At 33.8% G+C, this 1094786-nt stretch overlaps 6 protein-coding genes, 1 long non-coding RNA gene and 1 other non-coding gene across 11 annotated transcripts; 3 read left to right on the top strand and 5 right to left on the bottom strand.

The window, feature by feature from the left end:
• Positions 1-3168: 3168 nt before the first annotated feature.
• Positions 3169-121321, bottom strand: LOC129939965 (dual oxidase maturation factor 1). Its single transcript, XM_056048172.1, has 8 exons — positions 121165-121321; positions 117782-118085; positions 32333-32514; positions 27527-27584; positions 27204-27338; positions 4846-5277; positions 4319-4781; positions 3169-4239 (listed from the first exon to the last, which is right to left on the bottom strand). Exons 3-8 carry the CDS (start codon positions 32498-32500, stop codon positions 4197-4199), a joined length of 1299 nt encoding a protein of 432 aa, XP_055904147.1. The 5' UTR covers positions 32501-32514; positions 117782-118085; positions 121165-121321; the 3' UTR covers positions 3169-4196.
• Positions 121322-249407: 128086 nt separating this feature from the next.
• On the top strand, positions 249408-250498 carry LOC129939386 (dynactin subunit 5). The gene is made up of 4 exons (XM_056047380.1): positions 249408-249586; positions 249693-249880; positions 249945-250056; positions 250118-250498. The coding sequence occupies exons 1-4, from the start codon at positions 249539-249541 to the stop codon at positions 250331-250333; spliced, it is 564 nt and encodes a 187-aa protein (XP_055903355.1). The 5' UTR covers positions 249408-249538; the 3' UTR covers positions 250334-250498.
• LOC129939387 (RING finger protein nenya-like) lies at positions 250349-251297 on the bottom strand. Of its 2 annotated transcripts, none has more exons than XM_056047382.1 (2): positions 250651-251297; positions 250349-250583 (listed from the first exon to the last, which is right to left on the bottom strand). In XM_056047382.1, exons 1-2 carry the CDS (start codon positions 251159-251161, stop codon positions 250546-250548), a joined length of 549 nt encoding a protein of 182 aa, XP_055903357.1. In that variant the 5' UTR covers positions 251162-251297; the 3' UTR covers positions 250349-250545. The 2 variants fall into 2 exon arrangements, with proteins under 2 accessions (XP_055903357.1, XP_055903358.1); XM_056047383.1 differs by having other exon boundaries at positions 250654-251297.
• Positions 251298-254838: 3541 nt separating this feature from the next.
• On the bottom strand, positions 254839-256210 carry LOC129942156 (cytochrome c oxidase subunit 4 isoform 1, mitochondrial). The gene is made up of 3 exons (XM_056050973.1): positions 256054-256210; positions 255100-255561; positions 254839-255040 (listed from the first exon to the last, which is right to left on the bottom strand). Exons 2-3 carry the CDS (start codon positions 255509-255511, stop codon positions 254907-254909), a joined length of 546 nt encoding a protein of 181 aa, XP_055906948.1. The 5' UTR covers positions 255512-255561; positions 256054-256210; the 3' UTR covers positions 254839-254906.
• Positions 256211-301353: 45143 nt separating this feature from the next.
• Positions 301354-819771, bottom strand: LOC129938510 (protein sickie). Of its 3 annotated transcripts, XM_056046122.1 has the most exons (17): positions 819327-819771; positions 799647-802741; positions 697961-698131; positions 576251-576618; positions 501558-501688; positions 490907-491021; positions 489265-490836; positions 435120-435724; positions 434866-435010; positions 431256-431537; positions 431047-431073; positions 417075-417391; positions 416845-416996; positions 306713-308535; positions 306396-306651; positions 305838-306317; positions 301354-304000 (listed from the first exon to the last, which is right to left on the bottom strand). In XM_056046122.1, exons 2-17 carry the CDS (start codon positions 802458-802460, stop codon positions 303881-303883), a joined length of 9378 nt encoding a protein of 3125 aa, XP_055902097.1. In that variant the 5' UTR covers positions 802461-802741; positions 819327-819771; the 3' UTR covers positions 301354-303880. The 3 variants fall into 3 exon arrangements, with proteins under 3 accessions (XP_055902097.1, XP_055902098.1, XP_055902099.1); XM_056046123.1 differs by lacking the exon at positions 431047-431073 and having other exon boundaries at positions 417075-417394; XM_056046124.1 differs by lacking the exon at positions 431047-431073.
• LOC129938511 (uncharacterized) lies at positions 409681-411245 on the bottom strand. Its single transcript, XR_008780471.1, has 2 exons — positions 410010-411245; positions 409681-409899 (listed from the first exon to the last, which is right to left on the bottom strand). It is a non-coding gene; the product is annotated as an uncharacterized LOC129938511 (long non-coding RNA).
• On the top strand, positions 416679-416750 carry Trnap-agg (transfer RNA proline (anticodon AGG)). Its single transcript has one exon. It is a non-coding gene; the product is annotated as a tRNA-Pro (tRNA).
• A 77038-nt stretch (positions 819772-896809) lies between the features above and the next one.
• Positions 896810-904226, top strand: LOC129954112 (protein ref(2)P). Its single transcript, XM_056067799.1, has 3 exons — positions 896810-897357; positions 902077-903645; positions 903714-904226. The coding sequence occupies exons 1-3, from the start codon at positions 897195-897197 to the stop codon at positions 903854-903856; spliced, it is 1875 nt and encodes a 624-aa protein (XP_055923774.1). The 5' UTR covers positions 896810-897194; the 3' UTR covers positions 903857-904226.
• Positions 904227-1094786: the final 190560 nt, after the last annotated feature.

Below are 1094786 nucleotides of genomic sequence, written 5' to 3'. Positions count from 1 at the left end.
ATCGCTTTTAATAAACCAATAATGAAGATAAATTTGGAATTTAAATGTTCATGGTAGTGGACATGGGTAAAAAGTTTCCGTATTTATAAAATCTTACAATCTATGGCGGAGAATAGCCAGAAGGTTCCTTTTGGAAAATGAAACAGGGTGAAAGATTTTTTGCATAAAATTTAAAGTTCTAGACCTAATTTACGTTTTATGTTGCAAATGTGACAATAGATTTATAATCGTACGAGTTGTTCTGTTGTGTTGAGGTTATAAGCAATAAATTAGTGTTTTTAGGAACGGTAGTATGGAATATACGCTTTGATTATCAACCAAAAAGTTGGGAGGCACACTTTTTTGAGGATTTGTTGTAAGAAATTAATAAATCGGCAGGCGTTTGTTGATCAAAACAATTCCTATAGGCAACTTCAAAATAAAGAATTAGGATGTTCGTAGGTACAAACATCTGAAGTGACGCGCTTATTGTATTAGACTCCAAGGAAAATTCATATTAAAACAAAAATTAAGGAATACATTTAAGGAAAAAAAGTTTAAAGACTTTTTTTTCTTAACTTTGCTTTATTTTTTTACATCATATTTTTTGTTAAAAGTGGGGCATGTTTTTCAGCGTGTATAAAAATGATATAGAAGTCCCAAAAAATGTACTCGTTAATGATGTAGGTAGAAATTCGTGGTCTTATTCCATATTCAAATGATTGTTTAAAATCACTAGAAGTTGGCATACTTACATAATTTAAAGTTAAACTACACAATTATTTTAGGGTTTTCTTTAATTAGAAATTTATTGATAACAGTTTCCTTTTGGGATTCGTTTAAAGATTTCGATAGAGTGAAAATACCCTAAATTGGTTTAATATTAAATCTTCATAATATCAAAATAGTGGCGTGTGTGACAGCTTAAGTATTTTTTTTTTGCATAGATACTGCCTCTTGGGAGGAATTGTCAAATCCTCCAAAGGTAATTCTTGTCATGACAAATGCTTTCTCAAACAAGCTTTTCCGATGCGACATAAAAACTGTTGGCCCCCTCCATCCCTGACAAAATTACTCGTACATAGTGTTCTCTACGGAATGTTGCGCCACGTAATTTCAAAATAATGTAGGACAATATTAAAATTAGGTGAGTTCATTTATTGGGTCACCTTGGGTCGGTTCTAGAGAAAAGTTCTTTGTGTGACCTACGGTCACGTATGCATCGAAGGGGAGTGGAGGATGAGATGAAACGACGAACTGTTTGGACTGTACAGCGACGTAGACTTGACCAGAAGGGTAAAAGTCCAACGACTATGATGGCTGCGTCACGTAGAGCGCATGGAAACCAATGCTCTGGCCCGGAAAATCTTCGAATCCACACCCACAGGACAGCGTAGCAGGGGAAGGTGGCGCGCACATGTGGAAAGTGACCTCACCCAACTTGGATCGCGAAACTAGATACATCTAGCTAGGGACAGAGCTAGATGGAGAAGTTCGTTGGGTGAGGCCATAGTTCATAAAGGACTATAGCACCACCTTAAGTAAGTAAGTAAGAGGTCATTTATTTAATGTTTTTTCATAAGAATTGAAGTTCAAAGTTTTAAGGTAAGAGAAAAATTGTTGTTGTTTTTTTTTTAACGTGTAGCTATTTTTTTAATATAATTGATTGAGCATGCCGTTTTGAAAAGACAGCTGTAATGATTTAATTAAAGTCATCAGTCAGCAAAAAAATACTTACATACATATACATCTAGGTTTCCAAAATCAATTGTAATGAAATGGCAATCTAAATTGAAAATCGATTGAAATTTTTGTCAGGGTTCTTTCATTTCATCAATTTAATAACATCTAATAATTTTCGAAACCTCTTAAAGGAAAGTTAAAGCAGCTGACAACATATCACATTATTCATTAAACAATTTTGTCTATTATTTGTTTTTTTTTTTTATTTTAATTCATTTTGTTGATGCGCATGACAGCTAACTGCAGGTTTGCTTTTGTGATAAGCAGTTTTGAGTTGGGAAAGAACCTAGTATGTTTCTGAAAGTTTCCTCAAAGTTTTTGAAAAAAACACTGTTTTATTTAAAATGTTATAGAGAAGACGTTTGGTGATTCAAAGAATAGTTTTAAATACTTTGTCCGTTCCTTCAAATAAAATGTAGAATATGCAACTTCTCAGGAAGCAAGTACATTATTTATAAAAGGTAGGGCTTAAGTTCAGCTAAGTTTCCTTTAATTGACACTACAACTCTTTTTGAACTATTTCCTCCTATCGAATCCAAATCAAACCAATTGAATATGGTCAAAATCAACACACTTAAAATTGCAGAAATCGAAATGTAGAACACGTAAATTTACTTAATTTTAAGTTCGAAAAAATTCAATCGACATCGATAAAAGTGAATTTCAGAACTCTATTTTATGTACATTTTAAATCGATTTTAAATTCACTTCGATTGAAATTGGAATATAGAACTTAGCGGTTGGAGTTCTAAAATTCACTTTTTTCGATACCGATTTTAATTTTATCAAAGCTTGAATGAAGAACATATATTTTTATGTTCTACATTTCAATTGTTGCAATTTTCAAGTGATTTTTATTAATTTAAGTAGGTTTGATTTAAATTCAACAAGAGGAGCTTGTTTTAAAACAAAAGTAGTTTCATTAAAAAGAAAATTAACTGGACTAATTTTTGAAATAGTCCTGGTTCGTGTAAAATTGCGACTTCTTCATATTTGAGGAAATGGGCAAAAGCATTTAAAACGATGTTTTAGTACGACGAATGTCTTCTTTATAACATTTTGAGTAAAACAATGTTAATTAAAAATTTCAAAACATATTAACCAGGTATTTTAAAAACTGCAGCTAGTTGTAATGAACATTCAATTTGATATTCGATATTTTGTATTTATTTTTTTGAAAATATATTTTATATGAATATTTCTTTTTAGCTGATATGTCAGGTGATTTAATTGCACTTGAATTGAATTGGAAAAGTATTCGAAGTCATAAAATCAATCGAAAGATAGAACTATGACAAGAATTTTACTCAATTTTCAATTTATATCTCGATTTTAATTAACTCGGTTTCAGGAATCTAGTTGTATTTATAGGAATGTGTCAAAGACATGGTTTCTCCAAGTGTTCTATTTCATTTTATTTCCTGAAAAACTATCTAAAATATTAAATTGAAATATATTGTAGATTTTTTCTTTTATTACTTTTTCTTTGATTCTTGATTTTTTTTTCAAAAACATTATTTTCATAGTTTTATAATTATTTTCTTTACTTTTTTAAACACAACGACTCTTACATTGTTGACAATACACATAATTTCATAATTTTATTTATTTGTTACAACAATTTTCATACAAATAATATAACACACAAGTTTCTAATAATAGCTTCTTTAGATTTTTTTGTTTAGTTAGACATATTATTTAAATTTAATAAATTAAAATTAAAATGAAATACTCATAATTTAATACACGAGTTTTACAAAGTGAAATAAATAGTTTTTCTTTTTACACAGTTTAGCTTTTTTCTAATCTAAAATGAATTTGTTTGATTTTTTGATTTTTTCTTGTCGTTCTTATTTTTCTTTTTTAATTAAAATTAATTTAAATAATAAATTATGAATCGTTATTTTTTTGTTCAATTTAAATACTTGTTTTCAATTTTCTCTTAAATTACTATTTTTTGTTTGTTTTTTGCTTAAAACTCTACAAACTTAAAACTTATTTATTATTTTAGTATTTTTACGTAAATATGTATTTTAATTGTAAGCATTATCACAACATCATCACTTAGTTTACACACAAATAAAATATAAGTAATAATTATAATCATAATTTTTGTTTAATATACCCTAATACTAGTATGGAGAGTTTCGTTGAGTTTTGTTTTTGTTTGTTTTGTCAAATTAAAGTATCTAATTTTTTAATAATTTTTAGTCGAATTTTTAAAAATAATAAAATAATTTACTTAAGAAATAATATTTTTTTGTTTGTTCGTAATTTGTTTGTCAGGTATGTGATTTTGTTTTGTTTTTTCTTATATTAAAAACAATTAAAAAATTAAAAAACTGTTTGAAAATATCTCACTCTGGTCACACTTAATTAATTGATTTCTTATTAATATTTGGAGAAAAAAATCCAAACAGTTTTTCATTATTTTTGTCAAAAATGAAAAATAAAATGAATATTTTTTTGATTTATCACCAATGATCAATGTCTCTTGGTCGTTCATGTGGGATTTTACTAAATGGAAAAATAAGAAGATAAAATCAGTCAAAAATTTGGTTCAAAAAGGTGTTAGTGTCTTAAAAAGAAAACTTACGGTAACATTCTTGATAAAGCCTGTTTGTGCATGGGTGAGATCTGTACCGTTGCCGAAGCTATGCTCGACCCAGAGTCTTGTGACATGGTACGTTGCATACTCATCGGATGGGGTGGTAGCTGTTGCGCCCTTCGGAAAGGATATCGCCATGGGCTCTTTGGTGCATCTCCCTGGAAACCCTTGTTCTCAACTCCACTTGAAACTCCTGCGGTGTTTGAAAAACCCGTCGTAGAATCTCGTGCTTTCGACGAAAGTCTTCGTAAAATTCGAGATCCCAAGCCTGGGGGATCTTCGAGGCCTCTATTGCTGGTGCGTTTTCTAAAACGAACATCACTGGATTCCTCCAGAATGACATGCCTATCATAAGGCGTGCCGTAATAGACTTCTAAGACTGTTGAAAAAGTGTGTGGCCACACCAGATCTATAATTGAGATGAGCACCCCAGCCACAAAGCAGAGAATGCCTGAAAAAAATACAACATACATATTTAAGAAGGTGCTAGAAACCCTCACTCAAACGCTACATACCTGCAACTAACAATAGCCAATAACACCATCCCAGATGGAACTCAAGCTTCCCTCCTTCGAGGTAGATTGTCAATGGTCTATCGGGCAACAGACAATAGTAACCAATATTTGTGATGACTAGCAGGAGGCCTGTCAACGCCTTCATATAAGCTCCATACCGAGGAACAGCAATGAGGAGCAAATTCATCAGCAGCCACGAAGCTAATGAGGTCCACAGCAGAATGCTGGCGAAGTATCCTGCAGCGCGATACTCTCCACCCCAAGAGAATCCCTCTCGGCCTAAGCTGAAATATTCAGCTACTGTCAGTATTGGATATGGCAAGCCGCGTTGCAGGGCATCACGGTAGTTGGTGCTCATGTCGGTGGCACCCTCCCAGGTGAAGCGCTCATTGTAGTCAATGTCTGGTGGGGTCCAGTTGCCAACTGGAATGGCTGAAAGAAGAAAAAAGTTTTTTTTTTTTAAATTAGTATGTAAAAGCACAGTGTAAGCATTGGGGAAGGAAGAGGGGTTTCTAAAGGAGGTGTCATGTCGGTCCACATTGGTTTTGAATTCCTATGTATTATAATGACTGGAAAAGACAGAGTGTAGCAAAGTCTTCCACATTCGCGTTGTACGGCTAAAGAGCGAATGTCTATGCTTGACAGTATGAACAAAGTTGGACTCGTGAGTATACTTATGAGCAGCTATTTCTTAACAGCATAATCCGTTCAAATACTAATAAAAAAGGGTGAGACAAGAAACTTTGCGACATTTTTTAAGTATGATTCAAGCTGAATGCTCTACGTTTAATAATGTACAAGAGAAGTTGCAGAAGCATCAGCCCATTCATGGTAATTATACTCAAGCTTTGGACGCACATAAGTCTTACAGATAATAGCCTGATCAAACGACTTCCATAGCCTTAGTAAACTCAAGCAATTTGCATCATTTTTGGCGACATCGCTTATGTGATCCTTTTATAAGAGGTTGTTGGACATACTCATACCGAGAAATTCCAGGTTTTCAGTCTCCTTGTTAAACTTGCCAATCATGCATAGGAGCAAATGTGGTAAATTATTGCTTTAACGACAGTAAGTCGAAATGAGTTTTCTCCATCAATACGAAGTAAGTACCCGTGGCATAATGATTAGTGTGTTGTGTGCTGAGTTTAAATCCTTGCCTGTGCTAACTTACAGTTTTTGTTCGCTTACTGACTCTAACGAGGAATTAACAAATCCTCCAAAAGTAATTCTTGTCATGAAAAGTAGGTTCTCAAATTATTCGTCGGATTCGTCATAAAAACTTTAACCCTTCTCTATTTCAGACATTACTCGCACAGAAAAACATTAAAAGTTGAAAGGCATAATAAGATCTTATTCCTTACGAACTGTTGAGCCACCAAAATGTTTTTATGTTCCAATATCTAGGTCTAAATAAATGAACTTATCATAAAATGTCCTTGAAGATTAATATCCGAAGAGGAGGTGTTTGAATCTAAAAACGAATATGAAAAGCTAAGCTCAATTTACTACCAACAGCGTAGCAGATAAATGGGTAAGAAGTTGCAGACAAGGGATAATTAATACAAAATGAGAAAAAGTGTTGGAGATAGAACGGAGCCCTGGGGAACAGCAGCATTTTTTTTTATGTTTCTCATACTTTCCACCCAATATTACTCGTACTTGTACTGAACGAAAGTTAATTTCTAATCCGACAAAGGAGGGATTAATAAAAAAGCCTGCATTTTCAAACTTATGTTTGCCTTATGTCAAACTCAGTGAAATTGTTTTGAAATATCAAGTGCAATAAACCTACTTTCTCCGGAACTTATGAAAAGTTTTGTTCGACTGTTGGCGAGATAAATCATCAGATCACTAGTATTGCTACGAAAGACTTATTGCTGGTCATTAAGAAGCCTTCGATTTACGAAATGGTTTATCTGAGTTTTCATGATCTTGAAAAGAAGATACTTAAGTAGGGACTTTACATTGGTCGATTATTCTTGTGGATGGAGGATTCACTTTTGATGTCATAAGTTTTAAACAATTTTCGTTATCCATTCATTCCAAACGAGAACTAAAAAGTAGAAGAGATGAAAAAACTTAAGCTATGGGTTTTCTAGCGTTAAAGAACAGCGTTCAGAACAATATTGGGGATGCCCTTATAAGGTCCAGCGAATTTTAGTAACAAAACAATTTGATGTTTTGTATGTCAAAAAAGTATTTGAAATCCAAGAAAAATTCTACATAAACAACTCATTACAAAAATGTTCTTCGAAGCTTTAAAAGCCAAACCTAAAAAGAAGACATCTTTCTGGTACAGTACTATACAATTCCTCTCACTTCCGGCGCGGAGTCATTGAACAAAATCCACTATTACCATCAGCTTACAAATTTTCTGATTTGCCTGCAAACCTTCTAAAATCTGAATATAGGCATAACTCTGTTGGCAATTAAATTCACTAAGCTTTCCTATAAAAACAAAAACAAAATCCATGCACTGCCTCACGCATGGTTAAACTGCGTGCTGGGTGAATAATTGCCAAGGAGTAACGACTTAACACAAGCCGTTAACAACAAATGTCGACTCTCTAACCTTGCCAATCACCGAAGGCCGACAATGTGTGTTTTTGTGTTTATTTTTTCTTATATGAAAAGTGAAGCAAAACGAAAAGTTAAGTCGGGCCTCCATGGCGTATGAGTAACCAACTTTTTGTTTTTGAAAAAAAAATCGAATCGAATCGAATCGAGGCGAGTATCTAGAGTTGCTGCATTTCAACGGAAAGCACCACACCATAGAACGCACCATTTGCTGGTTCGATATCTAGACTTATGGAAGTAAGCGTTCATGACGCAAATGAAAAATCTTGAACATATAAAGAAAAAATTATGTGATGGTTGTTGTAAAAGCACATGCGTAAAGCATGTTGTAGGAAATAATTGGCCTGGTCACTGCAAAACTTGTGTTTCTCGTGCAGAGATTGACTTTGTTGCAATAAGAATTTCATTTTAACGATTCTATTAGGCTCAAGGGAGTGGCAGTATCCACAGCAGGAGCAATAACCAGAGCAAGACGCCACCGTTGCGCCCGCCGACCGCACCGCCATCCAGTGGTGCGAGAAAAATCACCCGCCACTGGGTGATAATTAACAATTAATGGCAAACTTTGTGTTTTTGCATAATGTTGAATTTTTTGTTAACAAATTTGTCCAAACCAAACTGTTAATTAAATTAAATTATATTTAATCGATTTTGAATGGTTGTTGTATCAGCAAACGTAGTTATGAAACGTAGTGAGGGAGTTAGAGGTTTCTTTTTTGAAAAAAAGGAACACCTGAGATTTTTGTGGTCCTGCATATTTATGTTAAATAAATAAAATGCGTTATTGAGAAATGTATCGCCACATGATAGTGGGTGTGACTAAATGAGGCGAATAATTAGTTATACATGTTTTTTGTAAACTGTACGTTATATTAGGCTAGTGGCGGGATATCTAAAGTGCTTGTCATAAATAATTTTAGTAAACATGTTGTCGTGTAGTTTATATGTGATTTAGAATTAAGATAATAATATGTTTGACCGTGGGAAATTTAAATGGCAATTAATTTGGCATTTGGTTGTTTGTATATAATTTGCATTTACGGAAAATTACTTGAATGGGTATAAGGTAACAGATTATAGAAAGGTGAACAAGAGTCACAATTTTTTAAAAGTTATGCTAAATACTTTAATTTTTGTTTAATATAGTTGTTGGAGAGTTGAGGATCAATTGATTAATGCATTGAATATGTTATAATGGAACATAAAAAGAGAGTTAGGTAAAGCATTTCACATTCTTGATGTGCAGCTTAAAAAATACTCTACTTTCTTAATTATTATTTTTATTTATCTTAAGCTATGCAAATATTCGTTTCGAAAAATGTGTGTCTTTTTGGTTTTGTTCTCTAAGCCGATTTCTCTTAAATTTGAATAAAAACAAAGTAATGAAATATGTGTTCTTATGATTTTGTGTAAATAATTTAACTTTAACTCACAAATTCTTACATTAATTAAGAGTTTTGAAAAATATGAAATAAACATCATATATGTACCTACATATATTTTTATGTATGTATTTGTTTCGTCAAATCGAATAAAATAAAGCGCATGATTGGGTTGCATAAACTTTTTTCTGTATTTATAAAATCTGGTGAAAAATAGTACTTATATTTTAAAATTTGAATAGTTACCTACAAAATAAATTTGTCTTAAAAACTTCAAATGCCCTAAACTTAATTTATCAAATATGTTTTCATTAAAGTGGTGTTTTTAAATTAATTATTTATTGTATATACAATTTTTAAATTTCATTATACCAATATTTTTAGTATGCAGTTATTTAGGGCTTATAATTATAAGATTAACATTCGATTTTCGTAAAAAAACGATGACCGATTTTCAAGATATCGAATTTTGAACCAATTGACATTTTGATACTCAAATATTCTTAAGACAACATAAGAGTAGAAAAAAATATTGAAATCGGTTCAAAAAACTTAAAAACAAATAAAGGTTTTATCGGTGGTAATTTTCTGAAGCAATACAATAATATTTGTTTTTTTATTTAAAGAAAGCAAGTGTAAGAAAAAATGTAATATGAATCGATTGGTTCGTTTTTGAAAAAAGTCGAAGTTCTAATTTTTGACAAACAAAATTGTATAAGGACTACTCTTATTTTAAATGCCTGTAAATGACTTCGTCTAAATTGGAACGTAATCAAATCAATGGTTTGAGCTGTAAGGGCAAGAACATACAGACGGACGGATTCTGGCTATCCGATTTTTCTATTTTTCTACCATTATAATGTCATGTTTGATTAAAATCTTAAATTTGTAATTTCCATATAACTGGTAAAAAGAAGAGTTTGCATACATTTTCAACAATGATGTAATTCGCTTTTATTCTTCATTGGTATAGATGCCCCTCCATTTTGAGGTCTATTCAGTTCATCAAATCAGATCAACATTGCCATTTGAATTCATTTATTTATTTATAATTACATCAACAGATTTATGCTTACGAACTAGTTATAAGATTAAGTACTAATTTTTGTTTTTTTTCATAATAAAAGTTACAATTGAAAATGTTATCCAGGCAAAAAGGAATCTTACTTAACATAATATACATATATATATATATGTATATATATGTATATATATTAAATAATTTACAATAGTAAGATATTGGTTCCCGCTGTCCATAGTTAGTAAAATGAGGAATTTCAAAATTAAAGTGCCTCATTCTTAGTTGACGGCCAGGTGTGTAAATATTTATATTGGATATTAAATCTTCACAAATTATATCACTACACAAAAATATCCCAAGTAAACATTACACTATACATGTTGAGCCTAGATTCAAGAATATACATTCCAAGCAAAAGACATCTGGTTTCATAATTCAAATTTTCATTAACAGGAATTTGAAATTTTTTTAATGCAAATCTCAAAAAGTTTTTTTTGAACACTTCCAATTCCATCAGATACTTTTTTTTCTGTAGGATTCCAGATATTACAATTGTATTCAAGTAACGGACGGCCAATCGAACAAAACCAGTCTTTAAGAGTATGAGGGTCCTTAAAATCCACAGAACTGCGTTTTACAAAACCAAGCATAGAATTTGCTTTCGAAAAAATATGCGCCACATGCGGTTCAAAACTTAATTCGCTAGACAAAATTATACCTAAATCATTATATTCAGTTACCCTGGACAATTTCTTGCCACTAAGAGCATAATCAAACAAAACACAACTTAACGTACGAGTAAAAGTTAAAATTGAGCATTTGGTAAAATTCAGTAATAAATAATTTTTATCACACCATAAGTCAAAATTTGTTAAGTCGTTTTGAAAGGTAAGACAATCATTTATACTTTTTATAACTTTAAATATTTTTAAGACACTCTGAAGTACAAAACACAATTGAAAAATCATTAATTAAGAGATCGAAAAGGGGAGAATCTAAATGACTTTCTTCGGGAACCCCCGAGTAAACTAATATCGGAAACGATTAAAAATTCGCCAATTTTTACTATTTGTTTTCTGTTACTAAGATAAGATCAAAACCAGTAGAGTAGAGTACCGTCAAAACCGTATGCTTTTAACTTTTTAATTAAAACCTGGTGATTCACTTTGCTAAACGCTTTAACAAATTCTGTGTAAACTACATCCTTTTGTCATTATTTTTCTAATGTGTTAAAATACAATTTAGAAAAACGAGACAGATTAGTTAAAGGTGGTCGGCTACTAAAAAATCAATGTTGACGATTTGAAATATAATTTTATAATTTTATACAATTGAATTTTTACAATCTTTTCAAGCAATTTGTTAATGAACGTAGATTTAGCTATAGGCCGATAGTTTAGGATTTTATTACCGGACTTATAAACGGGATTGACATTAGAAGTATTTCAATCATCCAAGAACTCACCACTTCCTAAAGATTGGTTAAATACAAATTTTAAAGGTAAACTTAGAGTATTAGAGCAGCTTTCAAGACAATTGAGAAAACTCCATGAAAATCCGGACTAGTAGATGGCTCTAATTCACGAAGAGCAATTATCACCTCATCATTATCAACATACATGTAACAACAGTCAGTTATTGGCAACAAACTACAAGCATCAAAGTTATTTCCCAGAAGTAGATTTGAAGATTTATAAATGCTTTGAAAATTATCGGCGATCCAATCAACAATTAAAATGAACTATAAGGATCTCTAAATGAAGTGTCCGTATAATTAGTTTTAGTTGGAAAACCCGAAGATTTCTTCTTAAAATTTATAAAGTTCCAAAAAAGTTTAGGATTTTGTTTTAAATGCCCTTCAACTGTTTGCACATAGCTACTAAAACAGAACTGTGACAAAAATACAAAACCTTTACGAAGGCGATAATACAAAAAGAAATTTAACTGACTTTTTGTAATTTGATGTTTTTTTAAAAATCTTACTTTTATAATTTTTTAACTTTCGCAACCTATCATTCGACCAAGGAGAAGGATGTTACTTTGTTTGATTAATGATCGAGGAACAGAGGAATCCAAAATTCTATAAAAATTATTTTTAAATATATAAAAGCTATTTTTTGAACTAAAATTAAAATTCTTTTGCCAATTCAAATCACGAAATTGATTATTCACAACATTCAAGTTTTGTGCACTAAATTTATATTTAAATTTATCAATCTTATTAAAATTTCTAAAACTTTTGAAACAAATAGATTTAAAAAGAATTGAAAGAGCAACATGACGAATGGAATTTGAAAACAAAGGTACCCACTCCGAAACTTCAGTTTCAATGCCATCACTTACGAAAACTAAGTCAAGTAATCTATGTAAGGAGTTGTGAACAAAACATAATTGATTTAAATTCAAAGCAAATAGAGAATTAATGAGCTCAAATTCTTTTCAGAAGAGTAAACAGATGTTAAAACTTTGTTTTCTCTTGTTACACAAACAGAATTCAAATCATTAGACAAATTGAATACTATGTTGTCAATATTTTTTAAATGATGAAAATAATTTGAAAGTGAAGATTCAGGTGGAATATAACTTTAAAATATCAAAAATTTACATTCATTTTCTTTTACAATACATACACATAATTGTTCAGTATAGAAGTCTTCATCAAAATTGGTGGAATAAGCAAGAAAAGGGTTTTGAACTGTAATTAAAACACTAACACCACGTTTGGATCCAGTATCATGGCGATCAGGACGAAATATTGAAAATTCATTTCAGTGAGTCATTTGTTAATAGCCCTGAAGAAGTTGATGAAGTATATTTTCATAATCTTCACTCTTTTCGCAAACTAGCTGTAGTCACAAACCTGTGCTACAGAGTACGGTCCTTAATCTTTTATCCACGTTGAATGATGGCTGCTCAGCCGGTCCTGATGGTATTCCCCCGATAGTACTAAAAAAGTGTAGTAATGCTTTAGTTAAACCCTTTGCGTTCTAATTCAAACTTACTCTAGAAACAGTCAAATTTCCTAACATATGGAAGAAGTCATTTCTAACACCAATTTTCAAGAAAGGTAACAAGGCGGATATAACAACTACAGGCCCATTGCAAAGCTTTCTTGCATTCCTAAAGTGTTTGAACAAGTTTTTTGTAAAAGTGTAGCATTTTTTAGTAAGAATCTTATTTGCGAACAGCAACCTGGTTTTGTGAAAAAAAGATCAATCTTTACAAATCTCCTTACATTCTCAAACATATGTATGTTCAAACGCTTAAGAACAAGGTAATGAAGTTGGCTGTGAATACACTGACTTTTCTAAAGCTTTTGACTAACTTTGCCACGGATTTACTTTATTTAAACTTAAAGCTCTTGGTTTTCCACCATTTTTCTTAGCTTGGATCAAATCATACCTTGAAAACAGATCCTATGAGGTAAAATTTAGAAATAGTCATTCTCAACCTTTTGTTGCTCTATCTGGAGTTCACCAGGGAAGCCATCGTGGCCCTTTTTTGTTCATCATGTCTATTAATGATGTATCGTCATGCCTACGCTCAAATGAAGTTCTCGTTTTTGCTGACGACATAAAGATTTTTAAAATAATAAAGCCCAGCCATGAACGTATTCTTGTACAAACCGACATTGATAGTTTCACATTTTGATGTGGCAAAACTAGCTTTATCCTAAAGAGTTTAAAATGCCAAACGATAACTTTCGCGTCTCCACATTTAAAGATTTAGGTGTTAATTTCTGTTCCAACTTAGAATTTACACATCACATTAATTTTTTTGTTAATAAGGCAAGTTCCATGCTTGGTTTTATAAAACGATGGGCAAAGGAGTTCAATGATCCCTATGTTACTCTCTCTTTGTACAATTGTCATGTTCGTGTTCATCTTGAATATGCTTCGCAGGTATGGACTCCTATTACGAAATTCATAGAAAACGTAATGAATCAATTCAACATAATTTCATTCGCTTTGCTCTAAAGGGTGTTTCTTGGGATGGTCCTTAGGATCTGCTTCCCTATGAACGTTGTATTCTGCTTCTTCAAATGCAATCTACCCATCAAAGGCGTGTTAATAATGACTTAATATTTTTTCATCAACTCATTAATGGTGAATTTGATGCTCCTTATTTGCTATCTTGTGATACATTTGAATTACATGGTGGAACTCGTTACCTGCGTACATTTGATTTTATACATATTGACTTCCATATAACTAATTATGGGAAGAATGAAGCTTTAAGTCGACTGAGCATCCCTGGGATTAAAATCATTGTTTGGAACCAGTGCTCCACTATCACAAACGTTCTCATTTTAGTTTTTGTTCTGTAATGCTTAAATGTTACTTATGTTTTGTATTTTGTGCGTGTGTTAGGCTATTACTGTATTATCTTTTACTAACACAAACACATGCACTTATGATGAGCCTCTGATCGTAGTTTGAAGCTAGCTATAAAGTTACTACTTTTTAAAAATTCTGAAGTATAATAAACAATGTTTATGTTCCGAAAGCCGAACTAAACTATTCAAATCATAAAAGTATACATAAGCGAGACAAGGAGAGGCAAGACTACCGATAAAACAACTGACGAGAAAAAACGATACCGAAAACGATATGAGAATCAATTATACAAAATCAAGACCGATATGAGGGCCAGATGAGATTAGCAAAAGTCTCGTGGTAAACCTAGTCTTGTTACCGGTGTAAAGGTATCCAATAACTACTAAATAATGTGCATGTCATCTTCACAATTATTTTCTTCACCGGTACTTTTTCGGTAAATTTCATTTATTTCAAATTATTAATTATTTACGAGTAATCTAAATAAATAAAAATTCACGAAATCTGTCGATTTGTTATACATAAAAGTATATATTCAAATTTTGTATAATACTCATTAATTTGAGTTCCACTATAGTTACCTCTATCGGTTTATTAAAGTACTAAGCTTTGGCAAAACTCAAAACTGGCCAAAGGTTCAAATTAATTTAATTGTCAGTATGTTTTATACCATATGCAATTACCTATCACTTTAATACAATTATTAAAGACAGATTATGGTACTTATTGGCTCACCAATGTTCAAACCACTTAAACTTTTAATTGAACTATATTCACACGATTGATTGCAAACAGAATTAGGTAATTATATCTTTCTTTATCTTCCTTGAATTAATGAGACAAAAAAACCTTTATATTTAAGAAAACTGTGATTACTCAATAAAAAAAGTGATTGTGTTAAAAAGTCTTTAATTTTATAAATCTTAGTTTTTGTCCAAATACTTGTTCTTTTGCAACATCTGAATTACCGATGTTTTTTTTTTTCTTTCGTAATTAAATCCATCGTCTTATGTATTTCTACTATCGACTTTATTTTAATTAACCTCAAGTAAAAGCATGTCACTCGAAGCTTAAAACCATCGATCGCAACGTATCTTACTCAGTACATTCCAATGAGAAATCACAAAGTCTTACGGGTAACTTTATCTATATAAGAGTATTATGGAAGGCATTTGTTTTCATCTCATGCACAAAGTTGGAATTCCTCAAAAACAGAAGAAAAACATATAATTCACCTGCCACTCACATTTTTGTCTTTTTCTTAACTTCTTAACTCAAAATCACTGCACTTTGCACATTTTTTGCGAAGACAATAAAGATACGCGCATACCTATAGTTAACTATAGCCCATACTTATGCCTATACATTTGTAAACCGGTTGCACTCACGTTCTTGACGAACTTTTTTAGTATAAATAATTTTCCGGATCAAACTCACATTATGATCTCAATATATCTTTGACAGAGATCTCCATCTACCGACAAATGGAATAAATTAAAATTTACTACGTGCACACGCATGCGCGCACTTCTCGACTCGATTTGCCGTCATAATCATAATCTATTGCATCTATCTCTGAACTTTAAGCATAGATACAACGGGATAGATGGGGCTTAAAAGTTGGAGAGAAGTCATATTTCTAGAAGAATTGTCATAGTTAAAAATGGTTTTAAAGTCGTTTTGAGACGTTTTTTGTCAAATTGTAAGCTTTGTATGTTAGAATTTCATTCCAAATTTTGAGTGTCTCTTGTCCCAGTGTAAAGACCGTGGCACCTTCACTGGATTCCATCTCAGCCTCTATGCTACGCGGCAGCTGCAGCAATTTGTTTTCTAGGAAATAAAAATGCGGTCGGTAATTGGTGGTTAGATAGTCATACCTACTCTAGGAGATTACAGAGGAGGGTCTAGACTCAAAATTGCGATGACTTCAACTTCGATAGCGACGAACGGCGCGGCGGTGGAGCGGCGACACAGGACTTTTTTTTGCCATTTTTGTTGTATTTGTAAATATCTTTTCATTATGAAAATATTATGATATTTCTATTATGGGATGTCAGTTGCCGGCACTCGGCACCCGGTACCCGGATGCTTGAAAGTGAATGTTTGTTTTTGTTTTTTATTTGTTTCTTCACATTTTCCTTATCCTGGTAATATGGTGCTGGACTTGGACTGGACAAAACTGGCCCCAAGCAGTCACACTCATAACGATATCATACATAGGTTGTGTTAAAACTGTTGTCATTTGGCGCCGCCATTATATCATACCTACATCTAAGACTTGACTATGGCGTCCACGTCGCTCGTCGACATCGTTATGTCGATGTCGTGCCTCTTTTCAACCGTAAAAGGTGTGGAGTGAAATTGCATGTGTTGTGTACCTCTCTACCTATATCGTTTATCCCCGTTAGTACTCGTACGTAAGTAAAATATCAGTTACCATATTTGTAGGGTAGCAGTAGCAGTAGCAATTTTGACGCAATGCAAATGGTTAGATACTTAGTTATAGTATTTTTCTTCTACTATTTACGTGAATTTTGAAAAAAATACTCAACTCGAAATTCAGAGACATTAATCTTACGCAAAATGTCAGAATGTGTGTTTCAATAGACAACAAGAAGTAAAGGAATTTGCAATCAATCAATTCGGAGTCCACACGCAGATCCATCAAATGTCAGTTAGGAAAAAAATTTAATTTTGTTTTTAAGAGGAATCTGTCAAGACTAATTGAAGACAGAGTCGTGCAATTTAGGTACTGTAGGTAAAATGTTTTGTTGATTTTGAGGGATTGTGCAAATTTGAGCTGGATTTTTGGTTAATTCTTGGAAGTTGTACTGCAATTAAGTTGGACATAGCTATGAACATTGGATTGATTAAACTAAACCTACAATGTCTTCCATTTACAATGCTCATAGTTTTGTTGTTAAAACTTGGCAAACCAATACACTTGTTAAAATTAAAGTTTTTAAATTCATATTTAGAGGTCACTTTAGGCTCCTGCGTACATGTTACTTTTTCATACAAGAATTTGAATAGTCTTAAAAAAAGTTCTGAATATTTTTTGTAATTAGTTGACTGCTTCCAAAATTATAAGTTCTTATAAGTGCAACTGAATTTGATGGCTTATTCTACTGTTTTCTAGATCACCTTTTAAATTTCTCCTCATTATCTAAAGGCTGACCTTAAATATAACGCCCATGTTCTCAATTTCGATCGAAAGTGAATAGAAATCACTTTCCAATTTCAAGTGAAATGAAATTGCATGTTCTTCAATTCTATCGATTTAAAGAACTTCGAAATTTCTTTGAACTGTCAGAACTAAAGGATCATCAATTTTGATTTGAATGCGTTCAAAAAATGGAACAAACCGAAATACACTGAACATCCATTTGCATGTCCAACAATCCAATTCACAATAACGAATTGTGGAACACCCGAATTCACTTTCGCAAAGTGTATTCACAATAAGTATAATGCAGAACATGGGCATAAATATTGGAATCGGAAGCTTTATTTTATAGCCTCTACTTGCAGAAACAGTACCCGTGGCATGAGGGTTAGTGCGTTGGACTGTTATGCCAGAGGTCTTGGGTTCGATCCCTGTCTATGCCATCTAGTCTTTTCACGGACACTGCCTCTTGCGAGGAATTGACAAATTCTCCGAGAATAACTCTTGTCATGAAAAAGTGCTTTCTCAAATTAGCCGTTCGGATTCGGCATATAAACTGTATGTCCCCTCCATTCCTGACAACATTACTCGCACACAGGAATGGTTGAGAGTTGTAAGTCGCTACTTCTCAACGGACTATTGCGCCACCCAATTTATTTAATTATTTACTTGCAGAAACAATAAGTAAACAGAAACAAAATTGTCAAACAGTTTGGAAATTATTTTAACCAGAATTGGTGATTATATTTTCCTATTTTTGACCAGACTATGAGATTACAAGAATTTACTTATATCCGCCCTGCTTTATATTATTTTATACACTAGCAAACGAAAAATATCGATTATATTATTGAGCTTCGAAATTCACAAGTGCAAGGACGAAAGTGGAAATATATTAGAGCCACAGTCAAGGCAGAGGCTATGGAAGGACCACTTCTGCCGATGAATTCCGCTGTAAGGCAGGATGATCCTAGGAATCATGTAGCAAAGCCGCTGGAGCACATGGCTTGAATGCCGATCTCTTTAAATATGGATATTTTGGTTAGGAGCTTGTACTAACTTATCGGTAAACTAAGATTGGAAGAAAGCATTCCCGATGAATGAAAGCTCAGTACTGAAAAAGGAGACCGTCTAAACTGCACCAATTATAGAGGAATCAGTCTATTTAAAATCGTTACAAAATTGTCTCTGCAGTAATATGTGAACTTTTAAAGCCCATTCTTACCAACCTGATAGATTCATCAGTGTGGTTTTAGACCAGGAAAGTCCACAGTCGATGAAATTTTTACATTGAGGTACATCCTGAAAAACAACTAAAGAAAATCAATTCCAAATCTGCCTATGACAGCATCTTTTGTGGAGAATGTCCGTTCGCGCTGATCCATAAAGGTTGGAGGCAACTTTACCGAACCTACATGGTAATGCGCTGTCAGGCAATTTCTTTAACATCGTCTTTAAAGGAATATTGCAGAGCTCCTACGTCTATACTAGATGCACAATCTTTTTAAATTCTGTACAATTACTGGCATATGCTGATGACGATCACATCATCTGAAGAACTCAGGATGATGTTAATGAGGGCAAATCAAAGTACATGCTGTCATCAAGAAAGGGCCTACAACTACCTCGTCATCTCGGTCTAAATGTCACCATCGACAGACGTAACTTTGAGGTAAAAAAACAAAGTTGAGATTAAAGAAGAATTACTCTTGCTAACTGCTGTTTCTTTGGGCTAAAAAGCAATTGAGCAGCAAAGAAATGTCTCGAGCAACCAAAGTGTCGCTGTATAAGACCCTTATAATCCCCGTCCCGCTATAGGACTATGCCAAAAAAGAATGAAAGCCCCTTTTATAATTTCTCATGATCTAGGTTCCCGTATCCATTAGAAGGTGATTGGAGCAGAAGATAAAAGGACGATCTGTATGGGATGGTTGGTTCATTGAGTGGCCCGGAAAGTCTTCGACTCCACGCCCACAGGACAGCTTAGCTGAGTAAGATCACGAAACAGGTGACACGCACAAGTCGAGAGTGATCTCACCTAATTTGGAGTTCACAACTGGAAAGAGGTTTAAAGAGCTTTTTGAGTTTTATTTATTTCAAACCAAATCCCTTTTAAATTTCAAAATTACTGCAATAATTTTAATACAAAATTGTGCCTGCTCAAAAAAAAATTAATATGGAAGCATATGACATTTTTAACACGATTCAATGTTTTGTAAACATATCGGAAACTAGTCTCTTATAAAATTGATCACAACTTATAATGAAAAGTTAGGTGGTGCAACAATTCATAAGGAACCAGAGCCCATAGTGACTTAAAACTATAAATATTTCTATGTGCGAGTAATGTCAGAAATGAAAAGGGGGCTCAACATTTTGTATGCCGAATCTGAACATTTTCATGACGAGAATTTTCAATTCCTGGCAAGAGGCAGTACCCGTGAAAAAATTTGTAGGTAGGACAGGCAGCGATTGAACCCAAAACCCTTGGCATGACAGTCCTACGTACTAACGATCACGCCATGGCTACTACAAAGATTATTTTCGGATTATTTAGACCGCTTTTTAATGTACATTTTCATCATGTGAGGTTTTTGCTTATAATCTTTTGTACAAAGGTTACAACAATAAAATAGGAATGTTCTGAAAAAAAGACAAGTTTTTCTTTGTAAGTGACAAAAATAATAAATACGTGTTTTCTGCTCAGAAAAATATTTGTTTGTGTCGATAACTTTGTTCTTTGTATAAGACTTATTTAAATTTATTTGGATGCGAGTCATCGTTTCCTGGTTATTAGTTGTTATATTTTAAAACTATTTAATTAAAAATACTATGACATACAGCATTTTTATGCTAGAAAAACGTTTTCAATATATTTTTACAAACATTTTCTCAAAAAACATTCAGGCTAAAACACTCGACAGTTGAATTCCAAAATCAGTACCAACACACAAGCTAAGGGATCACTAATTTAATTTCTAAAAATAAATGCAATTACTCATAACACAAAAATGTGCATTCTTTTTTGTCTAAAAAGCTTTTCCTTGTTTCAAAGAAATACAAAAAAAGAAACAAAAACCATTCAAAATGATTTATCATTATAAATGAATTTATCCATCAACGAAAAGTAAGTAAAGTATACCCCTTCTAACTAAAGATGCAGATTATCTCTTCATACAGAGAGTTCCATAAGCCCCATGGCTAATGGCGTCTGCACTTCAATCATTCCAAATATTCACTGGGTAGCTTAATAACTTCTTTAATTGGTCATTGACCAAACCAAACCACAAATCCATCTCCATTGAATGACATAAATATTTAAATAAAAATAAATTAGTTAGTTACACGCTTGGTTGGATTGTTCGCATTCACATAGAATCACAGTTCACTTCATAAGTAACCACAGAGCAGCAGCTTAGCGATGTATCTGCATCAAAGAAACCTCTCTACAATCACTATTATACTCTTTCTTTCTCTCTCACTCATAAAGTTGATTAATTGACTTGAAATTAAAATCGAATTTTCCGCATACTCTGTGCTGATGGGGCACTACAGAGACGTAGTATTTTATAGCCCGACATTATCGAGGAGCGTTTTTTTGACTTGAGCATAGCAGTTCGCGAAGCGAATGAATTATCATCATTCCTGACCTCGTCAACTACCTACCTTACTTTACCTATACCTAACTATTCACATTCTCAATCAGAGGTTTATTTCATGTCTAGACTCTCCAAAATGATTATATATCTACTTCAGGGAGTCTGCGCGACTTCAGCACCTGATGATGTCGAGAATGGTATTTTTTGAGTCTTTTTTTTTTCATCCGTTGATTATACAGCGCTGTATTTCTTTTTTAAGAGGTGGAGATCAAGCTATCAGACACAGAGAACGAGGAGCTATAGCCCAGCCAGACAAGCAGTCTTAATGAACATAAATGTCTACCGATTGTACAGAGTCAGTGCGGTTTTTTCATTTTTTGAAAAAATTACAAAATCACCATCAAAGTTATTCGTCATTCAAACTATAAAAGAGCCTGTGGGGATCTTCCATTGAATGAATGACAATAATCTGGGTGCGATATTAATGAAATAATGAAGAAGATTAACCTGACGGAGTTGACTGTCAAATTAGTATGCAGCATCATTAAAAAAAGAAATTTTGTAATCCAACTGGTTTTGCAAAAATAAAAAATACAGATAAACAGCTGATAATACCGGGTGTCTCAATCAGTTTTGGATGTTTAAGATTATCTTCTTGAGATAGACAAACTGAAACCTGCTCAAAAATATGGTAAAACTAATTTCATAAAAGATTAGGAACTGTTAAGTTTTTCTTATACAGTTTTTTTTTTTTTTTTGGAAGAAGAACTGGATTTTAGTCAAATGTGGTCGTATAAGTATGGAAGCAGAATCATATGAATGATTCAAGCCTCTGCTATATATTTTTCTAATTTAAAAAACCCTTACTGTACAACATCATAAAAAAACATACATTAAAAAACAATATCTAATGAAAAAAAAGGTTCTTGTACCAGCTCTTTTGTTTCTTGCATTCAATTAAAGTAAATACGTGCTTAAAATTCTATTTTACTAGCCTTAGGTAAAAAGATTATGTCATTGCTTATTGCCTAGCCTTTGTTCTATCAAAAAGAATCCTTCCTTTAAACCTTCTTGATATAAAAAAGTAAATTTTTAGTTTTGGTATTTCCACTTCCACTTTAAACGAAAATAAAAAAAAATATATATATATACTTATTTCCATTAACGAAATGATAGTTCCCTTAAATAAAATGTAAATACGAAGCCATAAATCTAGACAAGCCCTTCAAAGTGTCATAAAAATAAAGCTACTGCAGAAAACCCTAAAACCACACAAAAAAATCTGAGCTATCGATAAGACCCAGACTACAACTTCCATTGTTCTCGGTAAAAAAAAAAAACAAACAACATTGTGTCAGACAACCATATCAACAAAAACCCATTGTCTGCAAAGTTTGCCACTGCTTCATTAACTAACTTTATGCAAGATCAAATTTCGTGGTAGTACCATATTTTTTTGTTTTTGCTTTTGTCTTATATTGCGAGACCTTAAACGATAAGAGATCATAGATTCGATTCGATAGATAAAAACCAACCCACACCACACCGAAACCGACACCATGCGTCAATCAAAGCACGACAACAACTTTGATTGCCATTTACAGAGGCTCACCTTGCTTTTTAGATGACACCCAGGTGTCAAGAGATTGTATATAGTTTAAAGCTCCCTCTTATAACCAAAAGGTAAACGAATCTTTGCGAATAAAGAGCCTAATGGCTTATGAGAAGAAGTTTATATGAAATATTTAGACAGAAGAAAAAATAAACAAATGACAATTAGCAAAGTTAACATCAAATGACAGAAAAAAAAAACAAATGATACGAAAATAAGAAATCGTGGGTGGAGTGAGAGATGAGTAGTTAGGAAAAATGTCATTCCCCTCTTATACAAGGTCATTTTGAGTTAAGGTAGTTTGAAACCAAACAGACACGACACGCTTTTAGGTGGTGCACGATTGTCTACCTTCAAAGAAAAAAACATAAATAAAGTTATAAAACAGTCAAATGTCAAAAGCTCGCGTAAACAAACTCACCTCGGCACTCACGAAAATGTGTGAAATGTTAAAAATAAAAAAATAACTTTAAATGTATATAATATGCAGACATTAAGAGACAGGTAGAGTTTTAAATGGAACTTAAATCAGATACTTTATTTAAATTAGATCAGATTTATTGATATTACCCACGGCAGCATTTATATGTAGGAATTTAGGTATATGTTTATGTCATTATAAACCATATCATCCATGGCTATATAGAGCTTGAAGCTTAAAATTATATTTTATTAATGAATACACGATTGCGTCAAATAAGACACACCAATGTGGAATACATACATATTCATAAAATATCAATTAGAAGAGGCCTACAAACTAATGGGAGCTATTTAGCCTACCAAATTTTTAACACAATTGATATACAAATGGACATAATGAGACCTTATAATTAAAATTAAGCAAAATGCCTATCGGAGATCGTGTTTTAAAACATGTTATACATTTCATCACTTCAACACTTCTAGAGTCAACGCGTAAGAAAAAAACCAAAGTTGAGGCACAATTTTGTGTAAATTTATTGAACCCCACTGGGATTTCAAATATTCCGCATAAGAAAGTTTACAAACATTTGGTTGTTTAACATTTTCATCCAAACACTAATAATAAATAAAGTTTATGAAATTTATTTCATGATTTGAGATGCACTTTGCTCCCTATGACGAATCGTCCATTATTCAAGAAAGGAAGTGTTAGTGAACAAAACTCAGATTATGTAAACTCTGTGTGAATTTTGAAAAAAAATCTTTAGACAACCGATGTTGATAGTTTTGCAACAGAATTTGACAACTTTAACGTATGTCGACTGTCAATTGAAAGTTGATCAATTTTATAATTTAACACCTAACAATTGATAAGAGTTTTGATAATTGAGAATTTTAGCATTTTTTGTAAATAGTAAGCAAATGATAAACAATAGAATAGATTCAAATTACAATTTGTTATTTGATATTGATTTTTGTTGCTATTTTATTTTTGGCAACACTGGTTTTGGCAGCTCGCGTAAGTTTTGTGCCTTTGTCAAACATCTGCTATGAAACGAAAAACGTTTGCAAATTATTATATTTTATTTTCAAAAGTTTATTCTGTTAAAAAATTTACCGGGCGCTTCTTCTATTTTGTTGTCAGTTTAATCGACCTACTGAAATGGATGTTCTGTCGGATATAAAACCACTAACACGCTTATTTAGAGTGTCTACTGGGGCAAATACCACAGACGCATAGCCGAGTGCTAATGAGGAGCGTGAGTTATCGAATCGGTGGCATTCGCATTCTGTTTCCGCACTGTGTGGAACATTTTGCAGAACAATTTAGTTGAAGACGGACGACCAACTACAACCCGAATATTTGGTGAATAGGCTCATGAAAATATGGCCAAAGATCCACTTTTTATCGAAACATTGTATTTAGCGAAGAACGTGTTTTCGGGTAATGGATACGTGAACGATCAAAACCTTTGTATTAAGAGTAAAGAACGACTAGAAATATTACAAGAGCAACAAATAGACTGGTCCGAACCGTAACTTAAGTGTGAATTGTTAGTACCATCGGGCATTATATGAGCAAAATAGAAAAGTTTGTCTTTTATGACATGTAGTTTCCACGAAACGATGTCTTATACCACACAGAACAATGGACGAACTATGAGGCAACTGAAGAGTCAAAAAAGCTACTGTAGCTTTATTTTTTTCTTGTAAAAAAGCTATTGGTAATAAAGGGGGCTTACAACGCAGAATCACGCGTTGGCTATAAAAATAAATAAATTAGGTGGCGCAACAGTCCGTAGAGAACCAGAGCCTAGTTGTTAAATAAAAATGAATGAATAAAATGTATTTTTAATTCTAATTCAGTACATGCTCAAAAATGCAAAACGGTTCCATTGAGCTTTGGAGGAATTTTTAAGATTCATGTGGTATCACAATGAGCCATTAAACTGGCCTAAGTGTGTCCGATTCCATTATGGACAGTCACTTTAACCTAACCTAATCTATGAGGCAACTTCGTAGAACAACAAATTATACTTTTGGGGCTGGTCAATTGGATGCCTAGATCATTAAGCCTCTAGTGTATGTGCTTTTTTTTCAATTTGCAGGTTAACGCGTTGCAATTAATATCTATAATATTTATTATGTGTTTATAAAAAAAAATTAAAAGATTACAATTCCCACAAAAACTGCAATTTGTATTATTCGAAAATAAAATAACACGCTTTACAGCAAACATTTTTAAAAGTCAGGAATAGGTCATAATCTAAATGTATATACTACCGTATAAGCTTTGAAAGAATGATAATAGTCATTAAGGCAAATTCAGTATATAAATAAAAGAGCTGACAGAAAAACCTTGTTTTACATAAAATAGAAATAAAAATTTATGAGAGGTTAATATATTCATTTAAATCTAAAGAAATCAAATGGATTTTCTTCGTATAAGAAAGTTATTTTTGGAATTGAAGTTACTTAAAAAAAAGATGTTTAAAAACTCACAAACTAAGAACTTAAAAAATTTTCATTACAGAACTTAAATGATTAAAAAAATAAGCTGAGAAAAATATTATGTACTATTCTACTAGGCATTCATTGCTCTTTATACTTCAGCTTTATTTTCAAAATTATGTTTTTCATATTTTAAAAAATTCAAATATTTAGAAAAGATGAAGGTCGAACATTTTTAAATATTTAAACTTTTTTTAATTTTTTTTTATAATAAGCGCTAACTGAAGGGGAAAATATTACCCTTATTATGTAGACACAGTGTGAGCACTAGGAAAGGGAGAGAGGGTTTGAAAGGAGGAGTTGGTACACATTGGTTTTGAATTCCTGAATATAGCAATGACTGAGAAAGACACAGTGTTTTAAGGAATTCCACATTCCCGCAGTACGGCTAAGGAACGAATCTCTGTACTTGACAGTACGACCGAAGTTGGGATCGATGGTATATTGATGAGCATTACTAGAAGCGCGATTACTTCGGTTGCACTGTTTAAGGGGAGGAATGCAACTGGCTATTTCTTTAAAATAATGGTAAAAGAGGTTGAGACAAGAAAAATGTTGACGATGTTCAAGTGACGTAAATGATCTTATGATGGGAATACCACCAATCAATCTAAATGCTCTACGTTCAATACTGTCCAAGAGGCTCAAGTAAGTTGTAGGAGCACCAGCCCAGATATGGGTGTTGTGCTCAAGCTTTAGACGTATATAAGTCTTGTGGATAACAGCCAGATCAGATGGGGTGAATAATTCTTGCATCGCCTTAAAATACCCAAACATCTTGCGGCATTTTTGTCGACATTGCGTTGGTGATCGTTTCACAAAAGGTGGTTGGTTATACACATACCGAAAATATCGAGATGTTTAGTCTACTCAATGCAAGTGCCATCTGTAGATAATGACAATGGGGGGTATATCTCTTTTTAACGATACAAGACAGCATTAGGTTTTCGAAGTATTAAATTGCTCACTGTTTTTTATTCCTAATTGTACAATGCTGTTTAGATCGGAATTTAATGAGCTTGCATATCCACATCCGAAGAAGAGGGATGTGAATCTGAAAACGAATATGAAAAGCTAATAGTACTTTCGTCAACGAAATAACTGTTCAATCCTAAATCGACTGCAATAATGACTTTTAGAATGAGGGTTGACTCTCTGATCATTTTAAACTATATAATGAATACTTTAACGCTGATGCACTAAATTCAAAAAGAGCAAAGTGCTTCCTAGTCCTTTTTAAAGAATAATTTATAAATTTAACGTTTGTTATTTTCATAAAAAAAATGGAAGTAAAATGTTTTTTGAAAATGATTTTGAGCTTGTAAATTAATAACCACAGAAGCTGTCTAGGCTTGAATTTGTTTTGCATGTACCAAGTAACTATTATCACGATAAAACAAGACTATTGTCACTTTCATGAAACTATTTAAGGACATTTACAAAATAAATAAAATAATAAATTAAATAAGCATCTTCATTTATCATTATCTTTTATACTTTTGGGACCCTATTTCTTAAAAAAGTTAGGGGATTGGGAACATTTTCAATAGTTAGAGGTGTTCATCTCGTTTTGTTCTAAACTATAATCATACCACACACATACAATTATTTTGCATACATATTTCATTTTGTCTCACGAAATAAATGTCAGTAAATCTATTTTTCCTGATGACATTAACAAATAAAAACAAAGTAATAAATTTAAATGTATATAATTCACCCACCTGCCAGTGTGACATTAACATGCATTAATCCTATATGCGTCCCGATTCGTGCTGGCAGTTTTTCCCGCGAAAATGCCTTATATGGTGCAATGATTGTTGTGTTCGCTACATGCCATGCTGAGCCGAGCCTTGTTACTGAAAAAAAAAAATAATAACATTTTATAAATTTGTCCCCCGCAAACCATTTTATAAAATAAAAAACTGAAAAATAAAAGACATCGCCATCGTAAAGTAATGACAATCCAATTACCTCCATAATATAGCTCTTTAGCGCCATAATCTATCAATTACATTAATTTAAAAAAAATACAAACTATACTTACTTAGTATGACTAGTCCGACAAATAAACTTAATGTCACGGTCGAAAATGTTGTGAATTTCTGCAAATAAAAAAATAACAAAATTAAGATATGTACAAACTTAACAGAGATGTAGAAGATATCACTCGCTGAGACAAGTTAAGTAGTTTAAAATGCAATTAATATCGATTAAAGTGCGGTATCATTTGCAGAGTTCGCACGAGGCGATCGATGTGGATAGAATATTCATATCTAACTAAAGTCAACCGTCAAGTTGTGCTTAGGAGCTTTTATAGAAGTTTTATGGAAGTTTGATTTACAATGGAAGAAATGATGAAAATAACTTGCAGTTAGAACTTATAGACTAATGACATTTTAGTCTTAACAAGACATAACCTTCCCTTTCCTAATGTCTCTTCCTATCTTCGCCAACTGAACACAGTCAACTTTAAAAAACTAATATTTCAGCGGGCGCGTCAAAAAATTAACAAATTTCCGGCAATTATCAGTATTTTGTGGTTTCCACAGACTTCGCGTGCGTGCACCTTTATAGTACTCGTAGTTTGACTATAGGTAAAGTCCAACCAACAACGCGTCGAGTATTCGGAAACACGTCATTGAAGCTACTTTTTCCACATTTTTGCTTCTCTTTTTTTAAATTAATTTATTTAATGTAGATATCTTTTTTTGTTGCTTTCAATTTGATCTCAGTTTCAGAGGTAATGATGGTAGCAACGGTAGCAACGGTAGCAAGGCTGTAAGAGCAGCAACTGAATTTTTGGCATGATTAAAATCTTAATTGAGGTTAAACTGTTTGGTTTAGTTTGGTTGGTTGATTTAGTTGGTGTTTTTTGTATAAAGTTAAAAATAGTAATAACAATTAAACAATGAAGCATGACATTGAAAAAACTTTCTGAAGGGATTTTTTGAATGTGATGTTGTTTCATTTGTTGTTTAATAAGTGATATTTTAGAAATTATTTAAACGCGTTTTTTTTTTAGGATAATAGTTTTTGACAGTAAGATAGTCTGTTACATAAATTGGGTAGCCTTCTAAGATTTGGAATATTCAAATTAGAGTAAGAAAAAATGTTCATCGCATCGATATTTCCCATATCGCCTTTAATAAATATGTATATCGATGCACTGAAATAAGGCTAAGTGCAATAATATAAACTTTCAAAACTTGGCCGTTTTGAGCTTGCGACAGTGAAATAAGGTCAATTTTCAGTAGTTGGTCATATTGTGCTCTGACAAAGTGAAATAAGGCAAAACTATTTTAAAAAATTAGACCAGCTTACTTCTTTTGCACACTATAAGTTTATGTGTAGGTGAGAGGTTGAGTGTATGTAAAGTTTCTTTCCATTAATAACAAACCACTTCATTTAAAGGGAAATAAAACCAATTTGCTTTTATTTCACTTTTTTTAAGCGTAAAAAGACCAACTGTTGAAAACTGGCTTCATTACACTTTACAAAATTAAAATAATGCCATTAAGGCACCCTTGGGTCTTATTAAATTTCAAACAAAAAGAATCGTTCGTCAAATACGCCAAAATATTAAAAATTTCAAAAATGGCTGTATTGCCCAACGACTTTTTCAGAAGAAATTACCACAAGACTTTAAACAATGTTATATGACCAAAATTAATTTTAAGATATCATAACTAAATGATTGTATTTGTTTCACCATTAGGGCATTCTGACAAATTTGTTGTTTATTTTGGGCACTAAAATGTTTTGAGTCAATCCTTAGATAACTCACCTTTGTGACGTTTTCTTAGTGATATTGTGTGCGAACTTTATGTTTTTGGGCTCTATGTCGCAAAGCACAACCTCTTTAAAAAAACAAAACAAAATGATTGCGAACAGTTTGAGCTATCTTTTATTTAAAATTTGCTTAGTCGTCGTTTTGGTTATTTTTGTGATTTTTTTTACATTTTTGATCTTTGTGACCAATTTTTGGATTTAAGACATTTTAAGATTTTTTCATTATGGTTTTGGGCGAAAAGACTTTTGACTTTCAGTTTAATGAGTTCTGTCATCCTAAGGCTCCAGGGCCAAGTTCAAAGCTTTTCTTAGTCAGATTTGTTAAAAATGGTATTAAAATGATTAACATCCTGAGCTTATTAAAGGTAGTTCAAGTTTATCTGTGCTCATGGAGCTCTGTGTTGAATGCCTTCCTGTACCATCTACATATAAGTTTATTTTCAAAGATAATGCCCCTTACAAAGAATTGACAAAAATTGTCATGAACAATGCTAGTCGTAACAATAAAAGTAGCATGCGATCCTGACATTTATGAATGGTTAAATGTTGTGAGTTACAAGGCCCTGTTGTCTAAGAGCTGCAGCGTCATTTCTTTTTTTATTTCTTAGAGTACCTACCTTAAAACTGACGGATGACATAAGGAGGAAATGTTTGCCTCCTGTTATTATCCATTGCTGTGACTTGCATGCAAGAAACTAAAAAAACTTTCAGCACTCGGCAATTGTATCACAAATTACCTCTTTTGAAATGATTAGGATTTTTTCAACGGCAACGGTGCCAGAAATTTTTCAACCCTTCTGATATGTATGTAATTTAAAAAGCTTTCATTTGTCCAAAACTTGAATATAATTCGCATATTTGGGAAAGTGCTCATAAAACAAGTCTAAAGAGTATGAACAATGACAGGCTGTAGGACTATAACTGAAACATTTACATCACTCGAACACCGCTTTAATGTTTCTTGCTTTTCGTTGTGCTACCGATATTTTTATAAACAATGTTCCAGGAATGCTCTTTAGTGTCAGTGTAAGAAAGAATGAAATACTGTACAGAATTAACTAAAGGTTTTCCCCTAAAAGGTTTCATTATAAATAGGTCACTTATTGGATATAGTTATCACATATCAAACAATCATCTTTTAACATTTGACAAGTAAAAACTAAGCGATTGTTGACAATGCAAATTGCTAAAATTCTCTAAAAAAATGGTGAAAATATTAAATCACGGGTTTTCCATTTAACATAAGAACTCAAGCTGGCAGATCACCAGTAACGTAGAGTCATCGTATCTATCCTGATTGAGTACTGGAAATAAATACAAATGATATGGATCTTCCCCGAAAAATTATTTTCAGAGGTTTTTAATGGATTTTTACTGTCCGGAACTGGAAGATTTTCATATGTCTGAGGTCCTTTTTCAACATGGCCCTAGGCACTACTCGTAAATTCTTGAAAAGTTAATCATAAGTTCCCACCGAAATCTTGTGATTTACCACCTTTACACTATTTTACGCATGATTATTTTTTGTCTTGCGAGTAATAAACCTTTTTTTAAACGGATTACAGAATTGATGAATAACATTAAACACATTTTTTTGACAGTAGAACTTTAAGTAAGCATTCTCGAACCTTGTTTGCCTTAACTTCGACTATAAACAGAATGTTAAAAATAGCTTTTGTCATTTTGTCACCACAATCGAATAGTTTCATAAATTAATTTAAATTCCATGTACAAAGTGCAGACATTTTAAAAATGCCTCAAGCTATATCACCAAACAAAAATATTGCTCTGAATAAGTGATTTATGGAAAATGCAAATGGTCACATTCACAAATTCGCATATGTTCACTTTACAACAAAAACGCGGAACACCCAAACCAGGAAACTTGCAGTACCTATAGAAATTAAAAGAACGGTTTTTGTCTTTTTTTTTGGTTGGTCAGATTAACCAAAAAACAAAAACTAAATAAACTTAAGTTGGTTAGCTAATTTCCATATATATTGGCCAATTGCATGCCACAGCCGCTACAACTATACCGAGTGACCGCAGTTCAAAAAAAATAAATTAACTTTCAATGGATAACATGCACCAAATTTGTACCAACTCAGTCTGATTATGATTTCAAATCGAGATATATTTGCATTTCAAAATACACAAACAAGCCCATAAGCGAGAATAAGGATTTAACCTGAATTTCACTTAAATACAAAAAACCTGCATAAGAGTGAAGTGAGGAGCCGATGCGGAGTCATATACTTACTTAAGTCTTAAGTTTAAAAAAGCAAAACCTCCCACCTGACGGATTTTTCGTCTTTTTGTTTTAAATAAATTTAAGCTCATTGAATGAATGAATAATAATAGTGAAAGACCGACAGACAGACAGGTGGACGACCGACGACAACGGTGAGGTATATAGAAACATAGGTAATGGATTTATTTCAAATCCGCAGATCTTGAATATATGTCTACTTAATGAAACTGCCACTTCAAAGCCTTTTGTGGACCAATTTTTGTCTTTTAAAGTCGTCTATGTGCTCCGTTTATTTTTTTTTTTGAAAGAGGTGATTTACGTATATTGCCGTCGAATGTCGAACTGATTAGGATTATTTAATTCTGTCTCCTGGAGGCTATATCGAGCCCGTGTGTCAAGACACATATTATATGGAAATTTAAATCAATGATTTTATTTAATTCAAGATCCCAGAAGCGGATTTAAACATCGAGATCGTTTTGTGTAAGTTTAAGTTGTCAAAAAACCTAAAACCAAAACGAAGGCAACTTCTAAGCCATTTGGCCAATTATGTTTATTTTTTTCGGATTTTCTACTATTTTTTTGAAGTTATCAGTCAGTAAGATTTACGAATTTGAAATAATTGTATTCAACAGGATTGACTTTTTGCTTACAACTACTTGTAGCATGTGCCATACATTTTTATGCATGTATATCGACCGAACCAGGAGAGTTTGTAGAAGATCAAAATCCGAATGCTACATTTTCTCAAATACATAAAATAAATAAATAAATTTTACAATCTTTGTTGTTCATTTGATGTTAGTTTACCTGTTTTCTTACACCTGGAAATATAACTAGGAAAGCAACGTAAAATGTTGCAAATAAAACTGATACAGCGACAATTGATACATCTCCAGTGACCGGCGTCCGATTTGAAAATGAATATAAGGTGGGTCCACCATCGTCTCGAAATGCGTCGAACCAACCCTTCATCATAGGATTGTTGAGCTCTGGAAAAGAAGAAAAAAATACATCATGAGTTTATGGAAGTGAAAGAAAAAAATGTATTTAATTTTGAATACTAAAAAATAAACATCAAATCATTGGATAAGATTTAAGGCGTTTTTCTGTCTTCAAAAATGAATAATAACAAATTTAAGAAAATAGCTTAAAAATAAAAGGAATGGAAAAATAACGTATACGCGCTATTAAATTTTGTTGGTTTACTGTCAAGGAATTCAAACTACATCAAGTTAGTGGATCGAAATTTGACAAGAAAAAAGAGGATGGGATCCGACCCACACTGATTACTTCTCAATTCTTTTTGAGAAATGCAAACATCTTTAATTCGTCAAATAGGACCGAATACAATAACTTCCTACGGACAGTTAATAAGAATACTTTAAATGCTAGACTTAGTGTTATTATTTTTTCACCACTTAAAGACAAAAATGGAGTTCTTACAATTTAAGCCGTGATGTGCCTATATCTTCCAAAACAACTATTATTTTCCCTTCAGCCGTTCAAAAAATTTGACTTTTGTTTAAAAAAGCGGCTATAAGCGTACAATAAAAGAAGTTATATTTAGTTCCTTGTTTTTGTCGGATAAGACTTATGAATTTCTCTTCTAGAAGTTTAAAGTTAATGATAAGTGGTGAAATAAATATGTATTTTGTTCCATATTGAATTTTAAAATATATTGTTAAATATATTTGTTTGTAATAGCGCAATCGGGCCGATTTATCAAATTTAATCTTTTGAAATTTCTTGACAATTGAATGGCTCCTAGACTCTTTGTTCGAACCCACTCAGTATCTCAAGAACTAGCGGAATAGTTTCTATTTTGCAAATAATAACATCAAGATGTACAAACAAGACTTTTAATAAAAGAAGTGGGTAAATTTAGTTGAGCCCAATATATATCATCAATCTATAATTTTATTTTACATAGTTTGACTTCATACAGAATAAGCATGAACTTATAAAAAAAATCAGTAAACAGTGTTATAAACATCAGAGCTGAAACAAGTAAGCCAATTCAAAGCAATTTTTCAAGAAAAATCCACTCAAGAATTTAAGTATAAACAAACAAAATGGCACGAATATCTTGGGAAAAAATATAACATTTTGTTTTATTTTATAACATTTGGTATCGTTTGAAAAAAATCAGTCGACAATTTTGTTCACAAAAATTAAAATTCATCTCAACATTTTACTAAGTTAGTTGTTGAAAATAATAGGGAAAGCAAAAACCCAACTAATTTTTAAGCATTTAAGAAAATTATACCACCGAATAGCGACATTTTATTATTTTTTTTTTAATGGCCAGTGCAATTTTAGATTATCTTGTGTTGCAATTTTGAAATGTTCAAAATAATAAGGAAAGTTAACATAAGTGCGTCAACTTATCACATTTAATTTAACCTACTGGAATGGCATTTCCTTGTTTTTGTACTTTAAACTATAGTTTGTGTTTATTGGTGAAAGCCATGAGTTTTTCAAATCCGCTCACAAATCCTTAATCAGGTTGATATCGAGTTGCTGAAATTGCCAGGAACCACAGAGATTCGATGACCGCAAAGCCAAATCGAAAAAACACCTCACAACAATGATTTCAATGCCTTTGTGTTTCACCGTTTTTTGAGGACGCCCTAACATTTTTTTTAAAGTCAGACCCCAAAAGGTTTATTTTTGTAATATCATTCCAAGGAATGTGGTAAAACATCTTTTACCTTGTCAGAGATTTTCCCTATTTTTAACTTATAATTTGAGATTTTGCTGTTTTTAAAAGAATACAAATAAGGACAAATATTGGTATAGAATACAATTTTTACTTTAAGAATCAGAAAGAAGTATGTAGACCATAAGAATGAATATGGAATAAATATGGCTACAGAAATAGAAGGCCGAATCAATACAAACAGACACATATTTAATTATCAAATAAGGTCCTTTTCCACTTTTTTTTAAACATGTTTTACTAGGTTATTTGTTTTTTACCCATTACCTTACAATTGACATTATACTATTAAGCTTTTCCGAACAATCTAAATATTTAGGCCTCATTTTAGACAAAAAACTAAATTGGAAGGCAAATATTGATGAAAGAGTAAAAAAGGCTACTTTAGCGCTTTTTACTTGTAAAAAGGTCATAGGATGAAAATGGGACTTCTCCCCAAAAATAACCCACTGGCTATACACGTCGGTAATTAGACCGATACTCATTTATGGAGCTGTCGTATGGTGGACCGCACTGGACAAGATGGTAAATCTAAATAAGCTCATCAAAGTCCAGCGGTCAGCAGGTACGTGCATCACAGGAGCACTTCGCTCAACACGAACCGCAGCACTGGAAGTGCTTTTAAACCTAACACTTCTTGACATCTTCTCCAAAATGGTGGCAGCCAACTCATGTGTGAGCCTTAGAGCCACCTCTCAATGGAACAGTAACAAAACTGGACAACTACTATTCTAGACAGTTTTAGATCGATCATAGATCGCTTAGACTATGCCACCCCAAAAATGGTATTCGCTAAAATCTTCCATGTGTCCATCCCTTCAAGATTCTCCTGGAAAGAAGAGAGACCTCTGGAAGACGATGCGGTACACTTCTATAGAGACGGTTCAAAGACCGATCACGGAACAACAACCGATCTATTTGGAACAACTGAATCTCAGTCTATCCTATAGACTTCCCAATCAATGCGGTGTATTCCAGGCAGAAGTAATGGCGATTAAAGAAGCACTTTCCTGGCTCAAAGAAAACGTTATATCTTGTAAGGGTATACGAATCTTCTCAGACAGCCAAGCCGCTCTTAAATCTCTAGCGCCTGTCTCCACAAATTCTCAAACAGTCCACTATTGTCGATCATCTCTAAATGAGATGACGGAACAGTTTAATATTCACCTCATTTGGGTGCCGGGCCACAGAGACATTCCGGGAAATTGCAAAGCCGATGAGCTCGCCAAAAACGGATATGCAAATATCTTCTCAAACAATATGCTCTAGAATCAACAAATGCTAGATGGTCACAGAGTTGCCTAGCAACCAAGCAAATATGGCCAAGCATAGTCCTAAAACGGTCAAAAGGCTTGATATCCCTGAGCAGACAAAGTATAAGTTCTACAATTGGAGTAATAACAGAACACTGCCTCATAGGAAGACATGCTCTGAGGCTAGGGGTCTACACAAACGACTTTTGTAGAAGCTGCATGGACGAGGAGGAAGAGGAAACAGTCCAACACCTTCTATGTACATGTCCTGTACTCTTCATTAGAAGGAATAACTTTCTCGGTAATCCCTTCTTCGATAACACCAGTGAGCTGGCAACGATTGACACAAAACGTCTCTCTAACTTTATTAAAAGTACGAAATGGTTTGTTTAAGTTCATTACTCTCCCATGAGTAACCTCGTTAGTGGTATCACAATGGACCCTTGAGGTCTTTGTGCGTCAAAGACATCTGGACAGCCACTCCAACCTAACCTTACGTTCGACAATTTTAATACTACCGATAAAAGTTAAAGTAGAATCTTACTACAGATGAGTTTTTCATATTATACGAGTGTCGAATGGATCTTATGTGATTTCGTTCTCAAAGTTTGGTACGATTGATATTGCATTTTTATCTCGAAAACTGGGTTTGTTGAATAGTTGTGCATTTGGAATAATGTATTTTCCATTGGGGAAAATAATCAATCTGTTACTGTTACTAGACTAACTGGTCTTATTTTCCAAGAGAAAACAATAGAAGAGATAACTAAGTTTTGCTACGTTTCCGCAAATGGTTTATCTCACAAGAAAATTTAAAAATGATTAAGTTTGACAGCAGTTTTTGAAATGTAAATGGTGTTTCGATGTTTCCTTTGAAATGGAAGTAAGATAGCTTGATTCGTGGTAAACAATGAAGAACTAGAATAGTATAGTACCATATAAGAATATGTTACCTACTCCATGTGGATTTTTTTTTATTTGATTAAAACAAAACTATATTTTGTGTACAATAGCATGGAAATAAACAGCCCATAATAATAAATAATTATCTGTAAAACCAACTGCTTCACATAGATTTTTTTCACAAATTTTGACTAGACTACGATCCCTGAACGGAATCGAGTCGAATCAAGCTCATTTCAACTGGATTCAGGTATATAAAGAATCAAGGCGAGCTTCAAGCTTCTTGAATTGTTTATTTTATGTCAAAGCTGCAATCGTTAAATGAACTTTTTTTATCGAATTTTAATTTACAGATATTTTTCTTATCATTATTCGGACAGTTAAGTTATAAGAATCTTAAATTGATTAACTTAATAGTTGGGAATTGCAGGTTAAGAAAATAAACTTTGAATAAATAAAAACAAAATTACGAGTTAAAGATAACAATCCTGAAGTTATGTTCAACTTTGACCTATTGGCCTTAATATTATATAGGACTAAAAACAGAATTCACTATTTTAATAACAATGTATGTTTATTTAAAAATGAGTAAAAATAAACTTCTGCTTTCTAATACAATTGTTAGAGTTTTCTTTGTTATTTAGTTACTTAAAGTTTAAAAATTATCTTAAAGTAAGAAGTCTCCAATGAAATTAGAATTGGAATTAAATTAAATCAAAATTACGTTAAGTTGAAATGAAAATATAACAAATAGCTGAAAAAATTATGTTTTCTTTTTTATACTCATATCTTAATTTTGTTATTTGTTTGCATTGTTAATATTTGCTTGCATTGTTAGAATAATTAAATTATTTGTTTCGAAATAATTTTTTTTTTTTTGAAAAAAACATTGTTTTTAAAATTCACTTAAGCTAACTTAGAAAATTTTCAAGAAAACCATTTTGTTTATGATCATCAATTTATCCGTAACCAAAGAATTTCAAATACGGAATACGTATTCCATTTTTGTTAACATTTTAACATATATTTTAATAAAGAGAACATAAATCCTTTTTTATACTATTTGTTTTCTATTAAACTTTAAATAAGTTAATTCATGAAATGTTTGTGTTTGCATTAATTTAACAAGAAAAAAGTTGTTTTAATAAGGTTCCAGTTGAAACTCCCATTTGTAAATGTGAGAAAAAAAATGTTTTGAATTAATTAAAACTTTCGCCAAAAACCCAAAATTATTGCCTTAATTAAAACTTAATTTAAATTAAAACAGGTTTCAAAACATCAATTCTATTTAAAGGTATACATATAAAATTTCGGGTTCTTAAATATACTATTTCTTGTTCTAAAACTTTATTTGACAAAATAAAAGTAAACAACACCCTCGCAGAGGAATGAACCGTCATCTAAACTGGAATATCTATAAACAAAAATATTTATCAAACCCTTTTAATGAAAGATTTGAATTTAACGAGCATAGTTATAAGACAATCTTGTTTAAAGTGAACTATCCGGTCCTAATGTTATCAAATCACAAGAAACTTTTACGGTTCCTATATATATGTTGAGGATTTAAGACTTGTGACTTATAGCCTTAACCTCTTATAAAACAATACACTTAAGGCCATTATATGAACAGATTTGTTTGGTTATCTAGTCACTGCTTGTCACATGTAACTCTATACCCAACTCTAAGACTTTAGAGGGCGCTACCTTAAGAAATCATTTCCTTACAAGGACCGAAAAAATATTTGAGTATTGTTTACATTGGCTAATAAGCCTTTAAGGTTTAATTAACACAATGTCCGCCCAAATTGCCTTAAGCAATCACTTCACCAGTTTACCTCAAGCTTTATATAAGAATATATGGGTATGGAGTAGAAAATCATTTGCAATTTGTCTTGCCTGTCAAATTAAATGAACCCACACCCAGGTGTGGTTCATGGTTCACCAAAAGTGTTTCCTAAAATTTGAAACAAAAATGACCAATCAATATCCCCAAATTCAAGACTCTTAACTATCTGCAAATTTTCTGAACACCAGAATAATTACGGCACTACAGTTAGATACTTGGTTGGTATGGAAACAATCCAACAGAATACCGTTAGAACTAGTAACGCTCCTTTCTTAAACATAGTAGCAAGGCACCAAAAACACTACAACTTTAGACTACAACCATCAATTAACTTCATGGTCAAAACTATTACTTCAATCTGATGGTAGACACAACAGCTAAAAATCCAGTAGTTTGAATTTTAAATCCAATTTTCCTCAACACATTTTCCTCTACCGTGTGGTGCACTGCCAAACATTCTTCTATATACAATTCATTGTTTACCTAAAACTTAAGCCCCTATTAAGTTATTTTTAATCTAAGCTACCTAGCTACACCTGCATAATTCTTATTCAACCAAAATTAAATCAGACAGCATCAGAAGCTGTTGGCTTTAGAGCTATTATGGTGTTAAGATACAATAGTTGTTATAACCGGCAACGTAGTTTTTATACCATTATCCATTTCAACATCTTGATATTACTATTTCCTGTGTGGCAATATGCACAGATACCGGTCAAGATCTATCTCTTCACTTTAACATTCAGTGTAATACCACATATTAATTTTTTCTTGGTCTTAAAGATACAAGATACAATATACATAGTTAAGATACTTTTGAAGTAAATTTTTTGTAAAATGGTTTTAGACTTGCGAGTTGCCAAGCGCACTGAAACCGACTTAAATTGTCTAAAGTTCATATAAGCAAAATTTTGTCTCAATACACACCTCCGCATTTATTTAATCTTTATAGTTTTTTGTTTAAATTTGAATCTATATAATTAAAGTGCTGCATTTTTCTCGTTTGTGGAAATAATAATAAACAAAAAGATAGATACTTATATATATTTCCTTCATGATCACCATACAAGAAAATCATCCAACCATGTCTGTCCGTTCCGCCGGACTCCTTTCGTCTAGCCCGTCCTAACATGGCTGCATGTCTATGGTTTTTGATTTGTATTTGTGCGCCTTTGCACCATGAATTAAAAGAGAATGTTTTAATAGAAAATACGCTATTGTATCCGCCTTCTGGCTATGTTTGATATTTTCTTTTATCTATGAGATACTTTTTTTTGCTGTTGTTTTTTTGTAGGTAAATTCATTACTTTTGTAATTCAAACATTGTTTTTCTTTTTTAAACTAATCATGGATTTATTTAAAGACAGATCAATATTGTGAATGCTAGTTGAAGAGGTTGAGGGGTGGGGCTTGGAGGTCTGGGTAAAATGCAGTATTGAAATAATATACATTATATTTACTTAAGTTGAAGTTTATTTTTAATGACAATGTCTCATAGTTAACGAAATAAAGTTGTAATTTGAGTTCTGATATTTGCTTATGTTGAATTTGGTATGGTATTGGCCAAGCTATTGTTCTAAGATGTCTGGAATCGGAATTTTGTAGCATGTGTGCTCCTTAACTGGCATTTAATCAAAATTAATGTATAATTGTAAGAAGAAGTAAAACTGATACTTAGCTTAGGTCTCAAAATAAGGCATTTGAAATGCATGAAAGATAACCAAGGCCAAAACTTAGTAAAACATTTTTGGAAGCTTAAGTGTTGTTTAAGATAGTTTTTTGTTACCGATATCTTCTAAAGATCAGTTATTACATATACTTTTTTATCAATTATAAGCTTTATTTTAAACGTTTAATTTGATATACAACTTGATGTCATTTTTTGGTCAATTTCAAAGTTCAATACAAACAAAACAAAAATCTTGAAAAGTTAATTTTTTTGCTAAAGGTCTGGCTAAAATATATTGGACCTTATTTCCTCCATTTTCATTAATTGCTTTAATTATGCTGATGTTTAGGTATTATTATAGTTTGTACAAACTCAATTATAAAATTGTGTATTGTAAGTATGACTAATAGTAGTAAAATGTTTTTATTTCCAATTTAATATCTAGAAGTCAACATTTTTAAATAAGATTTTAAGTTTCTTTTGAACTAAAAAATGCAAAACTTACGAAATTAACAAACGTCGTCTGTCGGGTAGTTTAATTACAATTATTAGATTCAAATCAATATTTGGTGATAATTTTAAGAAAATTTGCTACTGGTAATATTCTCCCACTAGTTCATTTCGGTATGGTAAGGCTGCAGTGATAAAATTCGCAGTCTTTGAGCACCTGGATTATTTCCGCTTCTGTTAACAAAACTTTTTCAATTAAGGCCACCCTGAATTTCTTTAAACCAGTACATCTGCACAGAAGTGCTGGATATTTTCTTCGTTCTGGCTCAATCTTTTTCCATTAAGCTTGATTAAATCACATCTTGCCTTAACAATCCAGTTGATCTTTTTTAGTTTGAAACCATCGTTAATGTTAATCTGTCCTCTTAAATGATCCAGATGTTTGTAGATGCGTGTACTGCTCTCAGATGCCCTTCCTAGGTTTTTTTGTTGACCCTCTGATTTTAACAGCCACAATAGATCATTACGTTTTTGGAGCTAATCACTTTGAGAAATAGGTTTCTCATCCCAACGCATTCCAAAACAATATCCAAGATTGTTCAGTTCCTTTACCCAGAACAATTTTTGCCCTAAAAGTATTTTTGTAAGCTGATGCGGTAGTCTTATTGCACTGTATTCGAATATTGTTTTTGATATACGAGTATATCTGATGTGAAGATCAAGGATATAGTTATGTCCGTCCTCCGCCCCAGTTTCCATTGCCAAAGAGTAGTAAACGTAGGCAATTTTAAAATTCCTTTTAAGAAATACTTACATACTTAAGGTCACGCTACAGTTCGGGGCGGACCTGGGCCTAGAAATAGCGTTGGAGTTTATTCACTTCTTTGAACATTCCAAAGCCCCAGATCTGAACATTGTAGGTTTGAATAGCTCCCCAAAGCGGCTAAAATAGTTTCCATTTGGTTTTCAAGTTGATATTCTTTTTGCTAGAAAGCAATGCCACGTCGAGTTTATGCTGGTCTTGGCTGTAGTGTTTCTCTTTCAAAACGACATCTTTGGTGAAAGTAAAACTCCTAATTAATTATTGTTGGAGACAATTCGTATTCTTTCTCCATTAAATATTCAATTTTCTTGACTAGACAATATTCCACATGGATCTCCAAGATCCATCTATTAAACGCCGCTTCACTATTTTTTGTGGGGATAAGGGAAATTGCTTGTAACGCCGATAAGCTTAAAGCAATCGTTGAGATATTGCTGAAATACGGTCGCATAATTTGGAAAAGATATGAAAATTTTACTTCCAAGCAAAATATGATTTCTGACCAAAAAATCGTCTCAAAAAATTATATTTTAATTATAATGCCAGAAGATAATATTTAGAATAAATGTGAATTACAAAAAAAAAAATTGTTTTATTACATTTCAAAATTGTACATCTCTAAAAAACACCCTTTACACGGTTCATTTGTCTGACTGAAAAATGTATTTGCCTTTAGTTGAGATTAATTTGCTTTTTACTCAAAGAAAAGAATTAGGAATGACTTATAAGCTCAAGATAATGGATGCTTACAATTAAATCGAAGTAATTGTTACTGTTTGGACATGAAATTTTCGAATAACTGAAATTACAAAAAAATAAGTATTTACTATGATTTTGGATACATTTTAAGTGTTAACTTAATAGAATTCAGCCAGAGAAAACTTATATAGGCATACAAACAAAGCAAATACTGAAGATTGGATCTTCTACTTCATTTTAATTATTTACTTAAACTTTTTACTTTAAGTATTAAGGAACTACAGTTTTATGTACAATAGTCAATTTTTGAAAAATATTGAGTATGACGCTACAGATTCCCTACATCACAAAACAATTTGTAAAACTTTATTTCCTGAGGTCAATAAAAAGAGATTTATCGATAGATAATTTGAGAAATGAAAATAATAATCCAATTAACGATTAAAAATTAATTATTTAAAAATATTGAAAATAAATACAATATTCATAATTAATCAAATGATTTATCATGTATCTACTGGTTTACCTACAAACATAATTAATTATATTTATTAATTAATGATGTATTTATTTTTAATTCAGTATAATTCATTTCAATTTATTGATAAATTTTTTAGTTAATGAAGCGAATCATCTTTTTTTAAATACAGCAATTATTACAAATATTTAATTGTCTAGAAATAAAAAATAATTCTTCATTTGAAGATTGATGGAGAACTTTAATTTTACAAATATTAGATCATCATCAAATAGAACGATTATAAATAACAATATTTGGTTAATTTTCTTTTTAAGTTAATTTGAAAATTTTTGTTACATACAATTTTTCAGCATTTTATTAGTTGCACAAAGTTTACTGATTTAACTATGCTATATTTGATGAAAAACCAATACATACGTTAATGTATAGAAAGGACTACAAAAAAGTTAAATAGTTCGAAACCATTATGAGATCTAACAAAATTGATTTACAGCAAAATTTAAAATACTTCTTACTCATTTTATACAAAGAAAAATTACATTTTTGATTGTTAGAAATATGTTTGAGAAAATGTTCTAAATCTCCCGATTTATGGAAATAGTCCCTTTTTTATGACTTAATTTATTTAAATTTTTTAATTTCTTATATTATGTGTGAATCAAGAAGGGTTTATGAAAAATATACAGTTCCTAATTAACTTTTCCATTCGAAAAACGCTCTCAAGTCTATTGCATCTTTACATACTAGAAAGGCATGTACAAAATTAAGTCATAAAGTTCTTTTTAACAAATAAGGTAAATTAAGTCTAATGACCGTTTTCTCATGTGGATTTCGTATGCCTTAAAGAAATATACTTTACTGTCATGTTCAGGAGTATTGATGCATATCAATTTAATTTATTTTGGTGCACCTCAAGCGAGGCACCTTGGTCCGTTGCTGTTTATTTTTGTTTGTTAGTGATTTTTCATCTGTTATTACATAATTCTATATCGCTAATCTATTCAGATGATGTTAAGATTATGAATAATAAACATAATCAAGGATTGTGTAGAGCTGCAGGAAAAACGTAAAATTAATTTTGGAAATGTTGAAAAAAAGTTTGATTTTGAATATTAAAAAATGTAAAAGCAAACATAATAGAATATAATAAATTATGAAGACTGACAGACTTTTACTACCTCAATACACTCAAAAGGCTTCCTTTGATAAATATCCCATTTCTGTCTGGTCATATGGAGTATTTGCAGTTTTTCTTTCTAGCTGTTGTATTGAATGGCACGATTTCATGTTCATTAATTTATTGCCGATTGAATTTCAAACATAAAATGGAAAACTAGGGGTCAAAATACCCAAGACTTTAAAGCTAATATGGCTTTCTTGGGAAACACCAGATTTAGCAATAAAAGTTTCTGACAGAATATTTAAAAAAATTTGCTGATCCAAGGTAAGAAAAAAGGTGCTTAGGTTAGGTTGAAGGTCTCATTGGGATATCAAATGAATCTTGAGTTCATCTTCATAGCTGAAAAACGTTTTTTATGGAGATCGCAATAGAAGAATTTTCTAAGGTAGGTCTTTAGTTTTTGAGCTAGAGAATCGCATATACACAGGAACTGTTTTTCCCTTCTCCTCGTCCAAACAACTTCTGTAAAAGTCATTTGAGAATACGTCTAGACGCATAGTGTACTTTCTTATTAGATATTATCCGATTATGACACCTATTATCGAACTTGTTTGCAATCTTCTTAGATATATCAAGCAGATTGAGTGCATTAAATCTAGAGTAGGCCAGATATTTTGTGTTTTCTGACAAGTGGTGATGTTTTCCAACCTGATATTGGTTTTCTCAATAGCATCTTGTCTTAGCAAAAGCTTACATGTAGCAACTGGTATGACAGTGTTAGCCAAATGTGGTAGAAGGGTTAGTACTTTTTCCATTTTTGGCCAGTTCGTGTCTTTTACAATTTTATGGCAATCTGACTGTCCGAGAAAATCTGGATTTCTTATGTTGATATCACGTTTTCTTTAAGCCAGGACAAGACTATTGCTTCTAGTTCTACTTGAAACACTACACAGTGATTGGGAAAGAGATTTAAGAGGCTTAATTTCAGTCGTTCAGAGTACTCGCCTCCACCAATTCCCTCATTATTTTTGATTCCTCTGTCTAGAAGTGGATTGACTCATTTTCTAGGACTGCTCTATCTAAAAGAAGTGTGATAATTTCTATCGAACTGTAGTTGGATGTATTTAGTGTACTTCGGAATTAGTTCTGAACCATTTAGAATTACGGACTGGCCAATTGTGTTATTAATCAATTGTGTTGCATCTCTAAGACGAATAGATTAGGATAGATAGGGGTACCCAGTTTAGTACATAGACAAGCTGAACGTTTAGCTTTGTTAAGTTTGTCGCAAATAAGAAAGAGGGCAAAAACAGCGAGGTATCAGTTTGAATACAATAATTGTGTGGCTAAGTTAGCCAAAAGCCTTAAATAATGAAAATTATAATGTTATGGTTTGTAAAACAAAATTTATTAGAAGTTGATAGTTTTGTCAGTTCCTCAGATGTATACGACAAAATAAGGACTTTAATATTCTTTTTTTAGTTAGTTTTTGTTTTGAAATTTCTCATTCAAATAAAATAAATAAAAACTAGAGGAAAAGTTAAATAATACATTTAAACTCTAAAACTCTGATAAAGTTCAAATTTTTAATTATATTTTTGTATTTAAAGATTCACACAAGTTAGAATTTATTGACATTCGCATGATACAAATCAAATTGTTTGGCAGCTGACAGTTTCAGTTGATTTCAATATATTTTTTTTTTTGAAAATAAAGAAGAACATTTAAGGACACCTTATACCCAAAGCGTGATGGTCATGTCATGGTCTTGGTTCAATTCCTGTATATGCCACCTAGAGTTTTTTTACGGGTACTACCTCTTGCCAGGAATTAACAAATCCTACGAAAGTGATTCTTGTAATAAAAAGTTCTTTCTCAAATTAGCCATTCAGATTCGGCGTAAAAATTGTAGGTCCCCTCCATTTCTGAAATGACTCGCACACAGGAGTGGTTGAGAGTGTCAAGTTGCTAGATCCTAATTCTCTACGGACTGTTTATTTATTTATAATTCCCTTAATTCTAATTCCTTTATACGTGGTTTCGGGTTTTTATAAAAAAGCTAAGCTAAAGCCATACAAAAAAATCAAAGCAATCAAAGTGGATCATTCAACATTATCCTCATGAACTATAAGCCCAGATGTAAGATTATTTTTCATTGTGCACTTATTTTTGTAAGCTTAACTATAATCTAACAATAGCCTAGCCATAGTGATGTGAATCAATGTAATGCGATTTTTCTTTGATTGCCGAGCCGACAAGAAAATATTATTCATATCTTAGTTTCCTTTTATTTGTTGTTGTTGTTATTGTTAAGTAGATCATTCCTATGAAATTTTATTGCTTCCGGCAGCAAGAAAAAAAATGAATACCTTTTGAAATCGGTGAACTTTCAATGTAATACACTTCAGTAATTTTGTGTGTTATAGTTTTATGGTTTATTTGGGTCTTCTTATTATAATTCAGTTAAAAGGGGCTTGAAAGCATTTATCACAGTTTTTTATGCTCATCGCTCATCAAAACTTGGACTTGGTGGTGAACTTGGACGTTGAAATAAAAAAAAAATAAAATAAGGCCTTGTTCGTAATTTTTAGACTTGAGAAAGAGCTGGATAAACAAATCATTCTTACGAATCTAGGCCTATATAGTATAAGTTGACCATTAAAAACCTACGTTGAACTTTAATGTGTTTTTTTGTGAATGAGTTTAAACAAAATAAAAAAAAATCTTTTATTTCAATGATCTGCTAAAATAAAAACCATAAAAAAAGCTGCTAATGTTTTAATCAATTTGAATAAAGTCATTATCAATTTTATAAAAAATAATAATATTGTCCGAAAAGTGTGCCTATATACTCCAGTAGTCTTTTTCTTAGCCTCGGGGGCCTAAGTAACAAGAAGAAAAAGTTTAAAAAACTTTGAACTTGACTTGTAATCTTTCATCAAATTGTAAATATTGCTGAGTGCTGATTTGTTTATTGTCTCTCTATTAAATGATTGATGTTGAATCAAATGATATAATTTGTCTTTTGGTAAATATATATTTATATTTATATATAACAAAAACCTTGATAAGCTAATTTGCCAAAACAAATATTTATGCAGAGCAGTTAACTTGATAATTTCCGCATATAATTCGTTAATAAAAAAAAATAAAAGTTAAATTTATTGTGCGTGTTATTATATGCAAATAGTTTTTGTTTTTATGTTGAAAGTGAAATCAACATTTATGTTTGAATATTTTTTTTTTTAATTTTGCAGCAATAAATAAAGTTTATGAAAGATTTTGTTTTCCTACATTTTAGGTTTCCTGTAAAGTCAAGTCAAAGTTAAGTGACCTGTTAACATTTTTGTGATTAGTAATACTGTTTTTTTTATAAAAAAATTCATAATTTTTTAATTAATTAGTTTGCGTTAAATGATTTTTGACTTAATTAATATGTTATTTGTTTTAACATGATTTGATTTTTTAGTTTTGATAATATATTTATTGTACTGAAGGTGATCTTTAGTGATCGAAATGAATTTGAAAAATATTTTTGAGTGAAACGATTTGTTCGTATCGAACTAAACCATGGATAAAAACTTCAACCTTTGAACAAAGTTCCTTCAAGTTAGTAATCTGTTAAGTCTAAACCCAAAATGACCTCAATTTAATTGCTCAACAGCAATACTTGCGGAAATCGATCCCAGCAAAAGTTTTTAAATATATTTTGTTTTCTATCAGCAAGATTAGCACTACGATAAAACAAAATCAAGCGCCACCCTTTTCATGTTCAAATGTAATTTATTTCAATTGAAAAGAAAATTAAATCAAATTTTATACCTTTATATGCAGTATGCACTCACTCTATAGCTAAAAAAGCTCGCATATTATCCAACTAAATGCATGTAATGTCGATCGCAATCAAAAACCGATAAAACGATAATCACCATATCGATCGAAACACTAAATCAAGTCGTGATAATCTATAATTATCCAAATTCATGTGAGTCCAAAAATAAAACTATAAATGTACCTATACCTAGGAGATAGCCAAGTTAGATAGAAATATGGCCTACATAGGCCAAATAGACCGATAAAATGAATCGTGTGTGCGAGTAATGTGATTATTTCTATTGATTTCCTTGCAAATCGTTGAATTATTATAATTTATAGTTGACAGCTTAATAAATACAATTGTGTGTAAATAAACAATTTTCTACACTCTAAGACATGCGAATAGGTATTCTATTTGTTTTTTTATTTTCTAGAAAGAAAAACATAGATCGTGTAGGGAAATCACTTTGGTCAAACAAAATTATATATTCAACATTAATAGGATAAAATATAACTTCACCCATGTAAAACTCTTCAACTAACACTGTCAATATTCGTAATTTAGTAAGACCGATAGAAAAGTAATTTTTGTATGTACAACGAATTTAATGAAAGTAAAAAATAGTGGTACCGCAGCGGAACGCCAAGAAATGGAATTCTAAGCTCTCATAATTATTTTTCATAAAACAAGAATTTAGGAAAGTGACCAGCGCGATGAGGTTTAGCTGGCCTATAATTAGTGAACGAGATGGACATAAGTTCAAAAAGTTAGTATTTTTTTTTTATTTTATGGTTTTTAAACACCATACAATTATCGATGTTCCAGGTTTAGTAATTGTTGGTAAATATTATACTAATAGAAAGAGGTTTTGAGTAACAAAAATAAGGATGTGAGATCAAAAGAAGGTGATTGAGACTTTTAGTGGGATATTGTCGTATGAGGATAGGTACGTCTCAATATGAATTATTTGTTTTTATTGATGACGTGAGGTGTTCTCAACTAGTATGACAATCTTTTTTTTGGGTAATCCAAATTCTTAATACAATATAATATATCTCTCAAATGACAGCTTCAAATATTAAGGCTTGAAATAAAAACATTACACCGTCCATTTTCGGCAAAAATATCCCACCCCATCGACAAGCTAGGACGAGCGTGTGCCAGCAAGCCTACCCGTTGCTAAAAGAAGTGGACAGTCCTTTCATTACCGTTCTTGAAAAAAACAAGAAATTAAATTATAGTTCGTTACAATCGAATATAATATTATGCGTAAGCGTAGTCCAATATATTGCATTATTTTTACAATGTACGAAAGCTATACTTCTTTAATTAAGTTTATGTTGATGGGTCGGCAATTAAAGATATTATTGCCACTCTTAAATCAATGTCAATTCGTTTATATATGTTATCGTTCGGGATTTTGTAGAACTTGGGACATAGTTTTCTGGAAGTGGCACAGCTTTCAAGGCATTTCAACATTTCATTGGATATTTAGAGTATCTTCCTACGAATTGTGCGTTTTGTTTCAGTGTTCTTCTTTTTTTTATATAATTTACAGGCACTCAAGGGGATACTTGTACCCTCCCTTTATATGTATATATTTAAACACAGTGCGAGCGTTAGAAAAATGGGGAAGGATTGGTCTTAAAGTTCTGTACATCAAAATGGGAGGGAAAAACAGAGTTGGACAAAGCATTCCACATTCTCGATATGCGATTAAAGAAAGAATCTCTAGAAGCGCGAGCTGAATCTTTTAAGGGGTGGAATGCAACTGCCTAATTCTACAGAACATTGTTTATAAAAATATATCAATAAAACAACGAAAGGCATGAGACATAGCGGCGGTGTTCTAGCGATGTACATGTTTCAATTATGGTTCTATCGCACTTTTTTTTAAATTCTATCCAAAAATATTGAACTTGTTTTGGGAGCACCTGCCCAGATATGCGAATTATAATCAAGCTTTGAACGGATGGAGGTTTTGTAAATTACAGCCAGATCAGAAGGGTTAAAACATTTCTTGCACCGTCGCGTCGGAGAAATCCTAATCACCTGGAAGCATTTTTGGCAATATAAAATATGCAATCATTCCATAACAGTTGATTAGTTTCCTGAACGTAAATGCTATTCATAGATAGCAGCATTGGGGGTGTTTTACGTTTAACGACAATTTTCGAAGCATTTAATTCTACATGGTTTTTGATTCCCCATTGAACAATGCTGTTAGAATTTAATGAGCTTATCATACGCGCTGCCGTTGAAGTTCCACATCCGAAGTACAAGGATGTGAATCTAGAAACGAATATGAAAATCTGAGGGTACTGTCGTCGGCGAAACAGTTTAATGGATTAGAAGTGACAGACAAGAGATCATTTATGAATAAAAGGAACAGAGTCGGAGATAAAACGGAGCTATGAGGAACACTAGCATTTACATAATGAATTTGAGACTTGGAACCATCCAATACAACTTGTATTGAAGGTTTAGAAAGGTAATTTATAATCCAACAAAGAAGAGATTCATCAATACCAAAAGCACGTATTTTCGATAATAGAGCCTGATGCCAAACGCTATCAAATGCTTTTGAAATATCATACTTTCACCAAAACGGTGTTAAGATTTGTTCCACTGTTCGGTGATCATTAGTGGACCTATTGCTACGAAGGCCATACTGTTGGTCATTAAGAAGCTTCCGTTCTTCAATATATTTCTTAAAGTAAAATTTGATCAGCGTTTCCATGACCTTGAAAAGAAGTACTATTGAACGATAGTTGGAGGGGGAAGAGGATTCAAGTTTTTTAGGGACAGGCTGAACAAATGCTATTTTCCATCTGATCGGAAAGAGTAGGAAAGATGGAAAAGTTTACGCAGTGGTTTTGCCAGCGTTGAAGAACACCCCTTCAGAACAATTGCGGAGATACTATCCATCCCAGCGGATTTGTGTTTGTCAAGGTGCGAATGAAGATCCGTCGAATAGGATCGTTTACGCTCTCAAGAACAGAAGGACTCATGACACTGTCCAGTAGAGTCGAATTAACAGCAAACTGTGCTGCAAGCAAATTGGCTTTATTGATCAAGTAGGGAGTGTCATTGTGGTTGAGCGTTGGAACCGAGGATGATGTGGTGTTTCGAACGTTTTTAACAAATGACCAGACATTTTTACTACCTTTGGGACATTGTAGTATTTTTTGCCTTAATTCAATCATGCAAAAATTTGGTTCGTCCAATATGACTGTAACAGGCCTTCCTAGCTTGTTGGAACTTATTCCGTTTTTTTCAGTCGGGTTGGTTTTATAACAACGGAAACTTACATCTCTGGACCTAATGACTTCTTTACAGCTCGAATCAAACCATGAGTTATCTTTGGGTTTGAAAGATTTCACCCTATTCGGGATAAAATTTCTCATTCCACAAAGAATTAAATTGAATTGCGCTGGAATACATCACTATCGAGGAAGCATACGGACCAGTTTAAGTTCCTGAAAAATTCATTGATACCGTCTTAGTTGGCATTCTTATATTGTGGAAGTACATCTTCTTGATCCGTTTCTCTCGATGATGATACTTTCAAATCTACACCATCTTATATCTGTGCTAGTATTTTTTTTAATTGCGGGACTAAGCTAACAATACTTTTATAAATTTTTTGACAAACTTTTAAAATTTTTTTCTTATGCAAATTTTCCTAAAATTCTAATGAATGCAAAAAACGAGGTGATACTTCTTCAAAATGTTCCCTTTTTTTGTTCCTTGTTTTTGTTTTATTCTTAAATGGAATTATGTTCTACTATTAAAAGGCTTTAAATTAACTATAATTTGTAGCTCGGAAAACTAAATCTGTGTTAAGAACACAATTGCTAAAAAATTAGATTAAAAAAATGGACGAATTTATACTAAACGAACAGAAATAAAACTCTGAAGTGAGAATATTGGGCCAAAAGAATGACAGAATGGTCTGTATGAATGAATTGCTGAAATTTTTCTGAAAAGTGAGTAGATTCACAACATCGAAGATTGGAAAACAGTAGAAATACATATACTTGTTTTTAATATATTGTTATAGTAAGTACTTATCTCAGAATCAACAAAAACAAAGCTGTTGTACGGAGACTTTTTAGACTATGTGTATGTTATTGTGATATATTTTGTCTGCAAGTCAGAAATCTACTCTTGAATTTACTTTTAGAAAAAGTTGTTTTTGTGGTTTTTATTTTCTGTAATCAATTAAATTGTATTAAACTCAAAAAGCGAAACCTAAAAACATAACTTAGTTTTTGAGAAAATATATTTCTTAGTCAGGTAGTCTCAGATTAAAATCTAAGGCCTTGTTAAATAACACTTATTGCAGAGCTATTTTGAACTTGGTACATTTTTTGTAGGTGTTATAAATTTGCAAAGACAAAATTAAATTAAAATGTTGCTAGTGTATTTTCGATCCCCCTATTTTTTGATGATCAAGAGAATAGTTTCCATTCCTTTTGATTTTCTTTCATTTGGATTTAATAATTTTCTTCTACGATTATTCTACACAAAGGTTATTTTTTTTTCACTTCGAAAATGTACAAAATATGATGATTTTTTCAATAAATATCATTTATTTAAATAAAAGTTTTAATGCGCGTTTCTATTTCTTTAAACAAGCCCTATTTGATGATGCGCACTAATATGAAATTTAAAAAAATGCGTATACGCCCTAGTGTACAACAAAAGTGTAAGAGAATGTTATCAATCCATTGATGTAGCGTGTATTTTAGGTACTTGATTTAATTTATTTTGAAACTTTAAACAACAAATAAAATATTGAATTACGTTTGTACAATATTTATAAAAATCCATATATATAAATATATGTATATGTAATTGGAGGCATTAAACTTTGTGGCCCTCCTAGCAGAGCTCAAATTTCCTTTAGGACCTAATGTATCGATTATTATCTACGCAAGAGGCCGATTGAAGTACAGTATAGAAACAAAATTATTCCAATAGACAATCGAATAAAGAAAATTTTAAATGCCAAAGCTTGTTGGGGCCATAAACTACGATATCAACTATAAGTAATGCAAGAATATTGATCTCATTATTTAATTCACAGGATACAATAAAAATCACAGCTTAGCCTGAAATAAGAGACACAATCATAGCTCGTAAATGATTTTCTTATATTATGACCTGGGTTAAGACTTAAGACTTAAGACCCTTGGTATACACATATACAGAATCCATAAATTGCGACTTATTTTATATGACTCTACACATACTCCTAAAGTATACCAACCCAAGTTTAAAAAAAAAGAAACTAAATGTTGGTGGTCCGAATTTGGCAAATCAATTATTATGCAACTTGATTGTTGAATTAGATTGGATTTATAATATTTTATGGATATCGAAGTTGACCATGTTGAGAGTGAGCACAATTAATTTTTGTTTTCAAGCTCGATTTGCATGCGGTTGCTTTTTTTTGTTTGACTATTTTTTTTGTATAATCTTAACAGTTGGTGAAACTTTTATGGAAATGGTTACAAGCTTTTGAAAATTGCTTCTTGATGACAATATGGCGTGAAATGGATTTTTATTATAAACGGAGTTGGTAATTCGCTAATGTTTAAAATTGATTTTGTTGTATTTTCCAAACAAAGAAAGTATTGAGTGGGTGCTTGTCAGTTCTCTGTGATTTATTATTTGTGTCGTTAAAATTAATGTGAAAAAAATCTTGTTAATTGGTCATTTTAATGTGTAAATACTTTAAAAAGAGATCGATCCGATTAAGACCATATTTTAAAGACTGATGTATCTTAAACATTTAAAAGACAATTCGATGTTATCCGAGACACAAATAAAGAAGGATTTATATTTTATTGGAATTTTAACTATTTTATGGATTAAATAATCTCTTCTTATTATTTGATAATACCAATTTTTGTATCCGTCTAACAAGATGTAATAATTGTTTTTAATTAAATCCCTTCAAAATTTTCAGCATAAATTGTTTCCCAAATTTGAACTTCAACCTCAACCTGATCTCGAAAATACCATCAAATGTCAGGATCACCAAACACTTTGCTTTCCTCATTGAAATATTATTATTTGCGAAACAAACTTTCGTCTTCTGAAAACCCTCTTATACCCTCTTAACATCAAGACTATGGTTGCAATCAATTGTTTCCACTTTTCATCTCAAATGGCATAAGCTACAGCGGGAAAAAACTAACATAAAACGAAACAAAAACTTGGATTTCCCTGACAGAGATAAGAAAAAATAATTCACCTGGAACTACACCACACATCATGATGTAAGGTATGTACGAGTATCTTTTATAGATTCATGTGAAGTAAATAGATATGTATATAGGGATGTAGCATTTTATGGTGTAAAGTAGGGGGAGTATAAAAGTATCCAAAAGTTGCGCAAAATGTATTGCATGGCTTGTGTATCTTATACCGCACCACCACATTTATCCACTTCTCATGGCTTGCCGTCAAAACGACCAACGACGACGACGACGGTGCGATTTGGGTGAAACACAGCATCGCTCTTGACTTGCCACAAGCTTAGGAAAAATCCACTGACTTTTTCGACACATTCCGTGTTGTATACTTATGTGGAATATGCCACACAAAATAAGAAAAATATATCCAACTATGTAAGATGCTGCGATGATGGTAAACAGATACAATTTACGTGTTATAAATGCACCTTCTGTACCTACAAACTTACGTTACGAAGAGAGGCTGTTAGTTTCTTGGCTTTATTTTTTTCTCTTTTTGAAGAGGGCTTTTTCTTGTGTGTTATGCTTGTTCCATTGCTTATTTTGGTATTTGATCCAAAAGATACACAATGCAAAAAGATACTTTGTGTATCTGTACAACTATAAAGAGACTTATTTCTATGCATGCATAGTTTTCACAATTAAACCGACCTAACCGACGGACGCGATGACGACGACGACGACGGGGCCCAACCACAAACAGTGGCTGAATGGGGTTGTAGTGTCGAGGAGGTATATACAAGTGCCTCTTTTGACTATATCTAAGCTGTCTATCAGTGTTAGAAGTGAAATAAGCCTTCTCTGTGCAGATATTTAGTTATAGATGCAATATATGTAATAATGCATGCCTCATGCAACCCACGCATGGAAATTCAGGTTCTTTTTTGTATTTTGTGTTTTATTTCATTTTATAGTAAGTTATTTTTAGCCATTTGATTTTGTTTATGGATTGAGAATATATCTCTAAAAAAAAGATGTTTCATTGACAAGAAAAAATGGAAATATCAACTCTTTTAGAATCTATACTTGTCGGCCAGTGTCTAACTGATAAAATATAGGTTTTTAATTAAATAAAGAACAAGTGACGTACTTATGTATTTTTGAGAATCGTTAAAATTAGATATAAGTTTAGTAATTGACACACAACTGTTAAACACACTTTTAAGTATGGTGTGGTTTTATAAATAGGACTCCAAGTATTTTGTGACACTAAAATTATCGAGCGTAACACAATTAATATTAATATTACATATCAGCTGGCTAGTCACAAGCCTTTTGCTAGGCTCGTCTAACTTAACTAAATATTATTTCCCTAACGTATTTTTAGCTTGAGAGGCTAATGTTAAAACCATCTTATTACGTTTTTTAAGACAAATAATTCAAAGTATTTACATAAGCTTGTAAGCAAATACTCGACCAAAGTTACACACTTTGCAGCGCAAAAAATCGTAAGAGTTTCTTCTTTTTTTGCTTAGTTTAAGCTTAAAAATAAATGGTCTAAACTTATATGAATTTTAAGATGCTAGAACGATAAACGAAGGATAGCTTTAAATTTATTGATAGCGACTTTTCACCACAAGCGTGCCGCTTGAGCCGATTCTTTCGCTCACTCACTTTTCTACCTTCAAGGATTCCGTCCATAACGTCTTTTTTGTTCTGTGTCAAATTTTATTGGTTTTGTAAGTTTTAAAAGTCATAATATTAACAACATTTTTTCATCTACTGGTTTCATTCTAATTTTAATAGTTTTAACAATGAAAACTGTTTCCTTTATGAAAACTTGAGAGAAAGTCATTATAATACCTTTGCAAAACGACAACGGATCCAAGTGAATCACTAATCGAAAGCAAAAGACTATTCACTTTTTTTTCTCATCACTTTTGAATGAAAAATTATTTTCCGTCAACAAACATCATTACATATTGAGCTTGAAAAATCCGCATGTTATTATCGAAAAGCTAATCCACAGAGATTGGACACAGTTTATGACACAATCTATACTTTGCACAACAAATTCTTAAATCAAGTCATCAAAAACCTTTTGACCCTTTTGCATTTTTGGTGTGGGAAACCGCAAGAAATCAATTTTATGTCAACAATCCTGATTCAAGCAATAAGGGCCAATATTATTCAAGCTGTATGTGAAAATTTCAGAAGGTTTTGGTCGGAGTGCCATAATGCGGTACTCCGAAGTCAGCCATTTAATCGATATTATATTTCTTTACTAAGAAGATAATTTGTGTTTAATTATAAAGTCACAAAACATTATAAAATATTTGTTCTGTTAAATTAAAGGTAAAAATGTAGTTCTGTCAATTTTATTGCCAGTCGACGCTTAAGGTCAACGGGATGACTCTCTGACGTAAAAATGGCGTCAAATTCTATCTCACGTGTATTCAACACTTCATCTAATTGTCAACGCATTGTCTATTTGGTCATGCCGGAGGTTTTGGGTTCAATCCCTGCCGTTTGCCATCTAAAGGTTTTTATCAGGGGTATTGTCTCTTGCAAGGCATTGACAGATCCCCAAGAGTAATTCTTGTCATAAAAAGTGCTTTCTCAAATAAGTCGTTCGGATTCGGATTAAAACTTAAATGATTTAAAATAATAAGAATCGAGGCAAAGATGCCCGAAATATCCTTTATTTGCTTTTTGTCCATTGAAGCTGAAGTTAAAGTCGGTTTATTTGGAAGGACGACAACTTTTTTGTGCCCAATTAACAACTAAATTTGATTCAAAGTTAAGACTATAAACGATATTTAAAAAAGTTATGGTCCTTCTTGAGGTAATTAAACCCACTTTCAGAATCATTTCACGACACATTCTTTACCTGCTGTAAAAAAAATATAAAGTTATAGCTTTTCTAAGAATTTTTATTCCTTTAGATGTGAAATCGAAAACTTCCATAAAATTACATATTTGTCATATGTTAAAATTGTACCAATGTAAATATTCTTTCCAAGCCTAAAAAGATTCAAAAAATAACACTGGATGACAAACACTTTTTTTCGTCAAATCGTGATCGTGATTGATTGTCATCGTTTTGCAAGTTAAGGCATTGACCGCGTTAACTCAATGTCACGCTGGCCAACATAATGCATTTTGGGACAACATTGGTGATGTCAGAGATTCAACGTGTTGATATTTTACGTTGAACGTGTAATTATAGCCATAGACCTAAAAAAAAGTTGTGAAAATAGTGGGTTTTTTTCTCAAAACCAAATTTGTATTCTACATTGTTTTTGTAGTTCTGCCAAATGTTTAGAGCTATTGAACGACCTCTCATAATGAACAAAAATTGTATTCTAAAATATATTGCACTCTATTTTAAAGTAAAAATAGACTTTTGATTTACGAAACTTAAATTAACACCTATGTTTAAAATATATTCCTTCATTTTTTACAATTATTATGTTTATTTCGGTTATCTACTCACCCTCAGTCTTACAAAACACTCGCGTAAGGTATTTTCGCCAAAACCATAAATTGGTCACAAGGCCCAAAAACTTAAAAGAAATCGCAAAAAAAACCCAAAACAAACCCAAGTTATTGGTTGTCATTTTGCCCGACAGAATTTTTAATTTTGGTGATATAGAAAAGTTCCCATCAAATTGGTGAAAAAATTGATTATTTTACCAATTCATTATTGGAAAGTGTTGATGAGCCTGTGTCCAAAATACCAAAAACAACGAGGACAACTATTCTTCTAGATTATATCTTGAACTTAATCAAGCAAAGAAATAGATTAAGAAGCCAGTGGCAAAGATAAAGACAGGTATATGACTTCAATGAAATTAACGCATACACAAGGCAAATAGCTTTTGAAACTCTTTTGAACCGAATTTCGACACTTTTGAAAAATAGCCAAGGTTCTTAAAGAAAAAAACAAATTTCTTACTAACTTAAAACACAATTATTCCTTGTTGATTACCTGTGAAGAAAAAGCTGACATTTTTGCTGGATTGTTTGAAAAAAATTTTAACAATCCATTAGTAAAACAAACCAGTTCAGTAAACGGTCTAGTAAGTGCGTCAAATAACTTTATTAACACTAATGATGGACCTTTTTCAGTAGATATGTTTGTCTCAAACCATGATATTAAAGGAATAATACATTTTATGCGGAACAATAAAGCACCAGGAGTAGATACTCTGAAAAAATTAGTGTATCTTTTATACGTTTTATTGTAAACGCTTGTCTAAAGATAAAATACTTTCAAAGCAAATGGAAAACTGCTAAAGTCATACCCAGCCTTGAGGCAGGAAAACCACCAAACATACCTATTAGTTATAGCCCAATAAGCCTACTTAGTAGTTTTAGCAAAATATTAGAAAAAATTATTAAAATTCTTGATTTTTTCGAATCTTCTAATGTTGTGCCAAACCAACAGTTTTGATTCAGTCAAGGTCATGGTACGACACATCAAATTCTCAGAATTTGCAAACATGTTAAAGACGGGAATCAACGGGTCTTGTCTTTCTGGAAGTTGAAAAGGCTTTTGATAGCATATGGCAGGATGGTCTACTTCATAAACTAAAATTATTCGGTTGTCCTTTTTATATAATAAAACTACTACAAAGCTTCCTTAGAAATGGGCAATTTCAAGTTAACTTAAATAGAATACACTCTTCCGTCAAAAATATAACATCGAGGGTACCTCAAGGGTCAGTATTAGGTCCATTATTATACATTACGTATGTTGCTGATTTTCCAGATATATGGAACTGATACCGTGAAATTGAAAATGACTTGCAACATGCTCTAAATAGAATTCATGATTATTTCATAACGTGAAAAGTAAGTCTAAAGGCTTAAAAGACACAGGCGTTCTTTTTCACCAGGAAAAGCCTGTGCTTACCACTTAATCAGCTAAAGATAAATAACTGTAATATCCCGTGAGTTTATTCTTTCAAATATCTTGGTGAATATTTAGACAAGACATTAACTTTTCGGGACCATATTAAAATACCCTTAGCAAAATAATTATTGCAACTAAAATGCTATACCCACTTATATGTGGGAAATCACCGCTGAGTAAGTTCAATCAAATTATTATCTGTAAAGTAATTTTCCAAGCTATTATTGTTTATGAATGCCCAATATGGAGAACTTGTGAAAAAACGCACTTATAAAAATTACAAGTTTCTCAGAATAAAACATTAAAAATGATGGCAAATTTACCTTGGCATTTTTCCACCCAACTTTTACACTATCAAACTGGAGTTCATCTAGTTGCAATAAAAATTGAAGCTCTCAACCAAAGATTTTATCTAAGATGTAGTGATTTTAATAATAAGTTAATACAAAATTTAGTAAGTCAGTAATATCAATGTTTGTAAAATCGAAATTATAATAAGTATTTATTTCTTTATCTATGTTCATATTCTTGTATTTATTTATTTATTTGTTTATTTGTTTATTTATCTATTTATTTAGTTTTTTATTTATTAACTTCCCATTGTCAAATTGAAAATTTTGACATTTCTCGACGTTTCAAGGTCCCTAGAGTCGAAATAAAAGATTTTTAGAAAGATGTCTGTGAGTGCGTGACATCAAGAACCAGAAGGGATATCGACTTCAAATAAATTTCGTTATACAGATAATAAAGCAGAAAGATGCAGAAAATTGCGTGGGTTTTTTTTTACCACAGCAGTTTGAAAAAAGAAGAACATTTTGGTTAACCATAAATATCTAACGAACCAAAAACTCTAGAGACTTAAATTAAATTGTATATAATATATTGTAACGTGATATCAAAGAATTAATTTTTTTGAAAAAAATCCATTTAACGGTTTTTTATAAATCAAAAAAACTAAAAAAAAATTTGTCACCTCCAACATTTTACGACTAAAATATGACTTCATCTCTAAAACAATTTTATGCAGTGAAAAATAATGTTTATGTCATCTAAAAAAAATTTTGAGAAAAATCAAATTCACAGTTTTTTTTATAAGGAATAAAAATCTAAAAAAACGTTACTCAAAGTTGGTAAAAATTGAATATCGATTCAAATATCTTTTCAAAAACTTGAAATATTAGCTTCAATAATTTTATCTTATAAGAAATATTGTTTTCAACTTTCGATAAAATTTTGAAAAAATCGAACTGACAGATTTATTTTTACAAAAAATAAAACTCTAAAAAAAAAAAAATACTAAAACTTGGTAAAAATTTACTTTCAACTCAAATAGCTTTTCAAAAATTGGCTTCAAACTTATTTTATTTCACAGAAAATATTGTTTTCGATATTCAGTAATTTTAATGTAAAAATCCAACATAAAACATGAAATAAAAAATAAAATCTACAAAAATTAGTACGCAAATTTGGTTAAAATTGATACGAGTACATATAGAAAAACTTTTAAGCAAGACAAATCGACAGACGGGATGGGAAGTTATCAGTGTGGGTCGCATCCCAGCCTCTTTTTTATTTATTAAATTAATTTCAATTATAATAACAAGTTAAATTGTTTTTGTTTTACCATTTTTTCTTAAATATAATTATTGTATTATTCAATTATAAAATGCCTATGCATATACCAACTTAGCAGTTCCTTTAGCTTGTAAGTTTAATCTAGTCATTTTTTTTATTATAAAATACATTGAATGAAGGTTTCCTTCAAATATAGGTTTTCTTAATTCAAACGTATTTATTAACTTTCATAACATTTGTAAGATATATTTCAAATAACAAATCTCTGTGCAAGCTGCGTGCTACGCAAATTTTTGTAAACTCTTATCTATGAAAAATAAAGTATCTATCTATCTAATGAATTTTTAATTTTGAATTTGGGTTTTATGATACAGTTTAATGGGCTTTGTGAAATCTCGTAACGCCAAAAATTAGAAACGTCATAATGCCCAGAAGATTTTTGATGGTTGAGCTTTGAGAAGCGTTTAAACAGTAAGGTATGTATGCAATGGCGCGTTGCCTCCCCTGTCACCTTCATATTTGGGCTGGATGCTTTTGATGAATCTGGATTCAAAGAAACTTTCCATACCTCAAACCTCGCACCTAACCGAAATCCTATAGTGTTCCCTACCACACTTTTACTTCACTTTGAAAATTGGCTTTGTTTCGCTTTCTCGACGTTTCGATGTCGTAGTGCCTATAATAATCAAAAATGTTGTCAGAATGCCCAAATATTGAAATACATGAGATCTATTAGGCGACATATCAATTAGTAAGTAGGGCATAATTATATTTCAAAATTCATTTGGAAAATATGACATATATTTTGGATTTTCTGGCATTTTCTTCTGGAAAAGTTTTTGAGCTATGGAGATATTTTTTGGCGTTGTAAAATTTTTAATATCTTGGTGTTATTTTACTGGGCAATAAGACCGAACGATTTTCTTTATTTGGAATTACAGAAAACCTTAAAAAAATTTGAGTGCCTATAAAAGTTCGTTAATATTGCCCAAATCGTACAACAATCAAAGGTTAATAAAATTTTGTTGGGCTCTATGGCTTTTGTAAAATGATCCCATTTTTTGAAATGTTACCTCGTTCGATATACAATACAATTTTAAAATTAAAAAATTATAGAAACTAGTGTTCTCAAACTCATTTTGTTTTCAAACTGGCAATATTATATTGAGAGTTAGTATTTTTGACAGCTGTCTCTTTATTTATTTTCAATTTGGTTTGTCATTTCATAATTTACAGACCAACTTCCGGGAAAAGCTAGTTTTCAAAACGTATAAAAAATAAACCCTTCAGAATGTGGTTTGGTTGTTTAAAAATGATACATGCATAGTTTTATAATTCTAGTTGTTAAAAAATTACAAAAGTTTTGATTCTTTCTGATTTCATGGAATATAGTATAAATAGAACGTGTCACACACGTTTCTGTTTGGTTTTTTTCTATTTCGCAATATTTTACTATCACCTTAAATTCAAACGTCAATTTAAATTAAAAATTCTAATTTAAGTACTAATTAATTTATAATAAATCTTGTTCAGAATTGATTATTTGTTTGACTTAACTTCCCAACCAATGAGTTTAGTAATTAGTAACAATTTACCAATAAAAACAAGAAACAAGTTTATCATCACTAAATTCTAAAAATAATGTCACATAATAACAACAACAATAAAAAAGATAGTAGATTAGTAAAAACAACAATCACAAAAGTTAATAAATTAAAATGAACAAATAATTATGTGGACTTTTTTTGATAGTTAAAAATATTGAAAAATAAAAAAACGTCTGACTAAACAATCTAAAAAATTGATGACTATCCACTAACTCCCACTTTGTGAAATTTAAGAAATTGAACATAAAATTATGGAAAACAGGTAATAATTCATTTTTGGCAACATGCAATTTGCACATTAAAATATAAGTTTAAACAAAAAATCTTAAATCCAATAAAACAAAAGATATCTTTCTACCAATAAAAATAAAAGTCAAAACTATTAAAAAAAAACTCACAGTTGTTTGTGTGTTTAAAATATTTGATTGAGTGCAATTAAGTTTTTTTCTTTATTTCTGACTTCATAAAATTAGACAGTGATGGGTGCTCTTTAAGTGGTAAGTCTACAAGAAGATTGTTTATTAACAACAATAAAAATAAATGGCAAATGCAAAAAATTAAACAAGCTGCAAGCGTTTTGAAGAATGAAGAGCTCTTGAAGCCATCGTTTGCTTTTTTGTGTACGTAACGTAGGCAACTACATTATTTCAAATCATGAAATGATGACGTAGTACGAACTTTATGTACGGAAGTGACAGCGTAGGAACATGTAACATAAGTTTTAAATGTGATGCTGGGCTTACAATATTGTTGCCAGATTTTGAAAATTAAAACTTGTTAAGTTTTGATACAAAAAGAATTAAAATATTAGCAAATACTAAAAATGAGTTTGTATACCTTTAATATTCCAGAAAAACAATGTAAGCTTTAAGCCAAAGGGGGGAGGCTCTGGATAGAAGATCTCGGTAAACATTGCTTTTAAAGTCTTTACGATTGCAATGACGGGGAAACAGAGAGTGTGGTAAGGCATTCGCATAGTACGGCTAAAGAACGAATATCTGTACTTCACATTACGATCGAAGACGGACTCAAGGGTTAATTGATGGGCATTCCTAGAAGTGTGAGCATTACGGTTGAGGAGGAATACAACTGCTTAAGACCATCACGGAAAGCAGGTTTTCTCTATACCTTGGATCCTTCACAACTTGCTACACAGACAAGAGATTTTACAAGTTTTTTTTACACCAGTTTTCAGCTTTCTTTTCTTGTTGAAATCCTTATTTAGCTGGATATAAGCTATGTTGGACTGTAACAAACATCTCCAATGCGTCTAAACACCCCAACCAGAAACGACGTACAAAATTTGTATTCATAATTATGTACAGAACTGTAAAAGGTTTTAAAGATATCTACAAAAGTGGTAACCATGCGTTTGTTAACCTTTTGTATCATCATTTTTTTTAAGCAGAGGGCTTGTGGATCGATGGTGTTGGAGATGTCTCTGGATGATATTATGATTTGCCTAAGGGGATTTTTTGGTTTATATCATTATCATGCTTAGATTTTATTTCTTTTTGTTTTTAGTTCAATCGATTTTGATGTTGTATAAAATTAGCTCACCTGCTGTTAATGTGACGTTTGTTGTCTTAACCAAGTATAATTTTTGACTATAAATACCCCAACACTTTTTTAATATCCGATTTTAACATGGGTCTTAATTTAAATATACCTATGCTTAGAAATAATCTTCGAAATGAATTTCATTATATTTTTTTCCAATTTTGTATTAATGAGTTCGAATCATAATTATTAATCACAGTCAGATAGAAAAAACAATTAATAGTTGACATGCTAAGGATTCTTTAAAAAAATGTTTATATTTTGATCCTTAATATAGGTTTAATTTAATTGGTTTGAACTTTTTGAAATATGATTCCTAAGCTGATCAGTCAGACAGTCAGACTAAAAGCTTGTTGTTGAAATAACTGTGCACCTCTTTTATTAAATCAAATTTTAGGGTTTTGATTCGAAATTCTGTAGGACAAAATCTGCTATTTCAAAATTCTGTAGTGTTTCTCAATGACTCATTTTTTTTCCAAAATAAATTAAATTTATTAATGTATTGATTAAAAATAAAATGCACGACTGGGTCGTACGAACTTGGTCATGCTTGCAAAGAGTATTTTAAAATTTAAAAATGTACCTGCAAAAAAAAGTTTGTTTCCAAAATTTTAACGATATTTGATTTCTCAAGAAAACCTTTTTCTCAAGAAAGCATTTTTTGTAATTAGTTTTTTTACATAACGTTTTAATTTAATAATATTTTGAGTATGCAGTTACTTAAAGTTTATTAATAAATGTACGTTTTACATTTAATTTTCGTTAAAAATAACAAACCGTTTTTGAGATATCGAATTTCTAAAAAAAATGTGTATCTTTTTAAAAATAAAAAAACAAAAACAATGACATCAAATATAATTAAAACAGTAATCGGTTGTAATTGGTTCACTAGTTCTTGAGTCAACTTAAAACCAAAACAACTGTTCTATGGCGGGTACGTTTCTGGAGCAATGCAAAAATATTTTGTTTAAATTCAGAAACTAATGTTTAGCGATAATTTCAAAAAAAAATCAATCTTTTTGATTTTGATAAAATTAGACTTTTCGAGTTTTAAGTAAGAAATATGTATGGGGCAAAACTTGACATATGTAGGGTGATTTTTTAAAAGCTTTAAGAAAGTTTTTCACAAAAAAAACACATACAATTAAAACAAAAATGCATGAATCTTTACTTGAATCGATAGTACGGTCTTGACTGCGCCTCAAATGGCCCATCCGCTTAGTCCAATTTTGGCATACTCTTTACAACTTTTAGACCGGTATCTCACGAAATGCTTCAATGTTGTCTTCCAATGCGTTAATTGAAGTGCGCTTGTCTATATAGACATGAGTCTCACAACAAATAGTCTAAAGACCTTAAATCGCACGAGCTAGGCGGCCAATTGACCGGTATAGAACGTGAAATAAAATTTTCATCGAACTCGCCTCTTAATAAGTCCATTGTTGTGTGGCATGAGGCACCGTCTTGTTAAAAAAAATGTCATGCAAGTCAAACTCTTGCATTTTGGTAAAAAAAATTGTATATCATCTCACGGTAGCGCTCACCATTTAAAGTTACTTAACGATTCGCATCATCTTTGAATAAGTACGGTCCAGTTATGCCATCAGCCTATAAACCTAACACATTGTGACATTTTACGTTGCAGTAGGTCGTTCGGCTTCAATTCTTACACCAGCTGTATCTTGAAAGGCATCACACCTAAACTCTTCCGCAAAATTTTACACGTTGCGTTGTTGAGTAACAGAGGCCTAATTGCTGCGAACGGCGACGAAAAGATAACTGATGGCCACAATTGACACTTTCCTATACAGCTGCGATATTTTCTTGGTGGATTAATGTCCAACAATGTAAATTTGGTGCGAAATTAAGCCACAACAGCCCGAGTAGCCGTTTCAGTGTGTCGTTTAAACTGACCATAAAATGGATAAAGCGCGCGATGAGCATTCTTAACACAGCATGCATTTTGATAATAAAATTCAATCATTTAAATTATATACCAAACAAAAGATGTTTGACAGTGAAATAAACACACAAAACGTGCGTCACGTGTTTAAACTAGTGTGGCCAAAAAGATAATAGTTACAAAATCACTCTTGAGTTTCTATGTGTCGTAAGAAGGCAAAATCCGTATTATTCAAATATGATCTGTGTGAAACTAGTGCAATTGGGCATTCTTTTTCCCCCATACTAGCCAAAGGTCGTTTTATCTTGAAGAACTTCTGATATTAGTACACCTTCCAGTTTTCTTTTTTGGCAAAGCGATACAGTAACCATGTAACAATGTTTCACACTGTAAAACAACCTAATGTACCGAAATTGAATTCTTAGTAAAATTTTGTGTCCAGCAATAATAAAAATTCTATTTTTATCACTACTCCAAGACTACACGAATTCCTCTCCTAGCCAAAAATTCGATAAGCGGCAAGTAGTTATAATACTTTTCGAAGTAAAGACTACAGTTCAAATTGTTTGGTATTTAACTCACTAATGGCACAACTTCATTTGATGCAGCACCCAACTGTGGCTCGCATCAGCATATAATATTTTCTTGGCCACTATACATTTAGACCTTGTTGCCAAAATCACTGACTCCGTACAATATTAATAGTTTGAAGTCCCATTTATGAGGTTTAGCCGGTATGCATTGTTTTAGAATACTTTAATCCTTGGTTAAGCACATTTGCTCATCCATCTCCAAGTACTTTTGAAAAGTACTATCAGTAAAGTCTATCACTTTTAGGCTGGGTTTTACTTGTCACAAACGCTCATATCCTATTAGTGGAATTGGGCCTTTGATTATTGATATTCTTATTTTAGCAGACCAGTAACTTCTTACATTAAGAATCCGTTTAATTGATGTCTATAAAACTCCAATAAATTGGTGGATATCAGTAATTACATCATTTATCGGTTAACTTGAGTCTTTTTGTACGCTGTATAAGATCATTCATTTCTTTAGTGAGAAAAAAAGCAAAAAACAAGTATGGCGTTTCCAATTCTAGAAGTTCGTTTGAAAGATCGTCGTTTCCTAAAAATGTAACTGAAGGTTTCCTTTCCATATAATATTAGCTTTTGATGACTTCACCTCTGTAGCTCTTGAAACTCCTTGAGAAGTGGACGGTTAAGGTGGAGATGCTAAGAGACAGTAGACTGAAGCAAAGTCTCTAGTGGCAGGGAGATGTGCGACATTTTTTCCCTGAGGAGTTATTTTTCTGGGAGACAAATTTTAGATCATCACATTCATCGGATGAAAAATCAAGTTCATCTTCACTTTCACAACATGAACTAATTAGTGCCTTAAGATGTTGATCGCTTGGAACGCTTTTTGTATTTGGGGGCATTTTGCAAAACGTGCACAATTTGAGGTTATGTCTTGTTTTACACAAAATTTTGCAGATATACAACACAATAAATACAGTATTTAAGACATATGGAACAATGACCAAAAAGTATCATACAAAATTTTAATCATACAGAATTCTTGAATAAACAGTATTTGCAACCTGCTCCCCAAAGTTTTACTTACAAAAGGACTGTTTATCTGATTGCTTGATAATTTACCCTTGCTCAAGGATTTTCAATATAAAATTGCAATTTCATCAAAAATGTATCGCCCTCTTCGAGTGTTAGCCCTAAAACAACCCAGGTCCTTTTTAAATTTGCCTTACATTGCTAAGTCATTAATATTGGCTTATGATGAAGCCCCAGCTGGGAAAACATACTCATAAAAGTTTCACTGATGTTTCATAATCTTGTAGTGCGTAGGTTTTATACATGTTATGGTCCATTGCATCTTGCATATTATAAATCGAATGCATCATCAATTTGCATCTTTTTTCATTCGAGATGAGGGAATGATGCAACATCGTAACACAGTTATCGAGTACTTCCTACCACCTTACTCTGCTTTGGCGAGACGCGTATGTATGTGATAGTATATACCTACGCTTTAGTAAGCTTCATTGATCGTGAGTCCGCCGTGGCTTCGCGTCAACATCATCATCTCACTGCTGGTCTCAGCTGCTGTAATAAAAAAGAGGTCATGTGCCATCATACGGTTTCCTTCTTTTCTCGGTTATATAAAAACCTAGTAACAGATATTACGAGCACTACGCATTTTTCTTATGTGAAAACAGGAGAAACATGCCTCGCGGACGACGACAACGACGACGCACCACTATCCATGCTACCAGTCACCACCACCACCACTGCCGCCGGCAAGGAAAAAGTGTATCAGTGAAAAAGTGAAATTTTTCTGTTACACCATCATCCGCCTTAGCATCTCGTGCTCGTGTCGTGTATCTCATAACGTTTGATCGTATTTTATTTCACAAAAAAATAAAAATATATCTAAATAGTTAGTGGCAAAGGAAAACAGAAAAACAGTTTAATCAATTGACAGGGACAACATATCGAGTCTTATGTATAAAGTTTGAATTTTTTTGATAATTGGGGGGAGACTGTGGCTAGCTGGTTGGCTTAAATTGATTGCCAATTCGCTTACAATGTTTCTACATAAAATTTTGGCTTAAATTTTATCGATTCATACTTGTTAACTGACTGTGTCTAGTCTAACAGGCAAAGCCAATAGTCAGGCTCATTAGTGAAATGTATAAGATGTAACTTTTCTTCTACCGTCTTTTAGCTTCAAAACGTTCAAATATTTTATCTTAAACCAACCAAATGTGCACTCCTTAAAAATTAAGTCAGACATTTAAGCCAACTGTGGCTTACTAGAAATGTATGACAGAAGGTTAACAATTTGTTCGCTGTTGTTTTCAATTGATTTCATGTATTTCATACATTGTATAAGGATTGTTTTAAATAAATAAAAATGTCAAAAAATTAATGATTTACCATTTGATTCTAAAAGTTATTCAAACTTTTGACATATTTTTAAAGGTCCATCATTCAAAGTAGATGATATTAGTTCATCTATTTCTTAAAGGGGAACGTTTAGTGTAATATGCTTATTTTAATTTACAAACTCAAACACACTGTTTTAGATAACATTCAACCAACAACCAGTACCTGTGATAGGAAATAATTACGTTAAGAACCAAAGGCAGTCGGTTTCGCTCCAGGGCTTTACTTTACGCAGACAACAACTTGTCAAATTTTGCATCATGACTTGGCCAGAAAGCGTGAAAGCAAAACAACTGTAGATATAGTGCGTTTTTGCTAAATAGGATTTGGTAACTGATACCTTTTTTAAATCGAATAATAATCTTCAGCGATAAGGCCTGCGGTTATATGGATTGATGCAAAAAGAGGGTATGATGCGAGCCACACTGATAGCTTCCCATCCCGTCAGTCAATTTGTCGTTCTTAAAAGTCTGTAGTTTTTCGTGTTTTATTAAAAAAGTAGTCAGTTGAATTATTATTAAAAATTTCCAACAATATTTAAAATAATTTGATTTCAAAACAAAATTTTTGTTAACGAGATTTTAAGTCGAAAACGAATTTTTACCAATTTCAGTAGCATTTCTTAAAAGTGTTTATTTGTTATATAAACAAATAGAAATTGGATGTACGAAATTATTTTAAAATCAATATATTCTATTATGCATGAAATAACGAGAACCGAAGATCAATTTTTACCAAGTTTGCGTATTATTTTTTGTAGATTTTTTTTTTATTAAAATACGGATTATTGATTCTTATAAAAAAATTACTGAATGTAGAAAACAATATTTTTTTTGGGATAAAATAAGTATCATGCCAATATAAAAATTACCGAATGTTGAAAACAATAACTTTTATAAGGTACAATTAGTTTTAAGCTACTATCTCAAATTTTTGAAAAGATATCTGAATCGAAAACCAATTTTTGGCAACTTTTAGTAATGTTTTTTTTTTTAATTTTTATGTAAAAAAACTGTTAATTCGTTTTTTCTCAAAATTTTACCAGATGTCAAAAACGCTATTCTATGTTGTACAACATTATTTTGGAGGTAAATCCTTTTTTGTTCGTATAATATTCGAGGTGACAAATATTGTTGTCAGTTTTTTTCCAAAATATACTAGTTTGGTATCACTTTACAATATAGAATTTTACGTTTAATTAAAGTCTCTAGCAATATTGGTTCGTGAGATATTTTGGGTTAACCCATAATTTCCACCTTTTTTTAATTCCTACTTTCACAAGCACTCGCAGACATATTTCTAAAAATCTTTGATTTCGACTTCAGGAACCTTAAAACGTCGAGAAATGTCAACATTTTCAATTCGAAAAATCGGACCCCCTACAATAGCTTCCTATGGAAAGTTAACAAACAAATTTCTAAACTTTGACACGATACCAATTCAAATAAGTTTCAAGAATGTCAAGTTAGCAAACTTTTGTCAAGGGCTAAGCATATTACTAGTAATCAATTTTCTAAACATTTAACAATTCACAAGCTGTTTTAGAAAAAAGAGGACTTCTTACCAGTGCTTGTTGTAAATTGCAATACCAACAAAGTTTAAAGTCAATATCTTTCTTTGATCTTATATAATGCTTGAGTGAAAAACCAGTTCGGACCTGTTACAATAAATTACAATTGAAAGTAAATAAACAAAAAACTTTGACACTTGTGCGTTGCGCCTGGATAAACTACTTTTAAAGTATCCATTCCTTGATTTTAACTTCAGCAAATTGTTAAAAAATATTAAGATGCAAAATCGTTTAAAGTTAGGTAAATAATCTTTTAAGCTTAAAAAACTGGTAATACCGGCTTTAAAATTTTACTAAATCGTTCTAGTTAATAATTAAGTTCTGGTATATTTTGCTTTCATTTATTTGACGTTGGTCAAGCCATTTCAACTCAACGGCAAATGCTATAGATCTCTTTCTTATATGTTTTGTAAAGTTACAAATCTATGTAAATAAGCCAAACACCACAGAGGCCTTAAGGTCAAAGTAACCGGAATGAGCGTCATTGAATGTGATTATAAAAATTCCAAGTGCTTTTTGGGTTGGGATTTTGAATAACATTTTGATACATTTTTAGAAACTTAAAAGACGAGTTTGTTCCAGAACTCAATTTTTCCAAACCACTCTGTCAATAATATTGGTGATCATTGACTTCACAATTTCCTTCCTTCCACCATCATTTTTGATAAACCACCTATTTTCTATCATTCGAAGAATTTTGATTATTTTATCAACACCAATTTTATGACAACAAATTCTAATCTTAAGAACTTTGTTTATAGAAAAAATATTACTCGATTGTACCATTTCATTTCTCAACTAAGTTCTCAAGTTTTATAACTCTGATTTAGATTTCTGCAATGTATGTAATTTTTCCAAGAAATTGGCTTTTAGATTAAATTCGATTTTGGAATAAATTTCAAACCACAAATCATAAAACATTTAATAATAAAAGGAAAAATAATTATTGATTGTTAAAATGGGCAGTGAAATATTACACAAATAGTTAAATACATTTTACTATTAATTTTGTGTGCTTTTTATGTATACATTTTGACATTATAATAATGTCAATGACCTTTAAGTCTGCACAAATGGCCATAGGGAACATGTAAAAGATTTAAAAAAAATATGTATTTCTATGAAAATAATGACCTTATACCCCTTAAAAGAAGGCAAAACGTTCGTTTAGACTTTATTTCCAATTTTCGATAGATAAGATATGTGCATTGAAAATCATTTTTTTAAAAAACAGTTTTTAGGGATAACCCTTGCAATAACATTACACTTTCAACTGTTATAAATATTTTAGTATCTTGAAGCTCTTCTGTTGCATGCATGATTTCTTGAAATAATCAGACTATACCACATTTAAAAGTAAGATTGATAATTTTATATAATTATTTATAAAATTACAAGACTTTGAAAACTGAATGCATTTAAGTACTTTCGATGATTCGAGATTTCAAGAACCAATGAAAATAAATTGAAATTGAAAAAAGTTCAATTGATTTTTAGGTAATTCTTTAAGTAAAAATAATCACAAAAGTTATTACAAAAAATAACAACAATCCTTAAAAAGACAAATAAAACACAATTTTTATTTCCAAAATGAAGACAACGTATCAACACTTACATAATTCTAAGAAAAATGCAGCTCAAATAATAACAAAACTTTTAAATATTTAACTTCCAATACAAATTTGTATAAACGATATTTATCGAATTGACAATTTCAAAAATTCTCGATCTTTCTTAAAAAATAATTTAATACTACTCAAAACTGGTATAAATGTATAATTGATTCGGATACTAAAACTGAAACTATTGTTGGTAACGTGAGATTATGTTCTTAGAAAAACCTAACAGTTATTTTTTCATAACAACTAAAAACTTTCAAACAATGCTACTAAAATTGATAACAATCGTATTTCAACCAAAAATCATGTTAACAAAAACAGAATTTGAAATAAAAATTATTTTATTGTATGCAAAATATAGTTGCTAATTTTTTAGAAAAAATAATTTGGCAAGAAAATCAATTCAAAAGACAGGATGGGAATTTAACAGTGTGGGTTATATCCAACCTCTTTTCTTACTTTTGTTTGAAAATGTTTAGAATTTTTAGTAAAAGTAACAAAGACATGACTAAAATGCCTAGTTACCCCTGTTTGGAATTGTGGTTAAAAAAGGAAGTTTCAAATTTTCAGCATTTTTGAATATCAATAACTTTTGTCTAAAAAAAGTAATCTAATTGAAAAAATACATTGTTTATAACTTATGTACATGTTTATCCTTTCTAAAAATAAGTAAAAACAAAGAAATATATATTATTCTGTCAGGGGGTAGATGTAAAATGTAAATGGTTTTCAATGTTTGTATTTTTCTAAGCTTTACTTGTTTTTTCACTTTTACCTACAATAATTGTTAATCAAAGTAAAATAAATGTATTCAGTTGTTCTTAAACTGAAGAAATGGAAACTCGTCGTTTTTACAGAAGATGAAATAGAGCGACTCATCGGAATGGTAACCTGTATGTCCTATTGCCGACTTCCATCTTCATTTACTGGAATAAAACAATAACGTGCAAAAGATTTGAAAAAATTAAAAGCTTCATCAATTTCAACGACAATGATAATTTCGTTCCATTTGGGCAAGAAGGACATGACAAATTGTTTAAGATGAGGCCACTTTTGGAGAAAATACGAGAACTATTGCTATTTATCCAAAAAAGATAGCCGTTGATGAATAAATCATACCAACAAGATATCGTTATGAACTGAAGCAGTACAATCCACCCAAGTCACTTAAATTGTGCTATAAGAACTAAGCTCTGAGTGGATATTCTAGATTTAGCTACGATTTCGACTTGTTTGCTGTGCACCAGATCTCGGAGTTATGGAAATGTCATCACTAGATTAACATCTACTGTGGCAAAAATGTCAACCACAAGTTATTTTTTTGATAACAGCTATACTACATGTAGCCAAAATTTACAAGTTTATTTATTTAAAAATGGTATTTTGCCATTGGGGACCGTAAGGCTCAACCGCGTACCAAACTCAAGAATCCCGAATAATAAATTTATAAAGGAAGGACGTGGACGCATGATGGAAAAGTACAACTGTTGATAGAGTTCAGTTAAGTTTGGTGTTCGGGATCGATAGCAAAATGGTTACTCTGATTTCACCATATGTTGGAACGAATCCAGTAACAGAGAATCGTCGTTATTCACGAAAGGATAAAGCATATAAAATTGTTCTAGGTCCGCAAGTTGTTGATGTTTACAACAAGTACATGGGTGGAAGAAGTGGTATAAATGAGTATTTTTTCCGTGGACGACCGCGAAGTGTATCTCGACTTGGATCTCTTGCAACTCCAACTTCTTTTGACATCGATCCTAAAAAGCAGGCCGGATCACCTGCAGGAACAACACCAAAGCGTCCTGAAAGGATCATTTCCCACAAGTAAACACAAATAAAAAACAGACGAATTTGCTAAAACGATTGCTCCTACCACTCTTTTACCTATTTCCCAAATTGTAAAGCTAATTTTTGTTACAATTAAAAAAAAAGAAATAGTTTTTCATGGAGCTCAAAATCATGAGGATTAGATTTTTTTGGCTCAATAAAAACTTCTAAAACCTTGACAGCCAAATTTGGAATCTCTCCCAAAAGTTTAAACAAATTAGCTTTTTTCAAATTTTCTCACTAAACACTTCTTAAAATGATCTAATTAGGTATTAAAAGCCTATTCAATTTTGTCCTTTGTTGGAAATAATGCTGTAACTGGTAAACAAAACCGAAGTATTAATGATAAATTGGTTGGAACACTAAGTAAATTTTGTTTCAAAAGAAAAAGACATTAAACATAAAGCGTTATTTCATCTAATTTTACCTGGCTAACAAATATGTAAAAACCAAAAATCATGTGCACATTGAATCGGATTATCTTCTTACCTGCAATGAAAAAAAATAAATAAATTCATCAAAAAATATTCAAGAAATAAAATTTAATACTTAATTTTGTATAAAGAATAAAAATGTTATAAGCCAAATTAATAAAAAACCCAATGCAATAAATATGCAGAACATAGCTATAAAAATAATGCATTTTAAATAAACCTGTTTCAAACTTATAAGACTTAGAGAAAAATAAATATATAAAAACTGTGACCACGTCAAGGTTGACTTTATCGTCAATCTTAAATTACACAATATCTCGTAACTTAATCAGTAGGTTAATTTTAATTTTGAACAAGCTATACCTAGCCTCTCTTCTATTCTTCAATCGAAGCCGCAAAGAACGATGCATGATGGCCGGCAACTTACACAAAACACATACGTTCGTTGCCATAAATGCAATTAAATTATGCATCGCCAAGACAACAATTGAAGACACATAATAAACTCCTAATAGGTATTACCTACATTTACAATGAAATTATCTACAAACTTCAAAAAATTCCCAAAGCAACACAAAAAGAAGGTGTCTATATTTACAGAAACTAATAGCTTAAATAGAAACATCAACTTTAAGAAAGTATTACATAACTCTCCCATGAAATTCAACTAAAATTATACTCCTCCAGTCATTTTTAATATCCTTCTATAACGTCTATGATATTAATAGAAACATACAAGTCCATTAAAAAACCATACAAAATTCAATGAACACAAAAATGTAACAATCTAAATTTAATTAACTTTTTTAATACACTTCGTTGCAGCATTTATAGAGCTTTATTTAAACCGCAAAATATGATGATGTAAAACGAGGCAAAATTACCAACTTGTCAAATTGTCTCTTTAACTATGAGCCATAATATTGCAATTTAATTATTTCCATTTGAATGGCGATGACAATGGCTACAAATATGAACGCATGGCAATGATTAAAATCCAACGTGACACTGTTTGCAATTTTTTGATTTAAATAAATGTATACAAAAAAAAATAAATATTGTTTACAAACGCATTTGGCAAACTAATTTATTTCGATGATATATGCATGAGTGATTCAAGTTACAAATAACCACTAACATTAAAAAAAAATGTTTAAATCCTATCAGAACTTATTGAAATCATACATCACCATATGACGTCCATATTTGACTTGACACTTGACATGATATTTGAATATTGTTCTGTTTGACTTTATTTTTTAAAACTAAATATTCATGTTCTTTTTTTACTATACTACGAAAAGTGATCAATGATCACATAAAATGGATACAAAAAGTAAAACGGGTTATACATTTTGCGGTTTCAAAAGTATAATGCTGGAATTCGACATGTGTCAAACTAACTTTTTAAACCATTTTTGGTTTTTTCAGTTTAAAATCTACGAAATTGGATCGCTTAAAAATTATTAAAACCTACTACAAAAGCCACATATCGTGCTTTAAGAGGAGAATATTGTTTTAACCGTTCAACTAAGAGACTGGAATGGTAACAGATAATGTAAGGCCTGTTGATCATCGTTTTACTTGTACCACCGAAAATATCGCTGTTGTAAGCGAAAATGTTAGCGAAGACCCAAATGTGTCGATTCCCCGTCTTTTACAGGAATAAGGACTGTCGTATGTGCATGTGTATTTTGCATTTGGATCTAAACCTACATACATCCAAAAGAAGTCCAACTCACACAACAACTGAAGCTAGCTTACCATTCACAACCTCGTAGATACGTCCAATGGGTGCTTCAACAAAAGGCGGTTGAAGGCGGTTTTTCAAACAAAATTCGGAGCAAATTTCTCACTCGGTTGTTATGTTAATAAATAAAATTGTCATCCACAAAAGTCACTGTTTCGTACGCTCTTTGGTCCGAAGGTGTGATTTGACGTAACTTCTTCGAAAACGACGATGGAAATACTGTCAGCGTACATTCCGAGTGGTATGGTCAGGTCATATGATAACCGAGATTTTTAAGCCTGATATTAAAGAATACGACTTGGAGAATATGTGGTTTCAACAAGACGGTGCAACATGCCACACAACTCGAGCGAATATGGCTTTTTTGCATGAGACAATTCGTGGTTTAGTAATTTCCTGCCGTGTCGTGGCAATATCAACTGGAAACCAAGATCATGCGATTTGACACTTGAGGGTCTACGCGAAAGAACCTGTTTATGGAGATACACCTTTAACTCTTGCGAACTTAAAAACTAACATTCGTCAAATTATGGCTTTGATACTGCTCAATATGTGTCAAAAAGTAGGCAAAGATTACCTCAAAAGAATCGATGTTTTTCAAAACTAGCCTACTGGTCATTTAAATGATGTGGTGGTCATTTAAATGACTTAATGTCAACGTTCAAACTTTTATTTACGTTTACTTTTGAAACCGCAAAATGGATAACCCTCTATTTTAAGAAAAATATGATTAGCATTTTTGTGAAGTATAAAACGAAACTTTTATTTCATAGTTTGCATATTTTTGAAGGAAAATGTCAAATTAGGAGAAGATTAGATACAAACATAAACATTCATACTACTCTACTACTATTGTCGTCATCTTGTTTTAAAGCTCATAAACAAATTGTATTTTAAGTGCTCTATTTAAGAAGCACAAAATTAGAATATAAATTGGTAAAAAATGTTAATTTTGTTTTAAAGTAGAAGAAAATAAAAACTTAAAACAAAAAATACTATGCATTTTTTTAACAAAAATTAATTCAATAATAGGTTTTTTGATTGACATTTTTGTATTTAAATTTACGTACGTATTTCAATCTTTTGCGAAATTAGATGATAATGATAAAGATTTTCTAAAATTTCTACGATTGTAGTTTTAATTCTTTTCAAAGCCATACTATATGATTTAAAATAAAATCAGGTTAAGAATAAAACAAGTCTTTTAAATTAGGAATTTGTACTTTCATTTAATAAAAAGTTCTATAGACGTCACGATTCATGAATTTGAGAATCTTAGCTTAACGAAAAGTGGTCCAATTGTTTTTTTGGTAATTTTAGGTAAACAGTACAAAAGCCATTGACAAAGAAGACAAACTTAGTTAAGACACGCTTTGCTCAACTATGTATAACATTTTCCCAAATATCGAGGGTTATTTGGCATTTAATTTAATCCCTCAAGATGTTAAAAAAAGCATTTGTTTTAATTTTTTAAATATTGCTAGTTCTTTATTAGCGTTTTTAAATACTGGGCAGATAAAATCAATATTTTTAGGGTTTTTATCGAAATTCAGTTCTACATATCTGCCTCAGCAATGTTTTTAAAGATAACATCGATTTACTTAATGACGATGACCTTACCGGACGTGCAAAAGCTGATAAAATTATCCGGAATTATAATGGCTTTTATTTGTTCTTAAAAAAATTAATATTTGTCCAGAAAAAAAAAATGAAAATAGGAAAAACAACAGAAGCTTGGAGACGAGAAATTTTAGGATGTTTATCAGATTCTTTTGATGTTGGCCTAGAAATAAAACAAAAATTCGGCGTACACGCTAGTCAATCAGCTGAGCCATCGGGAAACTTTAGAAAAAATCATGCTACTTGACGAAAAACGAAAAGAATGGTATCAAGTGTTTTTTTAGATGATAAACAAATTAATTTCGAATCGGGCAATGGCATCAACTTTTATTTTCATAATTTGCGAAAAAAAGGAGGTCTTGTGATTAGTTATTTTAGCTCAGTTAAACTTAAGGTAGTTAGATCAAAAATTACTGCAGCAAAGTATGGACGAATTTTCCTAAATATTTGATTTATTGACTTACAATCCTGATACATAATAAAGAAAGAAGCATTTGACTTAAATCTTTAAAAATTGATTCCAAAAATCAAATTTTTGTACAAAAAAAAAAACAGCAAACTGAATGTATTTGTTTCGAATATTCAGGATGCTCCGTAAAAGTCCAAACCAAATGTCGTGATATCCCCCATCATAACGGTTCTTGAGTAATGGTTGTTTTCATGATTTTTTTGTTTTAAATGTTTTTGTTATTTTAAAATATTTAAACTTCAGGACAATTAACTTTTCGTAAAAAAAATTGTATGGGCTAAAAATTAATTAATGTTTTGAGATTATAATTGAATTTGATTTTACTTTTCAATCTTTTAAGTAGAATGTTGACAAACATTTGTATGACATGGTGTAGATTGTCTACCTCAAATATTTAAAACACATTGGCTGGATTAAGTCGCAAACTGATAAACTCTCATTTGAGCCCGTGTGTCCATCTTTCTAAAAGTTGTAAAAACATTAAAAACAGCATTTTGTTTAAGATAAAAAGTTTTAAATCAATATCTTTCTTTTTGTCAAAAACCAATTTTTATCAGTTTATAGTCCTTATAAGATCGTTATGATGAAGAAGTTGGAGTTGCCGTTGTAGTCAAAAAGTGTTTTGTATATTAATTAATACCAAATACTTAAACTTATAATTTTGAAGCAATTGGTATTGAATTAATGTTAAATGAAAACCCTAAATTTGAAATTATTTCTATTTATTTTCCTGGGGGAGCCTCAAATTCACAAAAGGTTTGCTTTTTTAAAAATGATTTAAGAAGGCTTATAACAGGTAATGAGAAGTTTTTACTCGGGGGTGATTTAACTGCCGGCATCGTAATTGGGGTTGTAATAGGGCAAATAAGTGGGGTAATAATAAGTTTACTCTATGCTAATGGTCCAACATTTTTTCCAACCAAAAAATCTTCGCCACCAACCTTAGATCTGATTATAACGATCTCGCCAGAAACCTTCTGAGTTTGAATCATATTCCAATAAACTGTGATATTATTCTTAATGGTAGAATTAAAGATGTACAATACTTAGATTTTAAAATAGCAAATTGGCATAGATTTAGAACAACAATGAATCAACGCCTTAGTAATAAAACCTGTGATATAGAAAGTATAAATAGTTCCCATCAAATTTATGAAAAAATTGATTTTTTTTACCAATTCATTATTGGAAAGTGTTAATGAGTCTGTTCCCAAAAACGACAAGATTAACTATTCTTTCACATTTAATCAAGCAAAGAAACAGATTAAAAAGCTAGTGGCAAAGATATAGACATGTATATGACTTCAATGAAATGAACACATACACAAGACAAATAGCTTTTGAAATTTCAAAGTTCAGAAACAAAATATGGAGTGATAAACTTAACTCTCTTGAGCCGAATTCCAAACCGTTTTGGAAAATAGCAAGGGTAAATCAAAAAACAAATGTATTCCTCACTTAGAACTCAATGATACCTTGTTGATGTCCTTAGATTTTTTTTGTCACAAACCATGATATTAAAGGAATAATACATTTTATGCGGAACAATAAAGCACCAGGAGTAGATACTCTCAAAAATTCCTAATTTAAGGAGCTACCAATAATTGGTGTATCTTTTATATGTTTTATTGTTAACGCTTGTCTAAAGATAAAATACTTTCAAAACAAATGAAAAACTGCTAAAATCATACCTATCATCGACGCAGGAAAACAACCAAACATACCTTATAGTTATCGAATAATAAGCCTACTTAGAAGTTTTAGAAAAATATTAGAACAAATTATTAAAATTAAAATTCTTGATTTTCTCAAATCTTCTAATGTTGTGCCAAACCAACAGTTTGGATTCAGACAAGCTCATAGTACGACACATCAAGTTCTCAGAATTTGCAAACATGTTAAGGACAAAATGAATGCAAAAGAATCAACGGGTCTTAAATTATTCGGTTGTCCTTTATATATAATGAAACTAATACAAAGCTTCCTTAGAAATAGGCAATTTCATGTTAATTTAAATAGAATACACTCTTCTGTTAAAAGTATAACATCGGGGGTTGCTCAAGGGTCCGTATTATACATTATATCCATTATTATACATTACGTATGTTGCTGATTTTACAGAAATATGGAACTGTCAAATAGAAATGTTGATGATACCACCATTTACAGTTCAAGTTAAACTGGGTATGAAATTGAAAATGACTTGCAACACGCTCTAAATAGAATTCATGATAATTTCATAACGTGGAAAGTAAGTCTAAGTGCTGACAAAAACACAGGCAATCTTTATCACCAGGAAAAGAAAAGACTGTGCTTTACTACTTAATCAGCTTAAGATAAATAACTATAATATCCCGTAAGTTTATTCTGTCAAATATCTTGGTGAATATTTAGACAAGACATTAACTTTTCGGGACCATATTACAAAAATACCCTTAGCAAAATAAGTATTGCAACTAAAATGCTATACCCACTTATATGTGGGAAATCACCGCTGAGTAAGTTTAATAAAATTATTATCTGTTAAGTAATTTTCCAAGCTATTATTGTTTATGCATGCCCAGTATGGGGAACTTGTGCAAAAACGCACTTAACAAAATTACAAGTTTCTCAGAATAAAACATTAAAAATGATGGCAAATTTACCTTTGAATTTTTCAACCCAACTTTTACACTATCAAACTGGAGTTCATCTAGTTGCAAGAAAAATTGAATCTCTCAACCAAAGATTTTATCTAAGATGTAGCGATGCAAATACTATTTTAATACAAAATGTTTGTAAAATCGAAACTATAATTATTTATTTGTATATTTATTTCTCTGTGTACCTACTTATTCTTTTATTTAATTGTTTATTTATTTATTTATTCATTTATTTATTTATTTATTTATTTATTTATTTGTTTATTTATTTATATATATATATATCAATTACAATAACTAGTTAACTTGTTTTTATTTGACCATTTTTTCTTAAATATTATTATTGTATTATTATATTAATTATAAAGCACCTATATACCAACTTGGCAGTTTCTTTAGTTTGTAAGTTTATTCTGTTAATTTTTTTATTATTATTAAATATATGGAATGAAGGTTGTTTATCCTAGTTTTCCTTCAAATGTAGCTTTTCTTAATTTAAATGTATTTATTAACTTTCATAACATTTGTAAGATATATTTCAAATATCAAATCCCTGTGCAAGCTGCGTACTACGCATATTTTGTAAAGCCTTATCTATGAAAAATAAAGTATCTATTTTATAAGAAAATTGTCCATTGGATTTAATAAAAAAAATCATCTTAAAATTAACAAAACTACTTTGCATATGATTAAATAAATTTGATTTCAATATCTTTATTTGTTCTCCCGATATTTAAAACCAAAAGCAAACTTGAGCAATTTTAAGTAACACATTTTTAAGGTTTTACTTTGATTTTTGATGCATACAATTATTTTGGTGATATCATTTCTTTCACAAAATACTTCTTTTTCTATTTATTTGTTTAATAAAAAAGCGTTTCTTAATTTTTCTTGGAATTCATACGAATTTGGTACCACATTACAACGTTTAGTACTATAGAATTATTGGTTCGAGAGATATTTGGAATCAACCAATTTTTGGCTACAGAAAAACTACAAACTCAATATTTTTGTTTGTCCTCTCTGCAATTTTGGATTTTATTAATTCATTTGAAGTCGATGTCTTGGGATATAGCCGACGAAAAAAGTTATCCAAACGTAAGAATGTACGAGCATACGAGAACACGCATGTTCATTAGCAGACATTTTCTAAAAACCTTTGATTTTTCAAAATCTTTAATTGGACAGATGAAAAGTTTATAATAACAAAAATTAAATTAAGTTAATTGCGCTAGTAAAAATACCTAGAGGCTTGGTTGATACTCCCACTCATTACTTATCATTACTTTTTATATTGGTGTTCTTTAAAACGATATTAGTTTTTTTTAATAAGTTGAATTGTAATTAAAAAGCTTAATAAAGTATGTAATTATTTATTTAATTTTATAGATATTGAAGACGTCATTTTGCAACACCTAAAATTATCCTGGTAGTACCCGTAGTATGATGGTTAGTGCGTTGGACTGTCATGCAAGGGGTCTTGGGTTCAATCCCTGCCTGTGTCACCTTAATTTAAAAAAAATAATTTTCGCGGGTACTGCCTCTTGCGAGGAATTGACAAATCCTTCAAGAGTAATTCTTGTCATGAAAAAGTGCTTTCTCAAACTAGCCGTTCGGATTCGGCCTTAAATTGTAGGTCCCTTCCATTCCTGATAACAGTAATCGCACACAGGAATGGTTGAGAGTTGTAAGTCACTAGGCCCTGGTTCACAACGGACTGTTGCGCCACCCCATTTGATTTTTTTTTTTGAAATTATCCTGGAGGAAATATAATGTTATTTTTCGTGTTATAAAATCGCTCAGTAAAATGTGCATAAGGTCATTGTAATTCGTTTTGTCACAATGTATTATATTAAATTTCATTGAAGTCGATTGCATCATTAGTTCGTCTGATATTTCCGCTGATGCAATTTTTAACTTGTTTGTAAAATTGCTGAATTAATACACACACCTTAAGATTTCTTTGAAAGTCCTTTTTGTATCTTGTAGTTTTTATCTAAAAACAATTTTTTTTGACAAAACAATATGTGTTAAATTCGAAAAAAAAACAGCTTCTCACTTAAAACGAAGTTTATAACATTAATTTATTTAAGTGTTTTTGTATTTAAGTAAATGAAGTCCTTGTTAGCAAATTATATAAAACTCTTCTAAGAAAATAAAAAGTGATGTTGGTATATTTTTGATTTAAAAAAAATAAAAATAAACAAACAAAATTTTGGGCTAGAGCTTCTTACAGTTTGTATCAAGATAAAGTCAAGAAACAAGAATACGATCTCATCTCAATCCTTCTCTTTTGTCTTAAACATTTCTTAAACTTCTTACAAAACCGGAAAAAAATTCTTTTTAAACATCCGCTCTAGATCTGTCCATCAAAAAAATCCAATTACCAAATTGGTAAATCCCGATTAAAGTTCAGACAATCCCATATTTGTTAAAGATCCGGTTGAAGAACAATAAATGAATCAAAGTGATCTTAAACAAATAATAAACATTATTCCATTGTCTTTTACAAAAATAATATTGTTATGATTTTATTGTTGCTTCGGAAGTTCCGTGTTCTAAACCATCAAAACCTTATAAGCTCTTCAACAACCAAGAGAATTATGTTGAAATGGAAGATAGGTATTATAATTTTTTTTTTTTTCATTTTTTGAAATTACAAAAGGTGTAATCGATATTAATGTTATATGTTCTAACACCATTAGCGCCGAAGCATTATAACTTTTTGTATCTTTTGTATCTTCATGATTGAAATAAATACTTATATGATTATTATTTGTTTAATTTTCTGAATGAAGTAATCACTTAAATAACAGATAATCGTTAGTTTCAATGGAAAGGTGATGAGTTCAGAGGAATTCAGCATCACTCATCTTTATATGACCTTGAGGGGTTTTCATTGTTCCGCTTTCGTTACCGTGTAAATGATATCCAACATCTGTAAAGTTCCTTGAGTCACTGATCAGTATACTTGAGTTTATTTAAAAAGTTTCTTTTATATGAGCAATACTGATTAAGTTGTAAGAAATAAAAAGTAGATGCTGGGTTACGGCCCACACTTATTATTTCCAATTTGTAACCATAAGAACGTAACTCTAATATGTTTTGTTATGATTTTGAACTGTCATTCATAAAGCATGCAATGCAAAATTGAACTTAAATGCAAAATTGAACTTAAAATATTGTCTGCAATATTTTAAGTTAATTTTAAAATTAAATGCTCTAATTGGGTTTTTACAACAACTTTAATAAATACTAACAATAACATTTTAGTTAAGACGAAAAAAGTCTGATGCTAACATCTTTCTTTGTTCCAAAAATTGTATAAAAAATATTTTCTATAAGTTTGAAGTCTTTTTTATTCTGATATATTTGAAGTGAAAATCGTTTTTTCACCAATTTCAGGTTAAGATTTTTTTCGCAGATTTTATTTAAAAAACTACCTATTGGATTTTTAAAATTAGTATACACTTGTTTTGGATTAATCAAGCTGACAGATTTCCTTAAATTTGTATTTACATTCATAACATTTTATCGATTTTAAGCCAATTATTGCTTATGCTAAAAGGGCTGTCGAAAAAATAGGTTGGGTGTTTTATTTACCAAAAAACTTGGTTGACCTCAAATATATCACAATCTGATAAGGATACCTACTTCAATTAATTTTAATACTAAGCATTGTAATATAAAAGTAAATTTGAAGTATTTCTTTATAAATACAAAAAAAAAACAATAAAATATTTACTATCCTAAATATTTTGCAAACAAAAACTGTATAACCTCCATTAAAACTTTATGCATCGAAGAAAAAGGTTTTTAAATCCAAAAATATCTAAAAATTGAATCTAGGCTCAAATACCCTATCAACAAAAAAATACATTGACTTCGAACTAATTGTATTTTATAAAAATTGGTTTTTTTGGTTGAATAAAAAACAAAAGACTTTGGGATGCGATCCATACTGATAGGTTCCTGTGGGTGGTTGTCTGTAGATTTTTCTAAAAACCTTAACAAAATATTATCAACACTATTTTGTAGGAGATAATACAAATGTGAAGTCAATAACTTTGTTTATTAACTTCCCATAGGAAGTTACAAATTGCAAATGTTGATATTTTTTCTCGACGTTTCAAGGTCCCTAGAGTCGAAATAAAAGATTTTTAGAAAGATGTCTGTGTGTGCGTGTGTACGTACGTTCGCGACGTTTTTTTCGTCGTCCATAGCTCAAGAACCAGAGGAGTTATCGACTTCAAATAAATTTTGTCAAACAGATAATAATACAGAAAGATGCAGAAAGGGCACTCAAGAAAATTGCGTGGGTGGTTTTTTTTATCATATCATATTGTTACGTAATGATTTTTTTTTTTTGAAAAAAATTCAACTAACGTTTAATTTTTATAAATCAAAAAATATAAAAAAATTGTCACCTTGAAAATTTAAAATTTTCCTAATACAAAAAGGTTTTATCTCCAAAACATTTCTGTGCAACGAAAAATAAGGTTTTCACCATCTGGTAAGATTTTGAGAAAAATCCAATTAACATTTTTTTTTTTATAAAAAATATAAAACTAAGAAAACATTACCCAAAGTAAATAAAAATTGAATTTCGACTCAAATATCTTTCAAAAATTTGAAATCATGGCTTCTAATTTATTTTAACTTCTAAAAATATTGTTTTCAACATTCGGTAAAATTTTAAGAACATATTTTTTTACAAAAAATAAAAGCCTAAACAAAAAAATTAATAGGAGTTGGTAAAAATTAATTTTCGACTCAAATATCTCTTCAAAACCTTGAGATGTTGGCTTTTAACTACTTTCATTCCTTAAAAAATATTTGTTGTTAACATTCAGTAAAATTTTAAGAAAAATCGAATTGACAGTTTGTTTACAAAAAAAAAATCGTAACAAAAGAAAAACTAAAACTTGGTAAAAATTTACTTTCGACTCAAATAGCTTTTCAAAAATTAAAAATATTGTTTAAAAATTTAAGAAATGCTACTTAAATTAGTAAAAATTTGTTTCGAATACTAAACTATTTCTTTATGGGAAAAATACTGTTGGTAATTTTAGCATTTGTAAGAATAATTTAACTAATAACTTTCCTTATCCAACCCTACAAACTTTTAAGCAAGGTAAATCGACAGACGGAATGGGAAGTTATTAGTGTGGTCTTTTTTTATAATACTTGTGTCGAAAACAATTTCTTATCAATTTTTTATTGTTTTTGCCGCTTCTCATGTTTTGTAAAAAAAAAAAGTTGTCACTTGAATTTTTATTAAAAAATAACTGAAAGTTAGTAACAATATTTTAAATAATTATGATAAAATAAGAAACCCATTTTATGGAATTTTTGAAAATTTATATATGCAAGATCTTATCATGTAGCCAAAGAGTCTGTTTAAAATTATTTTATGTATTTTAAGATTTAAACAAAGTTTGTTTTTAAAAATATAAATTCCATTTGATTTCTCAAAAACAACCTTATTTTCTTAAATTTAATTTTTTTAATGTTTGGATCAACCTTTCTTCATGCATGCATTTTTAAAATTTAATTTTGAAAGTATTTGAAAAACGTAGTTATTTAGAACTTATTAATGTAAGTGTTTTAACTTTAACATTTCAATTTCATAAAAAATGATGAACCATTTTCGAGATATCGAATTTTGGAAAAAAAAAGATTACAAATTTTTTTTTATCAAAAATAAAAACAATCAGATTTTTGATCATATTTATATTATTAAATTAAGAATTAATAAGAAAACTTAAAGCCAAAATGTCGGTTCTATGGGAGATAACCTTCTGAAGCAACACAAACATATTTTTTTTATCAAAAGAAGCCAAATTAAGACAAAAACATTTAGAGCAATTTAAAAAACAAAATCTTTTTGTATGTGGACTACTACTATTTTTAGTCTTACAAAAATGAAAAAAACACCTAACGCCAATCGGCTCAAAACTTTAATTTCCAAATTTGAAGTCAACCGACCCAATTCTTTGGGCTTTAGAGGCCCGTACAGACTGACAGACGGACGGAATCAGGGGACCCACTTTTGCGATATAGTTCCTATATGTCGAAAATAAAAAAGCACCCACTGAACGGACGTAAGGGACGTACATACGCATTTTTAGGAACTGAAATGTAGGTTTTAAGGTATTAGGATTTTAACATTATTTCATTCTTTATAAAATATTTTTGTTAATATAATGTTATTTTTAACGGAAAATTGTATATAAATTGTTTTTCGATTAAAATATCTCGGTAACAAAAACAGATATTGAAAACCAAACTTATGTTACCATATACAAAATATTTTTGTTTACTTTTTATTTTTTTTTTAGAAAATCCAAAACTTTTCTTACATGCAACGAAAACCTACAAAAAGTACTTAAAATTTATAAGCAATTGTTGAAAGCTATTGAATTCAAACTTTTGTTCTATTTTGCACAAAATGTTGTTTTTCATTTTTTTTACAACTTTTAGAAAATCGACAGACGGCCACTTATGGGAAGTTTTCAATGTGGGTCTCATTCCATCGTTTTTAGGGTTTATCAAGTGGTTACCTCCTGGACCATTGTAGTGTCGTCCAAGCAGAAATACTTACATTTTTTGAAGAGGCTTAAGACCTTTCTTCAAACAATTTGATAAAGAAAACCATAGATATTTGCATAGATAGCCAAACAGCAATCAAGGCCACATCCCCCAACGTCACAAAGTCAAAACTGGTTAAACAGTGGCAAAAGGAGCTGCGTTCACTCAGCGAGGTCAACGTGGTTACCCTTTATTGGGTCTCAGGGCACTGTGACATGGATGAAAATGAAAGAGCATACAAATTGTCAAAAACGAGTCAATACTTCATATTGTTGATTTGTTCTTTAAGCCAATAGATCAAGTCAATAGACTGATCCACCAAAGTTTTTTAAAACCCCAAATATATAATATAAAATAATATATAGGACGGAAGAGGACACCTTCAATTTTTTCTTTTAATGTCAAAGTTTATAGACAAAAGAAGAATAGTGTACTAGTACTAGGAAAATATTTGTATCCTTGCCACCTAAGGACATTCTGATGTTCGCACACAAATTAGGATGGTTCGGAAGGCGCCCTCAACCTTGGTCATCAATAACTTTCCTATACCTCTCCAAATCCTGACCATTCCTGAGAACCAAAATGGATCCATTGTGATTAGAGTGACATGTTTTTTGGCCTACCGTTGCATCATGCCGGCAAACCTAACCTAACCTAAATGTCAATTCCCAAAGTGATATTTTTGTTAAACATTTTTATTTTACCATTGGCTACCATAGATAAAATCTATGAATCAATCTTAAATTATTGCAAAAAACAATTTGCATCCGCATATGACACCTAAATGTGTGAATAAATTGTTATTGTTTCCCAATCCAAACACTATAGAAATACCATGAACAAACAAGGAACTAAAGCTTAACCCTTGTCAACTCCATTTACTGGTATTATTTATACTTCATAATAATCGCATTAAAAATTATATAGGTATAGGTACCTTATAGACTTAAGTAATTGCTATATGACTTATAATCCTATTAATATCCGGAAAGATTATAGACATTTTCTTTTATTGTATTAATAATATGATTATGAATGAATGATCTTAAACGTTTTGAAGCTTATAATCTTGTATTATGTTTGGCATGACTCCAACAATTATTATAATTGGATAATTCCCCAAACCTCATGAACAAACAATAGACACCCAAGTCATAACAAATAAACAATTTACTTTTGAAATTCATCATTATAATTTAAAACAAATATATATTATTGTTGTTTTTTTCTGAAATAAACAACAATCTTTTTTTCTTCCTTAACGATATTGATAAATATCTGCTTAGAACCTTTCTAATTTACTTAAAAATAATTCATCAAGACAAGAGGTGGCCTTGAAAAAGCATTCACTTTTTGCTATGTTATGGACTGACTTTAAGTTCTATTTTTATTTTCCGGCATTTTTGTTGTTATTAAATGGAGAGGAATTGTTAAGCATTCCAGTATTTTTGTCTGAAATTTATAATTAAATTAGATGTTGATATCTAATGTGTAGTTTTGTCAAGCTTATTTATGTTAGTCAACATTTTTAACCCAGTTGATTATTGGAAAATTATTTATGAAGCTTAAATTCACATTTTTGAAAAAAAAATTTTTCTGCAAACCAATTTAAAATAATAGTTGCCAAATCAATATCACCAGAAGTGTTTAACAAAAAGATTGCCAATAAGAGGTTTCATTTAAAAAAGACCGTCATTTGGACAGCTGCTAATTTTAAAGCTGTCATCTTTTCACATTTGAAAAGTTTAAACCATGCCATTAATAAAAATGGAACGATACATGCTGCATTACTAAATAAAATGATGAAAGTGAGTACAAAAAAAAATTATTTAAATTGAATATAAACATTTTATAGTTTTACTTATGAAGCACTTTTGGGTCGTAAATAGTAAAACTGGTGGACAAAATTTGAGCTATTGGGACAAGTTAATGATGTCAAAAATTAACATGGTGGGGCATCTAAATTACTCATCTATTGAAGTTAACTCAGGTTTGTTGATTCATCGTCAATCTTTGGAAAATAGTATACTAAGAATGACATCATATCGTATTATGTAAAGGATTTTCCATTTAAGACAAGTCATGTCATATACCTTATAACAAGGGCCCAAAGTGTGCATCGTTTAGCTTGTACTGTGACGGCGCGGCGTGGCGTCGAAGTCGTCCCTATTGGAAACTTAGATTTTAAGGCTTTTAAGGGGCAATTTACCTTCGTGGTTTGAAAAAATCAAAGCAATCGAAGCTCTGTGAAGGATTTGATCGAAAGCATTCTGGTCTACGAGATATCGAACATCAAACACACCTTGCCTATTTACATTGTAACATATTTGTATCTTAAAACGCGTTTTCTCAAAATTAAAACTGTTAGCACAATTTTGACTAAATTGTAGAATATATACTAAATCTGTAAAGCGTTACCTAGTCACAAAACTTCTTGCTAGGTCTAGGCTTAAACTTTTTTACAGTCTTTTTAAGATTGAAAAACATGGTAAAACATTTTTTTTTCAAATCGCTGCCATATTGTGAAATTTTCAAATATTCAATAAAGCTTTTGTCTAGACATAATCAACGTTCTAAAAATTAAGTTAAACAATTGTTTGTTGTTTTAAGGTTCTGAAGCTGAGATATTGTGCCAGCCCTTCTACTATGTCGAACAGGCAGTAGTGCATCAATAGAGACGTCAAGGGCAAATTTTAAGCATTGACTAATCATATAAAAGAAAATTTTTCAAATATCATGTATAGTTCCTTTGCAATTCATCATTGAATAATAGGCCCGAAATTTGAGCTCGAAGGTAGACGACCATCTTAAGGTTGATTTAGTTCTTAAAATGCATCAGGGGCTTAAGCAGTACTTTAACATTATGATAAAGCTCGGGAAATCAGAATAATTCTCGAATATCCTTTTCATCCTTAATGTGTAAGTGTATTGTGCGGTTCCTCCGGTTAAGATGACGTGATTGGACCTTACCTAATCCAAAATGAGACTCTTACAACTGTTAAGGTGAATGGATTGCACTATCAAGCTATGATTAATGATTTGTGATTTGATTTGAATTGGACGATATTGAACAGACAACTTTTATTCATTCATCGATTCAAGACCTTGATTTTTCCATTGAATTTTCTTACTCGCTTTTTAATAAAACCTCGTATTGGAAAACCAAAAAGAAAGTCAAGTAGAAAATTTGGAGTAACCAGTCCAAAATGACCTCAAACAAAGTTTCTCAGTTTGCCCTCTCTAAATTACCGAAATATGTGCTGTACCGGATTTTAAGCCACTTCTTCCAACAGTTAAGACCTCTGGATCCCTGTCAAATCAATTAAAACGCCAATTCCATGAAAGATCTCAATCATATTAAGAGCAAGTCAACCTATCAAGTCAGCCGTCCATATACCATACCTACCTACATGCTGATAAATCATTTAATGTGTCAATTAAAAGCTTGTGATATTGTCAAGCCAACGAGTTAAGATCACGATCTTTTTGAGTTTTATTTTCGCTTTTCTTTTATTTTTATTAAAAAAATGTAATATCTTTTCCGTGTTTTTTGTTTTCAAACAGGATACAAATGCCATAAAAACTTATGTTCCACATTGACAATTAGTGAAGTCTAAAGTCCGCCTTCGTGAGTAAGGTACCTTACTTACCTACACGGATAATGTCAATAAATAAAAAATGAAGCGCGCGTAGGAGTTTGAATCTGGTTGAGTATTGTATTGTCCACCTTCTTTGGAACATAAAAACAATAAGATTGTGTCGTGAGTTAAAAGGTTTAAGTATGAGATTTTTTTTTAAATTTGATTCTTTGTTTTTTGAAAACATAAAAGCAACACAAAAATGTGCCACCTAAAAAGTTGCACGTTTTCTTTTTGTTTTTATAGTTTATGTTATCAACCAAAACCATCTGCGATTTTGAGGGTTTTGGCTTTTGTTTTGCTATTTTATGGTATACGAAAAACGTTATGCCAATTGCTTGGTAAGAACCGGACGCAGTCGGTGGCGACGACGACGGCTGGTGGAATTGTGGAATGTTTTAAAATTACTCTGCAAGTACGTGATCACTTTCGAAATTTTGTATTAAGGCGTGTAAATCATCAACTTTATACATACATACTTTGTGATCGTACTTATGACGCCAATGGTAATGATGATGATGATATCGAACTGGAATCTGAAATTCGGTAATAACATTACTGGCAATTTATTGCGTAACACAGATTGGCAGTGACATTTTTTTTATAATATCTAAAAGTAGGTTTGTTGGTTTAAATGGTGATACATCATGAAATGTATGTAATGTAGTGTCCATACCTAAATGTTTTCTTAGTATGGTAAGTCTTGGTTTCGTACAAAAATTTAAGGATTGGATTCAACTTAACATTACTACAATTACGTTTTTCTTCAAGACTTTAAAGTGGTTATTTTAACTCAGACCTCTCCTATTATTAAAAATTGGGTGGACACCACGCCCGCAAATTTAAAACACCAATTTTTCAGTTGGATTTTTTTCTTTGTCTAACAAAAAATATTTTGGTTTGGAATTTCAAGATTCGAGGATGTGAAAAAGTGCTTCACAATTTTGATGTTTTATCAATCAATTACTGTTTTTGAAAGTTTCTTGCGTTTTTTTGAACTGCTATATCCTAGAAACTTCTTTTGGTAAGTGTAGCTTAGTAAGTGTCAATTCGAATAGACCGTTCTGCGTGTCTCAATCAATTTACAATCAAATTTAATAAGAAGTTTAAGCCTTAAATTAAATATTTTGGAAAGAACAGTTTAAAAGCTAAAAACTCTTACTAAAAACTGGTTATTCAGCTGAAATTTAATACCCGTACATAGGCGCTAACGTCCAAATTCTAAGTTGTGATAAGGTCTAAAATTGGACACAAAGCCCAAATCATAAAAAACAAAAACCCAAAATCGAAAGTCGTAATGCCCAAATAAAATTTAAATAAAAGTAATCCAAATTGTTAAATGTTATTTTGCCCAAAAGAATTTCGAACTTGAATTTTATGACATAAGGATTAGTTTTTGTGACATTTATTTTGAGCATCACGACGATTATAATATCAATCGTTACTTATATCTTCTCACCCAACGACATACTATATCCCAAATAAAAAAATGCATAAAATGACATAAACCATAAAAAGGGAAACGTCTTACAAAATATCACTAAGAAAACGTCACAAAGCCGATATAAAATGTCATATCACATAAACCAACTTTTATTGTCGTAACACCCAAATTATTCTGGTTTATAGAAACTTCGAATATACACAACCTCGCACCTACTCCAAATTCTATAGTGAGACTAAGCAGGGGGTTTCAAGAAAGTACCATATCCCCCATACATATTTCACTGTTTATACGCTATAATGTTGGGTGCTAGCATTGTAAACAAGCAAACCGTTTTTGTTCTATTTCACTTGGAAAATTGGCCATATTTCTTACGGTTTTTACGTTTGGTCAATACAATTTTAAACTCAAAATTTTGTAGCTCAATTGCCCAAAAAAAACATATTTTTTTTAAATCCTCAAATGTTGAAACACGTCACATCTTTAGGCCTCGATAGGTCAATAAGTAATTTGGGCCTTATGATATTTTAAAATTGATTTGTGGCATTTTTTTCTGAACAGCTTTTGAGGCTATAGATCCATTTTATGGCGATATGAAGTTCTTAACATAATGTAGTGATTTTATTAGGAAACCAATTTTTTCTTGTTATTTGAAATTTCATAAATATCAAAAAAAAACTTTAACACCTTAAAGTCTAGTAATATTGCCTAAATCGTACACAAACAAAATGTTTATAAAATTGTTTTGGGAGCTTTAACATTTTTAAATTAGGTGATATGGTTTTGGGCTAAAAGACCTAATATAAACCTAGTGTGGAAACAACTATCAAAATCAAAGCAATTAATATTTGAGAATTCAAAAAGCTTACTCTTATATATAAGTAAAAGTACAATTCGTTTGCACTTGTACTTGAAAACTTTAACGTTCAAAACAAATAACTTCTCTGTCCTTAATTTGTTTTTAATTTTTAATTTACTTTGTAAACGAAAATTATTGGAAAAAACTAAAAAGATGATGTTAATATTTTCAAATTTTTAAAACTCACAAATTTTCGCATCCTTCGTGTTCAAAAAGTCAAAACCTTTGAAGATAGATTTATTTTTTGCTACAATCGGTATATATACAAGTTGGGTTTTGCTCAAACTTTAAAAAACAATACATTTCAAGGTTTTATTATTAAAAATCCAATTTAAAACATTAAATTAATTATAGAAAATCGTACCAACCGGATTTTATCAAGTTCAATTTTATAATTACATATATATTTCGAGAAAGACTTCATTTGTAGTTCATGATAATAGAATTTCCAGAATCGCCATTCCTCACATACGGGGCCAACAATTCTTTGTAAGACTTGTTCTTCGAACGCGGATAACTTGGTAGGTATATTTTTTTAACCTTAAGCAACAAGCGGTACAAATTTGACTTTCATTAACTATTTATTGAATTCCAAGTTCGATAAGAATGAAAAACCTGATACTATATTCTTTTATACCGCAATTACGAAGTTTTACTTCTTTGAAAGCCAAGAATTCTGCAAATGTAGTAAATCCGAATTACATAGTCATTTAATGTGGGTTGTTTTTATTTTACTTTATATATAAAACACTGGAAACACTGTTAAGAGTCACACTTTATAAATTGATAAGAACACAATCAAGCTTTACAAATTAATTCAATAATAACTAGATCCTAATGTCATTTTTTGCTCATTAAATAATGAAATAATTCAAGAAATCATAGAATTTTCCAGTAACATGTTTCATTCTCAAATTAAAGAAACTAGTATGTTTTAAAAGAAATGAAGTTATGGGTATTCCATGCTAATTATTATTTTATGACCAACTTTCTCATTTGAGTCTGTATGTATTTAATAAATTCACTAATTTTGTCGTTAAAGCCTTGTGTAAAGGTAACTTATCACAAAATTTCGACCAATCATCTTGAGGAATAAAATGGTTTGGAATTGTTTTTTCTTCTTCATTTTTGTATTGAATTTTGACAATTTCATCCAACCTTTGTTCAAGCTTTTATTATTTATTCTTTTGTTTAGTGATGGTTAACTTTTAACTTGACAAAAGTCATATGATAACAGGTTCAAAAATGATTTTTTTTTGTTAAATTATACAATAGAAGTCCTTATTTATTGACCATAGTTTTAGATTCTTATGGAAGACCAGATTAGTATATCTATTAACAAAGACCCTTTTCGATTTCTTCGTTCCAATAAATTGTCACTAATAATTAAAAATAATTAGGAAGTTTTTTTATTGGGATGAGATATAGTTTTATAAGATTTGGTAATACGGTACCATTACAAGAGGTTAATTGAAAATTCTTTCCTAAAAGTTTCTACTATTTTTAATTTGAAAAAGCTTAACAATTTCTTTAAGCACATTAACACCAACAAAAATAAAAACAGTGTTCACGCTGCATAAAATTTAAAGTTATTGTTTTAAAGTAAGAAATTTATAATAATGGTTATTATCTTAATAGAGTGTGAATAAATTGTTATTTTGTTCAAATTTTCAAACAAAAAAATGAAATGTTAAGCATTTATGTTGGTGGTTATCCCGATTAAATATTTTCACGGCAACTTAGAACTCTTAATAGTGAAACTAATAAATTTTATATAAAAGACTGTCACTTATGTCACGTTTAAAAGAAAGTTTATAAGATTTAAATGATAAGTCTGCGAAGGGCCTCAGAAGAGATTTTCACTTAAATGGTTAACGACTAGACCATAGAAAAAAAGAAAATAAGCAACCCACAATCATTTCCTAGCATGGATAAACCTTTATCGTAAGTTATTTTGAGGAAACGCAAATCGAGATATTTTAATAATGCTTGTTGCAAAACCTTGAACTACCTTAACTTTTGTTCTGATAATGGAAAGAATAAGGACATTTTTTTCTCGATATGTAGATGTCGTATGTTACGATATCAAATCTACGACAAAAATAGATATAATAATATATTAGATACAAAAACACACAAACATATCATTTGTTTAGATTGATTTAAGATTAATCGTATGTACAAAACTTGAAGTTTTGAGATCTAAAAGCAGTTACGTTATTTTAATTTTTCACTACAATATGTACATAAATCAGTCAAAACAGACATTTTATCTCGGAATTATTCGTATGATAATGAAAACTGGTGCATATACTAAGAGCTTTTTTAATAAAAGTTCAAGAACTCCAAATTGACTATAAAAAGGTATTAGGGTTTTACTGTAGTACATTTTCAGCTACACGGTATAGATCATAAGATCTACTACAGTATAACTTCTGAAACTTATTTCTGAGAGCAAGCGCCTAGAAGCAACAGTGGTTTAAAAAATATCGATTTTTCACACGTTGTGCCTAAACTTTATTTTGTATCTACAAGCGTTTCAAGTACAATCGAGTCGAAGACAATTCCTTATGACTTTTTGTTGTTTTTGTAAATTGGATTTACTAAATGAACTTAAGCTTAACAACCATATTTAGCAAATCATTAAATAAGTTTAGTTACAAAATTTGATTTTGTTGACCAAATTTTTGGATGAAAACCAATTTTTACCAATGATTGTAGGGTTTATTTAATTGTTTTTATTTCTTATAAAAAAAAAATGATTGAATGTTTCTAAAACCATTATCTTCCCTTAACAGCAACATAATGAAATAATGTTGAAGTCAAAAGATCAATCTTTTGACATAATATCAATTTAAACCAGTTTCGTGTAGATTTTTGAAGATTTTAATTTGTATACAAAAATCAACTGACAACATTATTTATAAGACGAAATTATTAAGATATGTAAATCAAAAATCAATTTTTAACAACTTTCATCAATGTTTTTTTTTTCAGGCTTTCATTTTTATTAAAGAAAAACTGTAATTCTATTTTTTTTAAGGAAATTGAAATTAAGGTAGGAAATTAGATACCCTTAAGGTCAACGAGGATAGTTTTACCCCGTCTTCTAGAGGCAACCATTTGTTTTGGATTGGCTGTTGCTACCGTTTCTGATAATCCATTTAGGCAGTCGGTTATGTGTTATAAAGGTAACAGAGAAGGGCATATAGATCCGAGACGTACCGTTTAGAAACGTTCCTTCAGTTGTGAAGCTGTAGGAGTGCATCCATAGAAAGGTCGTTTGTTGTCGATCAGAGTGTAGGAGTTCAATTGAGTTTCACGTTATCGGCAAATGGTAGGGACACTAAACCATATTTAGGAATTATGCTTTATGGAATTAAGTTTTTAAGACTTCTGGATTCCAGAGCTTCCCGGACTTTCGTAGAAGGTGATGTAAAATTTTTAAAAGAGTTTCGTTTAAAATTAAGAAAAGAGTAGTGTTAGGTCAGTAGCTTTAGCAGATGGAGCAGCCGTAGCTGCTCTAATTGGGTTTAAAACTGTAGGTCCCCTCCATCCCTGGCAATGTAACTCTCACACAGGAATTTTTGGGAGACGTAAGTCACTAGTTCTCAACTGACTGCTACGCCACCTCATGTATGTATACATGTATAAGTATAACATGTTTCTGCACCAATTTTCATTAATATTTAATTTTCTCTATTTTAACAGGGCTAGAAAGATTTTGTTTATATTGAGAATAATTTAAAAATGAGCACATTATTTTGTATTGTCATTCAACAATAAGTATTGAAAAACTAAGCATTAATTTCTAAAATGAATAAAGTTATACTTAAATCAATTCTAAGTCTAAACTTGTATTGTAAAACGAACTCAAATAAGAAAAAAAAAGTACGTGCGTCTGAGTGTACCATACTTACTATTTCGCTAATATAAAGAAACCATGCAGCTTAAACAGACCCTTTAAAAAAATATTTGTATGGTTTCTGAATTCAATAAGCATTGATTGAGTATCTATGGTGAATGGTGAAATGTTTACATACAAAAATATGAATATAAAGGTGATTTTTAACTATTATCTTTTTATCAATACTGGTTTAAACAGTTGAGGTAATTTTTTCGTTTTGTTTCATTGTCAAACATTTTCAGTTTGGTCTAAAATTTAACCATGAATCGTCTTACAAACGAAGAACGCTTGCAAATTATTGAATTTTATCATCAAAATGAGTGCTCTGTTAAGAAAGTTCATCGTACGCTTCTTCCATTTTATGGTCAGTTTATTCGACCCACTGACGAAGCTCATTCTTGGCTCAATGGCTACGTAAATAAGCACAATTGTCGCTTTTAGAGTGAATATCAGATAGAAGTATTGCAAGATCTACCAATACATCCAGAAAAAGTTACAGTTTGGTGCGGTTTGTGGGCATGTGACATCATTGGACCGTGCTTCTTCAATGATGAGCACTACCGTGAGATGATATCCAATTTGTTTTAGCCCAAAATGCAAGAGCTTCACTCGCATGGCATGTGGTTTCAACAAGTCGATACCACATGTTACACAGCACGCCCAACAGGGGACATCTTGAGGGGCGAGTTTAGTGAAAATTTTATTTCAAGTTTGGGACCAGTCAATTGGCCGCCTAGATCGTGCGATTTAACGTCCTTAGACTATTTTTTGTGGGACAAGACAAGCTCGCTTCAATTGACGCATTGGAAGACAACATTGAGGCATTTATTCGTGACTAAGCGAATGGACCATTTGAGGCAGAGTCAAGGTCCATAAAATAATCTTAAAACATAAAATTATATGGACCGTAGTATGGATTTCGGAGCTTCCTAGGCTATCGTAAAAGGTGATGAAAAATGTTTGAAAGAGTTAGGTTTAAAATTTGGAAAGAGTATTGTTGGGTCAGAAGCTTTAACAAATGGAGCAGGTGTAGGTGTAGCTGGATCTTTTTCTCTAACAGTGAAGGTTGAGAACAAATCTTGTCATTTTCTATAACTACTGTTTTCAATTCAATTCAATCCACTTATTTCTTTAAGTAGCGATATTCATTATTTTATTAACAAATACTATTTTAAGACCTTTAGGATAAACATTTTGCTTTACAACTAAGTAGTATATAAAATTAATAATTTGTATTATGAATGTAAATATTAATTATTCACAGAAAGCTACAAATAAAAACACTATTGTAACTTCTTAAAGCTTGCTCATAGTAAAGAAAAATAGTAAAGTTATATTAAAGTATAAGTCATAATCTGCAAACTCTTGTTGAAAACTTTTATTTTTACATTATTAATTTAATTTTTGGGGACTTTTTGTCACTTGTTAAAACTGTATCCTCAATGTCTGTATCAATTTTCATAGATATGCTCGAATTTTTTGCTATAGGTTTTATCTATAGGCTTACATCTTCTTCTGAAGATATGTATTTAAAATGTACAATTTGCACCATGTTCATTTGTTCAAGGCTTCAATTCAATTAAAGAAACTATTAACCTAGATGAATTGCACAATTTGCTAACCAGATCATCAAATATACCCTAATTATTGGGCACATGTTCTAAAAAAAATACTATTAATACTACTATAGCCTGTGCTATACTAAACCCCTATTTTTTTGAATTTCCGATACCTTTTAAATTATTTTTTTCATATTATAACTAAGTTAAACGCTTAATTAATTAGCGTAAATTTTGTTGTCACTTGGTTAGTGTTGAAACAGTTGTTTAGATGTTCAACCTATCAAGTTCAAATTGAAACATTAAAATAGCCTGACTAATGAACTATTCCAAACTTTATCTGTAGGTATGTATATTCGTATATAATTAATTTAAAAGGAATGCCATGGTAACAAAAAAAAACTATAACAGAAAAACAAAACAATCAAAAAGTATATTCTAAAAAGTGAATGACACATGTCTTCCAAGGGAATCTTATTCAAAAATAATAACACATTCATACAAACATATACCGACAAGTTGCCACATTTATTTTTTTTAGATTCCTCAATGGTATGTATGAATAAAAAGATTCAAAGAATTAAATAAATGGTTATTATGTTAATATATCGACATAGCTAATAAATATTAGACACGCTGGCGATTCAGCACTCGAATCCAAAAATAAAAGCACATTCATACCAATGACAATAACAAGAAAATAAAAGAAGAAGATACGAAAGTGCTGAATCTATCACAATAGATACAAAATTATCTTGAAGATTAATGTTGTCATTCCAACATTTACCATAAATATAATTATTAAAAAATATCGATCGGGTATTTTATTATTTTTATTTTGTTAATGAATTTAAAAATTTTACAAATATGACAGAAAATGGGTGTGCTACTTTTTTTTGTTCGTTTTGGAGACATTGGGTATCAAATTCAAAAGCATTTGCATTTTAATAGTCTAATTAATAACAAAACATATTATCCGTTCAAAAGCACTGGTGTATTTTAAGAATGGAGAATAAACTTTCAGTGATTGGAAACGTTTTTGTCTCTTGGTATATTCTTGCAACTTGATATCTTTTGTATCAATAGAACACAAAAAAAAAAAAACAGATAAAGAAAACAAGGGATTATTGATGACTTTTTTTGGGACATCACGAATGAGACACCACTAGATTTAAGATGCTTAACAAAATTTTGAAACAGTTCCCCATAAACAAGAAATGTATTGCCTGCGTAGGTATACATTATGAGAGTTACATAAGTTATGTACATGTACAGGGTTTAATAGACAAGTTTCTTAGTTCCGTAAAGATGGAAACTCCACAATCAAATTTCGAAATGAATTCCGAAATTTAGGGCTCTATTGAGCTAATTTAAAGCTATAAGGTGAACTGATTTAGTTTGAAAATCCCTTATCTTTCAGAATTAATGTTAAGACGGAAACAACATGCCTTAAGGTTCAAAATCTTAAGAAAAAAAGGCTGGGATATGACACACACTGATAACTTCCCATCCCTTCTTCCGATTTGTCTTGCTTAAAAGTTTGTCTATAATGTACTCGAATCAATTCCTACCAAAATTGCGTACTACTTTTTGTTGATTTTATTTTTTATGAAAAAACGGACTGTTGGATTTTTATATATAAATTACTGAATATCGGAAACAATATTTTCTGTGAAATAAAATAAGTTTAAAGCCAATAGTTTTAATTTTTTAAAAGCTATTTGAGTCAAAAGTAAATTTTCACCAAGTTTTAGTATTGTTTTTTTCTTAGAGTTTTTTTTTGTAAAAAAACTGTCAATTAGATTTTTTTTCAAAATTTTATCGAATGTTGAAATAATATTTCTTATAAGATAAAATTAGTTAGAAGCCAATATTTCAAATTTTTGAAAAGATATTTGAGTCGAAAATTAATTTTTATCAACTTTTTTAAATGTTTTATAGGTTTTTAATTTTTTGTACAAAAACGGTCAATTAGATTTTTTTCAAAATTTTACTGAATGTTAACAACTATATTTTTTGAAGGATAAAAGTAGTTTAAAGATAATATCTACAATTCTTGAAAAGATATTTGAGTCGAACTTCATTTTTTACCAACTTTAATTGTTAATTGTTTTTCTACTTTTAATTTTTTGTAAAAAAAACTGTCAATTCCATTTTTTCAAAATTTTACTAAATTTTGACAACAATGTTTTTTTAATGATAGAAGTTAATTAAGGCCACTATCTCAAAGTTTTGAAAAGATATTTGAGTCGAAAATCAATTTTTACCAACTTTTATTCATTTCTTTTTAGGTTTTTATTTTTTGTAAAAAAAAACTGTCAATTCGATTTTTCTCAACATTTATAAGATAAAATAAGTTTGAAGCCTAGATTTCAAGTTTTTGAAAAGATGTTTGAATCGATATTCAATTTTTACCAACTTTGAGTAATTTTTCTTTTAGATTTATATTTTCTATAAAAAAAACTGTCAATTCGATTTTTTTCAAAATTATATCAGATGTCAAAAACATTATTCTTCGTTGCACAAAATTGTTTTGGGGATGAAATCATATATTAGTCGTAAGATTTTGAAGGTAACAATTTTTTTTTCACGTTTTTTGATTTATAAAAAAACCGGAAAATGTTTTTTTTTCAAAAAATATACTTCTTTGATATCACGTTACAATATATAATTTAATTCAAGTCTCTAGCGCTTTTGGTTCGTAAGATATTTAGGGTTAACCAAAATTTTCACCTTTTTTTCAAACTGCTATGGTAAAAAACGACCCACGTAATTTTCTTGAGAGTCCTTTCTGCATCTTTCTGCCTTATTATCTGTATAACAAAATTCATTCGAAATCGATATCTCTTCTGGTTCTTGAGCTATGGACGACGTCTTTCTAAAAATCTTTTGTTTCAATTTTAGGGACGTCGTGAAATGTCAAAATTTTCAATTTAACAAATCGGACCCATTACAATTACTTCCTATGGAAAGTTCATAAGAGTGACATGCAAGTTAATTTTTAGGCATTTTTAGGCTGGATAGGTCATCCCAACGTTAGTGCGTTGGACTGTCATGCCAGAGGTCTTGGGTTCCATCCCTGCCTATGCCATCTAAAGTCTTTTCACGGGTACTGCCTCTTGCGAGGAATTGACAAATTCTCCAAGAGTAACTCTTGTCATGAAAGAGTGCTTTCTCAAATTAGCCGTTCGGCATATAAACTGTAGGTCCCCTCCATTCGTAAAAACATTACTCGCACGCAGGAATGGTTGAGGGTTGTTAGTCACTTGGCTTAATTCTCAACGGACTTTTGCGCCATCCAATTTATTTTATTTAGGTCATGCCAACATTGTTGGACCATCAAAGTAAAGGATGTTGTAGGCGAATTGATAACTACAACAGCCTTCTGGCTATCAGTATAGATAGCCTTGTTTCTATTTTGCTTTGAGTTCGATTTGAGTATTTAGCATGTATCTCTGATTACTAGTAATTCAGCTTCAAATACACTGGAAAAATCAGTTAACCGAAAAAAATAAGAGACAATTAAATACTTGGAGTGAATTCCCGACCCAACTTCACACGCTTGGATAATAGAAGAACTTCAAATCTATACCCACCATCTATAGGAAAGAGCGTTAAAGAGCAATGTCTAATTTTAATATCAATGTCAAATTTTCCGTTTGTGTCACGATGAAAGATGCACACTGCTTTACAAAGGTCGGAAAATATCTCACCGATCGACGTATTGAACTGCGTTTTGGAAAGATTTGTGCGCAAAACTGAACCGTTAACACTAGAGAGCCAATCTCTCAATGCTAGATCCAATTACTTGGATACGCCGAAGATATTGACATTATAAGAAGATTAAAGCGTGATGTAAGTGGAGTGTTTTTAAACATGGCTACTAAAGATGGGTTTAGTAGTCAATGAGGGCAAGACCAAGTATATGCTGTCATCAAAGTTAAATTTGAGGAAGTTAAGGACTTTGTCTACGTCTACCTAGGGACCTCTATTAAATCTGAAAACGATACCTGCGCTGAAATCAAACAAAGAATAAAAAGTAAAGTCCTTTCTCGAGCATTTAAAATCGCAATCAATAGGATACTCATCATCCCAGTCCTCATTTATGGTGATGAGGCTTGAACCCTGTCAAAAAACGATGAGAACGTTTTAGGAGAGATAATTCTGCGGTTAATTTTTGGAGATGGCGGAGAAGATACAACGACGAACTGCACGAGCTGTACAGCAACACTGATTTAGTTAAAAGAATAAAAGTCCAACAACTAAGATGACTGGGTCATGTAGAGCATATGACATCAACACTTCAGCACGGAAGGCTTTCGTGAGAGAGGACCTTAACCAATTTTGTGAGCGAAGCTGGATCTATTAGCTACGAACTAATCTGGCTGAAAACGTATGTTCGTTAAAGCCCAGGTCCGTCCCAGACTGTTGCACCACCTTAAATAAGAAAGTAACTTTACACTCCATCTTAAAATCGTCAGTAATGATAGTGGTATCGAAGAGTTTTAAAGCCATGCTATCCTGGCAATCCTCTCACTGAGAAATATTTGATGCATCGTGTAGTGTCTTAGCGCGCTACACGATACTAGAAATTCTACAAATATGAAATGTGTAGGTCTATAGGTAGGAGATACAGAATATCATTTAAGGGATCTGTTGGGCAGGATTAAAGAATCCTCGTAATGCCGAAACTATCTGTTCTTTGAACCCTATTTTTTATATTGACAAGCCTCGCTTACCACTTCTTCAATGTTTGATTTCCAGTTTTTCTTGAAATCTAAGATAGCTCGTTAATATTTCGCACGTGATGATTAGGATCGAATTTATCCTTTCATTCGGGGTAGATTCAGCCATCATCGTACGAACGATGCCTAAGAAAATATACAGAAGAATCCGAGGCCTTTCGCAAACAACAATTAAGCATCCGTGCAAAATTCATCTGTTAAGCTGATTGAAATCTACAAAAGTTAGAAACAGAATCTAACTTTCATCGAAAAATTAAAACTTCAAGAAATAAGATACTAGTGCTAATGCAGTCTAATTTCTTTGGCTTCAAGTTGCTTTTTTAATTTAAGCTTAAAGATAGAAAGCGATAAATGAAAAACTCTTTTATTAATACTTTCAACTTTTATACTAGGTTTTTCAAAGGTTACTTTTAGAATAATCCACTTTTTGACATTTCACAGGAATAAATTGCAAAATTACAAAGAACGATAACCACTTTGACAAGGCCAATAAATTGTTTAAATTTACTTCAAAACAGGTTGTTTCCTGAAGGTGTGATTGGTACTGGCTACCGATGTCTTATGTTTTAACACTTTTTTCAATTAGCTGAGAAGTTGTACATAATTTGAAAATCACTTGAAAGGGATACAGTGCTGTAACTGTCACCGTAGATGACATTTAGGCAATATCGTTTTTCGCGATTATTGGATAAGCTTCCTCCCAGCAATTAAATAATAATCTATCAATATTTCTAAAACAAAATACTCTTTTTATAATAACACAATGAAACCTTTTATTTAAAAACCCTATATTACGTAAGTTTATTCAATTTCATTATTTTTTGGGAAACGCATGGGAGTCTTCACATCTTTACTTAATATCGTATTTCATACCCGCTAAAGAAGACTAGTTCAACTTAACTACCCATTGCATGACAAAAAAAAGTTAATTTCTCACACCTAATTCCCTTCGAGACCTACAATTAGCCCACTGCTCTTAATAGCCAACTATAAAAATAACAAATTGCTTTTATCTATACATATTTCTATTTCTTTCAAGAAAAAATTACTGCCTAACCTTTTTGACCAATTTAAAAGAAAAATCCATAAAAACTAATCCAAACCTTTTTGTGTTTTTTGTTTTCTTCATTTGCCCAAAGAAAAAGATACAAATCTACTGCACTGAAATCAAGGTGTCCAACACATAATAACTCAATCCAATCAAGCAATTAACTTCGAAACTATATAATTACACCCATGAGATAAGAGTAATTAATCAAAGTTGTACAAGTCTTTTTTCTACCTCTAATTTTTGACATAAATGCAATCCAAAATGGCAAAAGGTCAACTATATGCTAATTCCGATCGAACAGAAGCTTTATGTTGATTTTTCAAGCCGATTTTATTAGTAATCAAAAAACAACACACACCTATCTTTAATCTTGATGTCACATTTTATGTTGAGATGTTTTAGATCGATATTTGTAAGCCTAATTTAAAAAAATACAAGAAGAGGACTTGAACAAATAAAACTAAGAGGTTATTGGCCTTAAATATTTTTCAGGGATTTGCGGTAGCAATATTTTCATATACGTACTTTGGTGGCTTATTAACTTGAAGCTTGTTTAAAATTATGAACAGCATATAAAAGAATGATAAAGATAATCATCAAACTCTGAAGCCACGGCATGGTTCAAGGCAGGTTAGGTAAGTCACTTCGGCAAAAAATGATAAAAAAAATATGACTATAAGAGGTATTGATAGGAATCTCAAATTGATTCGATTGTATGCGACAGTCTTAACAAGAACTCCCAAAAAAATTCCCAGAATTTCATTGCCTTTCCATTAATTTTTTGATTAACACTATTGGATCTTGTTTATGATTCATTTTAACTTCTTTTGACCAAAAGCTCATCGATAAATGCTTCTACACGCACACATAAGTTGGTAGGTAAGGTACTCGACGGAAATACGTGTCAATGACATTTTTTCTGTTTGAAAAAAAAAAAACAAAAAAAAAAATAAGCATGACTTGAGTTAGTAATTGAGTTTAAAGTTAATTAAGAATTACTGACAGGTATGAATCAATGCAAGGAGGCTCGTAAAGATTTGTACTTAATTACATTTCTTCAAGTCAGTAGCTGTGATTGAAAGTTTAGCTGGATTCTATTTTTAGAATGTGCTGACAAATTGAGTTTATAACCTCTTGGATTGGAATTCTTAACATGAACTCTAAAATTGATTCTTTTTGTAAAAGGTCATTTAACTGTCAGTCATAAAAATGTTGACAAGGTATACTTCACCTGTCGATATGAATGACATTTTGCTGCAGTGGAATGCATTCCTTCTTAAAAAACGTAGGATTGTGATATTAATATTATGGGAAGCATGTTTTCTTAAGTATAACTCCAGCAGATGGATTGAACTTTGTAAAATTAAACATACTCGTTTTTCGCTGCGTTCAAAAACAGACACTCACTTATCTTGTGCATCTATTAGGTCTTTTGGGTTTTACTGGTTTCGTTATTTTATTTGTATCGGTGGTTGTGTTTTCCTCGTTGGCCTACTTGGTCACGTAAATATCTATACTCTCGTTAGTCTCATTTGCCTCGTTGGACTCATGGGCTTCAATGGTCTCGTTAAGACTTTTGGTCTCATTGGTATCGATAATCTCGTTAGTCTCGTTTTGTTGGGCATGTGTTTCTCTTTGCTCTCGTTAGTTTTCATGGTCGCGTTAGACTCGTTGCTGTCATTGGTATCATTTGTCTATTTTTGTCTCTTTGGTCTTTCTAGACTTGTGTTTGGTTGGTCTTATTGGTATCGTTGATCTTACTAATTTTCTAGGTTTCGTTTGTTCTCATGTTCTCGTTTGTCTTTTTGATTCGTTGTTTCGTTAGTTTATTTGGGCTCGTTGGTTTGTTGATCTCGTTGCCTTTGTCTATCCCGATAAACTTGTTAAACTCCCTATACTTGCGTTTCGTTAATCTCATAGGTTTTGTAGTTTTCGTCGGTCTCGTTAGCGTCGTTGATATCGTTGATCTCGTTGGTTTCGTTTGTCTCCTTGGTCTTCTTCGTCTTTTTGGTCTCGTTTATCTCATTGTTCGTGTTTAGCCTTTTTCCTGCTAATCCTGTTGGTCTCTCTAGATTTGTGTTTTGTAGATCTCTGTGGTTTCGTTTGTCTCGCTGGTCTCGTTTGTTTTCTTGGTGTCATACGTCTGATCTCTTTGGTCTCGTTGGTTTCGTTGGTCTTTTTGGCCTCATTGGTTTTATAAGATACATTACTAAGCTAAGTTGCTTATTCCGAATCCAAACTTCTATTTTAACTGTTTAGTTACATTTTAAAAATATTCGTTTTTAACATTATTTTTGTATTACATATTCGTGTTTGACTGTTTCTGTTAAAAACCGTTTTATCAAAAATAGCTTATCGTGTTTTTAAGATTTTTTAAATTTGTACAGGTGAAATAATCCTATAAATATTTCAACTAAATATTAAAGATAGGGATAATATATTTAGAAAGAAAAAGAAAAAAAATTGTATTGGAAAAAAAAACTCAAAATGCCTTGTAAATTGTCTGGTTTTCAAAAAGATATGTGGTTTTCAAGAAAAAAAATACAAAACTTACAATTGAATAATGAAGCTAAAAATTAAGTTGGCTAATAAAGATAAAAGTATTCAATGGAAATCAGCAATTGTGGGTGTATGTCAGCAATAACGCGCCGAAAATTCTCTTCAAATCCATTAATTGTCTCAGACTTATCTGCGTAGATAACATAACCCCAAAACAAATAGTCCAGCGGTGTTAAATTGCACAAGCTTGTAGGCCAAGCAACTAGACAGATGCTCTCGAAAAAGAGGGATAATAAGCTGATGAGATCTGTTTGAACAATATTGTGGTTGGTATGCGATAAGTATGTTGGAAATCAAAATCAAACTGGGAAGTTCTATATATATTCAAAAGTCATGTCTAAAATCAGATACCTATCACATCTACGTAATCCAAAAACATCACAAACGATTGAATTGAAATCTACATTAAGTTTTCGCCCGTTCGGTCAGTTACAATATATTTCACAACCATAAACCAGAAAAGGAATAACCATGGTTTTAACGGGAAGCAAACGTACTCCATAAACCTTACCAACGAGTCCATTTACATGAACATTCCAAGTCAAAAGACTACTAAAACTAAGAACAATCGGTGGAAAATAAGAAAGACTTTCTATTAATTACAAGGCATTCAAATTTTTTAGGGTTCAATATAATTCCGTTGGACAAAGACCAATTCGCCACTCTCTTAAGGTCTTTATTGACGCAGAAAGCTCCATGTTCGATAACTCCACGTGGGCAGCTGAAGTAAAGCTGAACGTCATCAGCATACAAGTAAAATCAACTAATGAGGATGGAAGTTCATTTACATAAGCAGAAAACAAGAGAGGACCCAGTATGGAACCTTGTGGTACACAAGTGGTCGGCAAAAATTGACAGGGTGTCACCAACTTGCACTGCTTGCTTCCTTTCAGTTAGATAAGAAAAAAATAATGTAGTTGAACTTGATGAAAAATTACATTTAGCATAAGTTTTCTACATAGATTGACTTGGTTTTTGGAATCGAAAGCCTTCGAAAAATCCAACAAAACTAGAAACGTAACATCGTCTTTATCTAATGCTTTTTTTAGTTTTATCAGTAACGTTTAAAAGTGCGGTAACACAGCTGTGTTGCTTCCGAAAACCAGACTAATAAGGGCTGGGCAGTGAGTTTGTAGATAAAAAGAAGTTAATTTATTTTTGAAAGATATTTCCAAAACCTTTCGACAAAAATGGCAACACAGAAATGGGTATAAATTCATTTTTTTTAGCGTTTTTGGGAAGTGGAATGATTTTTGCAATTTTGCATGACTAAGGGTATATCGAGGACGTCAAAATAGTATTGACATCAAAAGTGGTATTTCATCAAGATTTGTAAACCAATTAACTCCAAAATTTTAACTAATTCCTAAAGTATTTCCTGTAGGTTTTTATTTTTTGTAAGAAATCTGTAAATGAAATTTTTCTAAAATCTTAACAACATTATTTTTGCAGTCGATATATCTGTTATTTAGATTTGGCCTGAGAAAGAAGATATCTCAAAAATGCGAACGCAGGGACTTCTACCTAAAAGCCATAGAATTAGATTCTAGAAATAAATGTCAACATTTTCCAATTTTTCTAATCGAACTGAAAAACAACATTTTATGAATTCACATTCTAATCTTTATCAAAAGACAAAAATTTAGTCCATCCCTGAAACTTCAATTCGTTTTAACCGCAATGTCAAAAAAAACTAAAGACTTTAGTGTTTGCCAATTGGCACACTTCCTTAATAATCATGCGCATATTCAATAAGATACAAAACGTTATGAAATGATAATGAAATTTTTGCCAACATTTTTAATCCGACAGTTTGTTGTTTTTTTAACTGTTTTTAACAAATATTCAAATCAAAATTGAATAAATCCAAATTATTGTGAATGAACACACAAAATAAATTAATATTCAAACTTGCAATTTTATTAATTTATTCATATTCTTAAAATTAAGAAAAAAAATAAAACGTTTAAATTAGTCAGACTTACAGGTTTGTATAAATAAAAGAATAAATTCAACATGAAACATTTAATTGGTTAGAAAAAATTATAATATATTCTTGTTAACTTTACCAGTTTTTTTATGAATATTAATTTAATATGAATTTTACTGCTTCCTAAAAATAATGTGAATACACAAATGTTCTGTTCCGTTTTTCTTGTATTTATTTTTTTTTGACCTTGTATAGACACTAATTGAGCATAATTTTGACCTTTTTTGAAAAAAGTGTCAATTATACTTAGTTATTGTTTCTATATTTAGAATAAATCACTTAAGTAACAAATCAAATTTTATGAGTGGAGAGCTTATTTTAAAACGGACTTTTTGAAAGACTTTTTAACAAGATGGATTTTTAATAAGTTACACAATGGCAGCCCTATGACTATTAAATCTTTACAGTAATTAAATTTTAAGCAAATTTTATATTAATGTTTGCAACTAGGCTAATCACAGTAAATTTAGGTTAATGATGGTAATAAATATGCTTTTTTTATAATAAATTTAAAAAAAAAACATACAACCAAATATGCACCAAAATAAAAACAAGAACAATTACCAAGCTAATCACAAAGGGAGCCAAAATTAACTTTTAATCAATCAAGAAATTAAAATATTAACCCAAAATGTTTAATCTCTTTTTTGATCAAAATAAATTAATCATGCAGAGAATAAATGAACTAAAGATTAATATTCATTTCATTACAATTAATTGGGGTAAAAATTGATATTAATGTTTAAAAAATTGGATTTATCAAATTCGTATATTTTAAAAAAAGTCTTGCAATTTTTGACACATTATTTGCAAAAATGCTAGTTCAATATTTTCATTTTTAGTTTCGGAAATTTCATTTCAATATTATTTTCTTAATTTTGTTTATGTTATTGCATTAAAACCTCTAAAGTTCTAGGCCATTTGAACTATAAAGGCGCGTGTGACACCAGTAGTTTAATGTGTTTTATTTTTAGATCAACATTTTATTTTTAACAGTAGTTGAACAAATGAATAATTTAAACTAATTTTAATTCAAGCCTTGATCAAATTTTTTGAGCTTTGTAGTAAAACAAAAAATGTGTCAGTACGAGTAGATACGCTTTTATTTCGATTTATCTGATTCTAATATTTAGATTCTTAGGTGAGATGCAAAAACGGTTCCACTTCGTACCAGGTACGTTTATGTTATTCTTTGTTTTTTGTGTAAATTTTGTTATTCTTTTTGAAGCGTTTATAGCAAACGATGCGTCTTTTTAAAATCGAATTAAAACAATTAAATCCACGACTGGATCGTAAGAACTTGCTTTCACAGTTGAAGCGTCTTAAAGCTTTCAAGGTTTTTAATACAAAATTTGAAGTTATGAATTTTTAAAAGTTACAACTCGAAAATGAATCAAGTTAAATAAATCATGGATTATGATTTCTGTAAGATATACAATACTTGAAGTGTTTGTTATTTTAATTAATCAAAAAATGAATTAACCAACATTTGAAATCAAAATTACTAAACAAAATTAGTTAAAAAATGTGTATTTTTAGTTTTTGAAAACATTGATTCTGATGAGGCCCAAACAATATTTTTACAAATATCAAGCCGAATTGATAACAATTTCAATTATATCTTAAAAAATTAAAATATTATGTTTTTAAAACTTTCAAAAATTTTAACTTCGTTATATAAACTAAAATAATAAGTAGTAATTTAAGAAAAATTTCAAATTTTAACTAAACTTGTTACATGGTTATTTTTATTTATAAGAAATATTGTTTTCAACATTCTGAAAAATGTTGAGAAAAATCGAATTGGCAGTTTTTTTTCAAATCAAAAATCAAATGGGGTGGCGCAACAGTCCGTTGTGAACCAGGGCCTAGTGACTTACAACTCTCAACCATTCCTGTGTGCGAGTACTGTTGTCAGGAATGGAAGGGACCTACAATTTAAGGCCGAATCCGAACGGCTAATTTGAGAAAGCACTTTTTCATGACAAGAATTACTCTTGAAGGAATTGTCAATTCCTCGCAAGAGGCAGTACCCGCGAAAATTAATTTTTTAAATTAAGGTGGCATAGGCAGGGATTGAACCCAAGACCCCTTGCATGACAGTCCAACGCACTAACCATTATGCCACGGCAGTTTTTTTTACAAAAAATAAAAACCTAAAAAAAATGTATAAAAGTTAGTAAAAATTGATTTTCGACTCAAATATCTTTTCAAAAATTGTAGAAATTGGTTAAAAAATACTTTTATCTTTAAAAACATATTGTTGTTAACATTCAGTAAAATTTTGAAAAAATCGAATTGACAGTTTTTTTACAAAAAATAAAACTCTAAAAAGAAACAATACTAAAACTTGGTAAAAATTTACTTTCGGCTCAAATAGCTTTTCAAAAATTTGTTTTCACAGAAAATATTGTTTTCGATATTCAGTAATTATTATAGGAAAATCCAACAGTCCGTTTTTTCATAAAAAATAGAACGCAAATTTAAGCTTTTAAGCAAGACAAATTGACAGACGGGATGGGAAGTTATCAGTGTGGGTCGCATCTCAGCCTCTTTTTTTTTTAGTTTAAGTCCAATACTTGCCCTATCACATGTAAAAACAGCCATTTCTAGTGGATCTCTTTAATTTAAATAAATTATGTTTTAGAGCAAATTAAATTTCACAACAAAGAGAAATTAAAATAATCCATAGCAGAAAAACGTGTTTCTTAATTAAAAAAGCTGTTTATCAATTTGTATGTTTTTTAACTATTAATCTAATGAGATTTCAAAATTCATATGAATGAGATTATAAATAATTGATTTGGATTAAATTCAATGAATAATTGTCATTCAAGAAATAATATAAACTATAATTTTGGTAAAATAATTATTATACAATTTATAATAGTTTTTATGACTTTATTAACTTATTTTAATTTGTTGGTAAGGTAATGAAAAGCATTTATAATAGGAATACTAATTTCAAGTATCAGGACAGTTGGAGCATATACCATTAGAGAAGTACGAGAATCAATAATATAAAATACATTGGAAAAGGCGACTTGGTTGCAAGTACTCACATCTTAGAAGTTGCTCAGAAGAAATATTAAACGAAAAAAAGACCACGTAGATTTATTTATTGAATTCGTTAAACAAACTAACGTCAGAATTTAAGACTAATTTTACATTTGTTCTTACATTAAAGAAGCTTAATCGAAGTATTGAAAAAAATTACTTTAAATTACGGAATACGAGTATAATAAATACTTGTTGTAAACTGAAATCAATTGGTTGAGGGGACTGTTTTTACCATGTTTTGATCTGCTTGATATAAGACGTAAAGGAACTTGTCTTCTAATACTTGAACGGCTATAAATATAGTTTAATTGTTCGAAAATTGATGGTGATATGACTGACCCATTGATTTTATAATAAAGCACAGCTGAATGTTCTCTCTGTGTTTAGAAAGTGAGTGATGAGTGTGAGCCTATGATTGTAGGGCGGAAGTTCGAGCCTATTGGACCATGGGAAGAAACGGAGGCAAAAGAGCATTAATCTTCTTTGTACTCCTTCTATTCTGTTTATATGGACTTAATAAAAGGGAGCCTATATTATGCAGCCATATTGGAATATTGGTCTTATAACTGATTTATAAAGAAGATTAAGAATATAAGGGTCGCGAAAATCATGTGAAAACCGTTTTATAAATCAGAGTGTCTTATTTGCCTTTTTAATAATATAGTCATAATAATTTTTAAAAGTTAATTTTGAGTCAAGAATAATACCTGGGTCATAGAAAGTAGAGAATTTAATCAAATAAGAAGAGCCTAATTGATAATTGAAAGTCAAAACATTTTGTTTGCGTGTAAAACACATTGATTTACATTTGTTTCATAAAAAAAAAAAAAACCTGAAGAAGTCGTGATTAGCGACGAAACGTTGGGTAAAAGATGAAATTAAGTTTTTTATTTGCATTCAAAATCAATTGACCAAAACAGAATGCATTACCAATAATAAAACTAAACATTTACATTTGTCTATGTTTAGTAAAAGCTTATTTATAAAACACCCTTCTCAAAACTATTAAGATAATCTTGTAGGAGTTAACAGTCGTCAAGTGAGTCAATAAGTTTGAAAATTTTCATGTCATCAACGTAAATTAAAATAGATGAGAAGGTAAATCGTTAACGTTCAAAACAAACAGTAAAGGTCCTAATTGGCTACCTTGTGGTACGCCAGAATTGGTATAAAAACATGATGACCGCTCATTCTTAAAAACTACGCTGTACGATCTATTGTATAAGTACGACGAAACCCAACTAACAAATTTATCGTTAAAGCCTAGGGATTTAAGTTTGGAAGTTAACGTTAACGACCAATGTTGTGTTCATAAAAAGGGTCAGTTTTAAAATATTTTCTGCATTGGAAAGATTTAAAAAAAAACTTCTAATTGGTGTACTTAAAAAATGAAAAGTTATATTTTTTTAAATGTGTTAAAAAGACATTTAAAGCATTTCAGTTTAATAGCCATTTTAGTTTTCAAGATATTTGAGTAAGAAATCTGGTTTATCGACAACTTACATACATGTTTTGCTTTATAAACAAATTTTAAACTCGAGATTTTATTCAAACATAACATTGCGATGATAAAGAAGTCAAAAAAGTGGGACCGTCTTAGCCATAAATCTTAAACCATTTCTTCCAATCAGTTCAAACTTGCAAATTAAGATGTTATGCGTTGATTTAATTTAAGATCAAAACAGTAACAAACAAAATCATTGTTTTTAACACCAAAATACATTTTTCTAAAAAATACTACACAAAATTGGTAAACACTGATTTTCTATTCGAATATTTCAAGAGTAAATAAAGGTGTTAACCTCAAAATTATTTCCTTGAATAAAAAATATTATTGCTAATAATATGTAATTTTCATAGTAAAATCCCACCGGATTTCTTATAATAAAAACCTTAAAAATAAAATATTTGCTGTATTTTATTATTCCAAAATTTACCTGAAAAAAGGTTTGTCTTCAAAAATTTAAATGTCATCTGATTTTTCAATAAAATAATTATTCAAAATTTGTATTTCACAATCGTCATTTTTTAAAAATGTTTTTTTTTTTTTTTGCATTCAATTTTTATATACAACATATTTTAATCTCGGTTTTAAAATATATTTTAAATTCGAAAAAAGTATGAGCCATTATAGATGGATGGAATTTCGAAAAAATGTATAATATTTTCTTAGAAATCAAAAATAAAAACAAGAACATTATTGATCATCAAATACTATTTAGACAGTATAAGAGCTTGGTTAAAAAAAAAAACATTATTGAAATCGGGTCATTAGTTCATCATCGAGGGTTCTGAAGCAATTAAAAAAGACTAAATTTTAATTGAAACAAGAAAAACTAAGAAACAAAATTTAAAGAAAATAAAAAAAAATATTTCGGTTTGTTTCTTAGAAACTTCTAACTTTTGATTTTCGGGCAAACCATTTTTACTGGGGCTAGAGTTATTTTTAGTCTAAACAAACAATGGAAAAATCATCTAACGCAAATCGGCTAAAAACATTAATTTTAAAATGTGAAGTCTATCGACTAATGGCTTTGTCCAAGTGGCGAGGACAGACAGACAGACGATCGGAGTCGGGGTAACCATTTTTTTTTTCGATTTCTCTACCATCGTTATGTCAAATTTCATTATAATCTCGAGTTTAAAATGTTTGCGAATGCAATACTTGACATATTTGGTAGTACCCGTAGCATGATGGTTAGTGCGTTGAACTGTCATGCAAGGGATCTTGGGTTCAATCCCTGCCTGAACCACCTAACTCTTTTCACGGGTACTGCCTCTTGCGAGGAATTGACAAATTCTCCAAGAGTAAATATTGTCATGAAAAGTGCTTTCTCAAATTTGCCGTTTGGATTCGGCATATAAACTGTAGGACCCTTCCATCTCTGACAACATTACTCGCATACAAGAATTGTTGAGTGTTTTAATTCACTAGGCCCTGGTTCGTCATGGAATGTTGCGCCACTTAATTTTTTTTTAATATTTGACATATAAGTACATATGTAGTTCCTAGATGGCGCAAGTAAAAAACACTCAGATTTTGTAATCAAATATCTTGAAACACAGAAGGCTATTGACCTCAAACTTTTAAACGGCAGGTTAACCCATTTCAAAAATACACTAATGTTTTGACAACTATAAAACGTTCCAGTTGAATTGTATTAAACATATACAAAATCATATTTTTGAAAAACGGTGAGATTAGCACATTTTAACTATTTCTGTCAAATTCTTCTTTGGTATATTGAAACGAGGGGTAAAGACATCTGGGCCACTTATTCCCGCTGACTCTTTTAAACTTCAAGGAAAACTTTTGACATTCGGTGCGTTTTTTTAGCAAAAATATCCGTAGCAAAGTATGATTCACATATAACAAATACGGAAGGATCTAGCTGGGGATAGAATTTTTAAGTCAGCTCGAGTCTGGAAAATAAATGTTGAAAAAATGATATCTCGAAGGAATGTTCGTAGATAATTAATTTGTTGGCCTACATTTTTCATTTCTCAGCGAAGGCTAACGCGTTTTATTGTCTACTGCACTTTTTGAGAACTAATGTTTTTGCCTGCAATCATAACACAAAACAAAAACGTGACAGAATTGAAATCGCTGTCAGCAGCATTTATATAAGAAAAAACTGCTTTTTGTATCGTGTTGGTGTCACAAAAATCTCTCCTTAACCAGTGCGTTTTTAAAGCAGCAACATAAGGTCTCTCAGCTAGCTAATTTTGGTAACCCATGGTTTCATGAAATTTCGCACACTAAAAAAAAAATGTTTTCAATTTTTGTATAATCCTACAATCTTTGTGCTGACCCCGAATCAACTGCATAATTAAAAAGAGGCTGGGATGCGACCCACACTGATAACTTCCCATCCCGTCTGCCGATTTGCCCTCCTTAAAAGTTAGGTTAAGATAAAAAGTTAGTAGTTGAATTATTCTTAAAAATTTTTAAATTATCAACAATATTTTTCATATCAAGAAACAGTTTAGTTTGAAAATCTAGTTTTGTTAAATAGATTTTTAATCAAATTTGAAAGATATCAGGAAGCGAACCAAATTTGAGTACTATTTTTTGTAGACTTTATTTTCTTTATGAAAAAACGGATTCTATAAAAAGCAACTCCTGAATATCAAAACCAATATTTTCTGTGAAATAAAAAAAAGTTTGGACACAATATTTTAAATTTTTGAAAAGCTATTTGAGTCGAAAATCAATTTTTACCAACCTTGTTAAAATTTCTTTTAAGTTTTTATTTTTATAAAAACAACAGTCAACTCGATTTAACCTAAAATTTTACTGAATGTTGACAACAATATTTTTTAAAAGATAAAAGTAGTTTAAAAAAATAATTTTTTCCAACTTGTATTAATTTTTTATTTTTTGTAAAAAAACTGTCTTTGAATTTGATTTTTTTCTAAATTTTTTCAAATGCTAAAAACCTGAAAATTAAGCTGTAATATAAATGTCTTTCTCGTCTAGTTTAGTGATTTATTTTTTTTTGCTTGTTTTATTTTATATTGTATTTGTTATTTATTTTAAATTTGTGTCAGTGCTGTCGGGAGGATGCAATACGGAGTTTTTAACAATTATAATGTGATTTAATACAAGTATTGAATTAAGAACAAACAAATCCCCTGAAGAAGTAAGGAATTCTTACGAAACGTTGAGTAAAAGAATGGAATAAAGTTTTTTATTTATTCGCATTCCAAAAAACAAAAAGCCCAAAAGAGCCTAATAAAACATAGTAAATAAGTATTAAAAAAGAATTGGTCAAACACTTACAACGCTAAAAACAATAGTTCTTATAAGTTAAAATAAGTTGGAAGACATAATCTCAAATTCTTGAAAAGACATTTGAGTCGAAATTCAATTTTCACCAACTTTGAGTTACGTTTTTTTGTAGGTTTTATAAAAAAAATATAAATTCGAATTTTCTCAAAGTTTTACCAGATGTTAAAAACGTTATTTTTCTTTGCCCGAAATTATTTTGGAGATGAAATCATTTAGTATTCGTAAAATTTTCGAGGTGACAAATTTTTGTTCAGTTTTTTTGATTTATAAAAAAACCGTTAGTTGGATATTTTTTAAAAAATATACTTGATTGGTATTACGTCACAATATATTAAATAACATTCAATTCAAGTCCCTGGCGTTTTTGGTTCTTAAGATATTTAGGGTAGACCAAAATCTTGAACTTTTTTATTTTTTTAAACTGCTATGGTAGAAAAACCACCCACGCAATTTTCTTTAGAGCCCTTTCTGCAATTTCTGCCTTATTATCTGTATAACAAAATTTATTTGAAATCGATATCTCTTCTGGTTCTTGAGATATGGACGACGAAAAAAACGTCACGAACGTACGGACGTATGGACACACGGACATACACACACACGCACAGACGTCTTTCTAAAAATCTTTTATTTCGACTCTAGGGACCTTGAAACATCGAGAAATGTCAAAATTTTCAATTTGACAAATCGGACCCATTACAAAAACTTCTTTTGGGAACTTAATATTTGTAAAACTAAATAAAAATTAAGTTTTATTTTTGTAAGCTGACTTAACTAAGTTTTTTTTTTATTTGTTTGTTTAATAAGGTCATATAATCTGTAATATTTCTTTGATATTTTGCATAAAGTTAGTGTCAAGAAATATACCTCCATTTTTTGCACGCAAAGATCTTCATGAGTAGTTAGGCCGTAATCTACGAACGAAACCCTTTCAATTAAATTTTGAAAATGGAAAATATAAAATATAAAAACATATAAAATAAACATTATTTTTTATATTTTTTTTAAATATTCTCTTTTAAATTGTAACTTTTACTATCCCGCCAAATGTTACCTGCTGGTCTGTGGGACCGGGTAAGCAAAAAACTGCGAATAACTTCTTTTCCCTTTTTTGTTGAATTTGAATTTGTATATTGTAATAAAAGAGCTTCTGTTAATTTATAATCATTGTTTCATTGTCAAGGAGCATATATTTTAAATAAAAACACCAAATATTAGTAACACATTTCGAAAAACCCGGTCCGTGACACCGCCGGCCGTCACCATTGATAAAAGTCAAATTTGAGTCTCCAATTTCGGGTTCAGTTTAAATAAGTTCTCATCTAAATTAAGCTTGTTTTTGTATTGTTTTGTTTCTGAATTATTTCGACAAATGTTCAACTTTTAAAAATATAAACCCGAAGAATCTGTTTTTTTTTTTTTTTGGAAAATTTGCACTGCTCTATACCTACATGGAATTCCAAAAAACACGAATATAATTTACGTTACCAATTTTTAAAAGTTGCATAAAACATGCTTCGATAATTATTTAAAAAAACAACATTTTTAACTAATAATTCTATTTTTTGTCTAATTTAAAATTGTTATGTAAACAAAACGCAAAGAAACTTACCAAACTTGTCAAAAAAATTAAATCGAAATTAATCCGAAAATCCTCAAAGAGCTTTAAGGATATTGAAAATTCCCTTCAGATGTTTTATGCTCTTTGATGGTCTCCTTATCCAAACTTTTGTTGAAATTCCTTTAGTCGTTGATTTTTTTCAAATATTTATCTTAAACCATTTGAATTATATTTAAAATATTTTGTTTTCACTCACTTTTTTGTGTATACAATTAAATTTTTACTGGCACGTATTTGTTAGTTTAACAAACATTTTGGCACATTTATTATTTTTTCTTCAATCGCAATCAAAAAACTGCAAAAATAAAATAAAAAAACAAAAATAATAACAAAAAGATATTTAATTTTTTTTTCACTCTCTCTCCCTCTCTTTCTCGTCAGATTATGTAAAAATTTCAAAAAATAAAAAATCACAAAACAAAATAATAATTCCACATGCTCTTGGTACATAAAACACTTGTACTTGTATTACGGTTATGGCCGCCCGTTGTCGTCGCCCGGAGCCATGTGCAAACACATTTTTATTTTATTTCTTTCAAAAGAAAGTGAAATTACAAATAATATGTAATAGCACCATTTTTTCGCTTCCTCTTTCATTTAATTCTTTTTTTTTTTTCTTTTTTTGTACCACTAAATAAACTTGGCTTAAATATATGCCGTTATGAAAATTGCTTATCCAACACACAACAAATATATGATCAAACCGCGATCGTCCCGTCCGACGATGAGAGGAGAGAGTAAATATTTAAACAAACAACAGCAAAAAAAATTAAGAGACAAAATTTAAACTAAAACGAAATTAATCGCGAAAAGCTTTTACAAAATAGAGAATAAGAGAGGATGATGGTAAAGAAAGACACCGAAATAAATTAACGTTGTTTAAAGCGAGTAAATTGTTGGACGATTAAACTACCGCAAGGCAACGCTTTAAGCTTGATGGTTGAAACAAATTGTATGCAACAAGTGCGCAAACCCGCTTGACAAATCGCACTTTTGTCTCTTCTCTTCTTTTCTTTTCCTCTTTCTTTTACTTGTCATATTTTGTTGTTTTTGCCAAGTTAATTGAAATTTTAAAAAAGTTTAAAAAAAAACGGAACGAAATTACCAAAAGACACGTATGATGCGATGATCAACATTTTTTTCTTCTTTCTTTTTCTCTTTTCTTTTTGTCCGAATCCAAAACAAGCTTTTCATCTGATATATGATTACGTTATGGCCAAAACGGTTTTTTTTGTGTTCCTCTATGTTTCACGTTTAAAGCGGAAAAGGTAATCCATGGAAGAAAGAACAAACAACAATCAAAATAAAATACTGCCGCAAAATTAAACAACAACAAAATTGAACGAACGGAATGCAACTGGTCACTACTACACGCCTCCGACGCGAGTCTTAATGTTTTGGCATTACAGCTGCAGGAACAACGGCAAAAAAAAACACACGACTTGCTTCCCAAGTTTTCAAGTCCAAAAGAAAGTGAAAATGCGACGACGATCACGACGCCGCTGATGACGATCACGACGATGATGATGATGGCTGCGAAAGTGTCTATGTTGGGGCAGGCGCGGTTATGGTTGCGGCTCGAACTGGATAGACGGCAAACGGGCAGTGGCTATAATAAAACAGAAAGACGTCCAAAAAAATTCGCATTATAAACGCCTGCTCACGTAATATGATGTTGTGACCGCATAAGTAGTAGGTAGCAGGAAAAATTACATTCCTCGGCACAAATTATAAGTAGGGAAGTTAAAAATAGAGACGCACACATTTGACAAGTGATAGAGAAGTCTTTGTAGGCTTTATATGATTTTTTTTTTTAAACTATACACTTAAAGACGTTTTTTAACCAATTCTCTTGGATGCTCAGATAAGCTTGGGCATTTTTTAAGGTTTCAACACTCAAGACTGTGCTCAAAAAATTTTCAATTTATTTCAAAGAATCAAGCTTCGTCTATATAAATTCTTTTTTCTTTTCACTGATCAATTGAAGATCAAATCGATCGGGAACAAAAATGAGACTTAATTGAAGATCTCGATCGATTTGAATATTTTGAAGACTCTAATGATCAACCTTTTTTACAGAAACCTTACAGACAGATAATGTTAATAAAGTAAACTGCACAAACGTATGACATTCAACAAATTTACTTATCGAGCTTCAATTCAATTCGATCACTTTTTTATAAAAATGCAAATTTTGAAGAATATCGACAAGAACTTAAAGAACGTGATCACTTATTTTGTAAGTGAAGATCACTTTGGATAAACCTAAAACTTAGGTCGGTTCCGCTTTCAAGACATATTTTTATATAACGACTAATTAAATTTCAACGTTATAACGGATTCAGTATGAAAAAGAAGGCATTTAACTTCAAAATTAATTGGGAAAATTGTATTCAAGTGAACTTCATACAAAAGCTTTAAAAATCTAAATCGAAATCAAACTCAATTTTATTTAGTTTGAGATTGTTTTTTAAGCCTTCACATTCTTAGAAGTTTCCACACTAGACTACTGCTTCCGTAATTGAAAATTTATTTTGACTAAATTACAATTTTTGATGAAGTCCTCTTGTTAGAATCGATATGAGTTGATAGGGTGATCTTAATGTACAAAGCTTGAGAATCTTCAATTCAATCACCGGTTAAGTAAATGAAGATCATTTACAGACTAAATTTTTTGAAAATCGTTCAGGAGACAACAAATCCTAACTGGACAACTTTTATTCTGATACAGTCCGATCCTCAGTCAGATCAGACTTCTGCACAAAATGGTGTCCTCCCGGAGATTCAGCGATCAGCGATCAAACCAACGAGGAAACTCCAAAAATGCATTTCCTTAACTGATCTTCAACAATAAGTACCTACATGAAGCCGGATATGCTTCGAAAAAAGAAATATCGACTTCATAAATTTTTCATTGGACAAGATCGTGCAAAATTAACCAACGCCTTGTTGCAATAATTCCAAGTTATGCAGGTATCTAGTATTCGTGACGTTCGCGCTGTCATTATCGCTGTCGTCATTTTTGTTTGTCGTCTGAGTACAAACATCCGGAAATATCCGTGCAAAGGCACAGCAGTATTTTATTTTTATTTTTATTTTTATCAAGTCACACGATCAGAGCAAACAGGTGATCGTGAGGTATATCTTATCGTTTGCTTGTTATTCGTATGTTTTCTTTTTTGCCATCATCATCTTAATCACTTAGTCAAAGATCGCGCGCTTTGAAATATCACGGATGTCAGCAAAAAAATAACACTGCACTATCAAAGATCACAGCTTGAACAAAAAAAAAAGTCGGTAAAACCCATGAGGACGAGGAGAGAAGAGAATAGGGACGATAGACGATAGAGAGAAGTTTGTCGGTATTTTTTTACCTTTTGATCGCGGTTTATTGTGTTTTTTTTTATTTCGAAATAAATTTTGTTTTGTGGGAATACGCGCCCGCGATTTTATTTGTATCGAAAATAAACTACACACGTCTTATGCTTTCGGTTGCTTTTTCTTAACTAAATTTGGAATTGGAGACGAATTTAGCACTACTTATGGAGGAGGCAAACGACGATATAGGAACTTAGGTGTAGATGGTTGAAAATAAAAGTTTTCCGTCTGACGAGACGATCGCTCTGATCGATCAATTTGTTTGTGTATGGTAAACTGGTAAGACTGTTTGGGGTTGTGTTGTTAGCTTCGAGCTTTGTATGACCAACATAGTATTTGAAGTCTGAACAAGGTTATGTGAAGTTCGAGTTGGTTTGATGTGATAAAAATGTTCGATTGTTTAGACACAAAATTGAGTGAAAAACTGATCGAATGGATAAAAGTACTCAAACATATTTGTTTTGATTCCTTGAGGTTGATCGGTAAAGGAAGACGATAAGCTTCTGTTTGAAGATAATGGTTTAAATTAAAAGATTTATGGCTGAAACACAAACACGCCTCAGTTTCGGCTTCGTCTGCGTTACGATGGGCCTTTGAATAACATTTCTAATATGAAATTTCTAAAATGACACTTCTGACACTTTATCGCGGGAATTGCTTACACAGCCTATCGTGGGTACGTTCAGCTCATGAAGCAAGAGGAGCGCAGACTGAGAGACGTCTGTGGGTCCGGCAGCTCAATCTATGAAGAGTTCTTCGAAACTCATTTTCTGTTCTACAAAAATAAAACGTTTTCAAGAAAAAAATGTATACTTATTCAATGTACCTACATAAATTTCAATAACTTACCTTTTAACTTTTTCTAATAAGCAATGGGAATCCCTCCAAAAGCAAATGTATTTTGTTTGTTGACTTTTTTTAAGCTGTTGAGCTGTCAGACAAAGCAAATTTTTAGCAAATTTGATCTAGAGCTCCTGTTTAAAGTCACATTACGTAACATGACGTTCTTTTACTAACGATTGTTAAACGAAACGTGAGGTCATAGCTTCATTGTGGTAGCATGCATTGAAAGCATATGGCTGAACTCGTAAACGTAAGGTAAAGCTGAAGCTGAAGCGTTTTTGTGTTTCAGCTATTATTGTTCAAAAGGATTAAATGAGAGAACAACTAAGAACATTTTAATGAAATATAGTCGGATGTCGAATCGAAGATGTTAAATGACTAAATTGAGGGACAAAGCAATTAGAAAATACTACCCCTATTCTAGCGACGTTTCTTTCTAAAGTGTGATTTTTAGACGTAGAAAAACAACTAAACATGAACCTGTAGAAAAACAACTAAACATGAACCTGCAGCTTTAAATCGCACTTTTTGGGAGAACACACCACAGACTCAAGACGCGAGATAATATGTTGTTTACCTCTTCCTCCAAAAAATTGATACTTTCATTTGCTGTATGAAATGTAGTGCCAGCAGATTTAGGAAAAACAATCGTTAACATTAATATCCTCAATTTCAAGCACGAAAATTGACGGTTACGTACTTTTTGAAGAAATATGGACCTCTGCTCATAGAGCACAAAAAACAGAGACTGAAATGAGATTTATCGCTGAACGAAATTTTCTTGTGAAAATCGGAATCATTTTGAATACATTCACCGAATGAACGAAGCTATAAATAGTTTTTAAACTTCAATTCTTGAACGAGTTAGAATTTCTTAGTCTGCAAACTAAGATTCATTCAGCTACAATTCTTAAATGAATTGAATTTTGTAAGCCTGCAAAACAAGATAATTCGCAAAATCTTCCAATAAGATGATGGATACCGTTTCAATTATTGTAGGCAATGGTGGATGGAACCATTCGATAGAAGCAGTTATAGCGTCTTGAGTGTGCACTGTAGAGCGATGCGGTCTTTGAGAAATCGTATTATCCACTAGAGTAAACGTGGTGCGAATCTGATTCATGGTTGCTCGAATTACTGACTCTGCTGATCGATTATTTGGACCGAATATTAGTCGTAAAGAGGTCGATGATCCGTCACGAGAAATAAACCATTATTTAAGTGATAAATTTGCAAGATTAGAAAATTTTGTGCAGTAAAATGACAAATCAACCTAAAAATAAATCAAGTGACAGCTGTCAAAAACACCAGTTCCAGAAAAGTATTGCCAGATTAATACCACAAACCTAACAAACACCTGTTACTTCAAATCAAATCAAAATGGGTAGGCGCAACAGTCCGTTGTGAACCAGGGCCTAGTGACTTACAACTTTCAACCATTCCTGTGTGCGAGTACTGTTGTGAGGAATGGAAGGGACCTACAATTTTAGGCCGAATCCGAACGGCTAGTTTGAGAAAGCACTTTTTCATGACAAGAAATTACTCTTGAAGGATTTGTCAATTCCTCGCAAGAGGCAGTACCCGCGAAAATTATTTTTTTTTTTTTTTTTTTTTTTAATTAGGTGGCAGTCCAACGCACTAACCATCATGCTACGGGTACTACCCTGTACTTACGCTTCTATTTTTTTTCCCAAGCCAGTTGATACCAACATCGTCATATATTCGGTAATAAGGGATTCAAATTATTTTAAAATAATCCAGTTTTTTAAGTGAAAATGGTCTTCGAGGTCAATTTTTAATTCGGTCCATTTTTAATTCTCCGAATGTTGAAGAGCATTTTTTATAAGCAAGAAGACGTGCGATAAGAGGTGCGGTGGATGGAAAGATAAAATATTTGAGTATATCTCAAATAACTATTGTTTATGTTAAGGAAGATAAAATTTTAAAGATTTGGACAGTTAAAAGACCTAGAAAGCAGAAGATGATTAAGATGTTGGATATTTGCTTATTATTATTATCATTACCTTTATTTTTTCATTTCAAAAATTTACAAACTTAGAACTAAAGATTTTGAAGTTTGTAAATTTTTGAAATGAAAAAATAAAGATGATAATAATAATACAACTTTGTTTATGTTTTCAAGCACCGAGAGCGTGAATGGCACGAATTACACAAATTTGGTAGTTTTAGAGTTAAATTTCTGAAAACCATGTTCTTTAGAGAAAATGAAATATTTGAAAACTTAACATATTGTAGAAGACGCTCTCAATTTTTGGAATATGGGCCTTTTTGATAGCTGGCTTAATAAAGGGGTTTTTCCACAAATATGAAATGCGGAGAAGATAGTGAAGCGGAACTTATTTAGAAATATATTAAAGAGACCATTAGGCTAAAGTGAGAAATTTTAAATCAGTTGATTTTACTTATTTTGATCAAATCAGGGTCTTTTGGTCGAGGAAGTAATGGACCGAGACTGTAGTTAGATAGGTTTTCTAAATACTGGAATTAAAAATTCATCGGTTAAGGATTATTTGGAACAAGTAGCAAATATGTTGTAGATAGTTTGTGAATCATTTGGAGTTTCATTATTACGAGTGAGAAAGGTGGAGTATATATCTTATTTTTTTGAAGTTAACTAAGATTTAATTGAGTATCGATTAAGTACTGTTAAAAGAGGTTGTTAGAGAACTCAGTCGGAGGGATATCGAGTGCGAATAAAAATGTCCTTTTTTTATTTAGAAGTAAACTTAGTTAATCTATGGACGAGTTGAAGACATTGTTTTACGACGTGATAAAATCAAAATTGTGATCACAGCCAGTACAAAGCGGCACCCAATTCTAATAGAAAAATTGTCGGAGAAGAAGAGCGGCCAGTTCTTAATCTTAAAAAAAGCTCAGCAACACTCGCTGGTCTTGTAGGGCTGAAGCTACGAAAGCCTTAGTCAACGGCTATTCGGAAATCAAAGGAGCTCTAACAAACATATCTTTCAATAAAGAGCAAAAAGACATCGTGAGGAATGTAGCAGCGCACCTCCTACAGAAGATGAGTGGTCTCGAAACCGCTTTGTTTGCAACATTTTGAGACGGTATCTTGGAGCGATTCAACGCTACAAACAAGATGTTGCAAGACCCGAAAATGATTGAAATCATTCGTGGAATCCAGACGAAATGATTGTGATAAATATGGGGAAGCAGCCAAAAACATATCTCATACTGATGAATATGTACAATCTCGCACCCACACCAGAACGAAAAATGTGCGGTTAAATCCGCTCGATTACTGGAAAGCACAAGACGCAAATCTGTCACCCAAAGAAATACAAAGTATCCGCCTTCATCCCAGTATGTTCGAGATTTGGATTCGTGAATCACATCGAAAAGATCGATGCTGAAAATTTGCACTCTTCAGCAGAGGCATTGGTGATGTTTTACAGCCTAGTCTTGGTAACGAGTTGGTTCAATTTGTGTCTTTAATTGACTCATACAAAAAGGAAAACTACTTTGGAACAAATCAATCGCTGAACTATTTTACTACCAAGTTCTCCAAAATCAAAAATGTCTACCAAGTTCTCGAAAATCAAAATTTCAGGGCAATATTCCAAAAATTTGAAATTGCATTGAGAATGTATTTGGTTTTGATGGTAACAAATTGCACAAGAGGGGGCTCATTTTCAAAGATGAAAATTATAAAAAAAGGCATTTGAACCACGATATGACGAAACCGTCTATCAAAGCTAAGCTATCTCTCTTAAGCATTGAAAGCGATTTACTCCGAGAACTGGATTTCAACAAAATCATCAACGATTTTTCGTAGCAAAAATCTCGAAATGTTTATATTAACATATACATATGTGTTGGTTCAATACTAAAGGAATCTACTTGATTTCACAATAAGTTATTTATTTCAAAACTCGAGTGAAAAGTAATGGTATACTTTATTTTGAAAATAATTTGTGGCGAGGGGTCTCCGTTCCTTTACTGTGATTTAACAAAAAATTTCTATACTTGATCCTGTCCGAAATTGAGCTCAATGAGCATTCTTGAAAGTACGAGTATTACGGCTAAATCGTTTAAGGGGTGAAATACAAAATAGTATATATAAATCAACAAAAGGCATGAGACATTTCGACAGTGTTCTACCATTTCGATTATAGTTCTATCGCCTGATATTTTTAAAGCTCTTTTTTGAATTATATCCAAGAGATTTAAACTTGTTGTAGGGGCAATTGCCAGATATACGTATTATATTCAAGCCTTTGACGGATGAAGGCTTTGTAAATTACAGTCAAATCAGAAAGGAGAAATCCTAAGCATCTGGCAGCATTTTTAGCAAAGTCAAATATGTGATCATTCCATAAAAGGTGATATGTGATACACATACCGAATACTAACAGTTGATTGGTTTTCCGGGTGCAAGTGGCACTCATATATAGCGGCATTAGGAGTGTGTTACGCTTAAATGACAGGAGACAGCATCGATAAATAAATAATAAAAATAAATTCTACACGGTTTTTGATATCCCATTAAACAATGCTGTCAAGATCAGAATTTAATGTGCTAATCACACGTTACCGTTGAAGTTCGACATCTGTAGGACAAGGATGTAAACCTAGAAACGAATATGAAAAGCTGAGGGTACTGTCGTCGGCAAAACAGTTTAATGGATTAGAAGTGACAGACAAGAGATCGTTTATGAATATGAGAAAGAGAGTCGGAGACAAAACGGAGCCCTGGGGGACACCAGATTTTGTTTTTTGAATTTCAGGCTCAGACGGTTAGAAAGGTAATTTCTAATCCAACAGAAGTTAAATTTATTGAAAGGATCTTCGTTCAATATGGGCACATATCTTTGTTATATGATTGTGTGCATATAAATGAATTAATTTACAAAAACGTTTCTTCAATGAAGAAGTTTTTAGTTGCGTTTTCTTACTTTTGCAATTAAAAAACGGACTACTCTTTATCCAGCAATTCATTAATAAGTAAAGTACCAACCTTCAACAAGGTAGATACACTTTACCTTTAATAAAATAAAAGTTCCTTGTGCGCCAACTCTATAAAAAATCTTAACAAATAAAAAATCCATAAATAATAATTAATTATTGTATATCAACATCCACTTATATAACATTATAACACAAAATACTTCCTCAATGCAAAGAAACAACACAAAATTCCAAAGCAGTTATTCTTATAAACTTGTCTGAATGACTCGTTGGTTCGTCGTTGGTTTACCTACTCATACGTTCAACTCTGTCTAAATAAAGTCAGAAAAAAAACTGCTCCGTAATAAACCATCTAACTAATCCAATTTAAATAATTGATTACCTGCCATATTATTCTCATACAAAACGCACGCGCGTGAGACAAACAAAAATAAAATTAAAAAATTAAAAATATACAAAATTATCCACTTCATAATACCTCGCTGTATATACTATACAACATATAACAATCCCTAAGTCTAGTTAAGTTAGCCCACAAAACTATATAAAACATACTCACGTACTATAAACCTACTGTAATTTTTATTTTTATTTATTTTTGCAATAAATTTAATTAGCATTTTGCAGAGAGTAATTTCAAATTATAAAAAGGAATATGTAGAGAAATAGGCATTTTGAATAACTTATAAGCCACTTGCACAGAGGTTTTTGAATTACAATCTTTTTTTAAGTTGCTTTGTATCTAAGCAAAGTATCTAGCTATGCATCTAAATTACTTATAGTTTCGCATTTGTATAATGTCTATAGTTGTTCCCTAGAGAGTAAAACATTATACGTAGCTATTCGCATAGATTTGTATATTGTATCTTTATATGAATGGATAAAGTTATTGCGGAACAATCTTGCAAATCGTTTTAGCCGTGAGCAACATCTGGATGTTGTGGAGTTTGGAGAGCAAACATCGTTCACATAGGAACAACACATGCCGCAAGATCAAGTCACACAAATCTTCAAAAGCACTTGAAGCATGATGTTAGATTCTATTTTTCAATTCTGTTTAACAGGGTGTTTCAAATTTGATCATTACATTCACATTCATTTTAAAAATAATGCTTTTAAACCGTTGTCAAATTATTGTTCTGATAATGCAAATTTCAATTTAAAAATGGGTGACCAGTAGGCTGCATTCTTTGACCTATACTTTTTAGTTTTTAAATTTGTTTGAGCTGTAGGTTCTTTATTTGTTGTCTTGAGCACCCTGTTTACATCGAAATGGAAAATATATTTGTAATAATAACAAGAGGAGAAAAAAAAATGAAATCAAGTCTATTTTTACAAAGACATCCCACCTGTTTGCATTTGTCTACTTAGAGACGCTTTTTTACTTTTTCGAGATCGTGATCTAGCAACAGAAGCCATATAGACAAATTCCCACATCACACCGAGTGTATGCTGCACCATAGTATATCTATACTCTGTGCACTGCACAATTTACATCATATACAATATACATACGTAATATGTTGTGGTTAGGCTAACCACAAAAATTATGAAGAAACGCTTTAGGGGGTGCATTCATATCAGACATTAGATGGGCGTTCGTCAAGGGGGTCTAAAGTTGATTAACCAGAATCATGTCTTAGTTTATTTTAATCGAACTTGAAACAATAATAATTTTTAATGTCTGAGTACAATACAATAAATTAAATAATTCAAAAGTTTTCTATTCAGTTACAAAGTTGCACTTTTGAAAGTTAGATTTAGAGAACACAGGTTTTTTTGTAAAACAATAAGATAGACGGTAAAGTTTGTATAAAATTTGAATTAATTTTGTATGATGATAATAACATTGAGAATACATTTAATGTTTGATGGAGATTACACTTCCTTGATTTCTAAAGATCAAGTAACATAGATTAAAGAATTTTGTATAAAAAGTTTGATTTATATTCAAAACTTAATATTATCAAATTACTAATATTTTAAAGTAAGTAAATAAAAATTAATTGATTTTAAAAATAAATTTAGTTCATTTTTAAATAAAGAAATATAAACATGCATAAAAACAATTGAAAATCGTGACCAAGTTGTTCTTCATTTTTTCAAGGTCCCTAGAGTCCCCAGTTTTTTTTATAAAAAATAAAAATCTAAAAAAAACATTACTCAAATTTGGTAAAAATTTAATATCGATTCAAGAATCCTTTCAAAAACTTGAAATTTAGGCTTCAAACTTATTTTATCAAATACGAAATATTGTTTTCAACATTCTGAAAAATGTTGAGAAAAATCGAATTGACAGTTTTTTACAAAAACTAAAAACCTAAAAAAAAATTAATAATAGTTGGTAAAAATTTATTTTCGACTCAAATGTCGTTTCAAAACTTTGAGATATTGGCTTTAATTTACTTTTATCTTTTAAACAATATTGTTGTTAACATTCAGTAAAATTTTGAAAAAATAACGAATTTACAGTTTTTTTTACAAAAAATTAAAAACCGAAAAAAATTAACAAAAGTTGGTAAAAATTGATTTTCGACTCAAATATCTTTTCAAAAATTTGAAATATTGGTTTCAAATTAATTTTTTCTTATAAGAAATATTGTTTTCAACGTTCTATAAAATTTTGAAAAAAATCGAATTGACAGTTTTTCTTACAAAAAATAAAACTCTAAAAAATACAATACTAATACTTGGTAAAAATTTACTTTCGACTCAAATAGCTTTTCAAAAATTAAAAATATTGGCTTCATACTTATTTTATTTCACAGAAAATATTGTTTTCGATATTCAGTAATTTGTAAATAAAAATCCAACAGTCCGTTTTTCATAAAACGGGATGGGAAGTTATCAGTGAGGGTCGCATTCCAGTCTCTTTTTTTACTAAAAACTCTTTAAATTTTTGAAAAATTCGCAACAACTAAAATATACAGGTATGGTCAGAGACAGTTGCTAGGAGTAAAACCAAATGAGAACAACAACATGCATTAGAAGTAGTCTTAACCGTTATCAAAACAAAACTTAGAGTGTATTATGCTTGTTGATTCTTTGGCTGTGTTTTTGGTGGACATTTAAATAGAAACACATAGGAACACAGGCCTTAATATTTAACTAGGATCAAAAATATTAGTGTTTACATTTGTTTTTTACTTTTATAAGATAATAAGTTAACTTCCTAATTCTAAGGAAAACATGGGTCGCGGTAGTTCCTTAGAAGAGACAGTTGTAATTTTTAGTTCTATGAAGTGAGGGAAAATCATTGAGAGAAAAAGCCAAAATAATGAGCAAATCTCTCAAGTAGATTGCAAAAGCAATTTGACCAATTGAGCCAAAAAACAGCTAGGAAAACCAAGAAAAACTACTCCAAGAGAAGGCTGAAAGATCATTTGCGCCTCAAAAAAAAAAATCCTTACAAGTCTTCAAGGGAAATAGAAACAAACTACAGCTTCTAATAACTCCCGGAACTGTTTATAGAAGACTTGTTGAAGCTAACTTGTTCATAAAGAAGGTGCAAGAATGGTGCCTTTTTTAAGGAAACAAATTATAACAACGCGATTAAAAGTCGCTCACAATCATTTTGATAAGAAAGGGCCAAAATGAGGCACAAATCGGATAAATGTTTTGTGGATGGTTGAAACAAAGATAAATTTGTTGGGAATTTGATGGCAGAAAAGCCTTTAGAAGTCTTCCTTTGAAAGAACTAGATCCCAAATACTCTAGAAAACGGTCAAGAATGGTGGCGGAAATATCATACTTTGGGGTTAATTTCCTTGATATTTCGTTGGGACAATACACTTGATTGAGGTAAAATGGATCAAAATATGAATATCATGAAGGATACAATGCTGACTTATACGGACGAGAACATACCTCTCAAAGTTTTCTACTGCATGACAACGACCTTTAGCACACTTCCAAATCTGCTCAAAAGTATTACCGATCTCCTGACTTAAATGCCATAGAACATTTTGCGGGAGATTTAAAATGCGCAGTTGGGAAACATTCAACAAAAAATAAAGCCGAACTGTGGAGGATGGTTCATCAGGTGTGGTACAATATTTTAATTGACAAATGCCGCCGATTATTTGACTCAATGTCCAACAGATATCACACTGTAATTAAAGCTAAGGGCCAGACTACCAGATATTCAAATAATTTTGATATCCAGAATAGCTTTGCATTTAATTTAATTTTTTTTAAATCTGTGTATCTATTTTAATGTCCACGTTCCTTTTTTACATTTATGAATTTAAAATACTTAAAGTTCTAATTTTATTATAAAATGAATTATTTTAGTTTGAAAGAAAGAAAACGAGAAAATCAAGACGAAATTTAAAAACAAATCTTTTAAAGTCAATAAAAATTGAATTTTTAAAACTCCGTTAAGTGTTTCTATTTTAATGTCCATATCTGTACACTGTCAAAATCTTCGACCGTAGGGGGTAGACCAAGCATTATTCAAGAAGGTTATGATTGTGATACATAAATATCAAGTATAGATATATAAATGAGGTTGAACAACATCTCGTAGAGGGCCTTGTGACTTACAACTCTCCATCATTCATGTATACAAGAAAACCCTACGGTTTAAAAGCTGAATCCGATTGACTAATTTGATAAAGCACTTTTCATGACAGGAATTTCTCTTGGAGGATTTGTCAATGTCCTTTAGGGGACATACTCGTAGATGGGAGTTGAACTCAAGATCTCTGGTATTACAGCGCTGCTGAATTATCATCACCCCACGGGCATTGCAACATCACGTTTCTTTTTTATGGATGATAATACTGTATCTAAAAAACAGTATGTACAAAACACTGTATCTCAACACTTAATTCTGTTTTTCAAAATGCTAAAAAATAAAAGGCGTTTTAATAATGTAAGAAAGTGAGCACTTTTTACGACTGTGAAGTTTTTTTTTCAAAATTTGAAAAACTGAGTATGCAGTTAAATGTAGCTTTTTTGTTGTAAATTAGTTGTGGAAAACAAATTTGTAGCTCGATGATTTTAAATCGAAGTATTTTAAAATACGTTCCCCCCACAATCATGTGTCACAATGTTTTACTCCTTTCCTTAAGTTATTTCTATGAAAAAAATTGTTTTATTTACAATAAACACTGTGCGATATTGTTGAAGCATTTGCTTTATTAAATATTAAAAACTACTCAATTGAGACTCGAAAACACAAACGATTTCACAAACAAGTCATAAAACTTAAGCCGCAAACCATTTTAAACAGTCTTTTGTTGTTTTTTAGATTTTCAACTTTTGCAAACAAAAGTTGCCCAATTGACAAATATAACCAATTTTTCTTAAAAATTAAATGCAAATTAACAAAAATATTTCGCATACGAAAAACAAACCAAACAGTTTGAATAATTGTTTTTGTTTACGAGGTTTTTAGTCAAAAATAAACTACTACCAATTTTAAAAGGATTTTTTGAAAGCTTTCATGCTGTATAAAAAAATACCGATTTAATTTTGTTTGAAGAAAATTAATTATTTTAACAAAAAATACGTGTTTACCAATTTTGTGTGGTGTTTTTTCGCAGGTTTTTGTTATAAAAAACAATTGGTTTGGAGGCATTATCTTAAATTTTTAAAAAGATATCGGAAACAGAAAGCAATGTTTACCAACTTTTAGTAACGCTTTTTTTTACAATTTTATTTTCTTTAAAAAACCGTCGACTTTTCTAAAAAAAAAACGACCAGTGATCTATTTCACCAAACATTTTTCACTTTGCAACTTTGCAAATTACATTACATTTAGGAACGCGAATTTGCAGAGGAAGTTGAATTGAATTAAAAAGTTTGTCTCTTTCCATAAAATGTTTCAACAAACTGAAATTTGCAAAGTACAAAGTCTTTTCTGAAAAGTGAAGAGTTTTGCTTTTTCCAAAGTATTTTCAAATTATATTTAGAATTTTGAAAATCTTTTCAGTAATATGCAAAGAAAAATTTGTGTTTGCAAATAAGAGTTTGTTTTGAAAAGTTGTCGAAAACTAATAAAATAAAATGTAGCACTAGCTTGCTCATGTATCCCAAGAGTCGTTTTTTTAATTTTTTACTTTGCACGTTCAAGTTCAAATACAACATATCCACAAGGTCTGATCACAAAGGATAAGCTACAATGGGCTCTCAACAGCTTCAAACCATTTAAAGCTGCAGGACCAGATGGAATAATACCAGCAGAATTACAAAAAGCTTCTGATATAATTGCACCAATCCTTGAGGCAATTTTTACCAGCTGTCTTTACCTGGTCCATGTTCCCTCGGCATGGAGAGAAGTTAAAGTTGTTTTTATACCTAAAGCAGGTAAATGCTCCCAAGTTAATCCTAAAGATTTACGACCTATAAGTCTATCATCATTCCTTCTTAAGACCCTGGAAAGATTGATTGATATCCATTTAAGGGCACGTATCGATACAAGACATCTGTCTTCGTCTCAACATGCCTACTGTAAGGGTAAATCGGTGGAAACAGCGTTACACACTTTAGTACGCACCATCGAATATTCCCTCCATCATAAAGAGTTCACTATGGTTGCTTGACATCGAAGGTGCCTTTAACAACGTGGACACATCTGCAATCACTTCTGCACTGACATCTCTAAATGTAGAGAGTTCGCTTCGGGAGTTAATTTAATGCTTACTAGCAGAATAATTAATTCAAAACTGGGCAACTCTTCTAGCAGACGATTCGTTAGTAGAGGGACACAGCAAGGTGGTGTTCTATCCCCTCTCCTCTGGAACCTAGTGGTTAATGAAATCCTAACTAGTCTGGATGCGGAGGGTTTCAGAGTGATAGCCTATGCGGACGACGTTGCTATAGCAGTTTCAGGAAAGCATCTTAATATCCTAAAAGAACTCTTACAAAATGCCTTGGACAGACTAATACTCTGGGCTGATCGGTGTGGACTGGGTGTTAACCCACACAAAACCGATCTGGTCTTATTTTCGAGGAGATACAAAATTCCATTTGTCAACCCTCCTTACATTAAAGGAATCCAATTAAAATTCTCAGACGAGGCCAAATACCTAGGTCTTGTCTTAGACAAAAAACTAAATTGGAAACGCAACGTACAGGAAAGAGTCAAAAAAGCTACTGTAGCTCTCTTTTCTTGCAAAAAAGCTATTGGTAATAAATGGGGTTTACAACCCAGAATCACGCATTGGCTATACACATCGGTAATCAGACCGATTTTAACGTACGGTGTGGCAGTATGGTGGACTGCTTTAGAGAAAAGTATAAACAGGGATAAGTTAAATAAAGTTCAACGTTCAGCCTGCCTATGTATAAGCGGATCGCTTCGCACGACCCCGTCTGCGGCACTGGACACCTTGCTCTACCTTACACCTCTTGACATATTTAGTAAACAAATAGCTGCAAGCTCTGCTATCCGCCTCAATGCTTCGTCGCAGCGGACTAATAACAACATTGGCCACTCCGTAATTCTAAGGTACTTAGAATCAATTCCAAAGCACACAGACTACACCATCCCCCAACTACAATTCGATAGGAATTTCCAGATTTCTATACCTACCAGATCTTTTTGGGAGGATAGGACATTCTTAGAGGATGAGTCAATCCACTTTTACACAGATGGCTCAAAGACCAAAGAAGGGGTTGGTGGTGGTGTGTACTCTGAACGACTGAAATTAAGTCTCTCATTCCGCCTTCCCAATCATTGTAGCGTGTTCCAGGCGGAACTTTTGGCGATTAAGGAAGTCTTGTCTTGGCTCAAAGAAAACGTGATATCAACATCTGATATCCGTATTTTCTCCGACAGCCAGGCCGCTATCAAATCTCTGGACTCAGTCTCTACAAACTCTATAACAGTCCATAACTGTCGATCATCTCTAATGGAGATGGCGCAACAGTTTAATATTCACCTTTGCTGGGCTGGGTGCCGGGCCATAGAGACATTCCAGGTAACTGTAAGGCAGATGAACTCGCCAGGAACGGTACAGTACAACCCATCCTACCACGTTTGGCAAGTACTGGCATACCAATCGCTACTTGTAAACTGCTACTAATGCAAGACGCTGTGAGGAGGGCAGGCACCATGCGGACCAACATCACCACGTGTCAAGCCACAAAAAACATCTGGCCAACACTGGATTTAAAACGTTCAAGGTGCTTGCTCTCTCTAAGCAGATCGCATATAAGCTCGATAATAGGTGTCATAACCGGACACTGTCTAATAGAAAAGCACGCCATTAAACTAGGCGTATTCTCAAATGACTTTTGCAGAAGCTGTATGGACGAGGAAGAGGAAGAAACGGTTCTTCATCTTCTCTGCACATGCCCTGCTCTAGCTCGAAAACGCAAGAATTACCTAGGAGAATTCTTCTTTAACGATCTAAACGATCTAAATCATATCGGGATAATCAGCCTCTCACGTTTCGTAAGAGACTCTAACTGGTTCCATTGAGCTTAGGAGGAAGCCTCAAGATTCATATGGTATCACAATGGGCCATTAAACTGGCCTAAGTGTGTCCGTTCCATCTTGGACAGCCACTATAACCTAACCTAACCTAACTGTATTTAAAATTTAAAAATATACCTGAAAAAAAGGTGTTTTCAAAAATTTAAATGCCATTTTATTTGTCATAATACATACATTTTTTTGTTTTTTAATTTGTATTTGAAAACTATTATTTTTTTAAAAATTAGTTTTGTATACATAAATTGTTCAGTCATAGTTTATAAGTATTTGTAGTTATTTAAAGCTTATTAACAAACGTCCATTTTTGAAATATCGAATTTTGGAAAATAAAGTTGCAATATTAAAAAAATCAAGAAAAAAAATGTGCAAAAGAAATATGTTTGAAATCGGTTAATTAGTTCTTGGGAAAAATTAAAACAAAAAACGGTTCTATCGCGGGTAGCCTCCTTTTTTTCATTGAAAGAAGACAGCTAAATTTTTTAAAATAAACAAAAATGTATCGGTTTGTTTTTAAGAAAATTCAAATTTTTGACCAACAAATTTGTACTTCTGATATTTTTAGTTTTAAACAAATAAAAAAAAAAAACTATCGCGAATCGGCTCAAAACTTTATTTTCCAAATTTGAAGTCTCTATGTGAACCGTTTTGAAAATGAAGAAGCAAATAATAATTAACAACACATTGTTATTCTACTAATTTGAAAATGATGATGAAAGATTAAAGCATTGCTTCATTTCAATTTCAAAAATGTCTGTTTTTATAGTGGTTTCCTAATTTATAGACATTAAAGCAGTTTATGGCGAAAAAAACGTTTCTTTTGAAAAACCGTTGTTAGATAATTTATAAAAAAAATGTATTTTTCTAAAGAATATTTTAAAAACGAAAAAGTTTATAAAAGTCCACAAAGAGTACTGAAATAATTTATCGAAAAAAGAGAGAAACGAAAATAAACTACAATTCAATAGCCAAAGGAATATGTGTTTGAGTCCCTTGCAAATTCAAAGCTTGTTAATAAAAAGTATGATCCGTTTATTATGTTTTTTCAATTAGCCATTAGTTTAACAAAAGTGTCACTTTTGCTCTTTTTTGGGACATTTATATTATTGAAATTCGTGTTTAAATATTAGTTGTACAGCATCCAAAGCAAATTCATTTCAAAGGTATTTAATTTTTTAAAATCTTTTAAGATCTTTTGTATTCAACAGAAACCCAATTTTGTAATGAATGAAATGCACGACTGGTTCGCTAGAACTTGCTAATTTTTTCCAAAAAGTCTATTTACAAATATTTTTTATATTTTAAGATTTAAAAATGTACCTGCAAATTATTTTTTCTCAAAAATTTAAATGCCAATTTATTTTCAAAAAATCTAGAGAAACATGTTCTTTTTTCGAAAGTCATTTTAAATGTTAAATTTTGTCTTAAAAATATTTCTGGTAAGCACTAAATAAAGAGCTTATAAAAACATGTAAATTTTACTTTTAAATTTCGTCAAACAAAATTAATATTTTTGTAAAAATACAAAAAAAAATAAATTTTTGATCATAAAAAATTATCATCAATTTGATCATCAAAAAGAGCTTGCACTTCATTCACTTCCTTGAAAGCGATTATTATTGAAATAGGTCCATTAGTTCTTGAGAAAACTTATAACAAAATAAAGATTTTTGAGGTGTACTTTTCTGGAGCAATACTAAAATATGTTTTAACCAAACATATTTTTTGGGGACTGCAGTTATTTTTCGTATTAAAAAATGGAAAAAACGCCTTACGCTAATCGGGTGAAAACCTTAATTTCGTATTTGATTAAAAGCTCTAGTTCGAAATTGTTTACTAATGCAAAACATACCATATAGTTCCTATATGTCGCAAGTAAAAATAACTGCAATGTTCACTATTTATGTGTGTCAAAAAAATGTAATAATAAACTTGAAGGCTAGTTTAAGGAATTTAAAGGCAACTTAATATGAAATTGATGATCTCTTAATAAAGGTTTCTTCTTAAGAACCCGAATATTTCCTCTTTTTCAAAACAAAAAAGTTTAAGTAAGTAAAATACAAAATTTTGTTTTCATATACAAAAAATAAATAATTCAAAATATAATAGGGGTCATATCCATTAACGCAATACGATAATTTTTGAATTTAAGGGAATTCCTACGAAAAAAAAAAAACAAACATGACCCGTACGAGGACACCCCCCCCCCCCTTGATCAAGTAAAATCAGTTCATATTTTCTCATATGCTTGTTCTTGACACTACAAAGATAGTTCAACTTTTTGAATTTTCTCGAAAAACATGCATTGATTTCTCACACGATGAAATGGAAAGGTGTTCCTACTTCAAAACTAAGTCTTCTGTAAAAATAATTGGTTTTGTGTTCTGGGTAAATTTAGTTAGATTTGAATATCAAACGATCAATTCCAAGGAATATTAATATATTATTGTTATGAATAGTTGAAAGATCAATTTACTGAAGTAGTCAATAAATTTATCGGCTTGTCAAATAGAGTAATTTTCGTTAGAATTTTGTGGTAGTGCACTTATTACCAAAAGGTTGTAATCCATTAAATATACCCTTAATAATTTCGTTGATATCCTTGTTGGGTCAATGGATTTCTTAAAAGTAAAATGACATATATTAATACCTACTCATAACTTGATGCACTTTCTAAGAATAATTTTAATATTAATTTTTTTCTAACAAAAATATTAATCTAACAACTAATTGTCAGTTGAAATTCCGACTTTAAATTATTCATTTAATTTCGTTCCATTTTTTTTGTTTTATTGGCCCTAAATTTAAAATTATGCTGTTCGACCAAGATGTATAACTTTTAAGTACTAAATATTTCATTTTTAAAGTAAGGAAACATTTGAAAACAATTCTATAAAAAAAAAGTGGTTAGAGCCTTAATTTCATTGGCCTAAAGAGGGAGAAGTATAGAACTGAAGATTTGTATCTTATTCTGTGATTGTTTTCTAAGAAACCCAATGTAGTTTAGATTTCAAACTAACAATTTTAAGAAATCAACACACCGCAATTCCCAGTACAGTATTATTTTAGTACTTAAAATTTGTTTAAAAGAGACCAAAAGAATTTGTAAAAAAGAGGCTGGGATGCGACCCACACTGATAACTTCCCTTCCCGTCTGTCGATTTGTCTTGCTTAAAGTTTGTCTATATGTACTCGTATCAATTTTTACAAAATTTGCGTACTATTTTTTGTAGATTTTATTTTTTATGAAAAAACGGACTGTTGGATTTTTATATGAAAATTACTGAATATCAAAAACAATATTTTCTGTGAAATAAAATATATTTGAAGCCAATATTTTTAATTTTTGAAAAGATATTTCAGTCGAAAATCAATTTTTACAAACTTTTGTTACATTTTTTTTAGGTTTTTAATTCTTTGTACAAAAACTGTCAATTGGATTTTTTTTCAAAATTCTACTGAATGTTAACAACAATAATTTTTGAAAGATAAAAGTAGTTCAAAGCCAATATCTACAATTTTTAAAAGGAAATTTGAGTCGAAAATCAACTTTTACCAACTTTTGTTAATTTTTTTTTTGGTTTTTAATTTTTTGTAAAAAAAACTTTCAATTCGATTATTTTCAAAATTTTACTGAATGTTGAAAACAATATTTTTTAATAATTAAAGTAAAGTCAACTAATATCTCAAATTTTTGAAAAGATATTTGAGTCGAAAATCATTTTTTACTTACTTTTGGTAATTTTTTTCGGTTTTTAATTTTTTGTAAAAAAACTGCAATTCTATTTTTTTCAAAATTTTAATGAATGTTTAAAACTATATTTCTTATACGATAAAATAAGTTTGAAGCCTAAATTTCAAGTTTTTGAAAAGATTTTTGAATCGATATTCAATTTTTACCAACTTTGAGTAATTTTTTTTTATATTTTTATTTTTTATAAAAAAATTGTCAATTCGATTTTTCTCAAAATTGTATCAGATGTGAAAAACATTATTCTTCGTTGCACAAAATTATTTTGGAGATGAAATCATATTTTAGTAGTAAAATTTTGGAGGTGACAAATTTTTTTTTTGAATAGATTTTTTTCAAAAAATATATTTCTTTGATATCACGTTACAATATATTATATAAAACTCAATTCAAGTATCTAGCGTTTTTGGTTCGTAAGGGTTATCCCTTAGCAATTTTCTTGAGAGCCCTTTCTGCATCTTTCTGCCTTATCTGTATAACAAAATGTATTTAAAGTCGATATTTCTTCTGGTTCTTGAGCTATGAGCAACGAAAAAAACGTCGCAAACGTACGCACACCCGCAAGCACAAACATCTTTCTAAAAATCTTTCATTTCGACTCTAGGGACCTTAAAACTAGTCTTCTGAAATAAAACTGCATTTTATCCCCTTACCTCCGATAGATCCCACAGTTCAATTTGTCTATTGGTATATGTAAGTATCGTTGCATTTGGTGTGTACGTTTAAAACTCAGATATGTATGTATGTATGCACAAACCTTAGCTTACATTATTATGTTTATCTTCCAATATTGTCGGCTTTAATTATTTTTAAAATAATTCTCGCCTTCAAAGTTTAATTTTAATTAGATTTTGAAATTTATTGTTAACATTGATTTTTTGTTGTATAGTTTGTAGTTGTTCTATTCGTGTTGCTAAGTTAATCGGAAAATACATGACAATTTAGCAGCAGTAGTTTATGTGCACAGTAAAGTATAAAATTCTATTAATTTTTTCAATCCGCATCTACACAAAAAACAAGTTTTCATTGAATTACAAATAAAAATATAAAAAAACTTCTACCTTGTAAAAATATGAAGTTGTATTTTGCAATGGGAAAATAATTATTGAATATTTATTAACAATTTCAATTTATGCAGGTATGCATAAGAGGAAATATCCTTGCTCTGTGATCTTGAATTTTTCAGTTCAAATCGATTTGGAAGAGAAATATTTAAACAATTTTAACTTAATGCATTTTTTGCTTGTAAGAGACTTAAAATATTATATTTATATTTATTAATTGATCAAGATAATCTTTTACACGATGAATTAATTGGCCTCTTATTTATTGGTTGTTCTTGGTTGTAAATGAAATTTAATGCTTGAGATTAAAATAAAAAACGATAAACTGTGTAAATGAGATACATTCGGTGCAAGGACACCAAAACGAATTAAATGTTATGTGTAAAAGTTTTGCATTAAGTATCAAGAAAGTCGTAAAAAACTAACTGTTTTATAGCATTTCAATGATATAATTCATATGAGATTGTATGGGGAAAAGTGTTAATTTTGACACATAACTATTTCTTGTAAGAGCAATATCGAAGTTAGGTTTGAGAATTTTAAGATTTGACATATGAATATCAAGAACCAGCCCAGCAGAGGTATTTACTTTAAACAAATTATTTTTCATATAATAACTGTAAATATGCAGACACAGCTTAAAAAATATTGAGGTTTCTTTGCGTTTATCAAAGCAATTTAAAAAAAAAAGTAGTGACGGACCCCAAATACTCCGAAAACAAAGAAAGATGTTAAAATATGTTGGTACGTCTGCACGTGCGGGCGTTTGGGAACCTTTTTTGATATAAATATAAAATGTTATCTCAAGAACCCGCAAAGACATTGACTTGAAATAAATTCAGTAGTTTATTAGATAAAATCATGCAAAAAGCACTTTTAGAAAACTTGAGGGGGTAGTTAGAATAACTGAATTTATAAATCAAAAGCAAGTGCAGCATTGGTCAACTGGATGACACTCGGCTGAGCGGCAAAGGACACAAAATACTGAAGGGACCCAACCTATCAAACAACAACATTAGTATTTTATATATTTTTTTTTTTCAAAAATCGCTTACAAGGAAGGACATGAGTCTTATAAAGTGTTGCAAGCCTTTACATTAATTTCAGAATACGAATACAAATTATACAACTAAGACTTCTATTTACATATTTATATAAAGAAAAAGAAATTTAACATCAATTATTTGTCAAATAGTTGAAAATTAAAAATTGTATTCTACTTATGCTTCTTATTCTTCTCATAGCAATGGGCAGAGAGTTTCAAAGGCGTACAATATTAATACAAAATTGCAGCTCAGTATTTAGAAAATTGTATCGGGGTAATATTAAAGCAAAGGAACTTGTTGAATGAGGGAAATTCAGCTTATCGTATAGATTGCAGGTTGTTGTGTTTGGATGATTTCATCATCCATCATTTTTAGCCCCAAGAGGTCGACTTATCAGGAGCTGCACATCCTCAGCATAAAGATGAACTAAACAATGTTTAACAACTTGTGGTAACTAATTTTTGTAAAGTGAAAAGAAGATTGGTCCAAGGATAGATCCCTGCGGCACTCCACTCAAAACATTGAGAAATGTGGACGAGTATCCATTAGCCACTACGAATTGTTCCCTGCCGCTGAGACCCGAAACAACAATCTCACAGGACTCTAAAGAAAACCCAAAGTTAATTAGCAGCTTTCTACGAAGAATTAGGCAAATTGATCCAGCTGTAGTAGTTAAAGACATTAACTATGAACACGACCACCGACGAATGACAGAAAGACAAACCGACAAAATTATTAACATGCAACCATCGACGAGAACCTCAAAAAGGGCTAAGAAGATTTAAGCATCCCAAAAACAGGAACGACTTTCACAATTACACTTGCACTTGGAGGACCAATGAACTACTGATGCTATGAATCCTGGAAGAAGTTAATGAGGAAGTAGTCACGAGTAGACATCCGCCGCTTTTGGCAACCTTACGGCCACAACGCATTGTTGCCTACTGCTGAGACCCGAAACAACAAGCTCACAGGACTCTTAGGAAAACCCTTAGCAGCTTTCTACAAAGAATTGAATGGTTAACAGTATCAAAAGCTTTTGAATAATCTAACAGTGTTAGCAATGTAACATGATCACTGTCCCTTGCCATTCCTATTTCATTATTTACAAAAAGTAAGGCGGATTTGCATCTGCGCTTAGGTCGAAAACCAGACTTCAAATTACTTAAAAGGTTCTTGATTGTAAGATATTTTTTGATTTGCCCCAGAATAGTTTTTTTTAAACACCTTCGAAAGTAACGGAAGAATGGCATTCGGCTGAAATTCAGTTTATGTTTGCTTTTTGAGCATGGGAATAATTTTAGCCTCCTTCCATTCTAAAGAAAACTCGGAAGTAGTCAATATGCTGTTAAATATATAGGTTATATAGCGCAATATATGTGGAAGCAGTAGTCTCAAGATCTTAATGTCCATTTGGTGTGGCCAGAAGGCTGTTGATAGCAGTTCATTCCTCCTCAGTAAGAGAATGAACGGGTGAAGCAACGTTTAAGGACATGGACGTAAACTTTTCGTTGAGGTCATCACAATCGACGTAACCAACATGCTTTTTAGATTGTTTGGCAATACCAATTTCACGAAGGTTTTCCCATAATTTGTTGCCAGAGGTTAAAGAACTAAGTTAATTTTCATAATAAAGTCTTTTTTCAGTTCTGACCATTACGACTTGATTACGCAGTCTGCAATACAATTTGTGGAAGTGTTCTAGTTTGTAACGTTTCTATTGACTGTAGGCGGCATCTCGTCGAGACAACGGAGCAGATATGTTGCTATTCAACCAAGACGGAGTCGTATGCCTAACGAGAGGTCTTTTAATTTGAACATGCCTTTTAAAATAATCTTAAATCTGGCCCGCCACGCACAAATAAAGCGGCAACCCCCCACAACTAAACTTTCTATCGACTCTGAGCGTTTATATGACACATCTTTAATCCATTAGCTACACGGCGTTGAGGATTTTCACCAATCTGTGGGTAGAATTCACTGCGGCTCTAGATTTTAATATCGGGAGAAGAAGTCGCTAGTGACAAACAATAGTTTTCCCTCGATACTCTGGAAGAATAATAAATCTCTTTTTCTTCTTTTTCTTTTTCCACTTAGAGATTTACAATTTTTGGAGCCCAGCATTTATCCAGTAAGCTAAGTTCTTAAAAAGAAAATGGATAACCACGGGAACTTGAACAGGAACATGAGCTTGACAGAAGAAGAGGAGACCCTCTTATTCAACCACTTTTTCGAACTTGACATGGGATATAATGCTAGCATAAGGAAGAATTGATGTTGACTGTGTCACTACCAATTGCTTGGTTGCTAGCTCCAACCAAAGTCAGAGTACGATCTCCAATTGTAAAAGGACGATAAAGAAGTTGGCATAATCGAAATGGGACGACATGACAGAACTGGAACGGATGCGTAATGCTAGGGCCTTCCTTGAATTAAAATGCTCGCTAAAAAGAGAAGTTAACCCACCAATGTCTAGTGCACAAACTGACAATGAGCACGAACCAATCATCGGACTCTTGGACGTTTACCCAGAACCAATACCTCTCCACTCAACCCAGAGACTGTAGAGTAGACACACAGGACAGCGTCATGACGGTCCTGGAGAGCAAGGTTAAACATGGCAAGGCAAGAATAATTAGTGACAAATCCATACGACGCGAAAAAATGAAACGCTGAGATGATTGTTGGGAGGTTTATTGGCCGAAATTTCAATACTTCAACGGAGAGGGAAAAGCTACATCTGAGCAAATAGTTCCAGCTGCATTGGTTAAAGACATTGACTACAAACACCAACGGACGACAGAAAGACAACCAATAACCAACCAAGAAACCCCTAAAAAAAATCGAGAAATACAAGTTCGTCACCGAATACCTCCCCGCCCAGGATGATAAAGAGATTTAAGGCATTCTTTGGGCAATCCCACTCAAAGACTGAGTGAACACCAATGGCAACTACTGATCTAATAACCCTGGAAGAAGTCAATGAGGATATAGTCATGAGTGGGCCTTTGCCACTCTTTGGCAACCTTACGACAGTGCACGGATTCAAAACACTGACTTGCTAGGATGATAAGACTCTGTATTGGCTCCAAAATATAAAAATGTTTTCGACAAAAAATATTGTGAACAAAACAAATACTGAAATCAATACTTATTAGATCTTATTAGATATTAGTTAATTTTTTAAAAAATTCAACCTTTTTTACAAAGCACGAAAACCTAAAAAAACTCACTTTCAAGAAAACGTTTTTCGACTCAAGTTCTATAGAAAAACGTTAGATATTTACTTTAAACTTCTTTTTTATCTTTCACAAAATTGTGTTATTAACATTGTTAAATTTTAAGAAAAATCTGGACGCAGCCACGAATGGGAAATTATCAGTCTGGGTTGTATCAAAATTAAATACTACTACTAAGCTTCAATTTTTAATATTAAATAAAAAGCTACATATTGTGTTTTTCTCAAACAAAAAAAAATTCCCAAGATATTATTGACTTTGAGTTGTTATTATGCAAGATTTTATAAACTTGATGAAGAGTCCTGGTATAATAAGGTTTGCTAACTTGAAACAGTCCTCAAAAACGTCCGTTTTAATCGAATAAAACGGAATACTCAGCTAAGAACGGGGTATACAAAAAATCTCTTAAAATAAGCGATTTAATAATTGAATTCTTTGCCAGTTAATTTCCATTTCAAAATGAGTCCTAGGACTATTGGTTAATTGCACTAAATATTATTTCACCAATTTTGTTTATCACTCCCTTTCTTGCATTCCGTATAAAATTCATACTCCCTTTTCAAAGCATAACCTTTTTTCTGACCCAGTTAAACAAATCCCTCTTCAATTCATAAAATGACTATAAACGCATTCCTCAAATGAATGAACTTTTGCTTAAGTCCCGCTTTTAACCAACGTTTAATTTTTTGTTGTTTTTCTTATCGAAGCCCAATGCATTAATCATTCAAACTTCAATAAACACAGAAACAGTCATTAGTCTCAAAAAAAAGATCCACCAAGAATAACATCAATCGATAAATTGTTATTTCGTTTAACAACATCAACTCAATCTTCATCAGTATGAATACACCATCATCATCATCATCAGCACTAATAAAACTTCAATCTATCTTTCGGTCAAGCACCTCTTTTACTATGCTCTTGAGCCAATCCAATCGATGGTAGTGATAATTTAGAATCTTAACGTCCTTCACACGAAGTTTTGATCTGTTTATTTTTGTATTTTTCGAAGAAGAACAAAAATTCTTAGCAAATCAAAAATGGCATCCGGGTGATGATGTGTTTTTATGATTAATTCTCAAAAAAAATAAACAATAATTTACATCACAGAGATCATGCTCATAAATCTTTAAGATGAAATTTTTGATCGAATATTAAAAATACAAATAAATGATGATAAGTCAAGTAATTTAAACTCAAATAATAACAATATACAATTGAAAAAGAAGCTACCGCAAAATTCTGTTGAGTGGATTTATCGTTAACTTCTGGGTGGTCAAAAATATTCCAATTTTGTTCCTGTTTTATATTTTTTTGGATTTGATTGATTTAATTTCCGTTTTGAAGAAAAATTTAATAACTTTTATTTTATTAAGGATGACTTATCGCTAAAGATATCAAAGAATGTGTGTCCATTGATTGCTGAGAAAACAGAATTTTTAACTATTCAAAATCAACTGATATCTTTTATTTCATTACAGTCTCTAAAAGATAGTCATTTTATTTTATTTCATTTAATCATATTTTATTTATATTATTAACTTCATAGGAAGTTATTGCAATGAGTCCGATTTGTCGAATTGAAAATTTTGACATTTCTCGTAGTTTCAAGGTTCCTAGAGTCGAAATAAAAGATTTTTAGAAAGATACGTTCGTACGTATTTTTTGGTTAACCCTAAATATCTCACGAACCAATGACGCTAAAGACTTAATCAAATTTTATATTATAAACTGTTACGTAATACCAAACCAGTATATTTTTGAAAAAAAAAATCCAATTAACTGTTTTTTTAAATTTAATTAATAAAAACAGCTACAATTTATCTTCTGTGAAGACTTGAAGCAACCATATAATTTACTATAGCTTTATGTAGCTCATATTATATGGAATCTCGATTTATTCGAGAAAATATGCGTTAATGGCCATCTTCTGATGAGTCCAACCATTACATTGGGGCGAAATGCATATAAGAACACCTATGCTGGTTTATTTTTATTTTTATTTTCATTTCATGATTTTAAAAATAAAACATTTATTTTCATGATTTTAAATCTTATTTATTAAAAATAATTGGTGTGCAGGAACAAACAATTCGAATGTTAATAGCCAAACATTTCTCTTCATAATAAAATTTTCTCCATGTATACAAGACTTTAAAGCTATGTTAAATTTGTTTTTGCTTATTAAATCCATGCAGATATATAAAGGAGAACCGTACGTTATAATCGGAGCTAATAAAGGCTTAAAGAGCATTACACGATTTTCCTCTGGCACATAGATTAATATTCTCCACAAACGTTCTTCGCATGATTTTTTCACATAAGTCTATTGTTAAAAATGTTTCCTATATTTTTAACAGTTGACTTAAAATGTATTGAACGATTATTTAAAATTATACTAGAAAAATAGTTGTGTCTAAACAATTCCTATATATGGCTTTGCTTTGTGATTTAACCGGATTCCGGTTAAGAATAAGACAAATATCATTGCTATCTATTAAATTATTATAGAATTGCAAGGTAATGTCCTTTTCCGCTCTCATTTCTAAAGCAAGTCAATCCACATTTTCTAGGGTTAATTTTTAGTGTCCATTTCTTAAAATAATTTTCCACAAGTGGTAGCCTTTGCTTTGTATCACTTGCGAATACAATTGAGTTATCAGCATAGTGAATAGAACCCGGTTCATCCAATGTGGGATATGAAAGACTCGTACTCATTTTATTCCTAGGATTGTGATATTTTCATCATCACATAACGTGTTAAAGGGATTAACCAGCACCCGTTCGTTAATATTAGCAACTCTATTTTCTAAGATTCCAAGAGGAAGCTTGCAAGTCAGCAACATAAAAGTGATGTTGACAATGTACAATTACATTTACAACAACATTTATAAATAAAATGAAAAGAAGAGGTTCCTCACTTTAAGTTCCAAGAAGTTTGAATAGATAGATCTTATACAAACTGTCTATTTTCGGTAAGATTAGAAACTTATTTAATGAAATTAATTGTAAACAAAATTAAGCTTCTTATTTATAAGTTAGATCAAAAATTTGACAGCTCATTACTACTGCTTCCCGTATCCGTACTTACAGGCTAGTTCTGCAAATATGTAGAAGAAGCTTAATAAAGTGTTCACTTAGTTTATCAACCTAAATGGAACTATAGACACAACCTTTAATTTCATCTCGGGAATTCCTCCGCTGCCTGCATAAGGGGAGGTGCCTTAGTGGAAATACCTTCCCATTGCCCTCTCTCGGTTACTATCCCCATCAACTTTAAACTGTGGTAAAAACCCAATCTCCAGTTAAGATACTAAGCACCCGTTGTTCACCGCCTGGAGGTGAGAGTAGGATTTGGTAGAAAGAGGTGAGTTTTTAGAAAAACCTGTGGATGCTTATTTACTTTTGAATGCGCATGTCTACCATTTGAACATCTATCCCTTCTGACAAAATTCAAATATCAAAGCGTGATATCAGTGGAGAGTTTTTGAGCATTGCGAAGGAAGCAAAGAACATGAGTTTAGAGCTCAATGAGAGCAAGTCCAAGTATATGCTGTCAGCTAACAGCTATAACTTTAAGCTAGTTAAGGACTTTGTCTACCTAGGCATTGATATAAATTCAGACAACGACACCAGGATTAAGAATTAAGCAATTGAGTAAGAAAGTCTTCACTCGAGTATTCTAAATTTACCATGTATGAGACTCTCATCATCCCGGTTCTCATTTATGGTGCTGAGGCCTGAATTAAACCGATTCAAAGAAAGATAATAGCGCCTTAAAATGCTTCGAGAGAAAAATTCTTCGGCTGATTTTTAGTCCCGTCTGCATATATGGAGAGTTAAGAAGAAGATAAACCAAGAACTTTACGGGCTGTAAAGCGACGCTGAACTGGTTAAAGAAATAAAAGTCCAGCGACTAAGATGGCTGCGTCATTTATAGAACGAATGAATATCAACGCTTCAGCCCAGAAGGTCTTCGAATCCAATCCCGAGGAACGGCGCATAAAAGGCAGACCGCGACTAAGGTGGCGTACTCAGATGGGTGAAGACCGCAACGAAATTGCCGTGCGAAACTGGTGACAGCTAGCTAGGGAGCTGGTTGGAGACGCTTGTTGGTTGAGACCTAGGTCCACCCCGGACTGTAGTGCCACCTTAAGTGAGTATTACTGTCACCCTTTTTTTACAAAGCGACAACCTTTGCAACTTCCTAAGAGCTTGAGAATACTGACTTAGTCAAACTTTTAATATAAATATACGTAATTTTGGGAAGAACCTAAGTAACAGCAAATGAATACATTTTGACAAAATATCGTCAAGAGCAATAGTATCAAAAACTAGAGTTATACATTGTACAAATACTTCAATAAGTTTTTTAAAAAACAAACCTTAAAATCAATGAATTCTAATCGATATTGTGTGACTTCACGACAATGTTTATCCATATTTAAGAATTTGATTTGACAATAACGTGCCTCAGTCGTGATCTGCAACTATATACATTTGTTTGAAAAATATCACGGGTTCTTACGCTTATGCTTTTAAATAGTGAAAAACAGTTCACTATACATAAGTCGTAAAAATCGAAAACATTTAAAAATTTTAAAACATTGAGGAATTCACACTAAAATCAACAGGATGAGTATGTAAACAATTTATTAAGATTTGTTCATGTGCCAAAGATATTTCCAGAAGCAGAACTTGAATATTGCCATGTTTTAAAAAATCTAAACAAACGGCTTGAATTCCTTCACCCACATACAATAGGATACCCGAAAAACAAACCTCACTGCCGTTACACCTTTTATATCAAGTTCCCAGTTTTCAAATTGATTTTTAGGTTTACTTGTTTACCACACTAACATCTCTAAACGTAGAGAGTTCGCTTAGGGAGTTAATAAATTTAATGCTGGCTAGCAGAATAATTAACTCAAATTTGGGCAACTCCTCTGCAGACGATTCGTTAGTAGAGGGGCACCGCAAGGTGGTGTTTTATCCCCTCTTCTCTGGAACCTAGTGGTGAATAAAATCTTAACTAGTCTGGATGCGGAGGGTTTCAGAGTGATAGCCTATGTGGACGACGTTGCTATAGAAGTTTCAGGAAAGCATCTTAACACCTTAAAAAACTCTTACAAAATTGCCTTAGATCTACTAATATTTTGGGCTGATCAGTGTGGACTGCGTGTTAACACTATCAATTTATCCTTATTTTCGAGGAGACACAAAATTCCATTTTTCAACCGTCCCTATATTAAAGGAATCCAATTAAAGTTTTCAGACGGCGCTTATAACCTGGATCTTATTTTAGATAAAAACTAAATTGGAAGCGCAATGTACAGGAAAGAGTCAAAAAAGCTACTGAAGCACTCTTTTCTTGCAATGCTATTGGTAATAAATGGAACTTGCAACATCGAGTCAAGCATAGGCTATACACATCGGTAATTAGACCGATTTTAATGTTGAGCAGTATAGTGCTTTGGAGAAAGCTAGAAACCACGACAAATTCAATTAAGTCCAACGTTCAGCTTGCCTATGTATACGAGGATCGCTTCTCGCGACCACCTTACTCTACCCAAAACCTCTTGATATATTTAGCAAACAAAAACAAAAAGCTGCAAGCTCTGATATTCACTTCAAAGCTTCGTCGCAGTGGATTAACAACAACATTGGCCACTTCGTAAATCTTAAGTATTTAGAATCAACTTTGAAGCACACAGACTACAACATTCCCCAACTGCAATTCGACAGAAATTTCCAGACTTCTATACCTTCAAGATCTTTCTGCGAGAATAGGGCAGACGATTCAATCTATTTTTAATAGAAATGGTTTAAAAAAAAGAGGGGGTTTGTGAAGGTGTGTACTCGGAACGACTGAAAGTCTCTCATTCCGCCTTCCCAATTATGGTAGTGTGTTCCAGGTGGATATTTTGGGGATAAAGAAGTCTTGTCCTGGCTTAAAGAAAACGTGATATCAACATCTAATATCCGTATCTTCTCAGATATTCAGGCCGCTATCAAATCTTTGGACTCTGCCCCTAAAATCTCTATAACAGTCCATAACTGTCGATCATCTCTAATAGGGATGGCACAACAGTTTAATATTCACCTTTGCATCCATAGACACATTCCAGGTAACTGAACCTAAGGGAGATGAACTAGCCAGAAACGATACAGTACAGCCCATTCTACCACGTTTGTGAATGCAAGACGCTATGAAGAAAGTTAACACCAGGTGAAACAACATCACAATCGGCCATTAAACTGGCCTAAATGTGTCCGATTCAATCATGGACAGCCACTTTAACCTAACCTAACATGAACCGCATGTTTTAGATGAGCAAATGATATCTGTTGTGCTTGATCATAAATACGATTTGAAGCAATCAAAGATCCAAATTTTTAATTTATGACAGGACATTTTTAGCCCTAAGGCAATGACATTTTAAAGGATGGTATATTTTCTTAGGTTAAGGCTTCATTGAAATCTAACTTGAAATCATGTATTATATGTTTTGGGCGTTTAAAAGTAAATAATTCAGTTTTTTTATCCACACCAACCATAATAAACCCTTACAATTCCATTTTACAAAAATCCAATAGGCTTTTGAGGAATTACTAAGGATGACATCCTGAATCAATTCCAATCATAAAATTTCTCGAATAAATAATTTGGAGGTTCCGGTTTTTGTATTTAAGCGGGAATTCCCAGACTATAAGTCTTCTTTGAATTTCCTTAACAACTGGAACTGCAAAATTGTCTTCTTTAATTAAGTCATTTATATAAACAAACCAAGAAATGGAATATCACCTCATTAATTCATTTGTTGACACTTTGTTCAAAATTTAAAATACATGAACTAAGTTTAGATCTTATTTCGGTTATTTAAATGTTAACCCAACTATGCCAATGCCATTTCATCCAACATAAACGTTAACGAATTTGAGTGTCACCAATTTTTCTTGAATAAATCTTCAATCCATTAAATTCCATAATCACTTTTGTGACAAAGTTTAACACGGTTTTCATTGTTGATGTCTTCATTATAGTGCATAATATAATGCCACTGAAAATTTGACAACAGTAAAAAAAAGTGATTGTTCAAACAACCGAAATCACGACGGATGATGACAATAGAGATAGATTTAGGTTAAAATTTATTCCTAATCGTCTTTCAGTCGATGTTTTTATCGAAAATGCCTAATGGTGATTTGTATCTTTGCACAGGTAGGGCATACGCCATACACGACACGTGTATACAATGATACATCAAATCAACACGACACAAATGTTCTGAAGTCTGAAGTCAATTTTTTATTGTTTCAAGTCTATTTTTCTTCTTTTCTTAAAATTTGATTGTCTATTTCTTCTTTTAATATCAGTTGGGTTAATCAAAATAAAATGTTCAAGGTCAAGTTTACAATGATGGAAGTTCTGAGGGTCGACCTATAATACTACTGACGGTCACTGGTCACTGGCTCTGTGCTGTCAGCTGTATGTACGTTGATTGGATGGTAATGAACTTCCTTAAATAAAAAGAAGTAAGAAAAACACAAACAAACATACATAGAAATATAATGCTTCGGTAATTTCCGAATGGACGAAGAGTTGTGTTGAATTTTTAATGCGAGCGTATTGACGCGTAACAAATGCCTGTAGTAGCGCACGTTGTTTTGATTAAAAATTATATACATAAATATAGGTTCAATTTTGAAAATACATATTATCTACGTGACGTGAGGTAGATCTTTTATTTTTGAGTTTTGACTTTACAATGAACGTGAAATTGGTCAGGAATTTATATGGTAATCGCAATTGAAGTAGAGTTGATTTATTACATTGTTTCAATTGATGAATTAAAAACAAAAAGTTCTTTGTTTTTCAATTTTTCTTGTTTCTGAATCAATATTAAGCCAAAACAGTCTATCATAAGGTTTTTTTGAAAATCCTTCAGAATCAATTAAGTCACAATAAATTGTACAAAATTATATATTTCTATGCTTGGACGTGGTTGAATGTTTTTGAAGAGTTCTGTTCTTTTTTAACAGTGAATTGATATATTCCAAAATTAAGAATATATATCGACACTCTATCAATATTAACGAACAAACATCAGCCAACAATATGTCTTTTAAAGGATTTAAGGGGGAATATCAATGTGTCAGGCTGCAATATCATAGTTTTTTTTATTGAAACCATTAAGAATACAAGTATTATTTTTATTTTAAGTCTATTTTATTTTTTCAAGCCCTTGTCAAGGTTCAGGTGTGCCTCAAGGAAGGGTCCTAGGACCAACCTATTATCTTTATATACAAAGGATATTCTAGTCACCTTTTCTGATAATGCTTCAGCACACCCATTTTTTAAATGCAGTCCATAAAGTTAGTGTTTGGCGAAAAAAAACAAAATCTTTACAAACGAAATTAAATTAAATGAAATGAGCATATCAAAATTCTTGAACACGTAAATGATTCTATGGAACCAATCATTTTTCGTACTAGAACTGTGGTGAGAGTTCTTAAAGATCTCATCATTCATAAATTCGCTGGCTCAGATTGTATCCCCACTATTATTCTGAAGAGTTCTTCCACGCTGGCAAAACCTTTGTAAGCTTTTCCATCTATCTTATTCTTCTGGGCTCGTTCCGAGTAGTTGGAAGACGGCATTTGTTCAGCTAATCCCAAAAAGGCTAATCTTCTTCTCCCAAAAATTATCGACCAATAGCACTAACGTCCTTTCTTTCTTAGGTCATTGAAGCGCTGATTAATTATCAGTTTAAGAAATATCTTTAAGAACAGAAGCTTCTAAATGACCGGCAATACGGCTTTCGTAGCAATAGTTTCACTGTGATCCCAAGGTTCATCTCAATGAACAGTGGATCAAATCTTTACAAGTAAGTTTATTGCACTTGATATTTCAAAGGCATTTGATAGAGTTTGGCATCTTGCTTTCTTATCGAAAATTCGTGCTTTTGATATTGACTAATTTCTTCTTCGTTGGATTAGAAATTTTCTTTCAAACAGTTCAATACAAGTTGTTTTGAACGAATTCAAGTCTGAAACTCATAAAATAAATACTGGTGTGCCCCAGGGCTCCGTTTTGTCTCCGACCCTCTTCCTCATTTTTATAAATGATCTCCTGTTTGCTTCTTCTAATCCAATACATTGTTTCGCTGATTATCGCACTCTTAGCTTTTCATATTCGTTTCCAGACTCACAACCCTTCAGAAGTGCAACTGCAACGGCAAAATATGATTAGCTCATTAAATTCCGACCTACACAGCATTGTACAATAGGGAATAAGAAATCGTGTGGAATTTAATCATTCGAAAACGCAACGCTGTATCGCATCGTTAAAGCGAGATATCTGTGAGTGGCACTTGCATCAACGAGAGACGAAACGGAAAATCTTGACATTCTCGGAATGTGCATCAGCAACCACCTTTTGTGGAGCGATCACATACGCCTATATACGTCCGAAACTTGAATATAACTCTCATCTCAGGGCTGGTGCTCCAGTAACTTATTTAAGACTCTTGGACAGTATTCAAAAAAGAGCTTTTAAAATGATTTGTGACATTAACATCATCAACTCGCTTACATCACTCGAACATCGTCTATGCTGTAGTGAAATAGGCAGTTGCATTCTTTCCTTAAACAATTTAACCGTAAGACCCACGCTTCTAGGAATGCCCATCAGTTTTTATAAAGTACAGAGATTCTATTTTTAGCCGTACTACGCGAATGTGGAACGCCTTTCCACGCTCTATCATTTCCTGTCATTGCAATGTTCAGAAATATAAAACCAATGTACACCAACACCTCCTTTCTAACACTTCCCTCTTTTCCTAATGTGTCCTTGGCATATTAAAAGTATACAAACCGCTTTTAGTGTTCGTTAATTATAGAAAACAAAAATTAAAAAAATAAGAAGAGCTTAACTTGAAATGCAGAAGAATGTACTGGTTAATAGGAAAGAATTCTGGCCTATCTCTCCAGAAAAAACGTATGTTATATAAGAAAGTACTGAAATCTGTTTGGACTTTATGCCACCCAACTATGAAGCTATTCAAAAAAAACAAAGGCTGAACCTATCCAAAATTCCAGAACAAAGTCATTCGTAGAATAACAGATGCCACATAAGAAATCGTGGACTTCAGAGTAAAGAAGTAGTTAAAAAAAAACACGCTCTATCACGTAATCAGCGACTGCAAAGTCATATCAACTACAAAATGGAGACCGAAAGAATTCCTGAAAGAAATACAACTTAAAACTTCTATGTAGTTATAAATTAAAAACAGACAAATTATCGGTGGATCTTTTATAGATTGGTTCTGATTAAACTGTGATTTTAGTGAAGTAAGAGTCTCACGCTACTAATGGGTACCGATTCTTACCTTTTGCGTCTTCTGAAGATAGACGGCGGAAGTGCTGTCGCAACATGGTGTCGCAATAAAAAAAAACTCTCCGACGAAAAGTTGAAAACATAAGCAAGCATCTGAAATCAAAAAACAAAAAAAAAATATTAAATTTTAATATCGTAGCTTTCAAAGCATCGTAGTTATAGAGAAATTAAAACAAATTTAAAAATACTAATGTGACAATATATAAAAGTTTTCTAAAGGGTATCCTTCCTAAATAAGTCAACTGAACAAATTTTGACGGAGACAAAAAATGGATTTGATTTATACGTATATGGCAATAAGACCATATGTTTATAAAGGGTGACTTATAAGCTATTATTTTGTTGGCAATACTGGTTTAAACAGCTGACGCACGTTTTGTGTTTTGTATCACTGTCTTCAGATTGGTCTATAATTTAACCATGAATCCTCTTACAAACGAACAACGCTCGCAAATTATTGAATATTATTATCAAAATGCGTTCTCTGTTAAGAAAGTTCATCGCACGCTTTTTTCATTCGCAGCAATTAGGCCTCTGTTACTCAACAACGCAACGTGGAAAATTTGTGGAAGGATTAAGGTGTGATGAATTTCAAAATACAGCTGGTGCAAGAATTAAAGCCGAAAGACCTACTGCAATGTAAAATTTTTGGTGAATGGGCTCTTGGAAAGTTGGCCGAATATCCACTTTTTTTTACCGGAAAATTGTATTTAACGACGAAGCTCATTTTTGGCTCAATGGGTATGTTAATAAGCAGAATTGTCTATTTTCGAGTGAATATCAGCCAAAGGCATTGCAAGAGCTACCAATGCATCCGGAAAAAGTCACAGTTTGGTGCAGTATATGGGCATGTGACCGTAATTCTTTAAAGATAATGCGAATCGTATAGTAAATGTGAATGGTAAGCGCTACCATGTTATCATATTCAACTTTTATTTTGCTCAAAATGAAAGAGCTTAGCTTGCATGACATGTGGTTTCAACAAGACGGTGCCACATGCCACACAGCTCGCGCAACAATAGATTTATTGAGAGGCGAGTTCTTTGAACATTTTATTTCATATTTGGGACCAGTCAATTGGCACCTAGATCATGCGATTTAACGTCTTTAGACTATTTTATGTGGGGCTATGTTAAAGCTCATGTCTATACAGACAAGCTCGCTTGTTTTGGTAGACAACATTGCCCATGATGTTGCCTAGCCGAAAGAAAGAAATAGCCTAACCTAAATAGCAACTATTTTGACAACTTGATAATTCAAAAAATTGGCCTTAATGTACTTTACAAAAGTGAATTAAGAGCGTTGATTATACTGCACATAGACAAAGTGAAATAAAAAAACAATTTTTTTTGGGAAATAAGACCACATTATAGGTTTTGGGTTAGGTGTGAAGTTGAGTGTATGCATTCATGGCAAACCATACTGGTTTAATATCACTTTGCTTAAGTGTAATTAGACTAACTGTTTTAAATTGGCTCTATTACACTTCAAAAAAGTTAAAAAAAAATTTAAATTTTGCCAGATTTCAGGGCACCTACTTAAAAGTCACAAAATTAGTTTTTGGATCAAATTTGTAAGAATTCTAAGCAGTATCTTATTTTGTATTTTGTTTGAGCCAAAAACTATCTTTTTCACACTGATATTCCTCCTTAGGACTTTCCATAATTTTGAAGTAGAGGTACTAAGACAATTCATTGGTAACTGAATTGTTTATGGGACTAAACATGGTCATGCAAAAATTAAAGGTGTCGAATATGTCCGTTACAAGCATTTCTAGCTTGTTTGAACTTATTCCGGATTTCCTCCGTAGGGTTTGGCTTTATAACAACGGAAACTAACATCTTTGATCCCAATAACTTTCTACAGCTCGAATCAAACTATGAGTTTCCTTAAGCTTTGATTTTACCCTATTCGGGAAGGCGTTGAGAATATGCCAGTTGGATTTCTTATAGGAAACCGACAATAAAGCTTTATCAAAGCTTCGAAATGGCTAGAACAAGACAATCCATAGACATCATAGGTTCTCATATTTTATTTTCAGAGAAGTATATAACTACTTTTTGTAGACTTTTCGCATTGCTTGCTAATTTTTATTGAAGGTCGTTCTATGCATCCAAATCCACAGGAGTTCATTTACTATAACTCCAGAAAAATTCTGCATGTTGATTTTTCGAGCACGTTGAATTACACAAAAATCTTACGAATTTTTTCTCTGCGCTTACGCTGAGAACAACTTGAAAAAATTAAGTACCAGTGCTTCTGAATTCCCTCTTAATTTCGTTAGAACTTTGACTTCTTTCAGTTACTAAAGTGCTTGAATGGTTGAAGAGTAAGGTAAAAATGTACAAGTACAAATGAATTGTATCTGAATTGAACACAAGTACTTAATAACTTTCCATGTGTAGATAGGATTGTATTTACAGAATCTCAAAAGCATATAAACGGTATTCCACTTTTCGTCGTTGGAAAAAAACTTTTACTTTTGCAAAACTATATAAGCTTGGACTAACAACACAATTACATTTATTAAAAGCCACTAACCTCCAATTAAAAATAGCCTTTACCAATTCACATACATCCATTCAAGGAAACTTCCGCGAAATTGATTTCCTGTACAAGGCTCACTTAATATTACTTAACTCAACACCCAACCGAACAACAATTTTTCCTCCTCCTTCCAAATATGTGCATAATTGTACAACACACTGCAAAAACTAGAAGCTCCATCTCGTAACTCGTATTTGTATAAACCTACCCGTATAGCCCGTCTAGTAAAAAGTTGTTTCCCCCCATTTAAGGGGCGCGTGTATAGTGTATTTTCGCGTGCGTACGGCGGATATGTTTTTGATATTACACACCCCGCGGCTAACACGGGTGGTATAGGTACAATAAAACATGTACCGGCAGACACATAACCACTGTTCTACACTTGCTCATATACCTCCTTACATCAGACACCATAGATACAACTTTCAAGCTATATGTAACAATTTTAATTAATCACGATGCGTGTTATTGATTTTGATGCCTGAATCCAGAGGTCAAGTTGCCTAGCCCTCTATTCTAAGTTCCTTCCCGAATGTATATTCGAAGCAGCTCTCTTAAGGTTGATCAACTAGCTTCTTACCTAAGATCTATAGCAAGCAACAAGTTTACTCGTCAATTGGTATGTTGTAAATTAAATGCGACAACCGAAGGTGTCAGCCAGGTGCTACACATAATAGCCGTGGAGCTGCGGTTTGTTGCTGCCTGCTCGTGATCTTTTTCCGTCGTCGTCGTTACCACGTCACTTGATGTTAATTTATTCAATTTGAATCAGTCGACCAATCTATCTCCCTTGGGGAGAAAAACACGAGCTTGAATAGATACATAGCTACAGTCAAGTGCACTTTTTGAGAGGTCCTTCATATAGAGCTCTGTCGAAAGATCTCTTATAAAAGTAGTAGTTGTTGTTGTTAGTTTATAGAGGCAGCAGAAAAACTTCGGAAAAGCATTTCAAGTTCTTTTATGTAAGTATCTAAGTGGGTAGATACAAATATTGACGGAGAGGCGAGGCATGTACAACAAATCAACTTGAGACTTCCACAAAAACTACATTGCGGAATGCAACATTGGAAATCACATTAATCTTGTTTTTTTCTTTTACTTTTGTGGGTAGATACTTGTCGTGTTGCAACATTTCCTTGCACTTCATAGATAGAGTGACAGTGCTGTGAGAAAATATGTGGCAAATGGTTGCAATAACTTATTTCAATGTTTTTGCGTTTCCGTTCTCAACGCAATGAAGGTAAGTGCTTTATAAAAAGAGGAATTTAATCATAGAACTATTGGCCCCGTCAGACATTTTTTAAGTGACAGGCGAAACCAGAAGCCTTTTTTCAGTACGTCAACGCTTTTTAAGTCCAGAAACCTTACCATAAGTTGTAAGGTACTAGTGTACAGGACGATGGTTCCGCCAATGCTCACATATGGATCCGAGACCTGAGTGCTTAGAAAAAAGACACTCCAATCTATTAGGCGCATAGGAAGGTCTTGCAGAGAATGGTTGGCAACTTATGTAAGGAAGAACGATTCTGGACACTCAGAAACAAAATGACAAATACTAAGCTCTGTAGACTCTAGTAGCACGGGCTGTACAGTGACGTAGACTTAGCCAGAGGGGTAAAAGTCCAACAACTAAGATGGCTGGCCCGGAAAATCTTCAAATCCACACCCACAGGAAGACCGCGGATCAGGTGGCGCGCACAAGTGGAAAGTGACCTCTCCCAACTTCGAGCGCGAAACTAGAGACATCTAGCTAGGGACCGAGCTACATGGAGAAGTTTGTTGTGTGAGGGCCTAGTTCACACAGGAGTGTAGCGTAAGTAAGTAAGACCCTAGTGGGCTGGACACCTAGCTCATATGAGAAAACAGGCTCGGCTCGTGATCGGGATAAATGAAAAGACTTGTAGTATGAGGCCAGGACCGGACTCCGGCAGTAAAGCTGTTTATGATGATGTAATCATATTTAATTTTGTAGCTAAGATTCTAACCACCACAATGAACCATGCTGGAAAACCAGGAGTTTTCAGTTTCAAATAGATAATTTGGTCTCACTCAAACCATTGGTGGAAAATTGTAAAGAACTTACTGTTAAGGGCATAACATTTTATGAAGCAGCAATTTTCTTAATAAATATAAATCACTCTAAAGAAAGAAAATAAAATCGTTTGAAATAAGGTCCACATCTTTTAAACTTAATAAATTCTTTAAAATGGTTTTAACATTTTGCTTAATCCTTTGAAACTTTGCGCCAGTAGTTATAACATCAGTTTCATGACTTTTTTCAAGAGCAACGAGTGTTTTTTTGTGAAAATGTTTGTAATATTAGACGCATTAAAACTGCATTTTAAGAAGCCATGGTGGTAAAGGGAAACAATAGACTTATTATATAATGAAAGTAAAGAGCAACAATGCTCTCAAAGAGCTTCGGTACTGCAGAGAATTTACCAATCGGACGGCAATTAATGATATCATTCTTACAACCCTTTTTGAAAATAGGGAATATAAAGGATTCTTTCCAAAAATACGAGAAGACAACTCGCAAAAGTGAGCCATCCCTCAAGACCTTAATTGTGACACACTAACATCAAGTTTCTTATCTATAAACAAATTATTTGTCAATTTCTCCAAAACAAAAGGTTTAGGTGGCACAGACAGGGATTGAACCAAAAACCGATAGCACTTACCACTTACGCACTTACCAACTAGCTTATTTTACCAAGTTGATGTATAAAGAAAATATCATTATAAAACCTCCTTCGTGAAGAAAGCTGGATGAAGGTTATAAGAATCAGACCGTGATAGCACTCTTAAAGCAAAACGTTGGAATCTGCGTTCAATAGATTCTATCCTATTCCGGTGGATCTCTGTTACTGGATCTGAAAAAATCAATACACATCTGGAATGCGTATTATAAATAGAGCGAGACTTAAGAATAATCCTGAAACACCAATGTTCCAACTTAAAGATCGAATTGATATGCTCTGTCAAGATGAGAACTTAAAAGAACTCCAAGATCTTTAAAACTATGAACGTAATGTATTGAGTGTTGTATAATACATCAAACTAGGAGAATATTTTTTAAAGAAAGTCATTGCCTGACATTTAATTGGGTTAAGGTTTAGTTTGTTCGTTTTGCAATAAATAACGAAACTGTTAATACACTCTTGGATTTGTCATCGATAGATCAGAGATTTTATGTTTTTGAAGATTTTCATATCACTCGCATATAGATTGAAATTTTACTTTGTCGTACTAAAAGAAGTTCATCATTTGTTGCTTAAATAAGTAGTAGTGGTCCTAGGTTACTACCTTGCGGAACTCCTGCTTTTGCAATGGAATGGTTGGGGAAAGAACTTCCGAATTTAACTCGATAAGATCTATCTTGAAGATAAGTATGAAATCCATTTGCCTTCAGCTTAAATGTGATGATATCATAAGAGAGTTGGTCAAATGCTTTAGAATAATCTTTGGACAGTTTTTATGAGATATTTGGCATATAAATAACTGGAGAGAGATTTTAACTTTTCAGAGAAGGTAACATATATTTCCAGAAGGATACATGAAGATTTTTCTAAAACTTGTTTCTCATGCTTCGAATAATTTTAAGCTCTTTCGTATACTATGGATGACAAAAGCTTGAATATTTCTATATTTTACGAGGAAAGACGTTTTTTAATCAAGATTTAAATACATTTTAAAAGCATGAAACTGAAACATCAACGGGTTCACAACAGCTGGGAATCCATTAGGATCAGGACCTGGAGAAAAATCACCATTTAGCCAGTTTAGCTTGTCATAGACGGACGGCGAAGCAATAAAGTGGGAAATGAGATGTCTGTGTGAAATTAGATAGAGATCTGTTAAAGTAATTTTCGAGTTCATCCGAAAATAAAGATTACTACTTACTTACTAAAGGTGGCACTACAGTCTGGGGTGGACCTGGGCCTCCTCAAATAGCATGCGTCTCCAGCCAGCTCGTTCCCTAGCTAGCTGTCTCCAGTTTCACACGCCAAGTTGGTTGAGTTCTTTACCCTCCTGCATGCACCACCTGAGTCACGGACTTCCTCTACTTCTTTAATCGGGATTGATGTCCATTCGCTCTACATGACCTAGCTATCTAATCCGTTGGACTTTAATTCTGTTAACATTGTCGCTGTACAGCCCGTACAGTTCGTCGTTATATCTTCTCCTCCATTCTCTATCTATGCATACGGGACGAAAAATTACCCAAAGAATTTTTCTCTCAAAGCAACCTAAGACGCTTTAATCTTTCTTTGACAGGGTCCAGGCCTCAGCGCCATAAATGAGGACTGGGATGATGAGTGTCTAATAGACGGTGATTTAAGATGTTCGAGAGAGATCTTTACTACTCAATTGCCTTCTAAGTCCAAAGAAACAGCGATTTGCAAGAGTTTTTCTTCGTTTGATTTCAGCGATGGTGTCCTTGTCTGTGTTTGTAGCGGTGTCTAGGTAGACAAAGTCCTTAACTACCTCGAAGTTAGAGCTGTCCATGGTGACGTTTTTTCCAAGACGTCGTTGTTCAATGTCCTTTTTTGATTACAGCTTATACTTGGTCTTGCCTTATTGACCACTAAACCCATCTTCTTCACTTCCGTCGCAATGCTCAAAAACGATGCACTGACATCACGCTCTGATCTTCCAATTATGTCAATATCATCTGCGTATCCGAGTAATTGGATGGACCCTTGGAAGATTGTGCCCCTAGTTGAGTTTTGCACAATTCTTTCCACAACGATATTGAAGAAGTCACGTGACAGTGCATTGTCTAAAACCATTTTTAACATCAAATGCATCGGTGAGATCTTTTCCGTCTTTGATAGAGCAGCGTGCATACTCCATCGTCATTCTGCACAAACGGATAAGTTTGACAGGGATGCCAAAACAAGACATTGCTCTGTAGAGTTCTTGCCTATGGATGCTGTCATACGCGGCTTTAAAATCGATAAAGAGATGGTGGGTATCGATTTGAAGCTCCTGGGTTTTTCTAAGATCTGCCGTAGTGTGAATATTTGGTCAGTAGTGGACTTTCCTGGTCTGAAGCCGCACTGATAAAGACCTATCAGGTTTTTGACGAACGGCTTCAGACGTTCACAAAATGCGCAGAAAGGATCTTATATGCAATGTTAAGGAGACTGATGCCTCTGTAGTTGGCGCAATTTCAGGCAAACTATGCTGAGATTCCACTTATCCGGCATGCTTTCTTTCGACCATATTTTGCAGATGAGTTGGTGCATGCTTTCTTCTAAGTCATCGCCTGCTGCTTTAAATAGTTCGGCAGCGATGCCGCCAGCTCCAGCTGCCTTGTTTGCCTTAAGTTTATACATAGCTATCTCCACTTTGTCGAGTTGGGGTAGGCGAAATTATTGATCTGCGTCGCCTGGGTTCAGTTGTTCTACTCCCTTACAGCAGAATTCGGTTCGTCATCGTTGTTATATAATTTGGAAAAGTGGTATTTTCATATTCTCAACACAGACTGCGGTTCTACTACAATGTTCAACTGATCGTCCTTACAGGCTTCGGTTCGTGGCTGGTATAGGAAGGTTTTTTTACGTTTTGATAAAATTTACGCACCTCATTCTTGTGCTGACATCCGTCTATCTCCTCGATCGCGCGCTTGTCATGTTTTTTGTTTCATCCAAGAAGCCGGTGTTTCTTTCTTCTCTTTTGCTCGTAGAGCTCGCGAGAAGCTCTGATACTTCTGTGCAGCGGTATTTTGTATGCCTTTTGGTTCGCTGTGTGCACTTGGCGGCATTCTTCGTCAATCCAGGGGTTTCGCTTTGGTGGCCATGTTAAACCTAGCACTTCAGAGGCGGCATCTCTGAGGGCTGCAAAGTAATGTTTCCACTAGTTTGCAATGCTTAATGCAGGCAGCATATGACTCTTTAAGTGGTTGCTAGAGACTCGATCTGGAAAGAACATGGCAGTCTCTTGTGATTGTAGATTTGGAAGATTGTGCCTCTAGTGTTGATGGTTGAGTTTTGCACAATTCTTTCCACAACGATATTGAAGAAGACGCATGACAGTGCATCGCATTGTCTAAAACCATTTTTGACATCAAATGCATCGGTGAGATCTTTTCCGACTTTGATAGAGCAGCGTGCATTCTCCATCGTCATTCTCTACAAACGGATAAGTTTGACTGGGATGCCAAAACAAGACATTGCTCTGTAGAGTTCTTGCCTATGGATGCTGTCATACGGGGTTTTAAAATCGATAAAGACGCTTTGAAGCTCCTGGGTTTTTTCCAAGATCTGCCGTAGCGTGAATATTTGGTCAGTAAGGGACTTTTCTGGTCTGAAGCCACGCTCATAAAGACCTGTCAGGTTTTTGACGAACGGCTTCAGACGTTCACATAATGTTCCTCTCTCCTCTTTTGCTCGTAGAGCTCGCGAGCACCTCTGGTACATCTGTGCAGCGCCATTTTGTATGCCCCTTGGTTCGCTGCGTACGCTTGCCGGTATTCGCAATCAAACCAGTGGTTTCGCTGGTCTGGCCATGTGAAACCTAGCACTTTAGAGGCGGCATCTCTGATGGCTGCAAGGCAATGTGGCCACTAGTTTTTAATGCTTAATGGACTTAATAGGACTCCTTAAAAGGTTGCTAGAGACTCCACCTGAGAAGGACATGGCAGTCTCTTGGGATTGTAGCCGTCTAACGTCGAAACTGCTTACAGTACTACCTTGTTTTGGCTTGGACCAGGATATTCGTAGCCGTACCTTTGTTACAACGATGTAGTGGTCTGAGTCAATGTTGGCTCCCGGAAAGTTCAGACATTCTGTATATTAGAGAATCTGGTTGACAATTGATTGATCAGGGGATTTCCATGTCCCCTTTTGTATATTAAGATGTGTGAACTGCGTTCTAGCTACTGATGATTTGCTTTTCAGTAATCACTGTAACATTCCAGAATGGTTTGCCTGCATAATTTCTAAATAATTGGTCCTCAAAATATGAGTTCAGCAGACCGTTTTTGCTGAACTGATTGATTTTCTTCTGAAGGGTTTGCTCTAAAACCTATAAAACTTGGAGCCGATATTTTTAATCCTTTTCGAGATAAATGTCTTAATTCCCAACATTTTTGCATCTGCTCTGGAATCCACGTCAATACTAAAAATGGATTGTGGATATGGTTGGTCTTTTTTCGGTCCAGTCAGTTCTAGTGGAAGTTAAGAACTATATAATTTTTATTAAAAAAAAATAATACTTCAATTTAAAGACATTTCAGTCTTTTGTATTCGTTATGAAATTTTTGTATGCACAGTACTTTAAGTTATCTAAATAACTTTAACAGAATCAGTGTAAAGTGCGTATATCCATTCAATTATAAGTTTCACACAAGATTATGTTTTACAAGTACGAATATGTACACATAAGTATGTAGGAATATATGATGTATTTTTTTATTTTAAAATTTTATTCAGGTAGAGATTTTTGTAAAACTTCTAGTTCACCTTATATGCGGTCAAAGTTGTAATAATATTTTTTTCTTTCTAGGTATATTTTTTTATTTTCAATTTCAAGGCTGTACAATGTCAATTAAGGTATTAACAACAATTCTAACTACATATGTACAAATGTATAACTTTATAGAAACATTCATATTAATATTATGCGTTTGAAATTGTAAAATGCATTTTCAAGCTTAAATGTATGTGATCGAGTTGATTGTGAGACAAGCAACAAGACAAGAGAGGTTCAATGGTTTTTAAGTGTCTTAACATAAGTATTATAAGGTATACATAACATTTGATTTATTATGAATGATGTAATGCGTGTGCAATTACCTGAGATAATTTTTTTTATTTTTTTTATTTGAAACTACATAGATAAAACATTTCCTGGGATTTTTGTAGTTATGTAGGTTGTTTTTTAGTTTTGTTTTGTTTTGTTTGTTTTAATGAAATGAGTGATTTATGTGAGATAATTGAGTTTTTATGCCGGTGATTTTTTGTTTTGTAGTAATTTATTGCTGACAGACTTGATAAAAGGCTGTATGAATAATAAGAAATTGACCTGTAACAAAATGTTGATTAAAGGTTGTTATATGTAGATTTTGGGAAATACGTGTAATAGAAATTTCATCGTTGAGTTGTTGAAGTTTGTTGAAATTCACCTTAACTATAAATAAAGATTTGCAAGTACATTTTTTGCGAATTCATTAAAAATTACAGACAATATGACAATGTTTATTTTTAATTGTTAATAAATCTTTATTGGAAAAACCTCAAAAATCAATTGAAAATTAGACAAAATATTTAGATAGAAAGCAAAGTTATTTTCTAGTTCGGACGACAGCTCTTTTGTTTCCCAACACTGAAACCGAGAGTATTATTGTGATATTATAATTTTAATATTTTTTTTTTAAATAATTTCATGTAAATTGCTGACTTCATGTTTTTTTTTATTGCTAAGAGAAAGATTTACATATTTGTACCTTCATTTATGAAGAAGTGTCTTTAATTTTATCTCCAACAAGAATAAAAACACAAGTAGTAGTTAAGATTTCTAGTCAAATAAAAGATAAGTCCAAGACCATCTAAATGATGGACTTGCAAAACTTGTCAACTTGTCTTTGTCGCTTTATCTAACAAAACACAAACAAAAAAAAACAAAATTGTAGATTTAGAAACCAGCAAGACTACACACTGTCAGACTTATCAAGAAGAGAAGAATGCGACGTGGAACTTTTTTCGCGATTGCATGGGATATTCTCAATGAGAATTATGTATGTATTTTTTATGCTTGAGCTAACTGCCATTTGAACACTGAGTGTTTCTTCAAGGTACAACACTAAAAAAAGATTCTCAAAGCGATAAGAATATTCAAGATTCAACTGCTACTGTTTATTCGACAACTTGTTGAAGGTATCTGTATACGAGCTTATTAAGCAGAAGAGACACAATATTCGATGCTATTGTTGATTGACAATTTAAGTTCATAGAAGAAGTTGAGTTGGATACAAATATTTGACAATTTTGTAAAAGAAGAATTAGTTTATTTTACAAATTATGCAATACAGCTAAGAAAAGAAACTTAAATATCAAAATGTTGACGTTAAATTTGTTTTTGTCAAGTTGGGTGTAATATATATTTACCCTGTTTTGAGATATCTTCATGGTCGGATAAGTGTTTGTTACTTTTAACGCAATTGATAAAATAGTTTTGTAAAAGTTTTATCAGATTATTTACCATAATCGTTCTACCGAAATGTCTATACAAGCAGTGTGGTAAAAAAATGTTAAACTAACACCAGTACGTTCGACAAACATTGTCAATGTCAATTATTGCTTAAAATATCGTAAGATGTATAGATTTTCTGAGACGATATAAGAAGATTTTCTATCGTTTTGATTTAGCAACCCTCACCAAAGTCTATATGAGTATAGCTTCTATCTGTAAAAGTATTAAAAAAAAGTTATTGGAGACAATAACATCATTTACTCATTTACATCAATCGGCCGAATCATGTTTTGTCTCATAATTTTTTACCGTTATTTTAACGGACAATATTTCAGTAAAATAGAAAGTTGAGTACAGCGTGGCCACGGTTAGCAGTTTGGTCATAATTTGTTTACTTGGACAGATTGCTCAACACCTCAAAATCATCACAGCTCAAGATCATAATCTTATGGATAAAATGGGCGTGTTAGAATTTCGGGAAAAGGTAGGTTATCATAAAAACGGTTTAAATGAATATTGTTTTCGAAATTTAGGTAAGTTCGTTTATAGCTTGATGTTACTTCCTCACAGTTAAGTGAAAATTTTTGTTTAATTAATTAAATTTAAACGAAAGATAGACTTAATTTTGATACCATTAATAATAATAATGCTGGCCAAAGAGCTTCAAGATGGTTTGGTCAAAAACCAATTTTAGTAGCATTCAACTACTATTTTTGTAGATTTAAATTGGTTATGAAAAAACGGACTATTGGATTCTTACAAGAAAATTACGGAATGTCGGAAACAAAGTTTAAAGTTTGACACATCTCGTTCAGCCCACTGATGTTATTTTCCATGAGACATATATTGTCAGCATAGTCGAAATGGCTAAGCCTTTCAAACGTTCTCCATTGAATACCTTGCCTCTCAGATTTACCGACGCTGGCCGTCAGAACATCATCTATCGCTAGCAGATAAAGAAGATATAACAATTTTTTGTTCGTTAAAAATTTGAAGTGACAATTATTTTTTGTCTGTTTATTTTCTTTTTTTTGTATTTATAAAAAATGAAAAGTGGATTTTTTCCAAAAATTACGTCTTTAGTACCACATTACAATATATTTTAGATCACAAAATTTATTGCAAGCAGCTAGCGTTATTGATTCGTGAGTTATTTTGGGTTAACCAATTTTTTTTAATTGCTGTGGTTAAGAAAACACTCGCTCAAATTTGCAATTCAACAAATCGGACCGATTACAATAATTTCCTATGGTAAGTCAAAAACCAATCAGGTTGTTGACGAATGGCTTCAGACGTTCACATATTACGGCAGAGAGGATCTTATACGCAATGTTAAGGAGACTGATGCCTCTGTAGTTGGCGCAATGTAGAGGGTCTCCTTTTTAATGTAGCAGGCAAACTATGCTGAGATTCCAATTATCTGGCATGCTTTCTTTCGACCATATTTTGCAGATGAGTTGGTGCATGCTTTCTTCTAAGTCATCGCCTGCTGCTTTAAATAGTTCGGCAGCGATGCCGTCAGCTCCAGCAGCTTTGTTTGACTTAAGTTTAAATATAGCTATCTTCATTTTGTCGAGTTGGATTAGGCGAAATTGTTGATCTGCGTCGCTTAGGTTTAGTTGTTCTACTCCCTTACAGCAGAATTCGGTTCGTCATCGCTGTTATATAATTTGAAAAAGTGGTATTTTCATATTCTCAACACAGATTGCGGTTATTCTACGATGTTCCCCTGATCGTTCTTACATACATCAGTTCGTGGCTGGTACCCTTCGGAGTTTTTTTACCTTTTGGTAAAATTTACTCACCTCATTCTTGTGGTAACATCCGTCTATCTCCTCGATCGCGCGCTTATCATGTTTTTTTTTTCATCTAAGAAACCGGTATTTCTTTCTTCTCTTTTGCTCGTAGAGCTCGCGAGGAGCTCTGGTACTTCTGTGCAGCGCCATTTTGTATGCCTCTTGGTTCGCTGCGTGAGCTTGCCGGCATTCGTCGTCAAACCAGGGGTTTCGCTGTGGTGGCCGTGTTAAACCTAGCACTTCAGAGGCGGCATCTCTGATGGCTGCAAGGCAATGTTGCCACTGGTTTTCAATGCTTAATGCAGGAAGCATAGGACTCCTTAGGAGGTTATTAGAGACACGATCGAAAAAGGACATGGCAGTCTGATTGGTCCTTATCAGTGTGGCTTCAGACCAGGAAAGTCCACTATCCACCAAATATTCACACTATGGCAGATATTGGAAAAAACCCAGGAGCTTCAAATCGATACCTACCATCTCTTTATCGATTTTAAAGCCACGTATGACAGCATCTATAGGGAAGAGCTCTACCGAGCAATGTCTAGTTTTGGCATCCCTGTCAAACTTATCCGTTTGTGCAGAATGACGATGGAGAATGCACGCTGCTCTATCAAGGTCGGAAAAGATCTTACCGATGCATTTGATGTCAAAAAAGGTTGTAGACAAGGCGATGCACTGTCATACGACTTCTTCAACATCGTTCTGGAAACAATTGCGCAAAACTCAACCGTCAACACTAGAGGCACAATCTTCCAAAGATCTATCCAATTACTCGAATACGCAGATGATATTGACATAATTGGAAGATCAAAGCGTGATGTCAGTGGAGTGTTTTTGAGCATTGCGACGGAAGCGAAGAAGATGGGTTTAGTGGTCAATGAGGGCAAGACCTAGTATATGCTGTCATCAAAAAAGGACACTGAACGACGACGTATTGGACAAAACGTCACCATGGACAGCTATAACTTTGAGGTAGTTAAGGACTTTGTCTACCTAGGAACCGCTATAAATACAGGCAACGACACCAGCGCTGAAATCAAACGAAGAATAACTCTTGCATATCGCTGCTTCTTTAGACTTAGATGGCAATTTAGAAGTAAAGTCCTCTCTCGAGCATGTAAAATCACCATCTATAAGACACTCGTCATCCCTCTTCTCATTTATGGCGCTGGTCAAAGAAAGATGAGAGCGTCTTAGGATGCTTCGAGAGAAAAATTCTTCGGGTGATTTTTGGTCCCGTACGCATAGATGGAGAATGGAGGAGAAGATATAACGACGAACTGTACGGGCTGTACAGCGACACTGACCTAGTTAGCAGAATTGAAGTCCAACGGCTTAGATGGCTAGGTCATGTAGAGCGGATGGACATCTACGCTCCAGCCCGGAAGGTCTTCGAATCCAATCCCGAGGGACGGCGCAGTAGAGGAAGACCGCGACTCCCAGGTGGGAGAGGACCTCAACCAACTTGCCGTGCGAAACTGGAGACAGCTAGCTAGGGACCGAGCTGGCTGGAGACGCTTGTTGGTTGAGGCCCAGTGAGCGTGACCGTAATTTCCAATTTTCGGCTTAAGATTAATAAACATTTTAAAACCATTGTTTTAAATATTTTGTTAAATTGTAAGAAAAATCTAATTGACAGTTTTTTTTTATAAAAAAAATTAAATCTAAAAACAGATTTTAAACTCAAATATCTAGAGAAATAATTCAATTCAATTTCAATTCAATTCCTTCTTTGTTTATTATTTATTTTTAAAATTTGCGTTAAAATGTTGTCTTGATAATCATTCTGATCAAGGTTGCCAAGCGAACAAACAAGATTTTAAATAAGATCTTCACGGTATATGATTTAATTCTAGTATTTCAGTTCTGACTTTAAAAATGAAGCTCATTTGCGAAACTGAAAATTCATCTCTGAAATAATTGTATTCAACTAGGCTAAGATTTATTTTTGGCGTTAGGCAAAATAGTCAGAAATTGGTCGCGTAGGCTCAATGAACTTAAGACGTCAATGTCCAAAAATATACATTTTTTTCTGTTGATAATACGATATTTAACAGTTGTTTTAAGCTCAAGTTGATAATGCTCGTATAAATCGAACGAAACAAAAAAAAACCATACCTATACTAAATCAAAAACCGAAAATGCAATTTTTTTACTTAAGACCTTTGTACCTATCGCCAAAGATTGTCAATAATTAGTAATTAACGTTCAAAGAATTTCTGAAATAATCTCTACTCTAAGCCATTTTTTGATTGGGCTGTAACTACTATCAAAACTTACCTTAAGAATACATTTTTGAAGGTTTATGATAGACCCATTAATCAAAAATTGGTATGAGAAAATATTTTTGGACATTTTCTTCCAAATGGTCACTGTAACGTTGAACTCTTTAAATTTGAAAAATGTATCAACAAAGTTTTTACTAAAAAAAATTAGGCCACAAGATGTTTGAAGGAACTTTGGCAACTTTCGCTTTTTCTTTCGAATCTTCATGAAGATTTAAGTTTTATCTGAGTATATAAACAAGATATTTAAATTTATCCACAACTTGGATCATATCACCAAGAGTCCAGATGCGACGATAACCTAGAAATCTATTGCATGATATGAATACCATTCTTTTAGACTTCGAGCAATTTATTTTGAGATCGCAAATCGATCGTATAAAGAAGGACCTTCACATCACCTGAAATAATTTTTCTTGGAATCATTAATAAATAAGAAAAATAACAAAAGACTTAAGACACAGCCTTGAGGAACTCCCGTTTGATATTTGAAGCTTGAGCTATCTTGGACGAATGCAATATTGTTCTCTGATGCCTCTGTAGTTGGCGCAATGTAGAGGGTCTCCTTTTTAATGTAGCAGGCAAACTATGCTGAGATTCCAATTATCTGGCATGCTTTCTTTCGACCATATTTTGCAGATGAGTTGGTGCATGCTTTCTTCTAAGTCATCGCCTGCTGCTTTAAATAGTTCGGCAGCGATGCCGTCAGCTCCAGCAGCTTTGTTTGACTTAAGTTTAAATATAGCTATCTTCATTTTGTCGAGTTGGATTAGGCGAAATTGTTGATCTGCGTCGCTTAGGTTTAGTTGTTCTACTCCCTTACAGCAGAATTCGGTTCGTCATCGCTGTTATATAATTTGAAAAAGTGGTATTTTCATATTCTCAACACAGATTGCGGTTATTCTACGATGTTCCCCTGATCGTTCTTACATACATCAGTTCGTGGCTGGTACCCTTCGGAGTTTTTTTACCTCTTGGTAAAATTTACTCACCTCATTCTTGTGGTAACATCCGTCTATCTCCTCGATCGCGCGCTTATCATGTTTTTTTTTTCATCTAAGAAACCGGTATTTCTTTCTTCTCTTTTGCTCGTAGAGCTCGCGAGGAGCTCTGGTACTTCTGTGCAGCGCCATTTTGTATGCCTCTTGGTTCGCTGCGTGAGCTTGCCGGCATTCGTCGTCAAACCAGGGGTTTCGCTGTGGTGGCCGTGTTAAACCTAGCACTTCAGAGGCGGCATCTCTGATGGCTGCAAGGCAATGTTGCCACTGGTTTTCAATGCTTAATGCAGGAAGCATAGGACTCCTTAGGAGGTTATTAGAGACACGATCGAAAAAGGACATGGCAGTCTGATTGGTCCTTATCAGTGTGGCTTCAGACCAGGAAAGTCCACTATCCACCAAATATTCACACTATGGCAGATATTGGAAAAAACCCAGGAGCTTCAAATCGATACCTACCATCTCTTTATCGATTTTAAAGCCACGTATGACAGCATCTATAGGGAAGAGCTCTACCGAGCAATGTCTAGTTTTGGCATCCCTGTCAAACTTATCCGTTTGTGCAGAATGACGATGGAGAATGCACGCTGCTCTATCAAGGTCGGAAAAGATCTTACCGATGCATTTGATGTCAAAAAAGGTTGTAGACAAGGCGATGCACTGTCATACGACTTCTTCAACATCGTTCTGGAAACAATTGCGCAAAACTCAACCGTCAACACTAGAGGCACAATCTTCCAAAGATCTATCCAATTACTCGGATACGCAGATGATATTGACATAATTGGAAGATCAAAGCGTGATGTCAGTGGAGTGTTTTTGAGCATTGCGACGGAAGCGAAGAAGATGGGTTTAGTGGTCAATGAGGGCAAGACCTAGTATATGCTGTCATCAAAAAAGGACACTGAACGACGACGTATTGGACAAAACGTCACCATGGACAGCTATAACTTTGAGGTAGTTAAGGACTTTGTCTACCTAGGAACCGCTATAAATACAGGCAACGACACCAGCGCTGAAATCAAACGAAGAATAACTCTTGCATATCGCTGCTTCTTTAGACTTAGATGGCAATTTAGAAGTAAAGTCCTCTCTCGAGCATGTAAAATCACCATCTATAAGACACTCGTCATCCCTCTTCTCATTTATGGCGCTGGTCAAAGAAAGATGAGAGCGTCTTAGGATGCTTCGAGAGAAAAATTCTTCGGGTGATTTTTGGTCCCGTACGCATAGATGGAGAATGGAGGAGAAGATATAACGACGAACTGTACGGGCTGTACAGCGACACTGACCTAGTTAGCAGAATTGAAGTCCAACGGCTTAGATGGCTAGGTCATGTAGAGCGGATGGACATCTACGCTCCAGCCCGGAAGGTCTTCGAATCCAATCCCGAGGGACGGCGCAGTAGAGGAAGACCGCGACTCCCAGGTGGGAGAGGACCTCAACCAACTTGCCGTGCGAAACTGGAGACAGCTAGCTAGGGACCGAGCTGGCTGGAGACGCTTGTTGGTTGAGGCCCAGTGAGCGTGACCGTAATTTCCAATTTTCGGCTTAAGATTAATAAACATTTTAAAACCATTGTTTTAAATATTTTGTTAAATTGTAAGAAAAATCTAATTGACAGTTTTTTTTTATAAAAAAAATTAAATCTAAAAACAGATTTTAAACTCAAATATCTAGAGAAATAATTCAATTCAATTTCAATTCAATTCCTTCTTTGTTTATTATTTATTTTTAAAATTTGCGTTAAAATGTTGTCTTGATAATCATTCTGATCAAGGTTGCCAAGCGAACAAACAAGATTTTAAATAAGATCTTCACGGTATATGATTTAATTCTAGTATTTCAGTTCTGACTTTAAAAATGAAGCTCATTTGCGAAACTGAAAATTCATCTCTGAAATAATTGTATTCAACTAGGCTAAGATTTATTTTTGGCGTTAGGCAAAATAGTCAGAAATTGGTCGCGTAGGCTCAATGAACTTAAGACGTCAATGTCCAAAAATATACATTTTTTTCTGTTGATAATACGATATTTAACAGTTGTTTTAAGCTCAAGTTGATAATGCTCGTATAAATCGAACGAAACAAAAAAAAACCATACCTATACTAAATCAAAAACCGAAAATGCAATTTTTTTACTTAAGACCTTTGTACCTATCGCCAAAGATTGTCAATAATTAGTAATTAACGTTCAAAGAATTTCTGAAATAATCTCTACTCTAAGCCATTTTTTGATTGGGCTGTAACTACTATCAAAACTTACCTTAAGAATACATTTTTGAAGGTTTATGATAGACCCATTAATCAAAAATTGGTATGAGAAAATATTTTTGGACATTTTCTTCCAAATGGTCACTGTAACGTTGAACTCTTTAAATTTGAAAAATGTATCAACAAAGTTTTTACTAAAAAAAATTAGGCCACAAGATGTTTGAAGGAACTTTGGCAACTTTCGCTTTTTCTTTCGAATCTTCATGAAGATTTAAGTTTTATCTGAGTATATAAACAAGATATTTAAATTTATCCACAACTTGGATCATATCACCAAGAGTCCAGATGCGACGATAACCTAGAAATCTATTGCATGATATGAATACCATTCTTTTAGACTTCGAGCAATTTATTTTGAGATCGCAAATCGATCGTATAAAGAAGGACCTTCACATCACCTGAAATAATTTTTCTTGGAATCATTAATAAATAAGAAAAATAACAAAAGACTTAAGACACAGCCTTGAGGAACTCCCGTTTGATATTTGAAGCTTGAGCTATCTTGGACGAATGCAATATTGTTCTCAAGCATCTTCTTATAGAATTTTATGAATTCGGTTAATAAACCTATTACTGAAAACTTGTATAATACATTTTATTATTATTATTATTTTATTAATGTACAAAACATCACTTTTAACATTAGGTAATTTTGAAACTTTCAGAAAATGGTTCCTAATATTTGTTAATTCCCAAAGGAAGTTATTAAAACAATAACTTTCAGAAAATGGTTCCTAATATTTGTTAATTCCCAAAGGAAGTTATTAAAACAATAAGACGGAAGTCCGATTTGTCAAATTGAAAACTTGGTAAACATTGATTTTCAACGAAAAGATCTTTTAAAATATTTGAGATATTGGCTTTAAACTTATTTTATCTTTTGAAAAACATTGTTTCCAACATAGATTTGTAGATTTTCAGACCAAATATTTGGTAATACTCGTACCGTCAACTCGTTCAATAACAATGTGTTTATGCTATTTTTTTGGGAGATATGGTTTTAGGCTAATAGACCTCTGGCGACATGGCTGTAAATTTTAAAATCTTTTGTTAAAGCTAAAATTCTCAAAAATATACTAAAAAACACATGAAATTTAAAAATATATACAATTTGAAATAAAAAAAATAAAAAACTTTTGAATCTAGGTTATCAACGAAAAATTGCTTTTGCTTTGGAAAAAATGAAAGCTTAATTTTTGTTGAATATATGTGTGAAAAGATATTCCGATACGATGCATACTCTTAAATGGGGAGTGTCTCGAATATATGTATATGCCTCAAGCTTTCAGGCACTCTAGTTTACCGCAGAGGCACAAGGAAGCCGCTATTTTTTATTTTATCTGTATTATAGTCGTAACTTATTCCCTAATAATAAACTAATTCAACTATCATATTCGGAAAATTCTCGGTCTTTTCATTAACTCGCAAAGAATTATGAAACTTTTCATCATTTTCGTCCGAACAAACGAGAAGGTCTTTAAAGCGTTTTTACAGTTGCTCGAATACGTCAATTTGAATGGAAACACACTAAAATAGCTAACATCATAAATGACAACTTACACAATCCATTCGATTTTGGTAAAATCCAGGCTATTTTTTTACCCAGATAATTTAATATCCAGGGTGATTTCTCAACACAGGTTATTTTATAACAAAAGCTATTTTATAATAGAACCTATAAGCCCAAGTTAATTTTTAACCCTGCTTATGTTCACCCGCGTTATTTAAAAATCCATTTTATTTTAAAACACGCGTTATTTTCATCCCAAGTTTTTTTTCCAACCCAGGTTCTTTTAAAGCTCCGGTAATTTTAAAACACAAGATAGGGCATTTTATACACTAACCTAAGCTCAGGTTAATTTCTAATCGGGGTTATTTTAACACCCAGATCCAGGATCATTTTTTTAGTAAAAAGTTATTTTTAATTGACTAGTTTAACTACAAAATTGGAGCTTTGGCTCGATGTTGATATAGGGCTCCCATCATCCGACTTCAAATGCTATCGTGTCGATAGAATAGATCAAATGGGTGGTGGAGTTGCGATTCTTATTAGAAAATCAATTCAACATTCGCTTTTACCTATAATTCCAACAAGACTTGTTGAAAGTGTAGGTGTTATGATTAAATTAAAAAACCAAAAGACTGTAAAAATCTATTCTCTTTATTTCCCTGGTGGATCTTCATCGGATATTAAAAGGAAGTGGTTAAAGCAAGACTTCAAAAAGTTATTTACAATGAATGGTGAATATCTATGAGGTGGCGATTTTAACTGCCGACACAGAGATTGGGGGTGTGTAAGAGCAAATGCTTGGGGCAATATACTGGCTGCTCTTTCATTGGCACTACCGATTAATATTTTGTATCCACCTTGTCCAACTTATTTTCCCGCAGGTTCTCGTGGCGTCCCTTCTGTCCTCGATTTGTTTGTGTCAAATGTCCCAGGTCTTATATCAGAACCCGTTTCGTTTAGTGCTCTTAGTTCAGACCATAATCCAGTTTTTTGCAATCTTTCTTGGTTAGGTGAGAGACAAACTCAATATTTCCTAGACATAAAAAACGCTAATTGGAAATCATTCAAATCAAAAATTAAAAGGAGCCTTCAGAATAGTACCACAAACCTTGAAAGCGTGACTTGTAAAGGTGATGTCGATCTTATTGTATAAAACTTTACGCAAGCTATCACTTCTTCGGTTGATGAAACTATTCCCAAAAAAAGAAAAAAAAGATGTATTTAAAAAACTTCCAACACATATCTTGGAACTTATTAAAGTTAGAAATATTCATCGGAAAAATTGGCAAAATTACCGTCAACCCTTCTCTCGATCAATGGTTTCCCATTTTAATAAACGTATCGCTGAACAGATACAAATCCATCGTAATAAAGAATGGAACACAAAACTGAGCGTTTTGGATAAAAATGCAAAACCATTCTGGAACATAGTAAAATTATTTAAGAACAAAAACCGTAAAATACCATATTTGAAGAATTCTTCTACAACTTTTGTTACAGGTTTTGAGATAGCAAATCTATTTTGTACAAGTTTTTCAAAAAATCACTTAGTTTCTCAGCATTTGGGGGACTTTGTAACTAATGAACTTGTCAGTAAAACAATTGAAAGATTCGATACTACAAACGGAATAACTCCTCTTAATGCATTTGTAGAAGAAGATAATGTAAAAAATGTAATCAAAATGTTGCAAACTCGAAAGAAAGGAGGTCTGGACAAAGTAAAAAATAGTTATTTAAAACAACTGCCTTACGTTGGAATTAAGTATTTAACATTTATAATTAATGCATGCTTTAAATTGCAATACTTCCCTCAATGTTGGAAAAAATCAATGGTTGTCCCTGTGCTTAAAGCTGGAAAACCTCCAGATAATCCTGAAAGCTACAGACCAATCAGTTTACTGAGCAACATTAGTAAAGTTTTTGAAAAAATACTGAAACAACATATTTTAAAATTTATTTCAGATAAAGACATTCTCCCCGATATACAATTTGGTTTCCGGAGATCTCACAGCACATCTCATCAGATTAAAAGAATTTGCAATCATGTTCTAGACCATCGTTCCCGTGGTCAATCAACGGGCATGATATTTTTAGACATCGAAAAGGCTTTTGATTCTGTATGGCACAATGGCATTATATATAAAATGATGCAATTCGACTTTCCTCTGTATTTGTGTAAAATTGTTCAGAGTTTCTTACCCGGTAGATGTTATCAAGTTCATGTCAATTGTGATGTTTCTAGGTTTTTATTTGTCGATATCGGCGTCCCCCAAGGCTCAGTACTTGGTCCGGCCTTGTATAATATTTATACTTCAGATTTTCCAAGTCTACCGCAATGTGAATCAGCTATTTTCGCTGATGACACTGCAGTATTTTCATCACATGAATTTTCTCTCAACATTGAGACAAATCTTAAACATGCGATAGAAATACTTGAAAATATTATACTAAATGGAAAATAAAGCTGGATGTTGGGAAAACGCAAGCCATCTTTTTTACACGAAAAAGGAAACCTTGCTATCTTCCCAGCAATCAGCTAGATGTAAGTGGTACCACAATTAAATGGGAGCAGTCTGTTAAGTACCTAGGTGTTCATCTCGATTCAAAACTAACTTTTAACCAACATATTCAAAATACTCTTAAAAAAATGAGTATTGCTATTAAGATGCTTTACCCTTTTATAAACCGACAATCTCTACTCACAAATGAAAATAAGATAATCATTCACAAGGTTATATTCCAAGCAATACTGTTATATGGGTGTCCAGTATGGGGTAACGCTGCCAGATGCCATTTAAAGAAGTTACAGGTATCACAAAACAGGGTTTTAAAAATGATGCTTAACCTTCCTTGGCATTACTCAACTTTAAGTCTCCATAGAAAAGCGAATGTTGAACTGATTTCTGATAGAATTTGTAAGCTTACAAATAATTTTAATATCAGCTACGAAAGTTCTGAGAATTTTCTCATAAACCAACTTCTTGCATAATCTGTGATATAGCTATTTTAAGTAAAACTATTGCGTTTTTTTTTTCTTTCTTTTTGGTTTATGTTAATGGTTTTTTATCTGTTTTGTTAATTTATTTATTTGTTTAATTATTTGTATGTTTATTTATTTATTTCTTAATTAATTTATTTTAGAATTAATTTATTGCTTATTTATTTAGGTGTTAATTTATTTTTGTTTGTTTGATAATTTATTGTTAATTTGCTTATTTGTTAAATTATTTATTTTTTAATTTATTTATGTGTTAATTTATTTAATATTTTTTTTAATTTATTTATTCTTAATTTATTTATGCATGTATTAATTTCTATTATTATTATAATTATTATTATTATTATTATTACTGTTATTATTATTATTGTTATTATTATTATTAGTATTATTATTATTAGTACTATTATTATTATTATTATTATTATTATTATTACTATTTTTTATTTATTTATTTGTTTATTTTTTTTTTAATTTATTATGTGTTAATTTATTTATTAATTCTTGATTATGCTTATATTCAATAATTTGCTTGTTAAATTATTTAATTTTTCATTAATTTATTTGCCATTTTCTTGTATATATTCTTTTATTTAGCTTATTCATTATGCTTTTACATTTTAATTATTCATTATTATTCTCTAATTGCTTTATGTAAATTAAATTTACTTTTTCTGGTTTTGTATTGTAATATTTTTTTTTTTTGTAATATTTTGAATGAAGGTTTTTTTCGTATTTTCCTTCGATTTTCTTCTTAACTATTTATTATATTTTTTTTTTCTCCCAAGATAATGTTTCAGTTGTAAGATATAATTATCAAATCTCTGAATTGTAAAATGAGCGGTCCTAGACTTTTTTGAAAATATTTTTTACATAATAAAGAAACTAACTAAACTGGAGCTTTGTCACCCACTTTGAGTTTAGTAAAAAATTAAAAAAAAATATATTAATCAGGAAAAAGATACCATTTTAGTATACTTGTTTTCTAAATGAGTCGTGTTTTAAGCGGCATCTTGAATAACAGTTTTTGCAATATTTAAAAGTTTTTCAAATTTTGTATTGTTTAAGATTCATACTTATTTTTGGGGGACAACTTATGTACCTAGTTAATAAAATACGTTTTTTTTGTATACATTGAAAATTTTAAACATTTTTGAAAATTGTGTGGCTCAGGGGTTACCAAAATCCTCATTACAATGTTGAAATAGGTTTAATTGTCGAAGTAGGGTATTTCTTATGTTGCTATCAAAAGCGAACAATTTTCTTATAATCATTTTTTGAAACACTTTAATACTTAGATTGCTGAATCTAAAACAATACAAAATCCATAATATATCTTCAAAGTTTCTATAGGCTTTGTACAAGGTCTGGACTTTTCCCAAATAATATTCGTACAAAATAAATCTTTACTAATGGCTCAAAATCAATTAAGTTGCACAGAAAAGAATCTGACTTAAACACAAAATTATAGGTAAATGAACTCACTGCAACCTAATAATCGTGCCTTTGAAAGGTTTAACTTATTTCACATAAAAAGAAAACACAAACAAAGAAAAACAATAGTTCGTCTTCGTTCATTACTTAATTTTTATTATTCACGCTAATTTAAGAAAACATCCAAATACCGTCTACAAACAAATATAATAATCATTTTGACCTCAAAATTTCTGGCCAATGAACTCTTCTTTAAAGTTAGATATTAAAAAACATTATTAAATTTAAAATTCATTGCCCCTGCAACCTTATAAAAAAATAAAAACTAACTAACTAACCTAAAGGTGAATTGAAAGCCACACTTAAAAATCGATTTCCTTTTTAATTCACGCCCCAAAACACGATCTTTTTTTTTTAAAGCTCATGCATACATATCTTTTGATATATTATTTGCTTAGACCATCTGTTATCGATTATAATTAAAATCTAGTTAAGTTAGCGGCACGATATTATTTGCAAAAATATGTACATTCCCACTTCCAATTTTTATCGTTTGATCAATTTATTTCGGTATATAGCAAACCTACCTGCCGTACTCTATCTTAAGTCACCACCTTAATCAAGGTTAATAATGAAGTATACGTGACTAATTTATTGCACTTAATATATAGATAGTCACTTAGAAGTCAAGTAGTAGCACTAAAACCCACCCAAAACGAAATTGCTCATTTTATTGCAGGTGGTAGTGGTGGTGGTCAATTTGTCATTATAACAAATAAAAATACAACAAAAGATTAATACAATTCCGACAATCACGTTCGATCTTAGATTGTTTGTTGAAAATCAGGGAAATAAATTATACAAGAAGTGACTCCATAAGCTCCGTGGGATTATATTGTGTGTGATTGAAGATAAAATAGTTTATTATATATAAAATGTTATATAAGGGAGCTACAAGACAAAAAATACAATAATTGGAGCACCTTATAAAAATGTGTTGTACCAAAACATGGTGGAATTAAATAACTAAGCTTGTTTTTTGAGGTCAGATGTTTCAAAAATGCATTTCTACTCTAAAAATATTCAATCGTAATATTCGCTCCTCTAAAAATGCTCTCCAGTATACTCTCGAGTTTAATTGCCAAGAGCAGATATTTGATCTTTTGCCATACTACTCAAATGTGAATATTCAGGAATTCAAAACCCATGTTCATTTCCTTTTAATTATTATTATATAAATGGTCTTTTGACCAACTTTGTGAAATTTAAGTCCACCAAACAATTCTGAACGCAAAAGCCACGAACGTGTCACGTTTTAACGAACTTGCTCCTGTATCCAAAGAGTCTTAACATAGTACCGAAATTTTTAGATTTGAAAATTATACCTGTAAACTAAGTCTTAATTTACTTGCGACAAGTTTTGCATTCGTTATAAATTTCGAACTCAAGATTTTAATCAAACATGGCGTTTCGATGGTAGGGAAGCCGAAAATAGTTTGTCCCCGATTCCATCCTCCTGTCTCTCCTCGACCCTATAGCCAAACCATTGGGATTGGGACTATTGAGTTCAAACTTGGAAAGTAAACTTTCAAGCTGCTTCGGGCTATTCGTTTTATTTTAATTTTTTGATCAAAAATCGAAAATTCAAATATTCTCAAAAACAAACCCATACATTTTTCTTAATTGTCCTGGCCTCTTTCAATACAAACAAAATATGTTTTTATTGCTCCAGAATGGCAACCCCCAAAGAACCGTTATTTTGTTTTTAAGTTTTTCGAAGGGATAATGAACCGACTTCAACCATTGTTTTTTGCACAAGCTCTTATATTCCCTCAATAATATGTGATGATCAAAATGTCATTGTTTTAAATGTTGGTTTTAAAAAAAGTACTAAAAATTTGTCTTAATTTCTTCCAAAATTGAAACGTAAAACGTCAATTTATAAGCTCTAAATAACTCATTAACTAATTAACTCAAATTAAAAAACTTAATACATAAAAATGAATTTTAAAAAAAACCGCTCTAACGATTTTCAAATACAAGTTTTAAAAAAGGGCTGGGATGCGAAGCACACTGATAAATTTTCATCCCGTCTTGTTGAAAAATCAAAAGGAACTTTAATTTTTAAAAACAATTTTTTTTTGCAAGTACAGTGTTAACCTTAAAATACAGGGCACCTTTTTAAACAGACTCTTTAAATAGGTTCGTGGGACCCAGTGGTTCATTTTATTTTTTCGAAAATCGTAAAGCATAGGTATTAGTAGTGAAGTTTAATTTTAGCGGTATTACAAATACAAACTCTTCAGTGCAGGTAAAAGAAGAAGTAAACGCAAAAACATTGCAGGGTTAAAATTAATCAAATCTTGGTTAATAATAACCAACCCAAGTACACGGTTGGGGATCATTTATCAGCCAAAAAACTAACTTACTTATTTTATAGCCAACTATCTTGTCTTGTAAATGTCTGCCCATTAGCTCAGCTAGTTTCTAACTGTCTTGGATAAAATAGCAAACAACTTGGGTGAAGTTAGTTGAATAAAACAAACATACTCAACTTTACTTACTTACTTAAGGTGGCGATAGAGTCCTGTGTGAGCTAAGGCCTCACCCAACAAAATTCTCCATTTAGCTCGGTCCGTAGATAGATGTCTCCAACTTGGGTGAGGTCCCTTTCCACTTGTGCGTGCCACCTGATTCGCGATCTTCGTCTACTGCGCTGTCCTGTGGGTATGGATTCGAAGACTTTCCGGGCCGGAGCATTGGTTTCCATGCGCTCTACGTGACCCAGCCGTCTTAGCTGTTGGACTTTTACCCTTCTGGCTAAGTATACTTTGCTCCTCCTCTTTTATGCACACCGTAGTTCACGCGAAGAACTCTTCTCTCGCAACGACCCAAGGTGCTTTCATCCGCTTCTGTCATAGTTCTAGCTTCTGCACCGTATATAAGGACGGGAATGATGAGGGTCTCATATAGCGACACTTTGGTCTTTCGAGAGGGTACTTTGCTATTCAATTTCTTCCTTAGCCCAAAGAAACAGCGGTTAGTAAGAGTTAGTTTTCATTTGATCTCAGCGCTGGTGTTGTTTTCTGCGTTTAAAGCGGAGCCTAGGAAGACGAAATTCTAGACTACCTCAAAGTTACGTCTGTCTATGGTGACGTTTTGACCGCATGATAGTGCATCACCTCGTCTAAAAGTATTTTTTGACATACTCTACTTTAAACTATGTTAAAACTAGCCAACTTACTTGGATGATATTAACCAGCTTACCCTGGTTGAAGAAACCAAACTACTTGAATAAAAGTAACCAACTTCTTCGGTCTTAATTAAGTAAGCTTTTTTTATTGAAATTGACCAACCTTCTTGGATAATATTATGATTATAAATACAATAAGTGCGTTTATTCGAATAAATATACTTAGTGGAGTATGATTTAAAGTTGGCCTAATTAATAATCAAAGTTTCCGACCGCAAAATGTCAAATAATCAGAAAAACCACGAACATTTCGCCCTTTTATATTTTGCGCTCACTATAGGGGTTATATACCCTTATAATGATTAAACACAGTGCGAGCAATTAGGAAAGGAGGATAGGATTAGAAAGGAGAAACCGATGTACATTGGTTTGAATGTCTGCATATTGTAATGAGTGGGAAATATTGAGCCTGGCATTCCACATTCGTGTAGTGTAGCTAAAGAAAGAATCTCTGTACTTAACAGTACGTCCGAAATTGGGCTCAAGAGTAAACTCAAGGGCATTCCTAGCAGAACGTGTATTACGGTCACTAGAGCATTAATTATAGGAATATCGATAAAACAATGACAGGCATGATACTTTGTGGCGGTGTTCAAGAGAAGCAAATGTCTCGGTAAGAGAACGATCTTCTATCATTTTTAGAGCTCTTTTTTTCAATTCTATCTACAAGACTCAAGTACGTTATTGGGGCGCCGCGCCAGCCCAAATGAGAGAATTGTACTATTTTAAGTCAAATAATTAATCTACAATTTAAGCCTAAAGTTGAGTCTGAAGATGTAATGGTTTTTAGAATACAGTTTATCAAAATTTTGTTAAAATTTGTGTATTGTAAACAATCGACTTAATAATTATTACAAAAATAACGGCAACACCTATATTATTGTGATATTACTTTTTTCAAAGCCAGAAATCCTAGGGACTTACAACTCTCAACCATTCCATTGTGCGGGTAATTTTAAGAATGAAGGGGAATGGAGAATAAAGAAATTTTGAGAAAGTTCTTTTCGTGACAAGTATTATTCTTGGAGGATCTGTCAATGTCTCGAAAGAGGAAAAAAAAAACTATATATGGCGCAAGCAGCCATTGACCTATGTATTAACCATCAAACCACGGGTAGTTTACGAGATTACTTCTATAAATACCCCAGGTTTTTGAATTCGAGGTCTGAACTCAACATGACAAAACGGCGAAAATTTTTAGTTTCAGTTCCGGTTTTACCGATTTATACCTGACGGGCTAGTTTCTTCACATTATATGAACATCTGACCATGCGGTAAACCCGGTACTTCTGATTCTTGTTGGCGTTATTAATAATCCAAGCTTTCGACCACGAACAAAGAACGCAAGATCTCCAAAAATCTGAAAAAACACAAAAATTTCGGTCTTCACTTTTCTTTATTTTGAGTTCAAAATGTTCCTTCAGGGTAAAATACCAATAAGCGAAAAAATATCAACCAGAATGGTCTTTTTTCTAAAGAAAGACAAAACTATGTTGAGAGAAAATTTTATGTAGGCCCTTTAGAGAATTTTCGAAGTTTTTACCAACAAAAATCTATTTGAATCTGCTTAAATCCCTTTTCTTTTAAGATCTTACTGAATCAACTCCAAAGTTTAGGCTGAAAGAGCTATAGAACAGGGTAACAGATAAATTGTCGGACCAATTGTTGCTTCGATACCATCCTGATATCATGTTTAAAATCTTTAAATTAATTACGAGTTCATAAAAAGTTAACAAAAATTAATGAAAGAATTGTATGAAAATTGCTTTACGATAAAAATAACCAAATATATGAAATGTACCCTATTATAAAATTAAATTACCAACCAAAAAAAAATGTTTTTAAAGCGCCTACAATGATAAAAAAGTCATTACCCAGTAGCCCAGTGACTTGACTTTGGGTGGTCAACGATCCGATTGTTATTGTGACCACTCGGGCGTAGTGAGCCAGCAGCGCAGCGTACTCTGCGGTTAGTTTATAGAGGTATGGTGACACTGACCGTCCTTGGACACAAATCAAAAAGCGCGTAAGTGAAGTGAACGCAATTCAAATCATACAGAACTTGTGAACTGGTTGCTGCTGGAACTGATGATGTCTTATAGCTGCTACCTACACACAAGTTCATTTCGGCCATTCATTAATTATCAAAAGTTCATAAGAAGTCGCAATAAATTGATACAGATTGAATTTTTCTTGTTTTATTTGAGAAGTTTCTTTTGATCAAAAATTTCGTTTGGCCAAAAACTTGATCGTGAATTCGTGCAGCAATAAATATTTTAGATCAGAGGGGTGCTTCTCTGATGTTGATTTGTTGATAATGATGATGATAAAGTCAGTATAACTTCCTGTACATTCATATTTTCGTTCGTTTTGTTTTATCGAAACGTTTTTATTATTATTTTTTTTTGTGAAAGAAAAACAAAAATAAAGATAAAGTAATTACCTGGTCATTAACCTATTAACCTTGATGGAGTATTTTTTCTTTTATTGCTGTTGGTAAATTTTGTTTTTCCAAAAGTTTTTTTTTTTTAAGTTAAGGAATTATTCAGATGTGGGAACAAAATAAAATAAAAATAAAACATGAAAGAAAAAGAAAAATGAAGGAAGAGATTGTTAATGATTATAGGATGGCGTGAATCAAGGATAAAATGTACGATGATCGCATTGAAGGTTTAATTTAATTGCTTGTTTATGAAGAATTTGTAGTAGGTTTTGCTTTAAGACAATAAATACGAGTATAACCATGAACTTAAGCTTGAACTCGCATCAGAGAGGAGAAAAATAATCTGGAAAATGTGATAATTGGATAAGATTAGGTTTGTTGATGGGCCTTTAAGTTTATATATATTTTGTTTACAAGAAAATCGATATTAATGGATGGGAATTTATGGATTTGTGAGAAAATGTTAATTTCGATAGTCATCATTATAATAAAATATAGACATTAGGACGGGCATTTTATTAATTTCGATCAATAATAATATTGATCAATTTTATTTTAGCTTCTTTTTCTTAAGGTTTTTTTTTGTGTTAATTTTTGGACCAAAAGATGGTACTGATGTCAACATATTAAGCTTCATAAGAAAATACTCCTAGAGAAAAAAATTCCGAGCTGAAAAATGTTAAGAGAGAAATTCATCAATGATCGGTGGATAGATAGATCAAGTCCTTCGGTTTTCCTTCAACGCAACTCTTTTATTATAGCGGAAACTTCATCAACAGATACGTATTCATCTTGGGGTGTTTCTGTTATAGAAGATAACATTCTATAAGAGGCAGCGTCTACCAAACTCATAGTATCTAAATCACTAAGCTGTTGAGATACCTCATGTTTTTTCTGAATTCTACAGCGAAAAGATTCACCTTTTTACTATCAGTATAAAGGACCTTTTTTAGAAATTTTAAGCGCAGGAATTAATCTCTTCTTATTTTTTATAATTTTAGCAATATTTCAGAAAGGTTTATCATTTTTCTGTAACTGGCTGAGAGTTTAGTTCCATTGAATATTTCAATTTTTTGAACTTCCATAGAAATTAGTTTATTAAAATACCACAACTGGTGGAAATGTATTGGCAAACGATATCGTTGCCACTGTCTTTTAATACCATTTTTGGCACGAATATATTCGAGAATATAATCAGAAATGTTACTAATGTGATACTTTCTGGGTAGTTTCTATATTCCTATAACAACACAATTTCGATGGTACTTTTTGTTGGTAAAAACTCTAATTTGTCAAAAAATCATTTCCGATATCGGAGTTAATTTTTAGTTTAAATATACTCTTTGCTCACTATTTTTAGCTTCTTCGTTTTATTTACAACAGCTTTTCAAAAGAAAATATAAACTGTCAAATTCTTTAAAAGGATGGCTACGATACCAATGAAATCTAAAACTTCTACAAAATCAGACATTTTTGAAATTGAGATGAAACAACGCTGTAACCATTAAATTCATAATGGATGGCCCTTGAAAAATTTGTCAAAATAAAAATTAAAAATAGTCGATAACGATCCTCTTCTTCACAATTATTTACTTCTTCATTCTGAAAACGGTTTATTAACTTCCCATAGGAAGTTATTGTAATGGGTCCGATTTGTCAAATTGAAAATTTTGACATTTCTCGACGTTTCAAGGTCCCTAGAGTCGAAATAAAAGATTTTTAGAGAGATGTCTGTGCGTGCGTGTGTACGTACGTTCGTACGTCCGTACGTCCGTACGTTCGCGACGTTTTTTTCGTAATTCATAACTCAAGAACCAGACGAGATATCAACTTCAAATAAATTTTGTTATACAGATAATAAGGCAGAAAGATGCAGAAAGGGCTTTTAAGAAAATTGCGTGGGTGGTTTTTTTACCATAGCAGTTTGAAAAAAGGTGAAAATTTTGGTTAACCCTAAATATCTTACGAACCAAAAACGCTAGAGACTTGAATTAAATTTGATATGATGTATTGTAACGTGATACCAAACAGGTATATTTTTTGCAAAAAATCAATATAACGGTTTTTTTTATAAATCAATAAAACTGAAAAAAAAACTTGTCACCTCCAAAATTTTACGACTGAAATATAATTTCAAATAAAACAATTTTGTGCAACGAAAAATAATGTTTTTGATATCTGATAAAATTTTGCGAAAAATCGAATTGACAGTTTTTTTATAAATAATAAAAATCTAAAAAAAACATTACTCAAAATTTGTAAAAATTGAATATCGATTCAAATATCTTTTCAAAAACTTGAAATTTAGGTTTCAAACTTATTTTATTTTATAAGGAATATTGTTTTCAACATTTCGAAAAATTTTGAGAAAAACCGAATTCAACAGTTTTTTTTACAAAAAATAATAACCTAAAAAAAAGTTGGTAAAAATTGATTTTCGACTCAAATATCTTTTCAAAGCTTTGAGATATTGGCCTTGATTTACTTTAATATTTCAAAAAATATTGTTGTAAACATCCAGTTAAAGTTTGAAAAAAAAATCGAATTCTCAGTTTTCTTACAAAAAATAAAAACCTAAAAATAAAATGTATAAAAGTTGGTAAAAATTGATTTTCGACTCAAATAACTTTCCAAAAATTGTAGATATTGGCTTTTTACAACTTTTATAATAAAATAAAACTCTAAAAAAAACAATTCTAATACTTGGTAAAAATTTACTTTCGATTTAAATAGCTTTTCAAAAAAATATTGGCTTCAAATTTATTTTATTTCACAGAAAATATTGTTTTCGATATTCAGTAATTTTTATATAAAAATCCAACAGTCCGTTTTTTCATTAAAAAAAATATACAAAAAATAGTACGCAAATTTTGGTAAAAATTGATACTAGTACATATAGACAAACTTTGAAGCAAGACAAATCGACAGACGGGATGGGAAGTTATCAGTGTGGGTCGCATCCCAGCCTCTTTTTTTATTATTAGTTTTGAACATATTTTCAAAACAACCTCTTATTTGCATCTTACTGAAAAGTTTTTAAAAATTATAAAAGTAATTTGCAAAGTTTATTGTATTGTTTTCACTTTTCAGGAAAGACTTTGCACTTTACAAATTTTAGTTTGGTTATACGTAATTTTGTAATACGTAAAAGGGCAAGGCTTCAAAGTGAAAAGTGTTTGGTAAAACATGGTCCAATACTATAATTTTTTTAAATATTTGTTTCAATTTTAAAAGAAGTTTATAAGATCATATCAAAATATTGTAATTGTAATTAAATTATCTTTTAGTCTTATCTGGCGTTGATCAAATTTTTCATGCAAAAGGTCCTCAAAGATATAAACAAAACTTTCGGTACTAAACTTTCAGTTGGAAATTGTTGTAGTTTTTTCGATTTATTGAATCGGAATCTTTAAATCTTTCAATATTTATAACAGTCTTATAGAATATTAATAACAACATTTTGTGTAAGGTAAGAAGACTATATATATTTTTGTTCTCAACACACTTAAATCGAAAACCATTTAATATTATTTTTTTGTTATTTTGAAGGTTTTCGTGTTGGTTTTTGTCATTTGGTTTTTTTTAATTTAATAAAAATTAACAAAAATATTTTCCATGTAATAAGATAAGTTGGATTTGAATATATGTATGTTCTTGGTCCCGAAAAACTTTAGTCGAAAACCAATTTAAAAGAATGGGATGCGAATCACACTGATAACTTCCCATCCCGTCTGTAGATTTGTCAAGCTTATAAGGTTTGTAGGTTTTCGCTCTTTGTTATAAAAGTTGTCAGTTGAAATATGCTCAAATTTAATTTTAATTATTGATTATGTATTATTTTTTAATTATATTAATTATTTATTAAAAATTACCAAAAATAATTTTCATATGATGAAATAGATTGATTTCAAAATCTATTTTTGTTAAGGGGATTTTTAGTTAAAAACCAATTTTTACCAATCTTAGTAGCATTTTTAAAAAGTTTTTATTTCCTATACAAACAAATGCAATTTGGATGAATGAAATTAATTTGAAATCTTTTATTATTATTATCGATATCTCGTATATCGAGACACTAATATTAATTTTTAACAATTTCCCGTAATATTTTTTTGTACATTTTAATTTTGTATGAAATAGCTGACTGTTGGGTTTTTGTAAAAAATTACTGAATGTCGAAAACAATATTTTCTGTGAAATAAAAATTGTTTAAAGACAATATTTTTAATTTTTGAAAAGCTATTTGAGTCGAAAGTAAATTTTTACTAAGTTTTAGTATTGTTTTTTTTTTCTAGGTTTTTATTATTTGTAAAAAAATTGTCAACTCTATTTTTCTCAAACTTTTTCCGACTGTTGAAAACAATATTTCGTATAAGTGAAAATTAAATTGAAGCTATAATCTCAAAGAGATTATTGAGTCGAAAATCAATTTTTACCACCTTTTATTAATTTTTTTGTTTAGGTTTTTATTTTTATAAAAAAAACTCTCAATTTGATTTTTCTCAAAATCTTACCAGATGTTGAAAACGTTATTTTTCATTGAAAAAAAATTGTTTTGGATTTATAATCATTTTGTATACGTAAAATTTTCTAGGTGACACATTTTTTTTTTTGAGTTTTTTTTATTTATAAAAAAGCTTTATTGGATTTTTTTCAAAAATATAATTTAATTCAAATACAATTTAATTCAAGTCGCTAGCATTCTTAGTTCATGCGATGTTTAAGGTTCAACAAATTTTTCACCTTTTTTTTAATTAATATTGTAAAAAAACACCTACACAATTTTCTTAAAAGCCCTTTCTGCATCTTTCTGCTTTATTATCTGTATAACAAAATTTATTTGAAGCCGATATCTCTTCTGGTTCTTGAGCTATCGAATACGAAAAAACGTCGCGAACGTACGGACATACAAGCGTACGAACTAACGAACGTACGTTATCACGCCCGGACAGACATATTTCTAAATATATTTTATTTCGAATCTAGGGACCTTAAAACGTCGAGAAATGTAAAAATTTTCAATTTGACAAATCGGACCCATTACAATAACTTCATTTGGCAACTTAAATATATTATTACCGCAAATCCCTATTATACCCACAGGTGTGCCAGTTCAATTCAAACGCCTCAATTTCCAATTAGATTGGGATTTGCAATGACTATTAACAAGTCTCAAGGCCAAACGATTTCTGCGACTTAGATTTGAGCACTTTTAAATATAAAAAAATTGTTTGGCGATTTTTATTTTAATATTTTGTCACCGTTTACAGTAGTCTATACCTCTCCCACTTATAGACCACATCCTTAAACACTTACAATAAGATATTTATTTCAAGCAAAATATTCTCTACAAATTATTTTTATGACCAAACAACGTGTGTCGGGAATTGATTGAGTTTTCTAAGGAATTTATTATACGTTATTTTAATTAAAGTAAACCTCAATATTAAATAAGAAGTAATAAATTATAATCATATTACTGCTTTTGTGATAACTGTATACGTAAAGTGTTTCAATGGGTTGAACAATTTTCAATTAGCGTTGGTTGTCAAGTTGAAATTTGCACCGAATCCGAGTGGATAATTTGGGAATACACTTTTCATATCAAGGATTTGCAAGTTCCTCCGAAGAAGCAGTATCCGTAATAAAAAAAATAGGTGGCACAGGCAGAAATTGACCTCTGGCATGACAACAATTTTATGCACTAACCATCACGCTATAAAAGAAAAATATAAGTAATGTTCCAATTTTTATAAACACTTCAGACGAACCCTATTATAATACTGCCAACCCCCCTCAATAGACTTTAGATAGAACGCTTAAAGACTAAGCGCTCATCAAAAAGAACAGAGAAGATCTTAACTTTAAGTACAAAAGACTGTACTGGTTAAAGGAAAAAACAGACAGGTCAGAGTCTATCCAGGAAAAACAAATGTTTCATTAAAACGTCCTTTCTACAGATAACACGGTTGGTGGGGGGTCTTCACCGACGAACTAAATCTATCTCTCTTATTTTGTTTGTCCAATCACTGTAGCGCATTCCAGGCGGAATTTGGCACAGACAAAACATGATATCGACTACCGATATACACGACTTCTCAGATAGTCAAGCTGCCATAAAATCATTGGACTATGTCTCAGTAAACTGACTTAAGGTCCTAAATTGCCGATCATCTCTCGTGGAGATGGTGGGGCAGTTCAAAATTCATCTTACTTGGGTACCAGGTCATAAAGACGACGACAACGACGACGACAACATGTATTGGTTCATATTTTTTTCTTTTTAGAGATTGAATACAATATTTAAGATACATACAATCTATTGAACATGGCATTTGCCGTCTGCCAGATTGACAATACAATATAAACTCTATACATATATGTTTTTGATGAAATTACATTTTTAATTTAATAGTTCAGTCTTTATTTTAGTTAAGGATTAAGATTAAGATTAGGTTTGCATATTTTTTTTTTTAACTGTAGGTAAGTTCTTATTTCAAAAATTACCGTTTTTAATTCTGTTCCTATATCTTATAGCAGTTTATAGGAAATCATACAATAAACCATAAGAAAATAAAATATTCTTCGGTTAAGGTATCATTTCCAAATAAGTATCTTCTTATTTCACGCAAAACTGGACGCATTTCGAAAAAATGAATGATGTTTTCACGTTCTCGTCGGTTGCATAAATCGCCTAAATTCTGTAATTCACTTCTATGTGGTATGTAATTGAGTTGCAGCAATTCGCCTAGTAATCGGAACATCATTGAAGTTGTGCTTGTATTATTTTCATCTTGAAGTAATTGTTTTCGTTGAAAGTGTAATCCAGGCGATTATATATAGTTCAGTGAAGAGATCCTGCTGCTTCTTCCTCGTGTTTTTCCCTATATCTAAGGTCTACTTTTTTTATAAGGTCGTACAATAAGTGTCTCGCAGTACTTGGATCATCTATATTTATATCAAGTACAAATCCACACCCTTCAGCTAAACATTCCCATTCTTTAAAAAATCCTCTTTTGCTTCGCACCACTTGAATGGCGACCATCTTTAGGAGCCGGTGATCAGACAATTGCATGACACGGAGAACATAGTCAACTTGTAGTTTGAGTGTTTTAATTAGTAACGGAGGCAATCCAGTCTCAATCATAAGCATATAGTTCGGTGCGTTGGGGGGGAGATGAAATGCTCGTTTCAGGTAGTACCTTAAAAGTTTCTCAACCGATTTATATTCTGAACCTCCCCATACCTGTGCAGCATAAAAGATGATTGATTCCGCTACAGTTTCAAAGACCCGATATTTACTACTGTGCCTTATGAATTTGTTGGTGAAGCAATTTTTCCAAGTAGCGTTTAATGCAGTTTTCGCCTTAGATAATTTATCTTTTAAATGCTTATTCATTTTCATATTTTGTGTGAATAGTACACCAAGATATTTGTATTCTTTTACAACCCCAACAGCATTCCCTTCGAAAAACCATTTCTCGTTTGCAGTCCCCCAAATTCTATGCCACCAGGTAGACAATAGACCAAGTCGTTTATAAAAAGTGCACAATAGACCAAGTCGTTTATAAAAAGTGCAAATAGATTGGGGCTAAGAGGACAGCCTTGCCCGACTCCTGATTTGGTTGCAAACCACTCTGATCTATTAGCACCATTCCAAACTGATGATTGCGTATCTCGATAGATATTTTGAATGAGTTGACCAAATTTTAAGGACATTCCAGGCCCGTACAGCTTGTACATTAGGGCATTCCGGTCGACCGTGAAATTCACTTAAGAGATTTTTTGATGAAATCGACATTTTGAGCCGATTCTGAAGTACTGAGGTGAAAATTTTATAGGAGGCATTTAGAAAGGAAATACCTCTGTAGTTCGCAGGATTCATTGCACAACCTTTCTTGTAAATGGGGAACACTAAAGCTGCCTTAAACTGTTCAGGTATTACACCATTTTCCATGACGCTGTTCATTACGACGGTTAGCGTCTGAATGAGATGCGATCCGTACTTGTATAATTCAGCAGGTATCCTATCCGATCCAGCTGCTTTGCCATCCTTGAGTCCATTGACGATAGAAGAAATAGTGATAGGTAAATCTAAAATAGGCTCTTGAAAGTTAGGTGGGGCGTAGTGGTACTTGGATACCTCGTTTGATGTTGGGTTTAAAAGTTGCTGAAAATGGTTCTGCAAAACTTGCGAACTTAAGCTGATGTCGATAATATATTAAGTACCATTTAAAATGCGAGCTAAGGTCCAAAATTCTGAAGAGTTCAAAGAGTTCATAGAGTGAGTTTAAACGCCTCAGATTCGAAAAACTGTTTCTTTTTTTCTTTACATAGGTTTTTAAATACGATTCCTTAGCAAACCTGGTACTGCCTTTGCGAAACAGTTTTACCCAGGCATAGGACACATCTCTTGCTTTTTTACAGCTTTCCTTGAATGCTATGCGTTTTTTCTTCAACCTGCTGAAAGGATTTGCTTGCTTAATAATTTCCCCTAGATCGTTGAAATTCGCAACTTCATGAGTTTGTAGGGCCTCATCTAAATTCGATTTATAGGAGTGTTCTTTGGTACTATGCCAAACTATCTTTGGGAGGAATTCCATGTTTGTGTTTGTGACATTAGCTACCTCTGAATGGTTGAAGGATACCACAATCGGCATGTGGTCTGAAAATGGCTCGTTCAATACCTCGAAATCGACAACATGATTATTCCATTCCTATAAAACAATAGTGAACGACGGGAGTACCTTGGCCTCCAACAAACGTAAATTCTCCATTTTGATCACCTCGGCTAGTTCCGTTTAGCAGATTTAAACCAAAAGAGTTACAGAGTTCGATAAGCTTATAACCATTGGCGTTTCTAACATTATCCTTTGAGTTTCTCTCTATTCCAGCTAGATTGTTAACAGCACCTTCTTCATCACCCACTCTTGCATTGAAATCGCCTATAAGTAGTACCTACATTTGAACTCTCCACATGTCATGAATTCTTGTAGGTTCTCGAAATCGATATCCCAAATGTTGCAGTTCAAGTAGGTCGGTAGAAGACGTACAATTTTCTTATCAATTTTTATATATAACAGGGAATGGTAAGATTCGATTTTGCAGTCATAAATGTGAAGATCTCTCTTAAATTCAAAGATATGTCCTCCACTTGCTCTTCCTCTCGTGTGAGTTCTGGTTGCTGGTATTGTCCTAAGTTCGTAGTTGGTAAATTTATTTTCGTACATATCAATATTTAACTCGGTGATAAATGTTTCGTATAGGAAAAAAAGATCAAATATACATACAATATTATAAAAATTAGTGAAAATAGATTTATTGCTTAGTCCTGAGACATTGTAGGATAAAATTTTAAATTCTTTTTTGTATAAACAACTTATATTCTTAATAACAGTTTGGGGGCAGACGGCATTACAATTAAAAACTTTGTTGAGGCGGTGGGGTAACGTAACGTAACGTGTTTGTATTATTCACCACTGAATTTTGCCTACAACCAGGAACGCTATTTGCCGTACTGTCATCAATCAGCTGCTGCAATAATGACAATCCACATTCGCCGTCACATTGTAAATTCAAATTGCTGTCCAAATAAAACTTTTTTTCATTTACGAACAAATATTGACCACGAATTGCTGTTTTTAGGGATTTGTTTTTAATATGTATGTATATCAGATTTCAATTCTTGCAATCGCCTCCTTCTTGCTCTAGATGCAGCTTGGTAGTCTCGACGTATGGAAATTTCAGTGCCTTTTAGCTTAGAGTTCGCTGTTACAATGCGCCCAATATCCAAAAAGCAGAAGAATTTGCAAAATATGGAAGAACTTTACCTTTGAGGGGACACAAAATTCAACTCGTGTTGGTTGGTAGATTGCACATTTGATAACTTACAGGACATTGCTTAAGGTGAAGATTTGCATTTCGACTTGGTTCTGCAAACGATTTTTGTAGAAGCTGCATGGATATAGAAGTAGGAGACAGTGTTTCACTTTCTGTGTTCATGCCCTGTCACAAAAATGAAGATTTCAACTTTGAGACTTTTACTACTTTGATTCTAGTGATTTAAGAAATTCCATCCTCTATTGTTTCAAACATTCGACTAGTAAGGTAGATCTTAAGATCAATTTGGTATCCCTTGGTCCATTTTCAACTATTGGCCTAAGTGTGTTAGTTTTCAAATCCTTCATTGAAATCGTTACCCTTACACTCAGTATCACATAATCAACGACTTGAAAATCATACAAATTCGGAAATAGAATCTTTTATGTCTCGTAAAGATATCCATCGGAAAGAACAAACAAACTTTCAGAACATTGTAGTTATAAATTCTACCAAAAAATATTAAACTAAATTAGTTAAGCTTCAAAAATACCTCACAAAAAAAATTATTTAAACTACAACTATTAGTGTGAGATTATTAAACAAATTGAGATTAAAAGAAACACTTTGTTGCTGCCATATTAGTAAATATAGGTTAACAAATCAAACTCGCATCACTCTAATGGTCAATTATATAAATAAATAATAAAACAATGCCCCAAACATATTCCCACATGACATGGTCGATGCATTCTATATGTACGTTGATTTGATAGACATGAGCTTCCATATAATAATAATTGTTTGTATTTAAATTTGAAGGTGATGCATGCAAATGACAAGCATTGAAGCGTGAACAAAAATTACAAACATATAATGTTCGTACATATTCCAAAGAATAGAATTTCAAAGCCTATTGAGCTTATATACCCGTATTATGGATCTGAATGGCATGGCGTATGTTTGTTTATCTAAGTTGGATTCTACAACTTCACGATTGAAAACAAACAAACGAACCACCCAGCACAAACTTTATACCTAATTGTTTTTCATGTCGAGGTTGTTATTGTTTTTCTTTTTGTAAAACTTAAACAGAGAAAATTATTTCAACTGATAGTTGTTGGTAAAATTGATTATAAATAAATTGCAAATTGTACTTTTGAACTATTAACAAGTAATTATGTATATTCTCAATATTAGTTTGAAAAAATGTGACACACAAAAATGGGAACCTTCGAAAAGATTGACCCAGCTATATTCATTGGTATGTGGAAATCAAGGTTTCAATAAAACGTTTACATATATGGTTATTATCACCACTTAATTGGAATTTATAGAAAACTTTATTCAAAGAATAAAAAACAGAAAAACATTGTATGTGAACAATTAGCGACAAAATAAGATGCATTGTCATAGTGGAGTGAGTACAATAAACATATTTCTGTTTTTGTTAAGTTGCATATTTCCAATTGGCATTAATTGCATGGATCGTGTGATGAGTTCGCTAAGTGCAGAAAAAATAATTTTATAGCTTATTGGAAAATATGCTACTAAGTCTTAACATTGTAAAAATGCAAAGTTTTAGTTTTAAAATTTTGATTTCAAACTAATATAATAACTTTTGATGGTGTATTTTTTAGTTAGTTTTATAATTATACTTGCTAGGAAGTTATTGTAAACAGATCGATTTGTCGAATTGAAAATTTTTACATTTCTTGACGCTTCGAGGTCCCTATAATCTAAATCAATTTAGAAAGATTTATATGCAACATAGAATGACGTTTTTAAAGTCTGGTAAAATTTTGAGAAACATCAATTGGCAGTTTGTTTTTACAAAAAATAAAAACCTTGACAAAAACAGTAATAAGCGTTGGCAACAATTGATTTTCGGCTCAAATATCTTTTAAAAAATAAAGATATAATTTCATCATAAAATATTGTTTTTAACATTCAGTAAAATTGACGACATTTTTTTACAAGACACGAAAACCTACAAAAACTACAAAAAACTGAAATGGTTTTCAACTCAAGTACATAAAAGGAAAACAGACACACAGTTTGAACAGTAGGAAGAGGAGAGATGGTTTGAAAGGAGATGCCAGTGCACATTGGTTTTGAATTCCAAAATATTGCAATGACTTGGAAAACTGAATGTGATAAGGCATTCCCCATTCGCGTAGTACGGCTAAAGAACGAATTTTTGTATTTGACAGTACGACCGAAGTTACACTCGAGTAAGTATTCCTAGATGAGCGAGTATTACGGTCGAAATGTTTTAATGCTGGCTATTTCACTAGAGCATTAACTGTTAAAATAACGGTTAAAAAGGGTCAGACAAGAAATCCTCTACATTCAATACTATCCAAGAGGCTTAAGTAAGTTGCAGGAGCACCAGCCTAGATATGGGAGTTATACTCAAGCTTTGGACGTACATAATTCCATTGCGTATGTGATCGTTCAACAAGAGGTGGTTGGTAACCAAACCCTATCAAATTCTTTTAAAATATCCAGTGCAATAATCTTACTTTCTTCAAAACGATGTAAAAACTTTCGCCACTGTTGGGTGAGATGAACCATGAGATCACCAGTGGACCTATTGCTTCGAAAGCCGTAATGACGGTCATTAAGAAGCTTTCGGTCCTTAAGATATTTCTTCAGCTGAAAATTGGTCAGCGTTTCCATGACCTTGGAAAAAACGGACGTAAGTGCAAACGGTCGATAATTAGAGGGTGAGGAAGATTCGCCTTTTTTGGGAATGCCTGGACAAATGCAGTTTTCTATCCGCTCGGAACTCGGAACGAGACCTGAGGAGTAGAACAGATTAAAAACTTACGCAGTGGTATTGCCAGCGTTGGAGAACACCTCTTCAGAACAATAACGGGGATACGATCCGGACTACTTACTTACTTACTTAAGGTGGCGCTACAGTCCGGGGCGGACCTGGGCCTCAACCAACATGCGTCTCCAGCCAGCTCGGTTCCTAGCTAGCTGTCTCCAGTTTCGCGCCCCAAGTTGGTTGAAGTCCTCTCCCACCTGGGTGCGCCACCTAACAGCATATATTTGGTCTTTCCCTCTTTGTCCACTAAACCCATCTTCTTCGCTTCCGTCGCAATGCTCAAAAAACGCTCCACTGACATCACGCTTTGATCTACCAATTATGTCAATATCATCTGCGCATCCGAGTAATTGGATGGACCTTTGGAAAATTGTGTCTCTAGTGTTGACGGTTGAGTTTTGCACAATTCTTTCCAGAACGATGTTGACAGTGCATCGCCTTGTCTAAAACCTTTTTTGACATCAAATGCATCGGTAAGATCTTTTCCGACCTTGATAGAGCAGCGTGCATTCTCCATCGTCATTCTGCACAAACGGATAAGTTTGACAGGGATGCCATAACTAGACATTGCTCTGTAGAGCTCCCTATAGATGTTGTCATACGCGGCTTTAAAATCGATAAAGAGATGGTGGGTATCGATTTGAAGCTCCTGGGTTTTTCCAATATCTGCTGTAGTGTGAATATTTGGTCGATAGTGGACTTTCCTGGTCTGAAGCCACACAGATAAGGACTAATCAGGTTGTTGACAAATGGCTTCAGACGTTCACATAATACGGCAGAGAGGATCTCTTATTCAATGTTAAGGAGACTGATGCCCCTGTAGTTGGCGCAGTTTGGAGGGTCTCCTTTCTTATGTATCGGGCACACTATGCTGAGATTCCACTCATCGGGCATGCTTTCTTCCGACCATATTTCGCCTGCTGTTTTGACGGCAGCGATGCCGTCAGCTCCAGCAGCTTTGTTTGACTTAAGTTTAGATATAGCTATCTTCACTTCGTCAAGGTCGGGTAGGCGGAATTGTTGATCTGCGTCGCCGAGTTTGAGTGGTTCTATCTCCCTTACAGAGGAATTCAGTCCGTCATCGCCGTTATATAATTTGGAGAAGTGGTCTTTCCATATTCTCAACATCGACTGCGGTTCTACTACGATGTTCCTCTGATCGTCTTTACAGGCTTCGGTTCGTGGCTGGTACCCTTGGGAGGTTTTTTTTTACCTTTTGGTAAGATTACCGAACTTCATTCCTGTTGTGACACCCCTCCATCTCCTCGATCGAGCGCTTCTCATGCTCTCTTTTTTTCCATCTAAGAAGCCGGTGTTCCTCTGTCCTCTTCTGCTCGTAGAGCTCGCGAGCAGCTCTAGTCCTTTTGTGCAGCGCCGTTTTGTATGCCTTTTGCTTCGCTGCGTGCGCTTGCCGGCATTCGTCGTCAAACCAGGGGTTTCGCTGTGGTGGCCGTGTGAAACCAAGCACTTCAGAGGCGGCATCTCTGATGGCTGCAAGGCAATGTTGCCACTGGTTTTCAACGCTTAATGCAGGAAGCATAGGACTCCTTAGGAGGTTATTAGAGACTCGATAGGAAAAGGACATGGCAGTCTCTTGCGATTGTAGCCGTCTAACGTCGAATCTTCTCACAGTACTTCCTTGTTTTGGCTTGGATCGGGATATCCTTAGCCGTACCTTGGCTACAACGAGGTAGTGGTCCGAGTCAATGTTGGCCTCTCGGAATGTTCGGATATCCTGGATACTGGAGAAGTGTCGTGCGTCGATCGCAATGAGGTCAATCTGGTTGACGGTTTATTGATCAGGAGATTTCCATGTCCCCTTGTGGATGCGTGAACTGTGTACTAGCTACCAGAACGTCTCGCCCCGCAGCGAAATCGACCAGCCTGAATCCGTTGTCGGAGGTGATGTTGTGCAGGCTGTATCTCAACATTATGCCACCAAAGATGTCTTCTCTTCCTAGCTTGGCATTAAAATCTCCTAAGACAATTTTAATGTCATAGCCAGGGCACTGGTCATATGTCTTGTCCGAAGAATATGTCTTTGGTGTTTTCATCTTTCTCGTCTGTTGATGCATGCGCGTATATTAGGCTTATGTTTTCGAATTTAGCCTTGATACGCTCGCTCACATTGTTGAAACTCAAGACTTTTTGCCTGAGTCTAGTTCCAACAACAAACCCACAACCAAATAGACGCTGTCTTTGTTCTCGGTAGCAGTCGTCGTAGTATATATCGCAGTCTCTTAGTTTGCGTTTGCCCGGTCCATCCCATCTGCCTTGCAGCAGTTTAGGGCTTCCGCTAATTGTTTGGCTGCACGTAGTCTGTTAAGGGACCTAACATTCCACGTACATATCCGAAGTTCGTTGTCCTTATTTCGTTTGCGTGGGTTGTCAACTGTGAATCCGTCAGTATCCGAGGCTTGTTAATGCTTCGCAACTAAAGGTTTTTTTTAGGTGGCCAGGAAGTCACCCGACGGCACAACCCCCAACCTAAAGAGCCAGATCCTTAGTATAAATCCAAGGAAGGGGAGCCGGATAAACCGCTCCTTACTGGCCTGGGCTCCCAATATGCTGAAGAAGCTCTATAAGATGTTCACTGAGTAGTTCAACCTTACTGGAACTGTAGACGCCACCGTTGATTCCATCTCGAGAATTCGTCCGCTGCCGCCTGGATAAGGAGAATTGCCTCAGTGGAAACACCTCTCCCCCCTCTCTCGTTTGCTGCCCTCAACAACTTTCCACTGACGTTGGAACCCAATCTTCAGTTGAGGTACTAGGCACCCGATGTTCACCGCGGGGAGGTGATAGTAGGAGTTGATAGACAGAGGTGGGTTTTGAGAAAAGCCTGTGGACGCTTGTGTCCTCTTGAATGCACATGTCTACCATTTGAACATCACCACCCGGACTAGCGGATTTATTAATGTTGTGATCTTTAAGAACTCTTGACACAGTACGAGTGAAAAAAAGATTGGTCCAGTAGAATTAATAACACGCTCAAGTACAGCCTAGCAAAGAGATTAGCTTTCTCTAAAGATCTAACAAAAGGAGTGTCATTGACATCGAACGTCGGAATAGAGGAAGAGGAACAATTCCTCATGTACTTTTCAAATGACCAAACATTTGTACTGCTTTTGGGACATTGCTCTATTTTTTGGCGTAATTTTTGGTCATGTATGAAATTGGTCCTTCGAATATGGGCAATGCAGGCTTTCCTGGCTTGTTTGAACTTTCCTCAGTAAGGTTGGCTTTATAGCAAGGGAGATTTACAGCTAGCGTCAAAAAATGCGTTTTCCTTAGGTCTGATGCTTTTTACCCTGTTCGGAATAAACGTTCTCATTCCCAGCAGAATCAAACTTGTGATCATATCAGCGCTGCCGTCAACGAACGTCACCATCGAGGAAGCACAGTTAAAGATCCTGAAGTAATTATTAAGACCGTCTCAGTTGGCTTTCTCGTATTACCAAACGGTTCTCTTAGGAGCTCTTTCTTTAACTGGAGAGTTTTGAAACGAGAAAGCTGCTGATATAACAAATTGGTCAGATGAGCCTAGAGGAGATAGAAAATTAACAGTGTACTTATCGGGATCAGAGGTAAGAAACAAGTCAAGTGTTTTTTCTGCTGGACCTTCCACGTCCGATATTCGAGTGGGCTAGTTGACGAGCGAAGATATCGGCACACAATCCATATGGTGTTGTCTGCCCTGAATGTTGAAGCCATGAAGAATTGTGTACATCGCCCGTAACAACGATTTCATGTGCGAGGATAGGACTAAACAATTCTATGGATGGAATCAGACAAAGCACCAAATTCACGAGAAGTTGATACTCTGTTAAATAAGGGCTTCGATAAAAGAAGCAAAAGTGAATGAATTCCTTATTTACGGAAAATTTAAGCTGATAAGCAACATCATTTTGAGGTTTTTATAAAATTAATGTGCTATAATTGGTTACTTTTTTGTATGGTAACATATTTTTAATTCCATCCTACCTACAAAAGCAAACTTTAAAACAGTTCACAATTTCAAACATCAAGTTTCTAAAATCTTAAATACTTTATTTTATATCTATTATCTATAGTCTTTTTTTTTGTTTACTTTAATGACCCTAGGTTCAAAGTTTCCTGGTCAAACAAATTTGACACACTTGCAAAAATCAAATGGTATACCTACGCGAATAATATCGTAAGACATTAAAAAGTTACTTAAAAAATCAATTTCAAATTCCGTCATACTAACTTCTTAATTAATTCATCAAAAATGTGCTGCAAAAAAAAAAGAAAAAATTCAATAAAACAAATTATTTACCTAATTCTTTTTTATGTTGAAAATTTTTCTTTACGCGATCCACAACCTCTGTTTACCTTGTTCGCAATTTTCATTCATATATTTTATTCGAATATCCATTCATATATGTAAATATACAGAAGACGCAGATAGTTAAGCTGTTAGGTTAAAGATGATATCGCGATTTGCGACAACTTTTATGGCACCATCCATATGAATATATAATTACTACACACCGCTAATCTATGTAGATACAGGGTGTTCTAAGATTGAGTTTTATAAAAGACACCGCAAATATATACATTTGAGCTTTAATGAAAAAAGTTATAATATAACCAAAAAAGAGTTAAAAAAAGAAATAGATCTCGAACTCCTGTTTGGCTAAGTCAAGAAGTCTTAAAACAAAAGACTTAAGGTTTTTACGATATTTTTATTATTGAATCATTTAACACTTCTTATAAATCTACAAAGGTCATTCAAAACTTTGAAAATGCTTAATAATATTTAAAAGAGCTTCACCCTAAGAACCATAACGCTATTTTCTTATTGTAAACTACTCATTGTGTTGTTATCACCTTACAAAGTCAAGTCACTCAAGGTGTTGTGTTCTCTACTCTGTAGATTTAGGTGCTGAGTAGTGTGAAATGTAAATGTAAATGGAACATGAATATCTAGGCATACTTTTTTCTATTTATTAAGATTGGATGAAAAAAAAGTTACACTTGAAGCCCCCTGTTTCATATTTAACATCTTGTATAAAAACCTATCAGTTTACAATTTCAATTTCATTTAACTTTAAGAAGAGGTGTGCCTCCATTTACAATAATTCTTTATAATTTTTCTATTTAAGTCAACAATAATAATATTATGATGTTTCTATTTAGATTTTATAACAACATTACAAAAAAATATCATAAAACATGCATTTAAAAATGTAAATAAACACCTGGACAGATGAGAGATGTAAATGCAGGCAATAAAGATAGAAAAAATTAATTAAATTCAATTAAGTTATTGTAACGTGTTGTGTTGCTATGTTGATTTTAATGCTTTGATAGATTCAAAGCTGCATTTCGAATTTAAAAAAGTTCTAATTTCGCAAGGTAATAGACTTGTAACCTGTCAATCAAAGACTGAGGTATTATATTCGGGTTCATGGCTTCTAGCTAAAAGGAATAAAATTAAGTGTTATTTGTATTTAAATACCTATTCTATATTTCAAGATATAAGACGCTGAACACAATCTCATTAGAAAATGTGAAAAAACCTTACGAAAAATATGTAAACTTTTCTAAAAAAAATCAAACTTGAACAAGTAAAATATCAAGAACCTACATATTTACATTAATCTATTTGTTTTCTAAAATACTTTTTTAATATATTTCAATTTTTTATTAATCATTATTCCAGGTTAAACTCGTTCACACGTTTTTCGAATCGGTATTCAAAAAATAATGAATGTCATCTTCCATATGAGCAAACTCTTTAACGTGTAACAATATATAACACTCCTCCGTCTTTAGATGTTGCTTAGAATCCTAAACGAGACGACGGCCTTATCACTCGTTGCTTGTTGATTGCTGGAAACATATAGTGAGGATTCCGAGTGAGTTGGGGAAACTGGTTTCGACGATGCTTCCGGTGTTAAGTCGTTAGTGGTATTGGTTGGAATTTGTGAGTCTTCATAATATGTGTGGGATCTTGTTGTTGCTTTAGGTTAAACAGATGGAATTGGTTCGGGATGATTGGTATCCTGGGTTTGATCAGTAACTGGAAGTTCATTTTCAACTAAGACTGGAAGTTCACTTTCAGTTCGAGATTCGAATCTTTGTCAAATTTGATCTACATCTATCCGATCATCCAAAGTTCTTACAATATATGACACTGGTCCTCTTATTTCCGAAATAATACCCTTCAACCACCCTGCAAGGTTCTTCCCTTTTCTGCTAAGACACTCTCTTCTCTTGTCTCGTCCTTTAAATTGATGTTGTCTGGATGTTACATATCCAACATTGTTCTTAATTTTCTTCAAATAATTAATTCTGATGTGGTTCTACCGGTTGTTTTGTGGAGGGTAGTTATATTGTTTGAACAAAAATCGCTGAAGTTTAAGATGAATGTCTCCTTCTGATAAGGTTGCAAGTGATGACTTTGTATACCGCACCATTCGTTCGGCTTGTCCATTACTCGAAGGGTGAAAAGGGGCTGTTGTATTGAATTTTATTCCATTGTTTCTATAAAATGTTTTCAACTCTTCTTCTTCAGAGACAAATGCAGAACCGTTATACGTTATGAATTTTTTGGTAAGCCTGTGGATAGCAAACATTTTTCGCAGCTTCCTTATAACTTCTAAACTTGACTGATTTGCAACTATCTTCACCTCAAGCCATTTGGACATCGCATCAACGACAATTAAAAATGTGTGGCCTTTATAAGGTCCTGCAAAATCTAGATGTATAGTTGAACAAGGATTTTTCTTCTTGAATAAACTCTCGAGGAGCACTTGGAAGATTTGTTCGATTTAATTGGCATTGAGTACAATGCCGCAACCAAACGTAGCTTCGTGCCAAGGACTTCATTAGACTCATTCCCAGGTAATTGGCATGTAGTAAATTTAAAATATTTGCCTGTAGTGTGGCTGGTATAACCACACGAGTACCCCACAAGATACAACCTTTATGTGTTGATAATTCATGCCAACCCATGAAGTATCCATCGCATAACTTTGTTATATTCCGGATCTCGAGCAGTTTCGCGAGCCACATCTTCAGCTCGAATTAATGCATCCTTGAATTTTTCTAACAAGAAAACATCAGAAAGTTCACTCGGCCCATCTAGCAATAAAACATTTGACAGTTCACTTGAACCATCTTTAGAACTTTCCAAAGGAAGTCTAGTAAGGCAATCTGCATTTGCGTTCAATTTACCCGGTCTTTGTTCTAAATAATAATCGTAAGCTGATAAAGAAGACACCATCTCAGTATCCGGAATAGGTTTGTGTTTCTTAAAAATACCTAATAATGGTTTGTGATCGGTTATAATCAGGACGCTTCTACCCGCTATATTCTGGTGAAAATGTTTAACACCGAAGATAATTGCCAAGCGTCTCGATGTGCTAACACTGCTCCCACACATGATAGAACTAAAAGTTTATTTTCATCGTAGTGCGTTAGAACTGTGTCGGACTTCATAGGCTCTTTTAGTTCGGTGAAAACCATCGAGTGCTCTTTGGTCCAGCAGCATTTATCGTTTATGTCCATTGTCCAACAGTCGATGGAGTTTTTCGGCTATAGTAGCCTTGTTTGGTAAAAATGTATTATAAAAATTAAGCATTCCTAAAAAAGATTGCAGCATTTCTTTATTCTGAGGGAGTGGTGCATTCTGAATTGCATCTACTTTTGATTTATTTGGTCGTATGCCATCACCCGATATATTATAACTAAGAAAATCAACTTCTGATTTACCGAAAATGCTTTTAGATTTATTTAGATATATTTGCTTTAGGTAATTTATTTAATACTAGTTCTAAATTTGTGTTATGTGAAGCTTCATTTTGCCCCGATATTATTATATCATCAATAAAAGCTTTTACACCCTTTATTCCCTGGAGTAAATTATCCATACATTTTTTAAAAATACCTGGTGAGGCAGCCACCCCAAAAGGAAGTCTTCTTACCTTATATAACCCTGGGTGGGTATTGAGAGTCAGTACATCGGCAGATTCATCATCTACAATAAGCTGTTGATAGGCTCGTTGAAGATCCAACTTCGTAAATACCTTTCCAGTAGATATTGCAACCATAAGTTCTCCATACAATGGTAGTGGGTATGCATTCGACTTGATTACCACGTTGACTGTACTTCTATAATCTCTACATATACGCATGGATCCATCTTTTTTAAGAACTGGCACGATAGGTGTTGCCCAACGTGAAAATTCCACCGGCTCCAAAATTTGTTGATGCACTAACTTGTCAATCTCAGCCTCGACTTGATTTCTTAAGGCAAAAGGAACCTGACGATGTTTTAAGAATATTGGTTTAACCTCTGGCAACAATTCAATATTGACAGGTTGTCCCACATGCGCTCCTAAATCCTGTCGAAACACCTGTGAATATTTATTTAAAATTCCATTCCAACTTCCACCTGCTTCCATCACATGTACTCCTTTGATTAATATTTCCAGTGGTTTAAACCAATCCCAACAAACTCCTTCCGCCACCTGAAACAACAACAACGAGAAAATTAAATTCTTTTGAATTATATTTAACATCCACCGAGATGATCCCAAAACTTGTAGTTTTTCTTTTGACCAGGTTTGAAGAATAAGATATGATGTATTCAATTCTTGATTTGGTGTTTAAATACGGTCCAGGTGACATCTGATATAATTGTTCAAAATGCACCAGAGTCAACTTCAAACTCTTCGCTAGCTTCATTTATAATTAATTTGGTGATAAACTTGGGAGTTTTTGCTTCGTCGACATTGTTTATCTCGTAGCAATAGCCATCGTCTTGTGAATTATATGGCTCAGCTACCTCTTCTTGTAACACGTGAACTTCGTGACCTGTGTTCTTTTGCTTAAAACCTGCCTTCTTCTTAAAGCAAGCCCTGCTTGGATGATCTTTTCTATGGCAGAAATCACAGGTTTTGTCTTTAAAAAAAATATTTTTCTGGTTGACGATGTCCATCACAACGAAAACATTTACTAAATTGTGTGAAATTTCGGTTTGGAGCACGCTTTGACACAGCCATAACTTTGTTATTGCTTGAACCCCACACGTCCGATACATTTTTAAAAGCTGTTTCATGTGCTAGAGCTAGTTCATAAGCTCGTTGAAAATCGAGTTTTTTATCACTGAACAATCGTTTTTGTAAAGCCTCATCTATTACTCCACATACTCCTGGTTTTTGGCATCTTTTGTGAAACGCAAATCTTTGGACGATTTCGTTAGGCTTTGGATGGAAGCGCCCATCCAATTTATCCAGAATTTCTTAAAATGTGACATCTTTAGGCCCAATTATGTAAGTATTGAGCGAATAATCTCGTAAGTGGTCTAACCGACACAAGCTAGGAATATTGCTTTTTGCTGTGTTTCATTTTTTAGTCCATTTGCCTCGAAATAGAACTCTATCCAATCTTTATAATTGTTCCACGACATAGAGGTTTGGAATTGTTCCAATTTGCCAAAAACCGGTGTTCCATTAACTTCTGCATTAACGTTTGCCATTGTGCTGTCGTTCATTTTGTTTACCTCGTCGCCAGTAATGTAAAACGATTTTAAATAAAATACTTTATTAATATATTTCAATTTTTTATTAATCTCGAGGTTAAACTCGTTCACACGTTTTTCGATTCGGTATTCAAAAAATAATGAACGTCATTTTCGATTTGTCATCATGATCTTCAGATATGGGAAAAGGTTGTGTTCAGCCCCGTTTAACCAAGTTGCCACTTTAATGTGTAACAATATATAACGATCTCTTATCATTTTTAGAGCTCTTTTTTCAATTCTATCTTCAGATTTGTTTCACTGTTCGGTCATATAAACCGTGAGATAACCAGTGGACCTATTGCAACGAAAGCCATACTACCCGTCATTAAGAAGCTTCCGTTCATCAAGATTTTTCTTTCTGAAAATTGATCAGCGTATCCATGACTTTGGAAAGAAGAGACTTAAGTGCAATTGGACGATAGTTAGAGGGGAAGGGGATTGCCTTTCTTAGGGACAGGCTAGACAAATGCAGTTTTCTATCCATTCGGAAAGAGGCCAGTAGAATTGCTAGATGGATAAGCTAACGCAGTGGTTTCGCAAGCGTTGAAGAACACCTCTTCAGAAACATAGTGGGGATACTATCCGGGGCAGTGGATTTATGAATATCAAGATCTTTTAGTTCTCTAAGAACTGTACGAGTGCGAAAGAAGATTCATCCCATAGAATCGTTTACGCTTCAAGTACAGGAGGAGTCATGTCACTCATTGGCAGCATCGAACTAACAGCAAAATGTGCTGCAAGCAAATTGACTTTATCAATCGAGTTTACAAAAGGAGAATATGTCCGTTACAAGTCATTCTAGCTGGTTTGAACTTATTCTGGTTTTCCGGTTATGGTTGGCTTTATAAACCCGGAAACTTATATCTTTGAACCATGAGTTTTCCTTAAGTTTGATAGATTTTACCTTTTCGGAATATAATTTCTCATTCCTAAAAGAATTAAGTTTTTAACCATATCTCCGCTGGAATTCACGTCACTATCGAGGAAGCATAGTGACCTGCTAAAGTTCCTGAAGAAGTCGTGCAGACAGTTCCAGTTGATTTTCTCATATTATCATACGGTTCTCGTAGGCTTTTTTAATATAAACATAGTTGTAGCAAAATATCCACATACTTTGGGTAAAATTTTAACAATCCAAGTTCGCTTATCAGCTCTTTTATTTCAATGATGGAATTGCTTCAGTTGTTAATTCAAATGTTACTTAACTCATAAGTTGTTAAAGTAGTTTACTTTTTTAATACTTAAATAAAGTTTTTTGATGATTTTCTTGGGCTATTTAAATTAACTCAATGTAATTTCCATAACCCTGTACAAAAAAGGTATAAAACCATAAAATTCTATAATAAGAATTTTAACACATTATATTGTGTATTAAATTACTTATAATACAATTAAATTGTCCTTCATAGTGTGGCGAGTTTTTGAACATGTTCTAGCTGCTCACCAATCCGACCAGCCATGAAGGTTATCCCCCATCAAATACAAGACAGAGTGTAGACTCATTTGAGTTTGAGCATTGTCATCGTTTTCATTTTCTTTATTCTTTATACGTATTCATTTTTGTATTTATTCACTACCGTTTTTTGTTACCCTCAATAATGAGTAATATTACTAATTAATAACAATCATTCTAACTTCAATTAAATTTCATTTATTAGCCACCACTGTATAGTCGTTTGTATAAAGTCAGAGGAACTCTCAACTGAGCGTTGTAAAAGCTTAACTCACCGCGCCGGCCACCACCGCTGGCTGGTTGCTGTTGCTAATGGTGATTAAGTTTCTATATTTCTACGAGGTTTTTCATTTATGGCGAATGTTATGCTCGATTGAAAGGAAAAACAAAGAAAAACTACTGCCTGCTTCCCGCACGTCACATTGAACATTCAAAAGCTTCCGGCTATATATGAACGTTGAAAACGACGAGAAAATCAACACTGCCGCGTTGCCGTGAAAATGAACGTGCAATCAAGTTGTGTGACTCTATATCCATATAAGTTTTGTTACAAGAACACTTTTTTGTTCGCTTACGCGACAGAGCAGCTATTACTAACAGCAATTAGTATTCTAGACATTTCAAGGCCTTCTTTACTTGATTCGCGTATACATATATATACATTTTAACGTGTTTTTATTTCAATTGATTTCCCTTTCAGAAGTCCGCAATCCGTATTAGAGCCAGCAATATTATGCAGTTGTTGGTGCTAGTTTTAGTCTCAGAAAAACTTTAACATGCAATTCACTTTATATAAATTAATATGTGATTGCATTGAGTTTGGTAGTTCAGGAATTGATATTGAATTTGAAAATGCATTGAAATAAAAAAAAACACAAGCAGCTGCAAGCGAGAGGTGCTGCAAGCGTAAGTGGATTTTTATTTGCACCTTTTATAACAAAGAACGGAACTTGAATTAACTGGATCGCAATTGCAAAGAAATTGATTTTTAATGAGGACACAGCTATCGGCAACGTAACGTGACGCTGACGCGGTGGTGGCAGAGGTGATGGATAATGACGGTGGTGGTGGTGGTTTAAACTTGCATAATTTTTTATTCCACCACTCAACGATTGATAGATAAGTGATTGGTATAGACTAGACACAAACCACTTGTAAGACAAAACTGTTGGCAACAATGACATAAGCTATCAATCATTTTGTGATTAATTTTGATTAACACTGGCTGAGATTGACTGCTGAGACTGACTGCCTGACAATGAAAAATACAAACAATTCTAGGCTTGTTCCAATAAACAAAAATGGCTAATGAGAGGTACGAGTGGGATGTAATTGGGTGGTTTGTTATTTTTTCTGTTTTGTCATATTGATTGTGATTTTATTTAATCAACCCAATTTTTTTAATTGACTGCACTTTTTAAATCAATCAATCATGGAACTTATTTTTGATGGAAAAATTAAAAAGCTTTAAAGTTTGTTAACAAACGAAACTATCATATAGCAAAATGAGTTCAAATATGGTTCGTACCTCAACTCTTTTATTTTACCAATGGATAATTACTCAAAGCTTTATGGAACTAAAATTAAATCACCTCGAATTACATTTACGTTCCCAATTTTCATCAACAGTTCAAATAACAATAATCCTTACCTTTCTACCTTTTTGATTACCTTCGATAGAATCTATTACTTCAATCGAAATAGATTTCTATTATAAATAAAACTCAATGTGTGCAACGAGTTCAACATTTTTGGTTGACAATTCAAATATATGTCAGTCATACATAACGTTTATTGTCTTACTCAAGCCTTTCAGCACAACATTTTAACCACACGGTAGCTGTGAATTAAAAGTGCAATGCAATAATTATTATTTTGGCTCAAAGACCTCAATACAAAAGGCTAAAACGAACAACAAAACCTTAGTCAATTATTGCTCTACATATACAATCTACATATATGATAAACACAAAGACATAAGGTACTATAAACACAGTACAGACAGTATTGGACAATTATTGTATGTTGTGGTGGCGGTTGTGATTGCGGTAGCTGTTTTATGCTTTTGGTATAGACAAGACGCGGTACCTACTTATACCAATGTGCATTGTGTAAGTTGTTGCACATTCATCGAATGTATAACCACAAATAAATTGTTTAAATGTTCAAATTGTAATTTATTTATTGTAATTATTTTTTTGTTGTCGTCGTATCTACTGCTAGACCAACTTGGGCACTTCATCATTGTTATAGAGCAGGCGGTTGTAATAAGTCGTGGTATTGTGCAGTGTGCACTGCAGATTGTTGTGCCAAATATTTCACTTTTCTGGGTTTGTTAAAAGAGCGATTATAAGCCTTTTGAGCTTTAGCGAGGATTTAGTGGTGGGATGACAGGTATAAATTGTTGGTAATTTGACCTTTAACATAATTCAGTTGAGTGTAATATTTGGAGTTATTTGGCATTCGTTTCACATCTATAGCTTAAGACGCTTAACTTTTCTTAAAAAACTGCACTTGTGGGAGCGATTATAGACTAATGATAATAAGTGACTTTAACTATTATTTTTAATCTTTAAACAGAAAGTATTACAACAAAACTAAGAACAGAACTACATATTTATAATTCTTAAAGAAGTTAAAAGGTATTAATCTACTACCAAAACAAAGACCAACATGGCTTAAAAAAACATTAACAATCTCCCTCAAGATATCACAATATTGGCGGAAACATGGCTCAACAACTCTATCTCGCACTTGGAGCTTTCTTCTGCTGTCAAAATTGTGACCGAAGATCCCATCATCCTGCATTAGACATAGCACTTAATTTAAACATGGTTTCACCTCATATGATATCTAATAACAACAAACTATAATTCCACTTTAGTAAGTGTAATTTTGAAAACATTTTTAACTTATTATGTACGAATAATTGGGATCACTTATTTTGTAACTTAAATACTGACGATATGTGTAACATTTTTTATGTAACTCTTTTTGAATTTTTCTACAAAACAATTCCATTTAAAAAGACTCGAAATAACTTAAGTGTTCTGCCATGGTTTGATTCTCACGTTAAAAACTTAAATACAAAAGGAACAAAGCTTGGATGAAGTACAATCAAACAAGAACTGATGATGATTGTAGGACGTTCATTATAATAAAACAACTTTTCATTGACTATTCTAAAATCCTATATGATGACTACATTCGGAAAATTGAATTAAACCTTAAAAATAATCTTGATAGTTTTTGGAAATTCGTTAATCGTAACAAGAAAACATGTGGATACCCTAGCTTAATGACTTATTCGACATCAAATAGTAATGAGCCGAGAATAATTGTGAACATGTTTGCAAACTATTTCAAAGATGCTTTTGTAGATTATAATACTATTAGTTTTCCTAACACATCTACCAGTGTTATAAATTTCCCCCACTTAAATTCTATCTGTCTTTAATAGTATAATACAACTTGACGAATGTTTTAGTCCTGGTCCCGACGGTGGTGTACTATCATCCATTTTAAAGAAATGTGCTGCGTATTTAGCGTAATCTTTTCAACACGTCTTTAAGTAACTCACTGTTTCCATTTATCTGGAAGAGCTCCTTCATAATAACAGTACACAAAAAAGGCCCTAAAAACCTATTGCTAAACTATCTGTGATACCTAAACTATTTGAGTCAATCGTATGTAGCGTCCTTTCTTTTCACTGTAGTTCAATTTTCTGTGATAACCAGCATGGTTTTTTTAAAAAGCGTTCAACTTTTACTAATCTGTTTCACTTTACGTCCTTTTGATTAGATGTTTTTTAAAAACGTCAACAAATAGATTGTATTTTTACTGATTTCAGCATAAACATTATGATTATGTCATAAAACATTATTTTTAAAACTATCGCAGAAAGGTTTTAACGACAGTTTCGTAAACTGGATCTCCTAATATTTGCAAGATAGACGTTATAGCATTGAATTTAGTAATGAGTGTTCAAGTTCATTAGCTGTGAATTCTGGTGTCCTCCAGGGTAGTCGCCTTGGTCCTATTCTATTTGTTTTATTTATAAACTACTTGCTTTCGACCATACTAACTTCATAGTTAAAAAAGCAAATAGAGTTCTGGGTTTTTTAAGAGAATTGGCTGTGATTTCCGTAATCTAAACGTTTTAAAATTACTTTTTGTTTCATTTGTGAGACCAGCCCTGGAATATGTTTGTACAGTATAGTCACCTTACTACGCCGTACACGTCGCAAGAAGCCATTCAGAAAAGATTTTCGCGTTTTTATCTACGATCCCTTTCGAGGTTTCATGATTCATTTCCGCCTTATTCACAGAGACTTTCTCTCATTAATCTTCCTTATTTAATAATACATTTAACTTTTGTATTAATTCACAAAATGACAATATAAAAAGTATTAATTGCAAATTAATATTTTTCAACAGTCTAATTTAAATTTTTAGATTTAAGGTATATATTAAGAATTGTTAACGTTAGTATTTAACGATAAATAAATAAAGTTTGAACCTAAGCATACAAGCATACTTGCTTCAAAAAGATTCAATAAGGACTCTACGTCCAAGAGGGGGCCGCACCGACACCAAAACGGTTTCGGGTGCACAACACCAGCAGCCTTTCAATGCCATCAAGAAACAAACCAGTTTCAGTGACGTCGCGAAGGGCAAAGTCGTGGTTGCGGTCATTGACAGGAGCGATGATGATGGCACAATATCGGCTGATCGTTGGCAGTTGGTCAAGGTTAAGCTCTCGGGTGGCTTTTTGAGCATTTTGAGATAGCTTCCAGGACCACTTCCTTCCATAAGCGATGGGGGTTGGCATCAAGGCCATGTCAAACTCATGGTTTGTGGCGACCAGAGATCTTGTGACTTTTACAAGCTTGCTGTCAGCCGGTTAAGTGAAGTTTGGCCAGGTGCGAAGCTCGAGGTTGTCGCTGTGGAAGACATTCCTGGCAGACCTAGAGCCCGCATCTGGATACCGATCGAACCTGCTGGTATCGAGGACATTTTTGAGATGGTCAAAGTGTGTAACCCGTCCCTTCCGACGCATAACTGGAAAATAGCCAAGCTAGAGGAAGTGAATCCTTGGCTCCTCTAGCCCTAAACGAGGGCTCCATAAACTATGGTTTCGAATCCATTAAAATTCGAATTTATAAAAAAGATGAGGTTAACGCGAAAAGCGGGCTTCCAAAAACTACCGAAGGTGAACTAGCGGTTGGTGAACCTGGGATGTCGATTTCTCTCCTAACAGAGGGTGACGATGCACCCTTGTCCTCTCCAATCACGACTACACCCTCTACAAAAATCGTGGACAGTCCATCCTTAATGGAGACTGAGGACGAACTTAACATGATCCTTCTGAGCGAGGACGAACTCTTGGGTTCATCCTCAGACTCAGAGGATCCGAACAAAACCGTGGTGGAGGTTGATCTGCCTAATTGTAGCCAAAATGCTGCATTAAGTACATATTAATCTCCAACACTCCATAAAGGCCTCGGCTCACTTCTTCTCCGTCTGGCGAGTAACGGGGAAGACATTGTCCTGATCCAAGAGCCATGGATTGTAGGATCCGTTGTTCGAGGACTCAGGACTCCTGGATATTACACACTTTGTGTGACCTATAAAGGTGAACCTAGATCTTGCATACTAGTGAAACGTAGCATTAATGTATTTTTACTCCATCGTTTCAGTGACAGAGATACCACCGTAGCTAGGCTGGAAACAACCAAAGGAAGTTTCTGGCTGGTATCGGCGTATCTTGGGCATGACCACCTTGGCCCTCTCCCTGGAAAAACCCTGGAGAAAGTCGTCGCTGAAGCGGAAAGGCAAAGGATTCGCTAATTATTGGGAGCGATGCTAACGCTCATCATACTGTATGGGGCAGTACGAATATCAACGACAGAGGTGAGTCCCTTTTTGATTATATTCTTGGTACTAACCTCTTAGTAAGTAATGTTGGTAATGAACCAACCTTCATAACTAAAACTCGACAAGAAGTCTTAGACATAACTCTTGTCTCAGATAGTATACACCATATGATCTTGGACTGGAAAGTATCCAAAGAACACTCGTTCTCTGATCATAGATATATCCAGTTCAATATAAATGTGGATGATAACCCGAGTCCATTGACTTTTCGAAACTATCGGAAAACTGACTGGGCTTTATACAGGAACTCATTACAGAGTTTACTAGAACCTGGACTATCTAGTCCTTCCTCTAACGCTAACGAACTTGACAACAAAGTCAATGACCTTACCTCAGCTATGAACAGATCGCTAGAAATTTCTTGTCCACTTATACACATAAGAGGAAAGAGGAAACCACAATGGTGGGCCTCAGATCTTGACTCGCTTAGGAAGGAATGCAGGAAACTTTTCAACCAGGCGAAAGCTGCAAGACTAGCCTCTCATTGGAACTCCTACAAAGAATCCCTAAGAATCTACAAGAAGGCACTAAGGAAATCCAAGCGATCTTCTTGGCGATCCTTCTGTGGCATGATAGAAGAAACTTCTGAAGCCTATAGGTTACGGAAAATTCTTTCAACTAATCCAGCTATGCCAAGCTGCTTGAAAAATACAGACGGCTTCTGGACAAATTCAAGTAATGAATCGCTGAACTTACTATTGGACACTCACTTTCCTGGTAGTTCTCTTACCGAAACTTGCAACAGTTTTATACGTTCAAGTTCAAATTCAACATATCAACAAGGTCTAATCACAAGGGATAAGCTACAATGGGCTCTCAACAGCTTCAAACCATTTAAAGCTGCAGGACCAGATGGTATAATACCAGTCGAATTACAAAAGGCTTCTGATATAATTGCACCAATCCTTGAGGCAATTTTTACCAGCTGTCTTTACCTGGTCCATGTTCCCTCGGCATGGAGAGAAGTTAAAGTTGTTTTTATACCTTAAGCAGGTAATTGCTCCCAAGTCAATCCTAAAGATCTACGACCTATAAGTCTATCATCATTCCTTCTTTAGACCCTGGAAAGATTGATTGATATCCATTTAAGGGCACGTATCGATACAAGACTTCTGTCTTCGTCTCAACATGCCTACTGTAAAGGTAAATCGGTGGAAACAGCGTTACACACTTTAGTACGCACCATCGAATAATCCCTCCATCATAAAGAGTTCACTTTGGTTGCTTTCCTTGACATCGAAGGTGCCTTTAACAACGTGGACACATCTGCAATCACATCTGCTCTAGCTCGAAAACGCAAGAATTACCTAGGAGAATTCTTCTTTAACGATCTAAAAGATCTAAATCATATCAGTATAATCAGCCTCTCACGTTTCGTAAGGGACTCTAACTAGTTCCATTGAGCTTAGGAGGAAGCATCAAGATTCATGTGGTATCACAATGACCCATTAAACTGGCCTAAGTGTGTCCGTTTCCATCTTGGATAGCCACTATAACCTAACCTAACCTAAGGCATACAAAATTTCTAACACACACATGCTATGGAAACAAAAGATATCTCTAGTTAAATATTCGCTCTTAATTCTCTTAAAGGTCATTTGTTTGCAAGAGCAATTTTGTATGCTTTTTAGGTTTTTATTTTTGACAAGATATTGTATTTTTCTCAATTTAAAAAAAAATGTAAAAAACAATATTAAAATAACAAGTTTGTAATCTATATGTTTCATTAATCTGATAGTTAAGTGAAAAATCAGTCATATATATATAGACTTTAGTTAAAAAACTTGATAAAATATGAAATACTTTAAAATGATAAACTAAGAGAAATAGTTTCTGATCTAATCGAATGCATTAACCATTTCATTCGATAAGTTGGTTTTTCGGTATTTCATAGTTTTTGGGATGAGTTCTTTTTTACATTGTGAGTGGTCTAAGGACGAGCTTAGCCAGGAGATAAACCATATCTTAAGGAAACTTTATACCGACGGCAAAAACGTAGGCCAAGAAAAATGCAACACTGGTTATAGAAGACTAATGATTTGTGCCTCAATTTCCTTTTCCTGTTTTTGGTTGGTGGTTAAAATAAATTTAAATTGGGTGGCGCAACAGTCCGTTTTAGAACTAGGGCCTAGTGACTGACAACCATTCCTGTGTACAAGTACTGTTTTCATCGCACTAACCATCACGCCACGGGTACTGGTGGTTGTTAATTCATATTATTTTTGAACGTTTCGCTAACATGGAAGAGCTGTAGCAGATTTTTTTTTTGAATTTGCTTTAGAACTCTTAATGTAGTACCCGTGGAGTGATGGGAAGTGCTTAGGATTGTCATGCCGGGACGAACCGTACCTTTGGGACAACTCATACCGAAATTAAAAACTCAACATAATAAATATAATCAAAGAGTTTGAATTTTTTTTTTCATCGTTTTGGTAAGGGGTTAATTCAATTGTTTAATGTTTTATTAACATGGATGAAGGTGTTGTAGTTTTTTTTAAATTTGCTTTAGAATACTATTATCCATTTTATAAAGGGTTTTTTTGACAAAGCTTTTTTGTACTTTTAAACAACTGTCACTTGATTTATGCTCATTTCGTTTGCCATTTTGTAATGAATATACATAAACAGATAAACTTGAACAATATTTGAAAATCGTGCAAATTTATTACTTACCACGAATCAATTAAGAAACTTTTATGCTGCTGAGGCATGGCCTTTAAGATCAGGTAATTTAACTCCCCTGAACTATTCTTTGAAAAACTTGTAAACGTCGGAACAGTCATGTTAAAGAAACGTATGGTAATACTTCTTAATTGAGTATTTGAAGGGGGTATTTCCGTAAATGAATTTCGAGACGCTATAATCTTCCCGATACACAAAAAATAATCCTTGTTGGATGCAGCGAACTATCGTGGAATTTCTTTTCTCAATTCGACTTATAAGATTTTTACAACCCTGTTACAGAAGAGACTCACAACGTGGATTGCAGATCAGAACCTGTTAAAAGAGACTAAAGCGGGTTTCGATCAGGTTACTCTACAATAGCTGAAAGCTTTAATAAACAGGGAAGAAAATTGTACGCATTCTTTATTCTTCAAAGCAGCATTCGACTCAATCAACTGAGGTGCTTTAGTTTACAAGATATGTGGTCTGGACTTGTCTCTGAAGTTCGGACTCGTTCTAGAAGAGCTGTATAGAGGATCACAGCTGAGCTTTCTGATTGGTTCACAACCACCTCAGGAGTTGGAACATTGAGTCCCAACTTGTTTTCGTATCAGTAATCGTATAGAGTATAACACTACTGCTGTCTTTGAAACCTTACAGTCAATACTCAAAAATCTAAGGTGATGATCTTTAAGAAAGAGGGTGGACGAAATGCATCGAAAGAAAAGTGGAATTTGAACGGAGAAGATATAGAATGTGTTAACGAATACAAATACCTAGGAGTCATTTTTTAAGAAACTTGAATTTGGAGAAACATTTTAGAGAGAAACTACAAAAGGCAAAAACTGCAATTAATATTTCACGGAAAAAATGCATTATGAACGAAAACATAGCTCACATTAGTATATTAAAGGTTTTTAAAGCAGTTGTAGAAAGTATTTTTTTGTACGGCTCACAAGTATGGGGATGCAAAAAGTTTCACACGATAGAGAAACTCTTAACACATTATGTAAAGAGAATATTTCGTCTGCCAAAAAATACTTTATTTATAAAGATCTTAAAGATGCAATCGAATTATCCCTTGTACGTTTTTAGTATGAACGAATACCGACCTGTTAGAAAACTAGTAGTAAAAGCTGTAGAAGACCAAAATCACTGGTACATTAAGTGGTCGAGTATCGCAGAAGGATGCAATTTAAATTTTAAATTAAATGTGGAAGATGTATCGCACAGTAAAGCTCTTATGTACAAAGTTAAAGCAGCGGTAGATGAGAAGTTTAGAGCAGAATATGCAGCAGAAGCAGTTGGGTCAACCATATGGGCTCAACCATAGTCTCGCAGAAAGGAACTACTTCTATGATGCAAATAAGGTAAACGTCATTGCTACAATGGTCAAGTTACGAAGCGAACTACTCAACCTGAACTTTAGCAGGAAGAGAGAACGTCATTCATTTCGTCGGAACGTGTCCAACTCTAAGGGAAACAAGAAGAAGTGAAAGGGACAAGTTCTTAGGATGCTGAATTAAATGAATGTCTCCAAGTTATATAACTATTTCTCATAGGCCTTATACGTAGTGTTTACCTTTTAAAAGTTATAAGCTCCAAGTCTATAATGATAGATCTACAAGAAAGGTTTATAAGAATAGTACTACATATAATTCTTATAAGAGAAGGAAGACAGGCCTATACCTAGATGCATACGAACATATAGACACCTATAAAAAAAGGTCTATAGACTTATACGCCTATAAAATTTACTATATGGCAATACTTCTTAGCCATAAAATGCATCTGCAAGAAAAAAAATAATACGGGAAACAATAAAAACAACATAATATACCATACCCAGTCTTTCAATCGATTTGCAAAAAAATTGCGACAGCCAAACCAGTTCGCATAGACTTTGGTATTCAACCAACTTCTTCAGAGCCTATCTTTGGTTGTCGACGAAGACAACGACGACGAACGTCGACATCGATGAAGTTCGTTCAGCAAAAAAAGCGGATAGTTCAAGGCTTTCTTAAGTCAGTCACTTTTGTGTGCGCCAAGTCTTTCAGTTTTTCTGCTATTGTTTTTTCTTGTATATAGTGGCCTTGCCTGTAGCTCTGTGAAGTGAGATGTGAATTCATTGGCTTCTTGTGAACCTCTAACCAACCCAACCACCCTCCACTTATCACCTTTTCTCAAACTTTTTATTACAAACTTGCTCCTTGATAGTCTGCACTGTCTGCCTTCCATATCGTGTGTTGTTATATTTCTTTGGTTATGCGCCGACGCCGTTTGACTTACGAGTACATTTTTTTCAATCTCGCCGCGCATGGCGCTGCTTGCTACTATTGTATCTCAATTATAATAATTTAATTAGCGTGTTTGCATAAGTAATCGTTAAAGGTGGTGTGGTTATAAGAGCAAGCTAATGGAAAGACAATAGAATTTCATTCAGTAGGCTTGAATTTGTCTGTCAAATTTCAAAGCTCCAGGCAAGGCGTTCGAATAACGCACCATCATCGATATAAAGATGTGGTAATACAAGAAACGTCATAGGTTTTTGATGTGAGGAGAATGAGTGGTAAGAAATATAAGTTAAATAGAAATAAGTTGCATGAGTCAGATATTTTATATGCGGCTTCATTGCCAAGCCAACGCATTCCAAACTCGAGCTTTGACGTTGTGCGGGAATGCCCACGGATATTCTTAACGGATGGTGTAGCGAAATGAATATAGAATGATTCATGGATCTTTTTCGTGTTTCAAAATATTTTCGGAAGCTGAAGTGTTAAATTTGAATGTTAACTTAACATCTTCCAAAAATAAGTTATTTTTGATATGGGTCGGCGGCGGCGGTATTCGAAAACGTGTGGTTTAAATAATAACTAATTAATATTTTTACTTTTAAAGAATGTTATGACGATTTTTTTCGTGTCGAGTGTGTCCACAATTATATTTCTGCGATTAGAGGGGACGAAAAGACCCAAAAAATGTCTCCATTTTAAGTTGCATGTGCTGGGAGTTGAATTTCTCTGACTTTCATTTATATATATAAAAGAGCTGACCTTAAAACTTCTTTTTTGGCAAATTATTAAATTACTTAAATTTCGATGTCATATGTTATCGTCAAATAATATTTGTTGAAATGAAGAAAAGACTTGAAGTAAAAACTGCTTTAAGGTTTTTCTTTGTACTTAAAATTAACTTCATAGAGTAAAATTTATAAAAATAGTTTCTTTATTCAATTAGCCCTTAGTTTAGAAACAATAAAATATGTGTATGTAAATTATCTAAACTATTAACACAGGTGATGGAATTTATTTCCAACACCTGGTGTGTTTGACATGATCGCCCGCACCACACCGCATTACAGACCACCACACTATACCACCACCGCCAAGGAAGATTGTTGTGTAATGAATATAATTGAAAGGCAGAACTTTGCGTTGTCGTTTATGGTTTTGTTGTTGCTGTTTTTTTTTTAGTTAAGGCAACAATATAAATCATCGGCATAATAGCTTTAACGATAAGATTTAATTTAATTCACATTGAGGGCAATTATAATGTTGTGGCGCATGTTGATTATAAACTATATCTTGATATTCATGAGGTTTACATCCATTTATACATTGTTCATAGCTGGATTAGGTTCTGTTGGGTTGGTTTGACCTTTCGTGTTGGCATTGTTTGAGTATAGGGCTGTATTTTTTTGATGGCCCTTTATTTATTTTTAATAGCATATAACCCATCTTAAAAGGTACTATACTAAAGCTAAGGTTTATTATATTGGCAGGTAATTATTTATTGTTGAAAATTTGGATGTTTTCAAGGTAAATTGTACACCTTCATCAGTTGATGATTATGATGATGATTTTGTTGTTTACGGATATTTCAAATTATAAAAAAATGATTTATTGGTTTATACACAGAATGAAATATGTATGTATGTAAGTAAATTTTTATTCTAGCTAGGGTATACCGTACAAAATTGTAGTTATGGGGAATGTAAAAGTAAATTTTTGTATGGTATGGTGACCGTGCAATCAATCTTAAACGCATATATGGATTCAAAATTAATTTGCCCAAGGTCGTGTTTTTGGAGTGCATTGAACTGGGCGGATAAAATATAATTATACGAAAAAAGTATATAGTATCAATTAACTTAAGCATAACTTCAAGTCCAAGTTAATGTTCAATTTATATTTATGGAAATATCAGCCTGGTAAAGTATTCCACATTCGGCACGAAACATCAACAACATAACGATTCCCTATAATTTTTAGAGCTGTTTTTTTTTTAATCTGTCCACAAGAACTAAGTACGTGATTGGGGTATCAGCTCAAGTTTGAGAATTACTCTCAAGTTTCGAACGAATAAAAGCTCAAAGTTATTTTTGATATGGGTCAGCGGCGGCGGCGGCATTCGGAAACGTGTGATTTAAATAATAACTAATTAATATTTTTTACTTTTAAAGAATGTTATGACGATTTTTTTCGTGTCGAGTGTGTCCACAATTATATTTCCACGATTAGAGGGGACGAAAAGTCCCTAAAAATGTCTCCATTTTAAGTTGCATGCGATGGGAGTTGAATTTTTCTGACTTTTATTTAGATATATAAAAGAGCTGACCTTAAAACTTCTTTTTGGCAAATTATTAAATTTCTTAAATTTTGATGTCAAATGTTAGTATAAACTGCTTAAATAATATTTGTAAGAAATTAGCAGCATTACTGTTGATGTCAAATATGTCATCACTCCACAAGAGATGGTTTTTGAGGCATGTAACTAGAACTGAAAATTGTTTAGTCTACTCGATGCAAATATTGGCAATGTCTACGCTTTTACGACAGAGTTTTTAGACTTGAGTAGCTTTGAGTTTTGAAGCATTAAATAGAACATGGTTCTGGATTCCCTATTGGACAATGCTGTCAAGATCAGAATGTAAAGAGTTTATCATACGCTGTAATCTTAGTGATCCACATCCGAAGGACAAGAAGTAGAATATCAAAAGCTGAGGGCACTGTCATCAGCGAAACAATTAGTGGGTGGCAAAACGGAGCCCTAGGGCACACCAGAGTTTTCATTTTCATTTCATTTAATTTATTCGTGAATACTTAATAACTGTACGATACAATATCTTATAAAATAGTTACAAGCTAATAATACAAATTGATAGAGCAAGCTAATAATTCAGTATCTAATATTATAATACACAATTGAAACTAAGTAATGCGAAAAAAGAACAAGTTAGAGTATCAGAAATATACATTTGCAAAAAAAATTTCAAGTATTTAAATGCTATGTGAAAAATGATCTTTAAGAGCCTTTTTTATTTAATTGGAACAATATTGTTAAAAACGGACATTTAGTTTACGTTTACTTTCATAACAACAATAGCAATATAGTTCACAACCATAAATTCAAATTGGTAATAACAAGGTCTTGGCAAGCAGCATGCGTGTGTTTACTGGTGTAAAATACTTGGTTACTCATAAAGTACGTAGGGCACCATAAACTTTGCCTATAATTCCATTTATATGGTTGTCCCAAGTTAAAGAGCGATTAAAGTTAACATCAAGATTTTTGGCACTTTCAACATATTCAATGGGGGCATTACTTAACAAAATCGAAGGAAAATAAGAGAGATCAAGAATCTTTTTGGAGATTACTATGCATTTAGATTTCTTAGGGTTCAAAAAAAGACCATTTAAGTGAGACCAGTTTGAAATAGTATCAAGATCCTCATTGATATTAGTGGCGCCATGCTCAATAAGTCACCGGCGACAACTGAAATAAAGTTGAAAGTCATCGGCGTACAGATGACAGGAACAGTTTTTGATTAGACCTGGAAGTTCATTTACATAGATACAGAATAGTAGAGGACCCAAAATCGACCCTTGAGGAACACCGCACGAAATAGGTAAAAAACTAGACAGACAGTCACCAATTTGAACTGCTTGTTTTCTGTTAGACAAGTAAGAATAAACGAGCTTAGCAGAGCTTGCCGAAAAATTAAACTGCTGCATTAATTTTTAACACAGAATTACGTGGTTGACAGTGTCAAAAGCCTTAGAAAAGTCGAGCAAGACTAAAAAAGTTACATCACCCTTATCCAGCGCTTGTCTTATTTCTTCGGTCACGCAAAGTAGTGCTGTTGTACAGCTGTGCTGCTTCTGAAAACCAGATTGTTTTGGAGTGAGCAAAGAGTTTGCTGTAAGGTAAGCGTTGAGTTGTCGCTGTAAAATTCTCTCAAAGACTTTAGACAAATAGGGTAGAATTGAGATAAGTCTATATTCAGATCTCTTAGCATTTTTAGGAAGTGGTATGATTTTTGCTGACTTCCAAATGTCCGGAAAAACTCCAGACATCAAAATAGTATTAAATGCGTATGTAATGTAAGGCAACAAAATTGGCAAGATTATTTTTAAAAATTTGGGGTTAATATTGTCCAAACCGACAGCACTTGACTTCACTGAAAGCAGACTTTCAACAATGTTCCCTAAATGAAATATTATCAGAGAAAGTCGCCCGGTTGATGGAACTGAGATGAAATTTTTACTAAGTGAGTTTACATCAACATCGTTACTAGGCATATTTCTTGCCTTACCAATACCAACGTTTCGCAAGTTCCTCCACAATGTACGTCTGTTTAATGAAGAACTTAGTTGATTAGACAAAATTTGAGATTTGGCTAAACGAATTTCAGCTGTGACTTTGTTTCGTAGTGAACAAAACAAGCGTCGCAATTCGGTCAACCGATATCGCTTCCAGTTGTTATATGCATTATCTCGTTGTTGCATCAACAGTCTAATATTTTGCGTGAACCATGGTTTATTTTTAGAATTTAGAGTTTTTGTTTTCAAAGGAACATGCGTATCGAAAAGGGTTTGGATATTATTTGTTAAGAATTGCCATTGTTCGTTAGTGGAGGGCATAGAAAATATACTCTCCCAATTGATGAGTCTAGTATGATTTTCAAGATACTGAAAGTTAATGTTTTTGAAGTCACGGTATGATATTTTTTTGTCAGATTATTCAAGATTAAATTTGATTGTTAAAAAAATTAAGTCATGTTTTGAAAAGGCGGGTACGGAAAGTTGATCATACAAGGCTACATTGTCTATGTCACTTACAAAAAACAAGTCAAGCAAAGTTGACCCTCTATCAAAAAAATGAGTTGGATTGGAGTTTTTTTGTGGATATTAGATTTGAACCCGTCCAATACTAATTAAATTGAACGACCTAAAAGGTAGGTGTGGTTTTATACCCTAGTTATAAAATATATGTATTTAACAAATAATTTATAAGTTAATAATACCCAATTTTATATTCAATTTCATGATGAACTTTTAGAAGAGATTAAGTCTAACCTTATGTCCAAGTTTATATCAAACCTTATGAGCAAGTTAAACTTTGTGCCTGTAGTAAAGTTAATGACATTTCAAAGATCGTATTCAACTTTATGTTCAAGTATATGTATGTCAGAATTTTGTAGTGTCCAAGACGTAATGGTTGGTGCGTAGAACTGTGAGAATTGAAAGCAGGCCCGGATTAATAGGGGGATAGGGGGACTGCAGCCCCGGGCTCCGTGGAATAGAAGGCCCCATCCCATTAAGAAATTTAAACCGTAAACCGCGATATTCAAACAATCTAATAATCGAAAGCCTTGAGCAAAGAAGTTAATAAGGAATTTTCTGATTTCAATAAAAGAAATATCACAAAAATATTGAACGACGGAGAAAAAGAAACAGGAACGCTGTATGGGTCTGATAAGTTTAGAATTGGTGCTTTTTATGTAATAAAAGATAAAATTCTCACAGAAATGCACAAAAGGATCGAAGCTTACACTTACATCAATGATATCTTCTGATTTTGTTGCAATATTTTAAGTATAAATGAAAATGAAGTTAAAATTAAAGCAAAAAATTTAATCGAAATTTATCATAAATATTTAGAAATTGAATTAACTTACGAACTAGAGCAGTTTATTCAAATGATGAAATTGCAGCCACAAGTGTTTTCTTTTCAAGTTCAAAATGAAAAAAGTGAGCACCCATTTTCTTTAACCCGGGCGTGGTTATAAGTCACCACGTACTGGTTCTCTACGAGTTGGTTTCCAACCTAATTTATTATTTAATTATATGTCCGAATTTATGTCCAAATGTGTGTCCAATTGTTTGCCTAATTTCATGTTCAAAGTCTTGTTTAACTTTATTCTTAGTTAGTCCAACTTTATTCCAAGTTTTGTTCAACTTTATTTTCAAAGTTTTATCTGGCGTTATTAACTTCCCATAGGAAGTTATTGTAGTGGGTCCGATTTATCAAATTGAAAATTTTGACATTTCTCGACGTTTCAAGGTCCCTAGAGTCGAAATAAAAGGTTTTTAAAAAGATGTCTGTGCGTGCGTGTGTACGTACATTCGTCGTCCGTTCGCGACGTTTTTTTCGTCGTCTATAGCTCAAGAACCAGAAGAGATATCGATTTCAAATAAATTTTGTTATACAGATAATAAGGCAGAAAGATGCAGAAATGGTTCTCAAAAAATTGCGTGGGTGTTTTTTTTACCATAGCAGTTAGAAAAAAAGGTGAAAATGTTGGTTAACCCTAAATATCTTACGATATTTACCAAAAACGCTCCTGACTTGAATTAAATTTAATATAATATATTGTAACATGATATCAAAGAATCAATTTTTTGAAAAAAATCCATTTAATGGTTTTTTTTATAAATCAAAAAAACTGAATAAAAAAAATTTGTCACCTCCAAAATTTTACGACTAAAATATGATCTTATCTTATAAGGAATATTGTTGTCAACATTCAGTAAAATTTGTTAACAGTTTTTTTTTTTCAAAAAATAAAAACCTAAAAACAAAATGTATAAAAGTTGGTAAAAATTGATTTTCGACTCAAATATCTTTTCAAAAATTGTAGATATTGGCTTTAAACAACTTCTATCTTTCAAAAAATATTGTTGTTAACATTCAGTAAAATTTTGAAAAAAATCGAATTGACAGTTTTTGTACAAAAAATTAAAAACCTACACAAAATTTAACAAAAGTTGGTAAAAATTGATTTTCGACTCAAATATCTTTTCAAAAATTTGAAATATTGGCTCCAAACTAATTGTATCTTGTATTGTTTTCAACATTCGACAAAATTTTGAAGAAAATCGAATTGACAATTTTTTTTACAAAAAATAAAACTCTAAAAAAAAAATACTAAAACTTGTTAAAAATTTACTTTCGACTCAAATAGCTTTGCAAAAATTAAAAATATTGGCTTCAAACTTATTTTATTTGACAGAAAAGTTTTCGATATTCAGTAATTTTTATATAAAAATCCAACAGTCCGGTTTTTCATAAAAAATAAAATCTACAAAAAATAGTACGCAAATTTGGTAAAAATTGATACGAGTAAATATAGACAAACTATTAAACAAGACAAATCGACAGACGGGATGAGAAGTTATCAGTGTGGGTCGCATCCCAGCCTCTTTTTTATTTAAGTTATTATGTCAATGAAAATGTTTAAGTTAATGTAATATTAAAGATCATGCTTAACTTCATATTTCGTAGTACCCGTCGAATACATTATATTTAATTTTATGTCCGAATTCATGTCCAATTTGATGCCTTATTTTATTACCAAGTTTTTACTTACTAACTTAAGGTGGCTCTTAAGTCCTGTGTGAACTAGGACCACATCCAACAAACTTCTCCATTAAGCTCGGTCCCTAGCTGGATGTCGCCACCCTTTTGGCTAAATTTACGTCGCTGTACAGCTCGTCGTTCCATTTTCTCCTTCACTCACCTTCTATGCCTACGGGACCGTAGATACCTCGAAACAACCAAAAGTCCTTTCAAGGAAGATGTTACAGAAATTGCATGACAGCGCAGTACCTTGTCTTAAGCTTTTTTTGAAATCGAAAGGTTATGTTAAGTTGTTTTCAACATTTATGGAGCAGCGTGAATTCTCCATGGTCATCCTGCACAAACGGACAAATTTGGCAGGGATGTCAAAACTAGAAATGGCTCTATACAGCTCATCCCTGTAGAAGCTGTCATATGCGGCCTTGAAATCGATGAAAATATGGTGGGTGTTGATTTGGTGTTCTTGGGTTTTTTCTCCAGGATCTGCCTTAATGTGAATATTTGATCGACTGTGGACTTTCCTGGTCTAAGACCACACTGATAAGGCAGCGTTACCACTTCTCAAAAAAAAGTGGAAGTAGATTTTGGGAAAAACATGAAGTAGATTGAGAAAAATGGAAGTAGATTTCAAAAATTAACTTTTTCATATTATTCTACATATTTTTAAATTATATTATTTCAATAAAAAAGTAGAAAAAAAAATGTAATTATTTAAGGCTTCATTACATATACTTCAATATGTTAATGTAAAATTTCTTAATTTAAATCTTGGTTGTTAGCAACGAAAAAGCAAAGGTTGGGCTCGTGTTGGTTATATCAAATGACTTTAGGATGTTTTTATTGCAAAGGACGAGTAATTCAAGAAATAGTTATTGTAATCGTAATACGTAATGAACAAACCTTTTATCTTTGTTTTTGGACAACTTGAAAATATCTTTTCATATTGAAAACAAACTATCAAATCCAAAATAAGACTAGGGCCCAACTTAAAACATTAACAAACAGAACCACTAGTTCGCATGAACTCGCTTATTAATTCAAAAATGTCTGGGTAAAACTCTTTTCTGTATTGAATTAAAATGTACCTGCAAAAAAGTTTGTTTTCAAAAATGCAAATGCCATTTGATTTCTCAAGAAAAAATAATTTTTTTTTTAAATTTGAGTTTGAAAATCGTTTTCGAATTTTTGTTTAATAATATTTTTGGTATATAATTTTGAACTTATTATTAGACGTTTGTAAAAAATGATAACACATTTTCAAGAAATCAAATTTCGAAAAAAATAATATTTGTTTTTAAATTAAAAATAAAAACAATGATATTTTTGGCAAAAAAAATAGTTTAGTTCTTGAGAAAACTTAAAAACAAAATAACGGTTCTAATTGGGATGGGATAGCCTTTATATATTTTTATATTGAAAGAAGCTAAACTAAGAACATACATTTTAGCAAGAATTTAAAAAAATCTATTGAAAAATTTGTATTGAAACTACTGTTATTTTTAGTTTTAAAACATCGGGGGACCAATTTTTTCGTCTTCTCTACCATCGTAATGTCATGTTTGATTAAAATCTCGAATTCGAATTTGTTTACGAATGCAAAACTTGCATTACAGCCCTATATGTATGATAGATTAAGATATTTACAAAATAAAACTATGTATGTAAATTTGTTATTGAAAGATCGATAAGCTTTGAAAACGTCATTAAGGATTGTTTAAAAACGAAACAAAATCAATAAATAATTTTCGTCTATTGAAATGTGAAACGATGAGAATTAAGGCATTATTTTTCTAAAATCAAGTCGTTGTTATTGAAATACGGCCTAGACATTTTCAACAGCCCTTTTGACTAGAAATTATGATCAAGGTCCTTCTAGGCCCTTTCATGTATATAGAAAATGACAAAAGGGTTACACTAGAATATATTAGATAAGACGTAACTTCACTGCAAATGCAAATACTCAAGCGATTTTTAATTCCCTAGAAAGTTTTAAGACTACATACAAGAGTTAGAGAAAAAAGGAGTAGATTCAGTCTATTTTTATTAAAATTGAAGTAAGTAAAAAACCAGGTATTGAAAATGAAGTAGATTTTAATATTTTGATGATGGTGCGAAGTAGGAAGTAGATTTTATATTTATTTGAAAAAAAGAAGTAGATCTACTTCAGTTGAAGTAAAGTGGTAACGCTGATAAGGACCTATCTGGTTGTTGACGATGGGCTTTAGACGTTCACATATTACGGCAGAGAAGATTTAATAGGCGATGTTAAGTAGAGTGATTCCTCTATAGTGGGTGCAATTTAGAGGGTCTCCTTTTTTCAGGATCGGGTAAACAATACTGAGGTTCCATTCATCGGGCATGCTTTCTTCCGACCAAATCTTACAGATAAGTCGGTGCATGTTCCTTACCAACTTATCTCCAGCTAGTTTAAAGCTCGGCATTCAAGCCATCCGCTTCAGCAGCTTTATTAGACTTCAGCTTAGATATAGCAATCTTTACTTCGTCTAAGTCGGAAGGACGGGATTGTTGGCTTTCGTCGTCTATGTTGAATGGATCATCCTGCCTGACAGCGGAATTCAATTCGTCGTCGCCGTTATACAGTCTGCAGAAGTGGTCCTTCCAGTTTCATCTTTGCAGACTTCAGTTCGAGGTTTATGTACTTGTAAATTTCCATTCACTCTTCACTTTCGAACTTCATTTCTGCTTCTGAACTTCTCGATATCTTCGACAGCACGCTTCTCATGCTCTCTCTTTATCCTTCTGAAAAGTCAGTGTTCCTCTCTCTTTTTCTGCCTATAGAGCCGTCCCTCTATGCATTTCTTGTCCAACTTTATTCCAAATTTAACTTTATTTGCTCAACTTCATGAGACAGTTTATGTCCAAAGTTTTATCTAAATTCACGTCAAACTTTATGTTCAAGTTCATGACCAATTTTATTCCAAGTTTTCGTCGAAGTTAATGTCCATCAGAAAAAAAAAGTTTAAACGAAGAAGACCAATTTTCTTTTAACATCAAGATGTCCTTTATCTTGGTGTATTTACTTAAATTGCATAATTTTCAAGCGTCCCTACATCGTCATGTTCTTCCAATTGTGCAATCGAATTCTTTCGAAATTCAATTTTTGTATAATCCGTAGGATTTTAAACAATAAAACCATTGACGAGAACGAGCCGCATATAGGTAAGGTAGGTCTCGGTATTACCCAACACACTTTACCGCCACAAAACAATTCCTCAAACTAATCTTTCGCAACTATACCAACGACAGACAGATACTTCTTAGAACTTATTGCACTAAGAACCTTCATTACGTACGCTTCTGTTGATCGTGCAACATTTTGAATTTTTTGTTTTTCTTAAAGCTTCCCAAAGTAGCTTAAGTAGAATCTTATTGCAATTTTATATAGATAAATGTTCAAATTGGATAGCACCACTAAAAAAGAAAAAAAAAGCCCCAAGGTGGCCTTTGTTCCAACTTCGAAGTGATGCAAATTTATTATGTTCTAATGTTAAGTCATGTGTGTTCTCTTATCGCTTGGCTCCAGGTAAACGTTTGGTAATAGCGAACAATTAACTAGAACATGCGGTGCTTAGTTAGTGTAATGAATTAGCAACAACAACAAAATGGAGGTAGGTTGGTCTCTGCAGTTCCAGTGGACGATTTACAACCTGCATCTAATGCAGCTGCGGTGCAATGCGCAACACATGACTCTCAAGAAGATTTACGACCAAAGTGCATTAATTTTGTTGAGATTTTTATTCGTTGAGTTTAAGTTTTTGTTTTGGAAAACTTCTGATTCTTTGCACTTTTGGAACAAATTGAGATAATTTTATGATTTTATTGATTTAATTGACACTTATTGCATTTGCGCAGTGTGCTTTATGGCTTGAAGTCTTTGGGTGGAAACAAAACTTAAAGCAGCAGTAGCTGCAGCAGCAGCAGCAGCTGTGCATGTGCTTAAAGTCACACTCATATCGAATCACTATGCGCTTTCCGCTATCACTTCGCTTCCACACCGCCGCCCCTCCATCCCATTGCCATTTATACGTACATTGCAGTTTCCTGATATGAGGATTAATGGCTTTTGGATTATTGCAGGTAAATGCAAATTATTCATTCTGTATAGGTATCGTGCTAAATGGTGTACTTTTAGTGATATATGTCTTGGACACGACTTTTGTTGGTTGAGTTCTGAGTTTTTATTTTTAGAGCTTTAAATGTCGGGCTATTAAGATCATGGCTTAGCATTGAAGTTATAATATACTGATGGGGGTTAAGGTGCAGTGGATTTTGGTTAAATCTTTGCATAGTTATGTGCAAAAAGAAAATTTATGATAAAATGAGGCATCAAAGGCCAACATCTTGTGATTTATTTAATAGCATTTGGCAATTAATCATTTGAAAAAAATATGTTAAGGGATAAGTTGTATTTTGTATTAAATTGTATTATTCATGAGAGCCACATATACACTATTGCATTTTTAAATAATAATGTGTTATTTTGATACATTTAATAGATATTAATTTTTCTAAGAAAGATTGCTCCAGAAATTGTTTGAATTCTAATTACAGCTGATTTTTTAACCTCTTTCTGTGAAATTTTATTAAAAATTACATAAGATTAAAATTGTTGCATGGCTTTTTTTTCAGAGGAGTTTTGCACACAGGAAACCATATGCTGAAGACTTTTTTTTTGCCTTAGTAGAAACTAAAATTAAGTGCACGTTTTAAATTTACCAATTTACCAATAAGATAAGTTTGGGTACCCGCGGCATGACAGATCGGGTAATTGGTGATTGCTTAAAACTTGGTTTAAGCTAGCAATGCAACTTTCTTGCCATGTTGAAGTTCTTGCTTTACCTCCTCGTGGTGGCCCCCGGTCAGTGATTTGTGTCTCCCTATATAAATAAGCTAGCTAAAATTGCAAAGGCGAAGTTCCCTGACTCTGCAGGGTAGGTTACGGAGATTAGCACTGTTCGTAACTGAACTCCATTCCGCTATGGAAACCGAAATTTTTTCCTCGGATAATCAATAATGACTCCTTGAAGACTTTTGTCTATTTTACCCGGAAAAATATTGGTTTCTGGAATAAGAGGACGTTTCTGAACGCAAGAAGTTAAGGTCCGCACAATGCCAGATTCCAACAATTAGAGAGAGAATGGTTGGGATCGGGCAAATACAAGTCACCGACACGTAACACTGTACTGCTCTACTCTGGTCATGATCCAGGAAACGCTCGAGAAGCTGGAGTTGGGTTAATCCTTACAAAAACGACACTAAGAAACCTTATTTCGTGGGAACCCCTTGGGGAAACGCTTATCAAAGCCAGTTGTACTCCACCCCTTAAACTATTCAGCTGTAATAAGCGCATTTCTAAGAATGCTCATCAGTTTTCTATTGAGCTAAATTTAGGGCGTACTATCAAGTATAGAGATTCTTTCTTAAATCGCACATCGAGAATGTGAAATGCTTTGGCCAACTCTGTTTTTTCCTCCCATTTTGATGTTCAGAACTTCTTCCATTGACTTCTGCAATGTCAATGGCCTTGTGATTAACGGCATTAATGGTTTGTTTGAACACAAACTGTGTCATAAAATTAGCTGGGTGTCAACGGACAAGCAAGCGTCTTCTAACCAAATTGACCACTTCGCGATTAGTCAACAATTTAGAAGCAGTCTCTTGGATAACCAAAACAGAAGAGGCATTGACATGGGACTTGCCCGTGACCACAATAACACGAGCCTCCAAATTCAACATCGCCAGACTAAAGGATCCCACGACCCGTCAACAAAACAGGGACCACCTGTCTCACGAAAGGAGAACAATCAGCAGCATGGTATATGACGACATCGAACACATGTGAAAATGCTTTCATTTCAGGTGCTGACAGAATAGTCGGTCGGAAAGAAGGAAGCAACACCAATTGGCTTTCACAAGAATCTTGAGGAAGGATCAACAAACTCAAACAGTTAAGGGCTCGAATAACTGCTGCACAAGGGGAAGAAAGAAATGAGCTTGAATTCTCGTACCACATGAAAAAGAGAGAGGTTCCCCGCAGTGTGCGCCGTGATAAGCCTAACTACTTCGACTCATTAGAGCAAGGATCAGAAGATGCTGCAAACAGGTGCGACAGCAGGACTGTTTACAGAATAACCAAAGAGCTGACCGGTGTACAAAGCTCAAAGCAACACCTGGTGAAAGAAGTAGACGGTACTGTGATAACTTCGATGGATGAGCAAGTCAGAAGGTGGAAAGAACACTTTTCTTCGGTTTCAAACCGAGTGTTTGCAAACAACGTGCAGCCGATGCCTTCTAAAGCGCCTGATCAAACTTATCCCCGAATCCGCAACGCACCTCCCAGTAAAGTTAAGATCGGTACCGCAATTAAAGCAATTAAGGACAAAAAAGCAGTATGACTTGATGAAATACCCGAAGAGCTTTTACAAGCAGCGCCAACGTTGTCAAGCGAACTGCTTCATCCGCTCATAAAAGAAGCCTGGACCACCGAAACCTTCCCCAAGAGTGGAAGAAATGAATTTTCGTCAAGCTAACAAAAAAAGGAGATCTAACAAAGTGCGAAAACTAGAGAGGAATTTGCGTTCTACCTGCCGTTGCCAAAATAGTAGCAAAAGTCGTACTGGAACGCATCAGAGAACACTTGGAGGCCACACTCGATGCCGAACAAGCAGGATTCCACTCTGGATTCTCCTGTATTGATCATATCAACACTCTGCGGGCCATTATTGAACAGTGCGTTGTATATCGATCACAACTACACCTGCCGTTCATCGACTTGGAGAATGCCTTTGATAGCGTTAACAGGGAGTATATCTAGTTAGCCTTACGGAGGAGAGGCATTTTAGAAAATCCGTAGTGGAGTCAGACAGGGCTGCATTCTGTCGCCAATATTGTTTTTTTGGTGATAAGCGATGTACTGCGTCAGGTAGCGGATGAATCCAATGGACTTTGACATCCTATTTAAACCACTTGGATTACGCTGACGATGTTCGTTCACTCTCTGATAGGATCATGGATCTCCATCAAATGACAACAAGTGTGAATAGAGAAGCAAAAATTGTGTCAAAAATTTGAAGGAATAATTCTATCAGCTTAAGGACAAAGCTACGACTGTTTCGCACAAATGTCGAAGCTGTGCTTCTTTATGGGTGCTGCACTTAGAAGGTTACTTCAGCCATTACAAGAAAGATGCAAGCCTACGTGAATAGATGTCTTCGTAATATCCTAAGGATTTTCTGGCCAATCCGTATATCAAATGAGGACCTTCTTAGAAGGACAGGCCAGGAACGTATGAACTCTATAATACGAAGGCGTAAGTGGCAATGGATTGATTGGGCATACGCTTCGAAAAGGTAACGACTGCATTGAAGGCCAAGCAATGAAGTGGAATCCACTCACACAAAAAGGAAGAAGAGCTGGACGACCGAGAAGCACATGGCACAGGACAGTCGAGGCGGAATCAGCGTAACTAGGCAAAAGTTGGAGGGAGCTGAAACACATCTCCAGAAACCGTACACGATGGAGCGTAGGCGTCGTAGAGGCCCTATGCCCCTTAAGGGGTTCCCAACGGACTTAACAGGTCTGAGGACCTAAGTAAGTAAGTAATAAGATAAGTTTGTCTTGAATTGATCAAAATACCTCGATTTGTTGTTGTTTTTTTTTTCAAAAATCATTAGAGCTTTTTTTAAATAAATTTCCGTTCAAAAATAGTTTTAGATTTTTTTTAAATCAATTTTTGTTAAAAAATATTGACCCGTTTTTAAGATATTAAATTTGAAAAAGAATATGTACTTTTTTTATAAAAATTTAAAAGGGAAAATTTGACATTTTTAACTACCAAATATTATTAGGATAGAATAAGAGCTTGTGCAGAGAAATAGATTTATTAGCTTTGAGAAAACTTAAAATCAAAATAACGGTTCTATTGGGAGTACCTTTCTGGAGCAATAGAGAAATATTGGTTTTGTTGAAAGAAGGCAAGTTAAGAAAAAAAAATTTGGGAAAACTTAATAGAAATCTATCGGTTCGTTTTTGAGAAACTTAGAATTTTCGAGTTTTAAATCTATCGTAATGTCATGTTTTATTAAAATCTCGAGTTCGAATCTTTTTACGAATAATAATAAATAATACTTGCTATATATAGTTCTTATATGTAGCAAGTAAAACGAGGCTGGGATATAACCCAAATCTCCCGTCAACAACAAAATATGGCACAGAAGTAATTTTGAAGTCAATACCTTTTTTTTCTTTATTCACGAGATATCGAGAATGGAACATCAATTTTTACATACACATGCTTTCTAAAAATCTTCCAGTCCTCCAACTCGGAATGATAACAATTACTTCCAATGGGAAGTTAATATCAATTAAAAGGAGGTAGAATCTTTACTTAAGACTGTTTTGAACCTCTGTTAACTCTTAAAAATCAGCGAGTTAAGATTCCTGATTTTTTTTCCATAGATTTTTCTGTCGTTTTTATCTCAGATTCTGATAAATATTTATCCTCTTCTGAAGAACAACTTTAACAGTCATTTTAAAACCGATGAAATCACTTCTTTCAGTGACAACTTGGTAAAGATCAACAAAATCTATATTATTAAAGACCTATAATTTGCTACATTTGGGTCTTAAAAATTGTAAATAATAACTATGGGTGCGGCTCGAAATATTGTATATTTAAACTTTCTTGATGATTGTGGAGTTCTTGAGTCTCAAAAGAAAGAGAATTGTAGACTGAGCAAATATTCATTTTAATCATAATAAAATTATAAAATACTGACAAATAGCATATCAAAGAAATTGGTTTGAGCATTAGAACGAACTAATCGAATACACAAACCATTTCTGTCGATGAGTTAAATTCCCAGTATTTCATATTGTTTGGACTAATTTTTTCTTAACGAGCTAGGCTAGGTCTTGCATCGTGCACACCTTAGGAACACATCATAACGAAAACAAAAACTCATCACGAGAAACATTGTAGACTAGTAATCGAAGATTAATTATTTGTATCTTTGTTTTTCCGGTTATTGATTTTGGGCAACGTGGATGAAGGCAAACTTTTTGAAATTTACGTCACAATACTTCAATGGGTATGTTATTTTAAAGGAAAATTATGACTTTGCTCTAATTTATTGATATTAAATTTGTTCAACTCATAAAAAGAGTAACATAGTAAATTTTTCCAGTAACACAATCGGTAATGTTATAGCCGCTCAAAATTCTGAGGTATTTCATAAAAAGATATTTCGACTTATCCATAACGACGCCCAACTACATGATTCCAATTGAGACTAGTCTGAGACTTTTTTTACAAAAAAAAACCTTAGTTTTCAAGCTGAGTAAATTGCAAAAGTGGTTGATATGCCAGATGATGAAAGATGAAAGAAGGTCTGCAGACTATTGCAAAATAGAATTGCGGGTCTACAAAAATAAAAAAAACTCGCAAGTAATTGCAGAACCAATTCAGACCGATCTTCTAAATTGAATAATTTCTGAAATGAGAATAATTTGGAACTTATTTCTGTCATTTTAAAAATAAGAAGAGCTAATTAATTTCGCACTTCAGAACTCATAGTAAAGATTTGCTAATCTAAACCGTCCGGATACGACACCACCTCCAAAAACGGATTGAGGCTGATTGATTTCGCTGCAGGGCAAGACGTTCTGATAGCTAGTACGCAGTTCACACATCTTAATGCCCACAAGGGGACATGGAAATCTCCTCATCAATCAACTGTCAATCAGATTGACCACATTGCGATCGACGCATGACACTTCTCCCGATATCCCGGTCCAAGCCAAAACAAGGAAGTACGGTGTGAAATTTCGACGTTAGACGACTACAATCGCAAGAGGCTGTCATGTCCTTTTCCAACCGAGTCTCTAATAACCTCTTAAGGAGTCCTATGCTGCCTGCATTAAGGATTGCGGCAACATTGCCTTGCTGCCATCAGAGATGCCGCCTCTGAAGTGCTAGGTTTCACACAGCTACCACAGCGAAACCCATGGTTTGACGACGAATGCCGGCAAGCGCACGCAGCGAAACAACAGGCATATAAAACTGCGCTGCACAGAAGGACCAGAGCTGCACGCGAGCTCTACGAGCAGAAGAGGAGAGAGGAACACCGGAGGTTAAAAAACCTCCCAAGGGTACCAGCCACGAACCGAAGCCTGTAAAGACGATCAGGGGAACATCGTAGTAGAACCGCAGTCGATGTTGAGAATATGGAAAGACCACTTCTCCAAATTATATAACGGCGACGACGGACTGAATTCCTCTGTAGGGGAGATAAAATCACCCAACCTAGGCGACGCAGATAAACAATTCCGCCTGGCCGACCTAGACGAAATGAAGGTTGCTATATCTTAACTGAAGTCAAACAAAGCTGCTGGGGCTGACGGCATCGCAGCCGAACTATTCAAAGCAGCAGGCGATTTCTTGGTAGGGAGCATGCACCAACTCATCTGCAAAATATGGTCGGAAGAAAGCATGCCCGATGAGTGGAATCTCAGCATAGTGTTCCCGATATAAAGCGAAAGGAGACCCTCTAAATTGTGGCAACTACACAGGCATCAGTCTCCTTAACATTGCATATAAGATTCTCTCTGCCGTATTATGTGAACGTCTGAACCCGTTAGTCAACAACCTGATAGGTCCTTATCAGTATGGCTTCAGACCAGGAAAGTGCACTATCGAGCAAATATTCATACTACGGCAGATCTTGGAAATAACCAAGGAACTTCAAATCGATACCAACCATCTGTTTTTCGATTTTAAAGCCGCGTATGACAGCATCCATAGGGAAGAGCTCTACAGAGCAATGTCTAGTTTTGGCATCCCTGTCAAACTTATCCGTTTGTGCAGAATGACGATGAAGAATGCGCGCTGCTTTATCAAGGTCGGAAAAGATCTCACCGATGGCATTTGATGTCAAAAAAGGTTTTAGACAAGGCGATGCACTGTCATGCGACTTCTTTAACATCGTTCTGGAAAGAATTGTGTAAAACTCAACCGTCAACACTAGAGGCACAATCTTCCAAAGGTCCATCCAATAACTCGGATACACAGATGATATTGAAATAATTGGAAGATCAAAGCGTGATGTCAATGGAGCGTTTTTGAGCATTGTGACGGACGCAAAGAAGATGAGTTTAGTGGTCAATGAGGGCAAGACCAAGTATATGCTGTCATCAAAAAAGGACATTGAACAACGGCCGCGTCTTGGACAAAACGTCACCATGGATAGCTATTACTTCGAAGTAGTAGCTATAAACGCAGACATCGACACCAGCGCTGATTGGGACTTAGAAGGCAATTGAGAAGTAAAGTCCTCTCTCGAGCATCTAAAATCACCATCTTTAAGGCACCCATCATCCCGGTTCTTATTTATGGCGCTGAGGCCAGGACCCTGTCAAAGAAAGATGAGAGCGTCTTAGGATGCTTAGAGAGAAAAATTCTTCGGGTGTTTTTTGGACCCGTATGCATAGATGGAGAATGGAGGATATAACGACGAACTGTACGGGCTGTACAGCGACACTGACCTATTTAACAGAATTAAAGTCCAACGGCTTAGAATTAAAGTCCAACAGATTAGATGGCTAGGTCATAACAGCTATCTAGGGACCGATCTGGCTGGAGACGCATGTTGGTTGAGGCCCAGGTCCTCTCCCGGACTGTAGCGCCACCTTAAGTAAGTAAGAAGAAATCTCATACAGAAACCAAAAAATATGAATAATATGAAGATAGGTCAGTAGGCAATGCTAAGTTTTTTTTTTTGGGGGGAGGAGTTGATTTGTGGGGAATGCCCAAAACGCCAAGTGTTGTAAAAATAAATTTTTGATTCAAATTTAAAAACGGTTTATAAAAGCTAAGAACTTCTACAGGAAGTTTGAGACATATAACACATTTTTTATTTTAAAACAGTATTTGGTTGCGGGAGTTCTTGTATAGGTACGCTGGTACACAAATATTTAAAAAATCATAATAAAATAAACAACGTTACACAAACAATTTTTCAGCTGATTTACATAATTTTGAGTCACACTATGCTGAAAATGCAATATTTATTTTAATACATTATGACCCATACAGAATTTCAGCCCAAAACCAAAAATTATGTCTACAAAATTGAACGAAACTTTGTCCCAAATGGTATATGTTCATACCTTAACTCAAAATTAAGAACAATAATTACCAATTACTACCTTTCAACTCTATGGCTCAAGGTTTTTTTCAACAACACCCAACTTAACATTTTTCTACTGAATAAAGGAGAACTCTGAGTGGCGCCTGTTGGGTAAATCATATGTAAACGTGTCGTCACCTTTTATCTTAACTTCTTTTTTGTTATTCAAAACCCCCCTGAAAGTTAACTCACAAGCGTAAATAATTTGGCTTTCAAGATAAAACAGAAGTAATCATCACATTAGAATCACCATAACAACAGCTGCGTAGAATTTATTTCCGGTTCCGATGGAATAATTTAATTTTTAATTATGAACACGGATTAGTAAAATTCATATTAAATAAATAACTAACGAATAGTTAATTTGGTAGCATGCATATTTATGTTGAACTTAACATTTTAGACAACCTCAAATAACCATGAACATGAAAGACATAAAAACAAGAACGAACTTATGATACGACGCCTCTAAAGACTGACTTTTATTTTCTAACTTAATTTGTTTATAATCAAAGACTTAAGTAGAATAAGTGTTATTTTTGTATAACATTTCAGACATAATGTGAAATTTGTGTATAAATGACACTTGTTCGATATAAAAGTTAATACCGTGTATGAGTTAATTTTATGCAATTTTTCATATTCGAATTGAATCTTATGTTCAAGGCGAGGCAAGAGGGACGTCGTTAAATTGATTTGTCCATAGCACTGGGATGCAGTGATGGCGTAATGGCTGCAGCTGAACTTGTTGCCGCAGCACTTCTACGCTGCGTCGCAGTAGGTCGTCTCCGTCATCTTAGCCGTCGTCGTGATCTTTAGGCGCCATCGCATGCTGCCATGTCTAATGGCAAATGGTCGAAAAGTGTGAGATTTGTGATAAATAACAAGCGATTGCGTTTTATATCTTACTTTGACTATAAGCAGATTTTGTTGTCTTAAGTTTATTAGCTAAATATTTTGAACGTTAAATGTTATCGGTAGTTGAAATTGTTTACTCAAGTTCTTAGGCTTAGTGGTTGCAGATAAATTTTAATTGGTAAGTTTAGTATATGGTAGAAGGACGATAACTACTATTCGAAGCGGCAAAATAAAGAAAATTTAATGCTGAACTTCACAACAACAATAATTAACATTTAAACATTTTTTTCCAAAATGTTCTTTCTCATTTTCACAGGAAATCTAATCAGTTCTTGATTGGTTTTTATGTTTTAATTGTTTTTACCTTACCTTCCCAAAAATAACTAAAAACATATTTAATCCAACGTACGAGTATCATCAAGCGGCAAGGATGCGCATTTTCACTTTTCCAAGAACATTCTGGTCAAAGCTGGACTTTTAACAATTGAAGAGTGGTATTTTAAAGTCAGTGCTCTTCATTTCTGCCTGAGCTAAATTTTTAAACCGGGTCAGTAATTGACAACTAAACAATAGAAACCCTATCTCGGAGACGAAAAAGTCGCATTCCTTATGTAATAGGCACCATTTTGGATCTGGGTAAAAAATGGAAATCACTTTAAAGCGAAATCCCAAATATCCGTCGTCCCATCCACCCTGATTGCTACAAAGCAATCGCAGACTTCACAGCTCTTGCGATATAAAACTAACAAATCAGCGACGCAGTGAATTACAAAAAAATGTTTATTGAAGCTTTATCGAAACTCTTCAATAGTGTTTAGAATTTCGTATTCACAGATGGTTTCAAAAATGACCATAACACGACAATTGCAGTCGTTTCGAAACAAGGCAGATTACTTTTACAATGTATTTTGCCAAGCTTTGCATTTATTTGTACTGCAAAAGCCATCGTAATATTTAAAGCCATCCAAAAAAGGTGCAACAATGTCCTGATTCCATCTCAGTCCTAAAATCTATTATAATCTGTTTCCTAATTCTGTTCTTGTATCCAAAATAAGTATCAAAACGGCGCACTACAGCGCTAATTCGATCTCAGGCTAGGTTGCCTTGAGATCGCCATTTCTACCTACCAAAATAAGAGGAATCATAATCACAAAACAATCTAAACTAATATTAAAATTTAGTGTAATAGACTGGCCCATAAAGCTGCCAAAGAAACTCATTTTACCCCTGCCTTTAACTTTGATCAATTCTAGCTGTGTTAAAGACTTATGTATGTCTTTTTAAACAGTTCTACAGCCCTTTTATGGCTATCAACTATCAATTATTTGATAACTGATAACTTCTATCAATTTATTGATAATTTGGTATTATGAGTATCAAATGATAATTTTTCACCCATTGTGAATACTAATCAATATACGATTGTGAATAGGTTTTGTTTGGTGTTTGACGTTTGTCATTTGTGTTGACTTCTTGTGTTTTGGTCTATGAATAATTTCGGCGGAATAATGTAAGTTGTTTTCATTAAATAAATGTATCTTTTTTCATAATAATATTTTGTTTATTTAGGAGTAGAATAGTTAGCAACAGAAAACAAATAGAAAGGCTTGTGAGACTAATGGAAGAAAATCCTGAGATTGTAAAAGGCATTTGTGCAAAGCCAGTCCTAACCAAAAAATGGGAAGACATCGCTCTGGAACTGAATAGCTTGGGGCCTCCAGATGGATATCATAATTTTTGACAGCCGTAATACTAAGTTTAATTGGCGTATTTTAATTCATGAAATTATAATTTCTCCAGTAGGTTTGAGGCATCTAGTAATACTGTTAATTTTAGCTTGCAAGATAAACCTTCGTTCCTCAGTACAATTGCCTTCAAACAACAATTCTAGTGAAGGCATTTCGTTCTTCATTTTGTATATTCAATAAAAACTACAAAACAACTTTTATAGATCGTATTTAAATTACAATTCGTTACCATTTACGAATATTTGATACATTTTTCAACGAAGATTTTATAGCTGATAGTATATTTGATGGGTATCAATATGTTTGATAGCCGTAATACAGAGTTTATCATTAAAGCTATTCACGATAGATCTTTTAATTTACTATTTATCAAAAATATTGATAATTGATCACCTTAATACCGATTCATTGATTGTATTGATAATTATTATCAACTATTATCAAATATCGTGTTGATATTTGATAACCATAATAGGGCTGTAAGACTGACAGTTTAAGTAATTTCTAGTCCTCAGTCGTTCAACACTTCAAAAGTTGTGCTATTTCTTACAAAAGATAGCGCACGAGAGAGAGTAAACCATTTCCCCTTTTCGCCAGATATTGTCCGGGGAATTTCTTATGGCGATTTCTGGACTTGCTGGCAAGTAAAGACAGAAGACAGAAACGTGTGTTGACTTCTGATCAAGGGTTGCCCAGGTAATTCTTTTATTTTATTTTTTTAAACATACATAAGTTTTTTTTTGTTGATATTTATATTTTATTGGATGCTTATGCGTGATAAAGTTGATTAAAATTAATCAATGAGCTTCGGTAACTCTAAAGTATTAATCCCCACTCCTCAAATTTGACATTTGACCAACTTTTCGGGCGAGAAATGTCTGGAACATAGCTACTCTCAACGTGATTTGCAAATTTGAATCCTAGTACTATCAATGGAAAGCGCTGAATGCAAGGAATTCCACCACAAATTTACCCGACACAGAGTCCAAAAGGTATGATAACAAATTTTACCGTACATATTCATATTTGATTTTCGCAAAAAAATAATGTTCCATTTTCGAAATATATAATTTTGAAAAAAGGGAATATTTTTATAAATGAGAAAAAACTGGATTTTCGATTTTCTTACGAATGCAATACTTGCAATATAGTTCCTAATTGTTGCTGTTACGTCAAATTTTACCGCAACAAAAACTTCGTTTCGGTGGTGCTTTCCCCTTTCTTTCTTTAAAAAGAAATGGCCAAGGATGATAAGGATGAGTTATTCCAAAATTATGAAAACAGTTTACTTAAAATAACCTCAAGGAATCGTGGGTTCCTTCAATGGCGAGGTCTGGTCTATGGGACACTTAGTATATAGAAGAAGTAGATAATTTTCCTATGGAATTTTAAACTTCCCATAGGAAGTTATTGTAATCAGACCGATTTAACGAATTGTAATTTTTTTTATGTTTCCTAACCTTTCAGTGATTTTTAGGAAGAAGTATGTTTGTGCGTGTGTGACGTTTTTGAAAAAAAAATTACTAATCGTTGTCAAAAATATTGCCTTCAATTCCTAATTTTGTTTAAAAAAAATGTACTTCTTGAAACTTGTATACAAATCTGTTCTTCCATAAAAATTAAAATCTACAAAAAATACTACACGAAATTAATGGATTCGTAAAATAAAATTCCACAAGAATTAACCCCTTAAAAATTGTATGGGAATAGGAAATTACATACAGATATCGACATTAAAACAGAAACACCAAACAGAGTTTTAAAAATTGAATTTATTATTAACTTAAAAAGATTTTTTTTTAAATTTAGTCTTTATTTCTTATTTTTTTTTCTTCCAAACTTATATTACCCATTAATTGCAGTAAAATTATAACAAAAATAACGAATTTCGTCGACATAAAAATACAAAAATTAAAAAAAAAAAAATTAAATGCAAAAGTATTCTGGATTCCAAAATTATTCTAATAACTGGTAGCCTGGCCTTAGATTTAATAACAGTGTGACATCTCTTGTACATTGAGTCCAATAATCGGCGGCATCTGTCAATTGAAATGTTTTACCACTCCTGTTGAACCTCCTCAACAGTTCGGTTTAATTTTTTGTTTAATGTTTCCCAACCACGCATATTAAATATTCTCCAAAATGTTCCATGGGATTTAAATCAGGCATGATGGATAGTGCGTTGGACTGTCATGCAAGGGGTCTTGGGTTCAATCACTGCCTGGGCTACTTAATTAAAAAAAAAAAATTCGCTGGTACTGCCTCTTGCGAGGAATTGACAAATCTTTCAAGAGTAATTCTTGTCATGAAAAAGTGCTTTCACAAATTAGCCGTTCGGATTCGGCCTAAAATTGTAGGTCCCTTCCATTCCTGACAACAGTACTCGTACACAGGAATGGTTGAGAGTTGTAAGTCACTAGGCCCTGGTTCTCAATGGACTGTTGCGCCACCCAATTAATTTATTAACCTCCCATAGGAAGTTATTGTAATGGGTCCGATTTTTCAAATTGAAAATTTTGTCATTTCTCGACGTTTCAAGGTCCCTAGAGTCGAAATAAAAGATTTTTAGAAAGATGTCTTTGCGTGCGTGTGTACGTATGTACGTTCGTACGCTACGTTTTTTTGTTGTTGTCCATAGCTCAAGAATCAGAAGAGATATCGATGTCAAATAAATGTTCTTGTACAGAAAATAAGGCAGAAAGATGCAGAAAGGGCTCTCAAGAAAATTACGTGGGTGGTTTTTTTACCATAGCAGTTTAAAAAAAAGTTGAACATTTTGGTTAACCCTAAATATCTTACGAACCAAAACCGCTAGAGACTTGAATTAAATTTTATATAACAAACTGTAACGTGATACCAAACAAATATATTTGTTGGAAAAATTCCTTTTAACGGTTTTTTTTATAAATCAAAAAAAAAATTGTCACCTCCAAAATTTTAAGACTTAAATATGATTTCATCTCCAAAATAATTTTGTGCAACGAAAAATAATATGTTTGACATCTGATAAAATTTTAAAAAAAATCGAATTGACAGTTTTTCTATAAAAAATAAAAATCCAAAAAAAACATTACTCAAAATTGGTAAAAATTGAATATCGATTCAAATATCTTGAAATTTGGGCTTCAATCTTATTTTATCTTATAAGAAATATATTTTATCTTATAAGAAATATATTTTATCTTATAAAATATTGAACTGACAGTTTCTTTACAAAAAATAAAAACCTAAAAAAATATTAATAAAAGTTCGTAAAAATTGATTTTCGACTCAGATATCTTTTCAAAACTTCGATATATTGGCCTTAATTTACTTTTATCTTTCAAAAATATTGTTTTCGACATTCGATAAAATTTTGAAAAAAATCGAATTGACAGTTTTTTTTACAAAAAAATAAAACTTCTCAAAAATTAAAGATATTGGCTTCAAACTTATTTTATTTCACAGAAAATATTGTTTTCGATATTCAGTAATTTTTATATAAAAATCCAAAAGTCCGTTTTTTCATAAAAAATAAAATTTACAAAAAATAGTACGCAAATTTGGTAAAAATTGATACGAGTACATATAGACAAATTTTTAAGCAAGACAAATAGACAGACGGGATGGGAAGTTATCAGTGTGGGTCACATCCCAGCTTCTTTTTTTAATTTTGGTTTTACTCTTAGCAACTGGCTCTGTCTAACCTCGAACCAATTTTATAATATGCCCAAGGAGAGGGATTGCAGGGGCAGCAATTGCCCCCTTACATACCTCACTGTTTTACTCACCGAAATATGGGGTGCTTTCACTATGGTAAGGAACTATGTTTTAATTCTTAAAACAATTTGGCCTGCAACATGACCAACTTAATTTTCGAAATTTGTTTTCGGCTTAAAATTTCGTTTACAAAAACATATTCTGAAATCAAACTTATTTTATCATATCCAAAATATTGTTGCTAACTTTAAGTTGATTGTCAACTTTTGTTTTCAAAACACGAACACCTATACAAAAAAACAATAAAACTGATAAAATAGTTTCGAATCAAGTGTTACGCCAAAAAAAAAGAAAGGTATTGACTTCGAATTTTGTATCTCACACAAAATACCTATTATTAATATTTTGGTAAATATCTAGACAAAGCGAAGAAGGACATGGATGGAAGCTGTCTGCGTGGGTTGCATCCCAACCCAACCACTCCTATTTTTTTGAAACAAAAAACTTTTAAAAAATTAAAACTCAAAATTGTTAAAATGGTAAGCCGAGTATTTTCACACCCAAACGGCTATTTTCTTTTTCCTATACATTATTAGGGTTCTCAGACCGCCACAAGAATTTGTATTGCTTTGATTTTTCATTTTCGAAATAGAAAAGTTTTTTTAAATGACAGCATACAAATTGTTGACTTACCGATTTAAGAACTCTTCTTTGTTCATACTTTTAATAATTTTAGGTTGATGATAAAATACAAAAATTATTTATTAATAAATTTAAATGAACGAAATCCACGTTAAAAATGAAAAGAACTAGACCACTAAACAATTTAACAACACACTCAACTGTCTCCATAAAACCGACACAAACAATTCGTTGGTTTTAAATCACTTTTCAAACTCAACCGCAATTCGAACAATCTGACGATACAAAGTAACGGAACTAACTTTACACAAACATGAACACGAACGAATTGTAATTTCAAGATCGCCTTTTTTGTTTAAACTAAACTCATAATGTTTTTATTGTGAAGAAAACACAAGAATATGAAGATTAAAGAACAAGATTTTTTTCTTCTTTAAAATTAAAATTTACACTTTAAACTTATTATTTAAGAGCGATCAAAAAAAGGCAAACGAACAACAACACACTGCGTAAAAGAGACGAACTTTAAACAAAAGGGTTTTGCGCATCACTAAATACACCGAGTAAAAAAGTTCTGTATGTTTTGCCAACAGATATGCAATGAGAAATTTAGTTCGATTGTAGTTTCAGTTCTGTTCCATTTAAAAATCTATTTCGATGAATTCGGATTGACTATCAAATATTTTGGAGTGCTGGCAATTTTCTGTTTTTACAGTTTGCGTACATTTATTGTGAATGATTATTGTATTTATTAACAATGTGTTTTAAGTATTTAACTTTTGTACTAATTAGATGAAGATGTGATTTATATTTAATTGTATTGTAGGTGATTTCTAACTTTCCTTTGTGTAGCGTAAACATTTTGCTCTGTATTAAAGGCAAAACAATGGTTCAAAGTTTTATTCTTCAGACAAAAATGAGCGATAAAGTCAACATTGTGAGAATGTTCCATTTAGTTTGTTTTCATCGTTGCTCTTCATGATATAACTTTTTAAACGCTATTAACTTCAGTTTTCTTTTCTTTTTGGTAATTCATCTACCCAATACGATACTTGACACATTACCTTATATTAAGATCTATGCCTAGTTATTGTGAAACACGAATTATCTGCTGAATAGGTTCCAGAAAGCTTAACTGTGACTTTACTTTTATATTGTAAATAACGTTAAAAGTTGAATTTTGTGGATAACCTTTTTAGTAACTTCAATGATTTGGCTCAATTTTAGAAAAGGAAATAAAATGTTAAAAGACATTAACTAAATTAAAGAGTCAAGATATACAGGGTTATCAATTTTTCGGTTTCAAAAGTAAAACGTAAAAGCAACACATACAATTTTTTTCATGACATTCTCTCTTTTCGAAATTGTGTGTGAAACACCATGTCATTTAAATGACCACCACTCGAATTGTTGCAAGCATCGATTCTTTTGAGGTAATTTTGGAAAATGCAGTATTTCAGCCATAACTTGACGAATGTTGGTTCTTAAGTGCTCAAGAGTTACGGCCTTTCACGTAGGTCCACAAAAAAATCCAGCAGTGTCAGATTGCATGATCTTGGTGGCCAGTAAATATTACTAGGACGAAAAATTACGCTGCCAGGAAATGTCTCTTACAATAAACCCATATTATGTGATCCATTTTCGTAAATGTCACAACTTAGTTTGACATAATGTAGAATTCCAGCAATATGCTTATTGCTTATTTATATTCAAAATTCATGCAAGTGCTGTCATAAAAAACATGCTAAGATAAAGCCTTTTTAAATTCTAAATTTTGCTGGTGGCAATAATTTATAAAAAGTGATTGGAAATTACCTGTTTTAATATTTAAGTGTATTTTTGTTTTTATAGATGTCTATTGTTTTAGAATTGGGTCCAAAACAATAGAATAGATCGAAAAATTGGATTATGGCAATGAAAAATTTTTATTTTTGTCGAAAAAACTTTGTATCGTCATTTGTAAATGGCTCAAAGTTTTGTATACACTGTTTGAATCTGGTCTAAATGGACACGCGCTAAGCTTGAAATGCATACACGACCCAGTCTAAGCTACTTTGACAGATTAATTATTTTTATATTTTTCTTTTCAAACACAAGCAAAAATATATTAATCTGGAAAAGAATCAAGATAATAAATGGTTTTAATAAAATAAATTAAAATTTTCTTTTCATTTTTTTAGAAAAATATGTTAAACTTACGAAACATGTAAGAAAACAAACATGTCGGAAAATAGCAACTCAACTTACTGGATCAACAGAGCCAAACCAAACCATCTTAGTTTCCCCCACACTGTCGGCTTTGGATCAGCTCGAGATCATTTGGCTCTGTCGTGTATGGCCAGCTTTAATTTCATTAAAATTAAAATTTGTTTTTGTTTATTTTTACACAATTTTAATATTACCACTTAAAACACACATGTTTACTGGTTATAAGTATAAACACAAAATACTTAGGTGATAAAATTGAATTAAATTTATTTACATTTTTTAAGGGCCAAAAAAATCAACAATGTTTTTTAGACACCTTGACAGAGCAAGGAAGTTCAATATAAATAAAATCCGAACAGTTAAACAAATATTCTATTTCTTTCGTATGACAAATATTGTGTATATACATATCTGAGAATTCAGATCTGAGATCTTAGGAATATAAACTGACCTAATGATTCTCCAACTGGAAAAGTCAAATTTTTGACAGACACTTTCTGAAATCTGAAGTGTCAAAACTCGAAAAGTTTTTCTTGTTGATTGTTTTTTCTGTTTATTTGAAGGGAAATGCAAGGATTTTTATAAACTATTTAGTTCATCTCAACAACCTTGCAGAAACTCAATAAACATTCAAAATGGAAATTGCCGACACATTCTACAGCAAAGATGAATACGTTCAAACTGTGAGTTCTTTCCCAATTAATATGCAAAACAAACAACAATCTCCAAATAGGTTCCAGATGAGGTCATCGTCATTATTCTGTCTGTTCTTTTATTTCACATTATTAGGCATCCGGCAACAAAGTAAGTCGTCAAACTGTCCTCTGCGGCTCCCAAAACATAGTTCTCAATGGCAAAGTAATAGTTCAGAGTGGTGCGATTATTCGTGGTGACTTGGCCAATGTCAGAACTGGACGTTATTGTGTGATAAGTAAAAACGCAGTCATAAGACCGCCCTACAAACAATTTAGCAAAGGGTACATTTTTTAATTAGTTCGAGGCATAAAAAGGTATTAAAGTTGGGTTTTCTTGCATTTCCAGAATCGCTTTCTTCCCAATGCACATTGGGGATCATGTGTATATAGGAGAAGGAGCTGTGGTCTCGGCCGCCGTCATTGGTTCGTTCGTATACATTGGAAAAAATGCTGTGATTGTAAGTTGGAATCGATGTGATATGAAGACACAAATGTGTGATGTTGTCATTATGATTGTAGGGTCGTCGGTGTGTCCTTAAGGACTGTTGCATCATCGAAGACAATGCTATTCTTCCTCCAGAAACCACAGTCGCTAGTTACATGCGATTCACCGCAAATGGGACTATTGAAGGTGGACAGGGAAATCCTAACTTTGTTCCAGCCGCAATGCAAGACCAAATGGTGGACTACACCAAGTCGTTCTATGAACATTTCGTAATGGCACAACCAGCCTAAAAAAGAAGCAACATGCAGAGTGAATCATATTTATTTATTTAGTTTGTCTGTAAAACCTTTGAAATAAAGATATGAGGAGTTAATAGTTCTTCGTTGGAAAAAAAAATAACAAAAACAATTAATTTGAATCTTCAACATCATAAATAAAAGTAAATGAGAAAAACATATTTTTGTCTTAATTCTAATCATAGTCATCTATCCTAAGGTGGTCCTTAGTTGCTGGAGTTGGAGTCATCAAAGTTCATATCGACTGTGAATAAAAAAGGAACCATTTAATAAAGGACAAACGTAAACGGAAAGAAAAACACTATTCCTACCACCTGACTCGCCCAATGAACTGGTGGTGTTCAAGCTCAACTGTGAAGTCGACAATGTAGATCCCGATTGAGCAAGCTCTTCGGATCGTTCTTTCCGCAACAATTTTACGTAGTAAGCTTTCATTTTGTTTATACACTTATTTTCTTTCTCGATATTCTTTAGAGCAGCTTCCTTATATTTAGTTAACACAGCTATCTCTTCTTTTATTTTTCGAGTATTCTGAATAACTTGATCATATTCTTGGGCCTCAACTAGAGAACGTTGTTCAAATTGAAATCTTATGCATTTCTTCCATGATTCAAGTAATTTATTTGGCTCTTCTACCAATATTCTCATATTTTTCGGCATTGAGGCACTGATTTCAATTCCTTTGGATAAACGGTTATGTATGGGACATGTTTTGGCAAGATTACATTCTTCACACAGCACATGGGAGCAGACTAGTATGAAAAATTTGACGGTTTTATCTTCTGATCTACGTACACCGCACTTGTTGCAATGCAACCACATTTTTTAATTGATAAAACTTTAGGATATATAACATTTTTTAAATAACCGCAGTTTAATTAAATTTGTTTTGCGTAGTTTTGTTTTTATTTTTATAAAAAATTCAAAAATTTAACTTGTCACCAGAAAAAGTCGTTGAGTTCTATAAAATGTCATTTCGAAGTTTAGAACTTTTGTAGGGTTGCGTTCACTTTATCCAAATAAAAGCATTTAGTTATTTTTCTAAGGGACCTTTCACATTAGGGTCTATATACCGATATACACAAATAAGCCAATTGACCCGATGTTTTTTTAATTCCAGTTTCAAATATCTGAGATTTCAAGTTTGTGAATAGATATTTTATGTCTGTTTAATTTTCAAAGGAAATTAAAGTCAGCAAACTCGTATGAGTCCAACCAAAACATCTGAGATCTCAAATTTCTGGAACAATATTTCATTAAAATTTCTATTTAAATTGTATTCCTTAAACATGAAATTTGTAATTTCAAAACACGAAGGCTTGTCAAACACAATAGAGCCAAATGGAGTGTAGCTGATCCAAAATCAACCGTATGTGGAGAAACTGATTAGACTCAGTTTGGCACTGTCGATCCATTCGGATTTTAAGCAAGTCAAAAATCACGAGCCAGATCCTACGAGCAAAGGCTCCGCATTGTCGTGTGTGTGGATTCAATGAACAAAGTAGTTTTGGCTGTTTACACAATCTTATCTCGTCACCTAACAACTATTTTACTGTCTCGGTCAATCTCAAACACAAATTCGATTAAACAAATCCTTAAAGTTTCTCTCATTTTATTTTTTCTGAGTCAGCTGTCAAGTTTTATTAACATTTTTAGCCATGTTATTTTGCTTGTTTTCGAAATGTTGAATATAAAACTGTCAAAGTGGCTGTGGCTCGGTCGTGGATGTTGGACCGGGACTAAATGACTCTGAAGTCAACTTAATACTTAAGATTTTTAGTTTGTGGAATTGCATTTTATCTAAATTCGAAAATGTCTGTTCCCAACCTTGTTGACAATTTTCAACAATTGTTGCCAAAATGGCGGTCCTTACTACACAAATTTTGTAGTTTTGGGCTTAATAGACCGCACACATTTCAAGAAATGTTTTCAGCAGAAATGATTGATCTGTCAAATGTCATACTTTTGCAAAGAAACCGTTCCATACTTTTTTGGCAGTCTTGGGAACAAAACTAAATAAACTAAAAATTGATTGTTTATTATTATTTGAGGGACATTAAGGACAACAAAGACAAACGAGTCAAAGGGCAGATTCAGGCAATATAAAGGACTTCCTTTGCAGTCAATTTCATTCTTTGAACGTAAATTTTGACCAAAGCAACTAGTAAGTTTTTCGAGTGTCATAAATTTCAAATCCAGAGCTTAACTTTGCAAACTTTTACTTTAAGTTTATAGTACAAAAAGAACCAACATAATTATTATCTTCAAAACACCCCTCAGGCAAGCTAAAAGATTTGTATTGTAAAGAAATATTAGTTATCTCTTTTTCAAATTGACAAGGAAACCTTTTACAGAAAGCATTAAAAGAAGGAGTGCAACAATAAATAAATCACAAAGTAATTTAGTTCAACTTTTAGTTGAATGAAAAAACACGATCAACTGTCATTTTAATGGAAGGAGACTTTACTTAATAGTTAGGGAGATTTTTCTTGACTAACTTCCAAGTTAACTTTCCAGTTGCCTTAATTGGAGGGTCATTTTTTTTACAGCTGGCCAATCGGATAGTAGAAGTCAAGTCCCTTATGTCTTCTGAACCTGCCCAAACTGAAACTTTTAAGGAATCAAATTTCAGTAGGAATTAAATATCCACGTTTGGTGGTAAAAATTATCAGATCATTGCGTCATTTTTAGTTCTTAAGTCTTCTTAATTTTTTATTTTTAAATTATTCAATTGACAGAATCAAAATAAGAAGCCACTACACATTTTAACAGTCTTGAATTTGTATTCTAATGGCTTAGTGACTTAGGTTTAATAGAGATTAATTGTGATTTTGTTATGGATAAAATTATAATAATACATACGAAAGTGATCAGTTTTAGGACTTCAGATTCGAGATTAGGCGCATTCACAAAGCTAGTGGCTAGGTACATAGTCAAAATTCAACTAGCTTTGTGAATCCAAAATTGCACTACAAAGCTAGTCAATCCGGAACTGTCATATTAATGACAAATACAAATATATAAAATAAGAACCATTTGTGTTTTCAGGACATTAATTTTTTTTATTTTTAATTCAATAAAACCGAGCAGCTGATTGTGGGGAAATTTCAACTACTTTTGTATTTAGATTTAGCCAATTACAATCCCTTGACTACGTAGCCACTAGCTTTGTGAATGCGACCATTGCAGATTGTTAAACAAAAATGACAGAAATAAGTGCAAAATGTCAATGAAAGCTTATTCAAAAGAGTATTTTACTAATTTATAAAAGTGTCCAAGTTTGCAGTTCGGGGAACAAAAAAGTGAGTACCAAACAGTTTCGTTTATTTTTCAAATTAAGGTTTATTTTTCAAATTAAGGTGCCTTAAAAGAGTCGAATGAAAATTGTTAACATTGGATATTAGACTTCTTTTTTATAATGAGACTTAAATGTCATACTGTGTGTTTTACGGAAATATTTGTTTGCAATAGATCCCACTAGATCAATAAACTTTATTGGGTTTTCCATGGCTAAACAGATCAATTTGTTTTTCATCAAGATCTGTCAAAACACGAATTTCACCTGTTTTAGCACGAAAATCAACATTTCTGACAAAAATACATATTTTTCCAAAACGTTATCAATTTATTAATTAATTATTATTTAGAACTTATAAGTAATAGTGATGTAGATCTTGACATTCTCGTGTATGAAATTTATTTTCTTGATGAAAATTTTATAGTACCAAATTTTCTTTGTGGGTTCAACCTTTTTTACAAGTTTTAGAATTCAAAAGGCATAACTACACAACTACATCTGTCTGGAACTCCTTATCCAATGAATTATATCGCTCACGAAAGTAGATTTATATTTACATTTGGATTTAATGCTGCCTTGAGTTTTTAAAGTGAGATAAAACCTAGAACGCTAATTAATTTGTTGTCGAGTCCAATTGTGAAATTCAAGATCCTTTCTTTAGCCGTACTACTCGAATGTGGATGTACTGTACCAATCTCAAAATTCTCCTGTCATTGAAATCTTAAAGAATCAGAATTAAAAATACTGACATTTTAGCCGACCTGGTCACACACAAGGAGCTTAGTTTTATTGAAATTAAATCTCTGATAAGAAAATAATTATCTTTGATTGTTTAGCTCTCTTTCTATCTAAAAATCAATATTTCATTTCACACGCATTTCAAGTGTCGACATTTTTGCAGTGCGGTAGCTCGCGTTGGAGCACAAATATCTACAGATCATTTTGTGGGAAAAGTACATAGATACGTTGGCCTAAATTAACAGCATTTGATAATGGCCACTAAAACATTCACATATCTATATTTCTGAAAAAGACTTCAGCAAAATAAAACATAAAAGATGTTCCGCTGGCCTCTAAGACCTACAAAACTTCAAGAAACAGACCATGTCCTCATTTCTTTAAGGATTAAATTCGAATTCAGGAACCTTCTTTCTCCTTTCCTCATAATTCTTCTAAAAGAAAATCACAAACCAAGACTTGCTTAGGTTTAATTTCTATTTATTCCTAAACTTCATTTAAGATTACATAAATACACAATCGTTTATTGATTTACTTCCATTGCTTCTTCTCGTAATCCCATTTGGAGGCGAGACCAGTGACAGGGTTCATTTCCAAATCGAGCATACGCTTCAATTGGGCCTTTTGGTGTTCCTCATCGAATGTAATTGGTAGTTCATCGTAGACTAATGAAAGAAAAACAAAATGATATTAAAATATTTTAAGATTTATATTATTGACTTACCAAACAAGTTCATCATGATGCACACCCAGATACCGATGGAAGCAGCCATAAGACCGAAACCAAGGTGCATCTTCCACTCACCAGTACCGGCTTTCAATTCAGCGAAAGTCTGGCAGAAAGAAGCACGGTAGAGGGCACGCTTCTCTTCAATGGACAGTTTCTTCCAATCTTGCTGTTCCTTGGCACGCAGACACAAAATCTCATTGGTTGGTTCCCTGAAACGGATGGCGGGCATTGGGTAGTCGACACGGTCACGGTAGTTAGCTGAACCGTTCCAGCCGTAGCCGACAATCTCACGTTTGCCGATTTTGTCCAAGGTGTGAATGGATGCGACGCTTCCGATTTGGGCGTTCTTTGGGGCGGCGGCAGCTGCCTGTCGCATTGAAGCGAGAGCAATCAATCGGAGTGACATGTCTTTCTTCTTTTATGTGTATTTGGTTACAAAAGGAATTTGGTTAGAAGCTGGAAATAGGAGATATAAATTAATTTTGTATTTAGGCCACGGAGTGAGCGTATGACGACGACGTCATGTTCTCATATTCTCCACTTTTTTGTTACATAACCAAAGAATATTTTTTCACAACTTTTTTTCTTCGTCTTGAACAATAAGTGCGCTTGATATTTTGGAATTTCACATTTTGCGATGCATTTTCGAGGATTCAATTACATAAGAAATGAATTTCACAACAAATTATCAACTCATAACTCGTTGTCTAGCTGTCATTAAGGTCTGTGGGACTTTTTTCACGAGTTCTTTTCCAACAACCATACCTTTTTTACAGCTTGCCCTTGAACTACACAAGCAAAATTAAGGTTTTTCCGATGCACTTTAAATGATTTTCATTGTTTTCAAATATTTATTGTTTTTTTAAGTTAATTTTTAAAATATTCTTTGTTTATGTAACTTTTAGAATAATTTTATTTGTGAGAAAAATCGAAGAGACAAAAACCTACCTTCGTCGCTTTTGCAGCTGTGAAACGAAAACGAGCGATGAAAAAGGTACTTTGGATGGAACTGCTTGAATTAAGTATAAAATTTATGACAGATGGGATTAATGACGTTTGAATTGCTTGAAAAAAACAATGGCGACTTGAATGTTGTAGGAAATGGTAATATCTTAAATAGTTGTTTCATTCAGAGAACAGATGGCGGTAGTTATTTTTTCTTTTAGAAAAGGCGTTTGTTATAGATGTTACGTTAAAAGTTTTAACTACTTTGATATAAAATTAGATGACAAGCTTTAATTGAAACACAATGAAATGATTAAATTAATGATGAAACTTTATAGACGGTAGATAATAATATTAAAAAAATAAGTAAAATGAAAATACCGGCCGAGACCAATTCTGACTAAATATATTACTATGTTATGAGAGCTTCTCTTGTTAGCCATCTGTATTTAAGATTTAAATAACATTTTTGAGTAAGTTTAGGCATCATATATTTTTTCCAAGACGAATGAGGGAGTTGGTAGTGGTGTGTACTCAGAAAAGCTTAATCTAAGCATCTCATTCCGCCTCGCTGATCATTGTAGCGTCTTCCAAGCGGAAATTTTAGCGATCAAGAGGTTCTCTCCTGGCTAAGAGAAAACGTGATATCAACTCCTGATATCCGCATCTTCTCTGACAGGCAGGCTGCTATCAAATCCCTTGACGGTGTCTCAATCAAATCGCTAACGGCCCTCGATTGTCGATAGTCTCTTATGTAGATAGCGCAGCAATTTAACATTCACCTCTGTTGGGTGCCTGGCCACAGACACATCACAGGAAATTTTAGAGCCGATGAATTCGCTAAAAATGGAACAGTCATACCTATTTCACCTGAAAGGGAGAATAAAGGTATAAGGATAGCTACATGCAAACTTCTGCTAACAGAAACAGCTTTTGTGATAGCAAACTCTAGGTGGCACAATTTACCAACATGCGCAGCCACAAAACTCATATGGCCTTCACTGGACCTAAGGCGCTCTAAAGAATTGTTATCTCAAAGCAGACTTCATATTAGTCTCCTTACGGGAGACAGTCTTATATACACGCAATACGACTTGGTGTAGCCTTCTGCAGGAGATGTATGGACGTAAGAGAAGAGAAAAAAATCTCTCACCTCCTCTGCACTTGCCCTGCTCTTTCACTAAGACGCAAACATCATCTGGGAGAATACTCTTTTGATAATCTCAGTGAACTTGCTAAAAAGGATAAAAGAAAGGATGTTTTTGACATATAACGACATATAAATTTAAACAACATACTTTTCGTACCCTTTTTCAGAGATAGATGTCACTACTAGATGTGGGAATGTTTTACTTTTTGCACATATCTTTTATATGTAGTTAGTTCTTTAATTTACTCTCGTTTAATACAAGGTTAGGTATAAGTGGCTGTTCGTGATGGAGTAGGGTGCACTTAGGCCAGTTTTATGGCCGATTGTGATACTACATGAATCTTGAGGCTTTTTCTTAGCTCAAGTTTAAGTCCCTTCCCTTACAAAACGTGAAAGACTGATTAAGTTAATATGATTGAGATCGTTTAGATCATTATAGAAGAATTCTCCTAGGTAATTCTTTCGTTTTTGAGCGAAAGCAGGGCATGTTTATATAGGGAAGAACTGTTTACACTTCTTCACCGTCCATACAGTTTCTGCAAAAGTCATTTGAGAATACGCCTAGCCACGTGGCGTGTTTTCCTATTAGAAAGTGCCCGGTTATGACACAGATTATACGATCTGCTTAGAGATAGCAAGCGCCTTGATCGCTTTAAATCTAGAGTAGGCCTTTTGTGATCTGACTCGTGTTGATGTTATTCAACCTGATGTTTGCCTTCTTCATAGCGTCTTGTATTACCAATAGTTTACATGTAGCGGCTGTGATACCTGCACTAGCAAAATATGGCAGATTGGGTTGCACTGTACCATTTCTGACGAGTTCATCTGCCTTACCATTTCCTGGAATGTCTCCACGGCATGCACGGCACTCAGAAAAAGTGAATTTTATCTCCATAAGAAATGATCGAGAGTTATGGCCTGTAATAGAGTTTGTAGAAACAGTGTGCAATGATTTAATTTCAATTGTATAAAATATGTCGATATCACATTTTCTTTAAGCCAATAAAAGACGTCTTTTATAAACAAAAGTTCCGAAAACGCTACAATGATTTGCAAGGCGGAATAAGAGATTTATTTTCAGTCGTCCAGAGCACACACCTCAACCAACCCCTTAATTTGTTTTTGATTAATTTGTGCAGTGCATATAAACAGTGGAATTTGTATAGGGGTCATGCCTGCAACCCCCCTGATTGGTCTCACTATAGGATTTGGAGTAGTTGCGAGGTTGTGTCTTTCTAAGTTCTAAGTTCTTAAAATGCAAAGAAACTTTGAATAGACACAAATTCGCAACTACCTCAAACCCTATAGTCAGCCAAAGCAGGGGTATTGCAGGAGAACAGTATTCCCCTCTCCGTACCTAAAATTTTGTATTTAGCAAACATTTTGGGAAGGCTTTGATAAGCATCTCAAAGCCTTCCTAAAATGTGAAATATCACTGTTTATAAGCGTCTCAAAGCCTTCCCAAAATGTTTCCTAAATACAAAATTTTAGGCGTTATTACATTTGTTCTTTTTGGCGTTACCACATTAAAAGTTGGTTTGGGTGATATTACATTTTGTTTTGGATTTTTGACGTTTTCTAAGTGATATTTCGAACAACCTTTCTCTTTTTGGGCTCTATGTCATAAAATCCTATGTCATAAAACCCAAATTCAAAATTTGAATTCTTTTAAGCAAAATTACAAATGCCAAATTGGGCGTTCCTTATTTCAAAAATTTATTTGAGCGGTTTTTTTGGTATTCTATAAAAAACGATCCGCAATATTCCAGTTTTTATATTTGAAAGTTGATACAATTGAATATTTGCAAGAATAATTTATCAACAAATTCCAAAGAAAAAATAGGGAAATTTTGACCAGGGGTGAAATCGTGTAAGCTGATTTTTCATAGTTGACTATCAAAATCAAGAAAATTACGTCTGTGTAAGGTGATAATCGATTCGAGTTTTAACCAAACAATTTGACATAAAATAAAAACTCCAAGAAGGGGGTTTGTTCGTAAACTACTAAATTAACATGTGGTGTTGAAGCGAGCTTTAAGCTATATATATGGTGCTGAACTATTCAGTTCTTCATTGTTTAACACGAATCAAAATATCTCACTTGCACTTCATAAAAAACATCATTGCATTTTAGACAGAGCTTTTAAACTTAGTTAGTGCGACGGACTGTCATGCGAAAGGTCTTGGGTTCGATCCCTGCCTATGCCACATAAAGTTTTTTTCACGGGTACTGCCCAGCGTTGCCGCCAAAAAATAAATTTTCGTGCCACGTTTTTTGAAAAAAACGTGCCATTAATGAAATTTTCGTGCCATACGAAAATAAAACTGAAGTTGTTCTTTAAAAATAAATATAAATTGAATACTGTTACTATTAAAAAAAATCATTTTCTCTATTCGTGGATGAGTAGGTATTATTATTAAAAATATGTATAAATAATATAAAAATAGAAATACGTAATAAAGCTTTGTTATAATAATTTAAATAAATAAATTAGTTGAAGGTTAAAATTTTGACAATTATTAGGCCTAATAATTTCATTATATGACATTATAGCATTAATTGTTTTGTATGACAATTTGTTTTCGTTGTTTGTTTTAATAATATTTAGCCTTAAAAACACTCATTTTGCTGATGCACTTCCGTGAGGCAAAACATAAATTTGGAAATATTAATGAACGTTCTTTCATCAATTATATTTTTTAATTTATACAACTTAAGCCTAAACGTGTTTGAATCTTCAAGAAAAACGAACATTTTTCTTATAACATCTTTTTCGCACTATAATAGATGAGAAAATTCTGATATCAAAATATTAAAGTGTGGCAAAATACTTTTTTATGTTTGAATTATTTTTTAAACGCATTAACATTTAATTAAGTTTTTTTTCAAATTCTTGCGAAAGTTTTTTTATAGAATATTTGACAATCTTTTAAAACATTAAATTTTTCGTTAGTCTCTAAATTTCGAACCTCTTCTGTGCATTCAAATCCCAAAAAAATATCATCTATTGGCTTACAGTTTTCGGTTTCATATCAAATATCATGTTTGTTTTTTGAAGAATCAACATAATCTTCTTTAAAAAAGTTTATTTAAGAAAATTTGGTGAAAAATAGTTATTTCAGAAATTAATAAATTTATTTTTGGGGCTTCGCTTTGAAATGACAATAAGTTTGTCTGTAGAAGGTAGAACGTAATCCAAAAAAAATTGAAATATGATTTTATTCAGTTATCATTCAGTAGGTCAAGGAGTCTTTTTGACTTTTCACTATTTTCTTCTTTTGCAGCGAGTAGAAAAAAATGAGACAAAACCATCCAATTTTTTAAGAAACCTTTAACACAAATGAAAGTCTGAGAATTGAAATCATTTTTGGAATTTTGTTTTGGTTAATATTGAAATATTCTTGAAAAACTGCCATTTTACTTTGCCGTTTAGGACTGTTTTTTAAAAAACTATATACACTATTGGCTAATTTATGTATTTCTTTCGGAAGAGTAGAGCACGCATTTGAAATACATATTTGAATCGAATGTGAAGTTCAACTGCTTGAGCAAATATTGAACTCCCCCTTTTTTACCAATTAAATTTGATATGGGAATATTATAAGTTTCTAAAAAATTAATTAAACTGCGTTTACACTATGAGTTTAAATTTATGTAAAAAGATTGACATAATAAAACGTGCCATATTTAAACTTTTCGTGTCACCGTGCCACGAGAAAATTTCCGTGTCAAAAAGGCACGATCGTGCCACATCGGCAACGCTGGTACTGCCTCTTGCGAGGAATTGAAAAATTCTCCAAGAGTAATTCTTGTCTTGAAAAGTGCTTCCTCAGATTTGCCGTTCGGATTGGGCTTAAAACTGTAGGTCACTTCCATCCCTGACAACAGTACTCGCACACAGGAATGGTTGAAAGTTGTCAGTCACTAGGCCCTAGTTCTCAAACGGACTGTTGCGCCACCCAATTTATTGTTTATTTATATTTCGAACTTAATCATTTTTAAATCTTCTTGTGTGGTGGAAACACCAAAAAGATCTATTTAAGCAAATCATATCTTTTCTTTTGTTTTTTCTTGCAAAATAAGGCCAGTTAGTCCATTTTCACTAACAAAACTAAATAATATCAACAGTAAAAGATTCGTTTTTTCCACAATGGAAAACACACATGATTCCAAATGCAGAAATACTCAACGAACACAGCCATCGAGATGCAAATGCAATATCAATCGTACCAACATTTGAGAACGAAATCACATAAGATCCATTCGAGGCTCGTATAAATGTCAAAAACCTACCCATAGTAAGATTCTACTCTAACTTTTATCGGTGTTATTCTCACTATGGATATTGTTTTTGTTATTCGTGTAAAATCCTATTTTACTATAGATAGATTTCCCAACAAAACACTTGTATTGATAGATTTTCCAACAAAACACGGGTATTATGAAAATTGGGCTTTATGGCATTTTAGGATTTGGCCTTTATGGTTTCGGGTGAAAAGACCTACTGCTTATCAGACCATGCGTTTAATCTAGAAGTTCTGATTTGACATACAAAATCAAAGATTTTAAAACAACGGCCACGCCTACATCATTGTGATTTAATTTTTATCAAAGCCAGAAATCCATTCTATAATTTTGAGTCTCAAAGTTAAAAACAACACACAAAATATTTATTTTGTTATTTTTGGTACAAAAATATATTATAGTTTTTGAGAAAATTGGAAACGAAGTCTTTTCTTTGGACAGAAAGAGCCGTTTCCATAAAAATTTGTTCCATTTGTTTATGACTTTGGTGTTTTAAATAATCAAAGTTTTCGGCCTCAAAGACTTAACGCAACATGGGAAAAATTTGACCATAGCCCGAAAAACGATTCATTAGTTTTGTCAGATATTGCCAATTTTTCCCTAATAGGCTAGTTATTTCACTATAAGTAAATTGTTCGTTTTAAAGCTAACTGAATTTTCTTCATTTTGAACCCGATTCCGACTTTATATACTCAATACTTTTCGATACCTGAGATAGCTTTGGATTTATCCACGAACGCGATCATTGATGGCTTCCAGGAGATATTCTTCATATAAAATAGCTGCGTTCAATCTGTGTTGGATGAAGTATCTTGGATAGGTGGATTTTTAGATAATTGATACCTTGTTGAACAAATCGGGTAGCTCTATTGAGATAGCTGTCAAAAAATAAAAATAACTTTCAACTTCTCACAAAAAGCAGAGAAGCATTTAAGCTTCTAAGTCAAAATTGTAGTAAGATAAAACATTTAATAAATAATTCTATTATTCTTCTTCCTTCTTAAATTCGGAGTCGAATAGCTTCTTCATCGTCTATTATGCACAGAACATCCTCAAATACAACTTAACTTACTGTTTGTATCCTTTTGTTTACTTACTTTTTGTATCTTTTTTTTTACCAACAAATACAAAAAGCTAAAATCAATTTTCAAGATTCTTGAAATTCAACCATGTGTTGAATCAGCTGTTCTGTCAGATACCTACATATCCCACAAATTCATGGATACCTTTGGATTCCTTTTTTGACATCTCAGCTGTTTCTGATCAGCTGTTATTTTAAACGTAAAACACTAAGAAAATGGTATCCGGATACTCAATCTGCCTGAGATTGAACGCAGCCAATGAAATTCAATCTTTGAGTCAGCCACACACGACGAAACTATTTGAAAATTGGCTCGTAGCATTATGAAATGTCAGTTATCCAAAGGTTTTGTATGTCGTTTCTGATATTGACAGATCTGTTTATTGTCATCTTATATAACAGTTCATTCAAAAGACTTAAATTGCCAAAGTTTTACTTAAAAAGTATATTCATTCTATCGCAAGAAAACAAAACATAATAAGGATTGCTGTTTTAGTTAAATAAAGTTCAAAGCCAAATAAACAATAAATTAAACAAACATCTACAATTTAAAGGACTTCAAATGAATATGTTGAGTCGTATGTATAATTCTCTCACGTTAATTACGAATGCGTATCAATAATTTCCGACATAAAATATGCTATTCAAGTTCTACTTCATATGTTCTTGATAAGGTCAGACATCAACTTGCTTCCAGCGAAGGAATGCTGCTATCTTGTATCAGGAACATCCTAACGCTTTCTCTTTGCTGGCTGATGCTATGTTGTTCCTAGCTCATATCCACTTTTTATAAATTCAAACGAATCTTAAAGTCCTCAACCCACATATATGGACATCCTTGGCCGATCCTCCGCAAGAACTCTTTCCGTCTGTTGCTCGTGCATGGCCACCACGCACAAGAGAAGATGCTTTTTGTGCGTCCCCGATGCAATCATTCATTTGCTCGAATCAAAACATATACGCGACTTATCCATCTATCCATCCATCAGTTGTGTTGGAATAATTTTTTGTTGAAAATACATCGCGCTCGCGCGCCCGTTACGTTAACATGTGCATTGGATTGGAACTCGTTTTAAGCCGCATTTGCCAAATATTAATATGCCAGTATGGTACCACTTAGCCTTCTCCATTCGTATAATAAACCAGCCTTCTGCATATTGGCAACTACCAGAAGCACTAAACTTGCCATCGCCTGTGTGTGCTGTGCCTCTGATGGCTGCTGCTGCAACTACCTTTTGAGGTGATTAAGTGGCTCCGGGCACGCATTTCTTATGTACAGTACAGAGGTACAACCAAGTGGAGGAATGTCATTTCTGGAAATATGCGTCTTCGTCTTTGTCATTGTTGTTTATTTTTTGTTTTGGACGTTTGAACTGGTCAACCTTGTGAAAGAGGGTACCTTTCCTAACTACTGCCTACAGCTTTGGTTAGAAATAAAGGAACAGGAACATACAAAGAGATTGGTTTTAGATGGTTAAACCACCTTGGATGTAGATAAAGATCTCGATCTTTTTGATGAGATGCTGCCACCACTGATCACTGATCATGGCGGTATAATGCATTGCGCGGTAGTGCATTTGTGTGGATGTGGAGTTATATATGAATGACCATTGAGCTGAAGTACATTGATGACTATCTGTTGATGTGTGCACAGCTGACACTGGATATAATATTCCTAACAAGCTTGTCATATCATACAGATGTCAGTTGGAAATGATGACTTTTTTGCCAGATCGAAATCATGATTTTGGAGATAGATTTTAGGAATCAAAATAAAAAAAAATGAGTCAACAATTGGGGGGACAATGAGAAGCATCAGTGTAGAAAAAAAAGATTTTTTTAACGAGGCAAAGTCGTGCAAAATTCCGTAAAAAATTTGTAAATTAAGTCTGTTTGGTAACTTAATAAAAACGCAAACCAATTAGATGAGTCAACATGCACAACTATATTTGATATTTGACATTTCAATAATTTGACATAACTGAACCGAAAAGAACGAGAACAGCCATTTCCCTGAACAAAAAAGGTCGACATCCTTTTCTTAGTTTGTTAACCTTAAGCATATGCTTTTGGCAGATCGTCAGTGTTTTTCCTTAAGTTAAATTTAATAAACGACTTGTAATGACTGGATTGAATATGCAATCCTATAAATACGTTTTTACTTCGTTCGTCCTTTGTATTGTTGTGTAAACCACCGCGTAAGCTTTTTCATCTGACCTTTTCATCAGATCTTGTTCCGAGTAGAAAAAAGCGAATCCTCCTCACCCTTTTATTATCGACCCATTGAACAAATGTACGTCACCTCTTTTAAAGGTCATGAAACCCTAAGTAATTATCAGCTCAAGAAATATTTCGAAGATCGAAAGCTTCTTATGAACGACAGTAAGACTATGGTAGCAATAGGTCCACTGGTTATTCCAAGGTTCATCTCACCGAATACATCTCACATCAAGCTCTTTTATCGAAAATGTTAGAAATAACCTTTCGGACCGTTCAATTCAAATAATATTGAACGGGTTCAAGTCTTATATCCACAAAATATACTATGGTGTGCCACAGGGCTTCGCTTAGTCTACGACACTCTTTCTTATTTTTATAAATGATTTTTTTTTCTGAAACTTCTGACCCAATGACAAAACCCTTATTTGTTCATATTTGTGTTAAGATTCTCATCCTTGTTCTTCGGATGTGGACTACCAAATTCTGTTCCAAGAATGTAACTCTCCCTCAATGGCACTATCAATGTGTGATACTTGCATCAAAGAGACAGCTTTCACTTCTTCTTTCACTTCAGCTTTCACTTCTAAGTTGCCAAAAAAAACGCTACTAAGTGTTAAGGTTCTCTCGACCGATGCAAGAAGTTTTTTTACCCTTTTGATATGGCTATAATTTTTAAAGCCTATATTCGTCCGAAAATCGAATACAAATTTCATATATGGGCAGGTGCTCCAATAAACCACTTGAATCTAGAGAGCTCTAAATTAAAAATTTGTATCTCTTGAGCACCGTCATAAGGTTTCGTGGCTGTCATTATTTATCGCTATTTAAACAATAGTCTAGTGAACTATCTAGCTGCATTTCTCCCCCTAACAGTTGAAACGTAATACCCTTTCTTCTAGGAACGTTCATAAGTTTACCCTTGAGCCCAGTTTCCTACGTACTATAAAGTATAGAGATTCTTTTTTTTACCGCACATGCAGAATGTTGAATGCTTCAAAACATTTTTTACAGTCTCATTTAGATATTCAAAACTATACGACCCAAGTGTCTAGTTACATATATACTCTGTGTTCAACTTTAAGGTTATCAAGGATAGTAATAACCCCTTTAGTGTGTGTAAATTGTCTTTATCGCGTAAAATACTTAAAAAATGGTATCCGGATACCCTATCTATCTAATATTGAACGCATCCAATGGTTGAATTCATAAAAGGATTTTTAATAGCGACCCGTTTTGACGTTTCTTCATTGAATACCCTCAACGAATTTCAGTTTTTGACAGTTCACCTCAATATTATTTAAAGTTAATCTTAGGATCGAATATAATTCTATTGGAATGGAAAAATGGAAAGGCGGTGTCTTTCTAGTTTTGATTCAAATTATTCATTCAGTCGTATTGTGCATAACATGCAAAGCAACTAGACGTGTTTCTTTTGTCATCCGATTGTTTCCTTTCTTTTTAAATTAAACTCACAGTTTAAGTGCACAAAGCACATCATTTTGCCATAAGTTTGAATTTGCATCTCATATTATCTCTTCGAAGTTGATCTCTTGTTTTTAATATAATTAAATCATTAGTTTTCATTTTCTGTGTACTTTTATTGCGATCTAAATATGCCTCCAAAGAACAATAAGCGATACCGTGTACAACAACAAGAAAGTGATGGTGATTCTCCGCCGAGAGATAATAGTGCAAGCAATTCAAATAGCATTGCTGACCAACTGTGGAGCCGCATGGAACTAAAGTTGGAGGAGTGGATGGTGACATTCAATCATTCCCTTGATGCTAAACTCACCGCCCTGGAAGATCGCCTAAATGCCCAGATAAAAGAGAATAGATTAATATTCGAACAACAACTGCAAAAAGCGCATAAAGATGTTAAACGGCTTGAGCTCGTCGTTGATCAATTGGAGAGAGAGAAAATTTGCTGTGATGCTGTCGCTATCGGTGTGCCAGAGTATCCTGGGGAAAATCTAGAGACTATTTACAACAACATCTGTGCGACCGTGAATATTCAGCCCCCTAACATAAAACAAATCTTTCGCGCCAAAAACAAACAACATTCCCCCATCGACTCGAGCATCATACTGAAATTTGTGGACAAGTATGGGAAACAAAAATTTATGCAAGCGGTAGCGATAGCGAGCTTTCGTAAAACAAAAAAAGCTCCGCTTTGCCTTTCCGATATAAACTTTGACTCGCAAAAAAGCTTTTTCATCAACGATAGTTTAACAAAAAACAATTACCAGCTGCAGCGCTTTGCATTAAGACTGAAACGAAAATCTCTACTCTCAGCGGTGCATACATTCAATGGTCAAGTCTTCATCCGCACACCTAACAACGAAAATCCATTCATCATCTATACCTTCGAAGATCTGAGGAATGCCGTCGGGACTGACGTTAATAATGATCTGCACAATGGTAGTTAAAATTTATATTTCAATGCAAAATGTTTATTTTCTTTTGTTTATTTTCAACTTTCTTTCTTTGTCGCAATTAGATTTTTCACTTTATTTATTTATATTTTATGTTCAAGTTCTTTCAGTTCAAAATGTTTCTCTATTTTTTCTTTCATTCTCTCCTAATTGTAAAATAAATGTGTGTATCATTTCTGTTTTCGATTCTAGCCTCTTTTTAGACTTTTGTTGTCATAATGATCAGCAACAATGATGCTGGCTTCCACAGCATAAACGAAAAAAACAAATTTTTATTAAATACTCTCTGTAATAATCATAATGGTTTGCATATTTGCCACATTAACGCACAGAGCCTTGTTAACAAATTCGATGAGTTTAAAATGATATTTGAAGATAGCTTAGTTGATATTATTTGCGTGTCTGAGACCTGGTTTTACCCGTCATTGTGTAGTAGTCTTTTTTTGTTAAATGGATTTAAAAAACCTTACAGAGCTGATCGAACTCACTGTGGCGGAGGGGGAGTCGCGATATTTGTGAAAAACTATATCCGGTCAAGTCATGTTAAGTGTTCAGATGGTACCCAGGCATGTGATTATTATTTTATTGACATACTCGACGGCGACAATAAATGTAGTGTCGGTTCTATATACATGCCACCTAGAGTTGCTAGTTCTGGTCTAATAACACCGATAATAGAAGAAATGTGTTATCGAGTACCTAAATTAATCATTTGCGGAGATTTAAATATTAACCTCCTTAAACCCTCCTCTAATTATTTTAAGACTTCAATGAATTCTCTGGGGCTTTCTTTTGTTAATAATATTGAACCAACACATTTTAAGCCCGACTGTGTACCTTCCCTTCTTGATGTTTTCCTTGTAAGCGATGTTAGTCTTGTTAAATGTTCCAGTCAGCTATCCGTGCCAGTGTTTTCATGTCATGATCTGATTTTTGCAACTTTTGATTTATATCTTGAAAACGAATCTCCGCAATATTTCGAGTATCGTGATTTTCGTAACATAAATGTCGAATCTTTATTTAGTGATTGCTCATCTATTGACTTGTACTCAATTTATGCAACATCAAACGTTGATAATCAAATTGAATGTCTTACCGTTGCAATTACTTACCTTTTTAATAAACACGTTCCCATTAAAACTCGTCAAATTAGATCGCGTAGTTGTCCCTGGCTTTCTCTTGAGATCATTAATGCTATGAAAACAAGAGACCAATTCCCAACTGGGCAATCTAGTGTTTCGGAAAACGATAGAGTCGATGCTTTTTCTGTTTGTTCAGTAGATGAATATCAAGTAGGTAAAGCAATATTTTCCATTAAATCCAAATCAACTGGACTTGACAACATACACCCAGACTTTTTAAAAATCATTCTTCCTTTCATACTTCCTCACATAACCCACATTTTTAACACCATCATAATGACCTCCATCTATCCCACCTCCTGGAAAAAATCTAAAGTTATACCCATCCCTAAACGAGGAAAGAAAATGGAATACAGACCAATATCTATCCTTCCTTTTTTATCTAAGGCTTTTGAAACTATCTTAAGTAACCAGATTAAAAATTATATTGAAGATTCACGTCTTCTTAACCCTCTCCAGTCGGGATTTAGATCTGGATACAGCTGCATCTCAGCCCTTTTAAAAGTTTCTGAAGATAAAAGACAAGATTTAGACTCTAATTATACAACTGTGATAACCCTACTTGACTTTTCCAAAGCATTCGATTGCGTTAACTCTAGCCTTCTCTGTGATAAACTGACGACTTATTTCAATTTTTCTGACACAACTAAAAATCTTATTTATTCGTATTTGACTAATCGCATGCAAGCCGTATCGTGTAAAGGTAAAATTTCTTCGTTTCTTCCTGTCAATATAGGTGTTCCTCAAGGATCCATCCTTGGTCCTTTACTGTTCTCTATGTTTATTAATGATCTGCCATCTGTTTTATCTTACTGCCAGTTTCACATCTACGCTGATGATGTACAATTATATATTAGCTTTCCTATCGGTATGATTGAAGATGCGATAAAAAAAATGAACATTGATTTATGCTCAATATTCGATTGGTCAACTCGCAATGAACTTGTACTTAATCCAGAAAAAACAAAAGCTATTCCAATATGTAAAAATAAACCCCAACTTGTAAATTTTCCACCCCTTTACTTGAACGCCTGCCAAATCGAATATGTCTCAAATGCAAAAAACCTAGGTATAACCTTTAACAGTAGGCTAACGTGGGACACCCATATCGATACTGTTATCTCCAAAATGTATGCTTCACTCCGAGGACTATCTGTTACTAGATCAATTCTGCCTCCTCAAGTTAAATTAAAGCTGGTTAAATCACTTATCATACCAATAGTAACGTATGGGTGTGAGATATTTGCAGATCCTGACTCCAACTCGCTTCGTAAGCTAAAGGTAGCATTCAATGCCATTGCTCGGTTTGTTTTCAACCTTCGAAGATACGATCACGTTTCGTTTCAGGCTCGTCAACTTTTAAATTGCAACTTGGAAGCTTTTTTTAAATATCGGTGTTGTTTGCTTCTCTTCAAACTAATTTTTAACAAGACTCCAAATTATTTGTTTAATAAGCTTGATTTTTGCTTCTCAAATCGTTTTACCTTGTTGCGCTCCCCCAGGTTTACCTGTTTGACATCACGGAGGCAATTTTTCGTTTATGCTGTCAGACTGTGGAATAATCTCCCCAGTCACATGAGGTCTGGAATCGAATATAGAAGGTTTCATCAACTTTGTTTTGAATATTTCTCAAATTTGAACTGAGGTAACTTTTTTGTAATAAAGTAACTTTTTTGTAATTATTGTAATTTCTTCTTCTTGCGACTTTAACTTTTAATTTTGTTTTTAATTGATTGTTATTGTATAAATTATTAATAGTTTGCTACAATTGCTTTAAACATAGTGTTTACATACTTGCATTATCATTAATAAATATTGTATTATATCCTGTACTATTAATAAGTCAATCTTAATGTACAGCTGTTATTTTAATCAATAAATATCAAATATCAAAATAGAGTTTGTTTTCCGAACAAGATATCCAAGAATGTCAATCATTGAATCTTGTTCTCCTCATCTCCTGTCACCTGAACATAGAAACAAGATTCAGACTAATTTATCATTACATTGTGCTGCTGATGATTGCTTTGTTTTCTGGTTCTTTTCTTGATAATTGATTAAACGCTTAACAAATTATTAACCTTCACTTCGTTTACAACCCTCTGTTTACCGTATACTACAAAATACCATAACCTAACGGTATTGCTATATTACATTCATTATATTCTTTCATGATTTTAAAATGATATCGACTTTACCACATAAGCTCAAGTCGCTGTCATGTTGGATTAATTCTTTATAAAGTTGAACTACTCTTCTATAATAAGTTGCATCGTGCTAGTTGTGGCTGTTGTTGGCAATATTGCAATAATAGTATGACATCTTAGATTTATGGCAGTAGAAATAAAAAGATGTACTTTGTACAATAGCTTAAACTCGTAAGTCGTAGCTCTAGACCCAGACTCAGACCATAAGCAAGCGAGCGACTAGCCCACATGTCGTCGACTTCCTTGATGTGCTTAATAAAGAGACTCTCTCTTTATCAAGTGACTACCGTTTTTATCTGTTTGGCAGGTTATTAATCGTATAATTGGCGGGGGCAGAGTGAGAAAGCTAGAGAGAAAGATAGAGAGAGAAAGTGGAAAGACATAGAAGCCTAGAGCTGGCTTAAAGAACAAAATGATGACTTACAAACAAGTCATAAAGACCCTATATGTACCCGCACTATGCGAGCCAACTGAAGCCAAGCCTTGTTGTCTGCCTGATGCTTCTACTAGGTACGGGCTATATCAACTATAGGATAGAAACAATAATATATTCTGATCAAGTACGTTTGATTTGTTCATTTTTGTTTGCGCAATGCTAACTGTTGGTTTCTTTGCTTTGATAGTTTCTTATAAGTTTATAAAATGAGTTTTTGGTGTATTGGATTTTGTTTTGTCCGGAATTTTTAAAGGTTATATCAACAATCGAGTATTTGATGATCATAAGGTTTTAGGTTAATGTTAGTTTGAAATAGAATTTCGACAATATTTTGACGTTTCAATATATTACTCGGAGTTTTGATTTTGCAACTGTCTGTATTTGAAACCTCAAAATTATGTCCTAGATAAATAGTAGCCTTTTAAATACCATATTCTCAGACATGTCCACTTTTAAAAAGTTGTATAAGTAAAATATTTGTATGAATTCTATAATTAAGAGCCCATGGAGTGATGCTAGGTGCATGTTAGATCGCTGTCTGTACCACCTAAAGGTTTTTTTTTCACTGACACTGACTCTTATGGCTGAATCACAAACCCGCTTCAGCTTCCGCTTCGGGAGCTCGGTGGGCCTGCTTCGAGGTTGCTTTGAATGACATTTCTATTATTTCATCAATCCAAGTTATAGCTGTTGAGCTGTCAGACAAAGCAAATGTTCACATAATTGAACTAGAACTTCCGTTTGGAGTCACATTACGTTACATTATGTTCTTTTCCTTACGATTGTCAAACGAAATGTGAGGTGGATGCTCCATTGTGATATCATGCATTGAAGCTGAAGCGTGTTTGTGATTCAGCCATTACGAGGAACTGACAAATCCCCCAAAAGTAATTCTTGATATGAAAAGTGGCTACTGAAAGAAGCTATTTGGACTCGACATAAAAATTGTAGGTCTGTAAGTCACTAGGCCCTGGGTCATATTTCATAAAAATTGACAGTTAACGATTCAAAAAATGTGTCATACTTTTGTATAACAAATCTGTATTTTAGAAAATATTGACAGGTATCATTGTATTTTTCTGTCAAGTTTGTCATGACAATTTCGTCATAATCTTATACTGTCACATTTCTTGTGACAATTTTATCAGTGGACGGATAGTATAAGGGACTTCATTTGCAGTCAACTGTATTCTTTGAACATACATTTTGACTAAGCAACCAGTTAGTTAATCAATTGTCATAAACGTCAAACTCGGACCTTTACTTCACTAGCCTCTACTTTCAGTTGATCTTCCAAAAACTTTCAGAAACATAATTTCCTACAAAAAACCTTCTCAGGTAAGCTAAGAGTCCATGTGGGCTTGGATTTTGTATTTTAAAGAAACATTACTTATTCCTTTTTCAATGTGACAAGGGACCCTTATTGCATAAAACATTAAATAGAATTGTGAAGAAAATAAATAAATCAAAAAGAAATAAAGTTTAGCTTTCACTTAATTAAATAATCATAATTAGCTGTCATAAATTGAATTGACTTGAGAGTTAGGTAAATTTTAATATAATAATAATAATAATAAAGTAACATTAATTGGAAGGCACTTTTTGTCAGCTGGCCAATCGGATAATAGAGACTTGTCTTACTTTCCAGTCCCTTATGTCATCTCAACCTGCCATTGGCAATTTCATTGTATGATCTTGAGGTGTATGATCGAAAAACGATGAAACATGGAACAAAACCTTTGCATTTTGTTTCTGGAACAATTTTATCAATGTTAGAAGTCAAACTTAAAAATGTCACAGATTGCAAAATCGGGTTTATTATTAAAAAATTAGGTACATAAAACATGATAAAAATCGGGAGCTTAAAAATTATAAAACATTCTTAAAATAAGTGTACTTAAAATAAGGATATTTTATGCGGAAACTAGTGAAACCTTGAGCTAATATTAGGGTTTATACCCTAAGGAATGACTGGAAGCACCTTCCAGAGACCATTTAATGATTCGAAATCATTTTTTTCTCTTTGTTTAGAATTCAGAGGGCGTTGGCGACGTATTACACGTGAACCCAACTAAGAACTGTCATCACTTTCACTTGAATGGATACATACACAATATACATAGTTTAAATCTTTTCACTGTCAATATTTACACGTAACTGGGTTTCATGTCGCAATTCTCAAATAAAAACTAGCAAATATGTAAAATTGTCAGTACAAATTTGACAATTATAAAAAAAACTTGATCATTCATTAGGTCCTTTTCGCGTACCTTCCTAAAGCAGTCTAATATTACGAAATTTAACTAAATCCTGTTCGCGTACTTAAAAATTTTGTAGTTTTTCGTAAAAGAGAGCGCTCACTAGAGAGTAAAATATTTCCCCAACCAATAAATTTTAGAGCAGAAAGTAAGCGAACAGAGCTATTATCATCACAATATATTCATGAAACGAAAAGATTACAATTGTCGGATATTTTTCTACAATTTTACAAATTGTCAAGTTGTAAATTGATAAAATGTCACCTGTCACAATTGGTGAAATTGGCCCCTGGTTCTCTACGATCTGTTGCGCTACCTAGTTCATTTTAATTATAACTATGAACAAGTTGTACAGTCTTCAGTTAATTATGTTGATGAACAGTGGTTCAACAATTGTTCTAGTTTTGTATAAGTGTGCCAAAAGTAAATTAAATTCTTGAATATCTTGTAAGTAATGTAATGGGGTTTTCCATGGGTAAATTAATTTGATCTTAAATCGAAAATAAATCAATTAATTTTGTCCCATAGAATGCAAAAACAGGGTAAATGTTTGTTTTGACAGATATAGATCATTTTTGTAAATACCAAGTTGGTTGGTTGGTCGCATGAACATAAATTAAAGATTGATCTCATAAGTGTCAAAATCAATCTTGGATAAGGTCTTGTGAAAGATGAAAATAAAAAGAAAATTGGTCAAAGTTCATTGTCTTCTATATTGATCGATATTTCTTTATTTTCTCAAATGAATTCTCCTTTTCGATTGAATTTTCAATTACTTACCACTTTTAAATGTATCCAAAGAAATTCTCACTAAAACAAGAGCGATAACCCAGAAAACCCGTAAATCAAATAACGTCTAGGGCCTCATGATAGATATGGCCACTATTTGTTTGGAGCAGACGTTCCCGATTGTCCATCCTGGAAGTGGACATTATGCCACAAAGTATGTTCACTAGAAACTCCTCCTAAATAAAACAAAAAAACACGAACATAAACAAAAATAGGTTCTTTTGGGTTATCTATTAGTTTGGTTTCTATGGAAAGCAATTTACGATCATATCACACGAAATGAGGAACCAACTAGCTGCTAGCTGCACAACAATATCGTTACGTGAAGTATACAAACAAAATAGAAAAATACTGAACACGCTTCCAGCACGACCATCTTCAGGTGGTGGTGGTAGAGACATAGAGAGGTACCAAGAAGACTTAGAAGATGACTTCATGGTTCATGGTCAGATATGTCTTGTTGTTGTGGTGGACCTGGGCATCCAACTCGATTAAAAGACGACTCGACTCGAAATTAATTGGAATCTTCTTTTTCAAGTGTGCCATCTGTTGGGAAGAGAGGTCGTGCATGATTGCATTAAATTGGCTTACCTCTATCGTGGAATAGGTGGACGGGTATACCTCGTATGAAGGAACAAAATCCATCAAAATAATTGCTCAAGGCGGCGTTAGTACTTCAATTATGTGTGCATAATGCTTATGATCATGCTCATCCATTTGTCTATCGCCTGTTAATTTAATATTAACTCAATTAAGATAGAATTGATCTTACAAAAAAAAACCTTCCTTAAGATTAAAAGGAAATTATAAACGGTTTTTTGTGCCGGATAAAAGATTGACGTTTTAATTAAAATCATAAGGGGAATTATGGGAGTTATACAAGACGAAAACGGTACATCGCATTAAAAGTGATCGTGTAAATGTGAATTGTTATGTAGTTAGGGATTGAATATTTTTTTAAGTAAAATTTGAAATGTATGGATAAATAAAGGGTATTTTTTCTAGAACTTCAAATGTTATCAACCAATTCTGTTTGCGAGTCATTTTAGTTAAGTACGAGACCTTCCGTTTTAATGCCGATCCAAATGCCTTATTGAGAAAGCACTTTTCATGACCGAACCACTCACATATTATCTGTGAATTCCCCGCAGAAGATAGCAAAAACAAAACAAAAACTTTAGGTGGCAAAGGCTGAGATTAAACCCATAAGATCTCTAGAGTGACAGTCCTGCGGGTTGGGCAATTGATGAACTGTTTCAACATACGCTTGTGTAACAACGTCCTTACTGAATCCATAGAAGAATCGCTCGTTAAGTTCGGTATAGAAGACTTCATTCGAGAATGGGTTATTTCCATGCTCAATGGTAGGAAGATTCGAGCCACTCTAGGCAATACAATCGCAACAAAACTGGTGAGCAGGGAAACACCCCAGGGTGGTGTCCTTTCGCCTCTTCTATGGCTTCTGGTCATCGATACAATTCTCGTTAAATTAGAGAGATGTGGAGTGAAGGCAGTAGCCTATGCGGATGATTTGGTGCTATTGGTGTCAGGAAAGTACACCTCTGTGATTGGTGAAATCACGGAGTCAGCTTTGAAGAAAGTTAGCAGCTGGGCCACGAGTTGTGGACTAAGAGTTAACAAAGTAAAACTGAACTGTTGCTCTTTACCACCAAAACTAAAGTACGGCCCTTCACGCTACCTCGATTCAACGGTCAAATTCTATCATTATCTTCCAGTGCAAAATATTTAGGAGTTATACTCTACCCTAAACTAAACTGGAAACTAAATATTGAAGTACGGGTTAAGAAGGCATATGTTGCCTTCTACGCCTGCAGCAAAACTTTGGCAAAAAGTGGGGACTTTAGACGAAGATGATTTTATGGACGTACACAGCCGTAGTACGTTCAATCTTAACATACGGGTGGATTGTTTGGTGGCCTGCTCTTAGCGAAGCCTATAATATTGATAAGCTAAAGAAGGTTCAGAGAACAGCTTGCCATGCGTACTTGCCCTACGTACTCTTTAAACATTATTTTGGATCTTCTACCAATCGACCTTTTTATCAAATACATAGTTTCCTGCAGCGCTATTAGGCTAAAGAAATCAAACAGCTGGTTGTCAAAACCTTTTGGTCACAGCAACACAACGAAATTGATTCCCTCAGATATTATCTCGGTAGACACTGACTACTGCACTCCTACTTTGAGCCTTAGTAAGGGTTTTAAGGTTATTTTCCCATCCAAAGAAGATTGGGAGGATGGTATCGTGTCGATAGGTTTCGACACAACCATCTTTACTGAGGGCTCAAAGATGGAGTGTGGAGTTGGTTATGGGAACTTTTCAGAGTCCCTAAATGTAGCTAAATCCTTTAGGCTTCCTGGCTAGCGTTTTTCAGGCTGAACTGCTGGCAATAAGGGAGGCATGCAAGATACTTAAACAAAGCCCAAACCGAAACCGAAATTAAGCTATCTTTATAGACAGTCCGGCAGCTGTCAAAGCCATTAACTCGGCCACATCCTCATCTAAATTGGTCCAGCAATATCGCGATGAGTTTGCGAGCCTGAATTTTAACCTCGGTGTCACCCTGATCTGGGTTCCGGGCCATAGTGGTATCGTGGGAAATGAACGGGCTGACGAGCTAGCCAGGCAAGGATCGGCCCTTCATAGCTCACTTGCGGAAATGGTTAACATTCCTCTTGTTGCTATGAAGGGTAAAATCTTTTCTATCTACCAAACTGAATCAAACCGAAGGTGGAGCAATTTACCCAACTGCATTATATCTAGGAAGATATGACCCACTTATATAACAAAACCGGTACAAACGATCTTCTATGCAGGCCAAGGCAAGACATTGCCAGGATTGTTGCGGTTTGTACCGGACATTGGCCTGTAGGAGTTCATGCGGAGAAGTTGGGTATCTCCTACAACACTTTTTGCCGTAGTTGTAGTGACCAAAGAGAAAGTGAAACGATAATCCATTTCCTTTGGCAAACACTAGAATGAAATACTTTGAAAAAGCATTCTTTCACGAACTTGATGAGCTATCTGAGACAAAGATTAGAGACCTAATCTTTTTTCTCACTGCGACAAAATGGCTCTAAAATAATCGCTATAAAGCTTCTCTATAAATCTTTCCCTTTCTATCACAGGTCAAACTAGTTTTTGGTATCAAAACGGCGCACTACAGCGCTAATTGGATCTCAGGCTAGGTTGCCTTGAGATCGCCATTGGGAATGAGAAAATTTATCCCGAAACCCGAACAAGCTGATTTAACAAGTTTAATTTTCATGAAAATGAGAAAATTTATCCCGGAACCAGAACAGGGTTAAAAGCATAAGAATATCCCAAAGGCAGTAAAAATGTTTGGTGTTTTGTAAAAATATGAGGAATTCTTCCTCATGTACTTCAGCGAGTAAGTGATTCTATGGGACCAATCTTGTTTTGCACTAGTATTGTGGCAAGATTCCTTAGAGATCATCCTTGAGGATGGAAAACTGCATTTGCCTAGTCCATTCCCAAAAAAGGTCAATCTTCCTTACCGTCTAATTACCGACCGCCTGCACTTACGTCTCTTTTTTTCAAGGTCATGGAAACGCTGATTAATTATCAGCTTAACAAATATCTTGAAGATCGAAAGCTTCATAATGACCGACAATACGGCTTTCGTAGCAATAGGTCCACTGGTGATCCCATGGTTCATCTGACGGAACAGTGGAGCAAATATTAACATCCTTTTGGAGAAAGTAAGATTATTATTTGAAATAAACATAATTGACAGCTGACAAAATGGCTCTTAATTTAAATATTTTCCGACATAAATTTCTATACTGCTAAAAACACATCGTTGCCTACAAATAGAAGAACCTAACTTTGACAGTTTGGACATATGTGTGAAAAAAAAATATTTTGGAAAAATAATCTGTTGGGTATGTCTGCAATAACTTTTAATAATACCATTGTTATATAAAAATAAGCGTCAGCCGCTACACAAACGAAATCTAACAAATTTTATCATTTGATCTCGTATTGAATGTCTTTAATTTCTTCATTGAATATTTTGATTCGAGATTGTAAAGCGATTAAAAAAGTCAAATAGGTAATGTTTGGTATTGAAATAAAATGTATGAGTTGCAGAGTTTGTTCACTAAAAAAAACTTTTCTTTTAGTTGATTTTTAACTTTCCAATGATAAAACCTTTTTCAATGAACATCTGGTTCTTGGTTCAATGTAAAAGGTGATATCAGCTCGTGGTATCGCCATCATTGATACCTTTTTAGCAGCTGTTGTCACTGCCAGGACCTCCGCTTGGAATACGCTACTGTAATTTGGAAGCTTAAGCGATGCGGTTAACTTGAGAGCTTCAGAATAGAAGCCTGCCCCTACATCAGTGTCCATTTTAGAGTCATCAGTATAGATAGCTATTGACAACTCACTGGAGTATGGTATATTATCTATCCATTCCTCTCTGCTTGGGATGGCAGCCTGGAATGGTTTATGAAAATCAAGTTCTGGTATTTTATAGTTGTAGTACAATGACCCATAAATTTATGAATGTCCTATGGAACTGTTTATCTAGACTTTAGTTTGACTAAGTCTCAGAGCACTTTTGGCCGCAGATTCTTGAACAAGGGGGTCTAGGGGAATTAGATTGAGCATAACTAATTGGTCTAATTATTGCCAAATACATCCATCTGACTAATTTTAGGGTTTTGTTTCCAGGTTTTCCCGAAAATTCTTTGCAGGAGTAAAAGGCAATCGATGCCTTTTTGAATCTATCTTTGGTGTTCAGGCCCCAGTTTAGTTTTTTTTCTAAGATCACACCGAGATACTTTGCGTGATCAGAGTTTTGAGAGGGCAGCCTTCAATTGAAGGTATTTTAGAATCAGGTATTTTGCGCCTGTTAGTAAATAGCACTAGTTCTGTTTTAGCTGGATTGACTGCCAGCCCACAGTTCTTAGTCCATTCGCTTACCAACGAGAGAGCGTATTCGGTTTGTTCACTGATAGTGGGTAGGGACTTATCAGTCGCTAGTGATGCAAGATAATCAGCGTAGGCTATTATCCTTACTCCACTTGATTTCAATTTAGAGAGTATGCCGTTCATGACAAGAACCCAAAGTAGCGGTGAGAGAACTCCACCCTGTGGAGTTAATTTGTCTCTTTCTGAGCATACACATTATCCACTGTGTTGTTGCTTTTTCGACTTTGTGGTAGTCCAAGGCTTGCTTCACTGTTTCGTTCTTCACGTTATTGAAGGCTCCCTCAATATCCAAGAACGTTTGCAAGGGTGTATTCCTTGTAATTTAAAGATTTTTCTATGACGCTGACAACACTGTACAATGAATGCTATTTCAAAGCTTTTTCCTTGAATGTAGTCATGTTGAAATTCCGATATACAGTCCGGTTTCAGGATGCTTCGGATGTGTATAGCAATTAGCCTTTCAAAAGTTTTCAAAATAAACAATGTTAGACTAATGGGTCTATAGTCTTTGGCCTCCGTATGGCTAAGTTTACCAGCCTTAGGGATGAAAACTACCTTTACCTTACGGAAACATATCCCCATTTAAGGCTATTATTGAAAATGTTAGCTAGGTGTGGGATGATAAGGTTTATGCTCTTCTGAAGCATCATAGGGAAGATTCCGTCTAGACCAGGGGATTTTTACGGGGAAAAGGAGTGAATGGCCCATTTTATCATTTCTTCCGGTTTAATATCCGACGGTACTAGGGTTTCTGTATGAGACTCTGTTTCTGGACTGCGGATATCAGCTACGCAGCCAGAAAAATGAGTAATCACAAGGAGCTCAAGCATTTCGCCACCGGATTCAGTCCAGCTGCCTGTAGGTTTTTTGAGAGATCCTAGAGTGACTGAATCCTTGACCAGAATTTTCCTGAGTCTTGCTGATACATTTGTACTTTCTATTTCGTCGCAAAAGGCCATCCATGAGCTACGTTTTGCTCGTTGTGTTTCGACCTTAAAAATACGTTGACTGGTCTTATAATGTTCCCCATCAGCTTCTTTTCTAGTTCTTTTGGCGACGTTGAAAAGTCTTCTAGTTTTTTTTCTTAAGCTGAATATTTCAGTGGTCCACCAGGGTGGTTTTTTCCTACCTTTTCCCATATGATTGATGGGACAACTTTTTTCTAAAGCGTGATTCAGAACAACTCTGAATTTTTCTGACGCAATTATCTATGTCGGAGGTTTCTTGAATTAGAAGTGTGTCTGGGTTTTGAATCCCCTGTTCTACTTCCCTACAGAATACATTCCAGTTTGTTTTCCTGAAATTCCTTAAGGGTTTTGGAGTCGCTGCTTTATTTTGTGTCGAGAAACCTATTAGTTTATGGTCTGAGAATGATTCCGCTTTAAGAACATTCAATTGATCTATTACTATTGTGCTTGAGTTATTGGTTAGAGTAGCGTCAAGCACTTCTTTTCTATTTTTAGTTACAAAAATGGGTTCGTTATCCCTTTTTGGTACTAAAAGATTATAGTCTAGTATAAATTCAAAAAGAAACTCACCTCTGTTGTTGATGTCGGTACTATCCTATTGGGTGTGATCCGAGATTGTATCACAGCCTAGTACCCATCTCTCAGAGGCAGCTTTCTCTACAAGCTGGCTTGTGATTTTAGCGGGAGGCCCTTCTAGTCCGTCATGCGGCATATAGCCCGATGTCAGGATCAGTGGTGGGAGCCCCTTCCTTTCTAGTTTCACAGCACACTGGTCTCGATCACTGTAATTAGCTTAAAGAAAAATATTAAACTTATTCCTGGCTAAAATACAGGATCTGATATTACTATTGGCTACTTGTTTGGCTTTGTATAGTATAAAGTCTGATGCATGTAGTTCTCGAATTCTGCAACCTGAAATCCAGAGTTCTTGAATCAGAGCAATGTCAATTTGTCTACTTCCCAAGATGTAGACGAGATTTGAGCTGGCGGCTTTACTGTGATGAAGATTAATTTCTATCAATTTCATGTTCATATTCCCATTTCAAGGTTAGTATACAGTATTCAGATTCGTGTCTTTTGAATCAACTCATTTTGACGTTTCATTATTTTAGTTCTGTCCATTTATGTGATTTATGTAATGTGAACATCTTCTTAATTTTGAAGCTTTATGACTTCGTACAAGAAAAGTGTCTTTAATTAGTTTTTGAATAACACTCCAAATATAATGACATCAACTTATAATTAAGTAAGCTGGAATAAAGTTAAGGATTGTGCTAAATACAGCGATGCGCAGAAAAAAGATTTCACCATTTTTCTTTTTTCCGAAGCAATCTTTTTTTTTTAATAAATACGATTTTAAATCATGAAAAATAAATATAAAAATAAGCTAAGCTATGTAGCTCATATTATATGGATTCCCGATTTATTCGAGAAAATATGCTCGTCAAGACAAGGTGTAATGGTCATCTTCTGATGAGCCCAACCATTGCATCGGAGCGAAACGCATATTTGAACACCATGCTGGTTTATTTTTTATATTCATTTTCATGATTTTAAATCATTTTTATTAAATTAAACGGTGTTCAGAAAATAACAATTCGATATTTCATCTACTATTTTTTGTTAAGGACTCGTGGCGCTGCCTGTACGAAAATTGATTGTGAAACCTGAAGGACCCTACACACGATCAGTTAATATTGCCAAGTGTAGGCATTATTCACGCCATTTTCTATCTAACATTGAAGTTAAAATTAATACATTGAACACCATGCTGGTTTATTTTTTATATTCATTTTCATGATTTTAAATCATTTTTATTAAATTAAACGGTGTTCAGAAAATAACAATTCGATATTTCATCTACTATTTTTTGTTAAGGACTCGTGGCGCTGCCTGTACGAAAATTGATTGTGAAACCTGAAGGACCCTACACACGATCAGTTAATATTGCCAAGTGTAGGCATTATTCACGCCATTTTCTATCTAACATTGAAGTTAAAATTAATACATTGAACACCATGCTGGTTTATTTTTTATATTCATTTTCATGATTTTAAATCATTTTTATTAAATTAAACGGTGTTCAGAAAATAACAATTCGATATTTCATCTACTATTTTTTGTTAAGGACTCGTGGCGCTGCCTGTACGAAAATTGATTGTGAAACCTGAAGGACCCTACACACGATCAGTTAATATTGCCAAGTGTAGGCATTATTCACGCCATTTTCTATCTAACATTGAAGTTAAAATTAATACACCCACCACGGCATCATAATATTCTGTCAAGTAAAATTGAAAAAACTCAAAATTTGTTTGATTCTCATCAATATGTCAATTTTAAATGTCGTCCGAGTAAAATTGACAAGTAACATTGATGATGTGTAGGACCCTTTAGAGCGACGGGAGAAATAAAAACATAAAAGGGAATGAGAATAGTTTTTTTTTTTCACTGTTGTAAGTACTTAGATGTATGGGGAATGAAGGTGAATCAGCCGTTTACCGCCAAATAAATTACTTAACATTTGTTTGTGTTTAAATGAGAACATACATATAGTAAATACATATGTACCTCCCTTATATTGTATGACTTAAAGTTGTTGGTATTTCGATTAATATATAATTTCATAGAGTGCTAAGCCATCCGAATGAAGGACGGTTTGGACTTCGGGTTCTATAGCAGCACATTTTCAAAAGAACTAGGAAATTAAAATTAAAAGCTGAAGTAAGAATCTTGGGTGTTTTTTTCACTTGATTGTTAATAACCTATTGCTTTATACTCAATTCCGACCCTTGAACTTTAACACTTTATTTCTCATAAAATAAAGAAAATAATTATTAATGAATTGAATTGATTAAAGCAACCAATAAAAACTACTGTAGAAAACTTACCTTTTCCTACCTACTCTTGATTCTATTATATGGACGTGTATTTCAGCATAACTCCCCCCTCAAATGCCATTTAATTTGCATTCGATCTACGACATGGTATCGTATTAAGTAGTTAACAGAAACACATGCACGAGTCCACGAAAACCATGCCATCGACATTGATGACAACAAAACACGAGACATTGTGACGTTGTTTTCCAAGTAGAATTTCAACTCAGAACACTAGAAGAACTCTCATTAGCATGCAATTTTCGTGTTAGACTTGAGTTCACGATGAAGAGCTATGTTTTACTAGGTAAGGTATAAAACCGATCCAAAAGAAAATCCAGAAAGGCACAATGAAATGAGGACATTAAACTTCCTGATCTTTGGATCATCATTGAACATTTATGATAATTCAGACTATGTTAACCGTTATCGTTACTTTGAAAAACTTTCCTCCCTTATAGACAAAAAATCATACTTCATCTTTAACTATTAATCTATCCACTGCGTTCAACTCAATAAGTCGATTTATTTATCCATAAAATACATATTCAGTAGTTCAATTTGTGTGAAATTGGTCGCGATGATCCTAGTGGTAGTAAGACGTCTGCGTCTTTTAAACGACCATAAAAGCAATCATCCATCCATTTGGTCTTGTGATAAGATCTCTCTCAAGTCTTAACTCACTCAATTGCTGCGCAGTGAGACCATGCCATGCTAAAATCGAGTTCAAGTTTACTATGAAAACGCAGAGCACCCAGGGGCATAATCAGCCAGAAAAGATTTGTTCGTTCTCGATCGATGACGTTTGATTTACGATCGCAGCGCCAGAGTATTTCTGTTTCGACGCGTTGATTACGTAGCACGAGAGGTGCGAATTAAATCGTTTATCTTAACACCTATGTTATATCGTTGAATCTATGTTTTTATAATGTACGTTGCATCCAAGAAACTGCAACCGCAAACATTTCAATTTCAAGGTGAGGAGAAAAATAAGAAGATATACCAGAGGCTTGAAGTTCACAAGCCCGAGTTCCTTGCAGAGTGGATTATCATCCCATACAAGTTTCTCTCATTTCAAAGCATAGATATCTGTTCCTCTATGTTGTATGATGGTGGTCGGGTCGTCCGCGTCGATGGATATTTTCAAATAAAACGTGATACACCTCTGTTTTGTTCAAGGTGCAATACGGAGAAATAATCGTAGTCATCATCATTATATCGGGATCGTCAACACGCGCGGTATAGTTCGTACAGTTGATGGTAATGGCGTAGTCATCGGTTTTTGAGCGTCCCGTCGTCGTCGTCTTTGGTTGCATGATGGTTTTCTATTTTTGATGATTCTTTATAGCTTAAGTGAGAGCGTAGCCTTAATAATCACATCGTGATCAAAATCTGAAGTTGGTTTTAGTGGGTACATTTTGAGAAAGCGGTGTCTTGTGCTGAGAGAATTTTAGAGAATTATTACTACAAATTGCACTTTTGACCGTGTTTTACGGTTTCTATGCACTTGGTTAGAAGCAGTTTATTAGAAAACTATAGTTCTAATAGAAATATTGATGTATTAGGATTTTGTTTTTTATAACTCGGAACGTGATTAGGGGGTGGATGCTGTGTAAAATCATTAGTTAGATGATTGAAGAGGATAAACATAATGTAGACATTTTTCAAATGGAATATTTTAAGTGAAACTGTGATTTGTAGAAATATCACAAGCTCTTTATAATCACTTTTTAACTAAATGAGTTAAAAGTTGTTGTGGAAATTTACAAAATCCATCTGTAATTATTACGAAACATTGACTGAAGTGTAGACAATATTGATAGAATCGCCACATTACTTCATTCCGGCTATTGGAAACTAATGAAACTGCCAACAGTTTTAGGGCTTAGTGACTAATACTCTTAACTGGAGGGAATATACACGTTTGTGTCAATTACTCTCAAGACGCAGTACCCGTTTAGGTGGCATAGGCAGGTATTGAACTGACCATAGCATCTAACTAATGAAGTATATAGAATATACATTTTCTCAATACGTCATTCCGTCTGTCTAAGAACTAACAGCTTTATTTTGTACGTCCCTAAGTTCAGAATACCTTTTTTCGTTCCCCATATCTCAAGAACCACCAAATAAATATTGTTTTACAGAAATTAACATGACAATATGCTCAAAGAACTTTTAAATAAATTAGTTCTGTGGTTTTTTTATAATACAAATTTAAAAAAGGTAACCATTTCGTTGGCCGCGAACCAATTATGTCATCGATCCACTTGAATTAAATGTTATTTTATACATTTAACGTACCTTAGAAAAATGATCGATCAGAGATATTTTTTTGTAAATAAAAAAAGAAATGAAAATAAAAATTTTTCGCCTTGAACTTACGCTTTAAAAATTTTGTTTCATTTTATTAAAATTTATTTATTTACAAAAAGTGAAAACCTTGTGAGTTATTCGGTAAATATCAATATTTTGAAAATAAAGAAATAGTCAAGCTTATTATATTTCACAAAATATTGTTATTAATGTTTGGTAATTTAAAAAAAAAATACATTTGAAAGTGTTTCTTTACAAAAAATACAAATCTACTTTTAATTCATTAAACTTTTGATGAAGATCCAAGTGAAGGTTTCTATTGTTTTTCATTTCGTTATAAATATGATTTTAGTTCTTTGATAAAGCAAGACGCGGAACGGACTTGTAATCAAAAATGTTAGCGTGTTGTAAAATGTACTCAAGTTTGGTAACGAAGAACAAGCACATTTTCTTTGGTTGTTTTGTAATGTGCCACAAAAGCTGATTTAAGACAGAAGGATACAAGGGTGGATCCAGATTTTTAATCAGGGGGGGGGGTCACGCATTTAACGTATTGACGAGTTTTTACTTACCGCTTAAAAATGTTCTTTAAAGGAGGCTAACAAAATTTATATAACTTAATGTGCATCTTAACCTTAAATGTACACATTTCAATGGTTAAAGTGACAACTTTAGTTATTAAATTATCTTAGAACGCTATCATCCAGCAAGCTATAGTCTTACTATTTAATTTAGTAGACTCTCTTCTTATGAAAGCATTTCAAGCTTTTTTAACAGTTTTCTAAATATGCCATTTTTAAGAGGAAAACAGCTTTTGCTTTCTCCCAAAAAAAATATATTCTTTTGCCATTTATATTAATAAGAAAAACGCTACAATAAATTCAAAACCCAGAAAATGAGAAAGAATCTGATATCAAAAACTTTCTGTTTTTTGACGTAGATTTTTCGGACTCAATTTTCGGGAGACTATTATTACTATCACTACCAGTCTGCTTACTCGTAGATTAAAGCTGATAAAGGAGTCAACAAAACTTAAAAATTGTAGAGAGACAAATGTTTGGTTCTTGAATTTAAGGAAATAAGAGCATTCAAGTACATAATTTCTCTGAATATAAAAAAAAGGCAGTCACAAACTACACGTTTCAGAATTTCTTTTCACGTCAGTTCTCAAGGATTAAAAGCTTTTATATTAATAGTTATGGAACGTGCATTGTGTTTTACAATTAGCCATTAGTTTAACAAAAGTGTCTATTTTGCTGTTTTTGTGACACTTATATTCTTGAAATTCGTTTTAAATCTCAGTTATAGAACATCCAAAGCAAATTCAAAATGTAGATTACTTTAATTTGTTACGACCTTAAAAGTTTTATTCAACAGAAGAAATTACTACCGGGCTGCAATACCTGCAATAAAAATGTTCTCAAAAATTTAAATCGATCATCAAAAATCATCATCAGTTTGAAAATTTGACCATCGACAAGACAAGATTGCATTAAAAAGACAAGATTATTGAAATCTGATTAAGTTCTTGATAAAATTTGAAACAAAATAACGGCTTTATGAGGGGTACCGTTTTGAAGCAATACAAAAATATGTTTTTCTGGCAAAAACACACTGAATTAAGAAAAAATTAGAGAAAGTTCTAAAAAATCTATCGGTTCATTTCTGAAAAAAAATTGAATTTTCGAATTTACACAAACAAATTTGGATGGGGACTGCTGTTATTTTTAGTATTAAAACATGAAACAAACGCCTTAAGTTAATCGGCTTAGTTTCAATCGTCACAGTGGTTTATACTTTACAGACAGACATGCAGACGGATGGAATGCGGGACCCACTTTTTTTTTTACTTTTCTATCATCTTAATGTCATGTATGATATACATGGTTACCATGTGTCGCAAGTAAAAATCACTTCAATGTTCACTATTTATGTGCATACAAAAAATAAGATGGAATTGAAGGCTAGTTTTAGGAATGTAAAGGGAACTTAATGTAAAATTAAAGATCTCCTATTCAAGGTTTTTTCTTAAAAACATGAATCTTGTTCTTTTTCTTGTAAATAAATTTTATGAAAATAATTAAAAGCATTACTCAAGGTACAAAAATTTTCAATTTTTTTGACAACAAACCTCTTTTTGGTAAATTTCGTTAAATAACTAACAAATCTTTAATTAAACAACTTACTTGCATAAGCCTTATGACTCATATGACGCCCCCCTGAATCGTCAATTGGGCAAAATTTGATGAATTTGAGCTAAGTTTTTGCAATAGGGCTGAATGTCAGATTCATATTATGTTCTTGGTCCAGCCCTCAGTTAAAAGTGGTACTTTTTGCAACAAAGTTTAGAAAGTAACATACAAATTTTGTTTTCATATACAAAAAATAAATAGGTTAAAATATAATAGGGGTCATATCCATTGACTCAATACGATTAGTTTTGAATTGAATGGAAATTCCTACAAAAATACAAACAAATTATCTCCCAGGATGACAGCTACGGCCCCCAATCTGGATCCGCCATTTGAAGGATACTGCTGTTTAACTTCTATTGATGCACCGGAGAAGGTATCATGTATTTTGTTTGTTTTCTTTTGTTATTTTTTTGTAAGTTTTCTGAAGAGTTGGGATGAGTGTTTTTTTAAACAAGCACATTTTATAAAATAAGTAAAACAAGAAAAATGCTATAACGCAAAAACAATCAAGGGACAAAGTCCGCTACGGGAAATATATAATACATTATATTTTGTATTTTTTTTGGAACGACGAGCTGTGCGGGCTGTACAGCGACGTAGACTTAGAAGGGTAAAAGTCCAACGACTAAGATGGCTGGTTCACGTAGAGCGCATGGAAACCAATGCTCCGGCCCGGAAAGTCTTCGAATCCGCACCCACAGGACAGCGCAGTAGATGAAGACGAATCAGGTGGCGTGCACAAGTGGAAGGTGACCTCGCCCAACTTGGAGCGCGAAACTGGAGACATCTAGCTAGGGACCGAGCTAGATGGAGAAGATTGTTGGGTGAGGCCCTATTTCACACAGGACTGTAGCGCCACCTTTAGTAAGTAAGTAAGTTATATTTTGTACTAGCTTTTTACCCGCGGCTTCGCCCGCGATAAAGGGTAAGGGTATAATAATAGAAATGAGTATGAACTATGATAACTAAATTTTATTGCTTGGCTGAGATCAACAATTTTTATGTTATCCCGGCGAATACAAAATGTGTAACGCAGAAACGGCCTCCGCTGTCCGGACCATACTGCTGTTTAACTTCTATTGATGCGCCAGGCGACCAATGACAATGCTGTGGAAGAAAGTATTATAGGTATATTTTGTTTTTATTCCATACTTCGATATTAAAATGTGCCCTCAATATGAATAACCAAGCCCACCCCACTTCAAAATATTTTTTGTTACGTTCCAGGAGAAAAAGATTGACCGTTAGTTTTTATGTTGGTTGCATGTGGTTACATAAAGAAGGTGAAAACAGAAATAGAAAAGCAAAACTTCTCAACGCATACGTACAAAATGTTAGAATCAATTTGAAGGAGAGCAAACCAAAACAAAACTAAAACATGCATCCATCCTACTTATCATCATCACCTGGTGCAGTGAAAAGAATTTGTTATTACATATTTTTAAATTTGCTGAAGGAGAAAGGAAGTTGGGATGAGTATTTTTACAAGCACATTTCAAAAAGAAGAGATGAAAAATACAATGTAAATTCAGGCACCACAAGTCCGCCGAGAGAAATAAAAAAAATGTTTCTGTTTGTATGTTTTATTAACTTCCCATAGGAAGTTATTGTAATGGGTCCGATTTGTCAAATTGAAAATTTTGACATTTCTCGACGTTTTCAGGTCTCTAGAGTCGAAATAAAACATTTTTTAGAAAGATGCCTCTACGAACGTACGTAAACACGCACGCACAGACATCATTCTAAAAATATTTTATCTCGTCCCTAGAGTCGATTTTTAGAAAGATGTCTGTGCGTGCGTGTGTACGTACGTTCGTGTACGTCCGTACATCCGTATGTCCGTATGTTCGTTGGCCCATAGCTCAAGAACCAGAAGAGATATCGACTTCAAATAAATTTTTTTATACAGATAATAACACAGAAAGATGCAGTAAGGGCTTTAAAGAAAAGGTGAACATTTTGGTTAACCCAAAATATCTCATGAACCAATGACGCTAAAGAATTGAATTAAATTTTTTATTATATATTGTAACGTGATACAAAACAATTATATTTTCGGAAAAAAATCCAATAATTGGAAATTTTTCACTTAAATATGATTTCATCTCTAAAACAATTTTATGCAACGAAAAGTAATGTTTTTGACATCGGATAAGATTTTGAGAAAAATATAATTGACAGTTTTTTTATAAAAAATAAAAACCTAAAAAAATATTACTCAAAGTTGGTAAAAATTGAATTTCGACTCAAATATTTGTCAAAAACTTGAGATTAAGGCCTTAAACGTATTTTATCTCATAAGGAATATTGTTTTCAACATTTTGAAAAATGTTGAGAAAAATCAAATTGACAGTTTTTTTTTACTAAAACTAAAACCCTAAACAAAAAAACTAATAAAAGTTCGTAAAAATTGATGTTCAACTAAAATACCTTTTCAAAGCTTTGAGATATAGGCTTTAAACAACTTTTATCTTTCAAAAAATATTGTTGTTGACATTTATTAAATTTTGAAAAACATCGAATTTACAGTTTTTTTTACAAAAAATAAAAACCGAAAAAAAAATTAACAAAAGTTGGTAAAAATTAATTTTCGACTCAAATATCTTTTCAAAAATCTGATATAATGGCTTCTTACTAATTTTAACTTATAAAAAATATTGACAAATTTTGAGAAAAAGCGAAATGACAGTTTTCTTACAAAAAATAAAAACCTAAAGAAAAAAATTAATAAAACTTGGTAAAAATTGAATTTCGACTCGAATATTTTTTCAAAAACATGAGATAAAGGCTTTAAACTAATTTTATCTTTTAAAAATTATTGTTGTCAACACTCAGTAGAATTTTGAGGAAAATTGAATTATCATTTTTTTTTTTTAAATAAAAATCTAACAAAAGAACAATACTAATAAGTTGGTGAAAATTTTCCTACGACTCAAAAAGCTTTTAAAAATTAAATATATTATCTACGAAACTCTTTTTATTTTACAGAAAATATTGTTTTGGATGTTCTGTAATTTTTATATAAAAATCCATCAGTTCATTTTTTCATAAAAAATAGTACACACATTTGGTAAAAATTGATACTAGTATATATAGACAAACTTTTAAGCAAGACAAATCGAAGTTATCAGTGTGGGTCGAATCCCAGCCTCTTTTTACTTTTGTTTCGCCTGCTACATTGACCAAATTTGTTATTTTTTTGTAAGTTTTCAGAAGAGTTGGGATGAGTGTGTTTTTAAACAAGCACATTTGAAAAAGAAATAAAAGATGAAAAACGCTACGAGTAAAACGCAAAATCAATCCAGGTACAAAAAGTCCGCTTCGAGAAGTAAAAAACCATTATATTTTGTATATGTTATATAAAATTGTATTATTTTTTATTCAGTTTGATTTTTGGACTTGGCGAGTGAATATTACGACAAAAATAAGAGGAATAAACGACCTCAGGCTTTACCGCTTAAATCGTAGTAGATAGTTGTATTCTCAACTATTTCGCCAAGAGATCAATAATTCTTTGAATATATAAAATGCACATTTTGTAGCACTTTATATTTAGAAAGTGCTCCCAGTTTCCAAAACATACGAAGTACGTGCCAGACGACTACTACCACGGTTGCCACTTGAAAAAAAGTGTGTGTACAAATTTGAAAATAAAAATGACCACTTGTAGGTAAAAATTACCAACATAATAACATTTTGTTTAACATATTTTCCAAATTATGCAGATATCATTTATTTGTTAATTACTTACAAATAAACTCACAAAATCCCTAACACATTTAACTAAATTTGATGAACCCAAATAAAGATGACGAATTATAAAAACAAAACGTTTTAACATTTAATCAGAGTATATAAGTTTTTACAATAATTTCGATTTCGAGAATTTTTACGGCTTAGTCCATAATTTCAGATCAAGAGTTATTATTTACACAAAGTTGCTTAAATGGGTTTGACAGTTATTTCTATTTAGCTAAGTGAGTATGTTAAAAGAACGTTGTCGTTACTAAAATTGTCGAACATCTTTTGTCGTTTCCAAAAAATATGACCAAATGAAATAACAAATGACCATTTGACCAAGTGAAAAAATAAAGACCAAATTTGGTCACAGATGACCAATGTGGCAATCGTGACTACAACGATCAAGATACTACATATACCTGAGTTGTTATGATTTGCTTTTCGTTATAGAGATTTGGTTTCCGTTGTTCTTTCAAGTGTATTTCTATTTCATTTCTTCTGGACCTACTAATATTTATCGAAATTGAGCAGGGAGGATATGGCTTATCCTGTATGTATATTTTTGTTTTTGCCCACTACATTTGGGCGCTGCAGTTTCACTTAATTTCTATTGATACATCAGGTGAACAGGCTGACTAAGAAGGTGTAATTTATTTTGTTTCTTTTCTTTTGTTTCATCTTCTTTATTAAAATTTGCCCTTGCAAACGAAAAACTAAGCCCATCCCATTTTTAGTGCCGCTTCAGGAAAAAAATAACAAAAGAACAGAACCGTAAGAAGCGTTTTGCGTTTCTGAAACGTGTTAGCAGAAAATACAAAGGAGAACAGATCCAAACAAAACTTAAAAAATGCATCCTACTTGTCATGATTGCCTGGTTCAGTGAAAAGAATTGTTTGGTAAGTTTTCTGAAGGAAAAGTATGAGTTGGGATTATTCTATGGAAGTATATTTTAAGAAGAAGAGATGAATAACGCTTTAACGCAATGTCAATCCATTGAAGGGACGCAACAGTCAACAAAACAATATTTGTTCGTAAGTTTTATTAAATTTTGTTATTTAATTTTTTTGTTTCATTCCATTTGATTTCTTATAGAACAGTGTGAATATCACAATTAAAACGAAAGGAATGAACGAATACAGGGCTTTCTGCTATACAGGATCCTAGTAGACAAAGAATACCTACTTCTCAACTTTTTCTTTGGATATTTGAAGCTTAAAAATCTGATCAGAACAAAAACTATAATTATGCACATTTTGTAGCACTTTATATTGAGAAAGTGCTCTCAATTTTCAAAACATAACACGTAAAAATCAGACTACTACTACCAGCGATCATGATGGCCAAGAAGATTCACATTTATCTGTTGTTGTTTTGATTTGCTTTTCGTTATAAATTTGGTTTCAGTTGTTCTTATCTTTGGGTTTCTGTATAGTTTCTTTTACATACTTATACTGATAGAAAATAAGAATAAGTTTTGCTCTGTTCTCTTTGGAAGTATTCATAAGAAAAGGTCTCTTACAAAGCATGAATTACAAAAAAAGGCTGACTTGCTATGAAATATGTTATCCCGGCCAATACAAAATGTTTAACGCAGAAAACGGCCTCCGGTGTCCGGACCATACTACTGTTTAAATTCTATTGATGTGCCAGGCGACCAATGACAATGCTGAGGAAGAAGGTATTATATATTTTGTTTTTATTCCATACTTCGATATTAAAGTGTGCCCTCAATATGAATAACCAAGCCCACTTCAAAATATTATTTGTTCCGTTTCAGGAGAAAAAGAAAGACCAACACAATCACCAAAGAGGAGGCGTTAGTTTTTTTGTTGGTTGGATGTGGTTACGCAAAAAAGGTGAAAACAGAAATAGTAAAGCAAAACTTCTCAACGCATACATACAAAATGGTAGAACCAAATTTGAAGGAGAGCAGATCAAACTAAAACTAAAACATGCATCCATCCTACTTTTCATGATCGCCTGGTGCAGTGAAAAGAATTTGTTATTATATATTTTTAAATTTGCTGATGGAGAAAGGAAATTGGGATGAGTATTTTTACAAGCACATTTCAAAAAGAAGAGATGAAAAATACAATGTAAATTCAGGCACCACAAGTCCGCCGAGAGAAATAAAAAAAATGTTTCTGTTTGTATGTTTTATTAACTTCCCATAGGAAGTTATTGTAATGGGTCCGATTTGTCAAATTGAAAATTTTGACATTTCTCGACGTTTTCAGGTCTCTAGAGTCGAAATAAAACATTTTTTAGAAAGATGCCTCTACGAACGTACGTAAACACGCACGCACAGACATCATTCTAAAAATATTTTATCTCGTCCCTAGAGTCGATTTTTAGAAAGATGTCTGTGCGTGCGTGTGTACGTACGTTCGTGTACGTCCGTACATCCGTATGTCCGTATGTTCGTTGGCCCATAGCTCAAGAACCAGAAGAGATATCGACTTCAAATAAATTTTTTTATACAGATAATAACACAGAAAGATGCAGTAAGGGCTTTAAAGAAAAGGTGAACATTTTGGTTAACCCAAAATATCTCATGAACCAATGACGCTAAAGAATTGAATTAAATTTTTTATTATATATTGTAACGTGATACAAAACAATTATATTTTCGGAAAAAAATCCAATAATTGGAAATTTTTCACTTAAATATGATTTCATCTCTAAAACAATTTTATGCAACGAAAAGTAATGTTTTTGACATCGGATAAGATTTTGAGAAAAATATAATTGACAGTTTTTTTATAAAAAATAAAAACCTAAAAAAATATTACTCAAAGTTGGTAAAAATTGAATTTCGACTCAAATATTTGTCAAAAACTTGAGATTAAGGCCTTAAACGTATTTTATCTCATAAGGAATATTGTTTTCAACATTTTGAAAAATGTTGAGAAAAATCAAATTGACAGTTTTTTTTTACTAAAACTAAAACCCTAAACAAAAAAACTAATAAAAGTTCGTAAAAATTGATGTTCAACTAAAATACCTTTTCAAAGCTTTGAGATATAGGCTTTAAACAACTTTTATCTTTCAAAAAATATTGTTGTTGACATTTATTAAATTTTGAAAAACATCGAATTTACAGTTTTTTTTACAAAAAATAAAAACCGAAAAAAAAATTAACAAAAGTTGGTAAAAATTAATTTTCGACTCAAATATCTTTTCAAAAATCTGATATAATGGCTTCTTACTAATTTTAACTTATAAAAAATATTGACAAATTTTGAGAAAAAGCGAAATGACAGTTTTCTTACAAAAAATAAAAACCTAAAGAAAAAAATTAATAAAACTTGGTAAAAATTGAATTTCGACTCGAATATTTTTTCAAAAACATGAGATAAAGGCTTTAAACTAATTTTATCTTTTAAAAATTATTGTTGTCAACACTCAGTAGAATTTTGAGGAAAATTGAATTATCATTTTTTTTTTTTAAATAAAAATCTAACAAAAGAACAATACTAATAAGTTGGTGAAAATTTTCCTACGACTCAAAAAGCTTTTAAAAATTAAATATATTATCTACGAAACTCTTTTTATTTTACAGAAAATATTGTTTTGGATGTTCTGTAATTTTTATATAAAAATCCATCAGTTCATTTTTTCATAAAAAATAGTACACACATTTGGTAAAAATTGATACTAGTATATATAGACAAACTTTTAAGCAAGACAAATCGAAGTTATCAGTGTGGGTCGAATCCCAGCCTCTTTTTACTTTTGTTTCGCCTGCTACATTGACCAAATTTGTTATTTTTTTGTAAGTTTTCAGAAGAGTTGGGATGAGTGTGTTTTTAAACAAGCACATTTGAAAAAGAAATAAAAGATGAAAAACGCTACGAGTAAAACGCAAAATCAATCCAGGTACAAAAAGTCCGCTTCGAGAAGTAAAAAACCATTATATTTTGTATATGTTATATAAAATTGTATTATTTTTTATTCAGTTTGATTTTTGGACTTGGCGAGTGAATATTACGACAAAAATAAGAGGAATAAACGACCTCAGGCTTTACCGCTTAAATCGTAGTAGATAGTTGTATTCTCAACTATTTCGCCAAGAGATCAATAATTCTTTGAATATATAAAATGCACATTTTGTAGCACTTTATATTTAGAAAGTGCTCCCAGTTTCCAAAACATACGAAGTACGTGCCAGACGACTACTACCACGGTTGCCACTTGAAAAAAAGTGTGTGTACAAATTTGAAAATAAAAATGACCACTTGTAGGTAAAAATTACCAACATAATAACATTTTGTTTAACATATTTTCCAAATTATGCAGATATCATTTATTTGTTAATTACTTACAAATAAACTCACAAAATCCCTAACACACTTAACTAAATTTGATGAACCCAAATAAAGATGACGAATTATAAAAACAAAACGTTTTAACATTTAATCAGAGTATATAAGTTTTTACAATAATTTCGATTTCGAGAATTTTTACGGCTTAGTCCATAATTTCAGATCAAGAGTTATTATTTACACAAAGTTGCTTAAATGGGTTTGACAGTTATTTCTATTTAGCTAAGTGAGTATGTTAAAAGAACGTTGTCGTTACTAAAATTGTCGAACATCTTTTGTCGTTTCCAAAAAATATGACCAAATGAAATAACAAATGACCATTTGACCAAGTGAAAAAATAAAGACCAAATTTGGTCACAGATGACCAATGTGGCAATCGTGACTACAACGATCAAGATACTACATATACCTGAGTTGTTATGATTTGCTTTTCGTTATAGAGATTTGGTTTCCGTTGTTCTTTCAAGTGTATTTCTATTTCATTTCTTCTGGACCTACTAATATTTATCGAAATTGAGCAGGGAGGATATGGCTTATCCTGTATGTATATTTTTGTTTTTGCCCACTACATTTGGGCGCTGCAGTTTCACTTAATTTCTATTGATACATCAGGTGAACAGGCTGACTAAGAAGGTGTAATTTATTTTGTTTCTTTTCTTTTGTTTCATCTTCTTTATTAAAATTTGCCCTTGCAAACGAAAAACTAAGCCCATCCCATTTTTAGTGCCGCTTCAGGAAAAAAATAACAAAAGAACAGAACCGTAAGAAGCGTTTTGCGTTTCTGAAACGTGTAAGCAGAAAATACAAAGGAGAACAGATCCAAACAAAACTTAAAAAATGCATCCTACTTGTCATGATTGCCTGGTTCAGTGAAAAGAATTGTTTGGTAAGTTTTCTGAAGGAAAAGTATGAGTTGGGATTATTCTATGGAAGTATATTTTAAGAAGAAGAGATGAATAACGCTTTAACGCAATGTCAATCCATTGAAGGGACGCAACAGTCAACAAAACAATATTTGTTCGTAAGTTTTATTAAATTTTGTTATTTAATTTTTTTGTTTCATTCCATTTGATTTCTTATAGAACAGTGTGAATATCACAATTAAAACGAAAGGAATGAACGAATACAGGGCTTTCTGCTATACAGGATCCTAGTAGACAAAGAATACCTACTTCTCAACTTTTTCTTTGGATATTTGAAGCTTAAAAATCTGATCAGAACAAAAACTATAATTATGCACATTTTGTAGCACTTTATATTGAGAAAGTGCTCTCAATTTTCAAAACATAACACGTAAAAATCAGACTACTACTACCAGCGATCATGATGGCCAAGAAGATTCACATTTATCTGTTGTTGTTTTGATTTGCTTTTCGTTATAAATTTGGTTTCAGTTGTTCTTATCTTTGGGTTTCTGTATAGTTTCTTTTACATACTTATACTGATAGAAAATAAGAATAAGTTTTGCTCTGTTCTCTTTGGAAGTATTCATAAGAAAAGGTCTCTTACAAAGCATGAATTACAAAAAAAGGCTGACTTGCTATGAAATATGTTATCCCGGCCAATACAAAATGTTTAACGCAGAAAACGGCCTCCGGTGTCCGGACCATACTACTGTTTAAATTCTATTGATGTGCCAGGCGACCAATGACAATGCTGAGGAAGAAGGTATTATATATTTTGTTTTTATTCCATACTTCGATATTAAAGTGTGCCCTCAATATGAATAACCAAGCCCACTTCAAAATATTATTTGTTCCGTTTCAGGAGAAAAAGAAAGACCAACACAATCACCAAAGAGGAGGCGTTAGTTTTTTTGTTGGTTGGATGTGGTTACGCAAAAAAGGTGAAAACAGAAATAGTAAAGCAAAACTTCTCAACGCATACATACAAAATGGTAGAACCAAATTTGAAGGAGAGCAGATCAAACTAAAACTAAAACATGCATCCATCCTACTTTTCATGATCGCCTGGTGCAGTGAAAAGAATTTGTTATTATATATTTTTAAATTTGCTGATGGAGAAAGGAAATTGGGATGAGTATTTTTACAAGCACATTTCAAAAAGAAGAGATGAAAATCACAATGTAAATTCAGGCGCCACAGGTCCTCCGAGAGAAATAAAAAAATGTTTTTGTTTGTATTATTTATTAACTTCTAATAGGAAGTTATTGTAATGGGTCCGATTTGTCAAATTGAAAATTTCGACATTTCTCGACGTTTTCAGGTCTCTAGAGTCGAAATAAAACATTTTTTAGAAAGATGTCTGTACGAACGTACGTAAACACGCACGCACAGACATCTTTCTAAAAATCTTTTATTTCGTCTCTAGAGTCGACTTTTAGAAAGATGTATGTGCGTGCGTGTGTACGTACGTATGTCCGTATGTTCGCACATTCGTACGCCCGTACGTTCGCAACGTTTTTTTCGTCGTCCATAGCTCAAGAACCAGAAGAGATATCGACTTCAAATACATTTTTTTATACAAATAATAAGACAGAAAGATGCAGAAAAGACTCTAAAAGAAGTTGCGTGGGTGGTTTTTTAACCATATCAATTTAAAAAAAAGGTGAACATTTTGGTTCTACCTAAATATCTCATGAACCAATGACACTTGAGACTTAAATTAAATTGTAACGTGATAGAAAACAATTATAATAAATGGTTTTTTTTATAAATCAAAACAACTGAAAAAAAAATTTGTCGCCTATCAGATTTTTACGACTAAAATATGATTTCATCTCCCAAACAATTTTGTGCAACGAAGAATAATGTTTTTGACATCTGATAAAATTTTGAGAAAAATCTTATTGACAGTTTTTTTTTATAAAAATAAAAACCTTAAACAAAATAACTTTACTCAAAGTTGGTAAAAATTGAATTTCGACTCAAATATTTTTTCAAAAACTTGAGATTAAGGCGTTAAACTTTTTTATCTCATAAGAAATACTGTTTTCAACATTTTGATAATTGTTGAAAAAAATCGAATTGACAGTTTTTTTTTACCAAAAAATAAAACCCTAAACAAAAAAATTAATAAAAGTTGATTTTCAACTCAAAAATCTTTTCAAAGCTTTGAGATATAGGCTTTAAACTTCTTTTATCTTTCAAAAAAATATTGTTGGTGACATTTATTAAAATCTTGAAAAACATCGAATTGACAGTTTTTTTTACAAAAAATTAAAAACCAAAAAAATATAACAAAAGCTATTAAAAATTGATTTTCGACTCAAAAGTCTGAGATAATGGCTTCTTACTCATTTTAACTTATAAAAAATATTGTTTTTACCATTCAGACAAATTTTAAGAAAAATCGAAATGACAGTTTTCTTACCAAAAGTAAAAACCTAAAGAAAAAAAGTAATAAAAGTTGGTTTTCGACTCAAATATCATTTCAGAGCTAAGAGATATAAGCTTCAAACTACTTTTATCTTTTAAAAATTATTGTTGTCAACACTCAGTAAAATGTTGAGGAAAATTGAATCATCAGTTTATTTTAAAAAAAATAAAAACCTAACAAAAACACAATGCTAAGTAAATTGGTAATAATTTTCCTACGACTCAAAAAGCTTTTAAAATTAAATATGTTATCTACGAAACTCTTTATTTTACAGGAAATATTGTTTTCGATATTAAGTATTTGTTTTAAATAAAAATCCAACAGTCCGTTTTGAAATCCACAAGAAATAGTACGCAAATTTTCTCTCAAATTAATTTCATTCATAAAATTTGTACAAATTTAAGAAATTCTACTTAAATTGGTAAACGTTTGTTTTCGACTAAAAATCTATTTAACAAAACTAGATTTTCAAACTATACTACTTTGTTGGTATATTTAAAATTTTGTAAGAATAATTCAAATAACAACTTTTTAAACTCAACGCAAAAAATTACAAACTTTTAAATTGTTCTTTGCATATTTAAGAAAGCACATTTTGTACTAATTGATATTTAGAAAGTGCTTCCAGTACCCAAAAAACATACTAGTAGTGACAGCAATAAATTTGATGTACCTCACTAACAGAAGATCACTATATGCCAAAGAAAGTGTAATTGTGTTGTCCTTCACTTCGTTGTATGTATGGTTGAGGAGGGAGGATGTGGCTTATCCTGTTTGTATGCATCATAAAATTTGCTTTGTCCAATTGGAAATATTAATAAAAAGGCTACCTGTTAAAAATCATGATTGCCTAGCTAACGAATTTCAAAAAATAAAGGCAGACGCACTTGCTATAAAAACTGTGAGCCTGGTGAATCCAAAATTAACGCAGCATTGGTATTTTTGTTTTTGCCCACTGCCTTCGGGCACTACTACATTTTGACTTACTTCTTCTATTGATGCATCAGACGACCATGCTGAGAAAGAAGGTAGAATATATCTTATCTACCTTGTTTTTTTTTTTTTATCCATAGAGTTATTAAGCACAGCCCACTTCACAGTATTTTGCACCGTTTAAAGCCATCAAAAATCATGAAAGAGGCGTGGTTCGTTTATTTTTTACCTGCATGCAGAAACAGAAATAAAGAAACCAAAACTTCTTAACTAATACATACAAATGGTTGAAGCGAATTTTAAGAAAGAGCAGAGAAAACCGAAACTAAAAATGTACCCTACTTTTCATGATCGCCTGGTGCATTGAAAAGAACTTGTAATTTTGTCTTAGTTCGCTCAAGGAGAGAAGAAAAATTGGGATGAGTATTTTGGCCGCACATTTCAAAATGAAATATGAAAAATGTGCATTGCTATGTCAATCCATAGGGCTGCAGCAGTTCAGTACGAGAAATTTAAAAAAGAAAAAACAAAATTTTTATTGTATGTTTTATTAAATTTAATTATTTAATGTATCAAATACAACAAAACCAAAGAACGAACACAGATATTATTGGTATATAGGCTTGTAGTTGCCAACTAATACCTTCCCATCAACTTTTTAACCTAGTGAATGGTATGAATTATTCTTTGAATATTTGAGAAAGCACATTTTTTAGTATTTGATATTTAGAAAATGCTCCCAGCACCCAAAAAACATACGAGCGCTGACACCAATAAATTTGATGTACCATACTAACAGATGATCAGTATATATATAAAAAAGAAGGTACACATACATATATGTCAGTGTGATTGTGTTTTCTTTCATTTCGTTGTATGTATGGTTTCATCTTTTTATCTGCTCGTTTTTTTTTTCATTTCTTCTACAACTTCTAATACTGATAGAAATGGAGAAGGGAGGATGTGGCTTATCCTGTATGTATTCATCTTAATTTTTGTTTAAGTATGTATTCAAAAGAAAACGATACCTGTTACAAATCAAGATTGCCTAGGTAAAGAATTTCAAAAAATAAAGGCAGACGGACTTGCTATAAAAACTGTGAGCCTGGTAATTCCAAAATTAAAGTAGAATTGGTATTTTTCTTTTTGCCACGCTGCCTTCGGGGACTAATACAGTTTGACTTACTTCTTCTATTGATGCATCAGGCGATCATGCTGAGAAAGAAGGTAGAATATATTTTGCTTGTTTTTTTGCTTTATACTGGAGTTATTAAGCCCAGCCCACTTCACAAAAAGTACAGTTTAAAACTAAAAAAAAATCTTAAAAGAGGAGTGGTTCGTTTTTTTTTCGAAATACAACACGCATACATACAAATTGTAGAACCAAAAATAGAGAGCAACACGAAACTAAAAAATGTACCCTACTTTTCATGATCGCCTGGTGCATTGAAAAGAATCCGTAATTTTTTCTTAGTACGCTGAAGGAGAGAAGAAAAATTGGGATGAGCATTGAGCATGAGCAAGCACATTTCAAAATTAATATGAAAAACTTGCATTGCAATGCATCAGTTGTGTAGGAGGAATTTAAAAAAGAAAAACAATATTTTTGTTGTATGTTTTATTAAATTTTATTATTTAATTTTCTTTTATTCAGTTTGATTTTATTTTTTAATAATAATAATAATCAATATCAATTAAATTCAATAATAACTACATAAAAGGTTTTTATGCCCTATGAATATATTTTTTTTCTGTTTTCGTTTTTTAATATAAATTTAAAATTATATAGTTCATTTTTTTCTCGGTTCGGAAAATTATATAAGGTAGTAAATACATGCAAATATTTGCATATGAAAAACAAAAAACAAACAGATTTTAATAATCAAGGAATATTGCTGTTTTAAAAAGGATTTTTTTTTATGAGAGGATATTTTATTTAGCTATGGTTTTATTTGCTTATTGGTGTAGTGTTTTTTTTTCTGTTGGTTATTAAATTATTTATTTTGTTTTGTTTTAAATAAGGAAAATTACTTTATTTACTTGGCAAATTTATTGTTTTTTAATTTTAATTTTTTTTTTAAATAGCATAAAATTACTTATTACATTAAATATATAATATGTTGTTTTTGTGTGTGTCTTTGTTAACCTGTTATTACATTTATAGATTTAATTTATTAATAAAATTAAACATAGTTCTTTTTTCTTGTTGATAATTATTAAAACATATAAATATTTAATTTTGTTTTTATTGTTATATATGTATTGTATAAAAAAACATATAATTTATAATTTTTTTGTTAGTAAAGATATTGTTTTTATTGATTTATATTTGTTTTTAGTTTAAAAGTTAGTTTATATATTATTTACAACGATAATTTAATTAAAATTCTTTTAATTTTTTTTTGATTTTGTTTTAGTTTGTATAATGTTTTATTTTTGTTTTATATTTTGTCGGTCTCTTAATATAGCATAGGTCATTAGGTATCAAAAATTTTCATTTTTTACGTAAAGCAACAATCATATTTTATATATACGTATATATAAGCGAAAAGGATTGTTATATATATAAATTGTTTTTTAATTTATTTATTTATTATTTTACATAATTTTTGTTTATATAATTTATTACTTAATAATTATTTGGCTTTTTACATTTCGATTTATTTGTTTTTATTTATTCCTATCAAATTTTAGTGGATTTTTATCTTAAGTGGATTTGAAAAAGGGGATTAATTCTTTGTGCAGACAAAAAAAATAAAAATATTTAAATAGGAAAAGGGGTGTTTGAATTATGTATACCTACACACAATTGCATTTTTGTAACAAGTGCTAAGGGTGTAATTTATTAAGAAATTTATCAAGGTAAAACTGAAACCTAGAAGGAGGGTTACCTATATCTTAGGCCCGTTTTTTTTCAGTGCACATTTTTACAGAGTGAAAAAGTTGCATTTAATCTATTTTGACTTTGTATTGAAAAATCGGGCCTTTGTCTAGGGTTTAAGTTGCTTTTGTACAACATTTCCAAAATGACAGGTGCTAAGTTCCAGCTCAGTTTAAGTTTAATCAAAATTAAAAAAAAACTCCAAAAAGAGAACAAACAAAATTTCTAACACACGTGCAACTACAAATTATTTCTTAAAACTTCTTTCGCATTTTGGAAAAAGGATTCTACATCGAAAGTAGTAAAAGAAAGTTTTCGAATTTCTTAACAAAATAAAAAAAAAGACAAACTAACATGACACATAAATCCAAAACAATATGACATAAAGTTTTAATGCACAAAAGTTTTCCCCTGTTTCGCAGACACAAAGAGAAAAAGATTTTTCTATGATTGACATTTTTCTAAAAGGACTCAACTACACACAGACAAACAAAAAAAAAGGGCTTTTATTTAGCAGAATTGATGTCTTCCTCCAACCGGAAGTGCTATCTTTTTTTTTCATTTTACTATTCGCATGATGGAGGATGATGACGACGAGGAAGACTCATCAGACAGGCAGAACAATTTAGTGGCTTTTGTCTGTGAAAGTTTGCATTCATCTTGCAAATAAAAAAAGTTAAATATGGATTTTAATTGGTTTATTTGAAAATAATTAATTAAATCACAAAGTTTGGTCCTTTATATTCATTTAGTGTTGTTTGCCTTTTTCTTTTGAATTTTGGCTTAAGATAAAAATCCACTTAATTTAGTTTTGTTTTTAACCTTTTTACGTTTTTGTGTTGTTAATTTTGATTTTAGCTTTTCACTTTTTGAAATTCCCTAAAAATTATTTCCATCATATTTTGAAATCCTTCTTTATCATCATCATTAATTTATTTGATAAATTTACATTTCCCTCAACGATTTCTTTCTTTCTTTATAAATTAATTTTAATCAATTACTTTCGCGAAAGGATGGGGTGGAAAAAAAGGATATTTAAAAAGTATTTTTATTTGTTCATTTTTTTGTTCATTTGATTTTCTGAGAGGGACAAAGGATCTCTTCTTTTGATTACGATGATGAAAAATAAATCTTTTACAAATTGAATAAAATCGATTTTCTTTTTTAAATTTAATTCTTTTGATTATTTTACATTTTCCGATTATATTCGTATAGGGTAGGTATGTTAATATAAAAATTACTTTTTGTTTTACTCTGCGCCCGCTGAACTGTCTGGTGTAATATTTGAGTCTAAACTGGCACAGTCTGATTCTTGTTCTTGATTTTCTGAATAATTGGCAGCCTCTTGTAGTCGCATTAGCATATTGAGCTAAATTGATAAAGAAAAAGCAAACAAAAATATAAATATATTATAATGTTATGTAAAATTTGGTTTTAAGGTTTAATGTTTACATTTAAATTGAGCCTCATACCTAATTCGTTTATTTTATGGGAGGTTTTACTATAAAGGGGTAGATTTTAAAGGGTATGTTTGTTTATTTTATTGGTTTACCTAAATCTATAGATGGCTTTAAAACTATTTCTATTTTGGGTAAGTATTTTTAAGGTCTCTGGAGGGAAATCTACTTTATCAGAAAATATAAGCATATAACTACATTGGTGGAACATTATTTATAAAGGGTGGTTAAATTTTAAGGGCTGAAGTTGAATGTGAACCACACGTTTAATTTAAGATTTATTCTGGATTTCATTTGACATTTCTCAATTTCAGTTTAACTCAATTTGAACCGTAGAAAGATACATAATCGAGCAATGATATAAAGTTATTCTGGCTTATTATAAACATGGGGGTTTAAAATAAAATACATATCATAAACTACCTGATTTTTTCGATCAATTTAATCGTTCAAATGTGCGTACAGTCGCAAATTTTTTTCAACAAACCGTACTGCAGAAAATATTGTTCCTGTTCCACATAGTGTGGATGTAGTGCCGTCAACCTCAACTCGTCGTGGCGTCGTGTCCAACAATTGCACCTCTTACGCTCGTCGTTGATGAATCTTATGCATGAGGACTTTCATTAACACGCTTACAATGTGCAATTTACTCAAGAACTAAAGCCTATTGACTATTTCAAGCGTGGAGGTCGTCAATATTTCGAATGGTGGCAAGAAATGGTAAAAGTTGATACATTTTCGAAGAAAATAGCGGGCCGTATTTTCGTCAGGCTGTTACTGTGAATTTTCTATCGTGAGATGATAACGAACCTGGTATGGCCAGAATTGGAAGATATGGAGGTGGAAGATATCTGGTTTCAATAGGACGGTGCCTCTTGCCACTTGTTACACAGCTAACGAAACAATAGCTCTTTTAGGCTATAAATTCAATAGCCTTGTCCATTGTTTATTGTCCGCCAAGATCATGTGCCTTCACACCATTGGCCTTCTTTTTTTGGAGTTACTTGAAAAAAAAGGTGTACGTCGATAAAACAGCAACAATTCAAGAGCTGAAGGATGAGATAATGCGGCACATTAACAACATAGAACCTCAATTATGCCTCAGCGTCATCTCAAACTCGGGGCATCAGATGGAGCTTTGCCGTCGTTTTTGTTCCATACGTAATTGAACCAATAAAATTATCATTATTACAAGAAATTATAATAATTTCTCAAATAATTTGTGTTTTATTCAAAATCATAATCGGCCCTCAAAATTTAACCACCCTTTGTAATTTCAGCTATCCGTAAAACCAACATAGGCCCTTATATCGTTCGGGCCGGGTATCCTTGGATCTTAATTCTTTCAAAAACTTGAAACTTTTTGAGTTCATTTGATTTGATCGAAAGTCTCTAATTTGCCTAAGATTTCCAGATATCCGAGATATCCCTTAACTTTGAAGCACTAGAAGGGTGTTGATGGAATTTAAGGAATATAACACACTGTTTAGAAAAGTTTACAGGTAATTTTTGATATAGTTTAAGTAGCTCAAAATTCTGTGGATGTCTAAATTATCTACTTTATAATGAACTTTCGAATGCCTTACGTTCTTTCAAATGGTTTCCTTAGTGTAACAATCTCGTTTCTGTGAGAATGGAAATGTATGAATGTATATGACTAATATCTTTCAAAGTTCTTGAGATATAGATAACTCCTTACTGGTGATATTTTTATTAAAAAGTAGACAAATAATTAAAAAGATTACTTACCAAAGGATCTTGAGCATCGCCATTGCTAACAGGCATTCCTTCTAAACCAACATCTTCGGCATTGATTTGCCTTAATGGTGGCACTGAATCCGGTCCATATGGCCATGGATATGAATTACGTATAAAAGCGGACGGATCATTCCAGGCGCCACCACGTCTGCCATAAAGTTGAACACCTTCTCGTACAGCTTCGACTAGATAAGGCGATAAATGATAATTCCAAATGTCTGTAAACCAAACTTGTGAATCCTTCAAGTCTAATGGACACGAAAGGAATAATCTCGGTCCAATGGTTACATCTGAAGAACTATGAATTTCTAGGAATCTATTGATGTGTTGCCAGACTGTAGGAAGCCATGCCAAAACCGAAGCAAGTTCGGGTTGATGGTTAAGGGTTTGAAGTTCTAGTTGGAAGAGTCGGCGACGTAGGAATCGACCGAGGAAACCTTTCACTGGTTCCATGTGATTTGCTGTGAGAACCTAATTCCATAAGAGAAAAAGAAGGTGTTATGATCCGGATCGGTATTGTGATCGTAGGTGAAATTTGTTTTAACTTACCCATCGGAAATTATGATGCAATTGAAGGTTTGTAGTATTGCACGTTGCTTGCGACATTGTACCAATGATGCAGGGCAGTTTGGCTGCTGGGCCGGCACTCAGCAGACACGAGAAGACATCTCCCAAAGCGGAGGCATGGTGTAAATTGTCTAAAATAATCACAGATGGTAAATCAGAGGCTCCATTCGCAATGGATGCCTGCTCGGCTATATGGCCAAGGTATTGTCGAAGTTCCTTCGAGGATTTATGATCAACACTGTAGAAAAGCTTAAATTAGTACAAAATTCAATAGACAAAGAACAAAAAGAGAAACTCACTTAAAAGTTGCAATAGCCTCCGATGGATTTCCACGGGCTGAACGAGCTACCAAGAACTCTGCTAGTCTTCTCGCCAGATATGACTTGCCCGTTCCACTAGGACCGCACAAAATCAGCCGTCTATGCTCGGTCAGAAGACTTATGTAACGATGAACTATACTTCTTGGGATCAAGCTATCAAACGCCAAGGATCCAACACCCTGAAGACAGATGTACAAAGATCGTACATTTCCAACGATATAACCACACGGAAGCAGCTCTGGGAAGCCCATTTCAGGACCTCGTTTAGCCTCTCCCAAGTGATACGACGTAATGGAATCTGTATTCAGTCCCAGATTTGTGCCGGGATCAATTCTTGAAACATAGTCTTTGAAGGTCTTTCGGACGATATAGTCCAGATTCTGCCACGTTGTCTTGCCAGAGATGTACGTATAAGCGATCACGAATTCATTCAGCGTTGCACTCGGAAATGACTTCCTCTCCTCGAAGCCATTCTCACTGCACTCACCATTCTCACCTTTGCGATAAAAGTCATCCGTTTCTAGAATTTCTTCATAGTATTTCGGGAACGATTCGGGTTGACCAAGATAGCACGATATGGCAAGCTTTTTGCCATCAGTGATATCTGGGACATCTTCAACGCCCGTCGGTAGGTGTGCCGGGCTAGGAATCGGTTCGATCGCAGGTGGTGGTGGTGTCAGATCAATATGAGTGGTCGGACTTAGTGGTGGAGGTGGAGGCTCTGGTGCCGGTGCTGGTGGAATGTTCTCTTCTTCGACTTCTTCTTCAAGTCTCTTTGGCAGTTCCATTGGAGGTCGGGAGTTTCCATCGGCCAAGCTATATCGCCTCGATTCACCTATCGATCCACTGGGGCTTATTGCATTCCCCAGAGATGCTTCACTCCCGGCCAACGACCTGCTGGTCACAAGCTTCTGCAATCGTTCATTGTTTTGTTTGAGGCTTATCATCTCAGCCCGCATTTTCATGACGGTATCTTTGAGGTTCTCCAGCTGGGATGCTGAACTCAGAGCCTCAAGGCGTATATCAGTGAGCACAAGATCCTTCTCTCGCAGTTGTTTCTTCAATTCTTCAACCACTTGGTGATCTTCATGGTCTATAGCGTCTATGGGCTTGGCGTTCTCAATCAAAGTCACCGTCTTCTGGGGGCTATTTTTGGTCGGCGAAGATGGAGGCTTTGCTAACACCGGGTCATGTGAAACCGATCCATTGTTGGATGAATGTTGCTGATGATGACCATGATGATGGTGATGATGATGCGACTGGTTGCTGCCAGTTGATTGCTGATCGACATTGCCCGATCCATGTCCAATGTGACGGTTTGTCTTGGAAATCTTGGCATTCCTCGAAAATGCCTTTGTAAAGGAACTCCTTAACCAACCTTTCTTCTTGTTCTTCTTGTCGTGCGCCGAACATCCCGAACTGATGGAGTTCAACGAACACATGGAATCCGAACTGTGGTGACGTTGCATTGAACCCGGAATTCCGGATTGGCTTCCATTCGATGCAGACTGGGGTCTTGGGTGAAGATTCGACAATGCAGCTGGTGGTTTGCTGTTTGAAAACAAGGCATCTCCAACATTTCCTCCTCCGTTGGGACACATTTGATTGGTAGCCGTTTGGACACCCATACTTTGCATATGCGCTGTTGTCAAACCTGCCTGAATCGATTGCTTTCGAAGAAGTTCAATCGTTTGACGCATGTCAGTTAGTTCGCCGTCTTTTCGCTCCGCTGTAGCTGTAAGTTGATGCAGCCGTTGGGTCATGTTGGATAGACTCTGTTCAAAGGCTGCGACGACATGGGCCTGGAAGAATAAAGAAAAAGTAGGTTTAGATACAAATGTCGGAATAAAATATTCACAGAAATTATGAAGAAAGCGATCGAACCAAAATTGACTGACGTAGAAGCTAATGACTTGCCACGTTGATCGACAGTTAAAGACTCCCCGGGTAAGTTGTGTGTGCATTCCTAAATTAGTCACTGAATCAAGTCAAGCCTTCCCGTTTCGTGGTGTGCATTTAAATTTCCCCCCTAACCAACAACACTTTAATAAATCTTTGGAGGAACCTAGACACACAAGGAAATAACTCCTCAGAGTTAAATTAGGAAGCCAGCTGTGAGCATTGGGATAGGATCATGATGACAACTTCTGGAAGGCACTGACTCATTATGAAATCAGCTCAAAGACAAAGGGAGTTTTGTTGTCTTTTTTCCAAAGGTTAGGAGAAAAAAATAAATAATTTAATCATCATTTCCAGAGGCAGCATAAGCTAGACCCCAAAGAGACCATAAGACCAGTTTAAAGGTTGCCTCTAACGTTTTATATAGGTACCTAAAAACTCCTCCGTATGTGCTGCGGTGCTTGTATCCGATTTCACCTTGACGGACGAGCTATTAAGCCGCGCGATGATGACGATGACGACAGGGAACAGGTGCTGAATGTGTAATTAGCCTTCCTATAGATACTTCTACGGATGCATTTGTTTGAGAAGAGAGGCATACAAAAAGAAAAATAACACAAAACGAGGTGGAGGAAATTTGTATGCATTCAATGATGCATTATGGGGTATCTCTGTATCCCCATCATCAGCATTTTGTCTGGAACAAACGACGACTTCAACGACTACGACGACGCGACTTCGAAGAGGAACACCGACCGACACGTTTAGGATAGTTGGAATCAAAATGAATGTTCCCGAGACGATATATGTATACGACTCGACGACGGGAGGAGGTGGGTTAGAGAGGGTATTTTAAATATGATTTATGTCTGGCGTTTCTGATGAAGTTTTTAACGGGTAAGTGCCCTTTATATGCTGCTTCAAGCATCAAACAAAAAAAAAACAGCAACAAAACGATAATCCCTACATCAAGGATTCGGATGATGTTTTTGCCTTTCGATCATAATGATGAGGGATAATGACGATGAGGATGATGAGCAGCTACTGTGTTTGGGAAGGTTAGGGTGAATGTCATCCAAACGTTGCGTTGTCACGTTGATTGTAAAATAGTTATGGATAAGGATGCATATAGTCTTTGTACAATGAATGCGGGCGAATGAATGTCTAGAAAAGAGTCCTCTGACAAGTTGAATAATTAAAATCGATCGTGTGGAATGAGAGACAAGATGGCTATAAATATGAAATTGGTTTTTAAATTGAGATTGATTTGAATTTTGAAGAGGGGGATACTTTTATTCAAAACATGAAAATCTCTTATGTAAGGGTTACAAATTGCGGACATTTTCGTGCACTATACCTTTTGGAACATTTGAAAGGGCATTCAGGTTTTGAAGAATACAAACATAAAGACATAATTGCCACCATTAAATACCATTCCCCATTTAAGTCTCGTTTTTCAAAACAAATTAGCCAATTCCAAGTGGTTATGTTTGATGTACATGATTTAATAAATGGCGCCCAATAAAATGAACATTAAACCGGGAAGCCTGATATCAATGACCTTTCAACCATAATTGAAAAACCGAATAGCTTCTTTTGCTTAGCTTTGCCATTCCCAACATTGAATATTTGCAAATTTAACGTTTTGTTTAACAAGTCACGAAATCGTCACGCATATAAAAAAGACGAAGAAGTAGAAGAAGAAGAAAAAAAAACACAAAAAAACTTAAAACACTAAAAAGGTTTCGATATGTTTCAAAGAACGGAATAAAACAAAAGCCTTATAATCCAGACAAGCGCCGCAGCTCTGCCATTTTAACACTTTTAACCACATTAACATAACATAAGCACTTTTGCTCACCTTTCAACGTATCCGCTCAACTAGAGATGCCATTTACGTTAATCGCCTTAACTCGGTTTTAGACAAAGAAGCCAAAAACATAAACAAACAAAAATAAATTCAGAAGTGGAATTGGTAAAAGTACAAAAAGGCTATGTCACGCACATTTAGATTCTTTTGCAAGGAGAAGCAATAACTGTCAAAGGATTTCATTCTCACTCTGATATGCGGGGTCTAGAGAGACTTATTGTAGCTGTTACCTTATGTACGAATATATTGTGATCAATTGTGGTATACTCCATGATTTGTAACTCCATGGAGGTAAAAAAATAGCTAATAAACATTAATAAGTTTCAAATGTCATGAAGAAACACCCTTTTTTGTGTGTTGAGTTTGATCCTGATATTTTAATATATCAGCTCATAATAAACATACTCAAAAACTATATGTAAAAAGCTTTTGAATGGGTGTGTCGAATTAATATTTTCTACACATTTTAATGTAAGTATGCGGGGAGCGAGGAGAACTTAAAATTTATGATATGAAGTGTTAGACATGTGAAATGATATCATAATTTTTGGAAGGAAAATTACTGAGTGGAATTTATTTAGGTTGGTATATTATGGAAGTTTTATTCATAAGACTTTGATTGGGTAAAGCACTTTTGAAGATGATTTATTCATGAGTTTTAAGCCGTTCGTGGTAGAAATATATGGACTTCATCATGCCGTAGTTTATTGGCATAGTTCAAAAAATTTCTGTGATTATGTTGAGAATAAGAATAAGTTTTCATTGATAGTGTTTTTCATTGCGAAACAAACATAAGACTTATGGAAACCTCTGAAATTTATTAACTTAATGCAGAGATAATCAAAATGTCAATTTTGTGATAGTTTGTCGTTTTTGTGATATCTTAGATTTTTAAAAAACTATCAACTTCATAATTTATTAGGTATTAAATTTTCTAACAACGTACGAGTACATATTTTAAAATTCTTAAGAAATATAAAATATCACAAAAAATGTAATATTTAGAATTTATTGTGATATTTTGAACGATTTAGACGGTTTTTAGGAATGAGCAGTGTTTTGTGATTCAGGGAGAAAAAACAGCTTGTGAAAAAGAAACTCTATCATAAATTTTAAAGGAAGTAACTAAAAATATGTCTACAAAGATTTTAAGATTTTTAAGAATGTCCATGGAGTTTGAAGCACAGATTAGGCAACTTAAGTATGACAAGCTGATAATGTTTTTTTAGTTTTCTGTAGATATGATTTTCCAATGAATGAGATAACAACTGAGTAAAACAAACTTACGACTTTTTAAAATCTATCTCACAAGAAAGAGACATCATCCTTTAGGATTATATTTATAAATTCTGTTGTGATAAATAAAGGGTGGGCTGGTTAAATTTTAAGGCCTGACGTTGAATGTGTACCCACAACTAAACGTGAAATTTGTTTTTGCATTTTTTTTGAAGAGGACACAATCGTCCACAGATTTTTTTTTAAACCCATCTCTGTCTAACAACTCCTACTCTCACCTCCCCGTGGTGAACATCGGGTGCCTAGTACCTCAAATGGAGATTGGTTTCCAACTCCAGTGGATAGTTGTTGGGGGCAGCAACCAAGAGAGGGGGGGAGAGGTGTTTCCACTAAGACCTCTCCTTATCCAGACGGCATCGGACGAATTCCCGAGATGGAATCAACGGCGGCGTCTACAGTTCCATTAAGGTTGAAGTACTTAGTGAGCCTTCGGGGTGACTTCCTGGCCACGTAAGAACATCATAGTTTCGAAGCATCAACAAGCCTCGGATACGGATGGATTTAATGTTGACAACCTACGCAATAGAATTAAGGACAACGAACTTCGGATACGCACGTGGAATGTTAGGTCCCTTAACAGACCACGTGCTGCCGAAGAATTAGCGGAGGCCCTAAACTGCTAAAAAAGCAGACATACGGAAAATACGATGGGATGGGCCCGGCAAAAAGAGGATGAAAAACTGCGAAATTTCCTATGGTGACTGCTACGTAAAAAACCAACAGCCCTTATTTGGATGTAACTTTGTCATTTTAGCCAGACTTAGGCAAGAAGTCTTGAGCTATAGGTGCATCAACGAGCGTCTCATGATCATTCGCACGCCCTCACAGAACAGAAGGATGACAACAACAAAGTATGTTCTTCGAGCTCTTAGACAAAACATATGAGCAGTGTCCTAGCTACGATATGAAAATTGTCCTGGGCGGTTTTAATGACAAGATAGGACATATTTTGTGGAATAATCGGGAAAAACATCCTGCACAACAACACTTCCGACAAAGGATTCAGGCTCATAGATTTTGCTGCGGGGCGAAACGTCATGGTAGCCAGTACGCGTTTTCCACGCCCCGACATCCATAAATGAACTTGGCATTTTTCAGATCAATCTACCGTCAACCAGATTGACCATATTGCAATCGACGCCAGACCCGCTCCCAACATCATGGATGTCCGAACTTTTCGAGGAGCTAACATCGATTTGGACCACTACCTCGTTGTAGCCAAAGTAACACTTCGGGTTTCCAGGCCCAAGGCAAAACAGGGAGATGCTGGGAGAAGGTACAACGTCGAACGGCTATAATCGCCAGAGATAGCCAAATTCTTTTCCGACCGAGTTACAAGTAACCTCTCTCGAAGTTCTCTGCTGCAGCCAACACAATGTATCGAAAACTCGTGGCAACATTGCCAAGATGCAATCAGAGAAGCCGCCTCTGATGTGCTGGGCTTCAAGAAACCACTAACAAGGAACCCCTGGTTTGATGAGGCAGGCAAATGCAGCCAAACAACAGGCACGCAAAGCGGCGCTGCATAAAAGGAAGATAGCTGCTTATGAGCTCTATGAGCAGAAGAGGAACACCGACTTTTCAGAACGAAAAAGAAAGGGCATAAGAAGCGTGAGGTCGAAGATGTTGAGAGGTTTAAAAGCAGGAATGAAGTTCGAAAGTTTTATGAACAGGTGAAACGAAAATCACAGGTACATAAACCTAGAACCGAAGGCTGCAAAGACGAAAGTGGAAACATCATAGTGGTACCGCAGTCAATGCTGAGGATATGAAAGGACCACTTCTGCAGACAGTATAACGGCGACGACGAACCGAATTCCGCTGTCAGGCAGGATGATCTATTCAACATACACGACGAAAGCCAACAATCCCGTTCTCCCGACTTAGCTGAAGATAAGTTAGGATCATGCACCAACGGATCAGGTAGCCGCACAACTGGAAAGTGACCTCACCCAACTTGCAGCGCGAAACTGGAGACATCTAGCTAGGGACCGAGCTTGATAAAGAAGTTTCCTGGGTGAGGCCCTAGCTCACACAGGACTGTAAATGCATATTGTTCACTTTGTGATTTTTTCGGTCAATTTAATTGACTCTAGAATTGAAGCCTCTTGACCATTTCATGCGTCACGGTCGTCAATGGTCAAAATGGTGACAAGAAATGGCAACAGTGGATGATATTTTTCGAACAAAATCATCTTTATTTTAGAAGCCCATTTTCATCTCAGTTGATGTGTCAATAATCAGAGTTGCCGCATTTGGGCGAATGTTAATCCATATGTAATTGTCGAAAAACCAACGCACCCACAAAGAGTGACTCTTTGGTGCGATTTCTAAGCTGGCGGCATCATCGAGCCGTAGTTTTTCAAAATGAGGCTGGTCAGGCAGTTACTGTGAATAGTGTTTGCTATCGTGAGAGTATAATATGAAACTTGGCACATAGCTAACGAAACAATGCCTCTTTTGCGCTACAAATTCAATTGACCGCCAAGATCATATGATTTGACACCATAGACTACTTTCTTTGGGCTCATTAGAAAGAAAAGGTGAACGTCAGTGAGTCTGCAATAATTCAAGACTTTAAGAAAGAGCTTATTCGGCACATTTACGGAATATAGCTTCAATTATGCATCAGCTTCTACGAAAATTTGGACTCGATGAAAGATTCCATATTCTCTATCATTCATAATTGAACCATACCAATATTATAATAATTAAATTAAATTACAACCTATTCTTTAATAATTTTCTTCTTTTCCCCAAATCAACATCGGCCCTTAAAATTTAACTACCCTTTATTTATATTTCAATGTGTTGCAATTGCAACAAAATTTGTGATACTCAAGATTCTTAAAGCCTTTAATCTCCCCATTTTAAAGCTCTCTTTAATTTAAGTTTAAATGTATAAGTTAATCCTGTAAAACATACAAAAATCATTACTTTATTTTTTCACCTGGTAAAGGTAATTAAAATACACAAACAATATTAAAAATAAAATACACCTGAATATTATCACAAAATGACTTCCATGAAAATGCCATTACAAACAAAAAATAAATAAATTAAAAGAAAAACAACACCAGAGAGATGAAAGGCATGGTAAATAATAATAATTATTCCTTGCCTAAGCCTTTTGCCACCTGATGATGCTGCTGTGCCTTAAAAATACAAAAATTAAAAAAAGATGAAGTATTTCATAAATTATGAATGAAAAATTTTCATTATCCCGTTGAATTATGTGATGTGAGACTGAATTACTATATACTCGTACCTATTATGATATGAAATGTATACTCGGTAATTAAGTCAACCTTTAGTGTGCCTGGTTTTGAGTAAATATGTAGGTTAATATGTAAGTGTGAAGAGATGTCAGAAAAATATATAAAAATTAATTAATAATAATTCATAGAGGTAGGCATTTTATTACTAATACTATATAGTGTCGCGTCGTGTGACACACACTGAATATTATACATACATATAAATGTAAATTAATTTGTTTCAGGGATTAAATTTATCCAGTGATATTTTTGATTTGTGATTTTAATTCTTTTTTTTTTGAGAATTATTAAGTGGTTTTTGTTTGACGTTTAATTGCGGACGTACCATTTTGTCTTTAATTTAGGGTGCGTATATTAATGGCGACAACTCTTTTAATGAAATTATATTTGTCTGGAAAATGGTTCAACTTGTCGAGAACTTTATTAATAATTTATGCTAAACATGTTTATTCATCAGCTACTGTGTCAAGAAAATAGGGTAAATAATATTTTGTTTCAATGACTGAAAAACTAGTTTTTGGTTTTTTTTTTTAGGGAAGATGAGAGATTTTAAAATTATAATGAAGTTCAGCTAGAATTACTATTAACTCAGCCTCTTTGGTCCAAAATAGCTCTAAATAAGGTCGATTTGAGATTAATATAGATTTAAAATATGACCAGTATCTTAAATTTGATAACTAAAGAACTATACAAAAAGAATAATGAGCCAGATAAGTCATCGATTTTTTAAAAACTATAATGGTTTACAAAATGCATTTAATGAATATCAGCTAAAACTAAAGATGACAAACGTTTTTGGTACCACTTTGGGTTTCCCTAGAGTCACAAGTTACCACTTTCGATGATTTCTACCGCCAACATATTGTATCGAGAACTAGTGATAACATTACCAATATGCAAGGAGAGTAGCCACTTCTGACATACTTGGTTTCAAATAACCATCAACAAGAAACCTCTGGTTTGAAGGGGAATGTCAGCAGACAAATGCAGAAACACAAAATGCTAGTTAAGCTGCACTACATAGAAGGACGAGAGCACAATACGGTAGACCCAGAAAAAACGCAAGAACGTCAAATCGACACTCACCATCTCTTCATCGATATCAAGGCCGCTTGTGACAGAGTATACGTTAACGAACTGTATAGAACCCTGCAAAACTCATCCGTTTGTGCAAAATGACCATAGTGAATTCGTACTGCTCCATACAGGTTATAAACAAGGTTTAGAAAAGGTATTTAGCATATGCTGATGACATTGACATAATCGGAAGAACTGAACGTGATGTCAGTGGCGGCAAAATTCGGTTTAGCGGTTAATGAGGGTAAAACAAAGTACATGTTGTCATCAAGAAAGGACCTACTGCACTGACGTCTCATTCAAAACTCCACATCGACAGACATAACTTTGGGGTAGTTAAGGACTTTGTCTACCTAGGCTCCTCTATAAACACAGACAACAACACCAATGCTGAGATCAAACGAAAATTTACTCTTGCTAAGCAAGCAATTGAGTGGTTAAGTCATCTCTCGAGTAACCAAAGTGTGGCTATATATGACCCTAATCATTTTTATACGGTTCTAAAGCTTGGTCTATAACAAAAAGCACCTTAAGTCAGTAATTTCAAGAGCAAAACTATTCAAGTGATCTAAGGACGTTTGCATAGAAAATGGGCGAAGAAATAGATGAACCGACGACGGGCTACGCGCTAAACAGCGACGATGTAGTTTTAGCCAAAAAGATAAAAGTCCAACAACGATATGATATGGAAGAGGAAGGCCGCGGATCTTTTGAAGTGCATATCTGGAAAGTGACCTCGCCTAACTTAAAGTGCACAACTGGAGATCGAGATAGATGGAGAAGTTTTGTTGGGTTAGGCCCTAGGTCACAAAGAACTCCACCTTCAGTAACTAAGTAAACACTTTGTTATTTATTAAGTAAAATGATTTACAAGTGAAAAAAAAACTATAATTAGTTAAGACCGCAGTGTCTTAGATGATTAGCAACTTAAATTAGGTAATGTATTGAATGTAACATTTTTGCATTTTATGAAATATTCATAGAGTAAGGATTCTTGGTTATAAAGACAGACTTTTTAATGTCATTATAACATTAGTTGCAACTTAAAATTTGTGTCATATTTTAATCTACCAAACATGGCCTTATCTACCCTACACTTGGTCCATTAATTTAATTTTTTTATATGAACTCTATAATATTATTTTATTCACACACAGTTGTTCTGTTCTATATTTCTTTAGCAAACTATTACAGATGTCATTACGATTGCAGATCCAGTGTTAAAATAAATAAATAATATTTCTTAGCAAAAAACTCGCAGCATCACCAACAACGGATCAACGAACGAGACGATGCACTGCATTACCACTTCTCGCAGCTACATACCACACAATCTGGACCAGACAAATAAAAGAATATACAAAAATAGAAAACATCTGCTTTCAATCAAGGAAACGTAAATATTATATTCCCGACATGTTGTTGTATAGTTAAAGTATCTGAAAGATCTTTGGTCCATTTCATCATCATGGATGTATAAATTTATATTCTTATTGCACAAAAACCCAAAAAAAAAGGAAAACCAACAACAGCAACTATTTTGTGATCCTTGGACTTGACTTGCCCTTTTTATTCATCATTTTTCCTTAGGGTTGATTTATTTATTGTGTTTTCTGCGAGGGATATTTATGTATTTTTATAGATTTTTGTTTTATGTTTATTCAACTGAATGCATAAGTGGTTGTTTTATTTTTTGGTAGCCATGTTAGCATTTGAAAGATTTTTATTTTTGAAATATGATATTATACGCTGAACGCATACACTTGACAGAATAGGAAGATGCTTTATGGTTTTTGACATTCTTGACCTTTAAGTCAAGAATTATTTGTTTGGCAATGATCTATAGGTTCATAAATGTAGATTTGTATTCATGAGGTCATGTGATGGTTTTGATTTCGTTTTTTTCTTTTTTTGCCTTAAAAACATCTTGAGGCTTGTATACATATGTAGAAAACGTCTGTTTTTGTTTCTTAAGGATACTTGTGGTTGTCGTCCCTTACCGAAATTGTCTGATATTCCTAAATTGTTTCATTTCCTTGTCTGAGACAAAATTTCTTTTCACCGTTCTTTAGTCATATGTATAAATAAACATAAGCTTGTGAAAAAATCTACAATTACTAATTTATTACATTTCTCTACTTTTCGTTTGGATGTTTTGATTTGAAAACCACCCTCAACTCGATTGCATCTTTATAGACTTTAGCAAGGCATTTTGCATAAAAAGTCATGAAATTTTTCTTAATGAATTGTAGAATTGAACATGAGGTCGGTTCAGTTATGTTTAGGAGCAACACATGTTATGTCAATTTAAAGTCAATGCTTGTTTACCTCAAGGGAATCACCTTGGTCCGTCACTTTTAATTTTATTTAACATTTTTCAAATTATTAACTTCATCAAGGATTGTAAAGAGTTACAAGAAGATATAAATAAATTTTGGTAATGGTTCCATAAAAATCGTTTGGTTTTAAATATTGATGTGTTTTACACGCAAACGTATTGTCACATTTGAATAGAGAATTCAATTTTTCTGACCTTATTATATTTCACTATAATTGTACTATAAAAAATCTAATAAAACACTTGGTTTCGTCAAAAGAATTTCCTGAGAGTTCCATGTGATCATAGGTTATTAAAGCTCTGTACAATGCTTTAAAACGCTTTCTTTGTATATTCCGTTCATATTTGTGGAATATAAAGTATTTCAAGCAAATTTTTATGATTCTGGTTTCTTTTTTTCCCTGACTTTTATTACATTCATAAACTCAAAGACTTCTTTTGATAGACCTCCGATCTCTTTTTGATCACATAGAGTGTTTGCAGTTCTACTTTACAAAGCGAGTGTATTGAATGATTTTTTCATCAAATTATTAGACAAACAATATTGATAAAAAAAACATGGAATACCATTGATAAACAAGAGAAAAAGAAGGAGTCCTAAACGACTTCCTTGTGGAATCCCTTAAGTTATCACAACAAGAGAAAAAAAAGGAGTCCTAAATGACTTCCTTGTGGAATCCCTTAAGTTATCACAACAAGAGAAAAAGAAGGAGTACTAAATGACTTCCTTGTGGAACCCCTTATGTTATCACAACAAGAGAAAAAGAAGGAGTCCTAAATGACTTCCTTGTGGAACCCCTTTAGTTACTATAACAGGGTTCGAAGTAAAGTTGTTAACTCGAACATGTTGAATTCAAGCAATAAGGTATAGTATTCCAACTATTTTAGTGAATTAGAATGAAAACCTTATTTAGAAGCTTGGCAATTAATAATCAACCTTATCAAAAAATTGATAAAAATCATTAGTTGAGGTGATATTAAACTTAAAGAAGTCTTAAAATATTCAAAGTGGAAAAGTCAAATTCTTCTTTTAGCATTTGTGTTACCTAATAAAAAATGCTGAAGATAAGTTTTGAAAGTTGGAAGGGATATATGTATAGATTAAACTGAAATAAGCTGAATATTAAGCAAATTTTAGTTTTTTTCTTTATTCAAATAAATACCTAATTTTGCGGAAATTCTGTTATAAAACTTCAAGACCCTGTTTCCCAAAGTATCAATTTGATATAAAATGGTTATCTTATTTTTCTAAATACATATTTAAATTATCAAGCAATGAATAAATGCCAATTTGGTTTCAGTTTTGCTTCTGTTAATATATGGATTCTGATGAGAAAAACAAAGCTAAGACAACACAAAAGTGCTTAAGGATCAATATAATAGATTTTAGAGAAGCTGGGTCAGAATGAGGAGCGCAGCTAAAAGGCTACCCATAGGAGTTTTAAGATAAAGTTAACAGAAGCAGTGTCAAAAATATCGGTAAGAACAGTGCGTTCCACTATAGGTTCAATGCCAAAGCGTTTAAGGGCTCTCGTTTTAAAACTGAAATCGATCATTTTTGGTGAATTTTTTAATTTAAATAATATGATGGCCAAATAAATGAAGCAATAAAGAATACAAAATAATATAGTGTCTTATGCTTGTAAATTTCTTTCATCATTGCTCTTACTATTAAATGCTTCAAACACTAAAAACTACTACCATTGAAAAATGTATACAATTTAGTCCCACAAATTAAGTATTCATTCCTTTTTTTTAGCGAAAAAATGTTTGAATTAAACATCTAAATAACCTAAATACTTAACCCCAATGAGTCCAAATGAGCTCACATAAGCAACATACCCAACCCCCATATTATTTGTTGGAATAAAAGATTTTTGTGAAGCAATACAAAAATAAAATAACCTTCATCAATTAAATCAGCATCCAATACTGAATGCTGAACTGATCATTGGTTACCAATTGATTGTAAATATTTAGTTTATGTACATAATAAAATTCTATACAAAAAAAATGCAAAATACAAATAAAAACCAATTGATGCCAATTAAATTTCAGGGTAAAACCATTTAGTATCTATTATCAAGCGAATAAAATAAATATTAAACACAAAAAAAATGCAATTATAATCAATTTATCGCAAAGCTATAAAGAATGACCATTTGAAAAATATTCTGATTATTCGATTTAAAAATAGCTACGTACAAAAAATCGTGATAGATTTTTAATTAAATTAACTCTAATAATGAGCAAACAAAAACGCGCAGAATAAATGTCAATAATTTGTGTTTCATAAAAGTGACGTCCGTATAAATAGTTTATTTTTGCTTTGAACTTTATTCAATTCTTTTTTAATAAAGTGCTAAATATAATAAATTACCTTTTTAGTTATCGTTCAGAGTCAAATGAGAATGATAAAAAAATAACAGTTGAAAATTAGAGATAACATTTTTCTTTCCTTTAAATTATCATCGTTATTTTTTTTTTACGAAATATCAACATTTATTTATAATGGAGCGTCATGCGGACTAGAAGTTAAGTTCTTACACAATGTGCTATTGATATCTTTATTATTGTTACCTGTTAACCCCATTAAGCTAAATGATAACAATATAATTAAACTGACCAGCGAGACCATTTTTGCAATTAAGATAACAATAAGTTAGTTAGTCCGAGAATGAATTGGTTACGTATCTTATCAATTTATTTGATTGAATGACGTGATAAAAATAAATTTACGTTTTAAAGCAGTTAACAGCTTAAGAAAATACAACTAAATCACTAAAAGGGATTTATGAGACAAAATAAATCTACAAATTTTATTTTAAGGGACTTTAGACCAGTTAACAATAATTATTATGGAATAACAAAGAAAAGGGCGCTTTTACTTTGTATTATTTATGTAAATTGTCTTTTCCTTATAAGACAATTCTTTGCTGAAAGTAAATTCTCTATAAATTAATACGAGTCTTATTTAAAGGACCCTATAAGAACCTCAAAAAATCAATTAACTTTTTAATAAATAGTCGAATATGTATAGGAATTGAAAATGTGCAAAACTATACTATACCAATTAGTATAATTTTTATTTTTCATCAAACAAATTTAAGAATAAGATTTACAACTAAAGAAGTTTATACCAGTGAACAAATTACTAAAATTTTATATTTATACCAATAATAAAAATTAAGATTTTTGAATTAGATTAACAGTTGTTGACATGAGAAATGATCGGTTAAAATTTGTACTTGAGAATTTTTTTTGGCATAACATTATAAGCGAATTTAGTTTTTAGACTAGTTTATACTTTTCAATGGACAATTCATTCTTACTTCTGAGTCAAAAGAAATTGAAACAATCATTGTTTTCATGAGTAAAAATGTTTTTAGAAACCCAGAGATCAATTCTTAAAATCATTTCCCCTATTTTTATACCAATCTTATGTCTTTTTCAAAATTTAAACAGACGAACAAATTTAAGACAAGTAAAGTTTTCATATATTATATATTTGAAACAAAAGAACAATTCTTTAAAGAATTGAGATGTGCTCAATTCAAATGTCACCTTAAAATTTTCTATTTCATTAGGTTTTTTAAAGAATGCCATTTTGAAAATTCGAAAGACCACCGAAAACATGGTTTTCATGGCATAGTTAAAACACTCTTTAAAGGCTTAACTAAGTCAGGTGAAGGTTTATAACTGATGAGGATTTTTAGAAAAATAATAAAGATACTTACAATTTTTGAACGTAATATTGAAGTAGGGAATTGCAGTTTTGGAAAATCATCACGAGTTTATTGAAAAAAGGACTTCTTCATGAATTAACATATCCTCAAAAAGCCTAATACAAGGTTCGTTATTCGCATAATAATAAAAGGTTGTAGCTCAAATACCTTGGATTCAAGCTAAGGCCATCAAAAGTCTAAGAAAAACTATAATTTGATCTCCACATACATATGTATAACTTCAATCTTTATAAAAACTCAAAATTACAAATTTGTGTGTATGTAACAAACTCTCTCTGCAAAATGTGCTTAAAAGTTTGAAGTCTAATCAATTCATGTGTAAGCAATATTTTCATCTGAAAGTATCTACATATTTGTATATATTTATCTTAAGTTTATGAATAAAATTCACGCCTATGTTGATCAAAGTGCGATATACACAAACAATGGAATTTTTCATTCAAATTTCTCTCTAGAGATATAAAAAAATTTATAGATTGCTAAAGTGTATAGTGTGCTAGTTTGGCTACATGCAGCTTGCATTGTGTAGCCACTATATGCATCTTAACTCACCATCACCACACTTGACAACAAATTGTAGTTGAAGCATTAAATTTAATGAGTTTGGAGTTTGTAGGTAACACAAAATGCCAAACAAATTTCACTTAATAATTTGCTTTGGTGTGGATGTAAATCAATGATGTCGAAAGTGCTACTATTTTTTACATGAGTAGAAAAAAGTAAATTTCAAAAATTACAAAAAGTTACATGGAATGGGAGGTTAGGGCATTCTTCTATATCTAGATCTTAGGGCCGAAAGGCATTAGTATTAAGTGTAATAGTTTAACTTAGTGTGACCGTATGGGACCAGTAAGTTAGTTGTAAGTTGTGGTTAATTAGGCTAGTTTTATGAATGTTTGTCTAGCTTTAAGATAGGTTTAAGATTGAATTGATAAAAATGAATTGATAAAAAATAGGGCATTCCTGCAAGAAGGATCAATCTATAATTCTATACAGATGGTTGAAACATTTATGAGGGGCTGGTGGAAGCGTGTATTCTAGGCGAATAAAACAAAGCCTTTAATTCTACCGTCCTAATCACTGTAGCGTGTTCCAGGCACAACTTTTGGCTTTAAAGCTTTAGGGTCATAAAATAGATGAAATCGCCAGAAATAGTACAGTACAACCCATTCTATCACGTTGGGCTAATACTGGCATACTAATGGTTACGTTTAAGCTTTTGCTAAAACAAGACGCTAGAAAAAAAAAACAACACTAGGTGGAATCACTATTTTCATGCCATGAAAAATATGTGGCTTACCCTAGATTTGAAATGCTTAAGGTACTAGATATTTCTTTGTAAAATTCATAAAAGCATGATAATTGGTGTCAAAACTGACGTTGCCTAAAAGAATTCACGCCACGCAGATTATCGTATTCTCAAATGACTTTTGTAGAAGCTGAGGAAGAACGAGGAAGGGGAAGAGGAAGAAACAGTCTCCTGCTCTACCTCAACTTAAAACTTAGCAGCTTCTTAGGAGAATTCGTCTATAACGATCTAAACTATTTCAAACACACTAAACAATTAGTCTTAAACGTTTCACAAGTTATTTAAATTGGTTCCCTTGAGATCATGAGACGCCATCAAGATTCACAATGGGCCAACAACTTGCTGTCTTACGTTGATTTGCTGATGATTACCAATCGTCTAAGGTCGATTTTGTTCACTCAAAGTTGAACATAACTTGAGGATTTTGATTTGGTTTTATTCATTTAAAGTTGACATTTTGAACTGTCGATTTCCCAAATAAGACTTCATTAAACTTAGATTTTCATAACTCCAAAAAAACAAAACAGAAGTTGAAAAGAAAATTTGGTTTTTGGCAAAGAAATATTGATTTTGTTTTTTTATCTTGATAAAAAAAAGAACAGAATTCAGTTTAAATATGTCTGAAGTAGAACATAGTGGAAACATTAGTTTTTTTTAAATGAACTTGGGACTCTCATTATTAATAACAATTCAAAAATTTGAAAACCCAAGGTACTTGAATACTTAGAAAAGTGTCACTTGATTGCAAACAAGTTTCACGAACAAAATTTTAAAACGAAGAAAAAAATGAAGAACATTTTGCATAATGCTTAATTATCTTTCATTCGTAAAAAATTAACAATGTCTTTTTGAGCACAATATTTTGATCATGTTATATTAAGATATTTTGTATTAAGTAGATAAACTTTCGTTTTTAAACTGGAAGTTAAGTAACAAATTAGTGAATAAAGCGTTATAACTCTAGTGTTGTAATCAAGCCTAAAGCTGATCAACTTAAAAGTTTGCCTTAAGTTAAGCAATAGTAAAAGAAATCGCCCTATAAATAGTACTAAAAATCTTTTTGCCAATACAACGATCGAACATTTAATTCAATGTCGTAGGTTGCACCTACATAAAACATTGATTATTAGGTTTCCAAAATTCTTTATCGTATTTTTGAATTCTTGAAATCGACAGCACTGATAATAAAAGTTACTGATATTGATTGGTGTTTTGTAGTTGTTGTTGCTATTGTTGGTTACCTTCTATATGCTTTGTATGTGCCACCAGCGGATCTCAATCAATTCGATTAAAAGCAAAGTCGAAATCACCGGGAGCCACACATTTGTATACATGAAAGGTGTTGCATACAATATACCGCATTTCTAAAGCTTGCGAAGCTTAAAAACCGATTAACAATTTAGTACATATGAAGGTCTCTGTACCATATAGTACCTTTGTTCAATGCTCATACATATATGCATGTGGTTTTGGGTTTGAAAGTTGTTAAGCACGGATGTAACATACAAAAGGGATTGAATCACTTTTCACGATTAAACCTTTCATGAGAAAACTCAATTAATTTTCATGTGGTGTGTCTTTTTATTTCTGTTGTTGGTAGCATGTTCCATATTTGTCACACCCACAACACAACATAATCAAATCATAATTTCAAAAATACAGACAAAAAAAAACCGACGAGAATGCCCCCTGGTGTCAATTAATGGCGAAACATTTACCAACAAAAATCATAATGCGATTGCACTGAACCGCATAAATGGAATCATAATTCGGGCATCAATAAAAATCGCTATAAAACATCGACTCGACCGACCGACGCTACTGACGTATTTTTATTCACGAAAGGCACTTTTCGCCGTGAGATTCAATTTGTTTGCGGATAAATCTTATTCACCCGCAAACACATTGCGCTACGCGGCGTGTCGGTGGATGGCGCTGCATACGGGAGCTTGCATAAATTGCAGGAAAATATGGATTGAAGTTTCCGCATTTAATTGATTTTCACCATTTTTTGTTTTGGAAAATTTGAAATTGCCAGAATTGTGCGGGTGTAAGTCAGATTCAGATGGAACATGCAATGCTTAAGGTGATTTATCGTCAAGGCGTTTATAGAAACTATACCTTTATAGAAAGTTTATTCCCATATTCACGGACTCACTGTGTAAATGCTTTGATATATTCTGTATAGGTATTCAGGTGGGAGTTCAAGAAATTCTCAAAAAAAAAAATAATGACATGCATTTTTATGTTTGTCATTTTGATCTACGATGTCATTAGGCAAAGAGAAGTTCAATCTTATTTTTGTTTGTATGTTTAGTTCATGGACAAGAAGAAAAAGCATTTCAACAGCGAGCACACCTGCTTCAACAAACCATTTGATAGCATTGACTTGAATTTGATTGCACATCAGGTAGCAGGCTATAGCAAGGAACAGGTACCTTTTACATAACTCGTCATTTTTCAAACTCACTTGAATAAGTATAAAAGGTCACTGAGACTGAGAAAAAACTTCAACAACAACAATAACAACCTTAAACAAATTATAATGAAAGGGAGAAAATAAATTTAAAAAAGAAATAAAAGGTGGTTGACTTTTAAATTTTTTGAAAAAATTATATTTCCGGTTGAAATCGATGAGAACTATATTCAATTCAGTTTGGTGTTTAATTTAAATTGTTATTTTATTTTTACCTTCTACCTTTTGCCTTGGAGCATTTGAAATTTTGATACACAGTTCATTAGGCATAACAAAATCAAAAAAAAAAAAAAACATCAACAACAAAATGACAATTCATTATTCAAGAAGTATTTTTTATAGGTTAAGCCGAGAGCCGGTTTAACGAAGGCAATAATTTAAAACCTGCAAAATTAAGATAGACAGCGCTAACGAATTTGTGCGTTTATTTTTCGTAAGTGTGTCAAAAGTATTTCTTGAGAAATAAATTAAATTGATTTGATTGTAGTTAATTGAACAAGGTAGCTTAAGAAGTAAGAGGTAAAAGGTTTATAGAGAAATTAGGGACAAAAAGGAAGAAGTACCTGAAAAGGTAAAGGAAAAGAATTTCTCAATTGGAATTTCAAGACCTCACACTTTCAACCTGTACGTATGTATATAGCCATAAGTTGTTGATCAAACTTCAGTGATGTTTTATTGCACCCACAATGGTAATTTCCCATTCGTGCGATTTCAAAACATTTTTTTTTATATTGTGATCGCACTAAAGGGGTTATGAATACCCTTATATTGATTAAACAAAGTGCGAGCAATTAGGAAAGGAGGATAGGATTAAAAAGGATAGACCGATGCACATTGGTTTTTAATGTCTACACATTATTATGAGTGGGAAATATTGAGTCAAGTAAAGCATTCCACATTCACGTAGTGCGGCTAAAGAAAGAATCTCTATACTTAACAGTACGTCCGAAATTGGGGTCAAGGGTAAACTGATGGCAGTACGGGTATTACGGTTGATTTGTTTAAGGGGAGGAATGCAACTGGCTATTTCAATAGAGCATTTTTTATAAAAATAACGATAAAATAAACTTATTGGGGCTCCAGCCCAAATATGAGAGTTATACTTGAGTTTAGGACGAATAAAAGCTTTGTAAATTATAGCCAGATCAAAAGGGGTAAAAAACTGCTTGTATCGTCGGAGAAAACATTATAGTTTTCAATCGATCTACGGTCCATCGAAGGGAAATGGAGGAGAAGATGGAACGATGTGCTGTACGGGCTGTAAAGCGACGTAGACTTAGTCCAACGACTAAGATGGCTAGGTCACGTAGAGCGCATGGAAACCAATGCTGTACCGTAAAGTCTTTGAATTCACACCCGTAGGACAGCGCAATAGAAGAAGACCGTGAATTCACCCAACTTGGAGCGCGAAACTGGAGACTAGGAGCTAGGGACCGAGCTAGATGGAGAAGTTTGTTGGAGGAGGCTCTAGTTCACACAGGACTGTAGCGCGACCTTAAGTAAGTAAGTTTTGATTCGCAAAATTATCATTCAAAGAACTTCGAAAAATTTACAAGCAATAATACTGATTTTTTAAAACGCTTTTATTTTTCCTGGATGTTAAACAAATTTAGCGGTATTTTTGGTAGGTTTTTATTTTTTAGTACCCGTGGCGTAAAGTTTAGTGCTTAGGACCTTTATGCCAGAAGTATTGAGTTCAATTCCTAACTGTGCCACCTGAAGTTTTTTTGTAGGGTATTGACTCAGGCATACAAACTGTAGGTCCCCATCATTCAATTCATTACTAGCACATTGGAATGGTTGATAGTTCTTGAGCTGTTGCTTATTTACTTATTTAAAAGAGAAAGTACTAATTGGAATTTTTAAAAACGGTCATTAATTCATAAACAATTATTTTTGAAATAATGTTGAAATAAGTTTGAAGTTAAGACCCGCGTTTTTTGGAGATTCAATATTTAGTACAGTGAGAAATTGCCAGTAGAAAGTATCTGAAGTAGTCCGATTTCGATATTTTTGAGAGTTCATACAGTTAAAATATTTTCAGAATAATTTAAAACAAAATTTAAAAAAATGTTGCGAAACTCAGACAAGAAAGTATTTTAACTTCTTAAATTTCGAAGAGGATATGTTAAAAGAATCTAATATGTTTTTCATTTTTTTTTCATGTTTTCCATTCAGTTAACTGAAGCTGAATTGATTAAGACTTAAAGAAAAGGGGTTCGTTCGTAGATTATGCTTTAATTGTGTGTAGATCTTAAAGTGCAACAGATGGCGCTATATTTTCCGTGACAAGTATTCTTTGCAAAATAGTTAACAAATATTACAGTTTATGACTATTTTCGTATAATTGATCAACTAAGTCGAATCAGGTTACAAAACCAAAACTATATTTGTATTAAGTTTTACAATAACTTATAAAAAAGATTACAACGGGGAGCAGAGAACTCGCAGATCGATTTAATTCTAAGCAACTTTAAAGACCACAATAATAAGCAAAATTTGAATTTTCTTGTATTTGTCTTTTGTTTGAAGAGTTGTCAACATTTTTATTCTGAAAAATAATGGTACTATAACTGTACGGAGTCGCCACAAAATTTTGAAGGAACATAAAAACACATTTAAAAAATATATTTGTGTCGAGTTAAAGTCATCAAAACATATATTACTACAAAACACAGCTAAGGGGCCTAATGTTGCTGCTTCAAAAACGCATTGGGGTAGGAGGATTACACAGCTTTTTATATAAAATGCGGAAGCTCACTAGCTGAAAAATTAAAAATATTAAACAACAAACTCCCTACCATACTCTACGAACATGCCTTCGAGATACACAAGCATTATCAATCGCGCCAACATTTATATTCGAGACTCGAGTAAACATCAAAATTCTATTAGCAGTTGGATCCTACTTCTACTTTTATCTGCAGTAAAGACCTTGTATTTGTAATATGTGTAAGACCATACTGCGATACGGATGTTTTTGCCAAAAAAACGCACCTATAATTAGTGCGGCATTTCTTATCGATTTAAGAAGAAAAGGTTAACATTCAAAAACTATCTAAATATTTTGTATTAAAAGTTTTCTCAAAAATGTCTTTAAAAAAAGAGAAAACAATGAGATTTCTTAAGAAAAACCCATTTTGAACCAAAAAGAAGAAACCATAACATCAGTAAAATATTACAGAAAATTTAAAGCATTAATATTTCCAGAATATTAAATAAAACCAATAAAGTTTAATGTTTAAATTAATACTACAAAAAGTGAAAGTCAAAAATTAATATTAAAAAATACACCCTCTCATTTTTATTATTATAATATTATCAAAACACATCAATATTAAAATTTTCATAGAAACTCATATTCAAAATAATAAAAAAAAACATAAATATTTATAAGATTAAAATTATAAGACAAAAACCGTCCAAATAATAAATAGCATCAAAACAATAAAACCTAACTATAATGTCAAAAGATTTATTAAATATCATAAATATATTTTTAATATAATAATAATACATTATTGTGTTTTTAAAATCCAGTTTAATTGATAGACCTACCTACTGTTATTTTTATATGTATAATTTCACGCGTAGGCGTTAACAATATTGAAAGCATACAAAATTAATTATCACATCCCGCATAAATTTCACAGCTAATGTTGTCTTGATGATATACCTTTGGCTAATGTATCTTTTTTGGTGTTTTTCGTGTATCTTTTGTGGTTCACATAATGAAATTAAGAAGAACAACGAACGAAATAAGGGTCCGTATCTAAGCCTGAACACATTTGGTTTGGTTTGAAATTTCAATATAAATTCATATAAAGTTAGGCTCCCTTTTCCTCTCTCTCTCTATCAAGTTAACATTTTTAGGAGATTTTATACGAGATATACTTTAGACCTACGATGTATTTGATATTCTATACGCTTGGCGCAGCATGTGCGATTTGTTTATGATATAAAAATCCAACATGCGTCACAAAGATGATGCTGATGATGATAATCAAAATTAGCATCATTAGGCTTGGCCCATAGTTAATTGACTCGTTTTCGGCACAGGTTGGTTTGTTGTCTATGATGATAATGGGATTGTGTTAATTTTTTAAAAAGGGTCTTATTAAAATAAATCACACGTATAGATTACATCGATTAAGCTTCATCATGAATTTAGAAACACAGAAGTTATGGAGTAATCTTAAGACCCAGCAGGAAATCATTGGCGACTGGCGCCTAATGTCTGAATTGAGATGATTTTTGGAAGTATTGATGGTATCTTATTATAGAAAACATGCTTGATTTAAGGGGGTGATAGAGATTCTACAGGCTCGTCTTTTTTAGTGAAAGTAGGACACCCATCAATCTTTCGAAGAAGCTTATTTTCTATACTCTATGCACTTTAAATTCAATTGAAACCAATAATTTCCCTCACACTCTTCACTTAAAAAGCTCATTGAAAAAGGAACAAAAAATCCAATAAAACTTCTTAAATGACGGAAATACTCGAAGATAGAAGAACTTTTCATATCCCAATTTGACGCCACTGAACTTGAAATGGTTCTACTATAGCCTCATATTACCTCCTTCTCCGTTTTTTATTTGATTTTCCATAAAAAAAAAGAAAGAAATAAGCAAACAAAAAACTCCATCCATTGAGCCAAAAACAGATGTGAATGCATAAAATGTGAATAAAATATAAAACAAAAAGCGAAACAAAAATTGTATCTTTGTATCTTTTTAGTTTTCGTGAGAAGATATTTTTATATTCATTTTCAAAGTGGTTTTTGCTTCCATTTGTTGTATTTATGTACATAGATGGTATTGTTCTTTATCCGCGATATTATAATACACAAGGAATATTTACCTATGTACAATGATGTATACAATATGCAACTATGTATTTTTCAAAAAGTTCTATTCAGAGGAGGAAAATGGGGGAAATTCACGCTTCAAGCCACGATCGAGTCTTTAAGAGGCATGGTTCTGTGCATCATGCATCTATCTATCTAGAGGAATATTGTGCCATTAAGCATTTCGCGACTTACAGTAAGGAATTATATAAATGCAAAAAGTAAGAACTACAAAATATCAGCGAAAGGGTGCTATTTGATGCGAAACATCAAGATAGATAGGGTTAAGCGATATAACTATGTGGGAATTATTCTTATGGTTTTGGTTGTCGGACGAGCAATGAAGTCGAGAGGGATTTATAATAATTTCCACTTCTTGAAAAACTGACTTCCTTTTTATATTTAATTCTAAGAGGGAGAGGAAGTGAATAAACCTGACTTAATGGCAGGGAAGAGGAAGAGTTATTAATGTTGAAGGAGGTTTACCATTAGGGTATCGTTAACGAGTATACCTAAATATAATAGAACAATCCTCTAACTGAAACTGAAGAATACAACGAACTTTATGTTTCCTTAAATATGCAATTCACGATGTTATATATTTTGTTTTTAAGAGGCACAACAGTTCGGATGGTAGAGTTGGTTAGATGAAATTATTTATAAAAACATGTTTTCAAAAGAAAATTATAGATTTAAGTTAATCCATGTTTAAAAAAGATTTCCACTAATAAAGTGTAGACTTAATTATACCAATTAGTATGCTGTTTAAAACAAAAAGCTTTATTTTGAATTTGAACTAATTTTACATTACAAAATTGTCATGTTTTCCCTATTTGTATATATTTAAATTTAAGATCACAGTTATGAATAGTTTATACCAATTAAAGCAAGTATTGAACATATATTAGACCTTTTATAACCAAAAAAAAAACAAACTATAAGTTGTATTGTATTGGGTGCAGTCGAACCAAATATCACTAGACCAGTTTATACCAATCAGTACCTGTGGCGTGATATTTAGTGTGGTAGACTGTTGTGCTAGAGGTCTTCAATTCCTGCCTGTGCCATCTAAAGTTTAATTTTTCATTGATACTGCCTCTTGCGAGGAATTGACAAATCTTGCTTTCTCAAATTAGCCGTGAAAAAATGGTCGGAAGTTTGTAAGCCACTAGGTTCTATTACTTAACGGACTGTTGCGCCCCATTATTTACTTTTTTTTAATTTATACCAATAAAAAATGTGAGAGAAAAATGTGATACGAAAAAGATACTGCTAAGATTACATATCTAAATAAGTCACATTGTTTTTGATATCTTACACTTAGTAGACTAGTTTAGACCAATCACCAAGCATACTTAAAGCTTGTTTTTTGACATGGTTTTGTCATTGAATCGTAGTTTATATAATAAATATACAATCGTTTTTGCCACTAAGCATTAGAACCTAGTTTTTTGTTTATACCAATTAAAAATGGTTTAGCTTTTTAAGGGAAAAATCAGGAAAGTTAAAACTAGATTTCAAAAATTAGCACCGAAACTTTAAATAATTTTAAATTTAAATTAATACCAGCCACGCCAAGAAAAAAGGTAAAGGTAACAAGGTAATCTATAGACTTAATTTTTAATACATCTTACTAATAATTTAAATCAAAACGATATTTAGAAAGCTTTATAGAGAGATTATGGATAATTTCACATTCAAGACGAGTTTATACCAATAAACTTAAATATTTATGCACTGATTTCATGGATCTCAGCGCCCAATCAACTTTTGTAGTTAAGAAATAATAACTTTAAACTAATTCCAATATTGTGTAATTCGTTTATACCAGTTGAATGAAAAACATTGTTTTGATTCGTAGTTCTTGGTTTTAAGTTCTTTATACCAAATTAAACTTATAAGCTTAGTCACTCTTTGATGAGTCCTTGAATCACAGAAAAATATCCGTATGGTGTACTAGTCTAAAAAGAACATACGCTCCGCATACTTAAGGATTTAAACTAAAAAGTAAAATTCAATGTGTCATTTTTTAAATACTCCACCCAGAACTCTTTGAAAATAAAGAATAGTATCTTGGTTTGAATCTTAGTTGGTATAAAATTCGTCAAATGCATGTTAAAATCATGTTTATTATTCCAGTTGAATCTTTTTATGTGAAATGTATTCGTGATTCGATGAGTTCTTCAAAATCGTGAAAACAGAAAACTGTATTTAGTGAACTGGTCTAAGAATTCTTAAGTCCTTGATTTAAAAAAATAAAGCACGGTTTCTTATTTCTTAAATATTGAGGCTATAACTATTTGAACATAAAATAGTTTCCTCAGATTTGTGCTTGAAAACGAATAGTTCGAGTCTTAATTGGTATAAAATTTGACGAACCACGTTTAAAATTCCAGCTGAATGTTTTTTTTTAAATATAAAATGCATTTGTAATGGGTTTTCGCTTAATACAGAAAAATATGGCTGAATAACTGGTCTAAAAAGAACATACTCTATGGATACTTATATTCTTTAACTAAAGAAGAAATACACAACTTGTTTTTCTTAAATATTCCAGACAGAAATCTAGGAACATAGAACAGATTTCTCAAACTTAGGCTAATAAAGAAATAGTTTCTATAGGTTCAATTCGAATTGGTATAAAATTCAACAAAACGCAAGTAAAAATCATGATTTAAATTCCAATTGTATCTTTTCATATGAAATGCATTTGAGATTCGATGAGTCTCTGAACACCATGATATATTAAAGAGAAACATGTCTTTTAAACTGGTCTAAAAGGTACTTACGGTCTGTATATTTAAGGTCTTGAACTAAAAAATTAAAATACAAATTGTTTTTCTGAAATTGCTTAGAGTAGTGCTAGCCAAAGTGTATTTTATATTGGTTCTAGTCCTTATTGGTATAAATTTTAATAAAACGCATGTAAAAACTACTTTTAAAATTCCAGCTGATTTTTTTTTTAATATTCAATGCATTCGTGATTCCATGAGTTTTCTTATTGTATTGGAGAAAAATATAGCACGTCAACTGGTATAAATTAAGATACGTACTGGATATTTAAGCCTATGAATTAAATTGTAAAACATATATTGTCATTTTTTGATATTCCCTGTCCGAGAACATCAAACTGATTTTTAAAACTTGTGCTAGCTAAAGAATACTTTTTAATGCTTTTTATCCTAATTGTTATTATATTCACTAAAACGCAAGTTAAAACCACGTGTTAAATTCTTTTTGAACCTTTTTATTTTATATGCATTCATAATTCACCTCAACATTAAAAGAAACCCATTCAACCTCTTTACAATTTATACAAATATTTAAACGGAAGCAAGTAAAAAACACTACCGCAAGACTAATTCTTCAAAAAAAAAAATACCAAAACTAACCTAACTCACGCATACAGGATATCGTATATAATTTGTTCTCAGCCTTAAGTATATGTTATTTATTTTTCATTTCATCATTATTTTGATTCAATGGTGGTGGCGGTTTTTTCCCTTTATTTATTTTTTTTCCATAAAACTAACCAGCATCAACTTTATACTTATGATGATGGCGTAAAGTAAATGGCCCGCAAAACGGAAATGAGCTGTGGTTCAAACCAACAACGTTAAAAATCATGAATCAATGTTAGCGAATATTTTATACACAAACAAGGGTATAGATATAGCGATTATATCGTCAATTTGTTTCCTTCATTTTTAGCACAGTTTATGCATAAGATTCGGTCAAGAGATTCAAAAGGCGATCATCAGATGAAAAGAAAAAAGGGCGAATGTTAAGAAAAGTCCGTACCGTAAATATTACTACAAGGAAGTTAACGGAAGGAGGCGACGCGCGGTGGTGGCGATGATGGTGGCAAGCAATGACGGTGGCTGCGGCGACTGAAAGGCGGTGGCGGGCGGCGTCATCGTCATAGTCATCGTTTTATCGTTGTTGGCGGAAGGCCTGTCCCTTCTGTCCTGATGGATGTAAAAAATGAGCGAAAAAAGGAAAGCGTGTTAAGTTAATTTATTACGGACCATTTGCAACTGGAAATTGCAATTTTTGTTGCTGCTGAAAGATACGCGCTTTGCCGGCCGTCTACGTCGAGCTGCAACCGCCGCGCCGCCGTCCATCGATACACAATTTCGAAAAGATACAAAAACTCTAACTTGAGTGAGTCATTATTATTGTTTGTGTTCAGTTTTTTAGTTCGATGTGATGCCTGTAGATGGAGCGGCCCAGTGTTGGCAGTTTGGTCTTGTTTTGATGGTCTGTAAATTATATGATGCATTTTCTGTTGAACTGAATATGGGTCAAGTCGTCATATCGATTGTCGGAGTTTTGATGTAGGTTTTTGTACCATAAACACAAAACACCAACCCAACAGTAGGTATGCTTGTTGTTGCATCAAAACAATTAGTAAGCAATTTGTGAAGCATTTATTTTATATTGTATCCAATGAATGTATCTGTCAGAATGATTAATGGTTACATTGTGTCTTAAATCTATCGCAAATCTGTCAATATTGCGCATAGACTTCAAAGCTGATGGTTGGTTATGGTTTGTGTGTGCGCGATCAGCGCAATAAAGGCTGCGCTGAAGCTTGATGGTTGGATGATGGTGGGTTCATATGGATGCAACAAGAAACTCCCTCAATTTTGCCATTTTTTTTTATGATACTCTTAAAGTACCAACAACTGCCATCATTATGTATATTCTCTTTCAATCTCAAAGTTCGATGTAATAATATTTGACTTAAAATGTTAGGTAGGCAGGCATAGAGGCATATAAACGTCTCGAAGTCGCGTCGTCGTTAAACAAATAACACCGCAAGACATTTTGACTGAGCTGTCATAAATCATAGTATAGTGATGTTGGAAAAAAGAAAATTTAAAATGAAAACGTTAAAACGCGTCATTAAGCTTAATCAATTAACATGTAGCCGTGCATAAATTAATTTTACAAACTTATCTACCTTCTATATGCATATTAATAAGATATATCTATGCCTGTATAGATATCTAACCTAAAGGTAAGGTAAAACACGCAAGTTGTGTTTTTGTAGACAGATAGACTAAGATATTAGCATCGCAAAGCTGTCGAAGTGTCTTGTAAATCTATTAATATTTACCTACTGTTTTTGTTTTTCCTTTCTATGCACGACGAGACGCGACGCTATGTTGCAGTAGGTATAGTGTAAAGTGCAACCTATAGAGAGGTTGTTTGTGGAGTTTCTTTTTTTTATATTTTTGAGATTCGATATCCAGAAGGTGATTCTATACCTGGATAGTGCAAAGGTGAAGTTACAGTAGCGGATAAATTAATCAGACTGAAAATACATACAGAATGGTTTAATGACGTAGACATGAAGAATGAAGATTTACAAAAATTATTCGAATCAGTGTGTCTCATGGCTCTATACGGCATTAAAATGCCAAACATTATTCGTTCTTGGTTATGTAAAAGATTTCAACTCCATATTCCCACAGTAACGGAAAAGTGTAAACATTAAACGTCATCTTGTTACTTCTTTTATGACGATAAAATATGACAGATCTCATACTGACTTTGACATTTGAGTAACGAAAAGATTTCTTGCCCAAATGTCACGTTTTGTATTGACATTTTTGTTGGAGAGTCAAAACTCAACAATTTTTAAAGAATTTTGGGAATGTCTATTTATGAAATTATTAGATTTTTGTTAGAGGATTTTTAAGACAATATTTTTATTGTTCTTTTTTTTGCGCATGGATATTTTTCAGCGTAAGTTTTGACATTTCTTGCGTCAAAAATGTCTTTATGTGCCTGTGTACGTTTGTAAATTTATGCATTCTTACGTTCGGGATACTATTTTTCTCAAGAACTAGCAAAGACATCGTCTTCAAATACATTTTATTTTGCAGATAATAACATCTTAAGATTCAGAAAGGACTTTAAAAAGATTTAGTGGGTGCTTTTTTACTTGCGATATGGAGGAACTATGTAAAAAGTATCGCCATATAGCTTAGAGATTTTGACAAAACATAGCATTACGATGTTAGGAAGTCGGACAAAGTGGGTCTCCTTATATCGTCCGTCTGTCCTGGCCTTTACAGTTCAAAGCATTGGTTGGATTTAATTCAAATTTAGAAATTAAGGTTTACAGACGATTCGCGTTAGGATTTTTTTTGTACTAAAAAAACACACAAATATTTTGTAGTCAAAAGTCGAAAATTCAATTTTTTCAAAAACAAACAAATATAGATTTTTTTAAATTTTCCCTAATATGTTTTCTTAACCTGGCTTCTTTCAATTCAAAACTAATATTTTTGTATTGCTCCAGAATAGTACTTTTCCCGTTGTTTTCTTTTTAAGTTTGTTCAAGAATTAATCACAGTTACAAACTCTTATGCAGTCTCAATAATATTTTATAATCAGAAACGTTATTATTTTTATTTCTGATTTCGAAAAATATTGACGACTTTTTTTTCGAAATTCAATATCTCAAAAACAGTTCATTATTTTTTAAGGAATTGAAATACGAAACGTGTATTTTTAAGCACTTAAAATATTTCTCAACACCTCTCTAAAAATTGTATGCATGTACACAAAATTAATTTTAAAAACGCTCTAAGCAATTTTAAATACAAAATTTTAAAAATCAAGATTTTTTTGTAAAATCAAATGGCATTTAAATTTTGAAAAATAAACTGTTTTTTTTGTTGCTTTTTCTCGGACTTTTGGATCATGATAAAGTCGGTAGTTGGTAAAAATTTTTTTACAAGACATAAGAGCTTCAGAAAAATGATAGTAAAATTGGTAAAAATTGGTTTTTGACAAAAACAGATATTGAAATAAAACATATTTTATCATGTATTGCTGTTGCCTTACAATAATTTGTTTTGTGAAATCCAATTGACAACATTTCTTACAAAAAAAAAAACGAGAATCTACAAAAACATTTAAGAATTGATAAAAAGTCGATGCTTAATGTTAAACAAAATGTTGTTTTTAATATTTTGTTGAACTTTTAGAAATATTGAAAGACGGGAACAAATATGAAGGTTTCAGAGTGGGTCGCTTCCCAGCCTTTTTCTATTCATTGAACTATTTTCTGTGCGGGGTTTTTTAAACGGAAAGCTCGGATTTCCGATTTTGTTGATCAAGCTATTAAATCTCAAAAGCTTACTTATCAACGAAAAAAGTAATACATTTTTGAAATGTGAACACTCTGAACACAGTTTGACAGTTTAAGATCTGTTCAAATACATTAAAGAAAAACGCTTGTTTATTGGTGAAACCATTACGAATTAACTTTAAATGTCAAAAAATGATAGCCACAAAAGTGACAGCTGTTGCCAAATAAATGGCCAATGAATATTTTTATTGGTAGATAATTAGGTCATTATCCATACTTCTTGACCTATTGAATTCAATTTAAAGGTTACTTAAAACTGTTTTCTCTTAAAATGACATATACAGAAATACAATCATTTTTGTATAGTCACTACTGTAAAAGTAAACATCTTCATCAAACTTATAGGCAACCAGTAAAAAAAATAACTACCAACCTGCTATTAGATAAACAACATGTTTTAATGGTATTCGTCATCATTGGTACATCATGTTCAAATAGATGTCTTGATCACATCTATATTTGACATTGATCTCTTCAACCATTAGCATCACATACATACATGATGTATCTATACACATTATACAATAATGCACCTTGAAAAAGATATTTTAGTCTTCAATATAATATTATGCATTATCATACGGTAACATAACAATATATGAATAAGATTCTATTTTAAAACTGAAAATTATGATTATTGTTTACTAAGTATTCAATTCGAAAACGATGATTATATTTATAACTTTCAAACATATATAAATCCATAGTTTCTAATCGTTTTAAATGGAAAAAATAAAACCCAATCGATGGGTGGTAGTTATATGAATTTAATTTGAATATTTTACAAATTAACAAGTAATTCAAAAATGAGACTTATGTCTATTTTTATGTTAATATCCTAAAACTAGTAAATATAAACTTTTGTTAGTTTTGATATGTTGGGAATATTTCATGGAATCATAACGTTTACACAGTTTTTACATAATAATTTAAAAATGTGTCCAAAAAATAATTATGCACATACTTAACAATTTTTGACTTTTTGGAAAAAAATTGTTATTTTATTTATTATAAATGAAATCGTGTTAAAATGACCGTCAAAAGTTTTAAATTATTTCGTAAACAGGTTGAATATAGCGCCATAATGCAAATGAAAGTATATATAATAAATTATTTATAAATGCAAATTGAATTGAATGAACTACGAATATTATATAATTTACAAATAAAGCTTTTTTTTAAACTTAATGGATTTAATATAATTTTTCCATAAAATTTACTCCTAAATATTAAAATGTTTGCCTAACTAATAGAAAAAAATAATGTAGTTAATAAACAATCAAATCAAACGCTGTTTAAAAAGAAACCTATTATTTGGAAACTTAACGTTCAGTTACATTTAAACTTAAAACAAAGTTCCATTAATCTTCGAACAATCAACTTGAGACGGATCCGTAAATTAACAAAAAATAAATAAATAAATCTTCCGTAAACTATTCAAGGTTTATTTATACGGAACATTTAAAAAATGATAGATTATAATTTTAAATGAAATATTTTTAAATCACTTTGGCAATAATGTGATGGTAAATTATTAACACGTGCATGAAATTAATTGAATTTAAAGCTTTTCACTGCCAAGTTTGAACTCAATTACATGCGACTTGTTTATATATAGTAATTCGAATCCAGTAATGTCAGTGTGCGCAATACTTTTTGACAGATAAGTGACAGTTAATAATGTTTTTTTTTTTTAATTTTAAAATAATCGCTCATGTTTCAAATTTCGATGGAAAGTGAATTGAAATCACTTTCCAATTTCACGTGAAATGAAATTCTATGTTCTTTAACTCGATCGATTTCGAAAACTTCGAAATTGCTTCGCACTGTCAAAACTTACGGATCATCCATTTTTATTTTGTTTCTGAAGTGAAAAATTTGATTTTTTGAAGATGAATGCAATGTTATTAGCAATTTTAAGGGAAAAAAGGAAGACGTCAAGATGAATTTTTCGAGACAAATCAAATACAATGCAAGTGTGTAAAAATTATGCAGAATTGTTCTGATAAATAAAGTAAATTATTGATTTTCTCTTTTAAGCTGTCATTGTAATTTTAGAATAAGCAAAGAAGCTTTCTTATATGTTCTAAATGGAAATGAACATTTTATAATACCTTAATGGATTCCTTCAATTCAAAAACTTGCTGCAACTCTCCGATTTCTAGAAGAAGGAAGCTATCAAAGATCAATTCACAGAAATAAAAAATGTGATTGGAATAATTTAAAAAATGGAACAAACCGAAATCCAGAACATCCATTTGCATGTTCGAAAATCTAATTCACGATAAAGAATTGTGGAAAACAAAAATTCACTTTCGATAAGTGTATTCACAATAATTGAACTGCAGAACATGGGCAAATCTATCCGATTTTTGACAATTAAGTTTTATTTTCTTTAAAATGCTGATGGTGTGATAATTTTTGGAGGATATTATATTTTAGAAAACCTTTACTTCAACTATAATAAAAGTTAATGATTCTGATTAGAATTTCTCAAGCTCATGAACTTCTGTTCGCTAATTTCTTCAAATGAGTAATATTAAAATCACAACTATTTGAATAATTTACTTCTAATAAAAAAAGCAGAATGTTTTGAACTGATATGTATATAGGTTATAAAATAAGCCTTAACATTGCAAAACATCTTAAAAAAGAGCTAACATAAAGTCTTTAAGTTGCAAGTAATTAAATTTCATGAATTTTTTATTGAAGATGGTGTCATTTGATTTAAAAAAGTATCAAATATCACTCGAAAATTATCTAGATAAAATATAAAACTTTCTTGTATTTTAAATTAAATGTATTCAAGAATGTACTCCTTTTGCAATGCTTTAGAAACAAAATTAATTAAAATATTGCAGAGTTTGTTTCACTTTAAATCTTAAGCTAAGTCTACATCAGTAAATTGGAGATCATAAAGAAATTAATCGATGTATTGTAGCAGTTAAATAAAGTCTCGCTTTTCACTCAAATCTATTTTCCTGAATCGTTTTAGTCCATATTTTTAATGGAGTTTTTGAAAAAATGGTGTTTTTAAAAAGTAATTGAAGGATTTTAACAAATGAAATAAGTTTACTTATAATTTTCAACAACAACACTGCACTTTTATGTTTTTGATATTTATGTTTATTTATTAACTGAATGAGAAAGACTGGTCAAAAGATCAAACCAAAAGACTCGTTTTAACTCTCTCAAAAATAATATTAAAACAAAAATTTGCCAGAACTACCATTTGCCCTTAGGGAATACAAAATTAGATCAAAATTAAGTTTGAATATCTTTCAAATGTCCGGTTTTATTAAAATCTTAACTACAATAATAATGCATATCAAGTTAATTGGTTAAGTATATATTGCCCCTTTGAGTTCTACTAATTTGTTTGTTATAATATGTTTTTAATTTACCTCAAAGGCAAATTACCATACGACAATTATTTAATAACAAAATTATACATACTTGTATACATAAAATAAAAATGAACCTTACAAAGTCCAGCCTAAAGGCTTTTTCTCTAAAGCTTTAAAGTTGTTAAGAAAAAAAAATATAATAGGTTTGTATACTTAGCAATTTTTTATCTTTTTCATTATGATTAATCTCCTTTTTTACCCACTTCAACACTTTAATTTTTCTCTTTCTCTTTTGGTTAATGAGTTATGATAATTATTATTTTTAGAAGCAAGGAAAAAGGCGAAGAATAAATAGTGATAAATAAGTTGGTGCTTTAATTAATCGAGTAAAAAGGTACTTGCAAAAACAATCTTATGTAGATAAGTGTTTTTTGCCTTCTAAAGAAAATATTACTATAAATGGAAATAGTAAATAGTTTTCCAATAAGGGGTTCCATTTTTAAAAGAACCACATTTGACAGTCATAAACTACGCTATTAGATGCGTATGGTGATACAAGGCGTACTACAAATACAAACTCTTTATTAACTTACAAATAATGTCGTAATATTGGTGCGTCACGACGTAAAGGACTGACAAACAAACAAACAAACAAACAAGCAAACGAACACAATGACTTTAACATTCGAAATGACATAATTTATGGATTGTAAAACTAAATAAAGACATAGTTTTGCTGTCGGAAAGTTTTTTAATTTTACGGAAATATTTGTTTCTTTTTTTCCAAAAAAATAGTTCAAAAATATAACACCATCTATTGGATGCGATGATCATTATTTCGACTATAATCTACGAAACCCTTCAGTTCTTATTTTATTCAGCTTTTATTTAAAAAATGCAAAACTGGAAAACAAATAAAATTCAATATATTTTATTGCTGATATATTCTTAACATAAAAACGGTTCTGATGTGAATTTCGTTAAGTTCTTTAAAATGTTATAACAAATTATTCTGAAAAATGTTCAATTGTTTTGTCTTTTAAATGCAAAAACCAGACTACTACCAATCGTTTTTGGACAATTTCCTCACTGTACTTTATTAAATCCCAAAAAATACTTTTAGATATTATTAAAATTTTAAAAATTTACTACGATAATGATGAACATTTTGTAGTTCACAGTTATAGAGACAAACAATGACTCAAGTCCCAATGCATTCGAGTTTTTCAAATTACTCTGTAGTAGGTACAAATGTACGCATATAGCAAAATAAGATTTGAAAAATTATCAAGTCTTTAATTTGATAAATTTAGGGGTAGTTTAACTAAAATTCTTCATAAGCAAATAATTTACAACTTTCCTAATATTCTTTGCTCCTCTTCTCATGCGTAGGTATAAAAAGGCGTTTTAATTGAAAGAGTTGAGAACAAAACTAAAACAAAAGAAACTTTTAATTGGATATTTTAATTCTTCTTCAGTTAATTTTATAACATTAAAAAAAACTACTATCTTTCTTGTCTTCCAATTAGAATAGATTATTTTTCACCTAATCAGATAAATCTCGCTTGTTGTTTAATTACTACGCTGCTGGCAGCGAGAGCTGCTGCTACAATTCCATCAAACTACATTCACTTCAATTTATAACCACTTCGTAACTAATTTACAAATAAAGAATCTACTTCCAACGTTCTTTCCTATATATCTATGTATATGTATATTATCTGGTTGAGTTGAGGTCTATTAAGCAAACGTAAAACCTCTCTAATCGTCTGTTTGCTTATTTGCAAATAATTGCTCCCACTTAAGAAAGGTATTTCATCAAATTGTGTATAATATAGAAAAATAAATAATAAAATGCCCTTATTTAACTGCATTTCCTTCTTACACCAACCAACAGAAATAGACTTCCCTCTTAACTCAAGTTCTATAAAGCTATCTAACCAAAACCAAAACCAGACCAGACCAACCGGCCCTCACAGTCCACCCAAAAGATTACTTTTTCAGAGACTAATTAATGATTTAAACAACAAAAACACACAAAAACAAATCAAAAGTAGGTACCTACCCTAAGAACACACAAAAAAGATAAACAAACGATACTTCAAGCACTATACGTACCTATCTATCTTAAGTTTTGTTTGCCACTTTTTTGTATCTACTTCTTTATTTATGTATCTTTTCACACAAGTACCAACCTAACTACCGCACCTATATAAATCAAAACAAACTCTCCACTCTCGAGACTTGAAAAAAAAGAACAACAAACTTTCATGCTTGTCCAAAAATATCTTTTAGATCTCAAGACACATCACATTCGACACAGCTACATCTACATACATCACATTGGTTTCGGATTGGGATTGGAATTGGGATTGTTTATGGTAACCCACAAATTGTACATAAACCAAATTTGAATTCATAATGATGTGACAGAATTTTGAAATTCCATAGTAGTTACAAATATCTATATTTGGTTAAAGCCCAAACCATACTCCATACAGGAGATACATTAGCTTTAGCTTTTAGATTAAATTTGCAATTCACATCTTAATGGCTTGAGGAATTTGCATATACTTCTCCAGGTTCGAAAGAAATTCTATATTTACGCATTAAGTTTTCTGTAGGCATAAGTTCAGGTTGTATTTATGGATAAAAAATGAGGCTCTATAAAATAATAGATACCTTTGGCGATCGAGGGCGAATTGAATATTCCCAATGAAAAAAAAAATATAAAAAAAAACTTACACCGTTTAGCGGAATTGAAATAGAACCTTTGAAAGGCTGTATTTTGTCTGTGTGGCTTTTTCAATTTTTCCTTCCAAAGTGACATCAGATATCGCTGGAAAGGTGACGGATATAAAATAAAATATCTATCTTCATGCATAAATAGATACGTTTTTTATTTTTATTTCTGTCAAATGCCATCACCTTCTGAAGAGATAGATACATTCAATATAAGGTATATATATTTTGATATCAAGACTTCAAAGAAAATATCTCATTTCATTTTAAATTGTCTGTCGAAGTTGTACCTTTGACTACCTACGACCATAAACATAAAGATATAGCTACTTTATTCAATATCAATAATTTCTAAATTGATCGATGGTGGATATGTTTGTGAGTGACAGTCACAAACACAGTCATACACAGAGAGAACGGGATATAGTGAATTATCCCGATTAACGCACTGAGTATCATCTAGGTCACGTTTGGTCGTCATTGTCGAAGTCGATATGGATGTGAATTACAACTTGAGAGTTAAGGTTACCTACAGTAGGTACAGCAAAAAACACTAACTAACTTTATGTGACTATAATCTCGATTTGGTTGTCTTACCATATTAAGAGGCGTTATAGTCATGTTTGTTGTTGTTGTTGTATCTTTGGTTCAAATTCAGTTCAGAGTTTTGTTCAATTAGGTTTTTGTTTTTTGTTTATTACAAAAATATCGTAGGATGGAGTTGTATGTCGGCGGCAACGTAATGGAAACAGAAACAACAGAAAAAAAATCGTGAGAAAATTCGACGACTTCTGAGAAATCAACTTATATGGTTTTTTGTGCGAAGTTTACGGATCAACTTCTAGGCTAATTGAATTACACTACCTTTTGATTTTGGTTTGTTCATTTGTTTGATTTTTTGTGTAAAGACTTAATCTATGAATGTTTTTGAGATTATTTGTGTGACCATGTGGTCATTTTTATGTATAGAGAGCAAGTTTTTGCAACTCTATACAATTTTACAAAATTGTCGTCTAATCAATCTCCACCCCAACTTTTGCTAGGTTTTTTTTGACAGGTCTTGAACTAGATTTCTACTATTCATGTGTTTATTTTTTGTTTTGTTCTGTTTTGATGATTGATAGAGGCTTTTAATATTGTGACACTAAATTGCGAAGGTGCAGTTAGCATAAAGTCACTAATAATGTTGTTTGCATCAGGAGATGCAAAAACAAGGTTTTGAATAAATAGAATATAATAAATATGCATATTTTCGATAATTTCAACACAATAGACAACAAATTAGCCTTGCACAAGCCTAAGCAATCTGTGATGTCCGTCTTAAGGGTTTTCTATTAAGAAGGGTAATTTTGAATGGATGTCACTTTGGAAGCTGTCATCCTTTAACAGTTGACAATTAAAAAGTGAGCCATTACTAAAAGTGTAACTTTCGTCCCTTCAACAATTTATTGAAATTTTTCAAATTCACAAATTTACAAAAATGGTTCAAAATTTGCAGCCATAGTTAGCGGTTTTTCAAAGTGCATTTCCTGAACGAGTTATGGTGACGATAATTTCACATGCATGCCCAATATACCAAGTAAGGTTGATATTGGTGCAATACAGGTAAGTGGTAACGAAGTTCTGCTCGAGATTCAATTAATAAAGCCTAATCCAATTCCCGGTGCGGACGAACGGCCGGCATACAGCTATTTCTAAGAAATTGCTCGACATCGCTTTGCTTTTTCATCAAATCTTTTTTGGAAGGAAACTTTCCTAATTTGGGTCTAAGAATCTAATAGAGGTATTTTTAAACTATCATCCATTCAAAAGTTGTTCAAAAATGTTGAGAAACTAAATAAGAATTCTTAACTATGGAATCTATATACGAACTGCAGCATTGTTTTGTGTCAGGGCGCTCTAAAAATAAATAAATTAAGTGGCGCAACAGTCCATAAAGAACCAGGGCCTAGTGACTTACAACTCTCAACCATTCCTGTGAGCGAGTAATGTTGTCAGAGATGGAAGGGACCTACAGTTTATATGCCAAATCCAAACGGCTAATTTGAGAAAGAACTTTTCAGGACAAGAATTACCCGTGGAGAAAGTGAGGTGGTACAGGCAGGACAGTCCAAAGCACTTACCATCAAGCTACGGGTACAGGGCGCTCTATCACAACAAATATGACTCTATTTTCAGCTCATACCATAAAATCAATTGAAAAAGAGTCAAGTAGATGCAAGTCAAGTAGTTACACAGAATTATTTCAGAAAGGCTTTTGACTTGATAATCACTCCATCCGAATGCGTTAACCAGAACTTTTAAGAATCTACTCTTCATTTTTAAAATTGGATATCATCATATTTAATTGGCAGATCTCAAAAAGTAACTATTAATAATTCTTTTTCAAGTTTTATAGAATGCAGTTCAGGTGAACCTCAGGGTTGCCATTTAGGTCCCCTTCTTTTTAATACTTTTATTAATGATGAATGGGAAAATCTATAATAACATTCCCAGTGCTTTCCTTATGTAGATGATTTTAAGCTATTTTTTAGAAATTTGCAAAGTAAAATCCCTGCTTTTTATAATTCTAATTTATGCATCCTTAAGACCTTTACGTTCCAGAAGAAGTAATAAACTAGGGTGTAGATCAATAAGGTATTTCAATGAAATTTGACAACTTATTGAACTAAGCTGCTCTAGAGATTTGTTTAAAGCTAATTCAGTCCTAAAATACCACTAATTTGTAATTCATCCATTTAATTGATTTAAAAAAGTTGAAAAAAAATGTTAATAATTTTATTTAAATTTAAATGTTTTTTAATTTGCAATATAAATGGAATGGATTGTAATTTTTTTTAATAATTTTTTCTTAAATCCACGAACTCTCAAAGAGATCAAATATCTTAAAACGTTAAACAAAAACACGCTATTAAATCAGCTATTTCAACTGCCTTCTTTAACAATCTATCGTTCACTTAACAAACCTTGAAAGATGATTGCTAATATATTTGAACACATTTTTCTTAGAAATAAATCCTCATTCCTCAACGGTCTGTCAATCAAATTACATCGGAATTCAAAAAAACAAAAAATAAATAAATTCAACTTTCTAAAAATTCTTTAAAATTAAATAATTCATTAATAAATTATTTTTTAATCTATCTCAGATTCATCGAACAAAAAAGAAAAAGATACATCATTTTAAAATTCACATATTTTACTTCAAAACCAATTGTCCACTTGTTTTGTTGCAAAATGGTGTATATACAATTGCGAAATAACATTAATCAACTTCTGATCAATTTATATCATTAATTGCGACATTTTAAGTATAAAGTATATACTCTTAATTAGTTCGCTTTAAAAATAGTATTTTTTTGCTACTGTATAGAATTAAAATAAATTGTACCTACTGATTGGCGAACATGTTTTAATTGCTTTGCCATTACTATAATCTACTCTACTCTACTAACTTTAAAAACCGCACTAACCTACGTATTTCCGTTGAAAAACATCCACAGAAAAACAGAAAACTGAAAATGATTTATTATTTAATCAGAAATCGCATGATTGTCATCATCATCAAGATCTCTCTTCAAAAATGGTGATGTTGATGATAATCATCACAATCATCATTATCATCATCACCACCATCATCATCGTGCCAGAGATGATGAATGAGTTTCAGATTAGTGTGTGTTGGAAATCTGCACAAATCTAAAGTGCGAAAGTTATATGCAACACGAAACAACATTTTAGCGACATTTTCAGAGATGTCATGTTAAGTGTCATCGAGTCGTTTGATGCGCCACTTTGTCGGCCTCGATAACAAGTTCTATTAAATAAACTCATATCGGAGATACAAAAAACAAACAATTATTTTAAGAATTAATTTCTTGTTTAATTCAAATTCATCCGCGAGGAACAGCTGGGCTAGAAAGTGATTTGATGATGTAGGATGTTGGATGTAAACCATCTGATGCGATACGTGTTTGTTATTCTACCAAAGAAACTCACAGCGGCGGCGGTCTTTAAACTATTTCCATGTGGTTCAGTTCTTCTTAAGAAGTTCAACATGAGTCATATCATCGGGAAGAATCTAGGGAAGATACACTCCACAGCATAGGACTATAGATGATATCAATATACCTAACAATTTAAATGGAAATAATAAAAAAAGTAAGTATACGCCCCAGTGCATTTCTTAAAACAGCAGGTACATCAATCAAAAAATGTCAAACTACTTGATGTTTATAAGAATAACTATGCTAACCAATTGGCATAAGATAACAGTACTATTGCGGTCTTGAGTCGGTACCAGAATAGCTACAAACAAACCATAAGCCGTCTATTGAAAGATAGATATAAATCGTTGAACCAAATCAAGAGAATCGTGTTGTGCGTAGTTTGCAAGAAATTTGCTTAACTTTTACAAGTCAATTTAAATTCAATAAAAGATATAATTAAGTAAAGTTAACCACAAATTGCGGTAAGATTCTTTGAAAGAGTATCTTAATGTATAGTTTTCCTTTGGCGTTGTTAAATTCCTCAACCTTTTGGAATAGAAATTAATTGTTTGAAATTTCTTTGAATTTTATGAGTCTTCTTTGAAATGATGTAACTTTTCCGTGGTTTGAGGTCTCAATACTTGGATGTTAAAACCACGACATAAAAGTCTTACATTTTGTATTATGAAGGAGTTAATAATTTACGTAGTTAGTTCTTACATTTCAGAATTCTTTTAAAAGATAACTAATTCGTGTTAGAAAGAGCATTATTCAAATATTTCTCTTTTTCAATGAAAACTTGATAATTCGATTTAATTAAATAAGTTAGAATCGAGTTGAATCAAATGTATTTTTTTTGGACGAGGATTTTCTGGAAACACAATTTCTTAAATTTTGATAGATTTTACGAACACAAAAATAGCTTTTCTGTTAACCATTGATTAATATTAACCAATTTGTATTCAAATAAATTAAGTGCGTTAAGGAGATATCTCGCATTGAAAAACTAAGCCTTGTTATTAAATTGTCAATTTAAACTGTCAAAATTTGTCATACAATTAATCAAAAAATAACAAAATAAAATAAAAAAAAATATCAAACCTTATTTCCGGCTCTTCCAATAGTCATAGTATTTCCAATAGGCGGACAGCTTTGTCTAAAATCTTTGCGTATAGCCAATTCATACCATGGTATAATCGGTTTACTTCTAAGCGTCGTTTGACATCCAATTTTAAAATCCAATGGATCCACATATTCTGGGGCAAGAGTTATTGCATTAACATCGCCTTCTGCTACACCACCATTGTCACCATCTAAAGCCACAACATCATATAAATTCCCGGCTGACTTATTTGTCCCGTTCACAGATAGTAGCGAACTAGTCATCCGACCACCCACTGTGTGACTGCGTGTGTGTCCTAAGGTGTGATATCGTCGATCACTGCTTAATAGAACAGGCATAGCCGACGGTACAACTAGAATCTCATCGGCATCTCCACATCCGCCATCACCATCACCATCACCATCAGCATCAGCATCACAATCTCCATCGCAACCACCATCACTAATGGAACGATCTGTCTCCTGGGACAAACGATTCTGCCGATGCAGATGTCGATGTCGATGATGCAGATGGCGACGACGTTCCTCCAATATCTCCGCACTAGAACTTCGATTGTTCATATCGAAAGGCTGGTAATAGTTCGTTTGGGAATTGTAGAAGTTGTAACTTGTCTTTGGTTCGTTATTTGTACATAAATCCTTGGAATGCTGTTGCTGGTTGGAGCTGGAGCTGGAGCTAGAGTTGGTGTTGGGATTGCTGGAGTTATTAGAAAACTGTGTTGTTGCCGTCGTCGTCGGTGATGATGAATTCGCCGTAGAATTCATAAATCGCTTACTGTCCACCAACGAGTGGGCTCTTTTGTACTTGTTTATCGTGCTGGATCGCATCGCAGGACGGTGGTGTCGTTGTTCGATGGCCGATGCGGACATGTCTTGCATTTCGAAGATATTCCCCGGCGAATAGGCTTCTAACTCGTCAAAGGATTGTGAAATACTCCCTCGTGATGGGGCGTATTGTGGTGATTCTGGCTCGGAGAAGAGGAATATGTTATCCTCGGGCGGGTAGTCGGGTGTTTTTGGTGTCGCACTACTTTGCAGAGAGTCCAGGGAGAACCTAGAGTTCTTTTTGATATTCTGATAGTCCGGCACTCCCCCGGTGCCACCCATTGCCGACGATGACGAAGACTCTGATGGCGGACGAAAGGTCGAACAGGGTATCAGTGAACTCGGACTGGAATACAGTGGCTCCCCATCGATGGTTGGTGTCTCGACTTTAACTCCAAGTGGAGGATGTTTGACGACATAGTCTACTTCGTTGTTGTTGTTATTATTATTGCTGCTCATATTCGCTGCACTACTGCTGCCACTGCAACTACTGCTATTGCTGAAGTCGCTTTTCAGCGAGAGAGTTCGCGTTCGTTCGATTTGATCGGAGGCACGACTTCGCGTCCAACAAAGACCACGCGTACGTATCGTTGCATAGCCATCGTGAATTTGCGCGTGAGCCTGCTGTGGCGGTGGACGCACCACAGACATGGTTTTCTTTTTATTTTTACACTGCACTTATTTTTTTGTTATAGTTCTTTAGAAGTTCTTGTTTTTAACATTTTTATATTATTGCACATTATTGGAGGAGAAGAGATTTTCTTTCTATATGTGAGAAGAATGATTTATTAGCTTTTGGGATCATCAGTGAATTTGGTATAATTTAATTGTCGTTAATCATAATCAAAATCGTAAACTAGTCGAGTGTTGGAGAACAAAAGATGCATCGCACTGCTTAGACACAAAGACGGTAAGAAAATGATGTAAAATAAAGATGGAATGGAAAAATAGAAAAGATGATAATTTATGACTTTTCGGCAGTTGAGAGAAGAAGTTACTTTTTAAAAATAAGCAAAGGGACGTATATAGCTAATTGGAGCTCAGTCGAGATGTCGGATAAAAGACAACCATCTTTGATTAACCAGAGTACACATTTTAAGCGCAGAATAAATTGACATATGAAATAAATTATGATGTTTTAAGTATTGTCAACTTTATGTCATTTTTATAGATTTTAGGAAATTTGACAGAAAAATTGGAAATCTTATTTTTGATTTCACAATTCAAGACAAGCTCTTTGGTATCATTTTTTTTTTCAGATATTCCTTAAAGTCTTAGTAAGTATTGCTTGGCCTCTTGACCATTTCAAGCGTCGGCGTCAATGTGAATGATTAATTTTCGAAAAAAAGCATTTCAGTGGTGATTCGTCAATAAGCATAATTGCAGCATTTGGGCAAATGATAAGAGTGATTGTCGAAAAACCAATGCATCCATAAAGAGTGTCTGGTTTGGTGCGGTTAAAGGGCTTTCAAAATAATGCCGGTCAGTCAGCTACTATGAATGGTGTTCATTATCTTGAGAAGATATTCGAATTGAACGAAATGGTTGTGAACGATATGTGGTTTCAACAAGTCGGTGCCACTTTTCACACAGCTAACGAAGCATTGGCTCTTTTGAAAAATGACAATAATTTTCAAAATAATTTGTATTTGATTCAAAATATCAGCGTTGTCCTTTAAATTGTAAGCACTCTTTGAATGATAGACTAGCAAAGTGGGTTCAAGCACTAAGCTCTTACTTTAAACAGTGTGCATCAATAATATCTCTAAAATTTTAACAACACGTTGTGCAAACTTTTCGTTATTACAAAATTCATCAAAGGCAAAAAATCCCTTCAACATAAAACTCCTTAATCTATGGGAAAATCATATTTGGCACAAACTGTGACAGTACAAAAATATCACTTTCAATTATGTATCTTTACAAAAAACCGCAACCTGTATGTAATTCAAAACCTCATATCCGCATAATGAGCCTCTGCAATCGGCTATGCCTATATACTCTTGCTTTTTAATTTTAATATGAAAAGAAATAACACAAAACGTGTGAGCAAGCAGATGTAATTTAATCGCGATTTATGCTGTCAAGCAACTATAAACCAACATTTGGTGCTGCGTGACACACTGAAGACCGCGACGACTACGATGGAGACGAAAACGACGATACGAGACCTGTATCAGTTTTATATAAAAACTTATTCAATTCCGCGATACAAAACAAAATAACACACTAACGATCCATTCAACCTCTCATCTCATCATCAGCAGCAGAAGCAGCATCAGGTGAAGGTAATTCAAAACTCTCACCAAGAAAAAACTAGTGAGATATAAAGTTCGTAAAAAGTATGATCTGACCACAAATGCGAAAATGCGAAACTGTTTCGGTCAATTTTATAATCATTTTCCAATTTAATATCAAACTTAGTTATTTTTCACATTTTTCCATACCAACCAATAAATCATCCTTTATGCTGACTGGAAAAGCATCACACACAAAAGATGCCATGCGGTGGAAAAGAATGTGAAAGTTTGCCTTTTGAAGAAGATTCCTATCGTATAGTCTTCGAAAGACCAAAAGACGACAACAAAAACGACGACAAAGACGACGTATGCCAAGAAGTGTGCAAATAATTCCACTAAAGCCTCCTTCATCATCAAAGACAACCAAAAGCTAACAAACTCATACCACAACCAATAAGTATTCAAATTTTTAACCAACTAAATAAACAAAGACCATACGACGACGGGACGGATGTTTTGAGTTTTGGATTTAGAGGAAAAAGTGACTTCGCGCGTTCCACGCCAATAAGGCACGCCATCATCAACACATTCGCCTTACTCGCTATATAGGTGATGATGATATGCAATCCATTTAAAGACAAAAAAAAACAATACACCTCCAAGACTTCAAGACCCGTCAATTGTTTGGCTTGTTTGAAGTTCCCTGCTTTTTTTATTTGCCCAACCATATACCGTGATGGTGTGACAATGACAGTAGTGCAACCGACGAAGTTGCAGCACTTCGAAAAAAGTTTGCACACCAACCAACAAACTAACAACTGTCACCACCAATTCGAAGATTGATAGCATTTGACATTTGACTTTGACATGATCGATGGAAATGACAATAGAGTTTTGCATTTTCGCGAGAGGCCGCAATAAGCAAACATTGCAAGGAGGAATTCTTTTTATTTTTCGTCACTCTATACTCAAGACAGAGTGAAAACCTCCTGAACGGAACGGATTCGGATAGAGATTAATAGTGTCACGCTTAAACTTTTTTTCGATTATCGTTTTTAAGTTATCGAATTGGATTGGTTGGCTTCAACGTTGGAAGTACTCCTACTACTTCCAAGATATACAAATATCTGTGGACCACGGATTACGAGTATTAAGATCCTTAACGCGAGCAATCCAAGTCGAGCGCTAACATTGCGCCAGAGTCTATACGCTCTGTGCTATGCTATGGAATGAATTATGTAGGCGACCAAGTTTAATACTTTTTATTTTTTCGTTTTTAGGTATCACTGTATCTGAATCTGAAGTCTTTGGGATAGTTTTATAGTACAGAGAGTCTTTTTGTTGCATTCGTTTTGGGCTTTGACTAATCTTTTGGATCGATTTGAAACTTGATCCCGAGTCTTGAAGAACTACTTTTTTTGTTATTTTTGTGGTATGATTTTGTTCTTCATTTAAGCCAAAGCCATGGTGATGGCGATGGCGATGGCGTTGTAGTGTCTAATTGTGTTGTTTCTTTGAGGCTTAAGTTTTGATTTGTTTTTCTTATTATTTTTGTCTTTGGCTAAGCTTTTTTGATTTTGGTAATAAATGAAGTCGTGAGATTTATGGTGTCACTTTGGGTGCACAAAATGTACATAATGAATGTCTTATTTCTTTTCTTTTTGTTTTTTTAACACCAAGTTAGTGATGATGTAATAATTGAAATTAAGTCAGTTTTGTTGTTGTTAGAGTTGTTTATGATTATATGCATTATGCATTTTTAAGATTTATATTTTTTAAGCTGACAGTTCCATAGGGGAATGAGTATTTATGTGGAATATAAGTCAATTTTTATGGATATTAAGACGTTGATCTACTTAAATATTTGTCTGTTTGTGTATTGAATTGATTGAAACATTTGGGGCAGTAGCAACAAGGTTTTCCATTGATTGTTCTCAGGTGTGGTGCAACAAAAGCTATGCAACCAACCCCAAAACAATCAAACAAAAAGAAATAAAAATGAACAATGGAAACATTTGATACATTTGATTATGAGAAAGAGGCTATCAAATGTCACTTGTCAAAACAAATCTGAAGTTATAAACGAACTGTCAAACTGATCGAAAAAAAAACATTTTGACATTATCAGTGTCAAAAGTAAACTAAGAAAAATCAAAATATTTAAAGTCTTTGATCAAAATAGCTAAAACATTGTTGAGGTGAAAAGAAATCAAAATGAGAGAAAATGTGACATTCCAACGTGTAAATTGACTTTTTGACTGTCAAAAATTAAACTGAAGAAAAATCAAATTCAAACTTCGTTTTAAGGATTTTTGAAACTGATTTTTATAACTCAATTCCTTAACTTTATTTCTGGGTGATTTTTTGATTTGTTTTGGGTCACTTCAAAAACATCTTGACATAGTTGCTGTTATTTTTTGACACTAGACAAATTCAATGACTATCAAAGCATTCTTTGACATTTTAGTATAAACAGATTAAATTTAAATACCTACCTACCTACCCTACAACTTCAAACCAAACAAAAAAAATATCTCACACATAACTCGCACACTTTTCGAACACACTTAAATATGCTAATTCAAGTGCCAATCCCACTTAATAAACATATACAAATAAAAAAATAGTATAAATATTTTTTTTTGTTGAAAATACCGTTATTTATGTTTTTTCTGCAATAACAATTGCCAAACCCTCAAAATACGCCTTACACACTCATATCACGGAATATGTTGGGTCCTGGGGGCACTTTAATTCAATACTTAGGAACATATTCCAATACCTACTCTCTCATAACACTTGTCTTTTAACTTTGCGCTGAGCGACGAAGACTTTGTAATTGCACCCAACCGAAACAAACTCACGAGTCAAGACTTCCAAAGACACGAGAAACCGGTCAATTTAAATTTTATATATTTTCAACTGGGGCCACCACCACTGCACCGCCACAGCCGCCACATATTCAGAGGCGACGATATGGAGGAAAAATTTAGGTATTAATTAAATATTCGAATATCAAAAATTCAACATCTTGCTTAAGGCTATGCCAACATCTAGCAACAAAAAAAAATCTATGTTTATGTATTAAAAAATAAAAGAGAGGGACAAAGATTGTCTTGGCGCCAGGCGAATTCGCAGCGCCACAAGACGACCGACGGACGACAACAAAATAACAAAATGTGTCAACACGTCATATACTGACCGAACGACTAACCACTAAACTACGAACTCCTACGTGCTCTTTTGCACTTAAAAGACTCAAGTATGATTATTTTTTGTTATCGCTATTTTATTCCGATACATAAGATATCGACTATATGGTAAAGTTAAACTCATGTGACGTTTATCGTATCAAAAAAAAAAAAAAACTGGACTAACGGTATTAATATGCATAAAATAATAGCGACCCTTCACATTGTGCCAATACTGTCAAGGCTTTTTGTTTTTCTAATGACAAGTTGTTGTCGCAATGACGACAACGAGAGACGGACACGTCATGGATACCTTATAATGTTGATTGAGTGTGAGAAAGAGAAAAATAACAAAACGAAGACAACAAAAAGGAAGTAAGCTGTCAAGTGTGTTTTTCTTGGGTTCTTTACGAGAATAGGAAGTGACAAGTCATCTGTCATTATCTCAAGTAGGTATGAAATTCTATATGTAATGTCAAAATCTCCAATTGTCATTTTAATTGTGGCTTCATCATTTATTTTGTAGTTATTTTGTCGTGAGTTCCGTCACTGCGTTGTTTAATAAATACGACATCATTTCCTTGTTTTTGTTTTAACTATATTAAAGTAGAGTTTTCTCTGAATGCATACGACAAGTATGTGTAATTATTCCATTAAATTGTGTTTTCGCTTGCGACCACCAACGCCCCCTGCCCCCATATCACTACAATACATTACACCATATCTTATCTTAATGGGCTAAATGGTCTTTGGTTGATGTTGTCGTCTTCTTCGTCGTCGTCGTCGCAGGTCCAAAAGGTCAATTGGTGACTTGCTTGCAACTTGCGCAAAGATATATCGATGAAACAAAGAAAACACTACCTAACTGCACTGCCCTGTCTTATTGTCGATAGTTTGTGGCACAAGTTAATGGAAATAAAGACAAAACAATAAAAATTGAATTAAATTAATCTTAACGCATGCAATGAAATGCTATCGGGGTGTAAGGAATTGTGTATGACTCACACTCTAGCGCATAACAAATCTGCTGACACAAAGAAGAGACACAATTGAGAAACGAAAGGACAAAAAAATATCAGTATCTAATGGAAAATACCTCCAACCAATAGATTTTGCGAGCAAAGCAATTTAAAATGTCTCTTTGTTTTTACCGCGAAGAGGCAACCCACTGACGTTTTCAATGGCGGCGGGGTACAATGTCTGTTTCAAGATTTCTCCATTTTCAATTAGAATTGAAAGAAAATATCACTAAAAAGATCTTAATTAGAAAAGAATTCTTGTTTTCTTTCCGGGTTTGTTTACAAACGTCAAAATAATCACTTCAAGTGAAAATGATATTTGTTGCGGTATTCAACTTTTAAGAATTTAAAAATCTTGGTTTTAATTGAAGAAAAAGAACGCACCCATATTAACAAATAAAATCTTAAGGAGCGATAGGTGGCACTGTAGTCGAGTTCATCCCCTTTCAAAGTTTGACACTTTGATAGTTGTGTGTCATCTCGTTTGCATCAGAACTTCAAAGAGTACTAACAAACGGACCTAAAAGTGTTGAACACACCACAGAAATATCAAATGTCAAAAATTAAGTATTTCAACATTATGTTATACTAGATATGTCGGATAGGACACTTTATTCTCTGAAAACTGTCAGAATTAAGTTAGCAATACAAAATATCAAGAAATAACAAGTTTCACATGTCAATAAAATGTTAAAATTAATTAATTAATTTCTGTTCCGCATTGAAGAGCGATTACGAATTTATTGGACATTTTGTGTCTTTTTAACAGATTGGCGTAAAAACGGTTGTTATTCAATTATTGTTTACATATTTAAAGGTTATAGACTTGTAGGTTGACGGATATTTTTTCTCTATGAGTAAATTTAGATTCCTGTCAAAAATTGATGTGAACACGTTGTTTTTGTCAATGTTATAGTGTAACTTAATTAACTTGCCAACGAGTGTACTAGAGCTGTCAAATTGCCAGCGGTTAAAATTATTTTATAATTGGAATAGTACAGGTGAAAAGAGGGGTAGATCTATGACGAAGAATCTAGATCTGCACATTTGATCTTTAATAAAGAAGAAATACCTTTTTTTCTTTTGTAATGCTAAAAGAGGGGAAATTTGTCTTTTGAGAGATCTAGATCAAAAATTAACGAGTGCAGTAGTGCTGTCAAATTTCCAGCGAAACATTATTTTATAACTGGAATGGTACTAGTGGAAAGAAGGGTAGATCTATGACGAAGAATCTAGGTCTGAAGATTTAATATTTTTTTAAAAACAAATACATTTTGTTTTCCGTCTAGTGCTAAAATAGGGGAAATTTGTCTTTTGACAGCACTAGAGCAAAAATAAATTGCTCTATTTTACTAATGAAAAAATCCCAATAGATTAGAGTTCTAGTTCAGTCAATTTTTACCATTGTTATTAAACTTAACGAACATTTAACATCTGCAACTACCGGCATGAATTTATCGATATCTTTTTTGACATTGACAGACATGTATATATTTTATCAACTGTCAAAAAAAGAATGGTTTGTTTTCTATTTTGACGTTAACGAAATATTTTCAAAGAAAAGTTAGTATTATGGTGTGATTTTTTTGGAGTCCCTGAACGTGTTAAAAAAAATGCTTTTAATTTCTGAAAAGAATTTTTTATCGAAATCTTCAAATTAAACCATATGTTACACTTTTGACTATTATCACAAGATTTCATGAATTTTGTCAATTCATTTGAATTTAATTCAGAATTAGTATCGTCTCTAAAAGACCTCATTTAAATTTATTAATAAGTTTCAAAAATTTCAACATTTTTATGGCAAATCAAAACATTCTAAATCAAACATTTCAAAATGTCATTTCTTGTGAAATTATAACGAAAAGTTCAAAAACTGAACCATGAAAATAAGATAAGGCTAAATATACATAATTTTATGGGCAGCTAAACTACAATGTTTTCACGTCACGCTTAAATGTCATTGAATGTTTTTTTTTTTAAATAAATAACACAAAGGGTTATCTCTGTTTCATAGATGCGTAAGGGCTGTAAGTTAAGTAATTTTTCAAGATACTTTCGAAATCACTTTATGCGTTTAATATAACAAACATGATGTATTCATTATCCATTACCCCTCTTATAATTTTTGTTTTTTTTTTGTTGTTGTTCGATGATCATTATACAGGGTCATTGAAATTGAAACTATTATTGAAATATCCTATTACAATAATGTTCCCTTCAATTATTGACAAAAAAAAATACAACACACATCTCAATTTACACTATCAAACTATCATCATCATCTGAAAAAAGAGTGATAAATGAACACTTTAGAAAGAATAATTATTATATTTTGTTTGTGTTTTAAGAGGGGGAATTTCAGCTGTATTGAATTTATCATGTTTTCAAAAGAAATGAATCAATTTCTCTTTGATAGAAACACACCACAGAAAACACAAAAATTGATTTATACAAACGAAACAAAAAATATTTTTTTAAACTCAATTAATCAATGATCACTTAAAAAAATGTATAGACTAGGAGTCTTCTTTTGAAGACCCAAATTTGGATTTCAAGTTTTAATTGAAGATGAGTGGTTGTCTCGTCAATAATTTGGAAATTAAAATTTGTTTCTTGTAGGCATATGATTCAGACAATGATTTTAATTGATAAGTCAATGACTTTAACTATAGTGAGATCATGTTTTTGAATCATAGCTCATGAACTAACGCACTCGATGTAAGTATTTTCATAAAGATTATTAATTAAAGGAAATGAAAATTATTTTAATAAAATCTAACAAATATAACATTGAAACATTCTTTAGCTTAGTTGTTTAAAATTTTGCATGAAAGTCAGGTCAAACATTTAAAGATTTATTTATAATATATGCATGTGTACATTTCAGAAAAAACCTTCATTTTTAGGGATGCAGAAACCCCCAAAAAATTATTTGAATAATTCATTTAAGAAACTCATTCGCAGTAGTTTAGTTCTTATACTTGAAAGTTGATACAATTGAACATCTGTCAAAATAATTTAAAACAAAATTGTAAAAAACAGACCAGAACTAATTTAAACTTAAAAAAATAGACAATTTCAAATAGCTAATGGTTCGAAAATATTTTCTATTTTGAAAATTAATTCCAGATGAAATAAAGAACATAAACATTTGCCAAACTACTTTTGTAGAGTTTAACATGATAGGCAACAGTCTATAGAAATTTTTGATCAATTTTTTTTAGAAATAATAAAAATTAAAATAAGAACAAATAGAAAAAAGATTGGACAATGGTTGATTAGTCGGCTGACTGAAAAAAGAACACACAATTTGAATTAGTTTAAAAAATTGTAAAGAAATTCTGTCAATATATCAAAGGTAACCTCGAATGACTCCATAATTTATTGTATTAAAGACTGCTGTAATATAGTAGCCAAATAAACTACTTTCAATACTCGAATATAAGTTAAATTGTATCTATCTATCCACAACATTGACATACAGTAGTGGAAAAAATAATAGAAACATCGTTCTTCATTATTTTCGATACACAATAATTTTTTAGCAATTAAGTCTTAATCGTTAGTTTTTCTATCTTTTAATCGTACCTAATAATACTCTCAAATGGCAAAATTGTTTTGTGAAAACAGCTTTTTGTTTTCACTTAATGGTAGAAAGTTTGAGGCCAATAATGATTTCGCCTGGAAAAATTATAGAAACAAGCTATTTTAATTAAGGGTCAGTTTTTAATTTATGCAAGTAGGGTTTTTGAGTTTGTTTATTAGTTTGTTGGATATTTTATTTTCGATACTAACAAACTTGTTAAAAAGTCGTCTATAATTTTAATAAGTATGGGTCGTAAATTACATTTTACTCATTCTGGACGCGAATTGCTGAAAAAAACTAGGAAACGCTGAAAAAGTGATGGTTAAAATTGCAAAAACCTTAAACGGTTTGAAGATAGAATTATTTGAAACCTTACATTTACGACTAAAGAAGAAACAAGAGGACAAAAAGATAAACTTCTTTGCTTTTTGATACACTATTGGTAGGAATATGTAAGAAGAAACCATTTCTTTCTTTAAAAGAACTCAAAAACGGACCAGTGGTAGCTAGAACAATCAGAAACCAACTTATAGAAGCAAGTCTTGCTGGTAGAAGTCCGAGAAAAGTGCTATACAAAGGCTTCCCTTCGCAAACAAACACTTACACCGTTCTTATTGGAATAACATTTTGTGGTCGGATGAAACTAAGATCAATTTGTTTATTTCCGAGCGAAAAATGTATGTGAGAAGGTAAAAAAACAGAAGTTTAACTCAAAATACATAAAGAAGACAATGAAGCACTGTGGTGGGAATATAATGATTTGAGGGTTCTTTTCATCTGGTGTAAGTCCAATATTTTGGATCAAGGATAAGATGTGCGATGTAGATTATGTCCGCATCTTAAATTTAGTTATGCTAACATTAACTGAAGAGAAGGTGTCAATCAAATGAGAGCTTATGCTTCCGAAGGAACCTTCAAAATTTGCCAAACAATACTTAAAACAAAACAAAAACAATGTTATGAAATGGCCATCACAATCCCTCGGTCTAAACCCAATTGAGGCTTCCTAAAGCGAAGGATCAGAGATTGTAAAACCAAAAAGACACCCTTAAAGACATTGCCAAATTTGTGAATTCCAAGGGGCGGCTCAATTAAGAATTTTTGTTCAATTAAAATTGTAAGAAAATACCCGACAATGATCATCTTTTCGTTTCGTAAAGAAATTGTCATGAAAATGAATTGTAGAGTATTTTTCCACAATTGTCAGAAACGTATGACGCAGTACCCGTGGCATGATGGTAAGTGCGTTGGACTGTCATGCCAGAGGTCGTGGGTCCGATCCCTGCCTATACCGTCTAAAGCCTTTTCACGGGTACTGCCTCTGGCGAGGAATTGACGAATTCTCCAAGAGTAACTCTTGTCATAAAAGAGTCCTTTCTCAAATTAGCCGTTGTGATTCGGCATTTAAACTGTAGGTCCTCTCCATTCCTGACAACATTACTCCCACACAGGAATAGTAGAGAGTTGTAAGTCACTAGGCCTAGTTCTCAGCGGACTGTTGCGCCACCGAGTTTATTTATTTATTTATGCTACGTATGACTTTCCCAAAAAAACACAGGTAAAGTTAAAACATTGAATTTGATAATTTCGAGGTGATTTTTTTTTTATAATTTTACTACTGTTTTAAGTAAATAAATAAAATATCAAAAACATTATAATCTTTAATTGGTATTAATAAACAAATGACCTATTTTGCTCTATCAGCCAGCTAACTTATGCAAGTTTCTATTCTTAGTGATCTTAAAGACTAAAGGAATCTGATATTTGGTTGACGCCCGTGAAACATGTGGCGTAGTCAAGCAATTTATGAAAATAAAAGTAACTAAAAATGTTATAAATCGAATTTATTCCATCTTCGGCCTTTTATTTTTCAAAAACAATAAAAAAAATCATCTCTCAATAAAACTTTAAACTGTCTTAAATGTTAGAAAATAAAATAAAAAAAAATATTCAACCAAATTAAATGATTTTCATCAAAAAATAAAACCACACAGATAATAGTTAAATAAATAAAATCAATATTAGCATAAATCTCATTTAAATGTTGAATGTTTAAGATTCAATCAAAAACTAATTTATTAAAACACAAATTAGATATATGAAGGTACTTTGAGGCCCTTAAAAAGTCAATAAACATTCGTTTTCCTTTTTATAACCTTAAACAAATTATTTAAAGAAACACGTTTACCTCGTAAATAAATTTACTATACTTGATTTCCTATCACGAATTTGTATAGTTTTATTTTTGTTGTTGTTGTTGTTTTTATTGTGCACTATGTTCATTTCCAGAAGCTTAATTTAATGACCATATACTGACCACATAAAATTTAATTTCAAAAGATTTTTTAACTTAAACCAAGTTCATATACGAGTCTTTGTAGGTTGGTAAAGTTAAATCATAAAATTTTCTAGTTTTAGATCAAGAAATAAAAAAACTATATGTACGCACTTAATGTGTTACATTTGATAAAAGTTTTCGTTATGGTCGTTAAAGCCATATTAAGACATTAAAATGCATACAATCATATTAATTATTCCATAGAACACACGAATACACTCACAACTAAAAATCTCTTATTTTTACCCAGCTGTAATAAATGTGTGAAAGACTTGATAAAAAGGCTGTGATGTCATGGACAAGATTGACAACATCATCAAGCTTAGAAATGCTCATAGGTTTGTAATGTAACTTGTAACCATAAGAGAACCAACTTAATTATGATGAAACATATTCAAGTGTTTTTTTGATTTTGATTGAAAGTGACACCAGAATTAATTTTTCCAGTTCTATGAGTACTCATATGTAGTTAAAATCTTGTAAGCTAATTTTATGTGAAAGTTAATAAGGTTGTGAAGATTGATAAGTCGTTTTTTTAAATTTTTACTCGCACTCATTTGCAATTGAACCTCCTACGTGCATCTATCTAATGGTTTACCATGGCATGATATTGGTTACAAATTGGTTCTTTCTTTTTTTTTTTTTAAAGCCTGTGATCATGTTGCAAGTGGTGGTTTTGAGATTGACTTTGTAAATTACTATTCATGTGTATCAGCACTTGATACTTGATAGTGAAATATGTACATATCATGAACGAACATAAAAATTGAGTCAAGGTTGTCATTTTATGTACAGATTTTAATGATGGATTTAAGAATTTAATAGCTTGTTTTATTGACATAGATCTCTATGGAAGATAAAAAGTGGTTTAAGACCGCAGAAGCAATTATATTTTTTTTTGTATATAGACCATGGCGGAAATATTAAACTAAAAAAAAAAATAACTTTCAGTTATCGAAATAACTGAACTAAAGTCACCTTTAGATTTGACATTGATATACATATAAATGTGTACAGCCCATAAGTTTCACTACGTCATTAAATAAACTGGTCGTCTGTATAAGTATTTTCGAAATACACCAAATCCATAAAATTAAAAAAAGGATCGAAACTAAAATTTTATTAACAACTGTCTAGATACTTAATCATTATTCTCTCCTTTGCCAGATGTTTCACAAGTCGAATTCAACTATAAGTTTCCGCATGGTCTATTTTATTATTCCTAAGCATTCCTTAAGAAGCCTTGACTAGATAAATAAAATGCATTCCATTTTCATATAAAATACGCCCTTTTTCATTTAAGGGGAAACAAAATAATAAAATTCCTAAAATTCTTTTAATATTGCGTTTATTCGTTCACCGCCAACGCCATTAGCAACCATACCGCATTACTTATAGTTTCGTTGTTGTTTTATTAAAAGCAACATTATGGTTGTGTAGCACATTCCCCATATATAGACAAATGTATCTACAACATTCAAATCTATAATACTAAGTATGTTTTTTAAGCTTTGAGAGTGCCCTCTGTTGTTCATGTCATTAAGGGGGTTTTAAAAGGAGGCTTGTTGAACCATATATTTGTGTTTTTCATTTTTGTGCAACATTGTATGTTTATAAACACAATTAAAATTAACACTGGTTGCCAATAGTGCACATGTACATATATGCATTCTTTCTCCTACACTTTAAGAGGGGAAGGGGACCCAAAATGTCATGCGAAAAAGTATTGCATTGTTTGCATAAATTTAAAATCACAAAATTAACGACTGAACATGAACTGAACATCTATAAATGTGAATACAACCGAAGGAGAAGAAGTAAAATATCTGCATATTGAAATTGTCAAATAAAAAGGGTTGCCATCTTTTTACCATTAAAATACTTGTAATTTGGTTTTGCTCATATTTCATAAAGGAAGAGTTCTTCTTTGACTAAGACTTATTCAAAACATAGTGTTTTAAATTTCAAATATTTTAGTAATTTTTTTCAGGTCCAGTTCATTTGTTTGGCACTTGTACTAAATTAGAACCACCAATACCGGGAGTTCTACTTGAATTGAAAAAAAGGAAATTTTGTATAGAAATGTGCTGATAGCACATTATTCATGCTTCAAACACATTTTTTTCGTAGTATCACATTTTTGAAAATACTCTAAATTCTATGTACATTACGGGTTAAAATATAAAATTCATATGTTTTTGCGTTAAATCCAAATCCATTTTTTCATTGATTGAATTTTTGAAGTATTAAAGTATTTAAGTATTCAACACTCTTAGCATTTTTAAGTTGTTATTATTCCAAGGCGTACTTTAAAAATATGTTGATATTGTACTGATCAGAGATAACTTAATAATTTTCTGTTAGAATTCTTTTTTATTTCCTTAAGTATATACGAAATTTCATTTCATTTTAGAGAGCAGACATGCAATAAGTATCTGTAAGGAAGTTTAAGAAAATTGATTGTACTTAAAGAAATTTGGAGCTGAAGAGTGTTTAATATCAATATGTAGAATTTTGAAACAATTGATAGTAGTTAAAGAATTAAGCAGTTGAAATATAAAAAAATACGAAATATCAATAAGTACAAAACTAGTACAACTTCAAGATGTCAGCAGCTCAAAAGTACGAAACATCAATCAGTAAGCAATTGATGGTACTCAAAGAATTCAGCAGTTGAAAAGTATTAAATATAACTCAGTGAAAGTTAGAGACAATTGATAGCAGTTAAAGAATTCAACAGCTGAAAACTGATAGTAATTCAAGAAGTCAGCAGCTCAAACATACGAACTATCAATCAGTTAACAATTGATAGTACTCAAAGAATTCAGCAGCTGAAAAGTACTAAATATCAATCAGTAAAAGTTTGAACAAATTCAACAAGCACAAAACTGATAGTGCGTCAAAAAGTCAGCAGCTCAAAAGTACAAAATATCAATCAGTAAAAATCAATAGTTCTCAAAGAATTCAGCAGTTTAAAAGTATTAAATTAAAATCAGTCAAAGTTTGAAAAAATTCTTAGCACTTAAAGAATTTAGCAGCTAAAAAATACTAAATAACAATAAGTACAAAACTGATAGTACGTCAAGAAGTCAGAAGCTCAAAAGTACGAAATATCAAGCAGTAAAAAATTATAGTACTCAAAGTATTCAGCAGCTGAAGAGTACTAAATGTCAATTAATAAAAGTTTAAGAAAATTGATAGCGCTTAAAGAATTCAGCAGCTAAATATTACGAAATGTCAATAAGTACAAAACTGATAGTACTTCAAGAAGTTAGCAGCTTAAAAGTACGAAATATCAATCAGTAAACAATTGATAGTACTCAAAGAATTCAGCAGTTGAAAAGTACTAAATGTCAATTAATAAAAGTTTAAGAAAATTGATAGCGCTTAAAGAATTCAGCAGCTGAAAATTATGAAATGTCAATAAGTACAAAACTGATAGTACTTCAAGAAGTTAGCAGCTTAAAAGTACGAAATATCAATCAGTAAACAATTGATAGTACTCAAAGAATTCAGCAGTTGAATAGTACGAAATATCAATCAGTAAGAGTTTAAAAAAAATTGATAGAAAACTACAAAATATCAATAAGTACAAAACTGATAGTACTTCAAAGAAGTTAGCAGCTCAAAAGTACAAAATATCAATCAGTAAAAAATGATAGTACTCAAAGAATTCAGCAGCTGAAGAGTACTAAATGTCAATTAATAAAAGTTTAAAAAAATTAATAGCGCTTAAAGAATTTAGCAGCTCAAAACTACGAAATATCAATTAATATAAAACTGAAAGTACTTCAAGTAGTCAGCAGCTGAAAAGTACTGAATATCGATTAACACTAAATTAATATTACTTTAATAATTCAGAAGCTAAAAAGTACTAAATATCAATTAGTAGAAGTTTATTAAATTCATGGTACTCAAATAATTCAACAGCTAAAGTGTGCTAAAGAATTCAGCAGCTGAAAACCACTAAATATCAATTAGTCGAAGTTCAAAAAATTGATAGTAGAAGTTTAAACTAATTCAAGTATTCAAAAAAATCAGAAGCTACTAAGTGATTTAGATATTTCCGTAAGTATCAGGGTCATAAAAACCCATTATAAAATGTTTCAAAGAATATAAACACTTACAACACACAATTTTGTTGACATTTACATTTTATGGCAACCCTTTTTATTCACTCCTTTACATTGTTTTAATGTTGGTCTTCTTCATTAGGGCATACATGAAATGGCTATGGGCAATGGGCTTAATTAACAATAAATGTCTACGAAACTATCCTCTACACAATTGTATGTAGTTCATAAAGTGCTTAAAATGGTCTTTTGAGCGATGTAAATTTTATTTCCTGAATTAAATAGAACTTTTCGCACGAAATAGCTGTTCAGCTGGCAGAGGAAGAATTTTATTTAAAAAGACATGTAGACCTAATTATTGTTTGGCATGTTTTCAATTTCATTTTTGTACCTTTTTATGTTTCCATGAAAAAAGATTACAAATAAATAAAATCAATTTTCTTTTCACCTGGTCATTGGCACCAGATGTTTATAAATGACACGAGCCTTGTTTATATATGTATTTATATATCCTAGAGACAAGGAGGTCCTTCGTTTCCTTTTTTTTAAATTTATTTTTGCACCTTTTCAATATTGAATTCAATCAAGCTATAGTCTTCCTTTAAGCCTTGGTTTGACATCTATTACACAATTAAGGGAGATATTTTTATGTTTATAAGCTCAAAATAGGGCATATTCATTTTGTAACATTTTTATAGGTCCCTCCGGTGTTCATACATTGATAGCTAGAGTCAGGATAATAGGATGAAACAGATGATGTTGATGTCGATGAAGAGGCTGTAAGAACAAGAAGAAAAAAATACCTAACAGAAAATAGAAAATCTAGAAGCAGATTGAATTTAATTATGACCCAAAGCCTGATGCTATACAATGTATGCAGTATACCATAGGTACGATTTTTCTTCATCGACGAGAATAAGGATATTTTTCGTTTTCCTTTAAGGTACGCCTAAGTAGTTTTAGTTGTAATAAGCAGGATGTGTTATACATGCCGGCTGTTGCTGTGAATAATAAGGTTTCAAAATTATTGAGTTATGCTGGCTGATGGCTGACTATGTCTGTGTGTCTGTGGGTCTGAGAGAGATGCTGTTTTAATGGTATTTTATATTTTATCGTAAGATAATGATGTCAGATGCAAAACTTAATTAATGTTCAACTTGTATTATACATAGGTACTTTGTGAGGCCATTGAGAACAGGGATATTTCAAAATAAGATCGATTTATTGTTAGAGTAGTTGGTACTGCCGCCCCAGTGGAATTAGTTATTATGAACAATGCCTTAAAAGCATGCATATGTATGTGGTATGGATGCATAAAATATCAGATATAAATATTATAGGGGCGGTGAGTCTGGAATAAACATCAACTAAGTGAGTGTGTGTCAGGATAATGTGTTTGAACAATAATAATAATAAACTCGAAATGTGTTTAACATGTTGTATAGGTTTAATGGAGAAGGGAAAGGAAATCGAAGTTGAAAGGGAAGAAAATAAAATCGACCCTGAATTTATGGATCTTAAAATTAATAGCAAGTATGTCTACATGTAAAAGAGAAGAGAAACTTGATACTTCATGTCATTAAAGGCATAGATTTAACGGTAATTTGTGTTTGATCTAAATAAGATCTTCAGAATTGTGTTTTTTTTTTCAACATGTGTTCCCAAGTTGATAATATTTTTGCCTTGAAATAATAGAAGAACATTTTATTTCCAATTAAGATCTGCTCTTCTGTAAAATTTTGAATTTTTTATTGAAACAAATTAAATCGAACAGAACGAACAATTTACTCAATGGATAGACTAATTTTTTAAAACGAAAAATGACAGTCGAATTTCCAGGTTTCAATATCTTTGGAATCTAAAAATGGACTTAAATTATTGTTTGCACTTAAATGGGCTTCGTTAAAGTTAGGCAAGGATTGTGATATTTATGAGGATTTAAACGTACCTTCAATTTTAATAAGTTTAAGATCTTTTAGATAAATATGTCAAGAAATGATGTAACAAAAATGACGTTCGTTAAGTTTCTCGGAGGAAATTGATAATTTTCAAAATTGTATGGATCTAGTAAACAAAATAGTTTCTTGTGTATCAAAGAAAAACTCAACAACAATATTTGAATCTTGTTTAAGATCAGAAAATAAAGGGTGCTTTTTTGACATTTTCTTTTTGAAAACAAAGATTTTGACAAATTCGTTTTGAGTCAATATCAAACGTCTTTAGTTTGGTCTACAACTTTTGCAAATTATTGAATTTTATTATCAAAATGCGTGCTCTGTTAAGAAAGTTCATAGCGCACTTTTTCCATTATGGTAAGTTTAATCGACCTATTGAGGCAGTTATTTGATCTATAGTGACTAAATTTCGTACATTCTTATGCAATAAACCACCAACACGCTAACTTAGATCGCAAAGTGAAGTAAATATCTCAGATGTACAGGTCAGTTTTTTTTATGGCAAGGTTTCGTCTTGGAGGTTGAGTTAATTTCTCGCAAGAATTACCGTGAAGAAAATCTTTATGTGGCACAGGCAGGAATTGAACTCAAGACCTGTGGAACAATATTCGTACTAAATATCATCCCACGGAAACTTTTCTTTAAACATTTCAAAGTGGTTGCTTTAACAAAGCAATTGGTGTTATTGACTTAATATCCATGGTTCAAATGTCAGTGGACCTGAAAGTTGTACATATTCGTTGCGTGGACCTTATGTCATTCTTGTAACGTCCATAGATGTCACTTGACCGTGCAACGGTTTTAATTTATTAGAACTTTGTCAAGAAATTGCCTGCTTATATATAAAGTTTCTCTTAAATATAAAAAAGAACAATTTTGATACCTAAAAGTTTTATTTTCAAGATTTTACAGTTAAAATCTCGGATATCAGTTTTGAAATGACAAAATAAAGAGTGTAACTCAATGTGAAAAGACCACTATTTTGACAGGTGTAACTATTATTAAAATACAACTGATATCGATTCGGTGATTGGGTGTCTGATTTTCTACTATGTGAACATTTTCTGTTGAATTTTGAGAGCAATGCCCGTGGCGTGATGGTTACTCCGTAGGATTGTCAGGTCTAGGGTTTAGTTTTTTCATAAGTTAATAAATCTTTTAAGAGTAGTTCTTGTCATTAACCATTCGTATTCGACATAAAAACTGTAGGTCCCCTCCATCCATGAAAGGACTTGCACAGAGAAATAGTTGAGACTTACATATAGGTCACTAGTTCTGAATGCCCGTGGCGTGATGGTTACTGCGTAGGATTGTCAGGTCTAGGGTTCAGTTTTTTCATGAGTTAATAAATCTTTTAAGAGTAGTTTTTGTCATTTACCATTCGTATTCGACATAAAAACTGTAGGTCCCCTCCATCCATGAAAGGACTTGCACAGAGAAATAGTTGAGACTTACATATAGGTCACTAGTTCTGTATGCCCGTGGCGTGATGGTTACTGCATAGGATTGTCAGGTCTAGGGTTCAGTTTTTTCATAAGTTAATAAATCTTTTAAGAGTAGTTTTTGTCATTAACCATTCGTATTCGACATAAAAGCTGTAGGTCCCCTCCCAAAGGACTCGCACAGAGGAATAGTTGAGACTTATAGGTCACTAGTTCTGAGCGGACTGTCGCGCCACCTTATTTATTTGTTTTTGTAAGGGCTCTTGAAAAGTTTAGGTCAAGATCAATTTTTTATCGAAAAATTCTGTTTAGCGACGAAGCTCATTTCAGGTAAAATGGATAAGTGAAATAGCAAAAACTGTATAGTGTGAATAGAAACTGCCAGAATCATTGGGCCGTGTTTTTCTAAAGATGATTTGAATTGCAAAGTTACGTGCAATGAAAAACTTGACTTTCATTACATGTGGTTTAAATCGGACGCTCCCAAAATTTCAACATTAAATCATAATACAAATTTTATGCATTTTTTTAAATGTATGTGTTTTTTCTTTTGATTTTCGACAGCTCTTGCAAAATCACTCGTAGAACATTTTATCTCACTTCAAAATATATTTATACTTTTTTAATTCAACAAACAATTTTCTAATCAACGAAAAACTTTAACAAAACACAAGATACTTAGAGACCCCTATTATTTTTTTTTCTATATGTGCGATGACAGAGCTTTGCAAGCAACTGACAGTTGAAAAAAGTAAGCGAACAGATCTATTTTTAATAAATAGATACGTAACTATTTATTGATCTCTGTTGCATGTAGTTTTTTCTGCGTCCTACGAAAAGTGAAGTGCATCTGCCCTATTTTTTTAAAATAGGTTTATAAATTTCAAAATTTCATGATTTTTGAATGGAATATTATACCAAGGAACGTGTTTAAATCAAAATATCCCTAATTATTAACGGCTGTCAATAATAAAAACAAAAAATAATAAAACTCTGATCACGAAGCAAGTCATTACACTAGCCCACTCTCTTAGCTTCATTTTATTTTCTTGGAAAAAGTCACACTCTTAAAAATATTGATGCATATATAGAACCTATGGTTTGAATATGCAATATAGGGAATGGTTGAATGAGCGTGTGCCCATTATTATTATTATTGTATTTCCATTAAAAATCATATTTTTTACGAGCATATAAAAAATTATAAAAGAAATATTAAAATTTATGTGATTGTTTCTTATATAAAGTATATTTTTTGTATTAATTAAAAGCCGCCAGACTAATAGTTTTTTGTTTAGAGTCAATTAACATATATTATTTATACTTGATCATAATAAATGTTGAAGTATATATCAAATCGATTAAGAACCACCCACTTAAACTTGTTGCTTTTGAAATGTAGTTTAATTATCATAGTTTAAAGAAAAACAACAAGAACTTAAAATACCAACTTCCTTATAAAATAAAACAAGCTTCATGCAATAAAATAAGGAAAATAGACTCTGATGTCACATTAGCGCACTTTAAACTATAATTTATATTCATGAATTACGAATAGCTTAACTACTGTTGAGCGTGACGAAGTCTTTATGCACTTGTTTAAGCTTCTAGACATTTTTCTAAATGAATACAAATCTATCTTAGAGTAAAATTTCTTCCTGCTTGAAGAATCTTCAAAGATCTATGTGTAAGGAGGTACACTAAACATTCAACTAGTTTAAAGTTAAGAAAGGTAAAAATTGGAATCTTAATTGAAATAATAGAAATTAATGCCTTGCAGCTACTTCAACTTGCAAGAGTAAGCATGGGTAATTCTTTAACACTATATATGTAAACAAAAAGATACTCTACGCTACCGCTACAAGACTTGAGACTATGACTATACGAGTACTTCATACCGCAATACTCTATTCATTCTCACACATAGAGAAAATAGAAAGAGGGTGTATTATCATCTTATATGGTCGGTTGGTCGGTCTATGCGTATCTAAAGATACAATCAGTGTATCTTGAATGGGGTTCGTATAAATAAAATGATGGTAAAGATGTTATCTTTAGAAATTTTCAAAACATTCCGCACATCTGCTACTTTTCGGATTCGGACAGAACCATCAGGATAGGTAGTTAAGGTATTTATGCTTAATGTGTGTGTTTGTTGGAAGCCGACACATCACACGCCGCGGTGGTGGTGCTGGTTGCTTGGCAGCACATATGTCCTGCATGTGACCGCATTTTATGATTACAGACAAAAATAAATAAAAATTCTTCCTTTTTATTCAAGTTATTCGGTTCGAAGAATTCCTTCTTTAAAAAGTTCCTGAATTGCTGCGCTTGCTTTCAATGTGTACTTCCATCTGTCTGTCATGTCACGTGGGCTTTCGAAAATACTCAACTCTTATCTTAAAGGTAGGTTATGCGCTAAGTACGTAGATATAATATTGCCCAAGTTTTGTATTAAGGAAGTAGGTTGGTATGCATATATTTATACATATAGGTATTTCCTTACTTGAAATTAAAGCCTTGGCTTGGCTCTCTGAGTGATGCATACAAAGTGTCCTTACAGCTTAATTATATTTAATTGAAGTAAAATTGAATACGCAGAGTATACAAGAGTGTCAGAAGACGATGAAAACGAAGACGACAGCATATGACAACGACTACCGACGAAGAAAGTGGGCCGCTTATAACTTAAGTATAGAGGTATTACATCTACATATGTAGTTATAAATATGTATATAATTTAAGAAATATCAATGCAGAGCCTCTCTGATGCAATACAGGTGCAAAACAGCTGTATATCCATAGGTATACGAGTTCAAGACTGAGAGACTTGTTCCTGAAGTGTAATTATCGCCTGGTTAAGTGCTCATGTCGGTTTAACGTTGATAAATTACGTGCGTGTACATTAATTCTGTAAATTATATTTTATCGACTATATACATATGTGACTTAATATGTAGAAAGACTTCAATTTACAACACTTATGTAGTGTATGTCTGTTACATTGAACTAATGCTTTTAAGTTACCATTTATATCCTACATGTGTATAAAAGCTAGTTTAAGTCTTGCCTCAGGCGATGACCATCTAACAATCAATTGAAAGGGATTAGTCAAAAAGACACATGAAATTGATGGCTTGAAAAAAACGTATTTACCTAAAGGGATGAAATTAGTGTAATTTCTTGCAATAGAGTAAGAAAGAGCTAACAGTTTATGGTGACACACTTTTATTGACAAAGACAAGGCACTCGAATTGTTTAAAAAGGCAGCTGAATATGAATGCAGGGAGAAGTCCATGGGAATGGAAAAAGGGTACTAGGATTTGAAAAGGTTCTTCTTTTTGAACCTGTATAAACTCCTCGTCTTAATGACACTGATCAACAAGATTTTGTATTTGCCACACATTTTATGCTTTTTCTATTAATTTGATGGCCTCAATTCGAATTTAAAATAAATCTATTGCATCAGCGTTGTTGTCAACGGCAACCTTTTAGTGACGATAGAAGATCAGCTACAAAGATGGAAGGAGCATTTTGTTGCGCTGCTATATGATGGCCAAAATGCAGAATTGAATCCACAATTGAACAACATGCGCTGATATTTTAGGGTTATTGACATCAATCCTCCAACAAATGCAGAGATAAATAATGCGATACATCTTCTTAAGAAAAACAAAGCAGCTGGACTTGATGGTTTTCCCGCAGAATTCCTAAAAGCAGACCTTGAGGCAGCTTCCCGTATTTTGCTTAAACTCGTAAATGCTGTCTGGGAGAGTGAATCTTACCCAAGGGACCCAACTGACGCGGTATCACAGTTCTGTCCATTTTGCCGAAGTTAATGGCAACTATTATTCTGGAGAGGATTCAAAAGTCACCAAGCGGGGTTTCACAGTAGCCGATCGTTCGTCGACCACATCAATACCTTGCGAATCATACTCAAACAATCATCTAAACACCAATCACCGCCGAACCTAATGCATGTAGATTTTGAGAAGGCGTTTGATCGGGTCAATCGTGAATGCATCTGGAGGTCGCTTATCACTCGAGGAATCCCTGAGAAAATTGTCGCTGCTATTGAAGAATCGTACAACAACGCAAGTTGTTTTGTGTTGCACCATTGACATCTTTCCGACCTTTTCGATGTTCGTCAAGGAGTGAGACAAGGAGATGTCTTTGCACCAATTCTGTTTTTGCTGGCGATTGACCATGTGATGGCTGCCACGGTGGGTATAAATGAAATACACGGTAACCAATGGAGTCTGTTTGACAAGCTTAGCCACAATATTATGCTGACGATATATTTCTCATGGCATCAACACGGCAGGCTTAAATCAGATGTGTCATTCTCTGCAATTAAATGGAGAGGCTGGCTTAAGTATTAACACAAATAAGACCAAAGTAATGACCACGGGCCAAAGCACACAACTTATTCTAAGGCAGGAAACCATAGAGGAGGTCGGGAAGTTTTAAAGCTCTCCATGGCGGAACGGACCTGGATGTTAAAAGTAGAATCAACAAAGCCAGTAGTGCATTTGGAATTCTTACTCCTGTGTGGAAATCTAGCAAAATATCGCTACGCACCAAGTTGAAGCTCTTTGAATCCAACGTCAAATCAGTACTGTTATATGCTTCTCAAACATGGAAATGCTCTGACAACATCTCTCTTGTCTGCGCTCTATTCTGAAGATCTGGTGGCCGCAAACCATACTAACGTTGAGCTGTGGAAAAGGACCGGACAGACAAAATTGGACGTAGACATAGTGCAACGGAAATGGCGTTGGATAGGCCATACACTGAGGAAACCGGACGACAATATAGCAAAACAATCGGTCCAATGGAATCCCCAGGGTAATAGAGGCGTTGGAAGACCAAAGACAACTTGGAGGTCATCAGTTTTGAAGGAGGCTTGGTCTCAAGGTATTCAATTGTGGCCCCACAGCTGAGGTCAGTTGCGGTGAATCGGGATAGGTGAAGGGATCTTGTTGCTGCCCTATGCTCCAGGAGGAGTTAAAACTCTGCTAAACTTGCAGCCAAACAACATATATCCTCTATTTAAGAAATAAGCTTTTCAAATTCGAAAAAATAAACTTTAGAAAGGGTGGTTCAATTATAAGGACCGATGTGGAATGTGAACCACGCCTAAACGTCAAGTTATTTTCTGAATTTCATTTGACATTTTTCAATTTCAAACTAACTCAATTTTAACAATGGAAAGATATATAATTGAGTAATGCGTTAAAGTTATTAGGCTTATTATGAAAATGGACGTTCAAACCAAAACGCACGTCGTGCAATTCGTAAAGTTTTTGGTCAATTAAATCGTGAAAAAGTGGGTAAAATCGAAAAAATTATGCTAACATTTGAGTAAAGCGGGTCTCGAAGAGATGTGAAAACTCTAATGCATTCTCGCGATAGTATGGCAGGACCTCAACTCAACAATTGTACTTCTCACAATCATCGTTAGTGGAAATTATGCGTTAAGCCTTGCATTTTCACACTTAAAAGGTGACTTAAGATTTAAAGCCTCTTGACTATTTCAAGCGTCGTCAATGGCCAGAATTGTGGCAAGGAATGGCAACAGCTTAGGACCAATTGTCATATCAGAGGATTCTTCAATAAGCCGAATTGCTACATTTGGGTGAATGAAAATCTAAGAGTGATTGTCGAAAAATCAATGCGCCCACAAAGAGTGCCTATTTGGTGGGGTTTATGGGCTGGCGGTAGGTTGGTCAGGTAGTTACTGTGAATGGTGTTTGCTATCGTGAAATGATAACGAACTTTTTATGGAAGATATAGATGTTGGCGACGACGGTGGCTCTGCCACACAGCTAACGAAAGAATGGCTGTTTTGTGCGACAAATTCAATGGCCGTATTATCTGACGTAGTGGCGATGTCAATTGGCTTCCAATTTTATGTGCCTTTACACCGTTTGGCTTCTTTATTTGGAAAGTTGAGAGAAAGGGTAGAATTCCAAGTGGGTAATGGCACATTACCGGCGTAGAACCTCACTTATGCTTCAGCTCTATCGAAAATTGGAACCATTGGATGGAGATGTACCGTCGAGACCGTCACCTCCATTAAGCAAATATTTTATTCCACACATAGTTGAACCGTACCATTATTATCATTATAAAGAGGAATGACAATAACTTCTCAAATAATTTGTGTTTACTTCAAAATCAACATCGGCCGTTAAAATTAAAGCACCCTTTACATTTGTATGTTCATTTAAGATTGAGTAATTACCAATACTAAACGCTTAAGATAAGAGAATATGTAAGAACTTGTATGACTAATAATGATGTTATTAACACACTGCACCTTTAACAGCTTAACTCTATAGAAATGTCACTTCAAATTTCCCCCTTACAGCAAACCTGTATAAACATATAAACTTAAGGTAAACAACAACTTGATTGGATTTCCCATCTGAGCAAGAGCTATAATATTACAAGTAATCCATTATTAATTCAATCACGATAACTAAATGATTTGTTCTAACAATTCATTTGTTTAGCAATTACAATTTATCAATAATAAATTGACAACAAAAACAACAACAACAAAGATATTTGAATGCATTTCTATATGCAAATCACGCAAAATGTATATTGCAACAATTTGTAGGTACACTGGTATAAGACACCTTTAACTACTCTTTCTCTTCTTCGATATAGAGTTAAGGCCAATTTTCTATTTCAATCAAAATTGAATAAATTTATGCGAAAACAAAACCCAATAAAACTAAAAATAATACAATACCACGTAATCTCAAGATGTATCTTTGACTTTTATGAACTAGGTATACAAATACGTGAACAAGGTCATTCATCAATTGAATTGGAAAAAAAAATTATCAGAAAAGAGAAATGACATGAACAAAAAAAAAAAAACAAATAAAAGAAATCATACATAAATATTTAATCAAAAGCTACACATATTTATATTTATTTGTATAAAAGCTTATGTAAAATTAAACATTTATGTAGGTAGATTTTTAGGTTTTGAATTAGTAATTTTTTGGTTTTTATTTAAGTCTAAATTAATCCATGAGAACAATATTGATTTGCGATGTGTTTTCTTTTTGGTAAATACATTTAATTAACATTAAATACAGATTTATAAAAATTAAGACAAATTTTCAGATCATTAATATATTGAATATCAACTTTTGATGTCATTTTAAATACCTCATCAAAATTATAGCTTTACAAATTCCCATATTAGAGGGTTTATCTTTTGGATATACACATGCCTACTTAGATCAACCTATTAAGAGGCAGGTTTGGGTACCTAATTATTATAAGTATCTATGATAAATATTTATTATCATTTTAAGCCATATATGAATTTTTAATTGACTATAAGTAATAAAAAAAATATTTCAAGCCATTTAAGAAGGAGATATACATATTTTGAACCATAATTGGCCTCAGCAAACAGGTGGTTAATATGGACTCTCAATTCCGCAATGGCCACACAACAGCCTCAAGGGTTTGAACTCCAATTAAAATCATTTCCATAAAACTAAAACAAAATATTTTGAAAATGCTCAAAATTGTGCAACTAACCCTCAAGTCATACACAAAACAAGACAACAGACACACAAAGAGAGAAAAGATACATTTTAACTTTATCTAGATAATCTGCAGTTTTGAAATTACAATCCAAAAGGGTTATTGACTCTCCCCGTATCAACCACTTCTATTTCCATTTCCATTTTTACTGCCATCATGCACCATTTAGCATATTGCAACACTCTCTGGCGTAGGTAAAGATACACATGAATCTTTCAGATACATTAATTTTATATCAAGCACAAACATTAAACACCCGTATCCAATAATTTTCGTTTTTATTTGCAAATTCACTGATGATCGGTAGTCACAAGTTGTTGTTGTAGATAAGCTGTTCGAGTTTAAAAAAAAATAAAAGACCGATCTTTATAACTTTACACAATGGCGCGCAAAATCAAAAGATACAAATCCGCATGTAGAGAGATCTTGACGTTTTGATAGAAACTCAGGAAGAGAGGCTTAAGATAATGAACATAATTATTGTTGACTTGGTTTTTATTTTTTGAAAAATCATCAATTTAAATTTTATTTTCAATTCAACAATCATTAAAAAGAAGGAACACAATCGCCCAGACGTCCGTTGATCATTCGTTCGTTTATTGTCGTCTATTCATTAGATACAAATTTGTATTCCCGGCAACAAATTAACAACAACAATAGTGGGAGACATGTTTTTTTTTAAACATTGTTTGAACAATAACAATATAGGTACACATAGTAAGTTAAATCGCGTATCTAAAGAGGTCTTTAACAATGGGTTCCGCGAAGATACAGTACCTCTAAAGATAATTATGCGTCTGTCTGTCCAGTACCACGCATGTCTCCCTTTTTTATTTTTATTTAAATGCACTTGTCTTTGAATTGAAATTCACAAGAAAACTAAATTCAACCGGGATTTAACTTAAAACACTCACAAAAGACAATAACAACAATAAAATAACAATAATTGTATCCAATTTTGTTTTTGATTGTAGGCGGTTGTAATTTAAAATTCAATCGTGTGCAAAATAAATTAAATTTTTTATTTAATCCAAATCCGATTGAATATCACTTCTCTAAATCGAAAGAAGAAAATAAGGCAATTTTTGTGTATTAAATTTATTTGTTGTTTTGTTTAAAATTCAATTTGTGTAACCATCACTAACCGATCAAGAGAATCTAAATCAATCGTGAATTAAATCCAAGAAACTCGTTCATTGAAAATGTAAACAAAACTTCTTCGTACAAAAATTTTATACCGAATTTAATTTGATTTTGTTGTTTTCCTTTCAAATTGGTGCCGATCTTATTCGACCCGAATTTATTGTGGTAAAAAAACGAAAGAACGAACAAACTGACGCAGTCGCACGTTACCACATTAAACGAGGTCTTTTCTAACACTGATCGTTTGTTTATGCATTTTCAAACTAAAAAGATACACTTAACGAAGGTTTTTCTTGTTTTTGTTATGATATGATGGTGGTGGTTCTGATTCTCTTTAAAATGAAATTCACTTAACGATTATGTTCTCTTTCTAGTTTAAGAAAAAGAAAAGAAGAGAATTGCACAAAAATTATGTTGAAAGGATTTTTTTTTATGGATTTTATAGGAAGAAAAATTAAAAGCGAATTTGTTATTGAAAATTATTTCGTTCACTTTATTCCACTGAGAGATGTCTCTTTTATTCCTGATGCAGCAATATTTTAAAATATTTGTATTTTTTTGTATGCACTTAACGAATGTTTTAAAAATTGACTCAGGTCAGTGTTTGTTTGTTTGTTTCTTTATTTTATGTTTTTGATGAAAATCAAGTTAATGTGATGTTTCGAGAGAATCGGAGAGTAGTATGAAGTCCAGAGGTAATAAAAATGATAACTTATGACATGAGTAGTGTTATAATCAATTGATTTGATTTTTTATTGAATAGACTCTGCACAGAAGCCATGTATAAAAATTAGTTATTTTTGTTTTGTGGAACTTTTTGGGTGAAGCAATTTTAACGTAGATAATATAAAATAATGAAAAATATGAATTTTAAACAATTGAACAAAATTGCTTAACTTTGTTTAATATTTCTTGTAATTTTTGGTTACAACAACAAGGAAAAATCTTTATGAGTTTAGAAGTTGCAGTTAAAATATCATTGATAGAAGTGAAGAAAGAGAAAAGGTGACAAAATAGAACCATGAGGCACACGGTTTTTAAGTTTTAGAATGTCACAAATTCGGAAATATCAGAAAGATGTATTTAGTGCTATGTGACATGATTATTTTTGTTGAAAGACACATTTTTAAAAACTATGATTTTTTAAGTTTTTGTTTTAATCTTTATTCACTCGATTTGTACTTATGACAATGCAGAGCTTTTGATAGAAAATTTATATTTCTAAAACAAATCAACTCCAATTTTAAAATAAGATTAAGATTTAAGAAGAATAAAATTAACTGCATTAAAGGACAACTAAGCAGAATTTAGGATCCTAAGAATGCAGAAAGTGTTTTTAGATTGCTAATTTTCCTGTGTACAATTTAATTTAATGCATTTAATTTTACGAAAAGTCAAAATTGAAACTTGCAAGCAAAGAAACTTTTGTCGTTTCATACTTCACTTTTAATTAAAGTGGCCGGTTAGCCTGCAACAAATGACCTACAGGAAGGGAGGGGAGGAAACAAGTTATAAGTTTTATATTTTAAAAGCGACGAAATGGAGTTAAATTCTGATCCAGATGTGGAAAGAAAATAGTCACATTTTGCCAAAAATTTTAGTGGAAGTAATTTAATAAATGTAACCCGTATTATCCAGATCTAGAGGAAGTTAGCCTCTTATGTGGAACTTATGACTTTTAATAATTTAATAACTTTTCTAAAAATATTAATTTTGTTCCACAAGTAATTAAAAATTGTATCTATGGTTCTAAAATAACTTTGAATTTTAATGACTTTCAATTTATTTCAAAACAAGAATCTTAAAAAAGTTAACGCATATTTCAGATATTTAATTTTGAATTTTGGAATTATGCCTGAACAAGTAATCTTCTTAAACGATTTTTAAAATTTTGAATCAAGTTCATTAAACACATAACAAGTTTTATATTTTGAAAAACCATAGCCTTTTAGTACCAAACAAAAATCTAATGAGAAATTTTAACAAGTCAAATTTTTAACTCTGTAGATACTTAATATCTCTTTCTTAATCAAGTAATAAGTATGGATTTGTGTTGCGACTTTATTTAAGTTTTATCCATGTTTTCCATAAAAATATAACAATAACTTCTAAGAATTAATTGTAAAGTCAGATTGAGGTATGTCAACACGAAGAAAAACTTTAAAACTGAGTGTTGCAAAATTAAATCTTGAACATTATAAACATTTTTAACTTAAATACAAAATCTTATCTTTAGTTTTATTCAATTCACTAAATGACAAGTACATTTTAAATTTATTTTATTTATTATCGAAAAACAACTTGGCACAAACTTAACGACACGTTTAAAATGTATCTAAAAATCAAAGAGAGACTCTTACACCAAAATGTTGCATAGGAATTTTCAGACACAAAACATTGATTAAGATACATAAAACTATCGCAACAAAACATGTTTACAGAAATATAAATTAGGTGATTCCACCGAAATAATGAACTTTTCGATAAATTTTATATTCGTGCTATAAAAATTATTAACATAAATTTGTCACATTCACAATAAATAATCTAACACGACAACAACCCAACCATCAGCTTAAAGAATTCAAAACACTGGCTGTCAATAACAACCCGAAAATATTAATCCTTCCATTTCCAATTCGAATTCAACACCGGCGAGAGGTATGCGACCAACTGATTTCTATTCCGTTTTATAAAATCAATTTTACTCACTAAAACTTCGTAGTCTAACTACCCATTTGGAATTCACAGAAATATATCTACTGACATATCCTCGTACACAGGATATAAAATAATTTTCAAAAAAAAAAGTATAAAATGACAACAACAACAATTTTCACACAAAACCAAACCAAAAGCGCCAGCATTCCTGTAAGTTCAGCCAGAAAGTATACAGCAAAGAGAGTAAAAACAAGACACAAAACACAAAAAGAGTAAAATTTGTTTGAATTTTGTGGCTCCACAAGGATACAAAACGAACTAACTATATCGTCTATCAGTCTAGGATGTCTAGGATGAAGGGCGACTGGTGGCTGATGGCGGCAACAGCCACGCTTCCAGAGGCAGGGGTGTGGATTTTTTCAAAATAAAATATGATCTGGGTGTGGATTGTACAGAGTAAGGGTATTTTTCTGTATTTTTAAGTAGATATGGTAAATATACTCGTTAAGTTGCCAGCTCATCATAGGACTTTATTTCATACACATTCAGTTCAAAAAATACTAAGCAATGTCGCGGGTGTAAAGTATACACCCTTATTACACACTAGAGAGGGTGTGTGATAATGGTGATGGTCTCCCGACGACGACACGAGCGACACACGGGTTTGTTTTTGTCACTTTAAGTAGACACACACTCACAAAAACCCATCCCCCAACAATATTCTCCTAGTGAGTGTCACTGTTCAAATCGACTCGAGTTGAGTTGAGCTGAGTTGAGCCGGCCCGTGGTGGTGCAATAACAATTTGTATGATATTTGTCTGTCCCTCGGTGCACCATCTCTCCAAACCCTTCCTGTCACTGTCATCTATTGACCGCCTCCCCGCTCTTCTCTCATTAGCATTTTGTTGCTTATAGTATAAACAAATCTCAACTCTCAAAGACCACTCCCAGGGTTGCCATTGAAAGAAAGAATAACTGATGGTTATGCCGCGATCTATAAAGCTTTTCAAGTTGGCTGATTGCCCTTTTTTTTATAATTCTGCATATTGTTCTTTGATATGTGGGACAGGGGCGGATTTGGTTTTGAGAAAAAATAAGACTAAATTCAATTAAGAACTTTTTGAATGGAATTAACAAATGGGAATCTAGTGAAAAATAGTGACAAATTTAAATTTACACACACTTTTTATGCAAAGTCACCGTGTAAACACTAGGAAAGGGAGAGAGGGATTGAAAGGAGGTGTCGGTGCACATTGGTTTTGAATTCCTGAATATTGCAATGACTGGGAAATACAGAGTGTGGCAAGGCATTCTACATTCGCATAGTACGGCTAAAGAACGAATCTCTGTACTTGACCGAAGTTGGGCTCGAGGGTATATTGATGAGCATTCCTAGAAGCGCGAGTATTACGATTAAACTGTTTATGGGGAGGAATGCAGCTGGCTATTTTTCTAGAGCATAAACCGTTAAAATAACGGTAAAAAATGGTAAGACAGGAAACTTTAGGATGATGTTCGAGCGACGTAAATGATTCTATGATGGTATTATCACCAATCAATCTAAATGCTCTACGTTCGATACTGTCCAAGAGGCTTAAGGAGCACCAGATCAGATATGGCAGTTATACTTAAGCTTTGGACGTGAATTAGTCTTGTAGATATCAGCCAGATCGGAGGGGGAGACAAAATTCTTGCATCGCCTTAGAAAACATAAACATCTTGCATCGTTCCACAAAAGGTGGTTGGTGGTATACATACAGAGAATATCGAGATGCAAGTGCCATCCATGGATAATGTCATGAGGGGTATATCTCGCATTAACGACACAAGACAGCATTAGTTTTTCGAAGCATTCCACGTGGTTTTTTATTGCCCATTGTACAATGCTGTTTAGATCAGAATTTAATGAACTTATCATATCTTGTCGTTGCAGTTCCTCATTCGAAGATGAGGTATATGTTTCCGAAAACGAATATGAAAAGCTTAGAGTACTATCGTCAGCGAAACAATGTATTGGTTTAGAAGATGCAGACAGGAGATCGTTAATAGAAATGAGAAAGAGTGTTGGAGATCAAAGGGAGCCCTGGGGCACACTAGCATTTATTTTGTGGTTTTCAGACTCGAATCCATAAAATACAACTTGTATTGAACGATTCGAAATGTAATTAATAATTCAATGACGAAGGTATTCGTGAAAACCGAAAGCACGCATTTTTATATGAGAGCCTGATGCCAAACCCTTTCAAATGCTTTTGAAAAATCAAGTGCAATAATCTTACTTTCTCCAAAACGATGTAAAGATTTGCCCATTGTTCGGTGAGATGAACCATGAGATCAACATTGGACTTATTGCTTCGAAAGCCATACTGACGGTCATTAAGAAGCTTTCGATCTTCGTGATATTTCTTGAGCTTTAAATTAATCAGCGTTTTCATGACCTTCAAAAGAAGGGACGTAAGTGCAATTTCAAGGCTCCATTTTAGTCTTACAATGAACATTAGCCTATTTTATTAAAAACTCTTCACTTTGGAAAAGAAATAAATATCCTTCAAAAAAAAGTGCACAGTGTTGCACAAAAGTGGACAAATTTTTCACTTTTCAATTTTTTAGACTTTATTTGAAAAGTGAAAAGTAAAAGCATTTCACCAGATTGAAATAGAACTTTGCAATTTATTCGTATTTGAAAAGTTACAAAGTAAATCAATTAAGGTAATGTAAATAAATTATGTTTGTTATGATTATATACGCATTGAATACAATTTGTGAGGAAATAAGGAAATCTTCCTTGTCAAACCATTTTCGAGGCTTTGCCTGAACAATTTTAGCAATGATAATGTTCGACCTTTGATGAACTCCCGATTTTTTTAGTAAGATTTTTAGAATATTAATATTTTTAAAAACTGCTAAATAATACAAAAAAATACTAATTTTTGAATTAATTTCCAAAAACTGGAAGAACTAGTAATTTATTTGTTTTTTACGATACAGTAGAGGGATGGTCTTCGTATTCTAATAAATAATAGATATTCACTATTCCTGAAAATTTTAAACTTCATTAAGTTCAAAATCCGTCCCTGCATTATAAATATGCATTAAGGATAAAGATTACTTTATATGGTCGACGATGACTATACGGACGATTTGAATCGAACTTATATGTACATATATGTAAAATGTATAACTATAAAATCGTCCACACCCTGAAGCCGGAATTCCACATACAAAAGGACACTTTCTTGGACAATATTATATAGATACAAACAAATAAAAAGGGGTTGGGTATTATTACACACGAAACAACTACACTAAGAGAGGGTTTGGTGTGAATATTAGCAAAGGAATCTCTATCCGTCTAACTGGCGTCTACTTTAGAAATACTTATTTCTAAGGAAAGTTATTTACGATATGCTTCTATTTTACCTATACACATATATGTATGTATGTAGGTACTTTTATTAAGTTGAAGAGTCTGAACTTGAAGGTTTTTTTGGGAATTGCTTTAAAAAAAAGCTCTATACCGCACCCATCAAAAGGGTACTAAATGAGACATTAAATTACATTAGCAAAATCGATGTTTCAAAAAGTCACGAATATTTCTTCTTTTGAATATTCTTTAAATCAATATTGCAACATGTTGTTATTGTTTTTGTTTTATTTACTTTAAGTTAATTGTCGTCTTTTATTGTATCTTTGTAGTTTAACTTGTTTTACAACCTTGTATAACGATTACATTATCTTTTGTTGTTTATCTCTTAAATGAAACACACAAAAAACAACAACAAAAAAAAACATTTGTGTAGCTATAATGAAAAAAAGATTTGTATGTTTGCCTTTGTAAGATCTAACTATCTTTAATGTAGGTCTCGGGTTACTTTCAGCTTTCTATAGGTGTAATACAAATATTCTTATAAGTTAGATACGAATTCAGATGACTAAAATACGAGTCATAGCTATGATTTAGAGTAAATGAATAAAAACTCTTTATTTATATTCAGGGTTGCCAAGTGTTCATACAAATTCTAAAGGCTATTCATGACAAACTTTCAGTTCTATTTAGGTAACAGTGTTGAAATGTTTTAAACTTCGATCTACTCTAATATCTTAAAGAGGAAAGATTTGTATTTTTGCATATAACGAATAAACTGAAAAAGTACTGGACCGATTTTAACCAACCGAAGGTGTTGAAAAATTTGCCACAAAATGTCTTTTATCGCATACGCTGCGAAGAGAATTAATGATAGGACAAACAAATGTTCGAAAATATAACAGAATACAAGAACATTTGACCTTTCCGTGCTTGAAAAATAAGAAATATACAACAAAATATCCAGAAAATTTCGTGAGTGAAACCCAGACCGGTAAGGATGGGTATCCCGTTTATCGATGACGCGAAAGGGGGGCAGATTGTTTCATTGAAAGTCCGAGGGCGTTACAGTTAATATTGACAATAGATGAATCGTTAGATATCCCCAATACTATGTGGATCTTTTAATGCTCATATTAATGCTCATCCTTACAAGCCATAAAACACATATGTAGATACATTAACAAAGGATCGGATAAAGCAATTTTCACTGTCAGAAATGCTCACGATGAAGTTGAAAATTATTTGAATGGCCGGTACATAAGTACATCTGAAGCAGTGTGGAGGATATTAGAGTTTACACCTGGAGAATGGACAACGAGTTTACTTCTCAGCGGAAAATGAGCAAAATCCATCAAAAACGACACTTACGGCGTTTTTTGACCTATGCCACGGAGATGATTTTGCTAAAAGATACTGCTTCATCATGTACGTGACCCAACATCTTTCCAAGATTTAAAAACCATTGACTGAATTGTTAAAGAATCTTACCAAGCCGATTGCCGAGATAATGGTTGACTGGGAAAGCTCTTACAGAACACGTCGCTTATTATTTGGCATGAGTGCACCATGAGCCATAGAGCTCATATACAAGCAGTGAACCGCTAATTACAAGATATAAGAAACTCATGCAATATGATGGGAGGCGTAGCTTTTGTTTTACACTTGAGACTTTCTCCAAACTATTCCAGTTGTAACTAAAGGTACAAGTGCCGACGTTATTAAAGCGTGCCTCAAATCATCACCTTTGTGGCTATCAATTAAAACTCTCAATTTGCAAACGAATATGAGAGCAAATTTATGCAATAACCGCGGTGGTAATTTCTCAGAAAATATACCTAAATTAGGAGACGGAAACTTTACTACTCCAATTACTGTTGGATATTGAATTTGGCTCAAATTGTTCACAGTCTAGAAAATCTTATAGTCACAATTTATCCCGACATCAACAAACTTATCGATATCGTCACCTAGAAACGACTCAGTAAATGAGATAAACAAAATTGTTATTAAAAAAGTACCAGGTGATTTTAAATGTTACTAAACTGTTGACATCGTGTGCAACAGACCCACAGGAATTTTTAAATTCCCTCAATCCTGTGAATCCATGAACTAAAATTAAAAATAGGTATGCGTGTTACGCACTTTAAAAATATCCTTTGCCATTACAATAAATAAATACCTTAAATCCCAAACTCCATAGTTGGTATCGACTTAATTAACTTTTACCACATTATATGTGGCACTTTCTCAAGTAGAATTCCTGAAAATCAAAATGTTTTGTTGCCACCTATAAATACCACAGCCAATGTAGTGTTCAGGAAGGCTTTAAGATATTTTTTTCAAATTAAGTGATTCATGGTCGTTTTAATAAGCTTGCTTTTAACTTTAATATCTGTACCTATTTATATCTACCCATGCGAAGTCGGGACGGGCCGCTAGTTTTTTATATTTTAAATAATTTAAAACATTGCTCAGATACGGTTTTGTATGCTTTCTTAATAACATGAAAAAAAAGTATAAACTTACGTCATAGTGCACCCTTAAGTTGTATAAATCAGTTGTATACTCTCCAAAAAAAAACTGATAGATTATGTGGATGTACACTTGGGCGTATGAGTACCTTTTTTTAAATGATTATAAATTGTTCAAATTTTTAATTGTTTTGTGCAAGATTTTCTCGAAAACATAAGAAAGAATTAAATTATAGATTTCTATGGGCATTTTTTTAAATGTTAAGATGTATGATGTATATAAACGCCAGACGTGGCAACCCTTATCATTTCCCGTCCCATCTTCATACTTATTCTGATTTTATTCTGATTCAGAAACGTTGTTTTTCTTCAATTTGGTTTTGTTTAAATGAAAATCAGATAAATTTTCAACTTAAAGCTTAGAGAGTGTGTCAGAGACAATAAAAATACAAATCAAATATTTACTTTTGACTTAAGAAGTTGTAAGCGTTTTATTTGTTCTATATATCTGCGTCTTCTAATCTCTTTTCCTACATTTTTCTTTTTATTTCCTCTAAATTTATTCATTCAAATCTTTTTGATCTGATTACAATTTCAATATAAAAATAAAAACAATTGCTTTCTTTAAAGAAAACAAAAAACGAAACACAACCTCGAAGTGAAATATTTATTTTTGATTTGCTTAAATTTGAATTTATTGATTTACTTTCTTCTTTTGTTTTCTTCAAAGAAGTTATCAAAGAAAAAAAAGGATCTTTGTTTTGTTTTTGTAATTTTATTACGTTATAGACAATGTGGAGACAATGTTATTGTTTTATGAGTTCGAGACATATTGGAGTGGTTGGAAAATAGTTTTATCTTAAAGTTTGCGTGTAGTTTTATTGGATTGGAATTATTTATTATTGCTATCACGTTTATAACAAACAATCAAAAGGAGTTTTGTTTATTACCTTTTTTTATTGAGAGTTAATTGAATTATTGTTTCTTTATTTTATTTGTATTGTTTTTTTTTTCTTTCGTCTGAGTAGGTAGGTTAGGTACTAAAAGTCTGAGCTTATAGGTCATTTTTGATTATACTTAGGTTATTAGTTAGTTATAAGTTACACTAAACTACAATTCTACTTTAGGGCCATAATAAATGGTTTTTCAATGAAAAGTAAAAGAGTGGTTATGACGCCTCTTACCATTGAATTTTAAATCAAGGACTTGGTTCTTCAGGTTGAAGGTTGTGCCGCAGGGTGATTTCTTGACCACGTAAAGAAAACTAGTTGCAAAGCACTAACAACGTATTGGATACTGCCGAATTCACTGTTGACAACTCGTCCAAACGATTTAAAGACAAAGTATTTCGGATATGCACGTGGAATGTTAGTTCACTTAATAGACCACGTACAGCCGAATAATAAGCGGAGACCAGGAAATACGATGAGATTGGCGAAGCAAAGTGGAATGCTACCGAGAAAACCAAGAATTCCAATTTGGATGTGGCTTTGTCATTGGAGGCAGACTAAGGCAATAAGTCTAAAGTTATACATAGGTGCATTAACAAGACCCTTATGAGTCTTATGACCATTTGCATCAAGGCTAAATTCGGCAAAATTAGCCAAATTTGCGAACAGGCTCCTTACACCCCCACAGAAGAGAAGGATGACAACGCCAAGGACATGTTCTTAGAGCTCTTGGAAAAAGCATACGAGCAGTGCTCTTCCTACGATATTAAACTTGTTCTGTGTGATTTTAATGTCGAGCTAGAAATGAAATAGAGCTTTAGTGGAATAATCTGGAAAAACAGACTGCAAGAAAACACTTCCTATAACGGATCCAGGCTTATCAATTTTGTCGCGGACCGAATCGTTAATCTAGCCCGTATGCGTTTTCTGCAAAAACTTGCCAATTTCTCAAAAAATTGCCAATTTCTTCTACGACCGAGTCACTAGTAACCTCTTTCGAAGTTCAACTTGGAGTGCGCTATTGTAGGAATGTAGCTAGGGACACAGTAAGATGTAGAAATTACGTGGTCGAGACCTTAGTTGTCACAGCACTGTAGCACCGCCTTAAGTAAGTGAGTAAGTCATGAATAGTCTCATTTTGAATACTGCACTTTCTGGTCAGCTCTCACGTTTGCAGGTGTTATTGTTTGACATTTGACAAGTGAAAACTACACGATTTCTAAAAATGGATAGATAAGAACTTCAATAACGCTTGGGAATTGTTAAAACTAACTAAAAAATTAGCCTTAAATTAATTAAAATGATCTTTCTCGCAATTTTAGAAACAAAAAGTTGCAGATTGCGTTTTTCTTGTAGAGGTCTATACCAATGTTTTAAAATCCACAATGGATAAAGATGGAATTCTTGAAGTCATGGAAAATTTTATAAAAGGGATACGAAGCTGCAACTTTGGCCGTGGAATGACATAACTTTATGTTTAAAAACAAACTTCTTTATTTTTATAATACTAAAAACACTTCCCAAAAGCATGGATGTCCATTTAAAAACAAAACTGAAAAACTGAATGATAAAAACAAGTTGATGGATTAGAATAGAAGACCCTTGATAATTATGAAAACAAAGAGACTCGTAACAAACACGGAGCCTGGCGGTACATCAACATTGTTTTATGAAAAGTTTATCAAACATTGAATTCAGAGAAAATAGAAAAAGTATAGAAGCAATAACAGCAAAGTGAAATTCATTGCCATCTAAACTTAAGCTCCCAAGTGAATAAAGAAGTCATCCATAACGACCAAAAAAAAATCTATGTCATTGTCGACAAATCTTTTAACTGTAACTTTGATGAAGATTGTACATGTACTGTCATACATTCTTTCCCTTATATGAACGCTTAGACAAGGCAAAAATGCCTTACGCTCTTACTTACTGAGATGCTTAAACCAACTCCCCAGGTGTGTTCTTTAGGTTTTTTTTTTATATTTAAAAATGGCATGTTAAGTACAAATAAAGCATAAAATCTATGGGTATAGGTTAGGTATATCTTCGACTTAGTCTTCCAAGGCCACATAATATTTTATGAAATGTGATGTGATGTGTTGTGAGATGTGTAAAGGGATCCCTTGCTGTGACACTCTGGATGCGGTTGGCATCTCTAATGGTCTACCGCAAAAGTATCTATCTTTCTAATCGTCACTTCTTTCAATTTCAAATGCAAGTGGAAAATAAAATAAAAAATATTTTTAAATCAAGAAAGAAGAATATGTATTGAAAGAAGAGAAATTCCATTGGAGCCCATGTATTCGTCACCGCCACCGCTGCTGCTGGCCGCCCCCTTTAAATTGCCTTATGAAGGTATAAAGTCTAAAAGCAAGGAATTCATTACCACTCTAACCAACCAACCAACGAACATCATAAAAGATACTGATGTGAAGCCTTCACAGCTTCTTCGATGAAATAATGATGATGGTCTAAATGATGGAAGAGGAGGTGGAGTATGGAGTTTGGTTTGCAATGCGGTGTAACACTGATTGATATCTGCAGCGCATCTGTTGTACCGCAAATAGTGCGTTCATAGAACATCAACAATGTGCGCAATTGGTATTGCATTTCTAAGTTATTTGCAATGTGTTGCCAAATGGTTTTTGTTATTGGAAATTGAGTTTGATGTCCCCAACAATAAAGTAACAACGTTGCCAGAGATGTGTGATAAGAAATCTAACAGATCTATTCATTTTCTGTTAATTCTAAAAGTGTAAAGCTTTAACCAAGTTTAGAAAGTTTCTTTTTTTCGGAATTTTCAGAAGAAATATGAGAAGAATCGATTTCGTTCACCAACTTGAAATTTTCATAGTCAACTGAAGTCTCAAAAACCCTTGGTTTCTCGTTCAATAGGGGGTGATAGCAACGTTTTTTTAACTGGCCGCTACTTTTTACGCTGTGAATTGATTTTTAAAAAGTTTGTTTTTTCATTTCTAGAATTAAAGCCAAAGAATAACCTGGAAAGGCTTTAATTTGGTAAATGAACCCAGAGCATGATTGTCGTTGACTCCAATTTTCAGAAAAAAATTGTACTTAGAGCGATAGAGCTCACTTTTGATTAATTGAATACGTCAAACACAGCTGATATGTTGGACTGATGATAATTTTTCTTTTAAATATATAACAGGAAATCAAATTAATATTAATACCCTTAACATGTTTAAGCTTTAGCACAGTGCCAGTTTTAGGAAAATGGGGAAGAATTAAAGAGGAGATACCGACGCACATCTTAAAATTTTGAACTTAAAAATGAGAAGGACAAACTAAGGTGGGCAAAGCATTCCACATTCACGATGTGTCGTTTAAAAATGAATCTCTATACTTGACAGTTTGCCCGAAATCGGGTTTAAGGCTAAACTGATGAGCATTCCTTGATTATTACGGCTGAATTGTTTGAGGGGGTCAATGCAACTGGCTAATTAGACATAATACTGCTTGTAAAAATAGCGGTAGAAGAACAAAAGGCACGAAACATTGCCGCGGTGTTCTAGTGACGTAATTGTTTCGGCTATAAACAGTTCTATGTCTTCTTTGGATCCTATCCAAATGTCTTAAACTTGTTTTAGAAGCTCCTGCCTTAGTGAGTATTTGTCGAGACTTAGTGAGTATATGTCGACATCCACAAAAACTGAGTTCTAGAAGTCCCTTATGGATTGGTAGAATAATTGGTTTGTACCTCTATAAAAACGATGCTGGACAGAACTTAACAGTTAAAGATTGCCGCTGTTGTAGAACCTTGATTACTGACTTTTTCGTTCATCGGCTGAACGACCATGATGTGCAGGAGTCGTGGTTTAAATAAGACGGTGCAACATGGTACACAACTCGTGCCACAAGGAAAGGTTTTTGAACTTCGTGGGCTTACGTTTCGGACGTTTGTATTGGTTTCCAAGATTGTGCGATTTAACGCCGCTTGTCTATTTTTTATTCCTTTGAAGTCACCAGCCTTCGTCGATACGCCCGAATAAATTGATTACTTGGAGGACAGCATTCATCGTGTTATTGCCGATATAATTATGTACAATTGTACATACATCCTCAAATGTTGGAAAAAGTCATCGAAAATTGGATATGGACTACTTCCAAAGTAGCCAGAAGAATGTCTTCGAATAAAGTACATTTTATGTCAATTTATTCCATTTCAACGTACTATACCTCTTTAAAAACACCCTTTAGCTGTGTGAATAGTGTACGCCACAATAAGTGAAATAAAATAAGATTTGATATTATTTTCATGTGAATGTGAATATTAAAAGGGACTTAGTTATGTCTTAAAAAAGCTGATTTCTCTTGAATTTACATTTACGTTTCGCAATATTGTTTAATTTTGTTCCGAATTTTTCACGTGAAAAATTAAATTCCATCACGAAATTTTAAGAATTGCTGATAAGGACTTCAATTAAGACTCTAAGTAAATAAGAGCCAAAGTTTGAATTAAGTTGCGTTTTTCAAATGAGATACAAAAATATTTAAAGGATTTTCATTAAATATGGCAACTCCTTTTCCAATAAAGGTTCATTCCTAAGTTTCTTACTTTATCTAAGTTTTAAAATATTGGCGACATACGCCAAGCCAATAGCTCGATCGGTTTACTCGTTTACAGAGGAAAGTATAGATGAAATGATAATGAAGTTGATGATGCTGGTTGGATTGAATTTCTTCTTTTTCCCTTAAAAATGTCATTATTGATTCCGACAGATTGATGATAGGTATGTATGGAGGTATGACGGACGAAAGCACAAACATACAAAAAAAAACGAAGAATTAATTCTACAATGAACCGTTAGTTTTATACCAACATATTTCTAACCCTCAAAGGTATTATAAACCAACAACACACCCGTATATAGAGGAAAGGTTTCTCTGGAGTTTGGATTCATATATGTACACTCGGTATACCTTGTCTACCTTCAGGAAAGAAGCCACCATGCTACTAAGGCCTGGCGGCACGGCGGCAATTGTTGCAATCTAGAAATGCATGAATGCATGCATGATGCAGATGCATTGCATATATTGGATACTTTTGCTGTTCAAACTTAAATCTACGGATATTCTATACCGTTGTTGTTGGTGTTGCTTTTGCTTTTGATGTTGTTTGTTTTTTGATATGATGATTGGAATGTTTTTATTTTTAATTATTTGTTGTTTGACTGTTAATTAAAAAAAAAAATAAAAACCGAGAAGAATAAATAAAACAAGGGATAGGTATCTAGGCTTTTAATAGATGATGGAGACCTGTAGGATGATTTTAATAAAGATTGAAAAACTCTGTATAGAGAATGGCGCCATATCGATCAATCATCAGATCAAAACCACACAGAAAACTTAGAACTTGATGAATGTTAATGGTATGGATTTATAAATAATCAAGTGTTCTTTAAATAAACTGCGTATTGAGCCTAGTATATGCTTTGATGTTGATGATTGATAAGATTATTTTTATAAACAAAAAATGGGTAAGGTTTTAAAGAATGTTAAGGTATGGCTTTAAATTTAAAAAGCAACGTGCCTTTAAATAGATTTCGTTTGGAGGACTTTGTTTTTAAACTTTTAAAGGTGTTGTAAGTCGAAGAAATTTTAATTGCAAAACTCTTTAAGAAAAGCTCTTACCATTTAAAGAATTGAAAGAGATCCATGCAAAGCCATTTGACATAATATAACCAACAAATTTAATGCAAATATATGTGAATCTAAATTATATACTCATATCATAAGAAGGAAATTCATTTTGATTGTTTGTTTGCTTGTTTGTTTGTCCTTCCTTCAAGTCGCAACGAAGCAATATTATGACATGGTTTTATGTGTGGATTTGGAGACGAGTCTAGAAAGTGTTTTAAGCTACTTTAAAGACAAATATTTCCGCCGGTAAAAGTTATTAATTAGATATTTTAAGTGTTCATTTTTAGGAATACTAATTAGTAGCATATCTTTAGTCGCTTTTTGCCTTTGGACCACTAATCTTTACCTATCATTAGGCGTTTTTTAATATGACTTAACGCAGGAAATATCCAGAAACACTATTGAAAGTAGGAGATAAGCGGTAAAAAACATAATCCGAGAGTTGCGTAATACAAACGGAAGATTTTTGTAATATGATATTTTAGTAAATCCGAACTTATTGCTAAATTATTGTCAATTTTAAAAACGATGTTGTTTTCAAAATAAATTTAAAGTAGGAGGAGATATAAGGGAGTATTTGTCAATAGACATAGTTATGTACTTAGAACAAAGAAGTTTTGAATTTAGGCGTTCCTAAATTTTGTGAAATTTAGATGTCCGTCGACTTTATGTTACGGGACAAGAATTCGTATCACATATCTGGGGTGAAACGTTATACAACATTAGTGCTAGTTTTTTAACCGGCAGCGTTGAAAAAGGTGAAAATGTAATTATTTCACAAATCCCAATAATTCCAATAATTCAAAAGGCTTGAATTCAAATTTTAAGTTAGTTTTGCTCTCACAAGGTGCAAAGGCCTATACAAATAAATATAAATATAAATATAAATATAAATATAAATATAAATATAAAAATAAATATAAATATAAATATAAATATAAATATAAATATAAATATAATTATAAATATAAATATAAATATAAATATAAATATAAATATAAATATAAATATAAATATAAATATAAATATAAATATAAATATAAATATAAATATAAATATAAATATAAATATAAATACAAACATAAACCTAAACATTAGCCAAAATGTTAAAATCTTCAATGGTTTTGAACTTTCAAATTTTATTTTCCTGTTAAACCCGGAAGAAAAATAAGTTAATCATTTCCACTTAATTTTTGATGTCTTTTTATTATTATTCGCAAATAATTTTAAAACCAAAGCTAATTTATAATCCTCTGTGTTCTAACATTCTTATCATTTTTAAATGCGGGCGTACTTACTTATAATAAAGTACCCCACTGGGTTCTATACTTGAAGAAAATATTTAAATTAAATAAAAATTAGAATTATGATGCCCATCCAAAGATAAGTCCTCTTAGAAAACAATCTCAAACGAGTCAAGAAAGGCAGATTTACAAAACCCTAAGCAACTTTGTAAACATATTTATTTTAAAATTGAATAAAGTATAAAAACTCAAGAACTTACGCACGTTACATTGTCTTATCTCAAGGGTCAGTTTGTTGTTTGCTTTTATTTTTGTATTTGTGTATTTTAAAGTAGGGAGGGGATTTGTAAAGAAGACTTATTGACTCTTCAAGGCGGAAAAGATAACCCGCCAACCGTTTTCACATTGAAGTAGGTTATAAAAATAAAATTCTAATAAAAATTTGTTATATGCGTGGTACTTCTTTAGAGCAACAAATAAAAAAACGACTACGAAACAATGACATCATGTTGAGCTTATAAAACAAAACTATCTATAAACTACATAATCTCCCATGTCCCATTCCTAATCCAAATTCATATATAGCCCATCAAATCAAGGAAGCAAATGAAATGAAAATAAAGAAACAAAATGACAAGACAACCACCAAGACAATTTCAAGCTCCGATCCGACAGAGAACTTTCAATTGAGGTCAAGTAAATTGTGAGTGGTTAGACTTCCCCAATAAAATAAAATTAGCGACACAAGATGCTGGCTCGGCTCTGGCTATGATGATGGGATGGTTTTGTCCAGTTTCACTGTGACGATAGATGACAACAAAAACAACGAATATGGAAGGCCGACTTCTGGCTGAGGCTGATGAGTGCGTATCTCTGACAATCCATTCAATTAAATTGAATTGAAATGGCAAAATGGTGGTTATTCAGTTCAGATGGAATATAATGTCCAGTCAACATAGCTCCCAGTCATAATTATTACCACAATTTCCACTCAAAACCAACGAATATTATATGATTGAGGTATTTAGGGAAGAGATGGAGACAGGAATGCTCCAAATTGGCACACCCATCAGAACCCAGTCCAGCATCTGATGTCACATTATGATGATCAGATCTTAAAACTTGTTTCATCAATGAGCAAAAGAGGAGGTAGAGCTGGGGCTGGAGCATGGGTGATGATGCTTTCAGCCTACTGCCTACTTAGCAGCACCTTGAAAATTGTCATCAATAGTGATGTCCGCACCGCCGCCGCTGCTGACCAGGTTCAATTATAATCATCTTCATCGTCGTCACCCTTCTTCGGAAACATTTAAACCTGATGTCATCGTCAGGATGACGCTACCTCTCATCACTTTACAAACATATAGGTATAGATGATGATCACACGGATGACGTCCAAGATACGATAGATGGTCTATAATTATGACACATCATTATGTACTTAAGGACATGACGGGTGGTTGTTCTGCTCTATAGCGCAACATCATCGTTCTGAGATTGGTGATGGTGATGACAATTTGTGAAATGCAATGTTGACAGTATCTCATGTTATGCGGTACGCAATGCCACAAATTCTATCCCGGTTTTTGATGTTCCGTCAGCTCCAGCCCGCGCCGGCCGCACCATCAAGGATTGGATAAACCTACCTATAGAATGTTTGTGGCTTAAATAAGCTTGATTGGTGGGTGAACATCACATCACCACCACCGCCGCTGAGCCCGTGCTGCCACTGGCGGCCTAGGCCAACAAACAGGAGAGATTAACCGCGAACATCATCACAATCCCATCACATCGAAATCGAACACGTTTGAAGAGATATTGCGGCCGGTTGGCGGCATCAAGCATTTTAACATCAGTCAGCAATCAGCACAGCAGAGATATAAGACTTTATGGTGAAATTATACAGCTGACATTTTTGTCTCCATTTTCGGGAGACATCACATGAATGCCTTCAATTATTTTCATTAAAATTCCTTTGCCTAGTTTTGGGAGTTTTAAACCTATTCGTATTAAATTGGAAACTTTTAGTAAAATAAAAGCTAACAGAGAGGTAAACATTTGTTGTTCATACAAAAGTTAAGGGCATTTGATAATAATAAACAACAATTGGTTAATGGTCATTTTCTTGAAAATTGGAAAACATTTTGGAATTTTAATGGTGGAATGAAACATTGAGAATAAGAATGACAGAAAAGAATAAAATAAAAAACACAAATTAAGCTGTTAGGAGTTCAAGTTTGTTTGTATGCCATTTTTCTGTTACAGGAACAGATATTTTCTTAATGAGTTTAGAAATTTAGTTTGTGATTTTAGTTTCTATGAGAATAAAAGTTTAAGATCTATGTGCATTTGTCGACTTGAATCAACAATGATGAATCAGAACATTTCTAGTCAAATTTTAAAGCTTGAGTCGTTCTAGACTATTATAATCTCAAGAATTTTTAACTGGAGGAAAAAAAAGTCTGTAATTGAAGTACCTTATTATTTTATTAACTTCCCATAGGAAGTTATTGCAATGGGTCCGATTTTTCAAATTGAAAATTTTGACATTTCTCGATGTTTCCAGGTCTCTAGAGTCGAAATAAAAGATTTTTAGAAAGATGTCTGTGCGTGCGTGTGTAAGTACGTTTGTTCGTCCGTACGTTCGCAACCTTTTTTTCGTTGTAAATAGCTCAAAGACCAAAAGAGATATTGACTTCAAATAAATTTTATTATACAAATAATAAGAAAGAAAGATGCAGAAAGGACTCTCAAGAAAATTGCGTGGGCAGTTTTTTTTTACCATAGCAGTTTAAAAAAAAGGTGAACATTTTGGTTAACCCTAAATATCTTACGAACCAAAAACGCTAGAGACTTGAGTTAAACTGTATATAATACATTGTAAGGTGATAACAATCAAGTACATGTTTTGGAAAAATCGAACAAACGGTTTTTTTTTTTAAATCGAAAAAAACTTGAAAAGAAATTTGTCACCCTCGAACATTTTACGAATTCAAAATGGTTTTATCTTCAAAAGAATCTTGTGTAAATAAAAATAAAATTTTTAACATCTGGTAAAATTTTGAGAAAAATCTAATTGGGAGTTTTTATTTAAAAAAATAAAAACCTACAAAAACATAACTCAAAGTTGGTAAAAATTTATTTTCGACTCAAATATCTTTTCAAAACTTTGGGATGTTGCCTTTAAACTACTTGTATCTTTTGAAAAATATTGTTTTTAACATTCAGTAAAATTTTGAGAAAAATCGAATGACAGTTTTTTTACAAAAAGTAAGAACCTAAAAAAAAACAATGCTAAAACATGGTAAACATTTACTTTCGACTCAAATAGCTTTTCAAAAATTAAAAATATTGTATTCAAACTTGTTTTATTTCAAAGTAAATATTGTTTTTGATATTCAGTAGTTTTTTATTTATAAAAATCCAACAGTCCGTTTTTTCATAAAAAAATTAAATCTACAAAAATACTGTTTTTTGATGTCTCTCAAATTAATTTAATTCATCCAATTTGTAAAAATTTAATAAAATTCTACTAAAATTTGTTTTCGACTAAAAATCTTATTAACAAAACTCGATTTTTTAATTTAACTACTTCCTTATATGGAAAATATTGTTGGTAATTTTAAAATTTTAAGAATAATTGTATTGACAACTTTTTTAGCCGAATACGAAAACCTACAAACTTTTAAGCAAGACTAATAGACAGACGGGATGGAAAGTAATCAGTGTAGGCCGCATCCTAGTCTCTTTTTTAATGTTAATTTAATTTGAAAAATTGGTTTCAGTCGCTTTTTTAATCAAATTGTTTAAGTTTCAGCAAATTTTTTAAATATTCGGAAATTAAATCGGAAACCTAAAGAAGTTGAATTTTTCTTTTGACCAAATGTTTAAAAACAATATTAATGTGTTGTATAGAATAAGCTTAGGTCATAGTCTCTATTTGATCTTAAAATAATTGAGTTAAACATTTTTTTAACCGTTTTTAGTTGTAAAATAGATATATCTAAAAATTTAAACAGATTTCATAAACGTTGTTCTTCAAAATAATAAATTATTTTAAAGGACGCACGAACTTAGAGGAATATCAAAATATTCAATTTGAAAATCACACCGACTAAACCAACTGGAACTTGAATGTCGACTTTTTTTTAAACTCAAAATTATTCTCAAATAACTTTTACAATTTAAATGTGAAAAATAGTTGTGGCAGAGACTGAGTTTTTGTTAATAAAGGTCATACATATAGATGGGCAGAACTTTATTTAGAATTTTGGTAAATAATAACAAATTGTAACCAAGATTAAATCAAAAATAATCGGGAATAAATTGTTTTCTAGAAGTAAAATAAATTAGGATGAACAAAAGTAATAAGTAGTAGAGAAATAAAATAATTTTGCACATCACTATATGGTCAAACATCTAAATGGAAACCATTTTTGTCTGATTGTATTTTCTTTCGTATGCGGTGTTTATACAGTTAGAGGGCGGAGCCTTGATTTTTTTAGTTCTGATCAGAAGACGAAAATAAAAAGAAAGCATCACAAGAAAGAACAAAAAAGTTTACCTATTTCTCATCATGATCGCCTGATGATATGAAGTCAGTTGAAGTCAAATTCGTGTTGAAGTAAAACAAAAAATTTACAAAAACAACGTTCCAATTAAAACAGTTAGAGGGAGTAGCTTAGTTTCAATGGTGGTCAGAAAATATGGAAATAAAAAGTAAGCAGCAACTCAAGGAAATTTGTATACCTACTTTACCTACTTTAAATCATGGTCACCTAATATAAAAGACAAGAGGGTGGGGTTACGACTTAAGGGGGTATTCTGGTCTAGAAATTAAAAAAAATCGATTTTTTTTTCTTTTCATATTTTCATAGTTTAACTATTTAAGAATATGTCTACTAGAGGATTTTCCCAAATTCAAATTATTTTCGGAGAAATAAGTATTTTGCTGAGCAGCCATCCAAATCGGTTGGGCTGCAACTAATAGAACAAAAGACATAATGGGGTACTTTAAACGCGTTTTTCTCAGAACTGTCTTTTTGAATCTGATACCCACGATTTCTCAGGTTCTGCCGAACCGATTTACTTGAAATTTTAAGAAAGTCTTCTTTAAGGACTTGTCTACGTCCGGAACTACGGCCATCCCCAAATTTTTATTTTTACTATTTTTAACAAATCGAAGAATGTTCAAAAAAATGGTAAATTTTTTGTATTTTTCTTTAGACAGCCGCCATTTTGTAAAAAAAATGTTTGTAACTTTTCCGTAGTTCCAGACATTGCGACATTATTGTAGATTAATAATCTTTTTTAGTTTTTGATTTCAGATTTCTAGGAGAGTTAAAATCGTGGGTATGGTCACGCACCAAATTTTTGAGACGCACTACTCTATCAGCTGATAACTAACGGAATTTTTATTTTTTTTTTACTTTTTTATTTTTTTTTTGTATGCTTCTAATGTGAATAAATAATGTATAAAAAAATTGATGGTAAAATTGTAGCTTGCTTTTTTCTACAGCACTTCAAAAATTACATAAAATTCATGTCTCTAGACCAGAATACCCCCTTAAGCTATTCATAAAACGAATGTAAGTCTGTGGGTAATAAGCTCCACCTTTCAAAAACGGTAAGAGTTTGGATATATATCCAAACTTTTGGCAAAAAAACGATCACAAGCAATAGCGTTCTTATCAGTCTGAGAGCCTGGTGCATGAAAAAATTTTCAATGGTAACTCGTTCATGATCACAGATTTGGTTATTTGGGGGAAAGGTGTTCTAGAGAAAGGAAAAGAAAGACACCAGCTTTATTCAATTTGTAAATTTAAATGCAATTCTTCGAATATATAGGAATTTCCTATTTTGCTCAAGTATTATAAGCTCCACCCTTAATGTAATGTAGACACGGTAATGTGTCTGCCTTATCCAAGCTTAAGTTGCGTAAGTGTAAGTTGAAGCAAAATTTTATTGAAAATAGATCATGCGCAGATTGTTTCTCTTCTGTCTGGTTGCCTGGTACATTAGAGAAATTTGACTTAACAAAAATTACTCTATCTAATCTATTTCATTAATAAAAAGGTGTCAGGATATTTTTAACATTACTTTTTTTAGTTTTGGAGGGTTCAAAAAATTACACTTTTTTAGTAATGTGCTATTTAGAATCTCCCTAAGTCTGATGAGTTCGTTTTGCTTTGGTTTCGTTTTGCGCGATTTTATTTTCGTGTTGGTGTTCGTGTTGAAAATAAAGTGTAAAAATAAACAAACCCAAGCAAAAAATTAGTTCACCTTTGAAAAGGGGCCTTTTAATGTTTACCTCATTATTTGAGGATGTTTCTAGAAACTTTCTTTAAATTAAAGCTGGTGAAAGTCCAATATTCGTCGAGACTTACTATTTTTATATCTCATCTCGATCTCGTCCAAACACAGACAAAATATCTTTCCCGTCTAGTTTCATTCTCATCTCACATTTTCTCCTGAATTCAAAACTATTGTGCACATTCAAAAGTTTGTAAATAGAAACAATAAATCTTTCAAAACTTTCTTCTTTCATAAATGTTAAGAGCTAAGAAAAAAATTGTTTGTAGCTTCCAAAGAGCAGTTAAGGAGTTTGTAAAAAATTTCAAATCATGGTTAATGGTGAAAGTTTGAAAATTAGAAAAACTCTTCAACGATCATTTCGTTCATACCAATTTCACTTTGACTTAAAAAAGTTCTTTTCAAATTTACATGGGTAAATGTAGTACAAAAATAACTTTAAAAATGTTTCTAACATTCAAAATTAGGAAAACTTGTTGAATTTTTCAATGTAATTAGGCTCAAGTACCTACTGAGACAAATTTATGTTGTTTATATTAATTTCAAACCAAAATACTTGCCTCTATTTCATCTCGTCCAGCAGCAATTTCTCATACACTACTGTAACTTTTTCATCTAATTAGAGAATCCTTTCAATTTATTATAAATGTCATTGAAATGTCACACAGAGAGCCCATCTATAAACTTGTGAAGCATAATGATACGAGAACCTAGTCTCATCTAAATTTCATTAAAATTAGTCTTAACTTCAATAACTATAACTTTTCTGTAGAAAACAACAAACAAAAACTTCGAAATCAAGGACACTCATACACAAAATAAAATTGATGTACAAAGGACCAAAGTAAAACATGAAATTAATGCTCAACCAAGTTGAAAAAAAAACTCAGGACAAATAACTTTATTTGTTGCCAAAATGTCTCAAAGTTGATTTTGGTCCTTTGTTCAATGTTAAGAAACTACACGACACGAGGACGACAGGACGACGATGAGATGAGAAGAGATGACTCTTGTATAATTTTATTTAATTTGTTTTAGTTATTTTTATATTAGATGCCAAAAGTAGCTATGGTAGATAATGTCTTTCTTTTGACTTTTGTTCTTTTAATATTATAACAAAGTTATATTAAAAGTGAATATTTAATGAATTGTGCGATGTCTTCAGACTCAGACTCAGAGAGATAATTTGTATGAATATACGAAAATTATGAAAGTTTAAATGAAGGTCATTAGTAACTTTAGCTTCTTTTGTGTTATGTAAATTAAAGGAAATTAGTTGCTAGGATAATTTGGTTACATTAAGAACAAGATATTTACTTATTTCATTAGGAGTATGAATTGAAGAATTGAAATTAACACATCATTATTATTCACTCTGTATTTTTATGGTTTCATAATATAGAAGAACATATTATCTGTTTTTGAATAAGTCAATTCGTTTCCTGGAGGTATATCTTTTAAAATTCTGTAAAAATTTTGAGCGGGAAACAGCTGTCAGTGTACGAGTATAAGCAACCTATGTTTTTAAAAGAGAACACTGGATGAACAACTTCAAGAAATAAGACTCTCTGAAGACTCTTTCCTGAAAATTGCTCTTAAGATCATTTCTTCCATATTATATGAACGTCTGATGCCATTCTTCAACAAGCTGTTAGGTTCAAATCAATGTGGCTTTAGACTATTGAGAATACGGCAGATCTTGGAGGAAAACCTAGGAATTTCTTCATTGATTTAAAGCCTTAAAGGCGGGACTTTACAGATTAATGTCTAGTTTGGAATCCTTGTCAAGTTTGTACGTTTATGAAGAACGACAATGGTGAATGCAAACTGCTCTATCAAGGTAGGAAAAGATATTACTGATGCTTTTGATGTGAAAAAAGGATTTAGGCCAGCACTACCGTGCGACTTCTTCAACATTGTTCTTAAATGAATTTGGCAAAACTCAATTGTCAACACCAGAAGCACAATCTTTCAAAGGTCCGTTCAATAACTCTTGTACGCCGATGATATTGAAACAATTAGAAAATTAAAGCCTATTGTCAGTTGCACGTTTTTGGGCATTGCGAAGAAAGCGTAGAAGATGAGTTTAGTGGTTAATGCGGGTGGCACAAAAGTCCGTTGAGAACTAGGGCCCAGTGACTTACAACTCTTAACCACTTCTGTGTGCGGGTAATGTTGTCAGGGATGAAAGGGACCTACAGTTTTTTTTAAGCCAAATCCAAACTAGAATAACTCTTGGAGGATTTGGAAAAGTCAGTACCCATGAAAAATCTTTAGGTGGCATAGACAGGGATCAAACACAAGGCCAACGCACACTAACTATTATGCCACGGGTATTAATAAGCAGATGGTTCAAGTGATTTTTGATCCCGTTCACGTCTGTAAATGTAAAGACTGAAAGTATAGATATATCTACGAACAGTACGAGGTCTAAAGCAACCCTGATCTGGTCAAAAGGAGCGAATAAATATAAACGTTTTAGCCCGAAAAGTTTTTGAATCCAATTCCGAGCTGAGAACTGAGCTGACTGGAGATGAATGTTGGTTGAGGCCCATGTCCGTCCCAGACTGTAGGCCACCTTAAGTAAGTAAGTTAATAATTTATATATTTTACGTCCTTTTGCTTAGATGTTCTCGAAAAGCGTGAATGTGTGTATAAATTGATTTTAATTAAGCGTTGTTACATCAACATTCCAGTCCCGAAAACTGTCGACTCGTGTTTAAGATGAAGACACCAAAGGACCGAGCTGTCTGAGGACGCATGTTAGTTGAGGCCCACCTAAAATGACCAAATATTTCTAATAAATTTCAAAAACACGTGCTTCAATATGCAAATTATGAACGTTACTTAAAATATAACTATTGACCAATTTGATCAAAACAGTTTCTTTTCACATAACTTTTTGTTGCGTTCATTTTTTCATATCATTCACTTCTTAAATTCTGCCACAAAGTAAACTTTTTACTGTCATTAAACGAGGCCCATATAACCACTAATAAACTGTATAACATTTTTTAGGGCAATCATAATTTAAAAGTGTAAAATAACCTACACTTAAGTATCTTAGGTACCTAGTCATGCTAACGAGCGCAAAAAATATCCATTATTGTTTGGCTTTTGGCCAAATTATCCTGAGGTTGAGGTACACCTCACCTTTATTGGAGAAAATTGCAACTACATTTTAGATGTGTGTGAGTTTACTGCAGCTGACTATAGGTCATATGTTATTTTGTTGGTCCATTATCCTTGTGGTTAGTTTGATGGCTAGTTGCAGATGTAATTTTGTCCACTGCTTTTTTGTTGACCCTGTTCAATGATAACAATATCGTTGCCAAACACCACAAAATTCAAAAATTCATGGTCAATGCGAAAAAATAAAAACCTTTAACAAAAAATAAACCTGCAATCATTTTGTTGGCCAAATTAGTCATCTAGTTTACGAACGTCTACGAAGACAACACGACAGGAGCAGAGAATATATACACCTACTTCTTGGCAATGAAAATTCTTCTTTTTGTTGGCATCTTTTATATTGTTGATTGTGCATTTTTGTTTTTATTTAAAATAAAAAGAATTACTACAAAAACCAAAATAGAGAAAAAAGGCAAAACGAAAACAAAGGTTATCAAAATGCGAACAATGAATGTGGTATAAGAAAATATAAAAGAAAAGTCCTGAGCGAAGGATATTTTTTACCATATCGAGGACAATAGAGAAAAATAGCAACAAAAAAACATTAAAGTCACTCATTTTTAACAACAACAAAAAGTGAAACAAAAATCAGTTTTATTTTTCCTTCATAAAGGAAAGATTGTAAAGTAGGAGTTATATGGAAAGTTCGATAAAAGTGGGCAATGAAGAACGTCTGAGTATTTTGTTACTTTTTTTCAATTTTCTCTTATTTCTTCAGATAACTTTTCCCAAAGGACTCTGAAGGATAACAACTTAAAGAAAAAAAATAAATACATCAGCACTGATAGATTTTGTACAATTGCAGCAGCACTATGTAAGTACCATCACAATAAAAAGGAAGTTAACAAAGAAAAGCACAAAGAATATAAAGACTGACATTACGATAAGCATTAGGAAAGGATTTTGTGTTCTTCAGATTCAAAGCTATCGAAAATATAAGCAATAAAAAAACATTGAGCGATAAATCCAACAGTTTGAGGTTTATGTTGTGATTTTTGAAATTCTTTAAAATCATTTTTTTTTAAACAAAATTTTAACAAAAAAATGGAGATCAAAGATTCATAATTAGCTAGCTGTTTTTTTTTAATAGGATAATGAGCTCCCTCTTTAAGTTCATACAAAAAGAAAAACAAATAATTAAGAGTCAGGCTTATTGAGTTTTGAAGAGGCGTTGTTAAGAAAGTAACAATAGCGTTGTTTTATCATCGACCCTTGTCAATTTTAACAAAAATAGAATAGAATCCTATTAGATAATTAACTTGCTGTGTCAAGGAGCTCAATTCCTCAAAAAGTTTTATGATAGATGGGTGTCAGAGTGTATTTCTTTACAGAAAGGACAAATTATGATGGAAATTCAATCAGAAGGATTTCTTTATTTAGAATCGTTTAATGAGCATAATGGAAAGTTTGAGTTCAAAAATATCGAAGATAATTCTTCGATACAAAATTCAAATTAACCTTCAAAAGCTATCAAAAAGCAACATACTAGAACCTTTTCAAATTTAAGCAAGATTATTTTGCAGCCATTTTTTTTTTAGTTAAAACAGGCATCCGCTCAAAGCAAATTGATAACAGGCAATTAAACTTGTGGAGACGTCTCATTCAATTGTTGGAGATTTGAAAAAAAAATCAAAATTCTGATGTAAAATCATGGAATATCGAATCTGAACGCTAAATTATGAGTCTTGGTCTTAAGTTAAGTTAAGCGCAAAAGTCCGTTGAAAACTAGAGCCAAGTGACTTACAACTCTCAACCATTCCTGTGTGCTAGTAATGTTGTCAGGAATGGAGGGGACCTACAGTTTTTATGCCGAATCCGAACGGCTAATTTGAGAAAGCACTTTTTCATGACAAGACAATTTGTCAATTCCCAGTAACCATGAAAAGCCTTTTAGATGGCATAGGCAGGAATCGAACACAAGACCTCTGGCTTGGGAGTCCAAAGCACTTTTTTTTTTCTTTCAAATTCATTTTTATTTATTCAATCTTAAACCTATCCTAAAGCTAGACAAAAATTCATAAAACTAGCCTAATAATCCATAACTTACAACTAACTTAATGGTCCCATACGGACACTCTAAGCTAAACTATAACACTAATTACTAATGCCTTTCGGCCTTAAGATCTATTTTACTTCTATTTAAATTTTATTTGTTTTGTTTTTATTAGAAAATTTTGAAAAAACTAATATCAATAACTTTTTTTTATTTATTTTTACTTACAAACTACTTAAAATAAGGTCCTTAAATAAAACTTAAAAACTAACTTAAACTACCTATTCTACCTATATAAACTACTTAAAACTAGAACAACCACAGCAGCAAATCTAACTATCTAACATTTTTGTTTTTCATACTTTGTTGTCTATTTTTTTTTTTTTTTTTTTGTTTTTTTTTTAATCCATGTTTTTTTTATTGTTCTTTTTTTTTTTTTTTTTTTTTGTATTTTTTGTATTTTTTTTTTCTATTTCTTTTCTTGCCACCATGCCTATTCTACTTAAAACTAAACCCTAAAACTATAAAACAAGTATGTAAGCCGGCCAAGGCTTAAAACCCCATCCCGACTACCCACTATCAAGTGCCGATTGAAGCCACCAAAACTGGTTCTCCTGCTTCACCCTATCAGTAGTCCAAAGCACTAACCATCATGCCACGGGTACTACGATATCGGGTAAGTGACAAGAAAAGCCTATTTTGTTATGTTTGGTACTAAAATGAAGGCAATGAGGACTGTAGAATTTTTCTGCTACAAAAATTCCACGTTTAACCCAGAACTTGTCTCTTATTTTAATGGAGAAATATTTTTGAACTTATAATTCCAAATTTTCTGTGTATTTCCACATGTCAGTTCTACTTTCAATGATCAACTCTAAATGCTTTATTTCAATTAAAAAATTGTTGTCTAATGACAGAAGTTTTCAATGATAGCTATAACCAAACCGTCAAGAAAAAAATTATGATGATTGGTTTCATTAATGAAAACCAATATTAGTAGTGACAGAAGTTTTCATTGATAGCTATGACCAAACCGACAAAAAAAATATGATGATTGGTTTCAATAATGAAAACCAATGATAGTTACAATGGAGCTAACAGTTTCATCAGGTTTTATCATTTAAAATTTTGTTTCAAGAATTAAAAGCGATTAAGAGAGTCAGATTTCTAAGGTTTGGTGTCAAAATGAAGCTGTTAACTTTCAGAGTTGTTCTAATAAAAAAGCATGAACTTTTCATTGAGTTATTTTGTTGATTTCACATTTCGAAACATAATTGTTCCATTGGAAGCATTCCATTTTCTAGTCAGTTTCCAATCAGAAAATGCTTGTTTTCAATCAGAAGATTTGTCCGATGTCAGAAATTCTCAATGATAGCTTAAACCAAACAAATTCCAATGATTTTTGATAATGTAAGCCAGTGATATAACAAATATATAACTGGTACCTAAGCAAGTGTTTCTAGTTCTCAATTCAAAAAACTTTGATTTTACTCCATTCGATTTCGTTAAAATCGCTGCCAAAAGATTCCAGTTTTCTGAACCATTTAAAGTCGCTTAAAGTGCATCGAGCACTTTCCACGAATTTATCATAAGCACTAAAATAAATAGTATGGTACACTACAAATCAATAGCTTACTGATGGTTCTTGAAACCAATAATTATACCCTAGTATCGAAAATTATTAATTATGCTTAAGCTAAAACATGACCGTCAAGGTTTAGTTTACTTTTTTATTGAAAAGTCGCTTACGATAAAATTATGGAAAAAGCTAGATATAGAAGCGTTGGATTCCCACAATTTCTTGACTTTTTTGTTGGTTCAAATGTCTGTTATTAACAAATACTTGTAGAAATTAAGTATAACCCTCATTTACTGCGTATTTCCATGGGTATTAACTACTAACAGAAACATTTTTAAAATTATATAAGTTTTGTAACTATTCCATAATCGCTTGGTCAGACACAGAAGTCTTTAATTTGAACACAGCAAGTTAAAAAGTCAATTATAGTGACTTTTAGACTTTCCACTTTTTCATATAAAAACTGTCCGGTTTTGATATTTGAATTGCCACGATACAAAATTTGTTGCGAATTGAAGAAATCACAGTCACAAACTTCCAGAAAATATAATGTTCGATTCAAATATCTCGAAAACAATTATTTCAATCTACGCAAAATTTTGTTGTTAATGCTCTTAGAAAATATCCCATCAGTAATTTTTTAAAAAGAAATAAAAACTCAAAAACAAATTCTACAGAAATTAGTGTAAAATAAATTCTCGTTAGCAAAAACAAACTAATTTTATCACATGCAAAGTATTGGTGCTAACTTTAAGTCGATTTCTTTAGAAAAATCCAATCCAAAACAACTTTTGTCTACAAAACATGAAAACCTACAAAAACAAGAAAAAAAAACTGATAAGAAATGGTCCTCAAATCAAGCATTATGAGAACAAACAAAGGTATTGGTTTGAATTTCGTTTGTTTTACACAAATTTGGTGAATTTGAGAAGTCATCAGTGTGAGTGGTATACAAGCCTCTATTTTGGATTTTCTGTAAGGTCTGAGTTTTCTTATAAGGTGTTTTACCCTTAACTAATTGGAACTACTAAATCGTCACAAATTGGACTGATCACTTGAACATTTTCAATGAAGCCATTGCTATATTTACTGACATAATTGTAAAGCTCCAAAATGAAGGCATCTTTGTTTAAAATATCTTTTCATAGCGTTCTATTTACTAGCCCTAAATACATAAACACATTTCAATAATGTTTCAAATTCCGAAGACAATATTGTACTCTCCATTATTTCAATATCTTTTCTTTTGCTCGTAGACCTCTGTCCATTGTCCAATAAAACTTGTCTTGATCATCACTGTTTCCACATTTGATTGTATTTTACTTACTTTTTTATAATTTTCAAACAATAATTATTTGATAGTTTTTTAACAGATTCTATTTCGTATATTAAAGAATCATTTTCTATTTGATCCTAAATAGTAAAAAAACAGCTATAAATCTTCATCTTCAAAACCTTCGATGTCGAGCGGAAATAAATAAAAACATATTCCAAATTAATTTTTTTTTGTTTTCTTTATCGAACTAAGCCAATTTAGTAAAAAAAATGTTATCAACTTATTATTTATTCATTGCGTTTTAACATTTTATTTATTGTTTTTTTTTTATTATTTTTTATATAAAAAAAAAGTAGTCATAAGACTCTAGCCTTCGTTATCCGTTATTATTGTTGGTTCGTACACCGTTGTTGGCGTTGGTTCAGTAGGAAATGGCCTACAAAATTGCTTATAGGTTTGGTAGCTACACTTTTTGTAACAGCAGATTTTTAAAATATGTGGTTTTATGACAAAACCATTTGATCCGAAGACTTCAACCACAGGATTGGTAAGTGGATTTGCATCTAAGAAAAATTAATTTAGAGAAAAGAAATAAATGTTCTTAGTATAGTTTAACGAAACAAACGAGAGAAAAAAAAACACATTTTTTCTTTTTTTTCAAAAATATACTCACAAGGAGGTAGCAAATTTAAACCATTAACACAAATTGCCCCCAATTGATCATTAATAAAATTATGACAAGTTCTTTCAACATATGATAGTGGACCCCCCAATGCTGCTGACTGCAGCATTGCCAGGCCAAAAACAAGTACAAAAATTCCTCTTAACTCGTAATGTTTTTTCATTATATTGTCACTCGTTTCGGTTCGTTTTTATTTTTTAAAGTTATTTATGATTATTTTATTTGTGTGATCACTTCACTCTTTTGAAACACTCCCAAAGCCAAATCGAAAACCAAAAAACTACTATGCTGTGAAACCAGAGCTTGACCTATTTTTGCCGATGCGTGCTCTCGCTTTTGCTAGCGATATTCGACTAATGTCAGATTCTTTTTTGCAGGCTATTTTATTTTTTGTTTTTTCGTTATCGTCTTGGGTTGAAGCTTTTTCCATCCTAAATGTTGTTGTATTTTATTATTTTTATAATTTAGTTTGTAGTGTTTGAAGATGAAGACTTCAAAAATGCTACAATTGGGTCGGGAATGTTTTCTTATAAATATAATATAAAATGTCCCCTCAGTACAGTCCAGTTCAGTTCAGTCGAGTCAAGTCAGTGTCCCCCACACACGTTGCTTAATTGGAGATTAGAGAGACGTAGATTTAGGAACGTTTTTAAAGGGGGATTATTATTATTTTTTATTTTGTTCGTAGTTGTTCGTTCTGCATATTTTGTCTTACCTACTTTATTTTTGTTCCTTATAATAATTATGTTCGGGATGAATTTTTATTGTTTTGTTATTTTGAGTGCATTTATAAGAGACAATTGTTGGGGGCTATATATGGGGGCTAGACGGAGACACTCAACTCAACTCAACTGTGGAATTTGTTATTCGGAAATGAACTTTATATTATTAAGACGATGTACTATAATTGGTGTACCTAAAGCTACTTAGGTTGATACACTGGGGAGGATTGTAGGAAAAGTTGAATCAAAATTTTTAGTTGGATTCACACTCAATCGAAAGTTGGAAAAACAATAATTTCAAAGGAAAGAAAACAAAAATGTTTAAAAGTATTTTTTGTTTTTGTAAAAATTGTGCCTTTAAACAGGGTTAAGGTAAGGCTGATGGGCTAGCGTTAAGTTTTGATACCCTAAAAGAGAGATTGAACCTATGATGATATGGGTTTATTTATTTAGAGGATTTAGTCTATGGTTGAGTTTATATTGGGTTGGATCAGTGTTGTACCAATCCTCGCCAGCTCGTCAGCTTTTTACTCCTAGGTATCCCGCTGTAACCTGTTTTATAGCAGAGGCCGATGTTATGATGTGAGCTAAGAACCCTAATTTCTTCTTAACAAGTTAACAACAGCAAGTTTTTGAAATTTATTAAAAACGAGTATATTCAAAATTTGAACAGATGGGTTAAAAATAAAAGTTCAGATTCAAAATCAACTTCAAAACGTTTATTTTAAAACCACAAAAGCATTTGATTCATGATTTTTCAAAATTTTAATAATATTTAAATTAAGTCTCATAATTAATGAGAAATTGCCAAAACTCATTAAGATAATTAAATATTTTAAAATGCATGACGAAGATTTTCAGTTAGCAGAGGTATCATACATTTTATTGACAAAAAATCTGTTTAGTTTTTAAAAGCTTTTAAAGCATCATTTTTGTAGTCTCGTTTATTGAACCGTGTTTTAAAGATCTCTTTCTAAATCAGACAAAATATCAAGACAAAATTTTAATTTTTAACACCATATTAAAGGATTATTTTGTTTAAAGCTGCAACAGAATGTTTCACTAAAATGAGTATCATGCGAAATCATCCGAACTGATTTCTAAGTAATTACAGCAGTGAAAGTGAAAAGTTACTTTTGAAGTGTCATAGTAAAGTTTGCAGCTTTAATTGTGTTGATCATTTCCTGTTTATAAGTCAAAACCTTTGTAGACTTCGGCAATATCAAGGTTGACTAATACTGTTTTTTTATCTCTCACCAACTGTAAACAACTTGAAAATGAATACCCTTACAAGAGGATAAGAAATGAGATACCGATGCGCATTATTTATGAATATATAAAAATAATAATAATATTGATCCTGGCAAAGCATTCCACATTCGTGTAGTGCGGCTATAGAAAGAATCCCCCATACTTAAAAGTATGTCCAAAATTGGGCTGAAGGATAAGGTTGAATTTGACAGCAGGACTGACTATTTCAATTGAGCATTATTTATAAAAATATCGATAAAACAATGGTAGGCTAGGCATGAAACCTTGTGGCGCGGTATTCAAGAGAAGCAAATGGCTCAGTGATAGATCGATCGCTCATTATTTTAAAAGCTTTTTTTGCAATTCTATCCAAAAGACTTAAGTACGCTATTGGGGCATAAGGCAAAATATGAGAATTATACTCGAATTTTGGCCGAATAAAATATTTGTAAGTCACATTTAGATCGAGGTAAAAAACTAATGTCAACAGTAGCACTTAGGAGCACTTTTGGCTATGTCGAATATGTGATCACTCCACAACAAATTTTTTTATGATGCACCTATCCAGAACTGAATGCTGTTCAGTCTCCTCAAGTAGCAAGTAAAACCAATTGATAGTGACATTGGGCTTTCAGTTTTCAAAGCATTAAAATCTACACTGTTTTTGATAACCTATGCTTTCGAGAGTTAAATGAGCTTATTATACGCTACCTTTGGTAGTACACATCTAAAGAACATGTATGAGATCCTTAAAACGAATATTTTAAGCTGAGGGTACTGCCATCATTGAAACAATTCAGTGGGTTAGAAGTGATAGACAAAAGATCATTTATATAAATAAAGAAGAGTGTTGGCGAAAAAACGGAGCCTTGCGGCACACCAGCGTTTATTTTGTGGATATATGATTTGTCAGACAGGTCCTGTTTTTTTAAAGTTTTAAGGATGTTTGGCGTAATTTTTTTTATTTTTAATCTATCTTGAACTTGAATGTAAGTGATAAGATAATTGAGTAATCAATTAACAAAATCGGGCAAAAATTACCAATATTTTACAATATTACTAATTTTAGTAGGACATTTGTTTAAAAACAGTGAAAACTTATAGAAAACTTATAGAAAACTTATAGATATTGACGTAAAGTGAGCGAAACCAAAGAAAACAATTGACGATAAAATTAAAATATTTAGAATTCAATTAACCAAAAATATCGAAAATTATTCAAATTATCAACTACAAAAGCCACAAATTGATGTTATTTTCAGACCTTAATATATTACATTTGAATCGATTCAAGTGAGGCAACAACAAATTGCATACTTTTCAATATAAATTTGAGAGTGATACATAAAATATAAAAAATGTTTACCGAATTTTCGTTTTTGAAAACAATAAAAAAAGTAAAATTGACAACACTAATGTTAAACATTAGAAGGACATGGATTTCAAATCGTGATCGCAACTTTTTTTTGCAAATTTTTCACAAAATCAATCCCACTGTCCATTATCGTAGTGTCGACGTCCTACGTACATTGTCTTTTTTGATTAAATTTCAAGGTAATAGTTCAGTTATTTCTAAGTTTTGTTTATAATATAACCAAATATATTTTGATTATGTATGCGATATGCTATATATGTGTACCTATGTACATATATACTGATATATTTGCTATTACAGATAGTATAGACCTTTTTTGCAATTGTTTTGTTTTTGTTGTTTGATTTTCTAAAAGAGAGGAAGATCTTTTTCAATATCTGTTTGTAGTATTAAATTATATAGAGATAGGTACTGATGAACTTGATCACTTTGTCACATGTATAGCCCAGATCAAGGCTAATTTTATAACAAAATATTATGTAGATATGGAAAAAATACACGAGAGCGTTGTACTTTCTTTTTGGGGTTCAAGGCTTGAAATTGAATACAATACTTATGTATGATAAATTTTATTGGATATTGTACGAATAAATATTGCCTGCTGTTGTATAAAGCTTGAGAAGGAAAATTTAAATAACAACGTAAACAATAAAACTAACAGCATTGAACAAAAGACCGAAAATAAAAGTTTGTGGTAAAACTTGGAAAGAAAGATGGGAACGATGGCATTTCTTGATTTGTTTTTATTTTGTTTTGTCGGCCGCCAACATTGGGATGTGTTCGTTGATGATTGCAAAATTTATTTGGATACATAACTCAAGTTTTTATTTAACTTTGTGTAATCTAAGGATATTCGATTAACTTCATTTCCAAAATTTCTTTTAAAATAAACAAATCATTCCAAAATTACTAAATTTCTAAAACAACTTTTTAGATCAAGCTAAGTATTGAATAAGATTTTTTAGTAGATTACTTGTATAAAAGGTTCAAAAACTAAATTAGCTGTTTATCGTTCATTGTTTAAAGGCACGATAAACTCTAAAAATTCATCTTGTTTGCATAGAATAAGTTCATGAAGAAAAACTACGTCCTACAATCTAGGTGGTAATAAGAAATGCTGACAAAGGTTTTTTATATGGTAATCACTTTTTTTAATTTACATTGTATTGATGCGTTTCCTGTCTTTCTGTTATGAGTTTTGTATTTTAAAAAGTTTAAGTAAAATTGATATTTGCTAACATAAATGCCTATATTTGCAAAAACTATACCACATTTCAATAGCGTGATGGAGTTGCGTCACTTTTCATTTTCTATCTAATTAAAATTTAAAAGAAATCTGAAATAGAGTTAAAGTGGCGCTAAATAAAACCCTTATCATCCCCGTCCTGATATATGCTACAGAAGTATGCTATAAGACAAAACCGGATGAAAGTACCTTGGATTGTTTCAAGGGCGAAGTTCTTCGCGTTATCTACGATCGCATATATAGAGAATGTGAGTGGAAGGGAAGATTAAATGATGATGACGTAGACTTAACCTGGATGATAAGACCTTAATGCTTGAGAAGGCTCATTCGCGAAGAGTTCATGAAAACCATTTTCCCGGAGTGTACAGTAGAGGAAGTTTGCGGATCAGTTGGCACAACCAGGTAGAAAGTGACTTTAATCGAATTGAGAAACAAACTCTTAGGCAGAAACGTCTTCAAAAATCTTAAAGAACTGGAAGAAAATTTTAGGAAACCACATATTAGGCTTCAAATGGCTAGAACAAGACAATCTACAGACAAGTTCAATAATTCGGGGTATTACAATGGATCTACATTGATCTAAGTGTGGCGTAGCGTCATCGCTTGACAGCCCATAAACCTTACCATTACCTAACCTAATCAACAAAATTGGAGTAATGCAGACTAACTCGATGAAGAACAATTCAGAGAACAATTTCAGGTTATGTTTGTTTGAAATCAGAAAAGAGCAACTTTAGAACTAAGGCCAAAATCGACTATATATTTGTGTTCAAATAAAAATACTCGCAATTTAAAAAAAAATAACCATCAGTTTACCCATGGCTTTTCTGTGAGAGATTCGTTCAGTAACCGTACTAAACGAATGTTGAATGCATTATTATTATTTTAAGAATTAAGAATTCAAAACGAATTAAGAATTCAAAACGAAATTGTTTTGAGATATCTTCCAATTAATACTTGAACATTTTTGAGTACATCAATCAATAAAATTTAAAAAAAGTGCGTATACGCCATGTGTACCAATTTTAAATTGTCATTTTGAGACGGACACTTGACAATTAATTTTTGGTGTTTGTGTTTACGATTTCAGAAACTTGAATTTCCAAAGAACAATCCAATTGTTGAAAATGTTTAACCTACGTAATATTTTTAAAAATCGATTATCGATAGTAAAGGAAGATAAGTACACAACTTTCTCCATTGGACCCTGATATCAAAATGGCTAAAAACAATTTTGTAATAATATGTATAAGATTACAGAACATAATAGCAAACTAATATAAAAATATTTGTTTAATTATCTTAAAGTTACTTCACGTAAAATTTTAATAAAAAGAATTATGCCAACAACTTATAGAAAAAACTCAAAAGGTTGAACTAATTTTGCAAAAGATTTGTTTTGGACGCAAAGAATTTCTTCTTTATTTTCAAAGTCCTCATTTTTATGAAAAACATGTTTTTTAAGACGAAACAAATTATCATTTTAAATATTATAAATAATCTTTAAGAAATGTTAACATAGAAAAAAATAAATAAATAACACACGAGAACAACATAAATCTTTTTGTATGCCTGTTATTTACTAATTTGAGGTCACTGATATCAAATCTACCCCCTATTTTTATTTATTAGCAGTGTTACGTTATTAAATAAAATTTGATTATAGCCGAAATATAAGAAAAAGGTCTTAAGAAACCAGAAAACATAATGTCTTTTATGTGAATTCCTTATCAAGAACTTTCACATACATATAACAAGCAGGGTTAAACCACGAAATGTTGGAGAGGAAACAAAATCGGTGAGTTAATAATATTTGATTAAAATACTCCATTTAAGCTCAGACCACTTTTACAAACTTTTAAATCATAAAGTTCTAAATTTTCAAATAATTATTTTCAAAAAATTAACAAAATTTGAGTTTGAGTTCCAAGTTCAATTTAATCTAGAAGAAACATCTTATATTAATTTGTTATATGCCACGGTTCAAACCCAATTTCAAGCTTAAGCTTCAAGAAATTTTGTTACCAGAAGTAACGAATAGCTTTTTCACAAGGCAGTTTCCAACTGGCTCGTTGGTCTAGGGGTATGATTTCCGCTTAGGGTGCGGGAGGTCCCGGGTTCAAATCCCGGACGAGCCCAAGAAGAAAACTTTTTTTATTTATTTTTTCTTGTTCGATCGCATTTAAAATATTCAATAGAAAATGGATAAAAAATATATAAAAAACGACTTACATTAGTTGACAGTTGACTTGATAAACTCATTACTTGATCTCTAGCATCAGTCAATTCACGTTTCAATCGCCGGATTTCATTAGCTTGACGTTCTTCTGCTGAACCATATAAGGAACTGCCACCGGATAATAAAGATGCTGCACTTCCATGAACTAAAAGTTAAAATAAATTAAAATACGTTATTTTGAATTCCAAGTTTATGTTTAAAATTAATTTTTTTTTTAAATTACCATCATCATTCTTCTTAGGATAAGTAAGCCTATGACAACCTGGCAGATTGGTTTGGCCACCATGTGTTGGCGATAAAGGTCCACCAAATCCACGATTAATTGGTGTTGGTGAAGTTGGTTGACTCCATGCAGCAGGACCAACTCCAGCAACAACTTGATTAACATTACCCCCAACTCCAGGTATACCTGCTGCTCCAGTTACATGACCATTTGCACCAGGTGGCACTGTGCCCACCGGAAGGCAGTAATACGGTTCGATTTCAACATCCGGACCACGGCTCAACATCGAGGGATACATTTTTTCTGACTTTGTTGATCTGCTGGCGGAAAATAAAATTTATTTTTATTATTTATTTTTGTTTGTTTGTATTTTTAATGAAGCACATATACACATACATATGTACGTTTGTATACGTACGAATAAATAATGATTAAGTTGATAAGAGAAAATCATTTTTTTTTTAATTAAAGAAATTTAAAAGGATAAAAGCATCTATAAAAGCTTTTCAACAAAAATAAGTCAAAGAATAATAAAACAATAAAGAACTATAAATTCATATGTATGTACATCAATGAGTTTTTATATTGAATCCTTCCTGTTGTTGTATTTAATGTTTTTGTAGGTATGTATGTGTTGTGTAGTGCAGTTTATGTTTTACCTTTTCAAATGTTTACTTGTTTGTTTTGAAACTTCATTAAGTTAAAATGTGTACAACGTACTCTATTAGATTTATGTTTTATGTGAGTTTTTCAAAGTTGAGATATTTTCGGTATGGGAAAAATTTACCGATATAAACGTCAGGGGAATGATAGTAGTTTTTTTTTTAATTAAATTGAAATAACATTGAAATTGAATGATTGAAATGCAGTTAAGCTAAGAAAGAATCTAAACTTTTCGCAAAACATTCACTTTAATAAATTTACGTTCTGTAAAGAATAAATTAATTTTGTATTTGCTTTCAAATTTTTGTATTCCCTTAAATTCAAGTTTTTTTTTTTAATTCACCTTGGAATCAAATATTAAATCGGAAAAATTAAACTTATGTGACTTAAATTTTAGATGAGATGATTAGAAATGGGAGTCAAGCAAAGTATTTTTTTAAATTCTGAAAAGTTACGCCTTGCAAGATTTTTTTTTTTAATTTTTTAAAATCGTCAAAATTCAACTTATAAGTTTAAAACTTCAAAATTCAATCTTATTTCTTTTGAAAGTGTAGGTTGTTACTGAGAGAATTCTACATTCAAAGCGAAGATACAACCTAAAGGTTAAATGTGTTTTTATGTTGCATATTTTAAGGAGTTTGTATTCATTTCGGAGATGAAATGTGTTAATGTTCACTTGACGCACAGTTAAATTTGTACTAAGAACAGAATATATTATTTATTCAGTTGTGATTGTTTCAATTAATTGTTTAAGCTGTGTTCACAAAAATTAATTAAAACAATAGATGGATAAACAATTGAGATGGTTTAGCTCAGTGTCTAGAAAGTGTTCAATTTCATAGAAGATATTTTGCCTTTAATCGACTTATAGAAATTAGAGTTTGTATGAGTTTTTGCTTTATAACATTATAATTCAGAAATTATGCATCTCAAAAGAATATTGAATGGAATAGTGAATACTAAGCGTACTTTACCAATTATGTACAAGTATTTTTAAATTGATAAAATAAAATAAATCACGTATACGCCCAGGTGTACCATTTTAATTAATCTACACTGTTACACTTTTTTGTATGTAACTTATAAACTCAAAAAGTACTGGACCGATTTTAATAAATGTTTTTTCATTACAAAGCTATATTATAACTGAGTAATATAGGCTATATTTAGTACTAGCAGCCCGTCCCAGCTTCGCACGGGTAGACATAAATAGGTACAATTCTAATATCCTCCACACTGCTTCAGATGTACTTATGTACCGGCCGTTCAAAAAATGTTTGTCCCAGGGACAAACTTTTTCTATAGTTGGTATCGGCTTAAGTAAAGAGTGCTTTTTTCACAGGCAATTGAGAGGGGCACTTTCTCGAGTGGGATCTCCTGGAAATCAATACGTTTTTTTGCCAACACAGCCAACGTAGTGTACAGAGGCTTAAGGATCAGCATACAATTTTTTTTCTATTTCATGATTGATGGTCATTTTGATTAGCATGCTTATAACTTAAATATCTGAACCTATTTATGTCTGCCCGTGCGAAGCTGGGACGGGCTGCTAGTATCTCATAATTGTTAAAGAAACTCAACCAAAAGCTTGGACTTTTGGGAAACCACTTGAGATTGGCATCATTCGAAAGCCGTCTACTTCCAGAGGTCGAATATGTACAGGACAGAGATGAAGGTGGGCTCATTTTCCAGACTTACGCGATTGAAATCACGGTTTTTAATGACAACCAATTGTAATGAACATTATTTTTTTAAACTCAACAAATGTAAGCGTGAATCAGAAGCTTAAACGAAACCAAACCATAGAATATCGCGATAAATAAATGTTGCTCACGATTTCTAGTATTTTGCCAATTGTAGTGTAAATGTAAGTTAAAAACGGTTTCTCTAGAAAATATGAAATTGTTACTGACAGACGTTGAAATTCAACGAACTGTTCACTATTGCGATTTAATGTTAATTTGTATGTCATGAATTAATATCTAGAAGTAATGTCTTGAAATCTATGTCAATGCAAAGTGTTTTTTGTTTTAATAAAGCGATTATCTATGCCATTTCTAAGAAAGGGGAAGGCTGAGAATTATAGGAGCATATCTATCCTAAATTCTCTATGAGAGACTTATCAGATGGGTTGAGTCAACAAACCGCTTAAGTATTTATCAAGCAGGGTTTCGGTCAGGATTCGCTACTGTGGATCATATCTTCGCGCTGTCTAGTATTGCATCAAAGTATTAGGAGAATTCTAAGAGGCTCTTCGTTTGCTTCGTAGATTATAAAGCGGACTTTGACACGGTTAATAGGCAAGCATCGATCTACAAGCTATCATCTATAGGTCTATCTAGGAAATTTCTCCTAATATACTCCAAATTCCTGGATTCAACAACTAAGGCAGTTTGGAATGGAAGCAACTTATCGGCATAATTTGTGACGTCTATGGGTGTTCCCCAAGGATGCATTTTCAGCCAAATTTTGTTTGCCCTTTATATCAATGCTGTCACTGACATTCTTCTGGGAGGTGTATTTTTTGCAGGTTCCTTAGTCAAAGTCTTACTGTATGCTGATGACCTGGTTCTATTGGCTGATAGACCATGTACTCTGCAACTGCAAATCAACAGACTTCAAGACTACTGTTCAACTTGGGGTCTAAAAATCAAGACAAGTAAAACAAAAGCTATGATTTTTGAATCTAGACACCGAAAAAGGCTAACGGAGGAATCATGAACCATCAACAATGAGCGCATCGATGTAGTAAAGGAGTTCAAGTACCTGGGAGTGTTGATAACATCTAATCTTAACTGTAGTAAACATACAAAGGAGAAAGGTAAGAAAGCCAAACTAGCTATAAATCTGATGTGGCAAACGTTTTTCAGCAACAGCAACATTGATGTAGCATCGAAGTACCGAGTGTTCAAAGCAACAGTCAATACTTGTATGTGTTATGGGGTACAAGCATTTGGGTACGCTCAACATGATGAATTCGAAAGAATCGATAGGTTCTTTTTCAAACGACTATTCTGATAACCTAACGGAACACCAACGTATGCTTTACATGTGGAGTCAGGTTTAGCACCGATTTACATCCAAAATCTTAAATCGCATGCAAAATATCTGACTACAGTAGTGAAAAGAAAACGGACTACATAAGTCACTTCTGTTAAGGCAACTTAGAAGAAACGCAACACCTTTCAAAGAATGGAACTATCGTGCTGCGGTACAAAATAGAACGCTTCCTTTAACTGAAAATAACGTTATTGAATGGCAGACTTTACTTGGTAACCTGATTGCTAAAACTGATAATGCGATATATTTACAATATCTAGAAAGAACATCCTCTTCAGAAAGTAGAAACATTTACAGGAACCTGAACCACCAATTGTCATCTGATATGAGATATTTTGCAAGGAACTGACTGCAGAAGCTATTGCTATCATCTTTAGGGCTAGAGTCGAAATACTTAATCTAGCCTTTTAGATCCGATTTATCACAAATCTGCACTCTCTGCAATTTAAGAGAACTTGAAGGTACTCACAATTTTATAGCAATTTGCCCAATAATGCAAGAAATAAGGCGATTATATTTTCATGACAGTTTTTTGACTTTGAACGAGCTTATTGATATTCTCAACGGATCAATTGGTTGGGTAAATCTCTTTAAATTTTGTAAACATGCGTTGTCATATCCCAATAGTTTTTGAATCTTAAGAAATATTCTCCCAGTTAAAAAAAATAACAAATATTTGTGTTTCAAATCACGTGAAAATTGTAGATATTAAGGTATGCTCCAAGTCATTAAAATTGCTTTAAAGTGTAATATCGGAAGTTATTATTATTGTACCGAATTCAATTTTGTAAATTGTACCGCATTTAAAATGTTTCAATTGCAGATGTTAGTTTTTAATTTAACCTTTTTTTGAAGTTTTGCTAATTATAGAAAATTTGGAAACTGCTTTTTAGAGATATTTTCATACAGACAAAATCAGAAGAAGTCCTGTTTATGGTTTCAGAATTTTATTTAAAATAGTTCCTATAAAATATATTAGATATATATCTTAAGGCTGTACATAATTTTTGGTTTCAAAATTGTTGCAGCCATTTATTTTAAGTAGTTTTAATGTATTTTGAATTAAAAAAAAAATATGATTTTATTTTCTTAAAAAAATATGAAAAATATTTCACAGGACTTAACTGAAAACGGGTGAAGACAATATCTAAAACGTCATCCCGTTTATTTTTGTGAGATAATATTTTCGGTTCTTTAACAGAAACATGTAGATCACCTTATTAAAGTTATGATAATATAATAAAAATATTAACTTCGAAAATTAACGAAGGTATTCATTTTTATGAAATAAATTTAAAGAACTGTGTCTTTATTCTATAAATTGCGTATAACGATATGAAATACAAACTACTACTCAACTTGAAGTAAATAATAATTGCTGAAGTTTAGAATTGCCCTAGTTACATATTTCAATCATTTAAAACTTAAAATATTCAAAATAGATATTTATGTATTCCAAAAACCTTCCAATAAAGAACTTTCCTATTTTGAGAGCATCTCAATTCTCTTAAACACCACAAATACTCTAGTTACCAATGAGTTTCAAAAATCATTTCAAACATTTCCAAATGAATTCTTCTGAATTTCAATCTAGCTTGAAGTAGAGCATAATTGCAATCATTGAAGTTGAAGCTCAACCAATATGCAAAGTTTCAGTTTTCAATACCATTTCAATTTTGATGTAAAATTTCTTCATGCGTATGTTATGTGGTATAATAGTCTTTCATACGAAAAACTGACAGAAAAAGAACACAAAACCAATACATTTCCTCTGAAATGTCCATTAATTTTATTCTCTAAAGATGGTGTTCCTATACTTTGTCATCAATGACAAAATTCAAGAATCCTGCAATTTCACACAGTAAAATCCTGTCAAAATTTACAATGTACAACCCATTCAAAAAGATAAATCCCACCACACAACACATGACGTGCCACACACTACTGGATGTATGCCGGCCGTTGTCATCGTTGTCATCCTCAGATTTTACTTATGGACATAGTTTGTTGTCACCTCCAGATAGCGAACAAAATGTTTCTCTCTGTCACATTTGCATAGTTTACGCCTTCTGTTAGCAGATAGATAGGTATAGTGTGAATCATCATCATAGTCCTCCTTGGGTTTTAACTGACAAACCAAAAACTGTCCTTATGTTCTCGTATATCCATTCATATCAATATATACAAATATCATCCTTCAACATCCTTTATACAGTCTCTTCTCTCACATGAATGCGAAACCAAGTGAAAATCCCTTTTCTTGTTCCTTATAATAAACTCAAACTCAAACTGTACATAACTACATCTACACCTATACCACTATGGTATATCGATTTATTGCACATCCCTTTTATATAAATAGAAAAAGAACCTCATTTGGTAAGGAAATAGGAAGCCATCATCCTTCTTTGTTTATAGATTCAAAAAAAAGGACGACGAAGGACAACGACTACGACGACGAGGATGACGAGATAGAGAGTAGTAAATATTATCATCAGGACTCCGACATAGTTTGCCGGCAGACTTCCTGCTGCAATTTTGTATGGGAATTAATGGAATTCCCTTCAGTAATGTGCCAACAAATTCCACCGATATAGGTAGGCATGTATACTATATAATGAAAGGCAAAGAGAAGTCATCCTGTCCTTCGTCCTCAAAACGTCAACATTCACGCACATCAGCACAGCCTTAGAGAATGGAAAAGCTTCATTTCGTACATACACAAACAATACCAAATGATTAATGGGTCTAACATTTTGACAGAAAAGGCCGAACAACAACGACGAACGACGGGAATACGAAAAGTAAGGAGCGGAGTTTTTTTTAAGCTTCAAGTCACTCTAGATAGATAGAAACAGCCCCAAACCCTCCCCCGAGATACATTAATTTGAAATTTAAAGAAAATATTGGATTTTTTCTGTCACTCATAACATAACCAATAGACCACGCTGATGAAGTTCTCCATATAAAATATTGTTTGCCTTGTATGATTTGATCGGCCATTAAAAGAGGACACGTGAACGAGACCGGAAATTGCTTATGGCATATTTGCATTGGTATCCTCAATATTCTACCCTCAATCCTACTCAAACAAAACAATTCTATCTAAAAGGCATGAATGAAATAAAAAATCGATTAATAAACTGATTGGGGACATTTGGATTGCGGCTGTCAGTTTGCCAGACAATTAGATTCGAAAGGATCCCATCTATACGCCATGGGTACACAACTATGCATATGTCCTGGGTTTATGGATATCAACTTTTCTATAAAGTCTACACAAATACATATATCTACATATTATTATAATACTATTACGATTGAAGGAATCTTACAAGGACAAAATGCAATTAGCGTTTTATTGTTATTTGAAACGTGTCCTGATTAGAATGCTAGGCTAGGTCTGCGTCCCATACCCAGTCCAACCCAGCAGCCCAGCCCAGAGTTCTACTTCAAGTCAAGGAATATGTGTGTTAGATATGTATATTCTACAGCTAGGCTAAATGAAGTGTTATCTTCTTGTTTTCTGTAGGTATCCTTTGATGTGTATCCTTATATGCTATTGTTGAATTCTAATGGATATGTATTTGTATAGTTTGATTTCGAGTTTGATTTTACAGATATCCGCATGCATAATTTGAATGGTAATTGTGGTGATTAAGGAAGAATGTTTCATGTTCAATAAACTAATATAGCTATTATAGTCGCATTGTCGTATATTGTTGTTTAGATTAGAAATTTGTTTTAATGACTTCAAGTGTGTAAAATATATCTTTGTAAATCTGTTTGTAGTATCAGAGGTTATAGGTATTTACATGTATAGTGAGTGTGTATTTCGTTTTTAGAAGGTATTGTATGCCTAAAGGTTGATATAATATAGATTAGTTTTAAATAATAACAACATAATGTAGATCAATGAGCATACAATGATGATGGAAGAAAATTTATACAAAAAAGTAAGTATACGCCTAAGTGTACGAATGTGGTTTTCATCGTTTCAGACAATAATATTACCTTGATTTCGGAATTATGATACAAATATTAAAAATGAATTAGTTGGATAGAGATCTTAACCGAACATTTTTGCTTCAAAAATATTAAAATTATAATACTTTTAACTTAAAAACCCAGAATGATTAAGTTCAAGTATTTTTTTTTCTATTGTTTTTGATCGTAAAAATCTTAAAAGACAAAGAAAATTTGAAACTGAAACTGAATGACAGGGACGTTTGAAGTAAGAAATTACCAAATAGAGTTGAAGCTGAGACAATCTTAAGCACAAGCGTCAATAGATAGTTTTCTTAAAATAAGTTGAAGTTAACATACATTTTTTCAAGGTAGCAGTTTTAAACTAATTCATAAAATATATCAAAAAGTAAAAAGAATAGGCAGATTCGTTTTAAGGAAGCTTAATTTAAAACGATTACGAAAAATTGATGATATTGTTTTCAGTGAAACAATTACATAAGTGGGTTAGAAGTTTCATACAAAAGATCATTTATACAAATATGGAAAAGTGTCGGAAAAAAAATGGAGGAAATAATACCAACCGTGTAATTTTGTGGGAATCAGATTTAAACTCGTACAATACGACTTAAATCGAACGGTCCGAAAGATAATTACTAACCTAACGAAGAAGAAATTCATCAATACCAAACGCACGCATCTGCTGTAAGAGACTTGATGCCAAACTCTATCAAATGGCCTTTCATTTGTGCAGTGCAATAATCTTACTTTTTCCAAAACGATGTTAAGATTTGTTTCACTGTTTGGTGAGACCTTTTGACACAAACTTTTGCCACAAAAGCTGAACTGCTTTCTTCAAGATATTTTTTCACTGGAAATCGACCAACGCTTCCATGATCTTGGAAAGAAAGGAAGTAAGTGCAATTGGTCAATAGTGTTAGAAGGGGAAAAAGATGCTCTTTTTTAAGGACAAGTAAAACAAATGCTGTTTTTCATTCACTCGGCAAAAGACCAGTAAAATAAAACAGATGGAAAAGTTTTAGCAGATCTGAGGTTCCAGCGTTTTACGAATGCCGAGATCTTACAGTACTCCAGCAACTGAACAATTACGAAACAAGATTTGTTCCATAAAATCGCTTAATCTTACAAGCATACAAAGACAGCGATGTCATTCATTGGTAGAATCGAAATAACAACAAAACGAGTGCCATTGAAAAAGACTGTCAGAACCAGAGACGAAGTAGTTGTACTCATATCCTTTTTAATTTATTGTTATTGGGTACCTTGACGCTTCAATTGGAGAATATCAAAACTCTATATCCCATTATACTAGAACGGTTTTTAATACGAGAAGAAACTTTAAAAATAGCTTGGTTAATCGAAACGGGAGAAGGCTGATAGAGCTCCTGGAAAGCTTTGGATTTTTCGTGTTTAATGGGGTTTCCAAAAGTGACGGTGAGGGTGAATTCACTTTTATTAGCGGGCAACGACAGTCGGTTATATACAATTGTACTGTATCTGGCCAATGGTTAATACCGATTAAAGATTTCGAGGTTCTGGCTTTGACTTTTTCTGCTCATTTACCCATTAAAGACTGCTTACTTCAAAAACTACTTAGTGGACTGGTTCAACCAACTCTATAATGATGCTTGCGTAATGCATACCCATTTGCTTGCAGAAAAATATATGGAGGCATATCTATTCTCAACTTTTTAAGGAAAATCTAAAAGCCTAATTTTTACGAGAGGCTTATGAGATGGATAGAGCCAAACAAACACTTAAGTATCTTCCAAGCTGGGTTTCGATCCGGTTTCTAAATGGTAGACCAAATTTTTGCACTAACAAGCATAGCAAGAAAACATTTAGAGAAAAGAAAAAGCTTTACAGCTGCTTCATTGACTTCAAAGCTGCTTTTGATACTGTTAATCGACAAGCATTGATATACAAACTATCTTCTGTTGGCCTTTCGAAAAAATGTTTACTTTTTTATTTTTACTTTCTGAGTTCAACGAAAGCCTCAGTATGGGATGGCAACAACTTATACGAAAGTTTTGAGACAGCGGCGGGAGTTCCCAAGGATGTATTCTAAGTCTCATTTTGTTTGCATTTTATATTGATATGGTTTGCCAAATCCTACCGGGAGGTGTAATATTTGGCGAATATTTGATTAAAGCTTTACTGTATGCAGATGATCTAGACTTAAAGAATATTGCGAAACTTGGGCCTTACGAATCAATACTAGAAAAACCAAGGTTATGATATTTGAATATAGGCGGCATGCACGACGTGCTGAAGAATCCTAGAACATCAACGAGCGTATTGAAATTGTGAGTGAGTTTAAATATCTAGGTGTACTGCTGACCTAAAACCTAAACTAGAGCAATCATGCGAAAGAAAAAACCAGGGAGGCGAAACTGGCCCTTCACCTGATGTGGCTAACGCTACCACCTACGTACGCATTACATGTCGAATCGGGAATGCCACCGATATATATTCAGAATCTGAAAGGGCATTCCGACTATTTAGTTAAGGTTATAAAAAGAGAAAATGGGCTTCATAGGGCGATCTTGATAAGACTGCTCAGTACAAATGCATCTCCCTTCAGGGAATGGAAGGGAAAATAATGTTGAGGAATGGCAAAATATATTCGCGGTTTTGATAGTTAAAATTAATGAAAAACTTTATTTAGAACACCTTCAAAGTGCATTCTCTTCGGAAAGTAGAAACACATACAAGCTCTTAAATCATCAATTGTCATCAACTTTTATTTTTGTAAAGAGATGACTCCGGAAGCTATCGGAACTATTTTTAAAACTAGAGTCGAGATCCTTAATCTCAACTTTGTCCCCCATAGATCGGATCACTCACAAATTTGCACTCTCTGCAATAGAAGCGATATGGAGGATATAAATCATTTCATAGCAGTTTGTCCAATATTACAAGAAATATGATGCTATATTTTCAAGTGAGTTTTTCGTCTATGAACCAACTTATTGACATTCTTAATAGACTGAGTGGTTGGACGAATCCGTTTAAATTTAGCAAACATGCTCTAGCTTATAGAAGTAGCTTTTCAGCTGTCACGTATCCAGTTATGGCGATTGAGAATTTCATATTTTTTGTGTCTCAAACCACGGCAAAATTGAACTTGTTTTCATCTACTAAAATTATTTTTAAAATCGGGAGAGTTTATTTTAAATATTTTGTTTTTCAAATCACGGCAAAACTGATGTTTTAAGTCTCGAATCACTGAGAATGTAAAAACGAAAAAAAAGAAAAAAAAAGAGAATAAATAAATTTAGAATAATAAATTTAATCTTATCTAATCTAATCTGCTCATGTTTTCTTCAAATTACTAGACACAAACTTTGAGACATTGTAGTATTCTTTGCTGTGTTTTTTTCATGCAATAATTTAATGCGTCGAATACAGGTCTTTCTTGCTTGTTTTAACTTGTCCCAGTTTCCCTCAGAACGGGAGCCTTTGTAAACTCGGAAACTTATATTTTGGATTCTACGTAATAAACAACTCTTTACATCTCGAACCAAATCTTGAGTTCTTTTTAAGTTTGGTACTTTTTTCGGTATAAAATTTCTCAAAGATAAATTTTTTTACCATATCTGTTTTGAAATATAGGTCACTATGAAGGTAGCATAGTAGCCAGCTCTTGAAGAATTCGTTGAGACCATTTTCCACTTACATATGTGTTTCATAAACAAAATGTATAAAGATATTTTGATGTTAAGTTAAGAAAAGTTTTTTAAAAACTGTTTTTGAAAAAAACAAAGTACTTTAATCCTCAATATCCTTTTCAAATACACGAAGCTATAATATCCATGACGATGAGGCACGATAAATTAAACTTGTTTATTCTCAATAATATCTTTACAAGTAAATGTTAAAGCGTCCAAAAACTGACAGTTAGCCAAGATTTACAAAGTTCAGACTGAATTTTATATAGCTTCAATTTTAGATATTGTGATAAAAAGAAAAATGAAACAAAAGCTTAAACAAAGGTCAAACTAATATATTTGTCATATCAGGAAATATAAAATATTTGTGATTGGGCATCATGAAATTCACTTTTAGTAACCAGAGTAATTGCCAAAATGACCAAATTTCGTGCTAAACAACTCAAATTCAAAAATACAAGCAACCCTGAAATAATCGTAGTACGTTAAGGTTTACAATATTTTAATCACTATGGTATTTTATATAAATTTTGCCGCAACTACCAACTAAGTTTAAGGACATTTCCCCTATTAAAAAAATATAAATATAATATAAAAAAATATTGAATTTTGAAATAAAATCAAGTGAGCCGTTCCTCCTTTCGGGTGGTAAAACCAATTTTTCTTTCACAAATAATAAACCCAAACGGACCCACAAAAATCTGGTTATTGCTGAAAATATTCAATTAAAAAATTCGACAAAATGGTGGTAGACTGCGAGCGATGAAAACAAAAAATGATTGTCCCCATAGGAACGAATTTCCCTTTGACGACCAAAGGAATACCGTGTCTATAGGTACCTCACTACTCCGATGCAATTTTATCACCTATCAGACTTGCCACGTACATACGTTATAACGTCCATATATTATACACCTCGTAAAAGCTACAAATTGAATGTAACGTGTCCAGGCACCTGTATAATAATTTAGGACGTGCCTGTCTGATACCACACCGTATGTATGGGGCTTGTCAAGGTGTAACAAACCAAACCATAGTACATTCACTCTACCATAAATGGTTCCCGAATAACTTTCAACCTACGAACAGAACATGGTGCAGGAGGTATCTACATGAACGGTTATAATTAAATTTAAAAACAAAAATTTTATCCTTCTACATGATGTTCATGTATGAATATGTATTGAATACAATAAGAGTATAAGTTCTTTACAAGTAAGAATTTGGGGTATGAAACAATGTAGAGGTAGAGGTACCTGTTCCGGCAATTATTTTCCACAATAAAGGACAACATAATGTTATGTTGTACCTTCAAAAATAAAAAAAAAATGTCTGACAGAAACTAGCAGTAATTATCTTTACCCAACATCCCGTATGCCTCTTAAATCTCTAACTTGTGTATCCTGGCATATGTGAACAAGTGATGTTTTCTTTTTAATTTTTGTTTTTATTTTTTGTACAACATATGACTTTTTTCTTAACATTCTTTTTTGTTTTATAAATAGTCCTTTTTGTATGATGTGCAGCAGCAAAAGGAATGGAGAAACTATTTGTATACTACTGCAGTAATACAAATATAGGGACACTACATACTATGATGACTTTATGCCTATAGAAAAAATATCACAGGAGTGTAAAGAGCACACGTGTGTTGTTGTTTATTATGTCCTGGGGAGCACTTCTAAACTGGAACGATGATCATGGCGCTGTGTATATTCTCTCTCGGCTCTACAGACTTCTTTTTTTAAGGAGCCTTCAGCCTCGTTTATTATTATTTTTTTGAGATATTTTGTTTTATTTGTGTGTAGTTTTATTTTATTTTTTGAATGAATAAAGAATTCTTTCGTCCTCGTGTCCTTTTCTTTTATACACAGAAACAAGCATCCCTGTATCCTTGAAGTCGCTTTTGCACCATCATATAGGTACATACACACAATAAAAGTAACCATATGTACCGCTACATACTTAAAAAATAAAAACATTTGTCGAAAAAGGACTCACAACAAAAATAAAAAAGATTCCTCTGCATATAGTATCTCTATAGTGAGTAACAGTATGGTGATACTTTAAATGTCCTTCAAAAAGGATCTCCAACACAAAATGGTTTGATTTTGATATTTGTTGTTGGTGTAGATATAGCAAAACAGTAGAAATACGTGTAAGTTTATGTAGTGTCTGGGTTGTAAGATTAAAGGCAAAAAATATCGTCTAATGGAACGAAAAGCACGAAAAGCTCATTAAAAAGCAAGGAAATTACAACAAAAAAGGAACAGAAAATGAAGAAAAAATAAAACGAGATTACATTCCACACTTGAATGACTACCACCTATACACATAGCAAAAAGTAATATAGTTGAACCAACAAAAAACAAAAACAACAAAAGAAAATAGTAAGAAACATCTCAAAAGCAGACGCAGAAAGAGAGAAGAAGGATTAATGTGTATAATTTCCCAGCAACTACTAAAAAAAAGGACATTAGTTTTCTTAACTGATGTCTAGCGCTTGATACATAGAAAAACACAAGCTTTGGAAATAAAAACCATATCCTCACACACACACACTCATTGAAAAACACACTCACACACTGTACCTTGGATATGTCCTTTCTTTCAGATAGCTATATTTTTGTGTAGTACAGAGAGAAAGGAGATTTTTATATATTTTGTTTTCTTATTCAAGATATTAAAGGATTATTTTGTAAAATCATCATTTTTTTGTAGAGTTTTCCATTTTATTCCCAAAAGGACATTATAACCTTTATTTTTGTTTATTTAATAAAAATACTTTATAAGGACTCACCTGATACTATTACTCCGATTAAGCCTTGGACTTTGAATGTAAGGTGATTCAGAGCCACCACCACCGCCACTACGGTGTATAATTTTATGATTATGACGATTCATATTTGGTGAGCCAATTTGTAGAGATTCTAGAGAATCGCCTTCAGATAAACGACTACCAGCTGTATTACTATGTTTTAACCACATCGCATAAGTACTATATTCGGGCTTAACTTCAGCATAGGTTTGTGTATCGGATAAACTGCCATCGATCATTTTACCTGATGTTCGATTGGAAATACTGAAAAACAAAAGAAGTTTTTGAGAGGGAATAAATAAAATGTTCATTGTAAACTAATTTCTATGTTTTAAAGTGATGGCTAACTTAAATAGTAATCTTTTTTGCCACAGACTCTGTAGGTCATTTTTAAGAAATTTAAAAAAGGATTCTATCCCGTGTACCAATTTTGTATAATATTTTTTTTTAAAGATATATGTGAATTGGATTTATGTAAAGGTGTTACCATTATTTTGGAGGCAAACACTAATATTTATCAATCTTTATTCTTGGCCACAACGTTAGGTCCAATTTTAACGTTGTATTCTTATTTTAAGATAGACACAATTTTATTTCTTAAAATCTAATTACTAAAAAATAGACGGTATTAAGATTAGATTCTCACGTATTTTATAATTTTAAATTATTCTGAATTTGAGATTTTCAGATCTTCAAAGGAATTATTAAAAACTTGGTAGAAGTAAAAATGTGGAATTGGAAAAGGCTTCAATTCCTTAAAAAGTGAAAACTAGGTTACATGCGGTGCTTGCGCAAATTCTTTTCAGTACACAGTTTTGCATGATCAAAAGAAGTTTTTTTTTTTGTAATAAGTACCTTCCTAAAATAAAATGCCATATTGTAGTTTTGAATGATATATACCATATTTTATTTTCCTATGTAGTTAAAATAAGCAAACATTCCTTAAATAATACAAAAATCGTAAAGGGCCACGAAAGTACTGTCTCAGAAACACTCTAGAATCAATGGCAATCACTAAACGAAAACAACTATCTCTGAAGCTGGAAGAGCTTGAAAAGGCGAGACGTACAAATACAGTTTAAATTTTTGACATTTATTAACAAGAAAAAAGAAATCGACATTAACATTTTTATTGTCTGTTTAGCTAAAAAACATAGCCTTGGTTTTTGAGCTGATTATTCATGATGCCAAATCCTTAATAAATTTAAGTCCCAGTTCATATCAGCTATAATATTGAGGTTGCTATTTGTACTAAAGCTACAACCCACAAAGGCAACATAAACAATGAATGTTTGTAAATCAAAAGAGAATTGGCCCTAGATCAGATTCCTGTGGAACTCCTTAATCTATTATTTCAATCACTTTTTAATTCTCTAAATGTCACTCTTTGTTTTCTGTTTTTTTAAATATGATGCCAACCAGTCACGAATGAAACCGCGAAACCCTGAATTCTCGATCTTACTAATCAGTTTTTTGCGATACATCATATAGAAAGCTTTTGAAATATCAATAAATAAAGCAGCTGTAGAAAATGCCCAAAAATGCTTCTTCAGTTAATGTTAAAGATTGGAAACTGAATTGAAATTCGCTTAAATTTTTGTTTTATTCAAAAAACTTACCACTCTATTTTTCACAACTTTTTCAAATATATTACTTATGGTTAGTGTGAATTCAGCCTATAGTTTAATCAATCACTTCTAACACCTTTTTTGAAAAGAAGTATGACATAAGCAAATTTAAAGGCAACCGAACATACACCACCAAACATTTTTTTATTAAAAAAGTCTGCAGTTAAAGCCTAGTACGCTGCTGATGCGAAACGAAATTTCCCATACAAAAATGACATGACGAAATCATAAACGAAAAATTTCGCTGTGCTTTTCGTTTTTCAGTACGCTGCTGAACAACGAAATGTGTCATTTTAGTGGATAGCTGTACTAGATTTTTTAGTACAATTCTCCACTCTTTTCGTTCTCAATTTAATTGCCCGGTATATTAATTGCTTGCGAAATTTTGACGTTTAATTTATTTATTGGAAAAAATTGTTTGAAAATCAAAATTGAAAATTGTTTACTCGTGACTTTCGGTGTTTTTGTTTTTTGTTTTCCACAGCTGACAGAACTCTACACAAATATTTTTCCGTTGTGGTTTTCGTTTTAATTTCGCTCTACACTTGGAGACCACCGAAAAATTTCGTTTCGCATCAGCAGCGTACTAGGCTTAAGAAACAAACTACATTTGTCCAACAAAGTTTGGGGATAGAGTCTATCCTAGAAGAGTTTGATTTTTTCTTTGAAAAGGTTTAAAAGGATTACAATGTGAACAATTGGGTCCTTTTATATAAGACAATCTTTGAAAAGCATTCATTAAAGGCGTTTACTATTCTTATTCTATCGGAAACAATAACATCATTAGGATAAATGAAAGACGGAAGTTTAATTACAGGTGCCTTGTTCGTAATTCTTTTGACAGTTTTCCATTCATCTTTAATGTTCTCTTTAGTTTGATTGAATTTGTTAGTATAGTATAATTGTCACGACAAATAGCGACTTTTTTTTTTAATTCAGTACGTACGAACATCTCTTTAAGAAACTTTTGATTCAGATTCTAGGGACCTTGAAAAGCTGAAAAATGTAACAATAACTTCAGATGGGAATTTGAAATTATTTTTTACTTGTAACAGATTTTTAATATCTCCCTTAAAAATAAAATCAAGAGAAATCCTTTTAGATATAACTTGTTTCCCTATTTCAATTCTATATCCTTGCTTTGGCGAATTCAATATCATTGATTTTATTGTGCTGTGAAGCTAACCCAAAAGACCGAAATTCGGTAAAAAATCCTAAAATCTTCAATTCTTCCTTTGTTCTAGATTAATTTCAAATATAGTAAAAGTAGTCTTCCTGAGTTTGTTTTGTTTTAGAGTATAAGTTCTTGCAAATTGAAAAAAACTCAAACCTCGAATAATGTATAGGTCTCAAATAAAGTAGATACAAACTGTTTTGAAAAAGTGGTAAAGTCATTAATTTAAAGCACCTAAAATTTGAATTTTTAGTAAGAAAATAAAATAAAATATACAAACGCCAACACCGAATCGTATATGCATACAAAATATACCTTCCCAATGCTTTATCCCTCCCAGGTGTTTTTCTCACTACCTACAGTTTAATAATGCATGTACTATACATACATAAGAATAAATCACCTTAGGCAAAATACGATAAAGGTACTCTATACCCTTGTCCATAAGTTTGGGTGCATAAGTTCACAAATAACATCAAATTGTGCTAATTAAGTTCCCTTTTAATTTATAGATGAATGAACATGCAATTTCCCGAAACATAATGAACTCATCGGACATTGTGATCAAACTGAATATATGGCCTTCTTTCAGTCTGTGTCCTTCGGTGGTACTTCGACTAGAAGTGTCCACAACTTTTAATTACTTTTCGGTTCAACTACCCCAGCCAGAGTGTCGACTACAAACCATTGACTTGCATCGATAAAAACCCTAAACGCACATATTATTCCTTATTTTCCCTTCATTGATGTTAAAAACCTTCTACTGAATACTGCTCTAAGTGTCACTTACCGGTGTTGGAAGACATGCATATCGGTGCCTGGTTTTGGTAGACTATGTGATCCAGTAGCCAATCGTTCCCTAATTGACTGACTAAGTTGTGTTGCACCAGGTCCTGTTAATGAGAAACTTCGGTGTTGGGCATTTGGTGAAATCTCTGCAAATTAATGAGAAGGTAAACATTATAAAACCATCATTCTCATGGAATGACATCGCACATTCACAGATAAAAAACAAAAACAAGGACAACCATCAAAATTACTCACTTGTCTGCATATCGTTGTTGCACGTCTGGGTTCCGCCGGAAACTTTAATTTTCCCAGACCGAGGCACTGCCGAGACATGAGCTGTTCTTCCAGCTTGTTGTTGCTGTTGTTGTTGCTGTTGCTGCTGCTGCTGACCACAAGAATTGCCACCGCCACCACCCATCATCATGATATTTTGCTGTTCTGCAGTTGACGTGGCCGAACCATTTGACCTTTTCACATAACCAAAACTCGGAGGGACACCTTTCGTTCTACTACTGCCAGACGACGATGATGATGATGACTGACCATGATGCTGCTGCTGCTGGTGCTGTTGATGTTGCTTTGATGCTGAAGTGCTTCGTCTAGGTGATGACTTATCCTTCCTGCCGGAAGTCGGACTTGGCGGTTGGGACAATTGTTGTTGATGGTGATGCTGTTGCGGTATACCGACATTATTGTGGCCATTAACTGGTGGATCCGGCATTTTTGACCAATTATCACGCCCATTGCGGGATGAGGACCGATTTGGGCTACCGTTCGAGTCCATTTTGGAACCGTTGGAACTGTTTGAAGAAGGAGCTGTTGTTCCGATACTATCAAGGCTTCCCCGACTATTTCGGATTCTAAAATGAAACCAAAGAAGAAAAATATGAAATTTTTTGGAAAGTTGAAAATTTCATCAAAAAAAAAGTCAAACCGAAGAAGTGTGATTTTTGAATGAAAAAGTAAATTTAGAAGGACATACAATTATTAAAAAAGTCCTTGTTAACACAAATTAACCTGAACTTTTATTTTCTTCATTTTTTTAATCCTAATTTTGTTGTTTCTCGTTAAAAAGAAAGGACAAGCTAAAGGTTAAGTATAACAACCTCAAAAAACAGAAAGAAAAACAACAAAACTTGACTGCCTTGAGGACATGACGACTTCTTTATAACAACTTCTCTCAGTGTATGTGTTTTAGTACTTTAACTTAAATAGTTGACGAGGTCCTTGTTTGTTGTTGTTTTTTTTTGTTTTGTGTGTTGTGTCTCTTAAGTAGATACATCTCTACATTAAACAAAAAAACATGTTATTCTTTTTTGTTCTTTAATTCTGTAGAAACAATTTTTTTATGTTGCACGTACTAGGTGAAGGTATAGGTAGGTATTTTATATGTATCATGGACGTGACTTTGGTTAAAGTTCTTAAGTGAAAGAACAAGAGAAGATTGTAGAGTAAAAACAAAATTCGGAAAGAGTCTTTAGCGCATAAGAAGCATGAGACATAAAACAAATAATTGGTGGTATCTTATTGTTTTTCTTTTTTTGTGCATTTTGTCACGCACCACCAAGAACTTTTGTGCAATTTGGACTTATTTTTTGTTTTTTGGATTTTTGTCGGAGAAGTTTGTAAAGATCAATAAGTGGACTTATTTATTTTTATTTTTAAGGAAAATTTAAAATGAGTTTTTTTTAGTTGAAAAATCTTTAAATCTTCTGAAGTTACAGTTTGATGAGGTTTTATTTTTTCTTAAGAAGTAGTCGTGGAGTCTCCTAAACTTTTCTATCATAAAGGTTTCAAAAAACTTCTACCTTGATAATGGATCAAAGTCTTTTTAGAAAAGAGGATAGAAAGTTTTATAATTTTGTTTGTGGTCATATATATACTACCCGAAATTGATAATCGAAAATTGGTCTATTGACTAGCCAGTAGTCAATTTTTGAAAAATAAGGTTGTTTTATTGACAATTTTGATAGCCAATACGGATATTTGACCAAATTCCAAGTTGACTATCGCAGGTTGTTAATAGGATAACTTTTTATTGTCTGTGTGATTACGGTCGTATGCTACGGAAGCTTTAACAAAAACATTACTGACACGGTAACATCGTAAAACGAATATGTAAGACTTAAATTCTTCCACTAAACCTGCAAAAATAACGACCGAAAATTAGACTTATTTTTACTACCTATTTTTATATTTTGCAAAAGTCTAAAAATTAAACTTATTCTACGGTAAAGTTTCAAAAAAAATTGATTAAAATGTCATTTAAATAGTATTTGAATAATAATAATATTTTGCTAACAGTTAAATCAAATTTATCAAAAGCTAAAAACTCGGAACCATTTTGGAACTAGTTTCAAACTTGTTAAGGAAACTCAAAGTTAAGTTTCGGAAAATAGGCCTAAGTTAAGTATACGAGCACCAAACCTAAACCAAATAAAAAAATAAAGCTCAAAATAAAAATGTGCCAAATGTGTTCAAAATGGCTAAACCTTAAACATATACGAAAAGCCTTTGAACTTTTTCTCGTCCTTGTCGTTAGCCTTCCAGACGATATGACACCAAAAACTATAAAAAAGATTCATAAAAATGAAGATATATACAAGATGATAATAACCATTTCATTTCCTCTCCGTTTTCTTTCAAAAAAAACTACATCCATTTAATCAAACGACATTGTGGACTTGGACAGAACTGCTGCGAGACTTTGGATATTTTAAGTAAGACTTTTCCAACCATATCACATCAACCACATCACCATTATTATAGAGTGATCTTGGCACTCCACTCTTATATATAGAAGGTACTATAATTCTAAAGTGCTTTTTTTTATTGCATCTGCCTCACGATCTCTTATCTGTCTTGAAGCCTTATTTTTTATGTTTTTAGTGTGTGGTGTGGTGTGTCCCATCAACCCTTTATATTTTTTTTTCGCTTTTAATATCCTGAATTATAATATTCCAACTTCGTTAGCATTCAGCATTTTGCTTGCTCAATTTATTCACAAAGTTCGTGTCGCCTTTCAATATCCTTTCTCTCTGGGTTCATGGTTCCTTGATGCAAAAAGCCATAAGGCTCTGCATACCACACTCTCAACCAATTCAGAAATATATTGAGCGGAAGGGTGCAAAAATAAAAACGTAAAATAAAAATTTAAACGGGTGTACAGTTCTAGAGGGTGTTTCACTCAATTGAACTCATCCAAACGAAGTGGTAAGCAATACAGAAATTTGCGTGATAATATTCAACTGCTGATGCAACATTATGGGCTTCAATAAGGGTGAGGTTTAGGGGGGTTTGACACATTAAAACTGTCTGGCTTATTTGCTTATATTCGCGCATTCGACTCATGTGTGATGTGTGTGACTCATATTTTTATTTATTTTTCAACTTCGTAAATCCAATTTAATAATATTTTTTCAAAAGGCTTCCAACAGACAATTTAAATTAATCTAAAATAGAATATATGCATATATATGCTAAGTAGGATATGGATGGGGCTTATTTTGTATGTAACTTATAACTATGCTAAGTTGTCTTCACCTTTGGACAACGAACGAGGTTGCACGTGTGGTGTATCGGGAAACTAACATAATTCACCTCCCGAAGGGCCTAAGTGCCGTCCGCCATACCCCAGTCTTTAGTCATCGTCATCGTTGTTGTCGATTTCTAGAAAGCTATACCTCCTAAACCTTTATGCCACCCTTTTTGAAAAAGTTCAATAAACGATGATTGTAAGCTGTCATATAGGTATGAACATACCTAAATGGATATTCATAAGTCATAACTACATATACGTTACAATACCATACCATATCCATCCATAAGTATATAGTGCTAGGCATAATATCGATTGGGTTTATTGAAGCAAAATGTGTAACGTATGTTGTTGAGGTTAATTTTTCTTCTTTTTTCCAAATGCAGTATATGTGGCTTTATGTAAACGTGTATGTTGTTGGGAAGAAATCAATAAAACAAGTAGGACCTTGTGAGCTATTATTGGTGAAAAAAAAGAAGAGAATCATCAAAGGCTGAGAAAAAAAAGATGATATCGATATAAAGGACGAGCTTGTAGTGGCTCTTATAAGCTTATAAATGATCCAATTGGAATGGAAATGGAATATTCGATTTTTCTTCTTCTTTCTTTGAATGAGGTTTTAAAATTTAATGATTAAGGTTTTGTGAATGTGAAAATTAAAATAGCAGGCGGGCCGGGCTCTTATTCATTGAAATCATGGAAGTGTATACATAGACTCGAACATATAGGTGTATGAAATTGTATGCGAAATAACCACTTAAGGAAAATTTTTTGAGTGCCAATCAGGTGTCTATCAGATGTTAGCTTTTCTTCAAGAAATTCTTACATTTCATAGAATGGTTACTTGGTATGAAAATACATGTACTATGTTTTTTTTAATTTCCATCCAACATGTCAGTCAGGCGTAAAATGTGACTTTTCCAAAATTGATCGACATTGCCATGAATTCGACATCAACTTACACAATGTATTGATCTAGCTGAAATATGCTTCAAGTATTTATCAAATATTTATATAAATAATTATTTGTGAAATATGTCTACAAATTAGATGTTTTCATGACGTCTAAAAATGTTGTTGTTTTAAATGTCGAAAAATTCTCCTATAGTTCGTTGTTAAAACACATATGTACATTTATTGTGAAAGATTAATAAATCTTTTGGAAATGTTCGATAATTCCATGGAATTTGCAAATGTTATAATTTTTAAAATATTGTATGCAGTAATTAAATCAATCTTGATTCATTACTGTGGGCAAAAAATACCTTGAAATTTGAATTGAAATTGTTTTATCACAGTGCTTAATATCTCTCATATTCACATGTATAAAATAAAAATGTAAAACATTGATGTTAAACAGTTTTATTTTATTAATTTAATTGGTCCGATTTGTTGAATTGAAAATGTTGACAGTTCTCGACGTTGTAAAATCCCTACAATCTTCAAACACAAGCTTAAGAGAGATGTCTAACAGTACTGAAGTTTATACGTCCGTACATTCGAGTGCCCTTTTTCGTTCTTCATTCCTCAAGAACTAGCAGTGATATCGACTTCAAAAGAATTTTGTTTTAAAGATAATAATACAAAGGTAGTATTATAAACGGGCTTTTTAAAATATCCGTTCTGTGGTTTTTCAAAAATATCAATTTAAAAGAAAAAGTGAAATAAATAGCTCAAGAACTTTACTTGCACTCAATTATATCGCAGGTTTTTTTTTGTTATAAACCCAAAGAACTGAAAAAGAAATGTATCAGCAAATTTGAATATTTTACTAAGAAAATTAAGTTACGTACAGAATTATTTTATATGAAGAAAAATTCAGTTTTTAAATGTTGGAAGTATGTTTTCTGGAAACCAACATTTTTCGTCTGTTCTCCAAACATGACATATAAAGAAGAAACAATTCACAGCCCTAAATATATGTTTGCTGATTTTTGTAAAAGGCCTTATGAATATATTTTTTTTAAAGTAGTCATAGTTCAAAACTTATTACAAACACTAATGAATGTCTCCACTAAACTCAAATAAATCTGGGAATCTTTTAATCTTGTACGCTTAACATAGTTCTATAACTTGACGAAAACCTAAAAACCTTCTGACGGGAAGCCATCATTGAATGAATTACCCGTGTTTTTATTTGCATTCTATAAATAGTATAGTAGAAAATTTCCAATTAAACCCATTCGAAATGGCCAGATTTTTTGTATTTAAAAATTAATGCAATTGACAGAAGACCTGTCAGAATAATAATTATTAAAAAAAAACACAAATAGAAGAAAGTTATGTGAAAATCAAAAGTTATAAGTAACTTCAGCAATAAAACTAACTAAAACTAATAAAATGGAAAATGGAAAATACTTCAAGAGAGGGGTTTGTTCGTAGAGTACTATATTAGCATGTGGTGTTAAAGTGAGATTGAAGCTCGCCAGTTAGTTTATATACCTGAAATGAGCTTCAACTCGATTAAGGTCGACGATCGAAGTAGAGTGAACATTTGTGAAGAAAAACTTGTGTCTAGAAGTTGGTTTTACAGATAATGCATTATAGTCTGTTTATTTGCATGTTTGTGTACAAAAAATATAGTTTTGTTTTTATCAAATTAAAAGAAAATTGCAAATGGAGTTGGTAGCATATTCTTATATGGTGCTGAACTATTAAGTTCTTCATTGTTTAACAATAATCAAACTATCTAAATTGCACTTCATAAAATACACCGAAACACCATTTGCATTTTAGAAAGTGCTGTCAAATTTAATAATTTTTAAATCTTGTTGTTCGGTGGAAACACCAAAAAGATTTATTTAATTTAAACTAAGCAAAACTCAATTCTCTTTTCTATTGTTTTCTCTTGCAAAATAAGCCCAGTTAGTCCATTTTCATAAAAAAAAAAAAAAACAAATAACATCAACAGTAACAGATTTATTTTTTCACCAATGGAAAACACATGATCCCAAATGCACAACTACTCAACGAACACAGCCATCGAGATACAAATGCAATATCAATCTTACCAACATTTGAGAACGAAATCACATAAGATCCATTCGAGACTCGTATAAATGTCAAAAACCCATCTCTAGTAAGATTCCACTTTAACTTTTATCGGTAGTATTAATACTGCGGATATTGTTTTCGTTATTCGAGTAAGATCCTACTATACTACTGGTAAATTTTCCAACAAAACACGGGTATTGTTTATTCTATTTAACCAGTCTTTTAAATTATCCTATTTTCCAGTTTTATGGAAATATATGTTCCTCAAGGCAACCTACAAGAAAAATCCCAAGCATCTTTTCTGTAACTATCGTCCTAATGCTAACTTGTTTGTTAACCGAAAACTATTTGAAATTTCTCGTTACATATGTTCTCTCCTTGTTCCTCTATTATCTGTGATAATTAACATGGAAATCTACATGAATTTACAACAAATGGTTTTGATGCTTTCGAGAAAAACCAACATTCTAATTCGATTGTTCGGTAATTCTGGTGTACCTCAAGGTAGCCATCTTGGTCCATAGTTATTTGTTGTTTTTAAAAAAATTGATGATATTAATAAACGATTATGACGAGAAACTACTACCCGTGGCATGATGGTTAGTGCGATGGACTGTCATGCCAGAGGTCTTGGGTTCGATCCCTGCCTGTGCCATCTAAAGTCTTTTTCACGGGTACTGCCTCTTGCGAGGAATTGAGTTGTAAATCACTAGGTCCTGGTTCCCAACGGACTGTTGCGCCACCCAATTTATTTATTTATATTTTATGACGAGAAAATATTTAAAATAGTTAATTCTTTAACCGTCTGCGAATTACTACAAGATAATCTCTTTGGACAATGGAAAAGGTTCAATGCAAATCATTTAATGTTCAATATTGACAAGTGCAAAACATTGGGTTCTACACGGAAACCTAATGAACTTGACTATGAATACTCTTCGAACTTGAAAAAAACTCTCCAACTTCTCAAACTTAGCTATCATTTTGGACTCAACATTAAATTTAACTGATCATTTTATTTAAACTTCAAAAAAGCAAATAGTACTCTAGGCTTTATAAAAAGATGTGGCAGAGAATTCCAAGGTCCTTGTGTCCTTAAAACTCTATATGTATCATTTGTCAAATAAGTCCTTGAATACAGTTGCATTATTTGTGTCCTCTTATTTCTTCACTCATAATCAAAAACTTTTAAATGTCTCCTATGGTCACATGGAGGATCTTTGCCTCCTTATCTTAATGGGCTTAAACTAATAGGTCTTCCATCTGTAATTAATCAATAAGGGTATTGGCAACTTTTTTTTTTGTTGGAACTCAGTGTGGGGTTTTTTATAAGCGTTTTCAATTTGATAAAGAAAAAACTAAATCTTCTTAAGGTTTTTATATTATTTTATTGTTAAAAGTCATTCACATTGGGAAACGATATCAGCCAAATGCTTCCTGGACTACAGTTGTATCACCATATCCTTTCATAAAATTTGTAAGACGAATTTGCACATTTGTTGATGCTTTTTCGCAATAACTTCAAGAATTCTCTTAGGTCTTGAATGAATTGTGGTGCATTGGTAAAGGCCTAAATGTTTAAAGATATTAAATGGAAAGATCTTGGTGGCCAACTGTCATTACGTTTTCAAAAAATAACATTGTCAGGAAACATACTGATATATGAATAAGGAACTGTGACTTTTATTTTCACCATCTTTGTAGTAAATTTTAAAAATTTCAACATTTAGCCTATTTTTGGCGAAGGCGTAGTTTAAACTTGTTAAATGTCAAAAAATACGAGCTATCCAAAAGTTGGTTTATTAAAATTGAAACTCCTTATTAGTTAACAATTTTTATAAAATTTAATTTAAAAATTCAGTCTAGTGTTTATAAAATTTGTTAAGAAAACGTTCTACTTTAGCAAAAAAATACTTTTTTAAACGATTAAGTACGCAAGAATATAATCATGAAACCTATTGACCATGAGTGTCCCCTAAACTTTTGTAGATATCTGCAAAGTTATAGCCACTTGGTGTAATTCGCCCGACCCTGCCGTAAACACCATTGGCTGTTTAAGAGATTTTGAATTTGGCAGATAAAATCGAGAGTTTTCAAGATTGTTTCTATATTTAAATTTTGAACATGGCTTATTGAATTTAAGAACATTTTTCTATTTAAGGACTTGAAAAAAACCTTTAATTTTTGTTTTTATCTGAATTACATTCAATTAAAGCTTCTTAATAAATTTATCATTTTACCTGTTCAGCCATTCTAAACTATTACAAGACAAAAACTCCTTGCTGAAGTATTCTGCAATAAATCCTCTTTTTTCTGGAGAAATACAAACGAAAATTCTATCAACGTGAAAAAATAAATAAATATTCAATGAATCATCCTGCCATCACCACCCCGAGAAACAAATATTTTGCCTGCAAACATTCCTAATATACTTCATATCCATTAGGTTGAATTTCATTTTCCACAAAATAAAGCATCCTTTCCTGACTCCAACTCTGACTGTGAAGAAGAAGAAAAAGAACACATGAAGACATGTATTATCTTATTACAGAAAATAAATATACTGAAAAAAAACTGAAGAACCATATTCAACGCGCCACAAAAAGGAGGTACCTATACTCCCCCATCACCCAAAATGATCCTGTTTCCCTGCCTCTATCTCTCTTTCTCTCGCATGATGATGAGTCTCTCAGGAAGCAATAAAATATACTCACGTTTGTAAATACATTTACATCTGGATGTACGATAGTATGGTATAAGGTATAAGTTCATATCCTGATGCTCCTTTTTATATCCCATCTTTATCTACTCTTAAACGTGTTTCGTTATGCGAAGAATACCATTTTTACCAACCAAGGAGCACTATAGCTGTCTGTATAACTAACCCACATACAAAACCTTAGCTAAAATGGGTAAGAAAAAGAAAAATTGCCTTCACTTTCTTTTTTCGTAAATAATTTAGATAATATATCCTGTGACTTATATATTCTTTATAGCTTAGTAGATTCAGTAAGAAGAAAGCTATTGGAGCATACTCGTCGTATTCGTCGTCGTACTCCTTGAAATACATGTGGGATTTGTATGTTTTGTTCAAATATTGATTTCCTTGCAAAAATAGAGAGTTTGTTCTATTAAAGAGATATATCCTGCAAGTCGTTTATTCTTTGAAACAATCTTATATGTTAGTAGCTTATATGTGTCCTGAGTCATGCCTCCTGCACAAACAGACAGACATGAGAGTCCTGGCACTCTCTAGTGTATTAACGTTTGTTTATTGTTTGATTAGAAAAAATAATCACAGAAGAGCACACACATACACTAGTCTCATACAGGACGTTCGTTTTCTATCATACTCGTACACTCACACATTCTAACAATAGGGTTGAGACTGAGAGTGCAAAAAAGCTAAATTGATTTAGTTCTATGTCCACATATACTGTATGTCTTCTACTCAACAGAAAGGAGCAATGAACTAAACAAGAGTTTTCTAACCTTATACCATCGAACGAGGTTGTATACGTTTTTAAAGGACACCCTCTAAATAAAACAGCTGTGTGGAATAAAGCAACGAAAAAGAGAAAGTTTCTAAGGATATTGCACCCTTAATTTAGAAATACATCACTAATGACGGTGGGCGAGAAATTGTATAAACGGGCTAAAAGCAACATCGGGTAATGGTGTGTCAGGATGGCGCGCGTACACCGCCCAACCCACACCCACATCAAAAACTACCCCCCCAAACACCAACATTGGTAAATTTCCCACGAAAGAAAATCGATTAGGGAAATTAAGCGAATAAAGGACTTAATAAAATGAAAGAGCAAGCCAGAAGAGTTAAGCTATTTGTTATGTTTCGTTTATATACGTGTGTAGGTGTTAGTGGCCTGGTGTTTGTATATTTTAGTTTACGCCGTGTGTGTTTTAGAAGGTTGAGTTCATTAAGGTTTTTGTTGCTGTTTTGTTTGTTTTTGCTATTTTTGGGTGTCGGTATAAATTACGTGACTAATTTCTTAATTATCCGAGGAATTAACGAATCGGTTTTTTTTTCTTGTTTCGCTGATGGAGATAGCTGCTTGCCAAAATGAGGAAAGTCAAATATATATATATAGGCGGTTTTTGATGTGAACGGAATATTTTAACCGTAAAAGCCAAACATTTTAATTACTTCAGGAAGAGCAGTAGCCTTTTTTGTCAAACCCTCACAAACACATACACACAGAAGTAGAGGATTGAGAACACGAAATATCATCAAGAACATAATTTCAGACTAATCGGATTTTTAACGACTTATAGGTCTAGGTAGGTGGTAGAAATACCACCTAATCATGTGGTGGAAAGAAATTAATCTCTTGAAAACAAATACCTACATATATACGAGTAGTTGGGCTCTTATCGTATAGTAGGTGTAGTTTTATACACCTTTAGAAATATCATTTTGATCAAGGATTTTTGTGAGTGATGTTAAAAGTAGGTGTTAAATATTTGATTTAATTAAGAGATTATCGGATCGGTTATCAATTGATTGATTTTGTTTTAGATTTAGAGCAGATAAAGTAATAAATAAAAGTTCAATACATCCATTTATTGTAAAACTTAATTAATTTTGTAATATTCAAGATATAGCATTCAAAAGAAGATAGTCTGACGCCCTTGAATGAAATACAGAAACTTGAGGTCATAATTCAGTTTATAGTTAACAAGTACAGAAAACAAAAGAGAACCCTGTGGTACACCATTTATTTAATTGTTTTTTTTTTTTTGTGTAAGAAGCTTTAAAACTCCATAATTCTCTAACTTTGATATTAAAAACATTAAAATATTAATCTACAACTTTAGAAAAATATAAAGTATTAAAGACATTACGGAACATTTAATATTTTTGAGATAAAAATACAATTTAAAAAAAAAACTAAAGGAAAATGTAGCTATCATAAAATTTGTAATTCTTAGGAAATTTAGAAGCAGAAATAAATAAGTAAACTTTATAAAATTTAGGAATATTCACAATTAGTATGACATTTCCAAGAAATTTAAAATTTCTAGGGAACTGTGGGAAATTTTGAATAAAATACAAAATTTATTAAATAAAAAATTAATTCGTTTTAATGAAATTCAAACAAATTCAATTTTTTTTGGAAACTTAGAAAAACACAAATTTTGGTTGAAATTTTGAAAAACTCTTATTGGTTAAGAAATTAAATTAACTACCAAATAAAAAATAATTTACTTTTTTACAATTTTAAAATTTGAAAAACTTACAAAAACAATTCGCTTCTTTTATGTAATTTTAAAAGACTTTGAAAAAAATACAAATGCCAGAAAACTTCAATTAAAAAAAGTTGGATAACTATCAAGGAAGACACGGTAGTTAAGAAATTTCGAAAAATTCATGGATCACAAATTTGAGAAAATTACATTTTACGGAACTTAGGAACAAATTTCACGAAATTATTCTTTTTTTCGAAAGTTAGGGAATATGATGATTGATTTTGAAACTTTTTTTTTATAATAAGCGCACACTCAAGGGGATAATTCTAAGCTTATTATGTCGATACAGTGTGAGAACTAGGAAAGGGAGAGAGGGGTTGAAAGAGTTGTCGGTGCACATTGGTTTTTGAATTCCTGAATGTTGCAATGGCTGTGAAAGACAGAGTGTGGTAAGGAATTCCACATTCGCGGAGTACGGCTAAAGAGCGAATCTCTATACTTGACGGTACGATCAAAGTTGGGTTCGAGGGTATACTGATGGGCATTCCTAGAAGCGCGAGTATTACGGTTGAACTGTTTAAGAGGAGGAATGCAACTGGATATTTCTGTAGAACATAAACAATCAAAATGTAAAAGAGGCTAAGACAAGAAACATTTCGATGATGTTCAAGCGACGTAAATGATCTTATGATGGCAATATTACCAATCTATCTAAATGCCCTACGTTCATTACCGTCCAAGAGACTTAAGTAAGTTGCAGGAGCACCAGGCCAGATATGGGAGTTATACTCAAGCTTTGGACGTACGTAAGTCTTGTAGATAATAGCCAGATCAGAGGAGGAAAAAAACTTCTTGCATCGCCTTAGAAAACACAAACATCTTGCGGCATTTTTGGCGACATCGCGTAAGTGATCGTTCCACAAAAGGTGGTTGGTGATACACATACCGAAAATATCAAAATGTTTAATCTCCTCGATGCAAGTGCCAGCTATGGATAATGGCAAGGGGGGTTTATCTCGCTTTAACGATACAAGACAGCATTGGGTTTTCGAAGCATTAAATTCCATGCAGTTTCTTATTCCCCATTGTACAATGCTTTTTAGCTTGGAATTTAATGAGCTTATCATATTTTGTCCTTGCAGTTGCACTTGCGAAGAAGTGAAATGTGAAAACGAATATGAAAAGCTAAGAGTACTACTGTCAGCGAAACAATGTATTGGATTATAAGTTGCAGACAAGAGATCATTAATACAAATGAGAAAGAGTGTTGGAGATAGAACAGAGCCCTGGGGCTCTTTTAAAAAGTTAAAAATTAAATATAAATTAAATGCACGACTAAGTTGCACGAACTTGTTCCTGTACCCAAAAACTCTATTTAAAAATATCACTTACATATATTTTAAAATAAAAAAAAAATGACCTATAAAATAATTTTGTCTTTAAAATGTTAAAAATCATTTATGTAATTAATCTTTATTTTTTTAAATTAATTCTGTATGTATTCAATTTCTCAATTTTGTTTTATTAATGTATATGTTCTTTTCATTCAGATATTTAGTGTTATTAATATACGCTTTGAAAGAATGAAAACCCGTTTTTAAGGCTTTTAAGTTTGAGTTTTGAGAAAAAACAATAGTTTTTAAAAATAAATAAAAAACAATGAAATTTTTGATCATCAATTAATTTTAAGAAAGTTTAAGAGCTTCTTTAGTAAAAAATATTCAAATCGATTAATAAATAAAAAAAAAAACAAAATACGGTTCTATTGGAGGTACTTTTCTGAATACAAACACATTTCTTTTTGGTTGTAGAAAAGTATAAAAATACGAAATTTCGAATTTTTACCAACAAAATTTTATGAGGACTACTGCTATTTTAGTCTTAAAAAAATGAAAAAAAAAACCCCTCACGTGAACTTGCTAAAAACCTTAATTTCAAAGCTTTAACGACCAATGGTTTTGACTGAGGACAGACAGACAGACGGACGTTATCGGGGTACCCTCTTTTTACGACCTCTCTACAATCGTAATGTCGTGTTTGATAAAAATCTGGAGTTATAATTTTTTTATAAATTCAAAACTTATCATATAATTCAAAAAATTCATACCTTTATTGCAAAATTTAGAAAAAAAAACCGTATAACACTTAAAACAATTCCAAATTTGTCTTATAGTTTTAAAGAATTACAATTGATATGAAGTTTAACAAGTAAGTGGCTCGAAAACCCTTATTAATGAATTAAGAACAACTATTAAGTTAAAAAATTACTATTTTAAAGAAAAATGTGTGAGCCTTAGAAAGTTTAAGAAAATTGTAAGATTTTACGAAACATTGACAAAATTACAATTACTATGAAATATACAAAAAAACTCCCATGAAAACTTTAATTTAAAAATAAAATTAAATAAGAAATAAGATAAAATACTACAAAAATATTCCTTTTAGAAATATTCCAGCCGTCCACGTCATTTTGTTATGTTAACAAAACAAGCTCTCAATTCAATTTAATTGAACTTGATTAAAAATGAATTATTTAATTGAGAAACAAATGTTTACTTCTCATTTTTTTTAAATATCAGAATCCACGTGCGGTGACTTATTCAAGGAAAAAGTAAACAAGATTCCTTACAAGAAAATCAACACAAACATAACTTTTGTTCAAAACTTGGCTACTGAATTAAATCTCCGACCCTGTATCCGCAAACATTAATTTTCTTTCACCTGCCATAGACAAATTTTTCAGCCTAAATGAAATTTCCAGAAAAAAGAAAACAAAACAATGAAAAACAAAGCAAAACAACAACAAACTTGAAAATAAATATCAAGTTTCGGACATAAAAGTAGACTCAAAAAAGCCAAACAAAAAATAAGGCAATAGAGGCTGGGAAAATAACAAATTTGGTATAATTTATAAAGGTATGCAGATATGTACTGTACATATGTTTGTATGCGAATTTTCTTTTCTGCCTATTTTGGTAGAATGTCAAATGGAATGTGGAAAAGCGCGCCTGTTGCGCTGTCACAATTTCCTTTTTTTTTGGGGGGCTTTAATGGATTAGGATTTATTTCGATTTCAAAAAGGTCCTTCGTTTTAGCATCGCTTTAACATTCACCTCACACTTCAACTGTTGTGTGGACATAAAATATATAGGGCTTTATAGGCAGAAGATACCTTTTTTTGTTTTGTTTTGTTAAAGGACTCTTGCTATGACTGTGAGTTTAAAGCTTAGTCTCTTCTTTTTTTCTTTTGATTATCCTGTTTTTTTGGAGCTAGTTGGGGATGGCGCAACAACAAGGGAGATACAAATATACTCGTATATACAAAAAGGGTTCGTTGGTCTAAATTTTAGTGCCGTCTCTGAACAAAAAGAAATATGTATGTGTTTCCCTATTTCCTATATATTCATAGATACAAATGTAACTATAGAAGTACAAATGATAGCTTTATGCCAAAGGACTATAGCTATAAGACTACAGGTAGACGAACCACAGAATGCACACAGAAAGGAAAATACACCTGTTCACTCACCCGTAGGGCAAAAATACTTTGCATGACTTTGCCAAATAAATTGTTTGCCATTGAGGATAAAGCCACCTTTATATGAACGTATCCCAACATCCTAGGAACAACAAAGCAGTACAAAAAAAGGACACAAAAATATTCGCAAACTATAAAAACCCATACAGCCATAAACAGACAGACACACGACAGATAGACTCTAAGGTACAAAAAAGGATATATTTTTTTGTGTTGGTGAAATTTCTCTCACCCTTTTCCAATCCTTAGAGTTCCAACATCGTATCGCATCGCATGGCATCATCGTGAATAAGAATTGCACATGAAATAGTCCGGAAATGAAAAATGCAATTTTCAGACTTTTTTTGTTCTTTTTGTCTGCATTTAATTTTTTTTTTTTTGAATTTTGAATTTCGTGCATTCAAACAATTTTCGAAAATTCTTTTCAACGAGGAGTTGAAATTTTTGCAAAGAAGAAAAATAAAAAAAAACGAAAAGTTAAAAATAAATGCATGTTGATATAAAATAAAATTTTCAGTTATGCAAGGATGCGTTTTATTTGGAACCATATCAGACAACCCAGAGATAGATTTATTTTATTTTTGGAACAGTAAAGAGTTTAAGGATATTTTTATTTGATAAAGGAGTTTTTTATGTATATTTGTGGAGGTTTGCATGTGATGGGGGAATAAGAAATTCACGTTATTTTATATAATTTCTTATCTTTGATAAACGATAAGAAGTCAGCATAGTTATACAACCCTTAGACATTTTGGTGTAGTTTTTGTTTGTCCTTCGTAGTTTTTGAGGCAACATTCGGAAGCTTTACAGGACGCAAATATCTAGATCATTTACGTATGGTTGGAACTCAGAAACAAGACTGACACACACAAATACGATAATATTGTGGTCGACAGATGAGTTATGAAGTAAGATTGAATTTGGCAGCTGGTCTATAATGTGATATACAAAAATGTGCGATGTAGAGCTTTTGCCAAATATAATTCCCACATTTTTCATTTTAAAATAATTTGTTTTTTATCTTGATTATTCGATTAAATTTGAAAACCTATAATTAAAAATTAGTACACTCCTGAAAATGACATCCCCCCTTGAATTTTAAGGAATATTCTAGAGTTAAAACAAGGTTATGTTTAATTGAATTTTTGATTATTTTTGCAATAGCGTTAATACAAAATAAAGCTGATGGAAATAATATGTGTATTAAGAAATAATTCCAAAAACCAAAAGGAATCATTTCAGAATAGTCAGTCAATATCGTTATTAGTTCTTAGACTTGAGAACGAATTTAAAATGAAAGTGAACTCAACGTATGTTTTTGTGAAAATATTTTTAATGAACATACGACTTTACTGTAACGCCTTATCCGAATTCGACTTCAAAAATAATTTGTCTCATCATGTTTTTGAGGTATAACCTTTTGAAATAAAAAAAAGCTATATTTTAATTCATAACGAATTTTGTTTTCAATAAAATTCGCCATTATTTTCCAAGTCTTTAACCGCTATTTTCAATATTGCGTTTAAAAATGTTCAACATCTTATTTATTGTTCAAAACATTCTCATTAGTTGTAAGGCTCAACTAATTCTTCATGATCCTTAAAGGAGTTTTGAATCATTTATGTTAAAATAGTTTTAACGGAAAAGTTTTTGATCTTGAAACTTTGAGAAACGTATTCAAATTTTATTGAAAAAGTGTATTTTTTAAATTAGAGCATATAGCTAAAATCGGAGTTCGAATTCGGAATCAGTACCAAAAATCTACTATAAACTATAAAACCATGAACATTACAATTAATATTTTTAAAGGTTTATATAGAGTCTAATTCAAAGACCTTTATCATAATCATAACCTGTAAAAACTTTCGAAAGCTAACTAAGATACCAAAATGATTTAAACTGATGTTGCAAGGATATAAAATTGTAATGTTCAAAATCATTATTCGTACCAATTTATTGCTAAGAACTATGTTCTGTACAAATCTAAGCTTTAAAACTTCCTATTATGTTTTTTTTACATTAAAGGAAGTATTTTCAAAAACGTGACCTAGTAGAGGAATAATAAGGTAAGATTCCATTTCAGGACAATAGAATCCTTGGTAAAAGTATTGCTAGGTTAGAAATACGATTCATTTTTTTTGATAAGTGTAATTGATATTTTGCACAACAGGCAACCATCCTGCGTAGAAGATAACCTTACTACAGTTTAAAATGAAAAATTAATTCCCTACCAATACTTTTGAAAAAAAAGCAAAACAAGAGTAAATAACGCGCAGGAAGTGCTGATTATTTTCTTTTCTAACTTTAAAACCACTCTAAATTTTGTCCAGACTTTTCGTTTCGGTTTTTTGTTTCGTTTTGAATATGCCCTTATTTGCACAGCTGTCAATCTTGAAGCTTTCATGTTTTCACATTTGACAATTAAAAATAACTTGTCTACATTCTGAGTAACGATACTCTTTTCAACAAGGCACTTATCGTATTTTTATTTTTTCTCAAAAAGGTAATCCCATCGGCCAACCGAGTATTGAGGTTTAACACCTTAATACTTCTTTCTGTGGATCTTCGTGAGAGACAGGGTCTATGTCTATGCTTTAACTTAAATTTAACACCTTTAATATTGAATACGTGAAGTTATATTAGGACATAAAACCGTAAATGAACGAACTGGTCCTTGAAAATTTCATGAAAATGATGTGTTTTTGCAACTGTTGCCATGGCGGTATTTTACTGGGAAACATTTCTCTTCACTTAAAAGTTGTTGAAGAAGGACAACAAAAATTTAAACTTCACAAACTTAGGCATCAATACAATAAATACATTTGACTTAGAAAAACTAATTTAAGATTGCGTTTTTCCAATTTTCAAATCAATCCATAATTTTTTGAAAGAGTGCTTGAAATTAATCCCCAAGTAACAAACATCTAATTATAAGGATTCTCAATTCAATTTTATGTAACACCAGAACCAGGCAATCAAGCTTCTAACAGTAATACATACAGTGGCCGACAAAAGTCTAACCACTTTTTTTGCGTTTTTATAAAAACAAAAGTTTTAAAAACGGTTTGTTTTTAAATCTATTTTTGTTATTCCTACATCAAAATAAAATAAACTTAGATTTTTTACTTTAAAATATTGTAACAAAAAACAAATGTTAAACAATGACAAAAATGAAGCACTTTTTTGTTGTTTTTTTTTTTTTATTTTACCAAAGCATTAATGGCTTCTCGCAAAGAAATTTTAATTAATGTCCGAAATTTGGTAAAACATAGAAACGTAGAAAAAAGCTTTTGGTGATGTAGCAAAGCTATTAAATTTTATTAAGTCTACAGTTCAAACCATATTTAGTAACTTTAATAATACTGGTACAGTTGAAAAACAAGCCGCTTAATGGGCGCCCGAAAAAGCTCAATCGAAGAGAAATAAGCTTCATCTTAATAAAAGTAAAGAAAAATCCAAAAGTTAATGCCACAACATTGGCCCAAGACCTCGCGACAAGATCGGTCATTTTTTTGCATCCTCGCACTATTCAAAGAACCTTGAATAAAAACGGTAACCACAGCAGAACTTTTAGAAAAAAAACCTTTATAAGCGATAAAAATCGAAAACTTTGATTGGAATTCGCCTAAAGGCATATTGAAAAGGACATGGACTTCTGGAAGTGAGTTTTCTTCACTGATGAATCGAAGTAAAACATATTTGAAAGTGATGGGACAGAATAAGTGTGGCGCAAACAAAACACAGCCATGGATACGAAGAACTAAGTCTCTCAGTTAAGCATGGTGTAGGCAACGTCATTGTTTGGGGTGCTGTCGCTGCGTCTGGAGTAGGAAAATTAGTGTTTATTGAGGGTAACATGGATCACTTTCAGTACAAATCCATTTTAGAACAAAATTTGAAGCCATCAGTTGATGCTTTAAGTCTTGCACAGAGTTGGATCTTTCAACAAGATAACCGGACTTGAATGTTATTGAGCACGTTTGGGAGATTCTACAGCGAAAAGTCCGAAAACATTATATTAGCAGTGCTCCAATGCTTAAGAAGAAGCTCCAGGCAGAATGGCAAAATATTACATCCACTTAGATAGAAAATTTAGTTTCTTCGATGCCCAGACGACTACTGGCAGTTATAGATGCTCGTGGTGGCCCAACAAAATATTGATTTATTCAAAAATTTAAGACTTGAAAACCATTTTTGTGTTAGTTTACATATTGGCGTAGACTTTTGTTAATAAGTTTTTGTAAATAACATTTTAAGTTTATAATGAATTCACTTATTTTTTTTGTGTGTAATTTTATTACAAAAAAACAACATTTTAAACAAATCTGTATCAATACATTTGCTTACATTGGTTTCCAACTCCTTTTGGTGGGGAAATAGTTGTCGTACATAGACTTTTGTCAGCCACTGTATATTTTTGGAACGAAAGAACTTGTAGTAGTGGATAGTCACTTTTTAATTTTAAAATTGAATCTTTCACTTACACTCAATGGATGTAAATAAATTTAATTTGTACAAATGGTGAAATAATTTCATTACTTCTCAAGTCCAAACTTCTTACTTTTTGTATACTTTTATAAAAATAATATATATACGAGTATATTTACAGTTTTTAAAAGCGGGGTTTTTTTAACTTCAAAATTTCAGAAAGTAGTTAGCTAATAGCAAGCTTCAAACTACGATCAGAGGCTCATGATAAGTGTATGTGTTAGTTGTTAGTAAGATAATAATATAATTAAAGCCTAACACACGCACAAAATACAAAACGTAATTAACATCAACATGAATTAATACAGAACAACAAAAGATAAAATAAAGACGTTTACGATAGTGGAGCACTGGTTCTAAACAATGATTTCAATCCCACCTTATTTAAATTTAAATCTATCGATGAACAGTTTACGAGTAAATTATATAAAATGCTCATTCGACTTAAAGCTTCTTCTTTTCTTAATGAGTTCCGCCTCGGTAATTTAAATGTACACAAGACAGTAAATAAGGTGCATCACTTTCATCGTTAGTTGATGAAGAAATATTAAATCATAATTAACACACCTTTGATGGTGAGATTGCAATTGACGAAGCTGAATACGATGTTCATAGAGAGGCAGATCATAATGATCTTGCCAAGAAAGGCCCTTTAGGGCAAAGCGAATAAAATTATGTTAAATTGATTCAATACGTTTTCTATAAATTTCGTAATAAGAAGTCCATACTTGCGATGCATATTCAAGATGAGAACAAACATGGTAATTATACAAAGAAAAGGTAACACAGGGATCATTGAACTCCTTTGCCCAGCGTTTTATAAAACCAAACATAGAACTTGCCTTATTAACAATAAAATTAATGTGATGTGTAAACTCTAAGTTGGACAGAAATGTACACCTAAATCTGGAAATGTGGAGACGCGACAGAGTTTTTGCTGTGATATTCAATAGTCAAGTACGTTACTGATTAGTTTTTTAGTGAAAGTTATCGTCTGCCATTTTAAAGGCTTGATTAAAAGGCCCACACCAAAATGTGAAACTATCAAAAAAATACGATCTTGGGTGGACTTTATTATTTTCAAAATCTTCATGTCGTCAGCAAAAATGATAACTTCAATTGAGGTTGACATGACGATACATCGTTAATAGACAGGATAAACAGAAAAGGGCCAAGATGGCTTCCCTGGGGAACACCAGATTGAGCAACAAAAGGTTTAGAATGACAATTTCTAAATTTTACCTCGTAGGATCTGTTTTCAAGGTATGATTTGATCCAAGCTAAAAAAAATTATGGAAAACCAAGTGCATTAAGTTTGAATAAAAATTGGCTTAGTTGGTCAAAAGCTTTAGAAAAGTCAGTCAACTTCATAACCTTGTTCTAAAGCGTTTGAACATATTTTTGAGAATGTGAGTTGCTGTTCGCAAATGATATTTTTACTAAAATATGCTACACTTTCACAAACAACTTGTTCAAAAACTTTAGGAATGCAAGACAGCTTTGCAATGGGCCTGTAGTTGCTTATACCCGACTTGTTACCTTTCTTGAAAATTGGTGTCAGAAATGACTTCTTCCATATGCTGGGAAATTTGCCTGTTTTTAGAGAAAGTTTGAATAAGAGGATATAGGGTTCAACCTAAGCATTACTACACTTTATTTAATAACATCGGGGAAATACCATCGGGACCGGCTGAACAATCATCATTCAACGCGGATAAAAATCAAAGACCGTACTCTTTAGCACAGGTATGTGACTAGTTTGCGAAAAGGAGTGAAGATTATGAAAATATACTTTATCATTTCTTCAAAGCTATTAACAAATGACTCACGGAAATTTGTTGCGAAAGCGTTACAGATAGCACCAGTTTTATCTAATGAAAAGGTTCTTTTAAGTGAAGTTAACTTGAAAGCCATCTGACTTTTCCTTTAAGTTTACAAGTTTCCAAAACTTTTTAGGATTCTCTGTCAAAGAGGTGCCCATATCAGTAACATAGATAGCATATTAGCTTGCAATTAGAAATAGACTTAAATTGGTTAAAGAGTTCAACATGAAATGACAAGTTGAATGCAGACAGAGTTTTGAGATAAGTTTTTTATGCCTTATTTCTTTTGATACGCAGTAAACGCAATTCTTTCGTGTACCAAGGGTAGCTAAAGTTTGTATTTCTTGATTTCTTTAAGGGCACATTTTTTTCCCAACAATAATTAAGGATCTTACGAAAAGTTGAAACTGCTTCGTCAAGGTTAAAAATTGCTAATGTATGAGCAATTCAAGAAATTAATTAGATAGAAAAATCGTACTTTTTATACATCTACGCTTTTATACAAATAATTTATAAATTCACGTTCTTAAAGGTGAATTCAGAAGATATTTGTGGCAAACTTTTACATTTGCATTTACAACAAAAGGTAGTTGTCCGTTTTTTCAAAGCTGTTACAACTTTGCCAGTATGACAGAAGAGCTTAAGACGATAAAGGTGATTTGTCTGTATTTTAATTGACAACATTACATAGTTTTTGTTCTACAATACCGTTTAACTCCAATTTTTCTCTTTTCGTTGGAAAAATATTATTTTTTCTTAACCACTTAAATAACGTTCGGATTCGGCTTAAAACTGTGAGTGTCCTCCATCAAAATTATGAACGCATAAATTCAAATTACACACATCTAAACACAAGGATAAAAGGAAGCTCAAAATGGGTCTTACTTCAATCCCACAAACCACACAAAATGTCAAACTCTTTATGGTAGGTACCTATAGAATGTTGAAAAATTGCTGTCTTATTTTTTCAATTCAGAAACTGACAGCTGTCATAATTGTTATCAAATTTTCATAACATTTTCAAAGTAAGAAAAAGATATCCATCAGAGACAATGTATAAGGAACAGGGACCTTAAAATCAATCAAACTGTCACAAGGTCTATTAGTTAAGTGACTCAGAAGCACCTTCCAGCATTCTACAGCACCAAACTTTATTTAACACAAAAATCTTAACTTTTTTTGTTAACTTTGAATGGCAAACTTTATGAAGCAAATAATTATATTTCTATATTTAACCAACAAAAACTGCCATCGTAATAATTCTTCAAAAACCCACAGATAAAGTCAAACTTGTCATTGAACAAAAAAAAAAAAACTATTGAAGAAAAAATCCTGTTGTTATTTAATTGGGAGTAATTTACAAAATTTCACAAGCAATTTATAAAATTAAACTAACATCATTTATTTTTCGAGTTATTGTTGCTGTTACATTTCAGCAGGGAATAAATAAGAAACATAAAATAAATTTGGATATAACTTTTTGATTAATGAACAATGTTTGCTTTGTATTTGTATGGCAACCATTATCCTCCTGGAATATACCAAAAGAAGGAATTTATTGGGTAGCATACAAAAAGTCCTTTTTCAAAGGAATAAACAAATTCCATATCAAAATAAGTTAAAAAGTTATTTATTGTTCGAAACAATTTTTTGAAGAAGTCTTCGAACAAGTTTATATCCTCCCGTTCGTCGTCGTCGTCATGCATCCTGGTCGTCCCGTTTATATGTTCATAAGTACCTTTATTTGATTTAAAAAATAAATAACAGAGAAATAAAAGTCCTTAAAATTCAAAATTGACTTATCGTGCATAACTGTGCGATCAATGTTATGGACACAATAAGTAGGTCCTTTTAAGTTTGCACTTCTCGTTCGTTTATTGTGTGGATTGTTATTATTAATATTTGTTTTTGTCTTTTTATATCCTTTGCTTTTGAACAAAATAAATTCTTGTTGAAAGGAAAAAAGAAAACAAATATTTTTTAATAAAAATACCGCGTCGCCACTTAGCAGAAATTTATTAAATAATGTACCAACAAAAAAGAAAAGTTCTTTAAGCCGAACTACAGCAACAACAACAGCAACAAAAAAAGGGATAACACACGTGAAGCACGAGAGCATTTTGTGCAATAACAGGATCAGAAGTAGGAAGCAGGAGGTAGAAGCCCAGCCGGATGGAGTTGGAAGTTATTTCCTTTTTACAAACGTCTGACATTGTTCCACCTCTTGCAATGTGAACAATGTACGAATATAGTGATTATGGCATGTGTGAGTGTGTTTGAGCAAGTATGGGTATACCTACGTAAGTACGGGGGTTAAAATGTAATTCCACATTGAAATTTCAGTCATGTAGGGACTATTTCCTTTTTCTTTTTTTTGTCATGAAGGTAGGTATGTAGATAGGTGTGTGTGTGTGTGTGTGTAGATGATGGTGGGAGGCTCCTGCCTGGTGGATATGAGTTGAGAGCATCAGCAGGATATATACTCGCATATGGAATCTTGTGTATAGGTAGGTTCTTATTTTATTTTACTTTATTTTATTTATAAACCGATTTAATGAATGGCATACCTGCGGTGTATAGCGAGCGACGCACGGCGGGTGTAACATGAGAGACAAGAGGAAGGATATGTTCATTGGTTTATTAAAGTTACAATGTTTTACATATGTGTATAAAAATAGGTAGGTTGCTTTATTATTAGAAACATATTTTGTTCTTCTTTTTTTTTTCTCTTAAATTAAAGTAGTTCAATTTGTAAATGTGGGAAGTATTTTTACTTTATTTTTTAAATAGAAAAAGAAAATTATAAAAACATTTATGCTTATAAAAAGTTCGAAAGTAGGCCATTTGTTTGGTGTGAATATGGAAGAGGGATTTAATGTAAAAATATTAACTTTGAAACTATTTCAAATTTTCACTCATGCATCTATAATATTTATGAAGTGTTACAGAACACAATCAAATGAACTTTTAATAATAATTTTTGTTTTGTGCTGACACATAATTCGAGAAAATGGGAGGGGGATGATGAAAAAATAATACGTACCATGTGGGAATTAAAGAAAGATCTATGAGAATCATGATTAAGCTTATAGCCTCTAATGGGCCACACAATATTTATTACACTAAAATTTATTAACAAAATTTTGAAATAGCTCTTTAAGGAGGTATGGAAATGTGCTTTTTCACACAATGTTATATTTTATAACGCACTATGAAAATGGGTGATTTATTTAGAGGTATAGCATTTTAAATTGGCAAGACTATTTTAAATTGTGGCTATTTTGTCCCTTTTCAAATGTCAAGTGGTTTATTTTTATTTTGGTTTGTCATTTCAACATAAATAGACGACGCCTGAAAAACGCTTCCAAATTGTGTAAACTTATTTTTTAAGTCATGGTTTTATTCCAATTACGTACCGCAAGACATTTGTTTTGCGATGAAGCTCACTTTTGGTTGAATGCATATGTAAGAAAAACATAACTTCCGTTTTTGGAGTGATACCTAAAAACTGACTTGTTGGTGGTTCAATTGGTCCATGCTCAGTAAAAAAGATGCTGGCCAGAACGTTATAGCCTTTGGTGACCGATTTAAAGCCATAATTACTGTATTTTTCTTGTGCTAATTCAAGAACTATAAGTTGCAGGAGCTGTGGTTCAAATTGATTTTCATAATTTATTTATTGTAGCAAGCGTTTGAGAACCGCATATAGTTTCATTTTATGGATCCCTGAATTGGCCTTCAAGACTTCATGATTAAACGCGACTTGGCTATTTTCTGTAGTACCCGTGACATGATAGTTAGTGCGTTAGACTGTCATGCGAGAGGTCTTGGGTTCGATCCCTGCTATGCCAAGTTTTTATTGATGGGTACTGCCTCTTGTGAGGAATTAACAAATTATCCAAGAGTAATTCTTGTCGTGAAAAAGTGCCTTCCCAAATTAGCCGTTCGGTTTCGGCATATAAACTGTAGGTCCCCTCCATCCCTGCAATTACTCGGACACAGGAATGGTTGAGAGTTGAAAGTTACTAGGCTCTGGTTTTCTACGGACTGTTGTGCCACCTGATTTATTTCATGAATTTGGCTATTTTCTGTGGGGATATGCAATGTCACTCATCTAAGCCCATAAGCCCGAAAAGATTGACCACTTAGAAGAAAATATTCTGGCTACCCAATTATCACTGGCCTACATATCATCGAATTCAATCTAAAAGGAGTTAAATGTCATAGACCTCCCGTCCTTTCTATTCTAGGTGAGGATTAGACAACTTTCTTTTTTAAGAAATGTTTACCGAAAAAGGTGCCATAGCGAAATTTATATCAAGTACTTAATTCTCGGGATGTAGTGGACGTTTGTAAAAACCATATTTCGAGGCAATTTCGAACACCACTTGACTTGCTGTTGATTGATTTTCAAAAGGCTATTGACAGCGTCAACAGGGAGCTTATATGGCTTCTTCTGGGTTCATTTCTAGTAAAAAGGCAATTCATGAGGGTGCCCACTGATAAGCATATTGTCAGAAGAGTTTGAAGTTCAAAGTGGAGTCAGACAGGGCTGCATACTGTCACTTATTTTATTCTTATTGATGATAAGTGATTTGCTATGGGAAGACCTGATATTAAACGCAGGGATAAGATAGACTCTGAAACATATATTTGAAACATTTAGACTTTTCAGACGATGTATGCTTTTTATCTGGTAGAAGAAAGCATCGCTATCAAATGAAAATAAGGGTGAAGACAGAAGCAAACATCGTGATACAGTGATACAAAAAATCAACAAAAAACTAAGATTTGTGGAAGAAATTAGAGAATTTTCAGAAACTTGGAACTTATTGTCCCTATTAAAGAAGGATCCAAACAAGATATCGCTAGGCGTATTTTGAAATCTAAGGAACATTTGAAAACTGAAAAACTTCATTAATAGGTGAAAGAAACCCCTTTCGGGCTTGCTGGCCCAATCGTATATCCAATGAAAAACTGTATAGGATAAGAGGTCAGGAACCCATTGACACTATTATCGAAGGTGCAAGAGTTATTATATTGAACACACGCTTCGAAAAGATAACTGCAGTGCTGTGGAATCTACTTATAAAGAAAGGCAGAAGAGTCAGGAATCCGAGAAGCACTTGGAAAATAACAGTCGAGCAGGAAAAGTCGACACTGGGGAAGAGCTGGAGGCCGCTTTAACACATCGCCAAAATCCGTACAATATTGCGCGTAGGAGTAGTTAAGGCCCTATGTCTGCTAGGAGTCACCCACGGACTTTATAGGTCTGAGAGCTGGTTACTTTCTTAGAACATTTGTTGTTCAATTGTGATTCCACATTGGATAAGGATACTAAAAAGTGTTTGAAACAATGAATTTCAGAATTAAATAGTTCGTTAATATCATTATAGTATATGATACAAGAATTCTATAGAATTCTAAAGAAGTCTTGTAATAGGGCACAGAATTCATGGGAACAGCTAAGTAATGGACAACTTCAAAATAAATTTGTATTTAAATTAAGTGATTATTTAATTTCTATATAAATACTGACTTTAAGGGGAGTTTGTATTTGTATACTTTTTTGGAAATCGACCATTACCAATTATCAGCTGATGATAAAAGTGTACTAAATTCAAAAATTTATAATAAATAACGCGTGACCAATAAAATTTGTTTAGGTTGCTATCTCTCTGCTATTACCTGCCCCAAATGAATAATGATTCAATTTAGAATATATTAAGCATACCAACGGAAAGAAAGTCCTCTTTTCCAAGGATTTAAGTATGAATATCGATTTACATTTAAATGCCACTTATTATAGCCAACGAATGTCCTTACATAAATATATAGGAAGAAAAAAAGGACAATCTTAAAGTGCCTCGCATAAGAAAAAGAAGACAAAAAATTAAGGATAATAGACATCCTTTGAATATTCATGACAGACAGGCGTCATTACCGATAAATTGAATTTCCTTTCTAAAAGCCATTGTATATGTCTCCTTGATGGCCTACTATAAGTCTCTTAAAGAAAAAAAAAATATCATACAATCAAATGATTTTATATCCTTTATCATAAAAATCCAACCTCACAGCCCCCCTCCTCACTCCTCGGTGAGTAGTTATATATCAAGTTTCAATCTATAGATAGACCTGTTTCGAGTAACATAATTGTACATAACAAACTTTGTACAGCAATATCCTTGGGATTTATATAGTAGCTAGTAGTTGTTGTTGTTATTTTCATTTTGTATTCCCAATTCTCCCCCCAGCTCCATCCCTCACCATCAATAGAGTCGAGCTCGAGACCTCTCTTTCATCTTGCGAAAAAAAACATCAGACATTGTGTCGCGCGAGAGATGTCAACCCAATTTTAGAAAACGGAACAAAAGATTGGCATAAGGATATTGAGGGCATTAGGTTTTCTTGCAAGGATATGTACATACATTTGTATACAATTTTTTTTAAGACAAAAACAACAACAAAAAAAGAAAATAATTGTATTTTTTTTAAACTTTTCCTTCTGTGGTATCCTGTTGTGATGATGCTGTGCCGCGGTGATGACTTTTTTCCCACTTTGTGGTGAATTTTGTTGCTTTTATTTTGATTTTTTTTGTTTTTCAAAGAATAGATTGTCTCTTGTGGTTTCTTATTCTATTCTGAAGGTAGTTTTATGTGTCTCATATTTTTTTTCAATAACAATGCCATGATGATGCCACGACATCAACTAGAACAAAAACTATGCAGAAGCGTAATAAGAGCGTGAAATTTGTTTATTCATTTTAATGAAATTTCCTTGAGACTTAACGCCTTTCATACTCGTTTATAAATATTCAAAGCTTTTTGAAAGAACAATAAAAACCGAATGTGAATTTTAAGAATTTTGAGGAAAATAAAAGAAAGAGCATAATTAAAAATCAAACGACTTTAATGACGTTGTTAGGACTTTTGAGGGAGATATTTTTGTATTGTTTATATGTAGTTATAGTTAAAAAGGCGTTCTTGAAGGATTGAATTAATATCGTTTTTGAAAGCCTTTAAAATATAATGATCGGAATTTTTATTTATATCTATAAAATTTATTTTATGAAGGGGTTCGGGAATTTTTGAAGGATGTTAAAAATTCTTTTAGAGAACTCCTCCTTTAAAAAAAATTCTGCTAAGCATTAATCATTCTTTCAAGAACTTTGCATACACCGTTTTCTTAACCTTATGAGGTATGTGACCAATTTTGGGCTTTATGATATCTTAGGATTTTGTCGTTACTTTTTTTTATAATTATCACACACTTAAAGGGTTTTCTATACCTTTGGTATGCCAAAGACACAGTGTGAGCATTAATACAAGAATTCACATCGCAATAACAGTGAAAGATAGAAAGTGACAAGGCATTCGCGTAGTACGGCTAAAAAATGAATCTCTGTTTTTCATATACGCCCGAAGTTGGGCTCAAGAGTAAACCTGGAAGCTCGGGTATTATGGTTAAATTGTTAAAGGGTAGGAATGCAACAACAAAAAAGGGTGAGAAAAATCTTTACGGCGATGTGGGAGTGACGGAATCACAATTTTAAAAGCTCTTCTCTTAATATGTACTTTAGAAGAGGCTTAAATAAGTTACTGGAGCACCAGCTCAGAGATGAGAATTAAATTCAAGTTTTAGACGTTATGGGTTTTGGGTGAAAATACCTTACGTCATTTTAAACATTGTATTTCCTCTCAAAAAGAAAAGTCATAAGTCGACAATTTTATTTCAAGAAATTTTATTTTTTTTTAAGAAGTATTAGAAGTCAAAACTTTCGAATAAAGGCATACTTTTCACAAAACACTTTAAACATCAATGAATAAACGTATAATCTTGATATGTTAAAGAGAAGTTAAAAAATGTTCACTTAAATATGCAAAGTTTTGGAGATTTTTTAATGTTATACGTTCTTACCGATTTCTACCCAAAGAATTACATATTTTCTACAATGTCTGTTAAAAAACCTTTGTTAGAAAAATCCACTTTTATTTGTTAGTCTTCATTTCAGGACCCAAAAGAATAATTTTTTTTTAGACTGGGCAACGACATCAAGCTTGTAAACCGATCTAAATAAAATTTGGAAAAAAAGCTTTCTTCTGATTTCTTCGCAAAAAGCTCACAGTTTATTAAAGAGGAAAAAATGATAATACTTGTTGAACTCCTTTAATTATCTTATTTGTGTCACAATTTATCATTTTTATTTCGAATTTTTCGAATGTTCTTTAAACGGGTTGAAATACTGAATTTTAGAATGTATTGTAATCGAAATATTGTATGCTACTGTTTGACCTGATTTTTTTGTTTGGGAAATAGTGTACATATTTCAAAATGCAGTACAAACGATAAAAAAAACTGTTTCTTAAAATTGAACCTCAAAAACGGCAGAACTCGGCGTTTTGCTCATTGGAAATCGGAACAAAAGATTGAACAAAATGTATTGATGTAAGAAAGAGATAACTCACATTTCTTATCGAAAGAATAGCTTTCGAATTTAAGTCGTTTAAAGCTGATATTTTGTAGAATAGTTAAGTGTGAAAAGAATAATTTTGAGAGATGGAACATTACAATATCGATAGTGGTTTTTAAAACGCTTTGCTTTTTCTTACTCTTTCTTTTTATTTCATTTAAATCTAAATATTTTTAAAACCCGAGTTTAAAAAATCATCCTTTATTAAAAATAAATCAAAATAATTAAAGATTTTAAAAAATTGTATATTTTCTATTGTGAAACACAAAAGCTATAAATAATTTTCGAAAAGATCAATTTCAAATAATATTTTCACTACTGAATAAAGATCACTTTCAGTAGTATTTTCTTACAAGCCAAAATACTTTATTGATAAACTATTTCGGAATAAACTTTAGCAGAAATGGAACAGCGAAAACTTTATAATGCAGGTCACGGGAATATGTACTTTCAACTAAAAATTATTTATTTAGATAAACATGTTCATGCTAATTCTCGTAATTAAACTCTTAAATCCAAACGTGTTAAAAATAAAAATTTACCTTTTACGCCTTTAAGAAGTTAAGAACTAAAATGAACTTAATCGTATTACAACTCTAAATTAGGTGGCGTAACATTCCAAGAAGAACCAGGGCCTAGTGACTGACAACTCACAACCATTCCTATGTGCGAGTAATGTTGTCAGAGATGAAAAGGGACCTACAGTTTATATGCCGAATCCAGGCAGGCATTGAACCCAAGACCCCTTGTATGATAGTCTACCGCACTAAATATCACGCTACGGGTATTACGTCAATTCCAACTCTTACTAACGATAATAATTGTGGGTCATAACTTATAACGTTAAGTTTCTAAGTACATTTTTTTGATACTTTTTTGTTTCAGCCATTGAAGGATTCCACCGTCAATATGTCGTACTCATTTCAAAATTATCCATCAAGGATTTATCGAGAATGGTGCCCACTTTCACGAGATGATCACTAACTTTCTTTTGAACCACAATTTCATTGACATGGCAATGATGTTATTTGAAATTCTTGGACTTATTTCCTTAAGGATATGCATACAAAACTACACGTTAATAAGCTAAGAGCTATAAAGGATGAGATAAATCAGCGCAATAATGACATTGAATTTCATAGATTTCTATAGTAAAATAATGATTATTTTGTAGAAAATATAAGTTTTATTTACTTTTACAATGTCCCTTGTGGTTGGAGCGCCCTTTATAATACAAACTGATAAGAGACCCGATGGGATCTAATCCAATAGAAATTTAGCTTTGATACATACGGCTACAACAGCAGATAGTAATTAGAGCCACCCAATTAGATTCCCAAACCTATTTAAAAAAAAAGAATATATAATACGTGTGTGAATACTCAAACTTTCTACTAGTTTAAGTTATTCAAACGTTTAATATTTCAAGTGGAAAACCAAACGAAAAGAGTTTAGCTACCATCAGCATATTAGAAGCTTGAACTTTTATACAAAATTATGTGGGTTTGAACTTTTCCAATTTTTTGTTCAATTTGAACTTGAATAACATCGCAAATGTTGGCAATTTTGTTGAAGGTTTTATTTGCTCAAAAACAATTCAAAATTTTAATTTTTAAACCCCTTTTCGTAAAATGTTGGTTTTGAACCATATCAACGATAAGTCATAACACCAACACTGTGGTTATTTTTACAAAATCTGTCCGAGTGTGATTATAAGTCACAATTGGCATTATACAGCCACATTTTGCCCTCATATTTTGATCCTTGCTATATATTTCCACATGCACAACCATTTTTAATACCCTACAGCTGTGCCGGTGCACCATCACCGCGCTGCTGCATAGAACCAATGTTCTGCATGATTTCATTCAAATCAGAATTCATTCGCACTCTTCTGTATGTGTCTAGATGTATCTCTATAGAGATTGAATGATGTACCTTCAAAACGACAGACTTAAACACACACACACACTAAAAGAGAAGATAGAAGAAAGAAGTCAAATACGCTTTACAAATAGAATCCAATTTTAATGCATTCAGGACATTCATAGCGAATAAGTACGACTATATACGACAGAATACCTCTAAAATCCTCTTTCAAAATCGAAAGCATCCTTTTGAAATTTGTGTTAACTTTTCCAATCTTCTTTTTCTCTCTCATGAATCCGACCTAACCATAGTAACTCATCCCATGGGAAATACATTCAAAAAATTTATATAGGAAGGAAAAAGGATATTTTTTTTTGTAATTTTATTTTTACCATTCAATTATAATCCGTTCACCTCCTTCGGGATTGCATACGTTCCGGGTTTGTTTTTCTGTGTTTTTTTTTTGTCGAGAAAAAAAAGTTAGGATGTTAAACTTTAAAGTCCTCGACAAACAGATGCATATCCTTTATAGTACCTCTTTTATTCACATTCTATACCTTAGTGTATAGTAAGAATGTCACGGTGCAGTTTAAGTGAGGTAGAGGTATTTGTGTGAGACACAAATCTCTGTTTGAGTATTATTATTCGATTAAATTAGACGACGAATACGACAACGACGAAGACGAAGACGATGATGACAACGACAACGACAAGAAGACGACAACGATAGTATAATAGGTTGAGTAATAAAGTATTTTCTTTTTAAGTGAATTCACTTTACATATACAAAAGGATTTTCTTTAATTTTCTTTTTTAAGTTATTAAATTTCCAAAAAAGGATTGTTTTATTCTTAATAGGTATTTTATAAATTTTGTTTTAAATACGTATCACAGTTACATTTAAACGTTTTTTTAAGGAAGATTTTGACACAAACATAAAATTAAAAGTATTAAAGCACTTTCGACACATAAGCACACAACGACGTTTTGTTTTAATTATTATTAAGTTTTTAACACTTAAGCGAAAAACTGTACACTTTTTACAACTTACTCTGATGCATTTTATCTTTAAGATAGATTTGTATCTTTTGCCTCCACACTCGGTATGCCAGGACAAAAGGACAAGGATAATACTAATGAGAGCTCTATTATATTAAAGTACATCTTAAGCACTAGTACAACATTTATTTTTGCAGATATTTTTATAATGATTTGATTTATTTGAATAGGATAAAGCAGCAAGAAGCAGCAATTAAGAAAAAACTATGCAAGTAGAAAAATAAAACAACAATAATATGATGGGGCACTTTAAATTTGGTCCTTTAAGGATTAATATATACGTTTTAATTATTTTTGTGTGTGTCTTCTAAATCGGTTAGACTTGTTCTCTCGTTATTTTATTTTATTTGAAGGGACTTTGACCTTCGTTTATTTTTACATGAAAATTTAAATATTTTTCTAAACTTTGTATTTATTTTACACTAAATATTTACGTATTTTATTTTTGCTTTTCCAGAAGAGAGCGAAGAAATTAAAATTTTATTATTATGTATTTTTGTATGGAAATTAATTTTTATGCGACCGTACCGCCCGATCGACAGACTACATTTTGGGGTGGTTTCCTTTCTGGAAAATATATATTCCCTCGGTTTTATATTATAATATGAAATGAAAAAGTTTTCGTTTGTATATCCATGGTAGACTGTGGGGAATTTCGTATGCGAGACGAGTTTTTATTTAGGAAAAATATTTGTTTGCATTTGTTTGTGAGCGGAAATACAAAATGAATTGAGAGGAAATGTGTTGTTAAGAGAAAATGAAATGAATTGTGGATGGAAGCTTTTTTTTTGGTGAAATTAAATATAGAAGAGACATCTGGTAGAATTTGTTAGAAGCTAAGAAATTGGAAAAGCTTTTGTTTTGTTGACAAATGTTGGCCATGTTGAATTTAGGGAAAACACAGAATTAACATAATGCAAACAACATATGTATATTTATTTTATTAAATTATATTTTGACAAAAAAAACATTTGAGTCTTAAAAAGGTACGACATCTATCTAACTGTCGTTCGTAATCGAAATGGCGCAACAGTCCGGAGAAAACTAAGACCCTGTGATTTACACCTCTCAATTATCCCGGGGTGTGAGTCACTTTAGAGATAGAGGGGACCTACAGTTTTTATGAAGAATCTGAGCGGCTCTTTGAGAATTTTAAGTGACAAGAATTACTTTAGAAGATTTGTGAATTGCTTGCAAAAGGCTGTAATCATGAAACGTAAATTGTAGGTAGTAAAAGCTGGGATTGAACCCAAGACCTAACGCATGATAGTCCTACACACTAATCATCACGCAACGGGTACTATAAACTATGCAGATTACAAATAAATCTCCATTTGAAAATCGTTATGTATAATTTCTTCAAAAATGATAAGAATCCTAGAGCAATCATTTTTTGTAATATGAAACTTATTGTAATGAGTGTGTACTAGTGTACCCATGAGGGTACTTTCCCATACACATTTTGTATCAAAGTTGTAAATAATTTATATCTATTAACCTTTCTGAAGTAAGACTCAGTTTGTCATGCCTTTTATAGAGTAAACAGAACAGTTTTTAAATTTGGTAAAAATTAATTTGCAGTATGCTAAGACTTATCGTTTTTAATGTTTTCAGCTTGTCAAAACCAATTATGCCCACTCTGGGTCTTAACACAAATACATTTACAAACCTTCCACTATTCACCTTCCTAAAAATTATTATGCTAAATCTTCAAAATGAGTTGATATCCTTTCTGTTTTTATTATCCATGTTTTTTGTTTTTCATCCTAGTTTCTCTTAAATAGAACATAAAACATAAAGTAAAAAGAACTCATCCCAAAAATATGAAATAACATGAATTTAACTCATAGATCTAAATGGTTTGTGCAATCGATAAGTTCACTCACGTACACAAACCTTTTTTTGTATTTTATATAAAGGGGGGTTTAATTTTAAGCGCCGATGTTTGATGTGTGTGAACCACACTTAAACATCTAGTTTTTGTCGGCATTTAATTTAACAATTCTCACTTTCAAACTTGTTTAATTTGAACCATGGAGAGACACACAATTGAGCAACGCGTTAACGTAATTCAGACTTATTAAGAAAATGGGCGTTCAAATCAAAAGGTATATCGCACTGGGAGTTTTTGGGTGAATTTAATCATCCAAGTGTGTGTACAATCTGAAAAATTGTGCACAATTTTTAGCAAACCGGGTCTGTAAGAGATGTGAAAACATCAGTGAATTCTCATACTCCAGAAAAGATTGATGCCGTCCACCTAAACTCGTCGTCTACGTCTTGCCCAACAATTGCACCTCTTAAGCTCGGCTACGTTGATGAACAAGGTGGTATTGTCCAAAGATTTAAGGCCTCTTGACCATTTCAAGCGCCGTCAATGGTAAGAATGGTGGCAACAGTGGATGATTAATTTTCAAAGAAAACCATCATCAGTGATGAGTCACATTTTCAGTGGATTTGCTAATAAACAGAATTGCCGCATTTCGGCGTTGGGGCAAATGATAATTTCAGAGTGATTGTCGAAAAGCGTAACCAACTTTTTATGGCTCCAATCGGAAGATATGGATGAAGACAATATTTGGTTTCAACAGGACGGTGCTACTTGCCACACAGCTAACGAAACAATGTCCCTTTTGCGCGACCAAATCAATGGCTTACGTGGTGGCCAATGTCCATTAGCCACCAAGATCATATGATTTGACACTGTTGAATTTGTTTCTTTGGATTTATTTGAAAGAAAAGATATTCGCCGATAAGCAAACAACAATCCGAGAGCTTAATGATAAGATAATTCAGCTTATTTACGGCATAGAACCGCAACTGTGCCTCAGCATTATCGAAATTTTGGGTCATCGGATGGAGGTAGTCCGCTGGGGTCGCGGCGGCGGCTATTTGGCCGATAATTTCTTCCATACATAATTGAACTATAATAATATTACCATAATAAAAAGAAATGACAATAATTTCCTAAATAATTTGTGTTTAATTCAAAACCAACATGGGCCCTTTAAATTTAACCACCCTCTATAAGGTTTTTCAGCAAAATTATTTGAAACTTATTAAATATAAATGATTTTTTTGGAGCGCTGTTCAAAATGGTATCAAATGAAATATTACATTTTATAGTCTGTCTTTACTTTCCTCCAATATATGTATTTTACAACAATCCAACTTTATACAACTCAGCTCAAAAAAGAAAACATATTTAACTATTTACGCCTACAATTTAAGTTAATCTAAGGTCCTTAATTTTATCTTCTCAGAATAAACATCAGTTACTGTTCTAAAATGTAAATTCGATTAATGAAATCCGCTTTATTTTATCGCATGAAATATTCAATAAGGTTTAACGTAGGTATTCACAATCCCTTCAGAGTTTCTGCCCTGACCTTTGACTATATACCTACACAACCGATTGCCTCCCGAGAATATAAATAAATATGTGGAATAATGTATGACCACATGATAAGTTCAAAATATTATCCTTCTTATAACTTGATGCCGACAGCTTACATCTACTATATGACTTTTAAATAATATAACATCAGGAAGTTCATTCTCACATCTCGTCTTACAAAATAAAATTCACCACATTGTTTGTTTTTCCTTTTTCTCCCTTTCTCAAAAAGGACATGCGCATAATTCCTCATTATTCCATCGAAATGTCCTTTTTTTTATGACCATGTCCATAGCCACATTTTTGCTCACTTCACTCGTATAGATATCACCAAAGAAGCAACAAATGATTTTCCAGGCAGTAAAAAAAGAAACAAATAACAAAACAAAAGGAAAGGAAAAACAAAAAGAAGTGAAGACATCTCCTCTGAGTCTGGTGTGGTCTCTAGTGGTAGAAACTTTAACTAATAAAATAAATCTAACAGATACTTTATGGTGATGGTGAGAACATTTAAGAGCGCATAGGTATAGCACATAGAAAATCATTTTCACTTATCTATGATTTCCCTTTATAGGTTTTGGTCTATGTCTCTCTTTTATCATCTCTTTTTCCTTAGCTAACTTGCTACGATTACGAGAAGCTATGTTTGAAAACATTAAAAGTGAGGTGCTAATGGTTAATGTGGTTGGTTCGTTTGTTTCTTTCGTTCGGTTCTGTTCAATCTTTAGAGTCAACAAAGTACGAGTTATAAGCGAGTGAATTGCCTTGAAGGCAACTTGGCACCACCAGAGCATTAAATAGCCAGAGCCACCATGTTGATGATATTAGAAGGTATAGAAGTAAAAGAGTGGGAGGAGGTTTTTTAGACTGAGAATCGTGGTAGCCTCAAGCGCCTATACAACACATTCACTTCGAATAAGAAAAGGAAAACAAGACCACTCGCTGTAGAAGCTATACACACACAGCACGTAGGAAGTGACAGCAACATGACATACGATTTTTCGATAAAATTTTCTGCAACAAGTCGCAAAGTCTTTATGTAAGGCGAAAAGGCAAGGTATACATAACGTGGTATAAGACACATAAAGACTCTTTAGGCATCACTGTAGGCATTGCAGGGGCACTTGCTATGTAGGGTGGGTTGGGGTTTGAACTCATTGCAATGGGTTGAATTGAGGTATTTCACAAAGATAAACGATTTGGTAATATCCATGAATGGAGGCAGAAAAATGTCAGAAGAGAATAATTATATATTTACCATTAGAGCAAAAAGTTAAAAAAAGAAAATGCACACAATTTTGTTTGTGGCCCCATCAAGAGTGGGAACTCGATTTATTTAAAGGATGATTTTTTCTTGTTTTTATGTATTTTTTTTTTAAGACAAAAATCTTAAATTTTGTCAAAGCCTCATAACGAAGATATAGAACTTTACATAAGTTACTATTATAATTATAAACAGCTATTTTTTATTTTGATTTATTTTTAGTTTTGATCCGAATTTACAGAAGCTAGTTTTGTGTAGCGATTAAGCCCACTTTTGAAAAGATATATTAAATGTCAATATAACAAACCTTATAGTCCAATGGTAAGCGTTTAAGAGCAATGATTGCAAACTTTTCGTTAATCAATCTAACAACCATTGTATGGAGAACCTGTAAATTCAGTAAAGTCATACAGCTCGTGTCGAAACGTTTGGTAACTACTTAGTTTCACGTGAGGGACCCTTGAATTGGCCTCCAACAACGCCGATTGACTATTTTCTATAGGGATGTGTGAAGTCACTAGTCTACGGCACTGATAACCCTAAACGATTGACCATTTCAAGGACAACATTCGCAGCGACATTGTTGACATAAATAAATTTGGTGGCGCAACAATCCGTTGAGAACTAGGGCCTCGTAACTTACAACTATCAACCATTTCTGTGTGTAAGTATTGCTATCAGGGATCGAGGGGACCTAGAGTTTTAAGCCGAATCCGAACGGCTAATTTGAGAAAGCAATTCTCATGAGAATTACTCTTGGAGGACTTGTCAATTCCTAGCAAGTGGCAGGACCCGTGAAAAAACTTTAGATGGCACAGGCAGGTATTGAACCCATGACCTCAGGCGTGACAGTCCAACGCACTAACCATTATGCCACACTAACCGTCATGACATACGGCCACAAATTTTGGAAAAATCAATTAAAACCGGACCTCCAGATTAAATTTCGTCTAAGCCAGCAATGGCGATCGTATTTTGGCCAAAAAAAAAAAAACTAAATCTGGGGAGTTTCAGTAAGCTAAAACGTTTAAATTTCAATTTACTGTACTGCTTAAAAGCTTCCATTTGAATGTATTCTGTTTTCAAATCTGTCAGATTGAAGCGATCAGCATTCGCCTTTGTTAAAAATTCGAAATAACTTTTACTGGGAATATCAATTAAATCTTGAAATTACGTTACGAAATGAAATAATTGTATAGGGTTTAAAAATGACATCTTTGACCTCTTACAAAATTTTTAGAAACATTCTTTAATATATTTAAACTCGGTAAATGACTTGTTGGGAAATCCTCTGGCTTGAGGCAGAAAGTCAATATTATAACTCCGAAAATCGAATTGATCAACGTTGGGAAGTATTGAAAACAATTTGGTATACAAAGTACTCTGCAGCCCAAACAGTTTGCTTATTGTAAAGAAGTTCTGGCAAACAAGGCAACAGTTCCTGAAACTGAAATGCTAGTGTACAACATTCCGCAGTAGAATATAAACTCCTCACCGATCTTAACAGTTCAACATTTCATGCTGACTAAGCTCAGGAAAATTCTGCACAGAAATCTTGGATTAAAAGTTTTTAAAATGAAATTGTCTGCAATAGAATAATTTTGGATAAAATATCATCTTTTCTTTTGGCAAACATTCGCTAATATACAACATTGTTTCCACTGGGATTCGGAAAACCTGAACCCTATAGTCCATAAAACAATGCAATTCGTTTATAATTAAAGGGCATTAAAGTTTTAACACAGTGCGAGCTTTAAAAAAGTAGGGAAGGATCCCATTGGTGCAAATTGGTCTTAAAGTTTTGTATAACAGAGTTGGGTAAAGCATTCCACATTCTCGATGTGCTGTTAAAAAAGAACATCTATACCTGATAGTACGTCCGAAATTGAGCTCAAGGTTGAACTGATGCGCATTCTAGGAAGTACGAGTATTAGGACTGTATTGTTTGAGAGGGAAATGTAACTGGCTAATTCGACAGAACAATGTTTGTAAAAATAACGAAAGGCAACATAGAGAGATTGGTGCGGATTGCGGAATGGTTGCCTTGTTGGACTATTTTTTTTTCGAAAACGAAGCTGGGCGTTACAGAGCCATTTTGACTAAAATAAAAGAAATGGATGGTGCTACACACAACACAGCTCATGGTACAGTCGGTTTCATTTAAAACTTATTCTCAAAACTACTTATCAACAATCTCTGCAACTTAATATTTTTAACTGTTTTGTTCTTCGTTTGAGGAACAGTGAAGAATTCAAGCAACCAGCAACAGGCCATGGAAACTAGAAACTGGACGCTACAGAGATTATAATCACAGCAGCATTTCGGTTCTATAAGAAATGGATATTGTTTGGTTCTCCTTACAAAAATATCTGCCGTAAATAGTTCAATTCACTGATTTCTTAAAAAAACAAAATACTTACAAATGTCTTTCGGAAATTATTAATTTGCATTTTCCCTTAATTTATAAAATGCTAAAAATTTAGTTTACAACGTTTTTGAAATCAGGTAAAATTAAAAAAAAAAAACGGATTTACAAATCTTAACAAACACTACTAAAAGTTGGTAAAAATTTGTTTTTGATTTCAATATCTTTTCAAAACTTTAAGATACTGACTTTAAACTAATTTTATAGTCTGCAAAATATTATTTTTTAAATTTATTGAATATTTTATACAAAATCCAACTGTATTTTTCAAAAAATATTTACCTATATCAATATACACAACGTTTTTTTTATAATAAACACACACTCAAGGGGATATTACTACCCTTATTATGCAGAGGCACAGTGTGAGCACTGGGAAGAGGAGAGAGGGTTTAAAAGGAGATGTCGGTGCACATTGGTTTTGAATTCCTGAATATTGCAATGGCTGGGAAAGACACAGTGTGGTAAGGAATTCCACATTCGCGTAGTACGGCTAAAGAACGAATCTCTATACCTGACGGTACGACCGAAGTTTGGCTAGAGGGTATACTGATGAGCATTCCTAGTAAAAACTGATGTTCGAATATCTCGAGGACAGATGAAGGTATTTACTTAAAAATTATTTCATTCTTCGCAAAATTGTTAACGCAAGATAATGTTTTTTTCGAAAAATCCAATAAGTTTTTTCTTATAAGAAATGAAAAATTTTAAAGAATTCTGCTAAAGTTGATGAAAATTGGTTTTCGACTAAAAATATTGGTAACAGTAACAGATATTGAAATTAAACACATTTTATATTGAGCTACATATTGGTGCTAAGTTTTTAGGTAATATCTTAGAGGAATTCAATTCACAACTTTTTTTTACAAAGCAACAAAACACAAAAACCTTACAAAAATAACAATGAATGGTTTCCGATTTAAAAAGTTATAGATAGATCAGTACCTAAGTTGGCTTGAAATATACAAAATGAAATTGAAATGATTTTGAATCAAATTTGAACTGATTCATACCGTTTCTACTATTTATATATTTGTTCGTTAATTGAATATTCATCTCTCTCAGTAGAAACCTTAAATATTAAAACCCTTAAACAACGATTATTCCATTTAAAAGATTGGTATTCAAAAGTGCTTATTTGTGTGTTTTTCCATCAGATAAAGAAAAACCCCTTCCTAGATTAAAGAAATCATATCCTTTAACGAGTTAAGCTTCAATCTTTCTCTAATCTCATCCTCCCTCTAATTAACTTTGATCCAATTATAAATCTACATACCTCGTGCTTTCTAACCTTATGCCTTACCCGCAGCAATCTAGATCGCTTATCAAAATTTTAATGTTTTGATTGCCACAAAACATTTATAAGGACCTGTCACAATGCCATTACTTATGCTCTCGTCATGTCATATATACCAAACACAACACACATACAACCATATTACTTCCATCAACCACTTACGACAATGAACAAGAGAACTATAGTAAGTGACAGTTCCCTTTGGGGTTTATTGCCTTCATCAAATGCAAAAAAGAAAATATCCTGAAAGGGAATTATTTTATATGAGGACAAGGAGGAGGCAGACTTTGACGGCAAGGCATCGCATGGCATGGCATGACATGGTGATGGTATTTTTAGGGATGGCACGCGAAAAGTCCCAATTCCCTCTGAGCAAATATAATTATCCGGTGTTGAAAAATAAAATAAACCTACAAAAGAAAGAAGAAAAATGGAAAATTAATTTTACTCATTTTCTCACTCGCAGCCATCATGATGGCGAAAATAGATGGTGGTGGTGATGGTGCACCATCCATCCACCAGAGGGCATAGTGCCCCGCAGATGTGGTGGTAAGTAAGGTCTGATTTTATGATAATATGACCCTTGATATCGTTAAACTTTTTTATTTCGCAAATAAAACGAACGTACATATCTATCCTCAAAACGAGGAGACCCATGCCATCAGGTCTGTATTTTAATTGTGGCAATAAATTTTAGCCTTAAAATGCGGGTAGACATAAATTTGTTGCTGTTGCCGCCGGTTTCTGCCGTCGCCGTTGCCGTTGTAGCTTCTGCATCAAGCTAAATTTATATGAGTGGCAAATTATATTCTACTTACGCCTTTTATTTGTAGAAAATTATTTTATTTTTTATTACCTATTTTGTTTAATCAAAATATAAAGGTAGAGATATTGAATATTTATTGGTGACACTTCAAGTTCGCCCACTTTTGTTTTGTTTTATTCTTCTATGAGTGCACAAAAATGTTTGTTGATGTAGTTGTTGTTGTTGAACACTTGCAATTCAGGAATTGGTATTTTCTTGAAGTTTCTTAAGACCAAAAGTAGATACGTACTACCAACCAAATCCATTCTCGTTGACGCTAAAGTTTTATTGAATGAATATCATTTTGTATACGTAACATATGCATAGAGGGACTTTGGGGTGCGCCTATATCTATTAGTAGGTAGGTAGGTGCTTACCTCTACCTTAAGTCTTAATAGTGTATCTACAGTTGATATACTACAACTATGAACAACCGGCTTTTCCGGCCTACAACGACGAAGCCAGCAACTGCCAAGAGACCAAGAGTAGTGCCTGACTGCTTGACTGCCTTCTTTCATGCCGCCCAAGTTTGTAAAAATGAATTATTATTGTGGGCACGTTGGACATGGAAAAACAACTTGCACTTTTGCAACAACAATATTCAAAAAATAAAAAAACATTATAACCTGTCTCGCAAAAAATTTCGCCCACAAAATTTTACAAATTTGTAAAGAGATATTATTTTGGTGTGGTGAAGTTGAAATCGAGATGAGACAAATATTAAATTTAGGGTGGGTTTTTTCAGATACTCTTAAAAGTTCAAAAGTTTTCCAAAAGTGGTGAAGAGAATAATGAAGTTCATAAAAACAAATGAACTTTAGTGGTGAAAAGTTAACAGAGTGGTGAGTTTTATTTGTGTCTACGTTCCACAGCTAGATGGTTGTGACACTTGCTTAAATAAATTTGTAGATAAATTCAAACAGATGGAGTTCCAAAAGTTTTAAGAAAAGCTTTGAATTGGGAACTACAGTTGGGGTTAAAAGATTCTTTCTCTCTATACTTGAAAACAAAAAGACAAAAAATGGTCAACAGTTGCCTCTGTTCGAATTCAACACCAAATAAAATGTCTAAAATGATTCGAAATACGATAACGCGTGATTGATTGTAGTTTTTACTGTAGCCATTCTAATAACTTTCGAATAGCAACAATAAAGAATCTTTCTCCTATTTGTAAGTTTTAAACCATGATAATTTTGTATAAATTGAGTATTTATCTTGAATGTTTGAAGTGACAAAGAGCAGTTGCCTTAAGATATTAGTGATTTAGTTTCGATAAAAAAAAACTTTAAGACACGCAAAATACTTAAGTTTGTCTTAATAATCCTTCATTAGATTTCTTATTTCGCTATGGAAAACTTCGGGATTTCATTTGTGTTAGCAACCTGTCTTCAATCAAATTGAATATTTATAAAGGTTAACTTATTGTTTCAATAGGATTATGTACCTTATATTAAGTGGAAGAATGAACAAATTCAGGGCATTGGATACCCGCAAAAACGATACATATAGCTATCCAGGGGAAAAGATTCACTGCTTATAGTGTTTTTTCCTTGTTTGTCATAGCGAAACTGACTTCAATGGGGCATTAAAGCCTTCTGAATTGGTATGGTGTATCTGTAGGAATTATTCAACGTTACCAGTTGAGATATTAGCACTAAGAATGTTTCGCCTTAATTGTGTGACACCGAGACTTGCACCGTGACATAATTGAAGTGCATCCAAATTTCGCATAAGCATTACTGGAACTCCTAGTTAGAATATGAGGTTATGTTAGGTCATACCGGATAGCTCAAGGGAGTTAAAAAACTCTACTGGGTATGAAGTGCTTTGTGCTGAGTCCATGACTGTGTCTATTGAAAAATACTCACTCATATCTCCTGCAACTTAATTCAATATGTTTTAATTTATTTTCAAAACAACATTGTTTTTTGGTGCTAGAATCGGACAGAGAAATTGATTGTCAAGAATGTTATTTTAAAAACCAGGGTAAAAACTTGCAATATGTGCAGAATTTCTATGCACTTAATTACAAAAAACTTTGCTTAGTGTCATATAGCGCTCATCATCGGTTTTAACCTATTTTAGTTATGAATTTAGGCAGGGATGTAGACTGTCACCAACCCAATGATAGGCAACATTGAAATGTCTAAAAGCAGGAAACACCTAATGATATGCTACAAATTAGTATTCTAAAAAGAGAAAATATTGAATATCTAAAATGTTAACGTAGGATTAACTCAAATAAGGTGGGAAAGAGATATTTTACAGCGGCGAAAAGTAGGTCAAAGCACTGTTCATTTTCGTATCTACTTCCACACAAAAAATCATTTCAAAATATTCCTCCGTTGTGACGTGAAGGGCGGACAAACAACCAAACAAACTGACTTTCCCATTCATAATATTAGTATAGATTCTGACTAAAAGGGTTTATGTTTGTTAAAAAATATTATATGTATTACAAATCAAATGGTTAAGCATTTTTTAAGTGCTTTAATTTATGAAAAATATAAGTTAAATTAAAAATATTGGTACCAATAAACAAACCATACATAATAATTTAGTTTCTGTGAAAAGGGTAACTGCAGCATGAAATAAGAATATTCAGAACAAAATAAAGAAGAAAGCAACCGTCTTTAGTCAATTATTTCAGTCTAATTTCATTTTAGATCAAAGTAAATATAATGTCTTACTCTTATTTCTTATTATTATTATTAACAATGCAGACAAATGTATTCCACTTGGGCGTATACGTACTTTTTTTAAATGTATATTCATTTCATAGTTGAAATTATATACACATCAACAACTCTTCTAGGATTTAAAAAATTTATTATTTAATTTGAGCCTGTAACTTAACATGTCTTCACCTTACAGTCTTTAAACAATCACTTTTAAAAAAGTAATTAAAACTAGTTGAACAAAAATAATGGAAAAGGAAACATTAGAAAAACAAAACAAAATGTTTAGTCAAGTTGCCTTTTCTGCGAACATTAATACGATTTTGCTTAAAAAGGTCTAATTTGTATTCCATAAGCTTTTTATGATCTTGATTTATATGTAATCCAAAATTGTACAAAAATCACTAGACAAAGCAATTATAAGTCAGTTTTTAAACATGTTAAATTCAGTCATTACTGTTTTAAATTGAACTCATATAAATTAAAAACAAATCAAATAAAAAAGGGACCTTCATTTAAGGCCAGAAACTATAATACTGAATTTTGTTGTTTTCAATCTTAAAATTTTTTAGAATTCACTTTTTTGAGTTTACTTTCAAAAGTGAATAGTTAAGATTGAAGCTATGATTTTACTTTGTAGACCTCGAAACATTTAAAATTTTATTTTTTAAAAATTGTATGTTTGCTTTAAAGTTTCAACGATTTTTATTTCCTTAAAGTTAGTTTTGAACCTTCAAATTTTAACATGTTTTAAACTTTTCGGATTTCTTGATTAACAGATCTTAATTTTGATAACATAATTTCTATCTACTGAGTGAGTACTGAGTGAGTCAAGCCTTCAAAATAGAGTTTTGGCTAAATCAAACTGTTAGTTTTTCTAGGTGCCATTGAAACAACAAAGTTATAAGCCAAAATTTAATTTATGGATTCATTGATCTATGTTACTAAAATGACGTTGCAAAAAGGGTCCCTTTAAACCTTGAAGTTTATAATTTCTAAACGCTGTTGATAAATAGCTTCACATAAATACAGATTTCTACAAATTTATGACCATAATCCAAAATCACCACATTAAAAATAAAGATTTTCTGAAAAAAAATTAATATCAGGGTTTTCCATATCAAAAAAGTAATACTTCCTATAAATGATTTTTCCCACCCATTTATATTTTACAAATATTTCCTATACATTTTCAAATTTGGATATCTTTTCACATTTATATTGGAAACTTAGAATGAAATCGCTTTGTCGTTTTATCGCAACCTTACACGTTTCACGCAGACATCTTCCACACAATTTAACACATCAACTATATACATATACGTATTTTAAAAAAACAGTCTCAAATGTCACCCTGCACCCTAATGTCATCGTGTAATAAATAAAATATGAGCTACTTCCTCTTCCTTTTTAACACAAAATTTTGTGTGTGTGTATAATGGGAACGTATGCGTGAAGCATAAGTCATCCTTTGAATTATATCGGGAAAGGATTTTCTTCTAACTCAACGGATGTGCATTAGTCGTTTTATCAGAATTGCAGTTTTTTTCCCAGTCGCGACACAAGACTTTTGTATTTTTTTATTTCTTTCTCAAAAAAAGGACCTCCCACTACTGCACACATATTGCACAAAGAGTGCACCATAAAAGGATATTTATATTGAATAAATCATTTTTTATTTCTTAGCGATTAAAACGCTAATGTCATATATTGCGCGTCTAGTTTTACTTCTTTCAAACCAAAGTCTGCGAAAAGGAATTCTCGTAAAATAAGACGAAGTACATAGGAGAAGGATACGAGTGAGGTCCTTTATAAAAACTAAGCTTCTATGAAAAAAAAATGAAAACTTTATTAGATGTGAATTGTTGATGCTGTTCAGGACAACAACAAAAAAAGATTGTTTCAACCTCTTGTCGTCTGGAAAAATTATATATATGTATATGAACGCTAACAGAAGGTAATGACAGGTTGGGTCGGGTGCAAAAGGAACAAGACTAATGCATAAGTCCCGTATATACTGATGAGTGACTATACGAGACGCGACGAAAGAATTATATCCTGTGGAGTGCTGTTGGCATGTGACTGGAACGTGTCATGGAGCACTTTTACATTCCATACTCTCTACTCTTATTAGAATTTTACATCGCGAGTGCAGTCTTGATCAGAATGTAGTTAGGTATAGGTACCTTCTATTAAGTATATCCTTGTTGTAACAAGTGAAAGGACTTTTGATCTTGAGAAATTGAAATTTCATTACAACCTCTTCATACCACTGGCTGTCATCGTCATCGTTGACGCAGGAATGCATAATTGATTCATGTGTCGTGAGTTTTTTTTTTGTTCGTTGTTCTTGAAGTCCTTAATCTGATATTCCTAAAGAACCATGGAAATTTAAATTATAATTAAATAAATTAATGTCCTTATTCTATCTTCCTAATCCATCAATTTGGCCATCATTATGATTTTGCATTTCTTTTCCTAATAAATTCTACCATCCTAGTTTTTCCAAATATAATTGCGTTTCGATTTTATCAAAAAAGAAGGATTTTCTAATCCTCTTGCAAACCCACAAGGGTATCCTTAATCGTCACGTTGATCTGTGAAATTAATTCAAAGCAGCATCTCCCGTCGTCGTCATATCGGTGGGATTGAAAAGCTTCAACTAGATGGAAAAAAGGGAAATAAGTAGCTATAAAGGACAGTGCCCTTTTTGTGCAGTGGTGGTTCATGATAGAATAAGGATATTTACACTCACCCCCTCTCACCACAATGACGGTATATAGTTGTATGGAATACAAAGGACCAAAAAGAATAACATGAAAGCATAACTCCAAATTGGATATTCTTTCTCCCTTGTATAGAATTTTCATCCAAAAAGGTACAAATTCTTCCGGCATTTTGCAGAGGATCTCTCTCTATCTCTATACAAAAAGCTGATAACAAAATTACAAGGATTCTTTACTCTTGCCATCAGCATCAGTAGATACTGGAGCTGGGCACAGAACAGTACGGAACGAATTTTGATACGAAATGAAAATCAACAGCTGCCTGTGTGTTTTATCTGTCTGTCTGTCAGTCAATCACATCGCATCAGACTCCATACAAAAACAGATTGACTTCAAATTTCTGACATATCCCAGTTTCAATTCGATCTCTAAATAGATATAAAGTCAAAGGACTATATGGCTGATTTATCTTATGCCCTGCTTCATAGAGTTCGTATAAGGAATTTATGTACCAAATTGCCTTTAGGGAAAAAGGATATAAACAGAAACACTGCGATGTTGGAAAGATTGGAGAGCAAAAGTGATTTGGCAAATTCGATAAATAAGTTTGAACTTTGCTTCTTTCTCAAGACTGATTGGAAGATTTTATTTTGAATTAGGTTGCGAAGGAAGTAAGAGACGAAAAAAAATAAACAAAGTTTTTAAAATGTCAACACACTGTTGGTAAATGATGAAGGATTTATAAATGTTTAGATAACATGAAGGTTCGAAGCCTTGAAGGGTAAACGCATATGACATCGGATATAATTTTATCGTGTTGACTCTATTAAACAACTTTGAGGTTAAGGATTGTTTGAAATGTGATTTTCAGTTTGGTAAAAAGGATCAAAGCTGATTGATGGAGGTGGAAGGAATATTAAATGTACATTTGTAGGTATTTTGTCAAGAAGTATCAAAGCAAAATTGGATGTGGAAGATGTTGATTTTTGCTTTGCGAGTGATGCATAGATGATTGCATAATCGAAAGTTTTGAATATGAGAAGATTTTTAAGGCTAAAAAAATAAGTTAACAGTTGTTACATCACAAGCCTTTAAAAAACATATCATTTCTTAGTGCTTAAAGTGTCTTTTATTTATTTAAGGAAAAAATAGAGCCAGATTAATAACAATACCCATTTATTACAGGAGACCGTTTAATTAAAAAAAAGAATAAAATTTGCATGCGTTTCAGGATAGTTCTCAACTACCAGTGTAATATAAATGTCAAAATGTTCAGCAAGGTTTGCCCTTTATTAATTCATAGTTTTATTTTTCTTGAACTTATGGCAGTTATTCTAAAATATTTTCGAAATTTCGAATCAGTACTATGAACACACAACTTTAAGCTTGAGCTTGAGATTTTACATTTTGTAATGAACTTAAGGCATTGCTGAATCAAAATGAAGAAAACCTTTAAGAACCAGTATTTGAAAAAAAGCAGAAATTCAGCAGATCCGATGAATAATTAAGTTGAATTAACTATCGTCAGAAACCTAGCTTAAACTTAGGTTTTGCTCATTTCATAATTAAAGTCAGATGAACTCGGGCTAGGATTTTTTAAGTAGACTAAGAACATTTTAGTCAGAATTACATGAGTTCACAGAGATGTGGTCAGAACTTAACAGTATTGAACACTCTCAGTTGTACTTTTCACGAGAATCCTAATTTTCATCAAATAAACGACATCCTTTGAAGGAGAATTTCAGCTCAGAGCTTTCTTATGGGGCTTATCCAAATTTAATGCACAAATGTAAAGCCAAGAGCAACTATTGGCGAGTTACATGTATGCCATATCCATAGTTCTTAGACGAATTTAATTGCCACGTCCAAAATACAAACAGAAAATTCTGAAGAATTGAAAGGCAGTTCAAGAGTTTCAGGTTGAAAACTTTAATCAAGTCATACACTTTCCTTTGAAGAATATTTATTTTTGATGGATTGAAAAACTTTTAATAATTCGAATCATGATCCACTGATAAATAGTGATGAAACATTACTGCAAAATAAACCTTAAATAAGTAAAACAAAAGACTGATAAATAGCTCATAATATTCCGAGGGATTGACGCTTGTCAATAAACGAAATAGGTGGTATTGGTCAGGCAGCAATTCACACGTACTCCATGAGTGATCATTGCATCCCGACAAAATTTCTGTTTCGTGTGGTTTATGGGTCGGCGGAGTCATTGGGCAGTATTTCTATCGTGATGGTCAAGACCGGCACGTTGCTGTTAATGAAGATCGCTACCGTTCAATGATAACCGAATATTTTTCAACCTAATTGGATGACATGTGGTTCCAACAGGACGGCGCCACAAACCACACAGCGAATGTCATAACCAATTTATTGGAAACCAAGTTTGGTGAACGTGTTATCTCACGAAGTGGTCCAGTCGCTTGGCCATTTCGTCGGTAGTATGATTACACCTCTATGGTCTATGCCAAAAAGCCATCGACGATTGATGAACTTCGTAAGCATATCGGTCGATTCATGCTTGAAAACCGTCGAAAATTGGGTTAAGCGTCTGGACTTCTGGAAGCGTGCCCGTGATGGTCATGCAAAAGAAATTGAGTTCCATACATAATGGCATTGAACGTACTTTCACAGCAATAAAGAAATTCATTGATATCCAAAACCGTTTCTGTTTTATGTAAAAAAAAAACTTTTGTAGAGCTCTTATTGAAAAACGCTATACAACGATTGTTGTATTTGAGCCACACTGCACGAATGTGGATCTGGATTGCTTTAGTAAATATTTCTCTCATTGCAATCAGCAGACATATAAAGTAATGTACACCAATACCTTTAAATTGTACAGGTGGAATGATGGTTAGTGCGTTGGACTGTTATGCTAGAGGTCTTGGGATCGATCCCTTCCTGTGCCATCCAAAATCTTTTTCACGGGTCCTGCCTCTTGCGAGGAATTGACAAATTCTCCAAGTGTAATTGCTCTCTCAAATTAGCTTTCTGAGGTAGGTCCCCTCTATTCCTGACACCATTACTCGCACACACGAATGGTTGAGAGTCGTAAGTCACTATCCCTTGTTCTCAACGGACTGTTGCATCACCTAATTTATTAAATTTATAATATCTAGAAATTCTGATCCACTTTTTCTAGTTTTTATTATAATAAGTACTCATAACTCCATGAGTGCGCGTTATAAAGAATGCAACAAAAACCAAAGGTCTGAACACTTTCCATTGAGGTTTTGCGACATTTATATAAATTTGCAGAACTAAACTTACACTCTCAGGTTCTAATTGGAAAAGCCAATTTTAAGAGTTTTCACAGGAACTATCCTAGAACCTTCTGCTCTTCTATAAATACTACTAACAAGTTAAATAAGTCTTACCGCTTTTCTCTATCATACATATATGCCCTACAAACTAAATGAATGCCTGTTCCTTTCCATCAACAAACAAATGGGTTATGTTCCACATCAATCAAAATAAGAAAAACAAAACTACATATATCGTCACTGTTCTGTTCTAGAGGTGATGAAATGTTAATTTTGTTAGTCCAACTGCTTCAGGTGACATCAAATCATTTGGAAGCAGTTCCCCTTTTTAAAAATTTAAAAGCTTGAGGGGACTTTAAATATTTAAAGGGCCAAAAAATGTTAAGTCTCCTAAATAACAACATCACCTCAACAAAACCACATAACAGCACACTTTCTCATTCTGAATAAATAATTCGAATGCCTCAAGACAACATATACCTATACACCTTTTTCATACTTCTTAATGAATTCATTTTTAAAAGGGGGAAAACCTCCGCTCCACCCTTAACCCTTCCTTATCCTGGACTAAGTAAAATGATAAATCCATTCTTCATATTCATTGAAATATACCCCTTTTTATGAAATCATACAAATAACTCATGAGAACCAGCGCAGCTCAGCGCCATGACCGGCCGCACCATCATGAAGTTGCAATAAAATTTTACGAACCGATTTATGTTGAAGTGCCCCCAAGATGACATTTAGTTCAGCTTGTGGATAGCTCTATAGCTGGGTAGCTTATATTTACACAAGCGTAAGACGTACATAAATAAAATGTCATCCCAATATGAATGCCCTGAAATAATAATACGGTTTGCTAAAGAAGCCATGCCACATGATAAAGGATGAAGTCGGTGATGGATGACAAATTTTTTAAATACCATTAGATGGAAATAGGGAAGTTGCACAAGAAACATAGACAAAGAGGCAGCTAGCTACAGCTCATAAAACATTCCATAAGAACGATGATGGTGATGAAGTCTTTTGAGACAAGATATTGTTTATCTTACACAATGTAATTTCGAACACAGGGTCGTGGCAATATAGGAGGAGCGGGGAAGAGGGAGAAATTCACCATTTGCATAATTTGGTTTTGAAAAATCTTTCATATTTCAGGAAAGCTCTGAATAACTGAAATATGATTGAATAAATGTACGGGTTACAATATGATAAAAGATGCTATTTTCATACTATATCTCAGTTTCAGAAGGTGCTTAATGTGTGGAAGCCGGTATCATAATCAAATCAAAACACCCATTTGAATTAACATGAGAAGAGAGCCATAGTACATTAAAATTAAATTAATCACTTCTTTTAATTTGTACCAAAAAACGTAATTTTAACTTTCATAGCTTTCGAAACCACACTTTTCCGTCAAAAACAAAACCTATTGAAACTTGAAAAAAAAAAATGAAAGACAACGTTGAGCGTTCCTATCTTCGAAATTTATATATATCCAAAAGCTTTACTGAGACTTCTCTAATGTCACTTAACGAAAAATGCTATGACCTCAAAAATTTACGAAAAATAGTGTTTTAAACCATACAAAATAGAAGTAGCTTAAATTCTGTCACTCAAGTCTAGTGAATTATTCATCATTGTTTTTCTCTTTATTTCATGATGATGATTGACGAAAGCACGATTCGCCCATGTTAAAGCGCCTTCATTTCATTATGTTTGCTTATTTTTGGGCAATTATTACTTCAAGAAGACTGCAAAGCAATTAAAGCGATAAGTTTGCCATATCAAACAGACTTTATTCTATAGAGTGTCGCAGAAGAAGTGCACACTAAAGCAATAGTTAACGAAACTTATCGAAAAGCAGAAACTGGCAATGTTTTTCTTCTTCTGACTTCTTTATTCACTTTTTTTCAGACCATATTTTCAATGTTACTTTGTGAAAATTTTCAATTTTTTGGGACCAAGATAAGCAAGGTCTTTAAGATTACTTAAGATTACTACACTATGATTTTTTCTCCTATATTTTAACATTAATATTTTTGGCTTTATTAAAGGAAAATTAGAATATGGGGATTTTATTTGCTTCCAACGAAACTTAACGAAAACATTTATGCACACTAAATTAGTCCAATCATTCACCTAATCTTCTTGTATTCAATTACTTCCGATGGTTTCACTTTAAGGCCTCTCTGCCACATAAAAAAACATCTCACATTGTATATATTATAAAATATATAGGCTTTTGAACTTCTCAGTTAAAAGCTGTTATAAGTAGTTTTAACTTAAAGAAAAAAGTAATATTATTCAAATATTAAAAGAAAATAATAGAACATTTTGTTTTGGAAATTAATTTTTCGTTGAAAAGCAAAAGTGAACGAAACTAGTGGAAAAACATCTAACGGAAATTAGGAAATTCTTTTATTGAATATATCAAAGACAAAACTGAACGAAACAAAAGAACATGCATTTGAATCACTATTTTCAGGACTAAAGGCTCAACTATAATAGGCATAAGCAAACATAAGCTTACGTCAAAAACCCAACGAAAATTCACTTAAGTTTGTGAAATTACGCGGATAGCCATAATGCAATTTTGCTCACGTATCTACATGTCAGATTTAACTTATGCGTCGAGCGACTGGGATCGCTCTTGCTTAAGTTTGCTTAAGTTAACGAAACTAAGAAAAATTGAACGAAACGGAGCTAGACTCCATTATGTTCACTTGTATTGAGATTCTTTGTATTCGCACGTTTACTTATTCGCGCATATGCTAGCTTATGCCTATTATAGTTGGGCCTTAAAGCTTTTTCTTTGATTTGAATTTAGAAATAGAAACAGAAAATTAAAAAAAAATGTATTTTCGTTAAATTTTACGAGTTAAAACAAAAGTCAACTTAAATGTTAAATCCCATGCCCTGCGTTGAAACCCAACTTAAAAAATGTCAATTTATACTGAAAAGGGTTTATATTCCAATCGAATAACTCTTTATACATACGAAATCTAAGATGAACGAAACTTAACGAAAATCAAAGTTTGCGGCAAAATCATGAGTTTCGTGAATTCGTGGGCCTTCTGAAACTTATTATAATTCCACCTTTACTTTATGTTCATAAAATCGATATAATATACAATGAAAACAATGGCTTTGATTAAAATTAGCGCCCTCCTACTTTTGTACACAATCAGCATCAAAATCATTTCTCCCAACCGTAACTCATCCTATAACAATAACGAAACCGACGAGAGACGATGCCACATTCCATTCAACCGTAAATTCCAAATCTCATCCCTGACGTGGTCACCGTCATCCTTGCCGCCAAACTGTATGAAACAAAAACATGCTAAACAATGAATCACTAATCTCAGATTCCTCGACACGAATGAATCACTTCCCAAACTCCCGCGTCTGGACTCCGACTCTCGACGCATATACGAAAGATAAACAAAGGATTTATACTTATCTCTACACAACAACAGCAACATAAAAATAACATACATACTCGTAAATAAAATAAAAAGTAAGTAAAGACTCACCGTTCTTCAATTGTTGTTGGCAACTGCGTTCGCGTCCTCATCATGGTGAGAAAATGTTTGCCTCCATGAATGCCACCGCCACCCTCTGACAGATAGCCATTGTCAATGTCAGCAAATCTTGATGGCGGACCAACACGTGTCCGCAACGCATCTCCGTCACTACAATAGCCCTGTCCAATGTCCGATTCGCAAAAGTCCGCGACAAAATGATGTCCTCGTGCACCGCGTGTCGGCAATGTCACATGATGGGTGTTATAGCCGCGCAATAACGGTCGCATAGGCATAACACTTACCGGCTTCTCTTCCTCATAAATGGTTCCAACAATTTTCGATGGGACCGTGTTGAATTTCGACGAATGATTCTGTTCGGGACTGCGGAAGTCCATCTTGCGACTGACCAGCGAATTATTCTTCGCCGTCGTTGGCATAAGCCGGCTGTTGATAGACGGTGACGTCATCAAATAGGTATCCGATCCAGTGCGATATGTCATGTTATTGGGATCTTGTTGTTGGTTGTGGTGGGGCGATCCACACTGCTGCTGGTGCTGCTGAATGCCATTCACTGATATGTTATTGTTGTTTTGCATTTGCTGATGATGTTGCAGCTGCTGCTGTTGCTGATAGGTTAGGTTGCGACCCATTGGGCTGCCCGGCATCATCTGATCGGGCAGTAGTGCTATGGGCTTCACGATATGTGTCTTCTGAGGGGAATTCTCTGATATGGCAGATGTGCGGTTGGATGATATGTCACTCTTCTCGCGTTTGAGGCTTTTGTCATGAGGCCCACCGCCGCCGCCGCCACTGCCACCGTTTGTAGAAGGCAGTGCAGCTGGTTTTTTATTGTCAGCTTGGACGACCGGTGGAGGAGGAATGGATTTGCTGGTTCCCTTGATAGCTGCCACTGGCTTAGGAATGCTCGTGCTGATTCCTGGCGTTGTTGATAGGAGCGCCTTATTAGGCGGCATGATCAGACTGGTCTTAGATTCCGATCGAGATTCGTTGAGCTTTGAATTGAGCGAAGTCTTGGACGAAGACTTAGACGAGACTTTCTGATCACCCCTCGTCAGGGATTTCTGTCCACGCCCGATCGATGAGTGACCCAACTTTGAGGAGTCATTGTCAGTATTACTCCGAGCAGGACTCTTCTCCTTCTTGTCGAGTTTCAGCTTGCTCGACGATGTGATCGATGATTTTTGAGAGCCGCTCACGAGCTTTGACTGTTTTGACTTGTCTTTGTTGCGATTCGCCGTTACCGATACAGCCGGAGGCTTAATCTGGGACAAATGGCCATCGTTCAAACTCAAACTAGAGTCACTTCGTTCACTGCGAGCCGATGAAAAACCACTGCTCGAACTCGTCCTCTTTGAAACCTGCGACTTGTTCGACGAACTATTGTTTGATGGGGTTTTGTCCTTGTTGAAGAGTTTGAGCTTATCGAGCATTGAGTGCTTGGTTGCGGTTGTAGTTGCCGCTGGTCCATTGGCAGTGATATGTTGTGGGATCGAGCCATTTGGAAGATTCGGTGGCGGACCATGTGGACTGGTGGGAATTTTACACTGTGGCTGACGTAAGCTGATGCATAGAAGGAAGAGAGAAATGTCAAAAATAAAAGTGACAACTCATATATGACACTTTTTCTTACCCATTATTGTTGCCGGCACCCTTTATGGTTTGAATTGTATGATTCGATGTTGGAGGACTTCCTGGACGGCTGCTTCCATTTATATCGACCCCGGTTTTCGCTAATCCCGGAATGGCTGTAAAAATAAAGAGAAAAAAGATTTCAATGAGGGGAGAGAAGTTTATATAAATATCTATGTTGTTATTTAGATTCATATTTTTCTGTGACAGTTTATGGCTACACAAAAGACTAGAAGTGCGAGAAATCAACCCTCGTGTTGAGTTGAGTTGCGTTTCGTTGCGTTGCGATAATAATTATATTCATCTTCAACTTCCACCGAACCGAAATCTCACATCTATTATTAATATTTCAATTTGAAGTTTTTAAGCAGACAAAGCGGGAGAGTTTGCATTTGTATAAAATAATAGGAGCAGGAGATTTACGGATATTGAGATACTTTGCTTGTTCAGCTGATGTACTTGTAATAAATTCCCAGGTGGCCTAGGATTTTATCCGTATACACCAAGGACTGCAGGAATGGCTTTAAAAGGGCTGAGATTTAATATGAGGGTTTGTCACTATTTTTGTTGTTGTTGAGATAAAATATGTGGTTTCTCGTCAAGATGGTGATTTGATGGAAGATGCGTATAAAAGTAATAGGTTCATTCAGATACAATGTGACCTTATTAAAATTTGTAAGGGTATGTTATATGTATGAATGTGTTTTATAACAAGAAGTGATCAGGAAAAACTCTAAGTGCTATGTTTGGTTATGTAAATTATGTCGGATGTAGTCTCAGGTGGATTAGGATTTTGGGGCTTTGTAAGGGGATTTCCGAAATATAAAGTCGTTATAGTTGATGAAGTACGTATAGTTGAAGAACATGAAGTTGCTTCAAGAAATTGATGTGGGAATATGATTAATGATTCAATGAAAATGGTTTGTCTTCTTTAAGACATTTTTTCCTTAATTTTCTCATTTGTTTCTGGGAAAAAAGAAAAGTAAACATTTTTTAGTAACATTTCATTTATAAGCCTTTTGTGGCCTGAAAGTAATGAATTATGAAAACTTCATTTACCATGGCGTTGGTTAATATTCTTTTTTTAATTAGGAGAAACCATCAAAAAAGTATATGAGTGGTGTGGGAGAAATTTAAAAGAAGATTGTCATCAACAATGGAAAAGTGTATCAGCCAAATTGCAACCATAGATAATGATATTCTCCATGACGATTTAGAACATTTGATGCTTTATATACTCGTTGCATCAAACCTTCATTGCAGTGGCTTGGTGACAATATTGGGCAGTCCGTAATTCTTAAGCTTTTAGAAACAATTCCAAAGCAAAAAGACTACACCATTCAGACAGAAACTTCTAGATTTCTATACATTTCACATCTTTCTGGGAGGATAGAGTAGAAGACTCATCAATCTTTTTTCATACAGATGGATCAAAAGACTAAAACTGAGTCTTAAGTCTCTCATTCCACTTTCAAAGTCTTTGTAACGTGTTCCAGGCGAAGCTTTTGACGATGAGAGAAGTCTTGTCCTGGCTTAAAGAAAACGTATTATCAAAACATATGATATCCGTGTTTGCTCAGATAGTCAGGCCGTTATCAAATATCTGGAGTCTGTATCAACAAACACTAAAACATTTATAACTGCCGATCATCTTTAATGGAGATGACACAACAGCTTATCATTCAAGTGTGTTGGGTGCCGGGCCATAGAGACATTGCATGAAATTGTAAGTCAGATGAAGATGCTAGAAATGGTACAGTAAAACCTATTCTACCACGTTTGGGTAATGATGGCTTACCAAAAGCTATTTGTAAACTGTGGCTAATGCAAGGCGCTATAAAGAAGACAAACACCAGGTGAAATACTGTTACCACTTATCAGGTCACGAAATACATCTGACCTGCACCAGATTTAAAGCGCTCAAGGTGCTTGCTATCTCTAAGCAGATCGCATATAATCTCGATAATCGATGTCATAACCGGGCACTATCGCGGAAAGCCACTTTTATATAACCTTATGTTCTAGATAAGTTCATAAGTATCATCTTTAAGGTCTTTAATCAAATGGTTCCAAGCAAAAAAGTGTCAAAGTGTTAAGTTAAAAGATCTGGGAGTTGGTTGTGGTCACTTCTTTGATAAATAACATGGCCACCAAACTTTCCTTGTAGAACTGAGAACCTTAAACTGTGACTGCAAAATTGACACCATTAGTTAATTCTTCATTCTTTAAAACAATGTTATAGTTTTTAATAGATACAAGAGTGACATACCGGCATTCCAAATTAGGATGCTTTTTGTTAGTAAGCCCACAACATAACCATTTGAGTCAAGACTTGGACGTATACACTGTTACGATACTCAACTGATCTGAAAGCTGAAAGTAAACAACCATGGAAAACGTGTTAGCTGTATGGGTTCTGTATGAGCCCAGATGTTATCAAAAAACATCTTCAACAATTAGGCCATCTTCCAAGATGCCAACGATTATGTGTTAATTTTGGGCATGAGGCGTCATTGTTACTTTTTGACATTAAAATTTACTTCTGGATTGCAGAGGTCTAAGACCTGAAATACTTGGAAGTAATTCCATATACCTTATCAGGTTAACCTTTATTCTCGAGGTCAAACTGGACTTTTCAAGAGACGCTATCGTGAAATTATAACGATCTTCTTTGTGGACCGAGTTGGAAGATATAGATGTGGACGATATGTAGTTTCAACAGGATGGTGCCACTTGCACACAACTAACAAAACCATGAGCGACAAATTCAATGGCTTCGTTATTTCATTTGGTGGCGATGTCAACTGGCTGCCAAAATGATGTGATTTGACGCCGTTAGACTTTTTTCCTTGCAGTTATTTGAAGGAAAAGGAGCACGTCGATAAGCCAGCAACAATTTAAGAGCTTAAGGATGGGATAACTCGGTAAGTTAACGGCAAAGAATTTCAATTATGCCTTATCGTCTTCTCAAATTTTAACCATCGGAAGAAGGTGTGCTGCCAAGGTCGCAGCCACTATTTGGCGGATATACATAGTTGAATCATAACAATAGTATCATAATAAAAAAATTTCAGTAATTTCTTAAAAAATGTGTGTTTTATTCAAAATCAACATCAGCCCCTAAAATTAAACCACCCTTTATTAATGAAGTTTTTAATAAACCGTAACATCACTATTGGATCCTATACGAAGGAACTTATTTCCTTAGCTGCTGAATCTCAAAAGTGTCTGAGTCTGTATCTTTTTGGTGTACGCCTTAAAAAAAGGAATGACCTCATTAAATTTGATGAAAAATGAGTTTTGTATGCATTTCCGCCTACACAGCTTTTTTGAACCTAAATTGAAAACCAATGTTGTTCTCAAAGCAAACGTAGGCATACGAATCCACTCAAACGGTGATCAATGGATCTTTGCTTCAAAAATTATACATTATTCCTGTAAACTATAAATCTTTATTTTTTTTGTGGATAAAACTTCAAATTACAAGCAAATACAACTTTTACCCAAATGACTTTAACCTTCTTTCGTCGTTTGGTTTAAGCGAGAGATAAGCTAAAGATTAAAAATGTATTTTTATGTAGATTTACCGCCACTGCAAGATCTCAAAAACATACGCTAAAAAAAAAAACAAACATGAAATTCCAGTCTTTTCAAACCACAGGAGTTGATGTAGTTGGTATATAGAGGTAAGGTATATTTATATGAACCAAAAACGAAACACTTAAACAAGAGCAACGTGAGACATTCACCTAAATGACAAACGAGCCTTGTACCTTCTTTTAGTATATTTTCTTTTTGGTTCTGTGTTAATGGCAGACCTTAGTCGCGTGAACTTGATTGAAAAAGCTAAAGCCTGCCATTTGAATGAAAGCCTACAAAGAAGTGAGATGGATATGGGGATTTTCGAAAGTTAAAGAATTAAGAATCAAGAAACAGTTTGAGAATATTTCTTTAAATGTTTTTCATAAAAGTCGATCATCACACTGTCAAGGTGCAATAGTCCGTTCTTGCTCAAAGTTTATTTCGAAATAGAAAATTTTAAAAGTTTTAGTATTTTCCTCAAATCTTGAACAGTACATAATTTTGCATGTATTTGAACGTTAAAGTCTTTTAAGGTTAATTTTTTCTTGAAACAAATAACTGAGGTCTTAATAAAGGAGAAAAACAAATAAAAAACCCTCTAGGAGGCTTTTGCAGAGGCTCAGTAACGCAAACGACACCGAGAACTACGACGACGACTCACTCAGAGCATCAGTTTCACAGTTCCTGATGCCTGAATGCCTGATGCTGCAATAAAGTCTAAAGACTAAACCAGCAGGATTGTTTGTTACAATTTAATATAATTCTGTGTGAATAAATTAATATATTAAAAGCGCCATGAATTGAAAGACTCACTAAGACTGAGACGAAAGAGTTGTTAAGTTGGTATTGCTTGGTTTGGTCTTGGTTAACTCTCTTCCTGGTTTGTGGACAAATTTGTGTTGTGTTTTTTTTTTTGTCCGTGCCCGTGAGTCAGAGCGGGTTTCTTGGAGTTTCGTATTCACAAACCAGGAGGCATTATAATGTAGAACATTATATATTTCGCCTGAATGTGTCTGGGACATTTGTTACGGAGTTATATTTTGTTTTTGGGAATCCTTTTGATGTGTCACAGTCGCAGTTGGGAGATTTTTTTCTTTTTGAAATGGTAAGATACTTATGTCTGATAACAGTCTGGGCTTTTTGAGATTTACGGAAGTTTAAAGAAAAATGAGGATGTATATGTAAATATGTTTGTATGTCTATTGAAATGTGCAATGAAGACATTTTGTCATGAATTATTTAGGTTAAATTTAAATATTTAATTGTTTAAGAGGAAATTTAAATTCGGGTACATGAAACATTTAAGCACAAACACAACACTTGAAAAAGTTTAAAGGTTTACAATCTTAATTATGCAAAAGATTCTTTAAAACATTACTCTATATGAAAACAAAACATTGAAGAAGATGTTTTTTAGGCGAGAGTCTGTCTAAGAAAACAAATCATCAAAAAAGTACTAAGTACTAAACTTAAGTATATAAATGAATTGTTGGTGTTCTAACTTGTTGGTATGTATACAGCTACATTTTTCTGGATCTAAACCTTCAATAAATGCGATCGAGGGGATAGAGGGATTTCACAACAGATATGAGGAGCGTACATTTTACCAAAAGGGAAAAAAAACATCCCAAGGGTACCAGCCACGAACAGAAGTCTGTAAGGACAATCAGGGAACATCGTAGTAGAGCCGCAGTCTATGTTGAGAATATGGAAAGACCACTTCTCCAAATTATATAACGGCGATGAAGAACCAAATTCCGCTGTAAGGGAGATAGAACCACTCAACCTAGGCGACTCAGATCAACAATTCCGTCTACACGACCACGACGAAGTGAAGATAGCCATATCTAAACTGACGTCAAACGAAGTGCTGAAACTGACGGCATCGCTGCCGAACTATTTAAAGCAGCAGGCGATGACTTGAAAGGAAGCATACACCAACTCATCTGCAAAATACTCTCGGAAGAAAGCTTGCCCGATGAGTGGAATCTCAGGATAGTTTGCCCGATACATAAGAAAGGAGACCCTCTAAATTGCACCAACTACAGAGGCATCAGTCTCCTTAACAAAACATATAAGATCCTCTCTGCTGTTCAACAACCTGATAGGTCCTTATCAGTGTGGCTTCTAAACAGAAAAGTCCACTCTAGACCAAATATTCGAACGGCAGATCTTGGAAAAAACCCAGGAGCTTCAAATCGATATCCACCATCTCTTTATCGATTTTAAGGCCACGTACGACAGCATTCATAGGCAAGTGCTCTACAGAGCCATGTCTAGTTTTGGCATCCCTGTCAAACCTATCCGTTTTTGCAAAATGACGATGGAGAATGCTGCTTTATCAAGGTCGGAAAAGATCTTACCGATGCATTTGATGTCAAAAAAGGTTTTAGACAAGGCGATGCATAGTCATGCAACTTCTTCAACATCGTTTTGGAAAGAATTGTGCAAAACTCAACCGCCAACACTAGAGGCACAATCTTCCAAAGGTGCATCCAATTACTCGGATACGCAGATGATATTGACATAATTGGAAGATCAAAGCGTGATGTCAGTGGTGCGTTTTTGAGCATTGCAACGGAAGCGAAGAAGATAGGTTTAGTGGTCCATTAGGGCAAGACCAAGTATATGCTGTAACTTATAGATAGTTAATGACTTTGTCTACGTAGGAACCTCTATACACACAGACAATAACGACACTAGCGCTGAAATCAAACAAAGAATAACTCTTGCAAATCTCTCTGCTTCTTTGGACTTGGAAGACAATTGAGTAGTAAAGCTCTCTCTCGAGCATCTAAAATCATCATCTATAAGACACTCATCATCCCGGTTTTCATTTATGGCTCTGAGGCTTGGACCCTGTCAAAGAAAGATGAGAGCGTCTTAGGATGCTTTGAGGGAAAAATCCATAGATGGAGAATGGAGGAGAAGATATAACGAAGAACTGTACGGGCTGTACAGCGACACTGACCTAGTTAACAGAATTAAAGCCCAATGGCTTAGATGGAGACTCATTTTGGTTTAGGCCCAGGTCCACCCTGGACTGTAACGCCACCTTAAGTAAGTAAGTAATTAAACTTTCAATAAATTCTTCTTTAAAGGAAAGAAAGACCAACTGGTGTAAGCCCTTTCTGTTTATGAAACTTGTAAAAGTTTTACTAACTAAATTGGTGTTGTCATTGAAAGAGTGAATTATTTGACAAGAAATTTCACTATTTCAGAAATGGTTTCGGAAATTCTTAGAATTTATTTCTTTAAAACATTTTAAAGTTTTAAAATTGTACAGTCATTTTATATTTATATTTGTTATTTTCAACTACAAATACAAAATATAACAGATGACAGATTTGCTGGTATATCTTAGGAGTCTGTTTAAAAAAAAAATATTAGAAGATTGAAAATTACACCAGAAAAATAAGTTTATCATACAAAATTAAAATGCCATTTTATTGCTCAAAAAGTCTTAATTTACTAATTTATATTTTTTTTAATTTTTATTAATTAATTTTGTCTACACAAAATTTTTAAATTCTCTTAGATTTATTTTTTATATGCAGTTAATAAGTGGTAAGTTCTATACGTCAAATTTTTCGTTAAAAATATTAACCAGTTTTTAAAACATCGAGTTTAAAAAAATATATATTTTTGACCATTGAGTATTATTCAGACAATATAGAAACTTGCTCAGACAAATTATTAATATCAGTTCATTGCTAACTGACAAATTTCGAATTGTTTTTGAGAAAATTCGAACTTTCAACTTAATACATTTTTTGGCAAGGATCCTGGTCTAAGAAAAAAATGAGAACAAACGAATTATTCGAATTGGAATCGAATTATTCAAAGCTTGAACTAAATTTACGCAAGGATTAACTCGCTCTTATTTAGCAAAATGCTCTTTTTAAGCTTCCAAGACATACAAAATTCACCTCTTTGTTAGCCTTTAGTATTGGCTTTGTTCTTCTATATATTGATTTTTGGAAAGAAGAAAGAAGTTAACCGTAGCTTTTTGCGTTCTCTCACAAGTTAAGAATTTTTCAGTGCAGTTCTAAGCTGTGCCTTTTCCAATAATTATGAATTGATCAGTATCATTCATCATAGAGCTGATTTCTCCAAATTGCTTCCCAGGAGCTCCCACGTAGAATTGCAAGTAAGCACTTCTTCTTTCTAGATGACAGACAAGCATGTAGCAGCCTTGCACCTACACGGAAGTCAGTTTAACTCCCAACTTTAGAGACAGACAGACGGACGAAATCGACTTAGTTTATCGAGCCAATCAAACATTATATTTATATTTTTCCTTAAGCATAGAAACAAATATTTTATCGTAGATAATATTGCTTTTTGGATCGTTAACCATCAATTGATAGTTATTAAATATCTTAAGTCAGGCCTTAAAAACTTTATTTATAAAGAATTTAAGTAACTTTTAATTGATAACCAAATATTTTCTCGATGTTTAAAACAACCCATTAGATTAGGGAATTATATATCGTACTTGACCTGAGAGTTTAACTTCAAATAACATGAAAACATGGTCACCAGAAACTGCCAAAGAGAAATCGGAAGTCTATTGGTGTTGATGATCAAGCTGGGAGCAAATCGTGCTGACTGTATCGCTGTTGGTATAAAGCGGCAATTGAATAGCAGAATTCAATTTGAAGTGAATAGGACTTCTCAATTATCTATAACTAAAACTTATAGAAGCTTATCACAAAAACTGTATGATGTCTTACCGCGTCACAAACGTGAAAACGTTACACTAACTGATTGTTGACACTCGCAATAAAGGTGAATCACTTCTTGACAACATTTGTTGTTTTGACTTTTAATGGCCTTAATTCAAATTCGAATTCAAAATTACTTTATCCCATTAAGTTTTTGAGGTATTACTTTTTAAAATTCGAAAAAAGAACACATGTGTAAGGTGTTTGAGGCTATCATAATTCACATAGTAAATAAATAAAATTCGAGATGGTTATCTAAATCTATAATCCCTTTCTTCAAAATAGTCAGTTCAAATATTTATCTACTATAAAATATTCGAAAAATCTTCAAAAGTTGTTAGATCTCACCTTTCTCACATACATTTTTTAAAAACACTGAATTATTTATGCTTAAACGGTTTTCAACAGAATAAGGTAACACAGTTTGAAAGTAATGATGGACTTTATGAATTCGTCGACTAAGAAATTCTATAATATCATGTTTTTTAAATATATTAACAATATAAGAAAACTAATGTTGAAAACGGATATAACTAAGAAAGCACTAAATTCACGGTTTGCTAAAAACTAACTGTAGAGTCAATTTAATTCAGTTGTAGAAAACAAATAAGATGCTTTAATGATCTAAACTGTATCGAGCTTTATCTAGAAGACATAGTTTTGTACTTTGAAAAATCATACACAAATGTCTAAAAAACCTGGGTGTTGGCATTTTCTAAATGAAATATTTAAAAACCTGATGTGATAGAAAGATTCGAATTCAAAAGAACTTAATTCCTTAGGAAAGTTGTTTTTCTGTCTGTAGAAATAATAAATTGTAATTTTATAAACCAGTTAATTTTTTTTAATTTTCAAAAATTCACTTATTTAAAATTTTGTAATCGACTTTTCGAAAAGTCATCTTTCGAGAAAAATATAAAAATCTCTCAATGTTGAAGAGAAAAAAAAACTAAATTAAAATTAACAATTAAAATTTCATATATTCACAAATGTCTTCTAATCCTTAATTAAAAATAAAAATAAATGTAAAAGAACTCGAAAGAAATTTATAAAGTTCTAGTTTCTAAAACTCGGTTTATTAAAATTTTTGAACGCGATTAAGTTCTAACTTTCTTTATTAAGTTCTCCAACTTAGAAACTCTGATTTTTATAACAGTTTGAGTTTTTTTTAAAGGCTTGATTTGTAGATTTATTCCAAATTTCATAATACATGAATTTTTATGTGCAAGTGCAATAATAAAATATTTTTTGCCAAAACTTGCCAAAAAGTCATAATTATGAAATAGGCTGCATAAAAATTTATAATGAATACGACTATTGAGTCTGCACAGATAGACTTAAGACCTTTTTAAATTACTTAAATTACATGCTTCAAATTACATTTTTATGTGTACATTAATCAAAAACATACTTTTTATTTTGAAAGCAGTGAGAACATCCAAATCAATTCTTAAAAAAAGAGGTAAAAGTTTGTAGGTTTTCTTGTTTTGTTAAAAAAGTTATCAGTTAAATTATTCTAAAATTTTTAAAAATAACCAAAATCTGTTTTTTGAACGAGAGCTTTTTCTGTATTTTTATGTATATAACAACATTAATTTGAAGTCGATATCTCTTTTTCTTGAGCTATGGACGACGAAAAAAACGTCCCGAACCTACGGTTGTACGGACGTACGTCTTATGGGAAGTAAATAAATGTCTGCTTGAACGAAAACTCGCAAAATTTTTAAATTTTGTTCTTAAAATGTCAGAATTTCGAGTTAAAACTTTCTACGGGGTACTCAGTTTCATTTAACCGAAATTTTAAATTTCCAGAATTCAAAAATGATTTTAAGCATAATTAACAGACATGATTAGATATGAGGAAATTTTTGAGTTCCAAATATTTTTAAAATGGCGTTCCATAGTTCAGCCGAGAATTACTAGATAGAGTTTTTATTTAACTTAAGAACTATTGTACATCTTTAAAAAATGAAAAACTTTATTAGTGGAAAACTTTTACAAAATCTTGAAAGTAGAAAATTTCAACTTTTACTGGACCTGTTTTTGAAAATAAATCTAAACTTTTAAGTGAATTGAAAGGCTTCCTTTTTCTTCTTTTATAAAACAATAGTAAAACCCTCTTTCTTTTTATGCACATGTAATAATTAATCAAAAGTTCTTATTTTGCATACCTCTCCTCTTATCGTTTCCTTAAAACTTAAGTAAACTATAATGATTTAAATCTATGCGTTTGTAGTCTTTACCTTTATTAAAAAGTCACGATAAAAACAACTTTAAACAACAAAAAGAAATTAAAAAGAAACTTTTCTTTTTTATGTTGCAGATAAATACGAGTAAACTTACTTGGTGTATGGTTTGGTGTCGGTGGTAATGGTCTCACTTTATCTGGTGGACATCGTCTTTGGACCAAAACAGTAGCTGGTAATGGAATGGCTGTCCCGCCATTTCCTTTTCCATAAGCATTCGGAATTTGTCTGCAAAAGAAGAAAAAAAAATTATTACTCTGTTGCAACTCATCTTAATTTTTATAAAAATAGGAATTGTAGAACCTTCTTCTTCATCAACCCACAGAAAGAAAACCAAACTAGACAGACAAAAAAAGAATGAGGAAAAAAGGTCCTTTTTTGATATCCTTATCGTCTGTTGTCCCTGTCTGCTAATATTAATTGTCTGTCTGGTTGCCATAGATAGAGAGCAAGCAACTTTTCATCTGCAACTGAAATAACGTTATAATTGCAAATACTTTACACCTGTACAAAATATTATTGTTGTTGTTGTGTGTCTATAATTGAATTTCCGCACGCCATGATGCAACATCATCTCATTTCTATTCCACAGAAAACAATTCAAATCACAAACAAAAAGTTATAGATACTCGTATCCCAAAGCACGAGAAGAAAACATCCTGCAAAACATTTTGCAAATAGATTTATTCTAACTCAATTTATAAATCTTTCTTTTTTCTTCAACTCGTCTCTATCTGTCTTCAGGTCTTCAGGTGGTAAATGCGTGAAGTAAGTTGATCCTTGGTGTGTTTTTTTTCCTTTTTGTCTTCGACTTTTGGTTTTCAAGAAGTGACTGAGTGAATGAAGGAAGAAGTTTGTTATCGTTAAGACTTAAGAGAGAGAAATGTTGTCAAGTCTTCGAGTATCTATACACAATCTACCTTAACCATCGTGTCGTCAAGCAACATCAAAACAACAAGGATCTTATAATAAAAAATCGTCCTTTCAGTAAGAATAAATGCATATTTTTCATTCGGGCTTAGAGTTATACGAGCAGATGGATAACATCAGGATCAAGAATTGTTTTATTCCCTGTTTTTGAAGCGATACTTTTCTTAGAAGGCACTTACATTCTGGTACAGGTACCAGAAGTGTGCAGGAATAAAAAGTTTTGGAAATTTCTTGACTTTTATAGTTGAAGTGATAACGAAGAAGTTTTATTTATTTTTCATTGTTGATATGCGATATTAAATTGTTTCATGGAAAATTCAGAAAAAGTCTTGATGACAGATTTTTAGCAAATAAATGGTGGGCTATCTTTTAAGTGATGAAGACATTTTTAAGAAGATTTACCAGACTGGTATTTCTTGTATCAAAAACAGTTGCCATGTAAGTTTCAACTTCTTATTGAGTTCAACCACTTACATATGTAATAATTATCAGACAATTAACAATTAGATCCCAGAAATTAGGGATCAATTAATGTTGCACTTAGGCGTATACGTACTTTTTTTTGGTTTCTAGATGTTTGAACGCTGTTTAAAAGACTCATTTATAAGAAAATTTTATGTTTACAAGCAAAAAGTGAAGGTCATACATTTTAAACTTTGTATAGCTCTAAAAATTATTCGCTATTCTTCAATTTTAATAATAATATTTAATTCAAACTTAAATAAAAAAGTAATGAATTCATCCAATTCATTTAAGCGTTAATTTTGTACACAAATTTAAACAGAAGCTAAGATGCGACCCACACTGATAACTTCCCAACAATGACCGTATATAGATATTTCAAAAATTTTAACAAAATATTATTAACAACATTTTGTGCAATGTAAAACAAGTCAATGTAGTTTTTTGTTCCTTGTGATACTTGAGTCGAAAACTGCTTGTTGTTTTTACAGGTTTCCGTGTTTTGAAAATAATTTTTAGTCGAACTTTTATTATTTATCATTTCTATTTAAAAAAAAATGTTATTCTTCTACAAATACAATTATTTTCAAGGTGTAATCATTTTATGTTCGCAAAATGTTAGTGATGTTATATTTATAAAAAAACAACAATTTGTATGATGTCAAAATGTATAGTATAAAATAAAAAATGAAATCGAAAGCATTATTGGTTTGAGAGGTATTTAGGTTTTGAACTTATTTTCTTAATTTAAAATAATACGTTCTGGAGATATGGCCAACGAAATAAAATATCTCGATAGTACATACCTATGGCGCATGGGCGTATGAACGCCCTAACGAAATCTACACAAATATCTCTCTAAAAAAATGTATTTAGATTTCGAGACCTTAAAATGTCTCAAAGAAATGTAAATCATTTTGAACTCGACAATAAGTTCCTATCCAAATTTTTTAATGATTATTTTATTTATACCAATACAGAGAATTCAATACTGGCTTATAGTTAAAACACCAATTCTTGTTTCAAATTTTGGATTTGAACACTTTAACTACAAAATGGTCCATGCGCAAGATAAAGCTGGCTAGTCATAACTTTTACTAGTAGCAAAAGCTACTCAGTCCCAACTTAAGCTTTGTTTATGTGAATAGAAACAAATAACGCTAAATAGCTTTTGCTAGAAAATTCTTAATACAAGAATATAAGCCTAATTAGTTTTTGCTAGAAAATTCTGGCTTAAGCTTAATATTTCTAGCTTTTGCTTTTTTGGTCACATGTTTTGGCAACACAAACTTAAGCTTAATCTTTAGTTAGCAAAAAGAAAAAGCAAGCGATTTTTAGATTTTGGTTTATCAGATCTATTTACTTTTCATGCTTTTTATGTAAAAAGAACATTTATAGTTTTGAATCAAACTTAACAGATAATTAATTGATAAGTCCAAGAAAGTTCTTGTTAAAAAGGCCTTCAGTTTTCTATTACGTGAAGCTGATATAGGATGGTTTTGATAATAAGAAGTTTCTTCAATGCTGGCTATCACTAATCGCATCACTGATTTCAGATTTCATAAAACTTTGACTGCCGAACTCTGTCATATTCTCAATTCAATCATAATAATCAAAGAATTCTAGCCAGGGCATGAGGAATCTTGATGTTTTTGTAGCTTAAAATGGATAAACAAGCTAAAACTACATTAATTAAGCTTCAACTATTTTAAAACAGCTATTACTAGAAGACATTTTTTAGTTTCTAGCTAAAGCTTATTTTTTATCACACAAAACCTATTTATGACTTAAAAATCAAAGTTTTTTTTTAATCACAAGAACTTTTTTGAATATTCCTTTTTAAAACACTGTTCAGTTCTCAAACGAAAACTTACAAAATTACAAGGTCTTAAGTCTTTGCATATATTGTTTGAAAATTTGTATTCAAATGTTTTGTTTAAGAACAATTTACATTTTTTAAAAATTGAAATACTTAAAAAAAGAAATTAAAAAAATCCATAAGAAAAACATATTTCTCGTGAGTTCCAAAAAGATAATTTTCGAAAATGTATCAATATTCTTTTTAAGAATTTAAAGAAAACTTTCTTCAAAAATTTGATTTCGTACTCAAATAAAAATATTGTAAAATGTGTGGTAGTTACATTAACATCAATTTGTGTTTTTTTTTAAATAAACAAATTTTAAAATTTTATAAATATTTTTAAAAAAGGGAAAAAAGCTTTTTTGAAAATATTGGTTATCAAAATTTTAGATGTATAAAATGTTAAAAAAATGTATTGAAATTTTTTTTAAAATGAATTGCCAATTTTTTTAACAAAGAATTTAAACAATTTCAATTCTTTCTCCGAAAATCTAAAAATTAAAAATTTTGACAAATAACACGCTGACTAATTAAAAGCGCATTTATAAAACAAAAGTTTTACAACAATCATTAAATCTTAATATAGATCTTTTCAGGTGGTTTCATTACAAGCCGTTTTTGAATTCTTATCTAGTTTTCATTTTCAGAAGAATTTTCATTCTTGATTTTTAACATAATTATTGTTTAGTATTTATTTTTTGATAGCGGTTAAAATTTGAACCAAATTTATTGTTTAATTTTTGAGCTGTCGTCAATTAATTTGTAAACTGTTTTAAATCTTATTTATACTGTTTTTTTTACAGGTAGATTCTTAGCCTCATTTAAGGTATCAAAAATACGTGAGGGAATTTTTTAAAAGCCATACCTACGTTTTTACCATTTTGATTTCTTCTAAGATAGACAATCATACAATTTATTACTAATCAATCTCTTCGCAGTCACTTAGCAATAAATTCCATTAAAATATTATCTTTTTAAAATATTCAAACTATTGTCAATCAGAAACCACAATAATTTAATGGAACCCCCATCGTTTTCTCAATCAATTTAAGCAAAAAAAAAAGAAATACAAACAAAAATTTACAAATCAAAAATAATTATCTTAAAAATTCCAACATAAGCAACTATGAAACTGAAAATCCTTGCTGTGGCAGTGTAGTTATAGTGTATGCACAAAAATTAGCATAATTTATTATTCAATTCCGCTTTTACAAATCCCACACCTTATAACTATTTTCAAAAAGTCCATAAAGTCACTGTCTGATTTTTAGATTGATTTTAGTTAAATTTCAAAGGAATAAAATACACAATAATTCCCAACAGCTCAGTAAATTTATGATAAATTAATTTTCTTTTAGAATTAAACAAAAAAGGAACAAATATTTTGACAGTTACTCAATTTAGTTTTGACAGGGTGTTGGAGTTGTTGTATACAAATTTATTTTTAAAAAAACTGTGACCTTTATTAAAAATGGATTTGAAACATTTTGCAGGAGGTATGTTTTGAGTTTGTTTTTAAAGACTTACAGATTCTTATATCAGTTTTTTGAATTCTAAATCTCTGTCCAAAAAACTTTACCTAACATTTTAAAACAATTAAATATTCAGATTTTGAGAATTACTCTATCATTCTTTTAAATTTGCACATAAAGTTTTTTTCCAATAAGAGGTTTCATTTTGAATATTCCGTTGTTTGAGCACTTTTCACTTTTGAAAATATCATTTTTTGACATTCGATATATAAAAACTACTCATTTACTACTTTAATAACACATTTTTAAACAAAGAATTCAAATTGTTTAAATTTACTGCAAAACTAGAGCTACGTTTTATACAAGCAATGAAAGAATTGCAATTTTTCAAGAAAGTTAGCCGCCAAAACGTTGTCAACGTTAGACTTTTTCCCTTACGTCATGTGAAATATGATGCTTTTGCCAATGTTCCTTACTCTGTTTTAGGCCTTGAAGTTGAAATGTGTAAAATTATTTAGGACATACACTCGCAAATAAGAGAAATGATCAATGATAATTTTTTGAAATTATATGGTGCTGACATAAAATTGCATCGATATTCTTCAAAAAATACTCATTTTTATTGACAATGGGGTTTTTAATATGGGCGGGTAGATGTTGCCAATGTAAACCGAGGCGTTTGCTGTGGGCACCGCCGCCGTCCTGCTTGAACCACATGTCATTAAGGTGTAAATATGGTTCAAATTAGGCCATAAGAAATTAGGTATCTTCGTTATGTAGCGCTCGCTATTGACGGTGACGTCATTTTCAAAAAAGTACCGGCCAATTGAGCTGCCGGCCAAAAATCCACACCAAATGGTAACTTTTTGAAGATATCACCTGGTGAACCTCGTGTGGGGTGGTATCGTCCCATATACGGCAATTTCGCTTGTTAACACAGCCATTCATCCAAAGATTGTGGTCCTCCTCTAAACGATTCCAAGCCGAGACAGAGAACAAACGGCGTTGTCTATGGTCATGAACTTTGAGTTCCTGGGTGAATTCTGACCTAAGTCCCGACACAAAATTCGCCAAGTTGAAGTCTGCGAAAGGTCGAAGTCTTGTGCGCGGCGAGAAATAGACTGCCTCGGGTTCGGCGATGCTCTCGGCTGATCTTGAGTTCCTTAAACGTACGGGTTCAGTTTGCGAAACAAACGTTGAAGTGTTGAATATGAAGTGCCACCACGTCTACCGTAAAATGAGGGCAATGAGCGCAACGCTTGCGTTAACGAACACTCATTTTGATAATAAATTTGTATTATTTAAATGTGCTGTTCAATCAAACAACTGAATAGTAAACAAGAGTTTGACAGATGTCACCAAGACAAAATGGCTCTACGGGGCGCCAAAATCTATCCGCACCACTTGAAAAACCCATTACAAAATGAAACTTCTTATTGGAAAACTCCATACCAGAGCACAAATGTTCCAGAATCTGTTCTAGACCTTGAAGTTGACATGCACTCGCAATTTTGATAGTTTAATTTCATGAAATTTGGATGGTGCTGCCATCGTAATCGTCCTTATGCTTTGAAATTGATGTCTTTAAAAAATTACTCACTTTTTTTAATATAAAATAAAACCTCTTATTGAAAAACCTCATAACTATATGTAAACATTTGAATTTCAAATTCCTTTTCCATAAAAACGATATAAAAATATCACAATGCTTGATTTAATATGAAACTTAAGATTTAAAGAAATAAAAACCAAAATTCACATGCAAATAAAAATGTTACTCATTTCCAAGAAAAACAAAAATATCTGAGCTGCATTTTTAACCTTGTATCCCTGATGATGTTGAAGGACACATTAAAAAGTTACGAAAACATAATAAAAACAAAAATAAAACTCCTTAAACCACCTACTTAAAAATTGTCGTGTATAATTATACACGTTTAAATGTGTGTAGGTTTTAACCTCTGATGTCTTTCCAACCAATTTATCTGCATTACCTAAGCCCACTCACATAAATGTTTCAAGAACAAACATATAAAAGACAAGCTACAAAATAGGTACCCTTTGACATTGACAGGCTGTAAAAAGTTTTACAACTTTTTAACTTGAAATTATGCATATTTACGATCAACTAGAGTCCTATAAAAAAAATCCAATTTATTTGCCTTACAGTAAATACATTCAAAAAAAAGTTCCAATACAATTTATCAAAAAAGGATACAAAATTTTCCTCCCACTTGCACTTGATGTTATGGCAGAAAAGTTTTTTCATTTCTCGTTTTAATTAACCTAACTACACCCTGTAGTTTTTAATTTCAAAACTTCATACAGAGAATTCAAAAAAAAAAAGTAATGATAAAACAAAAGTAGTTAGTACTTCACGTGCCACACAAGTCCACGCCAGAAATGCAGGGAGCTATCAGAAACCTCATCCGCCTACTGGCAACGGCAAGGCAACCATCCATGGACTTCGGATGAAGCCCCCGCACCTACTCAATATCCCTCCAATCGATGATGGTGATGACGATGATGGCTTTTGCACTCCTGATGCGGGACTTTTTCCCACTCCCTGTCCTCCATCGTCGTCGTCGCTGCGTCTTATCCACAAACCTACCGTGTGTGTTTTTATCTGGGCAGTTTTCGTTCGTCATGTCCTCGAACGAAAATTTATCGAATTCAATTGCAAATTGTGGAAATTTATTCTTATCTCGTCGTTTATCGCCTTCAATAAAATTCAAAACAAAAACATAATAAAATAAAAGAGGAAAGAGAAATCATCAAGTAGCAGTTGCCTGTAGGGAAGGTACGTACTTCAAAACAAATAAGGAAAAAAGAACACACAACAACCTCCCAAAGGGGCAATTCCAATCCAAAGGAATACGCTGAACCGTACGAGTCTGAGTCTGGGACTGAGTTTGAGCCTCTACTCAAGGCTCCTTTCGAACCTACAAACCATAAAACCATTTGAGGAAAGAAAGTCCATTTGAAGATTTTTTAAGTGCTGGTCGATGTACTCTTTGAGGTTTTTCTTTTTTTTCGGTTTCTGATGATTGTCGTGTTTTATTGATTGCGAATTTATTGGGCCAAAGATATATTGAGTTGCATGGCTAATTGATTAAATGGCAATATGAACCGCAAAGTGTTTTTTTTTATTTTTCTTTACATTTTACTTTTTTCTTTTTTTTTGGATTTAAGTGAATGTTGCACTTTGTTTACGTAGCAACAAGAAATTTCAAAAAAAAAGGAAAAACTTGAAAAATATTGAAGAGGGCAAGTAGTGAAATTAAAAACCAATTACCGTTGAGTGCGATGACAAGGATGGCAGAGCCGTCGAAAGTACTTTGTACATACAGTGGACGTCCAGTATAACGAATGATATAATGTTCGGGGTCATTCTCTATATCGAGAGCGTTCGTTATATCGATCGACTTATGGAAATGTGTTTCTCTCTTTGTCTAAGAAACCATTTGTACAGCCAATGTTCCATATTAGAAAACTCTCCCTTTCGCATAGATTTACGTTGTAGAGAGCCATTGTGTGTCAAGTTCAGGTTCTTCAAGATTTTTGTGCGACTTTTCTTAATCCCACATATTGTTGATTTTGGCACACGGAATTTTATTGAAATTTCCTTAAGTGAAACTCCTTTGTTGCACTCATCAATAATTTTGACTTTGTCCTTTAATGAAAGCCGAGTACGTTGAGATTTTGTATTCATTTTAATATTTTGTACACAAAACTAAATCTACAAAATTATTACGGAGTGTTTCAACGAAACGAGACTTTAAACAACAAGAACACTATTTAACTGCTAACATTATCTTGCCGTCGTGTCATTGAATATGTGTGTGTAAGACCGTACATAAAATTCAAAACTGCATAGCGATAGACAAACCAAAAAATAAGAATTCTAACAAAAATGTTTGTTTTAGTAGGCGATGCGAAGACTAAACGAAAAACAGAAAGCTTGTTACAGTTTTGAACCTTTGGCGCACACACATACATATGTTCGGGAATAAACTTATGTGTTGACATAAAAATATATGCACAGATCACAATGGCAAGAAAAAAAATCATTTTAAGGCAATATATATACGCGTTCGTTATATCGGATAGCAAATTTTTATCATCGTTCGTTATTTAGAGATGTTAATGTAAATTTCAAAAGCGTTCGTTATATCGCAAATTCGCTATATCGGGCATTCGTTATATTGGACGTCCACTGTAATAGTATCATCATTTTAAATTGTATAACGTAAAAAATAGATAGTTACTAAAGTAAGCTATTTCTTTTATAATTTTCTAAAAATCATAAACGTGTAATTTTCAAAAGAAAATGCGTATAGTTTATCGTTATATCCAAGAACTAAGCTTAATTATATAGATAAGGGTGGCCGCTATGGCCATCGAATATATTCCAGCAGAGAGGCTCAATTTTCCACTAGATTTTGCAGCAATTGAAGGCATGTATCAGAAATAACTCACGGAATATTCTTTTTCAAGACTTCAATCGTCTTAAGCATATCTCTGTAAACAAGCGACTTCAAATAACGTTACAAAAAATATTCATGCGATATTAAATCGACTGGTATTGGAGGCCAGGCTGCGACTAATACGCACACTAAAAGTTTCCTTCGCTGAATCGATTGTTTCATTGCGGTGCACGAACTGAACTATTGCACACGTTATTTGGGAGTAAGTCTATTCATAATGAAATTAAAAACTAACTTTTGAGCATTCAAAAAAATCAAATGGGGTGGCGCAACAGTCCGTTGTGAACCAGGGCCTAGTGACTTACAACTCTCAACCATTCCTGTGTGCGAGTACTGTTGTCAGGAATGGAAGGGACCTACAATTTTAGGCCGAATCCGAACGGCTAGTTTTTTTGAGAAAGCACTTTTTCATGACAAGAATTACTCTTGAAGGATTTGTCAATTCCTCGCAAGAGGCAGTACCCTCGAAAATAATTTTTTTTTTTTTAAATGAAGGTGGCACAGGCAGGGATTGAACCTAAGACCCCTTGCATGACAGTCCAACGCACTAACCATCATGCCACGGGTACTACTTTTGAGCATTAATCTGTCAAAAAAGACCAAATTCGAAAAAAGTATTGCTAGAATGAAAATTTCAATTCTAAAAAACACCCGATATATTCTTTTTATTTTTTCTTGTAATCTTTTATACATTCAAGTTGAATGGTAAAACAACTAAATTTTTCATTTTTTGGATTAAAAATTCAAAAAAATTTTGTTTATGATTTCTGAACGATTGACAAGCTTAACAATGTAGTAATTTTTAATTTTCCATTATTTGTAAAGTCATATCGTTGAATTGTAAGTCTATAATTTGTGACAGTCAAAATGGTTTTGTTCAAAATAAGTCAACACTAACCTCATTCATTTCAGTTCTTTTTGTATAGATTCCTTTGAAAAACGGAAACAAGTTGACTGTGTCTTCACAGACTTCAGTAAGGCCTTTGATAAATTATGCCATAAAACGTTAACTTCCAAACTTAAATCCCAAGACGATAAATTTATTTGTTGGGTTTTGTCTTACTCATATAATAGATCATTCAGCTTAGTTTTAGGAATGAGCGGACATCATATTTTTATACCAACCCTGGCGTACCACAAGGTAGCCACTTAGGACCTTTACTGTTTATTTTGTACGTTAACGACTTACCTTCTATTATAAAACACTCATCTGTTTTAATTTACGCTGACGACATACAAAATTTTCAAACGTATTGACTCACTTGAGGACTGTTTATTCCTACAAGATGATCTAAATAGTTTTCGCGAATGGTTTTTTATAAATAAGCTTTCACTAAACATAGACAAATGTAAATCAAAGTGCTTTACACGCAAACAAAATGTTTTGACTATCAATTATCAATAAGACTCTTCTTATTTTACTAAACTCTCTACTTTCTCTGACGTAGGTATAATTCTTGACTCAAAATTAACTTTTACAAATCATTATGACTATATTATCAAAAAAAAAACAAATAAGACACTCGGATTTATGAAACGGATTTCACATGATATTCGAGACCCTTATATTTTTAAACATCTTTATATAACATTTGTAAGACCAATTTTGGAATATGGCTGCATAATATGGGCTCCCTTTTATTCAGTCCATATAAACAGAATGGAAGGATTACAAAGAAGATTCATGCGCTTCTGCCTCCGTTTCTTCCCATGGTCCAATAGGCTCGAACTTTCACCGTACAATCATAGGCGCACGCTCATAAATCTCCCATTGCTTTCGAAGCACAGAGATTACATTCATCTGTTCTTCATTATAAAACGGGTTTCATATCACCATCAATTTTTGAACAATTAAACTTTATTTATAGTCGTTCAAGTATTAGAAGACAAGTTCTTTTACATTCTACATCAAGCAGATCGAACTATGGTAAAAACAGTCCCCTCAACGAATTGATTTCAATTTGCAACAAGTATTACTTTTTGTTATATTCCTTAAGCGATGATTTTAAAAGTAATTTTTTGCAATTTGCATTTTAAATATATAAATCTAAGAATAAATGTTATATTATTCTTAAGTTCTAAAGTAAGTTTGTTTAAAAAATTCAATAAATAAATAAATACGATTTTGTTAATTGGAGTTTCTAACTTTTGACTGAACTATTCTATCCATTTTGGGCCAGTACTATCTTAGAAAATGTGTTTACATTTTCGCAAAAAAAATACGTACAAATGTGACTTTTATAAATTTTAGCAAGTCAAAAATTTGATACAAAATATACTGATTTAAAGAAACACCAAATTTGGCAAAATCTACAGAATTGCTTGAGTAATTTTCCAAATTTTAATTTCAAACTAAAATCTAAATGATTCCGAAACTCAAACTTTTATTTATATGCATGTATCTTATTTTCTTATTCGTAAAACTGTAACTTTACCAATTTTTAAGAGATTTTGTTAAAAGAGTACTTTCAACTTTATAAAACGACAGCACTGATGGTTACTCCTTTGCTTCTTTGTTGCACATTTATGGTTCACTTAATAATATTGCAGTTAAAAAAAAAAATAAGTATATATTGTATTAATCATTCAAAAACCAATTAGCACTTTCAACAAGTCACTCATCATAAGTCATAACGATGGATAGGAAGGGTCTGAAGTTTAAATGCTATAGGTGCACTTTGCCTGCATGTATGTATGCAAAATAGAGACCTTTCAGCATACCTTTCAGATGACTTTGAGTGTTTTGTTTTCTGGGATGGTTTAAAACAAAACTATTGGATATAGTATATGCTAATGAAGTAGAAGTCAAATTTGAATACGTTTGTTGTTTGACAGTGACGAAGGGGTGGTTAGCAGTGCATCAATAATGCAATAATGCATTATTCACACTTTCACAGCTGAGTATTTCTTAAGTAATTGAAACATTTATTTATACGAAATTCCTAGCCTTTAAAAAGTTAGCATCAAACCTTGATGAATTTAATTACCAGGCAAAAAAGGATTGTAATTAAATTTTTGAAAAAAAAAAATATATTAAAAGTAGCGGACTAAATAGGCACTTCTGTTGGACCCCAACTTAAATTACTATTTCCTCATTTCAGAAACACTAAACACTTTGATTTGGTGAATTCAAGAAATCCATAAACAGGCTTTGTTTTTCGAACATGTTAAGTCAATCTCCAGCTGGGTTTCCAAAGAATAAAAAACATAATTTGCACCTGCATGTTAACTTATGGTCTAGACTCTCTAGACGAAACACGTCTTAAAAGTACCTACATATACATAATCTCGTGACCAATTATTCATATGGACACACTCTTTGTGTGTAACAAACTATTCATGACAAATGCAAATGTTCAATGTACATAGGTTTAAGTATACCAACGGTCTTGCATCTTGTAGTCTGAAACAAATTGAAAGTCAATCTGTAATTCTGTATAGCTAGAAAATGATGAATAGGTTTAAATTAACATAAACTTTTGGTCCAAGTGAAACATGATTTAATTATTAGTTCCAGTTAAAAATATCTTTTTTTTTGTAATTCTATACAGAAAATGTTGATCTACTGTGTTTATATTTTTTATGTTTTTAGATACCATAAACATTTTTGAACTTTGAATTTGGATGCAAGTTTATTTATTTACTTTTTTCCGTAGAGGACACAAAGTCCAGGAGGTAGTGTTTTTACTGATATCTGATAAAGATGTTATTGGACTCCTTTTTTAAAAGTTCAACACATGATTTTCTGATTTTTCTTTGTAATTCCTTAACGATTTATACCAAATATTATGCTACTAAGTGAATGTGTCTTCGAATCCACACCCACAGGATAGCGCAGAAGAGGAAGAGCGCGGAGTGGAAAGTGACCTCACCCAACTTGGAGCACAAACTGGAGACATCTAGCTATGGGCCGAGCTAGATGGAGAAGTTTGTTGGTTGAGGCCCTAGTTCACACAGGACTGTATCGCCACCTTAAGTAAGTAAGTAAGTAAGTCAATGAGCTGAACTGTAAATATTTAAGACTATTTTATACCAATCGAATAAGTATGAGTGGTGTTTTAATGCTAGGGCACGATATAAATGAATAGAAATTTCAACAGAAGAGACAAGTTCAATTTAATAACTTTTACATTATTTTATACCAATAACAAAAGTTTTGATATTATGACACTTTGCCGAACTCTGAAGTTTTAGACTACAAAAGTACTTTTAGGTGGCATAGAAATAGTCTTAAGTATTTTATACCAAAAAAACAACAAATAAAGCTAAAAGTCCAAATCGTGCACTATTTTATACCAATCGAACTACTTGAGGTGATTTTATAAAGGAACGCAATACTGATTTTTGAAACATAACTATAAGTTGTCTACAGTTCAGGGTAAAGTATAAGATAATTTCTACCAACAGTTTGGATAAAAGAGTAAAATCAGTGGTTTTGCATTTCAACTATTCATTTACCTTAACATTCAAAGTGTTTTAGTCAATTTTGATACCAATTATTATTTTAATCGCATGTACAAAATATAACATGATGTGAAGATACACTGCAACGCCATTTAAATTAAAATTGACTGTTTGTCATAGACCAGAATAAAAGTTCTTACATTAGGCTAGAGTCTTGGTGTCCTTATTTATGTGCTTTCACCTGAGCATAGAGTTTAAGTTTCATACCACTTATAGTTTGAGGGAAAAGTTGTCCCATCATAATTACGGAAAATTAAGAGTTTCTGATAGTTTTTTCGTCGCATATAAGATTTTTTCAATAAGAGGTTGGTAACTGTGATAACCTTTTCATGAAACAAAACGGTCAATATAATTTCTGTGTATGCAAAATGTTTACCAAATTTTGTAGTGAATTTTAATGTCATAGCTTCAACTTATAGAATGTCAAAAGTCAAAAGATGATAGCTTGTAAAGTGACAGCTTCCCAAATAGCGGGATGTGCAAAATAAAAACTCTCATTGAAAAAAAAAACATATAATTGGTAAAAACTTAACTGATTGGTATAAATTTAAATAAAGCACAAAGTAAAATAATGGACAGCTAACTAATTGAAAAAAATACTTTTATTATAAATTTTTGACATCGTTTTGGCAAACAGTTTTTAAATCTGATTGGTATAATAGTGACAAAAATAAAACCATAAGTTTTGAATTTTTTTTTTGTAAGCTTTTAATACATTTTAAACTTTGCTTGCCAGACTATTGATGGAATTCCATTGTTGATTCTATAAAAGAGATTAAACTTTATTTATATTGTATTACTTCTCAAAACAACAAAACATAAAGAAACAAAAAAATATCTGCCTCCAAGATACGGCATCAATATCATATTTCAAATTCTAATTCAATCAATATTAAAAAATCCAAAATGTCAACAACCTTTATAACTTTTCTCCGGTCTCATGGCTTAAATAACATTAATCAGACATTTTAAATGACTTTAATTTTTTAGCAGTCATATAGTCAAGCAAGCAGACAGCCAGCAGCGGTATAGGTAGTAGTAGTGGTATCATTACACTTAAAATGAAATGTTGACGTCATTGTAACGTCACCGAGAACGACAACATAGTACTTTTCACAGTGGTTAAACTCTTAACGTCAATGACATTTTAACGTATACCGCCGCAGCGTACCAAACTCATTTAGAGATGTCATAACATATACAAAAAATGTCATTCAATATTCAAAAGAAACAAAAAATTGTAAGAAAACTAACCAACTTAAGTATAATAGGTAAAGCTAGGTACCTACTAGGTATAAGGTAGGTATAGTAATATTAACCCAACAAAACGGAACTCAAACTGAACCCAAACTGGAACCTTCCATTAAAAGAAAGAAAATCTCTTGTAGTTCCATGTTATACTGTCGTAGGTACAAAGTCGTGAAAGTCGAGGAGAGGAATGAGAAATCATAAATGCGTAAGCACACCATCAACAACTTTTCTATTCACACATCCTGATGAGAGGAAAAATAAAAACAGGATAAAAGAAAAATGAGTTGTAGACCAACTGACGACGCGATGGTTACATGGAGTAGCATATCCGTCAATGTACTTTAGGAGTTGTCGTAAACCTACTTCAGGACTTTTTTTCCTCTAAATGTATAGTAGGTACCTACCTGACTTTTCAACTAGGTTTTTTTTGTATTCTTTTGTAAAATTTAAACCACCACTAAAGGGTAACTCCTGGTGACTTTATAGTGTTGGCAGTAACAATTTTTCGTCGACTTTACTTAAGCTCGGTTGCAGAAAAAAGAACTCTAAAAATTGCAAATAAGTCACTCACTAGTCAATGTTCACTGAGCATCATATGGTTGCTGGTTCTTTGTTGACTTTTGTTTCCTTTTTTTTAAAAGGATGCATTCATCATCATGATAGTGGCACAACTTTAGCACAGTGCGGTGCAAAAAAGTAGAACGTAAAGAGAATTATCTGTCAATTATTCAGACTATTTTTAAAAATCCCCAAGAACGGATTTATTATTCAACAAAATGTGCAAATTTTGTATCTTAGTCTATTTGCGGTCTCTAAAATCGTCTTATTGAGAGAACTATATTCGAAGATTGGTGTACAAGTTCAAGTACACTTATTTCGTCACTGATTTACCATTACGATGAACGTAACACTCGTGAGTTAGTCAAAATGTCGCTGCAATCCGTAAGAGTGTCGAGAAGAATTTGATTTAGTCCATGGACTTTTGATGACCACAACTTTTTAGAATTTTTTGTGGTGACTTGAGTCTGCTCCTTACAATGTTCATAAAACCTAAAGACAAAGATGTATGTGTGTTTGCTGAATGGGCTCAAGAGCAGTTGAAAAATAACCTAATTTTCATCGAAAAAAATTATCTTTAGCAATTAGGCTTAATTCATATGAGTCGAATGTACGTCAAAGAACTAAACTAAGGAAACGAACTACACTACTTTCCAAGAAGTCAATGTGTAGATTTTAAACTGTCGGTTGTTCGTGTCATCGATATCAGTAGATGACATGAACATCATAAGTGATAAGACTTCAGCAACTTTGTTCCACAAAGCTCAGATCACATACAAAATTTTACAAGAGCTATTTTATCATATCTCCTCAAGGCCTTTACAATAAGCGCATACTCAAGAGAATTTTTGATACCCTTATCAGGATCAAACGCAGTTTTAAAATGACGTTTCAGTGTTTTTTTGGCTCTGAATTATTAAATATTGCAATGACTTCAAAAGAGTGTAGTAAAAGATTTCATATTCGCGTAGTTTGGCTTAAGCAGGAACCTCTGTACTTAAAACCAAGATCAAAGTTAGACCTGAGAGTGTACTGATAAGCAATTCCGGAAGTATTACAGTTGAATTGCATAAGGGGATTAATGCAACTGGCTATTTCTCTAAAGCTATGTTGGCTATTTCTCCAACATACCGTAGTGAGAATTTGAATCGCAGGTCCATTAAAATATAACCACCAAATTCAAATATAACCACAAACTTCAGCAGACCTGAAAGCTTACATAACAGACATTTCGGATGCATACCAAACAGAGAAGTAAGTATTTTATCTTTCTATAAGGGGTTATAAATACCCTTAACATTTTTAAAGTTTAAACATAGTGCGAGTTGGTAAAGCATTCCACATTCCACGATGTGCGGCTAGAAACAGAATCTCTATTCTCGACAGTACATCCGAAATTTAGGTCAATGGCAAACTGATGAGCATTCTTCGGAATGCGAGTATTTCGGCTGAATTGCTTGAGTATTGGTTATAAACATACTGAGTACTAAAAGTTGGTAAGTTTCCTTGATGTCGCTCATAGAAAGCTGCATCAGGGTAGATCATATTTTAACGAAAAAAGACAGCATTAAATTTTTGAAGAATTAAATTCCATACAGTTAATAATTCTCCTTTGGACAATGCACGGTCGTTGAAGTTTCACATCCAAAAGACAAAGAAACTAGAAACGAATATAAAAAGCTAAGAGTACTTTCTTTGTCGAATAAAGTTTAATGGATTAGAAGTGGCAGATAAGAGACCGTTTATGTATATAAGAAAGAGAATCGGAGACAAAATGAAGCCCTGGGGGACACCAGCATTTATTTTATTAATTTCAGACTTGAAAACATCCAAATTAACTTGTGTTGATGTTGACTTGTTAGAAAGGTAGATTTTAATCCAACGAAGAAGTGATTTATTAATATAAAAATGACACATTTTCAATAACAGAGCTTGGTGGCAAAGTCTATCAGATGCTTTTGAAAAATCGAATGCTGTGATTTTATTTTCTCCAAAAAGATGTCAAGATTTGTTTCACTTTTTTTCAATAACAGAGCTTGGTGGAAAAGTCTATCATGTGCTTTTAAAAAATCGAATGTTGTAATTTTATTTTCTCCAAAAAGATGTTAAGATTTGTTTCACTTTTGGGTTAGGTAAATCATCAAATTACCGGCCGACTTTTTGTTACGAAAGCTATACTGCCGATCCATCCATCAAGAACCTTTAGCTCTTCGAGAAATTTCTTAAGCTGATAAACAATCAGGGTTTTCACTACATGGAAAGAAGGGACTCAAGTGCATTTGGAAGATAATTAAAGGGGGAGGGGGACAAATGATGTCCGCTCAGTAAGATACTTGAAGGTAAGAAGGATGTAAAAGCTTACCCTTAAATATTGTTTAGATGTTTTTTTGCAGAAAGAAATAAAAGTCATGTCACAATGAAAAAGTACAACGGCGGTTTTAGCATCATATCATTTTCATAAAACTATCCATTATCAATTTTCGAATATATGTCCTCGATTACTTCGCGAATTCTTTCTTTAAGGTCTTGAAGTAATATATTCAACTCTTTTATAACGTCACTAACTTAACAGCTTTAAATTTTTCCCCAGTTACACCATTGCCATTTAAAAATTTGCCCATTTTTTTATGAACTTCAATATGATTTTGGAGCCTGTTTATTAAAAGCATAATTTTATTATATGTCAAAAGTCAAAAAATTACAGCTTTAAAAGTGACATTTACTAAAACAACATGCTGCTCAAAATGAAACCGTTTTTTGAAAAACTTTATTTATAAAATTGTTTGTTGTTATTAAGTCAAAAATCGTTGATCAGTTTTCATTGAAAACGAAAATTCAATAGTCCTAATATCTCTTCCCTCACTGTCCAGTCCATTTCGACGAGACACACCGTCCTTTACTTTATTTCTTGTGACGAAATATAACTACAACTTACAATCTCTTGGGGTTATGCACACTCTACAGATAGACCATTTTAAGGCCGGTCCACATACCATACACAAATATAGCTACAACAAAATTATTATATCCAACCTAATTGCTGGTGAACTCCTTTAACTCCAAAGTGTATGCAGGTTCCTTTATCTACATATATCTATACAAACTACAGGGTGTGTATGTTAGTGTTGATGTCGTAGGTGCAGGTACAGGTTTGTGGAGTGTAGGCGTTAGACCTAAAAACTGATGAAGAAACACCACACATAAAAAAAACTGTCCTCCTTAAACTCTTAAGGCCATCAACGACATTTTGTTCGCTATGCGAGCGATGAATGTCGTCGTATGTAGAATAGAGGACGTCCTCCTACTCTTCATTCAGGAGTTTGTTGTTTACAGAGTCCTTGTTTTCTTTTTTATTCATGTTGACTGATGGAATTGCCATTGAGGTGAGATGGTGATGCTGTTGGTGCTGGTGCTGGAGATGGTGGATAGCTGAATGGTTGGTTGAATATTATAGAGAGAGCCAAGTGACTTCTGTATTATGCATGCATTCCTATCCTAGTCCTAGTCCTAGTGCGGTGTCGGTAATGGGACGGTGAGGAAACGAGGAGTAGTGGTATTTTGTTCTGAGCCTGACTGATGCTATTCGTATAATGGTGCTCTTTCGTCGTCATAGTCATCGTCATCGTCTCTGTGATGTGATGCTTCAGTGGTAAGGCTAGAGTGTTGCATTGGCTTGAAAAAATATTATGTCTACTTTCGCAGAGAGACGACGACGATGAGGACGACGACAACGACTCTGACAATATTTATAGGTGGCAGGTAAGGTACATATACTTAGTCTAGCATCCAGAAATAGTCATGTTTACACAGTTTTTAACATTCAGTTGGCGTTTTTTGTTTTGGTTTTTTTTTTTTAAAGCTTTTTATGTCGAAAACGAAAAAGAATTATTTTCAGGACGACTCCTTTGCCAAGAAGTGATGCTATTTCTGAATAAAACAAGGACTATGTTGTATTTCGGTTTTTCTTTTTTCGCTTTTGCTCAGTGTGAATGGTGCCCCTTTTATTGACATATGTAGGAGTTTACTTATTTTTGCACTATGCCCTCTTTTGACTTGTTTGGTTCTTTTTGTGTATTTCTATTGTAGGCTTATGTCGATGTCGAAGGATATGGTGTGTTATAAATACAGATTGGCGTAAAAGGATGCTTTCTCTATACACATATGTTTATACTGCCATGCCGTTAAAAGGATTCCAGAGGATACCATTAAATATAGCCTAACGTGTTTTGTTTTTTTTAGGTAAAGCCTTTGATAAGGGTGATTAAGTTCTAGAAGAAAAGGGATATGTCATTAAAGAGCAACTATTTTAATGGGATTCGGGGGACTTGAATGAAATAGGAACGTTAACGTATGTACATATTTATTTCTAGCAAAAAGAAACAATATTACTGTTGGAAATAAAAGGAGGTAGATATATGGGTATGTGTGGCTACGAGTTCATTATTTATATAAACAAATGATCCTTAAGCAGAATAATGTTTGTTTTTTGTTTAAGATTTGTAGAACATATTTACAATAAATTAAACACCAGTTTTAAAACTAATACTTTAATGAGTTCGTTTATAAAAGGTTTACATATTAAAGAAAGAAGGCTCAATATTTAATTTAACGGAAACATAAGTGAGAAAAAGATGTTTTAATATATCGTCCCAATGTGAGAAAACCAGGTCTACAGGATAGGTGAAAACACCAGTGCATGTTGTACAGCTCGTATTGCAGAAAATACTGCTGCTGTTGGTTATAGGCTGAAGATCCGTCCACCCCAACTTACAAGGCGCAATTGACTCAAAAACTGAAGTTACTAGGAATGGTGTTCGCTATCTTGAGAAGATAACAAACTTTTTATGGGGCAAATTGGAAGATATGGATGTGGACGATATGTAGCTTCAAGAGGAGGGGGGATTTTTGAAGCTATATATACAAAATTCTTGTGTTATCTCATGTGGTGGCGATGTCAAGATCATGTGATTTGATTTATTTCCTCAAGGGTATTTGGAAAAAAGATGTACGTTGATACGCCACCAACATTTCAAGAGCTTAAGGATGAGATAATTCATTACATTAACGGCATATAGCCTCAATTATGTGTCAGAGTCATCAAAAATTTGGACCATCCAATGGCGGTGTGCCGACGGGGTCACGGTGCCCATTTGGCCGATATTTTGTTCCATACCAATATTATCATCATAAAAAAATAATTTCTTAAATAATTTGGGTTTTATTCAAAATCAACATCTCTTAAATGTAACTACCTTATACAAAATTTGATGAAATCGGCATTAAACTTAACTGTAGATCTCTCGCTAGCACTCCCTTAGTGATTTGAATACAGGAAAGTTTGATCTTCATAAGTCCTTTTTTCTTAGGAGGAGAATTTTTCTTGGAGGATTTGTCAATTCCTCGCAAGAGCCAGTATAGTGACAAAAAGACTTTAAAGTGGCATAGTCACGTTTGTTTATAACCCGATGGTAAAAAATTTAGAAAAGTTACTCGTGAACAAAACTTCTTGGTGGGACAGGCAAATATTGACCCCAGATCTCTTTTATGACAGATCATAGGCACTACACCTCACTTCACGGAAGATCTAGACGATCATACAAATTCGCTCGACTTCTTTCGATAGCAAACAAGCCATCAAACAATTCATTCTTTCAAATCTCCATCCAATTAAATGCCCTCAAATCTTATACATCGCATCATAAATGCCGCAGATATGCAATCTGACAATCATCTTCAACCAAACGTCACACTCACCAAATGTCCCTCGTTAACACATTTCATTTAAATAAGCTGAACACTCCATAAGACAAAAATCTACAAACACTGAAGATACAAATCATCAGAACGCGGGTCTTCTCATTCAGCTGGTCGCGTCTTCGAGTCTTCACGATGCCGATGATGGACGATCATCAGTAGATGATCATCATGTTAATATGATCGTTTATGAATTCATGCAATGCACTTCAAATATTAAAAGAGACCGGTCACCCTTTGCGCGTTATCATCCCAATCCCAGAATAACAAATAATTTGTTGTCCTTTTTTGAACACACAAACTACAAACTCCAAGAATCACCACACCACCACTTTAGACTTTGCACAGTCAAACGTAAACGACGACGGCGAGTGGATAGAAGAAGAACTAAAATACTCTGATGGGCCTTCCGCGTCAGTCATGGTTGACGGAAACACAAGCTGCCAACCAGCCACCATATGTGTTTGCCGCGAGTAAACTTAGACGTAGACCCCATAAGCCTTGAGTTAATCATAAGTCATTATCTTATGTACAGAGGGCATGAAATGTGCCATGCATATGCATAAGTCGACTTTTGTGATCTTCGTTAGTGAGAGAGAGCGTATTTGTGTGTTGCGCAACAAGATCGTTTGCTTGTTGTTTGACATTTGCCAGTCCCCAGCCGGATCCCTATCCAGAGCCCATCAGCGATCACAAAGAGTCATAGACATTTGAATGCCCTTTTGTGCGACATCTGTCTATTACATTGTGGCTGCTGCACAACATAATTCCCGAACGAGGCTTGAGTTTAACGCAACCAAATGAAATTGAGCATAAACTGAAAGTTGATACTTCGTGCTCTTTCTTCTTATTTGAAGGCTTACGGCATGGTGACGAGGACGATGATGGTGACTCTTTGTAATAATAAGATTTAAGTGAACGATTTATGTTGTTATGTTTTCTTAGAGATGCGATAAATATTGAAAATGTCGCGTCGTGGTGAAGTAAAGCAAAGCAAAGTAAAACAGATGAAAGTCATTTTCACGACCTACACTCTACACATAAAAGTATCTCCATATTCTCACATAAAAGGGTTCAGATGAAAAGAAACTAATTAATGATTTGTTTGTCATTTATGGGTCAAAAAATCTCACGAACTTTGAGGGTATTCATGTACATATGTATATTGTTAAGGCTTGAGCCTGAAGGCCCGCACGGAGTGAGAGTTCTGATGGCGGAGGAGGTCAGACTTGACTTGCGTATTCAAGGAGATGTCTAACAAAGTTTAGGAATTCAGCGATTTATGGGATCGAAAATTATTTATACCAACGTTTGATGAAACCAAGGGATGCCTTGGACTTCTTAATAATAAAATCAGAGCGGGCTTTAAAATTTAACTAAGTGTCGAAAATAACTATTAGGTTGCGAATAAAGCAGAAATGTTAACATTGTGATGACATAAATAACATTTTCAATTGTTGGGACAAATAACAAAGGACCAAGGTGGCTTCCTTGAGGAACTCTTGAGTTTTCATAAAAAATCGGAGTTTGAGAATCCGAAAAGAAATGTACATATATCGTCGATTCTTTAGGCGTGATCAAAGACATGAAATAAAAAGGGGGGTTGGTTCAAGGGCTTTAAGTTTAAGTTATAATTTAGTGACTAATTTTATCAAAGGCTTAAGTAAAGTCTTTAGTTAAAACGCCCATTTTATTTACTCTTTCTAATAAGTTTAAAATGTTGGACACAAATTCAATAAGATTGGTCTTAGTGGATCGGGCTTTTTAGAAATCATGTTGTTGTTAGGCAAAAATAGATCTACAATTAAAATAGAGAAAGTCTTGGGAGTTGAAGAAAGCTTGGCTATGAGGCTGTAATTCATCACATGATTTGGTGCTCCTTTTTTATAAACTGGAAAAATAAAGGAATCTTTCCAAAGCTTTGGGAAGATAGCTTGAGAAATGGAAAGACGAAACAGTGCTGAAATACGTTTACATAGAGGGTTAGCACACTTTTTTAATAAGGACTAGAAGAGGAATCATCTTTATGTAGACTTCATTTTTTGTCAAAAATTTCATCACTTATTTCGATTTGGTTAAGGGAGGTGCATTATTTGCATAATTAATCAACAAAACTAAAGTCAGGTTCTTCAAGACGATTATTAAACGATTGGGTGAAGAATGAGGCAAAGAAGTTTTGAATAGTTTTAGGGTCGGTAGACGTCAAGAAGTACTGTGTAGAATTTTTTAAATTTTAATTCTTATACAAATTTACTGAGAACAAAATTGTTTACAAGATAAAATTAGTTTGAAGTTATTATCTGTAAATAAAATTTATGAAGGGAATGCCGCAAGTACGAACGTGCGAACAAACGCCCGTACAAGCAAGAGTGATGCCTTTCATTGACCTTAAAACGTAGAAACCGATTACAATAATTTCCTATCGGAAATTAATAAATCAGTTGACTTCTGACAAAATGGTCGCCAGTCAAAATAGTGTTATCAACTAAAAGCTTAGGATGTAGATATTTTGAGACTTCACAGGAAGGCTGGTTTTATTAATACTAAGCAAACTGTCTTTCCTTCATTAAGTTACATGCGTAGAAAAACTTTACATTTTAAAGAATTCATTTAAATAGGAGCTCTTTGATAAGGGCATCCATTAATTTGTTTTGAAAAATTATCATTTCGTATGTAAACCTAAATAAAACCTTTTATTGAGAAGGATTTTAGATAACATTTGTATTCAAGTTACACTTCTTTTGCTTCATATCGTTAAGGAAGCTTAAATATTTTTTTCAAAACGGAACATGGAATATCATATTGGAAATTGATTTTTTTAAAACTTTTCTCAATACTGCAGTAACCATAAAAATACTCAAAGAAAATGTATAGTTTTCTTTTCTTTTTCTAAAAGTCAAGTCTAAAACAAAACAGTCATACTTAGTCATCATACAGCTTTGCTTTGTGTTTATTTCTTTTGGTTTTATAATTTTAAGACGTCTCCACGTCATTGTTGAACACTTTAAGTATTTTGTTTTAATTACTCACATCAAAACAAACCTCAAGACATAAAAAAAACATCGTCAAAAGCAGAAAAGGGCAAAATGCCAAATCCTTTGGCATTGATTCAATATTATCACAGCAAAAAACTTATGTGCCACACTCCAGCCATCAACCATGGTGCAGTATTAGCAGTAGCAGCAGCATCAGAATTCTTGCACTCTCATACTCCAGGCAAAGTCTAATTTTACCCACAAACATTTTTTACAAGATTTTCAAAGATTTAGTCACTCTGGGGAGCACATTACATTTACATTAGGTTCAGTGGTTTTAGTGTAGTGCAAATGTTCAATAAGGCACATAATTTGGCCCAAAAACAAAATATTCTTCTCTCTCTCTCTTTCTCTGTTTATTTCAAAAATCAGTGCAGTCGTTTTTAGTATATATTTAACTTGATGTGTGCGCGCAATGTGAACACGAGTAATACTAAACACATTAGTGTTGAATGGATATCTCTTTGATATCTCCAATGGAATACCTTCAACTTCACTCTTGAAATTTTGAAAATGAAAACGGATTCATATGAAAAGAACAAACACAAAATTATACTAATTCGCCCATCTGCAGAGTTAACATGATTTTGAATGGGGTGCGATGATATATGGTCTTCCCGAAATAGGCCTTAACTTTTGTGAAAGTGAAGAACGCCAGGCCTGTGAAGCAGGCATATCTTTTGAAAAACAAAAAACAGAAACATAAAACATTCAAATAATTACTCGAAATAGATTTTTTAAAGACTGAAATTTGAGGTTTTCTTAAGGTGGTATAGGAAAAGGCGGACGCAAAGAGTGACAGCAGGGATGTTATAAATGTCAAAATAAAGTTACTCTGATGGTATAGAAGAATGTCTGGTCATTGATTCTGAATGTGGTAACATTTATGTTTTTGTTTGAAAGGTATTTTTGAAAAACTTTCTTATTTGAATTTTTGTTGTGGAAGTCGGACGTTGTTGATTTTTTTTGTCTCCATGATGCATAAAAACAACACTTTGTGTCATCCTTCATTAGCATTAAAAGACTTATTAGAGAATGTTTAATGTCATCGAAGATGTTTCATTAACCTAATTGAAAGTTGTATGTTTTGAGTTTTTAGGCACCTACTTTTAAGTAATTAATGTCAAGATTAATTATTTTTGAAAGGTGTGTGGTTGGGAAAGTATTTTTACATTCTAGGTTTCAAGATTTTTCTATTATATGAATCAAGCTTTTTCACAAAAAAAAGTCCAGAAGATGAGAACGAATTTGGACTCTTATTGGTTAGACGAGACTCTTAGACTGAAGTGAACTCAGTCAGTGAAATTATGTTGAACTGAAATTTGAAAAGAATTTTGACATTTTTATTTCTATAGTACTATATCCATACTTTCAGTGTATTATTTCCAATTCAAAACTAAACATACTTTAAGGAACTAAAATTTCGGTATCGTTATGAAAAAGAAAGATTTTAAGCTATTTGTTGCCTTCTGAGGTGTTGGTCGCCAACTGAAAAAGACTATATTTAGAACTCCTTAAGTTATTTACTTTAGTGCTAAACACACCTAATGGGGATCTTGTTTTATATCGACAGATGGTAAACGGCGACTTTAGTTCTTCTGGCTCGTCAACATATTGGCCATTTGATTTAATATAATTAACATTTTACAGGTCAACATCAACTATACTAATCTTAGTAAATGTTTTCCAATACCTGTTACTGAAAGGGTTCAGCGAAATAATAGAAGACTTATTTCGATTCATCAGTTTGGATTTACAAATAAACATTCCACGATAGACGTCGAAATACGGACGTGGTGGAAAAGGCACTTGGGAAAAATAAGTATGCTTTGCAATGTTTGTAGATGTTTTTTCAAAGCCTTTGGTAATGTTGTTAGCATTTGAGACTTGACTACATTAGCTACCAACGGAATACTGAAATCTTGTGTTACGAATTCTTTATAATACGGTACGGCCAAAATTACTTGTTACTAAAAAAAATACGGTGTACCGCAAGGAAGTGTCATAGGACCAACCTTCTTTTATCTGTATCTTTTATATAAAATCAATCTGTAACTGTTGATATTATTTAGTTTTGTTAATGAAAACGGACTTACTGGGCTTATTTTGCAAGAGAAACCAATATAGAAGACAATTAAGTTTTGCTATGTTTCCACCAAAGGCTTATCTCAGTTTAGATTAATGATGATTAATGATGAGCCCAACCATTACATGGGGGCGAAACGCATATTTGCACGCCATGCTGGTTTATTTTTATGTTCATTTTTCATGATTTTAAATCATATTTATTAGATTAAATCAACTTTTTTGGCGTTTCCACCGTACAAGAAGATCAAGTTGGACAGGACTTTCTTAAATGCAGTTGTGCATTTCAAAAATTATTCTTCTATTTGTGTTTTTTTTTTGTATTATTATTCTGACAGGTCTTCTTTCAGTTGTACCAATTTTTAAATACAAAAATCTGGCTACTGCCGATGAGTTTTCTTGGCAATTTTCTACTATACTATTTATAGAATGCCAAAAAACACGGGTAATACTAAACTTATTAAATGGTAGTTTTACCGCTTCAAGAGTCTCACACTAGTTGATAGTTAGCAGTTTAGGTAATTAAGTAATTACAAAGATCGATGAGAAACATATTTATAAATATTTCAATATTGTGTCTTTAAAATGAACATTAATTCTGTAGTGAATTATAATAATTGCGAATAATAGTAATGATGTAGTTTTTACTCGTCAAAATCTCAAAATATGACAGCTATCAAATAACCAGGTTGTTCAGAATGTAACTTATTAGAAAACTCTTTATTATTAAAAACCGTTTAGCGACGACTCAATGCACATAACACGATGTTATCCATGGTTCCGTAAAATAAGGTCACATGGTTTTGCTGTACTTTACAAAAGTGAAATAAGGTTAATTTCCAACAGTTAGTCACAAGACACTTTGACAAAGTGAAATAAAACCAAATTATTTTGAGAAATAAGACCAACTTTTTTTAACGGTGAGCTACATATGCCATAAAACCAATTTGGCTTAACTTCAATCTGTTTCAAAGTAATAAGACCAATTGTTGGAAATTGGCTTTATTACACTTAGTAAAAGGCAACAAGACAATTTCACAGCATCGTTGTTCATTTTCTTTTACAGTCTTTTAATTTAAACTCAAGTTGTTGATTTTTGCGGTTGTTTAATTTTAAGTCAAGTTTTTGATTTTATCTCAATTTAATAAAAAAAGAATTAAAGTACTTTTAACATAAATTCAATTAAAACATTTACCTCCTAACATCTGGTGAATTTGGTAAACTTCGACATTTACGACTACTCTTACTGCCACCATGCGATGATGATGAATTTCCCATGATGTGTTTATGGTTTAAAGTAAGAAGTAGGTAATCCAATTAAAAAATTTGGCACATTTTAAATCTTACATTCTTAAATCACATTCACTTAACATTTTCACTTTTTCACATTTTTTTTTAAATTTTCTTTGATCATAATATTTATATTTTCTTTTTTTATTATTTTCACATTTTCCTAAAGAGTAAACACAGCTAAATAAATTTTTAATATTATACAAAAAAATCATCTTAAAGAATATATAAAAACGTCTAGCAGCATAATATTATCAAATTAAATAAAAATTTTTTCATTTAATCTTCAATAACATTAAAACTCAATTAAGTATGCCTCTATTATTTTTGGTCCTTTTTCATTTATGTAGCAGGAAAAATTTGTAACAACGCAACCAAACAAAAATCTCTTCAAAAGAAAATCCACCAAACCATCAACTCAAAAAAAACAGGAAAAGAAATACAATTACATCAAAATCCTTAGAGCAAATATTATATTATCCTTCTTCAATTAAATACAATTTCCGTTTAGCCATACATACAAACGAACAAAGGAGCAAAATGGTCAACAAACGACAAGCAGCTCGGCTGTTATCCTATGCAGATGCAAGAATGTATTTGTGTCCTTTTTTGGTCTGGTTCTAGGTCTGGTTATGATTCTGGTCCTGGTCCGTTCGGGATGACAAACAAAAATGTTTTTGACATTAATTAGTATTATAGATTAAGAGGGCGTCCACTGTCGTTCGACGTTGAAGTTGCCGTTCCCGACTTTTATATCATTTTGAATGGGTCCTGCAATGTTTATAAGGAAACCCTCTTTTTTGTGCTCGGTCTTAATAAAAAATTGGCTTGCTCCAATTTCATTAATCTAATTGAAAACGGTGAAAATTTTGAAGAAAACAAATTGATTTTTCATCTGAAGTGGTCCAGGGTAATAATATGATGGTGGAGAGATATATAAATATGTAGACAAGGACCTATTCCTTACTACATTGTGTATTCAAGGAGTGCCTGAAGCGGTGGGTCGACGAGATGGTCGGTCGGCTGGTTCGGTGTATGTTTTATGCTGAAAGGGCAACGACGACGATATGGTGGCAGGAGACGAGAAGTCTATAGCTCAAAGGGAGTAAACCAAAAGTCAATATGCAAACACAAGGGAAGTAAATAAAAAGCAATGATGGACGACACACTGTCAATGGCATGCCTTTGGCTAGAGAGATGCATGTCCTTGGCCGTATGTCGTTCTCGTATATGTACGTATTATGTTTAAACGAAGAATCAACAAATATGAAGCTACATACTTACATATGTATGTGTGCTGTAGTCATCGATGTGTGATGATGGATAAATGGATATGAAAGAGTTGGTTTTTACTCTAGACTAACAGGGTGGTGAATAGTGTTTTTTATATTCAATCGAATAAAACTTTGATAAAAGTTTAATCTGAATTGAGAAATAGTTGGCTTCTATGATCACTTAACTTGAAATGGAAGCCCTTTAGCACTTAAAATACAGAATCAGGTTTTTGAACAAGTCATAAGTCAAAGTGTAAGAAATGCTGCATGGTTCGGAGAATGATACATTTGATATCGTATGTGATCAAAAAACTCAAAGGGGAATTTAATTTTTAATTCGTTCGTGAATTTTATTTTTCGAATCTTTGAAAAAATAATTTGTAGATATTCACTAACAAATCACATTTTTCGGGAACTAACAATTGAAATTCATTCACGGATTTATTATTCTACACCTGCTGTTCATCGGCTTCGAGAAGGCCTTTGATAGCGTAAACAGGGAGTATATCTCGTTAGCTTTACGGAGGAGAGGCATCTCAGAGAAACTAATCTGACAACGATGGTAGGTTGTCAGATGATTTTGAAATCCGTACTGGAGTCAGGCAGGGCTGCATTCTGTCGCCAATATTGTTTTTATTGGGGATAAGCGATATACTGCGCGCAGTTTTGTCAGGTAGTGGAGGGAATCAATGGACTTTGAAATCCTATTTGAAGGACTTGGATTACGCAGACGAAGTTTGTTTACTCTCTTATAGGATCATGGATCTCCATCAAATGACAACAAGTGTGGAGAGAGAAGCAGAAGTTGTAGGGCTGAAAATTAATTCCGGCAAAAAAAAAAATGATCAGCCTCGGAATCTGACCATCCTCTCAAATAAATATTTCCTCGCAGCCGATGGAAAAAGTGGAGAGCTTTCAGTACCTTGGAAATATCGTCTCCATCGAAGGTTTGACCGCTTCGGTAAAGCAAAAGTGGCGTTCGGTATGTTGTCGAGAATTTAGAGGAATAATTCTATCAACGTATGGACAAAGCTACGACTGTTTCGCACAAATGTCGAATCTGTGCTTCTTTATGGGTGCAGCACTTGGAAGGTTACTTCAGCCATTACAAGAAAGGTACAACCCTTCGTGAATAGAAGTCTTCGTAATATCCTAAGGATTTTCTGGCCAACCCGTATATGAAATAAGGTCCTTAATAGAAGGACAGGCCAGGAAACTTTAGACTCTCTCAACGACTGCATTGCAGGCCAAGCAATGCAGTGGAATCCGCTCACACAAGAAGCAAGAAGCGCTGGACGACCGAGAAGCATATGGCGCAGAACAATAGAGGCAGAATCAGCGTCACTAGGCAAAAGTTGGAGGGAGCTGATACACATCTTCGAAAACCGTACACGATGGCGCATAGGCGTAGTAGAGGTCCTTTGCCCCTTAAAGGGTTTCCAACAGACTAAATAAGTTAGTAAGTATTTATTAAATGGGAGTTTCATAAAAAATCCATTCCCAAACCGATCGTAAATTAAAGTAAGAAAATATATTTCAATTTTTAGTCAAAATAAAAATGTATTCAGAAACAAATTATTGATTGTTTCATTCAAAAATTTGCACCAATTTTTCGTTATAGTGACAGGAAGAGCACTGAAAGCATGTTCCACATAGAATTGAGTTGATGGAACTGCAAGAACTGTATGTGCTGTATGAAGGCTTCCTTCCTATTTAAAGTTTTCCAGAACTCGAAAACATTGGTAATAGCGTGACTCTTTTCGTACAGCATATATTTTCAAATAACTACCTAATGAAACATTGTTCTCTAGCTGTAGAATTTTGTGATAACCATTTAAACAATTGCTTATTTAAAAATGGTAATACTTCTATTTTCCCAAAATTTCTTATTTCACACTTCAAACAAGTTGACGAATTTGTTTCTTGTTCGTAACAAAACCCACTTTTCAAATTTGAATACTTTTTTATCCCTTTTAGGAAAATATTGAAACAATATCGTCCTTTCGTAAGTGAACGAATTTCGGAAGGAGTTTTTTTTCGGTTTGTAAGATCATACAGATGTAAGAAACAACGATATTTCTTAGCTCTCGAAGTATATTTACGAACCCTGATATGTTGGTTTTGAAAATCAAAATTCTAACAAGATAATATCTTGTAATGTAAAACGACTTACTTCAATATCAAAATTAGGTTAACTGAAATTGATAATTTATGTGACTTTAATGGGAGATTCTGAAACTTGGTATCTGGATTTTTTGTCATATCTGTGACACAAATTTTACGACTATATTATACGAATTGGTGTGAAATTATATAAGCTTTACTTTGAAGCAAGAGATTTTCGTATTATTTAATTGAGAGAAAATTAATACGTAGGTGCGCTTTTTTTTCTTATATCTCAATATCAATCTTGAAACAAAGATGTTTGAGATTTTGTTTTTCTTTTTAAAATCCAACTTTGTTTAAAAAAAAAATACTTCAGTTCATGGATTTTGAGAAATAAAAGTCTTTAAAGGTTTTTGTTTCATTTATTTCTCAAAAATATGTACGCTTAACATGATTTCTGGTATAAATATCATTTGAGTGTATATTTCATTTAGGAATCTCCTCTTTAATGTTTTCAAGCAATAAAAACTCAAATCGTAAAGAAGTTATCGTTGAAATAGCGATATCTCATTTGTTTTCTTCAATTAATCCACGAATTATTCAAATATAAAATCATTTTTCATTGAGTTTCAAAAGCTAATATCTCCGATTATGTGAATTGTTTCAATTTTTTGGAGATATTAAGAATATTCGAGAGATATTTTTCTTTTCTCAATGATACCAAAGTTTTTTGAAGAGTTATCATTGGTTATCAGTTTGCTAAGATCTCGTTCTTCTTCCAAATAACTCTGATTTGGACATACTGAACTTCTTTAGCAGTTTTCACAGCTTATACTCCACTGTTTGCACTGCTACCCTTCATTAAACTTAAAACTTACTCATAAGCTATCTTGTAAGACAACACTTGCATATTTTGAACCCCACCTCTAAACAACAAGAAGTTGCAACAAAATAACATAAATCATACAAAAAATTATGACTTTTCATAATATTATCGTTTATCGTGATCGACGAGTTAAAAAAAACAAAAGAAAAATCTATAAAGATACTTGCACATCTTTTCTAACCTTCAAACTGATATCTAGTTATGATTCTCAGGAATATATAAATACATTTTTCACAACTGCCTCCTATCTTTAAGTATTATAAGACAACCTATCTATCCATAATAGAAAATTCTGAATAACTTAAATAAAGCCTATCCAGAAGCATGCGCAACGTAGCCTGACTGCCATCCTATATACAAGAAAAGAATTTTTTCCTATAAGATCGTGACAATCCTACCTGCGTGATTTGACTTTTAAAAAACTTTAATAATACTCGTACTATACGGCTACTATAAGACTCGTATAGCACTATCTAGAGCCGCCTCGCCGCAACGAAAATAGAAAACACAAGTCAAGACATTGGTGTAGACAGGCAGCCAGGCATCATACAGCAGATAGGTATGGGTATGGGTAGGTATATGAACCTTACCTCCATATAAGACTTAGACTCAGACTCAATTGAATGCAATGCAAGTTAATAGAATTAACATTTTATCCATCAAATATGAATTACACATTCTGACACTTTGATTGAATGAGCGCCGCTTTTCATCATCACGTTTCACGTTACTATATATCGAGGTAGGATTTTATATTCTCAATTGAAGTAATATATACGAGATGGGATTGCTCGAATCAATAAAGGGGTCCACTTCAAAGGAACACAATACAAATTATGAAAAAAAGGCTTCTAGAGAGAGTGTTGCAGATGAATAAATTCATAAAGAAAAATTGATCCTCACTCCAAAATAAAAATGATTGCCAAACAATGGAAACAGGAATGAATGCGGAATGTAATTTATACGAATGAGGTCCTTGTTTCCATTAAAGTTATTATGTACCACACCAATCACACCATAGCATCGTCGAGTACCACACCACCAGTAACACCAGCACCACCTTCAGTCACATCATACATCAATTGAAAACAGGAAGGAAATGAACAGAACAAAGGACGAAAAGAAAAGAGAACTCCTTTGGAAAAACCAATTTTCGAACATCAAGAGTTCAAACTTCAGAATCAAAAAAAAAAAAAACACTAGAGGACACGTGACTTGACAAGTCTCGATGGTAACATTAATCGCAATATATTTCCAATTATCCTTCTTAACTGTAAATTGATTACGTGTGTGTGCAGAAAACTGCACTCGCATTTGATAACTTGAATTATTTTCTTATTTATGTATTGACTCATGTTAGTGCGGCATTGGATTTGCAACAAAACATCCGCCCTGATTACGTATTTCTAAAGTCCAAAAAGAAAAGTACACAAAGACTAAAATGGTACATCCATCATCATAATGATTCTGGTGGTGGTGGAGAAGAATATCCTTTTACACAGTATACATTGAATTTTTTATTTTATTTGTTTCCTTAATTTTAATGGCATGTTGCAGTCGTTCGGTTGGGTTGGGTTTGGGTTGTTGTGATGGTGGGAGGGGGGAACTATATACATACGGTAAACACATAATAAACATACACATCATAGAACTTTTAGCCCTTTTGTGTATACGTACCAGAGGAATATTAAATTACAGACTTATTTGTTTTACAACTAACGCCAGAGGCTGAGAGATTTTATAGAGAGAATGGGAAAAGGGGAGATATTAGCGTTAGGCAAGAAGAATACAGGGTGATTCAGTTTGGAATTTATTTGAAAATTTTAAAGTGTCTCCACAAATATAGTTTCAAAAGTAAATTTGCTGATATATAGAGAAAATCATGAGTTTTATTTTGCCAAATTTTAGTTGAAACAAGAAATTATGAGGAGATATTACTTCGGGATTGAAAATTTTGCCATTTTATCTAAGTTTGGAGTCTTATTTTGCAAAATAAATGAAGTAACAATCACTTTTCATTAAAAAAAATGATCTTATTGATAATTATTTCATTTCAAAAGACTAATGAATTGTTCAAGAGATATTACAAATGTATTTATTGTTCGTGCTTGAAGGTTATCTAAACTTTTTTATTTTAAGACACATTTATCTAAATTAAGCTTTAAACTAGTAGAATTACTTACTATATCTTTTCTTTTGTTATTCTCTCGAAACATTGAGATATTTTACTATAACTGAAATGTATGCTCTTAAGAAAACAACAGTCTTCTTAACAGACATTTCATTGTGCAGAAATTGGAGATATTAGAATATTTTCAAGAATTCTTGATTTAGGCTTGTCGATTTTCTCATTTTAGACAAAAATAATGGGTATTGTTGGAGATATTGAATATATTTTCTTTGTTTTACAACTATTCAACCTTCCTTTAAAAGGAACAAAACAACAATCACGTTTTGGAATTTTCAAAATAATCCTTTAGATGTTCTAAAATTGTTCTATTAGACTTTAAGTTGGAAGATATTTAAAACTATATAAGTTATTTGTGTCCATTTGAAACTCTTAGAGGAGTATTAACTGGATTTAATGTCATATATTTTGCATATTGATATATTATTAAATATTTAAAAATTCATAATCTATTTCTTCCCAGAATATCTAAACAAAAACAAGTGTACAATTTGATCTGTAGATACGATTAATAACAACCTGATCAAAGACTCCGCTAGCTAATTTCTTATTCAGAGAACTACCTGACAGTTTTGGGTTCCGTCTGTCTTCAGACAAATTTGAAAACATATCAAAAACACATGGACTGAAAACATCCAAAAATTATACCTATTGGTTTAAGTATGAGGAACAAAAATAAACTTTCCCCTAAATGGACAAAAAAAGGAAGACACACATCTTCAAAAAATGATTAACTTCACCTCATTATAGTCAATAAAATGTTTCTTATTCTCAAGAAATTCATCGGCAATTTGTCACTCGTCGTTGACATATTTTGCCTTGTTTATAAGGCGACTGATGGCCACACGAAAATGTTTCACCAATACAATGATTTTTTTTATTAATTTTGAAATCGAAAAAATAAAAGAGGAACCTTTATCCAGTTCTTGGATTAAAATTTCGATTCTTTTTCTTCTTAATAAAACAAAAATAATTATTCAAGCAACCTCCAAAAAACCTCGTTATAGAAATGAATAAGTTTACATAAAAGCAGGCAGCATTCTTTTGCGGCTCTTTATTTATGGATGCATCACCTTCCAGTCTCCAAAATGAAGAATCATCTGCTCATTGGATTTAGATTATGTTCCTTTGATGACAAGCAAATTGAATGTGGAAACGAATTGATTACTATGGGGCAGATTGTTAAGATTTTTGGACACAAAAAATAAAATTATTTTTTCTGCATTTGTATTCTTAACACGTAATCTAACTTAATTAAAAAATATTTAAAACAATTTCTTTTTAAAAGGTTTTTTTTTCTAATGGATACAATTTGAATAGATTTGAAAAACAAAAATGCTTACTTTTTCAGTTAAACCTTATTTAATGAAAATTTGGTGACACAAGATGTAAGCATTAATTATTATTTATTTCATTTTCATAGAACTCAATTTGGATTTTCTTTCTCACCAAATATCGGAGATAAGTGTATCAAGGGCAGTACTTCATTTTTAAAAGTTCCACAAAGGAAACATCAAATTCCTAAGGGAATGTGGGAAAATAATAAAATTTGGTTTATATAACATGAACACAGAATTTAATTTAAAAATAAAATAAATAGCAACCCTAGGAATTAATTTGACATAAGTATAATGCCAGTGCAAATACCAGAAGAATCCCAAAGAAACTACAAGAAGGAACTAATCAAATGTAATTGATCTTCCTAGCGGTGCTTCTGAGGTACAATAAAAGAAACTTCAAAAGCATCTAGGCTACTAAAAATTCTTTTAACCAGTTCATAGGGTCTGATTACAAAGGACAAGCTACAAGCATTTAATTCTGCAGAACCAATTGCGCCAATCGTTGAGGAAATTTTAACACCTGTCTATTTTCCTTCCGTATGGATAGAAGTAAAAGTTGTTTTCAAACCCGCAACAGGAAAATGCTCAATCTTAAGAATCAACGACCTATAGAATAATAAAACCTAAGAATAACCTTAAATTATACTTCAGACATAATCAGACTTTCACGTTGTTCGACTTCTTAAACATTAATTCAGTTAATGCAAAAGAGATCCGAGTGCTATCGACTTTTTTCTTCTATTACACTTTTAGACATTTTTCTACAAGGTTAAATATATTAATTTTTAGTGCAGATGTGATTTAATATCAATCACAAAACGCTACTTAGATCAATTCTGTTCTTAACTAGAGTCAAATATTGTTAACGAAAAAAGTCAAAACATTCCACTGTATAAACAACAACAGAGAACACAAATTGATACCGTGATACAATAAGGTGAAATTTCCTGGAATCACTTTTATACTACTTTGATTCGAGATTGCTTCTGGTTTACGTACGAATTCGTATTCAATTCGATATGCGATGACAGTTGAAATAAAATTACACACTAAAAAAAAACCACTTAAACTACAGTTTGTTGTTCCACATTTTCTTGATTCTGTGTTTCATTTGATTCGATTCGATGCAATCCCACAATTTCATCAACGTCATAGTCATCATGATGATGTTGTGCACATGCATCGTGTATCATCAACATGTGAATTGCGTGAATTGTTTACCAAATTGAAATTGGCATGAGACATAAGCCATGACACAGAATATAGAATACCCACTCCTGGAGATTGGATGTGAGAATTCTAGCAGGAAGAAGAACATGATGAACTTTTCACCAGAATCAAAACCCAAAGCCAGCCAGAACCCGCCAGGCCCAGAAGCGGTGAGGTTTTCAAAATTGGAATTGTCTTTATCTTGTATACTGTAAATTGTATACGTAACGTATAACATCGGTGGAATGAAAGGATTTTCAAATAAAACAGAGCAAACAGAGACAAGTCCTTAAAAAAAAGAGAAGGAATATTTTGTCATTTGATAGAGAGCTGAAGGAATACACGAAACGAAACAAGTGAGTCTCTATATAAATTCACTCATCAAAGGACTTGAATTCCATGTTAGCAGATGTCAATTGAATTCCCGGTTCCTCATTTTTTTTTGTTGTTGTTGGTTTCATTTTGACGTAACAAAAGGATGAGTGTCAAGGAACCACTTTCCTCGAAAGGATTCATTTCGGATCAAATAACTACATAACTTCAACTTGATATAGCAAACATGGTGTTTGCTTTTTCCTTCAGCTGGTTTCTGATGTTAAACCTCACATTATTTGAGAGTCACATCTGCCCTCTCTCTTCACCCTTCAAAACCTCTCTGTTCGTGCGATGGTATTGTGGTGTCGAGTAGTGTCTTTGACACACGTCAAAAATTTATTCACACACGAGTGCAGATGGAGGTCTCAACCTTCCATGTTTCTGTGTTTTTGAACGTCAAACCGCTACAGAGCATATTGTATCTGCATTTATGACTTTTATTGAAAGATCTGAAAAAACCTTTGTTGCTTGTTGGTATTTAGAAACAAACATTAGGTACGGATCGTTATTGTCAGTTTATTACCATCATTATCGATAGGAACGGTAGGGGAGATATGCTGAAGCTGATATTGTTAGATATTTCGTTTTTGTCTTTGAGTCATGGTAGGTTGCATTAGAATGAATGCATTCTGGGACCTCTATTATACCAATGATACTCCCTCAATGGACTCCTATATAAAATTGTTTAATTTGGATAATAGAGAAAGATACCTTCAGGAGATAAAAAAGTTCGGAAGTGAGGTATAAATAATAAATAGGAGGGTGAATTTTAATGATTAATGATCGCAGATATGTGTGATTACGGTGCATTAGAAAACAATAATTTATCTACCCAGAGGTTAAGAGAGGTAGAGAGAAATCAGTTACGGATCAATTGAGTGATCTTTATGAATTAGCGGACCTATAAGGTGATTCATAGAAAAGCTTTGACGTTTAAAGGTTAGGTGTACCCACAAGCTATGAAACATATACATAAGTTAGAAAATCACGTTTACATTTTTTTAGAGAATTATTGGCAATAACGACAAAGACACAAGATGGTGATGATGAATGATTGATTGATTAGAGGTTTAATGGAACTTTAACAACTAATAGGTGTCCATATTTGGGGTTTTACATAAATGTGAGATTAGAAGTCAAATGCAATTTAAAGGCACAGTAACACATCAACTATTTTGTTTTATGAGTTTAAGCTTAAGAGATTTTACGTACCCTTTTATATCGAAAACAGAAATTGAGCATTAGGAAAGAAAGAGAGGGAGAGGGGAAGTGCAATGATATGAAATCACCACCAATCTAGTTAAACAATACACGTTCGTGAAGTACGGCAAAGGAACAAATCACTGCTCTTGACAATACGACTAAAGCTGTAATTGGGGTATACTGGTGTGTCTTAATAAGGGAGTGAGTATCTCGGTTAACAACTTAACTTAAGATAAAACGCAAACTATTTAAGAAATTCAGTATCAGATGAAACTAAAACTATTTTATTTATTTTAAAAATTAAAAAAAAAATCAATGCCAAACAATTTTAAATTAAATGTCTCTTTTTGTCGGTTTACACGATGCGATGGTAAAAACCGCAATAGAAAAAAAGAAAAAGTGTTTCCACTTCTGAAAATTTGTAGGATTTGCAATATGTTTGTATGCTTAGGTAAATTATGTAAATGATATGCATTACTGTAGGCATGAACACATTTTAAAAGTAAAAAAGATTTTGGGATGTTACCTACCCTGATAAGGTCAAATTCAAATTGGTAGCCTCTTCATATTTTAAAATGGCGTTTCTTGAAACAAATAAATTATTTTATAGATATTGAAGGAGTATGGGGTCAAACAGATTTTAATTTTATCGGTTTTCTGACGAAATGTCTTCAAGAAGTTCCATTTGTATAATGCAGTTGTATTTTTGTGGTAGAACTTTAAATTTTAAGAAACACTATTTTTTATTTTTTCAAACCTTTGGCAACGATATTTAAATTGGATGAAATAACAGTATGTTTCTATGTTCTTATTGATTAATTGAGTCGAAAATTTATTTCTACCAGGTTTTAGTTGTTTTGCAGATTTCTTGTTTTGGTCTCAATTACATATATTTATCTAGAAATTTGACTTAAAGCTTACAGTATTTAACATGTAATAAGAAAAGTTTTATTTCAATGTTAATTTTTGTGCCCTAGATATTTTTTTTTTCGAAAATCAATTATTTTAGAAGTATTTTGAGTAGGTTTTTATTTCTTTAAAGAAAATGTTCACTTCGATTTTTCTAAAAATTTGACATAATATTAAATACATTAAAATCAAATTTTGAAGAACCTATTGTTAGGGACTTAGCAATGTTCTAGGGGACTGCAACATTTTAAATCTTTCTTTTCTTTTTACTAACTACTAAGTTTCGAATTCCCTTTTATTGAGAAACCGGTATCCGAACATGTCTAAATAGTGACAGTTCATGAGGAATACGTTGCAAGGCACTCTTACAATTACGGTGGGAGCTGCTTTCCAGCAAGTGTACAAGGTGAATGTTAGCATTCGCCCCAACCACGAACTGGAAAACAAAGCCCTTCCTAATAACTTTTACCTTTGAAATGATATCACTCAATGCAGATCTGAGAACCGCGGTTTCGGTATATCCAACGTTGTACTGAGACATTTACCGATGGAAGCAATTGACATTTACACCACCCTCTTCAATATTTCACTAAATAATGCATATTACCCGCTGTGATTCGTCCTCTACCGAAAAATGGAAAAAGACAACTCCAACCCGTTAAATCTTCGGTCGATAAGTCTTCTTCTGAGCATCAGCAAAGTTTTCGAAAAGATCATCAATAGGGCTCTGACTAAGTGGGCTGCGGACAATAACATAATTCCGGATAAACAGTTCGGGTTCAAGGCGGGTCATGACTCAATTCATGCTGCGTCTAAACTCGTTTCTGATATCCAATGGAATAAATCAAAACAACAATGAACAGGTGCTGTCCTGGTTGATTTGGAAATGGCCTTTGACACCGTTTGGTTAGACGGTCTTTACCTAAAACTGAGCAGGCTTGGCATAAGCAAGCCATTGTTGTATATACTTTATGATATGCTTAACGGTAGAAAGTTTGTTGTCAAAAGTGGCAATGTAACTTCTACCACAACATTCTTAATTAAAAATGGTCTTCAACAGGGAGCGGTGAATTCGCCGATTCTCTTCAGCATTTACACCAACGATCTGATAGGTAGTCTTACAAAGGCAATTGCGTACGCCGACAATCTAATTGCGTACAGAACGGCCCGAAAGGTTGAGGTTATTAGAATTCTCTTGCAGCGTGATTTCGACAAGATTCAGCGATATTGCGACGACTCGAAACTGAAAATAAATGTCCAGAAGTCGGAGACAATTCTGTTCCGGACTCCGTTGGCTAGGGCCACGAGGGATGCCTGCAAAAATTGGCGCAAGATGGTCATCGTTGATCTTCACGGGCAGCCATTAGCGAAAAAGTAGATCAGTATTTAAATTTCAACAGATATATAAATGCTGTCCTGACCAGGGCCAGAGGAGCCTTCGGTCTGTCGAAACGGCTGTTTTTTTAGCATACTTCTTGACCGCAGAGTGAAGGTAATTTGCTAAATGGCTCTCATACGGCCGATGATCGTTTATGGTTGTTCTGTGCTGTTCAACGTTGCTTCTTCCCAGATGGAGAAGTTTCGGGTGTTCGAGCGGCAGTGTTTACGACGCTGTACCGGCTTATATCGAACAGCCGAATCTCCTTATGTGCATTACTATTCCAACGAGGTCCTATACAACGGGGCTCGAATCAACAGAATTGACAATTTCGTGATAAAACTCGTCCAAGGTCACATTGCAAGAGCTATGTCTTCGACAAACAATTTAATTTCGGGGCGTTCTATCTGAACGACTAGTATTTAGCTTTAGCGGCTTCATTCTCCCAGAGGCATTCCTCTTTTTAGATAGATGCGGCCTGATACAGGATAGATTGGCAGTTCCGCTAATATACCAAGTCAGACGACGAACCGTGGATTGGCGACTCCTGTACAATCGGGACGTCATGGCACAAGGCGGAGCAGAGCTCCTTCGATTCAGTAGGGCTGTGTCCGAACGGGACCGAACTGATAGAGTGAAGCAGGAGAACTAGTTTTGGTGGCTTCAAACGGCACTTGCTAATGGGTAGTTGGGATGGGTTTCTAAGCCTTGTACGGCTTACATACTCGTTTTATAGTTTATGGGTTTAGTTTTAAGTAGAATAGGCATAATGGCACAAAAAAATATACAAAAACACGGAATAAAAAAATTAAAAAAATATTTAAAAAATTACAAAAAAAGACAACAAAATATGAAAAACATAAAATGTTAAATAGTTAGATTTCTTGCTGTGGTTGTTCTAGTTTTAAGTAGTTCATAGGTAGAATAGGTAGTTTAAGTTAGCTTTAATTTTTATATTAAGGACCTCATAAGTAGACCTTAAGTAGTTTTCAAGTAAAAATAAAAAAGGATGTTGATATTAGTTTTTTTTTTATTTTCTAATGAATACAAAAATTAATAAAATGAATTACAGTAACATAGATCTTAGGGCCGAAAGGCATTAGTATTAAATATTATTGTTTAACTTAGAGTGTACGTATGGGACCATTAAGTTCGTTGTAAGTTATGGTTATTTAGGCTAGTTTTATGGATTTTGTCTAGCTTTAAGATGGGTTTAAGATTAAATTAATAAAAATGAATAAAATAAAATTAAAAAAAGTGCGATGGACTGTCATGCAAGGGGTCTTGGGTTCAATCCCTGTCTGTGCCGCTTAACTTTGTTCATGGGTACATCATGGTAATTCCTGTCATGAAAAAGTGTTTTCTCAAATTAGCCGTTGAAACTTCTTTCTCCAACTTTGTATGCTATTTTCTGTCAATTAAAATGTATTTGGAATTGATATCTCTACTAGTTTTTGAATTTCAGTAGACGAAGAAAGAATTCTTTTTAAAACCCTTTGTTTTAGATTCTAGGGACCTTGGAAACATCGAGAAATGCCAACATATTTAATTTGACAAATCGGACCGGTTATAATACCTCCCATTTAAAAGCTAAAAATATCAAATTCAAAACTGGAAAAATTCAAATCCATAGATTTAAGGGTAGCTATTAACTAACCATTATAGGATCTCATTAATGTTGAAGTGTGTTGAACTGGTCAAGTATCCTTTAAGGACTTTGGAACAGTAAAACATTTAATCTTTTTTTTGTTAATTAAAAGAATTTAAAAAACTCAATGGATTTGTGTACTTTTTAGAAAGTGGAAATTCATTAATAGTGTTGCAAGAAACAAAGACAATCTCAGAAGTAATAAAACCAATAATGGAATTAACAAAACTTCTAGGAACAAAAGTGTCATTAATTTACATTAGATATCTTCAGCTTTACTTTAGAAAAATACTCCTGAAATTTATGTCACCAAATTACAATTCCTCTTGAAGGTTGACAAAAAATGCAAAATTTCGAAAATATCATCATGCTAATTGTATAGTTGAAAGTGCAGTTCCTAAAAATATTAACAGTTCTACATAAAAAAAAAAAACAAAGAACTATGTACCGATAAATGAGGCTTCAATTACAAGTAAAGGTATAACCAACATTAAGTCTTCTATACGTTTATCTTTTTAATAAATGACTCTTCTAGATGAAGAAGTATTTGAATTATAGCGACGATATATTCAGGAAATAATTATTCAGAAATGTACATTTCTAATGCTCAAAAATAAGTTTTTTTTTTAAATTATATTCGTCAAAAGATTTCTTCAATTTTAAAACACCCTTTAAAGAGAACATTTGTATAACTTTTCAATGCAAATCAATTTCAAGACTAACAACCATTGCTAAATCATTTAAGAATTTGTAAAACATAACTAAAAATAAATAGTTTTTCAATGATACTTCTTCGTAAGTTTAGCTTTTCACATTAGTTACGACATTTAACATTTTAAACAGATACAATTTCCTATGGTACTAATTTTCATCATTAAAATGAAAATCTTTTATGTTGAAAAGAGAAGTCTTGTAATGTTTTATCACTTTTACGAACAAACCATAACTTTTAAAATTACAAAACTACTCAACTATGACTTTTTGTTCGTGTTGGTATGAAGAACAAATCCATTAAAAGATATAAAAAAAGCTACTTATGCATCTCCTGATGCTCATAAAGATATCTTTTTTACAAACATCTAGAGGTATTATCTCTCAAGTGAATGGCTCTTAGCATGCATAAGTATTTCTTAAATCACACATGAAATATTTCTATTATATTCAAGAGATAAAGGGTATTTCCTATGTTGCAGCATAAAAATATTTTATGAAGTAAATATTAAATTAAAGTGCACTTTAAGTGCACGAAGGTACCTTCGTATCTTCGCAATACTTTTTCAGATTGAGTTCGTTCTTCCATAAATGAATATCTGAATATATTGAAAATTTAATAATGAAATCATCCCTTCAAATTAAGGACTAAATTGTATGCGATTATTAATTTATTCACCAATAAACAAAAAATAAATTTAATGGTGTCCTTTTTGTCGGTAAATACACAAGTACATCAAAAACTCTTATTCCTGGAATAACGCATTAGTCACGTTTTGCGGATTTTTGATGAATCAGAATTAGAATTACCGGATTCCCCTATCACCATCACACCTATACTCGAACATCATGATGATGGTGATGTAGAAACAGGTCCTTTCGATGTAATTTGATAGTTTCTCATTTAATACAATCTGTTATCTTCTAGTGTTAATTTGAAATGTGAATGTTATTGATTGATTTTAGGACCAATAAAATCGAAAACCCCAATTTCCTTCAAAAATCTCTACTCATAAAATCAATACAGATTTGATTAAAAATCATACAGTAGCTTTGTATTGATTCTAAGGATACACTTATCAAAGGAACAGATAGCATAGACAATATCGACAAATCTCTTCAAAAAACTCAGGAAATCCCCTTGAAAAGTTATTAAACTCCAATCTAAACGTCATCACAACCCAGAGACTCACCTACTACCCATAGCTATCTAGAAGGTCCTAGGTAGATATGTTATATCCTTTTTTCATTTAGTTCATTGTCCTTTACATTCTTCATCAAGAGACAAGTTCTTGAATTCAACAACAACAACAAAAAGAAAACATATAATATATGATAAAAGATTACATTAAAGAAGACTGACAGACATCACAGACACAAAACATTGCCAAGACAAGCACACAAAAAGAAAGGGTATATTTTTCTTCTACCGCTAGCCAATTCCCACAAGCCAATCCTACACCTATACGGATGATATGATGTGGATGGAGATGGATAAGGATATTGTGACTGGATGATGTGGCCTGCCTATATATATCATCATCACTCATCACCACACAACTCACACAGAAAAGATGTAGCACATCAAGGGAGCAATATAAAGCTTCATGCCTTGCTTTGCTTTGCTTTGCTTAGCTCACATTCTCTTCCTGACAAGGATAATAATTTTTTGACATGAAATAACTCTCTTTCATTTATATATTTAATTTAAGTCCTTTTGTTGTGTTGCGGTTTTTCATGAACAGACTTATAGAGTTTAAGTTCTTCAAAACTCCATCTCTGTTAACGTTCATAAAGGAAAAAGTAATTGAAAGTTGTCAGACTATAATATCTATCTGAGATTATCGATGACAGCTCCAAGGACCATATCATGAATACTGATATTGAAAGCTGCATCAGGTATGAGGGTAGTGATTAATGAAGGAAGACAATATATCTCCACTTTGTGTATCAAGATATGAAGGATATCAATATAATGACATTGAATGCAGTGAACCTTTATGAACTTTGATAATATCGCTAGACGCACGCTTCTTTAAGATAATTTAATGTATATGTAAGTTTAAGTAGCTATATATACCCCTCCCCACAGTAAACGACACGTTGTAATCCAATTTGAACGTTAATCCAGTGGAAGAAAAACCATGGTCGTTGTCTTTTTCGTCCTCTGATCACACACTTTTTTTTCCTTCTTCACTTCTATATCTCACAGATACAAATTTGTATCTTTTTTGTTTCGGTCGTAAATATTAATCCTTATCGTTTATATATCTATACTACATTTTAATCCTTTTTTCGGTTGCATTTATATTGCGCCACAAGACAACCCGACGAGATACCACACCGACGAAGACGACTACGAGAAGAAGATTTAACAATACACATAGTTAACTGGCGCCCGGATGAATACATTATTTAAATGATAATAATCATCTGCAAAGACCAAACGCGTGCCAAAACAAAACATAAAAACCAGCTAATGAACCACCACCATTATCTAATTTTCTTTTATTTTATTTTTTTGGAACAGACAAAAGAGTCGGCACACTCATAAGACCGAAACCAGTTTAGATACTATGAGATAGGTTTTGGATTTTTATTCAATGCAGAGAAATTACGCAAAATTTTACGTGATTCCTTCGAAAATAAACGCGACGTTGAACGAACGACGACATTCATCACGTTCGATGGTCGTACGAATACTGAAAGACTGAAGTGAAGTCGAACTCGAAGTGAAGTTGAGAAGAAAGAAAACTGTTTGAACCCGTAGCCGTTCGTAGAGCGTAGCGGTCGTTTGGTCGTATTTTGGAAGTCATGTTCGGAGGATTTCAATTGCAACCAAACTACGCATCGTCGTTGTCGGTGTCGTTGTTGGTGTCGGTGTCAGTGTTGTCGTCTGTCGGTCGTATTCATCCTGTGTGTTGTAGATGAAAAGATACAAAACAACAAGAGAGAAAATGCCGGTGTTGTTTTTTTCCAGCTTTTGTGGCGTTGTAAACCGAATGTTGTCATAAACAAGAAAGCCGGGCCGAAAGGTATGGTGGCGGTGTGGTGGGTGGATATGGTATAATTGGATGGAACTGGGAGATTGTAAGTCTGGCTGAGGCTTGAGTTCGGACGAAGACCTGGGAGTGTGCGTCAAATTCAGTAGCCAGAGTTAGAGCCAGAGCCAGCACAGAGAACAAGAGAAGAGAAATTGACTCAAAATGTTAAAGGTGGAGGTGGATAATAATGGATGCTGGCTGGTTCTTGGACCCCCGTACCATTTTTACTTTTTTGGGTTTTTCTTTTTTTTAGAGTATAACTTGTAGATTTAACTGATGATGATGATGGAGGGTGGAAGCGATGGTATATATATGAATATAGATGGTACATAGCTATATTTGCTAAGTGTTGTATGGTATTTAAAGTTTAGTGCCAAAAACTGTTAGTGGTTAAGTGTTGGAAGATGTGTAAAAGATACTAAAAAGGCAGAGAGAAGGTAAATTAACAATTTGTTCAACATGGTGAATTTTCAAGACATTTTCAGTTTTGAATCTTGGTGATGTTTAATTTTGACTAAATAAAGTTCTAATGTTTGTTTTTGACTGTTAAAGAAGTAATTTTTTGTTAAGTTGGTTATATGTCACAGTTTATTCCAAAAGAAGAAACACTGTAGAAAGTAGAAAGGGGTACTTAGTAGACTGTGCTTGAAAATTGATTGATCAGCATAATCTTTTACATTTTGAAGAGGATTTAAGAATTGTTTGTTTCTTGATTCCTCAAAAATAGTCATGTAGCTACTTTTATATAATTGAACGCCTAGAGCCACTCTTTAAATATCATTTGATATAGCCCTAGACAGTGAAACAAAAAAATAAATAAATTTGGTGGCGCAACAGTCCGTTGTGAACCAGGTCCTAGTGACTTACAACTCGCAACAATTCCTGTGTGCGAGTACTGTTGTCAGAAATGGAAGGGACCTAAATTTTTAGGCCGAATCTGAACGGCTAATTTAAGAAAGCACTTTTCATTAAAGGAATTGTCAATTCTTCGCAAGAGGCAGTACCCGCAAAAATTATTTTTTTTAAAATTAAGGTTCCACAGGCAGGGATTGAACCCAGACCCCTTGCATGACAGTCCAACGCACTAACCATCATGCCACGGGTACTAGAGTACAGTGAAACAACTTCATATTAAAATATAAAATAAGTACAGAAGGCTTTGAAAGCAAACTAGTTGTTCGGAAAGGCATGTTTTCAGTAAAGCAAGACCAACACAAAATTGAACGTACCTACATTTTGTCAGATTCAGATAGGATTTCTATATAATTTAGTTTTGTTCACAATATTAAATTTTCTTTATTAATTAAAAGTAGCTATAGATTCCGGGTACCCAAGAACACCCAAAAGATAGCTTTCCATGATAGAAGCACGATGTATGAAGGTTTACCCGCTACTTTTAGTGTGCCTTTGCGCCTTATTAAGTAAAATTAAGATAAGAACTTTAATAGGGAATTCACGCCTTTTAAATGGGAGTGTTAGATCTGTACGAATTATTGGGGTTCGAAGAATAATTACATTTTCACTCTTTCCAAAGCTGGAGGTTAAGATATTAGCATTAATAATGCTTTGCTTAAGTTGTGTCTTGAACAGTAACATATTGGATTAAAATTTTGCATAAGCATTACTGCCACTTGTGAGGGCACAAGGGACAGCTTGAGTGAGTTAAGAAACTCTAGATGTTATGAAGTGCTATGTTCTATCTATTGACAAAAATAATATCTCCTGCTACTTTATCAAATATATTTAAATTTATTTTTGAAACAGCAGCGTTTTTAGGTGCTAGAATCGCTATTTGCGGAAAATTTGATCTTCAAACACATATTATGTTATTCTGTTAATCACTTGCAATTAGTATAGAATAACTATGTACTAAATTCCAACAATCTTTCAGTTGGAGTTCCTAGGCATCAGTTTTTAACCACGCATATTCTATTTTTGATAGTGTCTTAGCGTTAATTTAACTATAAGAACTACTTAATAAGAGGCACCCATGATAGGTGCAAAAGCAAGCAGCAATAAATGATATACTACTAATTAGTGTTCTAAGAAAGAATATATCAAATATGAAATATTTAACCACGGTAAAAAGAAGCTTAAAATACTTTATACTCTTGTTACTTCCTCCAGACAGAATATCATGCCATAATTTTGCCCCGTTACGGCGTGAAAAACGGACAAACAAGCAAATAAAGAAGATTTTTAAATTGTTAGTATTAGTATAAGGTTCACAAGCAAAACGGTTCTAAGATTCACTATAAAGAACACACTATAGAGTCAACCAATTGATACCTTTGATATCAAAAATTATCAAGGTCCCAAACCTTGGGATAGTATTAAAACAAAAAAAAAAAACATTTTGGGTAGACTACAAACTACGTTAATACAATGGAGTGACTGGAACGATAAAATCAGTTAGATCAATTTCGAAAAGAGTAACGAAGTTTAGACTCTTGAAAGACCAAAACTAAAGGTACAAGGACAAATTTCTACGAGGCTATTGAAATTGGATAAAACCTCACCATTGACACCTGAAAATAGCTGTGGACATCCTTGGATGGAATATTCTATACGAACAATCAACGAGCAGCTTTAATATCAATCGCTGCAGCGACGAGGTTTGTCCAGCAAAGAGAACGGCACCAATAATGTGAATTACTAAAATGACTATAGATAAAGATAAGAAAAAAAGCTCTCTTTCCTGCTCAAGAAACAACTTGACGTGACTTCTTAAAGTATTTAGTATCCATGGAAGCTTTAAAAATCTAAAATATTAAAACCATTTTTAACAACTCTAGCATTCTTTAACCAAGGTTTAAAAAATAACAGCTTTGTGAGCAACTTGTTTGAAGTCATATCACTGAAGAGAATGTTACACAAAACCAAAACATCACACAATTTTAAGATTCTGAACTTTTATTTGAAAGATCGATAGTTCGCTGTTTTGTTCAATTTTCTTTAAAAAAAAAAAACTTTTAAATCGTTAAAAATAAAAAAAACAACCTATTTGAAGTTCAGGATAAAACCTACACACTAAAATAATTAGCACTGAAGTGAAATACCCTTAACGTCTACGAACACTGCATCCACATCAACTTACAACAGTATTAAATGGATCAAATAATATCCCACCCTCATACCCATACTCATACAACTGTATAATCATACACGTTGCAAGTTGCATTCAACGTTCATTATTCAAACAAGTTTGAAGCCCTGTTGATACCTGTTTGTTTGGTTCGGGTTTCTTTCAGTCTTCATTTATTTACCTCAAACCTGCTTAAATCCTTTTCCCATATAAGGGACGAAAAGAAGCATTAAAAAAGGACCACCTTCTAGGCTTCCACGAAAGGAAAGGAAAGAAAAAAAAAAGAAAAAACAAAAAAAGTATTTGTGTAGCCTGTTGCTTTTCTGTCTGCCTCCCCATTCCCATAACCACCTCCAAATCAAGCAGCCGACAAGGCAGAATACCCTCAGACATCAGAAACCATCAGGAGCCAAAATGTCCTTTTCGTATACCTACGTACCTACGTCATCACTTGGGGGCATATCAACTTGAGATACCGCACACAATATGGAGAGGAGATGAAATATATTCGAGCTCGTCATCGTCATCGTCATTCCTTTTAGAGATTGTTACACTATCTCGAGGACGTTTCTTTTTTTGGATTTGATGTGCTTTTTTTTTTAAATTCAATCCACTTAGAGACTTGTTGAACAAGTTCAAAGCCTTCTTTGACAAATGAAACCTCACATATAAAATTGCCAATGAATTTATAGTACAAGTAGTAGATAAGTCGTATAAGTACCTCCATAACCAAAACCCTGATAGACCAAGTAAGTTAGCATCGTGTGAACGTTTTTCAAAACTGGTTTAGTCAAAGATAGTTTTTTCTTGCCAATACTGTTGCCCCGAGAAACACGATAGATACAAATAGAACCTAGGAATTACTCAGTGGCTTCAATAGATAGATCTAAGTATAGATACCTTCTATAGTAAAAGATACAAAGTCGGCTTTGTGGGCATAGATGGAAGTCCATGGCAATCGATGGACTTGACGCAGTATATGAGTACTTAAGAGAGGCGGTGATATCGGTGGGGAAGTGATGGTATTGGCGATTGGTTTGTTGGACTTGAAGGCAATTTTGTGTGATCGCAATCATAATCACGTTTTACGAGAGAGTAAAAGTGCGCTTAAGTAGATTGAGCACGATAAGTAGACTTTAGTACTTTTGGAATTTTGTTATTGTTGTTGCTATTACTTTATTATTATTATATGACGATATCGGACTGCGCGCTGCCATGCTGACAGGATAGGCGGCGCGTTCTAATTGCTTTTGAGTTTTTATTATTTTTTTTAAAGTGCGCACCGCAAACCGCATCCACCGCAACTATGTTCCATGTTAAGTGAGTTTCTATATAAAGTGAGAATGTCAAAACACGGCTCATAATTAGTTTGGTTATGTTGTTGTGGCTATAGCGGCTTATTGTAGTTCAGTTAGTGTTAGAAATAAGGATGGAAAAAGTCACTATATTATTAAAATTGATTAACAATTTATTGTTTGATGATAGCAAAATGTGTTTTTTGAACTTTTGAACTTAGGAAATTAATTGTGGAAGCAGTTGGATTAGCGATTTTTTAATTAAAGTTTCAACTAAATTAATCGATGTTGTTGCTGATAAAGTCTTGGTCGATTTGGTATTGGGTAAAGCTAAGTTGAGGTTATGGTAAAGTGTAACACTTTATATATGGTATTGGCACATTTGGCAAGACAATGTGTTATAGCTTAAAAGGTGTTTGGAAACTTGATGTAGGTCATGGAGGTAGCTAGGTGAGCTTAATTGTCTGGTAATAATCACTTACAGTTAATTACCGGCGTACTGTTATAAGAAAAAATAATGAGGGTTTAATTTGGGATCGAGGAGTTGTTTTACCATTACCTCAAATAAGCAATGTAAAGTAATGGTAAAAAGATTTTTACACCTAATTTATCGTTAGTTGAAGGAAAATTGCTTGAATTTTAAGGAGTTTTTTTTACAAAATTGTTTTATACGATAAAAATAATTCACGACGAAGAATAAGAAATTGTTATAATGCTAAATTATTGAAGATGTTTCTACAATTTGGTATGAGGTGCTCAACGATGTTCAAACGGTAGAAATGTGCATTCAAGACACTAGCGTCTACAGGTTTTCCTCAAAACCTACCTCTGTCTTCCAACTCCCCGCGGTGAACCTCACCTAGTACCTCAACTGAAGTTTGGTTTCCAACCCCAGTGGAAAGTTGTTGAGGGGAGGCAAACGAGAAAGTTCCGGTTATGTTGAACCACTAAGCGAACACCTTACAGGGTTTCTTTGACATATTTGGAGCTCAGAACTGTAAGGAGCAATTATCCGGCTCTCCGTTCTTGGAGTTATACTAAGGTTCTGGCCCTCCAGGTTGGGGGTTGTGACATCGGGGTGACTTCCCGACCACGTAAAAATATATTAGTTCCGAAGCACCAACAGGCCTAGGATACAGAAGGATTTACTAATGACGAACCAAGGGCAACCAAATAAGGGCAATGAACTTCGGATCTGTACATTGAATGTTAGGTTCGTTGATGGACCACAGTTAACGAAATCTCTAAACTGCTGCAACGTAGATATTACTGCCACCCAAGAAGTGCGATGGGATGAACCGGGCAAACGGAAATTTAAAGACTACGATGTATTCTACGGTGGCTGCAATCCGATGACTATTTGGGTGTGAATTTGTTGTTTGAACTAGACTCAGGAGTTTCAACAGTGTGAGCGAGCACATCATGACAATCTATATCAAAGCTAAAATTGCCAACAAAAGCCTTACATGTGCGCATGCAGATGAGGAAAATGAAGATACCTAACACATATTTTTCGAGCTCTTGGACAAGGCATATGAGCAGTGCCATTTCTATGAAGAGAAGACAATCGGGGGATACATTCTGCTCGACACCAAATCCGACAACGGATTCAGGCTGATCGATTTCGCTGTGGGGCGAGACTTTCTGGTAGCTAGTACACAGATAATACATCCATCAACTGTCAACCAGATTGACCATGAACGACACTTCTCCAGTGTAGGTACAGGATGTCCAAACATTCAGAGGAGCTAATATTGACTTCCCATTGTTCCCAAGGCATGGAACGTGGATATCCCGATCCAAGCTAAAATAACGAAGTATTGTAAGATGATTCGACGTTAGACGGCTACAATCGCAAGAGATTATCATGTTCTTTACCGATCGAGTCTCTTACATCCTCTTAAGTGCTAGGTTTTACACGGCCACTCCAACAAAACTCCTGGCCAGTAAGCGCATGGAGGTAAGCAATTAGCATATGAATCGGCGTTGCACAGAAGGACCAGAACTGCACGCGAGCACTACGAGCAGGTGAGGAGAGACAGACAGATTTTTACTTATGTATAAGTTAGCTTTCACAATTAAAAAAAAGTATAGATAGCATTTACGAAACTATTAACCAAAGTGAACATTGAAGAAATTAGGCTTTTAAAAATAAACCCAAAGGGTCTTATAATAAGAGGTTTTAATTTAGTTATTCCGCTATTAGGGCGATTATAACTTTTAAAAACTTTTACTTTTTAATATTTGGTATGTCATAATTTCAATGCTAACATTGAAATTCTATCTACTACAATAAATGTTGAACACTTTGGGGTAACAGTTCGATAAACTGAAATATTTCAGGGTTACCCCTATTCAGCCGGAAATACTGAAAATAGTGAACAAATCTTCAACAATGTGGGCATTTTTCCTTCATATGCTACTTCATGTGAAGAATGACTATTAAAAAGCCTCAGATGGTTATTTTTTGGTTAGAGTTGCGATAATAAGGCTATTGCAGCTTTTGCGGTGAATTGAACTATGCTTAATAATTCGTTTGGTCGGAATTGGATGACATTTTTTTCAACAAGACGGTAATGCGTGCCACCCAAGCAACAAAACAATTGGAATTTGGAACTAAATGTTACTGGTCGTGTTATTTCTCGAAGGGTGATCACAATCATTTACTGAGACCTTGTAATTAAACACCTTTTAACCCATATGAACGATGTGGATAAGACTTTAATTCTTGAATCAAAAAAGTTATCGAAAACGTCATAATAAATTCTATGAACAGAAGGAGTGGAAAATGAGAGAAGCGGTTTATCAAGGCAGTCCCAGGATACAGTAAGGAATGGATAAGGAAACAAAATACTTGAGTTATGCAACTCCGTTGGACTCCGAATCCTAGATGGTACCAGTGATGAAGATAATATACGTTTATACGTACGAATATACGTTTGTTGGTAAACAGGCAAGATCTGTTATTGATTATGGACTGGCAGGAGGAATGTGGAATTCTGTGATCACTGATTTTCAGGTGGAGCAAGTACCGTTTTCAGATCACATTCCAATTTTCATCTATTTTAACTTTGGAACATCTGAAAACGAGGAAAGTGTGAACCTTCAATTGATGCCCAAACTGTAGTGGAAGGATTCAAAGGCAACTGTCTACAGAAATCAATTGGATATATGTCTAAGGTCGCAAGAAAGCAGTGATCTTACAACCGTCAAAGATTGTATAAGGAAAGCGGCTCCGGTACTTAAGAAGCACAGTCGAAGTGGTAAGGTTAAAGAGTACTGGTTTGATTCAGAGTGCATGGTAGCAAGGAAGCAATCCTACGCGGCGCTTAAGTTGTACTGGCGAGCCAACGATGAGTTTAAAAAAAAGGAATTACCTCCTACTGAACCGGAAATTTGAAACAATGTTTAAGGAGAAAAATTTCTTTCACTATGAAAATGAAGCTAAAATCCTAGTTAGTTTTAAGACCACGAGTGAGTTCTTGAGGAAAGCGCAAAAAATAAATGGCAAGGCTTATGTTATCAATAGAAATATCAATTGTGAGACTCTAAAAATGCATTATTTCGGGCAGCCAACTTTAACAAGAAGCTTTTAGACGGAACAATCCAAAAGGATGATGTAAATGCATCCAATCAAGGGCTCAACGATGGTAAAGCTGCTGGTTCCGATAGAATACCTTCGGAATTCTACAATTATAACAAGATAACGGACATATTTAACAGCAGATCACGGAATGATCCCACAGGAATTTAAGGAAGCTCTAATTTTTCCCATCCACAAAAAAGGTAGTATAATGGAACCTGCAGAACTATTGAGGAATTTTTTTCTTGAATGCATCATACAATATACATACAAGCTATTGAAAGAATTTCAAGCTGGATTTAGAAAAGGATATTCCACCGTAGACAACGTTTTTGTTCTACGTAGTATCGCTGATTTCTTTTTGGACTGAAACAAGAAACATTATGTTTTTTTCGTTGATTTTAAGACAGCTTTCAACACAATAGACCGAAATGCTTGTATGTCATATAAGTTTGTACGCGTACTGCAAAACATTTATATGGATACCAAAGCAGCTGTATGGGATGGAGAAAACGTTTCCGAATGGTTTGAAACGATGACAGGTGTGAGGCAAGGTTGTATGTTAAGTCCGAGCTTAATTGCACTTTTTTATTGACGATATCACCGATTGTTTGCCGGGAGGAGTGGTATATACTAGTACTATCATAGAGGCCTTTCTATTTGCGGATGACATAGTGTTGTCTGCGTACTCACCACAATCGCTATTCTGCTGGAAACCGGTATATCGCCACTATTTATTAAAACCCTTAAATTTCAAGTGGACTACATATGTAATGTCCTTAAAATGTCTGATGAGCGTCTCCCTAAAAAAGTAGCACTTCAGGCGATAAATAGCAACTCAAGTTGGTTAAGAGGTTAGATAGAGCTAGCGGAAGAAGCTAATATAAATCTTGCATCTGATGATTACTTAATGCTAATTTCTATTATAGATGATCGATTAGGATGTGAGTTTGCGGTTGAAGCAGAAGAATCCATCTATCCATCATCAAATCTTCAATTTTGAAACTATATACAAAATGACACTGTGTATACTGCAAACTTAATAAAAGCTACATCTCTACAACCTCACATCCCTAAATCCCGTTTTTCAACTTAAAAAATGTCTATCAGCAAGCTTTTTCACCTCTAACAAAATTGAATTTCTAATAAATTGAATTCTTTTGTTTCTTCCATAGAAAAAAGCAAGTAAATTAAATTTCAACACAAAATCATACTTGTCATACTTTTGATGTATTTTTTAAGAAGACATTTTTTTCGAAATTAACATATTCATTAACTATAGACTGGGGATCTTCTTTCTTCTCTCTTAAACAATCATCACATTACTATGCAAAGTGCGAATATGTTAATTTTTTGTGTTCCTTCATTATTTCTGCACCTACCTAGATATAAACTTGAGAACGCATTGCATTTTTTCCCAGGATCCTTTCTTATACTTTAAACGTACCTACATCTACTACTAGCTCTTGCTATCTCCCATTATAGGATCAAACAAGAGCAACATCACGTCTCGTTGCATTGACAGCGAGCAACCATTAGAGATCTCGAAAATATATTCCATATAGGTATCCTAAGGTTATATTATAAAACTCTTCTTCTTCTATCCTGCATACTGTTTCTATATTATAAAAGGAGTCCTGATGACATTGCCAGGAGACTGCAAACAAATTCTGTTTGTTGTCTCATTGTCATAGTAACATCTGTTAAGCAAAAAAAGTAGCAAGAGAAAATTGTAATAATGATATACCAAGAGCTTATGTCTTTAGTTTAGAGCATAAAACATCACGCACCAAGCTCGAGCTCCAACCTTTACCTTATCGTACACCCCTTTTTCCACCCACTAAAACAGCAAAAAAAGAGGAAAACACAGCATTACATAAACATAACCATCAGCATCGACATTACCCCTTTAATAAAATAACAACAACTACAACAACAAAAACAACTAAAGGTATGTTTTCGTCTATGCTGCGACAAGTTCCTTTTTCATCCTTTGCTGATGGCCTGTTTGTATATTTTTCCTGCGGGAATACTACAATGTTGACAGGATATCGACAAGCTGTACCTTCGTAGACAAAATATTTAGAACGCATGCGTTTAAAATGACAAAACATACAAATTTTAATAAGCACTTTGGTATAAAATGTCTCCCCCTTCGAAAAAAAGTAACCACCGATTTTACACACATAAGCTTCCTCTGCCACCAAGCGGGGGAAAGAGGAAAGAAGGAAGTAGCATGGATTTTACGCTTCTGGTGTTGAGTTAATAAGCTCTCTACTATATAGCATCACCATCATCGTCATCATCATCATCAGCTACATTTAACCTTGGTCCTTTTTGAAAACAAACCAAAAACAGAGAATTACTTCTGCCAGGATTATTAAATGTATTTTTGTCCTGCTGCTGATGATGATGGCAAAGAAGGTAGGGGGAGGGGGAGGCTATAGAAGCAATTATTTTTAAGTACCATGCAGATCGTAATTGCATATTGTTTCCAATGGAAACCTCGCCACTCACCACTCACTTCAAGCTGGATGGGTTTTAAACACACAAAAAACAAAAATGCCATAGCAGTTAGGAGTGTAAATGAAGGGGGCTTATATTGTAGGCGCGTCTTTTTTAAATTTGAACTTCCTTTATAGAGTATAAGTATTAGTTTTGAGCTGTATAAAAAATCGATATTTTAATCAAGATATAGGACAACGATTGTAGAGAATCTTGAAACAGAAGAATCGGCCTAGAAATTTAACTGATTCTGGTACTGATTTGCTTGAAATTCAATTCATTTGGAAATTGATAGCTGCCATATTGCTTTTTTCAAAGATTAATTTAACGATTTTTCTTAACCGTCGAATCATGGTATTGGTATCTTTTGGAAAGAATGTTTAAGTACAGTTTGTTGCTGGTATAAAAATAGGGTATGCCAATAAGAGGTTTAATTTTTATTTGACCAGCTGTCACTTTTCAAGCTGTCATCTTTTGACAGTTGAGAAGTGAAAACTAAGCCATTATTTCAAATAGAATGAAACACGTTTCAACAACGGATTTAAATTTGTGATATACCTTGAGTTTAAAGGCTGAGGTTTCCTCGTCTGATCCCGGATATAGCTAAGACAGACACAGGCAACTTTGGGATAATTTCTTTTCTTTGATTATACCTTTCATTTCAAAGTTGTCTTTAAAAAACTTTCAATAATATTTTTATAATAATCTCCTTGGCACTGCATCGAGTTATTAATGGCAATTAAAAATGGCTTATCAACGGCTTTTAACCAGCGAATCAACGGCTCTTAACCAGCTTTGACCGACCTTATCAAAGACTTAACAGTCTTATCAACAGTTTTTAACTAGCATTTCAACAGCTCCTAAATGGCTTATCAAATTCTTAAGCCTTCTTACCGGTTTATCAACAATTTTTTAGCCGCTTAACAACGATTCCTAACCTACTTATCAACGGCTTTTAACCGGCTTTTCAAAGCCTTTTACCGTCTTATCAAAGCCTTTAACATATTTTTTTCTTTTATAATATATTATATATTATTATATTATCAATGGGATATGAATACCCTTATAGTGATTAATCACAGTGCGAGATATAAAGAAGGGAGGATAGAATTAGAAAGGAGATACCGATGCACATTGGTTTTGAATATCTGCACATTGTAATGCGTGGGAAATATTGAGTCTGGTAAAGCATTCCACATTCGTGTAGTGCGACTTAAGAAAGAATATCTGTACTTAAAAGTACGCCCGAAATTGGGCTCAAAGGTAAAGTGATAAGCACTCCTAGAATAACGGGTATTACGGTTGAATTGTTTGAGCGAAGGAATTTAACTCTCTATTTCATAGAGCATTGTTTATAAAAGTAGCGATAAAATAATGACAGGCATGAAACCTTACGAACGGTGCTCGAGAGATGATAAAGTTTTAGTTAGACAACGGTCACCTATCATTTTTAAAGCTCTCTTTTGAATTCCGCCTAAGAGACTCAAGTAGCTTATAGGAGCACCTGCCTAGATATGGGAATTGTACTTAAGTTTCGGAGGAATATAGGCTTTATAGAATATAACCAGATCAGAAAGGGTAAACAAATTTCTTGCATCTTTGCACTTTTGGCGATGTTAAATATGTGATCACTCCACAACAAGTGGTTTGTAATGCAAATACCTAGGACTGAAAGTTGTTCGGTCTCCTCGATGTAAGTACCACTCATGGATAGTGGTATTGGAAGATACGCTTTTGTGACAGTAGCCAGCATTGAGTTTTCGAAGAATTACATTCTACACGGTTTTCGATTCCCCATCGGACAATGCGTTCAAGATAAGAATTCAATAACTGTATTAAACTCTGCCGTTGGCAGCCCACATCTGAAGAAGAAGGATGAAAATCTAGAAACGAATATCAGAAGCTGAAGGCACATTTATCAGCGAAACAATTAAGGTAAGAAGTTTCAGACAAGAGATCATTTATAAAAATAAGGACAAATTTCGGAGACAAAACGGAGCCCTGGGGCACACCATCGTTTATTTTGTGGATACCAGATTTGAACCCATCCAATACTACTTGAATTGAACGGTCCGAAAGGTAATTTTAACCCAACGAAGAAGGGAATCATCAATACCAAATGCACCCATTTTCGATAAGAGAGCTTGGTGCCAAACTCTATTAAATGCCTTTGAAGTATCAAGTGCAATAATCTTACTTTCTCCAAAACGATGTAAAGATTTGTTCCACTGTTCGGTGAGATAAGTCATGAGATCACCAGTGGAGCTATTGCAACGAAAGCCATACTGCCGATTATTAAAAAGCATCCGTTCTTCGAGATATTTCTGAAACTGAAAATTGATCAGTGTTTCCATGACCTTGGAAAGAAGGGACGTGAGCGCTTTTGGACGATAGTTAGATGGTAAGGAGGATTCACCTTTTTTAGGGACTCTACTAGACAATTACAGTTTTCCATCCACTCGGAAAGAGACCTGTAGATAAGGACAGATGGAAAAGCTTGCGCAGTGATTTTGCCAGCGTTGAAGAACACCTCTTCAGAAAAATAGTGGGGATACTATACGGGCCAGTGGTTTTGTGAATGTCAAGATTTTTAAGTACTCTAGTAACTGAACGAGTGCGAAAGAAGATCCCATAGTATCGTTTAAGCGTTTCAAGCACATCCGGAGTCGTGTCACTCATTGGCAAACAGCAAACTGTGCTGCAAGCGATATTTAACAAAATCCATGGATTGTCTTAATTCACAATTTTTGTTTTCAAAAGGTAAAGGCGTGCTTTTTTGCCAATACCTTATCTTTGGTCCCTAGAAACCATAGGTTGGTACTTAGGTCAAGTTAAAACAATTAAAAAAAACCTCTCTAAGGTTCCATAATCCAATGGATGTTTGTCCAAAAAAGTTCAGAAACTAAAAAGCTGCACAAATTAATAATGGACTTCATCAAAACCTAGCTGCTTACTCACTTCTCTTACTTAGTGTAGTTTTTGAAAGGATTTTTTTGCCGTTTCTTACATTGTTACAATACAATTGCTATCATTGTTGCCGCTTCTGATTCTTATTAAATGGTAAAGTTTTCCAAAGCGTTAAGGTAACAAACCAAAGTCATAAAGTTCTTCCGCTTCAAGATCGACTCTCCATTCTTTCTTTACATTGTTTCTTCCTTTTTCTCTAAAGTCCTTTGAACTTGTATATAAAAGACTTTCCAGGTGCTACCTATACACAGCTTATATTAAATACACATCAACTCAACAAACTCTCGCACTTTGTACTTATAAATATACTCGCCATAAAGCTGCGGATCCCCTCTTATCCTAGTTACAGTTGGGTTCCTTAAATCTCAGCATTTTCACATGTGTTCCTTTGTATATATGTTCGCAGCTGAAATTCCAGACCATATTATAACTGTATCCCAAAAATTAATCTCTTTTTTTCTTTCTATATTTTTCTCACACCCCCCGCCACGGAAAAAGGCGACTACTTTATATTTATATGTCTAACCCAAAAAGACCCTATTTATAGCTTCCCGCATAATAATGCTAAATACTATCGCTACCGCACCTTCATATACACGAGACCATATCCTACGTCCACACATACACGAATATGAAACTTTTGAACCGAAAACATTTAAACCGTTTTCTCACCCTACTTTCTATACTAAATCTACTCTACACATATTTTCCACAAAAAAAAAAAATCATACATATAGAAGACGCAAGGATACAAATGCCATTGTAACCGGATCCAAACCGGGAATATGAACATACTACTGGGGAAATGGATGCTGGATAGGGTACGGGTATTATAAGAGAGTAGGTAGGTATAAGTACAATAAAACGCAATGCTGGGAGTCCTTGAAAATATTCGCCTAGCTTAAGAGTTGAAACCAGCATTTGAGTTTTGTTTTTGTATATTTCCATTTTCAAAGTCACAACGGAACCAACATTCTTCTTCCTGTATTTTCAATGTATGCACAGCACACATCCTTAATACGACTCGTATGAGAATGTAACTGAACAAATATGGAAAATATTTTCCAAACTCAAACTCCTGGGTTTTTCTTCGCAAGGATTTTCGTCTACAGTTAGTCTGGATCTACTACATTTGGTTTATCCTTTTTGCCCTGGGGCCTGGGTTACTCGCTCGCTCTCTATCTCCATCACTGCATGTCGTCGTCGTCGTCCTTTTGTGTCCTTTATTTTATGTTGCTCCCCCTCTCCCCTGCTCCTTTACTGTGCATGTCTGTGTTTTATTAGGTTTTCGTCGGTTGTTGTTTGTTTATTTGTTTGAAGTTACCATCAATGCCACCGGACATAAAACTGGGAAAGGAGCTAAGGTTGGGTTAAGGATACTGATGCTGAATGCTGGAAATGCTGATGTATTATGTTAAATGCCGCATTTTCGTAGAGTCCTTCTGCGTTGGTCGATTATACGACCTATTCTGTACGCTTTATTATCGGATCGTAAATTTCATAATACAAAATATTATGAACGGAACGAATTGAAACCTTTTTAATGCAATGGGTTAAAATTGTACGATGATGGATATTATGGCAAAATTTTTGTATATGAAGAAGATTCCATTCGAAGTTGTGCAGAGGGTGTAATTCGTTGCTAAGGGATGAATCTTTTGAAATCACAGAGGAGGAAATGAGAGTCGAACTCTATACACACTTTTTAAGTTTGAGAGTCCTTTTCAATGTCCACTTGAAAGTTTGCTGATCTGATCCTTTCCCGGGGGATTTAATTACGAAAGTTGTTAGTTTGTCATTATAAGATATTATTACAAATTCAAGATATATTTTATTTTATGTGTATTTTTGAGAAGGGAAACTTCTTTGACGGATATCCTTTTTCATGCAGAGGACATAGAGTCAAATACATTTATGGAACAAAAACAAAACCAGGATGTAAAAGGTGAAAAGAAGAAATTATGAATTATGGTGTCATTTATGTATGATTTTAAGTTTATAAAGTCATAAGAATGTTAAGAGCTTCAAAATTACTATTCTCAAGGGGAAAGAATAATCAGACTTTATTCTACAATATGTATGAAGCAACCTATGCAACTTCTTGTCATCATAAGAGGACTTAACTCAACGGTTCATCGTCAGTGTCGTCATCGTCTTCTTTGTCGTCATCATCGTCATCGTCTCCTGTCGTTTTGTTGTGAGGTGATGTTTTTGTCGTTATGAAAATCAGGATTCAGGACCTACGTTCCTATAGCAAAGATATAGAGACTGTATTTGATATAGAGGGTTGAATGAATGTGAATTGTATAAATGTGATGTTTATTAAGAGCTCTTGTTTGTAACTGACAGCTACTATGGGTAAGGAAGTATGTAATTTTTCTTCCAACAGAAAAAAGTGATGTATGGAAAGTGTATAGTGTAAAGATGGTGCATTCACGTACCATATTGTGTCATAAACAGAATATTTTGTGTTGAGAATATTGATGTAAAGTCTTCTTAGGTAGGTATCCATATACATTTTGTATCCTTCACATAAGTGACAGATAAGATATATGGAGACCGAAATGACAGGAAGGAGTGTCAAGACGTAATTAGTCTTAGTTTCAGTTGTAGAAGATTATACGTACTTAATATTTTAATACCCTTATAACTAATAACTTATGCGACAAACGAGGTAAGAAAAAGCTTCTTTCTATTTTCCCGTTGTACTAAGATAGTTTTTGACTTATTGGGGTTTGAAAAATTATCCTAATGAAAAATAGATAGTTGAAATATTAAGACTTTAATTTATTTTAAGTGTTTTTTCTCTTTTTTTGATAGTCATACATTTATTTAATAAAATTATTTATTTTACTACATAAGATCTTGTGCAGGTTTAGCACAAGATTATGCTTTTGCTTAAAATTCTTTTATCAAAAGAGGCTAAGCTGCGAATCTTAATGATACAAAACATTAACAACTTTTTGTGTAAGATTTTTTATTTTTTTTACGAAATGTTGTCAATCGAATTTTTCTAAAAATAAATTAACAATAGTGAACAACATATTTGAATTTTTCTGTCTTCTAAACTCATGTTGTTAGTATAAAAAAAGCGAATAAGAAAAAGCTGTTACACCAAATGAAAAACCTAAGATGAAATTTTTTAACTTAAGACTCCAAAGAATTGTCTGTTGAAAAGCTGTTAAACAATTCCGTGTAGTTTTTTCTTGTATTATAATAAAATATCTCTCGAGTCAATCACAGTAACGTTTTGAGTCAAATTTTATATCATGTAATGTGACGTGATACCAAAATACAGTCAAACTTCCCTAAAGCGAATTTGCACGGGACCAGAAAATTATTTCGTTATATAGAAAATTCGTATAAAGATATTTTTTGTTTTTACTTTTATTTAAAGAAGTGGGTGATTTTAGTTTAGATAACAATCTTCCATTTTTCTTTTTTAACAAAATCGTCTAAAAAATTGAGAGATTCAAACAAATTAGTCGGTACTTTACTTTTCATCTCCAGAAAGGTTCGAAGCACGTCAGTAAAAATATTTGTTTTTTCAGTCAATCGTTCTTTAACTTTATTAATTATCAACAACTTTTTCTCAAGAAAAATTTTACTTCGAGACATTTTCAATTATATTCTTTGAAGCGTGAACATTTGCATTTAAAATCTTGGGAAAATACCCTTATAAGATTTTTTTTTCTCTGCATGCTGTTGTTTTTAACAGACAATTATTTGAAAAAATTCGTTGTATGGAAAATAAAAACGTATGAGATTTGGATTTCCAGCAACAAAATTAGTTCGTTATAGAGAAAAAATCGCTTTATGGAAATTCGTTATAAGGAAATCAAAACACACCAAAAAAGTAACCAAAAAGATGTGTACTCAAAATCAATTCGTAATATAGAAATCTTCCTTATGTAGAAGTTCGTTATAGGGAAGTTTGACTGTTGTATCATTTTTCGAACAGAAAATTATATTGAATCCAATTTAGTTTTATGCATCAAAGAATAAAGGTGTAGGCATCTCGTAACTCTTTAAGAAATATCGAACTTACAGTTATTACAAAAAAAATAAAAACCTAAAAAAACAATACTAAAAGCTGGAAAAAACTTATTTTCGACAAGAATATTTTATCAGCAATTAAATTTATTGCCTTCAAGTTTATTTGAAACCTATTTTTTAAATTGTTATAGCTAAAACCCCACTCAGTTTTCTTAAAATTCATTTCTGCATCATTTATGCAGATGTATTTTTTTTATAATTTATAGGCACTCAATAGGTTATTAGTACACTAACTATGTTTATATTTAAACACAGTGCGAGCCTTAGCAAAATAGGGAAGAGTTTAAGAGGAGATACCAGTGCACATTGGTCTTAAGGTTCAGAACATCAAGATGGGAGGAAAAAACAGTACTGCCCAGCCCATAGCATTTCACATTCGGAGCCCTGGGGGACACCAGCATTTATTTTAGAAATTTGAGACTTGAAACCTTCCAAAACATCTTGTATTGAACGGTTAGAAAGGTAATTTCTAATCCAATGAAGAAGAGCTTCATCAATACCATTTTCGATAAGAGAGCTTGATGCCAAACTCTATCAAATGCTTTTGAAATATCAATTGCAATAATCTTACTTTCTCCAAAACGATGTAAGGATTTGTTTCACTGTTTGGTGAGATAAACTATGAGATCACAAGTGGACCTATTGCTACGAAAGCCATACTGCCGGAGCTTCCGTTTTTCGAGATATTTCTTAAGCTGATAATTTATCCATGACCTTGGAAAGAATAAACGTGAGTGCTATTGGACGATAGTAAGAGGGTTAGGGTGATTCACCTTTTTTTGCGGACAGGCTGGACAAATGCTATTTTCCATCCGCTCCGAAAGACACCTGTAGAGTAGGAAATATGGAAAAGTTTATGCAGTGGTTTTACCAGCGTTGAAGAAAACCTCTTCAGAACAATTGGGGAGATACTATCAGGGCCAGCAGATTTGTGCACTCTTGCAACTGCACGAGTGCGAAAGAAGATTCGTCCCATAGAATCGTTAACGATCTTAAGAACAGGAGGACTTTTACAAATGACCAGACATTTTTCCTACCTTTTGGGAAATTGTAGTATTTTTGCCTTAATTTTTGATCATGCAAAAATTTGGTTCGTCGAATATGTTCATTACAGGTCCTTCAAGCTTGTTTGAACTTATTTCGGGTTTCCTCAGTCGGGTTGGCTTTATAACAACGACAACTAACATTTCTGAACTATAAGTTATCGTTGGGTTTGACAGATTTTACGTTATTCGGGATAAAATTTCTTATTCTACAAAGAATTAAGTTTGAAATCATATGTGCGCTGGAATTCACGTTGCTCTCGATCGAGGAAGCATAGAGACCAGTTAAAGTTCCTGAGGAATTGATTTAATCCGTGCCAGTTGGATTTGTCATATTGCTCAACGGTTTTCATAGGAGTTTTTTCTTTAACTGTTTTCTTATGAACATGAGAATTTTGCAGATACGATACAATGGTCTGACGTGCCTAGAGGCGGTAATACACTTATTGTGTATTTATCAGGGTCAGAGGTAGGAAACAAGTCTAGGGTGTTGGCAGATTGACCACAACGTCAGGGATTCGATTTGGCTCATCGACCAGTTCAGTTAATTGGTTTAACTCAGCAAAGATCTCAACATATCTTCCTTCCGTTGTAGACTGGCCAGAATAACGAACCAGAAAGAATTTGGTCATTGAAATCGCCCGGAATGTGATTTTAGTGTGAGGATAATGGGAAACAATAATGCAGAAATGTTGGAAATTGTATTGGAACGTATATTTTTTTTAAATAAATATATTCTGTTCTTGTCGCCATTTCTATAAATGGGGAAACATCACACAAAAATTAGGACAACAAAGCCAGAAAACGAGAAAGCTTACCAAAAAATTTGATCTTTTCTCCTAAAAAAACGAAATTTTATATAAAGAATTTTCTGGGATAGAATTACTACCATTTTCAGTCTGCTTACTCGTAAATTGAAGCTGATGCTAGAAGACAAATTCTAATGACCCTTACGATCCCTTCTCCTAGAATCTTTGATTTAGATTCCAGGGAGGTTGAAGCTTCGAGAAATGTCAAAGTTTTCAATTCGACAAGACCAATTAGATAAAACTGAAGAAACGAAATCAATTCGGAAAAAATCTGCACAATATTTTATTTAGTTTAAAATATTATTAAATTTTTTTTCAAAATGGCATTTTTCAATTTTGCTGGAATTGTTAGTTAAATATCAATTATATGTAAATCAAAAAGGCTTGAATTTTGATAGCATGAATGTACGCTATGTTGAAGGATATTTCTGATTGGGTAAAAATTGACAACTTAACCTTAACCATACTAAAGGGTGATCTTTTAGCAATTATCTTTTTGGCAGCACTGGTTTTTAGCGGCTATTTCGGCTATTGTGGCTAAATTTCGCACCAAATTTAAATTGTTGGACATTAAACCACCAACACGCTTGCGTAGAGTGAGAAATGAAGAAAATATAGCATCTGTATCGGCCAGTGTCAAACATGACCATCAATTATCGATTCGTCGCCTTCGCAGCAATTGGGCCTCTGCTTCTCAACAACGTGGAAAATTTTGGGGAAGAATTTAGGTGCGATGCCTTTCAAATAAAGCTGGTGCAAGAATTAAACCGAACGACCAACTGCGTAAAATTTTTGGTGAATGCGCTCTTGAAAAATTAGCCGAAGATCCACTTTTTCACCGAAAAATTGTGTTTAGCGACGAAGCTCATTTTTGGCTCAATGGGTACGTAAATAAGCAGAATTATAGATTTTAGAGTGAATATCAGCCAGAAGCATTGCAAGAGCTACCAATGCATCCAGAAAAAGCGACAGTTGGCTGGGGGCATCGTTTGGCCTTTCTTCTTCAAAGATGATGCGAATCGTAACGTAACTGTGAATGGTGAGCGCTATACCTTGAGATGATATCCAAATTTTTTTACCCAAAATGCAAGAGCTTGAATTGCATTACATGTGGTTTCAACAAGACGATGTTACATGCTACACAGCACGCGCAACAATGGACTTATTGAGAAGCGAGTTGGGTAAACGTTTTATTTCACGTTCGGGTCCGGTCAATTGGCCGCCTAGATCGAGCGATTTGACACCTTTAGACTATTTTTTGTGGGCTATGTTAGAGCTCATGTCTATACAGACAAGCCCGACGCATTGGAAGACAACATTGAAGTATTCATTCGTGAGAAACCGGTCGAAATGTTGGAAAGATGCCAAAATGAGACCAAGCGGATGGACCTTTTCAGGAGCAGCCAAGGTCAACATTTACATAAAATAATCTTCAAACATTAAATTATATGGATCGTACTATCGATTAAAATTAAGATTTCATGAATTTTTCTGAACTTTATGTGTTTTTTTTTTTGAAAAATTTATCTATAGCTTTTAAAAAATCACCATGGTTCATAATGACATCATTCTGTTGGATATTGATAACTTTTAAACATCTTTAAAGTTTAACGATAGTTTTTTTTTCCAGTGTCAGCTCATTCATCATTTGAAATTATGGCTGAAGTGAAGAAGATTTTTTGACCACTCCGGTGACAGCCCACAGATAACTTAATGGAGTTTCAAGCGTTTACACTTGTATAGTCCCATAGGAAAAAATATATTTCAAAATAAGAAGTAAGGTAATGGTGCTGCTAACTTGGTAGCATCTAACTCAACATAGTAAATGTTGCAAGAACCGATATTTTGGTCCATTTTTTCGTGACTCGGCATGACAAAATCTGTGATGACTTGCGATCAAAAATGGTAACCAACAATTTGATTATATTAATTAACTTTTTGTTCGTTTATAAGACTTTAATACATTTTTCATACACAACTTAGAATATAAATAGTAACAAGTACAGGTTTGGACATCTAACCTATAGTTTCAGAGGTTCTTTGGCACTGACAGCTGTTTGCACCAAAAATATTGACAGAATTTGAATACCTCGGTCGAAAGAAATGGGGCACGCTTGCATGCGGCGGTAAGGTTATAAAAATGTAAAGACCGCACGTCGTAGTCGACAAGAAAATGCATCCACAAAAAAGGATAACTTGGTGTAGATTTGAGTTGTTGTCATCCACTGTAACCAGATACCATCAACAAAGTTTTAAAAAATTGGAAAAAATACAGAATAAAGTTAAAAAATATGTATTTCCATATTTTCAGAAAGATGTAGGCACCTTTTATCAGTACGTAAAAAGTTTCAATAAAATATGAAAAATAAGCAACCAATGTGCTTCTTTCTGCTTACCTTAAAATTTAATTATTTATGTGAAACTGAATTCAAATGAAAAACAATAAATAAAATTAAAATCAATCATAAACAAAAAAACATGTTTTTGTTGTTTTTCTGCAAATCCTTGTCGTTTTGACTTTCTTTTTTTAAATTCAAATCATGTCTACATAATATTTTCCATCATATTTATTTCCACTCAACACAAAAAATTTAAATATAAAATTACATTCAAATAACATCAAGAAGACGATGACGACGACGACAACGCCTCTACAAACCATTTATGCAAACAAACAATTCTATCCAAAGACCCCCAAGACTATAGAGCAACAAAAACAAGAAAAAATCGTTTATCTCAGCATGAAATTCTTGTATCTTTCGTTTCATTTCACCTTAAATACATCAGAAGCTCTATAACACGCACCCCATCGCACCAAACACGCATAATTTTTCCCTCTTTTTCAAATAATAATATCTATGTGTACCTATATAAGGAGACAGATTTTCCTTTATATCCTTTTGTGCTCTAGCTCCATAGTAGGAATCTACCTAAAGTCGACTTATTTTCCAAAGATCTTTAAATTCAAATCACCATAGCCACCCATCAAACTTGTTTTTGACTTTTTTTTCGACTCCTTCTACAAGGACTAACAAATGGGAGGCTTGATATGATATATTTCCCATCATCGCACAATTTGAATTCGGATTTTGTGTTTTTCTTCTATTCTTTTGGGAATGTGAGAGATGGTGTACAAACCCCCCTCTTTCGATCCCTTATGCAAAAGGGAAATATGAATAACAAATCGTTAAAATCAAGAAAACGCTTTACATGCATCCGCCTTCTTCATCCCCACCCATATTCACCAAGCAAACACTCAATTATCCAAAGAAAAAAAGGACGAAAAGCGAAAGATTCAAACACAAACCACTGCTGCTCACTGATGCTCTGTAACATAAAAATATATATAAATACACAGGGAGGGTGGCAAATGGCAATCCCCCCAAGATTCTATCCAAACCTTTAAAGATTCGACTTCTAACAGAGACCAAAGAATCCGACCCCAAAAAAAAAGGCAGAAAAACTTTCTTAACAATTGTCATGCAACCCCAGACTCTCGCTAAAGATGGTTGTTCTTGTTATGCGCCGCTCCAGTAAGGACCCAAAACTTCCTTCCAAGGCACACATTATACGAGTACATATACCTATAACTATATTTTAGACCATTAACTGCCAAAGCAGCTGTTCGGTGGCTAAAAGAAGAAGGCTGGAATGGATCTAACAAAAGGGGGAGGCAGGGAGGTTTTAAGGATCCAAAGCGAATTTTTGCAATAAATCTGCACGTTACGACTGTCTTTTGCAGGAAATACACAAAACACAATAAAACACAAACGAGAGAAAAAGAAATAAAAACCAACATAACAACGCATCGAATTTAAGGGTTGAAAAATCTTTGCCAGACAAAATTCAAATCCATGGCAACCCTGTCAGCCATCGCATAGCAAAAATAACAAACAAAAAAATATACAACCCTTATTTTCAAAAGATGGTAAAATAATTGAAAACTTAAAAAGGATGAATCGCCTTCGATACCAATCAAATCACAAATTCCATACAATCTCCTGTCAAAATATCCTTTCTGATGATGCATAAATATAGAGAAAGGGATTGGGATCTTATATCCTGACAAAATGCATCCTCAAAACATTTCGATTGAAAACCGACAACAATCCGGTGTGGTGCCGGTCCGTGATGGTGAAATCGTATATGTAAGTAACATCAGCTAGAACATGAAAAGGGATGGCAAAATGAATTCTCTCTAACCCTATACATAGATTTCGTTGGTCCTTGGACTGCTCCTGATGATGCCGTTGTTGCCGTAAATAATGGGCGGCATGTGTGCTTTAAACTCTCTCTCTCGTTGTGGCAATGACATTTTCTGTTTGTAAGTCCTTACATACATACATGACTTTCACTTGTAGAATATTTGGAATGAGGATGTACATCTAACGGTATATGAGGCTCTGGCTACATAGATAGATGTAGGTAGGTATTTCAAAACATATGCACTCATGCTGATTTATTCTTTTTTTCTTGCTTGTATTTCTGGGAAGGGGGAAGGGGGGAATGAACAATTTAAATACAATTTTGTCGACTATAGCATTCTAAACATATTTAAAAGAGGGAGCATCATTTTCAAGGGCTTCCTTTAGCTTGCGAGCTTCACACAAGTGTCCTTTAGTGATTTCGATGTTGATGGTGACCAAATACCAGGGCACTTTAGGGTTTTTGTAATTTCCTTTTGTACATTTTCGAAAATCCATTTAAGAGAAGCTATAGTCATAAGTATCTAAGGTTTTTTTTTAGGGGGGGTTTTCAAGAGTTTTTGGTAATAATTGAGGTTGAAATTGAGTGGAGATAAGTGGGGCGATTTTTACCTTATTTCAAAATTATATATGTATGTATGTTCTTTGGTGGCTTTTTCAGAATTTTGTATAAGGAAATTGAAAGATTTTTAAAAGTATGAGTGTAGGCTCTGCAACACTGGACTTAAGAGGGCTTTTAAAAAATTGACATTAGGAAAGCCTTTTTTAATTTCTCTTAGAAATTTTTTTTAGAAAGATTGACAAATTTTAAATTTCATGTTATTAAAAACTCTAATTTAAGTTTTTTTCAAAAGTGTGCCTCACTTTTTCCGCCTTGTGTTGTAAATATAAATTGATAATAATTTTATGTATTCTTTTCGTTTTTGTAAGAACTGTTTTTCGTTGTTGTGTTTCAATTGTGCTGCTAAATTAAATCTTTGTGTATTTTTTTATCACCCTACCCAGCCCAGTACATCAAAAGGCACAATTTGTATGTAAGATGGTGTCTGCTTTTAAGCTCTGAATTTTGTGCAAGACTGCATTTTCAACTTGCAGTGTTGGATTCATATAATCAACAAATTCTAAAACGTATGGAGAGGCCCAACATTTATGCTTGATTTTATTAAAAAGAAGGATTTAAAAGGAGATACCGATGCAAATTGCTCTTAAGGCTTGGTAAAGCATGATAAGCATCTTACATTCTTGATGTTTGGCTGACAAAGCAATATCTATACCTCAATGGTAAACTTATAGACATTCCTGAAACTGCCAGTGTTACGGCAGGAAAATTACAACGATAATGCAACTAGCTACTTAAATAACATATTGATCTTTTCGATTCTCTACCAACTATAGAAGTTAGTCATAATGGCATAGTTACTTAATTTTTGAATTCCCAGATGGAGAAGTTTCGGGTGTTCGAGCGGCAGTGTTTACGACGCTGTACCGGCTTATATCGAACAGCCGAGTCTTCTTATGTGCATTACTATTCCAACGAGGTCCTATACAACGGGGCTCGAATCAACAGAATTGACAATTTCGTGATAAAACTCGTTCGAGGTCACATTGCAAGAGCTATGTCTTCGACCAACAATTTAATTTTCGGGGCGTTCTATCCGAACGACGAGTATTTTGAAAGTGCACGCTTGAGCGGGTTCATTCCACCAGAGGCATTCCTCTTTTTAGACAAATGCGGTCTGATACAGGATAGATTGGCAGTTCCGTTAATCTACCACGTCAGACGAAGAACCGTGGATAGGCGACTCCTGTACAATCGGGACGTCATGGCACAAGGTGGAGCAGAGCTCCTTCGGTTCAGTAGGGCTGTGTCCGAACGGGACCGAACTGATAGGGTGAAGCAGGAGAACCAGTTTTGGTGGCTTCAATCGGCACTTGATAGTGGGTAGTCGGGATGGGGTTTTAAGCCTTGGCCGGCTTACATACTTGTTTAATAGTATTAGGGTTTAGTTTTAAGTAGAATAGGCATGGTGGCACGAAAAGAAATAGAAAAAAAAAAATACAAAAAATACAAAAAAAAAAAAAAAAAAATTAAAAAAAGAACATTAAAAAAAAAAAAAAAAACATGGATTAAAAAAAAAATAATAAAAAAATAGACAACAAAATATGAAAAACAAAAATGTTAGATAGTTAGATTTGCTGCTGTGGTTGTTCTAGTTTTAAGTAGTTTATAGGTAGAATAGGTAGTTTAAGTTAGTTTTTAAGTTTTATTTAAGGACCTTATTTTAAGTAGTTTGTAAGTAAAAATAAATAAAAAAAGGTTATTGATATTAGTTTTTTCAAAATTTTCTAATAAAAACAAAACAAATAAAATTTAAATTGAAGTAAAATAGATCTTAAGGCCGAAAGGCATTAGTCATTAGTGTTATAGTTTAGCTTAGAGTGTCCGTATGGGACCATTAAGTTAGTTGTAAGTTATGGACAATTAGGCTAGTTTTATGAATTTTTGTCTAGCTTTAAGATAGGTTTAAGATGGAATAAATAAAAATGAATTTAAAAAAAAAAAAAAAAACTTAATTTTTGAATGAAGATGCAGATCACAGCTCTGACAGAAGGGTTAAAAAATAAATTGCAACTTCCGATATATCCCAAATTCCTTCCACTTTCGACTTGACATAACGAGTACTCAAATTTGATGAAAGTGTCACATTTATGTTGAAGTATTGGTACAGTATGCGGTTTGCGTTTTACAAGCATTAAATTCTTCGCAGTTAATAATTTTTCTTATTGGACAATGCTGCCGAAACCTGAATTTAATAAACTTATTTTACAGTGTATTCAAACTTAACCATCCTAAAAAAAAGGGTGTAGGTCTTCAAAGAAAAAGGAAGCTCATAGCACTGACATCAATGAAACAGGCCAATTTTAATCATCACTCAGAGCAGACAAGATATTGTTTATTAATATAATGAAAGAGAGTTGGGGTCTAAACGGAGCCCTAGGGTACACCATCAGCATTGATTTTGTGCGATTTGGACTTGGAACCATTCAATATACAAACTGTGAACAAGATACTCATCAATACCAAAAGAACTTAATTTTAATCAAAGCTTAATGCAATCTTACTCTTTAACTTTTTAATGACTATTCTTTTACGTTTCGAGTTTTGCGAGTTCAAATTTCTTCTTGAAGCTATTTTCAAATTCAATGTAAATTCAAGTGTGTTTTAGTGTAATTGGGCAGATTTTTGAGACTGCATGGATAAAAGTGGGATTTATTTTACTTTCTTAAATTCTTATTAACTTTCTATAGGAAGAAACTGTAATCAGTCTGATTTGTGAAGTTGAACATTTTGACAATTCTCGACGTTTCAATATCCCTAGAATTAAAGATATATTATTAAAATAAAATTTGGCTTGCAGATAATAACATAAACAGCTGTAAAAAAGACTACTAAAAATTTGTAATAATTTATTTTCAACTCAAATATATTGCCTTCAAAATAATTTTATCTTTTTTTAGGGGTAACATTTTTGAGAAAAATCGAACCGACAATTTTCTTATAGGTTTTTTTTAATAAGAATATTTAAAAAGTACTACGCCCAATTGATAAAAACTGCTTATCTTGAGAATAAAAAAAAGTACTGGCTTCAAAATTATTTTATTCTATGCAAAATTTTATTATTAACTTAAGTTAGTATTGTTGCAAAAATCTAATCGTTATTTATTTTTATAAGAAATAAAAATATTTAAAAATTGCTTCTAAAATTGATAAAAAATGGGTTTCGGGTAAAAATTTTGGGAACCAAAACAGATATTGAAATCAAACAATTTTTGTCGGCATACATCAAGCTAACTTAAAAAGAAAACTAGAAAATACCAAAAATTAAATAATATGTATTATAAGAAGGTCATATGAACAAAATGGAAGAATGTGTGGTAGGACTGTTTGAGCTGCAAACTACTTCTAGCACTTTCTTTTGGAGAACTGACACTGTTACTTGTGCCAGTAACGTACTCTCTTTATAGAGTTAAAAAAAGAGCTCTAAAAATGATTGGAGATCGTTTTCTTCCCGAGGCATTTGCTTCTCTTGAACACCGTCGCAAGGTTTCATTCCTGTCTTTGTTTTGTCGTTACTTTTATAAACAATGCTCAATTGAAAAAGCCAGATGCATTCCTCCCCTTAAACAATTCAACCGTAATACCTGTATTGCTAGGAATGCCCATTTGTTTACCCTAGAATCAAATTGTGGACGTACTGTTAAGTACAGAGATTTTTTTTAGCCGAACTACACGAATGTGGAATGCTTTACCAAGCTCAATATTTCCCACTCATTACAATGTGCAGACAATCAATCCTTTCTAAGCCCATCCTCCTTTCCAAATTGCTTGCACTATGTTCACTCATTATAAGGGTATTCATAACCCTTTTAGTAAGCGCATAATATACAAAAAAAAGTTCTTAGTAAAAATCATTGCCACTACACAACAACGCTTAGAGAAGATGTCAAGTTTGCCGAAAAATCTACATCATTCATTCAGATGAAGCTCATTTTGATCTTGGCGGGTATGTAAACAAGCAAAATTATTGCATTCGGGGCACAGAAAACCCGCTCGCATACATTGAAAAGCCGATACACCCAAAACGATTCACTGCTTGGTGCGGACTTTGGCGCAGGGGCATAATTGGGTCTTTTTTCTTCGAAAATGAGTAAGAAGTTATCGAGCCATGTTGAACAAATTTGTGTTCGCAATAATTGAAGAGGAGGATATTGGCAACATTTGGTTTCAAGAGGACCGCGGCGCTACTTATCACACACCCGAAGCTAGACTCGATGTTTTTATAGCATATTCAAAAAAACAGAAGTTATTTTGCGGACTCTATATTAATATCAGAAATAGCCTCGAAATTTTGTTTAAATCCATTGAAACAAATCTTAGAAAAGATAATTATTCTATTTAACTGCGATTCACTTATTTTTACAAAATTTTAAATTCAAGCTCTTCATGTTGCTTCCATTTGTGTGTTTTGTAACTATAAGAGGGTTTCATTGTAGATCAACAAATAGGGCAGCACTGTTTTCCACTATACCATTCGTATGGGTATGTGCCTTTGCTATGACTTTATCACAGACACAATCCAAAATGGCGAACAGAAATTTTTTCAACTGTTATAATCGGTGGAAGAAATAGTTTATACCAGTAAATACTTAAACCCAAAGTTGTACTAAAATCTGAGTTCCTAAAATTAAGCACAAAAGTTGCAGGTCTCAACAACAAAAGTTTAAAAAAGTTTTAAGAGTTACAAAATAATATTCACTCACCGATTTATCATGGCGTCATTTCCGTTTTGCGTCTGTTGTTGGGCTTGTATCACATTTGCATTATTAGTTGTTGCTGTTGTAGTTATCGTCGTTTGATTTTGATTATTTACTACTGCTGGTGCTGTTGGTGGTTGTTGTAGATTAAGTTGTTGTTGATTTGGTAATTGTGGTTGATGATGAATTTCAGCTTTTATCGAACCGGTTAAACTTTTCGATTGTTTCGATTGTTGCTTAAATCGGCTAAGGGCAAAGAAAAGCGCTAGTACGGCTTTTAAGCGACCAGCACAGATGTCGTTGGTTGTAATTGATTCTAAACCACTAACAGCTTGTGTGCGAAGGACATTTAGGCAGGAATTAACGTTGTCGTACTGCAAAGAGAAGATTATGAAAAGGAAATCGTTAATAATTTGTGAGTTTTTCATTTCTAATTGAATTTTCTACTATTTTATATTGCTAGAATTTTAAAACTATTTAAATTGCCACATTCATATTGTTCTGATTTGAAGTTAAATAAGAAAATGTGGGATATTCGAGATAAATGTAAACAAAATGTCAAAAATATCAAAAACGCAGATTTCAAATTAGTGAAATTAGTGTAACTAGTTGAACTTTTCGGAGGATTTAAAAATGATGTACCTATGTATTAAAAAGTTTGTTGAAAATCCCAAAAAATCGTTGAGTACTTCAACTTAAAATGCTAAGTTATTTCAACAAGAAAAAATAAAAGCATTAAGTTTGTGTGATAGGAACTCCCTGACTTCAATTTTCAATATCCCACAAAAAGGGCCTTATGATCGCAATACCTGAAAAATACATGCAAAGGATGAAAAAATAAAATCTATGTGTATTTTGAACTTTTGGTATTTTGGGGTTTCAGTATATTAGAATATTGGATTTTCGGAATCCTGGAATTTTGGAATTTTTGGGATTTTGAGTTTTTAGGATTTTAGTTTTCGAGATTTTATCCATCTCCCGAACAAGTCATTATAACTAGTTCTATTTTAACGCTTAACTGCCGCACCTCATACAGACCACGTCATATAGCAGCCAAACGTGGTAACTGCTCATTACTTCAAGATGAAAATCCCAATTCAACAAAATGTTGGGATTTTAAGACTTTTAGTTCATTTTATCATGTTAGCTGGTTGAAGAGTTCTTCAACATTTCCCATGTTTTTGTTTGGTTAATTTATAGTAAGGTTAGGTTAGGTTAGGTTAACGTGGCTGCGGATTAGAATCCACACACTTAGGCCAAAGAAAGGCCCATTGTGATACCACATAAGTCTAGAGAATTACTTCTTACTAGTCGAACCATTTTGAGCTTTTTATAAAGCGAAGAAGATATTTGATATCCTTTTTAGCTAGTTACCTGGGATTATCAAAAGAGTAGTCCCCCATTAGGGAGCTAATATGAAGTCTGCTTTGAGATAACAAGTCTTTAGAGCGCTTTAGGTCCAGTGAAGGCCATATGAGTTTTGTGGCTGCGCATGTTGGTAAGTTGTGCCACCTAGAATTTGTTATCGCAAAAGCTGTTTCTTTTAGCATAAGTTTACATGCAGATATCGGTATACCTATATCCTACCTTTCAGGTGAAATAGGCATGACGGTTCCATTTTTAGCGAGTTCATCGGCTCTACAATTTTCCGTGATGTCTCTGTGGCCCGGCACCCAACAAAGGTGAATGTTAAATTGCTGCAACATCTACATCGCCGTTTGAGATTTGGTTGAGACACCATCACGAGATTTAATAGCAGCCTGACTGTCAGAGAAGATGCGGATATCAGAAGTTGATATCACGTTTTCACTTAGCCAGGAGAGAACCTCTTTGACCGCTAAAATTTCCGCTTGGAAGATGCTACAATGATTAGGGAGGCGGAATGAGATGCTTCGATTAAGCTGAGTACACAACACTACCAAATAATTCATTTGTCTTGAATCCATCTTTATAAAAATGAATACTTTTGTTATCCAGGAGTTTTTTGTCTTCCCATTCATTTCTGGATGGAATGGATACCTGGAAGTTTTTTCCAAATAGGGGTTTAGGTATAGTGTAGTCTATGTACTTTGGTATAGAACCAAAGAGGTTCAAAATGATGGAGTGTCCCACATTGTTGTTGGTCCATTGAGATGAGGCGTCGAGTCTTATCGCTTTACTCGCTGCCACTTGTTTACTGAAGATGTAGAGGGGTGTCAGATGGAGGAGAGTGTCTAACGCTGCTGAGGGTGTGGTTCTCAATGCCCCGCTAATGCAGAGACATGCAGTGCGTTGGACTCTGCTGAGTCTGTCGTAGTATGTGACTTTCTCCAGTGCAGTCCACCATATTGCAACCCCGTACATAAGTATTGGTTGGATGACCGATGTGTACAGCCAGTAGGTTATGCGAGGTTGAAAACCCCATTTGCTTCCTATGGCTTTTTTGCAAAGAAAAAGAGCTGCTTTGTATTTCCGTGTGAAAAGGACGAGGTCTGTTTTTTGAGGATTAAAACTAAGCCCGCAGTAATCAGCCCAGCTAGTGAGCATATTGAGTGCATTTTGGAGGAGGTCTCTCGGTGTATTAGGATGTTCTCCTGTGACGGCGATAGCAACATCATCAGCATACGCAACCACTCTGTAGTCTTCCCTCTCAAGGGATATTAGTAGTTCGTTAACCACTATGTTCCACAGGAGAGGGGACAGAATACCACCTTGCGGAGTGCCTAGAGTTGATGATCCTGCTTTTTACCATTAGATTAATCAACTCACAGATTGAGTATTCGACGTTTAAGGTCGTCATAGCAGAAGTGATAGTGGATGTGTCAACGTTGTTGAAAGCGCCCTCAATATCCAAGAAGGCCACCATAGTATATTCCTTTTGCTCTAGGGAGTTTTTGATAGTTCTTACCAGAGTGAGCAAGGCTGTTTCTACCGTTTTCTTTTTGCAGTAATCATGCTGATATATTAATAGTCTCTTATCTATGCTATTACGTATATGGATAACAATCAATCGTTCCAGAGTTTTGAGAATGAATGATGATAGGCTAATAGGTATTAGGTCTTTAGGGTTGACATGCGAGCATTTGCCCGCCTTGGGAATGAAAATTACCTTTATATCTCTCCATCGCTGAGGTATAAAGACCAGATTTATACAACTTTTGAAGATCATCTCAATGATGGGCGAAGTTATATCAATGGTATATTATAGCTCAGCTGGTACGATTTGATCTGGACCTGAATTTGTAAGGTTTGAAACTATTCAGATCCCATGTCAATTTTTCTTTTGTAATCAGACCTTGAGGAAAAATTAAGTTAATACCCGACCCAGGACTGTTTGTTGTATTAACGGATTGGGAGCTATAGGGGAAGTGGGTGTCTAATAGCAGGTTCAGCGTTTCTTCGCAAGAGTTAGTCCTTATCCTTGATGCCCGAGGATTCTTCTATGGAGTTACAGAAGGATCTCCATGAGGATATTTTGGCTATTCTCAATTCTAGTTTATACTTTTTGAGGGATTCTTTATAGGAGTCCCAATCTTGGGGATGTCTAGTCTTTTTTGCTCGATTGAAAAGCCTTCTACAACCTCTCCTGAGTATATCTAGTTCAGCAGCCCACTAATATGGTTTCTTCTTTCCCCGCACTGTAGTGAAAGAGCAGACAATTTCCATGGCTTTATTGAGGGCTGCTGTAAGGTCATCGACCTTTTGATCGAGTTCAAGAGCGCACAAGGGCAGATCCGAAAGTTCTGGTTTAATCAGATTTTTCAGAGTCGCCCTTTATTTTGGCCAATCTGTTTACCTATAATTCCGGAATTGGATCGGTTTTGGAGTCCCTTCAAGAAGTGTGAATTGGATGTAATTTATAGTGGATTAAATAAAAAATTATATTTTTATTGAGAATAGGTTACTGCCACACTGGAGTAACTAATTACCTCAGCGCAAGGAGACTAGCGCTCAAATTAATATGTAGCCAAATATATTTTTTCAAACTAGACTGCCAACACAAGATGTAATTTTTTTTGTATTAATTTGAAAGTTTTTAGACCTTTAACTTCAATTTTTCCAAGCTTGGGGTAACGAATCCCCCAGTAAAGTTGTGATAGAATATGTTTTGTTTGAATATCCCACTTATTCCATAATTCAATTAAACTTACAAAATTCATAAATCAATCAAGTAAATGCGACTGAAGAAAACTGTTGTTATGAGTCTTAATAGAAAATTTAATATCTTAGAACTTTTTTTCGAATATCCCAAAAATAAGAAGCAATGGATTTAAATATATGATTATGGAACTAAAGTTGACAAAAATCACATAAGATTTTTTTTTCGTTATTTTAGGATCAGGAAAAAATGTATAATGAAAAATCAGTACAAACAATTGCTAATACACGATTTACTAGCAACAGATGAGTTCTTGCAAAGATTTCATGTCCCAATAACCCAAAAAGTCTGAGAAACTTAAAGCCCATAGAGATTCTTAAAAAATTTTATCATTTCTTATAAAACTTCTTGTCTTTAACAAATTACGGAAGCGAGCAATATGTTATGATCTTTTAAATGCAACATTTTTGAATATCCTAATTTTGGGTTATTAGATAACTGTTAAATTTAACTCAAAAAAGCAGTAAAAACTAAGCTCACAAAAATTCTAACACAACATTTATTGTCAATAGTTGAACTTTTGTATGAATTTCATGTCTATTTTTTGAATATCCCAAAAAAAACTGAAAACCCTTAAATCCATAGAGATTTTGAAAAACTTTCTAATAAAACTTCAAATCTATAACAAATTATTGAAGCTAGCAATATTTTGTGATCTTTGAAACGTAAAATGTTTGAATATCCCAAATATGGGGTTATTATATAACTGATCCATTTTACGGTCTTATTTTCGAATTTAAAAACAAGCTACAATAGTTAATCATTTCAACTAAAATATTCAAAGAAACCAAAAATTCTCTCTTATAGTTCACAAAAGGTCATTACTTCCAACACCGATTTATTATTTTAAAAAATTATACCCATGTGAAAGGCAACATCATATAAAATGAAGTGACAATGACATTTCATTACCCCATGCTTGCCCCCTATATAGCTTTTTAATTTCCTTATAAACTTAGAAAAAAAAAAAATAATATAAACAAAACAAGAATCTTCCAACAAGAAAAAGCCATAAATCGAAATCAAAATACCGTGTAACCATGACACACTCCATGTTTGGAGAAGCAAGACACAAGCCATCATCATCATCAACGCCACCATCATCACCGACCGCCAGAATCTCGGTCTGGGTTCTACAGCTGCTCTGCTGCTGCTGTGACTAATTTTATTTCTTTATTTTTCTCCGAAATAAAAAGACTTTTTGGGGCATCGCCGTCGTCGTCGTTGATGTTTCGGATCGTGCTACAAAGAAACAAGTGTAGCTTTATGGGGTTTTTAGGGAATGCCGCATGGTCTTCCAGAACCGCAGACACATCAGACGACCCAAAAATGCAAATTGAATAATAATTCCCAAAGAGGAGTCTGAGTGAGAGGGAAATATGAGAATGACGATCAATTCGAAAAGTTCAAGTTCACTATTCTTTTAAATAAAATAGGAATGAAAAAATACCCTCTAGAGCATTGATGGGGTCTTTTCATTTTATGGGCCAAGTCATTCTTTAATTGAGACATCATTCTTTGACATATGGCAGATCAGATGATGATGATGATGATGAGCATCATACAAATGGTTATCATGGAATTTTATTGGTTTCAATTTAATTTTTTGTATCAGAATTTTATGACCTCATTTTATGAACCTCTCGGTTGTTTTATGAACAACATTAAACATGAAGTAATCGTGTTTCAATTGAAAACAAACCAAACACTCAATAAAAGAAGAGGTAATTCAATCGTGAATATTGTTTGCGTGAGTATCTTTACGCGAGTTTATTAGGTAATGATATCTTTTACAAAAACTAGATACAAAGGTATCTATAAATTGGATCTCTCAGGTTTCATATCACATAAGCATATATTAGTGAAAGTAATTCACATTAAACTATGAGCTACCCACCACAAACCTATATAAAAACCATGTATCGGGTAATTAATCAGTAGGTAAGTTATGTAGTTTTAGACACCCATACCGCCACTGCTCCCTGCCACCCCCACCGTCTCATATCAAGCGCATATACAAATTATAACAATCAGATACATTTTTTCAATTATTTTGTTGAACAATAGGTGGGCAGAGAGGTTGTTTAAGGGTTATGGTTCATGAATTCTCAGAGAAAAGTAGGCAATTGGGGTAATTTATTTGTTTAGACTTTATGAAAAGATAGCTTGGCTAAAGTGACGTGTTTGGAAACAATTAATAATAAATCGGAAACATTTATAAGCTATAATATTGTATGGAAATTGGTTGATGTATGTATATTTGGAAAATATGGAACACAAAATAATATTCTTATCCATTTTCTTAAGCTTAAAACAGGGATTCCAATAAGAGGTTTTATTTCGAAATTAAAAGAAGAGACTATTTTCTTAAGAGTTTAACAGAAATGTACGAACAATCGCTTTTATAGGTTCATGAATTTCATATATAAGGTCTTTAATCGATTTTCGAGCATCAATATAGACTATCTTTCACATATAAACTCAAAGAAAAAAGTCTTGAGATATAAAATCTAAGCTGTAAGTTGTAAGTTGATATTTTGATTTGATGTTAAGGCCTTTTTTTTGTCTCTTTTGTTTAATACTAACAATTTGAGCCTGGAAATACTGATAAATATGGTATTAGTTTAGTAATTTGGGCCTTAGACAAAAAGATGGAAAAATTCACATTTTTGTTACATATAAACGTTTAAAGTTTATTAAGTCTGTGTGACCAGTTTCCGGCTTTGCCTGAAGTGATCTTTTCGGGAAATTACCGTCTTTTGTATTCATATCTTCCAAATTTAATACATTCTTTGAAGCTAAATCCATTCATTGTTACAGTTGCAGGAGTCTCATTTCTCAATAGAGCCTAAAACTGCACGAAATAATGATACGTTGACAGTTAAGACGCAAAAATAAACAATATAAATTCAATAATTCTTGAACTAATCGATCCCAAAATACAACAATTTTGTCTCAAAACGTAGTCTAGGACATGAATATGGGTCTTATCGCTGCCGTAAAATAAAGCCAAGTGAAGTAAGGTCATATTGCAAGAATTACTTTTATTTCACTTTTGTTAAGTAGAATAAATCCAATTTCCAACAGTTGGCCTTATTACAATTGAACAAGGTGCAATAGGGCCAAAATAGTTCTATTTCACTTTCACTCCTTACATACCTCACTTTTTAAAAAAGTAGCTATCTTTTCTCAAAATAGTTTGGCCATATTTCACTTAGCAGAGAGCAATATGACCAACTGCTGGAAATTGGTCTTATTTCACTTTTGTCAAGTGCAACTAGGCCATCTTTTGAAAGTTCGTCTTATTTGTCTTGGATTTATTTCAAGGCACCGGCCTTATCCCTCAAAAATATTTGTCGATGAAAAAACCTGATTATTTTGATGCATTTCAAAGATTTAATCAACGAAGGTAAGACGTTGCCTGAGTTTTTGTATTAAATGAACTTTCAAAGCCTTACGCAAGATAATGAAGTTTTTTGAATGGTTTATTTTAAAAATGTAAGAAGAATCAATGAAAATGATTTTTGTGAGAACTAAGTCATTCAAAAGAAGTTGTTTTTGGGCCCACGATTTCGATTTTTCAAGTAACTAACTTTTACTAACACTTGAGCATTTGCTTATAATGACAAGGTAAATTAAATTCTGAAGTCTTGAAAACTTAAAGAAACAGGAATTTTTGCTTTACGACCAAGTGTATAAACCCCTACAAGGTGTTACACAGTCTTCACTACATACCATACACTCCTGAGGTTATTTTAAGCCTATACACTTTTAAGATACATTTTCCGCTTCAGCTTACTTTTCAAAATCCTTTTGACATTTGCTATAACTTTAAAAAACTTAAACCGATTATTGATTTCTGTATTTTGTCCAAAAAAAAATAAGTAGTATTTTTTTTTCAATGCAAACAACTGTTTCAATGGAGTTTGTTGCAATACCATTTTTTGGATTTTTTGAAGTTTGTTTGGGTTTTGAAAGTACTTAACAAAACATAATTTGGTAAAAGAAGCAGAAAATATTGATTTTATTATTTAAGTTTACAAAATTCTGTTTTACGTTCAAAATTTTCTATAACAATTGAAAACTAGAAAAGACTTATGTAACTTTCTTCATCATCATCGGCTCGACATCCGGGATTAGGTCCTTGTCTCACACTACAAGTCTCTCCATTTATCCCAATCGCTAGTTGACACCATTCAGTTGCACACCCAAAGGCTTCGGGTTTCCTGGTCTGCGCCATCTCTCCAGCGCATCGTAAGCATGGTCTGCCACTCTGTCACCTACCATAAAATGTAGTACAAAAAACTTTTCAAGATGGTTCCTATTCACTGATACTAGCTAGTTGTCCAGCCTACCGGAGTCTAAAAAAATAAATTGGGTGGAGCAACAGTTCATTGAGTACTAGGGCCTGATGACTTACAACTCTCAACCATTCCTGTGAGCGAGTATTGTAGCCAGGGATGAAGGCACCTACTGTTTTCCAACAGTTAATTTGAGAAAGCACTTTTCATGGCAAGAATTACTTTTAGAGAATTTGTCAATTCCTCGCAAGAAGCGTTTCCAGAATCATCTTTCCTCACATTGTGGCCAACAATTCTCCGCAAGAAGCCGGATTGCCTTTCATTGAGCACACAAGTCTCAGATTCATATGTGAGTACTGTCAAAACCATAGTCATATACAATAGCAGCTTCCAAGTTATGGTAGGGTTTCTGGATTTAAAAAGCTTTGACACACTGAAGAAGGCTCTGTTGGCTTTGAGCAATAGCCCCCGTATTTCTTCTTCTATGTTGTAATCGGCTGCTACTGCTGACCCAAGGTATTTAAAGGATTTCACCTCTTCAAATTCATGCTCCACTACCTTGATTTTTTGACCAATTGCTCTTGTCCCAGTCAACGGCACATTGTACTGTGTTTGTGCCGCCTGCTTGATCTGTGCAAAGGAATCGTTTACAGCTTGTTCGGTTCTCCCAATGATATCAATATCGTCCACATAATCCAGTAGCTGGCAGGGCTTGGTGACGAGGGTGCCTCTTGTTGACGTGTCAGAGTCAATTCTTTCTCCAACGGCAAGTTGAAGGAAGGCAGCCCTAACCATCCCCTTGTTGGAGTCCATTGTAGATATTTATTGGCCTGGAAAGCAATTTGACTATTTTAATTGGCTTTAAATTCTAAAATTTAATCGGTTGTTCATTTGCTTAAAATGAAGCTACAATAATTTTCCCTGATGATAGTTTCTGTGGCTATCTGGTTTTGTAGGATAGAAGAGAGTATCTTATAAGATACTCAATGTTAGATATTTCTTATCTTGGCTCTTTTAAAAACTGAAAAATGTTAACAGTATCATTTTAGCATTATCGTTTTGACCTTTTCCCATAGGAAGTTATTGTAATCGGTTTGATTGAAATTTTTGACTTTTCTCGAAGTTTCAAGGTCCCTAAAATCAAAATCAATGATATTGAAAGAAATATTTATAAGTTTTACAAAAAATTAAAAACTTAGAAGAAAACTGCTTAACTTGGTAACAATAATTGATTATCGACGAGAATATCAAAGTGCAGAGGAGAATAAATGGACTTAAAAATTCAATCGGTTGTATTTTTTAAGGATAAAAACTTTCAAAAAATGCTAGTAAAATTGTTTTGACTAAAAATGTCGGAAACAAAAACAGATAATGAAATGAAACTTATCTTATCAATTGCAAGCAATTTCGGTAACTTTAAGTGTTTTAGAAAAATTTAATTGACAACTTGTTTTACAAAACACGAAAACCTATAAAAACAACAACAAATTGTTAAGAATTGGTTTTTGACTCCAGTATCTTGAAAACAGAGAAAGATATTGACTTTTTGTATTTCACACAAAATGTTGTTATTAACATTTTGTCAAAGTTTTAGAAAATTGAAAGACAGCAACTAATGGCAAGTTATCAGTTTGGGTCGCTTTCCAGCCTCCGAAGCTGTTAACTCAATAGATTTTGAAGAAGGTTTATACATAGAAGCTTTTTGAAATTATAAATGATTTTGGATATCGTAGTATTGTTTCCTATAATTGTGTGGTTTCTTATTCAGAAGATATTTGTATTCTCAACTTTGACAATTTTATGAAAGAAAAAGTAATAGACAGTCAAAATCGTGCATTTTTAAAAATTTGAGTGTATGCAGTTTTTAAATAAAAATAATATTACAAATTTATCGCTCTTAAGACTATAATGCAAAAATGTGAAAGCAAACAAACCAGACTTCAATGTCACTTAAGGATGCGAAAAACTTAAAACAAGCGCACCCACAAATCGGTAACCATACAACTTTTTTTGTTTGATCAAATTCCTCCTTATTTCTTGACCATAAAGTCTGCTTCTTCATTTTTGGTAAAACGAGGTTAAAATAGTACAAAAATTTATACCTATACACAGAAAAAAAAATTGTTTGCACTTTTAATTAATGAGGAGACCAGAAACTTATTATTATTTCATCGTCTCGAAGGCTTGAGTTTCATAAATATTTTTTTTTCCCTACACAACTTTACTCCTTCTGCCAACAAATATTCAGGTGTGACCATCATGCCGGGTAAGGTTGGTTTGGTTATGCTTGGTCTTAGTATATAAATAATGGCTAATGGCAATTGCTTCATATAGCCGACATCATTATAGCATGAATGCATATACATATATCATAGTGTAGGTATAAACTAAACCTTACTCCTGATGTCTACAGTCCGTACTGTTGCTTTATTTGTTTTGGTTTTGGCTACATTATAGAAAATTTATATTTTTGAAAAACACTCGTTGTCGGCTTCGGTGGCCAAAATAAACGAGGATGATGCATGCAGCAAGCAGAAGCAGCTGCAGGCACACAGTTTCACACCGAAAAAAGAAACCAACAACTATCAAAAGACTAAAATGGATTTTTTTAACTTGAATGAAAGTTATATATTTTTAAAGTTTAATTTTGTTTTAAGTTTTATTTTATGTTTTTTTTTTGTATTTAAAAAAAAAATGTCCCTGCCCATCAAGCATAAGTTAAAAGTACTCAAAAGTATCCATTTCATGTGACATCACCTCTAAAAAAACGAAACGACTTTTGAAGCATAAAGTAAAAAAAAAATTAAGGGTGCCCCATTGGGATGATATTTCTGGATGATAAGACGAGAAGACAAAAGGTATTGTGGTAAGGGTAAAAAGTTTATCATTAAGGTTAGGCTTGAAAGGCAAACATTTTGTGATAAAATGTGGGGATATTTAATCACTTGGGTTTGAACTTTCTGAGGTACCTATATCTACAATAGATACCTATTTTTGCATAATAAGAAGACAAACACTGATAAGATTCATTTTAGGGAAGTTGAATAGGGAAAGGTAGATACTCGTACTTTACGACTTTATACTTTATATATATAGCTCCATTGTTCTTAGGGTAGGTATAGGGTATAGTATCTGAAACCTGTAAGGAATTTTTATAGACTTGAAAGCTGAAAGTATAGTAAAACAAAAATAATTTTGTATATCATTGGGGACTTTGCCGTACGGAATTTTAATCGATATTGGTATTTTTATCTTTATACATGTATAGTTATACCCGAGCCTGTTTTTTGCTTATAGCAATTTAAATATGTGAAGATATTTAAGTAGGGACGAACGAATGTATCGAAATCACATATTTTATTATCATTTGTGGTTTTTAAATTTAATAGTCTGTTTTCATTGAGTTATTTTCGAATGTGGTTTTTTTGTTTACAGAATCAGAAGTGGGATAAAATTACTCCTCCTCTTAGGATACAAATATATTTAATTTGTATAGATATGACTTTTAAACATAAAAGTATCTTACACTGTATCAGAAAGCTTTATCTTTTTAAGTGGGGTAAAATTTGATGCTTATTATTAGTATCAGGAATATATTAGGAAAAATAATTTTTGATGGAATGTTATCGAAGAAACTTTCTCAATATTTTGATTAAAATGCCGCGTCGCGGAAAAAGTTTATTCAGAAAATTAAGCTTATGTTTTCTATTAACTTTGAATCTGAAAGGATTTTTTGGAAACTCATCGTTAGATTTATTTTTCTCAAATAGATTCGAAAAATTTTGAAGGGGTTGTTATTAAAAGAAACTATACCACAAGCGTTGAATTAACCAAAAGTGCTTTAATACCGATTCTACTTTAATTTAAGATCTTGATTCTTTTAAGCAGTTCAAAAAGTTCGGAGATCTAAAATTGATTAATAAGGGGGAGAGGGGATGATTTAAAATTGAAACAATTGTTTACATTGGTATGTTTTAAAATTTAAGCATCATCGGCGCATCATTAGCTCTATTAATATTGTTAAGAGCTTGTTCTCATTTCATAAAGTTTTTAAAATTCCTCAAAATGCAGTCTCAAAACTTCCGTCAGGCTTTGCATTCTTTTGAAAGAAAATGAGAACAGTTTCTCTGCGATGCTTCTCCTCCGTAAAGCTAACCAGATATACTCCCTGTTAACGCTATCAAGGGCCTTCTCCAAGTGGATGAACAGCAGGTGTAGTGGTGATCGATATTCAACGAACTTTTCAACTATGGTTCGCAGGGTGTTGATATGACCAATCAGAAGGATCCTGCTTTTTGGGCATCTAGTGTGGCCTCAAGATGTTCTCTGATGCCAAAACCGTACTGGAATGACTGTTGCTGCTATTTTGGCAACGGTAGGTAGAACGCAAGTTCTTTTAAAGTTTTCTCGCTTTGTAAGATCTTCTTTTTTTAGGAGCTTGACGATAATTCCTTTCTTCCACTCATAGGGGAAGCTTTCGGTGGTCTAGGCTTCTTTTATGAGCGGATAAAGTAGCTCGCTTGATGACGTTGGAGCTGCTTGCAAAAGCTCTGCGGGAAGTCCATCAAGTTCTACCGATTTGTTGTTCTTAAGTGCTTTAAATGCGGCAACGATCTCATCTTTACTGGGAGGTGCAGTGCGGATTTGGGCCTTAGTTTATTAGGGTGCTTCAGAAGGCATTGGCTGAACTTAATTTGCAAACACTCGGTTTAAAACCAAGGAAAAGTTTCCACCTTCTGACTTGCTTATCCACCGAACGAATCAAAGTACCGTCTACTTCTATCACCAAGTGTTGCTTTGAGCTGTGAGCACCGGTCAGCTCGTTGGTTATTCTGTAAACGGTCCTGCTGTCGCACATATTTGCCGCATCTTCTGCTTCTTACGCCAATGCTTTATATTTACGCTTGTCACGGCGCACACTGCGGTGAACGAGGAGGCAGGCTCATTTCTTTCTTCCCCTTACAGTTGAAGAATAGGCATAGCCAAAACGACTACTCGTCAACAATATCAAAGAATTGGTGGTTCAATTGGCAATGATAATGAGTTTGAGTGACCATTTGGGCCTCATAAATGTGGTATATCGATTAGTGCCTAAAACAATTGACATCTGCACTCAAAATGTAAGTTCTTTTGTCTAACTTATTCTAACTATTTATACTAAACATAAGAGGCAGTCCCTTGGACAACGGTTTCAATCTATAAAAGTCAAAGAAACCAAAACGAAGAAAGAATTTAAGAAATAAATGGTAAACAATGTTAGATCAAGTTTATTTCAATTGGGAGAATACTAAGGGCAATAAAATGGATTCTAGACACAAATAAAGATTTTTAGGTTCAAAATAAAATGTTGTGTATTTTTTCAACACGGTGATTAAATATGGCAAGCTTGCCATTATTTTTGGAATTAGCTTTCAGCCTCCAAGGAATGTACATATATTGGGTGACCTTTTAACGATCGTCCAAACTAAATTTGTTGCTAGGTAAAGATTCCGTATTTTGTGACTTTTTATTCCAGATTTGAACAACTACTTTAAGTCGCTTGTCTTCAACTAAATTTTTGTTTTTAACATTTTCAACTTAATGTTTTTAGCATTTTCAACTTAATGTTGGGACAATCCATTTTTACTAAAAATTTGATGGACATTTCCAATTCGCTAAGAATAAATGATTACTTTGAAATTTAAATCGAACTAAATTTTGCACTTCAATCTTTAAAGTTGTATGAATACAAAAATGTGTTCCTGTTAACAAACTTTTATTGGTTTTTAAAACTTTTCTTTACTTTTAGTGCAAAAATAAAATATTTCCTAGGAAGTTTTTCAAGATCATTTAAAAATTTGGCTTTATGCATTTTTTTGTTAAATGAAGTTATTTAAAAAAAAAAGTATTTTATTATTCACACGAATTGTTAGAGGACCATTTAATGCAAAATGAAGAAATTAAGTGAAAATCCCAAAACTAAACTGAAAAGTAAACATTGAAGAACGGGTTAAGAAGGCTTGCAATTGCGATCCATATGGATCGATTGGGTGTCCGAGTCCTTAAATGTATCTTAGTCTTTTCGGCTTCCTGATTGACGATGTATTTCAAATTTAATTACTAGCAATGCATGCAAAATACTCAAATCGATCTCAAACCAAAATAGAAACACAGCTTTCTGCACTGTCCGTCAGGCTGCTGTAATGGCTATCAATTCCGACACAACATTCTCTATACTGGTTCAACCATGTTGGGGTGAGCTATCCAGTCTCAACTTCAATCTTCGTGTCGCTCTTATTTGGGTTCAGGAAGATATGGCTTATCTAAAACAAAAAAAACGATTTGTCGAAGTTTTGTGCAGACCCAGGCATAATATAGCTAGGGTCACGCAACATGTACCGGATACTAGACGATAGGAGAGCAAGCAGAAAAGTTGGGTATCCCTGGCCTGTTCTAGAATGTTAAGCTTCGGAAAGCCATTATTTAAGGATCTTGATGACATTTTCGAGATAAAATCCAAGGACTAATTTCCTTTCTGTAAAATAATTATTTGTTTTCAAAACATACAGTACCGTGCAAAACATTTGCAACTAGAACCGCCAACATTTTTCTTAAAAAAAATTGTTTAGAAAATCAAACAGCTAAATTCCTTCTTAAATTTTCTAAACTCTTTTGATATTACGTTATAATTGCTCGAAAAAAATTAACACTCTTCACTTAAACAAAAAAAAAAAATAAATAACTAAATCTTCCATAGTTCGTAAAATTTTTCTTTTTTTTTTAATTGGGTGGCGCAACAGTCCGTTGTGAACCAGGGCCTAGTGACTTACAACTCGCAACCATTCCTGTGTTCGAATACTGTTGTCAGGAATGGAAGGGACCTACAATTTTAGGCCGAGTCCGAACGGCTAATTTGAGAAAGCACTTTTTCATGACAGGAATTACTCTTGAAGAAATTGTCAATTCCTCGCAAGAGGCAGTACCTGCGAAAATTAATTTTTTAAATTAAGGTGGCACAGGCAGGGATTGAACCCAAGACCTCTTGCATTACAGTCCAACGCACTAACCATCATGCCACGGGTACTACTAGTTCGTAAAATTGCTGTACAAAACATTTGCAACTTAGATCTTATAACTAAATTTCAAACTATTTTCTTATTTCAAGGCATGGAAATGTTAATATATAATTGCATATCCTTTATTTTTTATAACGACTGTATATCTTCTGGGCATTGAAGCTATAGGGTTATTAATAAGCGTTTTTGGAATGTCATTCCAATGCCTCTGAATTCCAGCGAAGAAATCACTTTTGTCCTTAAAAATGTTGTTTCAAAATCTTCTCTTCACAATTTTCCACAGGTTCTCTATTGGGTCTAGGTCTGTGGATTAATCTGGCCATGTTAAAACCTCAATCTGTTTTACTGCAATCCACTTTGTGCTCAACTTCGATTTGTGTTTGGGATCATTGTCGTATTGAAAAGTCCATTTCCCAATGGGCATAAGGCAGCATGGTGTTACAAAGGATGTCTACATAGTCTTCATTATGCTCACCTCTTGTCGAATTGGCCCGAATCCTTGGCCAAAGAAGCAAACCTAGACCAAAATTGAATCACCTCTATGTTTGACCGTCCTCAAATTTGCAATTGGGATTCGGCTTAAAGCTGTAGGTCCCCTTCACACCTGATAACAGTACTCGCACACAAGAATGATTGAAAGTTGTAAGTCACTAGGCCCTAGTTCCACCAAATTTATTTTATTTTTATTATCATCCGAACGAAATATAAATTGTGTTAAAATTTTACAATTTAAAAATAACATTTAATGCATCAACTTTAAGTTTTAAGACTAATAGTAATACGAATTTTTGAAAAATAAATTATTGATATCCTTCCCGGAAGCAAAAGAGTATTATAAATTTTCCACTTTGACAAATCAAAAAGAAATGTCAACAAAGAATATCATACATAGAAAAGTAGTGTTAAAAGCAATTTCAGTTACTCCATTTAAAAAAATAAAACTACACCTTTGCGAGTTACCAATAAAAAATTAATTCAAAAAGCTTTTAATACTCGCGTACAGCACACTTTTGAAGTCAGGAATGTCGTATATTGCAAATACTGCACCATATAAAACTCGTAAAAATAAAATATTCAAACTTTAATCCTTTTTATAGGTTCGTTCGGTATATGACTATATTGGAGTATATTTGGTAGTTTCAGTGGATTGTGGCAGCGGTGGCGGCCTGAAACCCTATAATTTCGCGTTGATATGCCTATTCATTAAAAAATGAAAACACAATTCACTATAAGTGTAGCTACAGAGTATCCGCACAGTGTGACGATACATCTATGACTTGACATGGCCTGGCCACAGTATCGAGGTAGGTATAGTTATAATTCTTCACAGGGAAGTAATGTATTTCAATATAAACCGCATGGCAGTATCCACAATAAAAGGTTTAAAAAAAAAGTCATAATAATTTTATACTACGACTTGACTACTGTGTGTACACTTCACTCACTGCAATTCCTGTCCAATCACCCACAAGAGTATCATTTTCCAAAAAAAAAAAACCAACCACCTCACACACTACCTTCTACACCACACCGCCTACTTCTCCGTCAAGGGAGAGCTGAGTTGGAGCAATTGACATCGAAGCGTTTCATTTGCACCATCTGTGGCAGTCTTTTGCCTCAACTGCCATTGCCGCCGCCACCACCAACAACGATGAAACGATTATCTGCAAGACATTTTCATATCCAAGGGATAAACGGTCGTCGTTGTCGTTGTCAATGTCGATGTCGTTTCTGTCTCCTTGGCGGATACAACATGGGAAGGATGTACATAGGTAGGTACATAGTATAGGTACTCGTGTTCGCCAGCTCCATGCCCCAAGCACTATCGTTGTCGTTGGTCGTTCGGTTCTTCGGTTGGGAATCAGATTTTTTAGCTGACCACAAAAATATGATTTTCCCAACTCGCTCCCTTGTGTACTTCTGATACTTTCGACTGCTATCATCGATTGGTCTATAACTCTCAACTTTCGTCCTTTTGTATGATCCCATTTCCTACACAGTTCTTCTTTTTTTTTGTTGGATCAGTGTCAAGTGCCAGCGATAATTCTCCACAAGAAAAATAAACGAACAGAAATATTTATGAAATGAGAGATTCCTCCAAATGGCGGAGAAGGAAGAAGATCAAGTTTATATTGGGTCCTGTTTCGATATATTTGTTGTTTGTTTTATTACAGAAGTCATCATACGACGAAGAAATCAAAAAGAAAAATCACAATCAAAGACGATTAAATTTTATTGATTCACCAAGCGATGCAGAAATATATTGACCACGGTTTTGTGTTTTGTGATCTAAAAACAAACAAATTAAAAAATAAAACAACCAATGGAATGTTGCCTTTTGCGAGACTTCGCATGGCCAAAAACTAAAATACCAAAACAAAAACAAAGCCAACTCCTGATGTCGAGCTTTAGTTTGTATATAGAAACTTTTCAATTACGACCGAACGAACACACCGTTTCCTTCCAATTCCGATATACGAAAGGACATATCCGCATCCTTATGTGGAATCACAATGCATATGTGTTGTTCGGGATGCGGATGTGGATGCTAAAGCTGATCCTTCTGGTTATTGGTTTATGTTGCAGGATTATTGGAGAATCCTTGTGTCAGTCAGAATCACAAGGAATGCGTGTGTGTGCCTGTGCCATGTGTACCAGATAGTCGTCCTTATTCGTCGGTCTTTGGTCGTCGTCCCGTCCAGTAAGTCGCTAGATTCAAATCCTCAACCTCAATGTGAGACAAACGAGATGACGATGACGACGACGAGGACCAGCACGACGACGATATAGAAATGGCAAATGGCAGCTATTGGCAAATGTTTGGGACACTAGTGATAAGGAGATTTTATACTTTGGTTTTGTTGGTGTTGTTGCTTTAGAAGTTGCATCATGATGATGAGGAAGAATGTTATGGTTGTGCAATTGTTTTGTAGACTGGAAAAGGACATTGCATTGTTAAGGCTGTGATATGCTTGCTAGGTGTGACGTGATGTTGGGTGTACGAGTATAGATATTTTGTGTAGAAGTGCTAAATTGAAAATTTTTGATACTTATCCAAAGAAACTTTATTAAAATCTCCCACAAAAGTATGTATTCTCGTAGAAGTATGTTTGTTTGGTTTCAATGTGTGAGACATAAAAACAAAGATATCCTTGATGGTGCCTATACGTAATGATGGGTATTGTCTATAGGCGGGTCTTTTCAAAGTCAGTCAAGTGATATTCGATAGAATTCAGAGAGTGTAAGGCTTAGTTTTTGAAAACTTTAACTTTCGTTACAGAGGTTACACTAACATTTTTAATTAAAGGTAAAGCTATGAACAATCTTAATGACCGTTGGTTTTGTTCGAAATTTCGAAGAGCCTTAAAAATTAGATAATAATATTTTTTTTAAGTCAAAGAACTTGAAGAACTTCAAAAAATTTGAGTTTTAAGCTGTTTATTGTGACGATATTAGAGACGTTATATCAATTCAAAAATATTTTTGTTGAAAGTAATATCAGGACGATTTTTGTTTTTAAGTTTACCAAATGTTAGAAACAATATCTTGAAAATGGTATTGGTTTAAAAGTGTAGTTTTTAAAAATGTAAACAATTCCTATCTATTAATTTTATGGCCGATAATTAAGCTTTACTTTTTTTTTATAATTTGCAGGCACTCAAGGGGTTATTAGTACCTTTTATATGTTTATATTTAAACACAGTGCGAGCAGTAGGAAAATTGGGAAGGATTTGAAAGGAGATACCGGTGCAAATTGGTCTTAAAGTTCTAAACATCAAAATGGGAGGAAAAAACAGAGTTGGCTAAAGCATTGCACATTCTCGATGTGCGATTTAAGAAAGAATTTCTTTACTTGACAGTGCTTCCGAAATTGAGCTCAAGGGTAAACTGATGAGGAAGTGCGAGCATTACGGCTGAATCGTTTAAGGGGTGGAATGCAACTGTCTTATTCGAAAGAACATTGTTTGTAAAAATATCGATAAAACAACGAAAGGCATAGCTGATCACCTGCCCAGATATGGACGGATGAAGGCTACAGCCAGATCAAAAGGGGTGACAAATTTCTTGCACCGTCCGAGAAATCCTATGCACCTGGCAGCATTTTTGGCAATATCAAATATATGATCATTCCATAGAATGTGATCTGTGATACACATTATACCGAGTACTGACAGTTGATTTGTTTCTTGGATGGAAGTGGCACTCATAGATAGTGGCATCGGGATTGTGTTACGCTTTAACGACAGGAGACAGCGTTGAGTTTTCGAAGCATTCAATTCTACACGGTTTCCGACTCCCCATTGGACAGTGCTGTCAAGATCAGAATTTAATGAGCTTATCAAACGCTGCCGTTTAAGTGCCCCATCCGAAGGACAAGGATGTGAATCTAGAGACAAGTATGAGAAGCTGAGGGTGCTGTCGTCAGCGAAATAGTGTAATGGGTTTGAAGTGGTAGACATGAAATCATTTATGAATACAAGAAAGAGAGTCGGAGACAAAACGAAGCCCTGGGGAACACCAGCATTTATTTTATGAATTTCAGGCTTAGAACCATCCAATACAACTTGTATTGAACGGTTAGAAATGTTATTTCTAATCCAACGAAGAAAAGATTCATCAATACCAAAACACGCATTTTCGATAAGAAATCTTGGTGCCAACTCTGTCAAATCCTTTTGAAATATCAAGTGCAATAATCTGACTTTCTCCTAAACGATGTAAGGACTTGTTCCACTATTCGGTGAGATAAACCATTATGAAGCTTCCGATATTTCTTAAACTGATAATTATCAGCGTTTCCATGACCTTGGAAAGAAGGGACGTGAGCTATTGTACGAAAGTTATAGGGAGAGGAGGATTCGCCTTTTTAGGGACATCCTGGACAGAGTAGGAAAGATGGACAAAATTTTGAGAGGTTCAAAAGCTGAAATAAAGCTAAAGCAAGTGAAACGAAATTTACAAGTAACAAGAAACATCATAGTAGAATCGTAGTCAATACTGAGGATATGGAAAAATCAATTCTGCAGACTGTTTAACGGGGACACCGAACCGAATTTCGCTGTCAAGCAGGAGGATCGCTTCAATATAGACGACAAAAGACAACAATCTCATGTTCCCGATTTAGACGAAGTGAAGACTGCCATATCTAAGGTGAAACCTTACAAATCGCTGAGCAGATGGCTTTTATTCCGACCTTTTTAAATTAGCTGAAGATACTTGGGTAGGGTTAGGAGCATGTAATAACGTATCTATAAGATATAGTCGGTTGAAAGAATGCACTATGTATGGAACCTCACAATTGTTTGCACGATTCTGAAAAAATAGACCTTATAGGCTGCACTAACTATAGAGGTTTCCGATTCCTTAACATCGCCTATAAAATCTTCTCAGTCGTAATATATGAACTTTTTAAACCCATCATCAACAATCTGATTGGTCGTTATCAGTGAGACTTAAGACCAGGAAAGTCGAAATTCGATCCAAAGTTCATATAAAAACAGATCTTGGAAAAACCCAAGAACATCAAGTTGACACCACCATCTTTTCATTGATTTCAAAGCAGTATATAACCACATTTTCAGGGACAACTTGTTAAGAGCCATGTCTAGTTTTGGTATTCCTGCCAAACTCGTTCTTTTGTGAAGGATAATCATGGACACTTCGCTGTGCTCTATAAAGGTTGGATACAACTTAACGGAAATTTTCAATGTCAAAAAAGGCTTTAGACAAGGTGATGCGTTGTAATGCGGTTTCTTTAACATCGTTTTTGAATTAATAGAGCAGAGCTCCCTAGTCAACACCTTAGGCACGATCTTTTTTAGAAAGTCTGTCCAATTACTGGCATATGCCAATGGCATTGACATAACCAGTAGAACTCAGCGTGATGTCAATGGGGCTTTTGTGAGTATTGAGGTAGAGGCGAAAAAAAGGAGTTAAACTGTTGATGAGGGCAAAACAAAGTACAATTATTGTTGCCAACAGCTGTTTCGTTGGGCTAAGAAAGCAAATGAGCGACCAAACTGTCGTTATATAAGACCTTCTTCATTCTTGTCCTGTTATACGGTGCAGAAGCATGGACTGTGATAACACCAAATGCAAGCACCTTGAGTTTTTTCAAAAGAAAAGGTCTTCGAGTAGCCTAAGGTGACGTATGCTATACGGACTGTACACTGTACAGCAACGTTGACTTATCCAGAAGTAAAAAAGTCCAATTAATGAGATAACTGGTTCACGTAGAGTGCATGGAAACCAATGCTGACGACCCGAAAAGTCTTCGAATTTACGACCACAGAACAGCAGGCCGCGGATCACAAGTGAAAAGTAAGATCTCACCCAACTTGAAGTGCGCAACTAGAGACTCTGGTTAGTTAATAAATTTGCATGTTCGTAAACGTTTTTCAACAGTAAGGCTATTCTTTATAAAATGTCAAAACATAACTGTCAAAAGACCAACTCCGAAAAAAGTATTGCCATATTGAAACCCCCAAGCGTTTTGCTTGTGTGTTGGTCGTTGCAACATGTTTGGTCGGAAAAAAGGCTATGTTTAATGGGAAAGTTAATAATTTCTGGTTTTTGTGGCTTAAAAAACGCAAATCATGTTACAAAAACAAAGAAAAGGTGATTTTTGCTGCGATTTTAGTGCTCAATGATGTTGCATCAAACATGCTTGATCGAATATATTGCATCAAACTTGTGGCCACTACTATAAATGAATTATTTACCAAAATGAGTTACTTTCCTTCATAAATAAGATTTAAAATATCTTTTCTTCAATATTTATGATCCCCATACCCATTACAACATTTTAAATACCCAAAATACCTGACATTAAAATATGCAGTTTTTCGTCTATTTCACAAGCAATATTACATCAGTTCTACATATCTAAAGGTAAGCACCCACACGGAAGTATTTATAATCTTTATTTATGCATCTAGATCAAAAACTAATAAAACAAAAGCAAAAGATACATATCTTGCAGAGTTGTGTTTGTTTTCTTTTCAGATACAATCCAAAACAAATTACAAATTATTGCGGAGCCACGACGAAAAACAGCACGAAACCCTTCTTATTTTTTTTTGTTTATTTGTGTAGGTAAATCTTGCATCCATTTCTCTATATATGTTAACCAAGCAGCTAGTAATAATCTAAATATGAAAATCTAAAAAAATAAAATAAACCGAATATCTTAAAAAGGCGAGTGTCTTATTTTAGTTCCCCATGGAGAAAGGGACGACAACCAAAAACCTAAGAAAAAAAAACAAACATTGGCTGCCTCTCAAAAGATGAAATAGATCTAAAGACATAGATATATACTATATAGCTCAAAACCTAGACACAAATAGAACTCACAGCAGCCAGCCAAAGTGTACTTCATTGATTCAGCATGAATCACGACATCGCTATAAGAGACTCTGACGACAGCCATAACATTACCGACAACGACACACATTATAGGCCCATTATTTTAATGTCTAGAGATATACCCTACCTCCCCAGTCCCTAAAGTAACAATACTCCCAAGATACTATATACAATGCAAATTCCAAGGAAGTTGGTATCTTTGTGGTTGTTGTTCTTGTTGTTGGTGTTTACAGAGAGATGCCGATAGATATGGTGGTTAAAACTGATCATAACCCATAAAGATATTTCCCTACTGGCAGTGCAATATTCTGCGCGGCACAGTGAAGTGCAATGGATGAAGGAAGCTTTAGATACACCAAAAAGATACTTTGCAAGGCTTTTTGTTTGAATTGCCATATTAGATAGATATCATAACCTATTCGTAGATACTCCTTCTATATCTAGGATTATTTTTATTAAATCCTCCTTCTTAGTTCGGATTTACCTTTCAATTGCAAACTCTCGCGCAAAAAGCTGCAACCTTAAATCTATAATTAGATCAAACATGGCAAGCATAGCTATAAGGATTTTAGCATTCATCTAGAGTCATAGCTAGAGCCAGAGCTAAGAATCTAAATATATTCATCTCTTCTGCATACTTTAGGTAAGAAAAATCCATTCCTCCAGAGCTACCACACGGGCGGCGAAACGCAAGGCGCATAGAAAACAAAAAAATCCATGGAAATGCTAATCTCGAGCTCGAGTGCTAAAAACACTGGACCAGGGATAATGTTGTAACAAAAAATATATGCAGCTCCCCCACTATCTCTGATTTTGATTCAAATAATAAAACGAATATTAAAAAAAGGAAAAACTTCCCCAAATGAAATGGAAGAAGGTATCAGATGATATGAAACTAATGGTAGCACCTAGAGGCGACTCTAGCGTCTCGCATCTCGAGTCCCACCTCGCAACTCGCCGCGAACACATTTCGAAAAGAAAATTTCCATTTAAGACAGTCTTTTTTCTTCTATTTTATATATAAATAGGTTTTTGCTCCCCATTTGGCTTCACATTGCATGACCAGCAGTTTTAAAACGGAAAACGATCAAGCGAGTTTTTGAGTACCAGATATTATAGCATAGATAATTTGAAAAGATACTTTTTTTCCACAACCATTTCCAAATGGGTTCTTTGACTATTCTCGTCGTCGTCGTCGTTGTGCTAGAAGCTAGACCATAGAGAGTTTGGCGGGATGTGTGTTTTTTTTCAATATTGAGGAGGTGCGAACATAATGGGGAGGTGGGGGAGGAGGAAGTTGGGAGATATAGAATAATAGGTAACATGCCTTTTGTATCTGTTAACCTTGATCTGAATGTTTTTGCGAATAAGTATAATTATGGATAATGGGTTTCCTGTGGGGCAAGCAACACACACAGTTAATGTTGTTTTGAACATTTTGTGTTGTTGTTGTTGTTGTTTTTATGGTGTTTTTTTAACATAGGGTGATAGAGATTGAATTTTTTTTTTGTCACATATTTTGGAGTGACCATATGTTTCTTTTGATAGAAAAAAATACTTTTTTACTATGTTTTGTATTTTTAAATTTAATATCAATTTTTAAACTTATGAATATAATGAAGAATAAATTATATCATACCTAATTCGTCTAGAATTGTAGTTGTCAAAACTATATTCCTTAAAAAAGGTACAAATATCGCTAAATTTACATTAGCAATAATAAAGATTTATGATTTTAAGATTTATGATGTTCGATTTTTTAAATGCTACCTTTAAAGATTTTTCTTCTGCAAGCACCTCTTCTCTTATTTTTTCTAGCACACAAGAGAGATTCCTTAGGTCAATATATTTAACAATATTTCTTGATGGAATACCATCATTAATGTTTCTTCTTTTCAATGAATCTCTGAAATGGTCTGAGTTTTCAAATCTTTGAAAAAAATCATACCTTTCGCCTGTCTTTATAAAAACGTTCATCAAAATTAAGTTACGAATTATCGTCTTATAGGGAAATTGTTTGCTATTCTTAAATTGTTTGAATTTCTTGTCGGTGACATAATTTTTTGTAATTGTTCTTCTGATATATTATAAAAAAATCAACATAAATTAGTAATGTTTACAATTCACAATCACAATTCTCTAAAAGTCTATAGCATCTTCAAAGACTTTATCATGAAATTCTTCTTAAAGTTGGACTTAATGAGTCTATCATTATGTGGATTTCTTCAAATCTTAAAGATCGATAAGGTATCTTCATTTTCAGGAGCAACACCTCAATGTAAAGTCAATTTTGAAGTGTACCTCAGGGAAGTAACCTTAGTCCTCTGCTATTTATTTTATTATTTATCGATTGAATTTCAAGCTGAGTCAGACATTCTTAAAAAGAAATAGCAGATCAAACTATTGCGCTAACATTCCGCACATTCCGCTTTGACCCTTTAAATAACAGTCAAGCTTTAAATTGCATTTTTTTTTCTATAAGAACTTCAATTTATGTCAGTTTTAGGTTTAGATATAATTAAATATTGTAACTTTAAGGTTTGTATTTACATTTTAAATAAATAGAAACGTACCAAGACAAAGGTTTGTTGAAAAGTAAAAAAGAAGAGCTGTTACGCAGCTCTTGAAAGAATGTGATGTGATGTGTGATGAATTTTAGGTAAATTTTGATTCACTAGAAACGAGGGAATCAAAGGATTCAAAAATTCAAAAAAACTGATATCCAATAACATACAGCAAATTTTCGCTCGTGAGTTAGAAAATCGAGTTAAAAGCTTTTAAATAACGTATTATAGTCAAGGATTTTCATTTTGAAGTTCGCAAATTGTCTTTAGTTAAGCTTATGTTGAAATAAACTTTCGACAATTCTTGATCAATAAACTTTTTGTTTATTTTTTGTAATGACATTTATTTGGAAAATTGATTTTAAGCAAACTTGAAAGTTTAATAGCTGCTAACATTTTGTATGGCGATAATAATTTATGTTGTATATTTTGTTAAGTATATTATTTAGAAGATTTCAAGTTTTTAAATTTTTGTTTGGTTTTGACTTCCAACTTATACAAAGTATTTCAGTTGAGTAAAACCGTGGAACAAGAGGTAAATTGTTAGGTTATGGAATGTTTTAAGTATTAACATTAATTAATGTTTTTATTGTGGTTCTTTTAAACTTTACATAGAAAATTGTATTATAAGCCACAGATTTTAAGAGGGTGATTAAAAACAATGTTTATTTATTTATTTAATCTACAAGCAAATAAATGTAATACTTCAGTTTTAAATTTATTACGATTAAGATTAAAAAAGTCAATATTAGAAGACACTACGTTGAAATATACAATAGATCTTGATAATGTTTCATTACTACCAATTGTAATATGAATTCTTTGAAATAAGAAGACTCTAGCTCTTTAAGACCTAGCGGGAACAAAGATTGGTACCAAGGCAAGAAGAGATGGACACTTAATATGGTAACATAGTAAGTCTCTAATAAGCATTACACTATGAATTTTTCTTCTTGATTGAAACGAGTTTATTCCAAGCCTCATAACTAGGACTAAATTTGCAATCCACTTTCTCCAAATAACGTCTGCGTATTTTACAAGGGTAATAACACGAAAGGATCCTTAAAGTCTTTTCCATTTCGTTGTATGAAACCTACCAGCGAGTTGGCCTTGGGAACCAAATAATCAAAATGACCTTTAAAAGAAAGTTGGGAATCAAGAATAACTCCTAAGTCTTTTATACTTGTAACCCTATCTAAATTCACAGATTCAATTGCATAGTTGAATAACAAAATATGTGATTTTCTGGAAAAAGAAATCGGGTTACATTTTTTGATATTCAATTTAAGGCTATTAATGTGACACGAATTTGATAAAAGACAATCGTCCAAACTCAAAACTTTTGAAAATATTTTCAAATTGTCCGCATATAATACGCATTCACAAAAATTATGAAAAGGAGCGGACTTAGGTGGCTACCTTGCGGGACACCTGATGTACACTAAATTTCCTTTGAGTATGTATCTCCAATCTTAACTTCTTGTTTTCTACAAGATAAATATGACGATACTCAACGAAGAAACTGAGAATGAAAACCAAAAATCTCAAGTTTTTTCAGAAGTGTTTGGTGGTTCACAGAATCAACGGCTTTACAAAAATCAGTGTATACTGCGTCTACTTGAAATTTTATTTCTATAGCGTTAGTGGCATACGAAGTTAAATAAGATAAATTGGTAATAGATGATCGACCGGATACAAAACCATCCTGTACTTCTGATAAATATTCACTTGTAAGAAAATCAAGCTTTATTTTCACCATGGAAATTGCGGAGAGTTTACAAATACCCCTATAATTGTCTACATCATTTTAAGAACCTGATTTATGTATAGTTACCAAGTAAGAAAGTTTCCATTCATCAATAAAAATATCTTCTTGGAGGGACTTGTTGAATATGCTTAGTAAAGGAGCACAGATGGAATCACAACAACAAGAACAAAGAAAGATATTGAGTTCAAACCATCTTGCTCAAAATATTGTTATTAATATTTTGTAAAACTTTAAGAAATATCCACAAACCCAGCCTCTTTTTAAAACTAAATCAAACGTTATTGATTCAAAGAAAACCAGAAGCTATTGGGATTACTTTGTGTAATCTCAACCCGTAGGCTTTGGAGTAAAAGCGATGTTGTGAAATAAAATACCTTACCTGAAAAAGAAACATTGCACCTATCTCAAATCCTATAGTGTACTGAAGCAGGGTGATATCAGAGTGGCAGCCCTCAAATTGAATAATTTTTGATATTTAATATTTTTAGCAAGAGATAGGATTGTACAGAATAATTGTATATTATTTGATATTCTAGCCTTGCTTCCATTTTGTTTAATGGCCTTCTTTCCATTCCTGGCACAGTTTCCAACATTTCTAACTTTATACAAACAAATCTGGTCATGTTACAAATTAAAAAAAAAACACCCACATTTATGGCGTTGCATTTAAGGAACATTTCTGGCATAATTTTTGGGATCCTTCACAACTTGTGCTGTAAGGTTTACCTATTTTGGTCACAATTAAGTGGGAATTAACTTCCAATTCAGATCAAACTTGGACGAACATTTTCTTTCGGAATAATATTCCCAAAAGACAGTTGATTTTTTTTTTAATTCAAAGGTTTCTTTATTTTCACAAATATTCAAGATTTATTACAGTTTACCCACAAAACAAAGTGTTTATCTGCAGGCGGTTATAAACAATAGTTATTATTTTATTTTACATTTATAATTTCTTTCTTTCGTTTTTTTTTAAATTTCTTATACTTTTTAGATTCTGTGGTAATTCATTAATTATTTTTGAACAATGTATCTGAGCTCTCTGTTCCCATATAAATTGAAAGTTGACAGGATTTCAAGCATTCTAAGTACTCTTCTTGTAGAATTTAGATCATGTCTTATTGGCTGTAGGAATCTTTTGTCATCCATATAATGTTCTAAAAGTGTGAATAAAAAGTTTTAATGTTTAATCAGACGATGTTGGAGATTCAGTATCTTATCAAGATGTGTTTTTAAAGCTTTTTTACAGGCCAGTATTCCAAATCGAATTCGAGATTCCACGAGCGAATAAAAAACTTGCTTAGGTACTTCGAAGTTTAAAAATATTTTAAGGTAAACCAAGGCAAATAGGGTGCTTTCGGTTTCGATTGGTTAGTTATTAGCGGACAATGGACACTGATCGTTTCGGTGATATATAATGGTTCTTTCCGTTGAGATGGGGGCCAAATGTGCATAACTTTTGTTTTTGTAGCATTAATAACCAGTTCATAGTCATAGCACCACTTGGATATATTATCAAAATGTTTTTGAAGTATTTCTACTGCTGAATTCACACTTTTGTGTTTGACTATAATGGTTATATCGTCTGCATATGTATATGCTGAATTAGTTTTAAACAATCGTAGTAGTTTATTAGTATAAAATATGAACAAAATCGGTCCTAGTTTCGAGCCTTGTGGAACGCCATATACGGTAGGTTTTTCTTCACTCTAAGTTGATGTTACTTTAACCTTAATCGACCTAACAGTAAGATAGCTTTAGAGTCAGTGTGATAAACATCCACTGATACCAATTTTTTCAAGTTTTCAAGAAGTTTTGCTGGGCTGAGGGTGTCAAAGGCTTTGCTGAAGTCTATGAACAGTGTATTTGTAAATTCTTCCAACAGCTTATCCGTACTCTTTTTTTTTTTGAAATCCTTATTGGTTTGGGTGCAAGACAAATAAATTGAGTCGTTTGACAATTACTTTCTCCAAATATTTTTCTACTAAAGTGGATTAGGGTCCCACTGAGTGAACTCATTTCTCTAGACGAGCAAAATGTATTTGCTTAGTAGACAGTGTTATAAAATTTACTCTTAAGTATTTTTACTTCGATACAAATGACAGCTCTCATTTATTTTATAAAAAGGGGTTTTAGCTATTCATTGATTGTATTTTCTAAAATGAATGCTTACATTTATGAACATGTAGTTGGAAATTTGGAGGTTCAATTGACCAAAACATTTGTATGCAGGAACAAATATTAACTGGATCTCTTGGATGGAGCACTTTATCATTGAACGTTATTAACGGATTAATCTCTATTTTAAAACAAATATTTATGTATGATCATCTTACTAAACCATTTTGAGAGGAAGAAATTAGGTATATATAGAAAATGAAGATATACAATCTTCCTAAACCTACCTTATAAAGCTTAAAGACACAGTTAAGAAAAAAAACAACATTTCTAAGTTAGCAAATTTTCTTATAAACGACTAATTTAGACCCTAATTTGCTGTTTCTTTGTTATCCAAACCTCAAAATGATCAAAGAGTCAAAACCACTTAATCAAACCCTCATTATAATCAAATATCTAAACTAACATAAGCAAAACCTCAAAAAGATCCTAAATGCTTTGTTTTTTTTTTCCAAGGCGGCTTCAAATTGTATCAAATTACAAATCGTTTTGCTTGAGTTAATTTTCTAACTTATAATTTTGTTTTTAGCTAAAACTCTACTGGTATATAGGTACAGAAATATAAATAGGTACACATTAAATGAACATTAGTGTTATTAGAACCCTCAAAACATAGTAAACGCGTCATCTATTATTATTATTTATTTCTAACAAGCATATAAAACAAGCTTGATTGTTATTGTTTCGTTTACTTTTTCCCGCCCAATCTAGTTAATTATTATATGAAATTACCCTCAAATACACCCCACTCCCCCTCTGCCAGCCATCAATGTGAACTCACTTAAAAACCTCATTTAATTGTTCCAAATCAGCTGGTTCTGTTTAGCTTGAAATTCATTCCATTTTCTATGGAGACTCCCAGATCTATCTATTTATCGGCTCTTTCGAGTTCCAATATTCGTTTATGATTTACGCGTCAATGATGCTGTGAAAGAGAACGGGGATGGGGATGGTTACGGGGATTTAGCAGCGGCGGTGGCGGAAATAATTTATGATGAACGCATTACGGTCTAATTCTGAATCCGGGGAATAATTAAATGGCCATGGCTCGTGTTGTGTATGGTTGGATATAGTTGGTTGGTTGGTTGATCAGAGAGTATGATGGTTTTAGTTCTAAAAACAACTTAAGCGTTATGTATATTTTAAATTATGGAAATAAGTCCCTATATAGAGTCAAACCCTCTCTCAGTTCTCATTATAGAATAGAACCGAAGGACCTAACACAATAAATGCCATTAAAATGTAAATTACTAAAATTGTTTTTTCATTCACTCCCCCTCCAATCTATACTGGATGATAATACCTAGTATTAAGAATGCCGTCGTTTTTAGGAACATTCACAATTTTAACACCGTGTCCCTACCCCTTTCTACAACCCTCGACTCCTACTAAATCCAACTCAACACTGTGTAGGTTTTTGCTGCACAACAAAAAACAATATATCGATTATTTTGTCATGAATTTGCAATTTAAAATATTTTTGTTGGTTTTTCATTAAAAATTTAATAGAATTCTCAGTGAGAAAAGCAACAAGTGAATTAGAATAATTTCGACTTTATACATAAACAAAACAAAAAATATGTAATTAAAAACATACAAATTGAATAAAAAATAGATTTGAATTTAATATATACTTTTTTTTGTTAGTTATCAATTTTGAATTTTAGTTTTGTATTCAATAAAATTGGCTTTTAGGGAATTATATTATGATGACTTTTACAATTTTAGTTAAAAAACTTGCATACCTTTAGGGATGATCTAGTTTTAATTAAAATTTTGTTGTATTTTGAATTTATTTAATTTTGAAATGAAGTAGAGTGAAAAGCTTAAAAAGTTAATGAAATTACTTTCTAACATTTTTTTTTTGAATGATAAGCAAAAGGAACAAATTTTAATAACTAACAACAATTAGGTTTGAAGTATTTTTGTATTATAGAATTCGCATTACCGGAAAATTTAATAATTCTCTACACAAAGTTACTTAAGGTCGAATTAATTTTAAGTGTGTAGTAATTATATGTTAATAATGAGTTCAAGGTGAATGATTTTTCAATAATTGTTTATTGTTAACTCTGTCATTAAAAAGACAGACGAACAATAATTTTAGTAATGATTTGATGACATTAAACAAGCATTGTGTCAATAATAATGTTGTTTCAATTGACAACCATGTACTCATTATTTTGATATAATTATCTGGGTCGTCTGTATTATTAGAGAAATTATATAGTTTGATGTTTTAATCTCTAAAGTGTATAATGAATAGTGGTTTTTCTTTGCAAAACGGAAACAAATAAGTATTTTATTGAAGTAAGTTTTAAGCCCCAAGACATGTTATTCTGAAAAGAATAATGAGAGTCTAAACTTCCGCACTTAAAGTTATTTTATTCAAACCAGAAATAGAAACAGAGAATCCTTCTTTAAGATTGAAAAAATAAAGCAGATTTTTAGGGAATTGAAATAATTTCAGTCTTCATTTCTGTAAAATAAATATAAAGGGTGTTTTTTAGAGGTATACAAATTCAAAAACGAATAAAGCATATACGAGTACGATTTTTTTAAAACTTGATATGTACTTTATTTTATGGAAAAGAAAATCTTCTGGCATATGAACTACAAGGCTGGCTCGGACGTAGTACGATCCTATCAGGATGATTTACGGGCCAACCAAAAATTAGCTTCTCGCCAAACAAAATCTTATAATAAATTGGAAACAAAACCAATCTTGTTTCGGGCTCATTTACCGAATCTTAACGCTTTGCTATGTGATCCTGGGGCTTCAATTCTTGAAATGCCAAACTGAACCAAAAATAAATTACTTGACAGCTGATAAAATATAAGCCATTGAAAATGTTGTCAATTTAAAAAAAAATTGTATGACGAATCCACACATTTACGGCTGTTTGCCCTTTATCGATGACTTCATCAATGATTGTGTGGTCTCTTAAAAAAGTATGAAAATATAAGGTCTGTTAAAATCAAAGACCTCATTAGAAAATTATGCCATAGCATTGTTACTCTTGTGGAATGTGACGCCAGTATTTTTCAACCATCAAAAATCATTAATCATACGTAGGTTAGGTTGGAGTTGCTGTCCAGATATCATTGACGCACGTAGACTTCAAGGGTCCATTGTGATACCACTAATGAGGTTACTCATGGGAGAGTAACAAAGCATTTCGTACTTTTAATAAAGTTTGAGAGACGTTTTGCGTCAATCGTTGGCAGTTCACTGGTATTATCGAAGAAGGGATTACCGAGAAAGTTACTCCTTCTAATGGAGAGTGCTGGACATGTACATAGAAGGTGTTGGACTGTTTCCTCTTCCTTCTCGTCCATGCAGCTTCTACAGAAGTCATATGTGTAGACCCCTAGCCTCAGAGCATGTCTTCCTATGAGGCAGTGTCCCGTTATTACTCCAATTGTAGAGCTTATACTTTGTTTGCTCAGGGATATCAAGCCTTTTGACCGTTTTAAGTCTATGCTTGGCCATATTTGCTTGGTTGCTAGGCAGATGGTACTTTGTGACCATCTAGCATTTGTTTTTTCTAGAGCATATTGCTTGAGAAGATATTTGCATGTAGCAAGTGGTGTTCCTATGTAATGTTTTTGTCTAAAATTAGGCAGAAGTGTTCCGTTTTTGGCGAGCTCATCGGCTTTGCAATTTCCCGGAATGTCTCTGTGGCCGGCACCCAAATGCACTTTTTGCACTGTTTGAGAGTTTGTGGAGACAGACGCGAGAGATTTAAGAGCGGCTTGGCTGTCTGAGAAGATTCGTATATCCTTACAAGATATAAGATTAGATTGACCATCTTGTCCAGTACGGTCCACCATACGACAGCTTCATATTACCGAAGTGTGTAGCCAGTAGTTTTTTTTTTGGGGAGAAGCCCCATTTAGTAGCCTTTTTTACTCTTTCATCAATATTTGCCTTCCAATTTAATTTTTTGTCTAAAATGAGGCCTAAATATTTAGCTTGGTCGGAAAAGCTTAATGGTGTTCCTCTAATCTTGGGTGGGCTAATCTGAGGAATTGTATATCTTCTCGAAAAGAGTATTAATTCTGTTTTATGTGGATTGACGTCCAAGCCACATTGCTTATCCCATTTTGTTAGCCTATTTAAGGCATTTTGTAGGAGTTCCGAGAGAACTTGGGGGTGCTTCCCAGATACGGATATTGCAACTTCGTCAGCATAGGCAATCACCTTGAAACCCTCTGCTTCCAATGATGTAAGTAGGTCGTTTACTACCATGTTCCATAAAAGAGACGAAAGGACCCCACTTTGAGGTTGCCTCGATTCACCGATCTGGTGGTAGTAAAACTTCTCATGCCAGAAGTTATTGTCCTGCTTTTGAGCATGAGACTTCAATGTGCAATTTATTTGTCGTAACAGTTGGAACCGCCTCAATTTCGGAAAAGAAAGTTTCAATCACGACGCTATAACTAGCCCAAAAACAACAACAGTCATTGACACATTGATGATAAAGAGGCTTAAAAAGAACAATCTTTGGACTCTTTTAATTTTTAAGCACCAAATGGGACAATTTTGTTTACTAGTGTAAACTTTGAGGTGAAAGTGGGTCCTGCCACTGACGATGATTTTTATATAAAAATCCCGACCATTTTGATGCATTTCGTGGACCCAATATGGAAAACTGACTTTAGTTATTTTGTAAAACAAAAAAAATATATTAAACAGAGTAAAAGATCGTAAAGAACCAGAGATAAGTGACTTAGAGCTCTCCATTATTTCTGAGTGAGACTTTAATATCATGTTAAATGTTCCTCTAGGACCGAAACTTTTTATGCAAAATTGATCTTGGAAGATATATATCCTTTCCTTTTTTGCAAGAGACAGTACCCGTAAAAAAATACTTTAAGTGGCACAGGCTGGGATTAGACCCAAGACTCCTAACATGACAGTCCTGTGCACAAACTATCCCGACACCTGTACTACGAAAGTACGAGTTCTTGTGTTCCCTTGTTATTGTTTAAACGTCTTAGACTTTAGTTTATATGCAAAATACGCTGCAATGCCGTTTGTAATTGCAAATATCGACAAAAAATGTAAAAACCTGCAGGGTTTCGTTAACACTTCAAATCACTTTTACTTTTGGCGGCCGGAGAAGGGGATCTTTTTGAACTATGATTAAAAGAGGTTCAACTTTTGTGTACCTAGTGTATTTTAATGGGACTTCGACAATGTAAAAAAGCTTTAGAAATGCCAGCGAGATATTTGAAATAAAACCTTTAATTCGAAAACTTTTAAGAACTCATAAATTTACAATGACTTTTGGGGAGAAAAATTAGAGATAATTGATACAAGTCTTTTTTTAATTATCCTCTCTTCGTTCTTATTAATTTAAATTTAGTTTAAGAGGATTAGCTTTCAAGATCAAACTCAGTTTTTAAGCTAACAAAGAAGGCAATTAAGCTCCCAAATATCCAGGCATGTAAAACATACGAAAAATTAAGATCCAATCGAAATCAAATTGAATTAGTTAGTTGGATATGAATGTATATTTAAAATGATATTCAAATTCGGAACTAATTTTATAATTTTTAAAGTATTTTGATGTATGTATGTATGTATTTCTTTTTACAGATCATGTCAATTACAGAATTCTTATAATTTTTTTCCCAGTGAGTCAACTCGAACTACTAACCTCTCACGTGATTTTTAAAACTTAACTAAGAACTAAGCCCTATGAACTACATTATCGATTCTTAAGACTGCATTATCATTTCTGAATTTACTGACCGACTGTCAGTTTCTGACATCTTTGCAAATTTCTTTGATAGATGTGTTATAGCTTTCATTGAAAATTTCTATTTCTACAAGTTTTCATATTGAAATCAAGCATTTGTAGTAAGGGTTTATATTGAAAGGAAAACAGGTGGGACAAGAGCATCTATGACGTCTCAGATGCTCTATATTCTTTGGCTCTATTGCAGTCATCAAGAAGAAACCGTAGCTAAATTTTAAAATGAGGGTTAATACCTTAGCAATTACATGCACAGAGAGTGTGTAAAACATTACTTAAACCAAATAAGGGTGATTGTTTAAACTTTTATCTTTTTGGAAGCACTGGTTTAACAGCTGACTCACGTTTCGTGTTTTGTTTCACAGTTAAACATCTTCAGTTTGGTCTATATTTTAACCATGAATCGTCTTACAAACGAACAACGCTTGCAAATTATTGAATTTCATTATCAAAATGCATGCTCTGTTAAGAAAGTTCATCGCGCGCTTCTTCCATTTTATGGTCAGTTTAATTGACCCACTGAAGCCGCTATTTAGGCTATTGTGACTAAAGTGCGAACTCAAGAAAATATCGTAACTGTATCGGTTAATGTTAATGATAACCATCAATTATCGATTTGTCACCGTTTTCGCCGCATTTGGGCTTCTGTTACTCAACAACATGGAAAATTTTGGGGAAGGATTTAGGTGTGATGCCTTTCAAAATACAACTGGTGCAAATATTGAAGCTGAAAGACCTACTGCAACGTAAAATTTTTGGTGAATGAGCTGTTGGAAAGTTGGAAGAAAAATTGTGTTCAGCGACGAAGCTCATTTTTGGCTCAATGGGTACGTTACGTAAATAAGCAGAATTGTCGATTTTGGATTTAATAGCAGCCAGAAGCATTGCAAGAGCAACCCATGCATCCAGAAAAAGTCACAGTTTGGTGCGGTTTATGGGCTGGGCTTCATACTTTTTCAAAGATGATACAAATCGTAACGTAACTATGAATAGTGTAGTGCCCGAGGCATGATAGTTAGTGCGTTGGAATGTCATGCCAGAGGCCTTGGGTTCGATTCCTGCTTATGCCATCTAAAGTCTTTTCATGGGTACTGCCTTTTTCGAGGAATAAACAAATCCCCCCAAGAGTAATTCTTGTCATGAAAAAGTGCTTTCTCAAATAAGCCGTTCGGATTCGGCATATAAACTGTAGTTCCCCTCCATTCCTGACAACATGACTCGCACACAGGACTGGTTGAGATTTGATTTGATCACTAGACCCTAGTTCTCAACGGACTGTTGCGCCAACTTTTTTTTGCCCAAAATGCAAGAGTTTGACTTGCATGACACGAAGTTTCAACAAGACGGTGCCACATGTCACGCAGCACGAGCAACAATTGACTTATTGAGAGGCGAGTTTGGTGCACATTTTATTTCACGTTCGGGACCGGTCAATTGGCCTCCTAGATCGTGCAATTTAACATAGACTATTTTTTGTAAGACTATGTTAAAGCTTCTGTCTATAGACAAGCCCGCTTCAATTGACGCATGAGAAGACAACATTGAAGCTTTTTCAAAAATCTCCCTTTATATAGAATTTATAGCTCTACCTTCCCACTTAAAATGATTTGGTTCAATAAAAGCCACTGTAATTGATTTGTGACGCACTTTGAATAACCCATAAATGACGTGGGCATAAATACAAGAACAAATCCAAAAAAAAAACAGTATCCACAGGAATGTGGTCTTTTTACGAGTAAATGATATAAACAAAAATGCACGACATAGAATCACATTGATTTGACGTAAATTAGTAAAATACTCGTACCAACGATTATACACCACGTCCACACATGAAATATACCTTAATTGAAATACCAAAATAAATTATTGTCAACTTCAGTTTTTAACTCAACTTTGCTCGATGCAAAAATAAAATTTTAAAAATAATTGAGCATTCATTAAAAATCAAAAATCGTGACCATAATTCAAAATCGCATCAAGCCAACAAATTTGTGCCTAATGAATATCAAACTAAAAAAAGAACCGCTCTTTAAAAAAACAAAATTTTGTTTTGAATAATGAATTAGAAAAAAAGATGTAATTTTTTTCACTCATGCAAAATTCTCTGAAAGCTTTGAACTTAAAAAAAAAGAACAAAAACAGATTCAAAATGGAATGTCGGTTGTTTGATGTGCCTCTTTTAACCAAACCTAAAAAAAACTGAATAAAATAATCGGTGTAATTTATTATATTGCATTTTTGGTTCGGATTGCGATTGAACAGAGTTCAGAGAATTGCAAATAAACCTTTAATACTCCCCCATGATAATTGTTTCCATATAAAGAATATAGGCACATCATACCACATGCAACATCAAGAAGACTTATAGGCACACCTTTGTGCCAGAGTTTTCTATGTCATGAAGTTAGATTTGCAACTATTTTAAGACTTGAAACAACAAAACCGTTTAAACCACCTACTCTGATGGATGTTGAGTGGAAGTTTTGAGAAGGGTTTGGAAGTTACTGCCTCATTTTCGATTTAATAGAAAATTCACAGCGCCAGCTATTTCCGGTGAACCGTGTGCCATTAACACACCACCAAAAACCATTTCCATATGTCATTCTAAAACTTCTAACAAAACACAAAAAAAAAGAACTTAAAAAATCTTCAAAAGGAGGAAAACAACATATTTTTGGAGGTGTTAACAATATATAATATATGCCACGGTCTGCACTGCTGCTGCTGCTGTGGTGGGATTTCTTTAAACGTTTTATAAATGCATTGATCAAATTATGCGCCCACATACTTTTTGACTTCCTCAGCAGCACACACACCCAAAAAACCAAAAAGATACTTCCCAGACACAAAATTACAACCTTCGGATACATTTGAATCTTTTTTATGTTTTCGTTTTCTGACTTTTCAACGGAAGAAAGAAGCGAACATTTCGTGTAATGAATAATTTTTGCATTTTGCAACGTGTCGCTCCATATTTTCGACTTTGATGTGACACAAAAAGTTGTCATCCACGGAGGTTTATTCAGTCACCTTCCACCTCCTCTGAATACTCTTCTACAATCCATTACCATCATTTTCGCCTTACCAACATAAAAGTTTCCTGCCTCTTGCATGTCGCGCACGTGGAAAACAACAACAAAAAAGACACGAACTTCCCATCAGGAGTTCATCATCATCAAGCCCTTCGTTCAGTACAGTTCGTTGGAGTTCGAGGGGTATAGGATAAATAGGACTGCCGCGATGATGTCGGTTCGCTCATCCAAAAAGGTGAGTTTTGCCAAGTTAAAATTTATAAAGCCTTTTTTGGCTTTCGGGTCTTTTCAGTTCAGTTCGGCCCAGGCTCTGTGATGTGTGATGTCGTTGTTGTTCTACGCTATAGCCAAAGTTGAATGTCAACTCGCGTAGTTGTAGTCTGTATAGACCTGTCAGCCTGATTGGTATTTATAGGCAAAATGACGAAGCCTTCCTGTCAACCTGGTGCTTTACTTTATTTTATGAATCTCATCGTGCCTACTCGTATATTTATAGTACAGTACATGTGCTCGCATCATTTTGGTCGTGTTGGATTTTTTTTTTGTCATGTTTCACGTGCTGTGTTCGCGAACTCACTGAATGTAACAATTTTACATTGGTAACGTGACATTTACAACTATGTGTGACTATACCATAAAAAAAGGACTTTTGGGGTGATGTGATATGCAGATGGTATATCAACGTTTGACGGATTAATAGAGAGATAGGGTATTATAAAAGTGGGTGAAAGTTTCTGACTTGTAATAATGGAGTTGTTAGGCACATGTGGAGGAATTTGATGGAAAACTATTTTGGAAAACTTCTGACACTCTAATTATTATTGTTTCAGTCAGTTTCGCTGAAATATCGTCACAATTTTCGTATTAGGGTTGTTAGAAAAAAAGTTATGTTGATACTTATGTATAAGTAATTTTTTATTTAGCTCAATTCTAAGACATTTTTAAAAGTAGTTTTTAAGCTTATTACGCCAAATTCTAAGAATTTTTTTTTTACAAAAATTCAGTGTCAAATTCAACTCTGATAAGTTTAAAAATCAAGAAAGTTTAACCTTTATTTGGTTAAATATACTTTTGAGAAAATTTAAGGCTTAAAATGGAAACGAAAGCTAAGTTTTATTCAGAAGATATAGAAGAAATGTTAAAGATCAGATTAGAAAACTAATAAGAATATCTTTTGGACTTATTTCTTAATATCAGTTTAGAAAAAAAGTGAGAAAACATTTTAATTTATGAACAAGGCAATTAGCAAGGGCTTTAGTTACGAGAAGAAAAACGGTCTCGTAAAAATCGAAAAATGTCTCGGTATTTGTTCCGGTTTAGTATAACTTAGTCTCGTCTTGGTCTATCTCGATTGTTTCTAGTTATTTGTGTCGATGCCGAGAAATAGAGCCAAGTAAAATATGACCAATTTTAAGCATATTTCATATTTTGTCACAAAAACATTTTGAAATCACCCATTTCTAGCCAACAGTTCAGAATTCAAACTTTTAGAAGTTTCATTACAAACACCTAATTTGTTGATTTATAGTAGATGAATATTATAATTGAAAAGATCAACGAGACTCCCCGTAAATTTCGGTACAAAATATGCAGTCGTATAATTTTTCTTAATAATTTTCAGGATTTTTAAGGGGAGTACGTGTAACACTTCAAAAGTTATCTGATTTTCTTAAATTTGTATACAGTAAATTGTTAAACATTTATTAATAAAGCTTTGTGGTTATTTTTGGCTTATATTTTAGAGAATACAGTAATTTTTTCAAACTATTTAGAAGCCGAAAACAACTTCTTTTCGATAATTTGTCTTTGAACCAAAAATGAGAGAATATTTCTAGCATTTCAAAAATATTCAAACTCGATTTAAGAGAAGCAGTCCGATATTTGCACATACTCATGGGGGTATTACTACACTTATTATGCAAAGACACTGTGTGAGCACTAGGAAAGGGGGAGAGGTTTTCCTGAATATTGCAATGATCGGGAACGACGGCGTATAGCAATGAATAACACATTCGTGTAGTACGGCTAAAGAACGTATCTCTGTATTTGTCAGTATGACCGAGGTTGGACTCGAGGATTGATGAGCATTCTTTGAACCGCGATTATTGCGGTTGAACTGTTTAAAGGCAAGAATGCAGTTGGCTATACCCCCAGTGCATAAACCGTTAAAATATCGGTAAAAAAGGGTTAGCCAAGAAACCTTACGATAATATTCAAGCGACGTAAACAAACTGGTGATATTATCACCAATCAGTTAAAATGATATACTTTCTATGAGGCTAAGAGGCTTGGATAAGTTGATTGAGCACTAGCCCAGAGATAAGAGTTTTATGCTCAAGCTTTAAACGTAGACATCATGTAGATAATAGCCACTTCTTGCGTATGTGATCGGTCCACAAAACATCGCGAATGTGATCGTTAGACAGGACGTGGTAGGTGAAACACATATCGAATATATCGAGAGGTTCAGTTTCATTGATGCTAGTGCCAGGCATGGATTGGATAATGACAAGACTCAAGAGAGGTATATCAAGGTTTAACGATATATTGTATTTGATTCTCTATTGTACGATGCTGTTAAGGTCGGAATCGAATAAGCTTCCACATCCCACGAAATGCGATGTAAGTGTGAACACGAACATGAAAAGCTAAGATTACTATAGTAAGCAGAACAATTCATTGGATTAGAAGTTGCAGTCAGAAGGTCATTAGCAAAAACGAGAAAGAGTGCTGGAGATGTTTTATCTTTATCACGCATTTACTTTGTGATTTTCAGACTTGAAACAATCAAATAGTACTTGTATTTAACGATCCGCAACGTAAATACTTATCCAATGAAGGAGGGATTCATGAAAACTGAAAGCACGAATTTTATATTAGAGAGCTTGAAACGAAACCCTACAAAAAGCTTTTGAAATAACAAGTGCAATAATCTTACTTTCGCCAAAACGATAAAAAAGAATTGCTCAACTGTTTAGTGAGATGACCCATGAGATCACCAGTAAACATATTGCTACAAAATCCGTACTGCTGACCATTTAGAATCTTTCGATCTTCGAGATATTTCTTGAGCTGATACTTAATCAACGTTTTCATGACCTTAAAAAAGGGACGTTATTAAGAAACCGGCCGATATTAAGAAGGTGAGGAGGATTTGAAGGGCTGTTTTCCATCTCCTCGAAACGGGAAGAATACCTCTTCTGAACAATAGCGGGGTACCATCCGTGCCAGCAAATTTATGTAATTGAGCTTGAGATTTTGAAAAGAGAAATGGTTTCGAAGTCATTCAGAAAAAAAAAATTCGGTGGTTTTCCTTAACATATTCGTTTAAATGTTGGTAAAACGTTGTCGAATTGGAGTATCAAAAGAGTAGCACACAGATAAATCATGCGAGAGCTACGTTAACGAAGATCTTGTCTGTTTACCTTGTGCCGTTCAAGTAAAAATGAGATCCGTATGTAATCATAACCACTTCTTTTGGGATTTAACCGTCTAAGAATCACTATGGCGAAATAAGCACTCTACTGTTTGGTAGACAGAAAGTTATTCAAAGAAACTACGAGCTCTTTTATGACTATTACGATATCAGCATTCCTACATCAAAATCAAAAAAGCTCATTTTGTGCTGCAAAAAATTCAAACCGATTCCTTAAAGCTTCTATATTCCTGTTATGAAATATAGTGATTGTTATGTTTCCTTATGCATAAGTAGAAATTTATAAAATTGAAAGTAAGAAAAAAGTAAAATTTGATAATACATAATTCACTTTCAAAGTCTTTTAGAAAAAAAAAACTTTGAACTTCTTGTGAGAAAGTGATTTAAATTCTCCAGTTTAATTAAAGTAGAAACGCAAATTCAAAGAGATGGAGAGATATTTCCAATATCCAAAAAAAAACATAAAATTGAATCAAATTTTGTAATTGTATCTAATTATAAATGTTTGCTCTTGCGAAATCAATGAAAGACGCAGCTCATAAACATCTGTAGATCGAAGCACTTAATAGGTTCTTTGACTTCATTGCTTGTTTTATTGAATTTGATTCTCATACTCAATCAATTAATTCGTCTACGACGATAAATATGGGTACTCGTCAATATTCCCCTTTTTTTTAATCGATAACATTTAATTAGCGAATTAAAAAAGAACACTTTTGCACGTACATAAAATCAAAGGAATCAACCACAACGCAACGCAAAAAGCAAAACTTCAAAGCAAAATAATCAAATTAATTTGTGTTTTTTTTTTAAATTAAGTTATGGCAATGTGTTTTAAAAAAAAGTAAAAATAAAATAAATATCATATTCAAATTAAGCCGCATAAATCTAATATTTACGTATCTGGTTATCTGCCGGTCTATTAAAAATGATAATGAAATACAAATTTCGATCAGGTGGTTCGTAGATTGTTTAAGCGGTCATCACCTGAATATTTAAATTTTAAATCTATACACACATAGAATAATAATTCAAACCCCAAACAAACACCAACACTATAGGCTGAAGTTTACCTACATTTCCAAAGCAGAATTCCTAGAAACACTATATGTAGCTTCAATTGAGTTCCTAATATTTACCGAAGCAACATTATAGAGGTAACTATGTTATAAGGCATAGAAATATCGCTTGTTGTGTCTACAATTATTAATGTGATAGGTACGTTATAGTTATGTATCACTATTATGGCTAATGGCATAGAAAATAAATAGAACCGCACAAAAAAAGTAAACAAATTATTTAAAGACGACAAAAATAAATACTTTAGGCATAGATTAGGCAGAGGTATGAAGGAATTCCTCAGGTTGTTGGTCTTTTTTTAATAGATTTTCTTTCAATCATAGGTAGGGCCGAATTTTTGTTCATAAGTTTAACGCAGTTTTTTTTACCTGGGAAGTATTTTAATAAATTGTTTAAATAACTTTGCACATTTTTTTTTCTTTGGCTATTGAACATATTTTAACAACAATTTGGTTGTTCTTGAACTGTTAACGACGTACTTAACAAATTACTTTACAAAACTGTCAAAATTACAAACAATTTATGGACAATTGGTAAAACACTCCATTTATTGTTGAAGTTTCCTTTTATCATGAAGTTAATAGAAGATTGACAGCTAGAAATATTAATCATAATTTTTAAGTAAAGCTGAATTAGCTGAATGAAAGATTAGCTTCTGAGGCAGTTCAAACTATCGTTATTATTGGCTGTAAAAAAGTAAAGGAGCTGTCAAAAGTAAAAAGATATGTATACACTTTAAGAGTAGGTAAATTGTTGTAAGTGACAGAATAATAGATGGGTAATGGCTTCTTGTTGTAAGGAATTAATTATGTATGAAAAAGCACGTTTTTTTAGTGATAAAGCATTCAAATGTTCAAAAATAATAGTTGAATAGGTGGGGGTTTTAAAATGTATTTATTGAATATTGAATATAAGTATACAGCTCATTAAAAACTTGTTAGGCAACTAATGGATGCAATATTTGTCCATTTTTTGTTGACTTAGTACAATAACACATAAAATAGTAAAAACTCGTGCAGTGTTAAACATAATTTATGCTGTTTCACTAGAACTGTCAAAATGATAGTCAGTTCGCACGAAAAACATTAAATGAATAGGACACTATTTTTTAAAGTAAGCTAACAAGGTTGATTACTTTCAAATATCCTGAGTAAAGAAAAAGTACCTGAGATAACAAAGGGCGTACCTATCATGTGTGAAAGTGAAAACTGTATAAGGCTAGTATGGAAATATTCAAAATTTTTACTTCAAGAGGCCAATAATATACCGTTAATACATGATAGCTCTTACTCGTATGCTAGAAAATTGAAAGCTTTCTTTTGCACTGATATTCCAAGTTATGCTTTTAATTTGATAAAGTCTGGCATCTTGGTTTCTTATCGGAAATGCTTGCTTTCGGTATCGACGAATCTCTTCTTCGTTAGATTAGACATTTTCTTTTGAAGCGTTGTTTTGGACGGATTCAATTCGGAAACTCATAAAATAAATGCTGGTGTGCCCCAGGGTTCCGTTTTGTCTCCGACCCTCTTCCTCATTTTTATAAATGATTTCCTGTCAGCTACTTCTAATCCAATACATTGTTTCGCTGACGATAGCACTCTTAGCTTTTTATATTCGTTTTCAAGCTCACAACCCTCCTCTTCGGATGTGGAACTTCAACGGCAAAATATGATTAGCTCATTAGATTCCAACCTCCACAGCATTGTAAAATGGGGAACAAAAAATCGTGTGGAATTGAATGATTCGAAAACGCAATACTGTCTTGCATCGTTAAAGCTAGATAAACCCTCTTTGCCACTATATATGACTGGCACTTGACATCATCGGAATGTGCATCAGCAACCACCTTTTGTGAAGCGATTACATACACGATGTTGCCAAAAATGCCGCAAGATGTCTAGGTTTTTTGAGACGTTGCAAGAAATGTTTCTCTCAATCTGATAAAATCTACAAAACTTATATACGTCCGAAACTTGTATATAAAACTCTCATCTCTGGGCTGGCGCTCCAGTAACTTATTAAAGCCTCTTGGACAGTATTCAAAGAAGAGCTTTTAAAATGATTGGTGACATGAACATCATCAACCCGTTTACGTCACTTGAACATCGACGAAAATTTTCTTGTATCACCCTTTTTTACCGTTATTTTATAGCACTTTGCTCTAGTGAAATAGCCAGTTGCATTCCTCCCCTTAAACAATTTAACCGTCATACCCGCCCTTCTAGCAATGCCCATCAGTTTACCCTTGAGCCCAACTTCGGACGTACTATGAATTACAGAGATTCTTTTTTTAGCCGTACTACGCGAATGTGGAACGCCTTGCCACGCTCTATCTTTCCCTGCCATTGCAATGTTCAGAACCAATGTACACCGAGTTAAACCAATGTCCTTCTATCCAACCCTTCCCTCTTTTCCTAATTCTCAAACTGTGTCTTAAATTTATATTGACATTCTTTAACAAATTGTTTTAAATATCAATAAAATTATTATCATTCAAACACTAATTACATTTCATATCTATTATAATGAAATTCTTGAAAAACTTCAAACTCGAAATCTTTTCAAATTCACTTTTGTTTTTAAAATAGTTCTGAAAAAAAAACGCAATAATTAATATAAACGATGAGTGTTTTGACCGATTCTAGAATTTCTAACACAATTTAGGATATTTTTCAAAGTGAACTTGTTACAACAAAGATAACAAACTCAGAAAATTTGACGAAATCGGTTAAGTCTTTAGAAATACAATAAAAGGGCGTGGTGGGGAGCTGTTAAAATAAGAAATTGGAACCAAGAAAGAGCAAAAAAAGGGGTTTTTAGAGAAAATGTTCTTAAGTTTGACATTACAAAAAATGAGAACAGATGAAATGGTTATGGACCAAAAGACGATTTTTAAACTTTCATACTCAAAAAATAATGAACTGGAATTTTCGATCAAGCCAAAATAAAACCACTGAATTGAATAACAGAAAGCTATTCGATACTCGTCGCTACTATACGTGTTATGCAATAGTAATGACGATAAAATTACCTTTTTAAGGAATAAAGCTTCCCTGAATTCGAATCTCGCCTTTAAATATTTCTATCACATCAGGATTCTGCAATATGACTCTTGAAAAATTCTAAACCTAATAAAAAATGGTGGTTTTAAAGCTTAATATTTCTATCACATTAGGTTTTTGAAATATGCCCATTTAAAAATTCTAAACCTAATCGAAAATGGTGTTGTAAGGCTTAACATTTCTACCTCATCAGGTTTTTGAAATATGCCCCTTTAAAAATTCTTAAACTAATCAAAAAAAATGTTTTTAAGGCTTATTTAAGACACAATAGGTATATCCCTTAACAATTAATTATATGATGATTTTTACAGATCCTTGTGTTTTAGATACAATTTAAAACATTTAGGGGATTTTGGAATTTCATAGCAGTTATGAGTCTTTATTTGATTCTATATGCAGTTTTGAGAGATCTTTAATGTAATTTCGAGTCGAAGCTTCGATTTCAACGATTTGTTAAAATTTTGAAAATATACGCCAAAATTGTATTTAGCAATAAATATATGTATTTGAAAAACTTAATGTTTTGAAAAATTATTCGTTACAAAAACGGAATTAATTGTAACCCGTTATGGCTTTATCTGATAAAAACCTTTTTAGCAAAAATGGTTTACGGGTTTCTTTAAGATTTTTGTGAGACGGTGACAGTAAATATTTTAACTGAATATTGAAGATAGAAAAAAAAGATTTGGAAAAACATCACGAATGATATTGAAATTTGTTGGCATTTGGTCTTTTCACCCACAACCATAACGCCCAGTTCCTAAAATGACATAAATCCAAAAAAATGTTAATAAAACATAAAGCGTTAATCTAAATAAATTGACATCAAGTCCGGAAAGAGAAACATGGTAAAAAATATCACTAAGAAAATGGCACAAAGCTCCAATAAAGTGTAATATCAGCCAAACCAACACTCAATGTCATTACGTCCAAATTAAGAAATTAGAAATGTTACAACGTATTTTTTTTTGTTTAAAAATTATGTGCGTTGGGGGGATCAAATTTAAAACTCAAAAGGTCCAAAATAAACCAAATTTTTGTCAGAATGTCCAAATGCTAAAACAGTTGACATGTTTTGGGCAATATGTTAATAAGAAATTAGGGCGTAATGATATTTTAACAGGTATTTGGACAAAATTAGGTTGATTTCTGGTTTTGTGGTATTTTCTTCCGAAAACGATTTTGGGGTGGTATGGTATATTTAATATCTTGTTTTTAACGCTCAACTGTTGTACAACAATACAATCTTAGTAGGTGCTAGGACAATTTTGATTCGGGAGAAAGGACCTAACGCTGCTTTCAAATCTCAAAAATAGGCCATTAAAACCCATCAGAAAAGTGCATTTGATAAATTACCAAAAAGCGTCAATTTAAGATCATAGAGGAAAAAGTTAGAACTTCAATCAATATTTTAAAGACACCTTGTCACAAATGTTTCCAAAAATGTTAATACATGTCTTAACCATCTTTCCTCCTGAAAACAAAGTTTTCTAAAACTAAAAAACCTCAACACCTTTGGTTTAAATCTCATAATACCTTTAAGTATATAATTTTTTCTTCAAAAACTGTTCCAAAAGCAAAAAATAAAAAGAACTGACTAAACGTTTATTTAAAAAGATTCACATTATTTCATAAAACGTCAGCTGAATACGAAATTCGTTATAAACACATCTTACTTACGATTCAGAAAATTTTTCCATATCACAGCTAACGGAATGGCAGTAGTTCCTATAAAAATCACACTATGACCGTCGCGTCGTCGTCGTCGTGTGCTTTTGTGTGCCTTGGAAATTTCTTCATATTGTAAGAGAACGAATAAAACCACCATCCTCCTTCTCTTGGTTCTGGAACCTTAAATATATCTACAGCTACGTATTATGAGCAATAAGGTTCATTGAAAGTTACATATACAAAAATGTGTGTAAAGGAACGACGCTCGTGGTGCACTATAAGTAGAATGCACACAGGTGAATATAGTTTATGGTAGAAAATTAGGTGCTACAGATTGCAGCTGCAAATGGAGGTATTAAGTCACATAAATTGCTTTCAACTTCTAACTTTATACTTTACTATACTTAAAGAGAAAAATGCTATTTCGTATACATACATAAATATATAAAGGTAACTTCCATCAAGTAGCTTGCAAAACGAAAGGTATTACGAAAATAAAAATCAATTTCAAAAATACTTTTCTTTTTGTTCTTGTTGTGATTCATGTGAATCACATCGTGTTGGATGTGAGATTCAACGGCAAAACACAAAATTCCTTATAAAAAAATATTTTTTCTTCTAGAAAATATTTTTAATGGAAATTTTTGAGCATAGGGGGTGAGCCTCCGTTAGATGTAGGCAAACAGTGGGGCTGGTAAAATAAAATAATTGCAATTGTTCTAAAGTGAGTTTGGAAAATAAGAAAATATGATCAAACATGTTTGACAAACCCAAGAAACCTATAATTCATATTTCTGTGGATTCTAACTGAAAAATGTGGATATTTTTGAAAAATTTCAGAATTTGTGTAATTTCGCAAGTTCATAATTAAAAAATTCTAGAAATTTTTTTTCTCAGAAAATTAAGTTGGTGATATGTAAAAAGGGTTTAGGTCAAGAAGTTAGATTCAATAAAGATTTTGATGGTTGATTCATCGATAAATATGTCATTTGAAGTTGCGTTGAATGACAATTTGAACATCTGTCATCTTTTGACATCAATAAGTGTCTGACTAAGTGGGCTGGGGACAACAAAATAATTCTGGATAAACAGTTCAGGTTCAAGGCGATTCTCAAGACACAATTCATGCTGCGTGTAAACTAGTTTCTGATATCCAATGGAATAAATCAAAACAACAATGCACAGGTACTGTTCTGGTTGGTTTGGAAAAGGCCTTTGACACCGTATGGTTATAGGGTATTTACCTAAAACCGAGCAGGCTTGGCATAAGCAAACCATTGTTGATGAGTATATAACGTATTTATGATATGCTTCGGTAGAGCAGGGCCCTGGCTATGACATTAAAATTGTCTTAGGAGATTTGAATGCCAAGCTAGGAAAAGAAGATATCTTTGGTGGCATAATCGGGAAATACAGCCGGCACAACACCACCTCCGACAACGGATTCAGGCTGGTCGATTTCGCTGCGGGGCGAGACGTTCTGGTAGCTAGTACGCAGATCACACGTCTTAATATCCACAAGGTGACATGGAAATCTCCTGATCAATCAACCGTCAACCAGATTGACCACATTGCGATCGACGCACGACTCTTCTCCAGTACACAGGATATCCGAACATTCCTAGGGGCCAACATAGACTCGGACCACTACCTCGTTGTAGCCAAGGTACGGCAACTGATATCCCGATTCAAGCCAAAACAAGGAAGTACGGTGAGAAGATTCGGCGTTAGATGGCTACAATCGCAAGAGACTGCCATGTGCTCTCCGATCGAGTCTTTACTAACCTCGTAAGGAGTCCTTTTCTGCATTCAATAAGCATTGAAATTCAGTGGCAACATTACCTTGCAGCCATCAGAGATTCCACCTCTGAAGTGCTAGGTTTTAAAAGGCCACAACAGCGAAACCCCTGGTTTGACAACGAATGACTGCAAGCGTACGCACCGAAACAACAGGCATACAAAACGGCGATGACAGAAGGACCATGAGAAGCGCGCGATCAAGGAGATAGAGGGATGTCATAACAGAAATGAAGTCCATCCATCTCATCGCAGTAGAACCGAAGTTGATGTTGAGAATATGGAAAGACCACTTCTAAAAATTATATAACGGCGATGACGAACCGAATTCTGCTGTAAGGGAGATAGAACCACTCAGCCTAGGCGACGCAGATCAACAATTCCGCCTACCCGACCTCGCCGAAGTGAAGATAGCTTAATCTAAACTGGAGTCAAACAGAGCTGCTGGGGCTCACGGCATCGCTGCCGAACTATTCAAAGCAGCAGGCGATGGCTTGATACGGAGCATGCACCAACTCATCTGCAAAATATTGTTGGAAGAGAGCATGCCCGATGAGTGGCATTTCAGCATAGTTTGCCCGATACATAAAAAAGGAGACCCTCAAAATTGCCCCAACTACAGACGCATCAGTCTCCTTAACATTGCATAAAAGATTCGCTATGCCGTATTATGTGAACGTCTAAACTAGTTCGTCAACAACCTGATAGGTCCTTATCAATGTGGCTTCAGACCAGGAAAGTCCACTATCGAACAAATATTCGCACTACGGCAGATCTTGGAAATAAAAACCCGGAAATTCAAATCGATACCCTACATCTCTTTATCGATTTTAAAGCCGCTTATGACAGCATCTGTAAGGAAGAGCTCTACAGAGCAATGTCTAGTTTTGGCATCCCTTTTAAACTAATCCGTTTGTGCAGAATGGCATGCAGAATGCACGATGCTCTATCAAGGTCGGAAAAGATCTCACCGATGCATTTGATGTCAAAAAAAGTTTTAGACAAGGCGATGAATTGTCATGCGACTTTTTCAACATCGTTTTGGAAAGAATTGTGCAAAACTCAACCGTCAACACTAGAGGCACAATCTTCGAAAGGTCCATCCATACTTGGATACACAGATGATATTGACATGATTGGAATATCAAAGCGTGATATCAGTGTAGCGTTTTTGAGCATTGCGACGGAAGCTAAGAAGATGGGTTTAGCTGGAGAAATCTAGCTAGGGACCAAGCTGGCTGGAGACGCATGTTGGTTGAGGCATAGGTCCCCCCTGGACTGTATTGCCACCTTAAGAAAGTTCTGTAGAAAGTTTTTGTCAAAAGTGGCAATGTAACTTCTACCACATTACAAATTTAAAATGGCCTTCAACAGGGAGCGGTGAATTTTGCTGATTCTCTTCAGCATTTACACCAGCGATCTGATATGTAGTCTTACAAAGGCAATTGCGTACGCCGACGATCTAATTGCGTACAGAACGGCCCGAAAGGTTGAGGTTATTAGAATTCTCTGGCAGCGTGATTTCGACAAGATTCAGCTATATTGCGACGACTGGAAACTGAAAATAAATGTCCAGGCGGAAGATGGTCATCGTTGAACTTCATGGGCAGCGATTAGCGGAAGTTTAGTGAAATACCTCGGTATCTGGTTAGATCATTATTTATATATATTTCGAATGACATAAAAATGCTGCTCTGACCAGAGCCAGAGGAGCCTTCGCTCTGACGAAATGGCTGTTTTGCGTTGCCCCTTCCCATATGGAGAAGTGTCGGGTATTCTAGCTTCAGTGTTTACGACGCTGTACCGGCTTACGTCGAGCAGCCGAATCTTTTTTCGTGCATAACTATTCCAACAAGGTCCTATACAACCGGGCTCGAATCAAGAGAATTGACTATTTCGTTATAAAATTCGTTAAAGGTCACAATGCAAGAGCATTGTCATTTTTGGGGCTTTAATAGAAGTAAAATAGATCTTAGGGCCTTTTTTTAGATTTCCTGTGTGGCCACTTAAAATGTAAGGTCTTTGCCAATCGATTCAATATAACTTTAAGATGGAATTCCTGGCAGCAAATGTGTGACTTTAATATCAGAATTCAACTTGTTTTTACAGTTATGTAAATACTTTTAATATGTTCCATTGAAATTCGCCTATTTTTCTCTTGAAAAGATCCACTGTATAATTCAGTTCAAATTTCAGAATATGCAGCACATGTAGAATATTGAACAGATTTTTTGTTCTGGTATATCTTTTACTTACCTATACCTTTTTTTTTTTAATTTTAAAATTTTCCTGAAGGAAAAGTCCCCGCATCATAACCAATCATTGCATATATACAAATGTATGTGTGCACTGTGTACATATGTACATTGTTCAGAACATTTAAGTGAAATGGGATCATATTGAAGAAATTTTATTTATTTAATTTCCATCAAAACAGAGGGAGTATAAAATACAAAACAACCAAACAACAACAACAAAAAAACAATCACGTACAATCGACGAAATTGTTTATTTTTAATTATTTTCGTTTACATTGTTTTATTACAAATAAAGGTACACACAGAGTACCTACAAATTTACAAGAACAAAAATAAAAAACGATGTGTACTTAAAAAGAAAATAAGGATATGGAATTCTGTATATTTACAACATACTCAATTGTAAGGTTTATGAATTAAATGATCTGAATTTCAAAACAGAACGTTATTTATTTAAAGGAAGCAATTTGAAACGTATAACCTTGATATCTCCTAAAAAACGACTTTTCTTAATTAGGAGATATTAAAACTTTCGGCGCTAAAAAATTGTGTGTCACAATATGAAAAAATCGATCGACATTTTTAAATCTATTTAAATATTTCCATGAAATTAAATCAACCTATATTTTTAAATGGCATGACGAACAAACGGATCCAATTCAATTAAATTGTCAATGATGGGAAATAAGCTCTTCATGCTTCATTAGATAGAAAAATTGAAAAATATTGATTTTTTTTATTTTTATTTCCAGGGAAGGAATGCCGAGAGGAATTCCATTAGATGAGTCATGGATGGTCGATTCACGATTTGTCATTATAGACAAAGAGCTATTACAGCCGCTAAGTAACCCACTCCTTGGGTTTTGATAACCTACCTATGTATATATTGCATCTTTATTGCACTTGGCTGGATCTTCATGGGTGTTCTTTCAAGGTAAATCGACTTCATGAAAAAAAAAAACAAGACCGAGAACAACCTCAAAGAATGACGTGTGAAAATTAATTTAAAAGAAAAAACAAAAATCTCTTAATTGGTCATAACTTCCACACCCATCAGGAACGTGTCCCCTTCCAAATTAGAACACAAAATGTGTTGAAGATGAGAATCATGATGTTGTAATGAAGATGAGTCGTGCTTCAATAATAATGCACGCAGCATGTTAATAATCATAATAATAAGTTTCGAATAAATAATGAGTTCTTATACTCCCCCAAAAAAACACAAATCCCGTTTTGTCCAATTTAATCTTTGGAATACTCGAAAAAGGACATTACCCTGTGAGTGTGTATGTGAAGAATGAAGTCATGCCTTGGGATCGGTATCAGCACGTATTGTCTTTATGTCAATGATATGATGAGCTGGGTGACTCTCAAATGAAACCTATATAGATATTTTTAAAATATGAACTTAACTCGAAGCAGGAGTATCTCTCCCTGAATGTTGTGCGAGCATCGACTTTGAGTCATGAAAAGTATGTTAAAGATTCCCAAACCCAATTCAACGAACTTCTGTATATACGGGTGTTATGAAATTTGATGTGTGTGTCTTGTGGGTTCATAATATGGAATTTATGGAATTTAATGTGTTTCCTTTAGGCTGTATGGCATCATCATCAATACGTCGCTTCGTCGTCGTAGTCAGTCGCCACATATCAGTGGCAACCAATTAAACCAGATGATTATCATAATCATAATTCTATAGGTTCAAAAGAATCCTTTTTAAGAGTGGTGATTTGAATCACTTAAACAAAAATGTTCGAGATATTACTTAGCGGCATAAAAAATGCGATAGGGATTCACATGGATGGAAGGGAAATATTTAAATCCGATTATTGAAACTTAACTGAAATGATATTTATCTTTAAACTGATTGATGGAGTGTTTATGGTGATTTTTTCTCAAGGAATTTTTTGCAAAATTAATTTTTGGTCTGAATCGAAAGAGATTATTATTATTTTAAAGGGTGTTTTGTGTATGAATAAGGAGTTTTTAAAAATTAGATGAAAAATAATTGCAAATAGAAATCACTTTAAATTACATGACGTTCTTAAGGTTACCTAAGCAATGGACGAGTTTAGATTATTAGGTCGGAATTAATTTGTAAATTATGATGTTGATAAATTATCAAGAATAAAAGATATATTAGAAAGATTCATACTTAAAATACCAGTTTACCTTCTTGAAAATTCAACAAAAATTGATATCGGGAAAAGATTAGGTTTTAAAAAAATCTTTAAAAAGGTTTTTTAGTTATTATTTTTTTGAAAACCTCAAATCAAAGTAGTAATTCTTAGAGTTGATTTTAGGCGTTAGAGGGCCGTACACAAGTTAGCACCACCTTTGAAGTTGATTTGTAAGGAATTCAGGTTTTGTGTGGTACATTTTATTTATAAAATTAAAACAAAAAAATCTTTAGAGCAATTTATGTCTTGGTAGTCTTTCACCTACAACGCAAAATGTTAATTGTGAGTCTTGACCTAACGTCAAGTTAATTGATCAACTTTAATTGACATTACTTTGGTTCAGTCTTTGACAAATTCAGGCATGCAGTGGTTCAATATATCAGAAATGAAATTCTAAAGTTTTATGAGTAGGTGACACGAAATGCACAATTGCAAAATCCTCGAACTGAAGGCTGTGAAGAAGAAAGTGGGAACGTCATAGTAGAATTACAGTCAATATTGGAAACGTTATAAAAGCATGGATGAACCGAGTTTTGCGGAAGGCAGGAGGATCTATTCAATATAGACGACGAGACAAAAGCCGACTTAGATGAAGTAAAGATTGCCATAACTAAGTTAAAGGATAACAAAGCCACTAAAGCAGATGGTTGCAATTTCGAGATTTTGAAAGAAGCCTTAAAAATGTTGCTTAGAAACATGCAAGAACTTATCAATAAGATATGGTCGGAAGAAATAAAATAAAAACAAGAATATTACATCTACGACCACCATCTTTTCATCGATTCCAAGGACGATTTACGAAAGCATCTTCAGGAACGGACTGTTTAGAGCCACGTATAGGTTTGATACCCCTGCCAAACTTGTTTGTTTCGCCAGGGTGACCATGGTAATCACGTTGCTCCGTAAAAGTTGGAAACAACTAATCCGAATCTTGATGTCAAAAAAGGCTCCGTCATATGTGATTTCTTTAACATCGTACTTGAAGAGTGTAGAACTGAACGTCAACACTAGAGGCACTATCTTTCAAAATCTTGTCTAATTACTCACATATTATGCTGAAGACATTGACATAATAGGAATAACTTAGAGTGATGTCAATGGGACTCTTGATAGTATTGAGACTGAGGCTGCAAAAATGAGGGCAAACAAAGTACTTGCTGTCATCAAGAAAGGACCTATAACACCGACGCGACACACTTCTGAGTCAAAACTACTTCATTGTCAGACGTAACTTAAAATAGCAAAAGGACTTTGTCTACCTGGTCTCCGGTATAAATGCAGAAATACAATAAAATAAATTAGGTGGCGCAACAGTCCATGAAGAACCAGGGCCTAGTGACTTACAACTCTCAACCATTCCTGTCTGCGAGTAATGTTGTCAGAGATGGAAGGGACCTACAGTTTTAGGCCGAATCCGAACAGCTTATTTGAGAAAACACTTTTTCATGACAAGAATTACTCTTGAAGGATTTGTCAATTCCTTGCCAGAGGCAGTACCCATGAAAAAAGTTAGGTGGCACAGGCAGGGATTGAACCCAAGACCCCTTGCTTGACAGTCTAAGGCACTTACCACCCTTGCATGACAGTCCAACGCACTTACCACCACGCTAGGTACTGGTTGCAGAAAACCAGCGCAAAAATCAAACGAAGAATAAGACTTGCTAACCTCTGTTTTTTGGAGTAAGAAAGCAATTGAGTAGTAATGCCCTCTCTCGAGTAAACAAAGTATGGCTATATAAACCCCCATCATCCAGGTCTGAAGCTTTGTCTAAGAAAAAAGCAGATGAAAGCACCTTGTATTGTTTCAAAAGTAAAGTTCTTCGTGTGATCTACGGTCCCGGTGCATAGAAAATGAGTGTTAAAAAAAATGGAACGATGAGCTATAAGGACTGCACATCCACGAAGACTTAGTCAGAAGGATACAAATCCAACGCCTGACATGGCTAAGTCATGTAAAACACATGAAAACCAATGCTCCTTCTAAAAAAGTCTTTGAATCCACTTAAACAGGACAGTGCAGATGAGGTTTGCCGCTGATTAGTGAAAAGTAACTTCACATAACTTGCAGTGCGAAACTGCAGACATTTAGGTAGAGAATTACCTTTATAAAGAAGTTTGTTAAGTGAAGCCCTAGTTCAAAGATGACTATAGCGTCACTCTAAGGAAGTAAATGAGATGTTGAAGACTCAGCAACAAGTTATAATTGTTAAAACAATTGTAGAAGATGGATATTCAAATTTAAGAGAATTTAGTACGTAAGGGAATTTTTTCAGAATCAGGAGAATTGTAAGCAAATTTCAGCAGAATTGTATCAGTTGGGATTCTGAAATATGGACTGTCAGTGGTATCATTGGGGCGTACTTTTCAAAAATTGAATTTCGCCATGCAGTTTTTGAGAATGACGATGCTTATTGCGAAATGATAACTTTTTTTAAGCAGAAATTAAGAATATAGAAACAATGACACTTTAAAAAGCCAAAGTTCGTTCGTTGTGAGGAACTTTATTGGAAGCTACGATAATGTGGTTTCTTTGAAGATAGAAACTTAAAAAAAAGTACGATTATTCAAAATCCTCAAAAGTTTTGATAATTCGGAACATTAACGACAATAATACCCCACTGCCATTGAAAATATGGATCAGCTTACAGAGGAATACCACCCAAGCCGTGAAGACTATTAAGTAGAAGACTGATTTCACAGTAAGATTTAAGGATTTTTTAAATAAAAGTATAATAATTCTGTAAACGAATTTGTGCGGTTACAATTAACATCGGGCCGTACCCGTGGCATGATGGTTAGTGCGTTGGGCTGTCATGCAAGGGGTCTTGGGTTCAATCCCTGCCTGTGCCAGCTTAATTTAAAAAATTAATTTTCGCGGGTACTGCCTCTTGCGAGGAATTGACAAATCCTTCAAGAGTAATTCTTGTCATGAAAAAGTGCTTTCTCAAACTAGCCGTTCGGATTCGGCCTTAAATTGTAGGTCCCTTCCATTCCTGACAACAGTACTCGCACACAGGAATGGTTGAGAGTTGTAAGTCACTAGGCCCTGGTTCACAACGGACTGTTGCGCCACCCCAATTGAATTGAATTAACATCGGGCGTTAAAAAAGGGGTGTGTTTTAAAATTGATACTAAGACATTAAGAGAATAAAGCTTTTTAGAAGAAAAGAATACAAAAATGTAAGCAAAGTTCGACGTTAAATTTCTAAAAAGGCTTTCGAAACTATACATTTTTTCCGCTAATGGATTTGATTGACTTTCTGTTACAAAACCAACAAACAGTTTTTAGTATTCATAAAATTCGAAAAAGAAACACATTTTCAATAGCAAACATTTCCCAATTTTATAATTTTATAAGAACTTTAAGGATACAAAATAGCTGACGAAAATGGCAAACAGTACTTTTCAAACCTATTGTTCATAAAACCTACGGTTTGATCTAGGAATTCATCGAAAAGATTAAAATATATTTAAGACAATTTAAAAATTGAAAATTAAAGATTACATTTTATGTCTTCAAAATGCAGATTAATGTGATTTTTTAAGATAATAAGTAAAAATATATACCTAACAAAATTAAAGAAATCAACCTTAGTCATTTATCATTTATTTCAAATAATATGTTTTTTGACGAATACTCCAATATACACCAATACAACCATTAATTATACAAATATCCATAAAAGTACATACATCCTACTTTTAATAATATAGCTGATTAAGCCTACTTCCTTAAAACCTTCATATGTTTACGGTCCTCGAATAAATTGGCCTCCATAAGTAGGCAGTGGCCTTATACTCAACTTTTTTGTGCAAAGAAAAATCCAATCATCACAATAGCTCATTATAAATCAACAAGTGATCTCTCTCGTGTGTGCAGTCATAACTTTTCATTCATCAACCAAAAAAAAATACTAAAAATTCAAAAGAAATAAAAAGATCTACAAAAATCAAAAGAAGAGTAACTGACACGATTTGTATTATTTTTATGTGAAGTAAAGTCTTCCAGCCAATGCATCAGTTGAGTGCACTTCGACGAAATGACATATGAGTGTTTATGTTTTTGTTTCTTTTTTGGTTTATGCACTTCACTGAACCATCACACGACTTACTTCTAGATTTCAAAAACCAAAAAATATACAACTTTAGAGCCAGAGGAGCACTAGGCCACCGCCAAGCCAAACAGTAGCAGTATTCGTTTCAGTAAAGCAGTGTGAAAAAGTGCCCGGAATTGTATTGTTTATATTTTCATGGTGGCATCTGCAATGCTCTCAAAGACCTTCTTCCCCCCCCCCCCAACAAAAATTTGCAATTTCGGAGTGTTGAACTGAAAATACGTGGGCAGGGTTATGAATGCGCACTTGATTGGATACGTCCTTGAGACAGAAGCAAGCAAAAATTATATGAGAAAATAATTTTTGTTCTTGTCTTAAAAAATATTCACGTGGTTTATGGTAATTCAGTGGTGTAATGAACGATGTGTGCTGAATCAAGTCGAGTCGAGTCGAGTCGAGTTAAGTATCGTTAGTCTTAGTATTTATATAGACTCATCAGAAAGTGAGAGTGGGCGGATTTCCGCTCTTTAGACGATATCAGCTTGAGGCATACTTTTCTTATATTATTTTTGCAAACTCATCCGCATATGAGTGCTGAAAATATGAGTGAGAGTGCATAAATATTTATTTTGAAATTGGAAGTGATAGATTTGACTTATGGGCTACCCTAGAGGTCATGTACAAGCAGAGCATTGGTTTAAATATACAATACAGCTGTAAGGGCAAGGAAACTTTTTGTAGGTAAATTTGTAGAAAATTCAATAAAAAAAGTAAATATACGCCAGAGTGTACGAAAATATTCTTGGAATCAAAGATCAGTGAAATATTGTTGGTACATTTTTCTGGTTCAGCTTTTTCTCAAAGGGAAATTGCACAAATACATTCTTGAGGTATTTTTTCAACAGTATTAAGTGAAGACTATCACTAATACTTTAAGGACCTTTTCCTGAAAACAAGATGTTTCGATTTTGCTGAAATAAAATAAAACTAAATAAGCTTTTGTCTATTAGACTTGAAACTTAAAAGATGATGACGAATTTTTAAAAATTTGGCATTCAAAATACGACAGATGTTGACAACGTCACAAGCCACAGAAGTATTCAAATAAAAATAATGTTTTTTTTTCCGATTTAGAACTTTTAAGTAGAATTGAATCCGACAAGTAATCTTCTGCTACTTAAACTCGAGTCTGATTTCAGGAGATTGACTACCAATGTGATGATTATTTGCCGCTAATGTTATCCTCCAAGTGGTCAATCATTTCGGACTTAGTGGTTGCGTAGACTAGCGGCGACATCACATATCCCTACAGAAATAGTGAAGCAGAGTAAATCGCTTGTTTGGCACGAGCTGGGTAACATTTCAACAAAATCACCTCTGAAAATTTTTGTTAATACCTAATTTTTCTAGATTTTTGGGAAAAGAATTTTGCTTCAGATTTTATCCACGCCAAGCTTTTTGAATCAATTAAATCATTCGAGTTTCATAATCTGTCACCTTTAATCCTAGACGGGATGAGTTTGGTACATCAAAGTACATGAAGCGATAGAAAGAGTTGATCTCACTTAACCTGACGTGCTTTTTTCTATCAGGTATGTCTTAATGCAGTTAATCGTCGACTGGCAAAAATGGAAACCAAATAATTATATAATAACCACTTTATAAGTTTCACACGTGAGACTTCAATAATTTTTAATTCTTGTCAAAGTTTGTTGTGTCTAGGTCTACAGCAGCGCCATATAAGTACGCACTTATACACACATTCACATTCGTAGTCAAATAACGTTTTCTTTTCTTCAAGTTACTAAACTTAAATACGTTAATTAATGTCTCCCTACACCAACCCATCCAGACGAGATCCGTTTCAAATCAGTATAAAAATCTGACAAACTATACCTTATATACGAATTGTTGACGATTTTTTTACAATTAATTCAAAAATGACACCGAATATATTGTTAAAGAGTGTGAAATGAGTATTAATTTCACGTTAGAAATGTTAATTATTTTAAGTGGCAGCAAGCAAATAACTCTCACTAACTACAAACATGAATAGCATTTTTAATTCGAAAATACGTTTGAGTAACTGCAACTTTACTTTTTGTTAAAAGTGTGAACAAATCACTTCTTAAATTAGTCTTCGGAAATAAAAACAGCAATTGATTTTTTTCAATGAAAATTAAAAAAAAGTTAGAGACATTTCTGTCAGGAGAATACTCTGATTACGATTATCTCCTTAAAAATTGATTAACGATTGAATATCACGTTGATCTAAAGTGAATTGCTGTTTGTTAGTCTCACTTAAACCCGAGAACGGCTGAACGGATTTATCTTATCTTAGACTTGAAATGTTCGTGGAGGTCTATTAAAGGTTTCAAAGGCGAGAAAAAATCGAATAATTTCCGGGTAAATCCTAAGCCTAAAGCCCTTTTCTATTTTCCATACAACCGTTTTCTAGAGCCAATTTGAACTTTATTGCTATTCAATAAAGTTCATATTAAATAATAATCACACACTGTTGTCTAAGCTATTTAGGTGTGTACCTAACGTCAAAGAGTCAATTTGCAGTTTGCATAAAATTCAATTTCAATCATATCTATAAAAATAGTCTTTGAGTGCGCTTTGGAGGATCTAATGTTTCCTTGATGCTCCCGGAGGAACCGGAAAAAACTTCTTAATTTCATTGCTTTTGGCAAGGATCAGATCGAGAAATGATGTTTCTCTAGCGTTGGCTTCATCTAAAATAACTGCGACTCTGGTAGAAGGCGGACGAACTGCGCATTCTGCCTTGAAATTACCATTAAACATGCAAATCACCGAAACACCAATTTGCATCATCACCAAAAATACAGATTCTACAGGAATGCAAATTAATTGTTTGGGATGAATGCACAATGGCCCCTAAGAGGTCACTGGAGGCGCTGGACAGAACATTAAAAGATCTTCGTGACGACTTAAATATTTTTGTTGGGCCGTAATTCTGTTGTCAAGTGATTTTCTCAGACTCTTCCAGTTATTCCCCGATCAACTGTTGCTGATAAACTAAATGCATGCCTAAAATCATTAAATTTGTGGCGGTACGTAAAGACGCTCCAATCAACAACTAACATGCGAGTATTTTTGCAACATGATGAAACTGCAAATGTGTTTGCGAAGCAGTTGTTAGATATTGGAAATAATAAAGTTGCAATGGACACTTCGACCGGATTCATCACATTACCCACAGATTTCTGTCACATCACAGATTCAAAAGAGGAGCTTATTAAGCGTGTTTTCTTAGATATAGCACAAAAGTTTAATAACAATAATTGGCTGGGTGAACGAGCAATATTGGCAGCGAAAAATAAAGATGTCGAGGATCTCAATGCAATCATTCAGAATTTTCTTCCAGGACAGTTGGTTTCCTTTAAGTCAGTAGACACCGTTAAGAACCAGGATGACATAGTCAACTATCAGACGGAGTTTTTAAATTCACTGGAATTGCCATGATTACCACCTCACAATTTGCTGTTAAAAGTAGGATCAGTTGTCATAATGCTGCGTAACATTAATCAACCCCGACTATGCAATGAAACAAGACTAGCTGTGAAAAAGCTGATAAATAACGTTATTAAGGCAAATGAAAAGACAAAGGAGAAGATGTCTTGATCCCGCGAATACCGATGATTCCAACGGATTTAGCATTCGATTTTAAACGCTTACAATTTCCAGTTCGTCTATCCTCTGCGATAACAATAAATAAATCGAAAGGACAGTCTTTAGAAATTTGCGGAATCGACTTGGAGTCACGTGTTCGAGCGTCGGAAAACCGTCTTCTTTGTTTATTTACACACCACAAAACAAAACAAAAAATATAAAAATTATGAGAAAGCGTTAAATTGATTAACAAACTGTATCATAACAGTGTGTATCTGTTAATAAAAAATTAAACCTTATAAATAGCCAATATTTCATAAAAACTCTGTTTTTTCAAGTAAGCAATATGATACGAGTATGTCGAATGTAATAACAAAACATCATCCTTCATTAAAAAACTGCTTTTTTATTCAAGACGTTTTGTTTGTTTTTAAATTAATCTGTACAAAAGTTTAGGTCTTTTATTTATCGATTTACGCAGTATGAAGTCTGCCGGGTCAGCTAGTGCTAAATGACTTTGTCGTTTAGAAAGTTTCCAGCAAAAATAGTTAAGAATTTTCTTCATTCAAGTGATGAAGTCCGTTTAAATTTCACCTGACTTGAAGTCGTGCCATTATTTTGCATTTTTCAGTAAAATTTCACTACATTATGGATTTTTGTGCCTGACACTAAAGAATGGTGTACGAGGTATATGAACCACTTAAGACCATTTTGTGTAGTTAAGTTGCATTTAAGAATGCAAAACAATTCCAAGATTTCAAATAAATGCGAAAACTTCAATAGAATGCAAATAATTCAAGCGAATTCAAATACTTCAAGTGAAATAAATGATCTCGAATGATTGCAAACAATTGATTGGAGTCAAATGATTCCAATCTTTTTAAGGTCAAATGATTATCTGCTAATTTGCAAAATCCCAATCTTTAGGTGAAATCAATCGTTAAGTTTAGTTCAATAAATGATCTACAATGATTGCCATCTCAAAAGACTGCGTTCCTTTATAAGCCTGGCACCACAGCTGACTCGAATAAATTTCAGCAAAAGATTCCTTTAATATATTGATTTACTGGATGAATTGGGGAAAGGAACCATTATTTTGGTATTTCAATTTTCAAACCAATCTGATGATAAATCAAATTACAGCTGCCAAAAAAACTACAGCAGCCAAAAAGAACAACTAACGTTGCCAGAATCAAAAACACAAGTCTAAAAAACCTCAATATCAAGTTGGTGTTTTTGCGACTACTGTAAAAAAAAAGCTGAAAATTTCAGCTGGTCGACAAAACTTTTCTTGAACAGAAACAAAACAATACTTCCTTTAATCTTGCCTTACAAATCTTTTAACACATCAGGGCCCCTAATATGTAACTCGATTCTTCTTTTAACTCTATTCAAAACTCATTTCCGATTCTACTTTCAAATCGTATTACGTATGAAAGTAGAATCGGATGCTGTTAAGTTATCAGCAGCATTGAATTTTTTGTCAACAGGAGGTTACCAAAACTAAATCGGTAGTGATAAGAACGCTGGAATTGCACAGCAAACCATGTCAAAAATACTTGCCGAAGTTTTGACTTCAATTGAAAGAGTCATGTGATCGCTGATGATGAATTCTGAAATTAATGAGGAAGAGAAACGAAAGTCCAAACGCTATTTTTAACAAAAATTACGAGTTCCCGGTGTAATTGGGTGGTAGATGGAACTCATATTCAACATTTTACTTACACAAGTCAAATAGATACATAGTACCAAATTTTTGAATTTGATTTCATTGTAGAATCGATTTAAACAGTAGGGTTCCAGTTTTTTTAAAAACCACACTTTCAAAATGATAAAGCCAACCCAAAACGGTTTTCTAAAGGCGGATTTAAAACACAACATTGTATGATTATTAATACAAATTCACATTTAACACGAGATTTCATTTTCTTCTTAATGAAATATTTAGAAATCTTAAACTTAACGCTTTCGTGGTTTTGAAAAGGTTTTGAAAAATATGTTTTAGAGTTAATATTTATTGGTAGTTTCACACCGTTTTGCCCTATTTTCTGTTAAAAAAAAACCGTTTTAACATAAATGGTTCAGCGTTTCTTTAAGATTTATGTGAGACAGGTAAAGTCCTACAACTAATGTCCATTTTAGTAAATACTAGAAATAGTACAACTCAATATTATACAATTTGGAAAACTAGTACTTAAATATTTATTTCATGAATTACGATAACCGTAAAAGTCTTATAAAAGTGTTTTTTTTTCTCTAATACTTAAAAGTATTATCTCAGGAAACTATCGTGGAAAGAGTAATCTTAGCGTCGGATTAGAATAAAGGTCATCAAAACCCATTAGAAAAGTGCAATTTGATAACCAGGTACAATAATTCCCATCAGATGAAAAACTTCATGAATTTTCTAGCAGTTCTACACTTTTCAACTATCAATCAATCTAAACATCAAATTTTCGCATTGTTTGATTTGCTACCTGTGAGTCATGTGATTTTCACATCTGTTCCTTATAAACCGTAAATGGACCTGTCAATATAGAGTTTCCTTTCCTTTTTTCCATTTAAGTGTTTGCCAATCTAGTGGCACTTAATTTCAATTTCGGTTACCTATTAAACATAGCTTCAATCTACACCTCTGAATATATAGAATCAATAATACTCCAAAGTGTCTCGAGGTGCACTCGATTGCTGATTACTCACAACTTGCAGCTGTTTGACTATAACTTAAATGGGAAGCAAGAACGAATCCGGCGTATACCTACTTTTTGTCTAAGTAGGTACTTAAGTACTTCCTTATAAAGAAAGTCATCCAACTTTATGATTATAATCTATGGGTAATTGAAACTCATTACCATTTTCTTTTCTTTTTTTGTTAGAAGAAGAAATACTAAACTATTGAGAACGGATACTCAAGGTTAACAAGGCAATTCCATCCAAAGGCTATGTCAAAACATAACAATTTCCTTCACTTGACTTCCTCAATTTGTTCAGTGACATTTCAATATCGGTTAACTCAAAGAAAAGCTGAAGAAACCAAAAAACTCAATCAACCGTAAAACAACCAAATCAAATCCATAAGCATGAGCCAGAGTATGGGGATTGGACGAGGCACACCCCAAAATCAAAATCACAAAATCAGAAGAAGAAAAGAAAACAAATGTGTGTCCAAACCGGGTTGTACCGTGTCACGTTCCATATACAATATAGTAAGTGTGTTATGTGTTGTGTGTGACTTCCAGAAAGGTTAAGGCCATGAGCACAACAAAAAACAAACAAGCAAACAAACAAAGCAACAAAAACAACAAATGCCGCTTGTGCCGAAAGAAAGAATAAGGACAAAACACAGTTGAATGTTCTCAAAACATATACATACACATATGGTTTGGTTGAATAAAAAAGAAAAGAATAAGGAGTAAAAATGTGACAGCAAAATAGTAAACAAAATTAATGCGCACTGCCAAATGTATCTGTGTGGAGAGGATCAACATTAATCTTTAGAAAATTATTTTCTTTCTGATTCATCAAGATGACTTGACTTTGGAGGTATTTTTGTATATAGGAAAGAAAATGCATCCTTATTCTCAGTCGTCTTTGACGATGTCGTTGTTGTTGTTGGAGGAGTTGAGTTCATCCACGGTCCACCTTCCGGCATTAGAGAGTCTAGATCTGTAAAGAAGATAGCTATACCTACAAGATGCGCTTCATCTTCTTCTTCTTCGTTTGGTTTGCTTTTCCATCATTCGATCCCACAATTCAATTTCTGTGTCCACTCCAACAACCTGGTCACATAAATGGCTATCGGTTTAAGAGTTCTTTTTTTGTTTTTCTTAATATAAAATGACGTAATCCATATGCAAAGGACTATCGTCCAGTTTATATCTGACTTTAACCTACTTACTCGGATTGGTGAATTTCGCCAGCAATTTTAAGGAACATTATGATTTATATCTTGAAGAGTGTTTTTAGAAGGACTTAGGAAGTTTCAAGCAGGTTCTTCAATAAGAGCTTTAATTTTTGGGCATTTGCGCAAGTTTCAGTTGGCAACACTGTTTCAATTGTCTGACATTTTATCAACTGTCAAATCATTTATTTTTGGTTTAGTTTGTTATTTCAAGAATTGAAGCAACATTTCAATTCGTAGTTTCAGGGAATGAGAAGATTGCCGTTGATCCCAATATTCATAAGAGAATTTTATTTAGGGGGCAAGCTCTATTTTGGTTGAACGTCAGTAAGCAAAACTGTCATATTTGGAGTAATGAAAATTATCAAGTGTACGAGTATATTGAGATACCGCTAGAATGGAAACCGCTTAGAAGTCACTACTACAGTCTTTGTCTTTTATCAATTATTCATCGACGTTAGGCAAAAAACTGGACACACAGACTTAATAACTTTAACACGTCAGTATGGAGACATATTTGAATATTTCTGTCTTATTGTCTAAATACTACATTAGTGCGATATTTAGCAGTTGATTTAGACTCAAGTTGTTAGTATAAGACGAAAAAGACACAAAAAAGCTATTACACTAAATAAAAATGCTAAAATGCAAATTTTGACTTAAGAACTTTTTGACCTAACCATAAAGAATTAAACAACTATGATGTGCAGGGTGAGAGTAAACACATCCAGGGGCACCCCTCAGGGTGGAGTTCTCTCACTGCTACTTTGGGTTCTTGTCATGAACGGCATACTCTCTAAATTGAAATCAAGTGGAGTAAGGATAATAGCCCAAGCTGATGATCTTGCATTACTAGCTACTGGCAAGTTCCTACCCACTATCAGTGAACAAACCGAATACGCCCTCTCGTTGGTAAGCAAATGGGCTACAAACTGTGAGCTAACAGTCAATTCAGATAAAAAAGAACTAGTGCTATTTACTAACAAGCGCCAAATACCTGATTTCAAAATACCTTCAATTAAGGCTGCCCTAAGTATCTCGGTGTGATCTTAGATAAAAAACTAAACTGGGGCCTGAACACCAAAGATAGATTAAAAAAGTTTTTTTTTTCGATTTTCGGGAAAATTTGGGGACCAAACCCTCAAATTATCAGATGGATATATTCGACAATAATTAGGCCAATACTAACCTATGGTAATTTGGTATGGTGGAAAGCTTTCGAAAAGAGCACGAACCTGAAAATTTTGACAAAAATTCAAAGATTGGCGTGCACTGCCGTTACGGGAGCAATACGATCCACTCTAACTGCGGGACTAGAAGTTATGCTCAATCTAATTTCCCTAGACCTAATTGTTCAAGAATCTGCGGCCAAAAGTGCCGTGAGTCAAACCAAAGCCTCGATAAACAGTTAGATTAGTCATGCCCAGATCCTTCATAAAGTTATGGTTCATATGTAGTACTACAACAGACTAGAAAATACCCGAACATGATTTTCATAAACCATTCAAGGATGCCATCCCAAGCAGAGAGGAATGGATAGATAATATACCATACTCCAGTGAGTCGTCAATAGCTATCTATACTGATGGCTCTAAAATGGACACTGGTGTAGGGGCAGTCTTCTATTCTGAATCTCTCAAGGCTATTCTGAATCTCTCAAGCCTCGTTTAGGCTTCCCATCAAAGGAAGAAACTGCTCGGCAACTATTTCTTCGGGGATTTAGAAGAACTCTCTAGTACGCCATGTTTTTCTTATTAGCTTGAGTAGCAATACTCACGGGTAATACAATCGATCTGTATTGATCTAAGTGTGACTGAAAAGGCATCAACTTTCAGCCCCTCAACCTAACCTAACCTATGATGTACAGATGTCACACCGGACTACAATTAATTGATTGAAGGAAACGTTTGGTAATCAGTAATCACATAGCCTTACGTTACGGACCCATGAACAGGCCTACAAGATTTTGCAATTAAACACTACTTGACAATTTTATTTGGGGATATGTAAAGTAGCTAGGCTTTGCCGATATTCCCGAAACTACTGACTAATTGAAGGACAACATCTACCGCATTATTGGTGATTTACAACCACAAAGGTTGGTAAAATCATAGAATATTCGATTTGCAGATTAGACTACGATATTAGCCACATGGACTGATAGAGTTGCTTGAACCACCATAAACTTTTCAGGAAATCTTCCAACATAAGTTTCCAACACCAGTTCACTCTTTAAGTTTTTGAATCGATTCTTTCTCGTGAGCTGATTATAACCAGCATAATGTTTATGCACTTCACACACCCAACCTGTCTTGAGTTCTTCAGTTAACTGAACTTTAAAAACCTTAGGCAAAATAAGGTATAATGTTATTTCTAAAATGATTTATTTCAAAAATTGACGACAAACTTGAGTTTTGCGTCAGCCCTGTGGACTATGGAAGCAATATTCGCACTTGTTCTTGAGCGACGCTCATGGTTTCGATTCTACACATCACTAAAATGTACCAAACACCTCAAAGTTTTCAAACAGTGTATTATTGCTGTCCGAGTGGGAGAACGTACTAATCGACTTTCCCAAAATGCTACTACTTCAGGAAACGAGCAAGCAGCACTTCTAATATCTACTGATTTCAATATTTGTGGAAAACATTTCAACAGTGAGAAATTGCAAGATAATCCAACCAAGCAGTCGTCAGTTACAAGAATAAGACCTTTCGAAGACTTCAACTAGAGTCCGTAAAAATTCGAACCAAGAATTGGAAATATAGGACCAAAGAGAACGAAGTACCTTTGCTGAATTCGTTCTGAAGTAAAAATAAACATATTTTCATCATAAAATTATCTTAATCAATTTCAGAAGTAAAAGATACATCAACAAATGAAACTGTCCAATTTCAGACAATATCAGATTAAGAGAGCACCAAAACATTTTGGGTTGGCGGCTTTATCAGTTTATTTTTCTTTGAGCACGAAGCTTGAGCAATAAGTGGGAAATATTGGTTCTGATAAATCATTTTACATTCGTGCAGTGTGGTTAAAAAAGAATCTCTGTGCTTAACAGTACGGCTCAATTAAAAACTGATTAACAATCTTTGAAGTATGAGTATTACAGTTTAGTTGTTTAACTTATACTCTTAGCTTAAAAACAAATAACCACAAACAAAAATTGCCTATGCTTCAGTTGGACAACTAGCCCCTATCATTTCTAGAGCTCTCTTTTGAATACTGACCTAGAGCCTCAAGTAATTTCTATAACTTTTGGTGAAATCCTTCTAAATTCTTCTACAAAGGATAGAGTCAAGTCAGTTTAGTCTTTAGCCACACAAATCGAGCACAATATCAAGCACAACCAGTGCGAGTTTTGCAAACTGACTTGTCAATTGCAATTAGCGTATGGTCGAGATGGTGTGTGCTCTGTGGTATCGTTTTTGTGAGGGTATTTATAGCTTTACAGTTGTTGTTGTTATTGTTGTTGTATAAAGTCTATCTTGTCTGGTGGAACACAAAACGATTCTTCTTTCTTTGGCACTCTATATACGAGTAAGATGTACCTTATAAGTCTGTGCGTGGATTATAGACGAATTAAGCAAACCAAACCAAGCGAAGACGAAAACTACGACGACGACGATACCGCGATGGTATACGAATATGCAAAAAGAACGTGCCTTTCAAACCACATCTATTTGTGGCTCCTTTTATGTGCCCAGGCCCACAAGACAACGACAGCCAACGATGACGACGGACGACGCACGGACGGTGGCGGCGGCGCATAGGCGGGAGCAGGTCGGCTTGTGCCTGATATATGTATCTTTGCAAACCATCAAGCGTGTTAGCTGACTTTGCTGATTTTTTTTTCTTTTTTTTGATTATGATTTGCGAATTCTTGAATTAATGTTTTCATCATTGACGCCAATTGACACACTTTTATTGCTCGAACAACAAAACCAAACAGACAACAAAATTAATCAAAAAAAAACTTTAATAAATTGTGTGGCTTAAAAAAAAGTATCTATCTTTGTATCTGGGACATTGTGGGTGAGAGTAGAGTTATAGATAGGTACCGAGAGAACATGAGAGAGGGTGGTTAAGGTGGGGGCGGGAAGGCCCGGTAATGGAAGAAGGCTTAAAACAACCAGCATGCACCATGCAGCTGAATCTGCGCTGCGTGAATTATTTGGCACGTAGCGCAATTTAATAAACGCGTAAAAAATCATAAAAAAAGAAAGATATTCTATTAATTCAAATAGACATTGGGAAAGAGTAAAGGAGATAGAGAAAGAAACTAACAACAACGCAGATAGATAGATAGATTGGTTTGACTATACCTAACATAAAGATTGATATTTTATGTATGGTGTAGAAGAGACACCACTTGTTAAGCCATTAAAGGAATATGTAGAATATCATGTCGTGATAAAGCAAAATTAAAAACAAAAAAGAAACTATAAATGCGAAAAAACGAGGACAAATAACCAATTTAGACACACAACGCGTACATATATTTAATTGATTGTTTTGCATGCAAATTTAATTATGATGATCGAATCAATAAAAGGAAAATATAGGATGATGCGGTTTAATAGAGGACATAGATATGAATATAAGTATTAAGGGCTTATTAGCGAAATTGAAGAAGGTTCATTTTGATGAAGATGCAATAATTTATCAAAGCTAATGAATTTTATCAAGTTTAATTAAATGTATACACAAATTAAAATAAATGAATTGGGTGGCACTACAGTCCATTGAGAAAACAAAACGATATTTTTAAAGCTTCGTACGACCCCATTTGCGGCACTGGACACCTTACACCTCTTAATATATTTAGCAAACAAATAGCTGCAAGCTCTGGTTTTCGCCTAAAAGCTTCGTTATATCAGTATAAATTTCAAAGCACATAGACAACACCATTATCAAACTTCAATTTGAAAGGTAAATCGAAGGTAAAGGAAATTCCAGATTTCTTTACCTTCCAGATCCTTCTGTGAGGAAAGGGAATTACTGAAAGACGAGTCAGTCCACTTTTATACAGATGGATCAAAAAGAAATGAAAGAGTTATAGGAGGAGTGTGCTCTTAACAACTAAAATTAGGTATTTCATTCTTTCTTGCCAATCAGTGAAGCATATTCCACGCGGAACTTTTGACGATAGCTATCTTGTCCTGTTTCAAAGAAGGCGTGATATCAAGATGTGATATCCGTATTTTTGAGATAGTTAGGCCGCTAACAAGTCTCTGGACATTGTCTCTCTATAACAGTCCTTAACTGCTGATCATATCTAATAGAAATGGCTCAAGATTCACAATTGCTGGATGCAGGGCAATAGAGACATTCTAGGTAAGTATTTATTCAAACACTTTGAGTGACGTTAAATTTAGTAGCTCTTGCAATGCTCTTGGCTGCCATTCTCTCCAAATACGGCCTTTTACTTGTTCATGAATCCTAAAATAGCTTCATCAAAAAAAAATTCGAAAAATAATTGGAATTTTTCGCCAACTTTTCAAGAATTCAACTGAAATTCAGCGTTGTGGTAGGTTGGTTAGCTTCAATTTATAATCCAGCTGCCTTTAAACCAACATTTTTATACCAAAATTCTTCACCAAAATTCTACACGCTGTGGAGGTATAGAGGCCTAATTGCTGAGAAAATTTTGTATAAATGTATACAAGACTACAACATTCAACAAGTAACTTTAAGTTAGAAAGTCAGTTAGTAATTTAAAGTTAAAGGAATTCACAAAACAAATTTTGTTCAAAGAACAATCAATTTAAAGGCATAACAAAGTTATCAAACGTTATTTACAGCTCCAACAGTGATTTAATCATAGATAAAGAAGAGTAAAGGCGACTTATGATGGCAACAAAATATTGAGTCTTATACGGATCAAGGCTGTGACAGGAGTTTGAAGCCCAAACCAGAGTCATATAGGGCAAGTCAACAAGTTTTTCTTATTGGTAATCAATGATGTGCTTCGGGAGGCCTCGATAGGGGAACGGATTAACATAATGGACTCTGACAAAATTCCTTAAACATCTAGAGATGATATGTTCTTGTTATTTAAGAAGATAATAGATTTCCATAAAATGACAACAAGGGTAGAAAGAGAAGCAGAAATCGTTTTGCTGGTAATAAACACGTGCAATACTAAGATACTTAGCTTCGGAATCTATCATTCATTCTCTCTGATAAACATTGCTCAACAATCAGTAGTAAAAGTAGAGAGTTTTCAGTATATTGTAACTTGGTCACTACTGAAGGCGGAAATGAATAAGATATCGGGACGTTGTAGAGAGTTTGGAGGAATAACTAAGAAGCTTTAAGACAAAGCTACTGCGACTGTTCCGCTTAAACGTCGAATCAGTACTATTAAATAATTAGCAACTAAAAAATAACAGCAACGATTACCAAGAAATTGCAAACCTTCTATAAGCATCACGAAATATCTTACGGTTTTTCTTGCTCAATCGTATATCCAATGAAGAAATATACAGGATAATCGGTCACGATCCCATTAACCTAATTATACGAAGGCAGAAATGGCAGTGAATTAAACACACGCTTTGAAAAGTACAGGACTAGCAATACAGTGGAGACCACTCACTCAAGAAGGCAGTAGGGTCACGTAACCGACAAGCACGTGGAGACGAACAGTCAAGTACGAAAAATCCAGGTTGTGGAAGAAACCGCACACTATTGCGTGTAAGAGTATTTGAAGCTTTTTGTCCACTAGGGATCACTTACAGACTTCATAGGTCTGAAGTATTTTAAGGGAAGGTAAGGTTTATGTATGAACCGAATTCCGCTGTACGGGAGAAAGAACCACTCAAGCTAGGCGACGCAGATCAACAAATTCGCCTAGACGACCTCGACGAAGTGAAGATAGCTATATCTAAACTGAAGTCAAACGAAGCTGCTGGAGCAGACGCCATCGCTGCTAAACTATTCAAAGCAGCAGGCGATGACTTGGTAGGGAGCATGCACCAACTCACTTGCAAAATATGGTAGGGAGAAAGCATGCCCGATGAGTGGAATGTCAGTATAGTTTGCCCGATACATTAAAAAGGAGACCCTCTAAATTGCGCCAACTGCAGAGGCATCAGTCTCCTTAACACTGCATATAAGATCCTCTCTGCCATATTATGTGAACGTCTGAAGCCGTTCGTCAACAACCTGATAGGTCATTATCAGTGTGGCTGCAGACAAGGAAACTTCACTATCGACCAAATATTCACACTACGGCAAATCTTGGAAAACCCAGGACCTTCAAATCGATACGCACTATCTCTTTATCGATTTTAAAGCCGCGTATGACAGCATCCATAGGGAAAAGCTCTACAGAGCAATGTCTAGTTTTAGCATTCCTGTCAAATTTATCCGTTTGTGCAAAATGACAATGGAGAATGCACGCTGCTCGATCAAGGTCGGAATGGATGCATTTGATGCACCAATGCATTTGATGTCAAAAAAGGTTTTAGGCAAGGCAATGCACTGACTTCTTTAATATCGTTCTGGAAAGAATTGTGCAAAACTCAACCGTTAACACCAGAGGCACAATCTGCCAAAGGTCCATCAAATTTCTCAGATACGCAGATGATGTTAACATAATTGGAAGACCACAGCTGCAGCGTGATGTCATTGGAGCGTTTTTGAGAATTGCGACGGAAACGAAGAAGATGGGTTTAGTGGTCAATGAGGGCAAGACCAAGTAAATGCTCGGACAGCTATAACTTCCAGGTAGTTAATTACTTTGTCTACCTAGGCACAACTATAAACACAGATAACGACACCAGCGCTGAAATCAAACGAAGAATAACTCTTGCAAATCGCTGCTTTTCTAGACTTAGAAGGCAATTGAGAAGTAAAGTCCTCTCTTGAGCATCTAAAATCACCATCTATAAGACACTCATTATCCTGGTTTAAATTTATGGCGCTGAGACCTGGACCCTGTCAATGAAAGATGAGAGCGTCTTAGGATGCTTCGAGAGAAAAATTCTTCGGGTGATTTTTGTCCCGTATGCATAAATGGAGAATGGAGGAAAAGATGTAACGACGAACTGTACGGGCTGTACAGCGGCACTGATCTAGTTAGCAGAATTAAAGTCCAACGGCTTAAATGGCTAGGTCATGTAGAGCGAATGGACATCAACGCTCCAGCTGGGAAAGTCTTCGAATCCAATCCCGAGGGATGGCGCAGTAAAGGAAGACCGCGACTCAGGTGGAGCACGCAGGTGGATGAAGACTTCAACAAACCTGGCGTGTGAAACTGGAGACAGCTAGCTAGTGACCGAGCTGGCTGGACACACATGTTTGTTTAGGCACAGGTCCGCCTAGAGTGTAGAGCCACCTTAAGTAAGTAAAGATGTAAGTAAAGTTTATGTATGGCTGTTGTCTGAGAAAGCTATCACTCAGACCAGTTGTTGTTCCCTTGCGATACTACAATGGATATAAGAATATTTCTTGCTCATTAAACCATTTAGGGGAATTTCAGAATGAAAAAGATCGCTAAAATCATGATAGAAGAAGTCTCCTAAGTCGAATCTCCGTCTTTGTGATAGGGTAAAGAATTGATGGAAACAGCTTAGTAATTGACAACTTCTTCATAAATTTGTGCTCAGATCAAGTGTTAAGTTCATTTTGTATAAATACCATCTTCAAAAACAGTATGTGTTCGTACCTTTAAGACATTTGACTATCACCAATTATCAGCTGTTGATTAAAGTGTAAGCAAAAAGTCCTTGTTTTAAAACGATTTTAGTATGCGTTTAAAACTAAATAACTCTTGTTATAGCCAACAAATATCCTAACACAAATATAGTAAGAATTGAAAAACCCCTGTGCCACTAAGGATCATCCATAGACTTTATATGTCTGAGGACCTAATGACGTAAGTAAGTCAAGTCCACAATTTTCTTAGTAGTATGACCATGTGACGCTTTCATGAAAAGTTTCATGTGATGATTTCTATCCATTTCTAGCAAAACAAGAACAAGAATAAGAAATTATTGTTAGTCAAATTAAACACCACCCCTCTTTTATTCTAAAATTCTTCTGCTATTCTGAAGAAATATTGTTGCTTCATTTTGAGTCACAAAATATTGTCATTATTCATCCTTAGATGATTTGTAATTTCTTTGTTTACTTTTCCTTGATGATGATCACTTTAAATTTGAAATTATTTCGATTTGGATATCAAATCAATCCAATATTAACATAATTCCATTCCAGAACGAACCAAAAAAAAACACATCAAACTCATGACTCACTTACTCATTTTGTTTTGAATTATATGTAAATTATATCATTCAACAGACGACATACCTAACCTAATCTGCTTTCATTTAAACTGAAATTTTATTCAAATTACACAATTTTCCACCAAAAAAATTTTCTTTTAATACCTAATTTTACTCACCACAACTCAATCCAAATAAACGTGTCGAAAGCATTTTAAGATACTACAAATCGAATTAAAGAAAAAAAATAATAATAAACCTTTACACCCGCCCCAAGTCAATGACACCCATATCAGATGAAAACAAAAAAAAACTGAATTAATTAATTATAGAGAATCGGTTTCTAAGAGACACCGCATAGCAGAAGTTCGAAGAAACTTATCCTCATCCGTTAAGTAGACCTTTTTCGTCTTCTTTATTTTTGTTTTGTGGTTTAACCTATAATTTATGGCTTAACGACATAGTGTCCGTTCAACAATCATTTATTTTGAATTTCCCGCCCCAAATCGACAAAAGGGCTAAAGGCTAGTTTTAGTAAAGTCATTTTTGTTGTTGATGTTGTTCGTCGCAGTCGTCGCTCGTCATCATCGCCCACACACGTGTTGTGTTTACATGTAAAGAATTAGTCATTCTGTATTTTTTCTTCTTTTTTTTAAATTTTATTTTGTAATAGCCCGTCGAACTCCCACCACCGCTACCGCCGCCACCGACACCGACACTGACACCATCACCGTAACCGTCATCACCGCGCACGCCGCCGCGCCGCTGACGACGACGACGACGGCCGTGTAAACATACAAATGTTACAAATGACCGCTTAAGCGGTTCTTAAACGGCACCTTTGATCTAGCGAGATACTAAATGCTCGAATCAATTTTATAAATTTTCTTCGGCTAGACACCTTATACGAGTATAGTTTGTCAAGTAAAGTTGAAGATAAAGAGAAGATGTTCTTCCATAAGGTCTTTGTATGACCTTCGTTTTATGATTAAGAAGAAAGATTTACAATTAAATATAATTTTTTTATCAACTTAAAAGTTTTGACTAATCTGGTATACATTTGTATTAAAAAAGAAAATCATTTTAAAAGTTTCAAAGTTAGAAAAGATGTGGAATGTTTTAAGCATGTGTTGTTTTACAAAAGAACTACTTGAAATTGTTCATTCATGTTCTTTGATATTTCTTAGGTTTCGAGTATTGTTCATGTCGTTTTTCCAAAGTAAGTTCTCTTTTGTGGCTTGAATATTGGGCATATCCTTATTAAATGAAAAAAGTCTTATTACAAGGGTAGGATTCATAGTCATCGCTTACGAAATATACCAAAAAGTAATACTTGTTGTAAACTGAAATCAATTGGTTGAGGGGACTGTTTTAACCTTAGTTCGATCTGCTTGAAACAGGACGTAAAGGAACTTGTCTTTTAATACTTTAACGGCTACAAATAAAGTTTAATTGTTCCAAAATTGATGGTGATATGACTGACCCTTTGATTAAATTTATAATGAAGCACAGCTGAATGTACTCTCTGTGTTTCGAAAGCGATGGGAGATTTATGAGCGTGAGCCTATGATTGTACGTACGGTGGAAGTTCGAGCCTATTGAACCATGGGAAAAAACGGAGGCAGAAGCGCATGAATCTTCTTCTATTCTGTTTATATGGACTGAATAAAAGGGAGCCCATATTATGATGCCACATTCCAACATTGGTCTTACAAATGATATATAAAGAAGTTTAAGAACATAAGGCTCGCGAAAATCACGTGAAAACCGTTCTATAAATCCGAGTGTCTAATTTGCATTTTTAATAATATATTCATAATAATTTGTAAAAGTTAATTTTGAGTCACAAATAATACCTTGTTCAGAGAAAGTAGAGAGTTTAGTCATATAAGAAGAATCTAATTGATAATTGAAAGTCAAATATTTTGTTTGCGTGCAAGACACATTGATTTACATTTGTCTATGTTTAGTAAAAGCTTATTTATAAAACACCATTCGCAAAAACTATTAACATCACATTCTAGGAATAAAACAGTCGTCAAGAGAGTCATTACTTTTGAAAATTTTAATGTCATCAGCGTAAATTAAAACAGATGAGTGCTTTAGAGTAAAAGGTAAGTCGTTAACGTAGAAAATAAACAGTAAAGGTCCTAAGTGGCTTCCTTGTGGTACGCCAGAGTTGGTATAAAAATATGATGACTGCTCATTCCTAAAAATAACGCTGTATGATCTATTATATAAGTTCGACGAAACCCAACTAACAAATTTATCGTTAAAGGGATTTAAGTTTGGAAGTTAATGTTTTATGGCCCAATTTATCAAAGGCTTTACTGAAGTCTGTGAAGACACAGTCAACTTTTTTCCGTTTTTCAAACGAATCTAAACAAAATGAGCTGAAATGAAAGAGGTTAGTAACTGTTGACTTATTTTGAACAAAACCATTTTAACTGTCACAAATTATAGACTTACAATTCAACGATATGACTTTACAAATAATGGACTCAAATAACTTATGACGGACAGTTTTGCAATAGGACGATCATTTTTATTTCATTTTTACTACCCTTTTCCTACTTTTCTAAATGTCAGGAAAAATTGAAGATTTGAGCGATTCATTAAAAAGAATAAGAGTATAGGATAAATAGGATGCGCATTTTTTCAAAATATAAGAAGGTACACCATCTGGACCAGGGCTATAATAAAGGCCAAGTTCTGAAGCTTTGCAAACGATTTCATCTTCAGAGATCCAAAGACTTATTGAATTCAAATGAGGGACATTTTGTGAGAAGGCCAATGCTTCAGGCGTTTGACAGGAGTTCGCTTCTTCGAAAGCATCTTTGAAAAAATTTGCAAACATATTTTAAATTTTTTCAGTCATGGCTAAGTTCGTTGTTGAAAAACATGTAGTTTCGATACCCGTCAGTAGTTCTTTTACTTATAACATAGCTCCAAAAGTTTTTGTGGGTTATTTTTTTTGTCGGTTTAAATATTTAAAATAAAGTCATTATAAAGAATATCTGAAAAATCAATAAATATATTTCTTAGCTCATTGTATATTATCAAGTCATTATCAGCTTTTGTTTTATTACATTTAATCCAGGCCTTGTTTATTTTATTTCTTAAGTTTTGGAGGATATGGAGATAGATAGTTCTCAGTTCACAGATCAAGTGTGGAAGATTGAAATCTCCAAAGACTAGTAACTCGTCTTGTGGCTCAATTTGATCGTTTTTTTTTTGTCTATGCAATTAATTAAGTTTTCATAAACGTTAAAGGAGAGCTTGGATGTATATGCGGCGATAATGTATAGCAGTCCTGTCTCAGTTTAAACTACTATGCAAATCATTTCTTCATCAGATTAATGAAAGTCGTCAACCAAATTATTGTTCCAAAGATAAATTTCTTTCTCATCTTTTAAATAAGCATGATAAACGATTGAACCTCAAATGTTTATGTTTTAGGAAAATCGTGTGGTATCACGTTTTCTTAAGGAGTCTTTCCATCTTTGGAGCTAACGATGCCACATTTAATTTCTTCGATTGTTACATCAACGTTCAGTGTCTAATAAAAGTGAGTGGTTAAACGTAGAAAAAAATTAAAACAGAACGCCAACAATCTTCCTTCAATTGCTCGAACTTTAATAGACGATTCAATCAAGTTTTTGGTCCGCCTGTTTTACTATTTTGATTGTTTAGATTCGAAACTTCTTGAAAATTTAGGGCAATTCATCCACTTTTTTCGCAGTTTCCATTCTCTTTCTTCTTAGTTTATTAAAAGCTTCTTCTTTTTGATAAAACGAAACTTTTTTGTTCTTCTCCATCTTCTTCTTTATTTGCTTTTTTATTTTCTTCTTTCTCTCTCTCATTTATCGTATTTATCTGCGTGTTTTTCTTCACTTATTCAAAATCTAGCTTCTTCATCAGCTTTAAAAACCTTTCAGATAACTCTTTACCCGATTTTCAACCTTTCGAAAACACTTCAGGCATTTTGTTGTAAGTTAACTCATCTAAAACATTTTATCTTCAAAATTAAAATACAACTGTTCATCCCATACTATGGTGTAATGGGTAAACATTTAAACTTGAAAACTAGGCCGGGCCAGTTCAGTTTCACACAGGAGGTCTGTTCTGTGTGTGTGGTTTTCACCAGACAGTAACGAGCTGCACCTTAAAAAAAGAAGAAGTTTAAGAAAATGAAGACCACAGGAAGAAACCGCTTTATAAGATATATCCGTATAGAAATTACTTGTTATGTTCGTGCACAAGGTCGTAAAGTGAAGATACCAATACCGACATTCGTGTGGTTAAATATCTTATTTTTCATTATATAAAATTAAAAAAAACTCAAGAAATTAATAACAACACGCGTCACCCGCCATGCCACACCGAGAGAATTCTTAAATACATTTTAGTAACCGTAGATGAGGTAGACGATAATAATTGGCTCCGGTATGTTGATTAGTTCAACGGTGTTTTGTCAATTCACCCATTTTCCTAAAATGGTGCAAAATCACAAACGTATGTATGTCCATGTATGTACGACCGGCTACGACGCCGACGTATCTTCATTTACGCATAGTGAGTTACCTACGTAGGTATGTACGTTAATTGAGTTCGAGAGTGCGTTTTGAAAATATAAATTCAAGCCGACCAACGAACTTAATATGTCGATGACACGTAAACTAATTGAAACGTGTGTTGTGTCGTTATATTTCTACTATTGCCATATCTGTGAGGTCGACAGAACATTTTGATGATGATGATGGGCCTCCCAGGTGTCTAATAGCAGTTAAGTTGTACCTAACTATGTCCGTTGTCGTCGTCGTAGATATAACAGGTGATGGTCAAAACTTAGTTGGATGTGCTATAGATTTATATAATAATTGAATTTTCTGGTTAGAAACCGCAATGGCCCGCGCACCGTTACCGTTGCCACCAACGGTGTGAAAATTGACATCTTTTGAGTAATTATATAGGTAAGAGTGGGAAGATACCCTTGGGATAATTTATGTTGGAAAGGATGTTCAAATTAATGACACACGTGCTGATAAAATTGTTCGATAAGAACTGCGGGGAGTTTTCTAATGTTATCTCAAATACTTCGTGAACTTTGTCTAAGAGGTATTTTCGGAACATCGTATTATTTCCCAGTGTATAGGCTCTTATGATACTTTCATACATTTGCAAGCTTCTTAATATCCAAGCAAATATTACATGACTAAAGGGTATTGGGTTCACTATAGGAAGTAAGTTTCCCTTGAACACCGGTTTTCACAAATGGAACTAACTTCAACTGGAATAACTTTAATTTTTCCCTAGAGTTATAGAGTTGGAAAGTCCTTTGAAGGGAGTTCAAATTTTTTCCAACTTTTTATTCTTTAGGTCTTTCCATTTAACAATTATCAGCAAGAAATTAAGAATCATATAAAGAAAAGTTAGGGATAACTCACTGGTGGACGAAATTTTGTTCTTGGCAATGAAATTCCACTTTTCCAAAGGATTTTGAGAGTCTGAATTCAAATTCGACCCCAAGACTAATCATTTGCGTTAGGTTTTTGAGATATCACTTTTTAGACCTAAAAAAAACACATAAATGTGAATTTACGAGATTGTACTAATTTCATAGGAATAAATTTTTAACTTAAATTCGTGATGATATTCAAATCTATAAAACCGTTCTTCAATTTACGGAAGAAGAAGTTTTAGAAGAACTTTCGTCTTTGGATGACAATGAAAAACATGACGGTGATGAAATTGCTCTTATGTTCTTAAAATTCCGTCTTTCTTAACCTCTTTTAAAATTATTAAATTTATCGCTCAGTCTTGGTCAGTTCTAAGATACTTGGAAAACTTCAGTCATTACGACAATTCATAAAACAGGCTCAAAGCAGGATGTCCTTAACTACAAACCGATTGCAAAGCTTCAAACTATTCCAAAATTTTTTGAAGCCATTGTTGAAAATAGGATCCATGAAAACACGTTTGTGAGTTAACGATCAACAACAACTAACTTGTCTCTTTTTTCACACTTTTGTAAGAAAGGTATTGAAGGGGGTAAGCAAGTTGATGTCATATATACCGAAGCGACGTTTCAAAAGCGTTTGATAGGGTGCAACATGACGTGTTATTAATAAAACTAGAATACCTTGTTGATGTTCAAATGGTAGACATGTGCATTTGAGAGGACACAAGCGTCTACAGGTTTTTCTCAAAACCCACCTCTGTCTATCAACTCCTACTCTCACTCCACCCTCCGTTGTGAACATCGGGTGCCTAGTACCTCAACTGGAGATTGGGTTCCAACCCCAGTGGAATGGTTGTTGGGTGCAGCAAACGAGAGAGGAGGTGTTTCCACAAAGGCACCTCTCCTTATCCAGACAGCAGCGGAGGAATTCCCCAGATGGAATCAACGTTGGCGTCTACAGTTCCAGTAAGGTTCAACTATTTCGTGAACGCCTTATAAGACTTCTTCGACATATTCGGAGCCCAGGCCTATAAGGAGCGGTTGTATACGGCTCCCCATCCTTGGAGTTATACTTATGATCTGCCCCTCCAGGTTGGGGGTTGTGCCGCCGGGATGACTTCCTGGCCACGTAAAAGCCTTATAGTTGCGAAGCACCAACAAGCAGACATCACCGCAATCCAGGAAATACAATGGGATGGGCCGGGCGGAAAGAGGATGAAAAACTGCAGGCAAGAAGTCTTAAGCTATAGGAGCATCAATCAGCGCCTCATGACCATACGCATCAAGGCTAAATTCGTCAACATCAGCTTGATATGCGAGCACGCGCCCCCACAGAAGAGAAAGACGACAGCACCAAAGTTATGTTCTTCGAGCTCATAGACAAAACATATGAGCAGTGTACTAGCTACGATTTTAAAATTGTCTTGGGCGATTTTATTGACAAGCTAGGAAGGAAAGACATTTTAGGTGGAATAATCGGTAAAAACAGCCTGCACGACAGCACTTCTGACAACGGATTCAGGCTCATAGATTTCACTGTGGGGCGAACGTCATGGTAGCCAGTACGCGTTTTCCACACCTCAACATCCACAAAGAAACAGATCAATCTACCGTCAACCAGATTGACCATATTGCGATTGACCAGACACGCTTCCAGCATCATGGATGACCGAACTTTCTGAGGAGCTAACATCGAATCGGACCAATACCTCGTTGTAGCCAAGGTACGAGTAGCACTTCGGGTTTTCAGTCCCAAGGCAAAACAGGGAGATGCTGGGAGAAGGCACAACGTCGAACGGCTACAATCGCAAGAGATCGCCAAATCCATTTCCGAATGAGTTGCAAGTAACCTCTCTCGAAGTTCTCTGCCGCCAACACAATGTATCGAAAAGCAGTGGCAACATTGCCAAGATGCAATCTGAGAAGCAACCTCTGATGTGCTCGGTTTCAAGCCACCAACAAGGAACCCCTGGTTAAATGAGGAATGTTGGCAGGCAAATGCAGCCAAACAACAGGCACGCAAAGCGGCGCTGCATAAAAGGACGAGAGCTGTTCATGAGCTCTATGAGCAGCAGAGGCGAGAGGAACACCGACTTCTCAGAAGGAAAAAGAGAGGGCATGAGTTAAGTCACTAGTCTACGCGGAAGAACATTTTCAGATTGTTATTGCTGACATACGTGCCCAATTGCTGCAAAAAGTGATAGAAAAATTGGCCTCTCGGCTATAATTTGTTCGAGCCAGCAGAAGCTACAGGCTTGCGTAAGAATGCTATATTAAGGGAATGAAATCTTTATAAATCATTTATTATATTCAACTTAATTCCATTCATTAATTTCACCTTCACATTGAGACATAAAATGTTGGAATCAGTAATCATTTGACCCTAAATAGATTGCAATCATTTGTTCTCCAATTATGTTCAAAAGAATGCAAAGACTTCTTTATCTTTTGATTTATCATTTGGGTGGAAAAAACAGAGTTTTCCTTCCGACAGAAATGTCTTATTCACGTTTTTACTTATTGTTGAAAATTCAATTGTTGTTTGGATTTGTTTACACTAATTTTAGAAATGATTTGTTCACATTTTCAACAAAAACGAAATATTTAATTACCTAAAAGTAGATATTTTCAAATTAAAAATGCAATTCATGTATTTGGAGAATGATGGTGAGAGTTATGGGCGCTACCACTTAAAATGATTAACATTTCTAACGTGGAATTAAAACTCATTTCACACTCTTTAACAATATATTCGATGTCATGTCAGTTTTGAATTAATTGTTAAAAAATCCTCAACAATTCGTATATGGTATAGTTTTTCAGATTGCTCTCTGATTTGAAACGGATCTCATCTGAATGAGTTAAGTGTAGGGAGACATTAATTAACGTATTTAAGTTTAGTTACTTGAAGAAATGAAAACGTTATTTGATTATGAATGTGAAAACCAGTGCGTATCTACGTATATGGCGCTGCTGTAGACCTAGACACAACAAACTTTGACAAGTATTGGAAATTAATGAAGTCTTACGTGTGACACTTATTAAATGGTTGTTATAAATATAATCTTTTGGTTTAAATTTTTGTCTGTCAACGATAAAATTCAAAATGGCACACCTTAAGTTTTCTTTTTTCCACCTTATGTACTGTTTTGTACCAAATACACTCTGTCTAGTCTAAAATGAAAGTTTATGGAACTGAAATGAGCGTTTTGATTTTATTTCATTTGACGTAAATACAATTTAAAACAAAATATCGTTCGTAAAAATCTCGAAAAATTAGCTATCATATGTAAATTATAGGTTATCTGTTGCTTTCTTCTCCATTACCTTACTTTTTGTGTCGTAGAAAAAAAGGAAAAAATTCCTACTCGAAAATTATAAGAAACTTAAGACGATCAAAACTTTTTTTAATAAAGATGATCTTAAGTGGCTAATTTTGTAGGATCGGAAGTGAATTCATTATTTTCAAAGTGAATTCAAAAACTGCTGCCTTATCTCTGAATATAGCAATGACTGGGAGAGACAGAGTGTAATAAAGTATTCTACATTCGCGTAGTACGACTAAAGAACGAATATCTATACTTGATAGTACGACGAAGTTGCCATCGAGGGTTTACTAATAAGCATTCCTGGAGGTATGAGTATTGCAGTTTAATTGCTCAATCCAATGCAAATGTTCTACATTCAATACTGTCCAAGAGCTACAGGAGCACCATCCCAGAGATGGTAACTGCACGTCTGAGAGATTTTTGCCACATTATAGGGGTTAAAAAACTTTTTCTTTCGCCACAGAAAACCCAAACACCTAGTGATCCAAGCTTTCTTGCGACATAACTTATGTGATCCTTTCACAAGAGAGGTTTGGAGATGCACACACCAAGAATTTTGAGTTTTCAGTCTCCTTTAAATCCAAGACAGCATTGGGTTCTCGAAGGATTACATTTGAAGCGGTTTTTATTCCACCTTTAGAAATGTTGTCTTAACAAGCTTATCATACATTGCTGTTGAAGATTCACATCAGAAAAAGAAAAGCTGAGAGAACAGGATTTAAAGATTTAGAAAAGAGGTCATTAATAAAAATGAGAAAGAGTGTAGGAGACAGAACAGAACCCTGGGGCATACTAACATTTATTTTTTGTTTCTCAGACGTGAATCAATCCAATGCTACTTTCATTAAATGGCTTGAGAGTTTATTTCTAATCCAATGACAGTGCAGCACGTATTTTCAATAAATCAAATATAAATTTTTTTAAATGCTTTTTGAAATATCAAGCGCCATAGTATTACTTTTACAGAATCAACTAATCAACGATTCCCTGACCTTAAAATCGCGGGAATTAAGGGTTATTAGAGGGTGAAGAAAATTCTGCTTTCCATCTACTCTCAACGAGATCTTAAGAGTCGGATAATCAAAAATCTTACGCAGTGGTTAAGTCAGTGTTGGAGAGCACAAATTGCAGAAGAGATACCATCAGGTAGGTCCAGTAGATTTATGTATAGAAACGTCTTGAAGTACTCTTGCAAACTGCACAAGTTCAATTACAGGAAGAGTCATAACACTCCCTGGCAGCGTTGATTTGGAAACAGACAGCCTAGCTAAGAGATAAGCTTTCTGTCATTTTACAAATCGAGTGTCATTGACAACGAGTGTAAGACTATAGAAGAAAAAGATAACTACTTGATTTTTAAGAATGACCAAACATTTTTGCGGCCATTTGGACTCTGCAGTATTTTTTTTATTCATTTTTGGTCAATCGAATATAAGCGTAGCAGATCATACTGGCTTGCTCAGTTAGATCGGCTTATGATAACGAAAAATTACCTCTTTAACATAAATAAACTCTTTGCAGCTCAAATCGAATTATTCGTTTTCTTTTGAGCTTATGCTTTTAATCCTATTTGGAAGGAAGCACTTGTTCCCAAAAGCATATAAGTGCCCTATCAAGGAGGCATAGTGAAGAATTAAGGTCCCTCGTTCAATTTCCCGTAATGAAAAACGTTTCTCTTAGAAGTTAATTCTTTAAATCAAGGGTTATTGGCACCAGAAATAAGCAAATACAAACATGCATGTATGAGATGGAACGCTGATAATTTAGTATCAGGGTCAAAAGTAAGGCAACATTGTCATCTGAAGTGCTAGGTTTCACACGGCCACCATAGCTAAAACCCCTGGTTTGACGACGATTGCCAGCAAGCGCACGCAGCGAAACAACAGGCATACAAAACGGCGCTGCACAGAAGGACCAGGGCTGCTCCAGAGCTCTACGAGCAGAAGAGGAGAGAGCAACACCGACTTCTTCGATAAAAAAGAGAGCATGAAAAGTGCGCGATCACAACAGGAATGAGGCTTCTAAATTTTACCAAAAGGTAAAAAAAACATCCCAAGGGTAGGTACCCGCCACGAACAAAAGCCTTTAAGGACGATCAGGGGAACATCGTAGTAGAACTACAGTCTATGTTGAGAATATAAAAAAACCACTTTTCCAAAATGTATAACGGCGATGAAGAACCGAATTCCGCTGTAAGGGAGATAGAACCGGCGACGCAGATCAACAATTCCGCCTGATTGCCCTCAACGAAGTGGAGATAGCTCTATATAAACTGAAGTCAACTAAAGCTGCTGGGGCTAACGGCATCGCTGTCGAACTTATCCGTTGGTGCAGAATGACGATGGAGAATGCACGCTGCTCTATTAAGGTCGGAAAAGATCTCACCGATGCATTTGATGTTAAAAAAGCATGCGACTTCTTCAATATCGTTTTGGACAAAATTGTGCAAAACTCAACCGTCAGCACTAGAGGCACAATCTTCGTAAGGTTCATCCAATTATCGTTGTGGACCGAATTGTGTAAGACTCAACCGTCAACACTAGAGCCACAATCTTGCAAAGGTCCTTCCAATTACCTGATACGCAAATGATATTGACATAGTTGGAAGATCAAAGCGTGATGTCAGTGGATCGTATTTAAGCATTGCCGGAACGAAGAAGATGGGTTTAGGGTCAATGACGGCAAGATATAGTGTATGCTTTCATCAAAAAAGGACATTGAACAACGATGTCTTGGACAAAACGTCACAATGGACAGCTATACCTTCGAGGTAGTTAAGGACTTTGTCTACCTAGGCACCGCTATAAACACAGACAACGACACCAGCGCTGATATCAAACAAAGAATAACTCTTGCAAATCTCTGCTTCACTCTCGAGCATCTAAAATCACCATCTATAAGACACTCATCATCCCGGTTCTCATTTCTGGCGCTGAAGCCTGGACCCTGTCAAACAAAGATGAGAGAGTCTTAGGATGCTTCGAGGGAAAAATTCTTCGGGTGATTTTTGGTCCCATATGCATAGATGGAGAATGGGGGAGAAGATATAACGACGAACTGTACGGGCTGTACAGGGACACTGAAGTAGTTAGCAGAATTAAAGTCTAACGACTTAGATGGCTAGGTCATGTAGAGCGAATGGACATCAACGCTGCAGCTGGGAAAGTCTTCGAATCCAATCCCGAGGGACGGCACAGTAGAGGAAGACCGCGATTCATTGCCCACGCATTAGATGTAGAGATCAACTAACTTGGCGTGCGAAACTGGAGACAGCTAGCTAAGGATCAAGCTGGCTGGAGACGCATGTTGGTTGAAGCCCAGGTCCTTCAAGACTGTAGCGCCACCTTAAGTAAGAAGGCAAGTAAGTCAGAAGTAAGAAACAAGTCAAGAGTGTTATAAAGTTAAAATATTAAAAAAGAACCAAACTATACATAATTGAAGATTGAAAAGCACACTTTTCGAGCACCCTATTATATTTATTTTTATTTATTACCCTAAAGACAAATACACATATGTAAATAGTAGTTAAACACAATTAAAAGCCCTTTACCCTTTTAAAAAGAAAACACTTGTGAAAATTTCAATAAAAATTCATAATTTAATTTAATTTATCACAATCGTTTAAAATTTTCTTCAGACAAACGAAACAATCTCTCAATGAATTCCTTGACTTTTAAGTCAAATTCACCCTTCACAATATTAAATCAATTTCAATTAAACCCTAAATCGACAATTTATCCATATCTGTGTAAGACGAAAAAAAGGTCAAAAGTTCAATTTATATCCTCTCCTCTTCATTTATGTACTTAAACAAACCTCATTACACAAAATATACGACAGATGACAGATACACCAAACTACGAGTACAAGTACAAAATCAGCCGGCTCACAGGCACAGCGTGCAGTCTAATTGTCACAAGACACAAATATCCAACAACCAACAACAACAACAATGAATAATAAATTAAAATAATAATAAATAAAAAAATTAAATACCAATGCGGTAGGTTGAAAAAATAACTAAAACAAAAACATATGGTCAGGGCTAATAGAGATACGGATATAGGTAGAAGACAGTGACAAGTCGCGTAGAGTTGTTGAAATGTCACACTCACTGTCACTGTCACTGTTTTTGTAGAGTGGACTTAAGAGATGATGAAAGTACCTTCATAACAATGGAATAACCTAAACAAAAGACAACTTCAACTGTGTTATCTTTCAAGGACCATAATGTGTAAGGTCCCCCCTAAATCCTACTACCTCTTCGAAAAGTAAAATAGGAAGGTAGGTAGGTATATTGTTTGCGTATTCGGGGTGTGGAAGCGTTAAAATTGAAAATGAGAATGATGTTATTTTAGAAGGACTCACCTTTTGTTACACACGAAAGTGTTATCGTAATTAGCTTCTTCTAATCCGGCAGTAAAAATATTCAACTGTCTTCTTCAAATTATAGGTTCATATAAATGTCACACTATATAGCTCACACTTCACTTTATAAAACAAGACCCCTTTTTCAATTGATGGCTGTCACTTTATCTCAAAAATTCACCATGAAATCTAGATTAAATCTATGAACGGCACAACTTAACAACTTATAGAAGCACAAAAGACGCACAATTTATTTTTAACTTATCGGATAATTTTAATTTCTATGAACAAATAATTGAACTCATTTTCAATTATCCTGAAGATGAGTATGAGTAATAATAACAAGAACAACTAACTCACTCAATCAAACGCCTACAGCGCCAACGACAACGACCGACAGCGGAGCGAGAACAAGACACACAAAATTAAAAACAATAATTTCTCGCGAAATTTAATTCGAAAATTGTTTGCGGAAATTCCATTCAACATACGAAAGAGATTCTTACGTATACGATATTGTTACGAGTACGTTTAATGAATAAGGCACTGATCACACTCGACAACTACGACGACGGTGAAGATGAAGACGCACATTTAAATTAGGACAACAAAAACACACACGACCACGACGACGACGAACGATTGTTTCAATGTTAACCGCTCAACAGTTGGTCGGTAACTGAAGCTGATCACTGATCAGATGAATGAGTACTAAATGTTGTTGCCGTTGCTTTTGCCGGTTGTCTTTTCTTCTTGTTCTTGTTGTCTTTCCTCTTCTCTGTTACTGTTTTTTTTTTGTTGGAGTTTGGAGAGTTGGAGTAGAATTGTGTGGAGGTGGTTTTGATTGGTAAACAAAAACAATGAGAAGAAGTAATCCTCTTGAAAAGAAAACAAGTTGGAAGGTATTACGGTGAATTGTTGGACATGGGGAGAGGATCTCTATGGTTTGTTTTTCCGATTGGAATGCAATTGAGGAAGAGAGAGAAAAAGTGTGTGGAAGAAATGTGGATTGTGCGAATATTAATTGATTGAAGAAAACAGATCAATTTATTAATTTCTTGAGTTATGTGTGTTTTTGACAGTTTGCGAATGCATAAGGTTTGACATTTGATCCATATTAAAATTGACACTTTGTTAAAAACGTCATTTTGATGTTTTGATTTAAAGAATAATGTTAAACATCTTAAAGTGAGTGTTTTTAAAACAAGAATAAATAAAAATTTATGATGAAATGAAAGGAAATGAGCCCTGGACTTGATTATTTTTGAATCTTTGTTTTTTAATTCTTCTTCTTGTGTCTTGATATCAACATGTGTATGTTTTATTGAAAGTCGTGCCGGGTTTATGTTTCGTGTTTTGTTGATACTGCGATTCATTTAAATGTCATGTGTTAACGATTTGGTTTTGTTTTTTTCTTTGTTGTATACATTTTATTCATCTTGGGTGATTTTTGGTTTGAACAAAAAAATAATAATAATAAATGAGACTTGAAGTATAGTTCAATGAACATTTAAGCAAATGTGCAAATATTATTTGTGTGAAGATGGTAATATGATAGGCTCAAAAAGCAGGATAATAAATGGATTTGGTTTGGTTAGATATTGTCAATAGGTCAGCGACTTTTGGGATTGGGTTCTTTAAAAACTTTGCAAAACTTTTTGGAATTTGAATAGAAATGTAAACAAATTGAAGACCAAAATAGTGATTGGCTTTTCTCATACAGGGGCACGATTTTGATTAGCAAGTCTTTCTAACATTCTCAAATGTCAGGCACGAACGCTTTAGGCATCCTAAAGGTTTTTAGAGGCAATTGTTAATGCAATCAATACCAGAATCAACATCTTAGAAGTAATATTAAGGTTTCTGGATTTTTAGAGCTTTGAAAAGACAAGTACTACATTTTGTTTTACAAATTTTGTTTTAGCTTGTTATGGAGCTACATAGATAAAGAAGTTTGTTGGGAGAGGCCTTAGTATACACAGAATTTATGTAGCACCAAAGTTAATAAGTAAAGAGGTGAAGACGGTTAAATGTATAGTTTACACCACAACAACACAACTTATCAGGATGACGTTGTAAAATGCTCGTTGCTGAGTCGAAATTGGAAGAAACTCAACCGAATACTTGGAAACTACCAGTGGATTTCGGGAAGGCGATGCGCTGTCATGTAGCTGCTTCAATTTTGTTCTTGAAAGAGTGGTGCGCAACACGAACGCTAATACAAGTGGCACCATCTTTCAAAAATCCACACAATATCTTGGATATGCAGATGACATCGACATTATTGAAAGAACTTATATCGAGTCTGAGGCAAAGAAAATGGGTCTTGATATTAACGAGCACAAATCGAAGTATTTAAAGTCGTCAAATAGAGTCGATTCACTCCGCAGACTTGGTCAAAACGTGACAATTGACAGGTGTAACTTCGAGGTGGTTAAAGGTCTTATTTATCTGGGCACTGCTGTTTATTCTGCAAATGAAATCAGCGTGGAGATCAAACGTAGAATTAGCCTTGCAAATCGCTGTTTCTTTGGCCTAAGGAAGCAGTTCAGGAATAAGACCCTATTGCGAAGAACTGTACAAAACCTTAATCATCCCAGTCTTCCTGTATAACGGAGAAGCATGGACTCTCTTCAAGGCGGATGAAGGATCTCTTGGTATCTTCGAAGAAGGTTCTGGGTACGATCTATGGGCCGGTAGAGTTTCATCTGGCGGAGAAGATTTAATCATGAGCTATTCGAGCTGTACAGTGACTTGCCACTGGTCACAAAACTGAGTGTTCAACGCTTAAGATGGCTAGGGCATGTCGAGCGAATGAACATTGAAGCTCCAGCCCGTAAGGTATTCAGAAGCAGGACTCATCTTCGGTAAGGTGATTAAGTTGAGGCCGACGCACGTTAACTTGGTACTCGAAACTGGAGGCAGCAAGCTAGAGACCGAGTAAGCTGACAAAAGTTATTACTTGAGGCCTAGGAGTACAATGCGCTGTAGCGCCAACTAAAGTTAGTACGTACCGACAAGCAATGAGCTCAATTGAGAATGATAGAACGTTGACAGATGATGAATAATGTGTTATCGTTGAAACAGTCCATATTTTGTTCCATACATAATTGAACCATTTCAATATATTTACAATTAAAAGAACTTGCAAAATAATCTGTTTTTTACCTGCCCTTAAAATTAAACCAGCCTTTAGAATAGACTGTATTCGCGATCAAATAATTGCGAGTAGAAGCTCCTCAACCATTAGCCTAAAAGAGAGATCCCTCCGATCCTAAAATATAGTTGATGATAAATAAGCTAGAAGATTATTGTTAAACATGGTGTTCGGAAATTAACATCGAAAAGTCTAAGGTTATAATCTTTCTAAATGAAACAAAAACAAGTAATGTTTTAATAGCAGTACAGTGGAATTTCGATGGAAGAGATTGAGAGTTGTTAAGCAGGCAGCTATTTAGGCATGAGTTAACTTTAATTCGGAATATGGAAAAACACTTCAAATCAAAAGCTGACAAAAATAGAACTGCTATTTGCGCGAATTGGAAGAACATTTTTTAAAATACGATTAGTTTCTTAAGCTTAGAATAAAGGGTCTTCGCAATTTATGGAGCACAACTATATTAAGACCCATTAAATATATGCAGGCCAACTTACTGTATTTTTTTATTATCAAAATCTTTCCTCTGCCAATTACAAGACCAAATTATATGTTCTAGATATAAAGTGTTCTGAAGAAGCTATTAATTTCAACCTCTACACCTTAAAGTTACACAAAGTTGTATCAAAGTTGTCGATAGAATTCGACTCATTTCCAGAAAAGTTGGTAACAAGATTAAACAAACAGGACTTGCCAATCTAGTATTACCATCAAGCAGGAATGAGAAGAACTTCTACAATTTTGTTCCTCAGTGATTTATCAATGATTTGCAATCTTCGCAACCTAAACAAGAAAGAAGATACTGATCACTTTCTGGGATCTTGCAAAGTACTAAAAAAAAAAGAAGAGCAAGATATCCCACTACGCAAACGAATTTGGAACAACGGACTTCGTATAAGGACGTGGCGTGTAAGGTCCTTTAACAGACTACATGCGGCCGAAGAATTAGCCGAGGCACTAGATTGCTATAAAGCCGACTTCACCGCCATCCAGGAAATACGATGGGATGGGACGGGCAAAAAGAGGATGAAAAACTTCGACATAAACTACGGTGACTGCTACCGAGAAAACCAAAAGCACTTATTTGAATGCGGCTTTGTCATTGGAGCCAGACTTAAGCAAGAAGTCTTGATCTATAGGTGTATCAACGAACCACTCATGACCATCCGCATCAAGGCTTAATTCGGCAATGTTAGCCCGATATGCGCGCACGCCCCAAAAGAAGAGTAGGATAACAACACCAATGATCTGTTTTAGGAGCTCTTAGACAAAAAATATGAGGAGTGTCCTAGCTACGATATTAAAACTGTCCTAGGCGATTTTAATGCCAAGCTGGGAAGGAAAGACATCTTGCTGGGAAAAACAGCCTGCACGACAACACTTCTGACAACGAATTCAGGCTCATAGATTTGGCTGCGAAACGTCATAGTAGCCAGTACGCGTTTTCCACACCTCAACATCCACAAAGGAACTTGGAGATCTCCAAATCAATCTACCGTCAACCAGATTGACCATATTGCGATCGACGCCAGACACGCTTCCAGTCCAAACTTTCCGAGGAGCTAACATCGAATCGGACCACTACCTCGTTGTAGCCAAGGTACGAGTAGCACTTCGGGTTTTTCGACAAAAGGAAAAACAGGGAGATGCTGGGAGAAGGTACAACGTTGAACGACTACAATTACAAGAGATCGTCAAATCCTTTTCCGACCGAGTTACAAGTAACCTTTCTCGAAGTTCTCTGCCACCAACACAATGTTTCGAAAACCAATGGCAACATTTCCAAGATGCAATCAGAGAAGCCGCCTCTGATGTCCTCGATTTCAAGAAATAACAAACAATTAACCCATGGTTTGATGAGGAATGTCGACAGGCAAATGCAGACAAACAATAGGCACGCAAAGCGGCGCTGCATAAAAGGACGAGAGCTGCTCATAAGCTCTATGAGCAGAAGAGGCGATAGGAACACCGACTTCTCAGAAGGAAAAAAAAGGGCATAAGAAGCGTGCGGTCGAAAATGTTAGAGGTTTAAAAGCAGGAATGAAGTTCGAAAGATGAATGGAACCTCAGTATTGTTTGCCCGATCCTGAAAAAAGGAGACCCTCACTGAGACTGCGCCAACTATAGAGAAATCAGTCTACTTAACATCGCCTATAAAATCTTCTCTGCCATAATATGTGAACGTCTAAAGCCATTTTTACCGTCTCTGCATCAATACTCACAAAAGCCACATTGACATCACGCTGAGTTCTTCAGATTATGTCAATGTCATCCGCATATTCTAGTTATTGGACAGACTTTTGAAAGATAGTGCCTCTAGTGTTGACGTGTGCGCTCTGGACTATTCTTTCAAGTACGATGTGAAAAAAATCGCATGACAGCGCATCACCCTGTCTAAAAACTTTTTTGACATCGAAAGGTTCTGTTAAGTTGTTTTCAAACTATACGGCAAAAAAAAAAAAAAAACAGCAACGTCTTGGTCAAAACATCACCATCGACAGACGTAACTTTGAGGTAGTCAAGGACTTCGTCTACCGGCTGTAAACGCAGAAAACAACACCAGCGCTGAGATCAAACGAAGAATAACTCTTGCATACCGCTGTTTCTTTGGGCTAAGAAAGCAATTGAGTGGTAAAGTCCTCTCTCGAGGGACCAAAGTGTTGCTATATAAGACCTTTATCATTGCCGTCCTGCTATACGGTGCAGAAGCGTGGACTATGACAAAAGCGGATGAAAGCACCTTAGGTCGCTTCGAGAGAAAAGTTCTTCGTGTAATCTACGGTCCCGTATGCATCGAAGGGGAGTGGAGGAGAAGATGGAACGATGAGCTGTACGGGCTGTACAGCGACGTAGACTTAGCCAGAAGGGTAAAAGTCCAACGACTTAGATGGCTGGGTCACGTAGAGCGCATGGAAACCAATGCTCCGGCCCGGAACGTCTTCGAATCCACACCCACAGGACAGTGCAGTGGAGGAAGACCGCGGATCAGATGGCATGCACAAATGGAAAGTGACCTCACCCGACTTGGAGCGCGAAACTAGACACATCTAGCTAGGGACCGAGCTAGATAAAGAAGGCGAAAATTAAGTGGTATGATTTTTCTATCTCTTTTTCTTACGAAACGCAACTTACTAAGAGGTATACTTTGTTCCATTGAATACTGAATTGGAGAAAATACACAAAACATAACTTTTTTGTGTTTACAACTTCAAAACAAACCAGTAGTACTTAAAATACCTGCATAATGGATATTCGCCAACATTCTATACACTACAACCTAACAAGTGTATTTCATTATTTCAAAAAAACCTCTGTTTTTGTTTTGCTCTTAATTTTTAAAATCAACACACAAAAATTACAACTTTTTCTTACACAAAAGATCTAGAGAGAAAAATCAGGTAGCCCTATATATTTTTAAATTCCCTATGAACACCATTATTTTATGTGCAAGACGGAAACCATAAAATAAAGCTCTAAGTAGACAGCACGCGGCAAGCTCCAAGATCTAAGCATTTATACCAACGTTAATAGAGATATTTAAGTATTATTTTCGAAATCTCGAAAAAAAGAAAATTTATATTTTGAATGAGGTTGATAATGGAATTTCATGAATTGAAAATATAAATCTTTCTCCCGTGTTCAAGAAATTTAAAAGGCATTTTAAGAGGATTTATAGCATTGTTATGTAGGTTGGTGGGTGATGGTCATATCTTCTAAACCGATGACGGCAGGTTGTGAGATCAAAAGTATTTGAGGAAAAACTTACAAAAAAAAAACATTTCGAGACAATTTCATATTTCATGTTTCAAACTTTCAAAAATCACATTCCATAATTTAATTTTAATTAAAATCAAAGCACAAACATAAACATACACAACACACAAAGCTGCAACTTCAAAATTCTAAACAAGAATTAATATTGCAAAATGTCTCCACAGGTTGAAACTCGGGACTTATATAGGATAGAAAGGAATGTGTACATAATCTTAGCCCATCTAAATGGTGTTCTCATTCCCAATGCCCTTCACCCCCGCCGCCACCGGCCGCAACAGAACGCATTAGCCCGCTCATATATCTCCCTTTCTATAACTGAATCTCTATCAGAAGGTAGATGTCGAGATGACACAAGGCAGGCAGGCTGGCAGGCAGAAAGGCATTTCAATTATCATTTTAATAACCTTTTGCTTATTTGAAATTCCTAAAGGTAAATAGACTCACAGCAGCTACCCTGGTGTAGAGAGCTGTGGCATGGCCTGCTATTCTCATCATCACCGTCTGTTAAAACAAAAATTAAAATCACCCACCAAAATGACAAAGGAAATAAACACACAACAAACAACAGACAACACCAAGATCATCTCCAGCCCTGCTAAAGCAGGGTTGCAGAATCGGATTCGGAATGAGATGGTGACGATGAGGTGTGAGACTGAGACCAAAAAAGACACCATCATCATCATCATCATCTGCCATCCATAGAAGGAGGACTTTGTTTATATTTTGTCTACATCAGAGCACCGGGGGAAGGAAAAAATTAGCTGCCAGAATATAGGAGGACTATGGGACTTAAGAAAAAGCATGATAACGCAGCCTTAGAGTCTTCCCGCATCAAAAACACAAACACGTCCCATTCCAATTCAATGTTGTTTTCGTCTAAATAAATTTTTTGGACCTCAAGTCCTAAACAAATAACCAAAAAGTGCATCCATCCATCCGTCCATCCATTCGTCTCCCTATTCGTTTATTGCCTTGGGAATATCGTCGGAAATAAAAGCCGAAGATAGGAAACTCGTAAAAAGGTGAAAAGAGAAAACAGAATAGAAATGTAGGATATTCCCATTCCCTGGCAAGCCAAACTATACAAAGTTGTTTCTAACTTAGATGAAAATAAACAAAATCGTCCTATGGACGACCCAGACTATCAAACCTCTGTCCTCTGCAAGACGGATAAAAGTTTTGAAGATTTTAATGCAAATTTTTAGTTCAATTAATAGATTGGGTATTTTTTTCTTCTAGATGTTGTTTTTGTTATTTTTGAGGGTGAACAGAAAAAGAAATTGAATACCCATGAGAGAGACAAATGTTTTGTGTTAAGAGGGATTTTAAAGGATGTGTCAAAAGGGAATGTCAAGAGCATTAGATTGGGAATGGATTCGGTTTTCGCTCGGAGTCAAAAAAATAAACAACAATTTTAAAGGATAAAATTGTTTTTATTTTCAAAAAAAAAAAACTGTATTAAGTGGTTTGATCACTTCTATAGTTTTGTGTAGACATTGGCCAGAAGGGAGGTGTACAACTTTTGACAAAGATATTGGACTATTTTTTGTTTTTTTTTTTTAATTGTTATCATCAAAAGTGGAGAAATATTGAAAATAGAAATCCAGAAAAAAATTGCAAACTTTTTGATGTAACCTTGTCAAAACTTACGCAAGAAATTTTTGTATAGCTTTTGGAAATTTGTGGATTATGTATATCAAACTTTAAATTTTTTTAGAGAGAATCAGTGAGTAAGAGGAAATTTCGAATTTTGAAAATCATCGAACTCGGTTGGGAACACAGATAAATTTAGTACTTCAATTTGGTCCGAATTTACTTTCTGGCTATTTATTCATCGACTTTCAGTCTTAATGAATGTCGTGATTTTCCTCTTACCTTGGATTTGAATGTTAAATTCTGAGCTGAATTTAAAGATATACATATTAGCCAGCAAAAACGGTTCCAACTATATTCCAATGTTATAAGATTTAGTAAGACAATTAGTAACGATAAATGTCATATGAAGATTTATTTGATGTTTCAACTTTACTGTTACTAAAGGGTAATTTTTTAGCTATTATCTTTTTGGGAACGCTGGTTTAAACAGCTGAAGCACGTTTCGTGTTTTGTTTCACTGTCAATCATCTTTAGTTTGGTCTATAATTTAACCATAAATCGTCTAACAAACGAATACCACTTGCAAATTATTGAATTTTATTTTGAAAATGCATCGCGCGCTTCTTCCATTTTATGGTCAGTTTAATAGACTCACTGAAGCGGCTATTCGGGCTATTGTGATTAAATTTAGCATCAAATACACATTGTTGTACATTGAACCACCAATACGCTAACGTAGAGTGCTGGTGCAAGAATAAAAGCCGAAAAACTTACTGTAACGTAAATTTTTTTGTGAATAGGCTCTTGGAAAGTTGGCCGAAGATCCACTTTTTTACCGAAAAATTGTTTTCAACGACGAAGCTCATGTTTGGCTCAATGGGAACTTAAATAAGCAGAACTGTCGATTTTCGAGTAATTATCAGCCAGAACATTGCAAGAGCTACAAATGCATCCACAAAAAGTCAGTTTGGTGCGGTTTATTAGCTTATGGTATCATTGGGCCGTAATTCTTCAAAGATGATGCGAATTGTAACGAAACACGAAACTGTGAATGGTGAGCACTACCGTGAGATGATATCCAAATTTGTTAAGCCTAAAATGCAAAAACTTGACTTGTATGACATGTGCTTTCAGCACGACGATGCCACTTGCCACAAAGCACGAGCAGCAATTGACTTATTTAGAAGCGAATTCGGTGAACATTTCATTTCACGTTCAGGACCGGTCATTTGGCCGCCTAGATCATGCGATTTAAGGCCTTTAGCCTGTTTTTTGTGGGGCTATGTCAAAGCTCATGTCTATACAGACAAGTTTGCTTCAATTGACGCATTTGAAGACAACATTGAAGTATTTATATAATTCATCGACACCAAGGAATTCAAATTAAAAGAGCTCAAATCAAAACTCTAAGGTGGTCATTTAACATCTCTAAGGTGGCGGATAACAGGCTTTTGGCACTAATTGCAGATTGGTTTGTACTTATTAACTTCCCATAGGAAGTTATTGTAATAGATCCGATTTGTCAAATTGATAATTTGACATTTCTCGACGTTTCAAGGTCCCTAGAGTTGAAAAAAAAGATTTTTAGAAAGATGTCTGTGCCTGCGTGTGTACGTACGTTCAAACGTCCGTACGTTCGCGACGTTTTTTCTTCGTCCATAGATCAAGAACCAGAAGAGATATCGATTTCAAATAGCTTTTGTTATATAGATAATAAGGCAGAAAGATGCAGAATGGGCACTCAAGAAAATTGCATGGGTGGTGTTTTTACCATAGCAGTTTGAAAAAAAGGTGAACATTTTGGTTAACCCCTAAATATCTAACGAACCAAAAACGCTAGAGACTTGAACGTGATATCAAAGAAGTATATTTTTTGAAAAAAAAAAAACATTTAACGGGTTTTTTATAAATCAAAAAAACTGAAAAAAAAGAATAATGTTTTTGACATCTGATAAAAGTTTCTTTTGTTATAAAAAATAAAAATAAAAAAAACATTACTCAAAGTTGGTTAAAATTTAATATCGATTCAAATATCTTTTCAAAAAATTGAAATTTAGGCTTCCAACTTATTTTATCTCATAAAAAATAATGTTTTCAATATTCTGGAAAATGTTGGAAAAAATCGAATTCACAGTTTTTTTACAAACAATAAAAATTGATTTTCGACTGAAATATCTTTTCAAAACTTTGAGATATTTAATTTAATTTACTTTTATCTTTCAAAAAATATTGTTTTTAAAATTAGGACAAATTTTGAGAAAAATCGAATCGACAGTTTTTTTTACAAAAAATAAAAATCTAAAAAAAATTGTATAAAAGTTGTTAAAAATTGATTTTCGACTCAAATATCTTTTTAAAAATTGTAGATATTGGCTTTAAACTACTTTTATCTTTCAACATTCAGTAAAATTTTGAAAAAAATCAAATTGATTTTTGTGTACAAAAATTAAAAACCTAACAAAAATTAACAAAAGTTGGTAAAAATTGATTTTCTACTCAAATATCTTTTCAAAACTATAAAATATTGGCTTCAAACTAATTTTATCTTATAGAAAATATTGTTTTCAACATTCGATAGAATTTTGAAGAAAATCCAATTGACAGTTTATGAACAAAAATTTGAAAACCTAAAAAAAATCTAACAAAAGTTATTAAAAATTGATTTTCGACTCAACTTTATTTTTCAAGATTGAAATATTGGCTTCAAACTAATTTTTTCTTTTAAGAAATATTTTTTTCAACATTCGATACAATTTTGAAAAAAAATCGAATTGACAACTTTTTTACAAAAAATAAAACACTAAAACTTGGTAAAAATTTACTTTCGACTCAAATAGCTTCTCAAAAATTAAAAATATTGGCTTCAAAGTTATTTTATTTCACAAAAAATATTGTTTTCGATATTCAGTAATTTTTATATAAAAATCTAACAGTCCGTTTTTTCATAAAATTCATAAAAAATAAAATCTACAAAAAATAGTACGCAAATTTGGTAAAAATTGATACGAGTACATATAGACAAACTTTTAAGCATGACGAATCGACAGACGGTATGGGAAGTTATCAGTGTGGGTCGCATCCTCTTTTTTATTTCGAAATCCCAAAAGGTTATAAGAGCATAAAGGCTCTTGTTGAACTGGGGAAGTCAGCCTGCAGTGTGCATAATCCTGTTGTCAGGTTTGAATGATTTCATGCAATTAGCTTACTAGATTACAGCCAAAAATGCGATTATACCGTAGCAAATAGCGGGTAATATTGTTAAATGCGACATTTTGTTTGCAAGTTACAGAAAACTTCACATGAATATAACATAACATAATTGTTAGTATTTGGGTTTTTGCAAGTAGCAACTTAATCTCTCTTGGGGTGAAACTTTTAGCTACCTGAAGAGTGTGAAGACTTCTATACTTTTTCAATAGCACTGTTAAGATTGTCGTTACATAAAATAACAACCAACTTAAAGCGGCTTAGAATCGAAGAACCAAATATTTTACGAAAGAAAGGACGTGCTGTTCATTTGAATGGATTTAAGCTTTTTACCACTGTAGGTCGAAATGAAATCATTAAAACTGCAACACCTTTATTAGCAGCAAAAAGTCGTCTTATAATTAACTGCACATTATCAGCATATGAATGAAGCTTAAGGTTTAAACAATTTGTAGCAGCTTAATGACATATAGCGAAAAAATATGGTTCCGAAGACAGATCCCTGAGGTACTACAGCCGAGACATTCAGAAAGGTGGAAGACCGTTTATTTGCCACTATACATTGTTGTCTAAAATAAAGGTACGAATGAATTGGTGTATAAGACTTTACAAAGAAGCCAAAATTATTTCTCAGCTTATTAGAGAGTATTTTATTATTTACTCTGCACGAAGCCTTAAAATAGCCCAATAATGTTAACAGTGTCATTTGGAAAGTCACAAGGCTAATTTACAGTAAGTGTTTGCTCGAAAACAAGAATCAGAACCTTATTATTTAAAAAAAGCGAAAAATATTAAAATACAGGAGTCTCATTGAAATATACATAAGGCCAATCATTTTGTAGTTTCAAATTGGCAATTGAATGTTAACCTTTTAAAATAATGGATCACTTAAAACCGAACAACGAGTTTAAATTGCTAGAAAAACTTTTTAATCAATGACTATGGCTAGCATGATAAGCCGATGTCTGATTCCTCAAAGCATGTACCTCTTGTCTCAAGATTTATCAAGTGTAAGAAATCACAGGCTATAATTTGAACTTTTGGGAATTCACACCGATAAGTATTCTACCTGCACTTACGAAAACATAATTAAAGTTGTCTATTTTTCAAAAACAGAGAGCTCTCCCGATAAGTGGATTATGAAGCTCTCAAAACAAAAAGATCTCACGCACTGCAGAAACTAGATAGGAATATGCGTTCCTCCTAAAGTAGCCAAAATAATAGGAACGACATTAATGCAGCGAATAAAAGACCATCTATAAGACACACTCAACACTGAACAAACAGGATTCCCCGCTGGATCTTTCTGTGAGGACAACATGTTACTATCGAACTTTTAGGTGTAAAATCTTTTATGACATTCCAAATAAATAAAAGCGTTCGTCCTTGTTGCCCAATAAAATAACACCGAAATATTGAAAACGTTATATCGCCCAAAAATGGCTCTACCACCAACAAACTTTGTTAGATGCCTTACCACCCGAAATGTATGTTTAATAAAGTTTTTTGAGAGTTATGACATTTCTACGCGATAAGACGTTTAAAGTTGGATTGGGTGATATGACAATTTATTTGGGCTTTGTGACGTTTTCTAAGTGATATTTTTTAAGACGCTTATCTTTTGGGTAACATGTAGTTGGGAAAGAAACCATGATCGTCATAATATATGTCATAAGAGTATAAGACCCAAATTCAAATTTATAAAATTCTTTTGGGCAAAATGACAACTAATAATTTGGGCAGGTTTTCAAAGGAATTTGAAGTTTAGAGTAGGTTAAGGAAAGGCTGTACACAAATGGAAATGTGGAAATGGAATACACTCTGCAATCCCGTAATCTGCTTACTATCTCATAGGTTCGTAGATCTCTATCTAATAAAAACAAGGGTAGAGAGGAAAGCAGATATTGTATGACTATAAACCAACTCGGCAAAAACGAGAAGGTTGCACCTTGGAACTTTCTCATCACTCTAAGTCAATCTGTTTTGACAACCGTTTGGTAGAGATGGAAAAAATATCCAGAAAAGGACAGCTTTCGAGATCCTTTACAGTATAAGGACAGATTATTCTCTGAGCTTTAAGTCCTCTGGAAGAATGAATGGCAAAATCACAGATAGAGCTGCAAGCTTTCGGTAAAAGATGTCTTCGCAATATCTTAACGATATCTCCAATACTGAGTTTTATACTAAAACGGATGAGGAATCCATACACAGACGAAAGTGGAAGTGGATTGGCTAGACGCTTTGAAAAGGCGATGAGTGTATTGCGGGTCAATCGGTGCAGTAAAACCCGCTCAAAAAGCAGGAGAGATAATGTTTATCGGGCAAGACGTACTTGGGGAAGTGGTCAGATTACTTCAAAAATTGTTTTAAAATGTTAAATTTGTTTTTGAATTTAAAAAAATTGTTCGCTCATTTTCAAAATGTACACATTAATTTCAAAAATCCTGAAACATCATCGTTCTTTTATGTGATTTCTTAATAAAAACACTTTTTTGTAGCATTTCTGCAATTGGTTTATCATTATTATTAAAGTTGTTTTGAAATCCCCCTCAAACCCTAATCAACTAAACTGTGAGTAGCTACGCTATACAAAAAAATCGTGATAATGAATTTCCAAGGATATCTACCCAAATTTTAAACAAAAAATAAAGGAGCAAAAAATCCCTACAATTCTTTTATCCTTTTGTTCTAGTCTTAATTACATCCAAAAAAGGATTCCTTTAGTCCTTATTTGATTTAACAAAGGAACAACAAAAAAAATTCTAACGAGTCACCTAGACAAAAATAGAAGGAAAAAAGAACTCTTATACAATAAGAGCTCTTATATATTCCGTTTTAACGCAACGACGAATATGACTACGATTCTAACTTGACAATGGCCAGGACGAAAACGAAAACGACAACGACGACGTATACGGACAAACAATATTACTAGGTTGACTTCCTTTTTTGGAGGAAATTTTTGTACGTATATTCGCTAAGCAACACACATCATCATCATCGTCATCATAACGTCCTGCGACTAAAAGGATACCCCTTAATTTTAAGCAGCACAAAGTCATATTTCCATATATTCACTCATAGAACGAAAAAATAGAAAAACAAAAATAAAATTCCAATTTAAATTGAATTAAAAGCACATCATGGAAATAAGAGTTGAGAGCGTAAACTCAGAGTCACGTTCATCGTTGTCGCATCGGGCGTCGCTATCGTCATCGCCTGTTCTGAATTAATTTCGAAGTAAATAAAACTTCTAAGAACAAAAATTTGAACCGAAAAGACAATAAACTGCTTTGGCAAGTCCTGCTTTTGTCTTCTTTTTATTTTTTCAATTATACGCCAATGTCTATATGAACAAAAGGGAAAAACAATAAACACTTTTTCTCTTCGGACGCATTTTGTATATTTTGCAATATCTCGGCACATAAATACCTCCAGACAAAATATAAATAAACCGATTTTTGATTCTGTCTGATAATATCATATATCGACGGCAGAGAATTGAATATAGTATAGGGACATAGAGTCTTCTTCTGGGGACTAAGATGGAACTAATAGGGATGGAGATGGGAATGGGAATAGGAATAAATGCCTCTGAACACTTCATATAGGAAACTTCCTTTGGAAAAGGCTTTTTATTATATAGTTTTCGGGGAGAGAATAGAGTAAAGTCGGTACATTAATATTCAAAACATGTGTATCAAGCCAAAAGTTGCTGGTATATATTGCTACTGCCACTCTGCTGCTTTCTCTCTGCAGCATTGGGAAAACTTAAAAGTGTGTGATTTGTTAGTGCGGTAAATATAATATTGCCAAAAGGTTTCCTCTTCATAAACGACTAGAATTCTTTTATTTCCTAGACTTTGGCTAGACGAAAATTTCTTCTTTTTATTTTTTTACTGTTTCTTTATTTTGATAAATTTTAAAAAATAAAGAAAAACTTCTTATTCTTCTAGTTGACATAACACACACACACAAATATGTATATACGAGAATGTATTGTGATCTTAGATTGCACACAATAAATGTTCTCTAGCTTGAAAATAAGTGCGGTAAGCACGAGTGAACTTCTTCTTCCTTAAGTAGATAGACTATGAATTACGTCTGTTTGTTGTTTTCTTTTTTAATTTTATTTATTTTATAAATTCTATAAATAAAATGTGGATATTGGCATTGTACAGTTCTTACAAAAGACCTTTTGTACTTAAAGATGGTGTCAAACGTCACAATAAATACCCTGTAAACGGTCAGTTTAACAGAAATAGAAGGTACACAATAGAGACTTTAGGAGTAGAACTAAACAAAAATACCTAACATTTTGATTTAAGCCCACATCCTTAAGACAATTTGTATTAACATTATATGTTGGGATTTATTTTATAGCTGATAAAAAAGAGTTAGTAATTTGAGAAAACATGGATCAATTTCGCACCACGTTTAACCTAGTCAATAATGAGCATTGTCAGAGACGCAGCACAGTAGGCACTGAAGACGCCATGTCTGCTTTGGATGAGAGTATTGAAGAAGTTCCACGAGTTACTTCAAAACAATGTTATAGTAATTTTGAGTCACTTGTTTTACATTAAATCATTTTGCAAGTTTTTCTTTTCGTTGGCTTCAATTGATCTTATTGCGTTATTTCAGCTGCATTACTGATTGTATGTTATTTTATTAAGAATATAAAATGAAAAATATGTAAATAACTCGCATCATTGATCAGGTGCCCCTAAACGAGTGTAAGTCTTTTAAAAAGGACAAAAAAAAGAAACTTTGAAAATGAAAGGCGATAGAACTATAACCAAAACAATTAGATCACTCGAACACCGATACAATGTTTCATGCATTTCTTTGTTCTACTGATATTTTAACAAACAAAGTTCTGTCTAGTAAGCCAGTTACATTCCCACTCCCCCTTAAAAAATTCAGCCATAATTTGTACTCCAACAACGCTTATAAGTTTACCCTTGAGCTCAATTTCAGACGTACTGTTAAGTATAGAGAATTCTTTTTTAACCACACATCAAGAATGTGGAACTCTGTTTTTAATTTCCACTTTAATATTCAAAATTTGGAGAATAATGTGCACCGGTATGTTTTTATATTTTATATCGATCCCTACTTTCCTACCGATTGGATTGTCTTATAACGTTAACTAGTTAAGTGTATTAATAACGTCTTGAGTGCCTGAACACTTGAAATTCTGATTTAGAATTCATTCTTTTTATAACTTAACTCATGCACGACTGGAGATCCAACCATTCATTTACGAAAAATGTTTCCGAAGGATCTTGGTTTGCAGGATTACAAAATCTAATTTAAGAATTGAATAACCATCAAGCTCGTAGCACTTTCGGTGAATGGACCCTGCATGCTAAAGTTTCGTTGTTAAGCAAAATTGTCGTATTTGGAGTGATCATAATCAAACAGTCACTTTTTGGTGCACTCTATGGGATCACTGGTCCATATTTCTTAAAAAATAAGAGCGATACAAAAATTACAAACCCATGTCTTTTTAATTTTTTTTTATAATAGGCGCACACTCAAGGATTACTACCCACATTATGCAGAGACACAGTGTGAGCACTAGGAAGAGGAGAGAGGACTTGAAAGGAGATGTCAGTGCACATCAGTTTTGAATTCCTGATTATTGCAATGACTCGGAAAAACAGAGAGTGGTAAAGCATTCCACATTCGCGTAGTACGGCTAAAGAAATAATCTCTGTATTTGACAGAACGGCCGTAGTTGGACTCGAGGGTATACTGATGATCATTCCCAGATGCGCAATTATTACGGTTGAACTGTTTAAGGGGAGGAATGCAGCTGGCTATTTCACTAGAGCATAAGCCGTTAAAATAACGGTAAAAAGGGTCAGACAAGAAACTTTACGAAGATGTTCAAGCGAAGTAAATGAACATATGAAAATATTATCAACTATCAATTTAAATGCTCTGCCTTTGATACTATCTAAGAGGCTTAAATGAGTTGCAGGAGAACCAGCCCAGAAATGGGAGTTATACTCAAACTTTGGTCTTATAGATAACAGCCAGATCAGAAGGGGTGAAATATTTCTTACATAATCTTGTTTGTGATACACATACCGAGAAACCCAAACACCTTGCTGAATTTTTGGCGTAATCGCGTATGTGATCATTCCAAAAGAGATGGTTGGTGACACATATACTAAGAATATCGAGGTGTTCAGTCTCATTGATGCAAGTGCCATCCATGGATTATGACAAAGGGGGTATATCTCGCTTTAACGATACAAGACAGCATTGGGTTTTCGAAGCATTAAATTCCACACGGTTGTTTATTCCTTATTGTACAATGCTGTTTAGGTCGGAATTTAATGAGCTTATCATATTTTGTCGTTGCAGTTCCACATACGAAGAAGAGGGATGTGAGTCTGAAAACGAATATGAAAAGCTAAGAGTGCTATCGTCAGCGAAACAATGTATTGGATTAGAATTTGCAGACAGGAGATCATTAATAAAAATGAGAAAGAGTGTTGGAGATAGGACCGAGCCCTGGGGCACACCACAATTTATTTTGTGGTTTTTAGACTTGAACCCATCCAATACTACTTGTATTGAATGATCCGAAAGGTAATTACTAATCCAATAAAGCAGGGATCCACGAAAACCGAAAGTACGCATTTTCGATAAGAGGGCTTGATGCCAAACCCTATCAAATGCTTTTAAAATATCAAGTGCAATAACTTTACTTTTTCAAAGCGATGTTAAAATTTGCTCCACTGTGAGATGAGATGAACCATGAGATCACCAGTGGACCTATTTCTTCGAAAGCCGTACTGACGGTCATTAAGAAGATTTAAATCTTAAATATTTTTCTTGAGCTTATAATTAATCAGTGTTTCAGTGACCTTGGAAAGAAGGGATGTAAGTGCAATCGGTCGCTTTTTAAAAGATGAGGAAGATTTAACCTTGTTTTGGAAAAGGCTGGACGAATGCTGTTTTTCATTCGCTGGGAACGAGATCTGAGGAGTAGGACAGATGAAAAAGCTTACGCAGTCGTTTTGCCAGCGTTGAAGAACACCTCTTCAGAACAAGAGTGAGGATACCATCTAGACCAGTGGATTTATGAATGTCGAAATCTTTAAGAACTCTTGCCACAATACGAGTGTGAAAAAATATTGGTCCTATAGAATCACTAACTCGCTCAAGTACAGGGGGAGTAATAACACTATCTGGTAGCGATGAATTCACAACGAATGTAGGAACCGAGGAAAAGGAAGAATTCCTCATATTTTTTACAAATGACCAAAAATTTGTACTGCCTTTTAGACATTGCATTATATTTCGACGTAATTTTTGGTCATGTACAAATTTGGTCCGTCGAATATGGGCGTTGCATGCCTTCCTTACTTGTTTGAACTTTTTTCTGCTTTCCTCAGAAGGGTTGGCTTTAAAGTAAAGGGAACCTACTTCTTTGGCCCTAATACAGCTCCCATAACCCATGCATTTCCTTAGGTCTGATGCTTTTAACCCTGTTCGGGATAAAATTTCTCATTCCCAGGAGTAATAAATTTTTGATCATAACTGCGATAATACAAATGAAATTCGCTGAATTAAAACACAGAATAGTTATCGATACCTTTTACTACTAGTGTTATGCCTTTGCAGTGATGAAAATCGGTCCAAACCTGCGATTGGTCATAACTTTCGAATTCAAATCAATTGCTTAGTAATTCGAACTTTGGATTCTAAGAAACAGGTGGAAACTAAGGGTTTTAAGCAGGTTAAATAAATTCATCTATACTTCAAGACTAAGAGGCTGAAACGATGTTCCTCAAAATAGCATTAAAATAACAAACAAATGGCATATAATATACTTGAAAATAGTGGCTTACCAATATCTTAACAAGAACGTTAAATAAATCAATGTTTCTTAAACGAGGTTATTATTTGTTTCAAATGTGTTAAGGAAATATAACAAATTAATAAATAGACAAACATATTTTGACTCAAAAAATACCAATAAAATAATTTGTGGACTTTGAAAATATTTCATCTAAAAGTATTTGATGAAAAATCTAACTCACAACCTTCCAAAATGTTGGCCAAACAAAATTCTTAAATATAAAATAGACTATTTTACAAAATTTGGAATTATTTTATTTCCACAACTAATTCCCTACAAAAAAGCTACAATTAATTGTCATCGTCGAATATCCTTGTCTTATGCCTGGACTCACCATGTCATGTTATCAAATACATAAATTTTTTTGCAAAAAAATTAAAGTACAATTTTTGAAATTTCACCCTTATATGACTTTTAAATCTCATTTTCTAAACGACTAAATACAAGTATGTTTTTAAAAAAATCAATTTGTTTATTATCATCTTCTAGATTTATGAAATAAACATTCTATACGGTTTGAAAAATTTATCTCTTCTTTGACATAATTTCAAAATTATTAATTCAGATTAAGATGTGATTAAATCCTTGAAGTCTAACCTAATTCTTAGTTTAATAAGGCACAATTTTAAATAGGAATATTTAAGCATGCTGAGAGGTCTTATCGCTGAACTCGCGTCTTAAGCATTAATATCCTTTCAACCGCAATCTGATGTTCAAACAGTCTAATTTCAATAAATGCATTCAAAGGATCTCATTATGATGCAAAGTATAGGACCTCCCATGCGTTGGTAGTTTAATTTTGTATCACATAAACATATGTATGTGATGTGTACTAAATTCGTGATTATAAATATGTGAGTATGAACTTTTCTTTATATCAATTCAAATTAATTGATGCACTCAATATATTCGCGTATTCAAATATAATCGTTGCTCATTGAAAATTGACACAATAACTTAAAACGTATGTGTACATAAGTTAGTGAGTTAGGTGTGGAGGGCGGGTGGTGCGGTGTGTGTAGTGGTGACGATACGGTGATGACGATGAATGTGCTTCGATTTAGTAAACTTCAAAATGCATCAGGTGCAGATAATTATTATTACCTATAATATAAGAGGCTTGAGGTGATGGTATTACTACCCGACTCGTAGGCATACATAATGTAAGAGTAATTACCCGCAAGTTTGTAATTTATGGGACTCTCTGTCAAAGTAATTGATTTGAAGGGTTTGTCAAGATGTGAATTATTGATTGAATCGAGAGGACTTTATGGTTATGAAATGTTTGTTGTTTCTGGGTGATAAATTTATTAAAGTGATGTCGATGTTGTTGTGGTTTGTCGGAAGAAGAGCTTTAATGTTGCAATAAATTGATAATAATGAGATCGATACATAATTGCATGTATATATATGTATATTGTCCTGTTTACTAACTTAAAACCTACTTAAAACAAACTACAAAACAAAAATGTTTCGAAAAATGAATGTTTTACTAAAATAAAGATAATAATGATTAAAAATATAAGTACCTTTTAATTTACGTCTAATTTTGTAACAAACTAATACCTTACTGTTTTTTATATATAGTATAAACTAGTCGAGTTTTTAAGCACTGAAAAAAAGCCCTCACAGATCTCGAAAAAGAACAGTCTATTTTAAACGGAGTCATGTGTATGTTAAAACCTAGAAAGATCATAAGGGAACTAGGTGGTACAGACCTCTATGAGGCTCAATTTATAGAGCTACCCCTTATAGAGGAGTACTTTCAGCACTTCTCAGAATTACTGTCATGAAGAAAAACCTTACCAAACTCGAAAATAGTGATGACGTAACCCTACTGGTGACAGGGTTATTCCTATAATCACTATATAAGAGAACAAATGAACCAAGCCTTATCCACACTTTGGACATTGACAAAAAATTGTGGCTTTAAAATTAATCCTCTTAAAACAGAGCTAGTACATTTTACAAATAATAACACAATTATGTAACATACGTTTAATCCCAATCCAATTGTGAAATCAAGCTAAATACCTATAAGTTATCGTGAATAGAAAGCTGAACTTGGGAATAAATACATTAGAGCTCAGATCGCATTCCACACATGTAATAGGAACATCAGTAGAAACTTGGGAACGAATCTTAAAATCACAAAACCTTTAAAAAGCTACAAACTACGAGAATTTCATGTAAGGGCATAACAGTGGCAACGAAGAAAACAAGCAATACTCAATCTTTAACCTGGCCTTACAGACATGGACATTAAAATAGATACATAGACATTTGCTAAGAGTAAAACCAAATTAAAACAACATCCATTAGAAATAGTTTAACCGTTACCTAATTATTAGACTTTCTTATGCAAAATAACATGGGTTTTATTTTTGTTTGCATGTTTTGAGATGAACCGTTTTTAAGGTAAGACTGTGTTTTTTTTTTGACATTAAAATAGAAACACATTTATAAAACAATTAGTTAACTTTAGAAAGTAAATTAAGAATATTTTTATAATATTACAACAAATAGTTCTACGGAGTGAGGGAAAATCTTTGAAGGAAATATCCAGAATAATGAGCAGATCTCTTAAGATGATTGAAAAAGCAATTTGCCATCCAAGAGCCAAAAAACAGAGGGGAAAACCAAGCAAAACAACCCCAAGAGAAGACTGAAAGATAATTTGAGCCTCCTAAAAAGATCCTTACAAGTCTTCAAGGGAAATAAAATGCAGCCTCCAATATCGTCCAGAACTGTTCGTAAAAGACTTGGTGCCTTTTTTAAGGAAAAAAAAATATAAATTCGCCAACGATCGTCTTGATTGGATAGGGTCAGAAGGAAACAAAAAGTCGAGGAATGTTTTGTGGATGGACGAAACAAAGATAAATTTGTTCAGAAGTGATGGCATACAAACCGTTAGAGGGTTTAATTTCGAATGAACTGAATCCCAATACATCCAGAAAACGGTCAAGAATGGTGGCGGCTGTATCACACTTTGGGGATAATGTTCTTGGTATGGTGTTGCACCAATAAATTTGATTGAGGGTAAAATGGATCAAAATATGAAGGTGAATATCATGAAGGATACGATCCTGCCTTATGCGGACAAGAATTTGCCTTACAAAAGTATTCTACAGCAGAACAACGACCCTTAGCACACATCCAAATCTGCTCAAAAGTATTTTGAGGACCGAAAAAGCAGCCTATTGGAATGGGCATCCTAATTGCCTGACTTAAATCCCATAAAATTGGTTGGGAAGATGGTTCAACAGGAGTGGTACAATATTTCAATTGACAGAAGTATTTACATATTTGTATTTATTTATTTCAAAAATCGCTTGCAAGGTAGAACATGAGCCTTATAAATAGTTGCAAGTTTTTTCATTAATTTCAGAATTCGAATAAAAATTATATTATATATATTCAATTTGCGGCTAGCCATATAGTCTAGTTTACAAAAGATCTCACACCCATACAGCACAATTGGTAGTATAAGGGCCTTAGGAAGTAGAAGTTTAGTATTGATCAGGATGAAATTTCGAGTGACTTGAAGAAGGCGGAGACTTCTATAGACTTTACCAATGGCACTATTGGTGGTCTTCCCAAGTGAGAGTGCGATTGATACTACTCCTAGGTTTTTAGCAGTACTAACATAATTCAATTGTATCGTCGTCAAGTTTCAACGAGTTTTAAACCCGATAGATCAAAGTTTTTGCGATAGATGGGGAGGGATGTTGATTTGACAGGGTTAAGGTGGAGATCGTTCTCTTTTGACCACTGTGAAATGCGGAGCAGATCCTCGTTCATTAAAGCTACGGCATCATTTTTAGCCCCAAAGGTCGACTTATCAGGAGCTGCGCATCATCAGCATAAAGATGAATTAAACAATGTTTAGCAGCTTGTGGTAACTCATTTATGTAAAGTGAGAAGAGAATTGGTCCAAGCATATATCCCTGAGGCACACCACTCAAAACATTGAGATATGTGGACGAGTAACCATTGATCACCACGCATTGTTGACTTCCGCTGAGATACCAAAGAACACACTTACAGATGCCGCTGATTATTTCACTCATGTCCAATAGATGTCACACTATAATTAAAGCTAAAGGCCAGGCTACCAGATATCAAAATAATTTTATATATATACTGATGGCTAGAAAACGGCTGCTGGAGTAGGATGTAGGTTTCATTTATGAAAAACACAATCATGCCAAATCCTTTACACTTCCTAATCAAAGATGTGTCTTTGAGGCCAAGGTATTTGAGTGACAAACGCTGAAAAGGAGATCTCAATAATGGCGCTATCACGGGCTGATATCTTACTTTTTATTGCAACAAATATGATTTCTGCCACAAAAATGAAAATCGAATCTGTCGCCAAGACCTTACGGTTTTTGGATTAAAACATATTAGACTCTGCTATGTACTAGTTCGTTAGTGATGTCCCTAGAATGAGAGGACTGATAAACTTGCCAGAAAAAGTACCACAATGGACCAGTCAAATATTGACTCTTATAGTAAGCACCCCATCAATTGAATTAAAATAGCTCACTGGTAACAAAATACTCCAGGAAACCAATTAACAATGAAAAAACCTTTAAACCTGCGCCACAGTCAGAAAATTATGGCTCAAATTAAAGAAATAAGATAACTTTCAGTGATACACCTCAACAGAAAGTCTCTACGATTGCTTGTAAGCATAAAAACCGTCTACAACCTTTTGGGATACCACAGGAAGAAAATGCGGATTGTTGAAAAGGACTTCTCATTAAATAGAGTCTCTAAGGTTTAATCAAAGTGGCTGAAAAATGGATAATAATTCAACGACTTTGGTATTTACCTGAAAAGTCTTTAGATCAACCCCTCGACGACAGCACAGTAGAGCAATGCCGTGGGTCAAGTTGCTTACTTAGTGGAGAGCGCAAGAAAATACATCTAGGTAGATGTTGAAGTTTCTTGGGTGAGACCTAAAATGTACTTAAAGTCGATATATTTACCAGTTCTTGAGATATAGCCGGTGAAAAATGGTATCTCGAACGTATAAACGTACTAACAGGCACTCACAAACATCACTCTAAAAACCTTTGAGTCTAACTTTTGGTAACCTTGGAACGTTGAAAAATCCGATTTTACCTCAAATATTTTATCAAAATTATATTATTTTCAGAATAATTCACTTTTTTTAAAAAATCCAATTGGATGTTTTTTTAAACCAACTTGATATTAAAATGAAACTATGTTTTCAGTTTGAAATTTAAATTAAATTTCTTGAGCACTTGAGCTCTTTTGAAGCGTGTTTAAATTCATTTTTGATAATTGTGTAATTTCAAATTGTCAAATTATAAAAGATAAAAAGTTCAAAAGAAACAGCTTTAGCAACTGTTTATTCAAAATGAAACATCTCCTCAACATATTTGAAAACATATTTTTAAAAAAATGTGTGCTTATTAAGAATTATTGTAGTTTCCTCTTTAGAAATAAGTTTAATTTATTCAAAAACATCAAAGATAAAGCTTTCAAAATCTGTGTTCTATACATTAAAATGTGTGTTTTCGACTATCATTCAATTAGATGGATTTTATTTTTTATTCAAAAACAAAAGCGAGTAAAAGATAGATTTCTAAATACAAGGGAGTGCTTCTTCATACCTAAATACTCGTACCTACCTTTACGAATAGAGAAAATCCTATCAATTCCATGCATTAGAGATCCCTAAACAATGCAAATGAAAATGGAAATGAAAGTATGTGTGTGGGTGTGTGTGTGTATAGGTACCTTTCGACAAAGGATATAATTAAATGAAGTGAAGAACGTGGACTTCTCGCTTCATTCCACAGCTTGAAAACATCAATCAGTGTTTAATTAACATAAATTTCAAAAAGAGTGTTTGAGTTCGAATTCGAGTTAGTATTCGTATTGAGAACATTGACGACAACGCCACACGGCTGCGATGATGACGCATGGTACATTAAGTTCCTTTTCTATATCTAAACTCTAACCAACCAACAACCATCAGCCAACAGAACACAGAACAGATGGAAGGATGGATGAATCGCTAGGAACTTCCCAGTCACACATTCGGTACAATGATTACGAAATGAAGGGCTTCCAAGGATATTTAGCGAAATTCGATTTGTTTTCCGTTTTGTTAAAATTGTTGATGAGGATGTTGGTGCGAGGAAAAATATGTTTGTATGGTACCTACTTCTATTCATTTGTCGAGAAATTGTATATGTAGGTGAATTTTCAGGAAAGGTGTATAAGGAAGATACTGCTTATATCCTTGTATGATGTCGCCGATGGCAAATCAAATTTGTATATATAGATATGTATGTGTGTTTCGTACACATGAATCTTTTGCGGTTTTATCTAATTTGCTAGGAGCGCTTTTCAGGATTTAAACATGCAATTCTCTGTTTTTGAAGGGTTTTGGTAAATTTGGAGTAGGTATGTAGATATGTGTGTGTGATTGAGCGTATGGGGAGCGAAAAGTTTTAATGCTCTTAAAGATGATGTTTTATTGCTTTAATTTATGTTGTTTATATAGAATGAGTATGTAAGTTGCAGGAACATTAATGTGAAAAATCTTTTAAGGAGATGAAGATGCCCGAAGGCCTAGTAAGGGAAAAGGCTTAAATTATGCACCTGGGTTGATTTGATTACATACACACTTTGTTGATTAAGATGCAACAAATAGACAAATTTTGCATTGATTTTTGAAAGCAACGTGATTTTAAATCTTGAAAATATCTGTTGAACAAGGTACTTATTTTTAGCGCCTTAGGGGCCAAATATGTCTCGAACCAACACAATTAACGACTTCAATTTAATTTTATGTTTTACATTGTGACGTGTTAATTTGGCTTTTTACAAAAAAAATAGAAACCTGCAAAACTTGCTACTTAAAGTTGATAAACATTGATTTTCGGCTCGAATACAACATTTTAAAAAACAGATCTGTACTCTCATTTTTCGAGCTATCTAAAGGTGGTTCCAAAAATGACATTACCAGACTCAGTACCGGAATCAGCAAAGCAAGCCATCGCATGACGAAAGAAAAGTTAGAGACTTTAAAAAAAAAATTCAACAATGACTTTCTAAACCACAGAAAGAGGAAAAATGTGAGGCCCTTAAATGCAAGAAAAATGATGAAACTGCTATTGTAAAATTCCGTTTGTGCAAAATGACGATAAAGAATGCACGCTGCTCTATCAAGGTCGGAAAAGATCTCACCGATGCATTTGATGTTAAAAAAGGTTTCAGACAAGGCCATGCACTGTCATGCAACTTCTTTAATATCGTTCTGGAAATAATTGTGCATAACTCAACCGTCGACACTAGAGCACAATCTTTCAAAGGTCCATCCAATTACTACGATACGCAGATGATATTGACATAATTGTAAGATCAAAGCGTGATGTCAGTGGAGAGTTTTTGAGTATTCCGACGGAAGTGAAGAAGATAGGTTTAGTGGTCAATGAGGGCAAGACCAACGACGTCTTGGACAAAACGTCACCATGGACAGCTTTAACTTCGAGGTAGTTAAGGACTTTGTCTACCTAGGCACTGCTATAAACACAGACCCAGAACACACCAACGCTGATATCAAAGGAAACATAACTCTTGCAAATCGCTGTTTCTTTGGACTTAGAAGGCAATTGAGTAATAAAGTCCTCTCTCCAGCATATAAAATCACCATCTATAAGACACTCATCATCCCGGTTCTCATGTATGGCCCTTAGGCCTGGAATCCGTTAAAGAAAGATGAGAGCGTCTTAGGATGCTTCGAGAGAAAAATTCTTCGGGTGATTTTTGGTCCTATACGCATAGATGGAGAATGGGGGAAAGGATTTAAAGACGAACTGTACGGGCTGTTCAGCGACATTTACAGCCATTTTGTAATAAATAAAATAGTTACTTAGTTTTAAACATTATATCCGTTAAATATTGTCCTCTAATATTAATACATTTACGAAGCTTTTCCTGGAAGTTTTCCATTGCTCGTCGAGTCATTTGTGTTGTAATGGCTTCCACTTCCTGAATGATTACCTCCTTAAGTGCTTCCAAAGATGTTGGACGATGAGTTTAGACTTGTGCCTTTAAATGTCCCCAAAAAAAACCACAAGGAGATAAATCGGGTGACCTTGGTGGGCAGGTAATGCCTTCTCGAAAAGAAAGAAGATGCCCTGGAAACATCTCTCTCAAAATGGTTAGTGAACGTCGTGAAGTGTGTGCTGTAACTCCCTCTTGTTGGAACTAGACTTCTTTGTGGTTCCTTGTAAACTGATTTAAGTTTGGTTGGAGGAAGGTCTCAATCATGTGACAGTAGCGATTCACATTAACGGTTACTGTTTGCCCATTTTCTTCGAAAAAATACGGACCTAACACACAAAATTCAGCAACAGCACACCAAATTGTCACATAAGGGCTGTGAAGTGGTCGTTGATGAATTTCTCGAGGGTTTTCTGTTGCCCAGTATTGGAAATTTTGTTTATTTACAGTACCCGATTAATGGAAATGGGCTTCGTCAGACGACATTAAAATAAACACCAACGGGAATGTTTTGAAAAATGTCTTCACAAACAGCTCTGGGAGTTTCAAAATCTCTCGTCAAAATTCGTCTTACACTCCTTTCAGACAATCCAAGGGCGGCTGCATGTTTAAGTGCTGAACGCCTCAGAGATTGCTGGATAGACGCACTTACACGTTCCACATTATTCGGCGTTGTTGCGGTAAGTTGCAGTTTAAGGTCGGCCAGACGATTTTCTCTTTAGCGCAGAACCCGTTGCCCCAAAGGTTTATAACTAACCTTGAATAGTTTTTCTATCCGGAACATTTTATCTATAAATAGCTTTAAATATAAACATCTATAAATACGGGAGGTTATTTTGCCGGACCCTGTATGATAGATGAATTACTTATTTCAGTACAAAAACAGAAGAGACGTGGTTGATGTGTCACTTTCCAATAACTTGGGTTTCATTCAGGTCAATGTTTGCGAAGCAATGTTAAATTTTCAGACCAAGGAATGATTAAATTCCAAATAAAAAAATAAATTGAAAGTCCAAACCCCAAAAGAAAACCCCTTCAAATTTAGAATGGCCATTTTTTGAGGTCACCATGTGGAACAAACTATTGAAATTCTCCCAGAAATCAGAATTGTTCATGGAGGTACGCTCAAGCTACATCCTCACATAACTTCCTATATCTTACCCAACCCTTCACATTTTCTGGAAAGAACAAATGATCCAAAGTGATCCAAGTAAGATGGTTCTCGACCTTTACGGATGCATTATACCATACAATTCAAAAACTAACCTATTAAATACAAATGTTCAAAATATGCTACCTAAATATTGTTGTCAACTTTTAGTTAATTTTTTAGAAAAATCCAGTTTACAACCATTTTTTACAACAAAAATCTACGAAAACACCTAAAAACTGATAATTTATGCTTTTGACTCAAGTATGGGAAAAAAGAAAGATATTGACTTCAAATTTGTTTATCTTACACAAAGTGTTGTTGATAATATTTTTTCAAACTTTGAGAAACATCGAAACACGTGCGCAAATAGGAAGTTATAAGTTTAGGTTTCATTCCAGATTCTTTTTTCATAATAAATTATTCTAATTCCTTGTAAACTTCGAGGACGAAAAATGTTTTTAAAATCAACAATACGAGTATACGCAACAAAGGGATACAATTTTTGATGACAAACGAATTCGATCATGACATTTGATGAAATATCCCAGACAGAAGCTTAAAATTGATTGATTTTGAATAAACTTACACCATATACCCACTTCAAAGAAAAGCAACATAAATTAAATACCCCTTCATTCTGTCAACACTTTTAGTATTTTTCATCACCCTTTCAGACACTATCACTTTACCCAGACACTTTCTGGTCCATTCATTCATTGTTAACATAGAAGTCTTACGTCTCCTTAATTTCACTCCACTCCACCAGTCCGAAAAATATAATTAAATTAAACTCATTCCCAAATCACTCAACGAAAAATACAAAAATCCCAATTCCATCATCATCGCATACAAAATTAACGACTGTCAGGCACGCAGTCGGTTTCATTATAACGTCTGCCATCTAGCTGTCATCTGTCAAAACACAACAAAGAAACAAGAAAACAACGCACAGCCCATCATCATCATCACCATCAGTAATTCCAATGCTACTTTTTTTCGAAATGCAAAATCAGAAGCTTCAAAGAGGAGTAAAGATATAATTTTCGAACATTTCAACACAAAAACAAAATGTATCTTTTCTTCTGAAAACAAAATATCTTCTACAATACGGCCACATATTGAAAATAAACTAATCCCTCATTTGCATCAATCCACCTTGTACACAAAATGAAAATTCAAAAGCAGAAAAAACAACAATTTCCCAAAGGAAAAGTCATCTCCAGAGCAGAATCTAATTTACAAAAAATTTTCACCGCACACGCTAATGACGACAGCAGATCTCATCCAACAAGACGGATTTTTAATTATGTTTCCAATGCGTTTTTCAAAAACTAAAAAAAACACAAACTTTTTTGTTTTGTCTAATTTTCTTTTCTGTTTTCTTTTTTTTTTTGACGAAGATCCAAATTAATTGGGCAATGGATTCATCAAAATAAAAAAAGAAAAACACACAACATCCCTAAATAAATAATAAGCGTGGAAAAGATACTCGTGCTATACTTGTTGTGATTCCATTTCTTTGGAAAATGGAAGATTTGTTGAAAATTTGATGATTTATTGGACGTTTTTTTGTTTTTTTCTAAATTTTTATTAAATTAGTTTGTTGAACTGTTACTCAGGAAGAACAACATAATAAAAACATGGAAATTATGATGGTCGTTTGGGGTTGTAAGATATATTGAAAACATCTCGACTTTATGAACTATAAATTTAATTATGGTGTAAACTGTGAGAAATATGAAAGTATTGGATGATAATTTTTCCGACAGAACCCACACACTTTGATAATAATTTGTGCATGTCAGAAGGTATTAAATTTAAATTTGGATTCTTGGGTTTTTGAAAACTTTTCGAGCATGTTTTTGTATTTTGTTCTTGGACTAGATTTTGCTTTAATTAATGTGAGAAGTTGGGAATTTAAAGTGATTGCCAATAACTCAACAAATGTGGTCATTTAGCATTTGAATTAATTGAAAAATTGGAATTGGTTGCTTAAAGTACTGATGAAAAGTTTAATACTTCAGACAAACGAGGTTAGAACTGAAAACTGAGAAATTAGTTATGGTTGAAACTGTTACTGGAGGCACTGGGAATTTAAATTGATGGAACCGAATTATATTGACTTTGGTTACAGATTGTAATAGAACATTACAATTTATTACTCTCAATACCTACGTCCACGACGAAACACTAAACCAAGCTGAACACTAGTTAATCTTCCAACTTCAAAGAAATAAGGCCTTGTTGAAGTTCAATCAATCGAAGAGTTATAGGAGGATTAAATTTTACCAAGAACTGCAATATGACTTTGTGACTTATTCAAACTTTTTGTACTATCAATTCATTTCTAATACTAATTGTGATCCAAAAATTAACCCCCATCTGATTTAGAGATACGATATCCAGCTGGTATGTTCCATTTCGAACATGTTCGCATATTATTTGAAGACTATTACTTTGACATTTTTTGTTCTGCAAAACACCTTTTCTTTTTTTTCTCTTAACACACAAGATATTCAGGAATCTTATATCAATCAATTTTTCAATTTCTAAGGCTTTTAAAATAAGTGACAACATTTAGAAGCTAAATGAATGTTTCAGTACAGAATCTGATGGAATACCATAATTTATGTTGAAAAAATTAGTGTCTTTTGTATCATATCTACTGTTTCTTCTTTTCAACAACGATTCCCTGAAATGTTTAAAATTCCAAGATCTTTGGAAATATTCATATCCAACGTCAGTCCTTGAAAAAACTTCTATAAATTTAGTTACGACTTATCGTCCTATAAAGCGAAATCTGCAATTTCTAAGGTGTTTGAATCTCTTTTCTGCGGCTTGATACTTAACGCTATTCAATTCCATTAGAACCTTGCACATTAGATTACACTGCTTAATAAATAGGCATTCTTTTCAACTTAGAGCTCCTGTGAAACGATTTTTACAGAAGTACATGGATGAGAAGAGGAACAGCCCTCTCACTGAGACGAAGACTCAACCTTGGAGACTTTTACTACAATGATCCTAGTGATCTAAGAAATTCCGACTATTGTCTTAAACGCTTCATAGCTTGCTCTACATAAATCAAAGAGTAGGGTAGATTTTAAGACCCGTAGTATCAAAACGGACCAACTACTGGTATTAGTGTGTTGGTTTTCCAGTCAACGATTTCATTCAATAGTTTGTCTGTTATATGTAAAAATCTACATATATAATATCTTACTTATTACAGTTAAATGCTTTTAGTTTGAATTCATTCGACAAACACTCTCAAGTTGAATGCATATTTACAGACTTAAGAGAGGCATTTGACAAAATAAGTCATGAAATTCTTCTGTATATATTAAGTAAAATTGAACTTAATGACTGTTTCGTTATGTGAATTCCATCATATCTAATGGATAAATAATATAGCGTCATATTCAGAGTAACCTGAAAATGTTAAAGTCAATTCTGGTGTACCTCAAGGGAGTCATCTTGGTCCATTACTGTTAATTTTATTAATTAATGATTTTCTGTGCAGATTCCGTTCGAATTTACAGATAAAAAGTATTTAACGTAGATTTTGAAGATTTTGTCTTCGTTTTTTTTTACTTGGCCTTATAGACTTTTATGAATTCCATACACTCAAAAGCTTTCCTTGATAAATCTCGAATTCCTCTCTTTCATAGATGGAACGGTTTCATGTCTATCTATTCTTTGTCAATTGTATTTCTATTCTATAAAACATAATTTCTAATTTAAGGAAACTAAAGGTACATTTCCACTAGTAGAAAGAAGTCGTGCTGAAAATACTTTTGCTATTAGCGAAAGCTGTTGATAGCCGTCGAAAACCGTTGGTAGCTAGTGAAACCATCGTCGAGCCAGCAAAGCCTAGAAACCAAAAGAGGAGTCAACACGGTTTCAGTGAGCAAGATGTTACTTACTTTTTGAAAGAAAACTGGGGCCGTGGAGTTTTCAAAATTAGGGAGAATGAAATCCAACAGATTTAGATGGGTGACAATAGTGATGGTGAAGATGAATAACTGATTGACGAAGAAGATTAGAGGCTTCTAACACAGGATGATGGCCAAGGGGTTTCGGATGTTTAGAGAAGATATGACTCATTAACCTCAGAAGTCAACAAGCACATCAAAGGAGCCTTCAACGTCTGCAGGATTATTTGTCAGCGGTAAGCATCAACCAGTTTTCAAATGGAACCATACTAGGTACAGCCCATATGTTTTTCGTGACGTTGATTTTGATTTTGGAAAGGTGCAAATCTTACAAAAAGTTGAGGACGATCAATTGACACCTTTTGGAATCTTCTATTCAACGACAGATTTCAATTTACTAGTTGAGCATTTAGTCGTAGAATTTAAAGGAATTCACCATCGAAAGTGGTGAAATGAATGCATTTCTTGGCATAAATTTGGTTAAGGGGTACCATATCTTCCCATCATTGAGGGATTACTATAGTCTACAGAACCTGACATGGGAGTTGGGAGTACCTTTCATAGCCAATCTAATACCAAGAGTTCGATTTGAAAATATACGGAGGAACTTGCATTTTTGCAACAATGAAGAAGATCATAGACTTAAATACCTCAAATTATGACAGAGCCGTACAAAATTTGGCCAGTGTTAGAACACTTTAATATACGTCATTTCAAAATGCTCTCAGCAGCACCCGACAGCTGTCAATTGACAAACATATGATAAAATAGAAGGGACATAATGTTATGAAACAATGCATAAAGAATAAGCCCGTCAAATGGGGCTTCAAGTTATGGTGTAGATGTTATGTGACGAAGTGAATCAGTTGCTCAATTGATCAAATAGCTTAAATGATCTTATTAAGTCTCACAATGTTGTGGTCATTTAGAAGATGCCCTCTAAGAGTTGAATGTTTCAACACTTTTTATCTGCAGTCTAATCAGCTATTATCGAATTAAAACCACGGATAAGCCATACAAAAAACTTTTCTGAGTCAATCACATTTGATGAAAAATGGTAAAAATTATTTCAAAGACTAAACCACTTAAAGACTCTCTGTAACTCAGTTAAAAGGCGTTAAGAAGTCTATTGATATCTATTTAAGACTATGTATTAGAACACACTTTATATTTAATGTAGTTATATTCTAATATTTGTTTCTGACTTCAAGAAAATTCAATAAAAGGGTTAATTCTCCCCATTCAAAATTTTATCAGTAAAAAAAGGATATTCCCTAATTTTCTAGAATGTATAAAACATGTTTTTAAAAATATTATCACTTACCATTTGTTGCTGATTTTTCGGCTTCTTACATAAATCAGGTACTTTAAATGATGTTACAGCTTCAATAACATCAGCTAATAGTAATCCATCTCTGCAGTCGGCCGATAAATCTGTGACTTTTTTCTTAGATTTCGCTCGATCTAAATAGTAATTCGCCCAATCTGTATAAATCTGGAAAGAAATCAAGAAAAATCGAGAACAACTTAATATAATGTCTTGAAAGTAAAACAAACAAGTTTGTGACAGAAAAATATCATAAATACGTTTACATGCAATAATAAAATAAATACAAAATCGAAGATAATAAGAAGTGGACTGAAAATTCCTCCCTGAGGCACACCACAAATAATAAGGAATTAGTGGAAATATGGTTGACGTTAGTTTCAGATAAAATCGAGACCTGAAGAATTGAAAAAAGAAACCTTTTTAGTTGAATGAAATATTTATCAAAAAAGTGGTAAGACCATCAATGGAAAAGATTCAAAAATGTTTTACAATATCCTGGACCAAGGAATAATTTTGAAGATGAAAACGAAATTTTTCTATATATTCCGGAACAAATAAATTTTAGAATTTATTCTGAATTCAAACAAAAATATTTGTAAACTCATTTCTGGTAACCTACTCTCTGAATATCTTTATGAAAATCCACTTTACACACAAACTGAGATACTAGTTTGCTTCATAAATTTTTCAGTCTTCTGATGAGGTTCTAAGTTGGTCATACTCATATGGATATGATGTTGATGATAAACCAAACAATAATTACATTTTGTTAGAATTTTGATTGGATGTTTGTTGTTATGTTTTGTGATGTGTGTTGATGTGTAATGTTTGTTTGTGTGTGGTCAAGAATAAAATACACAATCATGCCTTTTACCACTTCAACTCCACATCAGGTAGAGGTATATGCACATAGGTGCAGGGTAAACTCGTACAACAAATTAAAATAGTGATGTTGATGCCACATCATCATTGCATCAAGAGCAAGCAAAAATGTTCCATCAACATAACCTTTAAGAACCTTTATACTCTTCATCCCTTGCTTGGGCTTTGGAGATAAGATAAATGCATTTTATGAAATTCTCAAAACCAACACCCTTGATGCACAAAGTATCTGATGGATGTACCTCTCTAACAGAAAAGATGATATAATCGAGATTGTTTTTCATTAAAAGCAAAATGAGAAAGTGGTATAAGATAAAAAGGGCTAAGAGAACTTCCCCACTACTTCTTCCCCACACAAAAACAACCTGCAACTTGAAGACCTTTTTGTTGTTGCTGCATATAAAAGCACTCAAAACAACTCAAAAACAGATGTATCTCAATTTGCAATGCATAAGAGCGAGAGTGTATCTTCTTTTAGTCTTCACATAGATAAAGGATACACTATGCACTGAACGTACATTTCTAGATCCTTTGTGGAGAAATATTCAATTTTCGAAATGTACATACGGGATGAAGTACACAAAAACAACTGCAAAAACAACAACAAAACTAGCACCATGACCATCATCTAGGACTAAAAACAAAAGCCAGAATATATGGACTTGAACAAATAAGTAAATAAAAAAACAACAACACACCCCTCCCCTCCCTAAATACAGATGACGAGAAAGACACTGATTGGCATATGCTATTATAAGCTTTCAAAGCTTCCAAAGGCAATCGTATGGATATTGTGAAGTCCTTTCCCTGTTTTTGTGTAATTCTATATCTGTACATATTCTCCTTTAGGGACTTTGAATGGAGATGGCGTAAACAATCTCATATTTGGTTATAATCGCAATGTGGTGTTGCATCGTTAGTCTTGGATTAATCGAAAATTAAATTCCCATTTGTGTACCTTCTATATAAACTCCTAGATCCATCCAAGGATTCCTTAATTCGTAATTTTTTGTTCTTAAACAAATATTGTGGTGTGGTTATATATAAACATGTGGAACTAAGCTGCATCTTTCAATCTATTTCAATTGGAAATGAAAGGGTTTAAGCTAGATAGATGAATGCTGTGTATGTGTATATACAAAAATAAGGATATTAAGAAGGCATTAGGAGAACGTTAATTGATGCAAGAGAAACATAATTAGTGCATAGAAACAAGAAACTATAGGAACCATATGGTGTTAGCTTAGTTTTCCTGCATCTTAAGACTCGAGTTAAATGGAACATATTAAAATTTAAGGAACAAATGCTAAGTCATTAGATAAATCAATGAACGTTGCTTCAAAGGTATTAGATTGGTTTTAAAAAGCTTTAAGGTCATAAACCCGAATTTTTCTGAAAAAAAATTTAAGAAGTTTTGAAAATTATTTTAAAGAAATAGCAGAAATAATTTTTAAACTAGTTACTAAAACTAATCTGAGAAGTTTTCTTTTAAATTTTTATTAAATATAGTGTACAAGTACAGTGAAAACAAAGGGTGATTTTTTAGCTTTTATCTTTTTGGCAACAGCTGACGCATGTTTCGTGTTTTGTTTCACTGTCAAACATCTTCAGTTTGGTCCATAATTTAACCATCAATCTCTTAAAATCGAAAAACGCTTGCAAATTATTGAGTTGTGTTATCAAAAAGCGTGCTCTGTTAAGAAAGTTCATCGCGCTCTTCTTCCATTTTATTGTCAGTTTAATCGACCCTCATTTTTGGTTCAATGGGTACTTAAGTAAGAAGAATTATCGATATTCGATATCAGCCAGAAACATTGCAAGAGTTACCAATGCATCCAAAAAAAGTCACAGTTTGTAGAAGCTGAGTAAGGTCAATGATTCTCGAGATTTTTCCCCAAATTAGTACTTAAACTAAAGGACGTTCTTATTTCTCTACCTTTCCAGAATCATCAATGTTTATGTCACCAACTCCCATCCCACCTCCCACGTTGTAATGGCGAAAAAGCTAGACAGCGCTCCCTCTCCAGTGCTCCTTCTCACTCAAGGTTAGCAATTACATTACTGTTTACCGATCCTAATCATTTTCTTACATATCAGAATGATGTTCTTAACATCAACTGACTCCTAACCCTATATCTTCCTTTCCAAATACCTCTTATCTTCATTGGGCTGGATCTAAGGTGTTAAACGACCCGTGCCAATGACCAGCCTGGCTGGTGGCCCAATTCAAAAATTACTCAGTCTCTAACGGAGTATCCGGGTACCTGAAGACCTCCGGAATAACTAGCCTTATATTTTTAATCTCTGTACAGACCGACCTCTCTTTATTCGCAACTGGTGGGACCATAGATGAATATAAACAAAAAAGAAAAGAATAATGAGACCGGTTTCCCTTCAAGACCGTGCGGCAGTTTGGCCTCAAAGCCTGTTGCCGTATCCCCTGCGGCCAACACAGAGGAGGGAGTAGTGGCAATCCATGGACCCTCCTCTGCTGTTGGCAGCAACGAGAGTAGGAAGGTAGCGATACCTAATTCCAGGAGTGGCAGGGTTGTGAATAATGGCCCTACCACTACTACTGAGAATACATCCAGAAATGGAAAGGGAAAACTTTTGAAAAGCCTATACAAACATAAGCGGCAAGCTCCGAGAATCCTAAAGGTCTCTGATACATCATTGGAGGCAAACAGTCTTCTTGCTGCAACAAGCACCAGGTCTCTTGAGGCACTTCACTCAATCCCATTATTAAAGAAGCAAGTTTCAGTGACGTAACGAAGGGAAAAGTCGTGGTTGCGGTCATTGACAGGAGCGATGATGATGGCACAATATCGGCTGATCGTTGGCAGATGGTCAAGGTAAAGGTCTCGCGTGGCTTTTTAAGCATTTTGAGAGAGCTTCCAGGACCACCTGCTTCCATAAGCGATGGCGGTTGGCATCAGGGTCATGTCAAACTCATGGTTTGTGGAGACCAGAGGTATTGTGACTTATACAAGCTTGCTGTCAGCCGGTTAGGTGAAGCTTGGCCAGGTGCGAAGCTCGAGGTTGTAGCTAAGGAAGACATTCCTACCAAACATAGAGCCCCCATTTGGATGCCAATCGAACCTGCTGATGGGGTCGTATATCTTTCTAAGAAAAGACTCAGGCATTTAGCCTTACCTGATAATTTTAATTGGATTCCTTTAATATATGGAGGGTTGACAATGGGATTTTGTATCTCCTCGAAAATAAGACTAAATCGGGGTTTGTGTTGGTTAACTCCCAGTCCACACCGATCAGCCCAAAGTATGAGTCTGTCTAAGGCATTTTGTAAGAGTTCTTTTAGGATATTAAGATGTTTTCCTGAAACTGCTATAGCAACGTCATCGTCCGCATAGGCTATCACTCTGAAACCCTCCACATCCAGACTAGTTAGGATTTCATTCACCTCTAGGTTCCAGAGGAGAGGAATTGCCTAGTTTTGAGTTAATTATTCTGTTAGTCAGAATTAAGTGAATTAAGTCCCGAAGCGAACTCTCTACGTTTAGAGATTTTGGTGCGGATGTGAGTGCGGATGTGATTGCAGATGTGTCCACGTTGTTAAAGGCATCTTCGATTTCAAGGAAAGCAACCACAATGAACTCTTTATGATGGAGACGAAGACAGAAATCTTGTATCAATACTTTCCCTTAAATGGATATCAATCTATCTTTCCAAGGTCCTAAGAAGGAACGATGATAGACTTACAGATTGTATCTTTAGGGTTGACTTGCAAGCATTTACCTGCTTTGGTTATAAAAACAACTTTAACTTCTCTTCATGCCGAGGGAATATGGACAAGGTAAAGACAGCTGGTAAAAATTGACTCAAACAGACCTTAACCCAACTTTGATGTACTTAAGGACTTTGTCTACCCAGGCTCCGCTTTGAACCGGTCCGGAAATTCTTCGAATCAACGCCAACAGGACAGCGCAGTAAAAAAGGACAGTGAATCAGATGGAACGCACAAGTGGAAAGTGATCTAACCTAACTTGAAGTGCGAAACTGGAAACATCTAGCTAAATGGATATGTTTTATGGGTGCAGTTTTACAGTCTCAGATAACAAAATAAAGTACGGTATAAAATAAAAAAGTCACTGTCATTAAGGAATAGCACAAAATGACATTTTGAGATGAAAGTAATTTTTAGATTACTATATTCAAATACTAACTGAGGAAAAGGCACTATCGTCAAAATTTTACCTAAAGAACATCACTTACTTACATTCCAGGGCATAATTTTAATCAAGTCATGTTACAGTATAAAATATCGCACTTTACTCCTTTCCATACTATGGTTAAGAATGTTAGTAAATTATAGTCTGAAATAAGCTTATTCTAGAAGAAGATTGAACAGTACTCCATTATCGAAGTACTTTAATCTAATTTCTTCCAAAATTGTTTTTACAATTTCTCAGATTTAACAATTATTCTTACCTTTTTATAGTCACATCCATTTGCTGAAACATTGTCATTTGATCCTTGATATCCAACACACCCGCCCAACATTTTGGACTCAAATATTCAAAACTTGTAGTTTATTGTATTATTTCACTTCATTTTCGTATTCAAATTAATTTTTCATGTTTGCTTATTTCTTTATTCTTTAAAAAACAATGGTAACACAAAATTAAAAACCTTATTCCAGATGAAAGTATCTATTTCCACCAATATGCATATTTTTCATGAATTGTTAGCATCACAAAATACGTAATATTCAATTTGTATCTAGACCAATTGAGCTGTCTTGATAACAATTTATCCCTTAGGTTGTCGTCATCTTGTACAACCTTTATACAATCAATATATACCCAAACAAAACGATATAACAATTTTATACCCCATCAAAGCATACATCTATCCCCTAACCCAAAAGTTAAATGTCAACCTAAGTCTATCGCTAGAGCAAAGCTATATATGTAGAACTTAACCCCCGCATGACTTTTTACTCCTTCTTATATTTTTATCATCACAAGAAATTATTCACTCATGAATAAATGAAAATTGTCGTCCCCTTTTTAACCTTTTCTGTTAAAACCCCCCTCTTCAAAACAAAAAATAACCAAACCACTCACAGTTAATAAATATTTACCCTTCTCACATCAAATAGCTATAGGTACATCGACATCGACGAACAGGATAAAATATAAGGGTACAACCACCCACAATAACTCAACCAGCACCATTTCCACCACCATCATCAACATCACCATCAAAAGCTAGAAAATTTTAAGCTAGAATAATTTTTATTTCCATCATTTGGTTTGCTTCCTAATTGAATTCATAGTGTTGTCAGCAATTCAGCATCTTTTCTCATACGAAAATGTGTATCTAACCTAACCTATAGTATCCTCACAGCTAACAGGTAAAATACGGAGGACGATTTAAACCAAAGCAAAGCCTTGGTGTATTTATCGGGGTTTCTGGTTCTTTCTGGGTTCCAGAGCAAAGATAGATCTCTGTCTCTGATGTTATACGTCCTTATTAGGGTCAAAGTTAAGTTATGTATGAAATTTCCATTAGTAAATCAATTTTTGTCTATCGTCGTCGTTATAGTCGCTGAATTTGGGATGTGTCGAAAAGTGTGATGTTGGTTTTTGATCAGAAAATCAGAATTTTTGTGGCTATGGGGTTTTGGTTTTATCTACACCATACATACATATTGGAATCTGAACCCAAACCTGAGTTGAGAAGATAAATTGTCTATCGTTGAATTACGTTGATGTCATGGTTAAAATTTTCTAGAGAAGGGTGGACGTTGCGTTATCGACGAGCTTAAGTCTGAAAGAAAAATAAATAGAAGGATATTGGAAAGAAAAACTCAGCAAAATGCAAATATCTCTAGTCTTTAGGTTTGAAGATAGACAGAGGGAAATTTATGTAACCTCTCTTGCTATCGGAAATATTTTGGAATTCTTCTAGAAACCAATTTTATATAGTTTCCAAAAAAAAAAGTAAACCCAATATAGTTTAAAAAGAATGAAATGTGACAGCTTCAAGGTTTTATTTGACAGTTCCCAAAATGCTTGAAATTTATTTAAGTTTTCGAAGCAAGTATTGTTTTTTTTTAACATTTTGAAACAGGAAGAGAGCTGAACAAAATAAACTTTGTCTATCAGATATTCAATGGTACATATCCCATATCTAGAATCCTCCAGAATTAGACTTTCGATTCCGCTCAAAATAAATCAACAATTTATCGTATCGATTGTTACTAAGCATTGAAAGTAAAATGTAAGTTCTGTGTTTCGAAAAGTTATAAAAATATAATTGTCAAAAATATTTTGAACTTTTCAAAACTCAACTAGAAAAAAAAATACTGTGGGACGCGCTACCGGAACTAAAAACTTACTGTTAATGCCCTTTAAAGTACCAATACGCCAAATGTTCATTTTGAAGTCATTTCTCCAAGTTTACTAAAATGATTTAGTTAATTTTTAAGTATTGAAACAATTGAAGGAATTTCATATTTTACTAAAGTTAAAATCACGAAATGGAATGGAAGACGAAGATTTCGAAAGGAAAAAGAGCCGTTAGTATATTTCGAAGAAAAGCCAATAATCCCGTCCTCCCGACTTAGACGAAGTCAAGATTGCCATATCCAAGCTGAATTTTAATAAAGCCGCTGGAGCGAATGGCTTAAATGCCGAGCTCTTTAAAGCAGCTGAAGATAAGTTGTTAGGACCATGCACTAACTTATCTGTAAGATATGGTCGAAAGAAAGCATGTTAGATCCTGAAAAAAGGAGAACCTCTAAACTGCAGCAACTAAAGAGGAGTCTACTTAACATCGCCTATAAAATCTTCTCTGTCGTAATGTGTGAACATCTTACGCTCATCGTCTACAACCTGATAGTTCCTTATCAGTGTGGTTTTAGAATAAGGCCGCATATGACAGCATCTACAGGGACGAGCTGTATAGATCCTTGTCTAATTTTGGCATCTCTGCCAAACTCGTCTGTTTGTGCAGGATGACCATGGAGAATTCACTCTGCTTCATAAAGGTTGAAAACAACTTAACAGAACCTTTCGATGTCAAAAAATGTTTAAGACAAGGTGATGCGCTGTACCCTACACCCACAGGACAGCGCAGTAGAGGAAGACTGCGGATCAGGTGGAGCGCAGAAAAGGAAAGTGACCTCACATAACTTGGAGCGCGAAACTGGATACATCTAGTTAGGGACCAAGCTAGATGCAGAAATTTGTTGGGTGAGGCCCTAGTTCACACAAGACCTTAGCGCCACCTTAAGTAAGTAAGTAAGTATATTTCTAAAGTAAATCACAAGCAATAGCTTGTAGAAAAATAAGGCCTGGTGACTAACAACTCTCAAGCATTCCTGTGTGAATGGCTTAATTCAAAAAGCATTTTTCATGACAAGAATTACTCTTACTTCTTCCCCGGAAGAATCAGCACCCGTGAAAACAAAAACTTTAGATGACACAATCAGGGATGGAACAGAAGGCCTTTGGCATGACAGTCCTACACACTTTAACCATCACGCCCGCCAAGGGTACTATTATCAATTTATTTTACCAATTGTTAAAAACGTTATTTTTTGCTGTAAGAAACTTTTCTGGAGGTCATATGATTTTTTCTCGTAATACAAATATTTATTTTTTAAGGCACTCAAGGGGTTATTAAATCCTTAACATGATTAAACTTTAAAAAAAGTGCTAGCATAGGTAAATTAAGAAGGATTAAATAGGAGATACGGATTCACATTATTGCTTAAGTTTTGAATATCAAATTGATAGGGAAATCCAAAATTGGGTAAATTGAAAATTGAGCTGAAAGTTAGACTGATGAGCATTCCTAAAAGTGTGAGTATTACACCCGAGTTGTTTGTGGGGTTAATACAGCAGGTTAATTCTACAGAACACTATTAAGGGGCACCCGCCCAAATATGTGAATTATATTCAAAATGGACGAATAAAGGTTTTGTAAATTACAGCCAGATCAGAAGGGGTGAAAATTTTCTTGTACCATCGAAGAAATCCTCAGCACATAGCAGCATTTTTGGCAATACCAAATACGTGACCATTCCATAAGAGGTGATCTGTGACACACATACCGAGTACTGGAAATTGATGCCTGGGTGCAAGTGCCACTCGTAGATAGCGGCATCGGGTGTGGGTTACTCTTGAAGGGCAGGAGACAGCATTGAGTTTTTGAAGTATTAAATTCTACACGGTCAATAACTCTCCATTGAACAATGATGTCGAGATCGTAATTAAATGAGCTTGACACACGTTGCGGTTGAAATTCTACGTCCGAACGACAAGCGAAACTGTTTTATGGATTAGAAGTCACCGTTTTATACCTACCAATTTTCTATAAAGGCAATTTGTATTATTAAATTTTATTGATAAATTCGCTTTCTAAAAATATTGGAGCAGTCGAGAAATGTTGAAATTTTCACATTAACTAATCGGGCCGGTTAAAATAACTTAAGGTATAGAACTGATAAAAGCAGACAATCTTCAACGCAAAGAAAATTTGTCATAGTTGTAGAAAAATTTTGCATTTACACAAACTTTTTTTGAAGCAGGAAATTCTGCAATCTCCGAAACCAATAAGATTTCGGAATTATATTTAAGTGGAAAAATATATAAAGTGGCAAAATTAAACGAGAAAATCGATGTAAGAGATCTAAGCATTCAAGATTTAAAATTTTGTTGATTAAAATTATAAGGTTCAATTGACTAAAGATCTAAAGCCTCTTGACCATTATAAGTGTCGCCAATGGTCAAAATGAAAGCAAAAAATGACAAGGGCAAAAGGTGACTGTTTGGTGAGGTATATGGGCTGGAGCACCATTAGGTCCTATTTTATCCAAAATGAGGCCGATCAAGCAGTTAGTGTGAATAGTGTTCACTATCGTGAGATGATTATGAACTTTTTTTGGCCCGAATCGGGAAATATAGTTGTGGTTTCAACAGGACGGTGCCACTTGCTAACAACTAACTCAAAAATAGCTTTTTTGCGACACAAATTTAGCCGTGTTATCTCACGTGATGGTAAAGTCAAATTGCAGCCAAGATCATCTGATTTGAAACCTTTGGACTTCTTTCTTTGGGGTTATTTTAAAGAAAAAGCTTCGGTTCCCATCCCATGAAAAAATCAAGCATCAGTGAGAGTGGTTAGTAGTAAGATAGGGGACCGTCTCGAAACCTACCGCGTGCTGTTGTCTGTTGTTGTTTCTCTTCTGTACTTCTGTCTTGTATTAATGTCTTGTGTTGTAATGTATTTTAAAGAAAAGGTGTACGTCGATAAGCCAGCAACAATTGACGAGCTAAAGAATGAGATAATTCGGCACTATTTTAGTATAACATTCCATATTCAAAACGTCTGAACTAAAATTTTAAAGGAAATTATGATTTCCTCTCAGAAGTATTGACTTTTCAACAAATAAAATTGAAAAACAATTAAAAATTATAAAGAGTGCTTTGAAAGCAAAATATCAAAATCAGAAAGAAGTAAAAACTCAAAAACGATTTACATATGTAAATGTCTTAAAAAATAGTTTTTTGTTCGGAATTCAAAAGTTCTCCCAAATATCAAAAGTTTTTATCTTAAGATTTATTCCTGATAATTTCAAACCTATAAAACACCAAGTACATGACTTTGACTTGCAATTTATGTAAGTATCACCAATTCGTTTCAGCAAATTAGCAACAACAAAATAAATCGCACACACTGCTCTTCCCTTATTTCATCTGCCAAATCCAATACAGAAAGAAGAAAACCCAATTACATTGCCAATAAACCAGTCTAATATATCATAACCCATCTGTTTCGAAACAATTTCCGATGTCCATTGACCGTTTTACAAAAATCAAATTACTCCTCAAATTCAATGTTAGCCCATTCAGCCATCCATCTCGACGCCGCCGTCGTCATCGCCAGAAAGGTTCAAAATATACCCCCAACGCATACACACCCCTGTAAAACAGAGATAGAGGGCCTAAACTGAACGAAAAAAAAGTTCGCAGAGAAGACAGATAAGGGTCAATCATTTTATTGATTACACATCCCAGAAGAAAAAAAAAAGAAGCAGCAATTCATTTGGTCACAGATGTAGATTATATTCATTCATCCCTTCTATCGATCATACCCTCGATACATGAGTATGTATGGATGTATAAACGTACGTAGAAGAACAATTTAACAGACGATTATGTGTGCGACAGAAAGGAAGAGGAGTCATGTTTTCTATCAAAGCATCCTTAACAAATTGGATTTGAAAATAAAATAAAAATACAAGTCCCATCCGATTGCCTTTCTACATTTTCCGATATCCGGTGCCAAGAAACTCCCCGAAATATCTGCCCTTATGTTGTGTCATTTGACACCACATCATAGCCCTGTGCGTATATAGAAAACACTTCAGTCATCATTGGCATATTAGTCGAAGTAGATATCTGCCCCCATCCCCCAAATTTAGACTTGAAAACAACACCCCACACCCAGGTTAAGTGTTTCCTTGACTTTCTTCATCTCCCACCCTCACAACCTCTACCTTTCCGTCATCAGGAAGCAGTAGCGCACTGAAGAGATCTCACTTGAAGCCATCAGCAGATGGTGAAGGCTTTTCCTAAGAAGGAAAAATCAAAAAGGAAGTGGGTATATCTGATGGCACACACCCACTCCTGAGAGCTGAAGAACAAGAAGAAGAAGTAATTTGCTGCGCTCGCTCTACTTTGAAGTTCCAAACGAGGCCAAATTGGAAGAAGCGCACCATCCGATGTGGAAGATGGTGGGCTGGTTATCAAAGCATCCATCTTCCTCGCCATCAGTTTTTTTCTAAAAGAGAAGAGTAGAGGAGGGAGGATAGATGGATGGATACATTTTCTAGAAGCATCTCGTATCTTAAGTAATAAAAATATATTAGATTCGATTGGCATAGCAGCGATGGGGTTGTTCTCTAGCCATCACACATATAGATAAAGGCATTCGATATCCGGTGCAATATGGAGAGTGACAGCTTGGTGTGGATGGCGATAGCTATGGCGCGGGCGCGGCGTACGATGGCTTGGCGCAGTTTTCGCTACTCACCTAGAATACTTAAGTCGTCCGATAAAACTCTTAGTGCTGCTTGCTTGGTGTCGTCGAATTCAATTTGCTTAAAAGCCAATATGACGAAGTCTACCATAAGTGTTTCTGATGGTTGATGATGTTATACGATGGGTAATATAAGACATACCCACCCACAATTCTCTTTTACACGACGAGCTATCTAAATATAAATAAAAGTTTAACAACAGAGGGTTGATATGACGAAAATATTTATACCCCCCGTCGATTGTGATGTCTTGAGATGGATTGAAAGGAGGAGGATGTGAATATGGAAAGATGGATGAATATTGGGGACCATGGAGGTCATATAACATGCTTAACATGCTTCTATTCAAAAATGTGAATACGATATTTTTGTGATGTGAACATAACTTTTGGCATGCTACATAACATGGCATCTGGTATTAAAAACAAAAATCTACCCCAAGCACAAGGATATGCAACAAAAAAAATGGTCTATGAAGAGATGGGGTTTCGTCATGTTTTTTTTTTTAAGAATCTCGTTCGACTTTGAGTTGATTTTTATGTTTGACGGAATTTTACACGCTTTTGAATTCCCGAAGGCATGATCATCATCATTCTTTATGTCACCACTCATAATAAGAAATTAAAATTCTTTGGCAACACATTGCATATTCTTAGGATGCTTTTTAATTTTATTTTATTTTATATTGGAAAATATAATTTGTGAAAGCATGTGACTGAGTTAATGGTTATGTACTTAAATATTTTAGGTTTTACATAATTGAAAAATAATTTTAATCTTAAAAGCTTTTATAAGGCTTTGAAGGCCGTGGTGCTGGTTTTATGGTTGTTACAAGGTAAATGAGTCTAAAATTGCGTTTCTTAATCAATTTAAGAAGTCTCAAGGAAATAAGTAAATCAAGTTAACCGAGAAGTTGATTATCTTACAAAAATACCTAAGAGACTAAGCATCATGCTTATATTTATTTGTACGCCTGAAGTTAAACCCTTTAATAAGGTATATTGAGAAAGTACTTTTATGATGAACATTTATTTTGAAAGATTTTAATTCCAAGAAGCAATAATCCAGCTTAAATTGAAAACATAAATACATTTACTTAAGCGTTGCAGAATGTTCCATACAAACAATTTTCATAGTTTTTCATATAACAAAACTATTCAAAAAATATGAAAAGCTAAAGCTCAACTGCATTGAGCTTGCATAAACATTTTTCTTGAAGGTAAGCAAGTATAGAAGAATTATGGAAAAATCAGTGTTGCAAAGGTTGATGGTGGATTACCTGAAGAACTTAATACAAATGCAATAAAACATTCGTTTCAAACTCTACAATAACCACAAATTTGACAGACTGCAAACTTTTTTCAAGAAGTCGATCTTTATCCCGAAGTTCTGTAGTTTATTTATCACTGATGAAGATGTGATTGCTTGTGACTGTTTGCAATCAAATAAGATGCCATAGACTTGATAACATGCATCTTTCTTTTCTGAACACCAGTTTGCCAACATCTGAATTCCCTTTGCCAATGAACAGTACAATTCCTATACCAAACCATGAAAATGAGGACAATTTGTACCAATTTCAACATTACTAATTTCGTCAAACATTTTCAAAAGCGTTACAGTGGATATTAGAAAATAAATTGCCTTGGACAAAAAACCACTTTCATAATACTGCTTTATTTTTAAAAACTCTTTGATATGGTAAATTTAGCTCTTCGTTCTCTTCAGGAAAACTTTTGTATTAACGTATAAAAAGTCGAGAACAATCTGTTGAATTCAACAAACAAAGGTCACAAATTCTCCCGGTAAACAGTGGTGTACCATAAGGGTCTATATTTACCACCTTTCTTTTTTCCATTGCACGTTAACAAATTGCCTGAGTTAGCTACACATTGTTCGGTACGAATGTATGACAGCGACACTCAATTAGCATGTTACAATGAAGACTTGGAAACTATTGATCGATAATTAATTAAAAACTATTCGCTAAATGTCCTGATTCCATGCTTTAATTGTAAGACACCCGAGCGTCAGTTTATTATAAGCTCTTTTTGAGTTTATAATTCTCTACCGCTTGAATTAAATGATTTGAGTTTTTACGAAAAAAACAGGTAACCAATTGAAGGAAATAAAATACCAAGTACGACTTTAATTGAGAAATTAAATTGAATTAATATTTCTGAAGATCTTACAAAGTCACTTTGCAGCTGTAACAACTGTTGGACATGGGTTTCTTATTGAATTCTAAAAACTCAGTGGAACCAATATTTCGAAGTTATTACCCAATGCTTTTTTAATTTTATTAAGAAAATACAATCATTTAATGTATAAATTATTAAATTGGTCTTGAAACTTATTTTAAATTCATGTCTATTATTGAGTTCTAGTTAGAAGCAGTGTTCGTAATGTGTTGGTCGTGCCAGAACTCTTGAGTTCAATCCCTCTCAGTGATACCTAAAATGTAAACAAAGAAATATCTGTTCAGTTGAATGATGCACTACTCTTCGCAATTCACAAAAAAGGTAGTATCGAGAATCCGAAGAGTTTTATAGTAACATCGTTTTTGAACTCCACCAAGATTTGTATATCCTTTATGTTAAAAAGTTTCAATAAGTGTATCGACGTCAATATCTTGCTCAGTAAGTTTTAAGCTGCGTTTCGCCTGAGGTACTCCATAATAAGTTATTGAGCATACCTTCGGTCTTCGTGCTCAATTACCGACTGGTTTAAATCGAAGGATAAACAACTTCTCGCATTGTTCATAGATATCAAAGCAGCATTCGACACCAATGTAAAATCTGTACAAGATTATCAAATCAAGTTTGGTATGGCTGAAGCGTTACGCAATGGTTTAAAATATACTCGGGAGTGTTACAAGATTGGAGGGAATCAGCTGACTTAGTGGATGTGGATCTTATCTATAGCAACCCTTCTTCATGCAAATCAATATTAGTTCAGTTATAGTATACAGCAAGCCAAGTTCAGTGATCCGTACGAACTAGAGTAGGTTACGACCTATGCGAAAGAAATAATTTCCATGATAGCTACACTGTACAACAAATTTCTTGCATCCTCCGGCTAAGAGGAGAGCTTATAAATTTGAACTATAAATATCACCGAGAAGATCTTCTTATATTATCCAAGAAAAATTACCGCGAAGAGGTTTTTCCCGATACATGGGGAAATAAGAAGGCATAAGCTGAGCAGATAATTTCTTTCAAATAATGAATGAATTTTTAGAACTCTTACAGAAAATCGATGTATTAAAGTTATAAGGTTAGTGTTAGGTTAAAGTGGTTGTCTGTGATGGAATAGGACAAACTTAAGCCAGTTTTATGGCCTATTGTGATACCACATGAATCTTGATGCTTTCTCGTGAGCTCAATGAAAGCAGTTTGAGTCCCTTACGAAACTTGAGATGTTGATTAGTTGATTATGCAAATATGATTTAGATCTCTTAGATCGTTATAGAAGAATTCTCCTAGGTAATTCTTGCATTTTTGAGCCATAGGAGGGCATAAACAGAGAAGGTGAAGAACTGTTTCCTCCTCTTCCTCATCCATACAGCTTCTGCAAAAGTCATTAGTCACATTAGACAGTGCCCGGTTATGACACCTATTATCGAGCTTATATGCGATGTGCTTAGAGATAAATTTAGTGCGGGAACAGTCCGTTGGGAACTAAGGGTTTGTGACTTACAACTCTCAAACAATTCTGTGTGCGAGTACTGTTGTCAGGGATGGAGGGGACCTACAGATTTATCCGAATCTGAACAGAAAATTTGAGAAAGCACTTTTCATGACAAGAATTTGTCAATTCCTGGCAAGAGGCAGTTCTATTGAAAAAAAAACTTTAGATGGCATAGGCAATGATCGAACCCAAGACCTCTGGAATGACAGTCCAACGCACTAACCATCATTCCACGGGTACTACTGCTCAGAGATAGCAAGACCTTTATCGCTGTAAATCTAGTGTTGGCCAGATGTTTTGTGACCTGACACGTGGCGATATTTTTTCACCTGGTGTTTGGCTTCTTCATAGCGTCCTGCATTAGCAACAGTTTACAAGTAGCGAATGGTGCGCCAGAGTTTTCCAAGCGTGGTATAATGGGTTGTACTGTACGGTCCCTGGCAAGTCCATCTGCCTTACCGTTACCTGGAATGTCTCTATGGCCCGGCACCAAGCAAAGCTGAATATTCAACTGTTTTTCCATCTCCTATAGAGATATGGGTTATCATAGAGTTTGTAGCGACAGAACCCAGAGATTTGATAGTCGTCTGACTATCTAAGAATATTCGGATATCAGATTCAGTCCAGTAATGTAAGTTAATAATTTTGTATCTATACATACAAAATCCAAATATCACTGACTCATTGATCTCACGTTTCGATAGGAAATATGAATACCAAGTCCAATTTCTGTCGTGCATTCAAATAGCCTAAAGAGGAATGATATCAGACTTTGATATGGCATCTCCTACACGGATTGAAGAACGTGACAGACAATTTCTTCAGGACAGAAATTATCTTTCAGAAAAAACGTATGATGCAAACAACTTTCAATTTTCATTCAAGAAAATGAACAAAAACTAACCGACGACCAGCGACTTTCATACAACATTATAATCGACAACGTGATGCAGAACATTGGTAAAATGTACTTTTTTGATGCACCTGGCGGGAACGGAAAAACGTTCTTGATCAATCTTTTGCTCGCTTAATTTAGAATGCAAGGAAAAATTGCATTAGTATAGCAGTAGCACCATCTGGGATTGCTGCAACATTGCTACAGAATTGAAAAACAGCTCACGCAATCTTCAAATTGACTTTCGATTTGCAAAGCCAAGAGCTTTCATTTTGTAGTATCTAAAAACAAAGTTCACTAGCTCCAATTCACTGGTTCAAGTTCTTAAGGAAACGACGTTTATTGTGTGGGACGAATCGACTATGTTTGATTTGAGAACAATTAAGTGGTGAATCGACTATGGTTAATAAAGGTAGGCCTGAAGCTCTGGATCGTACATTTAGAACGTCCGATTTGAGGTATTATGATACTGTTCGCTGGCGATTTTCGGCAAGCTGTACCAAGAGCTACAAAAAGTGATAAGGTAAATGCTTGCCTAAGATCGTCGTTTCTGTGGGCTTCTGTCAAACTTTTAAGATTGACCACAAATATGCGCGTACATTTGGACGGTGATAATAATGCACCACAATTTTTAAGAACTCTTTTGGATATGGGAAAGGGAAATATTTTAAATAATGATGGTGAAGTACTACTAGAACCAACATTTACAACTAGCGTCACTGGACAAGATGAATTAATAACTAATGTTTACCCACAAGTAGCCTGAATTTCAGAGAAAACGGATGGTTGCTTACGCGAAGGAGAGATTTTAGCTCTTAAAAACATCAACAGACTTATCTTTTTATTGATAATCTGACTGATCAAGATAATGCTATTGATATTCCAATTGAATTTTTGAATTCTTTGAATACCATTAGGACTTCCTCCGCATACACTGGACTTGAAAATTGGGGCTCCAATAATACTTATGAGGAATTTAAATGCACCGAAATTATGCAGAGAAACGTTATTGAAGCTAAAATTCTTTCCAGCTCAGCCCAAGGTCAAGTCGTTTTCATTCCCAGGATACCGATGACTACTAACGAATAAGGACACTGAAGGTTGCAGGCCTTGACATTACTAATCCCTGTTTTACCCACGGATAATTTTATGTTGCTTGCTCCCGTGTCAGCTCCGCAAAAAATCTATTGAATACCTCCCTGGTGAAGCCGGGTTAATCAGTTAGTCTTTTATATTGTTAATCACTCAGACGACAAATCCATGCAATTATATAATGTTTGTAAAATTCTTAGAAGCTTCAACAAATCCTTTAATAGCAATAATTCTTCTCAGATTAGTAGTTTGGGCGTAAATTAACTCGCACACAAGAATGGTTCTATACGTGATTTGGGATCATCTAAGTTTCTTTAAATTTATTAAATCAACATTTCTTTAATATTAAAGTAAATCTTTGTTCTTTCGCATAAAGTTTTCCCTTAAAGCCGAAAAAATAAGAACCAGAAGAATATACCATCTTTATTTTCAATTTGATAAAAAAAACTCAATTTATTCCATAATTCGTTTCTGTTTTTCAAGAAGAAAAATGTTAACTGTCAGAGTAATTTCTCACACCTTCAAATCAACAAAAAAAAGCTTTCACCCACAAAAAAAACACCCTATTTAACAATTTATCTGATATTAATCTGACAGTGAACAAAAAATCACGTAACTCTCTTATAACTCTTGAAAAATATTCTAAATCTCTATATAGACAAAAAAACATGACTAATGAATGTTTACATCCCTTAAAAAACCAAAAAAAATGACGCATCACCTCAAATAATTCTTCTCCCATTTCAAATTGAAACACATGTTACCAACTTCTGTATCTACATAACAAAGATACCTATCTCTCAATGAAGCATGTACAACTCAATTTAATCAAAAATGATTTATCTTCAGCAATTTTTTGTTGGTTTTGAAAAAATAAAATAAAATATAATAAAACGAAAATATAAGCAAAAAGTTTTTCCTCTAATTCCATTAGACATTTTTACTATCAAAAAAAGGTACATACTAAAAAATAGCTACAAAAATAATACACACGAAATTTAGATGCTCATTCATAACCCTTTTCAAAAATGAAATTCAAAAAAATACTTCAAACTATACATTGAAAACGTAAAGTGCTTTTCATTTGAGACTTTTTTTTACTCTGATGGTGGCAAAAAAGGGTAAAAAGATGGTTGGTGTGGTTGAATGAATGCTGGCCCCCAAAGGACAACTTCATATCTACGCACACATAACTTAGTATTTATTCTTCGAAAACGACGAAGACGTGCTCCCAAATAAAAATCAATTGTACCAACAATATTTCATCCCAATATACTCAAAAACGTGTACGGAAGAGAATAAAAATAAACCCGGAAACCTTACAAAAAAAAGAAAAGTAAAAACCCCCAACAAGAGCAGAAGAAGGAAACTTTTCTTAAAGAAGTTGAAATATCAACCCTTCTGCATTGAAATAAAATCGAAGAAGTTCTAACTTCTCGTTGGAGAAATAATAATAAATTACAAAGAACGAAAAAAAAAATAATAAAAACTGTTGACTCAGGTATGATTTTTCATCCCCCCCTAGTCTCAGCTCCAAAAAGGTAACATTTCATCATCTATGAGGCAATAAGGCAGACATCGGAAAGGCGGGAAATACTTAGGATTTCCCAACACCCGCAACACAACACGACAGCTGTTCCGACACAACACACCATACAATCCCCCACACAACCGCCATACCGCATGACTCAGTATCAGTACTATAATCCTTCTGTGGGGAAGAGAAATGCTATCGGAACAGAAAAAGGGGTTGAAAACGAAGACATACAAAAAAAAAATTAGTTTCACCCAAAAATACCACATTTTCCAGTAAAGGTACTAATAGATACTTTCAACTTGAATTATTCATTTTTGTTACATCAAAAATTGTATCTATATAAGCCTAATGATTGAGACGATAAGCACGTTCGATGATGTAGTTTATGGGCCTATACGTCTGCATAGGTGTTCCCCAAAGACCGAAAAATGACGACCGCATACGATAAACATTCCATAAATAGATAATATACACGCGAACATCAATTTCAAGATGTTTTCTTCTTTTTGTTTTTTTAAAACCAAAACTTTTTGAACACTAAACAGATGTAGATACTCGTAGTATCTTAATCCACTAGAAGCTTTGTTTTTCTAATGTGGAAATATTTTTCTATAGTAGAAAAAAAAACTCCAGACGCCACTAATTGTAGAGTTTTTGAAAACACCAAAAACGGCTCCCGAAATAAAGTAAATATTTATCTAATATTATGCGCACTTATTCCGAAAAACCCATTGAATTTTAATTTTCATTTTCCTAATCAATGAACGCACTTTAGTTGAAGATATTATTTTTGTATCTTTCTATCAAGAGATACATTCTACTTGGTGGTATTCTCGAAGATACTTCTGCCCCGACTTTATGCACTTTTAGATTGATTTTTATTGAGAGCTTTTCTTTTTATTTATTTCTTCTTTTTTAATTAACCCATTTTTCGGGATTAATTAAGAAAGAACTTTACGGAAATATATATTCGCACACATAACAAACGATCGGACTTGAAGTCTTAATAGCTTCTCTGATAAAGTATATCTATAGATATAAACATCACGGCACGGTATGGGTAATAAATTGGTTTTTGCAGTGACCGTGCGTTGATCTGTGTAGGGTGCCGTCTTTCTCGAGACACGATCTTGATTCTTTCAAGAAAAAAGAGAAAATAAAGTATTTTTCCGAACGAACTTTAGGAAGAGTGCGTTTTAACGTTGTATAAGATTGAAGGATCGCGAGATACTAACTGAGGAAAATGATCTTTTGAGCTATTTTTTGGGGGAAAATTCAGGAGGGAAATCTTTGGGAGAAAATAGGGCAGCCCACAGTGATATTATGGGAATTGAGTGAGAAAATGGGGGAAATTTTGTGCATCTTCTACTCACTCGAATTTTCTGAGTTTGTTTTCTTTTAAGAGAGAGTAAGAAAATGAGTTGAAATTAAAAAAAGGAAAAGGAACAACAACATTTGTAATGCTAGAAAAACAACTTGATTGTTGGGCATGATGATTTTTACGTGTCATGCTAGAGGTCTAAGCTCAATCCGTATCTGTGCCCTTAAAGTTTCTGTTATTGCATGTAGGACTCTTACGAAGAATCAACAAGGAGAATTGACGCAGGTCACCTCCAGACCTGACATTACCGAGGTAACAGCGTACAGAAATGGTTGAAATTTGTAAGTCACTTTAATACCAAGTTGTACAAATTCTATCATCAGGATTTGGCTTTGGACATTTGTTTGTTGAAAAAGGTCTTCAACTTATATATTTTGTATGGAACCTTTATCTATAAGAAATCACACATACCTAGGTTGATAAGGGTTTCAAGATGAGGCATGGTAAAATTAAGCACTAGTAGTTGGTCTTCTCTGGAGGAATAATTCCAATGAGTTATACAAAATATACAGAGAAGGTGATATAGCCACAAAGATAAGACTTGGTAGATTCAAATGGACTGGGCACGTAGTATCGCTAGAGCGAAAAAGAACCCTTTTGGAACGTCCTTTGCGGTACAATTGAGGCTATTTTATCGTGCACCGAAAAGACGGCTTAGACCACGACACCTGAAGCCCTGTGGTGCTAATCTAGAATCGTGGAAATAATGAACGGTGCCTGGACTGTCTCCCGCTTATAGTTTAGTTGACATATCATCTGTTAGGCTGATGACTATGTTAGTAATTAGAATATCTCAATCAAACTATTATTCGTAGGAGTTGAGCAAATGTTCAGGATTGTCTAAACGGTTTTAACCGATTTTCTGTTAATTATAGAATATGTAAGTTGTTTTCTTAACCAAAAATCAGTTATAGGTTCTGCCAAGAAATATATTTTTAGTTTGGCATTTCAACATGAATAGATTGAAGCCTTCCAAATTGTACCAAGTTATTTTCAAAATCACATTTTTTTCATAAATAATTTTGATTTTGGTACATGTCAATAACTGTAGTAAAGGTGAATGCAAACAAGTGACTAAACGTAAGAAAATTGCATACCTAGCAATGCAAAAAACCCTTAGAAGGTGTGCACGAAGAAGAATACAAACAGCTCAGAAGAACAGAAAACGGCTTCACAGACAGACAAATTTAACCTGGGAGAAGAACTTGATCGTTGAACTTGGACAGTGCTGCGAGCTAGGTCAGCACTCGTCGCGAAAGTTCTACAAATCCTTCCACGCTCCACATGTTGCAAGGACGGAGAGGGAAATCTGAATACCTATCCTGCAGGGGTATAAAACGGTCAGCTTACTAAAGAAGTGAAGGCTTCACTACTTTAAGAAGAAGCCCATATGGTAATGCATGCGAAGAAATGCCAGAAGACTGGTGAAAAGATATTGTATCTCCCATACACAAGAAAGGAGATGTCACAACATGCAGCAACTATAGAGGTATCACGTTGTTGAATACCGGCTATAAGATTCTCTCTTCTATTTTACAAAATCAGATACAAAATCAGATAGCCCCATACGCTTAAACTATTTTTGGACAATACCTATAAGACCCTTTTTACCTTAGGTGGGCGATAAAAATACGTTCCACAATAATTAACATCTATTATGGACAACGACAATCTTCTAAGCTGCTGTTGTACAGGACTCTGGTTCTACCAGTACTCATGAATGGATTCAAGACCTGGGTGCTTAGTAAAAGGGACTCAAACCTCTTAAAAAAAGTGGAAGCAGAAAGTCTTAGAGCCTTGATTTCTGATTTTGGCACAGAGGCACTCAAACCTCTTAAAAAAAGTGGAAGCAGAAAGTCTCAGAGCCTTGATTTTTGATTTTGGTTTGTTCATCAATTGAACAATCATGATATTCAGTATTTCAATACATTCTAAGAACTCAGGACTAGTTTTTGGCCTGAAAGGAATCCAGTTGATATTAAAATTGTAGACAGTCTTGGTAAAGGTGATAACAGAAACTTTCATCTGACGTCACAAAGTGGCCGCGTTTCTGAGAAAAAAGTGCATCAAAAGTACAACTTTTCTGAAAATTTAAATAAGGAGGCAACCACTACGAGTATAAATGCATTGCATATCGACGACTACGATTCGTTGTTCTCAAATATGATTTTGACAGACGTTCGTGGAAGGAGTGTTAGGGGTTTTGAGAAATCACTTGAAATTGATCTCATCCGCAAGTAATTGACTTCCTGGCTTCAGCAGAAGTTTCCAAAAATGTGTTTATTTCGGAGTTTTTGCAGTTTTGGGAAATCACTTGAGATTGGTCGTTTTTGAAATCCCTTAACTCCCTGAGTTCGAGAATGTGTCTTTAGTCTAAGCCGATAAGCAGAAACAGAGACAATGCAAATTTTAGATTTCGGAATTGCTAAGTTTTCAAGAAATGTATGTCATTATAATGGGCTTCGCTTTCGATAATTAAATTATAATAATAAATTAAGTTGCGCAACAGTCCGAAAAGAACCAGGGCCTAGTGACTTACAACTCTCAGCCATTCCTGTGTGCGATTTATGTTGTCAGAGATGGAAGGGACCTACTGTTTATATGCCGAATCCGAACGACTAATTTGAGAAAGCACGTTTCATGAAAAGAATTATTCTTGGAGGATTTGTCAATTCCTCGCAAGAGGCTGTACCCATGAAAAAAGTTAGGTGGCACAGGCAGGGATTGAAACCAAGACCCCTTGCATGACAGACCAACGCACGACACTTGTCCAGTATCCGAAATTTCCGAGGGGCCAACATTGACTCGGACCAGTACCTCGTTGTAGCCAAGGTATGGCTACGGATATCCCGGTCCAAGCTACTGTGAGAAGCTTGGACGTTAAACGGCTACAATCGCACGAGATTGCCATATCTTTTTCCGATCGAGCCTCTAACAACCTCTTAAGGAGTCCTATTCTGCCTGCATTAAGCATTGAAAACCATGCATTTGATGTCAAAAGGGTTTATGACAAGGCCATGCACTGTCATGCAACTTCTTTTATATCGTTCAGGAAAGAGAAAAGCATTGCGACAAAAGAAGATTGCGACAAAAGAAGATGGGTTTAGTGGTCAAATAAGGCAAGACCAAGTATATGCTGTCATCAAAAAAGGACATCGAACAACGACGTATTGGACAAAACGGACAGCTAAAGCTTGGAGTTAGTTAAGGACTTTGTCTACCTGGGCACCGCTATAAACAAAGACAACGAAACTAGCGCTAAATGGGGGTATGTTAGGTCTTTAGTCTACGCCGATAAACCCGAAACGATTGACCACTTACTTTAACTTTACTGATACAAAGACAATGTAAATTTGATTTTTCGGAATTGCTTAATCTTCAAGAAAGTCTACATTTGACTCAAGTACATTAAATTTCTTAGAATTTCGGACTATCTCTTCCTAAATTATATAATTTTAAACTAATTATGCGACATTTCAGTAAATAGCTCAAAAAAGGAACATCTATTTTTATAACAAAAATTAAAGTCCATAAGAAAATACGTGCTCGGCTCTCGATGATCGATGTTCTTCTGGACATCTCATTTTATCAGTTTTCAATCAAAGCGAACGATAAAAAATATGAATCTTCTATGGAAAGCCCCCAAACTATAAACATTCTGATGAGCAGCACAAAGAAATAAGTCCTCATTTTCCAATGCCACATACAAAAGGAAGAAAACCTCAAGTGCCACCTTTTTTTGGTTCGAATAATTATAAACACAAAGAAGCACTTGGCACTTTCTTAAGAATCACTTTCTGTGATTTCAAAAACTGTCAGAAAAAAGTTAAACAAAAATAAACATCAACTCCATAAGAGTGCGCCGTGAATCGTGATGCATCTTCAATTATTCTGGTGTCCTCAACATTTTGCGTCATTGCGCGCCTTGTCAAATGTTGTTTTGTATACAAAAACGATGCTCAGATTTGTTCATATAATAAGAATGTTATTTATAGACCACGCGTACCGTGCTTTAGACCTACGGAAGGAGCTCACCTCCGATCTTCTTCCACATCTATGATGATTTAAGCGATGCGTGCGCTAAAACCCGATGCCAAATTGGGAACACACACACACATACAATAACTTTTGTGACACGACAAGTGTGCCAGAGTCGCGTGACTTCCTTGATGCGTATATGTAAGAAATGCAGCGCCGCAACGAGATAGAAAAGGAAATCTTGAGATTTACAACTTGGGGAGACTTTAGATACAAAAACTAAATTATTTTTAATTTTTGTTTTGTTTTGAAAAACAGTGCTGCAAGTGCATCTTATACAGAGATAGAGGGTATAAGAAATGTTAGAATTTGTAGGGATTAGGATGGATATAAAATAAGCAGATGATGAGAAGGTGTCTAGCTGGAGAACTTATGGAGAGTTTCTTGAACTCTTGCTTGGCCTTTAACGACTTCACCGAGGTATATTTAACAAGTTGTCAAAATATACATAAAATGGCGCCCAACAACAACTCCTGGAACTAAGAACTAAGAAGACGAATCTAGTGCAGATGGTCGGGTTTCACATGTTACGAGGGGACTTTATGCAGCAGCACTGATTCAAACTATGAGTACGTGTACAGCAAAAGGGAAAAAAGTTTATTTTTATCTACAAATTATTATTAAACATCGAAGCAGAGCCTAGCCATAGTTTTACTAGCAGTAATTAATTTTGTTTCATTAAAAAGTTGAATATTTTCCCCCACATCGCCCAACACAGGAGCGCCCATCACATACCAGAAGCGGACCGAAATAAAAAATCCGTAATTAACCGTAATTTAAACAGTTTCGTATTTTTATAGGAAATTTAATCCAAATTTGGAATCCGAAATGATGATGGCATTCGACATTGAGCAGTTAAGTTAACCAAATGAGACGAACGCCATCGAGGTGCTGAGGTATAAAATGTGTGCGATGCACATATACCCCCTCGTATCTCCGATGATGATGTGGGACGAATATATGAAAATGAAGCTCTTCCAGAGGGTTCATCAGCATTTAACATCATCACCAGAAGCATTCCCATCAGCAAACGCAATGCAACGCATCGCATATACACTTGTATGAGGGGCTTGAGCATATATAAACGATGAAGAGTAATGAAACGTTATGACGTGCATTCAAATTGCTATGATTCAATAATTATGCGTCTACATAATATAGTAATGAAATCAGCACTCGCTAATTGAGTTGCTATTATTTCGGTCGAGTTATTTGAACAGAAAAAATTAACTGATTTTTGTATACAGTTGGGGAGCCATTTTATGGCGGTACCTTCATTTTATATTGACGTGCGGACATAATTAAGCGGAACTGAGAGGTGATAGGCTGGAAAGTATAGTAAGTAGGTAATAAAAGTTCGTTCTTGATGAGTTGATAAGCATTGGGGAGTATAATAATATCGGGATGGGAAATTTTGTCGTTAAATTACCCAATTTCCATATAAATATTTAATTTTTCAGAAACTTAATACAGTTTTATAGGAAAAAAAAGATAATTTTTGCTTCATCATTTAAGAAATGTGATCAGGAATGCTATTAGTTTTCCAACGAACAAATTTTTCATTGTATGGCTTTTTCAAGAGACTTTAAAACTTAGTTATTATTGAATATTACTAATTGAGCAATAAATTTAATGGAGAAGTAAAACTGTGATGTTGACCGGATTATAAAATCTAATAAACTTTGTTTTGAAAAGAAAAACATACATTGTCAAAACTTAACTCAATACGAAGGTTGTAAATGTTTTGGTCTAAAACAATTACTACAACAGCTACAAGAGTGTAATAATATTTAATTGATTGTGTAAAATGTTAACAAAACAGGGCCTAGCTTACTACCTTGCGGCACACCAGCAAATTTTTTGCTTTGACAGAGGTGATAGTTTCCAGAGTGTTTTTATCACATCGGTTCTTTACAGTTATCAACAATCAGTTCGGTATGCAGCTCTAAGATCGTTATATCATTGTAATAATCCAATCTTTTAAAACGAACTTTTTTTACAAATAGACAAGCTACAGCAGGCACGGGGAAATTTTCATTTCGGACAAAAACGACACAGTTTTAGAAGAATAAGTTTACTTGAAAAATAAGTTTTAAACAATATATTCGCTAGATATAGATTTCTGACAACAGTACTCGCACACAGGAATGGTTGCGAGTTGTAAGTCACTAGGCCCTGGTTCACAACGGACTGTTGCGACTAATGTTGTCAGGAATGCAAGGGAACTACAATTTTAGGCCGAATCTGAACGGCTAATTTGAGAAAGCACTTTTTCATGACAAGAATTAATCTTGAAGGAATTGTCAAACTACTTGAGACTTCCGGAGAGAATTCAAAAAGAGAGCTGTAAAAATGATAGGTGACCTTTGTCTGACTGAAACCTTAGAGTCTCTTGAGCACCATAGTAAAGTTTCATGTCTCTTATTATTTTATCGCTACTTCCATAAGCAATGCTCTAATGAAATAGCCAGTTATTACTAAATACTAGTTATTTTAGGAATGCCCATCAGTTTACCCTTGAGCCCAATTTCGGTCGTACTTTGAAGTACATAGATTCTTTTCTTAGTCGTACTACACGAATGTTGAATTCTTTACCAGGCTTTACCACTCATTACAATGCGCAGGCATTCAAAAAAAATGTGCATCGGTATCTCCTTTCCAATCCTGTATGCACTGTGTATAATCGAGTGCGCGAACAATATAAAAAAAGCAATTTAGCAAAACTAAGCAAGCAGTATTGAGTTTTCGACATATTTAATAATGCTGTCAAGGTCACAATTATATAAGCTTATCATAAATTGCCGTTGAAGATCAACATCCGTATAGCAGGGTTGTGAATTTGAAAACGAAAATCAAAATCCGAGGATACTATCGTCAGAAGAAGTTTCAGACAAAAGAACATTCATTAAATTAAAATAGAATGTCGAAAATAGAACTGATCCTTGAGGTCTAGATATTTCATAAACACTGACCATTACAAGAGCTCAAAAATTTAGTAATTTAAAACTTGAAAATTTTCAAAATCTGTTCAAAAAAATTGACTATTTTGTAAAACCGTTGGAAAATACATGAAAACTGTCATCTTTTAGTTTTCTTAGGAAATTGTCATGACAATATATTAACAACTTCTTCTGGGAAACCACACATCTTATAAAATAAATTTGTTCTTGATATTAATGTTAACTCGACTCTTTTCTTTTTAATGTCCTGTCTTGATGGGGTTAAGCAGCTGGGTTAAGCTCTAGAAAACGCCTCAGCTCACAAAGCACCCCACAAGCACTCATCGGCAAAAGTAGCCATGATATAGCATTAGTATCCAATGGAATATCCCTTTTATATAAATGATAAAAGATTGGTCCTAGGGCATTTCGTTGTGGTGCACCGGTTTCTATTTTTTGATTTTCGAGTAAATTAAGTCGTACGGTACTGTAAAAAAAGCGGTTCTTAACATAAGATTTTTTTTCGTCCAAACACCAACTTTTTCGAATAACTAGCAGTATTATCAACAATAATCAGCGTTGGTTTTGCACTAAAATATTCTTGTTATATAAAAGGTAAAAGGTGAATCCTAGGACACTCCCTTTTCAGTAGCAGTTGTTCGAAAACTTTAACCATGACTATTATAAGCCTTATTAGTGTTTTAGATGTTACTTTTGTTAGTGGCTCACTTTTTTAAGGTATAACAATGAATTTTTCAATGTTTCACAGATGTGGTTTATATATGAGTTTATTACAAATTAAAGTTTTTTGAAGGCTATTGAGGGAATTTCTTTCAACACTTAGCAATGATTAGATAGTAATCTGTTGATTTTCTAACATATAGCATATGTTGATACATGCTTCTTAATCCTTTGAGCGTGACAAAAAGAATTTTTTATTCTTCGTTCCTACCAACATACTATAACGGGTCTGAAGCCGTATTTGATGCAAAAAATTTAAAAACATTCGCGAGTTGCTTTGCATAAAGATCAGCTTTTTAGTTGGAGCTTCAGATGCACTTGTAATCTTGAGATTTTATTGGTGAGTTTTGTGTCAGGGGTCTTTTTAGAAGCTTTGCTGTATTCCATAAACAGAATTCTGTAGCATCTTTTGTCAGACTTTTCAGAAATTCCCTTAGTCTTGAACTCACTGGAAATGTCATTTCTTTCAAAGTCCTCTTTTCCAATATCAGATACTTTAATTCGACATGAAGTTTTGTATTTGTTGCTTTTAAGTACAAAAAAGTTAGAGTATTTTCTTCTGTTGCAAAGTTCAATTTGTTCAAGTTACAAGTTTTCTATTGCCAATATCCTTTTTTTTTGTTAAGAATTCAAATTTAATTTTGGGGCATCCCTCCTTCCAAATTTCCGAAGATTGTAGAATAATTACAATATTTTGCATAAAATAAAGTTTTATTTTGTAAAAAGTCAACTTTATAAAATAAATTTAGGCAAAGGCCTGATAAAGTTAGTAACCGTGGTGAGTAGACATATAGGGGTCTTGGGTTCGATCCCTGCCTATGCCATCTTAAGTCTTTTCACGAGTACTTCCTCTTGCGAGGAATTGACAAATTCTCCAAGAGTAACTCTTGTTGTAAGTCACTAGGCTCTAGTTCTCAACGGACTGTTGTTATTTATTTTTTTTATTTTTCACAATTGTCAAACATTGTCCGACAAATTTTTACTGAAAATTCTTTTATGGAAAATTACAATCTACATATTTGTCAGTATTTATTTAGCAGTTGCTACAGGAAAATCTGTTACGGTTACAGTGTTGACTGTGAAAAGACCTAATTGAAAGTTAAAGTGATGACAATTCTCAATTGGGTGTCCTTGTAATAGTTCTCAGAGCTCTCGGAATTTAAAGCACACAATAGATAGATAATTATTTCGGATTGTTTAATGGTCTAAGGTGCTTCCAGACCATTGCGTTCACACCTTTTGCCTGTTCTGCGACATCCTTTCATTTATTACTCACTTATTATCATATCTTACTCAAGGTTTTACTAAAAGGTATTTTTTAAAATCAACTTTAGTATAATTATTTTAAGAATTTAATTTATTTGTTAGCTCTCGATTTATGCTGTTTTATACACTTCACTTTATAATAACACACGATATTGCAAATTGTGATATTTGAAAAATGAACATTTCCAGGGTTATGTTACTTCTAATATTGAACAAAAATTGGTCCAGAAACAAAATGCAAAAGTTTTGTTAGACATATTTCATCGTTTTTCGATCATGACACACTTCAAGGTTATACAATGAAACTGTCACGGCAAAAATGTTCATGACGAATTTGTCACCTGTTAATATTTTATAAAATACTGAATGGTCAGACAAGTGTGGCAAATTTTAAGACTTGTCACCTGTCAATATGTATGAAATAAGGCCTCAGATAGCCAGGGGTCCTAGTAGTTCGAAAAACGTACTGCCCGTCATTAAGAAGCCTTCAGACTTCGACATATTTCTTGAGCTGATAGTTAGTCAGTATTTCTATGACATTGGAATAAAGAAACCTCCTCAAACCAATAGCGGGATTCCGCTCCGTCTCAGACCAATGGATCATATAAGATCTCAGTCCAAAGAAAAAATCATAAATCTTATATGTACAATATCTTATTTTATCTCGATATGGAGGGCACACAGACAGATCCGTCAAAACTTTCTTTTTAGATTTTTGAAAGCAGAGTTTTATAAAAATTTTGCTGCTATCTCCAAGCTTTTGTTCTGATATAATTTTCATGTTTTCCAAAGTGCTCTTCAAATATAATTCAAAAGCTTTAAAGTTACTTTTTCTAACTTCTAAACCTTTAAAATTACCTACCTATAATCTATATGATTCTCCTTTTTTAAATTATTACCTTTCGTATGAAATCATCTTCAACAAAGAAAAATAACAACTTTTTCCAAACTCATTCATTATGCAAACACATTAAGACATTTCAGGCTGTATTATATGCAGAATCATCATCTCCACCTTCTATACCCCCTTTTGCTTTAACTAAAGTCAGTCAAAATGACTGACACATACAAATTGTCAAACCATTTTTTGAACTGTGTTGTCTCCCAAAAAAATAAACAAGAACCAAACCTTTTCCTATTACTCACTCTTCTTCTACTTCGTATATAAATATGTAAAAAAAGGGAGTTGGGGGTAAGGATTTGCATTTCGAATTACAGATTAACATTTGGAATTTATGTCTGCCATTAGTCATAAACTAAAGGAAGTCTGTTCAAGGATTACAAAAAGTCTAAGGTAGGTGGTTGGTATGGGTGGGGTGTAGGTGTGGGTGTGTCTTTATAGTAAAAACAACAAAAACAAAAAACCAAGACCAAAACAAAGAACCCCCTCACTGATTTTTGGGTGACAACACAATGCGGTGGTTGTTCTACTTATCATATATCTCTATAGAAAATTCAAAATTAGATAAACCAGTCGTGGTTTGACGCTGAATTTTGTTGCTAAGATATCCACCACTACCCCCTTTCTCCCCCTTTTTCCACCAACAACACATTCCTCGAAAAACACAACAACTTGAAATACAATATCCTTTACGTTTATAAGATGCGTTCGGCTCGCTCCATCAACCCTTATTAGCCTCTTTTAAATGGCAGCGGTATATACCTTCCTATTATTCTCATTCCTAATTCCTATATTGTTAAACTTCATAAGAGTCGGAGTTGTCTTGATGTGCGCCGAGTACTTCCTTGAAATAACTTTAACTATAACCTAGAACACTCATCCTTCTTCCTTCTATAGAATATGGCTGTGTGGTGTATTTCTCATTCCGTTGGAAACTTTTTAATTGATATCCTTACATCAAACTTATTGCTCCTCATCAGAGTAACGAGTCTGAGTTTTACATATACAGTATACACCCCCCAGAAAGGACTTTCCATAAAGCGTTGCAAATCCAATTATCAGCTGTAACCATTCAAAATACATCTACTAGGGAGGGTGATTTGAAGGAGCTTCTGGCAAAGGACTAAACGAAGGATATACGAGTACATTTACAGCTGCTGATGATGGTAGGTAAGGTCCTGATGGTCTTCATGAAAGTTTGTCCTGGATGAGGAAGATGTGTGCTTTGTTTTTGTGGATATACAGTGTCGTCAGTTCAAGCCACAACATATACAATAGTACTCGATTAATATTAGTTGTTTGTTTTGGCACCTTCATGTGTCACATCGATTCATGATTTAGTCCTTTCTACAGCCGGCTGTATTCCAGGACGATGACGACACGTACGATACTTAGGGCGAATAGTTTTTTGCTGTCTATTTACAAGCTCCTATATTCAAATTCAATATTAAGTTGTGCTTTCTTGTTATTTTCTATTTCTAGGCATCATCTTGCGCTCGTCCTCTGTCTTCTGATGATGATCTGATCCTTAGGTTATAGGATCCTGATGATGTTTCAAGGAAATTAATTTTACATAATTTTCCAAGATTATAATAAAGTTGACATACGCTATTTTGTTTGTTCACTTAATGTTTGCTATTGAAGGAGTCAATTAGTAAAATGTGGCCCTTGATGGCGGCGGTGGCGGCGAAGACGGTGATGGGTTGGTGCTTGTTAAGTGATGGTTGCGATGATGGTGAGGAAGAGGACGAATATTAAGATTAAATTTCTTAAGATAGGATGTTTAGACAGCCCCCTAGAGGCTTTCTTCCTTGCTGGTTGGCTGGATTATAAGTTTGTGTATAGTTTTGGGTATAATGTTTTTGCTATTGCAATATGGATGCCTGTTTGTGAACTTTGTGAGATGTTCCTTCCGAAATTGGTGTTATGTGCTTTATACGTGTGTATAATAAGAAAACAGTTTATAAACACCAAAAAGTTTCCTTTTTGACATGTTGTGTATGTAAATAATTAAAGGATGTGGAATATTGTTATTCGTTTTGTTGTAGATATACCAACATAAATAAAGCACTACAAAACTCGTATATGTATATTAAGGAAGTCCTTATGGAAACAAAGTTTAACAAACGGATGTTGTTATGTTATTAGATATTCCTGAATTTGAAATAATTAACAAATTTATAACATCTACATACATTTTAAGCTCTTAAGAAATACATATATACAAATTTTCATAACATTAAGGGACGTCCAATAAAATAAACTTGTGGCTTGAAAATTTTGCAAAAGGACCTTTTCTTTAATCACATTCAATATTAATTATATCTTTACTTTGTTATATTATTATATATACATTGTGTATACACTCGTACCATAACCAACCATAATATGGTCAGCAGTTTACTTTTATGGATTTTTAAGCCCCTTCAAAAAGGACTTTAACCAACAAACGGCAGAAGGACTGTAATGTGTTTTGGTGTGGGTATGTATGTGGTCGTAGTAAGGCAGTTGTCGTTATAAAGAAATAATTTGCTTGGTAGTTGTTGTTATATATTTTTTTTATATTAATTTATATTAGCCATAAAAAAAGTAATAAAAATGAACGAATATCTAAAATTAGAACAGAGCAGAGTAAGGGAATGAATGAGGGAACTTTTTTGAGTTCAAGAATTACGATAAGAATGGAATAACAATCAGAAATGGAAGTCCAGCAAATAGGGAGCTGTGTTGTGGGCCATGAAGAAAATTCCTTTTCAAAACGAGTCAGTTTCGACGCAAAAAGTCGAAGGGAGAGGTGATTTGTGGAAGTAAGCTAAACTTAATTGATGGAGGTGTTTATTGGACTTAAAATCTTAATAAAAACCACAAATTGAAAATTTATTAAGTTTAATTTTTTTTGACTGAAGATTAAGTTTATTGGATGAAATTGAATATTAAAATGAAATCTTTTGGTGTCATTATGATTTTGACCGTTCTGAGGGGTTTTTGGTACTGAACGTATTTAAAAACCTAGTTTATTATTAATTATGGTGAAATTTTGTTTATATTTCATAGGCGTTATTTTTACGGGACAAATGTATAAAGATGTACAATGACACGATCTCGGTGGCACACCTTTTAAGCGCACTTTCTAATACTTAGATTCTTAGATCTAAAGTGCAATATTATTATTACAAGCAGCGATCAAGACACAGGGATGATCGTCTTGATATTGATGGTACTTCACATACCTGGGACAACAACCTTGGCTTCAAATACGGTAAGAGCGATGGATATTTAATTTTGAGTGGGAAATTTGATGTTTTAAAAAAACTTCGAACGCAAATTGATTAACACAAAAATTTTACTAATCTAACCAAAACATCACCTGCTATTGCTGTCAACAGATTTGTCAATACTGTCACTGCCTATGGAGCTGTCAATTCCATCTTTCACTATAATTTATCGCTATCTATTGCAGAGTTACCAAGTTATCATATAACCGGAAATTAATCACAATGATTTACGCCCGTCGGTCAGCAGTTATTTTTAAACAAAACAGCGGGTTTAAGAGGAGATGTCGGTGCACATTGGTTTTGAAATCCTGAATATTTGCAATGACTAGGAAAGACAGAGTGTGGTAAGGCATTCCACATTCGCGTAGTACGTCTAAAGAACGATTCTCTGTATTTGACAGTACGGTCGAAGTTGGGCTCGAGGGTATACTCATGAGCATTCCTAGAAGCGCGAGTATAACGGTTGAGCTGTTTAACGGGTGGAATGAAACTGGCTATTTCACTAGGGCACAAGCCGTTAAAATAACGGTAAAAAAGGGTCAAACAAGAGACCTAACGATGATGTTAAAGCAAAGTAAATGAACTTATGATGATATTACCATCTACCAATTTTAATGCTCTACGTGCAATACTATCCAAGAGGCTTAAGTTAGTTGCAGGAGCACCAGCCCAGAGATGGGAGTTATACTCAATCTTTGGACGTATGTAAATCTTGTAGACAACAGCCAGATCCGAAGGTTTGAAATAAATCTTGCATCGCCTAAGGAAACTCAAACACCTTGCGACATTTTTGGAGACATCGCGTATGTGACCATTCCACAAGAGGTGGTTGGTGACACACATACCGAGAATATCGAGGTGTTCAGTCTCATTGATGCAAGTGCCATCAATGGATAATGGCAAAGGGGGTATATCTCGCTTTAACGTTAAAAGACAGCATTGGGTTTTCGAAGCATTAAATTCCACACGGCTTTTTAATCCTCATTGAACAATGCTTTTTAGGTCGGAATTAAATGAGCTTATCATATTTTGTCGTTGCAGTTCCACATCCGAAGAAGAGGGATGTGAATCTGAAAACGAATATGAAAAGCTAAGAGTACTATCGTCAGCGAAACAATGTATTGGATTTGATGTTGCATGTAGGAGATCATTAAAAAAAAAGAGTGTTGGAGATAAAACAGAGCCATGGGGCACACCAGAATTTATTTTATGGTCTTTAGACTTGAATCCATCCAATACTACTCGTATTGAACGATCCGAGAGGTAATTACTAATCCAATGAAGCAGGGATTCATGAAAACCGAAAGCATTTTCGATAAAAGAGCCTGATGCCAAACCCTATCAAATGCTTTTGCAATAATCTTACTTTCTCCAAAACGATGTAAAGAATTGCTCCACTGTTCGGTGAGATGAACCAAGAGATCACCAGTGGACCTATTGCTACGAAAGCCGTATTGCCGGTCATTAAGAAGCTTTCGATCTTCAAGATATTTCTTTAGATGATAATTAATCAGCGTTTCCATGATCTTGGAAAGAAGGGACGTAAGTGCAATCGGTCGGTAGTTGGAGGTTGAGGAAGATTCGCCTTTTTTGGGAATATGCTGGACAAGTGCCGTTTTCCATCCGCCTGGAGCGAGACCTGAGGATTAGGACAGATGAGAAAGCTTACGCAGTGGTTTTGCAAGCGATAAAGAACACCTCTTCAGAACAATAGCGGGGATACCATCCGGACCAGCGGATTTATGTCGACTCTTGCCACAGTACGAGTGCGAAAAAAGATTGGTCCCATAGGATCACTAACACGCTCAAGTACAGGCGGAGTCATAACACTCACTGTTAGCGTACCCCGATTTTTTTAAATATATTAGAGAATTCGATATTTCGATTTGAATGGGCATTTTTTTAATAGAAAACCAACGTTAATTATTTAACAAAATGTTTAGAGGATCCGGGCTTGAGTGGACAGCTGAGTATAGAGCCCATAATTTTGGAAGAGCAAGTGGCGGAATAGTGATACGTTTTAAAAGTCATCTTAAACATATTTTAAAATTTAAGAGTACTGGCGGAACCTCTATCACTTCCTACCAAGATCAGGGCGAAAAACACTTAATTCATCTTAACTGTAAAATTTGGAGTGATGATTTTGAGGAGCTGGAGGATCTCTTGGGGCAGTTGAATGAAACAAATTTACTGTTGCTAGTAGATTTCAACTCTAGGATTGGAAACGAGCTTGGATGCCCCACGTACTCCTCAGTGTTATCATCATGTTTGAACCAGCACCGTGTCTCAAAAAAGATCGAAAAGATAGTAATGGATTCGGATTAGTAGAGCTTTGTGATTCGTTCAACTTAACAGTTTTAAATTGTAGAAGTGCAGGGGATACTACAGAAGAATATACGTTCATTACATCTTCAGGTCACACAGTTATAGATTATGGTATACCAGGAGGAAATTGGTTGAGAATTATAACGGATTTTAAAGTAGGTGCTAGAACTTTTTCCGAGCATATGCCTTTAGTCATTTCAGTTGAGACTAATGTAGCTGCTTCACCTATAACGAAGGAATTAGGGCTGCCACCAAAAGTAAAATGGAATGATAGTTTTTTTGCAGAGTTACCAGCAATGCTTGAATAGGGAACTATATTTGCCGAAGGAAGTATCTCCAAGTCCATCCATGGAAGAATTACTCAAAAAAAAAAAAAAAAAGCAAATCTGGTTTGATAAGGAGTGTAAAACAGCTCGAAATCTATCAACCTTTCCGGGAAAAGAATGATTGCAGCGATAGACAGAGCGAAACTACACAAGGCCGCTGGAATAGACCGAATTCCAGTTGAGTTTTTCAAGTATGCCTCCCTCGATTTAATAGCCAAACTTCTTTGCTGTTATATGGAAATCTTTGAGTTTGGAGTCATTCCTCCTCCTTTTCTATCGTTGGTGATTTTTCCATTATTTATTATCAGTTCCAGAGAATTATCGAAGCATAATTTTTTTTTTATTTTCAAATTTTAGTTAACGTCATGGTTGATAGAAAAAAGAGGAAGAAAACGCTTTAGGGTTGTGCTTTAAAAAAAAAATATCATTGAAACCAAAAAAGAGGCTGGGATGCGACGACACTGATAACTTCCCATCCCGTCTGTCGATTTGTCTTGCTTAAAAGTTTGTCTATATGTACTAGTATCAATTTTACCAAATTTGCGTACTATTTTTTATAGATTTTATTTTTTATGAAAAAACGGACTGTTGGATTTTTATATAAAAATCACTGAATATCGAAAACAATATTTTCTGTAAAATAAAATAAGTTTGAAGCCAATATTTTTAATTTTTGAAAAGCTATTTGAGCCGAAAGTAAATTTTTACCAAGTTTTAGTATTGTTTTTTTTAGAGTTTTATTTTTTGTAAGAAACCGTCACTTCGATTTTCTTCAAAATTCTATCGAATGTTGAAAACAATATTTTCTATAAGACAAAATTAGTTTGAAGCCAATATTTTATAGTTTTGAAAAGATATTTGAGTCGAAAATCAATTTTTACCAACTTTTGTTAATTTTTTTTTAGGTAATTAATTTTTTGTACAAAAACTATCAATTCGATTTTTTTTTAAATTTTACTAAATGTTAACAACAATATTTTTTGACAGATAAAAGTAATTAAAAGCCAATATCTACAATTTTTAAAAAGATATTTGAGTCGAAAATCAATTTTTACCAACTTTTATAAATTTTTTTTAAGGTTTTTATTTTTTGTAAAAAAACTGTAAATTCGATTTTTCTCAACATCTTTCAGAATGCTTAAAACAACATTTCTTATAAGATAAAATAAGTTTGAAGTCTAACTTTCAAGTTTTTGAAAAGATATTTGAATCCATATTCAATTTTTACCAACTTTTTTTAATTTTTGTTCGGTTTTAAATTTTTATAAAAAAAACTGTCAATTAGATTTTGTTCAAAATTTTACTGAATGTTGACAACAATATTTTTTGAAAGATAAAAGTAAATTAAAGATAATATCTCAAAGTTTTGAAAAGATATTTAAGTCGAAAATCAATTTTTACCACATTTTATTAATTTTTTTTTTAATTTTTATTTTTTGTAAAAAAACTGTCAATTCAATTTTTCTCAAAATTTTACTGAATGTTATAAACAATATTTCTTATAAGATAAAATAAGCTTGAAGCCTAAATTTTAAGTTTTTGAAAAGATATTTGAATCGATATTTAATTTTTACGAATTTTGAGTAATAATTTTTTTAGATTTTTATTTTTTATAAAAAAACTGTCAATTCGATTTTTCTCAAAATTTTATCAGATTTCAAAAACATTATTCTCCGTTGTTCAAAATTTGTTTGGAGATGAAATCATATGTTAGTCGTTAAATTTAGGAAGTGACAAATTTATTTTCAGTTTTTTTGATTTAGAAAAAAAACCGTTAAATAGATTTTTTCAAAAAATATACTTCTTTGAGATCACGTTACAGCTTATTATATAAAATTTAATTCAAGTCTCTAGCGTTTGTGGTTCGTAAGATATTTAGGGTTAACCAAAATTTTCACCTTTTTTTAAACTGCTATGGTAAAAAAAACCACCCACGCAATTTTCTTGAGAGCTCTTTCTGCATCTTTCTGCCTTATTATCTGTATAACAAAATTTATTTGAAGTCGATATCTCTTCTGGTTCTTGAGCTATGGACGACGAAAAAAACGTCGCGAACGTACGGACGTACAGACGTACGGACGTACGGACGTACGAACGTACGTACACACGCACGCACAGACATCTTTCTAAAAATCTTTTATTTCGACTCTAGGGACCATGAAACGTCGAGAAATGTAAAAATTTTCAATTTGACAAATCGGACCCATTACAATAACTTCCTATGGGAAGTTAAAAAGTGATGGAGTAACTTGGAAAGAAAAAGGAGTAACTTGGGAACGTACTGATGCAAAATTCAACTCTACTCATAAAAATTGTTGAAACCTACTTGTTGCGACGCAACATGCATCATCGTCATCTGAAAACCAAAAATCTACATTTCTACATTTTGCAAATCAAAGATGCAAATCGCCGACGGCATTCTCATTACAAAAGTTGAATGCAATTACCGACGGCAAAACATGCATATACTTTTTTCATCGTTTGGTCCATATATAATCGTACCTATTGCCAAATTTGGGAGCGCATGAAAGATGACATCAATTATCATAATCATTTCGTAGGAGTTAACTCCGAAAATAGGTTTCGCCCTATAAATGATTAGCCCCTCCCACTATGCGATGTTTTTTTGTGTATGTATGCAGTGGATGGTCAAGCAGCAGTTGTCGATCTATCGTGATTTCTAAGCTAAACGAAGAGGATGAGAGGTGCGAGGAGAAGCTTTGTGTGTGCATTTGCATATGCAATGGATGGGTATGGTCAAGCAACGGTGGAAAATAGATTGATGAAATTAAAAGTTCAATGATCTATAGCTGGACCAAAAGCGGAATCAGCTGTAAGACCGAGGTTTTATAATAATTGTAATATGCATGAAAATTTATTCCAAATTCGAAAGCTAAATAAAGAAGTTCTACCTAAAAACATACAAATTAACGAAAATACAAAATTTGAATTTACAAAGTAAAATAAAAACTGTTTTCTTTTTTATTTCAAATGGTTAAAGTCGTTTAAATTCTTTTTACCTTATTTTTGGGCACTTACAATCGTTGATTGAATTTGTGCGATTCTTTTTTTGAATTACCGGCGGCAATTTTATGTTTGTTACTTCGCGACAGTTGGACTGCGGAGAATAATCGTTAATAATTTTTATGCTATTGTCCTTGCGGCAAACATTGGTCCTTCGAGCCGGATATAAAGGATTCAAAAAAGGATCATTAAATAATAGAAAAACAATCAAAAAGTGCGTGAAAAAAAGATACAATAGTTTCGTGTGCGTATAGGTTAAAATAAACCTCAAAGACAATCGCGTTCGTGTGTATCTCAAAGACAATCTTTTCGTGTGTCGGATAAACAAAAAAAAACATTTGAAGTTCGTGTGGTCAATTTTTTTAAATTATCCTGTGAAGATTTGGTCTATAAGAAGCTGATTCAACGAGGGAGCAACGCAAAACTACAGGTGTGTGGCTTTTAATTAAACATTATTTTATATTTTTTAATTTATTGATCACATTGATCTTAATTAAAACGTGTGTTGTGTGTTCTCTGGGTAATTAATTGAATATCTTTGACTTCAATATGAGTAAGAGCAAACTTCCTGGTTTAATAGATGCGGTTCACACCACTTTACAAGATTTAGATGCTGACTATAAAGCATACAAAAAATTAGATTCATCAAAAAATACGATACACATGAACGAAGTGCGTTTAACTAATTTAGAAACATCTTTTGATGAGGCTAGAGTCCTTCATCAGAAAATCGTTGAAGCTCCTACTGAAGAAGCAAAGGTTAAATATATGGATGCACTTACTTTTCATAATTTAAAAGAAATTTACTTTAATTATTCGTGCGAGTTAAAAGAGCAGATTTCCAAAATTGAAAGCCAAGGTTTTCAGAATAAGTCTTTGATCGGATCAAATGCGCCATCACCCTCAGTCGAACTTAAACTCCCTCCAATTAAAATTCCCACTTTTGATGGTTCGCTTAAAATGTGGCCAGAATTTAAAGGGTTGTTTGAAGCAATAGTAAATAAGAATACTTCGATATCTGATGCTCATAAACTCCAATATTTGAAAGGTAATTTATCCGGTGAGGCGGCTCGAATTCTTCGAAATACAGACACAAATTTTGAATCTGCGTGGGCGTTGTTAGTGAAAAGATTTCAAAATATAAGATTATTGAAAGATAATCAATTCAAACTTCTTTTCGATCAGTCCAAAATAACTCAAGAGTCATCAGAAGAGCTCAAACTCTTATTAGATACGACAAACGAAGCGAAGCAATCATTAAAAAATCTTGGGGTAGCTGTAGAATCGTGGGAAGATGTTCTCATATTTCATACAGTACAAAAACTTCCTTATACAACTCGTGGGCTTTGGGAATCACATATTTCGACGCATGTTGATTATCCTCAATACAGCGTCTTAGAAGATTTCATTTTGATGAGATCGAGGACATTGGATGTCATTGGACAGTCCTCCTCAGGTTTAAATCACCAAAAATCTAAAAAGACATCGTCAAATACGGTTCGTGTTCACAACTCTAAAAATGTCAATAAATGTTCGCTGTGTCAGGGCTTACATTCTATTCGAAATTGCTTTAAATTTAAAGCATATAATGCAAAAAAAAGGCATGAATTTGTTAAAAAGAATAATCTCTGCTTTAACTGCCTTTCAAATTCACATTTTACTCAAAACTGCACAAGCACATTCACGTGTTCCACGTGCCATCAAAAACATCACTCGTTACTGCATTTAAATGATGCAGCTAATGCAACACAGGTCACCGAAAACATTCCTGTACCACAATCAAACAAAGCGACTTCCTCTTCCGTTCATACTTCCCAATCGGGATCAGAAAGCACTGCACCTTTAACTGCAATTGCTTCAGCAAATAACGCGTGTCTAGCCGAAAACGAAATTGCACCTGTTCTTCTGGCTACGGCCCTCATCAAGGTTTTGACACCTGCTGGCCAACCGTTGCTGCTGCGAGCATTATTAGATCAAGGGTCAGAATCGTCTTTCATTACTGAGTCTGCCGCTCAACTTCTCAATTTGAAAAAGGAAAAGAATCGCGTTAAAGTAATTGGCGTTGGAGAGAGCAATGTAAGTACTTCAAATTGGAAGGTCACTTTAACGATTTTGTCTAACGTGAACACAGACTTTACTCTTCAGTTAAATGCCTTGGTCCTTCCAAAACTTTCAGCTATTCTTCCCACGCATAAGATACCTATGTCTAATTGGAATCATCTTAAGAATATAGAACTTGCAGATCCTAAATTCAACAAACCAAGTAAAATCGACATCTTGTTAGGCAGCGATGCGTACTCTTCCATTATCCTTGAAGGATTAATAAAAGGACCACAAGGGACCCCTATAGCCCAAAGAACAGAGCTTGGCTGGGTTCTGTCTGGAGGCATTTCACCCGACAGCCACTCACAAGTACAAGCCTTTCACATCAAAACTGAATCTGAATCCCTAGACCAAATGCTAAGAAAGTTCTGGGAACTTGAAGAAATTCAAGATCGAAAGTTCCTATCACCAGATGATGAAAAATGTGAAAAGCATTTTTGCAGAACACATCAGAGACAATTAGATGGAAAATATGTTGTCCAACTTCCTTTCAAAGAAGGAACATATCCCTCGATAGGGTTATCTCAAAGGTCAGCGCTTGTACGATTCTTACAATTAGAAAGAAAATTCAAAACAAATTCGTTGTTCAAAGAAGAGTACACAAAAGTATTCAATGAATATAAAGAGCTTGGACATATGACTGAGGTACCACTTGCTGCGCTTAATTCTCTTCACTACTTCTTACCTCATCATGCCGTGGTAAAAGAAGCTAGCTCGACTACAAAACTGCGGATTGTTTTTGACGCGTCTTGTAAAACATCCGATGGTACGTCGCTTAATGATCATCTTTATATTGGTCCTAGGTTACAAGATGACGTCTTTGACCATATCGCAAGGTTTAGGAGATTTAAAGTAGCATTTGCAGCCGACATAACTAAAATGTATAGGCAAATTTGGGTCACTCCAGATGATTCAATGTATCAACTTGTGCTATGGCGAGATGTAGAAGGAGGAGAAGTGAAGGCATACCGCCTTAACACAGTCACTTTTGGTACGGCCTCTGCACCTTACTTAGCCATCCGAACGCTCCAACAATTGGCATCTGATGAACGTGATGATTTTCCTCTTGCATCGAAAATAGCCTTAAAAAACTTCTACGTCGATGATGTAATTCACGGGGCAGACTCAGTGATAGAGGCGGTGGAGATGCAGACACAGCTCATAAAGATGTTGGAAAAAGGAGGGTTTCCATTACGAAAATGGGCAAGTAACTGCGAGGAGCTGTTGATGTCTGTACCAGAGGAAGATAGGGAGGTACAAATCCCATTATCGTTTGATGCAAAAAATGCAATAAAAGCTCTTGGCGTTCAGTGGCATCCTGCAAAGGATATTTTTGCATTTAAAATCTCGCTTCCAGCACATACAAAAATTACAAAGAGAACTATACTATCAGATCTTGCTCGCCTGTACGATCCAATGGGTTGGATAGCACCTTGCGTCATCGTCGGAAAAATAATAATGCAAGAAACTTGGAAAGATAAACAAACATGGGATTCTGAGCTCCCATCATCAATCATCTCTGCGTGGCAAAGTTTGAAAGCTGGACTGAGCCTTTTAGAGGCCATCGAGATCCCCCGCTGGTTAAATCTCACCAATGAATCAAAGGTCGAGGTCCACGGATTTTGCGATGCATCTGAAAAGGCATATGCGGCAGCAATATATCTTAGAGTTACCACCGGAAATGAAACGAACATTAATCTCATCGTGTCAAAAACTAGAGTGGCACCTCTTAAAACTAAATCTTTAGCTCGGTTGGAGCTTTGTGGAGCTCTGCTTCTGGCACAGTTGTTGGTACACACTGTGGATACGATGGAACTTCAATCTGCAAAACTGTTCACTTGGTGCGACTCTCAAATTACGCTAGCTTGGATTAAAAGCGCACCCTACCTGAGAACAACGTTCGTTGCCAACAGAGTGGCAGAAATCCAAGAACTGACTGATGCTGGCCATTGGAATTACGTTCCATCTAAAGAGAACCCCGCTGACATTGCATCTCGAGGAGTCTCTCCTAATGATCTCATTCAGAATCGACAGTGGTGGCATGGTCCTGAATTCCTAAAATCGTTTGATGAAAGTCTTCATACGCCTGTTGAACTCAAACCTACAGAACTGGAAATGAAAGGGTCGCAAAGTTCAAAAAACAAAAGTAAATTGCTATCATCTGGGTACCCCATAATTAATGTTTTTCAGCTCTGTGTTCACTTCACTACTTTTGAATCGAATCAATCTTTTTTCAATCGTTTTTCATCTCTTAATCGGTTATATCGAGCTGCAGCATACTGGCGTCGATTCTTGACAAATTTTCAATTTAAGGCAAAGAAACTAGAAACTCGTGTGCGTGGACCACTTTCAGTCGATGAAGTAGCTTCAGCACGATTACGTTTAATTGTCTTTATACAACAGGAGCATTTCAATGAAGAGATCTCCAAACTAAGTAGAGGAGAAATTGTCTCTAAAAGAAGCAAGATAGCGAAACTTTCACCATTCTTGGATGAAAAAGGTATATTACGAGTTGGAGGTCGTTTAGAAAATGCTAATCTGCCGTATTCGCAAAAGCATCCTATAATACTCCCATCAAGTAACTTTCTTACGTCACTCATCGTCCATGACACCCACATGAAAACTCTTCATGGTGGACAGCAATTAATGATGGCAACACTTCAATCGGAATATTGGATTCTACACTTGAAATCTACAGTCAAACAATGTATCCACAAATGTCTTAAATGCTACAGATTCAATGCAACAGAGATGCAGCAGAAAATGGGCAACTTGCCAACGTTGCGAGTGAGTCAAGCGCGCCCATTTCAAACATCGGGAGTTGATTATGCTGGTCCTGTTCAACTCAAAGCTTGGAAAGGTCGATGTAGCAAAATTACAAAAGCGTATATCGCAATTTTTGTATGTTTTTGCACAAAAGCAGTTCATCTCGAGCTTGTTAGCGATTACACCACATCCGCATTTATCGCAGCTTTTAGACGTTTCACTGCTCGCCGTGGAATATGTTCAAATTTGTACAGCGATTGTGGTACGAATTTCAAAGGGGCTGCAAATATTATGGATGCAAAGAGAAACTTCATGCCAAAGCAGTGGACAAAAGACATCGCAAAAATTCTTCAAGAGAACGGTACACAATGGCATTTCAACCCCCCTGCTGCTCCACATTTTGGTGGTCTTTGGGAGGCAGGTGTGAAGTCCATGAAATACCACTTAAAGCGCGTTATCGGGCATTACACCCTTACCTTTGAGGAATACGCCACCATACTCACTCAAGTGGAAGCTTGTTTAAATTCCCGCCCACTTTGTCCTGTAAATGAAGATCCTGATGATCTCTCAATCTTGACACCAGGACACTTTTTGATTGGGTCAGCACTTAACACAGCACCAGAAAAGGATTTCACACAACTTAAAGAATCTCACTTAGATAGATGGCAACTTATGCAAAAAATCCACCAAGATATTTGGAAAAAGTGGAAATCTGAATATTTGGTTCGATTACAAAAGCGTCCAAAGTGGCTAACGCCAAATAATGATATCAAAGTGGGTCATCTCGTACTTTTGCCTGAAGAACAAACACCTCCCACTCTTTGGCGGCTCGGAAAAATTACGGACATGCACCCTGGAACGGATGGAAAAGTTCGTGTCGTCACAATAAAAACTGCAACCGCTTCATTAAAGCGCCCTATAGCAAAACTTTGTTTCCTGCCGATGGTAAATGAATCAAACACACAAACCCACACACACACACTTTAATCATTATTTGCATCTCTCATATATATTTCTTTAAACTAACAAACTAATTTAAACTGAATTTAATACATTTCAAAACTAATAATCCATATCTTACAACCCAATATAGCCACACACCATTCACCATACCTACCTTTTCTTTTCTTCTTTTTCATGTACATACATACCCGTCACACGTCGAGGATCCACGATCAAACATTTCACAACAATATCACATCGAAAATCAACTCAAGTTTACCCAACCATTCCCTTGATGTCATCGTTTCCTGTCCCGGGGGGCCCGGCAGGATGTTGCGACGCAACATGCATCATCGTCATCTGAAAACCAAAAATCTACATTTCTACATTTTGCAAATCAAAGATGCAAATCGCCGACGGCATTCTCATTACAAAAGTTGAATGCAATTACCGACGGCAAAACATGCATATACTTTTTTCATCGTTTGGTCCATATATAATCGTACCTATTGCCAAATTTGGGAGCGCATGAAAGATGACATCAATTATCATAATCATTTCGTAGGAGTTAACTCCGAAAATAGGTTTCGCCCTATAAATGATTAGCCCCTCCCACTATGCGATGTTTTTTTGTGTATGTATGCAGTGGATGGTCAAGCAGCAGTTGTCGATCTATCGTGATTTCTAAGCTAAACGAAGAGGATGAGAGGTGCGAGGAGAAGCTTTGTGTGTGCATTTGCATATGCAATGGATGGGTATGGTCAAGCAACGGTGGAAAATAGATTGATGAAATTAAAAGTTCAATGATCTATAGCTGGACCAAAAGCGGAATCAGCTGTAAGACCGAGGTTTTATAATAATTGTAATATGCATGAAAATTTATTCCAAATTCGAAAGCTAAATAAAGAAGTTCTACCTAAAAACATACAAATTAACGAAAATACAAAATTTGAATTTACAAAGTAAAATAAAAACTGTTTTCTTTTTTATTTCAAATGGTTAAAGTCGTTTAAATTCTTTTTACCTTATTTTTGGGCACTTACAATCGTTGATTGAATTTGTGCGATTCTTTTTTTGAATTACCGGCGGCAATTTTATGTTTGTTACTTCGCGACAGTTGGACTGCGGAGAATAATCGTTAATAATTTTTATGCTATTGTCCTTGCGGCAAACACTACTACAAAATAGCGATATCCACATCTAATAGGCGATTATGGCTTACATAGTCGTCCAAGAACTCAAGCAATTGGCAAAATTGAGAAGAAATTTGAAGTGAATTTAAAGAAATTGAAAATCCTGCCGAAGATCCAAATGTATCGGTTGCTCGTCATTCTCAGGAATTATGACTGCCTTGCGGCACATTATGGTGTATTTTGCATTTGGATCTACACTTACATGCACAATATTTACAACGTCGCGTCGTAGATGCCCCGAATGGCTGCTTGAATAACAAGCTGCTGACGGCGATTTTTTGAGCAACATCTCCAAATCATTGAAGAGAGACCATTACGTCCACAAAAGTCACTGTTTGGTGGGCTCTTTAGTCCGGAGGTGTGATTGGACCTTACTTTTTCTAAAACGACGATGCAACGACTGTCACCGTAAATTCGAAGCATTAGGATCTATGATATCCAACTTTTTTGCTTGGTATTAAAGAATACGACTTGAAGAATATGACCACAATATCACGCGATTTGACACCACTTGTCTTTTTTTTGTGTAGCTACTCGAAAGACTATATTTATGCAGACACATTTTTAACTCTTAAGCACTTAAATCCCAATATTCGTCAGGTTATGGCTGAGATACCGCCTAATATGTGTCAAAAAAGGATAGAAAATTACTTCAAAAGAATCGATGATTGCAACAATTTAGGTCAAGCTAAGAAGTTCAACTCTCAGTCTTACCATCATCGAAATATGTTTTGGACACTGTATTCATCTCGAAAAAAAAATTATAGTTATTCAAGTTATATGTGAATTGTATATTGCCCTATGCACCGAACTCGAGGGCTCACTTGCCACAATTTAGATAAGATTGTAAATCCAAATGCTCGATAAGTTTATAAAGTAATGGTTTCCAGGTCGCTTGTTGCTCTACATCAAGATTAAATTCCATTTAACACGAGTTTGCCTGCTCCAGCCGCTCTCCAAATAACAACCGCTTCTGGATCTAATTGCCACTTTCTTTGGTATAGCCTCACTTTAAGAATGTAGTCAACTTGAAAACTTAACGATTTTATGAAGAGCGGAGAAAAAACAATTTTCAAAAAAAACCTCTTTTAACATAAAACTTCTGTAACTTCTCAACTGTATCATATTGTTTTTCAACTTAAACCTACGCAGCTTATAATAAGACTCTGAATTCAACCCTTACAGCTGCACTAGACTTATTTTCGAATAAGTAAAGTCCAATTACAACATCGACCATCGCTGCAACAAAGACACGTTGAAAGAGTAGAGACATTTTTCTAGGATTTTTTATCGACTCAAATGCGACAATTTCTTTTTATTAACGAAGCCTTCTAAATAAATGTAACATTCCTCTTCTCTGGAGACGATTTTGTAAAATAGAGAATAATTATTTTTTTTTGTATCTGAAATTTAAGATCCTTATAAGGCATTTCATAAAATGCCTCATTCAAGCTCAAAAAATCGAAGAAACTACGGGCTACAGCAACAATATTATCAGTTGTTCTTGAGCGATGAACATGTTTTCAATTCTGCGCAGTACTCTAACTTGTCGCAGCAGCTAAAATATATCCCCAAATTTCACTGTTGCCAGATGAATGACACCTTTATGGGAACGTCGCACGGCTCAAAAGTACTTTATCTTTAGAACTGTGACTTAAATGATTTTTAGATGCATTGTACCCTTCTATTTTTCTGTGAACATCGGGTGCCTAGTACCTCAATCGGAGATTGCGTTCCATCCCTAGTGGAAAGTTGTTTAGGGTAGCAAACGAGAGAGGGGAGAGGACTGTCTCAATTAAGGAATCTCTCTTTTCATCCAGACAGCAGCGAAGGAATTCTCAAGAAAGAATTAACGGTGGCGTCTTTTTTAGTTCCAGTTTGGTTTAACTACTTACTGAACAACTAATAAGGCTACTTCGACATATTCTGAGCCCAGGCCTGTAAGGCGCGGTTTTGCCAACTCTAGCCCTATAAAAGTTTGAGTAAATTACCTTGTCCTTTAGATTACAGGTCGTGCGTTAGGGTGACTTCCGGACCACGGACAGAAAAACTCGTTGCAAATTATTAAAAAGCCTCGGCTACGGCCGGATTTTTAATTTTAGCAATTGCGTTCTTTTTGCTTGTCAAACGTCAAAAGATTCCAATTATCTAAATAGCAAATGAAATCTGTGAAGTTCAGTAAGTAAACTAAATTAATAAAATAAACCTTAAGAAGTTCTGCAGCTAAAAGTTTAAAGCTTCGTCACGTAGTTTTTAACTCAAAAATATCTTAAAAAGTCAACCAAAGTTACAACAAGAAACCCAAAAATTGCTTTACCTAATTTAGTTTTCTTTCTCGACTCAACCTGCATCTTCTACGTATACACAACCTAAAAACCTTTAAACAAAAATCCAATCTCCTGACAATCTCCAATTACAAGCATCATGAATGTTAACATGTCTCCAAAATCGGATAATCGTCACCGATAACAAGATGTTGATTATATAGGTATTCATTTTTCATAGTCTAGCAGAAGAACATTCTACAAAAACGGTGTCGTTCCTACGTCCAAAACATCTTTTAAAAATTCATTGAACAATCCAAGCAAAAAATTCTCTCGTCTTTGGTCTTTGCCATATAAGTACATTGCATATGCATGCATATCTGGTCGAAGGGAAAGCTTAAAGACAACATCACATCCTCCTTCCAAGTGAGCCAAAAGCGTGCTCACTCGCTCGGTGAAAGAGGACATGTGTGGTCTAATATAGAACGATCCATCCATTATAATACCCATCAGCATCATAACATCCTGACTTTATCCTGCAGGTTTTTTTGTTTTCTGTTTTATAGATATTTTTTTATCTGTTTGCTAAAAGAATTGAAGCAAACACCCTTTACCCAAGAAAAGCAGGACCTCACACACATCCTTATGATGGCATCTTTAAAGGATCACCCCCGCCCATATTATTTGTTGTCCACTCTATTCCCTGGCTATATATTGCTTCTTTTACTTTATCTAAAAACATACAACTAGGGACTCGGGACTAGGGGGAGCAGAACCCATATCAGTGATCCAAGGATTGCGCCTTCAGCCATCATAAGAAGGAAATTAAAAAAGAAGCAAAAAACCGGGGATCCTTATTCCTTTGGCATGAAGCAAGCATGCATATTGCATGTAGGAGCGAGTGTATGTACTTAACTGCATCGAAGTGGTATTTGTTGCACATGTTGGCTTTAAAATGGGAGTTATGGGTGTTTGGTGTTTTATTTTTTTTTTTCTGCGCCTTCCATAGTTATCCTAGGAGCTATATAGGTAGGATGGATATCACGGTGGAATATGCTTATGCTTCGTCCTCGTTCTGCTATAATGTTTCGTGTCGATCCTTTTGACAGGATAGAACAATATTTATCGAATGGGATTCATCGTAGCGCAAATATTTTTCAAGCTTAAGCGTATCCGCTTCCTTTCTATATCCATCTAAAGGATGCATATTGTATGCATACAAACAGGATGCATTTAAAACTTATTCTACTTTTTTTCCACTCTCCACGCCCGTTTCACTCCGCCTCTTGACTTAACTTACTATATAAGACATCATATAGACAGTGATGGGAGTTATGGGAACCCGCAACCAACAACGCACCGCACATACCACTTTAGTGTATACGGGCATCAGAGTTAAGTTAAGTATATTTTGTTTGCACATTTATGAGTTTCATCAAACAACAACAAAAATGAAGAAGAGAAATATGTTAGAAGGGCAATTGAAAGGCATATTTTCTTTCTCCTCTAAAAAGTGGTCGACTCTATATCTGGATGAGCTGTAAGCAAAAGAACTGTGTTGAGCAGAGCACAGCTTCACCTCACATATCAGAGATATGAAAATGAAAACGTGAGGGCTGATATAGGCGAGGACTCAATTTGAAAATCGGGTCAAGATGTTGATACTCTCTTCGTTCGTCGTCGTATTATAAATATGCCTTTATTATGTAAATGAAGTTCTGTTTGCAAAGCTATTCAGCTGGAGCTGGGTGTTATCCAATTTTCTTTATATGATTCGTCCTTTAGGAGCTTCGTATCCATGGGTATGTATGTATATGCAAGAAAAGGAAAAGCAAAAGGATTCTGAGCTTATATAGGACTTCCACAAAGGATTCAAGAAGATATATGGGTCAAAAAAGTTTGGTGCACTTCGATATTGATTTGAATCTTTTTGCGACGGATTCGAATTCCGAAAAGTGAAAAGCTCTGGAGCATCACATTCTTATGTTATTAGTTCACAAAGGAATATTGAAGGGGACACATGCAAATTCAAAAATAAAAAAAAGGATTTGTATTTTGGTGACAGAAAAGAAATTCCAACAAATTTTAAAAACAAACTAGTGAGAAGATAAAGAACCTTTTGACTTGAGTAGGTTTTTCAGAAATTTCAAACTAATTGCTTCTTGTGAAAGTCTTTTTAGTGATATCAGCATTAAAAGAATAGAGTTTAGTAGTATCGGGAGCCAGTTTTTTAAATTCTTGCCGTTACAGCTTGTTCTGGCTAAAATCATCATCCTCAAAGAACTACTTAAGGGCGATGAATCTTGACAGTAAAAATCCAAAAAACTAAAACTTTACTTATGTGCCTTCCAATTCCTTGGATTTCAGGTCATGTGAAATTGTCTAATTCGATAAATTTGCCTCTTGATCAAACAGTCAGTCTTTTCTAGCAAACGATCACAATCAGTTAATTTCATTGCGTTCTCAAGAATTGGCTATTACTCAGATAACATTATGTCACCTTTTGCGTAAAGTAAGCTTTAGTAAATGGGATGGAGATTGATAACTTTATCGCAACACTTAGATCAATGCAGATCCATAGTGATACCCCGAAGTGTTGAAAATAAAAAAGAACAGCCTATCATGTCTATTACTTGGTTTGTTCTCGGCATTTAGAGGTTTCGAAAAAGTCTTGAAGGCTGTTTCCTGAAATGTCTACAAGTTTTCAAGATTACTGTAGCCTTTGCTTATTATCGATATCAAGCCACATTTTATTTTTATGGTAACCTGTAAGCTGTTATTATGCTCTCAAGCAATCGCACAGATTTTTTGTCTAGGAGCTTTTTTCGAATTTGGACCATAATTTCCTGGTCGTAGCATAGGTTTCGAAGCTTTTTTTTCTTGATTTTTGTTCTTGATGTATCTTATCATAAGATGGGGTGTTAGTACTGGAGTCTATATGGAATTAGTCCAATGTTGTTCTATCCTCACTCTCTTCTTCATAAGCACATTACTGTAACCTGGTACCCAGCAGTGTCTAAAGTTTTGCTGTGAGCTATGAAACGCCATCCATTACCGATTATATTTGGACCAAATTAGACTATATGTTTTCCCAATAGGATACTGCCATACACCGATGTCTTGAGTTTATTTTATAGGTTGAGAGGTTTAAAAGCAGGAACGAAGTTCGAACGTTTTATGAACAGGTGAAACGAAATTCACAGAACCTAGAAACCTAGAACCGAAGGCTGCAGAGACGGAAGTGGAAACAATAAAGAAAACCGCAGTCAATGCTGAGGATATGGAAGGACCATTTCTGAAGACTGCATAAAGGCGAGGTCGAACCAAATTCCGCTGTCAGGCAGGATGATCCATTCAACATAGAGGACGAAAGCCAACGATCCCGTCCTCCCGACTTAGACGAAGTAAAGATTGCCATATCTAAGCTGAAGTCTAATAAAGCCGTTGGAGCGGATGGCTTGAATGCCAAGCTCTTTAAAGCAGCTGGATATAAGTTGGTTAGGAGCATTCACCATTATTTGTAAGATATGGTCGGAAGAAAGCATGCCTGATGAATGAAACCTCAGTATTGTTTGCCCGATCCTGAAAAAAAGAGACCCTTTAAACTGCACCAACTATAGAGGAATCAGTCTACCTAACATCGCCTATAAAATCTTCTCTCCCGTAACATGTGAACATCTAAAGTGTGTATCAGTGTGGTTTTAGACTATTAAAGTCCACAATCGATCGAAAAAACCCAAGAACACCAAATCGACACCTACCACCGTTTCAACGATTTCAAGGCTGCATATGACAGCATCTACAGGGACCAGTTGTAGAGAGCCATGTCTAGTTTTATCAAACTCGTCCGTTTGTGCAGGACGACCATGGAGAATTCACGCTGCTCCATAAAGTTTGGAAGCAACTTTACAGAACCTTCCAATGTCAAAAAAGGTTTTAGACAAGGTGATGCGCTGTCATGGCATTTTTTAACATCGTGCTTGAAAGAATAGTGCAGTGCTCACACGTCAACACTAGAGGCACTATCTTTCAAAACTCTGTAAAATTACTAGCATATGCTGATGCACATTGACATAATCCGAAGATCTCAGCGTTATATCAATAGGGCTTTTGTGAGTATTGAGGCAGAGGCGTCAAAAATGGGTTTAACGGTAAATGAGGGCAAAACAAAGTACATGCTGTCGTCAAGAAAGGACTTACAACACCGACGTCTTGGTCAAAACGTCACCATCGACAGACTTAACTTTGGCGTAGTCAAGGACTTCGTCTACCTAGGCTCCGCTGTGAACGCAGAAAACAACACCAGCGCTGAGATCAAACGAAGAATAACTCTTGCTAACCGCTGTTTCTTTGGGATAAGAAAACAGTTGAGTCGAAAAGTCCTCTTTTGAAAGACCAAAGTGTCACTTTGTAAGACCCTTATCATCCTCGTCCTGCTATACGGTGCAGTAGCATGGACTATGACAAAAGCGGATTTAAGCACCTTGGGTCGGTTCGAGAGAAAAGTGCTTCGTGTGATCTATGGTCCCGTATGTATCGAAGGGGAGTGGAGGAGTCCAACGACTAAGATGGCTGGTCGAATCCACACCCACATGACAGCGCAGTAGAGGAAGACCGCGGATCAGGTGGCGCGCACAAGTGGAAAGTGGCCTTACCCAACTTGGAGCGCGAAAGTGGAGATATCTAGCTAGGGACCGAGCTAGATGGAGAAGTCGTTGGGTGAGGCCCTACTTCGCACGGGACTGTAGCCCTACCTTAAGCCGCCTCATTCGTGCGATTTAAAACATCTTTAGATTAAATGGGTTAGAAGTTTTCTTACTGATGGTAATAAAATTACATTTTTTCAATGAGTTTTAATGTCCGAAATCCGACTTCAAAACAAATGTATTTTTTCAGGTTTTTAAAATTTTTGAAATTTCGAAAAAAATACGTCTTTCCATATTTATAATTTGCTAGGGTTTCACCGGTCTTTTGTATTTAACGTTTCGTTAAATCATTTATGCTGTAGTACCCGTGGCATGATGGTTAGTGCGTTGGACTGTCATGCAAGGGGTCTTGGGTTCAATCCCTGCCTGTGCCACCTTAATTTAAAAAAAAAAAAAAAAAATAATTTTCGCGGGTACTGCCTCTTGCGAGGAATTGACAAATCCTTCAAGAGTAATTCTTGTCATGAAAAAGTGCTTTCTCAAATTAGCCGTTCGGATTCGGCCTTAAATTGTAGGTCCCTTCCATTCCTGACAACAGTACTCGCACACAGGAATGGTTGAGAGTTGTAAGTCACTAGGCCCTGGTTCACAACGGACTGTTGCGCCACCCCATTTTGAAATTATTTATGCTTAAACGGCTTTCATCAGAGAAAGACAATACGGGTTGAAATTAATGTTTGTTCTTGTAACAAATCTGTTGTCTAAACAATTCTAGTATATCAAGTTTTTGAAAATATAAAAATAATGTTGAAAACGGGTATTTTTAAAACTTGAGCAAATAGTTGAAATTAAAGTTTAGATTCGAAATTAAGTCCAAAACGTAGTTTTCAAAATTATGGAAGTACCAAATTCAACGTTTTCTAAAAACTTCATAAGCTAGGGTAAGATTTGTAATTTGCAAAATCATGATACAATTTATTGTTAAGATATATTTTGAATTTTAACTTGGCTTTAAAAACCCTGTGTTTTTTTAACAAGGGGCATATTTCAAAAACCGGATGTGATAGAAAAATTTAAAGACGAGATTCAAATTAAGGACCGAAATACTTCAACCCAATAATAAGGTTTTTTGAAATATCGCAAATGGTTTGCGTTTTATTTTATAAAAAAGTTGTCAATATCTGATTGGAAAATGGTTTATATGGTCTTTAAATCTAAGTTGAGGTTAAGTTGAGTCATGAAGGAAAATTTGACAAGTTTGGTAAACGAAAGTTTGAGTTTTAAGACGATTAGTATATGCAATTGACCGTCTTAGATTGTATATCTTTATATTTTTGGCGGATCTTGCCTTTGAATTAATGAAAGGACTATTATGTCAACCATAAACATGACAAATTCTTTAAAAAAAACGGTCCCAACAGCATATTAAATATAAAAAAGTTCAGATACACAAATGAACCCCTGATAGGGCTTACTATCAATGACCTTAATAAACAATTCTTTTGTGTATTTTAGATTTGATATCGACAAATCCAAAACCTTTTAAAAATGAGTCATTGTTATTCAAAATTCACCATTTATTTCCCTTGACTGTTTGTGATTGAATACAATGAAATTATATTTGGCTCATTCACACTCTTTTTTCAAATAATAATATATACCTACATTAAAAATAATTCAAGGCATACGATTCACACTCTTATAGGTATCAACGTTAATCTTATTGTAATTCTTTTTATCCGCCCACCATTTTGTATAGGCTTAAATGAAATTCAAAACATCATTTCCTCGCTCCCAACCATCAAACCCTATACTTATCCCATATCTCGGGAACTTTTAACGTAGGTTGAAAATGGAGGGCGGTATAGACTTCACCCCTAGAATTTCCACTAACGTCATCGTTGTTCGTTTTTCGTTAGCCGCTGTCGGCTTATCTTGCCAAAGCTGTCACGGACTGTTATTCTATTTTGTGTTTTATTCATTTATATTTATTTTTTGTTATCCCTATTTTGTCGTCGTTTTCAACTCATCGTCAACGCGCGCGTCACTTGCCATTGCGGGGGGGCTTCTTTGTGGATACAAAACAAAAATAAAACCTCCTTAACCATTAGCATCTTCCTGCATGGACTATATACACATTTTGAAACTTTTCCTGACTTATTGTGGTACCTGCTGCGTTGAGATGACAAATGATAGAGGCTTTCCCAGAGTAACTTGAGTCAACCATCAATCCTCACAGCCGGGCAGCACAGCGAATTATTATCCAAATCCAATTAATTACAAAAAAAAGGAACGAAAACGACGACAATGACGTTCGTGATGGTGGAGCAGGATATAGAGGCCCAAGTTAACCTAACAAACATCAGACGTAGACGGACGGACGAATGGACGAGGACGTCCAAGGACGACACTTAGTTCACAGTTTGTTGTCGTTTTCTACTTGAAATTCATTATTCACTTAAATAAATAGAAGTCGCCTTTTTGAATTTCCAAAGAGGCGGATGGATATTTCTCGCTGATGGCGAATGATGATGACGAGAAGAAGATAAGAAGTCATTCAAGGAAGGGTAGGTATAGTGAAACAAATATCTTGACTATACAAAGAAACAAAAATTTGTGTAAAAAGGGCCATGCAATGGTGACTAGACCGGAAGTAGGTAGGTATACTAGCTGTAGTGTTATACCTGCTTCACTCCTCTCATTTACATTTGAAAGTGATTTTTTGTTTCTTTTATGTTTGCATTTGTATTTTTTTGTTTTCTTTTCCTTTTTCTTTTCTCTTTTTGAGAAAGTGTCGACTTTTGTTTTCTTTTAAGAAAGTCTGTCTAAGAGAAAAAAAACCATCAATCTTTGGAGAGATTTCCAACAATTTCAAAACGGAACCTTAAGATAGCAAGTTTTAGCTTTCGAAAGTACAATACCAAAAAAGTTTGAGAAGAGCACGATTAGAAAATAATCAGTTTTAATGAGTTTCCTGTTGGCCCTTAATTCAATTAAAAAAATACAAAACTAATGGAAGGACGGTGGAGAAAGAGATCAAGAGTGAGACAATGACGAATAGAAGTTTTCAAGATTTTGTTGACGAAGAAATAAATTTAAAAACTAAGCTAAATAATGTGTTTTGTAATGAGTTTTTGGCGGTATACTTAATTATTATACTTACTAAAAAACTGCTTTTAAGTCCCTAACGATCGACAAATCTTGAGGGAACTTTACGACTTATCTGTTTTGCTGATAGTTTAAAATTCAATATCCTTCAATATCATTTACATTAATAGAACTCAGATATTCTAAGAATTCTAAAAATTCTGTCTCAAACTGTCGTAAACTTTCCCTTACTATTTCTTACCTGAGACACACACTTTAATATAAACAGTATTTATGCAAAGCTCCAACTTTGATCGTACTATCATTTAAAGAGATTTGTTTTTTGCTGTACTAACCAAATTCGGTATGCTTTAACACGCTCTGTTTTTCCCTGTTAAGAATAGATAATCACCCCAAGGAAAACTCAGAATGCAAATCCAGGAAATTCAATTCTCTGAGCCTAAGAATTCTGAAAGGATGACCAAACTTGGATAGTGTTTTCAAGGAGAGGTCTGACAAGGCAGGTGGAATTTCGTGGAATAGGGGTTATCTCACCAAGTCTAAAATGAGTAAAGATTATTTTGGAGTAATATAGAATCAGAAAGAGTAGAAATAACCTTTGTTATTTTCATGTCATCAGCGTAAATAGAAACAGTTTAACTATCAATGGCATTAATAAAGTCGTTCAAAGTTAGAACAAATAACAAAGCACCAAAGTGGCTCCCTTGAGGAACTATTAAGCTTGAATATATTCGATCGGAGGTCGAGGATCTGAAAGGATACTACCTTTAAGTTTAAGATAAACAATTTAGTGACTTATTTTATCAAAGGCTAAAGTCTGTGGTAATAACGTCCACTTTATTTCTTTCCTTAAATTCATTACAATTTTAAAAAGCAAAGTTTCTGTAAAGCAAAAATATTTCTACAATTAAAATAGTGAGAGTTGTATACGATACTTTTGGAAAACTTGGGAATTGAAGTATTTAGAGATGAAAAGCTTCTTTGAGCTTCCTGTTAGTTTGAGAAGGCAACAGCAGACTTGTTTTAATATAATAATAATATTTTTGAATAAACGTCAATATTTTGTGTTCCTTAAAAGTTTATAGTTTCAAGTTACTTTTTTCATGAACACATCAATATTTTCACTTTTTGTTGTTCTTCAAAGTAGTGTTTTGGTAATTTTGTTTAATATTATTTAATTCTGTTACAACATTTGTTCTGGTTTTCAAAAAATATACAGTAAATCTTTACACCGAATTTTCATCATACCGAATTCTGAAAAACAATATTTCGACCCGTTCCCTAAAAAAGTGTTAATACTTTACAATATTTACAATACGGTACGTATGGACTTGGCTAATTGCTTGTTCAAGAACAATGAAACGAATTGGCGCAATTTGTGTCACTCATTCACTCTCTTTTAAAACGCTAATAGAACATTGACACATTTGGTCGTATACATCCAAGTACTTTCATTGTTCTGTTTTTTAAAAGGTTGATAACTGTGACATATTTTTTTTATAATAAGCGAACACTTAAGGGGAAATTGATACCCTTATTATGGAAAAACACAGTGTGAGCACTAGGAAAGTGAGAGAGGGGTTGAAAGGACGTGTCGGTGTACATTGATTTTTAATTCCTGAATATTGTAATGCCTGGGAAAGACAGAGTGAAGTAAGGAATTCCACATTCGCGTAGTACGGCTAAAGAACGAATCTCTGTATTTGAGTACGGCCTAAGTTGAACTCGAGGGTATACTGATGAGCACTCCTAGAAGCGGGAGTATTACGGTTAAACTGTTTAAGGAGAGGAATGCAGCTGGCTATTTCACTAGAGCATAAACCGGTAAAAGAGGGTGAGGCAGTAAACTTTACAACTATGTATTTAGGTCGGAATTTAATGAGCTTATCATATTTTGTCGTTGCAGTTCCACATCCGAAGAAGAGGGATGCGATTCTGAAAACGAATATGAAAAGCTAAGAGTACTATCGTCAGCGAAACAAAGTATTGGATTAGATGTTGCAGACAGGATATCATTAATAAAATGAGAAAGAGTGTTGGAGATAGAACAGAGCCCTGGGGCACACCAGCATTTATTATGTGTTTTTTTATAGACTTGAACCCATCCAATACTACTTGTATTGAATGATTTGAAATGTAATTACTAATCCAATGAAGCAGGGATGTGTGAAAACCGAAAGCACGTATTTACGATAAGAGAGCTTGATGCCAAATCCTTTCAAATCTATTGCCAGTATACCTATTGCCACGAGAGCCGTATTGTCGGTCATTAAGAAGCTTTCGATCTTCGAGATATTTCTTGAGCTGATAGTTAGTCGGCGTTTTTATGACTTTGGAAAGAAGGGACGTAAGTGCAGTCGGTCGGTAATTAGACGGTAAAGAACATTCGCCTTTTTTGGGAATAGGCTGGACAAATGCTATTTTCCATCCGCTCGGAACGAGACCTAAGGAGAAGGACAGATGAAAAAGCTTACACAGTGGTTTTTCCACCGTTGAAGAACACCTCTTCAGAACAATAACGGGGATACCAGCGGATCTATGAATGTTGAGATCTTTAAGAACTCTTCCCACTGTACAAACGCGAAAAAAAGATTGGTACCATAGAATCACTAACTCGCTCAAGTACTGGCGGAGTACTAACACTTAATAGTTCATAAAACACATCACTTATTAGGAAGACTTCTAACTATTATGTTGCTTAAAATGGAAATATTTCACAAATGAACCAAATATTTGAAAAATTTGTATTGGTTTAAAACTTGGGCACAACAAAAAAACAATTTTCAAAGGCGATCCACGGAATAGGCATAGACTATATTTTATACCAACTTAATTTTATTGTTTGCCAGTCTCACATGCAGTTTGTATAAATCAAATTCGAAACAGTTACATCTACTTTACATTTCCTAATCAAATAGTGTCTTATCTCTGAAAAGAAAGACACACAATTTTTTTCTTAGGTATTGTCGGTTTTAGCCCTGATGGGGTACTTTCTTCCCCATAAACACAGTACGTTTTCAAGCTAACAATGGTGCTTAGCAGGTAGGTATTAGATGAAGGACTGCACAAAAGTGGATTCTCACTAAGATATTCAATAAGATAAAATGGCGAAAATATCCATCATTTTGATAAACTTTCAATTTTTTGAAAAATCAACCAGATTTGAGAATACTTACATATTATTATTTCTTACGCAAAAAAAATATATTTAAGAAACATTACATTAAATTTACCATAACAAAACATTAAAATTTATCACTACTTATAAAAATTCTTAGAAATATTCAATTTTCAAGATTAAAAGTTCAAAACAAAACAATAGATATTAACTCAAAAAACAACAATTATTTGAATAACAAAATAAGCTCAAGTTTCAATAAAATACAAAAGCAAACCTTTATATGACTAAAAGCTTATGAAAGTATACAAAAATACCCATCATCATCTTCGATAACAATAATAAGCTTCAAGGCATCAATTGCTAAGACTTTCTAGAAATATTCATTTCCTTATCTTTACTTTAGTCAGTGTCTTTTTGTCTTTATTGTTGTTTTGTTTTTTTCTATTTGCTATTTTTTGTTGTACTGGTTCTTCAAATGTCCATTATCTGCGATTCAATTTAATACCATGGGATTTTTCATTTCAATACCCGCTGTTGTTTGTTTTTCGATTTTTTTTTCGCTCGTTTTCATTTCTTGGAAAACCCTTGTAAGCCCCACCAACACGCTACCCATGTTACCTTTTCATCTTCATGACCATAACCACTTAAACTGTGCCATTGGTGTCGCGAATAACGAAAAGCAACTTGATAAATTGTCTAGCATGTCTAAAGGACTTTCATAAGTCAGAATAAATTGAATAACTCTCTAGTTTTCTAGCTTTTTCTCTTATACGACTTTTGCTTCGTTGGTATATACTTAGTCGTCCTCGTTTTCATCGTCTTCCACCAGGTTCTATGAATTATGAGGCTCATATTTTGTTTACTTATGAACATTGAATTCTTAAATCTCCGGTTTTTATTTTCACGGTACTGCGCTGATTCAGTCCTTCGCTTGTTCGTCCTTATATAGGGAAGTCTGCTATTTTTTCTTCCTCTCAAAAATGAAAGAAATTTGGTTGAAAGGAAGAAGGACGAGAAGAGATAGAGGGAGGGGGGAAGAGACAAATATTTATATGATGAGAAGAAGAAAAAGCAAAAAGCATTGCAAACACAGAAACGATCCGGAAATCGTGATAAAAAACAATTTCCTAGGATTTTCAAGTTTGTAAATATACAAATGTATCTTCTATACGAAAATAAGGCATTTTGCTTGCTCGCGCGATGACTATAAATTTTTTTTGAAGCACCCATCCGAAAATTGTTCTGAGGGGGGGTGGGGTCTTCGAAAAATTGGAGTGAGTGAGTAAAAGATTACACGAAAGGGGCTGCTTACAAAAATATTCAAAAGCTTTTCAGTTATTTTTTTTTACTCCGAGCCGCCGACAAACCGCCAAGGACTACCAATCACCATTACCGCATATAGCACCAAAAGGACCAAGACCAAGACCAAGCAATTCAGTAGTCATAGTCAGTTTGGTTATATGGACGAAGAGATGAGGTATGGACGAAGTAATTAAATCCTTAAATATTTCTGGGCACACACACAGAACGAAAGCATTCGAAAAATTATTTGTTGTATCTTTATGGCCAAATATGAGGTTTTTCCACTTGGCCGGAAGCGAGTTTGTTGGTCCGTTTGGTTGGATGATTTTGGTTATAATAATTTTTTTAAAAGGAAAAGAATTTATTATGCCCCCCCATAAGTGAGAGTATGAGGTAGGAAAACGAACTTACGGCATTGGTACCGTATATAACGTCGTCGTCCTTGGAAAAGAGTCGCTAGCTCGTGGACGGAGAGAAAGGGAGCCTAAATGAGATATAAGCTGCTTATATATCGAAAATGGAATATTAATTTTTGTTGAAATTTGTTTGTAAAGGGCTTTCTGACAATTGCACATATACTTATACATAATTGAATGAATGGAGGAGCATGATGTTTTATACCATATATATACCTATTTATTTAAACATGCTATGCGGCGTGAGTCTTTTCCAAAGAAAAGCTTCCCTTTGTCAAGAGTGTGAAAAAAGATGGACGCAACGCCGAACCGATCCGCTTCGTCTCTGTTTCAAGTTCCTATAATTGAAAAACAAACTTTCAGTGTTTTGTTTTATTGGTGTACAACATCCCTTATATTGTAAAAAAAAGAGCGATGAGGAGGTCTATTTGTGGGTGTGTTTTTTTGTTGTATTAAAAACGTTTGAGGTTTAGTGTTTATATTTTATTTTAAAATTTATCATAATTGCTTGTGGTGGTGGAAAAGTTGATTTGTTAAATGATACCAATTAAAACTTTATTGAAAACAATTTGCTTTGTAGAAACTTCTAGGAACATTTTAATGAAGTAGACAAAAACATAGCCATAATTGACATTTTGAATAGTTTAAATTTGTATATAAATTTTTTTAGAAAAAATGTATGGTCACAGAAAACTACTGCTTCCAAACAATTAACAACACACTATATGTATTTAAATGAAAATCCAAACATTGTGACTTTTACAAAGGATCAGAAGTGGGATTATTAACTTTTTTTATATTACTAGATCTTACTTGAGATAACTTTAAGCAACCAAGGCTTCTTGTTTTAAGACTCTCAAACATTCGTTTATGCGGGAATGTCATACCGACATTTAGATATTATTTAAGACATTCTGGGATCAATCTTTCCAGTTTAGGAAGAAATTCTTATCTATTTTTAAAGGAGTGATTAAAGACTGCTGAAAATTTTTAGCAAACGTGTTACAAATTTCAGTAATAAGAATATAATTTTCAGATTTTTAATTGAATTTTATTGAATTTTATTGAATTCCAATGAATTTAATCGAAATAAGAACAAAATTTGAGAGGATTTTCGATACAGTTAAAAACATTTTTAGATGACTTTTAGATTAGTCAAATCAAAACAAAAATTTATTTGGTAAACGGATTCTTATACCTGTTATTGGTTTGAATCAAAAATGTTCAACGATGATTCGGACTCTGTTATCGCTTCTTTGTAGAATTCGTAAAGGCGCATCCAGTTCGCACCATTCAGATAGGTCATAACCTCTTCAACTTGAAAAAAGCTTTTTTCAAAGTGAACACGCCTTATCTCCATCAGCATTGGAAGAGCGCCTACGAAGTGTAATACATCCTCTCTCTCATGCTGGTTACAGAGGGTGCAGAGATCGATAACCTCGTTACTATGGGGCCTTAAGTTTAGTATGATCAGTTCTCCTCTTATCTTAAATATGGATCCAATGATAGAATTGTTATATTCGCTGGTGAAATAGTTTCTGTCGTTGAGATTAAATACGCACTGAATAATATTGCCTTTCCGTTGATGAGCGAGCTTTTTCAATATAACCATACATTTCATTCTCACCAGTGACGGATATTACTTGGTAAAGCATCTTCTTCAGTTTAACCGCATTCATACTCCAATTCAAGCTCAAGCCACCATCCGCAGCTAACAAGTTCCAATCTTTTACAACCAGCTTTTTTGTTTGAATCGCATCTTTTATCTTTTGGTAGCCTATGCTCTTCCATGTTTAGTACTCTCACAATGTAGTCAACATTCAGTTTAAGGGTTGAAATAAACAGACCACTTTCCAAATATTAAATATATTTTGGGCATTTATAGGAAGGAAGAATATTTTCCTTAAGAAAAAACGTAATAGGCTTTTAACTAGCTCATACTTCTTTACTCCCCATACCTGAGCACCATAAAACAGGATAACTTGGGCAGTACCACTAAACACTCTTTATTTTAAGTCAGTCGCTATAAACTTGTTATTATAAATTCTTTTACAATTTACACATATTGCGGATTTAGCCTTATTTAGTTTGCTTTTATGATGTTTTTCTAATTTTAAATTTAAAGTGAACTCCTTCCTAAATAAATATAAAACTTCTATAGTTTTTTCGCCATATTTCTATTGCTCATCTCTGGCCGTTCTGCCAGATCAATTCTTAAAAACCATGACTTTTGATTTTTCCGGATTAACTTCTAGATTCCACACTTGGAAATATTCTTCCAGTTTATTTATCATCAACTGTAGAGCAGTTGATGACTTCGCATGAATTACAATGTCATGGGCATACATGATCACTTTGATCCGTTTGTTAGCAAACTTCACTCCACACTCCAACCAAATCATCTAAAAAAAAGTGCAAATAACAAGGGGCTTAGATTACAGCCTTGTCTCACTCCTTGGTTCGCTTCAACATTGTATGCTTAAAACCGTAATTATTTTATATTACTAGAATCTCGTTCCTCCATGCCATCCCTGCGCTATTGGCCAGAGCCATTTGGCAGTAATACAAGATTCTGAACACTGTTGGCATTTGTTCTGAACCTTGAGTCTGTCATCGAGCTGTCATCTATTGCTTCCTTGGTTTTAAATAAACACAATTTAAAATAATCCTGAGGAAGTTGGAAACAATCGCATAGTTTTGAAAAACCACAATTGGTTCCACTTTTCAGGCCGACAGATTCGTCCAAAGTGTAAGTATCCATCTACCCACAACGTATCATCTTTCAGGACAACTTTAGTGTTCGTGTTCACGCGTTTAATCAGAAGATGAGCTCTTTTAGCTCTGATGTTCCGCGGACAATCTTTTTGAACTAAGAATTCTTGATCAAAAAAAAACTGTGTAGAAATGCAAAACCAAATTAAAAATATATCACTTTACAGCTGACAAAATGGCCGTCTGTTGAAAAAGTATAGCCAGCTTGAAGTTCTAGACCTCTGAACAAAACACCCGTAAGCTTAATAGAAGATGGGATGTTTCAATTTGTTTTTCTTATCACTTTTTCAAAGTCTTAAAAAAGCATTTATGAAATACATCCACATTTTATAAACGTTTGATAAACCTACGGATGCTAATTTCGATGAAGTACAGCATTTTAAGTTTAACGGAGTCAATTCGGAAGATTTTGGTGGGAAATTTATGTCATCTTTACGTTAAAACGTAGTAATAGGTTGGTAACAGCCAATCTCCAGCCCATGTTAATTTCCTCGATGTTTTGAAATCCAATACTTTGAGCTTATCTTTAATTTGTCAAAGTAAAAATTAGTGATTCCTTTGTGATTTTTTTTCGAAATTTGTTGAATCTTGTACGGCTCAAGCTATGAAGTTGTGTTCTTTGAATTTCACTCTCAGTTCAAAACTATAATTCTAATATATTAATTGATAGATCGAGAACATCTTCAAGGAAAGGTGATCTATTTACTTACTTCAACGAAGAGCTTATAAGGCGGTTGGTGTCAATATCATCAACTTATTCTTCAAAGAATTGATAAACAGGATTTGAATATCAAACTGCTAAGCGAAAAAGTCGCTTAGCTTATTGATGGACAGAACACTTAAAATCGCTGTATGGTATGCAAACGGTCTTATACAACAATCATTCGAATTAAAAATCTTTTTACATCTAGAACATATCGATATTTGCCTGGTGTCCGAAACTCATTTCTCCAATGGGCAAAGTCTATATAAAGTAATAAAAAACTATTCATGTTACCACGCTCCACATCCAGCTGACAAGGCAAGAGGTGGATCAGCTATTCTAATAAAAGAAAGCTTAAAACATTATGAAGTAACCAACTTAACTAGTGAAAATATGCAAGTAACAACTATTAGTATTGGTATGAAAAAGAAAGAGTTTAAGATAGCAGCTATATACTGCCCATCAAAGCGCTGCCCGACAGAAGATGACTATACTGATCTTCTTGGGCATAACTTTCTTGTTGGTGGAGACTTCAATGCGAAACACACCAATTGGGGTTCAAGACTTATATCAACAAGAGGCAAAAGACTTTTCCAAGCAGGTCGTACGTACAATTGCAAATTCTCTTCCTCTAGGTAGCCAACTTACTAGCCTTCCGATACTAACAAAATACCAGACCTTATTGTCGTTTTCGTAGCTAAAGGAATCAAACGAAATCACATTAGTGTCGAAGGTAATTATGAACTGTCATCAGATCATATTCCAGTGATTCTATCACTAAGTGAATCAGAAGTACTAGAAAAAAGTAATCCAAAGCTTGTAAATAAGAATACAAACTGGAGTGATTTTAGAGAAAGGCTTTTAAGTTTTATAAATTTAAGATCTCCCATGGATACAGTCGAGCAAATTGACCATGAAGTGGAACAATTTATTGCTGATGTGCAACAGGCCGCTGAAGAAACTACTTCAACATTTTCTAATAGAAGACAAAATGAAATAAAATAGCCTTTAGAGATAATAGAGAATAGAAGAGCTCAAAGAAAATGGAAAAATACTAGATTTCCAGATGATAAAACAACGTTTAACCGTATAAGCAACAATCTTAAAAAACAAATTTAGAAATTCAAAAATGATTCACTCAGTACATTCGATTTTTCGCTATGGAAAGCAGCCAAGCGCCTGAAAAGACCGCAGTCACAAAACTCGCTCCTGAAATCTCAAGATGGGAAATGGATCGGTAACCCGAAAGAAAAACTTAACCTTTTCGCTGAACATCTTGCAAATGTTTTTAAGTCATATTCATCAAACGCGGCTGAAAATAGCTTACAGTTTGTTGACAAGATAGATGAAAGTAAAATACCAATTGTAAAGAAATAAAAAGTATGCGTTAACGTCAACTGTCAAATAAAAAATCACCAGGTTACGATCTAATTACTGCTCAGGTTATGAAAGAAATGCCATTGAAAGCCTTCATAAATCTCCAATACATAATTAATACATGCCTTAAGCACCGGTGTGTCCCGAACCATTGGAAAATTGCTGAAGTAATTGTCATACTAAAGCAAGGAAAACCACCTATAGAAGTGACGGCTTACAGACCAATATCGGTTTTACCAATTATGGCAAATTTGAAAAACTGCTTCTGAAGAAACTTATCAAAATCATAAAAGAAAGAAGGTTTATCCCAAACCATCAGTTAGGCTTGAGAAATAAACATTCCACAACCGAACCAAGTTCATAGAATATCGGATGTAATAGAAAAAGCATTACAAAAAAAACAAGTATGGTCATCTATTTTCTTAGATGTTGCTCAAGATTTTGACAATGTTTGGCACGAGGGAGTACAAACTGCAAAAAATCGTACATCTCAGACCGATTGTTTAGAGTAAGGTACGATCAAGAATACTCGGAAGAAAATAGAAGCCGGTGTACCACAAGGAAGTGTCCTAGGTCCTACCCTGTATTTACTATACACAACGGATATTCCAGTTGGTAATCACACCATAATGGCTACTTTTGCAGATGATAACATAATTTTGGTACCCGACAAATGTGTCTCTAAGGCAGAAGTAAAACTACAAAATGCCGTCGACACAGTGAGAGCTTGGACCGAAAAATGGCGTATCAAACTTAATGAAACAAAATCTTCACATATAAACTTTACAAATAAAAAGATAAACAATATTCCAATAATCATTAATAATCAAGCTGTACCTTACGCCAATACGGCCAAATACCTTGGAATGACTTTGGATTTGGATGCAAAGCTAAAGTGCACATAAAGCATATCCAAAAGAAAAGAGAAGAACTAAATTTGAAATATAAAACAATGTACTGGTTACTTGGTAACAACTCTAATTTATCAATCCAAAACAAAATAATGCTGTATAATTAAGTACTAAAGCCTGTTTAGACCTATGGAATCCAATTATGGGGCTGTACAAAGAAAACAAAAACCGAAATCATCCAAAAATTCCAAAACAAAGTCCTTCGTGGAACAGTTAATGCACCTTGGTACATAAGAAATACCGATCTACATCGTGACTTACAAATAGAAATGGTTACAGAAGTTGTTAAAAAATACGCTGTATCGCACAACCAGAGACTGCAAAGTCATACTAATTCTGAAATGGAGTCCGTCTTCAATATAAGAAACCATGTTCAGAGATTAAGAAGAACCAAGCCTCATGAGCTTATGGTCTTAAAGCATGGGAAAGTATTAAAAGTTTAAAATTCCCCAAAGTGATTGTACAAAGTTAATAAAGAAAAATCTGAAGTCGATCCTTCGAGGTTGGTCCTGATGAGGAGGTGGTTTTAGTGGTTAAAAGTCCCACACTACTTGGTGTCGAATACTGCCAAGTGTCTTTTGAAGATTTCCTCCTATCAAAAAAAAATCATCATTAACTTAATTATTTAACTGAAGCAACGTCTTCATGTTTCTTGCCTTACCCTTTTTAAGGTTTGTTTTTAACTATGCTATGGTCAAAAACCACTTGCGATCCTCTCTTGAATTAATCGCGCTTTTAAAAACGCCTACCAGCTTAACCTTGAGCAATATTGTGAAGTATAGATATTTGGTCCTTAGCCGCACTACTCGAATGTGGAATGCCTTGTCAGTCTCGTCTTTCCTTACCATTGCAATGATCAAGAATTAAAAATCATTTATGACCCTCCTTCTTTTTCTAATGCTCAAATTGTGGCTTTAGCATATTTAAGGTATTCAAACCCTCTTGAATCATTAGGTCTTAAAACCGATAAAATAGTAAAAATGAGCAGAATACAATCTCGAAAGGCAATATAAATATTATCCTCGCATTAAAAGCACAAAGTTTCAATTCCTTAGAATCCAAAAGTAGTTTGGGAATTAAGAGGGGAATGTTAGAATTAGGAGCAGTGGAGTAGCAGATTCCTTGACAAAAAAGGAAGCAACGAAACTCTTAACAGGGGCAAATCCCTTTTCTAGTATAAATGAGAAAATGTGGTTAAAAACAAAATCAAGTTACTAGAGGAGGACAAATGATCAACACAAAAGAACTTACTCCCTTGACTAAGAAGGGCTAATCTACTGCTTGTGAATTATAATCCGAAAAGTTTTGATTTCTGTAACACGCTTAGTAAAAATAACCTTCATAAAGGTCTGGCGTGTGCTCACCGGAAATTGAATAGACAACTAAGCATTTAAAGAATTAGAAAGCAGTATTTACTATCTAAAGATTCGGTATTAATTACGATTAGACACCTGTCAATTTATTCGGTTAATGCATTGTAATCATGCACCAGAAGCCCAAATATCTGGATCAGTTCTCCTCGAAGTCATACTTTAAAATGAGTATTCTCGTTCAAATTGTGAAACATTTTAACCAAAACAGTCTGAATAAATGAAGCTCCAAAAATATATTCGCAAACACCTGTCAAAACTCAAAACACACTGTAAAAACCTTTGTTTTTGAGGCTTCGACAGTTTTTCGATTAAATTGCAGCTTTCTGAAATAATTTCCATAGAAGTATTCAAGAAATCACCTCAAGCCCGCCCTAAGGTAAAGGACCTTACCTTAAAAGTAATTTCAAAAGAAACCCATTTGTAATAGAGCATGTGGCCTCCAAATTGTAACAAAGGATATGAAAAATTAGAATATTTTCTATTATCTAAACAAAATGTCCTGGAATTTCTTTTAAGATATTCTACTTCTTCTACCTAAGAATAATAATATCATGGTACCTGATGTTTATTTACAATTTCTATGGAATTTGTAAAATTTGCATTCCATGATCGCGCCTATTTGAACCTAATTAATTTATTTTTCCTTTCTTCTTGTTTACCTAACATTTTAGCTTTCTTCTTGTAAAATTTTGAAAGAAAAATTAGAATTGCAAATTTTCATTCAAGAAACATAAACATCCCAATTTATTTTGTTGTTTTCATTTTTCTTTTTAAACAAAATAAAATTAATTTTAAAAGACAGAAAAATTATAAGTATAAGAGTACAATTTTTTTCTTTCTTAAGATCAACAAACCTTTGTTTTATATGCAAATTTTATGATTTTTTTAAAAAATATTAACAAAAAAAGGGTTAGCAATGTTCTTAACCTAAATAAACTTTCATCCTTATAATAAACCCAAACTTATACCTCTACCTACTCGTCGTCGACTGAATTATTATTGACGGAAGTTATGTGATTTAACCTCTCGATGGAAGGGGTTATTGTGTTCGGATTGTTTAAATTCCACAAACCAAACTTTACCACCTTCTTTATGCATATAAAATACATATATTCCGGAAGCTTAAACTTTATTGTTAGCCATCAATAAACTTACATAAACAAACAACACGTGTAAATGTGTATAACTTGACAAACAAGGGTGTGTCCTCATTGCTGCGTTGTCGTCCTTTTTTGAATTCCATCCTAATTACACTCTCACTTTCAACCAATGACCCTCCAACCCTTACCAATAAAACCCTTGACTTGTGTATTTTAATTCCGATGCCTAAATATTAGAATTAAAGAAGAAGAAGACGGGGACAAAAAATCATCAGAAATTATTTCAGCACCCTTATATTTCCCCATTCCATAAAGTTTGTCCTGCAAACAAGGCAACGACAATGAACGACGTCATCGTCAACAACGAAACAAATCCTTTCGCATAATAAAATGACATAAACAGGATAATTTTACCGGTCGGTAGGCATGGGCACGATGGGCATTCCTTAATTTTATTTTCGTCCTTTTCCGCCTGCCTGACTGCTGACTGCACCATCACAACCTTATGCAGGATATTTAAATTTACTAATAATTTCAAAAAGTCTTGTCCTTGTTGGTGTCGTGGTGTTTTAGTTTATGAATTTGAGAAGCGAGGGTCTTCGGAATCTACCCTCGAAATCTAATGGAAAATATCTTTCGTTTTATTTGAAGATGAGTCCTGGTGATACATAGTATACGGTGTAAGGTATGGTATGCCTTTAGTTCGGTGTAATATGCGTGTGAAGTTTGGTTAGTTTGCTGGCTGCGTAGTGCGTGTCCTTTGTAATACAAACATTTACACGTTCTTTCAATTTTGTTTATTGAAACTGGAAGCGGTCTAGGAATTGCTCTGGGATATACAAGTATGTGAATATCCTTAAATTTAAATGTCATTTGCAGGGATAACGAAATAAGAATGCAATGCCACCATCACCGCTCACCAAATAGAATCCTATTTCCCTTTCTCATTTTCAGCATACACAGGACGAAAAATAGAAGACAAAAAAGTTGTTGATATGGAAAAACATAAAACATCAAACTAAACAAGGATATTTCTATTGAAGAAGAAAAAAAGGATATGGACTAAACAAATACAAAAATAGAGGCAATATGCTGCTGCTGCTACTACTGCTGCTATTAACGTGCGATGAGGGTGTCCTAGCATTTGAATGTAAATTTTTTAACTTGGGAAATCCCAGAGGAAGGAAAGGACTTGTGTGCCTATGTGGATTGTGGAATGAAAGTGTTGTTGTTGTTGTATTTTGTTTCTGTGTTGATTCAAGTTTCACTGATGATGGCAGGAAGGACGAAAATGACGTTAACGCTGTGATGACGACAATTTAAAATTGCATTAGAAAAGCGAGATGTTATTTTTTGTTTGTTTGCATAACTGGTCTAATAATCCGTGAATCGATGGAATAATCATTTAGGCCAACACACGCACAAAGTAAATATATTTGTTTTAAAAAAAGGGGTCTTTCTATACATACATATATCTACTATATAATTAATCCTGGAAATGGAATGTGCTTTTGCGTAACGATGTAGGAAATTACTTATACGATATGAAAATGTGAGTGCAGGTGTTTTTTTTTTTTAAGCCCTCAGGGAAATGATACAGCACAGCGGGATGTTAACGATGATACAATGGTTGGTGATTTTATGTTTTTATTTTTGGGTTGTTTTTTTAATGAACTTTGGATTGATTAAAAAAAAGAAAAAGATGTAATCATTGGCGCACGTGAAAAATAATAGAATTTGAAGGACCTACTAATTTATTCAATCAGAATCCAAATTGCAACGCTTTTGTCACAAAGAAGTTGTTTGGATTGGAATTTCATATTATGCTTCAGATTTTGAAGGCTTAATTTTGAATAATTTTGGTTAAAGGAAACCATTTTGTGTCGCTTCTACGAACCAAGATTATTTTTTTGGAGAAATCAAAAGAACGTCTAATTTTTTTAGAATCTTAAATGTGTCGTTGTAATTTGTAATTCACAACAAAAAGGATTCAATCGATTCAATCATAATTGCGAAAAAGTTATCTTGATGCCTGCAAGCGATGGAAAATATTTCAGGTTAATAATTTTCATCAACACTATCGGCCCCTGAGAAATACATATTTAGTGGAAACTTGCAATTAAAGGTCACCTCATAGTCTATCCCTGTTCATAATCCATTCCATTGCAAACAAATCTGACGGGTTGTTTAAATGATCAATGTTGGAAAGTCTAAGGGCGTTTCGACTGGCGATATAAATATTAAGGTCCTGAACTACAATTTTGTATTATCGATTACTCTGCCCCTGTTTTTTTGTAGTTCAATATATTGAAGTAAGAAGTTGCCAAAAAAATTCCACAATACTAAAAATTGTTAACAAATTAACAAAATTCAAACCACAACTTATTTTAACTATATAAATATGGCAATTTTAAAGTAGACAAGTTTACAAAATATCTGAAATAATTTCTATTTAATTTGTTTTCATTCATTCATTTCCTTTTGTAAATTGTATCTGAATAACATAAAAATTGAAGGAAAAGGGTTCGTTCGTAGATAATGGTCTAGTCACAATCTTATACAATTAGAAAATACAAAAAAATAACACAAGGAAGCGTAGGAAACTCAAAGACCGACGCTGAGCAACGTAAAAAACACGACTGGAAAGTATGAGTGACGTAATAATGTTTTGTATGTTGGACAAAACTCTACGATTACAGCCACCAACTGTCAAACTAAGAAATGTCTAAGAATGAAAACCTCGAAAATTCGTTCGATACTAGATTCTTTCTATAGCAGGGTTTTACTTTACGTTTCATCGGCATTGATTCTTGTACGGATATATATTTATTTTTCATACAAATTTCTACTATACAAAAAAGCGCTTTTCCGAAAAAACACTCATTTTGTAGAGAGTCTTTAGCTTTTGATTAGATGAAAAATCGTTATGCATCGATTTTCGTCAAAATGTGTTATTGGAATTTTTCTTTAAACTGCAAAATTTAATCAAACATTTCATGTTTAAGTTATAAGAAAAATGTGTTTAGTTAAACATCTTAAAACTTAAAGAAATTTTGTTATTTAAGTTGTCTCTTAACAAGTTTAATATTTCGAAGTTTGAATAGGTATATCTATATATGTTTTTATTTTTTTTTTAAGATTCCTAAGATTACAAACATAGCAAGATCAACAAAAAAATACAAACAAATTTGTTTGGGAAAGTCTTCAAAAATCGATTTGAATTACTCCTTACTAGTCAATATTTGATATTTTAATTTAATATTGGATCAGTATTTAAGGAATTAAAATAAATCCAATCGGGATCAATTTGTTATCCTGAATTATTTCAGGAGTATTTTGTATGTACGTTTCTTATAAACTATCAAAATCATGCGAGAGGTTTTGGGTTTGATCCCTACCTCTACCACCTAAAGTTTTATTCACGAGTACTGCCTCTTGCAAGGAATTGACAAATTCTCCAAGAGTAATTCTGGTCATGAAAAAGTACTTTCTCAAATGAGCCGTTCGGATTCGGCATATAAACTGTATGTCCCCTCCATCTCTGCAATTCAAATTGAAGCCGAAGAAGTCAACTGGAATGGACGGGATTTCCAACTATATCATAAAAAGACTTCCGCAAGTTTTTATGATAATAGTCAAGATTATAACTGCATCAACAACTGCTACTTTCCAAAAGAGTGGAAGATAGCCAAAGTAGTGGCAATTCCGAAGAAAGGCAATACCAGAAAGGCCAGTCTCACTCCTCAACAACATCAGCAAAACTTTGGAAGAAGTCATTTAAAGGAGGCTGAAGAAATTCTGCAACGAGCATAGCATCATCACCAACATGCAGTTTGGATTCCGACAAGCTCACTCAACGATCCATCCACTTCTAAAAGCTTTCGACAGCGTATGGATTGAGGCCCTCATCCATAAGCTCTACAGCCAATAATTAAAATTTTGTTTTGTTTTCTTTCTTCCAGAAACTTCTTCGTAGAAATAGATAGTTGCAAGTCAACGATTAGAGACGTAAAGGCCGGAGTCGCCCAAGGATCAAAACTTGGACCGTTCCTCTACAGCCTGATGACATCTGACCAGCCAGTGCCAAATGATTGTGAGAACCTTCTGTTTCCTCCATGTTTCCTACGATCGCAGCCCGAAGAGTAGAAGCACACATAGGTTAGGTTGGAGTGGCTGTCCAGATGTTATCGACGCACGTAGACCTCAAGGGTCCATTGTGATACCACTAATGAGGTTACTCATGGGAGAGTAATGAATTTAAACCAACCATTTTGTACGTTTAATAAAGTTAGAGAGACGTTTTGTGTCAATCGTCGCCAGTTCAATGGTGTTATTGAAGAAGTGATTACCGAGAAAGTAATTCCTTCTAATGGAGAGTGCTGGACATGTACATAGAAGGTGTTGGACTGTTTCCTCTTCCTCCTCGTCTATGCAGCTTCTACAGAAGTCATTTGTGTAGACCCCTAGCCTCAGAGCATGTCTTCCTATGAGGCAGTGTCCCGTTATTACTCCAGTTGTAGAGCTTATACTTTGTCTGCTCAGTGATATCTAGCCTTTTGACCGTTTTAAGTCAATACTTGGCCATATTTGCTTGGTTGCTAGGCAGATGGTACTTTGTGACCATCTAACATTTGTTTTTTCTAGAGCATATTGCTTGAGAAGATATTTGCATGTAGCAAGTGGTGTTCCTATGTAATGTTTTTGTCTAACCTTTAGCATAAGTGTTCCGTTTTTGGCGAGCTCATCGGCTTTGCAATTTCCCGGAATGTCTCTGTGTTCCGGCACCCAAATGAGGTGAATTCCGATCTGGGATATATCTGAAACTGTCTAGAATAGTAGTATGTCCAGTATTGTTACTGGTCCATTGAGAGGTGGCTCTAAGCCTCACACAAGATTTACCATCTTGTCCAGTGCGGTCCACCATACGATGGCTCCATAAATGAGTATCGGCCTGATTACCGAAGTGTATAGCCAGTGGGTTATTTTTGGGGAGAAGCCCCATTTTGATCCTATGGCCTTTTTACAAGTAAAAAGCGCTACAGTAGCCTTTTTGACTCTTTCATCAATATTTGCCTTCCAATTTAGTTTTTTGTCTAAAATGAGGCCCAAATATTTAGCTTGGTCGGAAAAGCTTAATGGTATTCCTCTAATCTTGGAAGGGTTAATCTGAGGAATTTTATATCTTCTCGAAAAGAGTATTAATTCTGTTTTGTGTGGGTTGACGTCCACTTGAACAGTTCCTTGCACAGGCATCAAGAAAGATAATCACCAAATTCGCCAGCAACCCTAACCAATTAATGAGAAAAATGACCAATCAGGAACGACACCCGGACATGAGATGCCTTTGTGGTATGGATATCTTGGACAAACTCCCCATTTACGACGACGTCTACTTCTATGCTGGCCTGGAGTCAGCATACTACCGCGGCTGAACGCCGCCACACCGAGCCAACTACCATCAGGACAACCGGGACTGAACAACCCGAGATGAACCTCACCAACGACACTCTTTTTTTAGCCATCGACTTCATGTTAAACACATGATAATTTTTGTAATTTACAAATATATAAAGTTATGCCCCTTTGTGCCAACAAATGTTTTAATTTAAGTTATTTTTAAATATTATTTATGTTAGAATTAAGAAAAATGTATATACATTTTTTATGGTTCAATAAATTAAAATGTAAAAAAAAAAAACAATTTGCGAATTGGCTAAGATAGAGTTTTGACATAACTTTCCAACAAGCTTGAAACATTTGATACATTGCATTAAGTACATTGTAATCAATGTACTTAATAAAAATAAATATAACACCCTACTCCGCACAAGTTAATAAATGTAAGTAATATTATCTTTAACGTAAATGTAAATTAATATTGTTATAAATAATAAAACATTAAAAAATATATAATCTTATATTAAATATATAATTTCGATTTACATTCAATTTAATAAAGTTTCAATTTATATCCCTGTGCAGTTATTTAAATAATAAATCAACTGAAATTGTATTTATGTTCAATTTATACAAAAATTACCTGATTTAAAAATTTAAATAATACAAAATAAAAAAATAAATAATAATATAATGAAATACTTTTCCAATGTTGATTTTGAATGATACGTGTGTAAACGTTGAGTAAAAACAAAAATATGAAATCTACCTATATTTTATCATTTACAAAACAATACACTCAATTACACAAAATAAAATCTCATTATATCAATTTGGGCACATTCTTCATACTTATTTATTTTTGATACAAAATAACAACGAAAAATGTGTATTGAATACAACAAAATATTTAAATAAATAAATATGAAGCCAGGTACACCTTGATAACATATATATTTCATTTTCCAAACGATGTGCATGATCAAATTTAAAAAAACAACAAAATTAAAAAGAAAAAACATATGAAATATAAACATACACCAACTTTACATAGATATGTATGTTAATGTATGTATGAACAACAAGTGAAAATTCAGGATAAGCGTATTAAAAATCCGTTTCCCAGGGAACTCGATGAAAGTAAAATAAAATAAAAAAATAAACATAAAAATTAAAACACATATTCACACTCATATGAAAATCACCATCAGGATTCAGGACGAAAGAAGAAATGTATAAATACATCAGAAGAGATAAATCCAGGATACCAAATATGTATGCAAAAAAAAAATATACAATTGTGATAAAAACAATAATGAAATTGCATTCACGGTTTCCAGGACGATTCCGTCTATTTTTGAGTTGAAAATAATTTATTATATGAAAGTGTTTGTTTCGTCCTTTTTTTTTTGTTGTTGTGTTATTTCTATATTTCATTCGTTTGTTTTCGTGTATGTTGCAACATCAAACAAACGATAAGAGCACGAACACTCGTTTGGGGATTTGAGAACACAACCATCAGGATACACGAAAATGATAAAAAGGATAGTTGTGGGATACAAGCGCTAGCTTTATAAGGTATATGTACATAGGTATGTATTGATATCGACGGAAAAAACAAACCAACAAAAGATTATTAAAATTTGTATACCTATATGAAGGTATAGTCTTGGCTATGTATAGGACAGAACCAGCTAGGCCGAAAAAATATATTGTTTGTTTAAAAATATAACAGGGACGGAATTATGGAGCGATTAGGGAATTAGAAATCCCTTATGACCTTTGAAGTACTACAATAAGCTTTTATGTTATGTTATTACGTATCTACTATAATCTACACTAAATTACACAATGTTGGTTTTTATGAATTTTTTATGTTAAAAGAATAGTAAAAGACTTTAGGCTTTAGAGGCAGTTCCATTTTGTGACTGGATTATGTTTTCCCTTAAAAAAAAATAAATTGAAAAATCTTGTAAGCAAATGTGCTTTATAGTTCAAATACCTTTCATTTTATATTTTGAAAAAAGGATGTCTTATGAAGAAGTTTTCAGATATTTGTTTAAACATTTTTGATCATGTAGGAATTAGTTAAGGTGAATAGTTAACAGTTCGAAAAGTTCCAGGAAATTTAAGCTTAATTCTTATCGAACTCAACATTTTTTTTATAATTTGTTTATTCAAAGAAATATTTAGACCTAAAATCAAGTTTGTAATTTAAGATCTTCACACTTAAGGGCAAGATGATGCGAGTTTATCAAACAAAAATTTAAGAAAAGTTTGTTAAGACAGAACTAAGAGCAAGCAAAACTTAAACTTGCAAGCACACTTTTTAATATCAAAAACTGAGTTTCTAATTGTAAACAACAAAAAAGGCATATTTTTAAATGTTTAACAACTTGTAAAACCATAGTTTACATTGTAAGCATCAAATTATTATGATTAGTCAAATGTTCAAAAAACTTTTGGACATTTCAAAAGTAAGTTTCCTGATAAATTGTACTCTTCAAATATTAACATTATCAAAAGTGTCTAACAAAAAATATGATAGGTTCATTCTTTTTTCTGATTTTAGAATAATGAGTGGTCTGGGTTAATACTATCAGTTTCAAGATCTTAAAGAAAAAAAAAACACGATTTTCTGTGCATAATTCCTTGAAACTAAAACTTTCCACTTGTTAGTTCTGAAGTTACTAAAACTTTGGAAAGATTGTTCTATTTTTTCTGTTCATAAAAAAGGAGAAAAAATGTGTTATGAACTATAGGCCCAAAGCCAGTTTTCTTTAATTCTCAAGCTTTTCGAATGCATTATCTACGACTTTGTCTGTCATTGTTGCACTATTTTTGCTTCACAACAACATGGCTTCTTAAAAGGCAGATCAGACTACAACCAATCTTACTGAATTTGTGTCTAAGACTCTGAACGAATTAGAGACAAAAATTGAATTGAATTGAGTCATGACTAAAGACTTAGGTAAAGTGTTTGATAAAATAAGTCACCAAATTATTTATCTTAAACTTAAAGCCCTTGATTTCACAACCTTTTCTATTTCATAACTCCGATCGTACCTATAGAACCGTCGTCGTCGACACAGAGTTTTTTTCAGTATTTCAATTTCTGATCCTATTTATGTAAACTCAGGAGTCCCTCAAGGGAGCCACCTTGGTCCTCTGATATTTATTTTAACTATCAACGATGTTATTATAATTTATAATTCACATCACACCACATGCCTCTTTGTACATCCTTTACTAACGGGGAAGAACAAAATAAAACCAATGTACAAGTGCAACTGATTCCCAAAATACGCTGGTCAAACGTATCTGCATCCAACTATAGAACACGTTTAGGTGCACTTCTGATGATAGAACAATAAGAAAATTGAAAAAGCATTAAGGAGCATGCCATATATCGAATAACAGTTAAAGACAAACTGAATATAGAGAACCTTGGTTTGACAAGGAATGCATGCAGGCGAGAAGCCTTACGCATGGCTAAGCGCTTATCGGAAGTATAATACAAATTTTGCAAAGGACCGTTACATGGAGTATAATCAGAATTATAAACTTCTCTATCGAAAAAAGACTATTCGGAAGCGCAATCACATCAGCTTGCTAAGTGTAACAAGTCGTCTGAGTTTTGGAACCTGGTCCAAAAACTTAATTTGCTCCAAATAAGTTTCTTAACCAGTATGCCAAACCTGTCTTCAAAAATAATATTTTAAATGCTCCAATTTCAAAGGAAAAAGTGTTTATATCGATAAACAACCAAAAGGGTATAAGAATTCTACAGATACTTTTGGTGTATTTCTAACAACAGTATTCAACCAGATCTTTGAGGAAGGAACTATCCCAAATCAATTCAGCGCTGCCTTGATTTTCCCAATCCACAAGAAGGGAGGACTGAAGTTCCAGAAAACTACAGAGCAATCGCGTTTTTAAACTCGTCCTAATATGAGATATTTACATCGATGCTGCTCAGTCATTTAAATGAATGGATACATTCTAATAATATGCTTAGTGAGCTCCAAGCTGGCTTCAGATCGGGATACTCCACCGTACTCCGCTCGATTGCTGACTCGTTTCTATCAAGGAATTAGAAACTTTTTGCATTTTTCGTTGATTTCAAAGCTGGATGACAATGCCCTATTTTACAAGCTTTTCCCGAGATGAATGTCGCTTAAGTTCGGTACAGTATTGGAAAATTTATTCAAGACTACCAAAGCATCAGTATGGAATGGCCAATGCTTATCAGAATGGTTCCAAACAGGGCTATGCACTCAGTCTAAACTTGTTTGCACTCTTTATTCATGATATAGTCGAAGCATTACCCGCAGGAATTGAGTACACAGGCGTTAACATTAAAGCTCTTCTTTTCGCTACGACATAGTTCTGCTCTCCTATACTCCGAAGTCCTTTCAGCTTATGAAAAATCAGCTTGCTGGATATTGTAAAAGATGGAACCTAGTGGTAAATGTAAGTAAATCCAAAGTGATGGTTTTTAAGAGTGGCGGTGAAAGATCAGCAATGGCACTACAATAGTGAAAGAATACAAATATCTAGAAGTCTGCTTTACTAAGAAATTGAGCATTAAAAAACATTTCACTGACAAACTTGTTAAGGCGAAAAGAGCTTTAAACGTAGCAGGGAAGCAATGCTTTAATAATAAGGAAATTACGATTACCAGTAAATTCTAGGTCTTCGAAGCTGTATCGGAATCAGTTATGTTTTATGTGGCGCAAGCTTGAGGAGGTCGGAAATATGCTCAGATTTTACATAAAATGGATTTTCCACCTTCCTTCGAGCACGCCAAACTACATGCTGGAAACAGGTCTATCGCCTTAACTTATAAAAACACTCAAGCTGCAAGTTATCGTCTCCCAGGGAAAGTAGTTCTTCAAACAACCCAACACGGAGCAGGCCAATAGCTCGCTGCACCGCATGATTTACAGTAGACTAGGCTACGACCTCCGGGAAAGAAACTTCTTCCACGACAAATATACCATCTAACAAATTTCGTGCATGTTCCGGCTGAGAGGAGAACTCCTTAATCTGAACTACATTCCTCACCGTGAGGACTTACCGATCTTATCCAACCTGTACAATTTGAAGGAGTGCGAGGATGTTTTTCATTTTGTTGGACTATGTGCGATATTGAGAGAAATAAGAAGACTTTCTTTCAAATATTGTTATCATAAGCATTCTACAGGAAATGGATGTCACATAGTTATATGCATATTAAAATTTGACAAGAGTCAATCACATCTTAATCAAAACTCTGGGGCTATATTCAAGAACTCAGTCAACCCAAGTCAAAACCCAATTTTAGGACACTGAGTTTTAGTATCTACAAAAACGTATCTTGTTTTTTTTTTGAAATGCGAAAAGAATTACTTCTAAAAACTATAACTTTTAAAAAACAATCCTGATAAAAATTTAACCATTTTTCTACTTTTCAAACTTTGTAAGCACTTTTAAGCAAAGTTGTTTTAAGTTTAAACTTAAACTGAATATTCAAATAACCTGTGCTGCTTGCCAGAACAGCTGTTTTTTTAAATAATTATAAGAATTGTACCAACTAAGAAGTTCTATTTCAATAAAGCTAGCTTTAAATTTTACAAAAACCTAAGTTTTTTTATTTTACTCAAGCAACAGGTCTCGAAATTAACCTAATCCTTCACTGGTTTCCTTGAGGTGCCGACTTTTTATTGCACCATTAAAATATTCAACAAGGAACCAAAAAAAAAACCTAAAAGAAAAAACTACTCGTTCGCTGTGCCTTACGCTTATGCTTGAGGCCCATTGACAAACTGACAACTCCCACATCTACAAACAATGCATTTACTTTAGAAGGAACCCTCAAGTGTACAACTGAAGCATTGTATAGTAGGATCCTATCCACCTCCTACAATATTGTGTCCTTTCCTTCAAAAAAAAACATAAAAGAGTTAAATTCCGTGCGCACCTACGATAAAAAATAAATATCATAAACAAAAACTGATACACAATAAACGAGTAAGTTGCATCCCGATTCCCGACTCCCTACCAACTTCACCAGGCTTTGTCCTCAGACAGAATACTCAGAAACAGGCTTCCACAAAAACACAAAAAAGAAAACAAAAACAATACTTAAAGCATATTGTAAAAGGATTAAAAAACAACACACAACAGGAAGAAAATTCACAAATTACTCCCAAAGGACACCACAGCGAAAACGAGTCATAAATTTTCCGCGCAAATATACACGATGATGTAAAAATAATGGGCCTTTTTTTCTGTGTGTGTCGGGACCGTCGGCAACATCGTGCGCGCTTTCTGTTATACAATACATACGTATAGATCTCTACGATGTCCTTGCAAAGTTATGTATAGTAGTGATACCGTACAATGCAGGTTGAATAATATGCCGCTTGGTGCGGCTCATATTGTTTTTTGAGTGTTTTTTCTTTTTCCTATCCATAGTTCTCTCGTTTCTTTTTATTCGAGAATGACGGATGCATCATTTCTTTTATCCTGATGAAGAGTAATAATTTTTGCCATTGAAAAGACCAACCTGTTTTTTATTATTTTTTTTAATGTTGTTTGATTTTTAAGGATCATCGTTAAAGGCTGACAAACTATTGTTAAATTTTTATTGTTGAAGATTGAATACAGTAGAGATAGATTTTTACAGACACACAGGTTTTTAATTAATTTTTAAATGTCCTTATCTATGAAGCTTAGAAATTATACCTTTTATGGATTAAAAATAAATACTTTTTTTTCAAAGCTTACCATAATAAACATTTTTAAAGAATTTTCGGTCACTTACCTGGAATGAAAAAAAGGTAATTTTTTAATTATTTAAAACATTTATATTCAAAATTTTAAAAACTTAATTAATGATTAATTTTATTAACTTAAACAAACAAAAAAACAGATGCGATAATCTCAGAAACTATTTAAAGGATTTTTTTTCATAATTTTCGATGATTTGGCAAATTCACTATTTTTTGGTACTTGTTGGAACAGGCTGAACAGGTGTTACCTTTGTTCACCTATTTGAAGAGTTTATATCTATCTCCAATTATGTATGTGCTTTTGCAAATAAGTTTAAGTTTCTGAGGCCCCTTTATGTGGCAATATTTTAAAGCTTAATTAATGTTTAGTTCTGGCCCTGATAAAAAACCATCATTTATGTTAAAAAAATGTGTGTCTTATATTTCTTATCCCTTGCTTCTTCTGTTTACCGAGTCTTATAAATATTCATACCTAACGCCTGTTTATAAAAAAAGTTATAAAAATTTAGTTATACGATTTACATCATATAGCAAAATTGTCTGATATTCATAAATTGGTTAATTCCCTTGGAGAGGAACTTGCATTCTACCTGCCGTTGCCAAAACAGTTGCAAAAGTCATAATTCAACGCATCAGAGAACAGCTTGAGGCCACACTCGGTGCCGAACAAGCAAAATTCCGCGCTGGATCCTCCTGTATTGATCTTATCAACACGTTGCGGATTATTATTGAACCGTGCGTTGAATATCGATCACCACTACACCTGCAGTTCCTCGACTTCGAAAAGGTCTTTGATAGCGTTAACAGGGAGTACATCTGGTTGGCTTTGCGGAGGAGAGGCATCCCAGAAAAACTAATTGCTATTAATAAAGCAACATATTATGATGCCGTCACGTTCTGCACGATGGTAGGTTGTCAGATGATTTTGAAATCCGTAGCGGACACAGACAGAGCTGTATTCTGTCGCCAATATTGCTTTTGTTGGTGTTAAGCGATGTACTGCGCTCAGCTTTGTCAGATAGCGGAGGAATCCAATGAACTTTGACATCCTTTTTAAAGCATTTGGATTATGCGGTCGATGTCTGCTTACTCTCTCATAGGATCATGGATCTCCATCAAATGACAACAAGTGTGGAGAGAGAAGTTGTGGGGCTGAAAAATAATTCCGGCTAAACAAATAAATATTTCCTCGCAACCGGTGGAAAAAGTGGATGGCTCTCAATACCTTTGAAGTATCGTTTCTATCGAAGGTGGAACCGAACAAGACGTCATCTGCCGCATCGGTAAATCAAAACCGTCGTTCGGTTAGTTGTCGAAGACTCGGAGGAATAACTCTATCAGCTTAAGAACAGAGCTGCGACTGTTTCGCACAAATTTCGAACCTGTGCTTCTTAATGGGTGCAGCACTTGGAATGTTACTTCAGTCATTACAAGAAAGCTGCAAACCTAAGTGAATAGATATCTTCGTAACATCCTAAGGATTTTCTAGTATATCAAATGAGGTCTTTCATAGAGACAGGTCAGGAACCTATAGAATCTATAATACGAAGGCGTAAGTGCCAATGGATTGTACATACGCTTTTAAAAGGTAACGACTGCATTGCAGGCCAAGCAATGTAGTGGAATCCGCTCACACAAGAAGGAAAAACAGCTGAACGACCGAGAAGCAAATGGCACAGGACAGTCGGGGCGGAATCAGCGTCACTAGGCACAAGTTAGAGGGAGCTAAAACATACATCTCGGAAAACCGTACACGATGGCGCGTAGGCATAGTAGACCCCTAAAGGTTTCCAAACGGACTTAACAGATCTGAGAACCTAAGGTAATAAGTAAGGATTGTAAAATCTAGAAGCTAAATCAATTTTGGAAATGGTGCAATAAAAATCGTTTGATTTTAAATATTTACAAAATGTAAGAAAATGTGTTTTCCGCGCAAACGTTATGTGTTGAATTCGTCACATTTAAGGAGAGAACTCAGTTATTCTGACCTTTCTTTTTACTAGATTCAAAATAAACGTTTAAGAAAAGCTAATAAACATCTGGTTTCGTCAGAAGATTTTCCCGAGAGTTCCCTTATGTTATTAAAATCCTATCCTTTTGATTTGATTTGTTTGGGTGCAATACTTTTTCGTTCGAATTGATAGAATATTCAACGACGATTTTCAAGGTATATTAAGTCCGGCTAGATTAAGAAGAAATCTACGCTTTAGAACTATTTTTAGCATTTCAAACTATCAAACTATAGCGCTTAAGGTTCTTTTGAATTCCCAACCATTTGCAAGAAGGCATTTTGTACAATAGTGTTTAAAAGGGTAACAAGTCTGACATTAGTAGTTACAGACAAATCTAATCTTTCCTTTAATCCTATAACTTTTTGAACAAGTGTTTTGTGATACAGTTTCTTCTTCAACTCCCAAAATATTAAATGTAATCAACAAAATAGTTTTATGCAAAAACGTTTTTCTAATCTATTTGCATTTTTTGCATAAGTGCTTAAATACTTTAGAGTTCGATCAAGAGCTCAACTGTATTTTAAACTGATTACTTTAAAGATTTGATTGAATTAACGTTAACATCGAACTAAGTCTGATGGGAATTGTGTTTCTTCTTTAATTCATCACACGGATTTCTTCAAAAAGGTATTATCAAATTAAATTCATTGGAAGTTTTTTATCCAAATTTTGTACTGCCAAATCAGAAGTTCCACAAGGTAGTCATTTAGGACTACTACTTTGTGGACGATAATGTAACATTTAAGTCTATGCGAAAATCGAAGTCTTATGAGTCACAAAAGGGCGGGTTATACCTTAACTCGATTTAATATCAGGCAATGAATTCTTTTAAAACATATGATACATGATTTCAAGGCAGTTTTTATTGTACAACCTAATAAAACTTGAACTTAGGAAATTGAACCATTTTTGAAAAATGATAGCCCGCTTGTAAAAAAAATTTAAGCAGATATATTATTTGGCCTATAAGTATTAAGAATCAGTAGAGTCAATATTTGTATTGATGTCAAAATTTTGTTTCTTTTTTTTTTACTGAACGGAGGTATATGTAGCATAATTTCCATACAATTTTCCAATCACTGAACGAAAAAAGTCATCATATTGACTATCTTAGTAGTTAATATGACTATTTATTGGTCTATTTTCAGCCAATAACCGCGATAGTCAATATAACAATTATCGGTTGTCAATTTTGAGATCCGAAATTTGAAAACTTTAGTTGAAGGAAATTGGAACTACGGTTGTCATTTTGACTAATGTGTTACTCAATACGACAACTGCGGTAGTCAATATGATAACTGCGGTAGTGAATACGGCAACTGTGATAGTCAATAGGACAACTGCGGTAGTCAATATGACAACTGTGGTATTCAATATGAGAACTGCGGTAGTCAACACGACAACTGCAATAGTCAATAGTGCAACTGTAGTAGTCAATATGAGAACTGCGGTAATCAATATGACAACTTCGGAAGTCAATAGAACAACTTCGGTAGCCAATACGACAACTGCGGTTGTCAATAGGACAACTGCTGTAGTCAATATGACAACTCCGTTAGTCAATATGACAACTGTGGTAGTCAGTACGACAACTGCGATATTTAATAGGACAACTGCCGTAATCAATATGACAACTGCGATAGTCAATAGGATAACTGCGGTAATCAATATGACAACTGCGATAGTCAATAGGACAACTGCGGTAATAAATATGACAACTGCGATAGACACTAGTCAATACAACTGCCATATTTAATAGGACAACTGCGGTAGTCAATACGACAACTGCGGTAGTCAATAATGACAATTGACAATAGTCAATATGACAACTGCGGTAATCAATATGACAACTGCGATAGTCAATCGGACAACTGCGGTAATCAATATGACAACTGCGATAGTCAATAGGACAACTGCGGTAATCAATATGACAACTGCGATAGACACTAGTCAATACAACTGCCATATTTAATAGGACAACTGCGGTAGTCAATATGACAACTTCGGTAATCAATATGACAGCTTCGGAAATCAATATGACAACTGCGGTAGTCAATACGACAACTGAGTTAGTCAATAGGACAACTGGGGTAGTCAATATGAGAACTGCGGTAGTCAATATGACAACTTCGGTAATCAATATGACAACTTGGAAGTCAATACGACAACTGCGATATTTAATAGGACAACTACGGTATTAAATATGAACATTTTTGTTGAAAACCGAAATCTAATTTGAATACCGGGTAGTCAATATAACAATCCTCGATATTCAACCGAAGTTGTTCTATTGACTACTTTTGTTGTCATATTAACTACCCAAAATTTATAATCAAAAGTTGTTCTATTGTCTATCCACAAGTCATTTTTTTAAAATAAAATTGTTATATTGACTATTTTGGTAGTCAATGCGACAATTTAGCCAAATTTCAAGTTGACCGCCGATGATTGTTAATATCACAACTTTTTTCGTCTGTGGTGAATTGATACAAAAATTTAAATTTCTTTAAATGTTTCTGTTATCATATCAAACAAGAATCAAAGGTTTCGATTAACAATTAGATTAAATAAAGACTGTTTTTTGGGTGATGCATTACAAGTATTAAAAGTATAAGATCTTAGCGCAACGGTATTTATTTATATTTTTTTGTTTTTTTTTTGCCCATTTTGACTTTTTATGCAAATAACTATTTATGGATCCTTAAGTTATAAATACAAAAAAATAAATAAATTTTTAAATTTTACCCAATACCTACTAAAAAACAAAACTACCAATTTTTCGTGCTTTTATCTTGAACGAAAGTATATTTCCTTAAAGGAAACGCTATTTAACCTGAGTGTCCAACAGCAGGATGTTAGCCTTTAAGAAATTGTCCAATATCAAAAATGTTGCGATTTTCGATTGAAGACAGAAGCAGTTCCATCAAATAACTCAAATTCTTGAAATTTGGCCTTATTTCACAACAAAGCGTTATAATCATAAAAGGTAAAGATAGAATCGCTCTCCCAAAAATAAAACTTTTTATTTTATTCCTTAAAAAAAATGTTCGCTGTTAACTCTTGAGCTTAATCTTTTGGCTTTTTAACAGTTTTTGTTATACACAAATCGCAGGAAACACAAATGTGTATGAATTTCGGGACATCCATTACCATATAAGCAGAATTTTTGGTAATATCAAAATATTAACTTCTGAAACAAACATTTTTAGTTTCACTTTGTTCTTATAAACATTAAGTGAACCTTATTTCTTAACTCTGACTGCACTTTTTTCAGATGAAAGCTTTACAATAAACCAACACCAATTTAACATCACTTTCGCAACATCATGACGTAGTCCAATTCCAAGGATACATCCCTTTGAAACACCATGCGCCAGATGACAAGTGCAGAGGAGCTCATTCACAACAAAAAGATTCATTAAAATTGTAACTATCGGTAATTTATCAAACCAGAAAATGAACAATATACACACTCGACACGAGTATGAGTGCAAGGAAGTTAGCTGATGAAAAAAAAGGACATCCTCCATTCACACGTAACACATTTCATCTACCATTGTATTTTTTGTTCTCGAAAGAGTTAAAAAGCTGTTAAATGAAAATGTGTCTTCTTGAAAAATGGACTCTATAGATCATCAAACCAAGGGTTGTGCATCAAGGACCATGTAATTTAATTTTCTTTTTATTTCATTGCTGTTGATTTGTCAGTTTTAAGCAAATTAGTTTAAAAAAAGTACTTCTGCTTGTGCATTGTTCAATGAGATTAAATAAACCAAAAATAAAAACAAAAGGATATTTACACAAAAACACTGTTAGCAGACAAAAACTTACAAAACATTTGAATCTAGACTCTTTTTTTGTCTTCGGTAAACTTTATTTGTCTTTCCAATATGTTTCTAAAGCTCAACAATAGCTGAGCCAAGGATTGTAAAAGTGTTTAAATAAACAAAATAGGAAACTCGCTTTATGGATACCAACTAAACTGAAACTGCTATGTAGTTCTTTTTTTTTGTATTTTGAATTATCAACTTACAACATTGAGACCATGTCCAAGTATTGTTTTAATTTTTTTAAAATTATATTTAGCATGAAAATAATATAATTTTGTTTACTAAATTCTATATTCTTTTATTTTATACATACCTAATTACAAAAAATGGAAAAACACTCATTTATGAAAATTAATTTAATATAAAGCTACCCCAAAAAAACACAGTTGGCAACCATAAATACGATGGAAATGTATTTTGTAAATGAATTGAATTCAAAGGTACAATGGAAAACACATGCATACAAGAAAAATGCTGAAAAAAGGAGAAAAACGAATAAAAATCTCCATTGGTTGAATATCCTTTCAATTCATGTTTCAGAATACATATAAGGATAAGGATAACAATGTAAACATGACCGCACTTTCTTGCTCCCTATGATGATGATGATGGCAATGATGGTGAAAGAAAAATAACCATAAGAGTACAATAAACAACAACAAAAAACCTCCTGTCCCATCAATAATGTCAACAATATGTTTTGTGAGGACGACTTCTAGTAACGAAACAATCTCTTGTTCACATTTTCTCAAATCCTTGCGACTCATCCTCAAATAAATAGGATAGAAAATACCATAAAAAAAGTCCTTATTTCCGAATATGGTTTTTGTCGTCTTCTTCTTCAATCGGTAGTCCTTCGAGCTTCGATCTATAAATTAATATCCCTTTCACCTGATATCTTTCACATCGTTTGTTAAACTTTTTTTCTTTGTATTTCTTTTTTTCTTTTTTCGTCCTGATGATGATTCCTGATTTTCTCTCTTATTATTTTGTTGTTTCTTCCTTTGTGTACATTGCAATGGGACATGATTTTGGTATCCTGAGGGGTTTTTTTTACTCTATTTTGTCTTTTTTGTTTGCAGGAGCTTGTTATTGAGAATAATGCGGGTTGTTGATGGCACTAATAGAGAGAGAGTGGGGGTGAAAGAGGTCGTTCTGCTGCTGTTGCTATTGCAGCAAGGACGCGAAAAGAATAGAAAAATATTTTATGAATTAACATTAAGGCCTCGTGGATATAAATATTAATATTGCTCTAACTCACGATGAATAAAACAAAAACTTGTTCTTCTTTTCCTTCGTTTATAGAGCGAGGGTAGTATGAAATTTTTGAAAAACAATAGGGAGAGGGTTGGGGTTGTATGGATTTTGTTTTTTTGTTGTTGTTTTTATTGTTATTTTTGTTTTTATCTATATTGACAAAACTTAATGGAGAAGGAGATTTTGTGTTGCATCTGGGTAGATTCTCAGGGTTATAAAATGACAAAAGAAAAGTACGGAAAGTGTTGTTAGCCTCTAACACCTCTGTAAATTAAAATCACTTAAGGTTCAGTGGCGAAATTGAGATTTGGGTAAAATAAGGAAGGGTGGTTGTTTTTCAATACACCGAACCAAATTTTTTACAAGAAGCTGTTTAAGTTCTTATAGGGATACTCATTGGTGGATTTTGGTTAGTATTTTATGGAATAAATAGGTATTAACGTGAACTTTGGAAACTTCTTTAATTAATTGATTTTTTTTTAAATGTACATTACCCATTCTTTGAAATACCGTTTTTTACAGCTTTAAGGACTCTTATAAACAACTTAAGGAAAAGAGAACACTTAAATTATTGAGCCATACAGAGTTCTAACACACTAAATGTGGACCTTACAGCTTTTATCGATTTTATCCGAGAATTGAGCTTAGCTTGTTAATTACTAAAAACAACAGAACGGGAAAGATGGGTTATTATAAACATTTAAAAAATATTAGCTGTCAGGCTTTTCAAAGTCAACAATTTCAATCGTCATTTTAAGATCATTAATCTTTTTAATCTCTTATGTTTAAAACAAACACACACAATTTGCTTAGACTTTAAAACCTTTTTAACTTTGTTATTATGCAGACTTAAAATTAATGTAGCAAAATAAAACCAAACGAAAAAGCAAGAAAAATCCTACACCCCTCCCCCCGCAAGTAGCGAATTATTCGTTATGAATTATGATATAACAGATGGCAAGGTACTAACTCCGCTGAAGGGAACTGCTCGGAAACTTTCATCACCAACAACAAACGCAATTGTGGGGTGCAGCCCAATAGCTCAAGTTTGGGGTGGGTTTAATTATTAGGAAAAAGTGATTAATCGTTACATTAATTTAATGTTATCAAAAATTAATTTCGATTTCAAAATAGGATGTTTCTAAAAATAAGTAAAAAAATGATTAACAAAAATTAAATGGGCACCACTAATTTTTCGTTTTAGAATTTAAGCAAACATTTTGGATCGGAGCCAATGATGAAGGATTTTTAAATAAATGCAAAAAAATCACACTCGAGGAATTTCTGGTCAATTAGAATTTTCGCTGAGGAAATTTATACAAATAGGAATAGACGAAAGATATTTTATGAAATTTCTTAAACAAAAAGCTGTACACGCTGTGCTATTAGCCCTTTGGATTCTCTATAATTCTTAAGTATTTAGAATTTCAATTAAAACGAGTTCCAGGTGGAACTTTTGGAGATAAAAGAAGTTTTTTTACCGGCTTAAAGAAAATGTAATATCAACATCTGATATCCGTATTTTCTCAGATAGTCATTCTCCTATGAACTCTGTTTCAACAAACTCTTTAAAAGTTCATAACTGTAGGTCATCTCTAATGGATATGGCATAACAGTTTACATTCCCGAAAAATTTAGGGCCGATAAACTCACCAGAAATGGTACAGTAAACCCCATTCTACTACGTTTGGCTAATGCTGGAATACCAATCGCTATTGATAATATAAGACGCTATTAAGAAGGCAAACATCAGGTCTAGACTAGATTTAGATTTAGATTTAGCGGTAAGGTGTTTGCTATCTCTAAACAGATTGCATATAAAGGCCCATTTGAGAGTAAACGTTTTGCGAGTGGCTCTCAAGCTGCTCTCGAGAGTGAACATAGTGTCAAGAGTAGCTCGCGGAGAGTTGACTAATTACTCTCGACATTCAATGTTTTTGAAAGTCACTCGCAAGTGTACACATGTGTTTAAAACTATCCGAAATAAGCTAGCAGAATACCAACACAGTTTGTATTTTGCGAGTAGCTGTCGAGAGTAAACATGTCAAAGCAGTGGAAATTGGAGGAAACTAATCAACTTATTGAAAAAAAAGAGTCAGTTGAATTATTGTTGAGAAATTGTACATACTGGATTCAGAAAAAGGTACTGAAGGCTGCGTACAAATCACCGGCACAGTTCATACAATTTACTTTTAGTTTTTCCTTCGAAAATGATTTGCGATTTATATGCTTACCGGACGCTAAAAATCTAAGTGTTACCAGTATACGCTCGCATACTGGTACTGCTATCAATTACTGCAACCAAGACTTTGCCCTTCGCGACGTCACTGAAACTGGATTGTTTACTAATGGGATTGAGGGGGGTGCTGGTGTTGTGCACCCGAGGCCGTTTTGGTGTCGATGCGGCCCCCTCAAGAGACCTTTCTCTTTTCGACGTAGAGTCCTTATTGGACCTTGTTGTATCAAGTATGCTTTTAGCCCATTCGACGCTATCGGTTTGCTGCGGTGTCCTTTCAGTCCCCGATGATGCACCAGAGGCCTTTAAGATTTTCGCGCTTGCCGCCTTTGTCTATAAAGGCATTTTGAGCGTTTCCCATTTCTGGAAGTATTCTCATTAGTAGTGGTAAGGCCATTTTTCACAACCCTGCCACTACTGAAATTAGGTATCCTTACCTTTATATTCTCTGCTGCAGAGGAGGGTCCATGGTTAGCCACTACTCCCTTATCTGTGTTGGCCGCAAGAGATACGGCAGCAGGCTTTGACGAAAAACTCCCGCCCGGTCCTGAAGAGATACCGACACGGGTCGTTTAACACCTTAGATCCAGCCCAATAAAGATGAGAGGGGGTTGGGGAGGAAGGGAAAGGGTGAGGAGGCATTTTATGTTAATTTATTATTCTGATGTGTATGGAAAAAGATTGGGATTCGGTAACAGCAATTCAGTTAGGTTACCTAGAGTGAGAAGGAGGATATGGGATAGAACCGCTGCTAGCTTTTTCGCCATTACAAACGTGGGAGGTGGGATGGGAGTTGGTGATAAACGTAGGCTGGTATGCCTTGTTTATGTGGGAATGGATGATGATTTTGGGAAGGTAGAGGAATAGGAACGTCCTTTAGTTTCAGGACTCATCTGGAGAAAATTCTCGAGGATCATTAACTTTACTCAGCTTCTACGTACAAATAAACAAGTTCGAAGTTTAGAGTAGAAGCAGACCCCTCACTGAATTGGTTACGACGGACGATCTACCCACGGTTTGCAAAAATATTTTTTTTTGTATTCTTCTTTTTTAAGAACAGTGCCGTCAATTAAAGCAACTGTAACCCTTAGCTTGTAAGAATACATGGAAAACTGGTAACATGCTAGCAGAAAAAATCTATCAAGTGGACACGATTATGAGAGTACCCTCATTAAGAAAACTCTCAATATTCTAGCAGAGAGCTCGCGATAGCAAAATTTCTAAACTTTGGCTCTCAAATAGACAGTATCCCGAGAGTTGGTCTCGAGAGTTAACTAGCAGAAGTTTCAAATGGACATGCTCCTTAAGCTCGATAAGCGGTGTCATAACTGTCTAATAGGGAAGCTTGCCATCCAGCTGGGATTTTTCTCTAATGAATTTTTCATAAGCTTTATTAATGAGGAAGGGGAGGAAATACTTCTTCACCTCCTTTGTACATGCCATGCTCTAGCTCGAAACACATTAACTCAATCAGTCTTTCACTTTTCTAAAGGGTCTGAAAGTGGTCTCCTTGAGTTCTAAAAAAGACTCGATATTCATGAGGGTATCACAACAGGCCATTAAACTGGCTTAAGTGTGCCCTACTCCATCACGGACAGCAACTTTAACCTAAGCTAATCTAACACAATACAAGTAACACAAGGTTCATTTTTCCAGGAAACCAAATATTTTACACATTTCTGAAAGGTTGATTTAGTTATTATTCTGTTCCGCCATGTAAGATTTAATAGACTAGACGCTAAGACGTGTATAGGCATTTCCACAGAATCTTTTATTTTCAACAATTGAAATTTTTTTTTTTATTTTGAGGCACATCTATAAACAAACATTTTCTTGGTTGTTTATCATCTAAATAACAAGAAAATACTTGCGTGATTCATTTTGAAACATCGTTAAAAAATATCTTCAGTTCTGTGCAGTGCAGTGGAGATGTGTGCATTCAATGAAAAACCCTCATTTCATACAAAAATTTGATTTTGTACTGTCGTAAAAACTTTGAAACTTAAAAATTTCGATCAACGGTTTTTTTTTACTATTGATTATTCGTAAAATTATCATTCACAATCATTTATTTTTCTGTAAGATCTTATCGATAGGTGTGCCGCTAAAAAAATCACATATTCTATACCAATCACGTTTTCAATTTTAAGCTTTAAAATGACATTATTTATTTTTAAATAGAGGCACATGATCCAATTAAATTATAATTGATTTATTGATTGATAGAGAATAATTTAAGTCTATAAAATACTATCAGAATTGATCGTTGAGAACGTTATATAGAGAAAAAGATCAGATTTTAATATTTGTAAAAACGGAGGTACTCTAATTAAATTGCTTTGTACTATTTTGTAAATGGTAGCACACCTTTCTTTCGAGGTTTTTCTATCAGTGTATATTATAAATAATTATAAATTAATGATGTTAAGTTGGGTCAAAGGTCGTTGAAATGTTTTTTGTTTATAAAACTTAATAAATTTGCATCTGGAACGCTTGAAATTTACAATATTTAAGCCTATTTTTTATTAATTTTAATTAAAATTTTCAATCCAATCAAGTCAAAAGTAGGTTATATAATTGAAATAAGTCATGATACGAAAATCTATCCACTTAGAAAGTGCCAATTTCATTTCTAAGGCTTAATATACTGTGGTAACATGAGCTAAAATCGAGATCTCGGTTCCACACTCAAATATTTAAACATTATGGAACACACAATTAAATACGTTCTAGTTTCTTGCTGATCTTTCAAAGAAAAAATACTTCTCATTTATTGGAGTTAATTTCAAGGCCCCATTTGTTGCAGAAAATCTCTATGCGATTTGTCATAGATTGAAAGTTTTCTAGAGATTTTGATAGTATCATAAGATATTCGGCATACAAAAAAACATTGATGTTTAAATCAGCGATAGGTATTTCTACAGGAAGATGATCTTTGAAAACGTTTATAAAGAGGGAAAACAAGTCTCAAAGGGCAGCCTTGTTTGACTCCATAAACTGTTTCAAACCATTTAACACCATTCCACACAGGTGCTTTTGTCTCTGATTGCAATTCTTTTATAACATCTACAAATTTCGTTGATAGTTCCAATTTCTAAAGCTTATATAAAAAAGCATTGATAAGGTCGAAGTCAGTCAAAAAAAAAAAACAAACATTTCTTTTTTCTCCTTTTCGAATGGATATTGTCGTGAAAGCATGATCAGGCTTTAAATAATTTCTTTTGAAAACCAGCCTGAACGTCCGAAAGGATATTGCTTACATCGTCCCAGATCTCTTATCTGTTCACAAGTATACCATAGAATAGTTTTATGGATAGAAAAGATTACCTACACTTTAAACGATGCACTGATGGAACTTTACCTTTCCTAGAAAAATTCCGTTGAAAATTAATTTCAGTTGCAAACGAGATTTGTTGATATCAAATGAGTCTGCAGTAATCGGCACGAAAAAGTTTTTACACTTTACTTCGAATTTCTAGCAATACAATAATTATGAATCGCGTCTATAACCGAAATAAATTGGCCTCAATTTCAGTGCATGTTGATTGAGGTTAAAAAACAGTGCAAAGTATAATATCCAGTAATACACAAAAAACTGTGTGCAAATTCACTTCAAAGATCTACTAAATCCCGAAACAACCTTAGCAAACTGGCATTATGCAGTTCCTCGGTTTGAGAACGACATTTTAGACCCAGAATTTAGTATGCATGAACTTAAACAAACTTCATGGACACTTAAAGATGGGAAAGCGGCAGGTTCATATGGTATTCCAGTAGAGTTCTACAAATACAGAAGCGTCACACTGAAGGAACATCTAATAACATTATTTAATAATGTTTTTAAGGGGAATCTTTCGGTAGATGTATTCAGGAATGCTCTTTTCTAAATGCAACATATAAGATCTTCACAACAATGTTGCAGAAACGACTTACAAGATGGATTACAACGCAAAATGTGCTAAACGAGTGTCAAGCTGGTTTTAGATCCGGATACTCTACAATCGACAATATCTTTGTCCTCAGGAGCCTTGCTGAAAGCTTTTGCATGCACGGTAAAAAAATGTATGTATTCTTCATTGATTTCAAAGCCGCTTTTGACACGATCAACAGAAGTGCCTTATTTTACATATTGTACAATCTGTGATTTTCGTTGAAGTTCGGCTTAATACTCGAAGAGTTGTACAGAGGAACACGGGCTGCAGTTTGGAATGGAGCGGAACTTTCGGATTGGTTTGCAATTTCGACAGGAGTGAGGCAGGGATGCACACTGAGTCCTAACCACTTTTCACTCTTCATAAATGATCTAATTGATTTTCTTCCTGGAGGAGTTGACTTTGCGGGAGAGCGTATTAAAGCATTGATGTTCGCGGATGATATAGTCTTGTTTGCTTACTTCCCAGAAACACTCCAACTTATGATAAACAAGATTTAAAATTACTGTTGTTTATGGAATTTGGTTGTCAACACTGAAAAATCCAAGGTGATGATTTTGAAAAGAAGAGGTGAACGAACCGCATCGATTGAAAAGTGGGTGTTTAACGAAGAAGACATTGAATGCGTCAAGGAGCACAAATACCTAGGCGTCATCTTTTCGACCAACAGTGCAACAAGCAAAAACAGTTATAAATATAGCATGGCAAAGAGTTTTTATGAACGTCACCATAGCTGCAGCGGAGAGTATTCTTTTATACGGCGCCCAAGTTTGGGGATGTAAAAAGTTTCTCACAGTGGATAAACTACTAAAAAGAGTATTTCGTATGCCATTGAACACAACAAACTATGTTATTATGCTAGAGACAGTACTTTCACCTCTTTTCGTCAAAACTCTTAAACTGCAAGCTGAAAGTTTTCAAGATACCTGATTCCCGACTGGTCAAGAAAGTAGCTCTTAAAGCAGTACAAAATTAAAATAACTGGTACAGGGAGTGGAATTGCCTCGCCGTAGGATGTAACGTGGAGTTCAATTTAAACGTGTGAACGAGATTTCAACAATAGTTAGACTCCGAAGCGAACTTATAAGCTTGAATTTCATACCACATAGACACGATTTACCATTGGATTGCAGTATGTGCAATCTTAGAGTAATAGAGGACGTTATTCATTTCGTTGGAAAATGCCCTACTTTAAAGGAAACAAGAAGGAGCTTTTTTGGAAGTGACTTTTTATCAGATGAGCAAGTTGTTGCCTTGCTGAATGAGATGAATGTCGGCAATTTGTGCAAACATTGCAAAATCGCGTTAAGTTATAGATCTAGAATTATGAACGAAGATTTCTGATTTATCAAACAATCATAATCCACTTAAATTAATTCAAACTTAAAGTTAAAAAAAACAACAATTTATATAAGAAATTGCACTACTAAAATATATGTAGAAACTTAACTTGATAAATTCAAATTTATGTTACAAGTCTTGAATCTCATCAATTTTCGACACCAAACAGTTATTTGCTTAATATTCTTTGATTTTTTTGTTTTTTTATTGTAAATTTTTAAAAAATTAACTTTCAAAACCTGATGGGCCCATCAAAAACCCTGATGACTAATAAACCAACCTAAACCTATCATAAATCGCATTCCCCACACGATATAATAAAAATTACTCTTTTCAAAGTTTATTCGAGTACTTGTTTTCTAATCTTCCCATTCTTCAGATATTTTTAACAAGCTCATTTCCCTGTCCTATTTCTGAGTCGAGTCTTGAAATATGAAACTTTTTAACTGCTTAAATAAATTACTTTATGAAAAATGTTCTGAAGCAAGAAAAATTAACATGCTCAACAATAATATGTCCCTAGATACCAACTATGCAAATTCACAACTCACCGCATACTCTAGACATAGACAAGACACCACTATACTATGTATTTATGATATTCTGACAATGATTTTTGTCAAATTCTCCGAATCGAAAACAACACGATACTCCCTTATCCAAAATACATTTTCACTTCCTCCTCCAAAAAATAAAACGAACGAAAAACAAAATAACAAACAGGAATAATTTCTATCGCGTTTATTGCGGTCATTTATCATCCAGCTAAAGTCGCAGAGCTTATCTCCATAATACCGTATGTCAGTTTTTTGTTTTTCATATATAAATTGTAATATACGAACGTACCGTACGTACCGAGGGTTTATATCCTTGCCAACCATCAGATTCGTCAAGGAACGCAGCGAAAAAGGATTTCCAATATCGAAGAGCAAAAACCGAACAAGGGGATGGTTTAAAGGTTGCACGACGACGCGACACTGTGACACGTCCACGTGGCAACATTAAATTCTTCCAAAAAAAAAGAAAACTTCAACCACTGTTTAAAGGAACGAGAAAAACGACACAAGGACACCCTTTTTAAGGATTCTAAATGTCGAGTTTTGTAAAAAGGAAAATGCACAATTGTAACTGCAACTTGCAGTGGCACACTCTTGGGCAAATGACTTTAATCAGTCGAATAACACGGTCCGTCACTTGAAAGGGAGTGAAAAGGTATAAAGAAAGTCGCACTTGTCCCATTTAAGAGGGTTGTCCTTGCCTCCATATAAAACATACCCATCATGTGAGATATTCCTCTAGCAGTTAGATTGGGGTATTTTTCGACTCATTGATATAATACACTCGTGTACCTTACCTAAAGCTATAGAAGATCTGCTGTTATTCTAAAGAAAGTGGGGTGCTGATTAGATAAATTGCCTTCAATGCCTTAGGGTACAATCAATCTGAAGTTGAGTGAGGCGGTAAGTGAGTTGGCAAGCAAGTGCGAATCGAGAGTCTGTATGCCATGTGGCTATGTTGCTGTACATACGACCGAGCTACGCGACGACGACGACGCCACATAGTATACGTTTTGTACGTGGGTAGGTATTGGTTTTTCTTAATGCTCGTTTTAGGTTTAAACAAATGCATAGTAAGCTGTTTTACAAGGGGGCTGAAGAAAAAATTGTGTTGATTGCTGAAAAAAATACAGAACCATGAGCGGGTATTTTATCCGGATTTTGGTTTCTTAAAGCCTCAAGCATTTTTGTTCTTCTAAAAAGTCACCATGTTGAGATAGAGAAAATGATAAAGGGCTTTTAAAGATAGTGCTCAGTTTCTTTGGTTTTATCATAATCTTATTAGACCATGGAGTTAATCTTATTTGGAAATGTTTGTTAGTTCTTAGGCAGGTAGCGATCAGGATAGTTTTTAAGACTTAAACCATTTTTATATTGTTAAGGGATACTATAAATAGAATAACAATACATTTTCGGAAAAAAACCTATTGAGGTTTGAAGTTTTATTCCGAAGAGTAAGTGGGTTTAACTTTTATTGAAAAATGTCTTAAAAAACTAACTTTCAGAAATGTACCTAGTCCTTAATATTAAAAACTAGATTTTGTTTAGTTTTTAACTTGCGAAATACTGTAGCAGAGATATTATCAAAAATATTAACAAATGGAAGCAATGCAAAATTCTACAAATATCTTTGTTAAAAAACGTTGTCAAGTGTTTTTTTGGTTTAAGTTCTTTAAAAAGTCCAATTCTTCCCTGTTGTTCAATATTTCTAAAAGTTTAACAAAATAACCACACTTTGTGTAAGATTAAAAAGTTTAAACTCAATATTTTTCTTCGTTCCCAGGAAACTTCAGTCGAAATCCAAAAGACAGTTGTCAATATTTGTTTTCGTTCTCCAAATTTGCATCAGCATTTCCTGAAGGTCTGTTATTCAGTTTTAAATAAAAGTGCTTTTTGCATCTTTTGATCTTATAATCTTTAACACAAAAAGTGTCTAAAGTTGATATCTCTTGTGGTTCTTGAGATATGACTGACGAAAAATGCTAACACGAACGTACGTCGACACAAAGAAATCTCTCTAAAAACCATTAACGTTATAAGCTCAAACTCAAGGGGATAGACACAGTGTAAGCATTCCGAAAGGGAGAGAATTCCTGAATATTAGTTGGGAAAAACGGAGTGTGGCAAGGCATTCTACATTTGTGTAGTACGGCTAAAGAACGAATCTCTGTACTTGACAGTACGACCGAAGTTGGGATCGAGGGTATATTGATGAGCATTTCTAGAAGTACGGTTGACCTGTTTAAGGGGAGAAATGCAGCTGGCTATTTCTCTAGAGCATACACCGTTAAAATATTGGTAAAAGAGGGTAAGACAAGAAACATTACGAATATGGTCAAGCGACGTAAATAATCCGATGATGATGATGATATCACCAATTAATCTATATTCTCTACGTTAAATACTCTTCAAGAGGCTCAAATAAGTTGCAGGAGCACCAGCCCAGATATGGGAGTTATACTCAAGCTTTGGACGTATATAAGTTTTGTAGATAACAGCCAGATCAGAGGGGGAGATAAAATTCTTGCAAACATCTTGCGGCATCTTTGGCGACATCGCGTATGTGATCATTCCACAAGAGGTGGTTGGTGATACACATACCGAGAATATCGAGATATTCAGTCCCCAAGTTCTCACTGCAATTGCCATCCATGGATAATGGCAAGGGGGGTACAGCTCGCTGTACAATGCTGTTAGGGTCAGAATTTAATGAGGTTACCATATTTTGGCTTTGCAGTTCCACATCCGAAGAAGAGGGATGTAATACTGAAAACGAATATGAAAATTAAAGTGTAAAATTAAATTAAAGTGTCAGCGAAACAATGTTTTGGATTAGAAGTTGCAGACAGGAGATCATTAATAAAAATGATAAACAGTGTTGGAGATAGAACAGAGCCCTGGGACACACCACAATTTATTATGTGATTTTTAGACTTGAACCCATCCAATTCTACTTGTATTGAACGATCCGAAAGGTAATTACTAATCCAATAAAGCAGGGATCCATGAAAACCGAAAGCACGCATTCTCGATAAGAGAACCTGATGCCTAACCCTATCAAATGCTTTTGAAATACCAAGTGCAATAATCTTACTTTCTCCAAAACGATGTAAAAATTTGCTCTACTTTTCGGTGAGATGAACCATGAGATCACCAGTGGACCTTTTGTTGCAAAAACCGTATTGTCGGTCATTAAGAAGCTCTCGATCTTCGAGATATTTCTTGAGCTGAAAGAAGGGACGTAAGTGCAATCGGTCGGTAATTAGACGGTAAAGAAGATTCGCCTTTTTTGGGAATAGGCTGGACAAATGCGGTTTTCCATCCGCTCGGAACGAGACCTGAATGAAGGCACAAAATAATTTCTGACTTTTATTCGATGATCGTTCCCATACGATTTTTGTCTACTTTTTATTGAGAATTCGTCTAAAATATGCCTTACAGATTCTACTTATGTTATTATCGAGTTATTGAAGAAGAAGAATTCGGTAAAAAAAATAATAATGGAAACCAGGTTAGTCCTAGCATTTTAAGCAGTGGTGGAGTTAGAAACTTTGAAAATAAAATAAAGAAAGAGTTACATTTAAAACGAATATCAAATTCTTTGAATTCTAGGATGAATGTTGAGCAAAATTTTGAGAATCTACAAAAAACCGTAGAGGAAGCCCTTCGTAGCAAAGACTCACAACTGTGCCAGAATGCTATGGATGCTGAATATCACTCATTGTTAGATAATAAAACCTGGGTTTTAGTAGATTTGCCAGCATCTAAGACCATAACATCCAAGTGGGTTTTTAATATCAAAAGTGGTAAATGAGCAGTTCAAAGCTAGACTAGTAGCTTAGGGCTGCAGTCAAAAGTGTGGCCAGGACTTTACTGAAACTTTCCCTCCATTCACCAGGTATTCCACAATGAAGCTGGTACTTGCCTTGGCCGTAGAGTTAAAATTGCTCGTACACCAAATTGCCATAACCTCTGCATACCTCAACAGCAAAGAACATCCAAAAAACGTATGTAAGTTGGTAAAAGTCTTGTACGGACTTAAGCAGTCCGGAAGGCAGTGGAATCAAAAACTAAATAGTATCCTGCTGAAAATTGGTTCCGTGAGATCTTCCTACGACAATTGTATTAATACATCATCTGGTCAAAATGAAATTAAAAACATTTTTGTCATTTATGTAGATGAGCTTTATAATGTCAAGTCAAAACTTGCTACGGAGTTTAAACGCGAAGGCAAAGGACCCATCAACTATTTTTTAGATGACGCAGGCAGGGGTCTTAAAAATATAAAACAAACATCCATTGATTTATATCAACAAAAACTTAATACATTTACTGTGTATACCACATGTTGGACGTCAAACGTCACAAGCCACACGTAGGGAGCCTATTGATTTAAATGGACACCACCCTCTTCTGAAATTAACTTTTAAGTAAAATAAGTCAATAATTTGATAAATTTTAAGTGAAAAGTTTTTGATAAGACAATTACGTAAAAAAATAAATACTCATTAAAATCAAAATGGTGGATAAAGTGAATAATTGAACATAAATATGAGGACAACACAAACTAATTTTCACTAATTGTGCAAGGACAGTATACAACTTTTTATGTTTTACAGGCTTTGCGTTGGGCGCCATTTTTGTTTTAAACAAACGAAAAAGGGCCCCAGTTATCAATAAATCCTTCTCTGGTGTATCCTACTTTTTTTCTCGATAAAACAACAATTATTCTTAACATCTCGTCCTCGTCCATAGAAAGGAAACATAAAAAGGACATCAAAAGAAATTTAAACCAAAAAAAATAAAAAGAAGAAAAAAAAAACATTTGAGAAGTAAAAACGAATGAGAAAAAAACTCACCTCAATATATCCTTGAACACTATCACACTGCTGCAACACCAATATAGCCGGATTGAATTTCAATTCATCGGGCGAACAAGGACTAAGAAATCCACTATCAGCATCACTATGTGTGGACAGTGGTCGTGGCTTGCGAATCTTATATTGAACATTGCGACTTGGCACCGGTCCCGGATTGAATAGCACGTAATTGGATTCGATTGGAATTGTCCGATGACGAAATTGCACATCATCACTACTACCGCTACCACGTCCGCCTGATGTTGTTATATTGCCACCGCCAACACCCGCATTGTTGCAACCTCCACCACTTGCTGTACCATGAACTTCGCCACCACTGCTGCCATCCGAGCGATTCGAGCGATTCGAACGCAACGAACTGCTTCTAAATGGTGACAAATTCAAAAAGGACAATTTCTTCGTGGTGGACGACGAGGACGATGACGATGTGGAGGAACTCGAAGCTGCCGTATGTGTGGACGTCGACGAACCAATCATCATGTCATTGTTGCTGCTGTCGTTCGTACTGTCATTATTATTGTGGTTGTTGTTGTTGCTGTCGCTGATGTCGTTGTTAGTTGGACAGCCACTATTGGCACTGCTGTCATCATCGGTTTTCGATGATGAAGTTGTCGATTGGTTAAGTGGTGTACAGCTACTTGGATCGTCTTTCGTCGATGTGGCATCGTGAATGCTGCTGATGTCGTCCACGTCTCCATCTCCATCGTTGCATTTTTCCAAGGATATCGATTTTGAGGCAAGGATAAGTTTCTGACTGATGAGCTCCTCGTTGGTAAAGGGATTCGGAATTCCAATGCGCGTTGGATCGACTTCAAAGTCTTCTGGATCTATGACGAAATAGTTGTGGTGCTCAAAGGGATTTTTGTCGTCGTAAATGATTTCTTCGATAAATTCATCGCCATCATCGATTAGATTTGGCGAAGCAGCAGCAACAACAATTTCGTCACCGCTCATTTTTCTCCGCTTGAGTGTCTTTTCGTTGATGAAGTCTACACTCGGGTCGAAGAGGCAGTAATTCTCCATTGGCGGTATTCCACCTTTGCGCTGACGAACCGGAATGTTCTTGAAAGGACTCGTGGAATCTGATGCTTCTGAGGCGGTGAGGGTGATGTGGTCTCCCATTGTGCGAATGGGCGAGGAGGAGGACGTGATGGTGTTATTGCTGAGATTAGTCACGGAACCGTTAATGCTGCTGCTGTTGCTGTTGCAATTGGATTCCTTTTTACTGCTCAGCGAGGAGAACAAACCTCGGCTGTTGATTTTTGCTATGCAATTTTTCAGCTCCGTTACTCGTCCTTTGTAGGGACTCTTTTGTTTGCATGGCGATGAAGTTTCACTTACCACAATTGCCTCTGTTCCTGTTCCTGCTACTGTTGCTATGGTTGCAGCATTTATATGAATTCTATCGTCCTCTTCATCCGCAGCAGAACCAGAACCAGAAGCAGAAATAGCAACGGTATTATAGTTGTTGACGACGACGACGTTGGAAGATGAAGAAGAAATTCTATTCATGTCCTGATAGTGATGATGGTGTTTTTGAAGAGCTGTTGCTTCGCAACTGTCAGTTTCAGGATCATCCCTCGTCCTTTTCGCTGACTTGTTGTTATTCTTGGTTAACTCCTTGCGTTCCTTTTTACTTAGAACAACTTTCCCTCGAGATGGCGATGATGTGTTGCTATTCGAATTTGTTGTTGTTTGTATTTGTGTTGTTGTTTGTGTTGCCATAATTTCGTCCTGTTGTTGACGTTTGCCAACACTCCCACCATGCAGCAATAGAGAAGGCATTTGTGAAATCGGTGGAGGCGTTGGTGGGGGTGGTTCTCGATATGGCGGTGGTAAGGGCTTAACGCTTGCAAAGTTATTCGCTGCGATAATTGTTGTTGACTCATAACAAACCGGAAAGTCACAAAAGAGTTCTGTGAACTCCACAGGATCATAAGGATTTTGTGTAAATCGATAACCACCACTGCCACCACCACCATTGCCAGGGCCCATAAACGGTGGTAACTCAATAGTTGAAGGTGGAGGTGGCAACGGTGGTAAGGGTGCATTTCTCGTTGGAGTGGTGCTGGTTGATTTCCTGGAACTTTGATTTCTTGCAGTTGTAGAGGCACTAGGAACTTTGTTCCCTGGCGATGGTGATTTTAATTGTAAAAGTTTAGACCTGGCTTCGTGGTGGTGTTTTTTAAGAGTTCCACCAACATTATTACTCCCACCACCGCCAGTGCCAGTGGTAGTTGTTATGGGTGCGATTATGTTTCCCGTCGCGTTTGCATTTCGATCGGACACTTTTGGAATACGTAACTTTGTCGGTTTGTCCTTCCGCATTGAGGACATTTTACCCCCTCTAAACAATGACGACGATGACGGTGCTATTCGTCTTTGATTCGATTTTTTGTCCTCCGAATTGTAGATGATATCCACCAGGGCCCGAGGATGTCTTCGTATCTGTTGCTGACCAGAAGAATAAAAACTTTTTCTATGGTCTTCCTTTGGCGAGTTGTTATTGCAGCATGACGATGGAGGAGATGCCAGTGATGATGATGATGACAACGATGACGAAGAAGAGGCAGAGGACGAATAATTTGTTGTGGCTATTGAGTGGGGGCGTCGTTTGACAGTGCCAGTAAACGAACTGGGCGAATCCCAATCGTATAAGGATGTCTTTAACAAATTAGAGGCAGCAACAACTTCCACATTTGTTGTTGTTCTGATGCACTGTTTTTCATCATCGCCGACAATCTCTCGGAGTTGATGCTGATACTGCTTTTTAGACTCATGTTTTGAAAGCATATTTTGCCAAAGGCATTCGCCAGAAGTATCCTTGACATGTTTTCGTAGTTTTTGTGCGAGGAATTTGGTTTCAAGTTGTTCGTTTTATGTTTTTTTGGGGTTTGTTTTAGGTTTGTGTACTTTATTAATTGAGAAAGGACACATTTAAGGGATTTTATTTGACACTATTATGTTACTTTCCTTTGAATATGTGTATACTTTGAGAAAGGATACTCTTAATGGTTTTCATAAATCTCTTCTTCTAGATTTCGGCCCCTTTTTTGGGGGTGGGTGTTTCAGCTCTAAAAACAGGACGAACAGAAATTTAGTTTGGATATTCCGTAAAAGCATCACAGGAAGAAGCGTAGAGGGAAGCACTTTTGGGGCGTATATCAATTAAATGGACACACGATGAAGGATGGGCAGGGATTATTAAGCTTCTTGGTTGGTATCATTGTGGCTCTGTTAAAGTGGCATGCCTATGTCAGCCTTTTTTTGGTGTTGTTAGGGGTTTTGCTTAAGTTGTCAAAAAGAAAAACAAAACATTTCTAAAAACACAGACATTCGAATTAAGAAGAACTTGTTACTTTACATCCTCCTATTTAATGCCTATTTTGAGATTCCTTTCACCCCCCTTTCTCCATAATTTTTTGAGTTTAGGCACAAAGAGAAAACCACCCAGAGGCTGTTGGTTTATGTTTGTGGTAAAATTAATGATGATGAAGGGGTGTTAGTTTTATTTTTATGTTGGGTAAATGAATTGGAAGAATTTGTTAGGTCTTTCCTTACTTCTGTTTAGGCTTAAGGCTTGCTTTTGATATGGTTTTTGTTTTGATAAAGAGTTAAGCAATTATTTTCGAAATCACTGTGATTGTGAGGAGCTTTGTTTTTAGGTTTCTTATAGAATAACAGATGGAGGCCAAATTGAGATACAAATTGAAGTCTTTATTTATTCATTTAAGGAATTTTGGTTGGAAATAGAATAATTTGTTTATATGATAGACAAGAAATGATAAATTTGTATAATTTATTCATAACTTATCTTAGTGGTAAAATTTTAAGATGCTTCTTTGTCATTTTAATGCGGGATCTTAACTGTATGATGCCTTTGAGGAAAAGAAGAAGGCGAGTTGCGTTGGAGTTGAAAAAATTAGTAAACTCAAATAAAAATTTAAATTTGCATTAAATGTGGACAAAACGTTTATAGAAACTTCTTTAATTAAACTTTTTTTCAGACCTCAGAAGAATTAATAATAATATTTTAAAAGTAAATAAGCTTTGTTCTTTAGACAAGACTTTGAAAAGTGGGAGTTAGAGTTTTTTTTTTGTCACGGGTACACGAGTAATTCGGGTCATGAAAAGTGCGTTCCCAAATTTACAAAAATACAAATTGTTGGTCCCCTCCATTCCTCAAATGACTCGTACACGGGAATAATTGAGAGTTTTGAGCCACTAGGCCCAGATTCTCTATGGATTGTTGCGCCACATAATTTTTTCATTGAATCTAATAGCTAGAAGGTACCATTAGTGGATTTTGAATTAAGAAGTTATAGAACTTCCTAGCATAACTACTTTAACATAGATATTGTGTAATCTCGAATTCTCAACGTTTAAAGAATTAAAATTGGTTCACTATTTAACGATAGAGACTATCATTTTTTGAATTTTGAAGATATCAGATGTTTAGAAGATTGTTGATAAAACATTCTTTAAGTGTACTAAAAATGCTCCAAGTTTAAATAATTTTAAATTAAAACACAAACATCTCGAAAGACATACAATTTAGAAGTATTTTAATATTTTAGAGTGTTACCACGCCAGCCAAAAATGGAGAAAAAATCAGTGTCTGATTGATACTTTGTTTATCCATGAGTACGATATTCTAGACCTTCTTAGTCTGAATGAAATTTAAATTGGTCTACATAATATGGCAAAAGTTTTGTTGGAAAATGAAGAATTGGACAAATGTTTGTAGAGGAGGTATGCCTTCAACATATCGGCCGAATGGGTGCTATGGCTTATGTTGCAGCACCAAATCTGTCCAAGATGGAAACGGACACACTTAGGCCAGTTTAATGGCCCATTGCGATACCACATGAATCTTGAGGCTTCCTCCTAAGCTCAATGAACCAGTTTGATCCCTTACGAAATGTGAGAGGCTGATTATACCGATATGATGTAGATTGTTTAGATCGTAAAAGAAGAACTCTCCTAGGTAATTCTTGCGTTTTCGAGCCAGAGCAGGGCATGTACAGAGAAGATGAAGAACTGTTTCCTTCTCTTCCTCGTCCGTTCAGCTTCTGCAAAAGTCATTTTATAATGCGCCTAGTGGCGTGGCGTGCTTTCCTATTAGACAGTGTCCGGTTATGAAACTATATGATCTGCTTAGAGATAGCAAGCATCTTGAACGTTTTAAATCCAGTGTTGGCCAGATGTTTTTTGTGACCTGACACGGGGTGATGTTGTTCCACCTGGTGCCTGCCCTCATCACAGCGTCACAGCAAAGGTGAATAATAAAATGTTGTGCCATCTCCATAAGAGATGATCGACAGCTATGGACTGTTATAGAGTTTGTAGAGACAGATTCCAGTGATTTAAGAGCAGCCTGACTATCTGAGAAAATACGGGTATCAGATGTTGATATCACGTTTTCTTTAAGCCAGGGCAAGACTTCTTTTATCGACAAAAACTCCGCCAGCAAAACGCTACAATGATTGGGAAGGCGGAATGAGAGACTTAATTTCAGTCGCTTAGAGTACACACCTCCACCAACCCCTTCCTTTGTTTTTGACCCACCTGTGTAAAAATGGATTGACTCATCCTCCAAGAATGTCCTATCCTCCCAAAAAGATCTGGGAGGTATAGAAATCTGGAAGTTTCTGTCGAATTTCAGTTGGGGGATGGTGTAGTCTGTGTGCTTTGGATTCTAAATAACTAAGAATTACAGATTGGCCAATGTTGTTGTTAGTCCACTGCGTCGAAGCTTTGAGGCTAATAACAGAGCTTGCAGCTATTTGTTTGCTTAATACGTCAAGAGGTGTTAGGTAGAGTAAGGTGTCCAGTGCCGCAGATGGGGTCGTGCGAAGCGATCCGCTTATACATAGGCAAGCTGAACGTTGGACTTCATTTAATTTATCACGTTTTATAGGTTTCTCTAAACAGTCCACCATACTGCCACACCGTTTATTAAAATCGGTCTGATAACCGATGTGTATAGCCAATGCGTGATTCGGAGTTGTAAGCACCATTTATTACCGATAGCTTTTTTCAAGAAAAGAGAGCTACAGTAGCTTTTTTGACTCTTTCCTGTACGTTGCGTTTCCAATTTAGTTTTTCATCCAAAACAACACCCAGGTATTTAGCCTCGTCTGAGAATTTTAAATGGATTCCTTTTGATATAGGGAGGGTTGACAAATTAAATTTTGTCTCTATTCGGAAATAAGACTAAATCGGTTTTGTGGGGGTAACACCTAGTCCACACCGATCAACCCAAAGTATTAGTCTGTCTTAGGCATTTTGTAAGAGTTTTTTTAAGGTGTTAAGATGCTTTCCTGAAACTGCTATAACAACGTCATCCTCATAAGCAATCACTCTGTAACCCTCCGCATCCAGACTGGTTAGGATGTAATCCACCACTAGGTTCCAGAAGGGAGGGGAGAGAACACTACCTTGTTATGTATCGTTACTAACGAATCGTATGCCAGAAGAGTTGCCCAGTTTTGAGTTAATTATTCTGCTAGTAAGCATTCAATGAATTAACCCTCTACGTTTAAAGCTGATGTAAGTGCAGATGTGTCCACGTTGTTAAAAGCACCTTCGATGTCAAGGAAAGCAACCATAGTGAACTCTTTATGATGGAGGGAATATTCGATGGTGCGTGCTAAAGTGAGTAACGCTGTTTCCACCAATTTACCTTTACAGTAGGCATGTTGAGACGAAGACAGAAGTCTTGTATCAATACTAGCCCTTAAATGGATATCAATCAACCTTTCCAAGGTCTTAAGAAGGAATGATGATAGACTTATAGGTCGTAGATCTTTAGGATTGACTTGCAAGCATTTACCTGCTTTGGGTGTAAAAACAACTTCAACTTCTCTCCATGCCGAAGGAACTTGGACCAGCTAAAGACAACTGGTAAAAATTGCCTCAAAGATTGGTGCAATTATGTCAGAAGCCTTTTATAGCTCGGCTGGTATTATTCCATTTGGTCCTGCAGATTTAAATGGGTTGAAGCTGTTAAGAGCCCATTGTAGCTTGTCACTTGCAATCAGACCTGTGGATATGTTGTATTGGGACTTGAACTTATATAACTGTTGCAAGTTTCGGTAAGAGAACTACTAGGAAAATGAGTATCCAATTCAGCGATTCATTACTTGAATTTTTCCAAGAGCCATCTGCATTTCTCAAGCAACTTGGCATCAATGGACTATTTGAAAGAATTTTTCGTAACCTAGAAGCTTCAGAAGTTTCTTCCATATCCCTTTCATGAATTTTCCAGGACCAAATCACAGTTTTTCCGCTGAACAACATCTACACCTTGATGAAATTCGAAGCTTAGCGGGACCTCTCGTTGCTAATTGTGAAGCTTTCCTTGGACCATTTTACTCTATATGAAGTTTTGAGAAAACTGAATTTGATATTTTCAAAGTTTTGAATATATGTTTTGGACATATTTTTTAGTGCTGATTTCGGATTTAAATTTTAATGTTAACCATAATCCTTAACAAATACTCGTCTTCAACAATTTTTTTTAATTTTTTAATATATTTCAAAAACTTCATATCAATGAATTGTTAAGAAAAGACAACCGTTTTAGTATAAATGGATTAGCGTTTCTTTAGGATTTATGTCAGACAAGTGAAAAGTAAGAACTGTTGAAGATTTTCATATAAATATTTCAACTGAATATTTAAGAAAACGAGTTTTTCGAATTTTAAAAAGTATCATCTCAAAAACCTGACATGATAGATTCATTTTTAAATCGGACTTGAAAAGAAACTATCGGAACACTCATTGAAAAAATGCAATTGTATTGCCAGGAAGAAAACCTTGCCGACCTTGGTTCGATGTCGTACTTGAGCAACACACAATCGAAAAGGGATTCAGTGTGACTGCAAAATGTTCCCCATTTTTGTAGTGAATTCTGAAAATTTCAATACGTTCCCAATGAGTGGTATCAATTCTTTTTTTAAGTGCATCGTAGCTTATATTTGTCAAAATATGATAGTTTTAAAAGTTACAAACCTCAAAATATCGAAATTTCATAGTGGAAAACCTTCAATACTATACTTAAGGAGTCGCCTTTGAAAATTGCTTCCAGACTATTTACGACAAGAATGATGTTTTATAAATATACTCGCATTGATAAGGATTTCAAAAGTATTTTTTTAAACCTTCACCGCATCTTTTAGCTTTTAGTAACGTTATTTTCAACAAAAAAAGTTGGGCCAAAAGTATAAGACATCATTGCATGTATGAGTTCCAAGAGCACTCCCAGCCAAACAAATAAACAGTATTTCAAAACCCTACGTGATCAAAGGAAAAGGTTGAAATATACAAGATGGAATATCAGAAATTATTATATCCTAGAATCAGTAAACTTCAAATGTCCTTTCTGTCCTTCCTAAACAAAAAGAAATATCGACCTCACTTTGAGTAAAACCTTTGTTAAAAAATTCTAGAATCAAACCGAAACCAGCTTAAAATTGTCCTAGAATTATATTGTCCTTGGCACTTCAAACAAAACCACACATCGTCTACATAATTTAAATTTCCAAAACTCTATATATTCAGAACAAACTGATAAAGTATTTTCAAAAACCTCAACACAATAGTTAAAACACATACATCTATTCCAATTTCTTTTCCTTGTCTGGCTGTGTGTGTCTCCTTCTTTTCTCTAAAAGTATTTTGCAAAACAATTTCGAATGATGTGGTTGTGAATGACCTCATTCTCGTGTCCTTTCTCAATGTTTTTTTGAGGACAACACTTGAGGAAAAACAAATTAACAAATGACAAAAGGTTAAATTACAATTCTGATGGCATATTGTTCAACTTTTATACCATATACTGATCCTGAAACAGAAACAGAAAAACGAAGGACGAAGACCGAAAAACGAAGAACTAAGACAATAACAACAACAACAATCTTTGAATCATGCACTTTAGTGACATTTATTTGCAAAGAACTTCACTTCAGAAGTCACAGAAGGAATCCTGGCATCATCCTTCTTAAGATCCACTGACTAAGGGGGGTTTGGAGAAGGGTATGAGGTGGTTGTAATAAAAATAGAGGAATGACAAAAAAACGATTTATACAAAGAACATTTACTTCGCATCCATTCACTCAGTTAAGAATGAGAATTGACTCGAATCTGCCTCCGGAGCACAGCATGAAGTTAGTGTTCTCAAAGTTCTACTTATTCTTCTTCGTCATTTTGTGGCAAGGATGGGGTTGGTATTCCGGAGCCTGAACTCCTTTTTCTTCAATTTTCAAACGAAATATCTGTGGTTGATTCAAACTAAGAGAAAAATAGACAAATAAAAATCAGGGAATCCCAATTCGAATCCTTAACAAACAAAAACGAAAGGACGAAAAAAAAGTAAGCAACCAAACCCCAATTCCTATCGCTTATCTTACATTCCACTTGGTTGTCTTTGCAATTGATGTCGTGGCTTTTACATTTTGAAAAGTTTTTCAGTTATATCCTTCGACTATATACTTTAAATTCTTCTATTTTATTTCTTTTCTTTTGCTTTGCATTGGATTTGTGATATGGTGTCCTCTTTGCACTCTCAAGCTCTCAAACTCAAACTCAAACATTGGATAAATGCTGTGCATTTTATTTTGTATTTATATCTACTTTTTTTAAAGAAGCAGAGAAGATGCGACAAAAATAAGGACGAAGAGATTTTCCAAGGATTTAATTTTAATTTAAAGTTGTTCAAGTGTAATTTCAGATTTTTAAGACGTACAAACGTAAAAACGTAAAACGTACCCTACGTCGTCGCGTAGAATAAAAAGAATTCATAGCTTTTGGCTATCTCTTTCTCCCTCTGCGTTCAAAAAATTAAAATATGTCATTTTAAAAGTGAAATGTTAAAATATACTTTTTTTCTTCTTAAGTTATAAGGCTTTTGAGAATTGCACCATTTTTTAAGAGAACAGGAGTGGATTGAAGATTAAAGGGAAATCTAAGGCGTAAGGAGGTAAGTCTTGTCCTCGCTCCACTACTCAGGTTCATAACTTCTGAAAGAATTTCAAAAATAAATCCTTTGTTTAACTAATGATCTGTGGGCTTCAAGTCTACACTTCTGTTGCGTTAGTCAGAATGACCCCCATCCTAGAACCAACTGACGACAACGTGATATTAAATTGCCTTAACCTATATTTTAACATTGTAAATAAAATATTCAATTCGGAAAACACTTAAAATACTTGTTGACAATCAAAATTTCCATTAAAAAGCAATTTTTACTTTTCCAAACTGCACAAATTAACCGCCCTAATTTTAACTTTTTCGTTTTCGTCACGATGTTCATTTTTGTGTTACTATGAAATATAGCAAATCCGGTATTGATAATTTTAAGATACAGAATTTTAAGGAAGTTTTGGGGGTTGTTATTTCGATGGCTTGAACATAGCACATTAAAATGGGCAATTACAAAACATGACCTAAGGGTATTCGATTTACGTGAAGTAACATCTTACATTTTACATAGAAGATATTTGTGGGTGGATGTTTGGCAGTATGAAACATTTTAAGGGTGGTTTACATATACCTTTCTAGTTAACTTTTTATGTTTGTTTATTTTTAATGGAATTTTAATAATGAACTCAACAAATTTTATGTAAAGGTTTATAAAGTGTCTGTCTGGGTAAAGATGTGCCTAAGGCTGAAATAGGTATGTAAATTAGGTATGACTTTTTACCTATGGTGTTTGGTCTAATTTTAACCAAAATGTGAGGGTTGCAACGCTTTAAAGTTCTTTCAAAGTAACAATTAAGAAAATTTTGGTAGATATACACTTCAGAACCACATCGAAGTTATTGTAATCGATAAGATTTTTCGAATTCAGAATTTTTGAAATTTCTTAACGTTTCAAGGTTCTTACAGCTTGAATCCATGGTTTTTAGAGACATTTTTGTGTTCGAGTATGCATACAATTTTTTCAACATAGCTATTGACTTTAAATCAATTGTTCTTAAAGCTTATTACATCAAGATCGATAGAAAGGGTTTTAAACAATAATCAATGCTTTTTTTGTTACTTTTATTATAGGTCCTTTTATTATTTTTAAAGATTTCATTGAAGTACAGCTACGATTTCGATGTATAAAGAAACTTCTAAAAATTAAAAATTTGGTTAACCCTGAAATACTAACGAACCAATAATGCTAGAGACTTGAATTAAATTGAATCTAATATATTGTAACGTATTATATTTTTGGAAAAAATTTCAACTAACGACTTTTTTAAAAATTAAAAAAACTAAAAAAAATATTTGTCACCTCGAAAATTTTAAGAACAAAAAATGATTTTATCTTAAAAACAATTTTGCGGAATGAAAGATAACGTTTTTAACATGTTGTAAAATTTTGAGAAAAATTCGAAGTGACACTTTTTTACAAAAAATTAAAAACCAAAAAAAATTAACAAAAGTTGGTAAAAATTGATTTTCGACTTAAATATCTTTTCAAAACTTTGAGATATTGGCTTTTTACAAATTTTACCTTTTAACAAATATTGTCGTTAACATTCATTAAAATTTTGAAAAAAATTGAATTGACATTTTTTTTAAATTGAAATACAAAAAAATCAACTGTTGGTAAAAATTGATTTTCGACTCAAATATCTTTTCTAAAATTTGAGATTATACATTCCATTTCATTTTAACTCATAAGAAGTAATGTTTTCAACATTCGGACAAAAACATAAAAACCTAAACAAAAAAATTTATAAAAGTTTTTAAAAATTGACTTTCGACTCAAACGCATTTTCAAAAATTTGAGATATTGGCGTTAAACAATTTTTTTCTTTTAAAATCGAATTTATATTTTTGCATGAAATAACCTAAACAAAAAAATGAAGAAATGATTTAAAAAATTGATTTTTGACTTAAATATAATTTCAAAAAATAAATAAATAGTAGCTTCAAACTAATTTTATCTAACAGAAAATATACCTACATTTTTTTATGGAAAAAACCACAAGTCAAAAAAAAATTAAATCTACAAAAAATAGTGTCCACAATTGGTAAAAATTAATGTTCGGTTCTCGATTCAATTTAATTTAATTCGTCTAATTTGTATTTGTTTATATTTTAAGAAATACTAACTTTTAAGACAAGCTACTTAAATTGGTAAAAATTTGGTTTCGACTAAAAATTTCGTTAACAAAACAAGAAAACCTGAAAACTTTAAACCAAAAAAATCGACAGACGTGCGAAGTTATCACTGTGGGTAGCATCCCAGCCTCTTTTTTAATTATAACTTGTATTTAAACTATATTTTACACATTACGACGTCGGACCCAATTATTGTGAAGCAAGAAACACAAAATTTTTTCAGCTCAATTATCTTAGCACAAAAAATAATTTAATAATTGGAATAATCGTACACCAAAAAAATTATTTTTTGATATCTAGTAAAATTTTTTGAGAAATCCGATAAACGTTTTTATTTGACAAAAAATTAAAAACTATTACTAAATTGAAAAATATCTTATATAACTGTTATAATTACACTTTTCGATTAAAGTTCTAACAAGAATATCAGTTGAACCTTAGAATTGAACCAATAGGAAATTATTAGTTTGATACGTATCCCAGCCAGATTTTTTAGTTTAATTCCATCAAAATCTTATACCCAAACACGAGAGAATTTTTAGTCGAAAGAAAGTTCAAGAAATTTATTATTCCAAATATGAGAAGGAAATAAGGAAATTGATTTAATAGTTTTTCAATAATTTTGTGTACGAATAATCTTCTTTTCAAATTAAAAAGAAAAAATATGCTGGAATGCCTGATAATTGATAACTTCCCATTCGCACGACTCTTTCATATTTTTTAAAGTATTAGAATGATTACCTCTCACAAAATATTGTTATTTTTTCTTCTCGACATTATTTTGTTGACAAGGAGTTGTTGATTGCATTTTTTTAGGTTTTTATTTCTTGTTAAAAAATACTGGAGTTTTCTAAAAAAAATTACATTATGTCAACAACATATTTATGGAAGGGAGTAATTTTGAAGTCAATGTCTTTATTTGTTCTCGAGATATTAGAATCGAACCATTTTAAGAAGTTTTTGTTTGAGATTTTTATTTTTAAAATAAAACTTACAAGATAAAAGTTTGAGTCTAAAATCAACTTTGAGTAATGTTTTTTTAGGTTATTATTTTTTATAAATAAATCTTTCACTTCGATTTTTCTCAAAATCTTATCAGATGTCAAAAAAATTATTTTTCGTTGCACAAAATTGTTTTGGAGATAAAATCATATTTAGTCGTAAAATTTTAGAGGTGACAAATTTTTTTTTCATTTTTTTTTTTTTATTTATAAAAAAACTTTAATTGGCCTTTTTTCCAAAAACATAATTATTTTGTATCACGGTTCAATATATAATATAAAATTTAATTCAAGTCTTTAGAGTCATTGGTTCATGAGATATTTAAGTTTAACCAAAATGTTCACCTTTTTTTAAACTGCTATGGTTAAAAAAAAAAACACCCACGCAATTTTCTTGAGAGCCCTTTCTGCATCTTTCTGGATTATTATCTGTAGAACAAAAGAACAAGAAACAAGTCGATATCTCTTCTGGTTCTTAAGCTATTGAAGACGAAAAAACTTTGCGAACGTACAGGCGTACGGACGTACTGAAAGTTTTTATTCAAGGTGAAAAATATATATGTTTATTTTTTTTAAATGTTTATTTATAAGAAAAATCAAGTTTAATTTTTTTCAAGTTTATACCAATTTGATATAACGTCACACTGTATAAAGTAATATTTTATTGCAGTCGCTATTGTTATTGGTTCGAGATATATTTGGGTTCAACCAAATGTTACAGTAACTTCTTATGATAACTTAGGCAAAATAGATGTTTTGATGTCCTTGCATTTAAATGGCGTAACTAATAGTTTAAACATTAGCTAACACGGAAAAACACTTTGAACGTTCTTGATTTGTAAAAAAGTTAAATTGAAGTCATCAGAATTTATGGAAGTGGTTGTAGCACCTTTGGCTTGATAGGTGTTTCCTAAACCGCCACCGGTGTCGCAAATTTGATTTTGATCAATGGGCGGCGTGCCGGGGTCTCACGGACCGGGTTTTTCGAAATGTGTTACTAATACTTCGTGTTTTTTTTTTAATATATGCTCCTTGACAATAAAACTATGGTATTAAATCAACAGAAGCTCTTTCATTACAATACACAAATTCAAATTCCACCAAAAACAATAATGGAGGAAAAATGTATTGGCATTTTTGCGCACACCCGGTCTCACAGACCAGTAGGTCACCATTGGCGGGTTAAAACTGTCATGTCACAGGCCTTGGGTTTAGACCTTAAGTTTTTTCCTACTCGTGCTGCCTCTTTCGAGAAACTGGCAAGTTCTCCATAATATAATAACAACTATAGGTTCTATCAGTCCTAAACATTTAAAATAATTGTCTGAGAAATTTGTTTCTCTACTTATTTTAAATCTTAAATGATAACAGATTCAAAATATCGGCTAGTTGAAAAATAAACCAGTCCGTATATTTAAAATTTGTTTTATATTTGCATGCTTCTAACAAAATAGATTTGTGCTTGAAACATGTTTAAAAATAACTATATACTTGATTTATCAAGTAAGCTGAGTCAATATCGTTGAAAACTAGGGCCTAGTGACTGACAACTCTTAACCATTACTGTGTGCGAGCACTGTTGTCAGGGATGGAGGGGACCTACAGTTTAATGCCGAATCCAAACGGCTTATTTGAGAAAGCACTTTTCATGACAAGAATTACTCTTCGAGAACCCGTGAAAAAATCATAAAATGACATAGGCAGACATCGAACCAAACACCTCTTGCATCATAGTTCAACGCACTAACCATTATACTACGGGTGCTTGTCTTAAAACTACTAAGCTTCAGTTAAAACAAAAAAAACTTTTTAATTTTAGATTACACAACAGGACAATATTTAGCAGATATTCAATAACATTGCTCTAAAGCAATATTGCTTTTAAACTTGCGGTATTTTAATAATTCGCTCCTTTACATGAAAAGATTCATGAATTTTATTTTTTATCTTAAAGTAAAAACAGATGAAGGGATGCGACCCACACTGATAACATCCCATCCCGTTTCTCGATTTGTCTTGCTTAATAGGTTTGTAAGTTTTCGTGTTTTGTTAAAAAAGTTGTCAGTTGAATTATTCTAAAAAAATTAAAAATTACCAAACACACTTTACATATGATGAAATAGTTTGCTTTTATTTTGTTGTCAACGAGTTTTCAGTTGAAAACTAATTTTTACCAATTCCAATAGCATTTCTTTAAAGTTTTTATTTCTTATAAAAACAAATACAAATTGGATCTATGAAATTAATTTGAAGTTAATATCTTCTATTGTTCGAGAGAACCGAGAAAATTCTACCGGGGTCAAAATTCTGCTTTTCAAAATTCTGCTTTTCAGAATTCTGTTTTTCAAACTTCTGTTTTACAAAATTCTGGATTCTGATTTTTTATTTTTCATAAAAAAAACTGTCAATTCGAATTTTCTCCAAATTTTGTAAAATTATCCTCTCGCTTGCATAAGAGAATAATTAAAAAGAGAACAGATCTCAGCCATGTAGGTTATCTAAAGCGTATTGCTAAGAATATTAATCTCTCAACTTTAACGTATTTTGCTTTTCGTTTTTTAATTGCTGTTTTTATTTTTTGTTTACATTTTGTTTTTGTTGTTGTTATTTTTGCTCTATTTTCAGTTATTGTTTATAATTATTAAAAGACGAAATTTTGATTTTTTTTGTTAAAATTGAAACAAAAACCATGTTCAATTGACTTTTCCGTTAATAAATATACTATTAAAAAAAAGCAGAATTAGTAGAATTTTTTTTTAATATTCCAGAATTTTGTAAACCAGACAAAAAAAGCAGAATTTTGAAGCCAGAATTTTGACCCCATCCCATTTTTACCAAATGTTCTTACTTTTTTTTGTAGATTTTGATTTGTATGAAAAAACTAATTTGGATGTTGGATTTTTATAAAAAGAACTGACTGAATGTCGAAAATAAAAATTTCTGTTAGATAAAATAAGTTTGAAGCCATTATTTCTAATTTTTGAAAAGATATTTGAGTCGCAAGTAAATTTTTACAAAGTTTTAGTATTGTTTTGTTAAAGGTTTTTATTTTTTGTAATACAAAAACTGTCGATTCGATTTTTCTCAACAATTTATCGAACGTTGAAAACAATATTTTTTCTTGTAAGATGAAATTGGTTTGAATTCATAATCTCAAATTTTTGAGTCGAAAATCACCTTTTATCAACTTTAAGTAATGTTTTTTAGGTTTTATTTTTCATAACATAAAACTGTCACTTCGATTTTTCAACAAAATGTTAAAAATAATATTTCTTGTTAGATTTTTGAAAAGATGCTTGAGTGGAAAATTAACTTTTAGTTATGTTCTCTTAATTTTTATTTTTTAAAAATTAAAATGTCAATTCGAATTTTCTCAAAATTTTAGTCAAAAACGTTATTTATTGTTGCATAAAATTATTTTGGAAATAAAATAGTCTTTTGTTCGTAAAATATTGGAGGTAACAATTGTTTTTGTTAATTTTTCAATTTCCAAAGAAACCGGTTTATTGAATTGTTTTCCAAAAATAATCTAGTTATTGGTTCGTGAGATATTTTGAGAGCTCATTTTTTTGAGAGTCCTTTCTGGATCTTTTTGAATTATTATCTGTATAACGAAATGTATTTGAAGTTCTTGAGTTATAGACAACGAAAAATCTTTGTTGATGATATTTTTATTTGTTCAATAAGCCAAATTGTCATTAAGTAAACTCCAAAAGCTATTTAGTAAAAATTGAAATTGAAAATTGAATAAACACTTCTATAAAATTCAGAAATTAAGGTTCCAACATTTTCAACTTGATAACTGGACTCTTTACAAAATACTATTTTCTTAACTCGTTATCATTCAAAGAATTTTAATTTCCCGATTCCTGATTTTAGTATTGTAACAAAATTGAAACACGGATTTTCGCTATTAAAACGAGCTGTTTACAATCATCATGTGTATGATTAAGGAACATTAAAACGAAACATTATTTGTTTTCTTTTTTTCAATTTAAAATGTATATATTTATAAATCACTTGTTAGGAAGATTTAATTAATCTTTAAGAGTAAAACGTTTTTCAAAAAATGTTGTCGCCGAAAAAATAGGAAAAGACTATAAAAGGAATTTTTTGTATCACATTTTAATTTAATCAAAATGACAAAAAACTATATTAGCAGCACAATTTGGCGTAAACTTAAATTTGTAGAAACTTTATTTAGAACATATCAATAAAAAAGTAAAAACACAGAATCAAATATTACAAACTTGGTTCAAAATTAATTTTCACAGGCACTTTACTTATCTTTGCCATATTTATGAAAAATTTGGAATTTTTCTGAAACAATATTTCAAAGCATTTTCCTAATTTTGTTTGCCCTAGGCGCACTTTGCTCATAACTTAAACTTGAACTTAACGAATAAAAAATATTTGGCACAAATATTGGGCAGATCATTTTTTCATAAATCAAGTTGATATCAAATTGGAGTGTTTTTATTCAAAATTGATGTAATAAACGAAGAATAACACAAATAGTATGATTTTTGCAACATCACAATTTTAACATAATTCGTTATTATTTTTTGAATCCAGTTTTCACTTTTATAAAAAAAATAATCATTTCACTTTTTCCCACAAATTGGAATTTTAAAAAGTTCTAGCGAATACAAATTTATTTTGGTAGGCTGCTATTTTTGAAACTGGATCTCTTTTTTCTCAAAAACTTATAAGTATATTGAACTGAGACTTTCAAAGGTAAAACCTATCATTTATACTTCTACGAAGTTGACAACATTTGTTTTTATGTGGTTGGAATATTTTGAAGTTTATTTTATTCATCAGCATCATTTTTTTAATTTCAAGCCTAAAAACAAATTTTGCTGATGCAAAAATGTTAATTGCTCATTGTTCCATGAGTATTGAAAATTCAGCTTGTTTTAAATTTTGCCTAAGATACAATTTTTTAATATTTCCAAAATAAACCTTATTTATTTACATAAAGTTAAAATTTCATAATTTCGTGGTTTCAGACATTCATAATTTTTATTTCAATCGACTTTTAAAGACTCACTTTTAACTTCACAGGATATTTTCTCACTCTAAGACGAAATCAGATAAAGATATTTAAAATGTCTCCTCACATGTTTTACAAAACAAAATACAAGGAGACAAATAAGATGTATAAAAAAAGAGTCCAACTTAATTTAAATTCTCAAATTAAGACAAAAAGAAATCAAAGAAACCCAAATTGTCTGGTTGAACACAAGAGGACACTCTCCATTTGGTTGAACGAACCAACTATTAGCCAACAAAGTTTAAAAAAAGCAACAACAACAAACAACCATCAACTTGAAATTGTAACCTCAAGCCATCCATTCCCCTACACAATGACCCAACAAAAAAAAAACCTATATGAGTATACACAGTGAAAAAAAAAAAAAACTCATTGCCACATCCTTTAAAAGTTGTAGTTGCAATACAAACTATATCCATATCCACAAAAAGGGTGACAACTTAAAGGGCCAACATTCCTTTGAAAATGACACAAACGAAACGACAGAGAATGAGTAACACAAACAAAAAAAAAACAGTCACAATCCATTTCAACACACATATCGCCAGCAAATACTTAGTCTATAGGGAAAAAAGGACCTCTGGGTTTTTTTTCTGCAAACCCTTTATAATATATACATATGTACGACTCAGGACATATAGTGAAACATTCCACTTCCGGGGCTAAGTTTAATTACATCACAGAGAAAGGCGACTTGCAGCAGCAGCAGTAGTGGAAATAGTAGTAAGCACGTCACATACACAAAACACAGCAAGTCACCCATGACATTGTACAAATAAGGATATGGAATAAGTCTGTCTATATCCAAAAAGTGTTTGTTAAAAACGAACCAAAGCAACAACATTTTTGTGGGATTTTTTGTTTTATTTTTCTGCTACTCATATCCTTTTTACTGGGCACGTTGCGCAATTAAAACTACTTCCCGAACGTATCACGTTTTCGGGAATATCCCTTAGTCCTTTAGTTAATGCCAACCAAGAGACGAGTCGAGACGAAGGTCATACAGAGAAAAATCTGCCAAGAAATGAAAAAAAGGACTCCTCGTTTTCACGTACAATGTGAATAAACAACAAACCATCACCCAACAAAAAGCCCATCAAGACATAACTCCGCTTCCTTTTTTGGCCTGACTTCCTTTCTTTAAGGATAATAATCATGTGTAGGGTAAACCATTATAGTAGGCACTTTCCGGTGTTGATTTTGGTTTGGCAATTCAACTCCATCAACACTCCAAGGATATCTTTATTATCTCATCACCAAGAAAGAGAGTGGTGGCGCGAGCAAGGTGTCATTACTTTAACACCCCATTTACCAGAAACCCCCTTAGGCATCCAGGATATACATAATACACGACCCCATAGCATTCACTCCAGCTAATCCATATACAGGAGTTTAACACGAAAATATATATAAAATTCTCTAAATGGCAAAAGGATGTTAAGGACGAACTAAACAGCAGAAAAAAAAACACATTATACACACCACACACACTGACACTTGTTTTTGAACTTTTATTTTCAACTTCGCGGGTAAGAGAGGCGGAAGGGGGAGTTTTATATTTTTCAAAATTTATCACTTAAAGGACTCCCCCAAATCACAAAATATTTTTTTTTTTATTTTTTTTACTGGTCCCCTAATCGGGGATCACACGCGGGGACACTGATAAATTAACCATCCGAAAATCACTAAGCGATATCCTTTAAAATTCACTGGTAATCCTTGAACGAAGAATAATCCCTGTGTGATTGCTGGTCGGTGGTAAATCGTTTGGACATTGAGGAATTTATTTCCGTTTCCGATCGGCTTTATGTGAGTTAGTTATATAGTCAATAAAAAATAAAAACACGAACACTGGAGCAATAGCACGAGTACAAGGAAAAAGGACGAAATCCTTTTTACGAATTTTAGAATTTTATCTTTCTATACCGAGTATTCTCTACTACGACCGTATTCAAACAGTGCCCATTGTTGACTGCTGTCTTTGAGTTGGAAATATTCAACTTCGAACTATGCGAGAAGAGGGCGCTGCATAAAATTGGGAAACCACCCCCGCCTGTGTGTGATGTCAACTTTATTGTAGGAATATCCTTTTTGGCATTACAAGTGTTGTCTGACCTTAGAAATTTTATTTAAGGGCGTGCGCAGTCAAGTGTCAACAAATGTTCCAGATGCACAATGACGTCATGGAAAGTGAGTTATGGAATCTACAAATAGGGGTTGATTTTTTGGTATGGAAAGATGTGCAGGCTTTTGGAGAGAATTGAATTTTTGTGGGGGTTATTTGCAGATAATTGTATATGTGGGAGATAAGGGTAGGAGAAATATACAATTTTTCCACACATTTTTGGAGAAAGAAATTTGTACCGTCGATAAGGAGAAAGTTTGGAAGCTTTGCAGGTTTTCAAGGGGATATTTTTGGGATATTTTCATCTCTCCACTATAAAGTCTTTTGAAAAAGGTTATTCATTCTGCAAAGGAGAAAAATATAACTTATTTTACTTACGAGTCTACATTTTTGTGGACTTTACAGTTGAAAACAAGTCGTATGGAATCCACCAAAAGCATGCCTACGAAATGAAGACTAAGGAATGTTTGTTCTGCTTTTGGTCTTAATTTTGTGTGGATATATGAAGAATACGGATGTATTGAATATTGAACGAATATATGAAATTGACGGTTAAACAATATTTTCCGAAATGCAGTTAATTGCATCTTTTTTCGTCGTAAATAATGTTTGGAAAGAAGTATTGGTGTACATTAGTTTTGAATTCCTGAACATTACAATGACTGAGAAAGACGGAGTGTTTTAAGGAATTCCAAATTCACGTAGCCGGTAAAAGAACTCATATACAATTTTCTTGACAGTATGACCAACGATAGGCTTCAGGGTATACTGATGACTGGGAGCTTTTCTAGAAGGACGAGTATTAGAGTTAAACTGTATAAGTGAAGGAAAATATTTCTAGAAGCAGAAGTATTACAGTTGAACTGTAAAAGGCAGAGGGCACACCAGTATTTATTTTGCGGTTTTTAGACTTACCCATCTAATACTTCCTGTATTGAACGTTCCGAAAAGTAATGTCTAATCCAAGGAAGGAAAGGATTTGCAAGCCCAAGGCAAACATTTTTGTTAAGAGGCCCTGATGCCAAACTCTATTAAAAGTTTTTTGAAACTCGAAACGGGAAATTCAGGAATAAAACAAGGATATTAGAAAAATAAAGACAAATATTATTGAAAGTATTGGAATTTTTCTTCCCAACAAATATACTAAAAACTTTACTGAAATATAAACAAAAATATGACCATCACAATTTGTTTAATAAATTATTATGTTCAATTTATTGAATTTTAAAATTAAGAAGAAAATCTTACATAAGAATTATTGTATGTCCTAGACTACAAGGTTTTGTTACGATTTCTGAACTTATTTTGGCTAAAATTAAAGTGGAATCGACACAAAACTTATGAAGGTGAAATGGATCCACTGAAAATTATAATAATAAAAGCAAAGTTCAAAATACTTTCGTTGCTTGGTTAGCTACAGAAGACCATGTTTAAACAAGGCGGCTAAGCAACTCCATGTGACCGGAGAGGAAAACGTAGAGTAAACCTTAAGAACCTTCTGTGAATATGAGAATATACAGTTTTGCGAAAAATGAAGATTGTTTGTGATTTGCGTTGTTTTTAGCTGGACACAAATTAAGCCCGTTTCGCAATCAAAGAGTGTGATTTTAATGATTGTGTTTTTTTAAAAGGAAAATAATAATTTTTGAGGTAATTAAATATTTCTTTAATGATCTACTCGTATATTAAAAAAAAAATTTATAAGTCATGGCAAAAGGAAATAAGTGCTCAAAGGAAAAAAAAAAATCTGGTCTTGAAAATGAAGTCAAAAGGGCGGACGGTAACAGACATTTCTATGTAGTTAGAATGATCCAGGAAGCTAGTTTACAATGCCCTCATTTCAAAAAGTTTGGAGTCATTGAAAACGTTAAACAAGACCACCGGGCTAGAAAGACAACTATAAATGAAGATATAATTATATATATGTTATCGACCAAGGATCCGTTTAAGACCTCCAGTGCCATTCGAAGCGAACTTTCAACGAACTATGGAATAAATGTTTCCTCAAGGACCATAAGACGCCGAATAAATGAAAACAATCTACGTGAATGCGTTGCTCAGAGAAAACCGCTTGAATAAAAAAAAATCTGCAATCTAGGTTACAGTTTGCCAAAGCTCACCTAGACAAACCAATTAGTTTTTGGAAAAACGTGTTCTGGAGCGGTGAATCCAAATTCTTCCGGTTCGGATTGTATGGGAAAAAATAGGTATGTCATCCAAAAAACGGGGAATATGATCCAAGGTACACCATTAAGACGGTGAAACACGGTGGATGCAACGGCACGGCCGGCGTTGGCTTCATGGTAAAAATTGACACTAAAATGGACCAGAACGTGTACAGAGATATCCTGTTGGGTCCTATGATACCCTACGCAGAAGATAATTTTTCCGTTATTATGGAACTTCAAAGTAAGTGAAGAGTGCCTTAGAGGTAAATAAAATCGACGTTTTAAAGTGGCCAGCACAATCACCCGATCTTAACCCGATCTAAAATTTGTGGAGTGATGTTGAACATCAAATTCAGCAAAAAAAAACAACCAATTTAACAGAATTGTGGCAGGAGATTGAAAACGCTTGGTATGCAATTCCAAAGTCACGACTCACGATGTGATGCTTTGGTTTAAAGTTTGCCAAAAAGAATTGCTTCTGTTCTGCAAAATAAAGGGTTCTTAATACTAAGAAAAACATAGAATTGATAACGGTAACTAAAATTTTATCAAGAAACTTTTGAATGTGCTTAATTCGTGTCAAGGCGAAAAATTGATGTTTCTACATTCCACACTTTTTTCTTCTTACGAATTGAGGAGTTACAAAGCTGCAGATTGTTTTAAGCTACTTTTTACAGCAGGAAAATAGCTAATTCCTCAAAACGGGGCACTTTATACTCAGTAGAGTGCCACTCATAAGCCGTCTTAAGTTGCAATTGTAATTAAATGTGCCAGTAATGCTTATACGCCATTTAGATTGCTTCTCGATGTATGTAACGATAAAGGACTTCGCGTGACACAACTAGGCGGAAACATCATTTTTGCTTATATTTAACCAGCGACGTTGGAAAATGTGAAAATGAAATTGATCTTTGAATCCCAATTATTTCTCCGGATTGAAATGTTTCAATAGTCGATCTATAGATCATTTTCTAATAATCGCAGTTCCTTAATATCATCGAATCTATATATTAGAGAAGAGATCATTTATAAACAGAAAAAATAGCAACGGACCAAGGTGGCTACACTGAGGTACACCATAATTAACAATAAACGAATTAGAACACTCATTTTTGAAGACAACATTCTGATCTGATAGACATGAGAATGTTGTCTTCAAAAAGGTAAGATGATACAAAAGCTAAGAATTTCTTCAATTTCCTTAAAAGTACTTTAGGTATGGCTAAGTTTGTCAAAAGCTTTGCTAAAATCTTTAAATCAATTCGCTTTTTTTTCCTTAAAAAAATACTTAATCTTTTATTCTATTTGCTTTGAAAGTTGATATTAAATTTACTAAATTAACTAATTTTCTAGACAAAATAGGTTAAATATATAAAATTTCAAACACGGAATTCAAATATTTTAAAATGATACAAACAACCATGTTTGAAGAAAATGACATGGAACTGTAAATAAAATTAAATAAGCTAAGACAAACTAACGAGTTAATTTATTCTAACCTTCACAAATTGATGGTACCAGCTTATTAGTTTTTAACAAAAAGCGTATTTTCAAATTAATTATTCACACGTTTTTATCAATTTGAATTAGGAATAAAACAAAAGTTCTAGTTTGCGCTATTTTACTTACACACATCGCCAATAAAATTGTGAGGAAAAAACCATGGATATCCCATATGAGTAAATGAGCTATTATTAAAACTTTTGATCAAAACATTTAAATACATTTTAAATTGAATCAAAATTTCATTAAATTAATTTCATTGCTTTCATGCTTTAATTCAATGCAGCCATACAAATACTAAGGAAGTTCAACTTTATATAACGTTAATATTGATCTCCCACACTTAAAAATGTAATGACTTTTGATCAATACTTTGCTTAATAGAGCAATACCATAATAATGCGGATTCAATACGCTTCGGAATTCAACTAAATAGGTTTGAAAAAAAATATAATCATCAAAATCCAAATAGGAAAACAAATTAAATCCAAAGAACCATCCTTTATTTTTCCCTCCCATAAATTATAAACTTCTATAACTCCAATTATCTCGTAATCTCAAACCTCTTCTTCCTTAAATCTCTTATAACTCAACCCACGAGTGGAAGTGAATATAATGCAGATAAACCAATTGAAATTCTAGTCGAGTTTTATGCTCTCCTTTTATAATGAAAATACAAACAAAGGACCTCTATACCTACATACATATATAACTAGACTTTACTACTCCTTCCACTTTAACCCTTTTATAAGCTCCAAAACAATAAAAAAAAAACCTTAGAAATTCATAATAAATTTTATAAGGCAATACAAACAATAAACGAAAACGTCTTCAATATGTATTTATTTATCCGCATGAATTTATAGCATCAAAACAAAATTAACTTTCTCTTACATAAATATCCTTTGTGAAGCTTCATACGTATTTAAACGTTTCTACATACAAACATGTCAGAGGTATAGGTCGACAGAACAAAAACACAGATTTCTCTATTATTTTTCTCTCTTAACTATTTTTATTTCTGCTGCTGCTACACATGTTCATACACGTATGTGTATGTAACTATCCTCGGTTATTCAAGGACAAAAAGGATTAACATGAAAATTATCACAATAGGAAATCTTTTCTGTAATTCCCTAGAGGACTTGAGAATATAAATAAATTGTAGACAAGAGAGAAAAGATACCATGAAATTAAATCCTATCTATTTACCAAAAAAAAAATGATGTCCTTTTCCCACTTTATCGTGTGTTAGAAGAAAAAAAAAATAGTGGCCAAAAAAGAGATTAGATGTCTAGGCCTATAAATTTATGTTAATACAACTAAACAAACCCTTTCGAGTAAAATATAGATACTTTTTGGTTTTTAAAAAAACATTTTCTGTACTTTTGATGCAAGCCAATATTGCCTACAAAAAAGGACATACATACATATTTGTGGACATATGTATAAGGAAATTTATTTATTTAAGCCAATAAGGTATTGCATGACTTCTGTCACAATTTTGTTAACTGGAAGCTCAGATTTTGTTGGGACATTTAAAGTACTTAACTTTACTCAGAACTCAGAACAATTAAATGCTAACGTAGAGTAGACAAATTATGGCGAACTACAAGGAAGGGTTGTTGGTCCTTTACTATTTGTTGTCATCATCAATATAGCGCAATTTAATCGACATTTTAAATTATTGTTTACTAATAAACGACTTACGTTCAAACACTATTTTTTGTTAGAAAACTAAAAGATTTATTGTGAATAGACATTTTACTCCGAATTGTAAAGAAATGTTATTCCTAGACGACAACCACATATAATTTGGTTTATGTATTAGATTGTTTTTTTTTTCGAAAATTTGTTTTTTGAGCAATTTCGAACTTATAATTTATTCGGAACAAAAAGTTTGATCCGAAAAATATTTTTTTTTTAAATAGAATGTCAAAATGGTTTGGATACAAGATATTGTTCAGAATTAAAAATTTCACAAACAGCAAAATGTGCAATTTTATGAAAATTTAAGAATTTTGAAGAAGGAATGTACGTTAAACCTTAGCTTTGTTTTCATATACAAAGACGTTAACGAATTTTTCATATCACACTTTAAGATAATAGAATATTGAAATCATAGGTTTTTAAATATTTCAGAAAGGTTTTTCTCAGTTCGAAGTTACTTGATGTTTTTAAGATCTTTAAAACACACTTGGTAAGAATTAGTACCAAGTAGTGTGGAAATCTTACTGCATTAAGACCACAGAATAGGTTAGGTCCATGATGGAATAGGACACACTAAGGCCAGTGTAATGACCCATTGTGATACCACATGAATCTTGAGACTTCCTATTAAGCTCAATGGAACCAGTTTGAGTCCCTACGAAACGTGAGAGACTTATTACGGTAATATGATTTTATATCGTCATAGAAGAATTGTCCTATGTAAAACTTGCGTTTTGAGCTAGCGCAGGGCATGAACAGAGGAGGTGAAATACTGTTTCCTCCTCTTCCTCGTCCATACAGCTTCTGCCAAAGTCATTTGAGAACACTAGGCGCTTGGCATGCTGCCCTATGACAGTGACCCGTTATGACACCTATTATCGAGCTTATATGCGATCTGCTTAGAGATAGCAAACACCTTGATCTCTTCAAATCTAGTGTAGGCCAATGTTTTTGTGACCTGACACGTGGTGATGTTGTTCCACCTGGTGTTGGCCTTCTTTTCAGCGACTTGCATTAGCAAAAGTTTACAAGTAGCGATTAGTATGCCAGTACTTGCCAAACGTTTTAGGATGCGCTGTACTGTACCGTTCCTCTATTGCCCGGGACCCAGAAAAGGTGAACATTAAACTGTTATCCTATCTCCATACGAGATGATCGACAGTTATGGATAGTTATAGAGTTTGTAGAGACAGAATCTAAAGATTTAATAGCGGCCTGACTATCTGAGAAAAAACGGATATCAGATGTCGTTATCGATATCGCGTTTTCTTAAAGCCAGGTCAAGACTTCATTTATCGCCAAAAGTTCTGCCTGAAATACTCTACAATGGTTGGGAAGGCGGAATGATAGACTTAATTTCAGTCGGTCAGAGTACACACCTCCACCAACCCTTTCTGTAGTTTTTGACCCATCTGTATAGAAAATGAATTGACTCGTCTTCCAGAAATGCCCTATCCCCCCAGAAAGATCTGGAAGGTATAGAATTCTGGAAGTTCCTGTCGATTTGCAGTTGGGGCAAGGTGTAGTCTGTGTGCTTTGGAATTGATTCTAAATACCTAAGAAGTACGGAGTTCCAATGTTGTTGTTATAATCCACTGCGACGAAGCTTTGAGGCGAATAGAAGAGCTTGCAGCTATTTGTTTGCTTAATAAAGGGTGATTTTTTTGAGGTTAGGATTTTCATCCATTAGTATTTGACAGATCACGCGGGATTTCAGACATGGTGTCAAAGAGAAAGATGCTCAGTATGCTTTGAAATTTCATCATGAATAGCCGAACAATCTTCCACAACGTTGAATTTTCAGTGAATGGGCCCTAGAAAAGTTGGCAGAAAATCCGCTTTTTTATCGACAAATTTTGTTCAGCGATGAGGCTCATTTCTGGTTGAATGGCTACGTAAATAAGCAAAATTGCCGCATTTGGAGTGAAGAGCAACCAGAAGCCGTTCAAGAACTGCCCATGCATCCCGAAAAATGCACTGTTTGGTGTGGTTTGTACGCTGGTGCAATCATTGGACCGTATTTTTTCAAAGATTCTGTTGGACGCAACGTTACGGTGAATGGCGATCGCTATCATTCAATGCTAACAAACTTTTTGTTGCCAAAAATGGAAGAACTGAACTTGGTTGACATGTGGTTTCAACAAGATGGCGGCGCTTCATGCCACACAGCTCGCGACTCTATGGCCATTTTGAGGGAAAACTTCGGAGAACAATTCATCTCAAGGAATGGACCGGTAAGTTGGCCACCAAGATCATGCGATTTGACGCCTTTAGACTATTTTTTGTGGGGCTACGTCAAGTCTAAAGTCTACACAAATAAGCCAGCAACTATTCCAGCTTTGGAAGACAACATTTCCGAAGAAATTCGGGCTATTCCGGCTGAAATTCTCGAAAAAGTTACCCAAAATTGCACTTTCCGAATGGACCACCTAAGACGCAGCCGCGGTCAACATTTAAACGAAATTATCTTTAAAAAGTAAATGTCATGGACCAATCTAACGTTTCAAATAAAAAATCGATGAGATTTTGCAAATTTTATGCGTTTTTTTTTTAAAAAATCACCGTTTATATCGAGAGGTGTTAGGTAGAGTAAGGTGTCCAGAGGCCGCTGATGGGGTCGAGCGATGCGATCCGCTTCTACACAGGCAAGCTAAACGTTGGATTTTATTTAACTTGTCGCGGTTTATAGCTTTCTCAAAAGCAGTCCACCATACTTCCATGCCGTACATTAAAATCGGTCTGATTACAGATGTGTATAGCAAATGTGTGATTCTGGGTTGTAAGCAAAAAAACTACAGGTAACTCGGAGCCAACATTTGAAAGATCAACAAATAATTTTTATTTCTTAATTTAAAATTCACTTTGGGGAAGTTTATTGTTGTAATACTTCCCCATAGCTTTTAGACCATTACCTTTTGAGAATTGGTTTTTATTAATCTCCGATCATTGGGCCCTACCAATAATCAAATTTATTGTTGAGGTTGTATGAAACTAACCTGTGGATATGATATGGACTCTTCTTAATAACGATACCTACTAAGCCCTAAATATTAAGGTCGACTTTTAACAATGAACCATTTATGGTTTGAAATCAGAATATATAATTGGACTTAACATTTATGCTTTATTATTTTGATCCTTACAATGTAGGATAATTTTTCCCAATTTTTAAAGTCCCATCTAAATTTGATTATTATTGGTAAGATCCAGTTCGTACATTTAAGCCGGTCTCCATTTTGGAGATGCTATGACTTTGCAGTCGCTAATTTGTGATATAGTGTTTTTAACCACTTCTGTAAACCTTTTCTTCAAAGGACTTCTTTAGGAATTTTCTTATAGGTTCAAGATTTACTTTTTTGTACAGCCCTATGGTTAGATGGGATAAGTCCAAACGGGTTTTAGTACTTATAATTTTGATCTAGATAAGTAGGTATGTGGTTTCCTATTCATATTTCCTATAAATCCTTCTGTACTTAAAGTTAATCTATTTTTTTTACTTTTTGAAGTGCTCTTTGCATTTAAGCTTTGCAACGAAAGTCAATTCAATTTTTTTGATGTATTGGAGTAACATTATTTATGCTTTTGAAAATGCCATTTTTTCGTCCAAACACTTACTTTATCGACTGCATTTTGCAATTTTTGCGTAGCCTTTGCCACAGATTTATCTGGGACTAAATTGCAGTATAATCGACAAAGGTAGCCATGATGGCGTTGGAATCCACTGGAATATCCCTTAAGAGATACAAGTTTGGTCCTAAGACACTTCCTCGCGGTACACCGGTTTTAATTTTCTTAAATTCCGCGTATTGTTGGTTTTGCCGTACTCTAAAAAGTTTTAGTAACATAAGATGTCAGTCACTAGGCTTTGGTTCTTTACAAGCCGTTGCGTTGTGACACTTAATTTATTTAAATGGATGGTTTGGGAGTCTTTTCAGGTACAGTTTTTCAAAAATTGTGTATTGATTGGTATAAGCGATATTGGTCTCTGTAATACGTATCTTATAATCTTTGTTATGTTTTAAATTTAAATTTGGAAAGGCTCCCTTATCAATTATCGTTTAAATTCAAAATGTTACTGTCAAATAGATACCTAAAAAAATCACTTACCATTTTGAAACAAATAATTTTGTTGAATTCAATTCAGACAGCCTGCTAATGGCTTACTTATTTGGGCAATTTCTTTAAACACTGAATGGAATTATGCATTGTTTTATTTAGGATTAAATTTTATTTAGTTTGTTGATTTTATGATTTTCAAATTTTTCTTTTATAAAACTAGACACATTCAATGATAGAGGAGCAAATCTAAAAATACTAACGGTCCTTTAAAACAACTTCGATCTAATCTAAAACTACGCGAACCCGCACTAGACAAAAACTCGACAACAACTGCGCTCTGCTCTTCTTTTTTCTATGGTGCTGGTGCATTTGTAATATTCTCTAATATCCACTCCACTCCTCTCACTCAGAGCTTAAGCTTAAAGAACAAATCTTAACGAACAGTGTTGCCACTTCAAGAGGAGAAGAGCGCAGTAGATCATTAAAAAAAGCAATAGATTTTTATCGAACAAAAATATATACAAATAATAAGTTAAAAACTATATTAATATATTTATTTCTATCTTGGAATACCAACGAAATATTTAAACGTTTTTTTTGACAGACTTTCTATCAGTAAAAGTAAAATTTTAGAAATACTATAAAAGCTCAGGACAGTCTGACATTTACTGACATTACTCATTTCTTTAAAAAAATATATATTTGCAAGAGTGGTTTGTTTGTTTCGTTAACTTGGCTTAAAATAAAATGGCATAATACTATCGTCCAACTTATTTCATAAATCATATCAAGTTCACAACGAATTGGCTTCGTTCGGATGGTTTGCACAGCGATTATTTTTATATATCTTTTGGGACAGCTGTCCAAGAGAAGGACTTCAAAAAATGAAGTAGATTTAGATTTTGCGCAAAAATGGCATCATTGTTAAAGAATATGATATAACGAACGATAAAGTTGCAGTTGAGTAATGTTTATCGTTACCACTTCTCAAAAAAAAGTATGAGTAGATTTTAGGAAAGAACCGAAGTAGATTGAGAAAAATGGAAGTAAATTGCTATGTAAAACTCTACATATTTTTAAATTACAATATTTCGATTGAAAAATCAAAAAAAAAACTATAATCATATCATATAATTCAATACATCAATGTAACTTCTATAATTTCTTGGTAGTTGGCATCGAAAATACAAAGATGGGGCTTGTGTTGGTCAAATGAAATGACTTTAGAATGTTTTGATTGTAAAGAACGAGTTCTACAAGAAATAGTTATTGTAATCATAACACAATTTAAGTACACCAACAAAACGTTTGTCTTTTTGGAAAACTTGAAAATATCTTTTTATATTGAACACAAATAACAGAAAAGAAATTAAATGCATGACTGGTTTGAAATAACTCGCTCATGTATCCAAAAAAGTCTGTTTAAAACTATTTTCTGTATTTTAAAATTTAAAATGTACCTGCAAAAAAGTTTGGTTTTCAAAAATGTAAATGCCATTTGATCTCAACAAAACATAATTTTTTTTTTTTAATTTGAAAATCTTTTATGAATTTTAGTTTAACAATATTTTTGGTATAAAGTTGTGAACTTATTATTAGACTTGTGGCATTTCAATTTTTTTAAAAATGGTGACCCATTTTCAAGATATAAAATTTCGATTCATGTGTTTTTTTTAAATTAAAAATAAAAATAATCACATTTTTGGTCATCCAACAGTATTGAGACGGTATTAGAGTTTTTGCGAGAAAAAAGTAGTTAAGTTTTAGAGAAATCTTAAAAAAAAAAAAAAAAAAACGGTTCTATGGGGGTTCCCTTTTGGAGCAATACAATATTTTTTATATTGAAAGAAGCCAAACTAAGAACGAAAATTTAAGCAAATATTTAACAAAATCTATCGTTGTTTTCAGTTATCGATTTTTGACCATATAAATTTGTATTGGGACAGCTGTTATTATTAGTTTAAAAAAAAGAAAACACATTTAAACAAACCGACGAAATCGGGAGATCCACTTTATTCGAATTCTCTACCATCGTAATGTCATGTTTGATTAAAATCTCTAGTCTGAATATGTTCAAAATTACAAAACTAGCCATACAGGTCCTATATGTCACAAGGAAAAATAATAAAAGGGTTAAACCAGAATTCATAGATAAAACGGAACCTCACCGAAAATACATACACTCGAGCGATTTTTAATTCTATAGAAAATTTTGAGACTACGTACAAGAGTGATAAGGAGGAAAAAGGAGTAGATTCAATCAATATTTTATTAAAATTAAAGTAGGTAGAAAGAAAGGCCTTAAAAAATAAATAAATTTCAATATTTTGATGATCGTGCGAAGTAGGAGTAGATTTTAGATTTATTTGAAAAAAAAAAAACAAGTACATTTACTTCTAATGAAGTAAAGTGGTAACGCTGGTAATGATTGATACAGTGCATGATTTTGAATTGCATTGCAAATTCTCATTTTTTTCTTTATTTCTCTTGAGAGAGAGACAAAAAAATTATTCTATTTACTCAATAATCACAATGGAGGAATCAAAATGGCTGCTATTGTAGTTAAAAAATGAATTTCAAATTCAAATTTCAAATTTTGAATGACGGTTAAGATTCAAAATGCTTATTTAAATAAATTATAAGATATGTGAACAATGGCATGTATTTTTTTAAATTCTGGTTCTGAATTTTACTTTTACAAAATAAATAATTTTGTTTCATTGAAAAAAGTCAAAATTATTAAATTTAAAATATTTTAACTGGTCTTAAACCAACGAATGTAGAAATTAGGTAAGATTTATTTATTTTTTATAATATGATTTTATAGGAATCTTTAAATAAAGAGGTCATCTTTGAATTAAATCAAAGTATGTATGTAAGTACCTACGTACCTTTTTCCGTTGGCCATATTTCAAGAATCAGTGGAAATATCGATTCAAATACATTTTTTTTACAGCTTATAAAATCAAAATTAAACCTGAGTTTGTGTTTTTTCACCATAGAATTAAATAAAAAAGAAATGTGAAAAAAATGATTGGTACTAAATATCTTCTAAACCATCAACAACGCTTGAGACTTTAATTTAATGTATACATTTGGTAAACCTTTTAGATATCTAGTAATTTGTTTTAAGGGAAAATTGACTTGGCACTTTCTTGAAAAAAAAAAATAATACCAACTGAAAAATGCTAAGAGTTCAATTTTCGACTCAAATACTCAGTTTAGGTGTAGCAATGAGGTTTGCAATTTTGCAGTGATGTGGTACATGTTTAAATGCTTTCTTTAATTATAAATTGTAGTTTTTGAAGGAGTAGCTTGTCAAAAATTAGTTTTTCAGAGCATATTATTAAAAAAGCAACTGCTCCTAATTTACTCCATTTATTCATACTTAACCAGAGTATAATTTTGACCCTCATTTAAATGAAAATAATAATTTGTGTCTCATTTACGGTGCAAAATTCAAATATTGCGGAATCTTAAGATCTGCAGATTTGTATTCTGAAAAAATTTCAGGTAAAACCCAAGATACATTACTTATTCTTATAACCCTCTAAACTCTGGGATTCCAACAAAAAGATAAACAAATCTTTTTCTGATATGTTAGCTTAGATACTTTTTGGTTGAAGAATACATTTGGAACTGAAATTTAATAAAATAAAAAAGAAGATACTCGGATACCCCTAGGATCACCGCTTTGATAACAGGAGTTTTTCTTAGACATGTTATTTTCAATCTGGCAATACTTTTGTCGAAGTTGGTCTTTTTGCTAGCTGTAACTTAATGCTATGCTCAATTTGGTTTGGCATTTCATAATAAATGCACTTAGTCTCCGATAAATTTTTCCCAAAACAATGGTTCGGTTTGGTAAAGCCAACAAAACAATCAATGTGTTGATGCAGCCTCTAAGATCGTGTGATTTAAAACAGCTGGACAAGTTTTTGTGAGGTTATGTATAAAGTTAATTGTCTACGCAGATAAGTCCGAGACAATAGACGCCTTAAAAAAGCGAATTTTCGTAGCATTATTGCTGACATAAGCTCTCCATTGTTGTGATATGTGATTACAAATTTAGCCTCTTGACTGCAATTTATTCGAGACAGACGTACCAGCCATTTTCCCGAAATCATTTTTAAAACAGCTAAATTAATTTAACATCTTCTTCAAAATCAGACGTTTAAAAAAACACCTTTTTATTTATCTTACTTGCTTATTTCATGGTAAAAGTAAAGTTAGGTATGGCATGTGGATATCATAAACCTGACTATTTAGCTTTTTTTCCTCTCAATATAGTTGAGATATTTCATGAAATTGGCGTTTTAATTGATTTGACAGGGATCTAGAGTGAAGAAGCTTTAATAGAAAACATATTTCGGTAATTCATAAAGGGTAAACTGATAATCTTTGTTTTGGGGTCATTTAGGACTGGTTACTCTAAATTTGTTACTTAACTTTCCTAAAGGTTTATCAATCAGTGGATGATTGCAATAAACAAGGAAAACGATATCAAGGTCTTGAGTCGATGAATGAATAAACTTTGTCTGTATCAATATCGTCCATTTTAGACCCTGAAAAAGCATTAATTGTAGCTTGATAGTGAAATTTATTCACTTTAACACTTACACGAGTCTCATTTTGGAGTATAAGTTAGGTCCAATCACGTTACCCCGACTAAAAAAATTCACACCAAACAGTGAAACATTGAGGGTAAAAAAGCTCTTCCAAAATTATTCTTGGATTTCCCGAGCTTCATCATATGTTACAGTACTGCTTAAGCCCCTGAGACTATGGACCTGATTGATGAAAATCTGAATCATTGATTCAGCAATGAAACGCATTTTCGGTATTTGTTTTAAATTAATCTGAAAAGCATTAAAACCTAAGTCCTTATGGAGGGTTTTTCAATAGGGGCGGTTTGATTTGTAGAGTTTCTGGCAACCATAGATGTGTTGTCATCGAAATACGCGCATATCAAAATGGGAGTTCTCTACTAGAAACGATGGCATGACTTGTCTTGAATGAAAAACTCTTTACATCATACGATGTGATGTCGTTTGTGAAATGAATTGTTCCGAAGAGTGACGATGAATCAATAAACCTGAGTAAACTTCAATACATGAGTAATTTAATGTCCACCACAATTTACGACCCACAAGGGCTATACAAATTTTGTAGTCAATTTTATAATTCAATTTGTTTAGAAAGCGGGTATCGTTTCATTTTTAATAATAATGTAGTTTTAACTCTTCAAAGGTCAAAATATAACAGCTTCAAAAGTGTCAGCCACTCAAATGGTGGTCTTTTCAAAGTGACACCTCTTATTGGAAAGCCTTTTGTTATTTCAAGGCCACCTCTTGGCATGATGAATTATTTTTGAGTAAATTAGAAAAGTTCTATGCAGATATTTATGAATATTTAAAAGGAAGACAAAAATTTAATTAATAAATCATACTACTTAAGCAAAACACACTATTTTATGCCGGAATCAACGGACTTATTTGTGGTCAACTTTTTCAAGACAAGAATTAAATGTCAAGGTTTTTAAAAAAGGGACAGCGGAAAGTGAAAATGATCCTATTTTTTTTTTTTTTTGTACAAATTCATGATTTTTGAACTCGGTTCGGCAGAATGTAGAATAACTTAACGCTGAGATGGGAATCCACAAGGTTGGCATTTTGAAGCTTCATTCTTTCCAAGAAGTTTTTTCACCATTATTTGTTAAAACAATTGACCCAGTTGATGTCATCAAGAATGGAACAAATACACCGACACGTCTCGGTCAAAACATCACAATTGACAGACGTAACTTTGAGGTAGTTAAGGACTTTGTCTACCTAGGTTCCACTATGAACGCAGAAAAAAATACCAGCGTTGGGATCAAATGAAAAATTACTCCTGCTAACCGCTTTTTCTCTGGTCTAGCAAAACAATTAAAACAAAATTAGAACCAATTTAGAAAGTGAAGCTCAGCCGAAATTGATTCTGCGAAGCGAGTATAAAGCATAAGACAGTGCAGCGGTGTGTGAAACGTGACAATAGGGCAAGGGTGGACAAACTTGCGGAAAATGCGGAACATGCTGCATGAAAAGGGGACGCAAGGGAGCTGTATAAAATCACTAAGGACATTGTCGGGAAGCGTAGTAGCACTAATACTAACCATTCCGTGTCATTTGAACGGAAACCTTTTAGTGACGGCAGAAGATCAGCTACAAAGATGGAAGGAGCACTTTTGTGCGCTGCTAAATGATAACCACAATGCAGAATGAAATCCACAATTGCACAACATGCGCAGATCTTCTAGGAGTATTGACACCAGTTCCCCAACAAGTGCAGGGATAAGTAATGCAAAACATCTTCTAAAGAAAAACAAAGCAGCTGGACTTGATGGTTTTCCCGCAGAATTCCTAAGAGCAGGCCCTGAGGCAGCTCCCGCAATTTGCTTAAACTCGTGCAGGCTGTCTGGGAGAGTGAAACTTACTCAAGGGACTGGATGGATGGAGTTATTGTAAAGTTACCAAAGAAAGGAAACCTCAAAAACTCTAATAACTGGGGCGGTATCATAGTTCTGTCTGTTTTTCCGAAGTTTATGGCAACTATTATTCTTCTCGAGAGGTAGTACCCGTGGCATGATGGTTAGTGCGTTGGACTGTCATGCAAGGGGTCTTGGGTTCAATCCCTGCCTGTGCCACCTTAATTTAAAGAAATTAATTTTCGCGGGTACTGCCTCTTGCGAGGAATTGACAAATCCTTCAAGAGTAATTCTTGTCATGAAAAAGTGCTTTCTCAAACTAGCCGTTCAGATTCGGCATAAAAATTGTAGGTCCCCTCCATTCCTGACAACATTACTCGCACACAGGAATGGTTGAGAGTTTTAAGTCACTAGGCCCTGGTTCACAACGGACTGTTGCGCCACCCCATTTGATTTGATTTGATTATTCTCGAGAGGCTTAAGTCCAGGATCGAATCTACCCTCAATAGGCACCAAGCGGGGTTTCGCAGTGGCCGATCCTGCATCGACCACATCAACACCTTACGAATCATACTCGAACAATCATCTGAGTACCAATCACCGTTGTATCTAATATTTGTAAATTTTGAGAAGGCGTTTGATAGGGTCAATTGTGAATGCATCTGGAGATCGCTTATTGCGTCAGGAATCCCTGAGAAAATTGTAGCTGTTATTAAAAAATCGTACAACAACGCAAGGTGTTTTCTGTTGCACAATGTACAGCTTTCCGACCCGTTCGATGTGCGTCAAGGAGTCAGACAAGGAGATGTCTTGTCACCAATTCTGTTTTTGGTATCGATTGGTATCGACAGCCACGGTGAGTACAAATGAAAGACACGGTATCCAATGGAGTCTGTTTGACAAGCTTAGCCACATAGGTTATGCGGACGATAAATGTCTCATGGCTACCAACACAGCAGGCATAAATCAGATGTGTCATTCACTGCAATTAAATGGAGAGGTGACTGGCTTAAGGATTAACACAAATAAAACCAAAGTAATAACCGGGGGCCAAAGCACAAAAGTTATTCTAAGGCAGGGGACCATAGAGGAATGGACCTCGATGTTAACAGTAGAATAAACAAAACCCGTTGTGTATTTGGAATCCTTTCTCCTGTGTGGAACTCTAGCAAAATATCGCTACGCACCAAGTTGAAACTCTTCGATTTCAACGTCAAATCAGTGCTGTTATATGCTTCTGAAATATGGAAATGCTTTGCCAACGTTTCTAGCAGACTACAAGCTTTCGTTAACCGTTGTCTGCGCTCTATTCTGAAGATCCGATGGCCGTAAACCATTTCCTACGTTGTGCTGTGGAATATGACCGGACAGAAAAAATTGGACGCAGACATAATGCAACGGAAATGGCGTTGGGTAGGCCACACACTGAGGAAACCGAAAAGGTAATAGACGCGTTGGAAGACCAAAGACAGCTTGGAGGTCATCAGTTTTAAAAGATACTCGGTCTCAAGGTATTTAATCGTGGCCACAGCTGAGGTCAGTTGCGGTGTATCGGGATAGGTGGAAGGATCTTTATGCTGGCCTATGCTCCACGAGGAGTTAAAGTGCTGCTGTACTTGCGGCCGGACAACATATATATATTATAATCATCCATGTCTTTGTTTAAATGCCCATTACATTTTACGTCAAATTAGATGGAAGCGTAAGGGAATGCCACTTTTTAAAATCCACTTTTTAAAAAATCCAGAAAAAAACATTTTAAATCCCGTCTTTTGAAATCCCGCTTATTCTAAATGTCGATCAATTACCATCCCGCTTTTTAAAATCCGAGAATGAAAAACCACGTCCTTAAATTAACAACAATTTCCAACTTGATGTTTATAGATTTCTTCGCTATCTTCATCTTCGCATCCAATTGTTTCAAATTTCATAAAATGTATTCCTTGACTTAGAAAATTTGTGCATGTATAGATGAAACTTTTTCGACATCTAATTGTCTGTCTGATAAATTGTCACGTAGTTCCACTAAAGCAATAACCCTTCAACAACAAGACCTTTCAACAACAAGACCAAAAGTCAGAAGTCAAGCTGACATCTAAGAATGAATGTGAATTGTGATCCATTTAACTTTTCACCATTTGTCCGTGCCATTTGGCATTTTTGTGCAACTAAAAAATAAAAGAACAAAAATATACACATACATCTTCCCAAAACTTATTTTGTTGCAGAAAGTATAATTTTCCCAGGATAAACTCTTCACAAATTGTCTATCTATCTATGTGAGACTTTTTTGGACCTTCAACTCTCAAATTCCAACCTCTGTCTCGAAACAAATGCAAAAATATAAACTTTTCTTAACCAATTCACACAACGAACCAAAAACGAACAATCGAAATCCGTTTATCTTCATCTAAGAACGAGTATAGAAGAAATTGTATACACATCCTTGTATATATCCTTAAGCTGGTTACAAGTTCTTTGTGTCACGTCTTTCTTTTCCTTAAAGCTATTTTATTATGCATCACTCTCTCAATGTAGGTAGAAGTCAAGTCAATGCATGATGGTTGAAGAAAGAATAAATTGTGGGTGTTAAGCTTAAAGTTCAATCTCAAATGTCAATTCTACAAAAAAGTGTAAAAAAACGAAAATGTCAAGACATCATAAAACACCAAACAAAATTAGTTTTTTTCTTTCTTTAAACTGGAAACTCGGAGAATTGAAAAGTTTATATCTAACTAAGATAGAAGAGAGATATAAAAGTAGCCCCATAAAATTAAGGGAAAGAGGACTTGAAACCTTACCTATAAGGGTACAAAATTTACTGCCCGTGATAAATTTGATTTAAAAAAAAGAAACAGGAAAGATTCAACGAGGAACCTAGAAGAAGACCAAGAGCAAGACTATTTGCTGCAGAGCTAAAAATAATTGGGGATGCAAGAATTTGACAGAGGGAAGTTTAAATGTCTTCTGGAGCTTGATGTTCTTATATAAAGGTATCCTTAAATAGAAAGAATGAACAAAATTGAAGGTTAACTGGGAAATGAATGGTTAGATCGATAAAAATGCGGCATTGAACTCTTCGGGTACTTTTTTTCGAGGGAGGTTTGTAAGCACACAAGACACAAGTTCAAAACTCCGACAGACTAGAAATAGCGGTACGTATTTTCTATTGGTTCATTTTCCTTAACAAAAAGGTATTTTCGATTTTTTATCGTTGATTATTTGGCAAAGATATCAGACAGAAAGTCGTGAGAGAGGAGCAAAAGCGGAAACATTAACTTTTCCATTGATGGTTCCTTATTTTCCTTGTTTTCTCCTGTTTTTCTTTTTTTTTTAAGTTAAAGGGCATACCTAGAAATAAGGTACTGAAATGTGTTTTCTATTTTATTCGATTTATTTTCATTTATTTTCTGTTATTTCTCAGGATATTTGATATTGGAGGGTGTAGGAAAACGAAATACGAGTTAGGTATAACGATGGATCCTGGAGGTAGGTAGATGACTTTTTATTACACCCGATTATGGGGTTTACTTTTAAATGGTTTTTTGGGAGAGGATAACAATGTAAGGATATATGAATGTTTTTTGGGGAATTTATGAGTAGAACATTAGGTTGCTTACATATTTGAAGGATCTACTGTAATATTGTAGGTAATGGGGTTAGTAATTTTGATGGTGTTTGTTTTGCTTTTCTACGAATTATCGATGTTTTACTTTTTATAGGCTTTTTGTTATGAGTTGTTTGCGATGATAGGAATACAAAATATTATGAAAAGGTGTGTGTAACAAAGCGGTAAATATGTATTATGAATTTGAATGAATGGCAGGTGTATATTTATGGTAACACATTTTAAGGGAAACATGATAAGAGTTATTATATGATGTGTAAAGTTTGGCAATTTTTTAGGGGTTGATAACATCGAGGATATTGGGGTTTTAATTATGATTATAACCTTTTGATGTAAAAGGTATCGAAATATTATTATTAAATAAAGCAAAAACTTCTAACTTATAGAAAATCCTAAATTCGTTTTTAAGTAGTTTGCTTTCTTGCACGCTAAAATGTCCTATAGTATTATATACAGATCCTGAAAAACGCCAAAACATCAACACCTTCCATCTTTTCAGCGATTTCAAGGTCCCATATAACAGCATCTACAGGGACGAATTGTATAGAGCCATGTCAAGTTTTGGCATCTCTGCCAAACTCGTCTATTTGTGAAGGATGAACATCGATATCAAAAAAATATTGTTCTTGGAGGAATAGTGCAGAGCTGCCACGTCAACACTAGAGTCACTTGCCCATGTTCTGCGTTTCACTTACTGTGAATGTACTTTGCGAAAGTGAATTTGGGTGTTCCACAATTCGTTATAGTGAATTGGATTTTCGAACATGCAAATGGATGTTCTGTATTTCGGTTTGTTACATTTTTTGAACGCATTCAAATCACATATTTTAATAGTGTGAATTTATCTATGATAGCTTACTTCTGTTAGAAATCGGAAGGTTGCAACAAGTTTTTCAATTGAAGGAATCGATGAAGGTATTACAAAAGGTTCTATTACCCTTAGAACATATAAAAAAACGTCTTTGCTTAATTTAAATTTATAAATAAAAGCTTAAAAGAGGAAATCAAGAATTTACGTACATCCAATATTTTTGATTTGTCTCGCAAAATGTATGTTATTTTATTTTCTTGAATCTGCTTCCTTTTTTTCATTTAAAATTGCCAATAATATTGCATCCATCTTTAAAACATCCAAATTTTTACTTCAGAAACAAAATAAAAATTGATGATCCTTCAGTTCTGACAGTTCGAAGCAATTTCAAAGTTTTCGAAATCGATCAATTTGGAGAACATGCAATTTAATTTCACGTGAAATAGAAAAGTTATTCCAATTCACTTTCGATCGAAATTCAGAACATGGGCGACTATCTTTCAAAAGTCTGTCCAATCACTTCCGTTTGCTGATGACATTAGCATAATCGAAAGAACTGAACGTGATGTCAATGAAGCACTTGTGAGTATTGAAACGGATCGGAAGCGGAAAATAGTTTTAGTTGAGGGCAAACAAAGAACACGATGTCATCAAGAAAGGACCTAATATACCGAAGTCGACAGACGTACCTTCGAAGTAGTTAAGGACTTTGTCTACATAGGATCCGCTATGAATGCAGAAAACAATAGCCAACAAAGCAATTGAGTACTGAAGCCTTCTCTCGATCAATTGCAGTTTCACTATATAAGACGTTAATTATCTCTGTCCTGCCCAGTTTGGACTATGACAAAAGTAGATAAAAGCACATTGGGGCATTTCAAGAGAAACATTCTACGTATGATCCCGTATGCATTAGAGTGGAGTGAAGGAAAAGATGCAACGACGAGCTATATGGGCTGTACAGCAACGTAGACTTAGCCAAAAGGATACAAATCCAACTCCTGAGATGGGTGGATTATGTAGAGCGCATGGAAACCAATTATTCGGCCCGAAAAGTTTTCGAATCCATGCCCACAGGACAGCACAGAAGAGGAAGGCCACGGATAGTTCACACAGGACTGTAGCACCACCTTAAGTAAGAGGTCGTTCAAAGTGCCAATGCACTAAATTGAAACGTTTAATACTATATTAAAATCTATTTTAGGAAACCAATCCCTAAGACAGTTTAAGAAAGTCCTTGAATATGTAATTTCAGAAAAGGGGAGCTTAAACAAGTACAACGAAATATTTTAATGAAGGCAGGATACTCGTAGGTAGTGCGTAGACAATTATGCCAGAAGTATGAATTCAATTCACTTCTGCACCAGTTATTAGTTTTCTTCACAAGTCCTGCAAGGAGTTAACAAATCCTGTAATGGTAATACTTGTCAAGAAAATGTGTTCGGATTTGACTGTAGAACCCCTGAATTCGAGGCTCGTACTCACCACTAAGCTAAATTTAAAGAGCTCTAAAAATACGCCAAGTTCTAAGTTTCCAAAGGTTAAATATCAATTTATTTTTGCAAAGTGATATTAAAACAACTCTTAATAGTGACAAAATTGTCCTTCAGTAAATACTGGGCTTTATTTGTCATGAATGACTACTGTCTACAATTTAAGGGGACGAATTTTTGAGAACTAATAAACTATGTATACAAAATGGGAAGTAAACTTGTAATTTAAACAAAAATTTAATTTGGTTTTTGATGAAGAAGAACTGGAGACATTTTTCGAAATTTAATAAATCCAATATTTGTTGAGAAAATAACTTAACAAAACTTGTCAACTATCTCAAGGAAACTTGCTGATTTAAGAAACTTGTCATTACTGAATATAATTGAAACGTTCGCATGAAGAAGGGTGTAAATGTCATTTTATTGTTTTCTGTTTTTTTTCGATAAATGAGGATGAATAGCTTAAAAGTCACATTATTGAAAATATACATATTATTTTATCGTTTTATTTGCTTATCAACATTTTCCGAGATTGCTATGCTATCAAACTTTAAAAAAGCTGATGCTTTGGCCAGGGAATTCTCTTTAAATCATTTATTTACCAGTAACATAGGAGGAACTTGAAGTCGCTGTTCAACAGTCCTGTGATACTTTAAGTTCACAAATAGTTGATATTCAAGAAATTGTGCTACCTCTTGCTGATCTCAAATTTATACTTTCGGGCTTAAAAATATCAAAGTCACCTGGTCTCGATAAGTTACGTAACTTATATCTTAAAAAACTACCAACAAAGGGTATTGAGTATCTACTAAATTTATTTAATGGATGCTTCAATTTAGGGTATTTCCCTAAGGATTGGAAAAAAGCAAAAATTATTCCTATTCTGAAACCAGGAAAGGATTCGTCTATGCCATGCAACTACAGGCCAATTAGTTTACTGAGCTCGATTAGCAAATGCCTTGAAAAGGTCATCAAAAACAATCTCCAAAATCACTTAAATCGATATAATATCCTGCCAGTTGAGCAATTCGGATTTAGATCTCACCACAGTACTGTCCATCAGATACACAGGATAACTAAAGACATTAAAAATAACTTCGTTTTAGGGAAAAGTACAGGATCAGTTTTACTTGATATCGAGAAGGCTTTTGACACGGTATGGCATAAAGGTCTCATTCATAAATTAAGAATATTGAATTTTCCTCATTACATAAATAAAATCATTTCCTCATTCTTAACTGGACGAACATTTAATGTTTTCATTAATGCTGCATGCTCAGATTCGAAAGAAATCTTTGCTGGTGTTCCCCAAGGATCTGTTTGGGACCATTCTTGTATAACATATATACATCTGACTTTCCAAAGCCCAGTGACTGCGAAATCTTTGCAGACGATACTTGTATTTATTCAGCTGAATGGTTTAGTTATTGAAACCATTTTGCAATCTGCCTTAAATGATATTGAGAATTATTTCAATAAATGGAAAATAAAGGTGAATCCTGGAAAGACTCAAGCCGTCTTTTTCACAAGGAAAAGAAAAGCTTGCTTTCTACCCAGCGAAAGGTTAAGAATTAACGGATCGCAGACAGAATGGAAATCCAACGCCAAATACTTAGGAGTGCATCTTGACAAAACATTAACTTTTGGTCTACATATCCAACAAACAATAAATAAAGTTAATGTGACAATAAAAATGCTTTATCCATTTATAAATAGAAATTCAAAGCTTAGTGAGGAAAACAAGTTAATTATATATAAAGTAATTTTTCAAAGCATAATATTGTACGGATCCCCTGTGTGGGGGAAATGCGCAAAAACTCATATTCTTAGGTTACAAAGAATACAAAACAAAATTTTGAAAATGATGCTTAATTTGCCGTGGCACTATTCGACTGCGGAACTACATAGATTGACAAATATTGAAAGAATTCCTAGTAGAATAATTAATCTACGCAATAGATACGACATTGTATGTGGTTCATCTGATAACTACCTCATATCAAATCTAACTTTATGATTATACATAGAAATATATTTACATTACTTAATTGTAGAGATTTACATTTTAAATTATTTATTTATTTTTTTTCTGTGATATATTTATTCACAAATACATTTATTTATTTATTTACTTTTTCTCCTGTGATATTTTTCTTATTTATTATTATTTATTTATTTATTAAATTATCTACTTATTCATTTAATTTATTATTTCTTCTGTGATATTCTCTTTAATTATTATTGTTGATACATATTTATTTATTTATTTATCTATTTATCTATTTATTTATTTATTTATTTATTTATTTATTTATTTAATTGTTCAAAAATACATTTATATGTTATGAATTCATTTGATTGTTCGATTATTTATTAACATTATTTATATTTGTTTATTATACTTGTTCATTAATTTATTCATAAAATTGCGTGATACACGTATTTTGTTTCTATGTTAAACATGTAAAGTTATATTATCAAACATCACTTATAACAAACATGGTTGTAAAAAGTCAGCGATTTGATCGAGGTTAGTTATTCCCTCCCCTTCTCTCCATCTCATCTTTTAAAAGAAGGTTTTTTCTGTAGCTTTTCCTTCTACCAATTATTTATTAAGAACTATGATATTTAAAAACATTTTTATAAATTTTTCAGTAGTAAGGTAGCTTAATACCAAGTCTCTGTAAATTGTATGTTAAATGAAAAGATGTATAATAATTCAGCTACAATAAACAATAAACAATATATCTTTCACTAAAAATGTCAGACGAGTTAATGAGGTCGAGAAGCACGGGTAGTAGAACCGTCTACATTTGTTCAAGACTATAGCTCTATGACGGAAAATATTCCCATTAGTTATAGAATACATTCAAGTGGGTGTAGCTTACAGATTGCTTGGATGGCATTGACTCTTAGTTCCCTGGCAAACAAAAAATCCAAAAGGGTTAAAAACACAAACCGTCAATTGACTTCATAAAGAACAATGATAACAAGATTTATGCAAGAATATTTTTCCCACACCAAAATGTGAAACTATCAATGTTGGCTTGTAAAAGGATACGATTATGGGTGGACTCTATAATCTAAAAAATTTTCATGTCATCAGCAAAAATGAGAACTTCACTTGAGCGTAGACATGACGATACGTCGTTAATAGACAGGATGAACAGAAAAGGGCCAAGGTGGCTTCCCTGGGGAACACCAGATGGAGCAACAAAAGGAATGACAAATCCTAAATTTTACCTCATAAGATCTGTTTTCAAGCTATGATTTGATTCAAGCTAAGAAAACCAAGAGCCTTAAGTTTAAATAAAATAATTCTGTGGTTAAATTCAGTGTATACACAGACAACTTAATAACCTTGCTCTAAAGTGTTTGAACAAATGCTTGAGAATATGAGGAGATTTTTAACAGTAGATCATTTTTTCAAAAACCATGTTGTGTTCACAAATGAGATTCTTACTAAAAAATGCGACACTTTCGCAAACAATTTGTTCAAACAATTTAGGAATGCAAGAAAGCTTTGCAATGGGCCTGTAGTTGCTTATATCCGACTTGTTACCTTCCTTGAAAATTGGTGTTAGAAATAACTTCTTCCATATACTGGGAAATTTGCCTGTTTTTAGAGAAAGTTTGAATAAGAACGTAAGGGGTTCAACCAAGGCATTACTACACTTCTTTAATTCTATCGGGGGAATACCATCGGGACCGGCTAAGCAGTCATCATTCAACGCAGATAAAAGATCAAGGACCATACTCTGTAGCAAAAGTATGTTACTACAGCTAGTTTGCGAGAAGGAGTGGAGATTATGAAAATATACTTCATCAACTTCTTCAAGGCTATTAACAAATGACTCACTTTGTTGCGAAAGCGTTACAGATATCAACAGTTTTATCTAACGAAAGTTTCTTGTAAGTGAAGTTAATTGGAAAGCCACCTAATTTTTTCTTTAAGTTTACCAGTTTCCAAATTTTGTTTGGATTCTCCTTCAAAGAGGTGTTCATATCAGTAACATAACAAACGTATACAAAATTAGAAAGAGACTTTAATTGGTTAAAAAGTTCAACATAAAAAGTTTGTTACGCAGTAAACGCAATTCTTTCGTGTACCAAGCATCAATTCCAGAAATGGTTAAATCTTCAGAAAACTGCTGGAAAGTAACTCTTCTGAAATCAAAATTATATAAGCAATCAAAGGAATTACTGTGTTCAGTAAGGTGATTTCTTAGGTCAAGAAAAATATACAAGGGGGGTGATATTTATCAATATTAGTAATTCCTGATCTAGATTCTAGAACAAGAGTACTAATAGCGTCAGAAGAAAATACTAAATTCAGAATTCAAAAGATAGTTCCAATTGTTAAGAAGAGAGAGCGGCTTCAAGGCAAGATTCGTCTTCCGATGGAATCTAGTCATTGTGTGGTTTGTTATCAGAGGCACCGAGATGAAAATCCGTTTCGACAGAAAAAAAAAGATTTTTCATCTAGAAGCTTTATTATATTTCCAAAAATCCGAAAAACAAGGAAGGAAGTAACAAAACTAGAACAAGTTTGAAAAGAAGAAAAATCAGGAAAAACGCGATGACACACTCTCCTCCAACCGTGCTTCCAACGAGTTTCTCTAACTAACAACATTTTTTTAATATTGTTTGATCCCCATCAAAGTGTGAATTTCTCCCTGAATTTGTGGCTTACAGTTGCCACTCAATAAAACCTTTGTCCAAAACAAACTTAGATATACATAATTTGTCAATTAAAAAAATTAATAGAATTGTTTTGATAATTTCTATAAATCGTATCTTGTTCATCAATCTATCTTAATATTATTCAACCTCTTGGTCTACGTCTACGATAAACCTCAATGTAATCAAATGGTCAATATTTCTCAAGGACATTAATTGAAATTTTATGGCAATAAATTATGATCAAGAGGTCACCACATCTATACAAATATATTTCTTAATCAACCCCACTCTATAATCGGTCAACCCTTTCTAAAACAAAAGGTCATTATAGTTTATATTCTTTCTATACATTTGTAGGTAAGCATATATACTATAGAAAAACCTCCCACAAGTAATTAACCTCAAGGCAGCAATTAATTGTCTTTTATGTCCTGCTTTCTGTATACCTAAGTATAGGTATAAGAATGTTTTTGTCTAACAAACCTACATGTGTACAATTGTACATTTTCACTTCTCGTCAGAGACTTAAGTTTAATAGTCGACCCCAATAAAGTTTTGATTGTGATTTCCTCTTTCTGCCCACATACCTACAGTTGGGCTATATCCTTAAAGTCAATTTGACCACACAACACCCCCGAAACAGCTTTCAAACAACAAAACTATAGCCCAACAACAAAAACAAGGACAATAGAATGGTTTTGTAAATGTATGGTAAGTATAAGTTGTAAATTTACAACACCAACCCAACACCGACCTCGACATCAACATCGTCCCCGCTCCCTTCAAATTTTCCTCTGTGGATAGTGAAGAAAGATGCGAAGGTTACACATAATACCTCCTTACACACGACATGCGTTTGGGTTCGACCTAACAACAACAACAAAAACAACAACCTTACGCTATACGCATACGGCCAAAAATGTAGGCAAGAAGACACTTTGAATTTACTGTTATTTCTCTCAGATTTGACAGGCTGCTCACAACTTGAAGATGGCTCCAATAAAAAACCCTTAAAGCAAAAAAAAAAGAAAAAAAAGGTAGCAAGACAGATGTGATCATTTGGGGACTGATGTGAATGGCCTGATGGTGGCAAAGGCGAAACGAAGGCCGGAAGGATGAAGAGATGCTGAGAAAAAATGTTGTTTCTTTTTCCTTCTCCTTGAGATAAAAACAAAATTAATATTTCAACCCCAAAAGTCACCAAGCCTATACACGACACACCCCCTAGATTCTGTGTGTTCTTTAGATATAGGCATACATATGTACATAGACGAGTCGGGAATAGATTTGAAGCCCCCCCGGTCTTTCCGGTCTTCGATTTTTATTCTTTGTGTGTTAAATTCAAATTCAAAACATGTTTTGGTCGTAAATTTTTATGAATTTAATTTCCATTGATCAGTTTTGGTGGAGCTATAGGTAGATAGGGCTGTAGCTACGTTAGTGATGGGACTTTGCATGGAGCTCAAGCTGGCTAGGGCTAGAAACTGCTGCGGCTGTCTGCGGATCATAGATTCTGAATTTAACGCATATTTTGGTCTAAAACGAAATCGAATGCAATATTATGACGGGGATTATGTATAGGTATTTAGGAAAAAGCCTCCCTTGCTTATTTTGATGCCGTTGGTGATGCGGGGATGAGGACGAGCGAGGACTAACGACGACGATGGGTTAGAAAAGATGGATGGATGAATGAATGGATAAATATATATGAGATTAAAGTTTAACTATGTATATGTATGTACAGTACATATATGTTTTTCCATGAAAAGGATATGATGTCGAGATGTTATGCGGTTTTGGTTTCAAACAATTGGACACCGCTTTGTTTTGACGTTATGTATGAATAGTGTAACGTTATAGATAAAAAATGATAAAAGGTTTTAAAAAAATATGTCGGTTCATTTTAAAAAAAAAAGGAATTTTCGATTTTAAACCAAAAAAAATGGAATTTTTTCGTATTGAGAAAATAAAAAAAAACGCTTTAAGCTAATCGGTTGAAAACCTTAATTTAAATCGGCACAATGATTTAGGTTGTAGATGCCAGCACAGACAGACAGATGAAAGAAATCGGGGGACCCACTTTTTTTTCGACTTTTCTACCATCCTAATGTCATGTTTTATTCGATATTTTTTATAATTGCAATACTTGTCATATTGTTCCTTAAAGTCGCAGGAATTTAAATTCAACCTTATATAAAATTGACGATCTCTTATAAAAGGTTTCTTCTTAAAAACCTGAATATTTGCTCTTTTTCTTAGAAACAAATTTTATGAAAACATTTTAAAGCATTAGTAAAGTTGCAAAAATTGTAGTTGTATTACTAACAAATCTTTACCTATACAACTTAACTTCATAAGCTTTATGGTACAAATTTGATGAATTTGATGAAACGGGCGGTGCTAGATGTCACACAGCTTGTTAAAAAGTAAATAGTCAAACTGATAGTAAGTTGTTGTTAAGTACAAATATTCGTTTCTTAGCCGTACTGCACGAATGTAAAATCTGCCTTAAGTAATAAACGTTTTTTATTCAATTGTTATTAAGAATACATAACAAAGTTCAAGCACTCAACAAATTTGTTTTGTGTTTATTTCGTTTTTAAAGCAAACCTTAATCGTATGCAACAAAAATTTTAACAAGCTAAAAACTACTTTTTAAGTAAAGTTTGAGTACTGAAAATAAATTTGAACAATAAAAATGTCCTTGTTCATTTAGAAATATTTTCTAAGTGGTATTTTTTTAAGCACGTGGTTTTCAAGACGAAATTAAACTCGCCGAATATTGGGCAAAAGACGAGAAAAGGTTCCTTCAATAAGTTGATTGTTTTGTTGGCTTAACCCAACCGAAGCTTTGTTTTGGTAATAATAAATTTGCACGAATTATTGCCCACTAAGTGAGTTTATTATGAAATTGATAACCATAGTGAGCATAAATGAAGTGACAGCTGTGAAAAAGAACAACTCCAAAAAAATGCTTAGAATCTTAAGGTATTCCAGTTCTCAGGACATGCATTTTGATTATCCTCGTGTTTTTTTTAACTTTAAGGTTCCTTGGGGATTCAAACACAAATTATTTAATATTTCTTAAATAACAAATATAAAATTGGCAGCACTTAAAATGCACAAATGAACTTTCTTAACTTTCTTACTTGTAAAAGGTTTTGAAACAAATGATTTCATTGGAATAGTCCACCTTCAAAGCATCTGTCATCTTTTGACATTTAAGAAGAAAAAACTACGCCAAAACTAAACAATTTTTTTTTGTAATAAGCACACACTCAAAAGAATATTACTACCCTTATTATGCAGAGACAGAGTGTGAGCACTCGGAAGAGAAAAGAGGGTTTAAAAGGAGATTACGGTGCACATTGGTTTTAAATTCCTGAATATTGGAATGACTAGGAGAGACAGTGGGATAAGGCATTCCACATTCGCGTAGTACGGCTAAAAACGAATCTCTGTATTTGACAGTACCGAAGTTGGACTCGAGGGTATACTGATGAGCATTCATAGAAGCGCGAGTATTACGGTTGAACTGTTTAAGGGAAGGAATGCAGCTGGCTATTTCACTACAGCATAAACCGTTAAAATAACGGTAAAAAAGGATCAGACAAGAAACTTTACGACGATGTTCAAGTGAAATAAATGAACTTATGATGATATTATCATCTATCAATTTAAATGCTCTACGTTCAATACTATTCAAGAGACTTAAGTGAGTTGCAGTAGCACCAGCCCTGGGGCACACCAGCATTTATTTTATGGACTTCAGACTTGAATCCATCCAATACTATTTGCTTTGAACGATCCGAAAGATAATTACTAATTAATGAAGCACGGAATTATGAAAACCAAAAGCACGCATTTTCGATAAGAGAGCGTGATGCCAAACCCTATCAAATGCTTTTGAAACATCAATTGCTATCGCTACTTTCTCCAAAGCGTTGTAAAGATTTTCTATACTGTTCGGTTAGATGAACCATGAGATCAACAATGGACCTATTGTTGCGAAAGCCTTACTGACGGTGATGGTCATTAAGAAGCTTTCGATCTTCAAGATATTTCTTTAGCTGATAATCAATCAGCGTTTCCATGACCTTGGACAGAAGGGACGTAAGTGCAATCGGTCGGTGATTAGAGGGTGAGGAAGATTTGCCTTTTTTGTGAATGGGCTGGACAAATTCAGTTTTTCATCTTCTCGGAACAAGACCAGAGAAGTAGGAAAGGTGAAGAATATACGCAGTGGTTTTGACAGCGTTGAAGAACACCTCTTCAGAACAATAGCAGGGATACCCTCCGAACCAGCGGATTTATGTGTGTTTGGGTCTCTAAGGACTCTTGCCACATTAAAAAAAATCAAATCAAATGGGGTGGCGCAACAGTCCGTTGTGAACCAGGGCCTAGTGACTTACAACTCTCAACCATTCCTGTGTGCGAGAAATGTTGTCACATTACGAGTGCGAAAAGAGATTGGTCTCATAGAATCACTTACTCACTCAAGTACAGGCGGAGTCATAACACTCATTGGAAGCGTAGAATTGGCGGCCTACTGAATTGCAAAAAGATTAGCTTTCTCTAAAGAGCTGGTAAAAGGAGTGTCATTGACAGCGAGCGTAGGAACCGAAGAAGAGGAAAAATTCCTCATGTTTTTTACAAATTACCAACAATTTTTACTGGGTCTATGACATTGCATTATTTTATGCCGTCATTTTTGGTCATGGAAAAATTTGGTCCGTAGCATATGGTCGTTGCAGGCCTTCTTGGCTTGTTTGAACTTTTTTCGGCTTTCCTCAGTAGTGTTGACTTTATAGCAACGGAAACTTATTTCTTTGGCACTAATAACCTCTTTACAGCTCTCATCAAACCATGCGTTTTCCTTAGGTCTGATACTTTTAACCCTGTTCGGTATAAAAGTTCTCATTTCCAGGAGAATTAAACTTGTGGTCATATCAGCGCTGGCTTCAACGTCACTATCGAGGAAGCATAGTGACCAGTTAAAGATCCTGAAGTAATTATTGAGACCGTCGCAGTTGGCTTTCTCGTATTGCCAAACGGTTCTCTTAGGAGCTCTTTCTTTAACTAAACAGTTTTGACACGAGAGATTTGATGATATAACACAATGGTCAGATGTGCCTAGAGGAGATAGAACACTAATTGTGTACTTACCAGGGTCAGAGGTAAGAAACAAGTCAAAAGTACTTTCTGCTCGACAATCCACGTCCGATATTCGGGGGGGGGGGGGGGGGGGTTCTAGTCGACGAGCTGAGTTAGGTGGTTCAACTCAGCGAAGATTTCAGCACAAACTTTATCTAGTGTTGTCTTTCCTGAATGTTGAAGACATGAAGAATTGTGAAAATTGAAATCGCCTGTAACAACGATTTTAGTGTGAGAATAGGACGAAATAATTCTTTGGTTGGAATCAGACAAAGCATCAAATTCACAAGAAGTCGATACTCTGTCTAAATTAGGGCTTCGATAAAGGAAGCAGTAGCGAAAATGAAACATTTGTAACTTCTACAGTGAATGGATTGATATACGGAGATATGGCTTATGCTTTATTATGGGCAGATTTTGACGGTATTGATGTGTAAGCCGTTTTATTTCAACAAGATGGCGCCTACAGACGTCTTATTAACTCCTCGAAGAAACCGATGTCTTCTCAATGAAGTCACCATTAGACTTTTTTCTTTGAAACCAAAGTGATAGGCGTATGCTAATCCTCCATAATCGCGTCAAAACACTAAGGACGAAATTGATGAAGTTTTTGAGGGCATATAGATACAAATGTGTCAACTGGTCATTTAAAATTTAACAAAATGATTGAGCTCTAGACTGTAATTATTTTCCAGTGCTTTTTGTATACTTTTTTCCATAATGATATAAACTTTCTTTACTTTCTTTCAAAAAATTCTCGATTAATATCAAAAAGAATCCTCTTACTGAAAAACCTTGTATTTTCTGACACATCACATAGATTGTTTAAATACAGTATGACACTATTTAAACTTTTGCAAGGTACAAGACCTTAAGTTTTGACATTTGGATACAACTTTTTTACATACATACTACTCAGCATATAATTCTACAGCGTAGAGAACACAGCACCTTGAGCGACTAGGCTATTTATTCAGAAGGACAGAGCAGAACCCCTTAAATGAAGATATGCGACTTTTCAATGTTATATCCACTCATTTAAAAAAAAAACAACAAGTTCCAAGTGAAAATAAGCATTCCAAAGCAGCCTAAAGATGAACACCATATATGAACATAATTATGTATGATTCATTTAAAAACATAATAAAAAGTCCCACACAATCCATTAAAGAATCACAGGAAGTTGTTCTAGGAAAACCTTTTATGACTCCTTTGGTTAATTACCAACGCCAAATTACACATCAAAACAAGAGAAACAAAAAATCTCGTCTAACAAACAATTTTAACACAACCTGAATCAAATATACATAACTTCTCTTTACATATGCCTACCTATGTACCTACATCAATCCCTCAAGACACTTTCATTCAGGAGAGTGATAAAAGCCCATAAATTAAAAGCCCTTAAGGGCATTGTACTTGAAGAAAGGAAACGCAAAACGAAAAAAAAAACCAAACAACTTCAGGGAAATAAAAAGAGTTTATAAAACCAACAACAGCCCCCCCCCAACATCATCAGCCCTTATCAGTTTGACGGAAAATGAAAACGACAAACATATGAGCAATCTTCCGTTTCACTTGACATATTATACCTGCAACATTAATAAATTCCTCGTCGTTAGGTAGGCAGGTATAACCTTCCCCCCCTTCCCCCTCACTGCTTCTTGCAACAATCATCAAGCTAAGTAAAGGTATAGATATGCAAAACGACCGTATCAACCCACCCACAATTATAGTGAGTCGTAGAAGTCTACTTCCAGAAGGAAGTTTAAATAGGAACAAGAAAAAAAAACAAATAAGCACACACAAGAAGACTCAATTTAAAAACCTGGAAAAAACACCGAAAGGAAGTCAACACACAAAAGAGTTTTCGTATGGAAATCAAATGTAAGGCAATGAAATAATAAGAAGAAACACAAACAGACAAACAAGGAAGACGACGACTACCGACGGCGACGTCGGGCAAAAAGAAAAAGGACACTTGTATACCTTGTACGTACACCCTCTGCCATCAAGCTAAAAAGCCAAAGGTATCTTTTTTCCTTGAACCTGCAACTCTATGGTGCCACGGAGGCGGTGGTGGTGTCTGCGATTTGTAGCAGCCACTTGAGTAGGCAGGCAGGCTCTGGCTCTGCTCTTTCTTGTCCCCACTTCTTTTTTGTCTTCATGTTCTTCTTGTATCCGGTGTCCTTTTTATGAACATCGTCGTCATTGGCATTGGGGTCCTCGTCCTTGATAATATTTGAGGCATACCTTTACCAATATCTCTTAGAAAAACACCTATACAAACGCATATAGTCGACAACAACAGTTCGGTTTCGGTATTCTGTACCTTCAAACTCCAAAACCAAATGGCCTGGAGGTAAAACAGTTAAAAAATCACTTGGCCTTCTGTTGGATTTCCCGCAATTTGCTTTAGGCCATACAGACACAGGAAATCAGGATATTCTCTCTTCTTTGTCAATTATTCTCAGTTCTCACCACACACTACATCCATAACAGCGGCGTCTGTATGACATTTTCTCTCTTTCTTGACTGCCTTGACTCGACACTTGTCCGCTTTGTCTGACTACGACTTGAATTTTGTTGTTCCCAATCTTCCATCGATATCCAAACCACGTGCAGTCCGGGAATTTCCGTTGTCTCATCACAACATTACAACACGCCTGTGCAAGGATGCTTTAATGGGAAATCCATAATTTTGCAGGATTCTCTTTTGACATTGACGTTCGGGTTCGATGTGGTGAGTTTCCCCTTTGAAAATGTTCTCTCGTGGGATCCGAGGTGGAAGCGCCGAGAGTTGCCGTTTAGATATTTAAGTATTGAATATGCAGGTTAGCTTAGCCTTAAAAGTTTCCTTGTACGACTGTTAATAGTTTGAACTTTGATTTGGGAATCTGAGTTTTTATTTAAATACCATTTAACCATGCAGTATACTTATGTTCAGATATTTGAGAGAAGCAAATTCTTCGTGTTTTCCGCAGTAAAGACTTTTTACAGCCTTTTAATGCCATCTCAAACAGATTTTACGAAACTTATTTTTATCATGTGTACATTTTTTCTGAACCAATTTCATATCACACGATTTGAGGAAATATTTACTAACCTCAGCGCAACAGTGAGATTCTCCATTTTCCTCCTTAACTATGACAGATCCTAAAACGGAATAAATTCTATAATTTCGCAAGGTTAGACAATTCAAAAATAAGGCTTTAATGTTGAAAAATTGGAGGGAGTAAAACAAATCTTTGAAGTTTGACAATTTTTAATGTCAATCCAAAGCTCTAGTTTATATTTCTCTTTTAAAAGTTCTTAGTTTAGAGGCGGGTCTGGACCTATACAACTTTTGGGATGTAACCAAGATACGAATTTACAGACTTTTGAAAACAAATTACTAAGATCACTTGTAAATTCATATTTGAGACACATTCTTCACAGGGATTGGTGGATCCGCATGGTTTTGGTAGAAAAGAAAAATTGGAGCAAAAGCATGGAAAATGGTTATTGAAACGTACCAATAGAACGTCGAAGAAGTTCTAGACAATGCGTTAGTTGGGTAAAGGTTCATACATACACATGCATTGATTTTGAATTCTTAAACAAGGAAAGAAAGTTCCACATTCGCTTAGAACGGTTCAAACATGAATCTCTGTACTTTATAGTACGGCTGCAGTTGGGCTCAAACGTGGACTGATGGTCATTCCTAGAAGCGTGAGTATTACGATTACATTGTTTAAGTGGAGGCAAGAAACTTTACGGTTATGTTTGAGTGACGTAAATGAGTTATTGATGTTATAAATAAATAAACAAATTAGGTGGAGCGCAACAGTCCGTTGAAAACTAGGGTGACTTGTGACTTACAATTCTTAACCATTCTTGTGTGAGGGATGAGGGGGGGACCTACAGTTTAAAGCCGATTCCAAACAGCTAATTTGAGAAAGCACTTTTCATGACAATTACTCTTGAAGGAGTTGTCAATCCTTCGCTAGAGGCAGTATTGGTGGAAAAAAACTTAAGGGATTGAATAATTTTAAAAGCTTTTCTTTGAAAACTGTTCAAGAGGCTTCAATGGAATACCAGCACAGAAATGAGAGTTATGCTCAAGCTTTGGACGTCAATAGGTTTTATAGATTGTAGCTAGATCATAATAGGTTATAGAAATTTCTTGCATCAATAGATATTGCGGTAAAAGAGGTTTATCTCGCTTTAACGATACAAGACAGCATTGGGTTTTTGAAGAATTAAATTCCACGTGGTTTCTCATTCCCTATTGTAGAATACCGTTTAAGGCGAAAGAGTGTATCATATTTTGTGAGTATGAAAACGAACATGAAAAAATAAGAGCGCTATCTTTAGCAAAACAATTGATTGGGTTAGAATTTGCAGACAGCAGATCATTCATAAAAATGATTAAGATGGCCGAAGACAATTCGGAGCTAATCTTAATTTCTCCAAAACAATCTAAGGATTTGTTCCACTTTTTGGTGAGATGGCACACCAGATCGCCTATTGCAACGAAACCCATACTTACTTACTTAAGGTGGCGCTACAGTCCAGGGTGGACCTGGGCATCAACCAACATGCGTCTCCAGCCAGCTCGGTCCCTAGCTAGCTGTCTCCAGTTTCACACTCCAAGTTGGTTTAGGTCCTCTCCAACTTGGTGCACCACCTGAGTCGCAGTCTTCCTCTACTGCGCCGCCGCGCCGTCCCTCGGGATTGGATTCGAAGACCTTCCGGGCTGGAGCGTTGATGTCCATTCGCTTTACATGACCTATAAATGAGGACCGGGATGATGAGTGTCTTATAGATTGTGATTTTAGATGCTGGAGAGAGGATTTTACTTCTTAATTGCCTTCTAAGTCCAAAGAAGCAGCGATTGGCAAGAGTTATTCTTCGTTTGCATTCAGCGCTGGTGTCGTTGTCTGAGCTAATAGCAGTAGACAAAGTCCTTAACTACCTCAAAGTTATAGCTGTCCATGGTGACATTTTGTGCAAAACGTCGTTGTTCAATGTCCTTTTTTGATGACAGCATATACTTGGTCTTGCCCTCATTGACCACAAACCCATCTTCTTCGCTTTCGTCGTAATGCTCAAAAACGCTCCACTGACATCACGCTTTGATCTTCCAATTATGTCAATATCATCTGCGTAACCGTATAATTGGATGGATCTTTGGAATATTTTGTGCCTCTAGTGTTGACGGTTGAGTTCTGCACAACTCTTTCCAGAACGATGTTGAAGAAGTCGCATGACAGTGCATCGCCTTGTCTAAAACCTTTTTTGACATCAAATGCATCGGTAAGATCTTTTCCAACCTTGATAGAGCAACGTGCATTCTCCATCGTCATTCTGCACAAGTGGATAAGTTTGACAGGGATGCCAAAACTAGACATTGTTCTGTAGAGCTCTTCCCTATTGATGCTGTCATACGTGGCCTTAAAATCAATAAAGAGATGGTGGGTATCGATTTGAAGTTCCTGGGTTATTTCCAAGATCTGCCGTAGTGTGAATATTTGGTCGATAGTGGACTTTCCTGGTCTGAAGCCACACTGATAAGGACCTATCAGGTTGTTGACGAATGGCTTCAGACGTTCACATAATACGACACAAAGGATCTTATATGCAATGTTAAGGAGACTGATGCCTCTGTAGTTGGCGCAGTTTAGAGGGTCTGCAACGAAACCCATACTGCCGGTCATTAAGATTCCTACGCATTTCCATACCCTTCGAAAGAAGCGACTTTAGTGCTATCGGTCAATAATTTGAGGGAGAAGATGATTCACATTTTGTTGTAATTTGCTGAACAAACACAGTTTTCCAACTACTTAGAACGAGCCTGGAAGAATTTGATAAATGGGAAAGCTTGCACAGGGGTTTTCTAGCGTGAAAAAACAAGTTCTTCAGAATAATAGCGGGGATACTATCTAGACCAGTGGATTTTTGTATGTACGAGTAAAACAGAAAGATTGGTGCAACATTACCCTTAACGAGCTCAAGAACTGGGGAAGCCATGACAATATCAGATAAGGTGGAATTTTTAGCGATCTGCCTTGCAAACTAGTTAGCTGTTTCGATGCTGCTGAATAATGGAGTGCCATTGAAAACAGTCGTAAGCACATGGTTTCAAGAATTTAGATTCAATATTTATATGGAGTCCATGAAGAAAATAAACTTTATTGGATTAAGATTAAAGATTTTGAATATTATGTTCCGTTTCAAAGTAAAAGATGTCTTCATAATTCAGAGTTGATCATAGCATACCCTTTTTAATTAGTTGCGATAATCGAGAACGTACTGTGGTTCCAAAAAAAGCAATAATTCTTGGTTTAAGACTCACTAAAGACTCATTTCCAGCTTAATCAAAGATTTCTTTAAATAAAGGTTTTGAATATTATGTAACGTTTCAAAGTAAAAGATGTCTTCATAATTTAGAATATATCAACATAGCCCCGTTTAATGCAGTAATTCTAGGTTTAAGACTCATTAAAGGTTTTAACAAGGTCGACGTATTAATTGATCTAAATGACTTCTAAGATTTCTTCCCTTCGGTTCAAATATTTACAAGGTTTAACTTCTAAAACTTCTTCAACTTTGATGACTTTAAAAAATAAATGTCAAAAGAAAGTCAAGTTAGATTTGATTATATTAAGCTTTTACTTCAAAAAGTTCAAGTACCTATCTATCGTAGTATCTACCTGCCATTCATAAAATTGTATCACTTCACTTCGGGAACGTCCTTCCCACTTCATCAGGGAATTAAATAAAACAAACAAGCATACAACAAAAAATGTTCGTCCAGGTCCACTCATCACACCATCATAATATTCTTACACCTTAATAGATAGTCCTTTTCCTCCAAATCCCCTCAACTACAAATAAGTACCTTCATATATTATGACAGCAACAACACAAAAATCCACCTCCTACTATTATCTACATTCCGTTATAGTAAAACATTCTATACATTTACGTCTATTCCATGGTGGGGCGTAAAAAAATACTATAACGCCAGAAAAAGATGAAGCAAACAAAACACATGCTCTTCGCTTTGTCGTCGCGTCGCGTAGCGTCTTTTGATTTTGGGAAGAGGAAATCGACAACAACGAGAAGCGTTCGAGCGTTCGCAGTACTGCACGCCGCCACAGCAAGGATACCAATTCCACTCCTAGAGCGAAGATCCTTTCTCGTTAAAGGTACATAGGTAATAAAATAGGCTAGGCTACCCGCCTAACCTACCTATCTTCTTGTCATTCGGAATTATCCACTTTGTCGTCTGTTGGTTCTGCTTGCTGATGGTGCTGTCGTTTGTGTCATTTCAAAGATGATGATGTTTCACATACATAGAGATAAATATAAAATATAAGAACAACCAAGAAAAACAAAAACAACTCAAAACAAAAAACAGGACAAAATATCATAATAATAAAGTGAAACGACGAGGAAACTACTTAATCAAGGACTTTTTATCACGGAAATGGATCTCTTTTTATATCCTTCGTCGACGACGGCAACGACTACGCTCGTCGTCCTCGTAGTCATCTACCTTCACACTACTCAAGACTCAGTATTCAACTCAGCTACTCTCTGTCTCTATTGCAATGTCTGAGAACTGTGAAGGGGGTGTTATTGTATTATTTCGTTTAGTTGTTGTAGATACTTAAAAGCCATCGGCAAGGATAAAGAGTGAGAATAGCGTACTATAAAGCGGGTTTTAGTGTTTCAAGGGGGAGCTGTATAATTTGTGTTAATTATTACGCGAACAAGAAAATGACGATTTAAACTTAACTCGAGAAAGAGAGCAGAGGGAGGGTTGGCAATAAACAAAATATTATACAAAACGAAACGTCAACAAAAACAAAATATCCTTGTAAAAAGCAACAATAATTTCACTCTATAACTCGCATCAAAACACTTACCTGAATTGTTTCCTGGGCGGAATACTTCCGATTGTAATCGACGTTGTTTGGCATTATGAACGTTAACGCTTGCTTGATGGCTTTTTATATACCGCTACCACTGCCGCTGCCACTGCCGACGCCGACACTGAGCCGCGCCGCGTGCTGATGTGATGTTCTTTCTTATCCTGATGAATGAATTGTGATTGTGAGTGATGTTTTGGATGTCCTGTTTAGTTGTTAGTCGTAGTGTAGGCACATTTAATTGTACTGAGACAGACACAGAGTGTATTGATAATTCCGTGATAAATAGTGATAAGCAACTCAATTGAGTGGATATTAATTCCAAAATAACAAGAGGGATGTTCATATATGATGATGAATTTTTAAGGACGATACTTCGATGTACGCGGACGGGAAGACACGACGACGGACAAAGGACGCGAAGCACGACAAGAATGATGACGATCGATGTGTGCTCTTTTATGATGTGTTCTTAAGACATGGACTTTTTATTTGGATTAATTGTGAGTGTGTGTTATCCTTGCTGTTATAGGTCATTGTTGTTGGAGCATGATGTGAGGAATGTGCAAGCACATGTCCTAAAATCCACTCTCTGCTCATAAAATTCATTTCATTGAAAGCTTTGCTTAGCACTGCAATAAATAAAAGAAGAAGATAAAACGTTAATAAAGAAGTTCAAAAGAGAATGGAAAATAAAGGATAAAAGTAGTATCAATGAAAGTGTAAATAGTATGTTGTGTCCTGTAACCAGCTTATGCAGCAGATGCCAGAAAATACAAAAAATTGTCACATTGTCAAGAGGGAATGATGCCACAGTTAAAAAGTATCAAGGAACATTAACATGGTGGAAGTGCGTTATGCTTCGTGGAGGGAATCACAATAAAAACAAACAGTGTGATTTTCAAGTTTTCACAGGACTAATTTTCAAAGTTGGAATAAATAAGTAAAGCAAATTAAGTTTAATGATCCTACGACACATTCAGACAAAAGATTAGAACAGTTATTTATTGCAAATTTTGTTGACCATAATAATAAGGCTTATACCATAATTACATAGGTACTTATATTTTATTAACTTTCCATAGGAAGTTATTGTAATGGGACCGATTTGTCGAATTGAAAATTTTTACATTACTCGACGTTTCAAGGTCCGTAGAGTCGAAATATAAGATTTTTAGAAAGATGTCTGTGCGTGCGTCGTCCATAGCTCAAGAAGATGTTCAAATGGTAGACATGTGCATTCAAGAGGACACAAGCGTCCACAGGTTTTTTTCAAAACCCAACCCTGTCTATAACTCCTACTCTCACCTCCCCGCCTAGTAGCATAACTGGAGTTGTTTCCACTAAGGCACCTCTCCTTATCCAGATGGCTGCGGACGAATTCTCGAGATGGAATCAACGGTGGCGTCTACAGTTCCAGTAAGGTTGAACTACTTATTGAACACCTTATAGGGCTTCTACGACTACTTCGGAGCCCAGGCCTATAAGAAGCGGTATATCCGGCCCCCCATCCTTGGAGTTATACTAAGGATCGGAAAAAATACATTAGTTGCAAAGGACCAACAAGTGGACGGATTTACTATTGGCAACGCAAGCAAACCAAATAAGGACAACGAACTTCGGATCTGTACGTTCAATGTTAGCTCCCTTAACAGAGCTTGTGCAGCCGAATAATTAGCGGAAGCCCTAAACTGCTGCAAGGCAGATATTACAGCCATCCAAGAAGTGCGATGGGATGGACTGGGCAAACGCAAACTAAAAGATTGCGATATATACTACGGCGACTGCTACCGAGAACAAAGACAGCGTCTATTTGGGTGTCGATTTGTTGTTAGAACTAGAATCAGGCAAAAAGTCTTGAGTTTAAACAGTGCGAATCACGACAATCTGCAACATTATCTAATATGTGCGCATAATCCAACAGAGGAACCAAAAGTTAAAAAAAAGCTCCCAAGGGTACCAGCTACGAACGGAAGCCTGTAAAGACAATCAGGGGAGCATCATTGTAGAACCGGCGTCTATGTTGAGAATATGAAAAGACCACTTCGGTAAAATTATGTAACTGCGATGACGAACAGAATTCCACTGTAAAGGAGATAGAACCACTCAATCTAGGCGACGCAGATCAACAATTCCTCCTACCCGACCTTGACGAAGTGAAGACAGCTATATCTTAACTGAAGTCAAACAAAGCTGCTGGAGCTGACGACATTGCCGCTGAACTATTTAAAGTAGGAGGCGATGAATTGGTAGGGAGCATGCACCAACTCATCTGCAAAATATGGTCGAAAGAAAGCATACCCGATGAGTGGAATCCCAGCATAGTTTGCCCGTACATAAAAAAGGAGAACCTCTTAATTGTGCCAACTACAGAGGCATCAGTCACCTTAACATTGCATATACGATCCTTTATGCCGTATTATGTGAACGTCTGAAGCCGTTCGTCAACAACCTGATAGGTCCTTATCGGTGTGGCTTCAGACCAGGAAAGACCAAATTTTCACAATTTCAAATCAACACCCACCATCTCTTTATGGATTTTAAGGCCGCGTATGACAGCTTTCATAGAGAAGAGCTCTACAGAGCGATGTCTAGTTTTGGCATCCTTGTCAAACTTATCCGTTTGTGTAGAATGGATGGACGATGGAGAATGCACGCTGCGCAATCAAGGTTGGAAAAGATCTTACCGATGCATTTGATGTCAAAAAAGGTTTTAGACAAGGCGATGCACTGTCATGCGACTTCTTCAACATCGTTCTGGAAAGAGTTGTGCAAAACTCAACTGTCAACACTAGAGGCACAATCTTCCAAAGGTCCATCCAATTACTCGGATACGCAGATGATATTGACATAATTGGAAGATCAAAGCGTGATGTCAGTGGAGCGTTTTTGAGCATTGCGACGAAAGCGAAGAAGATGGGTTTAGTGGTCAATGAGGGCAAGACCAAGCATATGCTGTTATCAAAAAAGGACAGTGAACAACGACGTCTTGGACAAAATGCCACCGTGGGCAGCTATAACTTTGAGGTAGTTAAGGACTTTGTGTACCTAGGCACCGCTATTAATACAGACATAGACAGCAACGACAAATTTTTCGGGTGATTTTTGGTCCCGTACGCATAGATGAAGAATGGAAGAGAAGATATAACGACGAACTGTACGGGCTGTATAGCGACACTGACCTAGTTAGCAGGATTGAAGTCCAACGGCTTAGATGGTTGGGTCATATAGAGCTAATGGACATCAACGCTCCAGCCCGGAGGGTCTTCGAATCCAATCCCAAGGGACGGCGCAGTAGAGGAAGACCGTGATTCAGGTGAGTGAAGACCTTAACCAACTTGGCATGCGAAACTAGAGACAGCTAGCTAGGGACCGAGCTGGCTGGAGACGCATGTTGGTTGAGGCCCAGGTCCACCCCGGACTGTAGCACCACTTTAAGTAAGTATAAGGATGATGCAATTAGGGTTACATATGAGGCTCTCTTGTACTAGAAGGGCAACATAAACAAACAAAAGGTTCGTTACAGGTGTGAGTCGAACACCTATGTGATTGTAGAAAAGCCTCTTAATTTGCCGAAGGCTACCGATTGGATGAGACAAACAGTCCTTACTTTTTTCGTTTTCTAAAATACCGAGTTTATGAAATCCCGTCTCTTAAAATCCCGCTTATCCAATATCTCGATCATATACGAATCCCGACAATCCCGTTTTTTACAAGATACGTGCACTAATCTAAATAACAACAGGAGTGAAAAGTTCTTATGTTAAATAAGTTTACTTTTTTTACTGTACGTAAAGATTCATTTTTGTTCACAATAATAAATCTGGCACAAACAATATTGCATCCTACAGCAAATCAACCTCTCGATAACGGTTTTACCGCTATCGTTGACTTTGTTAATTGATTTGAGTTTGTTTTAAAAGAATACTATTTTAGTTTATATCCTTATTTTTGAGATGTTGGATTTGTAAAAGGTTACAATGAAATGAATCTAGAAAAATATCTTATTTTTTTATTTGTTTAATTTTTCTCTAATTTCGAATTTGCAATCAAAACTAGTTGTTTAACTTTAAAAAATCGCCCGATTTTTAAAAACAAAAGTAACTAGCTTTGATTGCAAAATCGGGATTGTAAAAACGGGATTATAAAAATCGGGATTACCAAAAACAAGATTATAAAAAGCAGAATTATAAAAACGGGATTTTAAGAAACGTTTTAAATTCAAGAGAAGTTAGGCAAAATTACTACCGTATTAAAGGCAAGCTGAGATCCTGTGTGAAAAAGCTTCTCCATCTAGATAAGTTCTTAGCTAATGCCAAACTCAGATGTGGCTCAGTACAGTTCTTCACTGTAGATGCTGTCATATTCTGCCTTGAAATCGATGAAAATTGGTGGGTGTCGATTTGATGTTCTTTGGTTTTTTTCAACATCTGTCGTCATAGGAATATTTGATAGACTGTGAATTTTTTTGGTGTAATTCCACAATTTTAAGGATCTATCTATCAGACATTCGAATAATCGATATTAAGGAGGTTTATTCCTTTATAGTTGGTGCATTTTAGAGCGTCTTCTTTTTTTCAGAATCGGGAAAACAATTTTGAGATTCCACTCATCGGTCATGCTTTTTTCCGACCATATCTTACAGATAAGTTGGTGCATGCTCCTAACCAAATTATCTCCAGCTAATTTTAACAGCTTGGCATTGAAGCCATCTTTTTTTTTATAATAAGCTCACGCTCAAGGGAATAATATTACCCTTATTATGTAGACACAGTGTAAGCACTAGGAAAGGGGAGAGGGGTTGAAAGGAGATGTCGGTGCACATAGGTTTTGAATTCCTGAATTTTGCAATGGCTGGGAAAGACACAGTGTGGCAAGGCATTCCACATTCGCTTAGTACGGCTAAAGAACGGATCTCTGTACTTGACAGTACGACCGAAGTTGGGCTAGAGGGTATATTGATGAGCATTCCTAGGAGTGCGAGTATTATGGTTTAACTGTTTAAGGGGAGGAATGCAACAGGCTATTTCTCTAGAGCATAAACCGTTAAAATAACGGTAAAATGGGATGAGACAAGAAACATTTCGACAATGTTCAAGCAATCTAAATGCTCTACGTTCAATACTGTCCAAGAGGCTCAAGTAAGTTGCATGACCACCAGCCCAGATATGGGAGTTATACTCAAGCTTTGGACGTATATAAGTCAGATCTGAGAGGGAGACAAACTTCTTGCATCGCTTTAGAAAACCCAAACATCTTGCGGCATTTTTCGCGACATCGCTTTTGTGATAGTTCCACAAAAGGTGGTTGTGATACACATACCGAGAATATCGAGATGCTCATGGCTGAAACACATACACGCTTCAGCTTCGGCTTCGCCTGACGTTTATGAGTTCAGCCATAGGAATTCAATGCATGCTATCACAATGGAGCTTCGACCTCACGTTTCGTTTGACAATCGTAAGGAAAAGAACATAGTGTAACGTAATGTGACTCCAAACGGAAGCTCTAGTTCAATTATCTGAACATTTGCTTTGTCTGACAGCTCATCAGCTGTTAAAAAATGTCAACAAACAAAATATTTGCTCTTTGGAGGGATGAAATAATAGAAATGTCATTCAAAGCAACCTCGAAGCAGGCCTAACGTAACGCAGACGAAGCCGAAGCTGAAGCGTGTATGTGTTTCAGCCATCAGTCTCCTCGATGCAAGTGCCATCTATGGATAATGGCAAGGGGGGTATATCTCGCTTTACAGATCATGACAACATTGGGTTTTCGGAACATAAGACTCCACGCGGGTTTTTGGTTTTTTGGAAATTTAATAAGCTTATCATATTTTGTCGTTGAAGTTCCTCATCCGAAGAAGTGGGATGTGAATCTGAAAACGAATATGAAAAGCTAATAGCACTATCGTCAGAGAAACAATGTATTGGAATAGAAGTCGCAGACAGGAGATCATTAATAAAAATGAGAAAGAGTGTTGGAGATAGAACAGAGCTGCTGCGGCTTTGTTAAACTTGAGCTTAAATAAGGCAATCTCTACTTCGTCTAAGTCGGGAAGAAGGGATTGTTGGCTTTCGTCGTCTGTACTGAATGGATCATCCTGTCTGACAGCAGAATTCGGTTCGTCATCGCCGTTATACAGTCTGCAGAAATGGCCATATACTCAGCATTAATTTCAGTTCTTCTATAATGTTGATGAACTTGTGAATTTCGGAATCTTAGACCGCACGCTTCGTATACTCTCTCTATCTCTCTCTATACAGTACCACTTTGCTTGCCTCTTGTTTGGCTGTATTTGCCTACTGATATTTCTGATTAAACCAGGGCTTTCTTTTTAGTGGCTGTTTGGAACCAAGCATGTAAGAAATGCCTTCTCTGATTGTCTTAGCAATGTAGATAACTTCGAAAGAGGTTAATTCTGACTCGGGAGGAGAAGGACGTTTTTCGAGGTTGCATCTTCTTCCAATACTCCCTCTTTTGCGTAAGCTCTGAAAACCCGAATTTTTACCTTGGCTACAACAAGGTCAACGAGTCAATGTTAGCTCCTCTGGAATTTCGGACATATATGATACTGAATGCGTGTCTAGCGTCGATCGCACGCTGGTCAATCTGGTTGACGGTAGATTGGTCTGGAGCATTTCAAGTTTTGTCTGTATATTGGGGTGCGGAAAATGCGTTCTGACTACCCCATAACATTTCGCTCCCTATCATTTATATCTTTATTTTTCCTCATTTTCGATGGTTGGAATAAATAGGTATTACCATAACCAATATGAAATGGCTGACATAAAAAAATCTTTCGGTTTTCCACCAACCTAAAATTCAATATTATGACACAAATATTTTTGTTTCCATAGCATTGAATTAAACATGTTATCGTTTCGACTTATTTCGACATATCAAAAGGTTTAATCTTGGATAATAGCCCCGAGGACACGACTATAAAACAGATAATCGCCAAACATTATAGTTTCAAAACTTCTAACACATAAAACCACATTTAAATCACTAACAGATTGTTATATTTTTGAATTAACTGACCTCGTATTTGTTTCCAACTTATATTTACGTATTTAATAGGTCGTGTGTGGCTGATAAGTCTACAATTAAATCCGACTCTTTTCTCTAAATCCAAAAACCCTTGTCAACCCAAATATTTGAAAAAAACTAATTGCCCAACGGGTTACAAAATAGAACGAAAAATTGAACAAAACAAAACATAACACAAAACAAACAACCCAAAACCACACTAAATTCCGATGATAAAATCGCGCCATTATGGCTACAGAGCCTTTTTTCAAAAAAAAAAAAATATCCTCGATTTTCTCTTCCATTCAACACTCAAAGGCTATTGACATTATCTTGTCCCCATATCTCTAATCCTGCAACAAAATTGTTGTTCATATTGCGAAGCAGCAAAACATGAAAATACTCGAACTCATACTCGAATATTAGGCCACATAAGAACCGCACAAGAAAATAAGGCCCACACAAAATACCCGGGTGCCTGCTGCAAAACGTCCCCAATCCGTTTGAAGTTCCTTCTAATGGGTGTTATTTTGGAATGTGATGCGGCTTTAGTTTAGATGCCTTCTTCCCTTAAAAGTTGTAGGTATATATAAATGTATAGAAACTTCTCATTGTTTTGGTGTAGAGCCGGGCCGGGTGTATGTCGTCGTAGTCGTCATGGTGCACGTGTTACGAAACAATTAAGCTCCAATGGTGCTGTATTATACACATCAAGGTATCATCCTAAATTGTCCTCGTTTTGTTGTGGCAAAAAAGTCACGTTTTTTCCTCATTTTCCCAACACCACCACCCCCATATATCCCCTTCCTATCTCACCCCATCAAACAGGGAAGAAAAAACAAAAGAACTAAGAGCAACATACAAAATAAAAATGGTGGCACATCCAGCTAATCCCAAGATAAATGACTGATAACTGGAACAGCGACACTGGAGCAAAGGTGGCTGGTAATTGTACCTCAAAATGTTGTGTTGTGTTGAGTTCCTTTTGTGTAGGTTTTCCTATCCCTAATTATATCAGTCTTTAGTGTGAAGACTGTGATGGAAGCCGGGAATGACACTTGAATAGAGATAGAGATAGAGAGAGCTTCTTTATTCTAATTCGAATCCGCATAACTATGTGAGTAAAGAAAAGTTCAATTCGTTATTTCGTTATTCTATTCCCATTCCTATTCCCATTCCATTCGGGCTTCAGCGCTGAGGCTATGTTTCAAGAATGAAGACTGAACTAACTATACTTTGGAAAATGTAGATATCTTCGTCTTCTACAAAATTTCAGTGTCCCAAGGGGGTGAGACAATAAATTTAGTCTAGGCACGTAGATTTTGTGAATGACTTTTTCTCGTTTTTCCTTCTGTGAGTTTGTGTGTGTTTTTCCTCCTTTAGTTGTTGTTGGGAAGACTCAAGACTGAACTACAACTGAATCAACTCAGTCAAGAAGAATCCCGCAGCATCTTTATAAAGGTGCGGCAACGAGGAAGAATCAGAAGAACAACCCCTCGAATAAGGACGACATAACGCCACCAAAAACACCAACGAGAGAAATAAAACTCTGGAATTCAAAAATGTATACCAAAAGGCGTAAGGTATCATTTTATCGTCCTGTGAATTTTGTATCTGTATAGAAGTGTGTGTTTGTGTGTGAGTGTTTATTCCTGCGTAGGTTTATATGATGGAGAAAGTTCACTATGGAATGGCTGAGCTGAAAAACAACAACTGTAATAGAATAAAGAATAAACAAAAAGAAGAAAGTAATGCAATTCGTGCGGTACCGTATACGACAAGGACGACGACGATGTAGTTCGTACTTTAAATGTGATGCGATGGTGTAGCTTAAGGGCGCCTCCTGTGGAAATGTGGATGTGGAAATCCAGATTCAGTTGAAAAGGCGAAGAAGCGAAAGGAAGAAGTGCAGAACTGGAACAAAATAGTATGTGGGGTTGGGAAGGCATCATTTTACATTTAGGTGATGTGTCTTGTGAGGTAAGGTGGTGGGAGGTTTTGATGTATTTTTGTTTGTGTAACTGTGATAAGAATACGAATTCTTTTGGTAAACAACACACGGCCAGAATAATGGTAGTTTTGTGAACGCGTTTTCTTTTTTTCTCATTTCTTTGCATCGTTGTTTCTACTTCGTTTCCTTTTGATAGGAACTTGGTAGTAAGTTATAGATATGTATGTCTATGAATGGAAGAATGGAGAAGGTTTACCTTTTTCCTACTTCTGGTATATTTGTTCTGTTATGCTTATGTTAAGCACAGTGGTTTCGAAATATTTTTAAAGTGTCCGATGTTGAAGAGATTTCAAAAGGATCTTACAATAAGTTTGTTTGGGTGTGTAGAAAGTAAACATTAATTGACCTAGTTTTTAGTTTTATGTACCTATTTAATCCTGGTAAGAAAATGAAATTGAATCAGTGTGTTTAGAACGGAATGATTTTTAACGAAAGATAAGACACGAAATTTGTTTAGAAACTCCATTAAAAATATGGTGAAATTTGAAACGGAATGTATACAAATTTTAAGTTATGGATTCCTACAAGTTTAAAACTTCATCCAGTGCTAGGATATCTTAAATATACTTACGCCTTTGATTATTAATTTATTTTTCATTTTACTTTCACAGAAACAAATATCCCTTTTATTAAGTAGTAGTGTACACACTTTTAAAATAAAAAAAATCTAGAGTAAAATTTACCAAACAAAATTTAAAAAAATTGAGTGACGCAACTAGGGCCTAGTGACTAACAACTCTCAACCATTCATGTGTGCGAGTACTGTAATCAGGGATGGAGGGGACTTACAGTTTCAAGCCGAATCCGAACGGCGAATTTAAGAAAGCAATTTTCATGATAAGAACTACTCCTGGAAAATTTGTCAATTCCTTGCAAGACGCAGTACCAGTGAAAAAACTTTAGATGGCATGGCAGTCCATCGCAGTAACCATCATGCCACGGGTACTAATAATTTACAAAAAATAAAAAAAAAATTAACTTTACATATCACTATTTGTTGTTATGATTTTTTGTTGATTTCTTTTGCTTAGTACCGAGTAGGGCCTCCTCTACTCCGTGTACACCGTTTAAGCCTATGTGGTAAGCTTTCGATCAGATGCCTTAAATATTCTTTGCGTATACCCTCCGACCGGGCTTTTAACGCGTTTATGAGCTCCTGTTTATTGTTGACACTGCTGTGGTTTTCTTTGTGGGTTCTTTTTAACTGGTCCCATAAATACTCAATCGTATTGAGGTCTAGGCTCCTTGCTGGCCATGAAAAAAGTTCATTCTCCATCTATGCGTACGGGACCAAAAATCACACGGATAATTTTTCTCTCGAAGCATCCTAAGACGTTCTCATTTTTCTTTGACAGGGTCCAGGCCTCAGCGCCATAAATGAGAACCGGGATTTTGAGTGTCTTTAGATGGTGATTTTAGATGCTCGAGAAAGGACTTTACTTCTTAATTGCCTTCTAAGTCCAAAGAAGCAGCGATTTGCAAGAGTTATTCTTCGTTTGATTTCAGCGCTGGTTTCGTTGTCTGTTTTTATAGCGGTGTCTAGGTACACTCGAAGTTATATTATGTCCTTTTTTGATGACAGCATATACATTGACCACTAAACCCATCTTCTTCGCTTTCGTCGTAATGCTCAAAAACGTTCCACTAAGATCACGCTTTGATCTTCCAATTATGTCAATATCATCTGCGTTTTCGAATAATTGGATGGACCTTTGGAAAAGTGTTGACGGTTGAGTTTTGCACAACTCTTTCCAGAACGATGTTGAAGAAGTCGCATGACAGTGCATCGCCTTGTCTAAAACCTTTTTTGACATCAAATGCATCGGTGAGTTCTTTTCCGATCTTGATAGAGCAGCGTGCATTCTCCATCGTCATTCTACACAAACGGATAAGTTTGACAAGGATGCCAAAACTAGACATCGCTCTGTAGAGCTCCTCCCTATGGATGCTGTACGCGGCCTTAACATCGATAAAGAGATGGTGGGTATCGATTTAAAGCTCATGGGTTTTTTTCAAAGATCTGCCGTAGTGTGAAAATTTGGTCGATAGTGGACTTTCGTGGTCTGAAGGCACACTGATAAGGACCTATCAAGTTGTTGACGAACGGCTTCAGACGTTCACATAATACGGCAGAAATGATCTTATATGCAATATTAAGGTGACTGATGCCTCTGTAGTTGGCACAATTAAGAGGGTCTCCTTTTTATGTATCGGGCAAACTAGGCTGGGATTCCACTCATTGGGTATGCTTTCTTCCGACCATATTTTGCAGATGAGTTGGTGCATGCTCCCTACCAAGTCATCGCATGCTGCTTTAAATAGTTCAGGGGCAATGCCGTCAGCTCCAGCAGCTTTGTTTGTCCTTAGTTTAGATACTGCTATCTTCGCTTCGTCTAGGTCGGGTAGGCGGAATTGTTTATCTGCGTCGCCTAGGTGGTTCTATCTCCCTTACAGTGGAATTCGGTTTGTCATCGCCGTTGCATAATTTTTCGAAGTGGTCTTTCCATATTCTTAACATAGACTGCGGTTTTACAGTGATGCTCCCTGATCGTCTTTACAACCTTCCGTTCGTGGCTGGTACTCTTGGGAGGTTTTTTTTTAACTTTTGGTTAAATTTACGAACCTCATTCCTGTTCTGACATCAATCTATATCTCCTCGATCGCGCGCTTCTCGTGCTCTCTTTTTTCCGTCTAAGAAGCGGGTGTTCCTCTCTCCTCTTCAGAGCTTGCGAGCAGATCTGGTCCTTCTGTGCAGCTCCGTTTTGTATACCTCTTGTTTCGCGGCGTGCGCTTGCCGCCATTCGTCGTCAAACCAGTGGTTTCGCTTTTGTGGCCGTGTGAAACCTTGCACTTCTGCCACTGGTTTTCAATGCTTAATGCAGGCAGCATAGGACTCCTTAAGAGGTTACTAGAGACTCGATCGGAAAAGGACATGACAATCTCTTGCAATTGTAGCCGTCTAACCTCAAAACTTCTCACAGTACTTCCTTGTTTTGGCTTGGACCGGGATACTCGTAGCCGTACCTTGGCTACAACGAGGTAGTGGTCCGAGTCAATATCCTGTATACTGGAGAAGTGTCGTGCATCGATTGCAATGTGGTCAATCTGGTTGACAGTTGATGAGAATGAATCCTTTGTCGGAGGTGGTGTCGTGCAGGCTGTATCTCCCGATTGTGCCACCAAATATGTTTTCTCTTCCTAGCTTGGCGTTAAAATCTCCTAAGATAATTTTAATGTCATTGCCAGGGCACTGCTCAGTCTTGTCCAAGAGCTCGAAGAATATGTCTTACTAGTTGCTGAAAATTGGACTTTTGTAAAGTGCAGTAAAGCCCAGTATTGGAAGTTGGGTTTTTTGCACTTGGCCTTATTTCACGGCATTCGGACTAATATATGATTCGTGATTCAACACATCATCCCCACAATATATAGCCACCTTATGGAGCCATATGTTTTCATCGAAGATAACGTCAGTCAGTGTTATCGCGCCATGATTGAGGTTTCTTGAGCCGAATTGGAAAATATGGACTTGGAAGACAGGAAGGTGCCACAATAGAAGAGTAAGTTTTATAAGCTTAATATTTAAATAATAGACCAGTTTCGACTAAAATGTATGAATGCGTCCTTGAAGATTGGGTTCAACAAATCGATCGCTGCAAACGGCCCTGCGGTGGACGTATGAATGAAGTCGCTTTGCATTCATAAATGCTTTGATTGTTATTAAAGGTGCTAATTAAGCTTTTAAAATGTATCCTTGTTGGAAAACCCTTCATAAAATGCTATAGTTTCATTTTTTTAACAAAGCCACAAACTCCATTAATCCGAACATTGTGTTTGCTTCAATCTCAAACTCATTGTATCAAAAAGTCTTTCACCTTCACTGATTAATTGAGCCTTCAACCTACACTACCATGAATCAAAAATGACAATAAAATAAAAACCAAAGAAAGAAATACAAACCTACTCTTCTTATCAATTATTAATAACCCATTCTTTTTTTATTCGAAAATTGTGTTCCCCTCTTGATTCTTTATTTATTTATCCTCTGCGATCCCTCCCGTCCCCCTTTTCTCATCACCCACACACATATTTTACTGCATCATATCGTAATAAAGCCCAATTGCAACAACTCATTGGTGGTAAGGTAGATATGTATAAAATGTAAAAGGTAGGTAGATATGTGGGATTGTTGAAAATATATACCCTCTAGCGTATTTGACCAGCATTATCAACTCTTTGTAGACATAGCAGCAACAGCAGCCGAATCACATCCCTTGAGACTTGGACATCATGCACTTCACAAAGACCTTCCAAAAATATAGCCTGGTGGTCAATATTATCCTGTTTCAGAGTATTGAATTATAGAAAGCCCGTCACTCAAATAAACTGTATCCTTGATGATTTTCTATTAAGTTTCTATACCTACATACATGTATGAAGCAGGAATAGAAAGGGAGTATAGAGCTCCTTATACCTTCCATAACCATACCGACTGACGAAAATTTGATCCCTAAAATCAAACTAATACACATAAGCCAAAAGCAACCAATTCAACAAGAACACACAAAAAAAACAAAAAGCAAATTTGGGGGAGGTGAGGACATGAATTAAGGATATTTCTGTGTTAATTTAATCTTGCTCCTTTTTTTGCTTTGCCATTGCACTCTCTTTGCTTAGCTTATGTCCATCTTATATTGAACAAAATTACTCATTGGAGTTTGTTCTATAAGGATAAGGACGTATTTGTATATGTATTTTGTTTTGGACTTTTATTGCATACTTCATTAAGTCCATTAGTCAAACAAACAAATATAGAAAGAGAAAAGCTGCCAAACCAAAAAGAGGAGTGATTCACAACTTATTTGTTTTGCTCAACGAAATCCATCAGAGAATAAAGGAATGGGGAACAGCAACAGCCAACAGCCAAAACAACAATAACAACAAGAAACGAAAAAAAGAAAGGATAATTCCAACCGGAAAAGGACGAACAAGAGAGGCAAAGTAATAATTGGAAATCAGCAGGATTTTAGACCGAAAGGAACAAAAAAAAAGGATTTTCCTGTATTTTATTTTTTCTATTTAACCACCCTGAAGTATGTATCTTATACCAAGAAGGGTATAATGAAGGGGGTTATTGAATGGGGAGCTTTTAATTCGATTAAAACCTCCGCTACAATAATGAGGGGTGCTGCACTTTAGTACCCTTAGAAGTTCATCATTTATACCCAAACACATACATACTTAGTTGAAATGTAAACATATACCTTCTAACAACACACAAACACGTATAGATATGTACATATATCAACAGAAAATGAAAATGAAAATGAAATCCTTTTCTACATCGAAAACAAATTAAAACCCAAGATGACATCACATTAAACTACCGACTACAGACCACCCAACCAACCCATCAAATGACATAACTTTTCAACCCTCTTGGAAAACAAATGTAAACAAAATTTTCTCATATACATTCCATCAGGATTATGATAAGTATCCACATCCACATTCCCTTGGCTAATGGATCCCCAAAATACCATCAAGGATGTCTTTCACTTTCTATATCTCTCTCTTGAAAACAACAACAACGAAAACAACAGGATGCATATAGACCAGATACATAGACAACAGAGGGTGGGGGCGATATATGAAATAATAATTTACTTGGACACCAACAACTACAACAAACAAACAAACAAAAACCACCCCTCATCATCATCATCATCCATGAGATGTGATATGAGATGAGATAATAATTCAGGATGATGTCCTTGATGATAAAAATTAGTCACATTCTGTAGTAGCTACATATGTATAAGAGTACCTCTGAATTAAATATGATATTTCGATTATACTTATTGTGGATTACAAGTGTCATCACTGGCAAACCATATGTTATCCTCTTTCATCCACTCACTCGAATAATTTACCTACCATCCAGAGATCACAGAAGATTCATCGGCTTGTCATAAAAGGTATCCAAATAAATTAACAGTTGCATTATTGCGGAATATGTCATCCCAGACGGCTAGCTGATGCAGGGACAGTCGCGGTCAGTGGTGGAGCGATGTTGCAGGACAATGCACTATGTTGGTTCATCCTTTTGTTGGCGCCATAAGCCCATTAATCACTAAATCACAACATAAACTGCACTGATGGCTGCTTGAACATGACGGATGTATAGAAGAGGGACTGATGGCACTATGTTGGGGTTTGAGGGTAGGTATATCCTATTTCCCTTTGACTTTTCAATTTAATCTATATTATTCCACTTGCACTCGGTATAGGGTTGTTTTATACATCATATTCCTTCGCCTACTATTTTAAAACACCCATACTTAACTTTTTAGTAGATCAACATCATCACACTTGCACACAAATATTCACACACAAAGATACACTCACTCAATTACTCACGAACTCACACGTAGGTGGAGATAAACAAACGTATCCTCTGTCTGCAAGGATATATATTTTTGTTTGTATTTTATTTATAATTCGAGAAAATCGCGAACGCAACCGTGGGAATTATTTGACATTCGATCACACTTGATTAGAGAGAGAGAGGGTGGTGGAGACTTATCTTTTGATCAAACATTAAAAAGGATAACAACAAATTTATGACTTAGAGAGAAAAAGAAAAGAACGGTTGATAGGGAATTATTGTGTATCGCGCACAACCCCCCCAAACAGACCTAAGGGATTCTATCGGAATGACGAGAATGAAGAGCACAGAACACACACGCAAAACCGGTCGCAATGAATTCCGAACATAAACTGAGTCTAAAACTCGGAGAATATAGCCTTGACTAAGGGTGCTTGCTCTGTATACCTACCCCTCCGGAACATATGGGGGTGTATAATTATTTTCCGTCTGTCTGTCTACACTCTACTCATTGGCATTCGTCTCTGGTGGAATGGTGGAATGGGAAGAGAACAAGAGGTGAATTTGTCAAAAGAGAAGAAATTGCTTTGCTTTGACTTTTGAAGGGAGGAAATATGCGAGAGAGAAATTCTCTTGGTCCTTTGTGTGGCTTTGGTCAGGACTCAGGGCACAGGACAGCACTCAAGACCATGAGAGATAAAAACAACCGGGAGTTTTTATTTTGTTTGAGAGTAGGTATAAAGTTGTAAAGAGGACTAGAACAACCCTTGCTGTTGTAACAAGTGCTTTTGGTATTCTCCTTTGACACAAAAGGGCAAATAATTGTTGTCAATGTCGGCAATTCCTTCATTTTCAAAAACGGAAAGGTATAGGCAGAAGCAAAAGGCAGACAAAATCATATAAAATCATATAAAAGATGTGAGGGGTTGAGAGTTTTGAGAATGATTTGTTTTTGCTTAGAGAATTCCGTTATAGTTAGCCTTGCAAGCGACACGCGACGGTGATGTCGATGTAGGTTTATGTCAAAATCTTTTAATATACAATGGGAGTAAAGTTTTTTGGTAGGCAGAAAATAGTAATACATTTACAGAAAGGACATTTAGAAGAATAGTTTTTTAACTTTGATGATTTTCAATAGATTCCTATAAAGTTAGGTTAATTGTTTAAAGGAAAAAATGAAGGCAGATACAATGCTTGAAGTGAAAAATAGAATAAGTATAATATTATAAATGGTAGAATGCAAAATGTGGCTTACGAATTTGGTAAAACAAAGTGAAAAATTTAGTTGCGATTTTTCTACATCTAGTAAGAAAAGGGGAAGGCAAGAGAACGATAACTCAGGCGACAAGATATTATAACGGATTTGTATAGACCAGTTAAAAACAAGCATTTTTTATTATGGGAGGAGGGGTCTATCTCCCCCCGTTTAGGCTTTATATTATTTAAAATGGAAAAAAAATTGTTAAAAAAATAAAGGTTATACTTACAATTTTTTAAAGCCAATATTCTGTTCTATTAGCCACTTTCAAAATCAAGTCAAAACTATGTCTAGTTTTTGAAAGAAATATTTTTAATCTCAAATTTTGAGTTAAAAAAAGTTAAAAAAAAGGTTTAAAGTGTAACTTTTCAATACTTTAAGATTATCTACTATTGTTTTATTTTAGAATTTATTGCTCTTAATTGTTTTTGATCAAAAACTGAAAACTAGATGATTTTATGTCTTCTAGTTCTTGAGAAAATTAACAAAAACAAAATAGAAGACCCCTCCCACACATAGTAAAATGCTTGTTTTTAACTGTTTTATACAAATCCGTCATTAAACTTTGTCGGCTGAGTTATCGTACCCTCCCCAAGGGGAAAATCGAAGTAACAATTTTCCGAAGCTATGGCACAGTCCGTCTTATTTTTTGCCTTACCCTGGTAATCGGCCCTACCGAAGCTAAACTTTCCCTACTGACCTACTCGTGAGATCTTTATTTGTTTTTTCCCCGCCCATAGGCGCTACTGACAATACTAACTTTTAAGCAATCGCCGACTTTGAGGGTGATCTTTAGGCCTTTAACCAGGAGACCGTAATGGGGAGTATTGAGATAGCATTGGAACTTCCGATGCTGTGATGCTTTCCAAACCCTCAGGGAGCAGAATGAGTTACAGCCGTAGTAATCCTGTGCTTCCTAAGCCGACTTACCCAGCCAAGCCCTCGGGTAGCAAAGTTAGCCATAGTTGAGCTACTCTGGGAAATTAAAAGGCTTCAGGCATTCTTTTCAGAAAAAAGTTCTTTACAAAATTGCCAAAAATAAGGTGACAAGACCGACACCAAAACGGCCTCGGGTGCACAACGCCAGCACTCCCCTCAATCCTATCAAGGAACAATCCAGTTTCAGTGACGTCGCGAAGGGAAACGTCGTGGTTACGGTCATTGACAGGAGCGATGGTGATGGCGCAATATCGGCTGATGGTTGGCAGTTGGTCAAGGTTAAGCTCTCGGGTGGCTTCCAGGACCACTTCCTTTCATAAGCGATGAGGGTTGGCATCAAGGCCACGTCAAACTCATGGTTTGTGACGACAAGAGGTCTTGTGACTTATACAAGCTCGCTGTCAGCCGGTTAGGTGAAGTTTGGCCAGGTGCGAAGCTCGGGGTAATTGCTATGGAAGACATTCATAGCGGACCAAGAGCCCGCATTTGGATTACAATCGAGATGATCAGAGTTTGTAACCCGTCCCTTTCGACGCAATACTGGAATATAGCCAAGCTAGAGGAAGTAAATGGTCTTTATAGGAGTGCCATTGTGGTACTCAATAAAGAATCCTTGGCTCCTTTAGCCCTAAACGAGGGCTCTATAAAATATGGCTTCGAATCCATTAAAATTCGAATCTATAAAAAAGATGAGGTTAACACGGAAAGCGGGCCTCTAAAAACAACCGAAGGTGAACTAGCGGTTGGTGGGCCTGGGACGTCGTCTCCTCTCCTTGCAGAGGGTGACGATGCATCCATGCCCTCTCCAATCGCGACTCCACCCTCTAAAAAAGTCATAGACAGTCCATTCTTAATGGAGACTGAGGACGACCTTAACATGATCCTTCTGCGCGAGGACGAACTCTTGGGCTCATCGTCAGACTCAGAGGATCAGAACAAAACCGTGGGGGAGCTTGATCTGCCTAACTGTAGCCAAAATGCTCCAACGCTCCGTAAAGGCCTCGGTCTCACTTCTTCTCCGTCTGGCAAGAAACGGGGAAGACATTGTCCTGATCCAAGAGCCATAGATTGTGGGATCCGTTGTTGCATACTAGTGAAACGTAGAATTAATGTATTTTTAATCCATCATTTCAGTGACAAAGATACGACCGTAGCTAGGCTAGAAACAACCAAAGGAAGTTTCTTTCTAGTGTCGGCGTATCTTGGCCATGACCACCTTGGCCCTCTCTCTCTCCTGGAGAAAGTCGTTGCTGAAGCAGAAAGGCAAAGTATCCACCTAATAATTGAGAGCGATGTTAAAGCTCATCATACTGTATGGGGTAGCACGAATATCAACGACAGATTTGAGTCTCTTTTTGATTATATTCTTGGTACTGAACTCTTAGTAAGTAATGTTGGAAATGAACCAACCTTCATAACTAAAACTCGAGAAGAAGCCTAGACATAACTCTTGTCTCAGATCTTGGACTGGAAAGTATCCAAAGAACACTCGTTCTCTGATCATAGATATATCCAGTTCAATACAAATGTGGATGATAACCCGAGTCCATTGACTTATCGAAACTATCGGAAAACTGACTGGGCTTCATACAGGAACTCATTGCAGAGTTTACTAGAACCTGGACTATCTAATCCTTCCTCTAACGCTAATGCACTTGACAACAAAGTCAATGACCTTACCTAAGCTATGAACAGATAGCTAGAAATCGCTTGTCACATAAGAGGAAAGAGGAAACCACAATGGTGGGCAACAGAGCTTGACTCGCTCAGGAAAGAATGCAGGAAACTTTTCAATCGGGCCAAAGCTGCAAGACTAGCCTCTCACTGGGACTCTTACAAAGAATTTCTAAGAATCTACAAGAAGGCACTAAGGAAATCTAAGCGATCTTCTTGGCGATCCTTCTGGAGGAGAATTCTTCTTTAACGATCTAAACGATCTAAATCACATCAGTATAATCAATCTCTCACGTTTCGTAAGGTACTCAAACTGGTTCCATTGAGCTTAGGAGGAAGCCTCAAGATTCATGTGATATCACAATGGGCCATTAAACTGGCCTAAGTTTGTCCATTTTCATCTTGGACAGCCACTATTACCTAACCTAACCTAAGGTGGCCAGAACAATTCATATAAGAAGACCGCTGAAAACAAAATAAAATTCCAATAGATTATTTGCGAGTAAAGTAATCTTTTGTCTACTCAAGTGGCCTCAAGGAAGAGGCCCTTTCAGCTGAGAAAAAGAGTAAACTTGACGGTCGGGCAAAAAAAGGTAATGTACCATCTCTCAAAGCAGAGTAATCGCATACTCTAAGTGAGGTTGTCAGGGCTGATCTCCAAGTATTGATTGTGGATGAGCTCGAGGGTGAGCTCCCTGATATAGCGGTGCAACACTCCGTTGAGAACTAGGGCCTAGTGACTTACAACTTTTAACCATTCCTGTGTGGTAGTAATGTTGTCAATGATGAAAAGGACCTATAGTTTAAAGCCGAATCCGAACGGTTCCTTTAAGAAAGCACTTTTTATGACAAGAATTACTCTTACAGGAACTGTCAATTCCTCGCAAGAGGAAGTACCCGTGAAAAAAAACTTTGCAAAGGCAAGGATCGATACCAAGACCTCCATCATGCTACGAGTACTACTGGTTTTTACTTGTACCTTGTCCAAAAGTGGGGCCCTTATCTTAGTTTTGACTCTGGTGAAATACAGGGTAAGGACATCCCTAGACAGCCTAAGGCTCGTATTGGGTTGTTCCTCAGGGACATTAAGCCAAACGGGCAGGAGCGGTTCCTATGCATTACTGGGTTGTCATTAGGGCAGAAGAGCAAAGAAGACCAGTGCCTCTTACCTTCTGAGGATTGGCATATGCAAAATGTTGTTACCTAATACCTACTAACTTTTAGGTAATTGTTTAGAAAAATTCAATTAAGAATGATATTTACTTCAAATTTCTATATCTTGTTCATATTGTAAGTTATAAGTGTGGGTGGCATCCTAACCTTATTTTGCATGTGTTAATCGAACCTTGCAGGCCAAAGTTGTTTTTTTAGAATGTTTAACAGATTACAGACAAATAATAAATAAATAAGGCCAGAGGTGTTGAAAGACTGAAAAATAGTACACAATGTCATTGATTTTGTCAACATCGAACAAGAGCTAAGAATAAAAAGGAAAATTCACAAGCCCCTCTCTCTACAACTTCAATACGGATTGACAGATCCATCGTAAGAAAGTCTCAGTCCGATCCTTTTAAATACTCCCGCATAATTTCGGCCAAATTAATAAGGAAAATGCAGTCAATGTCTTTAGCAGATTTCTTCTTCAAAAGTTGTGTAGTTGTGTAAGAGCTAAGATCTGATAAAATAATCAAGGGAGTTCAGGAAGTGCGGTATTCAATTCGCAAGAGCAGATGTCAGAAATCAGCGGAGAGTTTATTACAAAGATACCAGGTTACTTTGAAAAATTGTGGTCGTTCAATGAAGTATATTACTTGGTAAATAGAGAAACGGTATTCACGTTAACTTTCATTTTCTAAGACATTGTTTTTTTTTAAATATTGTGTTTTCTTGCATTTTCGAAATGCGAAGTTTGGATTGTGAAATACGAAATGCAAAACTTAAAATGCAGGCATTTGAAAATGGATTTTTAGTAAACCATGTTCGAAGACCGAAATTAAAGGTTAAAAATATACAACGCGAGCTTTATAATGTCAGCACAAAGAAATAATATAATTAAAAGTTTAGAAGTTCAAATGCGACGAGCAAAGTGTTAAGATCAAAGTGAAAATTGCGGGTTAAGTTAATTAACCTCGAAGTACTAAGATCAGAGTGCATTACGTGATGTACTAAGTTCGAAATTCTTAATCCACGGAAATGCGCCCCGAGCAATAAATTCGAAACTCTGTGGCTTTAACGATTCCGTTTTGGTTCGGAAAAGAATAAGGTAATACAAATCAGTTATGAAGGTCATAATGTTTTTATACAAATGGCATCTATACAAAGCTCGGTCCCTAGCTAGCTGTCTAAAGTTTCGCACGCCAAGTTGGTTTAAGCCCTCTCCATCCTGAGTGCGCCACCTGAGTCGCGGTCTTTCTCTACTGCGCCGTCCCTCGGGGTTGGATTCGAAGACCTTCCGGGCTGGAGCGATCCCATCGCTCTTCTTAAATGGCGGTAATATCTGCCTTGCAGCAGTTTAGGGCTTCCGCTAATTGTTCGGCTGCACGTGGTCTGTTAAGTCATCGAACATTCCACGTACATATCCGAAGTTCGTTGTCTTGGCTTGTTGGTGCTTCGCAACTAAAGGTATTTTTTACGAGGCCAGGAAGTCACCCGGACGGAACAACCCCCAACCTGGAGGGCCAATATTTAACAGATTAAAGATCTAAAAAAAGGTCTTAAAAATTAAAATAAAGTCCTTTTAGAACTACAGCCTAGTTACTTACAACTCTCAACCATTCCTATGTGTGTGTACCGTTGTCAGGGTATTGCAGAATTTTCTACAGTTTAGAGTAAATTAGGATATAATTTTGAAGTTAATGTCTTACATTTTACAAGTCTAAATTACCCCAAAACCCCCTTAGTAAGTCTTAATTCCATCCCAAATTTGTTATTGTTTCCAATACGTATAAAATGTAAAAAACGTTCAATCGACAACACTTTCGCAAAAACCAAAAAATCCTTCCGGCCCCTGATGTTAGTATGTGAAGCAATGCTTAAGTTCTTTCTGAACGATAAGAATTGAAGGAAGACGAAACCGACACCGCCATCTCTGTCATCATGTGTGTATTGTACTTTGTGTATCGGCACCTTGCCAAACTTGAACAATAGCCTTTCATTTTCAAACTGCATCTACCACATATATCTAAAACAGAACGCAGACGAAGTAAAGTGTTCCTTTAAAATAACCCTAAATAGTTTGAAGTCCTTTAACCCCTTTTTCTTTAGTCGCCAACGAGTAGAGAGATCGTCGTTGTCCTTGTTCATGTTTTCAGAGCATGATACAAGGTGTATTCTCTCTCCATTAAACAAAAAAAACATACCGGAACTACGACAATTGCATTTATTCTCTTTTCTCAATTCACGATGAGGACAATGGTAACGATAACGGAACCATGTGTGTAGGGAGATACTATCAAAGTGTATGTGTGTGGTGTATGGTTGCTTGGTTAAAAAATATGAATGTGAATTTTTTAAGCTATTGTTTCGACTGCATTGTTTTGGTCCTTTGAAAGTTAAGTGATAAAGTCTTTGTAGTTATATGCAAAAAGGACATTGCAAAAGACTATGAGAGCGAAACAGCTGATGATGGCAATAACTTTTTTTCGTTTTTTGTGTGAGACAGAGTGAATATCTACAAACAAAACAAACAACTAAAAGATAGGTAGATGGCATTTCTCTAAGGACGACCGACGATACCGTTATCGTATAGTTATAGTATTTTTCATAGTCAAAGAAAAATGAACAACAGAGAGGAGGACAATAGGCATAAGCAAGCGGAAGCAAAATACCTATATGCAAGTGTGCACCTTTTATAGAGACACAGAGACAACAACTGGGACTAACGTACTGTTTTCCCTTTCAACCAGCTGCTACAAAAATAAAAAACATAAGTCTATTTTGCCTTTCCCTAAGGACCTTGTACTATATGAAGCTCCATATTGTGTAGACTCCGGTGTCATCATCATCGTCGTCATCTCTTATAAACCCATGTGTGTTATGCCTAAGGACTTGAATAAAAAGTTGATAAGAGGTGCTAAAGCACTCTAGGGATCTACATAACCACTTCTTGCACTTGATGCACCACCAACGGCAGGAAAGCAGCACTCCAGCTCATTCAGCCCGAGCAGCTTTTCGTACCTATAACCAGTTCTTATTCATTTCTCTAAACGAATTATGTTAGCTTCTTTGAACTCTCGGTCTCGGATGCTTTGAGTGAGCAAAAAGTCCTTTTTTCTTCTTCTTTCAACCAATTTTCCATGACGTGTTCATTTAAATTTTTCCTTTTTTTGCCTATATACGCTTTCCATGATGTTTATGTGGCTGGTTTGCTTTGCCTGATGGCATTTGTCTATATGGCTTGGTTCAACGGTTTCAATTTGCATCTATGGCTATGTGTTGTCATTTTAAGCCTGGGCGAGGTTGGGGGATTTGGCATACCTATTGACATGGTATTGGCGGCGGCCGGCGGCGGCGGCGTGGCAACGACACGACACGTTACGGACGGGAAATTCGCATAGCTGCAGGTGTTATATAGGATTGTTAGATATGACTTTTTATTGCTTTTGATCAATTCTTGTGGTTTTCAATAAATGACAGTGATACAGGACTGTGTTTGATGTTAGACCTTAACATCATACGTATCTACATAGGTATAGCCATAAACATAGGAGGACTATGTACAATTTTTATTGAATTTTTATTTGAAGCCATCATAATGAACAATGCGGGTATTAGTGTGGTTTTTAGGAGGAATTAATGCGGATTTCAAGGGATACATTTCAAAAATGGATAATCCAACCGTTTTTTTGATTTGTCGGTTCTGGTTTTTAGGAGATTTGATGGGAATGGAAACATATAACTTTTCAAAAAGTTTTCTTTTTATCAGCCTTTTGGATGTTTAGGTACTTGCATTTATCCTTACGAAGTCTATGGTTTATTCCCTCTTGATTTTAAAGTATTATCAACAACATGATGGCATTCCAAAAAAAAGAGTCTGGGTGCTACCCACACTGATAACTTCCCATCCCGTCTGTCGATTTGTCTTGCTTAAAAGTTTGTCTAATGTACTCGTATCAATTTTTACCAAATTTGCGTACTATTTTTTGTAGATTTTATTTTTTATGAACAAACGGACTGTTGGTTTTTTATACAAAAGTTACTGAATATTGAAAACAATATTTTCCGTAATAAATAAAATAAGTTTGAAGCCAATATTTTTAATTTTTGAAAATCTATTTGAGCCGAAAGTAAATTTTTACCAAGTTTTAGTATTGTTTTTTTTAGAGTTTTATTTTTTGTAAAAAAACTGTCAATTCGATTTTTTTTAAATTTTACTAAATGTTGAAAACAATATTTCTTATAAGATAAAATTAGTTTGAAGCCAATATTTAAAATTTTTGAAGAAATATTTGAGTCAATTTTTACCAACTTGTATACATTTTTTTTAGGTGTTTATTTTTTGTAAAAAAACTGTCAATTCGATTTTTCTCAAAATTTGTCCTAATGTTGAAAACAATATTTCTTATAAGAAAAAATTAGTAAGAAGCTATTATCTCAAAGTTCTTAAAAGATATTTGAGTCGAAAATCACTTTTTACCAACTTTTGTTAATTTTTTTTTCGGTTTTTAATTTTTTGTAAGAAAACTGTCAATTAGATTTTTTTCAAACTTTAACTGAATGTTGACAACAAGATTTTTTGAAAGATAAAAGTAAATTAAAACCAATATCTTAAAGTTTTGAAAAGATATTTGAGTCGAAAATCAATTTTTACCAACTTTTATACATTTTTTTGTAGGTTTTTATTTTTTGTAAAAAAACTGTCAATTCGATTTTTCTCAACATTTTTCAAAATGTTGAAAACAATATTTCTTATAAGATAAAATAAGCTTGAAGCCTAAACTTCAGGTTTTTGAAAAGATATTTGAATCGATATTCAATTTTTACGAAATTTGAGTAATGTCTTTTTTATATTTTTATTTTTTATAAAAAAAACTGTCAATTAGATTTATTTCAAAATTTTATCAGATGTCAAAAACATTATTCTTCGTTGCACAAAATTGTTTTGGAGGTGACAAATTTTTTTTTTCAGTTTTTTTTGATTTATAAAAAAAAACGGTTTTTTGGTTCTTAAGATATTTAGTTAACCAAAATTTTCAACTTTTTTTCAAACTGCTATATTAAAAAAACCACCCACGCAATTTTCTTGAGAGCCCTTTCTGCATCTTTCTGCCTTATTATCTGTATAACAAAATTTATTTGAAGTTAATATCTCTTCTGGTTCTTGAGCTATAGAGTACGAAAAAAACGTCGCGAACGTACGGACGTACGTACACACGCACGCACAGACATCTTTCTAAAAATATTTTATTTCGACTCTAGGGACCTTGAAACGTCGAGAAATGTCAAAATTTTTAATTTGACAAATCGGACCCATTACAATAACTTCCTATGGGAAGTTAAAATTTTAGAACATCAAATTGACAGCCACCATCTATCGTCTTAACAATTTCAAGGCCTCATATTACAGGATCTACAGATATGAACTGTATAGAACCATGTCTGGTTTTGGCATTTATGTCAAACTCGTCCGTTTGTGCAGGATGCGATTCTCTATAAAGCTTCTAAAAACAATTTTACTGAACTTTTAGATGTCAAAAAATACTTAAGACTAGGTGATGAGATGTCATGTAATGTCTATAAAATGGCCCTAAAATAATAGTGCAGAGTTCCCCCGTCAACATTAAGGGGCACTTTCTTTCAAAAATCTGTACAAATCTGATGACATTGACGTAATGTGAAGAACTCAGCGAAATATCAACGGAGTTTTTCAGAGTATTGAAATGGAGGCGGAAAAAAGGGTTTAGCGCTTAATGAGAGCAAAAAAGTACATGCTGTCATCAAGAAGGGGCTACAACATCGATGTCTCGTTCAAAGCGTCACGATCGACAGAAATAGCTTTGAGGTAGTTAAGCACTTTGTCTACCTGGAGGCCCGCTATGAATGCAGAAAATAACACCAGCGTTAAGGTGAAACGAATAATTACCCTTGCTAACCGCTATTTCTTTTACGTTGGAATGTAACTGAGTAGTAAAGACTTCTCACGCGCAATTAAAATGTCGATGTATAAGACCCTTATCATCCCCGTCAAGCTATACGGTGCAGAAGATTGGACTATGACAAAAGCGGATGAAATCACCTTGGGTCGTTTCGAGAAAAAAGTTCTTAGTGTAATCTAAGGTCCCGTATGCATAGAGGGTGGGTGGAGGAGAAGATGAAATGACGAGCTCTACGGGCTGTACAGTGACGTAGACTTAGCCAGAAGGATAGAATTCTAACGACTAAGATGGCTGAGTCACGTAGAGCACATGGAAGATAATGCTTCTTCCCAGGAAAGTCTCCGAATCCACGGGTTCAGGACAGCGCAGTATTAGAAGGCTGCAGATCAGGTGGCGTGCGCAAGTGGAAAGTGACCTGGCCCAATTTGGAGTGTGTAAGTGGAGACAAATAGCTAGAGACAAACAGAGCTAAATGGAGACTAGGGTGACGCCTTAGTGCACTGCGGACTGCAGTGTTTTCTGTTGGGATATGCAAAGTCGCTAGCCTACGCCAATAAGTCCAAAACGATTAACTAAATGGAGAAAAATATTTGACATGTTATTGCCGATATACGGCCACAATTATTGGTCCTACAGACTACACTACACCTGGGTCATCTGTAGCCTACATATGTCAGAAATCCTATTTAAGTTATAAGAGCAAAAGGTTATTTTTCGAAGTAAAGTAAGTTTTTTGTCTATCCAAAAAACATTATCTTATTTATTTATCATTTCAAAGTTCCGTACCCCGAAAAAACATTTAGAGTCAGAATTCAACAAAAACGTGACAGACTTTTGACTCTTCTGGTTGGATTATAATTTATAAAGCCTTTAGTCTTACCAAACTCCATACAAATTCGGATATTTGGGCAACAAGCTTAAAAAATAATATTTAAAAAATGTGTTCAAGTGAAAAAGCCAGTTTCATTTCTCTCCTCAAAAAATTATATCATAATACATCATATTACTTAATTTCGAACGTTCTAACTAGTACTGATATTCTTTTTCGACCCGCACTACACGAATGTTGAATGATTTAAAGGAAACAATAGTTTAACAAAATTAAACTAGCATTTAATGAAGTTAGTAGTTAACTTGGAATTTGACATTTCGGAAAACTATTTTCATTCGGTTATGACATTAGATGTTCTAACAGCGTTTGACAGATGAGAGAAATACATATTTGGCCAGTTTATATTTCTAGGACCTCGGAAATTTGTGTTTTGTCCGTATATCATTCTTCTGCTCAGTCTGAAAATGTTCATAAATCTTAGAAATATAAATTGGCCAATCCAAACTCGATTTAAACTTATGTGTTATGTCATTTAGAAGTATAAAAAGATAAAACTTGTCACTGTCAGAGGGCGCTTTAGTGGAGAATATAAATATGAATCCAAAAAAGTGTTGCTGCTGTTGGTGAAAGTAGGTATTGCTTATGAGCAATTGAACACCACTTTTATGGCCAGTTAATAAAGATCATAACTTGGGCAATATGGCTTTCCCAAAAGACACACACCAGACCAGTTACAGCTCTAGGTCTTTTCGACCAAAATCATAATGCCCAAATGTCATCTAACCCAAATCGATCACGATAATGTCTTTGGAGCAAATTTTTAACTAGAGTTTTGAAAATATCCCCTTTTAAGATTATTTTTATATTGTATGATATGTTTCAAAATCTTGGTTTCATAGAACTGCTTAGACGACTTTAAAATCGTTTCGACTTTCTCTGTTGAAATCATTTTGGCAGAAATCGTGAAGCGTTTCTTTCATGTTTATGTAAAACAAGTGAAATCAATAACCTATGAAAGTTTTTCGAAATTATATGAAATATTATAAATATTTTAACTGACTATTGAGGAAATGTTATATTAATATAAGATTTGAAAAACCATCACTAATCGGGAAAAAGCTGCTTCATGAATTAAGATAGCCTAAAAAGGCCTTATTATATTTTTTCGAATTCTTATAAATAATATCTCAAAAATTTGAATTGATGTTATAATTTTAAAGTCGGATTAATATTAAAACAATTTGTGGTCATGGTTTCTTATTATTATGGGTCAAATTTAGAAACGTCAAAAATAGTTTTCATTATGACAGGTAGATGGCTATTTTGTGTTTTAAATGGTAATGTAGTGTGAACTGTAGTTGATAGAAAAGAAACCAACAACTTTTGACAAGTAAGCAAACATAAGAAAAATGGAGATAGATTATAAACATGTATATATAACCTATAGTACTATCATCGAGAGTTTTTATGGGGCGTTATATATAAAATTTTAAACGCCACCTTGAGGCTATGGTGAAAGTATCAAACAGCTTAATGGTTCATTGGCGATTAAAATAAAACCAGCAAATGTTAGGCCTTTTTTAACATTGTTCGCGCACTCAAGGGGATATGAATACCCTTATAATGATTATACACAGTGCGAGTAATTAGTAAGGGAGGATAGGATTTGAAAGGAGATACCAATGCACATTGGTTTTGAATGCCTGTACATTTTAATGAGTGGGAAACATTGAGTTTGTTAAAGCATTCTACATTCGTGTAGTGCGACTAAAAAAAGAATCTCTGTACTTTAAGGTACGACCGATATTGGGCTCAAGGGTAAACTAATGGGCTTTCCTAAAAGAACGAGTATTACAGTTGAATTGTTTGAGGGAGGAGTGCAACTGGCTATTTCATTAGAGCATTGCTTATGGAAGTAGCGATAACATAATGAGACACATCAAACCTTACGACGGGGCTAGAAAGATGCAAAAGTTTCAGTTAGACAACGGTCACCTATCATTTTTAGAGCCGTTTTTTGAATCCTGTCCAAAAGACTCAAGTGGGTTATAGGTGCACCTGCCAAAATATGGGAATAATACTCAAGTTTTGGACGAATATAGGCTTTATAAATTATCGTCGGAGAAACCCAAAACACTTAGCAGCATTTTTGGCTAAGTCACCACAAGAAGTGGTGGACTGATAGCTGTTCAGTCTCTTCGGTGCAAGTACCACTCATGGATAGTGGCATGCTGGCAAGATCAGAATTTAATGAGCTTATCATACGCTGCCGGAGGTAGTCCACATCCAAAGAACAAGGATGAGAATCTAAAAACGAATATGAAAAGCTGAGGGTAGTGGGTTAGAAGTTTCAGACAAAAGATCATTTATAAAAATAAGGAAGAGCGTCGGAGACAAAACGGAGTCCTGTGGCACACCAGAGTTTATTTTGTGACTATCATATTTGAACCCGTCAATACTACTTGAATTGAATGGTCCGAAAGGTAATTTCTAACCAAACGAAGAAGGGATTCATCAATACCAAATACACGCATTTTCGATAAGAGACCTTGGAACCAAACTCTATTAAATGCCTTTCAAACATCGAGTGCAATAATCTTACTTTCTCCAAGACGATGTATGGATTTGTTCCAATGTTCGGTGAAAAAAACCCTGAGATCACCAGTGGACCGATTGCAACGTAAGCCATACTGCCGGTCATTAACATGCGTCCGTTCTTCAAGATATTTCTTAAGCTGGAAATTGATCAGCGTTTCCATGACCTTGGAAAGAAGAGATGTAGGTGCAATTGGACTATAATTAGAGAGTGAGGAAGATTTACCTTTTCTGGGAATAGGCTGGACAAATGCAGTTTTCCATCCGGAAAGAGACCTGTAGAATAGGACAGATGGAAAAGCTTATGCAGTGGTTTTGCCAGCGTACCTTAACTATAAATTTCTGTGATTTCCTGTGCCATTTAGTCTAGACTTCAGTCAACATTTCATACAAAAAATAAATGGAACTAAAAATCACAGACATTTCAAAAAGTTTAGAGAAAAAACTCTACTTTTTATTACTTAATAACTTAATCGTCCACCAGGAAACTGACATTTATTTGACATTTCCGAGGAACAGTTTATTTTAATTGGCAGTCTTGAAAATGAGCCTATTTCTCCCTTATGACACGAAGTCTTGTGTGTTTTTTTACCCTTATTTCCCTATGAACACAACTCATGACCTCAAGTCGAAGACGAACGACCATAACGTTGGTCGATGGAAAAAGGAAATCCGATATGTTGATTAGACTTTAGCTCACTTTTTAAACCGCATAATTACCTAACTAATACTAAAAAAGTCCCATACAACAAGAACTATATAATATCAAAATAAGGGTTGACTTTCCATTCCTTCCGTTCCCTTTCCCCAAATACAAAAATCTTGTTATAATACTTTATTGGCCCTTCTCGCATTAAACGCTTCGGAAAACCTCGGAGGAGGGTGCTGTCCACTGAGCTGGAAAATTATTAAAAATACGTTCGGTTTCATATTAACACCCATGTCATCAGGTTGTTGCTTTAAGGTATACACGATTTTAAATATAATCCTGATTTGCATTTTAAACGAAACTCGCCGTCAAGCAACGACAACGCAACGTGTGGTGGTGAAATGGCGATGCAGCCAAGACCTGAAGGACTTTTTTCACTGTTGTTGTTTTTGTTGCATTGCCCTTAGACGATGCCAATGAAGGGACATTCCAACCGACTACATGAAAGGATTATCGCGCCAGGACGATATACCTCCTATACTCAGTCTTAGACACAGACGCAGCTACCTACTATTTGTGTTTCGGTTTTAATTGCAACTTCATCCCGTGCGATTAACTTTAACAAATTGTGTTGAGAGAGTCCCCTATTTCACTGAAGGTATAAGGTAAAAAGGATGACTCCAACGACACCAAAGGATAGGTTACATTATAAATACCTACCTAGCTACTAGTACATGAGCTATAGGACGAACATCCTACATGCTAGGTGCTGTTTTACAAATTGGCATCGATTCAGGTTCGCACCTGAGGCAAATAAGAGGGATAGCTTTGGATACAGAGCCAGATAGTGGGAGGGAGTGCGAGGGTATTGAAATTGGTATTATCCTGACATTTGTGGCTTTGTGCCAGTCCCGTCACAAGTTGAGAAATATCCTTGTTCGAACAAGTACCTCTGCCACTACTACTTTTGTCTAAAATGGTTAGACTGGTGTATGTTGTGCGGTTGTTTATGTTGAAGGTCATGTTCATGTCCCATAAATCTGTTGTACTACAACAACAACAACTGTCCTTGTTTTGGGTTCTGGCTTATTGTGGTTATCTCTGGTGATGGGCTATAGAAGGTCCTTCTGCTGAGTTGGGGTGAGGAGTGCTTATTTGGTCTCATTTACATGTATGATACTTGGTTGGCAATTGAACTTTGTCGCTGGTTGAAAAATTCCGATAGTTTTAACAGATGCTATCTGTAATAATATGTTGAAGGACATGTTTTGTTGCAGCCTGCAGGAAGATGAGGTTTATAGGTACGAGGATGAGAAATGAGTTACGAAAATATTCATTGGCCAACATGGAGTATTAGAACACAGACAAAATTAATTGTCGACACAAAAGGAAGACAAAAAAATCTGTAATGTGTTTTCCATTGGAAATAAAAATCATATTTTATGCCAGAAAATATAAAAAACTGATATTATTATAATTTTTTGTTCTAAATGTAAGCTACCCCTTAAGGTTCGAAACGTCATCGACTCAAGGTCGAATAGTTAAACGTCATTGACGAGGGTTTGATGTTTTGTACAGAGAGTGTTCCATCTTTTTGTCATTCTTATGGCCCAACTATATAGACTTATAGCTAATGTCAAAACCGAACGTAAAATTATCAGAAGTTATCGTCAAAACAAAAAGTATCCATAATGGATTTGCGTAATTGAGCGAAAGTAAGCGAAATTTAACGAAACTGAGCAGAACGTCTATTATGGTTAGTTACATATCAGTCTGAGTATTGGTTCGTTCCTTTAAGCTGGCTTTAGCTCGGTTAAGTCTATTATATTTGGCACTTTATTCTTTCTTTGAGCCAGAGTAGAACTGGAAATTATCAAAAAAATAATAAGTGTGACAGAAAAACATATGTAATGGGTGATATGTTAATATTTTCTTTTTGATAACACTGGTTTTTGACAGCTCACTTACATTTCGTGTTTTGTTTTATCTATTATTTAACCATAAATCATCTAACAAACTAAAAAATATCAAATTTTTGAATTGAATTCCATACAGCATGTGTAACAATGGACCATTTTAGAGGCGAGTTCGGTGAACAGTTTTGATGGGAAAATATTTGAGGACGGTAAATTCTCTAAACAATTATTTGTTGGGAAAGTTTGTTTATGTCTCTGGCCACAAGACCCATTCTGAACATTGAACATTGAAGCTTTTTTTCGCGAGATACGGGCCAAAATGTTGTTTGAATACTTTAAATTTGCATTAAGAACAAAGAGATAAAACTTTCCGCATTCACTTTGTACGGCTTAAGAACAAATTTTTGCTCTTTACAGGTTGAGCTCAAGGCTTGACTGATCATTTCTAGAAGATGGAGTATCAGTTAAACCATTCAAGACTATAGGAATACAGCTGACCATTTTACTTGAATGTAGTGGGAAAAAAATGGTTAGGCAAGAAGTCTAGGCATATAACAGTCCTAACTAACACGTCATGTGTCTGTGGAAATTGCTTTGAGAATTGTTTAGAAATAATCCTCGTCTCTCAAACTTGACATTTGCATTGTTCAACATATAAGGCTCGTTTCACACTACACGGTTTTGACCGAACGGCAAAAAACCGGACGGCGACATTTTGTTACACTCGGGAAGAAGAGCATATACGCTTTCATATTATACGGTCACGGCAAAATGCCGGCACCGCGGCCCCCGTGCCGTGTAGCAACAGTCTACTGCCACTACAGCATAAGGCAGCCGGACGGCGCGGCGCGATAAGCTTAGTGGCGTACATGACGAAATGTATGTTTTCACATCATACGATTTTATTCGTACGGCAGAGTTCGATCAGCCACTTCAAGACCGGTTTCGGTTCATGCCGTCCGGTTTTTGGCCATACGGTCAAAACCGTGTAGTGTGAAACTAGCCTTAGTATATTTTTTCTGAGCTTGCTGACCTCGCTCTAAACATCTGGAAACTGAACGAAAAAACTAACAAACCTTTAAAGCTCTGAACACACTCAACAACAGAAATAATTTTCAGTTTGACAGTAAAAACCATGTTCACAACCAAATATGGCGTTTTGACAGCAAAAGTTACAAACAAATCTTACATATTTGTAATTATTTCTAAGTGTTGTTAACTTGTTCATTCAAACGGCTATTTATCAAGTTGTATGGTTGATTGACATGTGTTTACGTTTGATTTTTTTGTAAAAACAAATGCTGCATATAAAATAAATAGTTCTGAGGAAGAGAAAAAAAAGGTCAAAATGCTTATGATTTTGATTTGCATTATAACAAATTCAAGAAACGGAGAAGTCTAGATGAAAGTGAAGACGATAATGTTCCCCTTTTTCTACATCAGTGTTTCCACAATCTTACAAGGGAATCAAAAGCTTTGCATTTTTTTTTCTTCATTTTTAAATTTTGTTAATTTTTTAAAACTTTGTTACCCTTTTAACAATGGGTTCATTTAAAGAAATTTGACAGGTCTCTTTACTAAAGAACAGGTTGAAGGTTTATTGTACTAGAATTCTAGTACAATTTCACTTAAACCTATAAAAAACGGATTGTAGGAGAAAAACACATGAAATGCGTTAGTTTGAGAGCCAGTCTTTAAAATTATTGAACTTATGTTGTATACTTTAAGTTTATAAATGTCATGTAAAACTGGAGACAGCTGGCTAGGGAGCGAGCTAAAAGGGGGCGATTCGGGTTTAATAGCGCTAAAATGCTAGAGACTTGAATTAAATTTTATATAATTTATTGTAACGTGATACCAAACAAATATATTTTTTGAAACAAATACAGTTAACAGTTGGTCTTATAAATCAAAAAAACTGAACAAAACAAATTTGTCACCTCGAAAATTTTTCGAATACAAAATGATTTTATCTCTAAGACAATTTTGTGCAGCGAAAAATTAAGTTTTTAACATCTGGTAAAATTTTGAGAAAAATCGAATTGGTAACTTTTTTAATAAAAAATAAATTTATAACATGAGAAGTTTTACTACCACCAGATCGGTGAATCGAGGCACTCCCCAAGGTGGAGTCCTTTCGCCACTTTTATGGAACATGGTAGTAAACGACCTATACTTACAGCATTGGAAGCAGAGGGTTTCAAAGTGATTGCCTAAGCTGACGACGTTGCGATATCCGTATCTGGGAAGCACCCCCCAAGTTCTCTCGGAACTCCTACAAAATGCCCTAAACAGGCAAACTAAATGGGCTAAGCAATGTGGATTGGACGTCAACCCACACAAAACAGAATTAATACTCTTTTCGAGAAGATATAAAATTCCTCAGATTAGCCCACCCAAGATTAGAGGAATACCATTAAGCGTTTCCGATCAAGCTAAATATTTGGGCTTCATTTCAAAGCCACCTCTCAATGGACCAGTAACAATACTGGACATACTACTATTCTAGACAGTTTCAGATCTATCCCAGATCGCTTAGACTATACCACCCCAAAAATGGTATTCGGTAAAAGCTTCCATGTGTCCATCCCTTCAAGATCCTCCTGGGAAGAAGAGAGACCCCTGGAAGACGATGCGGCACACTTCTATACTGACGGTTCAAAGATCGATCATGGAGTTGGAAGTAGTATCTATTCAGAACAACTGAATCTCAGTCTATCCTATAGACTTCCCAATCAATGTAGTGTATTCCAGGCCGAAGTAATGGCGATCAAAGAAGCACTATCCTGGCTCAAAGAAAACGTTATATCTTGTAAGGATATACGAATCTTCTCAGACAGCCAGGCCGCTCTTAAATCTCTCGCGTCTGTCTCCACAAACTCTCAAACAGTCCACGATTGTCGATCATCTCTGAATGAGATGACGGAACAGTTTAACATTCACCTCATTTGGGTGCCGGGCAACAGGGACATTCCGGGAAATTGTAAAGCTGATGAGCTCGCCAAAAAGGGAACACTTCTTCCTCATGTTAGACAAAAACATAACATAGGAACACCACTTGCTACATGCAAATATCTTCTCAATCAATATGCTCTAGAAACAACAAATGCTAAATGGTCACAAAGTACCACCTGCCTAGCAACCAAGAAAATTTGGCCAAGTATTGACTTAAAACGGTCAAAAGGCTAGATATCACTGAGCAGACAAAGTATAAGCTCTACAATTGGAGTAATAACGGGACACTGCCTCATAGAAAGACATGCTCTGAGGCTAGGGGTCTACACAAATGACTTCTGTAGAAGCTGCATGGACGAGGAGGAAGAGGAAACGGGCCAACACCTTCTATGTACATGTCCAGCACTCTCCATTAGAAGGAATAACTTCCTCGGTAATCCCTTCTTCGATAACACCAGTGAACTGGCAACGATTGACACAAAACGTCCCTCTAACTTTATTAAAAGTACAAAAGTTTAAATTCATTACTCTCCCATAAATAACCTCATTAGTGGTATCACAATGGACCCTTGAGGTCTACGTGCGTCAATGACATCTGGACAGCCACTCCAACCTAACCTAATAAAAAATAAAAACCTTAAAAATATTACTTAAAGTTGGTATAAATTGATTTTTGACTCAAATATCTTTTCAAAACTTTGAGATTATGGCTTCTAACTAGTCTTAACTTATAAGAATTATTGTTTCCAACATTTCGAAAAATTTTGAGTAAAATTATATTGACAGTTTTTTTACAACAAATAAAAGGCTAAACAAAAAAATTAATAAAAGTTGGTATAAATTGATTGTCGACTCAAATATCTTTTCAAAATTTTGAGATATTGGCTCTAAACTACTTTTCCCTTTAAAAAGCATTGTTCTCAACAATCAGTCAAATTTTGAGAAAAATCTAATTGACAGTTTTTTTTACAAAAAATAAAAACCTAATACTAAAACTGGGTAAAAATGTACTTTCGAATGAAATAGCTTTTCAAAAATCAAAAATATTGTCTTCAAACTTTTTATTTCACAGAAAATATTGTTTTCGTAATTCAGTAGTTTTTTTTTATTAATCCAACAGTCCATATTTTTCATAAAAAATAAAATCTATAAAAAGTACTACTCAAATTTCGTAAAAGTTGATGTTCGGTTCTTGATATCTCTCAAATTAATTACATTCATCCAATTTATAAAAATTTAAGAAATGCTACTGAAATTGGTCAAAATTTGTTTTCGACTAATAATCTTTTTAACAAAACTAGATTTTCATACTTAACTTTTTCTTTATATAAAAAATATTGTTGGTAATTTAAAAATTTTTAAGAATAATTCAAATAACAACTTTTTTTAGCCAACCCTACAATCTTTTAAGCAAGACAAATCGACAGACGGGATGAGAAGTTATCATTGTGGGTCGCATCCCAGCCTCTTTTTTACAATCTTGTAAATAATGTCTCGCAGTGTAATTTTCTCAATTAGTTTTTTTGACGTTTTATAGAGTTAAAAATAGCATGAACAAAGGTTCCGCCGTGTTTATTTGTAGACTTCAGATTATTGTTTAAAAATGGGTTTAAATTGTCTACGAATAACGTAAACCGGTGTTTAGTTTAGCAAAGCCAAAATCAGAACTGTGAATGTCGCCCTATGTGTCCATCCACCATGAATGAGCACGTATTACTCTCTTCTACCTTAAATCACAATTCAATTATTTAAGTACGCCACCTATTAGTGAACCCTAACACCATAATTCAATTTTCCAAACACATCCTAAATGTCATTATTTGACAGTTTTCTCTCTCTTTCGCTCTCTCGTTTATCGGGTATTTCAAATCATGCAATTGGATTCGTATAACGTATTGAATTAAGTTTCAAGAAAGAAGAAGCAAGTCTAGTTGAGGCAAAACAAAAACTCCAATTTCATCATCATCATAATTTAAACAAAACTAAAACAACTTACAAAATCCTTTCTCAGTGATTTGCAAAATTTGAAGCTGACTGCCAGAAGTTTCCCGAACAAATAAGAACTCTATGAAATTTATATTTTTCATATAAAAACCAAAAGAGTAAATCAAAACGTATTCATTGCGTTAAAAGTGTCCAAAACGATAACAAGTTCTCTTATTCTCCTAAACAAAGAATACATAAAAAGTATAAAAAATAAAGTTTTATTACGAAATATAAAAAACAAGAAAGTTATATCAATTCAAATTTAAAAATAACACAAAATCTACTAAAAATCTAAAGAAAACAAAATGACTACATTAAAAATTGTATTCAAAACTGGCGATAAACAAACCGTTCTTTATGCCCAATCAATTAAACAAATGTGGCAAGTGGAATCCCATGTCTTGGAGCGCCTTGGGAGTGTTGAGAAAAATGCATTAACTAATGCAACCTTCAGTAAATATTGGATTGGTAAGTTGAAAACATTGGATGTTAGATACCTACGTTTTTGAAAAAGTATTGATTTTATGAAAACCAAACAAAAACATTGAAAATAATCATAGAGTGAGTCAGTCAATAAAAATATAGAAAAGATAATAAATTGAGCAATAAAAAAAAGCTTAATTTCTCATGTTTTTCTTATCGTAGATTTAAATTTCTATTATTTTCTTATCATTGACCAAAAATTAGCAAGAACTGCATTTTTCATTCTCCAATATAACAGCTGACGCATACATAACAAACAAGTTCGAAGTATCTAACTGTGTATCGTAAGGCAGCCATGTTTATTTATTTATGTTATTTATTTTTCTAAACTAAAAACGTAACTGCGTATTTGGATTATTGTTGTTGTAATGTGTGTTTCTACGGAGTGTTTTTGTTTCACTTGCACAAAAGAAGCCACATACCATGAACCGAAATAAAAATAAATAAATAACGAAAATGCAATCGCAAGCAATGTTGCCGGATATCACTATTCTTCGAGTCGAGAGTGATAATATTTTTGAGTACAGACTCAGGACACACGTCCGTGAAACATTTTCGTCATTTCAAATATTTGTCCAAAAGAACAAAACTTTGAGAAAAAAACAGATACCAAATGTTTCCAATCAAAAAATTGCTTGATCATTTTGGAACGACTGAAATCTGAAAGGTTAATTCATGCATAAATTAAAAGTACCTAATTATTATTGTTTATTTAGTTGTTTTTACTGAAGCAAAGTCCATCTGCCTTTGTAGGTAGGTATCTAGTTTAGTTTTGTTTTTACTTCCCAAATGAGTCAGCAAAATGAAAATTGTTAAATAGGTATAAAAGAAAAAATAACAAATTTACATGTTATTCGTACCCATTTGCCCGAAAGATCTTTGGGTCAATTTAAATAATAAAGAAACAAGTTTAGTTTATAGGAAGATATATGTATATGTATGTACCTAACATATGCAGTGAGTCCAACATTTTAATTTAATATAGTCTGACGAAATTTTACCACGTCAGATGGCTTTCAATTGGTGATTCAGAAGCTTTTAGAATAAATCGTTTTGGAATTATTTTGTATGGTTTAGGAATGAAAGAAGACTTTTTGATTTAATTTCAAAATTGATAGCAATTTGTATGTGATATAAATGGATGGAACACAAGATTTTGAAATACAATAATAATAATAATAATAGAAAATCGGACAAATTAGTTGCGGTTGTAATTTCAGATTTCAGGATCAATATACCTACATATAATACACTTATAAATTGCCTAAAGGGATGCAAAGTAGAAGTAAAGTAGATGTATGTAGTTTAATATTTGTCGAAATTATTTTAAACAAGATCGTAAAAAAATTAAACGTTTCACCAAACTCAAATTTAAAAAGTGAGAACTCTTCTGAAAGTGAAAAGTTTTTTTATTTTGCTAAATAATTATTTTTTCTATTTCACCCAACAATAAACTTTTCAAATTATGGGTATTCAGCCTTTCGAACAGCTTTTGCAAAGAAAAATTTTCATTTGCAAACAGAATTTATTTTTGTTGAAAAGCTGAAGAAAACTAATAAAATAAAATGCACGACTGGGTCGCACGAACTTGCTCCTGTACGCAAAGGAGCTTTTTAAAGTACCTATATAAGATTTAAAAATATAACTGTTAAATAATTTGTTCTTCAAAGATATAAATGCCATTGGACTTGTCAAAAAAATCGCGTTAACTCAAGACACAACTCATCCCGGAAATGAAAATAAGCATACTTAACGAAACAATTGTTTGTCTATTCAACTAATTCGTTCAAAGTTTTTTCCTTTGGATAGCTTTATTTTAATTTTATATTGGAAGAGCCAGGATGGAAAATAAATTATCTGAAGATAAGAAAGAGGAAGAACATGTATGCTTAAATTGATAAGCGATCGCCTATTGGTTGTGTAGTTAGGTAGGTGTCTAAAACGAATAAAGATTAGTTCATTGGCGTGCTTAGCTTTATGCAGATAGATAGATAAGGACATGTTTATGATGATAATGAAGGAATGTTATTGGTAGGTAGAAGGAACCTACTACAATCCAATCGCATTCCTTCTTATCTACAAGTGTTCAGTGCAAACATGGAGTTATTACGTTCAGTTTATTTTTGTCGTTAAAGTTTAAAAAAGCAAGCATACGAACAGGTACAAAAAATTGCTATTCATGTGTTGTTTACAGTCAGGCTCTTGTGCGTTTTAGATTTTAGTTTGAAGTGACACGTAAGCAATAGTTGTAGAGGTTGTACGTAACACCTATACAGGTATAATGTGTATACATACGTTAAAAAAGTGATTCTAACAGAAAATACATATACTCTTTCTTGCCCGTTTCTTAAACTTGTACTAAGTATTTATTCTTTTATATAGTCGAAGGCAAGTAAAATATGTGTGAAACAACCTTATTCTTAAAGAATAATATTTTAAAATCACATCACATAGACACTTTAAAATAGATTGTTGATTAAATATATTACATTCGTTAATCCGATAAAATGGCGCTACACGGACTGCCATCGTTGGTATTTTCAATAGTTATTGTTATAAAAATACATAAATATGTACCAAATACATTAATTTGGATAAAAAATAGGAATGTAATTACAATTTTGTCTAAATAATGCGCTCTTTCGGGCTCATGCACAGTTAAAATAATTAAAAGAAAATCTGTTTTAAGATTCAAAATTTTACCTGAAAAATAAATTTTTCTTCAATTTTTGTTTTTGAAAATCGTTAGAGCGTTTTTTTTAAATTAATTTTGTATACAATTTTTCAATTTTGTTCTAAAAATATTTTTGGTATGCAGTCGTTTAGTAATTGTAAATAAACGCTCTACATTTAAATTTTGTAAAAAAATGTTGACCCGTTTTTAAGATATAGAATTTTGAAAAAAAAAAATCAATATTTTTTTAAAAATCCAAACAATACAAAATTGCACTTTTGATATTATTCAAAAAAAAATATTGAAATCAGTTCATAAGTTGCTGAGAAAATTAAAAAAAAGAAAATAACGGTTCAATGAGCGGTACCTTTCCTGAGCAATACAAAAATATGTGTTTCTTATTAAAAGAAGCCAAGTTAAAAAATAAAATTTTACAGAAAATTTAAAAGCTTAAATCTATCGGTTTGTTTTTGAGAAAATTCGAATTTTCGTTTTTTGACCAAAAAAATTTTATATGGGCCACTGTTAGTTTTGATCTTAAAAAAAATTAAAAAACGCTTAACGTGTATCTGCTCAAAACCTAAACTTCTAAGTTTGAAATCAGTCGATCCAATGGTTTAGGCTGTAGGAGCATGGACAGATAGACAAAACAGACCGAATCGCGGGACCCACTTTTTTCGACTTCTTTACCATCGTAATATCATGTTTGATTAAAATCTCGACTTCGAAATTTTTTACGAATGCAAAACTTGCCATAAGTTCCTATAGGTCGCAAGTAAAAAAATATATGAAACGTTTTAAAAATCAAGAAGTAAATAACATTTAACAAGTCAATAGACATGATCATTCTTTTTTAATTTGAAAAATTTACCAAAAAACAAACAAATGGGATAATTTTAATTTTAAAAAAGTCCGTTTTGTAGAGGTTTGTTTTAATCCATCGATATCGTTGCCATAGTTTTCAAGGAAATTCAATGGGTTTTTTAAAGTTTCTTTTGAAAAACAGTTCTAAATAAAAAGAAGAAGTTAAGAATATTGACCTAAGATTAGTGAAACTAAGAATTAACTTCGATATCGGAAACAAAAGAGTTTTTGGATAAACGAAAAGTACCATATCACGGTATTTCATCGGAATAAGCAAAGTAACCGTCTGCAGATTAGTTCATCGAATGTTGAATATTATCATTGATGAATTTCTTTCGTAACACCATTTGCTGGCCACCAAACTTTTCAGACATATCCACGTAATTTTTTTTCTCAAGGAGGATTTCCTGGATGTGTTGACGGTGATATGATAGATGTTGATTCGACAATTTCTTTTAAGTCATATTCGATCTTAATAATATCCGAGTGCGAATTTTTATATTAGACTAGAAATAAACCGTGGAGCTTGGAATAGCTCAAAACCCAATTTGACAACATTCTTCCTACATTTCAAGGGTAATATTAAGGAAAGTCTACCATGAAAAGATAAAATCAGGGCCGTCATCAGAATGACGTTATTTTTAAAATACACAAGCTTTTAAAATAAATGGTTGAGAGTTGTAAGTCACTAGGCCCTAGTTTTCAATGGACTGTTATGCCACCTAACCTAACAAACATGCATTGGTTACTATTCATCCATAATCGTTATACTATGTCCAGTTTTTAACTAAAATTCAGCCAAATTAAAAGAAAAAAATCTGATTTTTTAAGCATAAGAAAAGACCTATTATTTGGGGTGATGAGTAAATCCTATAATTACAAATATTATCTATGATTGGAAATTTATTGTTATCCAAAATAGTATTGCACAATAAAATGATAAATACAAAAATAAGCCTCCCAAAGAACACATAAAGTGGTGAAATCATAAAATTGGGTCGCTATGTTAGTATAAGCCAAAACGATATTGTTCTATTTTTAAATGACATTTGTTCTATTCATGCCACTTTGTGAGTCATAATTTTATTAAAGAAATTCGTCTTTCTATAGCTTCCATTAAAGATATTCAAATTTTCAATATTATTTTCCATTTAATTCCATTTCAGATGATGAACAAGATCGCATTGATATTATCAATGAAGTTGATTTTGATTTCTTTATCAAGCGTAGCGGTTCAATTAAGACCCCCAAAATCTACTTCGAAGCAACTCCAGAGAGTCAATCTTCTTCATCTAACAAGACCAGACCACGTCCGGAAACATTATTCAATGAGGATTCTCTAAGCATTCATCCGACTGTTGAGTGTGACATTTGTTTGACAGCTCCTATCCGAGGATTTCGTTACAAGTGCTTGCAGTGTCCCAATTTTGATTTATGCATGAAATGTGAAGCTGAAATGAAACATCCTGATCACTTGATGTTGCGCATACCACACACAAATTCACCAAAATTGGAAACTGTCTGTCCGATATCGGGATTGTTTGGAAGGACAGCTCGCCGTCAGCAGAAGCATGCAGCTCGTGCTGCAGCTGCTGCAAATGCTGCTGCCTTAGGAGCTGAGACATCAGCTGGAGAGGGTAAGAGTCGCCACCATCGTCATCATCGCAAGCAGTGCTCGGGAGGAGCTGGACTTTTGTCTAACTTTTACGACATGATGCAAGATTTGGCTGAGGGAGGTGTTTCTGCTGCAGCAGCTGCTACTAATGCTCCAGGAAGCGAACAAACGACTCCACCAAAAGGAGAGGGCTCAGAACAGCCTACAGCTCCTCCACAACCAAGTTCACCAATAGAAAAGGTTATAACTTCTGTTAAATTAGTTGCAGAAACTGCTGCTAAAGAAGCTGCATCAGCTGCAGCTATGGCAACTGCAGCCGCTGCTGCATCAGCCGCCGCTGCGGCTAACAACGCTTCAAAGCAAACAAATACATCTTCTGATCGCGCTTCAACATCCTCAACAGGAGCTCAAACCCCTCAAACTCCAACAGGAACCCCGGTTACACCATCATTGGAAAATCTCATCGATCCACAATTCATGAAGGCCGGCATTCAAATTTTGAACAATTTTAGTGAAATGTTTGGCAAGATCTTGGATCCAGCTGTAACCGAAGGAACAAGCCGTGCTTACTCGGCTCCTGGGTCAGTTGTCAACATTGATTTGACTGGAGAGAATGGAGCTGCAGCCACTCCACCACCAACTGCAGCCGAAACTCCCAACAAGCCTGGAAATTCAAGGCCTTCTTCGACTGCTGGTTCCGGATTGGTTACCCCAATGGAAACTGAACATGTTGCTGCTGCAACTGCTGCCGAGCCTGCTCAAACTCGTTCACGTAATTCGCAAAGCGAAGAGAACGACTGGACAATGATCGACGGCAATGTCGCACAGTTGCCAACAACCACAGCAGCCGCTGCTGCTGCTGCTGCAGCTGCAACTAATGCTCCAATTGATTTTATGAAATTGAGCCAACAACTCCAATCACACATTGAGAACGGTTCATTTGAAATGCCTTCTCCTCCAGTGACCCCTCCACAAGTTTCTGCTCCTAATTCAGCTCCTGCATCAATTCCAGCTCCCGTTCCTGCTCCTGCTCAAACTTCTGCTCCAACTCCTGCTCCAACTCCTGCTCCAACTCCTGCTCCATGTACTGATAGGCGCGCCATTGCTGTTTTTCATGCAGGTAAGGTTTTTAGAAATCTAATAAAAAGTTTTTAATAACATTTTTGTTTTTCTTTTTCCTTTACTAAGATCCCCGTATTAACAGCGCTGTTCATGGTATGATGGCTATGGGCTTCAGCAATGAAGGAGCTGTATTAACTCAACTTTTGGAATCTGTCGATGGAAATATTCCTCGAGCTTTGGATCTTATGTCTGCTGCTCAACTTAACTAAGAATATGACGGCGATTACATCACAAATCAACAAGATAACTTATTTTTAATCAAACAGAAATATTATAATCACAGTTTTTAGTATTTACCAATTCATTCTATTTTCTGATATTTAATTTGAATGAATAAACAAAATGGACAAAGGACAGAATGTTATCGAGTTTAGGAATGACATTTGAATTAATAATAATTTTATGTATGTCAAGATTTATGATTGAAGGCGGCTATGTAGGCTATCCTCTTGTCTATTTAATGTATTTATGTAAGGAGACGTTTTTAAAATATACATTTTAACGTCGGATTATTGTTCTTTATTTCAAAATAATATATTTACCCAAACTTATTGGAAATAAATGTAAAATATATACAAACTTTGTTTTTTTTTTTTGTCTTAAAAAGAATTGTTCATGCAAAGTTTTGCTGAGGAAAGAAATAAAATTTCAACCCACAGGTTCGATAGAAGACGCATTCAAAAAGTTGGACCAAATAAAGTAACATAATAGACAGATCCTAAGCCATGGGCAAATCAATGACATGTGGCTCCTATCGTGAAAATTTGTTGAGGATATGAAATAAAAGTGGCCGGAAGCACCTCTAAGAGTAGGTTAGGAATAAATTGAAAGCAGGCACTTTCGATAAGTAAAATAGATATTTCTCCCGTTACATGATGGATTAAAAAAAACAACTATGGTAAATGAGGGAATATTTTGTTGATAACAAAATATAAAATTTGGGTGATCACTGTGTCAGCAATCATTTAAAAAACCATCGTCTTTCTCGAAGAATTATAAAAACAAACGCTTCCTCTGCCTTAAGACTTCGCGAATCACGAAGTATCCTTAGAAAAGCGTGAAATTCAACATTATCGGCAGCTAAAACTAGGGAGAAAGCTAATGTTGAGGCCAGCTTATCGACTGTTAAATACACGATTCGCCATGCTAAACACTTAAAACACCTTAAGAAAAAACCACTACTTAATGAAGCAAGGAAGAAGTGGTGGTTTCGAGAAAGATCACATGAACTGGGAAAATGGAATGACCGCAAATGATTAACGGAAGGTTATTTATTTCCGACGAAAAATTTAACCTAGTTGGGCCAGATGGATATAATTATTATTTCCATCACCTTAGGAAAGAGTAGTGGTTTATAAACAGTCACCATAGCAATAAAAGGAGGCGTTATCGTCTGGAGCTCAATTTTATTGTATGGCGCTATAGACTTGGTAGTCCAAGATACCAAATGACTAGGAAAACATACAAAGCCTTCCTGGAATCAGTATTCCCCAACATCGAGCTTTTTGGAGCAATTCCAAGGATTTTTCAGCAGGAAAACGCTCCCATACACACATGCCGAGAGGTAAAATGACTAATTGCAAACCAAAACTTACACTTGCTGCCTTGGCCACCATATTCCTCGGACCTTTACTAATTGAAAATGTGTTCGCCTCGCTACGTAAGGTACATGAGGGAGGAGAGAAATACGATAGCAAAAAAGCGCTAATTCATGGTATCAAATTGGCCTTGAGTGAGATTTCTCTGGTCTACTTGGAATCTCTTTATAAATCCTTAAAAGATAGAATTTTTGAAGTATGATAAAAATGCTAATAAAAATTAAAAAACAAAATATAAACACTTGCATTATTTATTTGACGTACTTCTAATCTAATGGCCCGATTTATTTTTGCATATTCTTGACTTAATTAACAATTTTCCATGAAAGTTCCGTTAGCTAAATCTCTCCTTTACCCAAATTCTATATTTTGTTGTTAACAAAATAGTCCCTCATTTAAAATAGTTTTTTTTTTCTAATCCATCATGTAACGGGAGAAATGACGATTTTATTTCTCGAAAATGCCTGCTTCTAACCTTATGACCGGCAGTGTATGTAGCTAAAGTCTTCCCTTTAACCTCCTATAATTGAAATAAGAAGACTTCACTACAAGTGCCCAGACCTCCCATGATATTTTAATAGCTATGTACCCTGTAATCTACATCCCCTTTAATTTTAAGACTTCCACTGTTTTTTTTTTCAGGATCTCCATCATTATTCAAATTTCTGCCATGAATTTAAAATATTCTTAACTCTTTTAAAATCCTTGGACTTTTTTTGTAATTTCAACACTTCCCTTCATTTTTCAAGAACTCCCTTGGTTTTTCAGAACCTCCTTTAAAATCCTTCTGATTACGCTTGATATTTCAAAGCTTCCCTTAAGAGTTTAAGACCTCCCTTGATATCTCAAGATATTCTTTAAAATTTAAAAACGCTTCACTATGTCAGACCTTCCCCAATATTTCAAAAACTCCCTTGGAATATCTATGTATACCTCTTTTGATGTTTTAAGAACTCCCTTGGAATCTCCAAACTTCAAGACCTACCTTGAAATCTCGATACCTCGCTTGATTTCATAGTGTAAAGGTGGGTGTCCATTTGAGAGTAAACGTGCTGCGAGTCGCCCTCAAGCTGCTCTCGTCATAATCTGGAGAGTAGCTCGCGGAGAGTTGAGTAATTACTCTCGACATTCAATCTTTTTGAAAGTCAGTCGCAAGTGGACACCTCTGTTTACCACTATCCGATATAAGCTCGAGGAATACCAACACAGTTCGTATTTTGCTAGTAGCTGTCGAGAATAATCAAGGCAAAGCAGTGGAAACTATGTTGGGCTTGCTTAGAGGTTGCTTTGAATGACACTTCCAATTCCAATATGAAATTTCTAAAATGGCACTTCTGTCATTAGCAGCGGAAGTAGCTTATACAGCCTACAAAAAATAAAGGGAATCCCTCCAAAAACAAATGTATTTTTATAGCTGTTGAGCTGTCAGACAAAGCAAATGTTCAGCAAATTTGAACTAAAGCTTCCGTTTGGAGTCACATTACGTCATTTCCTTACGATTGTCAAATGAAACGTGAGGTCGAAGCTTCATTGTGATAGCATGCATTGAATTCCTATGGCTGAACTCGGAAAAGTCAGGCAAAGCCGAAGCTGAAGCGTGTTTGTGTTTCAGTCATAATTCGTCTGCTGAATCACAACCACGCTTCAGCTTCGTCTGAGTTACGGTGGGCCCGCTTCGATGTTGCTTTGAATTACATTTCTATTATTTCATCCCTCCAAAGAGCAAATACTTTGTTTGTTGACATTTTTTTACCACTTTTGAGCTGTCAGATAAAGCAAATGTTCAGGTAATTGAACTAGAGTTTCTTTTTGGAGTTACATTACGTTTTTTCCGTACGATTGTCAAACGGAACGAGAGGTCAACGCTCCATTGTTATAGCATGGATTGAATTCCTATGGCTGAACTCGTAAACGTCAGCTGAAGCGTGTTTGTTTCAGCCAGAAAAGATTTTTAGAAAGATGCCTGTGCATGCGTTTGTACGTACGTTGGCGACGTTTTTTTCGTCGTCCATACTCGTAGCTCAAAAAAAGTGTATTTTGTGCAACGTAGAATAACGTTTTTACCATCTTTTTTTAATTTTGAGAAAATCCGAATTTTTTGTATAAAAAATGAAAACCTAAAAAAACATTTCCTACTCAAAGTTGTTGAAGTTTTGACTCAAATAACTCTTCAAAAATGTGTTCAACATTCAGTAAAAATTTGAGAAAAATCTAATAGACAGTTTTTTTTACAACAAATAAAAACATACTAAAACTTGGTAAAAATTTACTATCAACTCAAATTGCTTTTCAAAAATTAAAAATATTATCTTCAAACATTTTTTATTTCACAGAAAATATTTTTTTCGATGTTCGATGTTTTATAAAAATCCATATTTTAGATTTTGAATTCAAACTATTTCATCAAATGCAAAATATTGTTGGTAATTTTTAAATCTTTTAGAATAATTCAACTTTTTTAACAAAACACGAAAACCTACAGACCTTTTAAGCAAGCCATATCGACAGACGCGGTGGGAAGTCATCAGTGTGGATAAATAAAGCTTTTAAGAATGCATTGCCAACTGATAATATGCTAGCAGAAGAAATCTATCAAGGGGACACGATTATGAGAGTACCCTCTGCAAGAAAACTCTCAATATTCTAGCAGAGAGCTCGCGATATCAAAATTTCTAAAATTCGGCTCTCAAATGGACAGTCTCCCTTTGAGAGTTCACTAGCAAAAGTACTCTCAAATGGACACGCACCTTTAGGCCAATCTTGCTATTGTAAGACTTCCCTTGCCTTTTTAAACTCCCCTCAAATCTAGAGACATTCCTTGATGTCTTTCAAGTTTTTCAACTTGAAACGACCTCAGGAACCCATGGAATCAGTCAATGCACTACTTTTCACTTTGGCTTTCCAATGAACTATTTTGAGGAGACGACTCATTTGACCGTCTTATCATCATTAACATCCTAATAGTTTGAAAGATTTAGATTTTGAAAAGGTTAAAATGAGTGACCTCAAAAGAGTTAACTGTGACCACCGTCAATAGGCAAGAAAAAAGGGGATCAATTTTGTAGAGCTGTATTTTTTAGAACCTCTTTATATCAAGTGGATTCTTTTTAGATAACAGGTTATCTGTCATACCTACACTTGAACGAAACGTATTGCAAATTTATTTAGAAAGTGAGAGGTTTTCAGCCCAAAGACCCGGATTAAAATCTGCATTTATAAAAAGAATTTACAAAAACAAAGATTTTGGAGGAACACCGTCCGAGTCGGTTCCAGGATTGCACAACAAGAGTATTGTAGGGTGAATACTTACTATATTGTAAATCATAATAAGACTCACCTGTTTTAGTGAAGCTTGGGAGCATTGTGCATTAGTTTCCCTGGTGTCGACTATCGAATCTTCGTTTTCTGGGAGTCGAAGTTTTATTTATCACTTTATTTATTTTTTAAAATTTATTTTCCACTGGATAGCGGGAGCCCGTTGTTTCCCCATTCTTTTATCTTTTGTCCCATTCGATTGAAGGATCCGCGGTTTCGGTATAAACATTGTAAGACGACAAGCTGAACCCTCTGAACCCTTGACTGGGCGGCGGCGGATTTAGTTTCTGGCGTATTTTGTGAAATTATTACTGTAAAAAAAGAAAACACATTTAGAAACAAATTAATTGATAAATAGTTTATAAAAGTTTCTTTAAATTCTGCAATTGTATGAAAGTCTTTTTGTGTGAATTTTTACCTTGAAATCCTCGATTGTCCTTAGGAAACAGGCAAAACATCGTCGAAATAAAACGTTTTTAAAACTTAACTAGCTTTCAAACGAAGTTATAAAGGAAATTCCTTTAGCCAAAATGACCATAGTACAAAATATTTCCCAAACTGAACGTTTCCATTTTTTATCAGAAAATGAGCTATTTTTTTTTTGTTCGAAAGAGACGATTTCGAATTTCGAAAGCAATGAATGAACTCTGGTTGTTCAATGAAATAATATTCGAAAATGACTCCGAAAAAATAGCACTTGTTTTGGTAATTCACAATAATAAAATAATGAGAAATTTAACACAATCTTAAAGAATTTGTTTGTGATTTATTAAAATATAACTGAAGTCACTTTTCGAGTTTCAAATTGGGTAAAAATATACTTTAGAGGCCACGACATAGCCCCGACCACGCGAGATAATGCACTCTCCAAAAGTTTCCTTCAATAGTTTGATTGTTTCCTTGTTTGTGTGGAACTGCGCCGTTATGTTGGTAATAAATTTGTACGATTTGCATACGTTGTTCAGAAGTAAGTCCATTCCTTATGAATGGCAAACCAAAACTAAATTGAGCCTAAATCAAGTGACAGCTGTCGAAAAGTCCAACTACGATAAAAGAATTGCCAGGTTGAAAACTACACGTTTAAGAAAAACACATGTAAAACGAGAGACTGCAACCTCGGATTGCGGTATTTTTCACCACTTAACTTTATATTTGAATGAAGTTTTTATTCGCTGATTTTTGGAATAAGTTCATATTGCAAATTTAAAATGCCCGCATTCGTGAAAATACCCAAAGCTATCTAAATATTATATTTTTCAATAAGAACGGGTTGTTTTTGACAGATCATGGCGGCTATATAGTTATTGGTAATGCAAAATCGGAGGCAGTCGATCACAGGAAGTTGGCATGACGCAGAATACAACATGGTGAATATTGCGTCGTGATTTTGGTTCAAACAAAATCAAACTGACCCAGGAGCTGAAATGAAACCAAAAAACCGTCGCGTCGTGTGGATTTTTAATATGATTTTGGAGCAATCAGATGTTGATCCCAATTTGGATCGAAAAATCATCTTAAGCTATGAGGCCCATTTTTGGACGACACCAATCCACGCGCGATTCACTAGGTGCCAATGCATCAGATAAAGTTACTGTTTGGTATGGATTTTGGACTGGAGGAGGCATCGGTCCCCAGTTCTTCGAAAGCTAGGATGGCCAGGCCATCACCATTAATGGCGATCGCTATAGGCCGATGATCACCAACTTTATGTGGCCTAAATTGGATGATATGGACACCGAAGATATATGGTTTCCACAGGATGACGCTACGTGACATACAACTGAAGACACAATCGATATTCTGTGAGAGCCGTTTTGTGGCATGGTTATCTCGCACCGAGGCGACACGTGAATTGGCCACCAAGATCGTGTGATTTGACTCCTTTTGACTTTTTTTCAGGGCTTTTTAAAGTCGCAGGTCTATGCGAATAATGGATAACCTTTCGAACGCGTGCAACCCATCGAGGCCACCGTTGTCACTTAAGCAATGTCATATTTCTCACTAATGTCATTGGAAGAGCTCTCAAATAAAGATACAAATTTCATATCCTGTCGAATAGCAGTATCCGTCGCTAACTATGCCACCTAAATTTTTTTTTTAAATGGTACTGCTTCTTGCGAGGAATTGACAAACCTTCAAAGAGTGGACAGGTTCAGACAACATATGTTACTTCATTTGCAGCCAACTGCAAGGCACTAACTAGGTGTCTCCTAGTGGTCAACTGTCATAAATTTCAAACTTTACTTCATTAACCTCTACTTTCAGTTGATCGTGCAAAAACTACCAAAAACATAGGAAACTGCTCAGTCAAGCTATAAGTCCTTTTTGGATATTAAAGAAAAATTTTGAATTCCTTTCTTAATTTGACAGTGAAAGTCAATTTTGACTTCTAAGCTTTAATGTTCCTCTTCTTTTTGTGAACAGCTGAAAGTTGTTTTTTATTTTTTGACAAATATCTCAACACAGCTATCCAACTCGTTCAACAAGGTATCTAAAAATCCACCTATCCAAAATACCCTATCCAACACAAAATTGAACGCACCCATTGATAGTAAGGGAGATTTTGCTTAACTAACTTTCCAGTCACTTTTCCAATAAAGTTGCATTAATTAGAAGGCATTTTTTTGACAGTTGGCCAAACAGATACTAGAAACTTGTCTTACTTTCAAGTCCCTCATGTCGCCTGAACCTGCCCCGTAATTCGTGACATGAAAAGTGCATTCTCAAATTAGCCGTTCGGATTCGGCATAAAAACTGTAAGTCTCTTCCATCCATGACATTATTAGCACACAGAAAATGTTGATAGTTGTAACTCACTAAATCACCTGGTTAATTCATCATACAGAATATTCAATTTTCAACTCAAGTTTTCGTTTGAATGTTTAATTCTCACTAATCACAGAGTCAATTCCTCAATGTTAAATTCTCAAATGCATTTCAAAACGTTCAAATATCTAAGTTTTTTGAACGGACTTCGCTCAGAGCGTATTCAGCACGCTCTGAAGATTCAGAGTTCAGAGACTAATGATGGCGTTGCCAAGTGCCAAGTGGGAAAATATGACAACTTTAAAAGTGACAGTTGACAGCTGATGCCTGTTATCAAAATGAAATGTTTTTTTTTTTTGTTTTTAATAAACTGATAAGACTTGATTCTGCAACTATTGAGGCCATACATATAATGCTTATTTTAGTTCGAGTAAAAGTGCTTTAGATACCAATAAAACATTAAAGACGTCACAGACGGGCTTTGGTACCCTCAACTGTTTTCAAGAGTAAACATTTAACAGTTTGTTCTTAATGAGTTCAATGCTGCTGAGTTTTGGGCTTTTGGGATTGGTTTATGAAAAGAATTCTTCTGAAAGTTTTTCAAAATAAATAAAGTTGGAAGGAACTTTTTAAATACTTAGCTAAATTAAAATGACAAACAAAAATGTCATTTCTTCTTCTTCATTCGTGAAAAAAACCATACATACATAGATGACAATACACGTTAGAAGAATTTGTAATTTATTATTGGTAACAACTTTTATTTCGTCAAAGAAAAATCATCCCCAGACTTCAATTCCCACTTATGTATATTCACTTTTTTATCCTAATTACATCAAAAATGTATGTCACGAATTTGTGTGTAGGAAGAAACAAGGACGCGCCTTAAAGTCTCTTGCTCTGATGCACAATTTTTCCTATTATTCTCTCAAAGGACCTGTCGTCCTCCACAACTTTTTGATTTAAGTACAAAGAAAATAAAAAAAAATGAGAAAACAAGGAACAAGAAATAAAAGTCTGTTAAAGGATTTCTTTCATTTTAAAGTGTGTTCTAAAAGTGAAATTTTTAAATTGCCTATTCTGGATAAAGTTTCACAAAACTATAAAAAAAATACAAGAAGTGAATGGGAGGACAAGATTTTCGGAGGAACGAAATTGAATAACATACAAAAAAAACGGCGGAAACAACAACAACCACAGAAGCTAAACTTGATTCCCAGTTTTTGTCAGGACGAACAAAATAAAAACGATTTATGTAAATTACTGAAATTACTCTCAAAAACTAGGAAAAGTCTTGTATATTTCTGGAAAACCTGCAAAAGACTTGAAAAACAAAGATTTTTAACGCTCATCGTGTACGAACCTCTCTCCCACATGCTGCATCCTTGGAGGCAGAAACTTGCTGCTGCTGCTGTTGATGCTAACCAGCAAAAGGATGTGCAAAGTAAATTTCATTTAAAAAGTTTGCATTCCAATAAATTTCCTTCTCACAAACCTAACTTAGCAGTACTCTATATAGGATAGAATCTTTTACTCTGGCTCGTCGTCGTCGTCTTGGATGGCGGTGGTGGCATTCTGCCTTCTTCAACGACTTCCATCGTCTTCATCTCAGTTATATTTTACAAAGAAATAAGGAATAACCCCAAATCTTAAAACTAGAATAGCCATTTTTACTATTTAAATGAACTTTCTCGCCAAATTAATGAGGTGATATCTTCCTTTTTTCTAAGTTCAGTTTAAAAGCAAAGGATATCCTCTGTTTCCTTAAGACATACCATGCTAGCATCACCACTATACGACGCTTTGGAATCCTTATATAGGAGAAGAATGTGATTAACAGGATAATTGCAAGGAGAGTTAGTGAAGACGTACTTCCAAATTGCATTGTATGAATAAATTATGACGAAATTTTTGGTTTGAAGTGGTGAAAAGGATGAAATCTCGTCCACAAAGGGAGTTTTTGGTTATTAAACTAAAAATTAACTTCACTTTCTGAGAAGTGAATCGATGATAAGGCTTATTTTCACGATAGAATATCAAAGGAGAATGATCGAGTAAATACGTGACTAGATTGAGCTTTATTTTACAATAAACTTATCACCAAAGTTAAAAAGATTTATTTTTGAGAAATAATACCGAGAAGCGAGGGAGAGGTCTTCGTAAAATAAATAACTATTCTAAGGGCTTAACAAGGTACATTTAAAAGGTATGTGCAAAAAGCTTAAAGAAAACATTTATGCGGCAGCGACGTCTATCTTTGAAAAATCATATGAAGATTGTGTTTAGTACTTTAAAATTATAAGTCTTTAACTGTCAAAAAAATCGTGTTCACCAAAAATATTAGATCTGAGATACTCAATTACCACTCAATTCCTTCAATTTTATTTACTTGTGTTGGTGTTTTGAAAAAGTGAAGAAATGACAGCTAAGGCCGTTTTTAATGTTCACTATTGTTTTATGGAGATGGTCGGTAAAAGCCAAACAAATTTGTTATCAGTTTTGCATTTTTTAAACTTGAATGCAGTTGAAACCTTCATTTTGATTTTCGATATCACTTAACTTTTGTTTCTGTCAACTATAACTTTTGGAAAGTGACACAATCACAAGTAAATGACATAAGCCAAGGAAAGATAGTTTTAAAAATCGAATGTCAAATAAATAATTTTTAATATACCTAAGCCTTGTTTTTTGGTTATACATGGTTAGTGTAATAATAGAAGTGCCAAAAGCACTCTAGACTCACAAATCTAACTTCGCTTTCAATTTAGTTTTAAATTTGGCAACACTATACTTGTCAAAAAGGGCACATGCTACGTTAAATATCAATTTCGCTGGGATGTGTTCAGAAGTTTAATTTTTCTGTCGAATTGAAATATTGATGGAAACGCATGTCGTAAAGTTCAGAGCTTTTCTCATTTACTTATTTGTACGGGAGAAAAGCTTGGACTATAAAAATATTGTTTAAACAAACGATTTTGCTTGATAAGAACCCTCTGCAAATGTGTATAAATGTCATTTTTAAAAATTATTCATTTTCACTTGAATATGGTGCAATCGAGGCAAAAAAATAAATTTCAACAAACACACCCCCAACATTTATTTATTTATTGGTAAAACTTAACTGCCTTCTACATTTTTCATAGTTTAATATTATATTCACTAAGGCGCCAGTTAAAGCTATCATTGGTTTTCACCATTGAAAACCATTGAAATTATAAAATATAAATTGACTTATTTTTGTTCACTTATCCGTTGATGTTTTCCGGCTTAAATTTTGCGGTGTAGCGTAACTGAACAAAAGAAAAACAAAGCTTTGATTGTTCAACAAACTCACTGAAATGTTAAAATGCAGCTTCGGTTTGTGGCTTTACATTTAAAAGTGATTCAACTTTCGCAATTAAGAAAAACTCTCTATTGTAATGCGACTGGTACAATATTTTTGTGAATTCTTATTTTGACAGTGGTTAAAGTTAACCGAAAATCAGCCAGTTGTCAAAAAAAGTGTGTTTCAAAATTGTCTGCACTTTAAAACAATTTAAAACGTGAAATTGAGCTATGTGTTGAAATTGGTTTGTTTGATTTTGGTCTGAGTGGACTCAACTTAAAAGTGTCATTCTTACCATAAACTTATAATTGTATATGATTAAATTTCATATCGGATTATGCCACCAAACCACTTAAATACTGGCACTTGTTCGCCAAACTTTGCTGCCAAATATTCGGAGCAACTTTTAGTCGCTAACTTTGGAAAGCAACTTAATCTTTCAAAAGGTATGAAAATATGCAGTTTATCTTTCCATAGTGAACGAAGATGTCAAAGTTCCTTTTCCAACTGATATTATGTTTCATTCTTGAGATGTACCCGTGACATGATGGTTAAAGCTTTGCACCGTCATGCCAGACGTCTTGGGTTCAGTCTCTGCCTGTGCCATATAAAAAGTTTTTGTATCTTGCGAGGAATTGACAAATCCTCCAAGAGTTATTCTTGTCATGAAAAGTGCTTTGTCAAATTAGCCGTTCGGATCCGGCTTAAGACAGTAGGTCTCCTCCATCCCTGACAACAATACATAGGAACACAATAGAAATGGCTACAGGAGAATATTAAAACAAGAGTGAGTGTCGAAAAACCGATGCAGCCACAAAAAGTGACTGTTTGGTGCGTTATATGGGCTTGCTAGAGGCGGACCGTATTTTTTTCCGAAATCATTCATCTGTTACTGACTGAAATGTGGTTTAAACAGGACGGTTCCACTTGCCACACAGCTAACGAAACAATGAATCTTTTTCACGACAAATTTATTGGCCTTGTGCTTTCTCACGCGGTTTCACTGTCAAACATCTTTAGTTTGGTTTTTAATTTAAGCATTAATCGTCTTACAAATGAACAACGCTTGAAAATTATTGAATTTTGTTTACAAATGCATCATCGCGCACTTCTTCCATTTTATGGTAAAATAATTTTTGTCTCAATGGCTACGTAAATGAGTAGAACTGTCGATTTTGGAGCGAATATCAGCCAGAAGCATTGCAAGAGCATTGTGGGAAAACGGCTGATAAGTTGAAATATAAAGAGACACCTATTTATTGCAAAAAAGACGACTACAGGATTCAAAACGGAATTTTCTTGGAGACTTTAAAAGGCATAAAAGGCGCGCGTTAAATGAAGCGCGTTCTCATTTTTTCTGGCAGATCCCTAAGCAGCTAGCACACTTCCGTAACATCAATCCTACAAACTAATATCACAATTTATCCATACAAAAATATACCACTCGGGAACTAGAAGCTTTGAAATGAAATGTATTTTAAAGCTACAAATTTCTTTATTTATTTTCAAGGCTATTTTTTTTTTCAATGTTGATATTGGTAGATTGACAGATCAACAATTTCGTACAATTGTCGTTCCTATAACATTTTAAAAAATTGCAACAGTTCACAACAATGACACTTGACGTAACAACAATAGTTTACAAAAAAAAAAAACAGACAACTGCAGATTTGTTGACGTTTCGCAATAATTTTCTTTCATATGGAAACAAAGCTGCCACAGATGACACGCCAAATACAGAACTTCAGAGTTGCTGAAAACCTTAGTTTTCTCATACATTTAAAAATTCAATAGAAAATAACAACACCTTCATTAAATTGACAGAGGTAATGAAGTAGTGTAATGTGTAATTTGTCCTAGCCACCAAATAAACAGTCTAAAAATTAAGTACAAATTATACAAAATAAACCCGTCACTTGACACATTGTGACTCTGTGTATGTGTGTGTTATAGTTGAGTAAACTTGCAATTATCCAACTAAATCTACTGTTAATTCCATTTGATTTATCGAAGTTAAAATATGGTTTATGCTGTGTTGTTTTTGTTGTTGAATGCATTGCATAATGCATATGCCTATTGCCAAATCACCATCCAACACGTTCCATTCATCCAAAATACATATGTCCTGTCCTGTCTATCCTGGAAAATCGGTGCCGACCATCAACGAGTGAAAACTGAATTATTCCATCAGCCATGAATGCTAATGAACTCATCACTTGTACATTATATCCCCGATGTGTGTGCTTGCTGAATTGAGGTCCTGCCTTTTTGTCTATCTGTGTGTCTGACTATAGTGCCTGGGCTTTCTTCAGTCTTCTCGATACCCAGTCCCAAACATAAACCACCATAAACTCAAATTTACAAATGTCTGTTGTTGCGTTCACATTTGCACAGAGCAGATTTTAACTAAGAGTATACCAACTTTGCCATTCTCATTCCCAATGTCCTCCTAAATCTAAATTTGTCGTCCTTTGGAATGCACTTCATCAATGATGATAAATATGTGCGTAGCGTATCCAGAATTATATGGAACAGGTACCGCTGTACCCACCGAGACGAGAGCTTCTAATTATAACTGTTTCGTTAAGAGCAACTAGAATTTAACTTTAGCGCCCTCAACTAGTATATTTATCTCCACCCATCTCCAAATGTATAACAACTCTCAAAGTGCGTTTGCGTAAGTACGGCAAACCTAACAAAAGGATTCACTTTAATAATGTGCATCCTCTTAAACTATACTCACGACACCTAGTGGGAAGTATACTCAAACCATTATGTTCGATAAACTCTCCAGCACGTCTGTTCCCTAAAAATCCAAGTCCATCATCCAAGTCCCCAAACGACAATCCACCCCATCTCTTCCACTTGATGATGCAAACTACAAAAGAAAGATGGAAAGGACACGAGCGACGTAAATTCAAATAAAAAAAAGAAAACTGGTCCTTAATTAAACTACGATGCAAAAGGGCGCCTAGGGAAATGATTGTGATTTCGAAAGGACATCTCAAATTTTTGAAGTGCGGTATGCGCACTATACCTACACTACCTACACTACGCTACGACCAGACCATACTGCTTGCTGATGATGTGCCATAGGGTACAAGTGTAAGGCCCATACTCTTTTGTTCATTTCATTCTGCTTTTGACAGTTCAATTGCTTTCGATTGCGTTTCACAAAATTTTCCTGATGCAATATGGTTTGGGGCTCGTCAAAATTGAACTCTCCTTTTTAATTAGTTCAATTTTACCTACTATTGTGTCCTTTTCACAAGAGGACTTAAAAGGAATTGGAATGAGACTCAGAGTATAGAGGAGAACTCCAATCTCGTTCTCTACCAAAAGAAAGGTCCTTTATCCCACCATCAGTATCAGTATAGGTATGTATGCAGGTACCTGATGAATATAATATACGTATGTATCTATACATGTAAACATGATATTCAACAATTTGTACTTATGTGGCTGAAGTGGTGAATTCGATTTCAGGACCAACAACAGGGTGAGCCAACAGAAACGAAAAAAAAAACAAACACATTTAAAAAATCACGAATAATTTTGTTTGCCTTATTTTTTCGATCAAGACTTTTCTATTGTATTTGAATTCAAAAAAATGGAAACCAAAATAAAAAAAAAAAAAACAATCCCGAAACCAAAACAGGAATGGAATGAATATGCTCCATTATCTCTTGAAGCCTTCCAGGGTGATGTGTGATTTTAAGAGGATATGTTTGTTTTATTTTGTGTGTCTGGCTGTGTTGCCATTGCTATGAGTTGAAAATTTATAGCCTGATGGATGTTGGGACGTCCTTAATACGGCTAAGAGGGTCAGGCCAGGGAATGGAGTTGATATGTTAACAAAAATGCGGGTGGAAAAATATACGAACTTTGACAAAATAATGGGTATGTCGACTTTTTTGTCTCCTTTTTTATTATTTTTGAGTCTTTATTGTTGCCATCATCCCTTACCAACAAAAACGTTTACTCTTTTTTCATAGGACAACTAAAAAAGAATAGAAAAATGTTGATGGGCAGTCAGTTTTGGTTATATCAGTGTTTTTGAACTCGAATAAAAAAAACAACAGGATCCAAAAAATAAAGAGGGAAAAACCTTAAAAAATGTTGTTTATTGTATTTGAAAGTTAAACTAGACAAAGTGAGGCGTTGTGTAGTGTGTGCTTGTGATTAGGCATCCGCCGTCAGTGGCATGCTGGCATGGCAGGTTGACGTGGAGTGGCGCTGATGACTTCAGACACACATACGTGATGGAGTATTTAATAATTGTATTATTTTTAAGTTAATTTGAAATTGAGAAGATACAAAAAAGTTTTTTTTTTGTTTTTTATGATAGTTTCCAAAAAATAATTTAATAATAGAAGCTTTTAGAAGTATTTGTTATTTCGTCAAGCACATCTGAAAATTCTTTGTTTTGGGTGGTTTGAAATTTTCAATTATTTGTGAAGTTTTGGGCGAAAGGTTTTTCATTCAAGTATTCATGACAACCCAGAGAGTCTTATGGCCTTTGTATTAGTTAGAATCAAGCGTGAATAAACAAAATTGATGAAAAAGTCAATAAAATAAAAAAGCATGTACTGACGCCAGATCATTCCAAAAATCATGTGTAAGCAGCTTTAAGTCTTAACCGAATTTTTTTTAGAAATACAACTTACTTACTTAAGGTGGCGCTACAGTCCTGTGTGAACTAGGGCCTCACTTAACAAACTTCTCCATCTAGCTCGGTTCCTAGCTAGATGTCTTCAGTTTCGCGGTCCAAGTTGGGTGAGGTCACTTTCTACCTGTGCGCGCCACCTGATCCCCGGTTTTCCTCTACTGCGCTGTCCTGTTGGTGTGGGTTCGAAGACTTTCCGGGCCGGAGCATTGGTTTCTATGCGTTCTAGGTGAACCAGCCATCTTAGTCGATCGGCTTTTACCCTTCTGGCTAAGTCTAGGTCGCTGTACAGCCCGAACGGCTCGTCGTTCCATCTTCTACTCCACTCCCGTTAAATGCATACGGGACCGTCGATCACACGAAGAACTTTTCTCTCGAACCAACCCAAGGTGATTTCATTCACATTTGTCATAGTCCATGCTTCTGCATAGTATAACAGGACTGGGATGATACGGGTCTTATATAGCGACACTTTGGTCTTTCGAGAGAGTACTTTACCACTTATTTGCTTTCTTAGTCCAAAGAAACAGCAGTTAGAAAGAGTTATTCTGCGTTTGTTGGTGTTGTTTTCTGCGTTTACAGAGGAGCCTAGGTAGACGAAGTCCTTGACTACGTCAAAGTTACGTCTGTCGATGGTGACGTTTTGACCATGACGTCGGTGTTGTAGGTCCTTTTTTGACGACAGAATGTACACTGTTTTGTCCTCATTTACCGTTAAACCCATTTTTACCGCCTCTGCCTTAATACTCTCAAAAGCCTCATTGACATCACGCTGAAGTTCTTCCGATTATGTCAATGTCATCAGCATATGCTAGTAATTGGACAGACTTTTGAAGGATAGTGCTGAAGTGTGAGCTCTGCACTATTTTTTCAAGTACGATGATGAAAGAATCGCATGACAGCGCATCACCTTGCCTAAACCCTTTTTTGACATCGAAAGGTTCCGTTAAGTTGTTTTCAACATTTATGGAGCAGCGTGAATTCTCCATTGTCACCCTGCACAAACGGAGGAGTTTGGCAGGGATGCCAAAACTGGACATGGATCTATACAGCTCGTCCCTGTAGATGTTGTTATATGCGGCCTTGAAATTGATGAAAAAATGGTGGGTGTCGATTTGGTGTTCTTATGTGTGAATATTTGATCGACTGTGGACTTTCTTGGTCTAAGACCACACTGATAAAGACCTTTCAGGTGGGCATTAGACTTTCACATATTACGGTAGAGAAGATTTTATAGGCGACGCTCCTAACCAATTTATCTCCTGCTTTAGCGGCTTTATCAAACTTCAGCTTAGATTTGGCAATCTTTACTTCGTCTAAGTCGGGAGGACGGGACTGTTGGCTTTCGTCGTCTATGTTGAATGGATCATCCTGGATGACAGCGGAAATGGGTTCGTCGTCACCGTTTTACAGTCTGCAGAAGTGGTCCTTCCATATCCTCAGCATTGACTGCGATTCTACTATGATGTTTCCAATTTCGTCTTTGCAGCCTTCAGTTCTAGGTTTATGTACCCGTGAATTTCGTTTCACCTGTTCATAAAACTTTCAAACTTCATTAATGCTTTTAAACCTCTCAACATCTTAGACCGCACACTTCTCATACCCTCTCTTTTTTCTTCTGAGAAGTTGGTTGTCCTCTCGGCTCTTGTGCTCATAGAGCTCATGAGCCGCTCACGTCCTTTTATGCAGCGCCGCTTTGCGTGCCTGCTGTTTGGCTGCATTTGCCTGCCGGTGGCTCTTTAAAACCCAGCACATCAGAGGCGGATTCATTGATTGCATCTTGGCAATGTTGACTAAATAAAAGTATCAAATTGACTATTTTTGACTCAAATTCTTACTTTTCTTGCTTTTTTCGAATATCGTTAGCTTTGTCCGTCACAGAAATGTGTTTTTTGATAACGAAACAAAGCGAATGAAGAAAATTTTCAGCCGTTTGTGTAAGCGTCTGGTAGCTCTATTCGGAATAAACATATGCATTTGTTTTAAAACGACAAATCACGTTAGGTTTGTTGCCAACATTTTTGGATAAAAATTATTGGTCTATCAATTTTTGAAGAGTGGGAATAAAATTCTTTGAGGGAGAAGAATTCTGCCAAAAAAGCACAGTTTTTTTTGCAAAAATTGTTTGCCAATGCTAAAACCATTCAATTTACTTAAATCAATATGACATTTCACAGATAACTATTTCTGCCAAAGAATGTTGGAAACAAACCCAGTGAAATTATGTTTGTACAGTTATCTAAACCCGAAGGTATCAGAACCTTAAAATTTATTAAATTAGAATATTTACTGTCAAATTATTTTGACGAATTAATTACGATGTTGATATTTTTACCTACCTGTGAAGTTGAGAATTGAAACATTTGTGTAAGACTTCAGAAAGTTTGATATAAAGTGGATGCAGAAGATGAATAGTGCCATCTTTATAACAAATCACATTCATAGTTAGCTTACCATAATCGCGTTTAAGGGTGGCCTAGTCTAGATCTCACTTGGCCAGTTTGTAGTTTTAAATGTTTGAGAGATTTTCGTATTCTCAGATACATAAACAACAATTCTCACTTTTGCTGTCAGAAATTTGAGAACAGAAAGTTTATGATTCATTTTTTCAAGAATTCTTAACCGCACAACTCGAAAATTTAAAGCTTATTTGACTTTAGGGTGATAATGAGTAGTGAATTGGGTTTATATTTCATCTCCTGCTCTGTCACACCACCTGAGAAAAACCTCAGAAATCTGACCAATAGATAAAGCTCGAACCGAAATTAATTAAACTTTACCTTTAAATATTTAAAAAAAATTGGTTTCCAAATTTGGATGAATTTGATTTGTTCAATATACCTACATTTGTACTAACCTTAACTTCATGACAGAAAATGAGTTAAATCAATCTGAAATCTCAATTAGACATTTCTTGAAACAAGTTTGTTACTTCTGTTTTTTTACTTTACAGTAACAAGACAAAAAGCTGACAATAGGTTCCCGAAACAAAATAATTTTGCTTTTAAAGGGTTACAAAAAACTCGATAAAATATTATGGAGAAATTTTTATTTATACTCATGCAAAATTTCCAATTATGAAAATATTGGATTTTAACAAGCTTTTTATAGTGAAGGGATTTCCTTTTGACAGATTTTACATTAAAAAATAATCCTTCGAATAACAACAACAACAAACACAATATACGGGTCCTCTACTTGAATGCGCTTAAACCCTTTTTTCCTTTATACGAACTCTGAACACAACACACTTTTGATTCTAGGAGCAATAAATCAGAAAAGTCAAGATGATAACATTAAGTTTTAACGAGTCTCATAAATCAGAGATTTCACTCAACGATAAGAAGGTTATGAGGAAAAAACGGAACAAAAATAAAAATAAAAGAACATAGGATGATGCGTCAACAGGGCACTATGATTTCTCAATAAAATTCTGAAGAAGCTTTGTTTTGTTTTGCTGTGTGTATATAGCACTTGAGAGTTTTCAATTTTAAGGAAGAGATATTAAATGAAAGGACTTCAAATATCGAACCAAAGTAGGCTAAGATAAGAGGTAAGGATGTTTTCCTGTAAGATATAACTCATTTATAGTTATTTTGATGTATCTAATGGCATCATGAATTTGGCGACCTAGAGCTTTTGCTTCAGGAAGCCACCTTAAATTAAAGAAGACCATATAGCAAAATAAAATTCGAAAGAAAAGTAATGATTATGTTTCCCATCACTATGCAAAAGAAGCGATACACATAGGTATGTTTAGTTTTTTGAGCAGTTAGAAGGCGGACCTAAGATCATAATAATATACCAACTTTCCATTATGTTCTTGTTCCTTTTTTTGTAAAGTCTATGCTTTCTACCTTCACTCTTCTTTCATGTGGCTGATAAGCTCCGCCCTTCTGCAACGGTTAATTTTTTTTAAGGTCTGCTCTTGAAGGTTTATTTTTTTCAATGTTACATTCGATACGAAAGAAGGAATACAACTCATCACACTAATATGACTTATCAAAAACACGTGTAAAGTGTTTTTGTGTGTCATCATTTCGTTTATATCTTCTTTTTAACTGTTAGAGGGCGGAACTAGCATTAAGTAACAAAAAAGAAGACAAAAAATAGTACGAACTTAGGTAAGCCCACGTAGGAGCAAAATTATCTGCCTACTTTCTTTTATGATCGCCTGATCAAAATTCAGAAACTTTGATGAAATTCGCTCCAGCAGGCAGCAGATGAAACACTCATTGTGTAGGAGGTAGAGGGAAAGAAAGATTTCGACGGTGCGTACGTAGTACCTACTTTTCATGATCGCCTGGTGAAATGTCTCAAATTCGCTGGTACTTTAAAAACTGTGTGAATAATTTACTTTGTGATGGGGAAGGGATAAGGGGATAATGGGTTCAACTGACAAGAGTAGATCATGTTGTGGTCTTGTTTTTTTTGTCTACCCCCAGTCCCCCAGATTCTTCTATTTCATAGTATAGTATTTCTTTTTTTTTGGGACTGAAGAGCTCCGCCTTTCGGCAACTGTAAGTTTCTTGTAAGGACTTAACTGGTCACTTTATTTTGTCAATACTACTCCAATTACACAATCGTGTCAGGTGTTTGTGTGCAATGAAAACAAAAAGAATTCATGAAGATCAAAAGCCTCTTATTCCAGTCTGCTCGCCTGGTGCATGAGACAATTTTATAGTTGATACTCGAACTTTTAAAAGCTGATCAGGGGTATCAAAAAAGCACTTTTTATACAATTTTGGTGGAAAATAAATACTTTCAATTAGGACACTTAAGTGTTTATTGTTTCATAGAGTTAATGTCCGAATTGACTTTGTTGAAAGTCCGTACGCCTTTATTGAAAATTTCTATAAAAGTTCCTCATAAATGTGGGTGAATTTTATTTAAATTGCACGTTCTGGATCGACAATTTGTTTACATTTTTAGGAACCTAGTTACAGAGTTATTAAAGGGTTTTTTTTCTCCATAGTTTTAAAGGATATTGGTGGCCAAAACCGAAGAGGTGTTTTTTATACAAAATATTAACTGCAAATAAAATAAAATGTACGATTGAGTCGGACAAACTTGCATCTATATATAAAGCACCTGTTTTAAAATTATTCCTGTTTTTAAGATCTAAAAAAGTAACTGCGAAAAAGTTTGTTTTCAAAAATTTAAACAACATTTGATTGATGAATAAAACCTTTATTTTTAAAAATGTTTATTTGAAAGTCGTATGATGTTTTATTTTAATTAATTTTGTATATGTACAATTTTTCAATTTCAAAAACAGTTTTGGTATGCAGTTCATTAGAACTTATTAATTACGCTATATAGTTCAATTTAGTAAAAAAAATTATGACCCATTTCCAATATATCGAATTTCAAACCAAAAATGTGTATATTTCTTTAAATATCAAAAATACAAAAGTATAACATTTTTAATCATAAAATATGTTTGAGACAGAGACGGTTTAAAAATATTGAAATCGGTTCATAGTTAATCTAATCGAAAACTAAAAAAATTACTGTTTTATGGAGGGAAGCCTTTTGGCTTATTATAAATAAGAAAAAGGAGCGATAGTTAAAAAACGAATTTTCGACCAAAAAATTGATATGAAAATTACTTTTGTTTGTCCTAAGTTAATCTTCGAAATCGGGGGCTCCACTTTTTCGACTTTCCTTCCATCGTAATGTCACGTTTGATTAAAATCTTGATTTTGAAATTTTTGCGAATGCAAAGTCGCAAGTAAAATAATTAACAATGCTTCTCAAAAAACACTACCACTTTAATAAGTACTGAATAATGTGACTTAACATCAATACTTACGAGTATGTTCAGTATCTTCACTTTATATCGAACTTGTACCTTCAGGTTTTTCCAAGTATAAGAGTTCCAAATCTCGAAATAAGATTTATGAATTTTGCTGACAAACTTGATAAATTTGAAATGTCGAAAATCATAAAATAATTATCGTTCACAATTAAATGGCTCTTTAAGGAAACATAAATTGAATCTTTATGTTTTTTCCAATAAGTTAAAAATATCAAAGACAAGAAAATAATTTGATCAAAGCTTTAGATTAGACAATTAAACTTTTTCTCTTTAACATTTTTGATAAACACAGGCCAAAAACCTTTTTAAAGGATCTATGTGACTAATAATTATTTGTGTCAATTTATATTTGCAAATTTAATAATTTAAGAAAAATAAAAAAACAGCGGTTACTTCAAAATAAAAATAATCAATGTAACACCTCTAAGCATCCCTGGGTTTAAGAAGGAATATACACACATGTACACTAATATGTCTTATCAAAAATACAAATAAAGGGTTTTTTGGTGTCTCATCATTTGGATTCTATCCTCTTTTTAACTGTTAGAGGGCGGAACTAGCTTTAAGAAATAAAAATAGGAGCATGAGCAAATTATAATGCTTACTTTATTTTATGATCGCCTGCTCAAGACTCAGAAACTCCAGCATCAAGCAGGCTGTAGGAGGTAAGGGAAATGAAAGATTTCGGTAGTGAGTACCTACTCTTTATCATGATCACCTGGTGAAATTTGAGAAATTCGCTGGCGCTTCAAGAATTGTTTGAATGATTAATGGGTTAGGGGATGAGTGGAAAGACAGAGGGTTCAATCGACATGGACTGGACACAAATGGCACTTTTTTTCCATTTTTCTACCTCCAGAACTCTTTCAAAGAACAGATAAGCTCCGCCCTTCTGCAGCGGTAAATTTCTTGTTAAGACTTATCCTACTCGTTTTTCATATCAATACCACAGTGTGTGTTAAGTGCATGTGTGTAATAGGAACAAAAAGAATTCATTATGATCACTACCTTTTTTTTACAGTCTCTTCGCCTGGTGCATCATAGAATTGTGCAGTAGTTGACAAGTCGTCGACTTTGAAGAGCTCTGATTAAGGATTACATTTAAAGCACATTTCATATTTAAAAATAAATTAATTCTTTCAGATTGTAGTTTTGGTAGTACTTATTAAGCTTTTCATCGGTGAATAGAGTTAATTTCCGCCAAGTTTTTGCTGACAAGTACGTACTCTCTTATTGAATATTTCTATGACCGTTTCGTATAAATTTGGTTTTATGGTCATTTTTACAAAAAAAAAAGAACGGGGCGACTTTCCATTACCGCAGCGCGAATTTCCTTCTGATTTTTTTTTTACAGTTAGGTAGGGGTCTCAATAGAACATGTTTTAAATATTAGGGCGAGGAAACAACTTTAAGTCATAAAAAAAAATATTTTCTTTTTCGGACTTAACCCTACTTTTTTTGTATTGCATTTTTTGAGCCTAAAACAAGTTTTTTTTAATTGAAAGCACGGCGTACTAACAGCTAGGTATGCAACCCCCCTGCTTGGGGACACTATAGGATTTGGGGTGGGTGCGAGTTTGGGTATATGCAAAGTACTTTTCCATTTGAGCACTAAAATAAAAGAAATTAATAAAAAAAAACAAGTATGGCAACACTGAACAAAAAACAGGGAAGAAATGTCAAAATCAACCATTTTTGAGTGTTTTGTATGGAAAAAAGTGAACTTTAAAAATTAATTAAAAATAGAAATAAATGTTTCCTCGCTCTAAAATTTCTATAGTTATTATATATTTGCACATATCTATCGAATAAGAAAAACCCCGAGTCGAAATTCGAGCTTCGGTAATGGAAAGTTGAGCCAAAAGAACTTTTAATTATGTGTTGAAACGGTTTATAGCTCGCGAAACCAATAGCAATAATCATGATGTCAGCCATTATTTAAGGAATCCACGAGCCTATTGAAAAAATATAAACGGAGTTTCTAACACCTTGGAAACGTATTAGATTATTGTAAAAACTCTTCCTTTCACTGAGGATAAGAAGGAATACACCTAAGCACACTAAGCTGTGATGAAAATGGAGATATTTTAACGAACCAGGCCGAAAATACTCAAGGCCAAGGGTAATCCCTTTGAGAGATGAGATTTTAGAAATACGTACACTATAATTGATTTTTGAAAGCACTGATTTGGACTAAGTGACATTATTGAAGCACTTTTCAGATTCTTAATTAACTTTTTATATTGACGGGTAGTACAACCATGACATAATATCTATGTTTCAGTTTTTGCTCAATTCAACCGTCGTAATGTACACAATTTATCAGCACATTAAGATTGTTGAAGTTAAAATTAAAGTAAAAAAATATATACATTTCGGGCATTAGGTGATGAGGCACATTTTAACTCAATGAATGAATGAATGCATTAACCTGTTTCCAATGAAAGTACATTCTTACTGAGCTACATAACAATTTCAATATCAAATTTAGATTTGGTAATGGATCCATTTTCCATAAAATATTCTCAAAACATTTTCCCATGTATAAAGAGATTCTGAAAACTTCTTCAAAATTGTAAGAGCTGTTTTCCTAAAAACAAGTGCAATTTTATATAGTTACTCGTACTCAAATACAAGGTAAACATATGTGAAAGCTTTAAGTATTTAAGTAAAATTACCTATGAGAGATTAAAAATATTGTTTGGTAATTTTGATAGGAACTTTAAACTTTTTTGTCACTAGCCAGCAACGGTTAACATCCATCTTAACATGTCTCTTTCTAATTTGCTTTTCTTATGACAATAAGAGGGTATAGCCTGAATTTGAGTGACAAAAGGTAAGGTAATTCGATAAAGATAGTACACATAATTCCTATCATGATCACCTGGTGAAAATAAAGAAATTTACTGACCTTTCAAAAATTGTTTAAGCGCAATAAAACGGAGGGTTTTTATTGAGTTTTTTTTGTCTATTTCTACTACTTTGCAAACTCTTCTGTTTTCCTCTGGACTATTTACAAAATTTATTAAGAGCCATATAACCATTAATACGTTACAAGAATTTTTATTGATTTATTTCAAAACTCTTTAGCTTTTTAGAGCGTTTTCCAGTTGACAACCATCGTACATTTATGAAAACTGTAGGTACTCTGTTTTTTCTTGACCGTTTATATTTTTCAAGAACATTCTGTGAACGTTTCAACGCCCCCTATCTCTGATAGCATTCTAGAGAGCGCCCACTTTTAGGCATGATATGTCCATCTTTTTTTAAATGGGTTTTTCTCGGAATTTTTCAATTTTGCTGACAAACTTGATAGACTTGAAATGTCGAAAATTAGCGTTCACACTAAAATCCATAAGAAGACAAATATTAAATGTTTATATTTTTCTGAATAAGTTGAAATATATCAATTCAAGGAACTCAAGGAATTCAAAAGGTCTTATGGCTGATCGACATTTTGAGCCAATTCTTCGTCCATAAATTTAAAATTTGCAGAAAAATAAGAACCAAAAATTACAAATATAAGAACTTTTCCTATCACTAAGGAAAAAAATAACTTAAGTAAGAGAAACTTTGATGAAATTTAGTTCAACTGGTTGAAAATACACAAGGGGTAGAGGGAAAGGGAAAATAGAGATTTCGACCTGATGAATGAGGTGAATTCACTGGCACTTTAAGATGATTGATTAAGAATTGCGTGGCTGGGGGGAAGTTTAAGGAAAATACAAAAGGTTTCAACTGACATGCTCACATAATGGTGTGTTTTTTTTTTTGTCTATTCTTTCTACCATCTTTTCTACCTCTTTCGCAGAACTGATAAGCTCCGTTCTTTTGCAACGGCAAATTTCTAGTTTAGGACATATCTTGCAGGTTTTTACCAATACCACATCATATGTTAAGTGTATGTGTGTAAAGGAAACAACAAGAATTCATGAAAATCAGAAGCCTTCTTTTCCAGTCTGTTCGCCTGGTGGATGAATCAATTTTATAGTTAACTTTTACTTTAAAAAAGCGCCAACTGAAGTTATTTTGTTAGGAAAGTATTATTTTTATCAAAAGGTTTACTTTGCATTGTAAAGTAAAATTTAGTTCCGACTTTGGTGACAAATAAGTGCTCTTCTATTGAAAACGTCTAATGGCGTTGAATTGCAAGGTTTGGATGGACAACTTTGATTTTTGCTATAGTAACTTAATTATAACTTTGTATATTAATATAACGAACACTACCTGACATTTTTAAAGTAAAATTTTCTGATATTATCTCCAGTCCAAAATCTGAATAAAATAATCAAGCGTTGTGAATTAATGTGTGTTTCAAAAATTACTCGAAGGTTTGCTATTACCGTCTGTATTATGTATTTATTAAATTTGTATTGTACCTTAAACCAAACTCTTATTTTAATACTTGAATATTTCTTTTTGACTTACGTTTTCGTGACGTTCTAATTTTCCAGGATATTAAAATAAAAAATATTAACTGCAAATACAAACATTTTCAAGGCTCTTCAAAAAACAATAAAAACTAGAAAACATTGTATTCGTTTAGTTTTTGTTACATGAATTGAATTATCTTAAACCAGTACTAGTAAACTTCTCTGTTACGCCAGATATTCATTTCTTTTTCATCTCAATTATCATGTCTTCCATCTTGAATACAGTTTCTATATATATGTTATGTAGTATCTTTATACCCACTGCTTTTTTAAAGAATACTAATTTCAAATCTCAAAATGAGATTTTTGAATTTCGTAACAAACTTGAAAGACTTGAAATGTTGAAAATCGTCAAATGATTATCGTTCACAAAACGGCTCTTTAAGGAAATAAAATTCTTGTGTTCACATTTTTCCCAGTAAGTTGAAAAATACACAAGTAAATTTGGAACATTTTTTTTTCATTAATATTTTTGATAAACACAAGCCGAACACTTTCTTAAGGTTCTATATGACTGATAAATGCTTCGTATTAATTTTTAATCTATAAATTTAAAAATTTTAGAACAACAAAAATATCGATTACATCAAAATAAAAATAACCATTTTTACAACTCATTCACATCCCTGGGTCTTATTAAAAACACATATAAAGTGTTTTTGTGTGTCATTTTGATTCTATCTTCTTTCTAACTGTTAGAGGGCGGAACTAGCTTTTCGTTAGAAACAAGAAGGAATGTATAGGTAAACCCAAGTAGGAGCAAAATTCTACTACTACATGCTGACAAAACTCATTGGGTATAGGGTAAGAGAAAAGATTTCGACAGTGCGTACGTAGTACCTACTTTTCATGATCGCCTGGTGAAATGTCTCGAAATTCGCTTTTAAAACTGTGAATGATTTACGTTGTTATCTTGGTTGAGGAGGGGATAAGCGGACAGATAATGTGTTAAACCGACAAGAATACATTATGTTGTGGTCTTATTCCTTTGTTTGTTTGTCTATTTTGTCTACCAGACTCTTCTGTATTCTAGTATAGTATTTTTTCTTTCTTTCTCGGGACTGAAAAGCTCCGCCTTTCTGCAACGGTATGTTTCTTTCTAGGACTTAACTGTTCAGTTTTTTGTTTGTCAATACTACTCCAATTACTCAATCGTGTCAAGTGTTTGTGTGCAATGAAAACAATAAGAATTAATGAAGATCAGGAACCTTCTTTTCCAGTCTGTTCGCCTGGTGCATGAGACAGTTTTATAGGTAATTAAACTAGAACTTTTAAAAGCGGAGTTAAAAAAGCACTTTCAAATTTAAAAAAAAATAAATTCACTAAAATTGTAATTTTGTTGAAAAATAAATACTTGGGACACTTAATTGTCTATTGTTTCATAAAGTAAATTTCCGACATGACTTTTTGGTAATTTGGTACGCTTTTTTTTTGAAAATTTCTGTACCAGTTCCGCATAAATGTGGGTGAATTTTATTAATGGACGTTCCAATTTCGTAAATGATTAGGAACTGAGTTATAGAGTTATTTAAGGGTTTTTAGTTCGCCACAGTTTTAAAGGATATTGGTGGCCAAAACCGAAAAAGTTTTTGCTTTATACAAAATATTGACTGCAAATAAATAAAATGTACGATTAGGTCGGACAAACTTGCATATGTATTCAAAGCGTCTGTTTAAAAATGATTCCTGTATTTTAAGATCTAAAAATGTAACTGGAAAAACAATTGTTTTCAAAAATTTAAACAGCTTGTGATTTGTGAAAGAAACCATTTGAAATATTTTGTGTATTGAAAGAAGCCCAATGAAAAAAAAGTATCGATAATTAAAAAACGAATTTTTGACTATTTCTATGAGGACTACTTTTGTTTTTAGTCCTAAGTCAATCCTCGGAACCAGGGGACCCACTTCTTCAAATTCTCCACCATCGTGATATCATGTTTGAAGAAAATCTCGATTTCGAAATTTTTGCGAAAATTTTGCTCCTAAGAAAACACTAAAAACTAAAAAACAAATTGTATTCGTTATTCTTACAAGTGTATTATTTATAACTTCCAATAGGAAATTATTGTAATGGATCCTATTTGTCAAATTGAAAATTTGGCATTTCTCGACGTTTCAAGGTCCCTAGAGTCGAAATAAAAGATTTTTAGAAAGATGTCTGTGCGTTCGTGTATACGTACGTTCACGACGTTTCTTTCGTTATCCATAGCTCAGGAACTAGAAGAGATATCGACTTCAAATAATTTTGTTGTACAGATAAAAAGGCAGAAAGATGCAGAAAGGGCTCTTAAGAAACTTGCGTAGGCAGTTTTTTTTACCATAGTTTAAAAAAAAGGTGAAAATGTTTGTTAACCCTTAATATATGAAGAACCAAAAATGCTAGAGACTTGAATTAAATTTTTTGTTATATATTGTAACGTGATACCAAACAAACATATTTTTTTTTTTAAATAAAATTAACGGCTTTTTTATAAATAAAACAAATTTGAAAAAACTTGTCACCTTGAAAATTTTACGCATACAAAATGATTTTATTTCTAAAACAATTTTCTGTCACGGAAAATAAAGTTTTTAACATCTGGTAAAATTTTGAGAAAAATCGAATTGACAGTTTTTTTTATAAAAATAAAGACATTGATTTTCGACTCAAATATCTTTTTAAAAACTTTGAGACATTGGCTTTAGTTTACTTTTATCTTTTAAACAATATTGTTGTCAATACTCAGTAAAATTTATAGGAAAATCTATTTTTTTACAAAAAATAAAAACCTAGCAAGAAAACTAAAACTTATCAAAAATTTACTAACGATTCAGAAAACTTTTAAAAATTAAAAATATTGTCTTCAAACTCTTTCTATTTCGCAGAAAATTTTGTTTTTGATATTCAGTAGTTTTTTATAAAAATCCAACAGTCCGTTTTTTCATAAAAAAAATTAAATCTAGAAGAAATATTACGCAAATTTGGTAAAAATTGAAGTTTTTTAGATTTTCAACTAAACTATTTCCTTATAAGAAAAATATTGGTGGTAATTTAAAAATGTTTAAGAATAGTTCAAATGACAAAACCAACAAACTTTTAAACAATACAAATCGACAGACGTTATGGGAAGTTTCAGTGTGGGTCGCATCCCAGCTTCTTTTTAAATAAGTACTGAATAATGTGACTTAACATCAATACTTATGAGTATGTTCAGTATCTTCATTTCATGAATTTTGCTGACAAACTTATAAGTTTGAAATGTCGAATACCGTAAAATAAAAAGCGTTCACAATTAAATGGTTTCTTAAGGAAATACCAATAAAATCTTTATATTTGCCAATAATTTGAAAAATATCAATTCAAGAAAAAAAAATAATTTGATCAATGCTTTAGATTAGACAATTAAACTTTTATTCTTTAGCATTTTTGATTAGCACAGGCTTAAAACTTTTTTAAAGGCTCTATGTGACTGATAAATAAGTTGTGTGAATTTGTAATCTCTAAATTTAATTATTTCAGAATAATAAAAATAATCGATTACTTTAAAATAAAAACAACCAATGTAACACCTCTTCACATCCCTGGATATAAGAAGCAATATACACACATGCACATTTAAACTAATATGGCTTATCAAAAACGCATACAGAATGTTTTTGTGTGTCTTCTTTTTAACTGTTAGAGGGCCGAACTAGCCTTACGTTACAAACAAGTAGACAAAATTAAGGAGGTGCCGGTAGGCCCAAGTAAGAGCTACACTACTACAACAACATGAAAAAAACTCATTGGGTATGGGGAAAGGGGACAGAAAGATTTCGACGGTGCGTTCGTAGTACCTACTTTTCATGATCGCCTGGTGAAAGTCAAGAAATTCGATGGTACTTACACTCAAGACTGTTTGAATGATTTACGTTGGATGTAGAGAGGGGGGGTTGGCATAAAGGGAAAGATAAAGGTGGTTTCAACCGAAAAGAAGCCTTATGTTCAGTTCTCGTTCTATTTTTTGTCTATTTTGTCTAACACCAGTCCCTTAGATTCTCCTGTTTTCGACAATATTTCTTCTATCATCTTTCTCGTAATTGAAAAGCTCCGCCCTTTTGCAACGGTGAATCTCTAGTTAGGACTTCCCTAGGCAGTTTTTTTGTCAATCGCAAAACATTTAACACGATCTTGTCAAGCGTAAGTGTACAATAAAAACAAAAAGAATTAATGAAGATGAGAAACCTTCTTTACCATTCTGTTCGCCTGGTATTTGAGAATTTTTCGACTGAGAAAAATATGAGCAAATTTTTTTGGTAGAAAATAAAATTATTAGAAAGCTTGATTCATGGTTCATAGAGTTAACGGCCTTCACGGCTTTACTGGTACAAACTCTTTTTATTTCAACAGTTCCGCATAAGTTCTGCTGAATTTTAATAGTACAAGTCCCAATTCCGTGTTATAAGGCCATGGCTATGGGTTTGTTTGAATAGTATTGAACTTTAAATAAACTCAAAAAAAAGTCCAATGGCGGTAAATTGCAAGAATTGGATGAACAATTCTGATGTTTAGAACGGTGTATTTTATGATTACGAAATTAATTAATGTTAAAATTTCTTTTTGAAACGACAAGTTTTTATTTTGTTAATAAAGTTTTGAAAAATAGGTAATCGATAAAGAACGCTTTAAAGTGGTTTGGCAATGCCTCCAGTCTAAAATCTACACCAAGCAGTCAAGCGTTGTTGATGAATTCGTGTCTCATCAATTAACCTACTCGAAAGCTTGCTATATTGATGCCACCCTGCATCTTCACTTAAGTGGTTTGTTTCGCCAGAAATTTACTCCCTTTTCATCTCAATTATTATCTCTTATCATCTTCAAAACAGCCTCTTTATACGTTTTCCCCCTTAATACTTAATACCTATACAGCTTTTTCAAAGAATACAAATTCCAAATATTTCCTAAAATCTAGGAAGTGCATGTCATAAAATCGCTCCCAATTTCCGCATAATGCATGTAGGTATGTATTTCCCATATCAGATCAGCCCAAAAGTAATTATCTACTTAACACGGCATAATCATGTCATGGCTTACATTCCAAATTATATTCTAACGCCCTTATCCTGAACTTGCACACACTTCACATGTTTTTTTTTTGTTTAGTTGTGTGTTAAAAGTTCACATACCTACAACTTTTATACAGGAGTCGTCATCAGCAAAGCCCTTCAACCCACACCCGTTCTAGCCCGGACAAACATTTAACTGACATTGGAACTCAACTATACTGTGCTTAAGCACGTGCAACCTATTACACCCCCATTTAATGATCATCCCGCGTGTAATGCCACCATTTTGGGTGAGTTTGGGGCGGGCTTGTAAACACACTACTCGTACCAATAGCTTCAAAAGGCATTAAACCTGATTTATTGCACTTTTAAATGAAATTCGTGCGCTTGCAGCAAAATGTGTGATGCACAATTTTTTTTTTCGTTAAAAGGTGGATATGGGAATATAGTGAAGTGATAGTGAGTGAGTGAGTAAGTGAGTGAGAGGTGTGACAACACGTTTTTCACAGGAATGGTGATGAGTTCATTCTTCCCATAGATACCTATATACGAGAATAAATATATGTGCAGGAGGTAGATTGCATCCTTTAAAACACATGATCTCAATTTTCGAAAATACCTGAAATGGCTTTTTTCAAGACCCCTCTTCGCGTCGTTCGCCCTTTCGGGCTTAGCTGGAAAACCATCATGCACCCCATAAACCTGTCTTTTTTTCTATGAAAATTGTCAAAGTTCTTTTTGGGATATTAGAAAGTCAAATGTGTACCCCCCCCTTGCTCCCAAAACGTTCCTTTCTCCTACATTTCTGACAGTTGTTCGTGGAACACTTAAAAAATCAAAGTTAAACCAAGAATCAAAAAGTTTCCATTTTTTTATACAAAACTTCAAATTAAATACAAATATTCATGTGTGGCAGGGAGTGAGTGCGTAGCGAGAGATCTAAAAAGGTAAGAGTAGAAGTCTTCAAGACAAGATGCACACCGGGTTCATATAAGTTGGGAAAGAAAGTTTCTATATTCAAAACGATAAAAAGGACATCTTCTTTTTCTAACCTTGCATCCTTGAAAACTTTTTCTTACGTTGTTCCTCGTCGTCGTTGTCGTCGTCAATTCGATACGATATCTGTGAAGTCAAAAAACGAAAAACTCATGGAAAATAGAAGAAGAAATCGTCTTTTTCACGGTATTGAAGTTATAGGTGTATAGGTGTACTGTATGGGCATAGATATAGGTGGAAACTATAGAATCTAGAAAGTACTTACCCTTTGGTAGAGATGGTCTTTTTTTCTCTTTGGCAAATTTTCTATGTGAAGTTGACAAAAAATAAAATAAAGGTTAGCTACGATTTCATGAATTGCATTATTTTTGCATTATATTTGAATTTGAATCCAAGCTTCAAATTATAATTTTGACAGATGACAGTTAACTTAAAATGACGTTTAAGCTTTGCACTTGAAAATGTTATATAAGCCTTATTTCTAAAGTTTCACTAACTCTCGGTTTAACTTCAAAAAAAGTTTAAGAAGAGTTGATACACTTCTATATGGTCTTTACGCTATGTCAAACAAATCCATGTTACGAGTTGCTTATGTCAAATATTTTACTAAAAAAACTACTAATTTAAGACTATGGTTATTCTACCAGTCTTACTGCCAATAAAATTGCACTTTTCCAACCTAAAAATGAATGTACTACTTGGGGTTTTTGAGATATTACTTTTTGAAATTCTAAAAAACACGTACATAGGGCTGTTTTGAAGCTATTTAAATAAAATCAGTGATGATTTTCCAAACCTATGTATATTCGAAAAATCCTCATAAGTTTTTAGATTTTACTTGTATTACAAACATCTGAAAGAAAAGTCAAACCATTTATGCTAAAATAGTTATCTATGATCAGAAAAAGGCAAAATGATTTTAAATTAATTTTGGTTCAACATTTTTAACTAATTTGCTCTTTTAAAAATTCTATGTATTATATCAAGTTTTTGAATTATATTAAAAACAAAGTTGAAAACGGGTATTTTTAAAACTTGAAAAACAGTTGAAATACAAGTTTTATTAGTGTTTAATGATGATCAGCAGCGGATGGTGTGAGCAGTACCATGCGTCCTTGTCGGTTGTTGTTGGGTAGGATTAGGGATCGGATCCGGGGAGGGATTCCGGGATTCTCTGGTTGCCTTAGCCTCTGTTGTGCCGCGGGCTGGCGGTTACGTAAAAGGTTTCGAAGCTTTCGTTTGTCGATATTCCAAGTGGGGCATCCGTTATGGACACCACATCTAGGTACCGGTCGTCTGGTGTTGCCTGTAAATAAATTAAGAAGAGGGTTGGGATGGGTTAGTATTTTGGTTAGCATGTTAGCATAAAAGGGGGCGTAAGAGAGAGAAGGCACTGTTTGCCTTTCGAAGGGTGTATTTAGCGCGTTGGTTGAATTTGAATCTCTCAGAGAAATGGATTCCAAGATATTTCACGCTTTGTATGGATCTTACTTTAGTATTATCAGGGAGGGTCAAGGATAATAAGTTACATTTTGTTGCTAAACCATTTTTTGAGGCTGTTCTGAGACACGTTAGTTCTGTTTTGGAACAGTTGATCTTAATTTCCCATAGGAGGGAATACTCCCAGAGTCTAAAAATGTGCTCTTTGATTCTACGGAGAGCTAATTGAGGACTCCTAGAGGTACTGTACGTTACTGAGTCTTCAGCGAATAGAAGTGTCTTTGTTTGTGGGATATTGATCGGCTGATCGAAGGTGTAGAGATTGAACAAGTCAGGTCCAAGGAACGATCCTTGAGCACCCGCTAGGATATTCCTAATAGTCGAATCAGTGTTTCCTATTGAAACGTAAAACTTACGGTTTAAAAGGAAACTGTGTGCAATACGGACAAGGTGGGCATCCAGACTAGTTAGGATTTCATTCACCATTAGGTTCCAGAGGAGAGGGGATAGAACACCACCTTGCGGTGTCCCTCTACTAACGAATCGTCTACTAGAAGAGTTGCCCAGTTTTGAGTTAATTATTCTGCTAGTAAGCATTAAATGAATTAACTCCCGAAGCGAACTCTCTACTTTTGGAGATGTTAGTCAACGTTGTTAAAGGCACCTACGATGTCAAGGTAAGCCACTATAGTGAACTCTTTATGATGGAGGGAATATTCGACGGTGCGTACTAAAGTGTTTGCACCGATTTACCTTTACAGTAGGCATGTTGAGACGAAGACAGAAGTCTTGTGTCGATACTTGCCCTTAAATGGATATCAATCAATCTTTCCAAGGTCTTAAGAAGGAATGATGATAGACTTATAGGTCGTAGATCTTTAGGATTGACTTGGGAGCATTTACCTGCTTTAGGTATAAAAACAACTTTAACTTCTCTCCATGCCGAGGGAACATGGACCAGGTAAAGACAGCTGGTAAAAATTGCCTCAAGGATTGGTGCAATTATATCAGAAGCCTTTTGTAATTCGACTGGTATTATACCATCTGGTCCTGCAGCTTTAAATGGTTTGAAGCTGTTGAGAGCCCATTGTAGCTTATCTCTTGTGATTAGACCTTGTGGATATGTTGTATTTGAACTTGAACGTATATAATTGTTGCAAGTTTCGGTGAGAGAAGTTCCAGGAAAGTGAGTGTCCAATAGTAAGTTCAGCGATTAATTACTTGAATTTATCCAGGAGCCGTCTGCATTTTTCAAGCAGCTTGGCATAGCTGGACTAGTTGAAAGAATTTTCCTTAGTGCCTTCCTGTAGATTCTTAGGGATTCTTTGTAAGAGTCCCAGTGAGAGGCTAGTCTTGCGGCTTTGGCCCGGTTGAAAAGTTTCCTGCATTCTTTCCTGAGCGAGTCAAGCTCTGAGGCCCACCATTGTGGTTTCCTGTTTCCTCTTATGTGTATAAGTGGACAAGCAATTTCTAGCGATCTGTTCATAGCTGAGGTAAGGTCATTGGCTTTGTTGTCAAGTTCGTTAGCGTTAGAGGAAGGACTAGATAGTCCAGGTTCTAGTAAACTCTGTATGAAGCCCAGTCAGTTGTCCGATAGTTTCGAAAAGTCAATGGACTCCGGTTATCATCCACATTTGTATTGAACTGGATAGATCTATGATCAGAGAACGAGTGTTCTTTGGATACTTTCCAGTTTAAGATCATATGGTGTACAGTATCTGAGACAAGAGTTATGTCTAAGACTTCTTGTCGAATTTTAGTTAGGGTTGGTTCATTTCCAACATTACTTACTAAGAGGTTAGTACCAAGAATATAATCAAAAAGAGACTCACCTCTGTCGTTGATATTCGTGCTACCCCATACACTATGATGAGCGTTAACATCGCTCTCAATAATAAGGCGGATCCTTTGCCTTTCCGCTTCAGCGACGACTTTCTCCAGGATACCTGAATTAGGTATCGCTACCTTTATATTCTCGTTGCTACCAACAGCAGAGGAGGGTCCATGGTTAGTCATTACTTCCTTCTCTGAGTTGGCCGCAAGGGGCTTTGACGCCACGCTGCCGCCCGGTCCTGAAGAGATACCGGTCGCCAGGTATCCGGATACTCCGTTAGTGACTGGGCTATTTTTGGATTGGGTCCCCAACCAGGCTGATCATCGGCACGGGTCGTTTAACACCCTAGATCCAGCCCAATAAAGATGAGAGGTGGTTGGGAAGGAAGAGAAAGGGTGAGGAGTAAGTTGATGTTAATTCATCATTCTGATGTGTAAGGAAAAGATTGGGATTCGGTAACAGCAATTCAGCTAGGTTACCTAGAGTGAGAAGGAGCATAGGAGATAGGACCGCTGCTAGCTTTTTCGTCATTACAACGTGGGAGGTGGGATGGGAGTTGGTGATATAAATGTAGGCTGGTATGCCTTGTTTATGTGGGAATGGATGATGATTCTGGGAAGGTAGAGGGATAAGAACGTCCTTTAGTTTCAGGGCTCATCTGGAGAAAATTCTAGAGAATCATTGACCTTACTCAGCTTCTACAACTCGACAAGTTCGACGTTCAGAGTAGAAGATTGGGGGATTGGGAATATTTTTGATAATTTCCATTTGTTGTTGATACTGTTGTTGATACAGTTATTAAGAATTATTGCGAGGAAAATAAGAGCAATGGACGGAAGTCTTTTTATGACAAAATTGGAAATTTGATAAGGTCCAGACGATTTCTTGGCGATTCCACATTGGATTGTCTCAAAGAGAACAAGTGGATTGGTATAGGAGTCGTGAGACTGACGAGTTATCCTCAGAGAATGTTGTGAGAGGTTCAGGTGACTGAGAAGTTAGTCTTAAAACCTCACTATTGACAATAGGCAGGAAGTCGAGCAGGTTAAATTAATTTCAAATTTGTTAGAAAAGGCAGTAATCTTTTCTCTGTCACACGAAGGGAAGTGCCATCGAGTTGTAGTCCACCATTTTGAGGATATTTTTTTCCTACTATTTTATTTATTTGCTTAAACCTATCGGGACCTGGTTTAATGACGGACGTTGAGTCTTTCCATAAATTGTGAATCAATAAATGAATTGGTACTTTGATTTATAAGTGTGGTTAAGCATTTTAATTCGGAAAGAACGCCTTGGTATTCATTTCCGTGTGTGCTCAAAGTACGATGAAATATTCTTTGAATATTTTCCTAAGTTTTTGCTGATATTTATATACGTATTAGATATGTGCTCGGGAAGGTCTTTGTATTTTGGGTAGGAAACTAGGGGTTGTGCTTGTTCAGCAAGAGTGGCTGTTATGGAATTTTCTAAGAAATTGATACCAGAATCGATTTCTAGGTTGTCTTAATTGGAGAATGAACTGAGAGATAGTTTTTTAAATTTGTCCGTTAAGGAACCTTGGAAAACATTCCAGTTAATTCTGCTGAGATTAATAAAATCTGGAGCTGTGGTAGCTAGTATATTAATTTAGGGCAGAGGACGGATAATAAGCTTGATAGCTAGATGATTAGAGTCTGAAACAATAGCTCTACAAGCGAAATTCTCAAAAAAGGAAATCCTTTAAATGATATTGGGTGAAGAAATCGAGGGTCGAGGGCGTACTAGGGAATGTTGGAGTTGGTTGAGATATCTCAAAGGGAAAGGAGTGAGTGTGGTAGTTAGAGATGAGCCTCTCTGAAATAGCTGCTCCTTGACTCTTGTTTTGGAAATCGAGCCATAATTGGTGGCGGGCATTGACATTGCCGCCGATTATAAATTTAGAATGGTTTTTGCAGAATGCGTTGAGTAGATTAAGGTCATGCTTAATGTCCGTTTGGGACGCGTTACATCTATTGTAAAAGGACACAAGGAGAATGTTCTCACTGTTATCCAAAATGAGGACTACGCAAGTAACTTCAAAGAAGCTTAGACCGGGAAGAATGACTTTACGACAATGGAAGAATTTGTTAACTAAAATGGTCGAAGTATATCTATCCATTCGAAATAGAGAGTATATTTTGAAGAATGACCGATGCCTTAAGGCTTATCTAGTCTCGGAAAGCAAAACGGCGTCGGGTTTGTTTTTCTCAAGGAATTTCTCAAAAAGCAAAACGGCGTCGTGTTTGTTTTTCTCAAGGAATTCCTCAAAGGCTATCCGTTTAGGATGTGAGATAAAAGATCTAATGTTATATGAAGTAACATTGAGCTAGCTTAGGCTTTTGTACCTTTTTAATGCAGAAGTCAAGAAACATGAGTTTCTTGCTGGTCTCGTTGGGGCTTACTTTGTACAGAGGTACAAAATCATTGATTTTCGAAAGGTGTGTAATAAAGTCACACCCAAAGAATGTCTGAGCGTCTTCGATGAATGAGCTCGGGGTTGTTTTAAAACCTTTCGGTTGAATGGGGTTGGTTGGTTTACGGGGCTCAGAGCAACGGGAGTAGGGATGACTATGGGGGGGATTTCTTGATGTTGGTATTAGAAATAGAACTATTGTTATTAATAATATCGGAAAATGACTTACCAGGTCTTATTAACGATGATGCAGTGAAGTTGGCGTTGGCTGAAGCTTTAGTGGCTGCCTGTTGATGGCGATCCTGTTCCGTTCTTTGTCCCCCTTCATAATTTGCTGGGTGTCCTTCTTCCTTGCAAAGGACACAGGATTTTCAACGGTTGGGTCCCTTCTTTTGCACTGCCCTTCTTCGTGGGTTTCACAGCATTTGACGCAGCGAGGTACCATCTCGCAGTTGGTTTTCACATGTCCAAACGACTGGCATTTTCAATATTGGGTAAGGGCGTTGGGACGTAGTTTCTCTTATTTAACAGATTCGTTAAATGCGTCTTGCTGCGGATGACGAAAATAAGGTCAGTCTCCTTGTCAAATTCAATGACAAATGCATTGAAGTTTGCTGTTTTGAATATATTTTGCTTTGCTGAGGTATTTTTGACATCTTTTGATTATTCAAAATAGTTTTTTAGGCTTTTAATAATTGAATTTGATTATTTGTATACTGCACAAAAATAAATTTAGCTTGTTTCCAAAAGTAATATTTTATATGTCAAATTTAGTTTTTTTCAGAATTTCCAACCCTTTAGTAAAAAATGGTGTTATTTCATATATCAGTCAAATGTGGGGCTTCCGTTTTAAATTATTCTTAACCCAATTGAAATAAAAGACAAAAGCAAAAGAGGCACGAAGTCATATGTGTCTTTCTGACATATTATGACTTAAGGCTTATTTATATGGTTCGACGAAATAGAAGCAAAATAAGAAGACCAATATTTGACAGATTCTTATTACAAAAATGTTAATAGTTAATATTGACTCTTTTAATACATTCACCTTTTACTTCTTCAATGTGCCTAAAAAGTAAATATTGAAAAATGTACCCTAACACTCAATATGGCCACGAACAGAAACGAAATATAAAGAAATAGAACTTTATCGAAACAAGAAAAGCAAGTGAATGGCGAAATATCAATGTGTTAACAAAAAAGTTAAAATAAAACAACCAACAATCCAACAACAACGCAAAAAAAAAATTAAGAACAAAAAAAGCAAACAAACGCTTAAAGAAACTTTTTATTTAAACTTTTGCAACATCTTTTATTGAACTTTTAAAATTGTATTAAGAATGTTTCTTTTGTTTTTTTTTTTCTTCTGTTAGACTTTATAACTGTGTGTAGACTTCAGACCCTTAAGTTTGAGTTTCTGATTTATTTCATTCGATACTCATTTGTTTGATGTGTATAGAAGAAAAAAGTATCAGAAGTCGGATTGTTAGGTTTATACATAAATAGAGATAAATATAAATACCAATAGTTTTCGTCTAAGGACATAAATCCTTAAATAGCATCACTGAGCACTATTAATGTTATAGAGCAATTAGTAATGAGGAATGTTTTTTAATTTTATTGTCAGTAAACTTTGAAAAGGAAAAATATATTCGTTTTTTTGTTTTTATTTAACTTTAAGGTAACAACATTATTTGGCCAGTTTATATTTCTAAGACTTCTGTGAATTTCCTAAGACAGATTGACAGAGAAGCCTAGCAATCAAATAAGCTTTGCATTTTGTTTCATCCTCTTTGAATTAAGCAATAGGAAATTTTTGAAAAATCGACTCACAAAATTTCAGTTTTCATATTTTTTTGTCACAGCAAATGTAAGAAATTTGTATGATAACTTTTGTTTATATTTCTGCGAATACCCAAACCTCTGAGATCTTAGAAATATGAAATGGTCAATTTAAATTGGCGGCCAATGCAAATGCTGTTAAGTGATTTGTTTTGGTTTGGTATTTCAAGACTTAAAGTGCGTGATCACTACGGCGCGTAGATTCGATAAATGGGCCAAAAAAAACGATTGCCCTTGATCCAAATTGGTTTTAGCGATAAACTTTTGGTTGAACACTGATACTTCAATAAATAAAACTGCCTCCAGTGTATATTGAGGTACCACAAAAATAAACTGTTGCGTGAAACAATTGGCCAGAATTCTTTAAAAACGATGTTGCCCAAAATCTGAGAACCCTACAGAGCCATTAATACTGACTTTTTCGAAGTCTTTAATCTGTGCCGATAAGCCCGAAACGATTACTTATTTGAAGGAAAATATTAACCGCGTTATTTCAGATAGACAAATGACACCGCCTTAGCAGTCAAGTGCCAGAGGATTATCTGTCAATTCCTTCGAAAAATTTAGAAATAAGTAACTGAGGGGGGGGGGGTGAAAGAAGAAAAATAGAACACACGATCACAATTGTATTTAGACATTGGTAGTACCTCCGCCCATTTTCAGATATAAAATTTTATTCGGTATTAGTCTTCTTTTTTATCTGTTCGCCTGGTATGTACATGCGAGAATTTTAACACTTGTTCATGGGAGACTTTTGATATTTGCTTAGCAGAAATCAGAAAAATCTTCGACTAGGAAGCTAAAACGTGAAAACTATAACTCAAATGTTGTAGACATTAAGAACATTATGTGACATTTTCAAACAACACTTTTTAATGCCTGGTCTCACAGAGCCAAGTTAACACTATATTCCTATGGCAAAAATAGCACAGATGAATAATGCATATTATCCAGTGCATTGGAAGACCGCTGTGGTTCATTCTCTCCCGAAAAAGGGAAAGGACAACTCCAACCCGCCAAATATTCGGTCAATAAGCCTTCTCCCGAGTATCAGCAAAGTTATCGAAAAGATCATCAATAGAGCTCTGACTAAGTGGGCTGCGGACAACAAAATAATTCCGGGTAAACAATTCGGGTTCAAGGCGGGTCATGACACAATTCATACTACGTCTAAACTCGTTTCTGATATCCAATGGAATAAATCAAAATAACAATGCACAGGTGCTGTTCTGGTTGATTTGGAAAAGGCCTTTGACACCGTACGGTTAGAGGGTCTTAACCTAAAACTGAGCAGGCTTGGCATAAGCAAGCCATTGTTGTATATACTTTATGATATGCTTAACGGTAGAAAGTTTGTTGTCAAAAGTGGCAATGGAACTTCTACCACAACATTCTCAATTAAAAATGGTCTTCAATAGGGAGCGGTGAATTCGCCGATTCTCTTCAGCATTTACACCAGCGAACTTATAGGTAGTCTTACAAAAGCAATTGCGTACGCTGACAATCTAATTGCGTACAGAACGGCCCGAAAGGTTGAGTTTATTAGAATTCTCTTGCAGCGTGATTTCGACAAGATTCCGCGATATTGCGACGACTGAAAACTGAAAATAAATGTACAGATGTCGGAGACAATTCTGTTCCGGACTCCGTTGGCTAGGGCCACGAGGGATACGTGCAAGAATTGGCGCAAGATGGCCATCGTTGATCTTCACGGGCAGCCAGCCATTAGCGAGAAAAAGTGTAGTCAAATACCTCGGTATCTGGTTAGATCAGCATTTATACATAATAAAAATAAATTAAAAAAAAAATTATAATAAAAAAAAAAACAAAACATAAAAAACAAAAATGTTAGATAGTTAGATTCGCTGCTGTGGTTCTTCTAGTTTTAAGTAGTTTATAGGTAGAATAGGTAGTTTAAGTTAGCGTTAAGTTTTATATTAAGGACCTTATTTTAAGTAGTTTTTAAGTAAAAATAAAAAAGGATCTTGATATTAGTTTTTTTTTTCAATATTTTCTAATAAATACAAAAATAAATGAAATTTAAATTGAAGTAAAATTGATCTTAGGGCCGAAAGGCATTAGTAGTCAGTATTATAGTGTTACTTAGAGTGTCCGTATGGGATCATTAAGTTAGTTGTAAGCTATGGATAATTAGGCTTGTTTTATGAATTTTTGTCTAGCTTTAAGAAATGTTTAATAATGAACTAAAAAAATTAATTAAAAAAAAAAGTGCGAAAGACTTTCATGCTATAGAGGTCTTGGGTTCGTTCCCTGCCTGCGACACCTAAAGTTTTTTTGGAGGAATTGAAAAATCCTCCAAGAGTAATTCTTTTTAGGAAAAGTGCTTTGCTATTGCAAAGATACCGCTCGGATTTATTTTAAAACTGTAGATCTCCTTCATCCCTGATAAAATTAAACATACACATAAATAAGTCTTATTTACTTAATCTTTAATCAAAATGCTATTTCATTTGTTTTCATTTTCTGAAATGAAATTTCAAAACGGTTTTCTGTTTCAATTTTAACCGACAATGATTTCAATCGAAAAGAGACAGAGAGAAAAAAATCAAAAAGGAAAAAACATAAGCTTACATAAAAATGGATTTCCATTTAAAAGGATTTAATCACTCAAACTCCAAATTAAACCAAGAGACTAAATTCCACAAAATCCCTCCACAAAACCATTTATAAACAAGAATAATTCCATCGTTTGCACATCCACATTCAAATTCGACATTGGATATAAACCCTATACCCATAACATTTATGTAGATACGAATACGAGAGTATGACCAAATTCTTATCCTCCTTTAATTCTGAAACAATTCAATTATCACATTTGAATATGGCATAGCTACAGAGGTTGGGTATACAACGGTACATCACCTCTCTGGCTGTGTCTCTGTTGCCGACAGTAGCTTACGTCCGAGACTGACTAGGACTACAAATCCAATCCAAACCAAACCATTGAATTGAAGTTCTCTATCTTTCTGTCTGTCTGTCTATTTGTCTATGTCTGACCTGCCAATCACTCTGTCAACACAAAAACCCCAAACAAAATACACACAACGTGCATAATCAGATCAAAATCAGGCCAAAATAAAAGGGAACGAGAGACTTTGTTGTACTTGTTTATAACATGGACGCGAAGGCGGCTACAGCGGATAGACGGACTAAGGATATATAAGGACACTCGTGGCTGTAAATTGCTTGCAAAATATGAATTTGCGAAATTCGATGGAGCTTAAAATTTCCATTGAAAATGGAGGTCCTTTTCATCGTGGCTGAACTGTACCGTACTTATACCCTTAAGCGTATATAGTCGTCCTCAACGTATACTCGCTCTATTTCCCAATTATATTTATTATCAAGAAAGAAAATAAAACCAGCATTTTACTTCCACATCAAAAGCTTCATGGCCAACAATTCTGTTGCCGCCCGCCACCATCGCTTCCGCAGAATTCCTGGAAAATAATCATGAATTTACGTATTGATTTGAAGAACTGAAGAGATGTTGTACCTGAATAGAGGTGCAATTGAAGGGTTTCATAAATGTATTATATTATATTTACACCCACAACGCGACGCGCGACTACAGGTTCTTAAGGTTTTTTTATATGTAGTTTATTATTTCTACTCTGACTCGCAGTAATGTTCCCTTTTCACTTTTTTCTTCTCTACCTCACTGAACGTGCATCTATTTAATCCTATTTACTATAAGTAATTGATGTATTGATTTTTTTCTTTTAAAGAGCTCCTTTTTATTCTTGCAAGGAGGTCCTATACCTTACCTACATACCTGTATTTCTTCTATTTTGTTTTATAATTTCCTGCATTGACGTCTTTTTAAAGTTTTTAATTAAACTTCATCTAATGCCTGGTTACACCAAGTGAGTTTAAACACAAATTGAATCTACGACGAAATATGTCAAGCAAAGTCAAGGCTCCTAGAATTTTTTATTTAATATGTATTCGAAGAGTTTGTTTAAGAATGTTTCCTGTATTTTAAGATTTAAAAAATGTACCTGCAAAAAAAATTGTTTTAAAAAATTTAAACGCCATTTGATTTCTCAAAAAAACTTAATTTTTCAAAAATTGTATTTAAAAATCGTTGTAATATTTTTTTGTTTACTAATTACTTATACATATATTAATTTTTCAATATTGGTATACATTTATTTAGAGCTTATTAATACACGTTTTACATTTCAATTTCGTAAAAAATGATGACTCATTTTTGAGAGATCGAATTTCGAAAAAATGTTTAATATATTTTTAAAAATCAAAAATAAAAACATTGACATTTTTGATCATCTTAAATTATTGAGACACTATAAAAGCTTTGCAGCTCTTGAGAAAGCTTGAAAAAAACTTAAAAACAAAATAACGACCATTAAAAAAACAAATGTCGGTTTGTTTTTGAAAAAAAATCGAATTTTAAAATTGTCTTCATATTGGCACATGATAAGCAAAAATACTCAATGTGGGCATTTTTCGTACGTTTCACTCTCCAAAAAAATTTGATTATATTACTCGTGTTTTTTTTTAAATCTATCCATAGTATAGTAGGATTTTAAACGAATAACAAAAACAATATCCATAGTATGAATAACACCGATAAAAGTTAAAGTAGAATCTTTTTATGGATGGGTTTTTGACATTTATACGAGTCTCGAATGGATTTTATGTGATTTCGTTCTCAAATGTTGGTACGATTGATATTGTATTTGTATCTCGATGGCTGTGTTCGTTGAGTAGTTGTGCATTTGCAATTAGGTATGTGTTTTCCATTGGGGAAAAAATTAATCTGTTGCTGTTGGTATTATTTAGTTTTGTTAATGAAAATGGACTAACTGGGCTTATTTTGCAAGAGAAAACAATAGAAAAGATTATTAAGTTTTGCTATGTTTCCACCAAAGGCTTATCTCAGTTTAGATTAAATAAATATTTTTAGTGTTTCCACCGCACAAGAAGATTTAAAAATGATTAAGTGTGACAGCACTTTCTAAAATGTAAATGGTGTTTCGATGTTTTCGATGTACGATGTGCAAGTGAGATGGTTTGATTCGTGTTAAACAATGAAAAAGTGAATAGTTCAGCACCATATAAGAATATGCTACCTACTATGTGTCCATTTTGTTTGCAATTTGATTACACAAACTTGCAAAATAAACAGACCATAATGCTTTATCTGTTAAACCAACTCCTCCACACAGGTTTTTCTTCTCAAATTTTGATCAAACTCATTTCAACTCGATTCAGGTATATAAAGAATTGAGGCGATCTTCAAGCTCGCTTCAACACCACACGTTAATGTAGTACTCCACGAACAAACCCCTTCCTGGAAGCAATTGTTAAATGAATTTGTTTTTACAGAATCTCAATTTCAAGATGTTTTCTCACCATTTCTTCTTGAAAATTGTCCAATTTCTTAGTTTTACGTAGTTATTTTTGCTAAGTTAATTTTGACATTAAATGTTCACAAAACTTTCTTCTATTTGTGTGTTTTTTGTATTATTATTCTGACAGATCTTGTTTCAGTTGTACCAATTTTTAAATACAAAAATCTGACTACTGCCGATCGTTTTGTTGGTAATTTCTTACTGTACTATATATGGAATTCCAAAAAAGCACTTATTGTTTTAATTCGTAATTTTGACATTTTGTCAATAAATTGATGTGTGACTTTTCAAAGCAACAACAAAACTGTGAGGTGTATTAGTTTTTTTTTACAGCCAAATCTTTGTTCAATCATTGAATTTCGCTGTTTTGAAGTTTTTAAAATCGGTTGTGATGAAATCGGCCTTTTTAAGTTTAGTTTTGTTGTCATTATGTTGTTATCAAAGCAATGCATAGTTTTGTTTTAAAAAAATGCACAATAATCACCACGAAATGCTTTGGATTTCAAAATTCACCACGGATTATTTTATCAAAGATGCGTTCGAAGTATTATAAAATTAAGGGTGCGAGCACAATTTTTTAAATTTATTTAAATTTTTGTTAATAAATAAGTTAAGAGTTTCAACTACTAATTTGCCAATAAAAAATTGGAAAAAACGATCCATATACACATTTGTTACAAAACAAACTAATATTATATATGTATCTAAGGAATACCAACATTTAAGTCAAAGCAACTAAAACAATAGCAGCAAACCCACGATGAGACATATGGGAAGCAAATCAAATATATCAAAATTTTTACATTTCTTACAAAATAAAATGTCAAAAAACTGACAATTGGAGAGCTTAATTACATGTATTAACTCAGATTTGATGGCCCAAAATTTGAATCGTCAAATTCTTCATTTTAAAAAATGGCAGATGAAATCAAAAAAATTTCACTGTTTAAACAGCATTTATATTGACAATTTTAATTATAGCATTAATTATTCAAAATGTCATCGAAGAGTACTAAAAATAATCTTTCCTTTGATGACAGATGAAATTCAAGAAAATTCACTCTTTTGAAAGCAAACTTGAGCCATTTGTTTGGACGAATTTTATTACTTACTCACTTAAGGTGGCGCTACAGTCTGGGGCGGACCTGGAACTCAACCCACATGCGTCTCCAGCCAGCCCGGTCTCTAGCTAGCTGTCTCCAATTTCGCACACCAAGTTGGTTGAGGTCTTCACCCACCTAAGTGCGCCACATGAGTCGCCGTCGTCCCTCGGGATTGGATTCGAAGACCTTCCGCTGGAGCGTTGATGTCCATTCGGTCTACATGACCCAGCCATCTAAGCCGTTGGACTTTAATTCTGTTAACTAGGTCAGTGTCACCGTATAGCCCGTACAGTTCGTTGTTATATTTTCTCCTCCATTCTCCATCTATGTGTACGGGACCAAAAATCACCCGAAAGAATTTTTCTCTAGCATCCTAAGACGCTCTCATCTTTCTTTAACAGGGTTCTCAGCGCCATAAATGAGAACCGGTATGATGAGTGTCTTATGGATGGTGATTTTAGATGCTCGAGAGAGGATTTTACTTAGCAATTGCCTCCTAAGTCCAAAGAAGCAGCGACTTGCAAGAGTTATTCTTCGTTTGATTTCAGCGCTGGTGTCGTTGTCTGTGTTTATAGCGGGCTAAGGTAGACAAAGTCCTCAACTACCTCAAATTATAGCTTTCCATGGTGATGTTTTGTCCAAACCATGATTGTTCAATGTCCTTTTTGATGACAGCATAAACTTGGTCTTGTCCTCATTGACCACTAAACTCACCTTTTTCGATTCCGTCTCAATGCTAAAGAACGCTCCACTGACATCACGCTTTGATCTTCCAATTATGTCAATATCATCTGCGTATCCGAGTAATTGGATGGAGCTTTGAAAGATAGTGCCTCTAGTGTTGACGTGTGAGCTCGTCACTATTCTTTCAAGCACGATGTTAAAAAAATCACATGACAGCGCATCACCTTGTCTAAAACCTTTTTTGACATCGAAAGGTTCTGTTAAGTTGTTTCCAACCTTTATGGAGCAGCGTGTATTCTCCATCGTCATTCTGCACAAAAGGATAAGTTTGACAGGGATGTCAAAACTAGACGTTGCTCTGTAGAGTTCTTCCTTATGGATGCTGTCATACGCGGCTATAAAATCGATACAGAGATAATGGGTACTGATTCGAAGTTCCTGGATTTTTTCCAAGATCTGCTATATTATTTTTTTATTTTTATTATTTATTTTTATCTGGTTCATAAATTTGAAGTTTACTTACTAAATTATCTATGGCTAAACCTGGCATTATAATAGTTCAAAGTTAATGGCACTTTCTCAAGGTAAAATATGTATGAGAGACAAAGAAAAAATAAATAGGGTAGTGGAAGAATATTTAAAGGAACAAGATTCTAGGAAGGTTTAATATACTTTCAAGTAGAACATATAGCTTACGAGATTACTTACTCTAGTCTATAAATATTGATTCTATGAAATAGCAATTGATATCAATATTATTAAAAGAATTTATGTTAAGGTATCGGCGCAATTTTGATTTGGCATTTTTTTTTTGATATAGACAAAAATCCGAACATTTGAAATAGCTTTTTCGTTCTCCATATTTTAAGAACCAGCAGTATTTTACACACAGTAACATCGAATTTTGTAAAAAAGAGATGAACTTCAGTGAGGTCTTGAAATATTGTGGGCTGTTTTATAATATCAAGGAAGGACTAGAAGTATGAAGGGAGGACCTACATTTCAGGACAGGCCTCAAAAATTCAACAGATGTCTTGAAATTTCAGGGAATGTATTCAAACTTCATGAGAGCTCTTAATTGTTTAGGTAGGTCTCCTCGAAGCATAAAGGGAGATTTTAAATTGACAAGGAAGGACGGAAATGCAGGGCTGGTCTCAAAATTTCAAGGGAAGTTTTCAAATACCAAGAGGGTTTTTAGATATCAAGGCAGAACTGGGAATCAAGGAAAACGACTCATGTTAATAATATGAAAGTTAACCATACAAATACGATTTACTAGAATAGCAGTATGTAGATTATAATAAAATGTTCGAATGCCTCTATACGGTACAAGGTGTAATTTAACAATTAAAAACTCGAAGGCTATAGTAGTTCTCATTCGTGATATTTTTGCTTATCAAATTGATTGTTCCTTTCGATTTTCGTTGATAAAATTATATGTACCTTCAAGAGTGCGGCGAGTAGGTACCTACGTAATTTTTTTTTTAACTCAACGGGCTAAATGATCCGATAACACGGTATCTGAAACAGGTGAATGTAGATTGTGGTTATATTGACTTCCAAAATAATATTAGTTGTGATTTAGTTAAAAGAAATGAGATCAATATCAATTAAATATTCTTTGTCCTGGTGGTTAGCTTGTAAGTATTTACCTAATTGTAAAGCAGTGCATGTTGTTACTATTTTGGCGTTTTCAATTAGTCTACTAGATTATGTGTTACTAGCGGCCCGTCCCGGCTTCGCACGGGTAGGCATAAATAGGTCCAGATATTTAGGTAATAAGCATGCTAATAAAAATGACCATGAATCACTAAATTAGAAAAAAATGTATGCTTATCTTAAAGCCTCCCTGTACACTACGGTGGCTGTGGTATTTGTAGGTGGCAATAAAACGTATTGATTTTCAAGAGATCATACTCGAGAAAGTGCCACACACAATTGCCAGTTGGAAAAGCAGTCTTTCCGTCGATACCAACAACGGAAAAAGTTTGTCCTGGAATGTATTTATTGTTAGGGCAAAGGATATTTTTAAAGGGAACTGTAACCTTTTGAAAGATATGAGCAAATCAGTTGGTATCATTGGGATCCGCGGAACATGTGCGGGCTGACCGGCCACGGGACACGTAATTATAGTTGCTACAATCACATTATCTTTAATTTGTTTGATCAATAGTGTTGTACCATTTACACATATTGGGAAGGCTTACATTTCTTAAAAGCATAACAGGATATATTTTAAATTTTAGTTCATGAGGTGTTTTTATTTTTATTTCACGATATCTTTTGAATGGAATGTCCGATTTCAATAATTCAAAAAGTAATTATCAGGTTTTGAGACAGTCTTAAATATTAAATTATTTATTTGGATAAAAATGTACAAATGGTATCGATAACAGGTCTGATTTTGATCGGCATTTTTATCAATTTGTTAAATGTAAAAAAGTAGTTATAGTGACGTAACTACAATAGTTAGATATATGGTCTCGCGAAGTTTTTTGTAGATATTGATATATTCTATAATATTGTCGAACAATTTTTTGTCCTATTATTAATACTCTTCGCTGCGTATGCGATGAAAAACATTTTATGGCTTATAATTTTGTTACACCTTCGGTTGGTTTTAATAGTAATTTCTAAAGATTTTTATAGTAAACTAGTACTAAAAATAACATATGCTACTAAGTGATAAAGTAGCTTTCTAATGAAAAAAGAATCATTAAAATACGTCCAGTACTTATTGAGTTTATACGTTACATACAAAAATACAAGTCTTCCCTATTTGAAACGTTGGTGTAGATTAATATTATGTAAATACCCTTGCGACCTAAAGTGTGGGAAACAGGGGAGCTACATACACCTGTATATACGCGGGTCGGCTGTACATTTCTTTCTTAAAATAAAAGTTGATCTTAAATAAGGTCGTAATTAGAAAATTGTTTAAAATATTGAAAAACTGTCATGGACATCTTGAAAAACGTAGTGATAAATGCAAATTCTTATCACAAGGGTATTCGGTGATATTTTTTTTTTGAGACTCAGAAAATGTTGTAAAAATTGTCTGAGCAAAAAATGGTCACAACTTAATGTAAACATAATCGTTATCTTTTAAAACATTAAACAAATTCTTATGTTGTATCCAATGGGTTTTACTATTTTCTTTTTGGCAGCATTGGAAGTTCCCTCACGTTTCGAGTTTTTTGTCACTGTCAAAACATATTCAGTATGGTCTATAATTTAATTTTCAGAAACGAACAATGTTTACAAATTATAAAATTTAATAATCAAAATGACTGCTCTGTTAAGAAAGTTCATTGAGTAATTTTTCGATTTTATGGACATTTAAATTAATTTACAGCAGAATCTACCATTAACACGCATTATTAAAGAGTGCGAACTGAGGAAAATATCGCAGCTATTTCGGAATTGTCGATTTGGCACCGTGCTCAGCAATTATCTCTTAATCTTCTAGGTAGAATATTTTAAGGAAGGATTTAGGTGTGAAGCACGGCACCATCTACGGCACTGGGCACCTTACTCTACCTAACACCTCATAATATATTTATCAAATAAATATCTGCAAGCTCTGTTATTCGCTTTGAAGCTTGCTTAACAACAACATTGGCTACTCCGAATTTCTTAGGTATTTAGAAACAATTCCAAAACACACAGACTACACCATCCCCTAACTGCAATTCGATAGAAACTTTCAGATTCTATACCTTCCAGATCTTTCTGGGAGAATAAGTCAGGAAGCTATGAAGAAGAGAAACAACATCGTCACGTGTTAGGTCGCAAAAACCATGTGGCCAACACTAGATTTCAAGCGAAGAAGGTATGCTTGCTATCTCTAAGCAGATCGCATATAAGGTCTCTAATGGTGTCGAAACCGGGCAATGTCTAATAGGACATTATGCCAAACGCATAGGAGTATTCTCAAATGACTTTTGTTTATTTATATATGTTTATTAATTTCATCTATCAGAGAACATCTTCCCTAACAGACTAATACATTAATTCTTAACAATTAAACTAGTAATAATAATAAATTATAATTTATAAAATTTCATTATTTAAATTAAGGCCGATTTAATAAGTTATAATAAGATACATATAGCTTAAAAGTATCTCTATTGCAACTACCAAAAAAAGTATAATCTGTTGTAAACTAAACAAGCTTTCCTGATGAAAGGATTGATTGGTTCATTACGACCAAAACGCTCATGAAACAAAATGAAATTACGAGAATTAATTTGATTTTTAATTGAAGAAAGTAATTTAGTACATTTATGACATGTTATGATATTATGTCCCTAAACATTATTCCAGAGTATGTACGACGACTTTCCAGACTTTGTATTCCAAATAACTGGCACTTGGTGGAGTATCAATTGTCCAATTTACTTTAAAAAATGCATATCTTGTAAATTTCCTTTGCACGTTTTCGATTCGCTCACACGAGTTTTTATAAGTTGGATTCCAAACCGTACTGCAGTACTCCAGCACTGATCTAACCAAAGAATTAAAAAGGGACTTCAGCGTGTATGGGTCATTAAATTCCTTAGTGTTTCTTTTAATGAACCCTAGCATTTGATTGGATTTATTGAATATGTAATCTATGGGCGGTAAGAAGGAAAGTTTTGTATCGAGTACAACTCCTAGATCTTTTTCCTGAACCACCCGTTCTAGTTCTGAATCGTTAATAGTGTGATTGAAGAATATAGGTGAGCTGATACGGAAAAAGGGCATAACTTGACACTTAGAGAAATTCAAGTGTAGAAAATTTAAATCATCATTTAACAAAGTACAATCTTGAATGTATTTAGTGGTGTGATACAGTTTCAGATCATCCGCAAATAGGAGACATGATGAATTTTTGAATATGTCAAGAATATCATTGATAAATAAAAGGAATAGTAGTGATCTCAAATGGATGCCCCGAGGGACACCAGATGGCACTAAGATAGGTTCCGAAATCATCATCAATTTTAACAATTTGAACCCTTCGAGTTAAATAAGATTTTAACCAATCGAAAGGTTAGAGTGAAAACTAAACTGCAAAAGTTTATTCAAAAGAACCTGATGGTTTTAAGCGATTGAAAGTTTTGGCGAAATTTGTAAATATGAGCTTGAAAATTTGATTCAAAATTGTTTATTATATAATAACTCATTAACGATAGATTAGTTACTGTAGATCTTCCAGATATAAAACCATGTTGGTATACTGAAACAATGTCTTTTATTTGAAAAGATAAGTTATCGAAGACTATCTTGTCAAATAACTTGGGCAAAGCTGAAATTTTACAGATTGGTCTATAAATAGTAACATCTTGTTTCGAACTTAACTTAAGAAATGGTTTTCTGTAAGACAATTTATAACACTCTAGGAAGCGACCCTGATAAAGAGACAAATTAAAGATGGTCGCCAAAAGCCTAGCTAAGGAATTCCATCAAGGCCTTCGTTTTTGGTTGTGTCTAAGTCAAGCAGGGCTGTCATAATTCTGAAACCTGTAATCATTGAGCCAATATTAAGAGATAATGAGATCTGTGGAAATTCAAGTTTGGAAGGTGAGTTTGGCGAATAAACAGACTGAAAGTAGACAGAAAAAAGATTACAAATCTCTTTTAAGTCACTTGTTGATGAATTTAAGTACTTCATACAGCTTGGATAACCGTTTGATTTACGTTTAGAGTTAATAAGATTCCAAGAGCTTTTACTATTATTTTTTATATTAGTTTCTATAAATAGGATCGATACAAAAATGTATTGAGGGTATTAAATTCCTTTTGGCATTTTAATGTCTCGACGAAGTTAAATACTTTCGTGATTATTTTTAAAAAGTTCCTATTTTTTGAATTAATAAGTCTTTTATTAAACTAAGCTGGATTTGAACTGGATTAAGAGTTTTTAAGTGGAACAAATCTACGTATACAGCTTCATTAATAATGGATAAAAAAGATTGATTTGCGTTGCTTAAATTGACTTTTAAAACATATGAATCCCAAGGAAAACAAGAGGATATGGAAGAACCAATTCTTCAGACTGTATAACAGCGACGACGAACTGAATTCCGCTGCCAGGCAGGATGATCCATTCAACATAGACGACGAAGGCCAACAATCCCGTCTTCCCGACTTAGACGAAGAAAAGATTGCCAAATCTAAGCTGAAGTCTAATAAAGCAGCTGGAGCGGATGGCTTGAATGCCGAGGTCTTTAAAGCAGCTGGAGATAAGTAAGTTGGCAAGGAGCATGCACCAACTTATCTGTAAGATATGGTCGGAAGAAAGCAAGCATGCCCGATGAATGGAACCTCAGCATTGTTTGCCCGATCCTGAAAAAAGGAGACCCTTTAAACTGCACCAACTATAGAGGAATCATATGTGAACGTCTAAAGCCCATCGTCAACAACCTGATAGGTCCTTATCAGTGTGGTTTTAGACCAGAAAAGTCTACAGTTGATCAAATATTCACATTACGGCAGATCCTTTAAAAAACAAAGAACACCAAATCGACACCCATCATCTTTTCATCGATTTCAAGGCCGCATATTACAGCATATACAGGGACGAGCTGTATAGAGCCATGTCTAGTTTTGGCATCCCTGCCAAACTAGTCCGTTTGTGCAGGATGACCATGGAGAATACACGCTGCTCCATAAAGGTTGGAAACAACTTAACAGAACCTTTAGATGTCAAAAAAGGTTTTAGACAAGGTGGTTTTAGACCAATGCTTCGGCCCGGAAAGTCTTCGAATCCACACCCACAGGACAGCGCAGTAGAGGAACGCCGCGGATCAGGTGGCTCACCCAGCTGGGAGAGGGCCTCAACCAACTTGTCGTCCGAAACTGGAGACAGCTAGCTAGGGACCGAGCTGGCTGGAGACGCTTGTTGGTTGAAGCCCAGGTCCGCAACGGACTGTAGCGCCACCTTAAGTAAGTAAGTAAGTAAGTCTTGGTCCAAACGTCACCATCGACAGACGTAACTTTGAGGTAATCAAGGACTTCGTCTACCTAGGCTCCGCTGTAAACGCAGAAAACAACACAAGTGCTGAGATCAAACGCAGAATAACTCTTGCTTACCGCTGTTTCTTTGAACTAAGAAAGCAATTGAGTGGTCCTCTCTCTCGAGGGACCAAAGTGTCGCTATATAAGACCTTATCATCCCCGTCCTGCTATACGGTGCAGAAGCATGTACTATGACAAAAGCGGATGAGAGCACCTTGGGTCGATTCGAGAGAAAAATTCTTCGTATGATCTACGGTCCCGTATGCATCGAAGGGAAGTGGAGGAGAAGATGGAACGACGAGCTGTACGGGCTGTACAGCGACGTAGACTTAGCCAGAAGGGTAAAAGTCCAACGACTAAGATGGCTGGGTCACGTAGAGCGCATGGAAACCAATGCTCCGGCAGGGAAAGTCTTCGAATCCACACCCACAGGACAGCGCAGTAGAGGAAGACCGCGGATTAAGTGGCGCGCACAAGTGGAAGGTGACCTCACCCAACTTGTAGCGCGAAACTGGAGACATCTAGCTAGGGACCGAGCTATATGGAGAAGTTTGTTGGGTGAGGCCGTAGTTCACACAGGAATGTAGCGCCACCTTAAATAAGTAAGTAAGGAAAGCAAGAAAGATATTTACAAATCTCTTTTAAAGTTTGGTACAAAAATATTTTTGCTATTATGATTTTTCATATAGCTTTCAACAAGACTGTTCCAATTTTTCCTTAATTTTTAAAATGAGGGCAATCATTTTCATATTTTTGTCACTTTCTCTTTTGAAATCAGTGACAAATCATGAGAAACCTCAAAACACGAATCGATGGACAAAAAATATTTGTTTCTCAATCTACGATCTTATATTTCTTAAACGAAGAAAACCAATTCAGGTTACCATAACAATTTACAATCTATCCAACCATAGTACATTTCTATACACATGGTTATTATCTATGCACAATGCATATACATAGATATACCTTCAAAGAAAATAAATAAATCCAACATAAGCCATCATGGTGATGGCGAATAAGCTTCTAATAAAGTTCCTATACTAAAAACATTCCACCTCAAAAAAGCCCCTTTGCCTTCTACATATTTTAATCCTTGCTCTTTACTCTTTGAATCAATTTGAAAAAAAAGTAAAACAAAACCCTTCCAGTTTGTTGATAATAAATATTTGCCCAAAACACCTACATAGACAGCTACTCCCTTTATATCTAAAAAGAGAATAAGGACCATGTTTTCTGTTTTCTACCAACACATCCACCCAATGAACGCCAACAACCCCACCACCACCATCGCCGGTCGTTTACTTATATACATACAATGTAAATGCAAGCAAAATTGACTGTCCATCCGCTATCAAATTGTATGTTGTAGAAAACGAACATATTTAACCCATCGTCCTTTCAATCTCCTATAACTACCCCTATAATCTCATTCCTATTTTGTACCTACATATATAGCTTAAGGCAAAATTCGAAGCTTCTTCCTGATGCACATCCTGTGTGAATTAAGTGCATCTCCTGATGGCTCGATACGAATATTCACGGTAGCACAGGGGGTAGCGGGCCCGTGATGATGATGGCTTGTGCTGTTACCCATGGATAGGCCAAAAATAATCCCTGGCATAGCACAGTGGTTAAGCACCACACTATACCTTGATCCTAGAGACTACCGAGAGAGAATGGTAATCAATCCAGTGACGCCACCTTTTATCCACAGCACACGTTCGTCCTACAGTACATATATACCTACATGTATACACAATAAATACTTTAGCTCTGATTAAAGGTAGTTCAGCATGAAGCTCTAGACTATGCAGACCTATAGCTGACTAGGAATGTTGTGTGTTGATATGCAATACAAAAAAAGCTAAAAAACAGGATGACAACACTCGAGGTCCATCCTTAACGTTGAAAAGCACGCGAAGGACAACACAATCTCCCAGTAATCTATCAATGACAACCAACGTATTTTGCACTATACCACCGTTACTCTATACAGGACCCCCTGCTTTGTCCTGCAACCCCCCACTGCTCCCGGTGTCACCCACTACACTAAAAAAGTCATTCGATGTCCTCGTAAATTGTGATTTTAACTTTAGATCGAATCGCGTCCTTTTTTGTAGAAAGCAAGCGCATGTTATTTGTAATTTAAAGGACATAAAGTGAGAATTGGTTGCTATACGGTTTACGGTAACTCTATGGGTAACTATGCAATTAGTGCAAATTGTCCGGTGTAGATGGCAGCAATGTCCCTATACCCGTATGTATAGTTGAAGTTGAAGATTGACAATTATTATTAGAAATAGAATTATTACTTTCAACATTTTTCTGCACCAACAAATTCCCATTTTCGATGACGTTTTAAAGACTTAAAGCTCTGTTCACATCTGTTGCATTATATAATTTATATTGGACATTGGTGAGTGCACAATTAAATTAATCAACTCCCACACTTGCATGTCCTCACTTTTTTGTTTCCTGTAGAAAGGTTCGTGTTCTGCGCTGATCATGAAATTGATTGATATCCTTGCTCTCTGCGTTGTTTAATTATACCTACAACCATAGGTATACCACTCTTTACCAGAAGTTACGTGGTGGTGAATCCTTTTTTTTTGTATTTTAATCGATAGAAGATTAAATATGTCGAATTGGTTCGACAACGTATTTTACAGACACTTTTATTATAGTCATTGATTTATTTGGAGATTATAATTCAAAATTACTCTTTGGTAAAATCTACCTCCCATAGTAATGGATTGGATTTATTTTTTGTTTGATTAATGATGATTACCTGATGTTTATAGAATGAGGTACATTTGTAAATTACTTTAAATAAAAGAATTTTTCAAATTTAATAGGCAGATGGTTTAAGAGACGTAATCAAGGTTAAAAAATTGATTTTGTATTTCATTACGGAAATAAGTAGCTTTGTGACGCTGCTGTTTATTACACAATTTTAGGTTAGCACAGAAAATATATATTCGAAAACGTATGTAGGTGAAATAGTGCTCTAAGAAATATGAAGAATATTCTTTTTTTGAATTGTATTAAGCTGAGATAATTGCTAAAAACTGCGATTTATTCCCGAGTCCCGAACGCTTTTACAAACATTTTTCTCAATATACCCAATATACCAATTTTAATGGACTTTACGCCGCCAAGCTATTTCTAAATTTTTCTATTCACAATAATATCAAATAAATTGAAACTTATGTGACGGTTTTTTTCCAAAACAACAGAAAACGAAGACACGGACAATAGCGGCTTCGAATAACAAACTGATAACAAGGAATTTAGACGTATTTATTGAAGTGTGTAAGTTCACACGACTCCACGACACAGTCTTGGACTTATACAAGACCATCAACTCGGATTGAGAAACTTGATAAGAATATAACTGAAAAGAAGGTGAGTTGTGTTCTACAAAGTATTAAAGATGGCAAGGCAAACAAACCTTGTATAGATACGTCTGTCATTGAATTTAATAGAACTTCAATACGCTTATCTGCAGAGGAATTCATTTCTGTTGAAGACATCGAATATTTGATATTTAATCTTAAGAATAAAAAATCTCCTGGAATGGATAGTATTCTAAATCAATTCCTTAAAGAACTTCCAATAAGTGGATTTATTTATTTAGCCTCTCTAATAAACGCCTGTTTCAACATTTTATATTTTCCACTTAAATGGAAGATGGCAAAAGTTGTTCCAATATTGAAATCTGGTAAACCCCGAAGTGATTCACTAAGTTAAAGGCCAATAAGCCTACTCAGTAGTATTAGTAAGATTTTTTTTAAAATTAATTCGCTGCGAATTAGAATCTTTTTTGAATGAAAAGAATATCATACCAATACAGCAATTTGGTTTACGTCACACCAGGTTCTAAGAATCTGTAGACACCTACAAGAAAAATTTAGAGAAAGAAAATCGACAGGATTAGTTTTGCTAGATGTTGAAAAAGCCTTTGACGCACAAACTCGTTATAAATGAATGTCCAAAATTTTTGATTAAACTTATACAAAGATTCTTAAGTGATAGCAAATTTATAGTTTCACTTAATGGACAAAATCAGTCCAGAAAACTATTCCTGCTGGGGTTCCGCAAGGATCAGTGTTATCCCCTACTTTGTTTAATATTTGTATCTCCGATTTTCCAGTCTTGAAAAATTGTGAATTTGGTATGATGAAGATCCTGACAATAAACAAACATAAACAATATTCAAAATGATTTAGAAATTATTTTCGAGTATTACAAACATTGGAAAATTAAAATTAATGCTGGGAAAAGTCAAGCTATCTTTTGCACCAGAAAAAGAAAGGATTGTTTTTTACCCAGACATAATAGCAACTTTAATAATTGTGATACACCTTGTGTGAACTCTGTCAAGTATTAAGGTATATATATATATATATATATATGATCTTCAAGGAACACACACAAATGACAGCATAAATAAATATCGGCACAAAAGTGTTATATCCGCTTATTAACCAAAAGTCATTACTTAGCAAGCACAATAAGCTTATTATTTTTAAAGTCGTTTTTTAAGCAATACTTTTATATGGATCGGCTGTATGGGGTTATTGTGCCGTAATACTACTTACTTACTTAAGGTGGCGCTACAGTCCGGGGTGGACCTGGGCCTCAACCAACAAGCGTCTCCAGCCAGCTCGGTCCCTAGCTAGCTGTCTATAGTTTCGCACGCCAAGTTGGTTGAGGTCCTCTCCCACCTGGGTGCGCCGTCGTTATATCTTCTCCTCCATTCTCCATCTATGCGTACGGGACCAAAAATAACCCGAAGAATTTTTCTCTCGAAGCATCCTAAGACGCTCTCATCTTTCTTTGACAGGGTCCAGGCCTCAGCGCCATAAATGAGAACCGGGATGATGAGTGTCTTATACATAGATGGTGATTTTAGATTCTCGAGCGAGGACTTTACTTCTCAATTGCCTTCTAAGTCCAAAGAAGCAGCGATTTGCAAGAGTTATTCTTCTTTTGATTTCAGCGCTGGTGTCGTTGTCTGCATTAATAGCGGTGCCTAGGTAGACAAAGTCCTTAACTACCTCAAAGTTATAGCTGTCCATGGTGACGTTTTGTCCAATACGTCGTCGTTCAGTGTCCTTTTTTGATGACAGCATATACTTGGTCTTGCCCTCATAGACCACTAAACCCATTTTCTTCGCTTCCGTCACAATGCTCAAAAACGCTCCACTGACATCACGCTTTGATCTTCCAATTATGTCAATATCATCTGCGTATCCGAGTAATTGGATGGATCTTTGGAAGATTGTGCCTCTAGTGTTGACGGTTGAGTTTTGCACAATTCTTTCCAGAACGATGTTGAAGAAGTCGCATGACAGTGCATCGCCTTGTCTAAAACCTTTTTTGACATCAAATGCATGGGTAAGATCTTTTCCGACCTTGATAGAGCAGCGTGCATTCTCCATCGTCATTCTGCACAAACGGATAAGTTTGACAGGGATGCCAAAACTAGACATTGCTCGGTAGAGCTCTTCCCTATAAATGCTGTCATACGTGGCTTTAAAATCGATAAAGAGATGGTGGGTATCGATTTGAAGCTCCTGGGTTTTTTCCAAGATCTGCCGTAGTGTGAATATTTGGTCGATAGTGGACTTTCCTGGTCTGAAGCCACACTGATAAGGACCAATCAGGTTGTTGACGAATGGCTTCAGACGTTCACATAATACGGCAGAGAGGATCTTATACGCAATGTTAAGGAGACTGATGCCTCTGTAGTTGGCGCAGTTTAGAGGGTCTCCTTTCTTATGTATCGGGCACACTATGCTGAGATTCCACTCATCGGGCATGCTTTCTTCCGACCATATTTTGCAGATGAGTTGGTGCATGCTCCCTACCAAGTCATCGCCTGCTGCTTTGAATAGTTCGGCGGTGATGCCGTCAGCTCCAGCAGCTTTGTTTGACTAAAGTTTAGATATAGCTATCTTCACTTCGTCAAGGTCGGGTAGGCGGAATTGTTGATCTGCGTCGCCGAGGTTGAATGGTTCTATCTCCCTTACAGCGGAATTCGGTTCGTCGTCGCCGTTATATAATTTGGAGAAGTGATCTTTCCATATTCTCGGCATCGACTGTGGTTCTATTACGATGTTCCCTTGATCGTCTTTACAGGCTTCGGTTCGTGGCTGGTACCCTTGGGAGGTTTTTTTTACCTTTTGGTAAAATTTACGAACCTCATTCCTGTTGTGCCGTAATGCATGTTACAAAATTGCAAATTCTTCAAAACAAAATTTTAAAAATGATGCTCATGCTCCCCTGGCATTTCTCAACTCAAGCTTTGCACATAGAGGTAACAAACGTATTAAAAATAAACAAGAAAATTGCAATTCTCAATAAAAATTTGTCTAGAAAATGTGTATTAAGTGAAAACTCTCTAATTAGAAATCTAATTTAAAAAATTATCAAATATATGTTTTTTGTTTGAAGATGAAAACAAGCTTCGCGAATTCCAAAGTGGTTTTCGTAAAGGATATTACACAGTGGATAATATCTTTGTGCTTCGTTCACTTGCACGGTGGAAGCTCGACCAAAATAAAAAACTGTACGTCTTTTTTGCCGATTTCAAAGCAGCTTTTGATTCTATCAATAGAAACGCTTTACTATACAAGCTATTTAACCTAGGAGTGTCAACTAATTTTATCAACATTATTGAAAAACTGTACCAAAACAGCATTGAAGTGAATCAAGGAGTGAGATAAGGCTGTAATCTAAGATCCTTGTTATTTGCACTTTTTTTAGATGATTTGGTTGAGTATCTCAAATGTGGAGTGGAGTTTGCTAACAAACGGATCAAAAAGATCATGTATGCCGATGACAATTTCATTCTTGCGGACTCACCGACTGCTCTACAGTTGATGATAATTAAACTGGAAGAATATTGCCAAGTGTGGAAACTAGAAGTTAATGCGAGACGAGCAATGGAAATATGGCGAAAAAACTCTAGACGTAGTTAAGTCTCATATTTATTTAGGAACGAAGTAAACTTTCAATTTAAAATTAGAAAAACATATCAAAAGGAAACTAAATAAGGCTAAATCCACAATAAAGTAAATTGAAAAAGAATAAAGCTAATAGCGACTGACTTAAAATATGGAGTTTTTAATGATAGAGGCTATCCTGTTTTATGGTGCGCAGGTATGGGGAGTAAAGAAGTATGAGCTAGTTGAAAGCCTAGTTGAAAGGAGGGGAATACCGTAGTCGAAACGTAGTCAATGCTAAGAATCTGGAGAGATCATTTCAACCAGTTGTTTAATGGCGATGAAGTCAATGATTTTGCCAGAGAGCAGCTACGTCAAATCCATTTGGTTGACGATCTAGAGTTCCACCCACCCGACCAGAGTAAGATCAAAATAGCCATCACCAGGCAGCCATCACCAGGCTGAAGTCGAACAAAGCGGCCAGTGATGACGGTCTGCAGGCGAAGCTTTTTAAGTACGCTAGAGCAGATAGGGTAAGGAGCACGCACCAGCTAGTAAGTAAAATTTGGTCGGAAGAATGCATGCCCGAAGATACCACCATCTGACCGATTCATAAAAAAGATGACCGCCTTCTCTGCCCTACAGAGGTAGGTATTAGCCTTTTAAAGTGTATAATGTAAACGTCTGAAGCCTTTTCCTGACGATTTAATTGGCCCCTACCAGTGTGGGTTCTACCACCGACTAAATTTTCACTCTACGCCAAATCCTGGAAAAGACCCAAGAACATAACATCGAAACACACCATCTTTTCATCGATTTTAAAGCAGCTGTGTAACGAGCAATACCATGCCATGTTGAGTTTTAGTATCCCTACCAAACTGATACCACTTATCAGGATGACGTTATAAACGGTGATTTTTTAAGAGCTTGAGAACTTTTTTTAAAAAAAAACCCATAAAATTTGCAAAATCTCATCGATTCTTTATTTGAAACGTTAGATTGGTCCATGACATTTACTTTTTGAAGATAATTTCGTTTAAATGTTGACCGCGGCTGCGTCTTAGGTGGTCCATTCGGAAAGTCCAATTTCTAAAGGCGTCAAATCGCATGATCTTGGTGGCCAACTTACCGGTCCATTCCTTGAGATGAATTGTTCTCCGAAGTTTTCCCTCAAAATGGCCATAGAATCGCGAGCTGTGTGGCATGTAGCGCCATCTTGTTGAAACCACATGTCAACCAAGTTCAGTTCTTCCATTTTTGGCAACAAAAAGTTTGTTAGCATTGAACGATAGCGATCGCCATTCACCGTAACGTTGCGTCCAACAGCATCTTTGAAAAAATACGGTCCAATGATTCCACCAGCGTACAAACCACACCAAACCACACCATTTTTCGGGATGCATGGGCAGTTCTTGAACGGCTTCTGGTTGCTCTTCACTCCAAATGCGGCAATTTAGCTTATTTACGTAGCCATTCAACCAGAAATGAGCCTCATCGCTGAACAAAATTTGTCGATAAAAAAGCGGATTTTCTGCCAACTTTTCTAGATCCCATTCACTGAAAATTCGACGTTGTGGCAGATCGTTCGGCTTCAGTTCTTGCACGAGCTGTATTTTATACGGTTTTACACCAAGATCTTTGCGTAAAATCTTCCATGTGGTCGAATAACACAAACCCAATTGCTGCGAACGGCGACGAATCGACATTTCACGGTCTTCAGCAACACTCTCAGAAACAGACGCAATATTCTCTTCTGTACGCACTGTACGCATTCGTGTGGTTGGTTTAATGTCCAATAAAGTAAACTGAGTGCGAAACTTGGTCACAATCGCATTAATTGTTTGCTCACTTGGTCGATTATGTAGACCATAAATCGGACGTAAAGCGCGAAACACATTTCGAACCGAACACTGATTTTGGTAATAAAATTCAATGATTTGCAAGCGTTGCTCGTTAGTAAGTCTATTCATGATGAAATGTCAAAGCATACTGAGCATCTTTCTCTTTGACACCATGTCTGAAATCACGCATGATCTGTCAAATACTAATGCATGAAAATCCTAACCTCAAAAAAATCACCCTTTAAAATGCTCGTTGCTGCATTAAAATTGGAAATTTTAAATAAGGCTCTATCGCAAAGTACCAAAGAGACACTGTACAGAACCTTAATCATCCCAGTCTTGCTGTATGGTCAAAAAGCATGGACCCTCTCCCAGGCGTATAAAGGATCTCTTGGTATCTTCGAAAGGAAGGTTCTGGGGTATGATCTATGGTCCGGTTTGTGTCGACAGGCAAAGTAACATCTGGCGAAAAAAATATAATCATGAGGTATACGAGCTGCGACTGGTCAAAAATCTGCGTGTTCAACGCTTTAAATGGCTAGGGCATGTCGAGCGAATGAATATCGAAGCTCCAGCCCGTAAAGTATTCAACGACAAGATCAACTAGAAGCAGAGGCAGGAGTCATCTCCGGTGGAGTGATCAAGTGGAGGCCGCAAGCTAGAGATCCAGTAAGCTGGCGAAAGTTATTACTTCAGGCCCAGAAGCACAATAAAACAAAGAATAAATAATGATTTTGAATCGTTAATTGGCTTAAAATTTAAAGAAACCTTTTTTAAACATATGTTTTAAAGATCTTTTAAGGTTAAAACTCGATTTGGAAAACTGTGACTTTTTAAAATCGTTCTGTTACTCCTAAAATTGAAAAATTTGGTCAAGGAACGATCATCGTTTTTCAATCATAACACACTTAAAAGGTCCCTGTTTAAAAGAATAAAAGTCCAAGGGCCGCGGCCGGCCGTCTCGAGGGACAGAGCAGTAGAGAAAAACCCCGACTCCAGTGACGCACGCAGGTGGTAGAGGACCTCAACCAACATGGCCAAATGTGTTGGAATAGTACTTAGAACACTTTTTAGAATATTATAAAATATTTTAAGTTAGAGTTTCGCCAAATGGGGGCTATATTTTTTTTGAATTTCGGTCATATCTTTTGAAATTTAAAAAAAAATCGAAAGAAATGTTCAGAGAACCTAGGAAGATCTTGAACAAATTTCGAAAATTCGATTTTTGGAAAAAGGGAGTCTAGGTCAAAATCAGTTTTTTGAATTCTAAAACCAACATTTTTGAGTAGTTTTCAACAAACTTTGGAACTATGTATGCAAAATATAAACTGGATACTACCTGGAATATCTTGTAAAATTAGGAAAATCTAATGAGGGGGCTAACTTCACACACTTTATTAATTCTGATTTATTAGAGGAAGACCTTCAAATCCTTAACTGGTTTTCAAAAAAATGCATTTAAATGCATGTACTTTAAAACATTAAGTCTATCGCTGAGCGAACAAAGTCCATGGAATAATTTTTGCTACCGAAAGTAAAAAATAATAGTTAAATATCTAAATGAAACGAAAGCAAATTAACTCAACAAAAAATGATTTCTGTATCATCACCTCATTTAGCTTTAATATCCTAATCTCTCTAATCTTCTTCCAACTTTAAGTAGTGTACCGCAGGATTCAATCCTTGGTCCGCTTTTATTTTGTCTGTATGTTAAATATTTGCCGTCTCTATTCAAGTACTTTCAGTTATGTATAAATTATCTCCTTGGACTTAAAGAACATGAACTTGCTCTTGGGCAATGCAGTTCTTCAACCCCTTCAAAAGACGTTTGCTTTTAACGAACACATTAGCCAAAACCAACACCTATTTATGGTTGTGAAATACTCACGCACTCTGATTCTATTAGAAAGGGAAAAGCTAAATGTCGTATTCAATAGTCTTGTCCGCTACGTTTTTGACTTAAGCAGATATTTCATTTCTAACTTTACTAAGTATGTTCTTAATATGTATGCTTACTAGTATTCTCTTGACCATCAATCCCAGTACCTTAGAGGTGTGTTAATTAAGGCTTCATTACTTTGAACCCGAATTTGTATTCAACGACGCTATGCATCTCCTACGTCTGAGCGTCAGTTCTTTGTATATTCTGTCCTTTTATGGAACTCTTTATCTCAAGAATTAAAATAAATAAATGATGCTACAAGACTAAAAGATATTTTGACGAAGATCCAGAGAAAAAGAGTTTTCTGGGTAGATCTGAAGATTTCGAACGTGGAGTCTAAATATTTTGAAGAAGGTTTAAGATCGTTCGACAGATTAAGTCTGTCAAAATTCAGGAAAAAGGCAGTTCCAAGACCATCAAAACTGCTCAAGGCCATTTGGATAGTTCTTTAACACTTCTATTCAAGAAAACTCTACATTGTTCAAATCATTACAAACTTGATGCAGCCAAATACGTTCCTCAAAAAATACGAATTTAAACCAATTTAAGTCGAATAATAAATATTTTTACAGAAATTTTTACTCTAACTAAAAAAGAAACCGTCAGATTTGGGAAGAAATGGAATCAAGAAATGGCTTTCTTAATTAAGATCCAAGTATGTATATTTCAACGATTAGCTTGCCAATACAAATACAACCTTTTTAAAAAACCAATAATTTCAAAACGGATATTAAAACTAATTCGTCAAACAGAATGAATGTGTTCCACTTTTTCCATCATGTTGTAAAACCCTTCGTCATCTTTTTTCAAATAATAAAAATAAAAAAAAATAATAAAAAATAACTCACGTTGCATTTGAAATGTCAAATAATGTGACCCAAAACCCACGACAATGTGCAACAATTTAAGGGGAAAGTCTGCACAATAAACTCTCCTCATTGAGAATCTAGTCTCCATCATTCCAACCCCTATCTAAACTACGTAACAACCCAGCGGGGAAATCACTTTTCCAACATCCCCCTAAACTTCTGCCAACTCGTTTACAGATATTCCAAGAGCACAATTTTTTCTTCCCTTTTCAACAAAACACTAGTTGCACCAGCAACAGTAAGAAACTCGCAACCACTCCACCCTCACAACCACGGGTCGTGTTACATACAGAACGGAAGGTCAAGTCTTTTGAGGCAATGACTTCCCACAACAAATTATGTCTCCAATTATTATTATCCACCCTTTTTCTAGACTTTTCGTATTTATCATAAATATTTATGGTTGTTTAGCATGATAGAGAAAGAGAGTTGGAGGTATCAGGATTAGAGGGTGAAATGTTCATGTAGTATAGACTTAGAGAACCGTCCTAGTTCATCCAGCTGCACCTCTCTTAGCTCCAAATTACATAATTAACACATGAACACGACTTAATCACTCTTCTTCTTCGGGGCATGCTTTTCCTTTCCCATTTCCATTTCCATCCACCATGCATGATGGTTTTGGTTAAGGGCTTCTGGGTAAAGCACAACCATCATCATAACAGAAAACAAGCTGGCACTTTACATGCAAAAGCAGAGGAAATCATTTGCGGCATCAGAAATTATTTGTACGCCTCCAGAACTCCAGAAATTGAAACTACGAGAAATGTTGTTCACATGACAATATCGTCATAGTCCACAGTCGTACAATTTACACTGTATAGTGAGTCCATAGGCATAGAATCGAATGACTTGTTGTGAAAGAGGTTCACTTCCGCCGCCACCCGTTCGCTTGTACACGAATCAGCTTTTTTAACATGAACGCAACAACATCTCCCCTAAGGGTTGTTTTACTGATTTATGGCAGCTACAAATGCAATCGCTAATCATAGTAATGGTTGTTGCGCTCCGCTCGTGATGATGATGAAATGAAATGCATACACGACGGTTTCGTGGAAGCGCGAGTTTTAGAATGGTGGAATGCGATATGGTTGGGGAGGGGATAGAAAAGGAGTAGAAATAGCAGTTCCAAAAATTGAATTCCGATGGGAGTTAGGTCAATAATTGTACACTTTTCTGCTTTCCCTAAGGGGATCCGTTCGAATGTACACACAAAAAAGTTACAGGGTTGGCACCATCACTGCAGCTGAGTGCAGTTTCCATTTTCTTGAAAATTGGGTTTGTTATTTATGTATTTTGATTCATGTTAATTAATCGTGACATTTAATGTTTTAAGGGCCTATTTAATAGAGGGCATATTTAAAGCTCAGTTTTGTGCTATAAGGAAAAGTCATTTGAGTAACTATAACAGGGGAAAAATAAGTGACTCATTTCGGGTGACGAATCGAGAATGACACGGTTTATAAAATTAAGACAATCTGACACCAGGCCAAAAGGATATATTTTTGGAACTTTTTTTTTATTTTGATAACTGTATCGGACTCTGCAAACTACAAAATACAAACTACAGACTACAAACTACAAACTACAAACTACAAACTACAAACTACAAACTACAAACTACAAACTACAAACTACAAACTACAAACTACAAACTACAAACTACAAACTACAAACTACAAACTACAAACTACAAACTACAAACTACAAACTACAAACTACAAACTACAAACTACAAACTACAAACTACAAACTACAAACTACAAACTACAAACTACAAACTACAAACTACAAACTACAAACTACAAACTACAAACTACAAACTACAAACTACAAACTACAAACTACAAACTACAAACTACAAACTACAAACTACAAACTACAAACTACAAACTACAAACTACAAACTACAAACTACAAACTACAAACTACAAACTACAAACTACAAACTACAAACTACAAACTACAAACTACAAACTACAAACTACAAACTACAAACTACAAACTACAAACTACAAACTACAAACTACAAACTACAAACTACAAACTACAAACTACAAACTACAAACTACAAACTACAAACTGCAAACTAGAAAGCTGGCATGTTTGAAAAAGTTGACTCAGACTGAAAATAAAACATTTTCGACCATTCACGTTTTGAAACTTTCAATTTTTTAACGATTTAACTTTTAAAATTCGATATTTTAACCATTCGACTCTTAATTTTTCAAACTTTTAACCACTCTTTTATTCCAACTTTAAACCATTCAACTGTTTAATAATTCAAACATTCAACTTTTCAACCATTCGATTATTCAAACTTTCAACTTTTCAAATTTTCAACTTTTCAAACTTTCAACATTTAACTATTCAAACTTTCAACCATTCGACTATACCACTTTTCAACCATTCGACTATTTAACTTTTCAAACTTTCAACCATTCAACCATTCGACTATTTAACTTTTCAAACTTTCAACCATTCAACTTTTCAACCATTCGACTATCAATGTTTAAGATTTTCAACCATTCGACTATTCATTTTTTAACTTTTTAACCATACTGCATTTCAACTTTTTTACTTTTCAACCATCCGACAATTCAAACTTTCAACCATTCGACTTTTTAACCAATCTTTCCACACTTTCAACATTTAAACTATACGACTTTTCAACCATCCGACAATTCAAACTTTCAACCATTCGACTATTTAATTTTTCAAAATTTCAACCGTTCAACTTTACAAACATTTGACTATTAATTTTTTTCAAATTTTCCACCATTCAACTAAAAACTATAAAGTTCAAGATCAAATGGTTGAAAGTTCGAAAAGCTAAGGAGTGGAAGGTAGCAGACTCGAGTAGAACATTGTCAACCATTTAAGTTTCCAACTTTTTAACAATTCAAACAATCAACTTTTCAACCATTCGACTATTTAACTTTTCAAACTTTCAACCATTCAACTTTTCAACCATTCTACTATTTAACTTTTCCAACTTTCAACCATTCAAACTTTCAACCATTCGACTATTTATTTTTTCAAATTTTCAACCATTCAACTACAAACTATAAAGTTCAAGATCAAAAGGTTGAGAGTAAGGGAGTTGAAGGTAGCAGACTCGAAGTCAACTCGAGTAGAACATTTTCGACCATTTAAGTTTTCAACTTTTTAACAAAAAACTACAAAGTTGAAATTGGAATGTTTGAAAACTCGACTCAACTCGACCAATGAATCTCTCAACCATTCGATTATTCAAACTTTCAAAAATGCCACTATTCAAACCATTCAAGTTTTCAACATTTTTCACCATTCAACTTTTTCAAAATTTTCAACCATTTTCAACTAATCAACTTTCATATTTTCAACAATTGAACTACAAACTATAAAATGGAAGTTCCAATGGTTGCAAGTACGAAAAACTAAGAGTTGAAAGTAGCAGACTCGAAGTCGTCTCAAACTGAAAATAGAACATTGCTACCATTCAAGTTTCATTTCGACTTTCAATTTTTTAACTATCCACTCGAATATTAGGCTTTACAAGCTTTCAACCATTCAACTATTCGCCTCTTCAAACTTTTAACCATTCGACTTTTCAACCATTCGACTATTCAACTTTTCAAAGTGTCAACCACTCAACTAATAAACTTTCAACTTTTCAACCATTCGACTATTCAACTTTTCAATCTTTCAAACATTCGACTATTGAATCTTTCAACCATTCAAACTTTTAACCATTCGATTTGTCAATCTTTCCAGCTTTGCAACTATTCGACTATTTAACTTTACAAGCTTTCAACTATTCGACTATTCAAAATTTCAACTATTCAACTTTTTAACTAGGGGTAAGAAGTAATATGTTTTTTTTCTATCTAACTTCGCAGCTTTAAAAATGTCCAACCTGTTACCACAACCAAAGCAAATTCATTAACTTCGTAAACCAAAATAAAAATAATTAAATAACATTTCACCTTTAAAAAGCCACATTGGATATATAGGATAGAAAAAGAAACCTGCTCTGCATTGAAGTTCCATAAATCACTGGGGCGATATTAATTCATGAAATATAAATCAAAGTGGCGACAATTTTTCCCAAACCACACAAAAATATGAAAAGTTCAAAAACTGCTACAGAGATATACTACAACATTAATAGACATACATTTCTTTTTGTGTTGCTTTTTGAAACCAACAACCGTCATACACACGTTTTTCTCTCCATTAAAACAATCCGAGCGTAGAAAACCTCGACCTCGACGAGGATAGGAAGTCGAGGTATAGGGTGAAGGTACATTTAAATTCCATTCACCCCACAACTTGGAATGGAGTCAAATGGAGGCAACAGGGTCCTTATTTCCAAAATCACCCCCTCACCCCATTAAAACAGCCCCAAGAGCAAATAAATTATGAAACGTTTTCCATTTTATTTAATATCGTGTTGACACTCTCAGATTTCATAGAAGAAAATAAAATAATAAAACATAAAAAGGACCTTCAACCCGTAGAAAAAAGAAAATAGAAATAAATCCCTCTCATACGCCCTATGACAAGGTGGCAAACATTTTCCACAAAGATCAAGGTGAGGCGGTTAGTGTTTACCCTACCTTTGGATAGTACACACAAAAATATAAGGATTTTTTCCTTCAAACTCTATGATATCAGAAGGACATGAAAGAATTCAGAAATCCTATTAAATTCCACGACACGACTACGGCGACGTCCTGTGTGTCCTTGTGGGGCTTTGAATTTGTCCTCTTTTCACTTTTTTTGTTTTACGTATTTTGCATGTTTTCGACTCCATTTCGAATCCAACAAACTTCGACCAAATCGAAATCATCAATGTGACGTTATTTCCGAGCTTATCAGTTGACTGTTTATCTTGCACAGGAGAAATCAATGGCGACCGACCGGAGGAGGAAGTGGTAGTGCCATCAGTGACAAGAGCATGGCCGCCGGTGGCAAATGGTTACCGTGTATGTATATTATGTGTGCCACACACACAGGAATTGAGTTGACAAATAACATAGAGGCAAACAAACAAAACTTAAAAGCCCGTCATCTGCGTCGTTGTCGTCTATCTTCTTTATTTTTTGGTAAGGGATTTTTATTCCGATTTTATTTGCCTTCCGGATGGAAAGGATTTTCGGAATGTAATTGGATAAAATTTAATAAACCTAACCTAGGCAGGCGATCCTGATCTTTGTTTCTCTATATCAGTTTTATAGAAGGCAGGGGATTGATAGAGATGGAGATTTTTTTGGCTTCATTCCTCGCATATTCAACAACGACGACGACATTGTTTAAGCAAAAGACATTTGCTTTGGCTTTAGGGGAATGTTTCAATTTGACATTCTTTATCCGTTTGATTAGATTCTTTTCATTGGAGTTTTTTTTTTTGATTTTTGATGTTTGTGTGTTGCTCCTGTTTTCGAGAAGGATTTATTATAATATAAATTTTTACCGTCTTGGCATCATCGTCGGTCGTTGTCCTTGTGTGTTTGATAATTGAATTTTTCATCGAAAATTGGATTTAAAGATTATCCCCGAATGATCAGATGTTTGTTTATTTTAAACAAATCCTTAAATGGCGCCCAATATAGGATAATATGTAGATTATAAGTTCTTATATTGATTTTTTCAATGATATTTTGTAGGAGGTTATTTCTTATAGTTTAAGTTTTTACCTATTAACAGTATTTTGTGGAATAAACACTTAAAAGGAAAGGCATGTTATTAAGGTGGTTGGATGTAGTAGAAACTGTATCGTTTCCTACTCCAAAGATTGGATATTAGTGCGTCGGGCTTATGGCCGGTTACAGGAAAAAAAAACGCAAAGAGAGACTCGTGAAGCCTCAAAAAAGGAGCCCTTTTCAAATCTCAACCTGACCCGAAACGAAAACGGACATGCAAAATGGAAAGTAAGAACACTTACACTTACTTCTCTTACGGAGAAAGGCAGAAATTACAGCGATGCAGGTGATAAGATGGATAGAATCAGAGGATCAGGAATAATGAAATGAAACGATTGTGCCTTTTATTATAGCTGTCTTTAAAAAATGCACATGTTAGGATGCCTATCCACGGGCATTGATTTCAAGAAGATTAACAAGCGCCTGGCTGTGACGTGCATCAAAGCTACTTTCCTAAACATCAGGTACGCGCTCCTTCTGATGAAGTTGAGGAGGAGCCTTTCTGGAGTACGACGTCTTAGTTGTGGTAAAGTTTAAAAGGAAGGAATCTTAAGCGAATCAGTTGGAAACTAATGCCTCTACAAACCGACAACAGACAACGGCTTTCAAAAAGTCCATTTTGATACTACGATGATAAGTAGCACTAGGTTTCGCAGACAAAGGATACTCGCAGCAACCTGACGATCTTCAGATGGTCAAACCTCAAATCGAATCAAAAACGTGCTAATTGGGACATGGCACTTATTTAACATCTTGAGTGTGCGAACATTTTGTGTGCAAATATGGATTTTGACCACTTTCTTGCTGTGACGAAGTTCAGAGCTTGACTATCCATTAAAAAAAAGACAAATTCAATATCGCATGTCTCAGCATACCAGAGAATTCCAGAGGCTTCAATGAGCAATTGATTCCTATCCCCAAGCGTCAACAATCAGTGGAACCAGTACCGCGATATCATTAAGACAAAAACCGAGACTAAGAAAAATGAATTTGGTAATGATGCTGAATGCAAGATACTTAAGCAGGAGAAGGAAAATACACGAGTGAAATTTGGGGAATACCGTTAATAGAGAAGGAATAGATAAAACCCTACGCAGAAAGAAAGAGCATCCGCAGTTTGTCAGCTCAGGTATCTCGAGAAGTCCAGCAGAACAAGTTATTGGCAACTGCTGAATAGGCATTATGTAGAGGAAAAAACTGGAGAGAATAGAAAAATAAGATAAGATGGATTCAGATTTTCACAGTATGTCTCCAGTCTGTTCACCGTACGCTTCATTTCTTCCACCGATTCAGATAAAAAAACAATATCATCCACAAATATCAGTCCTGGTATCCGAGTACTTCCGAACTGCGAACTAAGATATCATTAATAAACAAAACAAATGGTAGTGAACTCGACACACAGCCTTGTTTAAACCAAATTTCTGTTGAAAACTCAATCCCATACTTAGCCCACATTATTTTTATACATCGCTCTGGCTAAGGTAACAACTTTACTTGATACTACAAGCTTATAAAAAAGAGCTTCACGTGCGATTGAATCAAACGCAGTTTTAAAATCCACAAAAAAGGCGTAAAGTTTTTGTGTTCTTCTTTTGAAGTCCTCAGCAATGTTTATCAAACTGAATCCTTGGTCAATATCCGAATAGCTCTTTCTAAATCCTGCTCGAAATGCATTAAGAATTTTCTTTTCTTCGGTCCAATGTGTAAGCCTATTAATAATTAAAGTGCTTAAAAGCTTTACGGAAGAATTCAAGAAGGAGAAGCCCCTATAATTTTCCGGTACATCATAAGACCCTTTTTTGTTTAAGGGGTATATTATTGACCTCGTGAAGCTTTGTTGAACTCCTTTGGCAAAACGGACCAGAATTCTATGGAACAGCTCTTAAGAAACTCTGCTGGAATTCGGTCTACACCCGGAAACCTTACCCATTTGGGCATTATCAATTACATTTTTTAGCTCAGTAGTCGAGAATGGTGCACCATGCAATTTATCTTTGAAATACGGACCTACGGAGTTCAGACCATTTCAGTGATGCAGCAATTAAATTGGTTTTTCCGTTGATAGATTTGGCGGCTTTCCAAAATTCTGCGGATGACATTGTCGTATTTAAAACGTTAATGTTTTGACACTCCAGACTTTTTATTTTTTCAAAACAGAGTTGTTTAAATTTTTTATTGGCATCTGCATTCACTATTTTGAAAAAAGATGTGTTAAATTTCACACATAATAAGTCGCCAAGAGCTTTCAAAGTAGATATCTCAATTTGAGATCTTGAAAAACTGACGCATGACGTTAAAAATGACACGGTGCACCATGCAAATAGGTAACAGCACATCCGAGCTATTCCAGACATGTGCAGGGTTCAGGTTCAGGAGTTCCCCTGTCAAGTATTTATTCAATAAAGTTCCCCTGTCAAGTATTTATTCAATAAAGTCCTTTAGCAGATATTGTGAAAGATTGGTGTTAACCTGAGAGGCACTGCCTTGAACTTCTTGGCTACGCGAACGACATCGGTCTTTTCTACAAGAATATGCACCTATAGATGTACAGGCCAAACGCGTTGATCTTGAAGTGAATGAAAGCATAACAAAGTACTATATGCCATTAACAAAATTAAGCTTGATCTAGGTATCCATTAATGGCGTCGTAATTTCAAGGAAGTGAAGTTCATCTTGTTCACCTTGTTTAAATCCGACATAGAAATATCCTAGCAAACCGTTGCTACTTCGGTTTGGATAAAACTTCTTTCTCAAAAGACAAAGAGCACGTTTTACAAAACTATAATTTTATCAGTTCTACTCTACCAAGAATGCTAAGTAAACAAGGGGAAGAACAACTTTAAAAACGAGCCACAGGAACATAGACAAAAATACTTAAATGACGCCCAACGATCATTAATATTTTCCATTTATTTTATGCGTTCAGTAATGTTTTGGTATTTTCTCGTAGAAAACTCAAAGCTACTTTAAATGGCGCCCAATAAACGAACCAAATCTGTACTATATATATGTTATTGTTATTCATTGATGCTGTCAAGATAATGTTGACCAAACAGCTCCAAAATAACCACACCTTATTATTCACAAGAAATCAGATACCAAATATTGTTCTATGCTAAATAGTATTACAACATCATGATGCAAGAATGTCCTCTTCTTGTACAGTACACATTGCTGCTATTACCAATTCCCTTAGCAATCACAATAAACGGTATACCTAAGCTACATAGAACACAGGGTCTGTAAGTACATTTTCAAGACAAGATTATATTCTGATGTTGAAATTTGAGAATCTTACACTATGTTGAAATGTATTTACATCTTTAACTTTAACTCTCAAACTGAACTTAAATCAAGAACGAACTAACGACATTTGGCATCTTTTCTTTATTCGATAGTTCTTCGTCGTCATCTTCATTTTCATCGTCGTCGTCATCGTCGTCAATGAAATAGGGAGTCCTGTTATCCTTGTGAAAACATTGTTCTTGGCAAGGTATTCACTTCATTCAATTTGGTTTGCTAAACAACTCGACTCCTTCTACTTCTAAATTTTATCCGATTTAGAAGACGAAGACTTCAAGAAGAAGAAGAAGAAGTAATACCATTTATGTACGACGATGACGTACATATATAAACATACGTAGAAGTATGTAATCTTTACATATTTCTGGGACAGATTGTAATTAAAGCAATCCATGGAATAAATTTGTACATCGAATGCCTCAACTCAACTCAATTCGAATGTGGTAATTAAGGACCTGAAACACTTTTGTGTTTCTTGTTTGTATTACACACACACACATCTGAACAAACATCGTATTTATGTTATGCTTCAATATTCAGAATAAGCAAAATATGGAAGAAACAATGGAACACAAATTTTCCGAAAAGGAGTAACATGGAAAAGAACATTGGAATACCACCTTAGGGTTAAAGACAGGCTGTACAAGGAAAAGTTTTTGTTTGGGAAATTTGTTCTAATCCAGATTCCAGACGTTATGAACATGCATGAATACATTAGTATGCTCCCTTCCCTTCTACCTCTTGGTCTCTCTTGTGTGTGTCTCAGATAATTGAAGGGCATGTAAAGTAAGTACCTAATAGGAAAATAATTGAAGGCACATGGATTTAAATTTCATACCTAAGTTATTATACGAATTGGTTTAAATTCTATCAGACCTGGATCAAAGTATGAAGATAAGAGAGAAAGTAGCTATGTAGTATTAAGGTGAGCATAGCTAACCTGGATACATAAAACCAATGTGAGGGAATAGAAATGTGTAAGGTTTATCAGAGAGAAATAAGATTGGAAATGTATGCAATTATTGTTTTTGAGGAATTTCGAACTGTGCTTTGCTTATGCTTACCAAGATCAGATTTAAGTCGTTGTAGAGTCTTGAAGTTTGGGAATTTAAAACACTAAATACGAAGAAGTGTAATTATCACCAGTCTCGCCTTAATTATTCTTGCAAGGTTAAGGTTACATTACAAATCAGTTATAAAATATCTTACTGAGTTGTTCTTTTCATTTTTTCAATAGGTTTTAACCTAAGAAGTGCTCATAGTCAATTATCAATAATGTACCAAGTTTGAAGATAGAAACCAGTACTTTAATAGTTTTGGAATGCACTATTAGAACTATCGACCTAAATGATCAACAGTTGAATAATCTATCTTCTTTAAGATCGTATACTTGTCGATTAGTTCATATTTTTTGGGTGCTTGCGTTAAGCCTTTCTCATATCATTTCCATTTCCAGTGCTGCCAGTAAATGGCTGAAAGTTCTAGGTTTTTTGGTTCTGAGCAGTTGAGTTCTAATGAGCTCTACAGTTTCACCAACAAAAGCGGTATTTTACTTATATACTTATGGAATAAGGGTTCAAGGGTAATTTGTTAATGGTACGACTTGTAACAAGGAAATTGAACATATTGAAATTCGAGGTGATACAAATCAACAACAACCACCTCTTGTGTAACGATCGCATACGAGATGTTACAAACAATGCTGGAAAAAAGAGGCTTGCAACCAAGGCTGATAACTTTGTGACGGACTTTTAACAGCAACATTCCTTGTGCAAAATCGTATCGTCACCTCCTAGTGGTGCCCGCTGGATAGCCGAAAGGTGAACTAACGACGAACGTTAATCGGATCCAGAGCTGTGACATCTGAGTTACCTTCTCAAAAAGTAGGAGGAAAAGACCAGATACCGCTGTAAAGAACTCCAACGATCTCAGTCCATGAAAGCAACATCTAAAGTGTGATGAGAACACAAGTAAAAGTCTCGGATGAATGGACTGATAATGTTGACAACCCACCCGCAGATGAAAAACGGACAAAGATTTACGAGGAATGTGCGTACACTCAACCGGCCACACAGTAGCTTGTCGATGCCCTCACCCTCACTCAAAGCTGATATGACACCCCTCCAGGAGATGCGATGGAATGAGCCAGGCAGTAGGAAGATTGAAGGTTGTAATTTCTACTATGGGAAGTGTCTACTCGATGGGAGGAAGCGCTTATTTAGATGTGGTTTTGACGTAAGAGGGAAACTAAGAAAGGAGTTTTAAGCTTTTAAACGATTAGTAAGCGGAAGAGTGACGACAATCCGCATTAAGGCCAAATTCCACTACCAAAACATATGAGCAATGTCCCAAAAACGACGTTAAAATTCTCTTTATAGATTTTAACACCAAAAATTGGTAAGGAAGTCATCTTTGATAGGTCAATTGGAAGATATATAGCCTACACGACATCACATCTTGAAACGGATTCAGGCTTATCGACAATCTAGCTGAGAAAAACATGGTGTTGAGTAGCACCAGATTCCCTCTCCCAGATATCCACAAAGGTACTTGGCAGTTTGAGTATATCTGGCCAATACCTTGATTTAATCAGCACCTAAAGTAGGTTTGAAATCTTTTACTCAAAGTAGAAAAAATCCTCAAATATCAAATGGATGTCCTAAAATTCCAAGAGAGCTCTTGTAATATTAAGGCAAGTCTTCAAATATCTAGAAATGTCCGAAAATGGCAAGTGAGATCAAGATAATGGTAAAGATTTTAAGGAAGGTCTTGAAATATCAAGGCAGGTCTGGAGATTTCAAGGAAGGTTTTGGAATGTCATATAGGAGGTCCTGAAATTTTTAGGTAGATCTGAAGATTTCGAGAAAGGTTCAAATTCAAAGGAGATTTTGAAGAAGTTCTTACCAAGGGGGTCTTGAAATTTCAAGCGAGTTCTAGAGATTTCAAATGTGATTTTGAAATTCAAATGGAGATCTTGAAATTCTAAGAATATCTTTCAAGTATTGAAATATCTGAGGAGGTTAGAAAATGCCAAGTGAGGTCTTCGAATAGTAACGTGGGTCTTAAAATATCAAGATAGTGCTAGATATTTTAGGGAATATCTTGAAATATAAAGGTAGGTCCGGAGATTTCAAGGGAGGTTTTGGAATGTCTTGAGGGAGGTCCTGAAATTCCAAGGGATATCTGATGATTTCGAGAGATGTTTATATTCATAAATGATTTTGAGGGATTTTCTGAAATTCAAAGAATGGCCCCAAGGGCCCAAGGAGGTCTCAAGCGAGGTCTAGAGATTTCAAATGAGATTTTGAAATTCAAATGGAGATCTTGAAATTCCAAGAAAGAGATTTTAAGGGAGGTCTTGAAATATCAAGGAAGGTTTTTAAATATCAAAGGCCGACTTAATATATTAAGGTAGGCCCTGAAATGCCAAGACAGGTCCCAATATGAATTATAAAAGTATTTTTTATTTACTACAGCGTCATTGACTGATGTAAAAAACAAATTTTAAAACATTTCAAGACGATTTACAATCAAGCTATGTAATTCTGATAAAAACTCAAAAAGATTTTATTTCAAACGTAATCAAAATTCGTACAAATTTTTACCCAAGAACCACACACAGACATCTCTCTATGAACCTTTGATTTAGGTACTAGAAACCTCGAGAATTGACAACATTTTTAAAATCGGCAATTTTTTATCGACAAATCGGACCGATTACAATAATTTATTATAAAAAGTTAAGGATTACGGTTTAAAAACATATCAAGTTGCTCGACTTTAGCACCTACGATACTCGCATCTAGAAGAAATGCTCATCGGTATGGTCTTTATTGCAGTTAACTGAGATTCGTATCATAGCCGTACTAGGTGAATGTGGATAGCTTTACCAAACCCTTTCTTTATTTGTTATTGTTATTGTAATTTTTAGAAGTTCAAAAGCAATATACACCGAAAACTCCTATAAAACCATCTTTTCTTTTTTTTTAATGCTAAGACTTTGTGCTTGCTGAAAGTCTTAGCGTGCTCATTGTAAGCGAAAAATCTCAATCTACTTTCTAACGTCATTTACAAAAAACACCGTCTAAAGGTCAAGCAATTGCCTTACATCAAAAACTTTATCTGTTTTTTTTTTAAGTTTTGTTTTCTTTTCAAAAGGTTAAATAAAGGTCAAACAGACAGGAAACATAAAGTTCAACGCCCATCACTCATCCCACTTCCTACTTTAAATACATTATTTAAGCTTTAAACTTCTAAGTTGACCATAATTTCAGCTATGAATATTTTATTTTAATAGTTGCTCCTACCTCCTACCGATACATAATTAAACCCCTTAGCTTAGATTCTTATGCCTAAACCATTATCCATTCCCCTATTTGCTCTTAGAAATAAACCTGACATATAATAAATATAATGCAACTGGCCAATTTCGCACAATTATCCTCCGCATACACCGACACAACATACATAACAAATATGAAACCCATAATCATAACCTAGACAAATATTAAAGTGCACTACGTACACGCTTAGAACGTTTTTGTCTCTGCAATCTAATTCTGAGTCTGTGCCAAGCACCCCCTAGGGGATGAATTCTACCCTATTTCTGCCCTATTCAATCCAGTAATGTTGCATAAATACAACTTGTAGTCTACGAAGTTTAGACTCTTTTGCTTCTTGTTGGTTGTCATTTCATATGCCAATGCCAAGCCAAGCCAAGGCAAGTCAAGGCAAGGCAACTTCTATACAGCAGAAACTAAGTGTTCACCTGCGTATCGTTGCCATCAATGTGGCGCTGTTAAGAAAAAATAAAATTAAAACCATCCATGGATGTTTTTACATCAGGATCAGGACGTAATACAGTAAAAAAGACTATTTGAAGGGTTGAAGATAGTGCAGTCAGTTGTGGCGCAGGATATTATGGGGAGGAGGTGATGGCAGAACTGCAAACGGGTATCTGGGGATAAACTTGACAGAATAAACTTTCCATGGCAATGACACTATAACGGTTGTAATTTTATACAGCAAGGAATTCTCAGTTTCTTTATAGTATATTGTACGTTGACAGCTTTAATGTCTTCTTGATATAAAGTGAAAGGAAGATATCATCTAATATCATTTGAAGGCGAACGATGTGACGACTACGGACCGGACGACGGACAGTCTCATAGTTTCTTTAATGAAAAATCAATAAACAACAACAACAACAACAACACATAATTGCGAGAATTCCTTTGGACCCGTAGTCCAATCCAATTAAGTTCTTCTTCTGCAGAAATCGTTTGATGTCATGATGATACTTTCTTTATTTACTTCATATGTGGTCATGGACGCTAATGGTTATTTCTAAGGTTAAGGGGGGGGGGGTAATGTTTGTTGTCATTCAACCAAAAGAATTCAAATTAAATGTTAAGAATGAGTTTTGAGTATCAGAATTCTTCTTGGAATAGAATTTCTATTCTATTTAGAGGGCACTAGACTCCCCTCTTTCGAACCCCCTCTCTTATGACAGCTTTTGTACTTATGTACTAAAAAAATGTCATTAAATTAAAGCATTGACGCTATTCAAATTCATTATAAAAGAATCAAAAAGTCAACAACATCAAATCGAAACGAATAGAAGAACTATGTACAAAGATGACAAATACCGAAATTCTTCGCATTGGATTCCTTTCAACTTATACGACGAGTATTTGTGTACTTTTTCGATTCTGTGTTATTTTGTCAAAAGAAAAGGAAGCCAAATAAAAAGAAGAAGAAAAGCCCCCTAAAGAAAAGACGTTGAAATTAAATTTGACTAAAGGACCAAAAGAACGAACTTTTTCCGTTCACACAACTGAAAATGCGATTGAAGAGACCTCATGTTGGGCGCCAATTTTATTATATTTTTTTTGTTATTTCTTATTTCGACTAAGGAATTTCTCTTCTTCTATTTATTTATATTTGTTGTAGAATACTGTGTGTATTCTATTATATTGAGGTATTGTATGCCTAGAGTCTGGGTGTTTGTTTCGATTTCTAAAGAAGTGATATCCTGAAGAATGTTTTCCTGCTTTTCAACGCGAGGCCCCATTTCAAAAGAATGTCGTTGAGAGATATTCATTGATTCTTCGTTTTCTAGCAATTGCAAAGATAGATTAGGTTAGGGAATGAGAAGGAGAGAGGATTCTCTTCATTTTTATTTGTCCAAAAGTTTATTTTTTTTTTTGGATTTTATTGATATGAGTTGTTGATATTTTGACACAAATAAGGACACCGGATATGAAATGATATGAGGGTAGACAGGCATATAAAAATAGCAATTTGTAAGGATATACTCGTATATGTATTCGAAAATTTGATATTATTTTGGTGTAGCTTTTCTTCTTCTTGGTTTGAAGACTAATAAATGATTGATTTGAGTTTAATGTTGTATAAAAGTTTTGGCTGTCAGAAAATATAGGGTGATATAGACGTATAAAATAGACGTTCTTTATCTTTATGGGAATGGGAGAAAGTATTTATACTTTGTGTAGTTGGAAATGAATGATTTTGTTTTTCTTGTAACTGAAACTGGAATAATAACTTATTTCTTGAGTATATTATGTAACAATATCTCAAGTGCGTATTTTACAGATGAATAAATATAATCTTTGATTTAATGGAGAAATATTAATCAATAATTTCAGGAATCGAGTTTGTTATGATGCCAAAAATAAGATTTGTGTTGGAAAAGAGTTGAGTTGTTATTCATACGGGAGAAATTTGTAAGCTAAAAACTACTCTTTTTGCAAGAAACTTTAAGGTATTTTAAATACGAAAGAAATCTGTTATAGATTTTGAATCACCAAATAACAGCTGCTTTCTATTAAAAATAGGAAGCAAAATAGAAGAATCAAAAAATGTTTTGTTTGGAAAGTATTTCTTGTCTTGTTTTCAAACCGTCGCTAATTCAACCATTCATGCTCATGAAAAGGAAGAGACTGCATCAAAAATTCAGTTCAAATATATTTTAGAAAGGTCTACAGTAGATAATTTAATATGAATACAGTTGGCTGTCGAAGACTGTGCACAGATTTTTACGAGTATTGACAATATTTCAAAAACTAGCTGCATTTACAAACTTAAAATCTGGGCACTCGTGTGGAGAGGGAAAAGAACCCAACATTTTTGTCGAAATACATTTTTTCACAGCATGACTATACCAGCAAAAAATGGGGGGGTTATCCATTTTGCGGTTTCGAAAGTTTAGGACTGGAATTTGACATCTGTCAAACTAAGATGTTAAACCAATGTTTTTTTTTGTTGAAAGTCTGATGCAATGCACAAGGCATACATATTGTTAAAACCGGCTACACAAATGGTGATTTTGCCACAGCAACATATCGTGCTTTAATATGAGATTAAAGTTTACATAATCGTCCAAGCTCGCAAGCAATTGGAAAAATTGTGAAGAAATTTGAAGATACTGGATTGGTTGCAGGTACTGTAAGGTTTGTGCTGTAAGAGAAATGTGACAGAAGACCCCAATGTGTCGATTCCTCCTCGTTCTTAGGAATTAGGGCGGTCTTGCTGCACACCATAAAGTATTTTGCATTTGGAACTTGACATACATCCATATAAAGTGCAGATCACACATCAACTGAAGCCAGCTGACCATTCACAACGTCGTAGATACGTCAAATGAACAACAAGCGGTGGAAGGCAATTTTCAAGCAAATATGTTCTTAACATCCTTAAATGATAAAGTTATTTGTTTTGAACAAATACGGCCCACTTTTGACTTTATTCATGACTTTTTAGTTTGTTCTTTTAAATTTGATGTTAAAAGCTCAAGAAGACCCCGAACGTTTAGTTATCGGTCATATAGATCAGTAAACTTGACTGATATACAAGTTTATGTTTATAATAATGAGAACTGGAATAATATACTTTATATAACTGATGTTTCAACTAAAGTTTCTCTTTTTAATAATTTCTTGACTGATTTATACAATGAATATATACCACTAGAAGATTTAAAAGTACAAATTTTGTTTGGTATAACTACGAAATTGAAATCCGACTATCGGCAGATGGTCTGAGTATGGAAGTTCTCGCACCTCGAAATCAGTCACAAAGGGTTCCCAATCTTCGCCTATCATTGAATAATCAATAGTTGATGAACCTTGACCACCAACAAAAGTAAAATCACCTGAAACGTCACTGGGCATTGTTCCATTTAGAATTCTCAATCCAAACGAGTCACACAGTTCAATTATTCGTTTTCCTCTTGTATTGCACACTACATCTTTAGTCTGCCTATTAATTCCTTTTGCTTTGTTAATAACTTGACCGATTCTCCCGTTCAGATCCCCAATCAGCATTATTTTCGATGAACTAATCGTATTAAATATCTCGCCGAGATTATCAAAGTCCTCATCCCAATTATTGCAATTCAAGTACAGGGGGAGTATCAAAAGGGTTTTGTTGTTGATTTGCAATTTAACGTACGTTAGGTGATTTTGATTGAGAAACTCACACTTCAAGTTTACTAACTCTTTTTTGTAACCAAAGTAACATCCTCCACTTGCTCTTCCTCTTGTTTGACTTCGTATTGCCGGGATCCACATAAACTTATAATCTATTAGTTTATTATCTATACTTGTGTTATTGTTCTCTGTTACAAAAGTTTCAAATAAAAATATCATGTCAAAAGTGTTAACAAATTTATAAAAATCACTAAATAATGCTTTATTGGTCAAACCTGATACATTATAAGATAAAATGTTTAAATATTTTTGGATACTGTCTAAATTACTTGAGTTTGAATTATTTAAACTACGGCAGACGGCATTAATACTAAATACTACAATTTACACTCCCAACTGCAGCACTGGTTGTAGGCACATGAACTGTATTACCGACGTTGTTGGTTGATTGTGCAGTTTCTGTCAAGTTGTTGCTGTCACTGCATGCTGTCAGAATTTTGTTCATTAATGTCATACCAATTTCATCATCTGTTTCACATTTAAGCATGTTGTTATGGTCCAGATAAAAAGATTTGTTTTCACAAATAAGTGTTTGTCCTCGAATCGTCACTTTCATGTTTTTGTTATATGTCTGAATGTTTGTTTTAATTTGCAAAATACGTCTTCTTTTATCACGAGCAGCTCGAGTATAATCTCGGTGGATAGAGATTCCAGTATCCCGCAACTTGATGGCTGACCTCAATATACGTGATACATCTTCGGTGTTGCATTTCGACGATGACGTTCGCTACTCTTTTGTTTCTGGAGCGTATAACTTTGGTTTTGACGATTTTCGAAGGATTATTTTCCTGAAGCAGATCTAAGCACACACTTTTCGTTTTTTCAATAACATGCTGATCGTCGTCCTGAGTTGGAATATGCAGTACCAGATTCTTTTCGTTGGATTTTTTTTCTAGGAAATCGATTTGCCGTTCAAGCACTTGACATCTATTCTCTACCTGTTGAAGTTTCGATTGAAGAAAAACATTACTCCTTTCTAGACTATCCATCTTTGTCTTGACTTCAACCAAGTCCGATTTGGTAGCCAAGTTTTTCATACGTTCTTCAAGTAACGTTGCTAGTGATCGTTCTAAAGTCTTAACATCCACCACTTGCATATTGCCCGATTCACGATCTTGCATAATGGAGTTTATGGGAGAACGACACTGTCGTTTTTGCGATTGAGCGCCATACACTTTTGTATTGTTGCACTTGGGGATGTTGTTGTTATTATTTGGCGGGGTTCTTTGTAGCCCATTCATTTTACAAGCTTAATATACTTTCAAAATAATCAGATGATAGCTCACCTCTTGGCAAACGATTATTTGGGATTTTATTTGAATTTTTTTCAATTTTTTATGTTGTAAATACTACTTGTTCACAATATTTTCTCACAATTTCACAGAACTTCCTATAAATGTCAACCGTACTCTTTCTGGCCAGCGTTGCCAATTTAACTAAATGCCAATCAGGCTTTCATGCTAAACATTGCTGTTTTGAAGGTCACAACAGATTTTCGTGAATTTCTGGATCGTGGACAAATTGGTACAATGGTTCTATTTGACTATTCAAAGGCGTTTGATAGCATAGACCACTATATCCTTTTGTCCAAGTCAAGCAATAAATTCATTTTTTCAAGGACGGCCATTCAATTCTTTCAGATTCAGAGCTATTTATTAAGTAGAAGTCACTCAATAATAACCAACATCGGATTATCAAGTCCCTATAATATGAACAGCGGAGTTCCTCAGTGCTCAGTTCTTGGACCTACTGTTGTTCCCTATGTTCATCAATTTACACATGTATGCAGATGGTCTTATTATCTACATCTTTTGCGACCATAGCAACTTGGGTTGCTGTGTTAACCAAATAAATAATGACTTAGCTAATATTTAGAAATGGGCTGTTTTAAATAAATTGCTTCTTAATGCTTTAAAAAGTAGTGAACATGCCTTGTCCTCGAAGACAAATTAATATTGAAAATCTACTTATGACAATTTTAAATGGACAAAGTGTTGAGTATGTGACTATAGGAAAGTACTTGCGTTATCAAATAAATAATCGTTTACCATGTTGTGATGCAGTCTCAGATGCCATACGAAAAATATATGATACACTTAGATCCTTAAGACCATCATCTCACTTCCTTGATTCAGAAATAAAAACACCTAGTTAAGAGTTTAATACTACCATTTTTCACTTAAAACTTTTTTTTTTTTTATAATTAGCAAACACTAAAAGGGTTTTTTATACCTTTAATATGCCAAAAACACAGTGTTCGCATTAGGAAAAGAGGGAAGGGTTGTATAGGAGGTGTCGGTGTACATTGGTTTTAAAATTCTGAACATTGCAATGACAGGGAAAGATAGAGCGTGGCAAGGCGTTCCACATTCGCGTAGTACGGCTAAAAAAGAATCTCTGTACTTCATAGTACATCCGAAGTTGGGCTCAAGGGAAACTGATGGGCATTCCTAGAAGCGCGGGTATTAGGTTAAATTGTTTAAGGGGAGGAATGCAACTGGCTATTTCACTAGAGCATAGTATGTTAAAATAACGGTAAAAAAGGGTGAGGCAAGAAACCTTGCGTCGATGTTCGATTGATGTAAACGAGTTGATGATGTTTATGTCACCAATCATTTTAGAAGCTCTTTTTTGAATACTGTCTAAGAGGCTTAAATAAGTTACTAGAGCACCAGCCCAGAGATGAGAGTTATATTCAGGTTTCGGACGTATATAGGTTTTGTAGATTGTAGCCAGATCAGACGGAGAAAAAAATTTCTTGCAACGTCTCAAAAAACCTAGACATCTTGCGGCATTTTTGGCAACATCGCGTATGTGATCGCTCCACAAAAGGTGGTTGCTGATGCACATTCCGAGGATGTCAAGATTTTCTGTTTCGTTGATTGAAGTGCCACTCATAGATAGTGGCAAAGACGGTTTATCTAACTTTAACGAAGCAAGACAGCATTGCGTTTTCGAAGCATTAAATTCCACACGATTTTTTATTCCCCATTGTACAATGCTGTGTAGGTCGGAATTTAATGAGCTAATCATATTTTGCCGTTGCAGTTCCACATTCGAAGAGGAGGGTTGTGAGTCTGGAAACGAATATGAGAATCTAAGAGTGCTATCGTCAGCGAAACAATGTATTGGATTAGAAGTAGCAGACAGGAGATCATTTATAAAAATGAGGAAGAGGGTCGGAGACAAAACGGAGCTCTGGGGCACACCAGCGTTTATTTTATGAGTTTTAGACTTGAATCCGTCCAAAACAACTTGTATTGAACGGTTCGAAAGAAAATTTCTAATCCAACGAAGAAGAGATTCGTCGATACCGAAAGCACGCATTTTCGATAAGAGAGCAAGATGCCAAACTATATAAAATGCCTTTGAAATATCAAGTGCAATAATCTTACTTTCTCCAAAACGATGTAAAGATCTGTTCCACTGTTCGGTGAGATGAACCATGAGATCACCAGTGGATCTATTGCTACGAAAGCCGTATTGCCGGTCATTAAAAAGCTTCCGTTCCTCAAAATATTTCTGAAGCTGATAATTAATCAGCGTTTCCATGACCTTAGAAAGAAGGGACGTTAGTGCTATCGGTCGGTAATTTGTGGGAGAAGAAGATTCGCCTTTTTTTGGAATTGGCTGATTAAATGCAGTTTTCCAACTACTCGGAACGAGCCCAGAAGAATAGGATAGATGGAAAAGCTTACGCAGTGGTTTTGCTAGCGTGGAAGAACACCTCTTCAGAATAATAGCGGGGATACCATCTGGGCCATCGGATTTATGAATGTTGAGATCTTTAAGAACTCTCGCCACAGTTCGAGTACGAAAAAAGATTGGTCCCATAGAATCATTTACGCGTTCAAGAACTGGAGGAGTCATGACACTATCTGGTAAGATGAAATTTTCGGCGAACTCCCTTGCAAATAAGTTAGCTTTATCAATAGAGCTAACTAAAGGAGTGTCATTGACAACAAGCGTAGGAACCGAGGAAGAGGAAGAATTCCTCATGTTTTTTACAAATGACCAAAAATTCTTACTGCCTTTGGGACATTGCAGTATTTTTCGCCATAATTTTTGGTCATGTAAAAATTTGGTCCTTCGAATATAGGCGTTGCAGGCCTTCCTGGCTTGCTTAAACTTTTTCCGGTTTTCCTCAGTTGGGTTGGCTTTAAAACACCGGAAGCTCACCTCTCTCACTCCTCTGTTTATCCCGATTTAGATTCTGGATGTAAGCGAAAAATTCTTTGTATTGATATTCCATTTGAATATCTCGAGGTCTTGAGAAGTTATATCATTCTGTTTTGAAAAAAAAGCAAATATTGAAATCAAATTTATTTTACCATACGCAAAATATTTTTGGTAAATTTTAGATAACTTTTGATATTTATATTCAAAAATATTATAACCTACAAAACCAACATAACAACTGATAAGAAATGGCTTTAAGTATAAAGAGAACAAAGAAATGTATTGAATGAAGATTTGTTGCTTTAACTATTTTGGTAAACTGTTAAAAAACTCGACAGACGGGCACGGATAAAAAGTAACGATTTCCCCGAAAAAGTAGGGTATAAATTAAAAAATCTTGTGTTAGGAGGTGACGCCATACTCCAGAAGTTTTAAGAAATCCTTAGCATGTCATCACAATAGTTTTACTATTTGGAATAAAATTTTGAACTTTTCCAACTTCCTCTCTTTCTGAAATGGTTAAGTTGCTAGAGTGATAAGGGAGATGACAGCTGATTACACAAAAATATCCAATTTATGTATTTTTGTAGATTTGTAGATTTGTAGGACCGAACATGAATGAAAATGCTCAGGGAGGTTATACATTTCAATGGAAAGAAAGTAAGGTTCACAATATTGTAATTTTACTAAAATACTTTGTCACAAAGTCATCTTCAGACTTTAATGGTGATAGAGATGTCCACATTTTCCTTCTGATACACCATCAAACTTAAAGTAGCATAATTTCTACATTTTCAGTTTCGAGTTTTCTTCATTTGTTTGACAGGTTATGGCTGTCATTGTAAATTTCTTTCATTTGAAAAAATTCCTGATTACAATCAAGAACTTGAATAAGAGTTGAAAGGAAAAACTAAAAGCCAGGAATACCAAAACTGTGGGCACTTTTTGTGAATCAGCTGTTCATTGACAACAATTTAACAATGACAAATTAAAAATGAGCTGAAAGGAACATTTTGAGTTTAAAATAGTTTTTGTATTTAATAACAAACATTTACAACTCATCGGCTTCATTCAACATAAACATACAAATTTGACCTTGTTCATTGCTTTTAAATCTAGAAAATGTCAATGATTAGAACCAATAATAGCTATGTATAACTGGCTCCTAATATTATTGTTAAACTGCTATTCATTGTTATTAAACACCTACAAATAAATCCAAAAACTTTCTATTGTCATTAACTATGTGTTAAACCAAAACTTTTTCAAAACTACCACAACGAGTACTTTTAATTAGATGATCAAACTTTATTCGTACAGATTAATTAAAATGGCGATAATTGATAGCACTTACATCCTACTTTTACCCTACAATCAATATTATACAAATCTTGATGCGAATAACGATATTTCTTAAAATATTTTTTCTTTTCATTTAAAAGACTGAAATTCGTTACTGGGGCACAAGCCCAAATATGAGGATTATACTCGAGGTTTGGAAAAATAAAAAGTTTGCTTTTTTTGGGTTTCAAAGCATTAAATTGTACACAACTTTTGGGTTCTCCATTGGAAAGTGCTGTCAACATCAGAATTTACGATGAGAACCTTAAACAGAATAAGAGAAGCTGATAGTATTGTGATGAGCGAAACAATTTAGTGGGTTAGAGTTTTCATACAAAAGTTCAAGGAAGTGTGTCGGAGACAAAACCGAGCTCTGTAGCACATCAGCATTTATTTTGTGAATATCAGATTTGAACCCGTCCAACACTACTTGAATAGAACGAATCGAAAGGTAATCTCTAACCCAACAAAGAAGAGATTCATCAATACCTAACTCTATCAATTGCTTTTAACGTATCAAGTGTCAAACTTATATTTTCTCCAAAACGATGCAAAATTTGTATCACTTTTTGGTGAAAAACCATGAGACCTTTTGCCAAGAAAGTCTTACCGCCGTTCTTTGGGAAACTTTCGTTCTTTAAGATATTTTTTAGGGTGAAAATTGATCAGCGTTCCCTCATAAAAAATTGACTTAAGTGCATTTGAAGGATAATTAAAGGGGGAGGAGACTTTGCTAAATGCTGTTTTTCATCCACTCGAAAAAAGGTCTGTAAAATAGGACAGCTGGAAATACTTTCGCAGTGCTTTTGTCAGCATTTAATGATCACCAGCGGATTAGCAACTGAACGGGTGCGAAAGAAGATTCGTCTGGTTAACGCTTTAGAAAAAGAGAAAACAAACGGGCTAATATCGACTTCATTAATTTAATAAACTGAGTTAAAAGCTTGATTTAATTAAAAGTTATGCCCTTTTCTATTGAAAAAGAAAAATAATTGAATCATATTTCAATCTGAAGATGAACTTTGAGCTTTTCGTAAACCGTCTAATGTCCCTTTCTCCATATTTAGAAAACAGTCAGTGTAAAATTTTTAAATCCCTTAAGCTATGTTCACATATTGATCCATTATATCATTTTTATGGTCACATGTTGAGTAATATGACGTCAAAGAATTTTGTAAAAATTTCATTTATCGTAGTACAGTTCTGGATACGTATGAAGGTTTAAGATGTCACTGGAGTATGTGCTCGTATAGAAACAATATATGGGGTTAGTCTAGAAAAAAGAAATATGACCTAAGCAAATAGATTTTTTTTTTCATAATACTCGTATAATATGAAAATATGAAGAATGTCAGAATCCTTAACTTCAATTTCATGCATCATAGAAGCCAAAAATAAAAAAAATGGAAAGCCACTCATGCATGATGCGCGTTACCCTAGAAGATGGATTGCTTTATATTCTTGGGGTTTTGTTGTTGTTGTTGTTTTGTATTGACATCAGAGTAGAATATTTGTCGTGTTGGAATAAACTTTTACCCATTTTTGTGTTTATAGGTTGGTATTTTTGTATCCTTTATAAGAGTTTTATATTTGGGGTTTGAACTTTGAAAAACGTAGAATCTCAAATATAAATTTTATGGTAGAATATGGAAGAAAAATCACGGTCCACGGCAATATGTAGAAAATTCAGATGGTCACGTTTTGTATTGTTTTTATTTTTATTTATCATTCGAAAACAAAATCAATAACAAAAACTGTAATTGGAAAATTGAGTTTGTATCATAAAATATTATAAAAACGCTTGAGTGGTATGTTGGCGTTGGATAAAAGCATGCCCGATGAGAAAAATCTCAGGGTAGTTTGCCCAATACTCAAGAAAGGAGAACGTCTGACTTCAGGCATCAGCCTTCTGAACATCAGGAATAAGATCCTTTCTGCCGTATTATGTGAACGCCTGAAGCCGACAACAACCTGGTAAATCCATATCAGTGTGGCTTCAGACCAGGAAAATCCACCATTGATCAAATATTCACATAACTGTAGATCTGGGAAAAAAACAGAAAATTCAAATTGACACAACATCTCTTTATCGATTTCAAAACCCCGTAGCCGCGTCTATTGAGAAGAGTACAAGAGTATCATTTACAAACTTGTCCGTTTGTGCAGAGTGATGATGGAAAATTACGCTTTTTTATCAAGGATAGAAAAGATTCCACCGATTCTTTTGATGTCAAAAATGGTTTAAGACAAGGCGTAGCACGGTCATGCGACTTTTTCAATATCGTTCTGATGGAGAGAACTGTGCAAAACTCAACCGTCAACATCCAATTATTTGGATACAACGACGATATTGACACAATTGGGATATCGAAACTTGATGTTAGTGATAAGCTTTTGAGTATTGCGATAGGAGCAAAGAAGATGGGTTTAGTATTCAAAGAGGGTAAGACCAAATATATTCTGTCCACAAAAAAGCCCTTTAACGACAGCTAAAACTTTAAGGTAGTTGAATCTCAGTGGCAAATCGATGCTTCTTTGGACTAAGAAAGTGATTTAGTTTTAAAGTCTTTTTTCGAGCATCTAAAGCCACCAGAAGAAAGTTGAAAACATCATAGGATACTTCTAGAGCGAATGGACATAAGCGCTCCAGCCCGAGAGGTCTTTGATTCTAAGATTCCTTGATTTTGATGACCTGGAGAAATTTAAACCATGTACTTTAAACTTTTCTGACGTTCTAAATAATTTCAAATATCTGAATAATTAAATGCGACAACTGATAACTCCTACTATATTTCACTTATATTAATAAGTTCAAAATAATTGCTAAAAAAGTGGACTTGTTTTTCTCTTAAGTAAATACCATTGTGTTTTATTCTAAGGACATGACAACTTTGAATTTGAATACTTAATGCAGCCTTTCAGTAATCTTCAAACCGTCATTGTCTATTTTTTCAATAAGCACAACATTTTTTCACGTCTGAAAATTATAAACATTTTACTTTTGAAATTCGGAATCGATGACGCCAATTTCAACTGGAGATTGGATTCTAACCCCAGTGGAAAGCTGTTGGGGGCAGCAAACGAGAGAGGGGGGGAGAGGTGTTTTCACTAAGGCACCTCTCCTTATTCAGACGGCAGCGGACGAATTCTCGAGATAGAATAAACGGTGGCGTCTACAGTTCCAGTAAGGTTGAACTACTTAGTGAACACCTTATAGGGCTTCAACGACATATTCGAAGCCCAGGCCTTTAAGGAGTGGTATATCCGGCTCCCCTTGCTTGAAATTATAGTAAGCATCTGGACCTCCAGGTTGGGGTTTCTGCCGTCGGGGTGACTTCCTGGCCACGTAAATAAAACCTTTAGTTGCGAAGCACCAACAAGCATCGGATACGGACGGATTCACTGTTGACAACCCACGCAAACGAAATAAGGACAACGAACTTGGGATCTGTTGGAATGTTAGATCAATCAACAGACCACGTGCAGCCGAAAAATTAGTGGAAGCAACAAGTTCAGCGAGAAAACCAGTAAGAAGTGGCAAAAACGATCGCTGCCCTTTAGGCATACATGTCAAACAATCCAATTCAGACAATTCCACGCGTAAGGAACTTGGCGACCGACTCTTCGAATGAGCAAGTTACCAAGTCCTTATTGAAATAACCCGCACAAAGAAACAAGGGATTAAAGGCATCAAATTAGGCCTCAACCTTCATACTTCGAAAAAGTGTTCTTGATTGGAATATCGTTTGACATCTGAAAATTTAAATGACACAATTGAGAGGTCTTAGCAGTGACAAAAGCTGCTAGACAAATTTTAAATATGGCGCACCACAAGCTGATATAACCTTCCTTATTGACAGTCAAGCGGGAATAAAAGTGATTTATTCCACCGAAATCATATCAAAGCCGTCGAGAAAAGCTCAGGGTTATTTACTCACAGCACAACTTGAGGCTCTGTTGGGTTTCTAGGCACAATGGGGTTTCAGGAAAACCATGTAATCTAAAAGAGTAAAATTCTTGACCTAGCTAAAAAAAATCGAACTCACTTGATACTTGTGTTACAACTAGTCTACTGCCGAAACAAACTTAAAACCGAAAATTACATCCAACAGAGCGAAAAATGCGTCTCCCTTGTCGTGAGAGTTAACACCGGACAAAATCTATTGGGTTACCATAAGAAGAAAATGAGACTCTGTACGGATGACTAAGGCAGAAGTTGTGGTGATGACGATGTGCACGAATATACTACCTGTGCCACTGCAATGCGCTATACAATTTAAGAAACAGGTCCCTCGGAAGACACATCTTCAATAAACTTTTTCAGAAACTTTTTAAATACTTCATCAAAGATACAAAATGGCTTGAAAAATCCTGATGACTATCCATCCAGATAGCCAATGGGCTAAATTTGTATATCTTCTGGGTGTAAAATAGGGGAACATGCTCAAGTATCTGAAGCGTTAACCTCTATTCACCGAATAAAATATAACGAATATCATCTACAAACAATTTCGGGCTACAAGTCGCAAAAACTAAACCCACGCTTTTGGCGGACTCCATCATGGGACTCTTATCATATATCTTAATCGAGGGTCTCGATCTTTAATTGGTTGAATTCAAAACGAAGGAGGCGAAAGCGAAAGCAATAATCAAAAATGTCAAACTCTCCAGCGGAACGATTCCCTGCGAATCCCATAATCAGGCCCCAGCTGTTTTTAAGGCATTTTACGATGAATCAAAAACTACATAAACTTTAAAAACCAAACTTTTAAAATTTAAAAGCGAATTCCTTTTTCATGTTCGGCTTCGGTTTTAAATCGCTTGAGATCAATCAAACACCAACAACTAACATTATCTTAACTTAAATTTATTTAAGCAACAACATTTTCGAGCATTCACAAGGGAAGCTTTCAAATGAGGTTATAAATTCGAGTCTACTCGCATAAACGCATACATATGTCTTCGCCTTGAAGAAAAAAATATCTTGATAAATTTATTCACAACCTCACCAAGTTGTCAACTTGAAAATCAAAAGTTATTCAAAAATCATTTTCTCGTTGCCTCAACACATAATTTATATTAGGGAGCGGAACGTCTCGCCATTATCGTGCGTAGCGTCGTCGTCTTTGTCGTCGTGCTCATATGTTTTGTTTTTTTCTTTGTATAAGTGTTTGTATTTTTCAAACTTATTTTACCACACACTCACTTTTCTTGGTTGAAAAATTACCGTAATTTCGTTCATTTCCATTTCATTTTACGTCAAAGTGTCAGTTGTAGACGAAGCCGAGCGACGAGCGACGGTTTGCTGTTTTCTTAGATCATTCTCTCGCGTTCACTAAATGGCTCACCAATTTTGAAAATTTCAACAAACAACAATGTTGGATGAAAATGGAAGTACCTAAAAACGAAACCCTTCAAAAGTTTGAGCATGTGCTTCCTCGCATACCACATCCACTCAACCCATCCTATTACTCAAAGTTGGCACAACACAATAGACGAATTCAGTCTCAGAGCTCTGTCCTCCTTATATCCAGCCCCTTGCGTTTACTGTCAGAATAGGCTGCTAGGAACATTTATAATGGAATAAGGAAGTTGCCGAAAAATATCATCGGATATGAAGAGAGGAAGCTTGTGGTAGGATGTTTTTAGGTTAAATTTGTTTGGATGTCTCTATATGCATGGAAAAGACTTGTTTTCCTCGCCCAAGTTTGGATGAGTACCTATATACCTATAACGTATGATATAACTTTTTTAGGGGGATGTGTGCTCTCGTGAGCTTGATGGTAAATGGTATAGAAGTCAGAGCAACCAACATCACTTGCTACTGCTAATTTGTCAACCGGATGATGATAAAAGGATTCAACGTGGCTGAAATGAGGTTCCGCTCTGTTCCGGGAGCTGTAACTATAAACGTGATCATTAGAAGGTAATTTTTCATAACACCAAATGGTGGAAGTTTTATGACAACCGCACCAAAAAGTTCTATATAGAGAGGGAAATGAAGACAGAGAGAAAGAGTGAAATTGACGATTTAATGGCGGTTTTTGATGTGTTTTAGGTTAGAAGTTCTTTTGAAGTGTGCTTCCAGTTTTGATATGAGTTTAATAATTATAATTGATAGAATTCAGTAGAGTTCGAAATATGTAAGTTTTGAACTTTCAAGTTGCTAATTCGCATAAAATGGTTATAAGAAGATAAACATTATTGACAACGAAAGCTTTGATGAAGAGTTTTGTATTAAATTTACAGTGAAGGTTCAATGGACTTTACAGATCAAATGAGTAGTTTTAATTCTTCAAACGATGGAGATAAGAATTAGAAATGAAAGGTTCTACAAAAACTCCCACCCACTCAATAAATAAAAAAGAAGCAGGTGTGATGACCAAAGTTTGGGACATTTAAGGAAGATAAGTATCAAAGTTCGAAATTCCGACATTAAAAGTCTTAAAATACACATCTTAAAAGTGGTAGGCTTAAGTAAAAACAAATTTTCTGATAAATACTTCTCTTGTAAAAATAACGACATAAAGTTGAAGAAGTTCAATGGATGAGGCTATTATCAACTAACCTATACTATCAACTGATTGTTGATACACTCAATATAAGACAGGGATACAATGCTCATTTTGGTTTCCTAAGCTTTAATCATTAAACATATTATCGGTCGATAAATTTTTGTTTTTCGAAATCAAATTGCAGTTTTCGAAGGGTAATCGATAAATTTAATGCAAATCCGACTCCAAAATCACTCTATCACGTGAGGTTTTTGAGATATCACTTTCTAAAAGTTAAAAAAGAGTGTCATTTAAAGGGTGTTTAACTTAGTCATGAGGTCTTAAAGAAGAAATAAAATGTAATTTTAGGGCTGAGAGTTTAACTTTCTTATAAATTTTGGAATTTTGGTTTAAAAATGATTTCGATAGGGCTGGCTCGTTAAATTATACTTGAATTTTCGATTACTTTTTGCAGCAACTTGGCCATATGCCAGCAATGAGATGCTTATTATTCTTTTCCCACGCGCCTAAAGAAACTAATCCCCGAATCCACACCGTACTTTTCAGTAAAGTTGGGATCGTTGCCGCAATTAAAGCAACAACAACGCGGTAGGACTTGATGGAATTCCCGCAGAGCTTTAAAAAGCAGTGCCAACGTCATCAAGCGAACTGCTTCATCCGCTCATAAAAGAAGCCTGGAACACCGAAAGCTTCCTTCATGAGTGGAAGAAGGGAATTATCGTTAAGCTCCCAAAAAAAGGAGATCTTACAAAGTGCGAAAACTGGTGAGGAATTTGCGTTCTAGCTACCGTTGCCAAAATAGTAGCAAAAGTCATATCCAAGTGACACGTTCTTCACGATGGTAGGTTGTCAGATGATTTTGAAATCCGAGGCGGAGTCAGACAGAGCTATATTCTGTCGCCAATATTGTCTTTGTTGGTGATTAGCGATGTAATGCACTCAGCTCTGTCAGATAGCGGAGGGATCCAATGGACTTTGAAATACTATTTAAAGTACTTGGACTACGCGGACGATATTTGCTTACTCTCTCAAAGGATCGAGGATCTCCATTAAATGACAACAAGTGTGGAGAGAGAAGCAGAAGTTGTGAGGCTGCAAATTAATTCCTGCAAAACAAAAATGATCATCTTCGGAACCCGACCATCCTCTCAAATAAATATTTCCTCGTAACCGGTGGAAAAAGTGAATAGCTCTAAATATCTTGGAAGCATCTTCTCCATCGAAGGTGGAACCGAACAAGACGTCATCTGCCGCATCGGCAAAGCAAAAGCGGCGTTCGGTATGCTGTCAAAAATTTGGAGAAATAACTCTATGTTAAATCTTTGTTTTATTATTCAGGTTTTCATGAAAAGTCATCATGGCAAGTTGCATGATTGAACAGCACGTTCAAATGATGAAACGTTATTATCAAAATGAGTAACTACGGTTAGACCTTTACAATCGACTCTTCAACGTTTAGTGGCCAAATTTGAGACGACCCGTTCAGTAAAGCAGCCAACACCTTCAAGAAACGCAGGATCGGCCCAGAAAATCACTGCGGTCCGTGAAAAAGTACAGCAGAACCTGAGGAAGTCTATTCCTCGCCGTGTACAAGAACTCGGCCTTTGACATATTTCAACTTGGGAAATTTTGCGCCGGGACTTGGGCCTACACACTTAGAACATCCAACTGACTTAGGAGCTCAAATTTCATGACCATTGCCAACTCCGTTTATTCGCTGATTGGGAAAAGGACCCCACGCGAATTTCACCAGGTAATAATGCATCCTTAAAAAGTTACCGTTTTTTGTGGATTTTGGGATGGTGGCGTAATTGGTCCGTACTTTATTGAAAACGACGTTAGTGAGGCGGACATCGTCAACAGCGAGCGCTATATAACTATGATAACTATCTTTGAAAACTCTCTCCAATTACAAGCATATGTTGGTGACATTGACATAATCGGAAGAACTCAGTGTTATGCGATGGGGCTTTTTTGAGTATTCAGGCAGAGTGGTCAAAAATGGATTCAACGGTTGATGAGGGCAAAACAAAGTACATGCTGTCGTCAAGAAAGGACATACAACACCGACGTCTTGGTCAAAACGTCACCATCGAGCTATTAACTCAGAAAACAACACCAGCCAGCGCTGAGATCAAACTCTTGCTAACCGTTTTTTTTTGGGCTAAGAAAGCAATTGAGTACCAAAACCCTCTCTAGAGGGAAGAAAGTATCGCCATATAAGACCTTCATCATCCCCGTCCTACTATACGGTGCAGAAACATGGACTATGATAAAAACGGTTGAAAGCACCTTGAGACGTTTCGAGAGAAAAGTTCTTCATGTGATCTGCGGCCCCGTGTGCATAGAAGGGGAGTGGAGTAGAAGATAGAACGACGAGCTGTACGGGCTGTACACCGACGTAGACTTAGCCAGAAGGGTAAAATTCCAACGACTAAGATGGCTGGGTCACGTAGAGCGCATGGAAACCAATGCTCCGGCCCGCAAAGTCTTCGAATCCACATCCACAGGACAGCGCAGTGGAGGAAGACTGCGGATCAGGTGGCGCGCACAAGTGGAAAGTGGCCTCATCCAACTTAGAGCGCGGAACTGGATAAATTTTGCTAGGGACCGATCTAGATGGAGAAGTTTGTTGGGTGATGCCCTAGTTCACACAGGACTGAAGTGCCACTTAAAGTTAGTAAGCAACTAATTTGTTATGTCCTAAATTGAACCATATGAACCTATGAACGGCATGTGGTTCCAGCAGGACAGTCGGCGCTGCGTGCCACGATTGACATTTTCATCATCTACCAGCCCTTATTGAAAAACCCTATAAATCCATCTCAGTGAAAAAAGCATCAGAAAAATTACTAATTTGTTCGACACTATTTTACCTTAATTGAACATTTGACTGCCAGTTCTTAGCCTGTAAGGATTGATTAAGGACTTTTATAAAAGACAAATTAAGACAAATAGCTATGTCTTTGAGTTTAAAAACAGATTAAACCAAAATAATGTGGAGAAAAGGCAGCAGTCATTAATTCTAAGATCATAGGCTTGACTTTTTTTTGAGCATGGCAGTATCATTGCTCTTAGACAATTGTTCATCATTTTTGTTTATGCAAAATATTTTATAGATTCCTCATTTCAACAAAAAAGATACGGATAACTACATACTTTTATATTGTATATGTTAATACAAGTCCTTTGCTATTTAACATTATCTGTCTATAAAATCCTTCACAGTTCAATTTAAGGAGTTAAAAGTTTAGGTAAGTCTTTGGAAACAAATGAGTTTGCTTCCTTGCTATTACACGAACACGAGAGCTTCGTTTAGACTTCGATAAAACTTAGACATAATAAAACAATATGGGATAAGAAAAACAACAAACACTTACGAGTACATTGATTCCAAGGTAGCAGATAAATCCAAAAGGTGTTTTACTTTTCATTTCTCTTTGAATTTTGAAGTCAAATAATCTGAAAAAAAGAACAAGAATACTTTTAATTAGATAGAAAATTTTAAAGTTTTGAAAAAATGTTTGGAATGTACAAAACTACAACGGTTTGATTTCTTTTTAATTCAAATTAATTTTGCTATGAGGTAGGCTTGATAAAATTTAAGAAATAAGTAAGGCCATTTTAAGAAAGTGGGGCAAAATTAACCATTCAGTTTTTTTTGTGTGTAATTTTTTTAACTTACACTTAGTAAAAATAACATATTTTGAGTTGGGTTGAACAAATAATGTATACGTCAAGTGTATTCTGCAGCTATGAACCTTACAAATGTCAAATATGATTGACGTAGCACGCCATTTGCAATAAAATAATATAACATTATGTTATATATATATGTTATTTTGCTCCATCTTGTAAACTTAAAATAAGAAATTACTTAAAAAAGAATCCTTTTCATGATGAACGGTGTAGAATTTATTGCGTCAAAAACTCAATACTGTCTTGTGTTATTAAAATGTAACCTAATCCCTTACCCAAATTGGAGCGCGAAACTGGAGACATCTAGCTAGGGACCGAGCTAGATGGAGAAGTTTGTTGGGTAAGGCCGTAGTTCACACAGGACTGTAGCGCCACCTTAAGTAAGTAAGTAATCCCGGTGCAGCTATTCATAAATGACACTTGCATCCAGAAAACTAATCAACTTTAAGTGCTTGGTATGTTTGTCACGTTCATGGATTATCTCTTAGAGAATTATTACATATTTGAGGTTTCATAAATGGTACAATGAAAAATTTGCGAAAAACTATCTGGTTTTAAATTTGAAAGCTGTTACAATTGGAGATTTGTCAGAATAATTAAAGCCAACATTTTAAAAATCTCAGCAAACTTTGGACCCGAACTAAAAATTTAAATTTTTAAATTGATGAAATAAATGGAAAGTTTTAAGGAAATATCAGGAAGAATTTATATTCAATCTTTTTCATGTTTTAAATTTTATAAATTGAAGCTGAATTATAGAAGAACTGAATGAAAGGGGTTCGGTCGTAAATTAAGGTCTAACTGTGTGGAACTCACGTGCAATGGATGACGTTATATTTGGATACACTAACTTTTTGCAAAATAACAAATAAATTTTACAGACCATGTTTATTTCCGCTGAATTAACGACTAGTATCAGTCAGCTTACAAAAAAAAACTGTATTTTATTCAGTTTTAAATTAACTATGAACAAGATTACAATCGCTTACAGAGAACTCAAGGATCTATTTAATGAGAAGTAATATTTAAATTTTCTTGCATTTTTTTAAGACTAATTATTATGAAAGGTAGTGGTACTATAGTTGATCCGGAGTAGCCACAAAATTTGGTAGCAGTATAACAAAATTGAAAACATGCATTTACGAAAAATATTAAACAAAAATTGAGTCATCATGTCATTACAAAAACAAACAATCCATTTGCAAAAATAAATTGATACTAAATTTAAAGAAATTCTGTCAAATATCAGAGTTTATTAACTTCCCATAGAAAGTTATTGTAATGAGTCCGATTTGTCGAATTTAAAATGTTGACATTTCTCGACGTTTCAAGGTCCCTAGATCCAAATTAAAGATTTTTAGAAAGATGTCTGTGTGTGCGTGTGTACGTACGTTAGTACGTCTGTGCGTCCGTACGTTTGGGATGGTTTTTCGTCGTTTATAGCTCAAGAACCAATTGAGATATCGACTCCAAATAAATGTTGTTATAGAGATATATATAATAACGTTTTTAACAACATACAATTTTGAGACAAATCAAATTGACGGTTTTTTTTTTATAAAAGCCAAACCTAAAAAGAACATTACTTAAAGTTGGTAAAAATTGAATTTTGACTTAAATACTTTTTTAAAACTTGAGATTTTGGTATTAAACTTATTGTATCTTATAAGGTATATTGTTTTCAACATTCAGTCAAATTTTGAGTAAAATGGAATTGACAGTTTTTTTCACAAAAAATAAAAACTTAAAAGAAAATTTTATAAAAAATGGCAAAAATTGATTTTCGACTCGAATGTCTTTTCAAAACTTTGATGTAATGACTTCCAACTAATTTTATCTTATATAAAATATTGATTTTAACACTCGGACAAATTTCAAGAAAAATCAAAATAATAATTAAATAAAAATAAAAATTAAAAACTTAAACACAACAATTAATAGAAGTTGGTAAAAATTAATTTTCGACGTAAATATCTTTTCAAAACTTTGAGATATTGGCTTAAAACTACTTTTATCTCTTTAAAAATACTGTTGTCAACATTCAGTAAAATTTATGGCAAAATCGAATTGACAATTTTTTTTACAAAAAAAAAATAAAAACTTAAAAGAAAATTTTACAAAAAATGGCAAAAATTGATTTTATACACTAATATCTTTTCAAAAATTTTAGATATTGGCTTCCAATAAATGTTATCTAGTAAAAAATATTGTTTGCAATATTTGGAAAAATTTTAAAAAAATCGAAATGACAGTCTTTTTGAAATAAAACCCTAAAACAATTTAACAAAAGTTGGTTAAAATTGATTTTCGACTCAAAAATCTTTTCAAAACTTTGAGATATTGACTTTAAACGACTATAATCTTTTAAATAATATTGTTGTCAACATTCAGTTAAATTTTGGAAAAAATCAAACTTATTTTAAAATTTTTAAGAATAATTCAACTAACAACTTTTTTAACCCAACAAAAAAACTTACATACTTTTAAGCAAGACAAATAGACAGACGGTATGGGAAGTTATCAATGGATCGCATCCCAGCCTTTGTTTTTAGTTTTACAATGAACTTTATAATTAAGGTTACAACCACGTGGAGAAAACTCAAATATCTATTTATTACTAAGCAACTTTAAAAACCGGGACGAGGAGCAATATTTGACTTTCCTTATATTTATCATTTTTTTTGAAGACTTTCCAAGATACTTAACTTTAAAAACCGGGACGAGGAGCAATATTTGACTTTCCTTATATTTATCATTTTTTTTGAAGACTTTCCAAGATACTTATTATAAAAGGTAGTCGTACTATATTTGATCGGGAGTAGCCAAAAAATTTGGAAGAAATATAACAAATTTGAAAACATGCATTTAATAGTTTTGAAAATACGTTTTTTTTTTGACAAAACTAAAAAAATCGTATTTTTTCCGACATTTCAAGAAATTGTTCAATTTTTCTGATTTGGCTGTTTTATAAATCTTTCATTCGCCTGATGTCCCAAAAAAATGTTAAACAGATTTGGAAGTTTTTCGAAAATAATAGCCGAAAGAACTATAACCAAAAAATTTATTATGTGAATGCCTTTCGATATTTTTACAACAATGGTTTGTCGAATAAGGAAAGTTGCATTTCCTTCCTCAAGCAATTCAGTCATAATACTCCCACTTCTTTAAATGCACATTATTTTGTTTTTGAGCTTATATTCGGGGGTACTGTGAAGTAAAGAGATTCTTTTTCAACCTCACATTGAGAATGTGGAATGCCTAAAACAACTTTGTTTTTCGCTTCTATTTTGATATTGGTGGAAGATCCTTTTAAAACCTTCGCAATTTTGTATAAACTCGCACTGTGTTTCAACTTACACAATGTTAAGGATATAAGTAAATTGTTCAGTGTATGCTTATAAGAAAAAAAAATGTATTACATATTTTGTGGTATGTTTTACTTGCTGCAAATGTTTATTCCAAAATATATCGGATTTTCTTATAGAGAATTGACAGCTTTGAACGCACCCTTTTACTTATAATCGAACTGTCACTGTCAATTTATTCAGTAAAATCCACATTTTATCATGGTTAAGTACACGAACGAGCAAAGTCTTCAAATTATACAAATTTCGTACTGAAATTCGGAGTCTGTGAGTGCAACTTTAAGAGCGTTCACTACAAATTTTCCGTCGTAATTTTTACCCTAGTAGGCAGATCATAACTAGTTTAGTGTAAAAATGAGTTGTCGCTGTGCAATGTTGCCATACCAGTGAAATAAGTGGCTAGAATTGTCGAAAATATCGCTACCATTTAAGCGTCCGTAGGAAACTATCCAAATCAGTCAATTCCACGTTCTCAAGAATTAGGAATCGCTGAGACCAAATTATTGCGTAGGGATCTGGGTTTACAGATCAAACTGACTCTGGAATTGAAGTCGATGTAACATTTGAAACGGCATACGTCCCCTGATATGTTAAGTTATCAAGTCGTTATTGGATAACCTTATGTTTTACAAATTCAGCCCATCATAACTCTTTAATACATCGAAATATTTGTTCAACATTATGATAGTTTCCTTGTTAACAAGCCAAATAATCCCTCATTATATTTCCATCGATTTTTGATATCCTCAACCCAAATAAAAACCCTGTTAACATTGCTTTCCTACCTATACCTATAGATCTCTGCAAATCTTTTAGTTTCTAGTTAACCCAATTCACAACTTCTCCCTCATCCTCTTAACTCCATTTTCTTGTTTTTTCTCTCCTTCAAATTAGAAAACTACGTCAAAAATAATATTTGTCCACATTATCACAGATTTTCCTTCTCTGATTCCAACGAGCCTTCTATATACGCACAAATTTCCTAGACCTATAAAAAGCAGAAAATAGGAAGACTAAATCCCTTCCTTCGTGTTTTCCAACTTACAACTGTTTTGAGTCAATATTTAATTTGCCCTTTTTAGATTCCACCCACACTACACTGCCCTTCGCCTTAGTTTTACCCACCACCCATACCGCTACCATGATGTCGGTCGTGTCGTTGTGTGCCGCACTGATTTTTCGGTGATTCTGCTCTGATTTCCGGATTAGTGAACGGCATATCGATATAACCCAGTAACAAAACTAAAGCATTAAGTTTCTTATCCTTGGCTAGGATTCGTTTTGCTATAGCAGAGCAGCACACAACATCAAGGACGAATAAAGTACATTTCTGGCACAAAGGAGAGATTTCAAGTCATAAATTATTTTCCGATCACAGCATTTTCAGGACCTTAACAAAATTCGAGTATACACAGACACAGAGCGAGGATTACAACACTCCGTCGCGTCCAATGAGGAGGGTAACATGGTATGGGAAGCCTGTCTCCATCTTTATATCGATGCTGGCATTCCTTCGTATTACGATTGCAATCGGATCCAGGAGGCACAAGTCGAGCGAGATACCGAGGATAGATATTTAAGGCTAAAGGATATGAGTAGCGCTTAGTTTTGTACACGAAATCCTGGATAAAGGAAGAAAAAACACACATTCCCCAACAAACAACAACAACAACAAAAAAAGGATAAACTTGAATTAATAGATTTTAGGCAGTGTGCCAGGACAGGACTTTTATATGGAGCTAAAGTCGATGACGACAAATAACCTTAACGTCACTGTGTATATAGCTCGTGACTCGTCTCGTCGTTCGTTCTCGTTGTGTTGTTGGAAATGGAGATTTGTCTGGTTCTTATTCTCATTCCCAAAAAACCCCAACTCACTTTGGGGGCTAATAAGATTTAATGGTGTGGAAAATTAGAAACCGATTGCTCCATGGGAAATACGGACTTGGAGGAGAAAAGGTGGTTGTGTGATGCCAGACTATTTGGCGACAATCACTGGCAGATGTTCGATGTTTTTCATCGAACGATTGTTTGCCAAAAATTATCGAAATTTTAATAAATTCAGTTTAGTGTTTTCTTTTTCTTATGTGGAAAGAGGGGAGGGGGAGGAGTGTTTGTTATAAGTTACGATACGACTTTCATTGTAGGCATTTTATGAAAAATATGAACGAATTTAGTGATTTGAAATTTTATTTTATTTCAGGTTAAAAACCGTTAAATTACAATGGGTAAAAAGCTGCCATTTTGAACCAATTTAAACTTTGATCTAATGGCCGTAAGCTCTGTCCATAAGCTCTTTTACATTTGAAATGACCATACATACAATTTATTATTTCAATAAGTTCACAACCAATTCTGAAACCAAACTAGCTCCCATTCTTTATTTATAAGCGCAAGTGCTTCAAAATTAATAGTTCACGGTTATATTCTTAGTCGAAACTGGGTGTTCTCTTGAAATCAAGTTACTGAACTCAAGTCTGGATTAGGAACATTTGGCTTGTAATGCTCGGTAAAACTTCTGTAAAGAATTTCAAAAAACAAATTGTATTGATTTAAGCTAGAAAAGGGAAAACACTTCAGTAGAAATTAAATGGTTTTGTATTATTAATCATTGAATTTAGCAGTTAGAAAGTAAATGTTTTGATATTGATGTAATTTCGGACAATCATATCGCACTCAGTAATGGATCGATATATTCTCGAAAGAATTTGAAGAGAAGATTTTATCAATTTATAAGGAAAACTATTTTGAGACTTTTTGCTTCAAATTTCTACTGAGTTACTTCTTTAAAAAGTTCCTTTTTTTAAAATTGTGGTGTTACTTTGTAAAAAAAACTTTCTTCTGCAGGGTTTTAAAGGCTAATTGTTTTTCCAAAGGTACATTGAAACAAAACTTTTATTTCATTACGATATTAGTGTAATCAGTTCCTTATGTGATTTTTTTTAAATTGTAATAAATACGCCCCAAATAAATATAAGAGTACATATAGACACAAGGAAAATTCATGAAAACTGCCAATTAAAAACTATAAACTCCCCTAGCGAAAAACTCATCAGCAACTATAGCTCTTAAATTCTGTTAATGACTAGTTCATATTACTATTCTCCTGTTGTTTGAAATGATAATTATGAAAATAAAAATTAAAAAATATTTTAAACTACCAAATATTTATCTATATGAAGAAGGTATTTAAATTATCATATAGTTTAACAGGGTGTTATTGGAGTTATCGATAAATAGCTTTGCAAGTGTGGAAAATGTTTATATTTTATAATTTAAAACATAGAATTTTTAATTTTTACATATTTAATGTCATAAGAGGTTATATGCTTATGTTCAATTTTTACGACTCTGCGGCACTGGACACCTCTAGATATATTAAGCAAAAAAATAGCTGCAAGAACTGCTATTCGTCTCAAATCTTTATCTAATTGGACTAAGCTACGTAATTCTTAACAATAGGGCATTCCTGGAAAACGAGTTAATAGACTTCCATACGGATACGGATTTAACCACGATAATGTGTGTCAAACCCGGACACTACACGTATAGGAAAACCACGATGCATATTGCAAGAAAGCAGAGGGAAAGCCTGTAGATAAACTAAAGTATCGCCTATAAAAAAATGTCCTCTATCAAGGCCCACATGCTAAAATTATCATCAGACAATATCAATGGGGCTTCATCCCAGTCAAATCAACAACCGATCAGATTTTTACCTTATAGGCAAGTTATGGAAAAATGTCTAGAGCTTAATATTTCATCCTGTTTATTTATAGACTTTAAGGCTGCTTCCAATAGCATAGCTAGGAAAGAACTGTAGAAAGTCATGAGAGAATTTGGCATCCTAAATAATTGCCACTTTGCAATTGCCGGATTGACATCCAGACCAGCATCTACAATGGACACCGATAAGGGGATGGTTTAGCTTGCTTCCTCCTAAACCTGCAGTTTAGTTCCATGACTATGGAACGCTAAAAAAGGACAATCGTCACCAGCCAGATACTGGCTTAAGCAGATAACATCGATAAATGTATCATGGGAAGAGCAGATCAAGCTGTAGACGATTTCTTCTTCAAGATTGGGCAATCGCCACAAAATCTGGGGAAGTACAATTGTAAAGGAAAAATAAAGAACATAGTAGCGTTGCCATAAGAAGAACAGTTGGTCAAACAATCAAGTTTCAATGTACCAGAGTATGAATTGGAAGTAGTAAAGTTGTTGGCCCTTTTTGTGAGGAAGGACGATTCCGGAGACTCTACAATCAAGAACTGTATGCAACGTATTTTGTAGTACATTTTATGGTAGGCGATAAAATCGTGGCAAATGCTCGAAATGGGGAGCTCAGCTGGATAGTGTAGGCTCGCAATCGAGATAAAAGAACAGACTTCTTGAATAGAACCAGGATCGGTTTCCGGTTGTCGAGCCGATCGTGATAATGGGTAAAGTACGGCACATACTCTAGTTGTCTGCTTCCAACGTTTGCATATTACTTCATTTTTTGGTAATGGTTAATATACCCACTGAGGGGGCTATTATGACTTAATTTCGAACTAAATTAACACGCTTACTTAGTGTGCGAACTGAGGAAAATATCGCCGCTGTTTCACTACTTGGAAAATTTTGTGAAAGGCTTTAAGTGTAAAGCCTATCAAAATACAGCCGGTGTAAGAATTGGAACCGCACGACATATCACAACTTCAAGTTTGATAAATTGGCACTTGAAAAGTTGGCCACTTTTTTTATCGAAAAATTGTGGTCATCGACGAAGCTCGTTTCTGGTTGAAAGTACACTTGAAGAACTAAAAGTGCGGTATTTGGAGTGAAGATCAACCAGAAGAATTGCAAGAGCTACATGCAAATACATTCAGAAACAGTAACTGGTAAGTTGGCGGAATCATTGGCCCGAATTTCTTCAAAGATGATGCGAGCGAATCGTAAAGCTATTGTGAATGGTACATTATCGTGCGATTTCAACAAAAAAAAATGAGCAAAATGGAGACAATTGGTTTAAAGAAGACGGGTTGGACAGATTGAGAGGCGAGTTTGTTGAATAAATAATTTCACGTTTGGGGTCGGTCTATAAGTTGCCTAGATCGTGCGAGATCCAGACTATTTTCTTTTGGGGTTATGGGCTAAGGGTCTAGTCTATAGTGAGAGGTCCACATCGAAGAAGAATCATTTAATTGTGAGTTACCCACTGAAATATTAGAAAGACTATGTCAACCTTTTATTATGCGGATGGACCATTTGAGATACAGCCGGTGGTGCCACAAATGGGAAAATGGGAAGAAATAATCCTTAAAATTAAATTATGTAGACATTTGGTGTGGTTTAAATTCAGATCGATTTTAAAAATTAGGTTGGAAGGAAGGCTTTTAATATCTTTATTTTTCTTGAAAAAGTTGTCTTACACAATCGTTGTTTTTAAATAGATGTAAGGTCAGGAATGAGATTAGAGACAACGGGCCTCAATTCCACAAAATGTTGGGGGAAAAAAGCGTTTAGACATAACTTTGTGTTGAAATATTTCAGGGAATTCAAAATGGTGGAATTCATAATAACTTAGCTTTAAACATTATATGCGTAAAATATTGTCCTCTTTTTTTAATACATTTACGAAGCCTTTCCCGCAAGTTTTCCATTGCTCTTCGAGTCATTTGGGGTGCAGCGACTGCCACCTCCTGAGTGATTGCCTCTAAAGATGTTGGGCAATGAGTGTAGATTTGGGCCTTTTAATGTCCCGTCCCCAAATAAAAAAATCACAAGGTGATAGATCGGGACTAGGTAATATCTCCTCGTAAAGAAAGAAGATGCCCTGGAAACATCTCATCATATTGAACGCCGTGAAGTGTGTGCTGTGGCTCCATCTTGTTGAAACTAGACTTTTTTGTGGTTCCTAATAAACTGATTTAAATTTGGTTGGAGGAAGGTCTCAATCATGTGACAGTAGCAATCCGCATAACTGTAACTTTTTAAGATGAAATATTTGACTGTTAACAGTGGATGTAATGGTTGGGTTCATCAGAAGATGACCGTTACACCCTGTATTGACACATATTTTCTCGAATAAATCGAGATTCCATATAATCCGAGCTACATAGGCGAAATTAAAACAGCACCAACGGGAATGTTTTGAAGAATGTCTTCACAAACAGCTCTGCGAATTTCAAAATCTCTCTCACTTAATTCTTGTGCGATCATCATTTTTTAGGGATGCATATGAAGATGTGTGCAAAATTCGTCTTGCGATTCAGACAATGCATGTTTAAGTGTTGAACGACTCGGAGATTGCTGGATAGACGCACTTACACGTGCCATATTATCCGGCACTGTTGCGGTTAAAATTCGGCCAGACGATTTTCTCTTTAGCGCAGAACCCGTTGCTCTAAGGTTTGATAAACAAACTTGAATTGTTTTTCTATCTTTAAATATAAACGTCTAAAAATACGGGAGATTATTTTGCCGGACCCTGTATGATGCTGATGCATTTTGTTACATACATGTATGTGGTCAAATTATAAAAGTACGAGACTTGAAATATGAACTAAAGACATCTCACGTTCTCTGTGAAACCTATTTTGATTGTCCTGTTTGCAATCAAGACAAGCCATGGGCTGCACATGTTGCTTTTAGTTATTGTATAAGATGTTTGGAAGGTAAGCTATTTTTAAGGAGTTTTTGACTACACCAGAACAATCAAAAACCATCTTATTACTACAGATGTTTTTAACGAATTAATTAGAGATTTAAATTTGCGAACAAATAAAACAAAGCTTTCAGGCCCTCGCTTAACACAGTGGAACTTGCTTGATGATGTTAAGATCACGGATCAGCGGACTAGACATGAAATCTTCTCAAATGTGTTCAGTACCAGAAGTTGTACTATGTTTTTGTAATGACATAAATGGTATGTTCGAAGCAATTGGCATACCTTGTGTTCCTAGGGTTTACTCATTGACAGCTGTACAAAAAGCTTGAAAGCTGTGATGTTACACAACGGAAATAAATATCCGTCTCTTCTAATCGCTCACTCTGTGCATCTAAAAGAAAATTATGAAAGTGTTAAAATATTGCTCGAATCTGTAAAGTATTACGGCTATAACTGCTGATTGGACATTTTAAAATGGTGGGGTTTTTAATGGGATTAAAAAGTAGATATACAAAGTATCCGTGTTATCTGTGCTTATGGGCTAACGCAAAGATAACGTACAGCCTTTTGTTGAAGCGGAAAAAGTGTTATACCGCCTTTGCAAATTAAGTAAGCAATGAAGTCAAATATTGAAAAGAATGCCATGCGCTTTTCTAAACTTATAAAAAAAGGAGTAGATTTACTCCGGTTTGTGAATTTGAAGCTAGGGATTTCCGTAAGCCACTTCGATGCAGCTTTGGACACTTCCGAAAGTGTATGGCAACACCAAGATGAAATAGCTGATCCGAAGTTTAAAGCGAATTTATCTGAAATTCGCGTATATTTTTAAAATGCTGGTGGTCTACGAACCAAAACTAACGAGCTTTTTCTATCATCATCTCTTTATGAGTTAGATATCATTACCATTGTTGAAACATGGCTGAATCCAAATGTTACATCGTGTGAGCTCTTTGATTATGCGTCCAATGTTTATCGTAAAGATCATTTAACTAAGACAGGATGGGATTAAGTAGGTGGTGTTTTGATTGCCGTCCGAACATCTATCAACAGTACTTAACACAAATTAAAGAATGATGCAAATGATATTAAGCAGCTTTGTGTTGGTGTAAGTTCTGAGGATTCTGCTGAAATTGAAGATTTATTTTTTATTATAAGTTATATCCACCCAACGAGTGCAGTAGATTTATATACCGAACATATTTCTAATTTCAAAGCCATAGTAAGTGAATTAACACATTTGCTTGTATACTTGGCGATTTCAACATTGGTGATATCTATGATATATTTTGATACCTTTTAATGCAAATAAAGATGTGGATGTTAGCAGTTGATTCATTATCTTCAATGAGCCTGTTTCAAATCAATAATATTAAGGACAGTTTAAATAAAATATTGGATTTAGTTTTTATTAACAACGACTTAAAGTATTCCTTAAAAATGTCTAATTTTCCTCTTTTAAATAACTCTATTCATCGTAAGGCTATTTCTCTCTCTTTTGAAAATTATAATTATGCTTCTGCCCCTGTCGAAAAATAAAAAAATTAATTTTGCAAAGGCAAATATCACGGCACGGCATTAAATAATTTGTATAATACTGTTAACTGGAAGGATTTATTGGAAGGCAAGTCTCTAGATGATATGTTTAAAAGCATGTTTTAAAAGTAAAGTAATGAAGGCATTGAACGATTTGTTCCTACCATAGCTAAGAAAAAGTCGTTTAAGCTTCTATGGTTTAACAAAAGGATACAAAATTTAGAGAATGCTAAAAATAAGGCATTTAAGCGTTATAACGTAACAAATTCTTCGGAAGATCGTGCAGTATTTTTTCAGTTAAGAAAAGAATTTGATTTTCTCAACAAGTTTTTGTATAGATATTATATTATAAATACTGCTTTAAATATAAAATATAATACGAAATTTTTTTGGATATTTCTGAACTCTAAAAGAAATTGTTCATCTTTTCCTCAATGCATGGAATACAATGAACTTACATCCAATGATATTCAGTCCTCATGCGACATATTTGCTCGATTGTTTCAAACTTCTTATAATTGTGATATTTGAACAAATTTTAAACTACAGGGTTTTTCAGAGCAAGATGTTCTGGATAGCTTAAAAGAAATTGATGCGTCAAAAAAACCTGCCTTTGATATGATTCCTCCTATTCTTTTGTCAAAATGTTTGTATTCACTTTGTACTGTTTTAAATTTTTAATAAATCTCTACAAACATATGTTTTTCTTAATGAAAGGAAAATATTTCATATGGATCCCATTTCAGCAATTAGTGAAGAACTATAGACCAATATCAAAGCTTTCAGTAATTCCCAAACTTTTTGTCACCCAAGAATGGTAATGTCAAGAATTTCTTGTCTCAAAAACAACATGGTTTTGTAAAGGGTAGATCAACGTGTACTTACATAAGTCTATTTGCAAATTATTGTTATAATCATGTTGAAAAGGGTAGACAAGTTGATGTCCTGTGTACTGATTTTGTTAAAGCCTTTGACCGCGTGCATGGTCTTCTCCTACAAAAGCTTAAGATGTTAGGATTAAATGCTTCATTTTTACAGTGGTTAGATTCATACCTTTTTAATAGAAAACAAGCTATTATAATAGATGATTGGGTTTCAAACCTTATAGACGTGGTGTCGGGTGTTCCACAAGACAGTCATTTGTGTCCACTTCTTTTTATAATCTTTATAAATGATTTATCTTCTGTTTTTAAATTTTGTTACTGCTTTATGAACACCGATGATGTGAAAGTTTTCACAGCAACATCTTCACTTGAAGATTGTTTGTCTTCATGGGTCTAATTATGGTCTAAATGAACCAATAACGCATTCTCTGTATCCATTTAATATATTTTATAATGAAATTGACCTGTGTATGAATTGAGATTGTTTTAAGAAAAAAAATTCTAGAAATATGTAATTGATTATTTAACTAAATTTAATCTAAAATTCCTTGTAAATATGTATAATATACATTGTATACATCTTATTAGCTTTATTATTTTGTAGTTATTTTGTAACCAGCAGATCTTCGATCAATTTATGAAATAAAGAAATAGGGCTTATGAAACAACTGGATCAAACTTCAGAAGATTTTGGATACTTGAAAAACTTTTCTTAACTTATCGGAAGCAAAGTTTAAAGCTGGGGTTTTTGTTGTCCCGCAAGTAAGACAGATTTTCGGCGATGAAAAATTTCCAACGTTGTTCAATCGTCATTAAAAAGAAAGTTGGAATAGTTTTAAAGCAATAATGTCTGGATTTTTAGGAAATAACAAAGCTGAAGACTACGAAAGGTTAGTTGATGATATGCTGAAAAACTTTTAGGTCATGGGCTGTAGAATATCATAAAAGTACATATGCTGCATGCTCATTTAGATAAATGCAAAAACAACACGGGAGCGTATTCAGAAGAACGTTTTCATCAGAACATCATGAATTTTGAACAACGTTATCTAGGACAATACAATGAAAAGATGATGGGCGACAATATTTGGGGTTTATTGAGAGAATGTAGTTATGAGCATAAAAATGAATACACATAAGAAAGTTGTTAAGTGAAGAACACCCTGTATATTCTACCACGTATTAAATGAAACTAAAAACAAAATGAACACAAAACCAATGTGTTTCTCATTTCTAGAATTGTTTGTTGCAGAAATAAACTTCTCCTTCTTCATCCATGTGTGTTACGTATCTACCTTGCATTACATATATCGTATAATAAATTACATTTTAATATGAATTTATAAATTATACATCCGGGAGTTTTCCATTTTCAAAACCAAAGCAAGTTATAAAAAAAACTCCTCATATTCATTGTTGTGAGAGGCAATTTCCCTAACGAAAAACATCATAATAAGCTTGAGCATCCAAGGGTAAAGAGGGTTGGTAAAGAGGTACAGAAGAAGAATGAAAAAATGAAAACAAACTTAGAGGAGAACAAAAATTATAAAGGACCACAAAAATTGTTCAGCCAAAGTAAAGTTTTTAAGCATACTTTGTACCTATGTTAAAACTCTCATCATCCTTTACACAGAATTGAGTCTTATATTCCCAAGCCGCCTACGCCACTCTGCCCCACTGCCTGTAATGCAGTTGGAAGTTAGAAAATGCAATTTACATGGACAGAATAAATAATATCAGAATCAGAATCTCCTATTAGGAACTGCCTCTCTCCCTCCTCCATTAACTTGGACCATATAGAAATACCTAAGGACTGAGAGTAAAAGACTACTATACCACTTAAATCAGAAAAGTTTTAAACTTAAAAAACAAAAGTAATTGTTATTACCTCGAAGGACATCGTCTCCTTAGTCAAACCAACCCCTCCCCCCCTTTAAACCACTCTCAAGGGGCTCAATTGTTCCAATTTTCCTCAGCTTTAGTTTTAAATTAATTGACTTCCTGTGGGGAAGGGGACCTTTGCTTAAGCACAACATAAGCTGGTCTGACTTGGAGTAGGGGTTCTTTGATTGATTTCATTTTTCCGAGCTAAAGGAAAAACTTTTATTTTTACGATCCAAGTGGTGTCAAAAAAAACAACAACAACAACAAAACAAGCATCAAACCAGAAGCAGTACCGCAGCATGTGCATGTATGTATGTTTTTCGCAGGAGGATATAGAACTAAGAATGAGCGTGATTTGAAAGGACATGGCTTTCGTGTGTGGTATGTGTGATGTACCCAGTGTGCGTGTCGTCAGAACTTAAACATAAAAGAAAAACTTGTCCATTACGATTTTCTCGCATCACGAAAAATAAAAGAAAACAAACTTTTTCCGACACTTCCTTGCGTTCTTCCTGATGTGCGTCTCCTCTTTCTCTTCGTTCAACAATCCCGACTTCCGTCTATTTCACACGGACAGAGACAGAAACTATTCTATACACAGTTGAATAATTTTTCAGGAAGCTACACAACACTTGTCTGTGATGGAAAATGTGATGGCCTGAGATGGCTGGGTATGGCCATGGCCGTCATAGTAGTGGCAGAGGTAATGGTTAAAGACGTTGCGTTGGCGTTCGAGGTGGGTTGGTTAGTCGGTGGTGGTGGGGTGGCCGAAGGGATAGGTCCTTAATGATGATCTTATTAAAAAGTTCATAAAAGTTTTGCAATTTCTTAATTCGGTTAATTATTTTATATTTGCTTTCTCAGATGGGCGAATGAACTAAATACACAGACACACACATATATTTACAAAGAAGAAGTTGTATCTTCCAGCAGGACCAAGACCCGAACTGCAGGAGTAGGAACAGGACCAAGGATCAGGGAGAGAAAGAAAACAATTTTATTCCTTATGTTTTTATTTTTACTTTTTGTTGTTATTTTTCTGTGTTAAACTTATCCCGAGAGTGTAGTTTGACTGGACTTTCAAGATGAAGGTGAATGTACAATGGGCAGGGTAGGGACATTATACATATTTGTATATATTATAGCTTACCTACTGATGAACAAATAGTTACAGAGAGGTGCTTTGTAATTACATTAAGAACTTGATGTTATAGGGGGGGGGATGGGTAATATAAAGTTAAAGTGAGGGATTGGGTTCTTTTCATTTGATGCTGGGAATTATTGTGTTTTTTGTTGCTTGTATTTATTTTTGAAGTGGGGAGGGGGGTCGATTTGTATTGTGAAAAATAACTCTTTTTTTGTTTCCTTTTTTGACAAATCTGAAAAGTTGTTAATTAATTATAAAATTTTAAAACCATTAGCAATGGTTCATGAATATACAAAGGACTTTTTACTTAAAATAGAAGTTAGTTTAAGTAAATAGTTTTCTATAGTAGATTTTTGATTTGAGTGCTCTGAGAGTTTTTTTTTGACAGGACACGGTTTTGTAGTGCGTTTTCGTAAGTTCGGTAAATGGGAACTTCCAACTTCCGGCGGAATTTAACTCATGAAAAATATGTATCCAAAAGTATGTAGAAGGTTAAATTTTTCTTCCCTGGTTGAAAAATGATAGACGTGCTTGTTTCGTTATACAATTCAATTAATTCTATGTCCTGAGAAAAAAGAATTCAAAATACACAAATTCTCAAAATTGCGTTCAACAACGCAATTTCATTGCTTTTATCGCTGAAATTTCGGTTTGAAAAAATATAGTTTGAACTTCCAGAGAAACAAAGAGCTTACAAAAAATAGATTTTAAGCATAATAATTGAAAGTATAACAAATAGTATTGAAATTTGAAAAACGTGAAGTAAGCACCGCTATTTTTAAATATGGATATGGTGGCATTCAAATAAATATGCTGATTTGTAAATTTGGTTGGCTTTTTGATTCAAACATGCTTCTAAACTTGAATAAAATAAGAGTTTTCGAATAATAGAGTTGAAGTGGGATTTCCGACTTTATCAACAAAAAGATTCATGTCTGTCGATTTGCCTTGATTAAAACTTGTGGGAGATAAATAATTTGAAGTCAATATTTTTCTTCGTTTTCTGAATACTTGAGTAGAAACCCATTTCTTATCAGTTTTTTGTTGTTTTTGTAGGTTTTCGTGTTTTGTTAAAAAGTTTTCATTTGAATATTTTTTCAAGAAATTAACTAAAAATTACCAATAATATTTTGCATATGATCAAATAGTTTGATTTCAAAATCGTTTTTTGTTAACGAGATTTTTAACCAAAGTTCAGTAATGTTTTTTTAGGTTTTAATGGATTTTCTCAAAAGTAATCCAGATGTCAAAAATGTTATTCTTCGATTTTTGTTCGAAAAAAAATTCGACGTAACAAATATTTTTTCTTTCAATTGTTTTGATTTGTAAAATAACAGTAATTTTTTTTTCAAAATTATACAAGGAGTGGAATATAACATCAAAAAGCATAAGTTTAGTTTTGTTGCTTACCAAAAGTTTATGTGCATCAAACCAAACTCTCAATAAGTGCACATCATGATTTTAATCAGCCACTAGGTTCAAGAAACTAACGGATCTGTATGCAATTGCAAAATCGTCTGCAAACGCTTTTACTTCACCAACAAAAGGTTGTTCAAAATAGAATTAATATACATTAGAAAAATGATGAGACCAAGAACAGATCCCTGAGGAACTCCAAGATAAATAACCTTGGAGTTACAGAGACAGCTGCCGCATTTGACCTTTTGTTCCCTGTGTTCCAGATAAGCTGCAAACCAGTTATATATAAATCCACGGAAGCCCGCATAATATAATTTGTTCAAAAGAATATTGTGGGCTACCATATCAAAGGCTTTCGTAATATCCACAAAAAGTCCACTACAAAACCCTTGATCATCCAGTCCTTTATGAAAAAAAAGCGAAAATCGAATAAAGCATCCTCAGTAGAGAGCCCAGTCCTAAACCCAAACTGTTTGGAACTAAGAAAATTACATTTTTTTAGAAAGTTCAAAACCCTTCATTTAATTACTTTTTGAAATATTTTTTAAATTGAAGGCAACAACGAAATTGGCCTATAATTATTTTTATCTTTTTTCTCTTTTTCAACCACGGGTATCACAATGGCGTGTTAAAGTTCATCAGGAAAGATTCCAGAAAAAATACTCAAGTTAAAAATATATGTCAAAATATTAACAATATTCAAAGCAATTTTCTTTCACAATGTTAGAAATCCCATCATTACTTACTTACTTACTTAAGGTGGCGCTACAGTCCGGGGCGGACCTGGGCCTCAACCAACAAGCGTCTCCAGCCAGCTCGGTCCCTAGCTAGCTGTCTCCAGTTTCGCACGCCAAGTTGGTTGAGGTCCTCTCCCACCTGGGTGCGCCACCTGAGTCGCGGTCTTCCTCTACTGCGCCGTCCCTCGGGATTGGATTCGAAGACCTTCCGGGCTGGAGCGTTGATGTCCATCCGCTCTACATGACCTAGCCATCTAAGCCGTTGGACTTTGATTCTGCTAACTAGGTCAGTGTCGCTGTACAGCCCGTACAGTTCGTCGTTATATCTTCTCCTCCATTCTCCATCTATGCGTACGGGACCAAAAATCGCCCGAAGAATTTTTCTCTCGAAGCATCCTAAGACGCTCTCATCTTTCTTTGACAGGGTCCAGGCCTCAGCGCCATAAATGAGAACCGGGATAATGAGTGTCTTATAGATGGTGATTTTACATGCTCGAGAGAGGACTTTACTTCTCAATTGCCTTCTAAGTCCAAAGAAGCAGCGATTTGCAAGAGTTATTCTGTGTTTGATTTCAGCGCTGGTGTCGTTGTCTGCATTAATAGCGGTGCCTAGGTAGACAAAGTCCTTAACTACCTCAAAGTTATAGCTGTCCATGGTGACGTTTTGTCCAAGACGTCGTCGTTCAGTGTCCTTTTTTGATGACAGCATATACTTGGTCTTGCCCTCATTGACCACTAAACCCATCTTCTTCGCTTCCGTCGCAATGCTCAAAAACGCTCCACTGACATCACGCTTTGATCTTCCAATTATGTCAATATCATCTGCGTATCCGAGTAATTGGATGGATCTTTGGAAGATTGTGCCTCTAGTGTTGACGGTTGAGTTTTGCACAATTCTTTCCAGAACGATGTTGAAGAAGTCGCATGACAGTGCATCGCCTTGTCTAAAACCTTTTTTGACATCAAATGCATCGGTAAGATCTTTTCCGACCTTGATAGAGCAGCGTGCATTCTCCATCGTCATTCTGCACAAACGGATAAGTTTGACAGGGATGCCAAAACTAGACATTGCTCGGTAGAGCTCTTCCCTATAGATGCTGTCATACGCGGCTTTAAAATCGATAAAGAGATGGTGGGTATCGATTTGAAGCTCCTGGGTTTTTTCCAAGATCTGCCGTAGTGTGAATATTTGGTCGATAGTGGACTTTCCTGGTCTGAAGCCACACTGATAAGGACCAATCAGGTTGTTGACGAATGGCTTCAGACGTTCACATAATACGGCAGAGAGGATCTTATAAGCAATGTTAAGAAGACTGATGCCTCTGTAGTTGGCGCAGTTTAGAGGGTCTCCTTTCTTATGTATCGGACACACTATGCTGAGATTCCACTCATCGGGCATGCTTTCTTCCGACCAAATTTTGCAGATAAGTTGGTGCATGCTCCCTACCAAGTCATCGCCTGCTGCTTTGAATAGTTCGGCAGCGATGCCGTCAGCTCCAGCAGCTTTGTTTGACTTAAGTTTAGATATAGCTATCTTCACTTCGTCAAGGTCGGGTAGGCGGAATTGTTGATCTGCGTCGCCGAGGTTGAGTGGTTCTATCTCCCTTACAGCGGAATTCGGTTCGTCATCGCCGTTATATAATTTGGAGAAGTGATCTTTCCATATACTCAGCATCGACTGTGGTTCTACTACGATGTTCCCTTGATCGTCTTTACAGGCTTCGGTTCGTGGCTGGTACCCTTGGGAGGTTTTTTTTACCTTTTGGTAAAATTTACGAACCTCATTCCTGTTGTGACATCCCTCTATCTCCTCGATCGCGCGCTTCTCATGCTCTCTTTTTTTCCGTCTAAGAAGCCGGTGTTCCTCTCTCCTCTTCTGCTCGTAGAGCTCGCGAGCAGCTCTCGTCCTTTTGTGCAGCGCCGTTTTGTATGCCTCTTGTTTCGCTGCGTGAGCTTGCTGGCATTCGTCGTCAAACCAGGGGTTTCGCTGTGGTGGCCGTGTGAAACCTAGCACTTCAGAGGCGGCATCTCTGATGGCTGCAAGGCAATGTTGCCACTGGTTTTCAATGCTTAATGCAGGAAGCATAGGACTCCTTAGGAGGTTACTAGAGACTCGATCGGAAAAGGACATGGCAGTCTCTTGCGATTGTAGCCGTCTAACGTCGAATCTTCTCACAGTACTTCCTTGTTTTGGCTTGGATCGTGATATCCGTAGCCGTACCTTGGCTACAACGAGGTAGTGGTCCGAGTCAATGTTGGCCTCTCGGAATGTTCGGATATCCTGGATACTGGAGAAGTGTCGTGCGTCGATCGCAATGTGGTCAATCTGGTTGACGGTTGATTGATCAGGAGATTTCCATGTCCCCTTGTGGATATTAAGATGCGTGAACTGCGTACTAGCTACCAGAACGTCTCGCCCCGCAGCGAAATCGACCAGCCTGAATCCGTTGTCGGAGGTAGTATCGTGCAGGCTGTATCTCCCGATTATGCCACCAAAGATGTCTTCTCTTCCTAGCTTGGCATTAAAATCTCCTAAGACAATTTTAATGTCATAGCCAGGGCACTGCTCATATGTCTTGTCCAAGAGCTCGAAGAACATATCTTTGGTGTCTTCATCTTTCTCCTCTGTTGGGGCATGCGCGCATATTAGGCTTATGTTGGCGAATTTAGCCTTGATGCGGATTGTCGTGATGCGCTCGCTCACACTGTTGAAACTCAAGACTTTTTGCCTGAGCCTAGTTCCAACAACAAATCCACACCCAAATAGACGCTGTCTTTGTTCTCGGTAGCAGTCGCCGTAGTAGATATCGCAGTCTTTTAGTTTGCGTTTACCCGGTCCATCCCATCGCACTTCTTGGATGGCTGTAATATCTGCCTTGCAGCAGTTTAGGGCTTCCGCTAATTGTTCGGCTGCACGTGGTCTGTTAAGGGACCTAACATTCCACGTACATATCCGAAGTTCGTTGTCCTTATTTCGTTTGCGTGGGTTGTCAACAGTGAATCCGTCCGTATCCGAGGCTTGTTGTTGCTTCGAGACTATGATGTTTTTACGTGGCCAGGAAGTCACCCCGACGGCACAACCCCCAACCTGGAGGGCCAGATCCTTAGTATAACTCCAAGGAAGGGGAGCCGGATGAACCGCTCCTTATAGGCCTGGGCTCCGAATATGTCGAAGAAGCCCTATAAGGTGTTCACTAAGTAGTTCGACCTTACTGGAACTGTAGACGCCACCGTTGATTCTATCTCGAGAATTCGTCCGCTGCCGCCTGGATAAGGAGAGGTGCCTTAGTGGAAACACCTCTCCCCCCCTCTCTCGTTTGCTGCCCCCAACAACTTTCCACTGGGGTTGGAACCCAATCTCCAGTTGAGGTATACTAGGCACCCGATGTTCACCGCGGGGAGGTGAGAGTAGGAGTTGATAGACAGAGGTGGGTTTTGAGAAAAAACCTGTGGACGCTTGTGTCCTCTTGAATGCACATGTCTACCATTTGAACATCAAATCCCATCATTACCAAAAGATTTAGAGTTATTCAGAAAATGTATGGCTTTTAATATTGTTACGGTAAATTTTACCGCAACAAAAACCAGCCTTTGGCTGTTTTCTTTTTTTTTCAGTTGTGGCTGCAAAATATCGGCAAAGTTGAGGGCAACCATGGTCTCATCAACCACAGGTGTACCTAGCCTTTATTTTGCAAAAGCAACAAAAGCAGGTGATCGGATTCGAGAACGAGTTCTTTTGACAAGGTCGAAAATGCCGGCGGATGAGCCGAAGAAGTATGAGGTCAGGCGGACACTTACTTAGACAACAATAACAACAACACATCTATTTTAATTTCACATTTACAATTCTTAACGTAGATTTAATAATTAACATTTAATATTTTGTAAAAAGAAATGGGTTTTTAACGCCGCGTTTTTAAAGTCGCTTAATTTCATTTTTGGTACAAAACTCACACCTCGAATCTCGCGTGTATAAAATTAATTGTAATAGGAAAATGCCTAGTTTAGACTTCTTCTCGATTTTTGTTTTTCTTTGAACTTTCTCGAGAAATAAGAATAGTTGGGAAGGGGTCTGAACTCGCCATTCTACATACTCATCCAACAACTTGTCGAAACCGTGATTGTGTGTGTGGAAGTAAAGTTTGGCAGTAAGTCAACAACGGTGGCTTTCCTGATGAGCGTAAAGCTTCCAGGAAGCCGCGATACCGTGACCGACAATCACGAAAACGAATGTTTGTGTGGAATGAATGTGTGTGTGACTGGAATGGTCGAGGGAGGAAAAAAGTAGTTTGAAATTAGCTTGGAAGGCACTGGCACTCTAGATAGAGCCTTGCAAGCGACAAGTTGAGAGAGAAAAGGTATTCGAAAAAAAAAATCGAGAAGGAGGAAGAGGAATTAAAAGTTCGAGGGATTTAATAAAACAAAAAGGAAAGAAATTGAGGATCGAGGTGTGAGGATTTTGGAAAGGAGTTAAATATAATTGTTGTAAAATTAACAAACCCGAATTAAGACGATACTATTAAATTTCAATTTAGGTTGGCGGAACAATAATCCGCAAATTAAACAAAACAAAACACAAGAAAACAAAACGAAATTATTTAAAATGACAATGGGTAGGTAGCCGGCGCGCACGATTGGATACCTACTTATTGAAAACAATTGACAAATGTCAAATTCCAAAAAGGTTGGTTTGTTAATTTAACAACCGACAGCAAAAACAGTGCTGTCACCCAGTAGCTCAGTTTGGGGGTGGGTTTTGAAAAGGTGGATTTTATTAATCGAACTCGATTAATAAAATCGAAATTAATTATTAAATTAATAAAAGGCACTACACAGGGGCGTAGCAAAAAAAAATAATGAAAATGGGCGCCAGGAAGTATTATGGTACTTACCATCACCGATCAAGATAAATAATTAAAAAGAGCGAAAATTTACTTCCCAAAAAAAATAAAATAAACTTCAAGATTAATTCTTCACCTAGAAAGGTTAGGATATTTTATTTTGTATCTGGGAAACCTTTATAAATATAGGGATAAAACCCAGAATTTTTTCAAAAAAATATTTATACAATTTAAGATGATACAAAAAAAACAAAAAGAACAATTGGGTTGTGCACCAAGAACACAAAGAAAGGTCACCTTGGGAAAGTTCCCAAAGAACAAAAGAACAAAGGTCGCGGGTCCCGCAATCTCGGGAGACAAAGAAATCGGCCGAAAGTCTAACGGATTAAATTTTGGCTTTTTATAGCCAACCACAAATTAAAAGTAAAGATAAAAAAAGCACAAACTCACTCAACCAAAAAAATACTTATCTTCCTTGATTTACGAAAAATCGGTCCTGCCTCTCCCTTATTCACAACGCCTTCCTCAACACTTTTGTTTGGTTTCTTTATCAATTTTTTTTAAATTTTAATTTGGTTATATACCAATCCAAAAACTAACACGATTCTGTTTTTTTTTTTGTTTTTCCTCCAAAAATTGTTCACCACTTTTTATTTTCCAACCTCACTCTCTTAGCTTCTATCCAAAAAAAAAAAGAGCCATATTCATGGCGAACTTTCCTCATCCAATAGCCACGACAAGTTTGCCATCCTACTCTGACCTTTTGTTATGATCTGGTTTTCTCTTTCGGTCTAACTGCGACACCCGGCTTTTTCGCTGGGGTGCATGCCGATTCAAAAACCAGTCAAACCTTTGTGGTCTCTTTCACATTGGTGATTTGAACACCAACCTTGGCTTAATGAACGAGTTCAGTTCAATTGGTCTAAAAAGTAAACGAAAATTTTTTGAAAGTTCGCGAATAAAATTCCCCAGCCCAAACCGGCCCAGTTTAATAACTTGAGGAAAGCGTTTTCAATCAAGATTAAGAGGCAGAATCCGATAGTTTGAAATTTCGACTATAAACCCTTAGACTTTCGTGCAGACAATTTTAGGAAAAAGGAAAAACACATCGCAAGGTGACCTTACTTCGTATTCCGACACTTTACGTTGGGCATTAAGCCATACTAATTTTAGGTTGGTGTGCCAATTATACCAAGGATGCACACTTTCGTTTTTTTTCCTTGTGTGAACCACCTGTCACACACTCAATAGGCCGTAACCGTGACTCATCCGTCACACAATTGTGTATTTGTGACCGCCCGTCACAAATTTCTAAAGTGAATATGTGGACCCTCTGTCACACAACCGCATTACAATTGAAACCTATTTTGTTTGCTTTTCCAAAATACAATAAGAGCAGGTCACTGACTGATGGAAAGCAGGATTCTACTGAACTCTTAAAATATTTTGGAGCCGCAACGACGGAAGGAAGGTTAAAAAAAAGGAAAAAGGATATGAGATAGGCTAGTGAAACTTGTTGTGGTAAATTTTACCGCAACAAATCCCACCCTTACCTCCTAGAAAATGTGCTTACAGTTTTGTAACACATTTTCTAAAGGCTGCCAAGGTAATGGAAACAAGATAAAGGATTTTCCATCAAAAAAAATCAAATACAAAAAATGTTACATAAAAAATGATTCACAATAACAAAAAAAAAATAAGCTACTTTACTTATCAATCCTCGGATGCATCGGTATACGGTTTCAAATCTTTAACGTGCCATGTTCCGCGTTCTTTACCTTTACTATCTTTTAACACGTATGTCCAAGGTGACACACGCTTTTTAACTTCAAACGGACCGACAAACTTCGGTGCTAATTTGGCAGCATAATAATTCGCGGCATCCGACAACGAAAAGTTTCTACGCCATACAAGGTCGCCGGGGTGATATTGAACATCACGCCGTCGGAGATTGTAGGCCTGAGCAGCTCTCTTGGATGCTACTTCCAGTTTTTTTCCCAATATCTAACCTTAGTTCCTTGAAACGCTCAGCGATCTCACCCAGATCCTGAACATTTCCCGAACCATCTTCAACTAATGGTACTTCTCGACCTGAAGTTACCATATCCCTACCGAAGTTCGCATAATACGGCGAAACTCCCAAAACCTCGTGTTGCGAAGTGCGTATAGCACACGCCACCTTACTCAACTGTGAATCCCACATTCTGTGGTTTTCAGCGACGTAAGCCCTCAACGTCGTCTTAATTATTTGATTTATTCTTTCCGCAGGATTCGCCTGCGGATGATAGTGGGCTGTGAATTTTAATTGTGACCCGTACGCCTGGCAAAGCGTTTCCAGTTCCTTAGATCGAAACTGGGGACCGTTGTCACACACGATCACTTTTGGTACGCCAAATAAGAGGAAAACGTTATCTTCTAGTTCCCTAACTATGGCCTTTGCAGTGGCCGACCTTAAAGCGAACAGAAGTGGAAACTTAGTAAAATAATCTACCACCGTCAGGATATAAATAAAACCCCTACTCGATTTAGGAAGCGGACCTACCAAATCAACACAAATCATTTCCCACGGTGCCTTGATTCCTACCCTCTCAGTCATCAACCCAGCTGGTTTCTCATTCACTGGTTTTACCTGTTGGCAAACTTTACAGTTCCTAACGTATTTGGTTATATCGGCCCTCATCTTTGGCCAGTAAAGCTTTGCTCCGATTCGAGAAAAAGTTTTCCTAACTCCCATATGTCCCGCTAGAGGGCCATCATGGTATTCCTGTAAAATCCCTAACCTTTCGTTTTTCCCTAAGACTCTCTTCCATTCCTGACTGTTTTCATGCACTATCACATGATTTGCCTTCACCAGTTTGAACAACTGACCTTGTTCAACTCTCCAGGCCGGATACCTAAGCGGATTAGAATTGATTGCTAAGATCATTTTTCTAATCCAAGGGTCTAAATCCTCGTCTGAGATACCACCCAACTGCGGCACTCCCCGAGAGAGCATATCTGGAACTACATGCTCCTTGCCCTTGCGATGAATGATCTCGAAATCAAATTGTTGAAGCCTTATTGCCCAACGAGCTAACCTACCCTGTGGATCTTTAAGATTGTTTAGCCATACCAATGAATAGTGATCGGTCACAACCGTAAACCGAACACCTTCGATATACGGCCGCAACTTCTCAATAGCCCACAATACAGCTAAACATTCTTTCTCCGTCGTAGAGTAATTCCTTTCATTTCTATTTAAAGACCTACTAAGGTAACAGACAACCTTTTCTCCCTCCTCAAAGTTCTGTGAAAGAACTGCACCGATACCGAAATCTGACGCGTCTGTTTGAACGACAAAAGGTCGTTTAAAATCTGGGCAAGTGAGTATAGGTGCTGTCACCAAACACTCTTTTGCCTTTCTAAAACTATCCTCACATTCTTGAGTCCAAGTGAACTTCCTATTCTTTTTTAACAAATCCGATAACGGCCTAAGCAATTCAGCGAAATTTGGTACAAAACGACGGTACCAGGAAACTGTCCCTATAAAACTCCTAACCTCTTTAACATTCCTCGGTGCTGGAATCCTAACCATACTTTCCACTTTCTCTGGATCTACGTGTAAACCATTTCGATCCACTATGTACCCTAAAAATTTAAGTGACGGCATGCAAAAGTTGCATTTTTCCCTACTAACCTTTAATCCGGCTTCACTTAACCTTTTCATCACCTCATTCAGAATTTCAAGATGTTTTTCGAAATTTTCTGTAATGATGATGATGTCGTCTAAATAGACGAAAACGTATGGTTCGAGGTCGGCACCCAAAACTGTGTCGATAAACCTCTGCCAAGTCGCAGGCGAATTGTGAAGACCGAAAGGCATTCTCCTAAACTGAAAAAGACCCCTACCAGGTACCGTGAAGGCAGTATATGGCTTTGATTCCTCTTCCATAGGAATCTGCCAATATGCTGATTTAATGTCTAGCGAAGACAAGAACCTAGCCCCTCGAAGCCTATCTAAAATTGAATTAATGTATGGAAGTGGATAAGCATCCCTATCTGTATGTTTATTCAGCTTCCTATAGTCCACACAGAACCTATAGGAGCCGTCTTTCTTTTTGACTAAAAGTATTGGAGATGACCAAGCACTTGTCGATCTCTCAATAACTCCTGCTTCTAACATCTCATTTAGTTCCCTATCGATGTGTTCCTGCATTGCCGGAGAAACCGGATAATAACGTTGCTTAATCGGTTCCGCCGACGTCCTAATTTTATGCTCAACCATAGTTGTGCAACCTAAACCTTCAGGCATTTTACTAAAAGATTGAGTTATCAGATCTTCTAGACTCTTAATTTCCCTATCATCTAACTCCGAACGTTCTGTAATAGAACAAATCGAAACCGGCTGTTCCGAAAAATTCCAAACGCGTGATCTCAAATCCGGGACGATACCCGAAAGTGCCCAAAAATCTGCACCAAGAATCACTGTTTGTGGAAGAGTTGGTATGACGATACAATCAACTAAGATTGCCCTATCCTCAACAACTATTGGAAGAGAGACAGTCCCTAACACTCCTACACCTGTTCCATCTGCTAAACGAACGCAGTGAACACCGTCTGTTTTCAAAGTAAGACCTAAGTTTTGGAGAATGTTCCAAGCCTCCCTACCTATTATGGTTCTAGAAGCTCCTGAATCTAATAACCCTAAAAATCTAGTACCATAAATGCTAATACCTAAAAATGGTCTCCTATCACTACCGTTTGCCTCCAAAGTAAAACCTAGATGAATTTGATCTGCCAACTGGTTCTCAGCAGGCAACCTATTCAATTCCTGCGGACTTCCCGCCCTGCTGGCGCAAGAGCCCGTTGCCCGTTTCCCGAGCAGCGACGACAATTTTGTCTCTTCACCCCTAACTGACCACAACCAAAACAACGCCTAGGAGCGGAACACCTATTTGCAAAATGGCCTGATCCATTGCAATTATAGCACCTCAGCGAAGAGTTTTGATTAACAGAACTGGCCTGATTTTTGGTTTGGTCGTTCCCCACAACAACCGAAACCGTTGGAGTTTCTACGCCTACATATGCTAGATCCGGTTCTAGCAGATTCCTATTATCCCTAACACTAGGAGGTGGAAGATACGATTCCACATTTGCCCTAACTGCTTCTAAGTTCCTACCTAGTGCGACCAAATCGGACACACAACTTGGTTTAGCCAAACCAAGCTGAGTTTGGTAGAAAGGTGTCAAGTTCCTTTGAATCATTGACAACTTCCTACTTTCCGAAATTGGTTCAGTTAACCTACCAAACAAATTTTGCATTGTCGCCACATAGACTCCGATGGATTCATCTTTGCCTTGTGTGCGACGCCTAATCTCATCCAACAGTTGATCATCATAGTTCGGTGGCAAGAACTCCAACTTCATCTCTCGAATGAGTTCCGACCACGAACTAACTGATGGTCTAACTGCCCTGAACCAAATTAAAGCTTTCCCTACGAAAAGCTCAACAGCTGCCTTAAAAAGTTGGGATTCCGAAACCCCCCTAGCAGAACGAATCTCTTCAACCCTTTCTAAAAACGCGTTCACTGAAGCACCACAACGCTCCCCAGTGAATTTCACGTCCCACTTGTTTATATTGAAAAACTTATCCGAGCTAACCTGATTTTCACTATCTCTAATTTTATCCCTATTCGAATCTGCCACTCCTAAATTCTTCGAGTTACCGGCAGCCGTACTGCTCGACATACTTTGCTGAGGTTCAGCTGAACGCTGCTTTTCAACCTCACTAACTCTACCACTCGATTTTCCTTTTTGTTTACTATCTTTATTTTCTTCCTCATCATTACTTTCATCTTCTTCCTCTTCCTCGTCTTCCTCATCCCCTTCTAACTCAGCCATGGCCATTACCAATTTATTTTTAAGAACCTGTTTTCCTTTCTCCTGATTCTCATTCTCTGGAATGCTCCTATCCATCCTACGTAATCCCCATTCAACCTTTGTAATTATTTTTAAATACTCCTTTGAAGTTTCCGACTTCGGCGGAGTTTCTAGCAACTTTCCTATCTCTATCAATTTTTTCTCTACCGCCAACGAATCCTGTTCATACGTAAACGGATAAGCGGGATGAATAAAAGAATTCCTACGCTCTAACTTTAATGCTACCCTGAGTGCTTTGCGCATCTCCTCCACTGTCCCTACGGTTAAACCTCGAAATTCTATCTCATAGGTTATCTCGTCCTGAGATAACCTATTAACCTGACTCACGTCCATATTGAGAAAAATACAACAAACTAATCTATATTAAAATACAATTCAATCCAGAAAACCGAATCTCGTTTTCAGCGAAAGTAAAAAAATATTTAACAAAAAAGATAACTAAAAGCGAAACGAAAATTAAATTGCTTCCTATTGTAATAATATTTAAAATATTTAAAAGTATTAGAAAAAGTACTAATAAGTTAAAAGCTATATGTTGATACGACAGCACTGATTCAATAGAAACTACTAAAAATTAATATAAATTGCGCTGACAGATTATTCAATGTGTCTGAACGAGACAACACTATAATCACTCGCAATTTATAAAATGGTGGCCAAAATAATTTTCTCACCAAATAATTTTTATATATGACGATTAAAGAAGTAATCAATTAAAACACGAATAAAAATAAAATTCTTACTTCTTTCTCTCCTATGAAACAAAACCCCTTCGCCACAAATCCGAACCAACGAACACTTGGTGATACCGCAGGTATTTCTGTAGGTATTCCTGTTTATATTTGTTGCGATTTTATATTCAATTTTACCTGAGGAAAAAGAAAATAACACAAAGTAAATTTCTGTTCAAATAAAACAAAGGAACGACACTTTCCTAATTACAACACAAAACAAATCCCGATAATTATATTGTATAGTGCACTTGCAAGCACTTTTTTTTTGTTGACAAAAGCGAAAGCGAAAGCCCCACGTTGGGCGCCAATTGTTGTAAAATTAACAAACCCGAATTAAGACGATACTATTAAATTTCAATTTAGGTTGGCGGAACAATAATCCGCAAATTAAACAAAACAAAACACAAGAAAACAAAACGAAATTATTTAAAATGACAATGGGTAGGTAGCCGGCGCGCACGATTGGATACCTACTTATTGAAAACAATTGACAAATGTCAAATTCCAAAAAGGTTGGTTTGTTAATTTAACAACCGACAGCAAAAACAGTGCTGTCACCCAGTAGCTCAGTTTGGGGGTGGGTTTTGAAAAGGTGGATTTTATTAATCGAACTCGATTAATAAAATCGAAATTAATTATTAAATTAATAAAAGGCACTACACAGGGGCGTAGCAAAAAAAAATAATGAAAATGGGCGCCAGGAAGTATTATGGTACTTACCATCACCGATCAAGATAAATAATTAAAAAGAGCGAAAATTTACTTCCCAAAAAAAATAAAATAAACTTCAAGATTAATTCTTCACCTAGAAAGGTTAGGATATTTTATTTTGTATCTGGGAAACCTTTATAAATATAGGGATAAAACCCAGAATTTTTTCAAAAAAATATTTATACAATTTAAGATGATACAAAAAAAACAAAAAGAACAATTGGGTTGTGCACCAAGAACACAAAGAAAGGTCACCTTGGGAAAGTTCCCAAAGAACAAAAGAACAAAGGTCGCGGGTCCCGCAATCTCGGGAGACAAAGAAATCGGCCGAAAGTCTAACGGATTAAATTTTGGCTTTTTATAGCCAACCACAAATTAAAAGTAAAGATAAAAAAAGCACAAACTCACTCAACCAAAAAAATACTTATCTTCCTTGATTTACGAAAAATCGGTCCTGCCTCTCCCTTATTCACAACACCTTCCTCAACACTTTTGTTTGGTTTCTTTATCAATTTTTTTTAAATTTTAATTTTGTTATATACCAATCCAAAAACTAACACGATTCTGTTTTTTTTTTTGTTTTTCCTCCAAAAATTGTTCACCACTTTTTATTTTCCAACCTCACTCTCTTAGCTTCTATCCAAAAAAAAAAGAGCCATATTCATGGCGAACTTTCCTCATCCAATAGCCACGACAAGTTTGCCATCCTACTCTGACCTTTTGTTATGATCTGGTTTTCTCTTTCGGTCTAACTGCGACACCCGGCTTTTTCGCTGGGGTGCATGCCGATTCAAAAACCAGTCAAACCTTTGTGGTCTCTTTCACATTGGTGATTTGAACACCAACCTTGGCTTAATGAACGAGTTCAGTTCAATTGGTCTAAAAAGTAAACGAAAATTTTTTGAAAGTTCGCGAATAAAATTCCCCAGCCCAAACCGGCCCAGTTTAATAACTTGAGGAAAGCGTTTTCAATCAAGATTAAGAGGCAGAATCCGATAGTTTGAAATTTCGACTATAAACCCTTAGACTTTCGTGCAGACAATTTTAGGAAAAAGGAAAAACACATCGCAAGGTGACCTTACTTCGTATTCCGACACTTTACGTTGGGCATTAAGCCATACTAATTTTAGGTTGGTGTGCCAATTATACCAAGGATGCACACTTTCGTTTTTTTCCTTGTGTGAACCACCTGTCACACACTCAATAGGCCGTAACCGTGACTCATCCGTCACACAATTGTGTATTTGTGACCGCCCGTCACAAATTTCTAAAGTGAATATGTGGACCCTCTGTCACACAACCGCATTACAATTGAAACCTATTTTGTTTGCTTTTCCAAAATACAATAAGAGCAGGTCACTGACTGATGGAAAGCAGGATTCTACTGAACTCTTAAAATATTTTGGAGCCGCAACGACGGAAGGAAGGTTAAAAAAAAGGAAAAAGGATATGAGATAGGCTAGTGAAACTTGTTGTGGTAAATTTTACCGCAACATAATAAGAAGAATACAAAAGATAAGTAACTATTTTTGTTTTGTTCTTTGTTCTTTTGTTCGGTACGCGTCCGGTGTTAAAAGCCCATTCTTTTTTTATTTGCTCAAGACCAGTTATTGATTCGAAGTAAAAACTATTTATTTGAAAAGACGAAACTAGAGAGCTAGAACCAGTACGAGAATATCCTAGAAAAGAGGTGCCCCTCGAAAATAATTCCTGTCCAACTGAAACAAAGAACTCATTGAATGCATTGGCCACGGCTGTAGGGTCTGAAATTATTTCATACCCGTTGTTCAACGCTATCAAACTATTTTAATCATTAACACTTCGCTTAATAATACTATTAACCACTTTCCATTCTTTTTGTGTGTTCCCCTGGGACATTCTTATTTGATTATGATAATAATTATCCCTGCATATTTTGATTTCATCATTCATTTTACGGCTCAATCGATTGTAGCGATTTTTTAAACATAAATTTTGTGGGTGTTTATTATATTTTATGGACAGTCTATGTTTCTGTTAACAGCGATTTTTAAAAATGTGGTGGTTTTTCATACGAATTTCCTACAATTTTAAACAAGAATAAAACGAGAACCCATTTTCATTTATGTATAGAGCTCGCACTGAAGGGGTTATGAAAATCCTTATACACAAAGGGAGCAATTAGGAAAAAAGAAGAAACAGATGTACATTGAATTTGAAATACTGATCCATGGTAAAGCAATCCACATTCATGAAGTGCGGTTAAAGAAAAAACCGCTGTTTTTAACATGGACTTAAAGGTAAAATAATGTGAATATTCCTAGAAGTACGAGCAATACGGTTTTATTGTTTGAGGGAAAGAATGCAACTGGCTTTTTAGCTAGAGCATTGTTTCTAAAGATATCGATAAAACAATAATAGTCAGGATGTCTTGCGGCTATGTTCAACTGCCACTCATTTTATCTATTTTTTTTCAATTTAATTCAAAACATTTATGTATATTAAGGGGAGCTTTTTGATTCCCCATTTGTCAAGATCCGAATTTATTGAGCTTATCATACGCTGCCGCTGGTTCAAAAAACAAATATAAAAAGCTAAAAATAGCGTCATTAGCGAATGAATTAAAAGCGGGTCAGAAGTTTCAGGCAAAATGTTATTTTTAATAAGTAAATTTGTTATTTAAAAATATTAGGAAAGCTGGTAGGCTGTTTATCACTTGCGATATAAAGGAACAATAAACATTTATGGCAACTTTCGCATTTGAAGAAAAACTCGAACTCAGGATTTTAATAATACATGAAGTTTAAAAAAGGGTGTCCTGTTATTCCGTAGTCGGTCTGTCTATCTCTTCCCTATCCTATCCTATCTAGTATAAACTATTAAGTCGATTGAGGTAGAACTTCGAAATTAAGTTTTTAAGCAGATTCATTGTTGAAGCCGTTTAAAAAGAAAGAAATGTAGAAGACCAAACAAATTGTTGGGTTAAAAATTAATTAATTAAAATTGCCATAATACAATTATTTGCATAAGGTAGTTCGATCGTTAGTTACGATTGAACATTTACCAAAATAATTTACAATTTAAAGAGGCTATGTTAAAAAAGTTTCAGGAAAAATTTGCATGTGCTTTATTTTGTAAATTTAAAATTGAATATAATAAGGGGTTCGTTCGTAGAGTAAGTTCCAATGTTAACGCTCATGTCTATTTCCGTAAAATTAAACAATTTAGTCGAGTTAACTTATAAAGTGAAGTGTTTCTAATGTACAGCGTTTGGATGTATGTTTCTCCGTTGCAAGAATTTGGACTCCTTGAAAGTCTGGTTGATGTCCTGTTTCGATGGTGTGGCATGCTAGTGCTGTCAATTCAACAGTTTACATTTAACAGTGACAAGTCTTCAAAGTCGGAAGCGCTTTAAATTTTATTTGTTTTAATTGTTTAAATTGTTTTTTGTTTTATTGTATTTGTAATATTTAAATCAATGTAAGTCATACTTGTACGCTTTACATAATATTCGTATGTATTAAATAAACACTTTTATCATTTATGTGAACAAAGACATACCCTGAAGAAGACGACAAGTACCGTCGAAACGTTGGGAAAAATCAGATGAAAACTGTTTTCATTTAATCATCAAAAAGATAAACAAAGCCGATGAGAATCACCACTTAATTGTTCTCAAATCAAACATAATGTAATTTCAACTTGCTGCTTTAAGATCGTCATTTGTAGAGTCAATGAGTACAGAGAATTTGTTAGATTTACCGATTAGCTCCATAGTTCGATCTGCTTAAAGTAGTTCTAAGGAGTACATTTCTTCTTAAGCCACGAGGGATGCGTGCAAGAATTGGCGCAAGATGGTCATCGTTGATCTTCATGGGCAACCATTAGCGAGCAAAAGTGTAATGAAGTACCCCGGTAACTGGTTAGATCAGTATTTATATTTCGACAGACATATTAATGCTGCTCTGACTAGGGCCAGAAGAGCCATCGCTCTGTCGAAACGGCTGTTTTACAGCAGTCGGCTTGACCCCAGAGTGAAGATAATTTGCTACGGCCGATGGTTCAACGTTGCAATTTCCCAGATGGAGAAGTTTCAGGTATTCGAGCGGCAGTGTTTATCTTCTTACATGCATTACTATTCCAACGAGGTCCTATACAACGGGGCTCGAATCAACAGAATTGACAATTTCGTGATAAAACTCATTCGAGGTCACATTTCAATTTAATTTTCGGACCGATCTATCCGAACGCCGAGTATTTTAAAAGTGCACGCTTGAGTGGCTTCATTTCACCAGAGGCATTACTCTTTTTAGATAGATGCGGTCTGAGACAGGATAGATTGGCAGTTCCGTTAATCTACCACGTCAGACGACGAACCGTGGATAGGCGACTCCTGTACAATCAGGACGTCATGGCACAAGGCAGAGCAGAGCTCCTTCGCATCAGTAGGGCTGTGTCCGAACGGGACAGAACTGATAGGGTGAAGCAGGAGAACCGGTTTTGGTGGCTTCAATAGGCACTTTATAGTGGGAAGTCGGATGGGGTTTTAAGCCTTGGCCGGCTTTAAGCAGAATAGGCATGGTGGCACAAAAAAAAAATATACACACAAAAAAAATTAACATGGGATAAAAAAAAATACAAACAATTTTAAAAACAAAAAACGTTAGATAGTTAGATTTGCTGCTGTGGGTTGTTTAAGTTTTTTAGTTAGCTTTAAGTTTTATATTAAGGAACTTATTTTGCGTAGTTTTTAAATAAAAATAAAAAAGGATATTGATATTATTTGTTCTAAATTTTCTAATGAATAAAAAAATAAATAAAATGGAATTGAAGTAAAATAGATGTTAGGGCCAAAAGGCATTAGTATTATGTGCTATAGTTTAACTTAGAGTGTCCGTATGAGATCATTAAGTAAGTTATAAGTTATGGTTTTATGAATGTTTGTCTAGCTTTAAGATAGTTTTAAGAATGAATGAATAAAAATGAATTAAAAAAAAAGTGCGTTGGGCTGTCATGCCAGAGGTCTTGGGTTCGATCCTTGAATATGCCATCTAAAGTTTTTTCACGTGTATTGCCTCTTGCGAGGAACTGACTAATTTTGCAAAAGTAATTCTTTTCACGAAAAGTTCTTTCACAAGTTTTAAGTCACTAGGCCCTAGTTCTCAACGAACTGTTGCGCCACAAAATTTATTTATTTTTGTTTAGACGTCAAGAAACGTTAATTTTGAGTCTAGTACAACACCAAGAGCAGAAAAACTGGATTCTTTACTCAAACATGACGAATTCAACATACATTCATAGTTAATTGAATAAAGTTTACGATGGAGTTAATAATTCGTAAAATATCAACATCATCTCTATAGATAAGCGATTAAGAATTATTTAAAACAAAAGGCAAATCTTTATTTTAAAAAAATTAATAACAATGGACCAAAGTGACTCCCTTGAGGTACAACAGTATTAGCTTTAAATTAATATGAAAGGTTAAGAAGAATTTCGTATTTAAATATGTGAAATGTCTTGCTAAAGTCTGTAAACATGCAAGGATTCAAACAATTTAGAAAAAGCAGACAGTTTCGCTATAGGACAATTATTGGTATTGGAGGTGGACTTTTGCTTGCCGTAAAAAATTGCTTGATATGCACTTTGGTTGACGACTTTCATCAATCTGATGAAGAAATGATTTGCATACAATGTTAAAACTGAGACAGGACTGCTATAAATTATCGCCACATATACCTGTCCAAGCTCTCCTAAAAACGTTTATGAAAACTTAATTAATAGCATAGACAAAATAAAAGATCAAATTGAGTCACAAGATGAGTTACTATCTATCTCCTGTCTTCTACCAACGAATTCTTGACAAATGACGGTCTTTTCTTATGCGGACCTAGTCAATTTAATGGGATTGCCAACAACTTCAAAAAAATATTGAACCTTATATTATTTTCGGACACACTCAATGCTGATATTGCTGTAAATTCAGCCAATACCCTACTTGTCGAAGAAGACCGACATCAGCCAGCATTAGACATATCTTTAATTTAAATGCAGATTTAATAAACTTTTCAACCACTTAATTCAACTGTGTTCTCTTAAACTTATTTATGAGACCACACCATTGAGAAACCCGCGCAATATTTCTAAATCTCCTCCATGGTTTTACTATTGCCTAAAAACCTTAAAAAATAAAATAAACAAGATTAAATACAATAAAACAAAAGCTGATAATGAATTGATAATTTACAATGAGCTAGGGAATATGTTTATTGACTATTCAGATATTCTTTATAATGACTTTATTTTAAATACTGAAACCGACATAAGAAACAACCCAAACAACTTTTGGAGCTATGTTAATAGCAAAAGAAATACTGACGGGTATCCAAACTACATGTTTGCAACAACGAACTTAGCCATGACTCTGAAAAAATTTTAAATATGTTTGCAAATTTTTTCAAAGATGCTTTCGAAGTAGCGAAGTCCTGTCAAACGCCTGAGTCATTGGCCCTCTCACAAAATTTCACTCATTTGAATTCAATTAGTCTTTGGATATCTGAAGATGAAATCGTTCGCAAAGCTTCAGATCTTGACGTTTGTTATAGCACTAGTCCAGATGATGTACCCTCCTATATTTTGAAAAAATGCGCATCCTATTTATCCTATCCTCTACATATTCTATTTAATGAATAATTCGCTGAAATCTTTAATTTTTCCTGAAATGTGGAAAACTTTGTTCTTAACACCGATACATAAAAAGGGTAGTAAACTGTCCGTCATCCCTAAGTTATTTGAGTCCATTATTTGTAAGGTCATATCGTTTAATTGTAAGTCTATAATTTGTGACAGTCAACATGGTTTTGTTCAAAATAAGTAAACAGTTGCTAACCACTTTCATTTCAGTTTATTTTATTTAGATTCGTTTGAAAAACGGAAACTAGTTGACCGTGTCTTCACAGACTTCAGTAAGGGCTTTGATAAATTGTGCCATAAAACGTTAACTTCGAAACTCAAGTCCCAAGGCTTTAACGTAAATTTATTAGTTGGGTTTCGTCATACTTATATAATAGATCATACAGCGTAGTTTTTATGAATGAGCGGTTATCATATTTTTATACAAATTCTGGCGTACCACAAGGTAGCCACTTAGGATCTTTACTGTTTATTTTGCGCGTCAACGACTTACCTTCTATTATAAAACTCTCATCTGTTTTAATTTACGCTGATGAGATACAAATTTTCAAACGTATTGACTCACTTGACGACTGTTTACTCCTACAAGATGATCTGAATTGTTTTCGCGAATGGTGTTTTATAAATAAGCTTTTACTAAGCATAGAAAAATGTAAATCAATGTGTTTTACACGCAAACAAAATGTTTTGACTTTCAATTATCAATTAAGACTCTTCTTATTTGACTTAACTCTCTACATTCTGTGACCTAGGTATTATTCTTGAGTCAAAATTAACTTTTACAACTCATTATGATTATATTATTGAAAAGCAAATACAAATATTACTTTTTGGTATATTCTGTAAGCGATGATTTTAAAAGTAAAACATTTAAATTAACTTTTTTCAACACTTCAGTTTAGCTTTTTTTTTGCAAACTGCTTAAAGCATTGTAAATCTATTAATCTAAGAATAAATGTAATATTAGGCTCAAGTTCTAACGTTAGTTTTTTTTAACGAATTCAATAAATAAATAAATAAATATATTTTTAGAACATTTTTACGGACTGGCATCAAGCATTAAGAATGAATATTTAAAACAAAAATAGAAACTAAGAACATTTCAGAAACTCGTTGTTAAGAACAAAAAAAGGATAGAAAACTAAAACATCAGGACCAGGACTGCAATGTTTATTTTGCTTTAAAATATTGTCACGTCCTGAGGCCTAAAAAATGCAAAAATTGATTGATGTAAGCTTGATGTACTCTTATGTGTTAGGAAAAATAAGAGAAGAGGTGCTTGCAGAAGAAAAACCTTCAAAGACAGTCTTAAAATAACCTCCGAACATGTTTGGAATTGACTCTTGAAAATGCGTTGAACATTTTTAAAAGGTCATAATAGCTAGATGTCCATCAAATTTACGTTCACTATCAACGTACCTCGAAAGCTTATAGGGGTTCTTATAGTCCTTCCCTTTTAAGAGATTCAAAATTCCATAACGTTTTTCAGGTGTTTCTAAAAACCTTTGTAACTCTACAAGACATTTGTTTACTAAAATTGATTTTATTATGATAATTAAAAAAACAAATATACGAAATCTAACAATTCTTGCATTTGTTAAATCACTCATGTGCAATTTCTTCAATATTGATATAGAAAATTTAGTTTTCTGGTTTTCATTTCTAATGCACCACTTTGAACCTTCTTTGTTCAAGTTCTAGAGCCATTTCCCAACTCTATCTTGTGTGTGTGGCTTTATTTTAAAGATATAAATTATGTGCAAATCCTATAACCATAGTAAAATTAGGTGATGCCACCATCACACATTGTGCTATTGTGCTCCAGAGGATAACTAATCCTCACCTAACACGAAACAAAGTACTCACTTTGTTCCTTTTCTTTCCGATTACCCACACGAATGACGACGACGACGACGACGACCTCATATGAGCTTCCTTTTTCTTGTCCTTATTTATTTTTATGCAAAACTATGGGAGAACAAGCATATGCATTTGCTCTTAACATTTATTTAAGTTTCGGAGGAAAGGACGAGGAGCTGCCGCTGCCGCTGCTGCTGCTACTTCTACATTATCCTTGAATGTGCACTTCAATGATATCTCATAAAAATAAATACTAGGTAGTATACAACATCGTAGAATAAAAGAATATAAGCAACAAGAGAGGTCCTGCTGAATGGCTCATATTTTATCCTTGGGAAAGGGGGGTATTTTTTTGTGTGTTCTCTTTATTCAAGCGGTAACCATTTCAGAGTAAATTATGCATCCTTTATGCAAAATTACACAATGTATTGCATTTATAGGTACATATGTATACTGAATATTGAAGTAAGTACCAATCTATAGTAGGTATTTATATCTACAAGGATTGTGGGAAAATATCCTTTTCTTCTTAAAATCATCAATCTTTGGTAGAATATCCTTGAAGTTGTACATCTGTATAGATATAAAATATCAACAACAAGGTTTGATGCACTGCAAATTCTTCCAATTAAATTGCACATCAGAGCTCTTACCAACTTTATATCTATCTCCACAATATTCCTTGCAACTTCCCTCTGGGAAAAGTTTATCCTTAAAGGATTTATATGTTATTCTTTTTTCACTCCATTCCTCCCGAAGAATCTGCAGAGAGAGAAAGGACGAGGACGAGGATTCTGGTTGCAATGCAAGTCTTTTATTTGTTGTATTTTTTTTAGATTTTGTTATCTCATCTATTAACTCAACGAGTGCCATCCATCTTTGAAAATCCTTAGAGACGTTGTTGGTGGGATAAAAGAGGCAAAAAGTATACAACAGAGGGATAGAATAAGAAAGATATAAATATAGGAAATAGATAAAGATTATTATATAGCACAGCAAAAAGGATAAATCTTAGTATTTTTCTTTAAACAAAGACCATCAGAGTCCTTATACCTTAAAACTCCTTCATTTCCACAAGGAAAACGATGAAAATTCATCCCAGCACTACCTATACCTATTCTAGTTACAAATACAACATTAAGATTACCTCCTCGGGGCTATTTGGTGTTGCACATTCAATTTTCTTTCTTCTTCATATATTTATTATTAAGTTGCATGAACTTAGATGTCTATATACGAGTATGTATAAAGGGTATAGGGTAGGTTAGATAGGAACAAGGATAAAGTCAGGTTCTTATATTGGACTCGAAATGAGAAGCCTGGATTCTTACCAAATTCTTAGGGAATCAACTAAAGAATTCAATTATTGTTGTTTTCTTTTTATTTTTTGATGGAATTTGAACGAAAATAGGATCTCTAGACTCCTTGAACTAAGGAACGAACGAAGGTGTGATGGAATTTTAATATGATTTTTGTAAGCGGGTTACGGTGTTAATGGAACAATTTTCTCTTCCTTGTACGAGGAGAAGGTAGGTAGGCACTAAGGACCTACTACTGCGTGAAAAAGAACCTATTTTAAGCTTCAAATAATTTAATGATGTAGAATAGAGGATTCGTGGGAGAGGTGAGCAATATAGCTTTTTCGAAGAAGGTAGGTAAATGAAGACAAAACTACTCGAATAAATATCTAAAGGGTTAGCTCAAGGGAACCGTTAAAGAAATTAAGTGAACATTTTAGTTTTGACGTAAGAAAAGAATAAAGTCCTAATACATGAAAGAAATTTGGTTTTGTTTATTTTATTGTACTTTTAAAAAGAAATTTGTATTTGGTACGCTCTTTCGAAGCTAAAATCAAATTGACAGGACTGAAATTCAAAAAACAAATGAAAATCCACGAGTGATTGTTGAAATTCGATACATCCACAAGGAGTGAAGGTTTATTGTTTGGAAGTTGCGTCATTAGGCCGTTAACTTCTTTAAAATGAAGTCGTTTAAGTAGTAAATGTGTGATCTTACGTCTCGTTCGAGGAGATGTCGATTTGCCTCTTGAATTGAAGCATTCTTCTTCTTTGGGAATACATAAAAGAAAAAGTGGGGGTCATCAGCGATCATCGCATAGAGGTATGTAACCATTTCCATTCCCCTTAAAAATTGTAGAAGTGGTTTTTCTTTGGACTAAAAATAGTCCCTACGTTCCTCATTTACATAGTTCCAGTTCCAAGACTTCTGTGTAAAATTGATGGTTGGTAATTTGCAGTTATTGAGATCTGTTCGAGTTCAATTAAATTTGTTTACCTTAATTAAATGTTTAGTCTCTAAAAACAAAAGTTCTAATGTCTTTTTATACAAAATCTGTAAGTCAGTTTTTCTTGCGGTCTTGTTTTTCTCTATAACATATTTCCAAGTTCATATTCTGTAGAATTAGGTTAGGTTAGGTTGAGGGGCTGACAGTTGATGCCTTAACCGTCACACTTAGATCAATACAGATCCATTGTGATACCCGTGAGTAATGCTATTCAAGATAATAACAAAAACCTATGTGCTTAGTTAGTCAAGCCATTTAGAGGCTTTGACGAAGTTCAGAATGTTTGTACCTGGCGTACTAGAGAGTTCCTTTAAATCCCCGAAGAAATGGTTGCCAAGCAGTTTCTTCCTTTGATGGGTGAGTGCGGGACATTGACACAGAAAGTGCGGAGTGTCTTCATGCACCTCCTCGTCACCGCATCCTCTGCATAGATCATCTGAACTGATTCTCATCTTTTTCATATAATAACCTTACAGATTATCTTCGGTGATTATGCTTACAAGAGATCGAAGTGATCCCTTGTGTAGCTGCATAATTCTCTCCGTTCTTTGTTTGTTAAAACAGGGACAGATCTTTGTTGTAGTGCCGCAGGTGTGAAAAAGGTTCCACCTTTTATCGGCCTTGATAGTTATTCTTTTTGAGATTTCCTGTTTTAAATAACAGGTAGGGGTGCTAACTAGCTGAGCTTGGCTTACGTCAAGACCCTAATCTTGCTAATTCATAGCCTCTCTCGTAGCCTAGTATTTTGCTGTGGCCTGGGACCAAGCAGAGTCTAATGTTGTGCTGTGCGCCAAGAACGTTAAGGTCTTCGCGGCAGCATGAAACAAGCTTTGATTTTACCTCAGTTGCAGTAATCGCTTTTATTGCCGCTTGGCTATCAATGTAAAAATTGATATCAGCTCATTGTATCGCCATCATTGATAAATTTTAAGCAGCTGTTGTCACTGCCAGGACCTCCGCTTCGAAGACGCTACTGTAGTTTAGAAGCCTAAGCGAGGAGGGTCACTGGAGACCTTCAGAATAGAAGCCATCAGTATAGATAGCTATTGACGACTCATTGGAGTATAATATATTATCTATCCATTCCACTCTGCTTGAAATGACAGTCTGGAATGGTTTATGAAAATCAAGTTGGGGTATTTTATAGTCTGTTGTAGTACTATGACCCAACTTTATGAAAGATCTGGGCATGTCCTATGGAACCGTTTATCCAGACTTTAGTTTCACTAAGTCTCAGGGCACTTTTGGCCGCAGATTCTTGAACTAGGAGGTCTAGGGGAATTAGGTTGATAGTTGGAGTGGATTTCAATGCTTCCGTAATGCCAGGGCACGCAAGTCTTTATTGAATTTTTGTCAAAGTTTTCAGGTTCATGGTCTTTTCTAAAGCTTTCCACCATACCAAATTACCAAAGGTTAGTATTGATCTAATTATTGCCGAATACATCCATCTGATAATTTGGTTTGGCCCCCAGGTTTTCCCGAAAATACTATTGCGGAAGTAAAAGGCAATCGATGCCCTTTTTGAATCTATCTTTGGTGTTCCTCAACCAATACCGTTAACGTTTTAGCGCTTCTAGCTTTAGGGAGTCTTATATACAAAATATGTACATATATCTTTTGGAACTAATGGCAATGGTTTGATATGGGTAAAATAAATCAACTTATATTTCATCTGGATCTGTCAAATCAAAAATTCCTCATGTTTTTATGTTTTTGCATTACATGGGGCAAAGTGAATTGTTTTTTTTTTCTTAATAAAGTTCAAATCTGCAAATCTAAATTTTAGATGAATGAAGATAACGGAACTGTTTAAAAATGTTTAGCTGGAAATTTGACAGCTCTATTAAACTTTTTTAACACGTTATGTACAATTTGTACGATTTACATTAATACAATTCAATTTTGTTCGTGTTTCACGAAAAAAAAATCAATTTTTGACGAAAATCTGAATTTACCGATCCCCAATAGTGATGATAAGGGCAACCAAAAAAATGTTCAAACATATTTTTTGCTAACATCACTATTAACACGAGAATGTTGTAGAAATGCTTTCATTGAAATCTTCGTCTTTTAAACGTCATCTGTTAGGGCATATTTTTGCATATTTCACTGAAAATGCATATTTTTGCTTTTTTTTTTCTGGCGAACATTTTAAAAAATACTCGAGATGCTGCTCCGTATATGGTAAAAGCGGTACAAGCAATTCAAGTTTTCTACCCAAAAATCCCGCACATGGACTTCACCGAGTATGTGAAAAAATTATAAGTGAATATGCTAACATTGATCGTTTTATAGCAAATGGGAAAAAAGTGTTTTTAAAAGCTTCATCCAGAGTTAAAACTCTTAGAGACATAGAACCTGGGCTGGAACTTCCTCCACAACCAATCATAACGCGATGGGGGACATGACTCGAAGCCGCAAACTACTACGCCAAGCATTTTTAAAAGATTGTTCGAATTTTATATGCTTTTTTTGGCATCAAGCTATGGGTTACTAGTAACGTCAATTTCAATAATTGAATCACGTGGTTTTTCGCTCATTACCAGCACACAAATTATAAGTGATGCGGTAAAGACAATTTACAGCATTAACAGCAAGGCTGCAAAATCAGTGAAAACAAAAATTGAACATGTAATGGGAAAAATGCTGGTTTCGAAAAACTAAAAATAATTGCAATGGCTTTGTCAGGAAATCCATAGCAGTTGAAGACTATACAATTGCTGAAGTTTTAGCATTCAAATACTCCGATCACTTCTGTTACTTTAAACGGAGCTTTTCCATGTATTAAAGTGTTTTTCGATCAAACAGACAAAGCTTAATTTTCAAAAATCGTAGTAAATGTTAGTCATTTACTGCAACAAAAATTTGCAATAAATTTTCTTATTGATCGCTGACATTAAAAAATGTGTTTTATTCAAAAATTAATTTGCTTGTGTGCGAAGTTGAATTATTCGCCATTAAACAAATTAATTGGATGTTTTATTTATCTTCAAAAAGTTGGGGTGAAGAAGAGTTTTGATTTTTCTTCTTTTGATTGGTATTGTTCTTATTATTTAATTTCTCAAAGCAAATAAAGCTTCTTATTAACATTTTTACATTTATTGAGCATATTTAAGGGCTTATATTTTTAATGGTATATTATAAGCGCTTAAAACTAGTTTTAGGACATATTTTTGGTTGCCCTAGTTATGATAATGCTCGCTACTTTTTCTTAAACTAATCGTTACTTTTCCATCCATTTTGCACATCACTGCTCATTATAAAGAGAAACATAGTTACGTTTTGTGCTTTGTTCTTCTGATTCATTCATACGCATACATCTGCAATGTCCATCTGAAATCTTGGATTGGTACACCAATAGGACCGCCACCGCGAGACGCCTACGAAAATCAAAACAAAGAAGAATAGATACCTACTCGTCCAGCATGATCGCCTGGTGCGTTTGAGAGTTTTGTTTTAAAGAAAATTGACAGCCGACATTGGGCTTTTTTATGTGAGTGTGTAAGTAAAAACAAAAATTGAAGCAAACTACTACTTCAACAGGCACCTGCTCATAGAATACGATCGCCTGGTACATTTGAGAGACTTTAAAAAAATCGTCGGAAAGATTGAAACAAACACATTTTAAAAATATGGAAACAAATTTGTAGATTCATCAACTTGAATCAAGTGGTAAAGATTTTTTTTGATTTGATGATGATACAATTAAAGAATTGGAGTAAAGGAGTAATATAATGCGAAAGAAAATTGAGGAATCTACTTGATACTTTTTGTTGACCATTAAATTTGGAATGTAGTCTATCCAATCAATTCAGATTACATGAAAAAAATGGTGCCTTGAAAGCCAAGTGAAATACTAAGTTTTAAAAATTTACCTTATTATTTAAAATTAATTTTCATTGGTTTTCATATTGCACTTTTACAAGGTGACATACGGCCAAATTATATATTGAGAAATAAGACTAACCCGTACGGTCAGTATAAGTAGAATGCCTGCCTGCCCATTTCCAACAGTTGGTATTATTACAATTAAACGAGGTGAAATAAAGCCAATTTGCCATAACTCGAATTTTTATACTCATCGTAGAACTAAGTTGGTCTTATTTATCAAAATAATTTGGCTCTATTTCACTTTTTCTTGCTCTTGAAACTTGTTTTACTTTTGTAAAGTGCAATAAGGCGCATACAAACTAATTTTGCAATCTTTTAATAATGTATTTAAGAAATACAAAAATAAGATTCTGCCAAAATACCGCACATCTTTGGGCTTTGGAAAGGAAGGCTCTCGCTTTTCCTTGAATACATTTCTTTTATATGTGTGTTTGGAATTTTGAATAATATCGTTCCGTATAGCTATTTTAATGGAAATCATGGATTTTTGTTCGCAATACGATGCCATATTTCACACACACCTCGCAATTTTCGAATTTAAAAAAATCTAAATCTGTTTTTTCTAACGCATTCACTGGATCATCTGATACAATTTTAACAATTTCAGCACTTAGTTCCATTTGACTTAATTCACTTAAAAGCACAATGACATCAAAAACACATAAAATACCTAAATAAATTTTACTCCCAAAAAATCAGAATAACTACCAGAAGCAGGTACTTTAATAAATACAAGCACACTTCAAGCCTTTTGTAAATTATTGTTATGTTTCTTTTTTTAATATAGTTCGCGATACAATGTTTTCAACTAGAACAACAATGGAAGTTTTTGGGGGTTTCAGTTGTATGGTTAAAGAATATTTTTGCACTGCCTTCATAATTTAAACGATTGCGACAAATTCAGCATCTTAAACCATTTTTTGGAGCTGCAGCTGGTAACCCAGTTTAACGTTTAGCATAGCTGCCAGGCTCCTAGTAGCAATTTTTGGTGCAAGTAGCTTCTATTACAAATGTATTAAATATGGGTTAAACACAGGTAAAATATGATATAAATGTCTTTCGTCCATATCTCAAGAATCAGAAAAGATTTTGACTTCGAATTAATTTGTTTACAGGTAATAATACCGAAAAATGCCGAAAAGACTTTCAAACAAACTGTTTTTTTTACTATACAAATTAATTTTTCACTCTTATATCTTTTTTACTAATTTTATTTAGTGAAATTCAATCCAAAATGCAATTGTTAGATTTTTTTATAAGAAAAAAGAATCTAGAAAAAAATATTACTAACATTGGTAAAAACTGATGTTTGATTCAAATACTTTTATAAATATTTCATTCTACGCAGAATTATATTATTAACGTGCAATATTGTCCTGAGATAAAAAATTCAATTGGTATGTTTGTATAAGAAATACAAATTAGTTGCTTACAAAAATTACAAAATAAAACAGAGGGATTCAAGTCTGAAAACCACAAAATAAATGCTGGTGTGCCCCAGGGCTCTGTTTTATCTCCAACACTCTTTCTCATTTTTATTAATGATCTCTTGTCTGCAACTTCTAATCCAATACATTGTTTCCCTGACGATATTACTCTTAGCTTTTCATATTCATTTTCAGATTCACACCCTTCTTCTTCGGATGTGGAACTGCAACGATAAAATATGATAAGTTAAGACATTAAATTTCGACCCAAACAGCATTGTACAATGGGGAATAAGAAACCGTGGAGTTTAATGCTTCGAAAACGCAATGCTGTTTTGTATGATTAAAGCGAGATATACCCCCCTTGCCATTATCCATAAATGGCAGTTGTATCGAGGAAACTGCACATCTCGATATTCTCGGTATGTGTATCACCAACAACCTTTTGTGGAACGATCACATACGCGATGTCGCCAAAAACGCCGCAAGATGTTTGGGTTTTCTAAGGCGATGCAAGAAGTTTTTCTCCCCCTCTGATCTGGCTGTTATTTACAAGACTTATATACGTCCAAAGCTTGAGTATAACTCCCATGTCTGGGATGGTGCTCCTGCAACTTTCTTAAGCCTCTTGGATCGTATTGAACGTAGAGCATTTAGATTGATTGGTGATTTTACCATCATAAGATCATTTACGTCACTTGAACATCGTCGAAATGTTTCTTGTTACCGTTATTTTCATGGTTTATGTTCTAGAGAAATAGCCAGATACATTCCTCGCCTTAAACAGTTCAACCGTAATACTCGCGCTTCTAGGAATGCTCGAGCCCAACTTGGGTAGTACTGTACAGAGATTCGTTCTTTAGCCGTACTATGCGAATGTGGAATGAATTGCCACACTCTGTCTTTCCCAGCTATTGCAATATTCAGGAATTCAAAACCACTACATTCCATTACATTTCACACTACTCAGGACATAAATGTACAGAAGGACAGAAGAGAAAGAACAACAGAAAGAAAGAACACATGACAACAGCACGCGGTAGGTTTCGGGACGGTCCCCCATCTGTTTACTAACCACACTCACTGATGCTTGATTTCGGTGGTCGATGGGAGCCGAAGCTTTATCAGTGACTAGGCCGTAGCCTAAATTCAAAACCAATGTGCACCGACATGAAGAATATTCTTCCTAACATTAAAATATTTGTTTTCGAAAAATTTAATTGACATATGCTCTTAAAAAAAACAAGTATAAAAACAGAAAAAAAAGATATTTACTTTTAAAGTTTTTATCTCTAAAAAAATATTGTTAATAATGTTTTTGATTCATTTTTAGAATGATCAAAACACGGGCACGGGTGAGGGGATATCATTTTTTGGTCGCACCCCAGACACTTTCTTTTAATATTTTTTTGATTTTAAAAATAACCAAATGTTGATAAAGGTATTATAATTTTTGGTAAAAAAATGGCATTGCCATTTTGCTTAAAATGAAATTGCGCACATCAATCTTTAATGCTGCATGCAGATAAAAATATGTTAAAGTTGGTTCATAATGGTCGACAAAATAACGTTTTTGTTCGTGAGCACCAAGATAACAATACTTTTTAAAGGATTAAGATGTCCTTACTTCGGATATCACCTTTAAATTTTTCCATTTCATTAGGTTTTTAAAAATGGTCCTCTAAAAATACCAAAAAGAATCAAAAAAGCAGTTCTTAGGCCTTAGTAAACAAGCAATATATTTCTAACCAATAAATTGTAAGATGATTTCGAAAAGTAAAAGCATTTCTCTTTTAAATACCATTTAAATCATTTCAGTATCATACTTAGTTTCTAAAAATTTTCATTAGTTATGAGTTTAGTTTTATGTATGTCTGAAGTTTTGAGCAAACCTTCAATTTAATACTTATATAGTTTTAAGCGCTGATTTTGAATCCAAACTTTAATTTTAACTGTTTACTTAAGTTTTTCAAATACTCGTTTTTAATATTATTTTTGTATTAAAACTTGGTGTAATAGAATTGTTTAGACAATAGATTCTTTATAAGAACAAAATTTACTTGCAAACCGTTATGCTTTTTTCTAATGGAAACCGTTTTAGTAAGACAGCTGAAATCTAACAACTCATGAAGATTTTCCGAATATAATTTCAATAAGTATAAATATTTCTACTGAATATTGAAGAAAGAAAATAAAAGATTTGGAAAACCATCACAGATTTTAGTAAAGAAAAGCTACTTCATAAATTCAGATAGCCTTCAACATCTACACGTATATAAGCCTGTGTTTTTTTCGAATTTTAAATATCATATCTCAAAAACCTGATATGATACATTCATTTTGAAGTTGTATTTGAATTATGGCCACCAATAAAACCTTGTCTATTAGTTTATATGTATAATTTGAATTACTTTTTTTAAATAAATTAAATGAGGTAGCTCAAGAGTTCATAGAGAAGCAATGCCTAGTGACTTACAGCTCTCAACAATTCCTGTGTGCGAGTAATGATGTCAGGGATTGAGGGGACTAAAAGTTTTAAGCCGAATCCAAACGGTTAAATTGAGAAAGCACTTCTCATGATAAGAATTGCTCTTAGAGGATTTGTTAATTTCTCCTAAGAGGCAACATTCGTGAAAAAAAAACTTTTAGGTGCAAAGGCAGGGCTTGAACACAAGACCTCTGGCATGACAGTTCTACGCAACACTAACCAATAACCATTTCGCCACGGGTAAAACACAATATATCAATTAACTATGTTTAAAATACAACTCATCCTCTCAGACTATATGTCACCATTGGAGTTGGCACAAACTCTGTCGGAATGTCTGATAGGCAGGTAAAGCTTCTCATCCCCCCTCACACATCATTCCTTTTTCTGGCTGTGAATAACAGTTTATTTTATTCAAATTACTGTAAAACTCGGTTTTTGGGGGATCATTCGTCTTCAACAGAATTCACTGACTTGTGTACTGAAAACTGAATTCGAAATGAAGTTAAGAAAAGTAAATTTATGCAACTTTCAAACCATATAACCGAGGAGAGGAGCAAGGAATCACAATAACGTCAAGTAAACGAGAAACTGTGTCGAATTCCAGAATTTGTTTTATTTTCTTTTTCTTTTTTTCATAGGGATTTATAGCTTCATTTTGATAAGATATACAATTCCTTTAAGGTTTGGCATTGTTGTTGGCCTTAGACATAGACATATAAGTGCTTGTGTGATGATCCCACAATAATCTCCTATAGAGGAGTTCATTCATTCAAGTTCCCTTAAAAGGAGCAATTCAAATTCAATTCGTGATCGTTCCCAAAAAATAAAAATAAAAATGGCTCCTTCTGTGAGGAAATACAGTAGACTCAAGGCGGCATTTTAGGGAAGTCAATATATAAAATAAAACAATTGTTTATGGGTCATTTAGCTAAATTGCAGTTATGTTACGAGGTTACTCACCATACACTACCGCGGGGCTGAAAAGGACGATGTAAAATACAAACACCCAACCTCTGTCTCGTCCTTGTTCTTGTTCTCGTGTCACTGGTTATGTATGTTGGTGTCCTGGAGTCCTGATGGTTTTTGGGTTCCTGGATTGGAGATGTAAAAGGTATGTTTAATGAAATTCACAATGTTGACGGGGCTGTTTAAGTGCTTTTTCGGTCTTCAGTGGAAATAGAAGAAGAAGAAGTGTCAGAGTCGGTGTCGTGAGTTGTGTTGTTTTGTTGTATTTTGTGATGTTGCCAATTAGTTGAAGTGGTTTCATTTTAGCGGAAAATAAACTGATGACATCAGGAAAATGACTGGCTGAGGGTGTGGTGCAGCCCAAAATGTTGTATAAAAGGACGAGCCACGAAATGTATTAGAAGGGGGGTATAGAAGAGATGGAAAACGTTAGATGCAGAATATAAAATAAAGAACTTCCGCCTGATAGCTATTGAATTGAATTTGACAATTATTTTTGTTTCTGTCATTTCTTTGGCCCATTTGTTTCATTTTATTTCATTTCATTTTATTTTATTCTTTTTCATTGTCTTCGTTTCCATTGGTATATTTTGTGTCTTATTGTTCGGAGAAGTTCTTTCTATATTTGTTTTTCATTTGAGTTTGTTGGCATTTTTATTACTCGAACAGTGTGTTATATGTGACATTTCCGGTGTATTAAACTCTATACGAGTTCCAACTTTTCTTTTCAGGGCTCTCTTGGACGGACCGAGTAGGTGGATGGATTGGTTTATACGAAGTGACACTGTTTTACAGGTAAGTGGGTTTTTATTGCCACAACCAAGAATGAAGAAGAATTGTTTTTATTTTTATATAAACTCCAAGGAGGGGCAGTAATGTTACTTAGGAAGAGGACTTTGAAATGTTGCGGGTGACCTGCTGGGTTAGGGAGGAGGGTTGATGGGTACTTAGTTTTTATTATGAACTATACCTTGTGATGTGACACATGAAAGCAAATTTAATTTGTATAATTCACTGGAGAAGCATTGACTTTGGGGCGTCAATTTGACAAAGTAATGCTTTGTTGATGATAATGAAGTTGATGGTTTAGGGATTAAGTGTTATGACTTTGAGTTTAAAGGACAATGACTTGACAGAGCTGTACAGAATGTAACTGTCATGTCAAGAGAAGGAATTGAAAGCTTAATTTATGTGATTTTGTTGTATTTGTTTTTTGTAAAGTGGTAGAATAAGAATAAGAAACGATTGATATAAGAAGAATTGTGGTATGTTTCGCAGTTTTTAAATATAATAAATTACTAGCGGCTACGTATAAGTCGTAATAATTAAAAAAAAAGTGATTGTTAAGGTCATTTATTCAAACAAAATATATTTGAAATTGCTAGCTATTTGAAAGTCCAAATGACCCAACTGATATATTAATTATATTATATTTATCAGCAAAGAGTAAAAACTAATAAATAAAAAGTATTGGGTACTCTTACAATGGGTTAGTCTAAAACAGTTGGATAAACAATATTTTTTGTTTTTCCATTTTGAGCATAAACAAATAAACAGTTGTAGGGTACCGACTCTGGAACAGGCAACATAAAGTTGGCCATGTGAAAAACATGATTCCTCTTAATTGACACCACAAACTTGAAGTGTTTGCCCTTGGGCCTTATTTATGGACATAAACCCACAGGATATTGTAATCTTTTTAATTCAATTGGCATATCAGTTGGAATCATAGGGATACGAGGTATCAAACACGCTTCTCCTTTTGATTTACCAATTAAGATTGTATCTTCAATCAAATTTGGCAATAACTTTTTTACTTTCAATCTGGTGCAAGAAGAAGGTGAAGATTCCGATCATTCAGAATTTAACCTGAATGGGTATAACTTAGTGCCATTATTTTTTCCTCATCATGGATTAGCCGTGTATATAAGAAATGATGTGGCGTACCAACTCCAGCCACAATATGGTTTGTGCTCTAACACAAACTTTAATTTCATGTGGTTAAAATTTACGGTAGAAATTCAACTTTTAACGAATTTGACTCCATTCAAAGAATTCTTGCCCATTATCACACTGAAATCGTCATTGCGGGCGATTTCAATATACACTAAAAACACTCTATATAAAGATATAAATCCTCGGTAAACATCTTGGTTTGCCTACAAGCTAAACCGGAAATAAGCCTCATAAACTTTTTCATAGTGTGCGTGTAATTTCTCCTTTAATTTATTAAATTTCCCCAAAAAACTCAGTAAGTGTTTCTATGTATGCGTGAAAATACGTCAATTTTTCTCCTTGAATTAGTTCATATTACAAATACAACAATGTAAACAAATGGGTTTTGGAGGGTGATACGTACGAAGGATTTATATCTTTACTATAGTGTTTTTGATATACACAATTCTTCTTGGCTTCATTATTCTGGCCAGTCAACACCGAAAGGAAGGTATGTTGAGATTTTTGCTGAGTTAAATCAATTAACTCAGCTTGTCGATAAGCCAACTCGAATCCCTGATGTTGCAGGTCAATTCGCCAAAACCCTAGACTTGTTTCTTACCTCTGACCCTAATAAATACACAATTGGTGTATTACCGCCCCTAGGCACATCAGACCATTGTATCGTTTCTGCAAAATTCTCATGTTGAAAAAACCCAGTTAAAGAAAAACCTCCTATGACATCCGTTTGGCAATATGAGAAAGCCAACTGGGACGGTCTTAATGAATTCTTCAGGAACTTTAACTGGCACCATGCTTCCTCGATAGTGACGTGGATTCCAGCGCAGAAATGGTAACAAATTTAATTCTTTGTGGAATGAGAAATTTTATCCCGAATAGGGTGAAATCTATTAAGCCACAAGAGAACTCATGGTTTGATTCGAGCTGTAAAGAGGTTATTAGATTCAGAGATGTAAGTTTCCGTTGTTATAAAGCCAACCCGACTGAGGAAAACCGGAATAAGTTCAAACAAGCTAGAAAGACCTGTAACCTGTAAAAAACGTACGAAACACCACGTCATCCTCGGTTCCAACGCTCGTCCACAATGACACTCCCTATGTAAGCTCGATTGATATAACCAATTTGCTTGCAGCACATTTTGCTGTTAATTCGACGCTACCGGATAGTGTCATGAGTCCTCCTGTTCTTGAGAGCGTAAATGATTCTATGGCACGAATCTCCTTTCGCACTCGTGCCGTCGAAAGAGTACTGAAAGACCTTGACATACACAAATCCGCTGGCCCGGATAGTATTCCCCCTATTGTTCTGAAGAGGTGTTCTTCAAAGCTGACAAAACCACTGCGTAAGCTTGTGCATCTGTCCTATTCTACAGGTCTCTACAGGTGGATGGAAAACTGCATTTGTCCAGCCTGTCCCTAAAAAAGGCGAATCCTCCTCTCCCTCAAACTATCGTCCAATTGCACTTACGTCCCTTCTTTCTAAGGTCATGGAACGGAAGCTTCTTAATGACCGACAATACGGCTTTCGTAGCAATAGGTCCACTGGTGATCTCATGGTTCATCTTACCGAACAGTGGAACAAATCTTTACATCGTTTTGGAGAAAGTAAGATTATTGCACTTGATATTTCAAAAGCATTTGATAGAGTTTGGCACCAAGCCCTGTTATCGAAAATGCGTGCTTTTGGTATTGATGATTCTCTTCTTCGTTGGATTAGAAATTACCTTTCTAGCCGTTCAATACAAGTTGTATTGGATGGTTTCAAGTCTGAAATCCATAAAATAAATGCTGGTGTACCCCAGAGCTCCGTTTTGTCTCCAACTCTCTTCCTTATATTCATAAACGATCTTTTGTCTGTCACTTCTAATCCATTAAACTGTTTCGCCGACGACAGTACCCTCAGCTTTTCATATTCGTTTCTAGATTCACATACTTGTCCTTCGGATGTGGAATTTAAGCGGCAGCGTATGATAAGCTCATTAAATTCTGATCTTGACAGCATTGTCCAATGGGGAATCAAAAACCGAGTAGAATTTAATGCTTCGAAAACTCAATGCTGTCTCCTGTCGTTAAATCGTAACCCACCCCTGATGCCGCTATCCATGAGCGGCACTTGCATCCAGGAAACTAATCAACTTTCAGTGCTCGATATGAATATCACAGATCATGGAATGATCACATATTCGATATCGCCAAAAATGCTGCCAGGTGCTTAGGATTTCTCCGAAGATGCAAGAAATTTTTCACCCTTTCTGATCTGGCTATAATCTACAAAGCTTTTATTCGTCCAAAGCTTGAATATAATTCGCATATCTGGGCAGGTGCCCCCAAAACAAGTTTAAACCTCTTGGATAGAATTCAAAAAAGGGCTTTAAAAATGATAGGCGACAGAACTATAATCGAAACATTTACATCGCTAGAACACCGTCGCAATGTTTCATGTCTTTCGTTATTTTATAGATAACGAAATTGATTCAATTATTTTATATGTCGTGAATACAACTGGCAATTTTGCTTAAATTTTAAAATTAATAGCATTGATATGAATGTTCTTTGGTGCTAAAATGGCGCGTTCTCTCAACAAATCATGATTTCTGTAATTCTGAAGAATATTCGGAAGTGATGAATCCGTTGGTAGTGTCAATTGTAATTTTGCGATCACCAATTTCTAAAAATTGTTTTAAAAACTCATGGGCAGTTGCATCATTATGTAGGTGAATACGCATATTAAAGTTCAGTGTCAATTTTCGTCCATATTTCCAAGGAACTGATGACAGCAAACAGGCGTTTATTTCGTCATCAGGAGCTGATCAAGGAACGAAAGGCAATGTTTGACGAAAGTACCCTGACAGCAATTTCAGAGCATCACCAAAAAGCTGTAGATTACCACGTTAATCTTGCATTGTTCGATTAAATGCTTCTATTTATTTTTTATTCGCCACTCATAAAATAATTGACGTTAAAAGGAGAACTTTTGCAGATTTTCTCGAAATATTGCAAGTTTACATTCAATGGCAATTTTAATGCAGAGTGTGCGGTCCGACCAATGTAGCAGCAATTCCCGAAGATGCAAGTACCAATGCAATTTTCTGTACAACGAAAGTTTTGCCTAAACACGTTGCAATTGATAATTTCTGCGATGAAGTACAATATCACGGAATTGAAATGAATCATCAAGAATAACAATTGCTACCTCATCAATTGTCGGTGCATTGAATCGCCTTGAATGTTCTCCAAAAGGTGTTCTATCAGCCCTTATTACAATTTTGTGATTATCAGATGGCATACGATCGAGAGCAATTTTGAACAATTGAACTAATGCGTTATGCTGACCGAAAAACCTTTGTAGCTCACGAATATTTTCTCGACTTGTATTTGAAACAATTGCACAACGTTGATCCAATTCACGATTTTCATCACCAATGAAATAAATTTGCAAGAATTGATGATGCTCTGAATCTGTAACATGTATGCAATTTTAGGTAGATGTTGAATCAGAATTTTTAAGACTTTATGATTCAGATTGATATAAACATGGGACAATCGTGTTGAGGTATTTACCTTAAAAGTCGGCATAAAATTATCTCTAATAATTTTAGTAGCACCAAAAGGAGTCATTTGAAATGTCGAATTGTATTGTTAAATTTTACTCAAAAACTAATTTGCTGTTTGAGATGTCCCAAAAATAAATGAATACAATGCTTCGGGTGGAGTTTTTAATGTTGGCAATTTCCTCCAATTAAATCTACCTTTAATAAAGCTAAAGACAATCGAAAAGTTAAAACACAATATATCCTTTAACAATAAATTATATGATAATTTTATAAGGTACAAAACCTTCTAGATATTGAAACCAAGTTTTCTGTTTATGTTAATTTGATACTTGTTTCTTATTGCACTTGTTACTTTAAGTTTCGAATGAAGTTTGTTTTTGAGCAAAGCTCAGTTTTTATGCTTTTTTCATTTTTTTTTAGTCTGAAAAATAAACTCAAAGATACTTGTTCAATTTTATGAACGTAAAATCTTTTTATTCGGAAATTTGATTAGTTTGATATTGATTTCAGATAATTCAAAAGGTTATGGGCCTAGTACCCAATATAAATTAGTTGGTTTCTGAATTTAATTTACTTTATTTAAAATTGAACATTTTATTTAGTTTGAGAACATAGATTTTTTGAAACATATAAAACCTTTGGCTGGTGAAGCAGATTGGCCAATATGGAAACGGAAGATAAGGGATTTACTCGATTACCATGAAGAAGCAATAGACGTTATTGGCAGGATATTGACGAAACACGAAGCCTTAGAAGCAGGCCCTTCAGAAGCAGCAGTTAAGAAGCACAGCGAAATGAAAAATTTCTTTCAGAACGCAAATAGCTATGCAAAGTCCATGATCACAAGCTCAGTAACTGATGAGGAGGTCTATCAGAAGATTATGGATCAAGAAACAGCTCGTGATACTTGGGAAGCGTTGCGTTTGCATTTCAAACCAACTTCCAAGGATCAACTGTTCAAAATATGTGCCGACCTTTTTGCATTTAACTGGAATACAAGCAATGATGTTTCCACGCATATTGCACAATTGAAGAGTTTATGGAATAATAGACTCAAAGCCAAGAGTGAAACTATGCTTCCAGATATGATGTTGGTATGTAAGGTTTTACATATATTGCCAAGTTCATTTGAGACATTCAAGTCAGTATTGGATGCTTCTTACCAAAAATGAACAAAAGACTTTCGAAGAGTTAACAGTACAGCTGTGCATGTACGAAAGAAATTTAAAAAAGAAGGATGAAGATGACAACCCAGCTCAAGAGGCGCTAGATGTTAAATATGATTCAAGAAAACAAGAAAACTTACCAAGACCAAGAACATCAAGAAATAAAAGAGAAGATATTTGTAATTTTTGCAAGAAAAAAGGACATTGGGTGCGAGATTGTAGGCGATGGATATCTGAAGGAAGGCCAACCAAAGATAAGATGATTAACAGAAGTATACACAATTTTGCTGACACCATAACATCTCTCATGTCCATACGTAACGATGTGTTTGCAACTGATTTCAAGACGACGGATTGGTGGGTTGATAACGTTGCAACAAGGCATGTTACTAACTGTTCAGACTGGTACGTTGATTTTGAAAATTTCGGCAGTCCACACAAAATTCAAGCCGCTGGAAAGAAAATGCTTAGTGCTATTGGGAAAGGGACCATCCGAGCTATTTCATCTCACAATAACAAAGAAGTGACATTAACTGATGTTTGGTATGTACTTTCTATTTCTCGTAATTTACTTTCCAATTTTAGCTGCTCAAGACAGAAATCAGAGAAGTGTGAGAGATTGTTTTATATGGAAACCAAGTCAAGTGAGTGGTTCTCTTTATAAGGCAGCAATCAAACCAATAGTATCGAAAAAGAATTTGCAGTTGAACGTAGCCGTTGGAGAAGACTCAACACTTCAACTTTACCATGAGCGATGGGGCCATCAAGACAAAAGACACGTCAAACAAATGATTGAGAAAGAATTTGGAATTAAAGTCATGCTCGACGAAAAGATTTGTGAGCCTTGTATCTACGGTAAAGCTCATAGACTTCCATTTGGAACAAGAAGAAAAACGACAACACCTGGTGAGCTGATTTCTACAGACGTTTGTGGACCTTTCAGTGACTCATTTGGGAAGAAGAAATACCTTGCCATTTTTAAGGATAGTATTACGAAGTTTCAATATGGATTTGCAATTGGACACAAATCAGAAGTTAAAGATGTTCTGAAGGAAGTGATTGCAAATGCCAAGATGTTAGGTCATCCCATCAAGAAACTACTGAGTGACAATGGTGGTGAGTTCATCAACTTTGAATTTAAGCAAATCCTACGATAAAATGGTATCACACAGAGACTTACAACAGCATATACTCCAGAGCCAAACGGTTGTTGTGAACGTGAAAACCGAACTATAGTTGAAATGGCAAGAACCTTTAAGTATTCGAACAGTGAAGCTAATTTTCCAGACGCAATTTGGGCAGAGCTGATAAACACTGCTATTTATATCCTGAAAGGGAAAGGAAAGTCTTCAGTTGATGGTAAAAGCCCTTACGAATTGTGGATGGAGAAGAAGCCGAGGATAAAGCATTTGAGAATAATTGGATCCACATGTTACACCCACATTCCCATTCAGAAGAGACAGAAAATGGACAAGAAAGCAGTCAAAGGATTTCTTGTGGGATATGACGATGATGAAAGATTCCGAATCTTTATTGAAGATCAGAACAAGCTTGTTCTTTCAAGAGATGTGCAGTTTCAGGAAAACCCGATTATATGTGAAAATGCAGTTAAACTTCCCTTTCGAGATATCGTTCCAACAAATTCGGAACAGGAAGAACGTCAAGAAAATCTTGCAGATTTCAAAAAGGTTCAAGCAATAAGAGATTAAGAAAGATCTATTAATTTAGAGAGTAGCATATGTATATTCGGATGAGTACGAAACAGGGAGAGAAAGTAATTCCAGCTCCAGCCCAGATAGTGAAATAGAAGATCACAATAAAACATCAAAATACGAAGATGGATTTCTTAGAGATCGAAATACTATCAAGAAACCGCAGAAGTTTGAAGACTTTGTAATGGCAGCATGTGATTTTGTAGATTCTTCAACAGTTCCAGAAACTTTTCGAGAAACCATCAACAGTAAAAAAAAATTTGAATCGAAGAAAACTATGGAAAGAGAAATCCAGTCATTGAAAGAAAACCAAACATGGCAATTGCCTTCGTTACCAAGAGGTGCTAAAGCAATACATTGCCAGTAAGTTTATTGTTTGAACAAGCATGCAGATGGCACCATTGAACGATGTAAGGCAAAGCTAGTATCAAAAGGATTTACGCAGGGAGAAGGTGTTGATTACAGTCAAACTTTTAGCCCCGTAGCAAAGTTGGGAACCATAAGATCAGTTCTTAGCATTGCTGCAAGTGAAAAGATGCATCTCATGCAGTTTGATGTATCAACAGCCTTCTTGTATGGTGACTTAGAAGACACCATATATATGAAACAACCGGAGGGATTCGATGATGGTTCAGATCAAGTATGTGAACTTAAGAAGAGTTTATACGGCCTTAAGCAATCATCAAGATGCTGGAACATACGTTTTGGAAGTTTCATATCCAAACTAGGATTTCAGGCTAATCCTTGTTTGTATACCTATGAGGAGGAGAAATGAAAAGAAAACAGTACTTGCTCTCTACGTAGATGATGGACTTATTGCTTCGACTTATCAACAAGAGTTGAAGATTTTCATTGAAGAACTGAATACCGAGCTCAAAATTACTTCAAAGAATGCAAAGAATGACTCGAAATAAAGCAAACAGAAAATGGATTAAAAATAGACCAAAAAGCGCATGAAAGACAAATTTTGGAACGTTTCCAGTTCAGTCAGTGTAGAGCAATTTCAACTCCAATGGTGAAGAATTCAGAAACTTCGCAACCAGGAAAAGAAGAACCCAGTAAATTTCCAATACAGGCACGCAGTTGGTGCTCTGATGTATCTTATGGTAGGCACAGGACCTGATTTGGCTTACAGCGTTGGATTCCTTTCATGATCCTTAGAAAGTCCCACATGAGAGGATATAACAAGAGTTAAAAGAGTTTCTCGTTACATATCTGGAACTTTGGACTTAGGTATTGAATATCGAAAAGATTTTTAGAAACGAATTCTAGAATGCTTTAGTGATGCTGATTTTGGTGGATGCAAAAGTACTGGAAGATCAACTTCTGGAGTTGTAATCAATTATGCAGGTGGAGCTATTTCCTGGCTTAGTCAAAGACAAGCAATGGTTGCAACATCCACAACAGAAGCCGAAATCGTAGCAGCGAACGAAGCAACAAAGGAAATAATTTGGCTGTGCAGATTATTCAATGGAATAATACACTTGCGAGAAATTCCAATTCTTCAGGTAGATAACTCTGCGGCAGTAAGACTTGCTCAAAACTAAGAGTTTCATCGTAGAACAAAGCATATTGCAACGAAACATTTCTTCATCCGAGAAAAAGTAAATGAAGGGCAGATCGAAATCAAGCAAATATCTACCGAGAATCAAGTAGCAGATGTAATGACTAAACCAATTTGCCAAGACTAAAACTATTATGCAATCAAATGGGACTTTTTAGAGAATGTTAAGTATCAATTCACAAGGGAAAGTATTGAAACTAAGTTTTCTATTAATGTAAATTTGAAACTTGTTTCTTTTTGCACTTGTTTCGAATCAAGTTTGTTTTTGAGCAAAGCTCAGTTTTTATATTTTTTCATTTTTTTTTAGTCTGAAAAATAAACTCAAAGATATTTGTTCAATTTTATAAACTTAAAATCTTTTTATTCGGAAATTTGATTAGTTTGATATTGATTTCAGATAATTCGAAACTAGATAGAGTTTAAATCTTTTTACTTAGTTTCATACCAGACTTATGAATCTTTATTTGAGTTTTTCACGAATTTTTCAAAAATCTTGAATTTAATTTTTTAAGTTTTTGAATAATTCGTTTTAGAGTTAATTTTTGGTGCTGTTTCTGAATCTAAATTCCGATTTCAGCTATATGTGCTTAAACTCAGAAATAAATGTTTGATTAAAATTTAGAGCTCGAATTTATCAACGAGTTCCTTTAAGTCGCAAGTAGAAATTCTTGTTAAATAGTGCGTATACGCCCAAGTGTTCAAACAAATTACTCTTAATATCTTCAAATGCATCCACTGAGTAACAATGTTTGTGTTAAAAACAATGTATCAAAGTAGGCCGGAAATGTGTTTATGAAAACATGACGAGAACGAAAGGAAATAAATGTTTTTCAAGACATTAAAGTAGAGAAGGTTTTTTGTAAAAAATCTTTGTGATCATTTTAGAATAGAATTACCTATACCTACCCAAAATAGCTTATTTTTTTATAAAGAAGCTACATATTTAATATTTTAAGTTTTAAAAAGCAAGGTCAATTACGCAGCATTAAATAATTTTAGGAAATTATAACATTTTGTGCATCTAGAATTGCTCATCTCGAATTCAGATGATATTTTCTATAAGTAGAAAAAGCTACAAACTTTTCAAAAACGTTTAATTTATTTTAGCTCATTATTGAAAACACTTCTCCTTCTCCAAATCCTTCATAAGCCTAATAATGAACTCCATCTTTGTAACCCATAAACAACAGACATGTTTTCTTACAAACACAATTCAAAAACATAAATCTTAAATGAAACTCAAAAATAAGAAGAAAAAAACAAAAACAAGAAACTTTTATGAACATCCTTTAATGGCTCAACACTTTTGTAATTGCCTTCGTTTCATAATAATCTTTATTATAATAAGTTTAATAAAAAAAACAACGGACATGACATGGCCTAGGCCTCTTAGTCTTTTCATCTCTTTAAAAACGTCCTTTTTCAATTAAACCTTTTTGCGTTTATGTTTTTTTTTTTCTAAAGAGAGGACCTAATCTGTGACACGATAAATTAAAATCTAATTTTCTTCTTTTTTTCAAAAAACGCGAACAACCCCTCCTTTACTTTCCTCACTCAGCACCTCCCCTACCCCTTTTTAAGAAAGAAAAAAAAAATAACCCATTTCACACTTGAATCCTTTTCATAATTCAAAATGTTCTTCCTTTAAATAGAAAAATTGCTGAGTTAAAAGTAAAAATGAAAGAAAGAGTGAGACAGTGATAAAGAAGTATTCTTCTTAGCATAATTTAGGACGTCCGTCCGTCAAAACAATTTATTTAACTTTTTTTTTCTCTGGTGGATTCATTTTGTATGTGTTTGTTAATCACGCCATTAATTCAAATTAAAAGCAAAAAAAGGGACTCCTCTCTTAGGTAACACATACATACAATACAGAAAAGGATACTTAGGTATTTAGAGAGGCAGAGATAGGCGTTTCTATTCCCTATTTTTATTTTTTGTGGACCTATTTAACTTTTTTCTACTCAGAACTTATGAAAAAATGAATGATCTAAGCAGAGGCAAAGGTCCTTTCAAAAAACATGAATATTCTAAAAAATTTAATTAAATCCAATGGTGGCCTGGCCACCCTACAGGATACCAGCAAAACCAAAAATGAAAAACAATTTTTGTTTATTATTATCGCAGAAAAAAAAGAAAGGAAAAAAAGGACATCCTTAATCCTGTCTGTATCCTATATTGGCGTTATTATTATAATACAAACAAAATTTAAAAAAAGAATAGATATATGTATTGCTACAGTTTCAAAACACAAGGAAAAGGATATCCGCGTTTAAGATATATCTTAGAGAAGAACAAAATGACTCTGATCCTTGATCCCATTTTCAAAAGCTGCTATCTCTTGTGTTGGTATTGGCATTGGTGTTTGTGTTGATGTTGTGACGGGAATTAATCTCGTAACTGATATCATCGCTTTAATGTAATTAAATCGCGATTCTCAATGCGCAGACAGAGACAAAGTGAAATGAAGTTTCACACATATCCTTTTCCTTGAAATGTGTGTGAGTGTATAGAGTGTGCATTCCTTATACTTTTATCAACTTTTTCCTATTGCTAATTAAATGAAATTACACTTAAGGACAATGAGATGAAAATGAAGTAGCATAAAAGGCGAGACATACACACACCTCATTTCATCCCCCCCCGCTCCTTTGACAGTCTTCTTCATTTATCATCCCCAAGGTTACAGTTCAGTTTGTACCTGGCTGCATCATAGGTGAAGTTGGTGGTGAATAAAAACACGACAAACTTTTACTTCCTTTATGTGGGTAAGGAAAAATACGATGTAGTAACAAGGATGTTGAAGGAAACAGTTTTATTTTTGTTTTGCTTACAGGATACAGATACATATGAACATGCTTCTCATCTTTATCTCCTGTAAAAGTTGGGTGAATGAAAGTAAATTCATATATATTGGTGTTGCCCAGGTAACATAGGAGGATAAGCTTTAGAAGAGAGATGTACCTACGTCTGGCTGATCTGATATCACGTGCATATTATGTAAGTAGCTTGAGCTGTGACGAGCTGCTTTGCTCCTTTTTATATGGAATTTTATTTAATTGGGAGAAAAGAAAAACAAAAATAATGATGACGATGACGATGATTGCAATGACACTCATCACCCCAAAAAATAAAACAATGATGAGGGAGGAAATGTGTCTCGTCTCATTGATATGACGACATAGATCACCATAACGAGTGCGAGATTGACGATACATATACAGCTACAGCTCAGTTCGTCAGGTACGTCAGCTATATGGTACATCAAGCTATACACCAGAGGTAAATCCTCGATTTATAGATAATGCACATCATCGAAACATCATAGGAACAGGAAGCGAACGTACGAAGGGCGTTGCCAATTTATTTACCAGAGAGTTGTTGGTGCTATAAAGCAGCTTAAACTTGATCCTTCTGAATAATTATGGAGTAATTATTTAGATTGCTTATATGAGGGTACATTGGTGGTATACAAAGGTACAACGTATAGGTATTCATATGTATAAAGGTCCTGATGATAGAATTTCAAAGGATTTTCAGCGAATGCCATAGATATGGATAGGTCGCAGAATACACATGCATGTATATAGATAATAGTTAGCTTTGATGTGTATGGCTGCTATAATGATAGTGTTTTTAATTAAATTGATAGTTATGCGTGCATTCGATTAGCTATACATAATAAAGCTGTCAGAATTGTGTGTGACACTAGAAAATTGGGAACTCTTAAATCTGAAAGCTTTCGCTAATTCATGTTATTTGGTGATACTAACCTACGTGATTGAAATTTTAAAATTCGTTAGCTTTTCATGTGTGAGTCAACTGAAATAAGGATTACAGATTATTAATATTCATTTAAAGTATAAGGAATATTGTATGCTAACTTCAACATTAATTTTTTGTTAAGGACATTAAATACATTTTGCATTGGATTGTGATTTTACAATTCGTTTGGAAAGTTGTTAAGGTTCCCAACTGATTCGATTTGTTCTAATTCTTTGTTTGAAAATTAACCGAAAAGTTCAAAATCCTAACATTTAATAAAATACAATTCCAAGTTTTTGAAAAGGAATATAATTTCTGAAATTTTGTTTATTCATTATTAACTTTTGAAAATGGCATTTTTTTTAACAGAGCTTTCGGTTTAAAATTTGTATGTGTACCTTCTTCAAGGGTTGAATTCGGTAAATGAAAACTTTGGTTAATCGTTTTGATGGCCCTTAGTCTTCTTCTGTTCAATATAACTCGCATAGCAATACAAATTGGTACAGACTCTAAGGAGTCACCAATACTAATAGACTAATCTTAATATATATAATTCTTCTGTGAGTGTGTATGTCACTGAACTTCTCTTAAACGACTGAACCGATTTTGATGAAATTTTGTGTGTGTTCAAGGGGATCTGAGAATGGTTTAGATTCACAATTTTGTCCGCTGGACAATGTTTTTTTTAATTAATTTTTAATTTATTAGTAGTTGTTGATTTTGGAATGTTTTACATTGGATCGAATATATTCAAGATGCCATGACTTACGTACGTGCATACGGCCGACCTGATCTTTTTATCACATTTACGTGTAAAATTAAAATCTTGGATGAATTTGATTACACGTTACTCAGTATTTGGTGAAACGCGTTGTTGGCTTTACTCTGTTGAATGGCAAAAACGAGGTTTACCTCATGCGCATATTTTAATTTGGTTGGTGGATAAAATACGCGCTGAAGAAATTGACAAAATTATTTCAGCGGAAATTACAGATTCGAATGTTGATCCAGAATTGTTTAACATTGTTACTACAAATACGATCCATGGTCCATGTGGCACTCTAAACATGATGTCACCAAAACCATGTGAAACTGATACTATCACCAATATGGACGGTTATCCATCTTATCGACGTAGAGACGTAGACAATGGTGGTCAATCATATGAATTGCGTCTGTCAAATGGTGGGAGAGTAGATATTGATAATAGCTGGGTAGTTCCATATTCGCCATTGCTGTGCAAAACGTACAAAACGCACATAAACGTTTAACTATGCAGTTCGGTGAAGTCTATCAAATCAGTATGTTCACAAGGGTAGTGATAAAGCTATATTTGATGTTCAAAATGTTAACGACAATGACGAAATAACACTTTATCAAATGGGTCGATACATAAGTAGCAACGAAGCTATTTAGAGAATTTTTGCGTTCCCTATACATGAAAGGAATCCTGCTTTTATACATTTGGCTGTGCATCTTGAAAACGGACAGCGTGTTTACTTTACAGAAGAAACTGCACTACAACAGGCTTTGACAGTTCCATAAACAACTCTTACTCAATTTTTTAACCTTTGCAGTCGACAAGATGGTGTTGGTGAATTCGCAAGGACGTTGATGTACACTGATGTTCCTAAATTTTTTACATGGACTAAACAATCAAAGAATTTGGAACCGCGGAAACGAGGCATTCCAGTACCAGGATTCGCTGATATATTTATGACAAAAACTTTAGGTCGATTATATACAGTTCATCCTAAGCAACGCGAATGTTTTTTTTTTGCGTTTATTACTGGTTAACGTCTTTGGACCGACGTCCTTCCAATATTTGCGAAAAGTCAATATTACTTCATACGACTCTTTTTTCGATGCGTGTCGTGAGTTACAATTATTGGAGGATGATAACCATTGGGATCAGCACTGAGCTCGTCTCCACAACAAATTCGTCAATTATTTTCAATAATATTTACAACGTGTTTTCCGTCTGATGCATCTGCTCTGTGGAACAAATATAAAGACTCAATGAGTGAGGATATTTTGCATCGGACTAGAATTACTAATCAAAATCTTAATATTGAATTCTCCGCCGAAATATACAACGAGTCATTAATTCCAGGGCCGAATCGCCCAGCAGTAGACATCATCAACAGCGATGTTAAACGTGAACACCAGTTCGATAACACTTCTTTGGCTACTTTCATACAAATCCCGAGGCAATGTGCAACATAAAGAAGCATTCAAGCATGGCTGAAATTTTGAGAAAATGTAAAATTATTATATGGGATGAATGTACAATGGCCCAGAAGCATTCGCTTGAAGCTCTCGACAGGTCCTTGAAAGATATCAAAAATAATGCTCGGCTTTTCGATGGTGCTCTACTGCTGCTGTCTGGTGATTTCAGACAAACATTACCAGTCATTCCACGCGCGACATATGCAGACGAAATAAACGCATATTTGAAAGAATCTTATCTATGGCCAAGTGTCACTAAATTATGCCTTACTATTAATATGCGGATTCTTTGAACAATTGTTAGACATTGGCAACGGTAAAATTTAATTGTATGAAGATACACAATATATTCGACTTCCAGAGAATTTTTGCAACATGGTGGCTACCAAAGATGAGTTAATAACAAGTATCTTTCCAGATTGAAGACATAATTATACTAATCATGAATGGCTGCGAGAGCGAGCTATTTTAGCCGCAAAAAATTTAGATGTTGACGCCATCAATTTTAAAACACAACAGTAATTACGCTGATGAAATTACATTTAAATCGATTGACACTGTTGTTGATACTGACGAAGTTGTCAACTATCCTGTAGAGTTTCTAAATTCACTAGATTTACCTGGAATGCCACCACATAATTTGCTACTGAAAATTGGCTCACCTATAATTTTGCTTCGAAATTTAAATGCCCCAAAATTGTGTAATGGCACGCGATTAGTTGTAAAAAAAATCATGGGCAACATTCTTAAAGCCACTATTTTGAGTGGAAAATTTCAAGGTGTACTTTTACCACTGATCCCAATGATTCCTTCAGATTCGCCTATACCATTCAAACGTTTACAACTTCCAATCCGATTGGCATATGCTATGAATAAGTCACAAGGCCAAACAATGACAATTTGTGGCTTAGATTTAGAAAACCCATGTTTTTTTTACGGCCAATTATATGTTGCGTGTTCCAGAGTTGGAAAACCATCGAATTTATTTATTTATACACCTCAGGGTTTAACCAAAAATATTGTACATCCAATGGCATTACGATAAATTAAGTTTTTGTAAATAAAAAAAATATATTTTTTGAATAAAACAGTTTGAGTGTAAGCTTTTTTACCTTTAATTAAAACAAGTTGAAGATTTCATTACACATACTCACACGCTATCGATTAGTCTAATTGTAATAAATTTACATGTAATGACGTTAGATATTGTTATAACATTTGAATAATAATTTTCGCTTTCACTCCTAAATTACCAAAGATTTGAATAATATTTGGATAAAATTGGTATTACGGGAAAACAACACATTCCCAACCCTTATAAAATAAGTTGTCGAACATGTTAAACTTATCATACACGTATATTAACGTTTTCCTCAAGAACTCAACGTTAGACGCAAACTGTGGCTCCCACCAAGTTCCACAAATAATAATTTTAAACCTTAACTTTCCTAAGTTAAGCCCTTCATCGCCAAACACGAGCCATGTACAAATAATTCACTGGGTCTGTCTTCACTTCTGATAATTCTGTTTCGGCTAAGACGCGGGGCCAGTGCGCGGACCGGAGTCACACGCGGTAGAATACGCCATAGAGTTTCTTAATTCTGTGGAATTATCAGGGGTGCCTTCTCATAAGTTGAGATTGAAGGTTGGTGTTCCAGTCCTGTCAATGAGAAATCTTGACGCATTAAAGTTATGTAATGGTACCAGCTACAGATTAATCACGTAGGACGAAATATTATAAAAGCTGTAATCATGACTGGAATAGCAAAAGGAAAAACTGTTTTAATTCTCCGCATTCCGATAATTCCAACCGATTTGCCTTTTCAGTTCAAAAGAGTGTAGTTTTTCCTGAAAGCAGCATTCGCAATAACATACAATAATAACAATAACAATAACGCAGTGGCAAACGCTGAAAGTTGCAGATGTAAATTGAAAAAAAAAAACTATTTTTCCCATGGACAATTATATGTAGCATGCTCAAGAGAAACAAAAAACGTCGTTTATAAAAATGTATTTCAATAACCAATCTTCTTTTTAAAATGTATTAGCCTAACCTAACCTATGACAATCACACTAAGTGGCCTCATTCCATCTCGAACCAATTAAAACATACGCACAAAAAAGAACGGCTCAGGTTTTTTCATACTACTATCCAAAAAAACTATGTAATGCGAAGGAAGTCACGGGTAAAAGCTGGTGACCATATAAAGTTATTAATGAATGTTTCTTGTCGAAAATTTCCGATTTTAGTCCTTTTTTTAAGAAGAAATACTAAAAAACTTTGTAGATTGTAATTCTAAACATAACTTTTTATATAAAAACTCTTTTTATATAAAAATACTTGAGAAAAAAAGTATTGTTGTATTATTTTCCTAATAGAAAGCATACATTATTTTTTCTGAGATTGTTAACTTCCCGTGGGAAGTTATTGTAATCGCAACGATTTGTCGAATTGAAAATGTTGACATTTCCTGACGTTTTAAGATCACTAAAATCTGAATCAAAAATACTTGGAGAGTTGTCTGTGTACGTTCGTAGGTCCGTAAGTTTAGTTTTGTATAAAAAAAAAAACTGAAAAAATAATTTGTTATCTAGAACAGTTTAGGAAAACAAATATTTAATGCAACGTAGAATAACGTTTTTCACATTTGGTAAAATTTTGAGAAAAGGCAGGTTGACAGTTTTAATTAATTTAATAAAAAAAAAACTAAAAAAGAAACATTGCTAAAAGTTGGTAAAAATTAATTTTCGACTCGAAAATTTAAGATATTGGCTTCAAACTACTTCTATAATAAAAAAAAAACTGCTGTTTCTATCGGTCAGTTAAATTTTTATAAAGGGTTGAGTTTTTAGCTATTATCTTTTTGTCAACACTGGTTTAAACAGCTGACGCACGTTTTGTTTTTTGTTTCACTGTCAAACATCTTCAGTTTGGTCTATAATTTAACCATGAATCGTCTTACAAACGAACAAGGCTTGCAAATTATTGAATTTTATTATCAAAATTGCGTGCTCTGTTAAGAAAGTTCATCGCGCGCTTCTTCCATTTTATGGTCAGTTTAATCGACCCACTGAAGCGGCAATTGGGGCTATTGTGACTAAATTTCGCACCAAATTTACATTGTTGTACATTAAACCACCAACATTCTTACGTAAAGTGCGAACTGAAGAAAATATCGCAGCTTTATCGGCCTGTGTGTATGATGACCAGCAATGATCGATTCGTCGCAGTTCCCAGCAATTGGGCCTCTGTTAATCAACAACGCAACGTGGAAAATTTTGCGGGAGGGTTTAGGTGCGATTCCTTCCAAAATACAGCTGGTACAAACATTGAAGCCGAACGACCTACTGCAACGTAATATTTTTGGTAATTGGGCTCTTGGAAAATTGTCCGAAGATCCATATTTTTACCGAAAAATTGTGTTCAGCGACGAAGCTGCTTTTTCCTCAAAGGGTACGTAAACAAGCAAAATTGTCGATTTTGGAAGGAATATCAGCCAGCAGCATTGCAAGATCTACCAATGCATCGAGAAAAAGTCACAGTTTGGTGTGGTTTATTGGCTGGCGGCATCATTGGACCGTAATTCTTCAAAGATGATGTGAATCGTAACGTAACTGAGAGTCGTAAGCGCTACCGTGAAGATGATATCCAACTTTTTTTGCCTCAAATGCAAGAGTTTGACTTGCATGACATTTGGTTTCAATAAGATAGCTACACAGCACGCTCAAAAATTGACTTATTGAGAGGCGAGTTCGGTGAAGATTGGCCGCCTAGATCGTGCGATTTAATGCCTTTAGACTATTTTTTGTGGGGCTATGTTAAAATGTCAAGGCTCATGCCTATGCAGACAAGCCCGCTTCATGTGACGCATTTGAAGACAACATTATAGCATTTACTCGTGAGATACCGGCCGAAATATTGGAAAGAGTATTCCAAAATCGGACTAAGCGGATGGACCATTTGAGGCGCAGTGAAGGTCAACACTTGCATGAAATAATAAAACATTTAATTATATGAACTATCGATTAAAATAATGCATTTTTCTGAATTGTATGTATTTTTTTTTGAAAAACTTTCCTATAGCTTTTAAAAAATCAACCGTTATAAAATAAACAATGATTTTTTCAATAAAAAAAATATAAAATACCAAAAATACTATACCACGTGAATAAAATGAATAATTTTTTGTTAATGTTTTTTGGAATAAATTGGTTTTTTCGATTTTTCTATAATTCCACGATTTGACCGGACTGAGCTTCAAAGCAACAGGATTCAGAATAACTACGAAAAACTACGAGAAATATGAAAAATATTAACTTTAAACTCATAATTATATTTTTTTATTTAATAACATTGATACATTTGAATATAAATGTATCTTAATTAAAACAATAAATTTCTAATGCCCAAAAATTTAAAATTTTAACTTTAAATAGAAAGCCATGAGGACTATGGAATAAAATATATAAATTAAAAATAATTACAGGGAGGTATGCATGTAGGGGACCTCTACTTGGGCTCACTATAGGATATGGGGTAGGTGCGAAGTTGGGTGTATACAAAATTTCTTTGCCTTTAAAGAATCCAAACGAAAATCACAGGGGGTTTGCAGGTGGGCCACATTCCCCAAAACATATTTTACGGTTTATATATCTTCACAATGGAAGACCATAGCAATTTAAAAAAAGGTGGAAATTTTCGTTAACCCTAAATATCTCACCAACAAATGATGCTAGAGACTTGAATTCAATTTAATATTATATATTGTAACGTGATACCAAACCAATATATTTTTCGCAATATATCCAATGAAAAGTTTTTTATAAATCAAAATAAATTTTTCACCTCTTAAATTTTACGAATAAAAAATGATTTCATTTCCAAAACAATTTTGTGCAATGAAAAATAACGTTTTTAACATCTGAAAAACTTTTGAGAAAAATCAAATTGATAGTTTTTTTTTATAAAAAATAAAAACCCAATAAAAAATATTGCTCAAAGTTCGTTAAAATTGTATTTCGACTCAAATATCTTTTCAAAAACTTGAGATATTGGCTTTAAACTACTTTTATCTTATAAAAAAATATTGTTGTCAACATTCAGTAAAATTTTGAGGCAGGTCTAATAAACAATACAAAAACTTAGTAAGAATGTACTTTCGACTCAAATAGCTTTTCAAAAATTAAAAATATTGTCTTCAAACTTTCACAGAAAATATTGTTGGTAATTTCATTATTTTAAAACTTTAAAGCAAGACAAATCGACAGACGGGAAGGGAAGTTATCAGTGTGGGTCGCATCCCAGCCTCTTTTTCACTTTGAAAATTGGCCTTCATATTTGTAACGCTTTCTTGACTTTCCTATTTTTAAGATGATCTGCATTTTTTATATTATATATCATACTATTGGGCAATAAGACCGAACGCTTCTATTTATTTGGAATTTCATAAGAAACAAAAAAGTTTTAACGCCCAAAGTTAAGGTAATATTGCCCAAATCATACAACAACCAAAAATTTGTAATTAAATTGTTTTGTTATATTTTTAATTTAACTTTACTTTTTTTCACAATGCATACGTCACGTGGCTTGCGTTATTGGTTCGTGAAATAGTTGTACTAAACACCATCCTATTGTTTTTTTAGAATCCTTTCTGTATTTTTTGATGATCTTTAAGGAAAATATATGAAGGTTCCGGTGCGACTTAATATAATGTAAAACAGTAGTCAATTAGATGGAATAAGCTTTAAATTCAAACTCTTTCTCTGTTATCAAGATACCTGGCTCAAAATCACCAAGGTTGCAAATTTCAAAATTGGTTTTATGACAAAAAAAAAATTTCAAGCTAAAATGATGACTTTTAGCTTGTATTGTTTTAAAATTTGTACATCAATAAAATTTGACAGGACACCGCACAGAATTCTATACTTTTTAAGTATTAAATATCTTATAGAAACCATCAATTCGGGAACGTTTTTATCAGTTTGATAAAATCAACAAGAACAAAACAAAGCACATAATTTAAGCTTTGTTTTATAACATGGGTGTATTATGTATCTATATTAAATAAGCAATAATGAAAACAATACATACAAAATCTTCTACAAGGAAAATATATCAAATCATATCCGGGAACGTAAGCGAAATGACCGTTCACAGCGGCCATTTTAAATGCGATCTGACTTTGTCAGTAGGAAAATATTTGCGGTTTCTTTGTTATTTCGAGTCGTAAAAAAGAATTTCATCAATAATTAAATGTAATACATACGTTCACGGAATGACAGGCTATTGATGCACGCTCTACGAAAAATGAATAGAAAGGTACTTACCATTTATATATAATTTAATTGATGATAAATACTCTGATACCCGGCTTTGTAATTGTTCTCTTCCTCCACTGACGTTTGCCACTGAATGGCTGCATTTACTCAAAATTATTTTTGATCGATTATCAATATGTTCACTGAAATGAAAAATAAACGGTATTGAACAAACTATTTTTGCATTTTTATATTAATAAATTATATTGTTTGATATGCACACAAAACAGGTTATTATTTTGTACTTTATTCATTTTTTTACAATTAAGTCAAGATTAAAGACATTAAATTGCTAGCAAAGCCAACTCTGCACCTTGGTGATTTTGAGCCACCTATATTCTTATTAAAAGTCAGTTTTCATAAATTTTATTTAGTTTTTTAGTAAGTTTCTTTTTTTTCCTTAAAATCTGTCAATTTAATAGCTCTTAAAATGTAAGCAATAAAATTTTGCATAAGTTTAAAGCCAATGCCAATATTTTAGCCAACTATTCATTTTTGGCCAATTTTACGGAGATTTTAATTTTCTATATAGTCAAAACTGTCTAGTACTACCCGTGGCATGATGGTTAGTGCGTTGGACACAGTCGTTATTTGACTTCCAACCTGTAAAGAAGTGCTATTTTTATTTAAGTTTCAAGTAAAACAAGTCCAAGTGTGTTGGTAAATCTAAAGTTGGCAAGTTGCCACAGCTTTTTTAAATTTATTGGTATAGCTCAGTGGAGGTGGCGTCTGCACCATCAGGTAACCATCTTTTTAATTTGATGAATCTTTACAGCGTTGAATATGGCATCGACCTCCTGGCTACTGAAAAGCCATCGTATTCAAGAAGCGGCTACTTTCTGGATCTTTTGCTGTACGACATCATACTGAAGGTAACAGACAAATTGGGTAATCACACTCGAAACTGCTTACAGACAGTCGAGTACGACAGTGATCACTGCGGACGGGCTGCTGTAATGCAGATTCCGAACGAACGCGTGGAGTTGGAGGAATACGTTGCAACGCACTCTTACAATTACAGTAAGATGCGTTGGCCTCGTTTCACCAACGCCTTAGCGAGAGAACCTCGTTCGAGTGGCATAGCCCCACCAAACAACAGAAACCTGACAAATAAAGAAATTGACAGATGGACGAAACAATAAAACGAACGATGGAACGGACAATACCAAAGTACAAAGAACAGGACCAAATGGACGCATACAGAAACGCGACTATTGACGCACTGCGAAGGCACAAGAGTGGCTTACTGACAAGACTCAAAAACTTGTACAGACGACCCACAGACCCACACGACTTGGAGGTTAGGACACTGAAGTCGTCAATAAAAAATGTCAATCTGTTGATTAAGGAGAACTGCAAGCTATTAATTAACAAGTACTGGGACCGCAAGATCCGGTCAGTTTATTCGAGTGACCCTAGTATGTTCCCTAAAATCAACAAGATATTCAGGAAAAAGAACGACAGTAACCTTCCGAGTCTGAAACTCCAAAGAACCGAAGAAAACAGAGACGTACTCATGACAGCGCAAATTTATCCAGAGGAAGCCATCTTTGACGATGACTTTTACATAATTGAAGATCCGAAGGAAAAAGTGGAGGCGGTGGGAGCTGCTTTCCAGCAAGTGTACAAGGTGAATGTTAGCATTCGCCCCAACCACGACCTGGAAAACAGAGCCCTACTTAATCACTTTTACCTCCGTAATGATATCACACATTGGCGATCTGAGAACCGCGGTTTCATGCGGTTCAATGACGATTCCTTGGCAAATGCCATAATCGCCGAGCAAACGGGACCAAGTCCCTTGTTAGTGACGAAGGTTGAGCTTCAACTCATCTTCAAGTCAATAAAAAATAAAAAGTCAGCAAGTGTCGATGGTATATCCAACGTTGTACTAAGACATTTACCGATGGAAGCACTTGACATTTACACCACGCTCTTCAATAATGCACTGAATAAGGCATATTATCCAGTGCATTGGAAGACCACTGTGGTTCATCTTCTCCCGAAAAAGGGAAAGGACAACTCCAACCCGTCAAATCTTCGGTCGATAAGTCTTCTTCCGAGCATCAGCAACGTTTTCGAAGAGATCAACAAAAGGGCTCTGACTAAGTGGGCTGCGGACAACAAAATAATTCCGGATAAACAGTTCGGGTTCAAGGCGGGTCATGACACAATTCATGCTGCGTCTAAACTCGTTTCTGATATCCAATGGAATAAATCAAAACAACTATGCACAGATGATGTTCTGGTTGATTTGGAAAAGAACTTTGACACCGTATGGTTAGAGGGTCTTTACCTAAAACTGAGCAGACTTGTCATAAGCAAGCCATTGTTGTATATACTTTATGATATGCTTAACGGTAGAAAGTTTGCTGTCAAAAGTGGCAATGTAAAAATGGTCTTCAACAGGGAGCGGTGAATACGCCAATTCTCTTCAGAATTTACACCAGCGATCTGATAGGAAGTCTTACAAAGGCAATTGCTTACGCCGACGATCTAATTGCGTACAGAACGGTTGAGGTTATTAGAATTCTATTGCAGTGTGATTTCGACAAGATTCAACAGAATTGACAATTTCGTGATAAAACTCGTTCGAGGTCACATTGCAAGAGCTATGTCTTCGACCAACAATTTAATTTTCGGGGCGTTCTATCCGAACGACGAGTATTTTGAGAGTGCACGCTTGAGCGGCTTTATTCCACCAGAGGCATTCATCTTTTTTTTTAGACAAAAGCGGTCTGATACAGGATAGATTTGCAGTTCCGTTAATCTACCACGTCAGACGACGAACCGTGGATAGGCGACTCCTGTACAATCGGGACGTTATGATACAAGGCGGAGCGGAGCTCCTACGGTTCAGTAGGACTGTGTCCGAACAGGACCGAACTGATAGGGTGAAGCAGGAAAACCAGTTTTGGTAGCTTCAATCGGCACTTGTTAGTGGGTAGTCGGGATGGGGTTTTAAGCCTTGGCCGGCTTACATACTTGTTTAATAGTTTTAGGGTAGAATACGCATGGTGGCACGAAAAAAAATACAAAAAAAAACAAAAAAATAAAAAAAAATATAATAAAAATAAAACATTAAAAAAACATTTAAAAAAAAAAATAAATAAAAAATAAAAAAAAGACAACAAAATATGAAAAACAAAAATGTTAGATAGTTAGGTTTGCTGCTGTGGTTGTTCTAGTTTAAAGTAGTTTATAGGTAGTTTAAGATAGTTTTAAGTTTTATATTAGCGACCTAATTTTAAGTAGTTTGTAAGTAAAAATAAAAAAGGATATTGATATTTCTTTTATTTAAATTTTCTAATTAATACAAAAATAAATAAAATTGAAGTTAAAATAGATCTTAGGGCCGAAAGGCATTAGTTTTAAGTGGCATAGTTTAACTTAGAGTATCCGTATGGGACCATTAAGTTAGTTGTAAGTTATGGATAATTAGGCTAGTTTTATGAATTTTTTTCTAGCTTTTAGATAGGTTTAAGAATGAACTAATAAAAATGAATTTAAAAAAAAAAGTGCGTTGGACTGTCATGCAAGGGGTCTTGGGATCAATCCCTGCCTGTGCCACCTAAATTGAAATAAATTAATTTTCGCGGGTTCTTGCGAGGAATTGACAAATCTTTCAAGAGTAATTCTTGTCATGAAAAAGTGCTTTCTCAAATTAGCCGTTCGGATTCGGCGTTAAATTGTAGGTCCCTTCCATTCCTGACAACAGTACTCGCACACAGGAATGGATGAGAGTTGTAAGTCACTAGGCCCTGGTTAATAACGGACTGTTGCGCCACCCAATTTAATTTAATTTAAAAACTGTCTACACACCATATTTTAAAAACATAATTCTTTGTATAAAATTATTATGAAGGCAATATTATTATTTTTGACTTAAATAATAATTTGAGGTGAGAAATATTTTTTTCCATTTTTCTTTGATTTGTAGAAAAAAACTGTCAGTCCATTTTTCATTTGAAATTTAAATTTGTTTCTAAAAATAACATTTAATATTATTTTTGAAATTGAAAAATTTATTTAAAGATTTCTCTGCTGATTTTTCAGATCTGTCAAAATGTCTAAATCGAAAAATTTCACCGATTATAAAAACTTCCAATACAAGAAGTTAAAAAAAAAACTTCTTAAATAACTTTTGAAATATCGAACTCATTGTCGAACAATTTTTCGAATAACTTAAACATTCTGTGGAAAACTTTCAAAACGAGGATTATCGACAATTTTTCGAATAACTTGAACAATCTGGGACAACTTTCAAAACAATGATTATGGACAAAGGTTCTTACATTAAACATTTATATTATATACATTTTGTCTATGAGTAAAAATAAAATGCAAGTTAAACTATCTTTTCATCCCTTTTCTAGCTAACGTTGCGATAACGCTGGAGCTTAACTTAGAACTTCCCATATCGCTTTCTTTATATTTCTATGTAAGTACAAAGAAAATCGACCCCTTCACATAAGTTTATCTGCATTCTCAAACAAAAAAAGACAAATAACGAATTATGGCATCTACTTTAACGAACCCTAAAGAAGTAAAAAGACGGACGTTTTGAACTAAATAAATGTTTAAAATCAAAATTATCTTTTCGCACATTTATCATCTTCAAAAACTGTCTGCATATAGAAAAATGTTGACATAATTCTGTTATGATTCAGTTTTGATTCTTATGTGATTTTTTCATTCATTCGTTTCGTTGTACACTTAAAAAGAAATAGCAACACAAATAAAAAATGTTAACTTTTATTTTGTTTACTTTAAGCACAAAACCACAATATGGTCGTCATCTTCTTCATCTCGGTGGCATGCAGCAGCAGCACCAGCACCACCAGTCCGATCTGAATGAAAAATGACTACCCTAACGTTTCCCAATTTCAACACAGCTCCATTACAGTCTTTGAAAGTGAAGAAAAAACACGAAAATCTAAATGCATCCCATAAATCAAACAGAAATATAGAAGCAAAAATATCAAAAATAACGAAAATGCACAATCCTTGCGAAACTATACACAAGGACACACAGTAAATCTTCCTTAGAATTTTTGAAGAAGGAAAAAATAAAGTCAAACGAAGGATCAAAAAACTACCCTTTTGCATTGCAATGAAAGATTATGTTTTAAAGAAGAATATTTCCTCGTTTCCAATTGAAATCCTTTTTCCATTCATTCATACCCTTCAGAGCAAAATCTGAGCAATAAAATGCAAATGTTAACCTTTTAACTTTTTCAGCTTCTCCAAGATCGAGACCAAAAACTTCTAGTAGTACTTTTTTTTTTTCATATAAATTCAGGATATCAGTAGATAGAAGGATACATGCGGAAAAGGAACAAAAATTGGGTGAACGAATGAAGAAGGACTAATTTTAAGAAGATAACGAACGCAAACGCATCCTTCAACAAGGACTCATGAAGTTGAAGATAAACGACGACAACGAACGAGGACTATGATGTCAGTCGTTATGATTGTCATGGAAATATCAAATCTCGGATCACACATTGTGCATCACATAAAAATGTAAATATTAATGGAGAGGAAATAAATCTTCTTATATATATTTCGCAACGCGAGAATAGACAAATCCTTCCGCAAGGACACGCTCTCTATCTGGCTCGTCTTTTATTTGTCCTTTAAGATGGAAATGTATAGAAGATATATTATGATGGGTTCAGAAGTTCAAGAGGAGGGCATACCTGTTATTAATTTTCCATCATTTCTCATACACATAGATCATCTTTGTCTAGACTGTGACTGTGAATGAGGCAAAGGATATAGATGTATGCATAGAACCTTGCAGTCCTTGTTGGTGCTTGGACTTTTTCCCTTTGGTTGGTCGGTCGGTCGGTTGGTTTCAAACAGAAGTCAACAGTCAATATAATTTAGTTGTCATGGTTTATCATCAAATGAAACCACATCAAAAGGATATGGCAGTGATTTGAGTTGAGTACAAACGAGGAGTGGAGATTGTGGAGAGTCCCAAGGGACTAAAGGGTGGCAGTATAGTATAGTATAGTGAAAGCTTTTAGGACGTTGACAGAGTGCAGCAGTTTTGTGTAATGGTGCATATATGTGTGCCATTCTTTATAATGTCTAAGAATATTGAAGTGAGAGAATACGTAGGGACATTTGATGGATGTGGTGTGTAAGGAAAAAGGACCAAACGAAAAAAAAACTTTCCATCTCTGGTAAAAGGTTTTTTACGAAGGGTCAGGATTCAAACACAGAGACTTATAGACTGACCAGACCATATTGTGTCCAATCACAGTCACAGTCATTCGTTTGTTCGTTTTGAGTGAGGAAATTCTTTGGATATTTTCTCTAATGTCCCATCTTCATATACATATACAATAAGAGTCGAGATGGTTCTAGGTCATTGAATGAGGAAAGTGTCATTGTTGAGTAATGGAAATGAAGACTGGACTTCTTTTCAACTTAAAAGATAGATTCAGATACAGAAATTGCAAATTCCTTCTACTATCGTACTTTATTTGATGATGATTGCAATTCGTTTCTAATGGAGTACATATGCAACAAATTGTTGCAGGAAGAAAGACTTGACCTATGTGATAAATGTAACTTTTTATGCAAAAATAGTGTCAGAAGATGCAAACTGGATTTAACACTTTTAACATAATGTTTGCAATTTTTTGATGATTGTATAGTGAAAAATTATGAGATACTTTAAAGACTTGGGATTTTAAGGAATTGATATGTGGGATATTCATGTAAAAATATGTCATCTAAAAAGCAACTTAAAGGTAATCTATAAATAAAGAAAGTTGAAAAATGTGTGTTAATGTCAATAGCTAGCTTAGAGAGTTAGAAGTAAACAGTGGGATATTCGTCAGAAATATTTTATAAAGGGCGGTAACTGATGAAATGATATCTATTCAAGTTAATAATTAGTATTACATTCCGGATATCCAGATAAAAATGGGATTTTCAAGTACTTATTTCATTTAAAAAGAGGGTAATTGATTCTATACTCAGGATTTTAAGAAACTTATATTGGTACCTATAAAAAAACGATATTTTCTTAGAAAAGCAAATCACCAAAAAGCAGGTAATTGTTTAAATAAAACAGAATGTCATTGTAATACAAAACTATGCACAAGATTTCGAGAGGTTTATTAATAATCGAAATAGATTACTTGGTAAACATTCCAGACTATCAAACCTCTGATAGTTTGAAGATTTTATTGCAAATTTTGAGTTCAAATAATAGATTGGATATTTTTTTCCCACTAAGTCACCTCTCCTTATCCAGACGGCAGCGGAGGAATTCCCAAGATGAATCAACGGTGGCGTCTACAGTTCCAGTAAGGAACCCAGGCCTGTACGGAGCGGTTTATCCGGCTTCCCGTCCTTGGAATTATACTAAGGATCTGGCCCTCCAGGTTGAGGGTTGCGCCGTCAGGGTGACATAATGGCCTCGTTAAAACATCATAGTTGCGAAACACTAACAAGCATTGATACGGACGGATTTAATCTTGACTACCTACGCAAACAAATAAAGGACAACAGACTTAACCCTTAACAGACCACGTGCGACTGACTTAAGAATTAAGGGAGGCCCTAGGCTGCTATAGAGCGGACATCACCGCCATCCAGGAAATACGATGGGATGGGCCGGGCAAAAAGAGGATGAAAAACTGCGACGTTTACTATGGTGACTGCTACAGAGAAAACCAACAGCGCTTATTTAGATGCGGTTTTGTAATGAGCCAGACTTAGGCAAGAAGTCTTGAGCTATAGGTGCATCAACGAGCTCCTCATGACCATACGCATCAAGGCTAAATTCGACAACATTAGCCTGATATGGGTGCACGCCCCCACAGAAGAGAAAGATGACAACACCAAAGACATGTTCTTCGAGCTCTTAGAAAAAACATATGAGCAGTGTTCTAGCTACGATATTAAAACTGTCCTGGGCGGTTTCAATGGCAAGAAGACATCTTTGATGGAATAATCGGGAAAAACAGCCTGCACGACAACGGATTCAGGCTCATAAATTTTGCTGCGGGGCGAAACGTCATGGTAGCCAGTACGCGTTTTCCACACCTCAACATCCACAAAGGAACTTGGACTCCTCCAGATCAATCTACCGTCAACCAGATTGACCATATTGCGATCGACGTTAGAAATGCTTCCAGCATCATGGATGTCCAAGCTTTCCGAGGAGCTAACATCGACTCGGACCTCGTTGTAGACAAGGTAGCACTTCGGGTTTCCAGACCCAAGGCAAAACAGGGAGATGGTGGGAGAAGGTACAACGTCGAACGGCTACAATCGCATGAGATCGCCAAATTCTCTTCGAACCGAGTTTCACGTAACATCTCTCAAAGTTCTCTGTGGCAACATTTCCAAGATGCAATAAGAGAAGCCGCATCTGATGAGCTGGGTTTCAAGAAACCAGAACCCCATGGTTTGATGAGGAATGTCGACAGGCAAATGCAGCCAAACAACAGCCACGCAAAGCGGCTCTGGATAAAAGGACGAGAGCTGTCCATGAGCTCTATTAGCAGAAGAGGCGAGAGGAACACCGACTTCTCAGAAGGAAAAAGAGAGGACATGAGAAGCGTGCGGTCGAAGATGTTGAGAAGAAGGCTGGAATGACGTAAGTAGAAACATCATAGTGCGGAACCGCAGTCAATGCTGAGGATATGGAAGGACCACTTCTGCTGACTGTATAACGCCCCCGACAAACCCAATTCCGCTGTCAGGCAGGATGATCCATTCAACATATACGACGAAAGTCAACAATCCCGTCCTCCCAACTTAGACGAAGTAAAGATTGCCATATTTAGGCTGCATTCTAATAAAGCCGCTGGAGCAGATGGCTTAAATGCCGAGCTCCTTAAAGCAGCTGCAAATAAGTTGGTTAGGAGCATGCACCAACTTATCTGTAAGATATGGCCGGAAGAAAGCATGCCCGATGAATGGTACCTCAGTATTGTTTGCCCGATCCTGAAAAAAGCAGACCCTCTAAACCGCATCAACGATAGAGGAATCAGTCTACTTAACATCGCCTAATAAATCTTCTCTGCCGTAATATGTGAGCGTCTAAAGCCCATCGTCAACAATCAACAATTTCGATGAAGACGTAACTTTGAGGTTGCGCAGTCGAGGAAGACCTCCAATCAGGTAGCGCGCACAAGTGGAAATGACCTCACCCAACTTGGAGCACGAAACTGGAGACATCATTGTTAAATCAAAAGTTCGTTAACTTAGTTTTTAGATATTAAAGTTGATTTAAAAAAAAAAAGAGGTTGGGATGCGATCCACACTGATAATTTCGAATCCTGTCGCGTCTTTCGATTTGTCTTGCTTAAAAGGTTTGTAGGTTTTCATGTTTTGTTAAAAAAGTAGTCGGTTTAATTATTCTAAAAAAAATAAAAATGCTTGCATATGATAAATACTTTGATTTCAAAATTTATTTTGGCTAACGAGATTTTTATTCGAAAACCAATTTTTACCAATAGTAGCATTTCTTAAAAGTTTTAATTCTAATATAGACAAATACAAATTGGATGAATAAAATTAATGTTAAGCCAATGTTTTCTCTTATTCACGAGATATCGAGAACCGAACATCAATTTTTACCAATTGTGAGCACTACTATTTGTTGATTTTAATTTTTTATGAAAAATCTGACTGTTCGATTTTTCAAAAAAAAAAAAATAACTGAATGTTGAAAACAATATTTTTTATAAAAAAAAATTAATTTGAAGCCTATATTTAAAATTTGTTGATGATGACAGGATGGTCTACTTAAAGTCTATCGCTAGAGTTTTAGAGTTGGGAAACCATCTTAAATTAAAGAAGGCCACATCAAACAAGCTATACATATGTTTAGTTTTTTGAACAGTTAGAAGGCGGACCTACCTACAGAAATAAAGGGAATTTAGGTTCTTAAGATCATAATAATATAAATACCTTCCATTATGATCGCCTGGCGAAAATCAGAAAATTCACTGGCACTGCAAGAATTGTTTGAATGATTTACGGAAGGGAAGGTTGGATAAGGGGTAAGTAAGTGGTTCAATCCACACAATCAAATTATGGTGTATTCTTGTTAATTTTTTTTGAGTCTATACTTCCTACCTCCAGACTCTTCTTTCATGGGGCTGATAAGCTCCGCCCTTCTGCAACGGTTAATTTTTTGCTGGGTCTTTTCTTAAAGTTTCACCATATTACACAAAAACACAAAACAAATTAATGAAGATCAGAAGCCTTCTTTCCAGTCTGATCGCCTGGTGCATGAGAGAATTTTATATTTGACTTTTACTTTAAAAAGTGTAGTAGGAAAGGAATATGAAAGTCTAACTTTTTATACAACAATTACTCGAAGGTTTGCTATTACCGTCTGTTTTATGTATTTACTAAATTTGTATCGTATCGTAAACCAGACTCTTATTTTAATACTAGAATATTTCTTTTTTTCCATAATTGCATAATTTTCCAAAGCCAAAGCTAAAGACGAAAAGGTATTGTATAAAAAATATTAACTGCAAATACAAACATTTGCAAAGCTCTGCAAAAAACAATAAAAACTAGAAAAAATTGTATTCTTTCAGTTTTTGTTACAATTCTTCTTTGTTACGTCAGAAATCCATTTTTTTTCATCTCAATTATCATGTCTTTCATCAAGAATACAAATTCCAAATCTCTAAATGAGATTTTTCAATTTTGCTAGCAAATCATCAAATAATCAAATAATTAGCGTTCAAACTTAAAATTTAAGGGAATAAAATTTCAATGTTTTTATTTTACCCAGTAAGTTTGGAACATTTATTTTTACTTACATTTCTGATAAAAAGAGGCCAACAACTTTTTTTAGGTTCTATATGACTGAAAAATACTTTGTATCAATTTTTGTTTCATAAATTTCAAAAAAATAAAATCAATGATTACGTAGTTTGTACAATGTTGTTACATTTTATAAGAATGTAACAATTCTTTCCATCACTGACTAAAAGAAGGAATACAACTTAGCACACTAATATGTCTTATCAAAAACACATGTGTAGTCTCATTTTTTGTATATATTCTTTTTAACTGTTAGAGGGCGGAGCTAGCTTAAAGTTACAAAAAAAGACGACAAAATAATAGAAACTTAGGTAAGCCCAAGTGGGAGCAAAATTATCTGCCTACTTTCTTTATGATCGCCTCTTGAAAATTCAGAGACTTTGATGAAATTCGCTCCAGCAAGCAGCAGGTTGAAACGGAGGTTGTGTCGGAGGTAAGGCGTAAGCGGAAAGAAAGATTCCAACAGAGCGTATGTAGTACCTACTTTTCATGATCGCCTGGTGAAATGTCTCGAAATTCGTTGGTACTTCAAAAGTTGTGTGAATAATTTAAGTTGTGGGAGGGGGGATAAGGGGAAAGGTAATGGGTTCAACCGACAAGAGTACATTATGTTGTGGTCTTGTGTTTTGTCTATTTTTTCTACCCCCAGTCCTCCAGACTCTTCTGTAATCTAGTATAGTATTTCATTTTCGGGACTGAAAAGCTCCGCCCTTCGGCAACGGTAAGTTTCTTGTTAGGACTGAACTAATCAGTTTTTTTTGTCAATACTACTACAATTACACAATCGTGTCAAGTGTATGTGTGCAATGAAAACAAAAAGAATTCATGAAGATCAGAAGCCTTCTTTTCCAGTCTGTTCGCCTGGTGCATAAGAGAATTTTTTATTTGACTTTTGCTTTAAAAAAGCGCTGATAAGGTGGCTGATAAGCGCTGGTAGGATATTTTTATCAGAAAGCTTAACTTTGTTGAAATGGTAAAGTAAATTTTAGCTATGACTATTGAAAATTTTTCGGATTGTCGAAAATTATTAAATTAATGGCTCTTTAAGGAAGTAAGATTTAAATGTGGAAAAATAGACAAGTGAATTTGAAACATTTATTTTCGTTAACATTTTCGGGATCGCTTGGTGAAAATTTAGAAATGTACAGACTTTTCAAAAACTGTTTGAGCGCAATAAGACGGGGGGTTTATAAGGAGAAGAATAAGAGGGTTCAACAGTGACACTAACACTTACATATGTTGAGTTATTTTCCTAATGTACAAAAGTTGTTTTTGTCTATTTCTACTACCTTCAAAAACTCTTCTGTTTTCCTTTGGACTATTTACAGAATTTATTAAGAACCATACAGACATTAATACGTTTAATACGTAACAACAATTTTTCTTGATTTCTTTCAAAACTCTTTAGCTTCGTAGAGCTTTTGCGTTGGCCAGTTGACAATCATCGTGCATTTACGAAAACTATAGGTACTATTTTTTGTGGTCAGTTTATATTTTTCAAGAACATCCTGCTAAAATTTCAAGCCCTCTTATCTCTGATCGCATTCTAGAGAGCCCCCACTTTTTGGCATGAAATGTCCCTTCCGACTTATATTATAAATCTTTAAATGTGTTTTTCTGGGAATTTTTCAATTTTGTTGACAAACTTGATAGGCTTGAAATGTCGAAAATCAGTGTTCACACTAAAATCCGTAAGAAGACCAAGATTAAATGTTTATATTTTTCTGAATAAGTTGAAAAATATCAATTCAAGGAACAAAATAATATGATCAAAGTTATAGCTAAATTTGGAACATTTATTTTCATCAATTTTTCTATAACTAAATTCTCTGAATGACTGATCGATATCTTGTGCCAATTTTTTGTAAATCAATTTAAAATTTGCAGAAAAATAAAAACCAGAAATTACTCGTACTTCGGAATAAAATAACGATAACAAATAAAGGGTGTCCCAAAATTAACGCAAGATTTGAATTTGCCGCCATTTATGCAGTGAAGTGTTGGCAACCCTGAAAAAAAGCAATTTGACAGCTAACAGTATAGGGTTATTAAAAATGGAGCGTTACACTATAGAACCACGTGTCTTCATTTTTAAAGAATATTTCAAAAATAGTTAAAGCTTATCGGCTGCAGTTCGAAAATTTCATATAAAATATGGTCGGAATAGTGTTTTAACTTCGTCAACTGTGAAGAGATTAATTGAAAAATTCATGGAGACTGGATCAGTTGGAGACGCCAAGCACACTGGTCGTCCAAAAACAAGCCGTTCAAATGTGAATGTCGAAGCAGTGCGTGAGAGTGTTGCTGACAATCCAGGAACCTCAATTCGACGTCGTGGACAAGAATTGCAAATTTCAAGAACCTCTCTACAGCGTATACTCACCAAAGATCTGTGTCTTCATGCTTACAAAATTCAATTAACACAACAATTGAAGCCTAATGACCATGGACAAAGAAGAGGGTTCGTTGAATGGATTATTGAACATCAACAAATGGACCCTGATTTTTCGAGCAAAATCATCCTAAGCGATGAAGCACATTTTCATCTTGAATGCTTTGTCAATCGCCAAAATTGCCGCATTTGGGGTTCGGAGAACCCACATGTGACTGTAGAAAAACAAATGCATCCACAACGCGTGACTGTATGGTGTGGATTTTGGGCTGGAGGCATAATTGGGCCATATTTTTTTGAAAATGATGCTGGTCAAGCAGTGACTGTTACTGGTGCTCGATATCGCGACATGATTACACAGTTCTTTCTGCCAAAATTGGATGATATTGATGTGTCCAATCCCAATGTGTGGTTTCAACAAGACGGTGCCACATGTCATACAGCCCGTGAAACAATTCAATTACTGCATGAGACATTTCCAGGTCGTGTACTCTCTCGTTTCGGTTAGACTTCTTTTTATGGGGTTATTTGAAATCACATGTCTATATCAACAAGCCCACAACCACCCGTGCATTAAAGGAGAAGATTCAAAGCTGCATCAACGAAATTCAGCCACGTTTATGCAGAATGGTCATGGAAAATTTCAACAAAAGAGTGCGCATGTGCATGCAAAGCCGTGGAGGCCATTTGTCCGATGTGTTATTCCATACATAACCCTATCCTATGTACTTAACGAGTCAATAAAAATATAACTATCAGAAGACTAAAAACGGCGTTTTCTATTTAATTCAAATCTTGCGTTAATTTTTGGGACACCCTTTATAAGTACTCTTCCTATCACTAAGGAAAAACAGAGGAATGGGAAACTACATACCTTTAAGAAAGAAGAACATAAGTAAGAGAAGCTTTGATGAAATTCAGTTCAACTTGTTGAAAATACACAAGGGGTAGAGGGACAGAGAAAAGATAGATTTAGACAGTGCCTACCTACTTTTCATCATGACCACCTGGTGAAAGAGGAAAAATTCGATGGCACTTTAAGATGAATGATGAAGAATTGCGAGGTTGGGGGGAAGTAAGGGTAAAGATAATGGAGTGTTTTTTGTCTATTTTTTCTACCATTTTTACTGCCTCTTTCGCAGCACTGTTAATCTCCTCCCTTTTGCATCGGCAAATTTTTAGTTACGACTTAGGTTAGGTTAGGTTGGAGTGGCTGTCCAGATGTCATTGACACACGTAGACCTCAAGGGTCCATTGTGATACCACTAATGAGGTTACTCATGGGAGAGTAATGAACTTAAACAAACCATTTTGTCCTTTAAATGGAGTTAGAGAGACATTTTGTGTCAATCTTTGACAGTTTACTGGTATTCTCGAAGAAGGGATTACCGAGAAAGTAATTCCTTCTAATGGAGACTGCTGGACATGTACATAGAAGGTGTTGGACTGTTTCCTCTTCCTCCTCGTCCATGCAGCTTCTACAGAAGTCATTTGTGTAGACCCCTAGCCTCAGAGCATGTCTTCCTATGAGGCAGTGTCCCGTTATTACTCCAATTGTAGAGCTTATACTTTGTCTGCTCAGTGATAACAAGCTTATTGACCGTTTTAAGTCTATACTTGGCCATATTTGCTTGGTTGCTAGGCAGGTGGTACTTTGTGACCATCTAGCATTTGTTGTTTCTAGAGCATATTGCTTGAGAAGATATTTGCATGTAGCAAGTGGTGTTCCTATGTTATGTTTTTGTCTTACATAAGGCAGAAGTGTTCCGTTTTTGGCGAGCTCATCGGCTTTGCAATTTCCCGGAATGTCTCTGTGGCCCGGCACCCAAATGAGGTGAATGTTAAACTGTTCCGTCATCTCATTCAGAGATGATTGACAATCGTGGACTGTTCGAGAGTTTGTGGAGACAGACGCGAGAGATTTAAGAGCGGCTTGGCTGTCTGAGAAGATTCGTATATCCTTACAAGATATAACGTTTTCTTTGAGCCAGGATAGTGCTTTTTTAATTGCCATTACTTCTGCCTGGAATACACTACATTGATTGGGAAGTCTATAGGATAGACTGAGATTCAGTTGTTCTGAAAAGATACCACTTCCAACTCCGTGATCGGTCTTTGAACCGTCAGTATAGAAGTGTACCGCATCGTCTTCCAGGGGTCCCTCTTCTTCCCAGGAGGATCTGGAAGGGATGGACACATGGAATCTTTTACCAAATACCATTTTTGGGGTGGTATAGTCTAAGCGATCTGGGATAGATCTGAAATTGTCTAGAATGTTACTGGTCCATTATTGTTACTGGTCCATTGAGAGGTGGCTCTAAGCCTTACACATGAGTTGGCAGCCACCTTTTTAGAGAAGATGTCAAGTGGTGTTAGGTTTAAAAGCACTTCCAGTGCTGCGGTTGGTGTTGTGCGAAGTGCTCCTGTGATGCACATACCTGCTGACCGCTGGACTTTAATGAGCTTATTTAGATTTACCATCTTGTCCAGTGCGGTCCACCATACGACGGCTCCATAAATGAGTATCGGCCTGATTACCGAAGTGTATAGCCAATGGGTTATTTTTGGGGAGAAGCCCCATTTTGATCCTATGGCCTTTTTACAAGTTAAAAGCGCTACAGTAGCCTTTTTGACTCTTTCATCAATATTTGCCTTCCAATTTAGTTTTTTGTCTAAAATGAGGCCCAAATATTTAGCTTGATCGGAAAAGCTTAATGGTATTCCTCTAATCTTGGCTGGGCTAATCTGAGGAATTTTATATCTTCTCGAAAAGAGTATTATTTTTTGTGTGGGTTGACGTTCAATCCACATTGCTTAGCCCATTTAGTTAGTCTGTTTAGGGCATTTTGTAGAAGTTCCGAGAGAACTTGGGGGTGCTTCCCAGATACGGATATCGCAACGTCGTCAGCATAGGCAATCACCTTGAAACCCTTTGCTTCCAATGCTGTAAGTAGGTCGTTTACTACCATGTTCCATAAAAGAGGCGAAAAGACTCCACCTTGGGGAGTGCCTCGATTCACCGATCTGGTGGTAGTAAAACTTCTCATGTTAGAAATTATTGTCCTGCTTTTGAGCATGAGACTTATAAGATCTATGAGTGACTTCTCTTATTTCAGCTTATTCATTGCTGTTGTGATCGCCTGGTAACTGACGTTGTTGAAAGCTCCTTCAATATCTAGGAACGCTACCAGGTTATATTCTTTGTATTCGAGGGAATGTTCAATAGTACGTACCAGGGAGTGAAGTGCTGATTCTACTGATTTTCCTTTAGAGTAAGCATGTTGAGCTGTGGAAATGAGACATGGTTTTAAATTATGTCTGACATAAATTTCAATCAATCTTTCCAAGGTTTTAAGAAGGTAGGATGATAGGCTGATTGGTCGTAGATCTTTAGGATTAACGTGTGAGGGTTTCCCTGCTTTGGGAATGAAGACTACTTTTGCCATTCTCCAGGCTTTGGGAATATATCTCAACCTTACACAGCTTGTCACAATGATTTCCAATGGTGGAATAATCATGTCTGAGCATTTTTGTAGTTCGGCCGGAATGACTCCATCTGATCCTGGAGATTTATATAGATCAAAGCTGTCTATGGCCCATTGCAGTTTTTCCCGCGTTATTAGATCAACTAAATCGCTTGTAGGAGCTTGAGACTCTGATGTTAAGTCGTTGAGTATGTTAGAACTACCTGGAAAGTGGGTGTCTAATAACAGATTAAGAGATTCTTCATCTGTGATAGTCCACGTGCCTGCTTCTGTCTTTAAAGCACTGGGTATTGTTGGACTTTTTGAGAGAATTTTCCTGAGTCTCGAGGCTTCTGAAGTATTTTCTTTTTTACCACAAAAATTTATCCAAGAAGACCTCTTACTCTTTCTTAATTCTTTTTTATATTGCTTCAGAGCTTGTTTGTATAAGTCCCAGTCAGAAGCAGATCTAATGTACTTAGATCTGTTGAAGAGTTTGCCACAGCTCTTTCTGAATGGTTCTAGTTCTTTATGCCACCAATGAGGTTTCTTTTTACCCTTTAAAATGGTTACAGGGCATAAAGATCTCATTGATTCATTTAAGGCTTCGGTGAGATGATTTACAGAAAGGTCTAGTTCATCTTTACTGGAGGAGCTTTTAAGAAGGTTGTGATTAAGCAGTTGTGCTAGTACCTCCCTATAACGCTCCCAGTTTGTATTCCGGGGATTTCGAAATCCCGTAGATGTATAGTTACGACTTATCTCGAAGGTTTTTTTTACCAATGCCACACCATGTGATAAGTGTATATCGTCGTCGTTCTATTAAAACTCCCTAAGTTTGTGTTTCGATGTATTTGCATTGAAAGTTGGAAATCAACATGCAAATTAATAGATTTTAGCAGTTTTCATTCTTTATAATTTAAAAAGCGTGCATCGTTAAGCTTAGGAAGTTTTAAAAAAATATAAATTTTGTCATTTGCATGAACTTAGTGTATTTATTTTGTAATTTTAACGAATACGAGTTGAATTGGGTTGAAGCGGTTAAAGCAAATAAATTTGAAAGAGCAAGTGGTGGATGTAAGAAAATATATAAACACTTTTCGAAATTTGAAAGCATCGAATTAATAAAATTTTAAATTTTCATAACACCTGTAAGCACCGTATACTTCGGGCATACATAAATTGCAACCACTGGGAAGATGATTTCAACATTTTGAGTGACATCGTTTGTTTTAAGCAGGAGGAAAAATTGATAGTGATAGGAGATTTGAACGCAAGGGTAGGAAACGAACAAGGATTCTTCAATGAAAATGGCCATCAGTCCTAATTAACCCAACGAAGAGCAACGAAAGACACCAAAACTGATCGAAAAGGTAGATCACTACTTGATTTTGCTGATTCATAGAATGAAACGATACTAAATGGAAGGTCTATGGGTGATATCTAAGGAGAGTACCCCTTTAGAAGAGGAAATGCATGCTCTGTAATAGACTATTGCCTTATTGCTGATGATTGGTTTTACGAAATATCTGACTTTAAAATTTATGAAAGGATTTTCTCCGATCATATGCCAATCTCTGTAACTTAGAATATGTCCAAAGTGAATCATTCGCTAGATACCAATGAACTTTTATGCCCCAGACTAATATGGAAAAACAATTGCAAAAGTTCATACCAAATAGCATTGAATTTGAATGAATGCATTGCAAGAAGCAGTATCGATAGAAAATATGCAAGATGTTATTCACAAAGCAGCGCAGAAAGTTTTTTTTTTTTTTTTATTTTTTACACTTCAGAATTTCAGAAAGTAGTAAGCTTATAACAAGCGTCAAACTACGATCAGAGGCTCATCATAAGTACTTGTGTTAGTTGTTAGTAAAAAATAACACAAAATACAAAACAAAATTAGCATTTAACTATTACAGAACAAAAAATTACGATAGTGGAGCACTGGTTCTAAACAATGATTTTAATCCCACCTTATTTAAATTTACATCTATCGATTAACAGTTTAAGTTATATAAAATGCTCATTCGACTTAAAGCTTCATTCTTGACATAGTTAGTTCTATGGAAGTCAATATGTATGAAATCAAATGTGCGCAGGTGATGAGTTCCGCCCCGGTAATTCAAATGTACACAAGATAGCAAATAAGGTGCATCAATTTCACCATTAATGAGTTGATGAAAAAATACCAAGTCATTATTAACACGCCTTTGATGGAGAGATTGCATTTGAAGAAGTAGAATACGATGTTCATAGGGAGGCAGATCATAGGGATCTTCCCAAAAGAGACCTTTTAGGGCAAAGCGAATGAAATTATGTTGAATTGATTCAATACGTTTTCTATGAATTTCGTAATAAGGAGTCCATACTTGTGATGCATATTCAAGATGAGGACGAACATGGCAATTGTACAAAGAAGGGGTAACATAGGGATCATTGAACTCCTTTGCCCAGCGTTTTATAAAACCAAGCATAGAACTTGCCTTATTAAAAATAACATTAATGTGATGTGTAAACTCTAAGTTGGAACGGAAATGTACACCTAAATCTTTAAATGTGGAGACACGACAGAGTTTTTGCTGTGATATACAGTAGTCAAATACGTTACTGATTAGTTTTTTAGTAAAAGTTATCGTCTGGCATTTAAAGGGTTGAGTGAAAGGCTATTTTTCCCACACCAAAAAGTGTAACTATCAATGTCGGCTTGTAAAAGAATACGATCATGGGTGGACTTTATTATTTTGAAAATCTTCATATCGTCAGCAAAATTGAGAAGTTCACTTGAACGTAGACATGACGATACATCGTTAATAGACAGGATGAACAGAAAAGGGCCAAGATGGCTTCCCTGGGGAACACCAGATTGAGCAACAAAAGGTTCAGAATGACAATTTCTAAATTTTACATCGTGAGATCTGTTTTTAAGGTATGACTTAATCCAAGCTAAGAAAAATGGTGGAAAACCAAGATCCTTAAGTTTAAATAAAATAATTCCGTAGCTAAGTTGGTCAAAAGCTTTAGAAAAGTCAGTGTATACACAGTCAACTTCATAACCTTGTTCTAAAGCGTTTGAACATATGTTTGAGAATGTGAGGAGATTAGTAACGGTTGATCTTTTTTTAACAAAACCATGTTGCTGTTCGCAAATGATATTTTTACTAAAATATGCTACGCTTTCACAAACAACTTGTTCAAATACTTTAGGAATGCAAGAAAGCTTTGCAATGGGCCTGTAGTTGCTTATATCCGACTTGTTACCTTTCTTGAAAATTGGTGTTAGAAATGACTTCTTCCTTATACTGGGAAATTTGCTTGTTTTTAGAGAAAGTTTGAATAAAAACGTAAGCGGTTCAACTAAAGCATTACCACACTTTTTTAGTACTATCGGGGGAATACCATCAGGACCGGCTGAGCAGTCATCATTCAACGTAGATAAAAGATCAAGGACCGTACTCTGTAGCACAGGTATGTGACTACAGCTAGTTTGCGAAAAAGTGTGAAGATTATGAAAATATACTTCATCAACTTCTTGAGGGCTATTAACTCACGGAAATTCGTTGCGAAGGCTATACAAATATCAACAGTTTTGTCGAACGAAAGGTTCTTGTAAGTGAAGTTATCTGGAAAGCCATCTGTTTTTTCTTTGATTTTACAAAATTCCAAAATTTTGTAGGATTTTCTTATCAAAAGAACTCATCAACTTCAAGCTAAACAGCAATGGTTTGATAATGATTGTAGCCGAGTGAGAGGTATTTGCTTTTCTTAAACTAATTAGAAAGTATGATACCTGTTATTTTAAACAAGAGTATGTCAAAGAAAAAGCAATGTTCAAAGAAATCTGTTCGCTTAAGAAAGATCAATACTACGAAGAAAAAGCACAGATCATAATTGGGAGTAGAAATACCAAAGAGTTTTGGAAAGCAGTTCGTATTTTAAATGGATCAAAGCTTAGGATTGGTATAAACATACCCACATCGGATTTAAAAATACTCTGCCTTTTCAGCATTGCGTCAATTACTTTAACGATAAAAAAGAGCAGTACTAGTTGAAATGAAGGAAGCCAAAACGCCTGTACAAGATCAAATCTATCACGAATTTTATAAGTATTGTTCTGACGATTTGATTATATCCCTTCATGATTTGAACTAACTGTTATTCTTCCAGTTTTCAAAAAAGGAAACCAAAATGTAGTTGAAAACTGTAGAGGGATTTCACTACAATCTTCAAGATATT

Source organism: Eupeodes corollae, chromosome 1 (genome assembly GCF_945859685.1).
Source record: "Eupeodes corollae chromosome 1, idEupCoro1.1, whole genome shotgun sequence".
NCBI classification, from domain to species: Eukaryota; Metazoa; Arthropoda; class Insecta; order Diptera; family Syrphidae; genus Eupeodes; species Eupeodes corollae.
The sequence above is the reverse complement of the archived record's forward strand: the minus strand, read 5'-3'. Positions and strand labels throughout refer to the sequence as shown.

Excerpts from the sequence above, each read along its gene's own strand:
- LOC129939965 (XM_056048172.1), bottom strand. The coding sequence starts at position 32,500 with ATGATGAAGGGTTGGTTCGACGCATTTCGAGACGATGGTGGACCCACC. Across the intron at positions 27,339-27,526 it reads TGTCGGACTAGTCATACTAA|TAACAAGGCTCGGCTCAGCA; the intron begins GTAAGTATAGTT and ends TTTTTTTTTCAG. Across the intron at positions 4,782-4,845 it reads TTGGCTATTGTTAGTTGCAG|GCATTCTCTGCTTTGTGGCT; the intron begins GTATGTAGCGTT and ends TATTTTTTTCAG.
- LOC129939386 (XM_056047380.1), top strand. The coding sequence starts at position 249,539 with ATGGAAATTGCCGACACATTCTACAGCAAAGATGAATACGTTCAAACT. Across the intron at positions 249,587-249,692 it reads AAGATGAATACGTTCAAACT|GCATCCGGCAACAAAGTAAG; the intron begins GTGAGTTCTTTC and ends TCACATTATTAG. Across the intron at positions 250,057-250,117 it reads TTGGAAAAAATGCTGTGATT|GGTCGTCGGTGTGTCCTTAA; the intron begins GTAAGTTGGAAT and ends TTATGATTGTAG.
- LOC129939387 (XM_056047382.1), bottom strand. The coding sequence starts at position 251,161 with ATGTGGTTGCATTGCAACAAGTGCGGTGTACGTAGATCAGAAGATAAA. Across the intron at positions 250,584-250,650 it reads TTCATTGGGCGAGTCAGGTG|TCGATATGAACTTTGATGAC; the intron begins GTAGGAATAGTG and ends TTTTATTCACAG.
- LOC129942156 (XM_056050973.1), bottom strand. The coding sequence starts at position 255,511 with ATGTCACTCCGATTGATTGCTCTCGCTTCAATGCGACAGGCAGCTGCC. Across the intron at positions 255,041-255,099 it reads CATCATGATGAACTTGTTTG|TCTACGATGAACTACCAATT; the intron begins GTAAGTCAATAA and ends TTCTTTCATTAG.
- LOC129938510 (XM_056046122.1), bottom strand. The coding sequence starts at position 802,460 with ATGCTTTCAAAACATGAGTCTAAAAAGCAGTATCAGCATCAACTCCGA. Across the intron at positions 431,538-434,865 it reads ATGCATGTCTTCCAACACCG|TATTTCCAATCGAACATCAG; the intron begins GTAAGTGACACT and ends TTTGTTTTTCAG. Across the intron at positions 306,652-306,712 it reads GAGGCTATTGCAACTTTTAA|TGTTGATCATAAATCCTCGA; the intron begins GTGAGTTTCTCT and ends GCTTTTCTACAG.
- LOC129954112 (XM_056067799.1), top strand. The coding sequence starts at position 897,195 with ATGACTACATTAAAAATTGTATTCAAAACTGGCGATAAACAAACCGTT. Across the intron at positions 897,358-902,076 it reads CTTCAGTAAATATTGGATTG|ATGATGAACAAGATCGCATT; the intron begins GTAAGTTGAAAA and ends ATTCCATTTCAG. Across the intron at positions 903,646-903,713 it reads CATTGCTGTTTTTCATGCAG|ATCCCCGTATTAACAGCGCT; the intron begins GTAAGGTTTTTA and ends TCCTTTACTAAG.